This window comes from Scyliorhinus torazame, chromosome 4 (assembly GCF_047496885.1).
Source record: "Scyliorhinus torazame isolate Kashiwa2021f chromosome 4, sScyTor2.1, whole genome shotgun sequence".
In the NCBI taxonomy this organism is placed as follows: Eukaryota; Metazoa; Chordata; class Chondrichthyes; order Carcharhiniformes; family Scyliorhinidae; genus Scyliorhinus; species Scyliorhinus torazame.
In genome coordinates, this window is record NC_092710.1 from 101,274,011 (window position 1) to 102,427,443 (window position 1,153,433).

Below are 1,153,433 nucleotides of genomic sequence, written 5' to 3' on the forward strand. Positions count from 1 at the left end.
ATCTTATACTCTGCAAGGGACGATAATTGTTCTCACCCAGTAGGCTCTGCGTGGGCTCTGACAGATATATTTTCGATGTGGAGGTGCCAGCGTTGGACTTGGGTGGGTGCAGTTAGAAGTCTTACAACACCGGGTTAAAGTCCAACAGGTTTGTTTCGAATCACTAGCTTTCGGAGTGCAGTTCCTTCATCAGGTGGGCGATATATTTTCAGCAGCTCAGTGTGGAGCAGGATGAAACAATTGTTGTGGGGAGGATATATTTTCAGGAACTCAACGTTAAATAAAATGAAATAGTTGCTGGGGGGGTATTTTCAGCAGAGTGAAACAATGATTAAGTACCACCGCTCAGTGTAGTGGAAAGGGGGCATTAGCAGCATAGGCAGTGGCGGGATGTACTAGCAGTGAAATGCATTGAGAGTATTTGCTAAGACACAGCAGCCCAGTTCCTGCATCTTGCTCCTGCCCAGAGATGGAATTCCCGCCCCCTCCCTCCCGGGGACACCCGCCGCGACGCCTGCGCAGTGCGGCCCGGCCCGGGACCATGGCATTTCCCGTGTAGCTGCTGAGAGGCCGGTTGTCTGTCTGTCCTCCTCCCTCCTTCCCTCCCTCATTCACTCACACCTCAGCCCGTCCCTCTCACCCAGTTACACGGGGCTGTGTTTGGTGTCAAGGCCCCAGTCAGTCTGTCGATTGTCGCTTCAGGATCCAGCCTCTCTCTTCCCCTCCTCTCCCTTCACCCTCAGCGCCCGATGTGGAGGCCTGCAGGCGGCGTCTCTTCCCCATCCTCCGGGAGGGGCTGAGCATTGAAGAGCGGAGCCGGCGACGGGCCTTTTCCTCCAGGACCGAGAACAAGGTGCCGCTTCCAACTTGTTTTGAAATGAGCGGCGGTTGTGCGCGAGTCCGCGGGCGGGCCGGGGTCACGCGGAGGCGCAGCTGGTGGGACCTCCCCCCCCCCCCCCCCCGAGAATCTCCCCCCCCCAGGATCTCTCCCCCCCCCCCCGAGGATCTCTTCCCCCCCCCCCCCCGAGGATCTCTTCCCCCCCCCCGAGGATCTCTTCCCCCCCCCGAGGATCTCTTCCCCCCCCCCCGAGGATCTCTTCCCCCCCCCCGAGGATCTCTTCCTCCCCCCCCGAGGATCTCTTCCTCCCCCCCCCCCGAGGATCTCTTCCTCCCCCCCCCCCCCGAGGATCTCTTCCTCCCCCCCCCCCCGAGGATCTCTTCCTCCCCCCCCCCCCGAGGATCTCTTCCTCCCCCCCCGAGGATCTCTTCCTCCCCCCCCCCGAGGATCTCTTCCTCCCCCCCCCCGAGGATCTCTTCCTCCCCCCCCCCCGAGGATCTCTTCCTCCCCCCCCCCCCGAGGATCTCTTCCTCCCCCCCCCCGAGGATCTCTTCCTCCCCCCCCCCCGAGGATCTCTTCCTCCCCGCCCCCCCGAGGATCTCTTCCCCCCCCCCCCGAGGATCGCTTCCCCCCCCCCCCGAGGATCGCTTTCCCCCCCCCCCCCGAGGATCGCTTTCCCCCCCCCCCGAGGATCTCTTCCCCCCCCCCCTGAGGATCTCTTTCCCCCCCCCCGAGGATCTCTTCCCCCGCCCCCGAGGATCTCTTAAGCCCCCCCGAGGATCTCTTAAGCCCCCCCGAGGATCTCTTAAGCCCCCCCGAGGATCTCTTAAGCCCCCCCGAGGATCTCTTCCCCCCCCCGAGGATCTCTTCTCCCCCCCCCGAGGATCTCTTTCCCCCCCCCCGCGAGGATCTCTTCCCCTCCCCCCCCCTGGAGGATCTCTTCCCCCCCCCGAGGATCTCTTCTCCCCCCCCCCGAGGATCTCTTCTCCCCCCCCCCGAGGATCTCTTCCCCCCCCCCCGAGGATCTCTTCCCCCCCCCCGAGGATCTCTTCCCCCCCCCCCCGAGGATCTCTTCCCCCCCCCCGAGGATCTCTTCCCCCCCCCGAGGATCTCTTCCCCCCCCCCGAGGATCTCTTCTCCGCCCCCCCCCGAGGATCTCTTCTCCGCCCCCCCCGAGGATCTCTTCCCCCCCCCGAGGATCTCTTCCCCCCCCCCCGAGGATCTCTTCCCCCCCCCCCGAGGATCTCTTCTCCCCCCCCCAAGATCTCTTCCCCCCCCAAGATCTCTTCCCCCCCCCCGAGGATCTCTTTCCCCCCCCCCCGAGGATCTCTTCCCCCCCCCGAGGATCTCTTCCCCCCACCCCCGAGGATCTCTTCCCCCCCCCCCGAGGATCTCTTCTCCCCCCCCCGAGGATCTCTTCCCCCCCCCCCGAGGATCTCTTCCCCCCCCCCGAGGATCTCTTTCCCCCCCCCCGAGGATCTCTTCCCCCCCGAGGATCTCTTCCCCCCCCCCCCGAGGATCTCTTCCCCCCCCCCCGAGGATCTCTTCCCCCCCCCGAGGATCTCTTCCTCCCCCCCGAGGATCTCTTCCTCCCCCCCCCCGAGGATCTCTTCCTCCCCCCCCCCCGAGGATCTCTTCCTCCCCCCCCCCCGAGGATCTCTTCCTCCCCCCCCCGAGGATCTCTTCCTCCCCCCCCCGAGGATCTCTTTCCCCCCCCCCCCCGAGGATCTCTTTCCCCCCCCCGAGGATCTCTTTCCCCCCCCCGAGGATCTCTTTCCCCCCCCCGAGGATCTCTTTCCCCCCCCCCCGAGGATCTCTTTCCCCCCCCCCGAGGATCTCTTCCCCCGCCCCCGAGGATCTCTTAAGCCCCCCCGAGGATCTCTTAAGCCCCCCCGAGGATCTCTTAAGCCCCCCCGAGGATCTCTTAAGCCCCCCCGAGGATCTCTTAAGCCCCCCCGAGGATCTCTTAAGCCCCCCCGAGGATCTCTTCCCCCCCCCCGAGGATCTCTTCCCCCCCCCCCGAGGATCTCTTTCCCCCCCCCCGCGAGGATCTCTTCCCCCCCCCCCTGGAGGATCTCTTCCCCCCCCCCGAGGATCTCTTCTCCCCCCCCCGAGGATCTCTTCTCCCCCCCCCGAGGATCTCTTCTCCCCCCCCCCGAGGATCTCTTCTCCCCCCCCCGAGGATCTCTTCTCCCCCCCCCCGAGGATCTCTTCCCCCCCCCCCCCCCCGAGGATCTCTTCCCCCCCCCCGAGGATCTCTTCCCCCCCCCCCCGAGGATCTCTTCCCCCCCCCCCCCCCGAGGATCTCTTCTCCCCCCCCCCCCCGAGGATCTCTTCCCCCCCCCCCGAGGATCTCTTCCCCCCCCCCCCGAGGATCTCTTCCCCCCCCCCCCGAGGATCTCTCCCCCCCCCCCCCGAGGATCTCTCCCCCCCCCCCCCCGAGGATCTCTCCCCCCCCCCGAGGATCTCTCCCCCCCCCCCGAGGATCTCTTCCCCCCCCCCCCGAGGATCTCTTCCCCCCCCCCCGAGGATCTCTTCCCCCCCCCCCGAGGATCTCTTCCCCCCGCCCGAGGATCTCTTCCCCCCCCCCCCCCGAGGATCTCTCCCCCCCCCCCCCCGAGGATCTCTTCTTCCCCCCCCCCCCGAGGATCTCTTCTCCCCCCCACCCCCCGAGGATCTCTTTCCCCCTCCCCCCCAAGGATCTCTTCCCCCCCCCCGAGGATCTCTCTTCCCCCCCCCCCGTCTCCCCGTCATCATACCCCCCCCCAGACTCTGCGAGCTCTCCCAAACAGATCCACTTTTTACTTTACTTATACTCGTTCTAATCTTTTAAAAATTCATCCGATGCCAGTGATTATGTAGTTACATTGTATATGTTGTGTTGCCCTATTATGTATTTTCTTTTATTCCCCTTCTCATGTACTTAATGATCTGTTGAGCTGCTCGCTGAAAAATGCTTTTCACTGTACCTCGGTACACGTGACAATAAACAAATCCAATCCAATCAACCACCCCTGAGATCGTCATCCCGCCCCGAGATCATCATCCCGCCCCGAGATCATCATCCCGCCCCCCGAGATCATCATCCCGCCCCCCGAGATCATCACCCCCCCCCCGAGATCATCACCCCCCCCCGAGATCATCACCCCCCCCCCGAGATCATCACCCCCCCCCCGAGATCATCACCCCCCCCCGAGATCATCACCCCCCCCCGAGATCATCACCCCCCCCCCGAGATCATCACCCCCCCCCGAGATCATCACCCCCCCGAGATCATCACCCCCCCGAGATCATCACCCCCCCGAGATCATCACCCCCCCGAGATCATCACCCCCCCCCCGAGATCATCACCCCCCCCCCGAGATCATCACCCCCCCCGAGATCATCACCCCCCCCGAGATCATCACCCCCCCCCCCCCCGAGATCATCACCCCCCCCCCGAGATCATCACCCCCCCCCCCGAGATCAACACCCCCCCCCGAGATCATCACCCCCCCTGAGATCATCACCCCCCCCCGAGATCATCACCCCTCCACCCCCGAGATCATCACCCCCCCCTCGAGATCATCACCCCCCCCCGAGATCATCACCCCCCCCCGAGATCATCATCCACCCACCCCCGAGATCATCATCCTCCCCCCCCCCGCCCGAGATCATCATTCCCCCCCTTGAGATCATCATCCCCACCCCCCCGAGATCATCATCCTCCTCCCCTGCATCATCCCATCCCCCCCCCTGAGAATCCGCTCGTCTCCCCCATAGATTCTCATCCCCTCCCTCCCGTCTCCCACCTCCCTCCCGTTTCCCACCACCCTCACTCCCGTCTCCCCCCTCCCTCCCCGTCTCCCCCTCCCTCCCCGTCTCCCCCTCCCTCCCCGTCTCCCCCTCCCTCCCCGTCTCCCCCTCCCTCCCCGTCTCCCCCTCCCTCCCCGTCTCCCCCTCCCTCCCCGTCTCCCCCTCCCTGCCCGTCTCCCCCTCCCTGCCCGTCTCCCCCTCCCTGCCCGTCTCCCCCTCCCTCCCCGTCTCCCCCTCCCTCCCCGTCTCCCCCTCCCTCCCCGTCTACCCCCTCCCTCCCCGTCTACCCCCTCCCTCCCCGTCTCCCCCCTCCCTCCCCGTCTCCCCCCTCCCTCCCCGTCTCCCCCCTCCCTCCCCGTCTCCCCCCTCCCTCCCCGTCTCCCCCCTCCCTCCCCGTCTCCCCCCTCCCTCCCCGTCTCCCCCCTCCCTCCCCGTCTCCCCCCTCCCTCCCCGTCTCCCCCCTCCCTCCCCGTCTCCCCCCTCCCTCCCCGTCTCCCCCCTCCCTCCCCGTCTCCCCCCTCCCTCCCCGTCTCCCCCCTCCCTCCCCGTCTCCCCCCTCCCTCCCCGTCTCCCCCCTCCCTCCCCGTCTCCCCCCTCCCTCCCCGTCTCCCCCCTCCCTCCCCGTCTCCCCCCTCCCTCCCCGTCTCCCCCCTCCCTCCCCGTCTCCCCCCTCCCTCCCCGTCTCCCCCCTCCCTCCCCGTCTCCCCCCTCCCTCCCCGTCTCCCCCCTCCCTCCCCGTCTCCCCCCTCCCTCCCCGTCTCCACCCTCCCTCCCCGTCTCCACCCTCCCTCCCCGTCTCCACCCTCCCTCCCCGTCTCCCCCCTCCCTCCCCGTCTCCCCCTCCCTCCCCGTCTCCCCCCTCCCTCCCCGTCTCCCCCCTCCCTCCCCGTCTCCCCCCTCCCTCCCCGTCTCCCCCTCCCTCCCCGTCTCCCCCTCCCTTCCCGTCTCCCCCACCTTCCCGTCTCCCCCAGAGATTCTCTCCCCCCCCCGTCTCCCCCTCCCTCCCCGTCTCCCCCAGAGATTCTCTCCCCCCCCGTCTCCCCCAGAGATTCTCTCCCCCCCCGTCTCCCCCAGAGATTCTCCCCCCCCCCCGTCTCCCCCAGGGAATCGTCCCCCGTCTCCCCCAGGGAATCGTCCCCCGTCTCCCCCAGGGAATCGTCCCCCGTCTCCCCCAGGGAATCGTCCCCCGTCTCCCCCAGGGAATCGTCCCCCGTCTCCCCCAGGGAATCGTCCCCCGTCTCCCCCAGGGAATCGTCCCCCGTCTCCCCCAGGGAATCGTCCCCCGTCTCCCCCAGGGAATCGTCCCCCGTCTCCCCCAGGGAATCGTCCCCCGTCTCCCCCAGGGAATCGTCCCCCGTCTCCCCCAGGGAATCGTCCCCCGTCTCCCCCAGGGAATCGTCCCCCGTCTCCCCCAGGGAATCGTCCCCCGTCTCCCCCAGGGAATCGTCCCCCGTCTCCCCCAGGGAATCGTCCCCCGTCTCCCCCAGGGAATCGGCCCCCGTCTCCCCCAGGGAATCGTCCCCCGTCTCCCCCAGGGAATCGTCCCCCGTCTCCCCCAGGGAATCGTCCCCCGTCTCCCCCAGGGAATCGTCCCCCGTCTCCCCCAGGGAATCGTCCCCCGTCTCCCCCAGGGAATCGTCCCCCGTCTCCCCCAGGGAATCGTCCCCCGTCTCCCCCAGGGAATCGTCCCCCGTCTCCCCCAGGGAATCGTCCCCCGTCTCCCCCAGGGAATCGTCCCCCGTCTCCCCCAGGGAATCGTCCCCCGTCTCGCCCAGGGAATCGTCCCCCGTCTCGCCCAGGGAATCGTCCCCCGTCTCGCCCAGGGAATCGTCCCCCGTCTCGCCCAGGGAATCGTCCCCCGTCTCGCCCAGGGAATCGTCCCCCGTCTCGCCCAGGGAATCGTCCCCCGTCTCGCCCAGGGAATCGTCCCCCGTCTCGCCCAGGGAATCTTCCCCCGTCTCCCCCAGGGAATCTTCCCCCGTCTCCCCCAGGGAATCTTCCCCCGTCTCCCCCAGGGAATCTTCCCCCGTCTCCCCCAGGGAATCTTCCCCCGTCTCGCCCAGGGAATCGTCCCCCGTCTCGCCCAGGGAATCTTCCCCCAGGGAATCTTCCCCCGTCTCCCCCAGGGAATCTTCCCCCAGGGAATCTTCCCCCGTCTCCCCCAGGGAATCTTCCCCCAGGGAATCTTCCCCCGTCTCCCCCAGGGAATCTTCCCCCGTCTCCCCCAGGGAATCTTCCCCTCGTCTCCCCCAGAGAATCGTCCCCCGTCTCCCCCAGAGAATCTCCCCCCCCGGTCTTCCCCATAAAATCTCCCCCCCCCCCCCCCCGTCTCCCCTGGAGAATCTCTTCCCCCCCCCCCCCCCCCATCTCTCCCAGAGAATCTCTTCCTCCCTGACCTCCCCCAGATAATCCCGTCCCGCAGAGAATTCCCATTCCCTCGATCTCGACTGCCCCCTCCATTCCCTCACTCACTCCCCCCACTCCTGCCCCGACTTACTCCCCTGCCTCACCCTTTGCCCTGACTTGCTCCCCTGCACCCACCCGTTGCCCCGCTGCCTTTCCGCACTATCTGGTCATCTGTTCCCACAAGTCGGTTTTTGAAAGTCAACAAAAGGAAGAAACTTTACCCAGGACAGATATGCCATTTCTTTCTCAACCATTGCCTTTGTATTTGTTTTGGAGGAACAGTGATGATTGACAGTTGAACATTGCTCTTCTCCAGGTGAAAACATGGCTCACCCGAACTGTCCTGTTTATTGAAAGCTGCTCCGGCTGGGACAGGCTTTCCTATTGTGTCTATATGTGCGGGTCTTTATATCTCTTTCCTCCATATACATTTATCTAGATTTGGATGTACATGTCTATATCTATTTATTTGTCAGCTTACATATTATCCTTAGAGCAGCGAATGTAAATAACAGTTTTAATAACAGAACAAAGGGGAGTGTAGTAGAATAAACAGGGAGAAATTATTTGTCCTGGTTAAAGAGCAAAGATAATTGGCAAAAAGAGGTGACTTGAGGAAAGAATGTTCATGAGTGAGTTTCTGCGATCTGAAATAAATTGCCTGAAAAGGTGAAAGTAGTTTCAATAATTTCCGAATTTTTTTTAGTAAGCATTTGAAGGAGAAAATATTTACAGGGCTATGAGGAGAGAGCTTGAGAGTGAAATGAATTGGGTAGCTACAGAGCTGACGCGGGCAGCATGGCCTCCTTGTGTGCTATATCATTCTGTGGTTATGTATTTTTCTTTTGTCTCTACATCAAGTAATCTATTACGATTTTTATCTAATCTTTCTCTCGCATCTTCCTATCCATGCAGTGGGAGGATGCTATAAAATATAAATTAATTCTCGAATGCTGTTTCAACAATGTCTCTCTTGTCCATTATTTTTCTGCGGGATAAGGCAAGAGGAATTGTTTCTCAATAATTAAATTGACACCATAATTGGTCTTTTTTATTTTAAATGAAACTTATTTTGAGGAGTTGTGGCAGTACCACAAATAATGGGGGAAAGGAGTGTAAGTTGGTGTATCTTGTCAATGTTGACCCATGCATGGTTTCCACTTTAATTCTTGTGATCAAGGCTCTACATTTTCATGGCCCTTGATAACAGCTAGCATCTTGGTGTTTTTTTGCTCTCCTGAAACATTGTCTTCCACTTGCTCTTCAGCTTTACCAGTCATTACCGTTTATGCTCAAAGAATTGTAGTTTTTTTCTTGGTAATCTTCTGCCAAATTTCAATTTGTGCCTGCTTTCTTTAAAACTTCCTTATTCGTTTAGATTGAGATTTATTGTCACGTGTACCGAGGTACAGTGAAAAGTATTGTTCTGCGCACAGTCCAGTCAGATCATACCATACAGGAAAAACATAGGACATACAATAGATGCACAATGTAAATTCAGAGACATCGGGTGAAGCATACGGAGTGGCGTGTAGTGCTGCACAGCAGAGAAGATGTGTGGAGAGATCAGGTCAGTCCATTACAGGGTTTTTCAGGAGTCTGGTAGCAGCGGGGAAGAAGCTATTTTTGAATCTGTTAGTGCGTGTTCTCAGAGTTTTGTATCTTCTGCCCGTTGGAAGACTTTGGAAGAGAGAATATCCCAGATGGGAGGAGTCTCTGATTATGCAGCTCACTTTCCAAGGCAGGTGTAGACACAGTCAGTGGATGGGAGGCGGGTTTCCGTGATGGACTGGGCTGTGTTCGCGACTCTCTGTAGTTTCTTCCGGTCTTGGGGCGAGCAGTTGCCATACCAAGCTTGATGCTGTCTATGGTTCATCTGTAAAAATTGGTAAGAGTCAATGTGGACATGCCGAATTTCCTTGGTTTCTGAAGGAAGTACAGGCGTTGTTGTGCTTGGTCGTAGCATCGACATGGGTGGACCAGGACAGATTGTTGATGTGAGCACCTAGGAAGTTGAAGCTGTCAACCATCTCCACCTCGGCACCATTGATGCAGACAGGGGTGTGTACGACCCTCACTTCCCGAATTCGATGCCCAGCTCCTTAGTTTTGCTGACATTGAGGGAGAGATTGTTGTTGTTACACCACGCCAATAGGTTCTGTATCTCCCTCCTGTACTCTGACTCATCCGTTGTTTGAGATCCGACACACTACGGTCGTGTCATCAGCAAACTTGTAGATGGAGTTTGAGCCGAATGTTGCCCAACAGTCCTGTGTGTGTGTAGGGGGCTAAGTATGTAGCCTTGCGGGGGCCGGTGTTGAGGACTATCTGTTGTTTATCCTTACTGATTGTGATCTATGGAAGTCGAGATAGTTGTGTGTTGTCCAATTAATCTTCTTCATACGTTTCAGAAACAACATCTCTGTTGCTTTTATTTTCCATTGTCCTGCTTATATGAATGCAAAAGTTGGAATTTGGAATGCGGACCAGCACTAGCAATATCGTTATCTCATTTTGTTTTCTGTAGAGATGTTCTTATTTCCAAAGAAACCTGACATTTTCTAAAAGTTAATTAGGGTCTTACTTTCATTGATGTTTTAGTAGTTGATTTACCAATACACTAGAAAGTGCATGATGTGACAGGTTTAGGAAAGACCTTGGTTTTCTCTGTTTTATGCTTCTGTTGTATTCTAGATTCCTCGCTCTCTTGCTCTGTGTAACCAGCATAATGTATAGCCACAGTGAAGCTGTATGCATGTGTGGTGGTAACAGGTGCAGAATTTCAGTCCAAGTCTTGTAACTTGCTATAGGAAATCTGGCAAATTGGGGTTGCTACCAGGTATATGCTTTGGCAACTGAAAACGCAAATGCCTGTCAAGGTCAGTGTATAAATAACTTTTGATTGCTGAGTTAATGATAATATTATTGCAGCATTCCGGTTGAAGTGCATCTGAAATGACTAATGCTGGAAGGATAGGTATACTGTTAGTTCTTTGTGTCTTTAATACATTTTTGTTACTCCAAATTTTAATGATGAATTAGAATAGAATCATAGAATCCCAACAGTGCAGCAGGAGGCCATTCGGCCCATTGAGTCTGCACCGGCCCTTGCAAAGAGCACCCTACTTAAGCCCACGCCTCCACCCTATCCCCGTAACCTTACCTAGCCTTTTGGCCACATGGGGCAATTTAGCATGGCCAATCCATCTAACCTGCACATCTATGGACTATGGGAGGAAACCAGAGCACTTGGAGGAAACACACTTCGCACAGGCAATCACCCGAGGTTGGAACTGAACCTGGAGCTGTGAGGTAGAATGCTAACCAATGTGCTACCATGCTGCCCACAATTAATAACATTGCATAACAAACTGTCAGATGTCTTGTACTAAAATCCTTTATGACTAGGTTTTTGTTTTGTAGGGTTGGCGATCCAAGACTCTGCTGCACATCACTTTTAATCAGCATTGTGTGCAGCATCAATGTTCTGTTTTTTGCTGACTGCCGAGATATGAATGAAGGAAGTTATCAATTAACCTTACTGCCCAAAACACTCTGCTTCTCAAGAATGCATGCCAGTGCATTGTGTTTGCTTGCTGCAGGATCAGCTAGCTTCACTATGCTTATGGTCAGGAAAAGGCATGTGTTGCTGATGTAAATTAACGGCCATGATTTTAAAGCTCTGACCAGCTTAAAATTTAACAAACACAAAAACAACCCATCACCAAGACAACCTGCAAACATCTCAGCCTAGTTACATTATTGAAACTGCAACTTAAATTTAACAGTAAGAGGGAGAGGCTGTGGAATCCCAGCAGTGGATCTGCGGCACGAGGTGCTGACTGGCCAAGGTAAATGCTTAAGATCTGCTACTTTTAGCACTGCCATCTGCTACTTTTAGCACTCCCACAAAAGCTACTTTTACCACTCCAGGAGATTCAGGTGGCAGAGGTGAGTGCAGTGGCCATCACTAAGGAGAAGGTTCTGGTGAAACTGAAAGGTCTGAAGGTGGATAAGTTACCTGGACCGGATGGACTATAATCCAGGGTCCTAAAAGAGATAGCTGAAGAGATTGTGGAGGCATTGGTGGTGATCTTTCAGGAATCACTGGAGGCAGAAAGAGTCCCAGAGGACTGGAAAGTGGCTAATGTAATACACTGTTTAAGAAGGGAGGGGACTTCTGGTTGCGGCTATGCTTAGGTAGGTCGCACGGTCGACAGCTCCCATGGTCGGCAGCTCCCACCGAGAACGAACTTTTGGGCCCTTTTACGGAGCTCTATCGGCTCTTGGACGATGATTCCCGGTGTGGGAAGGAAACCGGCGAGGGTCCCCCAGCGCTGTGTGGAGCGGACCAGGAGTGGGGCGATCAAAAAAGCGACTTTGGGGAAGAGAGGAGAACTGGCGCGAAAAAACAAGATGGCGTCAGGCGGGGATCAGGCAGCGTGGGCCCCGTGGCCATGGGAGCAGCAGGAGTTTCTCAGAAGCTGCTTCGCCGAGTTAAAGGAAGAGATGTTGGCTCCTATGAAGGCTTCTATTGAAAGATTGTTGAAGATCCAGAAGATGCAGGGGACGGCGATCAAGGAGGTGCAGCAGAAGGCCTCTGATAACGAGGATGAGATTTTGGGCCTGGCGGTTAGTGGAGGCGCACGAGGCTCTGCACAAAAGATGGCAAGAGAGGCTGGAAGACCTTGAAAACAGGTCAAGGAGGCAGAACCTGCTGATTCTGGGTCTCCCTTAAGGTGCGGAGGGGTCGGATGCTGGTGCGTATGTGACCACGATGCTGGGAGCGCTGATGGGTGCGGGGGCTTTCCCCCGATCCCTGGAGCTGGATGGGGCGCACAGAGTCCTGGCAAGGAGGCCTAGGGAGAACGGGCCACCGAGAGCTATGGTGATAAGATTCCACAGCGGCGAAGAAGGAGCGAAGTAGCAGGTGGGAGAACTGTGAGATCCATATTTACCAGGACTGTGGTGCAGAGCTGGCCAAGAGGTGTGCGGGATTCAACTGGGTCAAGGTGGTCCTCCACAACAAAGGGGTGAAGTTTGGGCTGTTACAACCAGCGAGGCTGTGGGTTACATATCAGAACCGGCACCACTATTTCGATACTCCGGATGAGGCGTGGACTTTTATAAAGAACGAGAAGCTGGACTTGGAACTACTGGAATGCAGCACTAATGGAATGCAGTATGTTGTGGGGGCATGCTTGTGGGGGGGGGTGTTATGTTGGGTTTTTTCCCCCGTTTTCTCTTTTGTTTTTGTTGCCCCCTTTGCTCTGGGCCCTCGAGGTTCTGGGCTGGGTTGCAGTTTGGGAAGAGCTGCGTCACAGGTGATGGGGTCGGGCCAGACGGTGAGAGCAGTTTATTCGCTCAACGTTGGGAGTAGCACCCTAAGTTTGTTTGTTTGAGAGAGTTGTGTTTTTCTCTGTACACACGGGATGTAGGGGGGGGGGGGACTCTCTTTACCTCACTTAGCTGAGGGGGGGAAGTTTGGAGACCCGTAGAGGGAGCCAACAGGGGGATTGGAGGTAGAGACGGGAGCGGCCGGTGTCAGTATGAGTCAGCTGACCTGTGGGAGTGCAATGGGGGGGGAGGCGGGGGGGGGGGGAGGTTAAACGAATGCTTGACTAGGGTGTGGGGGGAGGGGAGGAGGGCTGGGATGCTGCTTTGCTGACTGGAGGGGAATCCATTTTCAAAGTAAAGGGGAGAGTTGGGACGAGGAGCCTCCGGCTGGGGTCTGGAGTGTGCGGTAGGTGGGGGCATGTGGCTGGCCTAAAAAGGGAGATGGTTAGTTGGCGGGAGGGGTAGGGGTATTTAACCCCCCCCCCCCCCCAAACCAGGCTGATCACATGGAACGTGAGGGGCCTGAATGGGCCGGTCAAGAGGGCCCGTGTGTTTTCGCACTTAAGGGGGTTAAAGGCAGACGTAGTCATGCTACAAGAGACACATCTGAAGGTCGCGGATCAAACCAGGCTGAGTAAGGAATGGGTGGGGCAGGTCTTCCACTCGGGGCTGGATGCGAAGACCAGGGGGGTCGCAATCTCGGTGAGCAAGCAGGTGGCATTTGAGGCGGAAATATTGTGGTGGATATATTATGGTGAGTGGCAAGCTGCAGGGGGGCGGGGTGGTGTTAGTGACTGTGTATGCTCCGAACTGGGACGATGCAGGGTTCATGAAGCGGATGTGGAGTCAAGCAGTATGGTAATGAGGGGGGGGGGGCGGGGGGGGGGGGGGGACTTCAATACAGTCCTGGATCCGGCACTGGACCGGTCTAGGTCTAGATCGTGTAAGAGGTCGGCAGCGGCCAATGTCCTGAGGGGGTTCATGGACCAAATGGGGGAGGGGAGTGGACCCGTGGAGATTCGCTAGGCCAAGGGCGAAGGAGTTTTCTTCTCCCATGTTCACAAGGCGTACTCGCGGATTGACTTTTTCGTTGTGAGCAGGGCGCTAATCCTGAGAATGGAGGGGGGTAGAGTACTCAGCTATTGCGATCTTGGACCATGCCCCGCACTGGGTGGAGTTGGGGCTGGGGGAGGAGAGAGGCCAACTCCCTCTGTGGAGGCTAGATGTAGGACTATTGGCGGATGAGGAGGTCTATAGGCGGATGAGGAGAAGTATCCCAAAGCTATGTGGCGACCAACGATACTGGGGAGGTTTCAGGGAGTGTGGTCTGGGAGGCGCTGAAGGCAGTTATCAGGGGGAGCTAATCTCAGTCAGGGCCCACAGGTACAAGAGGGGTAGGTTGCAGAGGGAGAGGTTGGTGGGGGAGATACTTAGGGTGGACAGGAGGTACGCGGAATCCCCCGAGGAGGGGTTGTTAAAAGAGCGCCGGAGTCTGCAGGCGGAGTTTGACTTGCTTACCACAGGGAAGGCAGAGGCTCAGTTGAGGAAGGTACAAGGAGCGGTGTACAAGTATGGGGCGAAGGCAAGCAGGATGCTGGCGCACCAACTGCGGAAGAGAGAGGCGGCCAGGGAAATTGGGGGAATTAGGGACGGGTGGGTAACACAGTGCTGAGCTCGTCAAGGATCAATGAGGTCTTCAAGAGCTTTTATGGTAAACTGTGTGAGTCAGAACTCCGGGAGGAGGGGAGGGGCGGGTAGAGGGATTGGGGGCCCCGATTGAGATGGAGGAATTAGTTCAGGGTCTGGAGGGTATGCAGTCGGGCAAGGCCCTGGGACCGGACGGATATCCCGTAGAATTTTACAGGAAATTCTCAGAGCTGTTGGGCCCGTTATTGTTGAGAACCTTCAATGAGGTTAAGGAAAAGGGAACCCTTCCCCCGACGATGTCGCAGGCTCTGATCTAGCTCATCCTTAAGCGAGATAAGGACCTGTTACAATGTGGCTCCTACCGGCCAATATCGCTCCTTAATGTAGATGCCAAACTGTTGGCCAAGATCCTGGCCACCAGAATTGAGGACTGTGTCCCGGGAGTGATCAATGAGGATCAGACGGGGTTTGTGAAGGGCAGGCAGCTGAACACGAATGTGCGGAGGCTCCTGAATGTGATCATGATGCCCTCGGAAGGGGGGGGGTGAATGCAGAAGTGGTGGCGGCAATGGACGCGGAAAAAGCCTTTGATCGGGTGGAGTGGGAGTACCTGTGGGAAGTGGATTTGGCGAGGAATTCATAGGGTACGTTAAATTGCTGTATCAGGCCCCTGTAGCGAGTGTGTCGACGAACCGGCTGCGGTCGGAGTAGAGAAACGAGGCAGGGGTGCCCCCTGTCCCCCCTGCTATTTGCCCGAGCCGCTGACCATAGCATTGAAGGAGTCTAGAAACTGGGGTGGGGAGGAGCATCGGGTTTCACTATGCGGATGACCTGCTCCTGTACATTTCGGATCCAGTGGAGGGGATGGGGGAGGTCAGTAAGATCCTTAAAGATTTGGGGGACTTTTCGGGGTCCAAGTTGAATGTCGGGAAAAGCGAGCTTTTTGTGATACATACGAGGGGCCAGGAAAAGAGGCTGGGAGAGCTACCGCTTAAGATGGTGGAGAGGAGCTTTCGCTATTTGGGCATACAGGTGGCTAAGAGTTGGGATGCCCTGGACAAGCTCAATCTAGCGCGGCTGGTGGATCAGATGGAGGAGGACTTTAAGAGGTGGGACACGCTGCCTCTTTCCCTGGCGGGCAGGGTGCAGTCCGTGAAGATGACGGTCCTCCCCAGGTTCTTGTTCGTCTTCCAGTGCCTTCCCATCCTCATCCCCAAGTCCTTCTTCAAGCGGGTGAACAGGATTATCACGGGATTTGTGTGGGCAAACAAGACCCCGCGTGTTAAGAGACTGTTCTTCGAGCGCAGATGGGGTGGGAGTGGGCTGCGCTGCCGAACTTCTGCAGCTATTATTGGCAGCGATTCCATGATTCGGAAATGGGTAGTAGAGGGAGGGGGGGGGATGCGTCAAAACGGTTGAGGCGGTGTCTTGTAGGGATACTAGCCTGGGAGCATTGATAACTGCACCGCTGCCACTCCTGCCGACACGGTACACCAAGAGCCCGGTGGTGATGGCGACATTGAGGATCTGGGGTCAGTGGAGACGGCACAGGGGGGAGGTAGAGGCCTCAGTCTGGACCCCGATACAAAACAATCACAGGTTCGTTCCAGGTAGAATAGACGGTGGGTTCCTAAGCTGGCACAGAACGGGTATTAAAAGATGGGGGACTTGTTTATTGACGGGACCTTTGGTAGCCTGAGGGCGCTGGAAGAGAAATTTGGGTTGCCCCCAGGGAATACCTTTAGGTACCTGCAGGTCTGGGCTTTCGTGAGCAAGCAGGTGGGGGAATTTCCGCTGCTACCAGCCCGGAGGATACAGGACAGGGTGGTCTCAGGCGTGTGGGTAGGGGACAGAAAGGTATCGGACATATACCAGGAGCTGCAGGAGGCGGAGGAGGCCTCAGTGGAAGAGCTGAAGGGCAGGTGGGAGGAGGAGCTGGTGAGGAGCTGGATGAGGACCTGTGGGCAGATGCCCTGGGCAGGGTCAATTCATGCTCATCTTGTGCCAGGCTTAGCCTGATTCAGTTTAAGGTGGTGCACCGGGCGCATATGACAGTGGCGAGAATGAGCAAGTTCTTTGGGGCGGAGGACAGGTGTGTGAGGTGTTCAGGGAGCCCAGCAAACCATGTCCATATGTTTTGGGCATGCCCGGCACTTACAGAAGTTTGGAGAGGCTTTGCAAAGGCTATGTCAAAGGTCTTGGACACTCGGGTAAAGCCAAGCTGGGGGTTAGCGATATTTGGGGTGTCAGAAGATCCGGTTGTGCATGAGTCGAAAGAGGCCGGAGTCTTGGCCTTTACCTCCTTGGTAGCCCGGAGACGGCTCTTGTTCATTTGGAGGGACGCGAAACCCCCAAGTGTGGAGACTTGGGTCAGCGACATGGCTGGGTTTCTATGTTTGGAAAGGATAAAGTTTGCCTGAAGAGGGTCCTTGCAGGGGTTCTCCTGGCGGTGGCAATCGTTCCTTGACTTTCTCGCGGAACGTTAAGGGGAGGTCAGCAGCAGCAGCAAACTGGGGGGGGGGGGGGGGGGGAGGCGGTGTGGGTGGTGGATAGATTTCACTGGTAAAGGGCAGATACCCCACCTTGTTTTGTTAAGTTGTTAATTCGCTTTTTGCTTTTCTTTATTATTATTATGTTTTTGTTGCTTTCTGTAGTGGTTTGTAAAATTTTGTAAAAATTTTGAATAAAAACAAATTAAAAAAAAAAAAAGAAGGGAGGGTGACAGAAGATGGAAAATTATAGGCCGGTTAGCCTGACTTCGGTCATTGGTAAGATTTTAGAGTCCATTATTAAAGATGAGATCGCGGAGTACTTGGAAGTGCATGGTAAAATAGGACTGGGCCGGCACGGCTTCGTCAAGGGGAGGCCATGTCTGACAAATCTGTTAGAGTTCTTTGAGGAGGTAACAAGAAAGATAGACAAAGGAGAATCAGGTGACGTGATGTATTTAGATTTCCAGAAGGCCTTTGACAAGGTGCCGCATAGGAGATTGTTAAATAAGTTAAGAGCTCATGGTGTTAGGGCTAAGATCGTGGCATGGATAGAGGATTGGCTGACTGGCAGAAGGCAGAGAGTGGGGATAAAGGGGCCTTTTTCAGGATGGCAGGCGGTGACTAGTAGTGTACCTCCGGGGTCTGTGCTGGGACCACAACTTTTCGTAAAATACATTAATGATCTGGAAGAAGGAACTGAAGGCACTGTTGCTAAGTTTGCAGATGATACAAAGATCTGTAGAGGGACAGGTAGCATTGAGGAAGCAAGGGGGCTGCAGAAGGATTTGGACAGGCTAGGAGAGTGGGCAATGAAGTGGCAAATGAAATACAATATGGAAAAGTGTGAGGTTATGCACTTTGGAAGGAGGAATATAGGCATAGACTATTTTCTAAATGGGGAAAGCTTAGGAAATCAGAAGCACAAAGGGACTTGGGAGTCCTTGTTCATGATTCTCTTAAGGTTAACGTGCAGGTTCAGTCAGCAGTTAAGAAGGCAAATGTAATGTCAGCATTCATGTCAAGAGGGGTAGAATACGAGACCAGGAAAGTGCTTCTGAGGCTGTATAAGGCTCTGGTCAGACCTCATTTTGAGTATTCTGAGCAGTGTTGGGCCCCATATCTAAGGAAGGATATGCTGGCCTTGGAAAGAGTCAAGAGGAGGTTCACAAGAAAGATCCCTGGAATGAAGTGGGCAGCACGGTAGCATAAGTGGATAGCATTGTGGCTTCATAGCGCCAGGGTCTCGGGTTCGATTTCCTACTGGATCACAGTCTGTGCGGAGTCTGCACGTTCTCCCCATGTTTGCGTGAGTTTCTACTTGCAGTGAATGTGTTTAGACACCCCAGCCCTGATGATTGATGGCCTTGATCACTGACCCAATGTTCCCCGCATCTCTTCACCTGTATCTGGGCAACAATGTCAGTAGGCTTGGAAAACAGCTTGATTGAAAGAAGTAATGCATATGGATATTAATTAGTAATTGCATTTTTCATATATCCAAATCAATGTCAACAGACCAACTTTTAATTGTAAAAATGTACCAGATTTACAATATCTTTGCTTTTACTGATCATACCATATTTGTACTCATCCGTTTTACCCTGACAGGGTGTTGCAACTGTAGCTCTTCTGATGTCCTTCATCATTACTGTTAGGTAGAAAGTTACAGGACTTTTATACAGGAACTGAGGTTATATGTCAAAGTCAGGATGGTGTATGATTTTGTGGTGATATTGTTTCTGCTATCGTCCTTAGAGGCTCGTTGGTCTAGTGGTATGATTCTTGTTTTGGGTGTTTTGGGCTCGGAATTTTTATGGACGACACGGTAGCACAGTGGTTAGCACTATTGCTTTACTGCACCATGAACCCGGGTTTGATTTCAGGCTTGGGCCACTGTCTGTGCAGAGTCTGCACGTTCTCCCCATGTCTGCGCGGGTTTCCTCCAGGTGCTCCGGTTTCCTACTACAAGTCCCGAAAGGTGAATTGGACATTCTGAATTTTCCCTCGGTGGACCCGAACAGGCACTGGAGTGTGGCAACTAGGGATTTTCACAGTAACTTCATTGCAGTGTTAATATAAGCCTACTTGTGACACTAAAAAAGCTTATTATTACTTATTATTAGTGGTAAAGATAATAAGAACTAGGAGCAGGAGTAAGCCATCTGGCCCTTTGAGCCTGTTCCGCCATTCAATGAGATCATGGCTGATCTTTTGTGGACTCTGCTCCACTTTCCCATCCGAACACCATAACCCTTTATTCTTCAAAAAACTATCTTTCTTTATCTTGAAAACATTCAATGAAGGAGCCTTAACTGCTTCACTGGGCAGGGAATTCCATAGATTCACAATCCTTTGGGTGAAGAAGCTCCTCCTAAGCTCAGTCCTAAATCTACTTCCCCTTATTTTGAGGCTATGCCCCCTAGTTCTGCTTTCACCTGCCAGTGGAAACAACCTGCCTGCATCTATCCTATCTATTCCCTTCATAATTTTATATGTTTCTATAAGATCCCCCCCGCATTTTTCTAAATTCCGAGTACAGTCCCAGTCTACTCAACCTCCCCTCGTAATCCAACCCCTTCAGCTCTGGGATAAACCTAGTGAATCTCCTCTGCACACCCTTCAGCGCCAGTACGTCCTTTCTCAGGCAAACTCAGAACTCAATACTCCAGGTAAACTGAGAAAACTGAACACAATACTCCAGGTGTGGCCTCACTAACACCTTATACAGTTGCAGCATAACCTCCCTAGTCTTAAACTCCATCCCTCTAGCAATAAAGGACAAACCTCCATGCGCCTTCTTAATCACCTCTTGCACCTGTAAACCAACTTTTTTCGACTCATGCACTAGGACACCCAGGTCCCTCTGCACAGCAGCATGTTTTAATATTTTATCATTTAAATAATAATTCCATTTGCTGTTATTCTTACCAAAATGGATAACTTCACATTTGTCAACATTGTATTCCATCTGCCAGACCCTAGCCCATTTACTTAAACTATCCAAATCCCTCTGCAGATTTCCAGTATCCTCTGCACTTTTTGCTTTACCACTCATCTTAGTGTCGTCTGCAAACTTGGACACGTTGCACTTGGTCCCCAACTCCAAATCATTTATCTAAATTTTGAACAATTGTGGGCCCAACATTGATCCCTGAGTGACACCACTAGCTACTGATTACCAAACAGAGAAACACCCATTAATCCCCAATCTTTGCTTTCTATTAATTAACCAATCCTCTATCCATGCTACTACTTTACCCTTAATGCCATGCATCATTATCTTATGCAGCAACCTTTTGTGTGGCACCTTGTCAAAGGCTTTCTGGAAATCCAGATATACCACATCCATTGGCTGCCCGTTGCCTACCGCACTGGTAATATCCTCGAAAAAGTCCACTAAATTAATTAGGCACGACCTGCCCTTTATGAACCCATGCTGCTTCTGTCCAATAGGGCAATTTCCATCCAGATGCCTTGCTATTTCTTCCTTGATGATAGAGTCCAGCATCTGCCCTACTATCGAAGTTAAGCTAACTGATCCACTTTCTGCCTACCTCCTTTTTTAAACAGTGGTGTCACGTTTGCTAATTTCCAATCCGTCGGGACCACCCCAGAGTTAAGTGAATTTTGGCAAATTATCACGAGTGCATTTGCAATTTCCCTAGCCATCTCTTTTAGTACCCTGGGGTGCATTCCATCAGGGCCAGGGGACTTATCTACCTGATAATAACTGATCTAAAAGCTTCTGCTTTCAAAGAAACTACTGCTATGTTTGTATGTGCTGAATCTGTTACAGAATGCGAATTATTAGCTATGCTAATTTGAACTTGGATTGTAATTAAGCACACAAGTTTTTAACTGGAAGTGTAGCCTTGTCCTTTGTTTGCCCTCATTACAATGTATTGTAATCCTGCATAACTGTTCGATTCTGGTTCCTCATGGCAGGGTCATTTGAATTCTTAATACACAAAACTGAGATTGGGTTAGATTTCTAGTTCGAAGTAAACCTTGTGTTTCAATCTACATAGAGACCCTTAACCCATAAAAAGAAATTGAAACTTCCAGTTGATAGCTAAAAGGAGTATGCAACAAGATTTTAAGACTTAGTGCAAGAAACAGACTAAAATTGACCAGACACTATTTTTATACACAACTTATACTTTAAACTACAGAACAGAATTATCTCGTTCTACTTTTAACACAACTGAGAAACCCACTTCATAATATAGTGTACACTGTCCCTTGGAAGCATTGTAACCTGTGAGACAAATAATGTTAAATTTCGAAATGACATAAACAGGCTGTGGAATGGGTGGACAAGTATCAGATGAAATTTAATGCAGAGAAAGGTGGTGATTTGTTTTGGTAGGAAAAATGAGGAGAGGCAATATAAAATAAAAGCTCCAATTTAAAGGGGCGTCTAAATTTTAAAGGCTGCTCTTTCACTATCGCGTCAAAATCCTACAACTTCCTTCCTGTGGGTGTACCCTACACCATCCAAAAAGATGGCTGGCCTAGCCAGCAACTCTCACATCCCATGAACAAAAAGCAGAGAGACCTGGGGGGTATTTCTGCACAAATCATTGAAGGTGGCCGGACAAGTTGAGAGAGCAGTCTTTAAAAAATCACACTGATCCTGTACTTTATAAATAGGGACATAGAGTACAAAAGCAAACAAGTTATGATGAACCAATATAAAACACTGGTTCATCCTCAATTGGTATCACATTCTGTTCTGAGCACCACACTTTAGGAGGGATGTGATGGCATCAGTGAGAGTGCAGAAAAGGTTCAAGAGAGTGGTTCCAGAGCATGGTTAAGAGGAACTTAAGTTATGTAGATAGATTGGAAAAGCTGGGGTTGTTCTCCTCCGGAGAAGAAAATGTTGAGAGGTCAAAATCATGAGAGCTCTGGAGCATGTAAATAGGGAGAAACTGTTCCATTGATGAGAGGACATAGATTTAAGGTGATTGGCAAAATAAGTGATTGTGACATGAAGAAAAATATTTTATGCAGCAAACGGTTCAGACCTAAAATGCACTACCCGAGTGTGGTGGAGGCAAATTCAGTCGCAGCTTTCACAATGGAATTGGATCATTATCTGAAAAGGGAAAACAAATGCAGGACTATGGGGGAGGGGTGTGGGGGAAAGCAGGTTCCACTTGCACCAGGTTAGGTCTTGCAGAGAGCCAGCACAGACGCGACAGGCAGAATGGCCTCCTTCAGTGCTGAATCCATTTTGTGATTTTGTCAATAATGAGCACCTGTATTTAATACATTTAATTTACATGATTTTGGTAGGCAGTGTATTTTTCAGTTACAAAAACCTTCGTATAAATCCTTGGCAGAGGAGCAGAGAAAAATGGAAATACTTCTATTTAAAATGCAGTTTTACACTAATTTTAATCTTCTCAAAATTCCAGAAAGGATATTGTGGGATTAGCTGGATGCCCTTGCATCCAGTCATTCATTGGTAGGCTGATTCTTTGAACAACAAGATTAAGAAATATTCTGTTTCAAGTTGTTTAAATGTAAAGAGACTATTGCATTGGTGTCATAGCTCCCTCTCTGTCCTTATTAGTTTATCAAGCAATTGAGTTCTATATGCATATATAGATTGTTCTGGTTTCTATTTTAAATTAACTTATTGTTTAAAAGGGAAAGAAGTCTGGGATAGTACTGTTTATTAAAATTTAATGTATGCTTATTTCTAATACTATCTAGAGATAGGGGAACTCCTGTGATTTCCGCTATCAAAGCTGAATTAAGGAGTGTATCGACTAATTGAATAGATGCGAGTTGGATTTCTTTCTTTGGCCCTTTTGTTACTGAGTGTCTAGTTTCTTGCAATGAAAACGGAACACAACAGAAGTAAAATCAAATAATTTGTGTCAGTGGCAATTTCCTTATTTCAAATGATTTGTTTAGGAAGTGCGAGCAAGAGTGAGAAGCGAAATTTAAACCAGCTCATCTTGCTGACATATTTCCTATAGTTAGACATATAAGTAAATTAAATCATGTGTGTTCAGAACTTGCTATACTGTCAAAATTACAATATAACTGGAATGATTTTCTTATTATCATTTTTATGAGAACATAGGGGGCCAATTTAAAATCTTCTCCTTTCTCAGATCCTGTGTGTTCTCGGGGTTTCAGAGTGTGGTTGTTGTTCTACTGTAGTAAACACAACTATTGGTGCAGTTTATGAACCATTATTCCATACCAGCATAAATAAATTTTAATAACTGCACTATGCTTTTGTTTCTTTGGGACTAATTTGGTGGACCTTTAAACCAAATCTATGGGAATTGCAACATTAGAGCATTGTCTGCAGTGTTCTGCGCAAATGCTTTTAGCTGTTTAATGAAGACTAAAGGAATGCATTTTAGTTAAACTCAGTTATCAGATTATGGTAGCCACTGTTGAAAAGGAGAATTTGTTAGCTCTAATTCTTAAGAGCCAAAATAATCTTCTGTTGCAGTCACAAAAATGGTGAATATAGTTATTGTTTGATGCAGGTTAAGGATATCTCCTAGAATCTTTATTCAGAAGGTATGGATGCAATAGGAAGCAGGCATAGGATCAGAAATTTAGGCAATTTACATTCATTTTTCAAATTATCTGGTAGATTTTGAATAGAACTCTGATTTCTAACATGTTTTTCTCTATTCCTGAGGCAAGGGAGAGGTCTTTCAGGTTCTGTGGGTGTGAGCATGCTGTTAGCAAACATTTTCCATTTTGGGAATGTGTATCCTATAATTTGTAGAACTTTCTGAAAAGTTCCATGTGAATAATGAGAAACTCTGGATCAGTGAAGAATGCAGGAGAGCATGCCAAGAGCATCACCACGCATACTTGAAATGGGATGCTTATTGGGTGTCCCTGCAATACAGGATGTCAGGAACTTGTTAAATCCTTGTGGCTGTTTCATGTTTCTCTTTTTAATCCCTCTCCTGCGCAACATTACAGACTTAGTTTTGAGCTGAAACTCCCCAACTACAAGCTGCTATGTGGACTGATCCGGCAGACCCGTTTGTTTCCGTCTGCTCTGTAGCATAGCCCGTAATGCCATTTTGATGGACTTGGCTAGCAACTAATTAGCTCCATTGCAATCCTGGGGCTAAGCAGTTCCTCAATGCGGATTGACGTTTCTCCCCGAAATGCCCTGCTGGGTGATTCTGTGTTTGGTTTCAGTTTGCTTTGGAGTTACATAGCTAAGCAGAATCCTTTTTGAATCACTTTCCCAGAAGAGGGGAATTCTCTTTCAAATCTTAGCTGGAACATCCTTCAGGTAAACAGAGCAGTTAGTGAGTACACAAAGCCTGAAGACCGAGCTGGGGAAAGGGAACTTTCCGGATTCCTCTCCCATTAAACTTACCAGACCACTCGAAGGCCTTGCGAAAACTACTGCTCTGATATTTTGTTTAACTGAGACAAGAAGTTAGTGAGTCTGCTGAAGCCGCCCACATATCAGAAACTGAGCAGACCTGAAGTGCTTCTTCCGTGGGTGAGGCTCAGCCCTACACAATTTAAAGTGTGATCCCAGAGGGGATCCCACAGCCTGAGAATCAACCCTGAGTAGCCCTGCTTGAAGATCCAAACCAACTGACTGTTTAACACCTCACATTCTGAAGACATCATTGTCTACAAAGACCTCAATCCCAGCAGCGAAGATCCTCAAATCCCTCGTACCCTTTTAATCCCTGTTATTTTAAATCCTTTCCCTATTCCCCTGCCGTATGTTTATCTTGTGTGTGTCTGGGTGGAGGGTGGGATGGGGCTTTGGGAATAGTTAGACTAGTGGACCATTGTTCCATTATTTCCATTATATGTGCATCTTTTACTCTTGCTATAAATAAACAGTTTGTTAATGTTTTATTTATATATTTGGTGCCTGTAACTCATTGGAGCAGTTGACGGTTAAAGACCTAAGGAAAATACACAAATTATTGGTTAATTCACTTATGTTGGGACTCCGGGGAATGTGGGGCTGGAACTGACTGCGCACCCGCCCAGTTTGTCATAGCAAGGACTACATGAATGTTAAATAGTAGAAGCAGCATGCAATCAGACAGAGTTAATCAATCTCAACCAACTTTGTTCTATCTTCACAGAGGAAGACACAAATAACTTCCCAGAGATGCTTGGGAACCAAGGGTCTAGTGAGAAGGAGGAACTGAAGGAAATTACTAGAAAAATAAGCTGGAGAAATTAATGGGACTGAAAGCCGATAAATCCGCTGGGAATCTTCTTCCCAGGATACTAAAGGAGGTGGCCATGGATATAGTGGATGCGTTGGTTGTCATCTTCAAAAATTCTGTAGATTCTGGAACAGTCCTGGCAGATTGGAGGGTGAAAAATGTAAACCCATTATTTAACAAAGGGGGAGGGAGAAAATTGAATTACTGTCCGGTTAGCCTAGCATCAGTAGTAGGGACAATACTAGAGCCTATTATAAAGGATGTGAAAACAGGAGACTTAGAAAATGCCAGTGGGATTCGACAAAGTCAACATGGACTTTTGAAAGGGAAATTATGTTTGAGTTTTCTTTGCGTCTGCAACTAGTAGAATAGATGAGGGTGAACCAGTGGATGTGGTGTCTCTGAATTTTCAGAAAGCTTTTGATAAAATCCCACATAAGAGGTTATTGTGCAAAATGATTAAAGCACATGGGGCTCAGGGTAATATATTGGCATAGATTGAGAGTTGGTTAGCAGCTGGAAAAGAGAGTAGGAATAAATGAGTCTTTTTCAAAGTGGCAGGTGGTGACTTGTGGAGTCCCGCTGGATCAGTGTTTGGGACCCAGCTATTCACAATGTACATAAATGATTTGGATGAGGGAACCAAATATAATATTTCCAAGTTTACATTTGACATGAAACATGATGGGAATATGAATGGTGAGGAGGATATACATAGATTTCAAAGCAATTTAAACAAGTTGTGTAAGGTGGAAAATACATGGCAGATGCAGTATAACATAAATAAATGTGAAGTTATTCCCTTTGGATGGAGAAACGGAATGGCAAAGTCTTATTTAAATGATGACAGATTGGGAAATGTTGACGTACAAAGGGACCTGGGTGTCCTTGTACACCAGTTACTGAATGAAAGCATGCAGATACAGCAAGTATATAGTTAGGAAGGCAAATGGTATATTGGTCTTCATTGCAAGAGGGCTTGAGTACAGGAGCAAGGATGTATTTCTGTAACTGTACAGAGCCTTGGTGAGACCACACCTGGGGTAATGTGTGCAGTTTGGTCTCCTTATCAAAGAAACTATATACTTGCCATAGAGGGTGTACAGTGAATGTAAACCAGACTGATTCCTGAGATGACAGGATTGTCATCCGAGGAGATATTGGGTTGACTGGGCCTGTATTCACTGGAGATTAGAAGAATGAGAAGGGGTCTCATTGAGATGTATAAAGGTATGACAAGGTTGGACAGACTGGATGCAGGGATGTTGTTTCCTTGGGGGGGGGGGGGGGGGGGGAGGAGTCGAGAACTAGGGATTACAGACTCAGGATACAGGGTAGGCCATTTAAAACTGAGGTGAAGACCTACCTCTTCACTTAGAGGGTAGTGAAACTGTGGAATTCTCTACCACAGAAGGTTTTGGAGACCAAGTCCCTAAATATATTTAAGAAGGATCGATTTCTAGACTCTAAGCTGCTGAGGGTTATGGGAAGAGAGCAGAAATATGGTATTGAGGTAGAAGATAAACTGTGATCAAGTTGAATGGTGGAACAGGCTCAAAGAGCCAAATTGCATGCTCCTATTTTCTATGTTTCAACAGATCAGATCACTGGTGGCGGTAAATGGAAAAGGCTCTACGGGTATTCCCATCCTCGGTGATGGAGCCCAGCATGTCAATACAGAGGACAGGCCATTCACAACCATCTTCAGCCAGAAGTGGATGATCCATCTCCACCTCATCCTGAGGTCCCCAACATCACAAATGCCAATTTGATTCACTCCACATGTTATCAAGAAATGGCTCAATGCACTGGATACTGCAAAGACTAAGGGCCCTTACAACATCTTGGCAATAGTACTGAAGACTTGTGTTCCAGGAGTAGGCGTGCCTGCAGCCAAGCTGTTCCAGTAAGGCTACAACATAAGCATCTACCCAGCAAAGTGGAAAATTGTTCCGGTATGTCTTGTGCACAACAAGCAGATCAAATCAAGTCTGGCTAATTACCACCTGATAAGCCTCCTCTCATTCTTCAGCAAAGTGATGGAAGATGTTGTCAACAGTGCTATCAAGTTGCACTATCAAGCACTCGGACAACAATATCCTCCTCATTGATGCTCAGTTCTGCCAGGATTTCTCTGCCCCTGACCTCATTACACTTGGTCCAAACATGCACAAAAGAGTTGAACTTGAGGTGAGAGTGACTGTCCTTGACACCAGGCAGCATTTGAAAGGGTGTGGCCCAAGGAGCCTCGGCAAAACCGAAAGCTGTGGGAATCAGGCCAGGGGGGTGGCGGGGGGAGGACTCTCCACTGGTTGAGAATATCAATCGTCTCAGACCAGGTATTGCTACAGGAGTTCCTCAGGGTAGTGTCCTTTATCTTCAGCTGATTCATGAATGACCTTCCCTGATCAAAAGGTCAGAGGTCTGGATGCTTGCTGATGATTGCACAATGTTCAGTAGCATTCACAACTCCTTACATGTTAAAGTAGTTCATCCCAATATGAGGAAAGACCTGGACAACATTCAGGCGAAGTCTGATAAGTGGCAAGTAACATTGATACCACATGAGCACCAACCAATGACCACCTCCAAAAAGAGAGAATCTAATTATCTCTTCTTGACATTCAGTGGCATTACCATTGTGGGATTCCCCCACTACTAACATAATGGTAACTGTTGACCAAGAACTGAACTGGACCAGCTATATAGATACTGTGACTGCCAGAGCGGGTTAAAGGTGGGTAACCCATCGTCTTACTCTCAAGTTCTATCCACAAGACAGAATATAGTCCACTTGCCTGGATGAGTGTTGTTGCAACAAATGCCATGAAGCTTGACACCATCCAGGACAAAGCAACGTCTTGATCAGCACATCTACCACCACTGCACAGCAGCAGTGTGTACCATCTACAAGTTGCACTGCAGCTACATATCATGTCTCCTACAACAGCACCTTCCAAACCTGTGACCTTCTTAACCTAGAAGGACCATGCCAGCAGGTGTAAGGAAACACCACCACCTGCAGGTTGGCCTCCAAGACACACCATCCTGATTTGGAACGATATTGTCATTCCTTCACTGTTCCTGGGTCAAAATCTGCAAATTCTTTTCGTAACAGCATTGTGGCTGTACCAACACCACATGGACCACTAGTTCAAGAAGGCAGCTCACCACCACCTTGGGCAATTAGGGATGGGCAACAAATGATATCTGGCCAGCAATACCCACACCCCATGAAGTAATTTAAAAGATCATAACCAAGTTAGTCTCCAAAAGTATTCATATAATATTTCTCCAATTTTGATGTCATTTATCAGAGATCATTTGTTGTTTAAGTGTTTGAAATGCTTTACTTTTTATATTGCTTGATAATTTAGTACTTTCTCTTTACCACCTGAATTGGCTTTTCGCTTCGTTCCTAATCTCTGAGGTGGATGCTGAGGATTTTGAGATGGTTGTAGGGGGAAAAGAGAATTGGAAAGGCTGGAAGCACAGAGTGGGACATTAGGAGGCATGAGTGATTGGCTGCAGAGGAAGAACAAATGTGCAGGTAACAACTGAATTAGAGCTGGTGTTATTTATCAGTTTGGAGAAAGTGAAAATGGCCTTCCCCAAACTAGGGAACTTTAAAGTGAGTTGAAGAGAAAAAACCCTTTGTTGGGAAGACAGTAAATACAGCTAAGTAATGAAGTAATTCTGGTGTGGTTTGTCAAAAGTCCCTTGGGTCATGCAGAGGTGAAAAGTGGGACAAATGGATGGGAGTTGCAAGCCATGGGGTAATGTCCACTGGGATGCATCCAGCAGTTAGTGATTAGGTGTGTGCGCCTATTACAGAAGTACTCTTGTTCAAGACAGGTATGAAACATGAGGCTTGTTTGCCTCTTTCTGGGCTGGACTCAGCAACCAGAACAGATCCTGAGAGTGAAGGCTCCTGTTTTCACTTATAGGGATGGTACTGCAGCTGCTGGCTATTGGTAGCTTGGTTTTAGTATGGCAGCTTGATAGCTGTCTCTGGAAATATTCCTTGGTGGCCTCCATGTTGAAAAGCAGTTTCCGTTTCAGGCTGTCTTCCTCATTATGTTAAAGATGGTTTTGCACACACAAATGGCTGTCCGAATCCGAAGTCCCCTGATCAACTACCGTGTTCAAAATGGGGCAAGGCTTTCACACCTTTCAAGGGAAGCCATTGTTTGTTTGAAGTATGTCTGCTTGTAACCCACTTGGAGCCCTCTGGGAACTTGACAACATTACAGTCGAAGAAAACGTTTGGTGATGTCTGGCAGCTATCTTGAAGGATTCTTGTGTCCATTTGAAAAAGGAAGATTTATTTTAAACAAAATTGATAATATCACAACCACACGTTTACAATTCCCATGTAGGAGCCATTAGATGCAGGTTTAGAAGACACAGGAGGTTAGAAAAATGAGATCAGCGAGACCACAGGTGCAAGAGGAAATGTTACCTTAGATGTGGGCTGGTTTAGCTCAGTGGGCTAGACAGCTGGTTTGTAATGCAGAACCAGGCCAGCAGCGTGGGTTCAATTCCCAGACCAACTGAGAATTCTGAATTCTCCCTTGGTGTGCCCGGGCAGGTGCCGGAATGTGGCGACGAGGGGCTTTTCCCAGTAACTTCATTGCAGTGTTAATGCAAGTCTACTTGCTGCAATAAAAAGATTATCATTATTATATTAAAGTACATGCAGAAAATTATAGCAACCAGAGAGTCTGGCAGCACCAGAGAGAGAAGCAGAGTTATGTTCGAGTCCGTATGACTTCTTCAGAGATATTGATAGAAATGTCTTTTCTAGTCAGCTATATCCATGAGAGTAAGGGAAGATGGTAGAGGTAAAAGGGTTAAATGAGAACTCATTAAGAATAATTAACTATAATCATATTAAGCATTACTTGAGTGCAACAATAGCTGAGAATCCACTAAGTGTTAATCCAGATCATCCACTTTAATTTCTTTCTTAAACTTAGGTTTCACATCTGCAAGTTGCTTGAGGCTGCAAGGTCAGTGACGTGAACTAGCTAAAAGGCCCCATTGTATTGTAAGAACTGGTGCTGCTGTCGCAGTATGGGTAGTCCCGTTTCTATGGTAACAGCCAGTCTAGGGTGATAATGTCTTCACGAAAATTGTGTTTTTCTAATTAATGTTAGATGCAGGTGTGGATAATTTGGAAAATTGGCAAGCGATGGAATGGGAAATTTGCACCAATACATTTAAATACATATATCTCTTAAATTGATGGACAGACATTTTGGCCGAATTGAGCAAATTACAAATTAGTTAAAGCCAATCAGAAGTAAAAAGAAGGCTAGACCTTAAGCTAATAATCTCCTTAAGAATCACTTACCGGGATGGAAAAACTCATCCCGGGATTACCACATCTATATTTCTGAAACTTATTTCCTTTGCTGCTTGCTTTTGCTAATCACCGTCTTTCTTTTGTTTAAATTACTTAGTTATTTTATCCTGTGTATTATGATTTGCAGAATTACTACGATCTGTAATTAAATGAAAACTCAACTACTGTATTCGCTAAAGATAATCAATCTGACTAGCTTGCTGCAGGGTTAGTTGGAAACTTTCTAAATTTTGTATTGAAAATAAGTTTACCAGTGGCACAGCTGACAAATAAAGTACAAGTGGACTTTGCCAAAAAGCACAGACTTGACCTCTTTTATTTGCGAACTGAGAAGGGATAACGGATATGCAGGGTTCTAAATAGACACGGAGATCCATCCAATATGCAGCAGGCTTCAGTGTAAAAAGTAGACAAAACCTATGAAAAATACCCACATTACTCTGATCATATAAGATACAGAGGAATATCAGATGCATTGAGTATAGATCGTGTAATTATATCCTCTTGGCCAGCTGTAGACATTCGAACATGAGGCAGTCCTTGGGAGAATTAAACGTACATTTAATGTACAAAGCTTCAATTTTTGGTTTTGAGAGCTGCAAGGTGCAATAAGTTTCACTTTTTTGCTGGAATCCAAGCATTTTTCTCTCTAAATGTTTACAGTGAACCTGGGCTTCGTTGGAGTCACAAGATTCTTTTAGAGAAGTGAGCTCCATAACCACAGAGGTGTTGTACTGGGAACTGGAAAGTGGTTCCTGTAATTTGTTCTGCAGGAGAAAGAATTATGAATTATTTTAGTTTTTTAAATTTGGATAGGTAAGTTAGCACAAATACCAAAAACTGCATACAAATTAGATCTTTTAACTTGCAATTGATAAATAAGATATTTTGTTAACTTGTAATCATTCTTTCATATGCCATTTCCAAAATGAAAATTGTACTACTTGGTACAATTGGAAATGAGTCTCAGATCTGCAGCCAATTTTAAAAATTAATTGCAAGCAATTAGCTCTCTGGCATTATTTGGTTTGTTCTGCTAATTTTAAATTTCTTTCCCCTTAATGCTTCTGTTTTAAAGTGAGTGCTGATTTCCAAAGATCTAACTGTGCAACAAGGGGAACATGCACAAATTAATTCTGCAGTACCAAGCTAATTATCAGATAACAAATGGTTGAATTCACATATTTTGTATTTCAAAGATTCGGTTGAAGGAGCTGCGCTCCAAAAGCTAGTGATTCCAAATAAACCAGTTGGACTTTAACCTGGTTGTAAGACTTCTTACTGTGCCCACCCCAGTCCAACACATCTCCACATCAAGTCAGCAGTGTGATGAAATATTCTCCTCTTGCCCAAATGAGTGCAGCTCCAACAACACTTGAAGCTCAACACTATCCAGGGCATAGGAGCTCACAAGGTTGGCACCCCTTCCACAAACATTCATTCCCTCCATCACCGACGAGTAGTGACAGCCAATGTACCTTCTTCAAGATGAACTGGAGGAATTCAAGACTCTTTAGGCAGCATTTTCCAAACCCATGACTGCTATCATTCAGAAAGATAAGGGCAGCAGACACATTGGGACATCATCACCTGGAACTTCCACTCCAAGTCACTCACCATCCTAACTCGGAACTATATCACCGTTCCTTCATTACACTTGGCCAAAATCCCCCTCCCTAACAGCAGTGTGAATGGAACGGTTCAAGAAGGCGCTTACCACCACCACCACCTCCAAGGTAATTAGGGATGGGCAATAATTGCTGATCCAGCCAGTGACGCCACATCCTGTAAAATGAGGGGGTTAAACTCAGTAATTTAGAAAATTTTACTGCTGGTTTAATTTTTCATTGCAATAGGCCCCTATTGGTTCCCTTTGTCTCACAATGGTTCTTCACTGAAATAATATACTTGAATTCTTTGAGGTTTCGTCAGCCAGCTAATGAGCAGATTTTGGCATTGCAGTTGTTTGATAAGATTCTGAATTAGAAGCCATTGCGGGTGAAGCCATAATTGCAATGATGCCTTTGGAGGCATTAATGCTCGAGCCCATTGCAAAGTTGGGCAGCACAGTGGTTAGTACTGTTGCCTCACAGCTCCAGGGACCCGGATTCAATTCTGGCCTCGGGTGACTGTGTGGAGTTTACACTTTCTCCCCGTGTATGCGTGGGATTCCTCCGGATGCTCCGGTTTCCTCCCACAGTCCAAAGATTTGCCATGCTAAATTGTACCGTAGTGCCTGAAAGATTAGGTGGGGTTTCTGGGTTCTGGGGATGGGTAGAGTGTTCTTAAGTAGGGTGTTCTTTCCAATGGCCTGTGCACTCGATGGGCCGAATGGCCTCCTTCTGCATTGAAAATTCTATGAAGTTCCAAAACTGGCTTTCAGCATCTCTCTGTTGACAGCTGGCCTTTGATGTGGGTGGCACTAAACTCCTGTGATCTTGCTCATATGTTCAATTTTTTTCATATTCTCTCACTCACTCTACACATGCTCTCTTTGCTTGCACAGCCTACAGGCTATAAGCATTTATTCCTGACCATTACTTTAGAGAAATTAAAGGTTGTCTCTTATAAACTGGGCAAATTCGAAACAGGCTGGTTCATCATATCGAGGAACGACTTCTGCTGGAACCTGTTCTGCAAAATGGGGTTTCAAATTGATCTGGATAAATTAAGTAGCTGGGTTAAGAAATGATTGACTGAATAAGTGACTTATTAATGTTTGAAATATGGCTTGTGGAGAACTTAGTACACCATGATTTGTGCTCCTCCAAAGTTGTGCTGCTACATATTGTTAGTGTCTCTCTGTTGGCGACTGGTGTTTGGTGTGGTGGCACTAAACTTCTGTGATGGTGCTCATGTGTTCAGGTTTTTTCAAATTCCCCCACACTCATTCACTCTGCACATACTGTTAGGAAATTGGAATTAAATTAAAAGCAAAGAATTGGCTAAAAACAAAACTAATAAGTATTTTAACTGCACTGAGGATTTGAGATGCAGATTAGACTGGTGGCAGGGTGAAACATATTCTTTCTTAAGCAAAGTGGTAACTAGCAGTCTAGGGACCAAGATCACAGCCACACTCAATTGCAAAGCAGAATCCTCTCAAAGAATCAAGCTGTTGTGCAGAAGAAAGCAACAGAAGTCTGTCTGTCAGGCACCATAAATTCTACTCGAAACTAGAAGAAAGGTTCCCAAAAGAAAGGTACAGGTGCCGTGTGGTAAATTTTGCTTGATTTGGCTCATAGTGTTAAAATCTAGGGGATGTTATTTTGGGGAAGGTACATGTTCGGCAATTAGGAAAGTAGATAGATTTAGACTGAGGTGGGGTAATTTAGGGTAACTTAAGCATACTGTCTGGGTAATCATTATAAGTTAATTTTAAATGTTCTTTATAGTTGCCTTGAGTTTTAAAATTTAATAAACATTTTTGTTATTTGAATAATTTACTCCAAGACTGACCCTTTTCCTCACAAAGTTTTATCTTTTTTTTTCAAATTGCAAAAATAAATAGTTATGAACCGGCGTTCCAAGTTTCCTCTCAGGGGAACCTTGTTGAACCTACCTAAAGGCTTGCTCAGGGATTTTCTTGCTTGTTCCATACACGTAGTCCTCCACATGAGCACTGAAGCCATTTTGTATCATGATCTTGGCTTTTGTTTGGTTGCAAACACTAGTTCTTATTGCACATTCTGACTTTGTTTGACCTGCTTTCACTTGTTCACTGCTTTGCACACACATTTTTCCTTTTGTTTATGCTTCCTGTCTTGCTCAAGGCTGCCCTCATCTTGCCCATTTATACTTGTGCACTTGTATGCAGCACCCTCATTCAAAAAGCCTCTCTCATTTGTGAGTTCTCTTGATGCCTGCTATTGTGGTGCTTTCTGTTGTCGTGCTCAACTTGGATTGCTTTTGGTCTGAGAAACGGTTTCATCTCTGTCCTCGATTTTATGCGGTCAAAACACAATGCATTTAAGTTATGGCATCTTCAAATTAATTGATATTCCTCTTTGAATCGTCTTATGCATGATGAATTGCAGCCTTTTATTTTGTTGCAGAGTACCAAATTTTATGCATTACACAAATCCGACAACTGCCATTTGTTGTGACTTATAGTAGACCGTTTGCTGATGGAATTCTTTATAAATAACGTTTTGTAGTTACTTTTTAATTAGTTTGCTCAGACGCTAAGGCAATTTTACAGTCATTTTTCATTTTGGAATATTTCAGATTGAGAATAGCCACAGTTAAGCACTTGGTGACCATTGTATTTCAGTGGCAGTGTTCCATATTGTGATATCCAGGAATTAAGATGATTTGTCTCACGATTTCCATGTTAGAAAAATTAAAATTGTTCAATTGGCCTTGGTAGACTTTGATTTCCTTCTTTAGAATGTGCAATCATTGGAAGATAGATAATTCCAGTCAACTCCACCGGCCTACTATCAAATATTTATCAGACACATTTTTGTCAATTTAAAAAGTATTAAAATAAGATTCATACCTTTGCATGTATATATTTTATCCATTAACCTCAACTTCTACAGTGTTATGTTTTTTTCTATATATAATATATATTATTTATGCATATTTCCAGAGCTGGGTACAGTAACAAAGCTGACTGAGTATATCACATTTGTTCACCTTTACAGCAAACAATTGAGAATAGAGTAGAAATTCCCTCAATATGGAAGGTTTGAGTTCTTTTTACATATTCAAAAGTCAAAGAATTAATTGAATTTGTTTTTCTGATCTCTATAATGTATTAATTGGGAAGCATAAAATAAATCTTGCCATACGATATTTATCTTTTCTAGTTGTTTACAATGTGTTTATGACATCAACCATGGAGCAACAGAATGGGAAAAATTATTGATAATTAGCGTGATGCAGTGGAAAATGTCGAAACCGAGGTACGTACCATATTGGGACTGTTTGTAATTTTTAGAATTATTTAACTTTTGATCTAACCTAAAATATTTTGGTCTTTGTAGGTAATAATGGCGATGCCCTAAAAGTTTTGCATCTTTCTAAAGTAAGAAGATGACTGAAGTACAAGCAACAGTGGAATTCTCAGTGGAGTTACACAAGTTTTACAATGTGGACCTATTCCAGAGGGGGTAATTGCTCTTTAGACCATTCCTATTACCGGTTTTGTAAGTAATGAGCAGTGCAAACCGCTTGCTCTGTTAAATACTGTAGTGATTTAATTACTGTGGAAAACAAACATGCAATACATAGATGCATAATATAGTTCCGCTTTAGCCTGTTGATAGGGTGCCAAGGGCACGAGGTCTTTGCAGAGTGCTGAAATCAAATCGGAAAATTCGGACTGTAATTTTATTGTGTAAGGTAGATTTTTCCCAATAATCTGAATTTTTGAATTTTAGCAGAGAAATAATTTACTAAACTTTCCTCCGGCCATTATTTTTGTCACTGTTTTACTCCCCTTTTATTTTATTTTTAAAAAAATTTAAGAGTACCCAATTATTTTTTTCCAATTAACGGGCAATTTAGCGAGTCCAATCCACCTACCCTGCACATCTTTGGGTTGTGGGGTTGAAACCCACGCAGACACGGGGAGAATGTGCAAACTCCACACAGACAGTGACCCTGGGCCGGGATTCAAACCCAGGGCCGTAGGCAGCAGTGCTAACCACCGTGCCGCCCTACTCCCCTTTTAAATGCTCCACATAGACTGCACTTTCCAGTTGAAAATGAAATGAAAATCACTTATTGTCACAAGTAGGCTTCAAATGAAGTTATAATGAAAAGCCCCTAGTCGCCTCATTCCGGCGCCTGTTCGGGGAGGCTGGTACGGGAAGGCGTTCTCTTAAAAACCTTACCTCTGGAGCCTCCGCATACCTCGTATCAACTATTTGCTAGTCTGAAATCCTACGCTCTGTTTTGCACCCAACTTCTTTCTATTCTCTTATCTGATGCCACAAATGTTACCTGACACCTTAGTCATGAGTTTATACTGCACCTTACTGAAGGTCCTTTTGAAAATCAAAATATATTAGATCCATGTTACTCTTGTCTCCTCTTGTAGTTGCTACTTCAAGTAACTTAACATTGCTCAAATGTTATGTTACGTTTTGAAATCGGTGGTGACTGCACTTCAGTTTCTAGAGGTTTTTCTGTTGCATTTTTGAGTAAAGATTCCATAATCCTTCCTATCACCGACATTAAGCTAAAAACAGTTTAAAATATTAAAATACAACATTTAAGTATGGATCAACATTAGCTGTCCATCAGTCCTGTGGACTAGAGCTCTTCTCACGTGTGTATGTGAGTGTTGTCTCTTGCATAACTATTAATATTAATAGGCAAACCAGGGACTTTATACTTGTTTTCATGTGTTTATGAATTATCTCCCTCTTTTTATAATCAAAAATGTTTTTTTTTTACCTCTTCCAATGACTTGTTCATGAGCTTTACGAGTAAATATGAAGGCAAAGTAATTATTAAATATTTCTGCCAACTCAATACTTTATTTTATGCACATCTTTATATGTATCTATTCCTAATCTGATCATTTAAAAATTTGTGGGTCTGTAAAATACTTATATTTTGATATTCCTTGATCATTTACAGGAGTAGCTTCTTAGTTTTCATCATGGTTTTTGACATGTTCTAACCCCTTCTGACCTTTTTTGCATCCTTTCCGCTGGGCAGATCTGAGAATGGAGCACTGCTCAAAAGACCATAACTTTTACTTTTTGTCTTATAAAATTTGGAGTAACAGAGTCATAGAATCGCTAATTAGTGTTTTTTAAAAGAACTTTAGAGTACCCAATTCATTCTTTTCCAATTAAGGGGCAATTTTAGCGTGTTCAATCCACCTACCTTGCACATCTTTGGGTTGTGGGGGCGAAACCCACACAAACACGGGGAGAATGTGCAAACTCCACGCGGACAGTGACCCAGAGCCGGGATCGAACCTGGGACCTCGGTGCCGTGACACTGCAGTGCTACCACTGCGCCACCGTGCTGCCTACTAATTAGTTTTAACAACAAGGAAAAACATTTTAAAAATATTTTAGAGTACAGGCAGAGGTCGTTGTACATATTGGTACTAACGACATCGGCAGGAAGGGGCATGAGGTCCTGCAGCAGGAGTTCAGGGAGCTAGGCAGAAAGTTAAAAGACAGGACCTCAAGGGTTGTAATCTCGGGATTACTCCCTGTGCCACGTGCCAGTGAGGCTAGAAATAGGAAGATAGAGCAGCTAAACACGTGGCTAAACAGCTGGTGTAGGAGGGAGGGTTTCCGTTATCTGGACCACTGGGAGCTCTTCCGGGGCAGGTGTGACCTATATAAGAAGGACGGGTTGCATCTAAACCGGAGAGGCATAAATATCCTGGCCGCGAGGTTTGCTAGTGTCACACGGGAGGGTTTAAACTAGTATGGCAGGGGGATGGGCACGGGAGCAATAGGTCAGAAGGTGAGAGCATTGAGGGAGAACTAGGGAATAGGGACAGTGGGGCTCTGAGGCAGAGCAGACAGGGAGAAGTTGCTGAACACAGCGGGTCTGGTGGCCTGAAGTGCATATGTTTTAATGTAAGAAGTATTACGGGTAAGGCAGATGAACTTAGAGCTTGGATTAGTACTTGGAACTATGATGTTGTTGCCATTACAGAGACCTGGTTGAGGGAAGGGCAGGATTGGCAGCTAAACGTTCTAGGATTTAGATGTTTCAGGCGGGATAGAGGGGGATGTAAAAGGGAAGGCGGAGTTGCGCTACTGGTTCGGGAGAATATCACAGCTGTACTGCGGGAGGACACCTCAGAGGGCAGTGAGGCTATATGGGTAGAGATCAGGAATCAGAAGGGTGCAGTCACAATGTTGGGGGTTTACTACAGGCCTCCCAACAGCCAGCGGGAGATAGAGGAGCAGATAGGTAGACAGATTTTGGAAAAGAATATAAACAACAGGGTTGTGGTGATGGGAGACTTCAACTTCCCCAATATTGACTGGGACTCACTTAGTGCCAGGGGCTTAGACGGGGGGCGGAGTTTGTAAGGAGCATCCAGGAGGGCTTCTTAAAACAATATGTAGACAGTCCAACTAGGGAAGGGGCGGTACTGGACCTGGTATTGGGGAATGAGCCCGGCCAGGTGGTAGATGTTTCAGTAGGGGAGCATTTCGGTAACAGTGACCACAATTCAGTAAGTTTTAAAGTACTGGTGGACAAGGATAAGAGTGGTCCTAGGATGAATGTGCTAAATTGGGGGAAGGCTAATTATAACAATATTAGGCGGGAACTGAAGAACATAGATTGGGGGCGGATGTTTGATGGCAAATCAACATCTGACATGTGGGAGGCTTTCAAGTGTCAGTTGAAAGGAATTCAGGACCGGCATGTTCCTGTGAGGAAGAAGGATAAATACGGCAATTTTCGGGAACCTTGAATAACGAGAGATATTGTAGGCCTCGTCAAAAAGAAAAAGGAGGCATTTGTCGGGGCTAAAAGGCTGGGAACAGACGAAGCCTGCGTGGAATATAAGGAAAGTAGGAAGGAACTTAAGCAAGGAGTCAGGAGGGCTAGAAGGGGTCACGAAAAGTCATTGGCAAATAGGGTTAAGGAAAATCCAAAAGGTGAAGTCACACGGGATCAGGGGTGAGCTGGCAAGGTGGATACAGAACTGGCTAGGTCATAGAAGGCAGAGAGTAGCAATGGAAGGATGCTTTTCTAATTGGAGGGCTGTGACCAGTGGTGTTCCACAGGGATCAGTGCTGGGACCTTTGCTCTTTGTAGTATATATAAATGATTTGGAGGAAAATGTCACTGGTCTGATTAGTAAGTTTGCAGACGACACAAAGGTTGGTGGAATTGCGGATAGCGATGAGGACTGTCAGAGGATACAGCAGGATTTAGATTGTTTGGAGACTTGGGCGGAGAGATGGCAGATGGAGTTTAATCCGGACAAATGTGAGGTAATGCATTTTGGAAGGTCTAATGCAGGTAGGGAATATACAGTGAATGGTAGAACCCTCAAGAGTATTGAAAGTCAAAGAGATCTAGGAGTACAGGTCCACAGGTCATTGAAAGGGGCAACACAGGTGGAGAAGGTAGTCAAGAAGGCATATGGCATGCTTGCCTTCATTGGCCGGGGCATTGAGTATAAAATTGGCAAGTCAGGTTGCAGCTGTGTAGAACCTTAGTTAGGCCACACTTGGAGTATAGTGTTCAATTCTGGTCGCCACACTATCAGAAGGATGTGGAGGCTTTAGAGAGGGTGCAGAAGAGATTTACCAGAATGTTGCCTGGTATGGAGGGCATTAGCTATGAGGAGCGTTTGAATAAACTTGGTTTGTTCTCACTTGAACGAAGGAGGTTGAGGGGAGACCTGATAGAGGTCTACAAAATTATGAGGGGCATAGACAGAGTGGATAGTCAGAGGCTTTTCCCCAGGGTAGAGGGGTCAATTACTAGGGGGCATAGGTTTAAGGTGAGAGGGGCAAGGTTTAGAGTAGATGTACGAGGCAAGTTTTTTACGCAGAGGGTAGTGGGTGACTGGAACTCACTACCGGAGGAGGTGGTGGAAGCAGGGACGATAGTGACATTTAAGGGGCATCTTGACAAATACATGAATAGGATGGGAATAGAGGGATACGGACCCAGGAAGTGTAGAAGATTGTAGTTTAGTCGGGCAGCATGGTCGGCATGGGCTTGGAGGGCCGAAGGGCCTGTTCCTGTGCTGTACATTTCTTTGTTCTTTGTACCCAATTCATTTTTTCCAATTAAGAGACAATTTAGCGTGGCCAGTTCACCTACCCTGCGCATCTTTTGGGTTGTGGGGGAGAAACCCATGCAAACACAGGGAGAATGTGCAAACTCCACATGGACAGTGACCCAGAGCCGGGATCGAACCTGGGACCTCGGCGCCATGAGGCAGCAGCACTAACCACTGCACCACCGTGCTGCCCTGAAAAACATTTATTAAACATGAAAAGTTAGATTATTACATAATACTCCTTTAACCCCTCTCTTTAGCTAACAAATACACAGACATTTTAAGATTAACATAGATTACAAAGAACATCTTAAACTACAATAGTCCCATTATCACAAAATCTCCTTTAAGCACGCAGATTGGCTGTGGTCAAATCACACACCTGCTGTGAACCCAACTTCGTGTCTGTGGTTTTTACCTCCGAATATCCTCAGATGATTGTTCCGAGACTCCCCAAAACACGTTTTAAAATCTTCTCTCATAATAATACTTTTCCTTAGCAGTTTGCATTCCAAAATCAGTTCAGATTTTACAAATTACTCTTCCCAAGCTTTGCTCCAATTTTAACAGCGAATCCAGTCAAGGATTTTATACCACCCCCTTTTTGCTTTGTCTTAACTGCTTTTATACAAACTTTGAGATTCAACTCCTAATTTCCATAGTTATTTCAACTCCTGTTCCACAGGCTGTAGTAAAATCTCTCAAACCTGAGAATCACGTCAGATATCTTTCTGGTGTCTCAGCCTTCTTGGCTCGTTCTGACTTTACTAAACAGTGCACTGTTATAATACCTCTAACCTCAGACTTCTTGGAAACGTCACTTAATTTCTCTAGTTTCTTTCACCAACTGTCCTTCACTTGTTTTCTTAACCATTACTCCATGGTGTGGTATTTCTTCTAGAAAAGCTGAGAGATGTTCCTTCTCTAGCCTCCTAAACCAACTGCTTCTAGCAGAGCTGTCTTCTCTCTCACTATCTATCTTCAACTGCAATCAAATTAGCTAAACTAAATCTTGAAAGTTCCTATTTTACAAGGTACCAGTTACTAAGCAACACCCACACGCTTATGTCTTTTATTTATCATTCACACCGTATCCCTCTCCTTTGTCTTTTTCAAATGTTTGTGAAACCTCCTTTCTATTAACTCCTTTTGTCTGCACTGGTTCATGTCCCATCACTCAATTCAACAGTAATTCTAGTCTAGGCAGGTTTCTTGCTGACTGGGTGAGAAAAGAGCCCTGGAAATGCTTTTTAAAGAAAACTCCATTCCGTTTGGCAAATTTGTTTATCTTTCCTTTCCTGATAAAATGGACGGGTATAAAATGAGATCCCTTTACTGAGTAATATCAGGAAGACCTTAAGTTTCCTTTCTTGATTTACATTTTTCAACTTAATAAAATTCCGTGACATTTAAAATAATTGGTACGTTGCAAATCAGCAACACTTGAGTATAGCTCTCCCCATCATTTTAGACCCAGGCCCGGGGAATTTTATTAAGTCGGAAAAGTATGCTGATTGATTAATTTACTGATTTACTAATTTAACCCCTGCAAACCTTCCAGTAATGGTCTAAATGGGTGTGATAATGCATGTGACATTAACTTTATATACAAACATGTCATTATTTTTATTGAGGGGCAGAGCTGTAGAATCACATTTCAGAACATTTGGACCGAGTGTTTCCTGTTACATGTGAAATTGTTTATTTCCTGTATCCAGATAAATGTATTGTTTTATTTGACACCAATTGGAAAACTGGCACAACGTTCAGAACTGACAGTGGGCTTGCATTTTGTTTTGGAAAAGCACACAGTCAACGAGTATTTAGATGCATTGTGCATTTTTGTATCTTTTAAATTCCCAACAAATAGGTGATTGCACAAGATCTGTAGGAATAGCAGCAACTGATGAAGGTGCTGCGCTCTGAAAGCTAGTGATTCCAAATAAACCTGTTGGACTTTAACCTGGTGTTGTAAGACTTCTTACGATGAATACAAACTTTGTGTTCATTCCTTAATATATTTCAAAAAACAATTTATGGTATAACCACGAGCTGTGCTGGTTGTGTTCATGATTGAGAAATAATTAGTAATAGATGTGATCTCAAGCATGTAGCACGTGGTCTCAAGACTACGGTTCACAGACGCATGCATTTGTATTTTAACCTCTTTGGGCATTTATTGGTCAGATGAAAATCAGAGTGTGCAAGTGTTTTACTTGATGCTTATTGGTTATCTGATAAATGATACAAATGGTGAAATACTCCAGACTTTAGTGGCATCGAAATACCAACAAAGTTGCATAGAAAGTGGGCCTCAAGCAATTGGAATGCCTCTCCATGCCACCAGAAGGCAAATTTAACTACAGTCTTCAAAACAGGGAGCGCAGAGATGAACCATCAAGTTATGAACTTTTAGCTTTACTGCTAGAGTATTATATTGTCCCTCATAACAGTTTCTCCAGCAGTACAAGTACATGGGGAGTGATTTTGGGGACATGTGCCGATCAGGAGCTATCAGCAGACTTTAGAAGTTGAAAGTCATGACACTAGGATGCAAAAATGCATGACTGTTTAATTTGTGGATTTTGTGGTGAAAAACATGCAACTGTTTTTCAATTCATAGAATAGAGTCCCTAAAGTGCAGAAGAAGACCATTCAGCCCATTGTGTCTGCACCGACTCTGAAAGAGAACCCCACCGAGGCCCAATCCTCCACCATATCCCCATAACCCCATCAAGTGGCAATTTAGCATGGACAATGCACCTAACCTGCACTTCTTTGGACTGTGGGAGGAACACCCGGAGAAAATGCACGCAGACAAGGCAAGAATGTGCAATCTCCACACTGGCGGACACCCAAAGTTGGAATCGAACCCGGGTCCCTGGCAGCAGTGCTGCCGAGCCGGCCGTAATTCAGTGGATGTGGCATTTTGTAATTGCCAATTTTGGCCCAGTGCAGACTTCTATTTACTAACGTGCTGTGAATTCATGTGTGTAAAATAAGCTCAAATTGTTGTGTCCTGTGGGAGAAAATGTGGAAATCTCAGGATTGGGTTTTGAAAATCTTAATAGAGGTGAAAATATTGGTTGTGAGATGGTGCTTGCTTTGTTAAGTGACCAGAAACAAGAAACGACCTGTTGGGTTGGAGGTGCATGGATTGCAGACCTTTGTATTAGTGTTACTACGACAGATCTTTTAAATTGAACAACATGGATTGTGAGGTTGTACAATGCAGATATTTAAAATGATTGCATGGTATAGTTTGGATAGAAACAACTATTTTTGGAATAGTGCCTTGGAAACAAGATTGCATCTGCAATTTTGAACAGACAACAGAAGAAACTTCTTTATAGAGGAAGTTGTGAAGCTTTCAGAATTAATTTCCAGCATTAGTAGTTGAAGTTGAAACTATATAAACACTGAAGATTAGATTAGATCAGTGGATAAAAGAAAATGTTGATAAAGAGAAACTTTAAAAAAAATGTTTTTATTGGTGTTTTTCAATTTTGCAGTGATACTTTTAACGGATGATATGTCTGGTATTTATATGTTGTACAGTTTCTTATTTACATACATATTTCTTTATATACTCAATGTACTCAAAACCCTTCGCAACGAAAGCCAACTTACCATTAGCCTTCTTTACCGCCTGCTGCACCTGCATGCTTCCCATCAGCGACTGGTGCAGGACACCCAGGTCCCACTGCACACTCCGCTCTCCCAATTTACATCATTCAGGTAGTAATCTTCCTTCCTGTTTTTGCTTCCAAAGTGAATAACCTCACATTAAATTATACTGCATCTGCCATTGATTTTCCCACTCACCCAACCTGTCCAGATCATGCTGAAGGATCTCTGCATTCTCGTCACAGTTCACCCTCTCACCAAACTTGGTATCATCTGCAAACTTTGAGATGTTACATTGTGTTCCCTCGTCCAAATCATTAATGTATATTGTGAATAGTTGTGGTCCCAGCACAGAAGTGGTTAGCATTATGGCTTCACAGCGCAACGGTCCCAGGTTTGTTTCTGGCTTGGGTCACTGTCTGTGCGAATTCTGCACATTCTCCCCCTGTCTGCGTGGGTTCCCTCCGGCTGCTCCGGTTTCCTCCCACAAGTCCAGAAAGACGTGCTATTAGGTAATTTGAACATTCTGAATCCCTCCCTCTGTGTACCTGAACAGGCGCTGGAATGTGGCGACTAGGGGCTTTTCACAATAACTTCATTGCAGTGTTAATTTTTTTTTTATTTCCTGAGGCACCCCACTAGTTACTGCCTGCCAATTTGAAAAGGACCTGTTATTCCTGATCTTTGTTTCCTTTCTGCCAACCAGTTTTCTATCCATCTCAAGACACTTCCCCCATTCCCATGTGCTTTATTCTTGCATGATAATCTCTTATTCAGGACTTTGTGAAACACTGTCTGAAAGTCTAAATATATAAAGAATTTTCCCCACTACCGACATTAGGCTTACTGGTCTATAATTCCCTGCTTCCTCTCTACCTCCCTTTTTGAATAATGGAGTGACATTAGCTACCCTCCAATCTTCAGGGACTGCTCCAGAGTCTATAGAATCAAGCCCTGGGGATTTATCAGACTTCAATCCCATCAATTTCCCCAGCGCCATTTCTCTACTAATATTAATCTCTCTCAATTCTTCCTCCCCTCTAAATCTTGCATTGTCCAACATTTCTGGTATCTGATTTATATCCTCTTGTGAAGACAGAACCAAAGTATCTGTTCAGTTGCTCAGCCATTTCTTTGTCCCCTATTATACATTCCCCCATTTCTATCTGTAGGGGATCTACATTCGTCTTCACCAATCTCTTTCTCTTCACGTACTTATAAAAACTCTTTGTCAGTCTTTATGTTCCCTGCAAGCTTACTTTCGTACTGTATTTCCCCCTTCTTAATCAAGCCCTTGGCCCTTTCTTGCCACTTCTAATCTGCTCCCAATCCTCAGACTTATTGTTTATCTTGGCCAATCGGTATGCTTCTTCCTTGGATCGGATACTATCATTAATGTCCATTGTAATGGGTTGGCCCTCTTACCCATTTTGCTTTTGTGTCCGACAGGAATAAACAGTTGTTGCCGTTCCTCCATGCGTTCCTTCAATGTTTGCCATTGCCTATCCACTGTCATCCCTTTAAGTAACTCTCCCCAATCTATCAAGGCCAATTTACATCTCAATCTTCATAGTTTCCTTTATTAAGATTCAGCACCCTAGTCTCCGAATTAACTACTTCACTCTCCATCTCGATAAATTCTATCATGTTATGGTCGCCAATCCCCAAAGGGTCTCGCACAGCTAGATTGATAACTATTCCCTTCTCATTACACAGTTTCCAGTCTAAGATGGCCTGCTCTCCAATTGACTCTTCCACATATGAGCCAAGAAAACCATCCTATACACAATCCCAGAATTCCTCCTCTATGTTACTGTGGCTAATTTGATTTGCCCAATCTATGTGCAGATTAAAATCACCCATGATCACAGATATTCCCTTATCACATGCATCTCTAATTTCCTATTTAATACCATTCCCAACATCTCCACTGCAGTTTGGGAGTCTATATATGATGCCCATTAGTGATTTTTGCCCCATGGTATTTCTCAACTCTACCCATACAGACTCCACGTTGTCAGAGCTAATATATTTTCTCACTTTGTGTTAATTTCCTCCTTAACCAGCAATGCCACTCCACCATGTTTGCCTGTCCTTCCTAAATACTGAATACCCTGGGACATTCAGTTGCTATCCTGGTCACCCTGCAGCCATGTCTCTGTAATCCCAATTATATTGTACCTGTTTAAATCTATCTGTGTGATTAGTTTATTGCAAATGCTCCCCGTATTAAGGAACAATGCCTTTAAGCTTGTCTTTTAAACATTGTTTGTTTTGCTCCAAATATTTTTCCGCTATAGCCCTGTTTGAATTTTGTCCTTGGTTTCTCTGCATATTACTTTTCTTATTTTTGTTTCTAACCTTTCGTTTTTGTCCTTGTACTTTTTCTCTCCCCGCCAGCATTGCCATGGTTGTGGCTGTGGAGTACAGGCAATCCACTTCCAATATTTAGTCGACCAGCTGTTGCATATCAGCCCTTACCTTCCTGCCTCTAAGAGCCCTGTAAGCAATTATTTCCCCCTGATCACCATTCAATGCCTCCCAGAATGTGGAGGGTGAGACCTCACCATTTTGGGTGCAGTTACATACCATTGACGGCTTGTGATATTTGTTTGCAGAACGCCTTGTCAGAGAGGAGGGATGTTTCCAGCCTCCTTGGGGGGTGCTGGGCCCGGTCCATCTCCAACCTCACATCCATGTAACATGGAGTTTAGACCGAGATTACTATTGCAGAATATTCCGCCCTTCCGAATTCTTTCTGTGTACCCGAACAGGTGCCGTATTGTGGCAATTAGGGGGTTTTCACAGTAACTTAATTGCAGTGTTAATGTAAGCCGACTTGTGACAATAAAAATTATTATTATTACTATCCCTGCAAGCACTGTCTTTCCCACTATAACAAAGTCTATGTAGGAGTAGGATTTGCAGATGTGGGAGAAGAAGGAGAATTCCCAGGTGGTTGAACCTCCATGGCTCTCTTCCCCCCCCCCCCCCCCCCCCCCAAACCACACCCAACCTAATTCTCTTGCCATCCCTTATTTGGCTCCCATTCTGGGGCACGATTTGCCTGTTTTTTGGTTCTGCCATGATGAGTTGGTGGGAGTCTATTTCTGGGATTTCAGCCATAGTTTATTTAACGAATTAGGCGTTGTCCTGGTTTGGGGCGCAAAATTTAAAAACACCACATTCCAGGATCTCGCTAACCATCCCCCTGCTCGCTCGTGTGGCGCTCCACTCCCCCTCCCCCAGGAATACTTTTCCTTCTGTTTCCTACCCGTCTTATTTCTCTCCCCTTCACGTCCACCAATATACTTACCCTTTTCCCCCTTTGTTCGTGTGGGTCCACCATGGTTTCCCTCACTACTTCTTTCCGACTCCGTTCTTTTGAACAAACTCATTTGTTGCCTCTGGCGTTTTGAAACAAAGTTCTTTCTTGTTAAATGTGACTGTTAACTCTGTTAACTGTTAGCAGGTACTCTTAATCAGTGTGGTTTTGACTCCATTAAATTCTGACCAGCGCTTGGCCAGGTCGGCTCCAAGTTCCTGGTATATGTGGATTGTGTGTCCTTCCCACTTAGACCATTAGACAAGCAGATCCTTCCTTAGATATGGGGCCCAAAACTGCTCAGAATACTCAAAATGGGGTCTGACCAGAGCCGTATATAGCCTCTGAAGTAATCTCTGGTCTTGTATTCTAGCCCTGGCGACATGAATGCTAACATTGCATTTGCCTTCCTAACTGCCAACTGAACCTGCACGTTTACCTTAATAGAATCGTGAACAAGAACTCCCAAGTTCCTTTGTGCTTCTGATTTCCTAAGCATTTCCCCATTTAGGAAATAGTCTATGCCTCCATTTCTCCTTCCAAAGTGCATAACCGCACACTTTCCCACATTGTATTCCATCTGCCACTTCTTTGCCCGCTCTCCTAGCCTGTCCAAGACCTTCTACAGCCCGCCTGCTTTCTCAATACTACCTGTCCCTCTACAGATCTTTGTATCATCTGCAAGCTTAGCAACAGTGCCTTCAGTTCTTTCCTCCAGATTCTTAATGTATATTGTGAAAAGTTGTGGTCCCAGCACCGACCCCTGAGGTACACCACTAGTCACCGGCTTCTATCCTGAAAAAGACTCCTTTATCCCACTCTCTGCCTTCTGCCAGTCAGACAATCCTCTATCCATGCCAGGAACCTACCCGTAACACCATGGGCACTTAACTTATTTAACAGTCTCCAATGCGGCACCTTGTCAAAGGCCATCTAGAAATCTAAATAAATCACGTCCACTGGTTCTCCTTTGTCTAACTTCCTTGTTACTTCCTCAAAGAACTCCAACAGATTTGTCAGACATGACCTCCCCTTGACAAAGCCATGCTGACTCAGTCCTATTTTATCATCCATTTCCAAGTACTCCGCGATCTCATCTTTAAAAATGGGCTCTAAAATCTTACCAATGACCGAAGTCAGGCTAACCGGCCTATAATTTCCCGTCTTCTACCTCCCTCCCTTCTTAAACAGTGATGTTACATTAACCACTTTCCAGTCCTCTGGGGCCCTTCCGGCCTCCAGTGATTCCTGAAAGATCATCACCAATGCCTCCACAATATCCTGAGCGATTTCATTTAGTACCCTGGGGTACTAGTCCATCCGGTCCAGGTGATTTATCCACCTTCAGACCTTTCAGTTTCCCCAGAACCTTCTCCTTAGGGTATGGTACAGCAGAAATGGACCAGTATATTTTTAAAAGCAAAATAATGTTTATTCTATGAACTCAAGTTAACCTTTCTAAAACAAACAGTGAACATCTTAGCAACCAGTAAATCAAATACACCCCCAAAGAATACAATACTAAGTAACCTGGATGCTGTCTTTTTACACCCAGAAGACCTAACAAACCTTTAAACCCTGGTGAGTCTGAGAGCGCTGGTGACAGCACTGCGGCCGCTCCCGTCGACAAGGTACACCACGAGTCCGGTGGTGGCGGCGACTTTGAACATTTGGGGGTAGTGGAGACGCCACAGGGGTGAGGTATAGGCTTTGGTTTGGTCCCCGATCCGAGAGAACCATCGGTTCGTCCCGGGGAGAATGAATGGAGGGTTCCTGAGCTGGCACAGGGCAGGAATTAGAAGGATGGGGGACCTGTTTATAGATGGGACGTTCGCAAGCCTTGGGGCGCTGGAGGAAAAATTTGGGCTTCCCCCCGGAAATGCCTTCAGGTGCATGCAGGTAAGGGCGTTTGTAAGACGACAGGTGAGGGAGTTCCTGCTGCTTCCAGCACGTAGGATCCAGGATAGGGTACTCTCGGGGGTGTGGGTTGGAGAAGGCAAGGTCCCGGCGATCTACCAGGAGATGCAGGAGGAGGAGGAGACCTCAGTGGAGGACCTATGGGGTAAATGTGAGGAGGAGCTTGGGGAGGAGATCGACGAGGGTACGTGGGCGGACGCCCAGGGTAGGGTTAATCCTTCCTCCTCTTGCGCCAGGCTTAGCCTGATACAATTTAAGGTTCTTCACAGAGCGCATATGACAGGGGTGAGGCTGAGCAGGTTCTTTGGGGTGGAAGGCAGGTGCGTGAGGTGCTCGGGGAGCCCAGCAAATCATGCCCCTATGTTCTGGGCGTGCCCGCGCTGGCTGGGATCTGGAGGGGTGATGCGAGGACAGTGTCTAAGGTGGTGAACACCCGGGTTAAGCCGAGCTGGGGGTTAGCACTATTTGGGGTATCGGACAAGCTGGGAGTGCAGGAGGCGAAAGAGGCTGGTATTCTGGCCTTTGCGTTCCTGGTAGCCCGGCGGAGGGTCTTTGCACGGGCTCTTCAGGCGGTGGCAACCGTTCCTAGACTTTCAAGCGGAGCGTTAGGAGATGGTCAGCAGTAGCAGCAACCCGGGGGTGGGGTGGGTTGGGGGGGTGGGGAGTGGTGTACTTTATGTTTACTACTGTGTTTATTATTGCTTAATGGGGGGCTTGTATATTGGGGGAATTTGTGGTGTAGTTGTAAGAGGTTTATTTATGTGTTCTTTGTTTTTTTTTCTGTAAGGGGGGTGTTTGTTGAAAATATGTAAAAATTTGAATAAAAATATTCCAAAAAAAAAAGAATTTAAGTAACTCCTCCACAATCTTTTTAGCTGTAATATTACATACTGGAATGGCCTCTGGAAACCTAGTAGACACATCCATTATAGTCAAAAGATATTTTTGTGAGGGCCACGAAGAATCCAGCACGAGTTTTAAGGATACAAAGTAATAACATTTATTTACAATAACATATACATATAACAGCAGCAGCAACTTCCCTTGCTGCACACTCCTTCCTGCTGTTTCCAAACTGGCCAGCTTTATTTATACTTGGAGTTTACTAATGGTTTCTCCGCCCCCCTCATTGGGGAAGCTCATACTCCCACAGGATTGTGGGATTGTCATTAGTCCCCAGCCAATGGTAAGTAGGCAGGTTATAACATCCCGCCCCCCCCCAAAGTCCAAGGAATCCACCGAAGACCCTGGCGAAGGACGGCGTCGGACTCGTTTTGCCGCAGGCTGGACACCATTTGCACGCGGCGCTGGATCAGGCGGCGTGTAACGAGACGGAGACCAGCGCTTCCGTGATGAACGGCGCAACGGTTGTACATCCACGGCCCGTGGACCCGAGGATTCCCCCTCTGATGCATCCATCTCGGAGTCAGAGTCTGCTGCCTCCGTCATGTCAGCGTCTCTATCTCCATTCGGTTCTGTAACGACCTGCGCAGGCTTCGAGTGAGGCACCAGTAGAAGATTGTGAGGATTACCTTCCCTTGTCTCTGCGGCTGTAGAAATGAGCTCCGGGGGCGGGGAATCTTTTGAGGGGATAGTCTTCTGGGCCGAACGTGGTCTACATGTTTGCGCTGGAGATGACCCTGGGCTTTCACCTGGTAAGATATAGGGCCCGCTTGGCAAAAGATTACACCAGGAACCCACTGGGCACCACCAGCAAAATTCCGAACGAACACTGGGTCACCGGGCGCAAACTGCCGAATCGGCCAATGCCGAGAAAATCCCTGTCCCTGCCGTTCTTGTGTTCGGCGTACTTTTGCGCCAATGTCCGGGAAAACCATACTAAGGCGGGTGCGAAGTCTCCGGCCCATTAGGAGTTCTGCGGGAGCTACCCCAGTCACCGCATGGGGGGTGGTCCTATACGTAAACAAAAAGCGAGCCAGTCTCGTGTCCATTGATCCGGAAGACTGCTTCTTTAGGCCTCTTTTGAATGTCTGCACTGCCAACCCATTTGAAGCCGGGTGGTAAGGGGCAGTGCGGATATGGCGTATGCCGTTCATCTTCGTGAACCTCGCAAACTCCTCACTCGTGAATGGAGTGCCGTTATCCGTGACCAACACCTCGGGGAGGCCATGCGTACCAAATGACAAACGCATCTTTTCAATTGTTGCGCAGGACGTTGTCCCCTGCATCTTGTGCACCTCGAGCTATTTAGACTGGGCGTCAATTAATAGAAGGAACATGGATCCTTGAAAAGGGCCTGCGAAATCTGCATGCAAGCGTGCCCAAGGCCGCCCTGGCCATTCCCAGTGATGTAGGGACGCGGCCGGCGGCAGCTTCTGATGCTCCTGGCAAATGGAGCAGTTTTGGGCCACCGTCTCAATGTCGGTGTCGAGGCCTGGCCACCAGACATAACTCCGGGCCAACATTTTCATTTTGGTCACATCTGGATGGCCATTGTGCACGACTGTTAGTATCCGCTCCTGGCCTTTTTCCGAGACAATCACACGCATCCCCCACAAGAGGATGCCGTCTTCCACGCTGAATTCTGACAGCTTGGAGGAAAATTCCCGCAACTCGCCTGGGAGCTGTCTATGCTGCCCACCATACAGGACTATGTGCCAAACCTTTGACAGGTCTGGCTCCGTCTGGGTCCACTCACGGATCTGTGATGCCGTGACAGGCAAGGTGTCCATAAAATTTATGGTTGCAACCACCTCGCCGGTCGATATAGGCAATCGGCTCAGTGCGTCGGCATTTGCTATCTGCGTACCTGGTTTGTGCTCCAGAGAATACTCGTGTGCAGCAATCAACAAAGCCCAGCGCTGGATCCGTGCAGAAGCAATGGGCGGTATTGGCTTATCCTCTCTGAAAAGTCCCAGCAGAGGCTTATGATCAGTGACGATAATGAAATGGCGGCCATACACGTACTGGTGGAAGCGTTTCACCGCAAAAACCACTGCCAGGCCCTCCTTCTCGATCTGCGCGTACTTTTTCTCCGCTGCAGTCAATGTGCGGGAGGCGAAAGCTTTCGGTCGCTAGGCCCCGTTCTCCATCTTGTGGGACAGGACGGCCCCAATACCATACGGGGATGCATCACATGTGACGAGCAAAAGCTTTCCAGGATCATAGTGGGTTAGTAACCCAAACGACGCCAATTGTTGCTTTACCCGCCGGAAAGCGGTTTCTTGCGGCTGACCAAACCCAGGTGTGATTTTTCTTTAGCAGAAGGTGCAAAGGGGCCAGCGTAGTTGCCAGATTGGGGAGTAACTTCCCGTAATAGTTTACGAGACCGAGAAAAGAACGAAGATGCGAAGTGTCAGTCGGGGCGGGGGCCTGTTGAATTGCACGCACCTTCTCTGCGACGGGGTGCAAACCTTCGCAGTCCACCCGATAACCTAGGTAGACTTCTTCCTTTGCCTGAAATACGCACTTCGTGCGACGTAAACGGACTCCAGCCTCCGAAAGGCGTCTAAGGTCAGCCTCCAGATTTTCCAAATGTTCCTGCTCCGACGTCCCTGTAATCGAAACGTCATCTAAGTAGACAGCAACACGTGGTAAATCTCTCAAAATGCCCTCCATAACACGTTGAAAAATTGCGCAGGCAGAGGATACTCCAAAGGGCAACCGTGTATATTCATACAGGCCCCGGTGTGTATTAATCGTTACATATGGTCGGGAGGCAGGGTCCAGCTCCAACTGCAGGTAGGCATGACTCATATCTAATTTTGTGAACGAGTGTCCACCTGCAAGCTTCGCGTAGAGATCCTCTATGCGAGGCATTGGATATCGGTCGAGTCGGGAAGCCGTATTCACTAAGTTTATAGTCGCCACACAAGCGAACTGTGGCACCTGGCTTCATTACAGGTACAATTGGTGCTGCCCAGTCAGCAAAATGGACGGGCCTGATAATACCCAAACTCTCCAAACGAGGGAGCTCCCCTTCTACCTTCTCGAGCAAGGCGTAAGGCACTGGGCGCGCCCGGAAATAGCGCGGCGTGGCTCCTGGTTCGACTTGGATACGGGCTACGGCCCCTTTTATTTTCCCCAAAGCAGGCTGGAATACATCTGGGTATCATCCTCGCACCTCAGTCAACCCTTCAGAAACGGTTTGGAGGATGTGCTGCCATTGCAGCCGCAAATGGCGCAACCAGTCCCGACCCAACAGGCTGGGCCCATGGCTGCGCACCACGATAAGTGGGAAACGCCCCTCCTGGCGTCCATAAACAACAGGGGTCATTGTAGTTCCTGCAATGTCCAATGGTTCCCAAGTGTAGGTGGCCAACCTGGCCTGCGAGTCGGTTAATGTAAGTGTCTGTATCCCCTGCTTGATGCAGTCGAATGTCCTCTGGGCGATCACTGAGACCGCTGCGCCAGTGTCCAACTCCATCTCAAGCGGGTGGCCATTGACCCGTACTGTCACCTTAATGGGGGCCACACGGGGAGCTGCCACACAATGCAGCTGCAGGCAGTCGTCCTCCGTCTCCACGTCCTCAGGTGTGGTCGCTGCAGGTTCATCCACATGGAAGGTACGGCCCCTGGGCTGGTCCCAGTTACGGCCCCTGGGCTGGTCCCAGTTTCGGTCAGAACGACGGCGCCTCTGGCGCCCCCAGGACCGCCGTCCGCGACGGCATCGGCGCCTACATGTTTGACACGGACATGGCTCCTCATCCATTGGTTCAGGAGAAGGCTCCCTTCGGGGAGGAATGTCTGACGGCCACTAGCGTCGGTCCGGACGTTGCCTCTCCCAAGGTACCGCAGGAGTGCGGGGGGACGTTTTCGGACGGAAGGGGTTGCGCCCCAAGGCATGCACTTCCATTCCCTGTAGCTCCTGCACTCCTCGTTCTGCGCTCTCTCGGGACAATACTATTTGAATGGCCTGTTGAAAAGTCAATATTGGCTCAGCTAACAACTTTCTCTGGGTGGTCGCATTGTTAATACCGCAAACCAAACGGTCGCGTAACGTTTCTGACAAGGTCTCACCATAGTCACAGTACTCCACAATCCTGCGTAGCCTGGATAGAAAATCGGCAAGGGATTCTCCAGGGGTCCTTTCAGCGGTATTAAACCGGTAACGCTGGACTGCCTCTCTCTTGCCTTTTATATATCAAATAAAAACTCTTCCTATCGTCCTTTATATTACTAGCTAGCTTGCACTCATACTTCAGCTTCACCCCCTTTATTATTTTTTTTAGTTGTCCTCTGCTCACTTTTAAAAGATCCCAATAATACTCGCCACCTTGTATGATTTTTCTTTAGCTTTTATGCTGTTCTTGACTTCCCTCGTCAGCCATGGATGCCTTGTCCTCCCCCTTAGCATGTTTCCTCCTCCTTGGGATGAATTTCTGTTGTGCCTCCGCAATAACCCCCAAAAACTCCTGCCATTGCTGTTCCACTGTCTTCCCTGCTTGGCTCCTTTTCCAACGAACTCTGGCCAGCTCCTCCCTCATGTCTTTGTAGTTACCCTTATTTAATTGTAATGCCGTTACATCTGAATACATCTTCTCCCTCTTAAACTGCAGGGTAAATTCTATCATATTTGTGGTCACTGCTTCCTAAGGGCTCCTTCATCTTAAGTTCCCTAATCAAGTCTGCCTCATTACACATCCCCAAATCCAGTATTGCCTGTTCCCTAGTAGGCTCTGTCACAAGCTGCTCCAAAAAAAAACTATCTCAGACATTCCACAAATTCCTTTTCTTGGGATCCACTACCAACCTGATTTTCCCAGTCCACCTGCATATTGAAGTCGCCCATGATTATTGTGATATTACCTTTTTTACATGCCATTTCTATCTCCTGATTCTGCCCCACATCCTGACTACTGCTAGGAGGCCTGTACATAACTCCCATCAGGGTCTTTTTACCTTTGCGCTTCCTCAACTTAACTCTGAGATTCTATTCCTTCTGATCCTATATCGCTCCTTGCTATCAATTTATCTTCATTGCTTAATAACAATGCACCCCGCCTGACTTGGGTTTTTGTCAGAGTGACCTGCGGGCCTGGTCAACTTCTGAGGGCTTGGTGAAGCCCTTCTCTCTGACCAGTTTCCCTAGAATCTTCAAGACAAATTCCATCAGGTTCTTACTCTCTGCGTCTTCTGGTAGTCCAGCGATCCACATGTTCTGCCAGGTGCGCCTGTTTTCTTGGTCGTCCATCTTCCCCTATAGTGCCTTCTGAGTCAACCCCAACCTTGCCACATCTGCTTTCAGCGAGGTGATCTGCTCTTCTTGGTTGGTGGCTGCCTTCTCTGCCTCCGTCGCCTCTAGGGCCTCCAGTCTCCGCTCTGCTCTGTCCATTGCTCCCTTTATGGGAGCCAGCGCGGTCTCTACTGCTGACTTCATTGCTGAGTTGAGGTCGTCTTTCTCCGCTTCCCTATGTTTTAGTGGTTCAGTCGAGATGAACTCCATCAGCTTCTATGTGGATGATTGGGCCGGAGTTGGCAATCTTGTTGGGTCCTTCATACTCAGTTTTGGGTCGCCGCGCGGGTCCCCCCCCCCCCCCCCCCCCATTGTGGGGTGTAGGTTTTCCTTTCTCTGCTTTTGCTAGCCTTTCGGCTTGGCTGCTGGCTCGCCGGTTTAGTTGAATGGTAGGGGGGGATTAAGTTGGGGGAGAAGTTTTGGTACTTCCGGTGTCTGACAGGTTAGCAAAGTCTAATAGAAAGTTTCAAGGAGAGAGCCACCTTTCTTGCGACTGCTCAGCTCATGGCCGCTATCGGAGGTCCCTACTCTACATGAATGACATAGATAAGGGTGTAATTTATCCAAGTTTGTTAATGATACAAAGTTAGGTGGAAAAGTAAGTGATGAAAAGGATGCAAAGAGGCTACAGAGGGATGTAAATAGATTGAGCAAGTGAACAAGAGCATGGCAGGTGGAATGCAATGTGGAAAAGTGTGAAGTTATCCATTTTGGTAGGAAAAGTTAAAGCAATATTTTTTTGAATGGTGAGAGGCTGGGAAATGTTTACTTCAGAGGCAAGTGGATTTCTTGTACATGAATCACAAAGTTAGTATGCAAGCAGTTTGGAAGGCTAATGGTATGTTTTATTTTGTTACAAAGCTATTGGAGTATGAGTACCCTAAGAATGTGGGCAATTAAAATTGTTTTCAGCTCAGATGTGGCTTGAATATTTAAGTGGTGACTGGGAAAAGAGTGGGAGTAGGTGCTTTATTGATCATGTAAATCTCAATCCATTTTTTGTATAATTTAGATGGAAGCGGATGGCTTAAAATGGGTCTCAAATTTAAAAACTGGAGCTAATTCTGGCTTTTACCAATCCTAAGTAACCAGGAGGAAGGAAGAACAAGAATATGAGGCCTGATTCTGCATTACCAGGCAGGTAAATGAGAATTAGTTTTAATTAAGTCTACAGCTCAATAGAAGTAGTAATGGGATCAGGAGCTATGTGAGATTTCCTGCATCAGTAAACGTTTCAGTAGTTTTGCGTGAAGCATCAAAGTTATGTTGTTCAAGCTGTAGAATGCTGGTCTTGAGGACTGGTGGCTACACACCAACATACTTGGGGAGGAACATTGTCTGGAAAACCGATTCCAGAACACGGTTGCTCCCATAGAATGAATTAGTGAAGTGACGGGAGGGATGTGGATGGCTATTTATAGGGAGAGGAAGTGGAAGAAGTTTCAGGAAATTTTGTCAGTCTGGATTTGTCCAATGGCATGTGGTTCTACAATGAAGGCAATGGTGCAGCACAAAAAGAAGTTAACCAAGAGTAATACCACAGCAACAGAGAAAATGAAACCCCACCTGTGAGAATTGATGAGTGGTAGTTGTGGGAAGTCTGTAATTAGGGAGATTTTTGCCCAGTATTCCAGGTGTGACTGATATGTTGCTTTCTAGGTGCTGCGGCCAGGAATGTAACAAAATAAAAGAAGAGGATTCATCCAACAATCATTATATCCTTGGGAGCCAATGGTAATAAGGTGCAAGACGGTGTGCATTGTGATCTTAAGACTCCTTGTGCAATATGTAATTTAGAAAGCAGCAGTTTAAGTATCTCACTGCATTGCTAGAAAGATGGTGTAGCAAGATGGGTTTACGATTCCTGGAACATTTGGACATGTTTGTAACCAGGATAACCTGGATAGTACCAGTGCTAATATTCCTGTAAGGGAGGCTAAATGAAGCAAAGAGGAGAGATAGACTTGAAGCAAAGGAAAAAAGGTACAGGAGCTACAGAAGATGCTACAAAAAAGGGGGCTGGTACATGGCTCCAACAATACTTGCAAAACTTGGCACAAACCATGACAAAATCGCCTTCCTGATTGGCACCCTATCCACCACCTTAAACATGTATTTCCTGCAACACCAATGCACAGTGTACCATCTGTAAGGTGCACTGCAGCAACTCATCAAGGCTCCTTTGGTAGCACCTTCCAAACCTGCAACCTTCTACCACTTGAGGAGAAGGGTAGCAGATGCTTGGGAACAACACCACTTGCCTCAAAGTCACAAGACCATCCTGGCTTAGCTCTGTCACTGGGTTGAAATCATGGAACTCCCTCCCTAACATATCTATGCCACATGGACTGCAGTGGTTCAAGAAGGCAACTCACCACCACACTTTTGTTTTGCAAATATTTTTATTGAAATTTTTTATTTATAACCAACATCAAACAGCCCAGAAAACGAATATTATATAGTACAATATAGGAAAAAAGGAAAAGTAAACACACAACCGATCATTTAAATCCCACCAAAGAAAGCCAAAAATAATCTACCCACCACAATAATAACTGCACATCCTTGTTAACAGCTGATGGTGACTAACTCTTAAAGTAGGAAATGAATGGCTGCCACCTCAGGTGGAACTCCTCCACCGGCCCTCCTTCTGGTGTACTTGATCTTTTCCAGATATAAAAATTCCATGAGGTCACCATATCAGGCCGAGGCACTGGGCAGAGCGGAAAATCTCCATCACAGCAGAACCCGCCACCGGGCTATCAAAGAGGCAAAGGAAAGAACATCCGCCTTCACCCCGGTCTGCAGCCGCGGTGAATCCGACCGCCCGAAAATGGGCACCAACTGACGAGGCTCCAGATCAATGTTTTAAAAAATATATATTTATTCCAAACACATTAAAAAAAATAAAAAAAAAAAATCCACGTAACACCAACGAAGCATAGTACGTACAGTTTGTTCAATTTTCCCCCTTTTTAATCCCCAACAGGGACAAAACAACCTCCATCGTATGACAAACCACTCCTCTAACTCCCGAGGGCAAACTTGATTTTCTCCAACCTGAGGAACTCATATAAGTCCCCAAACCATGCACGCCCCCTGGTGGCCTAGCCGACCTCCAATTTATCAAAATCCGTCACCAGGCAATCCGAGTCGAAGGTCAAAACATCGGCCACTTCCCGTCCTACACACCTGGCACCTCCGACACACGAATAATCAGCACCATATAGCCTGGTGCCATCCTAACCCCACAAGCCCCGACAGACTCTCGAACACCACCTCCCAGAAACTGTCTAATTTTGTACACCCCCGGTACATATGGACATGGTTTGCCGGCCCCTTCCCACACCTCTCTCACTCTACTCCCTGGAAGAACCCACTCATCTGGGCCTGGGTCATATGGCCCCTATGCTCTACCTTGAATTGTATCAGGTTCATCCTTGCACAGGAGGAGGTTGAGTTAACCCGATGCATTACCTCACCAAATTCCCCATCTCCATCCTGAACTCCTCCTTCATCTTGCGGCACAAACCTATGGTACCCATAGAGTGGGGGCAGTGCCAACATGTGCCCAAATTTAAAGTGCCTTCTCAGCTGATTCTCCGTATTTTTAAAAATATATATATTTTATTGAAATTTTTTTCCCTGAGCAACATTTTTCCCGCTTACAAAACAAGCGAAACGATAACAGTAACAAAACAGAAATTTTTAAACTTTTTAACAATAATAATAATAGTAGTAATAATATACAAGTAACAAAACCTCGTACTCTATTGACCTATACTCAACTGCCTCCCCCCCCCCCCCCCCTCCCCCCTGGGTTGCTGCTGCTGGTCATCTGTCTTCCCTCTAACGTTCCCCTCGGTAGTCGAGAAATGGCTGCGACCGCCTGGTGAACCCTTGAGCCGATCCTCTCAGGGCAAACTTTATCTGCTCCAGTTTAATAAACCCCGCCATATCGTTTACCCAGGCCTCCAGTCCAGGGGGTTTCGCCTCCTTCCACATGAGTAGGATCCTGCGCCGGGCTACGAGGGACGCAAAGGCCACGACATCGGCCTCTTTCGCTTCCTGCACTCCCGGCTCTTCCGCAACTCCAAATAGAGCTAACCCCCAGCCTGGTTTGACCCGGGCCTTCACCACCTGCGAAATCACTCCCGTCACTCCCTTCCAGTGCCGGGCACGCCCAAAACATATGTGCGTGGTTTGCCGGGCTCCCGCCACACCTGCCACACTTGTCCTCCACTCCAAAGAACCTGCTCAATCTTGCCCCCGTTATGTGTGCTCTATGTAGCACCTTAAATTGAATCAGGCTAAGCCTGGCGCATGAGGAAGAGGAATTTACCCTGCTTAGGGCATCAGCCCACATACCCTCCTCTATCTCCTCCCCTAATTCTTCTTCCCACTTTCTTTTTAGTTCGCCCACCGACTCCTCCCCCTCTTCCCTCATCTCTCTATAAATCTCTGACACCTTGCCCTCTCCGACCCACACCCCTGAAAGCACCCTGTCCTGTATCCCCTGTGTCGGGAGCCGCGGAAATTCCCTCACCTGTTGTCTAGTAAACGCCCTCACCTGCATATATCTCAAGAAATTCCCCTGGGGTAACTTATACTTTTCCTCCAGTGCTCCCAAGCTCGCAAAAGTCCCATCTATGAATAAATCTCCCACCTTCCTAATTCCCAACTGGTACCAGCTCTGAAATCCTCCATCCATTCTTCCTGGGGCGAACCTATGGTTGTTCCTGATAGGGGACCCCACCAGGGCTCCCCGCACCCTATACAGGGCAGCACGGTAGCCTTGTGGATAGCACAATTGCTTCACAGCTCCAGGGTCCCAGGTTCGATTCCGGCTTGGGTCACTGTCTGTGCGGAGTCTGCACATCCTCCCCGTGTGTGCGTGGGTTTCCTCCGGGTGCTCCGGTTTCCTCCCACAGTCCAAAGATGTGCAGGTTAGGTGGATTGGCCATAATAAATTGCCCTTAGTGTCCAAAATTGCCCTTAGTGTTGGGTGGGGTTACTGGGTTATGGGGATAGGGTGGCGGTGTTGACCTTGGGTAGGGTGCTCTTTCCAGGAGCCGGTGCAGACTCGATGGGCCGAATGGCCTCCTTCTGCACTGTAAATTCTATGATCTATGATCTATGACCCCTCTCTGTCGCCTCCACTGTCCCCATATGTTCAGTGTTGCCGCCACCACCGGGTTCGTGGTGTACTTTTTCGGTGAGAACGGTAGCGGCGCCGTCACTCCAAATAGTGACTAAATAGGTACTAAATGAATACTTTGCATCAGTATTCACCAAAGAGAAGGAATTGGTAGATGTTGAGTCTGGAGAAGGGGGTGTAGATAGCCTGGGTCACATTGTGATCCAAAAAGACGAGGTGTTGGGTGTCTTAAAAAATATTAAGGTAGATAAGTCCCCAGGGCCGGATGGGATCTACCCCAGAATACTGAAGGAGGCTGGAGAGGAAGTTGCTGAGGCCTTGACAGAAATCTTTGGATCCTCGCTGTCTTCAGGGGATGTCCCGGAGGACTGGAGAATAGCCAATGTTGTTCCTCTGTTTAAGAAGGGTAGCAAGGATAATCCCGGGAACTACAGGCCGGTGAGCCTTACTTCAGTGGTAGGGAAATTACTGGAGAGAATTCTTCGAGACAGGATCTACTCCCATTTGGAAGCAAATGGACGTATTAGTGAGAGGCAGCACGGTTTTGTGAAGGGGAGGTCGTGTCTCACTAACTTGATAGAGTTTTTCGAGGAGGTCACTAAGATGATTGATGCAGGTAGGGCAGTAGATGTTGTCTATATGGACTTCAGTAAGGCCTTTGACAAGGTCCCTCATGGTAGACTAGTACAAAAGGTGAAGTCACACGGGATCAGGGGTGAACTGGCAAGGTGGATACAGAACTGGCTAGGCCATAGAAGGCAGAGGGTAGCAATGGAGGGATGCTTTTCTCATTGGAGGGCTGTGACCAGTGGTGTTCCACAGGGATCAGTGCTGGGACCTTTGCTCTTTGTAGTATATATAAATGATTTGGAGGAAAATGTAACTGGTCTGATTAGTAAGTTTGCAGACGACACAAAGGTTGGTGGAATTGCGGATAGCGATGAGGACTGTCTGAGGATACAGCAGGATTTAGATTGTCTGGAGACTTGGGCAGAGAGATGGCAGATGGAGTTTAATCCGGACAAATGTGAGGTAATGCATTTTGGAAGGGCTAATGCAGGTAGGGAATATACAGTGAATGGTAGAACCCTCAAGAGTATTGAAAGTCAAAGAGATCTAGGAGTACAGGTCCACAGGTCATTGAAAGGGGCAACACAGGTGGAGAAGGTAGTCAAGAAGGCATACGGCATGCTTGCCTTCATTGGCCGGGGCATTGAGTATAAGAATTGGCAAGTCATGTTGCAGCTGTATAGAACCTTAGTTAGGCCACACTTGGAGTATAGTGTTCAATTCTGGTCGCCACACTACCAGAAGGATGTGGAGGCTTTAGAGAGGGTGCAGAAGAGATTTACCAGAATGTTGCCTGGTATGGAGGGCATAAGCTATGAGGAGCGATTGAATAAACTCGGTTTGTTCTCACTGGAACGAAGGAGGTTGAGGGGCGACCTGATAGAGGTATACAAAATTATGAGGGGCATAGACAGAGTGGATAGTCAGAGGCTTTTCCCCAGGGTAGAGGGGTCAATTACTAGGGGGCATAGGTTTAAGGTGAGAGGGGCAAAGTTTAGAGTAGATGTACGAGGCAAGTTTTTTACGCAGAAGGTAGTGGGTGCCTGGAACTCACTACCGGAGGAGGTAGTGGAAGCAGGGACGATAGGGACATTTAAGGGGCACCTTGACAAATATATGAATAGGATGAGAATAGAAGGATACGGACCCAGGAAGTGTAGAAGATTGTAGTTTAGTCGGGCAGTATGGTCGGCACGGGCTTGGAGGGCCGAAGGGCCTGTTCCTGTGCTGTACATTTCTTTGTTCTTTTGTTCTTTTGTCACCAGCGCCTCTAGACTCGTCCCTTTACAGGACCTTCTCTCCAGCCTTTTCCACGCCGCTCCCTCACCCTCCATCATCCATCTACGTATCATTGCCACATTGGCGGCCCAATAATAATCTCCCAAAGTCGGTAGTGCCAGTCCTCCTCTGTCCCTACTGCGCTGCAGGAACCCCTTCCTTACTCTCGGAACTTTCCCTGCCCACACAACGCTCGTAATGCTCCTATCTATTTTATTAAAAAAGGTCCTGGTGATTAAAATAGGGAGACATTGAAATACAAATAAGAACCTCGGGAGGACCATCATCTTAATTGCCTGCACCCTGCCCGCCAGCGATAAAGGCTGCATGTCCCACCTCTTAAAGTCCTCCTCCATTTTTTCTACCAGCCGTGTCAGATTAAGTCTGTGCAAGGTTCCCCAGCTCCTAGCGATCTGAATCCCCAGGTATCGGAAGTTTCTTTCCACTTTCCTCAGCGGTAAGCCTTCTATCTCTCTACTCTGGTCCCCTGGATGTATCACATATAATTCACTCTTCCCCATGTTTAACCTATACCCCGAAAATTCCCCGAACCTCCTCAAGATTCGCATAACCTCTATCATCCCCCCCCGCTGGGTCCGACATGTATAGCAATAGGTCATCCGCGTATAACGAGACTCGGTGTTCTTCTCCCCCTCTAATCACCCCTCTCCATTTCCTGGAGTCTCTCAGCGCCATGGCCAGAGGTTCAATTGCCAGCGCAAACAACAATGGAGACAGCGGGCATCCCTGTCTTGTTCCCCTATATAATCGGAAATACTCCGATCTATGTCGACCTGTAACTACGCTTGCCGTTGGTGCCCCATAAAGTAGTCTAACCCAGCGAATAAATCCGTTCCCAAACCCAAACCTCCTTAACACTTCCTATAAATACTCCCACTCCACCCTATCAAAAGCCTTCTCTGCGTCCATTGCCGCCACTATCTCTGCCTCCCCCTCCACTGAGGGCATCATTATCACCCCTAATAGCCGTCGCACATTAACATTCAATTGTCTCCCTTTTACGAACCCTGTCTGGTCTTCGTGCACCACCCCTGGGACACAGTCCTCGATCCTCGATGCCAGCACCTTTGCTAGCAGTTTGGCGTCCACGTTCAATAGTGAAATAGGTCTATAGGACCCACACTGCATCGGATCTTTGTCCCTCTTCAAAATTAGCGATATCGTCACCTCCGACATTGTCGGGGGTAGTGTCCCCCCTTCCCTGGCCTCATTGAACGTCCTTGCCAACAACGGGGCCAACAAGTCCACATATTTTCTGTAGAATTCCACCAGGAACCCGTCTGGCCCCGGGGCCTTCCCTGCTTGCATGCTTCCCAGTCCCTTAATAACCTCGTCCACCTCAATCGGCGCCCCCAGGCCTGCCACCGCCTGCTCCTCCACTTTCGGGAACCTCAACTGGTCCAGGAACTGCCGCATCCCCTCTTCTCCCTCTGGGGGCTGAGACCTATGCAGTTCTTCATAAAAGGTCTTAAACACCTCATTTATCTTTCCTGCCCTTCGCACGGTGTCTCCCCTTTCATCCCTAATTCCTCCTATCTCCCTCGCTGCTGCCCTCTTTCGCAGTTGGTGCGCCAACAGGCGACTCGCCTTTTCCCCATATTCATACCTCCTCCCCTGTGCCTTCCTCCACAGTACCTCCGCCTTTCTGGTGGTCAGAAGGTCAAACTCGGTCTGGAGTCGTCTCCTCTCCCTGTACAGCTCCTCCTCCGGGGTCTCTGCAAATTCCCTGTCCACCCTTAAAATCTCCCCCAGTCATCTATCCCTTTCCTTGGCCTCTGTTTTCCTTTCGTGGGCCCCAATAGAAATCAGCTCTCCTCTGACCACCGCTTTTAGTGCTTCCCAGACCACTCCCACAGGGACCTCGCCGTCGTCATTGACCTCCAGGTATCTCTCTCTTGCACACACTCCCTCATCCGCCATCAGTCCCACATCTAATCGCCAGAGTGTTCTCTGCTCCCTGTCCTCTCCTACTTCCAGGTCCACCCAATGTGGGGCATGATCCGAAACCGCTATGGCTGAGTATTCAGCTTCTTCCACCCTAGAGATCAGCGACCTTCCTAGAACAAAAAAATCTATCCGGGAGTACACTTTATGGACGTGGGAGAAGAAGGAATACTCCCTAGCCCTGGGTCTAAGAAATCGCCATGGATCCACTCCCCCCATTTGGTCCATAAACCCCTTAAGTACCTTGGCCGCTGCCGGCCTTCTTCCAGTCCTTGAGTTGGATCTATCTAGCCCCGGGTCCAGCACCGTATTGAAGTCCCCTCCTAAAATCAAATTTCCTGCCTCCAGGTCCGGAATACGCCCCAGCATTGATTCTCCGTTTTAATTGACCAATATCACCACCGGGCTGCTCGTATACTTCCCCGGGGAGAATGGCAACGGAGCCGTTGCATTTGCTGCCAAATAGTAATGCAGCAAATTCCTGTCTCCACCTTTGCAACAGAGCCCTGCTAGCCCTCTGCGTCCTGCCTGCCCAGACAAAGTCCAAGATCATCTTGTCCACCCTCTGGAATCCGCTTCCACTCCGTGGAAGCCCACCAAGCTATCGCCAAATGCTCAATCGCCAGTGCAAACAGCAATGGTGCGAACAGCAATGGTGAAAGCAGCCACCTCTGTCTCGTCCCCAAATGCAGGCCAAAATATCCTGAATTCATATTTGCCCTCACACCTGCCATGGGGGCACATATAATAACTGCACCCACATCACAAATTTCAAACCAAGCACAAAACTCCCTAGAATCTCGAACAGGTATTGCAACTCTACTCGGTCAAGGCCTTCTCTGCGTCCATTGACACAATCACCTCTGCCTCTTGCCCTTTGAGGCAGTCATCAACCTCACGATGTTTCTGGAGAGCTACCTCACCTTCACGAACTCCGTCTGATCTTCAGAGACCACCTGTGGCACACACTCCTCAAACAATCTCGCTGACAGCACAGCCAAGACTTTAACATCCATATTCAGCATTGAGATGAGACGCTCCATTGGATCCTTCCCTTTGGGATCAGCGAAATGGACGCCTGCACCAACGTAACTGATAACTCCCACCTCGCCACCACTTCATTAAACATGCTCAGAAGATGGGAAGCTAACTTTGCTGCAAACTGCTGAGAAAAATCTGCTGTCTTCTTGGCTGGATCATGCCAATGCAGTCCATTATCTCCTGCAACCCCAATGACTCCTTCAATGCAAGCCGCTTTACTTCCTCTCATTCCAGCAACTCCAACTCGTTCAGTACCTGATCCATGCCAGCCTCCTCCCCTCCAGGCTTGGACCTTTACAGCCCTCGATAGAAGGCCTCAAACACCTCATTAATTCTCTCCGGATCCGACACCACCTCTCCCCCTGCTGCACTCACCAGCACAGTTTCCCTTGAGGCTGCCTGTCGCCGTAACTGGTGGGCAAGCAGGCCCCTCACCGTCTCCGCATATTGCACACCTCATGCCTGACTGCCTGCCCCATCATCAACTGATCAAACTTCCCATGCAGCTTCTTTCTTTCTGCCAGTAACTCCTTGGTTGGGGCCCCAGAGAACTTCCTATCCACCTCTACGAACTCTTTCAGCAACCTTTGCCTTTCCTCCTTTTGTGGGCCTCAAACGAAAGGCATCCCTCCCCCGAACCACTGCCTTGAAAGTCTCCAAAAATATGGCTGCCAAGACCACCCCATTTTGATTGAACTCCACAGCGCCAAATCCAACCTCCACCCCAGTCTCTGCGCCCGCCTAACCTAAGCCCAATGTCCAAGAAATGTGCGCGTGGTCCGAGATCACATATTCCTACCCCCGCCCCTGACAAAACCACGGAAAAGACAATATGAGAATGAACATGTGACAAGGAAGAATACTGTCTCTCCCCCAGGTGCTTAAACGTCCGTGGATCCATCATCTCCATCTGCTCCATGAACACTCCCAACTCCCTCCCCGTTCTGAACCTCCCCCTTGACTTGGAACTTGTATGTTCATCTTTGGCTTAATTATGTAATTAACGTCCTCGCCCATAATCAGTTGATGGAGTTCCAGATCTGGATTCGCTCCTGACAGTTTCTTCACAAACTCCATCGTCCTAGATGGGCGAATATACATTCACCAGAACCACTGGCGCACCTGCAAACACCCTACTTACCATCAAACCTACCCGTCCCGTCCCGCCCCTCCCTCGCCATCACAAATACTGTTTTCTTGCTAAACAAGATCACCCCCCCCCATGACTTCGAATCAAACTCGCCCATCCATTCCTCAGCCGCATCAGATCCTTCACCTGCCAGTATGTTTCTTGTAAGAAAATCACACCTTAAACCTTTTAGGAGTGTAAATACCAGAGACCGTTTGACTGGCCTGCTCAACTCACGGATGCTCCATGTCACAAATCTTTTTGCTGCCGAGATCGATTCTCTTGATCCTCCTTGCTAAAGTGGATTGGCCATGCTGAATTGCCTTCGTGTCCATAAAGGTTAGGAGGGGTGATTGGGTTATGGGGATGGGGTGGAAGTGAGGGCTTGGATGGGTTGGTGCAGACTCGACAGGTCGAAGGCCTCCTTCTGCACTATGTTTTATGTTCACCCTGCTGCAGCATCTTGCAGACATCCCCAGGATCACAATATCCATTTCCAACGACACGGTTCGGTCACTCTGGTCAGACACCATCTTCTCCTCCTCTTGGATCGTCTCCCCCTTGCACCTCCAGTGGTTGTCCATCTGATCCAAAGTCCCGCGAAGAGGTGCAACTGCTCCCGGAATCGCCTTAGATCAGTCCCCTCCTGCATCTCCTTCCATTGCTGTCGAAATTCCTCCTTGATAAAACTCATCAACTGTTCCATTGGCAACTTCGCCATCAACGGCGACCCTTCCCCTTCCTCATTTTCTTGGTTTTCGCTGCGCCTCTCCAGTCCTCTCCATCACTTGGGCCAATGCTCTCACCGTCTTTAACCGGGTCTGATATCCCATGGACTTTCTAGTCCGAGAGCGAACTAATCACCCTCCACTCTTCTCAAAACTTTACACCAAAGTTACCCGAAAATGGAGTAAAAAGATAAAAAACCAACGCCTCCCGGCAGGAGCCACCTTGTGTGCGACCGATCATACCATGGCCGCCGCCAGATCAATGTTAAGAATCCCTTCATGGTGCTAAAAAAGGATACCCAAAAGCTTACCATTCTTCGACACGACCAGAACATGTGGGTGTGGTTAACCGGCCAATGCAAGCACCGCTCGTATCTGTCCCTTTAGCACAGGGCTAAATCGCTGGCTTTGAAAGCAGACCAAGGCAGGCCAGCAGCACGGTTCAATTCCCTTACCAGCCTCCCCGAACAAGCGCCGGAATGTGATGACTAGGGGCTTTTCACAGTAACTTCATTTGAAGCCTACTTGTGCCAAGCAATTTTCATTTCATTTAATTCATGAAGAACCCAATCCTAGATGTAGCTGGGCGGCACAGTAGCACAATGGTTAGCACTGTTGCTTCACAGCTCCAGGGTCCCTGGTTCGATTCCTGGTTTGGGTCACTGTCAGTGTAGAATCTGGACGTTTCCCTGTGTCTGCGTGGGCCACTTGTCCTCATCCAAAATAGGTCCCAGCTCCCCCTCCCACTTTGCTCTCACCTGGTTCAGCGAGACAGCACCATTGACATGATCTGGCTGTAAATATTTGATATGCTCTCGCCCCGAGTCCTCGCCAGCAAAAGGATTTTCCCCAGCAGGGAGGTTGTGAGCTAAGGGAAATGTAGGACAAGCCTCCCGGACAAAATCGCGTAACTGGAAGTAGTGGAACAAGTGCGCCCCTGAAATTTCACCGAAAGTTCCTCCAAACTGGCAAACAGTCCCTCCATGAACAAAGCACCAAAGTACTTGAGACCCTATCCTTCCGACGACTTAAACCTTGCATCCAAACCCAAAGGTACAAACAAAATGGTTGCCAGAAATGGGGGCCAACTATGACATGGGGCTCAGCTTGTAATGCTGTCTAAACTGCTTCCATATCTTTAGAGTAGCGATCACCACCGGGTTCGAGGATTACCTCGCTGGAGAGAACGGGAGCGAAGCCATTCCCAAAGCCTGTAAACGCAAGCCCCGACACAAACTCACCTCCACCCGCCCCCATATGGAATCTGGCTGCCCAACCACTCCAGCATCTTCTCCATATTGGCCACCCAATAATAAGTAAGCAAATTGGGGAACGCCAGGCTCCCAACTGTTGTTCCTCTGAAGGAATACCTTCCGAATTCTTGATGACTTGCCCGCTCAAATAAAAGAGGTGATTAACTTGTTAACCTTGGCAAAGAAAGACTTAGCAAGGAAAAACAGGAATACATTGAAACAGAAATAAAAACCTGGGAGAAGTTAATCTTAACAATCTGGACGCTGCCCGCCAATGACAGCGGAACGTTATCCCACTTCTGTAAATTGGACCTCTCCCTACTCACCAGACTTGTATAGTTTAACCTATGAAGCATGGGTCAATCACGGGCCACTCAGATATCCAGATACCGGAAGGTACCTCTGGCAAGCTGAAAAGGCAATATCCCCAGATTGATTCCTCTCCCCGGGGGATTAGCCGAAAAATATTCTCCAGGTTCAATTTATACCCCGAAAATAATCCAAAACTCAGTAGCTTCATTATTTCATCTATAGAGGAGACAGGATCCGTAACGTACACGAGCAGGTCATCAGCATAGAGAGACACCCTACTGTTTTCCCCCCGCCTCATCTTCCTCCATTCACCCAAAGACCTCAGCGCTGTGGCCAAAAGTCCTACTGTTAGCACAAACGGTAGCAGTGAAATAAGACATCTCTGCCTTGTACCCCATCTCAATAGAAAATACCCCAAACTCATTGCAGTAGTGCGTACACTGGCTGAGGGGACTCTTTCTACAATATTCCAACCCATGAAATGAACTTCTGCCCAAATCCAAATCGCCCAAGTGCCTCAAAAAGATACTTCCACTCCACCCTGTCAGCATCCATAGATACAATCACCTCTGGTTCAGGGGCTGGAGCGGAGGAGAGGATAATATTTAGCACATGCCGTATATTAGCTGACAACTGCAGCCTCTTAACAAAGACTGTCTGCTCTTCTGCATTACTTCTGGATCACAAACCTTCAGTCGCAGAGTCAGCACCTTGGCCAGTAGTTTGCTGTCCATGTTCAAAAGAGTGATGGGCTGATATGATCCATCTTCCGTGGGGTCATTATCCTTTTTCAAGATGAGGGCGATAGAGGCCCGCAAAAGCGTATCGGGCAATTAATCCCAAGCCAAATAATCATTGAATGTATCTACTATCAAAGGCACCAATTGGCCCGCACATGTCTTATAAAATTCAACGGGAAACTTATCCGGGCAAGGGGCCTTACATGTTTACATCAACCCAATGCCCTTCAGTGCATCCTCAGGGCTTAACGGGGCCTCCTTCCTCTCTCTCACGCTCTCTCACTCTCTACCACTGGAAAGGACAATCCATCTAGGAACCCAGACATGTCTGGGGGCTCGCATTGACTTTCCTCAGGGAAGAAACCAAGCTGCCGCCCGTGTCTCCAACCTGTATGATCTCCTGGGAAGCCGTCCTGCAACCTCAGCTGGTGAGCCAGAAGACTCTTCTCACCATACTCAAACCATCCCAGTCGAGCGCTGCAGCAGGCCCACCACCTTCCCCTTTGACACCAGATTAAACTGCATTTGCAGCTGCTTCATAGCCAGCAACTCTGGAGTAGGGTCCTCTGAGTAGCGGCGATCTATCTCCAAAATCGCACCCATCAGTCGCTGCCGTTCAGCCCTCAGTCCTATCTAAATGTGCCTCATTGGAGATGACCTCCCCTCTTACAACTGGCTTAAGGGTCTCCTAGAGTGTGGAGGGAGAGACCGAGTCGTTCCTGTTAAACCTAATATATTCCTCGATGGTCGGCGACACATACTCACAAGCCTTGTCTACGCTAGTAAGCCACATCTAACCCCCACGGCAAGCGCTGAATGGGATCCATATCCAGCACCACATCCACAAAGTGGAGCATGATCAGAGATTACTATTGCAAATATTCTGCCATTTTAACCCATGGGAGCAGGGACCTACCCAGGAGAAATAAGTCAATCCTAGATTAGGCCTTATGCACATAGGAAAAGAATTAAAACTCCTTACGGTTTGATTGCAGAAATTTCCACCGGTCTGTCTCCCCACCCCCAATCTGTTCTATATAGGCCTTGAAGCGGCTTTGGCACTCCTGATAGAGCCAACGATTTAGGCCTGGATCAGTCCACTTCAGGATCCAATACGAAATTAAAGTCCCCTCCCAGAACCAGCTGGTGCATATTTAGATCAGGAATGGAAGCCAACAGGGCAGCATGGTGGCGCAGTGGTTAGCATTGCTGCCTCACGGCGCCAAGGTCCCAGGTTCGATCCCGGCTCTGGGTCACTGTCCATGTGGAGTTTGCACATTCTCCCTGTGTTTGCGTGGGTTTTGCCCTCACAACCCAAAGATGTGCAGGGTGGTTGGATTGGCCACACTAAATTGCCCCCTAAATGAAAAAGATGAATTGGGTACTCTAAATTTATAATAAAAAACGAATGGAAGCCAACAGAATCTCAATAAATGCCAAATCGTACCAGTTGGGGGCATAGACATTTATCAGTACCACCAATGTACTTGCCAGAGACCCACTGACCACGTATCTACCATTAGGATCCGCCACCATCTTGGTGACTGACATGGGGACCCGCTTATCAACTACAATTGCCGCACCTCGGGGCCCTTCCATCAAGGTTCGAGTAAAACACATATGCCCCACCCACTCCATCATATAGCCTGGTCTGATCTCTTAGTCTCTTGCAAAAACACCACATTAGCATTTAGATTCCATAGGTGAGCAAAATCTCACAACCTCTTCACTGAGTCACCCAATCCCCTTGAGACCTAGGCGACCAACCAAATTCGGAATCTCCCATCCCTCCCTCATCTTGGAATCCGCTATTTCCACCATCAGAGACAACTAAGTAAAAACTCAAAAAGGTACAGGCCAAAGGTCATACCAAGAAGGCCACCAAACCCACCTCCAGATCAAAACCAAGAAAGACCTACTGTCAGCATCAGCAAACTGAGCTCCCCCAACTCCCACCCAAATACATAAACTGAAATCAAGCCAAAAATCAAAACTCCCTCCCTCCAAGCCCCAACCCAGACGCTAAGCCCGCCAAACTGGTTCACCACCACATTCACGTGGGAAATTGGGGATGAGCAACAAATGCTGACCAAACCTGTGAAGCTCATATCCCATTAAATAATTTTTAGAAAAATATGATACGTGCTCGGTGTCTGCATTTGAACAATCAAGATATGACCACAAGGGATGACCTTACTTTCAGTAAATACTGTAAAATTGTTTCCACTGGTAAATGAATTGAGGAACAAAGGATTGGAGAGTGGGGATTCTCTCTAGGCTGAGTACAAGCTCCATAGGGCAGCATGGTAGCGCAAGTGATTAGCACTGTGGCTGCACAGCGCCAGGGTCCCAAGTTCAATTCCCTGCTGGGTCACTGTCTGTGTGGAGTCTGCACGTTCTCTCCGTGTCTGCGTGGGTTTCCTGCGGGTGCTCCGGTTTCCTCCCACAGTCCAAAGACGTTTAGTTAGGTGGATTGGCCATGATAAATTGCCCTTAGTGACCAAAAAAGGTTAGGAGGGGTTATTGGGTTACGGGGATAGGTGGAAGTGAGGGCTTAAGTGGGTCAGTGCAGACTCGATGGGCTGAATGGCCTTCTTCTGCACTGTATGTTCTATGTTCTAATACATTGTGGAGGTGCTCCTCTACAATCAACAGAAAAGGAAGTAATTAAAAGAACTTTGGGAATTATTTCTTCAGTGGCTTCCAATGTTCCTTCTATACTTTGGGGAACTGTAGGATTGGAGAAATTAGGCTGAGCTTATACAGCACATACTCCACCTAGCATTTTACACAGCTTGCAGAAGATCCCAGAATAATGATGAATCAGGAGTGAAAACAGATCCTGGGTACAAGGGTACATTGTTACATGCAGCAATGTTTCAAGAAACCTGGAGTTGCTTCAACAGGACCCTAGGACCCTTTGACAATAGTGATCATGATATAGTAGGTTTTTCAGGCTCATTGAAAAAGAAAATGCTAAAACCTTTCAACCTCTTTGAGAAGCATTTTTTATAGAGTCATATTTTGATGGGGCAATGAGCTGTGGAAATTGAGCTAAACTAGAACAGCAACAACTTATATATAGTGTCTTTACACCTGTGATGTGTGCTAATCGTAAGGGGAATAATGGACACATGACCAAATAAGGAAATATTAGGAGGTCTGTTTAAAAGATTAGTCATGGTGTTATGCTTTAAGGAAAAAATTAAAATATAGAATTAAAGGCATTTTATCTGTATGTCGATGGCATTCACACCAAGATAGATGAATTAATGGCACAAAATGGAAGTAAATAGGTATGATCTAATTGCCATTATGGAAACATGGCTGCAGAGTGCGCAAGGTTGGGAACTGAAAATTCAAATGTATTTGACATTTAAGGATAGGGAAAAGAGAAAGGAGATGAGGTAGTGATGTTAATAAGTAATGAGGTCAGTGCACTCGTGAGAATGGATCTTAGAAAATCAGTTTGGGTGGACCCAAGAAAAGACAAGAATCAACGACTATTGGTAAGAGTTGTTTATAGGCCATCAAACAGTAGTGGTAAATCAGGAAGTTAGAGATGCATGTTACTAAAGTAATACCGTAATCATGGGGCTGCAGTCCACATATAGACTGGGTAACTGAATTGGCACTAATGCTGTGGAGGAGGAATTCTTGGAATGTATACAATATGGTTTTCTAGAACAGTTGAGAATAGGCTATGTTAAATCTTGTACTGTGCAATGAGAAAGTGCTAATAAATAACCTTGTTGTAAAGCAGTCTCTAAGGGAAAGTGATATATTAGAGAAACTACAAAGGTGTAAAGGGTGAATTGGCTGTGGCCGATTGGGAAATTACATTAAAAAGTATGATGGTAAACAGGAAATGGCTAGCAATTAAAAAAAATACATAGTTTACAACAAATTTACATTCCTTCGAGACAAATACCCAGCAGGAAAGGTGATCCAATTGTTGTTAACAAGAGAAATTAAATATTATATTCGATCAAAGGAAGAGGTTTCTAAAGTTGTCAAAAAAGTACTAATCCTGTGGTTTGACATTTTAAAATTGTCAAATTTGAAAATGCCTGGGTTAAAGGACAGAAAACCGCGTGGGAAACAAATAGGCCATTCACAGGTTGGCAGGTTGTGACTAGTGGGATACCACAAATATTAGTGCTTGGGCCCCAGCCATTCACAATCGATACCAATGATTTGGATCTGAGGACCAAATGTAATATTTACAAGTTTGTCGATGACACAAAATTAATTGGGAATGAGAGTTGTGGGAAGGATGCAATGAGGCTTCATGTGAATGGGCAAGTACATGACAGATGGGATATAACGTCGAAAAATGTGAAATTATCCACTTTGATAGGAACACCGAAATGTAGAATATTTCTTAAATGGTAGAGACAAGGAAGGTTTTGATGTCCAAAGGGACTTGGCACCCTGGTTTTTAAGTTATTGAAAGCTAACATGCATGTGCAACAGTAAGTAGGAATGCAAATTGTATGCTAGCGTTTATTGCAAGAGGATCTGAGTACAAGAGTAAAGATGTCGCTGCAACTGCATAGAGCTGTGTTGTGACCATACCCAGAGTACTGTGTACAATTTTGGTCCCCTTTTCTGAGAAAGGATATACTTACCATAGAGGGCATGCAACAAATGTTCAGCAGACTGATCACTTGCATGGTGGATTGTTCTATGAGGAGAGGCACGGTAGCACAGTGGTTAGCACTGTTGTTTCACAGCACCAGGGACCCGGGTTTGATTCCTGGCTTGGGACACTCTGGGCGGAGTCTGAACGTTCTCCCCGTGTATGTGCTGGTTTGCTCCGGTTTCCTCCCACAATCCGAAGATGTGCGGGTTAAGTGGATTGGTCACGCTAAATTGCCCTATAGTGTCCAAAGGTTAGGTGGGGTTGCTGGGTTACGGGGATGGGGCTTTGGTAGGGTGCTCTTTCAGGGGCTGGTGTCAACTCGATGGGCCGAATGGCCTCCTTCTGCACTGCAAATTCTATGATTCTAGATGAGATCGAGGAGACTAGGCCTTTATTCTCTAGAGTTTAGAAGAATGAGAGTTGATCTTATTGAAGCATATCCTGTTGAGCCCTTAACAATTTTATAAGATACAGGAAGGATGTTTCCCCTGGCTGGGGATCTAGAACTGGGGATACAGTCTCAGAATAAGAGGCAGGCCAATTAGAACTGAGATAGGAAAAATCTCTTCCTTCAGATGGTGGTGAATCTTTGGAATTCTCTGTTCCAGAGAGTTGTGGAGGCTCATTCATTGAGTATATTCAAAAACAGAGCATGATAGATTTCTAGATATTAAAGATATCAGGGTGAATGGGAGAGTGCGGGAAAATGGTTTTGCGGTAGCAAATGAGACTTTATCTGGTTGAATGTTGGAACAGGCTCGAGGGGCAGAATGTTTCCTATATTCGTATATCCCCCACGCTACCATTTACCATCAAGCCAGGGGATCAACCCTAGCTCAATGAAGAGTCTCGAAGGGCATGCCAGAATGTGCACCAGACATACCTAAAAATGAGAGGACAACTTGCATATCAAACAACTGTAGCAGCACGTGAAGGGACAAAACTCAACTATCCCCAACCAATGTTTCAGATCAAAGCTTTTAAAAGGTGCCATACCCAGTTATGAATGATTGTGGGAAATTTGTGGAATAGGCTCCACAAACACAAGTCTGAAGAATTTTCAAATCTTCAGCCAGGTGTGCGAAGTGGATATCATCCAGGGCCACATAGCTCCTGACCTCATTAGAGCTCTGATCCAAACATGGACATGAGCTGAATCCAAGAGGTGAGGTGAGAGTGAAGGATGTTCAGCACCACTCGTGACCCCTCAGTTCCTGGAGCAGTCCATATCCACATGCGGCAAGACTTGGACAACATTCAGGCTTGGGGTGATAAGTGGCAAAGTAACATTCATGCCACAAAATTGCCAGGCAATGATCTCCGACAAGATAGAATTCCCTTGACATTCAGTAACGTGGCCTTCACTGAATACATCCTTGTGGTTGCCATTGAGCAGAAATGCTACAGGACCAGCCATATAAATGCTGTTAGAACAAAGCAGATGAGATTGGAAATTCTAGAGGAAGTAACTGGCCTCCTGACTTCCCAAAAGTGTCCAACATCAAAAAGGCACAAGTTAGCAGTATGATGAAATACTTTACTTGCCTTGGTGCAGCTCAAACACCACTTAAGAAACCTAATACCATCCAGGGTAAAGCATCTCACTTCCTTGATTGGCAGCTTATTCACCACTTTAAACATCCATTCCATCCATCACCGGCGCACAATGGCAGCAGTGTGTACCATCCACAACATGAACTGCCACAATTCAGCATTCCTTTGACAGCACCTTCCAAACCTGCGACCTCTAGAAAGCCAGGACGGGAGATGTATGAGAAAACCGCACCTGCATGTTTCCCTCCAAGCCCCACATCATCCTGACTTGGAACCAATTCATTGTTCCTTCACCGTAACTAGGTGAAAATCCTGGAACTGTGGCTGTTCCGACACCTCAGGAACTGCAGTCATTCACTACTTTTTCATGGGCAATGGGATGGGTAACAAGTGCTCGCCTTTCCAACAATGCTTATATAGAATAAAAGATTTTTTAAATCCTTACTCCTGGCCAGGTCTTTGAGTCTGCCATTTGCAGGTGATTTGTAACTTCCGGTGGCCTACTAGATGAACTCCACTGCCATTCTCGAAATTAAAGCTAACAAATCTAGTTTGTGAATAAATATGGTAAATGGGCTCTTTCTGACAGTACAATTGGTTCAGGTGCTTAGTATATTTATTTGTATATCATTTTGATCTTCTACCTAAATGATCAGAGTTTTGTTATTGGGTTACGTTGTGTCAAAGTTGTTCAATGTGTAAAACCCAGCAGTATTTTGGAAGGTTTTCGCGGCCAGAGAATGTTGTGCATTGAGCTTTGCAATTAGCCATTTTTGATATTCAGCAAGTAGTTTGCGTAATTCCTTTACTAAATAATTTTCAACTAGTTTCACAGGAATAATTAATCCTTAATCAATAGAGCTCAAAGTCCATCTGCTGAAAAGTGACAGACCTGAATTGTTAACTCTGCTCCTGTTCCGCAGATGATTCTTGACCACCTGAATATTTACAGCATTCGCTGTTCTTATTTCCGATTCCCAGCATCTGCAGTGTTTTGCTTCAGTACCGATGGAAATTACCCTCTTTCTCTTTTATTGCTCGTTTGCTCAGCTGATTTTCCTCTCTATTATAGTCAGGCTGAAGAGTCAGAAACTATACAATTCATGGAAGATGCTGGATTAAATGAAAATCATGAGAGAAATTAACCAGTCATTAAATTTAATGTTATTGTGAGGTGATTTTCAAACTTTTGCAGCTTATCCGGTAGAAGATGGGAGAAAATCATTTTGGAGTTGGTTGAAGGTTAGGGTGGGAAGACAGTCATAGCTCTTCCACAGTCTAAAATTATTTTTCATTAAGCAAGTATTCTGCTACATACCATTTACATGCCCATCTCATAGACTATTATAACTCAGGCATTTGATGACTGTTGAGATGGTTATATTAGGTATTTCAAATTCATTCCCCCTATTGCATCTGCAACAATCTAAAGCCAACACTTTTTTCAATTTATAGATAACGTTTTGTTATTTCACTATGTAGTTACATCCTTTGACTTTATCCGAGATGCTTCAATCATCTTTAACATGACTATCTATCACCAAAAGCTCTTCCAACTCAGCATGATTATTCATTTCTACTGTGGTCAGTCCCACTGCTGGTGAAACCATTATCTACACTTGCCTCTTGATTTGACTTCTACAGCTGCACCCATAAACTTGACACTGAATCCAAAATGCTGTTCATTATCTGTGAACCGTCTTGTTATTCTTCACTGATTCCCTGTACTTCAGCATTTAGAATTCATAGATACCTGTAGCTTTATATGACTCTACTTCTGCAATTTTTATTTCAGCTCAAACCACTAGACTTATAACTTTACATAGCCATTCTTCAAACTTTAAGAAGGTCAGAATTATTTTGCACTACACTGGATTTTGTTGGCTGTTATATTTATTGTACATTTTCTATAGTGTTTAAAATTTGAATACTTGTTTACAGTAACGGCTTTCTGATATCAGCAGGTTTTTCTTTAGCAATTGGAAAAATTAATTAACTTCCTGTTGTTTTCTTCAGTATCTTCTCCTGGGAAAATTATGAGTTTTATGGGATGATAGTATAATCCATGGAAAAATTGACGTGACTGCATATACCATTTTGTAGATGTTTTGCATTTTATCAGTTACTGCTTTGTTAATGCTCCTAGTTACTCTGGGGAAATAAATAGCCTCTGCTCGGCAAATGAGCTATTTTATTTGTAATGAGTTCCATCTCATATGAGAAATTGAGAAAACATGAGAAATTAAAATTGATACATCTAATGTATCTCACCATGAAACATACCAATCAGTGAAATGTAACTGCTAATGATGTATATAAATATACCACTTGTTAAGAGTGCAGCTAAAGGAGAGTGTGGGGAAGGCAGTGTGGGAGTAGGCAGGGCAAATGCAGGGGGAAATATGTAAGCATTTATTTTGAAAGTTATTGTTTTGGATTTTTTGCCAGCCTTAAAGAGGATCACACGCAGTCAAGTACACAGTGCCTGCCCTTTGGCTTGTACCATTTTCACACATGAGAGGTGGTAATATGGTTTGTCTTAGATGCATTTTTTTCCTACACTTGCCTCCTATTTTCTCACACACAAATAAGTGTATTTTTCAATACTGGAAAGATTTTAGTATGAATTTTAAAGTTAAAAAATTTGACCTGATATGCTTCATGCTGACTGCCGCACCATTATTCCACACTTAGAACACTTTCAACAGCAAGATAACTGACTCTCACACCTGTAAGGAGTTTGGTTTACCATCAGCATCAGAAAAGCTAATGTCATGGTTCAGGCTGTTGCAATACTGCCATTTATCAACATTGCAATGTGAAGCTGGATGTTGTTTTTAGCTTCACATATCTGGTCTCCACATTACAATAATCTGTTACTTGATGCTGAAAACAACATGCATCATAGAAGCTGCAGCAGTTATGAGCAAGCTGAGTGAGAGAATATGAAGCAACGGCAACTTGACTGAGAACACCAAACTGCAAGTGTACCAAGGCTGCATCCTGTGAGCGACTATAACCTCCCACTATATTTTTATAATCCTTAGATACCCTCATACGTATTTCTGAAATATGAAAAACTGAACAGAGATTCTTAAAATGGCTGAAATTGTATCTGTTTGTGACCACAGAGCAAAATAAGCCACTTTGCAGTTTTGGAAACCTCACACCTTGTTATCTCTGAGGAATTACTAATAGCTGGGGAATGCACAGCCCAACTTCAAAGGCCATTTTTATTTGATAACCCAGGTTGGCCGGCAGAGCGGAATGTCAACCAAGTTGATGGCCTCCCATACATTCCTTTTAACCCATAATGCCATCTCTGCCGGCCAGCCTGGGTTATCAAATAAAAATGGCTGTAGAAGTTGGGTTGTGCAGTCCCAGTTGTTAGCCCAGAACACACAGCCAAGTGTCCAAACATTGGATAAACATGAGCAAGACATCTGGCTTGGTGAACAAGTAATATTGCCTTGTCGAGATGAATAGCTCCGTCTGCTATTTTATCATCTGACGAACAACCCCCACAGACCAGGAACTCTGGCCCAGGTTGGGCACCTGGCCCCATGTACCCTACTTCTGCTGGGAGTCTGTACCATTGCCTATAAGAATGATTCACCTCTGTCATGCCTATCTCGCTGTGTGAAGACAACACTACTGGAAAAGTGAATTATCCAACATCAGTTTTCAACCCACTGATCTCCGCGAAGAAATACTTCATTAGACTTTGATTCTGGACTCTGGAACTTATGTGACAGAATATTTATTTTCTCTGTGGTTTCTGTACTGTAAATCTTTCTTTTCTCTATCCCTCGTTTTACTATTGAAGGTGCAAGGAACATATTTTGCACTTTTGTGTAAATGTAAATAAACTAATCCTTGAGTTAATCTTCACTTCAGTTTTCTGTGGGCTTATTAATAGAAAATTGAATTAGACCAAAACCAAGGGTTGGGAAGTATGTCACCCCTATAAAGAGGGAAACAAATCTAAAACACCTTTCTGTTTATGGGCAGGACATGAAAGGAGAAATTAGTGCTGTTTAAATTAACACCCCCATTCTGCCCGTAACAATGCTCAATGCACTCCTCCACAAAGATGGGACCTGGGCAACATACACTGGTAGAAGAAAAAACTGAACTATCTCCACCTTCACTATCTCGGATGTATCCTCAGCATCCCTCAGAAGGGCAAGGTCACCGACTCTGAGGTTTTAGAGCGTGCTGATTCTATCAGCATATATTCATTGCTAAGCAAACTGCATCAGCACTGACTCGGCAGCATTTAATGGATTTATGGTCATCATCCATCCAAAGACCTGTGTGATGAATGGCCACTGGGTCACCACCACCTAGGCATTTGTACCTCTGCTACAAGCGAGATTGCAGACTTCCACACTAAGAACTGAGAGATGGTCGCTGACGGCCATGATCTTTGGAGGCTGTCCATTAGAAGGGCATTGGAGGAGTTGAACAGATACAGCAAGCTCAGTTGTCCAAGAAGGGGATCCAGCGAAAACCAAGGCCAGTGAATCGTTCATCTTCTCAGCCCAGAGTCTTCCTCTGCAGCAAATGTGACAGAAACTGCCATGCCAGAGTGGGCCCCCTGAACCACACCAGGCGATGCTTAACAGAGGTGACCACCACAGCACAAAACATTAACTTCCAAGAGGGAATGATGCCGCTTGACCTGATATGAATGTTGGAATAAAGAACTTTATAATTAATTTACTGTTTGGTAGAATATATTTGATTGATTTTAAAAGTGTACACATTAAAGCAATATTCTATTTTTAATGATTCCAATTATACTTTATTTTAATCAAAGCTGTATACCAATATGTGACATTAATAAATGAACTTCAGTGCAACTAAGATAATACATTTGAGTACAATTGAAGCAAACATTCTGATAGGAAAATTACAGTGTAGCCAGTAATTCTGGAGGAAAGATAATGGGCGGCTCGGTAGCACAGTGGTTAACACTGCTGCCTTACAGCGCCAGAGACCTGGGTTCAATTCCCAACTTGTATGACTGTGTGGAGTTTGCACTTTCTCCCCGTTCCTACGTGGGTTTCCTCCGGGTGCTCTGGTTTCCGCCCACAGTCCAAAGAAATGCAAGTTAGGTGGATTGACCATGTTATTGACCAGGCAATTTAGCCCCTTCCTGTCAAAAAATGTGTAGGTTAGGTGAGGTCATGGGGTTGCAAGGATAGGGCAGAGGGGAGTTGGCCTAGGTTGGGTGCTCTTTCAGACGCTCTGTGCAGACATGATGGGCCAAATGGCCTGCACTGTAGGAATTCTGTGGTTCTGTATGGTTGTGTCATAAAAGACTGGCAATACACAAGACTAGTAGAACTATGGCTATGTTTGTTGAGGCTGCTGACCAAGATCATTACAACTGAAAGTAGGATTGGCTAGAATTGAGAGTGAATTCTCGACTGTTCCGGTTTATTCCTCTTTTGAAGTACTGTGGCCCTCTTTTTAAAACATTTATCAGTTGTTGAGAATAGAATATGATTAAAGTTCAATTTGTTTCATAGTTTTACATGGTTGCCTGAAGATCATAAACATGCAAACATTTCCACAGTAAATTTTGAAGTTAATTTATGGGAATTTATTTTTAAAAATGGAGTATGTGACGCTATTCTCTCTCAGGCCCTCTCTGACTAACTCCTGCTGTACTCTCTCTCCTGATCCGCAGTTTTCTCTCGGGCTCCCTCTCCCCATTTCGCACTCCGAGATTGTTGAAGAATTAAATCCAGCTGCTGCCTATTTGTTTTAATGAATTTGAGTTTTGATTGTCTTTATCCCATTATTGTATACTGGTATAATGAAAGTACTCACATATAAGCAGAGTGAAACAGAATCATGCAATAGACTAGATGAGATTGATGCCATGTTGCATTTTAAACCTGTAAGGAGGAGTAGTGCGAAGTATATCAATTTCTACTGCAACCATATGGAGTAAATTTTTAAATTCTTATCTTTGATTTCAAATCCCTATCTGGCCTATCTCTATAATGTCTTACTACTTTCTGAGATCTCCAATTCTGGCCTTTTGCACATCTACGATTGACCATCGTGATTTCAGGTGACTAGCTCTTGAATTCTTCCGTTCAATCTCTCTGCCTCTCCACCTCTTTACCTGTCTGCAATTTAAGACAATCCACCAGCCTATGTAAATTCATACCGATCTCTGACTAGGTTTTTGGTCATGTTTCCTAATAAATCCAAGTGACTCTATCACATTTTGTTTGATATCGCTCCTGTGGAACACCATGAAAAATGTTACTATGTCAAGGGCGCTATACAAACATAGGTTGTTGCTGCATTTAGCCTTGGCAGTCAATTGCAAAACAGTAAGATAGCCAACCTAATTGGGTGACACAGTGGTTAGCACTGTTGCTTCACAACACCAGGGTCCCGGGTTTGATTCACTGTCTGTGCGGAGTCTGCAAGTTCTCCCCATGTCTGCGTTAGTTTCTTCCGGATGCTCCGATTTCCTCCCACAAGTCCCAAAAGACGTGCTGATTAGGTGAATTGGACATTCTGCATTCTCCCTCAGTGTACCTGAACAGGTGCCGGAGTATGGCGACTAGGGGATTTTCACAGTAACTTAATTGAAGTGTTAATGTAAGCCTACTTGTGGCAATAATAAAGATTATTATAATTAGAATGTAATCGTGGAACAAATTATGAATGGAACACGAAGGATAAAGCCTTCAAGCAGACGATGGGCCACTGAGATAGAAAGGAGAACTGTTGGAGGAGACTTAATCTATAGACCACCAATTAGTGGGAAAGATGTAGAAGAACAAACTTTTAAGGAAATTGGTTTAGCACAGTGGGCTAAACAGCTGGCTTGTAACGCAGAACAAGGCAGCAGCGCGGATTCAATTCCCATATCGGTCTCCCCGAACAGGTGCCAGAATGTGGCGACTAGGGGCTTCACAGTAACTTCACTGCAACCTACTTGTGACAATAAGCGATCATTATTATTATAGTTACAGAGAAGTTCAAGAATTCTAGTCTTGAGATGCTGTTGGAAAAAGTGACATTTTGCAAAAGCTTTTCATCTTGAACTCATCAGGATACTAATGCCAAATTTCAGATGATCACTACAATTTATATTCCAGGCAAATAGACAGCTGATGATTGGCAAATCACCCCTTATTAGCCAAAGCGTTGCTATTGCGAAAGCAACAGGAAACTATAGGCTTCTCACACCACTTTGAAATTTAAAAAAGGCACAAGGCTTAATATATTGCTTTTGTTTGCAGAGACGGTATCCAACCAGCCTTTTTTGCAAAACCCAAAGCAAAATGTCTATTCTTGGATGTGTTCCGTGATTTGGCAGCAATGACTGTACAACCCTGAATATGTTGATAACTACATGAGCAATCAATTTTGGATAATCAGTTGAGCTCAACTTACCAGAGGTGACATCCATTCCGACACAGGGACACGTTCTCTGCAAACAAAAGGAATTTGTTCAAGCCTTGCACATTTTTTTGAATTACCCGGGAAACTGGGGAGCCTTTGGTTTCTCCATGACACTGCCTCAGCCAATCAAAATTGACTTGCTAACCAGCCAGCACCTTTTTCTCCTGCAGTATAAATTGTTGTGATTGTTTCAAATCTAGTTTTCTTGTGTTTCTTGGTGAGTGCAAGATGCAAAGCTTTGGCATCATCTCCCTTCAGCAATATCAAGTTCTGTACCACCAGCTGATGATTCTGGAGTCATTATAATGGGGGATTTTAATTATCCGAATATAGACTTGGATAATCATAGTGTAAAAAGCAGAGTGTGGCAAGAGTTCCTAGAATGTATTCAGGAGAATTTTCTACAGCAGTGTGTTTCCAGTTCAGTGAGACAAAACATTGCTGGACTTGGTTCTTTGGAACAAGGTGGGTCAAGCAAATCAAGTATCAGTAGCGGACAGTGCTCATTGTATCTTAAGGTTGAGCTTAGATATGACAAAAGACCAGGAGCAATCCAGAATAGTAAGAATTAACTGGGGGAAAGCCCACTTCAGTGGGAGTATGAATCCGACCCAGATATATTCGAATCAAACCTGTAACTGAACAATAGTCTACCTTTAGAAAAGAGTGTTTGGGTACAGTTAAGGTATATTTCCATGAAGGGGAAAGGTAGAACTAACAAATCCCGTGCTCCCTAGTTCACAAAAGAGATGGAGATTAAGATGAAGTAGAAGAGGTCAGATGTCAAGTGGATAGTACAATTTTGAACCAGGCTAAATGTAGAAGAATCAGAGAGAAATTGAAACAGCATCTAAGAGAATCAAAGAGTATGCAAAGAGGTTGGCAACTAAAATGGAATCCAAAGGTCATTTTTGGGCATATAAATAATAAAAGAAAGGGGCAACACGGTGACGCAGCAGTGGTTAGCATTGCTCCCTCACGGCGCTGAGGACCCAGGTTCGATCCCAGCCCCGGGTCACCGTCCTTGTGGAGTTTGCATATCTCCACCCCCCCCCCCCAATCCAAAAATGTGCAGGGTAGGTGGATTGGCCATGCCAAATTGCCCCTTAATTGGAAACATTTAAAAAGTAAAATAAACTTTTGGCTTAGGAGCCAAAAGGGGGATTTGTGCATGGAGGCAGAGCATGGCTGAGGTATTAAATTAATAATTTACGTTTATCTTTACCAAGGAAGAAGATGCCACTCAGCTCATGGTGAAAGAGGCTTTTTTCCAGAAGGGTTTAAAATGGATAATAAGGTATTGGCAAAGGCTGCCTGTACATAAAGTTGATGAGGCACCAGAACCTTCCTTCTGGATCTCGGACTTGCCTAAGGATGCTTTTCTATGCTAAAGATGCAATGTTAACAGAAAGTGTTTCGCCAGGACTACTCCATTCCAGACCTCATTACAGCCTTCATCTCAACATGGAAAAAGAGCTGAATTCCAGAGGCGAGAGTGGAATGGCATCTGGGCAGCATTTAACCAAGTGTTTCATCAAGGAGGCAGATGCTGGAATTCTAAGGGGAACTCTCCACTGGTTGGAACCAATCATCTTGGGCCAGAGCATCACAGCAGGACTTCCTCAGGGTAGTGTCTGAGGCCCAACCATCTTCATCTGCTTTATAAATGACCTTTCCTCCATCATAAAGTCAGAAGTGGCAATGTTCACTGATAAATTACACATTGTTCATTACCATTCCCATCACAGATAATGTGTGCATTTGGCAAGAACTTGATTGAAGCATAAGATCCTGAGAGGATTTGAAAGTGTGGATGTGGAGAGGATGCTTCTTCTTATGGGAGAATCTTGAACTTAAGGTCACTGTTTCAAAATAAGGAGTCGCCTTTTCAGGACAGAGATGAGGAAAAACCTTTCCTCCGAGGGTTGTGAGACTTTGGAATTCTCTTCCTCAAAAGGCAGTTGAAGAAAATCCGTTGAATATCTTTAAGGAAAGGTGGCCAGATTCTTAGTAAGCAAGGGTGTGAAGGTTTATCAGCAGTAGGCAGGAATGTGAAGTGTAGTTTACAATCAGATCACCATGATCTTACTGAATGGCAGAGCAGGCTTGAAGGACCAAATGGCTTACTCCTCCTGATTCTTAAGTTCATATATAGACCTGGACAACATTCAGGCTTGGGTTGATAAGTGGCAACTAACATCCGCACCATACAAGTACCACGTAATGACCAACAAGGGAGAATCGAACCATCTCTAAATCATGCACTATCAACATGCTGGGGGTTACTGTTGACTAGAAACTGAACTGGAACAACCATATAAACATCGAGGCTACAAGAGCAGGTCGGAGGCTGATAATTCTGTTGCTAACTTTTGGTTGGCTCTTAAATGTTGCCCGTTGCATCTTTGTTTAATTTGCTCTGTTTCTATCACCTTTGCACTAGAGTCGCCAGGTATCTTTATGATACCGCCATGAGGTTCAAGTTCAAGTACTGATCAATAACTCAACACAAATGAATAAGATTCAAATCAAAACACATTTATTATACACATTAAATCACTACTCATACATAAACTTTACTTTCTAGACTATTCTCTATCACTAAAAGGCCTATACTGTGCTTCGGAATTGGCCCACCAGGTCAGGGGAACAAATGGCCTTTTGTTCGATCTGAGTCTGCAGGATTCAAAAGCTGGTATGGACTGGTAGCTAGAAGCGCCTGTCTCGTTGACTGGAGACTTACTTGGTTGATGCGGCAGCTTGGGCAGTTCACTCTCAAGGGTTGATTCGAGTTGCTGAGTGACCCTGCCAAGAAGGACGAATTGAACTTGGGGACTCTATTTTATAGTCCCCAGGGGCTTCACGCCCCTTCGGGGCGGACCCCGTACCTGGTTTCAAGTGATTGGACTACGTTCCGATCACTTGGATCGATTTCTCCAATACTGGAGTTGTTCCCTGATCGCTGGGCGGTCCCTGAGTGTCCGTTGGCCTTCCTTTGTCTTGGCTCCTGCTGGCGCCGAGGAGTCTGGCTTGGCCTTATTCACCTTAAATTTTGCTGTCTGGGCTTTTGCAAGTTCTAATACACAGGATGTTTGCACTTGCTAGTTTTTTGCCTGTGTTGGCTGAATTTCCCTGTAGTCTTTGCGGATCTCCATTTTAAGTCGGGAAGTGGCCAACCCAGGTGGCTACATGACTCGAGCCACATCTACAAGACACAAGTCAAGAAAGTGATATAATACTCTTCACTTGTCTGGCTGAGTGCAGCTTCAGCATCTCCATTTCTTCTTCCATCTGCAGTTGAGTGTCTGTTTCTTACTGGAGGAGATCAAAAATTGTGCACAGGTTTTCCAAAAAATTGTTTTTCCCTAAAATCACTTGGTGTAGAAAGCACAAAAGCATAACACAATTCATCAGAAATGCTCATCTTCTAGTGAAGACATTGACCCCCATCTGTGTAAAAAAGAAAAGAAAAACGTTTTAAATTAATTTACGAGATGTGGGCTTCGCTGGTTCGGCCAGCATTTACTGCCCGTCCCTACGTACCCTTCAGAAGGTGGTGGTGTGTTGCCTTCTTGAACCGCTGCAGTCTTTGAGATGTGGGTACACCTTAGGGAGGGAGTTCCAGGATGTTGCCCCGGCGACAGTGAAGGAATGCCGATATATTTCCAGGTCAGGGTGGCGAGTGACTTGGAGGGGAACCTCCAGGTAGTGGGGTTCCCAGGTATCTGCTGCTCTTGTCCTTCTAGATGGTAGTGGTCATGGGTTTGGAAGGTGTTGTCTAAGGGACCTTGGTGAGTTACTGCAGTGCATCTTGTAGATGGTACACACGGCTCCACTGTTTGTTGGGTGGTGGATGGTTTGCATGTTTGTGTAAGGGGGTGCAATCAAGCAGGCTGCTTTGTCACCTATTCTATTATATTATTAGCATCTATTCTATAATAGTGGAAACAGGCTTTTTAGATGTACATATTCAGGATATGGATACAGGTTTTTCTCACTGTATGCATGACCTTTGTTTATATTTTTTAAACTTGCCCTTTCCCATTAGTCAGATCGTGAGGACAGTCACAGCAGTCTTGATCAAATGGTACATTTCCGCTGGAAGTCTGGATCCAGTCTGGATCTTTTAGGCTCCGGGGTTCTTAATCCCAGTAACAAAAGGCACCAGAGAAATTCAGTGAAACAACCAAACCTACTTTTTCCAGATCGTAAATTCTCTTTTACATCACTGGATAGGAGTTTGAGCCATGTGAGCACACTACGTCTGCTGATTGGAATAATCTTTGGCAGGCGTGACATTGCAGCTGCTATGTTTGTCGACAAACATTTGGAGCATCATGAAGAGTAAGGATTTTAAGTTGTTTTTTTTGTTTTTTATTGACTGAAAAATCCACAGGTTGGTTCATTATTACAAATCCAAGCGACATCAGCATCAGTCATCAGCAACATTTTACTAATGTTAGGTGCAGAAACTGGACAATACTATCTATCTAACCTCGAGCCTAAGAACTAAACATGATATTTCAATTCTCAAGCAATGGTTGAAAAGCCATGTCATTTAGTGTTGCCTATATGGTGTAATTTCCTCCTTTTTTTACCCCATATCTCTTCATATCTGACGGCGTATTTCCAATTCCTTAAAATCACCATTTTCTGCCCCATCTCAACCCATGTGCTGGGAAAACCCTTCTCCATTCTTTTGTTATCTCCAACCATAGTTACTCAATGCCGTCCTGATTTACCATCTAAAACCTTCCATAAACTTGAGCCCATTGAATCCTGCTTCCAATATCCTAACTTGCGCTGAGTCCCATTCACCCATCACTCCTTTGCTCATTGACTTGCATTATTTATCGATCCAAGGGCAGAAGTTTAAAAATCATAATCCTTTTCAAATTTTTCTGTTCTCAACCTGCTTTATCTTTGAAACTTCTTCCAGTCATCCCAATACCAATGCACTCCTATGTTCCTGCAGTTCTGGCCTCTTGTGCATCCAAATTGTTTAAGCTATTGCTCTTGAGATGCTTTGCCTAAAGGATCTTATTATAGAGGTCTATAAAATAATGAGAGACATAGATAAGGTAGATAATCAACATCTTTTCCCAAGGTAGAGAAATCTAAAATAGAGGACATAGGCTTAAGGGGAGAGATACAAAAGGGTCCAAAGGGGCAATTTTTCACATAGAGTGTTGTGAGTGTCTGGAACGAGTTGCCAGAGGCAATAGTAGAGGTGGGTACAATTTTGTCTTTTAAAAAGCATTTAAACAGTTAAATGGGTAAGATGGGTACAGAGGGATATGGGCCAAATGTGGGCAATTGGGACTAGCTTAGTGGAAAAAAGGGGCGGCATGGGCAAGTTGGGCTGAAGGGCCTTTTTCTATGCTATAAACTTCTATGACTCTCCACCTCTCTCCCCTTTAGGGCATAGAGCATACAGTGCAGAAGGAGTTCATTTGGCACATCGAGTCTGTACCGACCCACTTAAGCCCTCACTTCCACCCTATCCCCGTAACCCAATAACCTCTCCTAAACTTTTTGGTCACTAAGGGCAATTTATCATGGCCAATCCACCCAACCTGCATGTCTTTGGACTGTGGGAGGAAACCAGAGCACCCGGAGGAAACCCAGGCAGACATGGGGAGAACGTGCAGACTCCGCACAGTCAGTGACCCAGCGGGGAATCGAACCTGGGACCCTGGCGCTGTAAAGCCGTAGTGCTATCCACTTGTGCTATCCACTTATGGCACTCGTGGAAATCTGTGGGATGGCTGGGTCACTTAACATCACCAAGATGGAGGCCTTGGAAGTCAGACCCTAACAGATTATTATTTCAATAATATATATAATCCCTTCCCCAATTTTTTCCACTGGGTTAGGGAATATATGAACAGAAGAAGGCCATTTAACCGCTCAAACCTGTTCCTCAATTCAATTAGATCCCGGCTAATCTGCATTTTGATCCCATAACCCATAATACACTTTCCAACAAAAATCTCTCTATATTCTTTTTTGTAGTATTCGATTGGAGAGAGTTCTAGGTTCTTTTTTAAAATTCATTTTTACGGGATGTGGGCTTTGCTGGCAAGGCCTGCTCGGTTGTTAGTGCTACTGAGCTGTTCTTGATGATAGACATTGAAACCCCCCTACCCAGAGTACATTCTGTAACCGTGCCACCCTCGGTGCCTCCTCCAAGTGGTGTTCAACATGGAGGAATACTGACTCATCAGCTGCGGTAGGGAGGGGAGAATGGTATGTGGTAATCAGTAGGAGGTTTCCTTGACAATGTTTGATCTGACTTCATGGGGTCCAGGGTCAATGTTGAGGACAAGGCATCCAGGGACAGTGATATTAATGTCTGGAATGCTATCTGTAAGGTATGATTCAGTGAGAATAACTATGTCAGGCTGTTGCTTGACTGGTCTGTGAGACAGCGCTCTCAATGTTGGCACAAGCCCCCAGATGTTAGTAAGGAGGACTTTGCAGGGTCGACAGGGCTGGGTTTATCATTGTCATTTCCAGTGCCGTCTGGTGGTTTGATACAACTGAGTGGCTTGCTAGGGCATTTAAGAATCAACCACATTGCTGTGGCTCTGGAGTCACATGTAGGCCAGACCAGGTAAGGGTGGCAGATTAGTGAATCAGTTGTTATTTTTTTACGACAATCGACAGTGGTTTCATGGTCATCATTAGACTTTTAATTCTAGATAGTTATTGAATTCAATTTATATTACCTGCCTTAGCGGGATTTGAACCTGGGTCCCAAGAGTATTACCCTGGGTCTTTGGATCAACAGTCCAATGACAATATCACTACACCACTGCCTCTCCTATCCTTGGTTTGAAGAGGTTTTTCCTGATATCACTTTGAACCATCTAGCTGTGTGCTTCCCAAACCTTTTCCTTATTTAAACCCATTTTAATGCCTCAGACTTCATGCTCCCCTGGGTTTTAATGCCTCAGACTTAATTGGACCCCTGAGAACAGCGTGGGGGACTGGGAGTGAGGGTTAGCTTCGGCTTCTGGGAAAGATGTTCATTGTAGGGTTTTCAAACTAGCACCATTTCACAAGCTTTTTTCATGCAGGAATTGGGCCATGTTCACCAGTAGAAAAAAAACACAAGGATCAATGGGGACCTTGCAGCTGTCAGCATTCAGTCTGAGTTCCATGGCAGCCATTGCCGCCACTGAGCTTGCAATCCCAAAATCTGGGTCACAGACCACAGTTTGGGAAGCTTTAATGAACTAGTTTCCCCCAACAGAAGAATCAGTTTCTCCTATATTCCCCATCAAAATGCTTTGTAATTTGAAAGACTTCAGAATAGGGCGGGTAGCACAGTGGTTAGCACCGTTGCTTCACAGTGTAGGGGTGCTCTGGTTTTGTCCGACAAGTTCCAAAAGATGTGCTTGCTAGGTAAATTGGACATTCTGAATTCTCCCTCAGTGTTCCTGAACAGGTACCATAGTGTGGTGACTAGGGGCTTTTCACAGTAACTTAATTGCAGTGTTAATGTAAGCCTACTTGTGCCACGAAGAAAGATTATTATTATTATTACATCTTGGCCTAATGAGCACGAGAATTCCAGCGCTTGGAAGTCTGTAACGGGGGTAGGACCTTGTTCTATATTTTTATAAAATATATATATTAATGGCTAATTTCTAAAATTTTGAGAATTGACCAGTGATGTTTTGAAATGGCGGAAGCTAAGCCTGGCTGCAACCATCGAACAATGAGATACCTGACAGTATCAGAAAAACTTGTGCCTCGTCACCTCTGTATGCTGCAGAGACTAAATTCAAAGGGAACTCTAAAAGGCCATCAGCAATTCAGAATCAAGGCTGGCAAACCCGAGACTACTAGTCTGCTAGGGCAAAGAGCCCTACAACCTCCCTTTCAAATTCTTAATTGTTGGAACATTAACAACCTCAGGAAACCAGAAAAGGGATACACTCCCTTTGTCCAAACAAAAGTGGAGTGGACGGAGTCAAGAATTATCTGTGGAAAGAGTTAATGTTTCAGGTTGATGGTGACCTTTCTTCAAAGTCATGTGACTTGTTTCTCATAGTTTAACCTTTTGATTCCTGGCAGTTTGAAACAAAAGTATGAGGGAGAAAGGAAAAGGCGCATCTGCTGATAGCTTTTGATTAAATAGGTTGGGAGAAAGTTTGCACAGCGCATAAACACTGGTACAATTCTTTTGGGGTGGATGACCTGTTTCCGTTTTGTAAATCCTCTTCATCAAGCTTCTGGTCACCTGCCTTAATGTTGCCTCCTTTGGCTCAGTTTTGGTCTTTCTTGTCAAATTATGCTCCTGGGGGTGCCTTGGGAGGTTGCTGTAATTTAACCCTTTAATTCCTGGCATTTTGAAACAAAGGCACAGTATTAATTTAAGTTGTTCTGGTTGTAGTAGTACATACTGCAGCATAAAGATATCAGAAGAATGTCAGTTGGAGTAGTTATTTAAGGGAACTGACGACATGTTTCTCCTTTTCTGATTGTTGAGTTGACTGGTGCATAGGTTGAAGCATTTATGGGTAGAGTACATTTTAACATGGTTTAATCATTCTACAATTACAGAATTATTCCTAATTGCAGTGTGTGCTATTATCTTTAACATAATCTATCCTCACATTTGTCTTGCAGATTTTACCAGCTCCGTGCAACCATGAAACTGCCTCCCAGAGTGCCACACAAGATGGAGGCCAGTCTGCTGAATCCAGCAGGTAAGAATGGAAAGAAGCTTGAATGTTTAATAACTAACACTGACTGGAATTGAGCTGTGACTAATGAAGACTTTTCCCGATTATTATATCCCAGAATATCTAAAACTAAATGCTACGTCTATTTCATGAAGTCCATGTATCTTTGCCATATAAACATTTAAGTTAGATACTTTAAGCAGCTTAAGAACAGGTTTCAAATAAATGTTTAGTGCAATCATTTTTATTTCTATACTGATTGTTTGCAATGGTAAAGGGAGAGATTGGGACCTGGCTTTTCTGCCCTTGAGAAATTGGTCATGGAAATGTGCTAAATGTAGTAAATTGTACTGACACCTTGAGCTGTTAATATCTTTGTATTTATACCATGATGATGAGATTGTCTTATTCAGGCTGTTGTGACAAATAACAAACCGAGAAGCTTGAGTGGGGCAGATGAAAAGGTGTATGTTCTAAGCTGGAATTAATATGTAAAACATGGATGCTGAATTGTAGATGCTCGTTACCACTGGAATGCATTAAGGTTAGGGAGTTTGAATGCTGGACCACGTTCCCCACATTACACAATAGCTTATCGCCTTTACCAATGGAAGTAGGAAAGGTGCAACATCTAGAATCTGAGCCAGATATCGCTGGTCCTAGATACAATGATCTAGAAATTACTGATAATTCAGACCATTAGAATAACTATTGAATGTTTGAACACTGTTATTAGTTCATAAAATGTCCTGCAATTTACCATGCTCTCCTGTTAGCCTTGCCAAATCTGATAAAAGTTTGTTCTCTCCATGAGACTCCCTGTTGAATTTGATGACAATCATGAAATTCCTGAATTTGAGATTATGACAAATTAGTCCCATTGCAACCATTTAGGCTTGTTAATGTTGTAGAGAACTTCAGCAATCAAGTGCTGCCCATAAAATAGACCAATGAAGCAGTGTAATCTCACTCCAGTAGGTATTGTTCCTGCAGTTTTGTTCAGAATTGTGTACCATGGCAATCTTTGGGCAGTTTTGCCATCTGCATCCTTCTTGGTGTCGACAGGTAACAATTGTCAGGATGCAAATTTGTTTTGGCATTCAGAAATGTTATTTAGCTTACTTTCAGAAGCTAATGTTTTGGACGACAGTGTATGAGTAATTTGAGACATGATTGGTGAGTGCCATAATTGGCAGGAAAAAGTTGACTAGGACTTATGGTTATTAAAACTCTAAATTAAGTGTTCCACTGTTTCTGATCATGATGGATAGAAGCTGTTGGTTGTATACCTCATGGATGAAGAATATCCATATTTTCCATGCCTACCCAGCCGTCAACTCATTAAACTCTCAAGGACCAATATAGCAATTCACAAATATGACTAGGTTACAATGTTGTCATCCTTGTTAATATTTCGTTTTCGTTTGTCTCTCTAGATCCACCCTTTTTCAGTCCCTCGCTTCCTCATTTTCCCTTTTTCATTCAATTTTAATTCACCCTATATTCTCTGTTTCTTTCTCCATTTTTTCCATTGGTGAAGGTGACAAGCTATTGGGCACAACATTGAAAAGGTGTCAAACAACATTGGCATTGCTGTATTGTTATCAAATTGTTATTCTGGCAATTTTGCTGTAGTTATAGCGCATTGCCCACAGTGAGCGTCAAAGTCCAATTCATATTTGCTGCCAAAATTGCCGCTGCAGCAGTTTTTGGTTGCAGGTTTTTACATTAAGATTGTCGCATCTAAGCATTGGAGCATGGTTCTGAAACGCTGATGAGAAAAAAAATCTGACCAGCTGCTCATGTGCTCTGCAGATTGTTTTTTCTCTCACCAAAAGGACTGGAGCTCCCCACCTACTTGCTTCGGCTCACCCCTCACAACCCTCATGCTCCTTTCCACACTGCATGTGCAGCTCTACTTCTCACGTACCTGGTTACCTACTGCCCCTGTTTCACACAGTCGACATTCTTTTCCTCCCCGAACAGCCCGCTCACCTCCTCTCCTTCATCCTAACCCCACACTTGGCATAATTTAAACTAATTACTGCAGATAAATTTGTGTTTCACTTGTTTACAGAATCTGGTAGCAGGTATTCCCTAATAATCCATTTTTACCATGAACTAATGTTTGTGATGCAAAGTATAAATTAGATATTCATGAACTGTTCCACTCATCCGACCTTTGTTCTCCGCCGATTAGAAATTCACGGAAGAGTTTTTGCAGACGCTCAGACATATCTGTCCCTGAATTTGAGTTTTTTTCTTTTCAAAAGGAAAGAATGATTAAAAACACTGCCAGCTAAAGTACTAGGTTTTTTGTAACTAATTATTGCTTACACATGGCTAATAGGTGCAGACCTAGGCCATTCGGCTCCTTGAGCTTGCTCTGTCATTCATTAAGATCATGGATCTGTTTGTGTTTTTAATTCCACATTCCCATCTACTCCTGATAATTTTTCATCCCTTGCTGAGCAAGAATCTTATCTACCTCCTCCTTAAAAATATTCAATTACCTCGCCTCCATCGCCCTCTAAGACAGAGAGTTCCAAAGTTGCGTAACCCTCAGGGAAAAAACTATGCCCAATCACTGTCCTAAAAGGGTGAACCCTAATTTTAAAACAGTGCGCTCTAGTTTGGGACTCGCCCAAAGAGGGAACAGCATTTCCCATTTGTCGAGACTATTTAAGACTGCTTTTGTTTAATATTATCTTTGCTACAAGAGTGTAATAGTATTTCCCTTCATTTCTTTAATAGAATCCCTACAATGCAGAAGGATGCCATTCAGCCATTCAAGTCTGCACCAACCCTCCAAAAGAGCACCCTGCCTAAGCCCACTCCACCACCCTATCCCTGCAACCCCGTAACTTAACTTACACATCTTTGGATACATAGGGGCAATTTTGTAGCATGACCAATCCACCTAACCTGCATATCTTTGGACTGAGAGGGGAAACCAGAGTACCCGGAGGAAACTCACCCAGACACGGGAAGAAAGTGCAAACTCCACAGTCACCCGAGGTGGGAATTGATCACGGGTACCTGGCATTGTGAGGCAGCAGTGGTAACCACTGTGCCACCATGCTGCCCACCATTCCTGGTGGGCTAGCCAGCATTGATAATCCTGTGTGTACCAACGGATTCTGAAATTGGGTACAGATACACTGCTAAATTGGTAGTTTTCTGGCCATGTTTCCTGAGAAACAAGTGCAATGTGTACTCATTTCTACCCCTGTATTCTCACATGTGTCACAGTGCTGTCTCACACAGAACAAGGCCTGAATTTACTGAATAGCAGCACAAAGATTTTTGTGAAAAACTTTGTGGATGCTGTTTTGTGGAGAGCAGATACACATCAGAAGATGGAGTGATGTCAGATTAAGAACATTCATTGATTCCATGATATTTGCTGAATATTGGAGGTGGCTAGCAGTGGGGTTCTGAGCTGACCGTGGGGTCAGATTTAGGAAGTTTGGAATCAGACAGGGCAGTAGGGATAAAAATAAATTGTTGCATCCATAGACTACAGCAACTAGGAGTATTTGGGAAAAGATTATCTCCATACTAACTGGGCACTTTTGCTTTCTACAAGGTGGGGGCTTTGTACTTATCTTTGCCATAGCTGAGCACTGGGCATTGTGGTGGATGAAATAAAAACAAAGTGTAAATACACTATGCAGCAGGTCTTTCAGAGTCAACCAAATGAGGAACAGGTCAATGCTTCAAAGGCAACATTATTCAAATTGAAATAGAGGGGAACATTTGACGTATAGTGAAACTTGTGGTGGAAGATTTACAGTAAATTCTGATTGTTATGTGGCTGACCAACAGGAACTTGGCATTCTGGTTTTCTTCCTCTTCTCTCAATCTTGGCAAAGCCAACTGCTGATAGACTGAATACTGAACCGCACAGGCAGAAGGGGTGGAGAAATTGTATACTTTAAGAACCATTTTTAGAGGAACTTAGTGTAAATTCTTGAGCAATTGGATGAGAGTAGATTTGGGTATTGGCCAGAAAACTGTTGAGACTCAAGTGTTGACTCGTTTGCGCTGATCTTGCAAGTAGAGCACCCAATGTGATGCTGCCTTCTTTGGAGCCTATGCTTATCTAAATGAAATGAAAATCGCTTATTGTCACAAGTAGGCTTCAAATGAAGTTACTGTGAAAAGCCCCTAGTCGCCACATTCTGGCGCCTGTTCGGGGAGGCTGGTACGGGAATTGAACTGTGCTGCTGGCCTGCCTTGGTCTGCTTTCAAAGCCAGCGATTTAGCCCTGTGCTAAACAGCCCCATAACTCTCAAGAGGGCTGACAGAAATATGAAGTACATTCTTCCTTTAATTATCGGTACCTGTCCTGAAAAAGGCATTTAGGATCCTCTTGAGCAAAGAAGTCAATCACTGTGTGGTGTGGCGAGAAGCTCCAGAGAGCAGAAAGGACCCAGAATCTTTGATTTGTAATAATTTAACTGATCTCTAGTGGGGCTTGGTTAATGTCTCAAAATTGCATTGAAGTTTGCTTTGTCATGGGAAATCACAGGCTGATGTTTTCCTCTAATTCATTTCCCTCTGGAAATGGAAGATTTTGTTTGTTAACCGTGACACTTAACATAGATGAAAACAAATATATCTGTTAATCTAGGCAGTGATTGATGGAATACTACTGCATTAAACATCTTGCAGTTATTATTTGGATGGTAGTATATTTTCCTTATATTCTAGAGGCTTTATTAATTTCTGAGTAAATGATATTTTAGCAGGAAAATGTATTTTAAATGATCCAATATGGTCTTGAAACGGTAGCTGAAGCTAAATGTCTTGTCTGCAAATCTATTTTGAAGTGTGTAATCTGTCAGGAAGCGATAGTTGTCTCCTTGTATTCTTTACTTTTTTCTAAAGTATTGCCAATCTTTTTTAAGACTGACTGGGTTTTTGTACTTTAGAAAATATATACCGAAGATCTGTCCCACGCAATTTGCAATTAGGTGCCCTGTCTACACTGCTACAAAAAAGCAATGGACGCAACAGTTGAAAGTGCACTTGTGGCATCAGGTGTTCTGACATGTAGATGATCAGCGGTCATCCCAGATGTATTAATGAATGGTTTTTTGATTAAATGAGCCACAGGAAGAGCCAAATCACTGGAGAAGCAATTAGAGGCTGAATCATTCAGTATAAATGGATGACTCTAACGCACAATTGACCAATGTTTAAACAATATTGAACATGTTGCAGTTTTTATTGTAGTGAACCAAAACCTCCAGAAACTTGAATTAATTCAAAGCTCTGCTTCTTGTATCCTAACTTACTTTTAAGCCCCGTTCACCCATCAGCCATTAGCTCTCGGTCTAGCGACACCCCACATTTAAATTCTCATCCATTTCCAAATCCCTCCAAGGTTTTGCCCTTCTCAATAAAATTCTCCAACCATGCGACCCTCAATTATTTTCATTCAATTTTGAGCTCTTGTGCATTCCCAATTTCCTTTGTGTCACCATTGGCAGTCAGGGGTTCAGCTGTCTCGGCATTAAACTCTGGAATTCCCTCAAATCCCCCCAACCCATTTAAAATGCCCGTAAAACCCGTTTCTCTAAGTAAGCCATCCTAATATCTCCTTATGTAGCTTCGTGTCAAGTTTCATCGAAGAATTTCTGAATTGGGTCGAAATGCACCATCAGTGCTTGGTGACAGCACTACCACGTCAAATCATACAGGAAATGTAAAATATAACTAAAGTTCTGGGCTGCATTTCAAGGGTAGTAAAATCAAGTATTTTAATCCAGTGTCCATTATTTATGGGGCTATCACTTGTGTGCAGCTCACAGAGCACCTTATCTAATGGGCAGTTTATAGTGTGTCTAAAGATGACAGTGACATGAAGCTCAATGCTAAACAGAGAGACTATCAGAACTATTTTTTTCTCCTGGGAAAATCAGTAAAATAATTTTCAACATTGTTGCTGAATAGATCATGTAACTGAAAAACAAGCTATTCTTTGGACTGTGAACATGTAACAAAAGGAGTTACATATTGCCATAAACTAGGTTGAAGACTGGAATGTTTTCTTTCGTAGTGATGGGTAAAATAGACTTGCAGATAAAGCAGCTAATACTATCTGTACCCATTATTTAGAGGCAACACGCATGAATATTTGGTTAGTTGCTGAATTAAGGCTCGAGAACAGTGTACGGATAGATATCATTAACTGCTGTGTTAAACATAGTGGGCGCGATTCTCCACTCCCATGCCGGTTGGGAGAATCGCCTGGACCGCCAAAAGTTCCGGGGACGCTGGTCCGACACCCTCCCGCGATTCTCCCAAGCGGCGGGAACGGCCCGGTCGAGTTCCGCAGGCCGGAGAATCGCCGGAGACACCGAAAATGGCGATTCTCCGGCACCCCCGCTATTCTGAGGCCCGGATGGGCCGAGCGGCCAGGCCAAAACGGCGGGTTCCCCCCCGGCGCTGTCCACACCTGGTCGCTGCAGTCATGAGCGGTGCGTGAACGCTGGGGGGGGGGCGGCCTGTGGGGGGGCGAGGGGGGATCCTGCACGGGCTTTACCTGAAATGTGGGGTGGCCCGCGATCGGTGCCCACCGATCGTCGGGCCGTCCTCTCTGAAGGAGGACCTCCTTCATTCCGCGGCCCCGCAAGATCCGTCCCCCATCTTCTTGCGGGGCGGACCTAGAGACGACGGTAACCATGCATGCGCGGGTTGGCGCCGGCCAACCCACGGGTGACGCTTGTTATGCGGCGCTGGCCGTGTCATCTATGCCGTGCCGCTTTTACGCGGGCGACAAGGCCTGGCGCGTGTAGATGACACGGCCCCGGTCCTGTCCATTGTCAGGGCCTGAATCGGTCGGGACCGGAGCCGTTCCGCGCCGTCGTGAACCTCGACAGCGTTCACGACGGCGTGGCCACTTCGGCGTGGGAGTGGAGAATCGCGCCCAATGATTCCTGAGTTCTCTGGATATAAAAAGTAACCAAGAAAGGTGACCAGTTAAAGCTGAAACATGCAGGATATAAAACAGGATCGTGATTCAAGGCTATTTCATCTTTAGTAGGGGAAATAATGGAGAGGAGTTTTGTGGAATCTCGAGGAAACCTTTTTTTAAGAGTCAAGGATGGAGTAGGTTGTGGGAGACACAGGCTTAATATTCAAAGTGCTCTTTACTTTTTGTCCTGTATTTGGTTTTCATATCAATTACCCTTACAGCTACCAGGTCAAGGAGAGGAAATTGCTGAGGCCTTGACAGAAATCTTTGGATCCTCGCTGTCTTCAGGGGATGTCCCGGAGGACTGGAGAATAGCCAATGTTGTTCCTCTGTTTAAGAAGGGTAGCAAGGATAATCCCGGGAACTATAGGCCGGTGAGCCTTACTTCAGTGGTAGGGAAATTACTGGAGAGAATTCTTCGAGACAGGATCTACTCCCATTTGGAAGCAAATGGACGTATTAGTGAGAGGCAGCACGGTTTTGTGAAGGGAAGGTCGTGTCTCACTAACTTGATAGAGTTTTTCGAGAAGGTCAATAAGATGATTGATGCAGGTAGGGCAGTGGATGTTGTCTATATGGACTTCAGTAAGGCCTTTGACAAGGTCCCTCATGGTAGATTAGTACAAAAGGTGAAGTCACACGGGATCAGGGGTGAGCTGGCAAGGTGGATACAGAACTGGCTAGGCCATAGAAGGCAGAGAGTAGCAATGGAAGGATGCTTTTCTCATTGGAGGGCTGTGACCAGTGGTGTTCCACAGGGATCAGTGCTGGGACCTTTGCTCTTTGTAGTATATATAAATGATTTGGAGGAAAATGTAACTGGTCTGATTAGTAAGTTTGCAGACGACACAAAGGTTGGTGGAATTGCGGATAGCGATGAGGACTGTCGGAGGATACAGCAGGATTTAGATTGTTTGGAGACTTGGGCGGAGAGATGGCAGATGGAGTTTAATCCGGACAAATGTGAGGTAATGCATTTTGGAAGGTCTAATGCAGGTAGGGAATATACAGTGAATGGTAGAACCCTCAAGAGTATTGAAAGTCAAAGAGATCTAGGAGTACAGGTCCACAGGTCATTGAAAGGGGCAACACAGGTGGAGAAGGTAGTCAAGAAGGCATACGGCATGCTTGCCTTCATTGGCCGGGGCATTGAGTATAAGAATTGGCAAGTCATGTTGCAGCTGTATAGAACCTTAGTTAGGCCACACTTGGAGTATAGTGTTCAATTCTGGTCGCCACACTACCAGAAGGATGTGGAGGCTTTAGAGAGGGTGCAGAAGAGATTTACCAGAATGTTGCCTGGTATGGAGGGCATTAGCTATGAGGAGCGGTTGAATAAACTCGGTTTGTTCTCACTGGAACGAAGGAGGTTGAGGGGAGACCTGATAGAGGTCTACAAAATTATGAGGGGCATAGACAGAGTGGATAGTCAGAGGCTTTTCCCCAGGGTAGAGGGGTCAATTACTAGGGAGCATAGGTTTAAGGTGAGAGGGGCAAGGTTTAGAGTAGATGTACGAGGCAAGTTTTTTACGCAGAGGGTAGTGGGTGCCTGGAACTCGCTACCGGAGGAGGTGATGGAAGCAGGGACGATAGTGACATTTAAGGGGCATCTTGACAAATACATGAATAGGATGGGAATAGAGGGATACGGACCCAGGAAGTGTAGAAGATTGTAGTTTAGTCGGGCAGCATGGTCGGCACGGGCTTGGAGGGCCGAAGGGCCTGTTCCTGTGCTGTACATTTCTTTGTTCTTTGTTCTTTTGTTCAATGCTAAATTAATTTTGCGACAAGCAGATAAATACAATGAGCATTTTGCAACTGGTATTTTAATATAGGACAGTAAAGAAAAGTAAAATTGCAGTAAAACAACACAAATTAATTCAACTTCAACTGGATTTTCCATTAAATTGCAAATTATACTCTACATCATTTCATTCAACTTGTAGTAGTATCTCTTTCAGAATGCAGTCAAACAGAAAATATATCTTACCATGTTTGCAAAGCAAATCTTGTGTAATGTTTTTTGCACCATTTTTATGCTCACCCAAATTATTGGTAGCTTGCAAGTAAAATTGTGAAGTTTAAGTTTGGAAGAAACTATTCAACAATTGTCTTTGTTGAACTAGGTTTTGTAGGGAATCAGTGACTAAACAACCAAAATCGACACTCCGTATGAAAAAAAGCTAAAGCCTTAATCTATAAAGCATATGGATGTTTGTGATTTTTAATGTACAAAACCTCAGTTAATCTGTATTCTGTCATATTTTGTACCCTGCTGTGACCCTGGTATTGCAGCTGAAACTGGAAACATAATGTGGGAAAGCGTGGGTACAAATTTGCATTTTCCCACTCCATTGCAAATCAAGGTTAGTGCTTCAGAGAGCTGTCAGTTAATTAACTGAGCTATTCTTTCTTGCCCACTGATTTGTGGTCCAATTACTGTAAATTTAGATGCAGAACCTGTGACACCAGCATCATTTTTCTGCCTTTCTTGGAGGCGGCTTTTTAATTGAGGGCATCAGTCCCTTCTTATTTGAAATTAATGGCAGCTGATATTTTCATTGCATTTTTATTTACTGAAGGTGTTGTAATCTATATGCAGTGATGAGCTATAATTAATATCCTATTTTTGCACTAAGTGTTGAGTATTATGTGGGAGTGATTGTATCCCATAGCTTCAACTGAGGTATCTGATACTTAATATTTGTATGACAGGGCATCTTTCAAGATTTAAGTGCAATTCAGTTATGCAGACCAGGAAGATCTCTAATTTCTGGCATATCTATGTTAGTTTAGCTTTTTGAAGGAGAGGCAAGTGCACAATTGCTTTCGTCCATGAATAGATAAAAATCAGCTGCAGTTTCTACTTGTACTCAAGCCCATGATCAACTCAACCCCAGTGTTACTTCCCTGTGATGGATTAGTTCGCAAGTGCATTATCGGCTCTTTCTGCCTGCCTAATTGATCTTTTAATTGGCCTATTTCTGTTCCAAGACTCATTTCAGCCCCTAGAGCTTATTCCTGCATTCAATGAGATCATGACTGATATTGTTGCTCTTTCGGCACCGGAGTCGCCAATTAATGTTGCCAATTAATAAAGATGCTCTTTAGAGTCGGCAGGTATCAAATGATACACCACAAGGCTTTACCGGATATCGATCAAAGGACCACACAACCAGTTAGTCAATTCAAGTTCAAAGATGGTTTATTTACACACAAGGATTATTTCGACATGCAACATAGAACACTACAAGTTAAATTACACCTAACAGCTACAGTAATCTATATTTAACTTCAGGGCAACCGGCTCTACCAGATGGGCAAGGCCTTTGTCCGGATCTTGCGTGGCTGGGTGGAAGAAGTCGCTCTGTTTCTGCTGGGCTCATCTGTCTGGTAGCTATCGTTGGTCTTGAACTTGTCTGCCTGGTCGTTATGCTGCACTTGGGTTGGCATAGGCCAGATCCAAGAGAGACCGAGCACATGGCTGCGTCTCGTCTTATCCCTCTGGGATTTTGCGCTCTTTGGAGCGGTCCTGAACTTGGACCCAATAATTCGACAGGCTTCGATCACTGCCTTCGATTTTGGCCAATAAAGGGGTGGGTGCCTTGATGGCTGGGCGTGTCCTTAGCAGTCATTGACCATGGCTGTTTGGGCTCCCTGAGTAAAGGGAGTGGAGCCGCTTAGTCAGTATCTGTATCGGTTACCTGAGTACAGTTCTTTTGTCCTGGGGAAATGGGCCATTAGAATGCAAATGATCAGGGGTTTCGATTGCGTCGAGCTATCTGGGTTGCAAATACACACACAAGCTCTGAGTCTGTCTGAGTCCTGGGTTGGCCATACTTCCCATGGTCCTTTGCAGGTGGCCATCTGAGATGGCTACAATATGTGACTTAGTCAAGATGTCCTTCCTTGCCCCATAATCCCTTTCCTGTGGATGACAATTTATTAATCACAGATTTAAAATTAACAATTGATCTGGCATTAATTGCCATTTGCAGAAGACTTGCAGACTTCTACCACCTTTCGTATAACTTCACTCCTCAAATACCTTTGGACTATGGACTTTGAACTTATCATCTCCAGCCAGTGGAAATAATTTTTCTCTGTCTCACCTACCTGTTCCCCTAAATATCTTGAAATTTTCATCAAATCACACCATAAATAACCATCTAGTCTCCAGGGAATACAACACTAGTTTGAATAGTTTATCCTAATATGTTAACCCTTGGAGTCCAGGTATGTATAACCAGAGTTTTATTATTGTTGTGAAGCATGGTATTTGTATTCCATATCTCGAGATATAGAGACCAGCATTCCATTAGCTTTCAGATTATTTTCTGTACCTCTTCCATGACATTTTAATAATCTATGTACCTGGACCCCAAGACTTTTTGGACCTCCACTGCTGTTTGCAGTTTAATATTTAGGAAGTTTCCTGTTCTGTACTTATTGGTCCAAAATGGATGATGTCACATTTTCCTACATTGAAATCCATTTTTCATGGTCTTGCCTATTAATTTTTGTCTTTCAAAATCTCTTTGTAATGTTACATTTTGATCTATAGAGCTTACAGTGCCACCTATCTTTGTGTCATTGGTAAATTTAGTTGTGTGTCTTCCTAAGCTGTCAGTAGAAGTGATGAATAGTTGAGGCTCCAACAACGATCCCTTGTGGAACACGACAAGTTACATCTTTCCTTTTAGAGGTCCTAGCATTATCCCTACATTGGCTATAAGTTTCTGCTCGGCAATTCTGCGTTGTCACTCGTCCTGAAGGCCGCCTTGGAGAACGCTTACCCGGAGATCAGAGGCTGAATGCCCTTGACTGCTGAAGTGTTCCCCGACTGGAAGGGAACATTCCTGCCTGGTGATTGTTGCGCGATGTCCGTTCATTCGTTGTCGCAGCGTCTGCATGGTCTCGCCAATGTACCACGCTTCGAGACATCCTTTCCTGCAGCGTATGAGGTGGACAACGTTGGCCGAGTCGCACGAGTATGTACCGCGTACCTGGTGGGTGATGTTCTCACGTGTAATAGTGGTATCCATGTCGATGATCTGGCACGTCTTGCAGAGATTGCCATGGCAGTGTTGTGTGGTGTCGTGGTCACTGTTCTGAAGACTGGGTAGTTTGCTGCAAACAATGGTTCGTTTGAGGTTGCGCGGTTGTTTGAAGGCAAGTAGTGGGGGTGTGGGGATGACCTTTGCAAGATGTTCATTGTCATCAATGACGTGTTGAAGGCTGTGAAGAAGATGACGTAGTTTCTCCGCTCCGGGGAAGTACTGGACGACGAAGGGTATTCTGTCAGTTGTGTCCCATGTTTGTCTTCTGAGGAGGTCGGTGCAGTTTTTCGCTGTGGCGCGTTGGAACTGTCGATCGATGAGTCGAGTGCCATATCCCGTTCGTACGAGGGCATCTTTCAACGTCTGTAGATGTCTGTTATGCTCCTCCTCGTCTGAGCAGATCCTGTGTATACGGAGCGCTTGTCCATAGGGGATGGCTTCTTTAATGTGTTTCGGGTGGAAGCTGGAGAAGTGGAGCATCGTGAGGTTATCCGTGGGTTTGTGGTAAAGCGAAGTGCTGAGGTGACCGTCCTTGATGGAGACGAGTGTGTCCAAGAATGCAACTGATTTTGGAGAGTAGTCCATGGTGAGTCTGATGGTTGGATGGAACTTATTAATGTCATCGTGTAGTCGTTTCAGTGATTCTTCGCCGTGGGTCCAAAGGAAAAAAATGTCATAAAACCGCAGCAAACTACCCAGTCTTCAGAACAGTGACCATGACACCACACAACCCTGCCATGGCAATCTGCAAGACGTGCCAGGTCATCGACATGGATACCACTATTTCACGTGAGAACACCACCCACCAGGTACGCGGTACATACTCGTGCGACTCGGCCAACGTTGTCTACCTCGTACGCTGCAGGAAAGGATGTCCCGAAGCGTGGTACATTGGCGAGACCATGCAGACGCTGCGACAACGAATGAACGGACATCGCGCAACAATCACCAGGCAGGAATGTTCCCTTCCAGTCGGGGAACACTTCAGCAGTCAAGGGCATTCAGCCTCTGATTTCCGGGTAAGCGTTCTCCAAGGCAGCCTTTAGGACGCGCGACAACGCAGAATCGCCGAGCAGAAACTTCTAGCCAAGTTCCGCACACATGAGTGCGGCCTCAACCGGGACCTGGGATTCATGTCGCATTACATTCATCCCCCACCATCTGGCCTGTGAAATCCTACCAACTGTCCTGGCTTGATACAATTCACACCTCTTTAACCTGGGGTTACCCCATCTCTGGATCTGTAAAGATTTAATCACCTGCTAATGCTCGCATTCCAAGCATTGTTTGGCATCTTTGAATCTGTCTATATATGTGTTTCTGGAACATACCTCTTCATTCACCTGAGGAAGGAGCAGCGCTCCGAAAGCTAGTGACATCGAAACAAACCTGTTGGACTTTAACCTGGTGTTGTAAGACTTCGTACTGTATTCCTGCACTGTCACTGAATCAAAATCCTGGAGCGCCCTCTCTAACATTGCTGTGGATGTATCTACGCCACAGGGACTGTAGCAGTTCAAGAAAGCAAATCATCACCACCTTCTCAAGGGTAATTAGGGATGGGGGATACATGCCAGCCCAGCCAATGATATCCATGTCCTGTGAGCAAATTTTAAAACAAAGGAAGATAAAATAGCATGAAAGAGCAACAAATCCCCAGGACAGATGGTTTCCATTCCAGTGTTTTAGAGGAAGCAGATGAGAACATTAGGGCATCCATAAAGTCCTCTCAATTTAGGAGCCATTCCTTTAGATCAGAGAGAACCAGTATGAATTTGTTTATGTCATGTCTAATGAATCTGACTTAATTTCTTGAAAAAGGTGACATTGCAATGGGTCGTGGAATGTCCGTTGATGTTAATAATCAAATGCCTTTGAGAAGTTCATAAAGTTCTTCATTTAAAAAAAAACTCAGCTCAAGTTGAATGCCAAGGATTTGAAGGCAAATCATTGACCTAATAATAAAGGGATCGGGATTATGAGGAGAAGACAGGAGAATGGGGATGAGAAAACCTATCAGCCACGATGGAATGGCGCAGCAGCCTCGATGGGCCAAGCGGCCTAATTCAGCTCCTATATGGGTAGCACAGTGGTTAGCACTGTTGCTTCACAGCTACAAGGCCCCAGGTTCAATTCCCGGCTTGGGTCAGCAAAGACGTGCTGTGAGGTGATTTGGATATTTTGAATTCTCCCTCTGTGTACCCGAACAGGCGACTAGGGGCTTTTCACAGTAGCTTCATTGCCTACTTGTGACAATAAAGATTATTATAGAGAGAGCCGGGACAGCGAAAACAGCGCCGGAGGAGAGAGCCGGGACATTTAAAAAGCGCGGGAGGAGAGAGCCGGGACAGCGAAAACAGCGCTGGAGGAGATAGAGCCGGGACAGCAAAAACAGCGCCGGAGGAGAGAGCCGGGAGATTTTAAAAGCGCGGGAGGAGAGATCCGGGACAGCGAAAACAGTGCTGGAGGAGAGAGAGCCGGGACAGCAAAAACAGCGCCGGAGGAGAGAGCCGGGAGATTTAAAAAGCGCGGGAGGAGAGAGCCGGGACAGTGCTGGGAGAGGTGAGTGCACAAAAGGTGTGGCAGGAGTGCCTTTAGACACGGAGTGCTGATTGGAACAGAGTGCATCTGAGTTTAGGTGAGTGACTGAGTTTGGGTGAGTGGCGAAAGAGGGCTGTGTTTTTGTTGGTGTTCGGGTTTATCCTTGAGGTTCTATAAAGAAATTTTTAAAAATATATATATTTAAATTAATTAACTAGTTGAATATGGCTGGACAGGTGATGTGCTGTTGCTGTATGATGATGGAACTGGTGGATCCCATTGAGACCGTCAGTGACCACATCTGCAGCAAGTGTTGGCTGCTCGAGGAATTTCGGCTCAGAATTGATGAGCTGGAGACGGAGCTGCACACACTGCGGCACATCAGGGAGGGGGAACATTACCTGGACGCTTTGTTTCAGGAGGCAGTCACACCCGGTAGAATAAGTTCTGTTAATTCGGACAGTGGTCAGGGACAGAGTGGTGTGACTGCAAGGGAGGCAGGTAGGGGGATCCTGAGTTTAGGAGTTGAGGAGCCTCAGCCCTTGACCTTGTCCAACAGGTATGAGGTACTTGCTCCCTATGTGGATGAGGACGAGGGCTGTAGGGAGGATGCGTTGACTGACCACTGCACCGTGGTACAGGAAGCCATTCAAGAGGGGGGAGCAAAAAGACAAGTGGTAGTTGCAGGGGATTCTATAATTAGGGGGATTGATGGCATCCTTTGTAAGCCAGATGGAGAGTCCCGCATGGTATGTTGCCTGCCCGGTGCCAGGGTGAGGGACATCTCTGATCGGCTTGAAAGGATTTTGGAGAGGGAGGGGGAGGATCCAGTTGTTGTGGTCCACGTTGGGACTAACAACATAGGTAAGACTAGGAAAGAGGACCTGTTTGGGGATTATCAAACACTAGGGACTAAATTAAAGAACAGGTCCTCCAGGGTTATAATCTCTGGATTACTACCCGAGCCACGTGCCAATTGGCATAGGGTTGAGAAAATTAGGGAAGTTAACACGTGGCTAAAGGAGTGGTGCGGGAAAGAGGGATTCCATTTCATGGGGCATTGGCATCAGTACTGGGGCAGGAGGGACCTGTACCGTTGGGACGGTCTTCACCTGAACCATTCTGGGACCAGTGTTCGAGCGAATAGGATAAATAGGTTAGTCACAGGGACTTTAAACTAGCAAGTTGGGAAGTGTAAAGCTATGGACAGTATAATGGTTAATGGAGATCAAGGCAGCAGGTTACGTGACAGGTTATTATGTAGAGATATGGGTTCAAAGACAAGGAAAATTAGGAGAAAGGGTAAGAGGAAAAATAAATTGCGAAAAGTTACTGATCAAGGTGTTAGGATTCATAACAAAGACATAAAAAACAGCATAAGTGTACTTTACCTGAATGCTCGTAGTATACAAAATAAGGTAAATGAGTTGATGGCGCAAATCATCGTGAATGACTATGATTTAGTGGCCATTTCTGAAACATGGTTAAAAGATGGTCACGACTGGGAGTTAAATATCCAAGGGTATCAGACTATACGAAAGGATAGAATGGACGGTAAGGGGGGTGGTGTAGCTTTGTTGTTTAAGGATGGCATCCGGGCAATAGTAAGGGATGATATTGGTGCTATGGAGGACAAGGTTGAATCAATTTGGGTGGAAATCCGGAAGAGTAAGGCGAAAAGGTCACTGATAGGAGTAGTCTATAGGCCACCAAATAGTAACAGGATGGTAGGGCAGGCAATAAGCAAAGAAATAACGGATGCATGTAGAAATGGTACAGCGGTTATCATGGGAGATTTTAATCTGCATATCGATTGGTTTAATCAGGTTGGTAAAGGCAGCCTTGAGGAGGAGTTTATAGAATGTGCCCGGGATAATTTCCTGGAACAGTATGTAATGGAACCTACAAGGGAACAAGCGGTCCTAGATCTGGTCCTGTGTAATGAGGCAGGATTGATTAATGATCTCATAGTTCGGGATCCTCCTGGAAGGAACGACCACAATATGGTGGAATTTAAAATACAGTTGGAGGATGACAAGGTAAAATCACACACTAGTTTGTTGTGCTTAAACAAAGGCGATTACAATGGGATGAGAGAAGAACTAGCTACGGTAGACTGGGAGCAAAGACTTCATAGTGAAGCAGTTGAGGAACAGTGGAGAACCTTCCAAGCGATCTTTCACAGTGTTCAGAAAAGGTTCATACCGACAAAAAAGAAAGACGGTAGAAAGGGGAAAAATCGACCATGGATGTCTAAGGAGGTGAGGGAGAGTATCAAATTGAAGGAAAAAACATACAAAGTGGCAAAAGTTAGTGGGAGACTAGAGGACTGGGAAGTCTTTAAGGGACAACAGAAAGCTACTAAAAAAGCCATAAAGAAGAGTAAGGTAGACTATGAAAGTAAACTGGCTCAGAACATAAAAGCAGATAGTAAAAGCTTCTACAAATATATAAGACAAAAAAGAGTGGCTAAGGTAAATATTGGTCCTTTGGAAGATGAGAAGGGAGATTTAATAATAGGAGACGGGGAAATGGCTGAGGAGCTGAACAGGTTTTTTGGGTCAGTCTTCACAGTGGAGGACACAAATAACATGCCAGTGACTGATGGAAATAAGGATATGATAGGTGAGGACCTTGAGATGATTGTAATCACTAAGGAGGCAGTATTGGGCAAGCTAATGGGGCTAAAGGTAGACAAGTCTCCTGGCCCTGATGGGATGCATCCCAGAGTGTTAAAAGAGATGGCTAGGTAAATTGTAAACGCACTAGTGATAATTTATCAAAATTCACTAGACTCTGGGGTGGTCCCAGAGAATTGGAAAGTAGCAAACGTGACACCACTGTTTAAAAAAGGAGGTCGGCAGAAAGCGGGTAATTATAGGCCGGTAAGCTTAACTTCGGTTGTAGGGAAATTGCTGGAATCTATCATTAAGGAGGAAATAGCGGGGCACCTGGAGGGAAATTGTCCCATTGGGCAGACGCAGCATGGGTTCACAAAGGGTAGGTCGTGTCTGACTAATTTGGTAGAATTTTTTGAGGACGTTACCAGTGCAGTAGATAACGGGGAGCCAATGGATGTGGTATATCTGGATTTCCAGAAAGCTTTTGACAAGGTGCCACACAAAAGGTTGCTGCATAAACTAAAGATGCATGGCATTGAGGGTAAAGTGGTAGCATGGGTAGAGGATTGGTTAACTAACAGAAAGCAGAGAGTGGGGATAAATGGGTGTTTCTCTGGTTGGCAACCTGTAACTAGTGGGGTCCCTCCAGGATCAGTGTTGGGCCCGCAGTTGTTCACAATTTACATAGACGATTTGGAGTTGGGGACCAAGTGCAATGTGTCAAAGTTTGCAGACGACACCAAGATGAGTGGTAAAGCAAAAAGGGCAGAGGATACCGGAAGTCTGCAGAAGGATTTGGATAGGTTAGGTGAATGGGCTAGGGTCTGGCAGATGGAATTCAATGTTGCCAAGTGTGAGGCTATCCATTTTGGGAGGAATAACCGCAGAATGGATTATTATTTAAACAGTAAGATGTTAAAACATGCTGCTGTGCAGAGGGAACTGGGTGTGCTGGTGCACGAGTCGCAAAAAGTTGGTGTGCAGGTGCAACAGGTGGTTAAGAAGGCTAATCGAGTTTTGTCTTTCATTGCTAGAGGGATGGAGTTCAAGACTAGTGAGGTTATGCTGCAATTGTACAGGGTGTTGGTGAGGCCGCATCTGGAGTATTGTGTTCAGTTTTGGTCTCCTTACCTGAGAAAGGACATATTGGCACTGGAGGGAGTGCAGAGGAGATTCACTAGGTTGATCCCAGAGTTGAGGGGATTAGATTATGACGAGAGGTTGAGTAGACTGGGACTGTACTCATTGGAGTTTAGAAGGATGCGGGGGGATCTTATTGAGACATATAAAATTATGAAGGGAATAGATAGGATAGATGCGGGCAGGTTGTTTCCACTGGTCGGGGAAAGCAGAACTAGGGGGCATAGCCTCATAATAAGGGGAGGTAGATTTAGGACGGAGTGTAGGAGGAACTTCTTCACCCAAAGGGTTGTGAATCTCTGGAATTCCTTGCCCCGTGAAGCAGTTGAGGCTCCTTCTTTAAACGTTTTTAAGAAAAAGATAGATGCCTTTCTAAAGAATAAAGGGATTCGGGGATATGGTGTAAGGGCCGGAGAGTGGAGCTGAGTCCACAAAGATCAGCCATGATCTCGTTAAATGGCGCAGCAGGCTCGAGGGGCCAGATGGCCTAATCCTGTTCCTAGTTCTTATGGTCTAATGCTAGTCATTAAGACCGAGATTATTATTCAATCCATCAAATCTGTGTTGGCAAACTAAAGAGCAGTCCAATCCGTCTCATTCGCCTGCTCTATCCCCACAGCTCTACAGCAAGTTTATTTTCCTCAAGTGCTTATCTAATTTCCTTTAAAATCATTTATTGTCTCTGTTTCCATCACCCACATAGGCAGCGAGTTTCACATTCATCAGTTACTAAGCAAAAACGTTCTTCCTCACACACACCACCCCTCCATATATCTTGCCCCAAATTTTAAAACTGTGCCCTCTAGTCCTTGTACCATCATCAAGTAGGAACAGTTCTTATTTACCAAATCTAAACTTGTCAAGCCAGTCAGTCCGGGTCATCACTGATGTCAGACCAAACAGCACATCCTGCTGGAGTTTCCTGTTTTTAAATTAAAGGTCAGCTGCTTGATCTTAAAAGCATTAACCGTCCATGGACAAAAAATGGCAAACAGGTTCAAGGAAATTAAAAGGGGGAAAGGGATTAAACCGGAGAATCCTGATAATGTTTACTTGCATCTGCTGCCCTTGCCTTCCTGGTGGTAGATGTCCTGGGTTTGGAAGGTCCTGCCAAAGAAGCTTTGGTGAGCTACTGCAGGGCATCTTGTATATCATGCACACTGCTGCCATTGTCCGTTGGTGGTGAAGTGAGTAAATGTTGATGATGGATGGAGATGCCATTCAAGCAGACTGCTTTGCCTTGGATAGTGTCAAGCTTCTTGAATGTTTTTGGAGCTGCACTAATCTAGGAAAGTGGAGAGTATTTCATGAAACTCCTGACTTGTGCCTTGCAGATGGTATATGGGCTTTGGGGAGTCAGATGGTGAGTCACTCACAGAATTCCCAGCCTCTGGACTACCCATGTAGCCACATATATTTATATCGCTGGTCTAGTTCAGTTTCTGGTCAATGGTAACTTCCAGGATGATGGTGAGAGATTCAGAGGTGGTAATGCCACTGAATATCAAGGAGAGATGGTTAGATTGTCTCTTGGTGGAGATGGTCATTGCACTTGTGTGGTGTGAATGTCACTTATCAGCCCAAGCCTGAATAATGGCCAAGTCATCATGCGTGTGGATGTGGTCTGCTTCATTATACAAAGACTCGTATACTGATACTGAACATTATACAATCACCTGCAAACATCCCCACTTCTGACCCTGTGATAGAGGGGAGGTCATTGAAACAGCTTTAGATGGTTGGCCTATGACATTCCCCTCTGGGATTCCTACAGTGACACCCCTGGGCTGAATGATTGATTTCCAACAACCACAACTGTTTTCCTCTGTGCTATGACTCCAACCAATGGAGATTTTTCTCCCCGAGACCCATCACCTTTGCTTTTGCTAGGGCTCCTTAATCCCACACCTGGTCAAATGAGGCCTTAATGTCAAGAGCAGTCTCTTTCACCTCACCTCTTGGGTTCAGCTCTTCTATCCATGTTTGGACCACGGCCGTAATGAGGTCGGGTGAGTGACCTCAGCTCTTGTTACTTTTGGTGAATCCCTGCCTATGGTTCAGTTTTAGTTTCCTTGGAATTTCCAGAATGCCAAACTCTTTCTCTTCTGGAAACACTAGAAAAAATAATTATTCAGCATGTCCATTAGTTATTTCCTTATTATTATTCATAATGTGATTGTTGTTAGTTTTCAAGAGGCTCAGATTGTTATAGCCGCTTTGTGTCTCTGGTTAGCACTGTTGTTTCACAGCGCCAAGGTCCCAGGTTCGATTCCTGCTTGGGTCACTGCTTGCACGTTCACCCCGTGGGTTTTCGCCGGGTGCTCCGGTTTCCTCCCACAAGTCCCAAAAGACGTGCTTGTTCGGTGATTTGGACATTCTGAATTCGCCCTCCGTGTACTCGAACAGACGAATGGTGTCATATTTGCCAGATTTCTATTCTCTGGCCCCTGCACTAATGGAAGCCTGTGGCAAACCTTTCTGCTATCTCCGATCCCAGGCTGCTTCCCTTTAGAATCCTGGGAGGCAAGCCATCTGGAACTGGTGACTTAACCACCTAAGTACACCCGCCATTCCCATCCATCCTGCCTATTCATTTTCACCCCATTATTAGCTCTATATCTATATCTATTTCTACCTATATTTTGCTAGTGTCCTCTTTCTAGTAAAAGCAATGCCCAAGGTGTCTCTCCTCTTTGTCCCTTCCCAGCTATTACTAACTGCTCACTATTTATATGCTGGCTCATGATTGTCTGATCATCCACCTCATGACTGCTAAGGGAGATTGTTAAGTCCCAAAATGGCTGCTTTGTTTATCCACATTGAAAGCAATACAGCCTTCCAAAGTAATTCATTGCACCATTGCATGTGAGCACAGATATTTAAGCGAATGTGGCATATTATACTGTTTTAAAATAGCAAAATTAACTTGAGATTTCATTTAAGTAAATAATAAATACCAATGTTTATTTCATGTGATACTAAGAATTGTAATATATATTCTGTGCTACTTTTTATTTTCCTTTTCTAGGTTCTGAACTCGCCTTTCCCCCTGCTGTCCATGATTGTACAGTCTGCAGTAAAACCTTTCAGATTCTTTATAAAAATGAAGAAATCATGGTTAATGACGTGTTACTCCTCAAAGTTAAAATGTTGCTTGATAGCAAGAAGGTAAAAAATAATTTAACTTTAGATTCTACTTTAACATTTTCGTTAAATTTCAATTAACTAACATTGGATAAAGTAAAGTATTTTAAGCTTGATTTATGTTGTTATCCAAAAACAACAACTTTATTTATAAAATGCCTTTAATGTAGAAAATCATCCTAAGGAGTTACATGTAAGAAACTGATACGATGAAGGTGATGGAAACCTTGCTCATAGAGTGGGTTTTAAGTAGGGTATGAAGTTAAAGGAGGACATGTCTAAGAAAAGGCCAAAATGGCTAAGATCTTATCCAAAATAAAGGGGAGAGGAGGGAGTAAATCAGGTGACTAGAGGCTAGTTAATCTAACATTTATTTGTTTGTGGGATGTGAGCACATTGGCAAGGCCAGCTGCAGACAATGGCAATGGATAAATAAATTCTCACCTGGAAAAATCTTGGTTAATAAGGGATCACCAGCATAGATTTGTTCAAATCATGTTTTGGCTTCCTGATTGAATTAATTGATAAACCGAGAAGTTGCAGAAAGTAGTGCAGCGGATGATATATAAGTGGACTTTAAAATACATTAAATAAAGTACCATACCAAATTTATTTCATTTATCAATTTGATCCATTTGTGGCACTATATTGCCTCAATAGATGATCGCATCATAAAGAATACCCACTTGAAACACACTTGGACTATAAACTCACTGAAGCAGAGGTGGTTTGGCAGTGCAATTAATGATGCTGCCAAACGCATAATAAATCTCTCTGAAGGAGAGGAATTTGTTCTCGCATGTGGCTTCAATTTTGATGTACATTTATCCCACATCAAACGGGAAGAGATATTTTCTGAGTTTAAGCTCCTCTATTCTCGGCTATCCTGCCACAAACCAGCGTCCACTGAAAATGCTGAATCCTTGAAAGCCTGTCTAGCTGACCTAGTGCATACATATTGCAGGATACTCATTGACTTGGCCGATTTTTACATGCAGCAAAAATATCTGGTAACATTGCCAGACCTCAAGGCCAATCCAGAAATACACATCTATAAGGTCGACAAAGGGGCTGGAATAATCCTCATGAACAAGCGTGACTACATTGATAAATTGCACATTGTTTATAATGATGGGTCCAAATTTATATCTATTGGACACGCCGCTAAGCATAACTGCTCAGCCCTGGTCAAAAGCAAGTTGCAAAAATGCCTGTTGGACTTGCATAAGCATAACAAGCTGCCGGTTTGTGTATATGCTGAATTTGTCCTGAAGGCTCGTTGTATTCACAGGGGCATGGACTGCTCAAGATGGACAAAAATGATGTCCCTCTATGCCCTGTCTTATCTATGCTGGTTTTGCACATGAATTGGCCAAATGGTTGAGCAAATTTCTACAATCAGTCAATCAGTTCTAAGCAGGTTTTCCACAGAGCAGTGAAGGAATTTCCACATTTTTGAAGCCCATATAGGATGTGCACATCGATAGCAATGCCATGTACATGGGCTCATTTGACTTTGCTAGCCTATTACCTAATGTTCCACTGGGTCACAATATCATGGTGGTCTAGATCCATCCCCCCTTGTCTGAACCTGTATTATGAACTCAGCAACTTGCACCTGGGCATCACACTTTAGGAAGGATGTCAAAACCATGAAGAGGGTGCAAACGGGATTTACTAGAATGGTACCAAAATGGTATCTGGAGAGACGGTTGATTTCATTAGAACTAAGAAAGCTCAAGGAAGATTTAATAGAGGTGTTCAAAATGATAGGGGCTTTGATAGATTAGACATTGGCAGGAGGATCAATAACCAAGGGACGGATGGTAAATGAGGAGAAAAGCTTTACACGGTCATTAATATCTGAAAGGCCAGTGGAAGCAAATTGTTATGTCATAAGATCATAAGAAATAGGAGTAGGCTAGTCCACCGATTGAGCTTGTTCTGCCGTTCAATGAGATCATGGCTGATCTGATGTGCCATTGAATCTGCATTTCAGCCTGCCCCCCCCTCAACCTTTGACCCTCTTCTCGATCAAAAATCTGTCTAACTTAGTCTTTGTAAGAATCTTTCCTGTTTATTTCCTTTGCTCCCGATATATTTTATTTGATTATTTTTGATCCATTGACCCAAATGTGATTTTAAGCAGAGGAGTTAAGCTGAAGTAGCTTGCTTGTCAGGACATCGTGTTTTGGAGAGGAAAAACAGACTTGTTGGCGCTGAGTGAATCTTAGGAACCGGTTTTGGAGGATGTTGATTCGATTGGTGGGTTGGCCAGGGACAATGTTAGAACCATGGAACTCATACAGTGCAGAAGGAAGCACGAGAACTCGGGGGCATAGCCTCAAACTAGGGGGGAGAAGATTTAGGACTGAGTTGAGGAGGAACTTCCTGCTCAGTGAAGCAGTTGAGGCTACCTCGTTGACTGTCTTTAAGGCAAAGATAGATAGATTTTTGAACGGTAAAGGAATTAAGGGTTATGGTGAGCAGGTGGGCAAGTAGAGCTGAGTTCACAAAAAAGATCAGCCATGAAAAGGGGGAGGACCAATTAGGGATCAAAAAGGGAACTTGCACATGGAGGCAGTAGACCTGGCTGAGGTATTAAATAAATACTTTGCACCTGTCTTTACTTTAAAAAAAAAAAAAAATTTTAATTAAAGTTCTGCAAAGTTTTTCATAATAAATAGTAATAATCCTAACACAGCAAAGTAGAGTGAACATTAACATAGTGCAAAAAGAGAATATATAATAGCAATTGACTAGACGTGACCCGACGCGCCTCAGTCTTCCCACACCCTCCCAACGGAGCACTCACTCCCACTCCCCTATGGGTCGCTGCTGCTGCTGACGTTTTAATTTTCCCTGAGAAGCCATTGGACGGTATTATGCCCCCGCTCAACAGCAGCAGCTCTGTACACTTGGCAAAATTATTTACACACATAAGTAGGCATCTGTTCGTGGTGTTGTCGTCCCGTGCTTCTCCCAGACGGAGTTCCCTGCCGTTGTCGTCTCGTTCCACTTCTGCGGCCCTCCCGTTTTCCTGTTCCTGTGGACGTTAAGTTTGTTAACGTTACCCTGCCCCCCCCCCCCCCCCCCCCCCCCTGGCGCTCCTCTATTGTTCCCTGTCTCTTCCCTCTACCCCCCTCTCCCAGCTCCTGCCTCCCCCCTGTGGTTCGCCTTTCCTTCCTCTTAGATTTAGCTGTCCCACCCCACCCCACCCCCTTCCCGGTCTATCTCTCCCTCTCATGCTTTGGCTACTCTCCCCTGTTTCTTGGCTACCTGGCTATTCTTCTGCTTGTTTGTTGGCCACAAACGGGTCTCGGAACAATTGGGTGAATGGCTCCCACGTTCTGTGGAAGCCGTCGCCTGACCCTCGGATGGCGAATTTGATTTTCTCCATTTGAAGAGATTCCGAGAGGTCGGGCAGCCAGCCTGCAACTTTGGGTGGTGCTGCTGACCGCCAGCTGAACAGCATTCTTCGGCGGGCGATCAGGGAGGCAAAGGCAAGGGCATCCGCCCTCCTCCCCAGGAATAGATCTGGCTGGTCTGAAACCCCGAAGACCGCCACTTTCGGGCATGGCCCCACCCTCACCCCCACCACCTTGGACATTGCCTCGAAGAAGGCTGTCCAGCACTGCACCAGTCTGGGGCAGGACCAGAACATGTGGGCGTGGTTGGCTGGGCCTCCTTGGCACCGCTCACATCTGTCCTCTGCCGCCGGGAAGAACCTACTCATATGGGTTCTTGTTAAGTGGGCTCTATGTACCACTTTTAGTTGCGTCAGGCTGAGCCTTGCGCACGTGGAGGTGGCATTGACCCTATGCAGTGCATCGCTCCAGAGTCCCCACCCTATTTCAATCCCCAGGTCCTCCTCCCACTTCATTCTTGTTGCGTCCAGTACGGTGTCGGCCCCTTCTACCAGTCGGTCATACATGTCGCTACAGTTTCCTTTATCTAGTATGCTTGCGTCCAGTAACTCTTCCGGTAGTGTCTGTCGTGGTGGTTGTCGGTATGTCCCTGTCTCCTTTCGTAGCAAGTTTTTTAGTTGCAGGTCACCTTAGCTCGTTCCCCCTGGCTAGCTGGAATTTCTCTGTCAGTTCGCCGAGTGTTGCGATCCTGCCATCCGTGTATAGGTCCCTGACTGTCAGTGTCCTTCTGTCCTGTCCCCACCTTTTGAAGGTGGTGTCAGTCAGCGCTGGTGTGAATCTATGGTTGTTGCAGATGGGAGCTTTACTCGACATTCTGGTCAAGCCAAATTGTTGCCGTAGTTGGTTCCAGGACTGGAGGGTGGCTGTTACCACCAGGCTGCTGGGAGTGTTTTTTGGGTGGGGATGGGAGGGCTGCCGTGACGAGGGCCTGGAGGGAGGTCCCCATGCAGGAGGCCTCTGCCGCGCGCACCCATTCGGCTTCTGGCTCCTTGATCCATCCCCTTATTCGCTCGGCCATCGCCACCCAGTGGTAAAGTTGTAGGTTTGGGAGGGCAAGCCCCCCCCCCCCCCACCCTGGATATAGTTTTTTTAAGACCTTCTTTGGGAGCCGAGCATTCTTCCCTCCCCATACGAACGCCATGATTAGTTTGTCTACTGCTTTGAAAAAGGCCTTGGGGATGTTGATCGGGATGGATCTGAATAGGAATAGGTACCTGGGCAGCACGTTCATTTTGATCGTCTGGACTCTCCCCGCGAGGGAGAGTGGGAGTGTGTTCCATCTTTGCAGGTCCTTTTTTACTTCCTCTGTCAGACTGGTGAGGTTCCATTTGTGGATCCCTTTCCAGTCATGGGCTATTTGGATCCCCAGGTAGCGGAATTTGTTTCAGGCTTGTTTAAGCAGCAGTCCCGTTAGGGCTGCCCCACCTACTTGTGGGTGTACCGGGAAGATCTTGCTTTTGCTCATGTTGAGTTTGCCGCACAAGAAGGCACCAAACTCTTTCAGGAGCGCGATGATTCCGTCCATGCTGCTCTGTGGATCCGAAATGTAGAGGAGCAGGTCATTTGCATTGAGTGAGACTCTGTGCTCTCTGCCTCCCCCTTCTGATCCCCCTCCAGCTTTTTGCTGTTCTGAGCGCGTTTGCTAGTGGTTCGATCGCTAGAGCGAACAGCAGCGGGGACGGTGGGCATCCTTGTCTGGTGCCCCTGTGCAGCTGGAAGTATCGGGAGTTGGTATTGTTGGTCCGTACGCTCGCCATGGGAGCGTTGTATAGGAGCTTTACCCAGGATGTGAACCTTGTTCCAAGCCCAAACTGCTCCAGTAACTCTGAAGTATTTCCACTCGACTCTGTCGAAGGCCTTTTCTGCATCTAGGGAGACGATCACCTCCGGTGTTCTCTCCCCGGAGGGGGTCATTATCACGTTCAGCAGGCGCCTGATATTCGAGATGAGCTGTCTACCTTTGACAAAGCCCGTCTGGTCCTCTGCGACCACCTCAGGGACACAGTCTTCTAACCTTTTGGCTAGGGTTTTGGCCCGTATTTTGGCATCTGCATTCAGCAGTGAGATGGGTCTGTATGACCCACATTCCTTTGCGTCTTTGTCTTTCTTAGGGATCAGCGAAATTGAGGCCTGTACTAACGTGGGCAGCAGTGTGCCCCTCGCTAGCGAGTCTGAACATCTCCCGCAGGTGCGGGGCCAGTGCTGTTGTAAATCTTTTGTAGAAATCCGCCGGGAACCCCTTTGGGTCCCAGCGCTTTCCCCGCCTGCATGGAGCTAATGCTGTCCATGATCTCTTCAAGTGCTGGTGGTGCTTCCAAGCCCTGTTTTTTTGCCCTCCCCCATGACTGGAATGTCCAGTCCATCAAGGAACCGTTTCATCCCAGACTCTCCCATTGAGAGCTCTGAGGTGTACAGCCCTTGGTAGAAGGCCTTGAAGATTTTGTTGATCTTTTCTGGTTCTGTTTCTAGCGTGCCTCTGGTATCCCTGATTTGTGCAATTTCCCTGGTGGCTGCCTGCTTTCTCAGCTGGTGTGCCAACAGGCGGCTGGCTTTGTCTCCGTGTTCATATAGGGTCCCACGTGCCTGGAGGAGTTGGTGTACTGCTTTCCTAGTGGAGAGGATGTCAAAGTTCCTTTGTAGCTCTTTCTTCTCCGCCAGGACCTCTACGGTGGGGGCCTCGGAGTATTTACGGTCTACCTCCAGTATGGAGTCGACCAGCTGCTGCCGAGCCACCCTTTCCTTTGAAAGCGATGATTTCCCCTCTTAGTACAGCCTTTAGTGGTTCCCAGAGCGTGGAGGGTGAGACCTCCCCGTTCTGGTTGTTCTCCGTGTACTCTGCAATGGCCCGTGATAACCTTTCGTTGAAGGCCTTGTCCGCTAGTAGGGCGAGGTCCAACCTTCATGTGGGGTGTTGGGCCCTGCCCGCCTCCAGCCTCACGTCCATGTAGTGTGGAGCGTGGTCTGATATCACAATTGCGGAGTATTCCACCTTGCCTATCCCCGGAAGCACCGTTTTCCCTCCCACAAAGAAGTCAATTCTGGTGTATACGTTGTGTACTGGGGAGAAGGAGAATTCCTTCTCCCCTGGGTGGGCGAACCTCCAGGGGTCCACCACTCCCATCTGCTCCATAAAGTGACTGAGTTCCCTTGCCATGCTTGAGGTTTTCCCCGTTTTGGGGTTTGATCTGTCTGCCTTTGGGTCCTGTGCACAGTTGAAGTCCCCCCCATGATTAGTCGATGCGTCGCTATGTCAGGGATTTCTGCCACGGTCTTCTTGATGAAGTTCGTGTCGTCCCAGTTGGATGCGTACACGTTAACTAGTACTACCGGTGCCCCATCCAGGGCCCTGCTGACCATGACATACCTTCCCCCAGGGTCCGTAACCTTCTTTGTCGCCCTAAACATCGTCCTCTTGCCGATCAATATCACCCCCCCCCCTAGCCCTTGTTCTATAGCAGGAATGGTAGGTTTGTCCCACGCAGCCCTTTCTTACCCGCAGTCGGTCCTGCTCTCTCAGGTGTGTCTCTTGGAGGAAGACTATGTCGACCCTCATATTTCTTAGGTGGCTGAGGACTCTGGATCTCTTTACTGGGCCGTTGAGTCCCCTTACGTTCCAGGTGACTATCCTGGTGGGGGGCCTCTGCCCCCTTGCTCCTGTGGGATTAACCATACTTACCTGGTGGACGTGCCCCTGGCCTCCGGGGTTTCCCTTTGTTAGGGGGCCATCCAGGATGGCCGCTGTCACTGCTCTCTCCATGCGGTCGGGTCTCTGCGCTCCAGGGTTTCCCTTTGTCCCTGGGGCACCCGACATGGCCGCCCACTGTGCGTCCGCCATGCGGGTAGTCCCTGAACTCTGGGGTCTCCCTTCGCCCAGAGACCGTACTGGGTCTGAAGCGGCCCCTCGGGCAGTGGTTTGTTCTTTGTTCAGGTTGCGCTCGCCGTGGCGGGGGCGGGGTGGCCTGGCATTGCCTCCCCCCCCCCACCGTCGTCGGCGTGCTGTTGCCCCCTGCCAGGGGCCCCTCATTTCTACCTTCGCTGGTGGTTTTCTAGCCCGTGTTCCTCGACAAACTTGTTTGTTTCGGCAGGGGCTGTAAAGAAGTATTCTCTTTCTTTGTATGTGACCCAGAGTTTCGCTGGTACAGCATACCAAACCGCACGTCACTCTTGTGAAGAGCTGCTTTCGCTCACGTCAGTCGCTGGTTTCTCCAGCTCCTTGATGGTCGCCTCTTGGGCTTCCAGTTTCTTCCCTCGGGCGTCCAATTTCTCCTCTGCTCTGCCCAGGGCCTGCTGCATATCCGTTCAGGGCCTTGGCCATTGCTGCCTGCACTGCGGCCTCTATGTCTGCCCAAGCCTCTGCCTTGTTTACCTGCTGATGTTCCCTCAGCGCATCGGCAAAGGCTGCCTTCCAGTTCCAGCTCCCCCCTGGCCCCGGGGGAGACTGCACCTGTCTGCCCAGCTCTTTTTGATGCGGCGATACTTCTGTTCTGCCGCTTTGTTCACTGATTGGCTTGTGTGAACTGGCTTGCGCATAGCCCCGTCTGCCTTTGGTGCTCCTTCTCCCTCTGCTTTGGCTCCCTTCTGGCATTTCCCCTCCCCCCATTTATTTATGTATCTATTTATTTTCTTTCTTTCCCCCCCTCCCTTCCCTTTTTCTTCTCCCCTCCCTTCTCTCCTTTACCACTTTATTTTTCCTCTTTTATAAAATTATTCTCAGGTGAGCTTGTTTTGGGTGAGAACAAGAAAAGTGCAAAAATATTTTTTTTTTTAAAGTTTAAAAGTTTTCTTTTCAGAGTTGTTTTTGCAAAAGTTCTTTTTTCCTTCCTTTTCCCTCACTCACCCAGGTCGAGAGAGAGGATTCTGGTCCGGAGTCCCTCTTTGTTCCTGCCCCCTGGTGGTTGCCGCCGGGGTGGGGGTCGGTCGGTCAGTCCCCGCTGCTCGGTCCGGGCCGCCGCTTGTCGCACCCTGCGCTCTCCTGCTGGGGGGGAGGAGTGGGGTGTCGGTCGCTCCTCCGTTCCTTCCTCCCTGCAGGTTCGGCCCCTGCTTCGGTCCTGGCTGCCGCTTCAGTCCTGGCCACCGCTTGTCCTGCTCTGTGCTCTGCTGTCGTGTGGGGTGCGCCGCCGCCGGATCGGTCCTCTCCCGAGGGCCCAGTTCCCCTGCTCCCGATTTCACGGGAAACTTTAAAAAAAAAAAAAAAAACAATTTAAATCCGGAGGCCCCCTGAAAAAGCCCCGACTTCGTGGAACTGCGGGAGCCTTTTTGCTGCGACCGCTCCGCTCACAAACGCCACCAGAAGTCCCGCACCTGTCTTTACTAAGGAGGTAGATGCTACCCAGGCTATGGAGACCGACGAGAAAACTTTGTCTCCAGAAGAGTTCATAATTAATAAGGAGAAAGTGTTGAATAGACTGCTCGTGCTTAAAGTTGTTACAACGAAGATTTATTTGAATTAAGATTTTTGAGTTCACTTGTTTGCGATAACACCCCAATTGTACAGTAAGAAGTCTTACAACACCAGGTTTGTTTCAAATCACGAGCTTTCGGAGCACTGCTCCTTCCTCAGGTGAATCAGGGATTCCTAAGATGAAAAGATAATAAAGCACGTAGTACTCTGGGCTTTGTTAATGGGGGCAACAGCAAGGAGGTTATGCTGAACTTAATACAGACATTAGTTAGACTTCATCTGGAATAATATGCACAGTTCTGGGTGCCACAGTATAGGAAGTATGTGAACGTATTAGAGAGAGTGTGGAAGAGATTTACAAGAATGGTTACAGGAATGAGAAACTTCAGTTATGAGGATAGATTGAAGAGGTTGGGAAAGGCAGGGTAAGAATTGGCAAGTCATGTTGCAGCTGTATAGAATCTTAGTTAGGCCACACTTGGAGTATACTGTTCAATTCTGGTTGCCACACTACCAGAAGGATGTGGAGGCTTTAGAGAGGGTGCAGAAGAGATTTACCAGAATGTTGCCTGGTATGGAGGGCATTAGCTATGAGGAGCGGTTGAATAAACTCAGTTTGTTCTCACTGGAACGAAGGAGGTTGAGGGGAGACCTGATAGAGGTCTACAAAATTATGAGGGGCATAGACAGAGTGGATAGTCAGAGGCTTTTCCCCAGGGTAGAGGGGTCAATTACTAGGGGGCACAGGTTTAAGGTGAGAGGGGCAAGGTTTAGAATAGATGTACGAGGCAAGTTTTTTACGCAGAGGGTAGTGGGTGCCTGGAACTCGCTACCGGAGGAGGTGGTGGAAGCAGGGACGATAGTGACATTTAAGGGGCATCTTGACAAATACATGAATAGGATGGGAATAGAGGGATACGGACCCAGGAAGTGTAGAAGATTGTAGTTTAGTCGGGCAGCATGGTCGGCATGGGCTTGGAGGGCCGAAGGGCCTGTTCCTGTGCTGTACATTTCTTTGTTCTTTGTTTGTTTGTTCTCCTTGGAGAGATGGCGGCTAAGAGAAGATTTGAGAGAGATGTTCAAACTCATGATGCTGGACAGAGTAGATAGAGGGAAACGGTTCCCTCTTGTAAAAGGACCAAGAACGAGAGGACACGGATTTAAAGTGATTTGCAAAAGAAGCAAATCTGATGGAAGAAAAAACTTTTCCACGTTAGTGGTTTGGGACTGGAATGCACTGCCTGATAGTATGGTGAAGGTAAGTTCAATCGAGGCATTTAAGAGGACATTAAATGATAACTCGAATAGAATGTTCAGGGGTATGGGGGAAAGGCAGGGGAATGGCATTAAGCCATGATGCTCATTTGGAGAGTCGGTGCAGACACGATGAGCCAAATGACAGCCTTCTGAGAGTCTGATTCATGTTATTTTTTGAGGTCTTTCTGGGGAGGGCACATATTATAATTCCCACAGCATTTTAAGAATTTGTCTTAACTATCAAATGCTTCGGTCCCGGGTCACTGTCCATGTGGAGTTTGCACATCCTCCCCTTGTCTGCATGGGTCTCAACCCCACAACCAAAACGATATGCAGGGTAGGTGGATTGGCCATGCCAAACTGCTCCTTAGTTGGAAAAAATATTGGGTACTCTAAATTTAATTTTAAAAACACAATCAAATGCTAATTATATAATGTATTTAATTTTATAAAAGTTTTAAACTTTTTGTGTTGCAGATTATGCTACCATACCTGCCTTGTTAAGACACCTATTAATGAATTACTTATTACTTTTTTGTCTCACAATCAAGGCTGTCTGTCTATTTAACTAATCTGGCTAGTTTCCAATAATGCAGGTTTAGTTCTTTTAAATAGCTTTTGTCAATGTAGCACAAAATGCTAAATAACATTAATTTGGACTAAAAATGATAGTCACACTAAAACTATTGATTTTGAAACTATCAACAAAGGCACCGGATCCAGATAAGCTGCCTCCAAGGATATTGAAGGAAGTTAGAATGGAAATTGCAGGGGTGCTGATCATATTCTTCCAATCTTCTCCAGACTCAGGAGAGGTGCCAGAGGACTGGAGAATTGCAAATGTTATACCCCTGTTTAAAAAAGATCGTAAGGATAGTCCCAGCAATTACAGAGCAGTCAGTTTAACAACAATGGTGAGAAAACTTCTAGAAACAATTTTTTGGGATGGAATTAGTAGTCACATGGGAAAATATAGATTGACTAGGAAGAGCCAGCATGGATTTCTTTTTCTTTTAAAATATTTTTATTCACATTTTCAACTAACAGTATAACAGTTTGACATATAAGGCACATGGTATTCACAAAGTAGCAGCGTAAGTCTGTCTGATATTTACAAGCCAGTACGTGTCCTATATACAACAGTTTTTTTTTTACACGCTTTGTGGAAGCCCTTATCCGACCCTTGGATGGTGTACTTGATCTTCTCCAATTCAGAAATTCCGCCAGCCAGCCTGCAGCTCGAGGTGATGCTGCCGATCGCCAGCCGAGCATGATTCTCCGGCGCCCGATTAGGGATGCAAATGCCAGGGCGTCGGCCCTCTTCTCCATATGAAGGACTGGCTGTCTGATACCCTGAAGACAGCTACTATCGGGCACAGCTGCACCCTCACCCCCACAAACTTGGACGTTGTCTCGAAGAAGGCTGTCCAGAACCCGACAAGTCTGAGGCCATACCCTAAACATGTGGGCATGGTTGGCTAGGCCTCCCTGGCACTGTTGACATTTGTCCTCCACTTCCGGGAAGCACCTGCTCATTCGGGTTCTAGTCAGGTGGGCTCTGTGCACTACTTTAAACTGCATAAATCTAAGCCTAGCGCAGGAGGAGGTGGAGTGAGCCCTGCCTAGTGCTTCGCTCCAGAGTCCCCAACCCACTTCTGTCCCCAGTTCGTCCTCCCATTTCTGTCTAGTTTCGCCCTGTGATAGTTTTGCCCTGTTTAGTAACCGTTTGTATATGGTCCCACAGTTCCACCCCTCCTTATTGTCTGTGTTGAATAGCTCCTCCAGGAGAGTGTCTTTCGGGGCCCTGAGGTATCTTGCCATCTCCTTACGGAGAAAGTGTTTAATTTGGAGGTGCCTCAGCTCCTGGCTTGTCCATTGGTCCAGGCCCTCTGTCGGTTCGTTTAAGGTCTCAGGTCTGTCCCCTATGTAGAGGTCCCTAACTGCTAATATCCTCCTGTCCTGTCTCCACTTTTTAAAGATGGCGTTGAGCATGGCCGGTGGGAATTTGTAGTGAGGGACATGAAGGACATCTCGGTTCAGCCAAAATGTTGCCCCATTTGATTCCATGTCTTCAATGTGGCTACCACCACTGGGCAGGATGTGTGCTTTGATGGGGGGGATGGGAGCGCTGCCGTGGCGAGTGCTCGTTCCCTTGCAGGAGGACCCCAGCCTCACCCATTCCATGCTTGGTTCTCGTATCCATCCCCTCACCCTCTCGGCTGTGGCCGCCCAGTGGTAGTACTGTAGGTTCGATAAGGCTAGATTGTCCATATTTTTCTTCCTTTGCAGTATTGACATAGGTATCCTCTGGTTCTTACCCCCCGATCTCTCTCCTCCCCCCCCACCCCCCAAACACCCCCCACACACACACACAAACGCCATAATCATTTTGTCTACTTTGTGGAAATAGGCCTTGGAGATGAAGATCGGTATGGATCTCACCAGAAAGAGAAACCTTGGTAGTATTTTCATTTTGATTGTCTGCACTCTCCCCGCCAGGGATAGCGGGAGTGTATTCCATCTCTGTAGGTCCTTTTTTACTTCCTCCGCCAGAGTGGTCAGGTTCCACTTGTGGATCCATGTCCTGTCATGGGCTACCTGTATCCCCAGGTAGCGGAATTTGTTTTGGGCTAGTTTGAATGGTAGGCCCTCCAGCTCTGTACCTCCACTGTTCGGGTTCACCGGGAATGCCTCGCTCTTGCCCAGGTTGACTTTGTAGCCCAAGAATGCTCCGAACTCTCTCAGAAGCTACATGATTGCTTTCAGGCAGTTCTGTGAGACGTAAAGGAGCAGGTCATCTGCATAGAGCAAAACTCTCATCTCTGCTGCCTCTTTGTATACCCTTCCAACGTTTTGCATCTCGCAGAGCAATCGCCAGTGGTTCAATTGCCAGGGCGAACAAGATCGGGGACAGTGAGTATCCCTGCCTTGTGCCTCTGTGCAGCTGGAAGTATTCAGAGCTGGTGGTGTTGGCCCGAACGCTAGCCGTGGAGGCATTGTACAGGAGTTTCACCCATGAGGTGAATCCTGTCCCTAGCCCAAACCTCTCCAGTGTCTCGATGAGGTACTTCCATTCGACTCGATCGAAAGCCTTTTTCTGCGTCCAGGGAGATGATCACCTCGGGCGTTCTCTCCCCGGAGAGGGCCACTATTACATTCAGCAGCCGCCTGATGTTCGCAATTAGCTGCCTACCCTTGACAAAGCCCGTCTGATCCTCTGTGACCACCTCTGATACGCAGTTCTCCAGTCTCTTGGCCAGAACCTTTGCGAGTATCTTGGCGTCTACATTCAGCAGTGAAATGGGTCTATATGATCCACATTCCGTCGGGTCCTTGTCTTTCTTGGGGATCAGTGATATTGTGGCTTGTGTGAGAGTAGGAGGAGGAATGCCCCTCGCCAGCCAGTCTGCAAACATGTCCCTTGGGTGTGGGGCCAGGGCTAGTGCGGATTTCTTATAGAAGTCCGCTGGGAACCCGTCAGGTCCTGGTGCCTACCCCCCCTGCATGGAGCTGATACTCTCCATGATCTCTCCCAGTCCTACTGGTGCTTCCAGCTCCCCCCGCCTATCGTCTCCCACGATTGTCATGCGCAGTCCATCGAGGAACCGTTTCATCTCCGCATCCTCGTCGGTGGGTTCGGAGGTGTACAGCCCTCGGTAGAATGTCTCAAATGTTTGGTTGATCCCTTTTTGTTCGATTATCATTCTGGCTCCGCAATCTTTTACCTGCGCTATTTCCCTCATGGCTACCTGCTTTCTCAGCTGGTGAGCCAGTAGGCGGCCAGCCATTCCCCGTGTTCATAGAAGGTTCCCCCGTGCCTGGCAGAGTTGATACACTACTTTCCTGGTGGATGGCAGGTTCAGTCCATTTGTAGCTTTTTCCTCTCCGCCAGAAGCTCTACGGTCGGGGCCTTGGAGTATTTTCTGTCGACCTCCAAGATCGAGTCGATCAGTTGTTGCTTGGCCACCCTCTCTTCCCTATCTCTTTGTGCCTTGTAGGCTATAATCTCTCCCTTAATCACCACCTTAGTGTTCCCCGAACGTGGAAGGTGAGACATCCCTGTTCCGGTTGTTTGTGGCCTGTGGTATTTTCTGGCAGAAGGCCTTTTCAACCAGTAGGTCCGTGTCCAACCTCTACTTGGGCACTGGGCACGGCCCATCTCCAACTTCACATCCATGTAATGTGGAGGATGGTCAGAGATAACTATCACAGAGTATTCTGATCTTACTATTCCTGGAAGCACCGCTTTCCCCACTGCAAAGAAGTCTATTTTCAAGAATTCCTTCTCCAGGGGTGTAGGAACTGCCACGGGTCCACTGCCCCCATCTGCTCCATAAATGTTGTCAGCTCACTGGCCATATCCATCCTTTTCCCCGATTTGGGGTTCGATCGGTCTGTCAATGGGTGATCAGTCGGTGCGTGTCAGTGTCGGGGATCCTCGCCATAGTCTTTTTTTATGAAGCCTGTGTCATCCCAGTTTGCCGCGTACACATTAACCAGTACTAATGGTGCCCCGTCTAGGGCACCGCTGACCATGACGTACCGTACCCCCTTGGCCTGTGACCGTCCTTGTTGCCGTGAACCTTGTTCTCTTACTAATCAATATGGCTTTGACAAAGGGTCACCTGGACTTGAAACGTTTGCTCTTTTCTCTCCCTACAAATGCTGCCAGACCTGCTTTGATTTTCCAGCATTTTCTCTTTGGTTTCAGATTCCAGCATCTGCAGTAATTTGCTTTTAATCAATATGGCAACTCCCCTAGCCCTCGTCCCGTAATACCAGTGATATGTCTGTTCCACCTAGTCCTTTCTTACCCGCAGTCGGTCCTTCCCCATTGGGTGTGTTTCCTGTAGAAGACTGTGTCAGCTTTCAGGTTTCTCAGATGGGCGAAGAGTCTGGATCTTTTCATCCGGCCGTTAAGTCCCCTAATGTTCCAGGCGACAATCCTGGTGGAGGGAGTTTACCCCCCCAGCCCCTGCGGGATCAACCATACTTATCTTGTGGATGTGCCCCTGCACTTCGGGGTTTCCCTTTGTTAGGGGCCTGTTCAAAATGGCCGTCGTTGCCGTTGTCACCATGAGGTCGGGCCCCTGCATTCCAGGGACTAGCTTTGACCAGGCGGCACCCAACATGGCTGCCAACAATGTGTATGCCACGTAGGTACGCCTCTGCGCTCCGCGGAGGGTTTCCCTTTGTCTCGGGCCCCTCCAAAGTGGCTCCCTTGTTTCCTCAGCTTGTTCTTTTCCTGCCAAGGCCTGTACGATATTCAGCTCATTTTTCCTTCTCTGTTCCCTTTTGTATCCGTTTCCCTCCTATTCCCTCCCCTGCCCCTTCTGTCCCTGTTTTTGCTCTTTCAGAGTCTTTCTCTGTATAACTCTCATCGTTGCAGTTCCTGTCCCTTGTCCAGGCCATTGGTTCTGACAAACTCATTCGCTTGCTCTGGAGAGTTAAAGTCATGCTCCTTCTTGTGGTATGTGACCCAGAGCTTGGCCGGGAACAGCAAACCGAAACGTACCCCCTTCTTGTCCAAGGCCAATTTCGCCTGATTAAACTCGGCCCTCCGTTCTGCTAGTTCTGCCCCAATGTGCTGGTAAATTCTGATTGTATGTCCTTTCCAGATGCTTGCTTTTGTTTGCCGTGCCCACCGCAAGATCCTTTCACGGTCCTGGTATCGATGGAACTTTGTGATAATTGTCCTCGGCTGCTGCCCGGCCTTGGGTTTCAGTCTCAGAGACCTGTGCGCTCTGTCGATCTCTGGGGGTTTGGGGAAGTTGTCTTTCACAACTAAGTTGCCCAGCAATTGGGCGACATAGTCTGTCGAGTCTTTGCCCTCAGTGCCTTTGGGCAGGTCATGATCCTGATGTTTTGTCTTCGGGACCTGTTCTTCTGGTCCTCGACTTTTCCCCTTAGGTTCCCCTGGGCCACCACTAACCTTTTTACCTCCGCCTCCAGGGCGACGATTCTGTTGCTCTGGTCTGTCAAAACCTTTTCCAGGTTGAGGATCGTCCTCTCCTGGGTTGCCACTTTTTCCCCCAGCCCATCGATTGCTTTCTACATGCTGGCCATTGCCTCCACTACTGACACCTGGATTTTTATCTTGATCGCCTCCTTCATGGCGGTCAGCTCCTTCATCAAGAAACTCTTCCATCAGTCTCCAGGTGGAGGCTGATGCTCAGGTTGTTGCCCTCTCTCCTGGGTTGTCGGAGCCCCTTCGCCTCCTGAGTCTGCTGTCTCGTCTGCCTGCTGTTCATGGCACAGTCCGTCGCTTCTGCCTTCTCCTCGGCCCCTCGAGCTCCTGTTCGGTGGTTCGTTCATCGGCTACCCTCCATAAAATGTTACGGAATTATTCCCCTGAAAAATGCAACCAAAAGTGCGTTTTATTGTTGGGGTTCGGAGGAGAGCTACCTGATGTGCTTCCCCTCAGCACACCACGTCACCGGAAGTGCCAGCATGGATTTCTAAAGAGGAAATCATGTTCAACTAATTTTTTATTTAGGAGATAACCGAAAGGATCAATGAGGGTAATGCTGTTGTTGTGATGAGCATGGGCTTTCAAAAGACATTTGATACAATGCCACACAACTGACTTGTGAAAAAACTATAGGTCATGGAATAAAAGGGACAGGCTATAGGTCATGGAATAAAAGGGACAGTGGAAATATGGATACAAGATTGGCTGAATAATAAGCAGAGAGTAATGATCAATGGATATTTTTCAGGTTGGAGGATGTGCAGTGGTGTGCCCCAACATCGATATTGGAACTTTTGCTTTTCCTGATATGTATTTATGATCTAGACCTTTGTGCGCATGGGGACGTTTTCAAAGTTTGCAGATGATACAAAACTTGGATGGTTGGGATTGTTCTCCTTGGAGCGAAGAAGGTGAAGAGGAGATTTGATCGAGATGTTCAAAATGATGAGCAGGATGGACAGAGAGAAACTGTTCATTTTCCTCGAAGGATCAATAACGAGAAGTCACAAATTTAAAGTGATTTGCAAAAGAAGCAAATGTGATCAGGGGGCGGAGGAATTGTTCACAATGAGTGGTTCGGGTCTGGAATGCACTACCTACAACTGTGGTGGAGGCAGGTTTAGTGGAGGCATTCAAGAGGGCAAAAGATGATTGCTTCAATAGAAGCAATGTACAGGATTACGTGGAAAAGGAGAGGCAAAGGAATGGCACTAAGTCACAATGTTCATTCGAAGAGCCAGTGCAGGCACAGTGGGCTGAATGGCCTCCTGTGACGTAACAGTTCTGTGAGAATAGTATATGTTTAAGAGATCTATCATTTTCCTAAACACCAATGAGTTTGGGCCCAATCTTTTGAACCTTCATAAGACAATCTCTTTTTTCAACAATCAGCCTGGTGAACCATCTCTGAACTGCTTCCTTAAGTAAAGAGACCAAAACTGCACGCACTACTCCATATGCGGTCTCACCAATGCGCTGTACAGTTGTAGCAAGACTTCCCTTCTTTTGTATTCCACCCCTTGCAATGAAGGCCAACATTCCATTTGCCTTCCTAATGACTTGGTGTACATGCATGCTAACTTCTAATGATTCATGTCCAAGGACATCCAGGCCCATCAGTACAGGAGTCTCTTTTCATTTAAATCACATTCTGCTTTTATGTTTTTTCTGCTAAGCTGCATAACCTCACATTTTCTCACATTATACTCCATCTGCCAATTTTATGCCCACTCAACCGATCTGTATTTCTTCACAAACCTTTGTATTCTCCTCATAACTTCCATTTGTACCTGTAGGAGCATTTCCAACGACTGGGTATTGAGCTAGCTTTTACTTGGGGTTCCTACCTCTTAGTTACAGCTCAGCTGAATACACAGACTTGTAGACACATCAACTCCGGTTAAGACAACTTTATTTTTCCAAGCTTGGTCCACGTACGTGGGAGAGTGATCTGAATAAATGCCAAAATCACTCTGCTTGACACTAGTACAGACACCCCAATTATACAGTTATCCAAAAATCAATACTCCACTCCAGTTGGACGAGCCAATCCTTGGAGCTGTCAATTTTATATTGACCAGTGAAATTTACTCTGAGCAACCGGATGACTGTGATCAGCTCATGATTTAACCCCATTCTGCCACCTGTTGTTTACCAGGACACTGTATCCATTTTGAAGTTGTTTTTCTGCCGCTCCCATGTTACTTATCGCAGTCAGTTCCTGCCCACCACATTGTTCGTTTAGGGGCAGGATGCTAAAGTTGGTTCCCCATTACATGGATTGTCTGAGACAAGATATTGGGGGCACTGATAAGAACTGTTTACTGACCGTACTATTTCTGTCTAATCCTCTTTGTCTCAAAAACATGGACAAGTCAGCTATCTTAAATCCCATCATGCATTGTGGCCACTGCTTTTAGCAAGAGTTTATTATTATTGCTTATTATTGCTATGTCCTAGAAATATATGTTTAATGGATAATAATGATTACTGGGCATACTTTCTATGATTAGTCTGAATCCTTAATAAGCTAACTTATGTAGAACATACAGTGCAGAAGGAGGCCATTCGACCCATCGAGTCAGCACCGACCCACTTGAGCCCTCGCTTCCACCCTATCCCATAACCCAATAACCCCTCCTCACCTTTTTGGTCACTTAGGGCAATTTATCATGTCCAATCCACCTAACCTGCACATCTTTGGACTGTGGTAGGAAACCGGAGCACCCGGAGGAAACCCACGCAGACACGGGGAGAACGTGCAGACTCCGCACAGACACTGACCCAGCAGGGAATCGAACCTGGGGCCCAGGCGCTGTGAAGCCACAGTGCTATCCACGTGTGCTACCATGCTAGTTCTAGCACTAGAACTATTCTAGTGTTATCCTAGCTATCTGGTTTTAAGGGGTCTCATCCCAGGACACCCCTCCCCCGCCCCAATCAAAACCTATCTTTGCTTCATGGCAAATTTGGTTACAATGCAGTCTTTAATATAGATTGTAAATAATTGAGACCCTGGCATTGATCAGTGTAGTTATAGTTGGCCAACCTAAAAACGACCCATTCTTCCTGACTCTTTGTTTCCTGTTAGTTAGTCATTTCAACTGACAGATGTTAGGTCATATAGCCTTTAATTTATTGCTTTCTGTCTCACTCCTTGAATAGTGTTGTTACCTTTGTGGTTTTTCAATCTTTCCAGAAACTATGGAATTTTGGAAAATTCCAGCCAATGCATCCTCATCTCTGTAGCCACTTTGTTCAAGTCTCAGGATTTCGGCCATCAGATCGAGGGGACTTGTCATCCTTTAGTCCCGTTAGTGATTGTGATTGTTTTAAGTGCTTCCATCCCTTTGTCCCCTGCTTTTTGACTTCTTGGAATGCTCTTCTACTGTTAAGATGTAAAATATTTGTCTCTGTCTTTATTTCTCATTGTTAATTCCCCTCTAAGGGATCAATGCTCAGTTTTGTTCTTTTTGTTTTTATACACATAGAAGCTTTTACTGACTGTTTTTATCCTGCTTGCTAGTTTTCTTTTGTACCCCAGTTTCTACCTCCTTTTTTTAATTTTTGGTCATCCTTTGCTGGTTTCAAAATTTTTCCAAGTCTTTTGGCCAACCACTAATATTCACAGCATTGTACATCTTTTCTTTTGTTTTGATATCATCCTTAACTTCATGATCCACAGATGGTGCATCCTTCTTAGACCATAAGACATAGGAGCAGAAGTAGACCATTCTTGTAGAGTCTTTCTCTAATCTTGAGGCAATTGGGGCTGGTTTAGCACAGGGCTAAAGAGCTGGCTTTTAAAGCAGACCGAGGCAGGCCAGCAACACGGTTCAATTCCCGTACCAGCCCCCCCGAACAGGTGCCAGAATGTGGCGACTAGGGGCATTTCACAGTAACTTCATTTGAAGCCGACTTGTGACAATAAGCAATTTTCCAAAATATACCACCCAGAAGGACAGATGGGGGCAGCAGATACCGCGGAACACCATCACCTGTAAATTCCTTCCCAAGCCCCCCACACCCTGACTTGGAACTGTATCACCATTCCTTCACTGTTCCTTTGTCAAAATCTTGGAATTCTTTTTTTTTGTTTTGAAAATCTTTTTATTGGCTTTTCTCATATTTATAAACAGTTATTACTTGTATACATTACATTTTTCTTGCCCATGCTAATTTGCTTTATTTTACAGAGATTTGTTTTGTCCTTCATTTGACTAACTATGTACATTTTGCTGCCCTCTGAATCGGTCTATGATATCCCCCCTTCCTCCTCCCTTGTGGTCGCCCCTCCCCCCAGGTTGCACAGTCCTTTGGTTCTTCATCTTTTTTTTCCCCTGGCTTGTCCCTCTGAAGCCTTCCTCTGACCCTCGGATGGCGTCCAGGTGGAGAAATTCCGAGAGGTCAGTGAGCCAGTCTGCAGCTTTGGGTGGTGCTGCTGATCGCCAGCCGAGCAGGATTCTCCGGCGTGCAATTAGGGAAGCGAAAGCAAGGGCGTTGTCCCCCTTCCCCATGTGTAGCTCTGGCTGCTCCGAGGAATTCTCTTCCTAACAGCACTGTGGGAGTACCTACACCACATATTGCAGTGGTTCAAGAAGGTAGTTCACCACCACTTTTCTCGAGGACAATTAGGCGTGCGCAATAAAAATGCTAGCCTAGCCAACAATGCTCACATCAGTGAAATAATTTTTTTAAAATCCATCCCTGGACAACATGAGAGTCATTGGCTGCATTAACTGTGGCATAGGCTGGAGTGAAGACGAGAAGAACAGCACTACAGCATATTACAAAGATGCCATTTATAATTCTGGTGAGAACCATGTCAATGCTGCGGCAAGCTTTGGAGGGATTGATTCATGTTGTGTGAATGAATGATGTGGATTTGGAAAAGAAAGTGAAGTTGAGATGGGTGATAGTTTGCAAGGACAAAGGTTGATGGCTGTGACTGTTTGGAAGTGTGTAATGATGGGGGTTCTTAAAGATGGAAACCAATAACTGAGGAGAGAAAGCTACGTCAGCTAGCAAAAGCATCAGGAGGGAGGTTAGTGGTCAACAGTTTAGTGGAAATGGGGACAAGAGAATGTGCAGGAGATGAATTTATAGAAAGGAAGCACTGGGAGAGGGTGTGACACAAGAGAGACAAAGACAAATGCAGGGCTTGGGCAGAGAAGAATCTTGGGGGATCTTTTGGTAGGTAGGGGAGTGAGCAGAAGCATTTCAATGGACAGTGCCAAATTTAGTGACAAAAATATCCTTGAACTTATTTCATTAGGGGATTTTCCCAGTAACCTCATTGCAGTGTTACTGTCAGCCTACTTGTGACAATAATAAAGATTATTATTATTATTACTTGTGGAAAGTGAGGACTGAGTTAGCAGGGGCAAGGTATTTAAGGAGATTGGTACCAGGTAAAATAATCTGGGGTCTGTCTTTGCTGGGGTTTGACATAAGATCAAGTCCCAATTTTGCTTCATAAAAGGCCCTTTTATGTGCCAGATATATCAAAGTCCTGGTTTTGAGAGTGAAGGTGGAAGCATGCGGAACAATAGAGTGGAAGGGAGCGAGAGATTTTCTGGAGATCAGTAGATAGCTGCTGAAGTATTGTGGCAAAGGACAGGCCAAAGGCTACTTGGCTGAGTGCTTGAAAGTACAATTTTGAACAACGCAAGAATATATTCCAGGGTCAAATGAAGAAAGAAGTCTGGTTGAAAGGGATAACAAGATGTAGTTGGCGATGGTGTTGTCTGGCTGAGTTAATAGGATTGGTGATGCAGTAAAATCGAGCTGGACTGCAGAATATGGGGCAGAATTTAAATGGAGAAAAAACTTCAGTAAGGCAGTGAAATTGGAATGGCAAGATTAGTTCAGATGGAGATTGAAATTGCCAGGAATGAAGTCACAGAGTGCTGAAGTTGTAGATGAAAGGAGGGAGGATATCACAGCAAGAAACTTTGGGTGGGTATTAGGCAGGGAAAGAGAATTTAGAGGGAGAAGTGAGAGTTAAAACAAGATGTGGTGTTTAAAGGTGGAAAGAAGTGCTGGTAAAGATAAGCACAGGCCAAAATGTGATTTGAATTTAACACTTGAGTGGATTGAGGCAGATGGTGACAAATATAGCCTTGTGGGAAGAATTCAGTAAGTGAAGGTGTTATCGCCCGTGAACTAAGTTTCAGTAAAACCCATGATATCAATGCAGTTCCCAATGATAAGGTTAGAGATGGCATTCAATTTGACTTCATTAACTTCAATATATACTCAGAATTTCAGACCCCTAGATAAGTATGAACACATCAGTTTGGAAAAATCTTTCATTGATGCTTTGTTTACCACTTCTTTTATTCTGTTTGTAAGATGTTTAATTTTTCAGTAATTATATATTTTTGCAAGAAATAAAATTAGTAAAAGGATTCAATTTCTGTCTATTAAAACTTTGAGTTACAAAAATTAACAATCTTACTATTTGTCATGTTGGAACTGGTTTGAAGTAAAAATTATAAATTGGTTGAGCAAGTAAAAATAATAGTAACTTCATTTTTCTGTCCAGATTGAAGAATCCCTGAATGAGATGGATTTCCAGTTGTCTTTAGACCTCAATTTCACTGACAAAGATTTTATGTGAGTATTCAGCAAAAGATTAACATTATTTTATTTTATTATTTTTAAATAATGGTACTAAGTCATGTGCCGATTTTAGTTTGCAACCTAACTTTGTGGAGATTATAAGTAGCTTTTCACTTTATTTTTGGAATCTGGGTGACAATGGCAAGGTCCTATTTATTGTCCATCCCAAGTTTCTCAGTAAGGTGAAGGTGTGCTTTCACCTTTAACTATGGTGTTGAGAATACAGGTCTTTTGATTTGATTTATTGTCACATATACCGAAGTACAGTGAAAAGTATTTTTCTGCAGCCATGGGAATGTACACAGTATGTACATAGTAGACAAAAAAAAATAAGTGACAGAGTACTTTGACAAATGGTACATCGACAGTGATTGGTCACAGTGCGGCACAAGGGGCCAAACAAAGCAAATACATGAGCAAGAGCAGCATAGGGCGTCGTGAATAGTGTTTTTACAGGGAACAGATCAGTCCAAGGGAGAGTCGTTGAGGAGTCCAGTGGCTGTAGGGAAGAAGCTGTTCCTATGTCTGGATGTGCGGGTCTTCAGACTTCCGTATCTTTTGCCTGATGGAAGTGTCTGGAAGAGGGCAAAGCCTGGGTGGGAGGGGCCTCTGATAATGCTGTCTGCCTTCCTGACATTCTGCCAATGTCTACTCCGTGTTCCGTGGTGTAGGTTTGCTCCCCAAGCAATCTGATTGCCTTCTTGTGTACCAAGCCAATAATGGCTTACTCACTATAGCACAGACTCGCCATATTCCCTTACATTCCCGTGTTTGCAGAGCTGTGTGTGCAAATGTATGACAAAGCCAGTGGATCTACTTACAGGAAGGCTTTCAGGACACGGGGGTGACTGCCCATCCCCAGGTAATCATTACTACATCACACTGCCACATTCTTCTTTTCAGCCAGTGGCTCGTAATACTCCCCTGCTTTTCTGTTCGCAGTTTTAAATACATGATAAGTATAGTCATTCTTCTTTTCCGCAATCTTCTGGGTGAAGGATTCATTGTAATCAAAAATGGGAAGCTCTACCATCAAGAAATGGGAAGCGTTTGTTGTTAACGATATCAACCAAGCAGTGAGGCAAATTAATTAGCAATCAACTGATCTAACCAAGCAAACTATTGACGAGCATCCAAATTGAGCAATGAAGTAAACTGAATTGGCCAATGAACCATACTATCCAGCCAACTAACTAAACTCTTAAAGCAGCTAACTAAACACACCATCTACAGTAACTACAACAAAATAATCTAAGACAGTTGAGTTAACAAGCAAACAAATGCCTAACCGCATAACCTGGGACCCAACCTAACGAGCCACAAAGTAATGCAATCAAATTAACCACACAATCAAACTAACCTTGCAACCAAAATAAAAGCAAAATACTGGATGTGGGAAATCTGAAATAAACACAAAAAACGCTGGGTAAACCGGTCCAAATCTTCGTTCAACTTAAGAAAACCTGCCTGACTTTACAAACTGACTTAATCTTTACAAACTGAACACGCAATTAGTGGGGTTCCTGAAGCAATGGCAAAGCACATCAGCTGCAAAACCATGTTACAGCCAGACCTGGAGTGGGAGAATAAGAGTGTAATTTCACACATCCTCACGTGGTCATAACAATTGATTGTGACATAACCGATAAAATTCACAAGCTCAACATATACCCTTGGTCATTTGTTCTGGAGGAGGTAGGTAACAGCCAACATGTCATTGCTAACTGATGAAAGACTATCTAGAAGCATCTGAACCAGACCAGACGGCCAGCCAGAAATGGCTGAGCTCTTGACAGACTCTGTGAAAATAACAGTTAAATTGCACAATATAATAGCTGACAACAATGAATCCTTTCATCCCAACTGAACCACCAGCTCTCCACACTCACATCCGCCTGTATTCATTCCAGCATTCTTACACTCTCAGATGGTTTTATCTTCATATTTCCTCAATTATTACTCAGTTGTTAGTACCTTTGAATTAGCAGTTTGCAGTTTCAAGCACACTTCAAAAGACGAGCCCATAATCTACGCCAACACTTCTAAATGCAACTGTCGTCACAGTCACAAAGAACCAGAGGCTGCTCTCTCCTTTGATTGGTGGTGCTTTAACCTGAGGGTCATCACACCTCAGGCGAGGGGCAAGTTTTAGAAGGCCTTCATGAATAACCTCAGCCGGTACAGGAATTGAACCAACTGTCCAGTCAACTGAGCTAACTGATTCTCTTGACAGAAGTCTACAAGATTATGAGGGACAGAGTGGGTTGTCAGAAGCTTTTTCTCAGGGTGGAAGAGTCAATTACTAGGGGGTATAGAACATAGAACAATACAGCGCAGTACAGGCCCTTCGGCCCACGATGTTGCACCGAAACAAAAACCATCTAACCTACACTATGCCATTATCATCCATATGTTTATCCAATAAACTTTTAAATGCCCTCAATGTTGGCGAGTTCACTACTGCAGCAGGTAGGGCATTCCACGGCCTCACTACTCTTTGCGTAAAGAACCTACCTCTGACCTCTGTCCTATATCTATTACCCCTCAGTTTAAAGTTATGTCCCATAGTACCAGCCATATCCATCCGCGGGAGAAGGCTCTCACTGTCCACCCTATCCAACCCCCTGATCATTTTGTATGCCTCTATTAAGTCTCCTCTTAACCTTCTTCTCTCCAACGAAAACAACCTCAAGTCCATCAGCCTTTCCTCATAAGATTTTCCCTCCATACCAGGCAACATCCTGGTAAATCTCCTCTGCACCCGCTCCAAAGCCTCCACGTCCTTCCTATAATGCGGTGACCAGAACTGTACGCAATACTCCAAATGCGGCCGTACCAGAGTTCTGTACAGCTGCAACATGACCTCCCGACTCCGGAACTCAATCCCTCTACCAATAAAGGCCAACACTCCATAGGCCTTCTTCACAACCCTATCAACCTGGGTGGCAACATTCAGGGATCTATGTACATGGACACCTAGATCCCTCTGCTCATCCACACTTTCAAGAACTTTACCATTAGCCAAATATTCTGCATTCCTGTTATTCCTTCCAAAGTGAATCACCTCGCACTTCTCTACATTAAACTCCATTTGCCACCTCTCAGCCCAGCTCTGCAGCTTATCTATATCCCTCTGTAACCTGCTACATCCTTCCACACTATCGGCAACACCACCGACTTTAGTATCGTCTGCAAATTTACTCACCCACCCTTCTGCGCCTTCCTCTAGGTCATTGATAAAAATGACAAACAGCAACGGCCCCAGAACAGATCCTTGTGGTACTCCACTTGTGACTGTACTCCATTCTGAACATTTCCCATCAACCACCACCCTCTGTCTTCTTTCAGCTAGCCAATTTCTGATCCACATCTCTAAATCACCCTCAATCCCCAGCCTCCGTATTTTTTGCAATAGCCTACCGTGGGGAACCTTATCAAACGCTTTGCTGAAATCCATATACACCACATCAACTGCTCTACCCTCGTCTACCTGTTCAGTCACCTTCTCAAAGAACTCAATAAGGTTTGTGAGGCATGACCTACCCTTCACAAAGCCATGCTGACTATCCCTGATCATATTATTCCTATCTAGATGATTATAAATCTTGTCTCTTATAATCCCCTCCAAGACTTTACCCACTACAGACGTGAGGCTCACCGGTCTATAGTTGTCTCTGCTCCCCTTTTTGAACAAAGGGACCACATTTGCTGTCCTCCAGTCCTCTGGCACTATTCCTGTAGCCAATGATGACATAAAAATCAAAGCCAAAGGTCCAGCAATCTCTTCCCTGGCCTCCCAGAGAATCCTAGGATAAATCCCATCAGGTCCCGGGGACTTATCTATTTTCAGCCTGTCCGGAATTGCCAACACCTCTTCCCTACGTACCTCAATGCCATCTATTCTATTAGCCTGGGGCTCAACATTCTCCTCCACAACATTATCTTTTTCCTGAGTGAATACTGACGAAAAATATTCATTTAGTATCTCGCCTATCTCTTCAGACTCCACACACAATTTCCCATCCCTGTCCTTGACTGGTCCTACTCTTTCCCTAGTCATTCACTTATTCCTGACATACCTATAGAAAGCTTTTGGGTTTTCCTTGATCCTTCCTGCCAAATACTTCTCATGTCCCCTCCTTGCTCGTCTTAGCTCTCTCTTTATATCCTTCCTCGCTACCTTGTAACTATCCATTGCCCCAACCGAAACTTCACACCTCATCTTCACATAGGCCTCCTTCTTCCTCTTAACAAGAGATTCCACTTCCTTGGTAAACCACGGTTCCCTCGCTCGACGCCTTCCTCCCTGTCTGACCGGTACATACTTATCAAGAACACGCAGTAGCTGATCCTTGAACAAGCCCCACTTATCCAGTGTGCCCAACACTTGCAGCCTACTTCTCCACCTTATCCCCCCAAGTCACGTCTAATGGCATCATAATTGCCCTTCCCCCAGCTATAACTCTTGCCCTGCGGTGTATACTTATCCCTTTCCATCATTAACGTAAACGTCACCGAATTGTGGTCACTGTCCCCAAAATGCTCTCCTACCTCCAAATCCAACACCTGGCCTGGTTCATTACCCAAAACCAAATCCAACGTGGCCTCGCCTCTTGTTGGCCTGTCAACATATTGTTTCAGGAAATCCTCCTGCACACACTGTACAAAAAACGACCCATCTATTGTACTCGAACTATATAATTTCCAGTCAATATTTGGAAAGTTAAAGTCTCCCATAATAACTACCCTGTTACTTTCGCTAGGTTTAAGGTGCGAGGGCAAGGTTTAAAGGGGATGCACGAGGCAAAGCTTTTACACAGCGGGTAGTGGGAGCCTGGAACTTGCTGCTGGGGAGGTAGTGGAAGCAGACACAATAGTGACATTTAAGCTGCGTACAGACAAATACGTGAAAGGATGGGAATAGAGGGATATGGTCCCCAGAAGGGTAGGGGGTTCTGGTTCAGGCGGGCAGCATGGTCGGTGCAGGCTTGGAGGGTCGAAGAACCTGTTCCTGTGCTGTAGTTTTCTTTGTTCTATATGTACAAAAAAAGGCTCACTTTTAAACGCTTATGTACAAAATAATCCACACTCTAGCACATCTTGACATGGACTTGAATTTATCTTTCTGTTTGCCCTTCCAGCTGTCAGTGGCTATTTCTTCCTGACAACCTCCTTGTTGCCGTTATCCTGTCCCAGCTTTTCTGTTACTTTTCTCTTTGTGCAGTCTTTCTATTCTTTAGTTATTGACTTCTGGTCTCTAGCTTATTTCAGATTTCCCGCATCCAGTATTTTGCTTTTATTTTGGTTGCAAGGTTAGTTTGATTGTGAGGTTAATTTGATTGTATTACTTTGTGGTTAGTTAGGTTGGGTCCCAGGTTATGCGGTTACGCATTTGTTTGCTTGTTAACTCAACTGTCTGATTACTTTGTTGTAGTTACTGTAGATGGTTTGTTTAGTTAGCTGCTTTAAGAGTTTAGTTAGTTGGATCCCCAGGTATCGGAACTTGGTTTGGGCCAGTTTTAACGACAGGGGGGCGGAGCAGATTGCTGGTCACGCGTGCAGATGGGTGGAAAGAGGAACGTGGCGATGGCCATCTATGGCGATTCAGGAGCAAGGTAAACCTGGGCATTCAGCGGCACGTCCACGGGGCAAACATGGCTGACCTCAGAGAGCAGATGGCTCTCATTTTTATAATACCTTAGTACAATCAGTTTGACTAGGATTTTTTGCTCCTGCTGAGGAAAACGCAAGTGGGCTACCACTGTGTAATTAAATAAGTAACTTGGAAGGAGGAGGGAGGGCAGCACGGTGGAGCAGTAGTTAGCACTGTTGCCTCACGGCGCCAAGGACCCGGGTTTGATCCCAGCCCTGGGTCACTATCCATGTGGAGTTTGCACATTCTCCCCGTGTGTCTCACCCCCACAACCCAAAAATGTGCTGGATAGGTGGATTGGCCACACTAAATTGCCCCTTAATTGGGAAAAAAAAATTAAAAATAGAAAGGCGAGGGAGGTGAAATGAACTGTGTCAAAATCTGAATGTAAAATGGTAGAGTAGACTAATAGAGTGAGGAAGGATCTCAGATTGGTTCCTGAAAGAGAAGGAAAGGAGCATAGGCTTCAGTGATGGAGAGCTCAAAGTGGCAGAAGTTAACATGGCAGTAGATGCTCAGAACATACATAGAAAATAGAATCAGGATGAGGCCATTTGGCCCTTCGAGTCTGCTCCGCCATTCATTATGATCATGGCTGATCATCGAGTTCAATTCTCTGATCCTGCCTTCCACCCCATATTCCTTGATCCCTTTTGCCCCAAGAGCTATATCTACTTCCTTCTTGAAATTAAACAATGTTTTCACCTCAACTACTTTTTGTGGTAGTGAATACCACAGATTCACCACTCTCTGGTGAAGAAATTTCTCCTCACCTCAGTCCTAAAAGGTTTGCCCCTTATCTCCAAACTATGACCCCTAGTTCTGGGCTCCCCCACCATCCGGAACATACTTTTTTGAATCTACCTTGTCTAATCCGGTTAGAATTTTATCAGTTTCTATGAGGTCCCCCTCACTCTTCTGAACTCCAATGAATATAATCCTAACCGACTTAGTCTCTCCTCATAAGACAGTCCTGCCATCCCAGGAATCAGCCTGGTAAACCTTTGCTGAACTCGCACCATAGCAAGAACATTCTTAGATAAGAACACCAAAACTTCATGCAATACTCCAGGTGTGGCCTCACCAATGCCTTATACAATTACATTAAAACATTTTTATTCCTATACTCAAATCCTCTCGTTTTGAAGGCCAACATACCATTTGCCTTCTTTACTGCTTGTTGTATCTGCGAGTTTACTTTCAATGACTGATGCGTGAGGACACCAAGGTCTCGCTGAGTATCCAACTCTCAATTTACACCCATTCAAATAATATGCCTTCCGATTTTTGCTACTGAAGCGGATAACCTCACATTTATCCACACTATAATGCATCTGCCATGCATATGCCCACTCAGTCAGCCTTTCCAAATCCCACTAAAGCATCTCTGCATCCTCCTCACAGTTCACCCTCCCACCCAACTTTGTATCCCCTGTAAATTTGGAGATAATACATTTAATTCCCTTGTCCAAATCATTAATATATGATGCAAACAGTCGGGGCCCTAGCACAAATCCCTGCAGTACCCCACTAATCACTGCCTGTCAATCGATTAAAAAAGAAATTCCAACTTTTTGCTTCCTGCTTGGTGTAACCAGCTTTCTATCTATTTTAAGACACTACCCGTAATCCCATGAGCTTTAACTTTACATAGTAATCTGCTATGTGAGACATTATCGAAGGCCTTCTGAAAGTCTAAATAAACCACATCCACCGGTTCTCCCTGGTCAACTCTATTTGCTACATCTTCAAAGAATTCTGGAAGATTTGTCAAGCATGGTTTTCCTTTCGTAAAACGGTGCTGACTTTGTCTGATTACACCACAGCTTTCCGAATTATGTGCTATGAAATCCTTGATAATGGACTCTCGTAACTTCTCTACTATCGACGTTGGGCTCACTGGTCTATAGTTACATTTTCTCTCTACCTCCCTTTTTGAATAGTGGGGTGCTACCCTCCAACCTGTAGGAACCATTCCAGAATCAAAAGAATTTTGGAAAGTGATCTACCATTTCTCGGGTCACTTCCTTACGTATTCTGGGATGAAGATTATCAGGTCCTGGAGATTCGTCTGCCTTCAATTCCATTAATTTCAGCAAAACTATTTCTTTATTAATACTGATTTCCTTCAGCTCTTCACTAAAACTTGTGTTTCTCAGAACTTCCTTCATGAAGACAGAAGCGAAGTATGAATTTAGTTCCTCAGCCATTTCTTTGTTTCCTGTTATGAATTCAACTTGTTTCTGACTAAGGGGCCTACATTAGTTTTTATGAATCTTTTTCTCTTTACATACCTATAGAAACTTTTACAGTTAGCTTTTATGTTCCCAGTAAGCTTACTTTCAAATTGTATTTTCCCCTTATTAATCAATTCCTTGGTCCGCCTGTGCTAAATTTTAAACTATTCCCAATCCTCAGGACTGTTTGTTGCTAATTTGTATGCATCTTCTTTGAATCTAATACTACCTTTAATTTCTCTTGTAAGCCATGGTTTGGCCACAGATCCTTTCTACTCTCATGCCAAATGGGAATAAACAACTTCTGGAGATCACCTTGAATGTCTGCCACTGCCTGCCCACTGTCCTTCCTTTCTGTAATGTTTCCCAGTCAAGGGTAGCACAGTGGTTAGCACTGCTGCCTCATGGCGCCAAGGACTCAAGTTCAATCCAAGCCCCAGGTCCCTGTCCGTGTGGAGTTTGCACATTCTACCTGTGCCTGCATGGGTCTCACCCCGACAACTCAAAGATGGGCATGGTAGGTGGATTGGCCACGCTAAATTGCCCCTTAATTGGAAAAAAGAGAAAAACAAAATAAGGTTTCCCTGTCTGTCCTCACCAGCTCATGCCTCATACCATCATAGTTACCTTTATTGAGGTTCCGGACCCTGTTCTCCGAGTCAACTAACTCACTGTCCACCTTGATAAAGAATTCTATTATATTATGGTCACTCATCCCCAAGGGTTCTCTCACAACTAGATGGCCAACTAATCCTTTCTCATTGCAAAACATCCAGTCCAAGATGCCCTGTTCCCTTGTTGGTTCCTCAACATATTGGTCCAGAAAACCATCCTGTATACATACCACAAATTCCTCCTCTATTGTACTGTGACTAATTTGGCTCACCCAATCTATATGCAGATTAAAGTCAAGCAGGAAAGAAAAATTACTTAGCAAGGGAGACAAGGAGGCACATGAAAAATCCCAGGATGATTGTCCGTGTCTGTAGTGCTTAATTGATATTTTGCCTATTTTTTAGCTGATTAGCGATTACAAAAAGCATTCCAGAAGCAATGAAGTCATGTGTGCATAAAAATAATTCATTGGTCATTTTTTTCCCTCGGTCTCATTTTTCTATTGGGCTTTTCCTACCTGTTTGCATTTGCTATGGCTAACTTAAGCAATGAGCCAATTAGGTACATGGGTGACATTTTGGAAGTCTGATTGTTAAAACTTAAATGGATGACACTTTGAAGTCTGACTGCAATTTTCAAATGGAAAACTTTTGTGTAGCCACTCTGAAAGCCAAATGTTGCTTTTGGACATGTCCCTGTGGAGCTGTTGGGTACAATTGTGGCTGACAGTAGCTGGATTAATGCAGAACGATTTTATCAAAGTTTTCAAATGCACCTCCACATCTGAGTGTCCAGTTCATCTGGTTCTGGAAGGTCGAGGTCCACTAAAGGTACAGCTTTGTGAGTAGATACAATTCACTGTCAATTTCTGGAAGCAACCGGATTTTTAAAAGATGCTCATGCTGTTTTTGGAACAAAACTAAAATGCAGTGCTGTCAATTGCATGGATGGGAAGAAATGCAGAAAACCGATGACCGTGTACTTCTGTAACTATTTTCCAGCATTAAGAGTTAACTGTTGATTTTTGTAACTGAATAAAAAATAACTGATAGTAATCTCCATTTTTAATGGCGCTTGCCAAGAACTTCCTATCCATTTGAATACTGTGAAGTACCATGTGCAGAGGCATCCTCATATGAAGGAATTGGATGTGCATTTGAACAGTTATTTTCTGGCAATTTCTCAGGAATTACTTTGTCAAAAGCTGAACTATATTGTCCTATTCTAGAACGGACACGATAACTTACAAATTGCTCAGACAATTTGCAGCTTTAACATATCCACATAGTAGACCCAGTTTGTATGGCCAAGTAGGTAGCATACAATTAACTTTTTTACTCTTTGCCAGTATCGTGTATGGACCTTTAAGCAGGACTGCAGTTTATTTCATCTCGCAATTCTTTGATCTGTCAGATACTTTCTAGACATAATGGCTGTACCAATATTTCTGGTGGCATGGATAACTTGAGGTCTTTTTATGTACATAGTGAAACATTTAGCCAGGTTATCACTTAAGTGTGCAGTATTTCATAATGTTTCTTCTGCATTTGTAGATTTATTTGATTCAATCCCTTTAGTTAGCTACAATTGCTGTGCACTCAGCATCTGTGAAATAATCTGAAGGACCAGAATCCTGTTTATTCCTGTCTAAAATTGGACGAGGGACCCAGGAATTGGGCTTCTTATGCATTACTAAACAAACTCTTTAATTTGCTATGACCTAAATTACAGGATTTTATCCAGATATAAACAAACCTGAAATGCTGGCTCTCCATGCAAGGAAAGAAAAAAATGAAAATGAAAATTGCTTATTGTCACAAGTAGGCTTCAAATGAAGTTACTGTGAAAAGCCCCTAGTCGCCACATTCCGGCGCCTGTTCGGGGAGGCTGTTATGGGAATTGAACCGTGCTGCTGGCCTGCCTGGTCTGCTTTCAAAGCCAGCGATTTAGCCCAGTGCTAAACAGCCCCTCCAGAAAAGCATAGTGCTAAATTGGAGTAAGCATTCTTCTTTATTACAGGTGGGAGCTGTATTTTTATATGGAAAGTACCCCGTTCCCCAACCCACAAGAAAAGTCAGGCCTTCCTTTTCCTTAATTGGTGTCGACATTAAATCAGTAAATACCGAGTATTTATTTTAAAGTGGATTTTTTTTTAAATTGTCTTTCTAGATTTGATGACCCAAATTCTCTACAATTGATTAGTAGTCGGACATTGAAGCTGCACTTCAGTTTACATCGAGGACTCCATCACCATGTCAATGTTATGTTTGATTACTTCCACCTCTCTGTTGTGTCAATTACTATTCATGCCTCCTTGGTTGCACTTCACCAGCCTCTAATAAGGTGGGTCTTTAGAAATAAACTGTCGTTGAGGAAGCAATGCAACTTCAATCATATTACGCAAAATTGTATTAACTGTTACTATGTTTGTACTAAATGGTCACAGTTTATTTATCAATGTATATTTCTAGATAATTTCTCATAAACCCAAAAGCACCCAGCAGGAAGTTGTAGGTTTTATGTATCCAGTATGCTCTGCAGCACTGGGTTAGCAATACAAGTAAAAGTTTTGGACTCTGCCTCTCAGGCTCATGCACTACCTGCCTCGTGCATTTACAATTATTTAGGGTTCAGATCTAAAGGGTGTAGTGTCGTATTTCTGTAAGACAAAAATTATAATTGGCTCAAAAAACTTTGATCTTTCAATGAACCATGTTGATTGACTCAAACATCTCATTGGCTAAATGTGAATTTCAGAAAGCAATTCCAATTCATTGTACAGCTATGAATATTTTCTTTTAGACTTAAATGGAAATATTGAGGACACTGCAGAGCGGAAATTAATTGAAGAACAAAACATACTCAATTTTGGGCCTCAAAGGCTGTTCCTAACCACCATCACTGCATTGTGGCATTGTTTGCCCTGTCTGGTAGCAATACAACATGTAATGGGTGCCGAAAATGTTTAATTGTGATGTTCCACAGAAAATCTCAGCATTACAATGGACCTTAAACAGATCCCTGATGTTTCCCTCTGTGAGGCAAGAGTGACATCCAGTCCCTGATTGAAGAACGTCTGAAGATCTTTTGCAGCTAGTTGCTCTTATTCTTCCCACCTCTCAAAGATAATTAGCTGCAAGATTCATGGTTGTTTATGACACAGATGGAGGCCATTCTGCCCACTGAGACCATGCCAGCTCTCTGTCGAGCAAACCAGTTGGTTCAATTCCCTCACTTCATCTTTGTAGGACTGCACATTATTACCTTCAAGTTCCTATCCAATTTCCTTTTGAAATCATTGATAAATAACTGTTTTCAACAGCTTGTGGATAGCAAATTCTAGGCCATTACCACTCATTGTGTGAAAAAAAACTTCTTCTCACATATCCTCTACATTTGTTACCCCTAAATCGTGCACAATTAGTTAATATGAACAATTGTTTCCTTGCCCACCTTATCAAACCTGTCATAATCGTGTACATGCCTATCCAATCTCCTTCTGCTCTAAGGAAAATAGCCTACACTTCTCCCAACAGAATCTTAAAGCTAAAATCCCTTATTCCTGGAGCCAGTCTGGTAAATCTCCTCCACACCCTCTTCAGATCTATCACATCTTTCATATAGCTTGGTAGCCAGAACTGAACAATATTCTAGTTATGGCTTAACCAGAGATTTACAAAGGCTCAGTGTAACTTAGTTTTTGTACTCTGTACATCTGCTTTTGAAGCCCAAGATCCCATATCCGTAAGTCTCCGACTTAAATTTCAACTTAAATTCCACCCTACATGTAACCTCCAGGATTACAGGTACCTCCAGGATATACAACATTCTTCCAACTGCTGCTCTCGCCGCATCCTGAAAGCCACACTCAGTGCTATGCGCCACCACATGAAGACACTCAACATCTCTCTCCAGCAGCACCGTCTTACTCTCTCTCAAAGCTGCCCCTGTCCCCAGTTTAATTTCATCCTTCACATCATTCGCTGTTCTTGGCTTGCTGCAATGTTCCAACAAACTGGAGGAACAACATCTCAATTTCCAGTTAGGCACGCTATAGCCTTCCGCCTTGAACATCGAATTTACCAACTTCTACCCCACCTCGACCCATTTGTTTTCATTCCATTTCATTTTAACTGTCTTTTACCATTTCTTTCTTTCTTAATATATATTTAATTCCCCCCACCAATCTTATCCACTTTTCCTTCACCTTTCTCCTCTTTGCTTCCCCCTTCCCCTCCCCCCACATCTACAGTTCATCCTCAGATGTTACCTTTCACATCTTTTGTTCTCTCTGGGGACTGCCATTAGCACTCTTTCCCCTTGGTTTCTGTGGCCATTAGCACCCGGTTTCCCTGGGTTTCTGTGGCTATGACTCATCTTTCATTCTCACTCCGCAGTATAAATGTTTCCCACTTTCTCTGTCTGTTAGCTTTGCCAAAGAGTCATCGGACTCGAAACGTTAGCTCTTTTCTCTCCCCTCCCTACAAATGCTGCCAGACCTGCTGAGATTTTCCAGCATTTTCTCTTTCATCCCATATCCATAACCACCTTCAAAGATCTGTGCACATTCATCCAGGTCTCTCTGTCCGTCCCCAGTCTTAAGTGCTGCTACAGAACCATACAAAAGTTACAGTGCAGAAGGAGGCCATTCAGCTCATTGTATCTAAGCCGGCTAAAAAAGGGAAAAAAAGAAACTAACCATTGATTTAATCCCTCCTTCCAATACCTGGTCCGTCGGCTTGCAAGTTACATCACTTCAGATGCAGATCCAGGCACATTTTAAATGAGTTGAGCATTTCAGCCTCAACCACCAACTTAGGCAGTGAATTCCAGGTGTCTACCACCCACTGGGTGAAAACATTTTTCCTAGTGTACCTTCTAATCATTCTACCTATCACCCTAAATCTATGACCCCTCAGGAAAAGGAAATAAGCCTTTACTGTCTACCCTATCCAGGCCCTTCATAATTTTATACGCTTCAATTAGGTCACCCCCTTAACCTCCTCCGTTCTCAGGAAAACAACCCTCACCTATCCAATAGCTGCAGTCTTCAAACCCTGACAGCATTTTTGTAAATCTCCTCTGCAATCTCTCCAGAGCAATTATGCCCTTCCTATAATGTGGTGACCAGAACTATGTACACAATTCCAGCTGTGGCCTAACCATTTTATACAGTTTTACCATTATATCCCTGTTTTTGTATTCAATAACTCGGCAACACAGGAAAGCATTCCCTATGCTTTCTTAATCACCTTGTCCACCTGTGAGCCACCTTCAACAACCTGTGGTATGTACTCCAAGGTGTCTCAATTCCTCAACCCCTCGTAATAACGTCCGTTTAATGAGTATGCCCGTGCTTTGTTTGCTCTCCCCAAATGCATTACCTCACACTTTTCCAGATTGAATTCCATTTGTCATTTCTCTGCCCTCTCAACCAAACCATTGATATCATTCTGGAGTCGACGGCTATCCTCTTCACTATCAACTACATGACAAATGTTTGTCTCATCTGCAAATTTCTCTATCATGTCTCCCACATACAAGTCTAAATCAACAAACTGTAAGGGCCCCAAGACTTGTGCCCTGTTGAACGCCACTGGAAAAACATCCATCGACCATTATCCTTTGTTCCTGTCACTGAGCCAATTTTAGATCCAACCTGCCACCTTCCCCTGTATCCCATGAGTTCTCACTTTCTGACCAAACTGCCATGACCACTTTCTGACCGTGGCTGAAATCTATGTGGACAATATCCACTGTCCTACCCTCAAAATCCTCCTTGTTATTTCCTCAAAAAATACTATGACGTTCAGAAGATGCGATCTTTCATAACAAAACAATGCTGACTCTCCCTAATCAAGCCGTGCCTTTCTAAGTGAAGGTTTATCCCGTCTCTCAGAATTGTTTCCAATAATTCTCCCACCACCGAATTCAGACTAACTAGCTGATGGTTTTTTTGGAAATGCATTGGATTTCCCACCCATCATTTTTAAATAATGGCACCAGGTCCCTGCTATGAAGTCTGTATTGCCTCTCCCTATCCCTTCTGGCAAAATGCACATCTCACACTTCTCTGTATTAAATTTCATCTGTCACTTGTGTCCAACACAACTCCAATTTTTGGAAAGTCCTGCAAATTTGAGATTTTACTCTGTATTCCAATTACCAATTTATTTCTATATCAATGAAAGCAGTGGTCCCCAGCACTAATCCTTTGAGAACACCAATGTCTATCATCCCCCAGTCTAAAAAAATAACTGCTTATCATCACTCGCTGTTTTTTGTCCTCGAGCCAATTTTTCATCTGAGCCAACACTCACCCCCACCCCCCCATTCTATGCAGCTCATCTTTGTTTACCTGCTTTTGATATGGTGATTTGTCAAATGCTTTCCTTCAAATCCAATGCATTTCCTTCGTCTAACGTCTATATATTATTTCATCAAAAAATAATTAAGTGTGATCTGCATTTCACAAATTTGTGTTGGCTATCCTAATAACTCAAACCTCTCGGGCCTGTTGATTTTTTTTTTCTGATTTTTTTTTTTTCTGAAACTTTACCCACCACTGAAGTTTAACTAACCGCCTTGCAGCTATGACCATCCTTGAATAAGCGTTAATAATAATTGACCACTTGCCAATCCTCTGCCACCTCCCCAGCTTGTGGCTATGTCAATGATTGGCTATAACATTAGCCACAGTACTTAATGTGATAAAATTGCAATGTGGTCAAGACTTGGGCTCATTTTTAAACCAGTTTCCTATAGTTCCACATTTAAAGTTTTGTACAAACTATAGATTTTAAATTGTAATAACAAAATAGGGAGTTATATAAAATTTGATAATTTATCAATCAAGGCTCAGTAATAGCATGCTTCACTCAAGGTTCTGAACTTAAACCCCAATCTTGGGAGAGATATATTTTTTAATTAGTTTATTAACCCCAATCTTGGGACAGATATATTTTTTAATTAGTTTATTGTTTAACCACTTCCGTTGGGTATGCTCACACTCTGTTCTTTGATGCATACAAGATGGATTAGCCCTGTCTATCTGTCCAAAATCAATATAGTGAACCTTTGTTTCTTAAGGCATTCATAACCTTCCTTGCATAAGCAAATTAAAAGTATACACAGTACTCGGGCATCGTTTCAGAAAGACCCCATACTATATATAATTACTATATATAATAACTACTCTTATACTCTAATCTTTTGTATTAATGGCTAAAATACAATTTGCTTTCCAAATTGCTTGCATACTTGCATGTTCACGTTGGGATTCAAGTAGAAGGATATCCAGGCCAGATAGATGAGGAATTCTGGAAGTTTACAACTAATGTATCCACTATCTCTCTAACTTTTAAAATCCTAGGATGTAGATCATCAGGCTTGGAATTTGTCAACTTTTAGCCCCATTAATTTCTTCAGTGTTATTTCTTCACTAATACTCATTTCTTTAAGTCTAATGCTCATTTTTTTCAATCCCTCGTTCTTGCGACATCCTTGGTTTCCCATTATTTCTGAAATGTTCCTTGTGCTTTCAATTATGAAGTCACGCACACAGTATTTGTTTAATGTCTCTAATATTTCCTTTTCTAATCTGATGAATACCATGCCCCACACTACCATTTCTATTGTCTCTGTCTCAAAGGGGTGCAGAGATTAGCAAAATGTTAATCTCTGCTTTTTTTGACACACCTATAGAAGCTTTTGCAATTATTTTTATATTTCTTGCTAATTTAAACCCATGTTCTCTTTTTTTTAAATTTATCAATTGGTCATTCCTTTCTGAATGCCCCAACCCCACTTTATTTGTTTGCTACCCTTTCTACTTGCCTAGTTATACAAACTTAACAATTAGGAGCCCCTTGAACCTGCTCCGCCATTCAATAAGATCTTGGCTGATCTGATTATAATCTCAAGCACGCATTCCTGCCTACCTCTGATAACCTTTCACCCCTTATTAATCAAAAAAGATCTGCCTTAAAAATATTCAAGAATTCTGCTTCCACTGTGGTGATATACATCACTAAGTACACAAAGTACACTAAGTCAACCAGACGAAATCGAAGTCCTCAGCAGAGGGCTCAGTTTCTGCACCACCACCAAAATGGACCCCATCAGTCTCGCGGCAGACACGGAGGAATTCATCAGGCGAGTGAGGCTCCGGGAATTCTTCCACAGACCCCAAGAGGCCAACAGCGAACCCAAACAGACTACCAATGAACCGGAACAGCAGACCGAGAGATCTGCTGTGCGGCAACCGAAGAGGAAAGAGTCGAATTGGACCCCTCCGGAAGGCCGCTGCCTTAGACTCGACATGTATGCTCAAGCCGTCAGGAGTCGCGTCAATGCCAGATTCATCAGTCGCATTCACAAGACAGCCCCGAACGTCACCCAAGCACAACGCAATGCCATCCGCGCTCTCAAGACTAACCGCAGCATCGTCATCAAACCAGCAGACAAAGGGGCGGGATCTACAGAAACTGTCGTACTGAACAGAACGGACTACTGCAAAGAAGTATACCGACAACTGAACAACCAAGAACACTACAGACAGTTACCCGCAGATCCGACCAAGGAACACATCCGCCAACTTAACAGACTGATCAAAACCTTGGACCCAGATCTTCAGAGCACCCTACGTGCTCTCATCCCACGTACTCCCCGCATTGGAGATCTCTACTGCCTCCCGAAAATACATAAGGCCAACACACCAGGCCGCCCTATCGTTTCAGGCAATGGGACCCTGTGTGAGAACCTCTCTGGCTACATCGAGGGCATCTTGAAACCCATCGTACAAGGTACACCCAGCTTCTGTCGCGACACGACGGACTTCCTACAGAAACTCAGCACCCATGGACCAGTTGAACCAGGAACATTCCTCGTCACAATGGACGTCTCGGCACTCTACACCAGCATCCCCCATGACGACGGCATTGCTGCAACAGCCTCAGTACTCAACACCGACAACTGCCAATCTCCAGGCGCAATTCTGCAACTCATCCGCTTCATTCTGGATCACAACGTCTTCACCTTCGACAACAAGTTCTTCATCCAGACGCACGGAACAGCCATGGGGACAAAATTCGCACCCCAATACGCCAACATCTTTATGCACAAGTTTGAACAGGACCTACTCACCGCACAGGACCTTCAACCGACGCTATACACCAGATACATTGATGACATTTTTTTCCTTTGGACCCACGGTGAAGAATCACTGAAACGACTACACGATGACATTAATAAGTTCCATCCAACCATCAGACTCACCATGGACTACTCTCCAAAATCAGTTGCATTCTTGGACACACTCGTCTCCATCAAGGACGGTCACCTCAGCACTTCGCTTTACCGCAAACCCGCGGATAACCTCATGATGCTCCACTTCTCCAGCTTCCACCCTAAACACATTAAAGAAGCCATCCCCTATGGACAAGCGCTCCGTATACACAGGATCTGCTCAGACGAGGAGGAGCGTATCAGACATCTACAGACGTTGAAAGATGCCCTCGTACGAACAGGATATGGCACTCGACTCATCGATCGACAGTTCCAACGCGCCACAGCGAAAAACCGGACCGACCTCCTCAGAAGACAAACATGGGACACAACCGACAGAATACCCTTCGTCGTCCAGTATTTCACCGGAGCGGAGAAACTACGTCATCTTCTTCACAGCCTTCAACACGTCATTGATGACGATGAACATCTTGCCAAGGTCATCCCCACACCCCCACTACTTGCCTTCAAACAACCGCGCAACCTCAAACGAACCATTGTTTGCAGCAAACTACCCAGTCTTCAGAACAGTGACCACGACACCACACAACCCTGCCATGGCAATCTCTGCAAGACGTGCCAGATCATTGACATGGATACCACTATTACACGTGAGAACACCACCCACCAGGTACGCGGTACATACTCGTGCGACTCGGCCAATGTTGTCTACCTCATACGCTGCAGGAAAGGATGTCCCGAAGCGTGGTACATTGGCGAGACCATGCAGACGCTGCAACAACGAATGAACGGACATCGCGCAACAATCACCAGGCAGGAATGTTCCCTTCCAGTCGGGGAACACTTCAGCAGTCAAGGGCATTCAGCCTCTGATCTCCGGGTAAGCGTTCTCCAAGGCGGCCTTCAGGACCTGCGACAACGCAGAATCGCCGAGCAGAAACTTATAGACATGCGTGCGGCCTCAACCGGGACCTGGGATTCATGTCACATTACATTCATCCCCCACCATCTGGCCTGCGAAATCCTACCAACTGTCCTGGCTTGATACAATTCACACCTCTTTAACCTGGGGTTACCCCATCTCTGGATCTGTAAGGATTTAATCACCTGCTAATGGTCGCATTCTTAGCATTGTTTGGCATCTTTGAATTTGTCTATATATGTGTTTCTGGAACAGACCTCTTCATTCACCTGAGGAAGGAGCAGTGCTCCGAAAGCTAGTGACATCGAAACAAACCTGTTGGACTTTAACCTGGTGTTGTAAGACTTCGTACTGCACTGTATGTGAGACAAGTGACGACGGCATCCCACTTCCCATACAAGATGTGCAATGTGACAGACCTCAGCTAGTGTGTACAGAGGCACTCGACAATCACAGTGAGACAACTGGTGACTCCGGTGACACCACGTTACGTCAAACCTCATTCGCTCGAGCCTCTCCACAAGCAAATGCATTCCTGAATGTTTTGACTCTGGACCTGGAGCATCAAGTAACCTCAGCTGACACAGGTGAACCAGAAAGGGCTCCAGATGGGGAGCATCAACAAACCAAAGATGATTCAAGTAAGCCGAACATGACTCTAGACGGGGAGCACCGCAAACTCATTGACGGCACGCTCAAGGAAACAGCAGATGCCACAAAGCACGCTGACACGAGTAACTGTGTGAAGGACTCGTATTATCCACAGAGTGCGGTCCTTGAGCGCAACAAACACGACAACAAAACCAACCAACATAACAACAACATCAAAGACAATAACAAGAAGCGTACCAAAGGCACCAACGTCGACAACAAGCAGGACAAAAACAACACCTATGGAACTACGACTGGTACGACATGGTACAACTCTGCAAATGAGACACACTGTTACTGCTCAGCTCAGTACAATGACATACCATGGCAGGACGATGCATCTTACCAATTCACGTTTGCTGTACTACCAACAGGCAATCTGGCTTTCAGGACAGACGCCATCAAGAATTATTACCATAAGCATCGGGGGGGGAAAAATGACACAGACTCCAAATCAGTCAATGAAGTGATTTGAACACCACCTGATGACCAAACACCAGGACACTGACGTCGTTCACAAGGGAATGACAACGTCACCATTGACACTTCTATACCAGACCATATAAATTCATGAACTTTGGACTCATAACTTTTATTTTGTATTGTCTTATCCTCAAACTCATCGCAACTATGATTTGGTCTTGTATCATATTGGATAGTCATCACAGTTATCATAACTTGTACATAGCATCACTTATCTACCTAGTTTGTTCAATTTTCTTTTAACACTGTACAAAAAATATGTAACACGAAAAAAAGGGGGATGTGGTGATATACATCACTGTGTACACAAAGGGTTAATGTACATACACTACACCTAGCTAGACACTAGAGGGAGCAACAGAGACATGACACACCGACATTCAACCAATAGGTCAGTAAGATAGGACACGACCAATGGGCATTCACGAAACACACACAGGTGACACTACCACGGGGGGGGGGGGGGCATTACACCAACCCATCTCTAAGGACACAGCACAAGCTCAGTCTCTTTCCAGTGGAGACACTCCGTGTGTACACATGGTTGATTTGAAACACATCACACCCACCACGTGGATTGTAGCAGACTGGTTCGTCAATCTGAGTAGCTATAGAAGGATTAACAGTAGAGTCGAATCCAAGTAGGAGAATCGTTAACATAGAACATTACAGCGCAATACAGGCCCTTCGGCCCTCGATGTTGCGCCGACCTGTGAAACAACTCTAAAGCCCATCTACACAATTCCCTTATCGTCCATATGTCTATCCAATGACCATTTGAATGCCCTTAGTGTTGGCGAGTCCACTACTGTTGCAGGCAGGGCATTCCACGCCCTTACTACTCTCTGAGTAAAGAACCTACCTCTGACATCTGTCCTGTATTTATCTCCCCTCAATTTAAAGCTATGTCCCGTCGTGCTAGACATCACCATCTGAGGAAAAAGGCTCTCACTGTCCACCCTATCTAATCCTCGGATCATCTTGTATGCCTCAATTAAGTCACCTCTTAACCTTCTTCTCCCTAACGAAAACAGCTTCAAGTCCCTCAGCTTTCCCTCATAAGATCTTCCCTCTATACTAGGCAACATTCTGGTAAATCTCATCTGCACACTTTCCAATGCTTCTACATCCTTCCTATAATGCAGCGACCAGAATTGCACGCAGTACTCCAAATGCGACCGCACCAGAGTTTTGTACAGCTGCAACATGACCTCATGGCTCCGAAACTCAATCCCTCGTCCAATAAAAGCTAACACACCGTACGCCTTCTTAACAACCCTCTCAACCTGAGTGGCAACTTTCAGGGATCTATGTACATGGACAGCGAGATCTCTCTGCTTATCCACACTACCAAGAATCTTACCATTAGCCCAGTACTCTGTCTTCCTGTATTCCTTCCAAAATGAATCACCTCACACTTTTCAACATTAAACTCCAATTGCCACCTCTCAGCCCAGCGCTGCAGCTTATCTATGTCCCTCTGTAACTTGTAACATCCTTCCGCACTGTCCACAACTCCACCGACTTTAGTGTCATCTGCAAATTTACTCACCCATCCTTCTAAGCCCAGGTCATTTATGAAAATGACAAACAGCAGTGGCCCCAAAACAGATCCTTGTGGTACACCACTAGTAACTGGACTCCAGTCTGAACATTTCCCATCAACCACCACCCTTTGTCTTCTTCCAGCTAGCCAATTTTTGATCCAAACTGCTAAATCACTGTGAATCCAATGCCTCCATATTTTCTGCAGTAGCCTACCGTGGGGAACCTTATCAAACGCTTTACTGAAATCCACATACACCACATCAACTGCTTTACCCTCATCCACCTGTTCGGTCACCTTCTCAAAGAACTCAATAAGGTTGTGAGGCACGACCTACCCTTCACAAAACCGTGTTGACTATCTCTAATCAAATTATTCCTATCCAGATGATTATACATCCTATCTCTTCTAAATCTTTCCAAGACTTTGCCCACAACAGAAGTAAGGCTCACTGATCTATAGTTTCCGGGGTTGTCTCTACTCCCCTTCTTGAACCAGGGGACAACATTTGCTATCCTCCAGTCTTCTGGCACTATTCCTGTAGACAAAGATGACTTAAAGATCAAAGCCAAAGGCTCAGCAATCTCCTCCCTAGCTTCACAGAGAATCCTAGGATAAATCCCATACGGCCCAGGGGACTTATAAATTTTCACACTTTCCAGAATTGCTAACACCTCCTCCTTATGAACCTCAAGCCCTTCTAGTCTAGTAGCCTGAATCTCCGCATTCTCCTCGACAACATTGTCTTTTTCCTGTGTGAATACTGACGAAAAATATTCATTTAGCACCTCTCCTATCTCCTCGGACTCCACGCACAACTTCCCACTACTGTCCTTGACTGGCCCTACTCTTACCCTAGTCATTCTTTTATTCCTGACATATCTATAGAAAGCTTTATGGTTATCCTTGATCCTATCTGCCAAAGACTTCTCATGTCCCCTCCTGGCTCTTCTTAGCTCTCTCTTTAGGTCCTTCCTAGCTAACTTGTAACTCTTGAGCGCCCGAACTGAACCTTCATCTCTCATCTTTACATAAGCCTCCTTCTTCCTCTTGACAAGTGCTTCAGTAAACCACGGTTCCCTCGCTCGACCACTTCCTGCCTGCCTGACAGGTACATACTTATCAAGGACACGCAGTAGCTATTCCTTGAACAAGCTCCACATTTCCATTGTGCCCCATCCACTGCAGTTTCCTCTCCATCCGATGCATCCTAAGTCTTGCCTCTACGCATCATAATTGCCTTTCCCCCAGATATAACATGCCCTGCGGTATATACCTATCCCTTTCCATCACTAAAGTAGACGTAATCGAATTGTGGTCACTATCACCAAAGTGCTCACCTACCTCCAAATCTAACACATGTCCTGGTTCATTACCCAGTACCAAATCCAATATGGCCTCGCCTCTCATTGCCTCTATTCCTCGTCTCGCTAGCACGTGGCACGGGTAACAACCCAGAGATAATAACTCTGTTTGTCCTAGATCTAAGTTTCCACCCTAGCTCCCTGAATTCCTGCCTTACATCCCTATCCCTTTTCCTACCTATGTCGTTGGTACCTATATGGACCACAACTTGAGGCTGCTCCCCCTCCCCTTCACAGTAATAAATGTGTTAAAGCTATCTCCAAGTCTGAACCTTCCTTTGTCAAAGTGCACATCAAGGAAGCAGCTTATGCTACGTCAAGAGCATAACAAAACATCCACTACCTTTTGAGGAGTATTCCAAAGACTCACCACCCTTGGAGAAAAAAATTCTCCTCATCTCTTAAATGAGTGACCCCTTATTTTTAAGCCGTGACCCATAGTTCTAATTAATCCAACAAGAGGAAACATCTTCTCCACATCCACCCTTTTAATACCCCTCAGATCTTAAAGGTTTGATCAAGTTGCCTCTTACTCTTGTAAACGCTATTGGATAAAAACATAACCTTTCCTCAAAAGTCCTTTCCTGGTATTAGTCTATAGTAATAATCTTTATTGTCACAAGTAGGCTAACATTAACACTGCAATGACGTTACTGTGAAAAGCCCCTAGTCGCCACATTCCAACGCCTGTTGGGGTACACAGAGGGAGAATTCAAAATGTCCAAATTACCTAACAGCAGGTCTTTTGGGACTTGTAGGAGGAAACCGGAGCACCCGGAGGAAACCCGTGCAGACTCCGCACAGACAGTGACCCAAGCCGGGAATCGAGCCTGGGACCCGGCGCTGTGAAGCCATAGTGCTAACCACTATGCTACCGTGCTGCCCAGAGTAAACCTTCTCTGGATTGCTTCTAATGTATTTATATCTGTCCTTAAATAAGGAGACCAATACTGTAAACAATACTTCAGATGTGGTCTTGCCAGTACCCTGTACAACAGAAGCTTAACCTCCCTACTTTTGTAATCGATTCCCCTTTTGCATCGGCTTTCCTAATTACTTGCTGTACTAGCCTTTTGTGCTTCATGCACTAGGACACCCAGATCCCTCTGCACCTCAGAACTCTGCAATATTTCACCATTTAGATAATAGGTTTCCTTTTATTCTTCCTGCCAAAATGGGCAATTTTGTATTTTCCTACATTTCCTCCAATTGCCAGATTTTTTTCCCACTCACTTAACCTACCTGTGTTCCTTTGTAGCCACTTTCCATCCTTTCCACAATTTGCTTTCCTGCCTATTTTTGTGTCATCAGCAAATTTAGTAACCATACCGTCAGTCCATTCATCCAACTCATTTATACAAATTGTAAGAAGTTGAAGCCCTACTATAACATCTTTAATAATGATTTCTTAACAGTTTCCCTATGACAGATATTAAGCTAACCGGCCTGTAGTTTCCTACTTTCTGTCTCCCTCCCTTTTTGCATAAAGGGGTTACATCTGCTATCTTCCGATCTAATGGGACCCTCTCTGATTCTAGGGATTTTGGAAAATCAAAACTAATGCATCAACTATCTCATTAGCCACTTCTTTCAAGACTTTAGGACTTCCATCCGGACCCCGGGATTTGTCAGCCCGCAGGCCCAACAATTTGCTCAGTACCACTACCCTGATAATTGTAATTTTCCTGAGTTCCTCATTCCTTTTCATTTCCTGATTTACAGCTATATCTGAGATGTTACTTGTATGCTCTACAGTGAAGAGCGATGCAAAATGCCTGTTAATTCATCCTCCATGGCCCTGCTTTCCATTATCATCCCCAAATGCACTTTCTATCTAATCAATGCTCATTTTGCTGACTCTTATTTAACTATCTGCAGAAACTCTTACATCTTTATATTGGTAGCTAGCTTTCTCACAAACTCTAGTTTTCCCTTTCTTATCAATCTTTTTGATGTTCTTTTTATTCTTTTCAATCTTCTGACCTGCCACTTGTCTTTGCACAAATACGTGCTTTTTCTTTAAGTTTAAACTATCTTTAACTTTTTACATTAGATGGCAGATCCTCCCTTTGGAATTTTTTTTTCTCATTGGAATGTTATTCGATTGGCCAAGGCATTGTTCCCAGCTCGTTTTAAGTGGAGTCCGTCACAGCAGAGTAGCTCTCTCTTTCCTTAATACTATTGCCAGGGCATAGACCCATAAAACAAAGCCCTTGCCTCCCATATTCTTTCAGTCACAGGTTTAACTTCTTGATCTATTAGTTTCTGTGCAAAATTTAGTGTGTTCCATATAACTATTCAGAGATTATTACCTGTGTGGTTCTAATTTTGGCTCCACTTACTCAAACTCTTTCAACAGAATCTAGTTCTAACTGTTTCATTGATCGCCGTGTGGACCATAAGAACTGGGTCCGACTTCCGGGTGCGGCGATAACCAGCTAAGTCGCACGTTTCGGCAGCTCCCGTTGGAACGGACTTTTGGGCTCTTAATAGGAGCCCCAACGGCAATTTAAACGGCCAAAAACACTGTGCGGTAAACCAGAAGGGAATCCCCCCCGGACACGCATGGATAAGGGCGAGGATAGCGGCCGGATTGCGGAGGATCCGCTGGAGCAGCGGCAAGGAAGGGAAGCTCAAAGCAAGATGGCGTCGGAAGGTGACCGCTTGTTATGGGGCCCGGACCAACAAGAGTTCATGCGGCGCTGTGTGGAAGAGATGAAAAAGGAGTTGAAGAAGGAGCTGTTGGCCCCGATATTACAGGCGATTGAAGGGCTAAAGGAGGAGCAGAGGACCCAAGAGCTGGAGCTTCAGGTCGTGAAGGCAAAGGCTGCTGAAAATGAAGACTAAATACAGGGCCTGGTGGTGAAGGCAGAGACGCACGAGGCACAGCACAAAAGGTGTGTGAAAGGTTGGAAGTACTGGAGAATAACTCGAGGAGGAAGAATCTAAGAGTTCTGGGTCTTCCCGAAGGCGCAGAAGGGGCGGACGTCGGGACATATGTGAGCACGATGCTTCACTCGCTAATGGGATCGGAGGCCCCGACGGGCCCTTTGGAGGTGGAGGGAGCTTATCGAGTTCTGGCGCGAAAACCGAAGGCTGGAGAAATACCCCGAGCTATAGTGGTGAGGTTTCTCCGCTATGATGACAGAGAGATGGTCCTCAGATGGGCGAAGAAAACTCGGAGCTGTAGGTGGGAGAACGCGGTGATCCGTGTATACCAGGATTGGAGTGCGGAGGTGGCGAGAAGGAGGGCAAGTTTTAATCGGGCTAAGGCGGTGCTTCACAAAAAGAAGATCCAGTTTGGAATGTTGCAACCGGCGAGATTGTGGGTCACACACCAAGGGAAGCACCACTACTTTGAGACGGCAGAAGAGGCGTGGACATTCATTGTGGACGAGAAGCTGGAATAGTCGGGCAAGAGAAAGAACTTTTGGGACAAAGTGGTGGGGTGATTATGTGGGGCGAGAAAAAGGGGGGGGGAATGGTTTTTTCAATTTGTTAATTTTGCGATCCGGGAACTTTTCTCTCTTCCCCATGTTGGGGAGGGGGGGGTGTATGAGCAACTGTGGGTGCCGGCCATTAGGGGCGGGGCCGAGTGGGCAACGCGGGCTTTGTTCCCGCGCTATGGAAATTATGGCGGGAACAGGGACGCAGGAAGGAGGGGGCCTCGCACAGTGGGGGCCGAGGACAAGGGGGAAGCCGAGGTCAGCCAGAGTTCGCTGACTTCTAGGAGCAACATGGGGGGTGCAACTACGCTAGATGGGGATCTAGCGGAGGGGGGGGGGCTCAACTGGGTTGCTGCTACTAAGGAGAAGGGGGAGCTGTTATGGGATGCGGTGGTCGAGGCGGGAGGGCGCCGTCGGGATATACGGGTACGTGGGAACCGGGTGAGGAGCTGGGTTAAAAAAGGGGCTGGCTAGTCGACAAGGCGGGGGGTGGGTAAAGAGCCCCCCAACCCAGCTGATCACGTGGAATGTGAGAGGGCTGAACGGGCCGATAAAGAGGGCACGGGTACTCGCACACCTAAAGAAATTAAAGGCAGATGTGGTTATGTTGCAGGAGACGCATCTGAAACTGATAGACCAGGTCAGACTACGTAAAGGATGGGTGGGGCAGGTGTTTCATTCGGGTTTAGATGCAAAGAATAGGAGGGTGGCTATCTTAGTGGGGAAACGGGTACTGTTTGAGGCAAAGACCATAGTGGCGGATAGTGGGGGTAGATATGTGATGGTGAGTGGCAGATTGCAAGGGGAGGCGGTGGTTCTGGTGAACGTATATGCCCCGAACTGGGATGATGCAAATTTTATGAGGCGTATGTTGGGACGTATCCCGGACCTGGAGGCGGGAAAGTTGGTAATGGGGGGAGACTTCAATACGATGCTTGATCCAGGGCTGGACCGGTCGAGGTCCAGGACCGGGAGGAGGCCGGCAGCGGCCAGGGTACTCAAGGACTTCATGGAACAGATGGGATGGTAGACCCCTGAAGATTTAGTAGGCCTAGGAGTAAGGGGTTCTCATTTTTCTCCCATGTTCACAAAGTATACTCACGGATAGACTTTTTTGTCTTGGGAAGGGCACTGATTCCGAAGGTGACAGGGACGGAATATACGGCCATAGCCATTTCGGACCACGCTCCACATTGCGTAGACCTGGAGGTAGGAGAGGAAAAAGAACAGCACCCACTCTGGAGAATGGATATGGGCTTATTGGCGGATGAGGGGGTATGTTTAAGGGTGAGGGGGTGCATCGAAAGGTACTTGGAGCTTAATGACAATGGAGAGGTTCAGGTGGGGGTGGTCTGGGAGGCGTTGAAGGCAGTGGTTAGCGGGGAACTGATATCCATAAGGGCACATAAAGGGAAGCACGAGGGTAAAGAAAGGGAGCGATTGCTGAAAGAACTTTTGAGGGTGGACAGGCAATATGCGGAGGCACCGGAGGAGGGACTGTACAGGGAAAGACAAAGGCTACATGTGGAATTTGACCTGCTGACCACGGGGAAGGCAGAGGCACAGTGGAGGAGGGCACAGGGTGTACAGTATGAATATGGAGAGAAGGCGAGTCAGCTACTGGCCCACCAATTGAGGAAGAGGGGAGCAGCGAGGGAGATAGGTGGGGTGAGAGATGAGGAGGGAGAGATGGAACGGGGAGCGGAGAGAGTGAACAGGGTTTTCAAGGCATTTTATGAGAGGTTATATAAGGCTCAGCCCCCGGAAGGGAAGGAGGGAATGATGCATTTCCTGGATCAGCTGGAATTCCCTAAGGTGGAGGAGCAGGAGAGGGCGGGACTGGGAGCACAGATTGAGATGGAGGAGGTGGTAAAAGGGATTGGGAGCATGCAGGCGGGGAAGGCCCCGGGACCGGACGGATTCCCGGTGGAATTTTATAGGAAGTATATGGACCTACTGGCCCCGCTTTTGACGAGAACCTTTAATGAGGCCAGGGAAAGGGGGCAGCTGCCCCCGACTATGTCGGAGGCAACGATATCGCTCCTTTTGAAGAAGGAAAAAGACCCGCTGCAGTGTGGGTCCTACAGGCCCATTTCCCTTTTAAATGTAGATGCTAAGCTCCTGGCTAAGGTGATGGCGACGAGGATAGAGGACTGTGTCCCGGGGGTGGTCCACGAGGATCAAACTGGGTTCGTTAAGGGGAGAACTGAACACGAACATACGGAGGTTGCTAGGGGTAATGATGATGCCCCCACCAGAGGGAGAGGCGGAGATAGTGGTGGCGATGGACGCCGAGAAAGCATTCGACAGAGTGGAGTGGGATTATCTGTGGGAGGTGCTGAGGAGATTTGGTTTTGGAGAAGGGTATATTGGATGGGTACAGCTGCTGTATAGGGCCCCAGTGGCGAGCGTGGTCACGAACAGACAGAGGTCTGACTACTTCCGTCTTCATAGAGGGACGAGGCAGGGGTGTCCCCTGTCTCCGTTACTGTTTGCATTGGCGATTGAGCCCTTGGCCATAGCACTGAGGGGCTCCAGGAAGTGGAGGGGAGTACTCAGGGGAGGAGACGAACACCGGATATCTTTGTATGCAGATGATTTATTGCTGTATGTTGCGGACCCAGTGGAGGGGATGCCTGAGATAATGCAGACAGTTAGGGAGTTTGGGGAATTTTCGGGGTACAAATTGAATATGGGGAAGAGTGAGTTGTTTGTGGTGCATCCGGGGGAGCAGAGCAGGGGAATAGGTGACTTACCGCTGAGGAAGGTGACAAGAGATTTCCGGTACTTGGGGATTCAGATAGCCAGGAGTTGGGGAACCTTACATAGGCTTAATTTAACAAGATTGGTGGAACAGATGGAGGATTTTAAGAGATGAGACATGGTGCCCCTGTCACTGGTGGGTAGGGTGCAGGCGGTCAAAATGGTAGTCCTCCCGAGATTCCTTTTTGTGTTTCAGTGCCTTCCGGTGATGGTCACAAAATCTTTTTTCAAGAGAATTGAGAAAAGTGTCATGAGTTTTGTGTGGGCCGGGAAGACCCCGAGAGTGAGGAGGGGGTTCTTGCAGCGTAGCAGGGATAGGGGGGGCTGGCACTACCGAGCCTAAGTGAATACTACTGGGCCGCCAATATCTCAATGGTGTGTAAGTGGATGGGAGAAGGGGAGGGAGCGGCGTGGAAGAGATTGGAGATGGCGTCCTGCAAAGGAACCAACCTACAAGCAATGGTGACGGCGCCGTTGCCGTTCTCCCCGAAGAAATACACCACAAGTCCAGTGGTGGTGGCAACACTAAAAATTTGGGGGCAGTGGAGACGACATAGGGGAAGGACGGGAGCCTCGGTGCGGTCCCCGATAAGAAATAACCATAGGTTTGTCCCGGGGAGAATGGATGGGGGATTTGGACCATGGCAGAGAGCTGGGGTTGTGCAACTGAGAGATCTGTTCGTAGACGGGACGTTTGCAAGTCTGGGAGCGCTGACGGAAAAATATGGGTTGCCCCAAGGGAATGCATTTCGGTACATGCAACTCAGGGCTTTTGCGAGGCAGCAGGTGAGGGAATTCCCGCAGCTCCCGACGCAGGAGATTCAAGATAGAGTGATCTCGGGGACATGGGTAGGGGATGGTAGGGTGTCGGATATATACAGGGAAATGAGGGACGAGGGGGAGATCATGGTGGATGAGCTGAAGGGGAAATGGGAAGAAGAGCTGGGGGAAGAGATTGAGGAGGGGCTGTGGGCTGATGCCCTACGTAGGGTAAACTCGTCGTCCTCGTGCGCCAGGCTAAGCCTGATACAATTCAAGGTTTTACACAGGGCGCATATGACCGGAGCAAGGCTCAGTAAATTTTTCGGGGTAGAGGATAGGTGTGGGAGATGCTCGAGAAGCCCAGCGAACCACACCCACATGTTTTGGTCGGCACTGCAGTGGTTCTGGGTGGGGGTGGCAAAGGTGCTTTCGAGGGTGGTGGGGGTCCGGGTCGAGCCAGGCTGGGGGTTGGCTATATTCGGGGTTGCAGAAGAGCCGGGAGTGCAGGAGGCGAAAGAGGCTGATGTCTTGGCCTTTGCGTCCCTAGTAGCCCGGCGAAGGATATTGCTTATGTGGAAGGAAGCCAAACCCCTGGGCGTGGAGACCTGGATAAATGACATGGCAGGGTTTATAAAACTAGAACGGATAAAGTTCGCACTAAGGGGTTCGGCTCAAGGGTTCACCAGGCGGTGGCAACCGTTCATTGACTACCTCGCAGAACGATAAAGGAAATGGGAAGGTAACAGCAGCAACCCAGGGGGCGGGGGGGGGGGGGGGGGGGGGGGGAGCCCGGGTGGGTCCTCAGGGGGTGAGGGGGTGGGGGGGCGGGGGGGGGGGGGGGGGGGAGCCCGGGTGGGTCCTCAGGGGTGTTGATGTATAGATATTTGTATTAGGTTATGTATATTGGATTGTTTGATTTTATTTTTGGAGAGTTATTATTTTTGATATGGCAGTTGCCACTTAGTTTATATATATATATTATTTATTTATTTGTTAAAAACGGCCACTGTTATTTATACTGTTTTATTGTGTAAAAAGGAAAATCTTTGTATTTTGTTTGGCCAAAAAAAATTTGAATTAAATATATTATAAGAACTGGGTCCGACATTGATAAATGGGTCCATCCCCTCCCAGAACTAGTTCATCTCCTGAGCTCTGACACCAGGCTGGCAACACAACTTTGCAAAGTCTTGGACAAGGCTGCAGAGAATAGTGTCTATCTCCCCGACTACACTATCCCCTGCCACACCACATTCTTTTCCACCCCCCACTAGAATACCTGTACCAAAATGTTATGGTCAATTTGCTCATTTACCATGTAGACTTTGCCGCCATTTGTACTCAAAAAGTACAAAAATCTTTACTAAGGCCGAGGGCCATGCAGCCTGCACCTGGAATCTCCTTACCTAGAGCCATAAAGTTACAACGTCATTGAAGGAGGCCCTCCAGCCCAAAGAAAGACCATGATGGCTCTCTTGCCAGTCCCATCCTTTGCTGTATCCCCAAAGCCCTACAACTCAAGTGTCATCTGTTTTTTTTTTTAAGTCATTGACTGTCTCTGCTTCTACCACCACTAGGCAATGAATATCAGGACATGAGTTCTTGCTCATATTCGTCTCTTTGTCTTGCCCAAGAACATAAATCTGTGTCCCCACATCCTTCTGCGATTAGCTAATGAGAACAGCTTTTCTTTGTCTGCCTGAAAGGAGTCATGCCCTCTTTTCCCGTGTCACTACCTATCCAAAGATGTGTGACTCCTTCTTGGTTGAACGTGTCCAGGTAATTCCTGTTTCCTGATGTCCTGAAATGGCTGCTGACAAAAGTCATTAACGAAGGAATGTTTTAAATTTGCATGGCTCGATATTAACAGACAATCAAGTACCAAGTCAATGAATTTTTTTTTCCAGTTTCTTCCCTGCGCCATAAAATGGCCTTCTCTCACAAATGCTTCTTTGCACTTAATGGCATCCCTCACAGCCACTTGTCCAGCAGTGACAGTTGTTTGAAGCAATGCCTTTTTTGTCTGCAGTCTGAATTCTGTTTTTATCCTACACCATTATAGTTTGTGTCTCTTCTGTCTTTGTTTTAAAGGTCATTGATAACATTAATTTATCCAGTTTCATTCAGGGTACAGCATAAAACTGGGTATAACTTGGCACCTAACTAATAGTCTGAATCAGGAACGTCAAGGATATGTGGTGTGGGAAACTCAAATGTCATCAGGTATTGGACCACTGTGAGCCTGACAGTAGACCTAAATCTGTCAGAGCTGTTCTGGGAATGTTTGATTTTTGGCATTGATTCCAGTACTAAAAATAAAATCTATTCCTTCATATTGACTTACTTTTTACACCATGGTGGTTGATGTTTGGACCATTTGCTGATATCAAATTTGATTTTGTTTCCTATTTAGCTTTCCTCGTCCAATGAAGAACACTTGGCTAAATAGGAATGCCCCAGCTCAGAGCAAGGATTATGGCATTCCTTCCCTTGAGAGTGTGGTTTTTGGCAGTAGCTATACAAAACAGCTGTCACCTGATGTAAGACAACGTAATCCAATTAATTTGTGACTGCTCAGATAATGGGTGAACAGAATTTTTTGTAATTGGGCTTTGGCAAAATATTTCCCACAATCTTGTTTTGGCTGGTATTTCATCGTCACTTAGTCATGTTTCTAAAAGCAGGATACTGGAGATGCTGCAAATCTGAAATACAGTCAGAAAATGTTGAAAATACTCAGCAGCCGATGGCAGCATCTGTGGAGGGAAACAGAATTGGCGTTTCACGTATGAACTGGGAAATGGTCGAAATATAATTTTTGAGCAAGGGGTGAGTGGGACAAAGATATTAGGATTGTCTTTGATAAGGTGAAAGGCAGGAGAGATTTAATGGCAGGAGAGTGGGCCTTCCAAGGCTAAAGGGAATGGTGATGGGGCAAGAAAATAAATAAAAATATGTGCCGAGAGTGGGTGTGCCACTGTAAACAACAAAAAATGAGAGAAAAACTAAAATAAGCAAAGAAAAGGAAACAAAATGGGCGACAAAGTTTGCGGTCTGATATTGCTGAACTCCGAGAAACCGGTCAAGTGCCCTATTGAAAGATGAGTTGCTTTTTCTTAAGCTTACATTGAGCTGCACTGCAATAGTGCTGTCAGCCAAGGACAAACATTTCAGCATCAGAGTAAAGTAGAGAATTAAAATATTGGGCTACCGGAAGCTCAGGGTCATGCTTATGGACTGAGTGGAAATATTCCACAAAGCAGTCATCAGTCAGTGACCGAGTCACTCCAGTGTAGAGGAGAACCACATTGTGAGCAATGACTAGATTCAAAGAAATGCACACAATACTCTGCTTCACCTGGAAGGAGTTTTGGGGCCTTGGACGGAGAGGAGGTAAAAGGACAAGTGTCACACCTCCTGTATTTGCAAAGAAAGGGGGTGGAATGTTGTCATGTTTCTAGCTGCTTTCCAACATACACGATAGAAAAACCATTATAGTTAAAATTAAACATTTTCTTATTCAAAGGTGACATTCTAATATATACCTCATGCTTGAATTGGATGATAGCTTTTGCAGTAACATGTATTATATTTATGTATAAGACTAGAAATAATACCTCATTTTGAAATTAAAGGTTGGATGAGGGATTTATAAAATAGCTCTTTCCAGTTTTTCATTTTTGGATTGTTCTCAAGTTGATTGGTTTCCTTTATATATTTAGAATCTGCAGCACTCAAACAGCGATTTGGCCCAACTTGTCTATGCCAGTTTTTATATTCTGAACCCAATACCAGTACATTTTTATCCATTGTTGCAGTGAGATATTCCTCCAAACTTGATGTATTTGACAACTTTTTCTCCATGATCCTATTGTTGATTTAAAATTGGAGATAATTTAACATGTGTAAAGAGAGGGGATTTCAAATTAGGAGCTTGTGCTGAAAACAAAACAGAAAATGGTAGAAGAACACTTAGACCAGGTAATTCTTCATCTGTGGAAAGAACATAGAAAGATAAGAGCAAGAAAATGGCCATGAGTTGGTATGATGGGTATAAAGAGCCATCATGAGTTGAAGGGAGGGTGGGAATTGAGGGCATGGAGATGGAGTGTTTGCACAGGGGGTGGGGGGAAGGGAGTGCGAGCTGAGTGATGACTGGTGAGGGCTAGAGGGCCTCGCAGCTTTTAATATAATTGGAGCAAATCCTCAGAGAATTGAGGCAGGCCTTGACACCTGGCCGCTACAATGGCCTATGCTCTGCTTCCAGGGTTGGCAAACCCAATTCCATCCCCCACATTCCCCATTAGAGCAAAGATCATAACATCCGGAGGCATTTCAACCAAGACGTGTCTGGCGAGCCAGGACATTTTAAAGTTAGAATTCGCAGTACGTTACGTGAATAAGGAATAAAGAAAATGTATTTGCAGATGCTGGCTATCACCAAGAAGATGTGCAGGTGGAAGTTTTTCATTGTCGGCCTTCAGATAGATATTTTATAGGGAATGTTTTAAGGGTGGGAGTCAACTTGTACATTCAGCTCACATTGTTAACTATTTTGCAATCTTGCATGTAGACCATGCGTTCTTTATCTCCCACTTGCACAATTAATTCCTTCCAAACTGGATTTTATTTCAGGGAAACAGTTATGTGGTGCCAGAAAGCTGCATGCAACATGCTTATGATTTCCATTACAATCTCTGTTCAAACTTGCTGCTGGCTTACAAAGGCCTCTTTAACTACTTCACCATGGTTACAAAAGAATTGCCTACATCTCGCAGGATGGAGCTAGGTAAGTTGTTGTAGATTTGTTTAAATGCAAATTTTCTTTTGTGACTTATTAAACTATCAGGTTTTCAAATTAATAAAAAATCTTGTGACCAAGCATATTTTCTCATTCGTAAGTATCTATTCACATTTATAATGAAAACTGCCTAAGTAAATGTGCTACTTAATAGTTTCCCCCACCCCACCATTTTCCCCCATCCCTCACCTTGGTGGAAGTGCTGGGGACTGAATTACATCTGTGTGCCCTAGTTCAGGTATGCTTCACTATATCTCTTCACCTGAAGGCTACGCTTGGTCTTGACTTCCTGGCGAATGTTTTGATTTCATCATCGATTTAAAAAACTTTGCCACACCAGGAGAGATGAGAGATTGAGGAGTCACTTTCAAATTTGAGATGCTCTGATGATTATTCAGCTACTGAGTATTTTGTGTCCAACTGATCCAATTTTGAATTTAGGTATTTTATTCAATTCCTGGGGACAAGAGAATTTTTTTTATTACCTTGCAGATTCATGCAATATTAATCAAGTATTTCACAATTATGTTTGATTATTCACAAATCGTTTCATGGAGTGGAGGCCATTGTATCTCTGCCGTCTCACAGCTATTCAGTCCCATCCAAATCTTTTCTCGTAACCCTGCAAATGTTTCCACTTGGAGTTTTAACCAATTCACGTTTCAAAATTATTATCAAGTTTACTTCCAACATTTATATAATTTACATTTGTCAAAGTCCTTCAATCTAGTGAGACACAAAGCCACTTAAGAGGATATTGGGACAAATAATCAACAATTTAGTTCGCAGTAGATTTTTAAGAAAAGCCTTAAAGAAGAAGAAAGAAAAGTGGAGAGGCTTAGCGAGGGAATTCTAAAGTCTAGAATCCAGGTAACATAGAAAATAGGAGCATTCTGCCCTTTCAGCCTGCTCCACCATTCAATGTGATCATGCTGATCCTCTCTCTCAATGCCATACTCCTGCACTCTCCCCATACTTGACATGAAATCTATCTTATTTCCTCCTTAAGTATATAATCATGTTTTAAGGAATGAATCCCCTCTCATTCTTTAAACTCCAGTGAATACAGGCCATTGACCCAAGTTCTCCTCATACGACAACCCTGCCATCCCAAAAATCAATCTGGTGATCCTTTGCTGCAATCCCTCTATGCCAAGTATATTCGTTCATAGATAAGGAGACCACAACTCCATGTGTGGTCTCACCAAGATACTGTGCAGATGCAGTAAGGCATCCTTTCTCCTGTATTCAAGTCCTCTTGCAATATACCATTTGCCTTTTCAACTGCTTGCTGTACTTGCATGCTTGCTTTCAGTGACTGGTGTACTTGCACACCCAGGACCCTTTGTACGTCAACATTTCCCAACTATCGCCATTTAAATAGCACTCTGCCATTCTGTTTCTTCGTTCATTGTGAATAACTTCACATTATACTGCATCTGCCATGTATCTGCCCTGTCACTCAACTTGTTTAAGTCTCCTTGAAGCCTCCTAATAGTCTCCTCAGCACTTACTTCCCACCAGGCTTTGTGTCATCAGCAAACTTGGAAATATTACATTTGGTTCCCTTATTGATATGTATATTGTGAATAGTTGGAGCCCAAGCACTGATTCCTGCGGGACACTACTAGTCACACCTGCCACTTGGAAAAAGACCCATTTATTCCTGTTTCTGTTCCTACTCTGTTTCCTGTCTGCTAACCAATTCTCAATCCATGCCACTATGTTACCCCCAATCCCATGTGCTTTAATTTTTCACAATAACCTCTTAGGTGGGACTTTGTTCAAAGCTTTCTGAAAATTGTGTTGTTGCCATGGTGGAGTGGTAGAAAGCGGGGATGCCCCAGAACCCAGAATTGGAAGAGTGCAGTGGCCTCAGAAGGACAGGAGGATGTCACAGACATGGGGAGAGGTAAAGGCTATGGAGGGATTTGAAACAACACGGCATACTTCCTTTGGGTCTGTTCACTGTTATTCTCTGATTTCTCTTCCTTGTCCAATTTTGTATCGAATCAGCCACTACCCTTTAATTTCATGAACTGTAATTTTGCTAACAATCTTGTATGACGCTTTATCAGGTCCATATGTAGAATGTCAACCTCTATACCTTCAGCGCTTCTTGCTCCATCGAATAACATGGTTAAGTTATCAAAATGGGGAGTTCCTTTTCAGGCGCAAAACATGCACATTGACGCAGCTATTTTGTGCTGTAAGGAATGGAATGTCACCTTGGTGTCTTCTGAGAAATCTTTCCTTTGGTTCATAACAAGCAAATTTTTATGTGATTCTTCAACATTTAGCACAAAACTCCAATCCATTCTAAGACTTTGGAATAGGAGTAGGCCATTTGGTCCTTTGAGCCTGTGCCTCCCTGTCATTCAATCAGATCATGGTTGACCTGGTTGTGGTCTCAATTCCACTTTCCTCTCTCTCTCTCTCTCTCTCTCTCTCTCCCTCCCTCTCCCCCGTAATCCTTGACTCCTTTGTCTATCATAAATATGTCTAACCACCTTGAATGAATTCAATGACCCAGCCTCCACTGGTCTCTGGGGCAGACAAGTTCTGATGGAATTGAATGGAAATATAAGTATCCTGTGCCTTTGCTGTGTTTTTTCACTTGGTGCAAAGTTGAGGAAGTGAATTGGGAAATTTAAATCTTTCCAGATGTCCCTCACACAAACATGTATTTGAAAGTGAAGCTCAACATGGAACTGATGTTGGAACTGGAAAGTGTTTGCCTAACATTAAAATGTATTACCCTTAGACCATTAATTTTCTTGTTCATTAGTGCATATTTCATTGGAATTAGTATAATATTTCAAATATTTTTACTTGTAAACCACTTCTCATTTGGTGACAGTTTGAGTTTGTAGAATAGTGTTGTATGTAACGGGATTTGGCACAACCTATGTGTAAACATTTCTGGGTGTTGGGTGAAATTCATCTTTCGTTGACTGTATTTATGTAAGAGAAGCTGTTTAATTACTTTGCCCACTTCAATTTTATGCCTGGTAAGAAAACACTGCATTACCCCTGGTTTACTTTTCCTCCAGTGAGGGAATTGATTTTGAAATCACTTTCAACATATTTAAATGTGGAAGAATCGTGTTCTCGTTTTGTAATTTATTTTTTAAAGAAACATTTGTTTGAATTTGTTGTCTTTACATTTGTTTAATTCTGTGAAAAGTTGCTTGCTCTTTTTAGCTTTGTTCAATTCATAATATTGAAGAAACAGTTTTCCATATCCTAATTTATATTTTTCTGTTAGCCTAGTCTAACTTATCAATTGATTAACATGCTTGGGCTTCGTCCCTTGAAGGACAGCGATAGCATTGCTGTGTTGATCTTATTCAACTTCCAAGGATATTTTTATACTTCTCAATGCCACATGTGAATTGCTTTATTTGTTTCAGAACTGAGACTGCCTGCTCATTTTACTTGAGACTGTTAATAGATCCCGGAAAGCAATAGGCCTCAGGTCATCTATCAGAACAAAATTCAAATCCAGCCACCAAAGAAAATGCTGGAAAGCCCATTCTGTTCCTAATGACCTGTACGTTTTTTGTTAATGTCTTCGTTATTTCCCTCTGTGGCACAATTTTGAAATTTCTCTATTGGGATTAATCTTTTTTTTAAGTTATCGCAGATCCACGTCACATATTCTAAGTTGCTAGATGCTGCATTACTCTCAGTTTTGTCATGGAGATCAAGATTTTTTTGCCAGAACTCTTGTTTGGAAACCGATTTTAATTTTTAAGATTCTTCCTTAAAAGGTGTGGATTTGAATCCTGTGGAAGCCGTCTTAATGACCAGTCAAAATTTAAATCCACTGAAGTGGGATCATGTCAGCAGTTCTAAGAATGATGAATGCTGCTCACCCATCTATTTTAAATGGAACATTCACGTGTATGTGACGTATAATTAACAACACTAAACACGTTGAGAAACCTAATATGTAAGAATCTCCAAAGAACCTAGGTTCTGATTGTCACTGTAAACTTTGGTATTCTATTCGGGCTGAATTTATTAATTCGTTAAACCTTTCAACATTTCATTTCAAAATTTTTCTTACTTGTAAAGGGCACTTGAGCAAATTTCAGAAAAATAAAAGTGGCATAGCATTAAACATGACTTTTTTAAAAAAAACCTGAGGTGTGAAAAAAACAACTTGCTGGGTTAAAAAAAAAAGGATAATAAATAAAGATTCATATTGGAGTGTAAAAGGGTGAGTGTCTGTGCTTCTGCCTCAGTCACAGGCTCAGGGTGCTTACTGAGTCACACTCGCCCCCCTGTTAGAGTGGGTGATCAGGTGTGTGGGTGAGAGTCCGAGCGAACCCTGATGCTTGGAACAACCCAGACTTGAGAATGCATTCTGCCCTGGCACACCCATTGCCACCACCCCCACCCCCACACTCTCCAGACCTTGGGGCCCTTCTCCCTGCCATCATTCCACCCTGGGCCCCTTGCTCCCCTCTCGCGCACGCCCCCTCGCGCACGTGTGCCCCTCTTTACCCTCACGTGCACCCCTTCTCTCCCTTCACGCGCGTACCTCCCTCCCCTCACATCCCTCCCCCCCTCCCCTCATGCGCGCCCCTCCCTCCCCTCCCATCCCCTCCCCTCACGTGCGCCCCTCCCTCCCCTCACACGCGCGCCCTCTCTCCCCTCACGCGCGCGCCCACCCCTCATGTGCGCCCCTTCTCTCCCCTCACGCGCGCGCCCTCCCCTCACGTGCGCCCCTCCCTCCCCTCACACGCGCGCCCTCTCTCCCCTCACGCGCGCGCCCTCCCCTCATGTGCGCCCCTTTTCTCCCCTCACGCGCGCGCCCTCCCTTCATGTGCGCCCCTTCTCTCCCCTCACGTGCGCCCCTCTCCTCTCTCACGCGTCCCTCCCTCACGCGCGCCCCTCCCTCAATCACGCGCGCCCCTCCCTCCCCTCACGCGCGCCCTCTCCTCCCCTCACGCGCGCCCCTCCCTCCCCTCACGCGCGCCCTCTCCTCCCCTCACGTGCGCCCCTCTCTCCCCTCACACGCGCGCCCCTCTCTCCCCTCACACGCGCGCCCTCTCTCCCCTCACACACGCGCCCTCCCCTCACGCGCGCCCCTCCCTCCCCTCACGCGCGCCCCTCCCTCCCCTCACGCGCGCCCCTCCCTCCCCTCACGCACGCCCTCTCCTCCCCTCACGTGCGCCCCTCCCTCCCCTCACACGCGCGCCCTCTCTCCCCTCACACGCGCCCTCCCCTCATGTGCGCCCCTTCTCTCCCCTCACACGCGCGCCCTCCCTTCATGTGCGCCCCTTCTCTCCCCTCATGTGCGCCCCTCTCCTCTCTCGCGCGCCCCTCTCCTCCTCTCTCGCGCGTCCCTCCCTCACGCGCGCCCCTCCCTCCCCTCACGTGCGCCCCATCTCTCCCCTCACGCGCGCCCCATCTCTCCCCTCACGCGCGCCCCATCTCTCCCCTCACGCGCGCCCCATCTCTCCCCTCACGCGCGCCCCTTCTCTCCCCTCACGCGCGCCCCCACTCTCCCCTCACGCGCGCCCCCACTCTCCCCTCACGCGCGCCCCCACTCTCCCCTCGCGCAGACGCGCCCCTCTCTCCCCTCACGCACGTGCACCCCCTCTCTCCCCTCACACGCGGCCCTCTCTCCCCTCGCGCGCACACACACCCTTTCTCCCCTCACATGCACGCCCCCTCTCTCCCTTCGCGCACGCTCTCACCTCACGCACGCTCTCCCCTCGCGCTCTCCCTTTTACTTAAAAAGTCAGCATAGAATGCCAATGGCACAGTTTCAAAGACTGCTTCTCATCCTGTAGAACTCACGCCAACCGAGTTGTTGCTTGGTGCTTAGCTTCTTGTGTGCAGAATTAACAATTTCTGTTTAAGTCAGAGTTCCAGTACACACATTTGCCCAGAGGAAATGTATTGCCTCTTGGTATAATTGTGTTCTAAGGGACAAACCATGAGACAGCTATCCTCCATCATATCCTCCTCGAATTGATCTTTGTTTTGACACTTTTAAAAACTAAACAAAATAAGCTAATTTAAAACATGAAGTAGGATTGAAGTTACGGTGTCATTCCGAGATTGACTGGGTAAACACCAAATAATTCAGTACAAAATTGGATGGATAAAAAAAATGATAGATTTTGCTTGAGTAACCCAAACAAACACAGATATGACTGATATCCTTTTGTGCTGTTAGCTCCCATGTGTTGTATTTGAGAGTAGGGTCTTTATAAAGTCTTTTATATATTTGATTAAGAGATGAATTATATTTAGAAAATAATTAGTTTTTTGGGCTAAATTACCTTGGGACAAACAGCTGGATAGCAACTTTAAAATAACTGAATTTGTGTTAAATACATTGTTAAAGTTCTGCTACTGGACAATCTACTTTGAGTAAAGATCGTCTAGGAATGGAAGCAGTAAACCTTTGCTCCATTGTTAATTTGTAAATTTGAAATCAAATAGCATTATTTTCTCCCATTGCAACTATGGTCTTGCACTTCAATCTAAATTTCTTGATTTTTTTTTTAAATGATGGAACCATGTATCTTCAATGAAAATAGGACCCTAATCTAAATGGAGCAAGCAATACTTTGGTATTCAGAATTCATTTTAGCTTCATCTGTTTTATTAAGCATTTTATATTTAATGTGTTCCTTTATTTGTTTGCCATTTTTGTTGCATATTCTTTTGTGATAGAACAGCTGCTGAGCCATGTTTTAACTAACTGATTTACAGCTTTTGGTAGTCACTTCTATGCACAGCAAAAGAAACAAATGCTGATACCTCATTTTGCACTAACTCCATGCACCATTCTGGAACTATTTTAAAATATTTATGTCCATGCTTTTGAAAAGTCTGCACACATCATTTTTTAAAAATGCAATATTAATGATGAAATACAGCATAGACCCAACATGAGCTGGTTTGCAAGTAGAATTGCAACATAGAAAAAAGTTGAAGAACATACTAACAATTAAAAGTCATTTAGTCCCTCCCACTCAACCTATTTATGTTTATTTTCATACCCCAGGCCTCGTTCACACCACAAATATTTGTATTATCTTTTATTGCAAAGCCTTGATGGAGGAACATAGTGCAGATTTTTAGAGGAAAGTAATGCTGTATATGATTGCCATTATGGCAGGTACTTTCCCATAGCGTTTCTTTGGATATGAAAAAGTTTTTTGCTCATTAATGAGATGACTAATTGCTTGTAGAGTAATATCTGCTGTTTCCCAACAGTTTTGCCAGGTACCGACAGTTAACTTTGTGCATTCCCAGGTTCTCGGTGCCTTGATGCAGAATTAGCATGAGAAGTAACCACATAGCCTTGGTTGCTTTTCATAATATAAAGTGTTGTCTGTTGCTTGTATGAATGAAAGAATAACTTTGCTGTATAGTACTTTACAACTCTGAGACATCTCAAGCACATCATAAACCATGAGTGGCTTTGAATTAGAGGAAAGAAAAACAATAATTTGCATTTATACTGCACCTTTCATGAGCTCAGGACATCCCCAAGTGCTTTACTGCTAATCAGTTATAATTGGAGCATAGTTACTGTTGTAATGTCGACAAACGTGGCAAGTAATCAAACAGCAATAAGCTGAGTGACGAAAAATGTTTGTGGAGCTGAGTTGACTTGACACCCTGCTCACTTCAAATAAACATGGGGTCTAAGAGTTCAAGTCTTGCATAAATTATAACATCTCTAATATTTCTTTAGTTTGGAATGGGACATGAACCTACAGCCCTCTAACTCAGATAAGAATGTTCCAACCAAGAAAGCACCAACAATGTAGAGACTGTTGATGTAGAAACTGAGTGATTAAAATGTGTTTTGTTGTAAAATTAGTTGAAAACATAATCTTTTTGTATATTAATAGTAGTCACTAATTTAAGCTTCTATGATGTTTTATCAATTTGATAGCATCACCAGCTGATGTGGATACTATGTTTTTCATTCAAAACTTTCAGCACAATATCCTGTAACCATGGTCCAGGGTAAGAAATAACAACATAAATAGAACAATGAATGAGGTTCTGCGGTTGGCATTTGTGGAACTGGATTCTAAATTAGTAAACAAACTCAAAGGTAATAATCTCTGGATTACTACCCGAAATACCCAGTTTGCAAGTTGCTATAATGTCAAGCAGATCAGAGAATTAAATTAGTGGCTCAAAGACTCTTGTGGGAAGAAGTAGTTTTGATTTTCAGACGCTGGCACCAGAACTGAAGAAAGAAGGAACTCTTCCATTGGATGGGCTCCAGTTAAATTTGGTAGGAACATCCTGATGAATTGTATAAATAGATCTGTTGATAGGGTTTTAAACTAGACTGGCAGAATGGATCAAGTGAATGAAAATTTAGAAATCTGAAGGCAAACATTGCGGCAGCATAGTGGTGTAGTGATTTTGGTAAAGCCAAGCAGAGTGGGATGGGAGGAATAGGGAGTCTAATGGAAATAGTGTATCAGTAAATAAGATCCATGCAAAGAATAGTGGTTTTAAAAAGAAAATCAAAGACTCTTTATCTGCATACATATGAATCATTTGTAACATGATAGATAAAATAGTGCCACAAATAAAGATCATTTTTTTATCTAATTGACACTTTGGAGAAGTGGTTACAAGGTAAGCAAAGTTTGGAAATAAATGTTGCAGATTTCAAAAGGACTCTTAGTAAAGGATGACATATAGACAATAGTAAGAAAATTCTAGGTTCAGAAGATCACGCAGTAGATTCAATATGGGTGAAGATTAGGAATAACAAAGGTCGGAAAACGCTGGTGGAAGCAGTGTATCGGCCCCCTAACAGTAGTTATAGATAGGATGGAGTATAAGCGCGAAATAATTGGAGCCTGTAACAAATGTAATGTGATTATCATGGGTGACTTCAATCCTAATATAGACTGGATCAATCAAATTATCAAAAGCTGCCTGGAAGATGATGCTTTAATGGCAGTTTTCTGGAGCAATACTTTGTGGAGCTAACTGGGGATAAAGGTACTTTAAACATGTTATTGGGTGATGAAGCTTGGTTAATTAGTAAGTCAGCCGTAAAAGATTCTCTGGAATAAAGTGGTCAAAAGGTTGAGAATGACATACTTGAGTCCAAAACAAGAATCTTAAAAGACAATTAGGTAGGTATCAGAGAAGAGCTCACTAAGTTTGAATGGGTAAATGGAGTTAAATGGTACAGCAGTAAATAAATAATGAGAAACGTTTAAAGAAACAATTCAAAATGTTCAGCAAAATACATTCCAGTAGAGAACATGAACTCAGTAAGAAAGATCCACATTTGACTTAGATCCACTTAGTGCAGTTAAGGATGATAGATTAAAAGGAGAGACTTGTAATGTTTAGAAATCAGAAAAGGGTAGTACAGCATGGTGGCACAGTGGTTAGCACTGCTGCCTCATGGCGCCAAGGTCCCAGGCATGATCCCGGCTCTGGGTCACTGTCCTTGTGGAGTTTGCACATTCTTCCCGTGTTTAGGTTGTGGGTTTCACCCCCACAGGCTAGGTGGATTGGCCACGCTAAATTGTCCCTTAATTGGAAAAAATGAATTGGATACTCTAAAATTTTTATTTTTTTTTAATCCGCAAAGGGCAGCCAAAAGGTTGATAAGTTAAAAGATATAATGAGAATAAGTAACCAGGAATGTAAAATAAACAATTTCAGGGGCTATTAAAAGTATATAAAAAGAAGCAGCTAAAATAGACATTGGCCCCTTCAAAGCAGAGACAGGAAGAATTATCATGGAGGATGAATAAATGACATGTTGAACAACTATTTTGCGTCTGTCTTCACAGTAGACAAAACAAATTACATACCAGATATAGAAGGTAACCAAAGAGCTAAATAAGGGTGATGGACTTCCAGTAATTAATATCAGGATCTGGTTACCAATATCCGAGGGTACAGAGATGGTGAATACATTTTTCTCAAAATTCTACTAATGCTAGAACAGTCCGAGAAGACTGCTTGTCAAGAAAGGAGGGAGCGAGAAAACATGCCAGTTAGCCTGACATCAATTATTGAGAAAGTGCTTAATCAGGAAGTCTTAACAATGTTAGACATTGGAGCGGTGGTGGCACTGTGGCATTGTCGCTGGATTAGTAATCCAGATAATGGCAAACCAATCCCTGTCGACCCTTCAAAGTCCTCCTTACTAACATCTGGCGGCTCATGCCATAATTGGGAGAGCTATCTCACAGACTAGTCGAGCAACACCCTGTCATAATCATACTCATGGAATCATATCAGATACTGTCCCCGACATCACCATGCCCATTTCTGCGGATGTCCCAGAGGTGGCGGTGCAGTGGAATATAGTTGGATGGGAGTTGACCTGGGAGTCCTCAACATTGTCTCTGGATGCCATGAAGTCTCGGCACCAGGTCAAACATGGGCAAGGAAACCTCCTGATTATCACGCACTGCCCCCACCAGCTGATGAATCCGTACTCCTCCATGTTGAACACCACTTGGAGGAGGGAGGGTGGCAAGAGCGCAGGATATGCTCTGGATTGGGGACTTCAATGTCCATCATAGTACCACCACAGACTGAACTGTCGGGTTCTAAAGAACATAGCTCCTAGACTGGGGCTGCAACAAGTGGTGAGGGAATCAACAAGAGGGAAAAGCATACGTGAGCTTATCCTCGCCAATCTGCCTGCTGCAGGTGCAACTGTCTATCACCGTATCGCTCGGAGTGACCACCACACAGTTCTTGTGGATGCAAAGTCCTGCCTTCACATTGAGGAATACCCTCCATTGTGTTGTGTGGCACCATGTTAAGTGGGATAGACTTCAAACAGATCTAGTAGCTCAAGAGTGGGCATCCCTGAGGCGCTGGAGGGCCGTCAGAAGCAGCAAGATTGTACTCAACCACAATCTGTATCCTAATGGCCTGACATATCCATCCTGTACCTTTACCACCAAGCTAGGGAATCAACCCTGGTTCAATGAAGAGTGCAGTGGGGCAATCCAGGAGCATCACCTGGTATACCAAAAAAGTGAGGTGTCAAACCTGATGAAGCTACAACACAGGACTTCTTGCGGGCCAACCGACATGAGCAACTCACTGGAGGAAAAGACTCCATAATTATCACCTTCCTCAATGATGGATGAGCCCAGCATACCAATGCAAAAGATACGGCTGAAGAATTCCAAACAATCTTCAGTCAGAAGTACCAAATAGATGATCCATCTTGGTCTCCTCCAGAAATCCCCAGTATCACAGATGTTAGTCTTCAGCCAAATCCCAATTTTCCCCACTTGATATCAAGAAACAGCTGAAGGCATTGGATACTGCAAAGGCTATGGGCCCTGCAGATCTTCTGGAAATAGTATTGAAGACTTGTGCTTCAGAACTTGTCGCGAACCTAGCCAAGCTGTTTCAGGGCAGCAGCAAAACGAGCATCTACCCGGCAATGTGGAAAATTGCCTAGCTATGTCCTGTACACACGAAACAGGACAAATCCAACCTGACCAATTACCTGATCAACTACTCTTGATCATCAGTAAAGTGACGGAAGGGGTCATCAACAGCGCTATCAAGCGGCACTTAGCAATAACCAGTTTACTGACTCTCAGTTTGGTTTCCGCCAGGGCCACTCAGCTCCTGACCTCAACACAACCTTGGCTCAAACAGACAGAAGAGCTGAATGCCAGAGGTGAGGTGAGTGTGACTGCTCTTGACATCAAGGCAGCATTTGACCTCCTGTGGTATCAAGGAGACCGAGCAAAACTGAGGTCAGTGGATATCAAGGTGGTTGGAGTCAGACCTGACACAAAGGAGGATGGTTGTGGTGGGTGTAGGTAAATTATCTCAGCTCCAATACACCCCTACAGGAGTTCTTCAGGGTAGTGTCCCAGTTCCAACCATCATCTGCTGCTTCACCAATGACCTCCATCATAAGGTCAGATGTTTCGATGTTCGCTGATGACTGCACAATGTTCAGCATCATTCACGATTCTTGAGATACTGAAGTAGTCCCTGCCCAAATGCAGAAATTCTTGGATAATATCCAAGCTTTGTCTGAGAAGTGGCAAGTAACTTTCATGCCACACAAATGTCAGGCAATGACCAACTCCAACAAGAGAAGAACTAACCATCGTCCTTTGATATTCAATGGCATTACCATCGCTGGATCCCACTATTAATATCCAGGGGGTTATCATTGACCAAAAATTGAACTGGATTAGCCAAGAAATACTGTAGCCATGAGTAGGAACTCAGCAGCATTCCTTACAAAGCATCTTACAAACCCACTACCATCTGGAAGAACAAGGGCAGCAGATACTTGGTAACACCATCACCTGGAGGTTCCCTAACTATCCTGACTTGGAAATATATTGCTGTTCCTTCACTGTCACTGGGTCAAAATCCTCGAATTCCTTTACTGACAGCACTCTGGGTGTACCTACACCGTTGATTGTAGCAATTCAAGAAGGCAAACCGGGATGGGCAATAAATGATAGCCTAGCCAGTGCCGTTCACATGACGTAAAATGTAAAAAAAATAATACGGTTTTATGGAAGAGAAATACTGTATGACATATTTATTAGTTTTTTTGAGGATGTGACTTGTCAAATAGATAAAAGGGAGCCACTAGGTGTATATATCCTGACAGCATTTAATAAGATGCCATGCAAAAGGTCAATACACAAGATTAGGGCTTGTAAGAGTCAATATTAATACAAATAGAGGATTCACCAGCAGGCAGGAAACCGAGAGCATTGATGAACAGGACATTGTCAAGTTGGCAAGTTGTAATTGGTGTAATCCGTGCTGGAGCATCGGTGTTTACAATCTATATTTTTTGAAATATTTTTATTGGCATTTTGCATTTAAACACAGAAATTTGCAGAATAAAATGCAGGCATAACAATAGTAATAATTAACACAATAGTAACAGGAACACATGAGCCCCAAGCTGTCAGCGTGTCTGTGACAGAGGTCCCATGTTCTATCCTACATTATTTACATTAGGATTTCTGTGTATTGTACAATTTGTTGAACGGTACCTACTGGGACTCTTACTACTTAGTGGCAAGAGTTACACCTAGCTTTACCCACATATTTGCATTCATTGCCAGGACCCTTTGACTCACTTGCCGACTGTCTTTACTTTTGTTGTTTGGGGGGGGGGGGGGGGTACTGTTCCCTCCTTGAGTCCTCGGGGAGAGGGGGGGTGGGAGGGAGTACTGTTCCCTCCTTGAGTCCTCGGGGAGAGGAGGGTCAGGCCAGGTCCGTCTTCCCAGTTTGGCCTGTGTGGGAGAGGCTTGTGTCCCCTCCTGCGATTGACCCTCTTCCCCATTCTTTCTCTGCCATCAGCAAGTTCTCTTTCACCCAGGCGGCGTTCCTTCCCTCGCTAAAATAAAAGCAAATTACTGCGGATGCTGGAATCTGAAACCAAAGAGAAAATGCTGGGTCATGTGGACTCGAAACGTTAGTTCTTTTATCTCCCTACGGATGCTGCCGGTCTTGCTGAGATTTTCCAGCATTTTCTCTTTGGTCCCCCTTCCCTAGCTGTTTCTCTCCCCCCCCCTCCCCCCCTTTTTAGTTAGGTGCTGGTTGCGAACAAGTCTGTGAAGCGGTTTTTTCCACGTGTCGGAATCTTTCCATGAACGCCCTTATCGTGAATTTTATTTTCTCGAGTCTCAGGAACTCAACCAGTTCAGCGAGCAATTCCAAGGCCCTGGGCGGCACTTCCAACTTAGCCGAAGCCTCTGCCTGGTGATCAGTGAGGCGAAGGCCAGGACATCCACCCCCTTTCCTATCCAAAGCTCTGGATGCTTTGACACCCTGAAGACTGTCACAGGCTGGCACGGCTCCATCCCGACTCCCACCATCCTGGACATGGCCTCAGAAAAGGCCGTCCAGAACCCTCTGAGTCTGGGGCAGGACCAGGACATGTGGGTGTGGTTGTCTGGGCCCCCGACATCGCTCGCACGTATCCTCCAGCTCCGGGGAGAACCCACTCATGCCACCGTCTTGGTACGGTGCGCTGTGTATGCCACCTTGAGCTGCATCAGGCTTAGCCCGATGCAGGAGGAGGTGCAATTGATCCTATACAGTGTTTCGATACAGAGTCCTCCCCCTATTTCTCCTCCCATTTCCATCCGAACTCGTCCAGTGTGGTCGTGGCCTTTTCTATAAGTCATCCATAGATGTCACCACATTTGTCGCCCCTTAACTAGTCCAGCCCTACCTTTGTGTCCAGAATGTGTGCCAGGTCGGTGGGGGAATGGTTTTGTCTCCTTACGGAGAAAGTCGCGCAGGTACCTGATCTCCTTTCTTTTTGGGAGTTGGAGCCTGTCCCCCAGGGTCGTCCGTCTATCGTCCTTGCATATGTCCCCTACTCTGTATTCCTCTGTTCTTCGTCCACGTCCCAAATGTGGCATCTACTCTCGCCTAGTTCCATGTCCCTGGTGTAGCTACTGCCATGGGGCTCCGAGAGTGAGAGAGAGAGAGAGAGAGTGTGTGTGTAGGGGGAGGGGGGCAATGCAATGGTCAGTGCTCGGAGAGACATCTCCATGCAGGAGGCCTCCTCCATTAGGATCCAATCCGCTCACAGTTCCTTTAGCCACCCCCTCACCCTCTCCGCGTTTGCCACCCAGTGGTAAAATAAGAGGTTCGGTAGGGCCAGGCCTCCCACATGTCGCCCCCGCTGGGTCTTGCGAGTCCTAGGGACAACGGCCATGATTCACTTGTCGACCCTGGTGAAGAAGGATTTGGGGATGAAAATCGGGAATGATCAAAATACAAAGGGGAACTTGGGAGCACGTTCATTTTGACCCTCCGCACCTTTCCTGCCAGCAAAAGGGGGAGTGAGCCCCATCTTTGCAGATCCTTCTTCACTACCACCAGGCTGGAGAGGGTCCATTTGTGGAGCCACTTCCAGGTGTGGGCCACTTGGATCCCCAGGTATCTGAACTTGGTTTTGGTTACTTTAAATGGTAGTTACTTCAGCTCTGCCCCTCCTCGGGGGTTCACTGGGAAGATTTCGCTCTTTCTCAGGTTGAGTTTGAAACCTGAGAAGGCACCAAACTCACTAAGCAATCCTGTTATCTTTCCCAAACTGGCTTGGGGCTTCGACACATAGTGGAGCAGGTCATCTGCATAGAGCGAAACTCTATGCTTTCTGCCCCCTCTCCAAATGCCCCTACACCAGTCCGCCGATCTAAGGGTGATGGCCAGTGGTTCGATTGTCAGTGCGAACAGGAGAGGGGACAGCAGGCATTCCTGCCTCATTCCCCTGTGCAGCTGAAAGCATTCGGAGCTGGTGGTGTTCATCTGCAAACTTGCTGTAGGAACGCTGTTATAGGAGCTTCACCCACACGATGAACCCTGTCCCAAACTCAAACCGTTCAAGCACCTCCATGAGGTACCTCCATTCGACTCAATCGAAGGCTTTCTCAGCATCCAGGGAGACTATCTCCTCTATTGTCTTCCCCCGGGTGAGGTCATTATTACAGTTAGCAGGCGTCTGATATTCGCTGCCTGCCCTTGACAAACCCGGTCTGATCTTCTGGAATCGCTTTTGGCAGATACCTCGCCAGAGCATTCGTAAGGACTTTTGTATCAGTATTTAGGAGAGATATGGGTCTGTATGCTCCACACTCTGTTGAGTCTTTGTCCTTTTTGGGGATCATTGAGATCGAGGCCTGGGCCAGCATGGGCGTCAGGGTTCCGTTTGACAGTGAGTCGTTGAACATCTCCACGGGTGCGGGGTCAGTGCTGCTGAGAACTTTTTGCAAAAGTCTACCGGGAACCCGTTCGGTGTTGGCGCTTTCCCTAATTGCATGGAATCAATGCATTCCACGATTTCGCCCAGCCCTAGCAGTGCTTGGTTCCAGCCCTTGATTCCTGTCCTCTCCACCACTGGGTTCCCGGTAGACTTGTACAAAAAGTTCATGCAGGGAAACATTTGTAATTCCATTTCATAGCAGTATTTTAATTTAGCTCCTTAGCTCCATGTTATGTGATGCACCAATTTCAGTGTTATGATAGGTTAATTATCATTTCATAAATTACTTCTTAGACACCTACCCATCGCATGAATTAGGAGCAGGAGTAGGCCATTCAACCCCTCATGCCTGCTCCACCATTCAATAAGATAATGGCTGATCTGATGTGGTCTTAACTCTACTTTCCCACCATCCCGCATAACCCTTAAGTTCTTGTAGATCAAAAATCTGTCTAACTCAACATTGAGTATGTTCAATGACCTAGCCTCCACTGCTCTTTGAGAAAAATAAATCCAAAGAGAGGGGAATTTCCTCCTTAACTGTAACTTAAGGGAGATCCCTTATTTTCAAACCATGTCCCCTAGTCCTAGAAATTCCCTCGAGAGGCAACATTGTCTTAACACCTGACAAGACACCACAGAATCTTATGTTTCAATAAGCCCACTTCTCATTCCTCCGAGCTCCAATTCGTATAGGAAGAGGATAATTCTGAAGGTGCTCCAATTGAGTTTAACACCATTGTGTATATTTTGTGAACATGGAGTCTACTTCCATGACTATGACACAGCCTGAAGTATCAAAAACACATTTGTACCTGAGGAAGCAATATTTTATCTGTGGAATTACAACTATTATATAAACTTGGTTCAGAAAATTGCAGCTTTTTCTTAATGCTGTATAACAGCACTCTTGACCAGATAGTTAAAATTACTTCAATATGTGAAATGCTCATTAGTGCTGGTAGCAGGACCACAAAATGGTTCTTCAGAGAAATTCAGATTTTATGCAAGTACCAAATTTTCTAGTGTCCAATTTGATATTTCTAAATTTTAATTCTGCTGTTGCAAACATTTAAGACAATTGAAAGTCCCAAGGAAATTGAGGTTAAAATTGATTAACTTTGGTTATGGTTTGAACTGTAGTTCCAATGACAAGCAATGTATTTTAAAGAATAATTTGTTTTGGGATCAAAAGCTAGCTTAAATGTTGTGCTTCCAACCAGTTTTCCACAGTTGAGAAAAAAACAACATTATCAATGGCACTGAAATATACAATATTTTTTGTATATATTGTATATCCTTGTTAATAAGCAGTTAGCCGATTGCTTTTTCAGAATCTTTGTGATATTTCTTCCACAGGAAGATAATAGTTGATCCTAATGAGAAGGTTAATAATATGCTAAATGGATGTTTTAAAGACCAGTTGTTTGTTAACTTATCTGCATAAAAAGAGATGGAAACACAGGCCTGTTTGCTGCTACTGTCAGACTAAACGGTGCTGCAAAAGATATAAGCTGGCTGGTAGTTAGAAATGTTACAGGATCAGCTAAGAGATTCCGTTTCAGTCATGTGTTTACTTTTGATGCAAGCGTGGCATATTCTTTATTTTGTTTCATGCAAATATGATATAACGATTGGAACTGATTATAACTGTACTTGGTGAGAAATGAAACAGATAGAAGATTTAATTCAAGCTCAACTTCGTGTTTTCTTACACCACATTCAGAGAAATTCAAGAATTCAAGGGGGCAGTTTTGTTGCAGCCTCAAGTCACAGAAGCAAATATAGGGAAATTCAGGTCCGTGCTAGCAAAGTAAGACTCCAAATGTTTATGGCAGCAACTTAATTTGCAGTAGTTCCAACATTTTTAAAGTTGAAAAATTCAAATGAAGGCAAGTTTGAATAGAAATTGCTCTTCATACCAAATGAACATTGAACACGCTCACATTAAATTAGCTCTTTGTTCTAACTGGCATATTTACCCCATTTATCTTGAATAGGTTCAACTCCTTTTAAGTCGTAGAGAATTTTTTATGGTGGATCAAGCATTTGTGCCACATCAAAGAATTTTGTATGGTGGATTAAGCATTTGTACCACATCATTTGTGGTACAAGTTATTTTTGCACTTCATTATTTTGTTTACACAGCATATCCCGTTCATTTGGATGGCATAAACAGAAAATGCTGGAAATACTCAGCAGGCCAGGCAGCATCTGTATTTATGATACCAATAGCTGGCACTCGCTCATCTGGCAAATTGAAAAATCAGCAGAATATTTGGTTAAATAATTTACATTTTTGATAATTTGATAATTTTCCTTGAATGTTGAGTTTTTGAGGGTGTAGTGGAAATTATAATAAAGACAAATTCCTCGAGGTTCGATTTAAGGAAATTTATTTACACATAAATGCTTCTTGGCTCCTTGCATGATAGCCTCTTTCCCTCTTTTGCTAACCAGTATTCGAGGGACTCATTTCCTTCATTCAAACGATTATCATTATTGGGAACCCAGCCCCCATTTATTCCGGGTGGGACTGCAATCCCATCCTTCAAAGCTGACCAAGATGCACCATAAGAGTATTTTAGAAGCAGCAAAACATCCACTGGGAGGGGGCTATAAATAGCGCACATTTAAGTCAATTTCCAAGGATTGCTTTTATAGGCATTAGCTATTCTTAGAGATGTATATTTTTCTTTGTCAATTCAGAAAAGGTCAACTGTCTGCTGAAATGGTTAATGTTTCCTGCAAAACCTAAGGGGGCGGAGAACTTGGAATTATGCCATTTGCGTCTTTTCACGTAATCTAAAAACTTATTCATATTCAAATACTTTTATTCGGAATGGCACTTTCTTTCTTTTAAACTGATTTTAATTTCCAATGTTTAAGTGCATTAGAGAAAACTCAACACAAATCACTTAAGTTATAATCTCATACTCACAATGACAGATGATAAAAAATACAACCCAGTTAGCACTTCATGCTTTGACTAAAAGTAATTGGTTAAACAAAACACACAGATTCTCAGAGCTCACAAATATCACAGTTAACCGTTAGCCTTATCTCACGGCTACAGAAAATCTGAATTCCCTTTTCGACAGGAATCTATCTGTTACGCTTTTACCTTAATCTTCTATTTACTTTTACTCCCCTATTTTTTTTTTCCGAGAGGGGGTCAGCTTCATTAGATTCCTATGGGGGACATATGGGTTTTCCTACCTCATTCTGTTGCTTTACGATTGTTTCTTTTCATTTTCTTACTCATTTTGACTCCCTTATCTGTCTTCACCTTCTTTCTCGCTCCGGATGTCTTTACCGAGGCTTCGGGACAACCTGTGAGGGAGCGTCGAGTTTATTGCTCATCGTTCCTTCTGCAAAATACTTTAGAACATATATATAACAATATATTGTTATATCATTTACAAATCCTACAGAGAGCATACACCGGTGTTTATCCTTTATCCTTTCACAAACCTCAAAGTCTTTTTTAAATTTTAGCCTCTCAGGCACCTTTTTTCTTCCCATGTAGCGATCGTTAATTTATTAATTAAGATAACTCAGCCTAGCATGAGTCACCGGCCGGTAATTAAGGCTGCCGAGCGCCCCCCCCCCCCCCCCCCCCCGCCTTTTCAGCTGGGGACGCGCTATGGCTCTCTCCCTTTCAGCTGAGAAAGTCCTATTTATAGAGTTTCGGAGTTCACGTCCCGTTAAATTAGGGAAACTGCAATGACTACGCCAATTTGTCGTGGAAATTATAATAAGGACAAATTCCTCGAGGTTCGATTTAAGGAGATTTATTTCCACAAATATATTTGCGGAGAGAGTGTGTTCCGGCTGCATAGCCAGGGCACTGCACTCTGAGATTGGATTGAAGAAAGCATATTTTTATAGTCTGAAATAACAGCTTGAAGTAAACAGCCATGTTTATATTAAATAGACATTGGAAAGTACGTAAGACGAAATATGTAGTACTTATGTTCTTGCCCTTGGCTAAAAGCAACTCGAATACACATTTTGTTATCTTTCAGAGGACAGTGTGTTTTCATAATAAGGCCGACACCAAAATATTAAGCAGTATTTTGTTTATGTTGCCTGACCTTATTTTCGTTCAAAAGCAGTGTTGAACTATAGTCAAGCATTTCCCAGCATGCTTCTAAATTGGCAACTCATTAATTTCCCTTCCACAGAGGACCCTTAAAGGCAGAAATGTTCTTTTTGTCCCACTTGCTTTTCTTTCCACTCTTATGTGACCATCAGTTTTAGCACAAGAGAGAGAACTCTTTTAGTGTAAGCTGAATGGGATAAGATTTCTCAATTAAAATGTATAATGATCTCCTTTGATACATGAACAATGAGATGTAAAGCTAGTGGAAACATGCAACATTGAAACTTGTTTAAAAATGCAGTTTACTTAGTGACTATATAACCATGAATGGTTATCATGTATCAATTTTTTGTGGCTTGTTTTGCCATTTTTTGATGGTCCTCTTAATTAAAGCTATAAAGATACCTATCAATTCTAGGAACCATTCAAAGGGATATTTTGCTCTTTAATTTCTAATATTTTATGCATGGTTTTACTGCAGGCTTATAAGGCACCCATATAAATTGCTCTCTTTATATAATATGTTCTTCAGGAATATGCGTTATTAAGAAGATTTGCTGGTGTGTGCTACAACCAAGTGTCTAACAAAAGATATGGCCTAATAAGCATCATCTTTGCTTTTATCTTTTGATCTTTGTGCTTTGCTATGATATTAAAAGCATGGTAGCTAATGCTCACAATTTCTAAAAGCTTTGCTGAGGTATTCAGAGAGTTGCTATTTAGCAGCTAACCTTTAGAGAACTTGATAGGGTATAGGTTTGAAAAGAGGATACAATAACAAGCACGTGTGTACAATCCTATGACTAGCCATGACCAACATGCAGGTCCTTTATGAACGGCTCCTCAGAAGAAAATATCCAAGAACACAGAGGGACATCTTGATAGGTATGTCTACATGACTTCTAACAATAAACCTATATAATTCCTGTAGATGATTTTGTTCAGAATAGTTAATATAATTTCAAACAATGGATGTCAATGCTGATAGTGAGCAAATCAAAAGCAATTTGTGTGAATCTTAAAGTAGTCTATAAACTTATTCTGAAAAATTCAAGTGATCACAAACCTTAACATGCTGTTCTTTTACTGCTGCTGATATTTATTTTTCTAATAATTGTTTGTATTTTAATATAAACTTTATTTTTCAGAAGAGATTGATGTTGATGGCAGACTGTCAGAACTCTGTGAACAGATAAAGGTATGCATATTACTACAAATAGTTTTGACTTTGCAGAGATCATAACTGTTTCCAAACTGGAGCTCCTATTGAATACCTTCTTTTGTGCCAATTAACATTTGTATTTACTCCAAGAATGTAGTGGACACATTCTATAGCAGTCTAGTCTGAGAGATATCTCTTGTGCTGGCTTCAGTTGAATCTCTTGTGCTAGTTTTCATTGCCCTCTTGTAAATCCTGCATAAATGTTTAATGTAATTCTTTTAACCAGTAACTGCAGTAAGGTAATTATTTAGTACTGATCGCAAAGTCACAAGACTTCAAGTCCAGCTATTACTAAGGTTGTGAATGTCCGCAAAGATTATGGATCTGTGCTCCTACAGTAAATCTTGTATCTGACTTGCTAATTGCATGGCAGTGGTAAGGGTTATATTCTGGCTGTGAATTGACACATGGCAGATACAAGATTAAATCCTCCTCCAAGTCTAGCAGTGGGAAACTCTTTGCTTTTCAATAAACCGAATACGAGGGCCTACCAGAACCTTCATTTATGGCACTCTGTATCCCCTTCAATATATTTGTATTATTTGTGATATGTAAACATACATGACATCCACACGAATGCAAAATCCGTAGTGTCAATGTAGCAGTGAATCCTAGAAGCCAAAATAAATCATAATATCATGCATAATAAATGTACAATGCAGAAACTTAGGAAAATGTTCATAAGTTTATTTTATTGGTCTGGCATTATATTGGTGTCAATTCATTTCAATTTTAGAGTTTTAAATCAAAGTACTAAATTCATTTTCGTATTTAACGGGTCTTACTGATTTCTCAATCTGTCCTTGTGTCGTTTTCCTTGGAGTGTTTGTGTGTCCCGATATTCATTTACTCAATGCCTTGTGTATTCTAATCTTTACTTTCATAGTTAGTTTGTACTGCCAGATTATGGGTGAGGTGAATTTAGGTTTCCCCATCTTCCTCCTCTGGTTTCATGTCAATGTATTTCTGGTTCTGGTCGCCTCATTTTAGGAAGGATGTGGAAGCTTTGGAAAAGGTGCAAAGAAGATTTACCAGGATGTTGCCTGGAATGGAGAGTAGGTCTTACGAGGAAAGGTTGAGGGTGCTAGGCCTTTTCTCATTAGAACGGAGAAGGATGAGGGTCGACTTGATAGAGGTTTATAAGATGATCAGGGGACTAGATAGAGTAGACAGTCAGAGACTTTTTCCCCGGGTGCAACAAACCATTACAAGGGGACATAAATTTAAGGTGAATGGTGGAAGATATAGGGGGGATGTCAGAGGTAGGTTCTTTACCCAGAGAGTAGTGGGGGCATGGAATGCACTGCCTGTGGAAGTAGTTGAGTCGGAAACATTAGGGACCTTCAAGGAGCTATTGGATAGGTACATGGATTACAGTAAAATGATAGTGTAAATTTATTTGTTCTCAAGGGCAGCACGGTAGCATTGTGGATAGCACAATGCTTCACAGCTCCAGGGTCCCAGGTTCGATTCCGGCTTGGGTCACTGTCTGTGCGGAGTCTGCACGTCCTCCCCGTGTCTGCGTGGGTTTCCTCCGGGTGCTCCGGTTTCCTCCCACAGTCCAAAGATGTGCGGGTTAGGTGAATTGGCCAATGATAAATTGCCCTTAATGTCCAAATTGCCCTTGGTGTTGGGTGGAAGTGTTGAGTTTGGGTAGGGTGCTCTTTCCAAGAGCCGGTGCAGACTTAAAGGGCCGAATGGCCTCCTTCTGCACTGTAAATTCAATGATAATCTATGATTAATCTAGGACAAAGGTTCGGCACAATATCGTGGGCCAAAGGGCCTGTTCTGTGCTGTATTTTTCTATGTTCTATTTTTAGCTATGAATTTCAATACTGTTTGTTTGGGGATGTGGTGGAAAACTGATGTCTCTCAAAAATGGTAAAGGATTCATCACTATAACATTTTCTTCAATGCTCAAAAATGTTAGATAGCATTGCAGATAAGTGAACTCAATGTGTATATTGGGAAGCCCAAATATTGGGGGGGGGGGGGGGGGGGGGGGGTAAAATTAAAGGAGGCTTACAGTTTATGTCATCCATTCTAGCTGAAAGTGGAAAATCCTGATGATCTGCCAGAACTAGTAAACATGGATCTTGCGCAGCTTTGCTCTTTGCTGATGGCTCTTTGGGCACAATTTATAGAGATTGTGTCGCTACAAGGAGAAGTCGCAGCTTTATTGGCAAAAGAACACCATGTACTTCGTGTAAGTACATTATTATTTATTTACATGTGAAAACCTTGATTTGCAAATTAGACAAGTGTCATTGATGTCAAATTATATGAGATGGCAACATGGGAACACAGGCGAGTCAGTGTAGTCCACATTGAATACAAGTCTTAATCTTGCCTGCCCTGTTCCAATGTCACTTATTCCTCTTTCACCAACCACCATCATCAATATATTCTCAGTTGTCGACATGATCTCTACTTCAGACACCAACTCAAATCTTAAAAAAGAATTAGGAACAGGAATAGGCCATTTGGTCGACTGAGCTTGTTCTGCCATTCAGTAAGATGATGCCCGATGTGATTGTGACATTAAATCCACTTCTGCCCGCGCCGTCGCCTCCTCTCCCCCCCCCCCCCCCCCCCATGCCATGTGATCCTCGATTCCCTTATAGATCAAACATCTGTTGAGATTAGCCTTCAATATATTCAATGATCCAGTCTTTACTTTTCTCTCATGTAGAGAATCCCAAAGGTTAATGACCCTCTTGAGATTTTTTTTAAAATCGCCTCTTCTCTATCTTAAATGGGACAGCACATATTTTGAAATACACCCTTTTAATTCCTCTGTGTGAAAATGTTTGTCCAGCTCCCTATCCTAAAACTTTTTTGGATTTTCTATCTACGAGCCTGGTTATTGCTGGAATCTAATGTCTTAAAACATTTTGTAAGCTCTATTCATTGGCAGTGTGTTTCTCTACTCATGTAACTCATTTCCTTGTTACAGGTGAATCCAGAGTGAATTTATTTACAGTTTTACCATCACCCTGGTTTTCCATCCTGATTGTATAACTGTACTTTTTAACCCTTGTTGCTCTGTTTAACTGGTTATAAATATGGCGGTCAATATGGTTGCCTTCCTTAATCCTAATTATCTTTACTTTAGAGTTGCCAGATATCTCTCGATACCACCACAAGGTTCAAACCCGAATACTGATCAAAGAGCCAATACACCAGTTAGTTAGTTCAAAGTCAATACTATTTATTTACACACACAGTAAGATCTACTCATGCACAACAGTACTGCAAACTAAACTATCTCTAACACTAATGCCTACACTTAACTTCGGGTGCCCACTTAGTCAGAGGAACAATGGCCTTGTTCGGATCTGAGGCTGTTGAGTTTGAAGATATACAGGAGAACAGCTAAGGTCGTCCGTCTGGTAGCGAGCGTTGACCTTGAACTTACTTGCTTCTGGTGGACGGGTCTCTCCGCTTTGAGAGCCAAGTCCAAGAGAGCGAATCTCTCGTGGGGGTTCCTTCTTATACTTGGAGGGGCTTTGCGCACTTTTAGGCGGGCTTAAACTTGGTCCCAATTAATTGGGCCGCTTCACGATCACTGTTATCGATCTTGACCAATAAAGTGGTGGTGCACTGATGGCTGGGCGTGACTTAGGTGGCCATTGGCCTTGCTTTGTTTGTGCTTTTCGGTTGGGGAACTGGCGCCAGGATGTCTGCAATAGTATCGGTTACCTGAGTATCATTCCTTTGTTTCCCGGAGATGGGCCATCAATATGCTAATCGACCCATAGTTTCAATTCCGTCTGGGAGCTGTTTCCCAGATACACATTCAGGCTCTGTGCCTGCTTGTTTTCTAGCATTGTCCACAGTTCCCTATATTCTTTGCGAGCGTCCATTTTGTATTCTGGAAGTGGCTATCCCAGATGGCTACAATCCCTCCTTATGATCCTCAACGCGAAGCGTGAAGGATCATATTACTGCATCTTCTTTGTTCTATTCCTAAGTCGAGCACCCGTAAGCAGGGACAGGCTCTACTCTACTCTGTCCTATGGATTGGAACCTTACCTAAATTGTTTTATATACACACATTATTATAAAATTCTAAGGGGCACTATGACATTCATGCATTACAAAATAAAAACACGGGACCCTCTAACTATTCTTATCTAAACTATCCTTAGTCAAGTAAAAGAATTTACAACATTATAAACTATACAGTAGCAGCAATACAGGTCTCTGTAGCTTGGCAGTCAAGCACAGAGTTTTACATCTTTTTTATTAGAACAAATAAAAAAAAAAATCGATGCACTTTAATTCACTTAAAGAGAGTGGGGGGTTTGCTGAAGTCCGAAAATAAGGGGTCTGAAGGTATCTACCGGAGTGCGGGAGGCTTTCCTTCGCCATTTCCTAAGTCTCAGTGTCTGGATTCGCAAGTCAAAATGTCGCAATAACTAGTAGTGCTTCTACAACTTAGGACAGGGAATACCAGGGGATGAACTTGTCACACCAGGTTGGTGTATCAGTTACTGTCTCTGGGTGTAATGTATGGCAGGGATGGGAAACATTCATGGCCTGTGGGGTAGGGGTCAGGGGGGTCGCGTCCACGCGCAACTGGAGTGATCCTGCGAAGATCCAAATGTAGTCCATGATGTTTGTCTTCATGTTCTCTTCTTTCTTCCGTGGTCTTCCTGTGGCTTCTGTAGTTCTGGATTTCTGTGGACACGAGCATAATATCTGCTATTATCTTACTGTAGATCTCATATGTCTGTCTGTCTGTCCTTTTATTATCAATTACCCATTATAATTGGTCACCATATGTGGCTCCCTCATTTTTTTTTTAAACCAAATGTTTTGGGACAAGACATCCGAGAAGAAAATACTGTCACAGCGCGAGCAGTCTCGCAGCCTGTGCATTCGATGCGGTGAGTGTACCATCCCAGTGTTTGAGGATGTAAATAGCATATGGAGAGCAACCTAAGGGTCGCCGTAAAACAAACAAAAGAGTTTGAACCAAAAGTTCCGAATGGGGTGCGTATGGGCCGCGGCGGATAAGAAAGAGTGGAATCCCCGGGTAGGACGGTGGCCAGTGCCAGATGTGCACTATCCGAGCGTAGCTGACCAGATGGGGGTCATCAGGCAGGGTGGGAACCAGTGCCAATACTCCACTGCCTGAGCGACTGGGCAAGAACGGTAAGAATTTGTGTTTGCCGTGGATGTTGCCTCTCGTGATTACCTTCCAATCAGGACAGTAGTTATGATCGGTTGTCTGCCGACAAACTAGTTCCTTTAACTGCCAGTGGGCGTTAAAAGAGTGGTGGAGTGGGGCCATGAAAAACTTTAAGTGGACAAACAACATTCAAGATTTACAGTAACAAACATTTATTGTAACACACAAACATAACAAAAATCGTGCAGGTTCCATCAGAAAGGACACCGTAAATCTCCATCTGTTCCTTTTTACCATCATCTGGACACCTCATTGCTCTATAGCGAACAGAGTCGCAAAGGGGTTCATCTGGTGGGAGTTCACCATCTTCTCCGGGTTGCCATACTCGTGACTGGAGTAGCTGTGCCAAAGCTGCTTGGGGCGAATTGGAGTCCATCTCATCATTCTGGATGAGTCTGAACGAATTATTTCGGTGTCACTGTTTCGTGTCGAGGTTGGAGGTGGTAGGGGGCAATCCATAATCATCGGGCGGTGGGTCTGAATCAGGGGCCTTAATGTATGTGGTTTCAAAGGGGTCGAAGGAATCTTGTTCGGAGTCGCTGGGAGTGGGGCCTGGTGCAGGGGTGTTAATCGTGGCGTCGTGGCATGGGGCTGTCGCTATCGCTGTCGATGCTGTTTGGAGGAAGGGAGAGGCGGAATCGTGCCTCTGGGGGTGGAGTCGAAGTCGTGTCCGAGGATGCACTGGACTGGTTGGGGGAGGGTAGGAATAGGTTGTTCGTGGGCGGGGCGTGTTCATCTGCTGCTGCAAGTGAGATGTGGTGTGAATGGTTGTTCTGTGTGCCATAAGCTTTAAGCTGGTTTATCTGGAACCATGCAGACTTGCCATTGGGATAGGTGATTTTATATACGGAGGGGCTGACTTTATCAGAAATGGAGTACGGTCCTGCAAATTTGGGGGAAAGGAATGAGCTGGGGTTGTATAGGGATAGCATGACCTGCTGCCCTACTGCAAATTCTGTGGCATGTACTGTCTTGTCAAAGCAAACCTTGCTTTGCTTCTTGCGTGTCCCAAGCCTAACAGCTGCAGCGAGCTGGGCCGCTTTTACATTCTCTATAATCTGTTGAACTGCTTCCTCATGGGTGAGGGCGGTTACTGTGGGGCTGGCCAAATCGAGTCCTAAGAAATATTCTGTCCCTTTCGTGGGTCGTTCGGTCATGAGGATGTGGGGGGTGTATCCTATCGACGTGGATACCGTGTTCCTTATGAACATCAGTGCAAAGGGGAGAACTGTGTCCCAGGTGCTATTGCACTGTTGCGCCATTTTCCTGAGGGTTGCTTTTAAAGTTCTATTCATTCTTTCTACTATTCCGCTGGATTGGGGGTGGTATGCAATATGGAATCTTTGTTTGATTCCGAAAATTGTAAGGACGTTTTTCATCACTCGTCCTGTAAAATGTGAGCCTTGGTCGGACTCTATGCTGCGGGGAAGTCCCCATCTTGTAAAGATGTGCTGAGTGAGGATCTTGGCTGTCGCTTTAGCCGTGTTCGTTCTGGATGGAAAAGCTTCCACCCATTTTGTGAAGGTGTCGATGACCACCAACACATACTTAAAACCATTCTTGCAGGGGGTAGGGGTCCTATATAATCAATTTGCAAATTCGTCCATGGGCCATTAACGGGGCGGGTGTGACTAAGCTGACCTTTCCTTGCATATCTGTCCGGATTGTTCCGGGCACAGATTAAACAGTTTTCAATGTAGTGCGTTACATTGGCTTTTAAATCAGACCACCAGCAGAGAGGTCTGAGGTGGGCGAGGGTTGCTTCTATGCCTTGATGTCCATGGTTGTCATGGAATTGACAAATAATTTGGTTTCTGTCCTGACTGGGGACCACATAAATACCTTCTTGTAAAAGTACACCGTCATGTGTTGTCAACGTGTTCTTGCATTTATCGTAGGGGGCTGGGAAGTTGCCTTTTAAAACTTCCCTGAGCTTCTCATCTTCTTTTTGGGCCTGTGCTAAATCCTGAATGTTGGTCTGTGAGACCTGAACTGCGTGTACTGGGGCACTCTCGGGAGGATTCTAAAAGTGACCGTATCTGGAACCTGCCTTTGCTAGGGCGTCTGCCTTAACGTTACCGGGGGGGAAGAACAATGGTGGCTACGAACTTTAATAATGCCATATTTCCGATCTTTTGCTGTCTTTAAGATATGCTGGTGTAATGGGGCTGAGGGTAGGGGTTTTCTGTCTGCGGAAACTAAACCTCTAGATTCCCACAGGGGTAGGAATTCTGTCAAACTATTACAGACATATAAACTATCGGAATATATGTCGGCTGGGGTCGGGAACGAGTCGGGGTGCTCTACAATATATGCTATGGCTGCTAGTTCTGCTGCCTGTGAGCCTAAATGTCTGGGCAATTTCAAAGATATTTCTTCTAACGCCCGTCCCTGCGCGTACTCTGCATATATACCGCAACCAGTAATCCTTTTTCCGTTCAAAACTGTGGAGGAGCCATCCACATAAATCCTAAGGGGTGCGCCAATGTCTGTGGGCTGGGGTCTCTGGGGTGTAGTACCTGGTTTCGGGGGAGCTGACTTTGGTACAAAGGGTCCTGTGTTGTGTTTGGTGGAGATGATTTCACATTCATGTGGGGTGCCGGCATAGTGTAAATTGGCTGCGAGGAAAGTGTGTTTTTTTGTCCTATTTACTGTAATGGCCCTTCCCTGTAAGAGTAGGGTCCAACGGGCTGCGCGAATCTGGCTGACTGTGCCGTCCTTTAATCTACCATCAAGTAGGAGTTGTGCTGGGGTGTACTCAGTTAAAATGGTGATGGGGTTGAGTCCTGTAATGTAGGCGAAGTATTGAACTGCCCAAAAAACTGGGAGCAGGTGCCTTTTGCAGGCAGAAAATCCTTGCTCAACTGGATCAAGTACTCGTGAGGCGTATGCGACGGGGCCTAAACGATCATTTCTTTCCTGGAGGAGCACGGCCGAAAGGGTTCGGTCGGTGGTTGCAACTTCAATTGCGTACGAGGAGAGTGGATTTGGGACCTGTAATGCGGGGGCTGTGCTGAGTGCTCATTTTAATGCATCCACGGCATCCGTGTGCTGTGGAAGCCATTCCCATGGTGCTTGCTTCTTTAGGAGTTCGGAGAGGGGTGCTGCCTTTGTGGCAAAACCGTCGATGTGATTCCTACAGTAGCCAACCAGTCCTAGAAATGACTGAAGGGCTGTGACATTATGGGGCAGGGGTGATTTGATGATGGAGTCGATGCGTTTCTGCTCGATCTCTCGTTTGCCATGGGTGATCACCATGGGTTCCTGAATAAATTACTTTTTCTTGTAGAATCTGGGCCTTTTTGGGGTTCACTTTACACCCAATTTGCTGAAGGAGTCCTAATAGTTAGGCGAGAACCGAAATGTGCTCTCCCTTAGTGTCCGTCTGTAGAAGCAAGTCATCTACGTACTGGACCAGGCAATCGGGTCGGGAAAATTTGGCTAAACCATTCGCCAGCTGTCGGTGGAAAATGGAGGGGGAGGTGTGGAAGGCACATCCACGTATACTGCTGTCCCTGGAAGGTAAAGCAAATTAATATTGGCACGCTGTATCCAATGGAATGGACCAAATGCCGTTGCTAATGTCCAAAACCGAAAAAAAATTTTGATTTGAGTCCCTGTTTTAGCATTGTCTCGGGACTCGTGGCTACGGTGGGGGCTGCTACTGGGGTTACTTTGTTTAGTTCCCGATAATCAATGGTCAGTCGCCATGATCCATCGGGTTTCCTGACGGGCCAAATTGGGGCATTATTCGTTGATGCTACTGAACGGAGTATGCCTTGGTCAAGCAGACTCTGAATATCCTTTGCGATTTCTCCCTCTGCTTCTTGGGGAAAACCGTACTGCTTTTGGGGTCTGGGGTCGGGACTTGTAATGTTCACTAAGCCACAGTCATGCTTGTGCTGGGCAAAAGCTGCTTTATGTTGTTGCAAAACTTCCCAAACTTCTCTATCCTGACTAATGAATCGAGGGTCGAACCAGAAGTCTCCTACTGCGCTAATTCTGTTTTTGTAGTCTCCAACTGTGAGCGTGGTGGGGGCTCGTGCTGCCTTTGCCATTTTCCACACACATTTGTTTACGGGGTCGAATGATAGATTGTGGGAGCTCATAAAATCGATACCTAAAATGTGTTCGGCTGTCTGGGGTAGATTGACTAGAACTACGGGGTGTTTAATTTTAATGTTCCCTATCTGAATCGCTACAGGGGCTGTCATCTGTCCCTGCTGCAAGTGCCCTGTAAAACCGCTGAGAGTAATGGTGTCTGTGGTGGGACATGTGTCTCGCTGAAACATTGTGGAGGAGTTGAGCGTGGTGCGGGACCCTCCTGTGTCCCAAAGAAATTCTACGGGGTGTCCCCGGACTGTGCCTGCCACTATTGGTCTCCCGGACTTGTCCCAAAGGGTGTCGCAGACCCAATTGGGGAGTCCGAACACCGTCAATCGGTGCCGTTCATATCTGCGTTCTCGGAAAGGGCGCTAATACGATGGATTGGCTTGGCCCTATTCTTATTCAGGGTGCCTGTCTGCTGGTTTCGCTGCTGTTTCTGGGGCGCATTGCACACTCGTGCGTAATGTCCTAATTGGCCGTAATTATAACATTCTTGGGATTTAGTTTGCTGTGGGCTGTTTCTTCCCTCATTTACCCATGCGGGGTTCTGGTGCGTCCTAACTGGATGCATGTTCGCATCTGCCTGCTCTTCCTCTGCTTTACCGTAAGCTGATTTTCCCTGTACGGACTGTTCTCAAGTGCGGGATAATCTTTTTAGTACCCATTTCTCATTGTGGGCCTCGTCTGAGGGGTCGTAATTTGCGCAAGCTCTCTGTCCTGCTTCTGTCGCATGAGAGACTAGGATGCAGGTCCATTTGGCCATATTGTCTGGGGTCAAATGGGCGCGGGCTAACTCTCCAAATGGGCTAACTGTGTGAAATGAATCCACAGGCGTCCAGCAGTTGAGAGGAAACAAAACACCAAGTTGAGCAGTTACAGAAACAATGTAACGATTTAAAAGCAGCCCTAACGCTGTGGGGTGCTCTGTCTTTTTCTGCCTACATTTGTTTAGGCCTTCTACGGGGTCTCCTTTGTTGTAGCCGATCGCATCTAGGATCGCTGCATGCATTTCTTGGAGGGTGCCTCCTCCTACATTCTGTGGGTCGGGAAGGGCTGCCACGACTGAGAGGTCGAGGCTCAAAACTGTGAGCTTCACTTGCTCTTTTTCATCCAGGCCGTACATGGTCGCCTGTTGTTTGACTCTTGCGAAATAATGGTGTGGGTCCGATGTGGGTAGGAACGGTGTTATCTTATCGCACACGTCCCTTAATTGAGTGACGGTTAATGGGGTGGTGTACCGAAAATCTGGATCTCCGTTTGTTGTGGCCCTGTGCTGTGGTGACAGGGTTCATGGGGTTGTGCTCTGCCTGTGCAGTCGGGGGTGGAGGTGCTTCCTTTTCTGTGGTTTGCCCTGTGTACATGTTCCATGTACATATCTATGGGCAGTCTCATTTAACTCCTGCCAATCGGGGCCATTGTCTTGGCCTAATTGGTGTCCAAACGTGTTCTGGAATTCATTTTGTACAGAAAGCAGGGATTGCAGGTCTGCAATTTGCTTTCGGCATTTAGAGTGATCTACCGAGCTCTGCCTTTGTTCCATCGTGGAACTGTGGAGTGCTCGTAGGGCTGCTTTTAAATCGTTACATTGTTTCTGTAACTGCTCAACTTGGTGTTTTGTTTCCTCTCTTACCACTGAAAGCTGCATAAATGGGTGAGACAAGATTGGTGTGCCCATTTGACACCCGCCATCTCCTTTTCCTTCGCCGCTAACTGCTCTCTCAGTTCCTTGTTTGCTTTCTCATACTCACGTTTTCTTCACTATTCTTATCTCATTCTTCAATCTCTCTGCGGAGCGTCCTCACAACCTCCTCTGTGCCAAGCAGGACACGATTGCCATCGGCTTACGAGCTTTCCCTAAGCTCTTCTTATGGATCTCTGTCAGGTTCTCCCACCAAGTATGCCCTCTACTTCCGGGACCTGTTTCATCATTCGCACAAAATTCACTCCAAAGGAGCCATCCTTTCCCTTTGAGATATTTTCTAATTTCCTCTTCCCATACGGAACACTGTCCTACTCTACTGGTCGCTGCGACCTCGAAGTCCTGGGGGTTAATAAGGCGTTCCATTGCCTTCATTGCCATTTCTATCGCGATCTCTGGGGTTTCTACCGAATTTGGAACATGGGGGATAAAGTGGTGATGTAAACACGGGCACGGCTTACGCTATTTTCTGTTCTACAAAACTCCCGACAGTTTTACGCAACAAAATCTCTCAGGTTTACCATATATCTCTGTTAGTACGCAATCAAATAACACACTTCCGAATCTTGGTGGTTTGATCAGTATTGGTCTTACGCTTGTGGTTTTTCTTTTTCCAATTGGATTCTAATTCAAATTTGGGTTCTCTCGGAGTGACAACGCCACTTCTCGGTCGAGTCCCAGCGGAGTCGCCAGTAAAGTTGCTCTGTTTATCTGGTTATAAATATGGCAATTGATATGGTCACCTTCCTTAATCCTAATTATGTTTACTTTAGAGTCGCCAGGTATCTCTCGGTACCGCCACGAGGTTCAAACCCGAATACTGATCAAAGAGCCAATACACCAGTTAGTTAGTTCAAAGTCAATACTATTTATTTACACACACAGTAAGATCTACTCATGCACAACAGTACTGCAAACTAAACTATCTCTAACACTAATGCCTACACTTAACTTCGGGTGCCCACTTAGTCAGAGGAACAATGGCCTTGTTCGGATCTGAGGCTGTTGAGTTTGAAGATATACAGGAGAACAGTTAAGGTCGTCCGTCTGGTAGCGAGCGTTGACCTTGGACTTACTTGCTTCTGGTGATGCTGGTGCTCGGGTCTCTCCGCTTTGAGAGCCAAGTCCAAGAGAGCAAATCTCTCGTGGGGGTTCCTTCTTGGAGGGGCTTCGCGCACTTTTAGGCGGGCCTTAAACTTGGTCCCAATTAATTGGGCCGCTTCTCGATCACTGTTATCGATCTTGACCAATAAAGGGGTGGGTGCCCTGATGGCTGGGCGTGTCTTAGGTGGCCGTTGGCCTTGCTTTGTTTGTGCTTTTCGGTTGGGGAACTGGCGCCGGGATGTCTGCAATAGTATCGGTTACCTGAGTGTCATTCCTTTGTTTCCCGGAGATGGGCCATCAATATGCTAATCGACCCATAGTTTCAGTTCTGTCTGGGAGCTTTTTCCCAAATATACATTCAGGCTCTGTGCATGCTTGTTTTCTAGCATTGTCCACAGTTCCCTATATTATTTGCGAGCGTCCATTTTGTATTCTGGAAGTGGCCATCCCAGATGGCTACACCCTGACCACTCCTTTAATTCCTTGCTATTTTGTATTAATTCACATTGAACTGCATCCTGCACTTAGGTCAATTTACCTGAAGATGTGTATCTGACATAATCTTTTTTCTACTGTTTACTGATATTTACTCTTGGCTAACATCTGCATATTTGAGTATTTTGCTCCTATCATTGTCTGTGGTATAGTGCAGTTAAGACCAACCTTGGGTACCCTGTTGGTAATGTTTCTCTTTTCAGAAAATGACTACATTCATGGCTATTGTTCTTTGATACAAGTATCTCTCCAATACTATAATCACCCCCCTAATCCATGAGTCCTTGCCAGTGTATTAATCTGGAATACGCTACTTGGCCTAAAGTATTTTGTTATCTATGTGTCATGTTTCTAAACCATGTAAAATTTAAACTAGGGTTTTTGACATCTACTTTACAAAGTTTGCTGAAATTTTGGCTGTATTTGTTCCCTTCTTCCCCCACAATTGGATAGGTAAGAAGATTTTCAGAAGCCTTTTTCTGCATTGAACACCCTAGACAAGCGGCGTTAGCATATCAGGAATTACAGTAAGTAATGTAGAAACTGAAAAATAAGGCAAACAAATAGGTTCCGTTTTTTTGCTAGGAAATAACGTTTTCACTTTTGAGTGAAGGTTTCTTGCTACATTTTCTGTTTTGTGTCATCATAGTTGTTCAATGTGAATGCTAATTTTCAGTAACTTGTCGCTCTGGTAGATTAGTTTAATTTTTAAAATATAAATATAATGCAAGATTTTGTAAGTGTAGTCACTTGAGAAAAGAATTAATACTTTGGATTTTCACATGTGTATCTTTACATATTCAGGGCATAATTGTAAAGCTGCCCCAATTACTCTGGTAATCCTATTTAGCTGAGAATGAATATTTTGCATGGCTAAGATCTCAGAATTCTACAATATATTTATATGTTTAAAGCAGCTGTTCAATCAACTTCAATAATTTCCAGTCAGATTTACTGTTCTGATTCTAGATTCTCATATCCTGCAGAGGAGCCCCAGCCCTAACCTCCACTTCATTCCAATATATTTATGTGTGCACTTAAAGGAGACTTTACGTCTAAAGAACTTAAAATATTGATTTGCACTGAATTCTAGAGATATAAAGCTTCATAGAGATTGCTCATGTCATTGTTCTGTCTCGGGATTGAATTATGTGGATTGGCAACGGTAAACATATGACGCAGCAGCATTATTGCCAAAGAAAAGCAATCTTAGGGATTCTCAAGCAATGTAACAAATGCCTTCTGTTGTTTTGTACACTGTCCTGCTGCTTCCTTGTATTATACAACCTGTAAATTAAGCCATTGGTTTGTGCACAATTGTTAGGTATTTCATGCCTTTCAACCCAGAGAAAAGAACATAGTGGGCATTCTACATGATCTCCAGTAGTTGGTACAGGTAGGAGATAATCATGCAATCATAGAATTATCCAATTCCCTTTTGAAAGCTTCAGTTGAATCAGTCTTCGCCACATTCTCAGTCAGTGTATTCCAGATCCTAATCACTCCATGTAAAGAAGTTTTTTCATCTATCACCATTGCTTTTTTTGCCAATCATCTTAAACCCATGACTTCTGATCCTGGGACTGACTGCCAGCAGGAACAAAATTTTCACTGACTACTCTTCCCAGACCCCTCATGAATTTGAAAACAATTGTGCATATCTCCTGCAAAGAGTGTAATGGCCTTGGTTTCAACTTAAGCAATTTGATTTACTATAGTGCCTGCCATTATTGTTATGAGCATAAAGACAAAGAATTGGGAGAAAGCGTGAACTATAAGATGGAGCATGCATATCATAATGTAAAACTTTGGATCATGAGGAAAATAGGGGCTGAAGTGTTAATTAGCCTGGAACGCAAATAATTTTGGCTGCAAGGTTTCATCACAAGAATATCTTTGAAAGTTTATTTTTTTTTTACACTTGACAGCAAGACTAGCCATTTGTCCAGCATTCTACCCTCCCTGAAAAATGCTACATTATTTTTTAAAACAATATTTTATTGAAGGTTTCATATTTAACAAACAAAAACTGAACTATAACACAACTGCGAAAATTGTTCAAGTATCTTACAACTGTCGCATTAACAACACGAGAAATCAGAGATATAGAAAACTACACAACAAAAACTACATCCAAATCCCCCCAACAGCTGATGATAATAAACTATTTGAAGTATGAGATAAATGGCTGCCACCTCGGATAGAATCCCTCTACCGATCCCCTGACACGATGTGCTTGACCTTTTCCAGGTGTAAAATGCCCATAAGATCACCCAACCAGAAATGAGGCACTAGATGGAGCGGACTCCTTCCGCTCTCCTTCAGGCTATTGGTGAGTCAAAGGCGAGCGCATCAGCCCTCATCCCGGTCCGCGGCCCCAGCAAGTCCAACACCCCGAAAATGACCACCTACAGACAAGACTCCAGATCAATGTTAAGAACCGCTGGTGTTAAAGAAGGAGATCCAAAAACTCGCCATCTTGGACAAGATCTGAACATGTGGGTATGGTTGGCAGGCACATGAGCGTACTGCTCATACCTGTCCCCCACTCCATCAAAGAACCCACTCATCCTACTTTTGGTTAGATGAGCTCTATGAACCACCTTGAGTTGGATGAGGCTGAGCCACATGCAGGATGAGGTGGAATTTACCCTACTGAAGGCCTCATTCCACACATCCTCATCTAAGATGGGTCCCAATTCCTCCTCCCGTTTTATCTTCACTCGATCAAGCAGCAAAGATTCCAGTGAGATGGTCCGCTCATAGATGTTCAAGATCCTGACCCCCCTCCCCCAAGTCCTTGCCAACTGTAAGATTTCCTCCCAACAGGGACGGCTGTGGTGCTAAGGCAAATGAAGGGTGAACCCCGCAGACTAAGTTGCGCAGTTGAAAATATCGAAATAGATGTGACCCTGATGGTTGAAATTTTTTGTTGAGAACCCCTCCCAGTTGGCGAACCGTCCATCTATAAACGAACCGTCCATCTATAAACATCTCTAAAGCACTCTAGTCCCTTCCCTTCCCACGCCTTGAAAGTCGAATCCAAACCTGACGGCGAAAACGAATGTCTACCATTTATAGGAGCCAGTAATGACATGACACTCGGCTTGTAATGTTATCTGAGCTGCCTCCATATCTTCAAGGTGGAGAACGTCACTGGGTTTGAGGTATATCTCGTTGGAGAGAGTAGGAGTGGTGCTGTTACCAGGGCCCAGAAGCTCGACCCTTTCCACAAACTTGCCTCCATCCTGCCACACATGATGTCCAATTCTCTGAACCACCCCAACACCTTCTCCCCATTGGCCACCCAGTAACACATGAGGAAATTAGGTAGTGCCAAGCCCCCAAACTACCGGCCCCTCTGGAAGTCCACCCTGCAAATTCTCGGCGCCCTACCTGCCCATACAAAGGAATTCTCTAACTTGTTCACTCTAGCAAAGAACGATTTAGCGAGAAAAATAGGAAGGTATTGGAACAAAAATAGAAACCTCTGCAGAATGTTCATTTTGATGATTTAAACTCTGCCCGTCAGGGACAACGGGAGGCTACTCCATTTCTGTAAATAGAGTCTCACCTTATCTAACAAACTTATAAAATTTAACTTATGAAGCCTATGGCAATCATATGTCACCTGAATGCCAGATACCGGAAGCTATCTCTGGCCCAGTGGAAGGATAATAACCCCAGATTGGTTCCCCTCCCTGGGGGATTAACCAGAAAAAACTCACTTTTCCCCAGATTTAATTTATAGCCCGAAAAGGAGCCAAAGCTGCTCAGCAGTCTCATAATCTTGTCTAAAGAGGAGACCAGATCTGTGACATCCAGGAGCAGGTCTTCTGCATAAAGCGACACCCTATGTTCCTCCTCCTCCTCCATCCCCCAGAAGCCCTCAGCACCATCGCCAGAGTGAAAAGGAACGGCGACAATCGGCACCCCTGTCTTGTACCGCTGCTCAGAGGAAAGTATCCCGATCTTGTCGCATTGGTACGAACGCTAGCCATGGATTTGTAGAGAGCAGCTGCACCCATGAAATAAATTTCTGCCTGAGCCGAAACCTCCCAGGTACTTCCACTCCACTCTATTGAATGCTTTCTCTGCATCCATAGCTATAATCACATCTGGCTTAGGGGCCGAAGAAGGAGAGATAACAGCCATTCCTGCCCCCAGAAAAACACAAAGAATGTTCTAAAATAACCATCAGCCAGCTAAACCCCCCCCCCCCCCCCCCCCCATTCCACCCTAAATCCTTGAACTGGAACCAGGCCCACAGTTTGAGTCCCCCCACCCCAACCTAGACACTTAGCACACCAAACCAGTTAGTACTGGTTTTACAGCTGAAGCTCCTCCTCCCACCTCACTCCCATTCACCATCATTATACACTGCTAGCAAGGTAGCTCACATCAGGACAATGAAAGGGACAAGATCATTGCCCAATATGAGAATAAACTATTTCTAGGAAGACAAAAGATAAAGATCCAACAACCATACAACATTTAAGTTCAACTAGGAAGATTTTAAAAAAATTCAAAGACTGATCGCCAAGAACTATATGCAGTAAAACCCACCACACCCTTCAACCCACAACATTTACAAGAATCTGCAAATAAAGAGATCCCCCACAAAGGCAGCACGGTGGCGTAATGCTGCCTCACAGCGCTGAGGACCCGGATTCGATCCTGGCCCCGGGTCACTGTCCAGGTGGAGTTTGCACATTCTCCCTGTGTCTGCGTGGGTCCACTCCACAACCCAAAATTATGTGGAAGTGGGTGGATTGGCCACGCTAAATTGCCCCTTAATTGGAAAAAAATAATTGGGTACTCTAAATTTATATATTTTTAAAATCCTCACTTAACACCTCTCATTTAATTGGACCTCAGTCTATGTTTGTTGATGAAGTCCTCCACCTCTTCAGGTGTCACTGAGTGCACCACTCCAAAACAAATGCCCTTCTTGTAGAGAACTGCCTTTGGGTTGGGGAATGCGAGACCACTTTTGCCCAACATCTTCCCGATCATCCGTGATAAATACTCAGTGGGGTCCAGGCCCTCCATTCCCTCTGGCAATCCCCCAATTCTGAAGTTCTGACTCCCTGACCGATTTTCCAGATTGTCAACCTTGGCTTTCAAACTTTTATTTTCATCAGCCCCATTGCAATCTCGGCCTCGAGTGATGCAAGCTAGTTCCTAGTGTCTCGTAAGCCCACCTTGACACCTTTCAGAGTCTCGCCATGTTTTTTTACCTTTCCAACGGCTTTGTCAAGCTTCGTCTGGACCAATCCCAGCGCTACTATTGACTTATATTTTGCCGGGATTAGCTTCCACTGCTTCTTGAAGTGTAAGTTAAATTGTTTACTGAATTCTTTGGCCAGCCTGTCTAGTGTGATCAGGCTGCTGCTGACTGCAGTGCTGCCGTCGCCATCTTAGGCGCCAAGTCAGTCAAGATTGAGATTAGGTCAATTTCAGGCTTCCTGGATTCTCTTCCTTTGCGCTTAGCCATAGTATCAGCACGGGGGGAAATCTATTCTGCTGGTGTCTGCAATTCCCTGGTGAGTGATTTCCAAAAAAACAGGCAAAAATTCTTTTAAAAATCGGGTCCTAATTGGAGCTCCCAAAAGCGCGACCTCCCACCTACATGTCGCGCCGGAAGTCGCTACATTATTTTAAGGAGCAAATGCCAGATGAAGAATGCAGCTCAATAATGGAGAATTGTGAATTTTCAACTTCAGTAATAAGGCCAGCCTGGACGTATGTAGGCATTCCGTATTTTGCCTGATATTGATGCACTATTGTGTGGAGTTCATGGATCTGAATCTGGTATAGGTTGGGTTCAGATTTCTTGGTGGGAAGGACATTGATCATTTTCCATCCTAAGTCCCTTTCATGTAATCTTGCACTTCATTTTAGATAGGCCTTCAAAATTGAGTGGATGAACGCAGAATATTGAGCCAATCGTCTGAAAGGGACCATTGTTGACATGTTCAATCCTTTTCAGACAGGTAGGCCATTTTGAGATGTTTGGTCATTTTTGATGACATTAGGTGGCAATATCCCGAACCTAGGGTGACCGCACAGGTTATTATCAATTTCTCACACAAAGATTGTGGGCGTGCAGCTAAACGCCGCTATGAGGACTTTGTCAGGAATGCTTAAGTGTAATCCAGTTGATTGGCTTTTGGTGCTGTCTCATTGCCCTACCTGCCATTCACTGCAATGTCATCATGCTCCATGAAATAGGAAAGGTCATGAGCAACACTGACCTTCCCATTCACAAAGACTTGAAAGGTCCACAGAGGAATTGCTTAAAATCTCATCAGCCGCTCTGGGGAACAGCAGCTAAAATTCAGGGCAGCTGGCATCAGCCACTGGCCAGATGGATGGAATTGTGGGATGCATGCAGCACTGAAAACCAACACCTCATCACTGATCCAACAGCAGGTCCCTGGCTTCAACCTACCTCAATTAAAATGCTCAACCAAATCCACTCTACAACTGGACGATGCAGCCACCTGCACCATAAGCAGAAGATGAGGGATGACACAAAGTGTGAATGTGGCCATGAGTTTCTGATCCATGGAATGCTGCAATCAAGCAGCTCACTAAAACCTGGGGCAGGAAGTACCTCTTTCCTCCACTCAGCGTCAGGAGCCATTGAATGCATAGCCAAACCAAACATCACATTGGTCCATATGGACTGGTCCATATTTAAGAACTCAGCGACCAACTTAAATGAGTATACCACCACCGTCACAGACTTCATCAGAAAATGTGTGGACGACTGCGTGCCAAAGAAAACGTTACGTACGTTCCCCAACCGGAACCATGGCTCAATCGCGAAATTGACTCCCTACTGAAGGACAGGTCTGAGGCGTTCAAGTCCGACGACCCTGACCTATACAAGAAATCCAGGTACGACCTCCGCAAAGCCATCCGAGATGCCAAGAGAGAATATCAAACCAAGCTAGAGTCACAGACAGACTCTCGGCGGTTGTGGCAAGGACTAAACAACATAACGGGATACAAAGTGAAGCCGAGCAGTATCTGCGGCTGCAGCGCACCCCTCTCCGATGAACTCAATGCATTCTATGCTCGGTTCGAGCAGGTAACTAACAATCTGCTGTCGAGTGCCCCAGCAGCCCATAACTCACCCATACCCACCATCACAGCTTCCGAAGTGAGATCCGCCTTCCTGAAAGTGAACCCTGGGAAGGTGACAGGCCTGGATGGGATCCCTGGCCGTGCACTCAGAGCCTGCGCAGACCAGCTGGCAGAGGTGTTCGCCGACATCTTTAACCTATCCCTACTCCACTCCGAAGTCCCTACCTGCTTCAAGAAGACCACCATCATACCGGTTAAAGAAGAACCAGGCAACGTGCCTCAATGACTACCGTCCGGTGGCCCTGACTTCAGTTGTAATGAAGTGCTTCGAGAGGTTGGTCATGAAGCGCATCACCTCCATACTCCCAGAACGCCTTGCTCCACTGTAATTCGCATACCGCCGCAACCGGTCCACAGCAGACGCCATTTCCCTGGCCCTGCACTCATCCCTGGAGCATCTTGACAACAAGGACTCCTACATCAGACTCCTATTTATTGACTACAGCTCCGCCTTCAACACATTAATCCCAGCCAAGCTCATATCAAAGCTCCTAGGACTTTTCTCCCCACTCTGCAACTGGATCCTCGTCTTTCTGACCAACATACCACAATCAGTAAGAATGAACAACAACACCTCCTCCACAATAGTCCTCAATACCGGGGCCCCGCAAGGCTGCGTACTTAGCCCCCTACTCTACTCCCTGTACACACACGAATGCATGGCAAAATTTGGTTCCAACTCCATCTACAAGTTTGCTGACGATACGACCATAGTGGGCCGGATCTCAAATAACTACAAGTCAGAATACAGGAGTGAGATATAGAACCTAGTGGAGTGGTGCAGCAACAACAATCTCTCCCTCAATGCTAGCAAAACTAAAGAGCTGGTCATTGACTTCCGGAAGCAAAGTACTGTACACACCCCTGTCAGCATCAACGGGGCCGAGGGGAGATAGTTAGCAGTTTCAAATTCTTAGGAGTGCACATCTCCAAAAATCTGTCCTGGTTCACCCACGTCGACGCTACCACCAAGAAAGCACAACAGCACCTATACTTCCTCAGGAAACTAAGGAAATTCGGCATGTCCACATGAACTCCTGCCAACTTTTACAGATGCACCATAGAAAGCATCCTATCTGGCTGCATCACAGCCTGGTATGGCAACTGCTCGGTCCAAGACCGCAAGAAACTTCAGAGAGTCGTGAACACAGCCCAGTCCATCACACTGACCTGCCTCCCATCCATTGACACCATCTACACCTCACCTGGGGAAAGCGGGCAGCATAATCAAAGACCCCTCCCACCCAGCTTACTCACTCTTCCAACTTCTTCCATCAGGCAGGAGATACAGAAGTCTGAGAACACGTACGAACAGACTCAAAAACAGCTTCTTCCCCGCTGTTACCAGTCTCCTAAATGACCCTCTTATGGACTGACCTCATTAACACTACACCCCTGTATGCTTCATCCGATGCCGGTGATTATGTAGTTACATTGTATACCTTGTATTGCCATATTATGTATTTTCTTTTATTCCCCTTTCTTCCCATGTACTTAATGATCTGTTGAGCTGCTCGCAGAAAAATACTTTTCACTGTACCTCGGTACACGTGACAATAAACAAATCCAATCCACACCACATTGTAGGTGTTTTCTGTAAGATGACATGAATGTGTTGTTACAGAAACACAATCTTAGCACTGTATGAGCCCATTTGGCCCATCTATCTGTGTTTGCTCTTTGAAAGAGCTGTCCAATTAGTTTCACCCTGTTATTCCTCCATAGTCCTTTTCAAATATATCAATTCTTTTTTGAAAGCTACTGTTTGAAGCTGCTTCCACCATCCTTTCAGACAGTGCATTGCAAATCACCATAACTGTGTATTTGCACAAAGAAACCTCCTCATCTCTGCTTTGGTCATTTTGTAAATAAACTTGGATCTGTTTCCTTCTGTTATTTACATTCTTGCCAGTGGAAACAGCTTCTCACTATTTATCAAAGCCCCTCCTAATTTTGGACACTCTGTTAAGTCTCTCCCCTTAAGCTTCTTTGATCTAAAATGAATAATCCCAATTTGTCTAGTCTCTCCACAAATCTGATTTCTCTCATTCCTGGTATCACTTCAGTAATTTTCTCCTGCAAGACTTTGATATCCTTCCTCAAGTGTGCTGCCTGCAATTGAACACATATCTAACTGATGCCTAACCAGCGATTTATAAAGATTTAGCATAACTTTCTTGCTTTTGTATTAAATGCTTAATTTTATAAAGTCAAAGCAAAGCTTCACCAGTTTATCTACCCACCCTCAGAAAGGGTGTATATATGTAACCCAGGCCTCTGTTTCTGCACTCCTTTTACATTAGTGCCATTTAGTTTATATTGCCTCTCTCCATTCTTGTAACGAAAATGAATCACATTGCACTTCTCAGTGGTAAATTTCATCTTTCATGTATCTTCCCATTTCATCTGTCTATTGCTGCCGTCCTGAAGTGTGTATTTATCTTCCTCTCTGACAGACATCAGGAAATGTATTTATTGTAGGTGGAAAATCATGCACATTAGTACCCAATATCTTGCTAGCTTTCATTCTGCTACAGTCCCTTATGCCAGCTGCATTTGAACCATCAAAACAAAGCCAAAGCTGACAGTTGAACTACAAGAGGATTAACTGACTTCAGTACGCAATCTATGCTCATATGTGCAGCACACAATGAAAGCTATATTGTCATGTAAAATGTGTTAGAGCAAACCATTGGGACACAAACAATACTTTCACTGCCTGGACTGCTCTGGAGGAACCATTCAGTACTTGACAGTGTGTCAATAAAGTGCTCATCCAAGTGCAGTACCAGTAACTACTAGCCCAGTCCCCATTAACCAACAATTCACACTTATCGTTCACTGTCACTGATATTACACCATCCATTTGGCCACAGTGCAAAAATGAAAACCAAAACAAACATTCCAAGTTAAATTTTTAAATGAAGCTTCCATATTGTTTATAAAAGTCAACTAATCAACCTTGATCCTTTGTGCCTTCCATATGTCTTTGCCTGTCCTACTGCTCGTACAAAATGTTACTCCACTGGTTGTAACATGGCTGGTGGAAGGATGTTGCCTTTCAGTGGAGGGTAGAATCTGGGAAACAAGGCGTGCGTTCAGTCAAGTTTTGAGGCAATAAATGGGGCAGCACGGTGGCGCAATGGCTAACACTTCTGCCTCACGGCGCCAAGGACCCAGGTTCAATCCCAGCCCTAAGTCACTGTCCATCTGGAGTTTGCACTTTCTCCCCGTGTCTGCGTGGATCTCACCCCCACAACCCAAAAAGATATGCAGGGTAGGTGAATTGGCTATGCTAAATTTCCCCTTAATTGGAAATAAAAAAAGAATTGGGTACTCCAAATTTTTTTTTTTAATTTTGAGGCAATAAAAAGTTCCAGCATCAGGTAAACTCGGGAAGGGGTAAATTCAGCCATACTACCGAGATGGAGATAATGTTGTGCAGCTGTGGAAGAAGCTGCATACTGAAACGGTGCTGCTGTTAGCAGTATCCAGGTAGACTATGAAGTCTTGGGAGCTGAGAAGGTGACGGAAGGTTGCTGGTTCCATGCTGGAGGAGTTGGCAGTCGGAAGAAGCCCCAGATGCTATTTATTTACACTCAGCTTGGTGTAGCTGAGAGATTGGTGTTTGGAGAACCCCCGGAGAGTGCCAGCTTATTGAAGCTAGTGGTCTGTGAAAGAGTTGAAAGTGTGTCAATAATTAGAGACAAGAGTGCAACTTTGTGAATCCCATGGAACACAGTCTCAAAAAAAGTGAACAGTTATTGAAGCATCCCAAGTCAAAGTGGCATTTGAAGAAATTCCGAGGCTAAACCTTCAAGAATTAAAAGTTGAAATCATTCATGAGAGAGACAGTTTTAACAAGATTTTGTGACTGACAGTAATCATTGACGTCTGGTGGATTGCTGAGAAATTCATGGGATTCTCTTGCTCGCATCTTTATTAAAAGTGGGGTGTTCAGCCACAGTTGTTAATTCATATTTACTTCATATTAATTCTGAATGTTAGAGTATTAGATATTGTAGATTGTTTTACTTTTCTGACTTCATGTAGTAAAGTTTGTTTGTTTAAAACTGTGGAGTCTTGTTGCTTTAGTCTCCTCATGGGTAAATGGGATATCTAACTTTGTCTACTTTAAACAAAATGTTCCTGGTGTCTGACTTGATAGTAACATTTAATTGTCCACTACCATTCACACTTGGATGTAGCAAATCTGCAGAGCTTTGATCTGATTTGTTTGTTGTGGGATCAGTTATCTCTGTTTATCACATGCTGCTTCCATTGTTTGGTTTGATATATTGTACCATTGCCAGGTTGACCCTATATTTTTATATATGTCTTGTGCTGCAAGTGGTATGCCCTCCTACACTCTTCATGAACCAGGGTTTATCCTTTGGCTTCATGGTAAAGTGAGGGATATGCTGAGCCATGAGATGCCAACTTGTGGTTGAACACAATTATGCTGTTGGTGACACACAATGCTTCATGGATGTCCAGTTTTGAGCCACTGGATCTGTTCAAAATCTGTCCTGTTTATCATAGTGGTAATGCCACACAACACAATGGAGTTTCAGTGTGAAGATGAGCCTCTGCCTTTACAAAGACTGTGCGATCATTGCTCCCACCCATACTGTCATGGACAGATACATCTGTGGCAGGTAGATTGATGAGGAGGAGGTTGGTTCAGTCTGGCCAACAGTGGTACTATCAAACCACTTTTGATAATGGTCATTGAAGTCCTGCGCCCAGAGTGCTTTTTCCAAGTGATGTTCAACATAGAGGAGTACTGATTCATTGGCTGAGAGAAGGTAATTTACGAGAGGTTTCCTTGCGCATGTTTGACCTGCTGGAGTGAAACTTCATAGGGTCCAGAATCAATATTCAGGACTTTTCAGTTTTATTTATTTTCTGTAGCAGTTCTGTACATTTCAGAGGGCAGTTAAGTGTCAGCCACATTGCTGTGGGTCTTGAGCACATGTAAACGAGGTAAGGATGACAGATTTTCTTCCTTAAAGGACATTAGCCGATTTTGGCAGAAATCAGTGATTGTTCCACCATTAGTTTTCAATTCCAGATTTATTAATTAATTTGATTTAAATTGCACCAAACTTTGTGATGGTGTCTGAATCCGAATCAACAGGGCATTATCCTGGGCCTTTGGATTACCAGTCCAGTGAATTACCACTATTCCACCATCCCATGCTGATGTGGATTAAGTGTACTCTATCTCTCTTGTAACATCTTATTCAAAACGTACTCTTGAGTTATTTATGCAGGTGTTGATGCTACTTATTGGCAGACATGTATTTACCTCCTCCATTCTTTTTCCCAAATACTGGGCATAGATCAGGAAACATTTGTTTGCATAAAAAAGGTTGAGCCAATTTTCAGGCATATGACATTTAAGTTATTTCTCCCTCTGCCATTTACTCATATCCTATTACTATTGGGTCATGATCAGTATGTATGCTCTAAATCTAGGAAGTAGCTCTGCCCTGTAAATTTTGTGCTTGAGCTGTCTAATCCCCTGAACATTGAGTAGCAAGATCTGTAAATTGTATCCTTTTTTAGACAGTACACTCTAGTTTTCTAGGTATCTTTTTCTTTCAAGGTCTTTATAAACCTCTGGTTAAGCAACAGCTAAAATAATGCATCCAATACTGGTCACCAGGAAGGATCTGAGAATTCTTGAGAGCGTGCAGAAGAGATTTACCTGAATAGTTCCAGGGATGAGTGATTATAGCTACAAGGTTAGGTCGGAGAAGCTGGGATTGTTCTCCTTGGAGCAAAGGAGATTGAGGGGAGATTTGGTCAAGGTGTAGACGATTATGACAGGTTTTGATATGGTATATAAAACTTTTCTCATTAGCTAATGGTAGAAGGATCAAGGTGGACACATTTAAGATTTTGGGCAAGAAATAAGGAGGGAATAAGATAAAAAGAGCCTTCTTTTCACAGCAAGTGTAACTCACTGTCCTTGAGGGTAATGGATCAAAATTTTCACAAGTAAATGGGATGGACACTTTCAGGGCTGTAAGAATAGGGCAAGGGAATGAGACTTACTTGAATTCTCTACAGAGAGCCAACATGTACTAGCTGGACCATTAGGCCTCCTGTGTGGTATGACTGATTTCTGTAATGTTGGACAGTTCATGGCACAAAACCACACAACACAGAAGACCATTAGGCCTATTGTGCCTGTAATGGCTCTTTAAAGGAGTTACAGTACCTCGTTGGTAACGTTCCCCTACTCTATCCCCATAGCCCTGTTATACTATTTGAAAATTACTATTTAATCTACTTCTGCCACCCTTTCAGACAGTGCATTTTAGATCGTAACACTGAGAGAGTTTTTTCATCCTCATCTCCTGTCTAGTTCTTCTGTTAATTACATTTAAACTTGTATATTTTCAATAGGGCATCTCTTGAGTAGTTCCACAAGCTTTCTTCCATGGTCTTTTTTTTTCTGGAGGTGCCTATGTGTCTTTACCAACCAAACAAAATGCTCACTAAAAACTATTTGAAGTGATGTATTAGGAATATTATGTGACATTAAAGCTCATAGATATGTGCATCCTTAGAATTTAAGTAAGAGGCATGAAGATGCTAAATAATTTATTTATCTGCATAAATTCCATTTAAATTCTTGGTGACTTAAAGGGTTATTTATAGGTGAAAACTTTAGTTTAACCAGTTCATTTCTAAACTCTGGAGATATGTGACACCATTGTAAGAACACAAAGCTATTCTTCATATAGCCCAGCACCCTATTTAACAAAAGGATTTGCAAATTAAATTTGCTGAATGCCTGGAGTTTGGTAAACCGAAGAAGTTCATTCTTAAGTGATCTGAAAATATATGCTTTTTTGCAACTTAACATATAAATTTATTGGTAATTTTCAGTGCACAAAGTCACGGACAGATGGCTGCAGCTGTAAAGAATTCAACCTATTTCAGTTCCCTTCCATCTCTCCCTGTGGAATGTATAGAACTAGATGGAGACTTCAACACACTGCCCATTATCTTTGAGGATCGATATCTGGATTCTGTCCCAGAAGGTGAAAAATATTTAAATTCCAGTTTCATAGCTATTATTTTCCAGCATTTCTGTGCATTGGTTTTGATCTCATTCTTATCTATAGAATCATAGCCAAAGATTCACCTGCAAAGACCTCGCTTCCCACTCACATACTGTTATCCCTGGTGTATTCCAACGATCTATCCCAGTTCTCATTTGCACGCTGCCACTCGGCTGCACCATCCAAAAACAGTGTTAACGTTCATGTGCACATCAATGACATCTAATTCCTTAATACCATCACCTTTCACTTCCTCCACTGCTACCAAATTATCAAACTTATCATCTAACATCCAATGCTGAATAAACAGAAATGTCTTCCAATTAAATACTGGAAAGACTGGAACTAATGTCATCATTCTTGCTACTAATTCTGGCTACTATCTCCTGACAACTGTTTGAATCAGACTTCACAATCTTGGCATCATATGTGACCCTAAGATGTGCTTCTGAGCACATATCCATGCTGAAACGGAATACAGCCCATTTGTATCTCCGTAACATCATCTAAGTCTGATCCTGTCTCAGCCCAACGGCAGCTGAAACCTTTATTGATTCTAGATTTGACTATTTCTGTGAACTGGCTATCCTCTCATGTTCTACCACCTGAAACATGAGATCATCTGAAACTCTGTCTGAGTCTATACTCCCACCCAGTCCCATTCACTCTTGTGCTTGCTGACCTATATTAGCTCCTGGTCAAGCAGCACTACAATTCAAGATTCTCATCTTTGTTTTTAAACTCTTTCATGACCTCGCCCTCCCAATCTCTATGGTCTCCTCTAACCACAGAACCCTTCAAGAAGCACGCCTCCAGTTTTGATCTCTTGTGCATCCGTGATTATCACTCCACCATTGGTGGTTGTGCCTTCAGCTGCTTGGGTTATTAGTTCTGTCATTCCCTCCCTTATCTGAAAATATAAAGCACAGTAAAATTCCATGAGTCAGATCCCAGGGGGTTCACCCACAAACCTGTGTTATGGTAGCCGAGGAGGCCCCATTCCCCCATGAATGCATTTGTGTAATCGGATATGTCTATAAATGCAGTCTATGTCAAAAACAATAGATTCAAATGCGAAATGAAAACTCAGTAAAGCAGTTAATGTGTGAATAAGTCTTTGTTCAATTTGTTCACACCGTACAATGGCCTGAACTTGTAAAAGGGCAGAGATTGGCATTGAAAAATGGCCAGTGCTCCATGATTTTGCATATTGTGTGGTCTAACCCCGGTCTGCTTGGCAAAGTCATATGACAAGTGTACAAATAGTCGTTTGGGAGTGCAGAACGTTAATATTGCTAGAAAAAGAGACATACTGTCAAAACTTTTTGTCTTGCACTCACGAGGACCGTTCAACTGTTCACAACAGGCAATGTACAGGCCGTATCCAACCAGCTTGTGCTTGCAAAACTCAAAACATAGTGTCCAACATTAGATATGATTCCATGATTGGGCAATCCTTCAAAACAATCCCGATTGTGCCAAAAATAACACTGAAAACCAATTTAAGATTATCAGCCAAGCACGAGTGTTGCTCACTTATGCCAGGAGCTACATATATTCACACACGCAGCCTTTCCTTTGCAGACAGAAGGAGCATGCCTTTTCAACTAAACAAAAGCTCGGGGGAAATGCCACTCCCGGGTTCATGCCCCAGGACAATGACTTGTCCAATCAGAGTCAATCTTCCCACTGTCTCTTTTGAGCACCTTTCCCGTTGTCTCTTTCGCGCTCTCCTTTCCTGCTCTCTTTCACTCTCTCCTTTCCCACCGTCTCTTTCACGCTCTCGGTTCCCGCCAATGTGGAATTTCTGCTTATCGTGCGCATCATTCTATGAGATTGGGTATTCTGCCGTTGGGAATATTGATGACTTCGACAGTGAGTCTTCACTATGAGTAGTAGTTTTATTCCTGAAGATCACCGCTTTTAAATGAAACAACCTTATGTTAATTGTGGGTTCCCAGAGGAATCAATGTTGAAGCTGGAGTTAGGTTCCTTTGCCTAGAAAAAGCAATGTACAAATTGAAATGCTGTACTGTATATGTGTGGTACTGTGCATCCTTAGCTGGAATAACTTGTAAAATGAATCACTGAATATAACAAGTGCTGTATAAATTCAAATTAGACAGCAATAAATCACCCAAAAAAGTCCTGTGTGGAACAGCTTATGTCTCCCCTCTAGTAGTCATGAAACTCAGCTCAGCTTTTTTGCTTGCTTTCTTGTCCCATTCAGTGTCTCTCTCTCTCTCCTGTGTGTGTGTCTGTCTGTCTCCTTTCCCACTGTCTGTTGCACTTTCTCATTTCCAGCTGTCTCTTACGCTTTCTTTTTCCCTGCTGTCTCTTGCGCTTTCTTTTTCCTGCTGTCTCTTGCGCTTTATCTTTCCTGCTGCCTCTTGTGCGTTCTCCTTTCCCGCTGTCTCTTGTGCTTTCTCCCTTCCCACTGTCTCTTTTGTGCATCTTTCCCATTGTCTCTTTCGCGCTCCTTTCCGGCTGTCTCTTTCGCGCTCTTCTTTCCCACCGTCTCTTTCGCTCTCCGTTCCAGCTGTCTCTGCGCTCTCCGTTCCCTTTGTCTCTTTGAGCTTTCCTTCCCTGCTGTTTCTTTTGTGCTCGTGAAATCGAAACTGATGATGTAAATCAAAAAAAGTCTAGAGTGAACGATATTATAGCAAAATGGTTTATTGTGAAGACTTACTGTAACAAGAACTTGGTGTCCTCTGAGTTTGACTCGTCGCGATTTCACTGTAAATGATGCGAGCAGTCGGGTTTCTGGTAAATAAAGCATTTGTTGGGCTTTGGCAACTGCATGGCCGCAACCATGAAAGGTTCAGTATTATGCAGTTTAACATTCAGTAATGTCTTTCAGTTTTCCAGTGTTTGCAGTATATTGCCTATTACTTCAACATTCTTTTATTATTGAAATGGGCAGGACATTCATCAATCTCTTGAAGCATAACTTCTGGATTCTGAAAATGGAGCTTAAAAAGCTGTAACGATGGAAAGCTGAATTTAAGAAAAAAAACTCATTCAAGTTTCGTGACTCAAGTTAGATTCTGAAAGTTAATCTCAGCATTAGAAAATATGCTCCATGGCATGAATATTGGAACTAATTCTTTAATGTTATTCCTTGCCATGACTATAGATTGTAAAATTAACAATATAAAAGTACTTTGTTTCGTTTTGAGAATTTACCCATTTCCACTCAACAAACAAATCATTGCATATGCTGCTAATATCATGGATGGGATGGCCATCCTTTTTAAAAATAAATTTAGAGTACCCAATTCATTTTTTCTAATTAAGGGGCAATTTAGTGTGGCCAATCCACCTACCCTGCACATGGGATGGCCATCCTAAAGGTGATCTTGCTAATGAGATACACAGAATGTGCCTCTACCGTTTTCCTAGTTGAGATCAACTAACTCAGCATTGATTGAGAATCAAAGTGGAACTTTCCAGTCTGTACAACCAAGATGCACCTCAACATAAAGAGTTGTGCTGTCAGATCCCGTCACTTAGGGGTCATGATGAGAGACGGAGCTGAAGAACCCAGGAACCGTGCTTGATTGAATCTCTATTATATGCAATACAAAACAAAAGGAGAAAGGAAAAGGTGTAGAAACTGGCTGAATGAAGAAAGATCAAAATGGCACACAAAACAATTACCAGGTAGCATCTGCATAACAATAAAAAAAGCTTGTACAAAGAGTGTAAATAAATGAGATGAAGAATTACTGATGGTGACTAAATTGCTTCTGACAGCACACCGAATGCGGGCGAGATGTGACTCAGTGTAAACGTTCAATTGCATTTATTCCTACTTTAAATTTAACTCATTTTTCATAATTGCTCTGAAGTATTTTTGTTATCATATCATAAATGCTCTGCCTGTTTACCAAGTATCTAATATTTTGTTTCTTCAAAAGACTTGGATGTTCCCTGGAGTGGGATTCAGAATGTAAGAAGATCATCACTTTCTGCCAAACTGGAAAAATCTGATTCAAAAGAATGTAACACTTCAGGCTTCTCTAGTCCTGATTTTAAAGCAAAACCAGCAAGCATCCACAACATTAGACATAACGAAAATGAGAAGCCACAGACAAAACAGCACAAGACAAAAGCCGAGGAGCACAGCAAATCAAAAGTAAAAGCAACAAAGCCTAAGAAGACCATTAAGTCTGAGAACAACAAAAAGTTGGTGAAGCAGAATTCTAAGGACTCAGTGATACTGGTTGGTTACAAGTGCTTAAAGAGTTCAAACTTGGGAGAGATCAGTAAATCTGAAGGCGGACTTCCAATTTGTCCCAAAAGTGTGCAGGTTCCTTTGAGCACAGAACCTGACAATGGTGCAAAGGCTGATTCTAAGTTACTGTGTCAACATAAAGAGCTGATGCCTCTCCTGTCCAGTATGGAAAAAAATGTAGAGACTCCAAAAAGTAAAAATCTCGATGGATTTGGTTACAGCATTAATCGTCACAATATGGAACCCTGCAAACTTATATCATCGGGCTTATTCCAGGCAGGTCCTGGGATGCTGGCTGAGTGTGTCGACTCTACTGAATGCTCATTTGATAGTTTGAATAGCCAGCAAATTACACCTACAGCAGGAGTTAAACATATTGAAGTCAAACCAAGAAGTAAATGCGCTTATGAAGGGGAAAAAGTAACAGTCATTATGGCCCCCAAGCTCCCTGTCAAAGATGACCAAGGGCTTTGTCGATCTCCTGAACCACAACTTCTGGATTCTAAAAAAAATTATTTACTGTTAGAAAAAGATGCAGTGCACTCTGCTTTTTCTGAGAGCGCACTGTCGAAATTGGGTACAAAGGGGTTTAATTTGGTTGTAAGTGGAGATGCTGTTAAACTGCCAGATGTTTATGTCACCTGCTCATCGTCCAGAGTTTCAGATTCTGGGATTGAAAGTGAGCCCAGCTCTTTTGCTTTCCAGTCTGATCCAGACTTGGCTACTGAGCCAGTATTGGAGAAGACTTCTCTTCTCAGTGAAAAGCCTTGCATGCAGGGGCTACTTAAACCAGAATTAAGTTCGAAGAATGTGGTTGAAGGTCGGTGCACAGAGAGTACAAGTGCCGTAAGTGAAATACAATCATCTTTAACTTCTATAAACTCTCTGCCTTCAGATGATGATGAAGAACAGCAAGCTGATGAAAGCTCGAAAGTTGCTGCCGTTCTTGTACAACAAACTGCCGATGAACAACCCAAGCTAGAATCAACTCTAGTACCAGAACACTTGAAATTTGAAATGAAAAAATCCACTGTTGTCGTACAAGAAGAAAATGTTGTGTTCACTGAAGATTCTGGGACTGCAAGTCAAGCTCCTCATTCTTCTATTTTTTCTGACCAAGAATTTCATAATTGTATAGTTAGTCAAGAAATTAACAGCGATAGTCCACAGCAAAATATTGTTAGTACAAATGATTGTAGAGAGCTTCAGAACTGTAATAAAGAGTTAAGTTCAGTAAAAGCAACCACAAAACATATAATTAAATTGAACTCTGAAGTGATTCATCTCGATGAGCCAAGCTGCCATTCTTCAAATGTGGTAGAAATTGGCCAGTGTGGTGGTCCAGAATTTCATTCAGAAGAGCTTGTAGATATAATTCAAGTGTTTGAAATTCCCACTTTTCAGGAAACAAATGACAGATTGCACACAAACCTTTCGGCTGCCAGCAGCACTGACATTGTGAAGCAAGGATTAGTAGAAAATTACTTTGGATCTAGAAGCAGTACAGACCTTTCTGATATTAGTCCTGGTGGCGGTGGCAGCTGTCCCTCAAGCCCTCAAAAAGAGACTGTTGGCCTTGTTACTCTTGCACAAACAGAAGAGGATGAAGAACAAGAAATGATAGAAAATGGTTATTATGAAGCTGACGATGGTGCTGTGTATGATAGAAATGATGCCGTCAGATCTGAGCTAATTAATGCTGATCGTACCACAGAAGGAGCAAGCATGCCAGGTGCATGCACTCCTACTTGTTTATCATTTTCATCAGTTGTCAGAGACTCCCCATCTATCAGTGGATTGTCTTCAAGAAGCAAACTTGATGCAATTACAAAACAACCTAGAAGTGCTGTCTTCAGCTCCATTGTGTCAGCCTCCTGGTATGACGATGTTGCCATGAAAGGACAAATGCAGATGTAAGTAGATTTGACACATCAATTTTTATTTAAAGAGAATCTTTTAACAATCAGAGAATCTGTATTCTACTCATACAACTGATTTAGAGTATGTAAGAACTTTCAGAAGATGTATTAAACTGAAACCATACTGCTCTCTTGCGGATATAAAAGACCTTGTGCTTCTAAGTGGAGGAACTTCATCAATGTCCTGATCAATATTTATTCCCCAACCACCAAGGTATCACAAAAGTAGATCATTCAATTATTGTTTGTGGAAGCATTCTGTGCACAAATTGGCAGCCAAGTTTCCCAACATGATAACAGCGACGGCACTTCAAATATACTTAAGTGGCTTTGAAGTGCTTTAGAATATTATGGGGTCATGGGAGTGCTTTATAAATGTTCTTCGGCTCATTCACTCTTTTTCTCTCATGCCCTTTGTCTCTTGTTCATTCGTCGCTTTTTTAACATGAGTTGCCAAATTTCCATTGAGTTTCCAAGCCATAATTGGCGTTATAAGATGAATTAGATTTTTGCTTAAAAATTTTAATCAGAAAAATCAAGTATAAGAAAATCACAATTGAATTCTTCCCTCTGGAGTTCAGCTGAAGTGTAAAGGGAGGTGTCGAGGATTATTATGAAATTAGAATTCTAGATTTTCCTCTTTCCTTTGCCAATCTCCAAAGTCATTGCAACAGCCTTGGAAACAGAGGGTTTTGTGCAAGATAAGAAGCCAAGGGAGACGGGCAAAAAAGTGGGGTTACGCCAAAATCCTATTAGCAATTATCTTATTGAATGGCTGAGCAGTGCGAAGGGCCAAATGGCCTACCTTTTCTTATGATCATCTTCGCACCTATCAAGAAAAAGGACTTTCACAGCATAAACAAGAACTTAAATTTAGACATCTTAAACATCGGTAGAGAAATAGGAGATGGGGCGGCATGGTGGCACAGTGGTTAGCACTGCTGCCCCACAGCTCTGGGGTCCCAGGTTCAATTCCGGCCTCGGGTGACTGTCTGTGGAATTGCACTTTCTTCTCATGTCTGAATGGGCAGTTAGGTGGGTTGGCCATGCTAAATTGCCCCTTAGTGTCCAAAAAGTTTGGGTGGGGTTACAGGGATAGGATGGAGGCGTGGTCTTAAGTGGAGTGCTCTTTCCAAGGGCCAGTGCAGACTTGATGGGCTGAATGGCCTCCTGCACTGTAGATTCTATGAGGTTGATCAAAAGAGTGTGCTTTGAGATCTACTCCGCCTTCAACAGGCAGTGCTGAAAGAAACAAACTTTATCATTGTATACCTAAGGAGGTTACAAAGGAGGTCACTACAAGAATAGGAAGTTTGAAATGGTGGTGTTCAGGACAGAAAGCCAGTATATGTCAGCAAGGGAAAGGTGATGGATGAACAGGATTGGTGAAAAATAGAATATGAGTAGTAGAGTTCTGAATGAGCTAAAGTTTATAGTGGTCGAGAAGCCAGCAATGTACTCGAGGTGCCATCGGCAAACTTTATGTTTCAGCAGACGATTGGCTGAGGCAGTGGTGTAGTCGGGTGTTGAAAGATTTTTGAGATGGCAGAATATATGGTAGTACTTCGCAAGTTATTTTCCAACGTGACACCATTTTGACACTTGAAGATTAAAGTGACCCCAGAGCCAAGAAAAATAAAATAGCAATAATAACCTAGTAGAACTCCGTAAATAATTAAAGTTTGCATATATCAATATATAATACATTATATTTTGCAAAATGTTATTTTATGTATTCACCAGTCCATTACTTTAACTGAGCTGCTCCAGCTCTTGGACTTTGGCCAGGAAGCAGCGGGCCCTATTGATGTTCACATGTAGGCAAATGATACCGTGGTTCCCTAAAGACTCGTCAAATAAAATTTAAAAGTGACACAAAATAATATTCATAGTCCCAGTGGCTGCAGATTCATTGTAGATTCTGCTATGTTTGATGCAGCTTTAAAATAAAATGGATTTAATTCTCCAAGTCACTTATTTGAGTATGGAATCTTGTTCTTCCCAACCCAGGGGTTGGTTTATTAAGCGAAGTGGAGTGCTTCTGAACAGGCATTGAACATAACATGTGACAGTTACTGCTGAGGTTTCGGCCACGCTCTCCATATTCCCCAGTGATGGAAGACTCAGTCAGTCATACACGCGCACATGTTCTCATGCACTTAAAACTCACACCTAAACACTCTAGAAGCACATTTCTCTTGGAGAAATACTATAGAAATAATCCCGAAAAATATAATACACGCATGCAGATATACAGATGTGCACACATGTAGACATGGATAAACATGTACACAAGCACATTTATTTGTGAATGCGGGTGTACATGTATACACCTGCACAATACCAGCATGCAATTAATTGCACATGTACACGCATGCAATTGCGCACATATACCCACTCACGGCACATGCACATGTTTATGTGCGCACATACACATAGATGCATACCTGCATATACACATACACACATTTTTCTAAATATAAATTCTTTTTTGTTTCCTATTAAGGGGAAAATTACCATGGCCAATCCACTTATGCTGCACACCTTGGTTGTGGGGTTGAGACCCATGCAGACATGGGGAGAATGTGCAAACTCCACACAGACACGTGGGGCCGAGATCGAACCCGGAACCTCGGCGCCATGAAACAGCAGTGCTAACCACTGTGCCACCGTGCCGCCCCACATGCACATAAACACAGATACTCGCTTGCACATGCACACTGATGTATGCACAAAATGGGAATGCACACATACTCGCACCATGCATGCACATACACTCAGGCATGCACTCCTACACCTTGGGCGGAATTCTCTGACCCCCCGCCGGGTCGGAGAATCCCCGGGGGGTGGCGCGAATCGGGCGCGGGCGGGGTTTACGCCGCGCCGGTCGGGGCTATTGGCAGCGCCCCCCCACACCCCCCCGGCAATTCTCTGGGCCCTGATGTACCGAGCGGCCGTTGTTTCCTGGCCAGTCCCACCGGCGTGAAATGGACATGGTCCATCACGGCGGGACCTGGCTTGTAGGCCGGCTAGGTGAATCCTCGGGGGTGCGGGGGATCCGTGGGGTGTTCCATGGTGACCTGGCCTGCAATCGGGGTCCACCGATGTGCGTGCGGGCCTGTTCCGTGGGGGCCATGCGCAGGAAACGCGCCGGCCAGTCTGCGCATGTGTGGAACCATGCCAGCGGTTCTGCGCATGCGCCAACTTGCACCAACCCCTCCAGCGCCGGCCTAGCCCCCAGAAGTGCGGAAGATTCCGCACCTTCCGGTCGGCCCGATGCCAGGGTGGTTCGCGCCGCTCTTGGCGCTGGCGTCGGGCCATCCGGCCAGTTGCAGTAGAATACTGCCCCATGTGTATGCGCACATACTCGTGCACATGTGCACACTCCCATGTATTCGCACACATGGATTCATAGATGCACATGCATACACATACTCACACATTTGTCATACGCACATGTGTATATAAACCCACCTGTCCATGTACATATGCACATGCAAACAAGCACAAACAGGTACATATGAGCCCACTGATGCAAATGCGCACCTCCACATACAAGCAGTGTATGTACACGTGGTGATCACTGGTGCCTCAATGCCAGGGATCCAGGTTCAATTCCAGCCTCAGGTGACTCACTGTGTGGAGTATGCACATGGAGTGGCCAACATTACCATTACAGTTTAGTGACCTCTAAGCAACTCTCATCTATCTTTGCTGTCCCTTGCCATTTCTTTGCTCCCTACAAGCTGATTCTACATACTTCAATCTAAAATCCTCTCTCACTGATGTACTAATCTTGCCCCTTATTAACAGCACTACCCTGCCTGCTTTCCTTTTTGCCTATCTTTCAAAAATGGTGAATAATCTTGAATATTCAGTTCCCAGTCTTAGTTACTTTGTAACCACGTTTCCATAATGGCAATTAAATCATACCCATTTACCTCTATTTGCGCCTTCATATCATCTCTCATTGCATGCAGTCAGATAGGGTGGACATAACTTTGTCTTTTTAACATTATTTTGCATTCTGATACTATTTCATGTCTGCCTTGGCTTCGTCTGACTTCTAATTTCTTCTTTCTCTGAGCAATTTTGCTTCCGATTATTCTGAGCTCCCTCTCTGGTTCCCATTCCCCTGCCAATAATTCAGTTTAAACCCTCCCCAAAAGCACTAGCAAATCTCTCTGCAAGGCTGTTAGTCCCAGTCCTGCATAGGTGAAATCCACCCATCTTATACCGGTCCAACCCATCCCAGACTCGGTCCTAATGCCTCAGAAATCTGATGCCCTCCCTGCTACATCAATTCTCCAGCTACAAATTTACTCAATCCTCCTATTCCTGTGCTCATTAGGTGTGGCAGTGGGAGTAATCCTGAGATTACAGATAATTCTTTTCCCTGCCTGCCTGCCTTTGAGGCCCTGCTCTTTGAATTAATCCCTAATTCCTTAAAATCTGAGCTACCTGTGGTGCCACGGACTTGGCTCTTATCATAGATTATCATAGAATTTACAGTGCAGAAGGAGGCCATTTGGCCCATCGAGTCTGCACCGGCTCTTAGAAAGAGCACCCTACCCAAGGTCAACACCTCCACCCTATCCCCATAACCCAGTAACCCCACCCTACACTAAGGGCAATTTTTGACACTAAGGAGCAATTTATCATGGCCAATCCACCTAACCTGCACATCTTTGGACTGTGGGAGGAAACCGGAGCACCCGGAGGAAACCCACGCACACACTGGGAGGATGTGCAGACTCCACACAGACAGTGACCCAAGCTGGAATCGAACCTGGGACCCTGGAGCTGTGAAGCAATTGTGCTATCCACAATGCTACCGTGCTGCCCCTCTTGCTGCACTCAACTAAGAAGCCGTCGCTCTCCAGCATCCAAAATGGAAAAAACAGTTAGGAAGCGAGATTAATTCAACCTCTTAGACTGCCTGGGCAGTCCCCATTCTCTCTCTGCCTACATGCTCCTAACCTGCGGTGTGACCAGCTTCTTAAACATGCTAACCACTGTCTACATCGCGTTGACTCCAGCTGCAACTCTTGAGTTCTGAAACCTGAAGCTCAAGTTTCCGCATTCAATGACTTCCTGCAGATATGTTTGTCCAAGACGCATGATGCATCTTTGATTTTCCACGTTCCACAGTTTTCACATTCCACTCAACCAAGCTGCCCTGCCATACCTTAACTTTTACAAACTCTTTATTGTAAGTAGAATAACCCTACCAGTTGCCCTGCAATCAGCTTCTTCACCTGTACTGTTGTTAGACCCAAATACTGGAGGCTTAAAAAGGTAGAACTAAATGCTGATGGTGGCCTGCAGGTCTTTTTGCTGCTTTTCTGGATGTTGCTGACTGCCTCCACCTCCATCTTCTCCATTTGCCTGGTCTTCTAGGTGCTCCAGGCTGCCTCTGGGTCCTCATTTTTGCTACGGATGCCTCCAGGTCCTCCTATCGCCTCGTCTTCTAGATACTGCTGACTGCCTCCAGCTCCTCCTTTCACCCAATCTTCTAGGTACTGTTGGGTGCCTCCGGGTACTCTTTCCACCTGCTTCTCCCGGTGCTGCTGACTGCTTCCATGACATCCTTTCATCTGCTCTTCTAGATCTTATTACCTGCTTCTGGGTCACCTTTTCACCTCTTCTAGGTACTACTGACTGGCTTCAGGTCGCCTGCTCAGATGAGTTTATGGCAGTGGCTTAAATGCCTTCAGTCTTCCATGCATTTAATTAGAGGAAATTTAAGCCCTATTAATGATTGGACAGTGGACAAGTGATCTGACAACATTTGAGGCAGTGAGGCGGTCATAATATATGGTGGAGATGTATGTCTTTTGCACACTCCGAGCAATTTCTGTCTAGACATGTTTTACATAGCAGGCAGTGAAGAAGGCAAATGGTACGTTGGCTTTCATAGTGAGAGGATTCGAGTACAGGAGCAGAGAAATCTTGCTGCAGTCATCCAGGTGAGGCCACACCTGGAATATCATGTGAAGTCTTGGTCTCCTTATCTGAGGAAAGATGCTCTTGCTATGGAGGGAGTGCAGTAAAAGGTTTACCAGATTGATGGAGATTAGAAGAATGAGAGGATGGGCGGATCTCATAGAAACCTATAAAATTCTAACAGGACTAGACAGGGTAGATGCAGGCAGGATGTTTCCGAGTGTGGGAATCCAGAACCAGGGGTCACAGTGTAAGGATTATAAGGTAAACTATTTAGGACCGAGATGAGTGGAAATGTCTTCACCCAGAGAGTGGTGAGCCTGTGCAATTCTCTACCTCAGAAGGCAGTTGAGGCAAAACGTTGTATGAATTCAATGAGTTAGATTTAGCTCTTGGGGCTCAAGGGATCAAATATGGGGAGAAAGCGGGGACATTACTTAGTTGGATGATCAGCCATAATATTAATGAATGACGGAGCAGGCTCGAAGGGCCAAATGGGCTACTCCTCCTATTTTCTATGTTTCTACATAGTTTCCAAAAATGCAGAGACCTTATTCATTTGAACATTTCATTTGGAAGAAAAAGCTCAAATGTCACCCTGCTGCAGATTGTCCACTGTAGCTGCCAACATAAATCATCCATTCTCTCAAATGGTAAGTAAATGGTTCAACATTCGCAAGATGCAGCAACAAATGTGCCTTAATTTTGGTTTGATGTCAGCATGTCTTTGTTGTAGTGACTGTCACTTATTGGCAGCACACTCCTAATAGAGGCATGAGACTGTTAACGAAATGAATGAAATAATTTAATCACTCTGGGCAGTTACTGTTTATGTTAGAAATGCCAGTGCAATCAATGAGCAAAACCTCACTAATGTGGAAATGAAGTTTTACATCTTGTGGCACATACTGGAAGTGTATGATCCTCCAGATTACATTAAAACATATTTCACCATCCATTGTGATATGCAGAATATTTGAAAGGTAGCTAGCTTGCACTTATTGTACCCCACGTTTCTGACTTGATCTGATTACTCTGAAGCATAAACATGAATGCCTGAATTAATAAAACAAATAAATCTGTTCTAACTTCAGTTTCCTCCAGGCAAAAGAAGAGTTGAAGCTGCTGAAGTTTCCAGGTTTTATGTACAGTGATGTTCCTGATTTGGCTTCCAAAATCCCATACTTCAGTTTGGAGGAGGAAGAGAACGTGGACGATGGCATTCATCTGATAGTATGCGTCCATGGATTAGATGGTATGTTAACAAAATAAACTGTTGGGGCATCATTGAACTTGATTAAACATGTGCTACCCAATATTGCAAATTATGTGTTTTTTGCATTGTTATCTATCCTATTTTTCCTTGAGAATCAAAAATCAATTACTTCACTTTTTTGCCAAAATTACACATCGGAAATTTACAGAAGTGCAGACTGTTTTGATTTTTATTTCCTCCTCATAAGCCTGAAAGTTGTAGCACAAATCTAGACTTTTAAATTTGTAGTCCATACTGTTCTATGGATGCCAGTCAATTCAAATGTTTCATGATGTAGTGCAATGTAGTCATGGAGTTGTGAATTGTATAAACAGAAAGTCAGTTCTCCATGCTGGTTGGAGCAGTGAGTTAGAATGCTGGCTTTTAGTCTTTGGACAAATTTAAATATCACTTAAACAAATGGAATGGCCATATAGTTTTCCTTCTGATTTCTTTACACCATCCTTAAGAATGACTTATGCTTGGGTGAAGGCAATGACAAACCACCACTGACCAAAAACTGCCAAGAAAATGGCTTGGATGAGCATTACAGGCAGTGAGCCATGGACCGAACACATACCATACCATACAGTTTTATTGTTGACAGTTACAGCCAAATGATCCCACAACCAACGGATCAGTTCTGAGCTCTGCAGACCTGCCACATTCATTTGTGAATGGTGGTGGACAATTAAACAGCTGACCAGAGGAGGTGACTCTGCAAATATCCTCATCCCCAATGATGGGAGAGCCCAACAATCAGTACAAAAGACAAGGCTGAAGCACTTGCAACCACCTTCAGCCAGTACTGCTGAGTGGGTGATCCATCTCTGCCTCCTTGAGGCCTCCAGCATTACAGATGTCAGTCTTCAGCCAATTCCATTCACTCGGCATGATATCAAGAAACAGCTGAAGGCACTGGATGTTGAATTGGCTATGGACCCTGACAACATTCTGGCAATAGTACTGAAGAATTGTACTCCTGAACTAGATATGCACTAGTCAAACTGTTCCACTGCAGCTACAACCCTGCCATTTACCTGGAAATGTGGAAAATGGTCCAGTTATATCCTGTCCACAAAAAGTAGGATAAATCCAGCTTGCCAATTACCATCCCATCAGTCCACTCTTGATCATCAGCAAAGTGGTGGAATGTGGCCTCGATGGTGCTATCAAGCAGGAGTTACTCAGAATAACCTGCTCACTGATGCTCAGTTTGGGTTCCGCCAGGGCCACTCAGCTCCTGACCTCATTACAGCCTTGATCCAAACATGGATAAACATGCTGAGCTAAAGAGGTGAGAGTGTCTGTCCTTGACATTAGGGCAGCCTTTGTCTTTATGACATCAAGGAGCCCAAGCAGAATTGGAATCAATGGGAATCAGGGGAGAAACTTCACTGGTTGGAGTTATACCTAGCACAAAGGAAGGTGGTTGTGGTTGTTGGAAGTCGATCATTTCCGCCCTGGCACATCATTGCTGGGGTTCTCAAGTCAGTGTCCTAGGCCCAACCATCATTGGCTGCATCATCAATGATCTGCCCTTCCTCATAAAATCTGAAGTGGGGATGATCGCTGATCTTCACCGTTCTCAACTCCTCAGGTATTGAAGCAGTCCATGTCCATATGCAGCCAGACCTGGATAATGTTCTGGCTTGGTGATGGATCTGTATTTTGTTAATATATTTATGTGTCGCCGCACTATATATCAATCTTACAGAACTTGAGACTGAGCTTCTTGGGTGAAGTCAAGTATATCTTTATTTATGTCAGTTTCAAAGTCTATTGATCAAGTCAAATTTTGTACGAATGCAGAATCTAAAAAGTTGTTTGTCCAACGCAAATACAGATGGTTGAGTTGAATTCAAGATACAATTCAGTTCGGCGTAATTTCTTCAGATCAAAATGCACAATACAAAAATGAAACGAAACTAAATAGCTGTTTGCAAAGCAAAGCAGAAATAGGTTTCAACGGTTAGGTTAAAGATGAATTCAGAGAGAGCGAGAGAGAGATGAGAACGGATTTTGGAGAGAGCAAAAAAGGTTCTTTCCCTGCCTCATAAGGAAATCATAATCATTTTTAGGTTCTGTCCCCTTTCTGACTGTGATTGGGTTAAAATATTATAATTCATTTAATTCGATTAAATGCCTGTCTATCAAGTTTCAAGAGATAATATGGCATGGGAAAACTTCTCTGTATCTATAATATGGTGTGATCGGACCACCTGTTTCCCACCATGTTCTCCAGAACTGGGATGTTTGCCCTGTAATGGTAACAATGAGTCTATTCTGCAACGTGGATAATCAGTTTGAATACTGACTTATCAGATCTTTACCCATGCTCTCAGCATTTTCTGCATGGCTTAATATATGATTTTTAATAGTATAATGTCACTAAAGCATTTCTTCCCTTAAACCTTTATTACCTATAATAAAGTAGGTTTCTATCACTTGGGCTGATAACTGGGAAGTTACATTCATGCCACATAAGTGCGAGGCAATGACCATCTCCAACAATGAAGACCTAATCATCGCCCCATGATATTCAATGGCATTACCATTACTGAATCTCCCACTATCAACATTCTGGGGGGGGGGGGTTAACCATTGACCAGAAATTGAACTGGACTAGCCATATAAATACCGTGGCTACAAGAACAGTTCAGAGGCTGGGAATTTTGCAGTGAGTAGCCCACCTCCTAACTCCCCAAAGCCTGTCCACCATCCACAAAGCACAAGTCAGCGATGTGATGGATTATCACCACTTGCCTGGCTGAGTGCAGCTCTAACAACTCAAGAAGCTTGACACCATCCAGCACAAAGCAGCACACTTGATTGGCACCCCATCCACATGCATTTAATCCCTCTACCACTGATACAAAGTGGCAGCAGTATGTACCATCAACAGGATCCACTGCAGCAAACTCATCAAAGTTCCATTGACAGCACCTTCCAAACCTGTGACTTCTGCCACCTAGAAAGACGAGAACAGCAAAAGTATGGGAACAGCACCATCTGTAAATGCCCCTCCAATTCTCTCTCAATCTTGATTTGAAGCTACTATTTCCGTTCCCTCACTGGCGCTGGGTCAAAATCCTAAAACTCCCTCCCTACCAGCACTGTGGATGTACCTACACCACATGGATTGCAGTAGTTCAAGAAAGTGGCACAGGACCACTTTCTCAACATCAGTTAGAGATCGCCTAGCCAGCAACGTCCATACCCTGTGAAGGAATAAAAATATAGTTAGCTTGTTCAAATTACTAAGTAAGCTGACACATTGAGTGTCAGAGCATTTTTTATCCAGGTGTCCACACATGTACATTTTCCCCATCTATTACAGGATCAGGAAACCAACCTGATATATTTTTCTCTTACGAAGGAATTTTGAAGTCAAATTTGGTGCACTGCATCCAAATCCTTTGCTCCTCTGTAACGTCCTAAACTGATTTCTAACCAATTTATAGATTATCTGGCAGAACAGACTGTATGCTGTGGATGTAAAACTTAGGTATTTCAGTACAATCAACATCACTACAGCAGATTATCTGATCAATATCATATTGTTGTTTGTTGGACCTTGCTGTTTGCAAATTGGATGTCACATTCCTACATTTCAACAATAACTAAACTTCAAAAGTACTTCATTGGCTGTTAAAGTGCTTTGGAATGTCCTGAGGTGAAAGGTTTTGTATAAATGTAAATCTTTTTTTCTCAGTATTTCTTTAGGAAAGTGCCAATAGAGGTTTACTGACCTTAATTACTGAGGGAAAAATTATCAATGCAAAGTACTTCAGTACTTAAGGTTTTCACAGGACGCTTATGCATAGCTGCTGCATATTTTCGTATGCATTTTATCTGTCCATATTTGATCTTAACACTGCTCATCAGGGCTCCGATACATGAAGGCTGCCATTAAAACCATGTGGTAATGCTTAATTTATAAGGGTTGAGATTTATTGGCTGTTTGACAAGTGGCTGTTTCCACCAAACCAAAGCTAATGTTCTTAGTTCTGTTGCTCTGATTAAATTCATTTTGGATGAAGGCCCGACAGCCGGTTTGGTTTCATTTTTGCAGAATACTCTGTTCACTTCCTATTACAAATGGATGTTTTTTTAACAAATGTGCAGTGTCCTGACTGTAACTACTCTTCCTGACAATTTGTTACCAGCATCTGACCATCATCTGTAAAGAAACAGTGTGTCCTAAATCTGCTCTTAACTCCTGAATCTGTATCCTCTTTCTCTCCTGCCTTGGTATAACTGAATTAGAGCTTATTGGCTATCTCCATAAGGATTCTGAGATGCATCTTTTTGATGCTGACAGCCTCTACTTTATCAAGTCATTTCTCATGGACACTAGAGATCAACCTCATTATTCTCCCCTTTGCTAACCGATTTGTAGATCTTAAAATTTGTGTACATTTTTTCCCCGGATGCCTCCATTGCCTCACCCCTCTGTAACCTTCCACAACACTCCTTCAATTCTTGCTTATCCACAATTTTTATTGCTGTCTTCAGCTGCCTATGCCCCAAGCTCTGGAAAACTGTTGTTTGTTAGATTATTTTCATAGAGATGTTCTTCCGTTTCATTTTCATTTCTCATTATTGATTCTGTTAATTTTCAAATGACTGAGGTCCGACTAATAGGTCATTAATTAGAGATATGTTTGCCATTCCTTTTCAACTGCATTTGACTATACAGTCTGACACAATTCTCCCACTCATCACCTTCCTTAAAATCTGAGTGTTTTCCAAAATCCCTGGGTATAATTCTTCTGTTCCAGAGAATTTATTTATTTTTAGTGTCTTTACCCCTTCTAGAATCTACATTGCAGTCCACAGTATATGTTTGTTGTTGGATGTATGTCCTCCCTAGTTAAAAGCAGACAGGAAATCGTAATTTATTAACACACAAACAAGGAGCTGGAATAGGTAGTTAAGACCCTCGAGCCTGCTCTGTCATTTAATTAGATTGAAGCTTTTCATCTTGCACTCATCACAGCATAATGTAAGGGACATCAACAAATTAAAACTGTATGAGAAGAGAGTGCTGATTGGTTGGCAAATGGATTCTGGTAGCGGCGTTGCCATAGAGAATACACCAGTTGATAGTGACTGGCAGTTAACTGTCAAATATTGTTTGAAATTTAAACCAGGCAGCTTGATTACCTGAGGAATGAACAAACGAATGGCTGTCACTTATTTTGTTTGGCTGAAACTGACACAATATGCGTACATGTTTATCATGTCTTCCAAAAACAGGGTCCTGGGTATTAATATATGAAGCTTCCAGTGCCCGCAAATGCGCCACACTGCAAGCCCAACTGACCATCTTAAATTGGTTGTTGGTATAATTCTTAGCAGACAGAGGATCATTTAGCAAATGTCCAATCGTGGGATAGCACATCTAATATCGGTCACTGTTTTGAGTTTTGTAAGAACAAGCTGGTTGGGTACAGTCTGTACCTTGTCCATTGCAAACAGCGGAAGTTACATGCTCTTTGATACAATCCGCCAGTCTTTGGGACGTACGGCCTGTCAGTGGGGCTCATAATGTGATGCGTTTGCATATACTGGAAGCTATATACATGTATTATGGGAAATGATCCTCTCAGCATCCTGCCAAACCTTCGAGGAATCTTATGCTTCAGTCAGAGCACTTCACTCTTTAAACTCCAATGGTAACTGTCCAGACTGCTTGATCTTTCATCCCAGGAATCAGCCTAGTGAACCTTCCCTGAACTTTCTCCAATGCAAGTATATCCATCCTTCAAAAATAAGGAGACCAAAACTGTACTTGGTACTCATCATTACCATGAACAGTGATTGCAAGACTTTCATACTCCATCCCCTTCTAATAAAAGCCAGCAATCTATTGGCTTTCCCAATAACTAACTATATGCATGCTAATGTTTTGTAATTCATGTACAAGGGCACCCAGATCCCTCTCTTACAGCATCACTGAAACCTGAAATGACCCATTTATGATTAGGAAATTAGATTCTAGTAGTGGGCAGTTTAAGATGTTAGGTCAGAATCATCATCCGTGATTATGGTGGCACAGTAGCACAGTGGTTAGCACTGTTGCTTCACAGAGCAAGGGTTCCAGGTTCGATTCTCAGCTTGGGTCACTGTCTGTGCGGAGTCTGCACGTTCTCCCTGTGTCTGCTTGGGCTTCTTCCAGGTGTACCGGTTTCCTCCCACATGTCCCGAAAGCCGTGCTGTTAGGTAATTTGGACATTCTGAATTCTCCCTCCATGTACCCAAACATGCGCCGGAATGTGGCGACTCGGGGCTTTTCACAGTAACTTCATTGCAGTGTTAATATAAGCCTACTTGTGACAATAAAGATTATTATTATTAGATCACAGCAGCTTTTTTCGTTCCCAATACCTGATTTCCTATGTAACTACTTTAGCTGAATCCACCAAGCTATTTATTTAACCCCCCACCTCCTTCTGCCAGAAATGATCAACTGAATCTTACTTCTGGAGATCATGCTTTTAACAGAAAAATGATGTACTACTGGGGAGACGGACTAGTCTATCTCTGAATGACTGCAGCTCTTGAAAATATTCTAAATTTATTGCAGATGAATTCTACTTTTTACCAGCATACTTGGAGGATTGTATTTGACTAAGTTCTCCTCTCTTTCTCGTCTCATTTTGTTGATCAATCTCAGGCAATCTTCTTCAACTCCCCCAGGTCACAAATGCTGGATGTTGGCTGCAGCTCTTATCAGCAAGTGGGGCAGGACAAGTGTTTGATAGGCTTGCTATGCCAGCATTTATTGCTCATCTTTAATTGCCTTTAAGAAGGTAGTGGTGAGCTGCTACCTTGAACTGCTGCTATCCTTGTGGTGTGGGTACACCTACATAACCTTGACACCAAGACAGCATTTGACAAAGTATGGCATCAAAAAGCCACAGCAAAACTGGAGTCAATGGGAAAAGAGATTTTTTTTTTCTGAGGGTTGTGTGACTTTGGAACTCTCTGCCATAGAAGGCGGTGGAGGTAGGGGTCATGACTATTTTTAATGTGGTGGTAGATTTCCTTGCCTCAGGTTATCAAGGGTAGATCAGAATGTGGAATTCAAAACATGAGCAGATCAGCCGTGATTTTATCAAAACACAAACAGATAACCATGATTTTATCGAATTGCAGAGCAGACTTGAATGGCAAATGGCCTACTTCTCCTATTTAGTATGTATGTACATTTATGTAATCTCTAACAAGCAAAAATCTAACTATTTCTTCTACCTCTTGAGTTCAACTTTTTTGTCCATGTTTGGATGAGGTCAAGACCTGAATGCCCCTGGCAGACAGCACAAACTGAACGTCAGTGATCAGGTCATTGTTGAGTAAGTGACACATGATAGCACTGTCAATGTCCCCTTCCATCACATTACTGACGATAGCGAATAGATTGATTGAGCGGTAATTGGCCGAGTTGGATGAGGAAAATAAAAGTTCATGGTTTAGCGGAGGTCGCGTATTGGCATGGATAGAATATTGCCTAACTAACTGGAAGCAAAGTTGGCATAAATGGGTCTTTTTCTGTTTGGCAAAATGAAACCAGTGGTATGCCACAGGGATCAGCGCTGGGGATTCAACCTTTTACAATTTAAATAAATTGTAAAGGGCAGCACGGTAAGACAAGTGGATAGCACTGTGGCTTCACAGCGCCAGGGTCCCAGGTTTGATTCCCCGCTGGGTCACTGTGCGGATTCTGCACGTTCTCCCCATGTATGTGTGGGTTTCCTCCCACAGTCCAAAGACGTGCAGGTTAGGTGAATTGGCCAAGATAAATTGCCCTTAGTGACCAAAAAGGTTAGGAAGGTTTCTTGGGTTACGGGGTTGGGTGGAAGTGAGGGTTTAAGTGGGTTGGTGCAGACTCGATGGGCCGAATAGCCTCCTTCTGCACTATGTTCTAAATGACTTGGATGAAGGGATTGAAGGAATGGTTGCTAAATTTAATGAGGATACAAAGATAGGGAGGAAAGTAAATTGTAAAGAGGACATAAGGAGGTTGCAAAGGGATATAGATTGGGAAAGTGAATGGTCAAAAATCTGGCAAATGGAGTACAATATGGGCAAATGTGAAATGGTCCATTATGGCAGGAAGGATAAAAAAGCAACGTATCTATATGGTGAGAAATTGAAGAGCACTGAGATTCAGAGCGACCTGGGTGTCCTGGTGCATGAATCACAAAAGGCCTCTATGCAGGTACAGCAAGTAAGAACGCTAATAGAATGATACTGTTTATCGTGAGGGGAATTAATTACAAAAGGATGGGGATTATGCTTCAGTTGTCTGGAATATTGTTTACAGTATTGGGTACCTTATTTAGGAAAAGGCAGAAATGAGTTGGAAGCAGTTCAGAGAAGGTTTACTAGACTAATAGCAGGAATGGGTAAGTTGTCTTGTGAGGAAGGTTGGACAGGTTTCGCTTGTATGGAATTTAGAAGAGGCAACTTGATTGAAACCTTTAAGATCTTGAGGGATCTTAACAGGGTGAATGTGGGGTATAAGTTTCCTCTTGTGGGAGAATCTAGATTAAAAATAGGTCACTCATTTAAGATAGATGAGGAGAATTTCTTTTTCTGAGGGGCATCAGTATCTCAAACTCTTCTCAAAATCCAGTGGAAGCAGAATCTTTGAATATTTTTTAACATTGCTCCGTTATTAAAAAAGGAAGGTAGGGATAGGAAATTATAGGCCAGTCAATCTAATCTTCATTCTGGGGAGGTTAAATGGAACCTCACCAGTCTGACAGAGGAAGTAAAAAAGGACCTGCAAAGATGGAACACACTCCCACTCTCCCTCCCGGGGAGAGTCCAGATGATCAAAATGAACGGACTGCCCAGGTACCTCTTCCTACTTAGATCCATTCCGATTCACATCCCCAAGGCCTCTTTCAAAGCACTAGACAAACTAATCATGGCGTTCGTATGGGAGGTAGGAAGAATGCCAGGATCCCAAAGAAGGTCCTACAAAAAACAAAATCCGGGGGGGAGGGAGGGGGGGGGGTGCTAGCCCTCCCAAACCTACAATTCTACCACTGGGCAGTGACGACCGAGCAAATAAGGGGATGGATCAAGGAGCCAGAAGCCGAGTGGGTGCGCGTGGAAGAGGCCTCCTGCATGGGGACCTCCCTCCGGGCCCTCGCCACGGCTGCACACCCATCCCCACCGAAAAAACACTCCAGCAGCCCGATGGTGATAGCCACCCTCCAGACCTGGAACCAACTACGGCAGCAATTTGGCCTGCCCAAAATGTTGGACAAAGCTCCCATCTGCAACAATCATAGGTTCACACCAGAGCTGACTGACACCACCTTCAAAAAGTGGGGACAGGACGGAGGGACACTAACAGTCAGGAACCTATACACGGACGGCAGGATCACAACACTGGACGAACTGACAGAGAAATTCCAGCCAGCCAGGGGAACGAGCTAAGCTACCTGCAACTCAAAAAATTCCTACGAAAGGAGACAAGGACATACCCACAATCGCCAGGACAGACATTACTGGAAGAGTTACTGGACGCAAGCATACAAGATAAAGGAAACTGTAGCGACATGTATGACCGACTGGTAGAAAGGGCCGACACCGTACTGGACGCAACAAGAAAGAAATGGGAGGAGGACCTGGGGATTGAAATAGGGTGGGAACTCTGGAGCGAAGCACTGCATAGGGTTAACTCCACCTCCCACGTGCGCAAGGCTCAGCCTGACACAACTAAAAATGGTACATAGAGCCAACTTAACAAGAACCCGTATGAGTAGGTTCTTCCCGGAGGTGGAGGATAGATGTGAACGGTGCCAAGGACGCCCGGCCAACCATGCCCAAATGTTCTGGTCTTTCCCCAGATTTGCGGGGTACTGGACAGCCTTCTTCGAGGCAATGTCCAAAGTGGTGGGGATGAGGGTGGAGCCATGCCCGAAAGTGGCGGTCTTTGGGGTATCAGATCAGCCAGATCTATTCCTGGGGAGGAGGGCAGACACCCTTGCCTTTGCCTCCCTGATCGCCCGCCGTAGAATCCTGTTCGGCTGGCGGTCAGCAGCACCACCCAAAGCTACAGACTGGCTGTCCGACCTCTCAGAATCTCTCCAAATGGAAAAAATCAAATTCACCATCAGAGGGTCAGACGGCGGCTTCCACAGAATGTGGGAGCCATTCGCCCAATTGTTCCGGGACCTGTTTGTGGCCAACGAACAAGCAGAAGAACAGCCAGGTAGCCAAGAATTGGGGGAACGTAGCCAAGGCATGAGAGGGAGAGATGGACCTGGAGAGTGGGGTGGGGGACAGCTAAACCTAAGAGGAAAGAAAGGCGAACCAATCTATGATAATCTATGACAGGGAACAATAGAGGAGAACCAGGGAGGTGGTGGGCAGGCAGGGAAATGATAGCCGCAAGGAGGGCACGGGAACCGATAACAAACTTGGCATCTACAGGAACAGAGAGCACGGAGAATCCAGACGAAAGACTGGGCGAACGGCTGAAGCAGAGGTGAGCACGAGACGACAACGGCAACGAATCCCGCCCGGGAGAAGCAAGTGACAACACCCACATCAGACCCATTCGAGTATTGCCCTCTGTAATTGTTTCTCCGGCCACCCAAATGTATATCTACCTTCCCAGTGTGTCCGTCCGTCCGTCCACCCCCCCCCCCCCCCCCCCCCGTCCCCGCCCCCCCCCCCGTCCCAGACAGATGCCTACTTATGTGTTGTAAATAATTTTGCCAATTGTACAGAGTTGCTGCTGTTGACCTGGTACATAATACCTTAAATATTTTTATTTTTTATTGTTACTTTTCTTTTTTTGGTATGTTTGTGTGTGCCCTCCTCTTCTATATATTATATAAATATCTTATTCGGTGTACATAACGGTAAATATACTTTGTTCAAAAACCCAATAAAAAACATTTATAAAAAAAAATTATGGAGCCGTTACTAGAAAGAATTGGATAGCACTTGGATAGACATGGATTATCAGGGATAGTCAGCATGGATTTGTTAAGAAAAGGTCATGTTTGACAAATTTAATCAAATTATTTGAGGAGGTAACCGGGAGTGTTGACGAGGGTGATGCTTTTGATGTGGTTTATATGAACTTTAGCAAGGCTTTTGATAAGGTCTCTCATGGCAGACTGGTCCAGAACATAAGGGCCCATGGGATCCAAGGCAAAGTGGCACATTGGATCCATAATTAGCTGGGATGCAAGAAGCAGAGGATAATGGTAGCGGGATGTTTCTGTGACTGGAAGTTTGTGCGCGGAACCTGGCTAAGGGGTTCCGTTGTGCAACAACGCAGAATTGCCGAGCAGAAGCTTATAGCCAGGTTCCGCACATGAGTGCAGCCTCAACCGGGACCTGGGATTCATGTCGAATTACATTCATCCCCCACCATCTGGCCTGCGAAATCCTACCAACTGTCCTGTCCTGTCACAATTCTCACCTCTTTAACCTGGGGTTACCCCATCTCTGGATCTGTAAAGATTTAATCACCTGCTAATGCTCGCATTCCAAGCATTGTCTGGCATCTTTGAATCTGTCTATATGTGTTTCTGGAGCATACCTCTTCATTCACCTGAGGAAGGAGCAGCACTCTGAAAGCTAGTGACATCGAAACAAACCTGTTGGACTTTAACCTGGTGTTGTAAGACTTCTTACTGTGCTCACCCCAGTCCAACGCCGGCATCTCCACATCATAGAATATAAGGACAGCGGGATCATGCTGGAACCGTCTAAAACGCTGGCTTGGCCACAATTGGTGTACTAGGTATAGTTCTGGTCACCACATTATAGAAAGGATGTGATTACACTGGGGAGGATGCAGAGGAGATTTACCAGGATGCTGCCTGAACTTGAGGATCTGAGCAATGAGGAGATATTGGGTTGTCTGGGGCTGTTTTCCTTGGAGCAGCGTAGGTTGAGAAGGGACCTGATAGTAGTTTATAAGATGTGGAGAGGCAAAGTTCGGGTGGATAAGAAGGCATTTTTTCCATTAGTAGAGGGGCCAATAACCAGGGGCATAGATTTAAAGTAAGAGGTAGAAGGCTAAGAGGGGAGCTGAGAACCTTTTTCACCTAGAGGTGGTGGAAATCTGGAACTCACTGCCTGAAAAGGTGGTTGAGTCAGAAACTGTTGCAAAATTCAAGCCGTATTTAGATGGTCCCTTTGTTGTCATAGATATGGGCCAAGTGCTGGAAAATGGGATTTGTGTAGTCAGATAGAACATAGAACAGTACAGCACAGTATAGGTCCTTCGGCCACGATGTGCCGACCATTTATCCTAATCTATGTTCAACCTAACCTACACACCTTCAATTTACTGCTGTCCATGTGCCTGCTCAAGGACTTAAATGTCCCTAATGACTCTGACTCCATTGCCTCTGCTGGCAGTGCATTCCACACGCCCACCACTGTCTGTGCAAAGAACCTACCTCTGACATCTCCCGTATACCTTCCTCCAATCACCTTAAAACTATGTCCCCTTGTGACAGCCATTTCTGCCCTGGGGAAAAGTCTCTGGCTATCTACTCTATCCATGCCTCTCATCACCTTGTACACCTCTATCAAGTCACCTCTCTTCCTTCTTCGCTCCAGTGAGAAAAGCCCTGGCTCCCTCAATCTTTCTTCATAGGACATGCCCTCCAGTACAGGCAGCATCCTGGTAAATCTCCTCTGTACCCTCTCCAAAGCATCCACATTCTTCCTATAATGAGGTGACCAGAACTGGACACAATATTCCAAGGGTGGTCTAACTAGGGTTTTATAAAGTTGCAGCAAAACCTCGCGGCTCTTGAACTCAATCCTCCTGTTAATGAAAGCCAACACACCATGCGCCTTCTTAACAACCCTATCAACCTGGGTGACAACTTTGCGGGATCTATGTTCGTGGACCCCAATATCCCTCTGTTCCTCCACACTTCCAAGAATCCTGCCTTTAACCCTGTATTCTGCATTCAAATTCGACCTTCCAAAATGAATCACCTCACATTTATGTAGGTTGAACTCCATCTGCCACTTCTCAGCCCAGCTCTGCATCCTGTCAATGTCCTTTTGTAACCTGCAACAACCCTCAACGCTATCTACAACTCCTTCAACCTTTGTGTCATCAGGAAACTTACTAACCCACCCTTCCACTTCCTCATCCAAGTCATTTATAAAAACCACACAGAGCAGAGGTCCCAGAACAGATCCCTGTGGGACACCACTCATCGTTGATCTCCAGACGGAATACTTTCCGTCCACTATCACTCGCTGTCTTCTTTCGTCCAGCCAATTCTGTATTCAGACAGCAAAATTTCCCTGTATCCCATGCCCCCTAACTTTCTGAATGAGCTTACCATGGGGAACCTTATCAAATGCCTTACTGAAATCCATATACACACATCCACTGCCCGACCTTCATCAATGTGTCTCGTCACATCCTCAAAGAATTCAGTGAGGCTTGTGAGGCATGACCTGCCTCTCACAAAGCCATGCTGACTTTGTTTTTCTAAATAATCATAAATCCTATCTCTCAGAATCCTTTCCAATATTTTGCTCACCACAGACGTAAGACTGATGGGTCTATAATTCCCAGGGATTTCCTATTCCCTTTCTTGAACTGGGAACAGCATTTGCCTCCCTTCAATCATCCGGTACTACTCTAGTGGAGAGTGAGAATGCAAAGATCATTGCCAACGGCGCAACAATCTCCCTCGCTTCCTGTAGTAACCTTGGGTATATCCCGTCAGGCCCAGGGGACTTATCTATCCTGATGCTTTTCAACATTTCTAGCACATCCTCCTCAATATCAACCTTTTCGAGTCTATTAACCTGGTTCACACTGTTCTCATGAGCAACAAGGTCCCTCTCTAGTGAATGAATAGGATTTTTGTTGACCAGCCTGCACATGATCGGCAGAATGGCCTCATGTGCTGTTAATGTCTATGAATCTCTATACATCCTTGGTTAACAAGCGGGTGAAAGGTTATTGAGGGTTGGCAGGAATTTGGGGTTGAATTAAAATCAGATCAACCATGATCTTATTGAATGACGGAGCAGGCCCCAAGAGCCGAGTGGCTACTCCTAATTCTGATGATACAACACTCCATAAATTCTGCATTTATGTGTTGCCCTTTCTTGAATTTTGTTGCTGTTATCTTGTAGCTCTGTCCAATAGGACTGCTGAGGACTCTTGGTCTCCCTCGGTTTGACAGTCAAGTCTGGCACCAAAGCAATACTGTCGATGCTGGAAATCTGAAATAAAAAGAGAAAATGCTGGAAATAGCCAGCAGGTCAGGCAACACCTGTGGAGAGAGAAACAGTTAACATTTCAGGCCCATAATGTTTCATTAGAACTGGGTTAACACTCTGGTTTTCCAATTACGGATATGTACAGTACATCTCAAGGAATTTATTGTTCTAGGTTGTCCTAGGGCATCTCTCTCATTGTTGATGTTGCTGAATCTCCTTGTCATTATCTCAGATAATGCAAACCTTACTTAGGAGTGCCTTCAATGAAGAAATATTTCAAGGGGGTAATCGTTGAGTAAATCAACAATTTTTATGTTCTTATATTGGAACAATTTCTCTGCAATGTTCATGGAATGATTGTTTTTTTTTGGTTTGACTTGGAGTTGTTTTTTTTGGTTTGACTTGGAGTTTTCTTGTTGATCTACTTAAGATCATTGTTTTTAGCAGTTCCTAATTCAAAGTTTGTACTTTTACTCAGTCAGCAGCAGTAGTTTTAATGGTATCTAATTTATCTTCCGTTGAAATGTTATCCAACAATTCTCTGACCATATTCAAGTTGTTTAAGCTATTCTTCTGAAAACTCACTTTAAAAAATAAAAAAAATATTGATCTGGGGATTGGTCCTCAACTGCATTAGATCTTAGATGCAATGGTTGATGACTTCCATTCCCTGCATGCTTGCTGATTCATTTAAGATAACAAACTACATGAGACCATCTGGCTGGTTTTCCTAGCATGCTGGTTCAGGATTTGTCACACATTAATTTACCAGTTTAGACTCCAAATCATGAGCACTCACATTTAAGATTGACTACCTACCTGGTTGGTATTCTTCATTAATACAATCTTCCTATTTCACAAGCCCTTCTCATCATTTAGTGATTAATCCTATTCTGATCAAGCAGTTTGTTGCATTTCCTTTGCTGCTTTTTAATTGAAGTATCCAGCTCGAGGAGTTCATTCATTCGTTAACTCACAGACACAATCTTATTTAACCTCCAGGCACTGTTCATTTCCAGATGTAAGTTCTTTCAAATAGAAAACATGTTCAGGAGGTTCTAACTTATTTTGAACTGAAGACCTTCATATCCGTTTGGGAGACAATTTTCATCAACTCAACAAATAGCACACATTGATCAATTTATTCTTGCCATCTTTGCTCAGTAAACCAACAGAAAAATGCCTTGTGTCTGTTCATGTGCTTACCATTATAATGCTACTAGCTGTAATTCAGGAAACTTATAGTGTATGCACCTCCAATATTCTAGGATAATCCTGGAGATCAAATAACATGCTCCACAAAATGCCCTTTCCCCTACTTCCTCTACTCTCACAACAAAGAGTGCAAGAAGCTTGTGGACCCTTTGATCACCAGGATAGATATCAACTGTTCAGCCATTGCTGCTTTCTCCCACTACCGATACCTCCCCTACCATTGTTTGAGCCATATTATCTTTAGTTTCTCTTTGTTTCCTTCTCATGCATTATTGCAGCTCATCTCATCCACAAAACCCACTTGCTGTTCCTTTGACTCCATTGCTATTAAGCTACTGACCAGCCAACATGCAAACCTAGCCCCATGCTAGCTGAAATTGTAAATTGTTTATTCCTTGCTGCATTGTCTTTCCTCCACTTTCAATCCCTTCAGCCAACATTCTGCCCTGCCCAAAGCACTATAATGGACCAACTAACTTGGAGTGACATTTTCTGCCTGGGTCTTATCTTTTTAGTACTCTGCGACCTTCAACTTGGTGGAGCATGTTATTCTCCGCCTTTCTCTTCCCCATTTCCCCCGATTGTGTATCTGCTCTATTATTCAGTTCAGTGGGACTCCTCTTGCATGGTTCCATTATCTAGTTATAGTCTGAGCATCTTCTGCAATTGCTTCACTTCCCACTCTTCACAGTCACTGCAAGATCTTTACTTGGCCTAATCCTCTTCCTTATCTCCCTTCTTATCACTTTTCAACATCACAAGAAGAAAGGGGATCAGTTCCATACATCTGTTGACAACACCCAGCTATATCGTTCCACAGGCTGTCAATCCTCCACTAGTTTGTGTGTTGAGATATGTCAATGCTAAAGAGGTAAATACAGTTATATGAAAGGTATATAATCCCACAGGAGTGCATTAAATCAATACGGATATGGACACTACGCTTGAGTTTTTAAGTTTGTTTAGACTTTTTATCAGCTCTTGGCATTTGTATTCTATGCCTTTATTGATAAAACTTAGAATTCCATTTTTTTTTCATTTTCTTATCCATATAAATGTGGTGTAGTAGATAAGATGTCACTTTTATGTGCCAACCGTTTCCTGATGCCTCTCAGCAAGTTAATATTTTAGTTATTTTGGACTTCTGTACTCCAATCTTTCTTCACCCTTCAACCTGAATTCTTTATAAAGCAATGTAAATTAGTGTCTGCTACACTGGATGCCCTATTGATGTTCTGTCTTATTTCCGTGTCTTGATTTTTGAATGGAAAATAACCTCCATCAGAGTGTACATGTTTGTGGTTGTTCAGTCACTCATTTATAGGAAAGCCATCAGTAACTCTTGTTTCTGCTAAACTGTCCTCAATAGACTTGCACACCTTCCCTTAAATTTTTCCAAATACTTAATTTATTGGTCCTTTATCAGCACCATCACTGAAGGGGGTATTTATTTGAGATGGGGTACCTGTCTTGTGCAGAGGTATCTTGCATTGATTTTTCAATCTTCTGATCAGTTGTGCAGGCGTAGATCAAAACCCACAGTGCGCCTGTGTGGAAGACCCTCCAGAGAAACAGGAGTTACTATGGTAAGTCATGTTTCCTTCATAGGTGATTGTGTGGCAAAATGGAAATCTATCAATTACCGTTGTTGGATTGTGGATGGGTGATTGAGTAATATGATGAGCTGTGAAGGACAAACTTGAGACATGAGAGATATATCTCAACACTGTCAGCATCAAGTTGCACTGCTCTGCCATCTCAAATGGAAGTCAAGTACCTAAGGGGCAGGACAGTGGATGTGAAGAGCCATTAATGCTGGCCATGGCCTTCATGCTATCACATATCAATGCCCAGATTGCTTGTATTTCAGAACTGGACCAGATGATTTGTAAAAGTCAGCAGAGCAGTCAGGTATCCTCCAGCATTCATACAAGGAAACCTGCTGATCTTAGGGGGATTATTACTTCAGTTTGCAAGTTGATTGTGATGGTGTGTTCACAAATTCTGCTCCATTTTTTGATTTTGTGACCTAGGTTTTACTCCCTCACCCCATTTCAGAGAATCATTAAATTGTTATAGTACAGATGGTGGTCATTTGGCCTATCATGTCTGCACCAGGTCTCCAAATGAGCAATTCACTAATTGCCTTTCTTCTGCCATCTCCCCGTAACCCTGCACATTTTCAGATAACAGTTTTATTCCCTTTTCATTGGTTCGTTTGAACCTGCTTCCACCAAACTGTCTGGCAGTGCATTCCAGATGTTACCCGCTCGCTGCAAGATTTTTTTTTTTCTCATGTCGTTTTTGTGTCTTTTGCCAATTACCTTAAATCTATGTTCTCGATCCTTTCACAAGTGAGAAGATTATCTCCTCCTATACTCTGTCCAGACTCCTCATGATTTTGAATACCTCTCTCAGCCTTCTTTTCACCAAGAAAACAGTTTCAGCTTCTCCGATCTGTCTTCACAACTGGCGTCCCTCAACTCTGGAAGTATTCTCGTGAATCTTTTCTGTACTCCCTCCAATGCCTTCACATCCTTCCTAAAGTGTGGTTTACAGAACTGGACGCAATACTGCAGCTGAGGCTGAACTGGTGACTTATACAAGTTCAACATGACCCCCTTGCTCTTGAAATCTATACCCCCATTAATAAATAAGGGCAGGGTACAGTATGCTTTATTAACCATTCTCTCAACTTGCCCTGCCGTCTCCAATGATTTGTGAGCATATACAGGTCCCTCAGCTCCTGCAACCTTTTCAGAGTTGTATCCTTTATTTTATATTGCCTTTCCATGTTGTTCCTACCAAAATGAATCACTTCACATTTCTCTGCACTGAACGTCACCTGCCACTTATCAGCCAATCCCACCAACACCAATTAACCATTACACCCTGTTTCTTGTCACTCAACCAATTTTCTATCCATGTTTCCACTATCCCTTTTATTCTATAAGCTATAACTTTGCTCATAAGTCTGTTGTGTGGTACTGTATTAAATACCTTTTGGAAGTCGGGTATCTACACCAGATCAGCAGCATTGCCCTCATCAACCCTCTCTGTTACCTCTTCAAAAAAACTCCAAAATTAGATACATTTGATTTCCCCTTAGCAAATCCATGCTGGCTTTCCTTAATTAACCCGCATTTGTGCGTGTCCCTATTAATTTTCTCCCAAATTCTTGTTTGTAAAAGTTTCCCCAGCCACCAAAGTAGATAATAATATAATAATCTTTCTTAGTGTCACAGGTAGGCTTTCATTAACAGTGCAATGAAGCTAAAACTGACTGGCCAGTAGTTCCATCCTTTTTTCAACAAAAGTGTAATATTTACAGTCCTCTGGCAACACCCCTGAGCGTAAGGAAGACTGGCCAGTACCTCCACAATTTCCACTCTTGCTTCCCCCATCCTTGAATTACATCTCATCCAGTTTCCTCTAAGTATGTAATATCTCATCCTTTTCAATTTTAAAGCCTTCAATTTTAAATCCTTATGATCACTTAACTTTTTTTTTTCATCATGATCTGTGTAGCATTATCATTCTTGGCAAAAGCTGGTGCAAAATATTATTTTAACACCTCCACTGTTTCCCCTGCTTAATTTGTAAACACCCTTTTGGTCTGTAATCAGCCCTACTCCACCTCTCACTATCCTTTCACTATTGATATGCCTGTAGAAGATTTTGGGATTCCTTTTTACATCAGCTGCCAGTTTCTTTACCTGCTCCCTCTTTGATTCTCTTATTTGCTTTTTCACTTCCCTCTAAACATTCTCTATTCAGCCTGTTTCTCCATTATATTATCCACCTATCATCTGTCATAAGCACAGTTTTTCTTCATCCTAATGTCTGTCACTTTTATCATTTGGGGGTGTGCCTTTGTTTTATTAACCTTTACCCTTCGAGGGAATACACCTTGACTGCGCCCAAATTATCCCCTCTTTGAAGTTAGCCCATTGTTAAATGACCATTTTTTCTGCGATGTGGAGATGCCGGCATTGGACTGGGGTGCGCACAATAAGAAGTCTTATAACACCAGGTTAATGTCCAACAGATTTGTTTTGAATCACTAGCTTTCGGAGTGCAGCTCCTTCCTCGGGTGATTGAAGAGGTAGGTTCCAGAAACATTTATATAGACAAAGTCAAAGATGCAAGACGATACTTTGAATGCGAGTCTTTACAGGTAATTAAGTCTTTACAGGTCCAAATGGAGAAACTGGAGAGAGGGATGGGCCCCTTTTAAATAAGAAACACAAACAATAGAGAAATAAAGTTGAAGCCAGGTAAAATAAAGTTTCATAAGTAAAATAGACTTAATGTAAGGAAAGTAAATTGAAGCCATGACAGAACAGCCAATCGTGTGGAACACGTGTCTTGTAAAATGTGGGAAGTTGTAGACTCTCTTGGTGTCCTGGATGACCATCTGTGCAGCATGTGTGAACAGCTGCAGAACCTTGAGCACTGGATTTCGGAGCTCGAGCAGCAGCTGGAGTCAGTGTGACACAGCCATGAGGGCTACACAGATAGCACATTTAGACAGATGGTCACAACGCAGCTTAGCCTGGAGATCGAAGGGAATGGATGACCTCCAGGCAGTCCAAGAAAACTAGGCAGGTAGTACAGAAGTCTCCTGTGGTCCCGCTCACCAATCAGTTTTCCACTCCAGATACCGATGAGGATGTTGGTTCCTCAGAGGAGTGCAGTCAGAAGAATTGTTGTGGTTCCACAGGTGGCTCTGATGTACAGGAAGGGAGAAAGAAGAGCTAAAGAGCGGCAGTGATAGGGATACATTAATTAGGGAACAAACAGGAAGTTCTGTGGCCACAGACGTGACTCCGTAGAACATTACAGTGCAGTATAGGCCCTTCGGCCCTCGATGTTGCGCCGACCTGTGAAACCAATCTAAAGCCCATCTGCACTATTCCCTCATCATCCATATGTTTATCCAATGACCATTTAAATGCCCTTAATGTTGGCGAGTCCACTACTGTTGCAGGCAGGGCATTCCATGCCCTTACTACTCTCTGACTAAAGAACCTACTTCTGACATCTGTCCTATATCTATCTCCCCTCAATTTAAAGCTATGTCCCCTCATGCGAGCCATCACCATCCGAGGAAAAAGGCTCTCTGTCCACCCTATCTGATCCTCTGATCATCTTGTATGCCTCAATTAAATCACCTCTTAACCTTCTCTCTTAACGAAAACAGCCTTAAGTCCCTCAGCCTTTCCTCATAAGATCTTCCCTCCATACTCAGGCAACATCCTGGTAAATCTCCTCTGCACCCTTTCCAATGCTTCCTATAACACGGCGACCAGAACTACACGCAATACCCCACATGCAGCCACACCAGAGTCCTGTACAGCTGCAACATGACCTCATGGCTCAGAAACTCAATCCTTGTACCAATAAAAACCAACACACCTTACGCTTTCTTAACAACCCTATCAACCTGGGTGGCAACTTTCAGGGATCTATGTACATGGACACCGAGATCTCTCTGCTCATCCACACTACCAAGAATCTTACCATTAGCCCAGTACTCTGTCTTCCTGTTATTCCTTCCAAAATGAATCACCTCACACTTTTCTGCATTAAACTCCATTTGCCACCTCGCAGCCCAGCGCTGCAGCTTATCTATGTCCCTCTGTAACATCCTTCCGCACTGTCCACAACTCCACCGACTTTAGTGTCATCTGCAAATTTACTCACCCAACCTCCTACGCCCGCCTCCAGGTCATTTATAAAAATGACAAACAGCAGTGGCCCCAAAACAGATCCTTGTGGTACACCATTAGTAACTGAACTCCAGGCTGAACATTTCCCATCAACCACTATCTTACAGCTAGCCAATTTCTGATCCAAACCGCTAAATCACCCTGAATCCCATGCCTCCATATTTTCTGTAATAGCCTACAGTGGGGAACCTTATCAAACGCTTTACTGAAATCCATATACACCACATCAACGGCTTTACCCTCGTCCACCTGTTTGGTCACCTTCTCAAAGAACTCAATAAGGTTTGTGAGGCACGACCTACCTTTCACAAAACTGTGTTGACTATCCCTAATCAAATTATTCCCTTCTAGATGATTATAAATCCTATCTCGTATAAACCTTTCCAAGACTTTGCCCACAACAGAAGTAAGGCTCACTGGTCTATAGTTACCAGGATTGTCTCTACTCCCCTTCTTGAACAAGGGGACAACATTTGCTGTCCTCCAGTCTTTTGGCACTATTCCTGTAGACAATGATGACATAAAGATCAAAGCCAAAGGCTCAGCAATCTCCTCCCTAGCTTCCCAGAGAATCCTAGGATAAATCCCATCCGGCCCAGGGGACTTATCTATTTTCACACTTTCCAGAATTGCTAACACCTCCTCCTTATGAACCTCAAACCCTTCTAGTCTAGTAGCCTGTATCTCAGTGTTCTCCTCGACAATATTGTCTTTTTCCTGTGTGAATACTGACGGAAAATATTCATTTAGCACCTCTCCTATCTCCTCGGACTCCACGCACAACTTCCCACTACTGTCCATGACTGGCCCTACTCTTACTCTCGTCATTCTTTTATTCCTGACATACCTATAGAAAGCTTTAGGTTTATCCTTGATCCTACCTGCCAAAGACTTCTCATGTCCCCTCCTAGCTCTTCTTAGCTCTCTCTTTAGACCCTTCCTAGCTAACTTGTAACTCTCGAGCGCCCTAACTGAACCTTCATGTCTCATCGTTACATAAGCCGCCTCCTTCCTCTTGACAAGTGATTCAACTACTTCAGTAAACCACAGTTCCCTCGCTCGACCACTTCCTCCCTGCCTGACAGGTACATTCTTTTCAAGGACACACAGTAGCTGTTCTTTGAACAAGCTCCACATTTCAATTGTGCCCATCCCCTGCAGTTTCCTTCCCCATCCTATGCATCCTAAGTCTTGCCTCATCGCATCATAATTGCCTTTCCCCCAGCTATAACTCTTGCCCTGTGGTATATACCTATTCCTTTCCATCGTGAAAGTAAGCGTAACTGGATTGTGGTCACTATCACCATTGAGGGGCTAGGCCGACGCCGGAGGGATTTCCACCCCGCCAGCTGGCGGAAATGGCGTTTGTTTCCCCGCCAGCTGGCGCGGAAATGCGGCGCATGCGCGGGAGCGTCAGCGGCCGCTGTCAGTTTCCAGCGCATGCGCGGGAGCGTCAGCGGCCGCTGTCAGTTTCCCGCGCATGCTCAGTGGGGAGAGTCTCTTCTGCCTCCGCCATGGTGGAGGCCGTAGCAGAGGCGGAAGGGAAAGAGTGCCCCCACGGCACAGGCCCGCCTGCGGATCGGTGGGCCCCGATCGCGGGCCAGGCCACCGTGGGGGCACCCCCCGGGGTCAGATCGCCCCGCGCCCCCCCCCCCCCCAGGACCCCGGAGCCCGCCCACGACGCCTGGTCCCACCGGTAAATAACAGGTTTGATTTACGTCGGCGGGACAGGCAATTCCTGGGCGGGACTTCGGCCCATCCGGGCCGGAGAATCCAGCGGGGGGTCCCGCCAACCGGCGCGGCCCGATTCCCGCCCCCGCCCAATCTCCGGTACCGGAGACTTCGGCGGGGGTGGGATTCACGGCGGCCAATGGCCATTCTCCGACCCGGCGGGGGGTCGGAGAATGACGCCCCATGTCTCCGAAATGGCCACAACATCGAAGTCCCAGGTACCAACCCATGCTGCAAGTTCACCCACCTTATTACGGATGCTCCTGCCGTTGAAGTAGACACACTTTCACACTTTAAACCACCTTCCTGCCTGCCGGTACACTCCTGCAACCTTGAAACCTTACTCATGACCTCACTACTCTCAACCTCCTGTATACTGGAGCTACCATTCAGGTTCCCAACCCCTTGCCGAACTAGTTTAAACTCTCCCGAAGAGCATTAGCAAATTTCCCCCCCCCCCCCCCCGGATATTGGTACCCCTCTGGTCCAGGTGCGGACCATCCCGTTTGTAGAGGTCCCACCTACCCCAGAATGAGCCCCAATTATCCGGGTATCTTAAACCCTCCCTCCTGTACCATCCCTGTAGCCACGTGTTCAACTGCTGTCTCTCCCTATCCCTCGTCTCGCTAGCACGTGGCACGGGTAACAACCCAGAGATAATAACTCTGTTTGTTATAGCTCTAAGATTCCACCCTAGCTCCTTGAATTCCTGCCTCACATCCCTATCCCTTTTCCTACCTATGTCGTTGGTGCCTATGTGAACCACTACTTGGGGCTGCTCCCCCTCCCCCTTAAGGATCCCGAAAACACAATCCGAGACATCACGCAGCCTGGCACCTGGGAGGCAACACACCAACCGCGAGTCTCTCTCGTTCGCACAGAATCTCCTATCTATCCCCCTAACTATGGAGTCTCCAATGACTAATGCTCTACTCCTTTCCCCCCTTCCCTTCTGAGCAACAGGGACAGACTGCGTCAGAGTCCTGTACCCCATGGCTTACCCCTGGTAAGTCCCCAGTCCCCCGTCCCCCCCCCAGCAGTATCCAAAGCGGTATACTTGGTACTAAGGGGAACGACCACAGGGGTTCCCTGTACTGACTGCTTCCTCCCAGCCCCTCTCACCGTCACCCATCTATCTCCATTCTTCCGAGTAACTACATCCCTGAATCTTCTATCTATGACCACCTCTGCTTCGAATGATCCGAAGTTCATCCAACTCCAGCTCCTGTTCCCTAACGTGGTTTCTGAGGAGCTGGAAATTGGTGCATTTCCCACAGGTGAAATCAGCAGGGACACTGGCGGCGTCCCACACCTCAAACATTCTGCAGGAGGAACATTGCACTGCCTTCCCTGCCATACCCCCTAGATAACTTGCAGATAAACCAAGAAAAAGAAAGGAAGAGCTTACCTGATATTCACTCAACCCCTTAGGTTAGAGGAGGTGGAAGGGTGGGGGACACTACAAGTGTAGTGTCTCGGGTTTAGCAACCACCCAACTTATATACAGGTACTACGCACCTTCCCAGAAATCCCCACAGCCGACTTCCGGTTTCCTGCTGCTCTGAAAAAAAAAACAACTCTGAAATAAAGTTAGTTAAAAACAAAAATTCAGCTTACCCTCCAGGATGTTATGTCGACTCCCTGGTGCCAGGATCAAAGAGTGGCTGCAGGACATTTTCCTGGGGGAGGCCATGGTCCATGTTGGTTCTCATAACTCAGGTAGAAAAGGAGATGCGGTCCTGAAAGCAGACTTTCGGGAGCTCGGAACAAGATTGAAAAACAGGACCTCTTAAGTAATAATCTCAGGATTATTCACAGTCCCACATGCAAGCAAGTATGGAAATAAGAGAATTGAGCGATTAAACACATAGCTGGCACGCTGGTGTAGGAGGGAGAGCATTAGATTTCAGAAGCATTGGGACCGGTTCTACGGAAGGTGGGAACTGTACAAACTGGATGGTCTACACTTGAACAGGATTGAGATTAATATCCTTTCAGGGAGATTGCTGTTGGGAAGGTTTTAAACTAGATTTGCAAGGGAGTGAGAGCCTAAGGAAAAATTCAGAGCAATGAACAGAAGATGGAGAATTAGTGAGTACCTCTGAAAGACAGAAGCACAGTTTTAAAAAAGTGTACAGCACAGGAATTTGGCAGTGTTTAAAAAAGTATTTATGTAAATGCAAGGAGCACAATAAAGCTGATGAGCTGAGAGCACAGATAAACACATGGCAGCGTGATATCGCTGTAATGGAAACTTCACCTGAGGAGGGTCAAAATTGACAGCTCAACAATCTTGCATATAGAGTTTTCAGACAGAATCGGGAGCGGGATGAAAAAGCGGGGGTATAGCATTATTGATTATTTACAGCTGTGAGGAGGGATGATGTACAAAATGAAGCATCAAATGCAGCCATATGGGTTGAACTGAAGTACAAAAGGGGCAGCTGCGCTGCTAGGACTATACCATAGACCTCCATATAGTGGAAGGGAATTAAAGAGCAAATATGTGGACAGATTTCTGAGTGCGAAATCAATAGGGCAGTAATCGTTGGGGACTTCAACAACACTAATATCAATTGGGATACAAACAGTGTGAAGAGCACAAAGGGTGCAATCTTCTTGGAATGCATTCAAGAAAATTTATTTTGGCAAGCACATAACAGACTCAATGATAGAGGCCACAATTGTAGACTTAGTCTCAGGAAATAAAGCTGAACAAGTGGGTGAAGTAGCAGCAGGGCACCATTTTGGAGATAGTGGCTATAATCGATTCCCGGCTTGGATCACTGTCTGTGCGGGGTTTCTTCTGGGTGCTCCAGTTTCCTCCCATAGTCCAAAGATGTGCAGGTTAGGTTGATGGGTCATGATAAATTGCCCTTAGTGTCCAAAAATGTTACGTGGGGTTACTGGGATACGGGGATAGGGTGGAGGCGTGGACTTGGGTGCTCTTTCCATGAGCTGATGCAAACTCGATGGGCTGAATGGCCTCCTTCAGCACTGTAAATTCTATGATTCTATAACATAGTTAGATGTGACATCATTATGGAAAAGGGCAAAGATAGAACAAGAGTAAAAGTTCTAAATTAGGGGACGACAAATTTTACAAAGCTGAGAGACGAGCTGGCAATAGTGAACTGGATACAGCTATTGGAAGAAAAAACTATCAAATCAGTGGGAGCCATTCAAAGGTGAAATTATACAGGCGCAATATGGACATTTCCCTCCAAAGAAAAGGGGTGGTACTGCCAAATCTAGAGCCCTCTGGTTATCCAGTCGAATAGAAGCCAAGATGAAGCAGAAAAAGAGAGCTTTTAATAGTCACAAAATAGTTAATACTGTAGAAAGCCTAGAGTGTTGAATGTACAGAGGTGAAGTAAAAATGGAAAGCAAAGAGATGATATGAAAAGTATTGGCGGGTAAAATCAAAGAAAATTTACCAACACAAGGGCAAGAGAATAACTCTGGAAAAGGTAACACCTATCAGAGATGTTCATGGCAACTTGTGGGTTGATTAAGGTGGTGTGGGCAGCGTTCTCAATGAGTATTTGTCTGTCTCTCCACGAAGGAAAGCGATGATGCAAATGTTCTCGTTAAAGAGGAGTGTGAAATATTAGATGCAAAAGCATGGTGAGAGAGGAACTACTGGAGTGATTGACATCTTTCTAGATGGATATATTACCAGGGCCGGATGGATTGTATCCCAGGCTGTTGAAGGAAGCTCGGGAGCAAATAGCAGATTCTCTGAGGATCATTTTCCACTCCTCACTAGATAGTACTAGCAAGGCCCCAGAGGATGCACCATTATTTAAAACCGGTGTGAGGAATAAGCCAGAAAACTATAGGCTAGTCAGTCTGACTTCATGGTGGGCAAATTATTCCAAACAGTTCTGATTAGGACTGAGTTTAGGAGGAACTTCTTCACCCAAAGGGTTGTGAATCTATGGAATTCCTTGCCCAGTGAAGCAGTAGAGGCTCCTTCATTAAATGTTTTTAAGATAAATAGATAGTTTTTTGAAGAATAAAGGGATTAAGGGTTATGGTGTTCGGGCCGGAAAGTGGAGCTGAGTCCACAAAAGATCAGCCATGATCTCATTGAATGGTGGAGCAGGCTCGAGGGGCCAGATGGCCTACTCCTGCTCCTAGTTCTTATGTTCTTATGTTTATGAGAGGCAGGATATTCTGTCACTTTGAAAGACACTGCTTGATCAGGGATAGCCAGTATGGTTTTGTGAGGGGGAAATAATGTCTGGGATTTTCTGTCCCTGCCCACTGGCAGGATCGTCTGGTCCTACCAAAGATGCCCCTCACAGTGGTTTCCACAGTGCACAGCATATGAACAATGCAAATGGCCATTGGCTTCAGCGGGACCAGAAGATCTCAGCTGCTGTCTTACTAATTTAATAGAATTTATTGAGGAAGTAACAAGGATGATTGATGAGGATAGTGTACTGGTGCAGTCTATGTGGATTTCAGTAAGGCACACAAGGTCCCTCACGGCTGACTAGTCAGAAAATTGAAATCTTACAGCAAACGGGGAAGGTGGCAGGTTGGATCCAAATTGGCTTAGTGACAGGAAACAAAGGCTAATGGTCAATGGATGTTTATGTGAATATAAAACAGTTTCCACTGGTGTTCCACAGGACTCAGTCTTGGAGCTGTTGCTGTTAGTTGTTTATATTAATAATTTATACTTAATGTGGGAGGCATGATTCGGAAATTTGCAGGTAACCGCCTGATGGTCACCCATTCCCTTTCTCCCTGGGTACTCTTACAGCGGCTGAGTGACCATATCTATATAACCATGAAGCTGTCAACCTCAGGTGCACCACAGTGACATCAGCTGCTGCTCAAATTCGGAAACCGAGAGCTGAAGCTGCTGCTACTGATGGCACTTCCTGACGAATGGTTCCCACATAACACAGGTTGTGCACTCTAGAGGTTGGAGCAGCCCTGCCTTTCCTCTTATCTGTCAGTTGATAAACTTATTACTGTTAATAAACCTTTAATACTAATGTACTGTACCAATATGAATGAAACTTCCTAATAATGATGAACTCTATTGATGGTTAATACACATTACGTGTGGTAATAAACTTACTTTTTCAAAAGGAACATATCACTCACAGTTTTATTCCCTAGTTTCGATAACATAAATAGGAAATAATCACCTGTGATGCTACACCTCGACTTTTTCTGAATGCTGTCAAAGGAAAGACACGCTATCTCTGCTGTGCTCATTTATGCCACACTCTGTTGCTCCTTTCTGCTGCTCTATCACAGAATCTAAAATTGACATCCACTCTTTCTTACGCTCCCTTATGCTTTACTCCACTATCGCCCCATCCCGCCACACTTTTTTGGACTTGATAAGGAGATAGATGGTGTATATGTTTCTGTGCACCTTTATTGTTGAAGGGTTTAGCTTTGGGAATTGTATTATGGTACTGTGGCACAGTGGTAATGTTCCTACTCTGGGTCAGAAGCTCTGTGTTCAAGTCCCACTTCAGGACTTGCTGACTATGGAAGGTGTATTTATAGCGTGACCAAGCAGGTTGATTATCAGCGTGTAAATCCTTCAAATAGCCTGATGGTAGGCAATAAGAATGGGAGAGTTTCCTGTCACCTATATTCCAAAAGGCAACAGCAAATCACTGCAGTACTTTACCAAGCATAATAATGCACCAATCCAATGGAAGTCCATGGTCCCCATGACCCCTTAGGGTATGATACCTGAAGGACTACCTACAGAGTCATGGAAGAACTGCATGATTTTATTTTTGTCCACCCAAAAGTAAACTGCAAACTACTCATTTAGTTTGTAATTTAGTTACTTGAATTGCAAAATCGCGCTCTTGTATTCATCAATCTTAGTAATGCCCTTTCATTTGAATCCTTGAATCTATTTATTGTAAGCAGACATTCTTCAATGTGCCAAATTAGTGAGAAGGTTAAAGAGACCTTGTGGGATCTGCAGAAACTGAACTTTTGAAAGATCTGCCAAGCATCCATTTTAACTGCAATAATAATGTATTTGTCCCATAACATTATTATGGCAACCTCGCATGAATTTGCATGAGAGCCTTCTCCCGCGGATGGATATGGCTGGCACGAGGGGACATAACTTTAAACTGAGGGGTAATAGATATAGGACAGAGGTCAGAGGTAGGTTCTTTACGCAAAGAGTAGTGAGGCCGTGGAATGCCCTACCTGCTACAGTAGTGAACTCGCCAACATTGAGGACATTTAAAAGTTTATTGGATAAACATATGGATGATAATGGCATAGTGTAGGTTAGATGGCTTTTGTTTTGGTGCAACATCGTGGGCCGAAGGGCCTGTACTGCGCTGTATTGTTTAAAAAAAAAATTTTAAAAAATTATGAAGATACATTGTCTGCTGAGTGTTAATGAAATATACAACTGTGTAAACCAGTTAACATTTTTCTTAAAAAGTCAAACCGAGACAATAAAAAATTGTGCAAGAACACAAGGTTAGTTAACATCTGAGGAAAGAACAGATGATTTAATATTTCCGGTTATGGACCTTCACAACTCAAAAAATGAAAGATAGACATTTCATTAGAACAAAGAGAAGGGAATGTTAATAAACAGAGGAATGGTCGATAACCTATTTTGAAAAGAAACAAGATGAATAGGTGTTCTTTACATCAAAATGCGAAAAGACTGTTACGGAAAAGACTTGTAAAGATCACATTTTTATTTCTTATCCTAGCTCTTTAAAAATCTCCAGGGAATTTTTTGTTTTGCCAGTGAAAACAATTTTAATTCTGAAAGTCTTCATGACAGTGGAGTATTAATAATAATAATACTGGCGGCGCAGTGGTTAGCACCGGTATCTATGGCGCTGAGGACCTGGGTTCGATCCCAGCCCTGGGTCACTGTCCATGTGGAGTTTGCACATTCTCCGTGTCTGCCCACAACCCAAAGATGTGCAGGTTAGGTGGATTGGCCACACTAAATTGCCCTTAATTAGAAAAATTATTGGGTACTCTAAATTTGTAATTTAAAAAAATAATCTTCATTAGTGTCACAAGTAGGCTTACATTAATACTGCAATGAAGTACTGTTAAAATCCCCCAGTAGCCACACTCCGGCACCTGTCCGGGTACACAGAGAAGGAAGGAAGGAAACACGCAGACACGGGGAGAACGTGCAGACTATGCACAGACAGTGGCCCAAGCCAGAAATCAAACCTGGTCCCTGGCACTGTGAAGCAACAGTGCTAACCACTGTGCTACCATGCATTCAGAATGCATTGATTTTTGTTTTTGCACATGGATTTTCCAGAACTAAAAACGCTTTCAATTGTAGCAGCAAGAATGATTGAATCATTTGTTTGACTATCATTGAAATGCATCCCATGTCTTGTTAGTAGCTTTGTATTGTCAAGAATCTTTCGGTTTGTGAGTAATTATTTTCTATTTACCTTTGCCAGTAGACTGTCATTCAAGATGTACTGTCTTTATCCTGTTGCAATCTTGTATTCATCCACATTACATCCATTTCATGCATCATATAGTTGATCCAGAAAACATAGCACCTTATTGGTAGAAATTCTATTTAGCTTGGGCATTTTACAGATCAACATCAATGCAAGGCTTGATTTTGGATAAACAGCTCACAGATTGCACATACAGTCCTGCAATAGAAAAGAAAATCCAAAATTGCGTTTGCTAATTGTGATTAATGCAGGATTTTAGATATATCGGATTATAAACATTTGGCACTTTAGGGTTAAAAGCCTGGGCTAGAATGTGTTTGACTGCAGTAGCAATATTTTTAATAAGAATCTTGTTTTGCAAGACCAGAAAGTTTTTAGGAGCCAGAGGTGAAATTGACCAGTGTTAGTCTTCTATTTGCATCAGTAATATGTGCTGGTCATTATTACTATTTTCCCTGTAATGCTTTCAGTTGATGTAACACTATAATTGAACTCTGCTAAACATAAGCTTGGTCATGTAATCAGCAATCCCCTCCTCAAAGATGCATTGTTTGTTCAGACAGGAAAGACAGATAATCTAAATTCTTTCCTCATGGGTATAATCTCTTGGGTGTATGTTGAGGCAAATTTACTTTTGCCATATTTTGGGATTTTTTTGATTAACCAAATACAGACATTTATGGTATACATACCAAACGGGTTTTAATGGCAAAACAAAATATATTTTCTTCATTTATTGTTCATAATTTTTGATTTCGCATTGTCGTAGAAAGAACCTGATGATCGCTAATCATTTAAATGTGTTTGTGCAGCTGCAGATCCACATCAATGCAATAATGCCCCCTGTCACAGTGTATGTAGGATTATGCATGTAAATTCCCAAAGTCGAGACATGATAGATTTCAGTTGTGCCATGTGCCTGGAGTTCCAGCTTTGCATACAATCGGTGATCTGCTGCAAATTACTTCTAAAGTTGTGCTAGATTTGTTAAACCTTTCCTCAATTTGCACTTGTTTATTTGCATATGACCAAAATGTAAAATCTACCATGAACCAGCACAAACAGGCAACCTTTTAGAACATAACTTTATAAATCTTGCTTTCAGAATATTTTGCAGCCTCCTGAACTACTACCGCTGCGGTTGCCTGAATTGCCACTGCTGCTGTGGTCTCCTGAACTGTGGCTTCCTAAACTGCCGTTGGTGCAGCCGCTGCTGCGGCCGAATGAACTGCTGCCGGTGCAATCACCGGAACTGCCGTCCATGCGGCCACCTGAACTGCCACTGCTGATGGGGCCTCCTGTGCGGCCGCCGGTGGGGTATCCTGTGCGGCGGCCAGTGGCCAACTTTTGGTCTCCTGCTCCTGCCAGCTGTTGACCTGGGCTGTTGTGCCCAGCAACAGTGAGATCAAAAAAATAAAATGGACCAATCAAATCAAGGCCTCTCAGAGCACTGAATTCTCAGCCCATCAGCATCTGGTGCTACAAGAGGTCTTGCTCCTATTTGTTTTCCCTGCTTATTTTAAAACCTGGGTTGTTGTAACCGGCGTTTGCCGATGTTGTGGCAGCCGCCAACATCCCAGACCCCTGATGGGCCGCCAACCCCTGTTTGGGAACCTCTTGCCTAATGTCTTGTCTACTCTCTATCTCTTTCAATAATTAATTGAAATTGGTCAGGCAAGAATTTACCTTCAGATGTACATTTTTGGCTTCTAGATATTGGACGCGATTCAGCGACCCAGTTACACCCGGCATGGAGAGAGATCCAGAACCGTATATTTAATTGAGCCTAATGTCTTATTTAAATAAACTGATGCCGGATTCACCTGGCGCCCGGGACTCAACGACCATGCCTGGGAAACCTTACCAGGGCTCTGTTTATTACTGGTCCACACAAATGTGGACCAGGAGTTACGGCACCTTAGGGGGGTAGAGGGTCTCGCAGGCAATTGGAGACCTCCGGGTGGTTGGTTCAGGGCAGTGTGGCATCCTGGAAGTCGAGAGGTTTGCACTGTAAGCGGTACTGCCGGGTTGGCATTGCCAGGTTGTCATGTTTGAACTGCCAGAGGTCGGATCCAGGTTTGGAGGGTGGGGTGGGCCTTGTCAATTTAATGGGGTGCCCCAGGACTGTCAAAAAGGTTGGTGAGGGGGGGGGGGGGGTGGAGAAGATGGGTGTTGTCAATCAAAATAGCACCCCAATTTGTGAACAGTTGTTCCGGATGATGAGATCAGCTTGTCAGCAATAAATCACTCTTTAGTGCAGCCTCAGTAGAGAGAAACTCCCCGAGGCCCAAAAAACGGCGAAGTGCCATTGAATAGCAGTGCAGAGAACCACCCTGTCAAACATGGCCAAAAGCGGGCTTCATTTTAAGTCCGCTGAATCAAGTCCATTATATTTCTATTTTTTCCTTTTAGTGGGTCAAGATGCCCCTTAAATGTCACTATCGTCCCTGCTTCCACCACCTCCTCCGGTAGCGAGTTCCAGGCACCCACTACCCTCCTGCTATTCCATTATTTTTCCTACCATAGTTAAACTAACTGATCTCTTAAATCTCTACTGTGGTTTGTTTCCTCTAATATATGTACAACATTGGCTATCCAGTAGTTCTCTGGAACCATGTCCTTTTATACCAAATTCTGAAATATGTTTAACGGTGCCTCTGATCTCTACCCTGTTTTTTTTTTTAGAATGCATGGATTTAAACTGTCTGAACAAGTGATTTATTTTGATCCACTTTGATTATTTATTTGTGCCTTTCACAGTCACAGGACATCCCAAAGTGCTTTACTGATGAAGGACTTTTGAAGTCACTATTGTAATATAGGAAATACAGCAACCAATTTCTGCACATCAAAGTCCCATAAACAGCAAAATTATGTCAAGTGGTCTTTTTTAATGTTTCGGGTTTAGGGATGAGTACTGACTCGGCACTGAGGGTCAGCTCTGCTCCTTTTCAAAATAGTGTCATGGTATCTTTTATATCCACCTGAGAGAACAGAGATGGCAGTCCTCATTCTAATCTCTCAAATGGGAAGTGATTTGTAACATTTATATTGGGCAGAGAATATTCTTTTGGTGAAACTGTTCCAGATCTCTGCTTAGGATCAGTTAATATATCAAACGATAGTTACCAAGGGTATGCCAGGAAAACACCATTGTACTTATTGGACTTCAGATAAGCATCCTTTTATTTTGCATATCATAGGCTAAAAGTTGAGTAATGATCTGGACACCTCAAAAACGGGCCTTAACTTAGAGACCTGAATGAATCAAAATGGGCTAATGAGAATTTGTGAATTGTGGAAGTAGAGTCTATTTAACAAGGTAAAAAGTAATACAAAAAAAAGGGGAGAAAGATAAAATGAGAATGGAAGAATTGAGATGCAGAAGTGAAGCAGCAATGGAATGTTTGTATTTTACTTTAATTTAAAATTGTTTTTCTTAGTAACTTATAGTATTAAAATTATAAGCATAAATTTGTACTTGATGTTTTAAGTTGGTGTAACTATGGTAATACTTTTAACATCACAACACAGGAGCTAAAAGTAAAACAGGTAAACGGTGCTGAGAATTTCCCTGGATCTGTTGGGAAACTGAGGGTTAAACGTTCATGCACAATACTGCCTGCTGAAGGTCGTCTGATGAATATTTCATATATAAACAGTGACCTTGAAAACCAATGATAATTGATTAAACTGTCAACATAAACATTAGAGTTTTGAAGCTAACATTTTTCTCTCCCAAGTAATGAGTATATATGGTTGCCTTTTTATGAATAAATTAATCTAAATGATCAAGACAAAATGCGGCATCCTGATTTAAAATAGTTACAGAAGCGTTTGCATTGTGGAATTTATTTAAACCCTTTATAAATATGTAGCTCTGCTTTTATTCAAAAGCTCAAAACTGCACATTTTGTTGTTGTGCAATAATATGTTATTTTGTAACCTACTCATTCTTTACCATTCAGCTATTGTGATATTTAATCTATTAGTCAGTAGCATAATAACTTTTACTAAATTGCTTCTGGCAGAGGAGTTGCTCATTTCTTACATACAATTATTGAAATAAAAATAATAGAATTATTTTACAAATAGACTATTTTCTAATAACCATTTCTTCCCCTGTAACTTAATCTTACCATTACCAAACTGGGACTAGCCGATACATTAAAGCCCCGGCCAGTTCCACTGTAGAGCTAGTAATAGTAGCCAAGATCCAGAATTCATAAATAATTTTTTGAGAAGCTGGTGTCTGTGGAGCAACACGTTGTAATACTTGCCTACCTTCAAATGTGCCTGCAAGCAAAAAATGGCACTGAATATTAGGGACCATAATGAGAACCAATTTATAGAACAATGCACACTGAAGAAAATGGAAAGGCTTCAAGTGCTTGATTTGGCTAATCTTCTACCTTCTGACAAGAACTTGTTCTTAATTAGTACAGAAAGCATTAGAACACCATATGGATTCCTTGTCACTGAAGGAAAATGTCCAGTTAATGTAGTTTGACTTAGCGCGGTAAATCTGCAGATTTCCTAAAGCCATTGTGGCAACGACCACTTGTAGCAAGCTTAATATTAAGTCTGATTTTTTTTTTTAATTGTCAGTTTAAAATACAAATGTTCATGTTTTGCTCACCTGTTTTTAGGGAACAGTGCAGATCTACGTTTGGTGAAAACCTATATTGAACTCGGATTTCCAGGAACCCAAATAGAATTCCTTATGTCAGAGAGGAATCAGGTAAACAGACTTTTTTTTTCCCCGAACCAAGCACTAGTTGATATCCCATGGCGATTCATTTTGTTAAAATTTTGAAATTCGTAGATCAAGGCACTTGCAACTTGGCTTGCTCATAAGAAAGTCAAAGTTTAAATGTCTAGCTCATTCAACTCAAGAGCTCAGTTTTCACTTACATCTTTCAAATAACTTGAGCTGTTTCAGTTGACTTAACGTTCGATACTTCAAAACAATTTATTACAAAAAAAAAACAGGATTCTGGTACGTGTGTGTATCTGCAACTCAAATCGAGGTATCTAAAAACCACACATTGCATGCATCAGTTTTAATTGTCGTTAAATTAGTTTAAAAACTTAACAGGACAAGTTGACTAGGTGCCGCATTGGCGCACTAGTGCACCCACCAGACTAGTTATTGGATTCGCATGCCAGTTTTTTCCCGCGCTGAGTGGTCCGATCGACTCTTGGTCTGGTCAAGGCTTGGCCTGATTTTTCCAACTTGATCTGGCTTGAGCCACCCAAAATATTTTCCACTCAATGTCATTACCATCACTGAATCCCCGATTATCAACATCTTGGAGGTTACCATTGACCAGAAACTGAAGTGGACTAGCCATATAAATACTGTGGCAACAAAGCAGCTCAGAGGTGAGGATTATTGCGGCAAATAACCCAACACCTAACTCATCAAAGCTTGTCCACCACCTACAGGGCACAAGTCAGGAGTGTAATGGAATACTCCCCACTTGCCTGGATGAGTGTAGCTCCAACAACACTCAAGAAGCTCAACACCATCCAGGACCAAATCCCATCACCTGGAAGTTCCCCTCCAGGTCGCATACCATCCTGACTTGAAAATATATCCCGGTTCCTCCACTGTCACCTGGAACACCCTCCCTAATAGCAATGTGGGTGTACCTACACTACATGGATTAGGGGTTCAAGAAGGTAGCTCACCACCACCTTCCAGAGGGAAATTTGGGATGGGCAACAAATGCTGAGCTAGCCAGTGACATCCACATCCAACAAAAATGAATGTTTAAAAAATATCTCCTCCTTCTTCTGTGGTCAGAAATGGGCACAATTCAGAGCACTGTACATATTGATCGCAATTTACAATCATTTTTTTTTCAGTGGAACTTTCTGTGGGCTTTATTAATTGCAGCTGTGCATTGATAAAGTAATTTTTGTGTTGAGACCATTAAATTCCTAAGTTTTTCTCAACTGTATCCTTATCCATTAAAAATCCATTAATGGAGCTTGTGTGTTGCCTGTCTTGCCATCTTACTTTTTCAAAAAATCAATTCTTTTTGTATTAAGTTGGGTGGCACGATTGCACAGTGGTTAGCATTGTTGCTTCATTGTGGCAGCGTCCCAGGTTCGATACCCGCTTGGGTCTGTGCGGAGTCTGCACATTCTCCTTGTGTCTGCGTGGGTTTCCTCCCACAAGTCCCGAAGGACGTCCTTGTTAGAAGAATTCGACATTCTGAATTTTCCCTCTGTTCCCAAACAAGCGCAGGAGTGTGGCGATGAGGGGATTTTCACAATAACTTAATTGTAGTGTTAATGTAAGCCTACTTGTGACACCAATAAAGATTATTATTATTCCATCATTCTGCCCACTTACATATTTTATCCAACTCATTCTGCTGTATCCTAGCTGTCTTCTCTGATTCAACAGATTGTCTTACTTTACATATTGTTTATTTAGGAAGGGTGTAAATGGATTTGAGGGGGTTCAGAGGTGGTTTACTGGATTGCTAGCCGGAATGAGCGGGTTGTCTTATGAGGAACATTTGGATAGACTGGGCTTGCTTGTACTGGAGTTTAGAGTGTGAGGGATGACTTGATTAAAGTAAATAAGAATCTGAACAATTTTGACAAGGTGGACATGGAAAGGATGTTTCTTCTTCTGGGAGTCCAGAACTAGATGCCACTGTTTCAAAAATTAGGGGTCGCACTTGTAGGACAGAGATGAGGAGAAATGTTTACTCAGAGGGTTGTGTGACTTTGGAACTGTCTGCGTCAGAAGGCAATGGAGGTGGAGTAATTGAACATTTTTAAAATGGAAGTAGGCAGATCCTTGTTAGGCAAGGGAATCAACGGTTATCAGGGTTCGATGGGAATGTTGAATTTGAAACATACAGATCAGGTTTCAGGTCTCAATGACCCACTTATTTTGTCTGTTCGTTATGGGTTTCTGAGTGTAAGTCATTGAGCATAAATTAGAAACATAAATTCGTAACTGACACTGATTCATGAGGAACCTCATTTAGTAAGTTTCCAACCTGATATGACTACTTATAATAAGTCTTTCTCGGCACTTCGTCACAGGAAGTTTGTGCTCAACGGTTGCAGATCCCCTAGTGTCTCGTCAAGCCTAACCATGACCAGCAGATTCTTTATTGGCAGGTGTAAGTGAAGGTGCATTCGCTATTCTATCTTTCCTTATCCTCTTCTCTTCCATGCTGTTTTTCCGCTCCGTCTCAAAGGTGTCTGTAGCACTCTCGATGCAGTATCTCAATGCATCTCTATCTAGGGCCTCTGTTCCCTCTCTGTTGATGAGGCACACAGAGAGGGACTTCTTCAGGGAGATTTTGTGGGGCCACTCTGCTCTGTCTACCAATGGTCAGCTCTCAATACAATGTGATCATTGGCAAGCGACTCATCCATCCGGGCAACTTGACATAGCAGAAGGATGACCTCAATGCTGGAGCTATTAGCTGTTTCCAGGACTGAGTGTTTGAGATGCAGTCCTGCCAGTAAAATGTGATCGTGCTGCAGAGGAGGCCCTCCAGAAGTCATATATGGCAGCGATATAAGACCCATGACCCGGTATCACAAAGGAAGGTTTTGAGGACTACAGCTTTATACACTTTGAGTTTAGTCTGTGATTTCTCCACAATCATTTGTAGGGTTTCCCAAATGCGCTGTTTTGATTTTGAAAGCCTATTACCCACTTCAGTGATGGGCAGCCTAAGCTAATTGAGTGAGCCGCATGAGTAGCCCTCCATCATATCAGTGGGCCGCAAGATTGAAATCGGGCATATTCACTTACTCCTCCTTCGCCGATAACTCGCTAATAAGTACGATTGGCCACTTAAAAACTGGTCATGGGTTCTATGTGTTCTTGCATGGCTGATGAGCACAATCCCAGAACCGCATCTTTTTCCGCACACTTGGCAGGTATTGCTGGGAAGTGGCATCCTTGGACTAGAGAACGCAGGCATTCCTATCTCTGGCTCCTTTTCTAGGCCTCCTCCTGCTGTCAGGTGTCCTTGAAGAATTATATCCCTTCATCAGGAGGTTCTTCCAAGTAGATCTCTTCTGAGCAAGGGCTTCCCAGGCGTTGTCGTCTATGTTGCAGTTCTTGAGGTTAGCCTTCAGTGTGTCTTTGAAGCATTTCCTTTGTCCTTCTCTTGTTCAGGAATTTTCCTTGAGCTGGGTGAAGAAGATTTGCTTTGGCAGTCAGGACTCTGACATCCTAAGCACATTGCCGGCCCAGCATAGTTGATTTTGGATGATCATGATGCTGGTGCTCTTGGTTCCTTCAAGGACACTAATGTTAGTGCACCTGTCCTTCCAGCTAATACGGAGAATCCGCCTCAGACAGTTGTGATGGTACCCCTTCAGGGCCTTGAGGTCGCGTCTGTACATAGTATCTGAGCTGTATAGAAAAGTTCGGGGACGACTGTTTTGTACACCAGGATGTTGGTATCAGCACGAATGTCGCGGTCGTCAAAAACTCTCATCCTTAAGTGTCCAAAGGAGGCGCTCGCAGATTGGATACGATGTTGGACCTCCGCATCAATGTCAGCCTTAGAGGAGAGGTGGCACCCCAGGTAGGGGATATGTTCCACATTTGGTATGGTTTCCCCATTGACCTGGGTGAAGGGAGAGAGAATAAAAGTGAATACACAGTGAATTTTCATAAGTTATAGAAAATACTTGATCATTCATGTATTAATAGAATTAACATCAACTTCAAATGGTAAAAACAAAATAAATATTACACTTTGGATACAGAAGAGCGCACGGCTCTCGCAGTCAATGTTGTGAGCAATCAGCACATGCCTCGCTTCGTTGTCCTTGCTTTACGTGCATATCACTTCAGTTATACTGGTCGGAAAAAAGTTACACAAATGGAAACCAACGGAATGTGGCAACCCTGCACGTGGGTAGGGGTCAACAAAATGCCTCATGGACCCCGTTCAGAACCTGATGGGCTGCATGTGGCCCCTGGGTCACAGGTTTGCCCACCACTGGTCCACTTCCTTGTCTATGGTGGCATCAAACAGGATGATGCTCCTCAAGTTGGGAAATTGCTTTAAAGTATTCAGCTCAGTTCCCATGATGACAATTCTTGGTGCTCTATAATCTTTTTGGGTTGCAGGTTGATGCAGGACTTCAATTTTCTTTAAAGTGACTTTTGATCTGAAGAGTTGTGCTGCCTCGGCAAAATGTGTAGTTATACGTTAGAGGTCTGACTGACTGAGGGCCAGGAGACCACAGTTATCAGCGACAAGAAGTTCACGAATGAGCTTTCCTTGTGTCTTTGTATGAACCTGAAGATGCCTACAGTTGAAACGGTCTTCATCAGTCCGGAAATGTACGTAAACTCCCTCCTCAAGGCCTTCCATTGCCGTCTGCAGCATCATGTTGAAGGGGCAGGTGAATACAGTTGGATACAGCATACATCCCGACTTCACTCTGTTGGAGATACGGAAGAAGGTTGAGAGGGTCTCTGTTTTGCTTGATTTACATGAAGCTGCTTCAACATGGTCAGAATCTTTGGTGGGAATCCAAGTTTTCCAAGGGTTTTTACGGAGTCCATATCTGCTCAGTGTCGTCAAATGCCTTGGTGAGATCTACAACGCTTTCCTTGTATTTATCTGAGTGAAGATGCCATGTCTGTGGTGCCTCTGTATGCTCGGAAACCGCACTGGCTCTCAGAGATTTCTCCCAAGATGGTGGGGGCCAAGGCTGCTCAGAAACATCCTAGCCAGGATCTTCCCAGTGATAGTGATAGAAAGGACGATGATCCCATTGGCGTTTGGAGTAGTCTGACATTTCTCCCTTGTTTTTGTATAAAGCAGTAGCATCACAAAGCTACTGGGGAATCAACCCTGTTCACAGAAAGCCATGAAAGACTTGTGGAGTTGGATATTTCAGGCAAGGGCACCATGCTTCAAGGCTTCGGGTGGAATTTCATAAACTCCAGGGGCTTTGTTCCTCTTCATCTGGTTGGTGGTGGTCAGAGTTTCCTCCAGATTTGAGCTCTCATCCAGTTCTTTTGAGGACTCTCATTCAGTTCTGGACAAACTGCTGTTGTATATGGTTGATGGCCGAATCATGGCACTTGGTGCTGAAGAATATTTTATAGGGCCCCAAACAGCACTCCAGGCCTTGTTGATGTATAGTATTGATGTGCCATCAGTATTTGGGGTTTGACATGATAGTCTATAGACAGATTTTAGTGCCTCATAGAAACTTCTTATTGTGAGGATCCTCCTGTTTAATTTCTGTTAACCTGCTCACTATTTCCATTTGTTGTCCATGGATAGTTCTTAAGGTGTGCGAGTACCCGTGCCCTCTTTATCGGCCCGTTCAGCCCTCTCACGTTCCACGTGATCAGCCGGGTTGGGGGGCTTCCTTTTGTCCATGGATAGTTAATGCCTTTAAGACCAAGTAGCTTACCTCTAATTTAAAAACAGGAAACTGCAACATGATGTTCTGTTTGGTCTAACATCAGTATTGACACCTGTTGATGGAATTGGCTGGTGGTCAAGGAGCTATTTTAAATTGCCGGGCCTTAGCTAATACTCAGTGCTGATTGATGCAGACCGTTCTGCAGAGCTAGGAAGGTTAATAACCCAGCAGCCGTTCAATGCCTTGGCTGTAGCTCTCTCCAGGAAAGCGGATCCAGCTTTTCCTCTCTGTCCATGCTGAAGACTGAGCTCCAGGGAACTCTTTGGATTTCATTCCCTGACATGTTAACAGACCTCTCTAAAATCTCATGGAAGCTGCTTCCCTGATGCCCAGTTTTTGGTCAGTAAAGCCCTTAATATCTCAAAAGGGTAGGTGGGGTTACTGGGTTGCGGGATAGGGTGGAGATGTGGTTTAAGTAGGGTGCTTTTTCCAAGGACATGCTGGTGAATCTGTAATTAAGTTTAATCACAGGCTGAAGCTGGGGAGAAGGTGATATCAAGAATCTTGAGAATCAAACTAGCCTGAGGCTGTTCTTTTGAGTGAGGGCCCAGAGTAATAAAAGAGGAAACCCTACAGCCTGGGAGTTCTCACTGATGCTCCTACTGTAAGATCCTCGTTAGCAATCCAACCAGTGGTTTCAATCACACTTCCTCCTGGGAGGAAGGCAGGCACGGTAGCACAGTGGTTAGCATTGTTGTTTCACAGCTGCAGGGTCCCAGGTTCAGCTTGGGTCATCGTGCAGAGTCTGCACGTTCGCCCCCTGTCTGCGTGGGTTTCCTCTGGGTGCTCCCGTTTCCTCCCACAGTCCAAAGATGTGCAGGTTAAGTGAATTGGCCATGCTAAATTGTCTTTAGTGTCCCAAAAGGTTAGGTGGAGTTACAGGGATAGGGTGGAGATGTGGGCTTCGATAGGGTGATCTTTCCAAGGGCCGTTGCAGACTCGATGGGCCGAATGGCCTCCTCCACTGGAAATTCTATGAGGACAGCCTGCTGCAACTACGTCAACATCTGAAGCAAGAATATTCTTCTCTGTTCATCTTAATCCCTATTTTACCTCTTTCCGTCCCTGTGTGTGTGTGTGGCTGCCTTGTGTGTGTTTGGGTAGAGGGCGTGTTGGTAAAAGGGAGAGCAATAGGTTAGCTGGCCGTTATTGTGTTATATTCATTACATGTTTCAACTCTATTTCTGTTATAAATAAACAGTTGTGATTTTTAACTTAAAAATCTGGTGCTTGTAAGTCATTGGAGCAGTGGTTAGCACTGCAGCCTCTTGTCGCTGGGACCCGGGTTCGATGCTAATTCCAGATCACTGTCCATGTGGAGTTTGCACATTCTCCCATGTTTGCGTGAGTCTCACCCCCAACAATCAAAAGATGTGAAAGGTAGGTGGATTGGCACTGCTAAATTGTCCCTTAATTGGTTGGATACTCTAAATTTATTTTTTGTTAGTTTTTTTTCACATTATTCAGAAATAACTGTTTGTTTGGCCCCCAGTAACTGAACAAATACACGCAGTAATAGAAAACTAGGGGCAGCACGGTGGCGCAGTGGGTTAGCCCTGTTACCTCACGGCGCCGAGGTCCCAGGTTCGATCCCGGCTCTGGGTCACTCTGTGTGGAGTTTGCACATTCGCCCCGTGTTTGCGTGGGTTTCGCCCCCACAACCCAAAGATGTGCAGGGTAGGTGGATTGGCCACACTAAATTGCCCCTTTATTGGGAAAAATGAATTGGGTACTCTAAATTTTTTTAAAAGGTAATAGAAAACTATTTTGGTGCCTTAAGAACCGTACCGCAGGTCATTGTAGCCAATATATGCACAGCGCCACAACCACCACCATTGGTACAGCAAGGAGGCAGGTCCCAAATCCACCACAGCCAGAACAGGGATTTAATCCCATGCTGTTAGCACCAATCTGATCAACAACAGACAACTGAGACTACCATGGTGTCTCAGTTGCTGTGGCAACATGCACTTTTACCTGCCTGTTGTAGCCTGGAGCTGTGGATAGTGATGGTAGAGGATCCAATTTTCTTTCTATCACATGGCTGACCAGAAATGTCTCCCACTCTTGTCTGCTATTGGCATATGTTGGAAGATTTAAAAGTTGATTGTTAACCTGTTTGGGTGCATTATGAACTTGCCTTTCTTGGCCATCAAATCCTGGAGTGGAACTTGAACCCTGTTTAAGTCAGGGATGACTGCACCACAAGATCTCCTGTGATTGGGTTACAAACTGGCAAATATAATAATCTTTATTATTATTGTCACAAATAGGCTTCCATTAACACTGCAATGAAGTTACTGTGAAAACCCCTAGTCGCCACACTCCGGCCCCTGTTCGGGCACACTGAGGGAGAATTTTGGATGTCCCAATTTATCTAACAAGCACGTCTTTCAGGACTTGTGGGAGGAAACCGGAGCGCCCAGAGGAAACCCACGCAGACACGAGGAGAACGTGCAGATTCCGCACAGACAGTGACCTAAGCTGGGAATTGAACCTGGGCCCCTGGCACAGTGAAGCAGCGGTGCTAACCATTGTGCTACCATGCCGTCCAATAGACATCAACTGTGGAGAACCATGATCTGCTGGGTGGGAGGCAAAATGATACTCTGCAGTCAAATATTTTGTTCCAGGCAGTGGAAAAAAGGGTTTGCTTCCTGTGCCACTAGGAGACTTCCACTTACTGGCCTCTTAAAGCAAAGACATTTTGTCCAATATGTTTAAAATATCCAAGTACAGTTATGAATATCAAGTACATTTAGTAAGTTACGAAGATACAAGTTAGCAACAGAATAATTATTTATTTCTCTCATCGTTTTATTCCCTCCTCTTGGCTGTTCTCTCCTTTGTGTGGAGGGATTTATTTTATCTGAGATGAGCAAGGAATAAATTCATTTTTCCATCTACTGTAGATAAGGAAAATATTTCATGGGGAACTAATCCAAAAGGATTACAAAATAATTTATTTGTCTTTGCTTGAATAGTCTTTAATAATTGTTACCTGATGACTAGGCTATTTATTCTCACTGGGGTTTCACTTGTCTCCTCACACCAAAACAAAACAGCATTCTACACCCCCACAAATCGGAGTTCCAAGTTGGGAAACCCTCATTTTGTAACAACTGTTCGAGCATTTTGACTTTACCATCAGCCAATTTGTATCAAAAGATCATTGTGATTATAGTATCCTTTGGTTTTTCGTAAACACTGTGATGGGAAGTTTTATTAAAGTTCTCTGCCATGTCCGAAAATCAGGTTTATATGTTTCCATGACTGAATATTTATCTTCCTTGGCCTAGAATGACACATTTGCAGACTTCGATTCCATGACTGATCGACTTCTGGATGAGATAATACAATATATTCAAATTTACAATCTTACTATTTCCAAAATCAGGTAAGCTGGCAAGAACTACTTGTGGACCCATTTATCGTTACTTTCAAGAGAAATGCATTTTTTATAAAAACATATCAGATTTTCTTGGCCTGTAAAATTTGGAAGTCTTAAGTTAAACTTGGAAACAAAGCAACAATATTACATGCACATTCAGTAGCTGTATGTATAGTAAGAATCATTGAATCATTATTCTGACTTCCGGTTGCGGCTATGCAGAGCTAAGCCGCACGATTCGGCAGCTCCCGCGATCACGGACTTTCAGGCTCGCTAGAGGAGCCCCAACGGAATTTTTTTCACAGTCAACCCATGGGGAAGAGAAGAGAGAGGTCCCCAACCAACTTTTATGGACCGGACCGAAGTGCAACGGCCAAAAAAGCGGCATTGGAGCAGCGGGAGAAGCGAGGGGAAAAAAAGCAAAATGGCGGTGGTCGGGGACAAAGAGGAGATGCAGGAATTCATCAAGCGCTGCTTCGAGGAGCTGCGCAAGGAGATGTTGGCGCCTATGCTGGCGGTAATTGAAGGACTAGGGATAACCCAGAAGGCCCACGAGGTGAAGATCCAGGAGGTCCAGAAAAGAGTGAGTGAGAATGAGGACGAGCTCTTGGGCCTGGCGGTGAGAGTGGAGCGGCACGAGGAGCTACACAAGAAGTGGGCGGGAAGACTCGAAGACCTGGAGAACAGGTCGAGGAGAAATAATCTGAGGATCCTGGGTCTCCCAGAAGGAGTGGAGGGGGCCGATGCCGCGGCATACGCGGGCACGATGATCGGGGCGATGATGGGCGCGGAGGCCCCTTCGAGGTCGCTGGAGCTGGACGGGGCGCACCGAGTGCTGGCGAGGAAGCCCAAGGCAAGTGAGCCGCCAAGGGTGATGGTGGTGAGATTTCACCGGTTTACGGACAGAGAGAGGGTCATGAAATGGGCCAAGAAGGAGCGGAGCAGCAAGTGGGACAATGCAGAGATCTGAATATACCCGGACTGGAGCACGGAGGTTGCTAAGCGGAGAGCGGGTTTCAACCGGGCCAAAGCGGTGCTGCATCGGAAAGGAGTGAAATTTGGAATGCTGCAGCCAGCGCGACTGTGGGTTACATACAAGGACCAACACTACTACTTCGAAACGCCTGAAGAGGCGTGGACCTTTATACAAACTGAAAAGTTGGACTCTAACTGAGGGTTTGTGAGGGTGTGGGGTGTTTGAGGGTTGATGTGTGATGGTTGTTATATATAGGGGGTCAATCACGCGCAGGAAATGTTATATGGGCTGGGGGAGAGAGACAAGAAGTCCCACGTGCTGGCAGGAGCTGCGCCAGAGGGGGCTGGGCAGGCTTTGGAAAGCGCGGGTTTTTTTTTCCCGCAGGCGGGAAGGGGAACGAAGGAACGTATATTGATTGGGAGACTCCCTCACGGGGGGGCCAAAGGGACGGCGGGGGAAGCAGGTGTCAGCTGACATACGGGAGTGAGATGGGGGGAGCAAAAAAGCTAGACAGGGGTCTAGTGGGGGGGCGGGGGGGGGGAAAGGGTTGCTGCTGCACTGGCCGAAAGGGAATGGGACACAGAAGAGGTGGTCGGGACGGAGGTCCCCCGGCTGGGGGACTGGAGGGCGAGGGAGACGCGGACACGGGACTGGCCCAGAAAAGGAGATGGCTAGTCGGCGGGGAGAGCCCCTCCAATCCGGCTGATAACGTGGAACGTGAGGGGCCTGAATGGGCCGGTGAAGAGGGCTCGAGTGTTCGCGCACTTGAAGGGACTGAAGGCAGACGTGGCTATGCTCCAAGAGACACACCTGAAGGTGGCGGACCAGGTCAGGTTAAGAAGGGGATGGGTAGGACAGGTATTTCACTCGGGACTGGGCGCGAAAAATAGAGGGGTGGCAATTTTGGTGGGAAAGCGTGTGTCATTTGAGGCCAAGACTATCGTAGTGGATAATGGAGGGAGATATGTGATGGTGAGTGGTAGGTTGCAAGGGACGTGGGTGGTGTTGGTAAATGTATACGCCCCGAACTGGGATGATGCTGGATTCATGAAGCGCATGTTGGGGCGCATTCCGGACCTGGAGGTAGGAGCCCTGATAATGGGAGGGGACTTCAATACAGTGCTGGACCCAGCACTGGACCACTTTAGATCAAGGATGGGAAAGAGGCCGGCGGCGGCCAAGGTGCTCAGGGGGTTTATGGATCAGATGGGGGGAGTGGACCCATGGAGGTTTGCAAGACCGCAGGCCAGGGAATTTTCTTTCTTCTCCCACGTGCACAAAGCCTACTCCCGGATAGATTTCTTTGTTCTGGGCAGAGCGCTCATCCCGAGGGTGGAGGGGACGGAGTATTCGGCCACAGCCGTTTCGAACCACGCCCCGCACTGGGTGGAAATGGGGCTCGGAGAGGAGAGGGACCAACGCCCGCTGTGGCGGCTGGATGTGCGACTGCTGGCAGATGAGGTGGTGTATGGGAAGGTGAGGGGGTGTATTGAAAGATACTTGGAGGCCAATGACAACGGGGAGGTGCGAGTGGGGGTGGTATGGGAGGCGTTGAAGGCAGTGATCAGGGGAGAGCTAATCTCCATCAGGGCTCATCGGGAGAAGACAGAGGGCATGGAAAGGGAGAGGTTAGTGGGGGAGATTTTGAGAGTGGACAGGAGATACGCAGAGGCCCCGGAGGAAAGATTATTTGGGGAAAGGCGACGGCTCCAGGCGGAGTTTGACCTGTTGACCACAGGGAAGGCGGAGGCACAGTGGAGGAAGGTGCAGGGGGCGACCTACGAGTACGGGGAAAAGGCTAGTCGGATGCTGGCACACCAGCTCCGTAAGAGGACGGCAGCGAGGGAACTAGGGGTAATCAAAGATGGAAGGGGAGCCACAGTTCGGAGTGTAACGAAAATAAACAAGGTATTCAAGGCCTTCTATGAAGAGCTGTACAGATCCCAGCCCCCAGGGGGGGGAAGAGGGGATGAGACGATTCCTGGACCAACTGAGGTTCCCGAGGGTGGAGGAGCAAGAGGTGGCTGGTTTGGGGCACCAATCGGGTTGGAGGAGCTGAGCAAGGGTTTGGGGAGTATGCAGGCGGGGAAGGCCCCAGGGCCGGACGGGTTCCCGGTGGAGTTCTACAGAAAGTACGTAGACCTGTTGGCCCCGTTACTAGTGAGGACCTTTAATGAGGCAAGAGAGGAGTGGACCCTGCCCCCGACAATGTCGGAGGCGACAATTTCCTTGATTCTAAAGCGAGACAAGGACCCACTGCAATGTGGATCGTACAGGCCGATTTCGCTCCTCAATGTGGACGCTAAGTTATTGGCAAAAGTGCTGGCCACGAGGATTGAGGACTGTGTCCCGGGGGTGGTTCATGAGGACCAGATGGGATTCGTAAAGGGCAGGCAATTAAACACTAATGTGCGGCGGCTCTTAAACGTGATAATGATGCCATCGGAGGAGGGGGAGGTGGAGATAATGGCAGCTATGGACGCAGAAAAGGCCTTTGACCGAGTAGAGTGGGAGTACCTCTGGGAGGTGCTGCGTAGGTTTGGGTTCGGGGGAGGGTTTATCAGCTGGGTTAAGCTCCTTTACAGAGCCCCGGTGGCGAGTGTAGTGACGAACCGGCGTAGGTCGGAGTACTTTCGGCTGTACCGAGGAACGAGGCAGGGGTGCCCCCTGTTGTTTGCATTGGCGATCGAACCCTTGGCCATATCACTGAGGGAGTCTAATAAATGGAGGGGGGTGGTCCGCTGGGGAGAAGAGCATCGGGTGTCGCTATACGCAGATGACCTGTTGCTGTACGTGGCGGACCCAATGGAGGGGATGGTGGAGGTCATGCAGACTCTGAGGGAGTTTGGGGAGTTTTCGGGCTATAAGCTCAATGTAGGGAAGAGTGAGCTTTTTGTATTACAGGCAGGGGACCAAGAAAGAGGGATAGGGGACCTACCGCTGAGGAGGGCGGTGGGGAGTTTTCGGTATCTGGGGATCCAGATAAGCCAGGAGTTGGGGGGCCCTACATAAACTGAATCTGACGAGGTTGGTGGACCAAATGGAGGAGGACTTCAAAAGATGGGACATGTTACCGCTCTCGCTGGCGGGTAGAGTGCAGTCGGTCAAAATGGCTGTCCTTCCGAGGTTTTTGTTTGTGTCTCAGTGCCTTCCCATCGTGATCACCACGTGTTATTTTGTTACGGGGGGGGGGGTTATTGTTTGTAAGGAGAAAAAATTGTGTTGGTAAAAAACTTTAATAAATATATATATTTTTAAAAATTGAATCATTATTCTGCTGTAGCCACCGTAATGTCGTCATCTGAAATTCTAGCTAGATCCTCCTTCCCTGCCACCTGCCTTTCTATTTTTACAATTTCCTTAAAGCCTTGAGATTTGCTTTCAAGCTTCAACTCATTTTCCTTCTGCTACTTAGTGGTGAATATTTGCTCCCAATTCAGAAGTGCAGAGTCGGAAAAATTCTCAACTCCACAAATCCAACTCGTACTCTGAACGATCAAAATACGGTGCCATTTTAGCTACAGCATTGAACCATCGACATCACGAAAATTCAGGCCTTGGTGTCTACCTTTTTCTTGTCTTATATCTGCTCTATATGCATTCTGGCTTGTTCTCTCTGAATCTAGGTAGTGGAGGCTCAGGAAATGTTTGGAAAGCTTGTAATTTGAGTCCACTTGCCAACTAAGCAGCACTCTCTATTCCTGCAGTATAAATTGTTGTCCTGATGAGTACAAGATGAAAAGCTTTGATTGCACAGCTCATATCAACAATACCAAAGCAAGAAAGTTATGACAAACCTTAAGAAAACACTGGTTCAGTTTCAACTATAGAATTGTAACCCATTTTGGGCAGAGCACTTTAGGAAGCATGTGGAGCTTTTAGATGATGCATAAATGTTTACCAGAGTAGTTCCAGGGATGAAGGATGTTCGTTATATGGGTAGGTTAGAGATGCTGGTTCTGTTCTCTCTTTAAGAGGAGAGGTTGAGGAGATTTGGTAGAGGTGTGAGAATCGTGAGGGGTCCAGACCAAGTAGGGAGAGAAATCGTTGTTATTGATGGAAAGGGCAAGAATGAAAAGACAAATTTAAGGTGATTGACAAAATAATCAACGGCAACATGAGGATTTTTTCGGCATTGAGTCATTAGCACCTGGAATCACTGGCATAGAGTGTGGTGGAGGCAGATAATAATCGCCTATTGTCACAAGTAGGCTTCAATGAAGTTACTGTGAAAAGCTCCGAGTCGCCACATTCCGGAGCCTGTTCGGGGAGGCCGGTACGGGAATTGAACCCGCGCTGCTAGCATTCCAAGCCAGCTGTTTAGCTCATTGTGCTAAACCAGCATGATGTGGTTTGCAAAAAAGAATTAGATGAACATCTGAGGAGAAACAATTTCCAGGCCTATGGGGAAAGGTGGAAAATTGACATTAGCTTACTTGTTCTTGCAAAGAGCTGGTGTGAACAGGATGGGCGTCTGTGCTGTACCAATTCTGTGAATTCTAAGAATAAACTTCCAAAAAGGCTTTGACAAAGAGTCATCCAGTCTCGAAACGTTAGCTCCCTTCTCTCACCACAGATGCTGTCAGACCTGCTGAGATTGTCCAGTATTTTCTGTTTTTGTTTCAAAACTAAATACTCTTTCAATTTGAAATGTATGTCATGCCTGCTGCTACAAAGAGACTTTCACTTCCAAAATCCTGCCACACTTTTCAATAAGAACTTTTAAAGTGATGTTTCAATGACCAATATTATAAGTACCTTAAGGGCACTCTTTAATCTCAGGTGCTGCCTTGGGATCAAATGGGAATCAGCAGATCCATATCACGCTTTGCTCAGGCAAAACTGGGCTTCACTTTTATGTTCATTTTGCACCAGTGTGAAGCAACTGGCTTTGCTTCAACACAAGATTTTCAGGTTCCTGTCCACTCCCTCAAATATCCTCTTCCCAACTCTCACTGCAGCTTTTTGTATGATTTTGTGTGATTCTTCTCTGTGTACCTGTGTAACCACTTGAAAACGGGGAATGTCAGTTATCATTTTAACCATTCTAGGTATTACATTTAGCAATGCATTTGGGAGTTTACACAGCTCTGAGGTCCAGGACCATTTAGCACAATGGAAAATGTAAACCAGAAATTCATTTTCACTTCATGAAATGTGTTGATGATCCATTGTTGCTGGTGTCATGAAAGAAAATGCTTAATTCTTTATATTTGTTTGATAGCATTATGTTTTGAAATATTTCGTTCAACTCCCCAGTAGCATTCTTCTAATCACGTCTAACGCTCTTGTTCTCTCTCCCTCTCTCTCTCACTCTTAACAGTTTCATAGGACACTCTTTAGGTAACTTAATCATTCGATCTGTTCTTACAAGACAAAGATTTAAGTTTTACTTGAACAAACTGCACACGTTTCTTTCTTTGTCTGGGCCTCACTTGGGGACATTGTACAACAGCAGTGCACTCGTCAATACAGGTAAGCAAAGAATCTGCAAAGAATAGCGAACAACCCAAAGTCCTTAAACTCAATAATTCCACTTGCCTGGATGACTGCAGCTCAACATCATCCAGGGCAAAACAGCCCACTTGTTTTCTCCCCCTTCCACAAACATTCAAACCCTCCACTACCACCGAACAGTGGCAGCTATGATGCACTCCAGTAACTTGCCAAGGTTCCTTCGACAGCCCACAACTACTACCATCTAGTAGGATAAGAACAGCAGATATCTGGGAACGCAACCACCTGGAGGTTCCCCTCCAAGTGACTCACCATCCTGATTTGAAAATATATCACCGTCCCTTCACTGTCGCTGGGGCAAAATCCTGGCACTCCCTCCTAAACAACACCTCAGGACCGGCAGCGGTTCAAGAAGGCAGCTCATCACCACCTTCTGAAGGGCAACTATTTTTGGGCAATAAATGCTGGCCTAACCAGCGACGCCCACATCCCGTAAATGAATAAAAAAAGTTTTTAAAACTCTGAATTCATCTTCCAGGCTACCTTTACTAATCTGATTCCATCCAATCTGTGGATATTGCAATACCATCCCTTATTATTTCTTCCTCTATAATCGGTACCACCGAATAGCCACTGTTAAGGGCCCTGTAAAGTACTCCCACAACTGACTTCTCTTTACTGTCTCTTACCTCAACCCAAACTGATTCTACATCTTAGTCTTCTGAACTAAGGTCATTTCTTGCTACTGCACTCATGTTAGCCTAAGAGAGCTGTCTCAGCTCCTTTCCCTAGATTCCTGTTCTTACAAAATGTCAAATATCAAAGCTGGGTCCTAAAAACTCAATCACACCTCTGTAATGGCTATCAATTCATACATATTTATTTCTCTTTGAACTACCAATTGACCTTATCTGCTGTTCCGTCTGTTCCTGTCACATTCTGGTCATCATTGTCCCTATCACTGCCCTGCTCTCCCCTCATGTGATTATGGAGCTGGTTTAGCACAGTGGGCTAAACAGCTGGCTTGTAATGCAGAACAAGGCCAGCAGCGCGGGTTCAATTCCCGTACTGGCCTCCCCAAACAGGCGCCGGAATGTGGCGACTAGGGGCTTTTCACAGTAACTTCATTGAAGCCTACTTGTGACAATAAGCGTTTATTATTATTATATTATTATCCCTTCCTCCCATTATTTAGCCTAAAGCCCTCTCTACTGCCCTATTTATACAACTCACCAGAACACTGGCCTTAGTTCAGGATCAGGAGTGGTACAGCCCCCACTTTTCCCAGTACTGGTACCAGTGCTGTAGGAATCAAAACCCATTTCTCCCACATCAATCTTCGAACCATGCATTTAATTCTCTAGTCTTATTTACCCAAACCAGTTAATTCATGGCTCAAGTGCTAATCCTTTGTGGTTCTGCTTTTTTAAGTTTAGCCTTTGGCTGCTCATAGTCACTGAACAGAACCTCCTCAAAGAGGAATAGGAAAGAAAATAAAGAAAGCTGGCTGGGCAGATGGCCCTTTTTCCATGTTGTAATTTCTATGTAGTTCTATTATGTTATTATTACATTACCAGCATCCTGTAAATTTAAAAAAGGCTGTCATCATCTCGCCTTATCTCCCCCCTCATTTGGTGCGACGATGAGTTGCAACTCTGCTCGTTAATGTAACTTTGGAATTTCAAAGAGTATCTGGGATGAAGCTGACTATGTTTTATTTTGTAAAGCAGATCCTATTCGTCACTATCAGGACAGTTCTGATTAAATAAGAGCCTAACCATTTATAGTCAAATGTGCAATATTTCAAAAGCAGCCATCACACAGAATGAATCCAAACCGTATTTTGCTTCGGCTAGAACAGCATTCAAGTGTACATTTCAAATATCCCCAAGAGTAAAATTCAAGGCGGTTATTGGGTCTAGTTCAATATCTCTCTTGCTAATAGGCAACTCCAATCAGAATGACTCAAGTTGGTATTTTAAAGTGGCTGAAATTGGCAGAACTTTTTCCACTTTAAAAAAAAAAATATTTGCATTGGAATTTTGAGTTTAATATAAAAACTTTGCAGAACAACAGAAAAACAATAATTCTAACAAAAATGATAACAACACCAACACAGTTATCACACACTGCCACTGCATCTGTGACAGTAGACCAAGTTCTATAATTTCCCCCCCCCCCACCCTTTGAGTTCCCAGGGGAGGTTAGGATGGTCTGCCTCCCAGTTTTGAAATATATGGGAGGGTTCTGTAACCCCTCCTGCAAGTGGCCTTCCTCCTGGTTTCCTCTCTGCTATACGCTAGTTCCCTTTCATCCATGCAGTGCTCTTTTCCCACCCCCCTTCCTATCCTCCCTCCCCCCCCCCCCCCTTCTTATCTGCTCCCACCCAGCCCCCCACCCCCTCCAGTTAGTTGCTGGTTGTGAATCTCCCATCTGTCTCCTTTATCGAGAATTTGATTTTTTTCCAGTTTCAGGAACTCAACAATGACTGAGACCAACTCCGAGGCCCTGGGTGGCGCTGCCAACTTCCAGCCCAATAGAAGTTTCCGCCTGGTGATCAGTGAGGCGAAGGCCAGGACGTCCGCTCCCTTCCATGTCCAGAACTCTTAATACCTCAAAGATCGCTACAGATGGGCATGGCTCCATCTCGACCCCCATAACTCAGGACATGGCCTCGAAAAAGGCCGATCAGAACTGCCCGAGTCTGGTGCAGGACCAGAACATATGGGTGTGTTGGCCACGCCCCCCCCGCCAACACCGAACCCACTCATGTGTGTCTTAATAAGGTGCGCTCTGTGCACCACCTTGAGCTGCATTAGCCTTAACCTGACGCTGGAAGAGATGGAGTTGATCCGTATAGCGCTTCAATCCAGAGTGCTCTCCCTATCTCCATGCCCAGCTTCTCCTATTTCCATCTGGTCGCATCCAGAGCTCTCCTGACTATTTGTATGAGTCATCTGTAGATGTCACCACATTTGTCGTTCCCTAACCAGTCCAGCCCTACTATTGTCTCCAGAAATGTGTGTCGGGTCTCTGGGGAACGATTTTGTCTCCTGTGGAGAAAGTTGCACAGCTGAATGTACCCAAGGTTGTTCCCTTTCGGGAGTTGGAGCCTCTCTCTGAGAGTTCCTCCAGGGTTGCCAGTCTATCGTCCACGTACATGTCCTTCACTTTGTGTTCCTCTGACCTCCACGACCCAAATGTGGTGTCTATCATCATCGGTGTGAATCTGTGGTTATTGCAAATGAGGGTCTCTGTGGACATCTCGCCAAGCTTCAAATGGCATCTGAACTGTTTTCCATATCCTTAGTGTGGACTAGTGTGTGTGTGTGTATATAAGTGTGTAGAATTTGGGGATGACGATTGGGAGTGATCGAAATTCTAAGAGGAACCTAGGCAGCACATTCTTTTTAACCTTCTGTACCCTTCCCGCTAGCGAAAGAGGGAATGAGTTCCATCTTTGCAAGTCCCTGTTTACCTCCTCCAGGTGTGAACCACCTGGTATCCCAGGTACCTTGGTTTTGGGTCACTTTAAATGGTAGTTATTCCAGCTCCGCTCCTCACTTTCAGGGGTTCACCGGTAAGATTTTGCTCTTTCTCAGGTTGAGTTTCTAACCTGAGAAGGCACTGAATTCCCTAAGGAATCCGGTTATCCTTCCCATGCTGGCTAGGGGATTAGACATGTAAAGGAGCAGGTCATCAGCATAGAGCGAGACTCTATGCTCTCTGCCCCTTCTTTGAATGCCCATACACCAGCCCACTGATCTAAGGGCTATGGCCAGCAGTTTGACTGCCAGTGCGAACAGGAGCGGGGATAATGGGCATCCCTGCCTCATTCCCCTGTGCAGCCAAAAATATTCAAAGCTGATGCCGTCTGTTCATACACTCGCTGTAGGAGCGGCGTACAGGAGCTTCACCCACGTGGTGAACCCTGCTCCAAGGGCTGGAAGCACCCGCTCAAGCTGGTCAAAATTGTGGAATGCATTAATTCCATGCAGTCAGCGAAAGCAACAGGACCAGATGTGTTTTGGGAGACTTTCACAAAACATTTGCAGCAGAGCTGGCCCTACACTTGCAGGTGATGTTCAACTACTCACTGTCAAAGGGACCCTGCGCCGTCCACGCTGGCCCAGGTCAGAAGCTCATTGATCCCCAAAAAGGACAAAGCCCTGAGAGTATGGAGCACACAGACCCACTTCTCTCTTAAACACTGATGCAGAAGTCCGAGCGAAAGCACTGGCGAGGCGCCTGGAGAGCTGCCTGCCAGAAGTGATTGGGGAAGACCAGACCAGGTTTGTCAAGGGCAGACAGCTAACAGTGAACATCAGACGCCTGTACAGAGTTAAAGTCCCCTCCCATGATAACTCGGTGGGTGTGTAGGTCTGGGATTCCGGGCATCGTTTTTTTGACAAATTCAGCATCGTCCTAGTTCGGGGTGTATATATTAACAAGATTACTGGGGCCTCTTCCAGGATCCCGCTGACCATAACGTATTGCCCCCCTCGGTCTGTCACTATGCTCGTCATCATGAATGAAACTGTCCTGTGGATTAGTGTGGACAGCCCCCACCCCCCCTTTTCCTGGTGTCAAAACATGAATGAAATGTTTGTCCCACCCAGCCCTTCCTTAGCCGCAGTTGGGCCCTCGCTCTTAAGTGTGTCTCTTGTAGGAAGGCTACATCCACCCTCGGACTCTTGAGATCGACGAGGACTCTGGATCTCTGACCAGGCCGTTGAGGCTCCTCACGTTCTGTGTTATCTGGAAGGGGGAGGCCCCCCCCTGGGCTTAACCATACTCCTCCTGTGGGCCTGTTCTAAAGGGTCTGCCCTTGCTCACAGACGATTCAAGATGGCCACCGACTAATTCCTCATTTTCTCCATCGCCATGTGTTGTCTGCTGCAACCAGCGCTCTACCCCCTCTGTTTCTCCTCCCCGTGCCCCACTCCTAGTTCCACCCCACCCTTGGCTTAATCCCCTTCTCTACCCCCCCCCCCCCCCTTTTTTTTTCCTGAAGTTCCCCTGATATTTCCCTGCTTTTTATTTGCATCATTCCTGGTAAATGACTGGGGCTCCATTTTGCCCAATGGAGTTTGTAAAGCTGAAACTATTTGGCAAACCATTTTATTTTAAATATTCAGCTTGACCAGTGTGACTAGATTAACGTCTATGCCTTTGAACTTGAGTGAACAAGCTTCAACAGTCCTAGTAGTAGAGTACTTCACCTTGGACCAATAAGGAATAAGTTCCACACAATGGGAATATATCGGTCAGCTAATCATGGAAGGAGGTGGACATATAATATGGAGAAAAAACAAAAAGCTGTCTTAATTTAGAATGAGATGGACAATCGCCCAATATTTTAGTGTGCATTGAGGAATGTAAGAATTGCTAAGGGGTCACGGGCCAGCTGATTCGTCTTCTACCATCCTAGTAATTACATGTTGCAACAATGGAGCTGTTGACTGTTCTTATCAATCAATTTCTATTAAGTAAAGGCAGACCCAAAAATGACACAGCAAAAAAGTAGTGGAGCACTTTGGGAACCGTAGTTATCTATTTCTCTAAAGGGTACTTTAAAAAATAAAATCTTCAAACTGAAGTTGAGTTTGTATATGTCAATAACTTTGACTTCTCTTGTTCTAATTCTCTTATTGACCTTTATATCTTGTTGCACTACTTTCATGAACAGGACTCTGGTTTATGCAGAAATGGAAGAAGTCAGGATCCCTACTGCAGCTAACCTGTCGAGATCACTCTGATCCTCGGCAAACCTTTCTGTACAAACTCAGTAAAAAAACAGGTAAGTGGCACAGAAATGTTAAAAGTAGCAGAAAGTTGTTTGTTGTTGTGCCTTCACTTAGTGTTTTTTCCTGTAATGTGTCAGGAAAACAAAGATAGTTTTAAGGCCAGAGGAGTTAAACAAATATTTTGCTTCGGTCTTTACGGAGGAAGATACTTCGAACATCCCATTATCACGAAAGGATACAGGAGAAGAGTTAAATACCATTACCATCACTGGGGAAGTCATATTAGACAAACTAATGGGGCTAAAGACAGATAGGACCCGGCCCTGATGGCTTGCATCCTAGGATCCTAAAAGAAGTAGCTACAGAGATAGCGGATGCATTGGTTGTCATTTTCCAAAACTCTTTGGATTCTGAAGAAGTACCAAAGATTTAAAAAGCTGCCAATGTGACACCCCTGTTAAAAAAGGGAGGGAGGCAGAAAGTGGGTAACTGTAGGCTGATTAGCCAAACATCTATTGTTGGAAAAATGTTGGAATCTATTATTAGGTAAGTACTAGCAGCACATTTGGAAAATTATAATCTAGTCAAGTAGAGTCAGCATGGTTTCATGAAAGGGAAATCATGTCTGACTAATTTATTAGAGTTTGTAAGAGGAAGTCTCAACCAGATTCTTGATCAGTAAGGAAATCAAAGGTAACGTGAAAGGACAGGAAAGTGAATGTGAGGAATGTCGGATCAGCCATGATCCTATTGAATGGCGGGGCAGATTCAAAGGGTCAAATGGCCTACTCCTATTTCTTATGGTTTATATTTGTATTGGTAAATATTAGGAATGAAGCATAATTTTAAATGGGTTTAATTTAATGTTTCTGCACCTGGAAGGGTAAAACCTATAGTTAGATTATTCTGGTCGAAGGCGTTTCATGGGGGTTGGTTAGGTTCATGCTGGACAAAGGCATGTGGGGATTGGTTAATATCTATTGTGCTTGTAAAGGGTTGCAGCATAAAGAGTAAATAAAAGCCTAGAGAAGAATAAGTTATTGCTTAGTAACTGGGACCTTGTAAATTAGAGAAGCTTTTATGTTTTAGTTCAGCTAATTTGATTGCAATTGAAGATAGATAGTGAGAGTAACGGCAGCTCTCTCAGCTCTGCTAAAACAGTTGGTTTAGTAGGCTGGAGAGGGAATATCTGTCAGCTTTGCTAGAAGAGATGTCATATCATGGAGTAATGGTTGAGAAAACAAAAGAAGAGCAGCTGGTGAAAGAAACAAGAGGAATGAGCAGCTTCCAAGTAGTCTGAGGTTAAAGGTGCACTGCTCAGTAAAATCCGACCAAGCTGAGCAGAAGGCTGAGATGCCAGAAAGATATCTGAAATCATTTTCATGTTTGTGAGATTTTACAACAGCCTGTGGAATGTGAATTGAAATATCTATGGAAATCGGTGGAAGGATCCACAAATTTCTGTAAAAACAGTTAAGACAAAGAAATTGCAGAATACAAGGTTGATAACTCCATTATAGAATAAATAGGTGTCTTAGCTTCTTTATTAGTTTAAAAATATAAATATGTTGGTGTCTAGAATTTTTGAAACTCTGATCTGTTCATGTGCCATTTCTGGATTTTATTTTCTCTCTCTACTTGGGTGGAATTTAATGTTTGGCTGGAAAACTGTTGGGAACCCCACATCACACACTTAACAGCTTCACAAACAGCTTTCCTGCTGTTACCAGACTCCTGAACTACCCTTTTATGGTCTGAACTGATCACTTCACACTTCTTCTCTACTGAGTAGTACTACACTCCGAATGCTTCACCTGATGCCTGTGTCTATGTATTTACATTGTGTATTCATGTATGTCCTATATTTTTTCATGCATGGAACGATCTGTCTGGTCTGTACAAAGAACAATACTTTTCACTGTACTTCGGTACACGTGACAATTCAAATCCAAATCAATCATTTCTGGGAGGCCAGACAGAATTTTAGAATAATGGGCATTCATGAGCAGCCTCACACCTGACTTGAACCCAGTACAGAGAGGACATTCTGGCCAATAAGAGTCCAGCTGCCCTCCAGTACCAGACTGGTGCCTTCACCGGACATTGACAATGTGTGGGCAGGATGTGGGGTATTACAGAGAGGAGAGTGCTGGTGATGGCGAGAAGAGGAGTAAGTAGAAACGTCAGGGGTTGGCTTCCCGTGGGATGTCCCCTACACAATCCCAATGTCAATAGAATACAGCACAGAGTGGGTTGAAAGGGAGGGGGCACGTGGGGACGCGCAGGGTGCCCTTGCTTCCATTAGAAATCAACAGAAATATCAACTGGAGCAGAAAATTGACAGAGATCAGATTTTGTATGTGCTTTTACTTTACCATAATGTGACTTGTATTTCCACATGACTTCTGTCTTAATTGGGCTTGATTTGGACCAACATTTGAGGCCTTTCCTATCTTATACATTTTTGTCAAACCAAAGATTTACTTTGCTGATACCATTTTCAGATAAATAAAACTACGCAAGTAATATGGAAGCAATTATTCTAGTGACATCTTAACTTGTATTCAAGGTCTCCATTACTTCAAAAATGTGGTGTTAGTTGGCTCACTACAAGATCGTTATGTCCCCTATCATTCTGCTCGAATTGAGATATGCAAAACAGCTTTAAAGGATAAACAATCAGGTAAGATTAAATACCTGGTAGCAGTTATTGTTTAAAGGATTTTACCAATGACAGTTTAACTCATGATGAGAATTCCTAGCCGCTGCATTCTTTTATGCTGCTTTTTTAAAAAATCACATCCTTTTCTGTATATGTATGGCATGTACCAGTGTAATTTGGCATGTCACACAATATACAAGAGACTTGCAGTGAATTCCACATTCAGACCTAATAAAGCTTTTTTTTTTAATGGTTCTATTTTTTAATGAATTATTTATGGAGCAAGGAAATTCACTTGTCTGATCTATTTTACAGGACCAGTGTATGCTGAGATGATCCAAAATCTTCTAATGCCAGTGCTCGAAAATAAGGAATGTAATTTGGTTCGATATGATGTTATCCATGCATTGCCCAACACAGCTAATTCATTAATAGGACGAGCAGCTCATATTGCAGTTCTCGATTCTGAAATTTTTTTGGAGAAGTTTTTTTTGGTTGTGGGCCTTAAATACTTTCAGTGAGAATGAGTGCCATAAACCCTTACCTCTATTCAAAGAAACACATTTGATCCTTGAACATTGTCTCTGCCTAAAAAAAATTAAGACTGTTTATACATTTTTGTATTGGAAACAATTCTATATTGAGTCTTCAGAGATAGTTAAAAGGTCTGGTTGTTAATGCCTGTTGGTTTGTGCTGTGCAATACCAATTTTATATTTTTATCTGTCTTATGTATCTATTTCTTTCAGTTCAGTTTTTCTGTAATTTTCAGAAATTTTATTTTGCCTTTTTAAGTATCAGTTAATAGTTGAAATGATCAGGGTGCACTGATATAATTTTACTTTCTAAATTTCTAAAGTTAATATTCAATTAGTAAATTAGAGATGAAACATTAATTTAATTCATGACTTCCAAAGAATACATTTTCACAATCTGATTGGGAGCCTGTTGTATGTAACATTTTTAGTGTGGACTTTGGCAACTGGAAACCCTTTAAGACGCTGCTATATATTTATACATTTTTAACATTGCTCAACCTATAGGAAATATACAGATTTGTTTTTCATTTCATGCAATCTTTCTGAGAAGACCAAATACTGTCTTACATACCTTGTGTCACTGTCAAATTTTAAACTAGTTCACAAATATCTGCAATACATTTTTATACAGAAAACATCCTTTTAACCATGCCTGTGGAACATTGCTACTGCTGAGATGGAAAGATTTTTGCTATGGAACTTTTAGAACTGAAGTAACTATTTTCAAACCTTCTCGTACTCTATATGTAGTTTAAAACTTGATTGACATGCCAGTCTGATGACCTTGATTTGCAATAATTTTTACTGCACCGTGGTATGAACTCCTAAACAATGAGCCCAGCATAAACAAGTCATTTAAGTCAATACTTTTACATTCTGAGTAGTGGTGAAGAGCCAATATTTTCAAAATCCTGCAGTTTAATGAGCTGTCAATTGATCTGACTGCCAAGATTCTTGTATGTCAATGTATTTGAATATGACATTCACTAAAATGTAGTTATCTCTTGTCATAGTTCATTTTGAAAACCATATGAAAAGTGCTACAGTGAGGGGCCATTTTATATGGCTTCTCTGAATGGGGAGCTGGAAGCACTGCATATGATATCACAGGCTGTGGTGCATCAGTGTTGTACTGGGTTTTACAATACTATAATAGACAGGAAAATATTGTATATTTTTTTTAACTAAAAATGTTTGAAATAATTAGGCATTTTACATTCATTTCTAAGCTCTTAAATAGAGGAAACATTTCCAATTTAATTTATTTATTTTAGGTGGCCTGATTTAACAGTGGGCATATAGCAAGGTTTATGGGTTACTAGTGCAATTCTGACTTTTAACAAAAAGACGAGGAAAATACGCACATTGCAGTCACATATGCATTTAACAAATTTCTAATGAGTTTATTTTATGTTGAAACATAATCAAACTACATTCTTCCAAATGGTGCATGTGTCATCTGTTCGTAGCCTTTTCAAACACCTACAGCACATAAGGTCATCATCATTGTACCAGTAACAGTTAAATAATAAAAAATGTTGTATACTATACTGTGCAAGTTAATGTATCTGTTTATTTTTCTTTCACATTTCTTCGACAATCTAACATTGCATTACTCTCAGGACGACAGTTACTATTGCAGAGTCCCAATTTAAATGTACTTTGACCATTTATTGTGTAACTGGTCAGCAGCTAACCATTAGCTGGTTACATTTAAGGACATTTTTTTCTCAGTTGTGAAGTTAATCATGAGGCATCATCTATCTAAAATCTTTTTTTTAAATATGTTAGAGTTTTTTCATAACACAAACCAGAACAAAATAATGCAAAAAAAATCACAGTATGAAAGTGTAAACAAAAACAACGCAAAATTAACTTAAATACTAAAACTAACCTAAACCCCCGAACAGCTGACTCTGACTCGAGCCTTAAAAAAGGATATAAATGGTTGCCACCTTGGGTAGAACCTCTCCACAGATCCCCAGGTGGTGACTTTCTCAAAGTGTAGAATGGCATTAAATCACCAACCAAGCAGAGTGGAAGATCTCCAACCAAGCAATATTTGCATCTGGATTATCAGTGAGGCAAAGGTGACAACATCCGCCTCTACCCCAGACTGAATCACCGGTGAATCCGACACCCGAAGTATGGCCATCAGTGGGCAGCAAGGTGGCGCAGTGGTTAACATTGCTGTCTCACGACGCTGAGGTCCCAGGTCCGATCCCGGCTCTGGGTCACTGACAGTGTGGAGTTTGCACATTCTCCCTGTGTTTACGTGGGTTTCGCCCCCACAACCCAAAAAGATGTGCACGGTAGGTGGATTGGCCATGCTAAATTGCCCCTTAATTGGAAAAAAAATGAATTGGCTACTCTAAATTTAAAAAAAAAAGTATGGCCATCAGTGGATATGGGTCTAAATCCACATGGGAGTATCTCCAAAATGGTATTAAAGAAGGAAACCCAGAAGCCTACAAATTTGGAGCAGGATCGGAACAAATGCATGTGGCTAGCCGGGCCAAGAGAAGAACGATCAAACCTATCTTCAACATTTGGGCAAACCCACTCATCTTTGCCCTAGTCAAGCGCGTCCTTTGTAACACCTTAAACTGAATTAGGCTCAACCAAGCACATGAGGACTTGAAGTTGGCTCTGTGAAGGGCCCCACTCCAAACCTCACTAGTAAGAATAAAGTCCAATTCACTTTTCGATTTCGTCCTCAAAGCACTTAGCAGAGCGGAATCCAACGAAATATGGTCAAATACGTCTGAAATGGACCCTTCACCAGGCTGTGCCAAGGACAAAATCCTCAAGGAAGAAAGTGGCACAGAAGGAAAAGCCTTATGCGAGGTCGCAAACTTGAAAATACTGAAAAGTGCTGGAGTTGCGTAGTTAGAATTTATCAGCTAACTCCCTAAAACTGGCAAACTTTCCTTCCACGACATGTCCCCAACATGACCCTTCAAGTCTCAAGATTGAAATGTTGGGTTCAAACTACGAGTTAGGAAAAGGTGACTATTGCAAAATAGGGGCCAATGAAAATAGGGAAAGGAGCTTAAAATGATGCCTGAACTGTTTCCAAATTCAAAGAGAGGAGACCACTACTGGGTTTGAGGAAAATCTAGCGGGGGAGAGAGTGCAGTGAGTATGGCAAGAAGAGTAGAGGTAGTGCAGGATCAAGCCTCCATTTGTCCCCAAATAGAATTGGGGTCACTGATCCAAGATTTTACAATAGATTTTGCACCAAAACCCATATTCCTCTTAATAGATGACACTCAAAACCCATATTCCTCTTGATAGATGACACTCAAAACCCACATGACAAAAACCCGGGCAATCAACGAGACAAAGGCAAAGACATGTGCCTTCATCCTGCCTGCAGCCCTGGCGAGTCCGACACCCCAAGAATGGCCACCAAAGTACAAGGCTCCAGCTCACTATTCAGAATTGCCAACATGGTGTTGAAGAAGTTGATCCATAAGCTCATCAATTTGGTGCAAAACCAGAACGCGTGTGTGATTGGCCAGCACACCGCTCGCACCTGTCTTGCACCTCCGGGGGAAAAACACACCTCTTAGTTTTGGTCAGGTGCGCCCTGTGTACCACCTTAAGCTGGATCAGACCAAGCCGGGCACATAAAGACATCGACTTCACCCTGCGAAGGGCATCACTTCACACCTAGTCAACTGCTATAAGCCTCCGCTCCCCCTTCACTTCGCCTTCACTCCATCCGCCAAATCAGAGTCCTCAGACACAATTCGCCCACAAGTACCAGATATGCTCCTCCTTCCGACCCCGCCAGCGAACGTACCCTTTCCAACAGACGCTTGTGGTGCCTCAGGAAACATTGGAAAAGCCATCCGCATAAAGTTCCTTATCTGGAGGTACATGAATGAATTCGTCCCCGTCACCCCCCGCAGCTCAAACTTTGCCATCAATTCTTCCAAGCTGGCAATCTTCCCTCGATAAACACATCCCCGAATCTCTCCAGCTCCTTACCTTCCCACACCCCGAACAACTCAAATAAATGATTGGTTTGGAAAGGGACCAGCCTCAACCTGGTTCCAAGCCTAAAATGCCGCATGAATTGTCCCCAGTAAAAGTAACCACGACCGCAGGATTTGAGGAGTACCTAGCCAGTGAAAACTGAAGTGAGACCGTTCACCAACACACCCCGGCTGGGCCTCCTACACAACCTTGCCTCTATCTGCCCCCATACGGAATCTGGGTCACTACACCACCCCAGCACCTTTCTCAGCACTGGCCTCCCAATAATAGTAAAGCAAATTTGGCAATGCAACGCCCCCTGACTGCCTATGGCTTTAAAGAATCACTCTACAAATCCTCGGAGTCTTGCCCACCCATATAAAAGATGAAATCAACCAATTGACCTTCCCTTAGAGACAATGGACTGGTCCATATTTAAGAACTCAGCGACCCAACTTAAATGAGTATGCCACCACCGTCACAGACTTCATCAGTAAATGTGTGGACGACTGCGTGCCAAAGAAAGCAGTACGTATGTTCCCCAACCGGAAACCATGGCTCAATCGCAAGATTGACTCCCTACTGAAGGACAGATCTGAGGCGTTCAAGTCAGATGACCCTGACCTATACAAGAAATCCAGGTACAACCTCCGCAAAGCCATCCGAGATGCCTGAATGAGACAATGTAACTCTCTGACCAGCTGTGGGAGTATCCCTCTGGCTCTATGTTAGCAGTTTATTTCTCAGTCCATTTACTCTTAAATTGCCTGCTGCATCTTCCATCCCATTTCTGGAGCCAAGTTTCTTATATCTCCTTGTAACACCAGAGAAGGAACCGAAGGTGTTAAGCAACTTAATTCTGCCGTGGATTAATGTGATTGCGGGGCGGCGTGGGGGTGGGGGGGGGGGGGGTCTGTACTATAAAGTAGTAGATCATCCGCATAGAGAGAAACCCAATGCTCCACCCCATCTTGGCTAGTACTTCTCCATTGACTAGAGGACCTCAACACGATAGCTAGCGTTTCTATTGCCAGGGTGAACAAGGGTGGAGAAAGTGGGCAGCCCTACCTAGTGCCCTATTCAAGGGAAAATAATGTATGAGCACTGGCTGTAGCGGCATTATGTAATAGGCAAATCTAGGACCAAATCCAAATCAGACTCAAATAAATACTCCCATTCCACTTTGTCAAATGCCTTTTAAGCATCAAGCGATCACCCTAGGTTCGGGTACCGGGGAGGAGGAAAGGATGACATTTAACAGGTGACATATATTGGCCGACAATTGTCAGCCTTTCACGAAGCCTGTTTGATCCTCCAAAATTTTATTTGGGAGGCAAGGCTCCAATTGGAAAGCAAACACCTTAGTAAGCAGCTTGACGTCCGCATTCAAAAGCGAGATAAGAGGTTATGAACCACACTCTGTCAGGTTCTTGTCCCGATGAAGAAGCAAGGAAATTGAGGCTTGAGTAATGATTAGAGGCATTGATCCCTAGGATAGGGAATCATTCAACATGTCCAATAATAAAGCTACAAGCTGCTCTGAGAACATCTTGTAAAATTCAGTCGGAAAGCCATCCAGACCAGTGGTCTTGCCAAACTGCATCAGCCCAATACATTTTAAAATCTCGTCAGGGTGTAACAAGAAGTCCAACTCACTGTTCTTATCCACCTCGACCGTTGGGATGGGTAGTCTGTCCAGCAAGTCAGACATGACCGATTTATCTGCAGGTGGCTCCGATCAACTAAGATCACGGTAAAAGTATTTAAAAGCCGCATTGACCTGGAGAGGGGCAGAAACTAGGTTGCTGCCTGTATTGAGTATCTGAGGGATCTCTCGGGAGGCCGCTTGACATTTGAGTTGGTGAGCCAAAAGACGATTGGCCTTCTCCCCGTACTCATAAAAAGTGCCTCTGGAGCGTTGTAACTGACATACCACCCTGCTGGTAGACAGTAACTCTAACTGGGTCCATAATTCTTTTCCTACTTGCCAATAGATCCAGAGTAGGATCACTGGAGTACTGGCGATCCACCTCGAGAATGGAATCCATCTGCCTCTGCTGCTCCAACTTCATTGTCTTCAACATATATGCTCCATAAGAGATCATTTTGCCCTCCAAGACTGCCTTAAGGGCCTCCCACAGCGTGGAAGGTGGGATTGAATCGGACCGTGAATCTCTGGTTCAAAACACAGTTCAGGTCACCATCTAAACTAAGCTGATGGGAGTTGAGAACTTGGCAAGTAAGTACAGCAGGGTATTAATAAAACTCATATCATCCCAGTTGGGGGCATAAATGTTGACCATGGCTAACTGGGTGTTCAACAGGCAGCCACAACCAAAACATAGTGGCCATTAGGATTGGCTGGAGAGGGGCAGAAACTCGTTTATTAAAATCGGCATACCCCTGGCCCTGCCATCAAAACAAGAATTTAAAAACCTGCCCAACTCACCCCTTGCACAGCCTGGTCTGTGCCATGACATACAAGTGGGTTTCCTGCAAGAAAACAACATCGGAGTTTAAGCTCTTCATACGGGCAAATGCCCTCGACCTTTTCACTGGGCCATTCAAACCTCTAATGTTCCAGCTGACCAAATGGATTGGAGGTCTCCCACCAACCCTTATCCGGAGTAAGCCATTCCCACCAAGAGATATCAACCAAGAGAAACTGAAAAGATAAAGCAGAAAGAGCCACCCAAGATGGCCACTGTCATAGTATCATTCATGTATATAATGAGATGCAGACAGGCAGTGATTGACACACAGGATAACCAATCACCAGATAGGACACCACCACTATAAAGCACACAGGGCATTAAGACTCTCCCTCTCTCTACAGGACACAGCTACTGAGATAGTAAGCCAGTGAGCACTATCATCATGAGGTAGAGAGTTAGTCTGGTCAAGCCAGTAGGACGTTATCAGTTAGATTGATACAGTGTCAACTCACAGCAGACTATGTACAGCAATCAGGAAGTTCAATAAAACAGTGTTGGACCATCTCCTGTGTCAGAAGCCTGTTTCTAGTTTCACTGCATCCAGTTGCAGTCAACGTTGAACCAACTTACTTAACACATCATGGTACCAGAGTGCTATTAATCCGAACGAACCTACCTCGAGTGCATCTGCAACGACCAACAAGCAGCCATCCAGCGGTATGGAAAGGATCCAGCCTCCTTCGCAACTCCGGATCTACGGCAACCTCGGCGCCAACTGGAAAGTCTTCAAACAAAAGTTCCTCCTGCACATCGAGGCCTCGACCTCGAGGCAGCATCGGATGCCAGAAAGATCGCGCTGTTCCTGTTGACTGCAGGGGATCACACCATCCACATCTATAACTCGCTTACGTTTGCCGATGGCGAAGACAAGACAAAGTTCAAGACAGTTCTGCTGAAATTCGACAGCCACTGCGACATTGAGGTGAATCAGAGCTTTGAACGGTACATCTTCCAACAGAGGCTTCCGGGTAAGGATGAACCTTTTCAGTCCTTCTTGACCCAACTCCACATCCTAGCGCAGTCATGTAATTATGACTCGATGACTGATTCCATGATCCGGGATCAGATCGTTTTCGGGGTCTAGTCTGACTCCCTGCGGGAGCAGCTCCTCAAAATCAAACAGTTGACACTCTCCATCGCCATCGAAACGTGCGTTGTCCATGAGCATGCCAGAAATCGCTACTCCCGCATCAGGGCAGCAGAAACTGCAAAACTGGCCTCCCACGAGGCAGAAAGGGTGCAGGCCATAACGAAAATGTAAGTCCTGAGCATCGAGGAGAGTGGCCGCTTTGCGCGCTTTTCTCGGGTCCCCACGCATGCGCGCCACGACCGGGTGGACGATAAAGCCAAAGACCCTGAGGCGCACTGCACATGCGCGATGGGGCACAGAACGTGCAGTCGTCAGCGTCATGACGTGTCCGAATTGTGGCTCCGCCCATTTAAAGCGGCAATGTCCAGCCAAAGGCAGGTGATGTCGACAGTGTGGAACGCCTGGCCACTACACGGCCTTCTGCAGTCCGCTCCACCGAACAACAGCCAGCGATCCCAGCTGTAGCGCAGACGGGTCTGCTGCGTACAACAAGGCATACAGGATTCTGATCCAGACAGCCCAACGGACCCTGATGCTGATTGCCTCGAGTTTCCATATCGGGTGGGCATCATCACCACACGTGAGTTAGACTCTACCGTGCCTGCCAACCGCCTTTCAATCCTCAGTGTGGATCCTGACGACGAGTGGTGTGCCGTCATCACGGTCAACCAGTCTCGCATCCGATTTAAATTGGACACTGGCGCGTCTGCGAACCTCATATCACAGTCGGACCTCGACAGCATCCGACACCAACCTAGCATTCTTCTGCCAGCTCCTTGACTACAATGGTAATGCCATAGCTGCCAGTGGGTCGTGTCAGCTAGGTGTCTCTAAAAAGGAAATCAAGGCGACGTTGAGATTCGAGATCGTCCGGCCTGACAAGGCATCCCTGCTCGGTGCTCTGGCGAACTCCGCATTTGCATTGATCCCAAAGACCTGAATCGCAACATCATGCGAGAGCATTACCCGATCCCGAAGTGTGAAGAATTGACCTGTGAGATGGCTCACGCCAAATTCTTTACCAAGCTGGACGCCTCCCATGGCTTCTGGAAAATTCAGTTGGACGAGTCCAGTCGGAAGCTGTGCACTTTTAACACTCTGTTCGGCAGGTATTGCTATAACCGCATGCCTTTTGGTATCATATCAGCTTCCGAAGTATTTCATCGCATAATGGAGCAAATGATGGAGGGCATCGAGGGGGTGCGAGTCTACGTGGACGACGTGATCATCTGGTCCACGATGCCCGAGGATCACAATGCTCCCCTCAAAAAGATTTTCCAGAGGATTCATGAAAATGGCCTCCAGCTCAACAGGGCCAAATGCTCGTTTGGGCGGTCCGCTATCAAGTTTTTAGGTGACCACATTTCACAGCAAGGTGTGCAACCTGACGCCGACAAGGTGCTGGCAATCAATGCCATGAAGGCACCAGAGGACAAAAAGGCAGTCCTCCGCTTTCTCGGGATGGTAAATTTTCTCTGAAAATTCATTCCCAACATGGCATCCCCACACCACGGCCCTCCTGCATCTTGTTAAAAAGCCGACAGTGTTCCAGTGGCTTCCTGCACATCAAGCGGAGTGGCTTGAGCTGAAGGCGAAGCTCACCACAGCCCCAGTACGGGTGTTCTTTGACCCAACTAATATATCCACAGATGCAAGCCAGGACGGCATTGGGGCGGTGCTCCTCCAACGAGACGATTCCTTGTCCTGGGCTCCAGTGGCATATGCTTCCAGGGCCATGACTCCGACCGAATAACGGTATGCCCAGATAAAAAAGGAGTGTCTGGGTCTCCTGACAGGAATAGTCAAGTTTCATGACTACTGTTTTTGAAAACTCACCACTATTCTTAGAAGTCCCCCGATACCAAAAAGGGACGATATTCTAAATGGTGATCAGGGATTCTCACTCCCCGACTCCGATGCAAGCTTCAGTGGGTGCTATTCGGGTCAAACTATATTTTCAAGTTATCCCCCCCAGTATAACCCATACCTTCACCAAAGATTTCATCTACTTACAACTTAGTAGCACCGATCCTGGGTCCCGCATTGCTAAGTAAGTAAAGTAGACTTTGGAATAACCACTATTTCAGGTTAAATTAAGTTATTTTATTATTATATTTTTTCTTTTAAAAGCTGCAAATACTTTCTTTACAGAAAGGTACAAAGATCTTGCTTCTGGATCCTTCTGGTTGGTTGAAGGGACCTTCAGGCCCAACTTGACAATCAATCTTCTTTTTAAATTCTGGTCTTCTTTAGATGTATTCGCTGGTTAACTCGGTTGCTGTGTCCTATCTTTCCCATGCTCTGCTGGCTATCTCTGAGCTGACTCTGGCTCCTCTTTAAATTCTAGTCTTCCTTAGATGTATTACCTATTTTAGCTCGCCCTGTCCCTTTCCCATATCCGAGCTGACTGTAATCTGACTCTGAACTGCTTCTCCCCTCTCTCTCTCTCTCTCTCTGAGTTCTGGTTCTCGTTCTGGTAGTTCCTGCCCTGGCCTCTGGGTTTATATATTTTTCTAACAGTTATCTAGTTTTTATGACTTTATTGTAAAGTAAGTTATTTCACTTTGATTGTAAAAAGTATCTTTGATCTAAACATTCTAATCCAACTAAGTATTCATTTTGACATGACTTCACTTCATAGATCTGATTACATTGTTTCCTTTGTGATGTTCAAAATGCTTTGGTTTCAATAGTTGTCATTTCTATAGTTTTATTTTCCAATTGTGTCCTCAGCTCATAATTTTGACTTTGATTTTGGCTTTGAATTATGTTTCTCGTAGACTGATAGTCTCCAGTTTTCTTTAATTTACCTGGTATTAGCAAATTTTCACACCTAGAATCGTCACCAAAGTCAACTGAACCTCATCCTTTCTTTCCAGCTGCTAACTAAGATAGTTAATTTCAATGAAGGTGTGAGCCATTGTTTTTGGCTTCATTCAAAATCCTGTTTGTCTTGTTTCATCCCTCCTCTTCTCCCATCCACTTACACACCATTGAGATATTGGCGGCCCAGTAGTACTCACTTAGGCTCGGTAGTGCCAGCCCCCCCTATCCCTACTACGCTGCAGAAATCCCCTCCTCACTCTCGGGGTCTTCCCGGCCCACACAAAACTCATAATACTCTTCTCAATTCTTTTTAAAAAAGCCTTTGTGACCACCACTGTGAGGCACTGAAACACAAAAAGGAATCTCGGGAGGACCACCATTTTAACCGCCTGCACCCTCCCTGCCAGTGACAGGGACACCATGTCCCATCTCTTAAAGTCCTCCTCCATCTGCTCCACCAACCGCGTTAAATTTAGCCTATGCAATGTACCCCAATTCTTGGCTATCTGGATCCCCAAGTACCGAAAGTCCCTTGTTCCCTTCCTCAACGGTAAGTCCTCTATTTCTCTGCTCTGCTCCCCTGGATCCACCACAAACAACTCACTTTTCCCCATGTTCAATTTATACCCTGAAAAAACTCCAAACTCCCCAAGTATCCACATTATCTCTGGCATCCCCTCCGCCGGGTCCGCCACATATAACAACAAATCGTCCGCATACAGAGATAGCCGGTGTTCTTCTCCTCCCCTGAGTACTCCCCTCCACTTCCTGGAACCCCTCAATGCTATTGCCAGGGGCTCAATCGCCAGTGCAAACAATAATGGGGACAGAGGACATCCCTGCCTGATCCCTCTATGGAGCCGAAAATATTCAGACCCCCGTCCATTCGTGACTACACTCGCCATCGGGGCCCTATACAGCAGCTGTACCCATCTAATATACCCATCTCCAAAGCCGAATCTCCTCAGCACCTCCCACAAATAATCCCACTCCACTCTATCAAATACTTTCTCGGCATCCATCGCCACCACTATCTCCGCTTCCCCCTCTGGTGGGGGCATCATCATTACCCCTAGCAGCCTCCGTATATTCGTATTCAGCTGTCTCCCCTTCACAAACCCAGTTTGGTCCTCATGGATACCCCCGGGACACAATCCTCTATCCTCATTGCCATTACTTTGGCCAGAATCTTAGCGTCCACGTTCAGGAGGGAAATTGGCCTATAGGACCTGCATTGCAGCGGGTCTTTTTCCTTCTTTAGGAGGAGCGATATCGTTGCCTCTGACATAGTCGGGGGCAGCTGCCCCTTTCCCTCGCCTCATTAAAGGTTCTCATCAGTAGCGGGGCCAGCAAGTCCACATATTTCCTATAAAATTCAACTGGGAATCCGTCTGGTCCCGGGGCCTTCCCCGCCTGCATGCTCCTAATTCCTTTCACTAATTCCTCCGTTTCAATCTGTGCTCCCAGTCCCACCCTCTCCTGCTCCTCCACCTTAGGAAATTCCAGCTGGTCCAGAAAACACATCATTCTCTCCTTCCCATCCGGGGGCTGAGCTTCATATAATCTTTCATAGAATGCCTTGAGCACTCCATTCACTCTCTCCGCTCCCCGCTCCATCTCTCCCTCCTCATCTCTCACTCCCCCTATCTCTCTCGCTGCTCCCCTTTTCCTCAGTTGGTGGGCCAGCAACCTGCTCGCCTTCTCCCCATATTCGTACTGTACACCCTGTGCCTTCCTCCACTGTGCCTCTGTATTACCCGTAGTCAGCAAATCAAATTCTTTTTTTTTTTTTTTAAATATTTTATTGAAAATTTTTGGTCAACCAACACAGTACATTGTGCATCCTTTACACAATATTATAACAACACAAATAACAATGACCTATTTTATAAACAAAAAATGAATAAATAATAAATAACAAAAATGAAAACTAGCCCTAATTGGCAACTGCCTTGTCACAAGTAACACTCTCCAAAAATATAATTTAACAGTCCAATATATAATTATCTGTAGCAACGACCTATACATACTATACAGTATATATTAACAACCCTGAGAGTCCTTCTGGTTCCTCCTCTTCCCCCCCCCCGCCCCCCCCCCCCCGATCCTGGGCTGCTGCTGCTGCCTTCTTTTTCCCATTCCATCTATCTTTCTGCGAGGTATTCGACGAACGGTTGCCACCGCCTGGTGAACCCTTGAGCCGACCCCCTTAGGACGAACTTAATCCGCTCTAGCTTTATAAACCTCGCCATGTCATTTATCCAGGTCTCCACTCCCGGGGGCTTGGCTTCTTTCCACATTAGCAATATCCTGCGCCGGGCTACTAGGGACGCAAAGGCCAAAACATCGGCCTCTCTCGCCTCCTGCACTCCCGGCTCTTGTGCAACCCCAAATATAGCCAACCCCCAGCTTGGTTCGACCCGGACTCCTACTACTTTTGAAAGCACCTTTGTCACCCCCATCCAAAACCCCTGTAGTGCCGGGCATGACCAAAACATATGGGTATGATTCGCTGGGCTTCTCGAGCACCTCGCACACCTATCCTCCACCCCAAAAAATTTACTGAGCCATGCTCCAGTCATATGTGCCCTGTGTAATACCTTAAACTGAATCAGGCTTAGCCTGGCACACGAGGACGACGAGTTTACCCTGCTGAGGGCATCTGCCCACAGCCCCTCCTCGATCTCCTCCCCCAGCTCTTCTTCCCATTTCCCTTTTAGTTCATCTACCATAGTCTCCCCTTCGTCCCTCATTTCCCTATATATATCTGACACCTTACCATCCCCCACCCATGTCTTTGAGATCACTCTGTCCTGCACCTCTTGTGTCGGGAGCTGCGGGAATTCCCTCACATGTTGCCTCGCAAAAGCCCTCAGTTGCATATACCTGAATGCATTCCCTTGGGGCAACCAATATTTCTCGGTCAGCGCTCCCAGACTCGCGAACTTCCCATCCACAAACAGATCTTTCAGTTGCGTTATTCCTGCTCTTTGCCACATTCCATATCCCCCATCCATTCCCCCCGGGGCAAACCTATGATTGTTTCTTATCGGGGACCCCCCCAAGGCTCGTCTTTCCCCTATGCCGTCTCCACTGTCCCCAAATCTTCAGTGTAGCCACCACCACCGGGCTTGTGGTGTAGTTCCTCCGCTCCCCGCTCCATCTCTCCTTCCTCATCCCTCACTCCCCCTATTTCCCTCGCTGCTCCCCTTTTCCTCAATTGGTGTGCCAGCAACCTGCTCGCCTTCTCCCCATATTCGTACTGTACACCCTGTGCCTTCCTCCATTGTGCCTCTGCAGTGCCTGTAGTCAGCAAGTCAAATTCTACATGTAGCCTTTGCCTTTCCCTGTACAGTCCCTCCTCCGGTGCTTCCGCATATTGTCTGTCCACCCTCAAAAGTTCTTGCAGCAACCGCTCCCGTTCCTTACTCTCCTGCTTCCCTTTATGTGCCCTTATTGATATCAGCTCCCCTCTAACCACCGCCTTCAACGCCTCCCAGACCACTCCCACCTGGACCTCCCCATTATCATTGAGTTCCAAGTACTTTTCAATGCACCCCCTCACCCTTAGACACCCCCCCTCATCTGCCATTAGTCCCATGTCCATTCTCCAGGGTGGGCGCCCTCCTGTTTCCTCCCCTATCTCCAAGTCCACCCAGTGTGGAGCGTGATCCGAAATGGCTATAGCCGTATACTCCGTTCCCCTCACCTTCGGGATCAATGCCCTACCCAGCACAAAAAAGTCTATTCGCGAGTAGACTTTATGCACATAGGAGAAAAACGAGAACTCCTTACTCGTAGGTCTGCTAAATCTCCACGGGTCTACACCTCCCATCTGCTCCATAAAATCTTTAAGTACCTTGGCTGCTGCCGGCCTCCTTCCAGCCCTGGACTTCGACCTATCCAGCCCTGGTTCCAACACCGTATTAAAATCTCCCCCCATCATCAGCTTTCCCATCTCTAGGTCCGGAATGTGTCCTAGCATCCGCCTCATAAAATTGGCATCATCCCAGTTCGGGGCATATACGTTTACCAAAACCACCGTCTCCCCCTGTAGTTTGCCACTCACCATCACGTATCTGCCCCCGTTATCCGCCACTATAGTCTTTGCCTCGAACATTACCCGCTTCCCCACTAATATAGCCACCCCCCTGTTTTTCGCATCTAGCCCCGAATGGAACACCTGCCCCACCCATCCTTTGCGTAGCCTAACCTGGTCTATCAGTTTCAGGTGCGTTTCCTGTAACATAACCACGTCTGCCTTAAGTTTCTTAAGGTGTGCGAGTACCCGTGCCCTCTTTATCGGCCCGTTCAGCCCTCTCACGTTCCACGTGATCAGCCGAGTTGGGGGGCTTCGTACCCCCCCCCCTTGTCGATTAGCCATCACCTTTTTCCAGCTCCTCACCCGGTTCCCACGCAGCTGTATCTCCCCCAGGCGGTGCCCCCCCGCCCATCCTCTCCCATACCAGCTCCCCCCTCTCCCCAGCAGCAGCAACCCAGTAATTCCCCCCTCCCACCCCCCCCCACCCCCGCTAGATCCCCCGCTAGCGTAATTACTCCCCCCATGTTGCTCCCAGAAGTCAGCAAACTCTGGCTGACCTCGGCTTCCCCCCGTGACCTCGGCTCGCACCGTGCGACGCCCCCTCCTTCCTGCTTCTCTATTCCCGCCATGATTATCATAGCGCGGGAACCAAGCCCGCGCTTCTCCCTTGGCCCCATCCCCAATGGCCAACGCCCCATCTCCTCCACCTCCCCTCCTCCCCCCATCACCACCTGTGGGAGAGAGAAAAGTTACCACATCGCAGGATTAGTACATAAAACCCCTCTTTGCCCCCCACATTCGCCCCACCACTTTGTTCGAACGTTCTTTTTAATAACCCGCTCATTCCAGTTTTTCTTCCACAATAAAAGTCCACGCTTCATCCGCCGTCTCAAAGTAGTGGTGCCTCCCTCGATATGTGACCCACAGTCTTGCCCGATTAAAGCTCGCCCTCCTTCTCGCCACCTCCGCACTCCAGTCTTGATAAACGCGGATCACCGCGTTCTCCCATTTACTGCTCCGAGTTTTCTTCGCCCATCTAAGGACCATTTCTCTATCCTTAAAACGGAGGAATCTCACCACTATGGCTCTGGGAATTTCTCCTGCTCTCGGTCCTCGCGCCATCACTCGGTATGCTCCCTCCACCTCCAACGGACCCGCCGGGGCCTCCGCTCCCATTAACGAGTGCAGCATCGTGCTCACATATGCCCCGACGTCCGCTCCCTCCACACCTTCAGGAAGACCAAGAGTCCTCAGATTGTTCCTCCTTGCATTGTTTTCCAGTGCCTCCAACCTTTCCACACATCGTTTCTGATGTGCCTCCTGCGTCTCCGTCTTCACCACCAGGCCCTGTATGTCGTCCTCATTCTCGGCTGCCTTTGCCTTCACGACCCGAAGCTCCCGCTCCTGGGTCTTTTGTTCCTCCTTTAGCCCTTCGATCGCCTGTAGTATCGGGGCCAACAGCTCTTTCTTCATTTCCTTTTTGATCTCTTCCACACAGCATTTCAAGAACTCTTGTTGTTCAGGGCCCCATGTTAAACTGCCACCTTCCTCCCCTATCTCCAAGTCCACCCAATGTGGAGCGTGATCCGAAATAGCTATAGCCGTATACTCCGTCCCCGTCACCTTCGGGATCAGCGCCCTTCCCAAAACAAAAAAGTCTATCCGTGAATAAACCTTGTGGACATAGGAGAAAAACGAAAACTCCTTTCTCCTAGGTCTACTAAATCTCCAGGGGTCTACTCCTCCCATCTGCTCCATAAAGTCCTTAAGCACCCCAGCTGCTGCCGGCCTCCTTCCGGTCCTGGACCTCGATCTGTCCAGCCCTGGTTCCAGCACCATGTTAAAATCTCCACCCATTACCAGCTTCCCCGCCTCTAGGTCCGGGATACGTCCTAGCATGCGCCTCATAAAGTTGGCATCATCCCAGTTCGGGGCATATACGTTCACTAAGACCACCGCCTCCCCCTGTAATTTGCCACTCACCATCACGTATCTGCCCCCACTATCCGCCACTATGGTCTTTGCCTCAAACATTACCCGCTTCCCCACTAGTATAGCCACCCCCCTGTTTTTCGCATCTAGCCCCGAATGAAACACCTGCCCCACCCATCCTTTGCGTAGTCTGACCTGGTCTATCAGTTTCAAATGCGTCTCCTGTAGCATAACCACCTCTGCCTTAAGTTTCTTTCGGTGTGCGAGTACCCGTGCCCTCTTTATCGGCCCGTTCAGCCCTCTCACATTCCACGTGATCAGCCGGGTTGGGGGGCTCTTTACCCTCCCCCCTTGTCGACTAGCCATCCCCTTTTTTTAACCAGCTCCTCACCCGGTTCCCACGTAGCTGTGTCCCCCCCAGGTGGCGCCCCCCTGCCCCGCCCACCCCACCCCATACCAGCTCCCCCTTCTCCCCAGCAGCAGCAACCCAGTTAATCCCCCCCCCCCCCCGGCTAGATCCCCCACTAGCGTAATTGCACCCCCCATGTTGCTCCCAGATGTCAGCAAACTCTGGCCGACCTCGGCTTCCCCCGTGACCTCGGCTCGCACTGTGCGACGGCCCCTCCTTCCTGCTTCCCTGTTCCCGCCATAATTATCATAGCGCGGGAACAAAAGCCCGCGCTTCCCTTTTGGCCCCGCCCCCCAATGGCCGACGCCCCCAGCTCCTCCACCTCCCTCCCTCCCTCCCCCACAACAAGGGGAAGAGAGAAAAGTTACCGGGTCGCAGGATTAACAACTTAAAAATCATCTCTCCTCTCCCCCCTTTTTCCCCCTCTTCGCCCCCCATATTCACCCCACCACTTTGTCTCAAACGTTCTTTTTTTATATAACCCACTTATTCCAATTTCTCTTCGACAATAAATGTCCATGCCTCATCCGCCGTTTCAAAGTAGTGGTGTTTCCCTTGATGTGTGACCCACAGCCTTGCCGGCTGCAGCATTCCAAATTTGACCTTCCTTTTATGAAGCACCGCCTTGGCCCGATTAAAACTTGCCCTCCTTCTCGCCACCTCCGCACTCCAATCCTGATATACGCGGATCACCGCGTTCTCCCACCTACTGCTCCGAGTTTTCTTTGCCCATCTGAGGACCATCTCTCTGTCCTTATATCGGAGAAATCTCACCACTATGGCTCGAGGAATTTCTCCAGCCCTCGGTCTTCGCGCCATAACCCGATAGGCTCCCTCCACCTCCAACGGACCCGTCGGGGCCTCCGATCCCATTAACGAGTACAGCATAGTGCTCACATATGCCCCGACGTCCGCCCCCCTCTGCACCCTCGGGAAGACCAAGAATCCTTAAATTCTTCCTCCTCGCATTACTCTCCAGCACCTCCAGCCTTTCCACACACCTTTTATGGTGTGCCTCGTGCATCTCCATTTTCACCACCAGACCCTGTATATCGTCCTCGTTCTCGGCAGCCTTTGCCTTCACGACCCGAAGCTCCTGCTCCTGGGTCTTTTGCTCCTCCTTTAGCCCTTCAATCGCCTGTAATATCGGGGCCAACAGCTCCTTCTTCATCTCCTTTTTAAGTTCTTCCATGCAGCGCTTCAAGAACTCGTGTTGTTCAGGGCCCCATATTAAACTGCCACCTTCCGACGCCATCTTGGTTTTTGCTTGCCTTCCTTGCCGCTGCTCTAAAGGATCCACCGCAATCCGGCCACTTTCCTCTCCTTTTTCCATCCGTGTCCAGGGGGGATTCCCTTCTGGTTTACCGTACAGTGCTTTTAGCCGTTAAAATTGCCGTTGGGGCTCTCATTAAGAGCCCAAAAGTCCGTTCCACCGGGAGCTGCCGAAACATGCGACTTAGCTGGTCATCGCCGCACCCGGAAGTCATCTTTCCATATTTTCAATAACACTACGTATACGGTCTGCCGAAGTTCACGGTGGAAACAGACCACAGGCCTTTAGTCCACATAATCCAGAAGGATTTAAATGACATGACATCTCGGCTGCAGCGAATTCTTCTTCGTCTCTGCCAATGTGACTTCGAACTCGTCTATACACCGGACAAGGAGCTGATCGTCGTGGATGTCCTATCTCGATCCATCATCATGCCATGTAAACCGGGCGACTTCATTCGCCACATCGAGGCACAGGTGCAGTTGTGTGCCAGCAACCTCCCAGCCACTGATGAACGAGTTGTCCAGATACACGAAGAAACTGCCAAAAATCCTCTACTGCAGCGTGTGATGCAACACCTTGCCCATGGCTGGCAAAAGGGGCAGTGCCCCCAGTTCTTCAACGTTAAGGACGAGTTAATGGTTGTCGAGGGGATCCTTCTTAAACTAGATAGAATCGTCATTCCCCAAAGCATGCTTCCATGGTGCTCAGACAGATCCATGAGGGTCACCTCGGGGTTGAAAAATGTCGACGCAGAGCTCGGCAGGCAGTCCACTGGCCTGGCATCAGCCAGGACATTGCCAACACGGTCCTCAACTGCACAACATGCCAGAAGTTTCAACCAGCTCAGCCCAAGGAGACACTGCAATAGCACGAGATCGTGACTTCTCCGTGGTCCAAGGTGGGGATAGACCTCTTTCACGCAAATGGGCGTGATTACGTGCTCTTGGTCGGCTACTTCTCCAGCTACCCAGAAGTGGTGAAACTGTCGGACCTCATGTCCAAGTCAGTGATTAAAGCCTGCAAAGATCCATTTGCCAGGCACGGCATACCACTCACAGTAATGAGTTACAACCATGTTTCTACAGCCAAGAGTGGTCCGACTTTGCACAATCCTACCACTTCAGTCACATCACATCCAGTCCCCATTACCCGCAATCAAACGAGAAGGCCGAAAAAGGGGTCCATATTGTCAAGCGGTTGCTGTGCAAGGCTGCAGACTCCACCTCGGACTTCAACTGTTGATTCCCAAATTTCTTTCTCCGTCAGTCTGGCCTCAATAAAAGTTGAGATGGATTTGCACGTAAAAAGAAGTTATTTATTTAGCTTGCAAGCTTGATTCATCTTCCAGAAACATAAGAGACATCCAGTCTCCTACACTTCAGAAAGCGAATGAACAAAGAGACAAAGGGATCTCTGCAAATCAATTCAAATGGTATCAAGTTTCACATACTCGACGCCCATAGGTCAGCCTATATCCCTCCTGATCTGTTTGATCTATTCTGATTGGCTCACTTCCAACCCCTTTCTCTGGCCCCTATCAATGCAGCATCACTCTCATAGACACACCTCTTCCTGCTTTTTCCATGCGGTCTCAATCCCTTTGTCTCTATCTGCCAGAATCAAAGTGGCTTATTTCTACATTACATTAACTAGTATCTCTAAAGTAACTATTTTATATCACATTCGTCATTTCCTCCTTTTATCATTCCATGATAACCGAACTACCCAATCCATAGCTACGGTTCCTCATCTAAAAAGATCCGTCGCTGCATTTCCAATTCCTGTCTTAGCCCCCCTTCATCTGCCTCACCCTCATGGATTCTAACAGTTAAATTTTTTTTTCGGTGATTGGGGCGGTGATCTGATCCAGTGCACCCCGCATTCTACCCATCACACATTTAAGGATGGCCAGGCCCACAAAGATGCAGCCGATAGCTACCACTAGATACATGGCCATATTTATCAACCAGTCCTTCCATCCTCCAAATCCCCAGTTACCCCAAGAGCCAGGATCCTCCATCCCGTCCAAGTGATCCTGTATGCGATCCATAAATTTAGTGATGTTAGCGGTCAAGTCCTGAACTCCCATGATACACTTGCCCTGTACTATGGCGCATACCCCACCCTCACGGGCCAGAAGATAGTCAAGAGCATACCGGTTCTGCATTGCAAACAACCGTAGCTGAGACAACTCCTTAGTTATTGCCCCGAGGGCTCCCAAGGTTTCATTTCCCAAGATGGTAAGGCCGCAAATAAAATAATTCCGATCACTGACTACTACCCGGGTTTTCCTCAGTTTGGCCTTTAATTAACTTAAGTGTATCTCCCGGTAACCTACGTTCTAGCTGTACTTCCCTTCTCATACGCCCCATCCTCTCTCTAGTCCCTTTCTCTTTCTCATAGCCTCTTCCTACACTCTTCTGACAGCCTGATTTTACCTTTATTGTACCACTCTTAACACATCCAAAATCAAATTTACATGTATTCCAAAAACAAGGCAATGTTCATATAATGTTCCCTTCCCATCGCCGGGACCGATGCAACTGCTTCATGACTCCTGCATTCTCCTTAACTTTGATGACCTTCCATGAGTCGATACCACGTCCTCGTATATGGGGGCAGCGAAGAACATCACCTTTGCATAGGTGATGTATCCTTGTAGATTGGTTGGGGCTACACAGATACATAATATTCCCCTTTTCCATGTCCATCGCCAATAACACGCCAAGCGAAGTGAGGCCAAATATCAGACAGACGATGCGTAGCCACTCCATCATGCTCCACACCTGTAAAATAGCACTGGAGAAGGGAGGCAGGTTAGTATCCGACCTTTTACAGTAGTGGAGATGGACTCAATTTACAGTGATGTAGGTGGACCCAAGCACTTCGCCCCTCCACTTTAACTGCTGTGGGGGTGGTAAGGAGAACTTGGAAGGGCCCGTCCCATCGCGGCTCCGACCCCTTCCTAGTCCAATTTTTGACCATGACATAACTACTGGGCTGGACTGAAAGTGAGCTAGGTACTGGGGGCAATGGCTGGTGAGCCGCGCGGACTTGGCCATGGAGTTCCTTGAGCACTTGTGTGAGGGCTAGAACATAGGTGGTCATTTCTTCAGTCATCTGATGAAACTGAACCAGTCTGGGAACCTGCAGGCTCCGGGGAGTTCTAAGAGGCCTGCCATAAAGAATCTCGGCGGGAAAGAGCCGGGCCGGTCCCGCAGGTGTAACCCGCAGCTGGAAGAGGGCAACGGGGAGCAACTTAAGCCATGTCAGTCCCGTGTCTGCTCTTAATTTAGCCAATTTAGTTTTGAGGGTCTGATTGTGTCTCTCAACCAACCCGGCCGCCTGCGGTCTGTAAGCACAGTGTAACTGCTGGCGTATGCCCAACTGGGAGCAAAACTCCTTGTTAATTTGTCCAATAAAATGAGGCCCATTATCAGAACTTAACTGAGCTGGTATACCGTACCAGGGAATGATTTCCCTCATCAAGACTTTAACCACAGTAGCAGCTTTATTATCGATAGTCGGATACACCTCAACCCATCTGCTGAACACATCCACAATGACCAAAACATATTTGTAACATTGACACCTTTCCAACTCAATGTAATCCATTTGGAGCGTCTCAAAGGGACCACTGGGCAACGGGGTTTGCCCTTTCCCACAAGGGATACCTTTTCCGGTGTTATATTGCTGACAAATCCAACACCGATTACTGATACTTTGGGCCAACCCCTGCATTTTAGGGTGCCACCAAGTGTCCAGCAACAAATCACTAGTCCCTCGAGCCCCACAATGAGTTGCAAAGTGTACACATTCAATGACCCATAAAGCCAGCACATCAGACATACAAGTCTGATGTGCAGGCGTGGTCCATAAAGGGGAAACAGAATCATATGTACAACCTAACCGTTTCCACATTTGTTTATCACTCTCAGGAGCGTCCTCCTGTAACCTTATGACGTCTTGGATGGTTGGCATTGACTTGTCAAAAGCAGACATATTTATAGTAGATCGTTTAGTCTGACTTAACATCTTAGGCACCATCACTTGCTGAATTTGCGCGGCTGTTCGCGCTGCACAATCTGCTCGTTCATTACCAACGTCAACTGGGGTTGTACCATTCGTGTGGGCAGCGCATTTAATAACGGAAATCTGCGCTGGCAGAAGGAGGGCCTGCAGTAGGTCATTAACTAAACCCCGGTTGGATATTTCTGTGCCTGCCGAGGTAAGGAATCCCCTATTCTTCCAGAGTTGTCCGAAGTCATGAACTACCCCGAAAGCATATCGGGAGTCAGTGTAGATATTTACCCGGCGATCTCCCCCAAGTATACATGCACGGGTGAGGGCAAAAAGTTCGGCTTGTTGTGCTGAGTAAGGGGTCTGGAAAGCTGCTGCTTCTAGAATCAGACCATCCTGTTCTATGATTGCATAACCGGACAGTCTCCGGCCAGTGGGGCTTACTAATGCACTGCCATCAACATACATAATCATGTCAGGTTGTTCTAACGGAATATCACTCAGATCGTCCCTTATTGTTGTAGTTTCCTGAATCAAGGCTAAACAGTCGTGACCAGGCGCGTCTTCATGGACAGGGGGACCGCTAAGAAAACAGGCTGGATTGATAGTGGTACAGTATTTAAATGTCAGACGTGGATTGTTCAAAAGGTATATCTCATACCTATTCTGACGAGCTGCGGTAAGATGCTGAGTCTGCAGTTGCCTCAGTAGTGCGATGACCGAGTGGGAGCTATACACCGTAATATCCTGTTGGAGGGTGAGAGCATGTAATGGCTATGCGATGGCATTGATTGAACGTAAATCCTGTACTAATCGGTACTGGTCTGGTTTGGCTGGTTTAGGCACAGCAAGTATGGGGGTGTTACATTCTGATTGGCAAGGGACCAAAATACCCTGTTTCAACAGCTCTTGAATTAATTTATCTATTGATGGAGCAGCTTGAGATTTCAGGGGGTATTGTCGAATGGAAGGTAGCTTTACATGATCCTTAATCATCACCTTAATAGGTGTAACATTCGTCTTTCCCACTTGTGATGGGTATTCCGCCCAGACCTGTGGATTGACATATTCCAACACATTATGTCCCCTGTGATGCTGCAGTCGAGTGTTAATCGTTTCAGGGACCTCAAAATATTTTATGGTAGTGCCGTCCGGCATGACTTGAAGTGCGTAGTCTGTTGGATCTGAATGATCCACTGCCCTCCTGACCATTCGCCCCATATCCCTGGCATGGTACTGGTCATGGACCTGACGTGTAATATGAGGGCTTACCGAAGCTGACTGTGGCCATAAATGTGGTGATATTGTAACAAAATCGGCTGTACCTTCTTTTCCCGTGACTGTGGCTGTAACCTTGACTGGCCATTCGGTCTCAAGTAATGGCCGGTATTTGTCCTCCAACTCCCTGTTTCGTCCAGTTCTGTCATAGGCCAGGGTAACGTGATGCAGTGACTGTTCAACGTCTAACGTCCACCACTGGGGGGTGATAGAAATATAGCACTGTTGTCTCATCCTCCTCTTCGCTGATCCACCCACCCAAAGTCACTATATTGAGGCTCCTGCTGGTAAACTACCATTTCTGCCGCTTGTTGGGGTCGCAGATCATCCTTTTTCATTACATACTCAGTCTTAACCTTTGTAACTGAGCCTCCTTCTTGGCCTACACCCTCCTTCCAGTAAAATCTGACTGCCCTTGCCATCTGGGAAGGGTCGTTCTCTGTCCAATTCATGTTATTACATTTCACAGCAGTAACCACAGAAGGTGGTAGGCAATGCATTAACATAGCACAGTATTGAGGGGAATTCTGACCATTTTGATACAGCAAATCGCCTGACTGCCCCCGGTAGATTTCATTAAAACGCTCCAGAAATTCCTCTGGCTCTTCAGTCTTCCTAGGTTTTAGGTCTAAGATAACAGAAAGATTTATGGGCCTTTGAAATGTGCTATTCAACGCATTCAAGATCTGTGTCCTTCTTTTCTCTATTTGCTCCTTTTTTTTTAAACTTAAAAATGTTTGAAAATTCAAATTGAATTACTGCAACTTGCAAGCTTAGCTCTGATCTCAACTCAGAACTAAATTTACAATTTGCTTAACACAAACTTGTATAACATTTACAACTTAATTATTTCTTTATCTTAACAATTTTTCTTTTAACAAGTTTTTTTCTTTTACATACACATAAGTATTAGCAAAACCAACTATCATCTCCAGATTGACACTTTTTAAAATGGTGTCCATGATCTTCTTTAAGTTTCTATTAATCTCCAGTTAAAATGAGATAAACCTTATTTCAAGTAAGTAAAACTTAAGATTCTGGCAATTTCAATCAATTGCTTTCGAAAATAATAACTTTTATCAAAGAGGTGGAGAAACCCACTGGTTTCCTTTAATTAATTCAAAACGTAACTTTGCTGGAGTTCACTGACTCAAAGGAAAGGTATCCGATTACACTAGCGACTGGCGCTGTTATCTCAAGGCCTGAGTGAGAAGCACTGTCTGGCATGACTTCGCCTGCTGCTGTTAAACCTTTGAGAGACTTCTGCTTCAACCAATCTGCAGCATTCCCCACAATCTCAACTAGCCCTCGGAACTGCGTTTTTCGCCAATACAGTCCAAGGAGACAATTTTAGCTTAATCAACTATATTTTTAACACACAGACATATAGAGGTGAACTATTTTCAATTTCAAATGTTACATCTACCTCTCATAATGTAACCCAACCGAATTAACTCACAAATAAAGTTGAACCATTTATATTTTAAATGTTACATCAACAATACAGCCTACCCCAGCCGAATTAACTCACAAATACAGTTGAACCATTTATATTTTAAATGTTACATCAACAATACAGCCTACCCCAGCCGAATTAACTCACAAATAAAGTTGAACCATTTATATTTTAAATGTTACATCAACAATACAGCCTACCCCAGCCGAATTAACTCACAAATAAATTCCCATCAATTAAAATGCTAATCCCCAGACTGACCTGTGATTTTGTCGAGGCGGTCTTTCTGTGCCAACCGCGAGTGACCAGACTAATCAGACAATAAGAAGAGGGGAACAATCAATGCGCGGTCGTTTTCCAGTTCTACATTGAGGGCCCTTTGTTCCCCATCCTCCTGTTCATAATCAGTCTAATTCTGATTTCGCAGTTGGATCAGGATCGCCCTGAGAAATCCCGGTTTTCGGCACCAAATGTTGATTCCCAAATTTCTTTCTCCGTCAGTCTGGCCTCAATAAAAGTTGAGATGGATTTGCACGTAAAAAGAAGTTATTTATTTAGCTTGCAAGCTTGATTCATCTTACAGAAACATAAGAGACATCCAGTCTCCTACACTTCAGAAAGCGAATGAACAAAGAGACAAAGGGATCTCTGCAAATCAATTCAAATGGTATCAAGTTTCACATACTCGACGCCCATAGGTCAGCCTATATCCCTCCTGACCTGTTTGATCTATTCTGATTGGCTCACTTCCAATCCCTTTCTCTGGCCCCTATCAATGCAGCATCACTCTCATAGACACACCTCTTCCTGCTTTTTCCATGCGGTCTCAATCCCTTTGTCTCTATCTGCCAGAATCAAAGTAGCTTATTTCTACATTACATTAACTAGTATCTCTAAAGTAACTATTTTATATCACATTCGTCACAACCTGGCGCTGTTGGCATACAGGGCAACCCCTCTGTCGACTGGTTTGTCTCCGGCGCAGCTGCTCATGAACCGCAACCTGAGGATGACTGTTCCAGCCATCCATGTTCCAGACCTTGACCGCCTCACGGTGCTGCAAAAAGTGCAGCGATCCATGGACCAGCAGAAGATCACATATGATGCTCATGCCATGGATCTACCTGCGCTGGCTCCAGATGATGTTGTTTCTCGTCCAGTTGCCTGAGGGAGGTTGGTCAGCCCCAGCTATTGTCATCAGGCAGGCTGCCCCGAGGTCCTTCGTTGTCCAAATGGCCGATGGCTCCATTCTACGGCGCAACAGGAGAGCGCTACGAAAAGTTCCCTGCCCACCGCCTGGCCGCACTTCTCCGCATGTCATCTCGCAATACGAGGCCACCGATCTGGCAGCGATCCCACCTCTCCATGAGGCCACCGACATGGCAGCAATCTCGCCTGTCCAAGTGCCGGCAACCCCCTCCACCTCTGAGGCGATCGACAAGAATTTGTCGCCCGCCATAAAGACTGAATCTATAGACTTAAATCTTGTAAATTTTGTTCAGTTTTCTCTGTATCTGCACGCTAGACACCTTCCCATGTACATATGTTCATTCACTCACCACTTGTATATAATCATGCATGTATATATATCGCCACGTTCCAAAATTTACTTCAAAAAGCAGAGATGTCATATTATTCACTCATGTATATAATGAGATGCAGACAAGCCGTGATTGACACACAGGATAACCAATGAACACACACTACACATAACAACCAATCACCAGACAGGACACCACCACTATAAAGCACACAGGGCGTTATGACTCTCCCTCTCTCTACAGGACACAGCTACTGAGATAGTAAGAGTGCAAAAGCCAGTGAGCACTATCAGCATGAGGTAGAGGGTTAGTCTGGTCAAGCCAGTAGTGTAGTGATCTATACATCTGTACATACATCTGCACATACACTAGGGACTGCAGACAGATGTAACAGCCACAGCATCACTAGAGAGCATCAGAGACGGGTATAAAGGGTCCAGCCCAAGGTAGGATCCACCTTTTTCAGAAGCACAGGGCTAGTGAGCAGCAGCACACAGAGACAGCTCAGCATAGGCAACTTACCTTAGCTTCACTGGTCATACCGCTTGACTGTATTACATCTAGTTAAGCTCTGGAAACAGAACGAACCTGCTGAATAAAGTATTTGTGTTAACTGGAAGTCTACAATCTTTATTCAGACTTAGAGAATAACATAAGTAGGAGGTTATTAGTTAGATTGATAGAGTGTCAGACTATGTACAGCAATCAGGAAGTTCAATAAAACAGTGTTGGACCATCTCCTGTGTCGGAAGCCTGTTTCTAGTTTCACTGCATCCAGTTGCAGTCAACGTTGAACCAACTTACTTAACACATCAGTCACCAAGTCAGGTCAGAAGACTGGACAAAGGAAAGCCAACAGGCACCATTAGCAGACAATCCCCACCCAAAAACACCATCACCATTGAATGTAACCTCACCCAAAAGCAAAAATTAAGCTAAACAAAAACTTATCCTAAAACCTAAATTTAACAACATCAAACAAAACAAAAACTCTAGGCTCATTTTCTAAAAAACTGCTATAATGAGCTGCAGCAAACCCTCCGAAGCCACTCCCATTAACTAATTCCTTAGTTAAATAGTCTTTTTTTCTCAAACGTGACTTTTAACATGGGCTGGATAGACCATTCCCAACCTGACTCCACTCTTATAGAGAGGCATCAGACTCCATCGCCGAGTTTCTGCTCAGAACTTTCTTAACTTTGTTTTTTTGGGGGCATATCAGCAAAGATTTATGCGTTTACCAGAAATAAACGACCCGTGGCGCCAAGAAAAAGGGCAAAAAGAACAGTTCTCCAGTGGGAGCTACCTCGCGTGCATCTTCCCCTTACATTGTGCCACCGGAGGTCTCATCTATTTAAAATTTTAAGTGTGGAGAGATGTTAGGAGAGTTTTTTTGATCCCGAATCCTTACAGTGTGAAATAGCTTGCTGCTGGTGTCATGATATTCAAACACACACATCATGATGGACACACTAACAGGCAAATCAGAGTACACAACACCACAACCAATCACAGACAAGAACACCAACCACATAAAAAGCACGAGCACGACACCTGGTGGTCAGTAGGTCTGGGGAGAAGGGAACAAGAAAGAGCTGTTAAAACATCACAAGCAGGGAACCCCCCACGTGCAGAGTGCAAAGACCAAACTGTAAATAGTAAGTTTAAATAAAGTAGCGTTGTACCATATGCAACCGTGTTGGCTCATCTGTGTGTCAGAACACCCAACACCACATGGTACAGGAGTGGATCGATACCTGCCTACTAACCTGCCATTCTGGACATGGACCACACCGGCAAACCGCAGCCGATGCAAGTCGCGGGGAACCTAGGTACCAACTGGAAGCTCTACAGGCAGCGATTTGACCTGTACATCCGTGCCACCGAAAAACAGAATGTCTCGGATGACACGAAGATTGCAATGCTCCTCTTCTACGCAGGTCCGCACGCCACCGACGTCTTCAACTCACTGGTGTTCGAAGAAGGCGAAAACCAAGCCAAATATGACACTGTCATCCTCAAACTGGACCAGCACTTTCAAGTTGAAGTAAATGAAAGTTTTGAAAGATACCTCTTTCAGCAACGCCTGCAAGGTAAGGAGGAGCTTTTTCAACCCTTTTTGACGCACCTCCGGATTCTAGCGCAGTCCTGCGGTTACGGCACCACCACAGAGTCCATGATCAGGGACCAGATTGTTTTTGGCGTTGCCTCTAGTGGCCTACGCCAGCAGCTTCTTAAAATGAAAAGCCTCACCTTAGCGTCTGCTGTGGAAGCCTGTGTCCTCCACGAAAATGCTACCTGCCGTTTTGCCCGATTTCAGGCGTCCGAGTTGGCACGGAGGGGGTCCCCAGCCGTCGAATCGGCAAGCCAGGCCGCCCACGACGTCGAACGCATCCAGGCCGTCGATTACTTCCCGACCCACGGCCCGGACGACAGCGGCCGCTTCCCGCGCTTTTCGCGGTCTCCCGCGCAGGTGCGCGCCAAAAATAACGGCCACAACGAGGGACGCACTGCGCAGGCGCGCCCACCGCAAGATCGCACTGCGCATGCGCAGTGGCGCAACGAACGCCGTGACGTCATGACGTGCGGCAATTGTGGAGCTCTACATTTAAAAGGGCAATGTCCTGCAAAAAACCGACAGTGCCACAGATGTGGCACGATGGGCCACTACGCAGCCCACTGTCGTTCGGCTCAACCCATGGATCCGGCGCATCCTCGACAACCTCGCAGACAAGTCAGGACCGTCCAGCCCACGCATCAAGACTTCCAGTTAAGTGATGCAGATGACCAGGATGCCTTCCGAGTTTCCGTCATTGATGTCAACAAGGTCAATGCCATCAATCCAGCCGATGAGTGGTGTGCCACCCTGACGGTCAACCCGAACTCGTCGCAAGCCCATTAGACTGGACTTATAATACCGTTCATATGTTTAACAAGTTGCACAATTTTACATGATAACCTGTTGTTGTTTATCGTTCCAGATGTCGTCTGACTGGACAACTGTTCAAGTTTTTTTTTCTTCTTCTCTCGTTCGCATTTATGTTATGTTATGGTACAACTTGGTTCATGTGACGCACCCGACATCGCCCCATGTACATAGTTCCGTCATATGCACATGCTGCACACGACACACACACACTCTTAGATGCACTCACGACACGATCATATTTATTACCACGTAGGCACATATCTTTGTAAAAAGGGGGGATGTCATGATATTCAAACACACACATCATGATGGACACACTAACAGGCAAATCAGAGTACACAACACCACAACCAATCACAGACAAGAACACCAACCACATAAAAAGCACGAGCACGACACCTGGTGGTCAGTAGGTCTGGGGAGAAGGGAACAAGAAAGAGCTGTTAAAACATCACAAGCAGGGAACCCCCCACGTGCAGAGTGCAAAGACCAAACTGTAAATAGTAAGTTTAAATAAAGTAGCGTTGTACCATATGCAACCGTGTTGGCTCATCTGTGTGTCAGAACACCCAACACCACAGCTGGGACAGGGCTAAGCCATTTAACTCCTCGACTCTGTTCTCATAGCAGGACCATTGCAGGCTTTGAATACAAAGTGACCACAGCAGTGGAAGCTGCGGTACAGGCCTGTGGGCGGAGACATGACAATGAGCTCAATTTTGTATTCTAGCATTGGTTTTGTCTGTGCTGCAGATGTCAATGGTTCGCCCTACCTATAGTCCTGTGAATTATTCTGTGGATATTGGAATGGGGGGGGGGGGTGCGCAGCACGGTGGCGCAGTGGTTAGCATTGCTGCCTCACGGCGCTGAGGTCCCAGGTTCGATCCCGGCTCTGGGTCACTGTCCGTGTGGAGTTTGCGCATTCTCCCCGTGTTTGCGTGGGTTTTGCCCCCACAACCCAAAGATGTGCAGGGTAGGTGGATTGGCCACGCTAAATTGCCCCTTAATTGGAAAAAATGAATTGGGTACTCTAAATTTATTTTTTTTAAGATATTTGGGAATGGGGAGGGGAGCAGAGGAGGGACCACATAATATACACTTGTTCTTATTTTGTATGCTGTATGAACACTTCATACCTGAATCTGAGCAGTGATTGTTGACAGGTTAGCTGGATCCTATCATTTCTAATGAGGCACTTCCAATAACTTTGTAGCCGATGGGAACCTGTGCTTTCTTTGTTTTTGTGGCCGCAATTAATGTGGCACAATTTGTTTCAGAAAGGACCTGTGACTACAAGTGCAGTCAGAGGTTGAGTATCCTGCAACCTGATCTCGATGACAAATGTTTCTTGGTGAATGGCCAACAGGAGATCCTGTATTTTAATAATTTAAGTGTTTGCAAAGGGAAGGTCTGGTCTCAAACCCCTTTGAGCATGTCCGATATGAAGTAGACAGTGGGATCTGATCTGATTCTGTATCAAATTTTATTTACCATTTTCCCAATTCCATAATCCTATAAAAACCCTCCTATGAATATTCTGCTGCACCCTTTGTTTCCGCTGCTCTCCCATTTTAGTGATCAATTTTACATTTACTTTCAATACTCAAGTGATTAACAGCAGCACTTGAGAGGAACCCATTCAACACCTGGCTCTATCTTCTGATAATACTTATGAGAGGTGTACACTATCGATCTATTTTTTCAAAAATCCACATTTAAAAATATTTGTTCATGGGACATGGGCACCGCACACTGTCAGCATTTATTTCCCATCCCTAATTGATCTTGAGGGGGCAATGAAGAGTCAACCAGGTTCGAGCAGGAAACCAACGATCCATGGTCGAGTACCCCAGCAGCCCATAACACACCCAGACCCACCATCACAGCTTCCAAAGGCAAATTAGCTTTCCTGAAAGTGAACCCTCGGAAGGTGACGGGTCCGGACGGGATCCCTGGCCGTGCACGCATGCCTGTCGGATTTGATCCAACAGAACAATCGCCAAATACTCGGTATCCACCACCCCTGCCAGTAGAGCCCTGTTTAAAATGAAAAAAATCAACCCGGGAGTACACTTTGTGCACGTGGGGGGAAAAAGAAATTCCTTCGCTCTTGGCCGTCCGAACCGCCACGGGCCTACCCCCCCACCCCCATCTGTTCCATAAACCCACTTAGTTCTTTCGCCACGGCTGGCACCCTCCCTGTCCTTGAACTCAACCGGTCCAACCTCGGATCAATGACCATGTTGAAGTGCTCCCCCATAATCAGTTTATGCGAGGCCAGGTCCGGGATCTTCCCTAACATCCTTCTCATAAACTCCGCGTCGTCCCAGTTTGGTGCGTGGATATTCACTAATGCCACCGGCATCCCCTCCAGCATCCCCTCCCAGCCCTGGGTCCGCCACTATATTCCCTACCTCAAATGACACCCGCTTGATCAGATCGCAACCCCCCTAGTTTTAGAGTCAAGCCCCGCGTGAAATACCTGCCCGATCCACCCCTTCCTCAGTCTCGTCTGATCCACTACCCTTAGGTGTGTCTCTTGTAGCATTGCCAAGTCCGCCTTCAACCTCCTCAAATGCGCGAACACGTGAGCCCTCTTGACCGGCCCATTCAGCACTCTCACGTTCCATGTGATCAAACTGGTTGGGGGACACAATGCGCCCCCCCCCCTCCCCGCCCTTGCCGATCAACCATCACCCTTCTTAGGCCAGCTTCCAGCTCGTGGCCCGCGCCTCTTCAGGTCCGCCCTCGGGCGCCCACCTTCCTTGATCTCCAATTTGTCTCCCAATGCCAGTCCCTCCCCTGTCAGCAGAACAATTCCCCCCCCCCCGCCTCCCAGCCCCTCCCCCACTAACAAATCAACAATCCCAACCCTCCATATCAAACTAGTCACCTGCTCGCCCCCCCACTCCGCTTCAGTGAGCTAGCCTGCCCCGCTAGCCTGGTAGCCCCTGCCCATGGTGCCAAGCATCCTACCTCCTATTGTTCCCCCTCCCCCCGCTCGAACATACATAGGCAAAATATCACAATCCCCAACAAACACAAAGAAGAAAATATCACCCACAATCCCCCCACAAGAGCAAAGTTAACCCGCACACAAACTGAGCAACTTCCCAAAAGATTGGTACAAAAACACGACATACACAGCTCAAAAAGAAAATAAATTTAGCAGCACAGGCATAGAATTACTTGCCCCAAGTTCAATGTCCTCCATCCCCTGCCAGTCTCCTGTCCTTGACAAAGTTCATCGCCTCATCTGGCGATCCAAAATAAAGTTCTTCGCCCTCGTAAGTGACCCGCAAACGAGCTGGGTACAACATGCCGAACTTCACCCCCTTCTTGAAGAGGGCCGATTTAACCTTGTTAAAGCTCGCTCCTCTTTGGCCAGTTCCACACCCAAGTCCTGGTAAATGTGCAGCTCATTGTCTTCCTATTTGCAGCTCCTCGTCTGTCTGGCCCACCTCAAGATCTGTTCCTTATCCAGGAACCGGTGCATTCACACCACCATCGCTCTCGGCGGCTCATTCACCCGTGGCTTCTTCGCAAGCGCTCTATGCGCCCTGTCCACTTCCAGGGGTTGAGCAAATGCACCTTGGCCAAGCAGCTTCTCAAACATATGCGCCACGTATGCCCCTGCATCCGATCCCTCGATGCACTCTGGGAGGCCAACGATCCTCAAATTCTGCCTGCGCGACCTGTTCTCCAAATCCTCCACCTTCTGCAGCCTTTTCTGATGGTCCCTCATCAGATCCATCTCCATTGCCATCGTGGTTAACTGGTCCTCGTGCTCAGCCATCTTCTCTTCCACCTGGGCTTCCAACCTTTGCTCCACCCGATCAATCCCCGTCTTAATCGGGTCCAGGTACTCCTGTCTTTGCTTCACAAAACTCTCCTGGAGGAATTCCACCAGCTGCTCCGTTGACCTCTGCCATGTTTTCCTGTGCTGCAGGCTCCATTCTCTTCTTTGCCCAACACTCTCTCCTTTGCAGACCACTTCTGGTCCATGACTCCATAAACCGGTGGGGGATTCCTCTTCTCTGCCTCACCAGTCTCCAATTTTACTGGTCAAATCCCCCATAAATCAGGGGAACAGGTCCCAAAAATCCACCACGAGCGGGAGCTACCAAATAACTGACCTCTCACTCTATGGCCGCCACCGGACGTCCTGGCATACCATTTTCACCACTAATAATTTGCTCCATATTTTACCAAATTTTTAATGACAATTAAGTTGTAGTGTATATAGCCATGATTCTGAAATGGTTCATTTTGTAGCCACCTTGATGTTGCCAAGTAGATTTTGTGGATAATATAGTGTGTGTGTATTTGAGTGGGATGTGACCCTGGCTTTGATTGCTATTTCCAAACAAGCAGATTGTGACCATCAGAGATCTGATAAATGTAGCTAAGCCATGGTTCCTTTTCCCCATGAAAGATTGAGAGGTAGCGAGGTGAAGATCTTTAAAATTATGAAATCATTTTTTGGGTAGACAAAAAGAAATTTCGATTTGTGGAAGAGGCAAAAACTAAGGGTTATGAATATAAGATACAATAGTATTAATAAATCCCAGCAAGGGATTCAGGAGAAATGAGGGAGATATCAGGATATTGGTTCCAGAAATTGGATTGAAGATTTAGCAGGCAATTTTGGGGTTGAACAAACTGAGGGGAAAAAAAACAGCTAGCACGGAGTCAGAGGGATACGTCTACACCTGGCATGGAGTTACATTGTCCCATTCAGACTTAAACTCGCTAGTGCGAATACACAAGATGGACCAGTTCAGCAAGGATGAGTCCCTTGAGATCTATTGTCCTTCGGGACACCCCGTCTGACCAGCTATTAGCCCATTACAGAGTCTGATGGTCCCTTTGTCCGTCGATGGGAGGTTAGTTGCATATCAATAGTATGGCTCTGTTCTTTTGTATAAATTGGAGTGGGAAATCAAACAACCAAGATAACGCTGAAGTGTTCAAGTCTGAACACCCCAGGAGAGACCTTTATTTGAGGGGCTGGATGGAACTGAGAGAGAGAGGAAGAAATAATCCTGTATTGAACAGGTACAGGGAGAAGGCTTTGTAAAGCGACCAAGAAAGGTTATGAAAGTTGCCACCGAGGCATGCATGAGAAAAGGGTTCTGAAGGAATTTCCCAGACAGAAGAAAAATTGCTTTGCAAATGAAAGGATCGCCCTTGCCTGCCTGTGTAAGTCGAATGAGAGCTGCATGTTCATTTAAAATGCTGTATAATGGGAACTAGTGAGTTAATGTTTAGAAACTGCTTGTAATCTGTTATTGTTAGGGTTGAAGTTGCAAAGTTTAAATATTATTTTTTTATTTGGTTTAATAATGTTTGTTTATAAAATAACTAAGCTCTATTTCTAGTATTATCACTCCTGGAAATTGACCTTTCCACACTGCCTTACAAATTTTTTTAAGTTCTGGTTTTGGTCCAGTCTCTTAGCCACTGTTGAAAGCCGACTAAGCGTCCATAACATGAAAGAAAAAATTCCTCCTCATCTCAGTCTTGAATTGGCATCTCTTTTTTCTGAGATTATGCCCACTGGTCCTAGATTCTCCCATGAAGAGATACACCCCTCAGCATTTACCCTGTCAAGCCCCTTAAGAATCCTATATGTTTCAGTGAGATCACCTCTCAATCTTCTAAATTCCAATGAGTAGAGTCCCAACCTGTTTAACCTTTGCTCATAAGACAGCCTCTCCATACTGGGGATCATCCCAGTGAGCTTTCTCTGAATCGCCTCCAATGAAATAATGTATTTCCTTAAATAAGGGGACCAAAACTGCTTATAGTATTCCAGATGTGGTCTCACCAGTACCTTGTACAGCTGCAGCAAGACTTCCCAACTCGTATTCTCCAACCCCTCTGAAATAAGGGCCAACATTCCATTAGCCTTCCTGATTACCTGCTGTACCTGTGTGCTAGCTTTAAGTCCCTCTGTGTTGCAGCTGTCTGCAGTTTCCCCCATTTAAATAACACTCTGTTATTTTGTTCTCCCTTCCAAAATGAACAACTTCATAATTTCCCACATTATACTCCATTTGCCAACTTGTTGCCCACTTACTTTGCCAACTGTTTGTCTCCCTCTCGCAATTTGCCTTTCCACCAACTTGTGTGTCGTCTGCACATTTTGCCACAACACATTCAAGTCATTATTATATATTGTAAACAGTTGATGTCCAGCACTTATCCCTGTGGAACCCCACTGGTTACAGGTCGCCAACCTGAGAAATAACTCCTTTTCCCCACTCGTTGTTCCCTGCCCATTAGCCAGTTCTCTATTCATGCCAACACTTAACCTTTTGTGAGGTACCTTGTTGAATGCTTTAGGAAGTCCAAATACAACACATCTACTGGTTCTCCTCTATCCACTCTGGTTGAAACTTCCACGAAAAACACGGTAGCGCGGCATGGTAGCACAGTGGGTAGCACTGTTGCTTCACAGCTCCAGGGTCCCAGGTTCAATTCCCGCATGATCACTGTCTGTGCAGAGTCTGCACGTTCTCCCCATGTCTGCGTGGGTTTCCTCCGGGTGCTCCGATTTCCTCTCACAAGTCCCGAAAGATGTGCTGTTAGGTGAATTGAATATTCTGAATTCTCCCTCTGTGTACCCAAACAGGTGCTGGAATGTGGCGACTAGGGGCTTTTCACAGTAACATCATTGCATTGTTAATGTAAGCCTACTTGTGACAATAAAGATTATTATGATAATAAATTATTCAAACAAGATTTCCCTTTCATGAGGCCATGCTGACTCTGCTTGATTAGATTATGATTTTCCAAATGTGCTGCTATTACTTCCTTAATAATTAATTCCGACATTTTGCCAACACCAGGGGCGAAATTCTCCGTTATCGGTCCGCCGATCGGCGCAAAAAACGGCGCAAATCCCACTTGCGTCACGTCATAAAAATGGGCCGATAGTCTGCGGCCCGAAATGGGCTAGCAGCGACGTAACGGGATCCGCGCTTGCGCAGTGGTTCACGCCGTGCAGCGTCATACGCGCTGCACGGCGTGACGGCTCATTTGGCCGCGCAGCTCCCCCCCACCCGACCGGAACACCCGACCGCAACACCCGACTTGATGGCTGGCCGTCGCTCAGCCCCGAGGTTCGAGTCACGCGATGTGGTGGCGCTCCTGGACGCGGTGGAGCAGAGGAGGGACGCCCTGTATCCCGGGCACGGCCGCAGAGTTGCCCCACGCCACAGCCGGCGTCTGTGGAGGGAGGTGGCAGAGGCCGTCACCGCTGTGGCCCTAACACCATGGACAGGCACCCAGTGCCACAAGAATGTGAACGACCTCGTCAGAGCAGGCAGGGTGGGCCTCCCCCATATCCCCCATATCCCCCCCTCCCCATATCCCCCATACCCCCCCTCCCCCATATCCCCCCTCCCCCATATCCCCCCTCCCCCATATCCCCCATATCCCCCCTCCCCCATATCCCCCCTCCCCCATATCCCCATATCCCCCCTCCCCCATATTCCCCCTCCCCCATATCCCCTATATTCCCCCCCCCATATCCCCCCTCCCCCATATCCCCCATATCCCCCCTCCCCCATATCCCCCCTCCCCCATATCCCCCCTCCCCCATATCTCCCATATCCCCCCTCCCCTATATCCCTCTCCCCCGTATCACCTGATCACTGCCTGATGTCTAACCATGCATGCTTCATTGTGTATCGCAGGACCAAACGTCCAGGCACCCATCCCCGCAGATGCAGACCGCCCGCAGGATGCCCCTCGGAGACCACAGGAGACGGAGAGACCCGCACCCTCCAGCATGCGACGCCCGCAGGGTGCCCCTCGGAGACCACAGGAGACGGAGAGACCCGCACCCTCCAGCATGCGACGCCCGCAGGATGCCCCTCGGAGACCACGGGAGACGGAGAGACCCGCACCCTCCAGCATGCGACGCCCGCAGGATGCCCCTCGGAGACCACGGGAGACCCGCACCCTCCAGCATGCGACGCCCGCAGGATGCCCCTCGCACACCACGGGAGACGGAGAGACCTGGAGCAACAGGGAGACGACACCCCCGTCACGTGCGGGAGCGACCACCCAGCGATGAGGGGGGCAGCCACAGGCCCCCGTCACATCCGAGCCAGGACACCACTACCCAGGACACCACTATCCAGGACACCCCTACCCGGGACACCACTACCCAGGACACCCCTACCCGGGACAGCACTACCCGGGACAGCACTACCCGGGACAGCACTACCCAGGACACCCCTACCCGGGAAGACGAAATACCGGACAGTGACTCAGAGTGGATGGGTGGAGACGAACCCCCACCCCAAAGTGCCATGGACTCAGAGTGGGACGAAGAGCACGACACAACGCCACTGCTGTCACCAACACCCTCCACCATCACAGAAACACTCACCACGGTTGGGCACTTTAGTGATGAGGCGTCTGGTACACTCACTGGTGCGCACAACACAGCCGTCCCGGTACAGCAGGTGGAGGTAGGAGCAGCAGAGGGACCGGGCGGTCGGAGGGCAGCCCAGGCCAAGCGAACATCTGCCGCCCAGATGGATCCCGGGTTCCTGCAGTTACCACACCCACACATAGATCCGATGCAACCACCGACACGGAGACGAGCGAATAGGGTGACGGGTGGCTTGCAGCGGCTGCGGTCGCAGGTGGAGGAGTCCAGCCGCGTCCAGGAGCTGGGAGTGGTCCCGGTCATGCATGCCACCCAAGCTGACACCGCACGGGTGGCGTCCGCGGTGGAGGCAATGGGTGCGACGGTGTCAGACATGGGGAACGGTTTGCGAGGCCTGGGGCCTTCCGTGCAGGCGGCGTCTGTGGCCCAGGAAATGGCTGCCCTCTCACAGGAGGCCATGAGCCAGTGCCAGCGCCAGATGGCAGAGGCGCTCAACGCCATAGCCCAGTCTCAGCAGGCCATGGCCCAGTCTCAGCAGGCCATGGCCCAGTCTCAGCAGGCCATAGCCCAGTCTCTGCAGGCCATGGCCCAGTCTCTGCAGGCCATGGCCCAGTCTCAGCAGGCCATCGCTGAGGGCATCGGCGCCAGTGGCCATGTGCGAGCTGGCGTCGCACTGTCGCAGACAGGGTTCGACAACCCCCTGGGCTCCATGGCTGCAAACCTGCAGACCCCTGTCGATACCAGCACGGGCCTCCAGGACTGGCAGCGCCAGATGTCGGGGGCGCGTTGGATGGCCAGTCCGTTCGCATCCCCCACCCATGTAGAGGCCTGGGGGCCATCGGGCACCCCGAGGGAGGAGGAGGTGGTGTGGTCCGTCCCGGCTCCCTCTGTAGGGGAGGTCCCGGTACACCGCGACACCTCGGACTCCCCCCCTTCCGTCCCAGGTGCATCGGGTGGGCAACGGGCAGGACAGGCTGGCAGCTCGCCATCCCAGTCGCCCGGGCCGCAGCCTGGCCCATCTAGGCCAGGACGCCTCAGGAAACGGCCGCCAAAGGGATCCGGTGTCAGAGGGCAGGAATCACAGGAGTCCACCTCCAGTTCTGCTGTACCATCTGGGGAACCACGTAGACGTAGTCAAAGGGCCCGTAAGGCCAAACAATTAGACACTGAGTAAGTTGGCACGGGTGCAGGGCACAGATGAGTTTTAGGGGCTAGGGCACGTGCATGAACTCCTTTGGTTATTAAAGTCAATGTTACACCTACCGAAGCTGCCTTTGTGCTCTGTCCAAAGTGTGCGGGCGTGTCATGTACGTTGAGCGCAAGTGTGTGTGTGACGGGTGGTCTTACCTCAGCCCCAGGTGAGTCTGCCCCCTTCCCCCTGGGCCGCCATCAACATCCCCCGGGCAGAGGACGGGACCGTGCGCTGCAGTGTCACAGCCGCATGCAGGGATGGTCCGGGTGGATGGTGGTACTGTGGCCATGGGTCAGACATAGTCCAACGATGTAGAGCCAGGAGCTCATCGGAGGCGGGTTGTCATCATCCTCCATGGCCTGCGATAGACACGCGTCCACCCGCAACTGGGTGAGCCCGGCCCGTTGTGCCGCCGGTGGATCGGCAATTGGGGGTGGGGGGGTGGTGTGCATGCGGGTGGGGTGTGTGGGGTTGGGGAGGGGGGTGAGGGTGCTGGGTGGGTGGATGGGTGGGGGGTGTGGGTGGTCGGCTGTTGTCATGGTGTGCGGTCTGTGGCCATACTACCCGATTCCCACGCCCATCTAGTCAGTGAAGCGGGCGTCTATCAGTCTGTCCCGTGCCCGCTGGGCCAGCCGGTAACGGTGGACAGCCACCCGCCTGTGTCTAGCCCGTCTGCCCTGACCATTGCCCCCATCCCCCTCATCTGGGGAGGATTGGGCCTCTTCCTGCTGCTCCTCCACTCCGCCCTCCTCTGCCTGCGGCACATCGCCCCTCTGCTGGGCTATGTTGTGCAGGACGCAGCACACCACAATGGTGCGGGCGACCCTATCTGACCGATACTGGAGGGCGCCCCCAGAGAGGTCCAGGCACCTGAAACGCATCTTCAGCACGCCAAAGCACCTCTCGATCACTCCCCTTGTCGCTACATGGGCATCATTGTAGCGGTTCTCCGCCTCATTGCGTGGCCACCGTATAGGCGTCATCAGCCACGATCGCAATGGGTAGCCCCTGTCGCCCAGCAACCAGCCCCTCTGCCGGGGATGGCGTCCCTCGTACATGCCGGGGATGGATGACCGCGACAACACGAATGAGTCGTGTACACTGCCTGGGTGACGGGCGCAGACGTGCAGGATCATCATGCGGTGTTCGCAGACCACCTGTACGTTCATTGAATAGGTCCCCTTCCTATTAGTGAATACGGCCCTGTTCTCTGCAGGTGGCCGCACGGCGACGTGCATCCCATCAATCGCGCCCTGGACCATGGGGAACCCGGCAACGGCAGAGAAGCCCACGGCCCGGGCATCTTGGCTGGCCCGGTCCATGGGGAAGCGGATGTAGCGGTGCGCCATGGCATAAAGGGCATCTGTCACTGCACGGATGCACCGATGCACCGATGTCTGCGATATGCCGGACAGGTCCCCACTCGGTGCCTGGAATGACCCCGTTGCATAAAAGTTCAGGGCCACCGTAACCTTGACGGACACGGGGAGAGGGTGTCCCCCGCCAGTGCCACGCGGTGACAGGTGTGCCAGCAGGTGGCAGATGTGTGCCACAGTTTCCCGGCTCATCCGGAGTCTCCTCCTGCATTCCCGGTCCGTGAGGTCCTGGTATGACTGCCGGGGCCGGTACACACGGGGCGCCCTCGGGTGCCTCCGTTGCCGTGGGGCCACGACGTCCTCCTCCCCCTCCTCGTCCTGTCGGTCAGGTGTCCCTCCAGCCTGGGCGGCTGCCGCCTGCCCCTCTACGGCAGCCTGCGCCGCCTCTCTGGCACGCTCCTCCTCCTCCTCCTCCTCCTCCTCCTCATCCAGGGCAACATAGACATGAGCGGCTGCCACCACGGCGGCCAACATCGCTGGATGGTCAGAAAACATGACGGCCTGGTGGGGGGGAGGGGAACGATGACATGTCATCATTGCCCATATCCCCTCCTCCCCCCAGCCAGGTGGCATGGACCGCATGGGTCCAACTGTTGGAGGCTGGCACCTGGCCAGGTGGACCAACTCATTTGCCCTCCCATCACCCACCCCGGCACGGACCCCCTCCCCAACCCCCAACCTCCACCCCAGCACGGACCCCCCCCCCCAACCTCCACCCCGGCACGGACCCCCTCCCCAACCCCCAACCTCCACCCCAGCACGGACCCCCCCCCCAACCTCCACCCCGGCACGGACCCCCTCCCCAACCTCCACCCCAGCACGGACCCCCCCCCCCAACCTCCACCCCAGCACGGACCCCCCCCCCAACCTCCACCCCGGCACGGACCCCCTCCCCAGCCCCCAACCTCCACCCCAGCACGGACCCCCCCCCCCAACCTCTACCCCGGCACGGACCCCCTCCCGAACCTCCACCCCAGCACGGACCCCCCCCCCAACCTCCACCCCGGCACGGACCCCCTCCCCAACCTCCACCCCAGCACGGACCCCCCCCCAACCTCCACCCCGGCACGGACCCCCTCCCCAACCTCCACCCCGGCACGGACCCCCTCCCCAACCTCCACCCCGGCACGGACCCCCTCCCCAACCTCCACCCCAGCACGGACCCCCCCCCCAACCTCCACCCCGACACGGACCCCCTCCCCAACCTCCACCCCAGCACGGACCCCCCCCCCCCAACCTCCACCCCGGCACGGACCCCCTCCCCAACCCCCAACCTCCACCCCAGCACGGACCCCCCCCCAACCTCCACCCCGGCACGGACCCCCTCCCCAACCTCCACCCCAGCACGGACCCCCCCCCCAACCTCCACCCCGGCACGGACCCCCTCCCCAACCTCCACCCCAGCACGGACCCCCCCCCCAACCTCCACCCCGGCACGGACCCCCTCCCCAACCTCCACCCCGGCACGGACCCCCTCCCCAACCTCCACCCCAGCACGGACCCCCCCCAACCTCCACCCCGGCACGGACCCCCTCCACAACCCCCAACCTCCACCCCGGCACGGACCCCTTCCCGGCACTCCCCCGGAGCCCAGCCTACTCTAACCACCCCCCCCCCCCCGCCGCACACACACACAAGCCGAGACACACCTCTCCTCACGCAATCAGTCTGCGGCCACGCCATTTCCTGCCCAGAGCCAACCCCCCAGGCCGTCACTCACCTCCTCGCTGGTCGGCGTGAGCCTGGAGCACCGGGTCACGCCGATGAAAAGGAGGTTTGATTGACGTCGACGTGAACGGTCATCACGTCGACGGGACTTCGGCCCATCCGGAAGGGAGAATATCGGCAGGCCGAAAATCGGCTGCCTTGCGCAGACCCGTGACATTCTCCGCGGCAGCGGCGCCATTAACGCCCCGCCGACTTTTCTCCCTTCGGAGACTTCGGCGGGGGCGGGGGCGGGATTCACGGCGGCCAACGGCCATTCTCCGACCCGGCGGGGGGTCGGAGAATGACGCCCCAGATGTTGGGCTAATCAGCGTATGGTTACCCGCTTTTTGCCTCCATCCCGGTGGTTCGATCCTGACTTGTAGGACATGGTCATTGCCTAGCACTTGTGTGACATGATTGTAACCTGCCACTTGCCAACCCAAGCCTGCATATTGCCTGTTTTTTTCTACGTTTGGACATGAACTGTTTCAGTGTCTGATGAATCAAGAATGGTGCTGAACATTGTGCAATCATCTGCGAACATCCCACTTCTGACCTTATGATGGAAGGTCATTGATAAAGCAGCTGAAGATACGGCGGCACAGTGGTGCAGTGGTTAGCACTGCTGCCTCAAGGCGCCGAGGTCCCGAGTTCAATCCAGGCCCTGGGCCACTGTCCATGTGGAGTTTGTGCATTCTCCATGTCTGCGTGGGTCTCAACCCCACAACCCAAAGGTGTGCAGAGTAGGTGGATTGGCCACGCTAACTTACCCCGAAATTGGACAAAAAGAATTGGGCACTTTAAATTTATTTTAAAAAAGAAAGGAGCTGAAGATGGTTGGGTCTAGGACACTACCCTGAGGAACACTGCAGTGATGTCCTGGAGCCAAGATGATAGTCGTCTAACCATCACAACCATCTTTCTTTGTGCCAGGTTTGACTCCAACCAGTGGAGTGTTTTCCTCCTGATTCCCATTGACTCTAGTTTAGCTAGGGCTCCCTGATGCCATACTCGGTCAAATGCTGACTTGATGCCAAGGGCAGTCACTCCCACCTCACATCTGGCATTGGCTCTTTTGTCCATGTCCATGTCCATGTTTGAACCAAGGCTGTAATAAGGTCAAGAGCTGAGTGACCCTGGCAGAACTCAACTGAGTGTCTGTGAGCAGGTTATTGCCGAATACTTGATAACACTGTTGATGATTCCTTCCATCAGTTTACTGATGATCAAGAGTAACTGATGGACCGGTAATTGGCCGGGTTGGGTTGTGCCATCTGCAAATTTCCAGATCATGCCTCCCACATTTAAGTCTACTGCGAGGGCAGCACATGGCGCAGTGGGTTAGCCCTGCTGCCTCACGGCGCTGAGGTTCCAGGTTTGATCCCGGCTCTGGGTCACTGTCCATGTGGAGTTTGCACATTCTCCCCGTGTTTGCGTGGGGTTTGCCCCACAACCCAAAGATATGCAGGCTAGGTGGATTAGCCACGCTAAATCACCCCTTAATTGGAAAAAATGAATTGGGTACTCTAAATTTATAAAAGAAAAAAAAAGTCTACTGCAAATCAGTCTACCATCTTTCCATCTACCAAGCAGCAGCACATAAAAGGGGCTGTGTCTAGGTTTGAATGCCTCGCCCCCTCTATATTGTTCCTCCTGGTACTTCTGCTCTTCTATACCATTGCCGACAAAACTAACCCATCTCTGCGTGCCTGTCATGTCTACTGAAAAACTGAATTATTCAGTTTTTAGCTTGCCAACCTCATTGGTCTCTGGGCTCACATGAAACAATATTTTGTTATTCTATGGTCTACGCCCTGAAAATCGTTCTTCCTCTATCCCTCATTTATTGTGTGAATGCACAGGAGGCTACATAGTAACACCCCTTCCCTCGTTTTGAGTGTGCGCGAATAAACTAACCCTCCGAGTTCATCTATGTTGAGTTTGCTATGGGGTTATTATTAGAAATTGGATCACAACAAAACTGAGAGATTGGGTAATACATCCCCATTTATAAAAGGGGGAGCAAAATCTATTAATGGATGGGTGGTGAGAGGAGAAATCAGGGCTGTTTAAACTAAATCCCCTTCTGTCCGTAACAGACTTATTAGATTGAAATAAAAGAATATACATAATGTAGCCATCTGGGATAGCCACTTACAAAGAAACATGGACATTTGCAAAGACTCAAGGGAAATATGGCCAATGCAAGATTCAGGCAGACTCAGAGCCTAATGTATATTTGTAAGCAGAGAACCAGACAGTATCAAAACCCCCAGCCGATTTGCATTCTAATGACCCATTTCCCTAAGACAAAGGACTGGTACTCAGGTATCCGATACAATTCCAGACACATCGGCGCCACTCCCTGTACTCAGGAAGCATAAACAGCAAGGTCAATGACCGCTTCGGCTACGCCCAGTCATCAAGGCACCCGCCCCTTTATTGGGTCAGATCGAAGGCAGTGATCGAAGGCTGCCGAATTATTGGGTCCAAACCTAAGGTCCGCTCAAAAGAGCACGAAACCCCCAAGGATAAAGAGAGACACTGTCCTGTGTTTTATCTCTTTTGAACCTGGCGCTCCGGCAACGTCCACCTCCAATTGTAGCACCACGACCAGAAGCAAGTCCAAGTTCAACGCTCGCTACCAGACGGATGAGCCCAGCTGAACCGCAGTTACTTCTCCAGACCCAGTAGATCCAGATTCAAACAAAGGCCACTGTTCCTCTGACCTAAGCCGGGTGCCTGAAGTTAAGTACAGGTTGTCATCGTATTAGGTGTAATTTAGCTCGTAGTGTTTATATTACATGTATAAGTTAATCTTGTGTGTAAATAAAGTATTATTGAACTTGAACTAACTAACTGGTTGTTGGGTCTTTGATCGTTATCCGGTTGAACCTTGTGGTGGTATCATTTGATACCTGGTGACTCTGAAAGCAATATAATATCAATATCTAGACAAAGAAGGACAACCTTATTGACTGCCATATTTATAGCGAGTAAATATAGCAACAATAATAGGGCAACACAAGGTACACAATGTAACTACATAACACCGTTATCGGGTGAAGCATATAGGGGTGTAGTGTTAATGAAGTCAGTCCATAAGAGAGTCGTTTAGGAGTCTGGTAACATGCGTGTTCTCAGACTTTTGTATCTCCTGCCCAATGGAAGAAGTTGGAAGAGTGAGTAAGCCAGGTGGGCGGGGTCTTTGATTATGCTGCCCGTTTTCCCCAGGCAGCGGGAGGTGTAGGTGGAGTCAATGGATGGGAAGCTGGTTTGTGTGATGGACTGGGCTGCGTTCACGACTCTCTGAAGTTTCTTGCGGTCCTGGGCCGAGCAATTGCCATACCAGGCTGTGATGCAGCCAGTTAGGATGCTTTCTATGGTGCATCTGTAAAGTTATGTAAATATTAAGTTATAAAAGCAAATTACCGCGGATGCTGGAATCTGAAACCAAAAGAGAAAATGCTGGAAAATCTCAGCAGGTCTGGCAGCATCTGTAGGGAGAGAAAAGAGCTAACGTTTTGAGTCCAGATGACCCTTTGTCAAAGCTAAAAGGCATAGAAAGTGGGAAATATTTATACTGTGGGGTGAGGGAATGAAGGACGAGTCTTTGCCACAGAAACCAAGGGAAAAGAGTGCTAATGGCAGTCCCCAGAGGGAATAAAAGGTGTGAAAGGCCAAACCGCAGAGAAACTAAAATCAGAGGGTGAACTGTACAGATGTAGATGTTGGGGAAGGGGGGACATGGGTGGGAGAGAGGTAAAATGAGAAAAAGTGGTCAAAGGGGAGAAAAGGTAAGGAAAGGGGGGATAAGATCGAGGAAAAGGGTGGGGGGTAGATATATATAAAGAAAGATAAGAAAGAAATTAAAGGTAAAAGAAGTTAAAATCAAATGGAATGAAAACAAAGGAGTCGAGCTGGGGTAGAACTAATCATCTGAAGTTGATGTTGAGACCGGAAGGCTGTAGCGTGCCTCACTGGAAGATGAGATGTTGTTCCTCCGGTTCGCATTGAGCTTCACTGGAACGTTGCAGCAGGCCAAGGACAGACATGTGGGCATGGGAGCAGGGTCTTGTGTTAAAATGGCAAGCAACGGTCAGGGTTCTGAATGCGCACAGACTGAAGGTGCTCAGCAAATGTTTTTATTAAGTTATTAAGTTGCGTGGTTATATGAACATTGAGAAAAATAGTTATAGTTATAACTCAGTGTCAATCAAATAGCAGCTCCTCACCAGTGACAGTGAAGACTCCAGGCAGTAATCCAACTCTCTATGATGGTAATAGTTACCATTCATTTTGTCAGCGCAGGTTTGGACCATTCACACCTGATAAGTCCCTCAGGCCTTGGAGTTCATCAACTGCACCTCTGATGGATCAAATGATCCCTGATATTTTTGGCTTCCTGGAAAGGTCTAATTCTGTTACCCTGGGCCTGGCCACCTCCACGTTCAACCAGCCCACCACCTGCAGCAGAAGATTCTGCCTCTGCGGCCCCTGCTTGTATGGAGTGTGAAGCCAACACCTCAAAGGATAGCTGTCCCCGAGAATCCACCCAGAAATTAGTGGGTGGAATGGGATAGCTACAGAAAGCTTGACTGGCTTCCGGGTGCGGCGATGACCAGCTGAGTCGCACGTTTCGGCAGCTCCCGGTGGAATGGACTTTTGGGCTCTTGATAGGAGCCCCAACGGCAATTTTGACGGCTAAAAACACTGTGCGGTAAACCAGAAGGGAATCCCCCCTGGATACGGATGGAAAAAGGAGGAGAGAGTGGCCAGATTGCAGTGGATCCTTTAGAACAGCGGCAAGGAAGGCAAGCAAAAACCAAGATGGCGTCGGAAGGTGGCAGTTTAACATGGGGCCCTGAACAACAAGAGTTCTTGAAATGCTGTGTGGAAGAGATCAAAAAGGAAATGAAGAAAGAGCTGTTGGCCCCGATACTACAGGCGATCGAAGGGCTAAAGGAGGAACAAAAGACCCAGGAGCGGGAGCTTCGGGTCGTGAAGGCAAAGGCAGCCGAGAATGAGGACGATATACAGGGCCTGGTGGTGAAGATGGAGACGCAGGAGGCACATCAGAAACGATGTGTGGAAAGGTTGGAGGCACTGGAAAACAACGCAAGGAGGAACAACCTGAGGATTCTTGGTCTTCCTGAAGGTGTGGAGGGAGCGGACGTCGGGGCATATGTGAGCACGATGCTGCACTCGTTAATGGGAGCGGAGGCCCCGGCGGGTCCGTTGGAGGTGGAGGGAGCATACCGAGTGATGGCGCGAGGACCGAGAGCAGGAGAAATTCCCAGAGCCATAGTGGTGAGATTCCTCCGTTTTAAGGATAGAGAAATGGTCCTTAGATGGGCGAAGAAAACTCGGAGCAGTAAATGGGAGAACGCGGTGATCCGCGTTTATCAAGACTGGAGTGCGGAGGTGGCGAGAAGGAGGGCGAGCATTAATCGGGCCAAGGCGGTGCTTCATAAAAAGAAGATAAAATTTGGAATGCTGCAACCGGCAAGACTGTGGGTCACATATCGAGGGAGGCACCACTACTTTGAGACGGCGGATGAAGCGTGGACTTTTATTGTGGAAGAAAAACTGGAATGAGCGGGTTATTAAAAAGAACGTTTGAACAAAGTGGTGGGGCGAATGTGGGGGGCAAAGAGGGGTTTTATGTACTAATCCTGCGATGTGGTAACTTTTCTCTCTCCCACAGGTGGTGATGGGGGAGGAGGGGAGGTGGAGGAGATGGGGCGTTGGCCATTGGGGGCGGGGCCAAGGGAGAAGCGCGGGCTTGGTTCCCGCGCTATGATAATCATGGCGGGAATAGAGAAGCAGGAAGGAGGGGGCGTCGCACGGTGCGAGCCGAGGTCACGGGGGGAAGCCGAGGTCAGCCAGAGTTTGCTGACTTCTGGGAGCAACATGGGGGGAGTAATTACGCTAGCGGGGGATCTAGCGGGGGGGGTGGGAGGGGGGAATTACTGGGTTGCTGCTGCTGGGGAGAGGGGGGAGCTGGTATGGGAGAGGATGGGCGGGGGGGCACCGCCTGGGGGAGATACAGCTACGTGGGAACCGGGTGAGGAGCTGGAAAAAGGTGATGGCTAATCGACAAGGGGGGGGGGTAGGAAGCCCCCCAACTCGGCTGATCACGTGGAACGTGAGAGGGCTGAACGGGCCGATAAAGAGGGCACGGGTACTCGCACACCTTAAGAAACTTAAGGCAGATGTGGTTATGTTACAGGAAACGCACCTGAAACTGATAGACCAGGTTAGGCTACACAAAGGATGGGTGGGGCAGGTGTTCCATTCGGGGCTAGATGCGAAAAACAGGGGGGTGGCTATATTAGTGGGGAAGCGGGTAATGTTCGAGGTAAAGACTATAGTGGCGGATAACGGGGGCAGATACGTGATGGTGAGTGGCAAACTACAGGGGGAGACGGTGGTTTTGGTAAACGTATATGCCCCGAACTGGGATGATGCCAATTTTATGAGGCGGATGCTAGGACGCATTCCGGACCTAGAGATGGGAAAGCTGATAATGGGGGGAGATTTTAATACGGTGTTGGAACCAGGGCTGGATAGGTCGAAGTCCAGAAGTGGAAGGAGGCCGGCAGCAGCCAAGGTACTTAAAGATTTTATGGAGCAGATGGGAGGTGTAGACCCGTGGAGATTTAGCAGACCTAGGAGTAAGGAGTTCTCGTTTTTCTCCTATGTCCATAAAGTCTACTCGCGAATAGACTTTTTTGTGCTGGGTAGGGCATTGATCCCGAAGGTGAGGGGAACGGAGTATACGGCTATAGCCATTTCGGATCACGCTCCACACTGGGTGGACTTGGAGATAGGGGAGGAAACAGGAGGGCGCCCACCCTGGAGAATGGACATGGGACTAATGGCAGATGAGGGGGTGTGTCTAAGGGTGAGGGGGTGCATTGAAAAGTACTTGGAACTCAATGATAATGGGGAGGTCCAGGTGGGAGTGGTCTGGGAGGCATTGAAGGCGGTGGTTAGAGGGGAGCTGATATCAATAAGGGCACATAAAGGGAAGCAGGAGAGTAAGGAACGGGAGCGGTTGCTGCAAGAACTTTTGAGGGTGGACAGACAATATGCGGAAGCACCGGAGGAGGGACTGTACAGGGAAAGCCAAAGGCTACATGTAGAATTTGACTTGCTGACGACAGGCACTGCAGAGGCACAATGGAGGAAGGCACAGGGTGTACAGTACGAATATGGGGAGAAGGCGAGCAGGTTGCTGGCACACCAATTGAGGAAAAGGGGAGCAGCGAGGGAAATAGGGGGAGTGAGGGATGAGGAAGGAGAGATGGAGCGGGGAGCGGAGAGAGTGAATGGAGTGTTCAAGACATTTTATAAAAAATTATATGAAGCTCAACCCCCGGATGGGAGGGAGAGAATGATGGGCTTCTTGGATCGGCTGGAATTTCCCAAGGTGGAAGAGCAGGAAAGGGTGGGACTGGGAGCACAGATCGAGGTAGAAGAAGTGGTGAAAGGAATTAGGAGCATGCAGGCGGGAAAGGCCCCGGGACCGGATGGATTCCCAGTCGAATTCTATAGAAAATATGTGGACTTGCTCGCCCCGGTACTGACGAGGACCTTTAATGAGGCAAAGGAAAGGGGACAACTGCCCCCGACTATGTCTGAAGCAACGATATCGCTTCTCTTAAAGAAGGAAAAGGACCCGCTACAATGCGGGTCCTATAGACCTATTTCCCTCCTAAATGTAGATGCCAAGGTCCTGGCCAAGGTAATGGCAATGAGAATAGAGGAATGTGTCCCGGGGGTGGTCCACGAGGACCAAACTGGGTTTGTGAAGGGGAGACAGCTGAACACGAATATACGGAGGTTGTTAGGGGTAATGATGATGGCCCCACCAGAGGGAGAAACGGAGATAGTAGTGGCGATGGATGCCGAGAAAGCATTTGATAGAGTGGAGTGGGATTATTTGTAGGAGGTGTTGAGGAGATTTGGTTTTGGAGAGGGGTATGTTAGATGGGTGCAGATGTTGTATAGGGCCCCAGTGGCGAGCGTGGTCACGAATGGACGGGGATCTGCATATTTTCGGCTCCATAGAGGGACAAGGCAGGGATGCCCTCTGTCCCCATTATTGTTTGCACTGGCGATTGAGCCCCTGGCGATAGCGTTGAGGGGTTCCAAGAAGTGGAGGGGAGTACTTAGGGGAGGAGAAGAGCACCGGGTATCTTTGTATGCGGACGATTTGCTACTATACGTGGCGGACCCGGCGGAGGGGATGCCAGAAATAATGCGGATACTTGGGGAGTTTGGGGATTTTTCAGGGTATAAATTGAACATGGGGAAAAGTGAGTTGTTTGTGGTGCATCCAGGGGAGCAGAGTAGAGAAATAGAGGACCTACCGTTGAGGAAGGTAACAAGGGACTTTCGTTACCTGGGGATCCAGATAGCTAAGAATTGGGGCACATTGCATAGGTTAAATTTAATGCGGTTGGTGGAACAGATGGAGGAGGATTTCAAGAGATGGGATATGGTATCCCTGTCAATGGCAGGGAGGGTGCAGGCGGTTAAGATGGTGGTCCTCCCGAGATTCCTCTTTGTGTTTCAGTGCCTCCCGGTGGTGATCACGAAGGCTTTTTTTAAAAGGATTGAAAAGAGCATCATGGGTTTTGTGTGGGCCGGGAAGACCCCGAGAGTGAGGAAAGGATTCTTACAGCGTAGCAGGGATAGGGGGGGGGCTGGCACTACCGAGCCTAAGTGAGTATTATTGGGCCGCTAATATTTCAACGGTGAGTAAGTGGATGGGAGAGGAGGAGGGAGCGGCGTGGAAGAGATTAGAGAGGGCGTCCTGTAGGGGGACTAGCCTACAGGCTATGGTGACAGCCCCATTGCCGTTCTCACCGAGGAACTACACCACAAGCCCGGTGGTGGTGGCTACACTGAAGATTTGGGGACAGTGGAGACGGCATAGGGGAAAGACTGGAGCCTTGGGGGGGTCCCCGATAAGAAACAACCATAGGTTTGCCCCGGGGGGAATGGATGGGGGATATGGAATGTGGCAAAGAGCAGGAATAACGCAACTGAAAGATCTGTTTGTGGATGGGAAGTTCGCGAGTCTGGGAGCGCTGACCGAGAAATATGGGTTGCCCCAAGGGAATGCATTCAGGTATATGCAACTGAGGGCTTTTGCGAGGCAACAGGTGAGGGAATTCCCGCAGCTCCCGACACAAGAGGTGCAGGACAGAGTGATCTCAAAGACATGGGTGGGGGATGGTAAGGTGTCAGATATATATAGGGAAATGAGGGACGAAGGGGAGACAATGGTAGATGAACTAAAAGGGAAATGGGAAGAAGAGCTGGGGGAGGAGATCGAGGAGGGGCTGTGGGCAGATGCCCTAAGCAGGGTAAACTCGTCGTCCTCGTGTGCCAGGCTAAGCCTGATTCAGTTTAAGGTATTACACAGGGCACATATGACTGGAGCACGGCTCAGTAAATTTTTTGGGGTGGAGGATAGGTGTGCGAGGTGCTCGAGAAGCCCAGCGAATCATACCCATATGTTTTGGTCATGCCCGGCACTACAGGGGTTTTGGATGGGGGTGACAAAGGTGCTTTCAAAAGTAGTAGGAGTCCGGGTCGAACCAAGCTGGGGGTTGGCTATATTTGGGGTTGCACAAGAGCCGGGAGTGCAGGAGGCGAGAGAGGCCGATGTTTTGGCCTTTGCGTCCCTAGTAGCCCGGCGCAGGATATTGCTAATGTGGAAAGAAGCCAAGCCCCCGGGGGTGGAGACCTGGATAAATGACATGGCGGGGTTTATAAAGCTAGAGCGGATTAAGTTCGTCCTAAGGGGGTCGGCTCAAGGGTTCACCAGGCGGTGGCAACCGTTCATCGAATACCTCGCAGAAAGATAGACGGAATGGGAAAAAGAAGGCAGCAGCAGCAGCCCAGGATCGGGGGGGGGGGGGGGCGGGGGGAGGGGTGGGGGGGGGGGAGGAGGAACCAGAAGGACTCTCAGGATTGTTAATATATACTGTATAGTATGTATAGGTCGTTGCTACAGATAATTATATATTGGACTGTTAAATTATATTTTTGGAGAGTGTTACTTGTGACAAGGCAGTTGCCAATTAGGGCTAGTTTTCATTTTTGTTATTTATTATTTATTCATTTTTTGTTTATAAAATAGGTCATTGTTATTTGTGTTGTTATAATATTGTGTAAAGGATGCACAATGTACTGTGTTGGTTAACCAAAAATTTTCAATAAAATATTTAATTAAAAAAAAAGAAAGCTTGACTGGAGGAGAGTGAAAGCGGCCTAGCGGTTACCAGGAAAGCCTGTACACACATGGAGGGAGCTTGTCTTGTGGTAGCAGACCAGCTGGGACTGGGTAGTCTTCCCTGTTAATAAACCTCTCCAGTCAGTCATTTAGGATCATAGGTGATAGAGCAGGAGTGGGCCATTCAGCCCCTCGAGCATGTAACATCATTCAATTAGATCATGGTTGATCTACCTCAATGCCTTTTTCCTGCACTCTCCCCATATCCCTTGATGTCTTTGCCATCTGGAAATCTATAAAACGTTATATTGAATGGACTCAATGACTCAACCTCCTCAGCCCTCTGGGGTAGAGAATTCCAAAGATTCACCAGCCTTTGAGTGAAGACATTCCTCCTCATCTCAGTCCTAAATGGCCTGCCCCTTATTCTGAGATTGTGTCCCCTGGTTCTAGTCCGCAACCCCACCCTGACCCTCCACCCACGCCTCCCACAGCCAGAGTGGATTATCCTTTAGCATCTGCACTGTGAGCCGTGCACCAATGTTGAAAATGTCGGAAAATGACAAAATCGGGATAGGGGGTTGGGCAATCGGTTTTGACGTTGAAATCATGGCACGCGCCAGGTTCATGCCAAATCGCAATTCTCCGATGCCTGACAGCAGGGTCAATGCACTCCACTCTGCACGTACAGTAACCACTATTTGCATATCATTAGCGGGCCTGACCCAGTATTCTCCAGGGCCTCTGCGATTCTCCGTCGCCACCAGGGGGAATTCATGGCGGCGAGGTGCACTTGTGCTTTTAAAAATCGTGAAACAGGCGCTGTGGCTGCTGAGGGTGAGAGAGGGGGTATGGAAAGTGTCCAACATCGCCATAGTTTGCTGACAGCTGTGCCGCTGGCTGATGGGGGGCTTCTGCCAGGGCCGGGGGAAGTAGCTTGGTGGGTGGCCAGGAGGTGGGTTGTGGGGTCGGAATACCATTGCCACAGCCTGCAAGGCAGTCATGCAGCTGTGCATGCCGCCGCCGACTGCCCACTGTGGACTTAGTGCCACAGGTCATTTGTGTCCCCCCCCAGTTAATGTGATGTAGTTACACCCACCGTGCTGTTAGGGAGGGAGTTGCAGGATTTTGACCCTGCAGCAAATCGTCTTGCATTAAATATACCATTTGTCTTCCTAATTGCTTGCTGCATCTGAATGTTAGCTTTTAGTGACTAATGAACAAGGACGTCCAGGTCTCTTTGGACATCAACACTTCCCAACCTCGCACCATTTAATAAATACTCTGCCTTTCTGTTTTTCCTACCAAAGTGGATAACTTCACATTTTGCCACATTATATTCCATCTGCCATGTTCTTTCCCATTCACATAGCCTGTCTAAATTTCCTTGAAGCCTCTTTGCACACTCCTCACAGCTCACATTCCCACCTAGTTTTTTGTCATCAGCAGCAAACCAGCCTTGACAGTGATATGGGTGCGGTTAGCACTTGTAGGAATCTGACAAAACCGCAGCCTGTGATGCCCTGTTGGTCAGGAATTTGATGCAGTCTTGGCCTGAGTGAACAAAGAAAAGTACAGCACAGGAACAGGCCCTTCGGCCCTCCAAGCCTGCGCCGACCATCTGAACTAAAATCTTTTACACATCCGGGGTCCGTATCCCTCTATTCACATCCTGTCTGTCAACAGGGCGATGCAGTGGTGTGCGGCTAATTGTGAGATACCGCAGAGGTCCACAGCTGAACTTTGCTGGGATCTAGTGGCGAACAAATACAAGGCTATGTTTACATTGACTGTCGTTCTAGAGGGTCATGGGGTGCAGGGAATTGCCGAGGGGAAGTTCAAACTTCCTGGACAATTCCCACATAGATCAGCGAGTCAGGACTTCCGCAGGGTCCCAACACACATCCTAGTGGGGGGGACAACCTGGAGATTGGAAGATCTCTATTTCAGGAGATTACAGCACAGACAAGGTGTTCTGCAGCTAGGTAAATCTGATGAATTTTCAAAACGACAGGGCTTCTACAAAGTTACAACATTGACGTGGGCCAAGTTTCTAATCTATTTAAGTACTTAGCAGGAACTCCAACGAATGCTGGAGTTACAATGCCAGAGATTGGCTGACAGATCTACTAAACCCATGATGTGACAGGCAGCTTTTTGCTTCCATTTTCTTTTATTAACCTGTATTATTTATCAAATACATTGTGCTAGTCTGTGCCATCAGTTGTGATCAGTTTCACAGGGTCAATGGGCTTTCATTTTTAAGTGCCTTACTCCCCCTCTCCAATGTATCATCTGACACCGGGGGTAAAGCAGCAACTGGCATTGCTATGTCGGGAATGACGGAAAATATTTAGGCAGGCATATTTTTGCATCACCCATCACTTCCAACAGAAAACATCACAAAAATATGTGAGGACATAATAACCTGCCTTCCTGGTCCACTTGGCCAAAACTATTCCACCAAAATATTGGCACTTTGTCCTGCTAGCCTAGGCATCTTCAGAAGCGGTGGAATCAAAGTATCTTCATTTTAATTTCAACATTGTTAACATTGAATATACCACCAACAAAAATTACTCTGTCCAATCCAGAGGACAGCATGCTTTCATCCCAATATCAGATTATATTAATGCCCTATTATCCAGGCAGATTTCTGGCACCATTGGGACAATCAGAAATGAGGAGGGGCAAATGGAGTGGGACCCAATAAACTCAGAACTCCACCCCTAAGGAATGAACAGTTTTGAGGCAAAGGTGGGGAGTGCTCGCATCCATTATCATGGATTTCATAGCAGAGCATTTGGAAAGCAGTGGTGTAATCAGATAAAGTCAGCAGGGATTTACGAAAGGGAAATAATGCTTAACAAAGCAACTAGAATTCTTTGAAGATGTAACTAGTAGAGATGACCAGGGAGAACCGGTGGATGTGGTTTTCTTAGACTTTCAGAAGGCTTTCGAGAAGGTCTCACATAGCAGATTACTATGTAAAGTTAAAGTGCATGGGATTGCATGCGGGTAATGTCTTGGGATGGATAGAAACCTGGTTGGCAGACAGGAAGCAAAATGTTGGAATAAATGAGTCTTTTTCCGATTGGCATGCTCGTGACTAGTGGGATACCGCAGGGATCTCAACTGTTCACATTATATATTAATGATTTGGACGAGGGAATTAAATGTATTATCTCCAAATTTGCAGATGATACAAAGTTGGGTGGGAGAGTGAACAATGAGGAAGATGCAGAGAATCTTCAGCATGATTTGGACAGGCTGAATGAGTGGGCATATGCAGTATAATGTGGATAAATGTGAGGTTATTCACTTCGGTAGCAAAAATAATTAGCAAATTGGGTGTAAATTGAGAGGTGTATACTCAGTGAGACTTTGGTGTCCTTGTGCATCAATCGCTGTGCAACAGGTAGTAAAGAAGGCTATAGCAAGAGGATTTGAGTATAGAAATAGGGATGTTTTACTACAATTGCATAGGGTATTGGTGAGGCCATACCTGGAGTATTGTGTGCAATTTTGGTGTCCTTATCTAAGGATATTCTTGCTGTGGAGGGAGTGCAGTGAAGGCTTACCAGGCTGATTCCTGGGATGGCTGAACTGTGATATGAGGAGAGACTAAATTGGTTAGGATTATATTAATTGGAGTTTAGAAGAGTGAGGAGGGAATCTCATAGAAACTTACAAAGTTCTAACAATAGATTCAGAAAGAATGTTCCTGATGGTGGGGGCTCCAAATCTAGATGCCAGTTTTTTTTAAAAACGCGTTTTATTCAAACTTGTATCAAATCAGGTTACAGCAAATAAACACCCTGGGAAACATTCTTCCCAACTATAGTTTGTAGATTTTCCTCCTATTTCACTCCTCCCTCCCCCCCCCCCCGCGACAAACAGCTCCTCAAACACGATCACAAACATCCCCCACCTTTTCTCAAACACCCCTGCTGAGCCCCTTAACTCATACTTTATCTTCGCTAACCACAGGAAGTCGTACAGGTCACCCAACCATACTGCTACCCCCGGTGGCGATGCCGACCGCCACTCCAGCAAAATTTGTCGCCGTGCAATCAGAGAGGCGAAGGCCATGACATCGGCCTTCCTCCTCTCCATGAGCTCCGGCTTTTCTGAAACCCCAAATATCCCCACCAAAGGGTCCGGATCCACTCCCTCCTCCACTATCCTGGCTAAGGCCGCAAACACTCCCGCCCAGAATCTTCCCAATTTTTCACAACCCCAAAACATGTGCGCATAATTCTAGATGCCATAGTTTGAGGATAAGTGGTAAACCTTTTAGGACTGAGATGAGTAATTTCTTCACCCGGAGAGTGGTGAATCTGTGGAATTTGCTGCAACAAAAAGTAGTTGAAGCCAAAATGTTGTGGAATTTCAAGAAGGAATTAGATATAGCTCTTGGGGTTAAAGGGATTATGAGGGGAAGGCAGGATCAGAGTATTGAACTTGATGATCAGCCATGGTCATAATGAATGGCGGAGCAGACTCGAAGGGCCGGATGGCCTCCTCCTGCTTCTATTTTCTATATGTTTCTATGTATTCATAAAGCAAATAAGTTTGACTCCCTCATTTATACTGAAGCTAATCAAACCTCTGGCCAAGCTGCAACTGGATGGAGTTTTGTTTCTTGTGATATCAGGGGATTATCTAATAAGGTGCAGAAAAACCTATGGTATCAAATACCAATGGGAAGTGTCTTAATAAGTAAAGGCTCTTCAATCTTAAACAAGACATATTGGAAAGGTTCTGAATGATATGTACAATATTTTTATTTAGATTGACAAAGTAAAACAGTACTTCTAGGTCTGCTGGTGTGGAAGGGCAACAGTTTTTTAAAATTGTTGTCACAAGTAGGCTTACATTAACACTGCAATGAAGTTACTGTGAAAATGGCCTAGTCACCACACTCCGGCACCTGGTCACCACACTCCGGCACCTGGTCACCACACTCCGGCACCTGGTCGGGTACAGAATGTCCAATTCAGCTAACAAGCACGTCTTTCGGGACTTGTGGAAGGAAACTGGACCACCCAGAGGAAACCCACGCAGATACAGGGAGAATGTGCAGGCTCCGCACAGACAGTGACCCAAGCGGGAATTGAACCCAGGACCCTGGTGCTGCGATGCAACAGTGCTAACCACTGCACGACCATGCTTGCAAGGGTCTAATTTAGGACAAATTCCTGTAAGTGGGCTGGATTCTCCAGTCCCCCAGCCCCATGTTTCTTGGCAGCGCCATTCCCCGGCAGTGGGATTCTCCACTCCTGCCACGTGTCAAAGGGATTTTCCATTGAAGCCACCCCATGCTTCTGAGAAACCTGCAGTTGGGGGTGCACTGCCAGTGGAACAGTGAATCACAATAACTGGAGAATTCTGGCCAGTATTTCTTAACACAGAAGATTATCAACAGCTTGAGAATAGATGTTATAATGGCAATTATCAGTATGATTAAATTAAATGGGTAGAAGGTTCCATTTTGCTGATAGCACTGACAATCCTAATAGGTGAATCCCGGTAGCAGTCTCTCACAGGAAGCCATGAACAGGAAAGATCTTTATTACAATAATGTTGGCTATTCAGAACATTTATGTGCAAAAGCATGATTAGGTTAATTTCTTAAACATTGGGGCAGCACGGTAGCCTTGTGGATAGCACAATTGCTTCACAGCTCCAGGGTCCCAGGTTCGATTCCGGCTTGGGTCACTGTCTGTGCGGAGTCTGCACATCCTCCCCGTGTGTGCGTGGGTTTCCTCCGGGTGCTCCGGTTTCCTCCCACAGTCCAAAGATGTGCGGGTTAGGTGGATTGGCCATGATAAATTGCCCTTAGTGTCCAAAATTGCCCTTAGTGTTGGGTGGGGTTACTGGGTTATGGGGATAGGGTGGCGGTGTTGACCTTGGGTAGGGTGCTCTTTCCAAGAGCCGGTGCAGACTCGATGGGCCGAATGGCCTCCTTCTGCACTGTAAATTCTATGATTCTATGATTACAGTTAGTTATTCCTGTCAGCAATCTGAGGTTATTAATGCTTAGTCTGTATTAGTATTGCTTTGTGATTTTAACTGGATGGTCATGTCTTCTGCATTTGTGCTTCTTCAATCGCACTTAGGAGGCAACATTTGGTGAGAGGACCACAGGATTATTACAGCGTACGAGGCCATTCAGTCCATTGTCTGCAGCTCTCCAAATGAACAATTTACCGAATGCCATCCCCTGTCCTCTCCCTGGTGACCTTTCATATTCTTCCTTTTCAAATAACAGTTCCTTTTGAATGCCTCACTTGAACTCTCCTCCACCACACTCTCTTGTAGTGCATTCCAGACCGTAATAATATCACTCGCTGTGTGAGAAAGTTTTATTCTCATGTTCACATTTGCTTCTTTTGCCAATCTCATTCTCGATCCTTTCATGAGTGGCAATATTTCCTCCCTGTCTAATCTGTCCAGACCCCTCAGGATTTTGAATACCTATCAAATCCCCTCCCTGGCTTCTCTTCTCCAAGGAAAACAGTCCTAACTTCTCCAATCTGTCTTTATTACTGAAGTTCCTCATCCCCGGAATCATTCTCGTGAATCTTTTCTGCATTCTCTCAAATGGCCTTTGCACTCTTCCTGAAGTGAATCAACCAAGATAGTTAAATAATTAAATAATCAATAACCCACTTTATTTCACACTAAAGTGGACATATAATAGTTATGATCAGACTCACTTCATTCAATCAATATAATTTATTTGAGCATATTACAATGAAGGTGCGACGTTTCACCAGATAAGTGGGTTCATCTCAGTTTTGCAGATTTGTATTTCAGTAGCCTGACCGATTGTGTACAAAAGTCTGCTAAACATCTGCTGTCTGGCACACAGGACAGTTTATCAAATACATATACCCTCGGGCACTGGCTGCACAGACTTGGGAAATGAGCAGCGCATAGCACACCCTGATTGATGTACCACGGACTAAATGGGTGGATAGAACAGCCTAAACAGTAGTTCCTCCAGATATTATGTTCTTCTCCTCACCGATTATGGTGTGTCACATTATTTTTAATGATATTTGCACACACATATTAGTGCCTGCACCCAGGCACATACTGAGCTACCAGGTCATCTGAAACACAAGCACACACATCTCTGATGTGAATTGAAACGTTTACATTGAATTATTTCTACATGGCAAAATAACTGATGAAGAACTTTGAGACGCCTGTTTCAATACTATTTATTAATCCTAGATTTTCTAAATTGAGACAAAATATATCTCTTTCAGGGTGTATCTGCTCGAACCCCTCAGTTGAACATTGTCATGTCACTGCTAGACTGTACAGATCAACCTCAATTTATGTACAAAATGTGCATAAGTGTGCTTATATCGAGCAGAAAATCCTAGAAGTCAATACAGCGACCCCTTCTCTCCCAGTCCCCATAGCGGGTTGGTTCAGGACCTCTTGGTCCATTCCTCTCCTTTGTGACTGGATTGATGTCATCAGGAAACCCTGGAAGACAGAACACCAGTTTATATAATTATCAATCGTGTAACCTGTGTTACATGAGAAACTGGACACGTGAGCTCCCCAGCATCACAGGGGGCAATCTTCAACCAATTTGATTCATTCCATCTGATATAATGGCTTCTCTTCCCACCTTTTCACATATTTTTGGTGTCTTTCCATGATCTATCATTGCCCCCCCCCCCTCTTATTCCTCAAATAAGTGCTGCCCCATGGCACATTAACCGAAAACATTTATCTTGACGACACCCAGCTCTACCTCACCACCATCTCTCTCAACTCCTCCATTGTCTTTAAATTACCAGTCTGCTTATCTGACAGGGTGAACAGAATTTACCTCCAATTAAATATTGGGAAGACTGAAGCCACTGTCTTTGGTCTCTGTAATAAACTCCACTTTCTCGCTACAAACTCCATCACTTTCCCTGGTAACTGTCTGAGGCTAAATCAGGTTGTTCAAACCTGACCCCAAGATGACTTTGCAATCATATATCTGTGTCAACACGAAGACTACCTATTTCTACCTCCTAACATTACCTGACTCTGCTCTTGCCTCAGCTCTTCTGCCGCTGAGTCACTCATCTATACCTCCGTTACCTTTACGCTTGACTAATCTAACTAGTTTATGGCTGGGCACCCGCATTCCACCCTCTCTAAACTTGAACTTACCCAAATCCTGCTGCCCATGTCCCAACCTGTTCAAATCCAGTTCACCCATCACCCGTGCCCACTGACCTACACAGACCCCAGTTAAACATCCTCATTTTGAAATCTCTCCAAAAATCTCTCCATGGTCTCATCCGTCCCCATCTCTCTAATATCTTCCAGTCTTCCAACCCTCCGAGATAACTGCACTCCTCTAACTCTGGCCTCTTGAGTATCCCTGACTTCCGTCATTCCACCACTGGTGGCCATGCCTTCGGCTGCCTGGACCCTAAGCTCTGAAATTCGCTCCTTACACCTCGGTGCTTAAGACATTTCTTAAAACCTACTTCAGATGACCAAACATTTAGTCATCTGATCTAATATCTTATTATGTGGCTTGGAATCATACTTGTTTCATGAAGCGCACTGCGACGTTTCATCAGGTTAAAGATGTTGCCATCTCAGGCTGCAGGCATGTAATACAATACTTCAACAGGAAGATTGACACGATAAACAATAGCTTGGAGATCTTATCCCTTTAACAATCTGTGCCAGTTTGAGTTGATACAGACAGAGAAATGTGCCAAAGTTCCCACAGGACCCCAGGTACGCAGACTATTTGGCACAGTGATAAAGCATGCTAATTACTTGTGAATTTGATTCGCTAAAAATAAAGTCGGATTTTTACAATAAATTCTTTGTCGAAAGCAAATTCTTGCCAATAATCCGAGTAAACAATCAATAAGTCTTTTGTTATGCTCCTACAAAATTAAACTACTAGAGATCAGAGAATTCCCAAAAAGAATAGCCACATCCTAGGTTTAAATGTCTTTTTTTTTAAACCCATTTACTTAAATGTGGTTCCACATGAATAGTCATGAAGAGAATGGTAAATAATTTACAGAGCTTCCAGTCTGATTCACAATCCACTGCAATGAGCAATACAATGAACCATAGCATTAACATGCACTGGCACAGCGGCAGCTTACAGGTTCAGTGTTGTGCTCCAACATAGTTGCCATAGGGTAAGGAACTTCAGGAGGGAGAATCAAAGAACCTGTTGTGCCAACTGCTTTTATGCACTTACCGGCAGGTGGGTCAGCATTCGTGGTCACTCCCCTCCTCAGCATCAGTCAGCAATACCATAGCGGGTTTGCTCTCAAATAAAAGAATTGCCTCTTTGTAAGGATTCAAATATCATTATGAATTTCAATATAAATTTCATTCAAATTTCCTGTATCAAATACAGCAGTCACATTCCAAAACAAAGAGCACTCACTTTCCAGTGGATCTTTTCCCGCTGGTTCCTGTTGTGGATGATCCAAGCGGCCGACAGGGGTTTTAGGCTGCCTCAGTGGTTCCTTTCCGAGCCTCTGTTTGCCTTCCGGTTTAGAACTAGCTGATCTCCAGGTGTTCCATAGTACAAAACCTGTGAATGGTACATGTACAATCAATGTGAAATAAATAACTGAATTTGTCTGTCAGCATATCAGTCCTGGGACCCCGGCTATTCACAATATAGATCAATGATTTGGATGAGGGAACAAAATGTAATAGCTCCAAATTTTCAAATGACACAAAGTTGTGTGGAAGGATGAGCTGTGCAGAGATCCTTCAGTGTGATTTGCACAAGTTTATTTTTAAATTTAGAGTACCCAATTCTTTTTTTCCAATTAAGGGACAATTTAGCGTGGCCAATTTACCTACCCTGCACAGAGAACATACAGTGCAGAAGGAGGCCATTCGGCCCATCGAGTCTGCACCGACCCACTTAAGCCCTCACTTCGACCCTATCCCCGTAACCCAATAACCCCATCTAACCTTTTTGGACACTAAGGGCAATTTATCATGGCCAATCCACCTAACCTGCACGTCTTTGGACTGTGGGAGGAAACCGGAGCACCCGGAGGAAACACATGCAGACACGGGGAGAGCGTGCAGACTCCGCACAGACAGTGACCCAGCGGGGAATCGAACCTGGGACCCTGGCGCTGTGAAACCACAGTGCTATCCATTTGTGCTACCATGCTCCCCTTTTTGGGTTGTGAGGGTGAGACCCAGACAGACACGGGAAGAATGTGTAATCTCCTCAGCGATTTGCACAAGTTGAGTGAGAGGGCAAATGAATGGCAGGTGCAATATAATTTGGATAAATGCAAGGTTATCCACTTTGGTAGCAAAATCGGGAAGTCAGATTATTATTTGAATGACCATAAATTAAGAGAGGGGAATGTGCAAGGTGATCTGGGTGTCTGGTTGTCCTCGGACACCAGTCGCTGAAGGTAAGCATGCAGGTACAGCAGGCGGTAAAGAACAACAAGCTACGTTGGCCTTCGTAACGAAAGGATTTGAGTACGGGAGTGGGGATGTCTTGCTCAACTGTACAGAACTTTGCTGAGGCCACATCTGGAATATTGTGTGCAGTTTTGGTCTCCTTATCTTGCTCTCGAGGGAATGCAGGGAAGGTTTACCAGACTGATTTGTGGGATGGCAGGACAGACTTATGTGGCGTGTTTGAATCAGTTAGGATTGTATTCGCTGGAGTTCAGAAGAATGAGGTAGGATCTCATAGAAAGCAAAAAAGTCTAACAGGACTAGTCAGAATAGATGCAAGAACGATGGAGGGTGTGTACATAACCAGGGGTCACAGTCTGAGGATACGGGGTAGAACATTTAGGACAGAGATGAGAAGAAATTTCTTCGTCCAGAGAGTGGTGAGCTGTGGAATTCGTTATCACATGAGGTAGTTGAGGCCAAATATTGTGTGTTTTCAAGAAGCAGTTAGATGTAGCACTTAGGGCGAAGGGGGTCAAAGGACATGGGGGGAAAGCGGGATTATACAATTGAGTTGGATGATCAGCCGTGACCATATTGAAAGGCGGAGCAGGCTCAAAGGGCCGAGTGGCCTTCTCCTGCTCCTATTTTCTATGTTTCTACATCAATGAGTATTTGAGATAGGGAAGTGAAAGGAAACGAGTCAGACTGTGCTGCAAAGTCATTAATAAACCAGGAAGACTTCTTACAACACCAGGATAAAATCCAACAGGTTTGTTTCAACACACGCATCTCCATCAAAGAAGATCACCTCAGCACTTTGCTTTACTGCAAGCCCACAGATAACCTCACGATGCTCCACTTCTCCAGCCTCCGCCCTAAACACATTAAATAAGCCATCCCCTCTGGACAAGCCCTCCGTATACACAGGATCTGCTCAGACGAGGAGGAATGTAACATACATCTATCGACACTGAAAGACGCAGTCGTAAGAATGGGATATCGTGCACGACTCATCGATCGACAGTTCCAACACGCCGCAGCAAAAAACTGCACCGACCTCCTCAGAAGACAAACACAGGACACATCCGACAGAGTACCCTTCGTCGTCCAGTACTTCCCCGGAGTGGAGAAACTATGACATCTCTTCGCAGCCTTCAACACGTCATCGATGAAGATGAACATCTTGCCAAGGCCATCCCCATACCTCCACTACTTGCCTTCAAACAACAATGCAACCCCAAACAGACCATTGTTTGTAGCAAACTACCCAGCCTTCAGGAGAACAACGACCATGACAGCACACAACCCTGCCATGGCAATCTCTGCAAGACGTGCCAGATCATCGACATGGATACCACCATTACACGTGAGAACACCACTAACCAGGTACGCGGTACATACTTGTGCGACTCGGCCAATATTGTCTGCCTCATACGCTGCAGGAAAGGATGTCCTGAGGCGTGGTACATTTGCGAGACCATGCAGACGCTGCAACAATGGATGAACGGACATCGCGCGACAATCACCAGGCAGGAATGTTCCCCTCCAGTCGGGGAACACTTCAGCAGTCAAGGGCATTCAGCCTCTGATCTTCGGGTAAGCGTTCTCTAAAGCGGTCTTCAGGACGTGCAACAATGCAGAATCGCCGAACAGAAGCTGATATCCAAGTTCCACAAGCATGAGTACGGCCTCAACCGGTACCTTGGATTCATGTCTCGTTACATTCACCTCCCACCATCTGGCCTGAGCTTGCAAAATCCTACCAACTGTCCTGGCTTGAGACAATTCACACCTCTAACCTGTGATTATCCCTCTCAACAGTCACTCCATCTGGACCTGTAAAGACTTAATTATCTGCAAAGACTCACATTCAAAGTATCGTCTTGCATCATGGACTTTGTCTATATATGTGGTTGTGCAACCCACCTCTTCACTCACCTGATGAAGGAGCTGTGCTCCGAAAGCTAGTGATTCGAAACAAACCTGTTGGACTTTAACCTCATGTTGTAAGACTTCTTACTGTGCTCACCCCAGTCCAACACCAGTATCTCCACATCATTAATAAACCAATGTTGAAATACACTCAATGTAGATACTAAAAATCAATTGTCTGACATCTGTACACTGAAATCCAACGAGAATTGCGAGCTAATGTGGAGGTGCCCAGTGAATCAATGTCATTTTTTCTTATATTTAAGGCAGTATTCTAACATCTTATATTTATTTAGCCCCCCTAATGTAATAAATTGTCCTAAGGAGCTTCACTGACAGCTTTATAAAGCAAAATATTTTGCAGCACCACAAAAGGGCAGGTGACTAAAAGCTTGACGAAAGGTTAGGTTTTAATGAGTGTCTTAAAGGAAAAAAGGGAGGTAGAGAAGTGGAGAGATGTAGGGAGGGAATTTCAGAGCTTGGAGCTTTGGCAGCTGAAGGCACGGCCACCAATGGTGGAGCGATTAAAATCAGGAATTCTCCGGAGACTCGAATTAGAGGAGTGCAGAGATCTCGCAGGGTCTTAGGGCTGGAAGAGACCACAGAGATAGGCCTGGACACAGGCAGCAAAGCTTTGGATGACCTCAAGTTTATGGAAGGAAGAATGTGTGAGTGTGTGTGGGGGGGGGGGGGGGGGGGGATCTGGAGGGCATTGGAATAGTAAAGTCTAGGAGGGAAAAAGGTATGGGTAAGGAGAGTATCGGCAGCAAATGACTCCCAACCAGGTGAACTCAAGTGAGGTTAAGCAGGTGGAAATAGGTGGTCTTATTAGGTCCTGAAGCAATTGGTTCATCAAACCTGTCGTACAAATCTACACAATGTTAGCACCCACCAGGAACCTCAGAGAGGCAAAAAAACACAGATTTTAAAAACCTCAGGCTTGTTGAAGGAAAGGAACATTTCTGATAAATTCCTCTCCCCGCCCCCAAAGGCAATCAGAATAAGTTCCAGAACCACAATCCCTAAACCTATAATATTTAATCCCGTGACCAATTTTTTAAAGAAATAAAGGGCATCATGCACATTTCAAGGAGAATGATAGAATTTGTAGGACATAGAAAGAGGCCATACTGTGCCTCTGCCGCCCTTTGAAACAGTTATCCAATTCATCCCATTCCCACGCACCTTCCCCACAGCCCTGTAAATCTTTCTTTATCAAGTAATTCCCCTTTGACAATCACTACTGAATCTGCTTCTACCACCACTTCAGACAGTGCCTTCTTGGTTATAACAACTTGTATTAAAAACAATACTTATCATTGCTCTACTTCTTTGCTATTTTTAAAAAATCTCTGTTCTCTGATTATCAGCCTTCCAGCCATGGAAACAACTTCTCCCTATCTATTCCATCAAAGCCTTCAGGATTTTGAGTACCTTTATTAAATATCTCCAAAACCACCTTCTGTTCGAAGGAGAACAGTTTAATCTCTGTTCATGTGGTCTCTCCACATGGACTCTCATTCTTGGTCCTAACATAGTACATCTCCTCTTCACCCTCTCCAAAACCCTGACATCTTTCCTAAAAGTGTGGTGTCCTGAGTTGTACACAATACTCTAGCAGAACCCCAACTCGTGGTTCATTATAGTTTAGTTGAACTTCTTTGCTTCAGTGCTCGGTGCTTCTAATAATAAAGACAATGATTCCTTTTGTGTTTAATAGGAGAGCAACTGGCCCTGCCACCACCTGAGGTTTGTGTACATGAAACCCACATCTTTGTTCTTGCAGTCCCTTTAAAACTGTACCTGTGAGTTATTCTCACCTCTCCTGATTCTTCCTGCCAAAGTGCATTAAATTTCATCTGTCACATGTGCTTGTTTCACCAGTCTGTCTACATCTGTCTGAACTGCTGCTGTCTCCCTTGCTGTTTACTCCACTCCTGAGTTTTGTGTTATCTACAAACTTTGAAATGATGCCCAATAGACCAAGTTTAGTTCATTAATGCACACCAAAAAGAGTATTGGCCCGAGTACTGAACCCCATTGTGGGAGACACCACTCTATATCTCCCTCCAATAGAACATAGAAAATACAGCACAGAACAGGCCCTTCGGCCCACGATGTTGTGCCGAACCTTTGTCCTAGATTAATCATAGATTATCATTGAATCTACAGTGCAGAAGGAGGCCATTCGGCCCTTTGAGTCTGCACCAGCTCTTGGAAAGAGCACCGTACCCAAACTCAACACCTCCACCCAACACCAAGGGCAATTTGGACATTAAGGGCAATTTATCATTGGCCAATTCACCTAACCCGCACATCTTTGGACTGTGGGAGGAAACCGGAGCACCCGGAGGAAACCCACGCAGACACGGGGAGGACGTGCAGACTCCGCACAGCCAATGACCCAAGCCGGAATCGAACCTGGGACCATGGATCTGTGAAGCAATTGTGCTATCCACAATGCTACCGTGCTGCCCTTAAGAACAAATAAATCTACACTATATCATTTTCCCGTAATCCATGTACCTATCCAACAGCTGCTTGAAGGTCCCTAATGTTTCCGACTCAACTACTTCCACAGGCAGTGCATTCCATGCCCCCACTACTCTCTGGGTAAAGAACCTACCTCTGATATCCCTCCTATATCTTCCACCTTTCACCTTAAATTTATGTCCCCTTGTAATGGTTTGTTCCACCCGGGGAAAAAGTCTCTGACTGTCTACTCTATCTATTCCCCTGATCATCTTATAAACCTCTATCAAGTCGCCCCTCATCCTTCTCCGTTCTAATGAGAAAAGGCCTAGAACCCTCAACCTTTCCTCGTAAGACCTACTCTCCATTCCAGGCAACATCCTGGTAAATCTTCTTTGCACCTTTTCCAAAGCTTCCACATCCTTCCTAAAATGAGGCGACCAGAACTGTACACAGTACTCCAAATGTGGCCTTACCAAAGTTTTGTACAGCTGCATCATCACCTCACGGCTCTTAAATTCACCTACCACCTACCACCGAAGTAAGACTAACTGGCCTGTAATTCCCAGGGTTATCCCTAGTCCCTTTTTTGAACAGGGGCACGACATTCGCCACTCTCCAATCCCCTGGTACCACCCCTGTTGACAGTGAGGACGAAAAGATCATTGCCAACGGCTCTGCAATTTCATCTCTTGCTTCCCATAGAATCCTTGGATATATCCCGTCAGGCCCGGGGGACTTGTCTATCCTCAAGTTTTTCAAAATGCCCAACACATCTTCCTTCCGAACAAGTATTTCCTCGAGTTTACCAATCTGTTTCACACTGTCCTCTCCAACAATATCGCCCCTCTCATTTGTAAATACAGAAGAAACGTACTCGTTCAAGACCTCTCCTATCTCTTCAGGCTCAATACACAATCTCCCGCTACTGTACTTGATCGGACCTACCCTCGCTCTCGTCATTCTCATATTTCTCACATATGTGTAAAAGGCCTTGGGGTTTTCCTTGATCCTACCCGCCAAAGATTGTTCATGCCCTCTCTTAGCTCTCCTAATCCCTTTCTTCAGTTCCCTCCTGGCTATCTTGTATCCCTCCAATGCCCTGTCTGAACCTTGTTTCCTCAGCCTTACATAAGTCTCCTTTTTCCTCTTAACAAGACCTCTCTTGTCAACCATGGTTCCCTCACTCGACCATCTCTTCCCTTGCCTGACAGGGACATACATATCAAGGACACGTAGCACCTGTTCCTTGAACAAGTTCCACATTTCACTTGTGTCCTTCCCTGACAGCCTATGTTCCCAACTTATGCACTTCAATTCTTGTCTGACAACATCGTATTTACCCTTCCCCCAATTGTAAACCTTGCCCTGTTGCACGTACCTATCCCTCTCCATTACTAAAGTGAAAGTCACAGAATTGTGGTCACTATCTCCAAAATGCTCCCCCACTAACAAATCTATCACTTGCACTGGTTCATTACCCAGTACTAAATCCAATATTGCCCCTCCTCTGGTCGGACAATCTACATACTGTGTTAGAAAAGCTTCCTGGACACACTGCACAAACACCACCCCATCCAAACTATTTGTTCTAAAGAGTTTCCACTCAATATTTGGGAAGTTAAAGTCGCCCATGACTTTAACCCTCTGACTTCTGCACCTTTCCAAAATCTGTTTCCCAATCTGTTCCTCCACATCTCTGCTACTATTGGGGGGCCTATAGAAAACTCCTAACAAGGTGACTGCTCCTTTCCTATTTCTGACTTCAACCCATACTACCTCAATAGGGTGATACTCCTCGAACTGCCTTTCTGCAGCTGTTATACTATCTCTAATTAATAATGCCACCCCCCCCCCCCCACCTCTTTTACCACCCTCCCTAATCTTATTGAAACATCTATAACCAGGGACCTCCAACAACCATTTCTGCCCCTCTTCTATCCAAGTTTCCGTGATGGCCACCACATCGTAGTCCCAAGTACCGATCCATGCCTTAAGTTCACCCACCTTATTCCTGATGCTTCTTGCGTTGAAGTATACACACTTCAACCCATCTCCGTGCCTGCAAGTACTCTCCTTTGTCAGTGTTCCCTTCCCCACTGCCTCATTACACGCTTTGGCGTCCTGAATATCGGCTACCTTAGTTGCTGGACTACAAATCCGGTTCCCATTCCCCTGCCAAATTAGTTTAAACCCTCCCGAAGAGTACTAGAAAACCTCCCTCCCAGGATATTGGTGCCCCTCTGGTTCAGATGCAACCCGTCCTGCTTGTACAGGTCCCACCTTCCCCAGAATGCGCTCCAATTATCCAAATACCTGAAGCCCTCCCTCCTACACCATTCCTGCAGCCACGTGTTCAACTGCACTCTCTCCCTATTCCTAGCCTCGCTATCACGTGGCACCGGCAACAAACCAGAGATGATAACTCTGTCTGTCCTGGCTTTTAACTTCCAGCCTAACTCCCTAAACTTGTTTATTACCTCCACACCCCTTTTCCTACCTATGTCGTTGGTACCAATGTGCACCACGACTTCTGGCTGCTCACCCTCCCCCTTAAGGATCCTGAAGACACGATCCGAGACATCCGTGGCCCTGGCACCCTGGAGGCAACATACCTTCCGGGAGTCTCGCTCGCGACCACAGAATCTCCTATCTATTCCCCTAACCATTGAATCTCCTACAACTATTGCTTTTCTATTCTCCCCCCTTCCCTTCTGAGCCCCAGAGCCAGACTCAGTGCCAGTGACCTGGCCGCCAGGGCCTTCTCCCGGTAGGTCATCCCCCCCAACAGCATCCAAAACGGTATACTTGTTTTGAAGGGGAACGGCCACGAGGGATCCCTGCACTGTCTGCCTGTTTGTTTTTTTCCCCCTGACTGTAACCCAGCTATTCTTGTCCTGTACCTTGGGTGTGGTTACCTCCTTGTAACTCTTCTCAATCACCCCCTCTGCCTCCCGGATGATCCGAAGTTCATCCAGCTTCAGCTCCAGTTCCCTAACACGGTCTTTGAGGAGCTGAAGTTGGGTGCACTTCCCGCAGGTATAGTCAGCGGGGACACCGGTGGTATCCCTCACCACCCACATCCTACAGGAGGAGCATGCAACTGGCCTAGCCTCCATCCCTTCTTACCTGACAGAATATAGCTGCCCTGTGGACTAACTAGATCTCCGCCCTCCGACTCTGCTCCCAGTCAGCTACACTTTCTGTAAACTCCTGGCTCTCTTCGCACTCTTTGCGGAAATGTCGGAAACAAAATGAAAGGAGCACCTTACTCCCTCCTCACCTAACTCCCTCGGTCACCAAACTCTTACTATAGCACTCAAAAAGCACCAAATTCAGCACTCCCTCGGTCACCAAACTCTTACTATAGCACTCAAAAAGCACCAAATTCAGCACTCCCTCGGTCACCAAACTCTTACTATAGCACTCAAAAAGCACCAAATTCAGCACTCAGTGCAAACAAAGTCTGCACTGTAGGGGATCACTTTTATACTGTGAATCTAGCCTGTGAAAAACTGGCCTAATCCAATTAACTAATTAACAAGCTCCAGCTGCAAGTGCCTACAAGTAGAAGCCTGTTTAAAGCTTATTGAAAATTCACCTTTAAGTTAATTAACTAGATAAAAGAAAGACTAAACTTTAGATAAAAATGAAGCCTTATACTCACCAAACTCTTACTATAGCACTCAAAAAGCACCAAATTCAGCACTCAGTGCAAATAAAATCTGAAAGATAATTGTGCACTGCACGTCTATGCTGTCACTTTGCCAATTTTATATCCATCCATTGCCCCTCTAACTTTAACTTGATCAAATACCTTTTGAAAGTCCACCTAGACAATGTCAATTGCACTGCCTTCATCAACCATTTCCTCACAGAGTATGTGAGCAGTATTAAAGTAAATCATATTAAATAACCATACAGAGAATGTAACTTGTTACTGGGTGGGAAGGCTGATTCAGTTAGGCTATTTGTTATCAGTATCCCTATTATTTAAAGCATCATCCATACCTGACATAATGAACATTAACTGTATAGGTTTAAATATTTGCAGATGTTTAACTAGTTAGCAATGAGATTGAGGCATTGATCTATTTTGCAAATTGCATCCCCTATATTTTTGTTTGGTGGGGGTGCAGGGTCGGGTAGGAATAGAAGGAAATCAAACTGTTAATAATACTCTTGCATCAATATTTCTACAACAATGTTCGTTGCCGCAATGTCAGTACGTTGTCTCAATGTTGGCCGAATTGTTTGACCGTAACTCAAATTCTTGATATATTAAATAGTTAAAATTGGAAATCTTATTGAACAAAAACATATCTTCAGCACAACTCATAGATGTAAATTAATGCAAGGTAGTCATTTAAATATTGAGATCCCCTCTCTCATTCAGCAAGTGAAAGTTATATTTCTAGAACTACCTTTTAATCCTCGATCCCAAAGAGGACACATACATTTCATACTGTAAACTCTCTCCTCCACCTTCACCCTATTTTTGTTTCTATCAATATATTTTAATTTCTTCCATCGATCAGTTTTCTCCACACTACTGTCTCCCCTCCCCCCACCCCACTGTTCCAAATTGTCCTTTGACACACTGCTTACCTCTCCATTAACACATTCTGATCTCTTAATATGCCATTATCAGCAACCATCGTGGTCATTATCACCACCATTTAATTCCCATTGTCTTTTTGTCCATGGCATCTTTGTCAATCTCCCCCTATCTTTGGCCCTCTATACAGCCCCACTACTCCTCCCCCCCACCCCACCCTGACCACAGTATAAATCTCATCCTATTTCCAGTTCTCCCCAGCCTTGACAATGAGTCATCAAGCCTTTAAAAATAAGCTCTGTTCTGCACAGATTTTTAAAAAAATGTATTTTATTACAAACATGTATCAAAACAGGTTACAGCAAATAAACACCCGGGAGACATACTTCCCAACAATCAACTATACAATCTGTACAGATTTTTCCCCATTTTCACCACCCATTTTCACCCTGCGACGAACAGCTCCTCAAACACCCCCCACCTTTTCTCAACCCCCTTGCTGAGCCCCTTAACTCATACTTTATCTTCTCTAACCGCAGGATGTCGTATAGGTCACCCAACCAAGCCGCTACCCCCGGTGGCGATGCCGACCGCCACTTCGCAAAATTTGCCGCCGTGCAATCAGAGAGGCGAAGCCCACGACATCGGCCTTCCTCCTCTCTATGAGCTCCGGCTTCTCTGAAACCCCAAATATCGCGACCAAAGTCTCCTCTCTCCACAGATGCTATCAGACCTGCTGACATTGTCCACTATTCCCTGTTTTTGGTTCAGATTCCAGCATCCGCAGTAATTTGCTTTTAACATACTGTTTAACATCTGTTGTGTGTCATTTAGATTATTCCAGGCTCTTTGCTTGGTTTTTCCTCTTTGTACCACGCGCTGCGACTGAGGTGTATGCTGTTGCACGTTTTTAATATTTTGGCACTGTGTGCAGAGACTCCAACACTCTTTAAGACACTGGGGAAAATTATTTAAATTGACTATTTTCTGGGCATAATTCTGGGTCTGCCTGCAGTGGAAAATCAACAAAGGTCCTGACATGAGACATGGAGGCTGAGGTTCAGGGAACAGCTGATAATTTATGTATTGAGATCAAACGGAGAACAGCTTTTCAACAGAAGGCAAGTGCCAATGAGAAATGGAAATTATTCTGCCTAGAAACACATAGTTGCATATGAAATACAATGAGCGTGGCAGTATTAAACTTGCAGGCGACATCAAGGAATCAAATAGCAAAGCCCATTCAGCCCATCATACCTTGCCAACTCTTTGAAAGAGCTATCCAATTAGTTCCACTGCCCCTCCCCCACAGCTCTGCAAATATTTCCCCTTCAAGTGTTTAATTTCCTTTTGAAAGTTTCTATTGAATCTACTTCCATCACTATTTGAGGCAGATTTGGATCTCAACAACTCGCTGCAATAAACACCTCACATCGAACTCTGGTTCTTTGGTTAATCACCTTAGATGTGTCCCTTGGTTAACAACCTAATGGCAATGGGAATGGTTCCTCCTTATTTACTCGATCAAAACCCAATTTGATTTTGAACACCTATATCAAATCTCCGTTTATCATTCTCTGCTGTACTTCCAACGAGGTGAGCGGATAACAAATAGAAAACTAAGTGCCAATGGGGCGAGGTATGGAATTTAAATAGTTTGAAGAAATATTGGGTATCGAATATCAACAACCGCAACCATTAAATAATGATTTTTGTTCTGCAAGTTGTTCTTGCTATGTGGGTGGTACTGGTTACTTGAAAAAAATTAGCATGTAGTGTTTGACAAGAATCATAAATTGGCCAGACCGGATTGAGATAGCATCCTTAAGGACGTTAGTGAGCTAGTACAACAGATTTCAATCAGTTTCCAGTGTTAGCCCAGAATTGGCATTGATGTGCCATCAATTAACACAAAACGAGTAGTGAACGAAACTGTGGCTTTAATAAGCTATGATGTGGAGATGCCGGCGTTGGACTGGGGTGAGCACAGTAAGAAGTCTTACAACACCAGGTTAAAGTCCAACAGGTTTGTTTCAAACACTAGCTTTCGGAGCACTGCTCCTTCCTCAGGTGAATGGAAGGAGGAATGAGCAGTGCTCCGAAAGCTAGTGTTTGAAACAAACCTGTTAGACTTTAACCTGGTGTTGTAAGACTTCTTACTTTAATAAGCTAAACAGAAAGCCTCATGGCCACTGATCCCGAATTGGGGCAGGGCCGGAGGTCAGCCACCTTTATACCGAGCCCGAGGGGAGGCGGAGCCATCAGGCAGTGGTCTACCATAATACATGTAGTACAGTAACAGTTTACCACAATACATATAATACACTAACAGTGGTTTACCACATTCACCCCCTGTTAAAAAAAAGTCCAGCGGGGGTGAAGTAGACTTAAAGGCCGAGTCTGTCGGGGGCTTTGACCTTCCGCCGTGATCGCTTCAGTCCCAGTTGTGGTGTGTGCACTGGTGTCGAGACCTATGCGTCCGGGAGCGTGTTGTCTTCTTCTTCGCCCAGTAGTTGAATCGGTGGAGTGGGGGGCGGTGTAGGGACGGGGGTGGTGGTGATGGTCGCCAGTGGGCCTGCGGGTGCCAAATCTTGAAGTAGCCGGGTAGTGGTGGAGGGAGGCGGTGTAGGGTTGTGGATGGTGGTGATGGTCGCTGGGGAACCTGCAGGTGCCAAATCCCGGAGGGAGACTGTGTCCTGCTGCCCATCATGATGTGCCACGTAGACATATTGTGGGTTGGCATGGAGGAGGAGCAGGACCTTCTCGATGTGGGGATCCGATTTATGACTCCTCGCAGGCTTCCGGAGGAGGACGGGCCCTAGGACTGTCAGCCAGGACGGGAGCGAGACCCCTGAGGTGGACTTCCTAGGGGAGGCAAACATACGTTCGTGAGGGGTCTCATTGGTGGCAGTGCACAGGAGCGACCGGATGGAGTGGAGCACATCGGGAAGGACCTCCTGCCAGTGGGAGACATCTAGACCGCAGAGCCAGAAGGACGGCCTTCCAGACTGTCGCGTTCTCCCTCTCCACCTGTCGGTTTCCCCGGGGGTTGTAGCTGGTCGTCCTGCTTGAGGCGATGCCCTTGTTAAGCAGGAACTGACGCAACTCGTCGCTCATGAAGGAGGAACCCCGATCGCTACGGATGTAGGTGGGGAAACCGAACAAGGTGAAGAGACTGTGCAGGGTCTTGATGACGGTGGCAGAGGTCATGTCAGGGCATGGGATGGCAAAGGGGAATAGTGAGTACTCGTTGAGGAAGTACACGTTATGGTCAGTGGAGGGGAGGGGCCCTTTGAAGTCGATGCTGAGGCGCTCAAAGGGGCGAGAGGCCTTTACCAGGTGTGCTCTGTCGGGCCGATAGAAGTGCGGTTTGCACTCCGCACAGACCTGGCAGTCCCTGGTCATGGTCCTGACCTCCTCGATGGAGTAACGTAGGTTGCGAGCCTTGATAAAATGAAAAAAACGGGTGACCCTCGGGTGACAGACGTCATTGCGGAGGGCCCGAAGTCAGTCTCCTTGTGCGCTGGCACATGTAACGCGGGATAGGGCATCTGGGGGCTCATTGAGCTTCCCAGGTCGGTACAAGATATTGTAGTTGTAGGTGGAGAGTTCGATCCTCCACCTCAGGATCGTGTCTTTCTTGATCTTGCCCCGCTGTGTATTATTAAACATGAAGGCAACTGACCGTTGGTCAGTGAGGAGAGTGAATCGCCTGCCGGCCAGGTAATGCCTTCAATGTCGTACAGCTTCTCCAATGGCTTGGGCTTCCTTTTCGATGGAGGAGTGTCGAATTTCAGAGGCATGGTGGGTACGGGTGAAGAAAGCCACGGGCCTGCCCGTCTGCTTGAGGGTAGCGGCCAGGGCAAAGTCCGACGCATCGCTCTCCACATGGAACGGAATGGACTCGTCCACAGCGTGCATCGCGGCTTTGGCAATATCTGCCTTGATGCGGTTGAAGGCCAGGCGGGCTTCAGCCGTCAGGGGGAAAATGGTGGATTTAATGAGTGGACGGGCCTTGTCTGCATAATTGGGAACCCACTGGGCATAATAAGTGAACCCCAGGCATCCCTTCAGGGCCTTGGGGGAGGGGAAGTTCCAGGAGGAAGCGCATGACCTACGGGGGGGAAGGCCCTAGCGGCCAGGTCTCTGGCACGGAGTCTGGCTCTGGGGCTCAGAAGGGAAGGGGGGAGAATGAAAAAGCAATAGTAGTAGGGGATTCAATGGTTAGGGGAATAGTTAGGAGATTCTGTGGTCGCGAGCGAGACTCCCAGAAGGTATATTGCCTCCCGGGTGCCAGGGCCAGGGATGTCTCGGATCGTATCTTCAGAATCCTTACCGGGGGGGGGGGGGGGGGGGGGGGGGGGGGGGCAGCCAGAAGTCGTGGTGCACATTGGTACCAACGACATAGGTAGGAAAAGGGGTATAGAGGTAATAAACCAGTTTAGGGAGTTAGGCTGGAAGTTAAAAGCCAGGACAGACAGAGTTGTCATCTCTGGTTTGTTGCCGGTGCCACGTGATAGCGAGGCTAGGAATAGGGAGAGAGTGCAGCTGAACACGTGGTTGCAGGAATGGTGTAGGAGGGAGGGCTTCAGGTATTTGGATAATTGGAGCGCATTCTGGGGAAGGTGGGACCTGTACAAGTAGGACGGGTTGCATCTGAACCAGAGGGGCACCAATATCCTGGGAGGGAGGTTTTCTAGTACTCTTCGGGAGGGTTTAAACTAATTTGGCAGGGGAATGGGAACCGGATTTGTAGTCCAGCAACTAAGGTAGCCGATATTCAGGACGCCAAAGCATGTAGTGAGACAGTGGGGAAGGGAACACTGACAAAGGAGAGTACTTGTAGGCACGGAGATGGGTTGAAGTGTGTATACTTCAACGCAAGAAGCATCAGGAATAAGGTGGGTGCACTTAAGGCATGGATCGGTACTTGGGACTACGATGTGGTGGCCATCACGGAAACTTGGATAGAAGAGGGGCAGAAATGGTTGTTGGAGGTCCCTGGTTATAGATGTTTCAATAAGATTAGGGAGGGTGGTAAAAGAGGTGGGGGGGTGGCATTGTTAATTAGAGATAGTATAACAGCTGCAGAAAGGCATTTCGAGGATTATCTGCCTACTAAGGTAGTATGGGTTGAAGTCAGAAATAGGAAAGGAGCAGTCACCTTGTTAGGAGTTTTCTATAGGCCCCCCAATAGTAGCAGAGATGTGGAGGAACAGATTGGGAAACAGATTTTGGAAAGGTGCAGAAGTCACAGGGTAGTTAGTATTCATGGGTGACTTTAACTTCCCAAACATTGAGTGGAAACTCTTTAGATCAAATAGTTTGGATGGGGTGGTGTTTGTGCAGTGTGTCCAGGGAACTTTTCTCACACAGTATGTAGATTGTCCGACCAGAGGGGAGGCAATGTTGGATTTGGTACTTGGTAATGAACCAGGGCAAGTGATAGATTTGTTAGTGGGGGAGCATTTTGGAGATAGTGACCACAATTCTGTGACTTTCACTTTAGTAATGGAGAGGGATAGGTGCGTGCAACAGGGCAAGGTTTACAATTGGGGGAAGGGTAAATACGATGTCAGACAAGAATTGAAGTGCATAAGTTGGGAACATAGGCTGTCAGGGAAGGACACAAGTGAAATGTGGAACTTGTTCAAGGAACAGGTACTACGTGTCCTTGATATGTATGTCCCTGTCAGGCAGGGAAGAGATGGTCGAGTGAGGGAACCATGGTTGACAAGAGAGGTTGAATGTCTTGTTAAGAGGAAAAAGGAGACTTATGTAAGGCTGAGGAAACAAGGTTCAGACAGGGTATTGGAGGGATACAAGATAGCCAGGAGGGAACTGAAGAAAGGGATTAGGAGAGCTAAGAGAGGGCATGAACAATCTTTGGCGGGTAGGATCAAGGAAAACCCCAAGGCCTTTTACACATATGTGAGAAATATGAGAATGACGAGAGCGAGGGTAGGTCCGATCAAGGACAGTAGCAGAAGATTGTGTATTGAGTCTGAAGAGATAGGAGAGGTCTTGAACGAGTACTTTTCTTCAATATTTACAAATGAGAGGGGCCATATTGTTGGAGAGGACAGTGTGAAACAGACTGGTAAGCTCGAGGAAATATTTGCTAGGAAGGAAGATGTGTTGGGCATTTTGAAAAACTTGAGGATAGACAAATCCCCCGGGCCTGACGGGATATATCCAAGAATTCTATGGGAAGCAAGAGATGAAATTGCAGAGCCGTTGGCAATGATCTTTTCGTCCTCACTGTCAACAGGGGTGGTACCAGGGGATTGGAGAGTGGCAAATGTCGTGCCCCTGTTCAAAAAAGGGACTAGGGATAACCCTGGGAATTACAGGCCAGTTAGTCTTACTTCGGTGGTAGGCAAAGTAATGGAAAGGGTACTGAAGGATAGGATTTCTGAGCATCTGGAAAGACACTGCTTGATTAGGAATAGTCAACACGGATTTGTGAGGGGTAGGTCTTGCCTTACAAGTCTTATTGAATTCTTTGAGGAGGTGACCAAGCATGTGAATGAAGGTAAAGCAGTGGATGTAGTGTACATGGATTTTAGTAAGGCATTTGATAAGGTTCCCCATGGTAGGCTTATGCAGAAAGGAAGGAGGCATGGGATAGTGGGAAATTTGGCCAGTTGGTTTGGCCAGTTGGATAACAAACTGGCTAACCGATAGAAGTCAGAGAGTGGTGGTGGATGGCAAATATTCAGCCTGGATCCCAGTTACCAGTGGCGTACCGCAGGGATCAGTTCTGGGTCCTCTGCTCTTTGTGATTTTCATTAATGACTTGGATGAGGGAGTTGAAGGGTGGGTTAGTAAATTTGCAGACAATACGAAGATTGGTGGAGTTGTGGAGAGTAAGGAGGGCTGCTGTCGGCTGCAAAGAGACATAGATAGGATGCAGAGCTGGGCTGAGAAGTGGCAGATGGAGTTTAACCCTGAAAAGTGTGAGGTTGTCCATTTTGGAAGGACAAATATGAATGCGGAATACAGGGTTAACGGTAGAGTTCTTGGCAATGTGGAGGAGCAGAGAGATCTTGGGGTCTATGTTCATACATCTTTGAAAGTTGCCACTCTAGTGGATAGAGCTGTGAAGAAGGCCTTGGTGTGCTAGCGTTCATTAACAGAGGGATTGAATTTAAGAGCCGTGAGGTGATGATGCAGCTGTACAAAACTTTGGTAAGGCCACATTTGGAGTACCAGTTCTGGTCGCCTCATTTTAGGAAGGATGTGGAAGCTTTGGAAAAGGTGCAAAGGAGATTTACCAGAATGTTGCCTGGAATGGAGAGTTGGTCTTACGAGGAAAGGTTGAGGGTGCTAGGCCTTTTCTCATTAGAACGGAGAAGGATGAGGGGCGACTTGATAGAGGTTTATAAGATGATCAGGGGAATAGATAGAGTAGACAGTCAGAGACTTTTTCCCCGGGTGCAACAAACCATTACAAGGGGACATAAATTTAAGGTGAATGGTGGAAGATATAGGGGGGATGTCAGAGGTAGGTTCTTTACCCAGAGAGTAGTGGGGACATGGAATGCACTGCCTGTGGAAGTAGTTGAGTCGGAAACATTAGGGACCTTCAAGCAGCTATTGGATAGGTACATGGATTACGGTAGAATGATATAGTGTAGATTAATTTGTTCTTCAGGGCAGCACGGTAGCATTGTGGATAGCACAATTGCTTCACAGCTCCAGGGTCCGAGGTTCGATTCCGTCTTGGGTCACTGTCTGTGCGGAGTCTGCACATCCTCCCCGTGTGTGCATGGGTTTCCTCCGGGTGGTCCGGTTTACTCCCACAGTCCAAAGATTTGCAGGTTGGGTGGATTGGCCATGATAAATTGCCCTTAGTGTCCAAAATTGCCCTTAGTGTTGGGTGGAGGTGTTGACCTTGGGTAGGGTCCTCTTTCCAAGAGCCGGTGCAGACTCAATGGGCCGAATGGCCTCCTTCTGCACTGTAAATTCTATGATAATCTATGATTAATCTAGGACAAAGTTTCGGCACAACATCGTGGGCCGAAGGGCCTGTTCTGTGCTGTATCTTTCTATGTTCTATGCGGTCGGGGTCGGGCCCTAGGACTCCGTTTTCCACAACGTAGCCAAGGATGACGAGGCGGGTTGTGCGGAAAACGCATTTCTCCTTATTGTATGTCAGGTTAAGGAGCTTAGCGGTGTGGAGGGAATGCTGGAGGTTTTTGTCATGGTCCTGCAGGTCATGGCCACAGATGGTGACATTATCTAGGTACGGGAACGTGGCCCGCAGCCTGTACTGGTCAACCATTCGGTCCATTTTTCACTGGAAGACTGAGACCCCATTGGTGACGCGAAGGGAACCCTGAGGAAGTGATAGAGGCGGCCATCTGCCTCGAAGGCAGTGTATTGGCAGTCCTCCGGGCGGATAGGGAGCTGGTGATACGCGGACTTCAACTCAACAGTGGAGAAGACTCGATACTGCGCAATCTGATTGACCATGTCAGATATGTGGGGGAGGGGGTACGCATCGCGCTGCGTGTACCGGTTGATAGTCTGACTGTCGTCGATGACCATCCAGTGCTTCTCCCCAGTCTTGACGACCACCACTTGGGCTCTCCAGGGGCTGTTACTAGCCTCAATGATCCCCTCTCATAGGAGTCGCTGGACCTCCGACCTGATAAAGGCCCTGTCCCGGGCACTGTATCGTCTGCTCCTAGTGGCGACGGGCTTACAGGTCTGGGGTGAGGTTAGCGAAGAGCGAGGGTGGGGCGACCTTAAGGATCGCGAGGCTACAGACAGTGAGGGGGGGGGGCAATGGTCCACCGAACTTTAAAGTAAGGCTTTGGAGGTGGCACTGAAAATCGAGCCCCAGCAATAGGGCAGCGCAGAGATGGGGGAGGACGTTGAGCTTAAAGTTAGTGCACTCTACGCCTTCTACTGAAAGGGTCGCGACACAGTACCACCGGATTTCTACAGAATGTGATCCGGGAGCCAGGGAGATTTTCTGCGTCGCGGGTAAAATTGGGAGGGAGCAGTGCATTACCGTATCTGGGTGGATAAAGCTGTCTGTGCTCCCGGAGTCGAAGAGGCAGGCCGTCTCGTGCCCGTTGATCCTGATGGTCATCATGGATTTTGTGAGATAATGAGGTCGAGACTGGTCGAGTGTGATGGAGGCGAGCTTCGGAAGATGGTGGGTGGGCCGGTTGGAGGTAGTGGTGGCCAGCGTACGACCGGGTGAGCAGGGGTCTCGAGAGGCGGCGGGTGGCGTCAAAGATGGCAACCCCCCCATGGGTCGCAGGTGCAGGTGGAATCAAAGATGGCGTCGAAGATGGCGGCCCCCACGGGTCGCACATGGCGGGTGGCAGCGAAGATGGCGGCGCCCACGGGTCGCACATGGCGGGTGGCACGGCAGATGGGGGTGGTCCCGACAGACAACAGGCAGCGCTGCTGGGCCTAGGAACTTTAGGGACAGGTCGGGCCTGACAGACTTTGACGAAGTGGCCCTTCCTCCCACATCCGTTGCAAATCGCGTTCCGTGCAGGGCAGCGTTGTCTGGGGTGCTTACCCTGGCTGCAAAAGTAGCATTTCAGGCTTCCGGCGTTGACGGGCTGCTGCGCGGCACAAGCTTGCGCTGCACTAGAGTAGGGTGATGGCGACGCCCACGAGGGTGCCGCGTGGTCGGAAGTGTAGGCCTCCATGTTCTGGAAAGCCACTTCCAGCGAGTTTGAGAGCTGCACTGTCTCTGGGAGGCTGAGTGTACCCCTTTCTAGCAAGCGCTGGCAGATGTAATTGGATTTAATGCCCGCGACATAGGCGTCCCTGATCAGCAGCTCCATGTGTTGGACAGCCGTTACCGCCCGGCAAGCACAGTTCCGGCCGAGTACCCGCAAGGCACGCAGGAATTCGGCTTGTGATTTTCCGGGGAGTTGTCGCCTCGTGGCAAGGAGGTGCCTGGCATACACCACGTTTACTGCCTTTACGTACTGTCCCTTCAGCAGCATTATAGCCTTCGTATACGAGGGGGCATCTCTGATAAGAAGGAAAACTTGCGGGCTCACCCGTGCGTTGAGTATTTGAAGCTTTTGGACGTCGGTGACGTCGTCGGTGGAGGATCTGAGGTAAGCTTCGAAGCAGCTTAGCCAGTGCTCGAATGTCGCAGTGGTGCGGCTGCGTGTGGGTCCAGCTCCAGGCGATCAGACTTGAGTGATGAATTAATCTTAAAAGTTTAGCTTATTAAATTGATGTGCCATCAATTAACACAAGACGAGTAGTGAACGAAACTGTGGCTTTAATAAGCTAAACAGAAAGCCTCCTGGCCACTGATCCCGAACTGGGGCAGGGCCGGAGGTCAGCCACCTTTATACGGAGCCCGAGGGGAGGCGGAGCCATCAGGCAGTGGTTTACCACAATACATGTAGTACAGTAACAGTTTACCACAATACATATAATACACTAACAGTGGTTTCCCACAGGCATTATTATGTATTCAATTCCACAGCTGGACATAGTTGATCTGAACTCACAATCTCTTGAATTTTGAATCTAAAACCAGAACCCTGAATCTACCATATCCTGTAATATCCAGTGGCCTATTTTAAAGTTTGTTTCTGCCAAAGACACAGCGTAAACTATGTCCTGCTTTAAAGAGCAACATGGGTTCTTGACTCTGTCTGAACAGTTAGATCTCCAGTTTAACATGCTCCCCGGTTAGAAATACAAAAGGAGAAATAATTTGAAGTGAACATTAATTATACTTGTGCAAAACTGGAATTTGACAAACAAATAATACTGACAGTGTACAGATCACTGGCAAGTAATGTGTATTTTAAGTCTTATCTACCTCAGAAAGGATAGAGGATAATTAGAAAGATGTTCAGAGATGATTCAAGGTCTTATGTGACTAACAGAAGTATTTAGAGTAAGAGTTGGCCATTCAGTCCCTCGAGCCTGCTCCACCAGTCAATAAAATCATGGCTGATCTAATGTGGGCTTGACTCCACTTTCCTGTCCCCCATAACCCTGGACTACCCTAACAAACGAAAATCTACCAAACTCAGCCTTGAATATATTCAACGATTCAGCTTCCATTTTTCTCCGGGGAACAGAATTTCAAACACTTAATGGCCAACTGGGAGGAGAATTGTTTCCTCATCTCCCCCTCGAGCGGGGGAACAGTCCTGATTTTGAAACTGTGCTCCTGGTTCTAGATTTGTTTCATGATGGGGAAACATCATCTCAGCATCAACCCTATCAAGATGCTAGGAATGCAATCCACGTGGACTGAATAAAAGAGAAGAGATCGAGTTCACTAATATAAATATCGTATACAGCCTATTTAATAATAATGGAAAGGTCCTGGAGGGAAAATAAATCGCTAAGCAAATATGCAAAATAAGGAAAGGTCATAGAATAATAATAACATGGGGAGATTTGTAACTACCTCGAAATAAGCTGTCAAGAGGAGGCAGTGACAAGGGTACATGAAAAATATTTTTTTACAGAGAGTGGAGGGGGACCTGATAGAGGTTTCACCAGATGGCGAAAGGGTTTGATAGAGTGGACACAGGGAAAATATTTCTACTTATGGAAACTACCCAAACTAGGGGCCATTAGATGGAAACAGGGATTTATAAAGAGGGGGATGGCAGCAGTAGAGAACACAAGTGTCCAATCTCCCTGTTTAGTCAGTGTGTGTGTGAGAGAGGTGGATCTGAAGGATTGTTCAGCATGTTTAAAGACACCAACAGCTGATTTAGTCGCAAATGAGGGTCAGGGGGCACCCATTTCACGCATTGTCCTGCACATCTGTACCCCATCCCTATGGCAACACCCCATTCTCTGTCTCCCCCATCTCTGACTCCCACCCCCAAACTCCCTCTCTGATCTCCCCGGACCCGGTGTCCTTTTCTCTGTCTCTCTCTAATCTCCCCTGTCCCGGTGTCCCTTTTCTCTCTCTGATCTCCTCGGTCCCGCCGCAGTCCTTCTCCCACTCACGCTGCCATCGCCTCGCCGACCAGCCCCGGCCTGAAAGCGCCGCCGCCATTTTCTTTCCCTGCTAACCACGTGATCCAGGATCCAGAGCTGTCACACGGGGCGTAGACTGAAGGGCAGACGTTTCTCTCGCCTTGTTATCAGGAGCAGAGTGGCGCAGCGGAAGCGTGCTGGGCCCATAACCCAGAGGTCGATGGATCGAAACCATCCTCTGCTAACTGACATTTTTAAGTTCCATAAGGAGCTAATGGAATGAAAGAATAAATAATGTCAGCATTGTCCAGGATTAATATTTTTAAGTCATAAAAATTAATTCAGTTGTGTTTAAATTAATTTAAGTGTTACATTAACTTTTTTTAAGGTAGATTTCAAATGAATGTTAAAATATGATATATAAGTAATGTGAAATAAATCTGTACAATTAATGTCACCGTTGCCCAGGTTTAAAGTAATTCTACTTTAAATTAAGTTAAGGAGATTTTGAACTAATTAAGGTGATTAGGAAGGCTCATGAAATGTTGGTCTTTATTTCAAGGGGTTGGAGTATAAGAGTAGGGAAGTCTAGCTCCAACTATACGAGGTACTGGTGAGACCACATCTGGAGTACTGTGAGCAGTAAATTTTGGTTCTCTTATTGAAGGACACATATTATTTCATTGGAGGCAGTTCAGGGAAGGCTCACTGGGATGATCCCTGTTGTGGAGGGATTGTCTTATGAGCAAAGGATAAACAGGTAGGGACTCTACTCATTGGAATTTAGGAGAGGTGATCTCATTGAAATATATAGGGGGTGGGATTCTCCGTCCCGCCAGCTCAATTTTCCTGCACGGCACACCTCCGCCGGCAGCAGGATTATCCGTCACCGCAGTTGGCCAATGGGGTTTCCCATTGTGGCCACCTCAATGTCGTCGGGAAACCCGCGAGCGTGGGTGCGCTGTCGGTGAAGCGGAAGATCCCGCAGACAGAGAATCCCCCAGAGGATTCTTCAGGGGCTTGACAGGGTAAATGCTGAGAGGATTTCAAGTAATTGTCAAAAGAAGCAATGAGGGTATAAGGTGCTTGGTGGATTGTTTATCTATCTCACACTTCACATTTGAATGCATGTCAAGTACCCTGCTTTGACGTTATCCATAATGTTTATAAACACTCTTGGTATGATTGACAACTCCTCACCACATCAAAAAGAGCTAAGTGCTTTCTGCTGTGAATAAGAAGAAGTGAAACCACTTTGGATATTGGAAGCCACCATGGTTAAGCACTGACCCTCTTGACCGACCTCAAGGTCCACTGAGGCAGGGCCACGCTTGGGCAAACTAGTATCCAGGTCCGCAATGTGGATTTCCCATTGGAGGGATTGGTGCATAGCAAAAGGGGGAGGGGGGGAATGAATCAGGCTTTTAGCCCATTAATTATATTGAAATAGGTGATTTGCATCCTCCCAACAGCACAGGGCGGGTAGCGCGGTGAGGCCTCCGACAGGGGATCGGGGCATCACAACGGGGGAATCACGATCTCGGCGTCAGCCAATGGAGAATCCGCCCCAATATCGACAGCATTGTGCCTATCAATCCACTCTGTTACCTGAAAGTTGAAAGTTCGAGCATATTAGGTAAACACAATTTGCCCTTTACAAATCTGTGTTGGCTTGCCTTAATTAAACTGCATTTGTCAAGTCCTGAATTTCGTCTTGTAGAGATTTTCCCACTACCGTCATTAAATTGACTGGCCTGTAGTTGCTGGACTTATCTTTTTAAAAAATATATTTTTTATCAAAGTTTTTTGATCAAAACGAATTTTCCATTTTTACAACTTTGTAACAAAATGTACATTGACCGTTATTTAAACAATATATTAAACTAACAACAAGTGCAGAAAAAGAACAAGAAAAGAGAAATAATAATACTGAAAAAATAAATATAAACAACTAGGATGGAAAGAAAAAAACCCCAAACACTGAATACACCCCCCCCTCCTCCCCTCCCCCCTGGGTTGCTGCTGCTGTCTTTCCTGTTTTCCCTTATCGCCCTGCGAGATAGTCAAGGAACGGTTGCCACCGCCTGGTGAACCCTTGAGCCGAACCTCTTAGTGCGTATTTTATTCGCTCCAATTTTATAAACCCTGCCATGTCGTTTGTCCAGGCCTCCACGCCCGGGGGTTTGGCTTCTTTCCACATAAGTAGAATCCTTCGCCGGGCTACTAGGGACGCAAAGGCCAAAACATCGGCCTCTCTCGCCTCCTGCACTCCCGGCTCTTCTGCAGCCCCAAATATAGCTAACCCCCAGCTCGGTTCGACCCGGACCCCCACCACCTTTGAGATCACTCTTGCCACACCCACCCAGAACCCATGCATTACCGGACATGACCAAAACATGTGGGTGTGGTTCGCCGGGCTTCCCGCGCACTTCCCGCACCTATCCTCCACTCCAGAAAATCTACTCAGCCTTGCTCCCGTCATATGCGCCCTGTGTAGAACCTTGAATTGGATCAGACTAAGCCTGGCACACGAGGACGAGGAATTTACCCTACTTAGGGCATCTGCCCACAGCCCCTCCTCAATCTCTTCCCCCAGCTCCTCCTCCCATTTACCCTTCAGCTCCTCTACCATCGTCTCCCCCTCGTCTCTCATTTCCCTGTATATATCAGACACTTTAACTTCACCGACCCATGCCCCCGAAATCACTCTGTCCTGGATCCCTTGCGCCCGGAGCTGCGGAAATTCCCTCACCTGTTGCCTCGCAAATGCCCTCACTTGCATATATCGGAAGGCATTCCCAGGTGGCAGCCCGTATTTTTCTACCAATGCTCCCAAACTCGCGAACGTCCCGTCCAAGAACAAGTCCTTCAACTTCCCAATTCCTGCTCGCTGCCAAGATTGGAATCCCCCATCTATCCTCCCCGGGACGAACCTGTGATTGTTCCTTATCGGGGACCACACCGAGGCACCCGTCACTCCCCTATGTCGTCTCCACTGCCCCCAAATCTTCAAAGTCGCCCCCACTACTGGGTTTGTGGTGTATTTTTTCGGGAGGAACGGTAACGGCGCTGTCGCCAGTGCTTTTAAACTTGTTCCCTTACAGGACGCCATCTCCAGCCTTTTCCACGCCGCCCCATCTTCTTCCCTCATCCACTTACATATCATGGACACATTGGCGGCCCAATAATAGTCACTCAGACTCAGCAGTGCCAGTCCCCCTCTGTCCCTACTGCGCTGCAGGAACCCCCTCTTTACCCTCGGGGTCTTTCCAGCCCACACAAAGCTCATAATACTCCTGTCCACTTTCTTGAAAAAGGCCTTTGTAATCAGTATGGGGAGGCACTGAAACACGAAAAGAAACCTCGGGAGGACCACCATTTTAACCGCCTGTACGCTGCCCGCCAATGACAGGGGCACCATGTCCCACCTCTTAAAGTCCTCCTCCATCTGCTCTACTAGTCGTGTCAAGTTAAGTTTATGCAAGGTTCCCCAGTTCCTGGTCACCTGGATCCCTAGATATCGAAAATCCCTTGCTACTCTCCTCAGCGGCAGATCGTCTATCCCCCTACCCTGTTCCCCGGGGTGCATCACAAAAAGTTCACTCTTTCCCATATTCAATTTATATCCCGAGAACTCTCCAAACTCCCTGAGTGTCTGCATTATCTCTGGCATCCCCTCCACTGGGTCCGCCACATATAGCAGCAAATCATCCGCATATAATGATACCCGATGTTCCTCTCCGCCTCTGAGCACCCCCCTCCACTTCTTAGAGCCCTTCAGCGCTATGGCCAATGGCTCGATTGCCAATGCGAACAGTAGCGGGGTCAGGGGGCACCCCTGTCTTGTGCCCCTATGTAATCGGAAATAGTCGGATCGTTGCCTGTTTGTAACCACGCTTGCCACCGGGGCCCCGTACAGGAGCTGAACCGATCTGATGAACCCCTCTCCAAATCCAAATCTCTTCAGAACCTCCCACAGGTAGTCCCACTCCACTCTATCAAATGCCTTCTCTGCATCCATCGCCACCACTATCTCCGCCTCCCCCTCCGGTGGGGGCATCTTCATCACCCCCAGCAACCTTCGTATATTGGCATTCAATTGCCTCCCTTTAACAAACCCTGTCTGGTCGTCATGTACCACCCTGGGACACAGTCCTCTATCCTTGTCGCCATCACTTTGGCTAGTAACTTGGCATCTACATTTAGGAGGGAGATGGGCCTGTATGACCCGCACTGCAGCGGGTCTTTGTCTCGTTTTAGGATCAACGATATCGTCGCCTCCGACATTATCGGGGGTAGTGTCCCCCTTTCCTTAGCCTAATTGAAGGTTCTCGTTAGGAGTGGGGCCAGTAGGTCCACATATTTCCTGTAAAATTCACCGGGAATCCATCTGGTCCTGGGGCCTTTCCTGCCTGCATGTTCCCAATTCCTTTAATCACCTCCTCCACCTCAATCTGCGCTCCCAAACCTGCCACCTCCTGCTCCTCAACCCTCGGGAACTCCAGCTGGTCCAGGAAATGTATCATTCCCTCTTTCCCCTCCGGGGGTTGGGATTTATACAGCCTCTCATAAAATGACTTAAACACCCCGTTCACCCTCCCCGTTCTCTGCTCCATCCTTCCCTCCCCGTCCCTAACTCCTCCGATCTCTCTCGCCGCCCCCCTCGTCCTAAGTTGTTGGGCCAGCAATCGGCTCGCCTTTTCCCCATATTCATATTGTATTCCCTGTGCCTTCCTCCACTGCGTCTCTGCCTTACCCGTGGTCAGCAGGTCAAACTCCGTCTGTAGTCTCCGTCTTTCCCTGTATAGCCCTTCATCCGGGGCCTCCGCATATTGCCTATCCACCCTCAGAATCTCCCCAATCAGTCTCTCCCTTTCTTTACCCTCTTGTTTCCCCCTGTGGGCTCTTATGGAAATCAGCTCCCCCCTAACCACCGCCTTCAGCGCCTCCCATATGACTCCCACCTGGACCGTTCCATCATCATTGACCTCTAGGTATCTTTCAATACATGCCCTCACCCTTCCACATACCCCCTCGTCCGCCAACAGTCCCATGTCTAATCTCCAAAGTGGGCGCTGCTCCTTCTCCTCTCCTAGATCCAGGTCCACCCAATGTGGGGCGTGATCTGAAACGGCTATAGACGAATATTCCGTTCCTACCACTTTCGGGATCAGCGCCCTTCCTAGGACAAAAAAGTTTATCCGGGAGTATACTTTATGGATGTGGGAGAAGAAGGAAAACTCTTTACTCCTCGGTCTAGCAAATCTCCAGGGATCTACTCCTCCCATCTGCTCCATAAACCCCTTAAGCACCTTGGCCGCTGCCGGCCTCCTCCCGGTCCTAGATCTGGACCGGTCCAGCCCTGGGTCCAGCACCGTGTTGAAGTCCCCCCCCCATTACCGAATTTCCCATCTCTAGGTCCGGGATGCGCCCCAACATACGCTTCATAAAACCCGCGTCATCCCAGTTCGGGGCGGATACATTCACCAGCACCACCGCCTCACCTTGCAATCTGCCACTCACCATCACGTACCTGCCCCCACTGTCCACCACTATGGTCTTAGCCTCAAACGATACCCGTTTCCCCACCAGTAATGCCACCCCTCTATTTTTCGTATCTAAGCCTGAGTGGAATACCTGTCCCACCCATCCTTTCCTTAATCTGGCCTGATCCGCCAATTTCAGGTGCGTCTCCTGAAGCATAACCACATCCGCCTTCAGTCTCTTTAGGTGCGCAAATACCCTTGCCCTCTTAATCGGCCCATTCAGCCCTCTCACGTTCCACGTGATCAACCGGGTTGGGGGGCCCTTTACCCCCCCCCCATCGTCGACTAGCCATCCCCTTTTTTAAACCAGCTCCTCACCCGGGTCCCACACACCCGTTTGTCCCCCAGACGGCGCCCTCCCGTCCCGAGAATCCCATCCCAGATCAGCTCCCCCTTACCCTCAGCAGCAGCAACCCAGTTAGCGCCCCCCCTCCCCCCCCCACCCCGCTAGATTCCCTTCTAGCTTGATTGCTCCCCCCATATTGCTTCCGGGAGTCAGCAAACTCTGGCTGACCTCGGCTTCCCCCGTTTACCATTGGCCTCCCTGCTCCCTGCGTGTGAGGCCCCCTTCCTTCCTGCGCCCACTTTTCCCGCCGCAATTTTCATAGCGCGGGAAAAAACCCCGCGCTTCCCTCTCGGCCACGCCCCTAGTGGCGCAGCTCCCTCTCCCCTTCCCTGTCCCCTTCCCCACCAGCGCCTACATTTCTTTGTGCCCCCCCCCTCGGGGGTGGGGGGGGGGGAAATTCTCCCATCTAACATTTTTACAGATAAACCCTCCCCCTCTCCCCCCTTTGCATTTCTTTGCCACCACCTCGCTACTTCTTTCCAAACATCAATTCCTCAAATCTAGTCCAACTTCTCTTCTTGAATAAATGTCCACGCCTCCTCTGCCGTCTCAAAGTAGTGGTGTTTGCCCTGGTGTGTAACCCACAGTCTTGCCGGCTGCAGCATTCCAAATTTTACTTTCGTCCTGTGGAGCACCGCCTTGGCCCAATTGAAACTCGCCCTCCTTCTCGCCACCTCCGCACTCCAATCTTGATACACGCGGATCACTGCGTTCTCCCACCTGCTACTCCGTGTCTTCTTAGCCCATCTCAGGACCATCTCCCTGTCCTTGTAGCGGTGGAACCTCACCACTATTGCTTGCGGTATTTCCCCTGCCTTTGGTCTTCTCACGAGGACCCGGTATGCTCCCTCCACTTCCAGGGGGCCCGACGGGGCCTCAGCTCCCATTAAAGTATGGAGCATCGTACTCACATCCGCCCCAACATCAGCTCCCTCTGTCCCTTCAGGAAGACCCAAAATCCTTACATTCTTCCTCCTCGAGCTATTTTCCAGGGCTTCCACCCTTTCTATGCACCTCTTATGTAGTGCCTCGTGCATCTCCGTCTTCACCACCAAGCCCTGTATCTCGTCTTCATTCTCGGCTGCCTTTGCCTTCGCTCCACGGAGCTCCATTGCCTGGGTCTTTTGCGTCTCCTTCAATCCCTCAATCGCCGGCAACATCGGCGCCAGCACCTCCTTCTTGAGCTCCTCCACACATCGTCGGAGGAACTCCTGCTGTTCCGGGCCCCATACCATCTGGGCTCCCTCAGCCACCATCTTGCTTCTCCCTTCTCTTCTCTGCCGCTGCTCCGCAATCTGGCCACTACTATCGCTTCTTTACATCCACACCCGGGGGGACTCCTTCCTTTGTCATCTCACACTGGGTTTGGCCGTAAAAAATTTCCATTCGGGCTCCCGATAAGAGCCCAAAAGTCCGTTGAAACGTGAGGTGCCGAAACGTGCGGCTTAGCTGGTCATCGCCGCAACCGGAAGTGCTGGGCTTATCTTTGAGTGAACACATTCGCAATTCTCCAGTTCTCTGGCACCACTCTGAACCTAAGGAAGACTGAAACATTATGGCCAGTGCCTTCGCAACCTCCATCTATTCCTTTGTTATCCCCTTGTATGCGTCTTATCTGGTCCTGGTACCTTATCAACCTTTTTTTTCTTTTTAAATTTAGAGTACCCAATTCATTTTTTCCAATTATGGGGCAATTTAGTGTGGCCAATCCACCTATCCTGCACACCTTTGGGTTGTGGGGGCGAAACCCACACAAACACGTGGAGAATGTGCAAACTCCACACAGACAGTGACCCAGAGCCGGGATTGAACCTGGGACCTCGGCGCTGTGAGGCAGCACTGCTAACCACTGCGCCACCGTGCTGCCCTGTGACTTATCAACTTTGAGTGCAGACAGCCAATCCATACCTTCCCATTATCAATTTTACACCCTTCATGTGCCTAAGTGACCTCCTCTTTCAGGATGACCTCGGCAACATCTGCTTTCTTGGTACAAACACACGTTAAGTATTAATTTAACAGCTCAGTTATAGAGTCATAGATGTTTGCAGCACAGGAAGAGGCCCTTCGGCCCATCATGTCTGTGCCGGCCACCAAGCACCAATCTATTCTAATCCCATTTTCCAGCACTTGGTCGGCAGTCTTGATGCTATGGTGTCTCAAGTGCTCATCTAAATGCTTCTTAAATGTTCTGACACTGAGTTATGTCATATGCTTCCTTGTGTAACTTCATTTTTGGTTCCTAATCGGCTGTCCTCTTTATATAATCCCTTTGCTCTTTATATGGGAACAGAAGACTTTAGAATTTCCTTTTATGTTGGCTACCAGTATATTTTCTAGATTCCCTCTTTGCTTTTCTTGTATGCTTTTTCATTTACCCTCAGAACATTCTATATTCATCCTAGTTCTCCATTGTATTGTCATCAGACATCCGTCATATGTACACCTTTTCTTCTTCATCTTACTCTCTGTCTCTTTCCTCATCTAGGGAGCTCTGTATCTGTTTGCTCTGCCTTTTCCTTTTGTAAAAATATACCTTGACTGTGTCCGAACTATCTCTTCTTTAAAGTTAGCTCACTATTCAGTTATCATTTTCCCTGCGAACCTTTGATTCCAATTTATCTGGCCCAGACCCATTCTCACTGCATTGAAGTTGGCTTTCCCCCTGTTAATTATTCTAACTCTGCATTATCCTTTGTTCTTTTCCATAGTCAGCCTTAACCTTATGATACAATGATCACTGTCCTGGAGTATAGAGGTAAGGAGGTGTTGCTGCAACTGTACAAGGTACTAATGAGGCCACATTGAGTACTGTCTGTATGGAGTCTGCACATTTACTCCATGTCTGCATGGGTTTCCACTGGGTGCTCCGGTTTCCTCCCACATGTCCCGAAAGACATGCTTGTTATGTGACTTGGGCATTCTGAATTCTCCCTCAGAGTACCCGAACACTGCAGTGTTAATGTGTGCCGACTTGTGACACTAATAAAGATTATTTTGAATACTGTGTACAATTATGGTCCCCAAATTTAAAAAGGACATATTATCATTGAAGTCAGTACAGAGGAGATTTATTATGATGATCCCGGGTATGGGGGGACTAGCATATGAGGAAAGGTTAAACAAGTTGGGTCTGTACTCCTTGGAGTTCAAAATAATGAGGGGGTTATGATTGGAACATACAGATTCTTAGGGGGTTAGACATGGTAAATGTTCGGAGGATGTTTCCACTCATGGGAGAGTGTAGGACCAGAGGGCATAATCAGAGAATAAGGGGGTGCTCATTTAAGATGGATTTGAGGAAGAATTTCTTCTCTCAAAGAATGGTGAATCTTTGGAATTCTTTACCCCGAAAACATTTTCAAGGCTGAGGTCAATAGGTTTTTGATCAGTCGGGGAATTGAAGGGAGTTCCGTGTGCAGGATGGATGGGTGACCCAAACTTAAGAGTGGTGGAGGGGGAGGTTGCCCCCATGTCTTCAACGCATCAGTTTTGGGACAGGGGGGACCTATACCGTTGGGATGGTCTCCACCTGAACCGAGCTGGGACCAGTGTTCTGGCGAAAAGAGTAAATAGGATGGTCAATAGGACTTTAAACTAAAGATTGGGGGGGAAGGGAAAGTTAGGGAACCAAGAGGTGAAGTAATCAGCGGGGAGCGTAGCTGCTTAGGAATACAAAAAAACACGAACAGACAAAATTCAAGAGTGGTTACGATTGTCCCCATCCCACAAAATATGACACAGTGTATGGAAAGGCTCAGTAAACCAAGGTCCACCACACTAAGAAAACAAAAGGGGACGGTCAATAGAGAATTAAAGGTGCTATATTTAAATGCGCGCAGTGTACGGAACAAGGTAGATGAGCTTGTGGCCCAGATTGTGACTGGCAGATATGATGTGGTAGGCATCACAGAGACATGGTTGCAGGGGGTTCAGGACTGGCATTTAAACATCCAGGGATTCACAACCTATCGAAAAGACAGAGAGTTCGGCAGAGGGGGCGGGGTTGCCTTGTTAATTAGGAATGAAATTAAATCAATAGCACTAAACGACATAGGGTCAGATAATGTGGAGTCTGTGTGGGTAGAGTTGAGGAACCACAAAGGCAAAAAAAACATAATTTGAGTTGTGTACAGGCCTCCTAACAGTGGTCAGGACCGGGGGCACAAAATGCACCACGAAATAGAAAGTGCATGTCAGAAAGGCAAGGTCACAGTGATCATGGGGGACTTCAATATGCAGGTGGACTGGGTAAATAATGCTGCCAGTGGACCCAAAGAAAGGGAATTCATTGAATGTTTACAGGAGGGCTTTTTGGAACAGCTTGTGACGGAGCCCATGAGGGAACAGGCCATTCTGGACTTAGTGTTATGTAATGAGCCAGACTTGATAAAAGATCTTAAAGTAAGGGAACACTTAGGAGGCAGTGATCATAATATGGTAGAATTCAGTCTGCAATTTGAAAGAAAGAAGGTAGAATCAGATGTAAAGGCGTTACAGTTAAATAAAGGTAACTACAGGGGCATGAGGGAGGAACTGACGAAAATCGACTGGGAGCAGAGCCTAGTGGAAAAAACAGTAGAACAGCAATGGCAGGAGTTTCTGGGAGTAATTGAGGACACAGTACAGAGGTTCATCCTAAAGAAAAGAAAGGTTATCAGAGGGGAGATTAGGTAGCCATGGTTGACAAAGGAAGTTAGGGAATGCATCAAAGCAAAAGAGAAAGCCTATAATGTGGCAAAGAGTAGTGGGAAGTCAGAAGATTGGGAAGACTACAAAAACAAACAGAGGATAACAAAGAGAGAAATAAGGAAAGAGAGGATCAAATTTGAAGGTAGGCTAGCCAGTAACATGAAGAATGATAGGAAAAGTTTCTTTAAATACATTAAAAACCAACGGGAGGCAAAAGTTGACATTGGGCCGCTCCAAAATGACGCTGGTAATTTTGTGATGGGAGACAAGGAAATTGCTGAGGAACTGAATAAGTACTTTGCGTCAGTCTTCACAGTAGAAGACATGAGTAATATCCCAACAATTCCGGAGAGTCAGGGGGCAGAGTTGAATATGGTAGCCATCACAAAGGAGAAACTAAGAGGTCTAAAAATTGATAAATCTCCAGGCCCAGGTGGGCTACATCCAAGAGTTCTAAAGGAGATAGCTGAAGAAATAGTGGAGGCGTTAGTTATGATCTTTCAAAAGTCACTGGAGTCAGGAAAAGTCCCAGAGGATTGGAAAATCGCTGTTGTAACCCCCCTGTTCAAGAAGGGAACAAGGAAAAAGATGGAAAATTATAGGCCAATTAGCCTAACCTCGGTTGTTGGCAAGATTCTAGAATCCATTGTTAAGGATGAGATTTCTAAATTCTTGGAAGTGCAGGGTCAGATTTGGACAAGTCAGCATGGATTTAGTAAGGGGAGGTCGTGCCTGACAAACCTGTTAGAGTTCTTTGAAGAGATAACAAATAGGTTAGACCAAGGAGAACCAATGGATGTTATCTATCTTGACTTCCAAAAGGCCTTTGATAAGGTGCCTCACGGGAGACTGCTGAGTAAAATAAGGGCCCATGGTATTCGAGGCAAGGTACTAACATGGATTGACGATTGGCTGTCAGGCAGAAGGCAGAGAGTTGGGATAAAAGGTTCTTTTTCGGAATGGCAACCGGTGACGAGTGGTGTCCCGCTGGGTTCAGTGTTGGGACCACAGCTGTTCTCCTTATATATTAACGATCTAGATGACGGGACTGGGAGCATTCTGGCTAAGTTTGCCGATGATACAAAGATAGGTGGAGGGGCAGGTAGTATGGAGGAGGTGGGGAGGCTGCAGAAAGATTTTAACAGTTTAGGAGAGTGGTCCAAGAAATGGCTGATGAAATTCAATGTGGGCAAGTGCGAGGTCTTGCACTTTGGAAAAAAGAATAGAGGCATGGACTATTTTCTAAACGGTGACAAAATTCATAATGCTGAAGTGCAAAGGGACTTAGGAGTGCTAGTCCAGGATTCTCTAAAGGTAAACTTGCAGGTTGAGTCCATAATTAAGAAAGCAAATGCAATGTTGTCATTCATCTCAAGAGGCTTGGAATATAAAAGCAGGGATGTACTTCTGAAGCTTTATAAAGCATTAGTTAGGCCCCATTTAGAATACTGTGAGCAATTTTGGGCCCCACACCTCAGGAAGGACATACTGGCACTGGAGCGGGTCCAGCGGAGATTCACACGGATGATCCCAGGAATGGTAGGCCTAACATACGATGAACGTCTGAGGATCCTGGGATTATATTCATTGGAGTTTAGGAGGTCGAGGAGAGATCTAACAGAAACTTACAAGATAATGAATGGCTTAGATAGGGTGGATGTAGGGAAGTTGTTTCCATTAACAGGGGAGACTAGGACCCGGGGGCACAGCCTTAGAATAAAAGGGAGTCACTTTAGAACAGAGATGAGGAGAAATTTCTTCAGCCAGAGAGTGGTGGGTCTGTGGAATTCATTGCCACAGAGGGCGGTGGAGGCCGGGACGTTGAGTGTCTTTAAGACAGAAGTTGATAAATTCTTGATTTCTCAAGGAATTAAGGGCTATGGAGAGAGAGCGGGTAAATGGAGTTGAAATCAGCCATGATTGAATGGTGGAGTGGACTCGATGGGCCGAATGGCCTTACTTCCACTCCTATGTCTTATGGTCTTAAAGGTTGGAGGTGCCCCCCTTGTCTGCCAGGGGTCCCAATGTGCATGAGGTGGCGGGGGGAGGGGGGCGGGGGGCAGCGACACGCATGTATGGTGGCCTTTACTTTGAGGTGGGGTGTCCTTTAAAAGGGCATCCCAATCTCTGTGGGGACAGGCTTGGCAAGTGAAGGTGCAAAACACGCCCCCCTGCTTTTTTTAAACAAAACGTCAGAAGATCTGGAGTGAAAACCCAGCTGTAAATCTGGGGTGGAACATGTGGGTTTTGAATGAGAACCTGACACTTTGCTATTTATTAAGAAAATTCCGCCCATTTTTCTGGTTCCCATTAAGTATGAAATAATTACAGTTTAGACTCAAAATGCTGGAGTTTTACCAAGTTTATTTCTTACAGCTCACCACGAGGCTGGTAGACTGCAGTGATAAAATATGGTACCCTGGATAAACATTCTCAAAACAATTAGTTACAATTTCTTTACAAACAATATAGTATCACACTTTCTTTACAAAATATAATGACTGTATATAAATAATTCCAACCATTAATATTTTTTATATTAGTTAAACACAAGATGATTAACAATCGACTTTTGAAAATAAATTAAACACCTTTAGCGGCTGCTAAAGCTTGTTTTCTTTTCTGAAAATCTTACTCACTGTATTGTTTAGGTTGTACGATGTTGTGCCTCCATCTTACACATTTGACATTGCAGTAGTGAGTTGGCATCTGCACCGGCGATGTTCTGTGTTGTAGGAGTCGTGCTTGAGCTTCTTTAAATATATAAAAAGGAAGAGAGAGGTCAAATGAACACAGGCCCCTTAAAAAATGAATCTGGGGAGATAGTTATGGGGAACAAAGAAATGGCAGAGGAGTTAAACATATAAGTTGCATCTGTCTTTACAGTGGAAGATACTTTGAACATCCCATTAATACTAAAGAATACGAGGAAAGTATGAAATACCAGCACCATCATTAGAGAAGCCATATTAGACAAACTAATGGGGCTAAAGGCAGATAAGGTCCCGGCCCTGATGGTTTGCAATGCAACATCCTAAAAGAAGTAGCTACAGAGATAGTGGATGTATTGGTTGTAATTTTCCAAAAATCTTTGGATTCCGGAGAAGTACCAGAGGATTGGAAACTGCCAACGTGACACCCCTATTAAAAAAGGGAGGGAGGCTAAAAGCGGGTAACTATAGGCTGATTAGCTTAACATCTATTGTTGCAGAAATGTTGGAATCAACTAGTGAAGAAGTGACAGCAGCACATTTGGAAAATCATAACGCAATCAAGCAGAGTGAGCATGGCTTCATGAAAGGGAAATCATGTCTGACTAATTTATTGGAATTTTTCGAGGAAGTCTCAACCAGAGTGGATAGAGGTGAACCAGTAGATGTGATGTATTTGGACTTCCAGAAGGCATTCAACAAGGTACTTCACAAAAGGTTAAGTCATGAGATAAGAACCTATGGTGTTGGAGGTAGGATATTGGCAAGGATAGAGAATTAGCTCATGGGCAAGAAACAGCAAGTGGGTAGAAGGGTTTCTTTTTCAGATTGGCGACCTGTAACCAGTGGGGTTCCATAGGGATCAGTGCTGAGACCACAACGGTTTACAATGTATAATAATGACTTGGAGGCAGGAAGTGAATGTGCTGTAGCCACATTTGCAGACAGCACAAAAATAGGCGGAAAGGCAAGTTGTGGGAGAGATACAAACAGTTTTCAAAGTGGGCAAAAGGTTGCCAAATGGAGTATAATGCGGGAAATTGTGAAGTTGTTCAATTTGGAAAGGAGAACAAAATAACAAAGTGTTATTTAAATGCAGAAAAACTGCAGAAACCTGAAACACAAAGGGACTTGGAGGAACTTGTGCATGAAACACAGAAAGCTAGCACACAGGTGGAGCAGGTAATCAGGAAGACTAATGGAATGTTGGCATTCACTGATCAGGCCGTCAATTTTAAATGACACCTGGATCTTTCAAACACCCCCCCTTTCCCCACCCTCTAATCCCCCATCGTGCCTTCTGGAACTTGCCACATTGCCCCAACCTACCTGCTAGGAGGTTCTCAGGAGCACCTCTCATCCCATCTCTTAAGAACAGGGCACTCCAGGGCAGCACAGTGGCGCAGTGGGTTAGCCCTGCCGCCTCACGGCGCCGAGGTCCCAGGTTCGATCCTGGTTCTGGGTCACTGTCCTTGGGGAGTTTGCATATTCTCGCCGTTTTTGCGTGGGTTTCACCCCCACACCCCAAAAGATGTGCAGGCTAGGTGGATTGGCCATGCTAAATTGCCCCTTAAATGGAAAAAATGAATTGGGTACTGTAAATTTATATTTTAAAAAAAGAACAGGGCACTCCCAGGCCTGATCTCTGGCACGGGCAATCTGGCACCTTGGAAGTGGCACTGCCAACCTGGTACCTTGGAAGTGTCTCTGCCAGTCTGGAAATGCCACCCAGACACCCTGGCAGTGTCAGGGTAGCATTGCCATGGTGCCTGGGTGGCAGTGCCAATGTGCTAGGCTGGAAGTGCCAAGGTGCCTGGGTGCCAGCAGGAGTTCTGGGGTACCACCAGAGTCTGACCACCAGGGGCCTCTGAAGGCCTGGGAGACCCCCCCCAGGTGCAACGTTTGTGTGGACCAGTGCTAAATGGCGCAATAGCGTGGTCTCCCAGATGAGGCCGTTAGTTTCCAGGCCTCGCGAGAACACGATGTAGACATATTTAAATGAGCTGAATGGTTCATTTCAATATGTTACTCTCAATCACACCAAGTGAGGGCAAGATCCAGGTCGCGACGTCTCGCGAGATTCAACAAAATCTCGCGAGGAGTTCCGAGCATTGTAAATCTCAGGAGAGGTCTCTCACAGAGATTAAACTGCCCTGTCATGTCCTCTGGTCTATGGTCGAACCTTCTCTGCTGCCTCGGTACCTCGCAAGGGAGAGTCCAGGGTGGTAGAACTTTATAGCCCTCTTCGTGCCTTTCCAGAAAATTCACTGACCCTCGAGCCAATGAGGTCTCGGGACAGGGGTTGCAACACCCAATGGGGTTGTCAATTGGAACTCTGCAGGACACTAGGAACCCACCCCCAGGGGTCCATCAGCATGTAACCTTACCCCATATAAGGTGATCTAGGTACTAGAGGGTTTGGCTTCATCTGGGCAATCCACAACAATTGATCTATTTGAATGGGACTGATTATCTTCCAATGTCTTGTTTACAGGGTAGGTCCAGACTTGCCCAGCTTTCTGCCTCTGTCCCATGTATTCGAACTGGCTGTTCAAATTCCCATCAGGCCTCTCTGTGGTTCTGAGGGTGGTTTAATTTAAAATGTCCAATTCTTAATTTAAAGTGTCCAAATTCAGGCTGCTGTTAATTTTACCACACTGGTGTGATCTTCCAGCTCAGCGATAGCAACATGCAGCCAGACGTGACTTGTATTAAGCTTTTAAATTGCCCTTAGTGTTGGGTGGGGTTACTGGGTTTTGGGGATCGGGTGGAGGTGTTGACCTTGGGTGGGGTGCTCTTTCCAAGAGCCGGTGCAGACTCGATGGGCCAAATGGCCTCCTTCTGCAGTGTAAATTCTATGATTAGATAAGGTTGTTAAATTGCACCCATAATTTTGTTGGAGGTGGTTCAGAGAAAGTTCACTGGGAACCTTCCAGTAGATCTGCTCCAAAGGATGATGCTCACTTGTCACTATGAACTTTCTCCTGCAGAGAAAGGAATGGAACTTCTCGCATCCATACACAATTGCCAAAAACTCCATCTATGCTGGCATAAGTGGTCTCAGGTGAAGTTAGAGCTTTGGATGTGAATGCTATTGGTTTTTCTTCCTGTACCAGGGCTGCTCCCAGTCATTTTGTTGAAGCATCTATTTGCAAAGTGACAGGTTTCTTTTGTAGTGTGACGGACACGTCTCTTTGGATACTACTTCGTTGAGTTTGTTGAAACTCCTCTTGTGTGACTCTGACCACTGGTACTCAACATCTTCTCTCAGCAGCTCTCGTGGTATTGCTGTGTGACATGAGAGGTAGGAAATAGCTGATGTACTGGATCAAGCCAAGGAAACTTCTTGACTATTTCTCATCTTTTGGAGCTTCCATCTCAGAGATAGCTGTGACTTTTTCAGGATGCTTTGACTCTGTCTGGTGTATATGCTATCCGAAAGAACTATGATTATTCATCCTTGCAATGTGGGTGTTGCTGGCTAGGCCAGCATTTGTTGCTCATCCCTAATTGCCCTTCAGACGATGGGAGTGAGCGCAGTCTTGAACTGCTGCGGTCCCTGTGGTGTAGGTACATCCATTACCTTCATGAAATTTGAGGATTCCGGTGAGAAGACCTAAACACTCCTTCTCAATCTGCGCATATCTGGTCTCAGTGGGTGTCATTGCCCGTGACGCATATGCTACTGGTACCCAGGATGACGTGTCGTCTCTTTGAAGCAACACCGCCCCAATGCCATCCTGACTCGCATCTGTGGATATCTTGGTCTCTCAGTCTGGGTCAAAGAATGCAAGGAGGGTGCAGTGGTGAGCTTGGCTTTCAGCTCCAGTCACTCTGTACGGTGCTCCGCCTTCCACTCAAAGGCGGTTGATTTTTTCACCAGGTTGCGTAGAGCCTTGGTGTGTGTGGCCAAATTCGGGATGAACTTGCCAAGGAAATTGACCATTCCCAGGAAGTGCAGTACTGCCTTCTTGTCCTCGGGGACTTTCATGGTCTCGATGGCTTTAATTTTGTCTGTGTCCGGGCGCACACCGTGTTGCGAAATCTGATCGCCCAGAACTTCAGCGTGGATGTCCCAAAACAGCACTTGGAACTGTTTAGCTTGAAGCCATGTTCATGTATGCGTCGGAATACATTCTTGAGTCGTGACACATGTTCCTCTGGGATTGTGGACCAGATTATGATATCGTCAACGTAGATACGAACCTCTTCTATTCCCTCCATCATCTGTTCCATGATGCGATGGAAAATCTCTGATGTCGAGATGATGCTAAATGGCATTCGGTTGTAGCAGAACCTGCCAAAAAGTTGAAGGTGCAGAGCCTTCTGCTGGATTCTTCAAGTTGGATTTGCCAAAATCCTTGGGTTGCGTCCAATTTTGTGAAGATGCACCCGTGTGCCATCTCACTCGTGATTTCTTCCCTCTTCGGGATGGGGTAATCTTCCCGCACAATGTCTTTGTTTAGATCCTTGGGGTCAATGCAGATGTGTAAGTCCCCCGAAGGCTTCTTTACGCACACCATCGAGCTAACCCAGTTGGCTGGTTCAGTGACCTTGGAGATGATGCCTTTTTGTTGTAGACAGGTGAGCTCTGCCTTCAGGCGCTCTCAGTGGAGCAGGGACTCGTTGTGGCGCGTGGACCACTGGCTTGGCATCAGGCCGCAGTAGAATCTTGTACTCGTAAGGCAGCGTGCCCATCCCGCTACATATATCTGGGTACTGGGTTAGGATGTCGTCGATGCTGCCCTGAAGGCCCAAAATGGACGGCGGCGTGGTGTAGACCCTTTGAATGAGGATTCAGTTGTTTGCAGGCGTGAGCACCTAGCAGGGATGCCCTGTCTGGTTTAACAATCTCGAAGTGTAAGTTGCTTGTGTGTGTCAGCTGGACACCTGCAGATGGCAGGACCCCAGTGCCTTGATTGCGTTTCCATTGTAGTCCAGGAGTTTGCAGGCAGCTGGAAGGATTGTGGGGGGCTTCTTGAATCTCTTGAAGTCCACCTGCAAAATCAGGTTGGCGGAGGCACCTGTGTCCAGTTTGAACTGGATGGGGCAGTGGTTGACCTTCATCACTGCATGCCATTCGTCCTTGGAATCCACGACCAGGATTGATTGGACTTGCAATGTGTCCGGTGTGGCGTATTCGCACTTCGTAATAATGCCCACTCGGTAAGTGTTGCCCAGGTATTCATCATCTGGATCCGTCGCACTGCCTGGATCAGAGTCATGCATTTAGTGTTGCACACTTCTGATGCGCCGCTGTCGGAATTGGGAGCGCTGGCTCCTGACTGGTGGTGCAGATCTGCACAGGGCTTCATAGTGATTTGGTTTCCCACAGTTTAAACAGCGTTTGCCTCTTGCAGGGCAGTTTTTAAAAAAAGTGGGCGGTGCCGCAGTTCGCACACGTCATGACGCGACGCTCAGTGCGCATGCGCGGTGCGGTTCTCGGACGTCTGCACCTGCGCAGTGCGGTTTTCGGCCATTTTGTGTTCCCGATCACATTGCGCATGCATCGGGCCCCGGGAAGAGCGCGCAAAATGGCCGCTTTTGTCAATGTGGAGGTGCTGCATCCAGGAGATGGCCTAAACACTCTCCACCTCGTGGGAGGCTTGTTTTTCACTTTCTGCCGTTTTGTACTGTGAATAGCAATTTTTAGTGTGCTCATGCACAGTACACGTTTCAATCGCTACTGGCAGGGTCATGTGCTTGATTTTCAACAATTGCTCTCGCAGAGGATCAGAGTGGACTCCACAAACAATTTGGTCTCTGATCATGGAGTCAGTGATATCACATAAGTTGCAGGAATGCACTAGCAGTCTAAGGTTAGTTAAATAGGAGGTGAAGGATTCGTCTTTCCCTTGCATATTCTGCTTGAAGATGTATCGCTCGAAGATTTTGTTGGTGTCCACCTCGCAGTGGCTGTCGAATTTGTCCAGGATGATTTTGTACTTTGTTTCATCCTGCCCTTTGGAAAAGTGAAAGGAGTTGAAGATCTCTATCGCAGTGGTGAGTAGAAGAACTATCTTCTGCACATTGAGGTTGGATGCTTCCACGTATAGTTGAAATTTCTGTTTGAATGATCGTCAGTTGGCACGAAGATTGCCGGTGGTCCTGAGCTGATGAGGAGCCTGAATCTTGTCCATTGTGCCTGTATGCAGTAGATGGTTGTCACGGATCTTGCTGAGTTGAACCAAATAGATTGAACAGTCACTCCTGATATCATGTTGTGTTATGCTGCTTCGGATAACACAGGCTGCTACTTGATGCAGTCTTCACTAAAGGATGCTCCAGACTCTGAAATGAGTTCAACATGTTTATTGAACTATTAACACAGTTCTTAAATGAGTTTGACTCTCTGTTAATCTAACTGTAGTAACTCAGTCTTACTTTACCAGCTTGCTCTAAGCCACGTGCTGGGGTGTGATGCTGCTGATCAACCCTGTCTAACTCTCTAGTTGTCTGTCTGTGGAAAGAGGCAGAGTGTGAGTGCCTCATCCCTTTTATAGTGTTTATGTCATGCCCCCTTGTGGTGATGCCACCTCTGAGTGTCCTGACTGCCCATTGGTTGTGTCCTATTCTGAGTGTTCATTGGTTGCATGTTTGCATATCATGGCAGTTTACAGAGATAATCTACTGAAGTTCACTATGATTCTATGAACTGCTCAGCATCAGGATAGCAGGACCATTTGTTCCTGTAGATCATACAATTAACCTGTCTTCCTTTGTGTGTTCCTCTGATTTTAATTTGATCCTAGATGTTGTTGTGAAGGAGAGCTCCTCACCCCTCTTCCCCACTCCTATCCTATTTCTGTCCCTGTGTCCCCCCATCTCCCCTCTCAGTTACACGGTTTTCTGATGCACTGTTCCCCCCTCCCCCAGTCACTGGGTTTCCCGATGCCCCCCTCCCCCCCAGTCACAGGGTTTTGCTTATTCGTTCATGGGAAGTGGGTGTCGCTGCCTGGGATAGCATTAATTGCCAATCTCTGAGGACATTTAAAACTCAAGCACATTGCTGTGGATCTGGAGACCAGACGAGGTAAAGACAACAGATTTCCTTCCCGTAAAGACATTTCTTGATGCGCCCCCACACCAGTCACCAGGTTTCCAGATGGCCCCCTCCCCACTGGTCACTTTGATTTTTTAATGCCCCCTGTGGTAACCTGAGACCACAATGCACTGTTTTAAAGGAGGAACTTCTTTATATAAATAAATAACAAAGTTTAACTATGACATTGATATACCCTCAATCATGACACGAGAGAGTGTATTCGTAAAACGGAGGCTTTAATAAACAGAGAACTTCGCCAGCCAGAGAGATGAGTGCTCACTGACCGCCGCCCACAGGGCGTCACCTTATATCCGGCCCCTGGGAGGTGGAGCCGGAGGCGGAGTCCCCCGGGGTTCCAAACTCGGTGTTAAAGGGACATTACATGCATGATCTTAAAGGCACATTACCCATTCATCACATTCACCCCCTGTTTAAGAAAAACACAGAGTCCGTCGGGGGGGTGAAGTGGGATTGCATGTCCATTTTCTTTGGAGGCTTGATCGTCCTTGTCGACCTTCTCAGCTTGGGCGATGGTGTGGCGGACACGGACGTCTTCGATGAGGGTACAGCCGGGAGCATGGTGGTCGGAGCTTTTGTGCGGTGCGGGGTAGGGGATTGGGGAGTAGGGAGGGTAGCTGGGGGTGGCGGTGACATCGCCCGCGTGGAGGAAGGAGGAGGAGGCGCGAGGGAGAGGGCGCGGTTGGTGCGACAGGCGGTGTGGGGGTGCAAGGGGGAACATTGGCGAGGGGGGGAGCGTCAGTAGGGGAACCAGCGGGTGCCAGATCCCGCAGGGAAACCGTATCTTGTCGTCCGTCCGAGTGCGCGAGGTAGGCCTACTGGGGGTTTGCATGTAGCAGCTGGACCCTCTCGACCAGAGGGTCCACCTTATGGCTCCTCACATGCCTCCGGAGAGGGACAGGTCCCGGAGTCGTCAGCCAAGGTGGAAGCGAGACCCCGGAGGTGGACTTCCTGGGGAAGACAAACAAGCGATTGTGAGGGGTCTCGTTTGTGGCTGTGCAGAGGAGCAACCTGATGCAGTGGAGCGCGTCGGGTAGGACCTCCTGCCAGCAGGTGGTTGGGAGACATCTCGACCGTAGGGCCAAAAGGACAGCCTTCCAAACTGTCGCGTTCTCCCTCTCCACCTGCTCGTTTCCCCGCGGGTTGTAGCTGGTCGTTCTGCTCGAGGCGATGCCGTTGCTGAGCAGGTACTGACGCAGCTCATCGCTCATGAACGATGTACCCCGGTCGCTGTGGATAAAAGCGGGGAAACCAAACAGAGTGAAAATGCTGTGCAGTGCCTTTATAACGGTGGCCGAGGTCATGTCGGGGCTGGGGACAGCGAATGGGAAGCAGGAGAACTCGTCGATGACGGTTAAAAAATAGGTATTGCAATTGGTGGACGGGAGGGGCCCTTTGAAGTCCATGCTTAGTCGCTCAAAGGGACCAGAGGCCTTTACCAGACGAGCCTTGCCTGGTCAATAGAAGTGCAGTTTGCACTCCGCGCAGATTTGGCAAGCCATGGTCATGGCCCTGACCTCCTCGGTGGAGTAAGATAGGTTGCGGGACTTAAGAAAATGGGCGAGCCGGGTGACAGAGGTCATTGTGAATAGCCCGCAGGCGATCCTCCCGCGGGACAGGGCATCTGGGGGTTCGTTGAGCTCCCCTGGACGATACTTAATATCGTACGTGTAGGTGGAGAGCTCGATTCTCCACCTCAAGATCTTGCCATTTTTGATCTTGGCCCGCTGCGCGTTATCGAACATGAAGGCGACCGACCGTTTGTCAGTGACGAGGGTGAACCTCCTACCGGCTAGGTAGTGCCTCCAGTGCCGCATGGCCTCCACAATAGCTTGCGCCTCCTTCTCGACTGCAGAGTGCCGGATCTCGGAGGCGTTGAGGTTTGGGAAAAGAATGCTACTGGCCTGCCTGCCTGGTTGAGGGTGGCAGCCAGGGCGACGTCTGACGCATCGCTCTCAACCTGAAAAGGGATGGTTTCGTTCACCGCGTGCATAGCGGCCTTGACGACGTCGGCCTTGTTATGGCTGAAGGCCGACTGGGCCTCAGCCGTGAGGGGAAAAATCGTGGTTTTCATGAGTGGGCGGGCTTTGTCCGCGTATTTGGGGACCCACTGGGCATAATAGGAGAAAAGCCCCAAGCACCGTTTAAGGGCCTTGAGACTATGGGGTAGGGGGAGTTCCTTGAGGGGGCGCATGCGGTCGGGGTCGGGCCTTAGGACCCCGTTTTCCACGAGGTAGCCGAAGATGGCTAGTCAGATTGTGGGCCAGGGCGGTCTGGAGGAACTTTTCGAGGTTTGCATCATGGTCCTGCTGATCATGGCCGCAGATGGTGACATTGTCCAAATACGGGTAAGTAGCCCGCAGCCCGTACCGGTCCACCATTTGGTCCATTGTCCTCTGTAAGACGGAGACCCCATTAGTAATGCTGAAGGGTACCCTAAGGAAGTGGAAAAGCCGGCTGGCTGCTTCAAAAGCAGTATAGAGGCGGTCTTCTGGGCGGATAGGGAGCTGGTGGTAGGCAGATCTCAGGTCGACTGTGGAGAATACCCGGTATTGCGCGATCCGGTTGACCATCTCTGTTATGCGGGGAAGGGGGTACGCATCGAGCTGCGTGAAGAGGTTTATGGTCTGGCTGTTATCCACGACCATCCGTTTCTTTTCCGCGGACCGGACTACCACCATTTGTGCCCTCCAGGGGCTGTTGCTAGCCTCGATGACCCCTTCTTTCAGTAAACGCTGGACCTCTGACTTGAAGAAAGTCATATCTTGGGCACAGTACCGCCGGCTCCTGGTGGCGACGGGCTTACAGTCGGGGGTGAGGTTCGCGAATAGTGAGGGGGGTGCTACTTTCAGTGTTGCGAGGCTGCATACTGTGAGGGGGGGGCAAGGGTCCGCTGAACTTCAGGGTCAGGCCTAGGTGGCTACATTCGAAATCCAGGCCGAGCAGCAGGCGGGGGCGCGGAGGTGAGGGAGGATGTACAGCTTGAAACGGGCGTATTTGGCGCCCTGGATTGCGAGATCCGCAATACAGTACCCCTTGATTTGGACCGAATGGGACCCAGAGGCGAGGGCGATGGTTTGGGATGCGGGATAGGTGCGCAGGTGCGCCTTACTGTTTCTGGGTGCACGAAACTCTCCGTGCTCCCGGAGTCGAAAAGGCAGGAAGTGTCGCGCCCGTTGATCTGGACGAGCATCATGGAGTTCCGCAGGTGCTTTGGCCGTGACTGGTCGAGGGTGATTGCTCCCAGCTGTGGGTAATCTGAGTCTTCTGCCGAGTTGGACTCACAAATGGCTGCCCCCGTCGGTCGCACGTGTCAGGTTTAGAAGATGGCCATTGCCAAGATGGCGGCCCCCATAACTCGCACAAGGCCGATGACGCGTCAGAAAGGGGCGTATCCGGCCAGCGCACAGTTGCATTGCAGGGCCTGTGAGCTCGATTTTCGGGCCTGGTGGGCTTTTTGTTTCTGGGCCTTGGTCAGGCAGACCCTCGCGAGAATGCCCCTTCTTTCCGCAATCGCTACAAGTCGCGGAATGGGCTGGGCAGGGCTGTTGTGGATGCTGGCCCTGCCCACAGAAAAGGTCTGGGCGGGTCTCCGCGCGGTGCAGGCCCGTGGCGTGGCCGAGTCTGGGGAAGGCCGAGAGGGGCTCGCAGGGTCCGCGGGATATGTGCCGAGATTCTGGTAGGCCACCTCCAGAGAGGTGGCGAGCGTTACCGTTTCCTGCAGATCTTTCGCACCGTTTTCCAGGAGTCGCTGCCTAATATAGTTCGATCAGATTCCAGACACATAGGCGTCGCGGATGTGTAGGTTCATGTGGACACGTCTTGATGGTTACAGTTTCTAGCGAGCATGGTGAGCTTTTCCAAGTACTCGTCCAGCGATTCCCCTGAGCGCTGCCGGCGAGTAGAGAGCAGATGCCGTGCCTGTACCTCATTGATGGGTTTTACGAAACGCTTCCTCAGAATCTCGATCGCCGCGTTATAGCCGGCCGCCTTCTCGATCAGGCCGGAGATTCTGTGGCTCACCCAGACGTGGAGTAGGCGCAGCTTGCGAGGCTCGGCGACGGGGACTGACGAGGAGTCCAGGTAGGCCTCAAAACACCGAAGCCAGTGTTCAAAAATGTCTTAGACTTCCGGCGTATGTGCATCCAGGTCGAGCTTTTCTGGCCTGAGACCGCTATCCATCCTATTGTAATCAGTTTACTAAATTGATATACCCTCAATCATGACACGAGAGAGTGTACTCGTAAAATGAAGGCTTTAATAAATAGAGAACTTCACCAGCCAGAGAGATGAGTGCTCACCTCGCACCACCCACAGGACGTCACCTTATATCTGGCCCCTGGGTGGTGGAGCCGGAGGCGGAGTCCCCCAGGGTTCCAAACCCGATCTTAAAGGGACATTCCATGCTCGATCTTAAAGGCACATTATCCATTCATCACAGACAGTAATAACTATGATAACAGGAGCAGTAGTAAGACACATTTTACTTGCAGAATACTCTCTTGCAGACTGAAAAAGCCTACCCAAAGCCCACACATGCTCAGAACCATCAACAAATGCCAGTAAACCATTACACAGTAGAACACTCTGTACTCAAAAGGACACTCTGTGGCACTCCTCCCCCCTTAGGTTTCAATCCCCCATCAGGACAGAAATACAACCAAAGTAATAGCCTAACTCTACGAACGTCGTCAGATGCTTTGCGGTTGTGTTATGATCTACACAATACCACAGGTGAATCTTTTAACGGTTAATTTGGAATTGCAGGTGAGGAGGTGGATTGAGAATCTGTACCTGAACATTCCTCTTCCACTCCCACAGCACAGTCAACTGGCAAACCCGGAAACACAGGGACCAGTTCCTGGTGAACTCCCACAGCAGCATTACCTTCTGCCATGTTATCTGTGATGGTTGCTGACTCCAAAACATTTCCTGACTCTGAGCCATAACGTAAATGAATATCCGGCGGGATTCTCCAACCCCCCCGCCGGGCCGGAGAATCAGAGGGGGGCATCGTGAATCCCGGCGCCGGCTGCTGGATTGTCCGGCGCCGGTTTTTCGGCGGGGCGAGAATCACGCCACGCAAGTCGGGGCTGTGATGGGCCGTGATGGGCCGAGTGGCCGCCTGTTTTCGGCCGGTCCCGCCGGTGGAAATTAGACCAGGTCCTTACCGGCGGGACCTGGCTCTGCGGGCGGCCTGCGGAGTCCTCGGGGGGGAGGGGGCGCGAGGGTATCTGGCCCCGGTGGGGGCCCCCACGGTGGCCTGGCCCGCGATCGGGGCCCACCGATCTGCGGGCGGGCCTGTGCCGTGGGGGGGGGCACTCTTTCCCTCCGCCCCGGCCGCTGTAACGGTCCACCATGGCCGCCGCGGAGAAGAACCCCCCTGCGCATGAGCTGGGATGGCAGCAGCACACGCTCACAATCCCGCGCATGCGCCAACTCGCGCCGGCTGGCGGAGGCCCTTCGGCGCCAGTTGGCGTGGCGCCAAGCCCTTTGGCGCCGGCCAGCGCGGTGCCAATCCCGCCAGCGCCGGCCTAGCCACTGAAGGTGCGGAGGATTCTGCCACTTCCGGGCGGCCTGATGCTGGAGTGGTTCACGCCACTCCTCGGCGTCGGTACGGCCCGCTCCACCGGTTGGTGGAGAATCCCGCTTATGGTCTTTACTGTCTGCAACAACTTCCTTGTTGCATTCTCACGACCCAAGATAAAAGACCACTTGGGCTGAAAATGATTCCCGGTAACCGCCTCTGGTTACTACCAAAGTTCCTAATGTAAAGCTGATCATCCGGTTTGAACTGCCCCTGTTTGGTGTGGTAGCTATGTCTCTCCTTTTGCTTCTCTTGTCTCCTGCTCACTTCTGCTCTGAGATTTATGTGAAGCAAACCCAGAGGAGACACCGTCCCATCAATTTTAAGGACAGGAACAATTGGAGCTGCCCAATGAGAAAACAGAATAGGCTCAATAATCCCAAGCTTTTGCAGCCCTTCCAACCCCTCCTCTACTTTCCTTCTCATGGCATAGGACATTGACCTAGGCTTAAAAAAGCGAGGAGTAGCCTGAGCATCTAACTTCACAGTAGTACCATGTAATGTACTCAATTCCTCTTTGAACATGTCCGCATACGTCTTGACAACATCTTTGGTCACCCTCGTGTACTTGAGCTCGCCCCAGTTTAATGGAATTTCACTGAGCCAGTCCCGCCCTAGCAAACCCTTTTACCTTTCTCTTTAACCACAAGAAAGCATGCCCTTGCTTCTTGACTATTATACACAATATGGACTTCCGACGCCCCAAGTAACGGGATGGACTTCCTGGTGTACGTCCTAAGTCTAATTAATGCCGCAGTAAGGGTTGATGATGGGTAGAATCCCATGTCGACTTGTAGGTCTCTTAACTAATTATGAATGCAGAGCCTCCTGTGTCCACCTCCATCTTGACTTCCTTCCTTTTCACCACCACGCAGTATAAATGGGTTCTGCGCGTGCCTCATTTATATAAGAAATGTTGGAAGTATGCCCCTCTGCCTGCTCCGAGCCTTCCACATCGTGCACAGCTACTTGAGGCTTCCTGGAATTTAAATTGTCTTGCTCAGCCTTTGCCTTGCCTTTCGCATCCCTGCATTTCTTCGCTAACTGCCTCTTCTTGTTGCACCGGTGACAAACAGCATCCAAGAACTTGCACTGATTTGCATCGTGCGGCCCTCCACACCTAAAAGTTTCACTGCTTTAACTTTTTTTCTGGAAGCTATCCTCATATATGCCGCAGACCAGCTTATCTCTAAGTATATCCTCTAAAATTTCATCAAAATCACAGTGTTCTGAAATCTGGCAAAATTTTTCCACAAAGTCAGCAACTGGTTGACATACTTTTTGAATATGGCGATGAAATTTGATTCTTTGAATAATCACTGGGGGCTTCGGGTCATAATGATTCTGGACCAGAGCAACTAAGTTTTCAAATGAAATCTCCCCTGGCTTCCGTAGTATGGCCAGATTCCTCATCAACTGGTTTAGCACACTCGGCTAAATCGCTGGCTTTTAAAGCAGATCAAGGCAGGCCAGCAGCAGGGTTCAATTTCCGTACCAGCCTCCCCGAACAGGCGCCGGAATGTGGCGACTAGGGACTTTTCACAGTAACTTCATTTGAAGCCTACTTGTGACAATAAGCGATTTTCATTTTTTCATTCAACTTATAAGTGCTTGCTCCACACGCACTCAAGAAAACTTCACTCTGCTTTGCCATCTCTTCTATTCCATTTCCTAAAAGAGGTGCCGCAGCCTCGCCACATATCCTGCCCAGTTCTCACTTCACTTATGAAACTCTCCGACTGCCCTGACTGTGGTGCTGCTCCTTTTCAATTCTGTTGAATAAATCCATGACGAAAAGCAGCTACTCAGTGAATGTAACCTCGTGTTGCCGCGCTGAACACCGAAAAACCTGTGCTGGAATCTCCGCCATCGGGATGCTCCGTTTTGGCCGTTTACCCAACGTCGTGGGGCTGCCTCGATTGACCAGCCGCCGAAACGGAGCATCCCGCCGGCGTGCTGAACCAGAAATCTGGCGGGACGGAGAAGCCCTGTTTTGTTTTCTTGCCATTTTCTCCTTGTTGCCAAAAATGTGGTAATGCGTTATTTAAAAGAAGGAACTTCTTTATATAAATAAATAATGAAGTTTAACAATAACAGTAATAGCTGTGAAAACAGGAGCAGTAGTAAAACAGATCTTGCTTGCAGAACACGCTTTTGCAGATTGAAAAAAATCAGGCCCAAGCTCGCACATGCTCAGAACCCTCAACGGATGTCAGTAACACAGTTATATAGTAGAAGATTTAAAAGAACACTCTGCATTCAAAATTATACCCCACCTCCTCCTGGTCACTGCATTTCCTGATGCCCCCACCTACCCCTCCCCCCCTCCTCCAGTCACTGGTTTCCTGATGCCCCCCCGCCCCCTTCCCTCACAGTCACTAAGGTTCCTGATGCTCCCCTCTCCCCAGTCATCGGTTTCCTGATTGTTATGATCCCAGACCAATCCCCAATATTTGTTAGGATACTGAACAAGAATCCCAAATATTTCTTTTTCCATTTTTAATACTGTGTGGAATGGATCCAGGAGTGATTCCACTAACGAATATGTATCTTTTATATTAAAACAAATTTTATTCATAATACAGAATCAAATGGGTTGAGTTAAGAAACACACCAAAAAACATTCATAGGGGTGGTATACAGACCACCAAACTGGAGTGATAATGTTGGGAATAGCATTAGACAGGAAATCAGAGATGCACGTGTTAAAGGAACATCTGTGATTATGGGTGACTTTAATCTGCATATAGATTGGATGAGTCAAAGTAGTCACAGTACAATAGAGGAAGAATTTCTGGCGTGTATATGGGATGGTTTTCTGGATGAATATGTTGAGGAATCAGCAAGGGAACAGACCATCTTGGACTGGGTGTTGTGCAATGAGAAAGGATTAGTTGACAACCTAGTTGTGAGAGAACCCTTGGGGATGAGTGTCCATAATGTGATAGAATTCTTCATCATGGTGGATAATGAGGTAGTTGATTCTAAGAGATTCTGAATCTCAATAAAGGTAACAATGATGGCATGAGGCATGAGTTGGCTATGATGAACTGGGAAACATTACTGAAAGGAAGGACAGTGGACAGGCAATGGCAGGCATTCAAGGAACAAATGGATAAGCTCCAAAAGTTATTTATTCCTATTTGGCACAAAAGTAGAAAAAGAAGAATCATAGAATTTACAGTGCAGAAGGAGGCCATTCGGCCCATCGAGTCTGCACCGGCCCTTGGAAAGAGCACCCCAAAGAGCACCCCACCCAAGCCCACATCTCCACCCTGTAACCCAGTAACCCCACCCAACCTTTTGGACGCTAAGGGCAATTTAGCATGGTCAATCCACATAACCTGCACATCTTTGGACTGTGGGTGGAAACCGGAGCACCCGGAGGAAACCCATGCAGACATGGGGAGAACGTGCAGACTCCGCACAGACAGTGATCAAAGCCGGGAATCGAACCAGGGACCCTGGAGCTGTGAAGCTAACCACTGTGCTACCGTGCTGCCCATGGAAGAAGATTGATAAAAACTAATGTAAGCTCCTTACAGTCAGGAATAGGGGAATTCATAACGGGGACCAAAAAAATGGCTGAGGAACTAAATTCGGACTTTGCGTCTGTGTTCACAAAGGAAGACATGGATAATGTACCAAGCGTTCTGAGAAACACACGTTTTAGTGAGGAGCTGAAGAAAATTGCTAATAGTAGAGAAATGGTTTAAGGGAAATTAATGGGATTGAAAGTGGATAAAACTCCAGGGCCTGATAATCTTTAACACAGAGTACTTAAGGATGTGGCCCTAGAAATAGTAGATCCATCGGCGGTCATTTTTCCAAAATTCTTTGGACTCTGGAATAGTTCCTACAGATTGGAGGGTAGCCCCACTATTCAAAAAGGGAGGTAAAGAGAAAACAGGGAACTATAGACCAGTGAGCCTAACGTCGGTAGTAGGGAAGTTGCTAGAGTTCATTATCAAGGGTTTTCTAGCACAGCATTTGGAAAGCAGTGGCATAATCAGACAAGGTCCGCATAGATTTATGAAAAGGAAATCACGTTTGACAAATCTACTGGAATTCTTTGCAAATGTAACTAATAGAGTTGACCAGGGAGACCTGGTGGATGTGGTTGATTTAGCCTTTCAGAAGGCTTTCAACAAGGTCTCACATAGAACAAAGAACAAAGAACAAAGAAATGTACAGCACAGGAACAGGCCCTTCGGCCCTCCAAGCCCGTGCCGACCATGCTGCCCGACTAAACTACAATCTTCTACACTTCCTGGGTCCGTATCCTTCTATTCCCATCCTATTCATATATTTGTCAAGATGCCCCTTAAATGTCCCTATCATCCCTGCTTCCACCACCTCCTCCGGTAGCGAGTTCCAGGTACCCACTACCCTCTGCGTAAAAAACTTGCCTCGTACATCTACTCTAAACCTTGCCCCTCTCACCTTAAACCTATGCCCCCTAGTAATTGACCCCTCTACCCTGGGGAAAAGCCTCTGACTGTCCACTCTGTCTATGCCCCTCAGAATTTTGTAGACCTCTATCAGGTCACCCCTCAACCTCCTTCGTTCCAGTGAGAACAAACCGAGTTTATTAAACTGCTCCTCATAGCTAATGCCCAACATACCAGGCAACATCCTGGTAAATCTCTTCTGCACCCTCTCTAAAGCCTCCACATCCTTCCGGTAGTGTGGCGACCAGAATTGAACACTATACTCCAAGTTTAGGTCGAGAGTGTTGTCGCCCCTGGTGGGACAGGAGATGTGCTGGTGGAATTTTGGCAGTACACTCCTGACAGTTAACTGCCTCTCATTGGGCGGGGCAGCCCCTTATTAAACTTTACTGCACAACGTCCAGATTTAATTACACTGCTGAAATTTTAGAAAGACCATTCTTACCAATTCAATTTTCCTCAGCTTTTTGTGTGTTTGGCTCATGGTTTTCAGGCAGAGAACGAAATGGGAATTCGCTCCATCAAAGCCAAGCCCACACCCTGGGTTTGCCAATCTCCCCCTCTTTTGCTGAGGGTTGTGAGTGATGTTGAAGCTGGAGGAGCCCCCCTTCCCCCCGGGGCTCCGCTCTGCAGAGTGGAGGAGACATAGCAGATTACTATGTAAAGTTAAAGCGCAGGGATTGGAGATAATGCCTTGAGATGGATAGAAAGCTGGTTAGCAGTCAGGAAGCAAAAAGTTGGACTAAATTGGTCTTTTCCGATTGACAGGTAGTGACTACTGGATAAAAAAAAAAACACTTACCTTTACAGGAGCAGGCCTTGAATTTTGGCGGGAGCGGTGCGCAAGGGCTTTCTGGGAGGTAAGTTTTTACTTTAAAAACACTTACCTGGTCCCGTTTCTGTTCTTCTTTTCTGTTTTATTTTTTATTTTTTTTAATATAAGGCGGGAACCGGAAGTTCGACCCACCCACCCTCCTCCACTAACCTAATAATAAGATCCATTGGTGAGAGGTAAGTGCCACATTATATTATTATTAGCATTATTATATTATATTATTAGCATTGCGCAGGTCAAGGAGACACAGCCGGAGTGAGAGAGATACAGACAGTGAGAACTTGGTAGTTTGGTGCAGTGAGGTAACCAGGAAAGGTAAGTGGTTAATCTAATTGTGCTGTTTTTCAGTTAAAAGTGCAGTGTAGATTAGTGTAGATTAGTGTCTGATTGGCTGAAGCTTCCCCCACCATAAACTTAAATTAAACTAATTAATTAATTAGTGATGGCTGGTCAGGTGATGTGCTTGAGCTGCTTGATGTGGGAGCTGGCAGATCCGATTGCGAGCTGCAGCGACCACATCTGCAGTAATTGTTGGCTGCTCGAAGAGCTCTGGCTCAGAGTTGATGAGCTGGAATCTGAGCTTCAAACACTGAGGCACATCCGGGAGGGGGAGACTTACCTAGACACTGTGTTTCAGGAGGCAGTCACACCTGTCAGAGTAAGTAGTTTAAATCCTGCCAGTGGCCAGGGACAGCAGGGTGTGACTGCAAGTCAGGCAGGTAAAGGGAACCAGCAGTCAGGAACTCAGGAGCCTCAGCCCTTGACTCTGTCCAACAGGTATGAGGCACTTGCTCCCTGTGTGGATGGCGAACAGGGCTGCAGGAAGGATGAGTCAGCTGACCAAGGCACCATGGTTCAGCAGGCCATTCAAGGGGAGGGAGTAAATAGGCAAGTTGTAGTTGTAGGGGATTCTATTATCAGGGGGATAGATCCTTTGTGAGCAGGATAAAGAGTCCCGCATGGTATGTTGCCTGCCCGGTGCTAGGGTGCGGGGCATCTCTGACCGGCTTGAAAGGATACTGGAGAGGGAGGGGGAGGATCCAATTGTTGTGGTCCATGTCGGTACCAACAACATAGGCAAGTGTAGGAAAGAGGCCCTGTTTAGAGATTATAAAGAGCTAGGATTCAAATTAAAAAACAGGTCCTCAAGGGTCATAATCTCCGGATTACTGCCCGAGCCACGTGCAAATTGGCATAGGGAAGCAAGAATACGGGGAGTTAACACGTGGCTGAAAGAGTGGTGTGGGAATGAGGGGTTCCTTTTCATGGGACACTGGCATCAGTTTTGGGACAGGGAAGGCCTATACCGTTGGGATGGTCTCCACCTGAACCGAGCTGGGACCAGTGTTCTGGCGAAAAGAGTAAATAGGGTGGTCAATAGGACTTTAAACTAAAGATTGGGGGGGAAGGAAAAGTCAGGGAACCAAGAGGTGAAGCAATCAGTGGGGAGCGTAGCTGCTTAGGAATACAAAAAAACACGAACAGACAAAACTCAAGAGTGGTTACGATTGTCCCCATCCCACAAAATATGACACAGTGTATGGAAAGGCTCAGTAAACCAAGGTCCACCACACTAAGAAAACAAAAAGGGACAGTCAATAGAGAATTAAAGGTGCTATATTTAAATGCGTGCAGTGTATGGAACAAGGTAGATGAGCTTGTGGCCCAGATTTTGACTGGCAGGTATGATGTGGTAGGCATCACAGAGACATGGATGCAGGGGGTTCAGGACTGGCATTTAAACATCCAGGGATTCACAACCTATTGAAAAGACAGAGAGGTGGGCAGAGGGGGCGGGGTTGCCTTGTTAATTAGGAATGAAATTAAATCAATAGCACTAAACGACATAGGGTCAGATGATGTGGAGTCTGTGTGGGTAGAGTTGAGGAACCACAAAGGCAAAAAAACCATAAAGGGAGTTATGTACAGGCCTCCTAACAGTGGTCAGGACCGGGGGCACAAAATGCACCACGAAATAGAAAGTGCATGTCAGAAAGGCAAGGTCACAATGATCATGGGGGACTTCAATATGCAGGTGGACTGGGTAAATAATGCTGCCAGTGGACCCAAGGAAAGGGAATTCATTGAATGTTTACAGGAGGGCTTTTTGGAACAGCTTGTGATGGAGCCCATGAGGGAACGGGCCATTCTGGACTTATTGTCATGTAATGAGCCAGACTTGATTAAAGATCTTAAAGTAAGGGAGCACTTAGGAGGCAGTGATCATAATATGGTCGAATTCAATCTCTAATTTGAAAGAAAGAAGGTAGAATCAGATGTAAAGGTGTTACAGTTAAATAAAGGTAACTACAGGGGCATGAGGGAGGAACTGACAAAAACCGACTGGGAGCAGAGCCTAGTGGGAAAGACAGTAGAACAGCAATGGCAGGAGTTTCTGGGAGTAATCGAGGACACAATACAGAGGTTCATCCCAAAGAAAAGAAAGGTTATCAGAGGGGGGATTAGGCAGCCATGGCTGACAAAGGAAGTTAGGGAATGCATCAAAGCAAAAGAGAAAGCCTATAATGTGGCAAAGAGTAGTGGGAAGTCAGAAGATTGGGAAGACTACAAAAACAAACAGAGGATAACAAAGAGAGAAATAAGGAAAGAGAGGATCAAATATGAAGGTAGGCTAGCCAGTAACATTAGGAATGATAGTAAAAGTTTCTTTAAATACATTAAAAACAAACGGGAGGCAAAGGTTGACATTGGGCCGCTCCAAAATGACGCTGGTAATTTTGTGATGGGAGACAAGGAAATAGCTGAGGAACTAAATAAGTACTTTGCGTCAGTCTTCACAGTAGAAGACATGAGTAATATCCCAACAATTCCGGAGAGTCAGGGGGCAGAGTTGAATATGGTAGCCATCACAAAGGAGAAAGTGCTAGAGAAACTAAAAGGTCTAAAAATTGATAAATCTCTGGGCCCAGATGGGCTACATCCTAGAGTTCTAAAGGAGATAGCTGAAGAAATAGTGGAGGCGTTAGTTATGATCTTTCAAAAGTCACTGGAGTCAGGGAAAGTCCCAGAGGATTGGAAAATCACTGTTGTAACCCCCCTGTTCAAGAAAGGAAGAAGGAAAAAGATGGAAAATTATAGGCCAATTAGCCTAACCTCGGTTGTTGGCAAGATTCTAGAATCCATTGTTAAGGATGAGGGGCGTCATTCTCCGACCCCCCGCCGGGTCGGAGAATGGCCGTTGGCCGCCGTGAATCCCGCCCCCGCCCAAGTCTCCGGTACCGGAGATTGGGCGGGGGCGGGAATCGGGCCGCGCCGGTTGGCGGGACCCCCCGTTCAATTCTCCGGCCCGGATGGGCCGAAGTCCCGTCCAGAAATTGCCTGTCCCGCCGGCGTAAATCAAACCTGGTATTTACCGGCGGGACCAGGCAGCGTGGGCGGGCTCCGGGGTCCTGGGGGGGAGGGGCGCGGGGCGATCTGACCCCGGGGGGTGCCCCCACGGTGGCCTGGCCCGCGATCGGGGCCTACCGATCGGCGGGCGGGCCTGTGCCGTGGGGGCACTCTTTCCCTTCCGCCTCCGCCACGGTCTCCACCATGGTGGAGGCAGAAGAGACTCCCTCCACTGCGCATGCACAGGAAACTTTCAGCGGCCACTGACGCTCCCGCGCATGCGTTGGGAAACTGTCAGCGGTCGCTGATGCTCCCGCGCATGCGCCGCATTTCCGCGCCAGCTGGCGGGGCAACAAACGCCATTTCCGCCAGCTGGCGGGGCAGAAATCCCTCCCGCGCCGGCCTAGCCCCTCAATGTTGGGGCTCGGCCGCCAAAGCATTCCGCACCTTTGGGCCGGCGCGACGCCCGTCGGCGGACATCGCGCCGTTGGGGGAGAATTTCGCCCCAGATTTCTAAATTCTTGGAAGTGCAGGGTCAGATTAGTTCAAGTCAGCATGGATTTAGTAAGGGGAGGTCGTGCCTGACAAACCTGTTAGAGTTCTTTGAAGAGATAACAAATAGGTTCGACCAAGGAGAGCCAATGGATGTTATCTAACTTGACTTCCAAAAGGCCTTTGATAAGGTGCCTCACGGGAGACTGCTGAGTATTCGAGGCAAGGTACTGACATGGATTGACGATTGGCTGTCAGGCAGAAGGCAGAGAGTTGGGATAAAAGGTTCTTTTTCGGAATGGCAACCGGTGACGAGTGGTGTCCCGCATGGTTCAGTGTTAGGGCCACAGCTGTTCTCCTTATATATTAACGATCTAGATGACGGGACTGGGGGCATTCTGGCTAAGTTTGCCGATGATACAAAGATAGGTGGAGGGGCAGGTAGTATGGAGGAGGTGGGGAGGCTGCAGAAAGATTTAGACAGTTTAGGAGAGTGGTCCAAGAAATGGCTGATGAAATTCAACGTGGGCAAGTGCGAGGTCTTGCACTTTGGAAAAAAGAATAGAGGCATGGACTATTTTCTAAACGGTGACAAAATTCATAATGCTGAAGTGCAAAGGGACTTGGGAGTCCTAGTCCAGGATTCTCTAAAGGTAAACTTGCAGGTTGAGTCCGTAATTAAGAAAGCAAATGCAATGTTGTCATTCATCTCAAGAGGCTTGGAATATAAAAGCAGGGATGTACTTCTGAAGCTTTAAAAAGCATTAGTTAGGCCCCATTTAGAATACTGTGAGCAATTTTGGGCCCCACACCTCAGGAAGGACATACTGGCACTGGAGCGGGTCCAGCGGAGATTCACACGGATGATCCCAGGAATGGTAGGCCTAACATACGATGAACGTCTGAGGATCCTGGGATTATATTCATTGGAGTTTAGGAGGTTGAGGGGAGATCTAATAGAAACTTACAAGATAATGAATGGCTTAGATAGGGTGGATGTAGGGAAGTTGTTTCCATTAGCAGGGGAGACTAGGACCCGGGGGCACAGCCTTAGAATAAAAGGGAGTCACTTTAGAACAGAGATGAGGAGAAATTTCTTCAGCCAGAGAGTGGTGGGTCTGTGGAATTCATTGCCACAGAGGGCGGTGGAGGCCAGGACGTTGAGTGTCTTTAAGACAGAAGTTGATAAATTCTTGATTTCTCGAGGAATTAAGGGCTATGGAGAGAGAGCGGGTAAATGGAGTTGAAATCAGCCATGATTGAATGGTGGAGTGGACTCGATGGGCCGAATGGCCTTACTTCCGCTCCTATGTCTTATGGACTAGTGGGGTACATAGAACATACAGTGCAGAAGGAGGCCATTCGGCCCATCGAGCTTGCACCGACCTACTTAAGCCCTCACTTCCACCCTATTCCCTTAACCCAATAACCACTTCTAACCTTTTTGGTCACTAAAGGCAATTTATCATGGCCAATCCATCAAACCTGCACATCTTTGGACTGTGGGAGGAAACCCAAGCAGACACGGGGAGAATGTGCAGACTCTGCAGGCAGTGACCTAGCGGGTCTATCTATCCTATTAGATCGGGTAGATTTAGAAATAACGTTTCCGATGGTGGGGGATTCCAGAAATAGGGGGTCATAGTTTACAATGAGGTGTTTAAGACCTTTTAGGTCTGATGTGAGGAAAAATTTCTTCACTGAGAGTGGTGAATCTGTGGATTATGTCTTTATCCCCTTCAGATCTCATGACCTGCTTACCGAAATCTAAACACAATGTCTCAAATTATCTACAATGCAGGGAATTTCCTGCAATCATAACACAGTTCCATTAGGCCCCTCTTTGTTAACAAATATGTGGTTGGAATTAATGATCACACTTTTATGACATTTAAAAAAAAAATTATATTTTATTCAAGATTTTTGGCCAAACATAACAATACGTAGTGTTTCTTTTACACAACAATAAAGCAATATAAATAACAGTGGCCAGTTTTAAACAAATAAATAAGTAATATATAAACAAAAACAAAATTAAATGGCAACTGCCTTGTCCAAAATAAATACTCTCCAAAAATACAGTCCAACAATCCAATATACAATTACATATACCAAATACCTATACATATACATATATCAATTAGTCGATTTCGGCGGGAGAATCAGCTGGTGAGTCAGTTTCAGCGGGAGCAGTGCGGAAGTGGTTGCTGGGAGGTAAGTCTGTCCTTTAAAAGCACTTGTCTTTGCAGGGGCAGGCCAGTCGATTTCGGCGGGAGAATCAGCTGGTGAGTCAGTTTCAGCGGGAGCAGTGCGGAAGTGGTTGCTGGGAGGTAAGTCTGTCCTTTAAAAGCACTTGTCTTTGCAGGGGCAGGCCAGTCGATTTCGGCGGGAGAATCAGCTGGTGAGTCAGTTTCAGCGGGAGCAGTGCGGAAGTGGTTGCTGGGAGGTAAGTCTGTCCTTTAAAAGCACTTGTCTTTGCAGGGGCAGACCAGTCGATTTCGGCGGGAGAATCAGCTGGTGAGTCAGTTTCAGCGGGAGCAGTGCGGAAGTGGTTGCTGGGAGGTAAGTCTGTCCTTTAAAAGCACTTGTCTTTGCAGGGGCAGGCCAGTCGATTTCGGCGGGAGAATCAGCTGGTGAGTCAGTTTCAGCGGGAGCAGTGCGGAAGTGGTTGCTGGGAGGTAAGTCTGTCCTTTAAAAGCAATTGTCTTTGCAGGGGCAGGCCAGTCGATTTTGGCGGGAGTGGAGCTGGCTGGTTAGTCAATTTCAGCAGGAGCTGAGAAATTTTTTTTTTTTTTTAAATTAGTGTTTTAGGCGGGAACAGGAAGTCGACCCGCGGACGTCTGGGAAGACCCTCACCAATAAATTCTGGTGGAGAGGAAACCTGAGACACTACACGTGTAGTGTCTCCCACCCACCCTCCTCCTCTAACCTAATAATAAAACCCATTGGTCTGAGGTAAGTACCATATTTTATTATATTATTATTATTTTTTATAAAAAATTTAATTTAGTTGTTAGCCAGATCTTGGTAGAAAGTTAGAGGAATGGCAGGGAAGGGAGTGCAATGTTCCTCCTGCAGGATGTTTGAGGTGAGGGATGCAGTTAGTGTCCCTGCTGATTTTACCTGCAGGAAGTGCTGCCATCTCCAGCTCCTCCAAGACCGAGTTAGGGAACTGGAGCTGGAGTTGGAAGAACTTTGGATCATTCGGGAGGCAGAAGGGGTCATAGATAGCAGCTTCAGGGAATTAGTTACACCAAAGATTGGAGATAGGTGGGTAACTGTAAGAGGGTCTGGGAAAAAGCAGTCAGTGCAGGGATCCCCTGCGGTCGTTCCCCTGAGAAACAAGTATACCGCTTTGGATACTTGTGGGGGGGGGGGACTTACCAGGGGTAAGCCATGGGGTATGGGCCTCTGGCACGGAGTCTGTCCCTGTTGCTCAGAAGGGAAGGGGGGAGAGGAGCAGAGCATTAGTAATTGGGGACTCTATAGTCAGGGGCACAGAGAGGAGATTTTGTGGGAGTGTGAGAGACTCACGTTTGGTATGTTGCCTCCCAGGTGCAAGGGTACGTGATGTCTCGGATCGTGTTTTCCGGGTCCTTAGGGGGGAGGGGGAGCAGCCCCAAGTCGTGGTCCACATTGGCACTAACGACATAGGTAGGAAAGGGGACAAGGATGTCAGGCAGGCTTTCAGGGAGCTAGGATGGAAGCTCAGAACTAGAACAAACAGAGTTGTTATCTCTGTGAGTCTGGGAGCGCTGACGGAGAAATATGGGTTGCCCCAAGGGAATGCATTTCGGTATATGCAATTGAGGGCTTTTACGAGGCAACAGATGAGGGAATTCCCGCAGCTCCCGACGCAGGAGGTGCAGGATAGAGTGATCTCAGAGACATGGGTGGGGGACGGTAAGGTGGCGGACATATACAGGGAGATGAGGGACGAGGGGGAGATCATGGTAGATGAGCTGAAAGGGAAATGGGAAGAAGAACTGGGGGAGGAGATTGAGGAGGGGCTGTGGGCTGATGCCCTACGTAGGGTAAACTCATCGTCCTCGTGTGCCAGGCTAAGCCTGATACAATTTAAGGTGCTGCACAGGGCGCATATGACTGGAGCACGGCTTAGTAAATCTTTTGGGGTAGAGGATAGGTGTGCGAGATGCTCGAGAGGCCCAGCGAATCACACCCACATGTTCTGGTCATGCCATATATTTGGGGTTGCAGAAGAGCCGGGAGTGCAGGAGGCGAGAGAGGCTGACGTCTTGGCCTTTGCGTCCCTTGTAGCCCGGCGCAGTATATTGTTAATGTGGAAGGAAGCCAAACCCCCGGGTGTGGAGACCTGGATAAACGACATGGCAGGGTTTATAAAGTTAGAACGGATTAATGTTTGTGTTAAGGGGTTCGGGTCAGGGGTTCACCAGGCAGTGGCAACCGTTCGTCGATTACCTCGCAGAAAGATAGAGGGAATGGAAAAGAAGTAGACAACAGCAGCAACCCAGGGGGGAGGGGGGGGGGAAGGGCGGGGGGGAGGAATCGTACGGACTCTCAGGGATGTTATTGTATATAGAACATAGAACATAGAACGATACAGCGCAGTACAGGCCCTTCGGCCCACGATGTTGCACCGAAACAAAAGCCATCTAACCTACACTATGCCATTATCATCCATATGTTTATCCAATAAACTTTTAAATGCCCTCAATGTTGGCGAGTTCACTACTGTAGCAGGTAGGGCATTCCACGGCCTCACTACCCTTTGCGTAAAGAACCTACCTCTGACCTCTGTCCTATATCTATTACCCCTCAGTTTAAAGTTATGTCCCCTCGTGCCAGCCATATCCATCCGCGGGAGAAGGCTCCCACTGTCCACCCTATCCAATCCCCTGATCATTTTATATGCCTCTATTAAGTCTCCTCTTAACCTTCTTCTCTCCAACGAAAACAACCTCAAGTCCATCAGCCTTTCCTCATAAGATTTTCCCTCCATACCAGGCAACATCCTGGTAAATCTCCTTTGCACCCGCTCCAAAGCCTCCACGTCCTTCCTATAATGCGGTGACCAGAACTGTACGCAATACTCCAAATGCGGCCGTACTAGAGTTCTGTACAGCTGCAACATGACCTCCTGACTCCGGAACTCAATCCCTCTACCAATAAAGGCCAACACTCCATAGGCCTCTTCACAACCCTATCAACCTGGGTGGCAACTTTCAGGGATCTATGTACATGGACACCTAGATCCCTCTGCTCATCCACACTTCCAAGAACTTTACCATTAGCCAAATATTCCGCAAAGCTTGCCCTCCTTCTCGCCACCTCCGCACTCCAATCTTGATATACGCGGATATACGAGGAATTTCTCCAGCCCTCGGTCTTCGCGCCATAACCCGATAGGCTCCCTCCACCTCCAGCGGACCCGTCGGGGCCTCCGATCCCATTAACGAGTGCAGCATCGTGCTCACATATGCCCCGACTACCGCCCCTTCTGCACCTTCGGGAAGACCAAGAATCCTTAGGTTCTACCTCCTCGCATTATTCTCCAGCACCTCCAGCCTTTCCACACATCTTTTGTGTTGTGCCTCGTGGGTCTCCGTTTTCACCACCAGGCCCTGTATGTCGTCCTCATTCTCAGCAGCCTTTGCCTTCACGACCCGAAGCTCCTGTTCCTGGGTCTTTTGCTCCTCCTTTAGCCCCTTAATCGCTTGTAATATCGGGGCCAACAGCTCCTTCTTCATCTCCTTTTTGAGTTCATCTACGCAACGCCGCAGGAACTCTTGTTGGTCAGGGCCCCATATTAAATTGCCTCCTTCCGACGCCATCTTGCTTTGTGCCTGCCTTCCTGGCCGCTGCTCTAGAGGATCCACCGCAATCCGGCTACTTTCCTCTCTTTTTTCCATCCGTGTCCAGGGGGGATTCCCTTCTGGATTACCGCACAGTGTTATTTGCCGTTAAAATTGCCGTTGGGGCTCCTATTAAGGACCCAAAAGTCCTTTCCACCGGGAGCTGCCGAAATGTGCGACTTAGCTGGTCATTGCCGCACCCGGAAGTCTCCTTTTATGACATTTTAATAGCACCTTTTGCAGGCACTCTGCCTGCTTGTATGTTAAACCAGGATTTAAAAACAAATAGTGCAACAGATACATACATAATGTGTATAGTTATTTCTGACATTCATCACATGATTTCCCCCTCCCCTTCACTGGGCTTCCAGAAGCACCCACCCCCAGTCCTGAGGCCCCGCCCACCCTCGCCCTGGGCTCCGCCCCCTCTTACCGAGGCCCCGCCCCTCGCCCCGAGGCGCCGCTCTCTGTGCCAATCCCTGTGATGTAGGGAAATCGCGTCATCCAGCCTGCTGACGTCAGCCCGTCTGCTGGCCGGCGCACGGATAACCACTTCTGAGCGGTGAACCGTCCCGGAACTCCCAAACCTGAGGGATTCCGCCGCAATTAAAATGCAGATCGAAGTTGCGTTAATGTCATGCAATTCAGCGCACGTTTGAAAAAGTCCGATTTCAAGCCTGATGGGCAAACGATGCGGGTCGACCTCTGTTTGTCCTGCCACCCCTTTGCAAAGGGGGGTCGGGGGAACTCTGTGATGCGGGCGGACGTAGCGTTGTTGTGGTGGCGCTGCTAGGGAGTGAGGCGGCCCCTGCTGCTTCCGGTCGGCGGCCATGTTGTAGGAGAGGGAGCGAAAGGAGCAGGGAGAGTGAGTGTCCCCGGGAGGGGGAGAGAGAGAGAGAGAGAGAGAGACACACACACACACACACACACTGTGCTTAGAGCCCGGGGAGACAGACAGACAGATAGGGCTTGTGTGCCCGGGGCGAAGGTCAGCCCGTGTGCCCGGACAGCGGCACTATGAGCACCCGCTCAGAGCGGGAGAAATCCCAGAAGCAGAACGAGCAGCACCAGCTCATCCTGTCAAAACTGTTGCGGGAGGAGGACAACAAATACTGTGCCGACTGCGAGGCCAAAGGTACCGGGGGTGGGGGCAGCGCGGGTGGGGGTCTGCGGCACAGTCAGCCTGACCAGGAAGCGGCCTGACTCGGTCTCAAGATCCTTTTAAAAAGGAAGGAAGCGGGAAGCCTACACTTTCCAATCATTACGCCAGCTCAGTCACTCCCACCCCCATTCATCCGGCCTGCTCATTGTCACACCCCTTGGCCTGTGCCGGGTTGTATTTGCAAAGCTGTCATCTGGAGACTGCACACGCCCTTCTCTGTCACCTCCCTTCCCTCCTGTGACTGGTGAAAATGTCCCATCCACCTATTAGACCCTGCACGGATTGCGTTAAAATCAAAGCGTTGACACGTCCAGTACTTGAATCAAACCCCTCGCTGTTTAATGTAGGAGAGGGGGTGAATGCTGAGCTGTCACTGAATGTGACATTCACTCTTGATCAGTTCCTCCAGTATTGATGATGGTGCCCCAGGGCCAGCACCTGATGTGCAACAGCAACTATATATTTATCCTGACTAATACTAAATCGGTTGGAAACAGTAACAAGTTGTGTGCATTTACACCTCTTCAGTCAGTCTTGAAGGAATTCCGAGGTGCATTCATTCTGTTTGGATAAACTTGAAATTCTGCACTTACCAAAGTATAGTTGAATTTGTTTTCTGTATTTGCAAAAGTGTGGTTAAAACCTTGATTTACTTGGATCCCAACTTCCTATTCCAAAACATTTCCTTCCTTTTGAAACAATTATATTATTTTGTACCTATCAATTACAAAACACTGGGTTGCGAAATGGTGTGTTAAGGTACCACATTGGATTATGTATACTGTTGTAGTGGTGATTTAAGTGTACTGTGTTTTCTGTCTGTTCCTGCTGGTATCACGCAACCCTGCAATTATTAGTTGCCAACCAAAGTAATCTGGATGGAGTCCGGAGATTCTTTCCCCAAGTCTGCAGAAAAATATGTTTTAGACTATGTCCTACTTTAATTTCTCAGTCAAAATGATAAATCCCTATGGATTAGTATAATATATTTGCACATTGTAAAAATGATTTGGTTGCACCTTTGCACAATCACAATGAATTGCAACTAAGCCATAGATTAAAATATCTAGCTTGCTATTGCATTGAAGGCAATTTTGACTGTACTATGGTATGATGGTCATTGGTTGAAAACATCGTTTTAAAGTTTAAATGTGAGTGAATTTTAATTTATCATGAGTCATGGTTCTTACTTTAAAGGAAGGTCACACATTGATTATTCCTTGTGCTTATCTGTATTCATTACTGGTCTTTGTGTACATGTGAAGGTAGCCATCTTACAGCAGGGCACATTTCATGTCAAAATTGACAGTTAGAAGATTTCTAAGATGGCAGTATCCTTGGAGTGATATTGCTGATGAGTGGACATGATAATTGCTTCATTTGATTTTCGGAGGATCCTTATATCGGAACAGTTGGGATGGACAGCAGATGCTAGCTTTGCCAGCACTGCTCTCACCAAGGACTGGAAAAATATACGAAAATTCAAAACTGTAAAGATAACGATGCATTTATATTGCTTTCATCAATTTAGTAAAATACCAAATATACCTGAGTATTTGAGAAGTGCGATGAGAGGACAGTTAGAGGAACATGAGAAGTGTAGCTATATTAGTAAGAATATACATGGAATATACATGGGCATTACGGTAGCATAGTGGTTAGCACTGTTGCTTCACAACTCCAGGGTCCCAGGTTCGATTCCGGCTTGGGTCATTGTCTGTGTGGAGTCTGCACATTCTCCCTGTGTGTGCGTGGGTTTCCTCTGGGTGCTCCGGTTTCCTCCCACAGTCCAAAGATGTGCAGGTTAGGTGGATTGGCCACGATAAATTGCCCTTAGTGTGTCCAAAAAAGGTTAGGTGGGGTTACTGGGTTCTGGGGATAGGGTGGAGGCGTGGGCTTGGGTGGGGTGCTCTTTCCAAGGGCCGGTGCAGACTCGATGGGCCGAGTGGCCTCCTGCACTGTAAATTCTATGATTCTATATATAATACACAGACAGGCAATTCAACCAAACCAGTCCGTGCTGGTGTCTATGCTTCTCCCATCATTCCTCTTTTAAATTTACCATGTTAACCTCTATTCCCTTCTCCATCATATGCTCGTCTAGTTTCCCCTTAAAGGTATCTATACTATTTGCTTCAACCATTCCCTGTGGTCAGAGTGCAACATTGTCAGCACTCTTTGGATAATCACGTTTCTTCTGAATTCTCAACTGGAATTCTTGGTGACTATCTTATATTGATAGCTGTGCTCTTCCATATGGGCCGACATGGAAGGTTTGGTTCACCTGCTCTTTTCCTTTCTGCCATTTTTGTGTGGTTCTATTTTGCAGTTGAAGATTGCATTTTTGTAAGTTGATACTTTTACTGATTCAGTGGCTATAAACACTGAGGCCAATAAGACCAGATATTTCTCATGTCCTTGGTGCATCAGGTGACTGCCTGGTGAAGAATGAGAAGGCCTCCTTTTGGCCACGATCTAAGATGGTCAGGTTGGAGAAATGTGCTTGCTATAGCTGCTGACTGTGGTTTTCTGCTTAACTTTGCACAGGCATTCCTTTTCAAAGTTTAGGACAGCGTGTGCTGCTGTTGCCTTACCTTTGCTGTTTAAACAGGTACAGGCCTCTCTTCAGCCTCTCTTTGCAGTTGCTTCTTTCCACTGCAAGCCCTTTTTTTCAGCTCCCATTAGGACATTTGCGTCGTAAGTGACCTTGCTAACAGCACTTTATTAAACATTGTTTTATCCCAGGTTGCAGTAGTCCATGACAGAATTTTGATTTTTCTTGCTATGAAGTATGAATCCTGGTGATATGGAAATTGTCAAGTCCCTTCATGTAATCCTGTTTTTATTGGCCCTCCATTATTGTTCCTCATTTCAAGGCATAAAAAAACTGTAAAATGTAGATGAATTTAAGAATCTCAATCTTGCATCACAGAAGAAGGCCCAGCCTGACTTGCCTGATCCTGCATGTGCTAACTCTTTAAAAGGACCATCAAATTTTGGAACCTGGAATGTACAAACCCTCATGATAATGAGCAAAACAGCGACTGGAACGGAGAATTGTTGCCTGTGAACTCGGGCATTTCAGCATTGACGTCACTGCCCTGCAAGAGACCTAAAGAGCAGTTGAAGGGCGGGTGAGGGAGGATGGCAGTGGTTTCACCTTGGTCCGGAGAGGAAACCCCGAGGATCAGCCCAGGAAGCATGGAACTGGTTTCACCCCTAAGAACAAACTCGTCAATCGTTTTACAACCATGGATGAGGACGTGTTGAGGAAAACCTCCAACTCCCCATCAAAGATGATCTTGGATCCCAGCCACCAAGTGTTGACGAAGTTGAAGCCGCCATTAAACACATGAAGAATGGAAAAGCCACAGGAGTGGATGGGATCCCAGTGGAGATTTTCAAACCTCGAGGAGAAGAGATAACCCTTTGTTTCCCATCAGTTGTTGCTGAAAACCTGGGACAGAGATGAAATTCCTGCCTACCTAAGGGATGCCGTCATCGCCATCAAGGAAGGAGACAAAGCGGACTGTGGGAATTACCGAGGAATGTCCCTACGCTCCATCACTGGGAGGGCCATCTCCAGAATCTTTGCTTGCCGCCATCTCCCGTTCTCTGAAGAAGTTCTTGCAGAAAGCCAGCGTGGCTTACAACCAAACTGTAAAATAGCAGACATGATTTTCACTGCTTGTGAACTTCAAGAGAACTGCCAGGAGCAACATCAACCACTCTACATGGCCTTCGTTGATCTGACCAAGCTTTTGACTCAATTGGGAAGTGCTGTGGAAGATGCTGTCAGAGGTTGGCTGTCTAGAGAAATTCACCAGCATCCTCCAACTTCTCCATCACAAGATGTCGAAGGGCTGAAATAATGCAGAAACGTTTTGAGTTCAAGACTAGAGTTAATCAGGATTGAGTTGTCGCCATCACCCTTTTTCTCCATCTTGTGACCACCATCCTTCACCTTGTCAAGAACAAGCTTCCCAGTGGAGTGGATATCGTCTACAGGAAGGACGGCAAACCTTTCAACCTCAACCGGTTGAAATCCAAGAACAAAACAACACTGACATTGCTTGTGGAGCTTCAGTGAGCAGATAACATCGCCATCTCTACTCTCTCAGAAGAAAATCTCTAAGCCAGGCTTGACACCTTCGTGGAAGTAACTTCAAGAAGACTCAAATCCTTTACCAACTTGCCCCAGGGCAAGATCCAGTCTCCCCCTCCATCCTGATCAATGGAGAAACCCTACAAAACGTGGAACATTTCCCCATACCTGGTGAGTCATCTCTCACCAAGGCTGACATCGATGCGGAGGTCCAACATTGTATCTAATCCACGAGCGCCTCCTTCAGACCCCTAAAGACGTGAGTCTTTGATGACCGTGACATCTGTGCTGACACCAAGATCCTTGTGTACAAGGTAGCCATCCTCCCAACTCTTCTATACGGCTCAGAAACTGAAATTTCGACTATGTACAGACGGCACCTCAAGGCCCTGGAGAGGTACCATAAGTGCTGTCTGAGATGGCGCACTAACATCAGTGTCCTTGAAGTAGCCAAGAGCACCAGCATAGAGGCTATGATCATCCAAAACCAGCTTGACTGGGCCAGCCATGTGCTTAGAATGTCAGAGTCCCGACTGGCAAAGCAAATCTTCTTTGTCCAGCTCAAGGAAGTCTTCTGAACTAGAGGATGACAAAGGAAGGGCCTTCGAAGGCACACTGAAGTCTTACCTCAAGAAATGTAACATGGACGTCAACGTCTGGGAGACCTTGCTCAGAAGAGACCTACTTGGTGGAACCTCCTGATTGAGCAATTCTTCGAGGTCACCCAATGGCAAGAGGAGGCCTGGAAAAATATCCTGAGAAAGGAATACCAGCGATCCAGAGTCCAAGGACCGATCCCACCTCCCGGAAACGCCTACCAAATGTGCAGCCAAAGATATGGCTACTGGATCGGGCTCATCAGTCATGCAAGAACTTACCGAACCCGTGACCAGTAAGAGTTTCTTCGATAGACAGTTATACTTGTTAGGGTGAGTGACGAGATGTGGCCTGATCCTGCATGTGCTAACTCTTAAGAACCATAAAATCTTCCCCGTCCATGCCCAACTTTCTCTTGAAAGTTGGCGAATATGCTGCTGCTGCGTTCAGGCTGCTGCCCCATTTGGGCAATGTACCATAATGGCCTAGATTAAGTGTTTTCCAAACTCTTTTTCCTGGGACCCACTTTTACCAACTGGCCAACCTTCTAGACCCATGCCGGCCTACCTTCGTGGCACACCATTATTTCTTTATTTCTTTACATGAATGCAATAGGTGAGTTAGCTTGGTGCTCATGATCTCGCTTGCTTTGTCATTCAATCTTACATTTCTGCTCAGGACTTCAGCTGATGATTTAAGTGCTCGCTCATCTTTTGAAAAAAATCAAGAGATTTGTCCTCAAACATACTACGCTTAGTCTTTAACTGTGTTTGAACTTTTATTTGCCAGTACTTCCCTGCATATAACATGCATGGGCTTTGCATTCTGATTTACATTGACACAATTAACAAAACCACACCGTAAATCATTTGTGTACTGCTTTGTTCCAGATTTCAGTTTTTTTTTTTGGGTGTTCAGAGGTCCTGGCGCTCACACCGGCACTGCTTTGTTCTGCTGTGGACTCTCCTGAGCAGCTCACACCAGATTTAGTAATGAGATCCTGGCCTGTTTGTGTCTCTGGCCCCCTCTTCTTCATTGCAAAACAACCCATTTTAAATTCTTCAGTCCTGATGCTTGCTTGCTCGCAGATACGAAATGGAGGAATCTATCTTCAGTGATTTCAGGTCCAGAGTACATGATGTCCGTATACAGCGTAATCTGCTGCCACTTCTGGAGGGAAGACTCCATCAATTTAGAAAGAAACATCTGCTCCTCCGACAGCCAGAGGAGGCAGTCTGCTCTGCCGGGCTCCAGGCCTGCGCACTGCTGAGGGGACACGCATCCGTGGGATGGTGGGTATTTTTCAAAGTCGGTTGAAGCCATTGGACAATTCTTCCCGCGATTGGGAACGCCGTGACCGAATCGCTCCCCGACCCTCCCGATATTCACCTGCGACCCACCCGGGTCGCAACCTGAGTTTGAAAATGACTGGCCTAGATTTTATAATTAGCAGCAAAGGAAGAATGCTTGTCATTGATCATACATACAGCTTCCAACAGAATATTTACAAGGGAAGTGGTTGCTCAAGTTTGCTCAGGGATCAGGGTGGGAGAGAGCAGGGCAAGCAACAGTGTCGCCCCATAATCAATCCAATTCAGAATGTTTACCGAGGTGTGCAGAGGAATGAAATATAAAGTGGAACATTTAATTCATTGTAAAATCATGCATAGAAAGCAAAAAAGGGGGGCGGGGAAGATGAGAGGAACAAAAAAGATTCGGAAGGAGTGAGGCTCTTTTAATTTGAAAAATGTAATTTCAGTCCAGTGAAGTTGCTCATCATTGATTGACATCGGACTGTTCAAAAATTCACCTACATCTGAGTGCACCAACAATTTTTAAATGGTATGTGTAATGGGCAAGTACCTAAAGTTCATGTCCGTTAAATGGATTACAATGCCTAGTCACTCGACAAGGATTGTATTGCAGTTTATGGTGAAGCAGGAAAACCTGGTCAACAATTGCCAGATCTGTTTAAATACACATGTGCGGACTCTGCATTTTCTTGTCTGATTTATTCAATGAGCACTGTTAACGTTAAATCAAAATCCTTGCTGCATTTTGAAAAAAGGGTTACTCATCACATTTAAAGTTGCCTGTTGTGGTCATTGATCCTCCTGCCATGGAAGCAGAATGGAAAAACGATCCAACCCCCTCAATTTTGGACACCTGTAGTCTAAGGCGAATTTCTCCACATAACTGATGCTATTGGAGTAAATTTCCTCTACTGTCAATGCAACTGGAAGTTGAGGATTGAGGCCTGATGACTTGCATTGAGAATTGGTAGCATTGAATGTAACCAAGTACAGATTTCTTTTGAGACATGAAGGGTTTTGGCCTAACATGCAGAAGCTGCACCTCCATCATGGTATTGTTTGTGGTGTTTTTCTTCTATTTTTTGCGTCCATTTATTGTGGTCAAGAGACTTGGGTGTGCTCATAGAAGAAACCCAAAGTTTTTTTTAATATAAATGTTTTCCAATTATGGGGCAATTTAACATGGCCAATCCACCTACCTTTCACATCTTTGGGTTGTGGGGGCGAAACCCACGCAAACACGGGGAGAATATGTAAACTCCACACGGGCAGTGACCCAGAGCCGGGATCGAACCTGGGACCTCGGCGCCGTGAGGCAGCACCACCGCACCACCACTAACCACTACACCACCGCGCTGCCCGAAGAAACCCAAAGTTAGCATGCAAATACAGTAAATGGCTTCCACATTTAAGAAAGGATATATTCGCACTGGAGGCGATAAAACAAAGGTTCATTAGATTAGTCCCTGGGATGAGGGGTTGTCTTATCGTGAGAGGCTGAGTAAATTGTGCTTAGGTTCTCTGGAGTTTAAACGGATGAGAAATATTGAAACACTCAAGATTTTGAAGGGGCTTGATAGGGTAGAGAGATTATTTCCACTGTTTGGGGAATCTCAAAGATGATGGCACAGTCTCAGGATAAGTGACTGATCATTTAAGACTGAAATGAGGAGAAATTGCTTCACTCGTAGCATTGTGAATCTTTGGAATTCTCTAACCCAGAGGGTCGTGGATGTTATCTTTGAATATGTTTTAAGCTGAAATAGACAGATCTTTGGTCTTTTAAAGAATTGAGGGATATGAGGAACGGGTGGGAAAATTCTGTTCATGTCCAGAATTGACCATCATGGTATTGAATGATGAAGCAGGCTTGACAGGCCATATGGTCCACTTCTGGTGTGTGATCTCTGTCACTGCTGCCTCCATAGTCAAAATCCCCTGTTGTTGGGTTTAAAAAAAAAATGCTGCCAATTACGAATTGTCATTTTTTACTTGAGGCCCAGCCATCCACAGTGCTATATGATGAAATTAAAAGTTCCTCTTTTGGACAAAACATTATTGGTTTCAAGCAAAATGTTTTTCACAATACCAAATTAATGGAAAAAAAATTCACTATTTGCTATCAGTTGCATCAGGGTTTCTGAAACGTTTTGAACTGTGATCTACCAAGAGCATCGGGGGAACCCAAGCAATTTCATAATGTTAGTGATCCTTTGCCGTGAAATAGTTGCGAACACACAAAGCAAATATAAACAAAAGCTGCAAACACAAAGCAAATGTAAACAAGTATTTTCTAATTTTATCCATGCATACATTAATCTGGTAATTAAAAGGTTCTCTGACTTAAAAATATATAAGCCTTCCGTGATCATTTAAAAAAAAAAAACATTTAGAGCACCCAATTCTTTTTTTTTCCAATTAAGGGGAAGTTTAATGTGGCCAACCCTGCACTTCCTTTGGGTTGTGGGGGTGAGACCCACGCAGACACTGGGAGAATGTGCAAACTCCACACAGACAGTGACCCGGGATCGAACCCAGGTCCTCGGCCCCGTGAGTCAGCAGTGCTAAACACTGCGTCACCGTGTTACCTTTCGGTAATTTTTAATGGGAGGAACGATGCTGGAAAGCTGATTGTAATATTGGACAGACACATGTTTCTCGCCCGCCTGCACGCCCCCTCCCTCCGCCACTCGCATGCCTGCCGCTGTCACTTGCACGCCGGCAATGAAGTTGTGACTGGCTTCCGATATTCCTGAAACAGGAAGGTGAAATATTTCTCGGCTATGGCTCAGTTGGTAGCACGCTCGCCTCAGACTCATAAGGTTTGAGTTTGAAATCCAATCCAGGACTCGTGTGATACTCCGTTTCAATACTGAGGAGCACACTAAGTGCCATCTTTTGAATGGAATGTTAAACTGAGGCCCCATATGCCTGCTATGGATGTAACAAACTCTATTTTGAAGAGCGGCAGCATTTGCCCAGATATCCTGGTCATCATTTATCTTTCAATCAACATTGAATAAACTGATTATCTGGTCTTTATCACTTTACTGTTTGTGGGAGCTTGAGTGTAAATTGGCTGCTATGTTTTCTACATTACAACTACACTTGTAAAAAGTATTTAATTAGCTGTAAAGTGCCTCGAGACATCTGGTGGTCTTCAAAAGCGCTATATAAATGCAAGTCTTTCTATTTCTCCCCCCGCCCCCCTCTACTGATGGCAGTCGGGTCCTGCAGGGTGCTATTTGCCTGTGCAGAGGAGGAGTGACTTCTATGATTGTCAGCTTGACAATCATTGTCTCACATTGCATGACCACTCTGTTTATCAGAGGGTGACTGCCCAACTGCCTCTCCCTCCAAAAGAAATCACATCTTCAGCGCAACAATTGAAAAGAACAATGAATAATGTAAAACTCCATACTGATCTACAGACTAGAGGGACTGTTCATGCATTACACTGATACTTTTTTCTCGGATCAGTTGTATTGGGAGCTGTTTGTGGAGGATCAAGCATTTCAATCCACTAATTTCTTTCAAGATTTAATGCCTGTGGGATTACTGCTCAGAAGTAACAATACGCCGAGGTGGCAAAATCCATGTTAATGCACTTAATTCCGAGATAAGTTAGAGCAATATATCTGCCACCTTGCATTTTAAATTGCTGACTAGGTTAATTTACTGCATCTTCTTGACCTCCCAAAGGCAATGCTGGGGAAGAAATGTGTCATTGGCTCATTCAAGCTGATGTGGAGAAGCATGAGATGTAAATAGTTCTTGTTTGCTTTAAACTTTAAAGGAAAAATGATCTTGTGGAAGAACTGAGCTGTTATGTAACTTGAGAAATTTTTAAAGAGAGAAGTTACCTGCAGTATTTTGGGGAGGAAAACATCAAGGGATTGTATGAATGTAGTATCTTTCAGGTGACTTAAATGTTGCCAGGATGTTATGAATATTCTCACATAAATAAAATCTTAATTTGAAGTGTTCATGGTTTAGGATAAGTCCGGAATTAGGACTCGAGTGGACTCAATGTCAAAATGGGTTTGGGGTTTGGAGTCTGTATTAAATCCTAGAATAAGAAAATTCTTTTTGGGGAATAATAATCTTTATTAGTGTCACAAGTAGGCTTTCATTAACACTGCAATGAAGTTACTGTGAAAACCCCCTAGTCGCCACACTTCAGCTTCTGTTCGGCTACTGAGGGAGAATTCGGAATGTCTAATTCCCCTAACAAACACGTCTTTCCGTACTTGTGGTAGGAAACCCCGGAGTACCCGGAGGAAACCCACGCAGACTCCGCACAGACAGTGACCCAAGCCGGGAATCAAACCTGGGTCCCTGGCGCTGTGAAGCTACAGTGCTAACCACTGTGTTACTGCGCCGCCCAATAATGACCTGATTGGCAAAAAGGGAAGTTACTAATTTAGAATGCAAATGACCATGGTTCATTGGATAATAAAGATTAATACTGAATGTTCCACTGGTTGAAGCATTGCAGACGACAAGTTCAGCACGTGTTGGTTTGTCTTTCTGTGAAAATGGGGCCTTCTCTTCTTGGTTCCTTGAACCAGATCTCTTGACTCATGATGTCCTTTAATATTTTAACAGAGTCAACTTAGATACAAATTCCCGTACAGATTTTAAGACTTCAATAGTTTCCCAGCCTAAACTGATAAAGCTTCTAATCCACCTTAACTGCTGGAGCTGCACACTGTACAGCTGCCTGCTGCTGAGTTTCACATTTTGTTGAAAACCGCTTCCTCACAAAGACTGACTTAATTAAAATGTTGAAGACTGCTCTACTGATCCCTACTACTGGATTCATACAGAAACCTTAAACCTGTGACAGTTAGTTTAGTCACTTCTGGGTTTCTATGCCCACCATGTGTCTATGTGACAATTTACCTGTTGATTGGCAACGTACGTGCAAATGTTGACTCTCCAGCATGAACATCCCCTGTCAAATGCAAAAGTGCTCAGCGATGCACTCTTACTTTTAGACCTGTTTTGGAGCTAGTTTTGCAACATTTTAGCCTGCATGCCTGTGTCAAACCAATAACAACTAGCCAAACATTTGCAACTCTTGACCAATAGGAAGAGTGTTCCTAGCTTCCCCACAACAAATTGAGCCAATCAACTTCACAGCCTTGTTGTCCCTTCTGACCTTCTAACTTCTAACCATTGTTTGTACCATTTTGATAGATGGTCCCGAGCACCCAGTGCTCTGTTCACCTTCCTAACCATACCTTTAGTTTCTTCATAAAATTACATGCCAAATTTACAATTTATCCCAAAATTCACCAATAATCCCAATAATATTTACAAGTGCAGACATTTAAAAAAAATATTTTTAGTAGGGTATTTGCAGGTTTTTATAATAATTACAATGATATAAACATTGTATAATAAGCATTTCCACCCCATCCCAATCTTCACACCCCAACCATAAAACAATCCAGCCCTCTTTTCCCCCCGCGCCCCCCCCCCCCTTTGAAATACTGCATCAGCTAACATTTTAATTTTCCCTGAGACAGTCGACGAACGGCTGTCACCTCCGGAGGTGAACCCTACCATTGACCCTCTTAAGGCGAACTTTATTTTCTCGAGACTGAGAAACCCAGTCATGTCACTCACCCGGGTTTCTACACTCGGGGGCTTCGAGTCCCTGCACATTAATAAGATCCATCTCCGAGCTACCAGGGAGGCAAAGGCCAAGGCGGCAGCCTCTTTCGCCCCCGGAACTCCCACATCAAATCAGCACAAAGCAGCATGTTTTAGGGTGGCTCAGCTACTGCAGGTTGACTGATTCTTGAATGTTCACTGGAGGTCCTGGTGGAGGAGGCCCATTGGCGGGGAATGTCCTGTATCTACAGGGGAGGGAAAGTGTTCATTTCTCCCTCTTGCCCCTGCACTCCTGCAGCGGTTGATGCTGCTCTGACAGGTGTCATGTCGCCTTCTCATTCCTCCTTGAACCAAAGTGGGAAGGGTCCTCACAAGGTGCTAAAGACCAAGTGATATGCCATCAATGAACACACTATGGGTGGTGAACGTAACTGAGGCTTTAATACACTAAACAGAAAGCCTCCTGGCCTCTGATCCCGAACTGGATCAGAGGCGGAGACCAGCCACCTTTATACATGAGGCCGAGGGGAGGAGCCACAGGCAGAGCCAGCAGGGACAAGCCCAGGCATGTAACAATACAACAGTACAATACAGTGGTTTACCACATTTACCCCCTATTAAAAAAGAGTCCGGCGGGGGTGAAGTGGACGGGTTGAGTTATAGATCGAGTCTGTCGGGGCTCTGACTTTCCGCTGCGACCGCCTCAGTCCCGGCTGTGGTGTGGACACTGGTGTCGGATGAGGTGTCGAGGCCTGCGTGTCCGGGAGCGTGTCATCTCCTGCGTCTCATCGTAGATGAGTAGTAATGGGGGGGGGAGACGGTGTAGGGTCGGGGGTAGTGGCGATGGTCACTGGGGGACCTGCGGGTGCCAAATCCCGAAGGGAGACTGTGTCCTCCCACCCGTCATGGTGTGCCACGTAGGCATTTTGGGGGTTAGCATGGAGGAGAAGGACCTTTTTGACCAGTGGATCTGACTTATGGCTCCTCGCATGCTTCCGGAGGAGGACGGGCCCTGGGACCATCAGCAAGGACGGGAGCGAGACCCCTGAGATGGACTTCCTGGGGAAAACAAACATCCTCTCATGAGGGGTCACATTGGTGGTGGTACACAGGAGCGACCGGATGGAGGGGAGCGCATCGGGAAGGACCTCCTGCCAGCGGTAGACAGGGAGACATGTAACAATACAATGGCACAATACAATACAGTGGTTTACCACACCAAGCACCCCCTTTCTCCTGGTGATTCCTATAATGTGTGTCCAATAAAGGTAGAGTAGCATACTTCTTTTGTGAAATCCTCAATTTCCAGAATAAGTGTTGATAGCTTGATGGTGTTTTGACAAAATGTCATGGAAAGTCTGTAAATCTATTTCAAACATCCTGTTCAAACCTCCAGTAGCAAGCAAAGTCTCCAATTAAGAGATTGAAAGTCTGCTGATTGTGAGATTGTATTCCTGAAGATGTTTGTCTTCAGTGTGATTGTCTGGATTTCACAGATTGACTGTTTATTGAACAGTTTCATCTTTTGGGAAATAGGTGGGAGGCAGTTATGCTTGCAACCAACACCCAGTTAGTCTTTTGTCAAGAAAACACTTTGTGTTTAAGATTAGATAGGAGCCCAAAGTAACCAAGTCTTGCATTGTGTATTTATTTTTGCTTGTTATCTAGGATTATCCACTCGTGAGGTAATAATTGCACATTCAACAGCTGTTTTTGATATTTGTTTGTTGTTAAACAGTAAACATTTAAAACATTGTCTTAAACATTAAAAGTTCTTAAAGTTTAGTTATAAATCTACTTATCATGCTGTTTGTAACCAAGTTTCCAAAGCTAATATTGTGTTGCAGGGAAACAATTTAGGAAGTGGATGTTACACAGGAAGTATTTTTGTAGACACAATTTCCATTATGTAAAATGTACATCACTGTTAAAATAGAATATATAACCATGTAATGATTTTTCCTTTGGCTAGCTAATTAAAAACATACATTCCACGTCCCTAGACGTGTTTTGAGGGATTAGAAAGGAGGTAAAGACAATTAAACTTGGATGAATGCAACTAGTGAAAGATAGTCAAAAATGAAATATAGGTCGAGTATCCTTTTGTCGCTAAATCTGACAACGTCCAAAATCATATTTTTCTTCATAGATTTTTAGTCTGTGACCCAAACTGATTGACTGTACCCGACCTTTAGCATCATAAGTCTCTGTCCCAAACTGAGACAAACCTTGTTGACTGCAACCGACCTTCGCGCGGGGAAGGCTCTGACCTGAACGACACGAACCTCACCAACCACACCCAACTGTTAGCGGCAGGAGTCTTGTTGCTTGCACTCTTCCTTGTGAACCCTCCTGTACAAGCAGAATTGCAGGTGGTACCATGGGTGGGAACTTAATCCTGTATTCTGTTCTTTTCCAGTTATTTCGTTTATTTTAGATTATAGCTAGCATAGGCATCGGCCATTGTTATGCAAGTAGACCTAGGCCTGTGTGTGGTATTCAGAAAACTGAAATGATATGAAATCTGATATGTACTTGGTCCCAAGGGTTACAGATGAAGCATACTTGACCTGTACATGCTGTTGTCCTAATTGTATCCTGGAAAACATTTTTCATTGTCAAATAGTTTGTTTTTTTGTGTAAACCGACATCGCTTATTCTGCAAGCTCCCACTGTGAATCTCAATTTCAGAAAGGTGCTTTGAACACATTTATTTACATCTAAGTTCAGAAGGAGATACTGTACTTGGTTAAATGCTGCAAATGAATTAAAATTACTGCTTAATAGTACTTTGTATCACATCAGACCATTTGTAATTCTTAATTAGCATCGCTTAACCACACAAGTTTGCTGATTTTTTTCGTTTTCATACAAGTTTAATAATTTTGAGTTGTTTTGGAAGATTTGCAAATAGAACGTGTGTGTTTTTTGGAGACACTATCTCTTGAAAGTTTGACCTACTTAAATCAAGGCTGAGTTTAAATTCCCTTAAAATCTGACTTGGTGATATGCAGTATACATTAGGTTTTTTCCTGTTAACTGAATCCACAGTGCTGTGACTAAGATGATTTTTAACTGTTAAACACTTGGATTGTCAGAAAGATGAAACCTTTTGACAAAGGTTCTGTCAAGAGCATGATGCCACTTAAAGCAAACCGTTTTATTTATTGTGTGACAAATGTGCTACTTATTTAAATGTTCCATAATCTGTCTGTGTATTTCAGCTACTACTGTGTGCTATTTACACCTCTTGATTTCCACCAATGGTTTCTGATTTACACATGTTGATTTGATTTCTGTATAATCCAGACTGTAGAGAATAGCTTCCTAGTTCTGTTTATTTATAGTCTAACCCCAATTCACCAAAATTCATGCATAGGTAGTGTACAAATCAAATAAAAGCAGTACCAGAAATACTCAGCAGGTTAGGCAGCCTCAGTGCTGAGAGAAAGAGTTAACATTACAGACCAAGACATTTTGTCAATTGTTGTTTTACAGTTGTTTCTGTCAGAACAAAATTCTCTTAGAATTAGCTAAAATTTGAATGAGAGTTTAACAATGGACCAGAAATCAGTGGGGGAAATAGTGATGTGTTGCATGTGCTCTCTTTCATTGTCATAAATTCAGCAACTTTCAACATGAGATATCATAAGTTCCGATTCTCCATAAATTGCTTCACTGTTGGCCTCACTAAAACTGGTAAAATGACCTTCTCACCGAGACTTCATTGAAGTAAATTGTGATCATGCAGTTGCTGGATTTTGGATGTTAATGTGAATGATTCTTGCTGCGGCCTTGTGGAGGACCCTGTCAGTCTTGTGATCTATGGTCCATGCGTCACACTCTCTCTTGAAGGTCCAGTGAAGCTGTGGCATCTCCACCCAGCAGGTAGTGAAGGCTTTTGTGACTCCGATACATTTCTGGAATCTCTTTGTGATTACGTTTGACATCCACACTACTTTGACAACCGGAAGAGGATGAAAATGTCGAGGTGGCAGATCAACTTGGTTCATTCTTCCCTGATAACAGAGGACTGAGAACAGGATCATCTAGGTAGGAAGAGGACCATAACGAACTTTTCCACTTAAAAGTCTACAGGGAATAAAGGCCTGAGGCGCATGGTGCAAAGACAGTCTCAACAACTAACTGTCTTTTTAAAAGATCACCTGCAGCCACAACTTAGAAGCTGCTGGCCCTTTATTTCTTGTAGTGATCCTTTCAGGTGGGCATTGGCGACATGTGGAGCATTACCCACGGTGTTCATCGGGTCATGGATGCTACATCCTGCAGGGTACAACTGGAGTTAATCTGGTATTAAAACCTGCTGTGGCAAAGGAAGAGGCCTATGGGACTGCTGGCTTCTTCAGACTGCAGGTTGCCTTTTCTAGAACCAGTCTGCTGCTGCAGATACCATCTGATGAACCCGCGATGGTTAGAAATAGGCAAGGGTACAATTATTGAATGTGATGGTCTGTATCCTGCATGCTATTGCTGATCCTTGGTGGATTTTAGGGCGAGGCATGTTCACTGAAGCCATGGCTCCTGATACTCATTTGCATCAACTACAATACAGAATGGGAAAGTTGCAGCCATGCACCTTTTGCACGCAACAAAGATTGTGAGGCCAGAAAGCATTCTTTAGATTAGCAAGAGACAGAAAACCGAGCAGGCCGGAATTAGATTTTGATAACAGGGCCTTGGGTTCCTTGTCTAAGAAAAATAAAAATTATATGCTGTCAGCAAAAAAAATGTGCAGCTGTACGCTGGTTTACATTGTATGACCTTCTGACTATTTCATACAAAACTCTTGACCGAAATGAGGCTAAATAGCCATTGTGCTTTGCCAAGTGACTATTTTCATGAAACATAGTCAAGCAGCTGGTTAAAATGAATACAGGGTATTAAGGCAACTAATCCGCAAACTAAAGTCCCTTCTACAGATCTGCAGTATTTTTCTTTTACATACAAGTGTGTGACATTCGTTTTGCCACTCCAGTATGGTTGCAACATTGCTCGGGCCGCCATCTCTGTGCCCTAGAAACCTTATAGGTGCAGGGTTCTTCCTTCATGAATGTTGAGCTCTGTTAGGAATAATTCCCCCCTTTACCTCCCCAATCAGTAAAAATAGTTTCACCCTCGACCATCAACAGCACTTTACACTGTAAGATGGGAAATCATGCGGGCACCTCATGGGGCCAGTCCTAGGACTTCCCGACAGAGTCTCCGCCCCACGGCTGCCATCATGGCCTTAGGATTTGCAACTCCAAAACCTTGTTTTTGGTCTGGGTCCCTTGTATGCACCAGAAGGTTTGACATGGAAACAGAAAATGCTGGATAAACTCAGCAGGCCTGACAGAGTTAATGTTTTGGATCTAAGATCTTTGGAACAGTGTTCTCTGTTCTCAATTCATTTCTCCAAAATGCCACGTAACTGAACTCTGATATTCCTGGAACCATTTTTTGTGAATCTTTTCTGCACCTCCTTTAATTCCTTCACATCCTACCAAAATTGCAGTGCCCAGAACTGGATGAAGTGCTGCAGTTGAGGCTGAACCAATATTTTATACACGCATGGTTTCTCCTATCTTAGTCTGTTGCAAATTTGGATGTAGAGTCTTACAGTCCATCATGCCTATACTAACTAGATCTTTGAAAGAGCTGTCCAATTTGGTCACGCCCCAGTTTATCCCCTATAACCCTGCGAGTCAGTCCTCAGTGTGTTGAATCATTTTTTTCAAGGTTCCTATGGAAAGCTCCATTCTGGTTCTTAAGCATCTGTAACAATTTCTCATTTCCTCACTAATTTACCAACTATTATAATACAATGACCATGATTTCCTCTGGCAAATGGCTCAGTAACTAGTTTCTCCCTACTTGTTCTATGAAGGCCACTCAATCTTGAATGCCTCTCTTTGGCCTCCCCTTAACCTCAAAAATAATTTTGGTTACGAGCTTGAAGTACCACTGCATTTGTGGGAATGATGTAGCTAGCCCATACCTGAATTGTATGTGCTTTGGCAATATTGTTAGTTCACTGTTTAGATCATTGCTCTCTGAAGGTGTTAAAATGGACTCCAGCTGGATCAGATTGCTTAGAAAGCGGGAAGAGGATGAATCTGTTATCTTGTGCCCAACCTATTTGTGATTGAAACATTACTGTTATGGGCCAGGGTTTAGAGAACCCCAAAGTGTATCATGGAGTTCACCTGAACAACAACTTTTAATAGATTGTGGTATGGGAGCACATGGCCCACTCTACAGGTGTGGTAGAGCAGAAATGGAAAAGTATTTTTTTAAACAAAACAATGTTTATTCTATGAACTCAAGTTAACCTTTTTAAAACATACAGTGAACATCTTAGCAACCATCAATTCAAATACAACCCCCAAAGAATACAACACTAAGTAATCCTTAATAACTTCCCAAACAACATCCAGAAGACAAAAGATACATCTTTTAACAGAAGCACATTAGGTTTACATTCACTACTGAGAACATTTATAATTCTGAATTCACCAAATGATCAAGAGATAGTCTTTTCATGGCAGAGAGATCAACAGTACACCTGCTCTGTCTGGCTTCAGCTCCCAACACTGAAAACTAAACTAAAACACACCCTGCAGCAAACAGCCGAAAACAAAAGTAAAAAGCTGACCGACAGCTCAGCTCCACCCACACTATCACTGCAGTAATATGAGCAGCCAAACATTTCTTTAAGTGACATTCTCATGACACGACACTGAAGCTCTTATATTGGAAATGCCCTCATTATGTTGGTGTGTGAAATGCTGGGATCACCAAGTTTTAAGATGGGAAGTGGAGGAGGATAAGGCTGCTGCGTGACCTTGCTGGAAGTACTGCAGACAACAATTACTTATTTATGGCAAAAAAGCTATCACCATATTCAATAAGTTCATATTCATAAATCTTGCTCACCCTCATCAAATGCACTTTAAAGAAGCACTCCCATTTACACAAGATCCAATCCATTTGCTGGTATGGACCATGTCAATAATGAACGCTAACACATTCTCATGTGACTGCTTAGCATTCTGTGTTGGGGGTTTATGCAGCAATATATTAGTCTGGATTTCATTCACCTTGACAATCCAAGGTGAAACCACTTCTGGCAGACTTGCCGTTATGAAGCTGTCATTTCCACTGCTGTAAGTGCACGACTGTTCCATTCTCTTGTCCAACGAATGGCATCTGCCGGCAGGAGTTTTTGGCCTGTGGGAATGGAGGAGGGTGAGCACTAAAATTAGCACCACTGGCCAGTTTCCTATCTTCATCGTGCCCAGGATCAAAGGGGTGGTGGCTATCTAGTTAGGTAAACGATAAACCTATTGAGGCCTGTTGTCAGAGGTTGACTGAGATTTTCCATTCAGCCTCCAGGTTCTCAGAGGCACCTGGTTTCTGAACTGCATTTGAGCCTGTTGGCAGGATTCAGAAGCCTGCTGGAAAACCATGCACCATATTTTTACTCCCTTTCAGTCTAATATGTTTTGCAACTCTCCGGTATGGCGCACGCCTGAAAAATACAAGATTTTAATGCAATTTTGTATGGCAATTCTTTTATTTTGTTATTTTAACTTTAATCTAAGCTGCTTTTCTACCACAAACTGAAAATAAATCCTAGTTTTTCCTGTGGTATTTAATGCCTGGGTTTATACCAACCATTATTGTCTGTGTCAGCAATATAAATCTGGGTTGTGTCTTGAATTGGTTCTCAAGTGTAATTGAAGGCAACTTTGGAACCAGCTTCTGATTTGACGTTCTCGTGTACATACACAGTATATAAACCTGGTTTCAATTGGTGCTTCCTGGGTGTCCATTTAAATATTTGAGGGCAAAAGGGAAAATGCTGGAAATTCTCAGCCGGTCTGGCAGCATCTGTAAGGAGAGTAAAGAGCTAACGCTTCGAGTCCAGATGACCCTTTGTCAAAGCTGTTTGAGGGATTCTTCACTCTAGACTCTGCAGCATTTACTTACATATTGGCAGGCACTCAACTGTTAATGTCCAGGCTTGCAGAGAACTCATTCTTGTGTAGTTTATTTAAGAATTCCAGTCGGGCTGGAAGAAAGAGCGTGAAGTTATGATGGTCTTTTCACAACTCCTGGCCATCCCAAAAGTACTTTGGTTGTCTTGCCACACAGGGTGGCATATAAATGTAAGCTTGTTTTGATGGTTTACAGGGTTCAAACTCTTTTCAAATTGATAGTTCTCTGTTAACTCCCCTGTCTTTAAATCGTCAAACCGCTTGTCTGACATCCACTACCAGATGAGCACTGATTTCCTCTGGTTGTGTAGAAGACTGAAGCCATTGCCTTTACTCCCTGTGGCAAACTCTGTTCCCTACCCACCAATTCTGTGTCTTCCCGGCAGGACTCTGCGGTTGAACCAGGCAGTTAATAATCTTGATCCCCGGAGAAGCAAGATGGCGGCTGAGGGAGCCCAGATGGTATGGGGCCCGGAACAGCAGGAGTTCCTCCGACGATGTGTGGAGGAGCTCAAGAAGGAGGTGCTGGCGCCGATGTTGCTGGCGATTGAGGGATTGAAGGAGACGCAAAAGACCCAGGCAATGGAGCTCCGTGGACTGAAGACAAAGGCAGCCGAGAACGAAGACGAGATACAGGGTTTGGTGGTGAAGACGGAGACACACGAGGCACTACATAAGAGGTGCATAGAAAGGCTGGAAGCCCTGGAAAATAGCTCGAGGAGGAAGAATCTAAGGATTTTGGGTCTTCCCGAAGGGACAGAGGGAGCTGATGTTGCGGCGTATGTGAGTACGATGCTCCATACTTTAATGGGAGCTGAGGCCCCGACGGGCCCCCTGGAAGTGGAGGGAACACACTGGGTCCTCGTGAGAAGACCAAAGGCAGGAGAAATACCATGAGCAATAGTGGTGACACAAGAAATGGGGGCGCCGGTGGGGAAGGGGACAGGGAAGGGGAGAGGGAGCTGCGCCACAAGGGGCGGGGCCGAGAGGGAAGCGCGGTTTTTTTCCCCCGCGCTATGGAAATTGCGGTGGGAAAAGTGGGTGCAGGAAGGAAGGGGGGCCTCACACGCAGGGAGGCCAAGGGTAAACGGGGGAAGCCGAGGTCAGCCAGAGTTTGCTGATTCCCGGAAGCAATATGGGGGAGAGGGCAAGGGTATTTGCGCACCTAAAGAGACTGAAGGCGGATGTGGTTATGCTTCAGGAGACGCACCTGAAATTGGCGGATCAGGTCAGATTAAGGAAAGGATGGGTGGGACAGGTATTCCACTCAGGCTTGGATATGAAAAATAGAGGGGTGGCAATACTGGTGGGGAAACGGGTATCGTTTGAGGCTAAGACCATAGTGGTGGACAGTGGGGGCAGGTACGTGATGGTGAGTGGCAGATTGCAAGGTGAGGCGGTGGTGCTGGTGAACGTATATGCCCCGAACTGGGATGACGCGGGTTTTATGAAGCGTATGTTGGGGCGCATCCCGGACCAAGAGATGGGAAATTTGGTAATGGGGGGGGGGGGGACTTCAACACGGTACTGGACCCAGGGCTGGACCGGTCCAGATCTAGGACCGGGAGGAGGCCGGCAGCGGCCAAGGTGCTTAAGGGGTTTATGGAGCAGATGGGAGGAGTAGATCCCTGGAGATTTGCTAGACCGAGGAGTAAAGAGTTTTCCTTCTTCTCCCACGTCCATAAAGTATACTCCCAGATAGACTTTTTTGTCCTAGGAAGGGCGCTGATCCCGAAAGTGGTAGGAACGGAATATTCGGCTATAGCCGTTTCAGATCACGCCCCACATTGGGTGGATCTGGATCTAGGAGAGGAGAAGGAGCAGCGCCCACTTTGGAGATTAGACATGGGACTGTTGGCGGACGAGTGGGTATGTGGAAGGGTGAGGGGATGTATTGAAAGATACCTAGAGGTCAATGATGATGGAGCGGTCCAGGTGGGAGTAGTATGGGAGGCGCTGAAGGCGGTGGTTAGGGGGGAGCTGATTTCCATAAGAGCCCACGGAGAAACAAGAGGGTAAAGAAAGGGAGAGACTGATTGGGGAGATTCAGAGGGTGGATAGGCAATATGGGGAGGCCCCGGGTGAAGGGCTATACAGGGAAAGACGGAGACTACAGACGGAGTTTGACCTGCTGACCACGGGTAAGGCGGAGACGCAGTGGAGGAAGGCACAGGGAATACAATACGAATATGGGGAAAAGGCAAGCCGATTGCTGGCCCAACAACTTGGGAAGAGGGGGGCGGCGAGAGAGATCGGAGGAGTTAGGGACGGGGAGGGAAGGATGGAGCAGAGAGCGGGGAGGGTGAACGGGGTGTTTAAGACATTTTATGAGAGGCTGTATAAGTCCCAACCCCCGGAGGGGAAAGAGGGAATGATACACTTCCTGGACCAGCTGGAGTTCCCGAGGGTTGAGGAGCAGGAGGTGGCAGGTTTGGGAGCGCAGATTGAGGTGGAGGAGGTGATTAAAGGAATTGGGAACATGCAGGCAGGAAAGGCCCCGGGACCAGATGGGTTCCCGGTGGAATTTTACAGGAAATATGTGGACCTACTGGCCCCACTCCTGACGAGAACCTTCAATGAGGCTGAGGAAAGGGGGACACTACCCCCGACAATGTCGGAGGCGACGATATCATTGATCCTGAAACGAGACAAAGACCCGCTGCAGTGCGGGTCATACAGGCCCATCTCCCTCCTAAATGTAGATGCCAAGTTACTGGCCAAAGTGATGGTGACAAGGATAGAGGACTGTGTCCCAGGGGTGGTACATGACGACCAGACAGGGTTTGTTAAAGGGAGGCAATTGAATGCCAATATACGAAGGTTGCTGGGGCTGATGATGATGCCCCCACCGGAGGGGGAGGCGGAGATAGTGGTGGCGATGGATGCAGAGAAGGCATTTGATAGAGTGGAGTGGGACTACCTGTGGGAGGTACTGAAGAGATTTGGATTTGGAGAGGGGTTCATCGGATGGGTTCAGCTCCTGTACGGGGCCCCGGTGGCAAGCGTGGTTACAAACAGGCAACGATCTGACTATTTCCGATTACATAGGGGCACAAGACAGGGGTGCCCCCTGTCCCCGTTACTGTTCGCGTTGGCAATCGAGCCATTGGCCATAGCGCTGAAGGGCTCTAAGAAGTGGAGGGGGGTGCTCAGAGAAGGAGAGGAACATCGGGTGTCATTATATGCGGATGATTTGCTGCTATATGTGGCGGACACAGTGGAGGGGATGCCAGAGATAATGCAGACACTCGGAGTTTGGAGAGTTCTCTGGGTATAAATTGAATATGGGAAAGAGTGAACTTTTTATGATGCACCCCGGGGAACAGGGTAGGGGGATAGACGATCTGCCGCTGAGGAGAGTAGCAAGGGATTTTCGATATCTAGGGATCCAGGTGGTCAGGAACTGGGGAACCTTGCATAAACTTAACTTGACGCGACTGGTAGAGCAGATGGAGGAGGATTTTAAGAGGTGGGACATGGTGCCCCTGTCATTGGCGGGCAGAGTACAGGCGGTTAAAATGGTGGTCCTCCCGAGGTTTCTTTTTGTGTTTCAGTGCTTCCCCATACTGATTACAAAGGCCTTTTTCAAGAAAGTGGACAGGAGTATTATGAGCTTTGTGTGGGCTGGAATGACCCCGAGGGTAAAGAGGGGGTTCCTGCAGCACAGTAGGGACAGAGGGGGACTGGCACTGCTGAGTCTGAGTGACTATTATTGGGCCGCCAACGTGTCCATGATATGTAAGTGGATGAGGGAAGAAGAAGGGGCGGCATGGAAAAGGCTGGAGATGGCATCCTGTAAGGGAACAAGTTTAAAAGCACTGGCGATGGCGCCGTTACCGTTCCCCCCCTGAAAAAATACACCACAAACCGAGTAGTGGTGGCGACTTTGAAGATTTGGGGGCAGTGGAGACGACATAGGGGAGTGACGGGTGCCTCGGTGTGGTCCCCGACAAGGAACAATCACAGGTTCATCCCAGGGAGGATAGATGGGGGATTCCAATCTTGGCAGCAAGCAGGAATTGGGAAGTTGAAGGACTTGTTCTTGGACGGGACGTTCGCGAGTTTGGGAGCATTAGTAGAAAAATACGGGTTGCCACCTGGGAATGCTTTCCGATATATGCAAGTGAGGGCATTTGCAAGGCAACAGGTGAGGGAATTTCCGCAGCTCCGGGCGCAAGGGATCCAGGACAGAGTGATTTTGGGGGCATGCGTCGGTGAAGGTAAAGTGTCCGATATATACAGGGAAATGAGAGACGAGGGGGAGACGATGGTAGAGGAGCTGAAGGGTAAATGGGAGGAGGAGCTGGGGGAAGAGATTGAGGAGGGGCTGTGGGCAGATGCCCTAAGTAGGGTAAATTCCTCGTCCTCGTGTGCCAGGCTTAGCCTGATCCAATTCAAGGTTCTACACAGGGCGCATATGACGGGAGCAAGGCTGAGTAGATTTTCTGGAGTGGAGGATAGGTGCGGGAGGTGCGCGGGAAGCCCGGCGAACCACACCCACATGTTTTGGTCATGTCCGGTATTGCATGGGTGCTGGGTGGGTGTGGCAAGAGTGATCTCAAAGGTGGTGGGGGTCCGGCTCGAACCGAGCTGGGGGTTAGCTATATTTGGGGTTGCAGAAGAGCCGGGAGTGCAGGAGGCGAGAGAGGCCGATGTTTTGGCTTTTGCGTCCCTAGTAGCCCGGCGAAGGATTCTACTTATGTGGAAAGAAGCCAAACCCCCGGGCGTGGAGGCCTGGATAAACGACATGGCAGGGTTTATAAAATTGGAGCGAATAAAATACGCACCAAGGGGTTCGACTCAAGGGTTCACCAGGCGGTGGCAACCGTTCCTTGACTATCTCGCAGAGCAATAAGGGAAAACAGGAAAGACAGCAGCAGCAACCCAGGGAGGGGGGGGGTGTATTCAGTGTTTGGGTTTTTTTTTCTTTCCATGTTAGTTGTTTATATTTATTTTTTCAGTATTATTATTTCCCTTTTCTTGTTCTTTTTCTGCACTTGTTGTTAGTTCAATATATTGTTTAAATAACGGTCAATGTACATTTTGTTACAAAGTTGTAAAAATGGAAAATTATTTTTGATCGGAAAACTTTAATAAAATATATTTCAAAAGAAATAAAAAAAATAATCTTGATCCCAAGATGAGTTTCTGACCACATCGGCCCTCATTCATGTCTTTGTTAGCTCTACACTTCAGGGCACTTCTGCTGGTTTCTCACATTCTGCACTCTGTAAACTTGAGGTTATCCAAAACTGCCAGGGTCTTAACTTGCACTACATTGGCTCCCATGTAAGCACAACCTCCTTTTTAAATTCTCATCCTTGTTTCAAAATCCATCTATGGCCTCACCCCTCCCTATCTCTCTAGTGATCTCCAGCCCCGCACTCCACCAACTCTTTTAAAATCTTAAAATAAAAAAAAACATTTAGAGTACCCAATTATTTTTAGTAATTTTTTTTCCAATTAAGGGGCAATTTAGCGTGGCCAATCCACCTAACCTGCACATCTTTGGGTTGTGGGGGTGAAACCCACGCAGACACTAGGAGAATCTGCAAACTCCACAGACAGTGACCCAGGGCCGGGATTCAATCCCGGGTCCTCAGCGCCATAGGCACTGTGCCACGTGCCGCCCCCCCAACTCTAGCTTCTTGAACATCCCTGCTTTTAATCACTCTGCTACTGGTGTCCATGCCTTCAGCTGTCTGGGCCCTAAACTCTGGATTTCCCTCCCCTCCGACTCTCCCTTACTTACCTCCTTGAAGGCGCTCTAAATCTACCCCTTTCTCCAAGCCTTTGGTCACCTTTCTATGTTTTTTTTTATGGCCTGGTGTCAAATAGTGCTCTGGCATTCCTGTGCTGTACCTTGAGGACATTGTTTTTCTATAGCGTCTTTAATGTAGTAAAAGGTGTTTTTCCAGAGGCTTAAAGCAGCAGTTGATAGTTGTCGACTGGCTCCTGTCAGATTCTGTTGTTGCACAACTTGTTGATTGAAATTGCATGGTGTGTTTATATTTGAATGAATGTGTGACTACCTTAATCCATGTGGAAATGTTCTTTAGTTGGTGCTGTTTTTCTTTCCGACTGCTTGTACGGATCATTGTTTATGTCATGACATTGCGGAATTGGCACTTTCACATTGCAGCACTGGTTTTTGGAAAGCAATGCCGTACTGCCTTCTGGTGCCAGCCAGAGGTAGTGCTTGCATAACCAGATCCTGTTCCCTACACTCTGCTATTGTATTGAAAGGGATATTTATATTACTTGCTGGTGGCACTCTTTCCCTTCAAAGAATAAAAGGTATTAATTGTTGTCTTGAAGATGGGGCAATGCTGTGAGTGAATGGGGGCTTGTGGCTGCAATCCGCTTGGCCTGCCTATCTGTATTTGAAAATTCCAGCTACGGTGCCTCACCTGTCGGAAACCGGCTAGTCTGATCAATTTTCACTAAAACAAAGTGGACTTACCTGAATTTTAGTTCTTCCAACATTGATCTAGAGCTGAATTGGACTTCCATTTTCCTGTTGCCACTCATTAATCTTGCTGTATATCAGCCCATGTATAAAGTAAACTCATTTCACGTGAAACACACTGGTATGTAGGCTTAGATCCTCGCCCCTTGCACACAATGCCCTTGGTATTTTAACTCTTGGTACAGGTGTCTTGCAATTAAACCAGTGGAAAGGTTTGGGATTTAGGGTCTCAGCTCATCACTTGCTATTCAGCGTAACTTAGTGCCCCTCAAATTATGCCCTCGCTCTCATCCCATAATTTCAGTCTGTATCAGAATCCAGTCTTTTTATGTAGTGTAAACACCTCTTTGGTACATTGTATTATGGTATCTCAGTTTAAAGCATGTTATTAAGAAATGCTGGCCAGCAACCAAAGATTTCCGTGTATCAGGTTCCTTTTACCTGAAGACATGAATGCTTCTCCTAAATTGTATCTTAAACCTAGATCATGAAAACTAGATCTGTGTTAATGCAAGTGCCTGTCTTTCCTACTCCCTGTAAGTAAGCTCCCTCCCAGGCAGTATTGTGCAAACATTTCAATGGTTTTGATTTCTGAAAGGGTTGATTTGTGACAACGAATGCAATGATTGGCAATTTCTTGAGAATTGGAACAGGCCAACAACAATCAAGAATGATTATTTTGTGGCACTCCTCACTATGCAGATTTGAAGATTGATAAAAGAAGTCCCTTTGTTTTGGAAACTGACCAGTGTTTCCCAGTATAGTATACGTTTTTTAAAAATTCATTTGCTGGATGTGGGTGTCGCTGCTTAGGCCAGCATTTATTGCCCATCCCTAGTTGCCCTTCAGAAGGTGGTGGTGAGCTGGCCTCTTGAACTGCTGCGGTCCTTGAGGTGTAGGTACACCCACTGTGCTGTTAGGGAGGGAGTTCCAGGATGTTGCCCCAGCGACAGTGAAGGAACGGCGATATATTTTCAAGCCGGGGTGGTAAGTGACTTGGAGGGGAACCTCCAGGTGGTGGGGTTCCCAGGTATTTGCTGCTCTTGTCCTTTTGGATAGTAGTGGTCGGGGGTTTGGGCTGCCTAAGGAACCTTTGTGGGTTATTGCAGTGCATCTTCTAGATTGTACACACAGCTGCCACTGTTCGGCAGTGGTGGAGAGGGTTTGAATGTTTGTGGAAGGGGTAGCAGGGGGCTGCTTTGTCCTGGATGGTGACGAGCTTCTTGGTGCCATTTGGCAGATGAGTGCAGCTCCAACAGCAAGTTTAAAAAAAAAAAAAAAAAGTTTATGGGTATTAAGTTTTCTGTGTAGGCGGCATGGTGGCTCAGTGGTTAGCACTGCTGCCTCACAGTGCCAGAGTCCTGGGTTCAATTCCAGCCTGGATGGTGTCTGGATGGGTTTCCTCCGGGTGCTCCGGTTTCCTCCCACAGTCCAAAATCTGCAGGTTAGGTGGATTGGCCATGCTTTTAAAAAAAAAAAAAAATTGCCCCGGATTGTCCAAAGATGTGCAGGTTAGGTGGGGTTACCGGGATAAGGTGAGGGAGTGGGCCTAGGTAGGGTGCTCTTTCAGAAGGTTGGTGCAGACTCGATGGAATGGCCTCCTTCTGCACTTTCGGAATTCTATGAGGTGATGGAGGTAGCAGTAGGTTGGCGGACTAGCCCATCATCTGAGACTTGGCTTTTGATAGTAGATTCAAAGTGAGCAAAATAACTTTGGCATAAAGAAAATAATTAGACTCACCTTGGGTCATACAGATAGCTGGAACGTGTATAGATGTAATTTACAATATGTCTCAATATCATTGTAGTTTATGCTAAATCTATACACTCCTCATAGCCTACAGTGCAAAACTTGGTGTAAGCTCAGATTTTTCACAATATAAATTTTGTATTTTTATTAAAGCTTTTCCATTTAAATAAATTTGATAAAGCCAACATCGCAAACAGCCGATGTAACACCGAACAACATATCCAAAACACAACCAACTGTGTGCACCTCACCCACAAAAGAAAGGAAAAATAACCCCCCCCCACAAAAAAACCACCTAAACCCCACACACCCGTGGCAATGAATGGCTGCCATCTCAGGTAGAACCACTCAACTGACCCCTGAGGGTGTACTTGATTTTCTCCAGGTACAAGAATTCCATTAGCTCACCCAACCATACTGAGGCAATGGGTGGAGTAGGAGACCTCAACCCCAGCAGAACTCTCTTCCGTATGATGAATGAAAAGAAGGTGAGAATGTCTGCCTTCACCCCCGTTTGCAGCCCTGGTGAGACTTGACGCCCTGAAAATGGCCACCAAAGGGCAAGGCCCCAGATCAATATTCAGAATTGTTGACATGGTGCTAAAAAACGAGACCCAAAAGTTTACCAGTTTGGGACACGACCAGAACATGTGTGTGTGTGTGGGGTTTGTTGGCCCCCGGCACACCGCTCGCACCTGTCCTCTATCCCCGGAAAGAAGCCAATATCAACATGCAATTGCAAGATACGCCAAACTCTGTGGGTCCTTATCCGCTTTCAACAGAAGCGAAATCAAAGCCTGCAAAAGTGTAGCGGTCAAAGATGCCTGGGACAAGGAATCATTAAACATGTCCACCAGCAATTGATCTGTAAAATTTGACAGGAAATCCATCAGGCCAGGGAGCTTTACCTATCAAAATCTCCTCCGGGCTTAACAGGGCCTTCAACTCTTCTCGTCTCTCAACCCCAACCATTGGAAAAGCCAATCCATCTAAAAATGTCGACATATCCAAATTCAGTTGGTGTGAATCCAAATCGGGAACTGTAGCCAACAATTTCCTAATAATTGCCGTATCGCCCCCAATTCCACCAGCATGCCTGCCAAGAACCATTACGTACCTGCTATACGGGTCTGCAGCCTGTTCCCCAACCAGGGTAGAAAAAAGAAAAGAAATGCCACGACCTGACCAGGTTGCAAAACAGTAAATCACAATTCAATACACCAACAAAGACCAAATTCCAGCCCACCGCGAGCCATATATTTTCAACAATACTATCTTAAATAATACCCCACAGAATAGTTAAACCCCAATCCACAACCATACAACATGTGCAAAACATCTCCATCCCAAGAACAAAGAAATAATAAATATATACAAAATATCCCAAAACCCCTTCCCATCAACAAACATTCCCATGGTGCCCCATTAACTTGTTGCAAGTCCACGATCTTTAACAAAAGTATCAGCGTCCTCTCCAGTATCAAAATAATAGTCCTTTGACTCATAGGCAACCCACAGCCTCGCTGAATACAGCACTCCAAACCACACCCCGTTCTTGTACAATGTGGCCGTAGCCTTATTGAAGGCCATTTGCCTCCTTGTAAGCCTCGCCCCAATATCTTGATAAATCCGAATGAGCTCCCTTCCCACCTTGAACCACGGTGCTTCTTAGCCCACTTCAGGACCCGCGCCCTCTGGAAGCTATGAGATCTTAAACTGACTGTCCCTGGTGGCCCGAGGCTTCTGCCGGTGTGTTCGATAACCCCTGTCCAGCTCTGGCGGGGTAGGAGTCCACCTTCCATCATCATCGTCCATGAGAAATGTGCAGTAGGATTCGGGCTCTCCACACCCGCTTGGCAATTGTAGAGATCTACCATGCCGTTCAAGTGCAGCCTCGAGTACACTTTAAAACTCGGTAGAAATTTGAGTTACACTTCTCGGATGCGAAGTAAGAATCGGTTATTGCCTCTACTGATTACGATTGAGAGAAACTTAAATCTATTCTCAATAAAGCCGTGCCAGCAAAAGACTTAAAGAGAAGTAATTTATAAAACAATTTTAACTTTCAAAAATAATACAGAAATGGTTTCTTGCTTGAGGCAAAGACAGCTTGCGCAGACTTCAAGAGTTTTAGAAGGGAAAATACGGATAGCGAATAGTCAAGTAAAAGTATAGATTGATCCGGATGGAAAATGGCTTCCCGAACTTCTATGTTTAAGGAGAATGTTATCAGTCTAACTCCATCTGTCCCTACCTCTATGTCGTCCTGATTGGTTTGGGTGAGTTTCAAATACATTTGATTGAATAGTTAAGTGTCAATCCTCAATGTGCAACATAAGTTTTAAATGTTTCCTGTTTGAATTTTTGTGTGTGCTATGGAATGTGATTTTGTGCTGTAATCGAGTCTGGTTCTTACCGGTTTTCTGCTGACTTTCATTTTATCCATATTCAGAACAATGGTGGCTTCATGTAGTCATGGTGACCTTGGGTATGCTGCAGAGCTTTTGCTATTTAAAACAATGGTCAGTTTATGAGATCAGTAAAAATGTTGCATACGCTCTCGCTAGTTTCTTTGAATGTTTCCGATCCTGTGTTTTGCCACTGAAAATTCTGCAAGCTGTGTATTTGTAATCTAAATTATGCTTGAAGTTATATGATGAAATCCATTTTAAACTGAGCTTTAGTTTTTACATTTAAATGGCTAAATCAATTACCCTTTTACCTATTAGAAATGGACAGTTTCCTTCAGCAATCCCACGACTCTTTTGAGGTTATGCCTCCATAACCGATTCTCAAGGTCGTCCACCCTCAGACTCTTATTTTTCTCTGCCACCAATGAGATCTGGCCTCCAGTGAGGCAATTTGATGGCTGTGTCTCGACAGCCATCTCCACACCCTTCCATACCTCGCCATGCTCCTTCACTGCCTCCGAAGCTTTTTCCACATTTTCTTGGTCGAGACCTAGCGCGTCTCCTCGATTGTTAGAGTTTCAGACATTACTCTCCATTGCCTGTTGAAATGCTTATCGAACCCAGTTGCCAGTGCCCCAGTTAACATGTCTGCTCTGATCGGAGAGGCCACACCCGCTGGAGCGGCCACAACCGCTGGAGCCGCCGCTATTGAGAAGCCACACGAAGCCCCTGAAACCGTCAACAAATTTCTGTCTGCTGGCTTCTTGCCTCCAGCCTTTTTGGACACTTTTCAGCAATAGGCTCCTAATACCTTCAGATAGGAAGAGTTTATCCACCAAAACATCCTGGGGATTGGTGGGAACTGCCTAGTGCACTGCCTCTCTCCACATGCTGCCACCGGAAGCGCCCCCCCCCCCCCCAACTGAATATAAATATTGACTAATTTCACAGTACTCGTTGAACCTCGAGTAGAACTCTCCTCTTGATTTTGACGGCACATGGTGGAGACATGCCCATGTCCTGAAAGTTTGTCACGTGTTTGGGAAATTTCTGTTCCAAGGTTTTTTGATTAACAAATAATCACAAAATGGTTTCAGTACAGAAGGAATCTATTTCGCCCATTGTGTCTGTGCTGGCCCTCTGCAGGAGCAACTCAACAAGTGCCACCTTTCCCTGTAGCCCTGCACATTTAGCTTTTTCAAATAATCCAATTTCCTTTTGAATCCCTTGATTGAACTTACCTCCAGCACTCAATGCTGTGTTAAAAGGTTTTCCCTCCCATCGCCATTGCTTCTTTGTCAATTGCCCAAAAGCTATGCCCTCTGGTTCTTGATCCTTCCACCAGTGCAAGCGTTACTAGTTGGAGATGCTATCGCTGTTCTATTATTTGGAGTAATATATGTTACTCATTTGTGTATGCCGTGATGTACTTAACTTTGATGATGAATACTCGAAGTCGTCCAGTGATAACAAATAATTTATTGAGTAACTAATCAAATAACTTGTGAGTTTGATTCTTCAATACTTTTACTAGTAGTTAAATTAAACAAGATGGAATTAGATTATGAATATTATATTATACTAACACTTCTGTTCTCTAGCCACAACACCCGAAGAGAGCGGGAAAATAGATTGAGTATGTATACTCCCTGTTAGTGTTGCCCTCTAGTGATCTTCTGACAGTACTGACCACATGTCTATACCCTTCATGTATATACATATACAGAGATCACTACAATCGCCTCTTGAGCATGTAAAATCGCCTATACAGAGATCACTACAATTGCCTCTTGAGCATGTAAAACAAACTAAATGTATTTTCCTTGTAAAGGGGGGAAGAAATTGAAGAAGAGCAGTGGCCTGCTGTAGCCATTGAGGTTGGGTGTGTGACAAGGGTATATAGGGCTATGAGGAAGTGGCTGTTGATTCTGCGATCAATGGGGGAGGGGGGGCAGTGCTCTGTTTTTCCCTGCTAGCATTCAAAATGGTGGGTTTTCTCCTTCTAAAAGTACATGGTTTTTACACTGCACAGTTGAATGTTTCCATTGACCTGATTTGTAGATGGTTTTGAATCGCAATCACTCTTCCGTTCTGTCTTGGGTTTCGGTTTGAGTAAATGTGACGTTGTAAGTAAAGGGCAATCTTCTTGTGTGTCAGTTTGCATCATCTATAATGTATTACTATGTAAGTCAATCTGACAGTTTCCAGACGTTTGCTTGTGCAAAAATGGATTTGAATGCAATTAATTAAAAAAATCAATTCCCAGCCAAACTTTTTGATCAAGCTTGTTTGAAGTGAGATGTAATATTGATTGGACTGCAGTCCACCTGAATAGTAGCACTTTTGAGACTTGGGACTTTGAGACTCTTTTTACTAAGTTGGAGACAATACATACCAAAGCAAAATACTAGATGCTGGCAATACTCAGGCCTGACGGCACCTGTGGAGCGAGTAACAGCGAGTGTTTCAGCTCTGTGACCTTCCAGCAGAACTGTTAGGTTTTGATCAAGGGATGGGTGGAACATCTCTATTACAAGGACAGAAAGGCCTGCGATAGGGAGGAAGCTGGGAGAGATTAAATGACCCAAGGGCGAAAGGCAATGGTGATGGGACAAGAACAGAAATGTGTTAGCCTCGGTTGTAATTTTTGTGACGTCAGTTGGTGACTCCATTGGCTGTTGTGCTTGGCCCTATTACAAATTCCCGTGCTCCTTGCTTCCTTTCATTAAAGGATGTACACGTTTCTGCCCTGAGGTAGCAGCTATTGCACCCCCACCCCGACTTGACCTGCGACTCCCCCATCCGTTACAGTTTTCAGTTCAGGTGGGTCATACTGTAACCAGGTGTGTGTCTCAAGTGTTGAGAAGCAAATGTATTCCTGACTATATTTGAAGCCCTGCTTTCCACCTACTCGGTGATTTGCATCAGTGGAGCTGGTGCTGTTCATTCCAGCACCGCCGTGCTGCAATTTTGCCCTGCAAATTTCTAAACATTGTAAATAAATACTGCTTTGCAAATAGCTCCTCAAGTTTTACATTGCATGTTTGCAGTTTCTACAAATTTTGGAAAGCCCTATTTGCTGTGCATCGGGATTCAGGAACCATTATGTTGTTGTATTTGAAACTGTTGGCAACCATGAATATTAAAAACACAACCTGCCTTGTGACACTTTTCCTCTTCCAGTGTTGAGCACTGTTCATGAAGCTGGGAAGATAGTCTAATTGTTTGGAACTAAGAGAGCAAGGTGGGTTTAATTATTCTATCTGTGGAATAGACCGATAAACACCATTTAATATGTTCCAATATGTCAGGGTATAATCTGTGTGAGGGTGAGTTCATAAGACATAGGAGCAGAATTAGGCCATTCGGCCCATCGAGTCTGCTCCGCCATTCTATCATGGCTGAAATGTTCCTCATCTGCTACCTACAATGTTACAGACCAAGAACTGGATTGCAAAATCAGCCAGAGCATCTCCTCCCTAGAACCCATAGATCATCATAGAATTCACAATGCAGAAAGAGGCCATTCGGCCCATTGAGTCTGCACCGGCTCTTGGAAAGAGCACCCTACCTAAGGTCCACACCTCCACCCTATCCCCATAACCCAGTAACCTCACACAACACTAAGGGCAATTTTGGACACTAAGGGCAATTTAGCATGGCCAATTCACCTAACCTGCACATCTTTGGACTGTGGGAGGAATCCGGAGCACCCAGAGGAAACCCATGCACGCATGGGGAGAATGTGCAGACTCCGCACAGACAGTGACCCAAGCCGGGAATCAAACCTTGGACCTTGGAACTGTGAAGCAATTGTGCTAATCACAATGCTACCGTGACCTAGGAGTGGGCGTAGGCAATTTAGCCTCCTGAGCCTAACACTCTCAATGTGATCAAAGCTGATCCCATCCTGGCCTCAACTCCACTGCCCGTTCTCCATAACCTTTCAACCCATTGCTAATTAGAAATCTGTCTAACTCCTCAAATTTACTCTCAAAATACAAATGAGGGGAACCAATCTTTCACTACATGTTTTAGAATTTGTCCACGATATGTTGCTTTGTGAAGCACCTTGCATTTATATTTTACCTTTTTAACTGTCCAAAATCCCTTGTACGGCAGGGTACTCGGGCACTGGGCCAAAGGAGGAGTGACCAAATGTTTGATCAGGATGGGTTTTAAGCAGAGTTTTGAGGGCAGAGAGGTTCAGGAAGGGTAATTGCAAATCTTCGGGCTTAAATGGCTGACGGTGCAATTACCGATGGTGTGGCTAAAGAAGTGTAGCATTGCGCAAGCGTTGGAACCATGCTCCGAGGACTGGAGGAGGGTTAGTGATAGGGAGAGGCGATACCATGGAGTTGTTTTGAACACCAGGTCCTCCATACACAGTGATTCTGAACACTGGAAATATTATCCTCCATGTTAATGTATACATTTTTCCACTTGTTTGTTGCGACCGCTATTTATATGGTGACGTTGAGCATGGTTAGTCCATGTGAAATTTAGGGTGAAAAATAATGGCACAACCTGGTACCATTAATATTTCATTAAAGACCACTAATAATATCAACCTCGTGAGACTGCTTGAGTTAAACTAAAACAGGAAGAGATTTGTGGCTACATTGAACCAGCATAGGTTTGGTTTTCTGAAGTCATTCTAGTTGCTTGTTTTAAATAGTGTAATTTGTATTTCTGCTCTGCCAAAATAATTTCTAACCCTTTGGTCGATTGGTTTTCTCCTTGTGATCATTCAGGTACAAGTGAAAATTTATTTTGCAAGTTTCACGATATAAATGTGTGCACAATATGTTGTCTCAGTCAGATGCGTGATTTTCGAAACTCGCCCAGTTCCGAGTATGATGGAAAACAAGTGTGTGAAATATGTACAAATGTGAAAGTCCAAACTGTTGCTAAAATATCCTGTCCTCATTTTTATCCCCTTTTCTCTGGAAATAATTTTTTTCCAAAAAACAGTCACTCCCAAGTGGTAAAAGTACTTATGCAAGCATTTGTAGACTCAATTGAAACTGTTTGGAATATTGAGTTGTTTGGATTTCCCCCAGCATATCCATGCATATTTCTAAAGCTGAAAAATTGTTGGGAGCTTGAGATGCTGGTCTTTAGCTGCCCTCTGCTGGTATGCATTGGTATTGCATTTAACTCTACTGCTGATTGGTATACTGGAAATGCACAGAAGCCTCACCTGTAATGGGAATAGGGAGGTTAAAATTTCAGACATAACCTGAAGAACTGTAAAAACCCTTTCCAGCAATTTTAGTTTGACTGGCAGGTCTACAGATTGCAGTTTGGACACGTTAAGTATCTATTCAACAGAACTGGCATTGGTTTACAATTTCATTACAACACATATCTGGCACCGCACACCTGTTGTGTATACTTTAGAACTGGTGGCTTATATTAGATTTGACAGATGTCAACTGAGGTGAAAACACTAGCAGCCAAGCTGAGCTGACATTTAATTGATGTTGTTTGCAGTAAGACATTGACCAAAAAATGCAGAGCCATATCTGGATCTAAGCATACTGTTCAGAGACCTAACTAGATTTTAACAGTCAGTCTACCTTATCTGGGGGATTTGCTGTTCAAGCTGGGACATTCAAGCAAGTTATTAAAATCCTGCACCTGATGCATGGTGGTGAGATGTCCAATGCCTTTGTGGCAACTGGCTGCATTACGCAAGGATGTGTTGTGGCTCCCAACTCTCCGTCTCTTCTCTGCTGCAATGTCACCAGAGACAAGCCTCCTGCCATCAATATTAGGATCTGTATAGGGAAGCTCTTCAATCTCTCCAGACTGTCTCCACCAAGGTCAGAGGCAGTAATCCGAGAGCTTCTCTGTGCAAAACAAAGAAGCTTTCATGAAATATGAGTGTAGTTGTAAGGCCAAGTGTGTGATGAATGTTTGAAATTCAGATGTATTGTGTTATGGATATTTGGTACAGTAAGGGTTAAAAGCCTGGGTTAATGTCTTTGTGTGAGACTGCTGCAATTATGTTTTTTAAAAAATTCTAATTTGAAAGATGACCAAGCTTTTGGGAGTCAGGGGTACTATTAAACCATCGTAAAAGGCTTGGGCTAATGGAATATTATGCTGATTTAAAAAAATAAATTTAGAGTACCCAATTTTGTTTCCTGAATAAGGGGCAATTTAGAGTGCCCAATCCACCTACACTGCACATCTTTGGGTTGTGGGGGTGATACCCACGCAGACACAGGGAGAATGTGCAAACTCCACAAGGACGATGACCCGGGGCCGGTATCGAACTTGGGTCCTCAGCGCTGTAAGGCAGCAGTGCTAACAACTGCGTCACTGTGCCACCCCCGGAATGTTGTTTTGATTAAGGGGATTCCCTGTGGCTTTAATTAAATTCCAGCTTGGTAAGATATGTCACTACTATGTGGAGCTAAGGCATCTGGAATTTTGCAGAAAGCAGGCCTGTTCTGAGCTGAATGAAGCTGTGTCCAGAAGTCGAACAGTTTGCCCTCACTGCAGCTCAGTTCAAAGAGATTGACAGTCTTTAAAGCAGTGCAGACTTGTCTGAGAACAAGGGGGAGCTGAAACAAATTGAGAAGTATTTTCTGAAGACATACAGCCAGAGTTTCTGCATGGATCTGACAGGAGTCAGATCTTGTCTTTAAAGCAGTGTCAAAAGATCTCTATTCCAATGTGGCATGGGTAGTTAAAGTGGATTGAGAGCTGAGATGTTTTTTTTTGTTTAAGTGTGAATAAAGGTAGCAATTAAGGATATTGTATTCACTGTATTTAGTTGTATTGTTTAAAGGGTAATTGTAAGCTATTTTCTGGTGTGATGTTAAAGATATTAATACTGATAGTAATGGAGTTTGTTTTAATATACCATATCCCGCTTTCTTCGTGCAATCACTCCTGGAGTGAGGTATCCTTTCCTCACAATCTTGCAAAATTAAAATAAAATATTGGGGTTTCTAGACAGTATCCCAGCCACTGTTGGGTTCTGGTCTGGGATGGCAATAAGGGCCCTAAAGGAAGGACATTAGTGAACCATATGTGTTTTTACAAAATCAATGATGGTTGTCGTGGTCATCTTTACTGAGACTGGCTTTCTATTCCAGATTTATTAATTGAATTTAAATATAATCAGCTGCCATGGTGGGATTTGAACCCACGTCCCCAGCGCTTTACCAGGCACGTGGATTTCTAATCCGGCGGCATTATCATTACTGAAGCATTCTGTGTCCAAATGCAGCAAGACTGAGACAATATCCAGGCAATGGCCATCTTCCACAAGAGAGGATCTAACCATCAGCACTTGACATTCAATGGCATTACTATCACTGAATCTCCCACTAGCAACATCATTGACCAGAAACTGAATTGGACTAGCCATATAAATAGTGTAGCTACAAGAGCAAGTCAGAGGCTAAGAATCCTGAGGTGAGTAACTCGCCATCTGATTACCTCCCCAAAAAATCCTGCCCATAATCTGCAAGTCAGGAGTGTGATGGAATACACTCAACTTGCCAACGGAATACACGCAACTTGCCTGGATGAGTGCAGCTCCAATAAACTAAAGAAGCTCAACACTATCTAGGATCAAGCAGCCCACTTGACTGCTATCCCATCAAAAACATTCCATCCCTTCACCACTGATGCACGGTAACAGTGTGTACCATCTACAATATGCACTGCAGGAACTCACTAATGTTCCTTAGACAGCAACTTTCAAACCTATGACCTCCACCATCTCAAGGGCAGTAGATGCCTGGGAACACAATCACCTGGAGGTTACCCTCCAAGTCATTCACAATCTTGACTTGAAAATATATTGCCATTCCTTCAATGTTGCTAGGTCAAAATCCTGGAATTCCTTCTCTCTCTGCACCAGGTGTACCTACACCACATGACTTGCAGTGGTTCAAGAACGTAGCTCAGCACAGCATTCTCGAGGACAACTAGGGATGGCCAGCGCAGCCCACATCCGGAAAATGATTTTTTAAAAAACACTGCCATCTCCGGATTACTTTACTCTAGCTGCTCACAGCAAAGACGGCACCCACACTGACAAACAAGTTATTTTGAGTGCTGCCAAAATCTGTCTCCAAGTCTGAGGATATGTTTCAGCCAGCATCAGGCACGTGCCTTGAAGCGGCAGACCTAAATGTTGTTGATACCAGTCTCGGAGCAGTAGAAACATTCTCTCTGTCCACAAGCATTAGGAGCAGCAGTAGACTATTTAGCCTCTCAAACCTGCCGCATCATTCAATAAAGTCATGGGTAACTGGTTGTAGCCTCAACTCACTATCCTAACTGCCCAATAACCCTCAACTCCCTTGTCTATATCAAAATTGTGTCACATTCAACAGTGAATATATTTAATGACCCATCCTCCCGCTCTTTGGGGAAAGAATTCTACAGACTAATGACCCTCAGAAAATAATTCTCCTTATCCCAGTCTTAAATGGGATGAGGTGGAAGACTTCTAATTTTTAAACAGTCCCTTTTTTCTAGTCTCTCCCAAAAGGGAAAACATCCCCTCAGCATCCAACATGTTAGAAGACTTTTTTATGTTTCAACAAGGTTCCCAATCTTCTAAACTCCATTGAATATAGGCCCAACACTTCCTCAAGAGATAACCCCTTCATCCCAGGAGTCAGTTGAATGAATCTTCTCTGCACTTTATTAAAAAAATATATAAATTTAGAGTATGCAATTGTTTCTAATTAAGGGGCAATTTACCGTGGCCAATCCACCTACCCTGCACATCTTTGGATTGTGGGGGCGAAACCCACGCAGACACGGGGAGAATGTATGAACTCCACACAGGCAGTGACCCAGAGGAGGGACCAAACCTGGGACCTCGCGCTGTGAGGCAGCAGTGCTAACCACTGTGCCACCGTGCTGCCCTTTTCTGCACTCTTAATGTAATTATATCCTTGGTGATGCTCCCTAGGAATGCCACTATTGATGAAAGTAGCATGCATATATCCAGAAAGCAAGTTCAGCCTATGATTGTACCTGGGAGCAGCATTGCATAAAACAACAAAAATCAAACTCTACCACCTTGTTGTCCTTACCACTCTGTATGACGTCGAATCCTGGGTGTGCTATGAGGGCCACTTCAAATCTCTGGATTGTTTTCACGAAAGATGCCTGGACATAGTCAAACAATGAGGTGTCTACCACTAAACTATCGCTACACTATTACTTGCAGTATTGACCACGTACTTGAGGTTGATTATGTCCGTGCAGTATCGATAGAGTGAACAAGTTGGAGTTGCCATTAAACCAAATCCAAATCTGCCTGTTCGGGTGTATATTAGCAAACCTTTAACAAATTTTGAAGAGCACATTTCTGATCTCACCCAGCCTTTAACTCACATCAAAATAGATTAGTTCATTCATGTCTGCCTTTTGTAGTATCTTGCTACATTTGCCTAATTTGGCTATATTCGCCTACCACAAGTGCCAGGCAATGACCATCACTAACAAGAGAGAATTGAACCATCATCCCATGACATTCAATGGCATTGCCATCACTGAATCTCCCACTAGCAACATCCTGGGGGGGGGGGTGGTTTACCAGAAACTGAACTGGACTAGCCATATTAATACTATGGCTACCAGAGAAAATCAGAGGTTAGGAACCCTGTAGCAAGTAACTCGCTTCCTGGTTCCCAAAAGTCTGTCCACTATCTACAAGGCACAGCTCAGGATTATAAAGAAATACTTTACATTTGCCTGGATGAGTGCAGCTCCCAACAATCAAGCAGCTCGACACCATCCAGGACAAAGCAGTCTGCTTGAATGCTACCCTTTCAACAAACATTCAATCACTCTACCACTGACTAACAGTGGCAACGGTGTGTGCCATTTTCCAAATGCACTGCGGGAACACCAAGATTCCTTAGACAGCATCTTCCAAACCCAGGACCACTGCCATCTAGAAGAACGAGCAGCAGATGTGGCACTGCTGCCTCACAGCGCAAGGGACCCGGGCTCAATTCCAGCCTTGGGTGGCTGGGTGGAGTTTGCACTTTCCCCCCCTGTCTGCGTGTGTTTCCTCTGGGTGCTCTGTTTTCCATCCACAGTCTAAAGATGTGCAGCTTAGGTGAATTGCCCATGCTAAAATTGACTCTTAGTGTCCAGGGATGTGCAGGTTAGGTGGAAATGTGGCAGGAGAGTGGGCCTTGGTAAGGTGTTCTTTCAGAGGAGCAGTCCAGACTCAATGGGCAAAATAGCTGCCCCCTGTACTGTAGGTGATTTGTTATGTTGTAGATGTAATATAAGCGGCTTCCTTGTGGTGCACTTGACAAAGGAAGGTTCAGACGTGGAGATAACTGCAAAACGTTTATATTAAACTATTTACACTTCTATTACTCGGGTTCGACACTACTGCTAATCCGACTATAGCTACCCAGACTGACTAACCAGTTGCTGCAATCCACGTGGTGGGTCTAATATTGAATCAACCCTGTGTCTGTACTCACTGACTGTCTCCACTGGAAAGAGGCAGATCATGTGTGTGGTGTCCTTTATATATGGGTTTGTGTAATGCCCCCCTGTGGTCGTGTCGCCTCCGTGTGTATCGTGAATGTCCATTGGTCGTATCCTATCTAACTGATCTATTGGTTGAGTGTGTGTGTGTGATGTCACTGGTGCTCCCTCTAGTGTATAGCTAGCCTACATGTATTTACATTGATGCACATCACCACAGTAGGATTTCTATTCTAGATGCCTGGGAGTACCTCCAAGTCTCTCCTCTTCCTGCCGTGGAACTATATCGCCTTTCCTTCACTGTCGCTGGGTCAAAATACTGGAACTCCCTCCCTAACAGGTGTACTACAGCTCAGGGACTGCAGCGACTCAAGAAAGCAGTTCACCACCATCTTCGGGACAACTTGGGGTGGGCAATAAATGCTGACCTAGCCAGCAAACCACACCTTGTAAATTAACAAAAATAATCACTGCCCTTCCTAATTTCCCTCGAAGATGGTAGTGCTGTGCTGCCTTCTTTAACCCTGTAGTTCCTGAGGGGTTTGTAGGGAAGGAATTCCACAATTTTGACACAGTGACAGTGAAGGAACGGCGACATATCCCCAAGTCAGGAGAGCGAGTGACTTGGAGGGAAACTTGCAGATGGTGGTGTTTTCATGCATCTGTTGCCCTTGTCCTAGCATGGTCGGGGTTGTGGGTTTGTGAAGTACAGTTGAAAGATAAATTTTGTAGATGGTACACTGCTGCCACTAAATGTCGGTGGTGGAGGAAGTGATTGAGTTGAGACGTAGAATAAACAAAATTCAAAGCTGAGAAAGGTTCTTGACTTTATTTGGTTTACAATTTGTTCAAATTATTAACATGACCGAATTTATAGATTTGATTATATCGGTTTTACTGCATATTGCAGCGAATTGTTAATTGTTTTGCTGTTTTAGAATGTTGGCTATTTTATTTAGAATGTTGTGAATTGTCTCAGTTGCTGAGATAAAATTTATCACAGCTGTCAAAATGTGAGCAGAGTTTTCAGAGCAGGTTGGTGGATGCGTATTGGCTCACAGCACCTCTGCACTTCAGATTTGGGAAGAAATATGGAAGACCCATAAAGTAGATATCCGCTGCTAGAAAGAAGCAGCACATTTATTTTGCTTTCTACCCTAATTCCCAAAGTAGAACACTGCTTTTTATGGACTGCTGGTGGAGCTATGTGAGTTATTTGAGAAAGGGAGGGTATAGTTCAGATTTGGTGGAACTCCTGTGTCATTCTCTGGCCCTCGCTCTAACATTTTGGACTGGATGCCAGCCCTTCATTTATGCTGTTGGACTCTTTGTGATTAATTAGTGCCTTTTTAAAGAATAAAATATGGTCACTGGCAAGCTCCTTTTGTAACTTTGTTATAACTTTAATGGCCTTGCTGTGATTCCACGTTTTGCTTGAATATTATAAAATAGTAATCCAGTTTCTGGTTTCAGCACATGACTATCAGCTCTAGCTTTTCCTACATGGTGTGATGTTACCTGAAACTACTGATTGGGTTAATACCTTGTACCTCACTGGCAGTCATCCAATATCCTCTCCATAATCAAAAACATAATCTCAAGAGTATTTATTTAACAGCTGGAAAATTAAACCAAATGGCAATGCAATGTTCGCTTTTTAATAAACAGCTTGAAGGAAAGTATTTGATACTGTTCCTCCATGAGGTGGAGCCAGAGTCTAAATATACTGCGAAACATTTTCTCCCACAGTGGCGACAATGTGTACCATCTACAAAATATATGACAGCAACGAAGGTTCCTCCGATAGCAACTTCCAAACCCACAATCTCTGCCACCTAAAGAACAAAACACAGCAGGAGCATGGGAACGGCATCATCTGCGAATGCTTCTCCAATTCGCATATCATCCTGACAAATAACTATATCACCATTCTTCCACTGTGTTGGTGGATCAAAATCCGGGAAGTTGCTAACAGCACTGCGGATGTACCTACATCACATGGACTGCAGTGGTTCAAGAAGGCGGCTCACCACCATCATCGAGTCATGTATAGAGGGATGGGCAATAAACACTGGCACAGCTAGCGATGTTCACATCCTACATGCAAATATAAAAAAGCAAAATGAGAAACTGGTGTTTGGATTTTAACCCCAGCATAAAATTCTTGTTGGGGAATAACATTATTGGTAGAAAGGACAACATCAATTATAACCTCGTGACTTTGAGAGGCAAAGATTTATGGAGCCCTAAGGTTCTGTCACTTTACATTTGTCAGGCCAGCTTCAGCGATTGAGTGTACGACCCTACATGCACCACCTCCCCTACTGCGGCAGAGTCTGCTGATTGCGCATTAGACTTAGCAGCCATCTAAGAACCCATCAAACTGTAGTGGAAGCGGGTTATGCATGATTCCAAGAGACTGCCTGAGAAGTGAAAGAAAAGAAAATCTGATTGAAAATTTTCCATTTCAATGGCCTGAGCATCAAACAAGGTCTCCTAAACAGAAAATCAAAATATTATTAAAATGGTTAGAAGAGATAAAACTGCAATGCAAAAGTGATATTGATGTCCTTGTATATGAATCATAATTAGCAGGCAGGTACAGCAAGTGAAGAAGAAGGCACATAGGATTTTGGCCTTTATTGTAAGAATGATTGTGTATAAAAGTAGGGAAGTCTTGCTGAAACTGTAACTGTACAGAGCACTGGTGAGACCATACCTATAGAGTGCCATGTACACTTAAGGTCACCGTGTTTAAGTAGCGACACACTTGCGTGTGCAGCAAGGCAGACTGATTTCTGCAGTGAGGCTTGAAAGGTTGAGCAGGTTGGGATGAATATCATTGGAGTTTAGAAGAATGCAAGGTGATCTTGTTGAAACTTGGGTGATTCTGAGGGTGTTTGACATGGTAGATGTTACGAGGATGTTTCCCATCATAGGGGTTCTAGAATGAGGGGGGCACAGTTTAAAAATGGGGTGTCTCATTTAACATGGAAATTAGGATTCTCTTTTTAAGGATCGTTCGTCTTTGGAATACTCTTGCCCAGCAATGGAGGCTCGGCCATTATCAAAGCTGGGTTAGATCAATTTTTGATCGGCAAGGTAGTCTAGGATTATGGGGGACAGACTACAAAGTGGAGTTGAGACTACAGTCCGATCAGCCATGAGCTTGTTAAATGGATGAGCAGGCTTGATGGGCCTACTCTTGCCTCTTGTATTTACCAATTGCTTCAAAATACCATCAAGGCTGAACTTTTGTTGCTGAAATAAAGGAGAAAAATGAGGACTGTGTGTGAAGGAGCAACTTGGGTTCTATTACCCGAAAAGTATATACTCCAGACTCAGGATTTCTGTGAAGCCTATATTTGCTTCTTTGGTGTAGGACCCTGCTACTCCTGGAAAACATCTTTTTGAAAGAAGAGGTAATTTAGCAGTTTTAAAGAAGCTGGAAACCTCTTGATTGTGGTGGACTGTGTACATGTTGAGATTGACTACCTACAAGTGTTCCTTGAGCCCGCCTGAAAGGCAATGCATGAGTCATTGATTGTTTCGCAGACCAGCGCAGAGACCAACGTATAACCCGGACACCATTTCAAGGACATCTCCATCTGTCCTTTTCCAGGAATAATTGACTTTTTAACCTTTGGCAGAATTCCTTTATGTGTCTAAGACTTCTGGTATTTTAAAACAATTATTATACTTTAAGATACTGTATCTTAATAAGCTTTGCCTTTCTATTCGACCAGACTAGTTTTATAATAAACTAAGTTTGTTAAAAGAAGCCAGGCTAAAATCTCTTATTATGTGTAACCGTAGTAATGGTAAATAATTGGCCATTTTAATGAGTGAATCAAACTTTTAATTTAATGGCGCTACCCGTGGAGCAGTGAAGCTAAATAAACTGTGCGCTCCTCATATTCTGGTCGTAAACATTACACGTACAGTGATAATCTGCTAGTGTTACTGTTCATAACCATTTGGGTCCTGTTCATAGCTATCATCAGATGTGGATATTAGTAAGTTAAACATTACAACTTAGAATCACCAAATTGTTGCGGCGCAGAAGGTGGTTATTTGGCCCATTGTGTCTGCACTAGCTCTCCAAATGAGCATTGTGGCTGAGTGCAGTTCCCCTGCCGTTACCCCATACCCCTTCAAATTCCTTCTATTCAAGTAATCATCTAATGCCATTGGAATGCCTCGATTGAACCTCCAGGCAGTGCATTCCAGACCCAATGTTAGTACCTGAATATCTATTGCAGTTTACAAAACGTTTAATTTGCATGTTATTACCATTTATGCATTTTGGGTTAAACTACAATTTTCTTCGCTGCATCCCTGTTCTTCCAATGCGGTGTTTTTATACTGACTTCCCAATGAAGAAAACCACTTTCTTTTCTGCTCAGCATGAAATTGATTGTCAGAATTTCAATTTTAATAAGAGCCTGCTGTTGTGCACTGATTCCTTCATGACCCCACCAGACATCATTATTCTGGGATTATATTTAGATTTATGTAGGTTGTTCTTGTGCAGCCCCCTCTTGTCCATAACCTCCTCCGATCCGTATAACCTCCCCTAGATTCTGCCTCGAGACTTCCCAATTTTAATTACTGCAACTTTTGATGGCCATACTTTCAGCTGCCTAGGTCCTAAGGGCTGGAATACCTTCCCTGCACCTTTCTGCCCCTCTACCTTGCTTCCCTCCCTCAATACGCTTGTTCAAATCTCCCCTAATATCTGTGTGGCTTGGTGTCAAATTTTGTTCCGTAGCAATCCTGTAAAACGCCTCTGGATGTTTTATCTGAGAACTACTATATAAATGTATGTTTTCTCAATCCGTATCCTACAAGAGAGCATGTTCCTTTGTTAATTGGTTGCTGCTTTGAAAGATGCACTCAAATTATGTAATACTCTACTTTAGTGTCGCAATCACATTTAATAATGTTCCGGTTTTATGTAATGGTGATCCATTGTCAACTTAATCTTTTAAAATGCCAAATTATAATATTGAGTGCCTATTACTTCATGTTCAGGTTTTGAAATATTACTCAGCTGCAATTATTGCATGTGGACAGAACTAATGCTAGTTGGGCAGAATAGAGGCTTGTAGCTATTAAATTGACTTGATGTTACATATATTTGAACCTCCAATCAGTCTGAGGTTAAATAACTTTTGAGTAGTTTTTTTATTGCCATCATAGCAGTGATTTAAAAAAAAAAAACAACTCCGCTACATTTTAAGACTATCTGCACACAGTCAGTGTCATCACAGAACAAGGCCTTTTAGTCCATCGAGGCTATGCTTGCTCTCAAGCAATACAGTCAGACCTAAGGAGCCGTGTAGCCATCCTAAAGAATAAAATAAACCTGCAAAAGCTTTTGTGAGTAATAACACTAATCTCGACGCACACAAGGCAACATGGGTCTGTTACTGTAATGGCAGAGAGGATTAGTGAGCACGTTCTAGTGCAAAATCTCTGCTTGTTTCAAGTCAACTGACATAACTCCGTATATAGTTCTCTGTAGTTATTTCATAATTTTGAAGCAAGTGCAGAGGTAGTTAAAGGAAAAGAATGAACATAAAGGGAGAAGACAGGAGTGATGACAAAAACGATGACAGTGCAAGGCTATATCGTGCCTAATTGAAAGATGCAATCCTGTTTCTCAAATTTGTATTGGGCTTCCTTGCAATAATGTAGAAGGCCAAGGACAGAGGTGGGAGTGGGACAGAGAATTAAAATGGCAATTAACCAGAAGCTCCAGGTCATGCTTGCTGCTTGAATGAAGATGTTCTGCAAAGTAATTACCAATCCTGCATTTAGTATCGCCAATGTAGAGGGGATTCCATTGATTGAAAGAAGTGCAAGTAAATCTGTCTGCTTTGCCTGGAAGAACTGTTTGACTCCCTGCACAGTTGGAAGGGAAAGGGTTGGTGTTGCATATTCTACATTTGCATGGGAAGGGCCATGGGTGTTGGGGTGGACCAGGATCTCGCAGAGGGAATGATCACTTTGGAATATTGAAAGGGCAGGGGAAAGTGTGTTTTGTGGCATCACACTGCCAGTGGAGGAAAATGGCAGACGATAAACCTTTGAGTCTGGAGGCTTGTGGGGTGAAAGGTGAGGACAAGGACAGTCCTTTTTGGTTCTTGGAGGGGAAGGGGTGAGATCACTAGTGCAGGAAATGGGTGACAATGGTAGAGGGGAGTCCTTGGTTGAAGCAAGGGAAAGGTGTGTAGGATGCACTAGTGTGGAAGGTGACATTGTTAAAGCTGATCCGGCACGGCCAGGGAATTTGTAGAACCCAAAGTCCTTACGAGAAGTGGGATGGAAGGAAGGGAGTTAGCATTTAGTGATAAGAATTGTACACAACTTTACATAGGTATTAGTAATTACTGCCAGGACTCTCTACATCATTCATGATTACATTTATTTTGCTGGGAGTGGGGGAAGTCATGCTCCCTGAGTTCTCGAGGGATGCTAGGATGGTCTCCCTTCCTGGTTGGCCCATGTGGGAGGGATCTATGTCCCCTCCTGCGACTGGCCTTCCTCCCCGTTGCTTCTCTGCAATACGCAAGCTCCCTTTCATCCAGCCGGTGCCCCCCCCCCCGCGAAAAAGGCCATCCAGAACTCCGAGTCTGGGCAGAATCAGAACATGTGGTTGTGACTGACCAGCCACCCACCCGTACACCATTCCCACCTATCCTCCACCTCTGAGAAGAACCCTCTTGTGTGTCTTAGTAAGGTGCACTCTGCATCACCTTGAGCGGCATCAGGCTTAGCCCGGCGCAAGAGGAGGTGCAGCACCTCGATCCAGAGTCCTCGCCATACCTTCATGCCCCAGCTGCTCCTCACATTTCCGCCTCGTCTCGGCCAGTCGGGTCCTGACCTTTTCGTAGATGTAGCCACGTTTGTCATCCCCTAACCAGTCCAGCCCTACCATTGTCTTCAGAAATTTGTTTTCGGGTCTCTGGGGGAACATTTTTAAAAAATTTAAAGTACCCAATTCATTTTTTTCCAATTCAGGGCAATTTAGCGTGGCCAATCCACCTACCTTACACCTTTGGGTTGTAGAGGTGAGACCCATGCGGACAAGGGGAGAATGTGCAAACTCCACACAGACCGGGATCGAACCCGGGTTCTCGGTGCCGTAAGGCAGCATTGCAAACCACTGCCACCATGCTGCCTCCCAGTTTCTGTCTCACGGAAAATGTTGCGCAGCTGCAGGTATCTGAGCTTGTTCCGTTTCGGGAGTTTTCCCAGGGTTGTCAGTCTATCTTCCACATACATGTCCTTCACTGTGTCCCTCTATCCTCCCTCCGTGTCCCAAATGTGGCATCAATCCGTGCCGTCCCCCCAAAAAAACCTCCCCTGGACGAAGGGCACGATTAACCTGTCGACCCTGGTGAAAAACAGGAAGATGAAGATCGGGAGTGATCTGAATACAAAGAGGAACCCAGGCAGCACATTCATTTTGACCACCGTATGTTTCTGTCTTTGTAGGTCTCTCTTCACCCCCACCTCTGGTTCCATTTGTGGATCCTCATCCAGGTGTTAGCCACTTGGATCCCCAGGTACCTGAACTTGGTTTGGGTCACTTTAAACGGCAGTTCTTCCAGCTCTGCTCCTCCCTCTTGGGGGTTCACCGGCAAGATTTTGCTCTTTCCCAGGTTGAGTTTGTAACCTGAGAAGGCATCAAACTCCCTGAGGAGTCTTGGTATCTTTCCCATGTTGGCTAGGGGGTTCGACACTTAGCAGAGCAGGTCATTCACGCAGAGCGAGACTCTATGCTCTCTGGCCCCTCTCCGAATACCCGTCTACCGCTCCGCCAATCTGTCTTTAAAACTTTTTAAGTGCCCAAATCTTTTTTTTTCAATTAAGGGGCAATTTAGCGTGACCAATTCACTTAATCTGCACGTCTTTGGGTTGTGGGGGTGAGACCCATGCAGACCAAGAAGGAAAGTGCAAACTCCACACGGACAGTGACTTGGGGCCGGGATCAAACCGGGTCCTTGGTGCCATGAGGCAGCAGTGCTAACCAATGCGCCACCATGCCACCCCATGCTGCTGATCTAAGGGTGATAATGGTGATAGCGGTTCAGTTGCCAGTGCGAACAGGAGCGGGGATAACGGGCACTCGAGCCTCGTTGCCCTGTGCAGCTGAAAGAATTCTGAGCTGGTTGTGTTCGTTTGTATGCTCGCTGTGGGAGCACTGTAAAGGAGGTTCACCCACATGGTGAACCCTGCTCCAAACCCAAACTGTTCATGAGATACCTCCATTCTACTTGGTCAAAGGCTTTCTCAGCACCCAAGGAGATGAGCACCTCTGGTGTCCTCCCCGGATGGGGTCAGTATTACATTCAGCAGGTGTCTGATGTTCGCTGTTGTTTGCCCTTGACAAACCCGGTCTGATCTTCCGTGATCACTTCTGACAGGTAGCTCTCCAGGCGCCTCGCCAGTGCTTTCTCTAGGACTTCTGCATCAGTGTTTAAGAGGGAGAGATGGGTCTTTGTTCGTTTGGGAATCAATGAGACCGAGGCCTGGGCCAGCGTAGGTGGCAGGGCCTCCTTTGACAGTGTCGTTGAACAAATGTTTTGTAAAGGTCTGCCGGGAACCCATCCGGTCCTGGCGCTTTCCCTGACTGCATGGAATTAATGCATTCCACGGTTTTGCCCAGCTGTAGCGGTGCTTCCAGACCTTGTTTCCTGTTCTTCCCCACCAGTGGTATACCCAGTTTGTTGAGGAGCTGTTCCATCACCGAATCCCCGTCTGGGGCTTTGGAAGTGTCTAGCCCTTGGTAAATGTTTGCAAAGACCTCGTTTGGGTCTGCTACTATCCTACCATTTCTGTCCCTAACTTGCGCTATCTCTTTCGCGGCTGCTTGTTTTCCTAGCTAGTGTGGCAGCATGTGGCTGACCTTGTCTCCATGTTCGTAGAAGGTCCCCCTGTGCCTGGCAGAGCTGGTGGACTGCAGTTCCATAGTTGAGGCCGTGGAGTACCACTGATCCACCTCCAGTAAGGAGTCGACCAGCCACTGCTTGGCTGCCCTTTCTTTCCTGTCTCTTCGGGCCCTATAGGCTATGATTTCAACCCTGATCACCGCCTTCAGTGCCTCCCCAGAATATGGAGGGTAAGACCTCCCTGTTCTGGTTGCTTAACCGTTGATGGCTTGGGATATCTTTGTGCAAAATTCTTTATCGGCAAGGAGGGCTGCGTCCAGCTTCCATGACGGGGGGTGGGGGGAAAGAGTATTTTTCCTTTGTTACCCCTGGAAGCACCCTTTTCTCTACGTCAAAAAAATCTATGCGTGAGTAGGCTTTGTGCACATGGGAGAAGAATGAGAATTATTTTTCGCTTGGGTGATTGAACCTCCACGAGCCGTTCCCCCAGGTGCTCCATGGAGGCGTTCAATTCTCGTGCCATACTGGACACTGAGCAGCATCCGGAGGAAACCCATACAGACACGGACACACAGTGACCCAAGCCGGGATCGAAACTGGGATCCTGGAGCTGTGAAGCAACAGTGTTATCCACTGTGCTACCGTGCTGCCCAGTCCTGTTGATTAGTATGGCCACCCCCCTTGTCCTGGTTTCGAAACATGAATGAAACATTTGTCCCACCCAGCCCTTCTTTACCCGCAGTCGGTCCCTTTCTCTTTAGTATGTCTCCTTTAGAAAGACTATGTCCACCCTCAGACTTTCTCGCGATGGGCAAGGATTCTGGATCTCTTCATTGGCCCATTGAGGCCCCTCACCTTCCATGTTACTACCTAGATTGGGGGGGGTGTGGGAGAGGGGGGTGGGGGGTGGTAGGCATGCTGATACTTTATCCAGATGCCATGACCTCTTATTTTGTGCGTAACATTACCAAGTTCAGATGAAAAGGTGCTGACCTGAAATGTTAACTCTTTCACTCTCCACATTATTAAAAATGTCTTCTGCTCAGTTGCTTCATAATCCCCTCCAATTAGTTGAAGGACCGAGTGAGCTTTATATGTGGGAAAGCAAGGAGCAGCAAGAAACCATTCAGCTCCTTGCACTACTATGCCATTCAATTAAATCATGGCTGGCCTGTACCTAGAATCTAAACCCATTATCCTTAACCAACCAATGTTTGATGAGCTCCATCCACAATTTCAATTGACCAAGCAACTGATGTTGTGCAGGAGCAAATCCTAGATTTCTACCACCGTGGCAGACGTGCATTCTAGAATGATCTAGCCGTGTGCCTTGCTATTTTGGGAGGAGAGACACACTGGAGTGGTTACTGCTTTCAGGCTGTGAATTGATAATTAAATTCTGAAAATTGAGGAATGACTGTGGTTCAATACAAGCACAAGTATGAGTATTCCATTTTTGAAACTGACCTAAAATTTGGATCTGTTCATCCATTTGTAACAGACCTCTGCAAATAGACAGCATTGTGCCAATTTACTATGTTCAGTCAAAAATAATTAAGTTATCTCGTGTAGTAACAAACAAAAACCCGACAAGATGAGAAATTGTGAATGTTGCAATTTTAAAAAAATCTGAAGAGTTGTAGTTAAAGTCTTGGTATAGTGTCAGTGGTAGGTTTCCAGTGTCGGTTCTTTAGCCATCAACAACTCTTGAACTCTCTATCCTTGCAAACTACTGCCCCATCTCTTTTTGTTTTAATAAATATCTTTCTTCTCCTTTTTCACATTTCCATCATATTTATAACAACAAATAATTAACAATAACAACAAATACGATGGAAATCCCCTAGCCAACAATCCCCTCATCCCACCCACCGTCAAACAGCGCCCCAAATTTTGAATACAAACACCAATGAAAAAGTATCATTAATTTATGCATTCCAAACCACCCCTCTAATGTTTGGTGTCATCCAATTCGTGAAAATGCATGATGAACAAGGCCCATGAGTTGTAGAATCCTTCCAAGCTCCCCCTCAACTCAAACTTTACTTTCTCGAGCGTTAAGAACTCCAGCAAGCCCCCCCCCGACATGCCGAGGCACAGGGCGGAGAAGCCGACCTCCACCCCAAAAGAATCCACCTGCGGGAAATCAGCGAGGTGAAGGTCTCCGCACCCGCTTCCAACCCTGGCCAATCTGACACCCTGAATATGGCTTCTAGGGGACCTGATTCGAGTCTCACATGCACCACCCTTGAGATTACCCTAAAGACCTCCTTCCAATACCCCATCAGTTTTGGGCAGGACCAAAACATATGAATGTCATTTGTGGCCCCCTCCCCCCAACAGTCCTCTTCCCCCCCCCCCCCCCCTCAAAAATGTGGCTCATCCTTGCCTTTGTGAGGTGCACCTTATACACCACCTTCAACTGTATTAGCCCCAACATTGTGCACAAAGTTGAGGCATTCACCCTCCGAAGCACCTCACACCACAACCCCTCCCCCATCTCTTACTGCCCCATCTCTAATCTCCGTTTCCACTTGAGCCCCTGAACACATCGCCTTCCAAAATTGTGCCAATCTTTCCCAGAACACCATGTTTGAATTTCAAATTTATGGTACCGGTCCTCTGAAATACTCTTTCATTTATTGCACCCTCTCACTGTCATGTTCAGTTTATAAGTTGGAATTCGAATTAACAGATTTTTTTCCCTTGGATACTAAAGGAATTGAATGCCTTTTGGCAATTCAAACACGCTACATTTGCTGGTTCCCCTTTAGACCCCGCCCTACTTGTTACCATCTCCAAGAATTCTGTTAAATTTATCACGTTTTCCTTTCATAAAACCATGTTGACTCTACTTTGGGGCGGCACGGTGGCTCAGTGGTAGCACTGCTGCCTCAAGGTGCCAAGTCCAGGGTTCAATTCTGGCCCTGGGTCACTGTCTGTGTGGAGTTTGTATGTTCTCCCCATGTCTGCGTGAGGGTTTCCTCTGGGTGCTCCGGTTTCCTCCCACAGTCCAAAGATCCTCCCACAGCCCAAAGATTGCTGGTTAGGTGGATTGGCCATGCTAAATTGCCCCTTGGTGTCCAAGGATGTGGGGTTATGGGGATAACCCCATAGCTCATTCGAAGGGTCGGTGCAGACTTGATGGGCCGAATGACCCCCTGTACTGTAAGGATTCTATGATTCTTCCAAATGACCTGCGATAACTACCGTTAATGGATTCCAGTATTTTCCCTATGATTGATGTTGGGCTAGATGTTGGGCTTCTTTGATAGAGAGGTGTTCCGACCTGGAGGGGGGAATTCGAAGACCGTTGATTTAAAATTGGAGCTTAGTTTACCATAGAACATCCAGTGCAGAAGGAGGCTATCCGGCCCATCGAGTCTGCACCGACCCACTTGAGCCCTCACTTCACCCCATCCCAATAACCCCATCTAACCTTTTTCGACACTAAGGGCAATTTATCATGGCCAATCCACCTAACCTGCACGTCTTTGGACTGTGGGCGGAAACCGGAGCGCCCGGAGGAAGCCCACGCAGACACCGGGAGAACGTGCAGACTGCACAGACAGTGACCCAACAGGGATTCGAACCTGGGACCCTGGCGCTGTGAAGCCACAGTGCTATCCACTTGTGCTACTGTGCTGCCCCTAACAGGAGCAGAAAGACTGAGATAAGAGGTGAAGGTTGGGAACCAAGTAGGATCAGAACAAAATATGCTACATATCCCACTGAATGGCAGGCTCAGCAAGGACTGACATAGGTTCCCATAGAGATGCCTTTTGAAGTGGAGACAAGAATTGGCACAATGTTTCGTGGGGGAGGGGGGGGGGGGGGTGGAGAACTAGGACTGGATTTGTCTTTAATCAGCAAAGAAAAAAAAGGCCCACAGGCTGACCTGGTGACTGTTGGAACTCGAGAGGGACTGGGGACCAATAGTTAAAAAGTACACTGAAAGTCACTAAATACCTGAACTGGAGGATGGCCTTTAAAGAGTTGCGAATGTAGGTGGGAAGAATGAGTCAGGGGAGGGGAAATGTCTTGATGTGGGAGGAAATCAGTTGTGTGTGCCAGAACTGCCTGAAGGGTTGGTTTAGCTCAGTGGGCTAGACAGCTGGTTTGTGATGCGGAACAAGGCCAGCAGCACGGGTTCAATTCCTGTACCAGCTTACCCGAATAGGCGCCGGAATGTGGCGACTAGGGGCTATTCACAGTGACTTCATACCTGTGACAATAAAAGGTTATTATTATTAAGTGATAGTTCTACCAGGGCTATCCTGTCTGGATATTTGGGAAGGGGGTAGAAGCAAACTGCGCAGGATTGGGTAACCAGAAGGCTGTGAGCGATGGGTGGTGAAGGAAGAACTCCAGCAAAGCGGAGGATAGTGACAGTCTGGTGAAACAATGATTTGATTGAAGGCAACGGGGGTGCCTGAAATATTATAGGCCATTGCATTTCAACAAGGTGCAAACAGCTGCTTAATTACTCAAATTAGCGGCCTGCTCAATGCAGTTTAAAGTAGCAGTTTGTAATAGACGCCAATGGCAAACAAGGAGACTCCAATGGCAAATGATCAGGACCATTTGTCCTCTATAGGTAGCTGTCTTGTTTAACTGGGAGTAGTATACATGGTTCTATCATTATATTGGAGAATTGTCTTGTGAGAAACTGTCTACATTTCCCAGTCCTGCTTCCCCTGTTTTCCTAACTTTCCAAAGAATAGGAAAGTTTTACCCGGGTTTTAATTCTTCCAATGCTGCATTTCAGAGACTTCAGTAAGACGCCACAACTTTTGACCAAAGGAAAGTAAGCGATTAGGGTCGACCATCCCTTCTCCGTGGGCAGCACGGTAGCATGGTGGTTAGCACAATTGCTTCACAGCTCCAGGGTCCCAGGTTCGATTCCGGCTTGGGTCACTGTCTGTACGGAGTCTGCACATCCTCCCCGTGTGTGCGTGGGTTTCCTCCGGGTGCTCCGGTTTCCTCCCACAGTCCAAAGATGTGCAGGTTAGGTGGATTGGCCATGCTAAATTGCCCTTAGTGTCCAAAATTGCCCTTAGTGTTGAGTGGGGTTATTGGGTTATGGGGATAGGGTGGAGGTGTTGACCTTGGGTAGGGTGCTCTTTCCAAGAGCTGGTGCAGACTCGATGGGCCGAATGGCCTCCTTCTGCACTGTAAATTCTATGATGACATGTTTTAAAAAAGTGGGCAGCACGGTAGCATGGTGGATAGCACAATTGCTTCACAGCTCCAGGGTCCCAGGTTCGATTCCGGCTTGGGTCACTGTCTGTGCGGAGTCTGCACATCCTCCCCGTGTGTGCGTGGGTTTCCTCCGGGTGCTCCGGTTTCCTCCCACAGTCCAAAGATGTGCAGGTTAGGTGGATTGGCCATGCTAAAAATTGCCCTTAGTGTCCAAAATTGCCCTTAGTGTTGAGTGGGGTTATTGGTTTATGGGGATAGGGTGGAGGTGTTGACCTTGGGTAGGGTGCTCTTTCCAAGAGCCGGTGCAGACTCGATGGGCCGAATGGCCTCCTTCTGCACTGTAAATTCTATGATTCTATGATTCTCATCTGTCACTTCAGAAATTGGCTTTGTTGGCTTCTTTTAGTCTGCATGATCAGAGTTGAACAATATTGAAAATGTGATCTTGGCCAAGTTAAATTCAATTTCAAAATGACTAGTTCTGACAGCGTTTAGCTATACACCCTTTGATCTTAATATGCTTTCTTGGCATCTGTAAAACCGAATCTGCAGTTTGTGGTCCTGGGGCTTGAAGACATTGGCATATAAAGTATAATTTACCTTTCCAATCTTTCTAAGTCCATGATTTTATCCTTTGTTTTGAAAACATTTATTATCTGTCTACCCCATGTTTGTCATTTTTTTTCCTTCTCCGAAGATTGAATAATTTTGTTTCCTCACATTGAAAAGTACCTGTTTATGAATTATGATTGGGTTCAGTGTGGTATCAGTTGCTATCATGAAAAATTTGAGCCTTTTAGGAGTCGACTTAAACTGCCATATGTTTACTTAGCATAAATAACAAAGACATTCCCATATTATGCCATTCTACGAGCGCGGGCAATGTGTGTCCCAGACCAGATATTCATGTCTTTGATATTTTCCCCTTCAGGGCTTTACCCATCATTCACTCTGCAACCTCCTCTGGTCCCAAAACATCCACCCCAACTTTGCCTCACCACTGGCAGCCTCACTCTCAGCAGTTTCGGCCTCATGCTCTGGAATTTCCTTCCTGAATGCCTTTCTTTCCTTTTTAAAAAATCTCCCTTAAAATCCTAGCTTTTTGGCCAGGTTTTTGCTCAATTTCAGAAATGTGGCAATCATTCAGGTCTCTGAATACGGTGCGCCATAGGCTTTGACACTGGCTTTTGAGCGGTGTACTTGGTTGGCAGTAAAATAATTTTCCAGCATCTGCAGTATTTTGCGTTTGTATTAAAATATGCATTTGAATCAATATGGACACTTATCATTTGAGCCATAATATCTTTTTGCTAATGATTTTATTACTTGTGTGAGGCCGGATTGAAGAATTGGAATAACATTTCTATGAATTCAACAAGAGTTGGTGGAGATTTTGGGTCTAGAAATAAGGAGTGAATGAAAACTCAGGTTATCTCAAATGCATTTCTTGGCATTTAAATTTCCCATCGCAGTCTGTGATTTTTCACAGCAGCTAGTGTCTGCTGAGGGTTTTACAACCAATTTGAAACCTTTTTAATTCACTGTAAAATAATAATGCATCTTCAGCATTATCTGGAACTGACTTTTGTCTGTCGCATTGGATAGATAAACAAGCATTTGAAAATTGTTTCTTCCATTGCAGCTAAAATGTTTTTTCAGCATCCAAACCTCGAGCGCACCTGAAAAAGCTTTACTGATTCCCTGAGTGTTCCTTTTGTAAAATTTGATATTTTCCACTGACTTGAGTGCCTCTTGATTTTAATGTCTATTCCTTGCTAGGTACGTTTATTTGCCATGGAACAGGAGAAAGCCACCTCAACACATCTGGCTGATTTCTAACCCCTCATTTTTGTCATCCATCATGGCTTTTCTTTTCCTCCAAGTATACTTTTGAATCTGTTTTCATATGCCTGAATTTGAACTTCTACATTAAAAAAAAATTAGATGGGAGTGTCTTAATTAGAAAAACAGTCATGAAAGGAATTCTTCAGTTTGTGCGAAGTATTTTGAGGATTTCACCTTGATTCTTGCTCTGCTTTTCCCTACAGGTCCGAGATGGGCTTCCTGGAATCTTGGTGTTTTTATTTGTATCCGGTGTGCAGGGATGCATCGAAATCTTGGCGTTCATATATCCCGAGTAAAGTCGGTTAACCTGGACCAATGGACACCAGAACAAATACAGGTAATAAGCCACATCATCAACTTCAGTGTGTGTTGCCTTGTACATCCTACTTCATTGATGGAGTTTTAAATGTCACTCTTAGGTGAAACATTTTTTGGAAACATTGTAATCCTTTGGTGTTGGCTTCATAATTCTAACCCACCCTGCAGGAAATTAATATTGGTTCCTGTCAAAGAAGCCGTCCGAATAATACTCACAGGAGGATGACATCTATGTAGAGGCATATATTTCCATCTGGTAATGTTTTTATTATGCATCTTATTTAAATCCATGCTGATGTCATCAGTAAGTGCTGTGACATCATTAGTTGTTACCTGTGTGTATTCGTATGTTTTAAATTCTTTAAAAAAAAATAAAAAAATTTAGAGTACCCAACTAATATTTCCCAATTAAGGGGCAATTTAGCACGGCCAATCCACCTACCCTGCACATCTTTGGGTTGTGGGTCGAAACTGTAGCCATCTGGGATGGCCACTTCTAACTAGGTGCAGAGGAACCCGCAAAGACTGGTGGGTAAAATGGACAAGCCAAGAATCAGGCAGGCTCGGAGCCTGAAATGCATATTTGTCAGCGAAGTTCAGACGGTATCGAAACTCCGTCCCATTAGCATGTTAATCAGGCCGATTAGCATTTGATGGCCCATCTTCACGAAAACAAACGACTGGTACTCAAGCAACTGGGACAGTCCCAGACATTTCGGCGCCACTCCCTGTTGAAGGGAAACGCAAACAACGGGGTCAGTGACCGCATGGGACACGCCCAGCCATCCAGATCCCCGCCCACTTATTGGTTAAGGAGTCGAACGGAGTGATCAGGGATCACCCAATTAGTAAGGCCCAAATCGAAGGACCGCCCAAAAGAGCACGAAAAACCCCTGAGTACAAGTAGAAGAGTTTGCCATATGTTTGCTCTCTTTTGTCCTTGGTACCCCGGTCACGGTCATCGCCAATCGTAGCAACACCAGAAGCGAGTCTAAGTTCAATGCCCGCTACCAGACGGATGAGCCCAGCTGAGCAGCAGTTGCTCCTTCAAACCTGAGATATCCAGAGTTGAACTGCGGCCACTGTTTTCTGACCTAAGCTGGGTGCCCGAAGTTAAGTACAGGTTGTCATAGTCGATAGGTGTAGTTAACTAGTAGTGTTTATGTTGCATGACTAATTGTGTGTAAATAAAGTACCCTTGAACTAACTAACTGGTGTTTGGCTCTTTGATCGATAGCTGGTTGAAACTTGTGGTGGTATCATTCGATACCTGGCGACTCTAAGCATTCGGACATAGATAGCATAGAAAGGAAGGCAAATTAATTGATTGCCCTAATTGGAATAGAGCTACAGAAAAGACCAAGTAGAAAAAGAAACTAGCAAAATAACCCACGCATACACGAGGAAAATATGCAAACTCCACTCGGACAGTGACCCAGAGCCGGGATCGAACCTGGGACTTCAGTGCTCTGAGGCAGCAGTGCTAACCACTGCGCCACCGTGTTGCCCTGTACATTCGTATTTAACTACTGTTAATTCTAATTCTATTCTGTTACTGTTATTTCAATGTTTAACTAGCTGCACCTGTTTTTGAGTCCATATTGTATTTTAAACTTTGATCTTTTTAAATTTAAAAAAAAGATTAACTTTAAGATTTTGACTACCTTTTTGTGATTAATTTACCACACCATCAGTCGTTGGAAAAAACAACAAAGTTACCCAATTCCCTCCAGACAATGCCCATACTGGTTCCCTGTAAAAGCAGCCATCCTACTTCACCCACTGCTCTTCTCAGTAGCCCAACAATTATTTTCTTTTCAGGTGCTACCCAGTTACCTTTTGAAAGCCATGGTTGAATCCCTCCATCGCACTCTCGGACAGTGCATTCCAGATCCTAACCACCTTTCTATTGCCAATCGTTGTAAACCAGTCCCTGGTTCTTAACCACCAAAAGTTTCTACCTATCTACTCTGTCTAGACAGTTGATGACTGTGAGCACCTCTATAAGTATCTACTCTGCTTTTCTTCTGTAAAGAGAACAATCCCAATTTATCCAATCTATCATCGTGACTGAAGTCACTCATCCTGAGAATTCTTGCAAATCCTTTCTACATCATCTCTAAAGCATTTGCATCCTTCCTAAATTGCATTGCCCAGAATTGAATGCACAAATGCAGTGGAGGCAGAACCATGCCTCTATTTGTAAAGCCCAGGATCCGACTTCCCTTTTTAACTACTCGCCCTATCCAGCCACCTGCAGCAATTTGTGCACATACACCTCCAGTAGCTCTGCTCCTGCAGCTGTTTACAATTGTGTTCTTTATTTTGTATTGCCTTTCTCCTCATTCTTCCTACATTAAATTTAATCTGCTTATGCCCACTTTTTTTACCTGCCTAAAGCAATGGTTAGCGTATTGGCCCCTGGGGAGCCCCATTGAAAACCTGCCTCCGGTCTGAAAAAACAAGCGCTTGTCACTGCTGTTTCAGGTGTTCAGCAAATTGTTAAAATATATGCTGCAACACCTCCTTTATGTCATGGGTTTCAACTTTATGTTCATTTCTGTGGCACTTTCTCAAAGTCTTTTGGAAGTCCGTGTAAATGCATCAACTCAAAAAATCTCAAAGTTAGGTGAGCAAGGGTTACCTTTTAACAAATCTATGTTGGCTTTCTTTAATTAATGCCTGTTTTTCCAAGCAATTATTTTAGTCCCAGATTATAGTTTCTGGAAGTGTTCCCCCAACTGAGGTCAAACTGACTGGTCTATAGTTGCTGGACTTATCCTTGTGGCCTTTTTTGTTCAAGAGTATAACATTTTCTCATCTCCAGTCCTCTGGTACCACCCCTGTATCTACAGAGAATTGGAAGATTCTAACCAGTTACTCCACAACTTATGCCGTTGCATCACTGGCATACTCCGATGCATTCCATCTGGTTCTGATAAACTTTCAGTACAGCCAGAATTCAAAATATCTCATCAATTTTTAGCCCATCCCGTATCTCAATTACTTTGTCTTTCTCAATGATTTTGGCAGTATCTATTTACTTGGTGAAGACGGATGCAAAGTACTCATTTACCGTACCTGTGTCCTCTGTCTCTATGAATAGATCCCACTATCTCCAAGCATAGATACCCTTTTTGGTCCCTGATACCAACCTCACAAACCACACCACCTTACAGTTGTGTCCAATCATCTTCAACTGCTTCATCAATGACTTTCCTTCCATTATAAGGTCAGAACTGGGAATATTGGCTGGTGATTCCACAATGTTCATCATTCATGATGTCACAGATACAGAAGCAATTCATGTCCAAATGCAGCAAGACCTGGATAATATCCAGGCTTGGGTTGACAAGTAACACACGGAACACACAGTTGCTAATCAATGACCATCTCCAACAAGTGAGAACCTGACCATTTTTCCTTGACATTCAATGGCACTGGCATTGCTGAATCCCCCACTATCAACCTGGGGTTGGGGGTGGGGGTGGGGGGGTTGTGGGTGGGGGGGTGGGGGGGGGGGGGGGGTTGTTGACTGCACTAGCCATATAAATACTGTAGCTACAAGAGCAGGTCAGTGGTCCGGATTCCTGCAGCGAGTAACTCACCTGACTCGCCAAAGCCTGTCCACTATCAACAAAGCACAAGTTAGGAGCGTGATAAAATATTCTACCCTTGCCTGGGTAAGTGCAGCTCCAACAACACCCGAAGCTCAACATCATACAAGCAGCCCGCTTGATTGGCATCTCTTCCACAAACATTGACTCCCACCACCACCAACGAACAGTGGCAGTAGTGTGTACCAACTACAAGATCTACTAGAGGAACTCAACAAGGCTCCTTGGGCAACACCTTCCAAACCCATAACCTCTGCCATCTGGAAGGGCAGAAGATGTATGGGAACACTAACACCTGGAAATTCCTCCAAGTTGCTCACCATTGTGACTTGAAAACACATCTCTGTTCCTTCACTTTCACTGGGTCAAAATCCTGGAGCTCCCTCACTAAAAGAACTGTGGGTGTACCTACACTACATGGACTGCAGCAGATCAAGAAGGCAGCTCACCGCCACCTTCTCGAGAGCAATTAGAGATGGACAATAATGCTGGACTAGCCAGTGCCGCCCACATCCTGTAAACTAATTTTTTTTAAATTTAAAAATTGTTACCACCTATTTTCCACTTATGCCTTTAGATTACTTTGGAATCACTTTTGTATTAGCCAAGCGTATCTTTTCATACTTTGCCAGACTTTCTGTTTCACGTCCTCTCTGAACCGTTTATATTTAGCCTGGCTCTTGCTTGTATCACCAACCTGATATCTATCATGAACCTGGCATTTGTCATACACTCCCTTTTTCCTGCATAATCTTTTCATCACATTTTGCCAGGGAGCTCTGGCTTTGTTTGTCTTCTCTTTTATCCTTGTGGGAACCATCTCTCTTTTTTAAAGGCAGACCATCGTTCAGCTACCATTTTGCCCGACGATCTTTGATTGCACCTTACCTGGGACAGATAAATTCACAACACGTTGAAATTGTTTTTGATGCAGAACTTTCCCTTTTTCTTTGTTTTTTAAAACTGTAGCAGAGTGAAGGTTACTGTATATGTTTGAAGTTGAAGACTTTCATATCTTCTGCAGATGCTGTTTTGTATGCAAAACAGCAATTCGAGATGCTTGCTTTGGCATTTATCTCCATGGGAGGCATCAGAGCCACAATTGTGGAACATAAAGACATTGGAATTTAATAGTTTGGAGCATACAGTGGGTATTGAAATAGTAATAAGTATAAAACAGATTTTTTTCCAGATATATTTGTTCATTCAGAATTGCAGAATTAATATATAAAGCAACTCCACTTCTTACCGTAAGGAAGCTGCTGAAAAATATTAGTCCCAATAAAGGATTTAAGGAAATGCAAACTCTGAATCAAAGCTGAAATGGACTACAGAAAATTACATTACCTAAGGCCACAGCCAAACAGTGGTTTGAGTGAGAGCTCCACCCAATTGAACCCCAAATTGTTATGTCACAGCATACAATGGGATTGAAATTTTAATCCGTTTCATACATGGTGAGCTCTGCATTTCTTAGAATCATAAAATTTACAGCGTGGAAGGAGGCCATTCGGCCCATCGGGTCGGCACCGGCCCGTGGAAAGAGCACCCTACTTCAGCCCAGGCCTCCACTTTATCCCCGGAACCCAGTAACCCCACCTAACCTTTTTGGGCAATTTAGCATGGGATGGCCAATCCACCTAACCTGCACATCTTTGGACTGTGGGAGGAAACTGGAGCACCCAGAGGAAACCCACACAGACACGGGGAGAACGTGCAGACTCCGCACAGATAGTGACCCAAGCCGGGAATTGAACCTGGGACTCTGGAGCTGTGAAGCAACTGTGCTACCCTGCTCTGGAGCTGTGAAGCAACTGTGCTAACCACTGTACAATCGTGCCTTTGAAGGGACTTGGGAGGTAGATGCTGAGGGGAAACACTCTTCTATAAAGTATCTCCTGCCAATTTCATAGTTCTTTGAAGACTCCACTTGAACTCTATTATATGTGATTCTTTGTATTTAGAACATAAGAACTAGGAACAGGAGTAGGCCATCTGGCCCCTCAAGCCTGCTCCGCCATTTAATGAGATCATGGCTGATCTTTGTGGACTCAGCTCCACTCTCCGGCCCGTACACCATATCCCCGAATCCCTTTATTCTTTAGAAAGGCATCTATCTTTTTCTTAAAAACGTTTAAAGAAGGAGTCTCAACTGCTTCACTGGGCAAGGAATTCCAGAGATTCACAACCCTTTGGGTGAAGAAGTTCCTCCTACACTCTGTCCTAAATCTACCTCCCCTTATTTTGAGGCTATGCCCCCTAGTTCTGCTTTCCCCGACCAGTGGAAACAACCTGCCTGCATCTATCCCATCTATTCCCTTCATAATTTTATATGTCTCAATAAGATCCCCCCGCATCCTTCTAAACTCCAATGAGTACAGTCCCAGTCTACTCAACCTCTCGTCATAATCTAATCCCCTCAACTCTGGGATCAACCTAGTGAATCTCCTCTGCACTCCCTCCAGTACCAATATGTCCTTTCTCAGGTAAGGAGACCAAAACTGAACACAATACTCCAGATGCGGCCTCACCAACACCCTATACAATTGCAGCATAACCTCACTAGTCTTGAACTCCATCCCTCTAGCAACGAAAGTGTGTTTATCCCCAACCGTTTATGTATCTACATTTAAGAGCTGATGGACAATGGTGGTAAATCTTCAAATTGTTGCACTTGAGTCATGCCAGTGCATACTTGGAAGACATTACATTTTTAAAAACTTTTCCTTTTAAAATGGATGAACTATAAGATGGCTGCCAAATTCAACAGTCGAGCTAGCTGTCTAGAAAGTTCCAAATTGGATTATAATGGGCAGGGGTCTCCCTTGAATGGACATGCCTAAATGGCATTGTTCTGCAGAATTTCCTCTATTTTCAAAGTGCACTCCAAGCCACAGGGACAATAAACTTTCAGACTGTCTGACTCTGGGTCTGCTGTGTAAGAAAGAAGGGCTATTTTGGCTGAGTATCCACAATGAAGAATTACCTTCTATGGTATATCAATGGCTTTTTACTGTTACTGAAACGCCTTCATTCCTTCCATTGTGTGTCATGTGATCATGTGTATCATTCTTCATGTAATTATTGTGAACTCTTTTTGTCCAAAAACTGAGACCCTGGACAATCTACAAGAACCAGCAACAACATCACAGCTGCTGAAAATGGCTTTTTAATTTTGCCTTTTCAAGACCATTGTGGCAAAATAGAACTCTAGCTTGTCAAATAGTGTCAATACATTTCAAAACAATTTTATCCCTGTTGTGACTAGGGGGCTGAAACTCCCATGCAGCACATTGTTGATTCTGAATCATTGTCCCAGCACTATCCTTACTATCAATTTTAAAACGGGTGGGATTTCAAGTCCACTGTGATCCTTGACTACCCTCCGCAATAAGAATAAATCCTTGACTGATATTTTCTCCTGTTTTGCAGTGCATGCAAGATATGGGCAACACCAAGGCTCGACATCTCTATGAAGCAAACCTTCCTGAACATTTCCGGAGACCTCAGACTGACCAGTATCCTTGATGTCTTTGTATAAATAAAACTGGGTATCAGCTCATGAGTGAATTGGAGCACTTTCTGCTAGTCTCTGTGTAAAAGATCTGAATCTGTGTTTATATTTCTGTTCTGCAACCTTTGGGAGGGTATTATATTTTCATCTTAGTTCGGATTTCATGTAAAACAGAAAGACTAGTGCTTTATTGCACTTTTAGCATCCACTGGACGTCTCAAAGCACCTCATAGCCAATGGAGTGCTTTCGAAGTGTAGTCCCTGCTTTATTGTAGGAAACATGCCAGCCAATTTGTGTGCAGCGACCTCCCACAAACAGCTACATGAGAATGACTGGATAATAGTTTTTTCCCCCCTCCCATGTGATGTTGATTGAGGGACAAATATTAGCAAGGCACCAGGAAGAACTCCCTAACTCGTCATTGGAATAGTGCCACGGGGTCTTTTACATCACCCAAACAGGCAGATGTGGCGTTGGTTTAATGCCTTAACCGAAAGGTAGCACCTCCAGCAGTGCAGTATTCCCTCAGTGCTGCACTTGGAGTGGCAGCATTGATTTTTTTGGAAAAGCCCCAGGGTGGTACTTAATAATAATCTTTATTGTCATAAGTAGGCTAACATTAACACTGCAATGAAGTTATTGTGAAAATCCCCTAGTCGCCACATTCCGGTGCCTGTTCGGGTACACTGAGGGAGAATTCAGAATGTCCAATTCACCTAACAACACGTCTTTCGGGACTTGTGGGAGGAAACGGGAGCACCCAGAGGAAACCCACGCAACCACTGAGATACCACGCCACCCACAACCTGAAGATTCAGAAACAAGGGTGATGGATCTATAAATCATTCAGAAATAATTAAATTTGTATTTTAATAACATACATCCATAAATCCTCGTACTCGTGCTGTCCAAAGGTATTTGAAAAATTCTATACCTTTTTTTAACATGGAATTTATATACTTTTCTCTAATCTAGGCTTTCTCAATCGTTTTCAGTCTAGATCTATCTATCTGCTTCATGCACACAATTCTTGAGAACAGAGATGATAACTCTATCCCAGATGTCTGCAGAATTGTGCTTACCCATAACTGACCAATGAATCGTAAAATGAAATTTCTCCTCTTACAATCTGGCAATTCTCCTCTTACAATTAAAATTCTATTGTAATTTTCCAAAACTCCAATCTCTTGTGTTTTACAAACAGCTTTTAGTTCAGCTACCTAAAATATGAGTTTATTACTCAAAAGATTTAATGGTTTGATTTATTCCAGTTTGAGTTCATTTCTGCTTTAAACATCCATTTGGGATTTTTAACTGTGGTAGTGCAGTATAATGTTGTTTCTCTGTCAGTTCAAATGCCAAGTATATTCCACATCTCTAATCTGTACAATGGTGAATCTAAAATAAAATAATTTATTGCAGAACAGCATTCTGCAAATGTATTAGAAGGATATTGATTTTTACTTTGTGTTTGACGTTTTTTTGTTTGTACCCTATACTTGTGGAAACGAGAATGGAACCTTAGCATAAAACACTTAGCACTTAGTTGTTGCTGGACATGGATAGCTTTAATGAGCATCTTCCTTGCAACACCATTAAATTGTGACCTGAAGCAGAAATCATTTTAGCACAAGCTGTTGTTTGCTCTCCCAATGTTCCTGGGTTTGTCACAATGGACTTCTCAAATTAAACTTTGAATTATCCACTGCTTTAAAAAAAAAAAAAATTCTGTAGTAAAACGTTGCACTAAATTCATGTGTTTATGAAGCAGCTGGTGCAAATCGCATGTTCTAATTTCTGGATCCATGTTGTCCAAATGAATAATTTGGAAGATGCCTATTAACTATCTTTTAAATGGATGTAATTTGTTTAGCAGGTTGCATTTCTTCAATAATGGATCTGTCCTTTTTTTTTCTCCCCCGACCCCTGTCTCCAATAACATTACGTTTTACTTTTATGAGCAGAGTAAGTATTTCATTATATCCTTTGCAGAATTAAGAATTTATTGCTTTTCTGTTGGCTTGTGTAAATTTTCTAAATCGAATTTTGACCACTAGCTATAAAAGATTTTTTAAAAAGGAGCAATGATTACTTTGTGATTAAATCTGATTGTGCAAATTAAGTAATCCTTGGAAATAGAATTCCAACTGTCTGCACTCCCAGAAGATCCAAAATTAATTTTCTTTATTGCATTTATTCTGTTTTTTACCAATTCTATTACACTCCACAATTGGGTTTTGGAAAAGTTAATCCATTAAGTATAGAACTTTTTTCCTATTTTCAAAACAATGCCTTTATATCAAGAAATGGATTCTTCAATTCCAGTGCTACATATATTTAACTGAATCCAACAATAACAGTACTGGCAACAGTTCAGCATTGCAGCTTCATTTTTTAGGCTTATGATTCAAATTTTGATTAAAGAAACTGGCTCAAGACAACAGATTGAGAACCTGAATTCTACAAAGGATATAGTGGAATTGTTAAATGCACAACAATTAAGTGCAGTGCCATAAGGGAGAAAAAAAGTGAGTGCTGGCTGCAAAGCAAATTGCCTGCACTTAAAAGTCAATTCATATGCAGCAGTCTTTTGCCAGTTGGCAATTTGCCAGTCTCATTTAGGTCATCTGTGGAAGGTGGGAAAAATTGACTGGGAAGTTCCTGTACTCACTGGTAGCAATTTCAACTGTATGGTGTTATTGATTGTGACTTCATATTTTCAAACTGGTAGGTAATGGTTTTGGTGGTGGGTGGGCAGTAGGTGGGTGGGCGGTACGTGGCTGTTTCCTTGGAGGAATATCTGATCCATTGTTTTGGTTGACAAGCTGCCAGTGTGGAATGCAACCACTCCCTGCCCATCTTTACAACACATATTAAGCCACTTGTCGGTCTTTAGAATCGCTGTTCAATTATGTCAGTACCACATATCTCAGTTCATACCTCCCTTAGGAGTCATGAGTGCAAACATCTGGCTCACATAGTGGTCTATTATACATGTTAAAATAAATCTAAAATCCATCATTTCCTTGATGTTTAACTTCTTTATAATCAGTCAGTAGTTTTTCCATTCTCTGTTTACTTTATTTGGGGACTGCTTCCTCCTGTGTTTTCATTTCACTCACTTCTGTCTGATTTTACCTTGTGGACTGAATCCAATCTTTGCATATTTCAAGAGCCTTTGTGCTTATCTCTAATGCAAATGTTCACATCCTATAAAATCACCCTGGTCTCTGTGGCCCTTTTTAATCTCTCCATTTGGCCAGAATGAGATTTGATTGTACAGTTGCCAACATTAATCTCATTCTCCTATATATCTTTGTCACAATTGTGCACCAGTTATTATTTATCTATTACAAAACACCAATTCTTTTGGCAGGTTCTTTTTTTAAAAAAAAGTATTTTTATTCAACAAATTTTCAACATTTTCATAATACAATCCCCAAGCAACCCCCCCATCTCTTTGCCCACCCCCTCAACAATCACCGGTAACCAATTCCTGAAAATGCATAATAAACAAACACCAGCAATTGTAGAACCCCTCCTTCATTCCCCGCATCGTACTTTACCCTCTCTAGGATCAAAAACTCCAGTAAATCCCCCCCGCCATGCTGAGGCGCAGGGTGGAGAGGCTGCCCTCCACCCCAACAACCCGCCTTTGAGCGATCAACACGGCGAACGTCACACCCACCTGCAGCTCGAGCTGGTCCGACACCCTGAAAGTGGCTTCTAGGGGCCCGGTTTCACATCTGCATGCAGGACCCCTGAAACTGTCCTGAATACCGACTTCCAGAAATTTCCTAGTTTCTGACAGGACCAAAACATGTGAACGTGATTTGAAGGGCCCCTCCCACATCTCTCTCAAGTATCCTCTACCCCACAAACAGCCTGCTCATTCTTGATTTAGTGAGCAGTGCCCTATACACTACCTTCAGTTGTATCAACCCCAGCCTCGCCCAAGAAGTTGAGGTATTCACCCTCTGTCGCACCTCACACCACAATCCCTCTTCAAGCACCATCCCCAGTTCCTCTTCCCATTTCATCTTAATCCCCTCCATGGATACCTCGTCATCCTCCAGGATCCTCCCGTTAATCATCAAGACGATTCCCTTCTCTAGTCACCCCGCTGACAACATTTCTTCCAACAACGAAGGAGCTACCAGGAAGGTCGGGAACACTTTCCTAGAGAACACCGGTACCTGCATTTACCTAAACCACTCTCTCTGAGCCAATCCATATTTCTCTCCCAACTCTTCTAGACTCGCAAATCTCAAAGCTCGTATCCATCCTTCCTGGCCCGACCATGTAATTCCACCTAATCGGCATCCCCTCTGCCCCAGCCCTCAATTTAAAGTGTAGCCTAAACTGTCTCCAAATCCTCACTGCAGCCATAATCACCTGACTCCCCGAATACTTTCCTGGCGCCATTGGAAGCGGTGCCGTTGCCAACGCCTGCAACCCCGACCCCCTGCAAGAGCCTGCCTCCATCCTTACCCACATAGCCTTTCCCTGCTTACACCATTCTCTCACCTTCTCAACATTTACCGCCCAATAATAGTAAAGCAAGTTCGGGAGGCCTAGTCCCCCCCTTTCGCTTTCCCCTCTGTAATATCACCTTTATAAACATTTTGGTTTCAACTATTGATCCCAGATTCTCCTTTCTTACCCAATGTATATCATTGGGACATTGATAAATTATAGGTTTAATATTGAGGTACTTTATCCCAATCACTATTTAGATATTTAGTATTGGAGTAAAGGGCAAGGAGAGGGAGGAATTTCTGAAATGTGTTCAGGAGAACCTCCTTGACCAGTATGTTCATAGAATTTACAGTGCAGAAGGAGGCCATTCGGCCCATCGAGTCTGCACTGGCTCTTGGAAAGAGCATCCTACCCAAGGTCAACACCTCCCCCCTATCCCCATAACCCAGTAACCCCACCCAACACTAAGGGCAATTTGGGACACTTAGGGCAATTTATCATGGCCAATCCACCTAACCTGCACACCTTTGGACTGTGGGAGGAAACCGGAGCACCCAGAGGAAACCCGCGCACACACGGGGAGGATGTGCAGACTCCGCACAGACAGTGGCCCAAGCCGGAATCGAACCTGGGACCCTGGAGCTGTGAAGCAATTGTGCTATCCACAATGCTACCATGCTGCCCCTATCCTGTTCTCGACACATTAGCAAGGAGGCAATGCTGGATTTGGTGCTGGGAAATGAGGTGGGCCAAGTGGAGTAAGTGTCTGTGGGGGAACATTGGGTAAGAGTGATTATTGTGTCATAAGGTTCAGACCAATCTGGAAGAGGAAGGAACACTATCAGGTAGAACATCTAAATTGGAAGACAGCTCATCATGATGCAATGAGAAGGAATCCAACCAGTGCAAAATGGAATTGAAGCCTTGCAAGAAAATCTGTAAAGGACCAATGGGTGACACTTCAGGTACAAGCTAGGTCTATTCCAACAAGGTTGGGCAACCAATAACTGGGGACCTTGGAGGCAAAGAAGATAGAACATAGAACATAGAACAATACAGCGCAGTACAGGCCCTTCGGCCCACGATGTTGCACCGAAACAAAAAGCCATCTAACCTACACTATACCATTATCATCCATATGTTTATCCAAGATTAGTTCAAGATTATCCAAGATGCATTAGTCACTTGTAGTATAGAACTAGAGAAATGCTGTTTAAGCTTTTCATCTTGTACTTAGAACATAAGAACATAAGAACTGGGAGCAGGAGTTGGCCATCTGGCCCCTCGAGCCTGCTCCGCCATTCAATGAGATCATGGCTGATCTTTTTTGGACTCAGCTCCACTTTCCGGCCCGAACACCATAACCCTTAATCCCTTTATTCTTCAAAAAACTATCTATCTTTATCTTAAAAACATTTAAAAAAAAAAAAAAAAAATTCAAGATAAAGAATTGTACTTATCAAGATAGCTCGCAAGATTACCAACAATAAAGGGGACAATAGTTTATACTGCATGAGAAGAATGTGCAGATTGGTTGACAAGTGGACTTTGGTAGAGGTGTTGCCATGGAGAATGTTGCCATAGGGAACAGTTCACATCGCAGGAAATCAAAATGGTCCAAACACCTTTTGCACCTATTACCCTTAATGGATAATAAATGAGAATTAAGCAATTAATTTTTTTTAAATGGTGATTTCAGAAAAAATAAGTTGCCATAAACATAACTTTGGAAGGTCACATAATTGGTTCAAAGATATACAATGTGATCCTTTCAGCTTTGAACGTGGCAAACGATTCATCAAAAGATGTAAGAGTACACTTTGAGATAGACAATGCAGGTAAAACTATCACCCTTCGAATGTGAATAGCTGTAGCCGTGAAGTAAGCCAGATTATCCATCAGCAGTTACTAATGTAAGAGCAATGAGGCAGTACTTGGGAAAGGAGAAGGGGAATGATAGGTGCTCCTTGTGAAAGTTTGGAACTCTCTTCTACACATAACAATTCATGCAAAATCAGTTAATTTTAACCCTTGGATTGACATTTTTGTTATCCAGAGTTATTAAGGGTGCATGGTTGGGTTACAGACATGCCATGATCTTAGTTTTTTGAAAATATTGTGGAATTTTTGCACTTAATATCAACTTTGCAGAACAATATAGAAATAATGATAATCAAAACACTAATAACAGCAACACAGTATCACAAGTTGCCACCGCATCTGTGCCAGACCCAGTATTATAATTTCTCTACATTATTTACATTAGTGTGTAAGCGTACAGTTTTTTAGAAGTGTTCTTATTGGGATTTTTAAAGTTTAGGAATAAGAATTATACACAACTTTACACGGGTATTTCCAACTGCTGCCAGCACTCTTCACATCGTTCATAATTCAAATTATTTTGCTGGGGGAGGGTAGGGGGGAAAAAACGTCCTGTTTTCCCTCCCCCCTGAGTTCCCGAGGGGGTTAGAATGGTCCACCTTCCCAGTTTGGCAGGTGTGGGAGGGATCCGTGTCCCATCCTGTGAATGGTCTTCCCTCCCGTTCCTTCTTTGCAATATGCGAGCTCCCTTTCATCCAGGAAGTGCTCCCTGCCCCACCCTTTCTACCCCCCCCCCCAACTCTCCCTTCCTATCTGCTCCCTACCGCCCCCAAAGATAGTTGCTGGTTGCGAACAGGTCTGCAAAGAGGTTTGCAAACTTTTTTCATGTGTCGTGAAATCTCTCCTCGGACCCCCTCAGCGAGAATTTTATTTTTTCCAGTTTCAGGAACTCTTGCTAGGTATGAGAACCACTCTGAGGCCCTGGGTGGTGCTGCCAATTTCCAGCCTGGCAGAAATCTCCACCTGGCGATCAGTGAGACGAAGGCCAGAGCCCCCGCCCCCTTCCCCAGAGCTCTGGATGCTCTGACACCCCAAAGACTGCCACAGATGGGCACAACTCCATCTCGACCCCACACCCTGGACAAGGCTTTGAAAAAGGCAGTCCTGAACTCTGTCTGGGGCAGGATCAGAACATTTGGGTGTGGTTGGCTGGGCCCCTGACACTGTTCGCACCTATCCTCCACCTCGGGGAAGAACCCACTCATGAATGCTTTAGTAAGATGCGCTCTGTGCACTACTTTGAGCAATCCAGAGTCCTCGCTATATCTCCATGCCTAGCCCCTCCTCCCATTTCCATCTGGTCTCATCCAGTGGGGTCCTGACCTTTTCTATGAGTCCGTAGATGTTGCCACATTTGTTGTCCTCTAACGAGTCTAGCCTACCAGTGCCCAGAAATATGTATCCGGGTCTCGGGGGCGGGGACGACAACGTCGATTTTGTCTGCTTATGGAAAAAGCTGTGCAGCTGCAGGTACCTGAGCTTGTTCCCTTTCGGGAGTTGGAGCCTCTCTGAGGTTCCCCCAGAGTCGCCAGTCTGTTGTCCACGTACATTCCTTCCTGTCTTCCCTCCACGTCCCAAATGTGGCATGTATTCTCTCCAGTGTGAACCTATGGTTGTTGCAGATGGGGGCCTCTATGGACATCTCATCAAGCTTGAAATGGCGTCTGAACTGGTTCCATGTCTTGAGTGTGGCCACTACCACCAGGCCCCTAGAGTCTGTGTGGGGACGGCCGAGAGTGGTGCCAGTGCTCAGAGACGCCCGAGTGCAGAAGGCCTCCTCCATTCGGACCCAGTCCTGCCATGATCTTATTGAATGGCATAACAGGCTTGAGGGACTAAATGACCCACTCCTTTTTCCGAGAAGGTTGAAAGGTGGCCTGATATAGGTCTTTTGAGGAGTTTGTGAGGATAGATTTAAAGAAGATATCACTTGTGGAGGTATTCAAAACTAGGGTCAGAAATTTAAGGTATCTCATCAATCCAGTCAGGAAATTGGATGACATTTCTGTCCTCCGTCACAGTTAACTTGATACCAAAATATTTTGTACTCCACTGTACAAATTAAGTTGCATTTTATGCAAGGCTTTTCTGGTGATATTCGAACTAAACTTCTCATTTCAGTTTGAACTTGTGCTTTCTTGTCCTACAACAAAAGTTTAATTTAATGTGACAGTTCAAATTTAGCACCCTGGACATACACCTGGTCCCTTCATTGCCACATTTCAAGATTGAAGAGCTCAATTCTCCACTCTTTTTCTCGTGGCTGTTTGACAGCATTGGCAGAATTTCACTGTCTTCCTTGAGTCTGATCAAAATCTTGGCTGGTTAGAAGACTGGACTATTTGAATATGACATCATGTGACTTGTCTACTGATATTTGATGTATTGGGTAAATTACTGCTTTTCGACCAGAAATATTAAATTATGCCGCCTACTAAAATATCCACCTTTCAACTGTATCTTCAGCTATTACAACCAACTTTCCTTCTAAGGTGCGTAGACGTACCGCCCTTTAACATTCAGGCATGTTCCACACTGGACAAACACGCCTTACATAAGCAACAGTCTTTTGGAGATGTGCATAGACATGTCAATCTTAAAGGGGCTGGGCAGTGCCACAAATGGATCATGTACAATGAAAGGAAATTAAAATGAGCCTTATAGCACTATTTATGATGGTGTTTTTCAAAGTGGGGGTTGTGACCCACAGATGGGTCGCAGGAGGGTGTAAAATGGATCACCAAAAGTCGTCAAAAATGATCCCCAAAGATCGCCTGACCATTTTTTCCGCTTTCTCTCTGGATAAATTCTCACTGCCATAGTCTATGACCACATGAGGTTGACGTAGAAGCTGGTGCTGTGGACTTTCTTGCCTCCCAGGTCACCGCCACCAACACAGCTTCCAGCAGTGACTCCCATTTCTGCAGCAGCTGATCGACCAGATGAGTCAGCACCTGCAACTAAAACTGAAGTGTTTCAAAGAAAAATCAGTTCCTTTTAAATTTCTTCCCTGAAGATGCTCCTGCACCAAGTTCATTTCCAGCAATGCCCCGCACTCCTTTTTGCCAGGCCTGCATCTCCCACCCAAAACCAAATGACTGCCTACTGGAATATGTTTCCACAAGTACCCCAATTAGCACCACTCAGCTGGAGAACTCCCATATACAAGATTTAGCAGAACATTCCTGTGTATCCTGTGGGGATCTTCCTGCCTTTCAGTTAGTCCATTGCTTTGAAGCGGATTCATGTTCGCTCAAGGTTCACGTTTGAAAAACGTGATTTATGATATACCTGTTGTCACCTTTTAAAATTTGTGATATTTATTTATTTTACGTTTTATTGTCCACTGATCTGCCTACTTGCATTATTTGGCTCATTTTGTAAGTTTTTCGTTGTTTCTTCAGTCTGGACTGTTCCTTCTAGTTTGACATTGCAAACGGATCAAATTTAAATGCAATGAGTTTTTGAACGTTGCTTGTTATGGGAGTGTAGGGAAATCGTGGAATGGATCCAGATCTAGAAAGCAAGATTTAGGTGTTGAAAGAAATAATAAAAAATTGCGAGGCACACGCTTTAAGTCAGCAGCAACTGTAGAGAGAAGAATATGTTAATGTTTGGATGTGGATCATTTGCTAACACTTGTTTGACCTGTTAGATATATCTGTTGAAGAGTGGAAACCGAGTACAAAGCTGAGATGGTTGTTTTGACTGACTGGAATTTATAAATGTAGGCCCAACTTTCTCATTTATCTGACTTATTTGGACCAAAGTCCATGGTACTTGAAGATGGTGAGCACATGCTACACTTGTAGAAATACAAAACATAGACCACTTTAATGTGTGGTAATATAAAAGTCACAAATAATTGAATAAATTAAGATGGCCACAATTCTGTTTTTGCTTGTTAAATGGTTCCTGATCAGCATCATGACTACACTGTTCCCTCCAACTAAATATTGGGAACACAACTAAATATTGGGAACATTGCCTTTGCTTTCTGCTACAAACTGTATTCTGTAGCCACCAATTCCATCTCCCATGCAATTGTCTGAGGCTGAACCAGCCTGTTTGTGACCTTTGTGTCGCATTTCACCCCAAGATGAGCTTTTGACCACACCAGTTCCACCACTGAAACTGCCTATTTCCATCTCCTTAACATTGTCTGACTCTGTCCCTACCATGTCATCTTCTGTTAAAAATTCATCTACCTCTTTGCTGCATCTAGACTTGACTATTCCAGTTCATTTCTGACCAACCTCTTGTATCATGTTCTATCCTCTGTAAAGTTGAGGCCATCCAAATTCTGTTGCCTGTGTTTTAACTTGCACAAAATCCCATTCACCAATCACCCCTGTGCTCACTGACTTACCATTGTTGAACATGGAGTCAGTGTATGATTTTTAAAATTCTCAAATACAGAACGTGCTGCAAAAACTCAGCAGGCCAGGCAGTGTTTGTGGAGAGAGAAAAACAGTTAATGTTGCGAGTCTAATATGACACTTAGAATCATAGAATTTACAGTGAAGGAGGTCATTCGGCCCATCAAGTCTGCACCGGCCCCTGGAAAGAGCACCCTACTTAAACCTACACCTTCACCCCATCCCCACAACCCGACCCAACCTTTTGGACACTAAGGGGCAATTTAGCGTGGCCAATCCACCTAAGCTGCCCATTTTTAGACTGTGGGAGGAAACCGGAGCACCCGGAGGAAACACACGCAGACACGGAGAGAAAGTGAAAACTCCACACAATCACCTGAGGCTGGAATTGAACCCGGGTCCCTGGAGCTGCGAGGCAGCAGTGCTAACCACTGTGCCGCCTTCATCAGAACTCGAATACATTTCTCATCCGTATTTCCATATTATTTCATGGTCACACGCTTCCCTACCTCTGTAATCTCCTCCAGTACCACAGTTCTCCAATCTGTTTTCCGCCAATTCTTTCCTCTTGCACAGCCCTGATTTTAGTTGCTTCCCCATTGGTGGTCGTGTCTTCAGCTGTCAGGGCCTTTCCCCTAAGACATTCCTCAAACCTACCTCTTTGACTAAGCTTTTGGTCATCTTCCCTAATGTCTCTTTGTGGCTTGGTGTTAATGTTTTGCTTTACGTTGCTCCTGTGAAGCATCTTATAATAATTACATTGAAGATGTTTAATGAGTACCGGTTATTGTGATCGCCATTTAAGATAAATGAACTAATCAGGACGCTGAGAAAACCATTTGGTTAGCAGTATAACTGCAAACACTAAATAGGTCTGTTGAAGCAAACATAAAATTATTTTTTTCCCCTCAACAGACATTGAGGTGTAATTTCAAAAGAAATTACTTAGCTTATGATTAAAGGTGTGGAAAAGCTAAATTTTTTATTAGGTACCAAAGGTGTTTTTTTAAAAATAAGAGTTCTGTTTTTGAAGTTTGAGCTTGAAACTTATTGAAAATGTTCCTAATGCATAGTTTAATTTGATTCCAGATTTAATCAGAAATATTTTCTACTGTTGCATTGTCATGCAGGAAATGAAATGCCTCCTTTATTTATAAAGGAAAGATATTTTCCTTGATTAAGTACTCTTCAGAACTGTAGAATTTTTCATCCGAGACAAATATGAAAAAAAGAAGTACATGGACAAAAATGCAAACAATGGAATCACAGTAAGTACTGCCTGATACTTTCTTAAAACCTCAAGTTCTTCACTAACTGTTCAAAAGTGTCAAGCCGTGTCAAGATTGGGGTCATTTTACAAAAGGGAAATTCAAATTAAACATGATTCGAAAGTATGTGCGCTGAGATTGGTGCTCCATGGTGTTAAATTGCTAGCCCAATACGTCGTAATTTTGCCTGTAGTTGCAGGGCAACTGCATTCAATTTTCAAGTTTATAGTTGCCTGATTCCAAACTTTAGTTCATAAGACCAGCTTGGGCACAGATTTGGAATTGTCTCCTTAAGCCTTTTCGCTATCTTCCTTCCTTTAAGGCCTTCCTTTTGAATGTTTGATCACTTCTCGTAAACTCTCCTTTAATTGGGAGCCTATTATTTTCCTGTGGGCTCTATGGAAAAAAAAAAGAATGAACTTGCATTTATATAGCACTTTTCACAAACTCCTAGGCATCCAAAAGCACTTCTTAGTCAATTAAGTACTTTAAGCATTATCACTATTGTAATGTGATTAACTGCTTTATTGATAGCAAAGCAAAATACAGCAGATGTTGGAAATCTGAACTAGAAACAGGAAATACTAGAAATATTCAGCACTCTGGCTACATCTGTGACGTGAGAAACAGTTAAATGTTTCAGGTCAATAATCTTTTATCAAACTGGGGGAATTATGAGATGTCTAGGTTTTAAGCAAGTGAGGGGAAGGGGTAGTAAAAGGAACAAAAGCTAAGTTTGGTAGAGTGAAAGAAGGAGATATTAAATGGCAAAATTATTCATTGTGCAAGACTGAAGGGAGTGATAATGGGAGAAGTAAAGAAACAAAAGATGGATCTAGAGGAGATGTGAAAAGCAATTGTGAACAACGATGGTCTGAAAGCAGAAGGGTTTTAAAAAAAAAAAAAAAAAGAAATCCCCGAAAAGCCAAAACCAGCAAAGAAAAAGGAAACAAAATGGGAGCAGAGGTTACGATCTGAGTTTGTTGAAGTAGTCTCAAGTCCTGAAAAGTACACTGTCAAAATCATAAGCTTCTGTTACTTGAGCTCAAGTTGAACTTAAAGGACAGAAATCTGAATTAGGTAGAGAATTAAAATGACAGGTAACCAGAAACTCCGGGTCATGCTTACGGACTGAGTGGAAGTGATGCACAAAGCGATCACCCAATCTACGTTTGACCGCCCCAGTGCAGAGCAGGCCACATTGTGAGCAGTGAATACAAGAAACTAAATTGAAAAGAAGTGCAAGTAAATCATTGTTTCACTTGGATGGAGTGTTTGAGGCCTTGGATTGTGGGGAAGATGGAGGTAAAAGGGCAGATGTTGTACCTTCGGTGTTTGCATCAAAAGGTGCTGCAGGAGGGGGAGGGAATGACCGGAATGGATCAGAGCATTGCAGAGAAGGTGGTCCTTTTTGGAATGCGGAAAGGGGAGGAGTTAGATGTATTTGGTAACAGAAATCGGGCGATGATGCATTAAATATGGAGACCTTTCATCAGAACATCAAACTATGCCCCAACTTAAAATTACCCTCACCAATGCCAGTTGGTGTTGTAGATCATACTATATGTTGTCCTGATATGCTGTGTGTCATCTTTAGATTGTAACTTCCTAGATCGGTTAAATACTCTTTCTCTCCTGGTAAGATTAGGCTACCCTCGATGTATTAATGGTTAATATTTATTTTCAAAACTCTCCAGTTTGGGGTGTTTTTTCCAGGTTTCTCAAATTGTACTGAACTGCATCAGCATATAATTAACATGCAGGACTGTACTTTTTGGGATAGGTGTATGAAAATCCTAGTCAAATATAGTTCATGTTCTTGACCCACTTGCGTCGATCAAGAAAGAAAAGCAGAGATGCTTTTTGTTAATCATATGCTTCTTGAGATAAAAGTAAATAAAGACTTAGGAACATATTGGAGTTGCCTTCAAAAATTGTCCATGCAATTTATTGCCCATCGCAAAATGGAGCATGTCCACAAGTAGGATCACACTAGTGTAGCATCAGAAAGCTTTGAAACTTCAAAATTCAACAGCATGTTAATGATTGCTGATAACATTTTGCTGATGCAATTGTTAAATTGCTTGTTGCTAAGATATGACATTTGACTTTAATTTCAGTTTTGCCCATGTTTTGATCTCCCTATCACTTGCTACAACATGCTGTTGTTATTTGATTATTATCTTTTGCTTTCTCCTCAATGCTTTATTCTTGGTTGCGTCATTGTCAGGAAAAATAGGAGGGAGCTACGGGATGGTGTGGGAAAGAGGTGAGTCAGATGGAAATGTTCACAAAGAATTCCACCATTATGATGCCTTGGGAATTGTATTAAGACATAATCCATATAGATAGTGTGACAGAATCCATGATTTTGTGGCAAACCGTTTTAAAAACCGAAAACAAACATGGAAAGAAAATGTCCGTTTCCTAAGGAAACCAAAAATGGAAACCAAAACTTCTGGGCAGACTTTTGGTTCAGGCTATTCAAGGCATGCAGAGTCATCCAAATTTAGTTTTGGCAGTTGGAGTCCAGTGGTGCAGTACAGGCAAGCTGAAGAAGCCAAAAGTTAGATCCAGAAGCTGAGACTAAATTGTGGTAACTGTTTCAGTTATTTGAAGGTAACTTGAATGTCAAATAACCGGTGGGGGGATTAGTCAAGGGAGCAGAGCTGCAAGCATTCTCAGCATGTGTTCAGGAACATTTTCTACAGTATGTTTCCAGTCAAATGAGAAGAGACACTGCCAGACCTGGGTCTTGGGAATGAGATTGGCCAAGTAAATAAAGTGTCAGGAGGACATTTAGGGGATAGTGATTATTGTATCATAAGGTTTAGGTTGGTTATGGAAAAGAACAATCTGGGGTAAGAATAATTAACTGGGCGAAAGCCAACTTCATTGGGGTAAGAAAGGATCTGTAAGGTTGGCAGGTAATCGATAGCCGAACGATGGGCCACATTCAAAGTAGTGTATGTTCAGGCACAGCCAAGACATTTTCCACAAGGGAAAGGTCGGGCAAACTGACCCAGAGCTCCCTGGATTACAAAAGATGTATAGATTAAGATGGGGAAAAGAAATGTGCTTATCACAGATGTCAACTGGATGATGCAACCAAGGACCAGGCTGAATGCAGAAGCAAAGGGAGAATATGAGAAGAGACTAACCGCTAACCTAAAACGGAATCCCAAAGTTTTTGTAGGCATATACGTAGTAAAAGGCTGTTAAAGGGAGGAGTAGGACTAATTAGACACCAAAAGGGGGATTCATGTATGGAGAAGGAGGGCAAAGCTGAGGTATGAAGTGAATTCTTTGCACCTGTCTTTACCATAGAAGAAGATTCTGACTGAGCCATGGTGACAGAGAAGGTCATTCAGACACTAGAAATGTTAAAATATTTGAGGGGGTGGTGGTATCGAAAATTGTGCAAGCAATATGGCTTCGTGATGGCGAAGAATGTAGGCTTGAATGATGCATACTTTAATTTTTTACGATCTGTGCTTCATGTCCCCAAGCTTGTTAATATCAATTGATTAAGATCAACTAATTGCTGCACACAATTTAATGTCCGTGGAATACATTCAAACTTAAATACTGGAGATGGAACACAGAACATGTAACAGTACAGCACAGTACAGGCCCTTCAGCCCACAATGTTGTACTGACCGTTTGTCCTAATCTAAGATCAACCTAACCTACACCCCTTCAATTTACTGCTGTCCATGTGCCTGTCTAAGAGTCGCTTAAATGTCCCTAATGACTCTGACTCCACCACCTCGGCTGGCAGTGCATTCCACACACCCACACTCTGTGTAAAGAACCGACCTCTGACATCTCCCCCATACCTTCTCCAATCACCTTAACATTATGTCCCCTCGTGACAGCCATTTCCACCCTGGGGAAAAGTCTCTGGCTATCTACTCTATCCATGTCTCTCATCACCTTATACACCTCTATCAAGTCACCTCTCTGCCTCCTTCGCTCCAGTGAGAAAAGCCCTAGCTCCCTCAACCTTTCTTCATAAGAAAGCCCTCCAGTCCAGGCAGCATCCTGGTAAATCTCCTCTGTACCCTCTCCAAAGCATCCACATCCTTCCTATAATGAGGCGACCAGAACTGGACACAATATTCCAAGTGTGGTCTAACTAGAGTTTTATAAAGCTGCAGCAAAACCTCGTGGGTCTTAAACTCAATCCACCTGTTAATGAAAGCCAACACACCATTTAGCCTTCTTAACAACCCTATCAACCTGGGTGGCAACTTTGAGAGATCTATGTATGTGGACCCCAAGATCCCTCTGTTCCTCCACACTTCCAAGAATCCTGCCTTTACCTTGTAGTCAGCATTCAAATTCGACCTTCCAAAATGAATCACTTCACATTTATCAAGGTTGAACTCCATCTGCCACTTCTTAGCCCAGCTCTGCATCCTGTCAATGTCCTGTTGTAACCTGCAACAACCCTCAACACTATTTACAACTCCACGAGCCTTCATGTCATCGGCAAACTTACGAACCCACCCTTCCACTTCCTCATCCAAGTCATTTACAAAAACCACAAAGAGCAGACGTCCCAGAACAGATCCTCGCGGGACACCACTGGTCACCGACCTCCAGGCGGAATACTTTCCATCCACTACCACTCGCTGTCTTCTTTCGACCAGCCAATTCTGTATCCAGACAGACCAATTTCCCTGTATCCCATGCCCCCTAACTTTCTGAATGAGCCTACCATGGGGAACCTTATCAAATGCCTTACTGAAATCCATGTACACCACATCCACTGCCCGACCTTCATCAATGTGTCTCGTCACATCCTCAAAGAATTCAGTGAGGCTTGTGAGACATGACCTGCCCCTCACAAATCCATGCTGACTATCTTTAATCAAACTATGTTTTTCTAAATAATCATAAATCATATCTCTCAGAATCCTTTCCAATATTTTGCTCACCACAGACGTAAGACTGATGGGTCTGTAATTCCCAGGGATTTCCCTATTCCCTTTCTTGAATAGGGGAACAACATTTGCCTCCCTCCAATCATCCGGTACTACTCCAGTTGTTGCCTTTTTTACCTACTGGCAGTCGATAAGATTGCCCTTCTTTCTTTGGATATCAATATTATATTGCTCAGAGTCGCCAGGTATCAAATGATACCGCCACAAGGTTCAACGGGATATCGATCAAAGAGCCAAACACCAGTTAGTTAGTTCAAGAGTACTTTATTTACACACAAGATTAATCGTGCAACATAAACACTACTAGTTAAACTACACCTAGCCACTATGACAACCTGTACTTAACTTCAGGCACCCGGCTCAGGTCAGAGGAACAGTGGCCTTTGTTCGAATCTGGATCTACTGGGTCTGGAGAAGTAACTGCTGCTCAGCTGGGCTCATCCGTCTGGTAGCGAGCGTTGAACTTGAACTTGTTTCGGGTGGTGCTGCAATTGAAGGTGGACGTCGCCGGAGCGCCAGGTCCAAAAAAGATTGAACACATGGCAGTGTCTCTCTTTATCCTTGGGGGTTTCACGCTCTTTTGTGTGGTCCTTAGGTTTGGACGCCACTAATTGGGTAGTTCCCGATCACTGTATTCGATCTGAGCCAATAAAGGGGCGGGTGCCTTGATGGCTGGGCGTGTCCTAAGCGGTCATTGACCCTATTGTTTACGCTTCCTGAGTCAGACTCTAGGCACAAGTTCCCTCCACTATCCCTGATCGGCCCTACTCTCACTCTAATCATCCTCTTATTTCTCACAAGTGTAGAATACCTTGGGGTTTTCCATAATCCTTCCCGCCAGGGCTTTTTCATGCCCCCTTCTAGCTCTCCTCAGCCCATTTTTGAGTTCCTTCCTAGCTACCTTGTAACCCTCTAGAGCCGAGTCAGATCCTTGCTTCCTCAACCTACGTAAGCTTCCTTCTTCCTCTTGACTAGAAGCTCCACTTCTCTTGTCGTCCAAGGCTCCTTCACCTCACCATTCCTTCCTCGTCTCAGTGAGACAAAACTATTCAGCATTCGCAGCAAGTGCTCCTTAAACAAGCCCCACATTACTGTTGTGCATTTCCCCAAGAACAATTGTTCCCACTTTATGCTCCTCAGCTCCGGTCTAATAGCAGTATAATTTCCCTTCCCCCAATTAAATACCTTCCCATACTGTGTGTTCCTATCCCTCTCCATGACTATAGTAAAGGTCAAGGAGTTCTGGTCACTGTCACCGAAATGCTCTCCCACCGAGACATCTGACACCTGGCCTGGTCCATTGCCGAGCACCAAGTCCAATATGGCCTCCCCTAGTCGGCCGATCTACATATTGAGTCAGGAATCCTTCCTGTACACACCTGACAAAATCTGCTCCATTAAACCATTTGCACTAAGGAGGCTCCAGTCAATATTAGGGAAGTTGAAATCACCCATGCTAACAACTCTGTTACTTCTGCACTTTTCCAAGATCTGCCGCCCAATCTGTTCCTCTATCTCTCTGCTGCCATTGGGCGGTCTATAGAAAACTCCCAATAAAGTGACTGCTCCTTTCTTGTTTCTGACTTCCACCCAAACTGACTCAGTAAACAAACCCTCCTCAACTACCTCCTTTTTTGCAGCTGTGGTGCACTCCCTAATTAACAGTGCCACTCCCCATCTTTTACCTCCCTCACATTCTTCTGAAAACATCTAAACCCCGGAACATGTAACAACCATTCCTGCCCCTGTGAAATCCATGTCTCAGTAATGGCCACAACATCATAGTTCTATGCTCTTAAGTTCATCTCCCTTATTCCTGACACTCCCTGCATTGAAACAGACACACTTTAACCCATTCCACTGAGTGCAGCTTTGCCCTATCAACTGTCTATCCTTCTTCACAGACTTGCTGCATACTATTTCTGCCTGTTCAACAGCTACCCTATCCTCTGATCCACAGCTCTGGTTCCCATCCCCCTGCCAAACTAGTTTAAACCCTCCCGAAGAGCTCTAGCAAACCTCCTACCCAGGATATTGGTGCCCCTCCAGTTTAGGTGCAATCCGGCTTTCATGTACAGGTCCCACCTTCCCCAGAAGATATTTTAATGATCCACATATCTGAAGCCTTCCCTCCTGCACCAGCCCTGGAGCCATGTGTTCAGCTGCACTCACTCTCTGTTCTTTGCCTCACTTGCACGTGGCACCGGTAGCAATCCTGAGATCACTACTCTGCTTGTCCTGCTCTTTAGCTTCCAACCTAACTCCCTAAAATCACTTTTTAGATCTTCATCCCTTTTCTTAGCTATGTCGTTGGTGCCTATGTGCACCAGGACTTCCGTTGCTCCCCCTCCCCCTTAAGAATCCTGTAGACTTGATCCAAGACATCCCTGGCACCCAGGAGGCAACATACCTTATGGGAGTCTCGCTCGTGACCACAGAATCTCCTATCTATTCATGGATAGAGCAGGGACAGGAATGGTTGTTGCAGATGCAGGGGTTTAAATATTTCAATAAGCTCAGGGAAGGTGGTAAAAGAGATAGAGGGGTGGCATTGTTAGTCAAGGACAGTATTACGGTGGCAGAAAGGATGTTTGATGAGGACACGTCGACTGAGGTAGTATGGGCTGAGGTTAGAAACAGGAAAGGAGAGGTCACCTGTTAGGGGTTTTCTATAGGTCTCTGAAAGGTTCCAGGGATGTAGAGGAAAGGATTGCAAAGATGATTCTGGATAGGAGCGAAAGCAACAGTGTAGTTGTTATGGGGGACTTTAACTTTCCAAATATTGACTGGAAACGCTATAGTTCGAGTACTTTAGATGGGTCTGTTTTTGTCCAATGTGTGCAGGAGGGTTTCCTGACACAGTATGTAGATAGGCCAACGAGAGGTGAGGCCATATTGGATTTGTTATTGGGGAATGAACCAGGACAGGTGTTAGATTTGGAGTTAGGTGAGCACTTTGGTGATAGTGACCACAATTCGATTACGTTTACTTTAGTGATGGAAAGGGATAGGTATATACCGCAAGGCAAGAGTTATATCTGGGGAAAGGCAATTATGATGCGATGAGGCAAGACTTGGGATGCATCGGATGGAGAGGAAAACTGCAGGGGATGGGCACAATGGAAATGTGGAGCTTGTTCAAAGAACAGCTACTGCGTGTCCTTGATAAGTATGTACCTGTCAGGCAGGGAGGAAGTGGTCGAGCGAGGGAACCGTGGTTTACTAAACCAGTCGAAACACTTGTCAAGAGGAAGAAGGAGGCTTATGTAAACATGAGACATGAAGGTTCAGTTAGGACGCTCGAGAGTTTCAGGTTAGCTTGGAAGGACCTTAAGAGAGAGCTAAGAAGAGCCAGGAGGGGACATGAGAAGTCTTTGGCAGGTAGGATCAAGGATAACCCTAAAGCTTTCTATAGATATGTCAGGAATAAAAGAATGACTAGGGTAAGAGTAGGGCCAGTCAAGGACAGTAGTGGGAAGTTGTGCTTGGAGTCCGAGGAGATAGGAGAGGTGCTAAATGAATATTTTTTGTCAGTATTCACACAGGAAAAAGATAATGTTGTCGAGGAGAATATTGAGATTCAGGCTACTAGACGAGAAGGGCTTGAGGTTCATAAGGAGGAGGTGTTAGCAATACTGGAAAGTGTGAAAATAGGTAAGTCCCCTGGGCCGGATGGGATTTATTCTAGGATTCTCTGGGAAGCTAGGGAGGAGATTGCTGAGCCTTTGGCTTTGATCTTTAAGTCATCTTTGCCTACAGGAATAGTGCCAGAAGACTGGAGGATAGCAAATGTTGTCCCCTTGTTCAAGAAGGGGAGTAGAGACAACCCCGGTAACTATAGACAAGTGTGCCTTACTTCTGTTGTGGGCAAAGTCTTGGAAAGGTTTATAAGAGATAGGATGTATAATCATCTGGAAAGGAATAATTTGATTAGAGATAGTCAACATGGTTTTGTGAAGGGTAGGTTGTGCCTCACAAACCTTATTGAGTTCTTTGAGAAGGTGGCCAAACAGGTGGATGAGGGTAAAGCAGTTGATGTGGTGTATATGGATTTCAGTAAAGCGTTTGATAAGGTTCCCCACGGTAGGCTACTGCAGAAAATACGGAGGCATGGGATTCAGGGTGATTTAGCAGTTTGGATCAGAAATTGGCTAGCTGGAAGAAGACAAAGGGTGATGGTTGATGGGAAATGTTCAGACTGGAGTCCAGTTACTAGTGGTGTACCACAAGGATCTGTTTTGGGGCCACTGCTGTTTGTCATTTTTATAAATGACCTGGAGGAGGGCGTAGAAGGATGGGTGAGTAAATTTACAGATGACACTAAAGTCGTTGGAGTTGTGGACAGTGCGGAAGGATGTTACAAGTTACAGAGGGACATAGATAAGCTGCAGCGCTGGGCTGAGAGGTGGCAAATGGAGTTTAATGCATAAAAGTGTGAGGTGATTCATTTTGGAAGGAATAACAGGAAGACCGAATACTGGGCTAATGGTAAGATTCTTGGCAGTGTGGATGAGCAGAGAGATCTCGGTATCCATGTACGTAGATCCCTGAAAGTTGCCACCCAGGTTGAGAGGGTTGTTAAGAAGGAGTACGGTGTGTTGTTAGCTTTTATTGGTAGAGGGATTGAGTTTCGGAGCCATGAGGTCATGTTGCAGCTGTACAAAAGTGGTGCGGCCGCATTTGGAGTATTGCGTGCAATTCTGGTCGCCGCATTATAGGAAGGATGAGGAAGCATTGCAAAGGGTGCAGAGGAGATTTACCAGAATGTTGCCTGGTATGGAGGGAAGATCTTATGAGGGAAGGCTGAGGGACTTGAGGCTGTTTTCGTTAGAGAAAAGAAGGTTAAGAGGTGACTTAATTGAGGCATACAAGATGATCAGAGGATTAGATAGGGTGGACAGTGAGAGCCTTCTTCCTTGGATGGTGATGTCTAGCACGAGGGGACATAGCTTTAAGTTGAGGGCAGATAGATATATGTCAGATGTCAGAGGTAGGTTCTTTACTCGGAGAGTAGTAAGGGCATGGAATGCCCTGCCTGCAACAGTAGTGGACTCGCCAACACTAAGGGCATTCAAATGGTCATTGGATAAACATATGGACGATAAGGGAATAGTGTAGATGGGCTTTAGAGTGGTTTCACAGGTCGGCGCAACATCGAGGGCCGAAGGGCCTGTACTGCGCTGTAATGTTCTATGTCCCCCTAACCATTGAGACTCCTATCACTATTGCGTTTCTATTTTCCCCCCTTCCCTTCTGAGCCATAGAGCCTGACTCAGTGCCAGAGACCTGACTGCGAGGGCCTTCCCCCAGCAGGTCATCTCTCTCCTCCCCCCCCCCCCCCCCAAAAGCAGGTCATCCCACCCCCCCAACAGCATCCAAAATGGTATGCTTGTTTTGAAGGGGAACGGCCACGAGGGATCCTCGCACTGTCTGCCTGTTCATGTTCCTTCCCCTGACTGTAACCCAGCTACTCTTGTCCTGTACCTTGGGTGTGGCTACCTCCCTGTAACTATTACCCCCTCTGCCTCCCGGATGATCCGAAGTTCATCCAGCTCCAGTTCCCTAACACGGTCTCTGAGGAGCTGGAGTTGAGTGCACTTCCCGCAAGTATAGTCAGCGGGAACACCGGTGATATCCCTCACCACCCACATCCTACAGGAGGAGCATGCAATTGCCCTAGCCTCCATCCCCTCTTGCCTTACAGAATATAGCTGCCCTGTGGACCAACAGGAACTCCGCCCACCGACTCTGTTCCCAGCCAGCTGCACTCTCTGTCAACTCCTGGATCCCTTCACGCTCTTTGAGGAAATATAGGAAATGAAATGAAAGGAGCACCTTACTCCTTCCTCGCCTAAATCCCTCAGTCACCAAACTCTCACTATAGCACTAAAGTGCACCCAAATTCAGCACTCCCTCTGTCACCAAACTCTCACTATTGCACTCAAATTCAGCACTCCCTCAGTCACCAAGCTCTCACTATGGCACTTAAATGCACCCAAATTCTGCACTCCCTCAGTCATCAAACTCTCACTATAGCACTCCAATGCACCCAAATTCAGCACTCCCTCAGTCACCAAACTCTCACTATAGCACTCAAATGCACCCAAATTCAGCACTCAATGCAAACAAAGTCTGCACTGGAGCTGGCTCACCTTTGTACTGTGACTCTAGCCTCTGAAACCAGGCCTAATCCTATTAACTAATTACCAAGCTCCAGCTGCAAGTAGCTACAAGTAGAACCTTTGTTTAAAGCTGATTAAAAATTCACCTTCTTCTAAGCCAAACATGCCTCGTTGCCGTCAGGTGGCGGAGGTCCCCACTGGAGGTCCTTCTATAGAGGTGTCCGCCTCATAAAACTAGGGGACCTGGGGTGGAGGGTGCTGTGCATGGCAGTGCCGTGCAACCATCGTTTGAACCACTTCATGGCTTTGCCAGAGACCTGTCACTTTTGCGGCCTCGTGGAGACCGCGGAGCACGTTTATGTCGTCTGTCCTGGGCTGCCCTCCCTTTTTGGTTTCTTGACAGTGTTGTTGTTGAGGTTTTCTTTGCACTTCAGCCCCACGCTCTTGATCTCCGGACATCTGGAGCGGAGGGGGGCGGGGAGGGCGCAGGACCTCCTCGTGAACCTGCTCCTGGTCCTGGCCAAACTTTACATTTATAGGTCCAGGCAGCGGGCGATCGAGGGGGTGGTCCAGCCTGACTGTCTGCCTATCTTCCGCGGCCTCGTTCGGGGCCGGGTGTCCCTGGAGAGGGAGCATGCGGTGTCCACGGGCACACTCGAGGTCTTCCGTGCTCGGTGGGCACCGCAGGGGTTGGATTGCCTTATCGACCTAGATTCTCACACTTTAATTTGACGGGTTTGTGATAAGTTTTTGTTTCCTGTCTCGTTCTTTTTGGGCTGTGCTCCACTCGTTTTGGGGCACTCCCCTCTTTTGTTTTACCCATCAGTTACTTTCTGTTCTTTTGCTTGGTTGTCACACCCAGCATCACGCCAGTGTCAGTGGCGGATGCTGGCTTAACTCCTGTACGTGTAGATAAACGTGCAGGTCATAAATCCAAGAAAAAAAAAACACACCACAAAAAAAAAGGCAAAACACATTAAAAAAAATATATTTTCTTTGTTAAATTAGAGTAGTAAGACTATATAAAAGGTCTAAACCAAACAGCGACTTTTAAGTTAATTACCTAAATCAAAGAAAGACTAGACTTTAGATCTGACATCTTAAGTTCTTCATGACCTATGATCTCCAATTCTTCTCATTGCTTACTGGTAACAAAAAAACACTCGTGAGCCAAACCCCATATACTACCTCCCCCATTCACTGAATCCCGGTTCTGTTTCTTCATTGCCCATCCCTGTTTTGCTGAACCCCAGGATCTTGCTGCAATGTTGCCAAAGCGGGGGTTTGACCCTAGCCCATGTAACTAAACTTCTCTCCCTTTTCCCTGTTAATTAACTTTGGATGCTATCGTCCAGCTGAAGATATCTGTGAGGAATATTAACTGCACAGATTTTTCCAGATAATTGACAGTCACATAATTTGATCCTTAAAAGCACAGGCAGGGATCTCAATGTTATGCAATAAAAATAGAATTTGATTTATTCAAGTATTGTGAATGAGTGATCCCAATGTTCTACCTAGCTTGAAACACTCTGTTAGAAAACAGCCCTGACTCACTAACCAGTGTCATAGATCTCTTAGTCTTGGATTCCCTATTGTTTGCTTTTATGAAATTGTAAGATTTGACTGCAACTTTCACAATCTCCAATTATTATAATAATTGAGGATCTGTACAGGAACTAGGCCATTAAATAGTTACTTTTGGATCATAGCTTTGTCATTAAAATTGCTACTTTCTGTCAGGCTTATTCAATTTCAGCTTAATTTGTCTTGCATGTAATTGAATTTTGAGAGTTAAAGAGGTGCATTTGAAGCATAAATATATTCTTACAGGAGTTCATTGCTGATGGAGAAAAACAGAATGAATTCAGTAAACCTTTACTCTTTTGTATGATTATTGATTTAATTAGCAAAGATTTACATAGACAGTCTGTCTATCTTGGAGGTATCTGGATTAATGTAACGCAAAGTGCACACATAATTTAGACCAAGTTTGAAATTGGAGTATCTGACATTGGGAGGGAAGGTTGGACTGAAATAGCTGCATATATTTCCACTTCTCTGCCCCTTCAGTCAGGAAATCTTAGTTTGGTGAAGCTTGTATCTTCTGTGCATCATCTTCCATGTTAATGTACAGGTCATGGTCCGAACGCCCTCCTTTGTGACATCCTTGTCCAATCTCACCTAGCTTTCATCTATCGCTGACCTACTTTTCTCCTCCCCCCTCCTAAACACCTTTCTCCCTCTCTTTAGATCTAAAGAAGAGGCAAGTGGACTCGACATTCTCTCCACATATGCTGCTAAACCTGAGTTTTTCCAGCATTTTCTGTTTTTATTTCAGATATCCAGCAGTGACAATATTTTGCTTTAATATTATGGTTCTGATGCCCTTCAGTTGTGGCAGAGCAATATACTTGTTCACATTACATGCTTCAGATTTCTCTGGTGGCATCGCTGCTTATGCATACCCAGTGTGTGCTAAGTGCCATCCAGGATATACAGTGCGGAGGAGTGTGCAGGCAATGTTACTCCAACCGTTGCATAATGCATTGGCCCAAGGAGTTTGCTTCGTTGAAGTGAATGTCCAAATAACGACATGCATAATGAATTTTTGGATGTTGCCTCCGAGAGTTACATTATGGCTCAACAATGCTAGAGTAGGTCAAGGTTACCACCGAATACAACTTCATGGTTGAGAGTTAAACTAGAAGTAAGACATTTAAGGGAGGGTGCAAAAATAACCACGTGACAGTTAGGTTTCTCATTATGACAATATTAAGCGATTATAGGACTGTAACCTGGAGACCACAAAACTGGACTAATGCCATTGGTTTTGATGTTGCCAGTCAAGGCAAAAAGTGGCAGAGACGGTCTGCACTTGACCACTTCCAGCATGATGCTCATTCATCAGTGTTTTGAATGATGATAGTAAGGTCCCTTTTGGGAGGAGAAAAAACTCTGCTGGTATCACGGCAATTCCAGGTTCCTTGCTCTTTGGGTTCTTTATGGCTTGATTCCCCGATCTGGCAGGTTCTCCCAGGTTGACAAAAGTGTCCCTCCCACCTAACTACCTGCTCCTCATCCATCAATAGTGTCCTGCTGCCCTTGATTGGTACAGTGATGTTGCTTCTTGTACCAGTCAGTTCTCAGACAATCCTATGGAGCATCTCAGGATTGTTCTGCTTTGCTGCTGTTTGTGCCTCCCTGCCTTTTGACACTCTCTATCCTCCTTTGTCCTTCCTGCAGCTCATTTTCACGTTCATCCACTCTTTTGTAACTCTTCTTGTCTTTGTTCAATGTTCTTTTCCTGACTCCTCTTGCCAGCTTTTTAAAAAATCAGTCAGCTTCCACAATTGATCCATTGTTCTTTGGTTCCCCTTCTCCACCCAATGGTGACTCCTGCTCTTTCTTTAATCCCTCTTTTGAAGATTTCCACTGATCCTCAGTGTTGCCTGACCTCATTTACAAAAAATCATTTACGGGATGTGGGCATCGCTGGTTAGGCCAGCATTTTTTGCCCATCTGTAGTTGCCCTTCTGAAGGTGGTGATGAGTTGCCCCCTTGAACCGCTGCAGTCCTTGGGGTGTAGGTATACCCACTGTGCTGTTGGGGATGGAGTTCCAGGATTTTGCCCCAGTGATAGTGAAGGAACGGCGATATATTTCCAAGTCAGGATGGTGAGGGGAACCTCCAGATGGGGGGATCCCCAGACATCTGCTGCACTTGTCCATCTAGATGGTCATGGTCATGGTCGTGGGTTTGGAAGATGTTAAGGAACCTTGGCGAGTTACTGCAGTGCATCTTGTAGATGGTACACATGGCTTCCACCGTCGGTGGTGGAGGGTTTGAATGTTTGTGGAAGGGGGAGCAATCAAGCGGGCTGCTTTGTCCTGAATGGTGTCAAGCTTCTTGGATGTTGTTGGAGCTGCACTCATACAGGCAGTGGAGAGTATTCCATTACACTCCTGACTTGTGCCTTGTAGATGGTGGTGGGCAGGTTTTGGGAGTCAGGAGGCGGGCTACTCGCTGTAGGATTCCTGGCCTTTGACCTGCCCTGGTGGCCACAGTATTAATGTGGCTAGTCCAGTTCAGTTTCTGATTGATGGCAACCCCCAGGATATTCATTGTGGGGGGACTTGGCGATGGTAATGCCATTAATTGTCAAGGGGCGATGGTTAGTAGGAGATGGTCATTGCCTGGCACTTGTGTGGTGCGATTATAAGTTGTCACTTATCAGCCCAAGCCTGGATATTGTCCAGGTCTTGCTGCATTTGGATATGGACTGCTTCATTATCTGAGGAGGCGTGAATGGCACTGAACATTGTGCAGTCATCCGCAAACATCCCCACTCCTGACCTGATGATTGAAGACAGGTCATTGATGAAGCAGCTGAAGATGGTTGGGCCGAGGTCACTACCCTGAGGAACTCCTGCAGTGATGTCCAAGAGCTGAAATGATTGACCTCCAACCACCACAACCATCTTCCTTTGTGCCAGGTATGACTCTAACCAGTGGAGAGTTTTCCCCCGATTCCTATTGGCTCCAGTTTAGTTAGGGCTCCATGATGCAATACTCGGTCAAATGCTGCCTTGATGTCGAGGGCAGTCACTCCCACCTCACCTCTGGCATTCAGCGCTTTTGTCAGGTGACCCTGACCGTCTCTGAGGCATTGAGGTGCCTGGATTTTAATGGGATGAAAAAAGCACATTGAGGGAGGGTGGACTCAACACTAGCTCTATCATTGATCTTTGTAGAGCACTGCTATGTATTTAAAGAAAATAAAGTGCTGGAAATATTCAAGTCAGGCAGGTCAATGGGGAGAGAAGCAGAGTTAATATTTCAGAATTGTTGGAAGGTCATTGATCTGAAATTTTAACTACTTCCCTCTTTCTATCCTGAGCATGCAGCTGATAATACATGGCACATTATTAAGTTTCAGTAGGATTCAGTTCATAAATCCTTGTTTTATTTGTGGAAACTGCACTTTTTGCAGTGAGCATGAAACAAAAATGCTGGAAAAGTAAACTTGAATCATCATGCATCTGTTTAACCATACCTTCTGCTTTCTACTTTTTGTGGCCATTCTTTTCTTTGTGCTCTTTTACCTTACTATCATAAACCCTAATTTGACCATCAAATCTGTTAGTGCTACTTCATGAAAATATTTTTTGAATGAAAGAAATGCACTGGATTCCTTTTGTCTATGTACAGTTTCTTGTAAGAATTCAATTAAGTCAATCAAGCGTTGACAATTTTGAGCTTCGTGTAAAACGGCGATTGTTTTGATTACATTTTTTATTCTCAGATTTACTGAATGGTTAAAACTTAATTTGAAAACACCAACTCATGATGATGTAATGTATGAAGCGTTGGATTTGCTTTTCTATTTGTTTTAGATTTAGGCAATAAAGGTGTAAAGCGATACTTCAGATTGCGGGCATTTTTCCTTTGAAATGAAAATCCGGATTTTACTGCCAAAATACTGATTTTTGGTATCTGGAATACTGATTTCTGTTGGCAAAGATTGGCAGCTCTGCTGTATGATGGCTGGAACTTCAGATCTAGACACTTCCACTACCTGCACTCCGCCCCTCCCCCTTTGTACCACCAAACCACCCCCACTCCCCCAAACCATGTAATCCCCCAGAAGAGGCCAAAAATCAGGACCAGTAAGGAAAATTAATCTATTTATCTTTTCGGCAATAAACAGCCCAAGTACTACCTTTAGTGCCACTTATCTTTGATATGAAGCAATACTTTTCCTGTCAGGAACTAATGCAGCTCTCTCCTGAAGGCTTGCAGAGTCTGTGCTGACCCCACATCGGCCAGCAACACACGTCAGAAGCCTTCTACTTCCTGAAAAATTAAAATTGCTTAACATTCAAGTTTCTAGCCCATTGTAGTTTAATGTCGTCTCCAATTTGTTAAGCTGGAGAATGCAATCCAGGCCTTTTGTTGTTTTATAAACTCCAATCAGGGGTCACTTCTATGCTATTCTAAATAGACCCAACTCTTTAAACCGTCTTGAGCATCAATTCTAGGAATCATTGTCCTAGTTTTTTTTTTCTGAGACTGCGATGTCATCTAATCACCATAGGTGACCAAAGGTAGGTACAGACCTCCAGATGTGGTTTAATCAGTGATATGGTTAATGACAATAATTGAAAAGTTCAGTTGATCCAATCCAATAAATACCCTGTTGGCTTTATTCATGGATTCTCCAAAATGATCATGAGCCTTCAGCGATCTGTGCATTATAACATGTGTATCTTTTTTCTCTTGGCTAAATTCCCTGTAAATTGTGTATCCTGATTGTCCTTCCAACATGCACAACATTTATGTAAGTTAAATGGCAGTTGCCACTGTGGCCCACTCCCTCAGTGTATCTAAATCTCTTTTGTAATTTATTGCTTTCCCTCAACCCCTGCACAAATTTCTTATTTCTCCATATACTTACCGGCTATACATTTGATACCACTGTCCAAAACACACTCTGCTTTTTCAAAGTTGCGAAGTGTATTACTCATGGTCTCTTCTCTTTCCCAGTGAACTTTACAATTCCTTGTAGTATCTTCCCAACAATGGAATATCTGGTTAAAAGTGTTATTGGTACAAAGAACTAAGCACTGCAGATAGCTTAGGCGAGTATAGGGAGTGCAGGGCTGAAGTCGATAAGGAAATTGAAGAGCGAGCATGAAAAAGATTAGCGAATAAAGTTAAAGAAAACCCAAAGATGTTTTATCAATAGATTAATGGTAAAAAGTTAGTTGAGGAAAAAGTGGGACTTATCAGTGATGAAGAAGGGAACTTGTGTGTCGATGCAGAGGCTATGCGAAGGGCTTTAAATTAATGTTTTGTCTCCGTGTTTACAAAGAAATGTTTGATGCAGATATAGTAGTCGAGGAGGAACACTGGGAGGTATTGGATGGGATAATCCTAAAGAGTGAGGAAGTAGTCGAAGGGCTGAAATCCTTGAAAGTTGATAAGTCGACAGGGCCAGATGGATTGTTTCCAAGTTGATAAGTCGCCAGGGCCAGATGGATTGTTTCCAAGTTGATAAGTCGCCAGGGCCAGATGGATTGTTTCCAAGGCTCCTGAAGGAGGTCAAGGAGGAGATTGCAAATGCTCTGAGAATGATTTTCCAATCCTCAGTAGATGAAGGGGAGGCACTGGAGGACTGGAGCAATGCAAATGTGGTTCCATTGTTTAAAAAGGATCAAAGGAAATATCAAACAATTATAGGCCAGTTAGTCTGACATCGGTGGTGCAAATTAATAGAATCGATCCTGAGAGATAGGATTAACTGTCACACAGAAAGGCATGGACTAGTCCGCATGGATTTGGTAAAGGAAAGTCTTGCCTCACAAATTTGATTAAATTCTTTGAGGAAGTGGCAGAGTGGTTGATGAAGGTGGTGCAGTGGATGTTGTGTACATGGATTTTAGCAAGGTGTTTGACAAAATACCACATGGCAGATTGGTCAACAAAGTGAAAACCCATGAGCTACACGGCAATGTGACAAACTTGATAAAAAAGTTGGCTTAGTAACAGGAAACAAAGGGTAATGGGCACTGGATGCCCTTGCAATTGGAACATTGTTTCAAGTGGTGTTCCATGGGGCTCGCTGTTGGGACCCTTACTGTTTGTGTTATATATTAACGATTTGGATGTGAATGTGGGGAGCACGATTGGGAAATTTCCAGATAACTCAAAGATTGGCCGAGTGGTGGACCGTGTAGAGCATAGCTACAATCTCCAAAATAATATCGATGGGTTGGTGGAGTGGGTGACCAAGTGGCAGATGGAATTTAACACAACGAAGTGTGAGGTCATGCACTTAAGGAGGTCAAACAGTTATAGGGATTAAACAATAAATGGGAATAGACTAAGAAAGGTAGATGAGAGTGAGAGATCTTGGCTTACAAGTGCACCAGTCCCTGAAGGCAGCAGTTCAAGTAGACCAGATTGTAAAGAAAGCATATAGAATTCAGGATATAATGTTGGAATTGTATAAAACGACGTTCCGGTTGCGGCCATGCTGAGCTAAGTCGCACGTTCGGCAGCTCCCGCCAGAAAAGGACTTTTGGGCTCTATTTAGGGGCCCCAGTGGCATTTGTTCGACGGTTCCCAGTGCGGGAAGGTGACAGTACGATTTCCCCGGCACTGTATGGATTGGACCAGGAGTGGAGCGGTGAAACAAGTAATTCTGGTGCAGCGAAAACTGCGAGGGAGGAAAGCCAAGTTGGCGGCGGGTGGAGACCAGGCAGCGTGGGCGCAGTGGTTGCAAGAGCAGCAGGAGTTTTTCAAGCGCTGCTTCACGGAATTGAAAGCAGAGCTGCTGGAGCCGATGAAGGCTTCGATCGACAAGCTGGTCGAGTCCCAGAAGGCCCAAGGGGTGGCAATCCGGGAGGTGCGGCAGAAGGCCTAGGAGAATGAGGACGAGATATTGGGCCTGGCGGTGAAGGTGGAGGCGCACGAGGCGCTGCATAAGAAATGTCAGGAGAAGTTCGAGGACATGGAGAATCGGTCGAGGAGGAAGAACCTGCGGATTCTGGGTCTCCCGGAGGGAGTGGAGGGGTCGGATGCTGGAGCATATGTGGTCACGATGCTGAACACATTGATGGGCGCGGGTGCCTTCCCGAGGCCCCTGGAGCTGGATGGGGCCTAGCGAGGAGGCCCAAGTCTAACGAGCTGCCGCGGGCGGTATTGGTGCGGTTCCACCGCTTGGTGGACAGGGAGTGTGTCCTAAGATGGGCAAAAAAGGAGAGGAGCAGCAGGTGGGAGAATGCAGAGGTCCGTATATACCAGGACTGGAGAGCGGAGGTGCCCAAGAAGAGGGCCGGGTACAATCGGGCTAAGGCGGTTCTGCATCGGAAGGGGGTGAAATTTGGGATGCTGCAGCCGGCGCGACTGTGGGTCACGTTTAAGGACCGGCACCATTACTTTGAGACGCCGGATGAGGCGTGGACCTTTATTCAGGCTGAAAAGTTGGACACGGACTGAGGGTCGGTTGTGAGGGGCTACTGTGGTTACTGTGCTTTGGGGGATGTTCTGTTCTGTATTGTTTCCTTGGGTGCTGGGTGGGGTAGGGTGAAATGGTTCGAAGTGGGGGTTTTGTCAGAGTGTGGGGGTCGGTGGTTGGAAGGACGGGGCCCCGTTAGGGGGAGGGGAGATGGGAGGCCTGAGGTGGGGAGCAGGGATTAGGCCACAAAAGGGTGCTGCGCCAGAGAGTGAGTGGCCGGTTTGATGGAAAGCGTGGGCTTTTTTCCGTGCTAAGGAAGGAATGGGGTGGGGCTGGGGGGGGCGGGGCAATATTGGAGAGGAGCGCCCGCTGATGGACAGGAGGGGGGGAGGGGGGGGGGGGGGGGGAGGGGGGGGGGGCCGAAGCCCCCTGATCCTGCTGATAACTTGGAATGTGAGAGGCCTGAACGGGCCGGTCAAGAGGGCCTGTGTGTTCGCGCACCTGAAGGGACTGAAGGCAGATGTGGTTATGCTCCAGGAGACACATTTGAGGGTGGCAGATCAGGTTAGGCTGAGAAAGGGGTGGGTAGGGCAGCCTTTCCACTCAGGGTTGGACGCAAAGAATCGAGGGGTGGCGATTTTGGTGGGCAAGCGGGTGTCGTTTGAGGCGCTGAACATCGTGGCAGACAATGGAGGTGGGTATGTGATGGTGAGTGGTAAGCTGCGGGTGGTATTAGTGAATGTATATGCCCCGAATTGGGATGATGCCGGATTTATGCGGCGCATGTTGGGCCGGATTCCGGACCTGGAGGCAGGGAGCTTGATAATGGGGGGGGGACTTCAACACGGTACTGGATCCAGCATTGGACCGCTCCAGGTCCAGGATGGGTAAGAGGCCAGCGGCGGCCAAGGTGCAGAGGGGGTTTATGGACCAGATGGGAGGAGTGAACCCGTGGAGGTTTGTCAGGCCGGGGGCCAGGGAATTTTCTTTTTTTTCCCACGTCCATAAAGCCAACTCCCGGATAGACTTTTTCATTATGAGCAGGCACTAATCCCGAGGGTGGAGGACACGGAGTATTCCTCCAATTCCAGTTTGGTGAATATGAGGGAGGGGAAACACCGGGTATCGTTGTATGCCGATGACCTGTTACTGTATCTGGCGGACCCAGTGGGGGTGATGCGGATCCTCAGGGAGTTTGGGGACTTTTCCGGGTATAAGCTCAACATGGGGAAGAGTGAGCTCTTCGTGATACACCCAGTGGACCAGGGAAAGGGGGATAGACTAGCTTCCACTGAAGAGGACGGAAAGGAGTTTTCGGTACCTAGGGATCCAGGTGGCCAGGAGCTCAACTTGACGAGGCTGGTGGAGCAGATGGAGGAGGAGTTTAAAAGGTGGTATATGCTGCCACTCTCCCTGGCGGGTAGGGTACAGTCGGTGAATATGACGGTGCTCCCGAGGTCCCTTTTTATAATCCCGTGCCTCCCCATCCTGATCCCTAAGGCCTTTTTTAAGCAGGTCAGCAGGAGCATCATGGGATTCGTGTGAGCGAAAAAGACCCCGAGGGTGGGAAGGGTGTTTCTGGAGCGGAGTAGGGACAGAGGAGGGTTAGTGTTACCTAATCTATGTGGGTATTACTGGGCTGCCAATGTGGCGATGATACGCAAGTGGGTAATGGAGGGGGAGGGGACGGCGGTGGAAGAGGCTGGAGATGGCGTCCTGTGTGGGCACGAGTCTGGGAGCGCTGGTGACAGCACCGCTGCCGCTCCCGCCGACTAGGTACACCACGAGTTCAGTGGTGGTGGCGACTTTGAAAATTTGGGGGCAGTGGAGACGCCACAGGGTGAGGTAGAGGCTTTGGTTTGGTCCCCGATCCGAGAGAACCATCGGTTCGTCCCGGGGAGAATGGATGGAGGGTTCCTGAGCTGGCACAGGGCAGGAATTAGAAGGATGGGGGACCTGTTTTTAGATGGGACGTTTGCGAGCCTTGGGCGCTGGATGAAAAATTCGGGCTTCCTCCCCCCCCGGAAATGCCTTCAGGTACATGCAGGTAAGGGCGTTTGTAAGACGGCAGGTGAGGGAGTTCCCGCTGCTTCCAGCACTCAGGATAGGGTGCTCTCGGGGGTGTGGGTTGGAGAGGGCAGGGTCTCGGCGATCTACCAGGAGATGCAGGAGGAGGAGGAGACCTCGGTGGAGGAGCTAAAGGGTAAATGGGAGGAGGAGCTTGGGGAGGAGATAGACAAGGGTGCGTGGGCGAACGCCCTGGGTAGGGTTAATTCTTCCTTCTCTTGTGCCAGGCTTAGCCTGATATAATTTAAGGTTCTTCACAGAGTGCATATGACAGGGGCGAGGCTGAGCAGATGCTTTGGTGTGGAAGACATGTGTGGGAGGTGCTCGGGGAGCCCAGCAAATCACACCCACATGTTCTGGGCGTGCCTGGCGTTGGATGGGTTCTGGAGGGGTATTGCGAGGACGGTGTCCTAAGATGGTGAACACCCGGGTTAAGCCGAGCTTGGGGTTAGCACTATTTGGGGTATCGGATGAGCCCGGGAGTGCAGGAGGCGAAAGAGGCCGGTATTCTGGCCTTTGCATCCCTGGTAGCCCGGCGGAGGATTCTGCTACAGTGGAAAGATGCGAGGCCCCCAAGCGTGGAAGCCTGGAAGCGACATGGCAGGGTTCATTAATTGGAGAAGGTAAAATTTGCCTTAAGAGGATCTGTGCAAGGGTTCTTCAGGCGGTGGCAACCGTTCGTAGACTTTCTAGCGGAGCGTTAGGAGGTGGTCAGCAGCAGCAGCAACCCAGAGGGGGTGGGGTGTACTTTGTGTTTTCTACTGTGTTTATTATTGCTTAATGGGGGGTTTGTATATTGGGGGAATTCGTGATGTAGTTGTAAGATGTTTATTTATGTGTTCTTTGTTTTTCTTTTTCTGTAAGGGGGGGGGTTTGTTGAAAATATGTAAAGATTTGAATAAAAATATTTCTACAAAAAAAAAGGAATTGTATAAAACACTGGTGAGGCCACAACTGGAGTATTGTGTGTAATTCTAGTCACATTACAGGAAGGACGTAATTGCTCTGGAGAGAGTGCAGAAGAGGTTTACAAGAATGTTGCCAGAGCTAGAGGAGGGTTTGGATAGGTTGGTTTTATTTTCGTTGGAACAAAGAAGGCTGAGGGGTGACTTAATTGAGGTGTACAAAATTATGAGGGGAAGAAATAGAATGGACAGAATGAAATTGTTTCCCTTGTTGAGAAGTCTAGAACCAGGGGACATAGATTCAAGAGGACAGCATGGTAGCATAGTGGTTAACACAATTGCTTCACAGCTCCAGGGTCCCAGGTTCGATTCCTAGCTTGGGAGTCTGCAGGTTCTCCTGTGTGTGTGTGGGTTTCCTCCGGGTGCTCCGGTTTCCTCCCACAGTCCAAAGATGTGCAGGTTAGGTGGATTGGCCATGATAAATTGCCCTTAGTGTCCAAAATTTCCCTTAGTGTTGGGTGGGGTTGCTGGGTTATGGGGATAGGGTGGAGGTGTAGGCTTGGGTAGTGTGCTCTTTCCAGGAGCCGGTGCAGAATAGATGGGCTGAATGGCCTCCTGCACTGTAAATTCTATTAAAAAAAAAGATAAGTGGCAGAAGGTGTAGAGGAGACATGAGGAAGAGTTATTTTACACCGATCACTGCCGAGTTGGTGGGTGAGGTAGTGATCCTAAATTAATTTTAAAAACTACTGGGATCTGCACCTTAAGTGCTGTAAAACTACAGGACTATGAAGCGAGTGCAGGAAGGTGGGATTAAAAAAGGGCACCTAGGAGCCCTTGGGCTGGCAAGGGCAGAATGGCCTCTGTGCTGTAATGTTTCTATGTTTCTCTGGCTCTGATTTATTCTCGTATTGAAAATGGGTGCTGCGCAATTTTGCTTCTAGTCTAAGGGAACTATCCCCGACACTATCGAAAATATGGACAAAGGCCGACCTCTTGAATCATCATTGGATGGATACTTGCATCTTGGTGAAGACAACTATCCTAGCTGCATCTCTACTTCACTGTTGTTCAATATGGGATACCTCACAACTGGAACATGAGCGTCATCTACAGAAATGTAAATACGTCGCTTAGCAGCTCTGCTAAAGACAATCTCTTTGAATCTGTTCCTCAAATATTTCAATGACCTTAATGACCGGGCAGAGCTGAAAGGGCATTTGTTTCTACTGCTGCAATTACATACTATCATGTTTTTCAGAGACCTTTTGGCTGCTTTTCGCTGGCTCAGCTGCAACAGACGCTTAATCCAGTTCTCCTAAGAGATCAACTGTTTTGTGTGCAGAATTCAGCTGCAACCTGTTTCTGTAGATTCCTTGTCAACCATAGTGGTTCTGATATACCATTGGGCATAGTGCTTTTGAATTGGGTTTAATTTAATCCCTTTATTTGGTTGCCTGTCTAGCTTTTTAGTCTTAATTTTGACCAGAGGTTGGGCGATTTTTGGAAAATTAGCTCTTATAAAATCTGGGACCATCCCAGCATCCCAGGCTCCACCACTTGATTAACTAGCTGGATTAAACCTTTTTTAAAAATTCATTCAGGAGATGTTGACCTCTCACTAGGATAGCATTTATTGGCTACCCCTAATTGCCCTTGAAAGGTGGCGGTGAGCTGCCTTCTAAACTGCTATAGCCCATGTGATGTAGGTACACCCACAGTGCTGTTAGGGAGGGACTTCCAGGATTTTGACCCAGAGATAGTGAAGGAATGTTTATATATTTCCAAGTCAGGATGGTGTATGGCTTGAAGGGGAACTTGCAGGTACCTGCTGCCCTTGTCCTTCGAGATGGTAGATGGGTTTGAAAGATGAAGTCTAAAGAGCTTTGGTGAGTTCCTACAGTGCATACTGTAGATTGTACACACTGCTGCAACTGTGCATCGGAGATGGAGGATATGAATGTTTGCAGGTGGGGTGCCAATCAAGTGGCTGCATTGCTGTAAATGATGTTGAGCTTCTTATGTTGTCTGAGCTTCACTTATTGGGGCAATTGGAGAATATTCCATCACACTCCTGACCTGTGCCTTATAGATAGTGGGCAGGCTTTGGGGAGCCAGGAGGTGAATTACTTGTAGCGGGATTCCTAATCTCTGACTTGCACTTGCCGTCTCAGTATTTATACAGTTGGTCCATTTCTTATCAATGGTATCCCCAGGATGTTGATAGTGGGAGCTGCAGCGATCATAATGCAATTGAATGTCAAGGGGCAATGGTTAGATTCTCACTTGCTGAAGATGGTCATTGCCTGGCACTTGTGTGGCATGAATGTTACTTGTCAGCCCAAGCCCAGATATTGTCCAGGGACTGCTTCATTATCTGAGTCACCAGCGAACATCCCCACTTCAGACCTTGAAATGGAAGGAAGGTAAAGATGGCTGGGCCTGAGGCTGGGCCTCAGTGATGTGCTGGAACTGAGATAATTGACCTGTGACAACCACAACCATCTTGCTTTGTGCCAGGTATGACTTCAGCCAGCGGAGTGTCTCCCCCCCCCCCCCCCCCCCCCCCGGCCTCACCTCTGGAGTTGAGCTATTTTATCCATGTTCGAACCAAGGCAGTAGTGAGGTCATGAGCTGAGTGGCCCTGGCGGAACCCAAATTGAGCATCAGTGAGCAGTTTATTGCTGAGTAAATGCCGCTTGAACATGCTATTGACGACCTCTCCCATTACATACTGATGATCAAGGGTTGACTGATGGGCCGGTAATTGACCGTGTTAGATATGCCCTGCTTTTTGCATGCCGGGGCAATATTGGTCCAAGGTCTTCAGTACAATTGCTGGAATTTTGTCAGAGCCCATAGCCTTTGCAGTATCTAGTTTCAGCTGTTTCTTCATATCATGTGGAGTGAATCAAGTTGGTATTCTGCCACTGCTGGAAAGAAGTACCAGAGTACCTGGTCATGTTGTAATGGCCTGAGAGAAATCCGTTTCCTTTTACTTCAACAACAAGTCTATGAAACTTGAGCCCTCTTGTGGGTCCAATACACAATTGAGCAATTTAATAGGAAATTGGTTTTGTATTCGTTATAAATACTCGGAGCAGTCCACGAAACATTGCCTATTAAACCGCTATTGCATTGGAAAATGTTAGCAAGACGGTGATGAGAGGAAGTTGCATCAACGCTGTTTTAAACCAATCATTTTACAGTTTGCGTATAGTTACTCTTGTCATGTGGAAACTGCAACATTACAGCAGTGACTACACTTTAAAAGTATTCCATTGACTGTAAAGTGCTTTTGAGATATCCAGTGGTCATGAAAATCGCTATATAAATGCAAGCCCACCTTTTCTTTTAGTCGTGTATTATGCCTTGTGGCAGCATTGCAATTTACCTAATCTTTATTGTCTCTGCTCTGCAGTTAGTGAAAGATCATGTCCCAAAGGCTACTGCATTCATGTTATTAGCAAATTTCTATTACCAACATCTCTGCAATTGGAGTAATGGCTGGGTTCTCTAACATAATACCGAAGAAAACACATTGACAGAGCTCAGTTTAAATTGGAGGGTTATTGCTGAATTTATTGGCTAAATAATAGATTTGTTGACACTGTGCAGTGGGCTGTGCATTAACGGCCATTTGTTTTTCACCATTTTCCTTATCGCAGCCCTGATAACGTGAGGAAAGGGATTCATTGTTTTGTAGCCCAAAGCTCCCTAGCTGATTTTGAGTTGTGGTGTTCGATGTGAGGAGCGCCTTCGACATCAGTGTACAAGATTTTGACTGAATGATTTTAGAAACCTCTGTGCAAGGAAAGAGGTAACTTGTATATGTGGATGTTGCCCACCATTATAGCAGTATTAAAATCCCGGGTATAAAAAGGAGCTTAATCTGAAATTATCCTATATTTTAATTGTGTGTACAGATCTGGTATTGGCAGCTTGAGATATGTTATCACATAGACCTCTGCATTGTGGATAGGTTTACAATATATTCATTTCAAAGGAGTTTAAATTGCTGCAGTCATAAACTTGGATTCCTGACTTGAGGTTTTGCAATTTCTCAATTTATGCCCCCCACCCAAAAAAAAATTGGTGATCATTATCTTTCTTTGGCTACTAATATTGGTTGTTGATATTTCAACATGTAGGTCTTTTATGTTCTATAATTTATGCTGATGCTTGTTTTCGCCTTCTATTATTTCTTCATATGCGTCTGCTTGTTCCTTTCGCCTGTTCTGTGCAGATAACCTCCTCTGATGCTGCTGCACCCTTGCCATCATCTCCCTCTTTATCAAATGCTGCTGAGAAGAGCAAGCTAGAGGTATTATCTTATCAAGTATTGATGGACACTGAATGTGATGTTGTTCACTCTGCAGTGCATGATCGTCTGATCACTTTTATGAATATTTTTTTTCATTAGTAAGCCATGGTGGGAAAGCGGATCTGCTTTTGGCAGAAGACCTAAGCTTTCTGGACAGAACCTGTTCTGTCTGTTTAAAATATATCATGCTGACTTTTTTTTAGCTTAATATGTTGATATTCAGTGGTCTTTATTTTGCCAAGCGATCATTGGCCAGCAATTATTCTGATTGCCTGCCATGCCATTTGGTCAATAGAGGCCATATTGTCAACAGACCACCAGAAATGTTCACAATTGTCACCTTAACTGATGCAAAGTTCGCAAGAAAAGCGGACAGCTTGGTTCACCGACCCACATCCTTTTCATTTTGGTCTCTTCTGAGTTCCCGCAGAATGTAGCCAACGACTGTTAAAACCTACAAGCAGATAAACTTCGAGCTCTCTTTCTGTCAATGCCCTCCCTGCCCCCAATCAGTCCATTCCATCCGGGGATCTTCCTACAATCCCTACAGCCCTTCAAACCTCAGGCCAGGGCAATCAACTGCAGAATCTCTCTTCCTGCCCTGGCTGAATTCACCTAAGGGCAGAAGTGATTCAGTGGGAGACTTTCCTGATCCGCCTGGTCCAGTTGGCTACTGTCATCTTCAGCGATAGCAAAAGCAAAGTTTTGAATTCTGAACATGACTCAAATCTAGTGCTTTTTTAAAATGAAAGAAATGCACCCAAAATCTCTACCCCAATTGGCAATCAGGGTACATATTGCGTTCAGAATAGCACTAGATTGTTTTGCTCCCGCAACCCAAAGATGTGTAGTTTAGGTGGATTGGACACGCTAAATTGCCCCTTAATTGGAAAAAATGAATTGGATACACTAAATTTTTTTTTTTTTAAAAGCACTAGATTTGCAAATTCATTTTACGGTTTGATTTTCCACCCAAAGTCATGTGCATGATCACAAACGGAAATATTGTCCTCTAATTTCTTGCATCAAAACATATTCTTTGATATATGTGGGGAAACCGGGTAAGGTTTTGCCAATGCAGCTGAATATAAGAACTAGGAGCAGGAGTAGGCCATCTGGCCCCTCGAGCCTGCTCCGCCATTCAATGAGATCATGGCTGATCTTTTGTGGACTCAGCTCCACTTTCCGGCCCGAACACCATAACCCTTAATCCCTTTATTCTTCAAAAAACTATCTATCTTTATCTTAACATTTAATGAAGGAGCCTCTACTGCTTCACTGGGCAAGGAATTCCATAGATTCACAACACTTTGGGTGAAGAAGTTTCTCATAAACTCAGTCCTAAATCTACTTCCCCTTATTTTGAGGCTATGCCCCCTAGTTCTCTCTGCACAGCAGCATGTTTTAATATTTTATCATTTAAATAATAATCCCTTTTGCTGTTATTCCTACCAAAATGGATAACCTCACATTTGTCAACATTGTATTCCATCTGCCAGACCCTAGCCCATTCACTTAGCCTATCCAAATCCCTCTGCAGACTTCCAGTATCCTCTGCACTTTTTGCTTTACCACTTATCATAGTGTCGTCTGCAAACTTGGACGCATTGCCCTTGGTCCCCAACTCCAAATCATCTATGTAAATTGTGAACAGTTGTGGGCCCAACACTGATCCCTGAGGAACACCACTAGCTACTGATTGCCAACCAGAGAAACACCCATTAATCCCCACTCTTTGCTTTCTATTAATTAAACAATCCTCTATCCATGCTACTACTTTCCCCTTAACCATGCATCTTTATCTTATATATTTTTAAAAGGGTGTCTATTGGTCGAGAGAGCCTCCTTAAATGGTTGCAAACTTGCGTTTATTCATTTAATCTGGGGATGCAGCCAGTTTTATGTGACTACTTTTAAAAAAAGATTGCAGATCTGTGTAGAACTTAGTTTGGGGCATGAAATTCTTCAAACTTTTGCACCAAATTTGGTCAAATTTTAAAGCCAACGTGAACTTAGTTTAAACCCGCGCTCTCCCGCCCCCCTCGCTCTCCCGCCCCCCTCGCTCTCCCGCCCCCCTCGCTCTCCCGCCCCCCTCGCTCTCCCGCCCCCCTCGCTCTCCCGCCCCCCTCGCTCTCCCGCCCCCCTCGCTCTCCCGCCCCCCTCGCTCTCCCGCCCCCCTCGCTCTCCCGCCCCCCTCGCTCTCCCGCCCCCCCTCGCTCTCCCGCCCCCCTCGCTCTCCCGCCCCCCCTCGCTCTCCCGCCCCGCGCTCGCTCTCCCCGCCCCCCCCCCTCGCTCTCCCCGCCCCCACTCGCTCTCCCCGCCCCCCCTCGCTCTCCCCGCCTACCCCTCGCTCTCCCCCGCCCCCCCCTTGGTCTCCCCGCCCCCCCTTGGTCTCCCCGCCCCCCCTCGGTCTCCCCGCCCCCCCTCGGTCTCCCCGCCCCCCCTCGGTCTCCCCACCCCCCCTCGCTCTCCCCGGCCCCCCCTCGCTCTCCCCGGCCCCCCCTCGCTCTCCCCGGCCCCCCCTCGCTCTCCCCGGCCCCCCCTCGCTCTCCCCGGCCCCCCCTCGCTCTCCCCGGCCCCCCCTCGCTCTCGCCGCCCCCCCTCGCTCTCCCCGCCCCCCCCCTCGCTCTCCCCGCCCCCCCTCGCTCTCCCCGCCCCCCCTCGCTCTCCCCGCCCCCCCTCGCTCTCCCCGCCCCCCTCGCTCTCCCCGCCCCCCTCGCTCTCCCCGCCCCCCTCGCTCTCCCCGCCCCCCCTCGCTCTCCCCGCCCCCCCTCGCTCTCCCCGCCCCCCCTCGCTCTCCCCGCCCCCCCCTCGCTCTCCCCGCCCCCCCTCGCTCTCCCCGCCCCCCCTCGCTCTCCCCGCCCCCCCTCGCTCTCCCCGCCCCCCCTCGCTCTCCCCGCCCCCCCCTCGCTCTCCCCGCCCCCCCTCGCTCTCCCCGCCCCCCCTCGCTCTCCCCGCCCCCCCTCGCTCTCCCCGCCCCCCCTCGCTCTCCCCGCCCCCCCCTCGCTCTCCCCGCCCCCCCTCGCTCTCCCCGCCCCCCCTCGCTCTCCCCGCCCCCCCTCGCTCTCCCCGCCCCCCCTCGCTCTCCCCGCCCCCCCTCGCTCTCCCCGCCCCCCCTCGCTCTCCCCGCCCCCCCTCGCTCTCCCCGCCCCCCCTCGCTCTCCCCGCCCCCCCTCGCTCTCCCCGCCCCCCCCTCGCTCTCCCCGCCCCCCCTCGCTCTCCCCGCCCCCCCTCGCTCTCCCCGCCCCCCCTCGCTCTCCCCGCCCCCCCTCGCTCTCCCCGACCCCCTCGCTCTCCCCGCCCCCCTCGCTCTCCCCGCCCCCCTCGCTCTCCCCGCCCCCCTCGCTCTCCCCGCCCCCCTCGCTCTCCCCGCCCCCCTCGCTCTCCCCGCCCCCCTCGCTCTCCCCGCCCCCCTCGCTCTCCCTACCCCCCTCGCTCTCCCCGCCCCCTCGCTCTCCCCGCCCCCTCGCTCTCCCCGCCCCCCTCGCTCTCCCCGCCCCCCCTCGCTCTCCCCGCCCCCCTCGCTCTCCCCGCCCCCCTCGCTCTCCCCGCCCCCCTCGCTCTCCCCGCCCCCCTCGCTCTCCCCGCCCCCCTCGCTCTCCCCGCCCCCCTCGCTCTCCCCGCCCCCCTCGCTCTCCCCGCCCCCTCGCTCTCCCCGCCCCCTCGCTCTCCCCGCCCCCCTCGCTCTCCCCGCCCCCTCGCTCTCCCCGCCCCCTCGCTCTCCCCGCCCCCTCGCTCTCCCCGCCCCCTCGCTCTCCCCGCCCCCCTCGCTCTCCCCGCCCCCCTCGCTCTCCCCGCCCCCCTCGCTCTCCCCGCCCCCCTCGCTCTCCCCGCCCCCCTCGCTCTCCCCGCCCCCCTCGCTCTCCCCGCCCCCCTCGCTCTCCCCGCCCCCCTCGCTCTCCCCGCCCCCCTCGCTCTCCCCGCCCCCCTCGCTCTCCCCGCCCCCCTCGCTCTCCCCGCCCCCCTCGCTCTCCCCGCCCCCCTCGCTCTCCCCGCCCCCCTCGCTCTCCCCGCCCCCCTCGCTCTCCCCGCCCCCCTCGCTCTCCCCGCCCCCCTCGCTCTCCCCGCCCCCCTCGCTCTCCCCGCCCCCCTCGCTCTCCCCGCCCCCCTCGCTCTCCCCGCCCCCCTCGCTCTCCCCGCCCCCCTCGCTCTCCCCGCCCCCCTCGCTCTCCCCGCCCCCCTCGCTCTCCCCGCCCCCCTCGCTCTCCCCGCCCCCCTCGCTCTCCCCGCCCCCCTCGCTCTCCCCGCCCCCCTCGCTCTCCCCGCCCCCCTCGCTCTCCCCGCCCCCCTCGCTCTCCCCGCCCCCCTCGCTCTCCCCGCCCCCTCGCTCTCCCCGCCCCCCCTCGCTCTCCCCGCCCCCCTCGCTCTCCCCGCCCCCCTCGCTCTCCCCGCCCCCCTCGCTCTCCCCGCCCCCCTCGCTCTCCCCGCCCCCCTCGCTCTCCCCGCCCCCCTCGCTCTCCCCGCCCCCTCGCTCTCCCCGCCCCCCTCGCTCTCCCCGCCCCCCTCGCTCTCCCCGCCCCCCTCGCTCTCCCCGCCCCCCTCGCTCTCCCCGCCCCCCTCGCTCTCCCCCGCCCCCTCGCTCTCCCCGCCCCCCTCGCTCTCCCCGCCACCCTCGCTCTCCCCGCCCCCCTCGCTCTCCCCGCCACCCTCGCTCTCCCCGCCCCCCTCGCTCTCCCCGCCCCCTTCGCTCTCCCCGCCCCCCTCGCTCTCCCCGCCCCCCTCGCTCTCCCCGCCCCCCTCGCTCTCCCCGCCCCCCTCGCTCTCCCCGCCCCCCTCGCTCTCCCCGCCCCCCTCGCTCTCCCCGCCCCCCTCGCTCTCCCCGCCCCCCTCGCTCTCCCCCGCCCCCCTCGCTCTCCCCGCCCCCCTCGCTCTCCCCGCCCCCCTCGCTCTCCCCGCCCCCCTCGCTCTCCCCGCCCCCCTCGCTCTCCCCGCCCCCCTCGCTCTCCCCGCCCCCCTCGCTCTCCCCGCCCCCCTCGCTCTCCCCGCCCCCCCCTCGCTCTCCCCGCCCCCCCCTCGCTCTCCCCGCCCCCCCCACGCTCTCCCCGCCCCCCCCTCGCTCTCCCCGCCCCCCCCTCGCTCTCCCCGCCCCCCCTCGCTCTCCCGCTCTCCCTTCTTGCCCCTCCCCCTTCGGCGTCTCCCCCTATCACTCTCCCATTCATTCTCACTCTCACTCTCACTCGCCCGCCGTCCAATTGAAACTCCTACCAGCTTTATACTATACCTTTAAATACTGTTTTACACAGGTGGTAACAAGTAGGGACCATGTGTTATCTTGTTTTTTTTAACATGGATTATAACAGTATAATGTTACATTTCTAGAGAGAAAAAGACAAACGGAAAGATGAAAAGAAGAGGGGAAAAGAGCAAGAGAAACCCATTGCTTTAGAAAAACTAAAAATGGTAAGTTGAATAATTGATCCATTTTCAAAGATTCTAGCGTGTACATGTTGTGTCAGTTAAAATTGAGAAAGTCGACAGCCGGTGAATCAAGATGATTCTCTGCCACGAAAGGTAATCAGTTCAGGATAATTAGGATTCTCCTCCTTGGAAAGCACATTTAACGAACAAGTTGCTTGGAATCCTTCCATCTGGGGGATGATGGAAATGCAGCCTCTGAACCCTGGTGAGGTCAAATGAGATTATCTGTACTTTTTTGGATGAGCTGTATCTGGAAAGGCAAAGTCAACTACAAGTGTCAAGTTTCTCATTGTCAGTGGTGCAGGACGTCGCTTTTGTAGGGCTGATATGTACTTTGGAGCTTCTGAAGCCATATGGGCAGCACGGCAGCACAAGTGGCTTCACAGCGCCAGGGTCCCAGGTTCGATTCCCCGCTGTGTCACTGTCTGTGCGAAGTCTGCACATTCTCCCCGTGTCTGCGTGGGTTTCCTCCGGGTGCTCCGGTTTCTCCCCACAGTCCAAAGACGTGCAGGTTAGGTGGATTGGCTATGATAAATTATCCTTAGTGACCAAAAAGGTTAGGAAGGGTTATTGGGTTACGGGGATAGGGTGGAAGTGAGGGCTTAAGTGGGTCGGTGCAGACTCGATGGGCCGAATGGCCTCCTACTGCACTGTATGTTCTATGTTATGTTCTATGGTGTGAAGTCATGTCTTCAGCTGGCATTGCCATTTGCATTTACTGTCACCTAGAGTTTCCCATTTGTCGATAAGACCGTAAGATACAGGAGCATAATTAGGCCATTCAGTCCGTCGGGTCTGCTCCGCCATTTGATCATGACTGATACGTTTCTCACCCCATTCTCCTGCCATCTCCCTGTAACCCCTGTTCAGTCAAGAACCTATCTATCTTTGTCTTCAAGGCACTCAGTGATTTGGCCTCCTGCCCCCCCCCAGCCCTCACCAACCATAAGATTTCCTCCAACAGGGAGCGTTGCTGTGCTAAGGCAAGCGTAGGACAAGCTAAGCCGTGCAATTGAAAATATCAGAACAGGTGTTCCCCTGCTAGTTGGAGTTTCATTGAAAACTCCTCCCAGCTAGCAAACCGTCCCTCCATAAACAGGTCTCTAAAGCACTCTAGCCCCTTCCCTTCCAAGACCGTAAAAGTCAAATCCAAACCCAATGGCGCAAACAAATGGCTACCGCATATAGAGTCAATAATGACATGGCACCCAGCTTGTAATGTTGTATGAACTGCCTCCATATCTTCAAAGTAGAAATCACCACTGGATTCGAGATATACTTCACTGGTTAGAGTGGGAGTGACACTGTCATTAGAGCTCAGAGGCTCGACCCCTTACACGAACTTGCTTCTATCCTCCCCCCGTATGGTAGCCAGCTCACTATACTACCCCCACACCACATTGGCTGTCCAACAGGAGGAAATTGGGTAGTGCCAAGCCCCCCGACTGCTGACCCCTCTGTATATTCTTGGTGTCTTACACGCCCATATGAAAGAATTCACTAGCTTGTTCACCCTCGCAAAGAGCGATTTAGTGAGAAAATTAGGGTGGCATTGATACAAAAATAGGAACCGTGGCAGAATATTCTTCTTGATCATCTGGACTCTACCTGCCAGGAACAATGGGAGGCTACCCCACTTTGCAAATCAGACCTCCCCCTTCCCAACAGACTTGTTTGACTTGTGAAGCCTAGGCCAATCGTGTGCCACTTGGATACCCAGATACCAGAAGCTACCTCTGGCCTGGCGAAAAGGTAATACGCCCAGGTTTGCACCCCTCCCTGGGGGATTAACCGGAAAATATTCACAATCTCCAGGTTTAACTTATAGCCCAAAAAGGAACCAAAGATCCTCAGCAGCTTCATAATCTTGTCCTCAGAGGAGACATGATCCATGACATACAATAACAAGTCATCAGCATATAGAGACACACTGTGCTCCCCTCCGTCCCAATTTACCCCCCTCCATCCCCCAAAGACCTCAGTGCTATCACCAGGGGTTTTAACGCCTTGCAAAAAAGGTAGTTTCAAGAAGGGCACCCCTGTTCAGTGGGAAGTATCGCGGGCTCATCGCTTCGTGCTAACACTAACATTATTCTCCCCGACTCAGGCCAGAGAAGGGGAGAGGTCAACATTCGGAACCTCCCGTATATTAGCCGACAGTTGCTGCTCCTTCCCAAATCCTCTCTGGTCCACTGTAACTATACCTGGGACACATGGCTCTAAATGCAGAGCCAGCACCTTAGCCAATACCTTGGCATTCACATTCAGCAATAAAATGGGCCTGTAAGAACCGCACTCCATGGGGTCCACATCTTTTTTTTTAATGAGGGAGATGGAAGCCTGTGGAAGTGCAGCAGGCAGGGAACCTCAAGCTAAAGTGTTGTTGAACATATCTGCCATTAATGGCACAAGCTGGTCTGAATTTGTTTTCTAAAACTTAACAGGACATCCATTGGCCCGCAGCCTTACTCGTTTGCATCAACCCAACCGCACGCAGCACCTCCTCCGAGCCGAGCGAGGCCTCCAACTCCTTCCTACTCTCCCCCTCTAATTTCTGGAAGGGTTATCCATCCAGAAGCTCCACCATGTACGATGCACTGTCCGGAGGCTCTATGGGTTAGAACAATCATCGCATTGGCGGCCCATTTGGGTCGATGGGCCTGTCCGGGGGGGGCCTCCGCCACACCTTCCAGAATCTCACCATGTTTCTTCACTGTCTCAACGGCTTTATCAAGCTCCACCTGGACCGGGCCCAGTTCTTCCTCAATCGACTTAAATAATCTCTCCGAGACCAACTTCCACTGCCTCTCAAAATGTATGGTAAATTTCTTAGCCAGCATGTTTGAGAGCATGTCCATCACTATTGGGGCCGCCAAAAACGGCAACTCTGCCTTCGCCATCTTTTCTGTCGAGGAGTTGCACGAGGCTCCTGAGTCCATCGAAGGAATATGTACTTCGGGTTTCTTGGTTCCTTTCCCCTTTCTTTTGGGCATGAATTTGGTGCGGGGAACCTGTCGTTCCATTCCATAATGTTTTCTAGCGAAAATCTCCCTAATAAATGGGCAAAAAGACTTTAAAAAATCAGATCTTGGCCGGAGTTACCAGATGTTGGACATCCCTCTCACATGTCACCATCGGAAGTCAATCCCAAGATTCTTCCTACTACCCGTGCCACTCATTCGAGTGGCGGGTCCAATTCTGAGTCTCGCTTGTCTCAGGACCTTCATCCATGAAGGTGGATCTCGCACGCTGCTTCCTCCCTTCTCTAGACTGTCGGCAAATCTTTCTGTTACTCTTCGTTGAATCTTTGCTGGGGCGGGTCCTAGGTGATCGATCTCTGTACTCCTCTTAGTGCTTTCCAGAAAATTCTCTGGCCCTTAGCCAATGAGCCTTTGGGGCAGGGATCGCAATACCCAATGGAGTTGCTGACTGCAACTCTGCAGGACACCAGGAACCCACTCCCATGGTGTCCATCTCTAGGTGTATTGTTCGCACGTAACCTTATTCCATATGTCGTAACTGGGTGCCAGAAATTCTAGCTTTATCTGGGCAATCCGCTACATTGGATCCATTTGAATGGGATGGCTAATATCTGATGTGTTATTTACAGGGCAGGTCTTGGCAGTCTGACTACGTTCAGTGTATTCCAACTTGGTCAAGTGAGGCCTAGAACTGGCTGTGGTTTAATTTAAAATGCCCAATTCTTAACTTAGTGTCTAATCTTATATCGGGTCTAAAATTCAGGATGCTCTCCATTTTATCACAAGTGCTGGAAAATGGGATTAGAATAGTTACGTGGTAGTTTCTGACCGGCACAGATACGATGGATCGAAGGAACCTTTCTGTGCTATAGATCTCTATGACATTGTCATTCCATATGATGCCAAGGATACATTGTAGAAGCTGGAGATGGGAAGCTATTGAATGTTTGTTCTTGGTAGGTGTATGTTGTCCAGGCTCTTCTTCATACAGCAATGAAGTTAACAAGTTGGGAAGTAGGAACAGGAATAAACTGTTCAGTCCATCAGACACTTTTTCCCGTTCAGTTAGATCATATCTGAGCTACATTTTGACTCCATTTACCCGCCTTGCTTCTTTAGTCCTTGATAATTTAACCAAATAAAAACCTATTGATCTTGGTTTTGGACATATTAATTGATCCAGTATAATTGACGTAATTGCCATTACAGCACAGAAGGAGGCTATTTGGCCCATCAACTCCTGCTGGCTCTCTGTAGAGCAGTGGTTCCCAACCTTTTTTGCGTCATGGCACATTTTATACTATAAAACATCTTGAGGCACACCTCCTATTTTCTGTAACTGAATTGCCCCCCTCGTAAAAGCCTTTTATGTCCATGAAGCCTCCTAAAAACATATCAAGCCACCATTTAATACAATTTTCATTAGTTTAAGAAGTTTACAATGTTCTTAACTTGCATGTCAAATGCAATATTGGAGCCTGTTTCTTCTTTTACCTTTATTGGTTCCTGTTTCTTACTTCTGTCTTCTTCCCTTACTGGGAACATTTTTTTTTCTTCTCCCTGTTGTCTCTCCTTTTTAAAAATCAATTAATCTTTATTAGTTATTAGGTTTACATTAACACTGCAATGCATTTACTGTGAAAATCTCCTAGACGCCACACTACTGCGCCTGTTCGGGTACACTGAGGAAAAATTCAGAATATCCAATGCATCAAACAAACAAGTCTTTCAGGACTCGTGGGAGGTAACCGGAGAACCCGGAGGAAACCCACGCAGACACGCGGAGAATGTGCAGACTGCGCACAGACAGTGACCCAAACTGGGAACTGAACCCAGGTCCCTGGCGCTGTGAAACAACGGTGCTAGCCATGTGTCGCTAATCTCGCTCTGTCTGCCTCATTTCTCTCAGTCTTTTGTACCCTTTTTGTTTTTTTGTGCATGCACATGGGGTTTTTGTCTTCAACACCGTGGTCGGCACCTCCAGTTCCCAGAGAACCTGAGATCTCCTGTGTATGCATCAGCAAGCAAAGGGCTGCGCCCATGTTGGCCCATGGGCTTAACCAATGTAGAACAATTCAGTACTGCGCACGTGCAGCCAATTCCCAGCCAGCACATGCACGGTTCAAATTACTAATATTAAACAAACTGAACCACACGTGTGCAGCCCATTCCAGGCCGACGCTCACATGGGAGGCCTGAGGTTCATTGCAAGACTCCGACCACGGAGCTGAAGACGAAGATTAGATTTAGTTGATTTACATTAATGTGTAATCATTTTAAACCTTATTTTGTGGCACTCTTGTGGAACCTTCATGGCACATCATAGATTATCGTAGAATTTACAATGCAGAAGGAGGCCATTCGGCCCATCGAGTCTGCACCGGCTCTTGGAAAGAGCACCCTACCTAAGCCCACACCTCCACCCTATCCCCATAACCCAGTAACCCCATCTAACACTAAGGGCAATTTTGGACACTAAGGGCAATTTATCATGGCCAATCTACCTCACCTGCACATCTTTGGACTGTGGGAGGAAACCGGAGCACCCGGAGGAAACCCACGCAGACATGGGGAGGATGTGCAGACTCCGCACAGACAGTGGCCCAAGCCGGAATCGGGTTGGGAACATCGTTCCCACATAGTTCGGGAACGTCTGCTGTAGAGAAACATAATCAGTTCTATTGCCCTGTACTATCCCCATCCCTCACATTTGATACAGCGCAGAAGGAGGCCATTCGTGTCTGCACCGGCTTTAAGACAGCAATTTACTTAATGCCATTCTGCTGCTTTCTGCCTACAGTCCTGCACACTGTTCCTTTTCAAACTCTGCAAGTTTATTTCCCTCCAGAGCCCATACATTTCCTTTTGAAATCATTCATTGTCTCTGCTTCCACCACCCTTGTCGGATGCGAGTTCCAGATCGTTACCGCTCACTGCATAAAAACGTTATTCATCACATCCTCTCTGGCATCCCCTTCATTTGGGTCCAGTAGTGCACCGTCAGCTAATCGGAACTTATTTTCTTTGTGCTCTTATGTTCTGGATCCACCTCCGCCAACAACCTATAACTGGTACACAGGAACACAGTGCTTAGGAGCAGGAGCCTATTCCACCATTCAAGGGGATTGGAGAGTGGCGAATGTCGTGCCCCTGTTCAAAAAAGGAACTAGGGATAACCCTGGGAATTACAGGCCAGTTAGTCTTACTTCGGTGGTAGGCAAAGTAATGGAAAGGGTACTGAAGGATAGGATTTCTGAGCATCTGGAAAGACACTGCTTGATTCGGGATAGTCAGCACGGATTTGTGAGGGGTAGGTCTTGCCTTACAAATCTTATTGAATTCTTTGAGGAGGTGACCAAGCATGTGGATGAAGGTAAAGCAGTGGATGTAGTGTACATGGATTTTAGTAAGGCATTTGATAAAGTTCCCCATGGTAGGCTTCTGCACAAAGTAAGGAGGCATGGGATAGTGGGAAATTTGGCCAGTTGGATAACGAACTGGCTAACCGATAGAAGTCAGAGAGTGGTGGTGGATGGCAAATATTCAGCCTGGATCCCCGTTACCAGTGGTGTACCGCAGGGATCAGTTCTGGGTCCTCTGCTGTTTGTGATTTTCATTAATGACTTGGATGAGGGAGTTGAAGGGTGGGTCAGTAAATTTGCAGACGATACGAAGATTGGTGGAGTTGTGGATAGTAAGGAGGGCTGTTGTCGGCTGCAAAGAGACATAGATAGGATGCAGAGCTGGGCTGAGAAGTGGCAGATGGAGTTTAACCCTGAAAAGTGTGAGGTTGTCCATTTTGGAAGGACAAATATGAATGCGGAATACAGGGTTAACGGTAGAGTTCTTGGCATTGTGGAGGAGCAGAGAGACCTTGGGGTCTATGTTCATACATCTTTGAAAGTTGCCACTCAAGTGGATAGAGCTGTGAAGAAGGCCTATGGTGTGCTCGCGTTCATTAACAGAGGGATTGAATTTAAGAGCCGTGAGGTGATGATGCAGCTGTACAAAACTTTGGTAAGGCCACATTTGGAGTACTGTGTACAGTTCTGGTCGCCTCATTTTAGGAAGGATGTGGAAGCTCTGGAAAAGGTGCAAAGAAGATTTACCAGGATGTTGCCTGGAATGGAGAGTAGGTCTTACGAGGAAAGGTTGAGGGTGCTAGGCCTTTTCTCATTAGAGCGGAGAAGGATGAGGGGCGACTTGATAGAGGTTTATAAGATGATCAGGGGAATAGATAGAGTAGACAGTCAGAGACTTTTTCCCCAGGTGGAACACACCATTACAAGGGGACATAAATTTAAGGTGAAAGGTGGAAGATATAGGGGGGATATCAGAGGTAGGTTCTTTACCCAGAGAGTAGTGGGGGCATGGAATGCACTGCCTGTGGAAGTAGTTGAGTCGGAAACATTAGGGACCTTCAAGCAGCTGTTGGATAGGTACATGGATTACGGGAAAATGATATAGTGTAGATTTATTTGTTCTTAAGGGCAGCACGGTAGCATTGTGGATAGCACAATTGCTTCACAGCTCCAGGGTCCCAGGTTCGATTCCGGCTTGGGTCACTGTCTGTGCGGAGTCTGCACGTCCTCCCCGTGTCTGCGTGGGTTTCCTCCGGGTGCTCCGGTTTCCTCCCACAGTCCAAAGATGTGCAGGTTAGGTGAATTGGCCAATGATAAATTGCCCTTAATGTCCAAATTGCCCTTGGTGTTGGGTGGAGGTGTTGAGTTTGGGTAGGGTGCTCTTTCCAAGAGCTGGTGCAGACTCAAAGGGCCGAATGGCCTCCTTCTGCACTGTAAATTCAATGATAATCTATGATTAATCTAGGACAAAGGTTCGGCACAACATCGTGGGCCGAAGGGCCTGTTCTGTGCTGTATTTTCTATGTTCTATATGTTCAATAAGATTGTGGCTGATTTGGTGTGGTCTCCACTCCATTTTTCTCTCTGTCCTGCATAACTTTGACCTCTTGTCTATCAAATATCTGTTGAACTTGGCCTGGAATAAAATCAATGACCCAGCTTCTACTACTTTCTGTGGAAGGGAGTTTCACAGACTAACGACCCTCAGAAAAAATATTTCTCCTCATCTCTGCTTGGCAGCGAGCTGGTGTGGGGAGTTATGATGGGACCACATTACAAATACTGCGGTCCAAGCCCCATTAGACCCCAATACAAAATTTTGCAAAGCAGTCCCGTCAAAGTGCCACACACACAATAATTGAAGACATCGAGTAGGATGATCCACATTACTGAAACTCACTTTACACTTCTTTGCACTTATTTTCAGAGGCTTACTGAAATACAGAATCATAGATTGGTTACAGCACAGAAGGTCAGTCAGCCTGTCGTGTCTGTGCGAGCTCTCAGACATGGAATCAATTTAATTGGTTAGTCCTATTCCTCACCCTTTCCCCAAGTAAATCCTCTATGAAACGGGTGGACTACGATTATAAGAAAATCCTGCAAACCTTCCGGTGATTATCCAATTCCCTTTTAGAAGCCACAATTCAATTGCCTCCATTGCACACTCGGGCAGTGCATTCCAGATCATAAAAACATAACAGATAGGAACATGAGTAGGCCATTTGACTGCTCAAGCTTTCTGTGGCATTTAGCCATGCCATGGCTGATTGTGAGCTGAACTGCACTTTTCTGTCCCTTTGATTCCCTTGCAGATCAAAAATCTATCTAGCTCAGTCCCAGATGTTTTGGGGAAAAATATTAACTAACTTTATGTTGACCTATTTTGAGTACGATGGAATATAAATTAAATGAACAAATTGGGAGAGATGTAAAGCAGAATTCACTTTCTGTCAGGTTATTGGCATTGCAGAATTTGTTAACCAGAGAAGAACATTGAATTAAAATAATTAGTGGTTCAAAAAGGAAGCAGATGTATTTGCAGTGTAGAACTTGTTAATTGTATTAATTGAGTGTTTAATTGCATTCAGTTGTGGGTATTAACTGGAGATTCACCTGTGCTGACGCAAGAGCAGACTGAAACGGTGGTGGTTTGGAAGTAATGTGTGTTTCTGCTAATTAAAGCTTTGAAGTGTGTGGCGACTGAACTACAGTTCCATCCTTCACTGCCTGGGTCTCTGAGTGAGTTGCAACAAAGAATTGCAGGATGTAATGTACAGGTCGATAGTTGTACTCAAAGTTGTGGAGTTTTCTAATCTGTAAAAATTGTTAATTTCTTTTTAACAACATAGGAAAAGTAGCCAGCCTATCAACACCTCAATCTCGTGCTGCCATTTAATTAGGTTATGTCTGATCTGTACCTCAAGTCTACTTTACTTTTCTCCATGTGCTTTGATACCTTTATCTTGAAATTATCAATTTCACCTCAAATTTAAGTTGACAAGGTAGCCTTTTTACTGGCACAAGGGAGAAATGGGTTCCTGACCAAAGGAGAGGTTTGGAGATCTGATGAAACTCCTAACAAAAGGTAAGTTTTAAGCAGGGTCTTAAAGTGAAGGATGTGAAGAGGCACAGGAATTTGAGGCAATTCCAGAGTGTGTTTCAGTGACTAAAGGCTTAATTACCAATGGCAGGATTGTACATGCCACTTCAGTCTTGTGTTAGGTTAGTTGGAAATTGATTGATTTATTGTCACATGTACCAAAGTATAGTGAAAAGTATTTTTCTGCGGCCAAGGAAACGTACACAGTACGTACACTGACAAAAAGAATAATCGACAAATAATGATTGGTCACAGTGCGGAACAAGGGCCAAACAAAACAAATACATGCGCAAGAGCAGATAGGGCGTCGTGAATAGTGTTCTTGCAGGGAACAGATCAGTCCGCGGTAGAGCCCTTGAGTCTAGTAGCTGTGGGGAACAAGTTCCTATGTCTGGATGTGCGGGTCTTCAGACTTCTGTATCTTCTGCCTGATAAAAGGGTCTTGAAGAGGGCAATGCCTGGGTGTGAGGGGACGCTGACAATGCTGTTTCCTTTCCTGAGGCAGCGGAAGGTGCAGACAGAATCAATTGGAGGGTGGCAAGCTTGGGCTGAGTTCACCACACTCTGCAGTTCCTTGCGATCTTGGGCCGAGCAGTTTCCATACCAAGTTGTGATGCAGCCGGATAGGATGTTCTCTATGGCACATCTGTAGAAGTTTGTGAGAGTCGACGCAGGCATGCCAAATTTCTTTAGCTTCCGTAGAGACATTGTTGGGCTTTCTTGACTTTTGCATCAACGTGAGTGGACCAGGACAGACCAGGTGATGGTGATTGACCATCTCCACTTCGGAGCCAATGTTGTGGAGGGGGGGGGGGCCGTATACGCTTCCAGAAGTCGATGGTCAATTCCTTGGTTTTGCTGACATTTAGAGAGGTTGATTTTGGTACACAATGCAACCAAGTGATCTATCTCTCATCAAGAGATTAATAAAACTCAAGTACATAGTGGAAGTTGAACAGAAGGATAAAAATGATAAAATACGAATTGTTGGTTTAAGAGTCAATGTTGATTAGTAAATCTCTCAGAATTTGTCATAACTCTGGCTTATCTTCTATGTGCTCTGCCATTAGTGATTACAGTAAGAAGTCTCACAACACCAGGTTAAAGTCCAACAGGTTTGTTTGAAATCACAAGCTTTCGGAGCACTCCTTCTAAATTGGAAGATCAAGTGGGTTCAAGTCCTATCTGCCCCCTCCGGTACTTGTTTTAAAAATAAAATACACTGCACAATTGTGATGATGGCACCTTGGACTATCAGTTCCCTAAGGAGCTCCCTACTGCAAAATTGGACATCAGTTCGTCAGTGCTCCCATGTTGACTCCAGCCTACTAACTTTAACCTTATCCTACCACAGGGCCTCTCGCTTCAACTCTGGACTCCCTCCTGTTGTCTTCTCTTCAAAATGCAATTCCATGATTTTGTTTTTGTATCTGAGTAACTGCTATGTAACCAAGGCTATGTAATTCAAGTTTTCCCTGTCCACTCGTGTGCATGTGTTTGACTGTTGCTCTGAATCTAACTCATCACTTCTATGTCCATATTTTGTCTATCCCTTCCTACTTTTCTATCTCTTCTGCATCCTGCTTTTCTGTCATCATGCCTGATTTCCTTTCACCCCCTTCCCCCCCACTGGTTACTGGTTAAATATGAATATTCTCCCAATTAAATAATGGGAAAATAAAAGCCAGTGACTTTGGTTCCAGCTGCTAAACTCTGTTCTTAAATCATCGACTTAAATCATTGACTTAACCTCATTCCCTGGCAGCTGTCTGAGAATATCTTTGTAACCTGGATGACGTATTTGACCCAGAGATGAGCTTCTAACCATATATCATGCCACCAGTAAGACCACTTACACCCACATCCGTATAATTGCTTGAATCCCCTCATCTCACCTCAGCCCACCTGTTGCTCATAGATGCCTGCAAGCTTGGTTATTCTATTGAATTCCTGGCCAGTCTCTCCATGTTCTATCCTCTGTAAACTTGAGTTCATTCACACCTCGGAAGCCTGTGTCCTAATTCACACCAAATTCAGTTCAACCACACTCATGTGCCCGTTGTCCTACGCTGGCTCTTGACTAACTAACCTCTCAAAATTCTCATCCTTGCTTTCAAATCCTCCAATGGCCTGGCCCCTCCCTATGTCTCTGATCTACTTCAGCCCCAGAACTCTGTGCTCCTCTAATTCTGCCCTCTGTCTGGACTGATCTCTAGTTTCCAAATAAGGGTCTCTTTTCTTTCGCGGCGGGGGGGGGGGGGGGGGGGGGGGGGGGGGGGGGGGGCGGGGGGGGAGGAGGGAGGGAGGGAGGGAGGGGAGAGCCTTTAGTCAGGGAGTCCCTTTAGTCAGGGAGTCCCTGTGGGGGAGTCTTTTAGTTAGGGGATCCCTGTGGTGGGGGGGGGGGGGTCCCTTTATTTGGGGGGTTCCCTATTAAGGGGGTCTACAGGGGATCCTGGGGGCAGCCTTCGGAAGGACTTTGGGGGCAACTCCCTTAAGGATCACGGAGGACTGGAAAATAGGGTACTGGGCCTGCTAAGTGGATGCAAATGTGTCATTAAGATCCATTTGTATTCATTTACATCCTCCTGGTGGCATGCGGGCACTAACCTTGATCCCCCAGCCAGTGGTGGGTCAGAGCATTGCGATCGGGCGGCAAAACCGATTTTTCGATTCTCTTGTCACATCAGGGACCTTGTTATCAGCGGCGGGCGGCAGCGAATCCAGGCCACTGTATTTTACCCTTTGCTTGCCGTTGGTCTCCCGTGCAAATGATGGTAAATGGATAGCTTGAATTATGCTTCTGAACAGCCAAGTTAAAGTAAAATAGCAGCCCTGTCCAAAACCCCTTTTGTCATTGGGACCCCACCAGCCAGTTCACTCACCTGTCACTTCCACTGTGTCAGAAGAATATGCCTTGTTGACTTGTCACCATCTCTGAACTGTCAAAGAATTAAGAAGGGGCTTGGGATTTTTATTTAAATGTGCGGGAGACTAAACAATTTGGTTTGTTAGTAACGTCTTGTCAAGGAGGAGGGGGATGAAACTGAATTACAAAAGGTTGATATTCAAAAGTGAGACCTTGTCATTTCAAACATGTAATTTTTTTTTTATTTTTAAACTAACTGCGCAATGCATCAACATTACGTTCCAAGACTTTTAAAATTGATTATTCATGCGTAGTCTAACCTGACCTCCTATATGTTTAACACCTCTGAATTGGCAGCTCAGAGCCATATAAATTAGTTCTGGTCTTTTGTTTGACGGGAGCTATTATTAAAATGAACCATGTTTTTCTTTTAATTACAAAGTTAGATCACAAATTGCGCCAGCAAAAGTGATTTTAAATGAAATTGCTGCAGGCAATCACATTCTTCAAAAGGATAGCCGAATTCAGAGGCATGGTGTATTCAAGTAAATATCATTTTTTTGAGCATTTTGTCTTGATACTTAATAAATCTTTGGTTCCAAATAGCAGGAAACAATAAAGCGAATGAGGCAGAGTACTGCTGATTTATATTTGGCAACTAGTACAAAATATACAGCAGAGAATAAGGTTTTGTAGCTAGAGCTCAGACAATGAGCTATATTTGTTTAGCAGGTATGAATTTTTAATGTTGTGAGACTCACTATCACACTGTAGAATCAATGATTCACATTGGCAGAATGTTCATTCAAGGGGAAAAGTAATATTTTTGCAGTTGAGTCAGTGAATAGTGGATTTAAAGATTTTTTTTCTTGTCATGGGGAAATCTGTTGAATGTAATGTTTCATGAAATTCTAATTCTAAGCTGTTTAGTAAACGGATGGCCCTTTGATATGGTGAGTAAAATATATACACTTTTGGCTTCATCTCGTTATTTTTCCGGTATCCTAATATATTAAATAAGCTAGATTCCGTAGTTTTCCAAAACAGCAACAACTTGCATTGTATAGTGTCCAGAGAAATGTCCCAAAGTGCACCACAGGAGTTTTATCAAATAACATTTGACCCCAAGCCACTTAAGGGGACATTCGGGCAGATGGCCAAAAACCTGGTTTAAAAAGTAGGTTCTCGGGGACGAATGAAGGCCCGCTACTCACTGTCAAGATTGCTAATTTTAAAACCAATCCTTTAAGATAGGGGAAGAGGGTATGAATAAAGTTCGCTTCACTGATCCTTACCCGTCAATACTCTTGAAATTATGCGTTGAGATTCTGTTGTACGCTGCATTTATCGGAAATTCCTATCTGTTACCTTGCCTGAAAGGTTAGCCTGACTTTTTTTCTTAAATGGGTTAACACTAAAATAGCAGGGGAATTTCAGATGAATGAATTGAATATTTTGTGTCAGTAATCCTGAATGCAGTTTTGGTCTTTAATCCCTCATCACAATTTTGTGTAGTTTTGTGTTGATAATTATAAAGTTCAATGTCAACTCTTTCTATTCAGTCTTTTGTCACAGTTGCAAACACTGGCCACTAGGGAGGGTTGTGGGGAGAGATTGCAGCTTGGCATGCAGCCTACTAACATTGTTGACACAATTCTGTACGTATTGACATCAAAGTGCTATGAAATGAAGGGCCATGAAATCAAATTATAGAAAGAGTTGCACACACTATTTGCATGGGGACAGAACCATGGTAACTTTTACTGAATCTAATTTTGCAGTATTGTGCATCGGAAGGAAAAATAGCCCAGGAACAAACTGCAACTGCATACATGGTGTAGAAATAGCTGAGGATGAAGTTGAGAGGGACTTCGAACATGAGAACTAGGAGCAGGAGTAGGCCAAATGGCCCTTCGAGCCTGCTCCGCCATTCAATAGGATCATGGCTGATCTTTTGTGGACTCATCTCCACTTACCCGTCCGCATTCAGCCAATGTGAATCACCATTGATTCTACAGTGTGATAGTGAGTCTCACAACATTAAAAATTCATACCTGCTGAACAAATATTGTTCATTGTCTGTGCTCTAGCGACAAAACCCTATTCTCTGCTGTATATTTTGTGGACTTATCTCCACTTACCGTCCGCTCACCGTAACCTTTTATTCCTTTACTGTTCCAAAATCTATCTGCCTTTGCCTTAAAAACATTTAACAAGATAGCCTCAACTGCTTCACTGGGCAGGGAGAATTCCACAGATTCACGACCCTTTGGGTGAAGAGGTTCATAGAATTGTACAGCACAGTACAGGCCCTTCGGCCCACGATGTTGTGCTAGACTAGTCTGAAACTAAGATCAAATCAACCTACTCCTAATCGTTCTAGTGCACTCCATATGCCTATCCAATAACCACTTGAAAGTTCCTAAAGTGTCTGACTCCACTACCATAGCTGGGAGTGCGTTCCACGCCCCAACCACTCTCTGACTAAAGAACCTACCTCTGACATCCCTCCGAATTTCTTCCACCATGAACCTTATAGTTATGCCCCCTTGTAACAGCTACATCCACCCGAGGAAAAAATAGTTGAACGTCCACTCCATCTATCCCTGTCATAGAACATAGAACATAGAAAAATACAGCACATAACAGGCCCTTCGGCCCACGATGTTGTGCCGAACCTTTGTCCTAGATTAATCATGATTATCATAGAATTTACAGTGCAGAAGGAGGCCATTCGGCCCATTGAGTGCACCGGCTCCTGGAAAGAGCACCCTACCCAAGGTCAACACCTCCACCCAACACCAAGGGCAATTTTGGACACTAAGGGCAATTTATCATGGCCAATCCACCTAACCTGCACATCTTTGGACTGTGGGAGGAAACCGGAGCACCCGGAGGAAACCCATGCACACACGGGGAGGACGTGCAGACTCCGCACAGACAGTGACCCAAGCCGGAATCGAACCTGGGACCCTGGAGCTGTGAAGCAATTGTGCTATCCACAATGCTACCGTGCTGCCCTTAAGAACAACTTAACCTACACTATATCATTCTACCGTAATCCATGTACCTATCCAATAGCTGCTTGAAGGTCCCTAATGTTTCCGACTCAACTGCTTCCACAGGCAGTGCATTCCATGCCCCCACTACTCTCTGGGTAAACCTTGTTTTCTCATCCTTACATAAGTTCCCTTCTCCCTCTTGACAAGACATTCAACCTCTTTTGTAAACCATGATTCCCTCGCTCGACCATTTCCTCCCTGCCTGACAGGGACATACATATCAAGGACATGCAGTATTTGCTCCTTGAACAAGTTCCAAATCTCAATTGTGCCTATTTCTGACAATTCCTGTTTCCATCTTATGCTCCCCAATTCTTGCCTAATCGCATCATAATTACCCTTCTCCCAGTTATAAACCTTGTCCTGCCGTGTGTTCCTATCACTCTCCATTGCTATAGTGAAAGTCACCGAATTGTGGTCACTATCTCCAAAGTGATCTCCCAAAGGTTCCTCCTCAACTCAGTCCTAAATTTGCGCCTTCTTAGTTTGAGGCTATGCCTCCCAATTCTAGTTTCACCCGCCAGTGGAAACAATCTCCCTGCTTCTATCCTATCTATTCCCTTCATAATTTAGTGTTTCTATCAGATCCCCCCTCATTCTTCTAAATTCCAATGCGTATGGTCCCAATCTACTCAGTCTCTCATAAACTAATCCTCTCAACTTGCCAGTACATCCTTTCTTAAGTAAGGAGACCAAAACTGTGCACAGTAACTTGTGAGTTGTACATGCTATGAACAAAGAACAACAAAGAACAAAGAAATGTACAGCACAGGAACAGGCCCTTCGGCCCTCCAAGCCCGTGCCGACCATGCTGCCCGACTAAACTACAATCTTCTACACTTCCTGGGTCCGTATCCCTCTATTCCCATCCTATTCATGTATTTGTCAAGATGCCCCTTAAATGTCACTATCGCCCCTGCTTCCACCATCTCCTCCGGTAGCGGGTTCCAGGCACCCACTACCCTCTGTGTAAAAAAAACTTGCCTCGTACATCTACTCTCAGAGTAACAATCAGTAAAGCTAATAGAATGTTGATTCACATTACCAAAATAGTTGAAGGAAATGGTGATAAAACAGCAAAATCTGGTCAAATGTCACCACAATTCAGAGACCAGCCTCATGTTTTGAGGGGCATAGCTGCAGAGATGAGCAGCATGAATGATTCCAAGTACAAGGGATTTACAAGGAAACAAACGCTTAAATTTATGGAGAGATGAGTAAATGTGGACTTCATTTAACTTTACAAAATGCATTGAAAGATAAGGTATACACAGGATATTACTGCAAGGCAAATTAGACAAGTTGGACTAGAGGCCATGAATTTAAATTAGTGAATAATAAAAGCCAAAGCTGACTAGGTGATCTTGCTGGTAGAACCGAGAGCGGAGTTGTTGATAACATTTCTAAGCAAGTGGGGAAACCGAAATTGACGGTCTCTCAAGATAAAGGACTGTGAATATGGATTAATACATATTTTCAAAAATTATTTGATGTACCACAAAACACCTAATAGCAAAGATGAAGGGCACATGAAGAGGAATGTGGTCACATGGACAGAGAAGTGGTTGAATGGCAGGAAGCAGTAAAAATTAGAATTCATTGCACTGCAATGGGCTACTTTTATATTACAACGTAAGTAATTTGAGAATTGAAGAAACAATGGATATGCTGAAACAGCACACACTAGAATTTCGTACAGGCTGTTGTCGAGGTTACTGGAAAACACAGACTGTCATGTAACAAAGGAGGGATATTATAGAATCATAAAATTTACAGTGCAGAAGGAGGCCATATGGCTCATCGAGTCTGCACCAGCTCTTGGAAAGAGCACCCTACTCAAGCCCACACCGCTACCCTATTCCCGCAACCCAGTAACCCCACCCAACCTACGGGCAATTCAGCATGGCCAATCCAGCTAACCTGCACATCTTTGGACTGTGGGAGGAAAGCCACGCAGACACGGGGAGAACGGGCAGACTCCGCACAGACAGTGACCCAAGCCAGGAATCGAACCTGGGACCCTGGAGCTGTGAAGCCACTGTGCTAACCACTGTGTTGCTGTGCCGCCCCGTCAGTATTGAGACTGAGTATCCACAATGAAGTTCTAAAGATCACTATCTAACTTTTATTGTATATCAGTAATTTTTCACCATTTGATTGGTGTTGGCAAATGGGATTAGGTCGGCAGGTCGGGTGTTTTTCATGTATTGGTGCAGCCTCAATGGGCTGAAGGGCCTCTTCTGCACCGCATTATTCTGTGATTCTGAGACTGAAACTCCTTCGCCTTGAAAGACCATAATTTGTTACAATTCCAATATGTATCAATGGCCATTTATCATGAGATCAAAACTGCCCTCTGATTTTAAAATCCTTTTATCCAAAAACTGACTGGGTAGTCTGCAGGAGCACCAGCAAAATCATTACAGCTGTAGGATGAGGCTGTGTCATCTTACCGTGTCAAAACATGCAAGGCTTAAGTTACTTTAAAAGCCTCCTCCAACCTGTTTCGCACAGTTCTCAGTTGCTAATTCTGTAAGAAGTTGGACCTCCAGTTACAGCAGCCATCAGGACCTGTTTACACCACCTGGTGAACAGCTTTTACTCCTAAGGAACCCTGCAGTTAATCCAGGTTTCATCGCAATTCATCTGAAATTCTATTCCAGAGTCGGAAGTAAACTCTCAATGATATGTGAGCTACGAACAATTCTGTTTGGTGTTAAAATTTGTAGGAGTTTACTATTTTAGAATCGTAAAATCCCGACAGTGCAGAAGGAAGCCATTTGCCCATCAAGTCTGCACCGACCGTTCAAAACACACCCTACCTAGGTCCACGCCCTCGCCATATCCCTGTAACCCCACCTAATTTTTTGGACACTGTGGGCAATTTTAGCATGGCCAATCCACATAGCCTGCACATCTTTGGTTTCCGGAAGAAACCCATCCAGACATGGGGAAAATGTGGAAAATCCACACAGTCACCCAAGGTTGGAATCAAACATAGGTCCCTGGCGCTGTGAGGCAGGATGCTAACCACTGTGCCACCATGGGTGAGTGTGTGAATCAATAATACCCCTTGTTTAAATCCATGAACGTCTGCTGCTGGTGATTTTTATATTGACTGTGTACTAATGGGGGTTTGGGAATGCATATCGACTGTAGCAAAATTAACTACACTGATTACAGGGACGAGGGAAAGGGCTTTGGAGGGTTCAGTCTATATCTCTGTCTGTAACGATATAAAACAATGAAAATGATGCAACACCAATTTGATAGAACATTCCAGGGAAGGAAAGGGTTACAGTCATCGAGTGAGATGAGAAGTCAAGACTCTTCACTGAACCAAGAAGGTTAAGGTGACTTCATAGAACACTTATGATGAGCTGTCAGGTTATTATTTTTGTTTTTTTAGGCTAGCAAGGTGATAGGGCAATTAATTTAAAATACTTAAAGGAGTTGTGTGGCATGGTGGCACAGTGGTTTGCACTGCTGCATCACAGCGTCAGGGACCTGGGTTCAATTCCGGCCTTGTCTGTGTAGACTTTGCACATTCTTCCCGTGTGACGTAGATTTCCTCCGGGTGCTCCGGTTTCCTCCCACAGTCCAAAGATGTGAAGGTTAGGTGGATTGGCCATGCTAAATTGCCCCTTAGTATACAGGGGTGTGCGGGTTAAGTAGGGTTGCAGGGAGAGGGTGGGAGCCTGGTTGGGGTGCTCTTTTGGAGGGTTGACTGGTGTCCTTCTGCACTGTAGTGATTCTAGAAGACAAAAGGTGAAATTCTCCTATTTTGAGATTAAGCCCCGTGACGAATGCAAGAAACTGAGTGTTACTCGCTGCCGCAGCCGGCGAGCAAACGGGCCAAATCTTCCAACCCCAGCCTCATTATGCACCCGGGTGTTTCACGCTGTATTTGGTGGTGGGGTGTGCTTGGATAGCAAGCAGTCTGTGTTGTACAAACGTGTTTCACGTCGGCGTGTTTTTCTGGAGAATCTGGCATGGTAGTTGGGCCTTCATCTGCATCCTATTAACGGAACGCACATGAGGTCCATGCTATCCTCTAGCAGGTTTTCCGACCCGCCATGACAGGCACCAACAGAGGATCCCGCTGTAAATTCAGGCTGGCATGAAACTGATTTCTGGCCCTCATGCACTCTTCTTCCACCTTGCCATTAAATACCCTGGCGAGGGTTTGGGAGATTTCCGCCCAAAGTCTTCACAAACTAAATAATTCTATAATTCTGTGCCACAAAACCATTATCAAATCCGAATCCTCCTCATAAATGGAGATTGAATAGCTTCAAGATTATTTAAGGTGATGGCGAGTAACTTGGAGAATAGTTTAATCTAAGTAGTTTATCGAGGAAAAACAATGGTGAAAATTACACTTTATTTTACTGAATTAAAGGTGATTGGTAAAAGGACCAGAAGCATCATGAGGGAATATTGTTTTTACACTGAATTATGAACTGCCTGAAAGGGTTATGGAAGCAGATTCAATGGCAACGTGTGAAAGAAAATTGGTTAAATGCTTCAATGTAAAGAAATTAACAGGGCAGGCTGTGGGTCTATTTGGATAGTACTCTCAAAGAACGATTAAAGGCACGATTGACTAAATGGCCTTCTTCAAGGACATATGATCCTGTGAAGTTTTGATGCTAAGTAGTCACTCTTTTGTGGCTAGATAGCTGGCTCACAACACAACTGCAGTACTCCGGGTGAGGGTCAACGTGCTTTATGAACCCTGGTGCCAACATAAACCCCCTTAGCAAGATAAAAATATGAATCATCATTAGTTTAGGCAGAAACTGTGTGTTTTCTGGCTGTGTCACAGCACCTGGCCTCAAACTGCAGTTGCCATACGCACATTTCACATACTTTTCCAATAGAAGCTCTTGTCTTATTTTCTGTCTAGCTGTCCTGTATAACCCCAGTGAATTCTCTTCACAAAAGCAGTCAAATCAAGGTCAAATAATTAATTTTGCCTCACATACCCACGCCTCACCAGGGGCTGGTTTAGCACACTGGGCTAAATAGCTGGCTTTTAAAGCAGACCAAGGCAGGCCAGCAGCACGGTTCAATTCCCGTACCAGTCTCCCTGAACAGGCGCCGGAATGTGGCAACTAGGGGCTTTTCACAGTAACTTCATTTGAAGCCTACTTGTGACAATGAGCGATTTTCATTTCATTCTTTATTTGTCAACTCGATAGAATTCCAGGCGCCAGTCCAGATAAATTTTTCAATTCGAACCCCAGGCCTCGGACAGGAGTGCAGACTGCTGCAGTTCTTTTCTTCTTGGAAATGGAATTTATATGCACATTTCTCAGTGACAAATGAAGAAAGTGGATAAAACTGAAGAAATTGTGCAGTTTGGTTTTATTGTGCTGTAGCCTTGGAATAACGATGAGGATTTTCAATATTTAATTTTCTGTTGGTTGCTTAATCCTTTTTTTTAAAGAAAAGATTTGATTCACTGAGATTTCCAATGTTTTGTATTGTTGATGATTACTTATGTCCATGGTTTCTCGGAGAGATTTTGTATTTTGGAGGAAGAAAGATTAGAGTGTAATAACATTTTGATGCACACAAATACTTAATTATTGGCTGTTTTGGATAGATCTTGTATAACCTGAGGGAGGATTAGGTGATTAGCTATCATCCTGTTGATATATTTTCAAGTACTGCTTAATTGTTTCCTTGGCTCTCCTGACTGCTCATCTTGCAACAGAAGCGACAAAAATGGTTCCTCTTTTTAGTTCAAATTTCAGGGAATCTGAGCTGTATTTTCAGCTTCCCAGTTAAAAAATGATACTTAACACCTGATGAGGATACTTGTTTTAAGTGTGCCACATAATGAATTTTCTTTGGAGTGCAGTGGCTGTTATGTAAGCAATGGTAGCCACCTAGAAGACTGCCAGTGTACTGTGGCAGTCCTGCTGTACTTCACTTTGAAAATTACAGATGCTGTCATAGTTCCAGTTGTCAGTCCAAACCAGTGTTTTTTATAAATTGAAGACCCAAACACCTCACTTGTTTATTTTAAGCTCCTGCTCTCTTCACCATAAAATTATAGAATCTCTACAATGCAGAAGGGGGCCATTTGGCCCATCGAGTCTGCACCGACCCTCCGAAAGAGCACCCTACCTAAGCCCAATGCATACCTTATCCCCATAACCCACCTAATCTTTGGACACTAAGGGGCAATTTTAGGATGGCCAATCCCCCTAACCTGCACACCTTTGGACTGCAGGAGGAAACCCACATAGACACGGGATGATGCGCAAACTCCACACGGCCAGTCATCCGAGGTCGGAATTGAACTCCGGTCCCTGGTGCTGTGAGACAGCAGTGCTAACCACTGTGCCACCATGTTACCACCACACTCCAAACTCCCCAGTCTGTAACTCCCATCTTTCCCTCCGGTTTCACAAACCCAATCCTAATCACCTACTTCCCTCCACGTGGCCGGCAGGCTTAATTTCCTTTCTCTTCTTGTGGCTTTGCAGATGTTCTTTGGTACATGATCACATTTTGCCCCCTTCCATCAACCCCCAACCGAGAGCTAATTGACTCCTCACAGCTTGGTGAGAGCATCCATTTTCACTGTTACAAAGCCCCACCTTCCAATCCCCAATCCTCTATTGCTTCTCCCTTCACCTGAAGTTCATCAACATATCTCTTTTCCCTGATCACCCTTTTCCTTTCCTCAAAGCCAGAGCTAGCAAAGCTGACAGATCCCATTCTACATGCTAAGATCAATTCCATCCTTCTCAAGACTTACAAATCTTTACCTCTTCCATGTTTCCCTCTCCTCCACTGACTATCCTAAGAGGATAAATATTCAGTACATCAGACAAAACAACATGTAAGGGACATGCCTAGGTGTTAGAGGCCTACAGATACTGAAGCAGTTCATGTCCAAATGCAACAAGACCTGGACAATATCCAGTATTAGGCTGGCAAGTGGCAAGTAACATTTGTGCCCCACAAATGCCAGGTAATGACCGTCTACAACAAGAGGGAATCTAACCATCGCCCCATGACATTTAATGGCATTGCCGTTGCTGAATCCCCCACTATCAACATCCAAGGCCATTGACCTGAAATTGAATTGGACTAGCCTTATAAATACCGCAGCTACAAGAACAGATCAGAGACTAGGAATCCTACGATGAGTAACTCTCCTCCTGACCCCCCCCCCCCCCCCCCCCCCCAAAAGCCTGTCCACCATCTCCAAAGCACAAGTCAGGAGTGTAATGGAATACTCTCCACTTGCCTGGATGAGTGCAACTCCAACAACACTCAAGAAGCTCAACAGCACTCAGGGCAAAACAGCCAGCTTGATGGCATCCTCTCCACAAATATTCACTCCTTTCACCACTGGCACAATGACAGCAGTGTGTGACACCTACAAGATGCACTGCAGGAACTCGCCAAGGCTCCTTGGATAGCACCTCCAAACCCATGATCTCTATCATCTAAACGGACACGAGCAATGGACCCATGGGAGCACCACCACTTGGACGTTCCCCCCCCCCCCCCCCAAAGCCACGCGCCATCCTGACTTGGGAATATATCACCGTTCTTTCACTGTCGCTGCATCAAAATCCTAGAACTCCATTCCTAACAGTATTGTGGGTGTATCTGCACCATGTCGACTGCAGAGGTTCAAGAAGGCAGCTCACCACCATTTTCGCAAGGGCAATTAGGAATGGGCTATAAATGCTAGTCTAGCCAGCGATGTGCGCGTCCCACAAATTAATTTATAAAAAGGGACCAAGTACTGAAGCAGAGGAAAGCACCGTGGATGCAACAATGAAAAATGTTTTCAGTGCTGTGCAGAGGGATGGGAGAGGGACAGTTAGGGTACAAAAAGAATCAGCAGGAAAAAGTGGTGAAACGACTATTTTCACATGCCACAGAGGATCCAGTATATCACACACTGTTAAATGTGAAGATGCTGCTGTCATAAAATGTTGGCCTTTTCTGAGCATTGACATTATATTTTTCAGACAATATCAAAGAGTGCCCAGTCCATATTGAACATGCTGAAATCAGTCAGAGTTTTGTAACTAATGGCACATCATAAGAATCTCAGTGTATTTACTTGGAGAGTTGTTGCAGATGGATCATATCAGACAAAAGTTGTGTAATAAAACTGCTCATCTTTACTGCCTGAACGCTCAAGGATCCAAATACTTGAAAGATGTTTTTTTTTTAAAGGTTTTGATAGATTTTCAGCTGGATTGGATCAACCCCAATTTGTTATTTGGTGCATTGCAGTTTGCTGTAACCTTTCTGCAAGAATGTACCTTTCTTTGTGTCACAGACACTTTAAAGATGTTTCCCTAAAGTTACCAGTGAACAATATATTTGTACATGAGTGTGTGTATCTTACTCTTGGAGTGAGTAATTTAGTTTAAAATAACCGAGCAGCAAACCCTTTTTTGTTAACTTTCAAGGAAAAGGTTAGTTGATTTCACACTTGCTCTGGAGAAGTTACAGTTGCTAACACATATACAACACACAAAGATTAGTTACAAATGAAGATAAAACTATACTAAACTTGATTCATGTTTCTAAGTCTATATTCACTGCAGGCCTGACATGTTTTGAAGTTGAGATGTGAAAATGCTGCAGGGTATTCTCTGCAGCTGCGAAAGGTTCCACTGTAAAATTGCCAAAGGTTGCTTTAACGGGTGAGCTTAGTAGGTGGAATTGGGTTTACAGGGAGAAAAAAAGGTTCTTTACTTCTTCATGTGTGGCACTTATAAGTTGTAAATCCATTAGTTAACTGAAGGCACGTTAGCCTCTGTAATGATCAAAAGGGTCAAGTTTGTTCACACCTTGCTGTGGCTTATCAGTTATTGTCTTTGTGTTTGGAGGAAAAGCCATCAAGTCAGTGAGTTTCTGTTTACTCTTTTGAAACACTTAGTAAATTTTAAATGTATATGTTTGGGGAAGTTTCCATTTTGTCTGGCTGAATGGTTCAAGCCTGAATCCATGAGGGAAAAAAGTCAGGTGATCCTCTTGAGTTCATTTTGGAAACTGCCTTTAAACTCAGCCCAAGGTGAGCGAGCTCGCAGAGAGTCACCACGCTCCGGCGCCAACTCCCATCTGCAAGTTTGCCGACGGCACCAGAGTGGGTCGGGTCTCGAACAACGACAAGTCAGAATACAGGAGGGAGATAGAGAACCTAATGGAGTGATGTAACGACAATAATCTCTCCCTCAATGCCAGCAAAGCTAAAGAGCTGGTCATTGACTTCAGAAAGCCAAGTACTGTACACAACCCTGTCTGCATCAACGGGGTCGATGTGGAGATGGTTGACAGCTTCAAATTCCTAGGTGTATACATCATCAAAAATCTGTCCTCGACCACCCATGGCGAGGCTATCACCAAGAAAGCATCACAGTGTCTATACTTCCTCAGGAAACTAAGGAAATTCGGCATGTCCACATTGACTCTTACCAACGTTTACAGCATCATAGAAAGCATCCTACCTGGCTGCATCACAGCCTGATATGGCAACTGCTCGGCCCAGACCGCAAGAAACTTCAGAGAGTCGTGAACACCGCCTAGTCCATCACACAAACCTGCCTCCCATCCATTGACTCCATCTACACCTCCCGCTGCCTGGGGAAACGGGCAGCATAATCAAAGACCCCTCCCACCCGGCTTACTCACTCTTCCAACTTCTTCCATCGGGCAGGAGATACAAAAGTCTGAGAACACACAAACAGACTTAAAAACAGCTTCTTCCCCACTGTTACCAGATTCCTCTTATGGACTGAACTGATTAATACTACACTCCTGTATGCTTCACATGATGCCGGTGTCTATGTACTTATATTGTGGACCTTATGTTGCCCGATTATGTATTTTCTTTTCATGTACTAAATGATCTGTTTGAGCTGCACGTAGAAAAATACTTTTCACTGTACCTCGGTACACGTGACAATAAACAAATCCAATCCAATATGTGACCTTGAAAATTGTTTTTCAAAAAACTTGTAATATTATAAATGCACACCATGATAGTCTCTTGAACAACAGATTCTTCTCACCGGTATGTAATCTTTCAATTGCTCTTTGAAGTAAACATACAGATTAGTTGAACAGCTTTTCATTCCTGCAGGGATTCCTGTTGCAGTTAAATATTAATGTGAAATACATTTTGTAATTTATTTTTAACTGTGTGGTTTCTTTGCTAGGCTTACACTGAGCTTCAATCAATGTGCCTTAAACCTGAGTCGTAATTCAAACTTAAGACATTTTCAAACTTTGTAAAGGGGCAGCACAATTACCTGCTCCTGAGATCCTTCACAGTCCTATTTGCTTCAACAAATTTTACTATTCATCTGTCGGTGGCCTTGAGTTCTATTCATGGTATTCCTTCTAACAGGAAGATTACTGCGTGCACTTCATGGTTAATCATAAGTCCTTATTTAAAATTATGAAGCAAACAATACAATTTTATTCAAAATTCTTAAAGCAGTGTTAAGGATATTTTGTAATTTGGAAGGTGGAGCTGTGCCTGTGAATCCTGCCTCAGTGCACATGGTGACATGAAAGAATAGTTTTTCCCCTTGGTAAATTGGAGTCCTCAGGATTGCTCAGTAGATACATGTGCACTGTCTGAAACTTGTAGATTAGCAAATCTGTGGTTCACTTTCACCTCTGGTGAATTAGCTAATCTTGCCAGATTTAATACTGTGGCTACCGAGCAAGTCAAAGGCGAGGAATCCTACGACGGGTAACTTACCTCCTGACCCCCTCAAAGCCTGTCCGCCATCTGCAAGGCACAAGTCAGGAGTGTAATGGATCACCATTTGCCTGGATGAATGCAGCTCCAACAACACACGATACTCAACACCATCCAGGTCACTCACCACCCTGACTTGGAAATGTATTGCCGTTCCTTCACTATCACTGGGATAACATCCTGGAACGCCCTCCTAACAGCACTGTGGGTTTACCTACACCTTTCAAGAAGGCAACTCACCACCACCTTCTGAAGGGCAACTGGGGATGGGCAATAAATGCTGGCCTAACCAGCGCCACCCACGTCCTGTAAATGAATAAAAGAAACATTTAAGGTAACGACCAGGCGATTTAGAGGGGATTTGAGGAAAAACATTTTCACCCAGAGAGTGGTGGGAATCTGGAACTCACTGCCTGAAAGGGTGGTACCGGCAGGAACCCTTAACATTTAGGAAGCATTTAGATAAGCATTTAAAACACCATAGCATACAAGGCTAAAGACCAAGTGTTGGAAAGTGGGATTAGAATAAACGCTTGATGGAAGGCACAGATGCAAAGGGCCGTTTTCTGTGCTGTGAAACTCTGACTCTAAATGGTTGCCCTGGATCACACTGGTGTCCACCAGCCTCCACGTGCTGCAGCACACCATTTGCCCGTCCATCTTTTATTGTGTTTTATTTAACTAATTAGATTTTGGGTTTAACAATGTCACTCAGCTGCTTGTTTAGAGGGATAAAAATCTTAAAACTTACCAATCAGCTAGTCACCTATCTGCTGACCTAATGGAGATGCTGGCATTGGACTGGGATGGGCACAGTAAGAAGTCTTACAACACCAGTTTAAAGTCGAACAAGTTTGTTTTGAATCACTAGCTTTCGGAGCGCAGCTCCTTCCTCGGGTGAATGAAGAGGTGGGTACCAGAAACACACAATAGACAAAGGCAATGATGCAAGACGATACTTTGAATGCGAGTCTTTGCAGGTCCAGACGGAGAGACTGGAAAGAGAGATAATCACAGGTTAAAGAGGTGTGAATTGCCTCAAGCCATGAAAGTTGGTAGGATTTCACTAGACCAGGCCAGATGGTGGGGGGATGAATGTAATGCGACATGAATCCAAGGTCCCGGTTGAGGCCGTACTCATGTGTGCGGAACTTGGCTATCGGTTTCTGCTCGGTGATTCTGCGTTATCGCGCGTCCTGAAGGCTGCCTTGGAGACCTAATTAATGCCTATGTATGCTCACCAGCTACTGGAGGCTTAATAAAGGTATGGAACCCAGCATCGCCTTCCCCTGCTGCACCAAATTTCAAATTAGCATTTGTTCCTCGTCACACTCCGTCCTGTATGCTCTTTGTAGTCACAAAACCTGCCTGCTTTTACTGTGATTAATACTTTATCGGCAACCGTTTTCAATTGACATTTTCTGTCAAAGTAGGCTTTTTCACTAGCTTGCAGTTTTAAAGTCCGAAGTCAGAGTCTGACTATTGATCAAAATTATAGCTGAGAAAAACTTACCAGAGATATTCCACTTGCATTAAATTACCAAGTTAGCACTCGTGCCTCATCATTTCCACTCTGTACTCCTTTACGTGCAGTCGCAAAACTTGTCTGCTCTGTGTGCTCCGTCCAGCGCCTCAACACCTCAGCTTTGCACTGCATATTTTTGATGAAGTCTCTCGATGTCTTCAGTGTGCTCCCAAACGAACTTCCTCCATTTTGGACGTACACAAGTCAGTGTCTCCCGTGAGTATGTTTGACCTCTTCAAGGATCCTTTTGGGTTGTCCCTGAAATTTCCCTGTCATAGGAACATAGGAGAAGGAATATGCCATTCTGCCCATCTAGTCTGCTCTGCCATTCAATATGATCATGGCTGATCATTCAGTTCAATGTCTTTTCCCCACAGTATCTACATATCCCTTTGTCATTGGTATTTGGAAACCTGTCAATCGTTGCTTTAAACATACCTATTTTGAGTCCTCCTGGGAATGTTCTGCCACAACCATGTGGAGCAGTTGCTTCAGGAGTCCGGTGTCAGACATGTGAAGGACGTATCCCATCCAGCTGTTTTTGCGTGACTAGCACTGGACAAGCTGGCTTGGGCAAGGACGCTGCTGTGGTGCTGCATTACTTGTCGCCGGATTTGAAGGATCCCATGTAGGCACTGCTGCCGGTACTTCCTCTGTGCTTCAAGGAGCCTGCTGTAGCTCATCCAAATCTCCTAAGCGCATAAAAGTTTTCATCGTCGGCTGAAGACTGAACTGGCACATTGGAGATGGTGATGAATTTTGTTGTATATGTCTGCCTTTGTAGAGAGGAAGCTCCCAAGTTACTCACTAAAGAGGGGTGTTGACTCTAGTTTTATTTGCCAGAGCTCTCACCCAGAGTATACACAATAAAAGTGATCAAAATCACTGTTAATTTGCTTTTCACTGGATTTCTTGGAGAAGCAGTTTGCTTTTCTTGTGACTCATTTCTACTGCCTTGGTAAACCCATTCCCCTTTATTCAACCATCTCCTTATCCTACCATGCTCCTCCTTTCTCTCCCAAATACTCCCCTCTCCACAAGTTATCAGTTGTTAAAATACATTTTTCATTAGCTTCAGTTTATTTTTTCTCATTATTGTTAACTAGTGTTTTCTTGGTTAGCTGCACACGTCTTTGATGGGGTGCTTACCTGAACATATTAGAATATTAGCCTGTGGCTGTGCTGAGATTGTGGGTTGTTTGATGCAGTGGGAGAATTTTAACTTGTTAACAATGGGACTGGGGTTGTATTGTAGCACAGTGGGTAACACTGTTGCTTCACAGCTCCAGGGTCCCAGGTTCAATTTCCGGCCACTTGGGTCACTGTCTGTGTTGAGTCTGCACGTTCTCCATGAGTCTGCGTGGGTTTCCTCCGGGTGCTCCGGTTTCCTCCCACAAGTCCCGAAAGACGTGCTTGTTCGGTGAATTGGACATTATGAATTCTCCCTCTGTGTACCCGAACAGGTGCCGGAATGTGGCAACTAGGGGCTTTTCACAGCAACTTCATTGCAGTGTTAATGTAAGCCTACTTGTGACAATAAAGATTATTATTGTATTGAGCTAACCAATTGGCTTCACAAAATTTCAAAAGGTAAATCCAGTAAAAGTAAAGTATTTAGCTTGTCACTTTTCTCGCACATTAAAGTTTCATTACCAGTCACGAACAATATTAAAAAGAACTACATGTTAAGTGGGTAAATACTTGGGTAAATGAGGGAGGTGTTTGGCACATTCAGATTGGGGGGGTGGCGAGGGAATTGTTTGTGTTGAGTAACCTAACTTGTTCCTGAATGAAGTTTTATTGCCTGCCTCCGATACCCTACCTGAAGCAATTGCAAATACTGGTCACTCATTTTATTAAATCTCGTCTGACATGAGGACCTCTCTTACTTCCAGTCTCCTCCCCATGCCATGGGTCTACCTCCAAGCATCATCAGCCTAACTGGAGAAGACCTTAGTACAGAGAAGGAATGCATTGTTTCTGCAGCTCTAGTGAGTATTACTTAATATTTTTGAATGTGGAAACATTGGTAGTAATCCATGTTTCTGTTAGAATAGCGGGCAGAGTCTATATCACACTAGCTTGATGTGCTGTTTCACCCTGTAGCAATACCTCACTGCAATTTGATATTGAGAACAACTATGTTTATTTGTGCTACAACACTAGGGGGAGCACTGACAATGAGACTGCAACTACAGAGTACTCCCCCTCGTGTGTGGCACAAATAAATGTAGCCATTCTAGACTCCTGAATTTGCACACCTTGAAAAATTGTAAAACCCTGAATTCATGTTTAATTATAAAATGTTACTATCACTTTTATGGCTGGTGAAATAAAAGACACAACTTGTTTCTAATGAATCATTTTTGTCATTTATCATTCTATCATTTGTTGCAGGTGCTGTTAGACCGACAGCCTTTTTAGTATTTACTGTTTATATTTTGAATCATTTTCAATTTTTGCAAGAGGATGATTTATACTGTTGCTATTGTTCCGGCACTGGGTCAATCTTAAACATATTGAAGCTTAACTGTTCCCCGAGGGATAGAAAATGGATACAGAAACAAAATACTGTAGATAAAAAGCGAAAATGTTGAAAATACTCAACAGTATCTACGGCGAGAAACTGATTTAATGTTTGAGGTCGATGATTTTCTATAAGACCGATCAAAAGATATAACAATGTTGAAGCAAATACAGAGGCAGTGAAAGTGAGGCGAGGAGGAAAGAACACAAGGGAAGAGCTGATGGGGATGTTAGGCAGGAGTGATTAAATGACTAAAATGATGTTGCACGGCAAAAAAGAGATAGTAATGCGGCAAGTCGAGAAACAAAACTAACAGCAACAGTGGAATAGTAACAATTAGCTTCTTTAAAATTCTTTCATGGGATGTGGGTGTCACTTTTTTGCCCATTCCTAATTGCCCTTGATCTGAGTAGTTTGCTAGGCCGTTTCAGATGGCAGTAAGGAGTCAGCCACATTGCTGTGGGTCTGGAATCCTGCGTAGGCCAGACCAGGTAAGGACAGCAGATTTCCTTCCATAACAGACATTAGTGAACCAGATAGGTTTTTACAACAGTTGATACAGGTTCCATGGTCATCACTAGGCTTGTAATTCGAGATTCTATTGAATTTTATTCAAACTTATTCATCTGCTGTGGGTGGATTGGGACCTAGGTCCCCAGAGCAGACAGCAGGATCTTTCGATTACTCGTCCAGTGACAATACTACTTTGCCCGCCCCGCCGGACAACTGCTGTCTGGGGGGGGGGGGGGGGGGGTGTTGAGGGAGGAATGGCTGTGATCTGAAATGGTTAAACTCATTGAATCTGGATGGCTGTAAATTGCCTTATTGATGGATGAGGTGATGTTCTTTGAACTTCCATTGAGCTTTATTGGGATATTGTAGGAGGCCAAGGGCAAAGGCCAGAGTGGGAGTGTGACAGATAATTAAGATAATGTGACCAGAAGCTTGGGGGTCATGCTTGCAAACAGAACTGAGGTTTTCAGTTGGGGGGAAATGGCAATGGATGATCTATTGAATGTGGAGGCTGATGGGGTGGAAGGTGAATCATGGTTGTCCTGGGAGAGAGAGGAAGGGATGAGAGCAGACGTGCGGGAAATAGGATGGACATGGTCGATGAGAAGAATCTTTGGTTGAAGAGAAAGGCAGACAGACCTATTGAACGCACTGGTTTGGTAGATGGCATTGTCAGAATGAGATGGAACTGAGAACCGAGAAAAGCAGGAAATGGGGAGGGAAGTAGCTGTCCAGGGTTGGTGGGCTACTGGTAGATATTGGCCGGCAGTTATCCCCAGAAATGGAGACCAGAAATCGAGGAAAGGAAGAGTCAGATGTGAAGGTGTGGGAAGGGCGGAAATTGGAATCAAAATTGATGAAATTTTCAGTTGCAGAACAGATCACTGAAACATGATTACTTTTCCCCTTGTGTTATATATTTTATAAATAAAACTTTCTATTGTAATATCATTCTGAACTTCTTTGGGCTCCCAATGTTTTGTTTCACTTCATTTTCATCTTGTAGGTTTTGGTTCCTCAGTTTTGATACTGCTGTAATTGCACTTGTAATCCTTCCAGATTGCCATGCAGTCATAAAGAGAGTGCCTAGGATTTTACTGGATCACTCACTGCTTTGCATAATATATATTTCTCTTTACAATTATTTTATCTTCTATTTGTTGCCGTACACCTAATTTGCTGCCTTGCAAACTGAGCTGTGGTCAGGGCCTTGTGCCTACATTGCTAGTCCTATCCAGTGATGGATTTGAAGAGTTTGAATCCAGAGTGATTTTTGAGCTGAGGCTGGAATTGGGGTTGAGGTAAGGGCGTATCGGTGTCTGTGGCTGGTACGGGGAAGATGAAGCTGATTTTTGGCTACATGGTGGTTTGGCTGGGCCCACAGGTCTGAGGTGGATTTGAGGGAGCTTGGAAATGGCACTGGAATGTTGAAGCTGGATGAGATGCTGTCAGGTGGGGTTGTTACAATGTCCCTTCCCAGGCAAATTGACCATTAATTTCTGCTCCTGGTCCTTGTTCTGCATTTCTGGCTGGGGGTAGGTGAATACTAAATAAGTCAGCATCAAAACTCCTGTGAATAATAGGTACTTGTGCAAGATGCCAGAAGATGATGGATGCTTTGGATTATTTCCCCCTCCTGTACAAAAGGAGAGAAAATTGACACCAGTTTATTTTTGAAAATGTCTGTTATAATTGGACTTTATACTTACACTACAGAATTTTTCTTAATTTCAGTTAATTTGGAGATCAATCTTTTTTCTCTTCTCTTAATTATTAAGGAGAAATCACTTCCCTTTGCAACAAAGATTTTTCCTCCTCATACCAGTGGGAAGATTCACAATGAAAGCTATTAACCAAAGCGCTTATTCACTTAGCCTCCGCATGTATGAACGTAGGGCAGAATATTATCACTGAATAATTCTGATAATCTCTTCCACCTGGCCCCACAATCATATGAGTTTAACGTTCTACTTCAACATTAAACAATTAAAGCACGAGACAAGCAAATCATTTGGAGTGTGCAAAATGATATCCTTTTTACTGTCAAATGAAAAATATCAATGGAACTGAGTATCTCATTCCTGGTCAGTGCTGATTTAGCAGGTCTCTTCTGGATGGCAGTAGAAGGACTACAATTGGGTTCCATGCTCCTGAATTGAGGGAGGTGGGGTGAACAATTGGCTGTGATTCCCACTCGTGATGTCCAATTAATCCTTTATCAAGCCCCAGGCATGGTATTGCATTTTAGGAACCTCGTGTTGCACCAAAGGAATTGTAAAATGGATGTTTAGTGTCTGTGATTTTGATAAGTCTGTCTACTTATAGTCACACCTATTTATCCAGATTCTGATTATGTGGAGAACAAGGTTTGCAGCTGTTGATAATTGCAGAGTATAGCCCTGGACTTTTAAGTTTAAAGCTGTAAAACTGTTGAGTATTTGCTTCACAATTAGCAGGTTAAATGGTCAAGGAGTAACTTTATATTGTGAGGAATGTAGGAAATTGTTGTATATTACATTTTATATTTTGTTGAAATGTTCTTAAAATGTTCAAATACATACAGCCAGTATGTCTGCGAAAGCTGTGATTAAGGAGTCATAAAGGTGAGATAATCGTTGATTATTTATTTGTTTACATATAGATAGCTAATGGAATATTGTTTATAGAAATGAGGTTCCCTGAGGTGTAGATAATTACTGAGGGATGGTGTTTAGACCTAGCTAAGCAGATCATGGGACATGTTAGTGGGATCGAGATGATGTAATTAATGGGAGGAGCAAGGTCTGTCTGTGGTTTTGGCAGTTTTACCATAGGATTTGAGTCTGACAAGACCAGGATTTTCAAGTTGTTTCTGAAAGGATCTCTCACCAAAGATCTACTCAGAGAAAAGCAAATAAACTTGATTGCTAACTTTTGAGAGTGGATTTTCAACTGTATTGGGTTGCTTAGTTAGAATATGTGCAATGGCAGGTGTAAATAGTGAGTTCAAGTATTTCCTTTTATTTAAGCACTGTTTAACTGTTAATTGGAAAGAGATTCTTTGATAATGTGGTTAATTCTGTGTTTAAACTAAAGTTTGTTTTTAAAATGAGCGATAATCTTTTGGCCATAATCATCACTCCTGCGGTGATGTATCCTTTCCTCACAGATTTACAAATTGCAATATGGTTGCGGTTTCTCATCCGGTACCCTAACAAAAATTGGGGCCTGGTCCGGTATCCTAACAAAATCTCATGTCCTCCAGGTACCCTGAAGTGTTTTATAGCCAGTGGAGGTTTGAAGAGTAGTTACGGTTTCATAAGTAAATGGAGCAACGATTTATGCAAAACGTATCCCACAAGCATCAAATAAATAATGGCTCCTTGGTTTAGGTTGAGGATAAATTGGCCAATTTTCTGCTTTTCTTTGAATCATGCTCTGTGTTCAACTAAAGAAGCAGATGTTATCTTTGCTAAAGTATAATAACAATAATCTTTATTGTCACAAGTAGGCTTACATTAATTATGCAATGAAGTTACTGTGAAAAGCCCCTAGTCGCCACACTCCGGCGACTAGGTGCCTGTTTGGATACACGGGGTGAATTCAGAATGTCCAAATTACCTAACAGCACGACTTTAGGGACTTGTGGGAGGAAATCGGAGCACTTAGCGGAAATCCACGTAGACACGTAGAGAACGTGCAAACTCCCAGTGACCCAATAAGGGAATTGAACCTAGGACCCTGGTGCTGTGAAGCAACAGTGCTGAGCACTGTGCTGCTGTGCCACCCTCAGCTAAAATGCAATGCAGTAACCTCAGTATTGCAGCAACAGCCTAGACTCCCCAAGATCTGAACTCATAGCATTCTGACTTAAGAGCATTTTGTCTGACAATTCTTAGAGATGTTAGTCAGTGTTTCCAGTTGCTGAATGTTGTCAGTCTTAGCCAAGCTGTTAGATTGTTTTTCAGTAAAGCAAGGCATGTTGTTTCAGGGAGAAATGCATTTTGCCAGCTGATCATGGAGCAACATTGGCTGAAGATTTTAGAAAACTAGTTCTATCTCTTTAGAGATGGATGTGTGACAATGCTTTGGTAAGGGAGAGCATATTGTGTAAAGTAGTATCGAGAGAAAATTTCATTTAATTTTGAATTTGGACTATTTGAGTCTTTTATAATTGTCATAAGCTCATCATTTTGTTTAGCTTCATACAGTATGAATATGGCTAAGCTGAAATCTCCAGTATCCAGACCAAAGGTCAGTTCTGATTGCTGTTTGAGTAGATCTCTAATGCCACCATTGCAGTTTCTTTGTCACTGTTTTAAACAATGCAGTACAATCGTATAGCTCAGAAGGTTGCCATTTAATCCATTGTGTTTCTTCTGTGTGAAAGAGCTATCCAGTTAGTCCTTCTCCCTTACCCTTTCCCCATAACCCTGTAAAATTTCCCTCCAAATATTTATCCAATTCCCTGTTGAATCAACATTCAGAATCATCTTAATGCTATTGTGGGTCATATTTGAATGCATTACTGGAAAACAGCATTCTTATGTGCCAGTTCTGCTGTATCCTGAACATAAACAACTGATTTTTAAAAACTTTTAGTTTTGTGAAAAAATTCTCGTTAACAACACGTCACGTCCTTGTCAACGGTTTGAAGCTGATTTTGAAAACAAAATAGAGCAAAAAGTGTCAACATCATTTGATCTCTTTAACAATTTTTATCTTTGTGAGATTTTATGATTGGTTGAATCCTGTTTACTTTGTAGATGTCTTGCATCTGAGAACGATGCTTTTTTCTCACTCTAAAGAAGATTGCAAGACAGCAATAGGAGCTGTGAAGCCTAACCTTCATTTTATGTTTAAAAAAAAAACTAACCTCCCGGACCCTATTGCAATTGTCACTTCAGAGATTTGGCAGGGAGACCGGTGTCTGCTTCAGGAGCAAGTATTGCTTTGACCTTGTCAATGACACAAACTTCAGAAAAGCATGATAGGAAAGAGCAAAGGAATTTCTGTTGCCCTGTATATTGACCTAAATGTAGTTGTCAGATTGATGACAGACTAACTTTCCCCCCCTATTTTAGACAAAAAAATTAGGAAAAAAAACTATTTTGTGCTTGTGATATGCTTCAACAATTCTTCAAAGTAAATAAATAAACTTGGACAGCCTCATTTGCCTTGTGCTTTCTCAGTATTGGAAGCAGTTGTTCATCCTGTAGGCCAATGTTGGAGTGGAGGACATCAGCTTTGCTGAAATATTGCTTCAGGTTACTTAAATAAAAAGGTCAAAGTCCATTTTTCTTTGTGTGTACACAAAGATATGTATGTTGTGCATACATATCTTTATATGCCAGAGTCATATCTGGCACAAAGGATGATGATTGGATGACATCATTGCAGGAGTCCCTCAGGGTAATCTTCAGCTGCTTCATCAATAACCTTCCTTTCATCATAAGATCAGAAGTGGAAATGTTTACTGATGATTGCACAACGTTCAGCACCATTCGTGACTCCTCAGACATTGAGGTAGTCTGTGTCCACATGCAGCAAAACCTAGACTGTAGTCCGGCTGACAAGTGGCAAGTTACATTCATGCCTACAAGTGTCTGGCAATGACCACTTCCAACAAGAGAATCTAACCACCAACCCTTGACTTTCAATGGCATTGCCATTGCTGAATCCCTCACTATCAACATCATGGGAGGAGGTTACCATTGACCAGAAACTGAACTGAATTAGTTTTATAAATGCTGTAATATTGTGGCTACAAGAAAAGTTCAGAGACTAGGAATCCTGTGGCCAGTATCTAACCTCTTGACTTCCCAAAGCCTTTCCATTATATACAAGGCACAGGTCAGGAGTGTGATGGAATAATTTCACTTGCCTAGGTGAGTGCAGCTCCAACAACATTGAAGAAGCTCGACACCATCTAGGACAAAGCAACCCACTCAATTGGCACCCCATCCACATCCGCCGAACAGTGGCAGCTGAGTGTACCATCTACAACAGTGTTTTTCAAACTTTTACCAACTTGTTAACCTTCGGGACCCATGCCGGCCGACCTCCAAAATCCACGGCCTGTTTGCTTCCCCAGTCTTCCCTGAGTCTAGGCAATGGTTGGGACTCTATTGCTTCCTTGCCCCAGACAAGGGAGAGAAAGAAAATCATCTAGTTTTCCTGTTCTTAATCGCTATCTGGTAGCCCCTGGTGTGTTGAACTTATGTCAACATTGAGTGAGGACAGGATAATCGAGCTAATCCCTGAAAGTGAAGTACCTGAATTGAAAACAGACAATACTTGAAATAGTCAGCAGATCAAATGCACTTGATGGCTGTAATGGAAGGCCATTGATCTGAAAAATTTAGCCATTTCTTTTCTATCACTGAACTTTGAAATGCTACTCAAAGCTAAAATGAAGGGTAAGTAAAGGCATATCCTTATTCAGTCATCCTGTCTCCCCTTTCTCAGCGACATGATGTCTTACATATTCAAAGTGTTGAAACCGCTGAGAGTTAAGTTAGTTGGCTGAGATGTGTGGTTGAATACATCCGCCTTCACATACATATGAAATCAGCACAAGTGGACAGGTATTTAATTAAAATAGAGAGAGAAAGGGAATGCAAGTTTTTTGTGGTCAGTCATGTGGAGGGATTTAAAACAAATATGTGCAGAATCACAAAACAGTCTGAATCCCATTTGCAGATCTTTCTAAACTGTTCCAATGCTCAATTGTATTCAGCAATTATAGTAGAATTTCAGATAGGACCATATAAATTTGCCTTCGAGCCAATGTGCAATTTCACCACCACCACCAATGAGGGTTGGTGACTCACTCCCTTAATCAATAGACAAATAAATTGATTAACTACGATATTTATAATCTTGCCAATCCTGCTCTTCAATACAGAAGTTGCCTCCCCTGCTTTGGTAGGTTAATCAAATGTCACCTTAAACACTCTTTACTCATTAGCGTCCGTTTTTATCACATTTATGGACTCAATGCTGAGCACAAATTAGGGAAGGATTTAAAGCTATGAAGCCCCATTCTGTTCTCACCTACACTGGTTGACACATGGTTAGTTCCCCTGAGTTGCATTCACTCCAGCGTGATCTTCCTGATAAATGTATGTCCATCAGCTCCTATGTCCCCAAAACCAATTACAGTGCACTGAAATTACTTCTTTAAAATATTTAAAGGAGCAAAATTGATCAACATGAATCTGGAGCAATAAGCCAGAATTCCTAACTGTCAAATCAGTCCTCATTGTCAATTGTTTGAGAGGACTGAATTCATATTTCAGGTAGGATTTTTCCAGCAGGCTTCTGAATGCTGCTGTTGGGAAACTCTGCTTTAGTGGTTGATGGGCATAACGAACAGCAATTTGACCCTGCCTCCGCGACCCTTCTGACATTTTCCCGTGACCCACCCATGGGTTGCAACCCACACTTTGAAAACCCCTGATCTACAAGATGCACTGCAAGAACTCACTAAGGCTCCTGAGGCAGCACCTTCCAAACTTATGAATGCTGCCATGTAGAAGGATAAAGGCAGCAGATACCTGGGGAACCACCACCTGGAGGTTCCCCTCCAAGCCACGCACCGCCCTCATTTGGAAATAGATCGCTGTTCCTTCACTGTCGCTGGTTCCAAATCCTGGAACTATTCCCTAAAGCACTGTGGGTGTACCACAAGCATTGCAGCAGTTCAAGAAGGCAGCTCATCGCCACTACTTAGAGACATAGATGTTTACAGCATGGAAACAGGCCCATCGGCCCAGCTGGTCCATGCCGCCCAGTTTCTATCACTAAGCGAGTCCCACTTGCCTGCATTTGGCCCATATCCCTCTATACCCTCCCTGCCCATGTAATTGTCGAACTGCTTTTTAAGGGACAAAATTGTACCTGCCTCTACCTCTGCCTCTGGCAGCTCGTTCCAGATGCTCACCACCCTCTGTGTGAAGAAATTTCCCCTCTGGTCTCTTTTGTATCTCTCCTCTCTCACCTTAAACCTATGCCCTCTAGTCCTAGAATCCTCTACCTTTGGGAAAAGATGTTAAATATCTACCTTATCGATGCTCCTCATTATTTTATAGACCTCTATAAGATCACCCCTAAGCCTCCGAAGCTCCAGGGAAAAAAGTCCCTGCCTCTCCTTATAACTCACACCAAGTCCTGGTAGCATCCTTGTAAATCTCTTCTGCACTCTTTCTAGTTTAAAAATATCCTTCTTATAATAGGGCGACCAGAACTGAACACAGTGTTCCATGTGTGGTCTTACCAATGTCTTGTACAACTTCAGGAAGATGTCCCAACTCCTATATTCAATATTCTGACCAATAAAACCTAGCATGCTGAATGCCTTCTTCACACCCTGTCCGCCTCTGACTCCACCTTCAAGGAGCTATGAACCTGTATTCCTAGATCTCTTTGTTCTGTAACTGTCCACAACTCCCTACCATTAAATGAATAGGTCCTGCCCTGATTTGATCTACCAAAATGCATCACCTCACATTTATCCAAATTAAACTCCCATCTGCCATTCATCGGCCCACTGGCCCAATTGGTCAAGATCCTATTGCAGTCTTATTTAACCTGCTTCACTATCCACTATGCCACCAATCTTGGTGTTATCTGCAAACTTACTAACCATGCTTCCTACATTCTCATCCAAATCATTTATTTATATATATATATATATATATATATATATGTGTGTGTGTGTGTGTATATATATATATATATATATATATATATATATATATAGCACGGTAGCATTGTGGATAGCACAATTGCTTCACAGCTCCAGGGTCCCAGGTTCGATTCCGGCTTGGGTCACTGTCTGTGCGGAGTCTGCACATCTTCCCCGTGTGTGCGTGGGTTTCCTCCGGGTGCTCCAGTTTCCTCCCACAGTCCAAAGATGTGCAGGTTAGGTGGATTGGCCATGATAAATTGCCCTTAGTGTTGGGTGGGGTTACTGGGTTATGGGGATAGGGTGGAGGCGTTGACCTTGAGTAGGGTGCTCTTTCCAAGAGTCGGTGCAGACTCGATGGGCCGAATGGCCTCCTTCTGCACTGTCAATTCTATGATAATCTATGACAAATAACAGTGGACCCAGCACCGATCCCTGAGGCCACCGCTGGTCACAGGCCTCCAGTTTGAAGAACAACTCTCCACAACCACCCTTTGTCTTCGGTCACCAAGCCAATTTTGTATCCAATTGGCTACTTTCCCTGGATTCAGTGAGATTTAACCTTTTGCAACAACTTACCATGCGGTACCTTGTCAAAGGCCTTGCTAAAGTCCATGTTGACAACGTCCACAGCACTGCCCTCATCTACCTCCTTGGTTACCCCTTCAAAAAACTTAATCAAATTCGTGAGACATGACTTCAAGGGCAACTAGGGATGGGCAATGAATGCTGGCCTGGCCAGTGACGCCCACATCCTATAAATTAATTTTGGAAGAGACTGCAAATTTGAAATCTAACCTAAAATGCTGGAAATACATTGGTTACAACACCAGTGCAGTTTAAAGACAGGCTCATTTCAGGTGCACTTTCAGTTTTGGGTATCTCTTGGAAAGAATAAGATTTCAAAATCAGGATGATTGAATGCACAATCCACCCTTGAGGTCATCTTATTTCATTTACCACAAATTAATCATGCATCCCTTGTGATTAGATACTTTAGGCCTGTGATTTGCAGATCTATTACCCCTAAAATACTTTTGTCCCCAGAATATTTTATTTCTCTTCATGATTCTCTCCAGTAAATTATCTCCACACCACATTTGAGCTGAGTTTAGATTCTGAACTGGTGGTCATGATGAATCTATGGAAATTAAGCACATAGGACACCAGCCGCGCAACATGAGCTTTCCTGTACAATGATAGTAAATGACCTAGTCTTTTAAAAGTGCTCTTTGTTCGTGACAGCAATAAATGCAGTGAAATCTAACTTTTGGCTTTATTTCTTCCAGGATCAATAATTTCATGCTTTCAGAGACTCAAATACTCCGTTTAGCTACTGAAATGCACAAACTCCTCAGTGAATGTTTAAAAGAGGTTGCTGCATTCACCTACAAACAAGGTGTTTGCAGTTCCCGAATAAATTTTTCCTGGCTTCATTCAGGTTGTCAGGATGCTGAAGACAAAAGTCTACTTTAGGAAGCCAGGCCCGCCAAATATGGCTAGTTATATTGCAATTTCTGCTTTAAATGTGTTACAATGTTTTGTAATTAGACCAAAAAAAAACTGGTGGTGCCCCTCTCTGATTTTTTTAACGACATGCCAAGTGCTCATCAAAGAACAAAGAAATGTACAGCACAGGAACAGGCCCTTCGGCCCTCCAAGCCCGTGCCGACCATGCTGCCCGACTAAACTAAAATCTTCTACACTTCCTGGGTCCGTATCCCTCTATTCCCATCCTATTCATGTATTTGTCAAGATGCCCCTTAAATGTCACTATCGTCCCTGCTTCCACCACCTCCTCCGGTAGTGAGTTCCAGGCACCACTACCCTCTGTGTAAAAAAAACTTGCCTCGTATATCTACTCTAAACCTTGCCCCTTGCACCTTAAACCTATGCCCCCTAGTAATTGACCCCTCTACCCTGGGGAAAAGCCTCTGATTATCCACTCTGTCTATGCCCCTCATAATTTAGTACATCTCTATCAGGTCACCCCTCAACCTCCATCGTTCCAGTGAGAACAAACAGAGTTTATTCAACCGCTCCTCATAGCTAATGCCCTCCATACCAGGCACCATTCTGGTAAATCTCTTCTGCACCCTCTCTAAAGCCTCCACATCCTTCTGGTAATGTGGCGACCAGAATTGAACACTATACTCCAAGTGTGGCCTAACTAAGGTTCTATACAGCTGCAACATGACTTGCCAATTCATATACTCAATGCCCCGGCCAATGAAGGCAAGCATGCCATATGCCTTCTTGACTACCTTCTCCACCTGTGTTGCCCCTTTCAGTGACCTGTGGACCTGTACACCTAGATCTCTCTGACTTTCAATACTCTTGAGGGTTCTACCATTCACTGTATATTCCCTACCTGCATTAGACATTCCAAAATGCATTACCTCACATTTGTCCGGATTAAACTCCATCTGCCATCTCTCCGCTCAAGTCTCCAAACAATCTAAATCCTGCTGTATCCTCTGACAGTCCTCATCGCTATCCGCAATTCCACCAACCTTTGTGTCGTCTGCAAACTTACTAATCAGACCAGTTATATTTTCCTCCAAATCATTTATATATACTACAAACAGCAAAGGTCCCACCACTGATCCCTGCGGAACACCACTAGTCACAGCCCTCCAATCAGAAAAGCATCCTTCCATTGCTACTCTCTGCCTTCTATGACCTAGCCAGTTCTGTATCCACCTTGCCAGCTCACCCCTGATCCCATGTGACTTCACCTTTTGTATTAGTCTACCATGAGGGACCTTACTGAAGTCCATATAGACAACATCCACTGCCCTACCTGCATCAATCATCTTTGTGACCTCCTCGAAAAACTCTATCAAGTTAGTGAGACACGACCTCCCCTTCACAAAACCATGCTACCTCTCACTAATATGTCCATTTGCTTCCAAATGGGAGTAGATCCTGTCTCGAAGCATTCTCTCCAGTAAGTCTTGGTAAAGTCTTGGAGGGGATTATAAGAGACAAGATTTATAATCATCTAGATAGGAATAATATGATTAGGGATAGTCAGCATGGCTTTGTGAAGGGTAGGTCATGCCTCACAAACCTTATCGAGTTCTTTGAGAAGGTGACTGAACAGGTAGACGAGGGTAGAGCAGTTGATGTAGTGTATATGGATTTCAGTAAAGCGTTTGATAAGGTTCCCCACGGTAGGCTATTGCAGAAAATATGGAGGCTGGGGATTGAGGGTGATTTAGAGATGTGGATCAGAAATTGGCTAGCTGAAAGAAGACAGAGGGTGGTGGTTGATGGGAAATGTTCAGAATGGAGTTCAGTTACAAGTGGCGTACCACAAGGATCTGTTCTGGGGCCGTTGCTGTTTGTCATTTTTATCAATGACCTAGAAGAGGGCGCAGAAGGGTGGGTGAGTAAATTTGCAGACGACACTAAAGTCGGTGGTGTTGTCGACAGTGTGGAAGGATGTAGCAGGTTACAGAGGGACATAGATAAGCTGCAGAGCTGGGCTGAGAGGTGGCAAATGGAGTTTAATGTAGAGAAGTGTGAGGTGATTCACTTTGGAAGGAATAACAGGAATGCGGAATATTTGGCTAATGGTAAAGTTCTTGGAAGTGTGGATGAGCAGAGGGATCTAGGTGTCCATGTACATAGATCCCTGAAAGTTGCCACCCAGGTTGATAGGGTTGTGAAGAAGGCCTATGGAGTGTTGGCCTTTATTGGTAGAGGGATTGAGTTCCGGAGTTAGGAGGTCATGTTGCAGCTGTACAAAACTCTGGTACGGCCGCATTTGGAGTATTGCGTACAGTTCTGGTCACCGCATTATAGGAAGGACGTGGAAGCTTTGGAGCGGGTGCAGATGAGATTTACCAGGCTGTTGCCTGGTATGGAGGGAAAATCTTATGAGGAAAGGCTGAGGGACTTGAGGCTGTTTTCGTTAGAGAGAAGAAGATTAAGAGGAGACTTAATAGAGGCATACAAAATGATCAGGGGGTTAGATAGGGTGGACAGTGAGAGCCTTCTCCCACGGATGGAAATGGCTAGCATGAAGGGACAGAGCCTTAAACTGAGGGGTAAGAGATATAGGACAGAGGTCAGAGGTAGGTTCTTTACGCAAAGAGTGGTGAGGCCGTAGAATGCCCTACCTGCAACAGTAGTGAACTCGCCAACATTGAGGGCATTTAAAAGTTTATTGGATAAGCATATGGATGGTAATGGCATAGTGTAGGTTAGATGGCTTTTGTTTTTTGACTTCCCATGTCGGTGCAACATCGTGGGCCGAAGGGCCTGTACTGCGCTGTATCGTTCTATGTTTTAATTTCCCTACCACTGACGCAAGGCTCACCGGCCTGTAGTTCCCTGGATGATCCTTGCTACCCTTCTTAAACAGAGGAACAACATTGGCTATTCTCCAGTCCTCCGGGACATCACCTGAAGACAGTGAGGATCCAAAGATTTCTGTCAAGGCCTCAGCAATTTCCTCTCTAGCCTCCTTCAGTATTCTGGGGTAGATCTCATCAGGCCCTGGGGACTTATCTACCTTAATATTTTTCAAGATGCCCAACACCTCGTCTTTCTGGATCTCAATGTGACCCAGGCTATCTACACACCCTTCTCCAGACTCGACATCTACCAATTCCTTCTCTTTGGTGAATACTGATGCAAAAGTATTCATTTAGTACCTCGCCCATTTCCTCTGGCTCCACACATAGATTCCCTTGCCTATGCTTCAGTGGGCCAACCCTTTCCCTGGCTACCCTCTTGCTTTTTATGCACATGAGAAAAGCCGTGGGATTTTCCTTAACCCTATTTGCCAATTACTTTTCGTGACCCCTTCTAGCCCTCCTGACTCCTTGCTTAAGTTCCTTCCTACTTTCCTTATATTCCACCCAGACTTCGCCTGTTCCCAGACTTTTAGCCCTGACAAATGCCTTTTTCTTTTTCCCGAGGCCTACAATATCTCTCATTATCCAAGGTTCCCGAAAATTGCCGTATTTATCCTTCTTCCTCACAGGAACATGCCGGTCCTGAATTCTTTTCAACTGACACTTGAAAGCCTCCCACATGTCAGATGTTCATTTACCCTCAAACATCCGCCCCCAATCTAGGTTCTTCAGTTCCTGCCTAATATTGTTAGAATTAGCCTTCCCCCAATTTAGCACATCCAGGTACTTTTTAAAGGATGTGAAGCAACCCGCCTCTACCACCCTCTCAGGCAGTGCGTTTCAGATCGTCGCCACCTTTTGGGTAAAAAAAGGTTTTTCCTCAAACCCCACTAAACCTCCTGCCCCTCACCTTGAACTTGTGTCCTCTCGTAACCAACCCTTCAACTAAGGGGAACAGTTGTTCCCTATCCACTCTGTCCATGCCCCTCAATCTCGATCAGATCACCCCTCAGTCTTCTCTGCTCCAGTAAAAACAACCCAAGCCTATGTAACCCCTCTTCATCCCAGGCAAAATCCTGGTGGAATGCCTCTGCACCCGCTCCAGTGCAATCACATCCTTCCTATAACCAGAACTGCACACAGTATTCCAGCTGTGGCCTCACCAATGTTCTATATACCTCCAACGGGACTTCCTTGCTCTTCTCTGTCCTCATCTGTGTTTTCCTCCATATCATTCTACCTTGTGTTTCTAACCCTCCATTTCTATCATAGCCTTCAATTGAAACTGGAAATCAGACTCTGAGCTGTGCCCCCCCCCTAAACTGTGGAAATTATCTAAACATTCTGTAAATATGAAGAGGGAATGATAAAGGAGTTGGTAGGCCTGTATTGGAGAGGAGCTGGGCATGGAAGTGTGTAAGGAATAGAGTGCATTCGAGCACTAAAAATGGGTGTGGTAAATAACAGGATTAGGCAGTGTTTGGTGCTTCGGCTTCAATGGTTGGCATGCTCTCTTCCATTTTTCTGCTCTAATTTCTTACCCGGAATAGGATCCCACTGCTCTGACTTCCTGTTTGAATTGTTGTAAATAATATTTTAATCATAGCATGGAGATAGCAGTTTGTCAATATATATATATATATATATATATATATTTTAATATATATATATTTTATATAGAAATCTGATGACAGAAGGAACAAATGTGAATTTCTCAAGGATCTTGTGACAAGAGACTCAATTTTGAAACCCATTTTAATGTTAGTAAGTTTCCTTGCTAGCATTATTCACTTCTGCAGCAGGAATTAATGATGGCAGTTGTATTATTCTCTGTACAAAGGTTGCACAGTGGGATGAAAAACTATTTGGAAATGGTAATGAAGGTTCCAGCAAAGAACTAGCCATCGACATGAAGTGAAATTGAAGTTCAATCCGTATAACATTGCTTTTGATTCTTAAATGATTCCTTTCAGGTGAAGGTATGGGAGGTTAATCTCTACAAATAAGAATGAAAGGAATGCTGTTAAGGAGCAATGTTTTAATTGTCCGAAAAATATCAATACTTATTTAGAGGTAGTCCAAGTACTTATGACAATTTAAATGATCTGAAGCAGGGCGATTATTGGAATAGGCAATCGGGTGAGTCTATTACCAAGCCCATTTAGGCCTTGAAATTACTTTCACTAAAATTTAGTGGATAAATTTTTGGCGTGTTCAAATAGTATTTCCCCATTCCACTAAATCAGTGTAAGTACAAACCTTTGTATTTTAAAATGGGGTAACATGTTCATTAAAATTAAGAATAATGTCATGTGAACATATTCTCATCTTTTATTACGACAGTGATTTCTCTGTTTTAGTTTATTAATGTAACTGAATGACAAATTGAAAATGGATGTTGAACATGCTAGGGCAAGCTTTGAATTTGGACAAAATTGAGCGAGTAGGCAAATGAATGGCAGATGCCGTATCATTTGGAGAAATGTGAGGCTATCCACTTGGTTGCAAAAACGAGAAGGCAGAGTATTATCTGAATGGCCATAAATTAGGACAGGGGACAAGGGAATGTGCAAAGAGACCTGGTGTCCTTGTACAACAGTCGCTGAAGGTAAGCATGCAAGTGCAGCAGGCAGAAAAGAAGGCAAACAATATGTTTCCTTCATAGTGAGAGGATTCGAGTACAGGAGCAGGGATGTCTTGCTGCAATTATAGAGGATCTTGGTGAGGCCACACCTGGAATAGTGTGTGCAGTTTTGGTCATTTATTCGAGGAAGGAGGTTCTTGCACGAGACGCAGTGCAGTGAAGGTTTACTAGACTTATTCCTGGGGTGGTGGGGCAGATGTATGAGGAGAGATTGAGTCAGTTAGGATTGTATTCACTGGAGCTCAGAAGAATGAGGGGGGATCTCATAGAAACCCATAACATTCTAACAGGACTAGACAGGGTAAATGCAGGGAAGGTATTCCCAATGGTGGGGGTGTCCAGAACCAGGGGTCACAGTCTGAGGATACGAGAAATTTCTGCACTCAGACAGTGTGGAATTTGTTACCGCAGGAGGCCAAAACATTGTATGTCTTCAAGAAACAGTTAGATACAGCACTTTGGGTGAGGGGGGTATCAAAGGATATGAGGGGGTGAGGGGGGAAGCGGGATTAGGTTATTCAGTTGGATGGTCAGCCATGATCCTAAGGAATGGTGGAGCAGGCTCGAAGGGTCGAATGGCTGTCTCTTGCTCCTATCTTCTATGAAACTACAGCCATTTGGGAAGATGTTGGATAAAGATGTAGAACAAAGGTGGTGCTTCCAGATATATCAAGTCTTCAGCAGTGTAACCACCCCTTGCCTGTTTTAGTTTCTGAACGAATCTTCAAACTGACCATTGGAAGTCGACAGTGGTGACTGACTGCAATGACAACTTGAATTACAATAAGGTCTCCAATATACTGATACATCCTGTGGCACTTCACATGATCATTTTCAGACAACATTTGACTGCATGGTACTATTGAAGTTTAAATGGCTTTAAATGACTAGAGATAAATCCATATGATGCAGTAGAACAAAGATTGTTTTTTTTTGCAGATTTACATGATCAAAAGAAGTGCTGTTCATTAAAATTTCCCATTATCCAGTAAACCTGAAGGCTGGAATCTGTTAACTGGTCTTTGTTGTGAAAAAGAATTACCAATTTAATGTGCAAACTATTTTTATGATGCGGTGAGGCAAGCAATTGTTTTTGTGGACATTAAAAAATTGGGCATTTACATTATTATAATTACTCCTCCAAAACCAATTTTATTGGGTATATCTTGTTAAATTGTCACCTGATTTGCAGCACGAGTTGCTTACTTCGTAACACATTGAAATTCAGGTCTTATGTTTTTTATTGTCTGCACATTGTATGGTGAGGATCCTCGCTCGTGCTCTTATTGCTTGCCATAGGGGCATTGGAAGGAATTCTGGCTTGATCATCAACCTATTTGACCATGTTATGAACAAACACCTTTTGTGGTCATCACATCCGGGTAGGACTAGAACCTGATCTTCTAGCTCAGATAGGGATGCTAGCCACAAGAAGTGGCCAGAGGGTACAGAGCCTTCAATCATTGTTCAACCAAGATGAGCCAAATATTGGTTCTAAAGCGTAGTATTTGTAAAATACTTTACTGCTTTTAAATTGTTTCTGAGATTATCTTCCTGCACTATAACGTGCTTGCGATTGCTTATTTGCTCGTATTCTAACTTCTATCATAGCTTTGTGCTATTGCTGCACTTTGAAATGCAAGTCTTTTTTTAAGAGACAACTCCATTAATCACTGAAGTTCATCTGGAATTCTATGTGCTAATTTCTGTACTATAAATGGTCACATGAACATATGCTTGATGATAAAAATCAACATTGTAGGAATTCCGTTCCCATTTCCCCATTTTTATTGGCTCGTTTTCCAAATCGACGACAGCATATTTTAGAACAGTTTTGTTATTCCTACACATCTACCAGATCTTTCAGCAGATTTTGTTTTTTGGTTTCACTTCCTAAATTAGGGGTTTGTAATGCAGCATCGTTAAATAGCCCCTGATGATTATCTGCATTAATTACTACCTGTTTTGGTATGCATCGGTCCACTGGACAGCATGCAGTTGTTCCTTCATGCTCCTTATTTGCTTCTCCTGTTCTTGCAAAAATCGCTAATAACCTGTAAGTTTCTATTGGGTAGCTAGTTTGTTCAGTTAGTTACTAAATTGATGTCTTCCAGTGATATAATTGTAACATAGCTTACTTCCCACATTCTGAAATGGCATTTAAATTTTTTTTTAAAAAAATTGTTGTAATATCATGAGAATGAGACATTATGATGATGTTTTAACGTAGTTTTCTAGAAGGAAATATGATCAATGAACAGCCAAATATTATTTCTATACTTGGGGCTACATTCTTTCCGTTGACGTTTTTGCCCAGTTTTTTCCTTCATCTCAGCTTATATAAAGTTGATTTAATATTCGCTCTAAACTGCCTTTATTTCTTCTACATATCTTTTTTTGCTAAATTCTTGATTGACACACTCCCCTCACCTATTTCCGTCTTCGCTACTTGTTCTTTCGGATTGCTTTAATTTTCTGTGCCCCTTATTTAAATGGCATGGTTGGTATTTATCTCTGCCAATGCCCCAATCCTCTCTATCTCCACTCCTTCAACCATATGTTGAGCTGCCCTAACTTTTGCTTTCTATTCTAGCACATGGTGGATGTTAGCAGTCCAGTAAATAGTAATCTTGAGTTTCTGCTCATAAATTTGCTACCGTTTGGCGGATATTTTTCCTTTCTGAAATTGGCAATTCTATATAGAGCACGATGTCTTGCTGTTCCCTTTTCTCTTCTATAATGTATTCCACTCTTTTTGAAATATCCTAGTACCTGGGAGACAACAAAGCATCCTGGACTCTTATTTTCGATGCAAAGTATACATTTCATTCCTCAAACTATCCCTTATCCTAATATTACGGCAGTGAAAACTAAATTGCTAATCTTGTGATTCCCCTGAACAATTTGATGTTTTATAATAATCTTTATTAGTGTCACAAGTCGACTTATATTAGTACTGCAATGAAGTTACAGTGAAAATCCCCTACTCGCCACACTCCGGCGCCTGTTCGGGTACACGGAGGGAGAATTCAGAATGTCCAAATCACCTAACAAGTATATATGTCGGGACTTGTGGGAGTACCCGGAGGAAACCCACGCAGACACGGGGAGAACATGCAGACTCTGCACAGACGGTGACCCAAGCGGGAATCTAATCCGGGTCCCTAGCGCTGTGAATCAACAGTGCTAAGCACTGTGCTACCAATCGTGCTTCTTGAATCCTCCAATGGAAAGACAATGGTTCAAATCTGTTGAAAAGAGTAATTTGCTTTGCATGTTCCTGCGTGAATCTATACTGTCTTGCTTTCTCTAACCTCCAGGTAGGCACCACTATCAAATCAATACCTCTCGACAAGATGATTATCCTCTGCAACTGTTGTTCATTTAAAAAAAAAAAACCTGCTGTGCTAGTTTGTCTCCAATTCCAAATAAGGCTGAGATCCTAGGCTCAGGCACTCTCAGTTGGAGGCACTTCCGGTCTATGTTTGTCTGTCTATTTCATAGAATAAAGAAACATGAAGTATTGAAAACGGTGACAATTTTCCAGACATTTGGAGTACAACACTTTGGCTGTTTATTTGCCAGTTTCTTTTCTAGAAAAATGCTTAATTATCCAATTAAAATCTCATCAAATATTGTCTTGTTGTCATATTCCGACTTGGTTATCTCAAACCTATTATTTAAAAAATTGCCATTTCAGGCCAATTACATTTTTGTATGACTGCCTAGAACTTTTAATTAAAATTGAATTCAAATTCTAAATACACTTCAATTTTTTATAAGGTTAAACACATTATGCTACAAACTGATTTTTGTCTGAAATACTACTTTTGGTCGTTTGAACAGCGAATTTAAGTCTTTCAGTGATCGGCTTAATTATTGGCTGCAGAATTGCATGGATTATTTGTGTCAATGTTGATGAACCATTGAGCAGTGTAGATCAATGCCACAAAAATCTATTGAATAATTTCCACTGTAGGCTGGCACAAATCTTTTATTGACTTCAGGCTAAATTACCGTGCTCATTATACGCATATGAAATATTGAGGGTCAGTCATATAGAACATACAGTGCAGAAGGAGACCATTTGGCCTATCGAGTCTGCACCGACCCACTTTAAGCCCTCACTTCCACCCTATCCCCGGAACCCAATAACCCCTCCTAAACCTTTTGGACACGAAGGGCAATTTTAGCATGTCCAATCCACCTAACCTGCACGTCTTTGGACTGTGGGAGGAAACCGGAGCACCCGGAGGAAACCTACGCAGACCCGGGGAGATTGTGCGGACTCCGTACAGACAGTGACCCAGCGGGAAATCGAACCTGGGAGCCTGGCACTGTGAAGCCACAGTGCTAACCACTGCGCTACCGTTTATTGGTGTTGTGTTTCTGAAGAAATCAGTTGAATATCACCAACATTAATCATGTATATATCTCGTGAAACTGAGTGTGACTTGATAATATTATGTCTTTTGTACTTGAGTAATTACATTTATTAGGTTGGAGAATTTATATTCACAGAGGCAAAAGCTGTAAATTTGGATTGCAAAGAATTGACTGGCGCAGGTGCAATGGGCCAAAGGACTTTTTCTGTGCTGTAGACCTCTATGACTCCATGACATTGTGGCTTTATTGCATTTGCCTTTAATGGATAACATGTTCCCATTTTAAATGCCAAATGATTCAGAGTACTCCTTACCAAAGAAAATAAATTACACTTCCAAAACATTGCCTGAAATTGAAGGGTTTAATGGCACAAACTTAACGAATTGAGATAGAAAGGCCTACAATCACATCTCCTCAATGTCCATTTACCCAGCATTTCTAAAATATTCTTCCGCCCTTTCGCCCACCAGCAGAGCAGCTGGCTGCACACTTCCTGTTAAGTACCATATGTACGTTAGTAAGTAAAGTCTCCATAGTCCCAGATGACCATAGGCTGCTTTCCCTTTTGAGGGGCAGAGCTGACTGGTTGGTGATGATTTAACTTGAGGATCACCACACCTCAAGCGAGTGGCAAGGTTGGGAAGGCGGGACCTTCATGAATAACCTCAGCTGGTATCGAAATTAAACCTGCACTTTTGGCCTTGCATCATGAATCAGCTGTCCAGCCAACTGAGCTGAACTGGCCCATATGTTGAATGACAGTTGGATCTCAAACTGGTGAATTTCCATGTCTCCTGTCTCAGCTCCAGGAGCTGCTAGCGTTGTGGCAAACTCTAGTGCAATGGCAATATATAGCCTCTTATTTCAAATGAACTGGCAAGACCTTCAATTTGGGCACCCCATGACAATCCTCTATAATGCCAACCCTCTACCTCTGGCCCACCCCTGTTGCATATGACTACCATTCCATTGTCAGATGAGGCGAGCATTTGCATTACTACTTACAACATGTGCTGGATGACTGTACTCGGAAGATTGGCCAGGGCAGTGGTCCCACCCTGCTTTGTCTGGTTGCTCACTCGCCTCTCGGTGCCGGTTTAGCACAGGGCTAAATAGCTGGCTTTTAAAGCAGACCATGGCAGCCCAGCAGCACGGGTTCAATTCCCGTACCAGCCTCCCCGAACAGCCGCCGAAATGTGGCGACTAGGGGCTTTTCACAGTAACTTCATTTGAAGCCTACTTGTGACAATAAGCGATTTTCATTTTTCCATTTCATTTTCATCTGGCTCGCGTCTGTTTTAGCAGGAATTTTCTTTTTGCTGCATGTTTTCTTGGTTAGCATTATTGATCGCATGAATTCTATTCCTTACTAGGTCATCTCAATGATGTTGGTGACCCCCAAATCAGTCCCGGGTTAGGGAGAGCTTGCAGCATTTTCCAGTGGCCAGTCAAGTTCTCAAATACTGCTGGTGTTCGAATCTGAAACGAAAACAGAAAATGCTGGAAATACCCAGCAGTTCTAGCAGCACCTATGGAGAGAGAAACCGAGTTACCATTTCTAGCAGCACCTATAGAGAGAAACCAGAGTTAACATTTCTCACTGCACCTATCGAGAGAGAAACCTAGTTACCATTTCTAGCAGCACCTATAGAGAGAGAAACCAAGTTACCATTTCTAGCAGCCTCTCTCTCTCTCTCTCTCTCTCTCTCTCTCTCTCTCGAATCCGAGTTACCATTTCTAGCAGCACCTATAGAGAGAGAAACCAAGTCACCATTTCTGGCAGCACCTATAGAGAGAAATCAAGTTACCGTTTGTAGCAGCACCTATAGAGAGAGAAACCAAGTTACCATTTCTAGCAGCACCTCTCTCTCTCTCTCTCTCTCTCTCTCTCTCTCTCTCTCTCTCTCTCTCTCTCTCTCTCCCTCTCTCCCTCTCTCTCTCTCTCTCTCTCTCTCTCTCTCATCCGAGTTACCGTTTCTCACAGCACCTACAGAGAAACCGAGTTACCATTCCTAGCAGCACCTATGGAGAGAGAAACCGAATCACTATTTCTAGCAGCACCTATAGAGAGAGAAACCAAGTTACCATTTCTAGCAGCACCTATAGAGAGAGAAACCAAGTCACCATTTCTGGCAGCACCTATAGAGAGAGAAACCAAGTTACCATTTCTGGCAGCACCTATAGAGAGAGAAACCAAGTTCCCATTTCTAGCAGCACCTATAGAGAGAGAAACCAAGTTACCATTTCTAGCAGCACCTATAGAGAGAAACCAAGTTACCATTTCTCGCAGCACCTATAGAGAGAGAAACCAAGTTACCATTTCTCACAGCACCTATAGAGAGAGAAACCAAGTTACCATTTCTGGCAGCACCTATAGAGAGAGAAACCAAGTTGCCATTTCTAGCAGCACCTATAGGGAGAGAAACCTAGTTATAATTTCTAGCAGCACCCCTCTCTCTCTCTCTCTCTCTCTCTCTCTCTCTCTCTCTCTCTCTCTCTCTCTCTCTCTCGAATCCGAGTTACCGTTTCTCAAAGCACCTACAGAGAAACCGAGTTACCATTCCTAGCAGCACCTATGGAGAGAGAAACCGAATCACTATTTCTAGCAGCACCTATAGAGAGAGAAACCGAATCACCATTTCTAGCAGCACCTATAGAGAGAGAGAAACCAAGTTACCATTTCTGGCAGCACCTATAGAGCGAGAGAAACCAAGTTACCATTTCTAGCAGCACCTATAGGGCGAGAAACCTGAGTTACCATTTCTAGCAGCACCTATAGGGAGAGAAACCTGAGTTCCCATTTCTAGCAGCACCTATAGAGAGAGAAACCAAGTTACCATTTCTAGCAGCACCTATAGAGAGAGAAACCAAGTTACCATTTCTAGCAGCACCTATAGGGAGAGAAAACGAGTTATCATTTCTCACAGCACCTATAGAGAGCGAAACCAAGTTACCATTTCTAGCAGCACCTATAGACAGAGAAACCGAGTTACCATTTCTCGCAGCACCTATAGAGAGAGAAACCAAGTTACCATTTCTCGCAGCACCTGTAGAGAGAGAAACCGAGTTATCATTTCTCACAGCACCTATAGAGAGCGAAACCAAGTTACCATTTCTAGCAGCACCTATAGACAGAGAAACCGAGTTACCATTTCTCGCAGCACCTATAGAGAGAGAAACCAAGTTACCATTTCTCGCAGCACCTGTAGAGAGAGAAACCGAGTTACCATTTCTCGCAGCACCTAAAGAGAGAGAAACCAAGTTACCATTTCTAGCAGCACCTATAGACAGAGAAACCGAGTTACCATTTCTCGCAGCACCTATTTGGAGAGAAACCAAGTTACCATTTCTCGCAGCACCTGTAGAGAGAGAAACCGAGTTACCATTTCTCGCAGCACCTATAGAGAGAGAAACCAAGTTACCATTTCTCGCAGGACCTGTAGAGAGAGAAACCGAGTTAACATTTCTCGCAGCACCTATCGAGAGAGAAACTGAGTTACCATTTTTAGCAGCACCTATAGAGAGAGAAACCGAATCACCATTTCTAGCAGCACCTATAGAGAGAGAAACCGAATCACCATTTCTAGCAGCACCTATAGAGAGAGTAAGAGATAGAAAGTAAAAGATCTTGCATCGGTCGTTACTTTTGTTACCACTGTCCTGTTTTGAAAATCAATTCTCAGGGATTCCTCCTTCAGTTGACATTACCAGATTACACTAACGGGAAATGGGAGCAACCTCGGGGGCTTCCAACTAAATTAAGGTCTTCATGTCGAATATAAATTGATATATTTAAAATGGAAGCCTGGAAATTCCTTGTAAGCATTTTAGTTCAAAGTTGAAGGAAAAGAAGTACCCACCCACCGCCCCCATATGATCTCCCATGATGGTGATAATTTATTTAAAGTGCTCACTTGGAAGTCATTAGTTAGTACCTCTGCTGTTTTTGTCTTTTGTTTAATATTGATTTTTGTCTAATCTATTTTTATAAGCATGCTGAGGAAGAATTTTAGTTTTTCAAATACCATAAGCATTTGCACGATCGGGCAGTATCTGTGGAGGGAAAAACGGTAAGCATTTTAAGTCAATTACCTTTTATCAGAACTGAAAATAAGTTTTAAGAAAGTACAGCGGCAGGGAAAACCAGGTTAAAGCCAGGAATTCCTCTTCCTGCCAAGCTTTCTCTTTGCAATCCATCCCTGAAAGTGCAGTTTTACAGAGCATCTGCTGGATTATAATTAGTTATTTTGGCTCGATAAGCACAGGAATCTCTAAATACTGCACCCTTTGTTTTGATATGGTGTGTAATGCGTTTAGCCTGGATCAGATATATTTCACACATGACTCCTTCAAAAGAAAAATTCACTTGCTACAGTACGCCCCTGGCCTGTTACCAGACATCTATTGCAATTTAGCAGTAAGCTAGAGAGAAAATGTGGATGAGTGACACAAGCTAATATCTGTTCTTTTTATTATGACAGTTGTTTTGTAGAAAGTCTTCGGTTCAACTGAAACCACCTTTCATTTCACTCCGCTTCCAGCTTTAAAGAACCTTTGTTGGATTTCACTTATTTATGCAAGCAGGTTTCACAAGAATTTGGTAGGCTCCATACTTAGTTTTGATTTGGTTTGTAATGCGCAATTTAACATAGATAAGTGTGTCTTTTTATGTGTGCCCGTTTTTGTGACATTATTATTTCAGACGTATATCATACTGTTAGCATGACTGAAGTTGCACGATTATGCTAATCTACAATGATGCTCTGCTGTTTTCCCTCAAATTTCAAAGGAAAAGAGAGAACCCATTCTATGCTTCAATTACCTACTGTTGTGGAAATCATAATAAAGACAAATTCCTCGGTTCGATTTAAGGAAATTTATTTACACAAATATATTTGCGGAGAGAGAGTGTTCTAGCTGCAAAGCCATTGCACTGCACTCTTGAGATTCGATTGAAGACAGCATGTTTTTTATAGTCTGAAATAACAGTTTGAAGTAAACAGCCTTGGAAAGTACGTAAGCTGAAATACGTAGGACATATATTCTTGCCCTTGGTTAAAAACAACTCGAGTACACATTTTGTTATCTTTCGGAGGACAATGTGTTATCATAAATTTATGTTACCTGACCTACTTATTTTCGCAAAAAAGCAGTGTTAACTAGAGTCCAGCATTTCCCAGCATGCTTCGAAGTTGGTTTATGTTAATTTCCCTTCCACAATTCGCTCCTTTCAACACCTTTTAGTAAATTATCGTGTAGGGTGGGTTATAATGTAAGGGGAACGGACGTAGGACAGTTCCTTGCGTGTTATGGGCCAGGTAGCAAGGCGGCTAGGGGTGTTCACCCGTATTAGTATAATTAAAAATATCTGGCGCAACATTAAAACAGTAACCATACGACAATCAAGATTACAATGCCGATTATAATCCAGAACACAATCCTCTGTCCTAACGATCTTACCCACCCAAAGCCAAAATCCCATCCCTCCTTTTCATGTAATCTTGTCACCTCTCTACGCATGTGATCCACCAGATTATCAATTTTTTCTGAGTTATTAGGGATGTACGTGCAACAGTCAAGTACCTCCCTTTTCAGCTAACAAGAAATCAAGAGCCATTCTATTCTGCAGGGCAACCGCTCTTATAGCGACCATCTCAGTTTCTACCTGCTTAGCAGCTTTTGCAGTGTCATTAGCTACCTGCTCAAGGATGTCTCGCAGTTCGCGTAGTTCGTATGCATCAGTGGCTATTCCTAATGGTGTTATCATTATTCCCAGCATTTGTGCCCATGTCATAACACTTTGTGTCGTTCTGTGATGGGGATGGTCCTGCAGTTGCTGAATGTGATGTACATAAGGAACTACATATCCCAAATAGCAGGAGCCTTCCCAATTTTCTGCTAACCACGGGGTACGCCTTACGTCCACAGATATGCCGTTGTATGTGGTCAGGTTTCCTTTACTATCAGTCATCATTAGTCTTATCGATCCCCTTCCTCCACTAGTTCGATTTTCAACCGCTGACCAGTCAAAGATGAATAGTCCTTTAACTGTAAGGCGGGGCATAGGGGTTGCCAATTCAAGGTCTGGTCGTACTGACTCGTGCCTACTGGGTAGGTCCCATATGCTTTATGATTCTTAAAGCATATACTTCCTTTCGGGACTTCAGTATAATTGGGAAGGATCAAACAGGACGGCTGGCGTGTCACATTAAATCTAGGCCACCACCATCCTTTAAACCTATTCATATCGTATCCAGCTAATCTCCAAACTAACACATCCTGTGTATTTTCCCCATGCCCTGTATTATTCCGTCTTAGGGCCCACTCGGCTATCTCGTTACTGGTGAATGGGATGGATCGCACGGGGATGCCCTCCCCCGAGCATCTGGGAATTTGTGTACAAGATCAACAACTGGATTTATTGACCCTCTCTGCGTATGAGTGAGATGTATATCAAGGTGTTAGTGTTCAGTTTACCCGCTACATGATGTTGGATTAATATGATAATATACAAAACATCAACACCGTCATTCTCTTCAGGGCAGCGTTTCGCTAGTACTCTCAAAGTTCCGTATGATGTAGTTTACACCGAGTTGCGTGGATCCCATCTGGCTTTTCTTTTACTTTAACGGCTGTTCGGGTTGTTAGCAGCACTTGGTAGGGTCCATTCCACCGAGGAGAAAAAGAATCTTTGTTTAGTGCTTTCACATATACTTGATCTCCAGTTTTAAAGGGCGTGTAATTCCCTCTTTTGGATGCATCTGAGCCTGTCGCACCTTTTCATGTTTTGTTTTCAGCGGTTTCACACATGGCCTGGGCATATTTTAGTGATGCCTTATCTGTCCATATTAAGGTTACTGCCGCTGGAGTCATTGGGGGTTTAGTTCCAGTTGTCATGGGACGTCCCATTAATTTCTCATACGGGGTTAAACCCGTATTACGATTTCTCTGATTTTGCAGGGCATACATTACTATGAGTATGGCATCTGGCCATAGCAGCCCATTTTGTTGACACACTTTTGTAACTGCAGTTTTAATTATTCTATCCCCGCCCATTCCACCATTCCTGAGGATTGTGGCTGATATGGGATATGCAATTTCCAATCAAATCCCATGGCTTCTGTTAGGGCTTTGGTCAATTTGCTAGTGAAATGAGTTCCCCTGTCACTGTTAATACCCATTGGTATCGCAAACCTCGATATTATTTCCTTTAACAGAATATTTACCACTGTTCTAGCATTGTCCCTTTTGGTTGGAAAAGCCTCTACTCACCGTGAAAACATGTCTACTATCACTGATTATTCCTTTGACAAATCATACATGCACTTCAACTTGGTCTTCACTCTTTGATTTCTCCTCTCGTCCTAACCTGTGACTTTACAACCTTGTTACTACACAATCTGGAAAAATCCCAGGATATTCGTCCTTCAATACTTCAGTTGTCTGATTTTCCACTGGCTTATCAACCATAGTAGGCATCACTCCCACCTGCGATCCAGCTATATCATTACCCAAGATAAACTGCATTCCTGGACAAGATAGTTTCTCTTTTACTCCTGCTACCACTTCACCACTCTTTATTGGACTTTCGAACCTTACCTTATAGAATGGAACACTACTCCTCTCACCCTGAATTCCACATATTACCACCTCCTTATTATCTCCCATCATATCACCTTTACCTTTACCACTTGAGTATTTCTCATGTCCCCAGTTTCTGTCCTCACAGGGTGAACCTGATGTCGAAACCAAACTTTGATTTATGAACTACTTCATAATCATCTGCCATTTCTGCTGCTAATCTCGCAGTTTTAACAATCTGCTCTTCCACATGAGTTCTCACTACATCAGGAATTGATTTTTTAAACTCCTCCAAAAGTATAATTTCTCTGAGAACTTCACATGTTTGGTCTATTTTCAAAGCCCTTATCCACCTATCAAAATTGGCTTGATAACAACCTGCTTTTAGCCAAGAACGATGCTCCTGTAGGAAGACTTGCTCTTGTGCCTGTTTTCACTTTGCTTCTGTATGGTGCATGGAAGTTCAACTGCAGCCGCTAGCAGTTGTGGGTGCTGTTTGAGAGCCAATTCCATTGCTATTTTATCAGCAAATCTATTGTCACATGAGACTTTGTCGTCTGCGGTAGTATGCGCTTCACACTTTAAAACGACTATCTTGCTGGGCAGCTGAACAGATCTAGTAAATTTTAAACCAAATTAGCATGTTTAATAGGTTGGCTGGAGGAAGTTATGAATCCCCTGTTTTTCCATAATTGGCCAAAATCATGTACTACCCCGAAAGCGGATGGTGAATCAGTATAAATATTGACTGTTTTATTTTTAGCTAGAATACATGCTTTAGTAAGGGCAAACTATTCGGCCGCTTGAGCAGACCTTCCCGAAGACCGAGCAAAAGCTTTCACTATCTCGAATGGAGTTACTATTGCATAGCCGGCCAGGAGGGTCATATCATTTGGTCGGTTTGCTGACACATTGGTGAAAAAGATGATGTCTGGATTTTCTCGTGGGTGAGTCAATAAATCATGTCAAGAAGTTGTGGTGCCTTCAACCAATTGTAAACAGTCATGATCATACATATGTTCTGTTTCCGAGGACATGGGTAAGAGTGTAGCAGGGTTGATAGCTGACGTTCGCTTGTAGGTAAAGTTGGTTTTAGAGAGAATTACTTTGTACCCAGTGTGTCGAGCAGCAGTAAAATGCTACGTTGCGGATGAATTAAGCAGCAGCAAAACTGATTTTTTTTCTGCTGTGGCTGCTACTGCTCTTAAGCAATTTGGGCATACCCTTTACCACGGCACATAGGGCCACCGAGTAATAGGCAAGGGGTCTTTTCCCTCCTCAATTCTCTTGCACCAGGACCCCTGTTGCAAATCCCCCTGCTTCATTCACATAAAGAGTAAAGGGCTTGGTGAAATTAGGAAGTCCCAAGGCAGGGGCGCTAATTGTGGCTTGTTTCAAATTACGAAATGCTTGCTCCCTCTCTGGGATCCAGGTAATAACTGAAGGGGCATCCTGTAGGGTGGCCTTGCGCAGTACTGCGTCCATCTGTCTATAGTCTGGTCTCCACTACCTGCAATAGCCCACCATTCCGAGGAAAGGTAAAGGTTTCTTTTTTCGCGCGTGGAGTTGGTATTCTTGCTACAGCCTGTATTCTTTCAGACCCAAACCTCCGCTGTCCTTGCTGCAGCTGAAATCCCAAATACTGAACTGTCTCCTGACAGAATTGCAGCTTGTCCATTGAGACCCTATGCCCTCTTTCTGCCAGATGTGATAACAAAAGGGTATTCTGTTGACAAACTAGTCCACCCTCTGAGGCTATCAATAAATCGTCATCATATTGAGGGAATGTTGAGCCTGCAAACAACTGGCACTCGTCCAAGTCTTTTTTAATACTGTTAATTCCGATATGTAAAGGCAAATAGATATTGACTTTCCGGGTGCGATGGTATGGAGAAAAAGGCTGAGAAAGTATCCGTCGTTGGTGGTAGAGAAGAAAAAACGACATTTGTGTCCGGCACCAATGGAGCAATAGTGATAACAGTTTTATTGATGGTTCTGAGATCTTGTCCAAACCACCACTTGTTGGGTCTTCCTACTTTTGGAATGGGGAGTATAGGGGTGTTACAGGGGCTTTGTTTACTCTTCAGCACCCCTTGCTGTAATAGTGCATTGATCACTCCCTCTATCCCTTTTTCTGCTTCCGGTGCCAATCTGTATAGTTTTAAGCAGGGCAGGGCAACGTTCGTCTGTAACTGCACCCTATGCGCTGGGGCAAAATGTACTCTTCCAACATGATTTTTATGTTGGGCCCGTAGATGTGGCAGTACCTGGGCCAGGATTGGAGGGAGTAAAATGATGGCTCTCTCGGGGAGGATGTTGTCTTTCAAATGTAGCGGGCCATTGCTCCTCTTTCCAGGTCACTTTGCCCTCCTGTTTGCCATAAAATTCTATCAGGCAATTTTGTCCGTCCATTTCAATAGAAATCCCATGTCTTACTTTTTTTCTTGTGGCCTCTTTGATCGCTTCTCCTATTTGCTTTGCCTTAGCGGGATGTCTTACAGCCAAAGTTAAATAGGGCTCTGAAGTTAAACCCATCCTAAAAAGGTCCCTCTGACTATGGGTCAACTGTACTAACATTCCTAATCCCACAACAGCGAAAAATAAAAAGGAGTGACATGCAATGATGTCTGCTGTCCTAAGTGACTTGTAAATTGTATGCGTGCTCATCCTCACGAGCATACCAAGCCGTGCAATGGGTCACTATATTCTCTCGTCTGGACTCTATCAGGTGTTTTAATAGCTGTGCCCAAGGGTCATTAATCTTTTGTGAGACTTCCGGCAGTTTTTAATTTTTTTTTTAAACAGTGGTACTGTAAGGGTTAACGTTCAGCTGGCAGCATACAACACAGACACAGAGTGAACGGGTGCAGGCTCAGAAGTTATAAAATTTAGCGGCTGGTGAGCTTGTATTTGAGACAGTTCTATAAACATTCCATTATCAATGCAATGTATTACCGCTCCTAATTTGCAGAGTGTCTGTCTGCCTAATAGGGTCAGGTGTCGCTAGTTGCGGTCCATCCTTCCTGGGGGTTAAATGCTTTGTGGCCCCTTGCATGATAGCCTCTTTCCCTCTATTTGCTAACCAGCGTTCAAGGGACTCATTTCCTTCATTCAAATGATTATCATTATTGGGAACCCAGCTCCCATTTATGCCGTGTGGGACTGCAATCCCGTCCTTCAAAGCTCACCAAGATGCACCACAAGAGTATTTTGGAAGCAGCAAAACATTCCCTGGGAGGGGGGCTATAAATACCACACATTTAAGTCAATTTCCAATGATTGATTTTATAGGAATTAGCTATTCTTAGAGACATATATTTTTCTTTGTCAATTCAGAAAAGGTCAACTGTCTGCTGAAATGGTTAATGTTTTCTGCAGAATCTAAGGGGCGAAGAACTTGGCATGATGCCATTTACGTCTTTTCACGTAATCTAAAAACTTATTCATATTCAATTACTTTTATTCGTAAGGGCACTTTCTTTTAAACTGATCTTAATTTCCAATGTTTCAGTTCATTAGAGAAATCTCAACAAAAATCACTTAAGTTATAATCTCTGACTCACAATAACACGATAAAAAATACAACCCACTTAGCACTTCATGCTTTGCCTAAAATTAATTGGTTAAACAAAACACACAGATTCTCACAGCTCACAAATATCACAGTTAACCGGTAGCCTTCTCACACACAAATCTGAACTCCCTTTTTTTACAGGAACCCATCTGTTACGCTTTTACCTTAATCTTCTATTTACTTTTACTCCTCTGTTTTTTTTCCCGAGAGGGGGTCAGATTCATTAGATTCTTATGCGGGACATATAGATTTTCCTACCTGCTTTACAATTGTTTCTTTTCATTATCTTGCTCATTTTGACTCCCTTATCTGTCCTCTTTAAGGAGTCCACCTTCTTTCTCGCTCCGGATGTCTTTACCGAGGCTTCGGGATGACCTGTATGGGGGCGTCGAGTTTATTGCTCATCGTTCCTTCTGCAAAATACTTTCGAACCTCTATGTAACAATAACAACGACCGCGGAAATCATTTAAAAATGCTATAGGGAGCGCACACCGGTGTTTATCCTTTCATGAACCTCAAAGTCTTTTTTTTTTAAATTTTAGTCTCTAAGTCACCTTTTCTCTTCCCATGCAGCTGTCATTAATTTATTAATTAAGGTAACTCTCCTAGCATGAGTCACTGGCCAGTAATTAAGGCTGCCGAGCAGCAGACTCCCCTGGCTCTCTCCCTTTCAGCTGAGAGAGTCCTGTTTAGAAAATCGTTTCGGTGTTCATGTCCTGTTAAATTAGGGAAACTGCAACGACCACGCCAATTTGTCGTGGAAATCATAATAAAGACAAATTCCTCGAGGTTCGATTTAAGGAAATTTATTTACACAAATATATTTGCGGAGAGAGAGTGTTCTAGCTGCAAAGCCATGCACTGCACTCTGAGATTCGATTGAAGACAGCATGTTTTTTATAGTCCGAAATAACAGTTTGAAGTAAACAGCCATGTTTATATTAAACAGACCTTGGAAAGTACGTAAGCTGAAATACGTATGACGTATGTTCTTGCCCTTGGCTAAAAACAACTCGAGTACACATTTTGTTACCTTTCTGAGGACAATGTGTTCTAATAAATTTATGTCACCTGACCTACCTACTTTTGCTAAAATGCAGTGTTAACTATAGTCAAGCATTTCCCAGCATGCTTCGAAGTTGGTTTATGTTAATTTCCCTTCCACGCCTACACATATTTCAATCTGCTTACTGCTGCAATTCCAGCAAACAGATTAAAATGTGTGCACTTTCATAATGTCACGCATTGTTTCTGGACACTGCCAACACCAGATGTTGCACAACAGCTGCCACGGTGCTATCTTACCCATTTGTGTGCTGCATTGGAAAAGGTGTTTTTTTTGGTGCTGATTTCAGATTCAATGGTATTTCCCTCCGAGGTCGACAGCCAATTTGCCACCTTGCCTATTGAAGTTTGTGCTTGATTTATGACTGTAGATTATAGCCTTTTAACAATGGATTAATTGAGAAATGCCCCAAAAATGTCCTTTCACTAAATTGTATCATTTTTAAGTCATTTGACTACCATCACATTTGTACATCTTGATCATATTTTATGCCAATTTGAGTAAATGGCTATGTTCCAATCTGCTAATCCATCCCAAGGTTGCAAGCAGTAATTCATTTAGCATCTAAGATATTTTAGTTGTGCTTCACTGCAATCCATTAGAGAGAACATATTTATTTGGGTTAAGGTGGGGTACAAGGAGAATTGAATTAAAATTTGCACGAACCTATTACAAGAACGTAAGAAATTGGAGTAGGAGCAAGCCATTTACTGTTTCAGCCACTCCGTTGAAGCCGTCATGACTGATATTCAAGCTTAATTCCACCTCTTGTGTACTGCCCTATATCTCTTAATTCCCTTGGTATCTAAAAATCTGTTGATCTTTGTCATAGAGCCAACACAGCACACAAGGAGACCATTCAACCCAACAAGCCCATTCCAGCTCCCGATGGAGCAAATCAATCAGTCCCATTCCTTACTTTATACAACTTTATTTCCCTCGAGTGCCCATCAGATTTCCTTATTGACGTTTTGGGTTCTAGATCATTACCACTTAATTTGAACAAAAACAATGTTTGTCTACACATCGGCCCTGCATCTTGTGCCCAAAACCTCATATCTGTGGCCCCTAGTCCTTCTACCATCAGCTAATGGGAGGAACAGTTTTTCTTGTTCTGTCTTATCTAAACCTGTAACAATCTTGTACAATGTTATCAAATCACCCTTCAATCCAAGGAGAACAAAGCTTCTCCATTCTAACCTTGTAGTTGAGGTCCCCCATCCCTGGAACCATTCTGGTAAACCTCCTCTGCACCCTCTCATCCTTCCTAAAGTGTGGCTACCCGAACTACACACCGTACTTTTGTTGTGGCATAACCAAGACTTTATAAAGTTTTAGCATAACTTCTCTGCTTTTGTACTTGGTGCTTCTATTTAAGAAGCCTAAGATGCTATACGGTTTACTAACTGTTGTCCCAATATATATTGCCACTTTCAAAGATCAAAGCAACACGGAACCCCAAGTCCCTAATAATAATCATCTTTATTGTCGCAAGTAGGCTTACATTAACACTTCAATGAAGTTAGTGTGAAAATCCTTTTTTGCCACATTCTGGCGCCTGTTCGGCCTCTGTTCCTGCACACCTTTTTGAACTGCTCCATTACGTCTATATTACCTCTCTATATCTCTTCTGTCAAACTGCATCAACTCGTACTTCTCTATTCAATTCCATCTACCACATGTCTACCCATTTTACTAGCCTGGTATCATACTCACAGTCTGTCACAATTTCAAGTTTGGTACCGTGGTCAAATATTAAACTTTTACTCTATTCTGTATCAAAAAAAAGTGGTGATTCTAGTACTGGTCCTTGGGGAACACCACTGACTACCATCCTCCCATCTGAAAAATATGGCTCACTATTTTCTTGTCCTTAAGCCATTATTTTATTCAAGCTGACACTGATCCTCCTATTCTATGAACCTCAATTTTGTTAACTAGCCTTTTATGTGGCACTTTGTTAAATGCTTTCTTAAAATCCATGGCAGCAACGTTGTCTACATTCCCTTCAGCAGCCTTGGTTATCGCATTAAAAAATTCAGTTAGATTAGTTGAGCATGCCCTTTACAAATATGCGCTGGCTCATCGTAATTAACTCAAACCTGTTGACATTGTTCCCCCTTATTATCCAGGGAGCCCGGACTTTGGTTCCCTTACCTTTTGCTCTTGCTCTTGTTGAACTGTGTCTAGCCTGTACCTGAAAACCCCCCATAAAGGTCATCCATTAGAACAGAGAGCAGTACAGGCCCTTCAGCCCACGATGTTGTGCCGACCATTTATCCTAATATAAGATCAACCTAACCTACACCCCTTCAATTTACTGCTGTCCATGAGCCTGTCTAAGAGTCGCTTAAATGTCCCTAATGACTCTGACTCTACCACCTCTGTTGGCAGTGCATTCCACACACCCACCACTCTGTGTAAATAACCTATGTCTGTCATCTCCCCTATATCCTCCAATCACCTTAAAATTATGTCCCCTCGTGACAGCCATTTCCACCCTGGAGAAAGGTCTCTAGCTATCCACTATATCCATGCCTCTCATCACCTTGTACACCTTATCAGGTCACCACTCTGCCTTCTTCGCTCCAGCTCCACCAACCTTTCTTCATAAGGCATGCCCTCCAGTCCAGGCAGCATCCTGGCAAATCTCCTCTGTACCCTCTCCAAAGCATCCACATCCTTCCTATAATGAGGCGACCAGAACTGGACACCATATTCCAAGTGTGGTCTAACTAGGGTTTTATAAAGCTGCAGCAAAACCTTGAGGCTCTTAAATTCAATCCACCTGTTAATGAAAGCCAACACACCATACGCCTTCTTAACAACCCTATCAACCTTGGTGGCAACTTTGAGGGATCCATGTACGTGGACCCCAAGATCCCTCTGTTCCTCCACACTTCCAAGAATCCTGCCTTTAACCCTGTATTCAGGATTCAAATTCGACCTTCCAAAATGAATCGCTTCACATTTATCAAGGTTGAACTCCATCTGCCACTTCTCAGCCCAGTTCTGCATCGTGTCAATGTCCTGTTGTAACCTGCAACAACCCTCAACACTATTTACAACTCCATGAACGTTCGTGTCATTGGCAAACTTACTAACCCACCCTTCCACTTCCTCATCCAAGTCATTTATAAAAACCACAAAGAGCAGAGGTCCCAGAACAGATCCTTGCGGGACACCACTGGTCACCGACCTCCAGGCAGAATACTTTCCATCCACTACCATTCGCTGTCTTCTTTCGGCCAGCCAATTCTGTATCCAGACAGACAAATTTCTCTGTATCCCATGCCCCCTAACTTTCTGAATGAGCCTACCATGGGGAACCTTATCAAATGCCTTGCTGAAATCCATATACATCACATCCATTGCCCGACCTTCATCAATGTATCTCGTCACATCCTCAAAGAATTCAATGAGTCTTGTGAGGCATGACCTGCCCCTCACAAAGCCATGCTGACTATCTTTAATCAAACTATGTTTTTCTAAATAATCCTATCTCTGAGTCTTTTCCAATATTTTGCTCACCACAGACATAAGACTAATGGGTCTGTAATTCCCAGGGATTTCCCTATTCCATTTCTTGAACAGGGGAACAATATTCGCCTCCCTCCAATCATCCGGTACTACTCCAGTGGAGAGTGAGGACGCAAAGATCATCGCCAACAGCGCAGCAATCTCCTCCCGAGCTACCCGTAGTAACCTTGGGTATCTCCCGTCAGGTCCAGAGGAATTATCTATCCTGATGCTTTTCAAACTTCCCAGCACACCCTCCTTCTTAATATCAACCTGTTCGAGTCTATTAACCTGGTTCACACTGTTTTCAAGGGCAACAAGGTCCCTCTCTCCAGTGAATATTGAAGCAAAGTATTCATTTAGGGCCTCCCCATCTCCTCAGACTCTCGGCACAAGTTCCCTCCACTATCCCTGATCGGCCCTACACTCACTGATCATCCTCTTATTTCTCCCAAGTGTAAAACGCCTTGGGATTTTCCCTAATCCTTCCCGCCAGGGCTTTTTCATGCCCCCTTCTAGCTCTCCTCAGTCCATTTTTGAGTTCCTCCCTGGCTACCTTGTAACCCTCTAGAGCCGAGTCAGATCCTTGCTTCCTCAACCTTGCGTATGCTTCCTCCTTCCTCTTGACTAGGAGCTCCACTTCTCTTGCCATCCAAGGCTCCTTCATCTTGCCATTCCTTCCTCGTCTCAGTGGGACAAAACTATCCAGCACTCACAGCAAGTGCTCCTTAAACAACCCCCACATTACTGTTGTGCATTTCCCCAAGAACAATGTTCCCACTTCATGCTCCTCAGCTCCTGTCTAATAGCAGTATAATTTCCCCTCCCCCAATTAAATACCTTCCCATACTGTGTGTTCCTATCCCTCTCCATGACTATGGTAAAGGTCAAGGAGTTGTGGTCACTGTCACCGAAATGCTCTCCCACTCAGACATCTGACACCTGGCCTGGTTTGTTGCCGAGCACCAAGTCTAATATGGCCTCCCCCCTAGTCGGCCTATCTACATATTGAGTCAGGAATCCTTCCTGTACACACCTGACAAAATCTGCTCCATCCAAAGAACTTGCACTAAGGAGGTTCCAGTCAATATTAGGGAAGTTGAAGTCACCCATAACAACAACTCCGTTACTTCTGCACCTTTCCAGGATCTGCCGCCCAATCTGTTCCTCTATCTCTCTGCTGTTATTGGGGGGTCTATAGAAAACTCCCAATAAAGTGACTGCTTGTTTCTTGTTTCTGACTTCCACCCAAACTGACTCAGTAGACAAACCCTCCTCAATTACATCCTTTTCTGTAGCTGTGGTGCACTCCCTAATTAACAGTGCCACTCCCCCTCCTCTTTTACCTCCCTCCCTATTCTTCTGAAAACATCTAAACCCCGGAACATCTAACAACTATTCCTGCCCCTGTGAAATCCATGTCTCAGTAATGGCCACAACATCATAGTTCTATGCTCTTAAGTTCATCTCCCTTATTCCTGACACTCCCTGCATTGAAACAGACACACTTTAACCCATTCCACTGAGTGCAGCTTTGCCCTATCAACTGTCTATCCTTCCTCACAGACTGGCTGTATACTATTTCTGCCTGTTCAACAGCTACCCTATCCTCTGATCCATAGCTCTGGTTCCCATCCCCCTGCCAAACCAGTTTAAACCCTCCCGAAGAGCTCTAGCAAACCTCCCACCCAGGATATTGGTGCCCCTCCAGTTTAGGTGCAATCCGTCCTTCATGTACAGGTCCCACCTTCCCTAGAAGATCCACATATCTTAAGCCTTCCCTCCTGCACCAGCCCTATAGCCACATGTTCAGCTGCACTCGCTCTCTGTTCCTTGCCTCACTTGCACATGGCACCGGTAGCAATCCTGAGATCACTACTCTGCTTGTCCTGCTCTTTAGCTTCCAACCTAACTCCCTAAAATCACTTTTTAGACCCCCATCCCTTTTCTTAGCTATGTCGCTGGTGCCGATGTGCACCACGACTTCTGGTTGCACCCCCCTCCCCCCTTTAAGTATCCTGTAGACTTGATCCGAGACATCCCTGGCCCTGGCACCCGGGAGGCAACATACCTTCCGAGAGTCTCGTTCGTGACCACAGAATCTCCTATCCATTCCCCTAACCATTGAGTCTCCTATCACTATTGGTTTTCTATTCTCCCCCCTTCCCTTCTGAGCCACAGACCAGACTCCGTGGCAGAGACCTGGCCGCTAGGGCCTTCCCCTGGTAGGTCATCCCCCCCCCCCCAACAGCATTCAAAATGGTATACTTGTTTTGAAGGGGAACGGCCATGAGGGATCCTTGCAGTGTCTGCCTGTTCATGTTCCTTCCCCTGACTGTAACCCAGCTACTATTGTCCTGTACCTTGGGTGTGGCTACCTCACTGTAACTCTTCACTATTACCCCCTCTGCCTCCCGGATGATCCGAAGTTCATCCAGCTCCAGCCCCAGTTCCCTAACACGGTCTCCGAGGAGCTGGAGTTGGGTGCACTTCCCGCAAGTATAGTCAGCGGGAACACCGGTGGTATCCCTCACCACCTACATCCTACAGGAGGAGCATGCAATTGCCCTAGCCTCCATCCCCTCTTACCTTACAGAATCTAGCTGCCCTGTGGACCAACTGGAACTCCGCCCTCCGACTCTGTTCCCAGCCAGCTGCACTCTCTGTAAACTCCTGGATCCCTTCACGCTCTTTGAGGAAATATAGGAAATGAAATGAAAGGAGCACCTTACTCCTTCCTCGCCTAAATCCCTCAGTCACCAGAGTGTAGGCCATCTGGTCCAAGGAATTCACCGACTTTTAAGTCTTATTAATTACTCCAGTACTATTTATTTGCTAATAATTTCCCTAGGTTCCTCATTTATCGCAAGGTATTGGGTTTTCCACAAATTTCAGAATGTGTTGTGAAGACAGTTTACTCTACCATTTCTTTATTTATTTCTCCTTTCTCTGTCTCTGAGGGATGTATGCTTACATTTTGCTAATTTGCTCATCTTTTCCTTTTTAACATATCTCATGCTAGTTCGCTGTCATGTTATTTCTTTCCTTATTTTTTTCCAATTAAGGGGCAATTTAGCGTGGTCAATCCACCTAGCCAGCACATCTTTGGCTTGTGGGGGTGAGGCCCACACAGACATTGGGAGAATGTGCAAACTCCACTCGGGCAGTGACCCAGGGCCAAGATCAAACCCGGATCCTCAGCGCCCTGAGGCAGCAGTGCTCACCACTGTGCTGCCCGTCATATTCTTTCTTCATCAATTTCTTGTCCAACCTTTATTGTATTCTGAAGTCCTTCCAGCCCTCAAGCTTGCTACCTTTTTGGCAGCATTATGAGCCTCTTTCTTTAATACGGTCTTTAACTTCTCGTGAGCCACGTTTGGACCAATTTCCTGTAGGATTTTATTCTACAAGGGAATGTATGTTTGTTGCAATTTCTAAATACATTATTTAAGTATCTGTACTTGGTTATCCACCATTATATCTGTTTAACTAGTTTTCTAACCTTAGCCAACTCGCTCCTCATACTTGGGTATTTCTCTTTGTGCAGATTTCGACTTAACTACATCACTCAATTTCAAAATAAAATTCTCTCTTTTTCACTATTTCCGAGATAATACTTTACCACTGCTTTCTCATTGCATAATATTAGATCCAAAATAGCCTCTTCCCAATTTGGTTCAGAAAATTATCTTTTATGCGATCCATGAGCTCCTCTTCCGCAATATCCTGCAAATTTGTTTTGTCCAGTCTATTAGAAAGTTAAAACCCCATGATCACTGTATTAAGACCATAAGACATAGGAGCGGAAGTAAGGCCATTCGGCCCATCGAGTCCACTCCACCATTCAATCATGGCTGATTTCAACCCCATTTACCCGCTCTCCATAGCCCTTAATTCCTTGAGAAATCAAGAATTTATCAACTTCCGTCTTAAAGACACTCAACGTCCCGGCCTCCACCGCCCTCTGTGGCAATGAATTCCACAGACCACCACTCTCTGGCTGAAGAAATTTCTGCTCATCTCTGTTCTAAAGTGACTCCCTTTTATTCTAAGGCTGTGCCCCCGGGTCCTAGTCTCCCCTGCTAATGGAAACAACTTCCCTACGTCCACCCTATCTAAGCCATTCATTATCTTGTAAGTTTCTATTAGATCTCCCCTCAATCTCCTAAACTCCAATGAATATAATCCCAGAATCCTCAGACGTTCATCGTATGTTAGGTCTACCATTCCTGGGATCATCCGTGTGAATCTACGCTGGACCCGCTCCAGTGCCAGTATGTCCTTCCTGAGGTGTGGGGCCCAAAATTGCTCACAGTATTCTAAATGGGGCCTAACTAATGCATTATAAAGCTTCAGAAGTACATCCCTGCTTTTATATTCCAAGCCTCTTGAGATAAATGACAACATTGCATTTGCTTTCTTAATTACGGACTCAACCTGCAAGTTTACCTTTAGAGAATCCTGGACTGGGACTCCCAAGTCCCTTTGCACTTCAGCATTATGAATTTTGTCATTGTTTAGAAAATAGTCCATGCCTCTGTTCTTTATTCCAAAGTGCAAGACCTCGCACTTGCCAACGTTGAATTTCATCAGCCATTTCTTGGACCACTCTCCTAAACTGTCTAAATCTTTCTGCAGCCTCCCCATCTCCATACTACCTGCCCCTCCACCTATCTTTGTATCATCGGCAAACTTAGCCAGAATGCCCCCAGTCCCGTCACCTAGATCGTTAATATACAAAGAGAACAGCTGTGGCCCCAACACTGAACCCTGCGGGACACCACTCCTCACCGGTTGCCATTCCGAAAAAGAACCTTTTATCCCAACTCTCTGCCTTCTGCCTGACAGCCAATCATCAATCCATGTTAGTACCTTGCCTCGAATACCATGGGCCCTTATTTTACTCAGCAGTCTCCCGTGAGGCACCTTATCAAAGGCCTTTTGGAAGTCAAGATAGATAACATCCATTGGCTCTCCTTGGTCTAACCTATTTGTTACCTCTTCCAAGAACTCTAACAGGTTTGTCAGGCACGACCTCCGCTTACTAAATCCATGCTGACTTGTCCTAATCCGACCCTGCACTTCCAAGAATTTAGAAATCTCATCCTTAACAATGGATTCTAGAATCTTGCCAACAACCGAGGTTAGGCTAATTGGCCTATAACTTTCCATCTTTTTCCTTGTTCCCTTCTTAAACAGGGGGGTTACAACAGCGATTTTCCAATCCTCTGGGATTTTCCCTGACTCCAGTGACTTTTGAAAGATCATAACTAACGCCTCCACTATCTCTTCAGCTATCTCCTTTAGAACTCTAGGATGTAGCCCATCTGGGCCCGGAGATTTATCAATTTTTAGACCTTTTAGTTTCTCTAGCACTTTCTCCTTTGTGATGGCTACCATATTCAACTCTGCCTCCTGACTCTCCGGAATTGTTGGGATATTACTCATGTCTTCTACTGTGAAGACTGACGCAAAGTACTTATTTAGTTCCTCAGCTATTTCCTGGTCTCCCATCACTAGATTACCAGCGTCATTTTGGAGCGGCTACGTCTCCAATGTCTACTTTTGCTTCCCGTTTGTTTTTAATGTATTTAAAGAAACTTTTACTATCATTCCTAATGTTACTGGCTAGCCTACCTTCATAATTGATCCTCTCTTTCCTTATTTCTCTCTTTGTTATCCTCTGTTTGTTTTTGTAGCCTTCCCAATCTTCTGACTTCCCACCACTCCTTGCCACATTATAGGCTTTCTCTTTTGCTTTGATGCATTCCCTAACTTCCTTTGTCAGCCATGGGTGCCTAATCCCCCCTATGATAACCTTTCTTTTCTTTGGGATGAACCTCTGTACTCTGTCCTCAATTACTCCCAGAAACTCCTGCCATTGCTGTTCTACTGTCTTTCCCACTGGGCTCTGCTCCCAGTCGATTTTCGTCAGTCCCTCCCTCATGCCCCTGTAGTTACCTTTATTTAACTGTAACATCCGATTCTACCTTCTTTCTTTCAAATTGGAGATTGAATTCTACCATATTATGATCACTGCCTCCTCAGTGTTCCCTTACTTTAAGATCTTCAATCAAGTCTGGCTCATTACATAACACTAAGTCCAGAATGGCCTGTTCCCTCGTGGGCTCCATCACAAACTGTTCCAAAAAGCCCTCCTGTAAACATTCAACAAATTCCCTTTCCTTGGGTCCACTGGCAGCATTCTTTACCCAGTCCACCTGCATATTGAAGTCCCCCATGATCACTGTGACCTCGCCTTTCTGACATGCACTTTCTATTTCGTGGTGCATTTTGTGCCCCTGGTCCTGACCACTGTTAGGAGGCCTGTAACTCCCATTATGTTTTTTTTGCATTTGTGGTTCCTCAACTCTACCCACACAGACTCCACATCATCTGACCCTATGTCGTTTAGTGCTATTGATTTAATTTCATTCCTAATTAACAAGGCAACCCCGCCCCCTCTGCCCACCTCTCTGTCTTTTCGATAGGTTGTGAATCCCTGGATGTTTAAATGCCAGTCCTGAACCCCCTCTCTGTGATGCCTACCACATCATACCTGCCAGTCACAATCTGGGCCACAAGCTCCTCTACCTCGTCCCGTACACTGGCACATCTAACTTTGATGTATACTCTGCCTTACACTATAATCGCAATTAGGGGGCCCATAAGCAACTTTCTTTTTTGCCTCAGTGTCCTAGCCCCACTCAAACTGACTCCACATTTTGATTTTCTAAGTTAAGATCCTGGGCTGGATTCTCTGTGGGATGCTCCATTTTGCCGGCAGCCCGGCGGTTTCCCGACGGTGTGGGGGTGCCCCACAATGGGAAACCCCATTGACCGGCCAGCGTAACGGAGCATCCTGCTGACTGGACGGAGTATCCTGCCGCCTTTCTCTCTCCTGTCTTTAGCCCATTTTTTATTACTATGAATGTCTCACCCCTTCCCTTTCCATGTTGCCCATTTTTCTTAAGGTCAAGTATCCTGAAATATTTGGTTCCCAACTTGGCCACTCTGCAACACTACTCTGTGAAGGCTATTATTAGAGCAAAGTTAATTTGTATATACATTTTTCTATTCTCTTTTCATGGCTCAAGATCTGTAGTGATGAAGGATGGATGATATACACTGCCCTATGAATGTTGGGTTCTTTATCACAGTGTATGAAGGTTATGTTAATGATGCTCAGGAATTTCCCCAATCACTTCCGTCGAAATGCTGATATGTAGAAATGAGAGAGCAGGCAGATCCAGTCCAAAGGATTCTTCAGCTGAGGCAAGTCACTGGGTAGGGTAGGAAAGGTTATTACATGGATGTGCATTTTCCATTCGTCTTCCATTCCTGTAGTTCAGATTAGGCTTTTCTGAAACTCGCCTTGAAAAGATTTTGGGTTTTGTAAGTGCCTCGTAAATGAGAAATTTGCAGTACTGGACAAAACAAATATACTGGCATAAGAATACCTTCTCTTTAAGTATGGGGCGCATTACAACATGTTGACATTTCATCAATCACTGCGAGGATGCTGCTGTTCCCTATTTAATAAGATTGAAAAGAGAGTTGAGCTGATTTAAATTCACGCTGTTGTGAATTAGAACAGATTCCTCCTAAATAAAACAGATGTGGGATAAAGCAAAACAGTAATTGGTGAACAAAATTTGCAAGAAGAAAATTTTAGAGCTCCTGAATTTTCATCAGTTTATATAAAAGACTCGGTTTCCTGTTTACCAATCCAAATCTCTACTGCTCTATACATTGATTTCAAAATTGCAAAATTTTAAGTTAATTTGCTCTCTTTCTCCCCTGCTGCCCTCCCTGAAAAAGAAATGTCAGTGTTCATCTTTGGATATTGTCTTGAGGTTAAAATAGTTCAGGAATTGTATTGACCCCTACTCTTCATTGATCTTACTGTTAATCAGAGAACCAGGAACAAACCAAGCTGAGATCAGCACCATTTGCACAAATAAAAAAATAAATGCATTGGAGGATCCCTCTAGTCCAATAGCTGACAGGAATGATTTTATAGGGCAGCATGGTGGCCCAGTGCTTAACACTGCTGCCGACAGCGCTGAGGACCTGGGTTCGATCCCGGCTCTGGATCACTGTCCATGTGGAGTTTGCACATTCTCCCCCATGTCTGCGTGGGTTTCACCCCCACAACCCAAGGATGTGCAGCGGAGGTGGATTGGCCACACTAAATTGCCCCTTCATTGGCAAAAATATAATTGGGTATTCTAAATTTATTTAAATAAAAAGGAATGATTTTATTGCACAAGCAGCACGGTGGCATTGTGGATAGCACAATTGCTTCACAGCTCCAGGGTCCCAGGTTCGATTCCGGCTTGGGTCACTGTCTGTGCGGAGTCTGCCCATCCTCCCCGTGTGTGCGTGGGTTTCCTCCGGGTGCTCCGGTTTCCTCCCACAGTCCAAAGATGTGCACGTTAGGTGGATTGGCCATGATAAATTGCCCTTAGTGTCCAAAATTGCCCTTAGTGTTGGGATGGTTACTGGGTTATGGGCATAGGGTGGAGGTGTTTACCTTGGGTCGGGTGCTCTTTCCAAGAGCTGGTGCAGACACAATGGGCCGAATGGCCTCCTGCACTGTAAATTCTATGAAAAGTAAAGCTGGTTGGATATTGTAGCACATGGATTAATTTAAAATGTTAGTTTTGCTGTATTTTTCTGCTTTCCTTTACTGATAATGAATACCCTTTGACTTCTCTCCCATCCCCAGCAGCCATTTGTGTTTTTATATTGACCTTTTCTCTTGCTTTTCCTGAAGTGTAGTTTCTCAGTGCTGTTTTTGTACACTTCCAGACTCCTCATATAGAACCCATATTTCCTTAGTTTCATAGGAATGTAGGTTATGAGCAGGAGTCGGTCATTTGTCCCTTTGACCCAGCTCTGCTGTCTGGCAACATCTCCAACTCCGTTTTGCCATACACTCCTCGTTACCCTTGACTCCCTTGATCCCCTATCCAGCTCAGCTTCAAATGCATTCAGTGACCCAGTGTCCACTTCTTTCTGCACTAGATAGTTCCATAGAATAACAGCCCCCTCAGAGAAAAAACTGCTCATCTCCATATTAAAAGGAAGGTCTCTTATTTTTAAAATGTGTTCTCCAGTTCTAGTCTTCCCCCACAAAGGAAACATCCTCCTTGCATCTACCTCATCCAAGTTCTCTCAGCATCTTGTATGTTTCAAAATGATCACCTCTCATTCTTCTTAACTTCAGTCAGTATAGGCCAAACCTGGCCAACCTTTTTATATAAGATAAAACACTTAATTCCAGCAATATGTCCTGTGAACCTCCTCTGAACTCTTTCTGAAGCATTTATATTAGTTTTCAATTAAGGAGCACTTCAGAGGTCTTAAGGTCCTGTACAGTAGCAGTAAACTTTCCCACTTTTATATGCCATTCCTCTTGCAATAAGTGTCAACATTCCCATTTGCTCTCCTAATCACTTAATGTGCCAGCATACTAACTTTGTGATTTACCTACCAATGCACCCAGATTCTTCTGACCCACCAAATCTCTCTCCATTTAAATGGTAAACTACTTTTCTATTCTTCCTGTTAAAGTGGACAAGTTCACTTTTTCCTACATTATACTTATCTGCCAAATGTTTGTCCACTCATTTAACCTATCTATATTCCTTCATAGCCTTTTTAACCTCTTGACAACTTATTTTCCTACCCACCTTGTTGTAATTGGCAAATTTAGCTACCATGCATTCGGTCCCTTCATCCAAGTCATTGATATTGATTGATCCCTGTTGGACTCTAATAGTTGCAGCTTGCCAACCGAAAATGACTAAATTTATCCCACCTCGGTTTCCTGTTAACTAGCCATACTAATATGTTATCCATGTACTCTTATTTTGTGTCGCACCATTTGATGTGGCATCTTACCGAATGCCTTTTGGATATCCAAGTACAACACATCTACCTGTTCCCTTTTATCAACATTGCTGGTTACTCCCTCAAGGGTGGCACAGTGGCAGGGATCCAGGTTCAATTCCAGCCTTGGATAATTGTCTGTGCGGAGTCTGTATGTTCTCCCCTGTCTGCGTGGGTTTCCTCCGAGTGCTCCGGTTTCTTCCCACAGTTCAAAGATGTGCAGGTTAGGTGGATTGGCCATGCTAAATTGCCTGAAGTGTCCAAAAGGTTACTGGGTTATGGGGATAGGATGGGAGCATGGAGGCCCTTTTAGAGGGGCGGGGCAGACTCAGTGGGCCAAATGGCCTCCTTCTGCACTTTAGTGATTCTATGACTCCAACTCTAATAAATTAGTTAAGCACAATTTATTTTTCACAAAACCAAATGGACTCTAGCAATTTCCTTATGACAGATGTTAAAGTAACTGGCTTGTAGATTTCTGTTTTCTGCCTCCCTCCTTTCTTCAATAAAGGTGTTACATTTACTATTTTCCAATCCACTGGAACCCTTCCAGAATTTAAAGAATTTCTACACGTTGTAACCAACACCTCTACTAGCCTTGCAGCCACTTAAGATCCTAGAACATAGGCCACACGGTCCTGGTGACTTGGCAGTCTTATTGTTTTCCCAGCACCTTTCCCTGTTATGATTGATTTATGCTCCACCCTCCTTTTTGCCTCAAAGCTACTTAACTTTCAAATATATTTGGGTAGTCTTAACTGTTTTCAATATCAGGCCCACTGCGTCACTCTTTTAAAGTGTTTGTTGTTACAAGCTAACAGTGCCTAAAACGGAAAACATTTTGAACACTTGATCATGCCAAGACAAGTTCTTCTATTTCTGTATAGTTAGGGACAGAAGGAGCCCATTTAGCCCCTTGAATCAGTTACATCATTCAATGTGATTGTGGTTGATTTGCACTCTACCTTGCGTTATACTTGCCTTCTGCACTGTAGCGATTCTATGCCTCCAACTCTAATAAATTAGTTAAGCACAATTTATTTTTCACAAAACCAAATAGACTCTAACAATTTCTTGCCTTTGCCCCATATCCTTTAATACCTTGTTATTCCTTTGGATAACAATTCCAGGAAATACAACCCTACTTCGGAATCTCTCCTTTTGATTTAACCTTTGGGATTCAGGTATTGTTGTTGTAAATTTACACTGTCACTCCCTCAAAGGTCCATAGATTTTTTCTTGGGCGAGGTGCCCAGAAACACACACAGTATCAGATATGGTTTATCCAGGAGTACAGCATATGTGAAGCATGACTTTTTACTCCCTTATATTCTAATTATCTAGATGGATATAACCTTTTGGATTAAAATGTCATGGGCGGCTACAGAAAATAATGATTCTTATACCTGGACCCACATGTCTTTTTGTATGTTCATGTGCCTTCCACCATTTAGGAAGCATACAGTTCTATCCTTCTTAGGTCGAATGTCGATGATCTCACATTTATCTACATTAATATCCATTTGCTACGATTCTTCCCATTCCCGTAATCCATCAGTTAGCTTTGTAATTTTATGCTTACAGTGCTGCTTATCTTTGTGTCATCAGTTCCACCATGTGTGTCATTAATAACTAATGAATAGTTGAGGTCTTGCATGTCATCACTAATCAAATCTTACCAATTATAATACCTGACCATTATCCCTGCTATGCTTTCTGTCGCTCAATCAATTTGCTTAGCAGATCAATAATTTGCCTTCAGCTCCACCAGCTTCAAGTTTAGCTAACGTCTCTTATCAACTGCCTTCTGGAAATCCATATAATATCATCCATAAACATTTCCTGCCGACTACTTGATCACGTTTTCAAAAACATCAGTCAAATTCATCAGGCATTACAAATCCATTGAGACACTCTGGTCAGCTGAAACAATTTAAGGTGTTCAGTCAGCCTATCCTAAACTCTGGACTGACAGGCCATTTCAAAATTATATTTAAACATGGAATGTAGAGGATGCAGATCAACTATACTCCAGTAAGGCTTGGACAGGGGCTGGTTTAGCACAGGGCTAAATAGCTGGCTTTTAAAGCAGACCAAGGCAGGCCAGCAGCACGGTTCAATTCCCGTAACAGCCTCCCCGAACAGGCGCCGGAATGTGGCGACTAGGGGCTGTTCACAGTAACTTCATTTGAAGCCTACTTGTAACAATAAGTGATTTTCGTTTCATTTCATTCATTTCATTTTAATAGGGGGATTCAATCGCAGCCAATCAACATGGATTTCTGAAATGAGAATCTGGCTTGAGCAACTTTGTAGAGATTTTTCAAAAAAATTAAAAGGGTAATAAAGAGGGAACATACACTTAAGTAGCACCTTTCGCAACCTCCGGTATCGCGAATCACTTCACAGCCAATTAAATACTTTTTAAGTGAGGTGACTTCACCCTACACCCTAATGTAAGGGAATAGGAGGAATGTGGCTACGATGTTCGAGAAATCGTTGGGCAGCCAACATGTTGGAAGGGGAAGTACATTTTTTTAAACTAGTTCAATGTGCTGAGTGTTTGGGCCATTCTAATAATGCGTGATGTTGCTTGAGAGAACTAGACTGAAATTGACTGCCATATCTCTATCAAATTGTGCTGAGGGTTGTGTAGGAAAACAAAAGTTAACAGAGTGAGCAGACAAATATAGTTTACATAGACTGCGAGAAGTAACTTCATAGTTGGCTAGAATTTACTTCAGCTCAATGTTTGTGACATTGATATTGTCACAAATTGGAAACTTTGCATCACAGGTACTGATAGCATGCCCACCTCCCTTCCCCAATGATCATTCATAGTATGCCTTTTGAGGCCTGCTTGACTATTACATTGAACCTTAAACTGCACATTCAATCCATCCCCTGTGTATTTATTCTTGTCATTGATGTCCCTAGTCACCAAAAATCTCATCTGTTTTTGTCATTTTGAGGATTGATTTTTTTTTTTGAAGTTCTCACTGGCCTTAAGTTCCATCCACAACCCTCCAGAAATCTGGATTCTATATTGAAGTCCCAAACTCCTGTTACATCATCCTTGTTAACCTCCATTAGCTCCCAGTTCCCCAATGTCTGTACTTTAAAATCATGTTCTTTTCAGAGCTCTACTGCAAGCCTTCATTTTGTGTTCCCTACTCTGATTTGTGTATTTTCCTCATTGACTCTGGATTTTCTTTCCCCCCCTAGGATTTTAGCCTTTCCCAGGAGTCGGGGGTGGGAATGAAGGAAAGGAAGTGTATTTCATGATGCTCTGGCCACCAGGGCAACAAGCAGGCTTGATAGACCAGCTCGTGTGTTCCTATAAATTATGTATTTTTCATAGTAATCCTGTATCTGAATGCAAATATTCCCAGTTTGATCACTTAGTTATTAAACTTTTAATAGAGATCAACCATATTTGATTTGATATTCTGACTGGTTGACCCTTGGAATTTACTGTTTAATTTCCTTAAGGAAGTTGTCCTGTTTCATTTGAGTCTGGATAAAGCCCCCTTCTTTTTCTAAGATCTTTGCCATTAAGTTGCTATATGCAGAACTGAAGTTTTTGTTTCAATAAATCAGGTGGTCTCAACAGTTTACTAGGTGCAAAACGGTTGTCTGTCATGTCCCACTTGATGGAAGGTTGCCATTAAGACAATCTCTGCATTAAATCATATCATTGCCTATATTTTACAACAGGCAAAAATGCCTTTGACAGATTAGTTGATGTTCATTAGAATTGCTGTGTAAGTGCCTCCTTCTCCCCATCCTAATATTTAAGCTACTTTGTGCTGTGGCGGTAGGATGTAAAATGAAAAGGATATTCACTCAAATGCATTTTCAACACACCGTCGTTTCACTCATTCATTGTTAAATCAGTCCACTTTACTTGAAGTCAAAACAGCTCTTTATAATGTTGGTCCTACCTTTGCATGACTCCATCTAAAGGGCTGCATGGAACACTGCTTCTTGGGTGCGCAGGATTTAGGGTTCCTGAGAACTTACCAAGCTAAGTGCCATTCATGCAGCAAATCGAGTTCACAGCATTTGCAAAATGAAGGTAATCTGTCTTTTCTGGAGGTACAAAGTGAGCAATCAAAAGCACATCGAATTACATTGTGCAATGGCTACAATCTTGAACTAATGAGTGCAAAAACACAATTTGGGTATTACAGCAAAGATTGTAAAATTGCTTTGTTGAACAGAAAGAAATTGAATCAAATTCAACTTAATGCAACGAAATCCACCAAAAGAATCTCGAACATTCATTAATCCGGGTCTTGGAACACATCAAGTTGGCAGGTAAATGTATTTCCTGAACGACCTTGAAGCAAGGTGGTCTGGCCTCCTACCTGACATCGGAGGTATTACGATCCCGGACCAGACCCAACATTTTCTCGAATACCGGACAGGAGCCCCAATCACTTTTTTAAATTTCAAAAATTGTGAGGAAACAAGACTTCGCTCCAGGAGTGATTCCACTCTCAAATAGGATATAATACATTAAAACAGACTTCAGTATTAACAGTTTTAAACTACCTCAACACCATAGAAATATAGCTTTCAATTTCCAGTAAACAATACTCAACAATAACATGAAACATTGTAATTTATAACTGATACCTTCTTTATCTCCAATCAAACAAAAACTAACACCGGTCAATATCCATTTTTAAATATAAAGTTAGCAAACACCGGTTTCTTGCCAGTCTCTGGATAAAGAGTTTTTTTTTAAAGACTGCTTGAAGAGAGAGAGAGAGAGATCCTTTCGGTAAACAACCTGCAGAACCCAGTCTGTCAGATTAATGCGAGAATATGACAGCAAAGGTGGTTGTTCAGCTCACAGTTTCCATAAACTAACTCAAAATTGACTGCTACAGACCTGGCTACTCCTATTAATTACATCATCTTTATTCCACTTGAATCCCATGACCTAATTACTTAAGTTGAAACATAATGTCCCTAATTATCTAATTCCCTGAAATCATAAAAGTCCATTAGATCTTTCATTGTAAACATAAGCAGGGCTTGAAAGAATGATGATCTCACATTTATGACATCTTAATTGCATCTTTTGCAACCACAACATCTGTCTGTCTTTTAAACCAATATTTTTTTTAAAATTACAGCAGCAGATGCACGCACCCCCTAACCCAGGCTTTTAAAACCATTACTGCACCAGATACATACATATAATACCAATTGCTTATATTAATTTAAGTGCCAGCTTAATATTTGACAGCAAGCCATTAACTGAAATGACATCTAAGGATAAAATTAGTTGACAGTTTAAAATGCTGGGCTCAATTTCTCTTGGGCACAGTGCTCCAGCATCTGGCTACTCTATCCTGGCACCGCAAGACAATTTTAAAAAGTATTTGTGGTACATGTGTGCTTTGTAGAATACTTTTTCTGTATATAAATGATGTGATCAATCTTGCAGTGAAGACGCCGCTCCCGTCTCTGGCAGGTTGTAAAGTGGTCAGCTATTGAGTTTTTCATACACACCTGACTCTCACAGTTTATTCAATTCACAGTGGTTAATTTTGATTGAAATCCTACAGATATGTTTGCTTTACTGCTTTATTAGAATTGCTTTATTAAAATAGCTGCCCAGCCTAATATTTGATCATTCTCCATTGACTGGTGTTGGCTGTCCTCTGCAGTAGTTGCTGTGTTGGTAGCAAAAACATCTACTGTTTCCTAGTGGACCAAAATCAAGAGATTAGTGGTGAATCCCTTTATTTTATGACTTATGGAATCAAGTTTGATTCAGAAACTTGAAGAAAATCTGTCAAGATGCAAATGATGCCAACTAGTAAGAACAATCTAACCTAATTATTCAATCAAGGAACGATGAAGGAACTTGATGAAATTGATATGTGGCCTGCATTACGGCAGATTTAAAACTAGCCCCTCGAGCCTGCTCTGCCATTTAATAATTTCATGGCTGATCTGATAGTAACCTCAAATTTCCACTCGAGTAACCTCATCTGCATTCCACCTACCGCACCTATCACCCCCTTGCTTACCAAGAATCTATCCACCTTTGCCTTAAAAATATTCAAAGACTTTGCTTCCACCACCAATTCCAAAGACTCACGACCCTCTGATTGAACAAATTTCACCTCATCGCCATTTTAAATGTGTGACCCCTTCTTGTAGCACCCCTTAAATCTGAGCAGCAACACTGTCGCTAAAATCTTTGCGTCCACGTTCAACAAAGAGATTGGTTGGTATGACTCACATTCACCGGGTCCCTATCGTTCTTCAGAAGGCATGAAATGGAGGCCTGACTCACCGTTTCATGGAGCACCCTCCGCGCCACTGCATCCTCAAATGCTTCCACCAGCAGGGTGAACCAACCTATCCACGGACTTGTTATAAAACTCCACAGGGAACCCGTATGGTCCCTGTGCCTTCTCCATCTGCATATTCCCAATTGATTTCCTGACTTCCTCTGCTCCCAGCAGCTCCTCCAACCTTCCTGGTCCTCCTCCTCCACCCTTGGACACTCCTACCCCCAAAAAATCAACCTTGTCCTCCGGAATCTCCTCCAGAGATTCTGAGCTGTTTTGTATTTTGTAAAACGCCTCAAACACTCTATTCACTTTTTCTGGGGCCGAACCCCCACTCGCAACAGCTTCGTGTTCACCAAATGCGCTGGGGTAGGGTCCAACAAATACTCCCTATCCACCTCCAATATCTCATCCACCATCTGCTGCCGTGCTTCCCTCTCCACCTGTGCCTTATATGCAATCACCTCCCCTCTCACCGCCGCCTCCAGAGCTTCCCAAAACACCGAAAGGTAAACCTCCCCATTCCTGTTGAACTCTACATAATCATCCAACACCATGGCCGTCTTTACACAAACACCCAGGTCCGCTAACAGCTCCAGATCAAAACTCCACGCCAACCGTCGAGCCGCCGCCACCCCCCCCCCTTCCTTCTCCCCTTCCCTCCCCCCTCCCTCCCCTCCTCCCTCCCTCCCCTCTTTGGACCCTATCCAAATTCACGGGAGAAACATTTTCTTCGTTCCCCACAAGTAACTCCTCAACATCTCTGGCAGCCCCACAATCGGTAAGTTGTACCTCTGAGACAGGTTCTCAAGGTCCTCCACCATTGCTCTCCCAGGCCCCTATTCTGATCTTCCATCTTGGCCATTTCGCCATCAAGCGAGGCGAGCTGGTCATTCTGCCTCGACAGTACCTCGTCCATCCCTTTCAATACGTCACCCTGTTTCCGCATTGTCTCCGACGTTCTTCCGAGCGTCCCTCTTAAAGGGGTCAACAGGTCCTTCACTAAATGCTTGAGGGGCTTCAGCATCTCCCTCCTTTGCCTCTCAAAGTGTTTATTGAACTGCTGATCGAACTCCATCGTCATCACCTCCGCCATTGGGACTGTTTTAGCACAGGGCTAAATTGCTGGCTTTGAAAGCAGACCAAGGCAGGCCAGCAGCACGGTTCAATTCCCGTACCAGCCTCCCCGAACAGTGCCGTAATGTGGGGCTTTTCACAGTAACTTCATTTGAAGCCTACTTGTGACAATAAGCGATTTTCTTTTCATTTTCATTTCATTGTATCCACCGTTATATAGGCGGACCCTCCCGGCTCACTCGCCTCTATCATCTTCCCTGCCCACGCACCCTTCATTGTGCTCAAACCTCCTGGAAGACGAGTGCTCAATTTCTTCCTCCCCAGGTTTTTCCACAGGTTCTTGGCCATCTTCAACCAACCACTCTTGACAGGGTCAACCTTTCATGCATTTTGCCCACAAAAAACAGCTGAGGGCCTAAAACTCAGAGCTCCGGCGGGAGCAACACAACGTGTGATTTCCTCCTACATGCCGCCACTGGAAGCCCCATTCAATCACAACTTTAAAAACCTGAATTGTGAACCAGTAAAAGGCACACATCCAGAATGAGGATTAAGGAATATGGAATTAAGAAAGGATAATAAACCAGATTAAACATTGATTAAAAGACAAAGTAAAAATCCGATTTCGAAGTGATTATAACACACCACAGGATTTAATTCCTGAGTCAATTCGGTAAATTATGTACAGCCTATCAATGTGAAAGTCAAGTTCCCAGTCAGCTGTTTACACTGCCAATTCTGGAAGTGGAGTAACTACACTGGCTGCAGCACAGTTCCTGTTTACTTGGCTGCTGTCATCAAAAACCTGACTGGTAAGGCAAAGTCTCTGCCACCTTCAGCTCACTGTGCAATGCTGAGCTGGTCAAACTACTGTGAGGTGTCACCCATCATCCAGGTCATTCTCCTGCCTATCCAGCTCTAACCTGATGATGCGGACTGCCTGGCCCAAGTCACCGAGATCATGAAAAGAGAAAAGGAAGTCTAAAATCGTCACTGACATACAGACACATCAATTTGGTACTTGATTGTGCTTTATCAAGGTTCGAGGAACTTGACTTTTAGTTGTTTGAACTTCCGAAAATAGTCGCTGCTAATGGGGCTATTTACCTGATAATGACTGTACGATTGCACATAGAATAGTTGAATGGATGACTTCGAGATTGCAAATGAAGACCATTATTTGATACATTGCTTTAGCCCTTCTAAAACAAATTTACAAAGTTTGAGTTGTTAAATGAAAACTTCACATTCACAAACCCAATGTAGTTTCTATTCACAATGTTCATTTTTTCAGACTTTTGACTCTGCACATTGGGGCCGATGAAAAAATGTTTCAGCATAAAAACAGACCATTCAGCCCAGCTTTCTGTGACAATATTGACTCTGCACATCAACACGTTCTTCTATTCACATTTATCTACAGTGCAGAAGAAGGTCATTTGGCCCATCAAGTGTGCAGGCCCTTGGAAAGAGCACCCCACTTAAGCCCACACCTCCACCCTACCCCAGTAACTCCACCTAACCTTTTGGACACTAAAGGGCAGTTTAACATGGTCAATCCACCAAACCTGCACATCTTTGAACTGTGGGAGGAAACCGGAGCACCCAGAGGAAACCCACGCAGACACTGGGAGAAAGTGCAAACTCCACACAGACAGTCACCCGAAGCTGGAATTGAACCTGGGTCCCTGGAGCTGTGAAGCAGCAGTGCTAGCCACTGTGCCACCCAGGTTATCGCTTATAATTCTACCACCTACCTGGTGTAATCTTGAATGTTGACATGGTTTCTGCTGCACACTACCCTGGAAGTCAATTCCACAGCTTTAAATTTCTCCTCTTTATTTTAAATTTCTTTTTTCGAATCTTGTATCTATAGCCCCTTATTCTTTAATCTATCACAAAAACAGCATACTTCTATCTACCTTTTGATAATTTTAAACATTTATATCATAGAACAATGCACATCACTGGTTTCTAAGGAAAACAGACCCATTTTTATTCTAATCTTTATTTGCAGTACCTCATTACCAGGTAGCAGTCTTGTTATTTTGCATTGTACCCTCTCAAAAGGTGTAATATCTTTCCTGTAGCGAGAATCCCAGTAGTGAACACAGTGTTCTAACGGAGGTCTCGTTATTAACTTTTATGGAGGCTTGTCGTTACCTCTTGACTTTCTATATTCCATTCCAAATCTCTAGTGGGGAAAAAAAAAATCAAGAATTCCATTAACTTTTTTTTAATGGCTTCGCAACCTCGGGTGCTAACTTTAATGTCATGTGTTTCTGAAACCTGGTCTATATTTACCAGCTCAATTATTGTTGAGAGATCAACAGAAGTGTTTAAAAGGGTGGAAAGATTAGAGTGAAAGATTACTTCCACCAGTTGATTCATACCTCTTCCTTTTTGGAAGTCCATGTACACCACATCAATGGCATTACTTGAGTGGGGTGCTCTTTCCGAGGGCTGGTGCGGACTTGATGGGCCGAGTGGCTCCTTCTGCACTGTAAATTCTATACCCTCAGCTGCTTGATTGCCCATCATCGCTCTTGCACCCATCCCTGCCCCCTGGCCTTTGCAAACCCGAAAATGTAACAGTTGGAACCAATATCAAGAAATTAGATATTTTTTCACTTGTCTTACATTTTTCCTTTCCAAATGTAATTTAAGTGGTCTTCAGTGATAATTTATTAAAATGTTATCATCAATCACCATGGACGTCGCCACGTCTGTTCTGAGAGATGCGTATCTTTTAGATTTATTCTGAAATGTTTGCCAAATTCCAGTTTGCAGAATGTTGTTGATGTTAATATAAATTGATCGAGTTGAAATTGAATACTTGTTATGCAGAATGCCACATTTCCAAGAATATGAACATGACATCTTGCCATTTTTTTGTGCTTACATATTTACCAGATTTAATCCTGACTAGTGTCTGGGAGCATTGCTGGATATTGCTGTCAAAGTGTCAAAGCCTAGAATTATTCCAAAGGAAAAATGTTCCCAATTAATGTGCCTGATGAAGCTGTTGAATTTATTTTGCAAACCTAGGAACTGAAAAAATGTGTAGGATGAGCCTTGGACAGGAGAAATCACATAACTTGATGTGTTCACTTGATGTGTGAATTGCTTTAGAAACTAAAAATAGGCAGATGTAGTTTGGATTAATAAAGATTATAATAATTTGAGACAACCTCTGTACATGACTTGGAGGAAATTTCATTTCGGGGAAATTACTTGATCTGTGGCATCTCAACCTATGAAAAGTTTAATAAATTAGACACGGCCTAATTTTATTCACTTACTCATGGCTTGTTTCTTTTATTTTCAAAATAGAAAAAAAATTTTGTCTTTGACCACTTCACCACCAGTGGGTAGTCCTAAAAACTTGAAAGGCTGGATGGTGATATGCTGACAATTTAAGTTTTTTTAAGTCTCTGACAAGGTTAATAAAGTACCACATAATAGACATGTTTGCAAAATTGGAGCCAATGGGATGAAAGGGACAGCAGTAGCTTGGATACAAAATTGACTACGGCGCAGAAAGTAGCAGTGATTGGTTGATTTTCAGTGCAAAAGGAAGCTTCTAGGGTTCATTCTGTGCTCCATTTGGTGCATATTAATGACCTATATTTGCATAATTGCAAGCCTTGCAGGTGACATATGTTTTAGGAAAGTAGCAAACAGTGAGGATTGTAACATATGTGAACATGGTCTGAAATGGAGAGGAGAAGGTAGATGAAGAGTGAAGTGATGCATTTTGAGGGAGCCAATATTAACTGCCGGATACAATTCTAAAAGTGGGTCCATGAACAGAGCGTGTTTCCTTGGCTGTATCCTGCAACGTGCTGCTTGAAAGGGCGGTGATGGCAGATTCAGTTGCGGCTTTCAAAAGAGAATTGGCTAAGCACCTGAAGAGGAAAAGTAATGCAACTGAAGAAAGGGCAGCTGGAGTGCAACTTGGTAAATTGCTCTTGCAGAGAGTCAGCACAGGTTCTGCGTCAAATGACCATCTCCTATCACTGGGTCAAAATCCTAGAACTCCCTACTTAACAGCAGTGTGCGTGTATCAATGCAACACACTGCGCGGTACAAAGCTAGCTTATCACCATCTTCTTGAGGGCAATTAACAATGGGCAATAAATGTAGACCTTAACAGCTGTGTCTACATCCCAAGACCTTGGATTCATGTCGCATTACATTCACTCCACTCCATCTGGCCTGAGCTTGCGAAATCCTACCAACTGTCCTGGCTTGAGACAATTCACACCTCTTTAACCTGTAATTATCCCTCTCTCCAGTTGCTCTGCCTGGACCTGTAAAGACTTAATTACCTGCAAAGACTTGCATTCAAAGTATCGTCTTGCATCATTGACTTTGTCTATATATAGGTTTCTGGAACCCACCTCTTCATTCACCTGAGGAAGGAGCTGCGTTCCGAAAGCTAGTGATTCGAAACAAACTTATTGGACTTCAACCTGTTGTTGTGAGACTTCTTACTGTGCCCACCAATTCCAATGTCGGCATCTCCACAACATGACATCCCAAGAATGATTGATTGATTTAAAATATTGTTAATTGGCAAAAAAGCCAAAAATATTTCTCAGCAACTTAGTTACTACTTTTGTCAAATTTACCAAACATCCATGACACCGAAAAGCTGCTGTACCTCTGGGATTGAGCACTGTCTGTGCATTGGGCAACAACAGATCTGCTAACAATCCATCTACACTCCAGGACTTCAAACATGGGTAGCTGCAGTGTGCAGAAGGAGAGGATCCCAGAGAGAGCTCTGTAGGATGTTCGTCCCTCAATTTGGCTGTAACCTGCCAGGCACTCTGGTCCTATAGCAGCCACCTCTCGTCTCCATCTTGCTTGCTGCAATACTTCACCTCACCTCCAACAACCTACTCACATGCATGGAGATAATTTATAGAAAAGATTAGCAGCTGTTCAACGTATACTGCCTTTAGTCCAAACCATGATCGCTCTCACTTTAGTCATTGAGTCCCAGTACACGAATTACACTTGTATCTGCATTCACTCGGAAATCAAGCTCCAGGTCGTTGTTAACTCCTTTGAAGAATATGAGAAAATGGGCATTTCGTTAAATCTATGGAAAGCAAGGTTCCCCTTCCAACCAGATCACACGGAAAAGCTCCCCATCCCCATCAGTTAAGATCAGTGGCGTGATCTTACCATTTTCCATAGCCTGGGAACCGGCTATTCTTGCAGCTGATGTGGGTGCTGCTGGCAAAGCCAGAAATTGTCACCACCCTTATTTGCCCTCGCAGGACTATGAAATTCTTCATTGCCTCCAACGTCCCATCTCCGCTTCCAGCTCAGACATGGCACTTACGTGCCTGATGCCAGATTCCTGAAGCAACTGCTCAAAGCTCCCAGGGCAGCAGATTTCCATGAGGGCAGCAGAAGATCTTTGAGGATGTCCTCGAGGCATCACTGAAGAGATGAAACATCCCTGCCAACGTCGTGTAAATCCCCGACTTGCGAATAACCAAATTGCCAAAGGCTTTTTTATGAGGGGGGAAATCGTCGCACCCATTAAGAGACTTTGGGAGCTCACAGAGGGAGTACACAAACCTCCAATCTACTCATCTGTTTGACCTTGACTCTCCCAAGCATCACCTGCCCTGCATGTGGCAAAGTCTGCAGATCGCACTTATTAGCCGTCTCGGAACCCAATGAACTGGAGCCACACAAGGCATCTTCAAGCCCGAGGGACTGCCCAAGAAAACAACAGCCACCCTGTGCAGGCTGCCAATGTAGCAGATCCCATGATCACTCCCTTAGGGGTGGCAATGAGCTGGGGAGCCTAACAACAGAATGTACTGCAATCACATCCACTGACAGGGGTCCAGAATTGGGCATCCCAGGTGAGGGCAAACAAAAAACGACTTGTGCAGGAGACAGTCAAGCCAATTATATTTGGCATTGCCATTTTGTTGTGCATACGATGTACATTTTAGAATATTAAGTTAAAAAATAAATCCTAATTTGCAGGCTTACTCTCGCATAATGGTGTCTGATTGTCGTTTTTTTTGTTGAAACTTCAGTTTAACAGTTTTAATCTAGTTAATTTGAATTATGCAAGTTTAAATTGAATACAAATGGCTGCTATTTTTAACTATTAATTGCAACCTCCGAAAACATCCAGGAAAAGATGTTTCCCCATCTGTTGATCTTGTATTGGGAATAAAGTGATTGTATATAGGCAAGTAGATTCTGCTGGAAGATACGAGGACGAATTGCATGTTAGCTGCTTTTATTTTTGAATATCTTATTATTTTGCTGTGTCTTAGCATATACAAACAACACGAAGCATCCTCTGCTATTGATTAGATAGTATTAAAATGTATTTGCAATGATATTATACAGAAAGTTGATCAGTTTCTACAGTTCAGAGTATTGTCAGAGGAAAACATTGGTTAGTATTCAACTTTCTTTCCATAAATAATTTAATTCCAATTTCCCCAGACTAGAAGGATGCCTAAACACAATCTGACAAATTGCCAATAATGAGAACTTTATTTTCCAAACCTATGTTTATATATTTTTTAAGATTTAAGTTATCAGAATGAATGATTCATTTTACTTGGTATTTGGATTGTATGATTTGTTATATTAACCAATCCATTGTATTCTTCATATCCGAAGACTCCCTCCAGTCCATTCAGCCTATCGAGTCTTCACTGACCCCTGACAGAGCACCCTACCTAGGCCTACTCTCCTGCCCTATCCCCGTAACTCCACCTAGCCTGCACTTCTTTAGACTGGGGGAGGAAACCGGAGCACCACACACACATGGGGAGAACATACAAACTCCACACAATCATCCAAGGCTGAAATCAACCCCGGGTCCTGGGCGCTGTGTGGCAGCAGTGCTAACCACCGTGCCGCTCACGTCTATTGATGATAATCTTTATTGGTATCACAAGTAGCTGACATTAACACCTCAATTAAATTACTGTGAAAAGCCCCTAGTCGCCACACTCTGTTGAATGTTCAGGTACACTGAGGGAGAATTCAGAGTGTCCAATTCACCTAACAAGCACGTCTTTCAGGACTTGTGGGAGGAAACCCACGCAGACACAGGGAGAACATGCAGACTCGGCACAGAGTGACCCAAGCTGGGAATCGAACCTGGGTCCCTGGCGCTGCGAAGCAACAGTGCTAACCACTGTGCTACTGTTCCACCCACCAGTTATATCTGTTCATTTATCGTTATTGGTATTGCTGAACGAAGGCATTTTGTCTCAACTTTTCATTTTGCACTTATCAGGACAATCACAAGAAAACTAATGTCAAGGGGAACAACTTTATACCGTACGAGAAGAATGGCATCCCCTTCTCGTACAGTATAAAGTTATCCCATGATCTTGATATTCTTGGGATTATCCTGATGAATGCAGGAATAAAAGGTTTGAAATGTCTTTTTTCACCAATACTCCAGTTCTGTGCTGCCAAACAACTATTTATCAAAAGACTGTTTTTGCCTGCAAAAGGTCTAGCCTTTGTTTAATATTTCACCTATTCAGAAAGAGTAGTAATGTATTGGAGATTGTTATTTCAAGGAAGTAGATTAATCAGAAATGAAGAATGAAGACTTGGCTTCATAGTCTTCAGTTTTCATGTCAGCACAAAGCATCTTTGTTGTAATGCCAAACTCCTCCTATCCAACAGAATTCTGGTGCACTTTCACCACGTAGTGGTTCAAGAATGTGACCTATTCCATAATAGTAACTCGAGTAGGACTTGGCCCTGCTAGACACATACATTTCCTAAAAACGAATGATAATAAAATGTGTGGAGCCTGAAGCAATGTGAATAGATTGGGTAATTACCCAATCAGCAGTATGCAAAACTGTTCAGTAGCACAGTGTATAATTGTGAACAGCACCAACGAGTTGGAAGTTACCCATGGGTGGGGAAAACTCATTTTTCTAGTGTGCAACTTTGGAAAATCTTGGATTTTTGCCTTGTTTTGTATCATAAATAGTGAATGGTGTGTTTCCTTGTAAATGACCTTGCAGTAGGCCGTACAGTGGTGAACAATCCAGACCCGGGTTCAATTCCGTCCGTGGGTGGTAAATATCTGTGTGGAGTTTGCTCTCCCCTTGTCTGTGTCAACTTCCTCTGGGTATTCTAGTTTTCTCCCATAGTCGAAAGATGTGCAAGTTAGGTGGAGTACAGGTGGGGGGGGGGGGAGGGGGGGGGCAGGGTTGCTAGATAGAGTTCTCTTTCAGAGGGTTGGTGTTGACTCAATGGGCCGAATGGCCTCCTGCACTGTAGGAATTCCATGGTTCTATTGGGAGCAGTGGAGTAAATGGATTATAAAGTCATAGAATAGTAAAAATAATGGTCAGAAGGCATGGTTTATGTAGAAGCCTTAAACATATTCAAGAGTTGGATGGATATATACCAGGTTACAAAACAAAACTCTTAAGGGTAGTTATCCCTGAATTGTTTCCTTTCTGACATACGGAGTCTGGGAGAAAGAAATTAAGTAGCTTGAGAGATGCTGCAGAGAGGAAGGTTTCAGATTCCAAGGAGATTGGCTCCAATTCAGGATTGTTCAGATTCGGATCTGTTTAGATCGAGTTGGCTTTGCCTGAACTACACTAGTGTTCAAAAGGGTTGAAAATACAGTGGGAGAACATGTAAAATAGCAAACAGGTGGATGAAAAATAGGACAGATTGAAAAAGGAACATTTATACTGTGACTGGAACAGATAGAACCTGGTATTTCAGAACAAAAGAGGGACTCAAAAGCTTGAAGTGATGCAACCACAGGGGAAGTAGTGACAGAACTTTGAAACAAGAACAGATAGGTTGAGGCAGTGAGATAACAGATGGCTCAAAATACTGTACGGAAATGCCCAAGGGCTTTGACAGTATAATCGAGGAATTAGAGACTCTGTATAAAGCAAGGGAAACTTGAAAAAAATACTGTAGATATGCTACATAAGAATGTGCTTGGGAAATTTACAGGGATATAAACTGTTGCTGCTATAATGGGATGGGGTACAGCTGTTTTAAAGAGGGATAGATAAGGGAAGATAAAGAATTTTGCATTGGATGCAGGGAAGGGATGCAGAAAAACCTAATTATTGAATGGAGGATCTCTAGGTTATTGGTGGAATAGTCTCTTACTTTTGACAGCATTTTGTCTTGCGAAGATGGTTCTTTACTCTCGCATTCGGAATGCAGACAGGAGTGTCAGTCAGGTGAACTGCTTTGTCCCGGATGGCATTGAGCTTCTTAATTGTTGATGCTGCACTCATCCAGGCAAGAGTGTGAATGAATGTAATTCTGTTGCAGCTAGTGGCCCACAATGCTCATGGGTGCCCAGTTCTATATCTAGCTCATTTAACATGTGATAGTATTACACAGCATGATGGAATGTGCCCTCCACATGAAGACGAGCCTTCATTTTCTCACTTTTGTTAATAGCATCACGGACAGATGCATCGCGACAGGTAGCTGGATGAAGTCATATAGGTTTTTCCTTGTGTTAGTTCTTTTACCACCTGCCGCAGTCTCAATCTGGCAGATATATCTTTCAGAACCTGGCCAGTTTGTTCACGTCGTGATTTTACCGAGCCACTCTTTGTAATAAGCATTGACATTCCTCTACCCAGCGTACCTGTGGCCTTGTTACCCTTGGTGTTACTTCCAAGTAGCGTTCAACATGCTGATTGAACAACCAAAGGTAGGTGGCAAGCAGCAGGAAATTTCCTTTCCCATGTCTGACTTGATGCCATGAAAAATGAAAATCGCTTATTGTCCCAAGTAGGCTTCAAATGAAGTTACTGTGAAAAGCCCCTAGTCGCCACATTCCGGCGCCTGTTCGGGGAGGCTGGTACGGGAATTGAACCGTGCTGCTGGCCTACCTTGGTCTGCTTTCAAAGCCAGCGGTTTAGCCCTGTGCTAAACCAGCCATGCCATGAGTCTTCACTGGGTCCAGAGTCAAATATCGAGGACTCCCAGGGTAACTATGTACCACTGAGCTGTCACCTCTGCTGGATCTGACCTGCCTGTGGATCTGACGTGACCAGGGATGGTAATGGAGGCATTTGGGACATTAGCTGTCAGTTATGTTTCAGTAGGTATGACTGAGTGAATGAATCAGGCTTGACTAGTATGTGGGATAGCTCCCCCAATTTTGGCACAAGTCTCCAGATAATTAGTGAGAAAAATTTCCACCATCGCTTGGGTGTATCATTATTGTTTCCAGTTGATGTGTCTGATTTTAATATTTTCAACTTTTCTGTAGCAGTTTGATACAAATGAGTGATTTTCTTGGTCATTTTGTAGGGTAGTTAAGGGGCCAACCACATTGCTGAGGCTCTGGAGTAACACACAGCCAGACCAGGTTGGAACCATAGAAAGTTTCAGCACAGAAGGAGGCCATTAGGCCCAGCTTGTCCATGCCAGTTCGAGGATTCCCAGTTGCCCCTTCTAATCCCACCTTCCTGCACCCGCTCCATAGCCCTGTAGTTGACAGCAGTTAAGGTCCAGATACTTTTTAAAATAGTTCAGTGTTGGTGCCTCCACCACCAACTCGGGCAGCGAATTCCAGACTCCCACTACCCTCTGTGTAAAAAAGGTTCTTCCTCGTGTCCCCTCTACACCTTCTGCTAATTATCTTGAATCTATGACCCATGGTTCTAGAATTCTCCACCAAGGGAAACAATTTTGGATCCAATTTCCCAAATCATGGACTCTTACCTCCTTGATTAGTTTCCTGTGCGGGACCTTGTCAAAACCCTTGATGAAGAAGTTGACTACATCAACTGTGCTTCTCTCATCTACACACCTCGTCACCTCCTTGAAAAATTCAATCAATTTTGATAGGCATGACCATCCCCTGACAAAGCCATGCTGACTAGCCTTGATTCATCCTTGCCCCTCTTAAGTGCAGATTAATTCAGTTCTTCATAATGTTTTCCAATAATTTCCCTACCACTGATGTTCGACTCACTGGCCTGTATTTACTTAGTTTTTTCCCACGTCCTTTCTTGCATAATGGTACCACGTCAGCTATCCTCTGGCACCTTTCCTGTGGCCAGAGCGGATCTGAAAATTACTGTCAGAGCCCCTGCAATCTCGTCCCTTGCCTCACAGCAGCCTGGGATATATCTTATCTTTAAGCCTGCCGGAACCACTAACACCACCTCCCTCAGTGCGAATCTGTTCAATTATATCACTGTCCCCCTCCCTGCTTTCTATACGTGCAGCATCCTTCTCCATAGTAAACGCAGATGCAAAATATTCTTTCCTCACCATCATTGGGCAGCACGGTAGCATAGCGGTTAGCGCAATTGCTTCACAGCTCCAGGGTCCCAGGTTCGATTCCCGGCTGGGTCACTGTCTGTGCGGAGTCTGCACGTTCTCCCCGTGTGTGCGTGGGTTTCCTCCGGGTGCTCCGGTTTCCTCCCACAGTCCAAAGATGTGCAGGTTAGGTGGATTGGCCATGTTAAATTGCCCTTAGTGTCCAAAATTGCCCTTAGTGTTGGTTGAGTGGGGTTACTGGTTTACTGGGTTATGGGGATAGGGTGGTGTGGGCTTGGGTAGGGTGCTCTTTCCAAGAGCCGGTGCAGACTCGATGGGCCGAATGGCCTCCTTCTGCACTGTAAATTCTATGAATCTATGAATCTTTCGACTCCACACAGAGGTTGCCACTTTGGTCCCGAATGGGCCCTATTCTTTCCTTGCTGATCTTCTGGCCCTGAATATACTGATAAAACACCTTGGAATTTTCCTTTATTTTGCCCCTCCAGTGTTTTTTCATGTCCCCGCTTCGCTCTCCTAATTTTTTTAAGTACCCCCTACATCCACTGCTTTCAGCCCCCTGGATATACCATAAGTCTCCCTTTTTTGCCTTATCCAATACTCTATTTCCTTGACATCCGGGTTCTCCAGACTTGTTGGTCCCACCCTTTACCTTTTATGTTATAATTTATAAATAAAAAAAAAATAAAATCAGTACCTAACGCACATATCTGTATATATAAGAAATGTATAACTTTTAGTTATCGTCAGTGTTAGCTATGATAAACAGAGTAAATTCTAATATATATCGTTTGTAAACAATAAACATAAATATTTGTTTTGCTTTTCCCGTGATAAGTTGATAGTTCTATTATTTCTGGATTATTTATTATTTTCTATAAATCGTTAGAAATATTTGGTGTGAATTAAATGTATTTAATCTTATTGGTGGGTCATGGTTGGTGCATATGCCTGATTTCGGCCTTGCGGCCCACTGAGGGCCACTGTTGCGACCATTCAGTAGCCTATGTTGCCTGTCACTAGTATAGAACCTTGCCATCCATTTTCTGATGAGCAGAATGCCTATTGAAATGACCATATCCAGTATTTTAATGTCAGTGTGAAGATGTTTATATATAAAAGATAATGTAATTAATGTAGAAACTCTGCGGAGCTTCCAGAATTTGTTTGCAAATCAAGCACCCCTCCCCTTCCCCAAACTGTTGATGTGAAAGCTTAAGAAACATTGATTATTCTATAGTCATATTTATGGAAAATAAATTTATGGAATATAATTTTTTTGCCACCCAATCATGCCTGCAACAGGCCATTAGCCTAACATACTGTAGTAGAGAAAATGCTGGAATGTATTATTAGGGATGAGGTGACAGAGCCCTTGGAAAATCATAACATGATTAGGCTTATGGATTTATGAAATGACCATGTTTCTCAACCTAGTAGATTCTTTTAGGACGCAACTAGCACAATAGTGTCAGGTGCTGTGTTTTTAGATTTTCGAAGGCCAAGTATCAAACATGAGGTTATTATTCAGAATTAGAGCTCATGGGATTGGGGGCAATACATTAACGTGGATTGAATATTAGGTAAAAGGCAGAACCGACTAAGTGGATCATTTTGGGGCCACCAGTGTAAATAGTGTGGTGCTGCAAGAGTCAGTGCTTGTTTTTATTATGATTATTATTGTTTACAATCTGAATCTGATGCGGGAATCAGCTGTACCGTTTCCAAGTTTGGTGATGATGCAAAACTAGATGGAGAGTCAAGAGGTGGGGAAACATAGAGGCAGAAGAGGAATATGGACAGGTTAAATGAGTGTGCAAGAACATGGCAGATGGAATATAATGTGAAGTGTGAAATTATCCAGGAAAAATAGAGGAGCAGATTTTTTATTTAAATGGGAGAGACTGGGAAATGTTGATATTCAGATGGACCTAGGTGTCCTTGAACACATCACTGAATTTAACATGCCGATATTACATGTAATTTGGGAAGCAAATGCATCTTGCCCTTTATTACTAACAGATTGGAGTATAAATATGAATATGATTTCCTGCATTGTTATAGGGCCTTGGTGAGACCCGTTGAGTATTGTGTACACTGTTAGTCTTCTTACTTAAGGTAAAATATACTTCGCTTGGAAGAAATGCGATGAGGGCTCACTAGACTGGAACGAGAGGGTTTAACAAAAAAAAAATCTTTATTGTTACAAGTAGGCTTACATCAACACTGCAATGAAGATACTGTGAAAAGCTCCTAGTCGTCACACTCCGGCACCTGTTCAGGTACACGAGGGAGAATTCAGAATGTCCAAATTACAAGTCTTTCGGGACATGTGGGAGGAAACTGGAGCACCCTGAGGAAACCCACGCAGACATGGGGAGAACGTGCAGACTCTGCAAACAGTGACCCAAGCCGGGAATGGAACCTAGGACCCTGGAGCTGTGAAGCAACAGTGCTAACCACTGTGCTACCACGCCGGATTACTCAATGAGCAGAATTTAAGATGATTAGGCCTGAATTTTGAAGAGTTTAGAGGAATGAGAGATTAACTCATTGGAACACAGAAAACTCTTAGGGGGTTTGATAGTTTTGATACTGGAAGGATCATCCCTCTGATGGGGAGTCTAGAACTAGGGGGTCACAGTTTCAAAATAATGGATCGGTCATTTAGGACGGAGAAGAAGCAAAATATCTTCACTCAAATGGTTATGATCTTTAGAATTCTCTACCCCAGACGGCTAATGATACTCAGCCATTGAGTATAGCTGACAGTGATTGATTTATTTGGATAGAAAGGGAATGAAGGAATATTGGGATAGTGCGAGAAGATGATCTTTTTGAATGGTGGAGCAGGCTTGAAGGGCTGAATGACAAACAATCAGAACATTAGCATCAAGAGTAGGTGTAATAAAACTTGCATAACTTGAATTTAATTCTAGTAGCAGAGTTTGGATACTTGCAGATGGTTGGTGCTATTTTTGACATTTGTGTTGATGAAGTGTACAACCAAGTTAATCACAGAACGGAAATTTTAATGGTTTTGTATATTGTCAAGTTTTTCCCACTTTAGCTAATTAACAGCCAAATTGCTTCAATAACCCTTTTTGGTGTTTTACCCTGGAGCACGTTTACCTAAGGTAGAGACAGTTCTAGAATTGTGAAAAATAATTGTGATGTCTGCTGAACTTTCACTGGAACAAGACCTTTAAAGTAAGTAAAATGACTGACTGCCTTGTTATAAATCAGCCTATATTGTTTACCGTTAATTAATGTGCTGAAATCCAAATGCTGGTTACTGGCTCAAAAGTTATCAGTTTCTCAGCACAATTTTACAGTCCACTTTTATAAAAACTAATAAGGATCTCTCTCTCTTTCCCTCTCTCCCTCTCTTTCCTCTCCCTCTCTTTCCTCTTTCTCTCTCTCGCCTCCCTCCCTCTCTCCCTCTTTCCCACTGTGCTTTAGTATTTTGTTTTGTAGCTCTTCAGTAGCTTTGTAATTTAAATGTCTGGATCCTCAGATCTATCTGCTCCTCCCCCATTTCTAGTTTAATCATGAAATTCTCTGATTTGAGTGCCTTGCATTCATAATGGATTACCTCAACGTTCTCCACATAGTTTTTCCCCACTCATTTACTTTTAACATCAGTTTACAACTTGCTACTCCCTTCATAGTTACTGTGGCACCTGACTTGGAGTCATCATCAAATTGGATATATGCACTTATCCTTCACCTGAGTCATTCATAAGTATTGTGGCTAGCCTCAACCTCAGTGCAGATCCCTGGAGAACAGCACTGATTGCATCCTGTCAATTTGAGTACATAGACATTTGAGCTACTCCCGAACCAAAGCAATAATTTTCCAACTTCTTTCCTAAGCCCACGCCCCCTTCACGCAGATCAATCCATTCAATCTGAAAGTCTTAAGTAAAACAGAAATGTTACTCAAATGTTTTATCTCCATTGTCTGAATCTGACAGGCGCAATCACACTTGTGGGTTACAAAATCCAAGTAGTTATAGAACAAATAAAGGAAGCGAACTATTTGTGCAGAAATGGGTTTTCTCCTTTCCTTCTATAGAACATAGAACATTACAGCACAGTACAGGCCCTTCGGCCCTCGATGTTGCGCGGACCTGTGAAACAACTCTAAAGCCCATCTTCACTATTCCCTTATTGTCCATATGTCTATCCAATGACCATTTGAATGCCCTTAGTGTTGGCAAGTCCACTACTGTTGCAGGCAGGGCATTCCACGCCCTTACTACTCTCTGAGTAAAGAACCTACCTCTGACATCTGTCCTATATCTATCTCCCCTCAATTTAAAGCTATGTCCCCTCGTGCTGGACATCACCATCTGAGGAAAAAGGCTCTCACTGTCCACCCTATCTAATCCTCTGATCATCTTGTATGCCTCAATTAAGTCACCTTTTAACCTTCTTCTCTCTAACGACAACAGCCTCAAGTCCCTCAGCCTTCCCTCATAAGATCTTCCCTCCATACCAGGCAACATTCTGGTAAATCTCCTCTGCACCCTTTCCAATGCTTCCACATTCTTCCTATAATGCGGCGACCAGAATTGCACGCAAAACTCCAAATGCGGCCGCACCAGAGTTTTGTACAGCTGCAACATGACCTCATGGCTCCGAAACTCAAACCCTCTACCAATAAAAGCTAACACACCGTACGCCGCCTTAACAACCCTCTCAACCTGGGTGGCAACGTTCAGGGATCTATGTACATGGAATCCGAGATCTCTCTGCTCATCCACACTACCAAGAATCTTACCATTAGCCCAGTACTCTGTCTTCCTGTTATTCCTTCCAAAATGAATCACCTCACACTTTTCTGCATTAAACTCCATTTGCCACCTCTCAGCCCAGCGATGCAGCTTATCTATGTCCCTCTGTAACTTGTAACATCCTCCCGCACTGTCCACAACTCCACTGACTTTCGTGTCATCTGCAAATTTACTCACCCATCCTTCTATGCCCTCCTCCAGTTCATTTATAAAAATGACAAACAGCAGTGGCCCCAAAACAGATCCTTGTGGTACACCACTAGTAACTGGACTCCAGTCTGAACATTTCCCATCAACCACCTTTTGTCTTCTTCCTGCTAAGTCACCCTGAATCCCATGCCTCCGTATTTTCTGCAGTAGCCTACCGTGGGGAACTTTATCAAACGCTTTACTGAAATCCATATACACCACATCAACTGCTTTACCCTCATCCACCTGTTTGGTCACCTTCTCAAAGAACTCAATAAGGTTTGTGAGGCACAACCTACCATTCACAAAACCATGTTGACTATCTCTAATCAAATTATTCCTTTCCAGATGATTATACATCCTATCTCTTATAAACCTTTCCAAGACTTTGCCCACAACAGAAGTAAGACTCACTGGTCTATAGTTACCGGGGTTGGCTCGACTCCCCTTCTTGAACCAGGGGATAACATTTGCTATCCTCCAGTCTTCTGGCACTATTCCTGTAGACAAAGATGACATAAAGATCAAAGCCAAACGCTCGGCAATCTCCTCCCTAGCTTCCCAGAGAATCCTAGGATAAATCCCATCCGGCCCAGGGGACTTATCTATTTTCACACTTTCCAGAATTGCTAACACCTCCTCCTTATGAACCTCAAGCCCTTCTCGTCTAGTAGCCTGAATCTCAGTATTCTCTTCGACAACATTGTCTTTTTCCTGTGCGATTACAGACGAAAAATATTCATTTAGCACCTCTCCTATCTCCTCGGACTCCACGCACAACTTCCCACTACTGTCCTTGACTGGCCCTACTCTTACCCTAGTCATTCTTTTATTCCTGACATATCTATAGAAAGCTTTAGGGTTATCCTTGATCCTACCTGCCAAAGACTTCTCATGTCCCCTCCTGGCTCTTCTGAGCTCTCTCTTTAGGTCTGTCCAGCTAACTTGTAACTCTCGAGCGTCCTAACAGAACCTTCATGTCTCATCTTTACATAAGCCTCTTCCTTCCTCTTGACAAGTGTTTCGACTGCTTTAGTAAACCACGGTTCCCTCGCTCGACCACTTCCTCCCTGCCTGACATGTACATACTTATCAAGGACACGCAGTAGCTGTTCCTTGAACAAGCTCCACATTTCCATTGTGCCCATCCCCTGCAGTTTTCCTCTCCATCCGATGCATCCTAAGTCTTGCCTCATTGCATCATAATTGCCTTTCCCCCATATATAACTCTTGCCCTGCGGTATATATCTATCCCTTTCCATCACTAAAGTAAACGTAATCGAATTGTGGTCACTATCACCAAAGTGCTCACCTACCTCCAAATCTAACACCTGTTCTGGTTCATTACCCAGTACCAAATCCAATATGGCCTCGCCTCTCGTTGGCCTATCTACATACTGTGTCAGGAAACCCTCCTGCACACATTGGACAAAAACGGACCCATCTACAGTACTTGAACTATAGCATTTCCAGTCAATATTTGGAAAATTAAAGTCCCCCATAACAACTACCCTGTTGCTTTCGCTCCTATCCAGAATCATCTTTGCAATCCTTTCCTCTACATTTCTGTAACTTTTCGGAGGCCTTTAGAAAACCCCTAACAGGGTGATCTCTCCTTTCCTGTTTCTAACCTCAGCCCATACTACCTCAGTGGACGAGTCTCTCATCAAACGTCCTTTGTGCCACCGTAATACTGTCCTTGGCTAACAATGCTACCCCTCCCCCTCTTTTACCACCTTCCCTGAGCTTACTGAAATATCTAAACCACGGCACCTGCAACAACCATTCCTGACCCTGCTCTATCCATGTCTCCGAAATGGCCACAGCATTGAAGTCCCAGGTACCAACCCATGCCGCAAGTTCATCCACTTTATTCCGGATGCTCCTGGCATTGATGAAGACACACTTTAAACCACCTTCCTGCCTGCCGGTATACTCCTGCAACTTTGAAACCTTGCTCATGACCTCACTACTCTCAACCTCCTGTATACTGGAGCTACAATTCAGGTTCCCAATCCCCTGCTGAACTAGTTTAAACCCTCCCGAAGAGCATGAGCAAATTTCCCCCCCAGGGTATTGGTACCCCTCTGGTCCAGGTGTAGACCATCCCATTTGTAGAGGTCCCACCGACCCCAGAATGAGCCCCAATTATCCAGAAATCTGAACCCCTCCCTCCTGCACCATCCCTGTAGCCACGTGTTCAACTCCTCTCTCTCCCTATTCCTCGTCTCGCTAGCACGTGGCACGGGTAACAACCCAGAGATAATAACTATAGTTTCCTAATGTTATTCCTCCCGTAAGGGGTGAGTAAGTGATCTGTCACAGCAGTTTGGAAGGGTAAAGGAGAGAAATATTTGCCTCCCTGCCTCTGGATAAACGGCACCTACCATGTTATACTTCTTAAGACTTTTTACTGAGACTGAAGTGAGTCAGTGTGCACTTGTATTCTATTACTACTCATTAGTTATCCGAAAATAGCTGTCCACTGTTTTTTGAAAGCCTTGCAGCCCTGGAATGGCTGTAGTTATGTCAGGGATGACATTAAACAGGAAATTAGAGATGCATGCAATAAAGGAACATCTGTAATTATCGGTGACTTTAATCTGCATTTAGATCGGGCATATCAAATTAGTAACAATACGTAGATGAAGAATTCCTGTATACGGGGTGGTTTTCTGTACCAGTACCAAAAGATATAGGAGCAGAATTAGACCATTTGGCCTATCAAGAAACCAACTAAAGAACAGGCCATCCTAGACTGGGTATTGTGCAATGAGAAAGGAATAATTGGCAATCTAGTTGTGGAGATGAACAACCATAATAAGATAGAATTCTTCATCAAGATGGAGTGGTTGATTCTGAGATCAGGGCCCCAAATCTTAATAAAGGAAGCTACGATTGTATGAGGTGTGAATTGGCTATGATAGATTGGGAAATGTTACTTGTAGGGATAATGGTGGATAGGCAATGGCAAATATTCAAAGAGCGCATGGTTGAACTGCAACAATTATTTATTTGGGGGGGTGTTGGTGCAGGGTTTATTGTATTTGAGAGTGTAATATGTTTGTTTTGTTGTGTAAAATGTTAAAATGCTAAACGTTTGAAGAGAAACCTTTTTTTTAAAAAAAGAGAGCGGGGGCATAATCTTAGGATGGTCACTTAGGACTGAAAGAAGAAAATTCTTCACTGGCGTTTGTGAATCTTTGTAATTCTCTATGTCCCAGAAAGTTGTGGATGGCCAGTCGTTGAATCTTCATGGCTGAGATTGATAGATTGTTGGGTACTAAAGGAATGGAGGAAAATGGGGATCAGAGGGGAAAGTGCACTTGATGCAGAAGTTCAGCACTGATGTTGAACTCTGTAGGCAGACTTGAGGATGGATGGGATACTTCTACCCCATATGTTCTTGACAACCTCTGTTGCACATCTATGGCAATTACATCCTTCCTAAAGGAGACCAAAACAGCGCACACTACTGCAGATGTGGCCTCATCATGGCTCTAAACAATTGCAGCAAGACATGTTTTTTTCTGTACTCCAATCCCTTTACGAGGCCACATACCCTTTGCCTTCCTGATTGATTGTCATACCTGCAATGGTAGCTTTCGTGACTCATGAACAGGGGCACCTAGGTCTTGGATATCAACATTTTTCAACCTCTTTCCGTTTAAGAAATATTCTGATTTTCTGTTTGTTCTACCAGAGTGGATAACTTCACAGTTAGTTGCATTGCATTCCATCTGCCATGTTCTTGCCCATTTAAGTAGCCTGTGTAAATCCCCTTGAAGCCTCCTTGCATCCTCCTCCCTACATTGCCACCGAGCTTTGTGTCATCAGCAAATATTTTGAAATGTTACATTTGGTTCCCACATCTAAATCATTTATTTATTTATATTTTTTATTATAAATTTAGAGTACCCGATTATTTTGTCCAATTAAGGGGCAATTTAGCATGGCCAATCCACCTAAGTTGCACATCTTTGGGTTGTGGGGGTGAAACCCATGCAGACACGGGGAGAACGTGCAAACTCCACACGGACAGTGACCCAGGGCTGGGATTCGAACCTGGGTCCTCAGCGCCGTAGGCAGCAATGCTAACCACTGTGCCACCGTGCTGCCCTTCAATCATTTATGTAGATCATGAAGAGTTGTGACCCAAGTACTGATCCTTGTGGTACCGTATTATAGTAACAATCTTTCATCCTGGGAATTGCGTTTATTCCTTCTGTTTTCTGTTAACCTATTCTCAATCCATAGTATATTACCCCCAATCCCATGTGCTCGAATTTTGTTTATTAACCTTCTGTATGGAACCTTATCAAAAGCCTTCTCAAAGTCCACTGGTTGTTCTTTATTTATGCTGCAGGTAACATCCTTAAAAAACATCCTTAAATAGGTTTGTCAAACATGATTTCCCTTGCATAAATCCATGTTGGCTCTGTCATAGAGTCATAGAATTTACAGTGCTGAAAGAGGCCATTCGGCCCATTGAGTCTGCACCGGCCCTTGGAAAGAGCACCCTACCAAGTCCACACCTCCACCCTATCCCTGTAAACCCACTTAACATTTTTGGACACTAAGGGCAATTTAGCATAGCCAATCCACCTAACCTGCACATCTTTGGACTGTGGGAGGAAACCGGAGCACCCGGAGGAAACCCACACACACACGGGGAGAATGTGCAGACTCCACACAGACAGTGACCCAAGCCGGGAATGGAACCTGGGACCCTGGAGTTGTGAAGCAACTGTGCTAACACTATGCTACCGTGGTGTCAAATCATATTATTTTCCAAGTGTCCAGCTATCACATTCTTTATAATAGATTCTAGCATTTTCTCTACTGCTGACATCAAACTAACATGCCTGTCGTTCTCAGTATCCTCTCTCCCTCTCTTAAATATTGGGAGGTGAGGAATGTTTTCTGTGGGTCGTGAATATTTGCAGTTCTCTACCCCAAAGAGTTGTGCAGGCTGAGTCATTGAGTATATTTAAGACTGAAACAGATGGATTCTTAGACTACAGGGAAATCGAAGGTTATGGGAAATAATAGGCAAGAAAGTGCTGTTGAGGCCACATGTGATCTTATTGAAAGATGGAGCCGGCTGGAGGGCCCAAGTTGCCTATTCATGATCCTATTTCTTCTGTTCTCATGTTCTTTCCAAAAAGGAACCACTCGTCCCTGTTAAATTTTATCTGCCTTGTGTCCTACGGTTCACCAGTCTGCCAATGCCTACCCGAAGTCTGCCAATATCCTCCTCACTTTATTTATTACATTGCTGAAAGTTATGTACAAAATTTCAAATGATTCCTCCTTATAGTCAAGTCCAGATTATTTTATATATATCGAATAGAGCAGTGGTTGATCCCTGGGTCACACAACTGTATATTTGCCTCCAGTCTGACGAATGACTATTCATCACTGATAAAAGCAAATTACTGCGGCTGCTGGAATCTGAAGCAAAAACAGAAAACGCTGGACAGTCTCAGCAGGTCTGGCAGCATCTGTGGAGAGAGAAGGGCAATAACGTTTCGAGTCTGGATGACTCTGTCAAAACTGTCAAGTGAGTTTTGACAAAGAGTCATCCAGACTGGAAATGTTAGCTCCCTTCTCTCTCCACAGATGCTGCTAGACCTGAGATTGTCCAGTGTTTTCTATTTTTGTAACTATTCATCACTACTCCCTTTCTTTATTTTTTTTTTGTATTTAAGCTGCCGCCAACTCTTTAATCCCATGGGCTTCAACCTAGATAACACATTTATTATGTGCACAGGTTTGCACCCCGGGATGTTGTGGCAAAATTCAGCATTGCACAAGTTCATAAAATTGGTGTATTTTCTTTCTTCACAGGAATACAATTTGTTAATGCAGTTCTTTTGATGAGAAAGAAAACCCATTGTTCAAAATGCGGGGAGAGATAATTGCAAACTATTCAGTCTTACATCAGCGGTTGGCAAACATCTAGAGGTAATAAGCTGGGACAAACTTAACTGTCACTTGGAAGTGGTTATCCTCCAATAACTTTAACAAATGCTGACTGAAAGTTAATATACATAGATATACACAACATCAACTGCGGTACCTTCAATCGTCTTTTGTTATTTTATCAAAGAATTCGAACCGAGTTTGCCAGACACCATTTTCCTTTAATAAATCCATGTTGGGTTGGTCCTTTTGGTTAACGCCTTCCAAGTGTCAAGTTAATTTTGTCGCAGTTTATTGTCTTGATGTTTCCCATCACTAATGTTAGATTGAATAGTTTGTAATTACCTATTTTCTCCCTCTTTCTCCTCCCCCCCCCCCCCCCCCCCCCCCCCCCCACCTCTTTTTTTGAACAGGGGTGTTATTTCACATCTTAAGATTTATATTAGCAAATTCTACTCCTGGGAGGGAAAAAACACCAATTTTGTCTTTGTGCAATGTATAAATTCTGTCAGGGCATCCTGGTGTGCAAATCTGTAAGATCCATTGTTCTGATATTCTGTGTGCTGTTCCCTACCAAAATAGCATGCTGCCATCATATTACTGTTGTTTATTATGAAAACAGGGATGCCTCGTGCACTATTATCTGTATTTTTCCTCCACAGAAGTATATAGATTTGTATTCTAGACAAAGGATTGGGTTTATAAATGAAATACTGACCAATTATTCTTTTAAAATTGAGATAGTGTGCAATGATGAATTTCATTGGGATCTTAAAGGTTCTTCTCAGATATGAAAATCTATTGAGGTTAAAGTGCTTCTGTTTTTCCCATTAATATTTATATATGGGGAATTCCATTGCAATAATGGTTTGAAGTTAATTGTTGATCTCCCAAGAGCATCATTGGTATCAATATGGTTGCAATTTATTTCACTGTAAACTTGTGATTTAAAAGGATAATGCAGCTCTATGATAAGTTGAACCTGACTTTAGCAACTTCACATAATGAAGAGCGTGTGACCAGCCAACAGTTTACAGTACTAGTATATCAGACAAACTCACCTACTTCTGCCACTGTGACAATCTCTGCCCATTTCCACAAATCCATCACAGCCAAAGCCTGATTCATATATTCAAACCTCTGGATTTGATTTCTCCACTTTCCTCCATAAATTCAATTAATCCAAAGTTCCATTACCCCCATCCTGTCCTACGTGAGAAATGTAATCCTTGCCCATTACTCCAATCCTTTTCACGCTATACAAACTGCTTGTTCCCGAGAACATTGATTTTCTAAATCTTTATGCTCAGATACAAATCCTTTTGTAGCTTTGCTCAATTTATCTCTGTAACTTTGTCAACCATTATACCCATTTCACGTTGTTTATTTCTCTAGCTGGTCTCCTTTCCATCTAAACCATTTTTGTTCCAAATGTTAAGAATGCTGGAAAATTAAGATTAAAAAACAAAGAAAGAAAAGGGAGTTGATCAGAGGAGAAATTGAGATGCAAATTCACCTATTGGTGGAAAACAAGTGATTTACATATATGATTAGAGGAACCAATGGGGCTATGGAGGAGGTAACTTTGAAGTGAAGAAATAAGGAAATGGACAGATACCAAAGCCAACTCCACAGGGTGAACAATATCAAAGAGAAAGAAATAGTATAACTAAGGAAAGAGAGAGGGATAGATAACATTAGAACTGCATCAAGTTTCAGATATAATCTCCAGAAATTAGTAGCCATTTTTGCCTTCGTTGAACCGGAAGATTATTTCCCAGATGTGGCCACCTTAATCTGGTTGTAACTTTTTGATGGATTTAGTTCATAAAGTTACTTAAAATTGGATATTGATTTGGAAAAGGGATGTCTCCGAGTTCAGGTAAATGTAGGTAGTTGGGGACCAAGGGATAGTTTCATGTATAATTGTGTGTGCAGTCATCAGTGTACTTAAGTGTTATAGCTTATTTTAGTAAGTCTTGTTATGTATGTTTTGTCTTTTTAAGTTAAGTTTTAAAAATTAATTGTTCCCCAGTTGTGAGAGAGACGCAAACAGTTTGCATAGATATATTGATAGGTTAAGTAAGTGGGGGGTAAAAGTTTGCAAATGGAGTATAATGGGGGAAATGTGAAGTTCAATTTGAAAGGGAGAACATAAAGGAGTATTATTTAAATTGTGAAGATCTTCAGCAAGCTGCAACACAAAGGGACTTGGGGGTACTTTTTATAAATTTATTTTTTACAGGATGTAGACTTTGCTGGCTAGACCAGCATTTGTTGCCCATCCTTAATTGTCCTTGAGAAGGTGTGGTGAGCTGCCTACTTGAACCGCTGCAGTCCATGTGGTGTCGGTACATCCACAGTGCTGTTAGGGAGGGCACCCCAGGGTTTTAATCCAGTGACGGTGACGGGACAGGGATGAGGTGGAACCGCTAGGTGGTGGTGTTCCCATGTATCTGCTGCTCTTGTTTTTCTAGATGGTAGTGGTTGTGGGTTTGCAAGTGCTGCCGGAGGAACTTTGGTGAGTTCCTTTAGTGCATATTGTAGATGGTCCACAGTGCTGCCACGGTGGTAGAGTGAGTGAATGTTTGTGGAAGGGGTGCTAAGTGAGGAGTATTCCATCACACTCCTGACTTGTGCCTTGTAGATGGTGAACAGGCTTTGGTGAGTCAGGAGTTAAGTTACTCGTTGCATGATTCTAGCCTCTGATCTGCTTTTGTAGCTACAGTATTTATATGGCTAGTCTTGTTCAGTGTTCGGTTAATGGTAGCCGCTAGGATGTTGATAGCGTGGGATTCAGTGACGGTAATGAAATTGAATGTCATGGGCGATTGTTTGATTCTCTCTTATAGATTAGGTTATTCCCTGCCACTTGTGTGGCGCATATGTTATTTGCCACTTGTCAACACAAGCCTGAATATTGCCCTGGTCTTGCTGAATTTGCACGTGGACTGCTTTAGTGTCTGAGGAGACACGAATGGTCCTGAGCATTGTGCAATCATCAGCGAACATTTGACCTTATGTTGGAAGGAACGTCATTGATGAAGCAGCTGAAGATGGTTGGGCCGAGGGCACTACCCAGAGGAACTCCTGCAGCGATGTCCTAGGACTGAGATGACTGATCTCCAACCACCACAGCTATCATCCTTTGTGCTAGGTGTGACTCCAACCAGTGGAGAGTTTTTCCCTTGATTCTCATTGACTCCCAGTTTTACTAGAGTTCCTTGATGCCATACACAATCTAATACTACCTTGATGTCAAGGGCAGTTACTCTAACCTCACTTCTGGAGTTCAGCTCTTTTGCCCATGTTTGAACCAAGGCCAGGAGCTGAGTGACCCAGGCCAAACCCAAACTAAGCATCAGTGAGTAGGTTATTGCCAAGTAAGTGCTGCTTGATAGCGCTATTGACTTTATCACTTTACTGATGATTGAGAGTAAACTGAGAGGGCGATAATTGGCCAGGTTGGATTCATCCTGCTTTTTGTGTACTGGATGCACTTGGGCAATTTTCCACAGCGGTAATTGGTTAGGTTAGATTTGTCCTGCTTTTTGTATACAGAGCATACTTGGGCAAATTTCCACATTGCTGGGTAGATGCAGATGTTGTAGCTGCACTGGACCAGCTTGGCTAGGGCCATGGAAAGCTCTGGAGCACAAGTCTTCAATAATATTGCTGGAATTGTCAGGGCCCAGAGTCTTTGCAGTATCCAGTGCCTCTAGCTGTTTCTTGATATCAAATGGGGCGAATCGAATTGGCTGAAGACTGGCATCTGTGATGCTGGGGATCTCCGGAGGAGACCGAGATGGATCATCCATTCGGCACTTCTGGCTGTAGATTGTTGCGAATGCTTCAGCCTTTTTTTTTTTCTGGGCTCCTCCATCATTGAGGATGGGGATATTTGTGGAACCCCCTCCTCCAATGTGTTGTTTAATTGTCCACCACCATTCATGAGTGGATGTGGCAGGATTTGTGCATGAAATACAGAAAACTAGCACATCGGTGCAGCAGGTAATCGGGAAGGTTAATGGAATGTTGGCCCTTATTGCAAGAGGGCTAGAGTGCTAGTGAGACCGCATCCAGATTACTGTGAACAGATTTGGTCCCCTCATTTAAGGAAAGATACTATTTCATTGGACTTCGTTCAGAGAATGTTCACTAGAATGATCGTCGGTATGGAGTGATTGTCTTATGAGCAAAAGATAAATAGGTTGGGAAGCTACTCATTAGAATTTAGAAGAATGAGAGGTGATTTCATTGAAGCATATAGGATTCTTAAGAGACTTGACAGGGTCAATGCTGAGAGGATCATGGGACAGTCTTAGATCAGAGAGCCTAGTCTCAGAATGAAGGGGTACCCATTTAAGATGAGGAATTTTTGACATGAAGAAGTTCTTCACTGAGTCTTTGAGAGTCTGGAATTCCTTGCCACAGCGAACTGTGGGGGCAGATTGTTTGTGTAAATTTAAGGCTGAGAGAGACAAATTCTTGATCGGTGGCGGAATCCAGGGTTACAGGGAAAGGGCAGGAAAGTGGGCGTGAGAAACGTTGGAAAAACCATGATCCTGTCAAACAGCAGAGCAGGCTCGAGGGGCCTAACAACCTCCTCCTGCTTCTAACATAGTTTGAACTTTTTCACACTGGGTTATACACTGTTCCTCTCATTTTCCCTGGTTGTACACTGTTCCTCACATTTTCCCAGAAAAAAACATGCACCATTACGAACCAGTCTAGGTTTTGGGATACCCTCGCATTTAACATCCGCGTGGTTCATAACACAAGCTATTGGTAGAGCTTTCCCCTGTTGTGACCCATCATTTGGATCATCCTCTCCAAATCACTCCAGCCCACTTTATCTCCCGCTTTTGAGGATGACCAAAAAGTACTGTCAGATCGACATAGGCGTTCCACACTTTGCCACAATTTTGCTAATCTCTGTAAACGTCCCTTTTAGTTAGGGTTTATTGTTCCTCCCCTCAAAGCACTTTGGGATTTTTTAATCCTGGTTAGAGGTGCTATACAAATGTAACTTTATTGTATCAATACACCGTACACCTTGATGGTATGTTGTAGATTTGCTCCTCTTACTGTGAGAAAGAAAACTGTGGCATTTGTGGTGTTCTCAGGAAAGTGATGAACCAGTGTTGTAGAGCAAAAAAAAAGGAATTACACGTGGAAGAGACCAGAACGAAAGAATATGATCTTTCAAAGGGTGCAAATGTTAACCTGACTGCAGCAATTCTTTAAGATAATTTCAATAAGTTTACTAATTCATATCTGCTTTTAACGACAGAAGAAAGATCAATTGCACACCAGGATGAGCCCTCAGAAGATAGCGCAATCCAACATCGATCTATTAGGTCTGGGTGAGTAATGAATATTGAGGTGGATTTTATTTTATGATTGTGTAAGATGTAACACAGCCTTTTACTGAAATAAAAATAACAATTGTTCTTTGCCTCAATAGTCATTGTTGGTAAAACTTGTAATGGTTTAGGTAGTCTTCAGAGGGCCTATGAATTGAAGTTCTGGCATAAGACATCTATACATGTATTGCTCCTGCAGCTTAGGAGTGTAAGTAATAAGCTCCTCAGGGAAGGGATTTCTATCTAAAGAATCTTTGTATGTGGCATTTCAACATTTGCAACACAAAAGATTTTAGGAAGGCTTATATAATAGTTGTATTTTAGTATTATATTTTAGTATTGTATATGAGGTGCATATTTTGAATCTTCCCTGCTGAATAGGTTGTTTTCAACAGATGTTGACTAAGCAACCAAGCATTGTTGACAAATTATCTTCCTTTCTATTTGAATTACAATCTCGTCCCATGTGGTGCAAGTTCATTTTGATCTTCAATGCCTATCTTTTTTGCTGTCAGTTGTTTGTCTTAATTTGCAACGAGTTTGCTTTTCGCCCTGAAAACCGTATTTGCCTTTGTTTATAGAACCATCGTTTTAACTTCTCTAGCTATTTCTTGAACTGCACGTACGGTTGTCACAGTGATCTTAAAGCATCTGGCTGCAAAATACCGCTACAGTCAGATCCAAGTTCAGTTTAAATCAAATTAAGGATTATTCTTTTGCAAATTAATGGAACTGGGAAAAGTTGTCGGTTCAGTAGCCTGAAGGAAGAGATTGCTTCTTCTACTTCAGTTTCTATAGAGAATGAAAAAGGTGCTCATGTAAGTTTTAAAATTGATAAAGTTCAATTATGGAAGGAAATATGAATTATTTGTAATTCTATGAATCTAAAATCTTTTAGTAAGTAATCTTGGCTAAGACATAAATATTATCCAGGAACCAGAGAGTTCTTCCATACTTTCAATAGTGCCAAGTAATCTTTTACATCCACTTGAAGGGACAGGCAGGGACATTGTTGAACATCCCACCTGAAAGACAACACCTCCAACCGACAGTGCAGTACTCCCTCAGTACTGTACTGAAGCATCAGCCTGGATTGTGTGCTCCTGTTCCTGGAGTAGGACTTGAACAGGCAACTTTCTGACTCGGGTGAAAGAATGTTACGAGTAAGTTAAGTCTGACTTTGATGAGTTGAAGGTCCAGCAGATGTGAGTGAATACCATATCCAGGTTTCGAGTTGCCAAGAGGTGGAGTTGGTTGTGTATTTGGACAGCCACAAACCTGGATTTCTGGATCATGACAGATTCTGCCAGCATAAATAGTGAACAGTCTCCCTTTAATTGCTCCATATTCCACAATAACTTAAATTCATTCCCTGCCAGCATTTTTTAATGTCAGTTACTTCATTGGTCCTGTAAACCATTAATGCAGATGCTCACAATGAATAGAATCAGGATTTATTGAATGTCGAAAGAGATTCTTCTGATAGATCTGTATTGCAAATACACATATATTTTCGTGGAAAGTTTTTTTTCATTCTTTCATGGGATGTGGGCACCGCTGACTAGGCCAGCATTTATTGCCCATCCCTAAAATCCCTAGAGAGGGTGTTGGTGAGCTGCCACCTTGAAACTCTGCAATCCGTGTGAGTGCTGTTTAGAAGGGAGTACGAGGATTTTGATCCAGCGACAGTGAAAGAGCGGTGATATATTTCTAAGTCAGGATCGTGTGTGGCTTGGAGGTGAACTTCCAGGTGGTGGTGTTCTCATTTGTCTGCTGCCCTCGTCCTTGTAGATAGCAGTGGCCATGGGTTTGGGACGTGCTGTCTGAGGAGCCTAGCTGACCTTCTGCAGTGTAGATGGCGCACACTGCTACTTTCCATTGATGGCGGAGGGAGCGTTTTGTGGATGGGTGCCAATCAAGCAGCTACTTTGCCTGGATGGTGTTGAGCTTGTTGGTGATGCATGCATCCAGGCAAGTGGAGAGTATTCCATTGCACTCCTCATTTGTGCCTTGTAGATTGTGGACAGGCTTTAGTGAATCAGGTGGTGAGTTACTCACCGGAGCATTTCTAGCCTCTGACCTGCTCTTGTAGCCAAAGCATTTATGTGGCTAATCCAGTTCAGTTTCTGGTCAATTATAACCCCCCGGATCTTGATAGTGGGGGATTCAATGATGGTAATTCCATTGAATGTCATGGGGTGATGGTTAGATTCTCTTGTTGAAGATGGTCATTGCTTGCCACTAGTGTGGTGCAAATGTCAGCCCAGGTCTTGTCGTATTTGTCCAGGTCTTGTCATATTTGGATACGGATTGCTTCTGTATTTGCAAAGTTGCGAATGGTGCTGAGCATTTTGCAATCATCAGCTAACATCCATACATCTGACCTGATGGTTACAAGAAAACCACATTTTGTAAAGACCACCGGTGACAGATGGTTGATGTTTTGATTAGTTCCATTAATAGAGATAATAACTTAAAATGAAGCTTATATATGGTGGTACCCAGTCAATTAGTTCCATATCACACATTGTTCTTCACATTCTATAATACATGCAGCATCTACTTAATATTGCTAGCTCCGTTATATTTGGTTTCATGTTATAGTAATTTTATTCTGTAACCTTTTTGAGAAGAATGTCTGGGGCTCACCTTTGATGTTCCATTTTATGTATTCATTATTATTCAGAAATTGTGTCTAGTTAGGGTATCATTATTTTCAATTTAACCTTTACTGTCTGGAAAACTGTAGTGCTAAGGTCATCTTCTCTCAGTAGTCGTGTCTGCAAGCTCTTACTGGACATTGACATATTTTGTTTCATATTCTCATGGGTCATTTCTTGAAACTTGCCCTTGTTATTATCTTTGTTACTCCAGGGTTAATTTCCAGTTTTGCTCAAGAGTCAGTCATTTATAGCAGTGTTTTTCAAACACTTTTCCCGCCGACCCACGTTTACAGAATGGCCGACTCTCGCACTCCACGCGTCATTCATAAAATTTTCTCCATAGTTACTTTTCAGAAGTCACATTCATTGTTGGTACTTCTGTATTATTAAATGTAAACTTGTAAATTGAGCTGCTAGGGGCTGGTTTAGCACAGGGCTAAAGAGCTGGCTTTTAAAGCAGACCAAGGCAGGCCAGCAGCACGGTTTAATTCCCGTACCAGCCTCCCCGAACAGGTGCCGGAATGTGGCGACTAGGGGCTTTTCACAGTAACTTCATTTGAAGCCTTCTTGTGACAATAAGCGATTTTCACTTCATTTCATTTCATATTTCACCTTAAACAACAGTTCCACCCTGACACCTTGCTAAATCTTCACATCAATTGTGAACATTTGGAGAATTGCCTGCAAGCCCTGGAACGATTAACAGGCTCAATATTGCAGTTTTATCAACGTCACGTTCGCTCGTTCAAAACCTGGCACAATCTTGAATAGAAAATTAAACTCAAAAAACTTCCACTTCAGAAACAGGAGCCCAACGGCTGAACTAAAAACACAGTCAGACAGAATGTCACTGGACCCCTGTCGGTACCGTTTCCCAGGTAATTATGCAACAGACTAAAAACATGCGGGAAAAAAACCCATTGCTGAGCCTAACTCAGCTGACCGATATGCTAATGCCATCTTTGGCGAACAATTGAAATCCCAATAAAGATGCAAAAGTCCTTGCGGTAGAGAAACCAATTCAGCTGATGGAGTCCATGTAGCCACATGGCAGGGACGATGCTTGGGGACGAGTACCTGGGAAGAGGGGCTGGAGAGCGGCATGGGAGGTGATCAATATGTGAAGCATTCTTGAAGAACAAGAGCCCGATGTGGGGAGACAATTTGGAAGTGGAAGGAGTGGACATAGGGACTTGTAAGGATGGTGGAAGCCGTTTGTCCGTTTGAGAGAATGATAAAAGATGTACGGGGTTTGTTAGTGACACACTGAACTCAAGAAATAATACAGATCCTGACCCTGAACACAGGAGCAAGAAATGCCACCCAAAAATAATTTTACAGGTCTCTGACTGCAAACTGCCCAACTACACTGTGGCCCAGAGAGGCAAGGAAGTCCACGACACCAGCTTCCACATCAGCCTCGTGCTCTTATGCTGTACCGCAGTGAGAATTTACCTAAAGAGAAAATGGAAAAACTGGTCAGGCGATCTTTGAGGATCATTTTTGGTGATCTTTTGCCGACCCATTCTACACCATCCTGCGACCCATCCACGGGTCACGACTCCCACTTTGAAAATCACTGATTTATTGGAACAGTATGAGGCCATTTGGCCTATTGAGTCTGTGCCAGCTCTCTATGGAGCAGTCCAATGAATCACATTACCTCATTCTATCCCCCTAGCCCTGAAAGTTTATTTCCTTCAAGTGTCAATCAATTTCCTTAAATTAATCGTCTCTACTTCCATTACCATAGAGGGCAGTGAATTCTATCAAATCTCTTTCTGCAAAAAGAACAACCCCAGCATTACATGCCTGCTTTTACCTCTTATTCATGAAGCCCAAGATCCTGTATACTTTGCTAACTGTTCTCTCAATATGCCCTGCCACTTTCAAGGATCGATGCACATGTACCCATCGGCACCTCAGTTCCTGCACACTCTTTAGAACTGTACCGTTGAGTCTATATTACCTCTTTCTACCCCTCCTGTCAAAATGCATCACCTCGCAGGTCTCTCTATTCCTGCTGCCACTTGCCTGCTATTCTGCTGCTGCAGTCAATTCCTATCATCCTCACTGTTTGCTATTCCTCCGAGTTTGGTATTGTGGCAGCATGGCCCCTTTAAGGGGCACTCCTTCACGGGCCGCATGACCCGCAAGGAGCTGGACAGAGCGCGCAAACTCTAGCCTATTGGGTGTCTAGGTGTGGACCTGGCTGTTGGAGTATTGGCAGAGCAAGCTTGGAAGTTGAGGGAACTAGACCTGTCTTGGAGTTGTACAGTTCTGTATAGTTCTTTCTGTTTAAGTAATTCACCGATGTGTCGCTTCCCTTCACACTACAACATTGGCGACAAGAATAAATCAAACCAGGAAAGTCGTCGTAAATTGAAAGTGGCCTCTTGAATCCTGAAAAGTTAAAAGCTAGTCGGCTGTCTAATAGCAATGCCACTGTTTGAGAAAATTGATCCATTTTATCCAGAGGTTGAAAGTTGGGTCCAAAATGTGGAACGGCTTCGATACTTTGTTGCTGCCAATGAAATCACAGCAGAAGACAAACAAAGTAATATTATTTACAGTTTGCGACCCACAAACATATACGGTGTGATCTAACGGAAAGGTTTCTAAAAATATAGGATGCAATCTAAGTGTCATTTGTGGTGTGTTTTGAGAGGAGCTTCACCCCGGCTCTCGGAGAGATCCCCACTACTATCTAACCACACGTAGTATTATTTTGACCCTGAGGAGTTTATCCCCAGTTGTAGTGGGCGAAGTAAGCTAATCAGCTACTAAAACTAAGCTAATCACCTATGTGTGCGTCAACACCTAAATGTAGTCAAACGTGCGTGTGCTGATATAAATAAGCTTGTACATCAGCATCTATGGGTTTGTTTCTCTGAAGATGTAATAGCTGCGTACCACAATAAAGGATTTCTAAAAACTGCCATCGGACTCCAGATGTATTTGAAAAAGATATGTTCTAAAACCAGTCAAGCCCACAGCGATTTATTTTCATCACTGGGGAGCTGAACCTGCTGGCCAGACAGTCTCCTCTGAGATCAGGCTGCCATTTTGAAAGGGTGCCCTGATCTCTAAATGGGCCACACCCTACACCCATGGGCCGTGTCATGTCCTCATACACATGGACATTAACACCCCCCCCCCACCCCACCCCACACACACACACAAGTAATGACACTTTATGGGATCGCTGAGGTCCTCCCTCCCGCTTTTTCAGGCCTTCCCACAACCCCTTTCAGGACCTCCACTCCACCTTTCAGGACCTCCACCCCACCTTCCAGGACCCCCAGCCCTCTCCTCTCCTCCCCACCCTTCCAGAAATCCTTTTCATGCCCACCCTGCACCCCCCCCCCCCCCCCCCCCCCAAACCCTTCAGGCCCTTGAAAGGAGGGTGAAGGGAAAGGAGGGTGGAGGGATGATATGCCCCCCCCTCAGGCCCTGACCCCTAGCAGTGCCATCTGGGCACCCTGGTACTGTCACCCAGACGGTGTCCTGCCGGCTTTACAATGTCACCTGGGCATCTTGGCAGTAACAAGGTGCCCGCGATCAAGGGGGAGTCCAGGGCACGACCCTGGCCTTTTCCTGATCGCCCAAGGGCCTTTGATGGCTGCGAGACATTTGTGTGGACCATAATGCACAGCGCCAGGGTGGGGACTTCCTGAGGAGTCTGTTAGATGCCGTGAGCCCGATAGATCCTAGGTCAGCACGCCCAAGAAGGTTTTAAACCTACTGAGATGTGTGAGGCTTGGTCCCGCCTCATGAGACCTGGTAGATCTCGCAAGGCGTACTAGCTATCAGGAAGCCTGCAGGAGGCATCTATCGGTTGCGTCGTGCTCCTACTGTGATGCAAAGCGGCCGGTAGATCACACCCAAAATCTCATGTGAAGCATAACATCTCTGGCGGCTCCGGACTCCTAAGTCCTTTAATCAATTGGTGCAACTAGTGAGGGACCATTACATTCCCCAACCCTCCATTATTATGCAGCACTATAAATTTCATACTTTTATTAGAGGTCCTGGAGAGCTAGTATCCGCTGATGTAGCCAGGCTTTGACAGGTGTGAGAACATTGTGAATTTGGTACTTCTCTTAACGACATGTTGTGTGACCGGTTGGTCTGTCAGGCCGACAACTGAAATATTCAGAAGAAATTGCTGACAGAAACGAAGATACCCTTGAACAAAACAGTTGAGTTGGCTCAATTGACTGAAAGCACTGAACAATGCAGTTTTGAACTAGAAGGTGTGCAACGCGAGGTGATTCAGTTGTGGCGGGAAGTGGAGGCTACTCGATGTTCCCAGAGTAAGGTGGAGCCGGAGAAGAAGAAAAGTGACTGGCAGTCACAAGGTTTACAGGCTTGTTATCATTGGGGGGAGAGCATTCCCAAGACAGTTGCAAGAGTAAGGAATTCATCTCTTTCAGTTGTAATAAAGAAGGCCATATACAAACCAGATGCAAAGTCAGACAAATTACTCTCAGGTTCCCCCCAAAATGTCGCCAAATCCAGTGAACAAGCTTTAAGAACAGTACGAAGTCTTACAACACCAGGTTAAAGTCCATCAGGTTTGTTTCGATGTCACTAGCTTTCGGAGCGCTGCTCCTTCCTCAGGTGAATGAAGAGGTATGTTCCAGAAACATATATATAGACAAATTCAAAGATGCCAGACAATGCTTGGAATGCGACCATTAGCAGGTGATTAAATCTTTACAGATCCAGAGATGGGGTAACCCCAGGTTAAAGAGGTGTGAATTGTGTCAAGCCAGGACAGTTGGTAGGATTTCGCAGGCCAGATGGTGGGGGATGAATGTAATGCGACATGAATCCCAGGTCCCGGTTGAGGCCGCACTCGTGTGCGGAACTTGGCTATACGTTTCTGCTCGGCGATTCTGCGTTGTCGCGCGTCCTGAAGGCCGCCTTGGAGAACACTTACCCGGAGATCAGAGGCTGAATGCCTTCGTACTGTGCTCACCCCAGTCCAACGCCGGCATCTCCACATCAAAGCTTTAAGAAGGCCTTGAAGAATAGTCTTAAATATATAAGCTCAATATGGTGAGATTAAATTAAACACCAATCCCCCCCCCCCCCCCCCCGAAATATCCTTGTCGTCAACAGCCAATCGTTTAAGATGGAGGTCGATACAGGGGCGCCTGCCACAGTATTGGGTGAGCAAACATTTGGGTTTCTGCAGGGAAGGCTGCAGCCTGTGAATCTCAGCAATACATCAGTCACCTTAGCCATCTATGCTGGGGAGGCACTGAAGATATTGGGGAAAGCAGCCATACCAGTATCAGCCAGTCAGCCCAGCTGCCGTTGATCATAGTGAAAGCTCAAAGGCCAAGCTTCATGGGTCGGGATTGGCTGAAGAAAATAAAGCTAAATTGGCTGGAAATATTCAGTCAGTGACAGGGTTTTACTGAAGCTTCCAGATAAATATCACAAGGTTTTCCAGAGAGAACCGGGGTGCATAAAAGGAGTGAAAGCAAATATCTACGTAGAACCAGAAGCAATACCAGAAGATTTTCATGCCAAACAGGAGTTGAAGGGTCTGGAAAACCTGGAGCTAATTACTCCAGTACAGTTTTCCGAATGAGTAGCACCGATTGTCCCAGTGCTGAAGCTGGACCGCACAGTCCGAATCTGAAGTGATTACAAGATGATTGAACAAGGCTGCTAAAGTAGATAAATATACTAATCCCAGGATAGAGGATTTAGACGCCAAATTGGCAGGGGGCCTCAAGTACACCAAATTAGATTTAAGGCATACGAGCTGGAAGACAAGTCAAGAAAGTTCTTTACCAGAAAAAACCCACAAAGGCTTATTCTGATATACGAGGTTGCCCGTTGGTATTTCCTCTGCCTGCGCTATATTTCAGGGCACAGTGGAGAATCTTTTGCAGGGAATTCCAAATGTTGTCGTGTATCTGGATGATGTCCTAGTGGCGGGAGCAACACCAGAGGAACACAGTCAATTTGGAGGAAGTCCTCAAAAGAGATTTAAGAAAGCAGATAAATATCGAAAACGGGAGTTTCAGGCTGGCGAGGACACGTTTAGGTTTCAGAGTTGATGCAAAGGGATTACATCTACTCGAAGATAAGATAAAGGCAATACAAGGGGTACCTGAACCAAGGAATACATCAGAATTGGAGTCCTTTTTAGGGATGGTCAATTATTATGGCCACTTTTTCCCCAGTCTGTTTACCATTTTGGCACCCCTGCATCAACTGCTGAAGAAGCACCAACTTTGGAAGAAGAAGATTCCCAGAGGGAGTTTTTCGACCAGGTCAAACAGATGTTGCAATCGTTGGCCTTACTGGTCCATTTTAACCCAGACAAACCCATAATAGTCACATGCGAAGCATCCCCTTTTGCATTGGTGCGGTATTCTCGCACAAGGTGGAAAATGGTGTGGGTAGGCCTTCGCGTTCAGAACATTGTCGGATGTTGCAATGAAATATTCCCAGATAGACAAAGTCTGGCGGTCATTTATGCCGTAAAATAAATTTAATCAATACGTTTATGGGCGACACTTCACCATCGTCGCAGACCATAAACCATTACGTGGCATTTTTCGAGAAGATATACCGGTCCCGTCAACAGCATTTGCCATATAGGCATATCATTGGCTGCATAGTCGTCTACCTTTTCAGGATAGACTGGGTACCCAGATATCAAATGCTGATGCTTTGAGCAGGCTTCCACTTCCGCAGACTATATCTGAGCCTCTCTCTCTAGAGGACTTCATCTTGACTGAATTTTCTCAACATTCTACCTACCGATTTTGCCTACCCATATTAGGACTTGAACCAACAGAGACCCTGTGTTGTCAAAGCTAAAAAAGCTACTGTGGTCAGCACGGTAGCACAAGTGGATAGCACTGTGGCTTCACAGCGCCAGGGTCCCAGGTTCGATTCCCCACTGGGTCACTGTCTGTGCGGAGTCTGCACATTCTCCCCGTGTCTGCGTGGGTTTCCTCCGGGTGCTCCGGTTTCCCCCCATAGTCCAAAGACGTGCGGGTTAGGTGGATTGGCCATGATAAATTGCCCTTAGTGACCAAAAAAGTTGGATGGGGTTATTGGGTTACGGGGATAGGGTAGAAGTGAGGGTTTAAGTGGGTCGGTGCAGATTCGATGGGCCAAATGGCCTCCTTCTGCACTGTATGTTCTATGTCATGGTTCTCACTGGCTAGCATTTTGAGAAGTCAGAACAAAGGTTCTGCTGTGTGGTTGCAGAAAAATAGTGCCATAGACGACAGCCTCCCCTCCAAGAATTGCAGAGCAGACATCCTGGTCAGTCCAAGGGAAGATGCTGGCCAGGAGTTACGTTTGGTGGCCTGCAATCTACAAGGAGATCAAACGTATAGTCAACCATTGTGAGCAGCGTCAGACTCCGCACACCCTTGGAAGTGGCCGGGGCGACCGTGGATGAGGCTCCATATCGATTTTGCAATCACTTATTTGGGAATGATGTTTTTAAGGGCAGCACGGTAGCATTGTGGATAGCACAATTGCTTCACAGCTCCAGGGTCCCAGGTTCGATTCCGGCTTGGGTCACTGTCTGTGCTGAGTCTGCACATCCTCCCCGTGTCTGAGTGGGTTTCCTCCGGGTGCTCCGGTTTCCTCCCACAGTCCAAAGATGTGCAGGTTAGGTGGATTGGCCATGATAAATTGCCCTTAGTGTCGGGTGGGGTTACTGGGTTATGGGGATAGGGTGGAGGTGTTGACCTTGGGTAGGGTGCTCTTTCCAAGAGCCGGTGCAGACTCGATGGGCCGAATGGCCTCCTTCTGCACTGTAAATCTATGATAATCGTAGGCACTCATTCAAAAGTGGTTGGATGTCCAGCTCATGCATTCGATATGACCGCGGCAGCCGCCATTGACAAGCTGCGCCAAATGTTTGTTGTACACAGCCTACCAGAGATGCTCGTCTCGGACAACGGTACTGCCTTCATAGCCGAAGAGTTTCAACTCTTCACTAAGTGCACTGGGATCAAACACATAAGGAGCCCCCCCCTCCCTCCCCCCCTCATTTTTCCACATTTGTCGGAGAGGGTATCTCAGCACTGCCAAGGGCTGCAGGTTGTTTCCAGCAGAAGATTTAGTTTATGTTGAGAACATTGGAGGAGGACCAGAGTGGATACCTTGGAGGATTGTAGCCAGGACTGGGCCAGTGTCTTCTGTCATCGACCTAGAGGGCCGAGAAGCGAGAAAACATGCATATCATTTGAGAAGAAATGGTCGTTTCCACAGCCGGGTGTGCGGACCCGGTTCATGTTACCAACATACATTTTGCTGAGTCGGTGGCTTTAGAACCAACATCATCTTAAGGGGAATTACGTGGGACCACAGAAGAAGTTCGAGGTAGTCAGTCCTGCCCCTTCTTCGGAATTTGCCTGCCTCTGCTCTGGACTTGGATGCCTCACGTTTGGCGAAGCCGGTTGCCCAGTTGAGGTGCACAGCGAGAGTTAAGAAGTCCCCTGATAGACTTATCTTTGAACTTTTCTTTGAGCTCCCTTACTGTAATCCTCTTTCACTGTATATAATTGTAAATAATAGTTTTTTTGTTTTTGTATTTCAGGGAACTTAAGGGGAGCAATGTGGTAGTGTGGCCCTTTTTTTTGGGGGCGATCGAGGGCCACGTGAGCACTCGGAAAGGGCAAACACAGTCTATTGGGTGTGTAGGCCCAGATTTGGCTGTTAGATTTTGTCAGAGTAAGCTTGGGAGTTGAGAGACCATGACCTGTGTTGGAGTTGATTTTTATTAAATCTTTCCAATTAAGGGGCAATTTAGCGTGGCCAATCCACCTACGCTGCACATCTTTGGGCTGTGGGGGGTGAGACCCACACAGACAGGGGAAGAATGTGTAAACTCCACACGGGCAGTGACCTGGGGCTGGGATCGAACTCCTTCGGTGGCCCCAGGTGAGGCAGCAGTGCTAACCATTGCACCAGCGTGCCGCCCCTTGGTCTGCATAGTTCTTGTTTGGATAAATCACCGTTGTAATTTAACACTGCCTCATTGCTTCTCGCACTACAACCTATATCATTGACAAATTTTGAAATGTTACCTTATTCTGATATCCTAATAATTTATATACTTCAGAAAAGCAGTAGTTCTTACATTGACCCTTGTGGAACACCACTGTCTACTGTTTTTCAGTCTGAAAAATAACCATCGACCATGACTTGCTGTTTTCTGTCCTTCAGTCAAATTTTTATCCAGTTGGGCTCTGACCCTCCAATTCCATAAGCCTCAATTTTGTTAACCGATATTTTATGTGGTATTTGGTTTATCCACAAATTCCCTATAGACATTGTTCACTGCCTTCTCTTCATCACCATCTGTTATTTTATCACAAAATTTGTGAAAATGATTCCATTCTATCCCCCACCACACAAGTCATCATAATGCTTTGTAGAATTAAATAGATATTGCAATGCTGAAACAACTCCACCAATTTGTTTTCATTTTTATCCTCCATGCGAGCAGTAACTCCAATCCCACTTAGTTCTGATGCTTTTCTATTCCCCTTTCTTCAGTTACCAATCTAACCTATTCTTCAATCTTATCATGGCCTTTTCTTTAATCATTCTCTGCCTTAAATTTTTTTAAATGTATTCTTATGTCAAAGAAATGTTAACCTGTCTTGACAGTCGCTTCCTCGGGTGAAGGATTTAAGACATGTTTAAGACCGTGTTGACATGGCAGATAAATGGCTGACGAATACATCTTGTTTTGCTAACATGAACAGAAAAGGCAGTCAATATGCGGGTGACTCCACCTGTAGCATTCCAGGATCCCTTTGTCACATCCTACATTGCAGCCACATGGAACAACCTTCATAAATCTACCACACAAGGTCTAGACTTAGAGCAGTACACCACCTCCTGTTGTGCACAATTCTGACAGGTGGTTTAGTGGACTTTTACATCCCGCAGCCAACACCGCACACCTGCAACTCTGCGATCTGTACTACCATTGTTACATTTCGAAAGAGAGAGAAATGCAGATTAATTGGGAAAGTCACATTCAATTTTTGAAAACTGTGCGCCATGGGTTCACAATTCCAGTCCTGGGAGGGACAGCTTTGGGGAACTGGAGAAGCTGGGGAAAAGTGTTTGGCTTCAATCTTTCTTTCAAGTCAAAATGAATTGGTGCCAGTTTTGGGGACTTCAAACAGTATAGGCGTAGGAGACTGTGTAGTGCCACTTATAAAGAACAAAGAAAAGTACAGCACAGGAACAGGCTCTTCGGCCCTCCAAACCTGCGCTGACCATGCTGAAACTAAAATCTTCCACACTTCCGGGGTCCGTATCCCTCTATTCCCATCCTATTCATGTATTTAAAAGATGCCCCTTAAACGTCACTATCGTCCCTGCTTCCACCACCTCCTCCGGCAGCGGGTTCCAGGCACCCACTACCCTCTGTGTAAAAAAAACTTGCCTCGTACCTCTTCTCTAAACCTTAAACCTATGCCCACTAGTAATTGACCCCTCTACCATGGGAAAAAGCCTCTGACTATCCACTCTGTCTACGCCCCTCATAATTTTGTATACCTCTATCAGGTCGCCCCTCAACCTCCTTTGTTCCAGTGAGAACAAACCGAGTTTATTCAACCTCTCCTCATAGCTAATGCCCTCCATACCAGGCAACATTCTGGTAAATTGCTTCTGCACCCTCTCTAAAGCCTCCACATCCTTCTGGTAGTGTGGCGACCAGAATTGAACACTATACTCCAAGTGTGGCCTAACTAAGGTTCTATACAGCTGCAACATGACTTGCCAATTCTTATACTCAATGCCCCGGCCAATAAAGGCAAGCATACCGTATGCCTTCTTGACTACCTTCTCCACCTGTGTTGCTCCTTTCAGTGACCTGTTGACCTGTACACCTAGATCTCTCTGACTTTCAATACTCTTGAGGGTTCTACCATTCACTGTATATTCCCTACCTGCATTAGACCTTCCAAAATGCATTATCTGCAATGCCGTGACCATAATTTGTTCAGGTCACAATATCCTCAGAACCTCTCCAATTAGGTTACGTTTCTTGACTGCCAAAAGGAAGAATACTAAGCAGTTTTGAGTGGTATTAATTTTTTCTACAATTTACATATTTAGGACACCTGATCTCCAAGTAAGCTGCCTTTTATTGAAATGGAAGTGTTTCCTTTCGCTTTGAAAAGGGAAGATTCTGAACTCTGACTTGAGTTTTGTGCGGGCTGTGGGCATGTGGGATTATTGGGCGTGTCAAAGGTTTTTGACTTCAAAATAACATCACTACAAAGTAAGTTAGTAGTTAGAAAACTTTTAACTTCCGGAACAAGGTTATTTTGTCTCTGGTAAATCGAGACCTGTGGTTATCAAAGGATGGCTTCCATTTATATCGGGCCTTCAATGTACGTTTACGTCAAAGTGCTGCATAGGAGCATTCTGAATAGAATTCAACACTGTGTCACATGAGATTAGTATCGATGACAAAAAGCTTGTTCAAAGGTTTTTGAAAACATCTTAGAGGAGGGGTGGAGTAGAGATATTTAGAAAGGGAATTCCAGAGCCTGGAGCTCCGGTTGCTGACAGCACGATTATTGGTGGGGGAACAAAGAGAGATCCAAGAGGTCAGAATTGGTGGATGCAGAATTAATGAAGGATTATAGACCTGGGAAGATAATTTTTGAAGTGAGGTGTTGCTGAATTGTGAGCCAGTGTAGACTGAAGGAGTGATGGACGAATAAGATTTATTGCAAGTTTGGACTAAGACAGTGGAATTTTGAATCGGCTCAGATTAATGGAGGCTGCAAGGTAGGCTGGCCAGGAGAATGTTAGAATAGTCAACTCAAACAGAAGCAAGTAAGAGGGTTTCAGCAGTAAATGGGCTGCGGCAGAGGTGACATATTAGAATAAATAATGGTGAATGAAATTTCAGTTTCAAAATGGCTGACGTTGATGGGCTTTGTATGAACATTTCAGTTACCCCCCCCCCCCCCCCCTCAAACCTGAAGTATTTCATGATCAATAATATTTGCAGCATAAAATTTTATCTTTTGAAAATTCTTTTGTGGAAGCTTTGGAGAGAGTGCAAAGAAGGTTCACCAGGATGTTGCCTGATCTCGACGGTGTTGGCTATGAGGAGAGGTTGAATAAACTAGGATTATTTTCACTGGAAAGACTGAGGCTGAGGGAAGACTTAATAGAGGTCTACAAAATTGAGAGACATAAACAGGTGGATAGTCAAAGACTTTTTCCAAGAGTGGAAGTGTCAATTACAAGGGGGCACAGGTTCAAGGTGAGAGGCACAGGTTCAAGGTGAGAGGGGGAAAGTTTACGGGAGATGTTTTTCACAGAGTGTTGGGTGCCTGGAATGTGCTGCCAGAGGATGTGGTGGAAGCAGGCACATGAGCAACATCTGAGGCATCTGAATGGGTACATGAATCGGGAACAAATAGAGGGAAACGGACCGAGTAAGGACAGAAGATTTCGTTTTTAGTTAGGGCACCATGGTCGGCACAGGACGGGAGGGCCGAAGGGCCTGTTGCTGTGCTGTACTTTTCTTTGATGTTCTTTGTTCTTTGAACCTAATGGAGAAGAGACACTAAACTTCCTGGATTGGTGGCTAAATAACCGAGAATTTACTTCAGGATGACTGAGCATCCATTTGTTTCCTTGTTTCAGGAAGATTTGCTGGGTACTTCTGAGTTATGAGAACAGGTGGATAGGGATTGTCACTGACTAATGCTCATTATTACTGTGTCTTGTATTTCATTGTTTCTACTTGTCATTATCCAAATAGTAATGATGTATATTGGACTGTTTCTGAGAGTAGAACTTTGTCCCTTTATACTTATTGGAGGTTGTGGTTATCTTTCTATATCTAAAATAATTGGCTGGTTGAAGACAAAATGGTGGGCTGCCCCTGCTGCCTGAGTAAAGATCATCTTTTTGAGGGGCGCACTTGCCTCTCTGAATTATTGACCTATCCTCTGGACTCTCTCTGAGTCTCTTAACCATTTGTTAATTGGTGTCACCTTCTTCCCAGATGGTTGACTGATTTGGATTCCCATCTCTGACTGTCCTGTGCTTACACATGCCACATAGATCGATTGCACCCAGTCCATTATATCCATCATCCATTTATCATCTGCTTCTCTCTGCTACGTTTCTATTGATCACTCTGTCCGAGTACGTTGTTTGATAGAACTTTATAATTCTAGTAAATGTATACATCCAAGACGTATGTTTCTACCTATTGTACAAAAACAATATTTTTTTTTTCTGGTTTGACTATTCAACACAACAAGTATGTTTCTCAGGGGTTCTGTCAGTACTCCTGGGAGGTCAGAAGAACCGGTTCTGTGGCTGGAAAAGTTTGGAGAATCCTGGTTTATTCCCAATCCCCTCCCCACCCCCACCCCTTCACCATTTTTATGGGATTTGAGAAGTCGTAGTTTATAATGGGTGTCGACACGCTGATGTTGCCAGTTTTCGTTGAACTGAGAGCTAGTTTCTCCAATTCTGCTCCGAGTTTGTCTCTTCTGGAAAAACAGCAGAATCAGCCAGTCACAGCATAATCAAAGCAGAAGGGTGAGATGCAGCGGAGAGGTTTTGCAGCTCTATAATTTGACCATTTTCTTCCTCAATGTCTCAGAAATTAGCTTAAAATTGAAGCTGCAGAAGCATCAATCTTAAATTAACGTCCGTTTCCAGCATTATTTTCAGCCTATTTCATGCATAGACATTGGAAGCAGTTTTCATGACAACACTGGATAAAAGCAAATTACTGTGGATGCTGGAATCTGAAACGAAAGAGAAAATGCTGGAAAATCTCAGCAGGTCTGGCAGCATCTGTAGGGAGTGAAAAGAGCTAATGTTTCGAGTCCAATGACTCTTATGTCAAAGCTAACAGACAGAGAATGTGGGGAATATTTATACTGTAGAGTGAGAATGAAAGATGAGTCATAGCCACAGTAACCCAGGGAAACGGGGTGCTAATAGCCCGCATTCAGGACCCTGACCTTCCCGTTGCTTGCCATTTTAACACAAGACCTGCTCCCATGCCCACATGTCTGTCCTTGGCCTGCTACAATGTCCCAGTGAAGCTCAACGCAAACTGGAGAAACAACATCTCATCTTCCGGTTAGGCACACTGCGGCCTTCCGGTCTCAACATCGAATTCAACAACTTCAGATGATTAGCTCTACCCCACCTCGACCCATTTATTTTCATCCCATTTCATTTCACTTGTCTCTTACCATTTCTTTCTTTATTCTCTTTCTTAATATATGTTAACCCCCCCCCCCCCCCAATCTTATCCACCTTTCCTTACCCTTTCTCCTCTTTGCTTCCCCCTTCCCCTCCCCCCACAATTACACTTATCACAGTTTAGCCTCTAATGTTAGTTTCTCTGCTGTTTGGCCTTTCACATATTTTGTTCTCTCTGGGGACTGCCATTAGCTGTGTCTATTAGCACCCCGTTTCCCTCGGTTTCTGTGGCTATGACTCATCTTTCATTCTCACTCCACAGTATAAATATTCCCCACATTCTCTGACTGTTAGCTTTGACAAAGGCAGCATGGTAGTATAGTGGTTAGCACAATTGTTTCACAGCTCCAGCGTCACTGTCTGTGCGGAGTCTGCACGTACTCCCTGTGTGTGTGTGGGTATCCTCCGGGTGCTCCGGTTTCCTCCCACAGTCCACAGATGTGCAGGTTAGGTGGATTGGCCATACTAAATTGCCCTTAGTGTCCAAAATTGCCCTTAGTGTTGGGTGGGGTTACTGGGTTATGGGGATAAGGTGTGGGCTTGGGTAGGGATGCTCTTTCCAAGAGCCGGTACAGACTTGATGGGCCGAATGGCCTCCTTCTGCACTGTGAATTCTATGAGTCATTGGACTCGAAACGTTAGCTTTTTTCTCTCCCTACAGATGCTGCCAGACCTGCTGAGATTTTCCAGCATTTTCTCTTTCGTTTCAAGATACCACAGTGGCAGAGTAAATTGAATCGCCAACATGCACCATGAAAAATTGTATAGATATCAGCTGTGGCTCAATGGTAATACTTTCACCTCTGTGTCGGAGGTTGTGTGTTTATGCTGAGTCCCATTTCAGAGGGAATAGAGCAGTAAACCTCAGCTGATGTCTGTTCTGTACTGTTAAAGGTGCTGTTTTTCAGATGAGACGTTAAAGAGGGATTATTCCCTCTGAGGAAGATGTGCAGGATTCTGTGGTGCTACTTGAAGTGACCAATATTTATCTCTATCGCTATTGGTGGAGTATTATTATCTGGTTCTTATCTCATTACTGTTTGGGATAGCTGCCCCGTTTCCTACATTACATTCTGACTACACATCAAAAAGTACTTAATTACTGTGAAGCGCTTGAGGTCAGCCTGCACTCTTGACAGGTACATGTTCTTCCTTCTGGAGTCACGTCAAAAGCAGGTTCAGTTTTGCTGTTCATCTGCTTTATTTACGTGGAATGGGAATTTGGAGAGAGGATTGTTGGATTTGCATTCTTAAGAATAGCATTAGATCGCTGCTCATACTAGAGGAGGCGGTGGTGTAGTAGTAATGCCATTGGACTAGTGACCCAGGCTAATACTCTGGGATACACTGGTTGAAATGCCACCATGGCAGCGGGTGGAATTTAAATTTGATTAATTTGTGAATTCAATTTATTCATAAAAATCTGCAATTAAAATCTTAGTAATGGTGCCATTGTCATTAAAACCCATCTGGCGCACTCATGGAAATGTGATGATCTGAACAGCTCTGGCCTACGTGTGACTCTGGACTCCTGATCCACAGCACATAACTGTCCTCTGAAATGGCCTAGCAAGCCACTCAGGTCAGGGGCAAATAGAGTAATTAATTGCCAATGATTAGTGATCCAATGAAAAAGTATATATTTTTTCATAGGATGGGGGGATCCTATGAAAAAATATATACTTTGACTGGGAAGAATTTGTGATTTTATCATTTTCAAACATCAGTGCAGAGTGAGATGCTTCCTATGCACCAGAGATCCATAAACCAGACAGTTGTGCAACATTGATCCACTCTATACAGCTCAAATGTCGGCTGTGCTGGCTACAAGCTAGTGCTAAGTTGACAAAGCTATCTCGTTCATAAATACAGAAAGAAATGGCAGCTTAAAAGTCAGGGGAAATTCTGTTCAAAGGACAATCCAGTGTCTGTAGGGGAAAAAACTGAGTTTGATATTAAAGAAATTCCCATGATAACCTGACTATATCCCTGAGCTATTGTTTACATGGTTTCTACCCGTGCAGTGTTCGGCATTCCTGCATTTTCAATTTGGGCATGTTTGTTTGAATCATTGTTCGTCCTTCAGAAAACCAGGTCAAACAGTACTGTGGGCAAAGTACTATATCACCAACTTACAGCGGCTGTGCCACTGTTGCCCCTGTCTGTTTCAAGAAAGTTCACATGTATTAAAATGTCTTCAAGATCCTCTAAGAAATTGCACAAACCTTTGATATAAAAATATTGTAAGAGTGGGTTACTCGTGTATAAAATCAAAACTGCAAGGCAGGTAGCGAGGAGGAGGAAAATGAGCACCTAATTAAGGTTTTGCTAATTGTGTTTCTCTTAATTTGGCTCTGAAAATGGCGGCCAATATGGTCGCCTTCCTTAATTCTAATTACGTTTGCTCTAGAGTCGCCAGGTATACAAAGAACAAAGAAATGTACAGCACAGGAACAGGCCCTTCGGCCCTCCAAGCCCGTGCCGACCATGCTGCCCGACTAAACTACAATCTTCTACACTTCCTGGGTCCGTATCCCTCTATTCCCATCCTATTCATGTATTTGTCAAGATGCCCCTTAAATGTCACTATCGTCCCTACTTCCACCACCTCCTCCGGTAGCGAGTTCCAGGCACCCACTACCCTCTGTGTAAAAATAATTGTGGCGGTATCTTTCGATATCGCCACAAGGTTCAAAACCGAATACTGATCAAAGACTCGATACATCAGTTAGTAAGTTCAAACTCAATGCTCATTTATTTACACACACAGTCAAATATACTCATGTATAAAACTCTACAAACTAAACTATCGCTCTGCTAAAAGCCTATACTTAGCTTCGGGCGCCCACTCAGTCAGAGGAACAATGGCCGTTGTTCGGTTCCGAGGCTTCTGGGGTCGAATTGGTACGGAATAACAGCTAGGAGCGTCCGTTTCGTAGCGTGCGTTGACCTTGGACTTACTTGTTCTGATGTTGTTGTTGGGCAGGTCTCTCCTTGATGAGAGCCGGAGCCACAAGAGAGCGATTCTCTCTCGGGGGATTCTTCTTGCATCCAAAAGGGTCTTCGCGCGCTTTTGGGCGGGTCTTGAACTTGACCCCAATTAATTGGGCCATTTCCCAATCGTTCCTATCGATTTCCTCCAATAGAGGGGTGGGTGCCCTGATTGCTGGGCGTGTCCTAGGTGGCCGTTGGCCTGCTTTGTTCTGGTCTCCTCTGGCGCTTGGGTGTCTGTCTTGGTTTTGTTTACTGAAATGTTACCTTTTTGTCCCCGGGCTGGCTCATTGGTATGTTAATGGTTTTGCAGTATCGGTCTTGTCTGGGAGTTACGGCTCCAATCAACAGACAAACCTTGCACCTGCTTGCTTTCTCAGTACTGTCCATTTTCCCTGCAATCTTTGCACAGTGTCCAATTTGTAATCGGGAAGTGGCCATCCCAGATGGCTACACTACCTCCTTGTGATCCTCAATGCGAAGCGTGAAGGATCACATTACTGCGTCGTCTTCGTTCTCTGACCAAGCGGGACACCCATTAGCCTTTCATGGGCTCTACACTGCCCTATCCTATGAAACACAATTCTTTACCTCAAATCATTTTACTTACATACATTAGTATAAAACTTTACGGGGCGCTATGACATTCAGGCATGCATTACAAAATTTAAAAACTGGAACCTCTAACTATCCTCAATAAACTATCCTCATTCAAACTATCAACAATAATTCTACAACATTTTAAATGTACAAATAGCAGCAACACAACTTCTCTGGCCTGGCAGTCAGGCACAGAGGTTTACATTTTTTTATTGAATAAAACACACAGAAGCGGATGCACTTTAATTCATGTCAATGGGTTTGGGGGTTTGGTGAAGTCCGAAAATAGGGGACCTAAACGTGTATATCGGGGTGTGAGAGCGGTAGGCTCTCCTTCGCCATTTTCTATACTAAGTGTCTGCACGACACTGCAATGTATCGCCAATACTAAGAGGGCTTCTACTATGTAGGATAGTGAATACCAGGTGATAAACTTATCACAGCAGGTCGGGGTATCGTTAACTGTCTTCGGGCTAACTATCTCGGGGTTCTGTATATGGCAGGGGTGGGAATCATTCACGGCCTGTGTGGTAGGGGTCAGGGGGGTAGCATCCGCACGCAACTGAAGGGATCCCGCTAAGATCCAGGTGAACAGCATGAAGGTTGTCTTCATCTTTCCGTCTTTCTGTCTTCTTTTTCTTCCTCTGGGGTTCCTGAGGTACCGGAGTTCTGTGAACACAAGCATAATATCTGTTATTATCTTGCTTGAGATCTCGTATGTCTGTCTGTCTGTCCTTTGTTGCCAATTACCCTTTATAATTATTCACCATCTGTGACTCCCTCAATTTTTTTTTTAAACCAAATATTTGGGACAAGACATCCGAGAAAAACACTGACATAGTGCGGGCTGTCTCGCAGCCTGTGCGATCTACCATCCTAGTGTTTGAGGATGTAAATAGCATATGGAAGCAACCTAAGGGTTGCCAAAAACAAACAAAAGAATTTCGAACTGAAAGTGCCAAAATGGGGTGCGTATGGGCCGCGGCGGGTACGAAATGGGTGGAATCCCGGGGTAGAATGGTGATCAGTGCTGCTCGTGCTCTACCCGAGCTTAGCTGACCAGAGGGGGGGGACCTCAGGCAGAGCGGGAACCAGTGCCGTTTCTCCACTGCCTGAGCGACCGGCAAGAACGGGTAAGAATGTGGTCGTCGTGGGGGGCTGCCTCTCGTGATCGAATCAGGAGAGTAGCTATGAGTGGTGTCTGACGGCAAACTAGTTCCTCTGAAAGGTTGTCTATCGACAAACCTGTTCCATTAACAATCATTGGACGTCAAAAGGGTGGTGACGTGGGGCCATGAAAAACTTTCAAATTCACAAACAACAAACATACATTAAATGAACAAACATACAACAACATGGTGCAGGTTACATCAGAAAGGACACCCTATCTCTTCATCGTTTCCTCTTTTCCACCATCTGGACACCTCATTGCTCAGTAGCGAACAGGATCGCAAAGGGATTTGGTTGGTGGGAGTCAGACTCTGTCATCATCTTCTCCCGGCTGCCATGCTCTCGACTGGAGTAGTGTGGCTAAAGCTGCTTGGGGTGAATTGGGATCAGTCTCATCATTCCGGGTGAGCCTGAACGAATTGTCGAGGTGCCAGAATCATGTGTCGAGGTTGGAGCTGCTAGGTTGTAATCCGTAATGGTCGGGCGGTGGGTCTGGGTCAGGGGCATTGATGTATGTGATTTTGAAGGGGTCACTGGAATCATGCTCAGATTCGCTGGGAGTGGGGCCTGGTGCAGGGGTACAATTATAACGTGGTGTGCTGTGGCTGTCGTCATTGCTGTCGCTATCACTGTCGCTATCACTGTCGCTGTCGCTGCTGGAAGGGAAAGGCGAAGTCGTGCCTCTGGGCGTGGAGTTGAAGATGTGTCTGACGACGGGCTGGACTGGCTGGGGGAGGGTAGGAATACGTCATCTGTGGGCGGGACGTGCTTGTCTGCTGCTGCGAGCAAGATGTGGTGTGAATGGTGTTCTGCGAGCCATAAGCCTTAAGCTGGTTTATGTGAAACCACGCAGACTCGCCTTTGGGATATGTGATTTTGTATACCGAGGGGCTTACTTTGTCCAAAATCATAGAATTTACAGTGCAGAAGGAGGCCATTCGGCCCATCGAGTCTGCACCGGCTCTTGGAAAGAGCACCCTACCCAAGGTCAACACCTCCACCCTATCCCCATAACCCAGTAACCTCACCCAACCCCACCCAACACCAAGGGCAATTTTGGACACTAAGGGCAATTTATCACGGCCAATCCACCTAACCTGCACATCTTTGGACTGTGGGAGGAAACCGGAGCACCCGGAGGGAACCCACGCACACACTGGGAGGATGTGCAGACTCCGCACAGACAGTGACCCAAGCCGGAATCGAACTGGGGACCCTGGAGCTGTGAAGCAATTGTGCTAACGACTATGCTACCGTGCTGCCCAATGGAGTACGGTCCTGAAAATTTGGGGGAAAGGAATGAACTGGGGTTGTATGGGGAAAGCACCATTTGCTGCCCTACTACAAACTAGGTGGCGTGTACCTTTTTGTCGAAACAAGCCTTGCTTTGTTTCCTCCTGGTCCCAAGTCTCACAGCTGCTGCGAGCTGGGCTGCCTTTATATTCTCAATAAGCTGCTGTACAGAATTTTCATGCGTGAGGGCAGTGATTGCGGGGCTGGCCAAATCCAGTCCTAATAAATACTCTGTCCCTTTCATGGGGCGTCCGGTCATGACGGTGTGGGTGGTGTATCCTGTGGATGTGGATACCGTGTTTCTGAGGAACATTAAAGCAAATGGGAGAACTGAATCCCAGGTGCTGTTGTTCTGTTGCACCATTTTCCTGACGGTGGCTTTTAGAGTTCTGTTCATCCTCTCTACAATGCCGCTTGACTGGGGGTGGTAGGCTATGTGAAATGTTTGCCTGATTCTGAAAATTGTGAGGACGTTTTTCAGTACTTGTCCTGTAAAATGAGAGCCTTGATTGGACCCTGTACTGCGTGGGAGGCCCCATCTTGTAAAGATGTGCTCTGTTAGTATGTTAGCTGTTGTCTTGGCCGTATTTGTTCTCGATGGAAAAGCTTCTACCCATTTTGTGAAGGTGTCGATGACCACCAACACATACTTGTAACCATTTCTGCAGGGGGGTAGGGGTCTTGTGTATTCTATCTGCAAATTCATCCAGGGGCCATTAACTGGGCGGGTGTGACTAAGCTGAGCCTTTCTTGCATATCTGTCCGGGTTGTTCTGGGTGCAGATCAAGCAATTTTCAATGTAGTGAGTAACATCGGCTTTTAAATCAGGCCACCAGCAGAGCAGTCTGAGGTGGGCTAGGGTGGGTTCAATGCCTTGGTGTCCATGATTGTCATGGAGCTGACACATAATCTGGTTCCTGTCCTGCTGGGAACTACATAAATGCCGTCTTTTAAAATCACACCGTCGTGTGTGGCGATTGCGTTTTTAAACTTGTCATACGGGGTAGGGAAGGTTCCTTTTAAAACTTCCCTGAGTTTTTCATCTTCCTTCTGGGCCTTTGCTAGATCCCGAATGTTGGGCTGTGAGACCTGAACTGCGTGTACTGGGGTGCTTTCGGGGGGGGGGGGTCCAAAAGTAACCATGCCTGGAACCTGCCTTCGCTAGAGCGTCTGCTTTAACGTTACCAGGGGGAGAAGAACGGTGATGACTGCGAACCTGTATTATGCCATATTTCCTATTTTTGGCTGTCTCCAGGATATGTCGGAGTAATGGAGCTGAGGGTAGGGGCTTTCTGTCTGAGTAAACGAATCCTCTAGTTTCCCACCGGGGTCGGAATTCGTCAAACTATTACAGACATACAAGCTGTCCAAATAGATGTCTGCTGGGGTCGGGAACGAGTCGGGGTGGTCTCCAATATAAGCGATTGCTGCCAGTTCTGCTGCCTGCGAGCCTAAGTGTCCTAGCAACTTAAGTGAAATCTCTTCTAGGGCGCATCTCTGCATGTCCTCTACATAAATGCCGCAACCGGTGATTCTCTTTCCATTTAAAACTGTGAAGGAGCCATCCACATAAACTTTCAGGGGTGCGCACGTGTCTGTGGGCTGGGGTCTCTGGGGTGTATTACCTGCTTTCCTGGGAGGTGTTTTAGGTATAAATGGGCCTGTGTTGTGTTTCGTGGTGATGATCGCACACTCATGAGGGGTTCCTGCATATTGCAAATTATCAGCTAGGAACATGTGGGTCTTGGTTCTTTTGACTGTAATATCCCATCCCTGTAAAAGAAGGTTCCAACGGGCTGCGCGGATTTGGCTGACTGTGCCATCTTTAAGTAGACCGTCTAATAATAGCTGTGTTGGGGTGTGTTCAGTGAGAATGGTGATGGGGTTGAGTTCTGTAATGTAGGCGAAGTACTGTACTGCCCAAAAAACTGCGAGCACGTGCCTTTCGCAGGCAAAAGATCCTTGCTCTACAAGATCTAACACGCGTGAGGCGTATGCCACGGGGCGTAATTGGTACAGGAATACGTAAAAACACGTACAGACAAAATTCAAGAGTGGTTACGATTGTCCCCATCCCACAAAATATGACACAGTGTATGGAAAGGCTCAGTAAACCAAGGTCCACCACACTAAGAAAACAAAAAGGGACGGTCAATAGAGAATTAAAGGTGCTATATTTAAATGCGCGCAGTGTACGGAACAAGGTAAATGAGCTTGTGGCCCAGATTGTGACTGGCAGGTATGATGTGGTAGGCATCACAGAGACATGGTTGCAGGGGGTTCAGGACTGGCATTTAAACATCCAGGGATTCACAACCTATTGAAAAGACAGAGAGGTGGGCAGAGGGGGCGGGGTTGTCTTGTTAATTAGGAATGAAATTAAATCAATAGCACTAAACGACATAGGGTCAGATGATGTGGAGTCTGTGTGGGTAGAGTTGAGGAACCACAAAGGCAAAAAAAACATAATTTGAGTTGTGTACAGGCCTCCTAACAGTGGTCAGGACCAGGGGCACAAAATGCACCACGAAATAGAAAGTGCATGTCAGAAAGGCAAGGTCACAGTGATCATGGGGGACTTCAATATGCAGGTGGACTGGGTAAATAATACTGCCAGTGGATCCAAGGAAAGGGAATTCATTGAATGTTTACAGGAGGGCTTTTTGGAACAGCTTGTGATGGAGCCCACGAGGGAACTTAATGTTATGTAATGAGCCAGACTTGATTAAAGATCTTAAAGTAAGGGAGCACTTAGGAGGCAGTGATCATAATATGGTCGAATTCAATCTCCAATTTGAAAGAAAGAAGGTAGAATCAGATGTAAAGGTGTTACAGTTAAATAAAGGTAACTACAGGGGCATGAGGGAGGAACTGACGAAAATCGACTGGGAGCAGAGCCTAGTGGGAAAGACAGTAGAACAGCAATGGGCAGGAGTTTCTGGGAGTAATTGAGGACACAGTACAGAGGTTCATCCCAAAGAAAAGAAAGGTTATCAGAGGGGGGATTAGGCAGCCATGGCTGACAAAGGAAGTTAGGGAATGCATCAAAGCAAAAGAGAAAGCCTATAATGTGGCAAAGAGTAGTGGGAAGTCAGAAGATTGGGAAGGCTACAAAAACAAACGGAGGATAACAAAGAGAGAGATAAGGAAAGAGAGGATCAAATTTGAAGGTAGGCTAGCCAGTAACATTAGGAATGATAGTAAAAGTTTCTTTAAATACATTAAAAACAAACGGGAGGCAAAAGTTGACATTGGGCCGCTCCAAAATGACGCTGGTAATTTTGTGATGGGAGACGAGGAAATAGCTGAGGAACTGAATAAGTACTTTGCGTCAGTCTTCACAGTAGAAGACATGAGTAATATCCCAACAATTCCGGAGAGTCAGGGGGCCGAGTTGAATATGGTAGCCATTGCAAAGGAGAAAGTGCTAGAGAAACTATAAGAGGTCTAAAAATTGATAAATCTCCGGGCCCAGGTGGGCTACATCCTAGAGTTCTAAAGGAGATAGCTGAAGAAATAGTGGAGGCGTTAGTTATGATCTTTCAAAAGTCACTGGAGTCAGGGAAAGTCCCAGAGGATTGGAAAATCGCTGTTGTAACCCCCCTGTTCAAGAAGGGAACAAGGAAAAAGATGGAAAATTATAGGCCAATTAGCCTAACCTCGGTTGTTGGCAAGATTCTAGAATCCATTGTTAAGGATGAGATTTCTAAATTCTTGGAAGTGCAGGGTCGGATTAGGACAAGTCAGCATGGATTTAGTAAGGGGAGGTCATGCCTGACAAACCTGTTAGAGTTCTTTGAAGAGATAACAAATAGGTTAGACCAAGGAGAGTCAATGGATGTTATCTTTCTTGACTTCGAAAAGGCCTTTGATAAGGTGCCTCACGGGAGACTGCTGAGTAAAATAAGGGCCCATGGTATTCGAGGCAAGGTACTAACATGGATTGGCGATTGGCTGTCAGGCAGAAGGCAGAGAGTTGGGATAAAAGGTTCTTTTTCGGAATGGCAACCGGCGACGAGTGGTGTCCCGCAGGGTTCAGTGTTGGGGCCACAGCTGTTCTCCTTATATATTAACGATCTAGATGACAGGACTGGGGGCATTCTGGTTAAGTTTGCCGATGATACAAAGATAGGTGGAGGGGCAGGTAGTATGGAGGAGGTGGGGTGTCTGCAGAAAGATTTAGACAGTTTAGGAGAGTGGTCCAAGAAATGGCTGATGAAATTCAACGTGGGCAAGTGCGAGGTCTTGCACTTCGGAAGAAAGAATAGAGGCATGGACTATTTTCTAAACGGTGACAAAATTCATAATGCTAAAGTGCAAAGGGACTTGGGAGGGCTAGTCCAGGATTCTCTAAAGGTAAACTTGCAGGTTGAGTCCGTAATGAAGAAAGCAAATGCAATGTTGTCATTTATCTCAAGAGGCTTGGAATATAAAAGCAGGGATGTACTTCTGAAGCTTTATAAAGCATTAGTTAGGCCCCATTTAGAATACTGTGAGCAATTTTGGGCCCCACACCTCAGGAAGGACATACTGGCACTGGAGCGGGTCCAGCGGAGATTCACACGGATGATCCCAGGAATGGTAGACCTAACATACGATGAACGTCTGAGGATCCTGGGATTATATTCATTGGAGTTTAGGAGGTTGAGGGGAGATCTAATAGAAACTTACAAGATAATGAATGGCTTAGATAGGGTGGATGTAGGGAAGTTGTTTCCACTAGCAGGGGAGACTAGGACCCGGGGGCACAGCCTTAGAATAAAAGGGAGTCACTTTAGAACCGAGATGAGGAAAAATTTCTTCAGCCAGAGAGTGGTGGGTCTGTGGAATTCATTGCCACAAAGGGCGTTGGAGGCCGGGACGTTGAGTGTCTTTAAGACAGAAGTTGATAAATTCTTGATTTCTCGAGAAACTAAGGGCTATGGAGAGAGAGCGGTTAAATGGAGTTGAAATCAGCCATGATTGAATGGCAGAGTGGACTCGATGGGCCGAATGGCCTTACTTCCGCTCCTATGTCTTATGGTCTTGTGGCGTTCCTGGAGGAGTACGGCCGAAAGGGTTCGGTCGGTGCTTGCAACTTCGATTGCGTACGGGGTAAATGGATCTGGGACCTGTAATACCTGTGCTGAGGGCTCTTTTTAAAGCATCCATGGCATCCGTGTGCTGTGGAAGCCATTCCCAAGGTGCCTGTTTCTTGAGAAGGTCAGATAGGGGCGCTGCTTTTGTGGCGAAACCATCGATATGGTTTCGGCTGTAGCCAACCAGTCCTAAAAATGACTGGAGGGCTGAGACATTATGGGGAAGGGGCAATTTAACCATCGAGTCAATTCTCTTTTGCTCGATCTCGTGTTTACCATGTGTGATTACTGTACCCAAGTAAATCACTTTTTCTTGCAAAATCTGGGCCTTCTTGGGGTTGACTTTACATCCAATTTCTGTTCGGAGTGCGAGGAGTTCGGCGAGATGTGAAATGTGCTCTCCCTTTGTGTCTGTCTGTAGTAACCAGTTGTCTACGTACTGGACCAGACAGTCGGGGCAGGAAAATTTTGCTAGTCCATTTGCCAGCTGTCGGTGGAAAATGGAGGGGGCGTTGTGGAAGGCACGTCCATGCATATTGTTATCACTGGAATGTAAAGGCGAATTTGTACTGGCACATTTTATCCAACAGAAAAGCCGTTGCTAATGTCCAAAATTGCAAAATGTTTTGCCTGGGGTCCCTGTTTGAGCATGATCTCGGGACTCGTGGCTACGGTGGGGGATGCTGCTGGGGTTACTTTGTTCAGTTCCCGGTAGTCGCCATGATCCATCCGGTTTCCTGACGAGCCAAATTGGTGCGTTGTTTGTGGAGGCTACTGATCTGAGTACGCCTTGATCCAGCAAAATCTCTATTACCTTTGAGATTTCTCCCTCTGCCTCTTGGGGAAAACCATACTGCTTTTGGGGTCTAGGGTCGGGACCTGTAATGTTTACCAAGCCAGCTATTTTGCCACAGTCGTGCTTGTGCTGTGCAAATGCTGCTTTGTATTGCTGCAGGACTTCCCTAACCTGTTTGTCCTGACTAATGGCTCGAGGGTCGAAATAGAAGTCTCCTACTGAGCTAATCCTGTTTTCATAGTCTCCAACTGTGAGCGTGGCGGGGGCTCGTGCTGCCTTTGCCATTCTCCAAACACATTTATTAACTGGATCAAAGGAGAGGTTGTGGGAGCTCATAAAATCGATTCCTAGGATGTGTTCAGCTGTCTGGGGTAGATCGACCAAAACTACGGGGTGTCTAGTTGTAATGTTCCCTATTTGTATCGCTACAGGGGCTGTGATGTGTCCTTGTTGTAAATGACCTGTAAAGCCGCTAAGTGTGATGGTGTCTGTTGTGGGCCACGTGTCTCGTTGAAACATCGTGGAGGAATTGAGTGTGGTGCAGGACCTTCCTGTGTCCCAAAGAAATTCTACAGGGTGTCCCCGGACTTTGCCTGCTACGACCGGGTCTACTGGACTTGTCCCAAAGGGCGTCGCAGACCCAAGTTGGGGAGCCCGACACCATCAGTCGGTGCCGTTCATGTCTATGTTTTCTGAACGGGCGCTAACGCTATAGATTGGCTTTGCCCTATTCTTATTTAGGGTGCAAAGTGTCCTACTTGTCCACAGTTGTAATGTTCCCGGGGTTTTGGCTGTGGTGGGCTGTTCCTGCCCTCATTTACCCATGCGGGGTTCTGGTGTGCTTTTACTGGATTCATGTCTGCCTGCTCTTCATCTGGTTTTATAAATGCAGTTTTGCCTTGGACTGATTGCTCCCAAGCGCTGGACAATCTCTTCAAAACCCATTTCTCGTTGTGGGCCTCGTCTGAGGGGTCGTAATTTGCGCAAGCTCTCTGTCCTGCGTCTGTCGCATGAGAGACTAGGATTCAAGTCCATTTGGCCATGTTACCTGGGGACAAATGGGTGTGGGCTAACTCTCCGAAAACTGCTGTGAAATGTATCCACAAGCATCCAGCAAACGCTGTGGGGTGCTCTGTCTTCTTTTGCCTACACTTGTTTAGGCCTTCTACGGCGTCTCCTCTGTTATAGCCAATCGCATCTAGGATCACTGTGTACATCTCTTGGAGTGTGCCTCCTCCTACATTCTGTGGGTTGGGAAGGGCTGCCACGACTGAAGGGTCGAGGCTTAAAACTGTGAGCTTCACTTGCTCCTTTTCGTCCATGCCATGATAGCTGTTTAACTCTATCGAAAAACTGGTGGGGGTCTGATGTGGGATGAACGGTGTAATTTTTCCACACGGGTCACGGTTAACGGGGTTGTATACAGGAAATCTGCATCTCCCTCTGCTGCAGCCCTGTGGTGTGTGGTTACAGGGTTCATGGGGGTGTGTTCTGCCTGTTCAGTTGGGGGTTGGGGTGCTTTCCTCTTTTGGGGTTTTTCTTGTCCATGTACGTATCTGTGGGCAGTCTCATTTACCTCCTGCCAATCGTTGCCGATCCTAGTCTAACTGGGGTCCAAACGTACTTTGAAACCCATTCTGGACAGAAAACAGAGATTGCAATTCTGCAATTTGCTTCCGGCACTTTGTGTGATCTACGGACCTCTGCCTTTGTTCCGTCGTGGAAGTGTGGAGTGCTCGTAGGGCTGCTTTTAAATCATTGCACTGTTTCTACAATTTCTCTACCTGTTGCTCGGTTTTTTGTCTTATCAAGACCGCACGTTGCGTGTCCTGGTAGGCCTGTTTCATCATTTGCGCAGAATTCGCTCCAAAGGGGCCATCCTTTCCCTTTGAGGTACTTTCTGATTTCCACTTCCCATACGGGAGACTGTCCTACTCTACTGGTCGCTGCGACCTCGAATTCCTGGGGGTTCATAAGGCGTTCCATTGCCTTCATTGCCATTTTCTCTATCTGGGTTCTCTACTGAATTTGGAACAGGGGTGATAAAGTGGTGATGTAAACACGGGTACGGCTTACGCTAATTTCAGGCCTACAAAACTCCCGAGAGTTTTACGCAACAAAATCTCTCAGGTTTACCTTATCCCTGTTAGTACGCATGCATTAACACACTTCCGAATCTCGGAGGTTTGATCAGCATTGTTCTTACATTTCTGGTTTTTCTGTTTCTAATTGGATTCCAATTCAAATTTGGGTTGTCTCGGAGTGGTTAGGCCGCTTCTAAGTCGAGTCCCGGCGGAGTCGCTAGTAAATGTTGCTAATTGTGTTTCTCTTAATTTGGCTCTGAAGATGGCGGCCAATATTGTCGCCTTCCTTAATTCTAATTACGTTTGCTCTAGAGTCGCCAGGTATCTTTCGATACTGCCACAAGGTTCAAAACCAAATACTGATCAAAGACTCGATACACCAGTTAGTAAGTTCAAACTTAATGCTCATTTATTTACACACACACTCAAATATACTCATGCATAAAACTCTACAAAATAAACTATCACTACTCCTAAAAGCCTATACTTAGCTTCGGGCGCCCACTCAGTCAGAGGAACAATGGCCGTTGTTCGGTTCTGAGGCTGCTGGGGTCGAGTTGGTACGGAATAACAGCTAGGAGCGTCTGTCTCGTAGCGTGCGTTGACCTTGGACTTATTTGTTCTGATGTTGCTGTTGGGCAGGTCTCTCCTTGGTGAGAGCCGGAGCCACAAGAGAGCGATTCTCTCTCGGGGGGGGGGGGTTCTTCTTATACCCAAAAGGGGCTTCGCGCGCTCTTGGGCGGGCCTTGAACTTGGCCCCAATTAATTGGGCCATTTCCCAATCGTTCCTATCGATTTCCTCCAAAAGAGGGGTGGGTGCCCTGATTGCTGGGCGTGTCCTAGGTGACCGTTGGCCTGCTTTGTTCTGGTCTCCTCTGGCGCTTGGGTGTCTGTCTTGGTTTTGTTTACTTAAATGTTACCTTTTTGTCCCCGGGCTGGCTCATTAGTATGTTAATGGTTTTGCAGTATCGGTCTTGTCTGGGAGCTACGGCTCCAATCAACAGACAAACCTTGCTCCTGCTTGCTTTCTCAGTACTGTCTATTTTCCCTGCAATCTTTGCAGTGTGTCCATTTTGTAATCGAGAAATGACCATCCCAGAAGGCTACAAAGGTGAAAAATATGTGGCAGGATCAGATACCAGGATCAGGACACTATAAAAGCACAAGAACATGGTTGGGCTTGCAGGCCAGTGTGCCTGTTCTATTATTCAAATTGGGCAATAGGGGACCCCTGGGTGGTCGGGCTCTGAGCAGGGTGGTACCTAGCATTGCAGATGCTGCTGGGCACCATGGCATTGCCAGGCTGAGTGCCCAGTTGGCGCTGGTAGTGGAAAGGTGCCCAGTAGCATCTTGTCCATGCCGGGGATTGGGCACGAGAGTGTCCTGCCATTATGAGGTGTGGTGCGTGGGGGCTCGATGACCCTGTAATTGGTGAGTTAGGAGGGGAGGGGGATCCAAAGGCTGGGGTGAGGGTGTCTAGAAATCGGGGCGCCATGTTTAAATGGCGCCCCGATCTCTTCCTGCACTGGCGGTGGAGCTAACTGCGGCCTTGGCGTGCATTGATTGTGCATTTTATCCTCCGTGCACTTGCAATGAGTCCACATTACTGTTCCAAGGCCAATGTATCTTTCCTGAGATGCGGTGCCATTGGCAGAACACGGCATTCTGGATTGTGGTTAACCGAGGATTCTGTGCAGTTGAAATATTACTTTCACACATTTGGATCCCAAATTCCATTAGCCTTTTTGATTATTTTGTACCTGTGCATTAACTTTTAATGAATCGTGTCCATGGATCCGTAAGTACTTTACTCGCCATAGTTCCTCATCTGACCCTATTAAGAGAATATTCTGATTTTTCTTCAAAATGGACAACTTCATACTTCCCTGAAACATACTTTCATGTACTTCTAACATGGTTTTTGCCCACTCACTAGGTCCTTTTGTAGCCTCTTGCTGCCATCTACAAAAAAAATACTGCCTTCTGTTTCCGTTGAAACGTCAATGAAATAATCCTACAGGGATCGAGTGGGGGAATGAGACTGACCAAATTGCTCCACAGAGAGTTGGCAAGGGTTTGATGTGCTGAATTGTCTACTTTTGTACTGTAAATATCTCTGACTCCTGGCTTAGAGTCAATTGCAAACCTGGGTATACTCCCATCTATTCCTTCACCCTGGTAATTTATGTCCCAAGATTGCCTTCAATTTTGTGTAGTTTTATTTTTGCTAATAATCTCTTCTGAAAACCTTTATTAAACCACTTCTGGAAATTCCTGTAGTTATCAGAGAGAAATCGCCCCAGTGATCTGCTCAAATAATTAAACTAGGTTTATATAGTGAAGGAACATGCTGACACCCCACCCAAAAGAGGAAATTGAAGCTGGAGCATAGACTAATGGGGTGTAATACTCATGATCAAAATGTAATGGCTTTAGTATTTTGGTATTAACTTAGTCATGCTTTATGGGGCTGGTGTTTAAAGCATTTCTTTTGTCCCTTTCATTCCTAAAATTAAATGAGTTCATCATGCAAGGACAAAAGGACAGGTAAAGAAACAAAGGATGCCATCAAAAGGAGGTGTTGATGGCAGGATGACAGCCAAGTAAATAAGAGAGAAATAAGATTAAATAATCAATCCAACAAAGAACCTTGGCACAAAATAAGGGTAGAACTGTGATCTAAAATTGTTGCACTCTAGTTGAGTCTTCAGGCTGTAAATTTCCCAGTAGAAAGTGGAGGTGCTGTTCCTCTACAGCTTGCTCTGGTTATTGACCCTTCAGCCATTAGAAACTTTTTTTAATTTACCAGACTTAAAATCCTTGATAATTTAAAATACATCCCACCTCTTCTGGCCGCTCTAAACTCTCCGGAAAATTACCCCGGCTTATCTACATTACATCCATCTTAAAGTGCAGTGCCGCGATTTGGGTGCAATACTCCGGCTGGGGCTGAACTAGCTTTATTTAAATACATGTTCAGCACAACGTCCTGTCTTTGTACATTCTGTCTCTGTTTGTGTACCCCAGGATCCTAAAAGAGGAATAAATTATTTCAGGTTAACTGAACTGGAGGTTTTGTCAGTCTGCTTGAATTTGCGTGGGATTCAAACAAATCTGTGTTTTAGAGAAAGCTAATCACATGACTGCAGGCATTGTGCTTTCAGTCGATGCATTATTATATCTAAGACTCTTAAGTGCTTCCTATTAGTTTTATTATTTTCAGTGAATATAATATTTTGTTTAAAACGTAGCTATTCATTATATTGAGTATGTTATCGTATCTTTCTGATTTTTCTTTACATATGTTTTGTACAATGTTTTGAAAATCTACATTTCAAAATCTTTGTTACTTTGATTATTTATCCCTGATATATGTTGTGAATAAACAAGCAACCCTTTTGTGTTCCGAAGTGAACAAAGGGATTGTTGGTTCTGAGAGTGCAGATTCATTATTCATGTTACAGATTTAAAACCTCTTGGGATGGGAGCATTGCTGCAGAAATAGGTTTTTAAGTACACATTGAATCTTGAGCCTGCCTCTGTGAGCATCATTAGATAGAAGGATCATTGAATGATGTGGTTCAAATTGAATGCTGTTTTTCTGATATGCCTTTCTTTTTGCCAGGAGAGAAAAAGGTCCAAGACAGATGATCTGATAATAAATAGAAATGAAAAAGAGTGAAGAATGGCCATAACGGCTTTTGTTCCATTACCTCGCCATCACCATAGCAACGTGTTTGCCTGCTCACAAGTTATCACTAAATCTTTAATGTTGATGCTTTAAAAAGATTATACAGGACCTGTAGATGAAATTCTTTTCTCCAACGTTGATGAGCTATTTTAAAATGGGAGCAGTGAAAGAAAGTAGCCTAAAGAAATATGACATTAGGGTAGAGAAGGTGAAGTACTTCCATTTAAATAAGGTATCACGGCAGCTGCATAACAAAGGAACCTTTCACCTCATATTGCCATCAATAATCTACCCTACTTCCAGCTTTTTTTCAAATTGCAAAAATAATAGTAACTTAATTGGCAAAATGAATAATGTTTGCATACAATTAGCACAAGGACTAATATTACACTGAATTTAGTGCTGGCATCCATCACAGAATGAAGTGCAGCTTATTGTCAGCCTGGGTGATTTTTGACATGGCTATTGATGAACATGGTTCTGTACATCATGTTCAGAAATCCTTTCCTCAAAAAGTTTCTTGCACTTTTTGAATGCATTTTTGATTCCCAATTATTTTGAGAGATATTTTGGATTCCTGTTGCATGCTGAGTGCAGGGGAAATATCTAACCTTTTGTACGTGATATCTCTAACAAGTTTACTTTCATCAAGTATTTCAAACTCTGTTTTGGGAAAGTATCGAAGTTAAACTGTGGCATTGTTTAAAATGGGCAAGAAATAAAGAAACAAAAGTTAACACTGAAGGCGTACTATTTTAGCCAGTTAGATCAAGTTATTCTCCAAGTTGTGCAATGAAGTCACCCAGTTATTCCGACTTTATTACAATTTGGTAGCAATGAACCCTTTAATGAATTTAGCCGAGTGTGCAACATCCTGTTTAAGGCAACAGCAAATAATACTACCCATCTTTTGGGTAATATTACACACTATAAAGTGTGGCCTCTGCTCCACAGGTCTACATTCCCTGGGGTAGACTGTGCGCTGGACATTATTGCGGATTGTAATTGCACCTATTGTGAAAATGTCACCGGCCCAAACAAAAAGGGGGCGATTCTCCGAGCCCCGCGCTGGGTCGGAGAATCGCCACAACCGCGCCACGACTCTGGCGCATGATTCTCCGAGGTGCGGAGAATTGGCGCCATTTGCGCCGGCGTGTTTGACGTGGCGCGGGCCGCATGAATCCGAGGGGCCGCCGATTCTCCAGCCCGGATGTGCCGAGCGGATACGACAGAGTCCCGCTGGCGCCGTTCACTCCTGGTCACTGGTGGCGGGAACTCTGCCGGGGGGGGGGGGGGGGCAGCCTGTGGGGCAGGGAAAAGTGATCCTACACGGAGGGGGGGGGGGGCTTCCAATGGGGTCTGGCCCGCGATCACCCCCCCCCCCCCCCCCCAAACCGGTCTACTTTGTTGCGTGGCTGGCCCCTGAACAACGACGCCATGTTCAGTCGGGGACGGTGCGCTGAAGAAGTTCCCCGTGCATGCTCAGGTTGGTGAGGCCCAACTGCGCATGCGCGGTTTGGCACGACGCCCATTTGGCACTGGGAAGGGAGGCTGGAGCGGTGTGAACCGCTCCAGCGCTGCTGGCCCCCTGTGGGGGATAGAATCGGTCGTACCTGGGCCCGTTTCGCGCCGTTGTGAAACATGGTGGCGCGAACATTTGGTCTCCATTTTGGAGAATCGCCCCCAAAGTCTCCAGTCCCCAAAATCTGCCATTAATCAGCTCAACTAGGTAGAGTTTTAAAATATAATTTTTCTAAGATCTTGCTTTAAAAGTGGTGACTTGAAGTTAACTAAAACAGCTTAAAAATAGGATTGTCACAAAATACAAATCATTTTTAAATATGTGTTAAACCATCACTCTGATTAATTTGGTTTTAAATTACTGAAATTCAGTTACATTGGCATATATGTCAAATGAAAACTAGAAACGAGGGCAATTGGCAATGGGCCTATTATATTTTTAAAAATCAAGGAAGTGTGGACGCTGAAGGCTGAAATAAAAACAGATAATGCTGGAAAGATTCAGCAGGTCTGGCAGCATCTGTGGAGAGAGGAAGGGAGTTAACGTTCCGAGTCCAAATTATTCTTAAGTACAAGGGGAGCAAATCAACGGAGGCATTAGTGGAGTACAGAAAGTGCAGTTTTGAGCTTAATAAAGCAATTAGGAGAGTAAAGAAGGGGCAGCACGGTGGCACAGTGGTTAGCATTGCTCCAATACTCACGGCGCCGAGGTCCCAGGTTCGATCCCGGCTCTGGGTCACTGTCCATGTGGAGTTTGCACATTCTCCCCGTGTTTGGGTAGGTTTCCCACCGCGATCCAAAGATGTGCAGGCTAGGTGAATTGGCCACACTAAATTGCCCCTTAATTGGAAAAAATGAAATGGGTACTCTAACTTTATTTTAAGAAAAGGAGAACAAAGAAGGGATATGAGAAAGCTTTGGCTGGTAAAGTAGGGAAAATCCCAAGATATTCTACAAGCATATCAATGGGAAGAGGATAACCAGGCAAAGAGAAGGGCCCATTAGGGTCCAACGGGGAAATCTGTGGGTGGAACCAGAGGACATTGGTAGGATGTTGAACCAATACTTCATATCTGTCTTTACCCAAGAGAATGAGGAGGTAAATATAGAACTTTGGGAGAGAGACTGTGAGGTTCTTGAGCAAATTGTCATAGGAAGTGTTAAAGTATTGGACGTGTTGGCAGCATTAAAACTGGACAAAATCTCCAGGTCTGGATGAATTGTGTGCCAGGATGCTGTGGGAAGCTGGGGAAGTGATTGCAGGAGCTCTGACCCAAATTTTTAATTCCTCTGGCCTCGGGGAGGTGCAAGAGAACTGGAGAACAGCTAATGTGTTCCCACTATTTAAGAACGGTTGTAGAGATAAGCCAGAACTACAGAACAGTGCGTCTCAAGTCAGTGGTAGGGAAACTATTAGGGAAAATTCTGAAGGAGATAATCTATCGGCACTTGGTGAGGCAAGGTTTGATCAGAAATAGTCAGCATGGCTTTAATATTTTGAGCATGTGACCAGATGTGTCGATGAGGGTAGTGTAGTTGATGTAGTTTACATGGATTTCAGCAAAGCCTTTGACAAGGTCCCACATGGGAGACTTATAAAGAAGGCAAATTTTCATGAGACATAAGGGGATTCAAAATTGGCTTAGCTGGAGAAGACAGAAGGTGATGACAGACGACTGCTTTAATGATTGGAAGCCAATGTCCAATGGCGTGTCACAGGGATCTATGCGGGGTCCCCTATTGTTTGTCATTCATATAAACGACACATGACTATGTGGAGGTAGGATCAGCAAGTTTGCGGATGACACTAAGATTGGCCTTGTCGTTAACAGTGAGGTTGAGTATCTTGGGTTACAGGAAGATATAGACGGATGGTCAAATGGACAGAAAAGTCGCAGATGGGATTTAACCCTGAAAAGTGTGAGGCAGCTTACTTTGGAAGGAGTAATGTGACGAGGAAGTATTCAATGAATGGCCTGACACTGGGAAGTCCTGAGGAACAAAGGGACACTGGCACGTTTGTCAATAAATTTCTGAAGGCCATTTGTGGTGACAAAGGCATTATGGGATACTTGCCTTTTTCAATTGAATCAAAAAGCAGGGAGGTCATGTTTGGTTTGTATGGAACTTTGGTGAGTCCAGAGCTGAAGTATTGTGTGCAATTCTGGTTGCCACATTATAGGAAGGATGGGATTGCAGTGGAGGGAGTGCAGAGGCGATTCACCAGGATGTTGCTTGGGATGGAACATTTAAGCTATGAAGTGAGGTTGGATAGACTTGGGTTGTTTCGCTAGAGCAGAGAAGACTGAGGGGGTGACCTGACCGATGTGTACAAGATAATGAGGGGAGTGGATAGGGAGCAGCTGTTCCTCTTAGTTGAAGGGTCAGTTACGAGGGGACACCAGTTCAAGGTGATGGGCAGGAGGTTTAGGGGTGATTTGAGGAAAAGCATTTTTTACACAGTGGGTGTTAACGATCTAAAATGCACTGTCTGGGAGGGTGACAGAGGCAGGTTGCCTCGCATCCTTTAAAAAGTACCTCGATGAGCACTTGGCGCATCATACATTCAAGGATATGGGCCAAGTCTTGGCAAATTGGATTAGGTAGGCACGGCAGGTGTTTTTCATGCATTGCCAAAGGGCCTCTTCTGTACTGTATTATTCAGTGATTCTGACACTCTTCAGAGCTGAAGAAGGGTAAAAATGTGATGGATTATATGGGGGGGGGGAGCAGAATAGATGGTGGGAGCTTGGGAGAAATTGACAAAGAAGTAATGGACACAAAGCAAAGAGTGTTAATGGTATAGTTTAAAGACTAAAGAAGGTGCTAATAATGGCATAAAGGGAAAGGTAGCAGAATGTGTTAATAGTATAACAAGAGTTAACATTCTGAAAGCAAAACAAGTTAGAGATGGCTCTGTGGGGGAGGAGGGTTGGAGGAAAAAATGTCAATGGAGGAGAGAGGTTTAGCACACTCGGCTAAATCGCTGGCTTTTAAAGCAGACTAAGGCAGGCCAGCAGCACGGTTCGATTCCCGTACCAGTCTCCCCGAACAGGCGCCGGAATGTGGCGACTAGGGGCTTGTCACAGTAACTTCATTGAAGCCTACTTGTGACAATAAGCGATTTTCATTTCATTTCAGTTGTTGAACTTGATGGCAAGTTCGAAAGACTGTAAAGTGCTTGATCAGAAGATGGGGCGCTGTTCTTCCAGTTTGTGTTGGACTTCACTGGAACATTGCAGCAAGGCCAAGGGCTTAGGAGCAAGATGGTGAGTTGAAATAGCATGAAACGGGGAGGTCGGTGTCATACTTGCAGACTGAGCAAAGTTGCTCTGTAAAGTGGTCACCCAGTCTGCCTTCAGTCTCCCCAATGTAGAGGAGACCGTACTGTGAACAGTGAATACAATAGACTGAATTTATGGTGCTGCAAGTGAAATGCTGCTTCACCTGAAAGGCATATTTGGGGCCTTGAACGGTGAGGAGGATTGTGGGGGGGGGGGGGGGGGGGGGCTACTGGTGGGAATAAAGGGGCAGGTGTTACACCTTCTGTGAGAAGGGAACAAGGTGTTGGGAGTGATGGAGTGCCCCATGGTGTCACGGAGGGAATGGTCCCTCAAGAATGTTGATGGGGGAGATGAGGGTAAGGGTGGCATCATGCTGGAGTTGGCAGAAATGGCGGTGGACGACCCTTTGAATGCGGAGGCTGGTGGAGTGAAAAGTGAGGACAAGGGGATCCACTATCATGGCTCTGGGAGAAAGGCTAAGGGTGAGGGCAGTGGTATGTAGAAGATGGATGGACACAAGTGAGCGCCCTGTTGACCATAGTTGATATTTTGGTCCCGGGAGAGGGGCGATGGAATCTCGGTTCAGGAAAAAGGATGACAAGTCAAGTGCTGTTTTGGAAGGTAGCAAAATTGGAACAGAGGCAGAGAAACTGCGAGTGGGGTGTGAGGAGTTGTAGTTAAGAAAACTATGGGAATGGGCAGGTTTGTAATGAATATCGGTAGATAGTTCATCATCAGAAATGGAAACCGAAGTCAAGGAAGGGAAGTGTCAGAGCTGGACCATGTGAGAGGAGTGAAAATTGGAAGCAAAATCGATAAATCTTTCCAGGTTCAGAGAGAGCATGAAGTGGCACTGATAAGAGTAATCGATATAACTAAAACAAAAGATGAGATTGGGCCCGAGTCAGACTGGAACAAGGACTGTTCCACATATCCTATAAAACGACAAGTTTATCAGGGGCTCATTTGCAGGTGGTGATCTTGATATTTATTGTCACGTGTACCGAAGTACAGTGAAAGGTATTTTTCTGCGGCCAAGGGAATGTACACAATACGTACATAGTATACAAAAGAATAATCGAAAGAGTACATTGAAAATGATACATCAACAAATATTGATTGATTACAGTGCAGAACAATGGCAAACAGCACAGGGCTTCGTGAATAGTGTTCTTAGTGAATAGTGTTCTTACAGGGAACCGATCAGTCCGAGGGAGATTCATTGAGGAGTCTAGCAGCTGTGGGGAAGAAGCTGTTCCTATGTCTGGATGTGCAGGTCTTCAAACGTCTGTATCTTCTGCCCGATGGAATGGTCTGGAAGAGGGCAAAGCCTGGGTGGGAGGGGTCTCTGATAATGCTGTCTGCCTTCCTGAGGCAGCGGAAGGTGTAGACAGAATCAATGGAGGGTGCCAAGCATGTATGATGCGTTGGACTGAGTTCATCGCACTCTGTAGTTTCTTGCGATCTTGGGCTGAGCAGTTGCCATACCAAGCTGTGTTACAGCTGGATCTCCACAGCACATCTGTAGAAGTTTGTGAGAGTCGATGCAGACATGCCAAATTTCTTTAGCTTCTGTAGGAAGTAAAGATGTTGGGCTCTCTTGACTGTTGCATCAACATGAGTGGACCAGGACAGACTGTTGGTGATGGTGACCTCACAGGGACTTAAAGCTATTGACCATCTTCACTTTGGAGCCATTGATGTACACGGGCGTGTGTGTCGTGCTACGCTTCCTGAAGCCGATGATCAGTTCCTTGGTCTTTCCAACATGTAGAGAGAGGTTGTATTCGATACACCATGCAACCAAGTGATCTATCTCCCTTCTGTAGTCTGATTCATTGTTGTTTGAGATACGACCCACCACAGTCTATAGTCTATAAGTCACAAACTTATAGATCGAATTGGAGTCAAATCTTGCCACTCAGTCGTGTGTGTGTGTATAGAGAATACAGTAGAGGACTAAGCACACATCCTTTGGGGGGCCCCGGTGTTGAGGACTATTGTGGAGGAGGTGCTGTTACCTATTCTGACAGATTGCGGTCTGTTGGTGAGGAAGTCAAGGATCCAGCTGCACAGGGAGGAGTCAACTCCAAGATTGCAGAGTTTGGTTATTAGTCTTGTTGGGATAATGCTGTTGAAGGCAGAGCTGTAGTCTATGAACAGCAGTCTAACATAGGTGTGCTTGTTGTTAAGATGTTCGAGTGTTGAATGTAGGGCCAGGGAGATAGCATCTGCTGTGGATCGGTTGCGGCGATAGGCAAACTGCAATGCATCAGGTCTGGGAGGCTTGCGCTGATCCGTCTCGTGACTAGCCGCTCAAAGCATTTCATGATAACAGATGTCTTCATTGGTACAGGTCGATAATCGTTGAGGCAGGCTACCTTGTTCTTCTTTGGTACTGGTATTATGGTGGTCTTCTTGAAGCAGTTGGGGACCTCGGAGCGGAAAAGTGAGGTGTTGAAGATATCTGTGAATACACTCGCCAGCTGGTCAGCGCAGGCTCTGAGTGCTCGCCCAGGGACTCCCTCGGGCCCGTCACTTTCCGTGGGTTTACTTTCAAAAGGCAGCTCTTACCTCTTAGGCTGTAATAGTGGGTATGGGTGCGTCCAGGGCTGTTGCGGCGGGTGGCATTGATGTATTTGCAGACTGTTCAAAGCGGGCATAGAGCTTGTTCAGTTCATCGGGGAGGGTTGCTCCAGCCCCAGAGATTCCGCCTGGCCTTGCCTTGTAGCCTGTGATCTTGTATAAGCCCTGCCATAGACGTTGTGGGTTTGGTCGTTGGCCTGGGACTCTAGTTTGATCTGGTATTGTATTTTGGCGTCCCTGATGGCTTTCCGTACTCCGTACCTGAATCTCTTATATAGGCCAGGGTTGTCAGACTTGAATGCCTCCATCCAGGACTTCAGCAGGGAGTGGACACTTTGTTTGAGCCAGGTTGAGACCAGTTAAAGGAGAAATTGTTCAGAACGACAAGTTGAACCACAGGGAGGAGAGTAGTGGTGGATAGGGATTGTTTGGGCCTCTGTTCAAGGAAGAGGTAGAGAGCCCTAAGACTCTCCTGGTGGAGGTGTAGAGGGATTAGATGTCCTTAGGGTCAGGAAAATGGAAACTGTTCAGGGCCGCACGGTAGCACAGTGGCTTCACAGCTCCAGGGTCCCAGGTTCGATTCCCGGCTTGGATCAATGTCTGTGCAGAGTCTGCACATTCTCCCCGTGTGTGCGTGGGTTTTCTCCGGGTGCTTCGGTTTCCTCCCACAGTCCAAAGATGTGCAGGCTAGGTAGATTTGCATGTTAAATTGCCCCGAGTGTCCAAAAAAGGTGGGGTTGGGTTACGTGATAGGATGGAGATGTGTGGGCTTGGGTAGGATGCTCTTTCCAAGGGCCGGTGCAGACTCGATGGTCCGAATGGCCTCTTTCTGCACTGTAAATTCTATGAATCATGAATGTTAGGTAGGATGAGATTGGTCAAGGGATTGGACAATAAGTGGGCCTTGCCAGTGATGCTCAATCCTATGAACAAATTTTTAAAAATGCATTTAAAACATACTTTTTATTTTCTTTGTCAAAATAACCAATTTATTTTTAATGTGCACAATTCCCACTGGTTAATTTGTACTGGGAGTGTGGCCATTTTTGTGGCCGCGTTCTGTTGCCAGCACAACTTTTCTGAAACTAGCATAAAAAGTGAGAAAAATTTGAGGGTCACTTGTAACCTAAGCAAAATGGTGGGGATCATTACTTGTTGAGTAGCGGTCAGCATGCCAAGCATCCTGAGGGGACCAATGTTGAATTAGGACCCACAACAAGACAAATTAAAGTATACCGAATAATAGGAATGAAAAAAAAACTGACGCTGAAGTGTGAGGAGTTACAGAATCACAGGACTGTTGTGGTGCAGAAAGCAGCCGTTTGGCCCACCGTGTCTGCACCGGCTCTCCGAATGAGCAATTTCCTTAGTGCCATTCTTCAGCCTTCTCCCCATAACCCTGCACGTTCTTCCTCTTCAGATATCGTGGAATGCCTCAATTGAACCCATCTTCACCACTCTCTCAGGCAGTGCATTCGCTGTGTGAATTTCTTTTTAAAAATTGCTTCTTCTACTTCTGTACCCTTTCATTTGTGATACTTTCATGAGTGAGAACAGTTTCTCCCCATCTGTTCAGACCCCTTATAAGAAGGGGCCCCAGGACTAGATGGTTTCCATCCAGGAATTTTAAAGGATATTGATGAGAGCATTGCATATGATTCTAAATTACAGCCTTCTAAATCTCCTTGATTCAGGAATCTTTCTTTTAGATTGAAAGATAGTGCACGTCGCATGGAGAGGAGATTAGTTAACTATTTGTCAGGACATTACTAAAGTCTACGTCTCAGGATACAGTAACTGAATACCTGAAAGTTTACAGCTGATGTGGGTTTCCAAAAGCTAGGTCATGCCTGATGGACCTAAATCAAGATTTTAAAGTGGTGAATAAATTAGTGGGTAGAGGAATATCAATGGATGTTACTACTATGAACTTCCAGAAGGCATTTAATAAAGTCCTTCAAGTGACAGTTGGCTTAAGCTGAAGCTTATGGAATTGAAGGCAGTTTATTGCCTGGTTAGAACATTCTCTGGATAGCAGGAAGGCACTTTCATTGACAATGTTACTGTGACATCCCGTAAGGATCTATGTTGGGGCATCACCAATTCATATAAAGTAGTCAATAAATAGGGTGATGGCATAGAAAGCCAGGTATTCAAGTTTGTCGATGCGACAAAAGAACCATTGTTGGCAGTGTGGGTGGAAATACAAAATTACAAAGATGTTATTAGATTGCGTGTCCAAATGGATTTATTCTGAGATTGACTTTTGTTAACTGAAGGTATAAAATGATACAGGACAAAGAAGTTATACAGACCAGCCATGACTTCATTGAATGGTAGAACAAGCTTGAGAGGCTGAAAGGTCCTCTGTGTTTTGACATTAAACTGTCTCTGCTAACCCATTAAGCTTTTTCTTATTCACCGGAAACCTCTTATTGTTAAAAAGACATATGCCCTTCATCGTACTGTGCTAAAAATGTGTGATGTCCTTCTACCTGCAGTATTCTCAACATCTGATTTACAATGTTCATTGAGTGTCAACAGAAGGAAGAAATGTTCTGAAAGAAATTGCATTTGTTGTGGCAAATCTAGCGTATGCAGGCACCAATGTACATGTCCGTATGCTCATGCGTTTAGAAGTTTGAACAGTTTATGTTAAGTGGCTCAATTAATCTTGTAATTCGCTGTGATCTGAAATCCTAATTTTCAATTGCTGCTTAATATTATCCATTGTGTATCTATGAAAGGTGTTCCTATGTTCATGAAGGCTTCTCTCTGCTGAGTCATTAGTCTTCTGCAGCCTCGGTGTGCAGTTGTTTAACTTTGTGAAATAGGTTTGAGTGAAGCTCGGGTAAAATAACTAAGGTGAATCTAGAAATGATACTGATGACATATGTCTTTCAAAACTGACCCTTAAGAGTTTGCTCATTCTCCCGTGTTTGTGTGGGTTTCGCCCCCACAACCCAAAGATGTGCAGGTTAGGTGAATTGGCCACGCTAAATTGCCTCTTAATTGGAAAAAATTAATTGGGTACTAGAAATGTATTTTTAAAAACTGACCCTGGTCTTCCCTGCGCACAGAAAGGCTACGCCAATTTAGGTTGAGGCGCGAATGGACAAGTTGCATGTTTCCCAATAGCCAAATTTTTGTTCCAGCAAATCTAATTTACGAAGTGGGGTGGTCAACTTTACTTTTCAGTTTCAATCCTAGGTGATGGCCCTGTTTCACAAATAGGAAAAGCAATGGCCAATGCTTCCAATCTGGAATTAGGTTTGGTATTTTAGCTAAATGTTGAAGTGCAACTCCAGCAGCCCTCATGTGGCACAAGCATTTGAAGGTGTGACTTGGTGGCCAGAAAATCTTTTTGGCTCTATTCTGGTCAAGACACAAATGTTGGCAGAGTAGGTGCTCACTTTCTGTGCCCTTTAATATTAATCTTGTTTTTAAAAAAGAAGCTTAGCTGCCTGCCAGATGAAGTAGAAATGATGCATTGCCCTGTTACAGACTGCACCCTTGTAATGCTATGGGACAATGTATCAATGTCTAGTCCACCAATCTCACTTGGCTGTCGAGAGCAAACAGAATATTTCCTGCACTTTGCCAAGTACAGCTATGATATTCATGAACGTTATCCATTGCTTCTGACCTTCTCTAGCTGTGCTCAAATTCAACATTTCGGTCTGGGCCTTACTCTTTTTTGCTTCCAAAATGCCGTTTTATATAAAATATGAAAATATCTTAAAATACAGCAGAGGATATGAAGTTGGGCCAGATCTTCCAAGAGACATGTTACTGACAGATCAAAATGAAAACAGGAGGTGCAGACAACTTGTAGTTTAAAATGCAAAGCACTTCAAGTTTAGGTTCCCAGCGCCAATGTGCTCTTGTCATTTCACCTACAGAGCAAAACCAATTTCCAGAAGAATTGGTTTCATGTAACTGGTAGTTTGTAACTGCCTTTGGAGAGAATGTTGATGGGGTTTTGTCATCTGGTATGGATGTCAGAAGGCCACCTGCTGCTAAAGTATATAGGACAAAAGGAATAACTTAGATTCAGTATTTAAAGACTTCTTGGTATTTTGCCATCAATTATAAACCCGTGGAGGCATTTTAATTTAGTTCATATACTTTGCTGTGAGAAAAGAATGATTTAACAAGGTGCAAGCACAATTTTGTATAATTGGATTCATGATAAAACCGGTCAATGTAAGGTTGTTAATGACTTGATGTCTTCGATTAGGCTTTAGAGAGTCCTACATGTTAAATGTCTTTGGAACCGTGAGATTTCCTTCTAACACTTGACAGCCAATCGAACCAAGATTTTATTCCTCCCAAGAAATGCAATTTCACCATTTAAAGGTCAAATGTAAAAAATACATTTGATCTTCGAATTTGACTATGAATTATGACCCCGAGGTAATCCTGCTTCAAGAGCGAAATTGGCTTAAAAGTTGTACACAGCCATCATTTGTGATTCTTCTCTGCAAAATTCTGCTTAAATGTGCTTTACCACTCTGATTCATACAGTGCTCTCTGTGCAACCTGACCACAAAATTGACATGCGAGCAACATTGTGATGGCATTCAATATTGTCAGCCACACCACCCTTCACCACCACCTATCTCTCATTTCCACCTGACTCAACCCCAAATTGTCATACTAAAGCTGACGCCCCCTGTCCTTCAGCAGTCACTTCTCGAGTACTTAAAGGGTTCTTGGGTTTGACCTTTCCTTTTCCTTGTTTACATGCTGCTCCTTGAAGAAATTAGTTGGTTAAAATAATCATCTTTATTGTCACAAGTAGGCTTACATTAACACTGCAGTGAAGTTACTGTGAAAAGCCTGTTCGAGGGAGAATTCGGAATGTCCAAATTACCTAACAGCACGTCTTTCGGGACTTGTAGGAGGAAACCGGAGCACCCGGAAGAAATCCATGCTGACCATGGGAGAACGTGCAGACTCCTCACAGACAGTGACCCAAGCCGGGAATCGAACCTGGCACCCTGACGCTGTGAAGCTAACCACTGTGCTACCGTGTTATTTTGGATGTTGCCTAACCTTGGTGTCCTGTTCTATGCAGAGCAGCAAACACCATGTTTTTTAAAACTGTTTAGACCAGTTATCGTTTTGTGCATTTGGCTAAAGTTCTGTACCATATGACCCATCTCTTCCCTGTGTGAAGTGCTTTTCAGGCATGATATTACAAAGTGCTAAACAAATACAAGTTGTTACTTTTGTATCTCACTTGCTAATATCTGTAGTTCCAGTGAGTTGAGAGCTAGGAGAGAAATCAAGTAAATTCATAAACAGTAACAAGTCAGGGAGATGGCCCGCAGCTTTCCCCCTCCACAGCTGCTGTGCTATCTGCTGAGTGCTTCCAGTGTTTTCTGTTTCTGTTTCTAATTTCCAACATCTGCAGATTTTATACTTGTTTAGGTGGTGTTAATTACAGAGAAAATTGCTATTCTCCTGGGGCCTTTTTTGTTGGAGTAATTAACATTCCCTTCACCTCCACCCATGCACATGTCAGGAATTTAGTTCAAGGCTCCTGTTAATCTTGAATCAACTTTTAGGTGTTTAAAGTCAGCTAGAGATATCATCTGAAATTCTCTTGCTGGCCATGGGGTTTGCTCGGACCCCTGTTAGGATTGCACAAAGTGAGTAATTAAACTAGTATTCCTCTGTCTTTTGTTGGTATACATTTATATTACTTACATTGCTGCATCGTGGCAACCTGTCTGTTTATTTTGATTGGATAAGCACACCAAAATAGTGCAGTACATTTGTAGTGGAGCTGTACCTGAGGACTGTGGTGCACGCTGTCACTCATTGCAGAATTGAGCAGTTTTAGTGAGCAAAATAATCCATCCAGTCCCTGAAATTTCCCTTCTTGGTGCCATGTGAATTTGCTTCATCGCCAGTCCAGATTTCTGATACAAAATTTGCTGCAGTGGGAAAGCGTGGGAGGGAGCAAAGTGTTGCACCCCAGACGAGTGGAAAATCTGGGTAGACTCTTGCGAATCTCAGTTTGAGCAGTGTAGGTCGAATTTGAAGAGCTGATGGTGAACACCCTGGGCGCGATTCTCCGCTCCTGCGACTAAGTGCCCAGGCCATCGTGAACGCCATCAAGTTTCACGACGGCGCAAAACGGCCCTGATCGCGATCGATTCAAGGCCCGAAAATGGGCTAGGAGCGGGGCCGCGAGGAACTCGGGGGGGCGTGGCGTGAAAGCAGCGTTGTAAGCGCGCGACGCCCAAATGACGCGGTGCTGCACCATAAATGGCACGATCCGCGCACGGAAGGACCCCGCAGGAGGAGAAGGAGGAGAGATGGCCCCGACGAGCCACACCGAGGTTCCGGGACACGGACCTGGACACCCTCCTCGATGAGGTAGAAAACCGAAGGTCCACCCTCTGCCCAAGACGTGGGCATCGCCAGCCATCCAGCACGGTGAGGCGTGGTTGGCGTGAGGTTGGCACCGCTGTGGGGCACACACCCCCGGTCCGGGGAGCAGTGTTGGAAGAAGCTGCATGACCTCACTCGGGCTGCCAGGGTAAGTGCCATGAGGGTGCCCCCGGGCACGGGGGGGGGGGGGGGGGGGGGGGGGGGGGAAGTGGGGTGGGTGGGGGGGGTTCAGGGTGCACAACGTTGTACTCGACCCACATGAGCACCGGGACCCCCCTGGAGAGATGCCATGGTGTGGCTCCAACTGTCTCCTCACCCAGCATTAATATAGCTGATATCTGCACGTCCTGATGATACCCGCCTAATTGTGATGCTTTATCCAAACCCCCCCCCCCCAAGGACAAGATAGCGCACAACCATCGTGAGCGTGTGAGAACCGGAGGGGGTTCTCCTGTGCTGCACCCCCTAAATGTTCACGAGCAGAGGGCCCTGGACCTCGCTGGGGGATCCGCCACCTGGGAGGTCGCGACATGCCAGGCTGGAGGCGCAGAAGCAAGTGAGACAACCCTGCATGTCCCCCCCCCTCCCTCAAACACCTCCTCGCCCCCCTCACACTCTGGCCACTGCACCCTCGATCCCCTCCCCCCTCACACTCTGGCCATTGCACCCTCGATCCCCTCCCCCCTCACACTCTGGCCACTGCACCCTCGATCCCCTCCCCCCTCACACTCTGGCCACTGCACCCTCGATCCCCTCCCCCCTCACACTCTGGCCACTGCACACCCGATTTCCCCCCCCCCCCCCCACCCCCACCACACACACTGCCCCCACCACCACCATACACCCGGCCCAGCGTGTCTAACGAACCCCATATCGGGCCAGAAGTCGAACGTCCAGGGTCGTCTCGGCCAAGACACAGCCGACCATCTCCAACCTCAAGCGCACCCAGGGACGCACGCCAGAGGGTGGCAGTCGGTCGGACAGGAGGGCCATCCTCTCAGTCTGGGACGCTGGACGGGGACGCACAGATGACGGACAGAGACAATACTGAGGGGCACAGGATGGACAGTGATGAAAGTGATGGCCGTGCATTGCCCGAAGGTAGGGCCATGAGCCACGACAGTGACGGGGTCAGTGGACGGTGACGCACAGAGGACGGCCGCACAGTCCACGATTCACCTGGAGGGCGACATGACATGGACAGCATGCACCTTGCGCGGGGCCATGAGGGGGACCAGTACACACCAGACTTCCTAACGGATGATGACCTCGAGCTAGTGACACTGCTGTCTCCCACACCATCCACCATCGCAGAGACACTCACCTCGGTTGGGCAGATAAGTGATGAGGCTCCCGGGTCACGGTCTGGTGCGCACCACACAGCCGAGCCGGTACAGCAGGTGGAGTTTGGAGCAGCCGAGGGGCTGGACGGTCGGAGGGCAGCCCAGGCCCAGCAAACAGCTGCCGCCCAGACGGCTCCCGGGTTCCTGGATGTAGTTGACCCACCCGGACAACCGATGCATGTGGACACCGAGGGACTGAATAACGGGACGAGGGCCATCGTCCAGGACCTGCACACACAGTTGGAGAAGTCCATTCGCATCCAGGAGCAGGGAGTGGTGCCGCTCATCGCAGCCACCCAGGCCGACTCAGCACGGGTGGCGTCCGCGGTGGAGGCAATGGGTGAAACGGTATCGGCCATTGGTCAGGTTCTGCAAGGCGTTGGGCGTCACGTGCATGCGTCATCCATGGCCCAGGAGAGGGCTGCCCTCTCACAGGCAGCCAAGTGCCAGAGCCAACACGACATTGCCGCCGCTCTCCGGGCTCTGGCCGAGTCTCACCATGCCATGGCCCAGTCCCAGCAGGCGATGGCACAGTCCCAGCAGTCAGTCGCGGAGAGCATAGACCGCCTGGCACACGCGATGGATGGCCTTTTCAACATGAAACCAGGGTGAACAAAGACTAGAAGAGCGACACTTAGTTGAACAGTGTTCCAACTGTGGTAATCGACGTGGGAATCAGTGGCACCATCAAATAAAGCCACAGCTTGAAAGACTGTGTACCAATGCTACCCCAGGCGCCATTGTCTGGTGTAGCTAGTTTTTGGTATCTCCAGGATTTTGTCTCACTGGATGAGATGTCCGGTACCGTATGTTGTCAAACGTATTAGGATTGCAGTTCTTCCAAGCTAATAGGTTGGAATGCGGTGGAGTTCAATGACACTAAAATACGTGTGTGCCAGATGCTGACTTTTATTTTCATGAGCAAAGTAAAATTTCCAACAGTGATGTTGCACAGTGCATGTTAGTGCAATTCTGAAACATCAGTATGCTAGGACACTGAATCACCCCCTTCTCGATTAGTTTGCAGGTTTGTACTTTGAGGAGACAGAGGACAGAAATGGCGACCAGAGAACCCTAGAACGTACTTTGCATGCCATGTTAAAAATTATTTTGCTCAATTGTGCTTAAAAACAAATGAGAATAGGTTGAGATTTTCTTTAACTTTTTGCAAGCATGCAATGCAAGAGTAAAATATATCTCTCTATTTGTGAATTCTGAATTACTGAAAAACACTTCTCACTTTGACCTGGTGTAAAATACCGCTTGATCAAATAGCAATTTGTGTTTAGCCAGTGGTTATAAAGTAGAAAAATGTCCCTAGGTATTGCACTGAAGCACAAGAAAGAAAGTGAATACCCAGCCAAAACAGATGCCAGGAGGGAGACAGCCAAGGCAATCGCCACTCGTAATAAAATGAGTGTTCCTACTCTCACCCTTGCTGTTTGGTCAGCTCCTTCCACTTGACTTGAACAGGAAGAACAGTGCTAAGAATTTATTTTCAGGGACAGTGCCTTTCGCTGATCAACCACTGCTAGTTTATCAACTCTAATGGCACAATGGTAATGAAATAGGGCTGTAAGATAGCATTACTACATTTTATTTGAAAACTCTTCGCTCGTCAAGGCTAAGATGGCTATATTCACGGGAGGTTCTGCTGCAAAAAAGAGGAGGATACATCAGATTTGGTGTTTTGAACAAGGACTTCCTTTCTTTGGGTTTTCTCCATGTCCCTGATATGTGCCTGCTTTCGATGGAGCCTGCACCCTTTTTTACTTGGTTACACAGGATTCAGTGATCCTGGGCGAGCTTTTCCCAGGATTTGAGTCGATATTAAAACTCCTAAATTGGGGCGGGGGAGATTAAATAATAAAGGGTGTTTTAAAGCTACAGGAAGAATGAGGAATATATGTGTGCAGTCAAACTGCCCAGGATCTCCCAGGTTTCTCCTTCATCTACACTGCAAATCAGAGTGAAAAATCTAAACTTAAATTGATAGAAATATGTGATTCCCGAATGTTGCTGCAGGTAACCAGGTCAAATCGCAAGCATATTACTGAACCAAGAATGTAATGCCAATGGAAGTGGAGTGTTTCATTCAAAATTACTTTAGTTGTTTTGTGTATCGTAGGCAGCCCTGTATCTCCTTGGGAAGTACAAGTGGAACCTGACCTGGAGCATTCTCCACTATCTTGTTAAAAGTACAGTAAGAAGTCTTACATCACCAGGTTAAAGTCCAACAGGTTTTTTTTGGAATCACTAGCTTTCGGAGTGTAGCTCCTTCATCAGGTGAGTGCTGTATCACTCACCTGATGAAGGAGCTACAATCCGAAAGCTAATGATTCGAAACAAACCTGTTGGACTTTAACCTGGTGTTGTAAGACTTATTACTGTGCCCACCCCAGTCCAACACCGGCATCTCCACATCATTGTTAAAAGTAAGAATTGGTTGTGTTTGAAAAGCACCCATCCACTAGGAACTAGACAATCTGCCAGGAGTGCTTTTTTTGATTTACAATCCATAGAGGCCATTGAGGAGAAGTGATCTAAATTATTCACCCCTTGTCTCAGTGCAAATTCAGAAGTGGAAATAAACGCCGCGATAGCTCTTCACGGTAGCACGGTAGCACAAGTGGATAGCACTGTGGCTTCACAGCGCCAGGGTCCCAGGTTCGATTCCCCGCTGGGTCACTGTCTGTGTGGAGTCTGCACGTCCTCCCTGTGTCTGCGTGGGTTTCCTCCGGGTGCTCCGGTTTCCTCCCACAGTCCAAAGACGTGCAGGTTAGGTGGATTGGCCATGATAAATTGCCCTTAGTGACCAAAAAGGTTAGGAGGGGTTACGGGGATAGGGGGAAGTGAGGGCTTAAGTGGGTCGGTGCAGACTCGATGGGCCGAATGGCTTCCTTCTGCACTGTATGTTCTATGTTCTATGTTCAGAAATATGCCCTTTGGCTCAGTGTTTCTAGAGGATGCAACCAGTGTCCTTGAACCAAAAATGCTCTTCACTAACACCCTTTTTGCAGGAAAAGTCAGTCCCCTTTCTGTTATATAGCAAAAATTAATAAACAAAAGGCTCATGCATTGTCTTCAGCCTCCAATGTAGGTGCCAAGTTGATAATTCAGATGATCTCTTCTCCACAGGCCTCGGGCAGTAAAATAATGCTTTAATTCTAAATAAACATAAAAAGTAATGCCTAACTATTGAATAAACTTGCACTGTTGTTTTATGTTGGATCTGTTACAGTTTGTTTTAAGCAATCTTTTAAATTATGAGGTGAGCTTTGCACGTTTTCCTGTGTTGCATTCTTACTGTATGTTTAATGTCTCTTTTACTTTATTGTAAGAAACTAATCTGCTTGTAAAATGCAAGCCAACAAAAGGACCAGTCATTAAAACCATTCCCAAAATATAGACATGGACATACTCTTTCCCTTTCCAAAGAATAGATTTTTGCAACTTGCTTAAATTGTGAAATGTTTGTTATGTATGCAAATCTAAAACTTATGTAGATGTCTTTACATCCCACCTGACTCGCTGGGGTCAGCTCCTGGCCCTGCAAGGATTGTTGCAAATCGATAGGACCAGCATTGGGTCCTTATCAAGAATATTCATCATTTGTTACAGACCGTGCAATAGAACACGTGCTAGAGTGTTTTCCTCTATCACTGCAAATAATACACATACTGAATTTCAACTTCTTGATGCATTTTCTATTTGTCGTTTAAAATTATGGGATTAAAGACAAAAGCAGATTAAATAACAGCAAAAAACCCAAAGTTTTCTCCATGTTAATAGTTTCTTTGTATTCCTTACATTCATACAGGAAGGCAAAATTAGAACTATGGCATATTCAGAATTCACAAATTAACTCAGTAGTTTGACTGATAAGGTTTTTAACTGTGTAGCACATGTTAGCATGATAGAGAAAGCTGCATTTGTTTGTGGCTGGTGTTTAAGGAGTTTCTATTGTTCCATTCTGATGGTCCCTATCTCTTCTCTTTGCCTTGTGAGTTATAGTGTAATTAATTACAATAGCTTTCTGTTTTTTCATCAGTTTGTACAAACTAACAGTGATAAAGTAAAGATATGAAGTTGTTGGTAATGTAAGGGCCCTTCCTGTTGATTCCCTTAGTTCCTATTTCTTTTGTTTTGTCTTTATTGTTTTTGGTCCATGGATCGTTAATGGAGACATAACCTTTAAGTCGAGCAGAGGAAGTAAGAAACTCTGTCAAAATAGTACACTATTATAAAGTTTTGGGCAGAAGAACCCAGACTTTATGGCACACGAGATTGGAGGAGTTAGTTTTGATTGGCTGGCTAATGGCCAATTGATTGGCCAGGGGCAGTATTCTGCCCAGCAACAAACAGTGATTGGTTCTTGTCAGGTGGGCTATTTCGGAGAGAACCTAAAAGAAGCCCTCTCTTTTTTCTCTCTCTCTCTCTCTCTTTCTCTCTCTCTCTCTCTCTCTCTCTCTCACTTTCCCTCTTTTTTTCTCTCTCTCTTTTTCTCTCTCTCTTTAACTCTCTTGCTTTCTCTTTCTCTCTCTTGCTTTCTCTCTCTCTCTCTCTCTCTCTCTCTCTAGCCCTGCCCTGCTAGTAGAAGCTTCTAGACCCTGAAAGTAGAAGCTGATTCTCAAATGCTGGCTGCCTGCTATTTCTATGAGTCTACAGCATTACAAGCTGAAAGAAACGATAACATCCATCTCCTAGACTAAAGCAACTAACTGGAAGACGTCCATCTAAAGCAAAGACTTGTCTCCTTTTATTTTCATCATTATTTTACACCCCTCTTTCCCCTTTGTGTTTGTTTGTCTGTGTGTGTTGAGGGTGGGTGAGTTAAAAAGGGTGTTGGAGATTAGATAGTAGTTAACCAGTTTAATTTATTGCCTATTTAATTATAGTTGGGAATAGAGGGATACGGACCCAGGAAGTGTCGAAGATTTTAATTTAGACAGGCAGCATGGCCAGCACAGGCTTGGAGGGCCGAAGAGCCTGTTCCTACGCTGTACTTTTCTTTGTTCTAGTTACTGTTAATAAAAAGTTAACTGTTTAAATTTACAAACCTGGTGACTGTAGTTATTGGGCAGCCGAAGACCGTGGGTATTTTAAAATAAAAATTAATTTAACCGTGTTACGACTCCGGGTCAAATGGGACTGGAATTGACTGCACACTGGCCCAGGGTGTCGTAACAGTAAGGTGCTGTTCTGGGTAAGAAAGTCATAAAATTCTAGTAAAACACATCAAAATTCAACACTACCTTGTTAGAAACTGATTTGTGTTGAGTATCATTTGTTTTAAAAATTGAGCCAAGATCATGATGCTAAGTCAGTGTAAGGCACTAGAGATCTTTAACTAAGGAAGTACTTTTTGCTTCAGAATTCAGCACTTCTAAAAACTGTTCCATTTATGCAAAAATAATCAGCATTTGGTCATTGCCCACTCAAATGAATGAAGCAATGCTACTCATTAGACATTCTATCCCAGTTTTTATCAGAATCTATTAGACAAGTTCTGTTAATAAAGAAAATGTTAGATTGAGTAAGGATGAATGACCCATCTCTTGAGGATGCAGTTGCAAGAATTTGGGTGGAAGGACATAAAAATAATGTCATTTCATTTGAATCCAGAAGTGTAAAATGTAATTTTCTGCCTGAGCTATGTGGTGAAACCGAAAGCGAAAACTTGTTTCCTTGAGCAGTATAAATTGATTTTTGCAAAAAGTGAAAAGCTGTGTGATAGTTTGGTAATAGTTCATGTGAAGGAGTATAGAAGATAAAATTAAATTGAAAGAAAATAGAATGTCAGGATAGCTCAGTTTTACTGGAATAGAAATATTTTGGGCTTTTAAAAAGAACTTCTGAGTTCATCAAGCTTTTTTCCTCCTTCTTTGGAGCCCCACCCTGGTTAGGTAATGTTTCAGAATTCTCTTTTCACAGAAATTTATAAGCTAAGGAATTCACCAAAGTTTTTGGTATGTCACTTGGTGCAAATTGCAGATAGGTTTCTTGGCAAAGTTTGTGGTCATATAGTTATGATGTGTAGATGCCGGTGTTGGACTGGGGTGGGCACAGTAAGAAGTCTTACAACATCAGGTTAAAGCCCAACAGGTTTATTTGGAAACACTAGCTTTCGGAGCGTAGCTCCTTCATCAGGAGAGTCATATAGTTAGTTGCAGCAGCTTACTTTTTCCTTTGCCAACTGGAGAATTACATTCCCCATGCTTATTTACCATACTTTGGGCGGGGCTTCACATTTAGCATAATAATCTTGGCACAATTTTAAAAAGAAAATGCATTTATACACATCACTTTGTAACAAGGTACGGTTGAATTTTGATTTGTTTTGCTGAAATGTTATGACTCGCAACTAGAACAGCACCTTGCCAACAACTTCATATGTTTACTTCACTGCCAGTTTGTTTGATGAAATCTGCTATAATTAATTACACTACAACTCCAGGAGGCAAAGAGGACATTAAATGTCCACCTCTGGTTTCCTCTTAAGATGGTGGTTATAGGCAGCCTTGAATTGTTGAAGTACATGTATTGGAAGTACACTCTCTGTGTTCTGTAGAATGGTCATGGTTTTTGATTAAACAATAATGAAGACACTGTGCCATATGCCTAAGTTGGGATGATGTGTGATTATGAAAGAAACTGAGAATGATGGTATTCTCATGCACTTGCTGCACTTGATCTTTTAGGTGGTGGAGTTTGGGATGTTTCTCTGAAGAAATCTGATCCACTTGCTGTAGTGTAGCTGTGGTGATAAAGGGAATGTTGATCAAGGGGGCAGCTTTGTATTGGAAGGTGTTGAGTTTCTGGAATATTTTTGCACTGCATTCCGCGAGCCAAATGGAGAATATTTGATCGCACTCCTGATTTGTCCCCTGTGAATGATGAAAAAGCTTTGGAAAGGCAAGTGCTGAGACATTGGCTGCAGTATTCCCAGTCTCTGACCAGCTCCAATAGCCTGACCCAGTTGAGTTTCTGGTAAACAATAATTGCCAGGGTGTTTATAGTGAAGGTGATGCTGGTGGCAATACCACTGAATGTTAAGGAGAGGTTCTCTCTTGTTGGAGATGGTCGTTGCCAGGCACTTACGTGAATGTGTATGTTACTTGCCATTTTGAGCTCAAAACTGGATGTTCTCCCCACTTTCTGCATGTTGGAATGGGAGTTATGTGAGGAACTGCAAATGGAGCTGACCTCTGTGTAATGATCAGCTAGAGCACCACCTCTGCACTTCTAATGATTGCAGTTGAAGATGCAGCTTGTTCTCGAACACTTGGAACTCATGGTGTAATATTCCAGGGCTGAGATCATTGATCTCCAGCAACGACAATCATCTTGCCTTGTGCCAGATATAACTGCAGCTGCTAGTGAATGTTTCCTCTGATCTCCATTGACTTTGGTACCTTGATGTCATGCACAGTCACTCTAAGCTGACCTTTGGAATTCAGCTCATCTGTACAAGCTTGAACCAAGACAGCCTGGGAGGAACCTAAACTGAGCTATCAGTGAGCAGGCAATTAGTGAGTGAGTGCCATTTGACAGGCATGTTGTTGACTCTTGCCATCACATTGCTGGTTGGGAGTAGGTTAGGCCAGGGCTATTTTGCACATTGTTGGATATATCTGCAGAAGTGATCAACAGTATTGTAACCGACTTCCGGTGGCGGCCATGCCTGGGTAGGTCGTACGTTCGGCAGCTCCCACTGTGAACGGACTTTTGGGCCCTTTTAAGGAGCCCCAGTGGCACTCGGACAACGATTCCCGGTGTGGGAAGGCAGCAGTGAGGTTCCCCCAGCACTGCATAGAGTAGACCAGGAGCGGAGCGGTCAAATAAGCGGCACTGGAAAAGAGAAGAGAGCGGGTGTGGGAAAGCAAGATGGCGACGGGTGGAGACCAGGCAGCGTGGGCTCAGTGGTCGCGGGAGCAGCAGGCGTTTCTGAAAAGCTGCTTTGCGGAGTTGAAGGCGGAGATGTTGGCCACTATGAAGGCGTCGATCGAGAGGCTGGTGGAGACCCAGAGGATGCAGGGGACAGCGATTAAGGAGGTGCAGCAGAAAGCCTCTGATAATTAGGATGAGATCCTGGGACTGGCGTTGAAAGTAGAGGCGCATGAGGCGCCGCACAAAAAATGGCAGGAGAAGTTTGAGGACCTGGATAACAGGTCAAGGAGGCAGAATCTGCAGATTCTGGGTCTCCCTGACGACGTGGAGGGGTCGGATGTTGGGGCGTACGTGGCTACGATGCTGGGCATGCTGATGGGTGCGGGAGCCTTCCCGAGGCCCCTGGAGCTGGATGGGGCACACAGAGTCCTGGCAAGGAGGCTGAGGGCGAATGAGCCGCCGAGGGCTGTGGTGGTGAGGTTTCACCGTTTCACCGACAGGGAGTGTGTCCTGAGGTGGGCGAAGAAGGAGTGGAGTAGCAGGTGGGAGAACGCTGAAATCTGCATCTACCAGGACGGGAGTGCAGAGCTGGCCAAGAAGAGGGCAGGATTCAACCGGGCCAAGGCGGTTCTCCATCGAAAGGGGGTGAAGTTTGGGCTGTTGCAGCCAGCGCGGCTGTGGGTCACGCATCAGGACCAACACCACTATTTTGATACACCGGACGAGGCGTGGACCTTCATTCAAAATGAAAAGCTGGATTTGAATTTGTGGTTTGCGGCAGGTTATGGGGATGCTGGGGAGTGAGAAGGGGCGATTTGATTTGATGCGTGTGCTTTCTGGGCATGTGTATTGATTTGGGAGAGGCTTTTCCCCATGTTTGAAGGGGGGGTGTGGGGGGGCCGGAGCTGGTGAATGTATATGCCCTGAATTGGGATGATGCAGGGTTCATGAAGCGTATGCTGAGCCGGATCCCGGATCTGGAGGCAGGGAACCTGATAATGGGGGGGGACTTCAATACGGTACTGGACCCAGCACTGGATCGATCTAGGTCGAGGTCGGGCAGGAGGCCAGCTGCGGCCAAGGTTCTGAGGGGGTTTATTGGTCAGATGGGGGGAGTGGACCCATGGAGGTTTGCCAGGCCAATGGCGAGAGAGTTCTCCTTTTCCCATGTGACAAGGTCTATTCATGAATAGACTTCTTCGTGGTGAGTCGGACATTGATCCCAAGAGTGGGGGGGACGGAGTACTCGGCCATAGCGATTTCGGACCACGTCCCGCATTGGATGGAGCTGGAGTTGGGGGCGGAGAGGGGCCAGTGCCCGCTGTGGCACATGGATGTGGGACTGCTGGCGGATGAGGAGGTCTGTGGGCAGGTCCAAGAGTGCATTCAAAGGTACATAGAGGCCAATGATAATGGGGAGGTACCGGTGAGTGTGGTCTGGGAGGCGCTGAAGGCGGTGGTCAGGGAAGAGCTAATCTCAATCAGGGCTCACGGGGAGAGGAGGGAGAGATTGGTGCGGGAGATACTGAGGGTGGATAGGAGATACCCTATGGAGAGGAGCTGCTGAAGGAGCCCCGGAGCCTCCAAACGGAGTTTGATTTGCTGACTACGGGGAAAGCTGAGGCCCAGTGGAGGAAGATGCAGGGGGCTGCGTACGAGTATGGGGAGAAGGCGAGTCGGATGCTGGCGCATCAGCTATGTAGGAAGGAGGCGGCTAGGGAAATTGGAGGAATCAGGGACAGAGGGGGGAACACGGTGCGGAGTTCAGCCAAACTAAATGAGGTCTTAAGGGATTTCTACGGGAACCTGTACAAGTCAGAACCCCCGAAGGGGGGGGAGGGGATACGGCAGTTCCTGGACCAATTGAGGTTCCCGAGGGTGGAGGAGGGACAGGTCAAAGGTTTGGGGGCCCCGATCGGGATGGAGGAGTTGGTTAAGGGGTTGGGGAGCATGCAGGCGGGCAAGGTCCCGGGGCTGGATGGGTTCCCGGTCGAGTTCTATAGGAAGTTTGTGGAACTGTTGGGTCTGTTGCTGGTGAGAGTCTTCAACGAGGCAAAGGAAGAAGGGATTCCTCCCCCGACGATGTCTCGGGCGCTGCTCTCGCTTATCCTCAAGCGGGACAAGGATCCGCTGCAGTGTGGCTCGTATAGGCCGATTTCGCTCCTCAATGAGGACACTAAGTTGCCGGTGAAGGTTCTGGCCACTAGGATTGAGGATTGTGTCCCGGGAGTGATACACGAGGACCAGACTGTTTTTGTGAAGGGCAGGCAATTGAATGCAAATGTGCGGAGGCTCCTGAATGTGATCATGATGCCCTCGGAGGGAGGGGAGGCAGAAATGGTGGCGGCAATGGACGCGGAGAAGGCCTTTGATCGGTTGGAGTGGGAGTACCTGTGGGAAGTGCTGGGCAGGTTTGGGTTCGGGGAGGGGTTCATAGGGTGGGTCAAATTATTGTACCAGGCCCCGATGGCAAGCATATCGACAAATCGGCTGAGGTCAGAGACGAAATTTGGGTTACCCCCGGAAAATGCCTCCAGGTATATGCGGGTTAGGGCGTTTGTGAGAGGGGGCAGGTAGGGGAATTTCCGTTGCTGCCGGCATGGTTTATGTAAGGGGCGTTTGCCCCATTTTGTTCTTAATTTGTTAAATCGTCTAAGGGTTAGAGGATTAAGTTGCTTTGTTTGTTGGCGTATTGCCCTTTTTACTTTTCTTTTGTATATTTTCTTTCCTTTTTGGAGTGTTTTGGAAAAATTATTGAAAAACTTTGAATAAACAATTAAAAAAAAAAAAAAATCAGTATTGTAACCAGGATTTAATCAGAATTCAATTTTGCAGCAAACCAGGCAGTTAATTTGAAGTGATTCAGTAAAACCTGCTCCTTTAATCCTTTTTGTTCTCAGGCAAAACTTTGATCAGAAGCTCTTGAGCGTAGTTTAATTTCTAATTTACAAGGGCGCTGATGGTATTGTTGCTAATCAAGAGTAGTGTACTTCTGTTTGTAAACAGGATGGTGTGAACATCTGAGAAACTATAAATGTTTGAGAAAAAGCTTGAGATGGTTGAGATAAATGATGAATTAAAAATTAGAAAATTATAATATCAGAGGAAGAGACTACACAGAAAATATATTTTCCTCCTTGCCAAGAAAAATATTAACATGATACATGAAACGAGGATTCAAAATTAATCATTTGTTTCTTGATGAATTCTAGTTCATGTTTATACACTTCACAACTCTCAATAGCTTTATCCTATTGAGTCAATATTTGATACTGTATGCAATTCTACAATTCATAAAAGATGTTATTTTTAAAACGGGTGAAGCATATCAACGCTGCAGTCTTATTTAACTTATGAGCCTATGCAGCCTTTAATCCCCAACCATCATAAATCCAATCCAAGTATTTTAATTAATTTGCTGGATAACTTGGAGCTCATTGCAATAATATATGGCAAAATACTTATTTGACGTTTAGTCTACACAATCTCTCATGTTGATCATATGAAACTAAAATTAACCTAGATTATGATCTTGTAGGTATTATACCCCGGTGTTACAGTTTTCCTCTGATTCTGTGTCTGGGCATTGAGCTGCAAATACCAACCTTTTGCAGTAGTCATTTTTCTGAATTCAATTAGTATTTAGTATGGAGGCACATTTTATAGAGGCTCCAACTAATTATGGGAACTCCCTTAAGACATCATTTGTTGAGCCTGTTATTGATTCAAGATGTGCATTTTGTGTAGCAAATTTTATATACAGTAGCACCTTGTATAACCACAGGAGGTCCCAAATACTTTATAACCAGGAAGTACAATCGCAGTTGTAATAAGACATAGGAGCAGAATTAGGCCACTCGGCCCATCAAGTCTGCTCCGCCATTCAATCTGTAGTAAACATGGCAGTCAATTTGCACACAGCAAGTTCCCACAAACAACATTGTGACAATGACCAGATATCTGCTTTTGTGATGTTGATTAAATAGTTATTATAGGTCAGGACACTGGGGAGAACTTCCCTGCTCTTAAAATTGTGTCATGGGATCTTTATCTCTTGAGGGGGCAGGCGGGATATTGGTTTAAAGTTTTGCCTAAAAGACAGCACCACCGACATCTTCAGTACTGCACTAGATTCTCAGCGTAGATTGAGTTCCAAGTCCTTGAGCAGTACACGAGGCCACAGCCTTCTAACTTGGACATGAGACAGCTACCAACTGAACCACAGCTAACACAGGTAGCTTTTCAGAGCTCTTGAGTGGTTTGTAAGTAGTTTCTGGTATTGGACCACTACTGTGAAAATTAGAGGACAATTTTCTTGAATCTGAGTGTACTTTTTAGACTAAACAGCATTGGTTTTGGGTGCTATTAACCTTGTATAGTAGAAACACCTATTCCAGTTATTATTACGGATTTCTGTTTGAATTTAAACTCCTTAAAAGGGTAGTCTTATGCCTTAAATCTGAGCAAAGGAAACAACAAAGTTATCAGGTGTAAGTTGGTTACGATAAATTGGGAAACCTCAATGAAAGGCATGATTATGGATAGGCAATGGCTGATATTTAAGAATTAATACATGCATTGAAACTGTTTTATATTCCTTTCAGGAAAAGCAGCCCAACCATAGCGAACAAAATAAATTGAGGATAATATTTGATCAAAAGGGGAATCCTATGAAGCTGGTAGAAAAAATAGCAAGTCTGAGGATCGGTAGCAGTTTAGAATTCAGCAAAAGAGGACAAAGAGATTGATTGAGATGAAAAATAGAGTATGAGAGTCAGCTTGCAAGGAACATAAAAGTGGACTGTAAAAGCTTCTAAGAAAATGATTCTGTAAGGCAAATATCTTACAGCTGAAAGCAGGTGAATTCATAATAGGAATGGCAGAGCAATTAAACGACTACTTAAGTTCCGTCTTCCCTTCACAGAGGAATACACAAATAACATCCCAGAAATGCTAGGGAACTAATGGCCGAGTGAGCAGGAGGCATTGAAGGAAGTTAGTATTCCAAAAAAAAAAATAGTGCTGGAGAAATTAATGGGACTGAAAGGCGATAAATTCCCAGACGCTGATAATCTACATCCCGGCGTACGAATGAAGGTGGCCATGGAAATAGTGGCTGTGTTGATTGTCATCATCCAAAATTCTGGAATAGTTCTGGCAGATTTGAGGTTGGCAACTGTAACCCCACTATTTAAAAAAGAAGGGAGGGAGAAAACAGGAAATTCGAGACCAGCTAGTTTAATATCAACAGGGAAAATGCTAGATCTATTATAAGGATGCGATAACAGGAAACTTAAAAACTACCAATGGGGTTAGAGAAAGTCACCTTGGATTTATGAATGGGAAATCATGTTTGGCAAACCCGCTGGAGTTTTCTTTTTGAGGCATGACTAGATAATGAAGAATCAATAGATGTGATGTATTTGGATTTTCAGAAAGCTTTTGATAAAGTCCCACATAAGAGGTTAGTGTGCAAAATTAAAACAAATGGGATTGCGGGTAATATTTTGGCATGGATTGAGAATTGGTTAGCAGATGGGAAACAGAGTAGGAATAAATGGGTCTTTTTCAGAGTGGCAGATGGTGGCGGGGTACCACCGGGATCAATGCTTGAACCCCAGCTTTTCACAATTTAAATGATTTAGATGAGGGAACTAGATATAATTTTTCAAAGTTTACTGACAATGTGAAACTTTGTGGGGATGTGAGTGCTGAGGGGGATGTTGAGAGGTTTCAAGGCGAGTCAAGTTTTTGAGTGAGCTAACACATGGCAGATGCAGTGTAACGTGGATAAGTATGAAGTTATCCACTTTGTATGTACAAAGGGACCTGAGTGTCCTTGTGCATCAATCACTGGAAGCAAACGTGCAGATGCAGCAAGCAGTTAAAGAAAATAGTATGTCGGCCTTCATTGTTATCTTGCTGTAACTATAGAGTGCCTTGGTGAGACCACATCTGGAGTATTATGTGCCGTTTTGGTCTCCTTACCTAAGATAGGATATACGTCACATAGAGGAGTGCAACAAAGGTTCACCAGACTGATTCCTCCGATGGCAGGGTTGTCATATGAGGAGAGATTAGGTCAACCAGGCCTGTATTCACTGGAATTTAGAAGAATGAGAGGATATCTCATTGAAATGTATAAAATTCTGACAGGGCTGGACAGCCTGGTTTCAGGGATGATGTTTCCTCTGGCTGGGCGGGTCAAGAACAAGAGGTTATCGTCTCAGGATGCAGGGAAGGCCATTTAGGATTGAGATGAGAAGAATTTTTTTCACTCGGTGATGAAATGGAATTCTCTACCACAGATGGCTGGAGACCAAGTCACTGAATATAGTTAAGAAGGAAATAGATAGATTTCTGGACTGTACAGGCATATTTCTGTTCTCTATGATTTTGTACAGATCCCGAGTTTAGCATTGAGTGCTCTGCCCATATAGATTCAATCCATTCAATATACTTTGTGTGTAATTTTTGTTTAGCCCTGAACTATTCTCCTCATTTCCAATAGTAGGAGGTCTGTGGGTTGGTAATCGATTCATTCCAGAAGGTACTTCCCATGTTTGACGGTAATGGTAGTTCCTATCTAAAGCCCTCAATCTGATTTTAGGCTGGGAAAATAAGTGATAGTTTTCGGGCCAGCAAATGAGTTATAATTGTTTCAGTCATGAACCACATCGCGCAGGATCATTCACAGTCGAGTAGGTCCTCCACAAAGTCTCTTCAATCTCCCATTAATTTTACATCTATGACATAACTAAATTCAAGCTACCTAAATTGGTTTTCTGACAGGAACCTTAATGTCTTTGCTGCTGAAGGATTAGCTTCCAGGTCAAAGGACAATTTTGTAATAGGCTCCATCTCCTACCAGATTGGATCTAACCATCGCCCCTTTACATTCAATGGCATTACCATTGCTGAATCCCCCACAATCAACATCCTGGGGATTATCATTGATCAGAACTGAACTGGACTAGCCACATTAATACTGTGGCTACCAGGGAGCAACTCGCCTCCTGATCCCCCCAAAGCCTGTCAACCATTTACAAGGCACAAATCAGGAGTGTAATGGAATACTCTCCACTTGCCTGGATGAATGCAGCCCCAACAACACTCAAGAAGCAGAACACCATCCAGGACAAAGCAGTCCGCTTGGTTGCTCCTTCTCCCACAAACATTCAAACCATCCACCATTGACGAACAGTGGCAGCCATATGTACCATCCACAAGATGCACTACAGTAACTCACAAAGGTTCCTTCGACAGCATCTTCTAAACCCACGACCACTACCATCTAGTAGGACAAGAGCAGCAGATACCTGGGACCTGGACCTTCCCGTCCAAGTCACTCACCACCCTGACTTGGAAATATATCGCTGCCGTTCCTTCGATTGTCGCTGAGACAAAATCCTGGAACTCCCTCCCTAACAGCACAGTGGGTGTACCTACACCTGAAGGACTGCATGCAGCGGTTCAAGAAGACAACTCACTACCACCTTCTGAAGGGAAATTAGGGATGGGCAATAAATGCTGACCTAACCAGTGACGCTCATCCCCTAAATGAATTTTAAAACATAAAACCGACCAGCCTGTATGTCACCGAATAAGGAGTGGCCATGTTATCCTGTGTGATACTTCAGTTACCTTAAAAGGTTAAGAAGGGTTGAATAATTTTAAGTTGTCTGTAGTGTTCTTTTGGGGCAATCAGCTTCTTCATCTTTTCTTCATAAGAGCGTGTCAATTTTAGATAGGCCTATTATGAAATATTTATGGTTTCATTTCTCTTTTGAATGTCTTAATGGCTTCTTGATCATGGAAGTCTTTTAATTTCTCTTCGGTCTGTACATTGTATGGCTACTTTATAGTCCTTCGTTTGTGAATCTAGACAGTGAGTGCTGGCAGCCTCTCACCATGGGGGAAGTAACGGAGGCAAAACCAATCCTGCCCACGCTGACCATAAAGGCATCTCCTTTCCAACCTTGTTGCAGAATAATAACTAGGAGAAGGAAGGCTGAAGGTTTTCTCTGTAACCAGGGTCTCTACATTGAATTGTCATGCCTCAACTACTGCCCCAAGTGAAATTAAAACTTAAAAGCTACCCTGGCCCTTTGAATTATTGTAATTCCTCTGCCAATGCATTGATCATTTGGCCTGTTGGAAGAGCTCAGATTCTTTCTGTTGCCTCTTTCATTCGGGGGCACACTGAGCTCACTGCTTGCCTGGTGATGCTTCCTAGCAGACCCGGTCATTTTCAAGAAGCAGTCACGGCACTTGGCCCTTCGAGCCTGTTCTGCCAGTCATTGTGATCGTGGCTGATCTCGAGCCTGATCTCTTCCCCCCCCCCCCCCCCCAAATAAAATCAGTAATCTCAGCGCTGAAAGTTTTGATTTAATGGGAAGGCCGGGTGGGGGAGGTTTCTAGGAGGGAATCTCAGTAATGTATTCAAATTTGTGGTGGTGGGGGACAGGACATACATCATACCTAGATCGGTGGCACGGTAGCACAGTGGTTAGCACTGTTGCTTCACAGGGCCAGGCACCCGGGTTTGATTGCCGGCTTGGGTTACTGTGTGTGCGGAGTCCGCACGTTCTCCCCGTGTCTGAGTGGGTTTCCTCCGGGTGCTCTGGTTTCCTCCCACAAGTAGGAAGATGTTTGTGGAGCCACAGGAGAATTAATTTTCATGCTCTGCGGAAAATTCTTAAAACTCAAATGTTAGTTCAGGAGTGATCTCCAACAGACTCTGTAAGGACTGCTACTTTGTCCATTTTACCGATTCAATGGCGGGGGTTGGCATTGCATTTTTTCAGAATTATATAATAATAATCTTTATTAGTGCCACAAATAGGCTTAACATTAACACTGCAATGAAGTTACTGTGAAAAGCTCCTAGTCGCCACACTCCGGCGTCTGTTCGGGTACACGGAGGGAGAATTCAGGATGTCCAATTCACCTAACAAGCACGTCTTTCGGGACTTGTGGGAGGAAACCGGAGCACCCGGAGGAAACCCACTCAGACACGGGGAGAACGTGCAGACTCCGCACACACAGTAACCCAAGCCGGGAATCAAACCCGGGTGCCTGGCCCTGTGAAGCAACAGTGCTAACCACTGTGCTACCGTGCCACCGATCTAGGTATGATGTATGTCCTGTCCCCCACCACCACAAATTTGAATACATTACTGAGATTCCCTCCTAGAAACCTATGTCCTGAACAGCTTCAAGATGGCGATGGAGCACTGAATTAGATTTTGGTCTCTTCCTTGCCCCATTTCCCCTCAAAACAAAACTCAGTAAAGAAATCAAAATCGGCACTTGGATCTTTCAGGTGACAATCACCCAAATATGTTGTGTTTGGAGATAATTATATAGAGGATGCCAACTCTTTGATTGATAGCTTGCAACTTGCCGCTATTGCACAAATGACAGCTGTGACCGGCATGGAACTTGAGCTGGATATGGCTTCCCACAAGAGGCTAGGCTGGCTGAGTAGATCACTGATAGAGGAACATGGCACGTTCATCTAGCAGGGGAAGACGTTCAGAGGAAATGCCTGAGCAGGGTGTAAGCCTTGCTGTAAGGATCTCGCTACTCTCCTAACTGAACATATTTATTTACTCGGGAATTCCAAACACGAGAGGGTGCAGATCATGAGGCATGGCCCATCTGCCAAGGATATCATGATCTCGGAACGAGACTGCTTGAGCTTTGCTGCTATCATGAGTTTTGTGTAACCAACTCCTTTCAGAACAAATCATGCCGCAGGGTGTCTTGGGGGCATCCAAGATCAGGGCATTAGCACCAGCTGGATCGGATTGTCACCAGATAGCACACAGCTACCATGGCACTGACTGATACAGCTCACTCTTTGGTGTGCAATAGGGTTAGGATGCAACCCGTGACATTTTTAAATTCAAAGCAGCAATGCCGTCTTAAGTGTTAGCCATACTACCAACTCAATTTGACATCCAACAGTTCCTCAACTCAATTGAACAGATGCTCTCTGGCATTCCCACACACAGTGCAGAAGCAAAGTTGAACAAACTTCGAGACACCATCCACAACACCTCTCAAAAAATGGGATGGAAGAGTGGGATAATGCTGACTGATTCAATGCTAACGGCAGTATGGAACTTGTCATTGAAGCCAAGCAATCCATTCTCATTGATTACAAGATAGATCTGTGTGAGATGATTCAGAATGCACTAAGTTGTTTGAAGTAAAGTCCAACGGATAGCTAGGTAGTGTGCCATTAACGACTGCTTAGAATACCCGGTTGTTGTTTGACACAGAATTCTTGACTCGCTTGCCATTGGCAAAACTCCAGCTGATGATTCACTACCACCTGAACACATCAGGCATTGGAGACCGGCAGTCTTTGCAATGCCTGCACAAACCTTTCTGTCTCTGCCGGGGCAGAGGGGGCAGTGCCCCCAAGATATGCACGGTGCAAAGATTGTGATCCTGCACAAGAACCAAGGTGACAGCAGCAATTTCAGCACCTATCCGGCATCCTCCTGCTGGGCATCGTGGGAAAAGATTTTGCCCGTGTTGTCCTTGTCAGCCTGCAGATCCTGGCTAAATGCATCACCCCAAATCCCAGTGTGGTTTTAGGACTGGAAGATCTACAATTGTCATGGACATCTCATTCCAGTAGCTGCAAGACAAATGCCATGAATGAACCAGATCCCTACACATTGCCAGAACCAGTCTCACCGAGGCATTAGACAGTGTGAATGGAGGTGGCCCAGTTATTTTGTTGGAGAAAATTGATTGCTCCCTGAAGTTGCTCTATGTGACAACATGAGGGGTACGGTCAACTATGACGGGGCAACATCAGAAGCGATTCAGATCTGCAGTGGGGCCAAACAGGGTTGTGTTCTGGCAGTGGTGCTCTATGGCATACATTTCTCTTTGCTGCTGTCATTTATCTTTAATTCATCCACAGAGGGCGTCTACGTGCACACCTTTTCTTTATTATGAGAAGAATTTAATATAACAAAAAGGATGTTATGCTTCAGCTATACAGGATGTTGGTGAGACAACATCTCAAATAATGTGTGCTGCTTTTGTCTCATTTAAGGAAGGATATAAATAATTATTGGCTGGACTTCTTCGTCCATTGAAATCCTCTGTTCCCACCAGCAGCGCACCCCCGTCTACGGATTTCCCGGAGGCATGGGGTGGCTTCAAGCGAAATCCCATTGACAAGCAGTGGGAGTAGAGAATCCCGCCACCTGTGAACAGCGCGCCACCGAGAAACACGAGGCTGGGGGGACGGAGAATCCAGCCCAATATCTATTGTGTTTTGTTAAATGCCCGATTGGGTATTCTACTTTTAATCTTAGTGTTTCATTGAATATTTGAATATCATGTAAATTCAAGAATTTGTTAACTTTTCTTATAATGGCAATGGTACTTAAGAATGAAGGCTTGGATTTTGTACTATTGGCTGCAAATATTTTGTCAATAAATAATATTGTATCTATTAACTTTTCCTGGTCTTTGACATTTAGAGACATTAAATCTGTACAGCTTCAGAACTGTTGGTATTTCTTTTTGGAATGCCCGGGGTCTAAGAGTTCCCTTTGCCAAAGGAATGGGTTCTGATTTGCATCCTTCGGTGTCTGATGTTAGGCTACCCTTGAAGTGGATGTTAAAAAAAATAGTGTTGTGCATTTGTGGATCTTACAATTGTCAGTCACCAGCAAAGGCTCTGATCAGTTGTAATCAGCAGAAACACATCCTACCTCAGGCTCCATAGCTGGTTGTGTCATGCTCCACCATCAATCCTGTTTTGTAACCAGGCTCCTGACTAAAGCTCATGCAAGCTCAATAGAATTACAGTACTGAATTTTCAGAGTAAGGAATAGCTCTCTAAACCAAACTAAATAAGTATTGATGTAATCCTATTTTAAAATGTTAGCATTTTGAATTGACTTCTCGTATACCAAGCAAACAATAGGTTACTCCGTTTTACTTTCCAGCAGATGTTATAAGCAGCCTGAAAAGTCTATTCTCTGTTGTACATTGGTCTTCTTACACTGTCTGCTTTTCTCCCATCAAGATACTCCTATTGAAGCTCCTATTGCTAACGGCAGCACCACTTCAGGTACAAGCTTGAATGATGACCTTGATATTTTTGGCCCTATGGTTTCCAATCCTCTTCCACCATTGGACACACAGTTACATCAGGTAAAATTTGCTATGTTTCCCCAATTTGTTTTTTGGAGGGGGCGGGGAAGCAGCAGTGGAGAAGGGAGCATGTTTTCAGGTTTCCTAATACCCCTGTTCCAAAGTTGGTTTTATTCATTTGACTAAGTGACAAACTCAGAATTGTGCTGACTATTTATGTTTCATAATTTTGAAGGATTTTGGATTTTCTTTACTTACCATACTTGTGGCAGAGCAAGTTATAGCAGATTTCTTTTATAGTGTAAAGTGTGTGATTGTCCACTTTTGATGTAAAGGCTGAGCAGCTTAATTTGTACTGGTGGGAAAACTGAGTAAGTTATTAAGCTTTCACTCCTGGAGATGGCCAGTATAGTAAGAAACTTTGGTGCAAGCAGATCTGAAATTTTTTTTTCCGCTTTTATTATTTGAGCAGAATTTTTCTGTTCTCCCAGATCATGCAGCCGAGAGATACATTCTAGCCCCAGGACTTCTCCATGGCAGCCTTTTTTTTTAAATTAAGGGGCAATTTAGCAGATCCAATCCACCTAACCTGCACATCTTTGGGTGGTGGGGGTGAGACCCACACAGACACGTGGAGAAGTGCAAACTCTACACGGACAGTGACCTGGGACTGGGATCGAACCCGGGTCCTCGGTGCCGAGAGGCAGCTGTGCTAACCACTGCGCCATTGTGCCGCCCTCTCCAAAGCCACTTTTAAGCAGCAGACAACTACAACTAGTTTTGCTTCCTTGTACGTAGGGAAGCACCAGGCCTTAGCTGTTTGTTTTTATTTCATATTTATTCATGAGATTTGAACCTCACTGCCTAGGCCAGCACTTATTTTCCATCCCTAAATTGTCCTTAAGAAGCTGGTGATGAACCACCTTCCTGAACTGCTTAAGGAATTCTGGCCTAGGTATGCTCGCAGTGCTTAGTTCCTGGAGTTCCAGCGACAGTGAAGGAACATGGGGAGGCGGTGGCATAGTGGTATTGTCACTGGACGGGAATCCAGAGACCCAGAGAAATACTCTGGGGACTTGGGTTCGAATCCCACTTCGGCAGATGGTGAAATTTGAATTCAATGAAAAAATCTGGAATTAAAAGTCTAATGATGATCATGAACCAATGTTGATTGTCATAGAAACCCATCTGGTTCACTAATGTCCTTTGGGGAAGGAAATCTGACATCCTTACCTGGTCCCCAGGTCCACAGCAGTGACTCCAGATCCACAGCAGTGTTGTTGACTCTTAAACATCTCAGGGATGAGCCAAGTAAAAAATAAATCAATAAAATAGCATTGTACGTGACTAGGAGGGAAACTCTGATATAAGGCATGTTGGCCAAATAGGATGCCAGAGTTCAATGTGGTCTGGTTCACCTGGAGACAATGTAGACCTGGTCAGTGGTCAGAGATCAGAGATTGTCGGGGCCAGAGATGATCTCTTTGGTCTTTCAGTGTTGAATTGAAGTTCACCCAGGACTGGGTGAAGATGATTTTGAAGTAGAGCTGGGTGTCATCTGTGATCGTATAGCTGCTGATATATTTTTGGATAATTGTGCCGAGGCGCAGCACACAAATAAATAGGGGGAGATCAAGAATAGATCCTAAGGAGACTCCAGATGTAACAATGTGGGAGCGAGAATAGAAACCATTGCAGGATATTAATCTGCCTACTACTGGATAAGAAATAGTATAATCAGACCAGTGCAGGCCTCCTCAGCTGCAGCATTGTAGTGGTGAAGCATTTGAGAAGGATAAAAGCAAATTATTGTGGATGCTGGAGTCTGAAACAAAAACAGAAAATACTGGACATTCACATAAGGTCTGGCAGCATCTGTGGAGAGAGAGAAGGGAGCAAACATTTTGAGTCTGGATGACTCTTTGTCAAATGCTGTCGGACTTACTGTGATTGTCCAGTATTTTCTGTTTTTATTGGAGAAAGATGGTGTGGCGAAAACATAGTTGTGGGAAAGGTGGACGTGGATTTAAGAGGCAACATGTTCAAGGCATTTGGAGAGGAAATGGTGATTGGTGATGGGGCAATAGTTGGCAAAATAGGTTCTTTACGAAGTTGGGTGATGACAGATTTGAATGGGAGAAGGATAGAACCTGCACAGAAACTGTTTATAACATAGCCTAGCGTGGTGGTGGTGGGGGGTGTGGGGGGGGGGGGGGGGGGGGTGCAGGAAGGGGAACGGGTCAGTTGGCAGTTTAGTAATTTGAAAGACCCTATTTCCCTATTACTGAACAAGAAGGCCATTGAATGTTTTTCAAAATTTAAGGATCAAAGTTACCTAAGCAATCTTCACGACCCATGGTTTATATGAGAAAAATCACTGGTGACAACACAATTAGCATGTTGCACTCGTGTATACCCATACTTGCAGAATTTTCTCAGCACAATCCCTTGCCTATAACGTGTGCACACCTGTGTAACAAACCGTGAACACTGGACAATCACAGCAGGTCTGACAGCATTTGACAAAGAGTCATCCAGACTCAAAACGTTCGCTCCCTTCTCTCTCCACAGATGCTGTCAGACCGTCAGTGAACACTGTACAGGAGCTGGACTTCAAAGTCTCAAAAAGTTCTAAATCTGCAACTCTGTTTTTGGGTCCTTAGTCAGGGCATCCGTTGATCCTTTTGTCCAATATATTTGCAAATTAGGTTCAGTCAAGCATTTGTTGCTTCTCAATTGGAACCTGAATATCTGGCAGATCAGTCTGAGGACTGTGGCCTTAGAATTATACAATGGTATTCCCCCATTGTATGGAGGGTGCCTGATGCCTCCTTCACACACTGCAATGATATAACCATTCTCTGCAGCAGTGTTGGTCTGGAACTAAGAGTTCGATTAATTTTAACTTTCAATTTAATGCTATCATGTTTATATGCAGCTAAACCAAGCTAGTCCTAAAGTGCTTGGAGAGTATAAATTATTTGACGAATGTGTAGATCGCCTCTGCTGGAAAAGATTATTGGTGTGATCCTGTTTGGCTTGCCTTGTTAGCTTATCCCATGTAGAAATGGAGTTAAGATCCCTAAGATGATATTTACCATTTCCCTTTTAAAAATGTAATATTTTTCCAACTACGGTTTTAAAGGGTTTCATTTTATTTACCAGGCCCCTTGATTTGCAACTTAGCGTCTAGCTTATGAAATTATTTCAGGGGATTCATTTTGAGATGCATGAGAGAACCATTCCTGGCGCTTTTTTTTTTTTTTTTGCTTGCTGCTTTTGCTCTTTGGTGCGTGTAGACTGGACAACATTCCTGCAGACATCTATGAATCTGCAGATCATGACTTCACAATGCCATAATTATTTCACTTTTCAAGAAGGGTGATCAATTCAGTTTGTGGGGAAGATTCTCACATGAATCCTCCTGAACCACCTTCAGTCCATACTTCCAGAGAGCCAACATAGTTTCTAGCCATCCAAGAGAAGCACATACATGATTGTTGACGCTCAACAAGTCCAAGTGTCTGGAACATTGAATAGAGCTCTAAATGGTCTTTATTGATCTGTCAAAAGCCTTTGACTCCATCAGCAGCAAGGCAATTTGGAAAGTCCAGTGACTTAAATGTCCAGCCCATTTGTTACTATCTTGCAATCCTACACAATGGTATGACAGGAACCGTCCTTTGCAACGGATTGAAGATTGAGCCTTTTCGTATCCAGATAGGCATCAAGCAAGGCAGTGTTCATTGCCCTAACTCTCTCCACTATCACCCATAGCCTAGTCATGGAAATCAATGGTGACCTGACGGGAAGCTTTTCAGTCTCGAACTGAGAACCAATATTAAGGTGACCCACCATCATATTCTCAACTTACTATATACTGACAACTGTGCAATTATGGACCACACTGCAAAAAACATTTAGAATGCCGTCAATCTCCTCAATACCACATACCGAAGGGTTGACCTGTCACTCAAATCAAGACCAAAATCATCCTCCAATCCTCTCCTGGGCAAACATCTCATCTCCAACTATTGTTATCGATGGGAAAGACTTTAGAAGTCATTAAACATTTACAAGATCTTGGCAGCCACCTTTCTCAAAGGCCACTACCAAAGAGGAGATCAAACACACAATTGGCAGTGCCAGCCTTCCAAAGGTTGCACAACAGGGTCTTTGACAACAGAGATTCTCCATAAAGGGATAAAGGTTTTAGTCTGCACTCTGTTGTTGTTACTACCCTTCTATATTGCAGTGACACTTGGGTCATCTGCCAAAGGCACTTCAGGGTGTCCTCCCATTGGTGCATGGGAGGAACTTGCCACAAACCATGCCAGTGCCTCATCCAGCAAGCCACAGCGCAAGTCAACACTATCTGCCTAAATTCTGCTGCAGAGAAGCAACAGAAATGGCAGGAGAGGAAGCAGAAACTTGTCTTGAGAAGAGCCCTCTCCTCCTTTCCTCAGGACAACTCTTGAACTCTTTGCCCAAAGATTTGTGGCTTCAGGATGACTCACCAGACGAGACACATGATCAATCCTGGCAAACAGCATCCTCGTTTTGAGGGACTGACGACGACAACTTTGTTTTGAAGGAACTGGGTTCAATGTTCAGCTCCAATCTGTAATATCACTCATTATCACCTAACTCCTAATACACTGCTTCCTTACTAATTTGGCAAGACTGATGGAATGCTTGTTAATTTCCTGTTTTTGTAAGTTGGTGCTCGTTTGATTTTTTTTTGTAAATTGATGTGGGATTACAGAGAATATTTCAGTGCTTCCCACTTAAGATATTGCCTGACTAATAAAAATCCTGCTTCTCATCAGCTTCGCATGAAACAAGATTGTCACTGACCATTGTGTAGGAACTTGCTGGGTTTCCCCCTCAGACTGGGTGTGTGAGGGTGAGCTGGAAATAAGAAACTTTGCTTTAAAATATTGGCATGATCAAAGAAAATGTGAACCTGTGCTGATAGAACTTGCCATCTGTTACCATCGGAGTTGCATAAACAAACACTTGAAATTTACTTTGAATTGCCTTACGGTAATAAAAATTGATGCAAATGTTTCAGTGCAACATCTGCAGTGCATACAGATTGCAGTCTAATTGGAGATGTTTCCAACAAAACAAAAATCCATCAAGGAAAGGTATCAGCATTCTGTAAAATGTCACTTCCAACCCCATAATGTACAGTGTTTGAAATGTATTCTCGGTCCAGTATTCCTGAATGCTCTCTCCAGGTTATTGCTGCCATTGAAGTGCTCCATGACACCTCTTGCCAATTCAAAACTCTTAAACTCTTGTTCAGTCAATTACTTCACATTGTGTAAGTTAATTAATCTTTTCAAATGATTTTACAACTTCAAGAAAAATACTGAAATCTGGGTAGCCTGGGAAAGGAGGAAGGTCATGTTTGTATTGAAAAGGTTCTGCTAATGCTATTTTTAAAAGCACAGCTCAAATGTATTGGTGCACTACTGGGATTGTAGAGGGGGTAGGGTTCATTGGTGGGTAAATTGTCCATGGTCACTGAAAGAAGCAGTCACCATCAAATACAATTTTTAAAAAAGGCAATGCACCAAGTGTGTTTGACTACAGAAGACAATCATCAGTTTGTATTATAACATGGCAAGCGCTCCTATGATTGGGAAGGAGGATTGGAAGATGAGAGCCTATGACAAGCCTCCAAAACTGTTCGGGATCAAACGTGGACCCAATTCCAACGCAGCACCTTCTAAATGCGAGTATTTATAAAATAATCTATTTACCCCGAGTTCAAGATTTCTGTTCAGAAATATGTGCTACTTTCTGATGTCGAAATTACAAAAACAAATTGCAAACAAATCGAGGTAGTTATACAGATCTGAAAAAAGTTAGTGAATCCCTGATACCTTATATGCACCACCCTATGCTCCGTCAATTCTGCTATTTGTTTCTCATAGTTGAATTTCCTTTGGAATTGATAACTTCAAAGGTAGATTTTTTTTTCTACAGTTTAGCTGAGCGTTCCATTTTCCTTTTCACATGTAACCCTGACCCCCTCCCTCCCCTCAGCACTGTCTTATCATCTGCAATATTGGATGTGTAATCAAAATTTTAAACTGCTATGCATGACCTAACTTTTTTTTTAAATTTGTTTTTATTCAAAAATTTTCAATAATTTTTACAAACCACTACTAAAAGAAAACAACAAAAAGCATAGTAATAATTAAGAAAACAATGTAACAAATTAGCAAAACAAGGTGGGGTATCTGCTCTTTACAAATAAAATCTATCCACCCCCCCCCCCCCCCCCCACCCTCCTCTGGTTTGCTGCTACTGCTGACCTCCACTTAACGTTCCGTGAGAAAGTCAAGGAACGGTTGCCACCGCCTGGAGAACCCCTGCAAGGACCCTCTTCAGGCAAACTTTATCCCCTCCAACCTGAGAAACCCAGCCATGTCGCTGACCGAAGTCTCCACACTTGGGGGTCTCGCGTCCCTCCAAATGAACAAGAGCCGTCTCCGGGCTACCAAGGAGGCAAAGGCCAAGACTCCGGCCTCTTTCGTCTCCTGCACTCCCAGATCGTCTGACACCCCAAATATCGCTATCCCCCAGCTCAGCTTTACCCGAGTGTCCAAGATCTTGGACATAGCCTTTGCAAAGCCTTTCCAAACTTCTGTAAGTGCCGGGCATGCCCAAAACATATGGACATGGTTTGCTGGGCTCCCTGAACATCTCACACACCTGTCCTCCGCCCCAAAGAACTTGCTCATTCTCGCCACTGTCATATGCGCCCGGCGCACCACCTTAAACTGAATCAGGCTAAGCCTGGTGCAAGATGAGGAGGAATTGACCCTGCCCAGGGCATCAGCCCCCAGGCCCTCATCTAGCTCCTCACCCAGCTCCTCCTCCCACTTGCCGTTCAGCTCTTCCACTGAGGCCTCCTCTGCCTCCTGCAGCTCCTGGTATATGTCCGATACCTTGCCATCCCCTACCCACACGCCTGATGCCAACCTGTCCTGTATCCTCCAGGCAGGTAACAATGGAAATTCCCCCACCTGCTTTTTCACGAACGCCCGAACCTGCATGTACCTAAAGGTATTCCCCGGGCGTAGCCCAAATTTCTCCTCCAGCGTCTTCAGACTAGCAAAAGTCCCATCAATAAACAAGTCCCCCATCCTTTTGATACCCGCTCTGTGCCAGCTTAGCAACCCACCATCTCTTCTACCTGGAACGAACCTGTGCGTGTTCCGTATCGGGGTCCAGACTGAAGCCCTTGCCTCCCCACTGTGCCGTCTCCACTGACCCCAGATCCTCAATGTCGCCATCACCACCAGGCTCGTGGTGTACCGTGTTGGCGGGAGCGGCAGCGGTGCCGTTATCAATGCTCCCAGGCTAGTATCCCTGCAAGACGCCACCTCCAACTGCTTCCATGCTGCTTCCATAGTACTTCCTGTACTACCCATTTCCGAATCATGGATATATTCGCTGCCCAATAATAGCTGCCAAAGTTCGGCAGCACCAGCCCACCCCCACCCCTACTGTGCTCTAAGAACAGTCTCTTAACACGCGGGGTCTTGTTTGCCCACACAAATCCCGTGATAATCCTGTTCACCCGCTTGAAGAAGGACTTGGGGATGAGGATGGGAAGGCACTGGAAGACGAACAAGAACCTGGGGAGGACCGTCATCTTCACGGACTGCACCCTGCCCGACAGGGAAAGCGGCAGCGTGTCCCATCTCTTAAAGTCCTCCTCCATCTGATCCACCAGCCGCGCTAGATTGAGCTTGTGCAGGGCATCCCAACTCTTAGCCACCTGTATGTCCAAATAGCAAAAGCTCCTCTCCACCATCTTAAGCGGTAGCTCTCCCAGCCTCTTTTCCTGGCCCCTCGCATGTATCACAAAAAGCTCGCTTTTCCTAACATTCAGCTTATACCCCGAAAAGTCCCCGAAATCTCTAAGGATCTGCATGACCTCCCCCATCCCCTCCACCGGATCCGCAATGTACAGGAGCAGGTCATCCGCATACAGTGAAACCTGGTGCCCCCCCCCCCCCCCCCAGTTTCTGGACTCCCTCAACGCCATGGCCAGCGGCTCGATTGCCAGGGCAAACAGCAGGGGGGACAGGGTGTAACCTGTTCCTCGATGTAACCTAAAATACCCCGACCGCAGCCGCTTCGTCGACACACTCGCTACCGGGGCCTGATACAACAATTTAACCCACCCTATAAATTCCTCTCCAAACCCAAATCTGCCTAACACTTCCCACAGGTACTCCCACTCCACCCGATCGAAGGCTTTTTCCGCGTCCATTGCCGCCACCACTTCCGCATCCCCTCCTTCCGAGGGCGTCATGATCACATTCAGGAGCCTCTGCACATTCGTGTTCAACTGCCTGCCCTTCACAAACCCCGTCTGATCCTCATTGATCACTCCCGGGACACAGTCTTCAATCCTAGTGACCAGGATCTTGGCCAACAGTTTGGCATCTACATTAAGGAGCGATATTGGCCGGTAGGAGCCACATTGCAACAGGTCCTTATCTCGCTTGAGGGTGAGTGAGATCAGAGCCTGCGACATCGTCGGGGGAAGGGTTCCCTTTTCCTTTGCCTCGTTAGAAGTTCTCAACAATAGCGGACCCAACAGCTCTGAGAATTTCCTGTAAAATTCTACGGGATATCCATCCGGTCCCGGGGCCTTGCCCGACTGCGTACCCTCCGACCCCTCAACCAATTCCTCCATCTCAATCGGGGCCCCCAATCCCTCTACCCGCCCCTCCTCCACCTTAGGGAACCTCAGTTGGTCCAGGAATTGCTTCATTCCCCCCCCCCTGGGGTTCTGACTCATACAATTTGCCATAAAAGTCCTTGAAGACCTCGTTGATCCTTGCCAAGCTCAGCACCATGTTTACCCCCCCCCCCCCCCCGTCCTTAATTCCCCCAATCTCCCTGGCCGCCTCTCTCTTCCGCAGTTGGTGCGCCAGCATCCTGCTTTCCTTCTCCCCATACTTGTACACCGCTCCTTGTTCCTTCCTCAACTGAGCCTTTGCCTTCCCTGTGGTAAGCAAGTCAAACTCCGCCTGCAGACTCCGGCGCTCCTTTTACAACCCCTCCTCGGGGGATTCCGCATACCTCCTGTCCACCCTAAGTATCTCCCCCACCAACCTCCCCCTCTCCATCCTGTCCCTCTTCTCCCTGTGGGCCCTGACTGAGATTAGCTCCCCCTGATAACTGCCTTCAGCGCCTCCCAGACCACACTCACTGAAACCTCCCCAGTATCGTTGGTCGCCACATAGCTTTGGATACACCGCCGAATCCGCCCTCAGACCTCCACATCCGCCAATAGTCCTACGTCCAGTCTCCACAGAGGGCGTTGGCCTCTCTCCTCTCCAAGCTCGGGATTAGCGCCCTACTTACCACGAAAAAAATCAATCCGCGAGTATGCCTTGTGCATATGGGAGAAGAAAGAAAACTCCTTCGCCCTTGGCCTGGCAAATCTCCATTGGTCCACTCCCCCCACCTGGTCCATGAACCCCCTCGGGACCTTGGCAGCTGCCGGCCCCTTACCCGATCTCAACCTAGACCGGTCCAGTGCCGGGTCCAGGACCGTATTGAAGTGCCCCCCCCCCATTGCTAAACTGCTTGACTCCAAATCCGGAATCCTACTCAACATCCGCTTCATGAACCCTGCATCGTCCCAGTTCGGAGCATACACATTCACTAGCACCACCCGGGCCCCCTGAAACTTGCCACTCACCATAATATATCTACCCCCTTTATCACCACAATACCCACCGCCTCAAATGCAATCCGCTTGCTCACCAAAATTGCGACCCCTCCCCCCGGTCTTCGCATCCAGCCCTGAGTGGAAAACCTGCCCCACCCATCTCTTCCTCAGCCTGGTTTGATCCGCGATCTTTAAATACGTTTCTTGTAGCATGGCTACGTCTGCCTTTAGCCCCCTTTAGTGCGAAAACACACAGGGCCCTCTTGACCGGCCCATTCAGGCCTCTCATGTTCCACGTGATCAGCCAGATCGGGGGGCTACACCCCCCCCCCCTGCTGACTAGCCATCTCCTTTTTTAGGTCAGCCACGTGCCCGCGCCTCCCGCACACTTCAGCCCCCCAGGCAGAGGCTCCCCTTCCCGACTCTCCCCTTTAAAATCGATTCAGCATCCCAGCCCCCCCCCCACCCAAGTCAAGCATCCACTTAAACCCCCCCACCCCCCCCCCCCCCCCCCCCCCCATTACACTCCCGCATGTCAGCTGACTCATGCTGACCCTGGCCGCTCCCGCCTCCACCTCCAATCCCACTGCCGGCTCCCCTTACGAGTCTCCAACCCCCCCCCACACACACCCCGTGCGTACAGAGAAAGAAGAGAAAAAAAACAAGGCACAATACTCAAACCCCCTAGCTTCGGGTACTGCCCCCTACCATTGAGCGGATAAACCCTCCCCCTGTCTGGGCCAACCCCACCACCTGTGACGCAGCCCTTACCAACTGCGACCTCGCCCAAAGCCTCGAGGGCCCAGGTCAAAGGGGGCAACAAAAAAACAAGAGAACACGGTGAAAACCCCAACATACCCCCCCCCCCCCCAAGGCGCCTCACCAGCAACCCCCGCAACATACTACAGTCCATTAGCTCGAGCCCAGCTTCTCATTTTTGATAAAAGTCCACGCCTCATCCGGCGTATCGCAATAGTGGTGCCGGTCCTGATATGTAACCCACAGCCTCACCGGTTGTAACAGCCCGAACTTCACCCCTTTGCTGTGGAGGACCGCCTTGGCCCGGTTGAATCCCGCACGCTTCTTGGCCAGCTCTGCACTCCAGTCCTGATAGATACGGGTCTCTGTGTTCTCCCATTTGCTACTCCGCTCCTTCTTCGCCCATCGCAGGACACACTCCTTATCGGTGAAGCGGTGGAATTTTACCACCATAGCTCTCGGCGGCTCGTCCGCCCTAGGCCTCCTTGCCAGGACTCTGCGCCCCATTCAGCTCCAGGGGCTGCGGGAAAGCCCCCGCGCCCACCATGACCTTACTTTTTCATAAGTCGCCAGTACTAAATTATTTTTCCTCAAATACCAATGTTGAAGTGCAGGAGCAATTCTCGTGAAAGTTTTACCGTTTAAAAATTGGGATTAGAAACTTTAGTTGTTCTTAACGGGATAATTACTCGGCCACGATACTGAACACACTATGATGGCTCCCACCATAATCTCCCATAACCTTAGTTTAAAATTCTTAATATTTTTTAAGCAGGGGATTAAAAAGTATCCAATATTCAAGCCACAATCTGTAAAATGGCTATATTTGTCCAATCCTTAAGCCCTAAGACTTCAGGTGAGAGTCAGCACAAATGAGCGGCAGCAAAAAAAAGCTGGCTAGGTAAACTGATGGGATTTCTGACTCCAGTTCTCATCTTTTTCACTCTCCATCGGATTCAGGCACTTAATTTCATCAATAGTAGACATCTGTTTTAAAATCATTATCCAATGAACAGAGAGAGATGTGGGATTCTTGACTGAAGTTAATTGGAATCCAAAATGACTAAGTGCCTGAAATAAGATTTCAAGAGTGGAGGAATAAGGCAAGAGAATGGGACAAAGAGGGGATCGCTAGATCTTTCACAGTCTGCACTGACATGGTCGATCGGCCGATCTTCCGTGCTGTAATAGTCTCTGATTCATGTTGACGCCTCTTCCTCCACTGAAAAATTAGAAACTCACATTTCTATAGCGCCTTACACAACCGCAGGACCAGCTCGAAGTGCTTTGTAGACGGTGAAATACTTCTTACGAGCAGTCATTCTTGTTTCGTAGAAAGGATGAAACGGCAAATGCTGCAGAGATTTACATCTGCCCTCGGGTCCATTCTTAACTCCACGGTGGGATATGCTTGAGATGTGAAGAGAGACAGGGTTCTTTATTTCTTGCATTCCAATTTGCATTCATGCTTGCCAATTACACTTGCCTGCAGAAGCTCAGATTTGAACTCCAGTTTGATCAGACCAGCAGGTTTTGTGCTTTGATGCCAGCTTTGTTAGAACTTAAATTGTTGGTTTGACCTCAGCTGCAGTATTGTGTACAGTTCTGGGCACCACGCTTCAATGGCTTTAGAATGGATGCAGAACTGGGCCTCAGTTCTGAGGAGAAGTTAAAAATGTTAAAATGGTTTTCTTTGAAACCGGAAAGGTAAAGAGGTGATCTGGTAGCGGTTTTCAACATGTGAGGTCTTTATATGTGCAGCGCAGTGGTTAGCACTGCTGGCTCACAGTGCAAGGGACCCAGGTTCAATGCTGGCTCTGGATGACTGGCTGGAGTTTGCACTTTCTCCCAGTGTCTGCGTGGGTTTCCTCTGAGTGCTCCGGCTTCCTCCCACGGTCCAAAGATGTGCAGGTTAGATTTTTTGGCCATACTAAATTGCCTCTTTGTGTCCGAAAGTGGAATTACTGTGTTATGGGGATAGGATGGGGGCCTGACCCGAGGGAGGCTGCTCTTTTAGAGGGTCGGTGCATACTCGATGGGCCGAATAGCCTCCTTCTGCACTGTCGGGATTCTATAGAGTAGATACAGAAAGGTAGGTCCCTCCAGCAAGTGAGCCAATAAGTAGAAACCATAGATAAGCAACTGTTGGCAAAAGATCTAGACAGAAGATGAGGAATTTGCCACTTAGAATTGTCAGGATCTTAAATATGCTACCTGAAAAATTGGTGGAAGTGATTTCCTAAATAATTTAAAAACCAAGTTGGATAGGTAGTTGATGATAAACAACTTAATGGGTTATGGACAATAAAAAACATAGATGTGGGACTAAACATCAATGGTAAAATGGGCTGAATGGCAGCACCTGTGCTGTAAGTTTTGGTGATAGCTCATACAATGCCAATGACAAGAAGTCAGGTATTTTGTTTGCAGACAATTTGCATATTTAATATATCCAATTTTTTTTTAATAGAAGCCAGCAATGAATGAACTGTCCGCTGTACTGCAGAGTAGTTAACCTAGCACTGTAAGAATGAGCTCATCATTGACATGGTTCATGTCTTTTGAAAAACGACAAAGAATATTGCTTGGTAGCACAGTGGTTAGCACAGTTGCTTCACAGCTCCAGGGTCCCAGGTTCGATTCCCGGCTTGGGTCACTGTCTGTGCGGAGTCTGCATGTTGTCCCTGTGTCTGCGTGGGTTTCCTCCGGGTGCTCCAGTTTCCTCCCACAATCCAAAGATGTGTAGGTTAGGTGGATTGGCCATGATAAATGGCCCTTAGTGTCGAAAAAAGGTTGGGTGGGATTACTGGGTTATGAAGATGGGGTGAGCTGTGGGTTTAAGTGGGGTACTCTTTCCAAGGGCCGGTGCAGACTCAATGGCCGCCTCCTGCACTGTAAATTCTATGATTCTATGATTGCTAACTTGGGCGTATTGCATTTAGATGTCTTACAGTATGTAAACCGTTTGAAATGTTTACTGTCAATGGAAGCCCAAGTAAATGAGGAGGGTGCAGTAACTCTAATTGAAAGAGAAAATAACTGTGTTCTACTTTGTGCATGCTTTGTTCAGAGTTGAAAAGCAGATTGTAGGAAATAAAAGCTTGTATTTTTATGCTGCATTTCTCAACGTCCGGCTGTCTCATAGCACTATAGAGCCAATTAAGTTAGTGTAGTCACTGTAGGAAAGGTGGTAGGCAATTTGTGCAGAACAGAGGCCTACAAACAGAAGATGATGATGTCCAGATGGTACTGATGTTGATTATCAATTATTTCATCAAGATTTTTGGCCACTGTCGACCAATAACAATGACATTTGTAAATGGAAAATATTAGCATACGGTTGGGACCCAAAGGTAATGCACATAAGGAGACGGTGTGAATTGAAACACTAGAACAAATTCAAGTCTATTTGAAATTTTGAAGTGATTTTTACAGGTTCACACAACTCAACCACCCAGGGCTTTTTCTGTAAAACAGAAGCATCCACTCCAATCTACGGGTGTTGGTAGCACCTATTATAAAAGATTTTAAGGCACAAGTCATAACCCAGAAAAGGGTCTAGAAACTGTTCTGTCTACAAACTGCACTCAGTAATCTTTAGCATTTGCAAAGCCTTCAGCAGCAGCAGTCAATTTAGTCTTATTCTTGTATCTTTGTTCAGCTTTTTCTTTGTGAATGATTACTTCAGTAAGTTTTTTTCTTTTTGAAATGATTGTGTAGCTTAGTTTAATGGTGGTATTCCTCTGCTGGATGATTTGTGGCATGCAGCAACCCGTCAGCATTGCCAGGGGAGAACAAATAGGGCTGAATCAATCAGTAATCTGACAAAAACTCCTGGTAGCCTAGGAGATGAGACCATTCTTTTCCATCACTATGGTTGGAGCTATAGGTTCCAGCCTGCCTTTGCAATCAAATCCACTTGCTACACATAATGAGTTTCACCACGTGTTAGGCAGGAGGGTGCATGAGATTGCCCTGGGAAATGAGAAAAAGAAGAAACTTATAGATAGACAAGTTTGAAAAAGAAAACAAATGCAGAAACAGAGGGGGCAGGAAGGAACAGCCAAGTTAAAGATCTATTCATACAAGTATCTATACATGAAGCTGACACCCCTCCACCACCATCCAGATGGGTGGGACTACACTCGGCTAGTTCTAGTTTTATCTTTCTAATCATAGCCAGAGAATCACCTGCAATGGTTTCTATTTCTGCTCCGCACCATTATCTCTGGTCCTTCAAGGATCTACCCTTAACTTCCTCCTATTGCCACTCCACATGTTGGAGGCATTGTCTGAAAAGGCAGCATTAATTTCAGCACGTAAACTGACAACACTCAACTCTACCGCACTGTCGCCTGCCTCGATCCCTCCATTGTTGGACTGCTTGTCTAATTTACAATTGAAGAGTAGAAATTTCCCCTAATTAAAAATGTTAGGCTAACTGTAGGTCAGTCGCCATCTTAAATTCCATTGACTCCACTCTTTCCTTAAAACCTACTTTGTCAACCAAGGTTTTGGTTTATCTGTTCTAATATTGCCTTACGTAGCTTGGTGTCAAATTTAGTTTTATACCGGCTGCAAATCCCTTATCCGAAATGCTTGGGGCCAAGTGTGCCTCGGATTTTGGAACACTATGTGTGGTATGCGCTGGGAACTGCATGTGTGGCGCAAGTTGGGAACTGCGCATGTGTGGTATGCATTGGGAACTGTGCACATGTGGCACACATTGGGAGCTGTGCATGTGTGGCATGCGTTGGGAACTGTGCATGTGTGGTGTCCATTGGGAACTGTGCATGTGTGGAGCACATTGGGACTGCATGTGTGGTATGCGTTGGGAGCTGTGCATATGTAGTATGCATTGGGAATTGTGCATGTGTGGTATGCGTTGGGAACTGTGCATGTTTGGAGCACATTGGGAAGTGCATGTGTGGTATGCATTGGGACTGCATGTGTGGTATGCGTTGGGAGCTGTGCATATGTAGTATGCATTGGGAACTGTGCATATGTGGAGCACATGCGGAACTGTGCATGTGTGGAGCACATTCGGAACTGCATGTGTGGAGCACATTGGGAACTGTACATGTGTGGTATGCATTGGGAACTGCATGTGTGGTATGCGTTGGAAACTGTGCATGTGTGGTTTGCGTTGGGAACTGCATGTGTGGAGCACGTTGGGAACTGTACATGGGTGGTATGCATTGGGAACTGCATGTGTGCTATGCGTTGGGAACTGTGCATGTGTGGTTTGCGTTGGGAACTGTGCATGTGTGGATCACATTGGGAACTGTGCATGTGTGGTTTGTGTTGGGAACTGTGCATGTGTGGAGCACATTGGGAACTGTGCATGTGTGGTTTGCATTGGGAACTGCATGTATGGAGCACATTGGGAACTGCATGTGTGGTTTGCGTTGGGAACTGTGCATGTGTAGTATTCATTGGGAACTGTGCATGTGTGGAGCACATTGGGAACTGCATGTGTGGTATGCGTTGGGAACTGTGCATGTGTGGTATGAGTTGGGAACTGCATGTGTGGTATGCGTTGGGAACTGCATGTGTGGAGCACATTGGGAACTGTGCATATGTGGTATGCATTGGGAACTGCACATGTGCAGCGTGCTCGAAGTGCGGATTTCGGAATTTTTCAGTTTTTGGAATTTCGGATAAGGGATGCTCAACCTGTAATGCTCTTGTGAAGCACCCGGGATGAAGTTCATGTGGTGAGGGTACTATATAAATACAGGTTGCTGTTGACTGAAAAATGTGATCAGGCTGCCTGAGTTTAACAACATAGGAAATTTGTCTCCTGTAATATTCGATCAGACCTCTATTTCTTGTGGATTGTAATCTTACCTTGCATCTAGCTGTCCCTGGACTCTATGTATATTATCTGTTTGAATGGCCTCTGCTGGCAACTTGCTCAAGTCCTTGTGCCATGGCTCAAAGATGCCTCTGAACCAGGAGATCAAGGCTTCATTCCCTAATCCAGAGACTTGACCTCCTATTCTAGACTGAAACTACAGTGCAATATTGAGCCTCGTTATTGGAAGTGTGATTGTTCCGATGAGATGTTTAAACTAGACCTCTCTGCCCCCTCAGATGTTATAAAAGATTTCTTGACACTATTTGAAAAAAGTAGTGTTTTTTTCCAGTGTCCTGGCTAACATATTTCCCTCAACCAAAACAACTAAATCCAAATTATCTGGCTACTTATCTCATTGCTGTGTGCGCAAATTGGCTGCTGTGTTTACAATAGTGACTATAATTCAAAAATACTTCATTGGCAGTGAAGTATTTAACAGTCTCGGGTCGCTATATATATATATATATATATATGTATTTATATAAATGTACAATTCTTTTTCTATCTTTCTGTCTTTGTGTTTAGAAGTTGCACCAAACTTAATATTTAATTCACGCCCCCTAATATTTGAACATGATATGTGTATAATATATAAATGAAAAATGTAGATATCCTAGCAAATGCAGATAATTTGTTGTAATCATGAGTATGTGTAAATTCCTGAACTGATTAGCACTAAACCTTTGTTTTCATCTGTGTAAAGTTATTATCAATCCCTGATCATTGTCTAAGTCAATGGAAAGTGCATTCCAATCTTAGTTTTTTTGTAGAAGCTTGAGATAAATGAATGTTTGCTTATGATATTACAGCAAGTGATGCTGAAACTGCAGAGTATGCTTGCTCATTCTTTTTTCCGACCCCCCCCCCCCTCCCCAAAGTACCTTTGAAATCCTCCTGTGATTGCAGTAACTTACAGCTCTGAGATATTTCTTCTGCTAAGGTAATCCAATTCTCCGGTCTCAGAGCTAAGATCTCACTGCTACTCTGGAGGATAGTTTTGTACAATCATTAGTAAAACAGCAGTAATTTTATCCTCAACTGCATTAAAATTCTTCGTGCATCACCCAACAACATGAGTTGAAAACAAGCTGCTGGAGGTTTGGAATGCAATCTTGTCTCTGGATGTACAAGTGTATTTTCAGGTTATTGTTTTTCTATGCTTTTGTATTCTTTGATTTATAAATTTTATAGTCGCTTTCAGGGTTTGGTGGTTCTAAGATGTTCAACTAAGGTAAATATAGTAACACCTCAATCCAAAGGTTTTGTGAAAGTCAGAGTTCATAATATTGCAGGCCTTTGATAGATAAAAATAGCTGCTAAAGTTGAATTCAATTATTTAATGGTTCTGATCTCGACTGCGATTAGGTTAAAACATGCATGTCTATGTGAATATTGTTGGATTTTTAAAAAAAAATTATTTCATGCGATGTGAGTGTCATTGGCAAGTCCAGCATTTATTGTCCATCCCTAACTGCCCTTGAGAAAGTGGTGGTGAGCTGCCTTTTTCAACTTCTGCCGTCCATCTGGTGTAAGTTCTGTTAAGGGATTGGGAAAGAATTGAGAACAAGGTTAAACAGGTTGTGCTCCCTATGTACTGTCTCTATAATTGCAGTATGAAGGAAGACTAGTTTGACAGTAAAAGATTAATCCCAGGACATTGATACCATAGATACCTTTATTATCATCCAGAGTACCCTTGCTGATGCCCTATCCACAGTAACTATGTTTTTGCAATGTTGGAATCCGTAAGTGGATTACTGAATTCTATAAAACTCGTGACAACTTTCCCAAAATGTCAGCATACCCTGCATCATTAATTGAGAGCAATTGGTGGCAAAACCTGATCTTGAAGCAAGTCCTGAAGCTTCTTTGGAAACTCATTGAAATCCATTCACTGAATTAGAAGCAATTTAAAAATCTGAAAAATTTGATGACTCATCTCCCTTTGGAACTTGTTCTTTTCTGTGCAGTAGGCTGGCTGGAGAAAACATGTTTCTTTTTAATTGCTTATGTCTGTGAAATATTTATGAAGAGCAAGAGTAATTCTGTTTTGCACCTGGTTTATGAAGGCATAAACTTCCCATAAGGTTAAGCTGTTTCAGACTCTCATTTGGTGAGGTGAATAGATGCCCTTTCCACCCACCATGTTAGGATCCTAAAAAATGTTTGTATTGCAAAAGACCAGTAAAACAGTAAGCAGATCTCCTTGTGTACTCAGGATCATTTACTCAATGATATGTGAGCTCTACAGTGCTAAGGCAAATTGCATGAACATTTCATTGATGACTGATGGAGCAGCTTCACCAAATGCCCTGTGAGAAAATGACCATCATCTGTCTTCTGATTTTAATGACAGTGAGGGACTAAGACTTCACCTGTGTATTTTTAAAAATAAAATATTTAGAGATATACTCATCACTATCTCTAGACATTTAAAACTGGATAAAAACTTGAAATGGCTGAATCTACATGTCTGCAACCTTGGAACAAAAGCTACCTGGCAATATCCAGGAAACTCCACATCATTATATATGAAGGACGACTAACAACACATTGTGGGCTGTATACACCAAATCCAAAGCAAACCATACATCATGCAGGTTGGCCAACCGACTCTACCTATCTGCCAAGACCAAGGGCCCTGCAACCTTCCTTTTAATTCTTAATGGCTGAGGCATTCAACAACCTTGGGGACCCAGACAAAAGATCCTCGGCCTTTATCAAAGCCAGAGTGGAGGTGAGAGCCATGTGACATGGACCTCTGGTTGTGGAACCAGTAACGTTGCTTTGCTGAACTGCACAGCTAGTCTACCATTTTACCATCCCAACTAGCAGAAATGTGCGCTAGGAGCTCTGGCCCAGGTCGGACACCTGGCCCCATCTACATGGCGGCTGGAAAGCATGTGTAGCCACCTACAAGACTCAATAATCTCTATGCCTACATAATGGTGTGAAGTCAACACCATTGGAAACAGTAATTATCTAGCTTTGGTTTTCAGCTAACCAACCTCCGAAAAGGAATGCCTCATTGAACAAAGATTCTGGGCTCTGGGTCCCATGTGAAACACTTTCTTTTCTCTGTGGTCTCTGCGTGGTAAATCTTTCTCATCTCTATCCCTCTTTTACTGTGTGAATGTAACAGAGGCAACATTGCAACTCTTCTGTGTTTTGAGTGTCTGCGAATAAACTAACCCTTTGAGTTCATCTTAACTCGATTATTAATAGAAAACTGGACCATCCCAAAATCAAAGGGTTGGGAAATATGCTACCATTTATAAAGGGGGAAGCAAATCAAAAACACCTTTCTGTTTATGAACAGATAGTGAGAGGAGGTATTAGTGCTGTTTAGATTAACCCCCTTCCTGTCCATCACATGATCGATTCCATCTATTTGAACTCCTTTATATTGTCAGTTTAAATGCTTGACAGTAACTTACCCAATACTACCCTTGAGAATGTTTAACTCCCATGAACTAATAATTGAACTCTTGAACAATTTGTTTTGACTAATTTTGTAAATCCTTTTCTAAGCCTTAATCATAATGAGATCATTCCAAAATTTATTCTCACTAAAACAGCATTAATTTCCTTAATCTTTCCCAAATTTTTGTTCCAAAGAGTTTCACAGGCATGGTCACTGACCCAGACAGAGGAGGAAGTATGACGGGAGCACAGTGGTTAGCACTGTTGCTTCACAGCACCAGGGTCCTAGATTTGATTCCCGCTTGGGTCACGGTGCGGAGTCCGCATGTTCTCCCCGTGTCTGCCTAGGTTTCCTCTCTCAAGTCCTGAAAGACGTGCTGTTGGGTGAATTGAACATTCTGAATTCTTCCTCAGGTGCTGGAGTGTGGCGACTAGGGGATTTTCACAGTAACTTCATTGCAGTGTTAATGTAAGCCTACTTGTGACAATAATAAAGAGTATAATGGTTAAGCAATAGTCTGACACAGACAGAAGGGTCGCTCTCTTCACGCAGTCTTTCGCAGACATCTGTATAAAGGTATCTCTTGTTTCGCTAACTTTATTTATAAGTGGCCTTCGACCTGTGATGGGCTTTGCTTAATTGGAGGTTAAGAAGGTATAAGTTAGTAGCAAACCGGGTTCTATTTTATTGTTCAGAATTGTTTTAACTGTTAAGTGTAAGTTATTTCCTCATCATTGAATCCCCCACCATCAACAACCTGAAAGTCACCATTGACCAGAAATATAACTAGACCAGCATTTGAGTACCATAACTACAAGAGGAGGTCAGAAGCTGTGAATTATGTGGCGAATAACTAATCTCCTGCCTCCCAAAAGCCTGTCCACCATCTATGAGGCACAAGTCAGGAGTGTGATGGAATATACTCCACTTGCTTGGATGAGTGCAATGCTCAAGAGACTTGACTCAATCCAGGACGAAGCAACCCGCTTGATTGACACCCTATCCACAAACATTCACTCCCTCCACCACTGACACAGTGCCTGATATGTGTTCCATAAACGGGATTCACTGCAGCAACCCGCCAATCCTGTGGCAGTACCTAAACCTATGACGTCTACTTTCTATGAAAAACAAGGGCAGCATATGTCTGGGAACACCAGCATGCACCATCCTGACTTGGAAATGTATTGTCTTCCTTTATTGCGGCTGGGTCAAAATTCTGGAACTTGCAACCTAAGTGCTGTGTGGGAGTACTGTCACAACACGGTGGTAGTGGTTCAAGAAGATGGCCCACTACCACTTTAAGGGAAATTAGGAATGGACCACAAATGCTGGTCTTGTCATGAATGGAAAGCATGTACTTCCCACCTGGAAGTTATGCGATCTCCTGAAAACGGCATAAAGTTGTGGTGGACCACTGTATTAGAGGATGTAAGGTAGGACCTGCACTACAGGTTCGCTGGTAGCTCCTGCCGGCTGGCTCCGCCCACTAAGAACTGTATAAATATGCATGACCTCCAGTGCCCTGCGATTTCGCCAGCTGCAGCAGGAGGCCACACATCTGACTGTAATAAAGCCACAGTTGTACCCAACTTTAGTCTTTGTGCAATTGATCGTGCATCAATTTATTACAGTCCGATTTTCCACAGAATGGATATCAGAATTAAGCCCCATCGCCTGTAGCTGGATCCGCATTCGCACAACGCCAGAAAAGACTTTACTCACTGGCTAGCATGTTTTGAGGCCTACATCAACGCTGCGCCAACAGAGGCTCAGAAGATAAACGTCCTGTACTCCAGATTGAGCTCCAGCGTGTTCCCATTGATCCAAGACGCCACGAATCACACAAACGCAATGGAACTCTTTAAGGAACACTACGTGCAGAAGGCGAACACGCTCTTCGCCAGGCATGTACTCGCCACCCGCTCGCAACTACCTGGTGAGTCCATCGAAGACTTCTGGCGGGCCCTAATTCCACTCGTCCGGGACTGTGACTGTCAGGCCGTCACGGCCGCCGAACACGCGAACCTCCTCATGCGCGATGCCTTCGTGACTGGGATTGCGTCAGACCGCATCCGAGAATGATTACTGGAAGGGGCCACGCTCGAACAGGTGGAGACGAAAACCTTGGCGCTCTCCATGACGGTCGCATCCCGTAATGTGCAATCGTACCCATCCCGCCGCGTTGCCCACCCTTCTACCCCTTCCTACCCCTCCTGGACCCTGCCGACGACCTCCTCAGCCGGGGCCCTGCCTTCCCAATACGCCTGCGCCGATCCGCGCACCCCGGGGGTCCTCGCTGCTACTTCTGCGGTCATCAGAAGCACCCCCGCCAAAAGTGCCCGGCCCGCACTGCAGTTTGTAAAGCCTGCAGTAAAAAGAGCCACTTCACGGCTGTGTGCCAGGCCCACGCAGTCGCTGCGATCGCGCCCGCTATCGCCCCTTCCCCCACGCCAGACGCACAATGGGAACTGCCATTTTCTCCTCCCAGGGCCATGTGCAACCAATGGGCACCGCCATCTTGTCCCCTTCGGCTACGTGCACCCCATGGGTGCCGCCATATTGTCCCGATGCTGCAATGTGCGTGCCATGGGCGCCGCCATCTTGTCCCGACCCCACAATGTGCTCACCAAGGGCGCTGCCATCTTGTCCCCCACAGGGTCTCCGGACATCCCGAGATCGGAACCGCACACGCTCGCCACCCGAAGCACCCGACGGCTACCCGCAGCTCGCTTCGATGACGCTGGACCAATCTCGCCTGCACAACCTGGTCACCGCGTCGACAACGGTGAAAATTAACGGCCACGCGACCTTGTGCCTGCTGGACTCCGGGAGCACCGAAAGCTTTGTTCACCCAGATACGGTAAGGCGCTGCTCCCTCGCGGTCCACCCTGCTAATCAAACGATCTCCCTAGACTCCGGATCCCACTCTGTCCCGATCCAAGGCTTCTGTACAGTCACCCTCACGGTCCAAGGCATAGAATTTAGTAACTTCTGCCTTTGTCCTTCCTAATCTCTGCGCTGCACTCCTGTTGGGCCTGGACTTCCAGTGCAACCTCCAGAGCCTCACCCTCAAATTCGGCAGGCCCTTGCCCCCCCCCCTTACCATTTGCGGCCTCGCGACCCTCAAGGTCGATCCACCTTCACTTTTTGCCAATCTAACCGGATTGCAAGCCCGTTGCCACTAGGAGCAGACGGTACTGCACCCAGGACAAGACCTTCATCAGGTCCGAAGTCCAGTGGCTGCTTAAGGAGGGTATTATTGAGGCCAGCAACAGCCACTGGAGAGCCCAAGTGGTAGTGGTTAAAACTGGGGAGAAACAGGATGATCGTGGACTACAGCCAGACCAACAATCGGTACACACAGCTCGACGCATACCCACTCCCACGCATATCTGATATGGTCAATCAGGTTGGGCAGTAACGGGTCTTCTCAACAATTGACCTGAAATCCGCCGACCACCAGCTCCCCATCCGGAAGTCGGACCGGTCATACACGGCCTTCGAGGCGGATGGTCGCCTCAACCACTTCCTTAGGGTCCCTTTCGGCGTCACAAATTGGGTCTCGGTCTTCCAAAGGGAGATGGACCGAATGGTCGACCAGTACGGTTTGCGGGCAACCTTTCCGTACTTAGATAATGTCACCATCTGCGGCCATGACCAGCAGGGCCACGATGCCAACCTCGATAAATTCCTCCGCACTGCCACTCTTCTCAACCTGACCTATAACAAAGAGAAGTGTGTGTTCAGCACGACCCGGTTAGCCATTCTCGGCCATGTAGTCCAAAACGGACTTCTCGGGCCCAACCCCGACCGCATGCGCCCCCTCATGGAGCTTCCCCTCCCCCACTGCCCCAAGTCCTCAAACCCTGCCAGGCGTTCTGTAATGACCTCCAATTGGCATTATTGGTTGGCCAATTGGAGTATGAGCTCCCTCAATGATAGCTCATTGAGGGTGCCCATATAAGCACCCGTGTAGACTTTGTGAGGGAGTCTTAAGTTGACTGGAATGCTAGCAGCACTGTTTGGAGCTGCTCTTGTATATAGTTATTGCAAATAAATACTGGTATAGTGACGGTACCCCTGCCTCCTGTGGATTATTACAGTGGCGACGAGGTCAACAAAGAACCTTGCGGAGACCAGCTGCCGCACTCGGAGGGTAAGCCTTGCTCTTTCAAAAATGCCTCTTTTTGGGAAGTTGGATGCATTCGACCCGACTATTGAGGACTGGTCCCAGTATGTGGAGAGAATGTGTTATTTTTTCCAGGCCAGTGAGATAACGAAGGGACAAGAATGGAAATGGTCCGCCCGCCAAAACCGAGCATTGAGGGACATTAAGGAACAGCTGTCATCCGAAAATGTCCTAGGGCTTTATGACCCAAGGAAAGAGTTGGTGGTCACGTGTGACGCATCACCTTACGGGGTAGGAGCCGTCTTAGCCCATAGAGGAAGGAATGGGGAAGAACGGCCAATAGCCTATGCTTCGAGGACCTTGGCGATGGCTGAGAGAAAGTATGCCCAAATCAAGAAGGAAGGACTGGCGGTGATATTTGCAGTAAAAAAATTTCACCAGTATCTGTACGGGCAGAAATTCACCATAGTGACGGACCATAAGCCATTATTAGGGTTATTAAAAGAAGACCAGTCAATACCCCCGATTGCATCAGCTAGAATCCACGCTGGGCGTTGCTACTGGCGGCGTATAGATGCGTTCTGGAGCACAGACCGGGAACACGAGTAGCAAATGCAGAAGCTTTGAGCAGACTTCCCCTCCCAGACACCCCGAAAGCAGAGGAGACAGTAATGACTCTAAATCTTTTGGACACCCTACCAGTGGACGCACAACATATTCGGTTGTGGATGCAAAATGACCCAGTTTTAGCCAAGATGAAGCATTTACTGCTAACAGGGGAACTGGGGAGACCAGTAGGGCCCCAGATGCACCCATACTGGAGCAGAAGGGACCAAATAACCGTAGAAAACGGTATCCTATTTAGGGAGCCCGGGTAATAGTCCCAGCCCAGGGCCGTCGGGCACTCTTAACCGAGTTACATCACGGACACCCAGGGGTGTCTAAAATGAAGATGCTAGCTCAAAGCTACGTTTGGTGGCCAGGATTGGACACAGACATAGCAGCCTTGGTACGCCGGTGCCAGGAGTGCCAACATGGGCAAAGAGTGCCACCAGCTGCGCCATTGCACCCGTGGGAATGGCCAGGCAGACCGTGGACCCGCCTGCATATTGACCATGCCGGCCCTTTCATGGGCTCAATGTTTTTGGTGATAGTGGACGCCCACTCCAAATGGTTGGACGTCCACCGGGTAAACGCGGCAAGCACAGCATCGACAATTGAAAAGCTCAGGGCCTCGTTTGCAACACATGGACTTCCGGAGGTATTGGTGTCGGACAATGGAACGGCATTCACAAGTGGGGAATTTGGAAAATTCCTAAAGGGAAACGGAGTCCGCCACATCAAAACGGCCCCTTACCATCCAGCGTCCAATGGCCTGGCAGAGAGAGCGGTCCAGACACTAAAAGCAGGACTCAAGAAGCAGCCGGCAGCGTCAATGGACACAAAGCTCTCCTGCTGGCTGTTTGATTACAGGACCACACCGCATTCCACAATGGGCATACCGCCAGCTGAACTCTTAATGGGAAGGCGGCTGCGAACGAGGTTGAGGTTCCTTTTCCCAAATTTTACGGGGAAAGTGGAGAAACAACAGGCGGTCCAACGCAGGGGGCATGATAATAGTCGGCAGCAGAGACATTTCCAGGTGGGGGCACCAGTTTGGGTCAAGAATTATGGGAATGGATCAACGTGGGTCAAAGGCACGGTAGAGTCCCAAACAGGGCCCATATCAGATAAAGTTTTGATAGGAGGTAAGGTGCTGAAGAAACACCTAGACCAAATAAGGGCAGCGGAACCACACCTGGAGGCAGTCGAAGCAGGACCGCCTCAAGCTGGGATAGCTCAGACGGGAAAGATACACACATCCCCAGCCCCGAGCAATTTCTCCAGACCCCGTCATCCAGTCGGCAGAGACGGAGATAGACACGTTCGACGAGGCCGCCGCGACACCTCTCCCCGAGGAGGAGGAAGTACCACTTCTAAGGAGGTCGTCAAGGAAAAGACGGGCACCTATAAGGTACACCCCACCCACGTCGGAGAACGACCCGGCGGATGACACAGAGGTGACAGACCCGGACAGGAGGAGCAGGAAGAAGCTCAGAGGAATGCCAGCTGGCAGGAATTCCTCGGACCTTGGGGGGGGGGGGGGGGGGGGGGGGGGGGGTGGAGGGGTGTAATGACCTCTATTTGGCATTATTGGTTGGCCAATTGGAGTATGAGCTCCCTCAATGATAGCTCATTGAGGGGGCCCATATAAGCACCTGTGTAGGCTTTGTGAGGGAGTCTTAAGTTGACTGGAATGCTAGCAGCACGGTTTGGAGTTGCTCTTGTATATAAGTTATTGCAAATAAATACTGGTGTAGTGACGGAACCCCTGCCTCCTGTGGATTATTACAGGTTTTTTCCTACTATGCCCAGTGGGTCCCAAACTATGCGGACAAAGCCCGCCCATTCATTCAGTCCACCCAATTCCCCCTCGCGGCCGAGGCACAACACACTTTCGCCCGCATCAGAGAAGACATCGCCAAGGCCGGGAAGCGCGCAGTGGACGAGTCACTGCCTTTCCAAGTAGAAAACGACGCTTCAGACGTCACCCTTGCCGCCACTCTAAACCAGGCAGGCAGACCCATGGCATTCTTTTCCCGCATCCTTCATGCCTCTGAAATTCGACACTCATCCGTCGAAAAGGAGGCCCAAGTTATCGTTGAAGCTGTGCGGCATTGGAGGCATTACCTGGCCGGTAAGGGATTCACTCTCCTTACAGCCTTCATGTTCAATAACACACAGCAGGGCAAGATCAAAAATGATAAAATCTTGCGGTGGAGAATCGAGCTCTCCACCTATCATTACGAGATCTTGTATCGCCCCGGTAAACTCAACGAGCCCCAGACGCCCTCTCCCGAGGTACATATGCCAGTGCACAAGTGGACCAACTCCAAGTCCTACACGACAGCCTTTGTCACCTGGGGGTCACTCTTGTACCATCTGGTCAAAGCTCGCAATCTGCCCTACTCTGTTGAGGAAGTAAGGACAGTCACCAGGGACTGCCAGGTCTGTGCGGAGTGCAAGCCGCAGTTCTACCGGCTAGACCGTGCGCGCCTGGTGAAGGCTTCCTGCCCCTTTGAACGCCTCAGCGTGGATTTCAAAGGGCCCCTCCCCTCCACCAACCGTAACACGTACATTCTCAGTGTGGTCGATGAGTACTCCAGATTCCCCTTCGCCATCCCATGCCCCGATATGACATCTGCCACCGTCATCAAGGCCCTCAGCACCATCTTCGCTCTGTTCGGTTTCCCCATCTACATCCACAGTGACAGGGGATCCTCATTCATGAGCGATGAGCTGCGTCAGTTCCTGCTCAGCAGGGGTATAGCCTCCAGCAGGACGACCAGCTACAACCCCCGGGGAAACGGGCAAGTAGAACGGGAGAATGGGACGGTTTGGAGGGCCGTCCAGCTGGCCCTACGGTCCAGGAACCTTCCAGCCTCTCGCTGGCAGGAAGACCTCCCTGATGCTCTACACTCCATCCGGTCACTATTGTGCACCGCCACTAATAACATACCCCATGAACGTGCTTTAACCTTCCCCAGGAAGTCCACATCTGGGGTATCGCTCCCGACTTGGCTCGCTGCTCCAGGACCGGTCCTTCTCCATAGACACATCCGACTCCACAAGGCGGACCCCTTGGTGGACAGGGTTCACCTGCTCCATGCCAACCCTCAATATGCCTGCGTGGAGTTCCCCGATGGCCGCCAAGACACTGTCTCACCCATGGACCTGGCACCGTCGGGTTCCACCCTAACACCCCCCCCCCCCCTCCCCCCACCCATGCGCACCCCCCCCCCCCCCCCAATCGCGCCGCCAGCATTGACCCCACCAGACCCTCCCCATTTTCCACACAAGAGGACGAAGAGGATTTCGGCACGCTCCCGGAGTTCCCCGATGACTGGCCAGCATCAGCACCGCCACCATTGCCATCGGTGCCACCTCCACCACCGCCAGCACTGGCCTCGCCGCCACCGTTACGCCGCTCCCAACGAAGCACCAAAGCACCAGACCGGCTGAACTTGTGACGGACTCCGGACCGTCAACATGGACTTTTTTTTCTTTTCTTACCACTGTACATAATTGCACTGCTTGTATATAGTTTCACGTCACCCCCGCCGGACTCATTTTTAACAGTGGGTGAATGTAGTGAACCACTGTATTAGGGGATGTAAGATAGGACCTGCACTACAGGTTCGCCGGTAGCCCCTGCCGACTGGCTCCGCCCACTAGGAACTGTATAAATATGCATGACCTCCAGTGCCCTGCCAATTTCGCCAGCTGCAGCAGGAGGCCACGCATCTGACTGTAATAAAGCCACAGTTGTACCCAACTTTAGTCTTTGTGCAATTGATCGTGCATCAAAAGTGAGGTTAAAAACTGAGGCCAAACTCTGGACAGTTCCTATCCAGCTCCCTCAGGCAATCGCTACTGGCTCAAGGGGCCACTCTGGTTCAAATTAATATAGTATACAATACTCTGTATGAGCTGATCCTCATCGCAGCCAGAAACAGTTGCCCCTCAGGAATTCAGTGAGTCAGTGATCACTAAACAAACTGGCATTCTGGTCTCCAGATGCATTATTTTCCAGGAATAGAGCCACCACCAGACCTCCAAGCTAGTTCTACTTTTACATTGCTTGAGATTATGATCCTGGTTCTCCCTTAGCTATTTAATTGAAACAAATTGTCCACACACACACACACACACACACAAATGCCTTCTGAGTATCAAAAGTGTAGTTACAGCATAGAAGGAAGCCATTTGGCCCATTGTGTCTGTGCTGACCCTCTGAAAGAGCAATTTACTGAGTTCCCCAGATTTTTTCCCCCATGATCTTGCAAACTTTTCATTTTCAGATTATTCAATGCCCATTTGAAAGCTTCAATTGACCTTGCAGACTCTCGGGCAGTGTATTCCACGTCCTAACCACTCGCTGTGTGAAAAACCTTTCCCTCTTGTCACCATTGCTTGTTTTGCCAGTCACCTTAAATCTGTGTCCTTTGGTTCCTGATCATTTTAGCAATGGGAACAGTTTTTACGTTCCACCGTGTCATCACCTTGCAAATCTCAGTCACATCACTGTCCATGATTCTCTAGTTCAGAGATCTCACTCTTCGAGCTTATGCACTTTCCAAAGCCTCTGTCACCCACCATGGTAGGAAGTTGTATTCTGACTGAGACTAACCTCTTGTAAATGGATAAAATACTATGCCTTTTATGGTGAAATATACTGTAAATCTGTAAATACACCCTATAACGCTCTAGCTGTTACTTCACAACAGTAGCCATGAACCTTTTGAGGTATGTATCTTTCGCCATTGGCTTTATTTTGTCCCTGAAGACTTGGGTCTGTTCACCATTTGTCCTGCATAGCACTGTACTCTTTAAATTTAAACACAATTCCCCTGGCATCTAGATCATTAATCAAAATAGTAAATATCCATGGTTATGTGCATCATAACTAGTGACTGGTCCAAATCTATCCACAACCCCTTTCTGTCCAAAGCCGTTCATCCTCTCAATCCAGCGCAGAAAGTGTACCTGAGGCTTCTTTCTTCTGGAGAAACCTTTTCTGTGGTAACATATCAAATGCTTTTGGAAAGTTTAGGTGGCCAGCGCCCATTGGAATTTCCCCATTGACAAACTTGTGAAGTTTTCAGAGATGTCATCAAAGTAATAAGACTGGACTTCTTTTCTCTGAAGTCACACGAGCTGTCCCTGAATTTGGCGTATTCAGTTAGTGCACCTTGAATGATTCAGTCAGGAATGTTCCCTATTGCTGACAAATTAATAGGCGTATATATGCCTTGATCTGTCTTATCTCCTTTTATAAAAGTTGGAACTATATTAGCACTCTTCCAATCTAAGGGAGCAGTTTGTGACTCCAGCAAGCTATTTATAACCCTCGGGTAGCTATCAAGTGCATTGGCTGTTGCACCTATTTCAGGTACCTAATTCTGTCTCAAACAATGTGTTCGTTTATTTTCACATAAACAATTATATTGTTAACATAATATAGTTCTGTCAGTTGAGCGTTGAGTTCCAAGACTAATGTGACATTTCAGTTTGTGTACACCTTTTCTAATTATCATATGCCAACCAGTCTTTCAAACCATTTTGCATTCTACTGATTTTTACATTCTGCTGTTTTTGGAACATTGTCCTTGTTTTATCTTAATAGTTATTAAATAATTAAGGCACATTCATATACAAGCTTGATTACGAGCTGTTGTACTGGGGAGCCATTTCAATAAGCACTTTAACACCAAAGTGGAGAGTGTCAAACTTGTTCTGCCATTTAGATTAATGGGGAACAACAGTCAAGGTTGATAAGTCCTCCTTTATCAAATAGTAATTTTGTCTTGCAATTAGACCGCCCAATTTCCCACAGGTATGTGCACTTGTCACTTCTTGAGAGCTGGGTGGGATGCAGTGAGTCGGGAACATCCTGATGTTCTAAATAAGTTCTTCAGCTAGAATACAGCTTCAGACTTCCAATTTAAAAAGAAAAAGAAGTCCCAAGTGCCAGTGGTTCAACACAAGGTCAGAAAAAAGAAAAGACTAAGAAGTAGGCCTCTATGCTGAAGGTAGCACTCTTAAGGAGTTGCAGAAAACTAAAAGGTGGAGGTTCCAACCTCCTCGGCTGAAATCAGCCGAACCTCGAAAAAAGATTGCAGAACTTTACAGTTCAGTGATATTGAGTTTCCACGATCTTTTGCGCTGGTTTAAAAAATGTGTATAAAGGCTCTCTCACTTGACCGAGAAAACTCTTTTGCAAAGGTGCTCTGGACTTGATTTCAAATGAAAGAAAGAAGTACTTCGATGTACACCGAACTTTTCATAACCGCCAGACGTTTCAAAATGCTGTAGGGCTAATGAGTGTGTAGTCACTGTTGTAATGTGAGCAACAGCAGCCAATTTACACACCGCAAGCTCCCACCAGCTTTGATAATGACCAGATAACTCATAATTCTGACATTGATTGAGGAATGAATATTGGTCAGGACACTGAGAGTGTCCCCACCTTTTCTTCCAGAGAGCATCAACGAATAATTTACTTCCACCCGAGGGGCAGACTTGACCTTGATTGACTGCCCTGAAAGGTGGCAGCTCTGACAGTGTAGCATTCCCTCAGTACTGCACTGGAGTGTGAGCTTGATTTTTATACTCCAGTCCTGGAGTGGGACTAAGATGAAGCCTAAGATCAGGTGTAATGCCTGTTCTTGTCAATTTAGATTTTTGTGTGTTTTTTGTGGGGACCATGAATTGGATTTAATTTGGATTGGTTTTGGAGCAAAGCAATGAGATGGATTAAGGGCTTGCCCTGTCCACTCTGCGCATTGGCTCTGTAACTTTATGAAAGGGATTTAAGCCTATAAAGTTCTGACACAAGCTGATAATTGGATGCTTGTATTAAAGCAATGCTACTTGAACTGCAGACTGCACCAAATCTACTTCTCAGATAGTAATAATACCAAAATGTTCTTGCCAAAATTTCCTGGGATTCTGACCAGTTACCAGGGAGAGGAAACTCTGTCAGATATATTTTCATGAGATTAAATGGGTCAGATCAGTTAGATAATAATGGCTTGTCAAGAGAGCAGAGAGTAATTTTTGCTTTATTTTCGTGAGGTTTCTTATTACATCAGTATAATATATTGCAAAGCAGAGGAATGCAATTTTCAGTCATCTAAAGCCCTTCCCTCATGTTTTTGATGTTATATAATCCTTTAGAAGTGCTACATTGCTCAGTCCATCAGGTATGTTAATCGTGAACATATTATCTATGTTCATTGTATGGACATCCCAGAAACTTACATTTGCAAATAATTCCCAAGCACTTCGTAAATTTGCTAATAATTTATAGTTTTAGCAGCCATTTAAAAAAAAATGTTCAGTAAGCATTTCTGACCCAGCTAAATATATGAATATTAGCATTGATCATATAATACAGATCTTATGCTTCTGACTTCGCTGTTTTCATCCGCAGCAAATACTTCATCTCCTACACAGCACCACCATGACTCTCCCAGTACACCTCCTGATAATACTAGCCGACCCTGAACTGAGCTTTAAAACCACATCCAATTGATCACTAAGACCACCCGCTTCTCCCCTTAACATATCTCCCATCTACCTCAACCTCCTGCTGTTGAACCTCTTATTCCAGCCTTTGCTCTGTCTAGGCTTGGCTGTTCTAATGCTCTCCTTGTTTCACCTTCCGTTTCACCATATAGAACCTGCCACTGCTATCCTTTTCTCAAGTTTTGTTCAAAAATCATATTTGTCCCTCAGTTTGTGCAATTCAAAACGCTCATCTACTAATCCACCTTCAGCCTTCTTGATCTTCTGTGGTTCTAACTCCCTAACCCAGCTTGCACCCTGTACCAATCGCATTAGGTTTCACGAGGCGTTCCGAGCGTCGCAAATCTTGGTTTTATTGCGTCACCGAGTCTGGTGCAACAAGACCATTTATGTAGTATGCAGCAAGCTAGATTGATGCTGTCTTCACTTTGTTAATGCTACCTTTGCTAATTCACTAAAAACAAATTTTTCCTATTAATTTCTGTTCGTCCTACTGGTTGACAGAACACAAGTATTTTAATACAAGATTATTCATTGGATAAAGCAAGTCTAAATTCCTTTTTGCATATACCAGTATTATTTTGTGAAATTCATCTTACAGGACTTCAGTCAAGTGTTTAATGAAAATTTGTTGTGTTGGGGCCTTGAGAATGAACAGACAGAAAAGCATGCAGCGCATATTTGTCTTCAATCATCTGCAGTATGCACAGGAGGTAGCGATGAAGCAGAGACTTAATACCACACAACACTAAAGTCAGGTTGTAGAATCCAGTCTCCAACTGAAAAGGTTGCATATTAATAACATTATTGTAAGCCTTGCAAATTGCAAGACTCTGAAAGGATTGAAATATCATTTCTACATCAAAATCATTGTAACTAAAACATTTCAGTTCATTGAGAATGCCAGCAATGGAGAGATTCAATCTTTTTGATCAACATAAGTTTAAAAAAGTGACAGCATTTTGTTGTTGGCTCGTTTCCGATTTCACCTCTCCCAAATTTCTCAATAAATTGGGAAGTCATTCCTTTACATTCAGAAAAGTTACAAAAAGAAGAGGAGCCTCCCCCTTTGTAATTCCACTTTCTGATTCCGGCGGAGTGAAGGGAGGAAATTTTGACCTTGACAACAAATCTGGCTTTTGTCCATCTGATTTACTTAAACGGTCAAATCAAATCTGAAGACAATGTGCCTGAAATTAGTGTTTTGCCAGCATTATTTGATTTGTCACATGCAGAGTTCCAGGATCAGTGCATACGAGCTTGCTGGGTGAGGTTGGCCCATACTTTGCCAACTGTTTGCATTTGTAGTACACCATCATTAATTGAAATGTGGAGATTTGTGAGTATTGCAGACAAATCATGCACTCTGCCTGAGTTCAGTGCTGCAGTAATGGTTCATTACCCTGTCAGTCTCCTAGAGAGTTGAGAAGAGAGCAGGTGCTTGATGAGTGTTTTAAAACTTATTCTGATTTGCTGTCTCAATTGACAGGAGCGCCAGACAACTGCATATTATTGTAATGCTCTACATGCTGAATTCATCTCTTTAGAAATTGCCCGCAGGGAGATGGGTTTTCTGATGTGAACAGCTTCTATTGAAGTTTGATGTGTGCTATTTTGAAATGAGTGATTCAAGCAGGCATACTGAAAAGCAAACTTAGGATAAACGGAATTAGAAGTTCTGAGTACTTGTACATGGCTGCAGCCGTTTCAGTTTTTCCAAGTTGCTGTTTAACTGTTGTTGGGTGTGTGCTGCCGCGATTCCATGAATGGTGGTTCTCTGAGATGAACATTTAGGAGGTACATCGTCAGTCTGAAGTGGCAAGTGCCATTTATTTGTCTGTGTCTGGCCTTTCTCTGATGGCTTAATTAGACAGTAATTTACCACATGGGGAGTCTGCAATGTTCCCCCACTGAGGTTGGTACTCAAGAACATCGTTGCATCTTATTCTTATGGATGGAATACCCAGTTTTAGTTCTGCAGCTCCACAATGACCTGACAAAACTATAAAAATATTATTTATTGCATCACATCCTTTGTTCCAGTGGTGACAGCCCCAAATGCACAAAGATAGCGGCAGAAGAAAGAACGACCAAGAGTTTTGGATTAAGGTTCATAATTGTTTATCGGGTTAAAGCAGTATGGTTACAAGATATACAGAAAAGAAGGTGCCATGGTGTTCTTGAGTGCCAACGGAGTGGTAATATTGCAAGCTTCCCATATGGTAAATTCAGCACTTGGTCAATGCAGGATTATATCACAGAATTTATAGTGCAGAAGTAGGCCATTCGGCCCATCGAGTCTGCACCAGCCCTTGGAAAGAGCACGCTACTTAAGCCCACACCTCCACCCTATACCCATAACCCAGTAACCCTACCTAACCTTTTTGGACACTAAGGGCAATTTAGAATGGCCAATCCACCTAACTTGCACGTCTTTGGACTGTGGGAGGAAACAGGCGCACCCGGAGGAAACCCACGCAGACACTGGGAGAACATGCAGACTCTGCACAGACAGTGACCCAAGCCAGGAATCGAACCTGGGACCCTGGAGCTGTGAAGCAACTGTGCTAGCCACTGTGCTACCGTGCTGCCCTGGACTGTGGGCTAAAACTGGAGCACCCGGAGGAAACCCACGCAGACACGGGGAGAATATATATTCTAAAAACAACATAATCATTTATTTAACTGATCCCAGCTGGAACAGCCATTGGGGTTCCTCGAATAACACCAATACCTCTGGCCTAAGGAGGGCCAAAATCAGACAGGCTTCTTAACATTCAGGAATTGCTCCCCAATGACCTCTGACAGAAAATACAGGTATTGCCTTTGTTTGAAGAGACTCATTTGTGCTACATCCAGCTTGTCAAGTAGCTTGAGGATAGTTCACATCTGGGCATATGTAAGGAGTCATTATGTGGGAGAACTGACGGCATCTGTATCCACAATAGGGCTTCAGCATCACTGGTAACTGGATTATTTAACATTAAAATGGTTGTGGAAGATGGGGGGAAAAAATGAATAAAAGATGGACAATGTGAACTAAAGAAACTAACTCAGCTTGGAAGTTTGCATGTTTAATAAAAGCGGTAAGAATCATCATCTTGGAGATGTGGCTGTCTGTTACTGAGAGCCGCAGTGCTGTAAATTGTCTGGTCAGCTTACTGCTGTTCTGTTCAATATTATTTAATGTTTTTGCACCTACATAGAAGCAAAGCAAAATAGTCTTACTGTACAAACTATTTTGACTGATGATGGATGAGGGTGCCAGGGACAATGAAAAATTGATGCCTCATACAAGTTACAAGTTTGCAAAGAAATCTTCTGGGACATTTGAATGTATGAGAAACAATTTGTCTTTAATCTGAAATATAGGCTACTGTGCCTTTTAGGTTCCCAGCATTCCTTTGGGATCCATGCAAGGAGTTTTTCTGTGTTTTATTGAATTTTTAAAAGTTGTGTTCTTTAAGAATGTAACCTATGGTTAAAGCTGCAGCGGTGCAACTTGATAATCATCTGTTTCAAGGTTCATGTTGCAGTCCCATCTCATGCCTGAAAAGTGTAATGGAGAATGGGTAGTGTGTTGAGTTCCAGAACTATAGTAACCAATTAACCTTAACATCCAAAAGACAAAGCTGACTCATCTTCACAATTTATTCGTTAAGAGTTTGAACTATAATACAAACCAAAATTGGAGAATTTCTGCATCTTTCAACACATTGACACCAAAATGCAAATAGAATAAAGCTTTTTTCTAATTCACAGAACAGAGGGAATGAAGAGTTTTTCACCATTTCTCTGCTATATCTGGTGATTTTCATATCCTAAATTCACGGTAAAGCTCGAGTAGGTTTTGACCAAACTTCACGATGACTTTTCTGAGTGCCCTAATTATTTAGCAAAACCTGGCTCGGGAATTGTTATAACCTGCCTGCTTGCCATTGGCTGGGGACTAATGGAAATCCCACAATCCTTTGGGAGGATGAGCTTCCCCAATGAGGGGGGCGGAGAAATCATTGGCAGATTCCCTGCATAAATAAAGCTGGCCAATTTGAAACCGGCCAGAGGAGAGTGAGCAGCAAGGGGGGATTAGGCAGCCATGGCTGACAAAGGAAGTCAGGGAATGCATCAAAAGAGAAAACCTATAATGTGGCAAAGAATAGTGGGAAGTCAGAAGATTGGGAAGGCTACAAAAACAAACAGAGGATAACAAAGAGAGAAATAAGGAAAAAGAGGATCAAATATGAAGGTAGGCTAGCCAGTAACTTTAGGAATGATAGTAAAAGTTTCTTTAAATACATTAAAAACAAACGGGAGGCAAAAGTAGACATTGGGCCGCTCCAAAATGACGCTGGTAATCTAGTGATGGGAGACCAGGAAATAGCTGAGGAACTAAATAAGTACTTTGCGTCAGTCTTCGCAGTAGAAGACATGAGTAATATCCCAACAATTCAGGAGAGTCAGGGGGCAGAGTTGAATATGGTAGCCATCACAAAGGAGAAAGTGCTAGAGAAACTAAGAGGTCTAAAAATTGATAAATCTCCGGGCCCAGATGGGCTACATCCTAGAGTTCTAAAGGAGATAGCTGAAGAAATAGTGGAGGCGTTAGTTATAATCTTTCAAAAGTCACTGTAGTCATGGAAAGTCCCAGAGGATTGGAAAATCGCTGTTGTAACCCCCCTGTTCAAGAAGGGAACAAAAAAAAAGATGGAAAATTATAGGCCAATTAGCCTAACTTTGGTTGTTGGCAAGATTCTAGAATCCATCGTTAAGGATGAGATTTCTAAATTCTTGGAAGTGCAGGGTTGGATTAGGACAAGTCAGCATGGATGTAGTAAGGGGAGATTGTGCCTGACAAACCTGTTAGAGTTCTTTGAAGAGATAACAAATAGGTTAGACCAAGGAGAGCCAATGGATGTTATCTATCTTGACTTCCAAAAGGCCTTTGATAAGGTGCCTCACGGGAGACTGCTGAGTAAAATAAGGGCCCATGGTATTCGAGGCAAGGTACTAACATGGATTGACGATTGACTGTCAGGCAGAAGGCAGAGAATTGGGATAAAAGGTTATTTTTCGGAATGGCAACCGGTGACGAGTGGTGTCCCGCAGGGTTCAGTGTTGGGGCCACAGCTGTTCTCTTTATATATTAACGATCTAGATGACGGGACTGGGGGCATTCTGGCTAAGTTTGCCGATGATACAAAGATAGGTGGAGGGGCAGGTAGTATTGAGGAGGTGGGGAGGCTGCAGAAAGATTTAGACAGTAGGACAGTGGTCCAAGAAATGGCTGATGAAATTCAACCTGGGCAAGTGCGAGGTCTTGCACTTTTGGAAAAAAGAATAGAGGCATGGACTATTTTCTAAACGGTGACAAAATTCATAATGCTGAAGTGCAAAGGGACTTGGGAGTCCTAGTCCAGGATTCTCTAAAGGTAAACTTGCAGGTTGAGTCCGTAATTAAGAAAGCAAATGCAATGTTGTCATTTATCTCAAGAGGCTTGGAATATAAAAGCAGGGATGTACTCCTGAAGCTTTATAAAGCACTAGTTAGGCCCCATTTAGAATACTGTGAGCAATTTTGGGCCCCACACCTCAGGAAGGACATACTGGCACTGGAGCGTGTCCAGCGGAGATTCACACGGTTGATCCCAGGAATAGTAGGCCTAACATACGATGAACGTCTGAGGATCCTGGAATTATATTCATTGGAGTTTAGGAGGTTGAGAGGAGATCTAATAGAAACTTACAAGATAATGAATGGCTTAGGGACGTAGGAAAGTTGTTTCCATTAGCAGGGGAGACTACGACCCGGGGGCACAGCCTTAGACTAAAAGGGAGTCACTTTAGGACAAAGATGAGAAATTTCTTCAGCCAGAGAGTGGTGGGTCTGTGGAATTCATTGCCACAGAGGGCGTTGGAGGCCGGGACGTTGAGTGTCTTTAAGACAGAAGTTGATAAATTCTTGGTTTCTCGAGGAATTAAGGGCTATAGAGAGAGCGGGTAAATGGAGTTGAAATCAGCCATGATTGAATGGTGGAGTGGACTCGATGGGCCGAATGACCTTACTTCCGCTCCTATGTCTTATGGTCTTATGGAGTTGCTGCTGCTGTTGTGTATATATATATGTTATTGTAAATAAATGTTATTTCTTTCTATCTTTCAACTTGTGCTGGATTCTTTGTGGCCCTCACAAAACTGGCGACGAGGATTAAAGTGAATAGCTGTCTACACTGCTGAAGCCACCTCCCTGGATTTTTGTTGGATACAGGTTGGAAGTTGTTTTCTATTACACCATGCCTCTGTTTGGACGTTTGGATGTTTTTGACGCTGTGCTGGAAAGCTGGAACCAGTACGCACAACGGAGAAGTTACTATTTCCGGGCAAACAACATCACCGAAAACGAGCGCCAGGTGGTCATGTTGCTCACCCCCTGCGGCCCGCATACGTTTGGGGTGATTAGGAGTCTTAGTTACCCAGCTGCGCCGGACACCAAAACATTTGATGAACTTGTGAACTTAGTGGGGCAACATTTTAACCCAACCCCGTCCACGATAGTCTAGCGTTACCGGTTTAATACCGCTGAGAGGACCCCAGGAGAATCCCTTGCCCACTTTCTATCCAGGCTACGCAGGATTGTGGAGTACTGTGACTATGGTGAGACCGTGTCAGAAATGTTATGCGACCGTTTGGTTTGCGATATTAACAATGTGGCCATCAAGAGAAAGTTGAGCCAACATTGACTTTTCAACAGGCCATTCAAATAGTATTGTCCCGAGAGAGCGTCTCCACGTCCTAATGGGTACCGTCCTGGAGCTACAGGGAATGGAGGTGCATGCCTTGGGGAGCAACCCCTTCCGTCCGAAAGCGTCCCCCCGCACCCCTGCGGTACCTTGGGAGAGGCAACGTCCAGATCGACGCCAGTGGCTGTCGGACATTGCTCCCCGAAGGGAGCCTTCTCCAGAACCAATGGATGAGGAGCCATGTTTGTGTCAGACTTGTGGGCGCCGACCCTGTCACGGCGCCGGTCTGGGGGCGCCAGAGGCGCCGTTGTTCCGACAGAAACTGGGGCCAGCCCAGGGGCTGTACCTTCCATTTGGATGAACCTGCAGCGACTACTCCCGAGGACGTGGAGACGGAGGATGACTGCCTGCAGCTGCATTGTGTGTCAGCTTCCCATGTGGCCCCCATTAAGGTGAAAGTACAGGTCAATCTTCACCCGCTTGAGATGGAGTTGGACAGTGGAGCAGCATTCTCCATGATCGCCCAGAGGACATTCGACCGCATCAAGCAGGGTGTACAGACCCTTACATTAACCGACACACAGGCCAGGTTGGCCACCTATACGGGGGAACCATTTGACATTGCAGGAACTACGATGACCCCTGTTGTTTATGGACGTCAGGAGGGGTGTTTCCCACTTATCGTGGTGCGCGGCCACAGGCCCAGTCTGTTGGATCAGAACTGGTTGCGCCATTTGCGGCTGCAGTGGCAGCACATCCTCCAAACAGTATCTGGAGGGTTGACTGAGGGTGCTAGGACGGTACCCAGATGTATTACAGCCCGGTTTGGGGAAAATAAAAGGGGTCCTGGCCCGTATCCAAGCCGAACCAGGAGCCACGCCGCGCTATTTCCAGGTGCGCCCGGTACCTTACGCCTTGCTCGAGAAGGTAGAAGGGAAGCTCACTCGTTTGGAGACTTTGGGTATTATCAGACCCGTCCGTTTCGCTGACTGGGCAGCACCAATTGTACCTGTAATGAAGCCAGGTGCCACAGTCTGCTTGTGCGGCGACTATAAACTTACAGTGAATACGGCTTCCCGGCTCGACAGATATCCAATGCCTCGCATTGAGGATCTCTACTACGCGAAGCTTGCAGGCGGACTCTTGTTCACAAAATTAGATATGAGTCACGCCTACCTACAGTTGGAGCTGGACCCTGCCTCCCGGCCATATGTAACGATTGATACACACCGGGGCCTGTATGAATATACACGGTTGCCCTTTGGGGTATCCTCTGCCTGCCCTATTTTTCAACGCGTCATGGAGGGCATTTTGAGAGGTTTACCACGTGTTGCTGTCTACTTGGACGACGTTTTGATTGCAGGGACGCCTGAGCAGGAATATTTGGAAAATTTGGAGTCTGTCCTTAGACTTTTTTCGGAGGCTGGAGTCCGTTTACGTCGCACAAAGTGCGTCTTTCAGGCAAAGGAAGTAGTCTACCTGGGTTATCGGGTGGACCGCGAAGGTTTGCACCCCGTCGCAGAGAAGGTGCGTGCGATTCAACAGGCGCCCGCCCCGACTGACAGTTCGCCTCTTCGTTCTTTTCTCGGTCTCGTAAACTATTACGGGAAGTTCCTCACCAATCTGGCAACTACGCTGGCCCCGTTGCACCTTCTGCTAAAGAAGAATCACACCTGGGTTTGGGGTCAGCTGCAAGAAACCACTTTCCGGCGGGTAAAACAACAATTATCGTCGTCTGGGTTACTAACCCACTATGATCCTGGAAAGCCTTTGCTCATCACATGTGATGCATCCCCATATGGTATTGGGTCCGTCCTGTCCCACAAGATGGAGAACGGGGCCGAGCGGCCGATAGCTTTCGCCTCCCGCACATTGACTGCAGCGGAAAAGAAGTACGCGCAGATCGAGAAGTGGGGCCTGGCGGTGGTCTTTGCAGTGAAACGCTTCCACCAGTACGTGTATGGATGCCACTTCACTATCGTGACTGATCATAAGCCTCTGCTGGGACTTTTCCGAGAGGATAAGCCAATACCACCCATTGCTTCCGCACGGATCCAGCGCTGAGCTTTGTTGCTTGCTGCCTACGAATATTCTCTGGAGCACAAACCAGGAACCCAGATAGTGAATGCTGGCGCACTGAGCCGATTGCCTTTATCGACCGGCCCCATGTCGACCCCCACGACCGGTGAGGTGGTTGCAACCCTAAATTTTATGGACACCTTGCTTGTCACGGCATCACAGATCCATGAGTGGACCCAGACGGAGCCAGTCCTGTCAAAGGTTTGGCACATAGTCCTGTATGGTGGGCAGCATAGACAGCTCCCAGGCGAGTTGCGGGCATTTTCCTCCAAGCTGTCAGAATTTAGAGTGGAAGACGGTATCCTCTTGTGGGGGACGCGTGTGATTGTCCCGGTAAAAGGACAACAGCTGATACTAAGAGACTTGCACAATGTCCATCCGGGTGTGAACAAAATGAAAATGTTGGCCTGTAATTATGTCTGGCCTCGACACCGACATTGAGAAGGTGGCCCAAAACTGCTCCATTTGTCAGGAGCATTAGAAGCTTCCGTCTGCCGCACCCCTACATCACGGGGAATGGCCAGGGTGGCCTTGGGCGCACTTGCATGTGGATTTCGCCGGCCCTTTTCAAGGATCCATGTTCCTACTATTAATCGATGCCCAGTCTAAATGGTTAGAAGTGCATAAGATGGTAGGCACAACTTCCTGCGTGACAATCGAGAAGATGCGTTTGTCTTTCAGTACGCATGGCCTCCCCGAGGTGCTGGTCACGGACAACGGCACTCCGTTCACAAGTGAGGAGTTTGCGAGGTTTATGAAGATGAACGGCATACACCATATCCGCACCGCCCCATACCACCCGGCTTCAAATGGGTTGGCGGAGCGCGCAGTGCAGATATTCAAACGAGGCCTAAAGAAGCAGTCTTCCGGGTCGATGGACACGAGACTGGATCGTTTTTTGTTTTCATATAGGACCACCCCACATGCGGTGACTGGGTTGGCTCCCGTGGAACTCCTAATGGGCTGGAGACTTCGCACCCGCCTTAGCATGGTTTTCCCGGATATTGGCGCAAAAGTACGTCGCACACAAGAACGGTAGGGACATGGTTTTTCTCGGCATCGGCCAGTGGGTCCCTGGCGTAATCTTTCGCCAAATGGGCCCTATCTCTTACCAGGTGCAAGCCCAGGGTCGCCTCCAGCGCAAGCATGTAGACCACGTTCGGTCCAGAAGACCATCCCTTCCAAAGGTTCCCTGCCCCCGGAGCTCATTTCCACAGCCACAGAGTCCCGACATAGTGGAGGGTATTCCTCACAATCTTCCACTGGTGCCGCACTCAAAACCTGGGCAGGTCGTTGCAGAACCGCGTGGAGATAGAGACGCCAAGATGACGGAGGCAGCGGACTCCGACTCCGAGATGGAGACACAGAACACCTCAGAGGGAGAATCCTCGGGCTCACGGGCCGTGGATGTACAACCGTTACGCCGTTCATCACGGAAGCGCCATTCTCCGTCTCGTTACACGCCGCTCGATCCAGCGACTCGTGCAAATGGTGTCCGGCCTGCGGCAAAATGAGTCCGACGCCCTCCTTCGCCAGGGTCTTCGGTGGATTCATTGGACTTTGGGGGGGTGGGGAGGGATGTTAGATGGGGCTGTTTAGCACAGGGCTAAATCGCTGGCTTTGAAAGCAGACCATGGCAGGCCAGCAGCACGGTTCAATTCCCGTAACAGCCTCCCCGAACTGGCGCCGGAATGTGGCGACTAGGGGCTTTTCACAGTAACTTCATTGAAGCCTACTTCTGACAATAAGCGATTTTCATTTCATTTTTAAATTTCATTATAACCTGCCTGCTTACCATTGGCTGGGGACTAATGGCAATCCCACAATCTTTTGGTGTATGAGCTTCCCCAATGAGGGCGGCGGAGAAATCATTAGCAGATTCCCTGCATAAATAAAGCTGGCCAGTTTGGAACCGGCTAGAGGAGAGTGAGCAGCAAGGGAGTTGTTGCTGCTGTTGTATACATATGTTAGTGTAAATAATTGTTATTTCTTTCTATTCTTTAACTCGTGCTGGATTCTTCGTGGCCCTCACAAAACGAATACTCGTGTAAAGAGCACTGTCATGTCATTGTCATAGTACTGCATTCTTCTCAAAAAGGTTTCTAACTGGAAGCTTTGTATTTGACTCCATGGTATTTGAAACACTGAACTCTTATCTCAATTAGTGACAAACTCATTGCGTTCACTCTCTCTCTCTCTCTCTCTCTCCCTCTTTCTCAGGCAAATGGAAAAGATCTGGGATTGTTGCTTGGCACTTGGTGCTTTTCCCCTTGCTTTCCACTTCAAAGGACAGTAACTTCTTACTAGGAAATTGAGTTGCACTCCAGTACCATCTCTAAGTAACTCATTTATACATGAGCCTTGACTATGTAGCTAGAATTTTTGATTATTGGTGAGGGGAGATTTGTAAAGTTTTGCAGCTGACAGTCCTTTTCCACTCTTGTGCATATCGGGAAATAACACGTGTAGTTTTTATTCATAAATTTTTAACGGGGTTGGGTAGGCCAGCATTTGTTGCCCATCCCTAATTGCCCTTGAGAAGGTGGTGGTGAACTGTGTAGGTACACCCACAGTGCTGTTCGGGAGGGCGTTCCAGTGTTTGGACCCAGCGACAGTGAAGGAACGGCGATATATTTCCAAGTCAGGAGGGTGAGCGACTTGGAGGGGACCTTCCAAGTGGTGGTGTTCATTGTATCTGCTGCCCTTGTCCTTTTAGATGGTGGCAGTCGTAGGTTTGGAAGGTGCTGCCTAAGGAGCCTTGGTGAGTTGCTGCTGTGCATCTTATAGGTGGTACACATGGCTGCTATGCATCGGTGGTAAAGGGAGTGAATGTTTGTGGAAGGGGTGCTAATCAAGTGTTTGCAGTTTTCTGTCCATGGTGTGGATGGTCAGTACTAGAAGCTCCTCTCCACCTGTGCAGATAGTACTGTTCATGATGAAGTGAGCATGAAATGAGTATGATCATATGTCACCTTTCGTATGTTTATCTGCAGGGGCTGGTTTAGCACAGTGGGCTAAACAGCTGACATGTAATGCAGAACAAGGCAGCAGCGCGGGTTCAATTCCCGTACCGGCCTCCCCGAACAGGTGCCTGAATGTGGCGACTAGGGTTTTTTCACAGTAACTTCATTGAAGCCTACTTGTGACAATAAGCTATTATTATTATTATTATTATTATTAATAAATTATTATTATTATCAGCTGGAGACCCCAGAAGGGAATTGTTTGTGCACAGTTACCCACAGTTTTTCTGCAGTGTTTCTCATTGCAGAATTATTCACTGTGCCTTTCAGTTCAGATCTTGCCTGCAACAACTGCTGAGCTTGATATTTGCATCAGGCAGCCTGACATGGTGTTGAATAATGAACACTGTTTTTCCTAGGTCAATGCATCTGAATGGGCCCTGCACTATCATCAATGTGTTTGTTGTGTGCTGAGGATTAGGATGTTTAAAACATAGTGAAAATCATTAAAAATTTACCATTTTCCTTAAATTAGATATTTATTACACTGAAATTGTTTATGGGGTATTGTACCCTTGGGAATTGATTATTTTGACTGATGTGTCTACTGCACAGCATAGCAAACAGGGAAGCGAGATTTGTACAACCATGATGAAATTCAGCTGATGTTTCAACTTTCAGTTGAGTGACCCTTATCCTTGTTGTACCACAACAGATTAATACGACACATGCCAAATTAAAGGTTTAATTTAAAGGTGTACGTCATGGCAGGAGCCTCAAAGCCATAATTTGCTCCTCTTGCTCCATGTGGCAAGCCAGGAACATTTTCAGTGCCCAGGGCCAGCATGTGTGCAGGAAGTGTCTCCAGCTACAGCTCCTGGAAGCCTGTGTTTCTGAGCTGGAGCGGAGCTGGGGACTCTATGGAGCTTCCACACAGCGGAGAGTGTCGTGGATATTACGTTTAGCTAGGTGGTCACACCGAAGGGAATGGGTGACCACCTGGCAGAGCAAAAGAGCGAGGCAGGCAGTGCAGGGATCTCCTGTGGGTATTCTCAGGAATGAGGAACTAAAAGCAGAATATAGGGAGTTAGGAAGATAGATGAGAAGTCGGACCTCAAAGTTAGTGATCTCAGGATTACTACCAGTGCCATGTACTAGCCAGAGTAGAAATAGCAGGATATATTGGATAAATACGTGGCTGAAGAGATGGTGTGAGGGGGACGTTTTCAGATTCCTGGGGTATTGGGATCGGTTCTGGGGGAGGTGGGACCAGTACAAACTGGACGGTTTACACCTGAGCAGGACCGGGACTGGTGTCCCAGGGGAAGTAGTTGCTAGAGTGTCTGGGGAGAGTTTAAACTAAAGAGGCAGGGGGATGCGAACCTATGCAAGGAGTCAGAGGAGGAGGAGGAAACAAGAACGAAAACAAAAGATAGAAAAGGGAATAAGAGAAGTGACAGACAGAGAAACCAAGGTCCAGATTTAAACAGGGCCACAGTGAAAAATATTTGGAGTGGTACAAGTAATTTTAAAAAGATAAGCCTCAAGGCTATGGGCCTTAACACGCAGAGCATTCGCAATAACGCAGATGAACAAATCATGCAAATAGATAGGTGTGATATAATCAGGATTACAGCGACATTGGTTCAGGGTGACCAAGGATGGGAACTGAATGTCCAGAGGTATTCGGTATTTAGGAAGGACAGACAAAAAGTTGGAGTTGCATTGCTGGTTGAAATTAACACAATAGTGAGGAAGGATATTAGCTCTGACAATGTGAAATCTGTATGGGTCACGCTGAGAAACACCGAGAGATGAAAAACATTACTGTGTGTTGTATATAGACCCCCAAACTGAAGTGGTGATGTTGGGAATGAAACATGAAATTAGAGATGTATGCGATAAAGAGACATCTGTAATTATGAGTGATTTTAATCTGGATATAGATTGGACAAATCAAATTAGTCATAATGCCATAGATGAGGGAATTCTTGTAATGTATACGTGATGATTTTCTGGACCAATACGTTGAGGAACCAACTAGAGAACAGGCCATCTTAGATTGGATACTGTGTAATGAGAACAGAAACTTTGGCAATCTAGTTGTGCGAGACCCCTTCGGGATGAGCGACCATAATATGATAGAACTTTTCATCAGGATGGAAAGTGACGTAGTTGATTCTGAGACTAGGATCCTGGATCTTAATAAAGGAAACTTTGATGATATGGCACGCGAGTTGGCCATGATGACTTTGGATAAGCAATGGCAAACATTCAAGAAGCAAGGGCAGCACGGTGGCACAGTGGTTAGCATTGCTGTCTCTTAGGATTAACTTAGGAGGAACTTCTTCACCCAAAGGGTTGTGAATCTATGGAATTCCTTGCCCAGTGAAGCAGTTGAGGCTCCTTCATTAAATGTTTTTAAGATAAAGATAGATAGTTTTTTGAAGAATAAAGGGATTGAGGGTAATGGTGTTCGGGCCGGAAAGTAGAGCTGAGTCCACAAAAGATCAGCCATGATCGAGGTCCCAGGTTCGATCCTGACTCTGGGTCACTCCGTATGGAGTTTGCACATTCTCCCCGTGTTTGCGTGGGTTTCGGCCCCACAGCCCAAAAGATGTGCGCAGGGTAGATGCATTGGCCATGCTAAATTGCCCCTTAATTGGAAAAAATGAATTGGGCACTCTAAATTAAAAAAAAAAGTTCAAGAAGCACATGGGGAACTGCAACAATCGTTATTCATGTTTGGCACAAAAGTAAAATGTGAAAGGTGGCCAATCCATTATTCAATCCAAGGAAGAAGCATACAAACTGCCATGAAAAAAAACATGTTTGAGGATTGGAGCAGTTTTCTCCCAGCTGCTTTCTGCTGAGGAAAAGAGGAAAGATTGGGCAGCACGGTAGCACAAGTGGATAGCACTGTGGCTTCACAGCGCCAGGGTCCCAGGTTCGATTCCCCGCTGGGTCACTGTCTGTGTGGAGTTTGAACGTTCTCCCTGTGTCTGCATGGGTTTCCTCCGGGTGCTCCAGTTTCCTCCCACAGTTCAAAGTCTGCAGGTTAGGTGGATTGGCCATGATAAATTGCCCATAGTGACCAAAAAGGTTAGGAGGGGTTATTGGGTTACGGGGATAGGATGGAAGTGAGGGCTTAAGTTGGTCGGTGCAGACTCGATGGGCCAAATGGCCTCCTTCCGCACTGTATGTTCTATGTTCTATAACAAAGAAGTACCAAGGAATTGATTAAGAATTCAACAAAGAAGGACCAGGGAATTGATTAAGAAGGGAAAAATAGAGTACGAGAGAAAGCTTGCAGGGAACATAAAAACTGACTGTAAAAGTTTATATGGGTACATGAAGAGAAAAAGATTGGTGAAGACAAATGTAGGTCCCTTACAGTCAGAACAAGGACATTTTTGAAGGGGGACAAAGAAATGGTTGAGCAACTAAATACATACTTTAGTTCTGTCTAAACAAATAAGATACCAGAAATGTTGGGGAATGCAGGGTTGAATGACAGGGATGAACTAAAGGAAATCAATATTAGTAGAGAAATGGTGTTGGGGAAATTGAAGGCTGATAAATCCCCAGGACCTGATCATCTACATCCCAGAGTCCTTCAGGCTCCAGAAATAGTGGATGCATTGGTGGTCATCTTCCAGGATTCTATAGACTCTGGAACAGTTCATACAGATTGAAGGGTAGCCAATGTAACTCCACTATTTAAAAAGGGAGGTGGAGAGAAAACAGGCAATTATACACAGTAAGCCTGATGAGAGTAGTGAGGAAAATTCTAGAGTCCAGTATTAAAATATTTTATAGCAGAGCAATTAGAAAACAGTGGCAGGATTGGACCGAGTCAGCATGGATTTATGAAGGGAAAAATTATGCTTGACAAATCTACTGGAATTCTTTGAGGATATAAATAGAAGAGTTGATGAGGGGGAGCCAATGGTTTATTTGGACATTTGGAAGGCTTTTGACAAATTCCCGTTACATTAGCGTGTAAAATTAAAGTGCATGGGATTAGAGGTTGTGTATTGAGGTGGTTAAAAAAACTGGTTGGCAGACAGGAGATAAAGAGTAGAAATTAACAGGTATTTATCAAATTGGGGGCAGTGACTAGTGGGGTACCGCAGGGATTAGTGGGACCGCAACTATTCACAATATATTTTAATGATTTAGATGAGGGAACAAAATGTAATATGTCCAAATTTGCAGATGAGACAAAGTTGGATAGGAGGGTGAGCTGTGAGGAAGATGCAAAGATCCTTCGGTGTGATTTAGACAAGTTGAGTGAGTGGGCAAATGGCAGATGCAGTATAATTTGGATAAATGCAGATTATCCACTTTGGGAGCGATGCCATCCTTGGCAAAATGCCATCCAGGCACCTTGACACTACCAGCCACGCACTCTGGGTCCAGGAGCGCTGGGAAACATCCGGCTAAACATGCTCGACTCGAGACTCTGTTTCATTTCCGTTAAATCGCGCCTGCAAGCTTTGTAAGCTGATCATGTGTATCTCATAGAGGATTCTCTCTCTGTCTTATAACCTCATTTACTTTTGATCAATTTTTAAAGTGTTTTTTTGAAAAGCAGAGGTCCTGCAATGACATGCAGCAAGACCACTTATCCCCTTTTGTATTCCTTTCCTAAAAAGATGCTATTCACGTGGAGATGTCTCGTACAGATTCATCTGTTGAAAATTATCTCAAATGCTCAATAGCAACCTGGAAAATGTTTTTTTCAATTGCGAGTCCTTTTGCCTTCCAGTAGATAAGGGTATTTGTCTCTGACTCTGTAACTTTTGACATTCTCTTCACAGCCCACTTCCACAAAACTAACAGGAGCAGCGTTATCTGCAGCAGCAGGTGATCTTGACCTTTTCACTGAGACAACCACAAAATCAGAAGACTCTGCTAAGAAACCACTGTCCAAGGACTCCATCTTATCATTATACGGCACAGGAGGGATACAACAACAGCAAGGCACCCCAGGTAACGTACTGGCACTGCTCACGTTGGGGCAGTGAGCATCTCAGTACCTGACTCTGCTGATTTTTAGGTACTCTAGAAATGGGAAGGTTTATGTTATGATCTGGTCACATCAGTAACTTCAATATCAAGTTCTCGTTACAGGAGCACCGCTGTAATATATAATGTCTATTGCTTTGATGAATGGGGCAGCAACATTTTCAGTGTAGAGTATATCCTTATTGGAGAAAAGATGTTCAAATGGATGTCTGTTACTTAGAGGATGATTTATTAATCAAACATTGGCCATTACTTAAGATTGACTGGTATCCATCAGGAATAATTCAGTGCCTAGGTGCGCAGCCTCATGAATAGGTTTCTCACGCCACTGCTGGCCATAGACCTTGCTGTAACTAATTAGTTGATACATTCTTATTGCGAAATGCACTGAAGTACAATAGTCTATTCATTAAATGAAACATTCGTTGAAACAATGTCTAAATTTCTGCAGACAGGACACTAAAGTTCAATAGTTAATTCATTATCTGAAACAATGACTATCTTTTCACAATCATGGCATTTTGAATAATTCCACTCTTTAGCTATGCACTCAATTAGCACTGGCTGGAGAGAGAGAGATGTCTTAAACTGGTGAAGGACTGAATTTAAAGTTCAGAAACAATAAAGGTACCATCACAGTACTGGGTGCATTCTATAGGTCACCAACTCGTGGGAAAGAAAGCAACAATTTGCAAGGAAATTACAGAGAGATGCAGGAAATGACCCGAATAGAGACTGGGATAGAAATAGTGGAAAGGCCCGAGAGAGGGCAGAATTCCTAAAGTCTTCCAGGAGAATTTTCTCGGTCAGTATGTCACAGCCCAAAAAGAAAAAATTATTGCTGAATCTGGTACTAGGGAATGAGTTGAACCAAGTGGATAACGTGTCAGTCAGGGAATGTTTTGGGAACCGGGATCAATGATTGGCAGGCAAAATTGCAATTTAAATAGTAGATGGTTTGGACACTGTCCAGGTACAATTCCACGTGGGAGAAAGGTAGGACAAGCAAAAGCACTGCTCACTGGATGATGAAAGTGATGAAGAGCAAGGTGGAGCAGAAGAAGGGTGTGTACGGCAGAAATCAGGTTGATAATACAAGTGAGAGACAGGCTGAGTTTGGTAAGTTCAGAGTGAAAGTGAAAAACAAAATCCAAGCCAGAAAAAAAATGTGAGAAGAGATTGGCAGCTGACATAAAAGGAAATCCAAAAGTCTTCTCTCTTTTAAGGCTTCACTGAACAGAGGAACCCTGTTTATCACTGCTAAATCACTTAGCAGCTCAATATTCCCTCACTATTTCAGTCAGGTGCAATTTTTCATTCCCACGAACTCGGCGGCTAGTCGGCCCGTTGGGGCCCGGAGGGGGGCGCTTTCAACGGCCCCCGACCGGCGCGGCGGGAATCCCACAGGCACCCGAGAATCGGCGGGGGAGAATCGGGAAGCCGGCGGTGAGGCGCGATTCTCGCGTCCCCCGGGGATTCTCCGACCCGGTGCGGGGTCGGAGAATCCCGGCCCATGTTTTTCTTCAAAAGCAAGACCGTATGAATGCTGGATACGTGAAACACATTCAGAAAATGTTAGAAATACTCGGCGGGTCTGGGCAGCCTCTGTGGAGAGAGAGAAACGGAGTTGACTTTTCAGATTGTGATCTGCTTCTCATTTCCCAGTCATTCAAAGCTCGTTGTGTTGCATATTGTAAATCATCTGTGAATTCCACCTGCATCCAAGTGAGCTATGGGGCCATCCGTACTGGTCTTGTGTGAGTCCAGTAGTGCTTGAAGTAATTAAACTTGTGTTTTCTCCTGAAAAATGGCTTGTCCAGTTGATAATTCCATTCTGGAACGGCCAATCATCTACTCCTGCAGGGATCTGTGTAAGTTTATAGAAACATGCTATTAATATGCGGATGAAGTCTTAAGTTTGTCATTTCATTTACTGCTCAAGCAAAGCTGCAGTGCTCCCTAAATGTCCTTTGTAGCCAAATGATTTTAAAAGATTTTGCTGACATTAATTATAGTAATTACATTTATTTCAGATATTGGGAAATGACAGGAAATTAATTTTGCACATGAAAGAAAAGGGCACTTTGTTCTGGAAATGAAATGTTTCTCAAGTGTAACATAAAAATTGAGACTTAATAATGTACAGTGTCTGCTTGGAGAAGTCAAATCACAGTGCTCTTAGAAGCAAGAAGAATCAAATCACTCCGAGCCAGCCAGTCATATATCTGCTGGATTTATATAGAAAACTGAAGAGTTTGTATGTGTGTCAGTAAAGATCAAAAGTGAGAAATGGAAAACGGCAAGCGAGTGTACGAGGCACAATTATCTCCCAATGTAAACACGAAGTTGATAACTTCCAGATTTGGATAAAATGCTTGTGCAACGCAAAATGATCAGATTGATGTCTTCAATGGACCACTTAACATGCACAAAAATAAATGATTTATAAACCAGAGAGTAGTCAGCATATTGCCCTGCAATCGAGGAAGAGTGAATAATGTCATAAGTACCTTGGGCCCGTTAGAATAGTGCAGGTTATCCCAAGCACTAAGATAACCTGCAACTTTCACATTGCTCTTTGTCGTATTGTCTGTCTTTTTTTTAATTTTTCCAATTAAGGAGCAATTTAGTGTGGCCAATCCACCTACTCTGCACATCTTTTTTGTGTTGTGGGGTGAGACCCAAGCAGACAAGGTGAGAATGTGCAAACTCCACACGGACAGTGACCTAGGGCTGGGATCGAACCCAGGTCCTCGGCGCCGTGAAGCAGCAGTGCTAACCAGATTTTGTTTTAGTAAAATCTAAATCTTGTAAAGATTTTCTTTACATCTGGCTTTCCATTATTATAGTTTAATAAAAGCTTGTGCTCGTATATGATCAATACAGTCAATACATAGCAAGAGTTTTAAACACACAAAATCTTACTTTGACAGGGAGATTGGTTCACCTAATTGGAGGTTAAAAAGAACTTGGACAACATTGAAGGTCTAATGATACACTTATAAATAGTGGTATTGAGTACAAAATCTCGGAAGTTGTGCTGAATTTTAGAAATCTTTGACTTTGCCAAAACTATAGTATTGTGTCCAGTTCTGGTCACCACACTTCATGGAGGATGTGAGTGAGGATCCTGCAGAGGGTGCAGAGGAGATCTATCAGAATGGATACAGGGATTAGGGACCTTGGCTACAAGGTAAATTCTGTGTCCCACTCCCACTTTCTCTCCATACCCCTTAATCCCTTTAGCCGCAAGGGCCATGTCCAGCTCCCTCTTGAATATACCCAATGAACTGGCGCCAAAAGCTTTCTGTGATAGAGAATTCTACAATTTCACAACTCTAAGAGAAGAAGTTCTTTCTCATCTCGGTCCTGAATGGCTTACCTCTTACTCCATGTAAGAGGCTAGTTGTGCTTTGTCATTCAATGTTACATTTCGGATAAGGACTTCAGCTGATGATTTAAGAACTCGCTGCATCCTTTGAAAAGGATGATCTCGAAATTTCCATGCTTAGTCTTCAAATGCTTTTGACATTTTGAGGGTTTTAATCTCTCATTTGCCAGTACTTCCCTGCATACAACACACACGGGCTTTGAGTCCTGATTTGAATTTGCACAATTGACAAAACTATGCCTCAACAAATCTATGCCTCAACATATCATTTTTATATTGCTATGTTACTGAGTTAAGTTTCTTTATAGGCTGTTCACCAGAGACCCTGGAGCTCTGTACAGAGCTAGCACTGCTCTGTCCTGCCATGGACTCTCCTGGCAGCTCTCTCCAGCAGATTCAGATCCTGGCCAGGAGGTACACTGCTTGTTTGTGTCTCTGACCCTCTCTTCCTTACACCAAAATTATCTATCTTCACAGTCCTGTTACTTTGCTTGCTCGCAGCTAGAAAATGGAGGGAGTTCCTCTCCAAGATTCCGTGCCAAAAGCATGGACATTCAGGGCGCATGACCTTCTCACTGCTGCCGCTTCTGGCCGGAAGACTACATCGTTCGCATTTAAAAGCCGGTAGCGGCCATTGGGCACTTCTACGATTGGGCCCACCACAGGAAAGCCTCGACCGATCACTTCGCGGCCCAGCTGCCGGTCGCGACTCATACTTTGAAAATTCCTGCTTTCGACCATGCTGAGCTGTTTGACTTGGTCCAGAAAAGTAGAAGTTGAGGCCGCAACCTGTGCACAGAGGAAATTCATCTCGATAAAGGAGAAGGAAATCTGTGGGTCTGGTTCCCTTGGGCAACAATGAAAGCAAGTAGTGTTGATTCGTTTAAATGCCAATTCAATTTCTGTCAGAAAACAATATTTTGGGATATAATATATAATTAATTTCAGCCATGACTGATTAGTTTTTATTTTTTAAGGGATGCATGTGGGTGTTGCTGGCTGGGCCAGCATTTATTGTCCACTTTTTATAGCCCCCGAAAAACTTCATTGCAGTGTTAATGTAAGCCTACTTGTGACAATAAAGATTATTATTATCATGTGACTCCAGGATGATAGAAGCCAAGTCCTTGGTCTTTTATTGTCCTGAAACTGCCTTCTTCACAACTTTCAGTTCATTTTATGCTGAGGTCCTGTGATTCAAGCTGACTCCTGTTCAGACAATTTCTTAAGGAGCTCCTTGTGTCTATATATCCAGGACCACCTGCAGCCATCGTTCATCATTTTTCTCTCTAAATCCTCACCTTTGCAGAGTTCCCATTGATTCTAACAGTGATTTCATTTTAACCCAAACTTCAAGTTGAGTGTTAGTTTACCTTGTGAACTCTGGGAAATCTAGAAAGGCCTGGCTGAAGTATTTCTTTCAAAGCAAACAGCTCCTTGGCATCCTTTGATGGGCTTCAAATTCCTGGACTTCGTTGGACTTCAGGACCTGGGGCGGGATTCTCCACGAACCGGCAGGGCGGGCCACTCCGGCGCCGAGGAGTGGCGTGCACCCCTCCGGTGTCCGGCTGCCCCGAAGGTGCGGAGGAGGGCTAGGCCGGCGCCGGAGTGTTTGGCGTCATGCCAGCTGGCGCGGAAGGACTTGGCGCCGCTCCAACCGGTGGCAAAGGGCCCCCGCCGGCCGGCGTGAGTTGGCGCATGCGCGGGAGCGCCAGCGTGTGCTGGTGTCATCCCAGCGCATGCGCAGGGGGGTTCTTCTCCGCACCGGCCATGGCGGAGGTTGACAGTAGCTGGTGCGGAGGGAAAGAGTGCCCCCACGTCACAGGCCCGCCCATGGATCGGTGGGCCCCGATCACGGGCCAGGCCACCGTAGGGGCACCCCCCGGGGCCAGATCCCCCTGCCCCCCCCCCCCCCCCCCCGAGGACTATGCAGGCCGCCCTTGAAACCAGGTCCCACCGGGAAGGACCTGTTGTGATTTACGCTGGCGGGACCCGCCGAAAACGGGCGGCCTCTCGGCCCATCGCGGGCCGGAGAATCGCGGGGGGGGGGGGGGCCTCTGCCAGCAGCTGCCGACCGGCGGGCCGCGATTTCCGCCCCTGCCAAAACCCCGGCGCCAGAGAATCCGGCGGGGGCGGGTTCATGCCGCCCCCCCCCCCCCCCCCCCCCCCCCCCCGTGAATTCTCCGACCCGGCGGAGGTTCGGAGAATCCCGCCCCATGTTTCTACGCTGGACATCATTGGAAAACCTGTAACCCTGTAACCCTCTGCTGCTGACCAGATTCTGTCGACCTTTTCCTTTTTGTTTTAATCTGCGATCTGTGGAATTGATCTCCATCTTTTTTTAAGCTTGGTTTTAAATTCCTGGACACCTTTTGACATCAAAGCATCTGCTCTGGGTTACACTGGTTATACAATAAGACTCAACTAGTCTCTGCATTGCTGTTCTTGTATGATAAAGTATTTAGTATCAGTCTAGTACTCTTTCCCCACCCCCCCCTGCTGTGATTGAGAGACTTCAGACTCCTGCTGACCCTACATCTGGCTCCCATTTCAACTGGTATTTCAGCCTCAGTCTGTCTGTTACCAGTTTATCAGAATGGAAATCCTCAACTGCTTTTGCATTTTATGGTGCCCCCCCCCCCCCCCCCCCCCCCCCCCCCGTCTTTCTGTATTGCAACCAAGTCTGTATACTTGGATCGCATTCCTATGGAAGTACCTCTCCAATACTACTTTATGCTGAAACAGCTTCTGGACTTCACACGCTTCACCTCTCCAAACTCCAACCGATTCTTCATGATGATTCCACATACCTAGATTGTCACCATGGGACTTCAGCCTTGAGTTACAGACTACTTCCTATTATCAACCTTTACTTCCTATTGCCCATTTGCTATCATGTTTTTAATATACCCTGATTTTTTTAAGTAGCTTGCACACTGTGCCATCTGATACCATTAGCACACACCTTTTGCTGCCATTCTGGACTCAGTCTATCAATTTATTTTCCCTTTGCTCTTTAACTTTTCTCTTTACCTTTCCTAGATCTCTCGATTCTCTGTCATGCCTCTTTTCACTTCTCCACTTTCAGATACTCTATCCTCCCAATTCCCTACACCAACCTTCCTGCTCTCTTGGTGCCATCCCAGGCTTGACTCCCTGTTAGATAAGCAAACAGCTTCTTGGCGGCCTTTGATGGGCTCACCCAGGCACTCTTCCATTGGTGACTGAGCTTAGTTGTCTCGGCCCTAAGTTCAGGAATACCCCCTTACACCTCTCTACCTCACTTGCCTCCTTTGAGACACTGCTTAAAATCTACCCCTTTGACCAAGCTTTTATTCATCTTACCTAACATCTCCTTATGTGATTGGGTATACTTTGTTTTATAACGCTTCTGAGATGTGCCTTGGTTCATTTTTCTACATTAAAAGTAGGTTATTGGTCCATTCAGGCAGTTGTATGACTTTTAGTGGTGTATTAAGAGCATATGTAGAATGCCATTTGACTATATAATATGGATGAAGCAAGCTCCACAATCGAAAAGGTGTGTCTACCCCTCTTGGACTTTAGATTTGGAACCCCCCCCCCCTCTTTACTGTGTCTGAGCCCAAAAGGTCACTGCAGTTTATTTTGCCCTGTAATGCTATTTCAGCTCGGGGGATTGTTATACCAATATTACGAGTACATTCGGCTATGTTGCAGAACCGCTTCATTTCCGTGCTTTTATTTGGTATCATGGCTATGGAAAAACTTAGTCAAAATCCTTTCCTGATTGTCTTTCCAGTAACACGGCTGGAAGTGCTTGTGTGAACATTCATAAAGATTAGATTTGACTCTATTTTGATATAGTAACCTATTAACAGTGCAAACTGGTCATAATGAAGCATAGAGTCTTGGCCAAGATAATGGATACCTATCAGCACCCATTAAAATCAATACTGCCAAAAGTCAGCAACTTTAGGAAACGAGAAATAAATTGGACATTGAGAGTGAATGAAACCTCAAAGCTAACCTGTGCCCACTACAAATCCAAGAGGGAGCTTGGTGTTCCTGATGTAAACACGCTTTTGTAAATGAGCCTGTTATTCTGACTCTTTTGCTTTTTGTGACTTTTGAGGACGTCAATGCAGACTGGTTACCATTGAATAATGTCGCACAAATGTGGTAATTGGTCCATCGAGCCTATTTCAAAGAGCAATCTGTGTTCTGCGTAGGTTGAACATAATTTCCTGGCTTGTGTCCTTTATGCTTCAGTTTATAAGCCCAGAATACCTTATGCTTTATTAACTGCTTTCCAAACATTCAAAGATTTGGACGCGCGCTCACGTTTCTCTGTTCCTACCCCTTTTTAAAATGTGCTATTTACCTTGCATTGCCTCACATTTTGATAAGAGTAATGAGGTATCATTGTTAATAATGTGCCAGCTGTGATGATTATTCTGATTGTTCCTCAGCGACTTGGCGCCCCGATCTCTTGCACTGTCAAGCTGAGTTTAATAGTGGGGTCAGCACTGAGAAACACTCCGCTAAACGTGTCTCAAATGGGACTGGTTCATTTTCGTTAAATCGTGCCCATAATCTGTCGGTGTTTTACAATAACAGTTGCTCTACACGTCGGTTTTTCAATGGAAGTCACACCTTAACCAGTAATCATTTCGATTAACCTGGGCATTATCCTGTTTATCTGTTCATCTAAAGGAACAACTGAGTGGTTGACAAGTTCAGTAACTCCTGCCCTACCCAACCAGGCTAAGCGGACCCTTGTCCCTTCCTGCCTTCTGACATCTCCTCACCTAATTCCAGTGTTTGAAATTCATGCTACCAATTGTAAGCATCTGAGGGGAATAAAACACAGGAGATTGAAACACCCAAATTCCAATAATCAAATCATTTTCACTATGGTTAGTCTCACACGATTGCAATTACCGGCCCTCTGAGTTTCGGAAACATCAGCATCACAGATTGAACTAAAACTGAAATAGATGGTATTGCTACAAAAAGGCACTGTTTGCATATCCAGTGCATTGAGGACATGGCCTTTGCAAAGTATCAGCTAAAAGTGGGCACCTGCATATACCATATATTAAATTTCTTGCTGGTGCATTTTAGCAGCTTTCACTGCATTCACTCAATGTGTTTTCCAACGATTCTGCTTGCTGAAGTTAATTAGTAGCTCAGTGTGCTGTGCTGCATCCCTGCTTGTTTCCTCAGAAAAGATGCAATAAATTTTTAAAAATACAGCTTAATTTATCAGTGGTTGGGTTGAAGATCCAAGGAATACGATTCGGCATTGTTGAGATAACCAATCAGAAATGACCGAGCCTCATCCAATCAGACATTAAACTCCCAAGTGCTGCAATAAACTAGAATCAGGAGACTGTCACTTCTTTCTGAAACAATCGGGAAGCTTCCGTTTGTGTTACTGGGCACAACAACGTTGGTTTAAAATCGATGTTGCAAATTTACTCCAAATAAACAGGTCAACTGTTCGACACAATTCAAATTGAGCTAGTGTTGCATGGGATTCTGGGATCTTCGATTGGCATTTTACAGGGAACTTTCTGCAATTCTGTCCATTTTTCTATGAAAACTGCAAACCTGGGGCCGTGATGATCTCCGGCCACTTTAAGCTGGTTGAGGTCTATTGTAGGTATATGTTGAAGAAACATTCAGTTTGTAAATCAACAAATATAACATCGTACATTGAATGTACAGCACAGAAACAGGCAATTCAGTTCATCGGGTCCAAGCTACTGTTTCTGCTCCACATGACACTCCTCCCATTCATCATTCAACCCTAATGGAAGAACCGAAAATGCTGGAAAAACTCTGCAGGTCAGGGTGCTGAGAGAGTTAGTGGGCTGAATGTAACAGGATAGCATGCTACCCTGCGGCCAATTTACACACAGCAGGGCATTAATTGACTCCGCTAGAGACTTCTGTCCTATCTGCGGGGGAAATTCAGCCCAGCTTTCAGCCCAACAGTGCCATGTTTGAGCGGTGGGTATCTCTAGGACTATAGTCCCCAAAGTAGAGAGGGTTATGGCGGCTGGCCTGAAGTTTAAATCGATGACTGACAGGACCCAGCCAGCAAGGGGTGGGGGTGGTTTCTGAGATGGGATGGGGGATATGATCATGGCTCCAATGGGAAGATTGAGCCCCCCAGAGGAGGTGGGGATGAGGCACTTAAAATGGCCACATAAAGGTCTCAATAGGTTTGAGGCTTTTTGAAGGCTCCAAAGGTCCACCAGACCCATTAAATTGGAGGACAGGTCAGATATGAGCGGGCAGGTGGTGGGAAGGCCATGCCCTGCATTCTATGAACCTCCTACCTTCGGCCAGGGGAGCGTAACTTCTAGCTGTGTTTCAGGTCAATTACTCTTCCGTCAACCTGAACAGTCTTTTTCTCTCCACAAATGCTACCAGACCTGTTGTGTACTCTCTCATTAATTACTGGATATGACCAGCAATTCCATTACATCTTGAGTCATGTCACTGGACACTGTTGAACTGGGATATTTACAAATGTCGCTATTTACCTAGTTGAGCAATACAATTGAGATATTGAACAGTTTGAAACAAACCCAGAAGTTTGGAAATGGTTTACAAAGAGTTGAACAAGCTTGCCAGATAGCTAAGACACCTTGAATTCCAGAACTTTGGGTCGAGGCAACTGAAAGCAAGGGAGAAGTCAGGCAATGTTATGGGGGGGTGAAAACAGCTGCCGTCAGTGATGGTGTGGATATGTATTTGAAAGCTAATCTTGATCAGATACGAAGACAATGAAGTTGGCCTAATGGTCTTCCCACAGCATTGCCTCCCTTGTTGTGGAGATTTCAGAGAGATAGATGCAACCAAAGTACATCCTTGAGATCATACCGACTGCAGCAAGAGGGTGGAGGGCATATTAGGTGATATATATATATATGCAATTTCGCTTTGCTTGGTTTCCATTTTTATGAAGGGTGCTCTGAATTGTTTGTGCCCCGATGTAACTTTGTATTTTCAATATATTCTTTACTTTCCAGCTGCTGTGTTCATGGCACCTTCTCCGCTGCCCTATGTCTCACACCCTGTGGCCAGTTACTCTAATTTCCCTAACCTCGGAGCACCTATGCCTGCACCCACTGGCATGATGGGAAATATGATGGGACAGTCAGTGGGTATGATGGCCCAGCCAGCGGGAATGGTGGTTGGCATTGGAATGCCAAATGGATTTATGGGTAATGCTCAAACCGGTGCCGTCAGGGTTCCAGAGAACATGATGGCTCCCCAAGGAGGAATGATGGGAAATTCATACAATGTGCAACAAAGCCAGCAACCACAGTGGACCCTTGGTCAGGTCAGTGAAGTCACATATAGTAAGGAGGAATAAAGCAAAAAAGCACTTTGCAGCAGGTTTATTGATTATCAATAATATGTAATGCTGAATTGTTGCTTTGTAGACTAAAAATTACCATTTTGGTTTGACGACGTTTGCTGCATTGTTTCTTCACTGTATTAAATTAAACTATCGATTGATAGTTGCGTTTTCCATGTTTCTGTATCAATTAAAAGATGGCAGTATTACAGTACTGGATGCTGTGAAGAATGCTGCCTGAGGTGTGACATTAATCATTGTCACAGAGACTAGAACTAAAAATGCTCCTTTTTTATTCTTAATCCATTCATGCTACAGAATCTCAATGAATATTATGCTAACTGTGGCCTGATGTGTAGGGGAAAGAAAACCGTGTGAGGAATTCAGATCCAAAGTTGTTATAGTCATTGAAATTTACCTCCATTGTTGGGTGAAGTGCACCCAGTTTCTGGCTGGGATTTGGGATAATGAGTAGGATGTAATGTGGAAACAAATGATCCATCTCCAGTAATTGACCAAGAGAATGAGTGATCTGTAACTCCTTTCCATTCCTCACTAAGGGATGACATGGCAGTCAAGAGGGCATTTGGAAACAATCATTGGAAGGCAATAAGTGCAAGGGAAGTTTTCCAGTTCGATAAATTTGCTTCCGTCAGCTTTAAAAATTTTTTAATGTTCAGACACCTTTTGCAGAATTAAAACCGATTTAATGCACATTGTAGGTTTATGGGTGCTAAACCATCCCTCTATGAAGTAGACCTCTATAGCACTGATCTGCAGGTACTGTTTGTCATGGCTGTGTCAGAGATGAAAATGACTTGAGAATTCATGTGACCAGTACTATAGTTAATACAGCGTTGAGATCAGGGTCGTACAGATAGGCAGTGTACATTTTCTTCTATTAAAATGCCTGTTTATTTGCTGTACCTTAAAATCCTGTCAAGGATAGCAATATTGTAGCATGACTGCCAATTAATCCTTGTGGTACCCACCTCTGGCTTCACTGTCCGCCCCACTCAACCTCATTGGGCTCAGCAAAATGGTCTTCATTCCCAGGCATGACCACTCCCAGGGAACAAGTAGCTGTACTAACAAAACAAAAATGCTGCCCCATATAAAGGTAATATTATATAAATGTCTTTCTTTATGCTTTTTTCAAAATTAGGATCGTCAGGCACAACATTACAATTGATTGTAATGTTCAATCCTGTCAGGAAGGCAGGTTCCAAATGGCGATTTATCATTAATGTAGACAAAGTTAGATTTTGAACTTGATGCCAAGCTCCCAAACTGGCTATGCAGATTGCCAGCCTGGTGTCCAAAAATAGTCTCTGTTTTTTCCATTGAAATAGAAGGAAAATCGGAGTATTCTGTAGTGGAGAACTGGAGGAGTGCAATTTGAAAATCTATGGGAGGGGCAGGGGAACATATGGTGGCTTTGAGTCACTGGACCAGTAATCAAAAGGCCCATACTAATGCCACAGGGACACAGGTTCCAATCTCACCATGGCAAATGATGGAATTTAAATTCAATTCATTTTTTAAAATCTGGAGTTGAAATCTAATATCCGTACTGGTGCCATAAAACTATAATTTTTTGTCACAAAAGATCTGGTTCACTAATGCCCTTTATGGAAGGAAATCTGCTGACTGCCTGGCCTGGCCTACATGTGACTCTGGACCTAAAGTGATTGACTCCTAACTTGCTTGTGAAATGGCCTTGCAAGCCACTCCATTGTACCAACTGGTACATAAGCCACTCACCACCACCTTTTCAAGGGAAATTAGGGTTGGATAACAAATACTGGCCTTGCCAATGACACCACATCCCATGAAAGAATATTGAGAGAAAAAGGCAAGTTGTGTCACCAAGTTACGTGACCATACAGCCAAGCCTCAGTGCCGTTACCTGATTGCATTTATCCATTTCTCTCTTCTGTCCTGGATGGCTAAGACCAATTGTAGCTCACCAGCTGCGGCTCAGGGTGAGATAGCTAGCTCAACATTGAGCAGCGATAGAACCTTCAATCACCCTGTTCTGTCTTGATTTCGACATTGCATTGCTCCAATGGTGCATTAGAGAGTAGTTGGTAAATATTATGCCTGTTCCTCCGAGTGTCACTTTGTGTTTTTGATGCTGTATGCATTTACACTAACTCGTCCCACCACTTTGTCCAAACGTTCATTTTCGTAGTCCAATCATTCCAATTTTTCTTCTACAATAAAAGTCCACGCTTCATCCGCCGTCTCAAAGTAGTGGTGCCTCCCTTGATATGTGACCCACAGTCTTGCCGGTTGCAGCATTCCAAACTTTATCTTTTTTTTGTGAAGTACCGCTTTGGCCCGATTAAAGCTCGCCCTCCTTCTCGCCACCTCCGCACTCCAATCTTGATAGACGCGGATCACCGCGTTCTCCCATTTACTACACCGAGTTTTCTTCGCCCATCTAAGGACCATTTCTCTATCCTTAAAACGGAGAAATCTCACCACTATGGCTCTGGGAGCTTCTCCTGCTCTCGATCCTCGCACCATAACTCGGTATGCTCCCTCCACCTCCAACGGACCCGTCGGGGCCTCCACTCCCATTAACGAGTGCAGCATCGTGCTCACATATGCCCCGACGTCCGCCCCCTCCACACCTTCAGGAAGGCCAAGAATCCTCAAGTTGTTCCTCCTTGCGTTATTTTCCAGTGCCTCCAACCTCTCCACAGATCGTTTCTGGTGTGCCTCCTGTATCTCCGACTTCACCACCAGGCCCTGTATATCGTTTTCATTCTCTGCTGCTTTCGCCTTCACGACCCGAAGCTCCTGCTCCTGGGTCTTTTGTTCCTCTTTCAGCCCTTCAATCGCCTGTAATATCGGGGCCAACAACTCTTTCTTCATTTCCTTTTTTATCTCCTCCACGCAGCGTTTCAAAAACTCTTGTTGTTCAGGGCCCCATATGAAACTGCCACCTTCCGACGCCATCTTGGTTTCTGCTTGCCTTCCTTGCCGTTGTTCCAAAGGATCCGCTGCAATCCGGCCACTTTCCTCTCCTTTTTCCATCCGTGTCCAGGGGGAACACCCTTCTGGTTTACCGCACGGTGTTTTCAGCCGTTAAAATTGCCGTTGGGGCTCCTATCAAGAGCCCAAAAGTCAGTTTCACAGGGAGCTGCCGAAACGTGCGACTCAGCTGGTCATCGCCGCACCCGGAAGTTCCATTTGGAAAGCTTTTATGTTATCAATAGTGTGCTTTCAGTTTGGTAAAATATTTTCTAATTATGGAACTAAGGGCATCAAAAAGCATAACCCCATCCTAACTTCTTTCCTAAGGTAGGTTTACAGAGGCGAGAAAGGATTAACTTTAAAAGAAAGCTATACAAGCTGTTTTACAACTGTTGGGATAGCAACGCCACCAATTTAGACTGCACACATTGTCAGTAATATAACTCTTGTAAGCAAGGTATCAAACTGAAAGACATTTTGAAGACTGTTGGTGATCACAAAGGCTTTTTTCAAAAGGATAGAAAAGAGTATCATGGGTTTTGTTTGGGCCGGGAAGACTCCGAGAGTGAGGAAGGGATTCTTACAGCGTAGTAGGGATAGTGGGGGGCTGGCACTACCGTGCCTAAGTGAGTATTATTGGGCCGCTAATATTTCAATGGTGAGTAAGTGGATGGGAGAGGAGGAAGGAGCGGCGTGGAAGAGATTAGAGAGGGCGTCCTGTAGGGGGACCAGCCTGCAGGCTATGGTGACAGCCCCATTGCCGTTCTCACCAAGGAACTATACCACGAGTCCGGTGGTGGTAGCTACACTGAAGATTTGGGGACAGTGGAGACGACATAGGGGAAAGACCGGAGCACTGGGGGGGTCCCCGATAAGAAACAACCATAGGTTTGCCCCGGGGGGAATGGATGGGGGATATGGAATGTGGCAAAGAGCAGGTATAACGCAATTGAAAGATCTATTTATGGATGGGAAGTTTGCGAGTCTGGGAGCGCTGACCGAGAAATATGGGTTGCCCCAAGGGAATGCATTCAGGTACATGCAATTGAGGGCTTTTGCGAGGCAACAGGTGAGGGAATTCCCGCAGCTCCCGACACAAGAGGTGCAGGACAGAGTCATCTCAAAGAAATGGGTGGGGGACGGTAAGGTGTCGGATATATATAGGGAAATGAGAGACGAAGGGGAGACTATGATGGACGAACTAAAAGGGAAATGGGAAGAAGAGCTAGGGGAGGAGATTGAGGAGGGGATGTGGGCAGATGCCCTAAACAGGGTAAACTCGTCGTCCTCGTGCGCCAGGCTAAGCCTGATTCAGTTTAAGGTATTACACAGGGCACATATGACTGGAACACGGCTCAGTAAATTTTTTGGGGTGGAGGATAGGTGTGCGAGGTGCTCGAGAAGCCCAGCGAATCATACCCATATGTTTTGGTCATGCCCGGCACTACAGGGGTTTTGGATGGGGGTGACAAAGGTGCTTTCGAAAGTAGTAGGAGTCCGGGTCGAACCAAGCTGGGGGTTGGCTATATTTGGGGTTGCACAAGAGCCGGGAGTGCAGGAGGCGAAAGAGGCCGATGTTTTGGCCTTTGCGTCCCTAGTAGCCCGGCGCAGAATATTGCTAATGTGGAAAGAAGCCAAGCCCCCGGGGGTGGAGACCTGGATAAATGATATGGCGGGGTTCATAAAGTTAGAGCGGATTAAGTTCGTCCTAAGGGGGTCGGCTCAAGGGTTTACTAGGCGGTGGCAACCGCTCGTCGAATATCTTGCGGAAAGATAGATAGGGGAGAACAAAGAAGGCAGCAGCAGCGGCCCAGGACTTTGGGGGGGGGGGGGGATGGGGGGGGGGGGGGGGGGTGGGGGTGGTGGTGTGTGGCCTGAGACAAGGCAGTTGCCAATTAGGGCTAGTTTTTATTTTTTGTTATTTAATATTTATTTATTTGTTGTTGTTTTTGTTTAAATTTAAAAAGGTCATTATTATCTGTATTGTTACAATGTTGTGTAAAGGATGCACAATGTACTGTGTTGGTTGACCAAAAATTTTCAATAAAATATTTTTTTAAAAAAAAGCTTTCCAAATGAATTCAACTTAACCATGCGGTTAAATTTGTTTCTGGAAGATATGCTGGCTTATGTCTTGTGAAACCTGCCATTAGTTATAAATATTTACACTGAACCCCTGGATGTCACTTTCCTGTCCTCACCCAGTCACGCACACTCACGCTCACTTGTCTTCTTGCATTCACTCTCATTTTCCCAGGAGATTATATGGCTGCTGCAAGAGATGAAGATTGGAGATGTTCAGTCACAAAGCTGCATTTATTGAGGTGTGGGTCAGACCTGATGGACAAAATGTTTTTTTTTATACCTGCCCATCAGTTTTCTATGAATCGGTCTGCTGGGTGTGCGCACAATAATTGTCTATCTCATGCTCCATTGACCTCTCTTCCCTCAAAATCAGTGTAAAAAGTTAGTAAGTGTTTCACTTACCACATGTATAGGATTTCAGTAGTTGGGCATAAGACTGTAAATATTTTTCTCTCATTGTGTTCGTAGATGAATCAGCAGATGGCGGGGATGAATCTAAGTTGCCCCAGTGGCATGATGGGCTTTAGCCAACCTGCGGGCACAATGGGAGCATGGACGGGCAATCCTACAGGCCAGACGCTCAGTACTCAACTGTGGAAATGATGCAAAATGAGGACACCATCCTGGAATTCTCTATCATCTCTTGTTGCATAACAGACTTATTATTTTATCTATGTAAAAAGAAATGTCCTGGTTTGACTGCAAATATTACCTAGTTGATCTAGACCATTCCTGGCAGTCTTATTATTGATTCAGTCTAATTAAGTCATTCCCTGGTTAAGCTGTGGAATATCGGTTTCAGAGGTTTTCCTCACCACCGTCTTTTTCTAAAATGTGTCCGTCACATGCTGTCTGAGCAGTTTAGGATAAATTGTAACGATATTGTTATGTGACCAGTAGCTAGTTCTCGTACTGCGAGGAGAAAGGGAAGTGAATTGTCGGCTTAGCAACTTCCCGCCCAGTACTCTTAACGATCATCACCCAAACTCCCTGTAGAAGAAATTGTATGAGCCAATGTGTGTTAAATAACTAGGTGTCGGTGTGTTTAAAAGGCTGTACCTGGAATACCATCTTTTTTTATTTTTGTTCCAACCATTTGTTTCTTTTTTCTTTGTGGTGATACAATGATGTGGAGCAAATAAAAGAAAGCAAAGTTTGAAGAAAAATAAATCTGGATGGTAGAGCGAACCATTTGTACTGATGCTTGGGTTTAGACCCCAGCAATTGGAAACGAAATACACACATTGCAACTCTGGGTTTGATCCATGTTGCTGCAATTGGCAAACTACCCATTGTTAACTGGCAATTCCAGAGGTTCTTCAGGCCTCATTGCATCTTAACCTGTCATTAGAAGTGTCACTTTCTCTGCATTAAAGGCTTCTCACAGTTGGATGATATACATCACCTTATACCGCGTCCCTCTCCTTCCAAAAAAACTCAGCAGTACATTGATTTAAATATGAAAAGACAAAGCACTGCTAATATTGATTATGTAATGCAAACTATCAAATGTGGTATTTTAACCTGTTGCAAGGTACACCAATAAATAGGTAACACATTCCCTTAAGTGTCTGCTATAAATTTGTGTTTAACAAAGCTGAAATTCTCATCTATTTGAAACAAAAAGTTTAGTAACACTGAAATATCAATAACCATTAGGAATTTTCAATACCACAATAATTTAGAATTGCTAACTTGGCAAATAGCGAGCTGTAATCAGCCAATCCATGTTTTCAGTGTTATCATTAATGTTCATTTATCTTGACTGTCAATCCTGAAACACTTCTCTCTCTCTCTCTCTCTCTCTCTCGCATACACTCACACACACCCTGCCACTAAATATCACAGCATTAGCTCTGGCAAATGTTCTAAATTTGTTTTTAATTATTTGAACCAATTTTGATTGGGAATATCTGTGGGTCTTTGAAAAGGCAAACGAAAGGAATATTTTTCTGAAGTGTTTTTACTCCTTTTGAATCACTAACCCACCTGAGAAATCTCCTTGAGGTAAGCTATAGTTAAGTGAGATGAGATGCAGGAGCAAAACACCTGGTGTGGAAGTTCCAGCTCTGTGCTCGCCAACCCATGATTTGCTGCCCATTTCCTTTGAAGGTTAAAAACATCTCGTGCTCGCAGACACTGAGTTCGAACTTCTACCCCTGCATGTTTAAAAAATAAATTATTGTACCAGTTTCAAATTACTGCTGCACATCACACCACACTGTCACACCTTAAACAGCTTGTGGTTTTGTACTCTCAGATTTTAAAGTAGTATTACTAGTTAGTGGTTCACTGGTAATATAAATGACAACTTTTTTTTTAAAGCGTTTGAGTTTTATAGCTTTGTTAAACCTTAAAGACTGCTTAATAACAGATACTTAGTGAAGTGTTATCAACTAAGTGCACCAAACATGAACTTGCATTAACCTTGATATTCCCTTGAGCTACATCCAAGTTTATTACTGCGGTTGTGTTTACATTTTATGGTGCCTAGTATAGTATGTTAGTTCCCTGTATTGAATCAATTAAACCACTATCTGTGTGCATGTTTGTCTCTTCGTATCATTTCACTTCTTGTTTCCTGTGAACACTGTCTGGTTTATTTACACCGCAAACCGCAATGTCTATGATGGCTAGTTTGGTATAGTACTTAAATCACGATTATAGTATGAATTCAGTCAAAGTCAGATCACACTAACGTCAGCGCATGTGAAGGCTGCCTGGTGCAGGCAACATCACTCTCTTCACAATCAACTCTGGTCTTAGAAGCTGATTTACATTAGGCACGTTTAGTGTCAGTGTGAGTGGTTTTAGCTTGGCACTAAACTTACCTAATGTGAATGCAGCAGTTAGTGTACTGCTGTTCAACAGAACCATGCTGTGTTCAGTCTCTGTTAAGTAATGAGACTGAAGTATTGTCAAAAAATCAGTTCATACCACCTTGTGCCAAAGGCATATTTAAAAGTGGAAAATTTGATGCATGCAAGTATAAAAATGACTCATTACACAAGCAACACTATGTTTCATTCGCTTATGGCACATCTTTTATTGAAATGAATGCAGTGCTAATAACCATGCAGATGGGGAAATATGAAACTTCTGTAAACTTTTGATTTGAGATTGATGCTTCTGTGAACTGTTTTGCCTTGGGAAAAATGTCCCAAGTGAGTAGCTGCTTCTTCCTGCTGCTTTCATAGATCCATGTAGACTGCTGAGACGCAGATTTTCCAGGGCACATTCTGGGCTCTCCGTGTCCACATAACCCTCGATAATGTTAAACCAGTGATTTCTAGACTTCAATGTGAATTACGTCCTGGTTGTGTTTGGGCTCAAATACAAGGTTTGCCTTCTCGGTCCTTGTGTGCCAAACAAGCACCTAGAACATAAAAAAGGAAAGAATTTATTTTTGATGAAATCTTACCAGGGAAGAGAAGGCCATTTAACTCTATATGACTATGCTGGCCCTTTGAGAGAGCTTTAAAAGTGACCCCACTCTGCTTTCACGCCATTGCCCTGCAGATTTCTCCTTTTCAGCTAGTTATCCTCTTTGGAAAATTATTATTGAGCCCAATTCCACCACCTCTTTAGGCAGTGCATTTTGCATAGTGGGCTGTTCTTAAAGCCTCAATTTCCCCTAAATCTTTTCCCAATTACCTTAAATCTGTGATTTCTGGTTACTGACTACCCTGTCATAAAATGTAAGAGCAGAGGTAGGCCGTTCAGCCCTTCGGCTCTGCTCCACCATTAAATGAGATCATGTCTGATCTATGATAATCCTCAACTCCACTTTCCTGCCTTATCCCAATAACCCTCGATTCCTTTACTGATTAACGATTTATCTCAACCTTGAACCCAGTCTCTACAGCTCTCTGTGGTTTAAAAAAAAAAAAATCTACAGATTCACTACCCTCAGTGAACCTTCTCTGCACTGCCTCCAATGCCAGTATATCTTTCCTTGGATAAGGGGACCAAAACTGTTCACAGTATTCCTGGTGTGGTCTAACTTGTGCCCTGTATAGTTTGAGCAAGACTTCCCAGTTTTTATACTCCATTCCCTTTGATATAAAGGTCAACATTCCATTTGCCTTCCTGCTGAACTTGCATGCTAGCTTTTGTGATTTATGTAGGAGGACCCCAAATCCTTCTGTTTTTCTGCAGTTTTTCTCCACTAAATAACATCCTGCTCCTTTAGTCTTCCTACCATAGTGCATAACTTCACATTTTCCTCTATTATTTTTCACCTGCCAACTTTTTCCCACTCACTTAACCTGACTTTTTGTGTCATCATCACCACTTGCCTTTCCACCTATTTTTGTGTCATCCGCAAGCTTGGCAATAGTACATTCACTTCCCTCGTTCAAGTCATTAAGATATATTGTAAATAATTGTGGCCCCAGCACTGATTTCTGTGGCACCCCACTAGTTGCAGCTTGCCATCCTGAAAATAGCCCTCTTATCCCAACTCTGTCTTCTATCAGTTAGCCAAGCCTTTATCCAAGCCTTTATCCATGCTAATATATGATCCCCAACACCATGTGCTCATTTCTTAAATAGCCTTTTATGTGGCACCTTATTGAATGCTTTTTGGAAATCCATGTATATTGCATCTACTAGTTCCCCTTTACCTATCCTGCTCGTTACCACCTCAAAGAATTCTAAGAAATTTATTGGGCATGATTTCTCCTTCATGAAGCCATACTGACTCTGCTTGATTATATTATGTATTTCTAAATGCTCTGCTATTACATCCTTTATAATGGACTCTAACATTTCTGGTTACTGACGCTCTTGCCACTGAGGGAAGTTTCGCCCTAACTCCTCTTATTAGGCCCCCCTATAATTTTGAATGCCTCCATTAAATCTATGTTCTAAGGTGAACAATCCAAATCAATCTATATAATCTTGACCTAGGATTCTATTTTGTAAGACGACTAGTTACTTCAATTATCTATCTTTGTGTGTCAATTGAGGTCCAGTTGGTAGTGCTATCACCTCTGAGTCAGAAGATTTGTGGGCTCAAATCCCACCCCAGGACTGGAATAAATAAAAGCTGAATGCACTACTGAGGGAGTGCTGCACTGTGGCCTTTCAGAATCTTCATTAAACACAGGCACTATCTAGCCTTCGGCAGATGTCAGGGATTCCAGGACACTGTTTTGCAGAAGAGCAGGGGAGATACTCCTGGTGTTCTGGCCAACATTTATTCCACAATTAACATCACAAAAGACAGATCATCTGGTTATTATCAGATTGCTGTGTACAAATTGCCTGCCACGCATTCCAGAAGTAACTACACTCCAAACATTTCATTGGCTACATAGTACTTTGAGATGGCTGGTGGTGGCGAAAGGTGTTATATAAATGCAAGTTTTTCTTCCTTCAAGATATCAATTTCTATTGCATTAAGTACCTGATAGCCCCTTCTCCTCCAGCCTTTGTTGCAGTGTGATTATGGGGTGGCCTAATCCATTTTACCTTGAGTTGCGCAATTAACGGCACATATTTTTCGTTCACAAACTCATTTTAAAAGGTGGGAGCTTGATTCTAGTTTCTCAGTAAAGCAATTGACCACTCCCAGGAGAAATCTGGCTGTATTCTTTCCAGTTCAATAGACGTTTAGCATACTGTTGAATTAATTCACAATGGTTCCTTCATGTTCAAATCAATTAGAGATGATCAGGCAAATTTTAGGTAAATGTATTAGGACATTTCTTGGAATTTAGCCCATTCGGATCCTGTATCAAATTTCCATGCAATTTTCCATCCCAGACCCATTTCCATCTACTTATCGCTTAGGTACCTATTCTCAAAACCATACCCTTCTTCTTGCTAGCATGGATTAATACTTGTACCTCCTGCTTTAAATCCAGGATTTCCCCTAATGCTATTTCCCCATGTCTTTGTATGTAAGTAGTACCCCTGACCTAAAGGAACTTGCTCCCTAGCTATGGAAACTTTCCCTCTTTAACAATACCGGTCCAGCAACAAATCAAATTTGTTTGTGTGAAACATCTATGCAATGGCAGTTACTTGCAAGTTATCAGCACAACTATAAAGCAACTAGATGTACAAAATTACGAGGGGCCTAGATAGGGTAGACAGGAAAGACCCGTTTCCCTTAGCTGTAAAGGGTCAATTACCAGGGAGCATGGATTGATAGAAGGGTTAGAGGGGATCTGAACAAAAACCCTTTCTGCCAGAGAGTGGTTGGCATCTGGAATTCACTGCCCAACTTTGTGATTGAGGCAGAAACACTCAACTCAAATGCATTTGAACTGCTGTAACCTGCCATGGCTGCAGACCAGGTGCTGGAAAGTGTGATTAATGTCAGTGGCTACTTTCTTGCCCCTCTCTTTTGGACAGCCCAGGCACGATGGGCTGAATAGCCTCTTTCGGAGCCTTAACTGTTCTATTGGTTTATGGTTCTACACCTGCATAAACATATTGCATATTGTGCAGTTCAGTTCAAAATTGCAGTTGGGACTTTTAGATAATGTGGCTGAATGCGTTGAACCTCAATATGAGGCAAATATATGTCGAGGCCAATAATGGTGAAAGCACTTCTGTAAAATATATGCATGGACTGATGAACTAGCTGCAAGCTTTATCTAAGAGGATGGGTTCAATAGCAAATATGGCAGAAAACGGTTACCTGTATCGCAAACATCATTTTTCATCACAGGCATTGAGTGTCTTTCCCTGTTCTCACTACCCCTCAACCAATTCTGCCTTCGTATACAATACTACTTCAGTGCTGTGACCGTGCCATTGTGTGGAGATTGACTGTACCGGACTGATTCCCATTTGGAATATTGTGAGCAGTTTTGGGCCCTGTATCTAAGGAAGAATGGCCTTGGAGAGGGTCCAGAGGATGAGAATGATCCCAGAATGAAGGACTTGTCATATGAGGAGTGGTTGAGGACTTTGGGTCTGTACTCGATGGAGTTTAGAAGGATGAGGTGGGGAGGAGGAATCTTATTGAAACTTACAGAAAACCAAGAGGCCTAGATAGTAGAGTGGACATGGAGAGGATGTTTCCACAAAGAGAACCCGAGGGCACAGCCTCAGACTAAAGGAACAATCCTTTAAAACTGAGGTGAGGAGGAATTTCTTCAGCCAGAGGGTGGTGAATCTGTGGAACTCTTTGCCACAGAAGGTTGTGGAGGCCACGTCACTGCGTGTCTTTAAGAGATAGATAGGTTCTTGACGAATAAGGGGATCAGGGGTTATGAGGCAAAGGCAGGAGAATGGGGATGAGCAACATATCAACCATGATTGAGTGGCGGAGCAGATTTGATGGGCCAATGGCTTAATTCTGCTCCTATGTCTTATGATCTTATGATGTTGACAGCTGGGTCATACCTTAGTGCAGTTAGCTGCTTTTGGCTCAAGTTCTTGGACAGTGGTAATTTGTTTCAGGAAGTCTGATTCTTGCATTCCAGGCTGCGATCCGCTTCGCTTGAAGACAGCTTTGGGATGTGATAGAATAACTTTCAGATTCACCGCAAATCCTATTTGAAAACAAAATAAGTCTTGTTTAGCACACTGGGCTAAATCGCTGGCTTTTTAAAAATATATATATTTTATTCAAATTTTTTTGGTCAAACAAAACAATACAAAGGTCTTTTTACAACAGTAAAACAGTATAAATAACAGTGGCCGTTTTTAACAAATAAATAAATAATATATAAACTAAATGGCAACTGCCCTATCAAAAATAATAACTCTCTAAAAATAAAATCAAGCAATCCAGTATACATAGCCTAATACAAATATTTATACAAAAAAAAATCGCTGGCTTTTAAAGCAGACCAAGGCAGGCCAGCAGCACGGTTCAATTCCGGTAACAGCCTCCCCGAACAGGCGCCGGAATGTGGCGACTAGGGGCTTTTCACAGTAACTTCATTGAAGCCTACTCGTGACAATAAGCGATTTTCATTTCATTTCTTAGTCTATTCTGATGTGTTCACATCCACTAGAAATCCTTCCCTGAAGAGTTGGTTCTGTAGCACCTTTTACCTCCCATGCGCGCACAACACTCATTTGCACAGCAGCTGATCAGCAAACAGCTGTTTTGAGTGATATTCTGTGCATGCAATCTAAAAGACAACGGGGGTCAAGTTTCTGTTTGTTTACAAAAGTAAAGTACTGCAGATACTGGAAGCTTGAAGTATAAACAGAAACTGCTGGAAAAACTCAATAGGTCAGGCAGCATCTGGAGAGAGAAATATGAGTTCATGTTTCAGGTCAATGGCTCTTCCGAATGTGAAAGTTTATCAAACTGTAATGTTAATTACCTTCAAATGACACTCGGCGCACACCCGCACACCAAAAAATAAAATATTTACTTTACTAAGAAACTGATGTGGACAACGATGAAACTATGAAATGGTTCAGTATGGTTTTTCTAAGTAATTTTAGTGATTTTTAAATAAGATTACTCACATGTAAGGGCACCCTTATTCGAAAAGCTTATTTTTGACTGCTTCTGGCTTTTTAAATAAAACTGAACCAGGTTATCACTTAAACACATAAAGGATTTTCTTTTTAAACGGAAAACAAAAATAGACCTTGCTGGTGTGCGGAACATTTTATGTTTGTGATTAGTGTCATGTGAGAGTACCTTTAAGAAATGGGTGTTTATAAATAGGTGTGTATATAAATATCTGTCGTGAGACTACCTTTACGAAATGGGTGTTTACTACTGCAGTGATGTCAGAGGTGGGGTGGAGCTGGGCTGTCAATCAGCTTTTTACTTTCGTTTTTGAGCAGGCTTCAGGGTGTGTTTTAGTTTCGTTTTCAGTGTTGGAGCTGAAGCCAGACCAAGCAGGTGCACTGCTGTTCTCTCTGCCATCAAAAGACTATCTCTTGATCATTTGGTAAATTCAGAATTATAAATAATTCGGTAGTGAATGTAAACCTAATGTGCTTCTGTTGAAAGGTGTTTCTCCTGTCTTCTGGATGTTTGGGAAGCTTAAAGGATTAATTAGTGGTGTAGTCTTTGGGGGTTGTATTTGAATTGATGGTTGCTAAGATATTCACTGTTTGTTTTAAAAAGGCTAACTTGAGTTCACAGAATAAACATTGTTTTGTTTTTAAAAAATCCTTTTTCATTTCTGCTGTACCACACCTGTAGAGTGGGCCATGTGCTCCCCATACCACAATCTATTAAAAGTTGTGGGTCATGTGAACTCCATGATACACTTTGGGGTTCTCTAAACCCTGGCCCATAACATTAGGCAAATTCATTTGAAGGAAAGTTTGATGCAAAATCTAATCAGTGCAATTTCAAGTAAAAGTTCAGATCAGTTTCTATATTGTCCGACTAGCTAACTGACCTTGCCTAGTCGCTGGGCAATGCCGATCATTTGGTGAGCACATGGTCTGCCTGCAACAAGGCAAAGTGGCTTGTGGCTCTATTGTTTATGTCAGGCATTGTCAAACTCGGTGGCGCGACCGGGTGTCGGAGGGTCGCAGAGCAGTCTGTCGCCGCGCTCCCGATCGCGCAAATCTGCGTGCAGCAGCCGGCTGTTAATAACGCCGGCTGCAAGGGGCCTTCAAAATGGCTGTGAACATGTAAAAAAATGTGGCCGATGATCGGGCCGCATGTGCAGTGCGGTCGCTTTTTTTTTTTAAACGGCTGCAGCCTTTTGTTTTACAAGTTCGGGGCGGTTTTATTCATTTATTTTATTAATTTTATTTTTACAATTTCGGGGGGGGGGTTTTGATAAAATTTTACAGGAACAAAATGCAGAACTTTGGGCAGATGGAGACTCCATACTTTCCGACACCGGAAGGCTTCACCTTCATCCAACAGATCCCATTGGAGGAGGGTGTACGAGGGCTAAAGGGACCCAAAAACATTTCCTCTATTTTTGTCAGCAGCAAACAAGGTAAGAGAAAATGGTGGGTCGCGAATGTCGGCCGGCGTGGGTCGCGAAGATCGACTGGCGTGGGTCACGCAGGTCGGCCGGGTTGGGTCCCGAAGGTTGGCCGGTTGGTAACAATGGGTCCCTGGAGAAAAAGTTTGAAGAACACTGGTTTATGTTGCTTGCAGAGGGAGCAATAAAAGGCACCTGTTTGGGCCAGTGTCAGTGGGTACAATTTAACTAAAAGAGAACAAAGTCACATAGAGAGTGCAATTAACCACTTGTTTCCCGGCGTTCGCAACGCCTCGAAACACTTGGCTATAAAATGCCCCCCTGTGTTAGGGGGCCTCAGCGGGATGCATGCGACCAAGGCCGCACATTGCCTTATTCTGTGCACTGAGGAGCTCCACTCGCCGGAATAATGGCATCCTGATCTATGAAGCTCCCGATCCCCCCCAACACACTTTGGGAGGGTCCCTAGCAACATCCTCATAGGGTATGACGATCGCGTCTCTGGCACTCTGCCCTCTGTCTTGACCCTTTACTGCTTATTATGGGCTATCTTCTTCTGTGGGGACAAATAAGGCTTTGTGAACTGTGCACTTGATGGATCAGGGGAGTCTACAGAAGGTGGCATGTGTGGGTACCCCAACTGAACATATGAAGGGTTTGTGCTGGTGGGTGCCAGTGGGTGCTGAGGAACAAGCACAAAGATCAGATGTGGGGAGGGTGCGAGGTAACTTGCCCTCCTTACAGTTTGGTGGAGGTCATCGGTTTTCTGTCATTGGCCGTCCCCCTCATCATGCAGCCTGCGCTGACGGTAACTTCCACTGCCCCCCAGGAGGTGTTGGTGACCCTACTGTTGGCCCTCCGACCCCCTCAGGGGAACAGAATGCCCCGCCTCCCATTCACAGCGTCGAGAAGTCTGTTCAGGTTGGCACCTCCAAAGCGAGGAGCAGGTCCGTGCGCTGCAATGCTTGTGTGTTGACTGGGAGTGAGTAGTGAGGGAGCGTTTAATAGCAGCTCCCTCTTGTTAGCGACGAGTCGCTGAGGCACGAGTCTGGCCAATCAGATGGCGAGACAGCCAGTAATGGCGACACGCTCGTGGGAGCTCACTTTCGGGTCTGAGTGCCATTAAAAACGGGCTGCGATCTCGCCAATGCGGCCATCGTGAAACACCCAGGCCAATCGCGCCCAACATGACACTTAGAAATGTTTCTGTGAAATCGCGCCCAGAATCTATGGTGAGAGCAGCAGCGAGACCAGGAGAGAATTTGGAGGAGAAGCTTAAGTTATTCTGGTCGACCCTGCAGAAGCTGCACTGCTTTCAACTGCAAAGTCCTTGTCGCTTTTTCCAAGTGAGACAGCAGTCGGAGGTCTGCTGGATCCTAGAACTCAGCTGGGTCCCAGCCAGATGCCGAGCCTCTGGACAAGGTTCTCCCAGAGCTTTTTGACATCCTCCAGTAGGCCGGGAGAAATGGAAAATTAAAAAAGAGGGAGTCCATCAGTAATGAGGCCCGAGTTGGCCCAGGGGTGCAGTCACGCTAGTTTTGTTTATGATTCTTGGGGAAGATGTGCTGGTGGAATTGGTGAGAAAATTATTTCGGGACACAGCCTCAGTCACTTTGAATTGTGGGCCATGCCGGATGCACAGCTGCCATCCACACCTACAGCTTGAACCATTCCCAGGGAACTGGATGGGACTAATTTGATCCCCTTTTTACTTCAGTATCTGTAATACATCATGTGGTACGCCTCCTTTGAGTTTTCCTGAGTGGGGTGAGTGCTGTGTCAGTGTGTGGGGCAATCACAATTATTACAGGGTTGGTTGTGCAGATTGTCATGGTCATGGTGGGGGGATGGGGGGGATGGGGACGAGGAGATGCTTGTTCCCAACTCTGCTCCATAAATACTCCCAAAATCCCAATTCTGGCTGTCCTCCCACATCTGACTGGGCATGGTGCTAGCTTGGCCTACTTGGGACCCCAGTGCTATCCCAGCAGCTCTACTTCCATACTCCCTGGCCAGAAGGTGCACATTAACCACTGGTACCGACTATTCCAAAGCTCCCCTGGCTTGACTGCCTTCTTACAAACTCTGTGAAAGGAGTTCATCCAGTTAGCTGCTACTTGTATCTAACTCAGACCTAATCCCATTCACCGATTACTCGTGTACTCTCTAACCTACATTGGCCCCCAGTCCAATTTATAAATTCTCATCCTGCTTGCAAGTGCATCCCTGACCTCTCAACCTGTCTAACTCATTAGGTATTAAGTGGGTAATCACAGGGTGGCGCAGTGGGTAGCATGGCTGCCTCATGGCGCCATGCTAACCCCTGGATCGTTTACCCGTTCCGGGGGCATGCCTTCTCCCTGCCCGTCTGCCCCACCGACCACCCATAAACCCCACAGATTGCCGAGACCTCTGGCTGTGCTATCGCTAATAGGGAATTGACAACCGTAGTTAAGTGAGCACTTCACACATACCAAGTGGATTCCCGTGGGTGGGCAGACCATGTAGCATGTGGGAATCATTGTCTGGCATCACAATCACACCTTGATGCCTGGACACTGCGGGAGGCAACACCACACACGCAGCAGCCAACATCCGAACATCCACGGGATGGGACACAGCTCCAGGGACATGTCCACAGTTGGAGGGTGGGTGAGTGTCATGGGGAGGGGAAGATGCCTGGAGAGATGGGCCAAGGGTTTGAAGGTCAGCCGCATCATATTGGTTGTGCACAAGGGTTTTTATTGTTTGTAACAATTCCCCACTCTCCCCATTGTGCCAGCCCCTCCCCTCCTACCTGTCCCCCCTCCCCCCCGGTGTCCTCATTGATCCTCAATGTGCTTGGCCCTCCTAGCTCTACCGCTCCGTCCAGGAGCCTCCTTAGGATGCACATCAGAGGTGGAGGCAGCCAGCTGCTTACTACGTCCCGTGGCCTTCTATGCCCCGGGCGGATGTCCTCTGAGGCTGGAGGGCCCCGGCTCACTTGTTGACAGCACATGCTGCCCTCTTCCGTGTGCTGGCTGTGAGACGCGGCCTGGTCAGAGGGGTGTGTGGTAAACCACTGTGTTCTGATATTAGGGGTTGTACGGGAAAACCTGCACTACAGGTTCACCTGGCCCCTGCATGCTAGCTCCGCCCAGGAGCTGGGTTATAAATATGCGTGGCCTCCAGCTCGCAGCCATTTCGCCAGCTGCTGTGCGAGGCCACACATCTGATACTAATAAAGCCTCAGTTTGGATTCAACTTCATCTCCAGTCAAATTGATCGTGCCTCAGGGTGGAATTCGGGGGAGCTGGTAGCCACCGCCGCCAGTCCGTGGGATGAGTCAGGGTAGCCACACAGCGCCCGCTCCTCACAACCAGTGTCCATAGGACCCTAGGGTTCACCTTGGGTTGGAGGGGCAGCTGATTCGAGCCCCGGCGGCCCCTGCATCATCTGGCTCTGCCAGCCCTGGCAGTCCCCTATGGTCTGCATCATGGTGTCGACACCCTCGGGAATGCTCCTCAGTGACTGGGCCATGCACAATGTCCCTTACAAATTGTTTCCAATTCCTGTTTGAGCTGCGGTGCCATGAATGAGAAAATCTAAATATGTGCCTTCAGCACCATCCAGCAAGTTCACTAATGTGGATCTCCCTTTTTCTAACTGTTCTGTTACACCTACCTTTCCAAAAGTTCATCCTGAAATTCTTTTAAAGACTTTCCCTGAAACAAATGTTAAAGAAAATGACCTGTAATTTTATGATAGATCTGGAATCTTCTCTTAAATGGGCCTGTCTTATTGCTTAACTTAATTGCCTCAATTAAGTCACCTCTTAATCTTCTTCTCTCTAACGAAAACAGCCTCCAGTCCCTCAGCCTCTCCTCATAAGATCTTCCCTCCATACCAGGCAACATTCTGGTAAATCTCCTCTGCACCCTTTCCAATGCTTCCACATCCTTCCTATAATGCGGCGACCAGAATTGCACACACTACTCCAAATGCGGCCGCACCAGAGTTTTGTACAGCTGCAACATGACCTCATGGCTCCGAAACTCACTCTGCCAATAAAAGCTAACATACCGTACGCCTTCTTAACAACCCTCTCAACCTGGGTGGCAACTTTCAGGGATCTATGTACATGGACACCAAGATCTCTCTGCTCATCCACACTGCCAAGAATCTTACCATTAGCCCAGTACTCTGTCTTCCTGTTATTCCTTCCAAAATGAATCACCTCACACTTTTCTGCATTAAACTCCATTTGCCACCTCTCAGCCCAGCGCTGCAGCTTATCTATGTCCCTCTGTAACTTGTAACATCCTTCCGCACTGTCCACAACTCCACCGACTTTAGTGTCATCTGCAAATTTACTCACCCATCCTTCTACGCCCAGGTCATTTATAAAAATTACAAACAGCAGTGGCCCCAAAACAAATCCTTGTGGTACACCACTAGTAACTGGACTCCAGTCTGAACGTTTCCTATCAACCACCACCCTTTGTCTTCTTCCAGCTAGCCAATTTCTGCTCCCAACTGCTAAATCACCCTGAATCCCATGCCTCCGTATTTTCTGCAGTAGCCTACCGTGGGGAACCTTATCAAACGCTTTACTGAAATCCATATACACCACATCAACTGCTTTACCCTCATCCACCTGTTTGGTCACCTTCTCAAAGAACTCAATAAGGTTTGTGAGGCACGACCTACCCTTCACAAAACCGTGTTGACTATCTCTAATCAAATTATTCCTTTCCTGATGATTAAGAGGTGACTTAATTGTCTAGCACGAGGGGACATAGCTTTAAATTGAGGGGAAATAGATATAGGACAGATGTCAGAGGTAGGTTCTTTACGCAGAGAGTAGTAAGGGCATGGAATGTCCTGCCTGCAACAGTAGTGGACTTGCCAACACTAAGGGCATTCAAATGGTCATTGGATAGACATATGGATGATAAGGGAATAGTGTAGATGGGCTTTAGAGTGGTTTCACAGGTCGACGCAACATCGAGGGCCGAAGGGCCTGTACTGCACTGTTATGTTCTATGTTTAACACTTCAGACCTCCCACAGGCTTCACAAACACACAGATGTTAGCTAAAGCCCCTACTTCCTTTCAGTCCCAAGTTGCCCAGACAGAGAGCTTTATTTGTCTTCAACCTCGAAAATGAATAGGTCTAAGATTGACGCAGCTACATCAACCACATCAATCTTATATTTATATCAGGTTATGTCACACATCTAGGCCTCACATTTAGAATGTTACAGTTCATTGTGCGCATTATTCCAGAGCTGGTCCTTTGAAACAGCTATCCCCAACTAGTGTCCTTCGCCTGCTCTTACTTCAAACCCAATAATGTTCTCCGCCTTATGAATCGTTTCCAATTCCTGTTTGGCAGTGACTATTGAATTCACTTCTAACCTTCTTTCAGGCCCACCTGTGTTCCAAATCATCATAACTTTCTGCGTGAAAAGAAAATCTTTTCAGTAGTTTCAATGGAGGTGTGCAAAATTATGTTACGTGGTCCTTAGAGCCAATATGCCCTTGAACCAGAAAGCAGCATTAGAAAATCCATTGGAATATTTAGAAAATGGTGTGATTTTCATTCATTTTCGACAAACTGATTACTTATACAAATATTGAAGATGGGATAAAAGCCTATTTGACTGGCAGTTGAGCATCATCCAAATTGGTTATTAAATGCCAGTGTGTTTTCTAATTGGAGTGGAACGATGGCACAACGTGATGCTGAATGGGATGAGTGACCAATAGCAGGAGTGTGAGGTTGAACAGTTGGAGGCACATGATGGTGTAACCCGCAAACTCCAGGAGAATTGGCAGCCCCTAAGGCATGAAAATGGGTGGAATGATGGCGCCACCCCTCCTGGGAGTGTAGAGGACCAAACGTAGGAGAGGCCATCGCGAATAGACAGATGGGCAGTAGACACCAAGCGACATCAGAGGATGTTTCAGCACAGAAGGAGGCCATTCAGCCCATCACACCTGAGCTTACTGCTGAATGAATCATTTGATTACTTCCACGGATCGAAAAGTTAAGTTAAACCCCGGGTGTTACAACTGGAGGTGTTGTTACTGTTTTGGGTGGTATGGAATCTTGCACCTATCACCACCCAACGCTGGGTTCAGATCTCCTGAGACAGGCTGTGCTCTGGGTGAATGCCAGTCAACTTGTGCTCTGGAGGGAGATGAAAGTTGGGGTGTTAGAGGCAAGGTAAATCAGCCCCGATAAATTGTAAATGGAGAAAAGTACAAGTAGAATCATAGAGTCATAGAATTTACAGTGCAGAAGGAGGCCATTGGGCCCATCGAGTCTGCACCGGCCCTTGGAAAGAGCATCCTACTCAAGCCCACACCTCCACCCTATCCCTGTGACCCAGTAACCCCACCTAACCTTTTTGGACACTAAGGACAAATTATCATGGCCAATCCACCTGACCTGCACATCTTTGGACTGTGGGAGGAAACCGGAGCACCCGGGGGTAACCCACGCAGACACGGGGAGGATGTGCAGACTCTGCACAAACAGTGACCCAGCGGAGAATCGAACCTGGGACCCTGTAGCTCTGAAGCAACTGTGCTAACCACTGTGCTACTGTGCTGCCCGAGAGACAGAGCAATATAGAATGTGAGAGAGAAAGGCACAGGAGGCAACAGTGACGTGTTTAAAATGTGTCTGCTGAAAACCTGAATTGTGAGGATTGCAGATATTCCAAATGTTGAGTTGACCTAATCACAAGTGTTGTTATCCTTCTTTCCCCTAGCTAGTCACCATCACACAGCCACATACTTGAGAAGAGAATGACACACAATCATACAGCACTGCTTGCAGGGTTCTCTGTCAGGCAGTATGACAGAAAGTTCCCAGGGTCACAGACAACCTCACTCAAACTCGCTCTGTCACAAGCTACAGCCACCCTGGAGAATCTGGATCTGGAGTTTACAGAGCGGCCACTGCAGCTGAAAGATGACTCGCATCCTTCCTTAGCATGGATAGAGGATTGGCTAACTGATGGAAGACAGAGGGTTGGGTTAAAGACGGGCACTTTCAGGATGGCAACCTGTAACTAGTGAAGTGCCACAGGGATCTATGCTGGGGCCACAATTATTTACAATATATATTAATGACAATTCCCGTACTGGCTGAGGTTATCCATCAAGGCCCAGCCTTCTCAACCTTGCCCCTCACCTGAGGTGTGGTGATCCTCAGGTTAAATCACCACCAGCCAGCTCAACCCCTCAAAAAGGAAAGCAGCCTATGGTCATCTGGGACTGTGGAGATTTTACTATTTACTTTAATATTAATGACTTGGATGAGAGGAGTGAATGTACTATTGCCAAGTTTGTGGAGGTGGGAAGGCAAGTGGTGAGGGTGACACAAAGAGTCCGGTTTAATGAGTGGGAAAAATTTGGCAAATGGAATATATTGTAGGAAAATGTGACGTTATGCATTATGGTAGGAAGAATAAAGGAGCTGAATATTATTTAAATGGAGAAAGATTGCAGAAAGCTGCAGCACAGGGATTTGGGGTTCTCGTGCATAAATCACAAAAAGCTAACATATAAGTTTAGCAGGTAATAGGGAAGGGAAATTGGCCTCTATTTCAAAGGGAATGGAGTACAAAAATAAAGTCTTGCTCAAACTATACAAGGCACATGTTAGACCACACCTGGAATACTGTGAACAGTTTAGTTCCTTACCTAAGGAAAGATGTACTGACATTGGAGGTAGTCCAGAGAAGGTTCACTATGTTGATCTTAGGTATGGAGGGATTTTCTTATGAGGAGAGGTTGAATAGATTGGGTTTGTACCCGTTGGAGTTTAGAAGAACGAGAGGCAACTTTATTGAGACATATGGGATTGTCAGGGGATTGACAGGGTAGATGCTGAGAGGATGCTTCCCCTTGTAGGAGAGCCTAGGACCAGAGGGCATAATCTCAGAGTAATGGGTCACCCATTTAAGACAGAGATGAGGAGGGATTTCTTCTCTGAGGGTAAGTGAGTCTGTGGAATTCTTTACTGCAGAGGAGTGTAAAGGCTGGGTTCATGGCTGAGATAGACAGATTTTTAATCAGTAAGGGAATCCAGGGTTATGGGAAAAGGCGGAAAAGTGGAGTTGAGGATTACCACATTAGATCATCCAAGATCTCATTGAATGGTGGAGCAGGCTTGATGGGCTGAATGGCCTACTTCTGCACTTATGTCTTATGGTGTCAACTGTGTCAGACCTCCCGTATCTTGACCAATATTTATCCCTCAACCAACATCACTGAGACAGATTATCTGCTTGATATCTCATTGTTGTTTATGGGAGCTTCCTGTGTGGAAATTGGCTTCTGCGTTTCCTACATTAAGACAGTGACTGCACCCCAGAAGTACATTACTGTCTGTAAAGCGGATATCCTAGAGTTGTAAAAGGTAATATAAAACTGCAAGCTCTTTCTTAGACCCAGCTGAGAGAAGATCACTTGTGTTGTAAAAACTTTGGATATGAGGAATAAAGACTCTTTGCCTGGCAATGAAGAGGCATCCAATCAGGTATGAAACCCATTCACTTTTTGATTGGCTGGATACCCTGAATATGATCATAGGTGGACTGTGGGAATGGGGCAATTGGAGGCAGGAGGCTGATTAAAACCAGAGTCCAGCCAAAGTTGACAACTCTTAGACAGAAGGTCTAAGACCTGATGGATTATCTCTCTGACCTAATATCTCCTCCTATGCCTAAGTGTCACCATTTGTTCAATAACGCTGCTGAGAAGCACCTTGGGATGTTTTATTATGTTCAATGTTCTATTCTTACGGACAGTGGAAAGACAGTCGGAGATTCCTTCTTTTTTCCATCTCTTGATTAACCGCAACAAGATGTGCTTAATAAAAGATTTGTATTAATCCCTCGAGTGCTGTGATTCTCAAGAAAAGACCCTAGACCGGTTTTCTCATAAGTTTAACTAAAAAAAAGGATAAGTGTTTATTTCCCAACTCTTGAAATGCAGTCACAACAGCACGCATTCACACAGGACACACAAGAAAAGGTGATTACAAAAGGGGTAGCATGCACTTAGATACTTAAAGAGTCCAAAAAGCCACTATTATGGTATTTTTCAAAATGGAAGCTGGAAATGTTGCAGACTGAGGAGTTCCTTTTGGTTCACTGAACAAAATGGAGGTTGGAGGTTACTGCCAATTAATTCACAGTAGCTTACTCCTTGCAGAGAAGATTTCTGGCTTTGATCCAGTTGAGGTACTTGTCCAGCCACTGTTGCTTGCTTCCAGAAATCTGAGTAAACTGACAGCCCAGATTCTCTGCCCGTTAGTGGATTTCAAGGCAGGTTTCTTCCTTTGCTGGTAGGAACCTCCTCCCTTTTAGTCTCTTTGTCTCCTGGACTGACTGACCCTTCGGTGCTCTGAAGATATGTGTTAAACAAATGTTTCTTATTCCAAGCTGGTCTCCATCAGGTGACCATAGTGTTGTGTTTCTTATGGTCCCTGATGATGTTGGCATTGATACACACGGGGTTTGAATATTAGCTCTTTACACCTCAATGTGATTGAATTTTCCTTCGCAGCCATTTTGTGAAATTTTAGACTGCAGATACAAAGTCTGTACGGTTATGGTACACCAGTTTCTGTAGCCTTTTTGACAAAAGTAGCTGTTAACTCTACAGGAGAGATTTGTTGCATTTTTAATGTCTCATCAATGAAGTGTCTGAAAAAGGTGGTTTACATTTTAATACTCTGACCAGATAGGCAGGCTGACTTCAGCCTGGGACAGTTTCACGTACATTCGCAGACACGGAGGGTGATCACCCTTGACTCCATCTTGTTTCAAGGTAAATTATCCTTTTTCCATTCTGCTTTTAAATAGTGGTATTCAATTTTTCCCATAGATTTTCAGCATACCTACAAGCAGGTGACACTATGTCAATGTAAGTTGTTGTTGCCACGATTGATGTACATCTCCTTTATTTCCATGAATGATTTGCATTTGAATCAATTTTTCTAACTATTAGGTGTTTGGTTGAATAATTGCAGGGTTTTATTGAGGTCCAGTTCCAGGAGCACCAGCTGTCCTCTGGTAGGTCCCCACTTTCCAGAGGTTTTAAAAAAAAAAAAAATTTTAAAATAATTTTTATTAAAGGTTTTCATAAAATATCAATAACAAAATGAGAAAGAAAAAAGAACCCAACAGGGTTAAGTACAAAACACAATCTAAAAAAGCAACCCCCAAACCCCTCCCCCCGTACCTAAATAATAAATTAACATTAACACCCCGACTTAACACAACAGGTGTATACACCCCCTCAGACCCTTCAGTGTAAATAACATAAACAAAATTAAAGTAAACCCCCCCCCCCCCACCCCAACCCCCGAGCTGCTGCTGCCATTGACCAATGTCTATCGTTCTGCCAGAAAGTCTAAGAACGGTTGCCACCGTCTAAAGAACCCTTGTACCGACCCTCTCAAGGCGAATTTCACCCTCTCCAATTTAATGAACCCTGCCATATCGCTGATCCAGGATTCCACGCTTGGGGGCCTCGTATCTTTCCACTGAAGGACAATCCTTCGCCGGGCTACCAGGGACGCAAAGGCCAGAATTCCGGCCTCTTTCGCCTCCTGCACTCCCGGCTCCTCTGCCACCCCAAATATTGCGAGCCCCCAGCCTGGTTTGACCCTGGATCCTACCACCCATGACACCGTCCTCGCTACGCCCTTCCAAAATTCCTCCAGCGCTGGGCATGCCCAGAACATATGCGTGTGATTTGCTGGGCTCCCTGAGCACCTAACACACCTGTCCTCACCCCCAAAGAACCTGCTCATCCTTGTCCTGGTCATGTGTGCCCTGTGCAGCACCTTAAACTGTATGAGGCTGAGCCTCGCGCATGAAGAAGAGTTCACCCTCGCTAGGACATCTGCCCACGTCCCCTCTTCGATCTCCTCTCCCAACTCCTCCTCCCGCTTACCTTTCAACTCCACCACCGAGGCCTCCTCCTCCTCCTGCATCACCTGGTAAGTTTCCGAGATCTCCCCCCCCCCCCCCCCCCCCCCCCCCCCTGAGAGCACCCTGTCCTGTACTGTGTGTGGCAGTAGCCATGGGAATTCCATCACCTGCCGTCTGGCAAACGCCCTCACCTGCAAGTACCTGAAGGTGTTCCCCGGGGGGAGCCCCTACGTCTCCTCCAGCTCACCCAAGCTCGCGAACTTCCCGTCCACAAACAGGTCCACCAACTTTCGTATGCCTGCCCTGTGCCACCCCGAAAACCCTCCACCTGTTCTTCCTGGGGCGAACAGGTGGTTCCCCCGTAATGGGGTCCACGCCGAGGCCCTAACTTCCCCCCCTATGCCGCCTCCACTGCCCCCAAATTTTGAGGGCCGCCACCACCACCGGGCTCGTGGTATACCTCCACTTTCCAGAGGTGAGCGACAGGCAGCGTGTGGCCAGGGAGCTATTTGCCAGTGGAAGCCATCACACCCAGAGTCTGATTCCGATCCTCAGCACGCGCCTGCCCATTCCAGTGAACGTCACTCAACAGCAACCTGGACCAGGGGCACTCTGAACAGCTCAGCCTGTGGATCCGAGACCAGCTCTCCACACCCCAGTCGCACCGCACCCTGGCCGTGGTCAGTTAAGTCGGAGCAGGTGGGGTCCAGCCATTTGTTTTGCTCAGTGCCGGGGGGATATCGGGAAGCTTCAACATTTATCAGTACACACAATAACCAAGAGGGGGATTTGAACGTGATTACAGGATCAAGGTTGGTATCTGGTGAAATGCACTCAAACAATCTGATGGATAGCAGATGTTATGTATCAAAGCCTTGTTTCACATTGATTGCAGAACAGCCTCAGCCTGCAATCTAATATATACTTCAAATAGTCTTAGATCAGTTGATACACTTGTGTTTTATTCAGTAATCAATCTCCTTCATTCTGTGCTTGCACATTATACCATTCTCTATTTGTTGCCTGACCTTGCGTTGCTACTTTACAAGTGTTAGTTATTACAGACAGCAACATTGCTGAGAAAATACAAAGCTGTTTCTGCGGATCACTTGAAATCCATGGGTCAGTTCTCAGCCAAAAATAAAAAGCTTTTCAATAACATGGATTCCAGGCAAAACAATGGGAATTATTTCTGGTTTTAGACCAGACTGTTGGCTACAAAAGAAGCAACTTGCACTTACATAGCAACTTCCATGGTCTCAGGACATGCCCAAGTCCTTTACAGTCTTCATATAATCATAATGTATAGTCACTTACAATGTTGGGCAGTGTCTATTCATGTGCACAGCAAGCTCCCACAAATAGCAATGAGATAAATGAGCAGATAATCTGTGCTTGTGATGTTGGTGAAGGAATATTTGTTGGACACATCACAGGAGTGAGATCTCCTTTGCTCAAGTGATTTTCTCCCTTTCCTAACCTCACTGTTGATCCCAGTTGAGATCAGGTAATTCAGCACAAGTTGAAGATCTTTCCTGGCCATATAAGACTCTGCCCCCAGCAAAACTACATCTGCCCGTGAGGCACAAGAAATTATTTAAAATTTATTGCAATGGTGATCTTTATCCGAAAGGGTCTGGAAAGGGATGGGGGTTATACTGCAGCTGCATAGAGCTCTGGTTAGACCCCAGCTGGAGTAACTGTTCAGTTCTGGACACCGCGGGCTATTTTCGTGGAGGAGGCGGGAAGGTTGAGGTGGAAAACTTCCCAGCCTGGCAAACCCATCTCCCTTGAATCGGACCCCTGCCCACCATTCTTTTCATTACAAGGAGGAGGGGCAAGATGGAGGTCTGCCCCCACCTCATCTCCATTGTCAGTTTGAAGGCAGCCATAGAGGGGGGGTGCTATATTTTGCCCATAACATTCTTCTGTGAGATTTATTTTCTTTATTCTTTCATGGGATGTGAGCGGGGCACCCATTTGTTGTCCATCCCAAATTGCCCCTTGAACTGAGTGGCGTGCTCGGCCATTTCAAAGGACAGCTAAGAGCCAGACACCTTGCTATAGGTCTGGAGTCACATGTAGGCCAGACCGGGTAGGACGGCAGATTTCCTTCCCTAAAGGACATTAGTGAACCAGATGGGTTTTTACAAAAATCAATCATGGTTTCATGGTCATCATTACTGAGACTAGCTTTATAGTGCAGATTTATTAATTGAATTTAAATTTCATCGGTTGCAATGGTGGGATTTGAACCTGCGTCTCCAATAATTTCTTAAGCATAAATCTTCAATGGTGATTTTTCTGCCTCCCTGGGCAGCCTGTAGGAACTTGTGGAGACCTCACCGTGAATATGGCTGACTTACTCCCAGAAATACCGTCATCTGTATACTGCCCCCTAACCCCCAAAATATTTTTAAATATATCTTTTTATTGGCATATTATATACATTGGCGTTCGTTTTTATTTATTGTACAGTACAAAGATTTTTTTCTTAAGTCTCTCTATTTACACTTCCAAAATAATAACGGGACTTCACTCATGAAGGAAAGCCTACCCGATATTTCTAAGACCATTCTTTTTTTAAAATTTAGAATACCCAATTATTTTTTTCCAATTAAGAGCAATTTAGCGTGGCCAATCCACCTACCCTGCACATCTTTGGGTTGTGGGGGCGAAATCCACGCAGACACTGGGAGAATGTGCAAACTCCACACAGACCGTGACCCAGAGCCGGGATTGAACCTGGGACCTCGGTGCCGTGAGGCAGCAGTGCTAACCACTGCACCACCGTACCGCCATTTCTAAGACCATTCTTAACATGCTGGTTTAAATTAGTTTTCAGTGCTCTTCACGGTAAGGCCTTGTTTAATTAATCCAGTGTCGACATCGAGCACACTCAAGTCAGCACAATTCCACCAAGAACCAGGCAAAATTCCTTCTCATGGAATCAGAGAAATTCGAAATGCAGAAGGAGGCCATTCAGCTCATTGTGTTTGTACTGGCTGACAAAGAGCATGGCCCATAACCCCGTAGATTATGGCACTTCATGTACTTTTAAACGTCTTGAGGATTTATGCCTCGGCCACCCTTTCAGGCAGTGAGTTCCAGATTCCGAAAACGCTCTGGGTGAATAAACATCCTCTTAAATCCCCTCTAAACATTCTACCTCTTTACCCTAGTCCATGATCCCTGATTCAAGGGATTGGGACCTTCCCATCCACTCCGTCTAGATCCCATATCATTTTAGACACTTCAATTAGACCATCCCTGAACCTCCTCTGTTCAAAAGAAAACAATACCAATCTGTCTAATCTTTCTTCATAGTTAAAATTCTATCTTCCTGGCATCTTTGCAAATCTCCTTCACCCCCTCTCTAGCAAATCTTTCCTATAGAGCAGTGACCAGAACTAAACACCGTACTCCCGCTGTGACTGAGCCAGTCTTTTATATACTTCCAGCACAAACTCCCAACTCTATGCCTCAGCTGATAAAGACAAATAACCAATGTGTCTTCTTGACCACCTTCTCTACCTGTTGAGCCATCATCGGGGCTCTGTGGACATGTGGCCCTGGGTCCCTCTACATCTCTCATATCCTACCACTTATTGTATTTTCTTGCCTTATTAGCCTTCTCCAAATACTTTACCTCAGACAGAGTCAGGAGATGGTGGCACTGTGGTATTGTTATTGGACTAGTAACCCAGGATAACTCTTTGGGGACCTGAGTTCAGAACCCACCACAGCAGATAGTGGACATAGAATTCATACGGTACAGAAGGAGGCCATTTGGCCCATCAAGTCTGCACTGACCCTCTGAAACAGCACTCCACCAAGGCCACTCCCCCACCCTATCCCCTTAACCCCACCTAACCTGTACATCTTTGGATTCTAAGCAGCAATTTAGCATGGCCAATCCACCTAACCTGCACATCTTTGGACTGTGAGAAGAAACCGGGGAACCCGGAAGAAACCCACGCAGACACGGGGAGAAAATGCAACCTCCACACAGACAATCACCCGAGGCTGGAATTAAACCCGGGTCCCTGGTGCTTTGAGGCAGCAGGGATAACTAATTGAATGAAAATTTGGAATTAAAAGTCTAATGATGACCATGAAACCATGGTTGATTGTCCTAAAAAGCCATCTGGTTCACTAATATCCTTTAGGAAAGAAAATCAGCCGCCCTTGCCCAGTCAGGCCTACATGTGACTCCAGACCTACAGAAATGTGGTTGACTCTTAAATGTCCTCTGAAATGGCCTAGCAAGGCACTCGGACCAAGGACAGTTAGTGATGGGCAATCAATGCTGGCCCAGCCAGCGATGCCCACATCCCCTGAACGTATAAGAAAAGGAGTAAGGCCATGGAGAGGTTCGAAAACATGGTTGGGAATTTTTAAATCGAGGTGGTGTTGCCAGACTGAGAGTCAATGTAGGTCAGTGAGTTAGGATCCTGGTAACAGAGATTTGGGTGAGCTGAAGGTTATGGCAGGAGGCCAGTCAGGAGAATATTAAACACACCACAACTGGGAGTTGAACAGAAACCAAGAGCTGTAAGATGCAATAAGAAGTCAAAGGCGAAGGAGATTCAAGACTTAAGCAGCAGAGTTTTGATTTGAAGCGGGATCTGTGGGATTGGGGGACAGAGGTTGGAAGCTACGGAGGGAAGATCTCCAGAGGCGATGAGGTCAGTGTCGGTCCTGTAAACAATGGCTTAATGTTTGGCGGTGGGGTGATGGTCCAGGGGGAGGTAGGAGGAGGTGTCTGAGAGTTGCCGTTCACCCTCTGCGTGATAGAGGTCAATACATCAGACAATAACGGCATCACCCTTGTCAGCAGGTTTGATTACAAGGTCATGGTTGGACCCAAGAGAACAGTGTATAGGAAGCTCAGAGGGAGACAGGTTGGAGTGGGTGAGGAGAACAGAGAAATTGAGACGGCCGATGTCGCTCCAACCATCAGAAGATCCAGAGCAGGGAGGAGGCCAGAGGGTGGGGTCCAGGTAGAGGGCGATTACTGGAGGCGAGTGAAAGGATCCATTGAATGGGGGAGAACTCCTGCCCAGTGGAGGAGGCGATAGAAGAAGAGCTCGGCATCATGCTGAGCCTAAAATTCATTGAGTTCAGAACATAAGGGAATGAAACTGAATCCTTTGCTGAGTACAGAATATTCTGCATCAGAGAGTGGCAGATCGGAGGGTATGGTTAATACATGGCAAAGGCTGGCATTGGAGGAAGGAATGGGGTCAGAAGGATGGGAAGGTGTGGAGAGTACCGGATGGACGTTGGTATCCATAAGTTGCTGGAACGTACGTCCCTTAACATCTGAAGAGAAAAAGCTTCTTGTTAAGGCGTCGAGTGAGACAAAGAATAAAATGGAACTGGGGACAAGGACAGGTTTGAGAGAGGGTGAGTCGGTGCTGCTGGAGAGAGAGGTCGAGTGTGTACATGGGTGGCATGGTAGAACAGTGGTTAGCACTGTTACTTCACAGCTCCAGGGTCCCAGGTTCAATTCCCCGCTGGGTCACTGTCTGCACGTTCTCCCCATGTCTGCGTGGGTTTCCTCCGGATGCTCCGGTTTCCGGCCACAAGTCCCAAAAGATGTGCTGTTAGGTGAATTGCACAGTGAATTCACCCTCCGTGTACCCGAACAGGTGCCGGAGTGTGGTGACTAGGGTATTTTCACAGTAACTTCATTGCTATGTTATAATGTAAGCCTACTTGTGATGATAATAAAGATTATTATGACATATGGGGGCACATGGCACTGAGACTGGATCTCCGAATGCGACAATTCGAGGAATCTTGCATATCCCGGAAATGCCTGTAATCCTGGGTGCATTCAAAACACGAGGTATGGAACTTGAGTTGGAACCCACGTAAGGTGAGTCGGAGATTGAGACTGTGGAAGTGAGTTTTGGTAAACACCTTGTCAACATCAAGAGGGAAATGGAAGGCAATGAAGGTGGACACGGTGAAAGAGACAGACGGAAATCCCGTCGGAGAGAAGAGCAATACTTCTTCCAGCAAGGCTCTGAGGAAGAGTCATATGGACATTAACTCTGTTTCTGTCCACAAATGCTGCCAGGCCTGCTGCGTTTATCCAACATTTTCTGTTTTGCTGTCAGAATTCCAGCATCCACAGGAGTTGGCTTTTATAATTACAGCAGATTTTTGATGTTATTTTCTTTATTGCTTTGGCAGCAGAGTCCATAACAGCAGCTGCTCCTTATTCTAACCTCTTCACAATGAAAAGGATTAAACACCTCAACAAATTCAGGGGATGAATTCCTTCAACAAATTCACCCCCCTCAGCATGTTATCCCCAGAGCTGCTTCACACTGTAAGAGAATGCCTCAGGGTTGGGACATGAATTTGCTCAATCATTCGTTTGAATAAAGGACAAAATTAGTTTTCACAGAACCACCCGACAGACACAGCCCTTTGTAATTTATGTTCAATCCACCTTAGATTAAAACCAAGGAGAAAAACTGTTTGTTGTAAGGATTGATGAAATGAATCTCTATCCCTGATCCGAGTCAACAAGTACCTAAAACGTCCCTTAATTCAGCACTAAATTGGCAATCTCATTTAAAAAGGCCACAGGCGCAGGAAACTGTTGTATTAATTAGGCTGCTTTTCATAGACTGGAGCTGGGGCATATTGATGTGTAGGGTAGATGTGACTTCACTCCGTATCAACACTGGTTTGTTTTTCCAAAGCATTCTGGATTTTCTTTCTGCTGTACTTGACCTTGGTGTACTTGACTGGACAATCAAAATTGACAGGAGTTGTAGGAACATAGGACAGGAGTAGGCCCTACAGCCCCTCAAGCCTATCCTGTGAGTCAATGAGATTGTGTCTAACCTGTATCAATTCAATTTACCCTCCTTGATTCTATAATTTTTAATTGTCTTGCCTAACATTCAATCTCAGTTTTGAAATGTTCAGTTGGCTCCCCCAGTCTCAGCAGCACTTTTTATTTGTGGTTGGGGGGGGAAGAGTTCCAGATTCCCACTGTCTGCAGTGGTTTCCCGATGCCACTTCTGAACAGCCCAACTCTAATTTTAAGATTATGCCCCGTTGTTACAGACTCCCACCACCAGAGGAAATGGTTTCTCCCTATTCAATATTCAAATCACTTCAAATACCTCAATTAGATTACCTTTTATCTCCAAGGCAATATAATCATAGGCCGGGATTTTCAGGCCAGCCCCACAGCAGGTTTTCCGTTGGCCCGCAGGCAGCAGGACCTTCCGGTGCACCGCGAAGGCACGCCACTGGCAATGCCATATGGCGGACTGCCTCTGCCACCGGCAAACACATAGTTGGGGGGGAGAGGGGTTGGGGCAGGGTGGGCGTGGGTGAAAATCCCACCCATAGTCTATGCATCTATTTTCATAATTTACCCATTTTATCACAAGGGAGTTGTTTCTCTGCCGAGCTGAATGCAGAATAAACTTGCTGAAGGTAAAGAACAAGCTGCTGTATTATTCCTTCATCATATACAATCTTTTAAGATTGGCATTTGTTTTTTACACAGTGAAGTGCCAATCACGATGCAGCCCTTTAAAAATATGATCTGAATCCAGCAGGTCACAGCTGAAGCTTTGTTGGTGTTTACATACATTCGTATATATATATATATAAATACACATATGTGTGTATATATATATATAAAATAAGAACATTGTTGAAATAGTCCAATTGATAATCTCACTGTTTAATTGATCCTGTAGCAAGCACTCGAGATATGGGCGGCACGGTGGTTAGCACTGCTACCTCACAGCACCAAGGACCTGGGTTCAATTCCGGCCTTGGGTGACTGTGCGGAGTCTGCACGTTCTCCCCTTGTCTGCGTGGGTTTCCTCTGGGTGCTCCAATTTCCTCCCACAGTCCCAAGATGTGCAGGTAGGTAGATTGGCCATGTTAAATAGTCCCGTAGTGTCCAAAGGTTAGGTGGGGTTATAGGGTTACGGGGATAGAGTGGGGGAGTGGGCCTAGGTAGGGTGCTCTTTCAGAGGGTCATGCAGACCTGATGGGCCAAATGGCCTCCTTCTGCACTGTAGGAATTCTATGGTTCTAAATAAATTCAAATTGGTTGAATAACAAGTCTTGCTCATTTAGGTACATAACAGAGGAAAATGAAGTGATGTTTACTTTGAAATAATTATTTGAATGCAATGTTAGCTCTGACTGGTCGTCAATGTACTCCCCCTTCCTCAGGATAATTTGTAGTCAATCCAAATTATTTATGTCAGGCAATGGACTGTATCCTGAATATCTACTTCCCAGCAGAAATGAATTCTTAACCGCTCTGCCCGCACAAGGAAAAGCAAATCTCATCACAGCACCTTTCTTCGCCTATTGATTGGCTCAGTGGAACTGCCAGAATGATTTTACCACATTAGGTTGTTTGTGCTAGAAATTGGGAGAGTTTGCTGCATTTTTATAATCAATTCTTTCACTCACCAGTGGGCAGATAGGCATTCAGAAGCACTGAAACACTACTCATTATTAAAAATGTTTAATCAATAATACAAACCTGGGTTTATTTAATTTGTAATGCATTTGAACAGTGTTCCTCCCTCTTAACTCCTTACTCTGAACTGCATTGTTGGACTGTCTAACTGCAGCAAGTAAGCCTCGCTCTGATCTCTTCTCACCCTCCTTTCCGGCTAAGAGAGGGACATGCTGGGCTGGGATCTGAGTCACAGCTTCCACAAACTGTCCTCATGTACTGCCCTCCAAGATCTCATTAATCCAGACCGATGCACCTCGTCCTCCATTGAAAACAGCTGATACTGGAATACAGTTTGGAGAGTGACACCAGATCTGTGGTGCTTCACGCAAATATTATGTTTTATGTGTGAGGTTGAACTGTGTGTTGATGGTCTGTATAGCGAGAAATGAAGAGGTTGAGATAGATTTAGCACCCCTGCAGTAGGGTAAAATCGCATGCTGGTCAAATGGTATACCCCAAGGACTTGAGCCCAGCAGCAAAACTCATCAGCAAGGTTGTTTACTTGTTTGAAGAAAACAGTATTCCAGCTAGGTGATTACAGACAAGCTTTTAGTTGAAGGTTTAATAACAATTGGAATTTTCCAACAATGTTCTGTGTACTGACTCATGTTCTAAGTGGTCTGCATCTGTGACCTGGGGCAGAGTGCTGTATTAGAATGCTTTCTGTGATTGCTGTGTTAGAGCTGTGTTCGAGCTGCATCAGAGCAGAGTGCTCCATTAGAGGTTCCTCTGAGATAGTTCACTCCAGGCTTGAGCTGTAAATAAACTATTGTAACCCATCCCTGGCTCTCCTGTGGTTTGTTGGAAGACAAACCACCATATCCTGCCAACTACGCACAACAATTTGGCGTAGTTGGCAGGATATTTGTATCAGATCATCGGAATGGCTCTGCAAACTGGGTGAGTATATTTTATTTACCACCCATAGTTAGTGCAGCAAACCTGCCTAAGGATGGTCTGGTCAAGTAACAAAAGAACTGAAAGGAGAACACAGGACAGGAGTTGTAAGTTGAGGAGGCAGAGCCATGCAGGAAGGCCAGACTCCTAGATAGGTTGAGGAGGCAGAGTAGTGTCGGTGCGTTACAGTTGGGAAAAACAGTATCTGAAGCCAAGCAGGGAGGCCAGACCCCTGAAGGAAATCATATGTAAGGAAGTTGGTAAGAACAATGCAGGCTCGAAAATAAACCGTGCAGAGACAAGCAGTGATAATACCATCAGGAAAAGAGGGACAAAGTAACATGAATTCCGTCTGGGGAGCTAAGCGCTCCATCATTAGGTTTACAGCAGAATAATATATCAGACTGTAGAGTAGTAGAAGCAGGAATCACAATGGCTTTGGCATATGCTAGAAAGTGACTAACAGACAGTTTGACAGAGGAGACAGGAGCAATGATGCCCTGGGAGCTGTACAAGAATGTGATGGAGGGGCGGTACGGTGGCGCAATGGTTAGCACTGCACTGCTGCCTCACGGCGCCAGGGACGCGGGATAGATTCCGGCCCCGGGTCACGGTCCATGGGGAGTTTGCACATTCTCCCCGTGCCTGCGTGGGTCTCATCCCCTCAACCCAAAGATTGGCCACGCTAAATTGCCCCTTAATTGGAAAAATAATGAATTGGTTACTTTAAATTTATTTTTTAAAAATAATATGAAGGGGATTAAGGGCGTTTCCTTGATAGGTTTGCTGAAGAAATTCAGAAAGGGAACAGCAAATTGGAGAAAATCCAGAAAACGTTAGCCTGCAACTGAGTAAAAGGTGCAATGAGTTAAGGGAACTGGCAGATAAACTGCAGAATGGAACTGATTGCTGGTGGGAGGGCACGTCTGACCTGAACAATCAGTTACATTGGGAACAGGGGACACATAATAGGGTGTATTGTGCTAAGAAAAGAACTACTGCTATTAGACCAAAGACTGAAACAACATATTAATTCACAGTCAGAAAATACCAGACCAAGTGAGGAGTTAGAAGATGCAGTGGGAGCTTTGAGGAAGCTAATTCAGCCTCCAAGTGTTACCTCCCCTGAAGCAGACTTCTCCTAGTGTAGAGCTAAATTCAAACCACCTGAGACACAAACCAGCCATCAGCAGGTAGTTGTAGTTGCCATCTCCAAAACCAAGACAGTTAAAAGCATTCCCCCCTTTCTACTTAATAATACTTAATAAGGAATATGGATAATGATAAACATTCCAGTGAAAGGAAAGTATAGATGAGGTGAATGAGGTGACAGCTTAATTTGGAGATATTTGTGTCTTTGCCGATGAACTTGTTAAGAGAAGGAGAAGTGAATTTGATAATCTGGCCATCATACTGGAATCGTGCAGGGGGAAATAAGCAAAGATCTTGAGGTGGAGACCCCCTTTGAATTTTGGAGAAGGTTCTGGAAGAATTATTGAATGGTGCATTCTTCTAAACACAGGAATCCAGGATGCTGACATTAATTGGTAAAATACCCAGCACAATTTCTATAGGCCCAATAAACCTTTCACAAATGCAAAACAGCAATTTGTGGGAGAGGGCAGAGAGGTGCCAACAAGCATAACAAAAGAACACTAATTTAAAAAACAACACTTGGGATTACATCCTATAGGATAGGAAAATGTGTGGAGAAGAGTTACGAATGTGAGAATCCAATCGAGGATTAAAGAAGGAAGTGGATCACTGATGTGATCTGTAACTTGTGAGTGAACTAACACACAGGAATACCTAGTGCAGCTGCACTGAAGAATGGGACTTGCTCAGCTACTTGACAAACAGTGTTACCTGAAATGGTTAATATAGCCTGAAGAGTGAGGAAACATTTTTAAAATAATCAAAGCACTGACACCTACCACCAGAGACTTTCACATCAAATTAAAGTCAAATCAATTTTGGTTTGGGAGAAATGAAGGCCAGAAGAAATAATGCTTCATAAGAATTATCTACAAGATAGTTACATGTGAAGGGAGAGCTTGAGAAGCTTTTAAGCCAATGCAATTATACTGCAATTGTATGTTGTTACTGCTTTTATATTCATTTATAGTGCTTCAATTATATCTTTAAAAAGTAGTTGTGAGAAGATAAGGGTAAAGAGAAAGGAAGTTAGCTACCTGGGCCTAGGGCAAGGGCCAAAAGGGGGGACTTTAAGGGGCAAGGGCCAAAAGGAGGGACTTTAAGGGGCAATGAATAGATTTAATAAAAAGGGGGATAGATCTAACACCGCCCTATCCCCATAACCTAACCTAGCATTGGAGTACAATCACATGCTAGTCAAATGCTGTACTTCAAGGACTTGAGATCAGCAGAATTCGACAGCAAGGTTGTTTACTTGTTTGAAGAACAGTCAGCATACTAGCCAGGCGATTACAGACACGCTTTTAGGTGAAGGTTTCTTAACACAAATGAAAATGAAATGAAAATCGCTTATTGTCACAAGTAGGCTTCAAAAATGAAGTTACTGTGAAAAGCCCCTAGTCGCCACATTCCGGCGCCTGTTCAGGGAGGCTGGTACAGGAATTAAACCGTGCTGCTGGCCTGCCTTGGTCTGCTTTCAAAGCCAGCGATTTAGCCCTGTGCTAAACCAGCCCCTAAGATTGGAATTATAAATCAATGTTCTGTGTACTGACTAACTGCATGAGCAGTCTGTATCTGTGACTTGGGGCAGAGAGCTGGATTAGAATACTCTCCCTGTGATAGCTGTATTTGAAGTAAGAGCTGTATCAGAGGAAGGTGCTGCTCCAGAGGTTCCTCTGGGGTATTTCCCTCCGTGCTTGAATCATGAATACACTATTGTAACCTGTTCCTGGGTCTCCTGTAGTTAGTTGGAAGAAGTCTACCTCAACAGTCTTTGTGTGTGAGATTAAACTGTGTTGTTAATCTGTGTGTGAGATTAAACTGTGTTGTTGATCTGCGTGTGAGATTAAACTGTGTTGTTAATCTGTGTGTGAGATTAAACTGTGTTGTTGATCTGCGTGTGAGATTAAACTGTGTTGTTGATCTGTGTGTGAGATTAAACTGTGTTGTTGATCTGTGTGTGAGATTAAACTGTGTTGTTAATTTGTGTGTGAGATTGAACTGTGTTGTTGATCTGTGTGTGAGATTAAACTGTGTTGTTGATCTGTGTGTGATATTAAACTGTGTTGTTAATCTGTGTGTGACATTAAACTGTGTCTTGTTGATCTGTGCAGCATTGGATGGACAGCGTTGTGGAGATAAATCTTATTCTCTTCTATTGTACACATTGGTCACCCCTCATTGCTCATTGTTGTATCAAATTATTTTTCAAATGTTTTGAGGGATTTTGCCTTCTCCGCTCTTCCCAGAAGCACATTCCAAATTACAGTCATTGTAAAAAATTTTGTCAGATCTTTCATAGTCTTTCATGACCTAGAACCTGTGTTCCCTTATCCATTTACCACTGCCTCGTGGAATGTTCTGGATTAACCTTATCTACATCATTTACTATACGATCTAAGGTCACTTCTCGGCTTCCTCTTTCCAAGTTGAGGGCCTCCCCAGTCTTTCTACAAGTCTCTCCAGAACCTCTAAACCTAGTCATATGGGCAGCACGGTGGCACAGTGGTTAGCACTGTGGCTTCACAGCACCAGGGCCCCGAGTTCGATTCCCGGCTGGGTCACTGTCTGTGTGGAGTCTGCACGTTCTCCCCGTGTCTGCATGGGTTTCCTCCGGGTGCTCCGGTTTCCTCCGACAAGTCCCGAAAGACATGCTGTTAGGTAATCTGGACATTCTAACTTCTCTCTCTGTGTACCCGAACAGGCGCCGGAACGTGGCAACTTGGGGCTTTTCACAGTAACTTCATTGTAGTGTTAATGTAAGCCTACTTGTGACAATTAAAATTATTATTATTATAGCTCTTCTGGACTACCTCCATTGCCCCAGTGTTTCCTTTTGTTCCTCAGATGTGTTTAAGTGAATGGGATACAATCTGGAGTAGGTTAATTGCATCGCTGTAAACTGAATGTTTTTTTTCTTTCTCAGTACTAATCCTGCCTGTTCTCATCTTCTTCAGTTTAACCACATGTTTTAACCTGTAACAACAAATATATTGCCCGCCCTTCCTTCACTGTTGCTGCGTCAAAATCCTGGAACTCCCTGCCTAACTGAAGTACGGGGTACCTAAACCACATGGGCTGAAGTGGCTCAAGGAAGTGGTCAATCCACCTAACCTCCACAGCTTTAGACACTAACGGGCAATTTAGTGTGGTCAATCCACCTAACCAATGTTGTCTAATTTGTCCCTGCCTCAACACTTCTGATGCTGAAAGCTTCATCTGTGTCTTGACTATTCTCTTGTACCCTGTCTGCTCTCCTACATTCTACCTCTGTGAACATGAGGCAATCCAAAGGACGCTGCATACCATCTCCCAGCTTGCACCAAGCCCTCTATTAACCCTGCGCTCACTGACCTACAATGGCTCCGAACTAAATAATGCCTCGATTATGAAATTCTCAGCTTTGTTTTCAAATCTCCCCATGGCCTCTATCTCTGTAATCTCTTCCAGCCCCACAACCCTCCTGGATCTCTACAGTGCAGAAGGAGGCCATTTGGCCCATTGAGTCTGCACCGACCCACTGAAAGAGCACTCCACCCATGTCCACTCCCCCATCCACCCCGCCCTATCCCCATAACCTACCCTGGCAATTTAGCATGGTCAATCCATCTAACCTATGGATTGTGGGAGGAAACTGGAGCACCCGGAGGGAACCCACACACACTGGGGAACGTGCAAACTCCACACAGACATTGACCCAAGGACAGAATTGAACCCGGGTCCCTGGTGCTGTGAGGCAGCAGTGCTAACCCCTGTGCCACTGTGCCACCCTGAACAGTAAGTAACTGGTGTATCAAAGCTTATGGATAGCAAATAGTACAGCAATTCCTCATTTCATAGAAGCTGCTGTCTGATTTTCTCCATCATAACCATAAGGAGTGATAGTCTCACTATTATTCTGACCAGAGAATTTGGGCCAACATGATTATATGCAAGTTGCAATGGTAAATCAATTATAATTAACTTGCACAACTATATTAGAAATACAGAGTACATATTATTAATGATATTGCATCCCCCTTTCCACATAAACTAGTCCACTGGATGTTCTGGGTCAAACACACAATACAAAAAGTTTGAGTAAGTTAACCTAAATCATCAGTGGCTCAGCTCATTGAGAACAATGAAATCAGTACAGATTTGGCATTAAATTTGAAGTGATATATTCAGGATTTTAAATTCCTGGATCATCACTTTCTCTATTTTGCTCTAATACCGGCCTCTTGAGAACCTCGAATCGCTCTAACATTGTTATTTGCACTTTGAGCTGCCTGGGCCCTAAGTTCTGCAATTCCATCTTAACCATTTCAAACGTAAATTGGACGGGGGAACCTTAAGGAAATAAGTTTGCAATGTTATGGGATCGAGCAGGAGAACGGGACCGAGCGGTTTGCTCCTCGGAGAGCTGGCATGGACCGGATGGACCAATTGGCCTTCGCTTCTGTAAAGGACTCTAAACCACTCCGTCTCTCTCTACCCCTCTCTCCTACTTTAAGGTAATCCCTTAAAACCAAACTTTTGCTCATCTGCCCTAATATCTCCTTACGTGACTCCCTCGAAGGGTGACATCCTTGCTGAAGTGTGCTGCCCAGAACTCTTCAAGTTATTCGAGATGTGGCCTAACCAAGGATTTGACTGAAGCCTGACTCCGACCTCCTGGAAGGCTCCTCCCCCATATATACAAGTCAGCATTCCATTTGTTTTATTGATTATTTTTGCGGACGGTTCATGGCATTTTAATGATTTTTGTTTTTGGACCCACGTGTCTTTTTGAATGTCCACAAGCTTTCCACCATTTAGATCCAATGTGGCTGATCTCACATTTATCTGCAGCAATTTCAAACTTGACGTTATTGTTTTGTTCCTGAAAAGTGCACATTTAAGCTTAACAATATTAGCGAGTCAGATTTTCCCATTATAACTAATGTAAAATCTGTAGGACCCTTCTTCATGAAAGAAAGACCATTAAAACATTATAAATAAACCTTCTAAATTAAATTATTGTAATTTCTAAATTCCTATATGTGTAAAATAAATTTAAATTTAAAGAAAGACCATGAAAACATTATAAATAAACCTTCTAAATTAAATTACTGTAATTTCTAAATTCCTATATGTGTAAAATAAATTTAAATTTAAAGAAAGACCATTAAAACATTATAAATAAACCTTCTAAATTAAATGACTGTAATTTCTAAATTCCTATATGTGTAAAATAAATTTATAAAAAAGTTAACTTGTTATACCCAGCGCTCTGCCTCACCTTGCCAATAAACCTACTCTGTACCTCTCCCCCACCTCCCTTTTCCCCTTCCCTCTCGCACCCTCCCCACCTCACCCCCTCCCCTCCTCGACCCTCACCTACCTGGCCCCCTATCTACCTTGCCCCCTATCTGCCTCGTCCCCTCTGCCTCGCCCCCTCCCTGCATCCCCACCTTGCCTCCTCCCTGCTCCTCACATTGCCCACTCGCCGCCGTGTATGTCATCAAAATAACATTTCTCTCCATTCAGCCCACTTAGAATTTGATCCATGGATCTTTGAAAAAGAGCCGAAGCAGATGTTATTCTGAAAGGAAGTCTTCTGTCATGAAACAGCCTTGCATCACGGTGGTGAGTTGTGGCTATGATTTGGCAGCTACATTCATCACTGGGAAAAATCAATTTCACTGAATTTCCGCCCTGCAGAAAGTCCAGCAAACAAGTCTTCAATTAGTTAAGCCTAATCATTGCCAACAATGCTCTGCCAAATAAAGCAGGAACATTTCCACAGACAACGTAAAGAGGCAACTTCATCGTCTGCCCATTTGCTTTTACTTTCACAATCATGTATCCTTTTAATGGTACAGCCTCTTCGGTGTATGTCCTTTGGATTACATTGGACAGTTTTAAAGGCAGATGCTTCAACTTTTGATTATAAGTTGTCTCAGGTATTAACAATACTGCTGCACCCATATCAACTTCCATTTTAAGTTCATGACTTTCAAGTTTTGGATATGCCCAAAAATGATGTTGGTCATCCCGTATTGATAAGATGCTTAGTTTCAGCTCCTGCAGTACCTCCGTTTCATTCTCTTTTGAGTGATCTTGAACTTTGCCTTCTCGTTTATAGACACAGCTGTTCTGTGTAGATGTGTTTCGTTTCTTGCACATTCTTGGTGCAGAGGTTTTCTGAGCCCAACGTGCCTTGGCAATGTGGTCCCTCTTGCCACAGTTGTTGCATGTATTTATGTTACTCCAGCATTCCCTGCTGAGTGTCCAACCTGTGTACATTGGTGACATGGTTGCACCGTTGCTGCCTTGTGGTATACATTTTGAGGATCTTCCCACAGCCCCGTCTATGAAGCTTCCGATGTTGCTAGCTTCATAGATAGAAACATGGAAAATAGAAGCAGGAGGAGGCCCATTTAGCCCTTTGAGCCTGCTCCGCCATTCATTATGATCATGGCTGATCATCAAGATCAATACCCTCAACCTGTCTTCCCCCCCCATATCCCTTGATCCCTTTTAGCCCCAAGAGCGACATCTAATTCCTTCTTGAAATTACACAATGTTTTCACCTCGACTATTTTCTGTGGTAGTGAATTCCACAGATTCACCACTCTCTGGGTGAAGAAAGTTCTCCTCATCTCATTCCAAAAAGCTTTACCCCTTGTCCTCAAACTATGACCCCTAGTTCTGGACTCCCCCACCATGGGGAACATGCTTTCTGAATCTACCCTGTCTAACTTCCAACGAGATCTCCTCTCACTCTTCCAAACTCCAATGGATATTATCATCTCTGCTGTAGAAACACTCCGTTTTGTTCAGGGTCGTTCTCTTACACATCTTTGGAGGTTTTCTCCTTTAGCTTCTCCAGTCATTCCAATAAGTGGTCTATTTGTGTCGGCTGGTACATCAGTTAGTACGATTGTGTTCCCGGTTGTGACTGACTGACAGCCCTAGCTCTTTACTGAGCACAGAGGTCATTTTCTCCTAGTCTTCCTGAACCGTGTCATTTCGAAGATGGCAGCCAATGGAAGACAAGTCATTAACATTAGTGACGTTTTCTGACCTCCTTTGGATAATGTTGGCTACACATGTCAGCTTCCCAGGAAATTAAATTAATCTCTCACTTCTGGTACCCTGACCGATATTGATCCCTCAACCAGCAGCACTTAAACAGTTGATCTGGTCGCTATCACATGGCTGGTTATGTGCCACAATTGGCTGCCATATTTCTGACATTACAAAAGCAACTACACTTTGCAAAGTAATCCATTAGCTTTAACGTGCTTTGGGGACATGGCTAAAGTCGTGAAATAAGCTATTTCTTCATCTTCATGGCATAGAGAGAAACTGTGCCATGAAAGCTACTCTCTGACTGTTTAATATCCGTTATTGAACCCACTGTGAACCTTATCCTCTAATCCTGGAAACTTGCTTCCACATTCACTGAATCAGTTCTGTGGTGTTCTTTGTGATTCTGTTATTGGGATGGATGTTGTAGTGTTCAGAAAGACCACAGAAGCTAAGTTAATTAACGCTACTACTTATTAAAGCTCGACCACTTACTCCTATAGAACATAGAACTGTACAGCACAGTACAGGCCCTTTGGCCCACGATGTTGTGCCGAACTAGTCTGAAACTAAGATCAAATCAACCTACTCCTAATCATTCTAGTGCACTCCATTTGCCTATCCAATAACCGCTTGAAAGTTCCTAAAGTGTCCGACTCCACTACCATAGCTGGGAGTGCGTTCCACGCCCCAACCACTCTCTGAGTAAAGAACCTACCTCTGACATCCCTCCGAATTTCTTCCACCATGAACCTTATAGTTATGCCCCCTTGTAACAGCTACATCCACCCGAGGAAAAAGTCACTGAACGTCCACTCTATCTATCCCTCTCATCATCTTATACACCACAATTAAATCACCCCTCATCCTCCTTCGCTCCAATGAGAAAAGCCCCAGCTCCCTCAACCTTTCCTCATAAAACCCACCCACCAATCCAGGCAGCATCCTGGTAAATATACCAGGATGCTGCCTGGTATATACCATAGTATACAATAATCTAGCAATCTACACTCGACTAACACTAGTCGCTACACTCTATCTATAACCATACTCTACAATCTCTCACTTCTCCTCTCCAGCCTTCTCCCAGAAGCCTGTGAGTCAGTGTTTTGTATAGTTCTGCATCTAGCTCAATCTAGTGGTTAATTATGTTATGACATTAACCCTTTGTATTCTGAACATTTCACATAATGCCACAAGCTCCACCTATTCCAAACCCAGAGTTATATGCATCTGATGATTTTGACATATTGTTAAAAACCAGAATTCTCCCTTTAGATAACCAAGAAATAAAACTGTGTTGCAATCCCTGTGAGGATTAGCAAACAAAAATGACCAAATTTACCCAATGACCCCACAAATGAAGAAATTACCCACAAGATTTCATTTAAAAAAAAAAACTTTTACTTTAAAATGAATCAAAATCAATGTAGACTAAACATGAATTAACAGGCAAATCATGGTCGATACAAACTATAAATTACACATGGGTTGGCAGATACAAAGTCTATCTTATAGATTTTCTAGGCAGTCCACTTCCCCTGTCTAGCCCCTGTTTCAGTGACACAGTTCTCCAAAACATAATTCCAGTCCCTTTCCTTCAAGGATCGAACTGATTGTCTGCAGGGAACAGCTTCCACAAAAGCACTCTCCTCTCCCACCAGTTGTAGTGGCTTGAATCTATCAGAATTGTCTTTCGGAGCACTTAATCACTTGGAAGTGAAAGAAATAGCAGATGTCCTGAATGTGCTTTTAACTACTCTGATCTAGCTTGCTGATAATCATCTTCTCTCCAGCTTGTCTACTTCCTCTTCTGATCTCTGTCCTAAAAGGGAACCCCTAATTTTAAAACAGTGTCCCCTAGTTCTGGACTCGCCCACAAGAGGAAGCATTCTTTCCACATCCGCCTTGCCAAGGCCATTCAGAATCTGATACACTTCAATCAATTCACTCTTCTAAAGTCCAGTAGAAACAAACCCAGTCTGTCCAACCTTTCCTCATAAGACAACCTGCTCATTCCAGGTATCAATCCAGTAAACCTCCTCTGAACCCCCTTCAACACCATTACAGAGTCTTGCAAATTTTTGAAAATCAACACCAACGCACGTACTACCTCATTAGAACACCTCTTTTAAGACCCACACACTTGTCAGCCCATAGCTCCAAAGGTTTGCTCTGTATTGCTTCCCTAGTGAGTGCAATTTCACCAAATTGCTCCTTTCCTTTCACTTCCTGATTTACAGCTATTACGGGAATGTTTTTGAATTTTCTATAGTGAAGGTAGAAGCAAAATATTTATTCATTTCATCTACCATTATCAACTATTATCTATCATTGTCACTCTCTAGAGGACCAACACTCACTCTTTTCCTTTTTAAATACTTGTAGAAACACTTCCTATCCATTTTTACATTTCTAGCTAGCTAGCTAGGGGATGCCCTACTCTAATTTCATCCTCTTGATTAACCTTTTGGTCATTCTCTGATGTTCTTTCTATTCTGACCAATCAGCTAACCTACTCTGGCTTCCATATTTTAACTTACTTCCTGTCGGTACTATTTCCAGGTCAAGGGCCACCAGGTCACGTGGGCCACCTTTTCATCATCCAAAAATTATAACTGATCCATTTATAAGTGATACAAAATACTTTTCTAAAAACAAATTTAAAAACAGATTTTCCAAGCATTTTAAACTTATTACAAATTTCCCTTATTGTTATTATGTCCGGGTCAAAAGTTTGAAATAGGTTCCTGGGTGAGTTTCGCTCCCAGTAACAACTGAATTGTGTGGTCATGTCTCCGAGTTGAGGTGTTTATCCAGAATTGTCAGTTTTACTTTGAGTTAAAGATATATTTCAAAATATATTCATCTTGTAAAGTTCAGCATTCATGACAGATGGTTGTTGCAATGCAGTAACAATGAGAGTAGAAACAGGTCGTTTGGAGTTGTCTCCACCATGTAATTAGGTTCATGGTTGAACCTCCAAGTCAACTCTACTTCCTGCCCACTGCCCATCTTCCTTTGTCTCTCTCAGGAAAATCCTGAAGCCGGCTGGTCCATGGGGAGGCAGACACTGAAATTTAGTTCAGTATGATTCAGGGAGCATCTACACCAAATTTGCAACATCCAACAAGCCCAGAAGAAGACCAGAGGTGGCCTGGCTGCAGAAGCCAACCCCCCCCCCCCCCCGCACCCCGAACACCACACACAACATGAACGGCCAGGTCTGTGAGCATCCATGTTGCTTTGACATCAGACTCTTCAGTCGTGAGAGGGCCAACACAAGATGATGAAATCACATACAGATTGGACATACTGGAATAATGCTGATGGCAGCACCTTTTCCCAGGGCTTGTGGCCTGCAATACGTTCTGGCATTATATTCAACCAGAGGACACGTGACTGCCTGCTTCTCATCCAATGACTTTTCACAGAGTTATCAGGGCCTGATCTTTTTGCTCGTCGGGTGCGAGCACATGGCAGGCCTAGAAGGGGGCGCAAAACTTGTTTCCAGCCATGATCGGCGTTGGAGTGTCATTTCGCGCTGGCTTGCCAATTAACGGCCTGCCAATGTGAAATGCGTGCTCTGAAATGCTGAACCCTGGTGGGGAGGGCAGGTAGAGGGCGGGCTCTGAGAGCAGTGATGGTGAAGGTGGGCATTTCCAGCTGCCTCTGGGTGCTGCAGTATTGTTCCAATGACATTTGCATCAAAACAATGCTGAGAACCCTCTCTATCAAAAAGAGGCAAGCAACCTTAACACATTATAACACATAATACCTCAAACACGGGGTGGAATTCCCCAGTCCGCCAGCCACGTGTTCCTCGGTGGCGCGATTCTCCGTTCCCACCACCTGCCAATGGGATTTCCCATTGTGGCCAGGCCATGCCACCGGGAAACCCGCAGAGGTAGGCGCGCTGCCAGCGGAACAGAGATTCCCGTTGGCAGAGAATCCCACCCATGTTCTTTTATTTAATTCCATTCCAGACATTTTATCCCACCCTGGATCAGGAATAGTGATCAAACGTAAATGCCGCCTGGCTCATTGGCCTGTGCACCAAGTGTGAAAGCACATGAGCCATGCAAAATTAGGGTCATTTGCATGCTCAATGGGTTTAATCGCCCTTTCAATTGTCGGCGGGCGCGCTTCCAACTCGATTGTCACCGCCAACTAGAATTTCATTCGAGGCACCATGACATCAGGAGGTGCGCCCAACATCTTCTCGCATGGTTTCATGCGAGTTCGGGTCAGGTGCATGCCAGCTCAAGCTCGGTAAAATTCTGGCCCAGGAATGGGAACCTTGCGTGCAGAATCACAGAATCCTTACAGTGCCCATCAAGTCTGCACGGGGTCTCAGAAACAGACTACCTGGTCCCACTGCAGCCCAGGAGGGACATTGTGCACCCCAGCTATTATTCTGTTGGAGATCTTGGTAACAACAGATCAGTACCACACAGCATTGTATTTTGCCCAATAGCATTTTACTACATGGTCTAAAGTTGTAACAGTTCAATATCTGTAGTTAGAATTTATAGATGTGTGTGTGCTCAATGCACTCAACACCCTTCCAAACATCCTGTGGAATATTTGTCTTCCAGGAAGGAAACATTTTATTCCACATGTTTTTCTTTTACTTTAACACTGCCAATCAAGATGACGGTCAGCAGCCATTCCAAAGACTGTAGAACAGAGGGAGGCCTTTCAGCCCATCGTGTCTGTGCTGGCTCGCTGCAAATACACCCAACTGGTCTCACTCCCACTCCCCTGAGCCCAAAGTGCATACTGTGGTTTTCAGGGTCACAGATTTCCCTCTCCTTTAGCTGATACTCCATAATGATATTGTTCAAAAATTGGACCCTAGATTTCAATTCACTTCCCCTCCCCACAATTAACACCCATTCTGAATAGGAGCTCGAGGCACATTTTCCATTATATGTACTCTACTGAGAAAAAAATGACCTTTAATAAGATTTCTCTTTGCTAAGTTTTCATGAGGTTTTATTTTCTTTATTCTTCATTTATCCATATTAGGCAATGATTAAATGTGAATAACAGTAATAGCAGAAGTAACGTTTATTATTACTTTTGCTCACATGTTACCCACGTAAGGGCCCTTCCTGTTGATTCCCTTATTTGCTATTTCTTTCAATTTATTGCGATCATTTTTGGTCCATGGATCTTTAATGGACATCTACCTTTAAGTTGAGCAGGATAAGTGAGGAACTCAAAAGTTGCAAAATAGTACACTGTACTATGAAGATTTAGATTTTGAACAGATGATCTTAAGACTTTATGGTACCCCAGTGATTGGAGAGATTCGGTTTAATTAGTTGGTCGGTGGCAAATGGATTGGCCAGGGATGGTATTCTGACTGGCAACAGACAGCGATTGGGTCCTGCCAGGTGGGGAGTTTTTTAGCGAACCCAGGAGAAATCTCCTGGTGCTGAGAACAGAGGCTGTGTTTGTGGTTTCTTTCCTCGTAAATAAAGGCACCCTAGGTAAAACCTTTGAATAAGTAAACTGGTCGAAAGTACCTGAGGTTTTACAGGTACAACAATAACTTCCTGGCTCCCCAGCATCAGATTTGGGGGAGATTCCAATGATGAGTTTGGGAACCCCTCTTGGAAGTTCCCATGTAAGGGTTTACCTAACAATTGTGCAGAAGTGCTAACTTCTACTGGACAATTACGCTGGGCTAGAAACCATCTGACAAAGCAATTTAAATCGTTAACTTTGGATGTTTCGGCTAGTTTTACACTCATAGTTACTCTGAAAGAGTTAGAAGGAAAGCGTTTTCAGAGTAACTATTTTAAACACTCAGATCGGACCCCGCATTGGACACCCCATAAAACCCAGACCCCCCCAGGGGGCTTGCCTATATCTCCCCCCCCCCCCCAACTACGTACCCCACGGTATTCCTCACCAGCATGGTTTACCCACCATCCTCTTTCGACCTGATCGGGCCCAACCACATATCAGCACGACAACTGCCCCCCCGACCCGAAACCCCCCCTCAGTCCACCTGACCACCTTCCCGACTGAAACAACCCCACCGACCCGACACCCCCTCTGACCCACCTCCCCGACCTGAACAACACGTCCCCGACTCAAACCGACACCACTCTCCTGACCTGCCCCCGACCCAGCCCCATGCCCTCACCCGCACTCCCTCCACTGTCTGACTCCACCCCAATGTATGAACCCCCACCCCCACCTTATGTACAAACCTACCCCATTTCTGAATCCCCACCATGTCCAGGTCCTCCTCCCCATGTCCGGATACCCTGCACATCTGGACACCCCATCCCTATCCGGATGGATCCGGCCCGCCCATGTCCGGACCCCCTTGCCAAGTCCAGATTCCCCTCACTCATGTCTGGATCTCCCGTCCCCACCACCGATACCCGAACCCCCACATCACATTGGCTTACCGTAGATACTTACCTGCTCCTTTCCTTGAGACCTTTAAACTCACCTGCTTTACGGCAGCTAGTACGGTAAAAAGAGGGCGTGCCCTCCTTTGCTTCGTGCATTTTGCACTTTGCCCCCCCCCCGGGCCGTGGACCCGCTTCACATATTTGGCGTCACCCGGTCTGAGTCAGGAGGGCCAAGCAAGACCGGAGCTTTCCAAGTTAAATCGATGCAGACTGGCAATCCGCCGCTGGTTGCTACTCCGAGGAGGTTACAGGCCAATGAATTCTATCAATGTATGGACTTTATCAGTGTGGAGAAAATCGACATTCCAAAAATATAAAATGATTTTTTCAGGGTCAGAGAGATGTTGCGGAATGATTATAAAGTTACTACACCATTAAAAACCCTCATTCAACACCTCATTCAACAAGTCCCCGACTCAAAGCGACACCCCTCTCCTGACCTGCCCCCGACCCTGCCCCATGTCCTCACCCGCACTCCCTCCACTGTCTTGACTCCACCCCAATGTATGAACCCCCACCCCCACCTTATGTACAAACCTGGTACAAAAATTGGACTTTAACCTGGTGTTGTAAGACTTCTTACTGTGCTCACCCCAGTCCAACGCCGGCATCTCCACATCATGGCTACCATCGACACCGCAAACTGCCGGCTCAAAGTGGAGAGGATCTCCAGGAAAATCGTGCATATAGACACTGACATTAAGTTTCTACAAAGATGCAAGAATGGACTTTAACCTGGTGTTTTAAGATTTCTGTCATTCAACAAGGTGTAACTTGTGGTTTTGGCAGTGTTACAGTGACCGTGTGAGAATGCAAGTTCCCATTTTTTTTTAATTCAGAAAAATATACTTTATTCATAAAATTTATCATAAACATTACAGAACATTTCGAATTGTCTTGACTGTACATTTCCGGCAGAGTTACCCATTGCCTTGACTTTGTTCCATTCAATTTTGATAATATTATGCACATCACTCTTTACGTTACAATTCCTTCTTAAATATTTACATTGTCATGTTTCTTTTATACATTGGAGTGTTGGTGGCCCAGACCGAGGGGGGGTTTACACTGTTACCCGCCCCTCGGTGTACATTTGCTGTTAAAACCTTACACAGTGGTCTTTCCCCATTGCGCCTTGGCGGCAGCTGCCCCAAGCTTGAGTGCGTCCCTCAGCACGTAGTCCTGGACCTTGGAATGTGCCAGTCTGCAACACTCAGTCGAGGACAAATCTTTGCACTGGAAGATCAGCAAGTTTCAGGCAGACCAAAGAGCGTCTTTCACCGAGTTGATGACCTTCCAGCAGCAGTTGATGTTTGTCTCGGTGTGTGTCCCTGGAAACAGTCCGTAGAGCACAGAGTCCTGTGTCACAGAGCTGCTCGGGATAAACCTTGACAAGTACCACTGCATGTCTCTCCAGACCTTCTTTGCAAAGGCACATCCCACAAGGAGGTGGGTGACCGTCTCATTTCCCCCACAGCCACTCCGAGGGCAGCGTGCATTGGCGCAGGAGATTTCCCATTGGCTGCACTCAGGAGCCTATCCTCTGTACAAAGTACAATCACTTAGAGCAGCTTCCGGTTTTGCACGTTTAACTGCGCCTGTGCAAGCTCCTGTGCAATTACTGCCAGCTCCAGGGGCGTAATGATAGAGAATGCTGACAGTTTCACCATCATTATTGCCACAAAAAGTGTCCTATTAATGAGTCTCAGGTTGTACTCTTTAATGGAATTAAAATGATCGGATTTACATATTCCAGTCCAATGACATAACAACACTAATAAAAGTTCAAATGTTAAAAGCGCATTATGTCGAATAACTGACCCATGTCCTAAATGGTACCTGCTTTGCACACATGTCCACTCAAAGTGCTTTACGTACAAAGAAATCTGTAATTGCAGCAATTATGTTTTGAAGTGTGTTAACTCTGATGGGTGAAAGCAGCATTCGTGACTCCCTGAAACGGGCAGAGTGACTGCAAATACAGTCATGGGGCCACTGTGAAAGCTGACTACAACCCTTCCTCCCGAGAAAGTTGGAATTAAATCCGCGTAGGAGTTCAATCATCTTGAGAATTCAATAAGTAGTGGGTATTGGGCTTACCTGCCATGTCGATAGCGAAGGGCCTGTCTGGTCTCCAGCCTGTGTACCAACCGACCACGCGTCCTTGTTCAACCAACGGTCGCTCGTAGCGGCGGCCGCCCACCAACCCGACTGGCCACACGGACACTTTACGGGTCAAGCGCATCTGCAAAAAAAGTGTCAAGACGCACAATGCAGTGACCTGCAGACGTACCAGGCTCAGCAACCACCACGAAGCACAAAACAAGCCAATATAACATCCAGTAAATCTTGCTGGGATGGAGCATTTGCGATGTACCCAATGATCAATAGCCTGCTGGGGAAACATACTGTCCCGGTTCGCAGGTAAAGGGAAATGCAAAGGATGCAGCCATGTGGTCCCCATTCAGGCAGTCACTGTCCTGAAGATGTAATTAGCAGAAATAATTTTACTAGAATGGTGCTTCATTAGGGCTGTTAGGAGCAAAGGAATGGTACAATGTAGTTTATCTAAACATATTTTTATATCCCTATTTTGATGGTAAACACTCCGAAAATCATTTTTAAAATTTGATGATCGAATTTTACATTTACACACTATACAGAAGATGATTGAAATGGTTATTATTTATAGTTTCCATGCTTTTCCTTTTTGCCCCCCACCACCCCCTTGTCTCCCGCCCGCTCTTTTCTGCTATTCGGGCTCTGTCTTGGGCCCTTTCGTCTGCCATAGATGTTATTATCTATCGTTCATCTTGTTTTAGTTCTTATGGCTTTGAGGGGGGACCTCGATTTCTGCCTGGGTACCCTCCCAGCGTTTCCTTAGATTCCTCCCTTGCTGCCCCTACCCTGTTCCTGTCTCCTTTGTGTGGCCCTGGTGGTTCCTATACGTCCCCTCGCAGCCCCCCCCCTCCCTTTCTATCCATTATTAGCTTCAAACAAGTCCTCGAACAGGCCGACAACTTGCCCCCATGCTTTGTGGAAACCATCATCCGAACCTTGGATGGTGTATTTGATCTTCTCCAGATGGAGAAATTCTGCCAGGTCTGCCAGCCATTCCGCAGCTGCTGATCGCCAGCCGAGCAGGATTCTCCGGTGTGGGATTATGGAAGCAAAAGCTAGGGGGTCGGCCCTCTTCTTGTTCGGGCTGGTCTGATACTCCAAACACTGCTTCTCTCGGGCATGGCTCCACCCTGGTCTCCACAACCTTCAACATTGCCTCGAAGAAGGCTGCCCAGAACCCAACAGATCTGGGGCAAGCTCAGAACATGTGGGCATGGTTGGCCAGGCCTCCCTGGCACCGTTCACACTTGTCCTTCACCTTTGGGAAGAACCTGTTCATTTTGGTTCTTGTTAGGTGCGCTCTGTGCACCACTTTAAGCTGCATGAAGCTTAGCCTTGCACGGGAGGAGGTTGTTCACTCCTACTTGGTTATTCACTCCAGAGTCCCCACCCTATTTCCCTCCCTAGTTCATCCTCCCACTTCTGTCTTGTTCCGTCCAATGGTACTCTCGACCTTTCTAAAAGTCGTTCCTATATGTCCCCGCAGTTTCCTTTTTCCGTACTGTCCATGTTCAGTAGCTCCTCCAACATTGTTTCTCTCGGGGCTCTAAGGTACCTCGTCATCTCCTTGCGGAGAAAGTTTTTGACTTGTAAATGGTCGAGTTCATGTCTGTTCAGTAGTTCCAGTCTCTCCATCAGCTTGTTTAAGGTCACAAGTCTGTCCCCTGTGTAAAAGTCCCTGACCGCTAGAATCCCTCCATCCTGTCTCCACCTCTAAAAGGTGGCGTCTAGCATAGCTGGTGGGAACCGGTGGTTACCACAGATGGGGTCCATGGTGGACACCTCAGTTAAATTGAAGTGTTGTTTCATCTGGTTCCAGGTACTTAGTGGTGCTGCTACCACTGGGCTGGATGTGTACTTTGCAGGTGAGGATGGGAGCGCAGCCGTGGCGAGGGCTCGGAGGGTCGTTCCAGTGCGGGAGGACTCCAACCTCACCCAGTCCGTGCTCGGTTCCCTTACCCATCCCCTCACCCTCGCGGCTGTGGTTGCTCAGTGGTAGTATTGCAGGTTCGGGAGGACCAGGCCACCCATATTTCTTCTCCTATGCAATGTTGTCTTGGTGATGCTTGGATTCTTCCCCCACCCCCCGCCCCCCCCCACCCCCACCCCCCCCCCACTCCTCCACCCCCCCCCACTCCTCCACCCCATACAACCACCATAATCATTTTATCTATTCTTTGAAAAAAGGCCTTGGGGATGAAGATCGGTACAGATCTAAACAGGAAGAGCAACCTCGGCAGTACGTTCATCTTGATTGTCTGCACCCTTCCTGCCAGGGAGATTGGGAGTGCATCCCATCTCTGTAGGTTCTTTTTTAACTTCCTCTGCCATCTTATATGAAAGAAATTGCTAGAACTAGAGGGGGACTATTTTATAATCGCGAAACATCCAGTACATTAAAAGACAATATTTCAATAAGTTAGACGATCCCATTAAATACTTGTCATAAAAAAGAAATGGGCCAATAGTGTCGAATCCCTACGGGATAAACCGTACTTACCTGGTAGACGCATCCCTGCACTCTGGGGTTTCCCAGTGTTAGGGGGGGCCATCCAAAATGGCCGTGGTTGCCGTTCTCACCACGAGGCCGGGCCCCTGCTCTCCGGGGTTTCCCTTTGTCCAGGGGGCACCCAACATGTCCACCAACTGTGCGTAGGCCACGTGGGTGCACCCCTGCTCTCCCGGGGTTTCCCTTTGTTTAGGGACCCTGCAAAGTGGCTGCTTGCAGTGCCATCCTGTTCCCTCAACCTGCATCCTACTTGCTGAAGCCAATCTGAAACCCATCCCTTTCTTATCCCTGTATTACCCTTGTGGTCCACCTTCCCTCCCCCCTCTGTCCCCCTTTCTACCCCCTCCCACTCTGTCTCCCCCCTCCCTATTCCCCCACTTACATTAACACTCTGAAGGACAGAGCACATTCAAAATGCACGACACCAGCAGAATAAAAAGTTGTTCGTGCCACAATGACTGATCATTCTGATGCTCTGATCGTTTGGAATGGGTTAGGGTGATTACAATACAAAGGAATCGCCTTTGTAGGACTCACATCCTCTGCATTCAGCATCAGGCCTTCTCCACAGTCCCGTGGGTTTTAGCAGATGAATACAATTTTTCTTAGTTAATGATTCAGTCCTTTAAACCGATTAAACTTCCACTGATGACTGACGTTAGTCAATAGATTTTAAAACACTGAAATGTTTACTGCATTAATTAGGTTCCTTGCCCTCATAATACTACCGCTGAGTCTGGTATTTGGATCAGTTCTGCACTGTTTAAAATTCTGCATTCATCACTTTAATCCTACAGTCAAAGATTGCCAACAGCAGTTATTTGGTTTGTGGGAACAGTACTCAACTGAAATGGCTGAGAACATGTGCACACAGTGACGTTCTCAAACACAATTAAAAAATACGTGAATTTTCAGCATCTTTCATGAGCTCAGGCCATCCCAAATCAGCCATGGAAAAATGAAGACTTGCATTTATATTGTGCTTTTCATCTTAAAACTGCCCCGAGCGACACAAGTCCTGCGGTTCCATTTGGCAGAGAAGGTCCCTTATTTAGAGCCACGGAGATGGGTGGTCTGCTATATCCTGAAACAATCTTCTTACAATTGATGATGATTGTTTTATGTTCAGCACCATCCACAACTCCTCAGATACAAAGCAGTCCATGCCCATACACAGCAAGACCTGGGCAATATCCAGGCTCGGGCTGATAAACAGCAAGTAACATTTGCATCACACAAGTGCCAGGCAATGGCCGTCTCTAACAAGAGAGGATCTAACTGCCGTGCCTTGACCTTCAATGGCATTACCATCGCTGAATGCCCCCACTATCAATGTCCAGGGGATAACCCTTGACCAGAAACTGAACAGGACTAACCATATAAATACTGTGGCTACCAAAGCAGGTCAGAGGCTGTGAATTCAGTAACTCACCTCCTGACCCCCCGCACCCCCCCCCCCCCCCCCTCCCAACCAAAGCTTGTCCACCACCTACAAGGCACAAGCCATGAGTGTGAAGGAATACTCTCCACTTGCCTGGACGAGTGCAGCTCCAACAACACCTAAGCCCACTTGATTGATACCCCATTTACTACCTTAAACATTCACTGTCTTCACCACTAATGCATAGTGGCAGTAATAATAAAACATGTTCTGCAACAATTTGTCAAACCTTCTTCCAACCCTGTGATCTCTACCATCTGGAAGGACAAGGGCAGCAGATGCATGGGAACCCCACCACCTGGCTGTTCCCCTCCAAATCACATACTACCCAAAAAAATAGTATTAAATTGTTCTGTAATTGATTATGACAGCCTAGTAACTGATCTATGCTCACTATGCTTGATTGGTTAAGCCTGGGTGTGGACTCAGAACAAAATAAACAGGCACACAGAAGCTACCAGAGGCTAAGCCGTAAGCATGAGCGTAGACATTTTGTGATTGCAGAGATACTTGGCGGGCTCTCTGTTCCCCCAACCGCATGTTTCTTGGTGCCGCGCATTTGCTGGTTGCGGGATTCTCTGTTCCCGCCGTTTGTCAATGGTAGTTCACATTGAAGACATCCTATGCTGCCGGCAAACCTGCTGGTGGGGGTGCGCTGCCAGCGGGTACAGAGGGCGGGATTCTCCGACCCACCGCCGGGTGGGAGAATCGCCGGGGGTTGGCGTGAATCCCGCCCTCACCACCCTCCTAATTCTCCCGACCCCCAAAAACCGGCCCGGCGTGAGTTGCGCCGCCCGCCTTGGAGAATGGCGGGGTCTGGCGCGACTCAATGGGTGCCGGGGCTGTCCGAAATCTCCGGCCCGCGGTGGGCCGAAGTCCCGCCCGTCTGTTGCTGGTCCCACCGGCATAAATTGGAGTAGGTCCCTTACCGCCGGGATCTGGCAGCGCGGGCGGGCTCTGGGGTTCTTGGGGGGGGGCACTGAGGGGATCTGGCCCTGGGAGGTGCCCCCCCACGGTGGCCTGGCCCGCGGTCGAGGCGCAGGCGTGCCTGTGCCGTGGGGGACACTCTATCCTTCCGCACCAGAGGCTGTGGTCCTCCGCCATTCCTGGTGCAGAAGCGAATCCCTCTGCGCATGCGCGGGGATGACACCAGCACGTGCTGGAGCTCCCGTGCATGCGCCGGCCGGCGGAGGCCCTTCGGTGCCGGTTGGCGTGGCGCCAAGCCCCTTTCCCGCTGCCCGACGGGGCGCCAACAACTCTGGGCCTAGCCCCTGAAAGTGCGGAGGACTCCGCACCTTAGGGGCGGCCCAACGCCGGAGTGGTTCAACGCCACTCCGACCCGCCGGGACCCCCCGCCCCACCGGGTAGGGGTGAATCCCGCCCAGAGAATCACAATGGCTGGAGAATTCCAGCCATTTTAAAATTTCTAAATAAACCTGTTGCACACTTAAAAACGGGCGCCATCTCTTCATTACTCTGAGATATATATAATGTTCAGTGACTTGGAAATGTATTAGTGTTCCTTCACTGTCGCTGGATCAGAATCCAGGAACTCCCTCCCTAACAGCACTGTGGGTTTACCTACACCACATGGACTGCAGCGGTTCAAGAAGGCGGCTCGCCACCACCTTCTCAAAGGATGGGCATCAAGTACTGGCCGAGACAACGATGCTCACAACCCGTGAAAGAATAAAAATGAGAAATGTGGCAGTTAAAGTCTAAATCCTGAAGTAGCTTTGTGCTATTCCGCCACCTTCCAAACACAGCGAGGATCAAAAGAAAGCAACGGTAGGGGACCATAATCTGGATAAGCTTCTTCCTTCAGTGCTACAAATTCTAATTGGATAGTGAGGCAGGCAAGTACACTCTTGGGGAACTGGCACCCAAAATACCAAGTTGAAAAAAAAAAGGGTTCAGGGAGCCCAACAGTGTAACAGTTGATTAAAGTGATCTCCCCTTTTCCTCACTTCCCCAGAGAGCTAAACTCTCCGAATCTCCACCATCTTCCCTTTGTTAGAGGTGTTTCACTACTCGCACAGTCTACACTTCACCTCTTGCAATTTTAAATCCAAACCTGATAACTGCACTTTTGCCGTCACCTCTCCCGTGGTATTTTGGACATTTCAATGCCGAATCCTTGGCAATTGTCTGACTGCCTTGCCTTATTTCACATTATTTTTCTGCTTTCTATTAACATGGTAATGTATGATTGGTTTCTTGCATATAAACACTGCTTTATTACCTCTTATTTAAAATACGTCTTTTTTGTTTTTAACAATCCCAGTGCATAACAAAATAAATTACGCATTTGGGCTGTGGTGTGTTTAGAATGGAATTAAAATTCCAGACTGTGTTCCAAATATGGGCCGGGAAAGCATTTGGATGCAGTAGCAGATGCCCGTTGGCAGATTGGTAGCTTTGACTGCTGTTTTATTTCACTGAAAGGTTCTGCATACTCTCCAAGTGTCATTCACGACGGTTGAATAAGTATTGCTTATTTTGATGTGAGTCATTTGGGAATATAACCCATTGCTTCATGCGTTTCCTGTCTGCATCACTCTTGTTGGCTAAAACTCTCTCTTAATAGTTCCCTTGGGTTGACAGCCTGCCCTATATTTTATTGAAAGGGGTTAATTACACTGTGTAAAATCTGCACAGTACAACTGGATATGAAGTAGATGAATAGGGCTTCCCGCATTTTAATCTCTCCATTATTAGTATTATTCCTGGGCCCTTACCCCTGGGATTCCCTCCCAGAACCTCGTCGCCTCTCTAGCTCTTGTCGAAGGTTCTGTCATTGTTGGCTATCCCTCGCTTCAAGGATGATGTTTACTCAAGTTTCTGCAATTGGTCTTCATGTGACTGACTGAACAGGCTGATTCTCGAGTGGCAGATTTTGGGAACATGAGGCAGGCCATCCCATGAGGCAGTAGGATTTCCTTCCTTTGCTTTCCTTCTCTGCCGTTGCTCTGCTTCATCATTAAGACGTAGTGACTCAAAGCGTGAAGCCGCTTGTTTGACAAGTTGCAGCCATTTTACACGATTGACAGCAACTGCCTCCCAGTCATTAACAATCAATGCTGCTGCGCTTGAGAGTGAGTTTGAAGCATGTTCTTTGTCCTCCCAGGAAGGTTGGTCAATTGAGAATTAAGAAAACAGGTCCTGAAGGCGGAGAGGATTTTCAGCCATCGTAATTGATCTTTGCAGTAGTTTTACCAGAATACTTGTAATACTGGCCTCGAGAAGGTCACTGGCATTTGTTCGACAGTCCTCCCATTGAATCCAGAGGATGCAGCAGAGGCATCACTGGCGGAGTTTCTCTGGCGCTATTTCATGTCGCTCATTCACAGCCCACATCTCACTGCTATATAGTAATGGTAAAGGTAAAGTCCCCATTGTCCCATAGGCTGCTTTTCCCCTTTGTTTGGGGGGGGGGGGGGGGCGCTGTGTGATGGCGATTTATCCTGGATCACCACACCTCAGGCGAGGGGGAAGTTTGAGAAGGCAGGGCATTCATGAAAAACCTAAAATAGTACACTGCAGTGGACTACAGAACTGCTTCATAAAACTCACCTGTTTGACCAAGCTTTTCATTCCCTGCCCCAGCAATTCCTTATCCTAAAATCATAGAAATTTACACCGGGAAAGGAGGCCATCCAGGCTGTTGTATCCATGTCAGCCCTTTGTGGCTCCATGCCATATTTTGTTTAATGACGCTCCTCAGAACCGCCTTAGGAAACTAAAGATGCAATATAAATGCAAGTTGTTGTTCATCCAGATAGGCACAGATGAAACTGGTAAGTTGAAGTTTTGTGTGTGTGCTTTTATGGTCCGCAGCCCATTACTTTCATTAAAATGTCATGAACGTTTTACTAACATTTTATTAAAACTCTCCCCGGCATTGCCACCTTTGATGGCCATGACATGTTGGATGAGTGCAATAAACATTAATGATCAGGAATGGGGATTCGAGCTGCCAGTTTACACTTTGGCTAAAGAGCATTAGCACTGGAACAGTTCATTGTGAATTCGGGGATGACCCAGTGTGTCCAACTCCAGATATCCGCTCATCTTAGTAGCAGAATTCCGGCGATATGATCCTGGCTGACAAAGCTTCTCCAATGGGAGAAAAATGGCCATGCTCTTCTGAGAGGCAGCTGTTCCCAGCTCCCTCAGCCTGTATGTTGAATACTCCAGTTTTTAAATCAGCGCTCAGAAAATGTGCTCCTGTTCGATAAAAGTAAGTTTTCAATTCTGAAGTGGTTCAACCTACAGGAAAATTTGAGGAAGCAGCAAAGTCACTGGAGCTGATATCAGTGATATTTAAACAAATACAGACATGGGAAAGACCCCGTTCCATCCAGTTTGTCCCACGCAACATTGATGCCTTGTGGATCACAATATATAGTCTCCTTGGAGAGGCAAAAAGGAAACAGATTTAAAACCCTGGACAAATTGGGGGTTAAAAAAATCTGGCAAGTTTCCTCTCTGAACCCTTCTCCGTGGCAATCAAATTAGATTTGGAGGTAGACTAATGATTGTAGTGGTAACTCCCACCTTCAAACAGCAGGAACCTGAAAGGTTGGCTAAACAGAAGAAATTAGTTCCGGTCACTAAGCCAACACCTTGGCTATCTAGAGATCATCGGTAAGCCTGGGAAGAGGACATTCTGCGCATGTCTTGAAGACCTGAACAGGGCTTTATGGAGAAGTCACAGACTGATGACATAGCCATACTCACTGAATCATACCTTACAGGTAATGCCCAGACACTGCCCTCACCCTTCCTGGGTATGCCCTGTCCATCCGACAGGATAGACCCAGCAGAGGTGACACGGCACAGTGTTAAGCAGATGGGAGGGAATTGTTCTCGACATAGCCTCCAAACCTCATGACGTCTCTTGGCATCAGGTCAAATCTGGGCAAGGAAACGTCCTGCTGGTTACAAACTTCTGGACTCGGTAGCACAAGTGGATAGCACAGGTTTGATTCCCGGCTTGGGTCACTGTCTGTGCGGAGTATGCACATTCTCCCCGTGTGTGCGTGGGTTCCTCCGGATGCTCCGGTTTCCTCCCACAGTCCAAAGACGTGCAGGTGCAGCCAAACAGGCGCCGGAGTGTGGTGACTAGGGGATTTTCACAGTAACTTCATTGCAGTGTTAATGTAAGCCTACTTGTGACAATAATAAAGATTATTATTATGGATGTGTAATCCTAGCCAACAATGCCAACATCCTGTGACAGCATTTTTAAAAAATCCAGTCTATGCGCACTGACTGTACACAGGATCAGCGAGTATTTATAATGACAATATATAACAAATCATGTCTAAACATTTTATCGTTATCTAACAGTTCCTTGAGATTATATCAGCATAATCTAATTTTAGTTAACTATATAAAGTGGTTTGGTAGATTGTAAAATCAATTATTCAGCAGTGAATGATTCAGCTGGAAAGAAGTATAGGAATCTTTTTCTGGAATAGATGGGAGGAAGTAAAGTTGGATTCTGATTGAACAGAGGAACATTGGATTTAGTAGTGGGCCATTCGGCCCCTCGAGCCTGTTCCACCATTCAGTAAAACCATGGCTGATCTGGTTGTGCCTCAACTCCACTCTCTTCTCTTCCCCCATAACCTGTGACTCCCTTGTCTATGAGAAATCTGTCTACCTCAGCCCGGAATAAATTCAACCACCCAACCTCCACTGCCCTCTGGGGAAGGAAATTCCACAGATTGACAACTCTCAGAGAAAGAAAAACTCATCTCCATCTTAAATGATCAACCTCTTACTCTTAACCTGGGTCTCCTGGTTCTTGTCTCCCCCACAAGGGGAAACACCCCCCTACCCTATCAAATCCCCTCAGGGTCTTATATATTTCAATAGGATCTCCTCTCATTCTTCTAAACTCCACTGAGTTTGGACCCAACCCATTCAACTTTTCTTCATAGGCTAAGTCCCTTAATTCCATGAATGAGTTGTCTGAACCTTCTCTGAACTGCTACTAAAACAATTATATATTTTTTTCAAAGAAGGAGAACAAAGCTGTGCACAGTATTCCAGATGTGGTCTCACCAAGAGCCTGGACAACTGGAGTAAAACTTCTCTACTTTCATATTCCATTCCCCTTGTACAAAACCCAACATTCCATTTGCGTTGCTAATGACTTGCTGTACCTGTTTACCAACATTTTGTGATTCATGTACCCATGTATCTCTCTGCACCTCAGAGTTCTGCAATCCCTTGCCATTTAAGTAATATTCAGCTTTTCTAGTCTTCCTGCCAAAGTGAAGAATCTCACATTTTCTCACGTTACTTTCCATCTGCCAATTTTTTGCCTACTAGTTTAACGTGTCTTATGTCCTGTTGCACACACTCTACAAGACAACTTGTCAAGAGAGACATGTCGCTGAAGCTTTTCATCTTGCACTCCTGAGGACAAACACAAGAATACCAAATTTCAAACAATCGCAACAATTTATACGCAGGAATAAAGAGTGCTGATCGGTTGACACGTCAATGAGTGCACAATGAAAAACTTCAGCAACATGTCTTTCTTTTCAGCAATATTCAACTTCTGTACTACCCAGTGACTATTTGATATTTTAAGTGTTAGTCCCTGACATATACATTTTTAAAAAACCTTCCCTTGTTGACTTGCTTTTGCTCGTTTCTTAACCCTATCTTTCTTTCCTCTCTTTTGTTCTTCTTCTGTTCCTGATTTGAGTTCACCCGCTCAGACTTGCACTTCCTTCCAGTCCTTGTGTTGTCTGTTTTTCAATCCTTTAATCTGGTTTGTTAAGGGGGTATCCTGTTGCATGCCCTACTCACTGCCCTGCTTTCCTCACTCCGCTTCTGACAGCTCACGCTAAAATCTACAAGAAAATGTCTGATGGCAAAAGGCTTAGATATTCTGCTAAAGCAACGGAAGGCTCAAGGTTTTGGGAGAAAAGAAAGACATGAAAAGAAACACAGACATGCATTTCTGTAGCACTCTTTGTAACCTTAGAATGTCACAAAGTATCTCAAAGTATCTCTGTCACAAAGAAACCCTTACGTAACAAACATCTTTGGAACGGTCTTGAAATTTTCACATGATTCCTACCATTCGTAGCTCTCAGAACCATTGAATTCCTACAGTGCAGAACGAGGCCTGTCTGCACATCAAGTTTGCACCGACCCACTGAAAGAACACCCTACCAAGACCCACTCCTCCACCCTGTCCCTGGTGGCACGGTGGCACAGTGGTTAGCACTGCTGCCTCACAGCTCCAGGGACCCAGGTTCAATTCCAGTCTCGGGTGACTGTCTGTGTGGAGTTTGCACATGCTCCCCGTGTGTGCGTGGGTTTCCACCGGGTGCTCCGGTTCCCTCCCACTGTCCAAAGATGTGCAGGTTAGGTGGATTGGCCATGATAAATTGCTCCTTAGTGTCAAAAAGGTTAGGTGGGGTTGCGGGGATAAGGTGGAGGCTTGGGCTTAAGTAGGGTACCCTTTCCAGGTGCCGGTTCAGACTCAACGGGCCGAATGGCCTACTTCCACACTGTAAATGCTATGATTTCTATGAACATCAGCCAACCTGCACATCTTATAATAATAATCTTTATTGTCACAAGTAGGCTTACATTAACACTGCAATGAAGTTACTGTGAAAAGCCCTTGGACTGTGGGAGGACCCCGGAGCACCCGGAGGAAACCCACGCAGACAGGGGTAGGAAACGCAAACTCCACACCGACACCACACAGACAGTCACGCAGGCTGGAATTGAACCCGTAACAATTGTGCCACCGTGGTTTGGGGAAGGGTCTCGGAATTCCACTCCCCTTTTGTGTGTAAAAGGCCTTCCCGATTTCATACTTTTAAAATTGTGCTCCTTCCTTCCCCATCAGATCTACCCAGTCTATTCCTTTCTAAACACTTCAATTAGATCATCCATTATTCTTTCACAATCAGGGGAACACAAATCCCTCTGTACCTTTCACATCGAAAGCCACCGGTGAATGATTGAAGGATAAAATTAGAATCCGTTTGAAATCCCAAATGACAGGAATAAAGGTCTGTCATTATGATTAGTATTCTTGTCCCTAGTCTATTAAATCTCTATTGGCGAGAGTCAACCTCATTAAGCAACATCACTATTCAGGTAATGTTTGGCTACTGGATAGAGGAGGTTGAATTTTGACATACTGAATAGGAGTGAGAAGAAGTTCTAAACTTCTATTGGCTGGAACTTTCCAAGGTGGGGGAGGCGGGCTGGGTAAGGTGGGTGGGGGAAGGTTGGTGGGTGCAAGATTTGCAATTTCGGCAATTAGTAAATTACATTTATGCGGACAAAAAAGAGACCGGGAGCAAAGGAGGATTCAACCAAATAATTTACATGCTGCATGGAATTCTCCCGGTGTGTTTACTATTGTTTATTATATGTTACAGATCGCTCCGGGGTTGTGATTCAGCCTCCTAGTCGCACCCGACTTTGTGTCGGGACGAGGTCATTGAATCTCACGAGAGGCCTTGCGCGAAATAGGCGAAAAAATCTTGCGAGACGTCGCAATCTGGACCTCGCTCCCATTGGACATGATCCGGATCTGCATATTTAAATGAAACATTCTGCTTATTTATATATGTGTTCACGGGATTGTCCTGACATCCAGGACGGATGGCTGCGCCTGGGAGACCTCGTCAAGGCGTCATTTAGTATTGGGTTCCACAAATGTGGGCCTGTTTTAATAGCACTTGGGGGGGGGGGGGGGGATCTTCCAGGCCATTAGAGACCCCTGATGGTCAGGGATAGGGAAGGATAGTACCCTGGCACTCCCTCTGGCACCTGGGCATCTTAGCACTGCCAGGCTGGCAGGGGCACTGCCAGGGTTCAGGCTTGGGGGGGGGGCCTTAGCAGGTGGAGGGGGGGCTGTTAGGGGGTGTGGGTTACTGCCAGGGATCAGGCTTGGGGGGCCTTGCCAGGTGGAGGGGGTGTGTTAGGGGGGGGTGGGTTGGGGTGGGGGTGGGGGGTTTAGAAACAGGGTGGGGGGGCTGAAAGTGGGGGAGGGGGGAAGATCCAGCCAGCCAGGCGGCCCGATCTGCGAGGAATCTTTTCTGTTGGGCCTGCCAACAGGATATGACTCAAGTGCGGCCTTGGCAGAGAGAAACTCCCCAAGGCCAAAAAAACCACAAAAGTGCTGTTGAGTGGCAAGGTGCTTCTCGTCACTTCAGCCGCCAAGTAACACCCAGCTAAATGCACACAAAACGGGACATAGATTTATTTTCCATTGAATTGCATCCAGGGAGTCCAACTGGTTGTGACAAGTATTTGGGCTGAAAACTAACAGACATATTTTTTAAAATTCAAGACCAATAGCATGCATTATGTAGCAACTTTAACTGGAAAAATGTGACAAAGTGTTTCACAGAGATAGAAGAAATTACAATGAAGGCTGGTCAAAGAAGGAGAGGTGACTAAAATTTTCAAAGACCAGAAACATTTTCAAAGGTGATGGAGGTATTTCTATCTGTGTAAAAAAGGGACAGCTTTGACAAAGGGGAGCTCGAAACGTTAGCTCTTTTCTCTCCCTACAGATGCTGAGATTTTCCAGCATTGTCTTTTTTGGTTTTATTTCTATCTGTGTTTCTGTTTTCATTTTTGTTAGGCAATCGTTTAACGGATTATGGAATAAGGTGTTGAGATCAGGGGCAGCACGGTAGCATGGTGGTTAGCACAGTTGCTTCACAGCTCCAGGGTCCCAGGTTCGATTCCAGCTTGGCTCACTGTCTATGCGAAGTCTGCAAGTTCTTCCCGTGTTTGCGTGGGTTTCCTCCGGGTGCTCCGGTTCCTCCCACAGTCCAAAGATGTGCAGGTTAGGTGGATTGGCCATGATAAATTGCCCTTAGTGTCCAAAGAGGTTTCATAGATTTCATAGAATTTACAATGCAGAGGGAGGCCATTCGGCCCAGCGAGTCTGCACCGGCTCTTGGAAAGAGCATCCTGCCCACGGTCAACACCTCCACCCTATCCCCATAACCCAGTAACCCCACCCAACACTAAGGGCAATCTTTGGACACTAAGGGCAATTTATCATGGCCAATCCACCTAACCCACACATCTTTGGACTGTGGGAGGAAACCGGAGCACCCGGAGGAAACCCACGCACACACGGGGAGGATGTGCAGACTCCGAACAGACAGTGACCCAAGCCGGAATCGAACCTGGGACCTTGGAGCTGTTAAGCAATTGTGCTAACCACAATGCTACCGTGCTGCCCTGGTTAAGTGGGGTGTACTGTGTTATGGGGTTGGGGTGGAGGCTTGGGCTTAAGTAGAGTGCTCTTTCCAGGGGCTGGGACAGACTCGCTGGGCCGAATGGCCTCATTCTGCACTGTAAATTCTATGATTCTATGAATGGGGTGGTGGACAGATTTGAGGGGCTGAATTGCATTCCTAAAAAGTGAGATTTCATAAGGAAATTTCAGAAGGTTAGCACCTCAGCCGCCCAGTGACAGGACAACAGGGAAATGTTGTAGGTGAAGGTTACTATGATAGGCAGAGGTACTGGGTGAGAGCGCATGATGACTCAAGGAGCAAGAGAGTGGGTGGCCGGATTCTTGGCGTGGCACTGGAGGTCCTGGTGGAGGAGGCAGAGAACAGGAAGAGGGACAAAGAGGTCATACAGGCAGCTGATGCACCGCATGTGGGAGCAGAACACCTAGCTCATGACAGCCTGAAATGCTGGTCCCAGGCCATGGCTCCATGCCACAAGAAATATAATGACTTGACGTGAGCGGTCAAGGTAAGATTCCATCTCAAAAACAATTTTTTCATTAGATGCATTACAACCAGCATCGCAAACTCAATACTATCTACTATACACCGGCATTCACTCAGCCCAAGTGAGTCCATGCCCAAATTCAGCAAGACCTGACAATATCCAGTCTTGGGCTGACAGGTGGCAAGCAACACATGTGTCAGGCAATGTCCTTCCTACAAGAGAGGATCTAACACTGCCCCTTGAATTTCAATGGCATTACGATTGCTGAATCACCCACACTAAACATCCTGGGGGTTACCATTGATCAGAAATTGAACTGGATTAGCTACATTAATACAGGGCAGGTCAAAGGCTGGGAATCCTACTGCGAGTGACTCGCCTCATGACCCCACAAATCCTGTTCACCATCTAGAAGGTCAGAAGTGTAATGGAATACTCTCCACTTGCTTGGATGATTGCAGTTCCAACAACACTCAAGAAGCTCGACACCATGCAGGACAAAGCAGCCCATGTGATTGCTTCTCCTTCCACAAACATTCACTCCCTCCACCAGCGACGAACAGTGACAGCCATATGTACCATCCACAAGATGCACTGCAGTAACTCACCAAGGTTCCTTGGCAGCACCTTCCAAACCCATGACCACCACCATCTAGAAGTACAAGGGCAGCAGATACCTGGGAACTCCACCACCTAGAGGTTCCCCTCCAAATCACTCACCATCCTGACTTGGAAATGTATTTGGATTTCGGCGGCAGCGGTGCGCAGGGGCCTTCTTGGAGGTGAGTAGTGAATTTAAAAGCACTTACCTTTACAGGAGCAGCCCTTTGGATTTCGGCGGCAGCGGTGCGCAGGGGCCTTCTTGGAGGTGAGTAGTGAATTTAAAAGCACTTACCTTTACAGGAGCAGCCCTTTGGATTTCGGCGGCAGCGGTGCGCAGGGGCCTTCTGGGAGGTGAGTAGTTAGTTTAAAAGCACTTACCTTTACAGGAGCAGCCCTTTGGATTTCGGCGGCAGCGGTGCGCAGGGGCCTTCTTGGAGGTGAGTAGTGAATTTAAAAGCACTTACCTTTACAGGAGCAGCCCTTTGGATTTCGGCGGCAGCGGTGCGCAGGGGCCTTCTGGGAGGTGAGTAGTTAGTTTAAAAGCACTTACCTTTACAGGAGCAGCCCTTTGGATTTCGGCGGCAGCGGTGCGCAGGGGCCTTCTTGGAGGTGAGTAGTGAATTTAAAAGCACTTACCTTTACAGGAGCAGCCCTTTGGATTTCGGCGGGAACCGGAAGTTCGACCTCTGGCAAGCCCCCCCCCCCCCAACCAATAAATTCTGGTGGAGAGGAAACCCGAGACACTACACGTGTAGTGTCTCCCACCCACCCTCCTCCTCTAACCTAATAATAAGACCCATTGGTGTAAGGTAAGTGCCATATTTTATTATTATATTATTAGCATTGTGCAGGTCAAGGATTGGAGGTGGAGGAGCAGTCTCTGTCAGCGAGAGAACCTGAGAACATCTCAGAAGGTAAGCAAGTGATTTTTACTTTTATACCTGTTTTTCAAATTGTGTGTGTCGGGGGGAAACTGAAGTGACATCACAGAAAAGCTGTGACCTGAGTGGCTGGTTGGGATTCTAACCTAAATTTTTTTGAGTATTTGGGAACTAATTAAACATAATAACTTAATTATAATTTAGAGGATATCTAAGCCAGAGATCGGAGAATATTATAGTTAGCTATCGCATTTCTATTAGAAATCTAGTGCTAGGAAACAGATAGTTGACAGTAACTTTGAAATTTAAAAAAAGTATTTATAAAAAAAAAAGACAAATTTTAATTTTAATTAATTGACGCAATGTCAGTTAGAGGGGTGCTGTGCTCTGACTGTGAGATGTGGCAGGTCCGGGAGGCTTCCAGCGTCCCGGATGGCTTCATCTGCAGAAAGTGCACCCAACTGCAGCTCCTCACAGACCGCATGGTTCGGTTGGAGCAGCAATTGGATGCACTTAGGAGCATGCAGGTGGCGGAAAGCGTCATAGATCGCAGTTATGTAAGTGTGGTCACACCCAAGGTGCAGGCAGAGAAATGGGTGACCACCAGAAAGGGCAGGCAGTCAGTGCAGGAATCCCCTGTGGTTGTCCCCCTCTCGAACAGATATACCCCTTTGGATACTGTCGGGGGGGATAGCCTATCAGGGGAAAACAGCAGCAGCCAGAGCAGTGGCACCACGGCTGGCTCTGATGTTCAGAAGGGAGGGTCAAAGCGCAGAAGAGTAATAGTTATAGGGGACTCTATAGTCAGGGGCACAGATAGGCGCTTCTGTGGACGTGAAAGAGACTCCAGGATGGTATGTTGCCTCCCTGGTGCCAGGGTCCAGGATGTCTCCGAACGGGTAGAGGGAATCCTGAAGGGGGAGGGCAAACAGGCAGAGGTCGTTGTACATATTGGTACTAACGACATAGGCAGGAAGGGGCATGAGGTCCTGCAGCAGGAGTTCAGGGAGCTAGGCAGAAAGTTAAAAGACAGGACCTCGAGGGTTGTAATCTCGGGATTACTCCCTGTGCCACGTGCCAGTGAGGCTAGAAATAGGAAGATAGAGCAGACAAACACGTGGCTAAACAGCTGGTGTAGGAGGGAGGGTTTCTGTTATCTGGACCACTGGGAGCTCTTCCGGGGCAGGTGTGACCTGTATAAGATGGACGGGTTGCATCTAAACCGGAGAGGCATAAATATCCTGGCCGCGAGGTTTGCTAGTGTCACACGGGAGGGTTTAAACTAGTATGGCAGGGGGGTGGGCACGGGAGCAATAGGTCAGAAGGTGAGAGCATTGAGGGAGAACTAGGGAATAGGGACAGTGTGGCTCTGAGGCAGCGCAGACGGGGAGAAGTTGCTGAACACAGTGGGTCTGGTGGCCTGAAGTGCATATGTTTTAATGCAAGGAGCATTACGGGTAAGGCAGATGAACTTAGAGCTTGGATTACTACTTGGAACTATGATGTTGTTGCCATTACAGAGACCTGGTTGAGGGAAGGGCAGGATTGGCAGCTAAACGTTCCAGGATTTAGATGTTTCAGGCGGGATAGAGGGGGATGTAAAAGGGGAGGCGGAGTTGCGCTACTTGTTCAGGAGAGTATCACAGCTATACAGCGAGAGGACACCTCAGAGGGCAGTGAGGCTATATGGGTAGAGATCAGGAATAAGAAGGGTGCAGTCACAATGTTGGGGGTATACTACAGGCCTCCCAACAGCCAGCGGGAGATAGAGGAGCAGATAGGTAGACAGATTTTGGAAAAGAGTAAAAACAACAGGGTTGTGGTGATGGGAGACTTCAACTTCCCCAATATTGACTGGGACTCACTTAGTGCCAGGGGCTTAGACGGGGCAGAGTTTGTAAGGAGCATCCAGGAGGGCTTCTTAAAACAATATGTAAACAGTCCAACTAGGGAAGGGGCGGTACTGGACCTGGTATTGGGGAATGAGCCCGGCCAGGTGGTAGATGTTTCAGTAGGGGAGCATTTCGGTAACAGTGACCACAATTCAGTAAGTTTTAAAGTACTGGTGGACAAGGATAAGAGTGGTCCGAGGATGAATGTGCTAAACTGGGGGAAGGCTAATTATAACAATATTAGGCGGGAACTGAAGAACATAGATTGGGGGCGGATGTTTGAGGGCAAATCAACATCTGACATGTGGGAGGCTTTCAAGTGTCAGTTGAAAGGAATACAGGACAGGCATGTTCCTGTGAGGAAGAAAGATAAATACGGCAATTTTCGGGAACCTTGGATGACGAGTGATATTGTAGGCCTCGTCAAAAAGAAAAAGGAGGCATTTGTCAGGGCTAAAAGGCTGGGAACAGACGAAGCCTGTGTGGCATATAAGGAAAGTAGGAAGGAACTTAAGCAAGGAGTCAGGAGGGCTAGAAGGGGTCATGAAAAGTCATTGGCAAATAGGGTTAAGGAAAATCCCAAGGCTTTTTACACTTACATAAAAAGCAAGAGGGTAGCCAGGGAAAGGGTTGGCCCACTGAAGGATAGGCAAGGGAATCTATGTGTGGAGCCAGAGGAAATGGGCGAGGTACTAAATGAATACTTTGCATCAGTATTCACCAAAGAGAAGGAATTGGTAGATGTTGAGTCTGGAGAAGGGGGTGTAGATAGCCTGGGTCACATTGTGATCCAAAAAGACGAGGTGTTGGGTGTCTTAAAAAATATTAAGGTAGATAAGTCCCCAGGGCCGGATGGGATCTACCCCAGAATACTGAAGGAGGCTGGAGAGGAAATTGCTGAGGCCTTGACAGAAATCTTTGGATCCTCGCTGTCTTCAGGGGATGTCCCGGAGGACTGGAGAATAGCCAATGTTGTTCCTCTGTTTAAGAAGGGTGGCAGGGATAATCCCGGGAACTACAGGCCGGTGAGCCTTACTTCAGTGGTAGGGAAATTACTGGAGAGAATTCTTCGAGACAGGATCTACTCCCATTTGGAAGCAAATGGACGTATTAGTGAGAGGCAGCACGGTTTTGTGAAGGGGAGGTCGTGTCTCACTAACTTGATAGAGTTTTTCGAGGAGGTCACTAAGATGATTGATGCAGGTAGGGCAGTAGATGTTGTCTATATGGACTTCAGTAAGGCCTTTGACAAGGTCCCTCATGGTAGACTAGTACAAAAGGTGAAGTCACACGGGATCAGGGGTGAACTGGCAAGGTGGATACAGAACTGGCTAGGCCATAGAAGGCAGAGGGTAGCAATGGAGGGATGCTTTTCTAATTGGAGGGCTGTGACCAGTGGTGTTCCACAGGGATCAGTGCTGGGACCTTTGCTCTTTGTAGTATATATAAATGATTTGGAGGAAAATGTAACTGGTCTGATTAGTAAGTTTGCAGACGACACAAAGGTTGGTGGAATTGCGGATAGCGATGAGGACTGTCTGAGGATACAGCAGGATTTAGATTGTCTGGAGACTTGGGCGGAGAGATGGCAGATGGAGTTTAACCTGGACAAATGTGAGGTAATGCATTTTGGAAGGGCTAATGCAGGTAGGGAATATACAGTGAATGGTAGAACCCTCAAGAGTATTGAAAGTCAAAGAGATCTAGGAGTACAGGTCCACAGATCACTGAAAGGGGCTACACAGGTGGAGAAGGTAGTCAAGAAGGCATACGGCATGATTGCCTTCATTGGCCGGGGCATTGAGTATAAGAATTGGCAAGTCATGTTGCAGCTGTATAGAACCTTAGTTAGGCCACACTTGGAGTATAGTGTTCAATTCTGGTCGCCACACTACCAGAAGGATGTGGAGGCTTTAGAGAGGGTGCAGAAGAGATTTACCAGAATGTTGCCTGGTATGGAGGGCATAAGCTATGAGGAGCGATTGAATAAACTCGGTTTGTTCTCACTGGAACGAAGGAGGTTGAGGGGCGACCTGATAGAGGTATACAAAATTATGAGGGGCATAGACAGAGTGGATAGTCAGAGGCTTTTCCCCAGGGTAGAGGGGTCAATTACTAGGGGGCATAGGTTTAAGGTGAGAGGGGCAAAGTTTAGAGTAGATGTACGAGGCAAGTTTTTTACGCAGAGGGTAGTGGGTGCCTGGAACTCGCTACCGGAGGAGGTAGTGGAGGCAGGGACGATAGGGACATTTAAGGGGCATCTTGACAAATATATGAATAGGATGGGAATAGAAGGATACGGACCCAGGAAGTGTAGAAGATTGTAGTTTAGTCGGGCAGTATGGTCGGCACGGGCTTGGAGGGCCGAAGGGCCTGTTCCTGTGCTGTACATTTCTTTGTTCTTTGTTCTTTTGTATCGCCGTTCCTTCACTGTCGCTGGGGCAACATCCTGGAACTCCCTCCCTAACAGCACAGTGTGTGTACCTACACCTCAGGGACTGTAGCGGTTCAAGAAGGTAACTCACCACCACCTTCGAAAGGGCGACTAGGGATGGGCAATAAATGCTGGCCTAACCAGCGACACCCACATCCCGTAAATGAATTTAAAAATGTACCGTATCCTTCACAGACCCCTCTCATGCCTCAGACACATCTTCAGTGAAATGAGACATCACAGGCACACAGACACATTTGTTACACATTCATTCACAGTCACCAGGTCAAGAGAGCAGGTAACAGTCACAGCAGCACCTGACTGCAGGAGGGGAAGAACACAAGGCCTTGTGATATTACTCCCCTGGCGAAGGCAGTGCTGGCAATGAGTGGGAGGGGGGTGGGAGGGAAGTGGGAGACCCCACGTGGCCACGGAGAGCACAGACATCTTACTGAGGGGTTTGTGGCCAGTCTAGCTTCAGCTGCAACCGAACAACAACTTACATGTACACAGCACCTCTCCACACCAAAAACCTACCCTTTTTTTTTTAAATAATATTTTATTGAAAATTTTTGGTCAACCAACACAGTACATTGTGCATCCTTTACACAACATTGTAACAATACAGATAATAATGACCTTTTTTAAATTTAAACAAAAACAACAACAAATAAATAAATATTAAATAACAAAAAATAAAAACTAGCCCTAATTGGCAACTGCCTTGTCTCAGGCCACACCCCCCCCCCCATCCCCCCCCATCCCTCCCCCCCCCCCACCAAGTCCTGGGCCGCTGCTGCTGCCTTCTTTGTTCTCCCCTATCTATCTTTCCGCAAGATATTCGACGAACGGTTGCCACCGCCTAGTAAACCCTTGAGCCGACCCCCTTAGGACGAACTTAATCCGCTCTAACTTTATGAACCTCGCCATATCATTTATCCAGGTCTCCACCCCCGGGGGCTTGGCTTCTTTCCACATTAGCAATATTCTGCGCCGGGCTACTAGGGACGCAAAGGCCAAAACATCGGCCTCTTTCGCCTCCTGCACTCCCGGCTCTTGTGCAACCCCAAATATAGCCAACCCCCAGCTTGGTTCGACCCGGACTCCTACTACTTTCGAAAGCACCTTTGTCACCCCCATCCAAAACCCCTGTAGTGCCGGGCATGACCAAAACATATGGGTATGATTCGCTGGGCTTCTCGAGCACCTCGCACACCTATCCTCCACCCCAAAAAATGTACTGAGCCGTGTTCCAGTCATATGTGCCCTGTGTAATACCTTAAACTGAATCAGGCTTAGCCTGGCGCACGAGGACGACGAGTTTACCCTGTTTAGGGCTTCTGCCCACATCCCCTCCTCAATCTCCTCCCCTAGCTCTTCTTCCCATTTCCCTTTTAGTTCATCCATCATAGTCTCCCCTTCGTCTCTCATTTCCCTATATATATCCGACACCTTACCGTCCCCCACCCATTTCTTTGAGATGACTCTGTCCTGCACCTCTTGTGTCGGGAGCTGCGGGAATTCCCTCACCTGCTGCCTCGCAAAAGCCCTCAATTGCATGTACCTGAATGCATTCCCTTGGGGCAACCCATATTTCTCGGTCAGCGCTCCCAGACTCGCAAACTTCCCATCCACAAATAGATCTTTCAATTGCGTTATACCTGCTCTTTGCCACATTCCATATCCCCCATCCATTCCCCCCGGGGCAAACCTATGGTTGTTTCTTATCGGGGACCCCCCCAGTGCTCCGGTCTTTCCCCTATGTCGTCTCCACTGTCCCCAAATCTTCAGTGTAGCTACCACCACCGGACTCGTGGTATAGTTCCTTGGTGAGAACGGCAATGGGGCTGTCACCATAGCCTGCAGGCTGGTCCCCCTACAGGACGCCCTCTCTAATCTCTTCCACGCCGCTCCTTCCTCCTCTCCCATCCACTTACTCACCATTGAAATATTAGCGGCCCAATAATACTCACTTAGGCTCGGTAGTGCCAGCCCCCCCCTATCCCTACTACGCTGTAAGAATCCCTTCCTCACTCTCGGAGTCTTCCCGGCCCAAACAAAACCCATGATACTCTTTTCTATCCTTTTGAAAAAAGCCTTCGTGATCACCACCGGGAGACACTGAAACACAAAAAGGAATCTCGGGAGGACCACCATCTTAACCGCCTGCACCCTCCCTGCCATTGACAATGCTACCATATCCCATCTCTTGAAATCTTCCTCCATCTGTTCCACCAACCGCGTCAAATTTAGCCTGTGCAATGTGCCCCAATTCTTAGCTATCTGGATCCCCAGGTAACAAAAGTCTCTTGTTACCTTCCTCAACGCTATGTCTTCTATTTCTCTACTCTGCTCCCCTGGATGCACCACAAACAGCTCACTCTTTCCCATGTTCAATTTATACCCTGAAAAATCCCCAAACTCCCCAAGTATCCGCATTATTTCTGGCATCCCCTCCGCTGGATCCGCCACATATAGTAGCAGATCATCCGCATATAAAGATACCCGGTGTTCTTCTCCTCCCCTAAGTATTCCCCTCCATCCCTTGGAACCTCTCAGCGCTATCACCAGGGGCTCAATCGCCAGTGCAAACAGTAATGGGGACAGAGGACATCCCTGCCTTGTCCCTCTATGGAGCCGAAAATATGCCGATCCCCGTCCATTCGTGACCACACTCGCCACTGGGGCCCTATACAACAGCTGCACCCATCTAACATACCCCTCTCCGAACCCAAATCTCCTCAACACCTCCCACAGATAATCCCACTCCACTCTATCAAATGCTTTCTCGGCATCCATCGCCACTACTATCTCCGTTTCACCCTCTGGTGGGGCCATCATCATTACCCCTAACAACCTCCGTATGTTCGTGTTCAGCTGTCTCCCCTTCACAAACCCAGTTTGGTCCTCATGAACCACCCCCGGGACACATTCCTCTATTCTCATTGCCATTACCTTGGCCAAGACCTTGGCATCTACATTGAGGAGGGAGATTAGTCTGTAGGACCCGCATTGTAGCGGATCCTTTTCCTTCTTTAAAAGAAGCGATATCGTTGCTTCTGACATAGTCGGGGGCAGTTGTCCCCTTTCCTTTGCCTCGTTGAAGGTCCTCGTCAGTAGCGGGGCGAGCAAGTCCAAATATTTTCTGTAAAATTCAACTGGGAATCCGTCCGGTCCCGGGGCCTTTCCCGTCTGCATGTTCCTAATTCCTTTCACCACTTCTTCTACCGTGATCTGTGCTCCCAATCCCATCCTTTCCTGCTCTTCCACCTTGGGAATTTCCAGCCGATCCAAAAACTCCATCATTCTCTCCCTCCCATCCGGGGGTTGAGCTTCATACAATTTTTTATAAAATGTCTTAAACACTTCATTCACTCTCTCCGCTCCCCGCTCCGTCTCTCCATCTTCGTCTCTCACCCCCCCCCTATTTCCCTCGCTGCTCCCCTTTTCCTCAATTGGTGTGCCAGCAATCTGCTCGCCTTCTCTCCATATTCATACTGTACACCCTGCGCCTTCCTCCATTGTGCCTCTGCAGTGCCTGTGGTCAGCAAGTCAAATTCCACATGCAGCCTTTGCCTTTCCCTATACAGTCCCTCCTCCGGTGCTTCCGCATACTGTCTGTCCACCCTCAAAAGTTCTTGCAACAACCGCTCCCGTTCCTTACTCTCCTGCTTCCCTTTATGTGTCCTTATTGATATCAGCTCCCCCCTAACCACCGCCTTCAACGCCTCCCAGACCACTCCCACCTGAACCTCCCCATTGTCATTGAGTTCCAAGTACTTTTCAATGCATCCCCTCACCCTTAAGCACACCCCCTCATCCGCCATTAGTCCCATATCCATTCTCCAGGGTGGACGCCCTCTTGTTTCCTCCCCTATCTCCAAGTCTACCCAGTGTGGGGCATGATCCGAAATGGCTATAGCCGTATATTCCGTTCCCCTCACCCTCGGGATCAATGCCCTACCCAACACAAAAAAGTCTATGCGTGAATAGACTTTATGGACATAGGAGAAAAACGAGAACTCCTTACTCCTAGGTCTACTGAATCTCCACGGGTCCACCCCTCCCATAAAATCCTTAAGCACCTTGGCTGCTGCCGGCCTCCTACCAGTCCTGGACTTCGACCTATCCAGCCTTGGTTCCAACACCGTGTTAAAGTCTCCCCCCATTATCAGCTTTCCGGTCTCTAGGTCTGGGATGCGTCCTAGCATTCGCCTCATAAAATTGGCATCGTCCCAATTCGGGGCATACACGTTTACCAACACCACCATCTCTCCCTGTAATTTGCCACTCACCATCACGTATCTGCCCCCGTTATCCGCCACTATAGTCTTTGCCTCGAACATTACCCGCTTCCCCACTAATATAGCCACCCCCCTGTTTTTCGCATCCAGCCCCGAATGGAACACCTGCCCTACCCATCCTTTGCGCAACCTAACCTGATCTATCAGTTTCAGGTGCGTTTCCTGTAACATGACCACATCTGCTTTAAGTTTCTTAAGGTGTGCGAGTACTCGTGCCCTCTTTATCGGCCCGTTAAGCCCCCTCACGTTCCACGTGATCAGCCGAGTTGGGGGGCTTCCCACCCCCCCCCCCCTTGCCGGTTAGCCATCATCTTTTTCCAGCTTCTCGCCCAGTTCCCACGCGGCTGTATTTCTCCCAGACGGTGCCCCCCCGCCCATCCTTTCCCGCACCCACTCCCCCCTTTCCCCAGCAGCAGCAACCCAGTAATTCCCCCACCCCCGCTAGACCCCCTGCTAGCGTAATTACTCCCCCCATGTTGCTCCCAGAAGTCAGCAAACTCTGGCTGACCTCGGCTTCCCCCCGTGATCACGGCTCGCCCCGTGCGGCGCCCCCTCCTTCCTGCTTCTCTATTCCCGCCATAATTATCATAGCGCGGGAACCAAGCCCGCGCCTCTCCCTCGGCCCCGCCTCCCATGGCCAACGCCCCATCTCCTCTCCCTCCCCACCTCCCCCCATCACCACCTGTGGGAGAAAGAAAAGTTACCATACCGCAGGATTAATCATTCAATCCCTCTTCGCCCCCCCCCCACTCGTCCCACCACTTTGTCCAAACGTTCATTTTCGTAGTCCAATCATTCCAATTTTTCTTCTACAATAAAAGTCCACGCTTCATCCGCCGTCTCAAAGTAGTGGTGCCTCCCTTGATATGTGACCCACAGTCTTGCCGGTTGCAGCATTCCAAACTTTATCTTTTTTTTGTGAAGTACCGCTTTGGCCCGATTAAAGCTCGCCCTCCTTCTCGCCACCTCCGCACTCCAATCTTGATAGACGCGGATCACCGCGTTCTCCCATTTACTACACCGAGTTTTCTTCGCCCATCTAAGGACCATTTCTCTATCCTTAAAACGGAGAAATCTCACCACTATGGCTCTGGGAGCTTCTCCTGCTCTCGATCCTCGCACCATAACTCGGTATGCTCCCTCCACCTCCAACGGACCCGTCGGGGCCTCCACTCCCATTAACGAGTGCAGCATTGTGCTCACATATGCCCCGACGTCCGCCCCCTCCACACCTTCAGGAAGGCCAAGAATCCTCAAGTTGTTCCTCCTTGCGTTATTTTCCAGTGCCTCCAACCTCTCCACAGATCGTTTCTGGTGTGCCTCCTGTATCTCCGACTTCACCACCAGGCCCTGTATGTCGTTTTCATTCTCTGCTGCTTTCGCCTTCACGACCCGAAGCTCCTGCTCCTGGGTCTTTTGTTCCTCTTTCAGCCCTTCAATCGCCTGTAATATCGGGGCCAACAACTCTTTCTTCATTTCCTTTTTTATCTCCTCCACGCAGCGTTTCAAAAACTCTTGTTGTTCAGGGCCCCATATGAAACTGCCACCTTCCGACGCCATCTTGGTTTCTGCTTGCCTTCCTTGGCGTTGTTCCAAAGGATCCGCTGCAATCCGGCCACTTTCCTCTCCTTTTTCCATCCGTGTCCAGGGGGAACACCCTTCTGGTTTACCGCACGGTGTTTTCAGCCGTTAAAATTGCCGTTGGGGCTCCTATCAAGAGCCCAAAAGTCCGTTTCACAGGGAGCTGCCGAAACGTGCGACTCAGCTGGTCATCGCCGCACCCGGAAGTCCCAAAAACCTACCCTTGACCCCTCCCCCCTTGCAAACTATTGTCCAATCTCCAACCTTACTTTCCTCTCCTGTTGTGTTATGTAATTTGGAATAACACAAGCTGCCACTTGATGCAGTTTTGAGTAAAAGATGCTCCAGACTTTGAAGTGAGTTCAATGTGTTTTATTGAACTATTGGCACAGTTCTCAATGAGTTCGACTCTCTGCTAATCTAAATGTAGTAACTCAGTCTAACTGAACCAGCCTTGCTCTGAGCCACGTGCTGGGGTGTGATGCTGAGGATACACCCTGTCTCACTCTGTAGATGTTGGTCTGTGGAAAGAGGCGGGGTGTGAGTGCCTCATCCCTTTTATAGTGAGATACCACCCCTGAATGTCCTGACTGCTCATTGGTCGTGTCCTATTCTATGTGTTCATTAGCTGCATGTTTGCATATCATGACATCTCCAAAGTTCATGAGTGTGCTGTCACCTTCCAAATCCTTTCCCATTTTCCCCAGGAAGGGGATGAATGATCTGCTGTGCTCCGCCAGGGTAATTTGCACCCCCCTACTCATGGCAAACGGACACTCGTAAGGGTATGAGCAATCCCGAGTGTGAGTGCACAGGGATGTCAGACAGGAGTTGGGGTTGCAGCACTCACCAGCAGATGGGGCATGTGCACTGAATGTGTGGCAGCCACTCCATGCTCTCAATGGTCTATCAGTGTCAGAACATCCTGCTTGTTAATTACTTACTGGGGAGTGCTCAGCAGCTGCCAGAGGGGTGCAAGCTCCTGAACTGCTCATGCACCCATTGAGATGACAATCAACCCTTCTACCTGTCTGCAGGACAAGAACACCCACAAGAAGTGGGAGCGGGCCAAGAACGGAGGCAGAATTCCTGACATTAGAGTCCTCATCACGGGCTGGATTTTGTGTCTCACAACGCCGGCAGCAGAATTGCGTTTGACTGACGAATCGCGGGTAATACAATAATCGCAATGTGCTCCCGGCGCGGAACCCAACGTGCTCCTGCCTCCCAAGATGGTATTAGTGAAGTTTGCGGCCCGTGCCGGCGGGCCCTTGCTAAACCCTCATTTGCATGGGTTTGAATGTCATTCATGGGTTGGATACAGTAAGCGTCACCCCTCCTCGATGCTCCCCTCTCAGGCGGGAGAGATGTGGGCGCGAATTGGTGACGTTATTTACAATTGAGGCCAGGGTGCAGTGGCTGTTGAGGGGAGCGAGAGGGTAAGAAAACTCTCAAAACTTGTTGGGTTTTCTGGGGGCCATGGGGACTAGCAGGGAATGATTTGGTGCCAAGTCCGTGCCCCCTCAGGATTGGGATGGCCTGGCTCAGACAGCCATGCTGCCGTTTTGTGATTTAAACATATCCATTTGGTGCTACTTACACTGCTGACTGGTCGCTGTGTCCTCGTAATGCTCAAGAGAGCCTCTGGTCTTGTGGGAGGTCACCCAGCCCCCCCCCCCCCCCCCAACCCCCATATGAGGGGTCATCCAAGTCATTAATGAATAGTGTGAATAATTGAGGCCCCAGCACAGATTCCTGTGGTACAGCACCAGTCACCTCCTGCCAATTAGAATAATTACCCATTATTCCCACTCTCTGACACCTGCCACTCGACCAACTTCCTAACCATGTCAATAATATGCTCTCAACTCCATAGGCTTCCACTTTAGTTTACAGTATCTTGTGTGGGACTTTATCAAATGCCTTCTGGAATTCCATATAAATAACACCCATAGACAATCCGCTGTCCATCACCTCAGTCACCTCCTCAAAAACGTCAATAAGATTAGTCAGGCATGACCTTTGTAGCCATCTTGGGTGGCCACTTCCCGATTACAAAATGGACACTTTGCAAAGATTGCAGGGAAAATGGACAATACTGAGAAAGCAAGCAGGTGCAGGGTTTGTCTGTTGATTGGAGCTGCAGCTCCCAGACAAGACCAAAACTGCAAAGCCATTACCATACTAATGTGCCATCCCCAGGGACAAAAGAGTAACATTTAAGTAAACGATACCAAGGCAGACACCTCGGCACCAGAGGAGACCAGAACAAAGCAGGCCAACGGCCACCTAGGACACGCCCAGCCATCAGGGCTCCCACCCCTTTATTGGAGGAAATCGATAGGAACGATTGAGAAACGACCCAATTAATTGGGGCTAAGTTCAAGGCCCACCCAAAAGCACGCGAAGCCCCCTTTGGGTATAAGAAGGAACCCCCCAAGAGAGAATCGCTCTCTTGGCTCCGGCTCTCACCAAGGAGAGACCTGCCAAAGCTGCATCAGAACAAGTAAGTCCAAGATCAACACACGCTCTTAGCTGTTATTCCATACCAGTTCAACCCCAGCAGCCTCAGAACCGAACAACGGTCATTGTTCCTCTGACTGAGTGGGCGCCTGAAGCTAAGTATAGGCTTTTAGGAGTAGTGATAGTTTAGTTTGTAGAGTTTTGTGCATGAGCATATTTGACTGTGTAAATAAATGAGCATTGAGTTTGAACTTACTAACTGGCGTATCGATTCTTTGATCAGTATTCAGTTTTGAACCTTGTGACGGTATTGAAAGATACCTGTCGACTCTAGAGCAAAACATAATTAGAATTAAGGAAGTCGACCATATTGGCCGCCATCTTCAGAGCCAAATAAAGAGAAGAAACAATTAGCAACACCTTCCCTTCACGAACCCACACTGGCTCTCCCTGATCAACCAAAATGATTCAAGGTGTCCAGTTACCCCATCCTTGATTATAGGCTCCAGCAATTTCCCACCACAGATGGGGAACTGGTCTGCAATTCGCTGGTTACCCCCTTTCACCCTTCTTAAAAAGTGGAGTGACATGTGCAATTTTCCAATCCAGAGGGACTATTCCTGAATCTAGGGAACTCTGAAAGGTTATAGTTGGGGCAACTACAGTGTGCTCCTCTACTTCCTTTAATACCCTCAGATGGAAACCGTCAGGTCCCGCGGGTTTGTCACTCTTTAGTTCCATTAATTTCCTAGTTACTGAAATTGTATTAGGTGCCTGTCCTCTATCGACTATTAATTTTTTCAGGACTTCCGGGAAGTTATCCTCCTTTTCAACTGTAAACACTGAGGCAAATATTCAACATGTCTGCCATTTCCCCATTATCTCTGACAATGGGCGGGATTCTCCCCTACCCAGCGGGGCGGGGGGTCCCGGCGTGATGGAGTGGTGGGAACCACTCCGGCGTTGGACCGCCCCAAAGGTGCGGAAGTCTCCGCACCTTTAGGGGTCAAGCCCTCACCTTGTGGGGCTAGGCCCGCGCCGGAGTGGTTGGCGCTCCACCGGCTGGCGTAAAAGGCCTTTGGCGCCACGCCAGCTGAGGCTGAAAAGACTTCGCCGGCCTGCGTAAGTCCGTGCATGCGCGGGAGCGTCAGCGGCTGCTGACGTCATCCCCGTGCATGAGCAGGGGGGGTGTCTCTTTCACGTCGGTCATGGTGAAGACCATGGCGAAGGCGGAAGAAAAAGGGTGTCCCCACGGCACAGGCCCGCCCGCGGATCGGTGGACCCCGATCGCGGGCCAGGCCACCGCGGGGGCACCCCCCGGGGCCAGATCGCCCCGCGCCCCCCCCCCCCCCACCAGGACCCCGGAGCCCGCCCGCGCCACCTGCTTCCGACGGTAAGGTAGGTGGTTCAATCCACGCTGGCGGGAGAGGGTTGACAGCGGGGGGACTTCAGCCCATCGTGGGCTGGAGAATCGCTGGGGGTGGGCCCGCTGACCGGTGCGGCGCGATTCCCGCCCCCGCCAAATCTCTGGTGGCGGAGAATTCGGGACACGGCGGGGGCGGGTTTAACGCCAGCCCCCGGCGATTCTCTGACCCAGCGGGGGGTCGGAGAATCCCGCCCAAGATCTCCATTTTCAGCCTTTAGTGGGCCTACATTGTCCTTGGCCACCTGCTTTCCCTTTAAATAACTATAACACCTCTTATTGATTTTGATGTTCGTTGCAAGTTTCCTTTCATAATCCCTTTTAGTAGCTCTTATCAGCTGCTTTGTGACTCAGCTGCTGGTCTTTGTATCTATCCCATTCTTCCCGATCTGTGCTATTTCTTGCATTTTTGTAAATCCTTTCTTTTACTTTTATGCTGTCATCAACCTCTTTCGTTGTCCATGGCTGCTTTTGTTGTGAAGCGTAGCCTTTTCCTCTCGGGGGTACTTGCTCTGCGATGAGGAACTTGCAGAGTTATTGACAAAACATGAGAGGCTGTGGACAAAACGTGGCTGCTCTTTCTAAGAACCAGCACATACATGATAGGCCAAATGGCCTCCTTTTGAGCTGCATGTTTCTATGTTCCAGGAAGTGTGAATAACGTTTTGCACCATTGGCATAACAAATGCTCATTGCAAACATGCCTTTAATGTTCATAAAAACGACTCACGCTTAAGTTGGAAGAAACAATGTGGTTTTAGTCAATCCGATCGCATGTGCAAACAGAATGTTGAACTTTATATAATAATCTTTTATTGTCACAAGTATGAAGGTATGGTGAAAAAAGCCCCTAGTCGCCACATTCCGGCGCCTGTTCGGGTAAGCTGGTACGGGAATTGAACCCGAGCTGCTGGCCTTGTTCTGCATTACAAACCAGCTGTCTAACCCACTGAGCTAAACCAGCTCAATTCCAATATAGTATACTATACCCAAAATAGTAGATTACACACGTTGTACACAAATTATATGATGCTTAGATCAGTAACAATTTCCTTTAGTTACCTGTTGGAAAGGCTAAAACCTCCACATTCTGGCCTGCCACAAACTTCATACCTGCATCATTAATTTTTATCCCTCTTCCTGGTCACTCTCTCAAATTGAACCAAACTGTTTGTATCTTTGGCATCTGGTGACCTGCTGCCACCACAGTTTTCTATACTAACAACATCTCCTACTTCCCCCTCTGTAACAGCATCCTGCCTCTGCCTACCTCAGCACATCTGATGCTGAAACTCTTACCTACTTATCTACTTCAGGGACAACTGTTCCTAAGTTCCCCAGGCTGGTTGCTGCCCACATCCCCCCCCCTCCTCCCCCACCCCCCGCTTCCCTCCCCAGACCTGCTTGGATTGGATTTGTTTATTGTCACGTGTACAGAGGTACAGTGAAAAGTATTTTTCTGCGAGCAGCTCAACAGATCATGGGAAGAAAAGAAAACACATAATAGGGTAACACAAGGTACACAATGTAACTACATAAGCACCGGTATCGGATGAAGCATACAGGGTGTAGCGTTAATGAGGTCAGTCCATAAGAGGGTCATTTTGGAGTCTGGTAACAGTGGGGAAGAAGCTGCTTTTGAGTCTGTTTGTGTGTGTTCTCAGACTTCTGTATCTCCTGCCCGATGGAAGAAGTTGTAAGAGTGAGTAAGCGGGGTGGGAGGGGTTTTTGATTATGCTGCCCGCTTTCCCCAGGCAGTGGGAGGTGTGATGGAGTCAATGGATGGGAGGCAGGTTCGTGTGATGGACTGGGCAGTGTTCATGACTCTCTGAAGTTTCTTGCGGTCCTAGGCCGAGCAGTTACCATACCAGGCTGTGATGCAGCCAGACAGGATGCTTTCTATGATGCATTGTAAAAGTTAGTAAGAGTTCATGTGGACATGCCGAATTTCCTGAGGAAGTATAGGCGCTGTTGTGCTTTCTTGGTGATAGCATCGACGTGGGTGGACCAGGACATATTTTTGGAGATGTGCACCCCTAGGAATTTGAAACTGCTAACCATCTCCCCTCGGCCCCGTTGATGCTGACAGGGGTGTGTACAGTACTTTGCTTCCTGAAGTCAATGACCAGCTCTTTAGTTTTGCTGGCATTGAAGGAGAGATTGTTGTCGCTACACCACTCCATTATGTTCTCTATCTCCCTCCTGTATTCGAGATCCGGCCCACGATGGCCGTATCGTCAGCAAACTTGTAGATGGAGTTGGGACCAAATTTTGCCATGCAGTCGTGTGTGTACAGGGAGTAGAGTAGGGGGCGAAGTACGCAGCCTTTTTTAAAAATAAATATATTTTATTCAAGATTTTTTGGCCAAACATAACAATACGTAGTGTTTCTTTTACACAACAATAAAGCAATATAAATAACAGTGGCCAGTTTTAAACAAATAAATAAATAATATATAAACAGAAACAAAAACATAACTAAATGGCAACTGCCTTGTCAAAAATAAATACTCTCCAAAGATACAATCCAACAGTCCAATATACAATTACCTATAACAAATGCCTATACATATACAATAACATCCCTGAGAGTCCGTCCGATTCCTCCCCCCCCCCCCCCTCCCCCCTGGGTTGCTGCTGTTGTCTTCTTCTTTTCCATTCCCTCTATCTTTCTGTGAGGTAGTCGACGAACGGTTGCCACCGCCTGGTGAACCCTTGAGCCGAACCCCTTAATACGGACTTAATCCGTTCTAACTTTATAAACCCTGCCATGTCGTTTATCCAGGTCTCCACACCCGGGGGTTTGGCTTCCTTCCACATTAACAATATCCTGCGCCGGGCTACTCGGGATGCAAAGGCCAAAACATCAGCCTCTCTCGCCTCCTGCACTCCCGGCTCTTCTGCAAACCCAAGTATAGCCAACCCCCAGCTTGGTTCGACCTGGACCCCCACCACCTTCGAAAGCACCTTTGCCACCCCCACCCAGAACCCCTGAAGTGCCGGGCATGACCAGAACATGTGGGTGTGATTCGCTGGGCTTCTCGAGCATCTCGCACACCTATCCTCTACCCCCAAAAATTTACTAAGCCGTGCTCCAGTCATATGCGCCCTGTGTAACACCTTAAATTGGCACACGAGGACGATGAGTTTACCCTACGTAGGGCATCAGCCCACAGCCCCTCCTCAATCGCCTCCCCCAGCTCTTCTTCCCATTTCCCTTTCAGCTCATCTACCATGATCTCCCCCTCGTCCCTCATTTCCCTATATATGTCCGACACCTTACCATCCCCCACCCATGTCTCTGAGATCACTCTATCCTGCACCTCCTGCGTCAGGAGCTGCGGGAATTCCCTCACCTGTTGCCTCGCAAAAGCCCTCAGTTGCATATACCGAAATGCATTCCTTTGGGGCAACCCATATTTTTCCGTCAGCGCTCCCAGACTCGCAAACGTCCCATCTACGAACAGATCTCTCAATTGTACTACCCCAGCTCTTTGCCATGCTCCAAATCCCCCATCCATTCTCCCCGGAACAAACCTATGGTTATTTCTTATCGGGGACCGCACCGAAGCTCCCGTCCTTCCCCTATGCCGTCTCCACTGCCCCCAAATTTTCAATGTAGCCACCACCACCGGGCTTGTGGTGTATTTCTTCGGTGTGAACGGCAACGGTGCCGTCACCATTGCTTGTAGGCTAGTCCCCCTGCAGGACGCCCTCTCCAATCTCTTCCACGCCGCTCCCTCCCCTTCTCCCATCCACTTACACACCATTGAAATATTGGCGGCCCAGTAGTACTCACTTAGGCTCGGTAGTGCCAGCCCCCCCCCCTACTACGCTGCAAAAATCCCCTCCTCACACTCGGGGTCTTCCCAGCCCACACAAAACTCATAATACTCTTCTCGATTCTTTTGAAAAAAGCCCTCGTGACCACCACCGGGAGGCACTGAAACACAAAAAGGAATCTCGGGAGGACCACCATTTTAACCGCCTGCACCCTACCTGCCAGTGACAGGGACAGCATGTACCATCTCTTAAAGTCCTCCTCCATCTGTTCCACCAACCGCGTTAAATTAAGCCTATGTAATGTACCCCAATTCTTGGCTATCTGGATCCCCAAGTACCGGAAGTCCCTTGTTACCTTCCTCAACGGTAAATCCTCTATTTCTCTGCTCTGCTCCCCTGGATACACCACAAACAACTCACTTTTCCCCATGTTCCGTTTATACCCTGAAAAATCCCCAAACTCCCCAAGTATCCGCATTATCTCTGGCATCCCCTTCGCCGGGTCCGCCACATATAGCAACAAATCATCCGCATACAGAGATACCCGGTGTTCTTCTCCGCCCCTGAGTACTCCCCTCCACTTCCGGGAACCCCTCAATGCTATGGCCAGGGGTTCAATCGCCAGTGCAAACAATAACAGGGACAGAGGACATCCCTGCCTCGTCCCTCTATGGAGCCGAAAATAATCAGACCCCCGTCCATTCGTGACCACGTTCGCCATCGGGGCCCTATACAGCAACTGTACCCATCTGATGTACCCATCCCCAAAACCAAATCTCCTCAACACCTCCCACAAATAATCCCACTCCACCCTATCAAATGCTTTCTCGGCATCCATCACCACCACTATCTCCGCTTCCCCCTCTGGTGGGGGCATTATCATTACCCCTAGCAGCCTCCGTATATTTGTATTCAGCTGTCTCCCCTTCACAAACCCAGTTTGGTCCTCATGAACCACCCCGGGACACAATCCTCTATCCTCGTTGCCATTACCTTGGCCAGAATCTTAGCGTCCACGTTCAGGAGGGAAATGGGCCTATAGGACCCGCATTGCAGCAGGTCTTTTTCCTTCTTTAGGAGGAGCGATATTGTTGCCTCTGACATAGTCGGGGGCAGCTGCCCCCTTTCCCTCGCCTCATTGAAGGTTCTCATCAGCAGCGGGGCCAGCAAGTCCATATATTTCCTATAGAATTCAACTGGGAATCCGTCTGGTCCCAGGACCTTCCCCGCCTGCATGCTCCCAATCCCTTTCACTACTTCCTCCGTCTCAATCTGTGCTCCCAGTCCCACCCTCTCCTGCTCCTCCACCTTAGGAAATTCCAGCTGATCCAGAAAGCACATCATTCTCTCCTTCCCATCCGGGGGCTGAGCTTCATATAATCTTTTGTAAAATGCCTCGAACACTCCATTCACTCTCTCCGCTCCCCGCTCCATCTCTCCCTCCTCATCTCTCACCCCCCCCTATCTCCCTCGCTTTTCCTCAGTTGGTGGGCCAGCAACCTGCTCGCCTTCTCCCCGTATTCGTACTGTACACCCTGTGCCTTCCTCCATTGTGCCTCTGCATTACCCGTAGTCAACACGTCAAATTCTACATGTAGCCTTTGCCTTTCCCTGTACAGTCCCTCCTCCGGTGACTCCGCATATTGTCTGTCCACCCTCAGAAGTTCTTTCAACAACCGCTCCCTTTCCCTACCCTCCTGCTTTCCTTTATGTGCCCTAATAGATATCAGCTCCCCTCTAACCACTGCCTTCAGCGCCTCCCAGACCACTCCCACCTGAACCTCCCCATTATCATTGAGTTCCAAGTACCTTTCAATACACCCCCTCACCCTTAAACACACCCCCTCATCTGCCAATAATCCCATGTCCATTCTCCAGGGTGGATGCTGTTGTTTTTCTTCCCCTATCTCCAGGTCCACCCAATGTGGAGCGTGATCCAAAATAGCTATAGCCATGTACTCCGTCCCCGTCACCTTCAGGATCAGTGCCCTTCCCAAAACAAAAAAATCTATTCGTGAATAAACTTTGTGGACATAGGAGAAAAACGAAAACTCCTTACTCCTAGGTCTACTAAATCTCCATGGGTCTACTCCTCCCATCTGCTCCATAAAGTCCTTAAGCACCCTAGCTGCAGCCGGCCTCCTTCCAGTCCTGGACCTCGATCTGTCCAGCCCTGGGTCCAGCACCGTATTAAAATCTCCACCCATTACCAACTTCCCCACCTCTAGGTCCGGGATATGTCCTAACATACGCCTCATAAAGTTGGCATCATCCCAGTTCGGGGCATATACGTTCACTAAGACCACCGCCTCCCCTTGCAATTTGCCATTCACCATCACGTATCTGCCCCCACTATCCGCCACTATGGTCTTTGCCTCAAACATTACCCGCTTCCCCACTAGTATAGCCACCTACCTGTTTTTTGCGTCTAGCCCCGAATGAAACACCTGCCCCACCCATCCTTTGCGTGGTCTGACCTGGTCTATCAGTTTCAGATGCGTCTCCTGAAGCATAACCACATCTGCCTTAAGTTTCTTTAGGTGTGCGAGTACCCGTGCCCTCTTAATCGGCCCGTTCAGCCCTCTCACATTCCACGTGATCAGCCGGGTTGGGGGGCTCTTTACCCCCCCTTGTCGACTAGCCATCTCCTTTTTCAATCCAGCTCCTCACCCGGTTCCCACGTAGCCGGATCTCCCCCAACGGCGCCCTCCCGCCCCGACCACCCCACCCCATACCAGCTCCCCCTTCTCCCCAGCAGCAGCAACCCAGTAAACCCCCCCCTCCCCAGATCCCACACTAGCGTAATTTCACCCCCCATGTTGCTCCCAGAAGTCAGCAAACTCTGGCCGACCTCGGCTTCCCCTGTGACCTCGGCTCACACTGTGCGAGACCCCCTCCTTCCTGCTTCCCTGTTCCCGCCGTGATTACCATAGCGCGGGAACAAAGCCCGCGCTTCCCATTTGGCCCCGCCCCCAATGGCCGGCGCCCCCAGCTCCTCATCCTCCCTCCCCCCCTCCCCCACGACATGGGGAAGAGAGAAAAGTTACAGGGTCGCAGGATTAACAACTTGGGAAGTCATCTCTTCCCCCTTTTCCCCCCCTTCACCCCACATATTCACCCCACCACTTTGTCCCAAACGTTCTTTTTCTAGCCCGCTTATTCCAGTTTCTCCTCTACAATAAATGTCCACGCCTCTTCTGCTGTTTCAAAGTAGTGGTGTTTCCCTTGATGTGTGTACATACTACCACAATGTGTGACCCACAGCCTTGCCGGCTGCAGCATTCCAAATTTAACCTTCCTTTTGTGCAGCACCGCCTTGGCCCGATTAAAGCTTGCCCTCCTTCTCGCCACCTCCGCACTCCAATCTTGATATATGCGGATCACCGCATTCTCCCACCTACTGCTCCGAGTTTTCTTTGCCCATCTGAGGACCATCTCTCTGTCCTTATATCGGAGAAATCTCACCACTATGGCTCGAGGAATTTCTCCAGCCCTCGGTCTTCGCGCCATAACTCGATAGGCTCCCTCCACCTCCAGCGGACCTGTCGGGGCCTCCGATCCCATTAACGAGTGCAGCATCGTGCTCACATATGCCCCGACGTCCGCCCCTTCTACACCTTCGGGAAGACCAAGAATCCTTAAATTCTTCCTCCTCGCATTATTCTCCAGCACCTCCAGCCTTTCCACACACCTTTTGTGTTGTGCCTCGTGCATCTCTGTTTTCACCACCAGCCCCTGTATTTTGTCCTCATTCTCAGCAGCCTTTGCCTTCACGACCCGAAGCTCCTGTTCCTGGGTCTTTTACTCCTCCTTTAGCCCCTCAATCGCCTGTAATATCGGGGCCAACAGCTCCTTCTTCATCTCCTTTTTAAGTTCTTCCACGCAACGCCGCAGGAACTCTTGTTGGTCAGGGCCCCATATTAAACTGCTTCCTTCCGACGCCATCTTGCTTTGTGCCTGCCTTCCTGGCCGCTGCTCTAGAGGATCCACCGCAATCCGGCCACTTTCCTCTCCTTTTTCCATCCGTGTCCAGGGGGGATTCCCTTCTGGTTTACCGCACAGTGTTTTTAGCCGTTAAAATTGCCGTTGGGGCTCCTGTTAAGAGCCCAAATGTCCGTTCCACCGGGAGCTGCCGAAACGTGCGACTTAGCTGGTCATCTCCGCACCCGGAAGTCCTAAGTACGCAGCCTTGTGGGGCCCCGGTGTTGAGGACAATTGTGGAGGAGGTGTTGTTGTTCATTCTTATTGATTGTGGTCTGTTGGTCAGAAAATCGAGGATCCAGTTGCAGAGTGGGGAGCCAAGTCCTAGGTTTTGGAACTTTGATATGAGCTTGGCTGGGATTATGGTGTTGAAGTCGGAGCTGTAGTCAATAAATAGGACTCTGATGTAGGAGTCCTTTTTGTCGAGATGCTCTAAGGATGAGTGTCGGGCCAGGGAAATGGCGTCTGATGTGGACCGGTTGCGGCGGTATGCGAATTGCAGTGGATCAAGGCATTCTGGGAGTATGGAGGTGATGCGCTTCATGACCAACCTCTCGAAGCACTTCATTGCGACTGAAGTCAGGGCCACCGGACAGTAGTCATTGAGGCACGTTGCCTGGTTCTTCTTTGGCACCGGTATGATGGTGGTCTTCTTGAAGCAGGTGGGGACCTCGGAGTGGAGTAGGGACAGGTTAAAGATGTCTGTGAACACCTCTGCTAGCTGGTCCTTGCAGGCTCTGAGTGCACGACCAGGGATCCCGTCCGGGCCCATCGCCTTCCGAGGGGTCACTTTCAGGAAGGCCGATCTGATTTTGGATGCTGTGATGGTGGGTATGAGTGAGTTGTGGGCTGCTGGGGCACTCGACAGCGGATTGTTGGTTTCCTGCTCGAACCGAGCATAGACTGCATCGAGTTCATCGGGGAGGGGTGCGCTGCTGCCGGAAATGCTGCTCGGCTTCGCTTTGTAGCCCGTTATGTTGTTTAGTCCTTGCCACAACTGCCGAGAGTCTGTCTGTGACTCTAGCTTGGTTTGATATTCTCTCTTGGCATTACTCTCTGAGCTTACGTGCTGACATGGGGATTAAAGGCTCTCAGGTTACCCATCATCTTCAATTTAATGTTATCGGTTGTATGTTAAATCACTTCATGACCCTGCCTTCCTCATCTTTGAAACCTTCTCCAACCCTACATTGGTGGGCATGGGATGTGGGTGAGGGGTGGAGACATTGAGGGATGGGGGCTAGAGTTCCCACCGGGATGATGTCCCACTGAACAGAGGCGAGTGCTTTAACCTGCCGGCCTTGGCATCCGTCGACCTCTGTTCCCATCTCAGTGCCGCTGTGGGACGTGGCAGCCCTGGCTCCAGCCCTTCTCCGCCACCCCATCATGCAAATAAGATGGTCAGGCACGGACACTCGGGAGGCAGGATCAGGACGTTTGGAAATGGCCCAACTCGTGGTTCCTCTCTCGAACGGGAAAATCCAGCCCAATATTGTAGAGGTGAAAGAAGGAGCTGCATTCATTTCACACATTTACGAACATAAGATCGGATGAATCAGGTGCAGGAATAGGCAGTTGTCATAATATACACCAGTATATCATGGTGCAGACACACACACTGATGGACACACAGTGGGACCAATCAACACACACAACACCGCAGCCAATCACCAGTTAGAGCACACTCACTATAAAGACAGAGGGCATCAGAGTTCCTGCTCAGTCGGGATGCAGCCTCTCAGAAGGACAGAGCTTACAGCTTACAGCACAGATCTTCACCATGTGCTGAGTTCATTGACTGGTTAGGACAAGGCATAGGTCTTTAGTTCAATCTAACATCGTGTTAACCCACAGTGAAAGTATGTTCAACAGTTTCTGACTTAATAAAATAGTGTTGCACTATTTTAAGTGTTGGTGTCCTGTATGTGTCCCACGGATCCAGAGCACCCAACACATCACCAGTCAGCCCCTCAAGTCCGCTCCGACATTTAATAAGATCATGGCGGATCAGATTATGGTCTCAACTCCACAATCCTGCCTCGCCCCCTAGCTTTAGCAAACTCAGAACATTCCAAAATGCTTTACAGCCAATTAAATACTTTGTTGGCGTGTAGCCACTGCTGAAATGGTGCCCAATTTGTGCACAGCAAGCTCCCAGCAATGTGTCGCTGTAGGATGTTTTACATTCACTTCGGAAGGCAGAAGGGGCCTCAGTTTAACATCTTATCAGAAAGGCGGCACCTCTGACAATGCAGCCCTCCCTCAGTACTCCACTGAAGTGTCAGCCTAGATTTCTGTCCTCACATTCCTGGAGTGGGACTTGAACCCACAACGCTCCGATCAGGGCAAGAGTGTTGCTACCTGTCGAGTTACAACTACGGTTGCAATGTGAAAAGGTGCATAAAAGATAATAGTAAATGGTATGGAAGGGTTTGCTCAGCAGAGTTACTTCAAATTGAACTGTGAGAGAAGGGTACGGAGACAGGAGTTGGAAATAATAAAGGAATACACTTACATTTATATGGCACATTAGCACAGAATGCCCTGAAGCATTTTGCAGCTAGCAAATAACTTGCGAAGTGCAGCCACTATTATTACGATAACAACCACGGAAATCAATTTTCACAAAGCAGAGCTCCAAGAACAGTAAATCAGAAGTATTGAGGTGGTAATAGATAAGGAAGGAACGTTGGCTATAAATGGGAAAACTTCCAATGCCCCAGAATTTTATCACATCTACCTGAAAAGGTATCAATTTAGCATCATCCACAATCCACTGCCCGTGGTAACGCAGCACTCGCTCAGTGGTTGACTGATTTGTTAGTCGAGATTAGCAGCTCAAGTTCTAGTGAGGGACCAAGAGACTTCAACCTTCTGAGTCCGATGTGGCAGGCATGCCAAGCAGATTGTCACCATTAAACCCAATACTGGTAGCAGCAAATTCTTCACTACTGTCATGACACTATGACTCTATGTTCAATGGAGCTATTGAAGCAAAAATAAGTAATACAAAAATCTGTGAAACTAGAATGATACAGCACAAAGGAAGGCCTTTCGGCTTATCTGTGTCGGCGCTAGCACTGCGGAAAAGTGACCCAATCAGTTGCACTCCCCAGTGATTGCTTTTTACTTTACAAGCTCCAATGAAAATTAACATTGAATCTGCTTCCACCGCCCACTCCAGATACTCAGAAAATATCTCATCCTCACTCCCTTGGCATTTTTGACAATTATCTTAAATCTGTGTCCTTTGGTTAGAAGCAGAAGGAGGTCATGTAGCCTATTGTGACTCTGTGCCAGCTACTTGTAAAGCTCCCCAATTAGCCCCACAGCCCAGCTCTTTCCCCATAAACCTGCAAATTAGTCCTCAACATGTACATGTCCAAATGCCTTTTGAATGTTCCGATGGAATCAGATTCTGTCATCTTTTTGGAATGTGCATTTCAGAACTTAATTGACCCTCTGTGTAAAATAATTTCTTCTTATTTCACCTCTTGCCAATTATTTTAAATACATGCAGCGAAATTCTCCGTTTGAGAGACTTAAGCGCCGACTCCGGGACTGATTCGCGAGTGTTCCTCGTTGACAATAGCGGTGCTGGTCCCGGAGCAATTCAGGACCGGTTAATGGTCTAGCGCCGGCTCCAAGTGGAACTAGTACATGACTGCATCTGATTTGCCGGGGTCGGGACAGGCAAGGAGAGGCTGACAAGCTGCAGCCGCAGATAAGCACTCCACCCCCCACACACACTCATTCCAGCCAAGATGTTGGCACCCCAAAGAGCGGCACCCCATTTCACCGATGCGGAGCTTGAGACCCTGCTGGAGGTCATGGTGGAGAGGCAGGATACCCTGTTCCCTGTGGTGGGAAGGCAGCTGCCACCCGTGGGCGTCAACCGGGCCTGGGCACAGGTGGTAGAGGCCGTGAGCGCCCTGAGCCCCACCGCTAGGATGGGCCTGCAGTCACAAGAAGCTGCACGACCTCCTCAGGGCGGCCTGGGTAAGTAACCAGCCCTGGCACCAACCCCCCCCCAACAACCCCAATACCCATATCCCTCCACCCCCCACGTCGCTCCCAACAGGCGGGCCGGTAGGCAGCGCTGGGCACAGGTGGGCAACCCCCCCAGGGTGGGTCACTAGCCCCCGTCCCACAAATCCCCCCCCCCCCGCCTCCCCCGGGTTTGATCGAACCCCACCCGCCCGCAGGCCACCCACCTGCTAAAGGCCATACTGCCCCTCCATGCCAGGTGCCCTGCAGACAGGCCAAGAGCTGTGGAACCCCCTGTGCTGCCCAGTGTCTCGCACTGTGCATTACCTGTTCCCCAGGAGAAGGCGGTCCACAACCGCAGAGAGAGAGCTGACCGGATGGGGCCCGGCAGACTCTCACCACCATTGAGCGGAGGACATTGGACCTGGTCGGTGGGGTCGGAGAGCTGGCTGACGTGGAGGGCGCATCGGGGAAGCAAGTGAGCCCCTATGGATGGCGATATACCTATGTCCCACACCCCACCACCAGACCACCAACACCCCGCCACCAACCCCCCCCCCCTCACCCCTACTCCCCCACGCCAACAACACCCTCCACCAGCACGGAGACACTCACCTCTGTTGGGCTGTTAGTGAAGGGGTTCCTGGGGCACTATCGGGTATGCACCACACACATGTTGCGGTACATCAGGTGGAGGTGGGAACCCCCGAGGGTGCGGACAGTCAGAGGGCGACCCGACCCCAGGGTCTAGCTGTCGTCCAGATGGGTCTCGGGGTTCTGGAAACGGTGGTCCCATCAATGCTGGAGATCCAGTCGCAGTGCCGGGGACTACATGAGGGGGTGGCAGCAACCATCCAGCGCCTGGAGGAGTCCAACCGTGTGCAACGGCAGGAGGTTCTGCCGACAATGCGTGCCACCCAGGCCAACACCACGTGGATGATGTCCGCGGTGGATGCCGAGGTGCGTCGGTATCGACCGTGGGTCAAGATGTGCAACTCCTGGGGCACTCTCTCCGATTCCGGGAGCAGTGAGGGTCTAGCAGCGGCGCCGGGTGAAATTCCCGAATCCCGTGCCAAAAAGGGCCGGAGAATGGCCAGCTCCGTGGCAGAGCATGCGCATGGCGACAACCTGCAGCGGTTGCGCCGTAAAACATGGCACCGGCAATGCGCGGACATGACCTGCCAAATGCGACCCCACAGGCCACCCCCAATCAGTCGCCCCCCCCCCCCCCCCCAAGCCAGTGGCACGGATCCTGGCCGAGTGTGGTGGTGCTGGACACAATCCGGTCTGAGCCACGCCGGGTTCCCGACCGCTTAGGCCACATGTCCTCCGTGCAGTCGGAACACGAGCCATCGGGGGCGGAGCATCGCGGAGGGCCTTTCAATGGCGCGCCAACGCCGTTTCAACGGCGTGCGGTGCGTAATGCGGTGATGCCATTTCGGAAGGGCGGGACTTGAAAACCAGTGTCAAACAGGTTTGGCCGTTCTCTGCCCGGTCGCTGATTACGTTATCGGATCCGGGAAACGGACAATCCCGCCCAGTGTCTCCCTGTCTACTCTGTCAAAAGCTTGCCTCTGTCAAATCTCTCTTAAACCTTCTTTGATCTGTGGAGAACAATCCTTTTTTCTTTTAAGTCCTAACTGGCACTCCTCATTTTTGGTACCATTCCAGTAAACCTTCTTTGTACCATCTCCAGGGGTGAGACACCCTTCTTGAAAAATGGTGCCCAGAATTGGACGGCAGATTGCTGCTGGGGTTTAATTAAACACTTGACTTGTTTTTAACTTTAAGCCTTCACACAGGTATTTTGAGAGATAGAAAGAGGAAAACCCCCCAAAAGATTTTGGGCAGGGGAACGAGATTATCCGTTCCCGCCACCTGCCAATGGGATTTCCCATTTTGGCCACTCCACGCCGCCGGGAAACCCACGGGCATGGGTGCGCTACCGGCAGAACAGCGAATCCGGCCGGCGGAGATTCCCACCCCTCACCTTTCCCATCTCATAGAATCATAGAATTTACAGTGCAGAAGGAGGCCATTCGGCCCATCAAGTCTGCAGCGGCCCTTGGAGAGAGCACCCCACTTAAGCCCACACCTCCACGCTATTCCCGTAAACCAGTAACCCCAGCTAACTTTTTTTTGGGACATTAGGGCAATTTATCATAGCCAATCCACCTAACCTGCACATCTTTGGACTGTGGGAGGAAACCGGAGCACCCAGAGGAAACCCACGCAGACACGGGGAGAACTTGCAGACTCCGCACAGAGAATGACCCAAGCCGGGAATCGAACCTGGGACCCTGGAGCTGTGAAGCAACTGTGCTAACCACTGTGGTACCTTGCTGCCCATTTTGTTTTTAAATAGAATAACAAGTACCGTTTCATTGCAGATAGGGAATGAATGTTTTGCTCGAGATGCAACCAGGTCATGTGCCAAAGTGGTTCACCGTTACTTGATTATTGGCCTTTAAGTGCTTCTCCGTCCAAAACTCCTCTTCCAGCTCTATGTCACAAGAGATAAATTGTGGTGAAAATCCTCCCTGGACATATAGACCAGCTGCATTTCTACACAGATCAGGTCACGACACCTGCCTTTGGGACAAAAACCACTCAGAACCTTCACACAGTTTTGGATATTGCTGAACCCTTTGGCTCCAGGGAAATAAAATGGGTCAGCTGTAATGCCTCGTAACCATACAAAACCCAGCCCAACTCAGTTTCCCATTTGCATGCAAAACACGAGTTTGAAACCCATTACTTAAGCAGGATCGCGTGCCTGGGATTGCTGATATTCAAAAAAACCTACCACGGTGCTAATTTGAATTATGCTAAATTGGATTTGAAAAGAGCGAAATTACTTCCGTGGTTTCTCCGATAAAGGATGTAAATAGTCACAATAATGCGGTACCAGAAAGATTATTATTTATTCAGCATCATTATTCCCACCACCACCCAATTAACCAACTAATTATGTGTTTAAGAATTTCGGCGCACACAATACTTTTTAAAAGCAATTTTCTAGTTTGTCCCCTGTGTCCGTGAGCCACACATCAATTACTGTTGGGACGTGGGCAGAGATAGCAATGATCATCCTCCACACTTTCCCTCGCTTTCAAATGTAATGCAGAATGTTCAGAGCATTCGGGTCGCAGGCCACCTAGAGCCATAGAATCAGAGATTAACATTGTACATTTGATCTATTGTGCCTTTATGGGTTTTTTGGTCCAGCAATCCAATAAGTCCCACTTCTCTGCTCTTCCATAGCCCAGCTGCAATTTTTCTCTTTTCAAGCCTTTATCTCGTTCCCTTTCGAACACTCCTATTGTATTAGCTTCTACCATGCTATCACGAAGGCATCTTTCTTTGTGTCTCTTGCCAATCACCTTAAGTCGGCGTCCTCTGGTTACTGGCCTTTCTGACCATACTCTTTTTTGTTCCCCTTTATTCTTTCAGGGGACGTGAGCATCAACAACAAGGCCAGCATTTATTGCCCTACCTAATTGCCCTGGAACTGAGTGGCTTGTCCGGCCATTTAAAAGGGCAGGTTAAGGGTCAACCACATTGCTGTGGGTCTGGGGCGAGATTCTCCCACCCCCTGCCGGGTCGGAGAATCGCCGAGGGCTGGCGTGAATCCCGCCCGCGCCGGTTGCCGAATTCTCCGGCACCGGATATTCGGCGGGGGCGGGAATCGCGCCGCGCCGGTTGGCCCCCCCCCCCGCGATTCTCCGGACCGGATGGGCCGAAGTCCTGCTGCTAAAATGCCTGTCCCGCCGGCGTAGATTAAACCACCTCTCTTACCGGGATCGGGGCCCACCGATCCGCGGGCGGGCCTGTGCCGTGGGGGCACTCTTTTCCTTCCGCCTTCGCCACGGTCTCCACCATGGCGGAGGCGGAAGAGACTCCCTCCACAGCGCATGCGCGGGAATGCCGTCAGCGGTCGCTAACGCTCCCACGCATGCGCCGCCCGGAGATGTAATTTCCGCGCCAGCTGGCGGGGCACCAAAGGCCTTTTCCGCACCTTTGGGGCGGCGCGATGCCCGACTGATTTGCGCCGTTTTGGGCGCCAGCCAGCGGACATCGCGCCAATACTGGAGAATTTCGCCCCTGGAGTCACAGGTAGACCAGACCAGGCAAGGACAGCAGATTTCCTTCCCTAAAGGGTATTAGTGAACCCACTGGGATTATTAACGACAATCCCATAGTTCATGACCATCATTATTGATGACTAGCTTTTTAAGTCCAGAATGAATGAACTGAGTATACACTCCCCTCAGCTATCGTGGTGGGATTTGAACTCATGTCTCCGGAACAGTCGTCAGGGTCTTTGGGATTATTACTCCAGTTATATAATCATTCTACCACTATTCCTTTGTGCTGTCAGTGAGATTGAAGTATTTTAAAGTACTTAAACCATCTCTGTAAAAATTCCTGGGAGGAATTGCAATTCTGATCTTCATCCCAGTTCATTAAGACAAACACTACTCCATGTTAAGTGAATAACTTTTAAATATTTTCCAAGCGCTCCTTTAAAAAAAACTCTCGTTGGAGCACCTGGTAGATGTGCGAAACCTGTCTGTAGTCAGATTGCCTGGTTGATTCACCATCTCTGAGTGTTCAGTCCTCCCCTCCTACCCTCATGGTGAGGTATGATTCCCCAAGTACAGCTGCTCCCCAGTACTTTGGCAAAGACCTGGGAAAATGAAGATTTTGGTGGGTGGGGGAAAGGGAGGGGTAGTGGCGTGCAGGCGTGGGGGTATTGGGGGGGGTGCAGGTGGGGTGCGGTATGTTGTGGTGTGTTGCGATTGGTGGGCATCGCAAGCATTCCATTCCCATCTGCAGACATAGTGCCTACAAGTCCAGTTGAGGTACGATTGTTAGTGATTGAATACTGGAGTCCTGCCTAATTTACTTCAGTAACCCAGGGATCCTGAGACCCAGCTTTAATATTTAAACACTGTTTAGCTTCTGGAAAATTCCCAGCTAACACAGCTATTAAAAAAAGATGTGGATTCAGAAAAAGCCTTTTACAGCTAGAGTATTGCGAGCAGTTCTGGAATTCACATTACAGGAGGGATGTGATAGCACTGGAAAGATCGCAGAGGAGATTTACCAAGATGTCGCATGGGCTGGAGAATGTTAGTAATGAAGAGAGGTTGGATAGACTTGGGGCTCGATTCAACCAAATAGGAACAATATTTGGTTGTTCCCATAACCGAGCGTGTTTCGCGGCATGTTTCCTGGCGCTCGCAGTGCTATTCAATGCGACTCGTGTTGTATAAGGGGCCTCACTGGGGAACATAGTCCAGTTTTGAATACTAGGAGACTCCACTCGCCGGAACTCCCCAGTGTAGTGAGAGATCAGGACGCCATATTTTAAATGGCGTCCTAATCTCCAAGTGATCGTCGACCTCCCCTCCCCGAGCCAGAACGCACTATGGGAGGGTCCCTGTCACCCCCAACACCCACGCAGGACATCCCTGGCCCAATCACGTGCGAAAAAATGCCAGCTTGACACATTTGCAGTGCCAACCTGGCATCCTGGCAGTGCCAATGCCAGCTGGCCATTGGATCATACCCTTAGATGTTTTCCTCAGGGCAGAGGAGACTGAGGGGGGCAGGATTGAGATGTATAAAATTATGAGAGGCATAGATAAAGTGGACAGGAATAAACTTTTCCCCTTCGTGAAGGGATCAATGACCAGCGGACATAGGTTTAATGTAAGGGGCAGGAGGTTTAGAGGGGATGTGAGGGAAAAACACTTTTACCAGAGGGTGGTGGGAGTTTGGAACTCACTGCCTGAAAGAGTGGTGGAGGCAGGGACCCTCACAACATTTAAGAAGTATTTAGATGTGGAACGGTTGAGGACGGTTGTGATCCCAGGGCATACAAGGCTAGGGGCCAAGTGCTGGGAAATGGGATTAGAATGGTTCGCGGTTGTTTTTGACTGGCGCAGATGCGATGGGCTGATGGGCCTTTTCTGTGCCGTGTGACTCTATGACAACTTCTGAATGTTCCAAAATCCTGTCCAGGTGTAGTCATTATTGTCATGAAGGAGTACACTTTGCCTCACAAAAGGTTAATAGGCATCTTAATGGCCAATGAAGTTGGAGATAATACATTAGCACGGTAGAGCATTGGTTACTGGTCAGGAAACAAAGAGAAGGGATAAAGAAGCCATTTTAAGTTAGCAGGCTGTGTCTAGTGGAGGGACACAAGGACCAGTGCTGGGGTCTCAGCTATTTACAAACTAGATTAATGACTTAGCCAAAGAGACAGAGAGTATGGTATGCAAACTTGCTGCCGATACAAATCTAGGTAGGAATGTAAGCTGCGAGGAGGACACAGAGAGGCTGCAAAGAGATATAGACAGGTTAAGTGAGTGGGCAACAAAATGGCATATGGGGTATAATGCAAAGAAATGTGAGGTTAATCACTTTAGCTGCAAGATTAAAAATCAGAATATTTTTGAGAGGTGTGAAGCTTACAATGGGTGTACACAAAAAGTTAGCATGCAGCTGCAGCAAGCAATTAGGAAAACAAATGGCATGTTGGCCTTTATTGCAAATGGTTGAGAAGACATGAATAAAGAACTCTTGCCACAATTATATGGGTCACGTGAGACCTAACCTGGAATACTCTGTACTGTATTGGTCTCCATATTTAAGGCAGCGTAAATTTGCACTGGAGGTGGGACAGTGAAAGTTCACTAGGTTAATTCCTGGGATGAAAAGGTTTCCCTATGATAAATAAAATAAATAACCTTTATTGTCACAAGTAGGCTTACATTAACACTGCAGTGAAGTTACTGTGAAAAGCCCCTAGTCGCCATATTCCAGCTCCTGTTCGGGTACACAGAGGGAGAATTCAGAATACTCAGCTGGTACGGGAATTGAACCTGCGCTGCTGGCCTTGTTCTGTATCACAAACCAGCTGGCTAGCCCCTGAGCTAAACCAGGCTTGTATAGGCTGGATAAGTTCCCATAGTGACAGGCGGTGGTCACTTCAGCTGCGACTCATTATCGAGCTCTTTAAATACTGTCCCAGACCCGAACTGTTTGACAGACCACTGGCTCGCTCCACATCAAGTTGGCTCGGGTCCTCCCCATTACAGGACGTTGCCACATGGAATGACGGGACTTGCACCAGTGGAATTGCTTATGGGCCAACACCTTCAGATCCAGACTCAGTCTACTGTCTCCCTCGGGAGAGTGGAGTCAAGACAGGAGGCTCAGAAAAAATATTATGACACCCATTGACCCGACAGGTCTTTCAGGCCAGGACATAGTCTAAGCTGTAATTTTGGAGATGTGTCCCCTTGGATCTCGGGACTGGTCGTTGAGGAGACTAGCCCCGTGTCGTACAAGATCAAGACCAGTGAGAGAACCATGAAAAGACACATGGACCATCTTCGGAGCAGGGAACCCTCCACTGCGGAAACTACTCCAGACAGGGTGACAACCTCAGCATCCTTGGAACCTACCTCCAGTCAGGGGGCTCAACCCAAGATTCCCCCCCACCCCCAAGAGGATCAAGTCTCAGGTTCCAACATGGAGACTGAGGTGATGGACCTGCAACCAGAAGTTAACGTTCAGGTGGAACCCCATCAGTGTTCCTTTGCTAGAAAGTGGAGTTCCCCTATCCGCTTTGCGCCCCCAGGTCTGACTCCATTGACGGTGGTCTCAAGGTTGTATCCAAAGCGGCGATGGAGGCCCCATTGTTATGGGAACGAGATGGTGGATCTGGACTTGGGAAAGAAGGTGTGGGGGGGGGGGGGGGGGGGGGGGAGAGGGTTGGTGTGGGGGGGGGGGGTAACCCTCACGCGACCACGAGAAATCACTCATTGATCTCCCCGTGGGGCTCGTGGAATACATATTCCCATGGTAACAGGCAGAGGCCGGTCCATCTAGGATCCATTATGAAGCCTGGACCGGGCGTTCCTGTTAGTCCTGGGCTGGGACACGCGTGTTATGTGCCGTGAATGCGGCTTTACTTTTGAGTTTAAAATAAAATGAGTTAAACCTTCATCTACGTTCTCATTTTCAAAGCTGTTAGCCAATGGTGGGGACTGAAACTGTGAAGCAAACCAGCACCCAAGATTGGAATGCATGCTGACTCCCTTCACCCACCCATCGCATCGACCTTTGTAATCTAGGCTAACGTACCATTTGTCTTCCCAATTGCTCACTGTACTGCTGTTCATATGCAACTTTATCCAAATCTCTCTGAGCACCAACATTTCCCTTCAATAAATATTCTATTTTTCTACTTTTGCTACTGAGGTGGATAACTTCACATTCCTCCACATGAGCACAATCTGTTTCATGCTCACTTTTTTCTGTGCAGCCTCTTTGTGACTACCCCACTACTTAGACCATAAGACACAGGAGCAGAATTAGGCCACTTGGCCCATCGAGTCTGCTCCGCCATTCAATCACTGCTGATATTTTCTCATCCCCATTCTCCTGCCTTCTCCCCATAACCCCTGATCCCCTTATTAATCAAGAACCTATCTATCTCGTCTTAAAGACACTCAGTGATTTTGCCTCCAAAACCTTCTGCGGCAAAGAGTACCACAGATTCACCACCCTCTGGCTGAAGAAATTCCTCCTCATCTCTGTTTTAAAGGATCGCCCCCTTTAGTCTGAGATGATGTCCTCTGGTTCTAGTTTTTCCTACAAGTGGAAACATCCTCGCCACGTCCACTCTATCCAGACCTCGCAGTATCTTGTACATTTCAATAAGATCCCCTCTCATCCATCTAAACTCCAACGAGTACAGACCCAGAGTCCTCAAACGTTCCTCGTACGACAAGTTCTTCATCCAGGGATCATTCTTGTGAACCTCCTCTGGACCCTTTCCAAGGCCAGCACATCCTTCCTTAGATATGGGGCCCAGAACTGCTCACAGTACTCCAAATGGGGTCTGACCAAAGCCTTATACAGCCTCAGAAGTACATCCCTGGTCTTGTATTCTAGCCCTGTTGACTAGAGGTCTATGCCTAGATTCCTCCTTCCAAAGTGCATAACCTCACACTTTTCCACATTGTATTTCATTTGCCACTTCTTTGCCCACTCTCCTAGCTTGTCCAAATCTTTCTGCAGCACCCCTTGCTTCCTCAATACTACCTGTCCCTCTACAGATCTTTGTATCATCTGCAAACTTAGCAAGAGTGCCTTCAGTACCTTCTTCCAGATCATTAATGTATATTGTAAAAAGTTGTGGTCCCAGCACAGACCCCTGAAGTCACCGGCTGTCATCCTGAAAAAGACCCCTTTATCCCCACTCTCCGCCTTCTGTCAGTCAGCCAATCCTCTCTCCATTGCCAGGATCTTACCCTCAACACCTTGGGGTTTTACTTACTGCTCACTTTCTTTTGTCAGCAAACATGGGTACCTGACACTCAGACCGGCCACATTTATGCCATTAATAAAGATTATAAGTAGCTGAGATCCAAGTACTGACCCTTGCAGTAACCCGCTGGTTAGAAACTGGCAATTTAAAAGTTTTGCATTTATTCTACTCTCTGTTTTTGGTCCATTAGCCGAGCCTCAATTCACGTGACAATACCACCAGTACCATGAGCCCTAATGGTGGCTCTTAACCCATGCTTGTGGCACCTTGTTGAATGGATTTTCGAACTTTCAAATATGCCTCCTGATAACTCTTGCTCACTAAATCATTCGGGATCCTATTCGACCAAACTGACTTGATTCCATGAAAGTTGGGAGAGATTTCGGACAGAAGACTACCTAACCCTTTTCACTGGCAAATGCTGAATGGACAAGGAAATTAGATGCATAGCTTTACGAATGGGAACTTTGGCATTAGAATTCCTACAGTGCAGAAGGAAGTCATTCGGCCCATCGAGTCTGCACCGAACCTCTGAAAGAGCAGTCTACCGAGGCCCACTCCCCTGCCCTATCCTCATAACCCCACAACCCCACCTAACCTACATTTGGATACTGAGGGGCAATTTAACAATGGACAATCCACCTAACCTGCACATCTTTCGACTATGAACATAGAACATACAGTGCAGAAGGAGGCCATTCGGCCCATCGAGTTTGCACCGACCCACTTAAGCCCTCACTTCCACCCTATCCCCGTAACCCATAAACCCCTCCTAACCTTTTTGGTCATTAATGGCAATTTGTCATGGCCAATGCACCTAACCTGCACGTCTTTGGACTGTGGGAGGGAACCGGAGCACCCGGAGGAAACCCACGCAGACACGAGGAGAACTTGCAGACTCCGCACAGACAGTGACCCAGTGGGGAATCGAACCTGGGACCCTGGCACCGTGAAGCCACACTGCTATCCACTTGTGCTACCGTGCTGCCCGTGGGAGGAAACCGGAGCACCTGGAGGAAACCCACGCAGACATTGGGAGAAAATGCAAACTCCGCACAGACAATCACCCGAGGCCAGAATTGAACCCCGGACCCTGGCGCTGTGAGGCAGCAGTACTAACCACTGTGCCGCCGCAAAACCATGCTGGAGCTGAGCCAAGAAGGAAAGATAGATTGCGAAAGGACATTCTAACAGGGCCTCATGAGGAGCAGTCATTTGCCTCAGTCTCAATGCAGTTAAGTGAATGCAAATGGATTTTACTTAATTGGGATAATAAGAGAAACCAGACAATTTAATTTCTCCTGTGGTGTGACCAGTCGCACGTCTTAGCTCTCTTTACAACTATGTCACAAGACATCCCTGGGTAGCGGAAACCCAAACGTCTGCCACCCCACAAGGCTCATTCTTCACTTTCTACCGATAACACTCATGAAATCATTCAGAATCTTTTCTCACAAATCAACCATTGTGCTCCCCAACCAGTCTGAGGAAATAATCACAAATTCCATCAGGGAACCACGAGTTGGTACCTGAGCATTAGTAAACCCCTCTGAAATAGTTTTCCATTTTGTTTGTGTGTTCATCTCTCAGAGAACAGGGGCGTCATTCTCCGACCCCCGCCGGGTCGGAGAATCGCCGGGGGCTGCCGTGAATCCTGCCCCTGCTGGTTGCCGAAGTCTCCGGTACCGGATATTCGGCGGGGGCGGGAATCGCGCCGCGCCGTTTGGCGGGCCCTCCCGCTCGATTCTCCGGCCCGGATGGGCCGAAGTCCCGCCGATAAATTGCCTGACCCGCCTGCGTAAATTAAAGCACCTATTTACCGGTGGGACAAGGCGGCGCGGGCGGGCTCCGGGGTCCTGGGGAGGGCGCGGGGCGATCTGACCCCGGGGGTTGCCCCCACGGTGGCCTGGCCCGTGATTGGGGCCCACCGATGCGCGGGCGGGCCTGTGCCATGGGGGCACTCTTTCCCTTCCGCCTCCGCAACGGTCTCCACCATGGCGGAGGTGGAAGAGACTCCCTCCACTGCGCATGCATGGGAAACTGTCAGCGGCCGCTGACGCTCCCGCGCATGCGCCGCCCCGACATGTAATTTCCGCGCCATCTGGCGGGGCAACAAAGGCCGTTTCCGCCAGCTGGCGGGGCGGAAATCCCTCCGCCGTCGGCCTAGCCCCTCAATGTTGGGGCTCGGCCCCCAAAGATGCGGAGTATTCCGCACCTTTGGGGCGGTGCGATGCCCTTCTGATTGGCGCCGTTTTGGGCGCCAGTCGGCGGACATCGCGCCGTTTCGGGAGAATTTCGCCCCAGAGCAGTCTGTGGTTTCTTCCAACAAGAGCAATGGTAACTGGAGCTCACAGGTTTAAGATAAAGTGGCAAAAGAACCTGAATGGAAACGGGGAGCTCTGTTCTTACGCAGTGAGATTTTATGATCGGGAATGAGGAAGTAGATTAAATACTTTTGAAAGGGATTTGGAGTAATCCTGAGAAAGAAAACAGTCGCAGGGTTATGGGGAAAGAGTTCTGGGGACATGGGAGGGACCAGAGGGCTAATTGGATTGTTCTTCCAAATAGTCAGCGCAGGAAGAATGGGCTAAGTGGCCTCCTTCTAACTCACTAAATCCTCATGACATCTTACAGGTCTGCATGTGTACTGTGCTGAATGAGGAAAGGGAGTTCAGGGATCTCAGGCAAGGGAGATCAGGTTACTTGGAGGGAAGGATATCAGAAATCTTAGGTGGGGGCGAAAATCAGGGATCGTAGGGGGCCCGTTGATTTGGGATCGCTGTAGGTTTGGAAATCAGGGATCTCAGGGAGGAGAAGGTTAGGGACCTTGGAGAGAGGGATCTTAGGGGGATGGAGATCAAGCAGTTTGGAGACAGGGAGTTCAGGAATCTTGGGAGAGGGGACAACAGAGATCTTGGGTGAGCGGCAATCAGTAACCTTGGGAGAGGGACCTCAGTGAAAGATCAGGGATCTCAGGCAAGGGAGATCAGGGATTACTGTGAGCCTGTGAGTCAGTGATCTCTGGGGGCATGCCTGGAGATCAGGAATCTGGGGGGAGTGGGATCCACAATTAAGGGATAAGGGGATCTGTAATCTCAGGAGAGGGGATCAGTGATTTTAGGGTGGGACATCAGGGAAGAGGAGGATCGGGGATCTTGGAATAGGGGATCTGGGCTCTCAGCGGAGAGAGATCTGGGATGTCAGGAATGAAGATCAGGAATTTTGGGGTCAGGGTCAATAAGTGAAGGATCGAGGATCTTGGGTTTGGGTGGCTACAATGATCAGGTGGATGTTTTACAGGTAAGTGGTAGGTTGTTGCATAAGGTTAAATCTCACAGGATCCGGGGTGAGGTAGCTAATTAGATACAAAATTGGCTTGAAGACAGAAGACAAAGGGTGGTTGTAGAGGGTTGTTTTTCAAACTGGAGGCCTGTGACCAGCGGTGTACCTCAGGAATCTGTGCTGGGTCCACTTTATTTGTTATATATATTAATGATTTGGATGAGATTGTAGGAGGCATGGTTAGTAAGTTTTCAGATGACACCAAGATTGGTGGCATAGTGGATAGTGAAGACGGTTATCTAGGATTGCAACGGAATCTTGACCAATTGGGCCAGTGGGCCGATGAATGGCAAATGGAGATTAATTTAGATAAATGTGAGGCGATGCATTTTGGTAGATCGAATCAGGGCAGGACCTACTCAGTTAATGGTAGGGAGTTGGGGAGAGTTACAGAACAAAGAGATCTAGGAATACAGGTTCATAGCTCCTTGAAGGTGGAGTCACAGGTGGACAGGGTGGTGAAGAAGGCATTCGGCATGCTTGGTTTCATTGGTCAGAATGTTGAATACAGGAGTCGGGACATCTCTTTGAAGTTGTACAAGACATTAGTAAATCCACACTTGGAATACTGTGTACAGTTCTGGTCATCCTATTATAGAAAGGATATTATTAAACTAGAAAGAATGCAGAAAAGCTTTACTAGGATGTTACCGGGACTTGATGGTCTGAGTTATAAGGAAAGGCTGGGACTTTTTCCCTGGAGTGTAGGGGGCTTAGGGGTGATCTTATAGAGGTCTATAAAATCATGAGAGGCATAGATAAGGTAGATAGTCAACATCTTTTCCCAAAGGTACGGGAGTCTAAAACAAGAGGGCATAGGTTTAAGGTGAGAGGGGAGAGATACAAAAGGGACCAGAGGGGGCAATTGTTTCACACAGAGTGTGGTAAGTATCTGGAACAGGCTGCCAGAGGCAGTGGTAGAGGCGGGTACAATTTTGTCTTTTAAAAAGCTGTTAGACAGTTATATGGGTAAGATGGGTATAGAGGGATTATGGGCCAAATGCAGGCAATTGGGACTAGCGTGGTGGTAAAAACTGGGCGGCATGGACATATGTTGGACCGAAGGGCCTGTTTCCATGCTGTAAACATCTATGACTCTAAGTAACTTGCCATTGTTCCACAGGCATTCTGTCAGGTTGACTAACCTGAGTGCAATGGTGTGGCTGCCTCAGAACAAGTCAATCTTGCGATAGAAACCTGGACCATTCATTAGACCTTCATTCACGTCAGGTGTGGATAAAGGATGACCCCTGTTTGTCCACTTACTGCCCATAGGTGGCTGCGTAACACCTGAAAAATAACCCAATCGACTGTGTTTGTCTCCTACCTTCTAACCCACGTCTCAACCTCCATTTCTGTGCACTCGCATTTGTGCTCTCGGATGTGGATCTTTAACAAATGCTGTCTAGAACTCCATGTAAACACAGCCATAGACCCAGCCTGTGAACCTTGTTAATGACCCCACTCAAGAAACCTCAAGAATTCCCTCTATCCTGCTTTTGTCACTTGTCCACGCCACAATAATAATAATAATCTTCCAGCACGAGGTATACGTTTCTGCAAGACTGCACTTCCCTAATATCCTGAAGCAAAAAGAAGTGGCCACTCTGATCTGGTCTGACCTACTTGTGTCCATAGAGTCCAGTCTATATGATAAGTTCTTAATCTCCTCTTGAGGTTGCCTGAGATTGCCGATGAATGTGAGCGTGCTAGAGCTGCTCAAGCCCTGACAATAGGTTTTGCTGTGAATACAATGGCTGTGGGGCTGTGTCCTCAAGCTGCACTCCACATCTAGCTGGCACGTGGGCCCCAGAACAGAACATGGCCCCAGGCCATGATCCAGTTGATTTGATTTGATTTGTTTATTGTCACGTGTACCGAGGTACAGCGAAGTATTTTTCTGCGAGCAGCTCAACAGATCATTAAGTACATGAAAATAAAAGAAAATACATAATAGGGCAATACAAGGTACACAATGTAACTACAAAAGCACTGGCATCGGATGAAGCATACAGGGTGTAGTGTTAATGAGGTCAGTCCATAAGAGGGTCATTCAGGAGTCTGGTGACAGTGGGGAAGAAGCTGTTTTTGAGTCTGTTTGTGCGTGTTCTCAGACTTCTGTATCTCCTGCCCGATGGAAGAAGTTGGAAGAGTGAGTAAGCCGGGTGGGAGGGATCTTTGATTATACTGCCCGCTTTCCCCAGGCAGCGGGAGGTGTAGATGGAGTCAATGGATGGGAGGCAGGTTCGTGTGGACTGGGCGGTGTTCACGGCTCTCTGAAGTTTCTTGCGGTCCTGGGCCGAGCAGTTACCATACCAGGCTGTGATGCAGCCTGATAGGATGCTTTCTATGGTGCATCTGTAAAAGTTGGTAAGAGTCAGTGTGGACAGTTGTGCAGCAGCACCGCAAACTCCACCCGGGGAAAAGTGCCCCGGATGTTTGGGGAGGGGGGGAGGTATGGAGGCCGACGACCTAAAATGGGAGTCTTGGCGAGCGGCCCAGGAAATAAGTCAGAGGCTGCCAGGTGCAGAGGAAGGCTGGGCGGGAGGCAGGCCCCGCTGTATGGGCACTTTATCGAGGTTATAAAAATAAATACTCAAACTGAAAAAAACCACTCAACGCTCACTCCCCATATGACCTCCCTCCCCCAACCCCCCCCCCCCCCCCCCCCCCCATGCATGATCCATGGCAGCATGGATACAGGAAGAAAATATGGGGTTAGATGATAGGAGGAGGATCACAAGTACTAGTACAGGATGATAGGGCCGAATGGCCTGTTTCCGTGCTATAAATTCAACGTAATTCTCCTCTTGTTGGCTGGCCCACTTTGTGAACGATTAAAGCCCTCAGTTTACCACACAGACTGGAAATACACAAACCATGAATAAACCAACAGACTTTCCTGATCCTAAAAATATTTTGTAATTTATAGTTTCACCTCTGAAGCACAGAAATTTCTAGACATAAATGATTACTTCCGCTCAGTATTAACTGGAGAGCACATTGAGCAGCGCAGGATCAATCATGAGGAGATTCCACATCGGAACTCACTGACGTTCACATTACTTGTGTTTAATCAAAGGCTGGTTTTAAAGCTGAAAAACCCACAGCGAGGGTGCTGAGCAAGGCAATGCAATCTTGGAAATGCTGACAGCAATCGTGTGGGTATCAGTAATTGCTGGGAAGATGACGCTGGTTTGGACACTAGCCAACATGGTACTGCTTCCAAAAGGAAGTAACCAAATCAAATCCAAGTAGCTATAGCCCTATTATTACCTGTGTATCAATACCTGGGGGAACTGTGCAATTAATAACTGGGGACAATGTGAAGGAATAGATGTGTGGTACACATGAAGAAAAATGAGAGAGCAATAGCAAGTTGTATTTATACAGTGACTTTAATGTAATAAAACCTTGCACAGGAGTGATATCAAACGCAATTTGACGTTAAGAACATAAGGAGATATTTCAGCCTCTTGAGCATCTGAGATTTTGTTTTTGCTCAATTATTGGCAGCCTTCAGCTGCCTAGGTTTTAAGCTCAGGACCTTCCTGAACCTCCCAACCTCTCTCTTTCTAAGGGACTACTCAAAACTCAACGGGCCGGATTTTCCGTTCTGCCGACGCCGGAATCGGGAAAGGGGATTGGACGGAGAATTGGTTCCGACGCCGAATTCACGGCGGACGCCGAATTCACGTCAAATCGCAATTCTCTGTTGCCTCGATAGCGCCGTCAATGCGTTCCACACTGCATGTACAGTAAACACCGTTTGCATATCATTAGCGAACCCGGCCCGGTATTCTCCGGGGCCTCCACGATGCTCCGCCTCCGATAGACCGAATTCCCGATGGCGAGGTTCACTTGTGCTTTTGAAAATCGTGAAACCGGCATCGTCGCTGATGAGGTACTGAAGTGTCCAACGTCGCGACAGTGTGCTGACTGGGGGGGGAGGCTTCTACCAGGCCGGGGGCAGTAGCGGGGAGTGGCCAGGAGGTGGGTCATGGGGTTGGTGTGGATGGGCACGGGACACCATTGCCACAGCTTTAAAGGCAGTCATGCAGCTGCACACGCCACTGACTGCCCACTGTCAACTTGGTGCCACGAGTCGTAAGGATGCCCCCCCCAGGCACCCTCCTAGGTGGCCTCTGGCCCCAGCTGACCCATCTGTGACTTCTGCCGTGTTTGGTGGGGTGTTTAGCATCGGCTGCAATGTCAAGATGGAGACTGTTATTCAACAGCACTTGGCGTTTTTTTTGGCCTTGGGGAGTTTCACCCTGATCGAGGCCACACTTTGAAAGTTTTCTGGCACCCCCCCAAAACTTTCTGTGGCCCCTTCAAATCCCCCCCTTTCATGGGTATGGACCACTCAGGGCTCGACCCTGGGCAGTGCCAACTTGGCACCCAGGCACCTTGGCATGGCCAGCCTGGCAGCTGAGCAGTGTCCTGGCATCCTGGCAGTGCCAATTGGGCATACTGTCAGTGCAAGATTGGCACCACCATGTTGCCCGGGTGCCATGGGAGTGCCAGGGTACTACATTGCCCTGTCCCCGACCACCGGGGAGGCTCTAATGCCTTCTGAAATCCCCCCGAGTTGCCATCGTGCCTGGTCCACACTTGTAGAAACCAGTACTAATCAGCGCCTGGTTGAGGCCTCGCAGGGCCAGACGTTGAATCTCGGGCGCCGGGTGGATACAGTGTTGGAATATTTGAATGAGCTTAATGGCTCAGTTAAGTATCATTGTCTGGATCACATCCAGCGAGGACTTCAGCTTTGAAAAGGAGTCACCCAGACTCGAAACATTAGCTCCCTTCTCTCTCCTCAGATGCTGTCAGACATGTTGAGATTGTCCAGTATTTCCTGTAATTTTAAAAAGAGTTTAGGGTCTCGGCCTCCACCACCAACTCGGGCGAATTTCAGACTCCCACTACCCTCTGCGTAAAATGGTTTAGATGGGCAGCATAGTCGGCACAGGCTTGGAGGGCCTCAGGGCCTGCTCCTGTGCTGTACTTTTCTTTGTTCTTTGTACCTTGAATCTATGACCCATGGTTCTAGAATTCTCCACCAAGGGAAACAATTTCATTCTGTCCACTCTATCTCTTCCCCTCATAATTTTGTACACCTCAATTAAGTCACCTCTCAGCCTTCTTTGTTCCAACGAAAATAAAACCAACCTATCCGATCTCTCCTCACAGCCACACTTTTCTAACCCTGGCAACATTCTTGTAAACCTCTTCTACACTCTCGCCAAAACAATTACGTCCTTCCTGTAATGTGGTGACTAGAATTACACACAATACTCCAGTTGTGGCCTCACCAGTGTTTTATCCAATCCAACATTATATCCTCACTTTTATGGTCCGTTCCTCTGCCAGTGAAGGAGAGCATTTCATATTTTTTTCTTAACAACCTTGTCTACTTGAACTGTTGCCTTTAGGGGCATGCGTTCTTGTACATCAAGTACTCTCACTCCATCTATCCCTCTTAGTATATTCCAATTTATTGTGTACTCCCTAGAACTGTTTGACCTCCCTAAATGCATGACCTCACACTTCTCTGTGTTAAATTCCATCTGCCACCTCCAGCCCACTCCAGCAATGCATCCTCCTTCAGATCAGCTCGTAACTCTCCACATAAAGCAATTTGTCTTTGGGCGGAATTTTCCCATATTTCTTCGGAGTGTCAGGATTTGACTGAAAGCTGGCATCTATCTCTCCAGCTGTTCAGATGTTCCGGCACTCTGAAAGATAAAATGAGTGACCATGGTTTTCGCCATCATTCTGATCGAACCGGCGAAGCCCGCTCCACAGAGATTGGGGCACCAAATTTAAAGGGCTCCCCTCTCAGCACAGAAAATAAATGGCCGTCACTCCCCCCACGCACACGGAAGCGCGCCCCTCACAACATTGTCACCCTTTCCACCTCCCTCAGCCCACAACACAGGGATCCAGGCTCACTCCACCACCACAATGCCAAAATCACAAGAAAGAAGGGTCCCTTCACCCACCGACCACCACCACGCCAACATTACCGTCCCCCTTCACAGGCATCAGGACTTTACCCTTCACAGGCATCAGGGTGCCCAACCCCCCCACCCATCAACACAGTTTCGGCGGCACTCATTAATCTCTGCACCTCCCACCACCGCACCATTGGAGGGCGCTCTTCAACCTCTCCCCCAAACCCCCCCAGATGCAGACTCAGGGCCACTCTCCCTTCTCACAGGGATCAGTCCTCTCCAACATGCATCAGGAGAATCCCTCGCATGGGGCTTCCCAGCAGGCCCACCACTGGCACTGCCCTGGAACAGGTTGGCGTGTCGGTTTGTCACTGCCAACCTGGTAGTGCCAACCTGTGAGCACCAACCTCTGTGCCGGGGCAGTACCAGGGCACTACTCCGGCATGCCACTCTCCCACCTCGACTATTTCCTGCCTTCACAACCCTGTTGAAAACCTGGCTGACATGAATATTCAGTGACGGGGGGATTATGTGGTGGGGGCTGGCTAATTGCGTTAAAATATATTCAAATGCATTAGAATGAGATTCTCACCCATAGTGGGCAGGAACCTCGTTACATCATCGGTGAGGGGGTGAAAAATCGGGAAACTTAATCTTGCTGACGAGAATCGCGTTTCCCAACTCGTAATATTTTGCGTCCTGGGTCGCTGTTCTTTCTGAGGGTTAATGTGGGTGTAAAATCACTCCCCTTTGTCTTCTGTCTGGTTCTCTTGATAAAGTTTTTCAATCTGCCCTCCTGCTGATGGAAACAATGGGACGGGATTCTCCGACCCCCCCGCCGGGTCGGAGAATCGCTGGGGGGCGGCGTAGATCCCGCCCCCGCCGCCCGCTCAATTCTCCGAAGGGTGAAAAGTCGGCGGGGCGTCAATCGCGCCGCCCGTCTCGGAGAATGGCAGGGGCAGGGGCGAGACAATGGACTCCGGGGCTGCCCATATTCTCCCGGCTGGATGGGCCGAAGACCCGCCGACGTGACCACGGAAGCCTGTCTGTGACGTGCGACGGATGAGCCAGGATACCGCGGCACACATCTGCCACCTGCTGGCACACCTGGCACCGCGTGGCACTGGGGGGGGGACACCCTCTCCCCGTGTCCGTCAAGGTTACGGTGGCCCTGAACTTTTATGCCACGGGGTCATTCCAGACGCCAGGTGGGGCCCTATCCGGCATCTCGCAGACATCGGTGCACCGGTGCATCCGGGCAGTGACAGACGCCCTATGTGCCATTGCAGACCGCTACATCCGCTTCCCCGTGGACCGGGCCAGCCAGGATGCCCGGGCCGTGGGCTTTTCTGCCGTGGCCGGGTTCCCCATGGTCCAGGGCGCGATCGATGGGATGCACGTCGCCGTGCGGCCACCTGCAGATAACAGGGCCGTGTTCACCAATAGGAAGGGGACCTATTCCATGAACATCCAGGTGGTCTGCGACCACCGCATGATGATCCTGCACGTCTGCGCCCGTTACACGGCAGTGTACACGACTCATACGTGTTGTCGCGGTCTTACATCCCCGGCATGCATGAGGGACACCACCCCCGGCTGAGGAGCTGGTTGCTGGGCGACAGGGGTTACCCATTGTGATCGTGGCTGATGACACTTATACGGAGGCCACAGAATGACGCGGAGAACAGCTACAATGATGCCCATGCAGCGACAAGGGGAGTGATAGAGAGGTGCTTTGGCCTGCTCAAAATGCGTCTCAGGTGGCTGGACCTCTCTGGGGGCGCCCTCCAGTATCGGTCAGATAGGGTCGGCCGCATCATTGTGGTGTGCTGCGTCCTGCACAATGTAGCCCAGCAGAGGGGCGATGTGCCGCAGGCAGAGGAGGGCGGAGTGGAGGAGCAGCAGGAAGAGGTGCAGTCCTCCCCAGATGAGGGGGATGGGGGCAATGGTCAGGGCAGACGGGCTAGACATGGGCGGGTGGCTGTCCACCGTTACCGGCTGGGCCAGCGGGCAAGGGACAGACTGATAGCCGTCCGCTTCACTGACTAGGGGGCATGGGAATCGGCGAGTATGGCCACATACCGCACACCATGGCAACACCCGAACACCCTCACCCCCCCCACCCATCCACCCACCCAGCACCCTCACCCCCCCCCCCCCCCCACCACCCCCCCCCCCCCCCCCCCCACCCACATGCACACCACCCCTCCATTGCAGATCCACCTGCGGCACAATGGGCCGGGCTCACACAGTTGCGGGTGGACGCGTGTCTATTGCAGGCCATGGAGGATGATGACAACCCGCCCTGCGGTGAGCTCCTGGCTCTACATCATTGGACTATGTCTGACCCATGGCCACAGTACCACCATCCACCCGGACCATCCCTGCATGCGGCTGTGACACTGCAGCGCACGGTCCCATCCTCTACCCAGGTGGATGGTGAGGGCGGCCCAGGGGGAAGGGGGCAGACTCACCTGGGGCCGACGTAAGACCACCTCTCACACACACACTGGCGCTCAACGTACATGACACCCCCGCACGCTTTGGACAGAGCACAAAGGCAGCTTCTGTAGGTGTTAAAGTGATTTTAATAACAAATAGTGCATACACGTGCCCTAGCCCCTAAAACTCATCTGTGCCCTGCACCCGTGCCAACTTACTCAGTGTCTAATTGTTTGGCCTTACGGGCCCTTTGACTACGTCTAGGTGGTTCCCCAGACGGTACAGCAGAACTGGAGGTGGACTCCTGCGATTCCTGCCCTCTGACACTGGATCCCTTTTGCGGCCGTTTCCTGGGGCGTCCTGGCCTAGATGGGCCAGGCTGCGGCCCATGCGACTGGGATGGCGAGCTGCCAGCCTGTCCTGCCCGTTGCCCACCCGATGCACCTGGGGCGGATGGGGGGAAGTCCGAGATGCTGCAGTGTTCCTGGACCTCCCCTACAGGGGGATCAGGGACAGGCGCCAGCAACTCCTCCTCCCTCGGGGTGCCCGATGGCCCCCAGGCCTCTACATGGGTCGGGGGTGCGAACGGACCGGCCCTCTGACGCCCCCCCCGACACCTGCCGCTGCCAGTCCTCGAGGCCCGCCTGGTATCAACAAGGGTCTGCAAATTTGCAGCCATGGAGCCCAGGGGGTTGGCAAACCCTGTCTGTGACAGTGCGACGCCGGCTCGCACATGGGCAATGGCGCCGATGCCCTCAGCGATGGCCTGCTGAGACTGGGCCATGGCCTGCAGGGATTGGGCCATTGCCTGCAGAGACTGGGCCATGGCCTGCTGAGACAGGGCCACGGCGTTGAGCGCCTCTGCCATCTGCCGCTGGCGCTGGCTCATGGCCTCCTGTGAGAGGGCAGCCATGTCCTGGGCCACAGACGCCGCCTGCACGGAAAGCCCCAGGCCTCGCAAACCGTTCCCCATGTCTGACACCATCACACCCATTGCCTCCACCGCGGACGCCACCCGTGCGGTGTCGGCCTGGGTGGCACGCATGACCGACACCACTCCCAGCTCCTGGACACAGGTGCACTCCTCCACCTGCGACCGCAGCCGCCGCAAGCCGGCCGTCACCCTCTTCGCTCGTCCCAGGTTCGGTGGTTGCATCGGATCTATGTGTGGGTGTGGTAACTGCAGGAACCCGGGATCCATCTGGGCGGCAGATGTTCCCTTGGGCTGGGCTGCCCTCCGACCGCCCGGCCCCTCTGTTGCTCCTACCTCCACCTGCTGTACCGGGATGGCTGTGTTGTGCGCACCAGTGAGTGTACCTGACGCCTCATCACTAAAGTGCCCAACCGAGGTGAGTGTCTCTGCGATGGTGGAGGGTGTTGGTGACAGCAGTGGCGTTGTGTCATGCGCATCGTCCGACTCTGAGTCCATGGCACTTTGAGGTGGCGGTTCATCTACACCCATCCACTCTGTATCACTGTCCTGTATTTCGGTTTCCTGGGTAGGGGTGTCCTGGGTAGGGGTGTCCTGGGTAGTGGAGTCATGGGTAGGGGTGTCCTGGGTAGGGGTGTCCTGGGTAGGGGTGTCCTGGGTAGTGGAGTCATGGGTAGGGGTGTCCTGGGTAGAGGTCTCCTGGGTAGGGGTGTCCTGGGTAGGGGTGTCCTGGGTAGGGGTGTCCTGGGTAGTGGAGTCATGGGTAGGGGTGTCCTGGGTAGAGGTCTTCTGGGTAGGGGTCTCCTGGGTAGGGGTCTCCTGGGTAGGGGTGTCCTGAGTAGGGGTGTCCTGGGTAGTGGAGTCATGGGTAGGGCTGTCCTGGGTTGTGGTTTTGTGGCTCGGCTGTGATGGGAGCCTGTGGCTGCCCCCCTCGTCGCTGGGTGGTACACGCCTGCGTCGCCGCACCCGCACGAGACGGGGGCATCGTCTCCCGATTGCTCCAGGTCTCTCCATCTCCCGTGGTGTGCGAGGGGCATCCTGCGGGCGTCGCGTGCCGGAGGGTCCGGGTCTCTCCGTATCCCGTGGTCGCCCTGGGGCATCCTGCGGGCGTCGCGTGCCGGAGGGTCCGGGTCTCTCCGTCTCCCGTGGTGTGCGAGGGGCATCCTGCGGGCGTCGCGTGTCAGAGGGTCCGGGTCTCTCCGTATCCCATGGTCGCCCTGGGGCATCCTGCGGGCATCGCGTGCTGGAGGGTCCGGGTCTCTCTGTATCCCGTGGTCGCCCTGGGGTACCCTGTGGGCGGTTGGCATCTGCGACGTTTGCTCCTGCGATACACAATGAAGCATGCATGGTTAGACACGCAGGCAGTGATCAGGTGATATGGGGGAGGGGGGTTATGGGGGAGGGGGGATATGGGGGAGGGGGGATATAGGGGATATGGGGGAGGGGGGATATAGGGGATATGGGGAGGGGGATATGGGAGATATGGGGAGGGGGTACATGGGGAGGGGGAATATGGGGGATACGGGGGAGGGGGATATGGGGAGGGGGGTTATGGGGGATATGGGGAAGGGGATATGAGGAGGGGGGCTATGGGGGAGAGGGAATATGGGGACGGGCTGTCAGTGGCTCACTTGCTGGTGGGCCCCCGACCTCTGCATCGGCAACTTCCCGGTCCTCGGGTCCGCCAGCCAGTTCCAGGGCCCTTTCCTCATGTACGGTGAGTGGCCTCTCATCAGCTGGGCCTCCTCCAGTCCTCTCATGCTCCCTATTGTTGTGTGCGCGCTTCTCCTGTGGGGGGCGGGTGGGTGGCAGGGGTAAAGGGCAACAGTGTTAGCCAGGTATATGAATGCACTCCATCGGTTGCACGTATAGTGCAGAGGTTAGGGTTAGGGTTGGTTTCACCTGGGGGTGTGCCGCAGGGAGTGGGGGGGGGGGGGCTCACCCTGGCTGCTCTGACAAGGTCGTTCACCTTCTTGTGGCACTCTGTGCCTGTCCTTCGTGTCAGAGCCACAGCGCTGACGGCCTCTGCCACCTCCCTCCACAGACGCCAGCTGAGGCGTGGGGCGACCCTGCGGCCGTGTCCGCGGTACAGGGACTGCCTCTTCTCCTCCACTGCGTCCAGGAGCGCCTCGATGTCACGGTCCTGGAACCTCGGGGCTGCGTGGCGGGCGGCCATCTTGTCGGGTCTTCCAGGGTGGGGGGGCGCGTCTTTGGAGCCGTCACGCCACACGGCGTCACCGTCCACGTCGGGTGACGCCATCGCAAATGCAGGTTGTTACATTTTAAGATCAAATTAAGAGGAGCAGTGGAATTGGAAGAGACAGAACTGACATAGAAAATGTTGGATAAAATATGTATATTGGTGGAACAAAGAACAAAGAAAAGTACAGCACAGGAACATGCATTTCGGCCCTTCAAGCCCGTGCCGACCATGCTGCCCGACTAAACTAAAATCTTCTGCACTTCCGAGTCCGTATCCCTCTATTCCCATCCTATTCATGTATTTACAATGGTAGTGAAATTTAATGCGGACCAATGTATTGTAGATAAGAAAGGGAAGAATGGGTGGAATAGCTAAAGGCTGGGCAAGAAAGACCTGGGGGTCTTAACATGCCTGAGGTTAAAGATGTCACATCAATGCACAGCAGCAGTCAGCCATGCCAATAGGGGGTGGGATTCTCCGACCTTCCGCGCCGAAATCGCGCTCGGCGCGGGGGCGGAGAATTACCCAAAATAGACTCCCACACCGGCACGCGATTCTCCGGTGACCGGAGAATCGCCACCAGTCGCGCGTCCGCGATCGACACGGCCCTGGTTGGGGGCCGTTGATTCTCCATGCTCGACGGGCCGAGTGCCCGCCGAGTTCCTCCTAGTCCCGCCGGCATGCTTCATATGTGGCCCACCCGGCGGGACCTCGGCGTTCTGGCTGCAGGGGCCGTCCTGCTGGGGAGGCGGGGCGATCCAACTCCAGGGGAGGGATCCACGGTGGCCTAGCTCGCGATCGGTGGCTACTGATCGGCAGGCGTGCTCATTCCTGGTGGACTATGTTCCTCTGCGCCGGGCCCCTGTAGAACGATGCCATGTTGTGTGGGGACCGGTGCGAAGATGGCTGCCGCGCGCATGCAAGGCCGCACGGTCTTAACTGCAGGGACCTGCCGGCAGCCGGAGCTGCGGGACGCACGCTGGGGCCCTTCTAGCCCCCTTGAAGACAGAGAATCATCCCGGACTTCCTAGGTAAAAGTCCAGAGTGATTTCCACCTGCTTTCCGGCGGGTGTCGGGACTTAGTCTGCAGAAGGGAGAATCCCGCCCAGGCTGTCCACAGAATCATAGAATAGTTACTGATGTATTTTTATGCTTGCCTGATATAAACGTACCAATCTCACACAGGACTGGTAAACAAAGTGTAAATCCAGTTTATTTGAAGATGTAGAATACGATTACTCAACATACGGATTTACTACAAACATTCAACAGCTATTGGTAAGAGGAAAGTGTAGCTGCAAGTCCTTCACACCACATACTGCTAGCTAAACTCAAATCTCCTCTGAACAATGTCAGTTGGTCACATGGTTTACACCCTGGCTACTTCCTCATGGACATATTCTCTCTGAAAGCAATATCACAACAGTTACAGCAGAGAACCAGGCCATTAGGACGGTCATGTCGGTGTTGGCTTTCTGAAGGATTAATTCACCGAGTACCATTCTCCTGCCTTTCCCCATAATCACTTTTCAAATAATGGTTTCTCCTGTTGTCACCATTGCTTCTTTTGCTAATTCCATGTTTTTAAAAACCTGAGGACTTCTTCCGATGCTTTCTTCTGGGTCACTACTGAAAATCAAAGGGTTTTGGCAGAAAAAAGTAATTGGTAGAAGAACCAGAGACGAGATGAGGAGAATTTTTTATACAATGAGATGTTGTGAGCTGGAATGAGTCTTAAAGGGCAGTGAAAGCCAATTCAATTGTCATATTCAAAAGAGACCTGAACTAATATTTGAAAAGGAAAAACTGGAAAGAAAAAGGGAATGGGATTAGTTGGAGAGCCCTTGCAATGAGCACAGACTGGATGGGCCGAATGGTTTCTATCTATGCTGTAGGATGCTAAGGACTTGGATACATGTAGCATGCCTTTCAAAGCGTTAAACACGTCTTCCTTGTGTTTTGTCATGTGTTCAGGGTCTAGATGGGTTTCTTTGGAGCTTGTCTGTCCTCCCAAAGTAAGCTGCTTACGACTACAGTTTGTTAAAACCATTACTCATTATTTACATCTTCTACATTCATTTTCATACAAGTGACTAGTGGATTACGGCTTGTTTCAATTTTGAGCCTCGATCCCATCAAGTAATTTTAGAATTCTTTGCATGCCCATGTTAATGTCAACACTTCCTTTTCAATTCTGATATGTCTCTTTTTCTGTTTCTGTGAGTGACCTTGAGGCATCAGTAAACTGGTCTCCATTTACCGTCGCTCTGCACTTGAAATAACACTTGTCCCCAGACCTGTAAACAGTCCACTCGCTGCCACAATGGTCGGTCGTTCTGGGTTATAATGTACAAAAATTACGGAGGAAATTAAAAGGCGCATGATTTTCTCAGAAGTATTTTGCTGGTCCACATTCCAGCACCACTGTTGACAATGGCTCACTGGCTGATGTTCTTTGATTTCTTAATGAGGATGGCTTTGAAGTGTAGTATCTCACAAAGAACTTCAAGCTATGTTTTGAACAGAGCTAATTTATTTATACTACAAAATGGATAGATTGTCTTGGTTTCGAAGATATAAAAGATTACAGATTGACTAAAACTATGATACTAACTGCAGAGCTCCTGATAACATGACTATTCACTATCTCGCCTATCAACCTACGCCCCGAATCAAGAGTCTCACGTGATCCATGTATATGCACTTGATCGCCATCTAGTGGTTGGACATAGTTACAGTAAATTGTTAACCCTTCAATATCCTTGCAATACACATATTGTCACACTGACCTCTGTCAAATCTGGTAGGGCCTTACCTACCTGGTTCACATTCAAAGGAATCTTTGAAGCTCAGTAACAAATGAACACACTTTTAAAAAAGCCTTGGCTACTTTGCCATCACTGAGGCCATTGGGTGGATTGCACATTAAACTGGTTTGTTTAGTTGAGTTCAATCCACGCAGATTCTTACAGAGCCGTTTGCCTTTGGGACACTGACCATTCCTGAACACCATTTTGTTGGCATGGTGACCAGTGAGATAAGCCTTTGCGTGTAGCAGTTTCTCAATTTCACCCTTGACTTTGTCCACAAGTGGGTTCAAAGAGACAAATCCATTTAGCATCAGTCCCGAGGGTGATATTACCCTCAGCCTGCCATTTCCCCTAGTCGGTAAATATTCGAGGAAATTCATTCTTTTTCTTTTTTTAATAAACATTTTATTGAGATATTTTTGGCACAGTGACAACAACAAAGTAAACAATGTACATAAACATAGTGCAAAAGCCATTTACCTCTCGTACAGGTCCCACCCTTATTGACCCCCTATTCTAATCTAAACTACTCCACCCCCCCCCCCCCCCCCCGGTCTGCTGACGATTAATTTTCCGCAAAGAAGTCGACGAACGGTTGCCACCTCTGGGTGAACCCTATCAGTGACCCTCTCAAGGCGAACTTGATTTTCTCCAAACAGAGAAAGCTAGCCATGTCCGATAGCCAGGTCTCCGACTTCGGGGGCTTTGAGTCCCTCCAAGCTAGGCTACCAGGGAAGCAAAGGCCAGAACGTCTGCCTCTTTCTCCTCCTGGATTCCCGGGTCTCCTGACACCCCAAAAATCGCCACCTCTGGACTCAGCGCCACCCTTGTTTTTAACACCGTGGACATGACGTCCGCAAACTCCTGCCAAAATCCCCTAAGCTTTGGACATGGTTCGCCGGTCCTCCCACACATTTTGTGCACCTGTCCTCCACCCCAAATAATCTGCTCATCCAGGCCACTGTCATGTGAGCCCGGTGAACAACCTTAAATTGTATCAGGCTGAGCCTGGCACATGTTGCAGATGCGTTGGCTCTACTCAACGCGTCCGCCCATAGACCATCCTCTATCTCACCTCCCAGATCCCCCTCCCACTTGCGCTTCAGCTCTTTTTGCAGGTTGTCAATGGTATCAGGCGATAGTTTTAAGATGACCAGCAGGATTCTCCGTCCCCGGGATGCCCAGAGTTTACCCAATGGGACAGAAAATCGGGCGTCGGGGCAAAATGGGGAATGGTACCGGGCGCCGACCTGAACGCCATGCTTCAACCCCTTGCTGGCGGCGTGAATGAATTCCACGCTGCACACCAGAGGGAGCATGAAAATACATGCAAATGGTCATAATAACTCATTTGCATTTATTTAGCCAGCCCAGCACCCTACATTCCACCTGGTCCCTGGTCCCCGCGGCCGGGAATCATGTGGGTGACGTTCACCTGCGGTCTCTACAATCGTGAACCTGATGTGTTGGGTCTCGCAGTCTCTTTGATGGAGGCAATGTTTGCAAACATTGGGGTTTCACCACTTAGGCCACTGAGGCGCTAAGGGATATGAATGGTTTTTACAAGCTGCCAAGTAAAGGCATGAATGGATTGCAGACGGTGAATCTGATGGAAGCAGACGCAGGCACAGCTGCCCAAGTTGGAGGAATGTACACGTGGATGTACAAGGTAAGTATGACAGCTATTGTGCTGCTGTGACTGCTCTCTAGCTTCCAGACAGGGGTCTCTTTTCTGGGGAGGGGGGTTTGTGTGTGTGTGGGGGGTTCTGTGTTTGGGTGGTCTGAGGAGGGGGTTCCTTTAGGGAGGGGGTCCCTGTGGAGGGTCCCGTGATTACAGGGGTCCCTGGGGGGGAGGGATGGTGGAGCTGGTCAGGTCACCCCCGTGCTTGGCGGTAGGGGGGCACCCATGAAATCTGGGGGTGGGGGGCTGCAGTGGCGTGGGGAGGTCAGGGCTGATTTGTGGTGCGTGGGTGGAGAGGGGGGAATCAGGGCTGATTGGGGTGCGGGGGAGGGTCAGGTCGATTTGCAGTTTTACAGAGCATGGCGGAGTGAGGATGGGGGTGCTGCTACCATTGCTACCGTGATTCATGCACGAGGGCACCCAGATCCCTCTGCACTGAAGCATCTTCATTTAGATAATAAATTGCCTTTTTATTCCTCCGACCAACACGGATAACCTCACACTTATCCACGTTAAATTCGAATTGCCATTATCGGGCCACCCGCTCAAGATGGTGGCTGATATCGGGATCCCCTGGAAATACCCTCGTTTTCCACACCATGCATAAATTTGCCTGCCATGGAACAATGAATTGCATCCCGCTTTACGACCATAAGGGTATCATAAAACTGGTGCAATTCAGCTCCGGAAGGAGAACATATGGCTGGATTCTCCATCGGCTGGATCCTCCGTTTCTCCGGCAGCCCACGGATTTCCCGACGACGTGGGGGTGCCGACAACGGGACAACGGGAAACCCCATTGGCCAGCTGGCGGGATAGAGGATCCCGCTGCCGGTGCGGGCGCGCCGCACTGAAAAGGGGTGCGGGGGGAGGGGGGGGGGGAGACGGGGAACCTCGCCCACAGCCTCCCAAATGGAGAAACCTCCCCGACATATTTGTCCACAGTTATGGACTTCGGCAGCCCCTGCTGGTCATTCTTTCCACTTGTGCAGTTCTTTCCCGCCACATCAAGAGCATTTCAAAATGGCGGCTGGCTCACTTTTCTCCATTTTTGCATGATTGGGCTTTGGTGCATTTTCCCTCTGATGATCTACAAACTGAATGGTCCCACTTGATCTTAACCATGGGACCTCGCCTTCTCCACGATCAAATGACCTATTTTGGTTTTTGTGCTCGCTTTGTCTCACAATTTCTACTGCCTTAACTCGGGTTAAATCCTCTCACATCTGTAAGAGTCCTGACAGAACTTCATCGAGCACCCCAGCCATTATTCGGTCACAGATCAACTCCTCCCTTAAGATTCCTTAGGTGCATCTGGGAAGAAGATGAATACCTCGTGTTTCCTCGCCGAGAACAAGCATAAAGCCAAGTGTCAATAGCTAAAGGAGCGTGGAGCGACCTGGGCACTCGACCCACCTGCTCCTCCAACCACCATCTGCCCCAACCTGTGACAAGACTGTCAGTCACCCATTGTACATAAGAACATAAGAACTAGGAGCAGGAGTAGGCAATTTAGCCCCTCGAGCCTACTCCACCATTCAATACGATCATGTCTGATCTCATCTCGGTCTCATTTCCACCTTTGTGCTCACTCCCCACAACCCTTCATCATGTTACTAATTAAAAACCTATTCATCTCCTCGTTAAATTTGTTTATTGTTCCGGCGCCAACGGCATTCTGGGGTAGAGAATTCCACAGATTCACAACCTTTTAAGTGAAGTAATTGCTCCTCATTTCTGTCTTAAATCTGCCACCCCTTAGCCTAAAACAATGACCTCCCATTTTAGAATGTCTAACAAGGGGAAACATCCACTCTACGTCAATCCCCTCACGCATCTTATACACCTCAGTTAGATCTTTTCTCATTCTCCGAAACTCCAGCAAGTATAGGCTTAAACTTCTCAATCTCTTTTCATAAGACAAATCTTTCATCCCTGAAATCAATCTGGTGAACCTTTTCTGCCCCTAATCCATTTATGTCCATCCTCAAGTAAATGGTCCCACTTGATCTTAACCATGGGACCTCGCCTTCTCCACGATCAAATTACCTATTTTGTTTTTTGTGCTCGGTTTGTCGCAGACACAGGGAGAATGTGCAAACTCCACACGGGGAGTGACCTGGGGCTGGGATCGAACCTGTGTTCTCAGCACTGTGAGGCACCAGTGCTAGTCACTGCGCCATCATGCCGCCCTGACCACTTTCCTTACTTTTATACTCAATTATCCATTAGCAATGCATGCCAAAATCCAATTTGTGCTTTATTACCTGCTGCAGCTGTATACTAACTTTCTGTGATTCATGCACGAGGACACCCAGATCCCTCTGCACTGAAGAATTTTGAAGTTTCTCTTCATTTAGATAATAAGTTGCCTTTTTATTCCTCCAACCAACATGGATAACCTCACACTTATCCACATTAAATTTGAATTGCCAAATTTTGGCCAAGTCACCTAACCTATCCATATCCATTTGTAAATATCTTCCTTCCTCATTGCAACATGCTTTCCCACCTATTTTAGGCATCAGTCACCTGAGAACTCATTTTTAGTGTGGAAGCAAGGTCAACCTCGACTCCCAGGCACTGCCTAAGACTAGAGATAAGACAAGACAGCCAAGGAAAGATATGCTTGCCAAAAGGGGAGTGCGACAAAGGTTACCAGACTATTCCCTGGGATGTTGGGATTGTCCTATAAGGAGAGATCGAGGAGACGGCCAATATTCTCTTCAGTTTAGAAGAATGAGAGGTGATCTTATCAAAGCTTACAAAATTCTTACAGGACAGGAGAGGGTGGATGCAGAAAACAATGTTTCCCTCTTTCTGTAGGTTCTAGAGCCAGGGGGTGGTGAATCTTTGGAATTCTCTATCCCATAGGGCAATGGAGGCTCAGTCACTGAGTATGGTCAAGGCAGAGATCTGGATATTAATGACATCACAGGATATGGGATAGTGCACTATAGTAGAGTTGAGGAACTCTAGCAGCCATGCTCTAGTGCAGTCACAAGGAGCTGAGTGGCCTACTCATTCTCCTTTATTTTCTTCTTTTTAAAAATTAAATTTTTTTTTTTAGTGTACCCAATTCATTTTTTCCAATTAAGGGACAATTTAGCCTGGACAATCCACCTACCCTGCACATCTTTGGGTTGTGGGGGCAAAACCCACGCAAACATGGGGAGAATGTGCAAACTCCACATGGACAGTGACCCAGAGCCGGGATCAAACCTGGGACCTCAGCGCCGTGAGGCAAAAGGGCTAACCCACTGCGCCACCGTGCTGTCCCGCTCCTATATTTTCTGCTGCTGGATATAAAATACATTTCATAGTGCAGTGTTTCATTTAACCTGATAGGGCACTGTTTAAATTGACTACCTGTAATTCTTTGCACAAAACGTTAATGCAGCCATTAACCTATTTAAGTGAGTAATTCATTACATGCAAGTGATGAGGTATTCCTGAGGCAAATGATAAGGTGCTCTGTAAATGCAAAGCTTTCTTTTCCCCATCGCATTGACATTTAAAGGTCCTTTCTGAGAACATATTAATGCATATATGTGGCAATCACAGGATGAGATCTTAATACATTCAAAACCCATCCACCGTTAGAGAGTTAAAGTCAGACCCCAACAGAGTTCTGTTTTGCTCCTTGTCGGTACTGCCACATTTTAAAAAACTATTAATTTTTTATTCAAGGACAATTTAGCGTGGCCAATCCACATACCCTGCACATCTTTGGGTTGTGGGGGTGAGACCCACGTAGACATCGGGAGAATGTGCAAACTCCACATGGACAGTGACCCGGGGCTGGGATTGAACCCGGGTCCTCAGCGCCATGAGGCAGCAGTGCTAACCATTGCACCACCGTGCCACCGGCACATTTTCTTATATTGTCCCCATCTCCCTTTGAATTCCTGGAAAAATGAGGGTGGAATCTGCCCAACCTTACAGCTCAATCAATGGGCATCTCTGCTCAGGTCAGTTACGGGGAGACTGTGCAATATCACTGGACTGGTAATCCAGAGGCCCAGATGATTGCTTTGGGGATTTAGGTTCAAATCTTAGCACAGCAGCTGGTGACATTTAATTAAATTAATGAAATCTGGAATTGAAAGCTAGTCTCAGTAAAGATGACCGTGAAACTGTTGCTGATTGTCATAAATACATACCTGGTTCACTAACGTCCTCAAGGGAAGGAAATCTGCCGTCTTTACTGGGTCTGGCCTACATGTGGTTCCGGACCCCCAGCGATATGGCTGACCTTTAGCCGCCCTCTGAAATGGCCTAGCAAACCACTCAGGTCAAGCACAGTCAGGGATGGGCAACATCCCCCTAACAAGGAAAAAAAATCAAACTCAAGACATGTGTGCCGCCAGAAATGAGAGGCGCACTTCTCAGACAATATTGAACAGGCTGGGGCTATTTACTCGAGAAAAGAGAAGACCGCGCGGGGTGACCCGATTTGACAGCATAGGACACAGAGAAGCGGTTTCCACTTGGGTCAAAACTAGGGCCCATCAGTGTCGTGTTAATCACCCTGGGGTAACACGGACTGCAACTGGATGCAGTTGTACTTGAAAGTAGACTCCAAACTTTGGTGTTGGTTCAATACGCTTTATTGAACTTGTTAAGCAGTGCACACAGTTCGCTGTGGGCTTGGCACTCTACTAATCTAAGCGTGCTTACTATAACTAACTAGACCAGACTAGCTCTGAGCCACGTGTAGAAGGTGCTAACTGATATATACACCCTGACTGTCACTACAGTTGTCACCAGTGGAATGAGGCAGAGTGCTGATGCCGCGTGTGTTTTATAGTGGGAGACCACCCTCTAGTGTTCTGCCTGGTGATTGGTTGTGTTCTGTCCTGTGTGTTGATTGGCTGTACTGGGTGTCTGTCACTGTCTGTATCTCATTATGTGCATGAGTGCATATCATGACAATCAGTACAAGATAGTGACTGATAAATCCAATAATGACTTCAGGAGAAACCTTTTTGTTCAGAGTGTGGAATTCACCATCACAAGAAGTAATTGAGGTGAATAGCATGTAAATATTTTAAAGGAAGCTGGATATATAACAGGGAAGAAAGAAATAGAAGGATATAGAACATACAGTGCAGAAGGAGGCCATTCAGCCCATCGAGTCTGCACCGACCCACTTAAGCCCTCACTTCCACCCTGTCCCCCTAACCCAATAACTCCTCCTAACCTTTTTTTGGACATAAAGGGGAATTTAGCATGGCCAATCTACCTAACCTGCACATCTTTGGACTGTGGGAGGAAACCGGAGCACCCGGAGGAAACCCACGCAGACACGGGGAAAACATGCAGATTCCGCACAGTCAGTGACCCAACAGGGAATTGAACCTGGGACCCTCGCGCTGTGAAGCCACAATGCTAACCAATATGCTACCGTGCTGCCCAAATATACTCAGAGAGAGGAGGCTTCTGTACATCATAAAACACCAGCATAGATCAGGTGGGCCGAATTGCCCGATTCTGTGCTGCACATTCTATAAGGGGGGGGGGGACTTTGATCTTTGTTGGGCTATGTTGCATATGGTTTTTCTGAAGCAAATCTCTGGAAAAAGGTGGTTAAAGATGTAACCCTGAAATCGTCAGCAGCCTGGGTTTAAATGACATTAAGCAATCTGCCGGTACGAATTAGGAGCAGGTGTATACCATTCGGCCCCTTGGGCATGCTCTGCCATTCAGTAAGACCACCTCTGATTGGACTGCGGCTTCAAGACCTACCCCGGTAACCTTTGACTCCCTTGTTTGTCAAGAATCTATTTACTTCTGACTTAAAAATATTCAATGACCCCGTCCCCACTGCTCTCTGGGGAAGAGAGTTCCCCAGACTCAGCCTTTGAGAGAAACAATTCTCCTCATCTCTGTCTTAAATGGGAGACTCCCTTGGGCGGGATTTTCCATCCTGGCATATGGCCCCCACGCCGTCGGGAAATCCGTGGACGTGAGTGCGCTGCCGGCGAAAAGGAGGATCCAGCCCCTTACTTTTAAATTGTGCCCCCCCTAGTTCTAGTCTTTCCCACAAGGAGAAACATCATCTCCACAACCACCCTGTCAAGACCCTTCAGGATCTTATATGTTTTTAAAAATTCATTTTCATTCTTCTAAACTCCAATGGATAGAGGCCCAACCTGTCCTCATAAGACAACTGAAAGTAAGCGCGCAGGTACAGCAGGCATTCAAGAAGGCAAATGGTATGTTGGCCTTCATATCGCAAGGATTTCAGTATAGGAATATGGATGTTTTACTACAATTGTACAGGGCGTTGGTGAGGCGACACCTGGAGTATTGTGTGGAGTTTTTGTGTCCTTATCTGAGGACGGATGTTCTTGCTATGGAGGGAGTGCAGCGAAGGTTTACCAGGCTGATTCCTGGGATGGCGGGACAGTTAAATGAAGAAAGCTGGTTAGGATTATATTCATTGGAGTTTCGAAAAATGAAAGAGGATCTCAAAGAAACGTACAAAAATCTGACAGGATTATACATGGTAGATTCAGAACGAACGTTCCTGATTGTTAGGACTGAGGTGAGGAAAAATTTCTTCACCCAGAGAGTGGTGAATCTGTGGAACTTGCTACCACAGAAAGTAGTTGAGGTCTTGGGCTAAAGGATTCAAGGGATGTGGGGAAGGCGGGAACAGGGTATTGAACAATCATGATCATAATGAATGGCAGAGCAGGTTCGAAGGGCCGAGTGTCCTCCTCCTGCTTCTATTTTCCGTGTATGTTTCTATGTAACCCCTTCATCCCAGGTATGAGTTTAGTGAACCTCCACTGAAGTGCTTCTCATGAAACGATGTGCTTTTTCAAATATGGGGACCAAAATTATACAATACTCCAGATGTGGTCTCACCAAGGCCCTGTACAGCTGTAATAAAACATCCCTACTTTTATATTCCATTCTCCTTGCAATAAACGACATTCCATTTGCCTTCCTGATCACGTGCTATGCCTGGATACCAACCTTTTGTGATTCATGCACCAGGACACCCAGATCCCTCTGTACCTCAGCGTTCTGAGACCTCTCTCCATTTAAGTAGACTGCAGCTTTTCTACTCTTCCTGCCAAAGTTCCCATTTTCCCACTTTATACTCCATCTGCCATATATTTGTCCACTCACTTAACCTACTTATGTCCCTTTGCTACTTATGTCTTCCATTACGATCTCAGACCAGACGCCAACAGTGGCTAGGATACTGGACCAAACCCCCCAATATTTTAGTTTATTTTAAGACTGTGTGGAAAGAATGATTCGCTCCAGCAGTGATTGCATGAAAAAAATAGGGCTTTGGTGTTTCTAAAACAAAACTTTATTATTAATACAATGTTAAACTTTTAACTTCACATCCGAAAAGAACAGTTTACAATTGCCCCTTAACACTACTATACAATTTCCCATTAAACAACAAGAAAAGACACATCCAGCTCTTAATTTAGCCTTCAGATTAGCAGGGAATAGAGTGATTGCAGAACAGATTTGGGCCCCGGTTAGAATCTCTTCAGACTCTGGCTGAACATCTTCAAATGGCTTCTTTAACTGGGTTGTTGCAGCCTCTTCCTTGTCTTCAGACAAGACTGCTTTGCTTTAAACTATTATTACTCTTTTTAAAAAACTATCCTACTGAGAAAAATTGTGGACTCGGGGTCAGGCAGATCAGAACTCAACTCCTCTCTCTCTCAAAGCTTCTCCAAACTCAGTGCCTCTCTGCTTTCCTGGGCTCCACCCAGCAATGACCTCTCCTCTCCAAGCTGAAAAACAAATTGGGCTGGATTCTCCATCAGCGGGATCCTCCGTTTCACCGGCAGCGCACTCACGCCTGCGGATTTCCTGACGGCGTGGGGTGTCCATAATGGGAAACCCCATTGGCCGGCTGCCGGGACGGAGGATCCTGCTGCCCGCGGGGCCACACCGCACCAGAAAACAGGTGCAGCTGGAAGGAGAATCCCGTCCATTATCTCTGCAGGCTGCAAAAGAACATTAACTCCCCAGGGACATCTCCAGTCATAACCACATTCTTCTGGTCAATTTCACTTGCTGTTTCCTTGAAGTAAAACAAAATCCTTTTTAAAACCATGATCGTTGCAGCCAAACACACTATACCCCCAAGGCTTTTAACTCTTAACTTGTCCCAATACTTAGAAGCCAATGTTCCTAAAATCCTCCAATCGTCACACCTCTTCATAACTTACTTTTCCACCTATCTTTGTGTCATCAGCCAATTCAACAACTATATATTTGGTCCCATCACCCAAATCATTGATTTGTTTGTAAATGGATGAGGCTCCAGCTCTGATCACTGTGGCACTCCATTTGGAACATCTTGCCAAGCCAAAAATGGCCCTATTTATGTCTACTCTGTTTCATGTTGGCTAATCAATCCTCTATCCATGCTAATATTTTACCCACTATGCCGCGAGCTCTTACTTTCATGTGGTACTTTGCCAAATCCTTTCTGAATTCTAAGTACGCCACACCCACAGGTTTCCCCTTATCCACGAAGCCCATTACATCCTCAAAGATCAAAATTTCTCTTTCACAAACTCCTGTTGACCCTGCCTTATTGCTTTGAGATTTCCTCTACCAGGAACACTTGACTGAACCTTCACGTTGGAGACACTGGGCATTGTCACATGTCCATGAGAGAAACTTATTTTGTGAGGGAAACAGGGACAGAGAGAGAGGGAGGGACAGAGAGTGGGAGGGAGGGACAGAGAGTGGGAGGGAGGGACAGAGAGTGGGAGGGAGGGACAGAGAGTGGGAGGGAGGGACAGAGAGTGGGAGGGAGGGACAGAGAAAGATCGAGGGAGGGACAGAGAAAGATAGAGGGAGGGACAGAGAGAGAGGAGGGACAGAGAGAGAAATGGAGGGACAGAGAGAGAGAGGGGGAGGGACAGAGAGTGAGAGATAGAGACAGTTGAGAGACAGAGATTGGGAGAGAGACAAAGAGATAGACTGTGGAATTTAACGAGGGAGGGAGGCTGGGGGCAGGGGGGGTGCGCTAATGTCCACCATCAAAACTGGTGGCACCCCAGCCAGCTTAATCTCTGGGAGCCATGAAGGAATTGAGTCCCTAGTTGGCAGTGGGGTTTCTGCTTCTGCTGCTCCTCCCGGATTCACAGGGCGCATTTAGTCCACGACTTACCTCAGCAGGGTGGATATCCCACCCCAGGCTGCCAGCCAGAGGCTAGTAACTCTCCATTACCAGCAGTGCTACCAGGAACAGTGGCCGCTGACGGTAATACACTTGGGCTTTCATTGAGGTTCATTGTGGGATCCCTGGAGTAAGGTAAGTGAGGGCAGGATGGTGGTTACGGATGGGGGTCCCAGGCAAGCATTGGGGGGGGGGGGGTGTTCTGAGGAAAGGGTAGGGGGTTAGTCAGTGGACACCCCGCTTCCAAATGCTGGGTCCCTTAATCCAGCAGTGGATGCTCAGAATGTGAGAGTGTTGGATAGGGCTGGATTCTCTGATTTTGAGATTAAGTGCTGCGCCGGCTTGGAAACAGTGGCATTTTATGACAAAATCAGAACTGAACTGATGTGCAATCAATTACTCTCAAGACAAAGTGATTCATAACTGAAGGCTTTAATCTGCTAGAACTCTTCCCCAGCAGCTTCGATACAGAAAGTGAAGGCTGCTGGGATGGCACCGGTTCTTATACTCCGCCTCTCAGGGCGGAGCTATGTACAACAGCCAATGGTAGACTCCTGGGTCTAACCAATGGTCATCCACCTCTTAGGTACCGCAATACCTGGTACTACCACATTCACCCCCTGTTAAAAAAGGGCCCAGTGGGGGTGGTGGCCAGCGTTAATAGTCGCCTTTCGCATGGTATGACCAGGTATGGAGGTGCCGTGATGTTGAGGGTAATAACAAAGTATTCATGGTGCAGCAATCAGTCGATCGGGTGGCCTAGTTGTCCTTCTGGAGCGTCTGGGCTTCGGCGGTGATTCTGATGGGGGTCCCTGCGTTTGGGACTCCGGGAGCGTGATGTCGTCCTCCCAGGCAGCTTCGTCACTCCTAGGCGGCGCTGTTGGGGGCAAAAGGTTTACAGGGGGGGAAAGAGCCTGTAGGGGGGCGTCGATGTGTGGTCAGGCCTAGGCAGGAGCGGCGGGAATACTGACCCTCCAGTTAGGTGCTGTGGGGAGGGTGGGGGTGGGGGCAATGGTTCGGGTGCGCGTGGGGCTCCGGCGGGCACCAGGTCCCGAAGGGAGACTGTGTCCTGCCGGCCGTCAGGGAATGCCACGTAGGCGTACTGGGGGTTGGCATGCAGGAGGTGGACCCTCTCGACCAACGGGTCCGACTTGTGAGCTCTCACATGTTTCCGAAGCAGGATGGGTCCGGGTGTCGCTAGCCAGGTTGGGAGCGAGGTCCCGGAGGAGGACTTCCGTGTCGGGGTGAACAAAGCTTTCCGTGCTCCCAGAGTCAATCAAGCAAGACGTCTCGTGACCGTTGATGGAGATCGTCATTGTAGCTGTTGCAAGCGTCCAGGGCCGACTCTGGTCCAGAGTCACCGAGGCCAGCTGAAGTAATTGAGGGTTCTGGTCGGGCAGCGTGTAGTCGGCTGTGCTGGGGGCCTGGGGCCCCATCCAAGATGGCGTCACGCATGGGTCGCACATGGTGTCCGGGGATGAAGAAGATGGCGGCGGCGAGGGACAAAATGGCGGCGCCCACCCATCCAGCGTGGTGTCCGGGGGGGCAAAATGGCCACGCCCGCGGGTCGCAAGTGGCCTTAGGATAGGGGGGTGGCGGTGAGCGCAGGGCGGTCGGGGCGTGAAGGGGGGATGCCGATAGTCGCTGGAGACCGCGGCCACGGCGCGTGCCTGGCAGACCGCCGCAAAGTGGCCCTTCTTGCCGCACCCTTTGCAGGTGGCAGTGCTGGCCGGGCAGCGCGGGCGGGGATGATTCGCCTGCCTGCAGAAGAAACAGTGGGGCCCGGCGGCGTTAGCGGGCTGTCTCGCCACGCAGGCTTGCGGGGTCAGGGGGAAGGCCTGAGGGGCTGCCGCTGCGGGGTGCCACGCAGCCCAGGGGGCCATCGCGCGTTCGGGCGCAAAGGACCGCGTTTTTATAGGCAACATCCATGGACCCTGCCAGGGCCCGTGCCTCAGTAAGTCCCAGAGTGTCCCTTTCTAGGAGTCTTCGGCGGATATCGGGGGAGCTCATACCTGCCACGAAAGCATCCCTGATCAAAAGGTCCGTGTGCTCTCTCCCCGAAACTGGTGGGCAGCCACAGTTTCGGCCCAGCACCAGCAGCGCCCGGTAGAAATCTTCCAATGTTTTGTCGGGGCTTTGTCTCCTAGTCGCCAGCAGGTGACGAGCGAAGACCTGGTTCACAGGGCGGATATAATGTCCTTCTAGCAGCTCGATCGCGGCAGCATAATTCTCCGCCTCCTCGATAAGAGGGTAGATCCCAGGGCTGATCCGTGAGCGCAGGAGATGCACCTTTTGTCCTTCCGTGGGGGTCGGCGGCCGTGTCGAGGTAGCCCTTAAAGCACGCCAGCCAATGTTTAAAAATAGCAGCAGAGTTGTCCGCGTGGGGGCTGAGCTGAAGGCGCTCCGGTTTGATACGGAGATCCATCCTTCCAACTGAAGTTGTAGCAGATTAAATTGATGCGTAATCAATTACTCTCAAGGCGAAGTGATTCATAACTGAAGGCTTTAATCTGCTAGAACTCTTCCCCAGCAGCTTTGATACAGAAAGTGAAGGCTGCTGGGACGGCACCGGTTCTTATACTCCGCCTCTCAGGGCGGAGCTACGTACATCAGCCAAATGTAGACTCCTGGGTCTAACCAATGGTCATCCACCTCTTAGGTACCGCAATACCTGGTACTACCACATGAACCCTCACCAAATCCGGGAGCGTTGAGGGGTTAGCAGTCGTGCCGGGCAAAACTCCCGGCTCCCAGAGCAGGACCGACTGTGGGTGAGAAAGGGCTGGGTGGGGCAGACCTACCATTTCTGCTATGGGACGAGGGCCAGGGGGATGGCAATACTGATCAGCAAGACGACGATGTTTAGGGGACTTCAACTGTGTACAGGACCCAACGACTGACAGATCAAGCTCCAAAACGGGGAAAACTTCAAGCATGGCAAGGGAACACGGTCACTTTATGGAACAGCTGGGAGCGGTGGACCCCTGGAGATTCACCCACCCGGGGGAGAAGGAGTTCTCCTTCTTCTCCCCAGTGCACAACGTATACACCAGAATTGACTTCGTTGTGGTGGGGAAAACGGTGCTTCCAGGGATAGACAAAGTGGAATACTCCGCAATTGTGATATCCGACCACGCTCCACACTACATGGACGTGAGGCTGGAGACGGGCAGGACTCAACGTCCCACATGGGGGTTGGACATTGCCCTACTAGCAGCCAAGGCCTTCAACGAAAAGATATCACAGGCCATAGCAGAGTACACGGAGAACAACCAGAACGGGGAGGTCTCACCCTCCACGTTCTGGGAAGCGCTAAAGGCCTCAGTAAGAGGGGAAATTATCGCTTTCAAAGTTCGAAGAGATAGGGAGGAAAGGGCGGCTAGGCAGCAGCTGGTCGACTCCATACTGGAGGTAGACCGTAAATACTCCGAGGCCCCGACTATAGAGCTCCTGACCGAGAGGAAAGAGCTACAAAGGAACTTTGATCTGCTCTCCACCAGGCACGTGGGACCCTATACGAACACGGAGACAAAGCCAGCCGCCTGTTGGCACACCAGCTGAGAAAGCAGGCAGCCACCAGAGAAATTGCACAAATCAGGGATACCAGAGGCACATTAGAAACAGAACCGGAAAAGATTAACAAAACCTTCAAGGCCTTCTACCAAGGGCTGTAGCCATGTAAAATGGCTGCGTTCCGATTAATCTGGCCAAAACCCAGTTTAAAACGGCTAACCCGAAAGACTGCTGGGAAAAGCAGCCAAGAAGACACAAGCAGGCAGCTGCAGACAGGTTTGCATATTTGGGTCTGGGGAAGTTGGCCCAGATCGATACTCAGGGCTATCAACAGCCCATCAACCCAGGTATTCGCAGTTGCATTCAGGACAGTTTGCAGCCCATCTATTCAGACATCCACAGTTAAATCTGCTATCCCCGGGAACAATTGCAACATATTAGCAATTGAATACCGGGCCAGACCTGTCGGCGCCTGCAGTGGCCGAAACAAAGACAGGTGAGCGACCACCCCCCCCGATCGAGGAATCGCCTCACCATTGGACACATCGACCCCAGAGATTGGGGACAGAATCCAATCACTTGGGACTCGGGGTCAAGGGCCGCCCCGGGAGGCGGGAAGCCCCTGGGCCCTATAAGTGAGGGTCCAAGTTCAGATCTCTCTCTCTCTCCTCTTCGCCTGCTCGAGACCTTCGCAAGACCAGCCACCGGCAACTGTGAGTTTGAATCCAACGATCGCTATCCGGTAGAGACACCTAACCACCGACCTGTAGCAGCCTTTTGAATCCCGCGGGCCAGATTTGATTGGACAAGCCATTCGTTTCCCTGACCTGGTGGGCTCTTCCTAAGTTAAGTATTGGCCAGTAGTGATAGGTTTATTATATAAACAGTAGTATTAGGGTATTAATATTGCTCGTTGTATATAATAAATGACTGTTGTTTTAATCCTTACTAAGCGGTGTGCTGTATTATTAATCATAACCTGAACTTGAACCACTTGGCGGTATACCTGGCGACTCATGAGCAAAGGTGCCGTAAACAGAGCAAATAGACTAAGGTTAAAAAGAGCAAAACTGTACACCTCAGAGCCCCCAATGGGGGAGTCCGGGATGAAAAGGCTCCTAAATGGACTGGACATACCAGTTGTGGGGGAGGGCAGAAAATGGAGCCTGGAGGCACCACTAGCACTGGGAGAGATCATGGACAGCATTAGCACCATGCAGGCGGGGAAGGCGCTGGGACCAGGTGGGTTCCCGGCGGACTTCTACAAAAAATTTGCGACAGCACCTGCGGGAGATGTTCACAGACTCGCTAGCGAGGGGCACACTGCCACTCACACTAGCACAGGCCTCAATCTCGCTGATACCTAAGAAAGATAAAGACCCAACAGAATGTGGGTCATACAGACCCATCTCACTGCTGAACGCAGATACCAAAATACTGGCCAAAATTCTAGCCAAAAGGCTAGAAGACTGCGTGCCAGAGGTGGTCGCAGAGGACCAGACGGGTTTTGATAAAGGTAGACAGCTAACCGCGAACATCAGGCGCCTGCTAAACGTGATAATGACCCCATCCGGGGTAAGAACACCAGAGGTGATCGTCTCCCTGGACACGGAAAAGGCCTTCGACAGAGTCGAATGGAAATACCTCAGAGGTACTGGAGCAGTTTGGGCTTGGAACAGGATTCACCTCCTGGGTAAAACTCCTATACAACGCTCCCATGGCGAGCGTACGGACCAACAACACCAACTCCCGATACTTCTAGCTGCACAGGGGCACCAGACAAGGATGCCCACCGTCCCTGCTGCTGTTCGCTCCAGCGATCGAACCATTAACAATTGCTCTCAGAGCAACAAAAAGCTGGAGAGGGATCCAAAGTGGCAGCAGAGAGCACAGAGTCTCACTCTATGCAGTTGACCTGCTCCTCTACATTTCGGACCCACAAAGCAGCATGGACGGTGATGTACCGTCAATTACCACGAGACGAGAATGGTGAAACAATCGAGGCTTTATTGCACAAGATGGTGTGCCTTCTGCAGCTGCAGCTGGAACCAGAATGGGAGCAGCGCAGGAGAGCTTACACTTTTATACGCCGCCTGCTGGGAGGAGCCAGCAGGCAGGGATTTGCCGGTACTTGTAATACACCGGCAGTGCCGTAATACATACAATACATCACTAGTGGTGTTACCACATTCACCCCCTGTTTAAAAAAGAGTCTGGCGGAGGTGAAGAACAACATTACAGATTGAGTCTGTTGGGGGCTCTGACCCTCCGCTGCGATCGCCTCAGTCCTGATGGTGGTGTGGGCGCCGATGTGGTCACCTGCGACTCTGGGAGCGCATTGTCCTCGTCTTCGTCACCCAGTAGTGGATCCAGTGGGGGGACGGATCCTGCTGGGGTGGGGGCTGCGGTGAGGTTCGCTGGAGGGAGGGTGAGTGGCGCAGGGGTGAATGAGGCAACCGGGGGGGGGGGGAGGAGGAACGGTGTCAGGTCAGGGGTCGTGGGTTGGGACCCAATGGGTGCCAGGTACCGGAGGGAGACGTGTCCTGGCGCCCGTCGGGGTGTGCCACGTAGGCGTACTGTGGGTTTGCATGGAGGAGGTGGACTTTCTCGACCAAGGGATTCAATTTATTGCTCCGCACATGCTTCCGGAGGAGGACGGGTACAGGAACTGTCAGCCATGTTGGGAGCGAGACCCTGGAGGTGGACTTCCTAGGGAAGGCAAACACACGTTCGTCAGGGGTCTCATTAGTGGCGGTGCGGAGGAGCGACCGGATGGAGTGGAACGCGTCGCGGAGGACCTCCTGCCAGCGGGAGACCAGGAGATTTCTAGACCGAAGGGCCAGTAGGACGGCCTTCCAGACCGTCCCTTTCTCCCTCTCCACCTGCCCGTTTCCCCGGGGGTTGTAGCTGGTCGTCCTGCTCGAGGCGATGCCCTTGCTGATGAAGGAGGATCCCCGATCGCTGTGGATGTAGGTGGGGAAACCGAACAGGGTGAAGATGCTGTGCTGGGCTTTAATGACCGTGGCAGAAGTCATGTCTGGGCATGGAATGGCGAAGAGGAACCAGGAGTACTCGTCAATTACGTTGAGGAAGTACACGTTGCGGTCGGTGGAGGAGCCCTTTGAAGTCCATGCTGAGGTGCTCAAAGGGGCGGGAGGCCTTCACCAGGTGCGCTCTAGCTGGCCGGTAGAAGTGCGGCTTGCACTCTGCGCAGACCTGGCAGTCTCTGGTTACGGTCTTGACCTCCTCAATGGAGTAGGGCAGGTTGCGGGCCTTGACAAAATGGAAGAACCGGTTGACCCCTGGTTGGCAGAGGTCATAGTGGAGAGCCCGGTGTCGGTCTACTTGTGCGCTGGCACACGTACCGCGGGACAGGGCATCAGGGGGCTCATTGAGCTTCCCCGGGTGATACAAGATCTCATAGTTACAGGTGGAGAGCTCGATCCTCCACCTCAAGTCCTTGTCATTTTTTATCTTGCCCCGCTGCGTATTATTAAACATGAAGGCCTGGTTGAGAGTGGCGGCCAGAGCTACGTCCGATGCGTCGCTCTCCACCTGAAAGGGGAGGGTCTTGTCAACTGCGTGCATTGTGGCCTTGGCGATGTCCGCCTTGATGTGGTTGAAGGCCTGGCGGGTCTCAGCCGTCAGGGGAAAAAATGTGGACTTGATAAGTGGGCGGGCCTTGTCTGCATAATTTGGGACCCACTAGGCGTAATACGAGAAAAACCCCAGGCATTGTTTCAGGGTCTTGGGGCAGTGGGGAAGAGGGAGTTCGAGGAGGGAGCGCATACAGTCGGGGTTGGGCCCTAGGACTCCTATTCCACACCGTAGCCAAGGATGGCTAATCGGTTGGTGCGGAACACGCATTTCTCCTTATTGGAGGTGAGGTTAAGGAGTTTGGCGGTATGGAGGAATTTTTGGAGGTTTGCATCGTGGTCCTGCTGATCGTGGCTGCAGATGGTGACATTATCTAAGTATGGGAAGGTGGCCCGCAGCCCGTACTGGTCAACCATTCGGTCCATCTCGCGCTGGAAGACCGAGATCCCATTGGTGCCGCCGAAGGGAACTCTGAGGAAGTGATGGAGGCAGCCATCTGCTTCGAACGCAGTATATTGGCAGTCCACCGGGTGGATGGGGAGCTGGTGGTAGGCGGACTTCAAGTCTACTGTGGAGAAGACTCGATACTGCGCAATCTGATTGACCATGTCCGATATGCGGGGGAGCGGGTATGCGTCGAGCTGCGTGTACCGGTTGATGGTCTGGCTGTAGTCAATGACCATCCTGTGCTTCTCCCCAGTCTTCACCACCACTACTTGGGCTCTCCAGGGGCTGTTGCTGGCCTCAATGATACCCTCCCGCAGGAGCCGTTGGACCTCCGACCTGGCAAAGGTCCTGTCCTGCGCATTGTACCATCTGCTCCTAGTGGCGACAAGCTTGCAGTCCGGGGTGAGGTTTGCAAACAGCGAAGGTGGATCGACCTTAAGGATCGTGAGGCCGCAGACGGTGAGGGGGGGCAGGGGTCCGATGAATTTCAAAGTAAGGCTTTGGAGGTGGCATTGGAAATAAAGGCTTAGTAACAGGCCAGTGCAGAGGTGGGGGAGGACGTAGAGCCTGAAGTTGCTGAACTCTACGCCCTGAATGGTGAGGGTCGCGACACAGTACCCCCAGATTTCAACGGAATGGGATCCGGAGGCCAGGGAGATTTCTTGGGTGATGGGGAGGGAGTAGCGCCTTACCTTAGCAGGGTGGATGAAACTCTCTGTACTCCCGGAGTCAAAGAGGCAGGTCGTCTCGTGCCCGTTGATCTTCACCGTCGTCTTCGTGGTCGCGAGGTTGCGGGGCCGAGACTGATCCAGGGTGATGGAGGCGAGCTGCGGAAGATGTTGGGAGGTCCCGGGCTGATCAGCGGTGGCGGAGGTATCAGTAGGCAGTGAACGGCCAGACGAACAGGGGTCCTGAGGCGCGGTCCAAAATGGCGCCGAAGATGGCGGCGCCCCTGGCGGGCGGCATCAAATATGGCGGCACCCATGGGCCGCACGTGGCTTGCGGTGGAGAAGATGGCGGCGCCCCTGGATCGTTCGTGGGGGGCGGTAGTAATGCCGGGCCTGGAAACAGCGGCGACCGACCGGGCCTGGCAAACGGAAACAAAGTGTTGCTTCTTCCCACGCCCAGTGCATTGTATTGGCGGTCCTCCGCGCTGCGCCGGTGCTCCGCGCCGGGCAGTGCTGCCTAGGGTGTTTACTCTGTCCATAAAAATAACACTTGGGACCCCCGGAGTTGGTTGGCTGCCGCGCGGCGCAGGCTTGTGGTGAGCTGGAGTCGGCAGCTGGTGGGGCCCACAATGCCGACGAGGGTGCCGCGCGGTCGGGGGTGTAGGCCTCCAGATTACGGGAGGTCACTTCTAGTGAATTGGCAAGCTGCCTATTCTCTGCAAGATCGAGCGTACCCCCTTCCAGTAGTCGCTGGCGAACGTACGTCGACTTCATGCCTGTGACGTAAGCGTCTCTGATTAGTAGTTCGGTGTGTTGGACTGCCGAAACTGCCTGGCAGTCACAGTTCCTACCGAAAATCTGTAGGGCCCGCAAGAAATCGTCCAGAGTCTCCCCGGGGAGTTGCCGTCTCGTGGCCAGGAGGTGCTTGGCGTACACTTGATTCACTGACTTAACGTAATATCACTTTAACATAGAACATAGAACATAGAAAATACAGCACAGAACAGGCCCTTCGGCCCACGATGTTGTGCCGAACCTTTGTCCTAGATTAATCATAGATTATCATTGAATTTACAGTGCAGAAGGAGGCCATTCGGCCCATTGAGTCTGCACCGGCTCTTGGAAAGAGCACCCTACCCAAACTCAACACCTCCACCCAACACCAAGGGCAATTTTGGACATTAAGGGCAATTTATCATTGGCCAATTCACCTAACCTGCACATCTTTGGACTGTGGGAGGAAACCGGAGCACCCGGAGGAAACCCACGCAGACACGGGGAGGACGTGCAGACTCCGCACAGACAGTGACCCAAGACGGAATCGAACCTGGGACCCTGGAGCTGTGAAGCAATTGTGCTATCCACAATGCTACCGTGCTGCCCTTAAGAACAAATAAATCTACACTATATCATTTTACCGTAATCCATGTACCTATCCAATAGCTGCTTGAAGGTCCCTAATGTTTCCGACTCAATTACTTCCACAGGCAGTGCATTCCATGCCCCCACTACTCTCTGGGTAAAGAAGCTACCTCTGATATCCCTCCTATATCTTCCACCTTTCACCTTAAATTTATGTCCCCTTGTAATGGTTTGTTCCACCCGGGGAAAAAGTCTCTGACTGTCTACTCTATCTATTCCCCTGATCATCTTATAAGCCTCTATCAAGTCGCCCCTCACCCTTCTCCGTTCTAATGAGAAAAGGCCTAGCACCCTCAACCTTTCCTCGTAAGACCTACTCTCCATTCCAGGCAACATCCTGGTAAATCTTCTTTGCACCTTTTCCAAAGCTTCCACATCCTTCCTAAAATGAGGCGACCAGAACTGTACACAGTACTCCAAATGTGGCCTTACCAAAGTTTTGTACAGCTGCATCATCACCTCACGGCTCTTAAATTCAATCCCTCTGTTAATGAACGCGAGCACACCATAGGCCTTCTTCACAGCTCTATCCACTTGAGTGGCAACTTTCAAAGATGTATGAACATAGACCCCAAGATCTCTCTGCTCCTCCACATTGCCAAGAACTCTACCGTTAACCCTGTATTCTGCATTCATATTTGTCCTTCCAAAATGGGCAACCTCACACTTTTCAGGGTTAAACTCCATCTGCCACTTCTCAGCCCAGCTCTGCATCCTATCTATGTCTCTTTGCAGCCGAAAACAGCCCTCCTTACTATCCACATCTCCACCAATCTTCGTATCGTCTGCAAATTTACCGACCCACCCTTCAACTCCCTCATCCAAGTCATTAATGAAAATCACTAACAGTAGCGTCATCGCTTCTGTGTAGGTGGGCGCATCCCGGATGAGGGGAAACATTTCAGGGCTCACCCGTGAGTAGAGGACTTGGGCTTCTGTGAGTCCGAGAGTTCTTCAGTGGCTGCTCTGAGGTAGCCTTCAAAGCAGGCTAGCCAGTGCTCGAAGGTGGACGTGGCGTTGGCTGCGTGAGGGCTCAGCCCAGGCGATCAGGCTTGATTAGGAAGTCCATCTTTTAAAATCTTGTGCAATAAATTGATGTACCGTCAATTATCACGAGACGAGAATGGTGAAACAATCGAGGCTTTATTGCACAAGAGGTTGTGCTTCCCACAGCTGGAACCAGAATAGGAGCAGCGCAGGAGAGCACACACTTTTATACGCCGCCTGCTGGGAGGAGCCAGCAGGCAGGGATTTACCGTAGTACCTGTAATACGCAGGCAGTGCTGTAATACATACAATACATCACTAGTGGTGTTTACCACAGACGGAATCATCGCGCTCCTGAAAGAGTTTGGCACCTTCTCGGGTTACAAACTCAACATGAGCAAAAGCAAGATCTTCCCGGTACACCCACAAGTAGGTGGGGCAGCCCTAACGGGACTGCCGTTTAAACAAGCCCGACACAAATTCCGCTACCTGGTGATCCAAATAGCCCATGACTGGAAAGGGATCCACAAATGGAACCTCACCAGTCTGACGGAGGAAGTGAAAAAGGACCTGCAAAGATGGAGCACACTCCCACTCTCCCTCGCGGGGAGAGTCCAGACGATCAAAGTGGACGTGCTGCCCAGGTACCTCTTCCTACTTAGATCCATCCCGATCTCCATCCCCAAGGCCTTTTTCAAAGCACTAGACAAACTAATCATGGCGTTCGTATGTGGGGGGGGGGGGGGGGGGGGGAAAGAATGCTCGGATCCCAAAGAAGATCCTACAAAAAACAAAATCCAGGGGGGGGGGTTTAGCCCTCCCAAACCTACAATTCTACCACTGGGCAGCGACGGCCGAGCGAATCAAGGAGCCAGAAGCCGAGTGGAAGAGACCTCCTGCAAGGGGGCCTCCCTCCGGACCCTCACCACGGCGGCACTCCCGCCGAAAAAACAGGACGGAGGGACACTAACAGTCAGGGACCTATGTATGGATGGCAGGGTCGCAACACTGGGTGAACTGACAGAGAAATTCCAGCCAGCCAGGGGGAACGAGCTAAGGTACCTGCAACTCAAAAACTTCCTACGAAAGGAGACAAGGACGTAGCCACAACCGCCACGACAGACATTACTGGAAGAGTTACTGGACGCAAGCATACAAGATAAAGGAAACTGTAGCGGCATGTATGACCGACTGGTAGAAGGGGCCGACACCGTACTGGACGCAACAAGAAATAAATGGAAGGAGGACCTGGGGATTGAAATAGGGTGGGGACTCTGGAGCAAAGCACTGCATCGGGTCAACTCCACCTCCACGTGCGCAAGGCTCAGCCTGACGCAACTAAAAGTGGTACATGGAGCCCACTTAACAAGAACCCGGATGAGTAGGTTCTTCCCGGAGGTGGAGGACAGATGTTAGCGGTGCCAAGGCGGCCCAGCCAACCACGCCCACATGTTCTGGGCCTGCCCCAGACTTGCGGGGTACTGGACAGCCTTCTTCGAGGCAATGTCCAAAGTGGTGGGGATGAGGGTGGAGCCTTGCCCGAAAGTGGTGGTCTTCAGGGTTTCAGACCAGCCAGATCTATTCCTGGGGAGGAGGGCGGACGCCCTTGCCTTTGCCTCCCTGATTGCCTGCCGTCGAATCCTGTTCGGCTGGCGGTCAGCAGCACCACCCAAAGCTGCAGACTGGCTGTCCGACCTCTCAGAATCTCTCCAAATGGAAAAAAATCAAATTCGCCATCCGAGGGTCAGACGGCGGCTTCCACAGAACGTGGGAGCCATTCGCCCAATTGTTCCGGCCTGTTGTTGGCCTGTTTGTGGCCAACGAACGAGCAGAAAAATAGCCAGGTAGCCAAGAATCAGGGGAAGGTAGCCGAGGCGGGGGAGGGAGGGATAGATAGACCGGGGCGGGGGGGGGGGGGGGGGAATAGCAGCTAAACCCAAGAGAAAAGAAAAGCAAACCACAGGGTGGGGGGCGGGGGGGGGGGGGGGGGCAGAAGGGAAGGGGGGGGAAGAGGGAGGAGACAGGGAACGATAGAGGGGAACCAGTGTGGAGGAGGGTAGGCAAGGGAATGGCAGCCGAAAGGAGGGCACGGGAAATGATAACAAACTTGGCATCTACAGGAGCAGAGAACAAGGATAATATGGGCGAAAGACGGGATGAACGGCAGAAGTGGAGGTGATCGCGAGACGACAACGGCAGTGAAAACTGTCCGGGAGAAGCAAGCGGCAACACCAGCCCCAGATCCATTCGCGTATTGCCCTCTGTAATTGTTCTGTAATCGTTTCCCCGGCGCCCAAATGTATATTTACCCCCCAGTTTCCCCCCCCTCCCATAAACAGATGCTGACTTGAGTGCTAAATATTGCCAATTGTACAGAGCTGCTGTTGTTGAGCTAGCACATAATACCCTACCAGTTATTTTATTCGAACCTTTTTTTTTGTTGTTGTTTGTTTTGTTTTTTGTGTGTGTTCCCTTCTCTTCTCTGTGTATTCTATTTTGTGTACATAACAGTAAATATACTTTATTCAAAAACCCAATAAAAAACATTTATAAAAAAAAACCTTCCGGCTCCCACACCAAATCTGGCTGGAGAATTGCCAGGCCCGTGGCAGCGCATCGCACAGCGACGACCTGCAGCCATCGCGCCGTCCAACATGCCAGATAGTGCTCACCTGGAACCCCGCTCGCCACCCCAGGACCACCTCTCACCAGTCCCCCCAGCCGTCGCCGAAGCGCCCCCCCCCGGCCAGCGCCACGGCTCCCGCCCGGCTGTGGCGGCGCTGGACACAGGCTGCAGCCGCCACACGAGGTTGACGAGAACTCAAGAGCACACGTGTCTTGTGCCGTTGTGAACTGGGCCCATCGGGGGCGGAGCATCTAGGGAGGGCCTTCCGATGACAGGACAACGCAGTTCCTGCGGCGCGCGACGCGATGCCGCCATTTTGGAGGGGGTGGAGACTCGGAAACCGGTGTCAAACCGGCGCCCCCCCCCCCCCCCCCCCCCCGATTTTGGCATCAAAAGGGATTCTCTGCCCGATCGCCGATTACAACATCAGCGTCAGGGAACGGAGAAACCCACCCATAGTGTGAGAGAGAGAGAGAGTGAAAGAGACTGAGAGAATGCAAGAGAGTGTGAGTTCTCCGAGTACAGTGACTGAAGGATCAGGATTGTACGGCAGTCGGGAGGAGAGATTGTAATAGTCTGCATACTACTGCTCCCTTCTACAAGACAGAAGCCCCATGTCCCAATTACTTTGGGCAGCAATCACTGCGGATTTGATGTTTCCCTTCACTAGCTGGAAGCGATTGGTTTGATAAGGGATTTAGCGTGGTTTCATTTTTTGCTTTTCCCAAAATCCAGACTGACTTCGACCTTAAGGCAGGATTGAAATATCCAGACTGAAGCTTCAGGTTAATCCCGGTGATTGGATGGCCAGTCGAATTTCTGATTGATTCGACATAGACTGGACTGGCTGGTGGGTGCTGCGTCCTGTCACTACGCCAGGAGATGCTAAAGCAGCAGATTGCCATGGAGTCTTTAGGAATTACAGATTATCCTCTGGAGCATTGCTGCAAGCAACTCAGTAGGAAGATCATAGCAACTGAAAAAACAGTTTTATTAAATATTCCTGAAACAAGACATGGAGAATAAAGGCTGGCTAAATGACACTGAAGAAACATCCCATCAGACACTGAAGAATATTTTCACATTCTGATTGGTGTAGATTGCTGATGCTCGGGGTACCAATGGCAGGAGATTAGCAGCAGGGACATTGAAGGCAGAAAGTCATGTGATGCAGCATCCATTAATACACTGAGTTAGAGTTGGCAACACTTGTGATGTGAGAGTGAGTTAGGTGCTGGGACTGCTATTCAACCTGGTGATGTTGTTCGTCTGGGTGACGCTGTCACTGTGAGTGCTATTCAATCTGGTGATGCTGTCACTGTGAGTGCTAGTCAACCTGGTGGTGCTGTCACTGTGAGTGCTATTCGACTGAGTGATGCTGCTAATGTGAGTGCTATTCGACTGGGTGATGCTGCTAATGTGAGTGCTATTCGACTGGGTGATGCTGTCAGTGTGTGTGCTATTCGACTGGGTGATGCTGTCACTGTGAGTGCTAGTCAACCTGGTGGTGCTGTCACTGTGAGTGCTATCCGACTGGGTGATGCCGTCAGTGTGTGGTGCTAGACCACTGGGTGACGCTGTCAATGTGAGTGCTATTCGATCTGGTGATGCTGTCAGTGTGAGTGCTATTCAACCTGGTGATGCTGTCAGTGTGAGTGCTATTCGACTGGGTGATGCTGTCAGTGTGAGTGCTATTCGACTGGGTGATGCTGCTAATGTGAGTTCTATTCGACTGGGTGATGGTGTCAGTGTGAGTGCTATTCGACCTGGTGATGGTGTCAGTGCGTGTACTTTTTGACTGGTTGATGCTGTTAATGTGAGTGCTATTCGACTGGGTGATGCTGTCAGTGTGAGTGTTATTCGACTGGGTGATGCTGTCACTGTGAGTGCTAGTCAACCTGGTGGTGCTGTCACTGTGAGTGCTATCCGACTGGGTGATGCTGTCAGTGTGTGTGCTAGACCACTGGGTGATGCTGTCAATGTGAGTGCTATTTGACTGGGTAATGCTGTCAATGTGAGTGCTATTCGACTGGGTGATGCTGTCAGTGTGAGTGCTATTCGACTGGGTGATGCTGTCAATGTGAGTGCTATTCGATCTGGTGATGCTGTCAGTGTGAGTGCTATTCAACCTGGTGATGCTGTCAATGTGAGTGCTATTCGATCTGGTGATGCTGTCAGTGTGAGTGCTATTCGACTGGGTGATGCTGTCAGTGTGAGTGCTATTCGACTGAGTGATAGTGTCAGTGTGAGTGCTATTCGACTGTGTGATGCTGTTAATGTGAGTGCTGTTCGACTGGGTGATGCTGTCAGTGTGAGTGCTATTCGACTGGGTGATGCTGTCAATGTGAGTGCTATTCGATCTGGTGATGCTGTCAGTGTGAGTGCTATTCAACCTGGTGATGCTGTCAGTGTGAGTGCTATTCGACTGGGTGATGCTGTCAGTGTGAGTGCTATTCGACTGGGTGATGCTGCTAATGTGAGTTCTATTCGACTGGGTGATGGTGTCAGTGTGAGTGCTATTCGACCTGGTGATGGTGTCAGTGCGTGTACTTTTTGACTGGTTGATGCTGTTAATGTGAGTGTTACTCGATCTCTGGTGATGCTGCCAGTCTTGATATGGTGCTGGGGTAGTTACAATATTTGCAGGTGGCAGACAGATCTGGAACAAATCTGTATTCATCCGAGTTTGGAGGAGCTAATTAAGGGATGAAAGGGTTTGATAAGGTAGATAAAGAGAAAAGGTTACTGGTGGGGGAGATAACAACATGGGCTCAAATCTATCTCATGGACAGTTAGACGACTGGTGCCGATGTGCAGGTTAATGGTGAGTACATTTAGGATATCCTTCCTCTCTCATCATTAACGGGAAGTTTTGACTTAGAAAGCCAATTCCAGTGCTACAAAGCATGCCATAATTGCAGGTCAGGATGTGGGATAACCACTGGGTGTCAAAGTGCAGAGGGGCTCTGAAGGGTCACAGTCTCCGCAGCAGGTAACAGGGCCAGAGGAGAGGAATCTGTTGCTTTAAGATTCCTGATCATCGACCAACAGCAACCATGAATCTGACAATGTAGGAAATCCGAAGCACAAGCTGAAAATGTTGGAGACACTGAAACGATCAATAAAGTTCGGAGCCTTAAACATTCTTCTCACAACTGCTGCCACTTTACCCATGGGGTTCCAAGAAAAGAAAATCTTTAGTCTTGCTTGGTCAGAGACAGATTGCCAAAGCTTTTTTTGTCTTCTCCTCATCAGACATGTGCAAGATTACCGAGGCTGGAATTCTCCCGCCATTGGGATTCTCTGTTACCGCCAGCAATGCACCCCCACCCGCCGGTTTCCCAGCGATGTGGGGTGATTCAATGGTTAATCCTTTTGACAAGCATCAGGAAGACAGAATCCTGACGCCAGTGAACGGCACACTGCCGAGAAACACGTGAAATTCCCCCAAATTTCAAACAATTACAGCAAATGAGCCTATGGGCAGGATTTACCGGCTGTTCACGCCGGCGGGGAATTCCGGTCCCACACCAGCGCAAGGGTTTCCCCAACGGCGAGGGGTGCGGTCAACGGGAAATCTCATTGACAATGGCAGGACCGGTAGATCCCGCTGCCAGGCCACTCACCCGCCGGAAAACACACGGTGGGAGGGTCGGTAAATCCCGCCCTATTGTTTCCCATTGCTTTCTCCATGGCAACACCTCAGCCAATCAGAGTCAACTTGTCACCCAATCAGCATCCTTTATTCCTGCTGTATAAATTGGTGTGATGGTTTGAAATTTGGTATTCTTGTGTTTGTCCTGAGGAGTGCAGGATGCAAAGCTTTAGAGGCATGTCTCTCTTCTCAGTGATACTTAACACATCATTAAGAGGATGCCGAGACTGGGCTGGGTAAAACTTAGGTTTCTACAGTAGGTATAGATTGTATCCACCGTGCGAATGTAGCAGTGGAATGGCAAATCTCAAAGAGAAACGTCTGGATATTTGAGCTTAACCCCACAACCGCCCCTCTCTTGGAGTTTCTGTATCAGTCTCACATATGTGGCGGTTTGCACCATCAACATCACCTTTACTTGGGCAGGGAATTCTGGGTATTGCCACCCAGGTTGATAGGGTTGTGAAGAAGGCCTAAGGAGTGTTTATTGGTTTATTGGCCTTTATTAGTGGAGGGATTGAGTTCCGGAGTCATGAGGTCATGTTGCAGCTGTACAAAACTCTGGTATGGCCGCATTTGGAGTATTGCGTACAGTTCTGGTCACCGCATTATAGGAAGGACGTGGAAGCTTTGGAGCGGGTGCAGAGGAGATTTACCAGGATGTTGCCTGGGATGGAAGGAAAATCTTATGAGGAAAGGTTGATGGACTTGAGGTTGTTTTCGTTAGAGAGAAGGTTAAGAGGAGACTTAATAGAGGTATACAAAATGATCAGGGGGTTAGATAGGGTGGACAGTGAGAGCCTTCTCCCGCGGATGGAAATGGCTAGCACGAGGGGACATAGCCTTAAACTGAGGGGTAATAGATATAGGACAGAGGTCAGAGGTAGGTTCTTTACGCAAAGAGTGGTGAGGCCGTGGAATGCCCCACCTGCAACAGTAGTGAACACGCCAACATTGAGGGCATTTAAAAGTTTATGGGATAAGCATATGGATGATAATGGCATAGTGTAGGTTAGATGGCTTTTGTTTTTTGACTTCCCATGTGGTTGCAACATCGTGGGCCGAAGGGCCTGTACTGCGCTGTATCGTTCTATGTTCTATGACTGAGGGGCGAGCTGGGTGTTTTATGAAAATGATCCATTCCAGATAGCTTTGGCTACATTATATCCCTTTCAGTCAAGAAAAGAATATCTCCAGCTGCCCATAAAAACTAACAGAATATCCCTGTTGGAAATCTGGAATACAAACAGGAAATGCTGGAAACGCGCACAGGTCAGGCAGCATCTTCCAGTTCTGAGGCGAGGTCATCAAGCTTGAAACATTGGGTGCGATCTTCCCAAAAGGGAACAAAGTCCACGAGCAAGCGCATTTAGCCACGTGTTTCCCAGCACTCGCAGTGCCGAGGAACACATGGCTATTCATAAGAACATAAGAACTAGGAGCAGGAGTAGGCCATCTGGCCCCTCGAGCCTGCTCCGCCATTCAATGAGATCATGGCTGATCTTTTGTGGACTCAGCTCCACTTTCCGGCCCGAACACCATAACCCTTAATCCCTTTATTCTTCAAAAAACTATCCATCTTTATCTTAAAAACATTTAATGAAGGAGCCTCTACTGCTTCACTGGGCAAGGAATTCCATAGATTCACAACCCTTTGGGTGAAGAAGTTCCTCCTAAATTCAGTCCTAAATCTACTTCCCCTTATTTTGAGGCTATGCCCCCTAGTTCTGCTTTCACCCGCCAGTGGAAACAACCTGCCCGCATCTATCCTATCTATTCCCTTCATAATTGTATATGTTTCTCTAAGATCCCCCCTCATCCTTCTAAATTGCAACGAGTACAGTCCCAGTCTACTCAACCTCTCATCGTAATCTAATCCCCTCAACTCTGGGATCAACCTAGTGAATCTCCTCTGCACACCATCCAGCTCCAGTACGTCCTTTCTCAGGTAAGGAGACCAAAACTGAACACAATACTCCAGGTGTGTCCTCACTAACGCCTTATACAATTGCAGCATATCCTCCCTAGTCTTAAACTCCATCCCTCTAGCAATGAAGGACAAAATTCCATTTGCCTCCTTAATCACCTGTTGCACTTGTAAACCAACTTTTTGTGACTCATGCACTAGCACACCCAGGTCTCTCTGCGCAGCCGCATGTTTTAATATTTTATCATTTAAATAATAATCCCTTTTGCTGTTATTCCTACCAAAATGGATAACCTCACATTTGTCAATGTTGTATTCCATCTGCCAGATCCTAGCCCATTCACTGAACCTATCCAAATCCCTCTGCAGACTTCCAGATCCTCTGCACTTTTTGCTTTACCACTCATCTTAGTGCCGTCTGCAAATTTGGACACATTGCCCTTGGTCCCCAACTCAAAATCATCTATGTAAATTGTGAACAATTGTGGGCCCAACACTGATCCCTGAGGGACACCAGTAGCTACTGATTGCCAACCAGAGAAACACCCATTAATCCCCACTCTTTGCTTTCTATTAATTAACCAATCCTCTATCCATGCTACTACTTTACCCTTAATGCCATGCATCTTTATCTTATGCAGCAACCTTTTGTGTGGCACCTTGTCAAAGGCGTTCTGGAAATCCAGATATACCACATCCATTGGCTCCCCGTTATCTACCGCACTGTTAATGTCCTCAAAAAAATCCACTAAATTAGTTAGGCACGACCTGCCCTTTATGAACCCATGCTGTGTCTGCCCAATGGGACAATTTCCATCCAGATGCCTCGCTATTTCTTCCTTGATGATAGATTCCAGCATCTTCCCTACTACCAAAATTAAGCTCACTGGCCTATAATTACCCACTTTCTGCCTACTTCCTTTTTTAAACAGTGATGTCACGTTTGCTAATTTCCAATCCGCCGGGACCATCCCAGAGTCTAGTGAATTTTGGTAAATTATCACTAGTGCATTTGCAATTTCCCTAGCCATCTCTTTTAGCACTTTGGGATGCATTCCATCAGGGCCAGGAGACTTGTCTGCCTTTAGCCCCATTAGCTTGCCCATCACTACCTCCTTTTTTAAAAAATATATATATATTTTATTCAAAATTTTTTGGCCAAACATAACAGTACATAGTTTTTCTTTTGAACAACAACAAAGCAATATAAATAACCGTGGCCAGTTTTAAACAACTAAATAAATAATATATAAACAAAAACATAAACAAAACTGAGTGGCAACTGCCTTGTCAAAAATAGTTACTCTCCAAAGATACAATCTAACAGTCCAATATACATTACCTATAACAAGTGTCTATACATATACAATGACATCCCTGATAGTCCACCCGGTTTCTCCCCCCCCCCCCCCCCCCCCCCGGGTTGCTGCTGTTGTCTTCTTCTTTTCCATTCCCTCTATCTTTCTGTGAGGTAGTCGACGAACGGTTGGCACCGCCTGGTAAACCCTTGAGCCGAACCCCTTAATACGAACTTGATCCGTTCTAACTTTATAAACCCTGCCATGTCGTTTATCCAGGTCTCCACACCCGGGGGTTTGGCTTCCTTCCACATTAACAATATCCTGCGCCGGGCTACTAGGGACGCAAAGGCCAAAACATCAGCCTCTCTCGCCTCCTGCACTCCCGGCTCTTCTGCAACCCCGAATATAGCCAACCCCCAGCTTGGTTCGACCCGGACCCCCACCACCTTCGAAAGCACCTTTGCCACCCCCACCCAGAACCCCTGTAGTGCCGGGCACATGTGGGTGTGATTCGCTGGGCTTCTCGAGCATCTCCCACACCTATCCTCTACCCCAAAATATTTACTGAGCCGTGCTCCAGTCATGTGCGCCCTGTGTAAAACCTTGAATTGTATCAGGCTTAGCCTGGCACACGAGGACGATGAGTTTACCCTACATAGGGCGTCAGCCCACAGCCCCTCCTCAATATCCTCCCCCAGCTCTCCTTCCCATTTCCCTTTCAGCTCATCTACCATGATCTCCCCCTCGTCCCTCATTTCCCTATATATGTCCGACACCTTACATCCCCCACCCATGTCTCTGAGATCACTCTATCCTGCACCTCCTGCGTCGGGAGCTGCGGGAATTCCCTCGCCTGTTGCCTCGCGAAAGCCCTCAGTTGCATATACCGAAATGCATTCCCTTGGGGCAACCCATATTTTTCCGTCAGCGCACCCAGACTCGCAAACGTCCCATCTACGAACAGATCTCTCAATTGTGTTACCCCTGCTCTTTGCCATGCTCCAAATCCCCCATACATTCTCCCCGGAACAAACCTATGGTTATTTCTTATCGGGGACCGCTCCGAGGCTCCCGTCCTTCCCCTATGCCGTCTCCACTGCCCCCAAATTTTCAATGCAGCCACCACCACCGGGCTTGTGGTGTATTTCTTTGGTGTGAACGGCAACGGCGCCGTCACCATTGCTTGTAGGCTAGTCCACCTGCAGGACGCCCTCTCCAATCTCTTCCACACCGCTCCCTCCCCTTCTCCCATCCACTTACACACCATTGAAACATTGGCGGCCCAGTAATAGTCGTTTAGGCTCGGTAGTGCCAACCCCCCCTGTCCCTACTACACTGCAAAAATCCCCTCCTCACTCTTGGGGTCTTCCCGGCCCACACAAAACTCATAATACTCTTCTCGATTCTCTTGAAAAAAGCCTTCGTGACCACCACCGGGAGGCACTGAAACACAAAAAGGAATCTCGGGAGGACCACCATTTTAACCGCCTGCACCCTACCTGCCAGTGACAGGGACAGCATGTACCATCTCTTAAAGTCCTCCTCCATCTGTTCCACCAACCGCGTTGAATTAAGCCTGTGTAATGTACCCCAATTCTTGGCTATCTGGATCCCCAAGTACCGGAAGTCCCTTGTTACCTTCCTCAACGGTAAATCCTCTATTTCCCTGCTCTGCTCCCCTGGATGCACCACGAACAACTCACTTTTCCCCATGTTCAGTTTATACCCTGAAAAATCCCCAAACTCCCCAAGTATCCGCATTATCTCTGGCATCCCCTCCGCCGGGTCCGCCACATACAACAGCAAATCATCCGCATACAAAGATACCCGGTGTTCTTCTCCTCCCCTGAGCACTCCCCTCCACCTCCTGGAACCCCTCAATGCTATGGCCAGGGGCTCAATCGCCAATGCAAACAATAACGGGGACAGAGGACATCCCTGCCTCGTCCCTCTATGGAGCCGAAAATAATCAGACCCCGTCCATTCGTGACCACCGGAGCCCTATACAGCAACTGTACCCATCTGATATACCCATCTCCAAAGCCAAATCTCCTCAGCATCTCCCACAAATAGTCCCACTCCACTCGATCAAATGCTTTCTCGGCATCCATCGCCACCACTATCTCCACTTCCCCCTCTGGTGGGGGCATCATCATTACCCCTAGCAGCCTCCGTATATTTGTGTTCAGCTGTCTCCCCTTCACAAACCCAGTTTGGTCCTCATGAACCACCCCCGGGACACAATCCTCTATCCTCGTTGCCATTACCTTGGCCAGAATCTTAGCATCCACATTCAGGAGGGAAATGGGCCTATAGGACCCGCATTGCAGCGGGTATTTTTCCTTCTTTAGGAGGAGCGATATCGTTGCCTCTGACATAATCGGGGGCAGCTGCCCCCTTTCCCTGGCCTCATTAAAGGTTCTCATCAGTAGCGGGGCCAGTAAGTCCATATATTTCCTATAGAATTCCACTGGGAATCCGTCTGGTCCTGGGGCCTTCCCCGCCTGCATGCTTCCAATCCCTTTCACTACTTCCTCCGTCTCAATCTGTGCTCCCAGTCCCACCCTCTCCTGCTCCTCCACCTTAGGAAATTCCAGCTGATCCAGAAAGCACATCATTCTATCCTTCCCTTCCGGGGGCTGAGCTTCATATAATCTTTCATAAAATGCCTTGAACACTCCATTCACTCTCTCCGCTCCATCTCTCCCTCCTCATCTCTCACCCCCCCTATCTCCCTCGCTGCTCCCCTTTTCCTCAGTTGGTGGGCCAGCAACCTGCTCGCCTTCTCCCCATATTCGTACTGTACGCCCTGTGCATTCCTCCATTGTGCCTCTGCCTTACCCGTAGTCATCAAGTCAAATTCTACATGTAGCCTTTACCTTTCCCTGTACAGTCCCTCCTCCGGTGCCTCCGCATATTGTCTGTCCACCCTCAAAAGTTCTTTCAACAACCGCTCCCTTTCCCTACCCTCCTGCTTTCCTTTATGTGCCCTGATAGATATCAGCTCCCCTCTAACCACAGCCTTCAACGCCTCCCAGACCACTCCCACCTGAACCTCCCCATTGTCATTGAGTTCCAAGTACCTTTCGATACACCCCCTCACCCTTAAACACACCCCCTCATCTGCCAATAATCCCATGTCCATTCTCCAGGGTGGGTGCTGTTCTTTTTCCTCCCCTATCTCCAGGTCCACCCAATGTGGAGCGTGGTCCGAAATAACTATAGCCGTGTACTCCGTCCCCGTCACCTTCGGGATCAGTGCCCTTCCCAAAACAAAAAAGTCTATCCGTGAATAGACTTTGTGGACATAGGAGAAAAACGAAAACTCCTTACTCCTAGGTCTACCAAATCTCCAGGGGTCTACTCCTCCCATCTGCTCCATAAAGTCCTTGAGCACCCTAGCTGCAGCCGGCCTCCTTCTGGTCCTGCACCCAACACCACATGGTACAGGAGTGGATCGATACCTGCCGGCATACCTCAGTGTACACAGACAACCAGCAGTGCCCAGGCAAAATGATAGAGCTCCCGGTTCCACAGCCGCTCCAGTGCTACGGCGATCTCCGCGAAAACTGGCGGCGATTCCGGCAAATGTTCGAATTGTTCCTGGTGGCAGCTGAACTCCAAGACCTGGATGATAGCGAAAAAATTGAATTTCTCCTCACCATCGCCGGTGCAAGGGCAAGAGAAATATTCACAAGGTTCAGGTTCTTCAGGAGGCAGCAAAGGTACGATTACCAGGCAGTCCTGGACAAATTCTCCAAGTACTGTGAAGAAAACGCAATCCAATCGGCAAGTAAAGGTAAGAAAAGCTGCAGTACTCACCTCGTGGCTGGGATCCCGGAGCCTGAATTCCCAGAAGCCGAAATCCCGGGCCTGAGAGAGGGCTGGGTCGAGGTCGGCGGCCATCTTGCTAAAGGTATCACGCTAGCACAGTTGCGCGAGCAGTGCGCAGAACCGGAAGTATCGTGTGCGCATGCGCGAGATGCTGCGCATGCGCAGTCAAGAAAACGGCCGTCGGTAAAGGAACAGCGATCTGAGCATGCGCAGTCGCTTCCTACGTGCTACATACCGAGCGTCAGGATGTCAGAGGCCCCAGACTGCACCAATTTAAAAGGGAAATGTCCCAAATCCAATTTAAAAGGGAAACGTCCCAAATCAAAAAAACAAAAATCTGTTAAAGCTGTAAAACAACCTTCCCTCACCTGGAATGACAGCACAGTGCCGCAAATTGACCCAGGAGATGAATTTGACCTCTGAAGAACACTCCGACAAGCAGTTACCTACGCACAAGCCGATGATTCCGACCTTGAATATTTCGATGACGATCTTTACAGTGTTTCCGGACCTCGCGAGCCCAATGATAGCTCCGTGGTCCTATATGACTATGACTCGGACGAACCTTTCGTGTTGCACATTGGCGGCCCCCACATTGAATCCGACGCAGATGCGGATTCATTTTTCGGATTTGAGGATCCTCAATCCAGCAGATATGACGTTCCAACTTATCAGTACCGGATGATGCTGCAGCCTGACATTAACAGACAGGGAGCGGTGCAAGCACACGGAGAGTGCCCTGCTGCCACACAGAGCGTGGTCCACGTCCCGCTCAACGTTCCCGACTCTATGAAAGAAGACATGCAAGACTCCAGAGTGCAGTCCTCGCATGAACCAGAAGTGACTCCAGTGTCACAAGCTTCCACAGCAAGCTCGTGGACAGACTCCACAATTGCAGAAATGCAAGACTCCAGAGCGCAGTCCTTGCACGGACAAGAAGTGACTCCAGTGTCACAAGCCTCCACAGAGAGCTCGTGGACAGCCTCCACGATAGAAGCAACGCAAGACTCCAGAGCGCAGTCCTTGCACGAACAAGAAGTGACTCCAGTGTCACAAGCCTCCACAGAGAGCTCGTGGACAGCCTCCACGATAGAAGCAACGCAAGACTCCAGAGCGCAGTCCTTGCACGAACAAGAAGTGACTCCAGTGTCACAAGCCTCCACAGAGAGCTCGTGGACAGCCTCCACGATAGAAGCAACGCAAGACTCCAGAGCGCAGTCCTTGCACGAACAAGAAGTGACTCCAGTGTCACAAGCCTCCACAGAGAGCTCGTGGACAGCCTCCACGATAGAAGCAACGCAAGACTCCAATGTGCAGTCCTTGCAGGAACAAGACCATGAGGGTCTAGCAACCTCTCCTGACCAACCAGCGGCAGACGATGCAAGTCTGCCATGCTCACGTGAACAGCAAGAAGGCTATAACAGCCTACCATGCTCCACTACACAGCAGCATGACCATGACGGTCTCTCATGCTACAATGAAGGGCACAGCGCTGAAGACTGTTCAAGCCCAACTGAAGACAAGCCAAAGGAATCGCCTCGTCCAAGCCCGAAGAAAAAAGGTTTATGCGCTGACCTTCAGGATCATTATAGCCGAACAGAGATTAATAATGCTGCACGGCCACAGAAGGATGCTGAGGATTTGCTAACAAAATTAATTGAATGTTTAACTTGCAAGGAGCAGACTGAGAATTGCCAGTGTTTTAGTACGGATCGAAAAAATGGACAAGACATTGATCCTCAGGTAATGGAAATAACACAACCTGAATCATATCTACAGCAGGGACAAATGTCTCCCTTCAACACAACACCGCAAAATCCCAACTTCGGAGACCAGCAGTTAGTCAGTAATGACTCTTCAAACCTTGAGGGGAACATTAATTGCATTGAACCTATACACGCTCCACTGATTATTGAGCAGAACATTGGAGCAAGAATCCTGAGGACACCGACATCGAGTAGCCAGATAACAAATTTAAAACCCACAGCAGTTTCAAGTGAACCAAGTGTGCTTTCCACTAATGGTGAAGATGCAGATAAGGTCGACCCGATTATCCATTGTACCACACTAACCCCAGTGATTAAGCAGTTATGTATGGGGAGTATAATGTGGGCAATTGAGAACAGTAAAAGAGAGACTGTGACCATGCCAGTCCCAGCAAAATCAGACCCAGAGACCATGAAGGCATGTACATTAGACAAAGATACATATGAGGCACCTGAGAAGAAAAGTGAAACGGAATGTTCTTTGGAAAATAGTACAATGTCGATAGAAACATTGGATCCTATATTCGAGACCATACCTATGGGAGAATTTGGGGGTAATAAACAAGGTTCTGCAATGTCTGGGGGAAGATTTAAAATTCCAAAGAAGAAAAGCCCAAATGAAGGACAACGGCAAGACAATGACAGTCCACCGACATGGTGTGCACCACCAGATGAAAACTCTGACAATTTACCCAACCCTAGTGAACAGCAAGCTGCTAATGAGGATCTATCCACGGGATGTGAGACGAGTGACGACAGCATCCCACTTCCCATGCAAAAGGTGCAAGGTGACAGACCTCGCCTAGTGCATACCGAGGCACTCGACGATCACGGTGGGACCACTGACGACTGCGGTGGCAGCACACCGCTTCCACCCTCGATAGCTCGACCCTCTCCACTGGTTGGTGCATTCCTGCATGTTCCGACTCCAGAAGTGCAGCTTCAGGGAATCTCGGCTGCCTCCAGTGAACCTGTTGGGACTCCGGACGGGGGGCATCAACGGAAGGCAGGCCGGACTCCAGATGGGGAGCAGCCAAGCGCCGACTCTGATTCGCGCACGCCAGACCTTGCTCCGGACGGGCGGTGTCGCGGCCTCGGTGATGGCACGCTCAGGGTGACGGCGGATGCCACGGCGACAGGGAATGGATCGCGTGGCAATCCCACTGGGTCGGCAGTGGCAACCAGCACCGGCGGTCCAAGATGGACACACCAATTCGCGCCATCGCCAGACGTTGATGCGAGCAACAATTCTCTCTCCAAGGCGACATGCTTCGACGTTTCTCTGCGGAGTCGCCCTTCCGGTCTCGCCTACCAGCGTACACGGTCTCGGCCAACTTCCACATCTGGCACAGTCATCGCCTTGCATGATATTAGTGATGGTGCTACTTCGATGGCAACGACCCATCGGCTACAAGATGCCGTCCACCACAAACATAAAAAGAAAAAGACTCCACCTTGTTCCTGGCATGCAGGGCGGATGGATTGGTGCGTAGGCGCAATCAGCGAGCTTTGCGCCGCCTTCCACGCTCGCAACTGAACCGTACGCACACGCCGGATCCTCCACTGGTTCCCAAGGATGACTTCGTGGAGATGCCACGGATCATGCCCCTTCCATCGCCACCAGAACCAAACCACAGCCAAGGCACCACTAACAAAGATGTTGAATGTTATATTTGCACGAATGAAAAAACCAAGCACTGCACGAAGTACAACAAATGGTAAAGTAGAGACTTCGGCAACAGCATCACCTCCAACAGTCCAAGGTGAACCAGTGTGACCCCAAATCTCCACAGCTGAACCGGCTTGAGGACCAGCCCATTCTTGAGGCGGTCACCCATTAGACTGGACTTATAACGCTGTTCATACGTTCAAAAAGTCAAACACTTCTGTATTATAACCTGTTGTTGTTTATTGTTCCAGATATCGTCTGACCAGACCAATGTTCAAGTTTTTTTTTTTTCTTTCTCTCGCATCCAAGTTTTGTTATGGTACAACCTTGTTAGTGTGACGCACCCGACATCGCCCCATGTAAATAGTTACGTCATATACACACGCTGTACATAACACACACACACACTCTTCGATGCACTCACGACACAATTATATTTATAACCACGTAGGCACATATCTTTGTAAAAAGGGGGGATGTCATGATATTCAAACACACACATCATGATAGACACACCAACAGACAAATCAGAACACACAACACCACAACCAATGACAGAAAGATATAAAAGCACAGACACGACCCCCGGTGGTCAGTATTAGCTGCAGAGGAGGACCAGGACACATCTGTTACCAAACACACTCAGGGAGACAGCACGTGCAGAGTATCCAGAACGAACTGTATTATAAGAGTTAAAATAAAATAGAGTTGTACCACATACAACTGTGTTGGCTCATCTGTGCACCAGAGCACCCAACACCACAGGCCCGTTCAGCCCTTTCACATTCCAGGTGATCAGCCGGGTTGGGGGGCTCTTTACCACCCCCCCCTTGTCGACTAGCCATCTCCTTTTTCAATCCGGCTCCTCTCCCGGTTCCCACGTAGCCGTATCTCCCCCCAACGGCGCCCTCCCGCCCCGACCACCCCACCCCATACCAGCTCCCCCTTCTCCCCAGCAGCAGCAACCCAGTTAACCCCCCCCCCCCCACTAGATCCCTTTCTAGCATAATTGCACCCCCCATGTTGCTCCCAGAAGTCAGCAAACTCTGGCCGACCTCGGCTTCCCCCCGCGACCTCGGCCCCCACTGTGCGAGGCCCCCTCCTTCCTGCTTCCCAGTTCCCGCCATGATTACCATAGCGCGGGAACAAAGCCCGCGCTACCCATTTGGCCCCGCCCCCAATGGCCGGCGCCCCCAGCTCCCCATCCTCCCTCCCCCACTCCCCCACGACATGGGGAAGAGAGAAAAGTTACAGGGTCGCAGGATTAACAACTTGGGAAATCATCTCTTCCCCCATTTCCCCCCCTTCACCCCACGTAATCACCCCACCACTTTATCCCAAACGTTCTTTTTCTAGCCCGCTTGTTCCAGTTTCTCCTCGACAATAAATGTCCACGCCTCTTCTGCCGTTTCAAAGTAGTGGTGTTTCCCTTGATGTGTGACCCACAGTCTTGCCGGCTGCAGCATTCCAAATTTAACCTTCCTTTTGTGCAGCACCGCCTTGGCCCGATTAAAGCTTGCCCTCCTTCTCGCCACCTCCGCACTCCAATCTTGATATATGCTGATCACCGCGTTCTCCCACCTACTGCTCCGGGTTTTCTTTGCCCATCTGAGGACCATCTCTCTGTCCTTATATCGGAGGAATCTCACCACTATGGCTCGAGGAATTTCTCCAGCCCTCGGTCTTCGCGCCATAACTCGATAAGCTCCCTCCACCTCCAACGGGCCCGTCGGGGCCTCCGATCCCATTAACGAGTACAGCATCGTGCTCACATATGCCCCGACGTCCGCCCCTTCTGCACCTTCGGGAAGACCAAGAATCCTTAAATTCTTCCTCCTCGCATTATTCTCCAGCACCTCCAGCCTTTCCACACACCTTTTGTGTTGTGCCTCGTGCATCTCTGTCTTCACCACCAGGCCCTGTATTTCGTCCTCATTTTCAGCAGCCTTTGCCTTCACGACCCGAAGCTCCTGATCCTGGCTCTTTTGCTCCTCCTTTAGCCCTTCACTCGCCTGTAATATCGGGGCCAACAGCTCCTTCTTCACCTCCTTTTTGAGTTCTTCCACGCAGCGCCGCAGGAACTCTTGTTGGTCAGGGCCCCATATTAAACTGCCACCTTCCGACGCCATCTTGCTTTGTGCCTGCCTTCCTGGCCGCTGCTCCAGAGGATCCACCGCAATCCGGCCACTTTCCTCTCCTTTTTCCATCCGTGTCCAGGGAGGATTCCCTTCTGGTTTACCGCACAGTGTTTTTAGCCGTTAAAATTGCCGTTGGGGCTCTTATTAAGAGCCCAAAAGTCCGTTCCACCGGGAGCTGCCGAAACGTGCGACTTAGCTGGTCATCGCCGCACCCGGAAGTCCATCACTACCTCCTTAGTGACAACAATCATGTCAAGGTCCTCACTTGTCATAGCCTCATTTCCGTCAGTCACTGGCATGTTATTTGTGTCTTCCATTGTTAAGACCAACCCCAAAAACCTGTTCAGTTCCTCAGCCATTTCCTCATCTCCCATTATTAAATCTCCCTTCTCATGCTCTAAAGGACCTTCGCCACTCTTTTTTGTTTTATATATTTGTCGAAACTTTTACTATCTGTTTTTATATTCTGAGCAAGTTTACTCCCATAATCTATCTTACTGTTCTCTACAGCTTTTTTAGTAGCTTTCTGTTGCCCCCTAAAGATTTCCCAGTCCTCTAGTCTCCCACTATTCTTTGCCACTTTGTATGCTTTTTCCTTCAATTTGATACTTTCCCTAATTTCCTTAGATATCCACATTCAATTTTCCCTCTTTCAACCGTCCTTCCTTTTTGTTGGTATAAACCTTTGCTGAGCACTGTGAAAAATCGCTTGGAAGGTTCTCCACTGTTCCTCAACTGTTTCACCATAAAGTCTTTGCTCCCAGTCTACCTTAGCTAGTTCTTCTCTCATCCCATTGTAATCTCCTTTGTTTAAGCACAAAACACTAGTGTTTGATTTTACCTTCTCACCCTCCATCAGTATTTTAAATTCCACCATATTGTGATCGCTCCTTCCGAGAGGCTCCCTAACTATGAGATCATTAATCAATCCTGTCTCATTACACAGGACAGATCTCGGACCGCTTGTTCCCACATAGGTGCCATTACATACTGTTCTAGGAAACTATCGCGGTACATTCTATAAACTCCTCCTCAAGGCTGCCTTGACCGACCTGGTTAAACCAATCGACATGTAGATTAAAACCCCCATGATAACTGAAATGAAATGAAATGAAAATCGCTTATTGTCACAAGTAGGCTTCAAATGAAGTTACTGTGAAAAGCCCCTAGTCGCCACATTCCAGCGCCTGTTCGGGGAGGCTGTTACGTGAGAGATTGGGGCAGTATATGTGTGTAAGTGATTGGGGTTGTATATGTGTGTGAGAGATTGGGGTTGTATATGTGTGTGACCGGTTAGGGCAGTATTTGTGTGTGAGAGATTGGGGTTATTTTTTGATATCTGTGTCCATTCTTATGTGACAGAATGATGGCGTTGGTGTGTATCTGTCTGTCGAGCACCTTTTGTTTCATTGAATCCCTCCACTGCAGAGTGAGGCCATTCGGTTACTGTGAAAAGCCCCTACTCGCCACATTCCAGCGCCTGTTCGGGGAGGCTGTTACGGGAATTGAACCGTGCTGCTGGCCTGCCTTGGTCTGCTTTCAAAACCAGCGATTTAGCCCTGTGCTAAACAACCCCTACTGCTGTACCATTTCTACATGCACCAGTTATTTCTTTGTTAATTGCCTGCCCTACCATAATGTTACTATTTGGTGGCCTATAGACTACTCCTATCAGTGACTTTTTCACCTTACTATTCCTGATTTCCACCCAAATGGATTCAACCTTATCCTCCATAGCACCGATGTCATCCCTTACTATTGCCCGGATGTCATCCTTAAATAACAGAGCTACACCACCTCCCTTACCATCCACTCTGTCCTTCCGAATAGTTTGATACCCTTTGATATTTAACTCCCAGTCGTGACCATCCTTTAACCATGTTTCAGTAATGGCTACTAAATCTTCGTCATTCACGATGATTTGCGCCATCAACTCATTTACTTTATTCCGAATACTACGAGCATTCAGGTAAAGTACACTTATGTTGGCAACGCGACTCACGTTGAATAAGGGGTCTAAACAGCCGAGGCTGCACACAGCTCTGTTTTTTACAATGGGGAGCTCCGCTCTCCGGAGGTCCTGAAAAGAATCTTCGACTTCCCCCCACAGCCCGAATGCAACACGGGGAGGTCCCCTGCCTCCCGACCTGCACCCCCCTACACCCACACTGGGCAACCCCGGCCCGATCACATGCATAGAAAATGCCAGCTTGGCCCCTGGCAGTTCTCCTGACAGTGCCACCTGGGCACCTTGGCAGTGCCAGGCTGGCATCCAGGATGGCAGTCTGACACTGCCAGGGCACCATCCTGCCCAAAGGGCATGTAGCTGGGGGCCTCCGATCCCCTTGGAGACCCCCACGAGTGCTGTTCCATCTGGTCCCTGTTTGTGGGGACCACTTTTTTTAAAATTCAAAACAATATACTTTATTCATAAAATTTATCATAAGCATTACAGAGCATTTCGACTTGTCTTGACTGTACATTTCCGGCAGAGTTACCCATTGCCTTGACTTTCTTCCATTCAATTTTGCTAATATTATACACATATCCCTCTTTACATTACAATTCCTTCTTAAATATTTACATTGTCATGTTTGTTTTATACATTGGAGTGTTGGTGGCCCAGACCGAGGGGGGGGTTTACACTGTTACCCGCCCCTCGGTGTACATTTGCTGGAAAGACCTTACACAGTGGTCTTTCCCCTTTGCGCCTTGGCGGCAGCTGCCCCAAGCTTGAGTGCGTCCCTCAGCACGTAGTCCTGGACCTTGGAATGTGCCAGTCTGCAACACTCGGTCGAGGACAATTCTTTGCACTGGAAGATCAGCAAGTTTCGGGCAGACCAAAGAGCGTCTTTCACCAAGTTGATGACCTTCCAGCAGCAGTTGATATTTGTCTCGGTGTGTGTCCCTGGAAACAGTCCGTAGAGCACAGAGTCCTGTGTCACAGATCTGTTCGGGATAAACCTTGACAAATACCACTGCATCACTCTCCAGACCTTCTTTGCAAAGGCACATTCCACAAGGAGGTGTGTGACCGTCTCATTTCCCCCACAACCACTCTGAGGGCAGCGTGCATTGGCGCAGAGCCTTCGGGTGTGCATGAAGAATCTGACAGGGAGGGCCCTTCTCACCACCAGCCAAGCTAGGTCTTGGTGCTTGTTTGTAAGTTCTGGTGATGAGGCGTTCTGCCAGATGGCTCTGGCAGTCTGCTCAGGGAACCATCCAACGTCCTCCAAGGTCTCCTTTTCCCTGAGGGCCTCGAGGACATTACGTGCTGACCACTGCTTCATTGCCTTGTGGTGAAAGGTGTTTTTCTTCAAAAACTTTTCCACGAAGGACAGGTGGTACAGTACGGTCCAACTACTTGGAGCGTTCCGCGGCAATGAGGCCAGGCCCATCCTTCGTAACACCGGGGACAGGTAGACCCCATTGTTTGTGGGGACCACTACCAAACGGCGCTCGCCCGAGGTCCCCGAGGTGAAAGGACTGAATCCCAAAGCCTGAGCTATCTTGGGAATCGACACATTAGTGTTAGGCTTACTGCATCGCTTTAATATGCAGATTTGCTAAAAGGTGATCCCACCCATCGTGGGCGGGATTCCCCATGCAACATCTCACGTGATTGCGTTGAATCTCGCTGCGGCGAGCTGACTTTCCGGTGCAGCGTGGCCGGAGGATCGCGCCCATTAACTCTGTTTCTCGCTCTAAAGATGCAGCCTGACCTGCCTTCCGCGAGAAGTTCCATCATTTTCTGGTGTTTAACCACAAAAAACTTTCGGATTGGTCTATCAGTGCGAATTAAAATCTGAGGTCAAGCCAACAATTTGGTTTGCAAAGCGATACTTGTTTTATAATCCTCCCTCCCCCGCCCCGTTGGCTCCGCTCCCTGGCAGGCATCGGGAGCTGAAGTTCTGGCGAGCTGATGACCCCAGTCTAGTGTGCGGCCTGTGGAGGTTGGCTGATAGCAGCAACCCTCCAGATTCTTGCCAGCGAGCCAGGAACGGCGGCCAGTGGCACAGTCTCTGACCGTGGCCCTGCATTGTCAGCACAACATTCAAGAGAGACACTGACGTACAGGGAGACTGCGGACTGGGTGCAGTGGCTGTCGATATACCTTCTAGGTAGGGTTTCCAACCCTCCAGGATTGATCAACTCGGGAGCGAAAATCATAGCAACATGAAATCCAAATTATGGCATTTCCTTCATTTTCTTTGAACAGTTTAGTTCCTTTCAGGGTATTGGAAATGGAAAGTTGCGCTAAGTTGGGGTGGGGGTGGTGGGTGCTGTTTGACCAGGGCTGAGGTCATCATGGATGAATCCTCCAGGATTATCCACACCTTGAGTTGGCACTAATAATCTGGCTAGCTTGTTGAATACAGATCTTCTTATGTTCCCTGTAGCATTTTAGAATTATTTCACCACAAGAGGAGGCCATTCGACCCATCATTTCCGTTCTGGCTCTCCGAAGGAGCAATTTACCCCCATGCCTCTCCCCTGGCCTTCATACCACAGCCCTGCATCTTCTTTCTTCTCAGTGAATAATTTATTTTCCTCTTGAATGCCTCAGTGGAACCCCCCCTCCAGCACGCCCTCAGGCAGCGCATTCCAGACCCTAACCAATCACTGTGTGAAAAATGTTTCCTCATGTCATCTTTGCTCCTTTTGCCAATCACCCTAAATTTGTGCCCTCCAGTCACACCAATGGGAACAGTTTCTCCCGATGTACTCAGTCCAAGAATCCCATGGTTTAATGGAAATCACTGCATTGCTTAAATTCTGCGCCTGAACTCACCAAGATTCAAAGTGTGGGGAATGGGGTCTCTTATAAATGTGCGCACCAATTCTCTGAGGGAAGCATTCAGGTGCAGTGGGTACAAGTTACTGCCATATTGATTCAGATAAGCAGTCTTCTAATCTCCGCCCGCAACACTCTTGAGTGTGTGTGTGTGTGTGTGTGTGTCTGTGCACCCTCTGCTATAACCCTCAGACCTGCTGTCCCAACTTCCAAATCGCCCCTTTCATTCCCAAATCTATCCCCATGCAATCCCTAAACTTGGGGTGACTTCAGCTGACTTGGTTGGGGGAGGGGGAGGGGGGGGGGGGGGGGGGGGGGGAGGAGAACAAACCTTTTACAGGGCACACTGGAACTTCATTGTGAGGTGAGGAAATACTTTGACCATCAGCAGTTTGGTTATGGAAAGGACACAGTCTGTTGTCTCATGGGCCTCCTCAATCCGTTTATCCACGTCGATCCCCACATCATAGTCACCAATTAGGAGTGAGTGCGTCGTGTGTACACTGGATCTCAGACAATCGACAACAATGTGTTTGATGGGAATGGAGTACTTCCAATTGGATGACGATACACGCTGGAGTCTCACAATGAACCATATTAATCTCTATTATATTGTTAGTCATCATAAACAATGCCTGCATTGATATCACTTCCTTATCACCATGAATATGTGGGTGACCTGACCCTCTTGGGGTGTCCCAATCATCTCACATGCAAGGAGCAATCACTTCACTGAGTGACTGGGTAACAGCGGATCACATGACACTGAACCCCTAAGATTTGATTTTGATTCGATTTGATTTGATTTATTGTCACATGTACCGAAGTACAGTGGAAAGTCTTTTCTGCGGCCGAGGGAACAAAGACAGTACGTATATAGTAGACAAAAAGAATAATTAACAGAGAACATTGACAAATAGTACATTGACAAACAGTGATTGGTTACAGTGTGGAACAAGGGGCCAAACAAAGCAAATACATGAGCAAGAGCAGCATAGGGCGTTGTGAATAGTGTTCTTACAGGGAACAGATCAGTCCGAGAGGGAGTCGTTGAGGAGTTTTGTAGCTGTGGGGAAGAAGCTGTTCCCATGTCTGGATGTGCGGGTCTTCAGACTTCTGTACATTCTGCCTGATGGAAGGATCTGGAAGAAGACAATGCCCGGGTGGGAGGGTTTTCTGATAATGCTGTCCGCCTTCCTGAGGCAGCGGGAGGTGTATACAGAATCAATGGGAGGACGTTAAGCTTGTGTGATACGCTGGGCTGAGTGCAGCTCCACACTCTGTAGTTTCTTGTGATCTTGGACCGAGCAGTTGCCATACCAAGCTGTGATGCTGCTGGATAGGATACTCTCTATCTCACATCTGTAGAAGTTTGAGAGTCGATGCAGACATGCCAAATTTCTTTAGCTTCCGTAGGAATTAGAGACATTGTTGAGCTTTCTTGACTGTTCCATCAACGTGAGTGGACTAGGACAGACTGTTGGTAATGGTGACCCGCAAGAACTTAAAGCTATCGACCATCTCCAGTTCGGAGCCATTGATGTGGACGGGAGTGTGTGTCGTGCTACGCTTCCTGAGGTCGATGATCAGTTCCTTGGTCTTTCCGACATTTAGAGAAAGGTTGTTTTCGGTACACCATGCAACCATGTTATCTATCTCCCTTCTGTAGTCAAGAGTGCAACATGGCACTCTTATCAACTTAAACCATGACGAGATTGCGCAATCTACATTCAAAGTGACCTCAAATGGGATTACCAAGTGCATGAAATGCTTAACCTCAAATGGAAGACATTTTCTCAAGCATCACGACGTATCTCAAACTGATCTATGCACTGTGTTTGATAGTTATGTAAGTTCCATTGCTCAATAAGCAGAGCATGCTTGGAATGCTGGACTTAGCAAAGAGACTGTGAACAAGCTCAAAAGTGTTTAGAAACAAATCCTCCGTCACACTGACCCTCGGTACCAAATCTACTCTGACACAATCAAACACCTGAATGTGTGCTCCCCAACGGGGAGGTGGAAAAAGCTCTGCCTAGATTTCACTGGAAAATTCTTCACTTCCCACCCCCCACTGCCACAATCACACGATGATAAAATGTACGATGGAAATCAGGTGCAAAGACACCATTCCAATAAATAAGATGTTGAATGAATGGACTATGAGACAGCCCAATCCGCTACTTCATAAAAGTCATAAATAATATGTAAACGATTGAAAATTTAATGAACTCAACCTGACCACATTCGTTTGATGGACTTTAACTCAAAGCAAAACGCAGATGTTTCATTTCTATTTTGTCAAGTAAGGAGACTCACATTTTGCAACATGTAACGATTTGAATGCTGAAATGTTTATAATTGTGTGATTATTTTGTTATCTTAGACTTTTCTTATTTTAATGATTGTCTACAACTAAGTTGTGAAATATGATTACTTGTTTCATTTGTATCCTCACCACAATGTTCAGTCTTTTCAATAAAGCAATGATCTATTTGTATATCGGCCTTAGCAGTTATGGGGGGGGTGGTCTGAACACACACTTATCTAAAATGCTGCGCCGTGCTGTAGATATACTATCCAATTTCACACTGACACAAATAGAAGGGGAGTAATAGACTTAGATACCGACAAACAGGAGGCATGTTGGCACTGCTGCCTCACAGAGCCAGGGACCCAGGTTCAATTCCTGCCTTGGGTGAGTGTGTGAAGTTTGTACGTTCGCCCCGTGTCTGCGTGGGTTTCCTCTGGGTTGCTCCCGGTTTCCTCCCACAGTCCAAAGATGTGCAGTTTGGGTGGATTGGCCATGATCAATGCGCGGGGTTATGGGGATAAAGCATGGGGAAGGTGCAGCCTAGATGGGCCGAATGGCCTCACTCTGCACTGCAGGGATTCAATGAAACAAAAGGTGCTCGACAGACAGATACACACCAACGCCATCATTCTGTCACATAAGAATGGACACAGATATCAAAAAACCCCAATCTCTCACACACAAATACTGCCCTAACCGGTCACACACATATACAACCCCAATCTCTCACACACAAATACTGCCCTAACCGGTCACACACATATACAACCCCAATCTCTCACACATATATACAACCCCAATCACTTACACACATATACTGTCCCAATCTCTCACACACATATACAACCCCAGTTACTCACACATATACAGCCCCAATTTCACACACACACATATACAACCCCAATCACTCACACACATATACAACCCCAATCACTTACACACATACACTGCCCCAAAAGGGGCTGTTTAGCACAGGGCTAAATCGCTGGCTTTGAAAGCAGACCAAGGCAGGCCAGCAGCACGGTTCGATTCCCGTAACAGCCTCCCCGAACAGGCACCGGATTGTGGCGACTAGGGGCTTTTCACAGTAACTTCATTTGAAGCCTACTTGTGACAATAAGCGATTTTCATTTCATTTTCATTTCAATCACTCACACACATATACTGCCCCAATCTCTCACACACATATACAACCCCAATCTCTCACACACATATACAACCCCAATTACTCACACACATATACTGCCCCAATCTCTCACACATAGAAACAACCTCAATCTCTCACACACATATACAACCACGATCACTCACACACATATACAACCCCAATTACTCACACACATATACTGCCCCAATCTCTCACACACATATACTGCCCCAATCTCTCACACACATATACAACCCCAATCTCTCACACACATATACAACCCCAATCACTCACACACATGTACTGCCCCAATCTCTCACACATAGAAACAACCTCAATCTCTCACACACATATACAACCACGATCACTCACACGCATATACAACCCCAATCACTCACCCACATATTCAACCCCAATCACTCACACACATGTACTGCCCCAATCTCTCACACGCATATGCAACCCCAATCACTCACATGTATACTGCCCCAATTTCTCACACACATATACAACCCCAATCCCGTGCGCACATATACAATCCCAGTCTGTCACACACATATACAACCCCAATTGTTCACACACATGTACAACCCAATCTTTCATCATTCATAGAACTTACAATGCAGAAGGAGGTCATTGGATCGGAGCATGTGTGTCCTAGTCAGTTAGGAGTTTGGAGCCTTGGTACCTGGTGGGCTGGAATCTCCGATTTGAAGACTAAGTGATGACATTGGCGTGGGAACAATGGCGTTTTCCGCCCGAAAAAATGGCGCAAAAGCTGCACCGATCCTCTATCTGGTGGTGGGCTAGCAACCACGCAGTGTAAAGCCCCTGGATTTACCTGCGGACACGGCTGGAGAATTGCATATGCACGGCGGCAGCCTGCAGCGGCCGCGCCATGCAACATAGCACTGGCCACGTGGTCCCGGCCTGCCAAAAACTGCCCCCTTTGACCAGGCTCGCCTCTCCCAGATCACCCCCCCCCCCCCACCAGTGCCCGCAGCCCCCACCAAAGACCCCCCTGCCCGCGGAACAGCTCCCACCCGACCGTGGCCGTGCTGGACTCAGTCCGCATCCGCCACGCCGGGTTCACAAAAATAAATAGCATGAGTGACCCACACCGTCGGGAACTTGGCCCATTCAGACACATATACAACCCAATGTCTCTAACACACATATATACAACCTAACCTCTATCACATAATGCCCTTACCCACGCATATACGATCACACACACAAACACGCATGATGACACTCATTCAATTACACGCACAGGCATGATCACATATACGCATGATCATACACACAGACACACATAATCACACACACACTTACATGCACACACACACTCCTAAACACATAGAATCTCACACACATGCATGCTCACAGACACACTTGATCACATACACACATGATCACATACAATCACACAAAGCTCATGATCACATACACATTCATGATCTATCACACATGAATGATCACACACACATGAACGATCACACACACATACTTACACATGCACATGATCACACATGTACGATCACACACACGCTCAATCACTCACATGCTCGATCACACATACACACACAATCTCACACATTCATGATCAGACAGGCACGATCATACACATGATCACACACACATACACACACTCCTACACACATGATCACACACACATGAATGATCACACACACGCAAATGATCACATACTCACACACGCACAATCACAAACATTTGGTCCCATACCCAATCACACACACTCCCCATATACCCACACACACACCCATACACATTGTGTGTGAAGGTTTCTCAATCAAATTACTGAGCCATTTCCGGTTGCAGCTATGCAGAGCTAAGTCGCACATTCGGCAGCTCCCGCTAAAAATGGACTTTTGAGCTCTTTTCAGGGCCCCCAATGACATTTTGACATCGGGTAGCCCCCCGTTCCGGCTGATAACCTGGAATGTAAGCGGACTGAATGGGCCGGTTAAGCGGGCCCGCGTGTTCGCGCTCCTGAAGGGGCTCAAGGCGGATGTGGTCATGCTCCAGGAGATACACCTGAAGGTGGCAGACCAGGTAAGACTGAGGAAAAGGTGGATAGGTCAGGTGTTTCACTCGGGGCTGGATGCCACAAATCGGGGGGTGGCGATCTTGGTGGGAAAGAGGGTGTCGTTCGCAGCGTCGAGCATTGTGACAGACAATGGCGGTAGGTACATAATGGTAAGTGGTAAGCTGCAGGGAGAGAGGGTGGTGCTGGTCAATGTGTATGCCCCGAACTGGGACGATGCGGGTTTTATGCGGCGTATGTGGGTCGGATCCCGGACTTGGAAGTGGGGGGGCCTGATAATGGGGGTGGGGGACTTTAACACGGTGTTGGATCCGGCACTGGATCGCTCCAGGTCTAGGACGGGTAGGAAGCCGGCGGCAGCTAAGGTGCTGAGGGGGTTTATGGACCAGATGGGAGGGGTGGACCCTTGGAGATTTGCAAGGCCGGGGGCTAGGGAATTTTCATTCTTCTCACATGTTCATAAGGCTTATTCCCGAATTGACTTCTTTATTATGAGTCGGGCGCTGATAGCGAGAGTAGAGGATACTGAGTACTCGGCGATAGCCATTTCGGATCACTCCCCGCATTGGGTAGACCTAGAGCTGGGGGAGGAGAGGGACCAGCGCCCGTTGTGGCGCTTGGAGGTGGGGCTGTTGGCGGACGAGGAGGTGAGTGAGCGGGTCCGAGGAAGCATAGAGAGATACCCGGAGGCCAACGATAATGGGGAGGTCCGAGTGGGGATGGTATGGGAGGCACTGAAGGCGGTGGTTAGGGAAGACCTGATCTCCATTAGGGCCCACAAGGAGAGGAGGGAGCAGAGGGAGAGGGAGAGGCTGGTGGAGGAGATGGTGAGGGTAGACAGGAGGTATGCGGAGGTGCCGGAGGAGGGACTGTTGAGGGAGAGGCAGAGCCTCCAGGCCGAATTTGACCTGTTGACCACCAGGAAGGTGGAGGTGCAGTGGAGGAAGGCCCAGGGGGCGATTTATAAGTATGGGAAAAGGCACGTTGGATGCTGGCGCATCAGCTCTGGAAGCGGGGCGCGGCTAGGGAGATCGGGGAAGTTAAGGCTAAGGGAGGGAGTGTGGTGCGGAGTGGGGTTGACATCAATGGGGTCTTCAGGGACTTTTCCGAGGAATTGTATCGGTCCGAGCCCCCACGGGAGGAGGGAGGGATGGGCCGCTTTCAGGCCCAAGTGAGGTTTCCGAAGGTGGAGGAGGGACTGGTAGCGGGATTGGGGGTCCCGATTGGGCTGGAGGAGCTGGCCAAAGGGATAGGGAGCATGCAGGCGGGGAAGGCACCGGTATGTGGACCTTTTGGGCCCGTTGCTAGTTAGGACCTTCAATGAGGCAAGGGAGGGGGGGGCTTTGCCCCCGATGATGTCCCGGGCACAGATCTCCTTGATCCTGAAGCGGGCCAAGGATCCCCTGCAGTGTGGGTCTTTTAGGCCGATTTCGTTGTTAAATGTAGATGCCAAGGTGCTGGCGAAGGTCTTAGCCACGAGAATTGAGGATTGTGTGCCGCAGGTCATCCATGAAGACCAGACGGGATTCGTGAAGGGGAGGCAGTTGAACGCGAATGTGCGGAGGCTCCTGAACGTTATTATGATGCCGGTAAGGGAGGGGGAGACGGAGATAGTGGTGGCGATGGACGCTGAGAAAGCCTTCGATAGGATAGAGTAGGGGTACTTGTGGGAGGTGCTGAAGAGGTTTGGGTTTGGGGAGGGGCTTGTCAGGTGGGTTAGGTTGTTGTATGAGGTCCCGATGGCGAGTGTGGCCACGAACAGGAGGAGGTCCGAGTACTTTCGGTTGCACCGAGGGACGAGGCAGTGGTGTCCCCTATCCCCCCTGCTCTTCGCACTGGCAATTGACCCCCTGGCTATGGCACTGAGGGGAGTCGAGGAACTGGAGGGGGCTGGTGTGGGGCGGGGAGGAGCATAGGGTGTCGCTCTATGCGGACGACTTGCTGCTATATGTGGCGGACCCGGTGGGGGGAATGCCGGAGGTAATGAGGATCCTCAGGGAGTTCGGGGATTTCTCAGGGTACAAGCTCAACATGGGGAAGAGCGAGCTGTTCGTGGTTCACCCAGGGGAGGGGGATTGGCGAGCTCCCACTAAAAAGGGCGGAGAGGAGCTTCAGGTACTTGGGGGTCTAGGTGGCCAGGAGCTGGGGGGCCCTGCATAGGCTTAATTTCACGAGGCTGGTGGAGCAAATGGAGGAGGAGTTCAAGAGGTAGGACGCGTTGCCGCTGTCCCTGGTGGGTAGGGTGCAGTCAGTTAAGATGACGGTGCTCCCGAGGTTTTCGTTTCTGTTCCAGTGCCTCCCCATGTTTATCCCAAAGCCCTTCTTTAGGCGGGTCAACAGGAGCATAACGGGGTTTGTGTGGGCGCGAGGAACTCCGAGGGTGGGAAGGGTGTTCCTGGAGCGGAGTACGGATGGGGAGGGGCTGGCACTGCCCAACCTCTGTGGGTACTACTGTGCTGCCAATGCGGCGATGGTGCGCAAGTGGGTGATGGAGGGGGAGGGGGCTGCATGGAAGAGGCTGGAGATGGCGTCTTGTGTGGGTACGAGTCTGGAGGCGCTGGCAACGGCGCCGCTGCCGCCCCCTCCAATGAGGAATACCACGAGCCTCGGCGTGGACCCCAATACGGGGGAACCACCGGTTTGTCCCAGGGAGAATAGATGGAGGGTTTTCGGGGTGGCACAGGCAGGGATAAGAAGGTTAGGGGACCTTTTTGTGGACGGGAAGTTCGCGAGCCTGGGTGAACTGGAGGAGAAGTATTGGCTCCGCCCCCGGGGAACACCTTCAGATATTTAGAGGTAAGGGCGTTTGCCAGGCGGCAAGTGGTGGAATTCCCGTGGCTGCTGCCACGCACAGTACAGGACAGGGTGCTCTCGGGGGGGTGGGTGGGAGTGGGGAAGATCTTGGAAACTTACCAGGTGAAGCAGGAGGAGGCCTCGGTGGTGGAGTTGAAAGGTAAGTGGGAGGAGGAGGTGGGAGAGGAGATCGAAGAGGGGACATGGGCAGATGCCCTAGGGAGGGTGAACTCTTCCTCTTCATGCGCGAGGCTCAGCCTCATACAGTTTAAGGTGCTGCAGAGGGCACACATGACCGGGACAAGGATGAGCCGGTTTTTTGGGGGTGAGGACAGGTGTGTTAGCAAGGACGGTATCGAGGGTGGTAGGATCCAGGGTCAAGCCGGGCTGGGGGCTCGTAATATTTGGGGTTGCAGGGGAGCCGCGAGTGCAGGAGGCGAAAGAGGCCGGTATTCTGGCCTTTGCGTCCCTGGTAGCCCGGCGAAGGATTCTTCTTCAGTGGAAGGATGCGAGGCCCCCAAGCGTGGGATCCTGGATCAGCGATATCTGGGGTTTATTAAATTGGAGAGGGTGAAATTCGCCTTGAGAGGGTCGGTACAAGGGTTCTTTAGACGGTGGCAACCGTTCTTGGACTTCCTGGCAGAACGCTAGACAATGGTCAGCAGCAGCAGCAACCCGAGGGGGGGGGGTTCTATTTTATTTTTGCTTATTTACCCTGGGGGATCTGAGGGGGTGTATATATTTGCTATGTTTGCTTTGTGTTAACTCGGGGTATTAATTTATTGTTTATGTATGGGGGGGGGAAGGGGGCACGGGGGTTGTTTTATTTTGTTTTGTATTTAATTCTATTGGGTTCCTGGGCGGTGTTGTGGAGCGGTGGGGGGCGGGGGGGGGGGGGGGGGGGGGCGGATGCGGGGGGGAAGCAGGCGAGACAAACAGAATGCATGTGTGAGGATAACAAGGAGGCAGGATGCAGAGAGCAGGTCCAGTGTGAATAGAAAATGTTCAGAGTATTGAGAAGGGAGCTGTTCAGTTGGAGTGGGGGAGAGAGTGAGGTACAAACACAGATTGCAAGGATAGAGAGAATACAGATGGAAAAAACAGTCTTAGAGAGAAAATGCAGGGAATTAATCGAGAGAGCACAGAGTGGAGAAAGGGCTGGAATGCAAAGACAAATCCAGGGAGAATTCAATGACAGAATGCAAAAGCAGAGAGCACATGGATAGAGAGAGAGAGTTCAGATCTGGTATAGGCAAGAGACAGCAACACATAGATATGACGCAGAGGCAGGTTCTAGGCACAGATTTAAACAGGCACTGCGGAAATAGAGAGACTGCACAGCCAGATATAACACAGTGAATGCAGACACTGAGATCAGAAAAATCAGAGCAAAACAGATACAGAATTCAGAGACAGAAAGAGAGAGCGTGTGTGAGAGGGAGAGATATGTCGTGTTGGGTGTTCTGATGTACAAATGATCCAACATGGCAGGGGATGGTGTAACTCAATTTTATTCACTATTTAACTGTAACAGCACACTGCTAACTTAGGTATGTGCATTGCCAGCTAATCTGTGGGCCCTGTCCTATTACTATCTGGGTGAGGCACTCAGCACATGGTGAATGTCTGAGTGGCAGGCTCTGAGCTCGGTGCTCTGAGCTGGCTGCTGCTGGAATGAGCGGGAACTGTAGTGTCCCCTGTCTTTATAGTGCGTGTGCTCTCACTGGTGTTTGGCTGCGATGTTGTGTGTGTGTTGGTTGGTCCTACTGCATGTCCATCAGTGTGTGTTTGATTGCACCATGATATGCTGATCTAAATATGACAGCCCCCCTTTTCGCAAAGAATATGTGCCCACACGATAATAAATAAAGAAGTGTGGTGAGTGCATCTAATCATGTGTGTGCAATATTTACAACAATATGTACATGTCGCTATACTATATACAGGAAGGTGCCAGGTGCAGAAACTAACTATGTTACACCAAGAACGAAACCAATGTCTTTAACAAACAATAACAAAATCTTAAACAGTATGGCAAAAAGTCTGAAACAGTATGTCAGAACAAGTCAGTGAGTCCAATATGAAAAGGTTCATAAATTAAGTCTCTCAGGTGGCGACGAATTCGGGTTGACCGCCCCAAGGGTGGGTCAGGATCCACCGGCTGAGGAACGGGCAAGGCCACGGTCGAGTGAGGAGGGTGCAGGGTGTCCAGAAGGGCAACAAAGTCCATTGCAGGGACAACAGGAAGGCGTGGCACCGGTGCAGGATCACGTAGCGAGCGCGGAACCAGGTGATGGGCACGCGGATTGCGGCGGTGAATAGAGCCATCAGGCAGACGAATCAGGAACGAGCGGGGAGCTATCTGTCAGAGAACTTCAGCAGTTGTCGACCAGCCGCCCTCCGGAAGGTGTATGCGGACATTATCTCCAAACGCCAGGGCAGGAAGATCAGTCGCCCGAGCATCATGTGTCGCCTTTTGTTGCTCACGCTGTTGCTGCATCTGCCGAAGTACCGGAGCATGGTCGAGGTCTGGGACATGAATGGATGGCACAGTGGTCCTGAGGGTGCGACCCATAATCTGCTGGGCCGGCGACAGGCCCGTGGACAGTGGGGCCGAGCAAGGCGAGGCAGAAGTCAGGTCCTGCATCAGCAGCCTTGCAATGAAGCCTTTTAACGATATGGACGCCCCTTTCTACTTTGCCATTCAACTGAGGATGCAGAGGACTGGACGTCACGTGTGTGAAGTTCTTTGAGCTGGCGAAGTTAGACCATTCCTGACTCACGAAGCAGGGGCCATTGTCTGACATCACGGTAAGCGGGATGCCATGGTGAGTAAAGGTCTCTTTGCAGGCCCGGATGACAGCCGATGACGTGGTGTCGTGCAGGCGTATGACCTCTGGATAGCTGGAAAAGTAGTCGATGATGATGATGTAGTCCCTGCCGAGCGCATGGAACAGGTCCACACCCACCTTCGACCCGGGGGACGTGACCAACTCATGGGGCTGAAGGGTCTCACGGGGTTGTGCCGGCTGAAACCGCAGACAGGTGGGGCAATTGAGCACAGTGTTAGCAATGTCCTCACTTATTCCCGGCCAGTACTCAGCCTCTCGGGCCCTCCGCCGGCACTTTTCAACGCCGAGATGGCCTTCGTGCAGTTGTTCTAAGACAAGCCGGTGCATGCTGTGTGAGATCACAGTGCGGTCCAGCTTCAGGAGGACACCATCAACGACTGCCAAGTCGTCCCGAACGTTGTAAAACTGAGGGCATTGTCCCTTGAGCCACCCGTCCGTCATGTGGCGCATCACACGTTGCAGAAGGGGGTCGGCCGCAGTCTCACTGTAGTGTCCCCTGTTTTTATAGTGCCACTAACAGTGGGCCAGGCGTGCATCAGTGGCCGGCAGATTGGCAGAAGTGAAGTCTACATGTGCGTCGACTTGGCAAACCAACCCCTCAGGGTCGGACAGCGTGTTGACTGCCCTGGACAGAGCGTCTGCTATGATGAGGTCCTTACCCGGGGTGTAGACAAGTTGAAAGTCGTACCTCCGGAGTTTGAGCAGAATGCGCTGGAGGCGAGGTGGCATATCGTTGAGGTCCTTTTGAATGATGCCAACCAGCGGGCGATGGTCAGTCTCCACGGTGAACTGGGGAAGGCCATACACATTGTCGTGGAACTTGTCAACGCCAGTCAACAGGCCTAGGCACTCCTTTTCAATCTGCGCATAGTGCGGCTCTGTGGGGGTCATGGCCCGTGACGCATAGACGACAGGGGCCCATGATAAGGCGTCATCCCGATGCAGGAGGACCGCCCCAATGCCGGACTGGCTGGCGTCAGTCGAGATTTTCGTCTCCCTTGCAGGATCGAAAAACGCCAGTACCGGGGCGGTGGTGAGCTTGACCTTGAGCTCCTCCCATTCACACTGGTGGGTGGGAAGCCACTGGAATTCAGTTGTCTTCCTGACAAGGTGCCGGAGAGCTGTGGTGTAGGAAGCAAGGTTGGGGATGAATTTCCCTTGGAAGTTGACCTTCTGGTCTGTGGGCTTCTGCATGGCCGTGATGGCTGCCACCTTGTCGGCATCCGGCCGCACCCCCAACTGGGAGATGTGGTCCCCCAGGAACTTCAGCTCGGTTTGTCCAAAAGAGCATTTGGCTCAGTTAAGACGCAGGCCCTGGTCCCGTATCCGCTTCAAGACCCGCTGAAGGCGACTGATGTGCTCCTGCGGTGTGGTGGACCAAATAATGATGTCGTCTACATAGACGCGCACCCCTTTGATGCCCTCCATCATCTGTTCCATGATGCGATGGGAAACTTCAGAGGCCGATATGATTCCAAATGGCATCCTATTGTAGCAGTATCTGCCAAATGGAGTGTTGAAAGTGCACAGCTTCCTGCTGGACTGATCCAATTGAATCTGCCAGAAGCCCTTTGAGGCATCAAACTTGGTGAATATTTTTGCCCGAGCCATCTCGCACGTGATCTCCTCACGATTTGGGTATCTTTAAAGTCAGATACTTGAGTTCAATCTGATCGCAGAGTCCCTTGTAATTCTCCAACACAGGAGCATTGGTTATCACAGTTTGCAGGCCGTCAAATGCCTGTTGAAAGTCCGCTGTCCACTGAAATTTTCGACGTTTCTTCAGCAAGTCCATCAGTGGAGCAATCAACCTGCAAAACCTTTGCACAAATGTTCGATCAAATCCACTCACGCCAAGAAATCGCATTATTTCCCGTTGTGTCGAGGGTATTGAAAACTCCTCAATAACTGTTGGTTTCACATCCCGTGTGACCATTTGACCCTGTCCGATTGTATGGCCAAGGAAAGTGACTTGGGCTTTTCCAAATTCACTTTTGGCTAGGTTTATCGCTTCCTTAAGTCGATCAAATAACTCCATCAGATGTTTTAAATGTTCTTTCCATGTCTGGCTGAAAATTACCAGATCGTCGATGTATACCACACAATTGGGTAATCCTGAAACAACTTTGTTAGTTAACCGTTGAAATGTGGCTGGGGCGTTTATCATGCCAAATGGCATAACTTTGAATTGGTATTTACCATCTGGTATCTCCTTTGCCCTTTCGGATAAAGGTACCTGTCAGTAACCTTTATGTAAAACCAGTTTGGAAATAGAAGCTGACTGTCCCACTTTTTCAATGCAATCCTCCAAACGTGGGAGAGGATAAGAGTCCGTTCTTGTAACTGCATTAACCTTTCTATAGTCCACACACAACCATTGGGTACCGCCTGGTTTAGGTACCATCATTATGGGTGAGCGCCATTGGCTGCAACCCACTTCAATTAAGCATACTCTCAATCTCTTTGTTAATCTGTACCAATTTTAAAGGGTTAAGTCTATATAGATGTTGTTTGATTGGAACAGCATTTCCCACGTCAACATCATGAATAGCCACTTTAGTACTTCCCAATTTATCTCCACAAACTTGCCCACTGATATCAATAACTCTTTCAGGTCAGTCCGTTTTTCCTCTGGAAGGTAACTCAACAATTTATCCCAATTTTTATGAACATCCTCATTTTCCAATTTAATCTGAGGTATGTCAAATTCACAGTCATCTGGATTTGGTTCGTCACTTTGAGTTAGAATCATTAAAACCTCCTCCTTTTTCTCTCCTTCCCTTTCAAAGTACCTTTTAAGCATATTCACATGACACACTAGGTGAGTTTTCCTTCTATCTGGCGTTTTTACCACATAATTCACCTCACTTAATTTCCTTTCAATCTGATAAGGTCCACAAAACCTAGCCTTTAAAGGTTCACCTACCACTGGTGACAACACTAAAACTTTATCTCCAATGGCAAACTACGAACTTTGGATTTCTTGTCCACTACCCGTTTCATTACATTTTGTGCAACTTTTAAATGTCGTCTAGCCAATTCACCTGCTATATTTAATCGTTCCCTAAAAATTACCATTAAAGATTGACTAGCTCCCGTATCTCTTAAAATTGTGACTTCTTTACCTGCTCCTCCTGATACACATGAGTAAACTTTACCCACACAAGTAAATTCTTTAAAGAGATCTAGCACCTTCTTATCAATCACCTCTTGATCAGGCTGTACAATCTTTTGCACCTCCTTCGCTTCACTTGGGCTTTCCTTAACCACATTCACAAACCCCACTGTCTTATCCTGTTTTACCACATCAGCCTTTCCAGTGCTTTTCTTCAACCACCAACAGTGTGACTTTACATGGCCTAGTTTATTAGTGAAAACATTTGAAACTTTTCATGTCTCTTCCACCCTCCTGGATTTCTTTTTTAGTCTGAGGTACACGCCCCTTATTATCTCCCATCAGATCACCTTTACCACTTGGGTATTTCTCATGTCCCCAGTTTCTATCCGTCACAGGCTGAAACTGATGTCGGAAACCAAGCTTTGATTTATGAACTAATTCATAATCATCTGCCATTTCTGCTGCTAATCTCACAGTTTTAACCCACTGCTCTTCCACTACATCAGGGATTGAATTTTTAAACTCCTCCAAAAGTATAATTTCTCTGAGAGCTTCATACGTTTGGTCTATTTTCAAAGCCCTTATCCACTTATCAAAATTACTCTGTTTGAGCCTTTCAAACTCCATGGATGTTTGACCAAATTCTTTCTTTAAATTTCTAAACCTTTGTCTGTAGGCTTCAGGCACTAGTTCATATGCACCTAAGATGGATTTTTTCACCTCCTCATACGTCCCATATACCTCCTCCGGTAGTGATGCAAACACATCACTAGCCCTATCTATCAGCTTTGTTTAAATCAGTAATACCCACATATCCTGTGGCCATTTCATTTGTTTAGCCACCTTCTCAAATGAAATGAAAAAGGCTTCTACCTGCTCATCAAACCTTCGCAATGCTTGGACATATTTAAATAGATCCCCCCCCCCAAGCCTTCGTCTATGACGCTCTTTCTCACTATTCTCATCACTATCATCCAACTGTACGTTTCCCTTTACGTCTGCCAATTTTAACTGACTGTCATGTTTCATGGCCATTTTCTGAAGTTCAAACTCTCTCTCTTTATCGTTTTCCCTCATCTGTACCTCCCTTTCTCTTTCTTTTTGTTCTGCTAGGGCTATTCTTTCTTTTCTCATTTCTTCTCTCTCCTTTTTTTTCCTTCTCTCTTTCGTATTCAAGCTGCTTTAATTCTTTCTCATGTTCCATTTGTTTAAGTTGTAATTGAATTTAAGGTAATGTTAACTGCAATGTTTTTGCCAAATCTAATAATCTGCTTCTAGTCTCTGTTCGTAAGTTACTGCGTGTGACCGTCTCCACCCCCAAAGATTTCAGACCCTCTGAAAGAGCCATTGTCCACAACACACTCCCCATTTAAGCTAAAATACCACACCCGATAAGCAACCACAATATGCTCACCCTTCACTGTCTTTAAGTTCACTAAGCCAATCCAACAGATAGACTTTTATCCCCCTCGAGCCCCCCCCCCCCCTCGAGCCCCCAATTTGTTATGGGCCAGGCTTTAGAGAACCCCAAAGTGTATCATGGAGTTCACCTGACCCACAACTTTTAATAGATTGTGGTATGGGGAGCACACGGCCCACTCTGCAGGTGTGGTAGAGCAGAAATCGAAACATATTTTTTAAAGCAAAACAATGTTTATTCTATGAACACAAGTTAACCTTTTCGAAACATACAGTGAACATCTTAGCAACCATCAATTCAAATACAACCCTCAAAGTATACAACACTAAGTAATTCTTAATAACTTCCCAAACAACATCCAGAGGACAGAAGAAACACCTTTTAGCAGAAGCACATTAGGTTTACATTCACTACTGAAAACATTTATAATTCTGATTTCCCCAAATGATCAAGAGATAGTCTTTTCATGGCAGAGAGATCAACAGTACACCTGCTGTGTCTGGCTTCAGCTCCCAACACTGAAAACGAAACTAAAACACACCCTGCAGCAAACAGCCTAAAACGAAAGTAAAAAACTGACAGACAGCCCAGCTCCACCCACACTCTGACATCACTGATAAACACCCATTTCTTAAAGGTATATTTCTTAAACACCCATTTCTTATAGGTACTCTCACATGACACTATTGATGGGGCCCCCCCTCGCATCGGGGATGATTGTGTTCCACGAGGCTCATGGGGAGGTTGTTCGGCCCATCGCCGTAAGACCCTTCTGAGGAAAGTGGAAAAGGAGGACCGTGCTCTTCCTAGTCCGCAGCTGTATTTCCTGCGATTTTGGCACCCAATCAGAGTGCGTGTATCGTGTTGGGGAACGCAGTTTCCTTGCTGATCGCCTGGGGGTACCGCTACTGCCAACCTTTATCCGTTTGCACTCCGTCAGAAACCTCTGATACCTGGGTCTTCATATCTGAGTCAGTCAATGACTTCACGCACCTCTGTGTCAGTCTCCCAGGGCGTGCCACCCAATAACCCGCCTGTGTCAGAGCGATCTGTTTAGCGACTGGCCCCATCGGAGGAATTTGGAGTAATGCTGGTCTCCTGCCCCTGAGGTGGTCCACGTGTTTCTCTGATGTTCGGTCTCGTGCTCAAACCTGGTATGAGACGGGTTTGGTCTGTCGCATTACCGTCCCAGGGACACACCCAGCGCAGGCGCTGATGTTCTGCATATAAACTAGGTCCCCTGGTTCGAACCGTCTGCTCTGCGTATGTTCTAGGCTCATTGGTACGGGGCTGTGCGGACGTATCACACCCCGTTGGCCTTCTTAAAACCCCCAAATTCCTTGGGGGGGGGGCACCCCCACAAACCAGGTGGTACCACAGCATCACGGGAAGGGATGGGCCATAATCACAAAATTCAACAAGTTTCTGTAAGCGTGTCAACAACTCAGTTATAGACTCCTACTGAGACGGTACCGTTGTACTACGACCGACAGCTTGGGGTCATAGTGGTCCGCCATCAATGCGGCCCGCTCCTCAAATGGCTTGGAGTCCAGGGCTGTGGGGTACGTCAGGTCTTTTACTACGCTAAAGGTGGGAGCCCCTACAGGCTGGTAAAAGTATCAGTCTTTCGCTCATTTCCAACTATAAGATTAGCCTGAAAGATATAACGCTTGCGCTCGAGTATTGCGTCCAATCTTCCACGCTTGCGTTGAATACATCAAGTCTGCCAAAGAGTGGCACATTGGAAATAGTGCAAACCTTAATCCAGTAGAAGGAGAGGAGATGACCATAATTTTAAAAGGTAGCAGCTTCAACTATAGATCCACTTTTAACCCTCGTCGCAAATTTAATGATCACATCTTCATGAATATGAAGATAAACTATTTATTGTTTAAGCAAACTGTATACACACAACATTCAGGTTCCAGCTGGGACAACCTTAACTCAGCTCCTATCTAGACCGCCTTATATATTAGAGTCCGTTACTCTATTGATAGGACGCCGCCTCAGGGGAAAACTCATATTCCACGAGGCTCATGGGGAGGCTAATCGGCCCATCCCCATTAGGTCTCGTTATAACAGGAATATATTCACTGGGGGATATATAAACTGGAGAGTATATCATGATATTCAGTGGGGAGTAGATTCCCAGGGGAGTATATTCACTGGGAGAATATGTCCTCTGGAGTAGATTCACTGGTGTTTCTATTTACTGGGGAGTATATTTACTGGTCTGTTTTTGTACTGGGGAGTGTATTCACTGGGCAGTATATACAGGAGTGAGTATATTTACCTGTGGACTCACTGGGGTGTATATTTACTGGGGAGTATATTCATTCACTGGTCTGTATATTTACTGTGGAGTGTATTCACTGGGCTGCATATACATTGGTGTGAATCATTATTGGGGAATATATTTACTAAGTATTGACTGGGGTGCATATTGACTGGGAGCATATTTATTACGAGCATATTGACCGGTAACATTTTGACTGGGGAGTATAATCAGAGGGGAATTTGGTTGCTGAAGTACATATTCACTGGCTAAGTATATTTAGTGAAGTGTATATTCACTGGGGAGTACATTCATACATACATACATACAATTTACAGTGCAGAAGGAGGCCATTCGGCCCATCGTGTCTGCACCGGCTCTTGGAATGAGCACCCTACTTAAGCCCACACCTGCACCCTATCCCCGTACCCCAGTAACCCCAGCTAACCTTTTTGGACACTAAGGGCAATTTAGCATGGCCAATCCACCTAACCTGCACATCTTTGGACTGTGGGAGGAAACCGGAGCACCCGGAGGAAACCCACGCACACACAGGGAGAACGTGCAGACTCCGCACAGACAGTGACCCGAGCCGGGAATCAAACCTGGGACCCTGGAGCTGCGAAGCAACTATGCTCATCACTGTGCTAGAGTGCTGCCCATTATTGAGGAATATAAACTGAAGGGTATATTCACTGGGGTGTATATTCACTGGGGAGTACATTCACTGCGGAGTATATTTACTCAAGGGTATAATCACCGGGGTGTATATTCACTGGGGAGTACATTCACTGCGGAGTACATTTACTGAAGGGTATAATCACTGGGGAACACATTCACTGGGAGAACATTCACTGGGGAGTATGCTGTATATACACAGCATTCTATAGTAACTTTCTATAATTGTGTCTTTTAAAAAGCATTTCGATAGTTACATGGGTGAGATGGTATAGAGGGTTATGGGCCAAGTGCGGGCAACTGGGACTAGCTTAATGGTAAAAACTGGGCGGCATGGACTGGTTGGGCCGAAGGGCCTGTTTCCATGCTGTAAACTTCTATGATTCTAAGAGGGAGATCAGCCGTGTTGATTTCCAAGGGAATAATATGAGGCTGGATGGCCTCTACTTTAATGCTAGGAGTATTATAGGTAATATAGGGCGTGAATTGATGTGTGGAATTGTGAACTTGTTGCCAGCACAGAGAAGTGGTTGAGGGAGGGGCAGGACTGGCCATTCAGCATTCTTGGGTATCTTCAGGCGAGGCAGGGGAGGGTGTAAAAGAGGAGGTGGCATAGCATAATTAATTAAGGAGCCAATTACTTCAGTAAGGAGAGACGCTATCTTGAAAGGGTCTTCAAATGAGACTTTGTGGGTAGAGTTTAGGAATAACAAGGGAGCTGTCACATTGCTGGGAGTGTATTGTCGGACCCCAAACAGTCAGCAAGTAATAGAGGAGCAGATCTGCAGACAATTCACTGAGCTGTGTTTAAAATAATAACAGGGTAAATCTATTAGGGGATTTCAACTTCCTCAACATTAATTAGGATAGTCAAAGTGTAAAAGATTTAAAGGGGGTAGCTTTGTTGAAATGTATTCAGGAGAGCTTTTTATGTTACTGTGTAGGAGGTACAACAAGGAACGGTGCAGTGCTGGATTTGATTCTGGGGAACGAAGCTGGACATGTGTTTGAGGTAGTGTGGCAGCATTTTAGTGATAGCGACTACAACACAGTATGATTTAAGTTTTTTATGGAAAAGGAAAAGATGGTCTGCAAAAAGGAACAGAGGGATCTTGGGGTACTTGTTCACAGATCCCTGAAGGCGGCAGGACAGGTTGATAGGGATGTTAAGAAGGCATATGGGACAATTGACTTTAATCAGTCGTGACATGGATTATAAGAGCGAGGAGGTTATGTTGGAGCTGTACAGGACGTTGGTTCGACCACAGCTGGAGTACTGTGTGCTGTTCTGGTCTCCTCACTATAGGAAGGTGATTGCACTGGAGGGGGTGCAGAGAAGATTCACCAGGATGGGGCCCGGGATGGAGCATCTGAGCTGTAAGGAGAGACTGGATAGGCTCAGATTGTTTTCTTTAGAGCAGAGAAGGTAGAGGGGGGCCCGATTGAGGTGTATAAGATTCTGAGGAATATGGGCCGGGATTCTCCAAGCCTCCGTGCCGAAATAGCTCTCGGCACGGGGCGGAGAATGGGGTCTCAGACCCACGATTGGCTCCGACGCCGGGACGCGATTCTCCGGCGACCAGAGAATTGGTGGCAGCCACGCGTGCACGGTTGACGCGGTGCCGGTCGAGGGCCATTGAAAGAGGCCCCCGTGGCGATTCTCCGCGGTCGACCGGCCGAGTTCCCGCCGAGTTCCGTCGGCGTGGTTCCCGTATGGTTTCACCCGGCGGGAGTTCAGACTCATGGCCGCAGTGGCTGTCCGGGTAGGTGGGGGTGGGGGGGGGGGGGATCAGACTCCGGGAGGAGGGGCTTCCACAACGGCCAGGTTCGCGATCGGGAGCTACCGATCGGCGGGTGCGCCCGATCCGGGGAGGGGGGCGGGGGGCCTGTCTTCTTTCGCGCTGGCCCGCTGTGTGGCTCCGCCATGTCGCGCGGGGGGCCGCCGCAAAAACGGGCGGCGCACACGTAAGCAGACCCGCGGCCGATCGCCGCGCGCATGTGCGGACCTGGAGCCGGAAGTGCAGGGTCCCGTATCGGCAGCAGGAGCTGCGCGGCGTACGCTGGGGCCCTGCTATCCCTCTTGAAGTCGGAGAATCACTCTGGACTTTTCTAAAAAAGTCTGGAGTGATTTGCCTCCGTTTTGCGGCAGGCGTGGGGACATAGCCTTATCTTCGGAGAATCCCGGCCATGGGCAGGGGAGATAGGCAGCAGCTGTTTACCTTAGTTGAAGGGTCAATAACAAGGGGATGAGGGACAGGAGGTTTCGAGGGGGTTTGAGGAAGGTTTTTTTCACCCAGAGGGTGGTGGGAGTCTGGAACTCGCTGCCCGGGAGGAGGGTCGAGGCAGGAAACCTCACAACCTTTAAAAAGTATGTGGATGTGCACCTGAAATGTCATAGCATTCAAGGCAACAGGCTAAGCGCTGGAATGGGGGTTAGTGTAGATTTTGTGAGGTTTTGTCAGTGCAGACTCGATGAGCCAAAGGGGTTGTACTGTATGAGTCTGTGACTCTGTATTTAAGAAGTGTATCTTAATTGGGGAGTATATTACTGGGGACTAAATCACAGGGAACTACATTCACTGGGGAACATATTCACTGGTGAGTACATTTAATGAAAGATATATTCATTGGCGAGGACATTCACTGGGGTGTGTATTTACTGAGGTGTATATTCACTGGCGAGGACATTCACTAGGGAGAAATTTAGTGAAGGATATATTCACTGTCGAGGACACTGAATTGGGTGTATACTTACTGAAGTGTATATTCACTGGCGAGGACATTCACTGGGGAGTACATTTAGTGAAGGATATATTCACTAGTGAGGACTTTCACTGGGGAGTACATTCAGTGAAGGGTATATTCACTGATGAGAACTTTCATTGGGGAGTATATATTCACTAGCGAGGTCATTCACTGGGGAGTACATTTAATGAAAGATATATTCACTGGGGAGTGCATTTACTTCGGAGCATATTTACTGAAGGGTATATTCATTGGGGTGTGTATTCACTGGGGAGTATATTTACTGAAGGGTATATTCATTAGGGACTTTATTCACTGGGGAGTATATTTACTGAAGTGTATATTCATTGGGAGTGCATTCACTGGGGAGTATATTTACTGAACAGTATACTTACTGAACAGTAAATTGTCTGGGGAGTATAATCAATGAAGGATATATTTATTGTGGAGTGTATTCAGCGGGGGTATATTTACTGAAGGGTATATTCATTGGGCCCTGTATTCACTGGGGAGTATATTTACTGAAGGGTATATTCATTGGGGACTTTATTCACTGGGGAGTATATTTACTGAAGTGTATATTCATTGGGGAGTGTATTCACTGGCGAGTATATTTACTGAACAGTAAATTCACTGGGAGCACATTCTCTGGGGAGTATAATTAATGAAGGATATATTTATTATGGAGTGTATTCAGCGGAGGTATATTTACTGAAGGGGATATTCATTGGGGAGGTATTCACTGGGGAGTATATTTACTGAAGGGCATTTTCACTGAGGAGTATAGTTAATGCAGTGTATAATAAATGGGGAGTACATTCACTGGGCAGTATATTTAATGAAGTGTACATTAACTGGGGAGTACATTCACTGGGGAGTACATAAGAACGTAAGAACATAAGAACTAGGAACAGGAGTAGGCCATCTGGCCCCTCGAGCCTGCTCCGCCATTCAATGAGATCATGGCTGATCTTTGTGGACTCAGCTCCACTCTCCGGCCCGTACACCATATCCCCGAATGCCTTTATTCTTTAGAAAGGCATCTATCTTTTTCTTAAAAACGCTTAAAGAAGGACCCTCAACTGCTTCACTGGGCAAGGAATTTCAGAGATTCACAACCCTTTGGGTGAAGAAGTTCCTCCTACACTCTGACCTAAATCTATCTCCCCTTATTTTGAGGCTATGCCCCCTAGTTCTGCTTTCCCCGACCAGTGGAAACAACCTGCCCGCATCTATCCTATCTATTCCCTTCATAATTTTATATGTCTCAATAAGATCCCCCCGCATCCTTCTAAACTCCAATGAGTACAGTCCCAGTCTACTCAACCTCTCGTCATAATCTAATCCCCTCAACTCTGGGATCAACCTAGTGAATCTCCTCTGCACTCACTCCAGTGCCAATATGTCCTTTCTCAGGTAAGGAGACCAAAACTGAACACAATACTCCAGATGCGGCCTCACCAACACCCTATACAATTGCAGCATAACCTCACTAGTCTTGAACTCCATCCCTCTAGCAATGAAAGACAAAACTCGATTAGCCTTCTTCATCACCTGTTGCACCTGCACACCAACGTTTTGCGACTCGTGCACCAGCACACCCAGGTCCCTCTGCACAGCAGCATGTTTTAACATCTTACCGTTTAAATAATAATCCATTCTGCTGTTATTCCTCCCAAAATGGATAGCCTCACACTTGGCAACATTGAATTCCATCTGCCAGACCCTAGCCCATTCACCTAACCTATCCAAATCCTTCTGCAGACTTCTGGTATCCTCTGCACTTTTTGCTTTACCACTCATCTTAGTGTCGTCTGCAAACTTTGACACATTGCACTTGGTCCCCAACTCCAAATCGTCTATGTAAATTGTGAACAACTGTGGGCCCAACACTGATCCTTGAGGGACCCCACTAGTTACAGGTTGCCAACCAGAGAAACACTCATTTATCCTCACTCTCTGCTTTCTGTTAGTTAACCAATCCTCTACCCATTCTACCACTTTACCCTCAATGCCATGCATCTTTAGTTTATGCAGCAACCTTTTGTGTGGCACCTTGTCAAAAGCTTTCTGGAAATTCAGATATACCACATCCATTGGCTCCCCGTTATCTACTGCACTGGTAACGTCCTCAAAAAATTCTACCAAATTAGTCAGACACGACCTACCCTTTGTGAACCCATGCTGCATCTGCCCAATGGGACAATTTCCCTCCAGGTGCCCCGCTATTTCCTCCTTAATGATAGATTCCAGCATTTTCCCTACAACTGAAGTTAAGCTTACCGGCCTATAATTACCCGCTTTCTGCCGACCTCCTTTTTTAAACAGTGGTGTCACGTTTGCTACTTTCCAATCCTCTGGGACCACCCCAGAGTCTAGTGAATTTTGATGAATTATCACTAGTGAGTATATTTAATGAAGTGTATATTAACTGGGCAGTACATTCACTGGGGAGTATATTTAATGAAGTGTATATTAACTGGGGAGTACATTAACTGGAGTGTATATTTAATTAAGTGTATATTAACTGGGGAGTACATTCACTGGGAAGTACATTTAACAATGGGTACATTCACTGGGGAGTATATTCACAGTGGAGTAAATTAACTGGGAAGTACATTCACTGGCGAGTATATTTAATGAGATGTATATTAACTGGGGAGTACATTCACTGGGGAGTATAATTAATGAAGGATATATTTATTGGGAATGTATTCACTGGGGAGTATATTTACTGAAGGGTATATTCTCATGGGGTATTTTTATTGAAGGGTATATTCATTGGGGAGTGTATTTACTTTATATTCACTGGGAGTACATTCTCTGGGGTATTAATGAAGGATATATTAATTGGGGAGCATGTTTACTGAAGGGTACATTCACTAAGGAGTATAATAATAATAATTGTTATTGTCACAAGTAGGCTTACATTAAGACTTCAATGACGTTGCTGTGAAAAGCCCCTAGTCGCCACATTCTGGCACCTGTTCGGGTGCACAGACGGAGAATCCAGAACGTCCAAATTACCTGGCGGGGATTTTCCGAGCGGAAATCACGATCGGCGGGGAGGGGGCTGAGAATGGGAGTTGACGCCAAAATCCTGCGCGACGCCGCTCCCGCGAATCGTGCACGCACGGTCTACGTGGCGCGGGTAGTGGACCATTGACTGAGGCCCCCACGATGATTCTCCAAATGTAACTGGCCGAGTTCCCGACAGCGTGGGGCTCTCATGGTCTCACCTGTCGGGAACTCAGTGTGGCTGCGGACTTATTGGAGAATCCCGCCCCTGAACAGCACATCTTTCGGGACTTGTGGGAGGAAAGCAGAGCACACAGAGGAACCCATGCAGACACGGGGAGAACATGCAGACTCCTCACAGTGACCCAAGCCGGGTATTGAACCTTGGACCCCGGAGATGTAAAGCAACAGTGCTACCCACTGTGCTTTCGTGCTGAGTATAGTGAATGAAGTGTATATTAACTGGGGAGTACATTCACTGGGGATTCACTTTAGTGATGGATATATTCACTGGGGATCACATTCACTGGGGAGTATATTTAATGAAGTGTATATTAACTGGGGAGTACATTCACTGGGGATTCACTTTAGTGATGGATATATTCACTGGGGATCACATTCACTGGGGAGTATATTTAATGAAGTGTATATTAACTGGGGAGTACATTCACTGGGGATTTACTTTTGTGATGGATATATTCACCGGGGATCACATTCACTGGGGAGTATATTTAATGAATTGTACATTCACTGGGGAGTACATTCACTGTGGAGTATATTTAATGAAGTGTATATTAACTGGGGACTACATTCACTGGGGAGTATATTAAATGATGGGTACATTCACTGGGGAGTATGTTTAATGATGGGTACATTCACTGGGAGTATATTCACAGTGGAGTATATTAACTGGGGATTACATTCACTGGGGAGTATATTTAATAATGGGTACATTCACTGGGGAGTATGTTTAATGCTGGGTACATTCACTGGGGAGTATATTCACAGTGGAGTATATTCACAGTGGAGTATATTCACTGGGGAGTATATTCACAGTGGAGTATATTAATTGGGGATTATATTCACTGGGGAGTATATTCACAGTGGAGTATATTCACTGGGGAGTATATTCACAGTGGAGTATATTAATTGGGGATTATATTCACTGGGGAGTATATTCACAGTGGAGTATATTCACTGGGGAGTATATTCACAGTGGAGTATATTAATTGGGGATTATATTCACTGGGGAGTATATTCACAGTGGAGTATATTCACTGGGGATTATATTCACTGGGGATTATAGTCACTGGGGATTATAGTCACCGGGGAGTACATTAATTGGGGATTATATTCACTGGATAGTACATTAATTGGGGATTATATTCACTGGATAGTACATTAATTGGGGATTATAGTCACAGTGGAGTATGTACACAGTGGAGTATATTATCTGGGGAGTATATTCACAGTGGAGTATGTTCACAGTGGAGTATATTATCTGGGGAGTATATTCACAGTGGAGTATATTATCTGGGGAGTATATTCACAGTGGAGTATATTATCTGGGGTGTATATTCACAGTGGAGTATATTCACTGGGGAGTATATTCACAGTGGAGTATATTATCTGGGGAGTATATTCACAGGGGAGTATATTATCTGGGGATTATATTCACTGGGGAGTATATTCACTGGGGAGTATATTATCTGGGGAGTATATTCACAGTGGAGTATATTATCTGGGGAGTATATTCACAGGGGAGTATATTATCTGGGGATTATATTCACTGGGGAGTATATTCACTGGGGAGTATATTATCTGGGGAGTATATTCACAGTGGAGTATATTATCTGGGGAGTATATTCACAGTGGAGTATATTATCTGGGGAGTATATTCACAGTGGAGTATATTTCTGGGGAGTACATTCACAGGGGAGTATATTATCTGGGGGTTATATTCACTGGGGAGTATATTCACAGTGGAGTATATTACTGGGGATTATATTCACTGGGGAGAACATTAAGATATTGAGGAGAAACTTGCTCCTTACCTCCTGGAATAGATCCAGACTGTAAGTGTTATCATCATCGGCGAAGAAGACCACCCCGGAGTGCTGGAGGGACCTGTTCCTGCGGAGCCAGCGCAGCCCCTCGTTCCTTTGCTCGGTAGCCCGGGGTAGACCTGCCCGCTTGTACCTCCGGGGGGTCTGCACATGGAGCTGGGTGTAGGAAGGGATTCCCGAGTGAGCCAACAGGTCAGTCACCAGGCGGCTCCTGAACGCGGAATCTTCCACTAGGAGCCAGTGGAAATGGTGGAGCTGGCGGAAGGTGTTGGCCAGCCGCGTGAGCTCGGCTTTCTGCACCGGTCTGCTGTAGGTCGGCGTGATGGCATAGATGGTGGGGACAGACTGGTTCGAGACTGGCCCCAGCCGAGCTAGCCCGGGGTTCCTGTGCAGCTGGGATGGGGGCAGTGGGCTCCGGATGGAGGGTCTCCCAGGCTCAATCTCCAGCACAATGAAAACAACGAGAAGCCAGGGCAGGACGAGGAAGAAACGAAGGAAGAGAGATTTCATAATGTGCCCAGTGAGCGTGGAGGAGTCTGCCTGCTCGGATACCTCATCATATTTTCTTTCCAACAAAAGGCACAAGAGTTGTTGCAATCCCTGCCTGGAGTTGCTATTACTTCCAGCAGTGTAACATGCACAGAGAGAGAGAGAGAGAGAGAAAAAGCCTCCAGTTAACCCACCTTGTGCCAGAGAGAGGGATGGAGAGAAAGAGAGACAGGCAGAGATAGTGTTGGCATGACTGGAAGATTGGTCACGTCAGTGTCATTGGGGGGAGGGGGTGGGGGGATGAAGAAATCTCCCTGTCTTTATTCACCATCCAATCAACACCAGGGGCAAATCGTCCAAAGAACAGACCAACTGCAGAGAGTTGGGCAGATTCTCTGTCTAAAACCCCACCAGAGATGTTTCTATCAAACAGCCTGTCTCCCCCGCCTCCCCCCCCCCCCCCCAACCCCTGGGGAGTTCAGCTTTCAGAGTTGATTCAAGCAGATAGGATCTGACAAAGGTTTTATTTTGGGGTCAGCATTGAGGGAGGAGGGGGAGCTGTGAAAGTACCTGGGCAATTCCTGCGTGGAGTTTGGGGACTGGGATGGCGTATCGCTTTAATTCACTGCCTGAAGCAGAGGGTGAGGGAAGTTAAAGCATTTCACCCTAACCCTAACTCTTTATGTATCTCAGTGGAAAGGATATTTAGAAGTTACAGGGAAGTTCGTTTGGGAGAGAGCGGGGGCAGACATGGGGCTACGTTCTCCGATTTGCAGACGCCAACGTGGGAACAGTGGTGTTTTATGTCAGAAAAAATGGCGCAAAAGCTGCACCGATCCTCCAGCTGGTGGGGTGCTAGCAGACCCGCAGCGTTAAGCCCCCGGCTTTACCTGCAGATACAGCCAGAGAATTGCCGGGTCCGTGACTGAGCATGCGCACGGCGACAGCCTGCAGCAGCCGGGCCGGCCAAGATGGCGCCGCGCACAGACCCGGCCTGCCACATAGTGTCCCCCAGTAACCCCCTCACCACCCCCCAGACCACCACCACCAGTGCCCCCAGGCCCCGCCAAAGCCCCCACACCCCCCCCCCCCCCCCCCCCGCCAGCGGAACGGCTCCCTCCCCTGACTCCGGCGGTGCTGGACTCAGTCCTCAGCCGCCACGCCGGGTTCATGAAAAAAAAAGGATAAGTGATCCACACCGTGGGGAACAGCCCATCGGGGGCGGAGCATCGGTGGAGGGCCTCCGGTGACGTCCTGCGGCTGTCCATACGGCGTGCGCCGTACTCTTTCAGTATGACATTTTCAAGGGGCGGAGCATTGCAAAACCAATTTCGCCGCAAATGGGGATTCTCCGGCCGCTCGCCGAATGCGATTTCGGCGTCGACAACCGAAGACTCCCGCCCTTGCTAGGGGGCTAGGTTGCTGCCGGAGTGGTTCCCGCAGCTCCAGCAGGCGCCAAAGGGCCGACACAAGTTTGCACATGCGCAGGCCGGCTGGCGTACTTCCGTGCACGAGCGGGGTTCCCTTCTCTGAGCTGGCCCCTGGGCAAAATGGCGGAGCCCTACAGGGGCCTGTGGCGGAGGAAAGAAGGCCCTCACAGAACCAGCCCGCACGCAGATCAGTAGGCCCCCGATTGCGGGCCAGGCCACCTTGCGGGCTCCCCCCACCCCCCACCCCCTCCAGGACAGCCCCCGCACACTTACCTTCCAGGTCCCGCCGTGTGTGAGGTGAGTAATCCACGCTGGCGGGACTTGGCAAAACTGGACGGCCACTCGGCCCATCGGGGCCCGGAGAATCGCCGGGGGGGCCGCTGACCGGCGTGGCGGGAATCCCGCCGGCGCCCGAAAAATGCGCAGGAGAATAGGGAAGCCGGTGTCAGGGCAGCGGGGTGGGATATGCGCCCCCCCCCCCCCCGAGGATTCTCCGACCCGACGCAGGGTCGGATGAACTCAGCAACCCATGCAGCTGAGTTCAGTATAACACCATGTTTGCCTAAATATATGGTGTTGCCATGGAATCTCTTCTAGGCCCAGCTCTCGCAAACAATTGGTTTGTGGAAACAATTAATTAAGACTATTTATTAAAGTTAAAGAAACACAAAGAAAGACTAATATACACTATGACACTTAAGTATATTAATAACTTATCACACTGTTTTATCTGAATTTACCACTTGTTTCCAAAATATACCCACATTCCTTGGACTCACTGAGAAACACCTTTTCCCAAGCAACATCCAATTTTAGCAACTCTATAGGTCAAATCCAGTTAATAGTTACCACACATTACTGCTTAGGTGACCAAGTTTGGGAAATGTGTCTTCTGGTTCAGAGAAGGCACAAAGCTGTGAGCTCAATTCAGCGGACATAAAACAAAGTCCGCTTTTGGGTCTGTTGGTCAGGGTGTTTCTCGGAGGCTGCAGCACCGAGATTCGCCCTGCTATCCACTGATACCTTTCCATTTTCTGGGGTCTCAGGGGGTTTCTCACCATTGAGGCCACACTTTTGCATATTTCCTGCACTGCTGAGCTCACCAGCAGGACGTGCTCCTCGCAGATTGGGGCGCCATTTTGACTGGCTGCCTCGATCTCGACACCCCCACCTTTCAGGCCCCCCACCCACTTTCCCGAGCCCCCCTTCACGCTCACAACCTTTTCCTGATCCCTGGAACCTTCCTTTATCCCTCTATCAAGCGCAAGGCTCCCCCGGGCTCGACCCCTGGAAATGCCAACCTAGCACCCAGGCACCTGGCGCTTCCAGCCTGGCACTATGGCAGTGTCACCCGGCCAGGCTGGCAGTGCCAAAGTGCCCAGGTGCCATGGAGTGCCAGGTTACTACACTGCCCTGTCCCCAACCACCCGCGAGTCTGTAATGGCACGCGAGACCCCACAAGGTGCCATCACACCTGATCCATGTTTGTGTTAACCACTGCTAAAGGTGCCCAGTTCAGGTCTTGCAGGTGCATCTGTTGACTCCCAGGTGCCGGGCGAAAGCTGAGGTTGTGATTCAGATCGCACTGGGCTGAGTGCGTCGAGTGACTAGCGATCGGCCTGACGCCTAGCCCAATTTGGGGCTATTGTGGGATGCTCCCATTGTGCCTGGCTCTGCGCTGATCGCAACGCAGTGGTTGAATCACACGCAAAGTTTCTGTATGGCCATTTGCCCCTCAACGTCTCTAGATGCCTGCTAGTCTTGTTACTTGTCTGATTTTGTTTTCATGTCAGGTTCACTGATAACCCAGTTAATTTCCTAAATTCCTAGCACTTAACTCTTTTAAAAAATGAAACATTTTAATTTAAAAGACACTTTAATTTCTCAATCATTCTGAGCTCTTTTACCTTATTGACCATTACACATATTTAAGCGCATGCATTAACAATAAAATTATGCCTCAGAGATTATTTTACCCAGTGTTCCCAAAAGTCTATTTTATACTCATGATAAACTTCCACAGTGATATTCCCTCTCCTGGCCCCATGCATGATTTTAAAATTAAAGATTTTAACAACAGACTTCATTGGGATAACCTGGTTCCGATCTTGAAATTTGTCTTGAAATGTTAAGGTGTTTTGGTCCATATATATGATTGTTTCCTGCATGATTACTGGAAACATAAATCTCCAAATGTTGCAATGCCAGTAACAAGCTTAAAGTCTCTTTTTCAATGGTGGGATACTTCTGTTGGTGATGATTTAATTTCCTTGAGTAATAGCTTACAGATTTCTCAATGCCAAGTTCATCTTCCTGTAGTAACATGACTCCCGCACCAATGTCACTGGTATCCACAGTCAGTTTAAACTGCATGTTGTAATTCGGTACAGCTAACACTTATTTTGGTGCTAACACAATTTTTAAATGTCTGAATGCTGTTTTGCATTTCTCTGTCCAATTAAAGTGCTTATTTTTCTTCAAGAGCATTGTGAGTGGTGTGATCGCACTGCCAAAGTTCGGCACGGACTTGTGATAGAATCCGTTCATTCCCAGAAACCTTAAAATCTCTTTTCTTGTGGTGGGTTTCGGAAAATCCGAAATGGCCTGTATTTTTGCATCTCATGGAGCCATTTCACCATGTCCCGTGATATGTCCCAGATATGATATTTGAACTTTAGCAAATAAACATTTTGTTATATTCATAATGAGGTTTTTTTCCTTTCAAGCGGCCAAACAGTTCTATTAAGTGGTGCAGATGTTCTCGCCAACTTTGGCTGAACATTGCTAAATCATCAATGTATACTGCACGGTGACGCAGACTTTGAATAACTTTATTTGTGAGTCTGTGAAAAGCTGCAGGTACACTCTTCATCCAAAATGGCATAACTTTGAATAGATAAAGCCCATTCAGCGTCTCGAGTGTGGAGATCTCCTTTGCCCTCTTGGTCAAAGGTATCTGCAATAGCCCTTTAGCAAGTCTACCTTTGTGATAATTTAGACTGTCCAACTCCTTCGAGGCAATCATCTAAATATAGAATAGAAAACAAATCTCTCTTGGTGATGGTATTCATTCTCCTGGAGTCCACACAAAGTCTTTGTGTTCTATCTGGCTTCAGCACCAGTACAATAGGGGAGCTCCAATCACCAGAATTCGATTCAATAATGTCATTTTGGAGCATATATTCAATTTCCTTCTGTAAGTGTGATAACCTTTCTGGATTTAACCTATATGGATGTTGCTTTATCGGAACTGTGTCCCCTACATCTACATCATGCATTGTGACCTCCGTTCTACCTAATCTATCCCCTCAAAACATTTATAGGACTGTAGTAATTCTTTGAATTTACTCCGGCTCATATCTGGAAGATAACTTAACCAGTTGTTTAAATGTTTCAGGACTTCCTCATTACCCAAATAAATTTTAGGGAAGTCACTGTCAGAACTTAACCTTTCTTCTCCCTGTTTCATTATTATCAAGACCTCATGCTTGTCCTTATTGCCTCTATCCCAATACTTCTTAAGTATATCGAAATGACACACAGTGCGATTTGCATCTATCTGGTATGTGTACCAGATAATTTACCTTGCTCAGCTTTCTTTCAATTTGAAATGGCCCACTAAATCTAGCTGTCAGTGGTTCATCTGACACGGATAATAACACGGTGGCACAATGGTTAGCCCTGCTGCCTCACAGCGCCAGTGACCTGGGTTTAATTTCAGCTTTAGGTGAATGTCTGTGTGGAGTTTGTATGTTCGCCCTGTTTTTGCATGATTTCCTGCTCCGGTTGCCTCCCACGGTCCAAAAATGTGCAGATTAGGTTGATTGGCCATGATACGTTGCTCCTTAGTGACCAAAGATGTGCAGGCTAGGTGGGGGTGCGGGGATAGGGCAGGGGAGTGGACTTAGGTAGGGTGCTCTTTCAGAGGGCCAGTGCAGGCTCGATGGGCCAAGTCGCCTCCTTCTGAACTGTTGAGATTTTATGGATTACCCTGCTATGAAATTATGAGTCTCTGCTCTCCTATCAGCCATTGCTTTCATTCCCTGCTGTGCTGCCTTCAAATATTTCCTTGTCACCTTACAAGCCCAATTCAGACTTTCTCTGAAATTCGAGATGGAGCCTAAAAGTGTAGTCTCTGACTCCTTGCTTAATAATTTTTCTTGGATTAATTTCAGTTGCCCTCCAACTTCATCTCCGTAAACTAAATCTGGTAGAATCATTTGGTGCATACCTAATGGCAAATAGAGGAATCTCTTTGTCCCAATCATGAGTACAATCTTGGCTGTACGCTCTCACCATGGTTTTCTAAGTTTGATGTCACCTCATTCATGTTGCCTGTGACTCTGGATGATAGGCTGATGATTTCTTTTTTTTTAATAAACAAGTTTATTGAGGTATTTTTGGCATAAAAAACAATGACATTGTATAGTACCGTACAAAAGGAAAAGCAAGTAACACATAGTGCAAACCACGACTCCATTCGCGCAAGGACCTGCCTAAACCACCCCCTACTCGACACTACCCCCCCCGCTTACAATTAATTCTCCGCGAAGAAGTCAATGAATGGCTGCCACCCCCAGGCGAACCCCGATAGTGAACCTCTCAAGGCGAACTTAACCTTTTCTAGACCAAGAAAGCTCGCCATGTCCGATAGCCATGCTTCGGTCTTCGGGGGCTTTGAGTCCCTCCATGCCAACAGTATTCGTCGCCGGGCTACCAGGGAAGCAAAGGCCAAGACATCGGCCTCCTTCTCTTCCTGGACTCCCGGGTCCTCCGACACCCCAAAGATTTCCACCTCAGGGCTCATTACCACCCCAGTTTTCAAAACCCGGGACATGATGTCCGCGAATCCCTGCCAGTATCCCCTGAGTCTAGGGCACGACCAGAACATGTGCACGTGATTAGCCGGCCCACCGGCACATCTGGCACACTTGTCCTCTAGCCCAAAGAATTTACTCTTCCGGGCCACGGTCATGTGGGCCCGGTGCATGACCTTAAACTAGATCAGACTGAGCCTGGCGCATGTTGCGGTCGTGTTTACTCTGCTCAGGGCTTCTGCACAAATACCGTCCTCCATCTCCCCCCCGAGCTATCCTCCTACTTAAGCTTCAGGTCATCAGTCTGTGTATCCTCAGCTCCCATTAGTTCTTTGTAAATATCTGAGACTCTACCCTCACCTACCTCTCCCCTAGGAACTACCCTGTCCTGCCTCCCCTTAGGCGGGAGGTGTGGGAAGGATGGCACCAGTCTGCGCATGAAATCCCGCACCTGTAAGTATCTAAAGTCGTTCCCTCTCGCCAGCCCAAACTTCTCCTCCTCCTTCTCATGCTCGGAAAGCTCCCTTCCAGGAACAGATCTCCCACCCTCACAATCCCCGCCCTCCGCCACAGTCGATACCCACCGTCCATGTTCCCCGGGGCAAATCGGTGATTGCCGCAGATTGGGGCCCACACCGATGCTCTCACTTCCCCTATATTGGCCCCAGATCTGCAAAGCCGCCGCCACTACTGGGCTAGTGGAGTACCGCGCCGGCGGGAGCGGCAGATGCACCGTAACCAGGGTCGCAAACTGGTGACCCCGCACGAAGCAGCCTCCACCCGCTCCCAAACCGACCCCGTGCCCACCATCCATTTCCTTATCATGGCTATGTTAGCCGCCCAGTAGTAGTTGCTAAAGTTCAGCAACGCCAGCCCCCCCTCCCCTCTGTTCCTTTCGAGCATCACCTTCCTCACCCGCGGGGACTTCCCCGCCCAGACAAATCCCAGGATAATTTTATTCAGCCTCTTGAAGAAGGACCTCGGGATGAAAATGGGGAGACACTGAAATATGAACAAGAATCTCGGGAGAATCGTCATCTTGACAGTCTGCACCTTCCCCGCTTGTGACAGTGGGAGCGCATCCCAACTCCGGACCTCCTCCCTCACTCGTTCCACCAACCAGGACAGGTTGAGCTTATGCAACCTGCCTCAGTCCCGTGACACCTGTATCCCCAAGTATCTGAAGCTTTCTCCTACCAGCCTGAACGGCAACCCCTTCAGCCTACTTTCCTGCCCCCTCGCCTGAACTATGAACAACTCGCTCTTAGCCATGTTCAATTTATATCCTGAAAACCGGCCAAATTTCCTCAGGAGTTCCATGATGCCGTCCATCCCCGCCATTGGGTCCGCTACGTATAACAACAGGTTATCCGCGTATAACGAGACTTTATGTTCCACTCCCCCCCGGACCAGCCCTTTCCAGTCCTTTGAAGCTCTCAGAGCAATTGCCAGAGTTCTATGGCCAGCGCGAACAGCAGTGGGGAGAGAGGGCAGCCCTGTCTTGTCCCGCGATGTAGTCTGAAGTAACCTGATGTCGTCCTGTTCGTCCTTACACTAGCCTCTGGAGCCTGATATAACAGCCTAACCCAGTCAATGAACCCCTCCCCGAACCCAAACCGTCCCAGCACCTCCCACAGATAGTCCCACTCGACCCGGTCAAAAGCCTTTTCCGCATCCATAGCTACCACTATCTCTGCCACCCTGCTCTCCGGAGGCATCATAATCACATTAAGCAGCCTTCTTAGATTGGCCGCCAGTTGCCTACCCTTTACGAACCCGGTTTGGTCCTGCGCAATTACGTCCGGTACACAGTCCTCAATTCTAGTCGCCAAGATCTTGGCCAGTAACTTAACGTCTACGTTGATCAAAGAGATTGGCCTGCATGACCCACAGGCCTCCGGGTCCTTATCCCATTTCAGAATAAGTGAAATAGTGGCCTGCGACATCGTCGGGGGTGAACTCCCTCTGTCTCTTGCCTCGTTAAAAACCCTGACCAGCACCGGCCCCACTATCTCGGCAAACCTTTTATAAAACTCCACCGGATACCCATCCGGCCCCGGGGCTTTACCCGACTGCATGACCTTCAGGCCCCCCAATACCTCTTCGATCCCAACCAGGGCCCCCAGTCCGTCTACCAAGCCCCTACCCACTCTTGGGAAGGTCAGTCCGTCCAGGAATCGTCTCATCCCCTCCAGTCCCCTGGGGGGTTCCGAAGTGTATAGCTTACTATAAAAGTCCCTAAACACCTTGTTCAGCCCTGCCGGGTCCCCTACCAGATTTCCCTCCCCATCCGCTATCCTTCCTATCTCCCTAGCCGCTTCTCTCTTCTTTAGTTGTTGTGCGAGCATTCTGCTGGCCTTCTCTCCATGCTCATAGAGCATGCCTTTTGCCTTTCTAAGCTGCTCTACGGCCTTGTCTGTAGTTAGCACCCCGAACTCGGCCTGCAGCCTCTGTCGTTTCCTGAGTAACTCTGGCCTCGGGGACCCCGCGTAGCTCCTGTCCGTCCGTAAAATTTCCTGAACCAGTTGGTCCGCTTCTGCCCTATCTGTCCTGACCCTATGAGCCCTGATTGAGATCAGCTCCCCTCTCACCACAGTCTTCAGTGCCTCCCAGAGCACTGCTGCGGAGACTTCTCCGGTATCATTTACCTGCAGGTAATTCTGCATGCATCTCCTGAGTCTCTCACACACCGCCTCGTCCGCAAGCAATCCAACTTCCAGCCTCCATTGTGGGCGTTGGAAGCTATCCTTATAAATCCGTAGGTCTACCCAGTGCGGAGCATGGTCCGATATGGTAATTGCCGAATATTCTGCCCCCACCATCCCGGACAGCAAGTCCCTACTCATGACAAAGAAATCAATTCGGGAATACACCTTATGGACGTGGGAGTAGTACGAAAACTCCCTCGCCGACGGCCGGCTAAATCTCCTTGGGTCAGCTCCCCCCATTTGCTCCATGAACCCTCTCCGTTCCTTTGCCATCGCTGGCAACCTGCCCGTTCTTGAACATGACCGATCCAGGTTTAGGTCCAGGACTGTTAAAGTCCCCGCCCATGATCAAATTTGCGCGAGTCCAAGTCGGGGATCTTCCCCAGCAACCTCTTGATAAAATCCACATCGTCCCAATTCGGGGCATACACACTAACCAAGACTACTCTCACCCCTTCGAGCTTACCCCTAACCATAACGAATCTGCCACCCCCGTCCGCAACTGTACCCTCCGTCTCAAATTGAAGTATTTTATTAATCAGGATCACGACCCCCCTAGTCTTACTGTCAAGCACCGAATGAAAGACCTGGCTAACCCAGCCTTTCCTCAACCTAACCTGGTCTGCCACTTTCAGGTGCGTCTCCTGCAGCATGACTACATCCGCCTTCAGAACCCGCAAATGCGCGAACACACGCGCCCTCTTCACTGGCCCTCTAACATTCCAGGTGATCAGCCTGGTTGGGGGGCACTCCCCGCCCCCCCCCCCCCCCCCCCCCCCCCCTGCCGATCAGCCATCCCTTTTCCTTGGCCAGCCCCCCAGCCATGTGTTGAGCATTGTCTGGCCCGCCTCCTAGCCGGCTCCAGCCATGACCTCCTCACTGTTGCCATGTTCAGTTTCCATCTTCGTCAGCAGATCAACTCCCCCCCCCAGTAACACCATCCTACCCAACCCCTGCTCTAGTCTAACTGTGTGAATCCCCCCCACCTGACTAGGCTGATGATTTCTATATATTTTAGTTACCTCCAGACTAGTCATGACCTCTTTAAATAACCTTGACACGGAATTTGACTCTTAATCTGATTGCATCTCCTTCGGTAAGCCCCATCTAGTGAAGAACTGGGTTAATTCCTCTATCACTCTCCTGGCTATAATGGTTCTTAATGGTATGACTTCAGGAAACCTAGTGAACATATCCATAATAGTTAACAAGTATCGGTTTCCACCTTGCTTTCTCCTACATAGTTTAATACAACTCTTGTAAAAGATTTTTCAAAAGCTCGAATAGGGATCAAAGGCACTGGTTTGATTTCAGCTTGTTGTTTCCTATTATTTGGCATGTGTGACTAGCTTGACAGAAGTTACCTACATTTTTAGGTAATCTGGGCCATTAAGGTGTTTTTGGATCTTTGGGTTTTCTTTATTCTACAATGTTCCCCAAATGTTTTAATTTGGAATCACCCTGCTGTAATTCTATCAGTCGCTTTGAATTAAAAACATCCGTCTCTTTCCCTTTGTTTCACCTTCATTCAGCAGGCTAAAGATCATATCAGATAACCTGATCTCACTTGTCTCGTCCTGTGATCGCAAACCTCTCTCTTATCTTACCAGCCTGTGATTTTGTCATTACACAATCAGGAAGAACCCCGGGATGGTGTATTTGCAATTTCTCTGTAGTTGGGTATTCTATCAGCTGTCCAACTACAGTAGGCATCACTACTATCCTGTGATATCATTCCCTGGAATGAAGTGAACCCCTGAAATGGGCAATGTTTCTACCATTCCTACAATGAATTCTCTCGTCTTCAAACTACTCCTTAAGTTTATTTTTACCAAAGGAAGTTTTCTTGTTTCGCGTGAACGCTGCTGACCAGAACCTCTTCTTTCATTATCCCTTCTGGACGATAAATACCTTTATTCCTCAACATTAGGGATTGGCTTACGTCTGTATATCTTAAAATGTTGATATATGGACTTCCGGTGGCGGCTATGGAGGAATAAGTCACACATTTGGTGGCTCCCGCTCTGGTCGGACCTTTGGACCTTCCCCCGTTTTTCTACCGGACTTGAATTGTAAACGGATGTTAGTGGCCTATGTTTACTGAATTCCCACTTCGGTGCATGGAGGGAAGGACGAGAAGTGTTCGGAAGGGCAGAATCAAAAAGATAGAGACGGCTTGGGCCGTAGCTGCAACAGAAGACAGCATGGCGGAGGTTCGGACCTCTGGCTTGTCGACCCAGCAGTCTATGGAGCAGCTGATGCAAGTCATTCAGGAAGGCTTTGCTACGCAGAAACGGGACTGCTTAGACCCGATAAAAGAGTCGATTAAGCGGTTGGAGCATAGATTGGACGCCCAGGATCGGGCGATCCAGTAGGTGGAGAAGGCGCTGGCTGAGCAGGAGGGAAATCAGACTGCGGTGGAACTGGAGGTGGGGATGCTGAGGGACCAGCAGAAGAAGCTCCTGGAGAAGGTGGAGGACCTAGAGAATATGTCCCGCCGGCGGAACCTAAGAATCGTCGGGCTGCCGGAGGGGTACGAAGGAATGGACACTGGGGCATACATCGCAGACATGTATGTGAAGCTGCTGGAGGATGGGGCATTCGCCCGGCTGTTGGAGGTGGATAGGGCTCACAGAGCCGCGAATGGGAGACCACCCGAGGGCAATGGTGGTGAGATTCCACAGGTTCTCGGATAAGGAGCGCATTCTACAGTGGGCCAAGCAGACACAGAGCTGTAAATGGGACAATAGCACCCTGCGGGTTTACCAGGAACTGAGTGTAGAGGTGGCCAGGAGGAGAGCGGGCTTCAATCAGATCAGGTCGATTCTTTTTGAGAAAAAGGTGAAGTTTGGACTGTTATACCCAGCCCGTCTCTGGGTCACGCATGAGGATCAGCACTTCTACTTCGAGTCACCTGAGCATTTGCACTGTTGGGAGATGGAGGGGTGCTTGTTTGATCTTCGGCAATTGTTTTTCTGTTGGGTAATTGTGTGGGGATTGTTTGATGTTGGAGTTTGTTTGTATGAGTGGGGGGAAGGGTGGGGAGGGAACAATAGGTGGGAGACTATCTGGCGCCGGGGGTAGGTGCCACCAAGCTAGCTGGGCGAGCTGGCTCTCAGAAGCACAGTGGGGGGGGTGTGCATATGTTTGGTTTAGCAAAGGGTTTGGTTACAGGGTGTTGTTACTGGGGGGGAGGGGGAGTGAATGTTCTGCTGATGAGGGAGGGACTTGGGCTGAGGGACAGAGAGGAAATTGGGGGCGGGGGCTGCCTGGGGATGAACCGGTGGAGGCGCGGAGCACGGGCTGGATGCGGGCCTAAAAAAGTGGATGGCTAATCGGCGGGGGTGGGGGGTGGGGGTGGGGGGGGGGGGGTGGGGTGGGGGCAATGAGCCCCCCAACTAAGCTGATCGCCTGGAATGTTCGAGGGTTAAATGGGCCGGTAAAAAGGGCACGTGTGTTCGCGCATCTTAGGGGATTGAAGGCGGACGTGGTAATGTTGCAGGAGACGCACCTTAGAGTAACGGACCAGGTTAGACTGAGGTAAGGCTGGGTCAGTGAGGTCTTTCACTCGGGACTAGACTCAAGGACTAGAGGGGTCGTGATCCTGATCAATAAGCGGGTGGTGTTTGAGGCGGGCAGAATAGTCTCGGATGTGGGAGGTCGGTACATTCTGGTCAGTGGGAAGCTTGAGGGGGTGCAGGTGGTATTAGTAAATGTGTATGCGCCAAATTGGGATGATATGAAGTTTATAAAGAGGGTGCTGGGGAAGATACCGGACCTGGACTCGCACAGGTTGGTCATGGGAGGGGACTTCAACACAGTTATGGAGCCTGGCTTGGACCGGTCAAGCTCGAAAACGGGCAGGGTGCCAGCAATGGGAAAGGAACTAAGAGGGTTCATGTAGCTGACGGGGGGCTGGATCCATGGAGATTTGGGCAGCCGAGGGTGAAGGAGTTCTCCTTCTACTCACACGTGCATTAAGTGTACTCCCGGATTGATTTCTTTATTTTGAGCAGGGCCTTGCTGGCAGGGGTAGTGGACACAGGGTACTCGGCGATCACAATCTCAGACCATGCTCCGCACTGGGATGACCTGCAGGTTAGTAAAGACAGTAACCAGCGCCCACAATGGAGGTTGGATGTGGGACTTTTGGCGGATGAAGGGATGTGCGAGCGGCTGAGGAAATGTATTCAGAGCTACCTGCAGGTCAATGACATGGGGGAAATTTCAGCAGCTGTGGTCTGGGAAACACTGAAGGCGGAGGTCAGGGGGGAGCTGATCTCGATCTGGGCCCAGAGGGAGAAGGTGGACAGGGCAGAGACGGACCGACTGGTAAAGGAGATACTACAGATTGATAGGAGGTATCCGGAGACCCCAGAGGCAGGTCCTTTAAGGGAACGGCGGAGGTTACAGGCGGAGTTTAGCTTGCTGACCACAGGGAGGGCGGTGGAGCAGCTGAGAAAGGAGAGGGGGGCGATCTATGAACATGGAGAGAAGGCCAGCAGAATGCTTGCACAGCAGCTTAGGAAGAGGGAGGCAGCTAGGGAGATAGGGAAAGTAAAGGACAGAGATGAGAACCTCTGGAGATTCAGTAGGGGTGAATAGGACATTTCTACAGCAGGCTGTGCAGGTCGGAACCCCCTACGGGGCCGGAGGGGATGAGGCACTTCTTGGAGGGGCTGAATTTCCCGACGGTGGACGGAGAGCGGGTAGAAGGGCTGGGGGCCCCAATTGGACTGGAAGAGATAGTAGAGGGCTTGAAGACCATGCAGGCGGGTAAGGCCCCGGGTCCGGATGGGTACCCAGTGGAGTTTTATAAAACGTTCTCGGGGATACTGGGGCCAGTGTTGTTGAGGATGTTCAATGAGGCAAAGGAAAGAGGGTGCTGCCCGTGACGATGTCACAGGCAACGATTCCGCTGATTCTTAAGCGGGACAAGAACCCGGAGCTGTGTGGGTCCTACAGGCCGATCTCCCAGTTGAATGTAGATGCCAAGTTGCTGGCCAAAATCTTGTCCTCCAGGATCGAGGATTGTGTTCGGGACGTTATTGGGGAGGACCAGACGGGGTTTGTTAAGGGTGACCAATGTAAGAAGGCTGTCTGTTAAATGTGATCATGATGCCCCCGGAAGGTAGGGAGGTGGAGGTAGTGATCGCAGTGGATGCAGAAAAGGCTTTTGACCGGGTAGAATGGGATAATCTGTGGGAGATACTGGACGGTTCGGATTCAGGCGGGGATTTATTGACTGGGTCAGGTTACTGTATCAGGCTCCTGTGGCAAATGTATGGCCGAATAGGACAACATTGGACTGTTTTAGACTGCACCGGGGGACGAGACAGGGATGCCCCCTCTCCCCACTATTGTTTGCGTTGGCTATCGAGCCGTTGGCAATTGCTCTGAGAGCCTCGAGGGGCTGGAGAGGACTGGTCCGGGGGGGGTGGGGGGTGGGGGGGAGGAGCACAGAGCTTTGCTCTATGTGGATGACCTGCTTCTGTACGTTTCGGACCCAGTAGAGGGAATGGAAGAAATCATGAGGATTCTAGGGGAATTTGGCCGGTTTTCGGGGCACAAGCATAATATGGGAAAGAGTGAGATGTTTGCGATCCAGGCGAGGGGACAGGAGGGGCGATTGGGGGAGCCGCCATTTAGGTTAGCAGAGGGAAGCTTTAGGTACCTAGGCATCCAAGTGGCGCGGGAATGGGACCGGCTGCATAAATTGAATCTGGCCCGGCTGGTGGACCAAATGAATGACGATTTTCGGAGATGGGATGCGCTTCCGTTGTCTCTGGCTGGGAGGGTGCAGACGGTGAAGATGACGGCCCTCCCGAGATTCCTATTTGTATTTCAGTGTCTCCCCATCTTTATTCAGTGGTCCTTTTTTAAGCGGGTCAACAAAGTGATCACGGGCTTCGTCTGGGCGGGCAAGACCCCGCGAATGAGGAAGGTAATGCTCGAGCGAAGTCGGGGAGAGGGCGGGCTGGCGCTGCCAAATTTTAGTAACTATTACTGGGTGGCGAATAAAGCCATGATCAGGAAGTGGGTGGTGGGGGAGGGGTTGGCATGGGTGCATATGGAGGCGGCTTCATGTAAGGGCATCAGTCTGGCAACATTGGTAACTGTGCCTCTGCCGCACCCGCCGGCACGGTACTCACCAGTCCAATGGTGGTGGTGGCCCTGAGAGTTTGGGGCCAGTGGAGGCGGCATGTGGGAGCAGTGGGAGCATAGGTCTGGGCCCCAATCTGTGATAATCACCGGTTTGCCCTGGGGAGTATGGTCGGGGGGTTCCGGTTGTGGCGGAGAGCGGGGACTGAGAGGATGGAGGATATGTTCACAGAGGGGAGCTTTCCGAGTATGGGGGCGCTGGAGGAAAGGTTTGGCCTGGCGAGGGGAAACAAATTCAGGTATCTGCAGGTGCGGGACTTCCTTCATAAACAGGTGTCAACCTTCCCGCTCCTACCGCTAAGGGGGATTCTGGACAGGGTAGTTTCCAGAGGGTGGGTAGGAGAAGGGAGTGTCTCGGACATTTATAAGGAGCTTATGGGGACGGAGGAGACGCAGACCGAGGAGCTGAAGCACAAGTGGGAGGAGGAGCTGGGAGGTGAGATAGAGGATAGTCTATGGGCGGACGCGTTGAGCAGAGTCAACGCGTCCGCAACATGTGCCAGGCTCAGCCTAATACAATTTAAGGTTGTTCACCGGGCTCACATGACAGTGGCTCAGATTAACAGATTTTTTGGGGTGGAAGACAGGTGCACAAAATGTGCGTGAGGACCGGCGAACCATGTCCACATGTTTTGGACATGTCCAAAGCTTAGGGGATTTTGGCAGGAGTTTGCGGACGTCATGTCCACGGTGTTAAAAACAAGGGTGGCGCTGAGTCCAGAGGTAGCGATTTTTGGGGTGTCAGGAGACCCGGGAATCCAGGAGGAGAAAGAGGCAGACGTTCTGGCCTTTGCTTCCCTGGTAGCCCGGAGATGGATACTATTAGCTTGGAGGGATACAAAGCCCCCGAAGTTGGAGACCTGGCTATCGGACATGGCTAGCTTTCTCTGTTTGGAGAAAATCAAGTTCGCCTTGAGAGGGTCACTGTTAGGGTTCACCCAGAGGTGGCAACCGTTCGTCGACTTCTTTGCGGAAAATTAATCATCAGCAGACGAGGGTGGGGGGAGGGGAGTAGTTTAGATTAGAGTCGGGGGTAAATAAGGGTGGGACCTGTACGAAAGGTAAATGGCTTTTGCACTATGTTTATGGTTTCATGTATATTGTTTATTTTCTTTTTGTTACTATGCCAAAAATACCTCAATAAAATATATATTTTTTTAAATGTCAATATATTTCCCCATTCTAGTTTATCCACATGGAAATACTTGACCTTCACACACCAATCTTAAACACATCAGCCACCTGCTGGTCATTGTGCTCTTGTACCATTTGTGCACACATTTTCATTCCTACTGTTTTCTCTTTTTCTCTGCGTATAAATCCTACCTCCTTTTCATGTTCACAGCCTCGGAATTCATATTTCCCATTTTTAGTTTCATAACTCCAACTGACTTTCCATTTATTCACCAGCATATTGACATGGGTGACTCAGTTTATAACATTGAAAACATCAGCTTTCCTAATTTCTCTTACCCCTTCAGCACTATCTTTTTTATTTTTCGGTGAAGTCTTCTTGGTATTTTCAGCCCCTCCCTCTCTTGGTTGATTGCCCTTTCTCGCACCTTCTCATTTTCTATCTTTCTCAGATTTAAGAGTGTCAACAGAACGGCTTTGACCTACGAACTAACTCATAATTGTCTGCAAGCTCCACTATGTGTCTTGCAGTTTTAACTCTTTAACTTTGTTCCTGCACATGAGACATTATCATTGTAAGTAAGGAGGGTGGAATTTTCCAGGCCACCAGCCGCTTGTTCCTTGGCGGCACGTCCTTGCCAGCAACGGGATTTTCCATTTTCGCCACCTGCCAATGGGATTTCCCACTGTGGCCTCCCCACTCTGCCAGGAAACCCGTGGGCGCGGGGACACTGCTAGCGCAACAGAGAGTCCCGTCAGCGGAGATTCTCTCCCGAAGTCTTTAAATTCTTCCACCATCGCTTCTCTAAGGGCCTCATATGTTTCTTCTATTTTTAATGCTCCCACTCACCTATCAAAATTACATTGTTTAACTCTTTCAAATTCAATATAAGTCTATCCAGACTGTTTTCTTATATTTCGAAACTTTTGTCTGTTAGCCTCCGGTATTAACTCATAAGCATTCACTATAGCTCTCAGCATCGTATCATATTCCCCAGACCTTTCCTCTGACAAAGATGCATGGACTTCACTAGCCCTACCTACAAGTTTACTTGTTAAGCACAACTTCCAAATCTCTTGTGACCATTTCTGTTTAGCTATTTTCTCAATGACATTAAAAAATGCCTCAGCGTCCGATTCATCCCCCCACTGGCTTCATGTCTATAATTATTTGCTTCTTCATCCAGTTTTGTTGTCCTGGCTGCAATTTGCTGCATTTTGCTTTGATGTTCTCTCTCTTTTTCCTTCTGCCATTGCTAACTTCTGAATTTCCACTTCCCTTTGGAAAGTTCCCTCTTTCTCTTGCATTTCTAATTTCTTCATTTCTATTTCTCTTTGTAATTGAATTTTATCGAATTCAATTTCCCCACTTCTCAAAGGGCTGTCTGACTCTGCTTGTCTATTGAAATGGATTTCTGTGCTTTCAAATATTTCAGCTTTCTTCGCCCCTAATCCTAATTCAAGTTGATCTGTCCATTCCATAAATCCAGCTTTAGGTACACTTTTTAAATTTGCGAAAGTTATATTGTCTCCTTCCAAATAAGCCTGGGCTAGAGCAAGAGCAATCTTTGAGTTTCCTTATTTGAAATAACATATTCTCACTTGGTTCCATGTTCGCACAGTGGTTAGCTTAAGTCACTGTCTGTGCGGAGGCCTGCATATTCTCCCCGTGTCTCCCTGGGTTTTCTCTGGGTGCTCCGGTTTCCTCCCGAAAGACGAGCTTGTTAGGTGAATTGGACATTCTGAATTCACCCTCAGTGTACATGAACAGTTGCAGCAGTGTGGCGACTAGGGGATTTTCACAGTAACTCCATTGTAGTGTTAATGTTGTGACATTAATAAAGGTTATTATTATTGTTCCTCAATCTCAGTATGAACCCCAAATGTTTTCAGAACCCCACTGATATTACCTGTGAGAGCATCTCAAACTCCGGATGGATAATTTGAAGCACTGGTTTTTAGTGGTGTATAAGTTTTTGGAAGAATGTGAGGAACCATGTACAGCCCAGTGGGAAAACAGCCCAGTTGTTATATAAACAATTAATAAAGACTTTATTAAAGTAAAAGAAAAAACATGACAAAAAGAGCATCCTATCCGGCTGCATCGCAGCCTGGTATGGCAACTGCTCGGTCCAAGATCGCAAGAAGCTGCAGTGTGGTGAACTCAGCCCAACGCATCTCACAAGCTTGCCACCCGCCCATTTATTCTGTATACATCTCCCGCTGCCTGAAGAGGGCAGACAGCATTATCAGAGACCCCTCCCACCCAGGCGTTGCCTTCTTCCAGACCATCAGGCAGAAGGTACAGAAGTCTGAAGACCCGCACATCCAGACATAGACACAGCATTTTTCTCACAGCTACAAGACTCCTCACCCCCTCGGACTGATCTGTTCCCTGTAAGAACACTATTCACGACGCCCTATGCTGCTCTTGCTCATGTAATTGCTTTGTTTGGCCCTTGTTCCGCACTGTAACCAATCACTGTTTGTCGATGTACCATTTGTCAATGTTGTCTGTTGATTATTCTTTTGTCCACTATGTACGTACTGTGTACGTTCCTCGGCCGCAGAAAAATACTTTTCACTGTACTTCGGTACATGTGACAATAAATCAAATCAAAAGACTAATATATACGTGATACTTAACGAAACATACTTTTTAACTGAAGTTAGCTCTTGATCCCAAAATGTTCCCTAAACTCACTGTGATAACCCTTTTCCCAAGCAAAATCCATTGAGGGTGTGTGCATTTATACTGCTCAGTCTCTTTGATTTCCCACCATGTGGTTTTGGCACTCTGCATGTCTCAAATTCCATACGTTAGAAGTGATCATTTGTATAGCGCCATTGATCTCTGGCAAGCAATATTTCTGATATGGCCATTTACACCTCAATTTCTCTAGACGTCTGCTAGTCTTGTTACTTTTCTATTATTTTGTTTTCCTCTCAGGTTCACTGTTAACCTCGTCCGTCAATTTTCCAAATTCCTAACACTTTTACTGTCAAAGTCTACTTTTACTGGTTAATATATGTGTTGGCATTCATATAGTTCCAAACGCTAAAAGATTGGCCTTATCAGCAACTTTGTACATGGGGCCTGAGCCATTTGATCACCGTGCAAGCTTGATGCTGAAATAGGGAACATCAAAAATATAGCTACCCTGATCAGATTATTCTCACTGTATATCGCACAAGCTTGTGAATGGGCCTCAGTCCGTCACTTTTGGTCCTGAAAAGTGCCCAATCTGCCTCTGATTACCCTGAAACCATTTGAGCAACCGATGAAGCTCGCCATTCCACACTGTTACTATGCGGTAACATGTTGAATTGCATTGAATGGATGCTGCCATCAAGCCAAGAAGTTGTTGGGTGCAATTCAACCACCATGTGCAGGATTCTCCAATAATGGGGCTAAGTGTTGACGACGGTGTAAACGCCGGAGCATTTTACAACTGCATCACCTGGCTGCCAGGAGCAGCGATCCCCCAATCCACAGGGGGCCAGCACGGCACTGGAGCGCTTCACGCAGCTCCAACTGCCGACACAGGCCCCAGCACGGGCGGTGCGGGCCCGTGCATGCACGTGAGCTGCTGTCTCCGCGCCGGACCCCACGCAACATGGCGGAGCCCTACAGGTGCCCGGTGCGGAGGAACATAGCCCCCCCCCCGGAATTAGCCTGCCCGCAGATCGGTAGCCCCCCATCATGGGCCTGGCCACCGTGGAGGCCCACCCGGAGTTGGATCCCCCCTCGCCCCCACCAGGATGGCCCCGCAGCCAGAACGCCGAGGTCCCGCTGGGTAGGACCACACGCGAACGACACTGGCGGGACTCGACCTAACTCGGCAGGCACTCGGCCCGTCGAGCGCGGAGAATCGCTGGGGGGCGGGGGCGCGTTCAGCGGCCCCTGACCGGCGCCGCGGCGTCCACGCTGGCGCCAATGCCACTGATTCTCCGGTTGCCGGAGAATCGGTGACCCGGCGTCGGAGCGGCGTCGCAGGATTCGCGCCTCCCCCGGGCGATTCTACGTCCCGGCGCGGGATCGGAGAATCCCGCCCTTCCCATCAATCAATCCGGGCTTTCTGGGCGAATCGCGGGCCAAAATCGAGATTTGTGCCCACGCAAACCATTTTGAAATCACCTGGCCCGCTTCCGATGACGAGTTCCGTATCTCGCCCAATAACTGTGATAAGGTCATTTAGCCTAATTTGCGTTCATTTCAATCTTATTAACAGGATTGAAGTAGAATGCAGCTCCCTCCCAGGAGTTACCAGACTCCCCTCTGAGAAGTCACAAAGGCGTCATTTGGTGCTCTTTCACAAAACCGGGAAGGTGGCGCCATGACTACCGAGGGAACTGAGGAGGTGAATAGCCCGTTCTGTAATCCAGCATGCAGCTCGAGGGCACCGGAGCTGCTGCCCCAGTGCACGTGGGGGGGAGGGGGGTTGACCCTCCCAGGACAGAACCCTGCTGCAGCTTCTCTCATAAAAGTCAATTTAACTCCCTTTGACTGTGAGCAGCCTCTAGCTTCACAGCTGAAGGTTATTTCAACTGAGAAATTTGCTTTGTTAGTTGTGAGAGCACTTCACACTCCTGAGCTCTCAAGTGCCTCCTCGAAGGAACAGTCTGAGAGGATGATGAATAGACAGGATGACCTGTAACCTTTGATGCCTGAATAGTGTGCCTGTGCTCTAGGAGTGTCAACACCATCGAGGCTGCTGCTAACAATCAAACACTAAAGCGCAGGGCTTCACCACTGAGGTAAGTGTCTGGATGAGCGTAGGGCAGCTGAGAACGACCTCCCTCACATTGCTGGCAGAGGTCTGGGGTCTAGGGATTCCTGGTGTGGCAGGGATGAGTGTGCAGAGCGAGGTTTGCCAGCACACGAGGCTCACTGGGACAGTAAGGGGGAAGGAAGGCTGGGGCATTTGAGGGTCACAGAATGGAAGCCCCAATTGTTTGTTGGTCTGTCGCCTTCTCCAATTCCTTCCAGGTGCAAATATGTTTGCTGGTGTAGATCCTACGCAGGCTGCGCTCGCTGGGTTTGTCTCAGCTGAGGCGGGCAGACGCCAGAAATGGCAGCAAAGCCATCGCAGGCTTGAGGCGGCACCACATGTGCTGGGGGCCACTGCACACCCTGAAGACCTGGCCTCCCATCAGGCTGCGGAGGGGGGCAGAAGGGAAGGCCAGCGACGTGCCAAGCTGTAGAGGAGTTGTTGGTCCTTCAATGAGCTGACGGACAACATATGTCGCAGAAGACTGTGTCTCAGCAGAGAGACATTGCAGCACCTGTGCCACATCCTCACAGACAGGGCACTCCGTGGAGGAGGAGGACACCCGCTCTTGGTGGCTGTGAGGGTAACTGCAGCACTAAATGTCCACGTCATAGGGTCATTCCAGGACTGAAGCGGGGACCTGAGTGGCACTCACAATCTTCAGCTCATAGGTGCATCCAGGAGGATGCTCTGTATGCCTGGGCATCCAGGAGGATGCTCTGTATGCCTGGGCATCCAGGAGGATGCTCTGTATGCCTGGGCATCCAGGAGGATGCTCTGTATGCCTGGGCATCCAGGAGGATGCTCTGTATGCCTGGGCATCCAGGAGGTTGCTCTGTATGCCTGGGCATCCAGGAGGATGCTCTGTATGCCTGGGCATCCAGGAGGATGCTCTGTATGCCTGGGCATCCAGGAGGTTGCTCTGTATGCCTGGGCATCCAGGAGGTTGCTCTGTATGCCTGGGCATCCAGGAGGATGCTCTGTACCCCTGGGCATCCAGGAGGATGCTTTGTATGCCTGGGCATCAGACTGTATCACCGTCAACTTGGTCCAGGCCCATCTAAATGCTCAGGTTGCAGGATTCGCTGCCATTGACGGGAGCCCCAGGTCCGATGCCCTTGACGCCTGTAGCCATGGCCCATTGTGACTGGGTCAAGATCTGGAGTGCCGCTGCAATGTCCATGTGGCTCTCCTACATGGCTGCCTGTACAGAGTGCCCCAGACCCTGGACATCCTGACCGATGGCCGATACAGTTGCCACTCAAGGCCTCCACCCCAGTTGCCACCCATGCGGTGTTGGCCTGGGTGGCATGCATGGCTGGCACCACCTTCTGCCCCTGCAGGCGCTGGATGGTTGATAACAGCCCCTCACATAGTCCCTGGCTCGGCGCCTGCATCCCCAACATCGATGGGACCACTGTTTCCAGAAGACTGAGACCCGTCTGGACGTCAGCTAGTCCCTGGGGTCGGGCTGCTCTCCGACCATCCACCTCCTCGGGGGTTTCTACCTCCACCTGATGAACCAAGCACCTGTACGGTGCGCACCAGATAGGAGCCCCTTCACTAAAGTGTCCAACCGATGTGAGCGTCTGTGGGGTGGTGGAGAGGCGGTGCGACATGTGCCGTAGGGTCACCGCAATCCATTTGGGGCTCACTTGCTTCCCCAACGCCGTCCTCCACCTCGGCGACTGGCCGCTCTCTGGGCCCACTGATCATGTCCAACAGCTTCTGTTCTGCAGGGGTGAGGGACTGCAGATCTGGCAGGACCCCTCCAGTCTTCTTTCTCTCCCTGCAGTTGTGGGCCGCCTTCTCCTGGGGGACAGAAAATGCACAGTGTGAGACACTCGGGTGCGGGCAGCACAGACAGTCTGCGGCTAATGGCCTCTGAGTACAGGGCACCCGGCCATGGCGGGCGGCATGGGTGATGACATGTGGTGCAGGGTGGGATGTGTGAGGGCTGCCGCTGGGTGGGACTACAATAGTGTGAGATGGGCTTTGGTGCCAGGGGCACGGTGAGGTAGGTGGCTCACCCTGGCTGGCCTGGGGGTTTGCTCACCCTCACCCAGCGCTGCCTGCCAGCCTGCCTGGTGGGGTCCGGGTGGGGGTGCTGGGTGGGTGTGGGATGGGTGTTGTGCCCGGGGCACAGACGTGGTGACTCACCTGGGCTGCCCTGAGGAGGTTGTGTAGCTTCTTCCTGGACTGCTGGCTAGCTGTGGCGGTGGGGCCCATTGCACTCATGGTCTCTGCCACCTGTGCCCAGGCCTGATTTACATCCACAAGTGGCAGCCTCCTTCCCACCCTGGGGAACAGGGTGTCACAACTCTCCTCCACACCATCTAACAATGTCTTTAGCTTTGCTTTTGTAAATCTCAGGGCCGCTCTTCGGGGCTACATCATCTTGGCTGGAATGAGTGTATGTGGGGTGCTTATATGTGGCTGCAGCCTGTCAGTGTCTGCAGTATCGATCCTGACCCCGGTGAATCAGACGCCAGTATTGGTTGGAATTGCACTAGTGCCACATGGCGCCGGTGCTAGCCCATTAACCGGTCCTGAATTGCTCCGCACCACTTTTGTCAACGTAGAAGTCTTGCAATTCAGTCCCAGCGTCAGAGAATCCTGGCCTGTATGTTTTTGAGAAGGAATTAGATATAACTCTTATGGCTAAAGGGGCTGTGGTGATCTTTATGAGGGATTTCCAGGATGGAAGGCGTAGTGATCACAAAGGCACACAAAGCTCTTTTGAAGAACTAAACTAATTTATTAACTCTACTAAATTTGAGTTTGACACTTATTCTGAATAGCAAACATACATGTAAGAATTAAACTACACTTACTAACGCTACCTCTATCTACTAATTCTAACTATTATATCATAAATAACTCTGCAATACACTATGCGTCTTATCTCCAGTTCCAGTCTAATCTCCTTCCCCTAGTTTAAGAGCCAGTGCAATTTATAGTGCTGTCCCTTAGCTCCCACTAGTGGCTAGGCTTAACAGAACATTAACTCTTCAAGTGCTGTACATTTGTAGAATGTCACATCGCCCTTCCTTTGAGAAAATGTTGGTTATACATTTTCTTGTTTACAGTATTATACAGCATGTCAACAATGACAGAACTAATGTTAGATTTATAGCTGTAATCTATTTGGAGGTTTCCTACGTCTTGTAGACCTTCTTAATGTTACAACAGTGTTATTTGAATTATCTGGTACATTTGACAATATAGCTTTTGGAAAGTCATTTGTAGGAAATATGAGTTGTTGACTCAGGGTAGCTCATTCTGTGAATGTAACAGGTTGTTTGAGTTTCAGGAGGTCTCTTCTGTTTCTACGGAAAATCTTTCCAGATTCTGGTCTGACCATGTATGATCTTGGTGTGAATTCACTGAGTACTTTTGCAATGTGCATCCATTCACCTTCAGGATTACGAATGTGTACAATATCACCTTCTCTGAGTGGAGATAGCAGTTTGGAGTTTTTATCGTAATACTTCTTTTGCTTACTCTTCAGTTGCTGCATTATTTTATGCACGACTTGTTCATCTTTATTTGGAACTATAACATTTCTAATGTTGTACTTCATCTTCGTCCCATCAATACTTGTTCTGGAGAAAGCCCTGATGTCAATGGTATAGCCCTGTATGCTACCAGTGCTAAGTCAAAGTCCTTTCTGTCCTCCATAGCTTTTTTGAGAAGATGCTTCACAATTCCCACTCCTCTCTCAGCTTTCCGTTTGCCTGCGGGTACAGTGGGCCAGAAGTTACATGTGTGAAGTAATAGCCATTGGCAAATTGTAACCACACCAGGCTGCTAAAACACGGTCCGTTGTGTGTGACAACAGTAACTGGTATGTCAGGTCTGGCAAATACATTTTCTGTTGCCCTGACAACTGAATGCATTGGTGAGTTGGATAATTTGATAAACTCCAGAAAATGTGAGTAATAGTCAATGAAAATCAAATAATCACAGCCTTGAAAGTAGATATCATAGAATTTACAGTGCAGGAGGAAGCCATTCATCCCATCGAGTCTGCACCGGCCCTTGGAGAGAGCACCCTACTTTTTTTGAATATAAATTTGGAGTACCCAATTAATGTTTTCCAATTAAGGGGCAATTTAGCGTGGCCAATCCACCTATCCTGCACATCTTAGGGAGTGAAACCCACGCAAACACGGGGAGAATGTACAAACTCCACACGGACAGTGACCCAGGGCCGGGATCGAACTTGGGACCTCGGCACTGTGAGGCAGCAGTGCTAACCTGCCCGTATTGGCACCGGCCCCCACTGCGCATGCACAGACCCCGCGCTGCCCATCACGCCATCACGTTTCTCGACGGCGTCAACACGGCCTCAGGATCATCAATTTTGTCCCCTACAGGGGGCCAGCACGGCACTGGAGCGGTCAACGCCGCTCCGGCTGCTGATCCTGGCGTGAACTGGGCAGCGCGGGGTCTGTGCATGCGCAGTGGGGGCCGGTGCCAATACGGGCAGGCACAGTGGCACCGGCGCCAACTTGCGCCATGCGCAGTGGCTCCCTTCTCCGCGCCGGCCCCGACGCAACATGGCATAGGGCTAAATTGGCCGGTGCGGAAGAATGGAGGCCCCCACCCCGAGAGGCCGGCCCGCCGATCAGTGGGGCCCGATCGCGGGCCAAGCCACAATGGAGGCCTTCCCCGGGTTGCTCTGCGGAGAATCGCCTGCCGGCGTCAGGCCGGTGTGGCGCGATTCGCGCCGGTCGCGGGGATTCTCCGACCCGGCCCCAGGCTGAGAGAATCCTGCCCTGAGTCACTTGCTGAATTGTCGTATCTGATAGAGTTTTTGCGTTGATTATTTGTAGTTTAGCATCTGTGACAGGTAGCATTGCTGTGATGAAGTTGGTCTGTCCTTCAGTATTGAGTACAACGTCAACAACTTTGTTATCCTCGTGCATTGTGGCTCTGGATAATGTATCTGAAAATACTAAATCTTTTGAACCAGGGAAAGAGTTGGCAATGTGAATTATTTGAATCAGATTCAGCTGGATACATGCATCTACTCCAATAAGTGAGGACAAAATCAAGTGGAATTTTAATGTCACCACTCTGAACTGTGAGGTAGCATGAACATTTTGTTGCTATTTAATTTCCGTTGAAGTCTGTTAATCTACAATGTGTCTTTTTATATTTTGGATGGGTTGCTACTTTGCCCAAATCCAATTCTGTTATCAAATTAGCGTGTGCTAATTTAAACTGTACCTCTGATCAATTTATAATTGATCTATCCAATCTTTATTTATATTGGATTGTTGCCTGATTGGTTTATCAGGAGTATCGTTTCCATTTATTTTAGAGATTTCTTCTATTATGAAGTTGCCCAATGAAGTAGGCATAGTGAGATCAATTTTTGATTTTTAATTTTGTTTACTTCTTCCAGTTACTACTTCTGGTACAAATTTCAGGTAAAATCCACTCATATCAAGAAATCACATTATTTCCCGTCGTGAAGAGGGTATCGGAAACTCCCCAATAACTTTTGTTTTCACATCCCGTGGGACCATTCGACCCCATCCGATTGTATGGCCAAGGAAAGTGACTTGGGCCTTTCCAAATTCACTTTTGGCTAGGTTTATCACCAAACCCGCCTCCTGAAGTCGATTGAATAACTACATCAGATGTTTTAAATGTTCTTTCCATGTCTGGCTGAAAATTACCAGATCGGCAATGTATACCGCACAATTGGGTAATCCTGAAACAACTTTGTTAGTTAACCACTGAAATGTGGCTGTTATGTTTTTCATGCCAAATGGCACAACTTTGAATTGGTATATACCATCTGGAGTCACAAAAGCTGAAATCTTCTTCGCCCTTTCGGATAAAGGTATCTGCCAATTTGGAAATAAAAGCTGATTGTCCCACTTTTTCAATGCAATCCTCCAAACTTGGGATAGGATAAGAGTCCGTTCTTGTAACTGCATTAACCTTTCTATACTCCACACACAAGCATTGGGTACCGTCTGGTTTAGGTACCATCTTTGTTCTTTAAGAGTGGGTGTGTCAATTACAAGTGGTCACGATTGGAAGGTGAGAGGGGGGAAGTTTAAGGGAGATGTGCGTGGAAAGTTTTTTACGCAGAGGGTGGTGGGTGCCTGGAACGCTTTGCCAGTGGAGGTGGTAGAGGCGGGCAAAACAGCATCATTTAAGATGCATCTAGACAGATATATGAACGGGAGGGGAACGGAGGGAAGTAAATCCTTGGAAAATAGGTGACAGGTTTAGATAAAGGATCTGGATCGGCGCAGGCTGGGAGGGCCGAAGGGCCTGTTCCTGTGCTGTAATTTTCTTTGTTCTTTGTATCACCATGGGTGAGCTCCATTGGTTGCAACCCACTTCAATTATGCCACTTTTAAGCATACTCTCAATCTCTTTGCTAACCTGTGCCAATTTGAAAGGGTTAAGTCTATATGGATGTTGTTTGATTGGAACAGCATTTCCCACATCTACATCATGTATAGTCATTTTAGTACTTCCCAATTTATCTCCACAAACTTGCCCATGTGATATCAATAAATCTTTCAGGTCAGTTTGTTTTTCCTCTGGAAGATAACTCAACAATTTATCCCAATTTTTAAGAACATCCTCATTTTCCAATTTAATTTGAGGTATGTCAAATTCACACTTATCTGGATTTGGTTCGTCACTTTGAGTTAGAATCATTAAAACCTCCTTTTTCTCTCCTTGCCTTCAAAGTACTTTTTAAGCATATTCACATGACATACTCGGTGAGTCTTCCTTCTATCTGGTGTTTTACCACATAATTCACCTCACTTAATTTCCTTTCAATCTGATAAGGTCCACAAAACTTAGCTTTTAAAGGCTCACCTACCACTGGTAACAACACTAAAACTTTATCTCCACTGGCAAAACTACGAACTTTGGATTTCTTGTCCGCTACCCGTTTCATCACATTTTGTGCAACTTTCAAATGTTGTCTAGCCAATTCACCTGCTCTATTTAATCGTTCCCTAAGCTATCCATAACTTCTTTGAATAACCTTGAGGTAAAAATTGATCCTTGATCCGATTGTATTTCTGTGGGTAGTCCATATCTAGTAAAGAATTTAAGTAACTCCTCCACAATCTAATATTGCGTACTGGAATGGCGTCTGGAGACCTAGTAGACACATCCATTATAGTCAAAAGATATTGATTCCCACTTTTTGTTTTAGGACGCGGTCCTACGAAATCAATTAGGACCCTTGTAAAAGGTTCCTCAAATACAAATGGGTATTAAGTTCATTGGTTTTATCACTGCTTGAGTTTTCCCTGTCACTTGACATGTGTGACATGATTGACAAAATTTAACTACATCTTTATGTAGTCCAAGCCAATAAAAATGTTTTTGTATTTTAGCTTGCGTTTTCCTTATTCCCAAATGACCTCCCACTGGTACCTCATGTGCAACTCGCAACACCTCCTTTCTATACCCTACTGGCAATACTACTTGATGAACTTCTGCCCACTTTTCATCCACCTGCATATGTAAAGGTCTCCATTTTCTCAACAAGACATTATTTTTAAGGTAATAACACGCTGGGATACACTCAGATTCCTCTTCCGTATATGCTTTCTGATACATCCGTTTTATTTCTACATCTTTCTGTTGTAACTCCGCCAATTTTCCTGAACTAAAAATATCCGCCTCATCCTCCACCTGTTCTTGTTCTTTTTCAACCATCTGATCAAAAATCGTTTCTGATAATTGCACTTCAACTTCATCTTCACTCTTTGATTTCTCCTCTTGTCTTAACCTGTGATTTTGCGACCTTGTTACTACACAATCTGGAAAAATCCCAGGATATTCGTCCTTTAACACTTCAGTTGTCTGATTTTCCACTGGTTTATCAACCACAGTAGGCATCACTCCCACCTGCGATCCAGCTATATCATTACCCAAGATAAACTGTATTCCTGGACAAGATAGTTTCTCTATTACTCATACCACTTCGCCACTCTTCACTGGGCTTTCCAACCTTACCTTATATAATGGAACACTTCTCCTCTCACCCTGAATTTCACATATCATCACCTTTTCTGGCAACATTCTTCCCAAACTACATAACTCCTCATCTCTTACCGTCAAAGATTGACTAGCTCCCGTATCTCTTAAAATTGTGACTTCTTTACCTGCTCCTCCTGATACACACGAGTAAACTTTACCCACACAAGTAAATTCTTTAAAGAGATCTGGCACCTTCTTATCAATCACCTCTTGATCAGGCTGTACAATCTTTTGCACCTCCTTCGCTTCACTTGGGCTTTCCTTTACCACTTTAACAAACCCCATTGTCTTATCGTGTTTTACCACATCAGCCTTCCCAGTGCTTTTCTTCAACCACCAACGCTATGACTTTACATGGCCTATGTTATTACAATGAAATCATTTGAAACTTTTCACGTCTCTTCACCCTCCTGGATTTAAAAAAAAATCTGAGGTACACTCTCCTTATTATCTCCCATCAGATCACCTCTATTTTTACCACTTGAGTATTTCACATGTCCCCAGTTTCAATCCCTCACAGGCTGAAACTGATGTCTGAAACCAAACTTTGATTTATGAACTAATTCATAATCATCTGCCATTTCTGCTGCTAATCTCACAGTTTTAACCCTCTGCTCTTCCACATGAGTTCTCACTACATCAGGAATTGAATTTTTATACTCCTCCAAAAGTATAATTTCTCTGAGAGCTTCATACATTTGGTCTATTTTCAAAGCCCTTATCCACCCATCAAAAGTACTCTGTTTGATCCTTTCAAACTCCATGTATGTTTGACCAAAGTCTTTCCTTAAATTTCTAAACATTTGTCTGTAGTCTTCAGGCACTCGATCATATGCACCTAAGATGGACTTTTTCACCTCCTCATACGTCCCAGATACCTCCTCCTGTAGTGATGCAAACACTTCACTTGCCCTACCTATAGGCTTTGTTTGAGTCAATAATACCCACATGTCCTGTGGCCATTTCATTTGTTTAGCTACCTTCTCAAATGAAATGAAAAAGGCTTCTACCTCCTTTTCATCAAACCTTGGCAATGCTTGGACATATTTAAACAGATCCCCACCAAGCCTTCGACTATTACGCTCTTTCTCACTATCCTCATCACTATCATCCAACTGTATCTTTTCCTTTACGCCTGCCAATTTGAACTGACTGTCATGTTTCATGGACATTTTCTGAAGTTCAAATTCTCTCTCTTTATCTTTTTCCCTAATCTGTATCTCCCTTTCTCTTTCTATTTCCTCTTTATCTCTTTCGTATTCAAGCTGCTTTAATTCTTTCTCATGTTCCATTTGTTTAATTTGTAACTGAATATTTTCCATTTCCAATGAGTCAAACTGTGTCTCAGGCAACTTTAAATGCTTATCGACTGCCATAATTACCTCATCTTTTCGCATTTTGTCAGGTAATGTTAACTGCAATGATTTTGCTAAATCTAACAGCCTGCTTTTAGTCTCTGTCCGTAAGGTACTGCGTGTGATCGCCTCCATCCCCAGAAACGTCAGAGTCGCTGAAAGAGCCATTGTCCACAACACACTCCCTATTTAAACTAAAATACCACACCTGAAAAGCAACCACAATATGCTCACCTCTCACTGTCTTTAAGTTCACCAAGCCAATCCAATAGATAGACTTTTATCCCCCTCGAGCCAAATTTGTTATGGGCCAGGGTTTAGAGAACCCCAAAGTGTATCATGGAGTTCACCTGACCCTCAACTTTTATAGATTGTGGTATGGGGAGCACACGGCCCACTCTACAGGTGTGGTACAGCAGAAATGGAAAAGGTATTTTTTAAAGCAAAACAATGTTTATTCTATTAACTCAGGTTAACCTTTTTCAAACAAACAGTGAACATCTTAGCAACCATTAATTCAAATACAACCCCCAAAGAATACAACACTAAGTAATCCGTAAGCTGTCCTTTTAACATCCATAAGACTTTTAAAAAAACCTTTAAACAGAAGCACATCAGGTTAAAGTCACTACTGAGAGCAGCTATTAGTTTTAAATCACCAAAGGATCGATTTACAGTTTTTAGATTGCAGTGAGAAAGACTAATACCCCTTCTGGCTGTGATTGCAGCTATCCAGCTCTGAAAACGAAACTAAATCATACCCTGCAGCAAACAACCTAAAACAAAAGTAAAAAAACTGACAGACAGCCCAGCTCCACCCACACTCTGACATCACTGATAAACACCCAATTCTTAAAGGCACATTTCTTAAACACCCATTTCTTAAAGGTACTCTCACATGACAATTGATTCTGCTGTGTTATTGTGTTAAATCTGCATTGTGTAGCAAAATGATGGCGTTTGTACATGTTGTCCACCTTTTTCCAAATGCAGGACAGTGTTGCCTTAAGTGGGAGTGTCCACAGCATGTAGATGTCATCACATTGGTGACATCATGCGTAAACCACTCGTGCGTATGCGCAAATTGGTCAACTTACAGTTTGCATACCTTTTCAAAGTGCACATGTGCGAATGGATCCTGCACATGTGCAGAACGTCAAATGGCCATTTTGTATGTTTTTGCTTACCCGTGCCTGTGCAAAATGGCTACCTGGTGTAGTGCGATTTGTTTTAAACTGTGCCCCAATGGCGCTGACCACGTTGCTGAAGTTCGTGCCTTTTTCACGGGATCTGAATTCAGCATATTCATTGGTGGCTTGTTCACTTGCTTTACAGAGGTTGATGGATTCTTCTAAAGTTAAGTTTGGTTTTCTTCGTAAACATTCCCGTATTTGCTCTTCAAATATGCCAAACACAATTTGGTCACGCAGGATTGAATCAGTAATTGAGGAAAAATTGCAGGATTGAGCTCAGAGCCTCAAATCAGTTGGAAAAAAGTCAAAAGATCCACCTTTTAGCTGCACCCTTTTTTAAAACATGTTTCTCTCTTACACCTCATTGACCTCTTTTTTGCAATGAGAGTCACATTTTTCCATCACTTTTTCATACTTTTTACTTCATTTTCTGAGAAATCAATGAGTTAAAGAGTTCAAATGCCCCTGGACATGCCAGATTTATTGGAGAGCTATTTTCCTAGTGTCAGGAGCTGATTCACGCGCAGAGGCAGAGAGAAAGACTTTAAACTGCTGCTTGACGTTTTTCCAATTTATACTTAATTTACCGGACATCTTGAAGTTATCTGGCTTTTGCACAGCATCCATGTTGGTCTCGGTTTTTCTTTGTTCTGTGCAGATTTTCAGATGTGTAGCGATGCGCTGATTTATTTTCTTTCTTCCTTCTTACTGCTTGATTTTCTGGAATACACTCTTGGTACCATGTGCTGATCTTTGTGAGGGGTTTCCAGGATGGAAGGCATAGTGATCACAAAGATACACAAAGGTCTTTTGAAAAACGGGGTTATGTTAAATTTATTTGGAACCTTGATTAGATTTGGGGAAGGCAGTGGTGGAGTGGTATTATCACTGGTCTAGTGATCCAGAGACCTATGCTCTCGGGCCCCATGTTCAAATCCCACCATGGTAGATGGTGAAATTTGAATTCAATATAAAAATCTGGAATAAAAAATGTGTTCATTGTTGCCTATCTGGGTCACTAATTTCCTTTAGGGAAGGAAATCTGCTGTCCTTACCTGGTCTGGCCTACATGTGACTCCATAGGGAAGGGCAATAAATGCTGCCCCAGCCAGCTATGCACACATCCTCTGACTGAACAAATTTTTAAAAACCACATTAGTGACGCTCGAAACACCTCACGAGATTTAAGGGAATCTCGCGTGACGCCGCGATCTGGATCACGCCCAGTGAGGGCGAGGTCCTGGTCAGCATGTTTAAATGAGCCATTTGGCTTGCCAGCAGGAAACGAGTGCGGCCTTGACAGAGAAAAACTCCCCGAGGCCAAAATAACAGCAAAGCACCATTGAATAGCGGCAGCAGTGCCGAGAAACGCCCCACCAAATCTGCCCAAAACCAGACATAGATTTATTCAAGTTAAATCGCGTCCTTGGAATATTGTGCACAGTTGTGGTCTCCAGAGTGGGGATGATGCAAAAATTATACCAAAACAGAGAAGGAAAGAAATAAAAAAGACGGAGGAGGTGACCTGATAGAGAAATTTAAGATGATGAATCGGTTTTCCAGGAGATATATAGAGAGATGCCTCAATGGAATCCAAGACTATGTATCATAAATATCAGATAATCACTAATAAATGTGATGGAGAATTCGGAGAAAGCGTTCTTCACTCAGAGAGTGGTGAGAAATAGGAACTCACAAAGCGCAGTTAAGGGAGACAGCGGGGATGCATTTATGAAGAGTCTAATTAAACACAACAGGGAGAAAGGAATTTGAGTTGGGCGAAGGTTCGTTTGGACTCCTGTTGTGCTGAATGGTCTGTTCTGGGCCTTAAATTCTAAATAATTCTCAGTTGCTCATCAGTTAGTTAGCATGTAGTCATCCTCTTGGATGTTTCTATTCTGCTGCTCCAGGATTACTCAAGCTGATCCGATTGACCTGTGGGCCTTGTAGAGCAGTATGTTCAAAGCTGTGCAGTGATCAGCCAGTCAATGGGTGACATTTGTAACATGTCAATGGTAATTGATACAGAGTAGGCAGCATTGACACTGCATGTTAATAGCTATTAGTTACTCCAGACGGGCCTCCACTGCGTCTAGATTTTGGTATCACCATTTGGTCTCATTAAAGAGTTGAAGTTCATCCATAAGGTACCCATTATATTCAGCAATAGGCTTTTAATAAGGTGAGTAAAAATGGTGCATTATTTCAACTATTATCTGCTTGTTCAGCAACTACACTCAACAAATAGTTTGGTACGCATAGCTAACATAGAAACATAGAAAATAGAAGCAGGAGGTGGTCATTTTGCCCTTCGAGCCTGCCCTGCCATTCATTATGATCATGGCTAATCATCAAGTTCAATACGCTGATCCCACCTTCCCACCATACTCCTTGGTCCCTTTAGCCCCAAGAGCTATATCTAATTCCTTCTTGAAATTACGCAAGGTTTTGGCCTCAACTACTTTCTGTGGTAGCGAATTCCACAGATTCACCACTCTCTGGGTGAAGACATTTTTTATCCTCAAACTAGAGGTCCCCATTTAACCTTTTAGTTTGGACACTAAGGGAAATTTAGCACGGCCAATCCACCTAACTTGCACATCTTTTGATTGTGGGAGGAAACTGGAGCATCCGGAGGAAACCCACGCAGAAGGGGGCAGAATGTGCAGACTCCACACAGACAGTGACCCAAGCCGGGAATCGACCTGGGGCCCTGAAGCTGTGAAGCAACAGTGCTAACCACTGTGCTACCGTGCCGCCCATAATGTGGTGTTCTTTGTGTTGCTTATACTCAGGATGGACTTGTAGTGTACACAAAGACCACAAAACGTTAACTCAAATAAACAAAGTCAATATTTATTACACTACTTATTATACAGTTAATTCACTATTTCTAAAGCAAACAATATTATAACTAAACCTACAACCTACACTATCCTAACACTTGCCTCCTGCACACTATCTTAAATTGTTCTCTGTTCTGCTCCTAGCCTCTCTAATGTTCCCTACATCTCTACACTCTCTCCACTCTCCCAGAAGCCTGAGAGGCATTCCTTTTTATAGGTCTGCTCCCCAGTTCCATCTGGTGGTTGATTATGATATTACATGAACTCTTTATGTACTAGACATACTACACAATGTCACAGTAAGGACAGAAAATACTGGAAATATTCAGTGGGTCTGGCAGCACTAGTGGAGGGGGGAACAGAACAAATGTTTCAGGTCTGAACCTTCCATCAGAGCACCAGATGTCTGTGATAGTTTTGATTAATGAGATAGGAACCAACACCAACCCCATAATTTAAGAGAACAACGTTCTCTCGGACCCCCCCCCCCCCCCCCCACCCCCGACCCCCCCCCCCCCCCTCTCTCTCTATCTTTCTCACACACACACTGAGAAAACAGACTGGAAAAGTAAATCATCCTGTGCACAATCCGAAAGATAGTTGCAATTAACTGCGGATAAGCTTGCAAAGTACGCTCTCCAATCTTTCAGCAGAATGTAATCTTATTTCACGGAATGAGGAGTTGTAGGAAATAAATGTGAAAAACATATTCCGTGAAGTCAAGTATTTTATGACAAATAAATCAAGAGTTTGAAATCATCCCTCCTCTCACTAAAGTGCTTTCTTCCCCCCTGACAGGCAGATGGGAGGAAGCACCTGTAACATTGTACTTTAAAAAAAAATTTAGAGTACCCAATTATTTTTTTTTCCAATTAAGAGGCAATTTAGCGTGGCCAATCCAACTAACCTACATCTTAGGGTTGTGGGGGTGAAACCCACGCAGACACGGGGAGAATGTGCAAACTCCACACGGACAGTGACCCAGGACCGGGATTCAAACCCAGGTCCCCAGCGCCGTAGTCCCAGTGCTAACCACTGCGCCATGTACCGCCCGTAACATTGTACTCTTAAGCTCTTTAGGTTGTATGCCGTGACACCACTATTCCCAGTCAGAATGGAGATGACTATAATTCCCCTGTCAATCAGTGGCTGATGATCGCACTGCTGTCAATGATTGGGATTGATTTGACCCACACAGTTTGTATTACGCTACTATCTTCCATCTAATGCATTCTGCTGCAAAAATAATCCAAGTTTTACTGGGAGGAGTTGCTGTAGTTTCGGGTTCTGAGCTCTGTTCACTGTCGTCTGTAGAGAGTCTTGTTAATTAGACTGCTGAGTAAATAGTTTGCTGCAGTGCATTGTTTACTGCCCGTTGAGTATATTTTATTTGATGTAAAATAGACTATCCATTGTGAGTCCTATCGTAAGCCCTGACACGCCTTCACTCCTGGTCCTGTCATTTCAACAGAGGTGTACATGACACTTTGGGACTTCGGTATAATAATTTCCAGGTCCATCAATCAGTTAAATCTATCAGCAGGTAAAGGTGCACTTTTGCACTTGGTGAGATTCTCCGACCCCCCGCCGGGTCGGAGAATCGCCGGGGGCAGGCGTGTATCCCGCCCCCGCCGGTTGCCGAATTTTCTGGCACCGGATATTCGGCGGGGGCGGGAATCACGCCGTGCCGGTTGGCGGGTCCCCCCCCGCGATTCTCCGGCCCGGATGGGCCTGGGGGGTGGCCCCACGGTGGCCTGGCCCGCGATCGGGACCCACCAATCCGCGGGTGGGCCTGTGCCGTGGGGGCACTCTTTTCCTTCCGCCTTTGCCACGGTCTCCACCATGGCGGAAGTGGAAGAGACCCCCTCCACTGCGCATGTGCGGGGATGCCGTGAGCGGCCGCTAGCTGGCGGGACACCAAAGGCCTTTTCCGCCAGCTGGCGGGGCGGAAAGTAGTCCGGCGCGGGCCTAGCCCCTTGAGGTTGGGGCTCGGCCCTCCAAGATGCGGAGGATTCCACACCTTTGGGGCGGCGCGATGCCCAACTGATTTGCGCCGTTTTGGGCGCCGGTCGGCGGACATTGCGCCGATTCCGGAGAATTCGCCCATGATGAACCTGAAGTAACAATGAGAGCAAAATCCCCAAAAGTTGTAACTTTCAGGGGCGATGATGGAGTGGTGGTAATGTCGCTGGGCCAGAAAACTCGAGGCCCAGCCGCTGGGGACATGGGTTCAAATCCCACTGGGACAGTTGGTAGAATTTAAATTCACTCAATAAATCTCAATATAAAGCTAGTCTCAGTAATGATGACCATGATTACTGTCATCGATTGTTGTAAAAGCCCATCTGGTGCACTGATGCCCCTTTAATAATAATAATCTTTATTGTCACCAGTATGCTTACTTTAAAACTGCAATGAAGTTCCTGTGAAAAGCCCCTAGTCACCACATTCTGGCACCTGTTCAGGTACACGGAGGGAGAATTCAGAATGTCCAATCCACCTAGCAGCACGTCTTTCGGGACTTGTGGGAGGAAACCGGAGCACCCGGAGGAAACCCACGCAGGCACAGGGAGAACGTGTAGATTCCGCACAGACTGTGACCCAAGCCGGGAATGGAACCTGGGACCCTGGCGCTGTGAAGCAACAATGCTAACCACTATGCTGCCGTGCTTCCCACGGCTTAGGGAAGGAAATCGGCAGTCCTTACCTGGTCGTGTGACCGGGTGACTACGCATGACTGCAGATCCACAGTAACATGGATGACTCTTAAATTAGCTGGGGGGTGGTAGTGGCATAGTGGTATTGTCGCTGGACTAGTAATCCAGGGAATGCTCTGGGGACCTGGGATTCGAATCCCACCAGGGCAGATGGTGGAATTTGAATTCAATAAAATCTGGAATTAAGAGCCTAAAGAATACCATGAAACCATTATCGCTTGTCATAAAAACTCATCTGGTTCACTAATATCCTTTAAGGGAAGGTAATCTGCCATCCTTACCTGGTCTGGCCTACATGTGACTCCAGACCCACAGCAATGGAACCCATTGTATCCAAGAGTCCTGGGGGGGTGCGGGGCGATCTGGCCCCAGGGGGTGCCCCCACGGTGGCCTGGTCCGCGATCGGGGCCCACCGATCCGCGGGCGGGCCTGTGCCGTGGGGGCACTCTTTTCCTTCCGCCTTTGCCACGGTCTCCACCATGGCGGAGGCGGAAGAGACCCCCTCCACTGCGCATGCGCGGGGATGCCGTGAGCGGCCGCTAACGCTCCCGTGCATGCGCCGCCCGGAGATGTCATTTCCGCGCCAGCTGGCGGGGCACCAAAGGCCTTTTCCGCCAGCTGGTGGGGCGGAAAGTAGTCCTGCGCGGGCCTAGCCCCTTAAGGTTGGGGCTCGGCCCCCCAAGATGCGGAGGATCTTGTGGAGGGATGGGCAATAAATGCTGGCCTAGCTAGCGATGCCCACATCAATGAAGAAGAAAAACAAAATGCCCTCTGAAATGGGCTAGTGATTCAAGATAATTATGGATAGGCACAATAGGCAGTGATGCCCACATCCCGTGAAAGAGTGTTTAAAAAGCCGTTGATAGAAATCAGCCTTTTGAGTTAGCTGTAGATGAGTAGATAAAAGGTTTAATGAAGAAATCATTAAGAATAATTAAATAAATCATATTAACCATGAGAGTGAGAAATTGATCAGATAAGACTTAATTTTCACATTTTGCAAGTTGTGCAAACTGCTGGAGGCTGCAAGGCCAAATAGCAGGTCCCAGTTCCATTTCCATGGTAACGACCGTCAGTCCATGGTGATAAATCCTGGTGGGAAATGTGTTTCGCTCAGACAATGTTATGGAAAATTACCCCAAATAATTTATTTCTTAAAATGACGGACTGACAGTTCGGCCGAATTGGGTGAATTGCAAATTAGCTAAAGCCAATCACGGCTGTAAAGAGGGTGACACTTTAAGATAGTAATCTCCTTATAAAAGATCAGTTGTCGGGATGAGAAAACTCATTCCGGAATCACTCTAACCTTTTTTCTGAAACCTATTCTGCTTGCTTTGCAAAATCGCCATTTTCTTTTGTTTTAAATCACTCAATCGTTTTTGTACTATGCATCTTGATTTGAAGAAATTGCCAAGGAATATAATGTTGTATTTTGAATTCAACTACTGTATTTGCTAAAGACAATCAATCTGACCAGCTTGCTGCAGGGCTAGTTGGAACTTCATAACATTTTGTACTGAAATTGAGTTTACCAGTTGACTCTAAAAGCTGACAAATAAAGTTTCAAATAACTTTGCCAAAAAGTACAGCCTGGAATCTCTGTTATTTGAGAACTAAGAAGGGATAACGCATCCAGGATTCCGAATAGACACAGAGATCCACCAGCCATGCAGTGGTGATAGTGCAGCAACATGACATGGTCGTAACTTGCCTTTCAATTCCATTGTATCTCCTGTTGGATGCCCTTCCTTAGGGTTCACAACACTGCATTGCATTATTCCAGTTGAAATCTAATGCTCATCCATTATGTCTTTTAGTGTTACGCTCCGTGCCGCAGGACAGGTGAATAACTAAACTTCTAGCCGCCAACATTTCCAAGGTTCTATTTTTTTCCGCCAATTAGCTGAATATCTTCATACACTGCACTATAATTTTGCTTGCATTCATTTTCATTTTTACTGGAGCGGCTAAAAGCTATTTTGCACATGATATTAAATAAGCCCATGTGGGTTGATAATAAAATAATTAGCTAATTGCTTGCACCATAAAACTTTAATCTGGAGACATTAACCATAGCTAATAAAGTGCACTCCTCAGCATCACAGCATTTGTCTAATTTAAGAAAAGATGTGATTGTGGCAAATGTCTTCATAAAGAGGTACAACACACCATTTTCTTGTTTGTTTGCAAACACACACTCTAACGTTAATTGTGTCAAGGCCCGTTACATAAATATAACTGTACACAAGATACACTGACATTGGAGGCAGACCATAAAAGGTCCTGGGATTTTCTTATGAGGAGAGGTTGAGTTGGTTGGACCCGTACTCACTGGAGTTTAGGAGAATGAGATACATAGGATTCTCAGGGTCTTGACAGGATAGATACTGAGAGGTGATTTCCCCTAGTGGGAGGGTCTAGGACAAGAGGGAATAATCTCAGAGTAAGGGGTCACCCATTTAAGACAGAGTTAAGGATGAATTTCTTCTCACAGAGGGTAGTGAATTTGTGGAATTCTTTACAGCAGAGGGTTGTAGAGACTGGGTCATTAAGCATGTTCAAGGCTGACGTAGACAGGTTTTTAATCAGAAAGGGAATAATGGGGATAATGCAGGAAAGTGGAATTGAGGATGATCATTTCAGATCAGTCACAATATCACTAAAGGTGGAACAGACTCGATCGGCCAAATGGCCTACTTCTGCTCCGATGTATTTTGGTTTTAGAAGGAAGGATCCTTTAAAAACTGTGGGTGGGATTTACCGACCAACCAACTTGGTTTTTTTTGGCGCCGGAGGTGGCTTGCCAGTGGGACCTACCATTCCCGCTATTGCCAACAGGATTTTCCGTTGACTGCACCCCACATCGCTGGGAAACCCGTGCACCATCATGGGATGGAATATCGCACCAGCGTGGATAGTCAGTAAATCATGTCCTGTGTTTTTGTAAACTGGGGCGGGATTCTCTGACCCCCCGCTGGGTCGGAGAATCCCCGGGGGCTGGCGTGAATCCCACCCCCGCCGGTTGCCGAATTCTCCGGCACCAGAGATTCGGCGGGGGCGGGAATCGCGCCGCGCCGGTTGGCGGGCACCCCCCGGCGATTCTCCGGCCCGGATGGGCCGAAGTCCCGCTGCTGGAATGCCTGTCCCGCCGGCGTGGATCAAACCACCTCTCTTACCGGCGGGACAAGGCGGCGCGGGCGGGCACCGGGGTCCTGGGGGGGGGGGCGCGGGGCGATCTGGCCCAGGGGGGTGCCCCCACGGTGGCCTGACCCGCGATCGGGGCCCACCGATCCGCGGGCAGGCCTGTGCCGTGGGGGCACTCTTTTCCTTCTGCCTTCGCCACGGTCTCCACCATGGCGGAGGCGGAAGAGACCCCTCCACTGCGCATGCACGGGGATGCCGTGAGCGGCCGCTAACGCTCCTGCGCATGCGCCGCCCGGCAATGTAATTTCAGCGCCAGCTGGCGGGGCACCAAAGGCCTTTCCCGCCAGCTGGCGGGGCGGAAATCAGTCTGGTGCGGGCCTGGCCCCTCAAGGTTGGGGCTCGGCCGCTCAAGATGCGGAGGATTCCGCACCTTGGGGGCAGCGCGATGCCCGACTGATTTGCGCCGTTTTTGGCGCCGGTCGGCGGACATCGCGCCGATTACGGAGAATTTTGCCCCTGATATTCATTAAGGTAACACATGGGGCGGGATTCTCATACCCCCCTCCGGGTTGGAGAATCGCCGGGGGGCGGCATGAATCCCAACCCGCCGGCTGCTGAATTCTCCGGCGCCGGGGATTTGGCGGGGGCGGGAATCGCGCCGCGCCGGTTGGCGGCCGCTGGCAGCGGCCCCCCTGGCGATTCTCCGGCCGCGATGGGCCGAGTGGCCACCCGTTTTCAGACAGTCCCGCCGGCGTATATTACAGCTGGTATTTGCTGGCGGGACCTGGCTTCACGGGCGGCCTCCGGGGTCCTCGGAGGAGCGCGGGGAGATCCGGCAACGGGAGGTGCTCCCACGGTGGCCAGGTCCGCGATTGCGGCCCACAAATCCGTGGGCGGGCCTGAGCTGTGGGGCACTCTATACCTCCGCGTCGGCCGCTTTGGTCCTCCGCGATGGCCGACGCGGAGATGAACCCCTCTGCACATGCGCTGGGATGACACGAGCACACGCTGGCACCAAGCCCCTTCCCTGCCAGCCGGCGTGCCGCAAATCACACCGGCGCCGGCCTAGCCCTTGAAGGTGCGGAGGATTCCGCACCTTTGGGGCGACCCAATGCCGGAGTGGTTCACGCCACTCCTTCCCGCCGGAGTTGCCCGCCCCGCTGATTCACGGAGAATCACGCCCGTGGTTTTTCTGTATTTTTCTTACTTTTGAGGTAGAGTGGGCGGGATTCTCCCATCGGGTGGCTAAGTGCTGACGCGGCATAAAAACGGGAGTGTTTTACGCCGGCTTCGGCGCCCATTCCAGGGCCCCATTCTCCGGCCCACAGGAGGCTGGCACGGCGCTGGAGTGGCCCACGCTGTTCCATCTGCCGATCCCGGCGCCGCGGGGTCTGCACATGCACAGTGGCCTTCTTCCCCGTGCCGGCCCGATGCCAAATGGCGCAGGGATCCAGGAACCGGCACGGAGGTAAGGAGGCCTCCAGCCAAGAGGGCGTCCAGCCGATCGGTGGGCCCCGATCGCGGGCCAGGCTACTACGGAGGCCCCCCACCGGGGTCGGACCCCCCTTCCCCCCCACAAGTCGCCCCCGGATCCTTCAATGCCGAGGTCCTGCCGGCTCAGAGGATGTTAGAACGGCGCCAGTGGGACTCGGATTTTTTGTGAGGGCCGCTCGGCCCATCCATGCCGAAGAATCGGCGTGCCGGCCCGGGCCGGAGAGTTGGCGCATACCCCGACTGGCGTAGTGCCGACCTCTGCGGAGAATTGCGTCCCGGCGTCGGGGCGGCGTGGTGCGATTCGCGCGGCGCCGTGCCAATTCTCTGACCCAGCGGGGGGTCGGAGAATTCCGCCCAGTGTGTCCGGTGAGTTTTGAACATGCAGCTCGCCTTCTAATCAGGGGCGGAATTCTCCGGAAACGGCGCGATGTCCGCCGACTGGCGCCCAAAACGGCGCAAATCAGACGGGCATTGCGCCGCCCCAAAGGTGCGGAATGCTCCGCATCTTTGGGGGGCGAGCCCCAACCTTGAGGCGGAAAAGGCCTTTGGTGCCCCGCCAGCTGGCGCGGAAATGACATCTCCGGGTGGCGCATGCGCGGGAGCGTTAGCGGCCACTGACGGCATTCCCGCGCATGCGCAGTGGAGGGGGTCTCTTCCGCCTCCGCCATGGTGGAGACCGTGGCGGAGGCGGAAGGGAATGAGTGCCGCCACGGCACAGGCCCGCCCGCGGATCGGTGGGCCCCGATCGCGGGCCAGGCCACCGTGGGGGCACCCCCCGGGGCAAGATCGCCCCGCGCCCCCCCCAGGACCCCGGAGCCCGCCCGCGCCGCCTTGTCCCGCCGGTAAGGTCGGTGGTTTAATCTACGCCGGCGGGACAGGCATTTTAGCGGCGGGACTTCGGCCCATTCGGGCCGGAGAATCGAGCGGGAGGGGCCCGCCAACCGGCGCGGCGCGATTCCCGCCCCCGCCGAATATCTGGTGCCGGAGACTTCGGCAACCGGCGGGGGCGAGATTCACGCCAGCCCCCGGCGATTCTCCGACCCGGCGGGGGGGCGGAGAATCTCGCCCCAGATTTGAGTTTGATGTCATTTGTTTTGTTAAGCAATGTGTGCTGCAATCTCATCTCATTGAAGCAATGTGGTTCAAGGCACATCTCACGATAGATTTCCTGTAGCTCCTCTTCTATTTAATTATTGGTGTCATTGTTGAATCTATGCAAATACCCGGAGGGTCAGCCAAAGTTGTTTGCAGTGTAATTTTGAAGCAGGATCTCCCAGTGATGTTGTATGTCTGCATCATTGTATGTAACATCACAGTGACATCCAGCCTCAAAGCTATAGCTCAGTCACTGGCTCGGGAAATAGCCACCCACTGTTGTGATGTTGTATAAATGCCAATGCAGATAATGACATGTGTCTTTAAGAAGCTGTATGGTGACCGTGATATCACCGTGTGCAAGGCTGGAAGCTCAAAGGTGAAGTCTCCATGTTAGATGTTCACCTATTGCCTGTGAGCCCTATTGTAGATGTTCACTGCTGTCTATAAACCTGTACCAGTCAGAGTTCATGGGCGGAATCCAACCAAAACATTCCTTTGGACGGGATTCTCCAGCTACATTCGCCTAGTGACCGGAGAATCCCGTCCAATGTCAATGGATTTTTCCATTGTCGGCGTTTTGCCTGTGGCGTTCTTGCGGCGAGCGGGGCAGAAGAATCCAGCCGTAAGCGTCATTTTGGGCGGGTTTGGCGGGGCGTGTCCCGCCTGCTTTATGGGTGACAGCCACATGGGTATTCCCCCACACGTAGTCATTTCTTTTGGCCTTGGGAAGTCTCTCGCTGGTCAAGCCCACACTTAGAAATGTTTTCATCACTGGGGAGCTGAACTCGCTGGTGAGACTGGCTCCTCGGCGATAAGGCCGCCATTTTGAAAGGGTGGCCGAATCTCTAAGTGAGCTTGAGGGTGCCCCACACCCCCATCACATGGAAAATGTCGCCCTCTGCACACATGGGCATTACCCCCCAATCCCCCCAAATGAGGACACCCTGCTGTGGGGTTGCTGAGGGTCCCCACTTTTCAGGCCTTCACACCACGGTGGTGCAGTGGTTAGCACTGCTGCCTCACGTCACTGAGGACCCGGGTTCGACCCCAGTCCCGTGTCACTGTCCATGTGGAGTTTACACATTCTCCCCATGTCTGCGTGGGTCTCACCCCCACAACCCAAAGCAGTACAGGGTAGGTGGATTGGCCATGCTAAATTGCCGCATGATTGGAAAATTAAAAAAACACTTGTTGAGACCAAGTCGGGTGCGATGAGGCATGTTTAGCTCAGTTGGCTGGACAGCTGGTTCGTGATGCAGAGCAAGGCCAACAGCGCAGGTTCAATTCCTGTACCGACTCAGGTTATTATTGAAGGCCTTCGTCTGAGGTGTGCTGATCGTCAGGTTAAATCGCCACCAGTCAGCTCTCTTCCTCAACGGAGAAAGCAGCCTATGATCATCTGAGACTAACGTGACTTATATTTATATAAATATAAAAGCAAATTACTGCGAATGCTGGAATCTGAAACAAAAGCAGAAAATACTGGACAATCTCAGCAGGTCTGACAGCATCTGTGGAGAGAGAAGGGAGCTTACGTTTTGAGTCTGGATGAGTCTATGTCAAATCTAGAGAGAACTGGAAATGGGGTCAGATTTATATTGTAGTGGGGGCGGGTGGAGCGGTGGGGCTGGATAGGGGGCCAGTGATAGGTGGAGATTGACAAAGACGTCATGGACAGAATTAGAGTAGGCTTACTGCAACAGTGATACCACAGAGCCTATTAAAACTCCAAGGGGTGTGAAATGCTTCTCCAAGAGACAAGCTGCAGAATGGCTCTGTCCTGTGAGAAGATATTAGGACAGACAAGCTGCTGCTATGCTGTGTAGTGTTATAGGGTATTAAACTTGAAAGAAAGCTGGTTTCAAGGCTTCACAGACGCACCATGACCCCCATCTTGGGGAGACCCCTAACCTGTCCCCCTCCTGCCCAACCCGAGCTCGGCAACACCCAGCTCTCTTGAAGCACCCCCGCCACATCTTCTGGCCAGTGGTTACTTTGCCCTGGTGCGCTCTGCCACTAAGTGGAAAGGGGTACTCACCTCCTTAATAATTAGAACCATGTGACATCCTGTTGGTAGGCGGGAAGATTCCGTGAGGCCACAACATCTGACTTTAATCTTGCGAATGAGATTAGAGTGAATTCAAATGCATGCATCAGGTTCTGGGTGAGATCCGGATAATGCCAGTGCAAATCCCCTTTTGAGCCTCACGCCAGGGGCGAGATTCTCCGACCCCCCGCCGGGTCGGAGAATCGCCGGGGGCTGGCGTGAATCCCTATCCCCGTTGGTTGCCGAAGTCTCCGGCACCGGATATTCGGCAGGGACAGGAATCGCGGCGCCGGTTGGCGGGCCCCCCCGCTCGATTCTCCGGCCCGAATGGGCCGAAGTCCCGCCGCTAAAATGCCTGTCCCGCCGGCGTAAATTAAACCACCTACCTTACCGACAAGGCGGCGCGGGCGGGCTCCGGGGTCCTGGGGGGGGGTGCGGGGCGATCTGGCCCCGGGGGGTGTCCCCATGGTGGCCTGGCCCGCGATCGGGGCCCACCGATCCGCGGGCGGGCCTGTGCTGTGGGGGCACTCTTTCCCTTCCGCCCCCGCCACGGTCTCCACCATGGCGGAGGCGGAAGAGACTCCCTCCACTGCGCATGCGCGGGGATGCCTTGAGCGGCCGCTGACGCTCCCGCGCATGCGCCGCCCTAGCCCCTCAAGGTTGGGGCTCGGCCCCCAAAGATGCGGAGGAATACGCACCTTTGGGGCGGCGCGATGCCCGTCTGATTTGTGCTGTTTTGGGCGCCAGTCGGCGGACATCGCGCCGTTTCCGGAGAATTTCGCCCATGAATCCAAACCCACAGCAACGTGGCTGACTCTTCTCCGCCCTCTGAAATGGCCTGGAAGGGATAGGCAACAAATACTGGCCTTGCCAGCAATACCCACATCCCATGAAACAAGAAAAGAATCACTGCTCTCTCTGCAATGAACACTGTTACCTCGAGGATGTGTCCAGAGCATTGGGCAATGATCATCCATTGTATATAGTTTTGATGCCGGTGGAATAAAGGATCACTGCTTTGGCATGTTCATTTGTGTGCTTAAATCTCTTGTTACATATTGTTATAAAACTGCTAAAATAAAAACGTAAGCGATGATCAAAACACCATTACAGTGAAAATGCACTGCAACCAATGTACTTGAGAGTCCCCCAGTAGAAGGCGAACACTTTCCCTTTAATTTTGGGGTGTCAATGTGCAGCAGTGTGAAATCTACTGCCACCAGGCTTGTAAATGTAACAATTATTATTGTTAATTTAAAACAAGGAATATCATGAAATATGCTGTAAATACAACTGGTTAATGACAAGCTAATACCGAATACCCACTTTAACTTGCCCCCAGGCTCTACACACACACACACACATAAGATAGACAAACACAGATGGGTGGAAAGGGGTTAAAAAAAACATAAGTAGAGGGAAGAAAGAGTCTTTGTTTCAGATAATGGGCTTCAGCACACTTTCCTTCACAGCAAGCTTGCAGATTAAAGACCTTGGTTTACAGCCTGGAATAATCTTCTTTGTAGATTCATTCATTCAGGTACTCTTAAAAATGCGTTACTCACAGCTTTCCCTGGAGAGGACTCTTGCTTCACATCAAACTTTCAGTTCATGTTTTGTCTTCAGGCCTCAGTAGTTCCAGGAAAACAGCACCCAGAGGCTTTCTGGAGGGAGAGTTAACCCTCACAGTAGCCTTCTGGAGAGAGTCAGCTGGATCTTTCTGGTGAGAGCTAGCTGGATCTTTTTTTGGAGAGAATTAGCTGGATCATTTTTAGAGAGAGTTAGTTGGATCTTTCTGGATCTGAAAACTGAAATCAAACTCAAACCATGGGACTCTGAAAAGCATCCCAGTGGGATCAGATCCAATCACCACCGGTTACCGGGCAGAGCGCAGTCTTTGGGCCAATCCATTGGCCACGAGCCAATTCAATCAAACCAAGTCCCAACCCATCTCTCTGTCACTGATGCCGGCCAGCCTACAGGTCCTGTTTAAACCAGCACAGCCTTCCAGACTCCTCCAGCTTGAATTAAAGGTACAGGTTTCTCGCCTTAAAAAGACACATCCAATAATCATCCATGGATCAAAAGTGTAACAGCAAAAATAAAAGAAAGGGTAAATAAAGGAATAAACAGGAAGGACCCTTGCAATATTCACTTCAACCACTCTCTGTGGTCGGGAGATCCACATTCTCTTTGGATAATGAAGTTTCTTCTGAAAGATGTGGCAGGTCTGGGAGGCTTCCAGCGTCCTGGATGGCTTCATCTGCGGAAAGTGCACCCAACTGGAGCTCCTCACAGACCGCATGGTTCGGTTGGAGCAGCAATTGGATGCACTTAGGAGCATGCAGGTGGCGGAAAGCGTCATAGATAGCAGTTATATAAATGAGGTCACACCCAAGGCGCAGGCAGAGAAATGGGTGACCACCAGAAAGGGCAGGCAGTCAGTGCAGGAATCCCCTATGGTTGTCCCCCTCTCAAACAGGTATACCCCTTTGGATACCGTCGGGGGGGGGGGGGGGGGGGGGGGGGGATGGCCTATCAGGGGAAAACAACAGCAGCCAGAGCAGTGGCACACGGCTGGCTCAGATGTTCAGAAGGGAGGGTCAAAGCGCAGAAGAGCAATAGTCATAGGGGACTCTACAGTCAGGGGCACAGATAGGCACTTCTCTGGACGTGAAAGAGACTCCAGGATGGTATGTTGCCTCCCTGGTGCCAGGGTTCAGGATGTCTCCGAACGGGTAGCGGGCATCCTGAAGGGGGAGGGCAAACAGGCAGAGGTCGTTGTACATATTGGTACTAACGACATAGGCAGGGAGGGGCATGAGGTCCTGCAGCAGGAGTTCAGGGAGCTAGGCAGAAAGTTAAAAGACAGGACCTCTCGGGTTGTAATCTCGGGATTACTCCCTGTGCCACGTGCCAGTGAGGCTAGAAATAGGAAGATAGAGCAGCTAAACACCTGGCTAAACAGCTGGTGTAGGAGGGAGGGTTTCCATTATCTGGACCACTGGGAGCTCTTCCAGGGCAGGTGTGACCTGTGTAAGAAGGACGGGTTGCATCTAAACTGGAGAGGCATAAATATCCTGGCCGCGAGGTTAGCTAGTGTCACACGGGAGGGTTTAAACTAGTATGGCAGGGGGGTGGGTACCGGAGCAATAGGTAAGAAGGTGAAAGTATTGAGGGAGAACTAGGGAATAGGGCCAGTATGGCTCTGAGGCAGAGCAGACAGGGAGAAGTTGCTGAACACAGCAGGTCTGGTGGCCTGAAGTGCATATGTTTTAATGCAAGAAGTATTACGGGTAAGGCAGATGAACTTAGAGCTTGGATTAGTACTTGGAACTATGATGTTGTTGCCATTACAGAGACCTGGTTGAGGGAAGGACAGGATTGGCAGCTAAACGTTCCAGGATTTAGATGTTTCAGGCGTGATAGAGGATGATGTAAAAGGGGTGGAGGAGTTGCGCTATTGGTTCGGGAGAATAGCACAGCTGTACTACGGGAGGACACCTCAGAGGGCAGTGAGGCTATGTGAGTAGAGATCAGGAATAAGAAGGGTGCAGTCACAATGTTGGGGGCTTACTACAGGCGTCCCAACAGGCAGCGGGAGATAGAGGAGCAGGTAGGTAGACAGATTTTGGAAAAGAGCAAAAACAACAGGGTTGTTGTGATGGGAGACTTCAACTTCCCCAATATTGACTGGGACTCACTTAGTGCCAGGGGCTTAGACGGGGCGGAGTTTGTAAGGAGCATCCAGGAGGGCTTCTTAAAACAATATGTAGACAGTACAACTAGGGAAGGGGCTGTACTGGACCTGGTATTGGGGAATGAGCCCGGCCAGGTGGTAGAAGTTTCAGTAGGGGAGCATTTCGGGAACAGTGACCACAATTCAGTAAGTTTTAAAATGCTGGTGGACAAGGATAAGAGTGGTCCTAGGGTGAATGTGCTAAATTGGGGGAAGGCTAATTATGACAAAATTAGGCGGGAACTGGAGAACCTAGATTGGGGGCGGATGTTTGAGGGTAAATCAACATCTGACATGTGGGAGGCTTTCAAGTGTCAGTTGAAAGGAATTCAGGACCGGCATGTTCCTGTGAGGAAGAAGGATAACTACGTCAATTTTCGGGAACCTTGGATAACGAGAGATATTGTAGGCCTCGTAAAAAAGAAAAAGGAGGCATTTGTCAGGGCTAGAAGGCTGGGAACAGATGAAGCCTGTGTGGAATATAAGGAAAGTAGGAAGGAACTTAAGCAAGGAGTCAGGAGGGCTAGAAGCGGTCACGAAAAGTCATTGGCAAATAGGGTTAAGGAAAATCCCAAGGCTTTTTACACGTACATAAAAAGCAAGAGGGTAGCCAGGGAAAGGGTTGGCCCACTGAAGGATAGGCAAGGGAATCTATGTGTGGAGCCAGAGGAAATGGGCGAGGTACTAAATGAATACTTTGCATCAGTATTCACCAAAGAGAAGGAATTGGTGAATGTTGAGTCTGGAGAAGTGTGTAGGTAAGCCTGGGTCACATTGCTGAGGCCTTGACAGAAATCCTTGGATCCTCACTGTCTTCAGGTGATGTCCTGGAGGACTGGAGAATAGCCAATGTTGTTCCTTTGTTTAAGAAGGGTAGCAAGGATAATCCAGGGAACTACAGGCCGGTGAGCCTTACGTCAGTGGTAGGGAAATTACTGGAGTGAATTCTCCCAGACAGGATCTACTCCCATTTGGAAGCAAATGGATGTATTAGTGAGAGGCAGCATGGTTTTGTGAAGGGGAGGCCGTGTCTCACTAACTTGATAGAGTTTTTCGAAGAGGTCACAAAGATGATTGATGCAGGTAGGGCAGTGGATGTTGTCGATTTGGACTTCAGTAACGCCTTTGACAAGGTCCCTCATGGTAGACTGGTACAAAAGGTGAAGTCACACGGGATATGGGGTGAGCTGGCAAGGTGGATACAGAAACTGGCGAGGTCATAGAAGGTAGAGTCTAGCAATGGAAGGGTGCTTTTCTAATTGGAGGGTTGTGGCCAGTGGTGTTCCGCAGGGATCAGTGCTGGGACCTTTGCTGTTTGTAGTCTATATAAATGATTTGGAGGAAAATGTAACTGGTCTGATTAGTAAGTTTGCAGACGACACAAAGGTTGGCAGATGGAGTTTAATCCGGACAAATGTGAGGTAATGCATTTTGGGAGGTCAATGCAGGTAGGGAATATACAGTGAATGGTAGAACCCTCAAGAGTATTGACAGTCAGAGAGATCTAGGAGTACAGGTCCACAGGTCACTGAAAGGGGCAACACAGGTGGAGAAGGTAGTCAAGGAGGCATACGGCATGCTTGCCTTAATTGGCCTGGGCATTGGCAAGTCATGTTGCAGCTGTATAGAACCTTAGTTAGGCCACACTTGGGGTATAGTGTTCAATTCTTGTCGCCACACGACCAGAAGGATGTGGAGGCTTTAGAGAGGGTGCAGAAGAGATTTACCAGAATGTTGCCAGGTATGGAGGGCATTAGCTATGAGGAGCGGTTGAATAAACTCGGTTTGTTCTCACTGGAACGATGGAGGTTGAGGGGTGACCTGATAGAGGTCTACAAAATTATGAGGGGCATAGACAGACTGGATAGTCAGAGACTTTTTCTCATGATAGAGGGGTCAATTACTAGGTGGCATAGGTTTAAGGTGTGAGGGGCAAGGTTTAGAGTAGATGTATGAGGCAAATCTTTTACACAGAGGGTAGTGGGTGCCTTGAACTCGCTGCTAGAGGAGGTGGTGGAAGCAGGGACGATAGTGACATTTAAGGGGCATCTTGACAAATACATGAATAGGATGGGAATAGAGGGATACGGACCCAGGAAGTGTAGAAGATTGTAGTTTCGTTGGGCAGCATGGTCGGCACGGGCTTGGAGGGCCGAAGGGCCTGTTCCTGTGCTGTACTTTTCTTTGTTCTTTTGAGTTTCGAGTTGGATTTCTCGATGACACCTTGTATTAGCCACTTCTCGTTCTGTACCTCCCCACAAGAAGAATCATTCGCCCTGTGAAATCCTTCCATAATTTGTTTTTTTCAAATCCTTATTTTTCCAAATAAAAGGTTAGTTTCCATTATTTGCACGGAGGGCTGGTTGAAGCAAGAAACCCGGTGTTCAGCTTGCAGGCTGCAAACCAGCTTTTCCCTCCAGATTACCCAACACTCTCGGGCGTGGCCCACTCTGTCGCACTGACAGTGGGGCGGCCTAATAGAGCCGGCAATGCCAACTCAATAGAGGTCGAGGCAACATTTTGAAAATGTTTCTAATTAAGGAGCAACTTGGCATGGCCAATCCACCTACCCTGCACATCTTTGGGGTTGTGGGGGTGAGACCCATGCAGACACGGGGAGAATGTGCAAATTCCACATTGTCAGTGACCCGGGTTCGATCACGACCCCAGGTCCTCGTCTCCACGAGGCAGCAGTGCTAACCATTGCACCACTTTGCCGCCCTACCTTTCAGAATTTTATAGATTCAATTAGGTTACCTCTCAAGCCTCTGAAGAGAGAAGAGATCCAGCCTGTCGATCTTTTCCTGATATGTAAACCCTCATATTTCTGATATCATCGTTGTAAATCTTGCCTACACCCTTTCCAGGGACTCTATAACCTTTCTATAAAATGGCGACCTGAACTACACACAGTACTCCAAATGTGGTCGAACTGAGGTTTGATCCAGGTTTGGCATAACTGTCCTATTTTTAAATTTTCATCCTCTAGAATAAAGCCTAATGCTGAGTTTTTTTTTTTTACGACCTTGCTAACCTATGGCAACAGTTTTAATGATTGATGTATTTGTACACCCTTTGTTCCTCCACCCCGCCTGGACTCAAACCTTCAAAGGGCGGCACGGTAACACAGTGGTTAGCACTGTTGGTTAGCGCTGTTGGGCCAGGGATCTGGGTTCGATTCCCGGCTTGGGTGACTGTCTGTGCGGAGTCTGCACGTTCTCCCCGTGTCTGCGTGGGTTTCCTCTGGATGCTCCAGTTTCCTTCCACAGCCCAAAGATGTGCAGGTTAGGTGGATTGGCCATGCTAAATTGCCCTTAGTGTCCAAAATGGTTCGGTGGGGTTTCTGGGTTACGGGGATAAGCTAGAGGTGTGGCTTAAGGGTGCTCTTTCCAAGGGCCAGTGCAGACTCAAAGGGTCGAATGTCCTCCTTCTGCACTGTAAATTCTATGATCTATAATGATTAAGTTATAAGTGACCTACCTATTGTTCTTACCAAAATCTTCCATTCCATTCCAATTCTCTTCCCTCAGCCAGTGCTGCACTAAGGCAGACTTCCATCCGTTTCGATAGCTAGTAATGTTATATTATGTGATCATTGTTACTCTTTGCTTTACTTCCAGAATGGTCTGATGGTTGGATTTCAATGAAACTACCAATCTTCAATTCAAAGCAAGTTATATTTAATGAATAACGAATATAAGTATTAATGAGTTTGTTCACTCTACAGAACTATAACTGATGATACATGTTTAACCCTAACCCTAACCCTACATGTGCCAACTAAGCTATATCTCTCTAACACTGCTGTCTAGTCACTCCTGGTTCAAAGAGAGGGAGGATCTTCCAGGTTCAGTTTATATACCTGAATCTATTGCTGCCATCTAGTGGTTGTCTAACAATATTATACAGTTGTTAACCCTTTACATACTAGCAGATATACAGATTACTACATCCCCCCTTTTTTAAACATATTTTCTGTATATCAAAGAAAAATGTATAACTACATAACAATAAATTATGAGATGTATAACTGCACAACGCAAAAATGCGTAATGACTATACACAACAATTGATATATTACAAGTTCAGTCAATAGATATATTACAAGTTCAGTCTGTTTGGTTTCTTTCATCTTCTTGTCGATCTTCTGAGTTGACGAGGTGGTGTTGATGAAGTTTTAACTGGCTTGTGCATGTCATCATTATTTCTGGTATGTGTCAAAGTGTCATGAAAAATTGATTCAGTCCAATTTAAATCAGGAAAAATGTGGTAGTGTAGTCAGATTTTTAATAGTGCACACCAATTTCTGCGTAGAATAGTGCCTTCCGCTGATTTCACAATGTAGGAGCGTGGAGCTGTTGCCTTATGATTGTTGCTGGAGCAGACCAACCTCTATCCGGTATTTTTATACAAGGTCATCTGGAGTGAGTGGTTCCAGTTGAGATGCATGCTTGTTATAATACGTCTGTTGACGAGTAGGTTGCTGTTCTATCTTCTTTAACTTTGTGAAGTGATCTGGATTCTGCAGTTGAATGGATTATCATAGATTATCATAGAATTTACAGTGCAGAAGGAGGCCATTCGGCCCATCGAGTCTGCACCGGCTCTTAGAAAGAGCACCCTACCTAAGGTCAACACCTCCACCCTATCCCCATAACCCAGTAACCCCACCCAACAGTAAGGGCAATTTTGGACACTACGGGTAATTTATCATAGCCAATCCACCTAACCTGCACATCTTTGGACTGTGGGAGGAAACCGGAGCACCCGGAGGAAACCCACGCACACACGGGGAGGATGTGCAGACTCCGCACAGACAGTGACCCAAGCCGGGAATCGAACCTGGGACCCTGGAGCTGTGAAGCAATTGTGCTATCCACAATGCTACCGTGCTGCCCTCCTGGTCACTCCTGGTCACCCAGGTGGAGTGATGGTAAAGTAGTTCTGAGATCCCGATTCATCAACATTTGAGCCGTTGAAAGTCCAGTAGTGTTGCTCTATAGGATAACAATGCAAGATAGATATCCGGCTCCTAATCTACACCTTTGCTGATTAACTGCTTGACTAGTGAACACCCTTCTCTACCTTACCGTTGGACTGAGGGTAGTGAGGATTGGATGTCACATGCGTGAAGTTGTACTTCTTTGACAACTCAGCCCATTCACTACTGTTAAAACATGGACCATTGTCCGACATGACGGTGTCAGGTATTCCATGCCTTGAAAAGTTTCCTTGTATGTTTTAATAACTGATTTTGAAGTCAAATCCGGAAGATTCATTATCTCTGGGTAATTAGAGTAGTAATCAATAATTAAAACATAGTCAGGACTAGTCGAATGAAATAGGTCAATTCCTACTTTGATCCAAGAAGAAGTAATTAAGGCGTGTTGTTGCAGTCTCCTTGCATTGCGCAGGTTGGTGTTTTTGACAAGTTTCACAGGTGATAACCATGTCAGTTATGTCTCTATTTATTCCCGGCCAGTAGACTGTCGTTTACACTTCTCGATCCCGAGGTGCCCCTCATGAATCTGATCAAGTATCATAGAATGGAGACATTGTGGAATTACAATTCAGTCGAGTCTAAAGAGTAGATGATCATCAGATCTGCCAGAACGTTTCTGGCGATCGGCCACCCAGTTTGAAAATGGTGAATGACCCGTTGTAGTGTCGCGTCCTTCTTAGTTTCAGTTCTGATTAAGTTTAACTTCTGATCTGATGCAGGTAGGTTTGTGCCTGCGATTCGACATCACGTATAAATTCAAATGGTTGACTGACAGACGTGATGGAGCATGATAGAATGTCCGCTATGATTAAATCTTTCTCTGGCATATAGATGAGGTTAAAATCATACTGTCGTGGGAAGCACGGTGGTGCAGTGGGTTAGCCCTGCAGCCTCACGGCGCCGAGGTCCCAGGTTCGATCCCGGCTCTGGGTCACTGTCCGTGTGGAGTTTGCAATGTGCAGGGTAGGTGGATTGGCCACGCTAAATTGCCCCTTAATTGGAAAAGAATGTATTGGGTATTCTAAATTTTAAAAGAAAAAAAAAAATCATACTGTTGTAGTTGCACCATGATCCTTTGGAGCCGTGGCGTCAAGTCATTGAGATCCTTTATGTGTATCAACAGCCTGTGATCCATCTCAACTGTGAAGGTGAGAAGCACACAGACATAATCATGGAATTTGAGTATTCCTGTCAATAGACCTAGACATTCCTTCTCAATTTGGGCGTGTCTGCTTTCCGTCACTGTCATTGCTCTTGAAGCATATGCTACAGGAATCCAATGTGAATTATTGTCTCTTTGTAAGAGTTCTGCACCAATCCCATCCTGACTTACATCAGTGGATGTTTTGGTTTCTCTTTTAGGATCAAAGAAAGCTAGTATTGGTGCTGTCATGAGTTGAACTTTTAAATCTTTCTGATGGTTCTCTGTCCATTCAAAAGATGTAGAATTCTTTATTAAGTGCCTTACAGCTGTTGTTCTTGTGGACAGGTTGCAGATGAACATGCCTAAAAAGTTGATGTGTAGATCACTGGCCTTTTTTTTACACAAACTAGAACTGATCCAGTCAGTCGGTTTAGTGACTCGTGAGATTATCCCTTGGTTCTGAAGTCAGCCTAGTTCTTGCTTCAACCTTTCACCTAAAGGAGCAGGAATTCTCTTAGGTGGATGTGCCACTGGCTTGGCATCCTTCCTTAGTAGGATTTTATATTGGAATGGTAGTGTACCCATGCCTCTGAAAACATCAGGATATTGATTCAAAATGCACTGGATATCATCATCCAATATTGGTGTAGATGCAGTTGCTGTATAAATACGCTGCACTAACTGCAATTATTTACATGCTTGTGCACCTAGAAGTGAAGATTTGTCATTCTGGACAATCTCAAATCTTAAGATCTTTTCAATTTGTTTATTGGAGACTTTTAAATGGCATGACCTTATTGAAGAAATCAAGTTGTCTTTATAGTCCTTCAGTCTGCAGGCTGCTGGAAGTATCTCAGTTGCATCTTGAAGCTTGATGAGATCCAGCCTTGAGAACAGGTTAGCTAAAGCGCCAGAGCCCAATTTAAACAGAATTAGGTAGGTTGTTTACTTGTACGACTGTGTTCCATTCATTATTTAAATTCACTGAATCAATTTGCTGAGGATTATTTGTTGCGTCATTGGATTCTTCATACTTCTCTATTATGCCAATAAAGAACGTGTTTTCAGTGAGTAATTGTCAGTATCAGATGAAAAGTTCTCTTCTTTTTCTTTTGATTCGACACTCTGACCATCAATCTGCCTGTAGTTTTGTTTAGCAGGTTTAAATGCGAGTGACGATCTGCACTGTACAGCAAAATTATTTAATTTGCCACATTTAGAGCATTATTTTCCATGTGCTGAACATTTCTTCTTTAAGTGGGTGGATCCACATTTATAACAGGTCATGTCGTTGACGTTGTGATGCACAAAACATCTCCGCGCATGCGCAGATCGGCTTTCGTCCTTCTCGCATTTTTTCACCAAGCAGGGCTTGAGTGCACACACAGAAGATGGCTGCCTTCCGAAACATACTTCTTCATCGATTGCGACACTATTTTTACACACTCAACCTCGTGGTGGATTTTCATGCCTTTTTCACGGATATAATTCTCTTGGTACTGATTCTTATTTTGCTGATGGGCTATCATGTAAAAGTATCATGTAAAAAGTTACAGGATTGGGCTAGAAGTTTTAAATCTGTCACAAAGCTAATAAACGATTCCCCTGTTTTTTGCAATCTCTTATCGAAAATAAAGTGTTCAAATTCCTCATTTGTTTGGATCTTGCAGTGGTCATCGAATTTACTTAAAATAACATCAAATTTAGCTTTGTCCTGGCCAACAGAACACTGAAAGGAGTTGTATATTTCGATTGCATGCTGTCCTGCTATTGTGAAGAGCATTGCAATTTTTCGAGCATTAGTTGCGTTAGTTAAATGGGTAGCTTCCAGATATATTTGAAATTGTTGTTTAAACAGCTTCAAATTAGCATTCAAATTACCAATTATCTTGAGGTGATGTGGAGCTTGTGCGAGGTCCATCGAGGCGTTTATCTTCAAAAGATTAGTTTGCTGCGATGTTTCTCCAGTCAAATAGCTGCTATGGTTTTCTTCTGTTTCTGATCTAACTAAATCACTCTAGGTAGTTTTCTGAAGCCAAAACCTGGTACCATCTTATATTATGTGATCGTAATACATTTGCTTTACTTCCAGAATGGTCTGATGGTTGGATTTCAATGAAACTACCAATCTTCAATTTAAAGCAAATTATATTTGATGAATAACGAATATAAATATTAATGAGTTTGTTCACTCTACAGAACTATAACTGATGATACAGTAAATCAGAAGAAGTATTAACTATGTTTAACTACACGTGCCAACTAAGCTATATCTCTCTAACACTCTGCTGTCTAGTCACTCCTGGTTCGAAGAGAGGGAGGATCTTCCAAGTTCAGTTTATATACCTGAATCTAGTGCTGCCATCTAGTGGTTGTCGCACAGTTGTTAACCCTTTTCATACTAACAGATATACAATTAATTCCTGGAATCGATCACTAGTCTGTCTCCAGGGGCTTATAACTTGAGGGGCACTACTCCACATCAAGTGTGGCTGACCAGGAATCTCTCCTGCTCCTACCACCAACCATTGGCGTGATTTGCAGGTTGACACACTCAGCCTAGTTGACCCAGTTATAAACTTTCCTTCCTCGGCCTTCAAGTCCTGGGGTGGGATTTGAACCCAGACCTTATGACTTGGAGGCATGGACGCGACCCACTGCAGCTCAAGACCACCTGTCAAAAATGTGCAACCTCACATTTAGCTGCAGTAAACTTAATTTGCCAATTATTTTTCCATCCTGCAGGTTTATTAATGTCCTCTAGTAATTTGTTGCAGTCCTCCTCAGTACAGGGGCATTCAGATCACACACGCCCCCCCCTCCCCCCACATTTGGTTTCATCCACAAATTTAGAAATTTCATTTTTGATTCCAAAGTACAACTCTGTTTCGCTCTCCATGGATGCTGCCAGGTCGGCTAATTGTTTCCAAGAACTCAAGAACAAATAAACAGGATCAAGAGTAGACCATTCGGCCCATCCAGCCTGCTCCACCATTTAATACGTTCATAGCTGATCTTGGGCTTCAACTTCACTTTCCTACCAGCTCCCCGTATCCCTTAATTCCCTGAGGCGTCAAAGGTTTGTCTATCCCACAGCCTTACATATATTCAACAGTGGAGCATCCACAACCCTCTGGGGAGGAGAATTCCAAAGATTCACAGCCCTTTGTGTGAAGTAATTTTTTCCCATCTCAGTCCCAGATGATTGGCCCGTTATCCTGAGACTGCGACCCCGCGTGTTAGATTCTCTGACCAGGGAAAATCAACCTCGGGATGCCCCTTGGGAATCTTGTACATTGCAATGAGAGCACCTCCATTATAAATTCCAGAGAATAATGTCCCAGTTTACTTAGCAATTTTCCTCTCGGTTATCCCAGGCGGCACGGTAGCACAGTGCATTATCGCTTCACAGCTCCAGGGTCCCAGGTTCGATTCCTGGCTTGGGTCACTGTCTGTGTGGAGTCTGCACGTTCTCTCCATGTGTGCGTGGGTTTCCTCCGGGTGCTCTGGTTTCCTCCCACAGTCCAAAGACATGCAGGTTAGGTGGATTGGCCATGATAAGTTGCCCTTCGTGCCCACAGGGGTTGGGTGGGGTTGCTGGGTTACAGGTATGGGGTGGTGTTGTGGGCTTAGGTGGGGTGCTCTTTCCAAGGGCCGGTGCAGGCTCGATGGGCCGAATGGCCTCCTTCTGCACTGTAAATTCTATGTTCTATGATACAAGCCTTGGTAGTGAGACCATTGTTCCAAGCATTTGAATGAGAGGGCTCAATAGATGATCGAAAAAGAGTGAGGCACCTTTGAGCTCGTTTTACTTAACGCCCACGATCTTTTAGGCCATATTTTGGATTGATGTCCGGATACTGTGGGCCTCCAGACACAGATACATCGACGATTTTTCAGGCCTGTTGCTCACTAAATCCAGTAGCTTTTATATTCCAGCTCTTACCTGTCTGAAAATGATTCCTCAAGGTGGTTAATGTGTTTGTAAAGGGTGCCTAGATCAATCTCCAGTTGAAGCATTAATCCGTCAGTTCTCCCGACTAAAATATTTCAGTGAAAGGTGGAGGCGGCCGTCAGACTTAAGTGTCTGCTTCAGTGAGGTGAGGTTCTGATTTATTGACAGGAGAGGATTAAAGTTAGGAAATATTTTGTTGTTGCTGTAATTTAAGTGCTTATTTATCCATCAACCAACATCACTAAAAACAGTTTATCTTGTCAGTATCACACTGTCATTTCCCAGGCCTCCATGTACACATTGGCCGCAGCATTTCTAACAGTCTTAAAGTGACTGGTCCTCATTGGCTTCGAAGGTGCTTTGGGATGACGCGAGATTGTGAAAGGTTGTACCTCTTTCCTTCGTTTTTCAGTTATTCCTGGGATGTGGTTGTCGCTGGCTAGATAATAAGAATAATCTATATTGTCACAAGTAGGCTTACATTAACACTGCAATGAAGTTACTGTGAAAATCCCCAAGTCGCCACACTCCGGCGCCTGTTCGAGTACACGGGGGGGAATTCAGAATGTCCAATTCATCTAACAAGCACGTCTTTCGGGACTTGTGGGAGGACACAGGAGCACCCGGAGGAAACCCAACACAGACACGGGGAGAACGCGCAGACTCCGCACAACCTGTGACCCAAGCCGGTAACCGAACCTGGGTCCCTGCCGCTGTGAAGCAACAGTGCCACCCACTGTGCTACCATTTATTGCCCTTGAGAAGGGGGTGGGGAGCTGCCTTCTTGATCAGCTGCAGTCCTTGTAGTGTAGGTATACCCACGGTGCTGTTAGGGAGGATGTTCCAGAGTTTCACCTAGTGACACTGAAGGAACAACGATATATTTCCATGTCAGGATGGTGTGTGGCTTGGAGGTAGAGTTATAATGTAAGTGTTTCCCTCTTCCTTCTAGATGGGAGAGGTCACCGGTTTGGAAGGAGCTGTTGAAAGAGCCTTGGTGAGTTCCTGCAGTACATCTTGTAGATGGTACACACGGCTGCATCAGTGGTGGAGGGAGTGAACCTCAAAGGTGGTGGGTGGGGGGCTTGCCAAGCGGGCTGCTTTGTCCTGGATGGCATTGAGCTTTTTGAGTGTTGGTGGAGCTGCACTCATCCAGGTTAGTGGAGAGTATTCCGTCACACGCCTGACTTGTGCTTTGTAGATTGTGGACAGGCTTTAGGGAGTCAGGAGGAGCAGAATGCCCAGCCTCCTGACTATCTCTTGTAAAAGCAACATGTCTATGGCTGCTCTAGTCCAGTGTCTGGTCAATGGCAACCCTCAGGGCACTGATAGTGGGGGATTCAGCGATAGTAATTCCATTGAATAACATGAGGGAACCGTCAAATTTGTTCTTGTTGATCATTTCCTGACACTTGTGTGACAGAAAGGAGGTGGGTTTATTTAAACAACCATTATTTCTCCTTTTCCCACCCCTCTATAATCTGTAAGGTGATTTTGATTTGCTTCCCTCTTTATAAGCAATGATGTATTCCCAGCCCTTCGGTTTTGGTGCAGTCAAATTTTCTATCAATATCCCCATAGAAAACTTGAGATAGGATGAACTCAAAGGGTTAGTTTATTTGCACACACTCAAACGTAGGAGGAGGGTTACCACATTGTCCCCTGTGCACTCACACACTAAATGAAGGACAGAGAAATTAAGGATTTACAGTGAAAAGAACACAAAGAAAAGAGTTGTTGTTTCTTGCGGGTTTCAGAGTCCAGAGTCAAAGGCCGATAAGTTATTCCTTCATGGAAGTCAGCAGGTTGTAAACCAATGCTGGATAATTTGCTTTTCTAGTAGAATTGGCTTCACACAATGAGATAGGTATGCAGAGATGAATCAATCTTGTTGGTGATGGTACAGAATTTGAAGCAGAAACAGTACAGATTGGGCCACGTATTCAATCTGGATAGAGTCCTTTTTCTGTGAAACTGCTTGGAGATGGTAAAATGGCATATTGATTTGCAGTACAGCAAGGCAATATCACTGGTTACACAAGCCAGAGATCCACGTCACATGGCTCCCATCCCCACAGTATCTTTGACAAAGGATGTGTCTCCCCCGTCAGGGTCCCAAGATGGTTAACTGTCTCAACCATTAAGATTTGAAAGTAAGGTTGCGGGGCCCTTTGTCCTAGCAGACAATTACACTCTGGTTAGCCAACCTGGGCTATGAAATGCAGATGGCCTTTGTATTGATCTCTTTTAAATCTGGTCTCTGCTGCCCGCAATGTGTCATTAGTGTACCTTCAGAGTTAACGTGCTGTAAGTATCTTCTGTTCAGGGGTCACGGACAGACATAAATTCCGCCATTTTATAAGGTCTTTGACCTGTTTTTAAAATAATTGGCAAATAGCTATGAGGATATCAGCCATGATTGAATGGCGGAGAAGACTCGATGGGCCAAGTGGCCTAATTCTGCTCCTATGTCTTATGGTCTTCTTATGGATACCTATATCTATTTTATAAAACAAATACACAGGATGAGCTCTTAGTCCCCTTCAACTTGTGTTGCACAACTGTTACTTATCACATATCAGCCCAAGCATGAATTCCTGTCTTGCTGTATATGGACAATATCCGAAGGTTCCTAAGAGTGAATATTCTGCATTTGTCAGTGAACATCCCCACTTATGGCCTTATGATGAAGGGAAGGTCATGAGTAAACAGGGCCTAGGACATTATCCAGAGGAACCCCTGCAGTGACATTATTATAGGATGGCATCCGATTGACTGTGAGCAATGAAATGGGAGATAATTTGAATGATGAGAAAGAAACCAACTTCAAGTGTCATGTCTCTCTTATGAAGAGAAAGCTTCTTTTCTCGATGGAAGCAGCAGCTCATTAAGAATAATTGCTGTGCCGGATCAATACAAACTCAATGTACAAATAGCAGAAGACTGGAATAATTTGGCCACCCATGGGCACCTTCTACAATGATACTCATACGACAACATGAGGGAATCGTGTCCACCAGACACGGCACATCAGCTCCTATTTAACACAAAGTTATATAAAATTCTGATAAACCCTCTGCTAGTACCAACCAATGAAAAAAATACAAATAATTTGCCAATATCATGATTAGCACAGTCCATCTGTTCAGAAATCAATACCAAAAGGTTCCTGCAATTCTTTGAATACAACATAGGCATTCATTTATTTTTGTCATTAACCTAAAGAACTGATAATGTCCACTGTTTTATTTTCTTTGCTGAAATCAGCACCTAATATAGATCACCGGCACGAGTGCAACACAGACAATAACAGATGGGCTGAAAATATATATGCCTGTCAAACAGTTGTATGTCCTTTCTATGACTGCAAGGGCAGCACATTCATTTGATAACCTGCCCTGGAATGGAGAAAACCAGACAGCAAGGCCTGACAGACAAAACCAGACAGCAAGGCCTGACAGACAAAACCAGACAGCAAGGCCTGACAGACAAAACAGTCAGCAACGCCTGACAGACAAAACCAGACAGCAAGGCCTGACAGACAAAACCAGACAGCAAGGCCTGACACACAAAACCAGACAGCAAGGCCTGACAGACAAAACCAGACGGCAAGGCCTGACAGACAAAACCAGACAGCAAGGACTGACAGACAAAACCAGACGGCAAGGCCTGACAGACAAAACCAGACGGCAAGGCCTGACAGACAAAACCAGACAGCAAGGTCTGACAGAAAAAACCAGACAGCAAGGGCTGACAGACAAAACCAGACAGCAAGGCCAGACAGACAAAACCAGGCAGCAAGGCCTGACAGACAAATCCAGACAGCAAGGCCTGACAGACAAAACCAGACAGCAAGGCCTGACAGACAAAACCAGACAGACAGACCTGACAGACAAAACCAGACAGTAAGGCCTGACAGGCAAAACCAGACAGCAAGGCCTGACAGACAAAACCAGACAGCAAGGCCAGACAGACAAAACCAGACGGCAAGGCCTGACATACAAAACCAGACGGCAAGGCCTGATAGACAAAACCAGACAGCAAGGTCTGAGAGACAAAACCAGACAAAAGGCCTGACAGGCAAAACCAGACAGCAAGGCCTGACAGACAAAACCAGACAGCAAGGGCTGACAGACAAAACCAGACAGCAAGGGCTGACAGACAAAACCAGACAGCAAGGCCTGACAGACAAAACCAGACATCAAGGGCTGACAGACAAAACTAGACATCAAGGCCTGACTGGCAAAAACAGACAGCAAGGCCTGACAGTCAAAACTAGACAGCATGCCTGACAGACAAAACCAAACAGCAAGGCCTGACAGACAAAACCAGACAGCAAGGCCTGACAGACAAAACCAGACGGCAAGGCCTGACAGACAAAACCAGACAGCAAGGCCTGACAGACAAAACCAGACAGCAAGGCCTGACAGTCAAAACTAGACAGCATGCCTGACAGACAAAACCAGACAGCAAGGCCTGATAGACAAAACCAGACGGCAAGGCCTGACAGACAAAACCAGACAGCAAGGCCTGACAGACAAAACCAGACAGCAAGGCCTGACAGACAAAACCAGACAGCAAGGCCTGACAGACAAAACCAGACAGCAAGGCCTGACAGACAAAACCAGACAGCAAGGGCTGACAGACAAAACCAGACAGCAAGGGCTGACAGACAAAACCAGACAGCAAGGGCTGAAGACAAAACCAGATAGCAAGACCTGACAGACAAAACCAGACAGCAAGGCCTGACAGACAAAACCAGACAGCAAGGGCTGACAGACAAAACCAGACGGCAAGGGCTGACAGACAAAACAGTCAGCAACGCCTGACAGACAAAACCAGACAGCAAGGCCTGACAGACAAAACCAGACAGCAAGGCCTGACACACAAAACCAGACAGCAAGGCCTGACAGACAAAACCAGACGGCAAGGCCTGACAGACAAAACCAGACAGCAAGGACTGACAGACAAAACCAGACGGCAAGGCCTGACAGACAAAACCAGACGGCAAGGCCTGACAGACAAAACCAGACAGCAAGGTCTGACAGACAAAACCAGACAGCAAGGGCTGACAGACAAAACCAGACGGCAAGGCCAGACAGACAAAACCAGGCAGCAAGGCCTGACAGACAAATCCAGACAGCAAGGCCTGACAGACAAAACCAGACAGCAAGGCCTGACAGACAAAACCAGACAGACAGACCTGACAGACAAAACCAGACAGTAAGGCCTGACAGGCAAAACCAGACAGCAAGGCCTGACAGACAAAACCAGACAGCAAGGCCAGACAGACAAAACCAGACGGCAAGGCCTGACATACAAAACCAGACGGCAAGGCCTGATAGACAAAACCAGACAGCAAGGTCTGAGAGACAAAACCAGACAAAAGGCCTGACAGGCAAAACCAGACAGCAAGGCCTGACAGACAAAACCAAACAGCAAGGGCTGACAGACAAAACCAGACAGCAAGGGCTGACAGACAAAACCAGACAGCAAGGCCTGACAGACAAAACCAGACATCAAGGGCTGACAGACAAAACTAGACATCAAGGCCTGACTGGCAAAAACAGACAGCAAGGCCTGACAGTCAAAACTAGACAGCATGCCTGACAGACAAAACCAAACAGCAAGGCCTGACAGACAAAACCAGACAGCAAGGCCTGACAGACAAAACCAGATGGCAAGGCCTGACAGACAAAACCAGACAGCAAGGCCTGACAGACAAAACCAGACAGCAAGGCCTGACAGTCAAAACTAGACAGCATGCCTGACAGACAAAACCAGACAGCAAGGCCTGACAGACAAAACCAGACGGCAAGGCCTGACAGACAAAACCAGACAGCAAGGCCTGACAGACAAAACCAGACAGCAAGGCCTGACAGACAAAACCAGACAGCAAGGCCTGACAGACAAAACCAGACAGCAAGGCCTGACAGACAAAACCAGACAGCAAGGGCTGACAGACAAAACCAGACGGCAAGGGCTGACAGACAAAACCAGACAGCAAGGGCTGACAGACAAAACCAGACAACAAGGCCTGACAGACAAAACCAAACATCAAGGGATGACAGACAAAGCCAGACAGCAAGGCCTGACAGACAAAACCAGACAGCAAGACCTGACAGACAAAACCAGACAGCAAGGGCTGACAGACAAAACCAGACAGCAAGGCCTGACAGTCAAAACCAGACAGCAAGGGCTGACAGACAAAACCAGACAGCAAGGCCTGACAGACAAAACCAGACAGTAAGGCCTGACAGGCAAAACCAGACAGCAAGACCTGACAGACAAAACCAAACAGCAAGACCTGACAGACAAAGCCAGACAGCAAGGCCTGACAGACAAAACCAGACAGCAAGACCTGACAGACAAAACCAGACAGCAAGGGCTGACAGACAAAACCAGACAGCAAGGCCTGACAGACAAAACCAGACAGCAAGGGCTGACAGACAAAACCAGACAGCAAGGCCTGACAGACAAAATCAAACAGTGAGGCTGTGAAACAAAACCAGACAGCAAGGCCTGACAGACAAAACCAGACAGCAAGGGCTGACAGACAAAACCAGACAGCAAGGCCTGACAGACAAAACCAGACAGCAAGGCAGAGAGACAAAACCATACAGCAAGGCAGAGACACAAAGCCAGACAGCAAGGCCTAACAGACAAAACCAGACAGCAAGACCTGACAGACAAAACCAGACAGGAAGGGCTGACAGACAAAACCAGACAGCAAGACCTGACAGTCAAAACCAGACAGCAAGGCCTGACAGACAAAACCAGACAGCAAGACCTGACAGACAAAACCAGACAGCAAGGGCTGACAGACAAAACCAGACAGCAAGGCCTGACAGACAAAACCAGACAGCAAGGGATGACAGACAAAACCAGACAGCAAGGGCTGACAGACAAAACCAGACAGCAAGGCCTGACAGACAAAACCAGACAGCAAGACCTGACAGACAAAACCAGACAGCAAGGCCTGACAGACAAAACCAGACAGCAAGGCCTGACATACAAAACCAGACAGCAAGACCTGACAGACAAAACCAGACAGCAAGGGCTGACAGACAAAACCATACAGCAAGGGCTGACAGACAAAACCAGACAGCAAGACCTGACATACAAAACCATACAGCAAGGCCTGACAGACAAAACCAGACAGCAAGGCCAGACAGACAAAACCAGACAGCAAGGGCTGACAGACAAAACCAGACAGCAAGGCAGAGAGACAAAACCATACAGCAAGGCAGAGACACAAAATCAGACAGCAAGGGCTGACAGACAAAACCAGACAGCAAGGGCTGACAGCCAAAACCATACAGCAAGGGCTGACAGACAAAACCAGACAGCAAGACCTGACATACAAAACCATACAGCAAGGCCTGACAGACAAAACCAGACAGCAAGGCCAGACAGACAAAACCAGACAGCAAGGGCTGACAGACAAAACCAGACAGCAAGGGCTGACAGACAAAACCAGACAGCAAGGCAGAGAGACAAAACCATACAGCAAGGCCTGACATACAAAACCAGACAGCAAGGCCTGACATACAAAACCAGACAGCAAGACCTGACAGACAAAACCAGACAGCAAGGGCTGACAGACAAAGCCAGACAGCAAGGCCTGACAGACAAAACCAGACAGCAAGGCCTGACAGACAAAACCAGACAGCAAGACCTGACAGACAAAACCAGACAGCAAGGGCTGACAGACAAAACCATACAGCGAGGGCTAACAGACAAAACCAGACAGCAAGGGCTGACAGACAAAACCAGACAGCAAGACCTGACAGACAAAACCAGACAGCAAGGCCAGACAGACAAAACCAGACAGCAAGGGCTGACAGACAAAACCAGACAGCAAGGCAGAGAGACAAAACCATACAGCAAGGCAGAGACACAAAACCAGACAGCAAGGGCTGACAGACAAAACCAGACAGCAAGGGCTGACAGCCAAAACCATACAGCAAGGGCTGACAGACAAAACCAGACAGCAAGACCTGACATACAAAACCATACAGCAAGGCCTGACAGACAAAACCAGACAGCAAGGCCAGACAGACAAAACCAGACAGCAAGGGCTGACAGACAAAACCAGACAGCAAGGGCTGACAGACAAAACCAGACAGCAAGGCAGAGAGACAAAACCATACAGCAAGGCCTGACATACAAAACCAGACAGCAAGGCCTGACATACAAAACCAGACAGCAAGACCTGACAGACAAAACCAGACAGCAAGGTCTGAGAGACAAAACCAGACAAAAGGCCTGACAGGCAAAACCAGACAGCAAGGCCTGACAGACAAAACCAGACAGCAAGGGCTGACAGACAAAACCAGACAGCAAGGGCTGACAGACAAAACCAGACAGCAAGGCCTGACAGACAAAACCAGACATCAAGGGCTGACAGACAAAACTAGACAGCAAGGCCTGACTGGCAAAAACAGACAGCAAGGCCTGACAGTCAAAACTAGACAGCATGCCTGACAGACAAAACCAAACAGCAAGGCCTGACAGACAAAACCAGACAGCAAGGCCTGACAGACAAAACCAGACGGCAAGGCCTGACAGACAAAACCAGACAGCAAGGCCTGACAGACAAAACCAGACAGCAAGGCCTGACAGTCAAAACTAGACAGCATGCCTGACAGACAAAACCAGACAGCAAGGCCTGACAGACAAAACCAGACGGCAAGGCCTGACAGACAAAACCAGACAGCAAGGCCTGACAGACAAAACCAGACAGCAAGGCCTGACAGACAAAACCAGACAGCAAGGCCTGACAGACAAAACCAGACAGCAAGGCCTGACAGACAAAACCAGACAGCAAGGGCTGACAGACAAAACCAGACAGCAAGGGCTGACAGACAAAACCAGACAGCAAGGGCTGAAGACAAAACCAGATAGCAAGACCTGACAGACAAAACCAGACAGCAAGGCCTGACAGACAAAACCAGACAGCAAGGGCTGACAGACAAAACCAGATGGCAAGGGCTGACAGACAAAACAGTCAGCAACGCCTGACAGACAAAACCAGACAGCAAGGCCTGACAGACAAAACCAGACAGCAAGGCCTGACACACAAAACCAGACAGCAAGGCCTGACAGACAAAACCAGACGGCAAGGCCTGACAGACAAAACCAGACAGCAAGGACTGACAGACAAAACCAGACGGCAAGGCCTGACAGACAAAACCAGACGGCAAGGCCTGACAGACAAAACCAGACAGCAAGGTCTGACAGACAAAACCAGACAGCAAGGGCTGACAGACAAAACCAGACGGCAAGGCCAGACAGACAAAACCAGGCAGCAAGGCCTGACAGACAAATCCAGACAGCAAGGCCTGACAGACAAAACCAGACAGCAAGGCCTGACAGACAAAACCAGACAGACAGACCTGACAGACAAAACCAGACAGTAAGGCCTGACAGGCAAAACCAGACAGCAAGGCCTGACAGACAAAACCAGACAGCAAGGCCAGACAGACAAAACCAGACGGCAAGGCCTGACATACAAAACCAGACGGCAAGGCCTGATAGACAAAACCAGACAGCAAGGTCTGAGAGACAAAACCAGACAAAAGGCCTGACAGGCAAAACCAGACAGCAAGGCCTGACAGACAAAACCAAACAGCAAGGGCTGACAGACAAAACCAGACAGCAAGGGCTGACAGACAAAACCAGACAGCAAGGCCTGACAGACAAAACCAGACATCAAGGGCTGACAGACAAAACTAGACATCAAGGCCTGACTGGCAAAAACAGACAGCAAGGCCTGACAGTCAAAACTAGACAGCATGCCTGACAGACAAAACCAAACAGCAAGGCCTGACAGACAAAACCAGACAGCAAGGCCTGACAGACAAAACCAGACGGCAAGGCCTGACAGACAAAACCAGACAGCAAGGCCTGACAGACAAAACCAGACAGCAAGGCCTGACAGTCAAAACTAGACAGCATGCCTGACAGACAAAACCAGACAGCAAGGCCTGACAGACAAAACCAGACGGCAAGGCCTGACAGACAAAACCAGACAGCAAGGCCTGACAGACAAAACCAGACAGCAAGGCCTGACAGACAAAACCAGACAGCAAGGCCTGACAGACAAAACCAGACAGCAAGGCCTGACAGACAAAACCAGACAGCAAGGGCTGACAGACAAAACCAGACGGCAAGGGCTGACAGACAAAACCAGACAGCAAGGGCTGACAGACAAAACCAGACAACAAGGCCTGACAGACAAAACCAAACATCAAGGGATGACAGACAAAGCCAGACAGCAAGGCCTGACAGACAAAACCAGACAGCAAGACCTGACAGACAAAACCAGACAGCAAGGGCTGACAGACAAAACCAGACAGCAAGGCCTGACAGTCAAAACCAGACAGCAAGGGCTGACAGACAAAACCAGACAGCAAGGCCTGACAGACAAAACCAGACAGTAAGGCCTGACAGGCAAAACCAGACAGCAAGACCTGACAGACAAAACCAAACAGCAAGACCTGACAGACAAAGCCAGACAGCAAGGCCTGACAGACAAAACCAGACAGCAAGACCTGACAGACAAAACCAGACAGCAAGGGCTGACAGACAAAACCAGACAGCAAGGCCTGACAGACAAAACCAGACAGCAAGGGCTGACAGACAAAACCAGACAGCAAGGCCTGACAGACAAAATCAAACAGTGAGGCTGTGAAACAAAACCAGACAGCAAGGCCTGACAGACAAAACCAGACAGCAAGGGCTGACAGACAAAACGAGACAGCAAGGCCTGACAGACAAAACCAGACAGCAAGGCAGAGAGACAAAACCATACAGCAAGGCAGAGACACAAAGCCAGACAGCAAGGCCTAACAGACAAAACCAGACAGCAAGACCTGACAGACAAAACCAGACAGGAAGGGCTGACAGACAAAACCAGACAGCAAGACCTGACAGTCAAAACCAGACAGCAAGGCCTGACAGACAAAACCAGACAGCAAGACCTGACAGACAAAACCAGACAGCAAGGGCTGACAGACAAAACCAGACAGCAAGGCCTGACAGACAAAACCAGACAGCAAGGGATGACAGACAAAACCAGACAGCAAGGGCTGACAGACAAAACCAGACAGCAAGGCCTGACAGACAAAACCAGACAGCAAGACCTGACAGACAAAACCAGACAGCAAGGCCTGACAGACAAAACCAGACAGCAAGGCCTGACATACAAAACCAGACAGCAAGACCTGACAGACAAAACCAGACAGCAAGGGCTGACAGACAAAACCATACAGCAAGGGCTGACAGACAAAACCAGACAGCAAGACCTGACATACAAAACCATACAGCAAGGCCTGACAGACAAAACCAGACAGCAAGGCCAGACAGACAAAACCAGACAGCAAGGGCTGACAGACAAAACCAGACAGCAAGGCAGAGAGACAAAACCATACAGCAAGGCAGAGACACAAAACCAGACAGCAAGGGCTGACAGACAAAACCAGACAGCAAGGGCTGACAGCCAAAACCATACAGCAAGGGCTGACAGACAAAACCAGACAGCAAGACCTGACATACAAAACCATACAGCAAGGCCTGACAGACAAAACCAGACAGCAAGGCCAGACAGACAAAACCAGACAGCAAGGGCTGACAGACAAAACCAGACAGCAAGGGCTGACAGGCAAAACCAGACAGCAAGGCAGAGAGACAAAACCATACAGCAAGGCCTGACAGACAAAACCAGACAGCAAGGCCAGACATACAAAACCAGACAGCAAGACCTGACAGACAAAACCAGACAGCAAGGGCTGACAGACAAAGCCAGACAGCAAGGCCTGACAGACAAAACCAGACAGCAAGGCCTGACAGACAAAACCAGACAGCAAGACCTGACAGACAAAACCAGACAGCAAGGGCTGACAGACAAAACCATACAGCGAGGGCTGACAGACAAAACCAGACAGCAAGGGCTGACAGACAAAACCAGACAGCAAGACCTGACAGACAAAACCAGACAGCAAGGCCTGACAGACAAAACCAGACATCAAGGGCTGACAGACAAAATCAAACAGTGAGGCTGTGAAACAAAACCAGACAGCAAGGCCTGACAGACAAAACCAGACAGCAAGACCTGACAGACAAAACCAGACGGCAAGGCCTGACAGACAAAACTAGACAGCAAGACCTGACAGACAAAACCAGACAGCAAGACCTGACAGACAAAACCAAACAGCAAGGCCTGACAGACAAAACCAGACGGCAAGGCCTGACAGACAAAACCAGACAGCAAGACCTGACAGACAAAACCAGACAGCAAGGCCTGACGGACAAAACCAGACAGCAAGACCTGACAGACAAAACCAGACAGCAAGGCCTGACAGACAAAACCAGACAGCAAGACCTGACAGACAAAACCAGACGGCAAGGCCTGACAGACAAAACCAGACAGCAAGGCCTGACAGACAAAACCAGACAGCAAGACCTGACAGACAAAACCAGACGGCAAGGCCTGACAGACAAAACCAGACAGCAAGGCCTGGCATACAAAACCAGACAGCAAGGCCTGACAGACAAAATCAAACAGTGAGGCTGTGAAACAAAACCAGACAGCAAGGTCTGACAGACAAAACCAGACAGCAAGGCAGAGACACAAAACCAGACAGCAAGGACTGACAGACAAAACCAGACAGCAAGGCCTGACATACAAAACCATACAGCAAGGGCTGACAGACAAAACCAGACAGCAAGGGCTGACAGACAAAACCAGACAGCAAGGGCTGACAGACAAAACCAGACAGCAAGGGCTGACAGACAAAACCAGACAGCAAGGGCTGACAGACAAAACCAGACAGCAAGGGATGACAGACAAAACCAGACAGCAAGACCTGACAGACAAAACCATACAGCGAGGGCTGACAGACAAAACCAGACAGCAAGGCCTGACATACAAAACCAGACAGCAAGGCAGAGAGACAAAACCAGACTGTAAGATAGAGTAACAAAACCAGACGGCCAGGTCGAGGGGCAAAGCCAGATAGCAAGGCCTGACAGACAAAACGAGACAGAAAGGCCTGACAGGCAAAACCAGACAGTAAGGCTGAGAAGCAAAACCAGACAGCAAGGCAGAGAGCCAAAATGAGACAGCAAGCCTCAATGCACGACCAATTGCACAAAGACTAAAGTTGGGTACAACTGTGGCTTTATTACAGTCAGATGTGTGGCCTCCTGCTGCAGCTGGAAAAATGGCAGGGCACTGGAGGTCATACATATTTATACAGTTCTCCGTGGGCGGAGCCAGCCGGCAGGAGCTACCGGCGAACCTGTAGTTCAGGTCCTACCTTACATCTCCTATTACAGTGGTTCACCACATTCACCCCCTGTTAAAAATGATTCCGGCGGGGGTGACGTGAAACTATATACAATTAGTGCAATTATGTACAGTGTTAGGGAAAGAAAAGTCCATGTTGACGGTCCGGAGTCCGTCAAAGGTTCAGCCGGTCCGATACTTTGGTGCTTTGTTGGAAGCGGCGTAACGGTGGCGGCGAAGTCGGTGCTGGCGGTGGTGGAGGTGGCACCGATGGCGGTGGTGGCAGTGCTGCTGCTGGCCAGTCATCGGAGAACTACGGGAGCGTGCCGAAGTCCTCTTTGTCCTCTCTTATGCGGAAAAGGGGAGCGGGGGCTGGTCTGGTGGGGTCAATATTGGCGGTGCGGTGGGAAGTGGGGGGGGGGGGTGCGCATTGGTGGGGGTGGGGGGGGTGGGTGTTGTGTTGGAACCCGACGATGCCAGGTCCCTGGGTGAGACAGTGTCTTGGTGGCCGTCGGGGAACTCAACGTAGGCATATTGAGGGTTGGCGTGGAGCAGGTAAACCCTGTCCACCAAGGGGTTCGCCTTGTGGAGTCGGACGTGCCTACGGAGAAGGACCGGTCCTGGAGCAGCGAACCAAGTCAGTAGCGACACCCCGGATGGACTTCTTGGGGAAGGTAAAAACACGTTCCCCGGGTGTGTTATTAGTGGCGGTGCACAATATTGACCGGATGGAGCGCAGAGCATCAGGGAGGACCTCCTGCCAGTGAGAGGCTGGGAGGTTCCTGGACCATAGGGCCAGTTGGACGGCCCTCCAAACCGTCCCATTCTCCCGTTCTACTTGCCCGTTTCCCCGGGGGTTATAGCTGGTCGTCCTGCTGGAGGCTATACCCCTGCTGAGCAGGAACTGACGCAGCTCATCGCTCATGAATGAGGATCCCCTGTCACTGTGGATTTAGACGGGGAAACCATACAGAGCAAAGATGGTGCTGAGGGCCTTGATGCCGGTGGCAGACGTCATATCGGGGCATGGGATGGCGAAGGGGAATCTGGAGTACTCATCGACCACACTGAGAATGTACGTGTTACGGTTGGTGGAGGGGAGGGGCCCTTTGAAATCCACGCTGAGGCGTCCAAAGGGGCGGGAAGCCTTTACCAGGCGCGCACGGTCTGGCCGGTAGAAGTGCGGCTTGCACTCCGCACAGACCTGGCAGTCCCTGGTGACTGTCCTTACTTCCTCGACGGAGTAGGGCAGATTGCGAGCTTTGACCAGATGTACAATCGAGTGACCCCCGGGTGACAAAGGCTGTCATGTAGGGCCCGGAGTTGGTCCACTTGTGCGCTGGCACATGTACCTCGGGAGAGGGCGTCTGGGATCTCGTTGAGTTTACCGGGGCGATACAGGATCTCGTAATGATAGGTGGAGAGCTCGATTCTCCACCGCAAGATTTTATCATTTTTGATCTTGCCCCGCTGTGTGTTATTGAACATGAAGGCTACCGACCGTTGGTCCGTAAGGAGAGTGAATCTCTTACCGGCCAGGTAATGCCTCCAATGCCACACAGCTTCGACGATAGCTTGGGCCTCCTTTTCGACGGATGAGTGTCGAATTTCAGAGGCATGAAGGGTACGGGAAAAGAATGCCATGGGTCTGCCTGCCTGGTTTAGAGTGGCGGCAAGGGCGACGTCTGAGCGTCGCTTTCTCCTTGGAAAAGCAGTGACTCGTCTACTGCGCGCATCCTGGCCTTGGCGATGTCTGCTCTGATGCGGGCGAAAGCGTGTTGTGCCTCGGCCGCAAGGGGGAATTGGGTGGACTGAATGAGTGGGTGGGCCTTGTCCGCATAGTTTGGGACCCACTAAGCATAGTAGGAAAAGAACCCCAGGCAGCGTTTGAGGGCCTTGGGGCAGTGGGGGAGGGGAAGTTCCATGAGGGGGCACATGCGCTCGGGGTCGGGCCCGAGAAGTCCGTTTTGGACTTGCATAGCTGAGAATGGCTAACCGGGTCGTGCTGAACACACACTTCTCTTTGTTGTAGGTCAGGTTGAGAAGAGTGGCAGTGCAGAGGAATTTATCGAGGTTGGCATCGTGGTCCTGCTGGTCATGGCCGCAGATGGTGACATTATCTAAGTACGGAAAGGTGGCCCGCAAACCGTACTGGTCGACCATTCGGTCCATCTCTCTTTGGAAGACCGAGACCCCATTTGTGACACCGAAAGGGACCCTAAGGAAGTGGTAGAGGTGACCGTCCGCCTCGAAGGCAGTGTATGGCCGGTCCGACTTCCGGATGGGGAGCTGATGGTAGCCGATTTCAGGTCAATTGTTGAGAAGACCCGGTACCGCGCAATTGGATTGACCATATCAGATATGCGTGGGAGGGGGTACGCGTCGAGCTGCGTGTACCGATTGATGGTCTGGCTGTAGACCACGACCATCCTGTGTTTCTCCCCAGTTTTAACCACTACCACTTGGGCTCTCCAGGGGCTATTGCTGGCCTCGATAATACCCTCCTTAAGCAGCCGTTGGACTTCGGACCTGATGAAGGTCTTGTCTTGGGTGCTGCATCGTCTGCTCCTAGTGGCAACGGGCTCGCAATCCACAGTTAGATTGGCAAAAAGGGAGGGGGGGATCGACCTTGAGGGTCGCGAGGCTGCAAACGGTAAGGGGGGGTAAGAGCCCGCCGAATTTGAGGGTGAGGCTCTGGAGGTTGCACTGGAAGTCTAGGCCCAACAGGAGTGCAGCGCAGAGATTAGGAAGGACATAGAGGCGGAAGTTACTAAATTCTATGCCCTGGACCGTGAGGGCGACTGTACAAAAGCCTCGGATCAGGACGGAGTGGGATCCGGAGGCGAGGGAGATCCTTTGTTTGGCAGAGTGGACCGCAGGGGAGCAGCGCCTTACCGTATCTGGGTGAACAAAGCTTTCGGTGCTCCCGGAGTCCAGCAGGCACGAGGTCGCGTGGCCGTTGATTTTAACCGTCGTCGACGCGGTGGCCAGCTTGTGCGGGCGAGATTGGTACAACGTCATCGAAGCAAGCTGCAGGTAGCCATCGGATGCTTCGGGTGGCGAGCGTGTGCGGTTCCGATGTCGGGATGTCCGGAGACCCTGTGGGGGACAGGATGGCGGCGCCCATGGTGCGCACATTGTGGGGTCGGGACAAGATGACGGCGCCCATTGGTCGCACATGGACCCGGGAGGAGAAGATGGCGGCTCCCATTGTGCGCCTGGCATGGGGGAGGGGCGATAGCGGGCGCGATCGTAGCGACTGCGCGGGCCTGGAACACAGCCGCGAAGTGGCCCTTTTTACTGCAGGCTTTACAAACGGCAGTGCGGGCCGGGCACTTTTGGCGGGGGTGCTTCTGATGACTGCAGAAGTAGCAGCGAGGACCCCCGGGGTGCACGGATCGGCGTGCAGCTCAGGCGTATTGCGAAGGCAGGGCCCCGGCTGAGGAGGTCGTCGGCGGGGTCCAGGAGGGGTAGGAAGGGGTAGAAGGGTGGGCAGCACGGCGGGAGAGATACGATTGTACGTTATAGGATGCGACCGTCATGGAGAGCGCCAAGTTTTTCGTTTCCGACAGTTCAAGCGTGGCCCCTTCCAGCAATCGTTCTCGGATGCGATACGATGCAATCCCCGTCACGAAGGCATCGCGCATGACGAGATTTGAGTGTTCTGGGGCCGTAATGGCCTGACAGTCACAGTCCCGGACGAGTGGAATTAGGGCCCGCCAGAAGTCTTCGATGGACTCATCAGGTAGTTGCGAGCGGGTGGCGAGTAGATGCCTGGCGAAGAGTGTGTTCGCCTTCTGCGCGTAGTGTTCCTTAAGGAGTTCCATTGCTTTTGTGTAATTTGTGGCGTCTTGGATCAACGGGAACACGCTGGAGCTCCGTCTGGAGTACAGGATGTTTATCTTCTGAGCCTCCGTTGGCGCAGGGTCCGCCGTGTTGATGTAAGCCTCGAAACATGCTAGCCAGTGAGTAAAGTCTTTCCTGGCGTCGGGCGAGTGCGGATCCAACTGCAGGCGATCGGGCTTAATTCGGATATCCATTCTGTGGAAAATCTGACTGTAATAAATTGATGCACGATCAATTGCACAAAGACTAAAGTTGGGTACAACTGTGGCTTTATTACAGTCAGATGTGTGGCCTCCTGCTGCAGCTGGCGAAATGGCAGGGCACTGGAGGTCATGCCTATTTATACAGTTCTCCGTGGGCAGAGCCAGTCGCAGGAGCTCCCGGCGAACCTGTAGTGCAGGTCCTACCTTACATCTCCTATTACAGTGGTTCACCACAAGCCTGACAGACAAAACTAGAAAGAAAGGCTTGTCGGACTAAACCAAACAGCAAGGCCTAACAGACAAAACCAGACATCAAGGCAGAGAGACAAAACCAGGCAGCAAGGCAGAGGGACATATCCGCTTCAACTGAAATGACCAAATATAGACTTATTTGTCATTTATCTCATTATTGATTGATGGATCTCAGTGTTTTTGAATTGACTGCAAATTCACCTACTTAGCAACAGTAAGAGCAATTCAACGTTTATCTGTGAAACATTTTGGGATTTTCTGGTAGATGTGACATGGCTACATATAAATTGGAGTTATTCTGCTGATTGTAGAACTTTGGAGCAAATGTTCAGGGGAAAGGCTGGCATTTGTTGTCCTTAAATATTGATGTTTACAGATGGCGGCGTTGGACTGGGGTGAGCACAGTAAGAAGTCTTACAACACCAGGTTAAAGTCCAACAGGTTTGTTTCAAATCACTAGCCTTCAGAGCGCTGCTCCTTCCTCAGGTGAATGAAGAGGTACGTTCCAGAAACATTTATATAGACAAAGTCAAAGATGCAAGATGATACTATGAATGCAAGCATTTTCAGATAATTAAGTCTTTCTCGAGCCAGAGAGAGCCAGAGTCTTCGGGTAAGCATTCCCCAAGGCGGCCTTCAGGACGCGTGACAACGCAGAATCGCCGAGCAGAAACTTATAGCCAAGTTCCGCACACATGAGTACGGACTCAAGACTTCCGGTTGCGGTGATGCCTAGCTAGCCGCACGCTTCGGCGGCTCCAGCTCCGACGGACCTTCGGGCTCTTTTAAGAGCCCCAACGGGGAATTTTTCGACGACGCAACCCGGTGTGGGGCGTGTGAGAAGGGAGTCCCCCCCAAACGAAGGAGGAAAAAACCGGCGGCGGCGGCTGCAGCGCGAGGAATCGTCGACCAAAGGGTCAGAAAGAGAGAAGTACAAGATGGCGGCGGAGAAAGCGCAGGCGACATGGGGGCCTGAGCATGAAATTGTGAGACGGTGCGTGGAGCTGCTGAAGAGGGAGGTGCTGACCCCGTTGCTACAGGCAATTGAGGGGCTCAAGGAGACATTAAAGACCCAGGAGACAGAGCTCCGTGTGGTGGAGCAGAAGGTGACAGATATTGAGGACGAGATCCTGGGCCTGGCGGTTAAGACACAGACGCACGAGGCACTTCATAAAAAGTGTACTGAAAGGATCGAAGCCCTAGAAAATGGAGCGCGAAGGAAGAACCTTCGGATACTGGGTCTCCCTGAGGGTGTGGAAGGAGTGGACTGTGGAGCGTACGCAAGTACGATGCTGAGCTCACTGATGGGTGCTGAGGCCCCTACGGGCCCCTTGGAGGTGGAGTGGGCAAATCGGATTCCGGCGAGAAGACCAAAAGCGGGAGAACCACCCAGGGCGATAATCGTGCGATTTTACCGCCTTAAGGATAGAGAAGAGGTCCTGAGATGGGCTAAAAAGGTGCGGAGTAGCAGATGGGAGAATGCAGTGGTACGGGTATACCAGGATTGGAGTGCGGAGGTGGCGAGAAGGAGGGCGAGCTTCAACCGAGCCAAAGAGGTGTTGCATAAAAGGAAGGTGAAGATCGGGATGCTGCAGCCGGCAAGACTATGGGTCACGTATCAGGAGAGACACCATTATTTCGAGACGGCGGAGGAAGCATGGACCTTCATCAAAGAAGAGAAATTGGATCGGAACTGAGGGACTGATGCTGCAGGAAATGTTATTGTTAATGTTACGGTGGAAGTTAATTGAGAAGTAAACAGGGAAGGGGGGAGACATTGGGGAAATGTGGGCGCCGGTGAGGGGGGAAAGACGGGACATAGTTGGAGAATGGGGAAGGGGAGGGGGAGGGGAAAGGGAGCTGCGCCATAAGAGGCGGGTCAGGTAAAGGGATGTTCCCGCACCAGAAAGAATAAGGCGGGAAGACAGGCGCAAGGCGGATGGGAGTTCCCCACATGGGGGGGGTCGAGGAGTGAGCAGGAGTAGCCGGGGTCAGTTGAAGTTAGCTGACTTACGGAAGTAATATGGGGGGAGCAATCAAGCTAGAAAGAGATCTAGCGGGGAGGGGAGGAGGGAGGGAGAAGGGGGGGGGGGGGGACAACTGGGTTGCTGCTGCGGAAATCCAAAAGGAAATGGCTAAAGAGTGGGTGGGCGGGGATGGTGTGCGACGCTGGGGGAGCGAGCGGGAGCGCGGAGGCGGGATATGGGACTGGCCTAGAGAAGGTAATGGCTAGTCGACACGGGAGGGGGGCAGGTAGCCCCCTAGTGAGGCTGATCACGTGGAACGTGAGAGGCCTGAACGGACCGATAAAAAGGGCCCGAGTGCTCGCGCATTTGAAAGGACTAAGGGCAAACGTGGTTATGCTCCAAGAGACGCACCTAAAGGTGGCGGACCAAGTTAGGCTAAGGAAAGGATGGGTGGGACAGGTGTTCCACTCAGGACTGGACGCAAAGAATAGAGGGGTGGCCATTTTGGTGGGGAAACAGGTCGCATTTGAAGCAAAGAACATCGTAGCAGATAGCGGAGGTAGATATGTAATGGTGAGTGGCAGGCTGGAGGGAATGGAGGTCGTGTTGGTTAACGTGTATGCCCCAAACTGGGACGATGCGGGATTTATGAGACGGATGCTGGGGCGTATACCGGACCTGGAGGTAGGAAACTTGATTTTAGGAGGGGACTTTAATACGGTGCTGGACCCGGGGCTAGATAGATCCAGCTCAAGGACCGGAAGAAGGCCGGCAGCGGCCAAGGTACTTAAGGGGTTTATGGACCAAATGGGGGGAGTGGATCCATGGCGATTTCTTAGACCTAGGGCTAGGGAGTATTCCTTCTTCTCCCATGTCCATAAAGTGTACTCCCGGATAGATTTTTTTGTTTTGGGAAGGTCGTTGATCTCTAGGGTGGAAGAAGCTGAGTACTCAGCCATAGCGGTTTCGGATCATGCCCCACATTGGGTGGACCTGGAATTAGGAGAGGAAAGGGAGCAGAGAACACTCTGGCGATTAGATGTTGGACTGATGGCGGATGAGGGAGTGTGTGCAAGAGTGCGGGGGTGTATTGAGAGATACCTGGAGGTCAATGACGACGGCGAGGTCCCGGTGGGAGTGGTATGGGAAGCACTAAAAGCGGTGGTCAGAGGAGAGCTGATCTCCATTGGGGCCCACAAAAGGAAAACAGAGGCCAAGGAAAGGGAAAGATTACTGGGGGAGATTTTAAGGGTGGATAGGGAATTTGCAGAGACCCCGGAGGAGGAATTGTACAGGGAGAGGAGACGACTCCAGACGGAATTTGACCTTCTGACCACCAGAAAGGCGGAGGTACTGTGGAGGAAGGCACAGGGGAGGAGGTATGAATATGGGGAAAAGGCGAGTCGCCTGTTGGCTCATCAATTGCGAAAGAGGGCAGCAGCGAGGGAAATAGGAGGAATTAGAGACGAAAGGGGAGACACGGTGCGAAGGGCAGGAAAGATAAATGAGGTGTTCAAGACCTTCTATGAGGAACTGTATAGGTCTCAACCCCCAGAGGGAGAGGAGGGGATGCGGCAGTTCCTGGACCAATTGAGGTTCCCGAAAGTGGAGGAGCGGGGGGTGGTAGGCCTGGGGGCACCGATTGGGGTGGACGAGGTTATTAAGGGACTGGGAAGCATGCAAACAGGGAAGGCCCCAGGACCAGACGGGTTCCCGGTGGAGTATTACAGAAAATATGTGGACTTGTTGGCCCCGTTGATGGTGAGGACGTTCAATGAGGCCAGGAAAGGGGGGACTCTACCCCCGACGATGTCGGAGGCGACGATATCGTTAATTTTGAAGAGGGATAAAGATCCGTTGCAGTGCGGGTCCTATAGACCCATTTCATTGTTGAACGTGGACGCCAAATTGTTGGCAAAGGTACTGGCATCGAGGATAGAGGACTGTGTCCCGGGGGTGGTGCACGAAGACCAGACAGGGTTCGTAAAAGGGAGACAACTGAATGTTAACGTGCGACGACTATTAGGGGTGATAATGATGCCCCCAGTGGAGGGGGAGGCAGAGATAGTGGCGGCAATGGACGCAGAGAAGGCATTTGATAGGGTGGAGTGGGAGTATTTATGGGAAGTGTTAAGGAGGTTTGGGTTTGGGAACGGGTTTATTAGCTGGGTTAGACTTCTTTATGGGGCTCCAACGGCAAGCGTAGTTACAGGTCGACATAGATCGGAGTATTTCCGACTATATAGGGGAACAAGACAGGGATGCCCGCTGTCTCCATTGTTGTTCGCGTTGGCAATTGAACCTCTGGCCATGGCGTTGAGAGACTCCAGGAAATGGAGAGGGGTGATTAGAGGGGGAGAAGAACACCGAGTCTCGTTATATGCGGATGACCTATTGTTATACGTGTCGGACCCAGCGGGGGGAATGATAGAGGTTATGCGAATTTTGAGGGGGTTCGGGGATTTCTCGGGGTATAGGCTAAACATGGGGAAGAGTGAATTATTTGTGATACATCCAGGGGACCAGAGTAGAGAGATAGAAGGCTTGCCTCTAAGGAAAGTGGAAAGAAACTTCCGATACCTGGGGATTCAGATCGCTAGGAGCTGGGGAACCTTGCACAGACTTAATCTGACACGGTTGGTAGAACAAATGGAGGAGGACTTCAAGAGGTGGGACATGCAGCCTCTATCGCTGGTGGGCAGGGTGCAAGCAATTAAGATGATGGTCCTCCCGAGGTTCTTATTTGTATTTCAATGTCTCCCTATCCTAATCACTAAGACCTTTTTTAATAAAATAGACAGGAGCATCACGAGCTTCGTGTGGGCAGGGAAAGTTCCGAGAGTAAGGAGGGGGTTCCTTCAGCGTAGTAGGGACAGAGGAGGATTGGCACTACCGAACTTGGGCGATTACTATTGGGCCGCCAATGTGGCAATGATACGTAAATGGATGATGGAGGGTGAGGGAGCGGCGTGGGAAAGACTGGAGAGAAAGTCCTGTAAAGGGACGAGTTTAGAGGCGCTGGTGACGGCGCCGCTACCGATCTCACCTAAAAAGTTTACCACGAACCCGGTGGTGGCGGCAACATTAAATATCTGGGGACAGTGGAGGCGACAGAGAGGGGTGCGGGGAGCCCTGGTGGGGTCCCCAATCAGGAACAACCATAGGTTCGCCCCAGGAAGAATGGATGGAGGATTTCAGAGCTGGTTCCAGTTGGGAATTAGGAGGGTGGGAGATTTATTTATAGATGGGACTTTTGCGAGCTTGGGAGCATTGGAGGAAAAGTATAAGTTGCCCCGGGGAAATTTCTTGAGATATATGCAGGTGAGGGCATTTACTAGACAACAGGTGAGGGAATTTCCATTGCTCCCGACACAGGGGATACAGGACAGGGTGCTTTCAGGGGTGTGGGTCGGAGAGGGCAAGGTGTCAGAGATTTACCGAGAGATGAGGGAAGAGGGGGAGGAGTCGGTGGGCGAACTAAAAGGAAAGTGGGAAGAAGAACTAGGGGAGGAGATAGAGGAGGGTATGTGGGCTGATGCCCTAAGCAGGGTAAATTCCTCTTCCTCATGCGCCAGGCTTAGCCTGATTCAATTTAAGGTGCTACATAGAGCACACATAACGGGAGCAAGATTGAGCAGGTTCTTTGGAGTGGAGGACAAATGTGGGAGGTGTGGCGGGAGCCCGGCAAACCACGCACATATGTTTTGGGCATGCCCGGCACTGGAAGGTTATTGGAAGGGAGTGACGGGAGTGATTTCGCGGGTGGTGAAGGCCCGGGTCAAACCAGGCTGGGGGTTAGCTCTATTTGGAGTTGCGGATGAGCCGGGAGTGCAGGAGGCGAAAGAGGCCGACGTTGTGGCCTTTGCGTCCCTAGTAGCCCGGCGCAGGATCCTACTCATGTGGAAGGAGGCGAAACCCCCCGGACTGGAGGCCTGGGTAAATGATATGGCGGGGTTCATTAAACTGGAGCAGATAAAGTTTGCCCTGAGAGGATCGGCTCAAGGGTTCACCAGGCGGTGGCAGCCATTTCTCGACTACCTAGGGGAACGTTAGAGGGAAGACAGATGACCAGCAGCAGCAACCCAGGGGGAGGGGGGGGGGGGGGGGGTTTAGTTTAGGTCAAAGATAAAGGGGTTTTGTTACTTGTGTATTGTTTAAAATTTCTGTATTGTTATTGTTGCGTTTGCTTTGTAAGAGGGGAAAAATTTTGTTTGGGAAAAAAATTTTCAATAAAACATTTATAAAAAAAAAAATGAGTACGGACTCAAGTGGAACCTTGGATTCATGTTGCATTACATTCATCCCCCACCATCTGGCCTGCGAAATCCTACCAACTGCCCTGGCTTGAGACAATTCACACCTGGGATTACCCCTCTCTGTGGCTCTGTGAAGACTTAATTACCTGCAAATGCTCGCATTCAAAGTATCGTCTTGCATCTTTGACTTTATCTATATAACTATTTCTGGAACCTACCTCTTCATTCACCTGAGGAAGGAGCAGTGCTCCGAAAGCCAATCATTCGAATCAAACCTGTTGAACTTTAACCTGGGGCGAAATTCTCCGGAAACGGCGCGATGCCCGCCGACTGGCGCCCAAAATGGCGCAAATCAGTCGGGCATCGCGCCGCCCCAAAGGTGCGGAATCCTCCGCATCTTTGGGGGCCGAGCCCTAACCTTAAAGGGTTAGGCCCGCGCCGGACGAAGTTCCGACCCGCCAGCTGGCGGAAAAGGCCTTTGGTGCCCCGCCAGCTGGTAAGGTAGGTGGTTTAATCTACGCCGGCGGGACAGGCATTTTAGCGGCGGGACTTCGGCCCATCCGGGCCGGAGAATCGCGGGGGGGGAGGCCCGCCAACCGGCGCGGCGCGATTCCCGCCTCCGCCGAATATCCGGTGGTGGAGAATTCGGCAACCGGCGGGGGCGGTATTCACGCCAGCCCCCGGCGATTCTCCGACCCGGCGGGGGGGTCGGAGAATCTCGCCCCTGGTGTTGAAAGACTTCTTACTTAAATTTTGACCCCAAAAACATTGGTGATTGGCTTGTGCATGGTCCTTTTAGGCTGCTGCTGTTAGCGATATGAGCTTAACTGAGAGCCAGGAGTTATTTTTAGTTAATATATGCACTTAACGTGCCAATTAAAAACAGCTAGCCCCTGACTAATGCAGGCCAGTATCATGCACACCGTCAGGGTTTTGGTCAGGTTGCCTTCTTGCTCACATCTGCAAGAGAAAATCCCAGAAGGATCTCAGCTCATTCTATTTTCAATTTGTTCTCATGTCTTCTGCACAAGTGGGGGTGCAGGAGTGAGGGATGGTGTTCACTATATAAGCCCTTTGCAGTGGTTTCTCTGATGGTCCAAGTGGATTTGATGTTGATCACGAGGAAAGTGGACCAGGTCTCAACGTTGTCAAAGTGGATTCATTTCAGTGGCAGTGCAATTGCAAGCATCATTCCCAACGGCAAAGAAACAAACTTCATATCAGGAGTGAATTAAATTTTCATCTGACCCGCTGCGCTGTTCTATCCAGAATGATGAGTGACCATAGTAAAGCAGTTAACTTCACAGGCTGATTAATGGGAAAGTGGTTAAAGACTGCTTTATTGTAAATCACTTGTGTAATTACAAGTTGCCTCCGTATACAGTGCCGTGCGATTCCTGCCTGTTTGTCAGTGTGGAATACTTGAATTCTCCATCAATCGCTAAACTCTACCTTTGCAAAGAAAAAAATTGAATGGAGGGGCTGGATTCTCCGATTTTGGGCATATGTCTAGAGGATCTGTGGCGTTTTACGTGGGAATAATCGGCGTGACCCCAGCACCAATCCTCGGCTAGGAGCCGAGCCATGTAAAACGCAAGGCCTTCGCGATATAAATGACTGGAAAATTGCCGGGTCCGTGGCCGTGCTGGCGCACAGCACCGAGTTGCAGCGGCCACGCCGTATAACATGACGCCGGCCGTGCCCGGACCAGACCTGCCAGATTGTGCCGCCTGGACACCCCCTTGCCACCCCCGGGCCACCGCCCACCAGTACCCCCAGCCCCCCCCCCCTGGCCAGCAGCACGGCTCCCCCTCAACTATGGCGGCACTGGACACAGTCCGCAGATGCCACACCCGGTTCCCGATCGCTGAGACCATGAGTCAACCGCGCGGTCGAGAACTATGCCCATTGGGGGCGGAGCACCGGGGGAGAGCCTCCAGGTAACGTGCTGAGGCCGTCCCAACGGTGTGTGGGTGCTCCTCGTTGATGCCATTTTGGAGGGAGCGGAGCATCTGAAAACAGGCGCCGCCCCCCAATTCCATCGCAAAAAGGGATTCTCCGCCCGATCACCGATTAGGAAATCGGCGTCGGGGAATGGAGAATCCCGTCCCAGTTCTTTCCCCTTTCTTAAACGCAGGGTCATGATTTGCATTTAGCCCAGGCCTGGTACAAATGAGGGAGACAACACAAATTGTGTGCTGGCTCTCCACTCGACACAGGGATCTAGCAGTGTGTGTGACTGGAACATGTTTCAGCTAGCCTATCCCTCTTAAAACAAAGCTGCATCGGTGGGTTGCATGTTTTCTTTTACTCATACACGGGATGTGGGCATCCCTGGATAGACCATCATTTGTTGCCCCCCCCCTAATTGCCCTTCAGAAGGCACTGGTGAGCTGTCTTTTTGAACCACGAAGTCCATGTGGTGTAATTAATGCTTTTAGGGGGTCAGTCCCAGCGACAGTGAAGGAACGGCGATCTATTTCCAAGTGAGGAGACTGAGCAACTTGGAGGGAACTTCCAGGTGGTGGTGTTCCCACGTGTCTGCTGCCCTTGTCCTTCCAGATGGTAGTGGTCGTGGGTTTGGAAAGCGCTGCCGAGGGAACCGTGGTGAGTTCCTGCAGTGCAGAAGTTTGTGAATGGAGAGCCAATCACATGTCCTGCATTGTTCTGGATGGTGTCAAGCTTCTCGAATATTGTTGGAGCTGCATTCACCCAGGCAAATGGAGAGTATTCCATTACACTCCTGACTTGTTCCTGTGGGTTGTGGGCAGAGCCTGCAGCGTCAGGAGATGAGTTATTTGCTGCAGGATTTCCAGCCTCTGACCTGGTCTTGTAACCACAGTATTTATAAGGCTCGTCCAGTTCAGTTTCTGGTCAATGATGAACCCCAGGATGTTGATAGCGGGAGATTCACTGATGGCATAATGCCGTATGTTAAATGTCCAGGGACGAAGGTTAGATTTTTCCTTATTAGAGATGGTCATTGTCTGGCACTTGTGTGTCGCAAATGTTACCTGCCGCTTGTCAGCCCAAGCCTGGATGTTAGACTGCTTCAGCATCTGAAGACTCGCGACTGGTCCTGAACAGTGTCCAATCATCAGTGAATACCTCGACATCTGATCTTATGATGGAGGGAGGTTCATTGATGAAGCAGCTGAAGGTGGCTGGGCCGAGGACACTACCCTGAGGAGCTCCTGCAGTGATATCTGGGACTGAGATGATTGACCTCCAACCACCAAAACCATCTTTATTGTGCTGGGTATGACTCCAAGATGAGAGTTTCCCCTGATTTCCATTGAATCCAGTTTTGCTAGTGTTACGATCCCAGCTGATGTTTCTACTGGACCAGGATGGATTTTGGCTTGATAGATAACTTATTTGTTTTTAGATATGTAGATGAAGAGTCATTAGGTGAAATGTGTTCCGACACCACACATTCTGAAACCAAGTGACAGGAACCACCCACCACAACTTCTGTGGATTTCTCATCAATTTTCCCTCAGGTGTTTGTCACACTGTGAGCCAACTGGTCTTACTGGAACTCTATCTTCCTCACAAGGGTTTCCAATCTGGGGCGAAATTCTCCGTTATCGGCGGAAAGTCCGCCGATCGGCGCAAAAAACGGCACAAATCCGACTTGCGTCACGTCGGAAAAATGGGTCGAAAGTCTCCGGCCCGAAATGGGCGAGCAGCGACGTAACGGGATCCGCGCTTGCGCAGTGGTTCACGCCGTGCAGCGTCATACGCGCCGCACGGCGTGACGGCTCATAAGGCCGCGCTGCTCCCCCCCACCCGACCGCAACACCCGACCGCAACACCCGACTGGATGGCTGGCCGCCGCTCAGCCCCGAGGTTCGAGTCACGGGATGTGGAGGCGCTCCTGGACGCGGTGGAGCAGAGGAGGGACGCCCTGTATCCCGGGCACGGCCGCAGAGTTGCCCCACGCCACAGCTGGCGTCTGTGGAGGGAAGTGGCAGAGGCCGTCACCGCTGCGGCCCTGACCCAGTGCTACAAGAAGGTGAACGACCTCGTCAGAGCAGGCAGGGTGAGCCTCCCCATATCCCCCCCCTCCCCCATATCCCCCTCCCCCATATCCCCCTCCCCCATATCCTCCCTCCCCATATCCCCCCTCCCCCATATCCCCCTCCCCCATATCCCCCATATCCCCCCTCCCCCATATCCCCCCTCCCCCATATCCCCCCTCCCCCATATCCCCCCTCCCCCATATCCCCCTCCCCCATATCCCCCTCCCCCATATCCCCCATATCCCCCCTCCCCCATATCCCCCATATCCCCCCTCCCCCATATCCCCCCTCCCCCATATTCCCCATATCCCCCCTCCCCCATATCCCCCCTCCCCCATATCCCCCCTCCCCCAGATCCCCCATATCCCCCCTCCCCCATATCCCCCCTCCCCATATCCCCCATATCCCCCCTCCCCCATATCCCCATATCCCCCCTCCCCCATATCCCCCCTCCCCCATATCCCATCCTCCCCATATCCCCCCTCCCCCATATCCCCCCTCCCCCATATCCCCCCTCCCCCATATCCCCCTCCCCATATCACCTGATCACTGCCTGATGTCTAACCATGCATGCTTCATTGTGTATCGCAGGACCAAACGTCCAGGCACCCATCCCCGCAGATGCAGACCGCCCGCAGGATGCCCCTCGGAGGCCACGGGAGACGGAGAGAACCGTACCCTCCAGCATGCGACGCCCGCAGGATGCCCCTCGGAGGCCACGGGAGACGGAGAGACACGCACCCTCCAGCATGCGACGCCCGCAGGATGCCCCTCGCACACCACGGGAGACGGAGAGACCCGCACCCTCCAGCATGCGACACCCGCAGGATGCCCCTCGCACACCACGGGAGACGGAGAGACCCGCACCCTCCAGCATGCGACACCCGCAGGATGCCCCTCGGAGGCCACGGGAGACGGAGAGACCTGGAGCAACAGGGAGACGACACCCCCCGTCACGTGCGGGAGCGACCACCCAGCGACGAGGGGGGCAGCCACAGGCCCCCGTCACATCCGAGCCAGGACACCACTACCCAGGACACCACTACCCAGGACACCACTACCCAGGACACCACTATCCGGGACACCACTACCCGGGACACCACTACCCGGGACACCACTACCCGGGACACCACTGCCCAGGAAGACGAAATACCGGACAGTGACTCAGAGTGGATGGGTGGAGACGAACCCCCACCCCAAAGTGCCATGGACTCAGAGTGGGACGAAGAGCACGACACAACACCACTGCTGTCACCAACACCCTCCACCATCGCAGAAACACTCACCTCGGTTGGGCACTTTAGTGATGAGGCGTCTGGTACACTCACTGGTGCGCACAACACAGCCGTCCCGGTACAGCAGGTGGAGGTAGGAGCAGCAGAGGGACCGAGCGGTCGGAGGGCAGCCCAGCCCAAGCGAACATCTGCCGCCCAGATGGATCCCGGGTTCCTGGAGTTACCACACCCACACATAGATCCGATGCAACCAGCGACCCGGAGACGAGCGAAGAGGGTGACGGGCGGCTTGTGGCGGCTGCAGTCGCAGGTGGAGGAGTCCACCCGCGTCCAGGAGCTGGGAGTGGTGCCGGTCATGCGTGCCACCCAAGCTGACACCGCACGGGTGGCGTCCGCGGTGGAGGCAATGGGTGCGACGGTGTCAGACATGGGGAACGGTTTGCGAGGCCTGGGGCTTTCCGTGCAGGCGGCGTCTGTGGCCCAGGAAATGGCTGCCCTCTCACAGGAGGCCATGAGCCAGTGCCAGCGCCAGATGGCAGAGGCGTTCAACGTCATAGCCCAGTCTCTGCAGGCCATGGCCCAGTCTCAGCAGGCCATGGCCCAGTCTCTGCAGGCCATCGCTGAGGGCATCGGCGCCAGTGGCCATGTGCGAGCCGGCGTCGCACTGTCACAGACAGGGTTTGCCAACCCCCTGGGCTCCATGGCTGCAAACCTGCAGACCCCTGTCGATACCAGCACGGGTCTCCAGGACTGGCAGCGCCAGATGTTGGGGGGGCGTCGGATGGCCAGTCCGTTCGCATCCCCCACCCATGTAGAGGCCTGGGGGCCATCGGGCACCCCGAGGGAGGAGGAGGTGGTGTGGTCCGTCCCGGCTCCCCCTGTAAGGGAGGTCCCGGTACACCGCGACACCTCGGACTCCCCCCCTTCCGTCCCAGGTGCATCGGGTGGGCAACGGGCAGGACAGGCTGGCAGCTCGCCATCCCAGTCGCCCGGGCCGCAGCCTGGCCCATCTAGGCCAGGACGCCCCAGGAAACGGCCGCCAAAGGGATCCAGTGTCAGAGGGCAGGAATCACAGGAGTCCACCTCCAGTTCTGCTGTACCGTCTGGGGAACCACGTAGACATAGTCAAAGGGCCCGTAAGGCCAAACAATTAGACACTGAGTAAGTTGGCACGGGTGCAGGGCACAGATGAGTTTTAGGGGCTAGGGCACGTGCATGAACTCCTACAGAAGCTGCCTTTGTGCTCTGTCCAAAGCGTGCGGGGGTGTCATGTACGTTGAGCGCAAGTGTGTGTGTGAGGGGTGGTCTTACCTCAGCCCCAGGTGAGTCTGCCCCCTTCCCCCTGGGCCGCCATCAACATCCCCCGGGCAGAGGACGGGACCGTGCGCTGCAGTGTCACAGCCGCATGCAGGGATGGTCCGGGTGGATGGTGGTACTGTGGCCCTGGGTCAGACATAGTCCAACGATGTAGAGCCAGGAGCTCACCGCAGGGCGGGTTGTCATCATCCTCCATGGCCTGCAATAGACACGCGTCCACCCGCAACTGTGTGAGCCCGGCCCGTTGTGCCGCAGGTGGATCGGCAAATGGGGGGGGGGGGGTGGTTGTGCATGCGGGTGGGGTGGGTGGGGTTGGGGAGGGGGGGTGAGGGTGCTGGGTGGGTGGATGGGTGGGGGGGTGTGGGTGGTCGGCTGTTGCCATGGCATGCAGTCTGTGGCCATACTACCCGATTCCCACGCCCATCTAGTCAGTGAAGCGGGCGTCTATCAGTCTGTCCCGTGCCCGCTGGGCCAGCCCGGGGGTAACGGTGGACAGCCACCCGCCTGTGTCTACCCCCGTCTGCCCTGACCATTACCCCCATCCCACTCATCTGGGGAGGACTGCGCCTCTTCCCTGCTGCTCCTCCACTCCGCCCTCCCCTGCCTGCGGCACATCGTCCCTCTGCTGGGCTATGTTGTGCAGGACGCAGCACACCACAATGATGCGGCCGACCCTATCTGACCGATACTGGAGGGCGCCCCCAGAGAGGTCCAGGCACCTGAAACGCATCTTCAGCACGCCAAAGCACCTCTCTATCACTCCCCTTGTCGCTACATGGGCATCATTGTAGCGGTTCTCCGCCTCATTGCGTGGCCTCCGTATAGGCGTCATCAGCCACGATCGCAATGGGTAGCCCCCTTGTCGCCCAGCAACCAGCCCCTCAGCCGGGGATGGCGTCTCCTCGTACATGCCGGGGATGGATGACCGCGACAACACGTATGAGTCGTGTACACTGCCTGGGTAACGGGCGCAGACGTGCAGGATCATCATGCGGTGGTCGCAGACCACCTGTGTGTTCATCGAATAAGTCCCCTTCCTATTGGTGAACACGGCCCTGTTATCTGCAGGTGGCCCGCACGGCGACGTTGCATCCCATCGATCGCGCCCTGGACCACGGGGAATCCGGCCACGGCAGAGAAGCCAACGGCCCGGGCATCTTGGCTGGCCCGGTCCATGGGGAAGCGGATGTAGCGGTGCGCCATGGCATATAGGGCATCTGTCACTGCCCGGATGCACCGGATGCACCGAAGTCTGCGATATGCTGGACAGGTCCCCACTTGGTGCCTGGGAATGACCCCGTTGCATAAAGGTTCAGGGCCACCGTAACCTTGACGGACACGGGGAGAGGGTGCCCCCCTGCCAGTGCCACGCGGTTGACAGTGTGTGCCAGCAGGTGGCAGATGTGTGCCACGGTTTCCCGCTTCATCCGGAGTCTCCTCCTGCATTCCGGTCCGTGAGGTCCTGGTATGACTGCGGGGTCCGGTACACACGGGACGCCCTCGGGGTGCCTCCGTTGCCGTGGGGCCGCGACGTCCTCCTCCCCCTCCTCGTCCTGTCGGTCAGGTGTCCCTCCAGCCTGGGCGGCTGCCCGCCTGTCCCTCTGCGGCAGCCTGCGCCGCCTCTCTGGCAACGCTCCTCCTCCTCCTCCTCCTCATCCAGGGCAACATAGAACATGAGCGGCTGCCGCCACGGCGGCCAACATCGCTGGATGATCGGGGAAAACATGACGGCCTGGTGGGGGGGGAGGGGAACGACGACATGTCATCATTGCCCATATCCCCTCCTCCCCCCAGCCAGGTGGCATGGACCGCATGGGTCCAACTGTTGGAGGCTGGCACCTGGCCAGGTGGACCAACTCACTTGCCCTCGCATTCCCCCTCCCCGGCACGGACCCCCCATCCCCCTCCCCGGCACGGACCCCCCGTTCCCCCTCCCCCGGCACGGACCCCCCCCAACCTCCACCCCGGCACGGACCCCCCCCAAACCTCCACCCCGGCACGGACCCCCCATCCCCCCTCCCCGGCACGGACCCCCCATCCCCCTCCCCGGCACGAACCCCCCCCAACCTCCACCCCGGCACGGACCCCCCCCCAACCTACACCCCGGGCACAGACCCCCCATCCCCCTCCCCGGCACGGACCCCCCCATCCCCCTCCCCGGCACGGACCCCCCCAACCTCCACCCCGGCACGGGCCCCCCCCCCAACCTCCACCCCGGCACGGATCCCCCATCCCCCTCCCCGGCACGGACCCCCCCCCCCCAACCTCCACCCCGGCACGGACCCCCCCATCCCCCCTCCCCGGCACGGACCCCCCCCCATCCCCCTCCCCGGCACGGACCCCCTCCCGGCACTCCCCCGGAGCCCAGCCTATTCTAACCCCCCCCCCCCCCCCCCGCCGCACACACACACACACAACCCGAGACACACCTCTCCTCACGCATTCAGACTGCGGCCACGCCATCGCCTGCCCAGAGCCAACCCCCCAGGCCGTCACTCACCTCCACGCTGGTCGGCGTGAGCCTGGAGCACCGGGTCACGCCGATGAAAAGGAGGTTTGATTCACGTCGACGTGAACGGTCATCACGTCGACGGGACTTCGGCCCATCCGGAAGGGAGAATATCGGCAGGCCGAAAATCGGCTGCCTTGCGCAGACCCGTGACATTCTCCGACGGCAGCGGCGACATTAACGCCCCGCCGACTTTTCTCCCTTCGGAGACTTCGGCAACCGGCGGGGGCGGGATTCACGGCGGCCAACGGCCATTCTCCGACCCTCTGAGGGGTCGGAGAATGACGCCCCTGATCTTGAAGAACACACCTTGGAATATTCTCCCAAACAAACTCTTTCACTCGGATGTCTTCATCAAGGATCTACCACCAGAGTTCCACCCTCTCCGTCTGGTATTCCACTGCCCTGAATCACAATGTGCACTCAAGCTTCCACGCAATCCCTCAGGTACCCAGCCACTCCATAAGAACACCACTGCTTTGCAGGTCGTGTTATGGTGTCACCAACCCTTTATCACCTCGGATAGCTGACTTCTCACTAGCCGACATCCCCAGGTCTGCACCTTGCAGCTCTGTCTTTTACTGGGAGCCTCTCTCTCTGCTTTTACTTTAATTCCAGTGAACAGTACCTTGTTCCGATTTCTGAAGACTTCACAGTCTCATTCCCCATTTGGGACTTCCTGGGCGAAATTCTCCCCCAACGGCGGGATGTCCGGCGACTGGCGCCAAAGCCGGCGCCAATCAGACGGGCATCGCGCCGGCCCAAAGGTGCGGAAGGCTCCGCATCTTTGGCGGCCTAGCCCCAACATTGAGGGGCTAGGCCGACGCCGGAGGGATTTCCGCCCCGCCAGCTGGCGGAAATGGCGTTTGTTTCCCCGCCAACCGGCGCGGCCCGATTCCCGCCCCCGCCCAATCTCCGGGAGCGGAGGCTTCGGCGGGGGCGGGATTCGCGGCGGCCAACGGCCATTCTCCGACCCGGCGGGGGGTCGGAGAATGACGCCCCCTGTTCTTTAGCTTCTAGGACTTGCTTTCTGTGCCTCTGTATTGTCCAGCCTGGACTAACAGTGCCTATCGAATGCTGCTTACCCTTAAGGTAACCTTCTTTCAACTGCGCTAACTGCTTCTGTTTGTCTGTGTGGGTCACTGATTGCTAAGCAACAGCTTAGTTTTATTAAAACCATGGCTGGGATTCTCCGACCCGGTGGCGGGCCGGAAAATCCCCGGAGGAGGCGCGAGAATCGCGCCCCGTCGCCCTCGCGCCAGCTTCACCGGTTCTCCAGTGCTGTTTTTCGGGCGCTGGCGGGCTCGCCGCCACACCGGTCGGTGGCCGTCGACAGCGGCCCCCGCGGCAATTCTCCAGGCCCCGATGGGACGAGTGGACGACGAGTTTGGCCGAGTCCCACCGGCGTGGATTACATACCTCCCACATGATGGGCCCTGGAAGGTAAGAGTGGGGGGCCTTCCTGGGGGGGAGGCAGGGGGATCCGACCCCAGGGTGGGGGGGGGGGGGGGATGGGCGGGGGCCACGGTGGCCTGGCCCGCAATCAGGGCCTACCGATCGGCGGGGTGGCTGGTTCCGTGGGGATCTACTTTACTCCGCGCAGGGCCCCTGTCGGGCTCTGCCATATTGTCCCGGGGGCTGGCGTGGAGAAGGGAACCCCCGTACGGCCATGGAAATACGCCGGCCATGGAAATACGCCGGCCGTAGCGTGCATGCGTGGTAATACGCCAGCCATTCCACGCATGCGCGGACTCATGGGGGCTGTTCCCCGCCGGCTGGAGCTGCGGGGACCATTCCGGCGGCCATCTAGACCCCTAGAAAGGCGAGAATTCCTCACTTTCGGGGGCCGTTGACGCCGGAGTCGTTGGCGTCGGTTTTCACGCCAGCGTGGGGGCATAGCCCCCTTATTGGAGAATCCCAGCCCCTGTATTTGCTTTAACATCGTAAAACCTCATTATAATGCAGGTATCCGAACTGACCTACATACTTGCAAGCACCTTTTTATCATGAAGCTAAAACTGAACTTTCGTGGCAAGCAATACAGAAACATGAAATGAAGCTTAAACTTTAACTTTTACCTTCTTCCCATCACTCACAAATACAAATGTACTTCACATTAGCTCTATTTCTGAGCACACGGTCTCTCTGATGCCTCACTCGGTGAAATGTCATCATGAGGTCAAAGGAAGTAACTCTCACCTCACATGAGTTCTGCGTCAATAACTCAGAGGGGGACTTTCTTGGGCAAGCTCCAGGTGGACGCTGATGGACATGCACACCAAAATGTCTGACATATAGGCAAGCCTGCCTCAGAGTCGTTTACTGTCAGGGAACATGGAGGAGTCCAGCTCCAATTTGGCACAGAGCTACTTGCAGAGCTTGGATTCCTTCCTCTCCAGCATGGAACTGGCGGCCAGCTCCTGTTGCACTCACCAATGCAGCAGAATCTGGTGACCGTTGTCTCGGGTTCCAATTGCAGCACGAGCAGACCATGCAACGCCAGCGTGCTGGGTGGGAGCTCAGCCTGTAACCATCATTGCTGTGAGATACGAGTGTTAACAGCAGCTTGAAGGTTCTCACCACAGCCCAGCAGCTAGGATTGTTGAGGACCATCGTTAGGGAGAGGCAGTGGCACTATGAAGCAGGAACCTGCTCTCCTCTCTCAGGGTGGTGGCAGTGGTGCTCCCAGCACTGTCACTCCTCCAGTGCTCCTTGCTGTTTGCTATGGGCCTGATGCTGCCCATTCCAGTTGGTGCAATCTGAAGTCAGGTAACCATTAGCTGCTCGACGGTGACGTAGGTCGTTTGTGGTCTTCCACAGTGAAGGCCGTCCTCCAGAAAATGCTGAAGTCACAGGGGTAACACAGGTGTAGGGGCTCTGGGGTAACACCGTGTTTGCGGTACTGGGGTAACACAGGTGTAGGGGCTCTGGGGTAACACCGTGTTTGCGGTACTGGGGTAACACAGTGTGCAGGGGCTCTGGGGTAACACAGTATTTGGGGCACTGGGGTAACACAGTGTGCAGGGGCTCTGGGGTAACACAGTGTGAAGGGTCACTGGGGTAACACAGTGTTTGGGGCACTGGGGTAACACAGTGTTTGGGACACTGGGATAACACAGTGTTTGGGGCACTGGGGTAACACAGTGTTTGGGGCACTGGGGTAACACAGTGTTTGGGGCACTGGGGTAACACCGTGTTTGGGGTACTGGGGTAACAAAGTGTGCAGGGGCTCTGGGGTAACACAGTGTTTGGGGCACTGGGGTAACACAGTGTTTGGGGCACTGGGGTAACATAGTGTTTGGGGCACTGGGGTAACAGTGTGTAGGGGCTCTGGGGTAACACAGTGTTTGGGGCACTGGGGTAACATAGTGTTTGGGGCACTGAGGTAACACCGTGTTTCGGGCACTGGGGTAACACAGTGTTTGGGGCACTGAGGTAACACCGTGTTTCGGGCACTGGGGTAACACAGTGTTTGGGGCACTGGGTAACACAGTGTTTGGGGCACTGGGGTAACACAGTGTGAAGGGTCACTGGGATAACAATGTGAAGGGTCACTGGGGTAACACAGTGTTTGGGGCACTGGGGTAACACAGTGCTGGGGGCACTGGGATAACACAGTGTTTGGGGCACTGGGATAACACAGTGTTTGGGGCACTGGGGTAACACAGTGTTTGGGGCACTGGAGTAACACAGTGTTTGGGGCACTGGGGTAACACAGTGTGAAGGGGCACTGGGGTAACACAGTGTTTGGGGCACTGGGGTAACACAGTGTGCAGGGGCTCTGGGGTAACATGATGTGAAGGGGCACTGGAGTAACACAGTTTTTGGGGCACTGGAGGAACAGTGTGTAGGGGCACTGGGGTAACACCGTGTTTGGGGAACTGGGGTAACACAGTGTTTGGGGCACTGGGGTAACACAGTGTTTGGGGCACTGGAGTAACACAGTGTTTGGGGCACTGGGGTAACACAGTGTTTGGGGCACTGGGGTAAAAGTGTGTCGGGGCACTGGGGTAACACAGTGTTTGGAGCACTGGGGTAACACAGTGTTTGGGGCACTGGAGTAACACAGTGTTTGGGGCACTGGAGTAACACAGTGTTTGGGGCACTGGGGTAACACAGTGTTTGGGGCACTGGGGTAACACAGTGTTTGGGGCACTGGGGTAACACAGTGTTTGGGTCACTGGGGTAACACAGTGTTTGGGACAATGGGGTAACACAGTGTTTGGGGCACTGGGGTAACAGTGTTTGGGGCACTGGGGTAACAGTGTTTGGGGCACTGGGGTAACAGTGTTTGGGGCACTGCGGTAACACCGTGTTTGGGTCACTGGGGTAACACAGTGTTTGGGGCACTGAGGTAACACCGTGTTTCGGGCACTGGGGTAACACAGTGTTTGGGGCACTGGGTAAGACAGTGTTTGGGGCACTGGGGTAACACAGTGTGAAGGGTCACTGGGATAACAATGGGAAGGGTCACTGGGGTAACACAGTGTTTGGGGCACTGGGGTAACACAGTGCTGGGGGCACTGGGATAACACAGTGTTTGGGGCACTGGGATAACACAGTGTTTGGGGCACTGGGGTAACACAGTGTTTGGGGCACTGGAGTAACACAGTGTTTGGGGCACTGGGGTAACACAGTGTGAAGGGGCACTGGGGTAACACAGTGTTTGGGGCACTGGGGTAACACAGTGTGCAGGGGCTCTGGGGTAACATGATGTGAAGGGGCACTGGAGTAACACAGTTTTTGGGGCACTGGAGGAACAGTGTGTAGGGGCACTGGGGTAACACCGTGTTTGGGGAACTGGGGTAACACAGTGTTTGGGGCACTGGGGTAACACAGTGTTTGGGGCACTGGAGTAACACAGTGTTTGGGGCACTGGGGTAACACAGTGTTTGGGGCACTGGGGTAAAAGTGTGTCGGGGCACTGGGGTAACACAGTGTTTGGAGCACTGGGGTAACACAGTGTTTGGGGCACTGGAGTAACACAGTGTTTGGGGCACTGGAGTAACACAGTGTTTGGGGCACTGGGGTAACACAGTGTTTGGGGCACTGGGGTAACACAGTGTTTGGGGCACTGGGGTAACACAGTGTTTGGGTCACTGGGGTAACACAGTGTTTGGGTCACTGGGGTAACACAGTGTTTGGGGCACTGGGGTAACAGTGTTTGGGGCACTGGGGTAACAGTGTTTCGGGCACTGGGGTAACAGTGTTTGGGGCACTGCGGTAACACCGTGTTTGGGTCACTGGGGTAACACAGTGTTTGGGGCACTGAGGTAACACAGTGTTTGGGGCTCTGGGGTAACAGTGTTTGGGGTACTGGGGTAAGACAGTGTTTGGGGCACTGGGGTAACACAATGTTTGGGGCACTGGGGGTAACAGTGTTTGGGGCACTGCGGTAACACAGTGTTTGGGGCACTGGGGTAACACAGTGTTTGGGGCACTGGAGTAACACAGTGTTTGGGGCACTGGAGTAACACAGTGTTTGGGGCACTGCGGTAACACAGTGTTCGGGGCACTGGGGTAACACAGTGTTTGGGGCACTGGGGTAACACAGTGTTTGGGTCACTGGGGTAACACAGTGTTTGGGGCAATGGGGTAACACAGTGTTTGGGGCACTGGGGTAACAGTGCTTGGGGCACTGGGGTAACACAGTGTTTGGGGCACTGGGGGTAACAGTGTTTGGGGCACCGCGGTAACACCGTGTTTGGGTCACTGGGGTAACACAGTGTTTGGGGCACTGAGGTAACACAGTGTTTGGGGCACTGGGGTAACACAGTGTTTGGGGCACTGGTGTAACACAGTGTTTGGGACACTGGAGTAACACAGTGTTTGGGGCACTGGGGTAACACAGTGTTTGGGGCACTGGGGTAACACAGTGTTTGGGTCACTGGGGTAACACAGTGTTTGGGACACTGGGGTAACACAGTGTTTGGGGCACTGGGGTAACACAGTGTTTGGGGCACTGGGGTAACACAGTGTGAAGGGGCACTGGGGTAACACAGTGTTTGGGGCACTGAGGTAACACCGTGTTTCGGGCACTGGGGTAACACAGTGTTTGGGGCACTGAGGTAACACCGTGTTATGGGGACAGGGGTAACACAGTGTTTGGGGCACTGGGTAAAACAGTGTTTGGGGCACTGGGGTAACACAGTGTTTGGGGCACTGGGGTAACACAGTGTGAAGGGTCACTGGGATAACAATGTGAAGGGTCACTGGGGTAACACAGTGTTTGGGGCACTGGGGTAACACAGTGCTGGGGGCACTGGGATAACACAGTGTTTGGGGCACTGGGATAACACAGTGTTTGGGGCACTGGGGTAACACAGTGTGCAGGGGCTCTGGGGTAACATGATGTGAAGGGGCACTGGAGTAACACAGTTTTTGTGGCACTGGAGGAACAGTGTGTAGGGGCACTGGGGTAACACCGTGTTTGGGGAACTGGGGTAACACAGTGTTTGGGGCACTGGGGTAACACAGTGTTTGGGGCAGTGGAGTAACACAGTGTTTGGGGCACTGGGGTAACACAGTGTTTGGGGCACTGGGGTAAAAGTGTGTCGGGGTACTGGGGTAACACAGTGTTTGGAGCACTGGGGTAACACAGTGTTTGGGACACTGGAGTAACACAGTGTTTGGGGCACTGGAGTAACACAGTGTTTGGGGCACTGGGGTAACACAGTGTTTGGGGCACTGGGGCAACACAGTGTTTGGGTCACTGGGGTAACACAGTGTTTGGGGCACTGGGGTAACACAGTGTTTGGGGCACTGGGGTAACAGTGTTTGGGGCACTGGGGTAACAGTGTTTGGGGCACTGGGGTAACAGTGTTTGGGGCACTGGGTTAACAGTGTTTGGGGCACTGCGGTAACACCGTGTTTGGGTCACTGGGGTAACACCGTGTTTGGGTCACTGGGGTAACACAGTTTTTGGGGCTCTGGGGTAACACAGTGTTTGGGGTACTGGAGTAACACAGTGTTTGGGGCACTGGGTAACACAGTGTTTGGGGCACTGGGGTAACACAGTGTTTGGGGCACTGGGGTAACACAGTGTTTGGGGCACTGGTGTAACACAGTGTTTGGGACACTGGGGTAACACAGTGTTTGGGGCACTGGTGTAACACAGTGTTTGGGTCACTGGGGTAACACAGTGTTTGGGGCACTGGAGTAACACAGTGTTTGGGGCACTGGGGTAACACAGTGTTTGGGGCACTGAGGTAACAGTGTTTGGGGCACTGGGGTAACACAGTGTTTGGGGCACTGGTGTAACACAGTGTTTGGGTCACTGGGGTAACACAGTGTTTGGGACACTGGGGTAACACAGTGTTTGGGGCACTGGGGTAACACAGTGTTTGGGGCACTGGGGTAACACAGTGTTTGGGGCACTGCGGTAACACAGTGTTTGGGGCACTGGGGTAACACAGTGTTTGGGACACTGGAGTAACACAGTGTTTGGGGCACTGGGGTAACACAGTGTTTGGGGCACTGGGGTAACACAGTGTTTGGGTCACTGGGGTAACACAGTGTTTGGGACACTGGGGTAACACAGTGTTTGGGGCACTGGGGTAACACAGTGTTTGGGGCACTGGGGTAACACAGTGTGAAGGGGCACTGGGGTAACACAGTGTTTGGGGCACTGGGGTAACATAGTGTTTGGGGCACTGGGGTAACACAGTGTGAAGGGGCACTGGGGTAACACAGTGTGAGGGGCACTGGGGTAACACAGTGTGAAGGGGCACCTGGGTAACACTGTGTTTGGGGCACTGGGGTAACACAGTGTGAAGGGGCTCTGGGGTAACACAGTGTGAAGGGACACTGGGGTAACACAGTGTGAGGAGCACTGGGGTAACACAGTGTGAAGGGGCACTGGGGTAACACCGTGTGAAGGGGCACTGGGATAACACAGTGTTTGGGGCACTGGGATAACACAGTGTTTGGGGCACTGGGGTAACACAGTGTGAAGGGGCTCTGGGGTAACATGATGTGAAGGGGCACTGGAGTAACACAGTTTTTGTGGCACTGGAGGAACAGTGTGTAGGGGCACTGGGGTAACACCGTGTTTGGGGAACTGGGGTAACACAGTGTTTGGGGCACTGGGGTAACACAGTGTTTGGGGCAGTGGAGTAACACAGTGTTTGGGGCACTGGGGTAACACAGTGTTTGGGGCACTGGGGTAAAAGTGTGTCGGGGTACTGGGGTAACACAGTGTTTGGAGCACTGGGGTAACACAGTGTTTGGGACACTGGAGTAACACAGTGTTTGGGGCACTGGAGTAACACAGTGTTTGGGGCACTGGGGTAACACAGTGTTTGGGGCACTGGGGCAACACAGTGTTTGGGTCACTGGGGTAACACAGTGTTTGGGGCACTGGGGTAACACAGTGTTTGGGGCACTGGGGTAACAGTGTTTGGGGCACTGGGGTAACAGTGTTTGGGGCACCGCGGTAACACCGTGTTTGGGTCACTGGGGTAACACAGTGTTCGGGGCACTGGGGTAACACAGTGTTTGGGGCACTGGGGTAACACAGTGTTTGGGTCACTGGGGTAACACAGTGTTTGGGGCAATGGGGTAACACAGTGTTTGGGGCACTGGGGTAACAGTGCTTGGGGCACTGGGGTAACACAGTGTTTGGGGCACTGGGGTAACAGTGTTTGGGGCACCGCGGTAACACCGTGTTTGGGTCACTGGGGTAACACAGTGTTTGGGGCACTGAGGTAACACAGTGTTTGGGGCACTGGGGTAACACAGTGTTTGGGGCACTGGTGTAACACAGTGTTTGGGACACTGGAGTAACACAGTGTTTGGGGCACTGGGGTAACACAGTGTTTGGGGCACTGGGGTAACACAGTGTTTGGGTCACTGGGGTAACACAGTGTTTGGGACACTGGGGTAACACAGTGTTTGGGGCACTGGGGTAACACAGTGTTTGGGGCACTGGGGTAACACAGTGTGAAGGGGCACTGGGGTAACACAGTGTTTGGGGCACTGAGGTAACACCGTGTTTCGGGCACTGGGGTAACACAGTGTTTGGGGCACTGAGGTAACACCGTGTTATGGGGACAGGGGTAACACAGTGTTTGGGGCACTGGGTAAAACAGTGTTTGGGGCACTGGGGTAACACAGTGTTTGGGGCACTGGGGTAACACAGTGTGAAGGGTCACTGGGATAACAATGTGAAGGGTCACTGGGGTAACACAGTGTTTGGGGCACTGGGGTAACACAGTGCTGGGGGCACTGGGATAACACAGTGTTTGGGGCACTGGGATAACACAGTGTTTGGGGCACTGGGGTAACACAGTGTGCAGGGGCTCTGGGGTAACATGATGTGAAGGGGCACTGGAGTAACACAGTTTTTGTGGCACTGGAGGAACAGTGTGTAGGGGCACTGGGGTAACACCGTGTTTGGGGAACTGGGGTAACACAGTGTTTGGGGCACTGGGGTAACACAGTGTTTGGGGCAGTGGAGTAACACAGTGTTTGGGGCACTGGGGTAACACAGTGTTTGGGGCACTGGGGTAAAAGTGTGTCGGGGTACTGGGGTAACACAGTGTTTGGAGCACTGGGGTAACACAGTGTTTGGGACACTGGAGTAACACAGTGTTTGGGGCACTGGAGTAACACAGTGTTTGGGGCACTGGGGTAACACAGTGTTTGGGGCACTGGGGCAACACAGTGTTTGGGTCACTGGGGTAACACAGTGTTTGGGGCACTGGGGTAACACAGTGTTTGGGGCACTGGGGTAACAGTGTTTGGGGCACTGGGGTAACAGTGTTTGGGGCACCGCGGTAACACCGTGTTTGGGTCACTGGGGTAACACAGTGTTCGGGGCACTGGGGTAACACAGTGTTTGGGGCACTGGGGTAACACAGTGTTTGGGTCACTGGGGTAACACAGTGTTTGGGGCAATGGGGTAACACAGTGTTTGGGGCACTGGGGTAACAGTGCTTGGGGCACTGGGGTAACACAGTGTTTGGGGCACTGGGGTAACAGTGTTTGGGGCACCGCGGTAACACCGTGTTTGGGTCACTGGGGTAACACAGTGTTTGGGGCACTGAGGTAACACAGTGTTTGGGGCACTGGGGTAACACAGTGTTTGGGGCACTGGTGTAACACAGTGTTTGGGACACTGGAGTAACACAGTGTTTGGGGCACTGGGGTAACACAGTGTTTGGGGCACTGGGGTAACACAGTGTTTGGGTCACTGGGGTAACACAGTGTTTGGGACACTGGGGTAACACAGTGTTTGGGGCACTGGGGTAACACAGTGTTTGGGGCACTGGGGTAACACAGTGTGAAGGGGCACTGGGGTAACACAGTGTTTGGGGCACTGAGGTAACACCGTGTTTCGGGCACTGGGGTAACACAGTGTTTGGGGCACTGAGGTAACACCGTGTTATGGGGACAGGGGTAACACAGTGTTTGGGGCACTGGGTAAAACAGTGTTTGGGGCACTGGGGTAACACAGTGTTTGGGGCACTGGGGTAACACAGTGTGAAGGGTCACTGGGATAACAATGTGAAGGGTCACTGGGGTAACACAGTGTTTGGGGCACTGGGGTAACACAGTGCTGGGGGCACTGGGATAACACAGTGTTTGGGGCACTGGGATAACACAGTGTTTGGGGCACTGGGGTAACACAGTGTGCAGGGGCTCTGGGGTAACATGATGTGAAGGGGCACTGGAGTAACACAGTTTTTGTGGCACTGGAGGAACAGTGTGTAGGGGCACTGGGGTAACACCGTGTTTGGGGAACTGGGGTAACACAGTGTTTGGGGCACTGGGGTAACACAGTGTTTGGGGCAGTGGAGTAACACAGTGTTTGGGGCACTGGGGTAACACAGTGTTTGGGGCACTGGGGTAAAAGTGTGTCGGGGTACTGGGGTAACACAGTGTTTGGAGCACTGGGGTAACACAGTGTTTGGGACACTGGAGTAACACAGTGTTTGGGGCACTGGAGTAACACAGTGTTTGGGGCACTGGGGTAACACAGTGTTTGGGGCACTGGGGCAACACAGTGTTTGGGTCACTGGGGTAACACAGTGTTTGGGGCACTGGGGTAACACAGTGTTTGGGGCACTGGGGTAACAGTGTTTGGGGCACTGGGGTAACAGTGTTTGGGGCACTGGGGTAACAGTGTTTGGGGCACTGGGTTAACAGTGTTTGGGGCACTGCGGTAACACCGTGTTTGGGTCACTGGGGTAACACCGTGTTTGGGTCACTGGGGTAACACAGTGTTTGGGGCTCTGGGGTAACACAGTGTTTGGGGTACTGGAGTAACACAGTGTTTGGGGCACTGGGTAACACAGTGTTTGGGGCACTGGGGTAACACAGTGTTTGGGGCACTGGGGTAACACAGTGTTTGGGGCACTGGTGTAACACAGTGTTTGGGACACTGGGGTAACACAGTGTTTGGGGCACTGGTGTAACACAGTGTTTGGGTCACTGGGGTAACACAGTGTTTGGGGCACTGGAGTAACACAGTGTTTGGGGCACTGGGGTAACACAGTGTTTGGGGCACTGAGGTAACAGTGTTTGGGGCACTGGGGTAACACAGTGTTTGGGGCACTGGTGTAACACAGTGTTTGGGTCACTGGGGTAACACAGTGTTTGGGACACTGGGGTAACACAGTGTTTGGGGCACTGGGGTAACACAGTGTTTGGGGCACTGGGGTAACACAGTGTTTGGGGCACTGCGGTAACACAGTGTTTGGGGCACTGGGGTAACACAGTGTTTGGGACACTGGAGTAACACAGTGTTTGGGGCACTGGGGTAACACAGTGTTTGGGGCACTGGGGTAACACAGTGTTTGGGTCACTGGGGTAACACAGTGTTTGGGACACTGGGGTAACACAGTGTTTGGGGCACTGGGGTAACACAGTGTTTGGGGCACTGGGGTAACACAGTGTGAAGGGGCACTGGGGTAACACAGTGTTTGGGGCACTGGGGTAACATAGTGTTTGGGGCACTGGGGTAACACAGTGTGAAGGGGCACTGGGGTAACACAGTGTGAGGGGCACTGGGGTAACACAGTGTGAAGGGGCACCTGGGTAACACTGTGTTTGGGGCACTGGGGTAACACAGTGTGAAGGGGCTCTGGGGTAACACAGTGTGAAGGGACACTGGGGTAACACAGTGTGAGGAGCACTGGGGTAACACAGTGTGAAGGGGCACTGGGGTAACACCGTGTGAAGGGGCACTGGGGTAACACAGTGTGAAGGGGCAGTGGGGTAACACAGTGTGAAGGGTCACTGAGGTAACACAGTGTGAAGGGGCACTGGGGTAACACAGTGTGAAGGGTCACTGAGGTAACACAGTGTGAAGGGGCACTGGGGTAACACAGTGTGAAGGGGCACTGGGGTAACACAGTGTGAAGGGTCACTGAGGTAACACAGTGTGAAGGGTCACTGGGGTAACACAGTGTGAAGGGTCACTGAGGTAACACAGTGTTTCGGGCACTGGGGTAACACAGTGTGAAGGGTCACTGAGGTAACACAGTGTGAAGGGGCACTGGGGTAACACAGTGTGAAGGGTCACTGAGGTAACACAGTGTGAAGGGGCACTGGGGTAACACAGTGTGAAGGGTCACTGAGGTAACACAGTGTGAAGGGTCACTGGGGTAACACAGTGTGAAGGGGCACTGGGGTAACACAGTGTGAAGGGTCACTGAGGTAACACAGTGTGAAGGGGCACTGGGGTAACACAGTGTGAAGGGTCACTGAGGTAACACAGTGTGAAGGGGCACTGGGGTAACACAGTGTGAAGGGGCACTGGGGTAACACAGTGTGAAGGGGCACTGGGGTAACACAGCGTGAAGGGTCACTGAGGTAACACAGTGTGAAGGGGCACTGGGGTAACGCAGTGTGAAGGGGCACTGGGGTAACAGTGTGAAGAGTCACTGAGGTAACACAGTGTGAAGGGGCACTGGGGTAACACAGTGTGAAGGGTCACTGAGGTAACACAGTGTGAAGGGTCACTGAGGTAACACAGTGTGAAGGGTCACTGGGGTAACACAGTGTGAGGGGTCACTGAGGTAACACAGTGCAAAGGGGCTCTGGGGTAACACAGTGTGAAGGGGCACTGGGGTAACACAGTGTTTGGGTCACTGAGGTAACACAGTGTTTGGGTCACTGGGGTAACACAGTGTGAAGGGTCACTGGGGTAACACAGTGTTTCGGGCACTGGGGTAACACAGTGTTTCGGGCACTGCGGTAACACAGTGTTTGGGACACTGGAGTAACACAGTGTTTGGGGCACTGGAGTAACACAGTGTTTGGGGCACTGGGGTAACACAGTGTTTGGGGCACTGGGGTAACACAGTGTTTGGGGCACTGGGGTAACACAGTGTTTGGGTCACTGGGGTAACACAGTGTTTGGGGCACTGGGGTAACACAGTGTTTGGGGCACTGGGGTAACAGTGTTTGGGGCACTGGGGTAACAGTGTTTGGGGAACTGGGGTAACAGTTTTTGGGGAACTGGGGTAACAGTGTTTGGGGCACTGCGGTAACACCGTGTTTGGGTCACTGGGGTAACACAGTGTTTGGGGCTCTGGGGTAACACAGTGTTTGGGGCACTGAGGTAACACAGTGTTTGGGTCACTGGGGTAACACAGTGTTTGGGGCTCTGGGGTAACACAGTGTTTGGGGCTCTGGGGTAACATAGTGTTTGGGTCACTGGGGTAACACAGTGTTTGGGACACTGGGGTAACACAGTGTTTGGGGCACTGAGGTAACACAGTGTTTGGGGCTCTGGGGTAACAGTGTTTGGGGCACTGGGGTAACAGTGTTTGGGGAACTGGGGTAACAGTGTTTGGGGCACTGGGGTAAGACAGTGTTTGGGGCACTGGGGTAACACAGTGTTTGGGGCACTGAGGTAACACAGTGTTTGGGGCACTGGGGTAACAGTGTTTGGGGCACTGGGGTAACAGTGTTTGGGGAACTGGGGTAACAGTGTTTGGGGCACTGGGGTAAGACAGTGTTTGGGGCACTGGGGTAACCAGTGTTTGGGGCACTGGGGTAACACAGTGTTTGGGGTACTGGGGTAACACAGTGTTTTGGGGCACTGGGGTAACACAGTGTTTGGGGCACTGGGGTAACACAGTGTGAAGGGGCACTGGGGTAACACAGTGTGAGGGGCACTGGGGTAACACGGTGTGAAGGGGCACTGGGGTAACACTGTGTTTGGGGCACTGGGGTAACACAGTGTGAAGGGGCTCTGGGGTAACACAGTGTTTGGGGTACTGGGGTAAGACAGTGTTTGGGGCACTGGGGTAACACAGTGTGAAGGGGCTCTGGGGTAGCACAGTGTGAAGGGGCTCTGGGGTAACACAGTGTGAAGGGGCACTGGGGTAACACAGTGTGAGGAGCACTGGGGTAACACAGTGTGAAGGGGCACTGGGGTAACACCGTGGGAAGGGGCACTGGGGTAACACAGTGTGAAGGGGCACTGGGGTAACACAGTGTGAAGGGTCACTGAGGTAACACAGTGTGAAGGGGCACTGGGGTAACACAGTGTGAAGGGTCACTGGGGTAACACAGTGTGAAGGGTCACTGAGGTAACACAGTGTGAAGGGTCACTGAGGTAACACAGTGTGAAGGGTCACTGAGGTAACACAGTGTGAAGGGTCACTGGGGTAACACAGTGTGAAGGGTCACTGAGGTAACACACTGTTTGGGGCACTGGAGTAACACAGTGTGAAGGGTCACTGAGGTAGCACAGTGTTTAGGTCACTGGGGTAACACAGTGTGAAGGGTCACTGGGGTAACACAGTGAGAAGGGGCACTGAGGTAACACAGTGTTTGGGGCACTGGAGTAACACAGTGTGAAGGGTCACTGAGGTAGCACAGTGTTTGGGTCACTGAGGTAACACAGTGTTTGGGTCACTGGGGTAACACAGTGTGAAGGGTCACTGGGGTAACACAGTGTTTCGGGCACTGGGGTAACACAGTGTGAAGGGTAACTGGGGTAACACAGTGTTTGGGTCACTGGGGTAACACAGTGTGAAGGGTCACTGGGGTAACACAGTGTGAAGGGGCACTGGGGTAATACAGTGTGAAGGGGCACTGGGGTAATACAGTGTGAAGGGGCACTGGGGTAACACAGTGTGAAGGGTCACTGGGGTAACACAGTGTGAAGGGGCACTGGGGTAACACAGTGTGAAGGGTCACTGAGGTAACACAGTGTGAAGGGTCACTGAGGTAACACAGTGTGAAGGGTCACTGGGGTAACACAGTGTGAAGGGTCACTGAGGTAACACAGTGTGAAGGGGCTCTGGGGTAACACAGTGTGAAGGGGCTCTGGGGTAACACAGTGTTTGGGGCACTGGGGTAACACAGTGTGAAGGGTCACTGAGGTAACACAGTGTTTGGGGCACTGGGGTAATACAGTGTGAAGGGGCACTGGGGTAACACAGTGTGAAGGGTCACTGGGGTAACACAGTGTGAAGGGTCACTGAGGTAACACAGTGTTTCGGGCACTGGGGTAATACAGTGTGAAGGGGCTCTGGGGTAACACAGTGTGAAGGGGCTCTGGGGTAACACAGTGTGAAGGGGCTCTGAGGTAACACAGTGTGAAGGGGCTCTGGGGTAACACAGTGTGAAGGGGCTCTGAGGTAACACAGTGTGAAGGGTCACTGAGGTAACACAGTGTGAAGGGGCACTGAGGTAACACAGTGTGAAGGGTCACTGAGGTAACACAGTGTGAAGGGTCACTGAGGTAACACCGTGTGAAGGGGCTCTGGGGTAATACAGTGTGAAGGATCACTGAGGTAACACAGTGTGAAGGGTCACTGAGGTAACCCAGTGTGAAGGGTCACTGAGGTAACACAGTGTGAAGGGTCACTGAGGTAACACAGTGTGAAGGGGCACTGGGGTAACACAGTGTGAAGGGGCTCTGGCGTAACACAGTGTGAAGGGTCACTGAGGTAACACAGTGTGAAGGGTCACTGAGGTAACACAGTGTGAAGGGTCACTGAGGTAACACAGTGTGAAGGGGCACTGGGGTAACATCGTGTTTGGGGCTCTGGGGTAACACAGTGTGAAGGGTCACTGGGGTAACACAGTGTGAAGGGGCACTGGGGTAACACAGTGTGAAGGGGCTCTGGCTTAACACAGTGTGAAGGGTCACTGAGGTAACACAGTGTGAAGGGTCACTGAGGTAACACAGTGTGAAGGGTCACTGGGGTAACACAGTGTGAAGGGTCACTGGGGTAACACAGTGTGAAGGGTCACTGGGGTAACACAGTGTGAAGGGGCACTGGGGTAACACAGCGTGAAGGGGCACTGGGGTAACACAGTGTGAAGGGTCACTGGGGTAACACAGTGTGAAGGGTCACTGGGGTAACACAGTGTGAAGGGGCTCTGGCGTAACACAGTGTGAAGGGTCACTGGGGTAACACAGTGTTAAGGGTCACTGGGGTAACACAGTGTGAAGGGGCACTGGGGTAACACAGTGTGAAGGGGCTCTGGCGTAACACAGTGTGAAGGGTCACTGGCGTAACACAGTGTTTGGGGCACTGGGGTAACACAGTGTTTGGGGCACTGCGGTAACACAGTGTTTGGGGCACTGGGGTAACACAGTGTTTGGGACACTGGAGTAACACAGTGTTTGGGGCACTGGGGTAACACAGTGTTTGGGGCACTGGGGTAACACAGTGTTTGGGACACTGGGGTAACACAGTGTTTGGGGCACTGGGGTAACACAGTGTTTGGGGCACTGGGGTAACACAGTGTGAAGGGGCACTGGGGTAACACAGTGTTTGGGGCACTGGGGTAACATAGTGTTTGGGGCACTGGGGTAACACAGTGTGAAGGGGCACTGGGGTAACACAGTGTGAGGGGCACTGGGGTAACACAGTGTGAAGGGGCACCTGGGTAACACTGTGTTTGGGGCACTGGGGTAACACAGTGTGAAGGGGCTCTGGGGTAACACAGTGTGAAGGGACACTGGGGTAACACAGTGTGAGGAGCACTGGGGTAACACAGTGTGAAGGGGCACTGGGGTAACACCGTGTGAAGGGGCACTGGGATAACACAGTGTTTGGGGCACTGGGATAACACAGTGTTTGGGGCACTGGGGTAACACAGTGTGAAGGGGCTCTGGGGTAACATGATGTGAAGGGGCACTGGAGTAACACAGTTTTTGTGGCACTGGAGGAACAGTGTGTAGGGGCACTGGGGTAACACCGTGTTTGGGGAACTGGGGTAACACAGTGTTTGGGGCACTGGGGTAACACAGTGTTTGGGGCAGTGGAGTAACACAGTGTTTGGGGCACTGGGGTAACACAGTGTTTGGGGCACTGGGGTAAAAGTGTGTCGGGGTACTGGGGTAACACAGTGTTTGGAGCACTGGGGTAACACAGTGTTTGGGACACTGGAGTAACACAGTGTTTGGGGCACTGGAGTAACACAGTGTTTGGGGCACTGGGGTAACACAGTGTTTGGGGCACTGGGGCAACACAGTGTTTGGGTCACTGGGGTAACACAGTGTTTGGGGCACTGGGGTAACACAGTGTTTGGGGCACTGGGGTAACAGTGTTTGGGGCACTGGGGTAACAGTGTTTGGGGCACCGCGGTAACACCGTGTTTGGGTCACTGGGGTAACACAGTGTTCGGGGCACTGGGGTAACACAGTGTTTGGGGCACTGGGGTAACACAGTGTTTGGGTCACTGGGGTAACACAGTGTTTGGGGCAATGGGGTAACACAGTGTTTGGGGCACTGGGGTAACAGTGCTTGGGGCACTGGGGTAACACAGTGTTTGGGGCACTGGGGTAACAGTGTTTGGGGCACCGCGGTAACACCGTGTTTGGGTCACTGGGGTAACACAGTGTTTGGGGCACTGAGGTAACACAGTGTTTGGGGCACTGGGGTAACACAGTGTTTGGGGCACTGGTGTAACACAGTGTTTGGGACACTGGAGTAACACAGTGTTTGGGGCACTGGGGTAACACAGTGTTTGGGGCACTGGGGTAACACAGTGTTTGGGTCACTGGGGTAACACAGTGTTTGGGACACTGGGGTAACACAGTGTTTGGGGCACTGGGGTAACACAGTGTTTGGGGCACTGGGGTAACACAGTGTGAAGGGGCACTGGGGTAACACAGTGTTTGGGGCACTGAGGTAACACCGTGTTTCGGGCACTGGGGTAACACAGTGTTTGGGGCACTGAGGTAACACCGTGTTATGGGGACAGGGGTAACACAGTGTTTGGGGCACTGGGTAAAACAGTGTTTGGGGCACTGGGGTAACACAGTGTTTGGGGCACTGGGGTAACACAGTGTGAAGGGTCACTGGGATAACAATGTGAAGGGTCACTGGGGTAACACAGTGTTTGGGGCACTGGGGTAACACAGTGCTGGGGGCACTGGGATAACACAGTGTTTGGGGCACTGGGATAACACAGTGTTTGGGGCACTGGGGTAACACAGTGTGCAGGGGCTCTGGGGTAACATGATGTGAAGGGGCACTGGAGTAACACAGTTTTTGTGGCACTGGAGGAACAGTGTGTAGGGGCACTGGGGTAACACCGTGTTTGGGGAACTGGGGTAACACAGTGTTTGGGGCACTGGGGTAACACAGTGTTTGGGGCAGTGGAGTAACACAGTGTTTGGGGCACTGGGGTAACACAGTGTTTGGGGCACTGGGGTAAAAGTGTGTCGGGGTACTGGGGTAACACAGTGTTTGGAGCACTGGGGTAACACAGTGTTTGGGACACTGGAGTAACACAGTGTTTGGGGCACTGGAGTAACACAGTGTTTGGGGCACTGGGGTAACACAGTGTTTGGGGCACTGGGGCAACACAGTGTTTGGGTCACTGGGGTAACACAGTGTTTGGGGCACTGGGGTAACACAGTGTTTGGGGCACTGGGGTAACAGTGTTTGGGGCACTGGGGTAACAGTGTTTGGGGCACCGCGGTAACACCGTGTTTGGGTCACTGGGGTAACACAGTGTTCGGGGCACTGGGGTAACACAGTGTTTGGGGCACTGGGGTAACACAGTGTTTGGGTCACTGGGGTAACACAGTGTTTGGGGCAATGGGGTAACACAGTGTTTGGGGCACTGGGGTAACAGTGCTTGGGGCACTGGGGTAACACAGTGTTTGGGGCACTGGGGTAACAGTGTTTGGGGCACCGCGATAACACCGTGTTTGGGTCACTGGGGTAACACAGTGTTTGGGGCACTGAGGTAACACAGTGTTTGGGGCACTGGGGTAACACAGTGTTTGGGGCACTGGTGTAACACAGTGTTTGGGACACTGGAGTAACACAGTGTTTGGGGCACTGGGGTAACACAGTGTTTGGGGCACTGGGGTAACACAGTGTTTGGGTCACTGGGGTAACACAGTGTTTGGGACACTGGGGTAACACAGTGTTTGGGGCACTGGGGTAACACAGTGTTTGGGGCACTGGGGTAACACAGTGTGAAGGGGCACTGGGGTAACACAGTGTTTGGGGCACTGAGGTAACACCGTGTTTCGGGCACTGGGGTAACACAGTGTTTGGGGCACTGAGGTAACACCGTGTTATGGGGACAGGGGTAACACAGTGTTTGGGGCACTGGGTAAAACAGTGTTTGGGGCACTGGGGTAACACAGTGTTTGGGGCACTGGGGTAACACAGTGTGAAGGGTCACTGGGATAACAATGTGAAGGGTCACTGGGGTAACACAGTGTTTGGGGCACTGGGGTAACACAGTGCTGGGGGCACTGGGATAACACAGTGTTTGGGGCACTGGGATAACACAGTGTTTGGGGCACTGGGGTAACACAGTGTGCAGGGGCTCTGGGGTAACATGATGTGAAGGGGCACTGGAGTAACACAGTTTTTGTGGCACTGGAGGAACAGTGTGTAGGGGCACTGGGGTAACACCGTGTTTGGGGAACTGGGGTAACACAGTGTTTGGGGCACTGGGGTAACACAGTGTTTGGGGCAGTGGAGTAACACAGTGTTTGGGCCCCTGGGGTAACACAGTGTTTGGGGCACTGGGGTAAAAGTGTGTCGGGGTACTGGGGTAACACAGTGTTTGGAGCACTGGGGTAACACAGTGTTTGGGACACTGGAGTAACACAGTGTTTGGGGCACTGGAGTAACACAGTGTTTGGGGCACTGGGGTAACACAGTGTTTGGGGCACTGGGGCAACACAGTGTTTGGGTCACTGGGGTAACACAGTGTTTGGGGCACTGGGGTAACACAGTGTTTGGGGCACTGGGGTAACAGTGTTTGGGGCACTGGGGTAACAGTGTTTGGGGCACTGGGGTAACAGTGTTTGGGGCACTGGGTTAACAGTGTTTGGGGCACTGCGGTAACACCGTGTTTGGGTCACTGGGGTAACACCGTGTTTGGGTCACTGGGGTAACACAGTGTTTGGGGCTCTGGGGTAACACAGTGTTTGGGGTACTGGAGTAACACAGTGTTTGGGGCACTGGGTAACACAGTGTTTGGGGCACTGGGGTAACACAGTGTTTGGGGCACTGGGGTAACACAGTGTTTGGGGCACTGGTGTAACACAGTGTTTGGGACACTGGGGTAACACAGTGTTTGGGGCACTGGTGTAACACAGTGTTTGGGTCACTGGGGTAACACAGTGTTTGGGGCACTGGAGTAACACAGTGTTTGGGGCACTGGGGTAACACAGTGTTTGGGGCACTGAGGTAACAGTGTTTGGGGCACTGGGGTAACACAGTGTTTGGGGCACTGGTGTAACACAGTGTTTGGGTCACTGGGGTAACACAGTGTTTGGGACACTGGGGTAACACAGTGTTTGGGGCACTGGGGTAACACAGTGTTTGGGGCACTGGGGTAACACAGTGTTTGGGGCACTGCGGTAACACAGTGTTTGGGGCACTGGGGTAACACAGTGTTTGGGACACTGGAGTAACACAGTGTTTGGGGCACTGGGGTAACACAGTGTTTGGGGCACTGGGGTAACACAGTGTTTGGGTCACTGGGGTAACACAGTGTTTGGGACACTGGGGTAACACAGTGTTTGGGGCACTGGGGTAACACAGTGTTTGGGGCACTGGGGTAACACAGTGTGAAGGGGCACTGGGGTAACACAGTGTTTGGGGCACTGGGGTAACATAGTGTTTGGGGCACTGGGGTAACACAGTGTGAAGGGGCACTGGGGTAACACAGTGTGAGGGGCACTGGGGTAACACAGTGTGAAGGGGCACCTGGGTAACACTGTGTTTGGGGCACTGGGGTAACACAGTGTGAAGGGGCTCTGGGGTAACACAGTGTGAAGGGACACTGGGGTAACACAGTGTGAGGAGCACTGGGGTAACACAGTGTGAAGGGGCACTGGGGTAACACCGTGTGAAGGGGCACTGGGGTAACACAGTGTGAAGGGGCAGTGGGGTAACACAGTGTGAAGGGTCACTGAGGTAACACAGTGTGAAGGGGCACTGGGGTAACACAGTGTGAAGGGTCACTGAGGTAACACAGTGTGAAGGGGCACTGGGGTAACACAGTGTGAAGGGGCACTGGGGTAACACAGTGTGAAGGGTCACTGAGGTAACACAGTGTGAAGGGTCACTGGGGTAACACAGTGTGAAGGGTCACTGAGGTAACACAGTGTTTCGGGCACTGGGGTAACACAGTGTGAAGGGTCACTGAGGTAACACAGTGTGAAGGGGCACTGGGGTAACACAGTGTGAAGGGTCACTGAGGTAACACAGTGTGAAGGGGCACTGGGGTAACACAGTGTGAAGGGTCACTGAGGTAACACAGTGTGAAGGGTCACTGGGGTAACACAGTGTGAAGGGGCACTGGGGTAACACAGTGTGAACGGTCACTGAGGTAACACAGTGTGAAGGGGCACTGGGGTAACACAGTGTGAAGGGTCACTGAGGTAACACAGTGTGAAGGGGCACTGGGGTAACACAGTGTGAAGGGGCACTGGGGTAACACAGTGTGAAGGGGCACTGGGGTAACACAGCGTGAAGGGTCACTGAGGTAACACAGTGTGAAGGGGCACTGGGGTAACGCAGTGTGAAGGGGCACTGGGGTAACAGTGTGAAGAGTCACTGAGGTAACACAGTGTGAAGGGGCACTGGGGTAACACAGTGTGAAGGGTCACTGAGGTAACACAGTGTGAAGGGTCACTGAGGTAACACAGTGTGAAGGGTCACTGGGGTAACACAGTGTGAGGGGTCACTGAGGTAACACAGTGCAAAGGGGCTCTGGGGTAACACAGTGTGAAGGGGCACTGGGGTAACACAGTGTTTGGGTCACTGAGGTAACACAGTGTTTGGGTCACTGGGGTAACACAGTGTGAAGGGTCACTGGGGTAACACAGTGTTTCGGGCACTGGGGTAACACAGTGTTTCGGGCACTGCGGTAACACAGTGTTTGGGACACTGGAGTAACACAGTGTTTGGGGCACTGGAGTAACACAGTGTTTGGGGCACTGGGGTAACACAGTGTTTGGGGCACTGGGGTAACACAGTGTTTGGGGCACTGGGGTAACACAGTGTTTGGGTCACTGGGGTAACACAGTGTTTGGGGCACTGGGGTAACACAGTGTTTGGGGCACTGGGGTAACAGTGTTTGGGGCACTGGGGTAACAGTGTTTGGGGAACTGGGGTAACAGTTTTTGGGGAACTGGGGTAACAGTGTTTGGGGCACTGCGGTAACACCGTGTTTGGGTCACTGGGGTAACACAGTGTTTGGGGCTCTGGGGTAACACAGTGTTTGGGGCACTGAGGTAACACAGTGTTTGGGTCACTGGGGTAACACAGTGTTTGGGGCTCTGGGGTAACACAGTGTTTGGGGCTCTGGGGTAACATAGTGTTTGGGTCACTGGGGTAACACAGTGTTTGGGACACTGGGGTAACACAGTGTTTGGGGCACTGAGGTAACACAGTGTTTGGGGCTCTGGGGTAACAGTGTTTGGGGCACTGGGGTAACAGTGTTTGGGGAACTGGGGTAACAGTGTTTGGGGCACTGGGGTAAGACAGTGTTTGGGGCACTGGGGTAACACAGTGTTTGGGGCACTGAGGTAACACAGTGTTTGGGGCACTGGGGTAACAGTGTTTGGGGCACTGGGGTAACAGTGTTTGGGGAACTGGGGTAACAGTGTTTGGGGCACTGGGGTAAGACAGTGTTTGGGGCACTGGGGTAACCAGTGTTTGGGGCACTGGGGTAACACAGTGTTTGGGGTACTGGGGTAACACAGTGTTTTGGGGCACTGGGGTAACACAGTGTTTGGGGCACTGGGGTAACACAGTGTGAAGGGGCACTGGGGTAACACAGTGTGAGGGGCACTGGGGTAACACGGTGTGAAGGGGCACTGGGGTAACACTGTGTTTGGGGCACTGGGGTAACACAGTGTGAAGGGGCTCTGGGGTAACACAGTGTTTGGGGTACTGGGGTAAGACAGTGTTTGGGGCACTGGGGTAACACAGTGTGAAGGGGCTCTGGGGTAGCACAGTGTGAAGGGGCTCTGGGGTAACACAGTGTGAAGGGGCACTGGGGTAACACAGTGTGAGGAGCACTGGGGTAACACAGTGTGAAGGGGCACTGGGGTAACACCGTGGGAAGGGGCACTGGGGTAACACAGTGTGAAGGGGCACTGGGGTAACACAGTGTGAAGGGTCACTGAGGTAACACAGTGTGAAGGGGCACTGGGGTAACACAGTGTGAAGGGTCACTGGGGTAACACAGTGTGAAGGGTCACTGAGGTAACACAGTGTGAAGGGTCACTGAGGTAACACAGTGTGAAGGGTCACTGAGGTAACACAGTGTGAAGGGTCACTGGGGTAACACAGTGTGAAGGGTCACTGAGGTAACACACTGTTTGGGGCACTGGAGTAACACAGTGTGAAGGGTCACTGAGGTAGCACAGTGTTTAGGTCACTGGGGTAACACAGTGTGAAGGGTCACTGGGGTAACACAGTGAGAAGGGGCACTGAGGTAACACAGTGTTTGGGGCACTGGAGTAACACAGTGTGAAGGGTCACTGAGGTAGCACAGTGTTTGGGTCACTGAGGTAACACAGTGTTTGGGTCACTGGGGTAACACAGTGTGAAGGGTCACTGGGGTAACACAGTGTTTCGGGCACTGGGGTAACACAGTGTGAAGGGTAACTGGGGTAACACAGTGTTTGGGTCACTGGGGTAACACAGTGTGAAGGGTCACTGGGGTAACACAGTGTGAAGTGGCACTGGGGTAATACAGTGTGAAGGGGCACTGGGGTAATACAGTGTGAAGGGGCACTGGGGTAACACAGTGTGAAGGGTCACTGGGGTAACACAGTGTGAAGGGGCACTGGGGTAACACAGTGTGAAGGGTCACTGAGGTAACACAGTGTGAAGGGTCACTGAGGTAACACAGTGTGAAGGGTCACTGGGGTAACACAGTGTGAAGGGTCACTGAGGTAACACAGTGTGAAGGGGCTCTGGGGTAACACAGTGTGAAGGGGCTCTGGGGTAACACAGTGTTTGGGGCACTGGGGTAACACAGTGTGAAGGGTCACTGAGGTAACACAGTGTTTGGGGCACTGGGGTAATACAGTGTGAAGGGGCACTGGGGTAACACAGTGTGAAGGGTCACTGGGGTAACACAGTGTGAAGGGTCACTGAGGTAACACAGTGTTTCGGGCACTGGGGTAATACAGTGTGAAGGGGCTCTGGGGTAACACAGTGTGAAGGGGCTCTGGGGTAACACAGTGTGAAGGGGCTCTGAGGTAACACAGTGTGAAGGGGCTCTGGGGTAACACAGTGTGAAGGGGCTCTGAGGTAACACAGTGCGAAGGGTCACTGAGGTAACACAGTGTGAAGGGGCACTGAGGTAACACAGTGTGAAGGGTCACTGAGGTAACACAGTGTGAAGGGTCACTGAGGTAACACCGTGTGAAGGGGCTCTGGGGTAATACAGTGTGAAGGATCACTGAGGTAACACAGTGTGAAGGGTCACTGAGGTAACCCAGTGTGAAGGGTCACTGAGGTAACACAGTGTGAAGGGTCACTGAGGTAACACAGTGTGAAGGGGCACTGGGGTAACACAGTGTGAAGGGGCTCTGGCGTAACACAGTGTGAAGGGTCACTGAGGTAACACAGTGTGAAGGGTCACTGAGGTAACACAGTGTGAAGGGTCACTGAGGTAACACAGTGTGAAGGGGCACTGGGGTAACATCGTGTTTGGGGCTCTGGGGTAACACAGTGTGAAGGGTCACTGGGGTAACACAGTGTGAAGGGGCACTGGGGTAACACAGTGTGAAGGGGCTCTGGCGTAACACAGTGTGAAGGGTCACTGAGGTAACACAGTGTGAAGGGTCACTGAGGTAACACAGTGTGAAGGGTCACTGGGGTAACACAGTGTGAAGGGTCACTGGGGTAACACAGTGTGAAGGGTCACTGGGGTAACACAGTGTGAAGGGGCACTGGGGTAACACAGCGTGAAGGGGCACTGGGGTAACACAGTGTGAAGGGTCACTGGGGTAACACAGTGTGAAGGGTCACTGGGGTAACACAGTGTGAAGGGGCTCTGGCGTAACACAGTGTGAAGGGTCACTGGGGTAACACAGTGTTAAGGGTCACTGGGGTAACACAGTGTGAAGGGGCACTGGGGTAACACAGTGTGAAGGGGCTCTGGCGTAACACAGTGTGAAGGGTCACTGGCGTAACACAGTGTGAAGGGGCACTGGGGTAACACAGTGTGAAGGGTCACTGAGGTAACACAGTGTGAAGGGTCACTGAGGTAACACAGTGTGAAGGGTCACTGGGGTAACACAGTGTGATGGGTCACTGGGGTAACACAGTGTGAAGGGTCACTGGGGTAACACAGTGTGAAGGGTCACTCGGGTAACACAGTGTGAAGGGTCACTGGGGTAACACAGTGTGAAGGGTCACTGAGGTAACACAGTGTGAAGGGTCACTGAGGTAACACAGTGTGAAGGGTCACTGAGGTAACACAGTGTGAAGGGTCACTGGGGTAACACAGTGTGAAGGGTCACTGGGGTAACACAGTGTGAAGGGTCACTGGGGTAACACAGTGTGAAGGGTCACTGAGGTAACACAGTGTGAAGGGTCACTGGGGTAACACAGTGTGAAGGGTCACTGGGGTAACACAGTGTGAAGGGTCACTGGGGTAACACAGTGTGAAGGGGCTCTGGCGTAACACAGTGTGAAGGGTCACTGAGGTAACACAGTGTGAAGGGTCACTGAGGTAACACAGTGTGAAGGGGCTCTGGGGTAACACAGTGTGAAGGGGCACTGGGGTAACACAGTGTGAGGAGCACTGGGGTAACACAGTGTGAAGGGGCACTGGGGTAACACCGTGTGAAGGGGCACTGGGGTAACACAGTGTGAAGGGGCACTGGGGTAACACAGTGTGTCGGGGCCAAAAGAGAAAATGCTGGAAAATCTCAGCAGGTCTGGCAGCATTTGTAGGGCGAGAAAAGAGCGAACGTTTCGAGTCCAGATGACCCTTTGTCAAAGCTAAAAGGCATAGAAAGTGGGGAATATTTATACTGTGGGGTGAGGGAATGAAAGATGTGTCATAGCCACAGAAACCAAGGGGAAAGAGAGCTAATGGCAGTCCCCAGAGAGAACAAAAGATGTGAAAGGCCAAACAGCAGAGAAACAAACATCAGAGGGTGAACTGTGACAGATGTAGAGGCGAAGGGGGAAGCAAAGGGGACAAAAGGTAAGGAGAGGGGGATAAGATGGTGGAGGCGGGGGGAGGGGGGGGGAATATATACATAAAGAAAGACAAGAAAGAAATAAAAGGTAAAAGACAGTTAAAATGAAATCGAATGAAAAAAAGGGATTGAGGTAGGGTGGAGCTAATCATCTTAAGTTGTTGAATTCGATGTTGAGACCGGAAGGCTGTCGCGTGCCTAACCGGAAGATGAGACGTTGTTCCTCCAGTTCGCGTTGAGCTTCACTGCAACATTGCACCAGGCCAAGGACAGACATGTGGGCATGGGAGCAGGTCTTGTGTTAAAATTGCAAGCAACAGGAAGGTCAGGGTCCTGAATGCGCACAGACCGAAGGTGCTCAGCAAAGCGATCACTCAGTCTGCGTTTGGTCTCTCTGATACAGAGGAGACCACATTGGGAGCAGTGGATGCAAATTGCAAGAGGTACGAGGCTGCTTAACCTGGAAAGAGTGTTTTTGGGCCTGGGATGTTAAGCATGGAAGAGGTAAAGGTGCAGGTGTTGCACCTTCTGCAATTGCATGGGAAGGTGCCATGGGTGATGGGAGAGGTACTGGGTATGGTGGAGGTGTGGACTAGATTATCTCGGAGGGAACGGTCTCTGTGGAATGTTGACAGAGGGAGTGAAGGGAAGATGTGTTTGGCAGTGGCATCACGCTGGAGTTGCCAAAAATGGCGGAGGATTATGCTTTGCATACGGAGGTTGGTGGGGTGAAATGTGAGAACGAGGGGGACTCTATCCTTGTTCTGGGAGGGAGGGCTCTTTCCCTGGGTTTCTGTGGCTATGACTCATCTTTCATTCCCTCACCCCACAGTATAAATATTCCCCACTTTCTATGCCTTTTAACTTTGACAAAGGGTCATCCGGACTCAAAATGTTGGCTCTTTTCTCTCCCTACAAATGCTGCCAGACCTGCTGCGATTTTCCAGCATTTTCTCTTTTGGTTTCAGATTCCAGCATCCGCAGTAATTTGCTTTTATCCAGTGTGTAGGGGCACTGGGGTAACACAGTGTTTGGGGCTCTGGGGTAATACAGTGTGTAGGGGCACTGGGGTAACACAGTGTGCAGGGGCATTGGGATAATACAGTGTGCAGGGGCTCTGGGATAATACAGTGTGTAGGGGCACTGGGGTAACACAGTGTGCAGGGGCATTGGGATAATACAGTGTGCAGGGGCACTGGGATAATACAGTGTGTAGGGGCACTGGGATTGACCAAGGCTCTCGAAGACAGTGTCTAAAGGAACGCACAAGGCTGAAGAGTTGAGTTTTGGGTGTATTAATAGAAATGCCTTGGACAATGTTGTCATGGAATGTTTTTTGTTGGCATTTCAGCATTCTGAGCACGAGGGTGCTGTGATATCTATAGCAGATGGATGGAAATGCAGAGAATTCTGGATCAATGGTGAAGCGGTGATATAGTAGGGGAAGCTGAATCTCAGTGCCCAGTCACATACAGCCTATCCAGAGTGAAGGTGTCGCAGAAGCTTCCTCTTTTTTTCTTTGCCTCCTGAGGCACCCTCCATAGGCCTGGTAGCCAGGGCCATGCCCTCACATGTGGAGGAAACAGCAGACCTTCACCAAACAGACTCCAGTAATTATTGTAGGGCTGCCTCCACGCGATCCAGGCAGGGGAGCTTGGTAATCACATTGTGTTGTCCTCATGTCGTTGTGTGCCAGAGCGGAGAGATGAGTCAGGTATCTTGGGGCACATCTTGCCACCCAGTAGTCAGTCTTTGGTTCTACCTGGCGTAATGTCAGAGGGTATGGCTGACTGGCTCAGCAACAAGGCATCACAGCTGCTTAAAGCACTTTGGGAATTCACTGGCATCGGGTCTCTCAAGGAAACCAGACTATGAGCGAGCAGGTCAGCACTCTGTTATACACAATGGGGGACTGTGCAGATGACGCTTTAGTCACTATGGGGATCAATGAAGGTAAAGCTAATTATACAAAAATTATTTATGCATTGGTACATGGTGACAAAGTTTCATTATGACACGATCTAGATTTTCCCTTAGGGAGCTGCTTTCTGAAAATCTGCCATCCATCAATGAATCCGTTACACTATTGTTTAGGTATATCCATTGATAGGATGGGAGTTCCAGGTTTTTGACCCAATAACGGTAGTGTTGATCTTTTTTTAAATTTAGTGTACCCAATTCATTTTTTCCAATTAAGGGGCAATTTAGCGTGGCCAATCCACCTCCCCTGCACACCTTTGGGTTGTGGGGGCGAAACCCACGCAAACACGGGGAGAACGTGCAAACTCCACACGGACAGTGACCCAGAGCCGGGATCGAACCTGGGACCTCGGCGCCGTGAGGCAGCAATGCTAACCACTGCGCCACCATGCTGCCCTAGTGCTGATCTTCTTGAGTGTATTTGGAGCTGCACTCATCCAGGCAAATAGAGGATATTGCATCACACATCTGACATGTGTCTTTTAGATGATGGCTGGGCTTTGGGGAGTCAGGAAGCTAGTTACCCTGTGCAGAATTCCAACCCTCAACATGCTCTTGTTGCCACACCAGACTATATGGCTGATCCAGTTCAGTTTCTGCTCAATTGTAACTTCCAGGATGTTGATGGTGGATAGAATCAATGTGAAAATGGGACTTTGTTTCCCGAAGGAATGTGTGGTGGTGACTCCTTCTATCAAAGTCATGAGCAGAGGGATCTGTGACAGGTAATTGGTGAGGGTAACAGAGGCACCTTTTTCCCCCTCTTGTTGGTTCTATTCTTGCTGTGCACATACTGGCTGCCGCATTTCCTCCATCACAACAGTAATGTGAAACTGCAAATCACTTGGGATATCTCAGGGCTGTGAAGGGTGGTAAAATAAACGCCTGTCTTTCTTCCTTTGGGTAGAGAGACTGTGAATTCTCTGGAGGTTCCATCAGGCGCATTTCTTATGCGTCCAAGACTCAGTCATAAATCAATTGAATCAATAAAAGAATGAACCTCATTCGAGCTTAAGTTAGTTAATGAAGAATGGAGTGTTACTGTGTAAGAGTACAAAGCAGAGCATCTTCCTGGTGCAGCCTTAATAGGGAGACATGGGGTATTGCAAATGTTTTACAAGTTAATGTACTGATTGATGGCTATTGGAGGAAGCAAAGTTAAAAAACAGGTTCTCTGAAAGGGGCTGACAGTTAAGAGCATTCCTGTTTCAGCAGGATGTTCGCTTCACCTCATTATCTTTTCCTCTTTAAAAGTTGCTTTAGGAATAGAAAGAGCCCGCCGCGATAAGGGAGATTGTCAAATAATAATGACCGCAATAGCAAGAAGTAGTTTCCTCGCTGTCCAGTTGTCTTGGACTTTTGGCCACTTTTTACATTTCAGCTCGGTTTTACAAAAATGTCAAAGTGTCCAGAGGACATAAACAAGCTCTTCAGCCCAATGGGTCTGTGCTGGTGTTCAAACTCCGGTTCTGTAATTTGTTGGGAGTGGTCTAAGTGTGCTGGATCTCATGGCCTCGATATTATCACAGATATTTGTGGCTGAGTGGGGAAGCCTTTCAAAGTGGTTATGGCTCTTGATTTTGAGATCCACCCCGCCCTCCAATTCCCATTTTTCCGCAAGTGCGGGAAGGGCAGCACAGTAGCACTATGGCTTCACAGTGCCAGGGTCCCAGGTTCGATTCCCCGCTGGGTCACTGTCTGTGTGGAGTTTGCACGTTCTCCCTGGGTTTCCTCCGGGTGCTCCGGTTTCGTCCCACAGTCCCAAAGACGTGCAGGTTAGGTGGATTGGCCATGCTAAATTGCCCTTAGTGTCCAAAAAAGTTAGGAGGGGTTATTGGGTTGTGGGGATAGGGTGGAAGTGAGGGCTGAAAGAAGGTTGTTGCAGACTCGATGGGCTGAATGGCCTCCTTCGGCACTGTATGTTCTATGTTCTATGAGACTGCCCGTCTGCATGCTGTATTTCCACCTTTGCTGGCTCCATTGTGGCGGTGGGCATTTCAAGTCCCACTGGTAATTTTTATGGAACCAGGGCTGTTCTGTTAGTAGGCGTGGGTCACAGCACTTCAGTGGTGTCGTGAATCATGAGGAAACCTTAGTCCAGAGTCGGGAAACCAATGAAACAAGACAGCCATTAAACATTCTCATTAAATACATTGCTCTTCTTACCGTCTCTTAAAGCTGTCAATCAATCACGGCCATTCTTGGCATCAATGGGAAAAACCTTTTGTCCACTTCACACATTTTAATTTTGCATAAATAAATGCACATGAATTGATAAACCACATCAAAGAAAGTTAATTTTATTACAAGGTAAGTCAATAAAACAAATCTATCACTCCCCTGCAAGCTGTATCAACTTTACCTCCAAGGCTAAATGCATTAGTCATTCTTGGAGTTCAGCCAAGAAGTCATAATGAGGCCATCTGGAAAAACTAATGTCTCACCATCTGTTCTGCCTGTTTTGTTGATACAGTTGATAATTTCCTGACTCATGCTTCACATCTTCTTCATGAAAATCCAACCCGTAGAATTACTATGGATAGAAGAAGGCCACTCAGCCCATTGAATCCATGCCAGCTCTCTGTTCAGCAATCTAGATAGTTCCACCACCCTTTCTGTCCCCATAGCCCTGCAAATTTATTTCCCACAAGTGCCAGTCTTTAACTTTTCTCTCATTAACTTCACAGCTATTTGCCCACTGCCATTTCTATGGTGATGGGTTTTGTGGTGTGCGTCCTATAGTGAGGCGGGACCCTTAATTAACATGTTTAAATTAGTGTTAGGATCCCGATGAAAACCCAACTATTTAGAATTTGTAAGGAGAGGTGACTGCACCACAGGAGTGATCACACTGGCGAACATGTATCGCTTGTGTTAAAACCTAAATCAGGTTAACTTACTTTTTTTCTGTGCCAAGACCTTGGAGAGAACCTTTCAGGAGCCAACTCACGATACCTCTCTTCAACTTAAAACCCCATGGCAAACTGGAACTACAGACAGACAAACCTGGCTCCTCCATACATAATTAAAAAATCTCTATCCTAAGCATAAGGCATTCCACGGCTCCTCTCACAAGATGACCCATGACCTGGTTAGCCAGGACCAAAACACAATCCCTTTAAAATTATCTACACCCCAGGACCCTCCAAAATCCAAAACAATACTTCATTAGCCCACCATCTGTAAATAAGTAAATGGTTAAAATCAAAGTTACTACCCCCTTAATCACAGCTTTAGCAGACATTCTGACTTTATTTTAACATATTTTAAACCAGTTTTTGAATAACATTACTGCAAGACATATAAAATATAACAATTTCTGACATTCATCACATTAGGCACCCAAAATGCAATTAGAAGCCCGCTTAAAATGTTATCCTGGGGCCAGGAACCATTGAGTGAACAGGAGACAGGAACACTCTCCAAGGCAATGCCTTTTATAGCATTTCTTGTGGGTTCGGAGCAGCTAGGCTGAGGTCCAGAACTATGGTCTGCTGCCATTGCTCATCAAGCAGCTGGGCAAGCTGTTAACTTGGCTGGCTGCCAGATGGGAACTGGAAAATAATACCAACAATGACATTAGGTTTAACAGGATTACTGCACCCACAGCCTTGCTCCTCATCCGCTTCTGGCCTGCCCTCCACCATCCCTGTATTCTTATTTATGTCTGCCTCTGTGCAGCTGAAAGAGACCGTAAAAGTCCAGAACACCCTGTCCTATCTTATTACAATGACTATATTGGGCGGGCACCTCCCCCAGCACTCATCTTGGGATGCCCCAGACAATGTTGTTTGGGGCAGAAAATCTGACGTAACTGGTTATTCTCTCGATATAACTGAGAGGGGTTCTACATTTTATGTCAGGATGTGGGATTTGGGAATAACGTGGGAATATTTTACTGCATCTCACTGTCGGAGTGCCAGCTTTTGAGTGAAATGGCTTGAAACACTGCTGCATTTCCCACATGAAGAAGTAAAGACTTGAATTGATATTATGGGCGCATTCTCCGGTCTCCGACGCTGAAATCGTGTTTGGCGAGCGGCCGGACAATCCACGTTGGGGCCGAAATCGGGGGAGGCACGGTACCACAGTGTTTGGCACTGTTGCTTCACAGTGCCAGGGTCCCAGGTTTGATTCCTGGCTTGGGTCACTGTCTGTGCGGAGTCTGCACGTTCTCCCCGTGTCTGCGTGGGTTCCCACAGGTTTTGAAAGACGTGCTTGTTAGGTGAATTGGACATTCTGAATTCTCCCTCTGTGACCCGAACAGGCGCCGGAATGTGGCGACTAGGGTCTTTTCACAGTAACTTCATTGCAGTGTTAATGTAAGCACACTTGTGACGATAAAGATTATTATTATTTTGCGATGATCTGCCCCCTCCAAAACAGCGTACTCTCATGCCGTCGGGACGGCCTCGATGGGTAGAGGTCCCGACAGCGCCGGTCTCATATTGTATTTATTTTCAGGAATTCGGCATGGCGGCTGCGGACTAAGTCCAGCGCCGCCACAATCAGGGGGGAGCCGATCCGCGGGCAGGGGGGCTTTGGCAGGGGCACTGGTGGTGGGGTGGTCCGGTGGTGGCGAGCCACGTTGCACATCGCGGCCACAGGCCTGGCAATTCTCCAGTCGCATCCGCAGCTGGAGCCGGGTACTTTATGCTGCGTGCCTGCTAGCTCCACAACAGACCATTTTGCGCCGTTTATTCGGTCGTTAAAAAGCCACCGTTCCCACATCGACGTCAGTGGTTAGTCTCAGAATCGGAGAATCCAGTCCATTAATGTCGTTCATGACTCTAGGATGACTCAAAGCACTTTACAGTTAATGAAGTTCTTTTGAAGTGTTGCCACTATTGTAACCTGGCAGGAGACCTAGTAGCTATTTTGTGCACAGAAAGATCCCACAAACACAATGATCAGATGATCTGTTTTTTGTGATGTTGATTGAGAGATAAATTTTGTCCAGGACACTGGGGAGAACTCGCCTCCTCTTCCTAAAAATAGTGTCATGGGTTGTTTTATATGCACTTGAGAGGGCAAATGGGAAGTTGGTTTTTAATGTCTCATCAACAGAAGGTATCTCCAACAATGCTGCAGTCCCTCAGCACTGCATTGGAGTGTCAGTCTTGAATTATTGGTGAAGCAGAAGACTATACTTCTGAAATGCTGCATCATCTGGAGAACACTTTGGAAATAATCTGAGGTGAAAGATTCTTCAAATTTGACTTGGATTCAAAGTTGAGTACAAAGAAATGCTGACTGTCTTAATTGTCTCGTTTCAATTAGTCCTCTCTTTGACTCTTCGCCCGTGATATTCGCTCTTTGTCAAGACTATGCGATAAATAGAAGAAATTATATTAGACAGGAAAAAATCTAGCCCAACTCCTATACAACTGACTCCCTTACTCTTTGACCTCCCTGGCCCTCCAACCCCTTAATCCTTCAACCCTCCAACAAACCCCCCCTCCCCCCGGAGCCTCTGACTCACCCATTCCCCGTCTTGATCTGGTTCAACCTCACCACCTTCCCCACACTTCCCACCCTATCCAATCCAATCACCCTGCTACTCTGCCACCTACCACTCTACCTCCCATACCCAGCTGGTATCCTACCCACCCTACCACTCTATCACCTGCCACCTCACCCAGCTAGCACCCTACCCACCCTCCCTGTGATGATGTGTGCAAGATAATGCAAAGATGATCGACAAAGCAAGATTGATGTGGGACTGCAGGGCGGCACTGCCCACGGTGTGATGTAGGCAGTCACATGGTAAGAGACTCTCAGACCAACACTCTGTAGACAGCAAGCCGGCACGATTCAGAAACACCATGCATGGCCATACTTAGAACTGTAAATAGTTAAAGCCTATCGATAAAGTGATGTTTAAACACACAATCCTCAAGGTTTCATCAATAAGCCACTACCAGAGCAGCACAAATAATCCATATTATGTACATATTATGACACTACCCACTCTATCCACATTACCACTCCACCACTCGACTATCCTGCCACCTTAACCAGCTGGTACCCTACCCACCCTATCACCCTACCCACTTGACCAATTCTACAACTCTCGCATCCTGCCACCCTCCCCCTCCAACCAAACTGGCACCCTACCACTCTGTCACCCTGCGATCCTACCCACTTACCTCACGTATACCCATTCACTAAGGCAGGGAAAATCTATTTAAATGCCCCAAAGATATTCACTGTGATGGTGAATGAAGCCTTACTAAAATATATTGTGCTGTTAGAAAAGAGGCGTGGCTTGGCTTTCCCTGATGATCCTGCCCAATGAGAAAGGACTCCCAGAAAAGGTGTGCTCTGCATTTCTGAAGAGGCCCGGTTCGAAGCACATTAAAGTTTTGATGTTTTTCACAGGAAAACAAAACAATAATTGTAGGCACTTATACACATAGAATTATAGATATATTACAGCACAGAAATACAGCAGTATTTGTCATTTAATCTCCCCTTCCCTTGAATTGCCCAGGAACTGAGTGGCTTGCTCGGCCATTTCAGAGGACAGTTAAGAACAACCACATTGCTGTGGGTCTGGAGTCACATGTGGGCCAGAGCGGGTAAGGATGGCAGATTTCCTTTCTTAAAGGACAATAGTGCCCCCCCCCCCCCAAATTGGGCAAGCCACCCAACTCTTGCTCCCAGACAGGGTTTGACCCTCACGAGGCCACATTCCAGCCGGGCATTAAAATTGGTCCCTTAGTATTTGCCAATCGTTGCAAGGCCTAAGCATTGAATTTTGTGTCGATCCGACTTCAGAACATAAGTAAGTATAATAAGAATTTGACATCTTTAACTTATTTAGTAGTCTTCATTGGGTTGGGTGAGTTTGTGTAATGGATTCTGATGGTGAATCTACTACGCATTAGGATTCAGCATTTGAAATCAATAAATTTATCGATTTTGGCTTCAAATTACAGATCACAATACACTTCAAAATGCTGCAAAGAGCAGCTGGGGCTGGATTCTCCGATCCTGCGGTGATGTCCGGTGGGGGGCTAGCAGCCGCGCAGTGTGCTTTACCTGCGGATTCAGCTGGAGAATGGCTAGGCCCGTGGCCGTGCATGCGCATGGCGCCAGCCTGCAGCGGCTGTGCCGTACAACATGGCGCCAGCCGCGCGCGGACCTGACCTGCCAAAAACTGCTCTCCCTGTAACCAGCCCCGATTACCCCCCACCAGTCCCTGACGAAGGCCCCCCTGCCAGCGGAACGGCTTCCCCCCTGACCGTGACGGCTGGACTCAGTCTGCAGCCCCCACGCAAGAACGGTGTGATCACACGCGAGCGACGCCGTCGGGGAGTCGGCCCATTGGGGGCGGAGCATCGGGGGAGATTCGGCAGGGGCGGGAATCGCGCCGCGCCGGTTGGCGGGCCCCCCTCGGCGATTCTCTGGTCCGGATGGGCCGAAGTCCCGCTGCTAGAATGCCTGTCCTGCCGGCGTGGATTAAACCACCTACCTTACCGGCGGGACAAGGCGGCGCGGGCGGGCACCAGGGTCCTGGGGGGGGGGGCGCGGGGCGACCTGGCCCAGGGGGGTGCCCCCACGGTGGCCTGACCCGCAATCGGGGCCCACCGATCCGCGGGCAGGCCTGTGCCGTGGGGGCACTCTTTTCCTTTCCCCTTTGCCACGGTCTCCACTATGGCGGAGGCGGAAGAGACACCCTCCACTGCGCATGCGCGGGGATGCCGTGAGCGGCCGCTGACACTCCCGCGCATGCGCCGCCCGGCAATGTCATTTCCGCGCCAGCTGGCGTGGCACCAAAGGCCTTTTCCGCCAGCTGGTGGGGCGGAAATTAGTCCGGCGCAGGCCTAGCCCCTCAAGGTTAGGTCTCAGCCGTTCAAGATGCGGAGGATTCCGCACCTTTGGGGCGGCGCGATGCCGGACTGATTTGCGCCGTTTTTGGCGCTGGTCGGCGGACATCGCGCCGATTATGGAGAATTTTGCCCCAGGTCTCGGAGAATATATGCTCATAAAGCAGTTGAAGGTGTTAATTATGTGTGCACTGGGCATTAGGTGGGGCTTCATGTCAGCCCCTGTAAATAGTCACAGACTGAAATTATGGTTATTCGGTTAGGATGTGCATGCTTGCAATCAATGACTACATATGAATGCTCAAAGTAGTGAGTAAAGACTGGCTCTCGTTGCTGAAAGGTGAAGTTTTAAAACTTAAGAAAAACAGATTTTAGACAGAGGACTAACATCCGTGAAGCCATTGTGAGAAACGGCAGCAAACACGTGTGAATTGTTGAGGCGTGATTGCCCTCTGACTTTCTAAGAGTTTGAACCATGAGACCTGTGAAAGATTGAAGGGGATATTTAGAGACAAATTTCATCCCAAACAAAGACATATGGCCCTGGCATTGTCAGTTCCCAAAAGAAGAAAATCAGAAGTCTTTTGTGTGCTCAATGTCTGCCAATTGTTTTGTGATGAAGGTTTGACCCTTCAGTAATATTCTTGGATGACATTTACAAGAATGGCACGGTGGTGCAGTGGTTAGCACTGCTGCCTGACGATGCTGAGGACCCGGGTTTGATTCCGGCCCCGGGTCACTGTCCGTGTGGAATATGCACATTCTAACTGGTGTTCCGTTCTTGGAGAGGGAGATCTCGTTGGATCAGATACCCGATGTTTGATAAAAATTCCTGGGGAAACATCATTTGCTTCAGGCCCCACGGAACAAATGAGACATTTTGCAGTGACACAAAGAACAGAGGGCAATATTTACTTGAGTTTGTAACATCCACAGGCATCAGTACAATGGAAGGAATAAAGACTGGCAGAGTCATAGAATAGTTACAGCACAGAAGGAAGCCATTTGACCTGTCATACCCATGTTGGCTCTCTGTAGGAGCAATTTGGAGAGCTGTCGAGCTCCTTCCCTGCCTCCCCCGCCCTGCCTCCCTCACTTCCCCCCTCCCCCATAGCCCTGCAACTGTTTCACTTCAACCTCTGAAAGCCACAATTGAATCTGCCCCACCCACTCTCAGGCCGCGCGTTCCAGATCTCAACCACTGACTGCGCAAAAATAGATTTGCCTCATGTCACACCTGGTTCTTTTGCCAATTACCTTAAGTCTGTGTCCTCTGGTTCTCGACCTTATCACCAATGGGAACAGTTTCTCCCGAACTGCTCCGTCCAGAAACCTCATGAATTTGAACACCCCTATCAAATCTCCTCTCACCTTTCTCTTCTCCAAGGAAAACAACCTCAGTTTCTCCAATCTAGCGACGTAACTGAAGTTCCTCATTCCTGGCACCATTCCTGTACCAGCCTCCCCGAACAGGCGCCGGAATGTGGCAACTAGGGGCTTTTCACAGTAACTTCATTTGAAGCCTACTTGTGACAATAAGCGATTTTCATTTTTCATTTCATTCTCTTCAACCTTTTCCATACCCACTCTAATGCCTTCACATCTTTGCTAAAGTGCGCAGGCCAGAATTGGACACAAAACCCTTGTTGAGGCTGAATCAGTGTTTCATTCAAGTTCAACGTACCTTCCTTGCTTTTGTACACTTTCTCCCATTGCTAAAGGCTCCATCGGAAGCCCCCTTCTGACTGGGGGCGCTCTCCCCTCATGGACCGGATACCTCCACACATCCCTCCCACCCCGGCCTATCCCTCAATAACCCTGTCATGATATCCATATTAACATATCATGGTGCAATCACACACACACTGATGGACAGGTAGACGGACCAATCAACACACACGCAACATCACAGCCAATCACCAGTGAGAGCACATGCACTATAAAACAGGGAACACCACAGTGCCCGCTCATTCCACCAGGAGATAGCTCAGAGCACAGAGCTCACAGCGTGCCACTCAGACATACACCATGTGCTGAGTGCCTCTCTAAGATAGTGCTAGGGCTGGGTCCACAGGTTAGCTGGTGAAGTACGAACCACAGTCAGAAGTTAATAGTTATTATTGTACAGAATAATAAAACAGAGTTGTACCATCTACAACCGTGTTGGTTCGTTTGTATATCGGAACACCCAACACGCCATGATACCAGGATTGGAAACTTGCCAGCAACTGTGAGGCCTATCTGCACCTCTTCAGAGATCCGCCATCCTGCGCCATGGACACCATCAGCTCGCCGCAGCCGCTCCGAATCGCTGGAAATCCCGGCGTCAACTGGAAGCTGTTTAAACAGCGCTTCCAGCTCTTCCTAGAAGCCACAGACAGGGAGAATGCATCGGACACCAGGAAGATCGCCCTCCTCCTCTCCACGGCAGGGCACCACGCCATCCACATCTACAACTACCTGGCATTCGCGGAAGGCGAGGACAAGACGAAGTACAAGACAGTCCTTCTAAAACTTGAGCAACACTTCAACGTCGAAGTGAATGAGAGCTTCGAGAGGTACCTCTTTCAGCAGCGCCTGCAGGGTAAGGATGAGCCTTTTCAATCTTTTTTGACACACCTCCGTATCCTCGCGCAGTCCTGCGGCTATGAGGCCACCTCCGATCACATGATTCGGGACCAGATAGTTTTTGGGGTCACCTCGGACACCCTACGCCAGCAGCTCCTCAAAATTAAGAGCCTCACCCTAGCCACCGCCATCGAAACCTGCGTCCTCCATGAAAACGCGACCAGCCGGTACTCCCAATTCCAGGCGGCCGAATCGGCACGGCAGGGGTCCTACGAGGACGAGCGGTCCAGTTGATCGAGTTCCTCCCAGCACGTGGCCCGGTCGAGGGCGGCCATTCGCGCGCTTTCCAAGGCCTCCTGCGCTTGTACGCGCCAAAAGAGGGGACGTTGACGCAGAGTGACGTGATGCGCAGGCGCACTCTACGCTGGACCGAACTGCGCATGCGCGGTGGTGCAAAGAATGCCATGACATCACGACGTGCGGCAACTGTGGATCCGCACACTTAAAGCGGCAATGTCCAGCCAAAACTCGACAATGCCTCCGCTGTAGCAAGATGGGCCACTACGCTGTCTGCTGTCGAGCAGCTCAACCTGCCAACGCTCCGCAATTCCGCCAGCCTCGCAGGGACGTGCGGGCCATTCAGCCTCCATACACCGAGTCATACCCTAACGACGTACAGACTGGTGATACCGACGACCGGTAACCCTTCCGCGTTGCGGTAATAGACAGAAATCGGATGTCCCCAAGTAGGACCCACCAGCCGATGCCAGTGCACAGCGTTAATCCGGGCGATGAATGGTGTGCCACCCTAACGGTCAACCGATCACCAATCACATTCCGCTTAGACACTGGTGCCTCCGCCAATCTCATAGCATGGTCAGCCTTCTACACCTTCAAGGTCAAAGCACCGATTCGGCCATCCCGCTGTCAGTTGGTCGATTACAACGGTAATGTTATCCCGGCCATGGGGTCTTGCCAGCTCGAGGTTGCACACAATTCATACACAGCCACACTGTCTTTTGAGATAGTTGGATCCTCGAAGGACTCTCTGCTAGGCGCACAGGCATGCAAGATCCTCCACCTCGTTCAGCGGGTACACACTCTGTCTCCAGAAGGCACTTCCGATTTCCTGGATGCAGACTTTAGGGCACAGTTCCACTCGCTCCTCGCCCACAACCAGGAGGTTTTCGAGGGCATGGGCACACTGCCCTACACTCACAGAATATGGCTCATGCTGGACGCCACCCCGGTCATTCACGCACCTCGTAGAGTCCCAGCACCACTCAAGGACCGCCTCAAGCAGCAGCTGCAGGATCTGCAGGACCAAGGAGTGCTTTCCCGGGTCACGGAGCCTACACCATGGGTCAGCTCCATGGTCTGCGTAAAAAAGCCCTCTGGCGAACTCCGGATCTGCATCGACCCGAAAGACAATAACATCATGAGGGAACACTACCCCATACCCAAACGGGAAGAAATCTCGAGCGAGATGGCCCGGGCTAAAATTTTTACCAAGCTTGACGCCTCAAAAGGTTTTTGGCAGATTCAACTGGATCAGTCCAGCTGTGCACCTTCAACACTCCCTTTAGCAGGTACTGCTACAATAGAATGCCGTTTGTCATCATCTCGGCATCCAAGGTGTTTCATCGAATCATGGAACAGATGATGGAGGGCGTCGAAGGGGTGCGCGTCTATGTTGACGACGTCATCATCTGGTCCACCACACCACAGGAGCACATCAGTCGTCTCCAGCACGTCTTTGCTCGGATACGAGAACACGGCCTGCGCCTCAACCGAGCCAAGTGTTCTTTTGGTCAAACTGAGCTAAAGTTTCTGGGGGACCACATATCCCGGTCAGGGGTGCGTCCGGATGCAGACAAAGTGAGCGCCATTACAGCCATGCCGCAGCCGGCAGGCAAGAAGGCAGTGCTATGCTGTCTCGGGATGGTCAACTTCCTGGGGAAGTTTATTCCCAACCTTGCCTCCCACACAACGGCTCTTTCCCACCTGGTGAAGAAAACTACCGAGTTCCAGTGGCTGCCCGCACACCAGAAGGAATGGGAGGAGCTCAAGATAAAGCTCACCACCACCCCGGTATTGGCGTTCTTCGACACTACTCGAGACACAAAGATCTCGACTGATGCCAGCCAGTCCGGCATTGGGGTGGTACTCCTGCAACGGGACGACACTGCATCATGGGCCCCGGTCGCCTATGCCTCGCGGGCCATAGCCCCCACAGAACAGCGCTATGCGCAGATTGAGAAGGAGTGCCTGGGTTTGTTAACCGGCATAGATAAATTCCACGACTGTGTGTATGGTCTTCCGCAGTTCACCGTGGAGACCGACCATCGCCTCCTGGTCGGCATCATACAAAAGGACCTCAATGAGATGACCCTCCAGCGCATTCTGCTCAAGCTCCGGAGGTACGACTTCCAACTTGTCTACACCCCGGGAAAGGACCTCATCATTGCGGATGCCCTGTCCAGAGCAGTGAGCACACCGCCCGAATCGGGGGGGTTCATCTGTCAGGTCGACGCACATGTAGCCTTCACATCGGTCAATCTGCCAGCTACTGATGCAAGTCTGGCTCACATTCGCCGTGAGACTGCGGCTGACCCCCTTTTACAACATGTGATGTGCAACATGATGGAAGGGTGGCTCAAGGGGCAGTGCCCACAATTCTACAATGTACGGGATGACTTGGCCGTCATTGATGGTGTCCTCCTAAAGTTGGACCGGATTGTGATCCCACACAGCATGCACATGCTTGTCCTCGAACAATTGCACGAAGGCCATCTCGAGCTTGAAAGATGCAGGCGAAGGGCCCGAGAAGCTGTGTACTGGCCGGGCATCAGCGACGACATCGCCAACATGGTGCTCAACTGCCCCACCTGCCAAAGGTTTCAGCCGGCGCAACCCCCTGAGACACTTCAGCACCATGAGTTGGTAATGTCCCCCTGGGAGAAGGTGGGTGTGGACCTTTTTCATGCGCTCGGCAGGGACTACGTCATCATAATTGACTATTTTTCCAATTATCCGGAGGTCATACGCCTGCACGACTTGACATCGTCAGCTGTAATCAGAGCATGTAAAGAAACCTTCGCTCGCCATGGCATTCCGCTTACCGTCATGTCGGACAATGGGCCCTGTTTTGCGAGCCAAGAACAAAGAACAAAGAACAAAGAAATGTACAGCACAGGAACAGGCCCTTCGGCCCTCCAAGCCCGTGCCGACCATGCTGCCCGACTAAACTACAATCTTCTACACTTCCTGGGTCCGTATCCTTCTATTCCCATCCTATTCATATATTTGTCAAGATGCCTCTTAAATGTCCCTATCGTCCCTGCTTCCACTACCTCCTCCGGTAGAGAGTTCCAGGCACCCACTACCCTCTGCGTAAAAAACTTGCCTCGTACATCTACTCTAAACCTTGCCCCTCTCACCTTAAACCTATGCCCCCTAGTAATTGACCCCTCTACCCTGGGGAAAAGCCTCTGACTATCCACTCTGTCTATGCCCCTCATAATTTTGTAGACCTCTATCAGGTCTCCCCTCAACCTCCTTCGTTCCAGTGAGAACAAACCGAGTTTATTCAACCGCTCCTCATAGCTAATGCCCTCCATACCAGGCAACATTCTGGTAAATCTCTTCTGCACCCTCTCTAAAGCCTCCACATCCTTCTGGTAGTGTGGCGACCAGAATTGAACACTATACTCCAAGTGTGGCCTAACTAAGGTTCTATACAGCTGCAACATGAAAAGAATGGTCTTCTTTTGCCGCTTCATATGGCTTCACACACGTGACGTCCAGTCCTCTGCATCCCCAGTCGAATGGCAAGGCGGAAAAGGGCGTCCATATCATGAAGCGACTCCTCTGCAAGGCTGCTGATGCCGGATCTGACTTCTGTTTAGCCCTGCTGGCCTAGCGCTCGGCCCCACTGTGCACAGACCTCTCACCAGCCCAGCTGTTGATGGGTCGTGCCCTCAGGACCACTGTGCTGTCCATTCATGTTCCTAAACCCGACCATGCTCCAGTACTGCAAAGGATGCGACAGCAGCGTGCTCAGCAGAAGGTGGCACATGACACTCGGGCAACTGATCTTCCTTCCCTGGCGCCTGGAGACAACGTCCGCATACACCTACCAGAGGGTGGCTGGTCGGCAACTGCCGAGGTTCTCCGCCGCGTGGCTCCCCGCTCGTTCCTTGTTCGTATGCCTGATGGCTCTATTCGCCGGCGTATTCGGCAGGCCCTTCGGCTGCTTCCGTGCTCGCTACGTGATCATGCACCGGTGCCATGCCCTCCTGTTGTCCCTGATGTCGACTTCGTGGAGCTTCCTGCCACTCTGCCTATTCCTCTATCGCCCGTGGGCAGGCCCATTCTTCAGCCGGTGGATCCTGACCCACCCTTGAGGCGGTCAACCCGAATTCGTCGCCCACCTACTAGACTGGACTTATGAGCCTGTTTGCACATTTGACTCACTGAATTGTTGTGCAACAATGTTAATGTGTTTCTCTTTTTGTCGTTCCAGGAGTTCTCTTTCGATATTTGATGATTGCACTTGTTTTGTTTGTGGTACAACCTTGTTGCTATGTTGCACGTGACACCTTCCTCTGTATATAGTTTAGCCTCATGTACATGTTGTAAATATTGCAGACACATACTCAGCCGCACTCAGTACACAACAATATTTATTACCATGTAGGCACATATCCTTGTGAAAAGGGGGGATGTCATGATATCCATATTTACATATCATGGCGCAATCACACACACACACTGATGGACAGGTAGACGGACCAATCAACACACACGCAACATCACAGCCATTCACCAGTGAGAGCACACGCACTATAAAACAGGGAACACCACAGTTCCCGCTCATTCCACCAGAAGATAGCTCAGAGCACAGAGCTCACAGCGTGCCACTCAGACATACACCATGTGCTGAGTGCCTCTCTAAGATAGTGCTCGGGCTGGGTCCACAGGTTAGCTGGTGAAGTACGAACCACAGCCAGAAGTTAACAGTTGTTATTGTACAGAATAATAAAACAGAGTTGTACCATCTACAACCGTGTTGGTTCGTTTGTATATCGGAACACCCAACACGACAAACCACTCACGACCCCAACCCACCCCAGGGCATTCTCTCCCCTCCCCTTCCTGGGGCCACTGCCACTAACCTTCGTGGTGACACAGTGGTTAGCATTGATGCCCCACACGGCCAGGTTCAATTCTGGCCTTGTGTCACTGTCTGTGTGGAGTTTGTACGTTCTCCCCGTCTCCCCGAGTACTCCAATTTCCTCCCACAGTCCAAAAACGTGTGGGCTAGGTGGATTGGCCATGCCAAATTGCCCCTTAGTGTCCAGGGATGTGCTGGTTAGGTTATGGGGATAGAGTGGGGTGGACATCAGTAGAGTGCTCATTCAAAGGGTCGGTGCAGACTTGATGGGCTGAATGGCCTCCTTCTGCACTGTAGGGATTCTATGACACTGGTTCCCTGTACTTACTCTCAGGCAGAGCACTGCACTGCCTCTCCCAGCCACTGCAGCACTGTCCCTGGATGGGCTGGAGAACTCCCAGGCACAGCGCTGCAATGCCTCTCCCAGCCACTGCAGCACTGTCCCTGGATGGGCTGGAGAACTCCCAGGCACAGCGCTGCAGTGCCTCTCCCAGCCACTGCAGCACTGTCCCTGGATGGATGAAGAGCTGTCGGACAATCAGACTGGTGAAATGGTAATCGACCAAACTACAAGATGGCGACCGTCCTGGCATGGGCGGGGTTCATGTAAAAAAATTCATTCCAGATGGCGAGAGGATATAGCCCCAATCAAATAGTCTATGGGCAAAAGAAATCCAAATTTCCTTCTGCTCTGTGAGATAGTTCTGCTCGAGCAGCATGACAATTAGTTCCATGTTTCCGCACACATGAAACACGTGAATGTTTCATATGCGGGAAGATGGGCTTTCATCAAGGCTGAAGTCTCAAACAAAACTTGGAGAACACACAGGCAGCCTGTAAGACCATCTGAGACAGAATTTAATTTGGGAGATTTGATACATTATAAAAGAAAGGATGATGGGAGATGTGAGGGCCCTGGTAAGGTAATTAGTCATCACAGTAAGACAGACCTCATCAAACGTGACAGTAAAACTGTGAAGGTTCATTCCTCATGATTAATTAAAATGAATTAGAACATCTCAGACTGAGCAGCTGATAGAAGTAAACGGGACACTCTGTACCTCAAATGCTCGTGTTTCATGATGGAGATCCTGAGGAGCAGAATACAGTGCATCAAGAGCTGGATAGTGGTAATGTGAGTGACACACAGAAGTGTTATCACGCCCCAAAGACCAGACCAGAGTGGGTAATCGTCTGACATATATATTCCCAAGAGGTCCAGTGAAGAGGGAGGATACACCGCCTGAGGGGCATGCAGGAAATGCTACCGACCAGTGTAAATAATGGGTAAGTACTCAGGATGGTGACCAAAGAACAGAATCCATGGACTGACAGAATGAGCTGGAACTATGGAGAATAAGAAAGAACAGAAGTGGTTTCAGAATAAGATTAGGTACTGGAGGGTGAGCCTTGGATGGTGCAAGAGGGAGATCTTCTAGAAGTAGGTTTGACAGACATAAAAGCGCACACCAAGGCTGCTCATCGGAACAGAACTAGAAGCAGACATTCTCATGATCGAGACATTTTGGTTGTTGGTAATAAACCTGAGCAATAACTAAGAGGAGAGGCAAAACAAACTTAGTCAGAGGGAATTTGGAGTTCTAATTCTGAGGTAACAGGTAAAGGGCAGCCAACGTTGTCACATTGGGGTGGATTTGTGCGCGAAAACCCTTGCAAATGGGACTGAAGCGGTTCACGCAGGCTGTTTGCTGGAGGTTTCGAAGATAGGTGACAGGAGAAACCGTGGCTGTTTGCGATGACTCTGCTTCTGTCCGTGACACAAATTCAGGCAATGACAATCTCCAAAAACAGAAAATCTAATCATCTCCCCGTGACATTCAACAGCATTACTAAAATTCCCTTTTATAAGGTCACAAAGGAGTCCACACCAAGCAGTTCAAAGAAACTTTGTTTATTTACAATAACTATGATATACATCACAGGGTAGATCCCAACTGGGTCTGCCTTTGCTGGAGCTGAATTGGCCGGCTTCATATATCTCTACAACTACACATTGTTTAGAGGTCCATCAGGAGCTGAGAATAACCTTTGACGAGTTCTTGGAGAAAGGAAGTGGCTACTGGAGGAACAGAGGGCGCTATGTAATCGATTTGTCGCGTCCAACTTGGGACCAGACAAGGCCGATAAATCTCGTGAGAGGCCTCTCGCCTGAATTACGAAGTTCGTCACGCCTCTAGAAATCTAATCAGATCTCGGGAGGTGTCGTGATCTGGATCCCACTCTCAATGGGCGGGATCCAGATTTGCATATTTAAGTGTGCAGTTAAGCTCACTTAAATATGTTCGCGCTGGAGTGACCCAAGGCGCCAGACCTAACGACCTCGCCTTGGAGACCCTAAGCGGGCGCAGTTTAGCACTGGTTCTCACAAATGTGGACCAGGCATAACGGCACTTGGGGGGGTCTCTAAGGTGATTGGGGACCCCTGAGTGGTCGGGCTCTGGGCAGGGTGGTCCCCTGGCACCCCCAATGCCACTTGCTCACTGTGGCACACCTCCCTGGCACCCTGGGCAGTTCCCCTTCCAGCCTGGCAGTGCCACCTGGAATTGCCAGGGTGCACGGCTGGCTGTGCCAAGCTGACAGTGCCAGGGTGGCATCTTGCCTGTGTCTGAGATCGGGCCCAGGGGTGCTCTGCCCTTCTGAGGTGTGGTGCGGGTGGCATGATGACCCCCTAATTGGTGAGTTGGGACGTTGGGAGAATCCGGAGGCTGAGGGGGCAAGGGGGGGGGGGTGGTCTTGAGATCGCTTCCTGCCCTGGCGAGCTGAGCTTGTTAGTGCAGGAAAGGAGACTAAGCGCGGCCTCGGTGGGGCGTTCCTCGCCGAGGCCCAGAAATGAAGCAGAGTTCCATTTATTAGCGCAGTCATTCTTGACACTGCAAACACGGGGAAACACCCAGCTAAATGCACCCAGAACGAGACCCTGTGTAAATTGCGCCCGCAGTAAATCATAAAAATGGTGAGGCATTTTCAGTCATGTTAAAAGTGAATTGGGAGACATTGTCTATAATTTGTTTAGTGAATGTTGTTTTTCATTTGTTTATTAAACTAAAAGTCTTAAAACTTGAAATCCTGTGTGATCATTTCAGTTGGTCACTGGAATTCAAATATCCTTTCACAAGTTTTCTCGATCGCTACGTGGATCATAACAAATTGGGGCGTGCAGCAGGATTATGAATGCACTAGCAAGAGACAACAATACTGGGATTTCTCAGAGTTTAAATGAATATAATTTCAGATTGATTTTTGTTATTTCGTTAAAGTATCGGCTCAGCATTGAATCCTGAGGAAGCTAGAGGTTTTTTTTTCTTTATTTCCATGGGGATATGAGTGTTGCTGGCAAACACCAGCATTTGTTGACATTCCTCACTGCCTTTGGACTGAGTGCTTTTCTCGGCCATTTCAGAGGACAGGTAAGAGTCAGCCACATTGCTGTGTGTCTGGAGTCACATGCAAGTGGGGCGAGGTAAAGCCGGCAGATTTCCTTCTGTCAAGGACATTAACGAAGCAGATGGGTTATTGTGACAATGGTTTCATGGGGTCATCATTAAACTTCCAATTCTGATTTTTTAAATTGAATTCAAATTTCACCATCTGGCGGTGGTGGTGGGGTTCGAAATCTGGTCCCCAGAGCATTACCAGCTGGTACTACCTGCCCAGTGCCAGCACCACTACACCACAGCCTCCCCTAATTCAGATAAAAGGCAGCTAGTATTCAGTTGCAAGATAAACAATTGGAATTGAAGTAAGAAATTAAAGATTTGAGTTTGAGAAAGAAAGAGAAAAGAAAAGAACTATGTGACAATATGTGAAATGTTCAGAATACAAAGGGTGAATGTCATATCATAATTAACCACTAGATGGAGCGAGATGCAGAACTATATAAAGCACTGACTCACAAGCTTCTGGGAGAAGGCTGGAGAAGAGTAGTGAGAGAGCATAGAATACAGTTATAGACAGAGTGTAGAGACTAGTGTTAGTTGAGTGTAGATTGTAGATTACTAGATTATTGTTTACTATAGGAGTATGTGGTCGAGCTCTAATAAGAAATATAAAAACGTGTTAGCTTTGTTAATGAACTTATCTTCTGTGGTCTTTGTGAACATTGCGACATCAATCCTGAGAACAGAATCACAAAGAACACCACAAACTAGGACTCGGTCAGAGAGAAAAAAGAAAATGTGATGGCTTGAATTAGAATTCCTTGGAGAGAGGGAAGTCAGGAAATTTTAATTGGACAGAGAAAGCTTTGATCACGTGAACAGGGAATATGTCATGGGGACTGCATGGAGAGTCAGCTTTAGCTCCTGGATTTGAATGGGAAACAGAAAGTCACTTTGTGCCCCAATTCAGTGGAAAGGAGCTGGAAAGTTACGTGGGGGTGGTGTTGCGGGGTTAGGGGGAGGGTTTTGGGGGGGGGGGGTGAAGACACTCAGTAATTGATTGAGGTACTTGACATCAGGAAGGGAGGGTTGTGCTCAGAGTGACTGTGGTGATATGCATCACTGTAAATACACAAGGGGTTAACGTAAATACACTAAGACTAAGTAAACACTAGAGGGAGCACCAGAGATATCATGACAAGCAGACACTACCACAAGGTGACACTACCACAAGGGGGCAACCCATATAAAAGGACAGGACACACATGCTCTGTCTCTTTCTACAGGCGACACTCAGAGAGAAGGACAGGGGCAGATCAGAAGCATCACACCCACCTCATGGCTTAGAGCAGACTGGTTACTTAGACTAAGTTACTATAGCAAGATTAGCAGGAGAATCGAACTCAAGTAGGAGAATTGTTAACTGTTCAATAAATGTGTTAAACCTATCTCCAAGTCTGAACCTTCCTTTGTCAGAGCATATATCAAGGAAGCAGCTTATGCTACACGAAGAAGCATAGCACAACAGTGACCTCCTCCGCTTGCTGCCGACCTCCCTAAACCCTTTTCCCAGAAGACCCACAGAGAAGCTGGAGAGATAAGAACAGTGAACAGAACACGAATTATCATGAGGGGGTGGCACAGTAGTAAGAGAAGGCAGTGTGGGAGGTAAGTATGTTTCGATGGACCAACGTGTTCTCTTTTTCCATAAGGCGGGGCAGATGAAAGCGGATTGATGGAAATTAAAAGCGAACCTGTCGGCTTTGTAGTGGTGTCTACAGCTCTTCCAGAAAACGCTGTATCAGTGAGTGAAGCTTGGGACAAGCCAATACCTTTTAATGTGTTTTCAGTGGGTGTAAATTGGGACATAAAACATTGCGAGAGTTTTATATTTGATGGTGAACAAGCTCCATTTTTGTTTTATGAAGGCGAAAAAAAGGTAGGTTTTAAAAATTCTGTTACGGAATGTGGGCATCGCAGCATTTATTGCCCATCCCTAATTGCCCTTCCGAAGGTGCTGGTGAGCTGCCTTCTTGAACCGCTGCAGTCCTTGAGTAGGTACATCCACTGTGCTGTTAGGGAGGGAGTTCCAGGATCTTGCCCCAGCAACAGTGAAGGAGCGGCGATATATTTCCAAATCAGGATAGTGAGTGATTTGGAGGGAAACCTCCAGGTGGTGGAGTTAGAACATAGAACATAGAACATTACAGCGCAGTACAGGTCCTTCGGCCCTCGATGTTGCGCCGACCTGTGAAACCACTCTAAAGCCCATCTACACTATTCCCTTATTGTCCATATGTCTATCCAATGACCATTTGAATGCCCTTAGTGTTGGCGAGTCCACTACTGTTGCAGGCAGGGCATTCCACGCCCTTACTACTCTCTGAGTAAAGAACCTACCTCTGACATCTGTCCTATATCTATCTCACCTCAATTTAAAGCTATGTCCCCTCGTGCTAGACATCACCATCCGAGGAAAAAGGCTCTCACTGTCCACCCTATCTAATCCTCTGATCATCTTGTATGCCTCAATTAAGTCACCTCTTAACCTTCTTCTCTCTAACGAAAATAGCCTCAACCCTCAGCCTTTCCTCATAAGATCTTCCCTCCATACCAGGCAACATTCTGGTAAATCTCCTCTGCACCCTTTCCAATGCTTCCACATTCTTCCTATAATGCGGCGATCAGAATTGCACGCAATACTCCAAATGCGGCCGCACCAGAGTTTTGTATAGCTGCAACATGACCTCATGGCTCCGAAATTCAATCCCTCTACCAATAAAAGCTAACACACCGTATGCCTTCTTAACAACCCTCTCAACCTGGGTGGCAACGTTCAGGAATCTATGTACATGGACACCGAGATCTCTCTGCTCATCCACACTGCCAAGAATCTTACCATTAGCCCAGTACTCTGTCTTCCTGTTATTCCTTCCAAAATGAATCACCTCACACGTTTCTGCATTAAACTCCATTTGCCACCTCTCAGCCCAGCGCTGCAGCTTATCTATGTCCCTCTGTAAATTGTAACGTCCTTCCGCACTGTCCACAACTCCCCCAACTTTAGTGTAATCTGCAAATTTACTCACCCATCCTTCTACGCCCTCCTCCAGGTCATTTATAAAAATGATAAACAGCAGTGGCCCCAAAACAGATCCTTGTGGTACTAGTAGTTACTAGTGGTGGACCCCATGAAGTCTCACTAGTAACTGGACTCCAGTCTGAACATTTCCCATCAACCACCACCCTTTGTCTTCTTCCAGCTAGCCAATTTCTGATCCAAACTGCTAAATCACCCTAAATCCCATGCCTCCGTATTTTCTGCAGTAGCCTACCATGGGGAACCTTATCAAACGCTTTACTGAAATCCATATACACCACATCAACTGCTTTACCCTCATCCACCTGTTTGGTCACCTTCTCAAAGAACTCAATAAGGTTTGTGAGGCACGACCTACCCTTCACAAAACCGTGTTGACTATCTCTAATCAAATTATTCCTTTCCAGATGATTACACATCCTATCTCTTATAAACCTTTCCAAGATTTTTCCCACAACAGAAGTAAGGCTCACTGGTCTATAGTTACCGGGGTTATCTCTACTCTCCTTCTTGAACAAGGGGACAACATTTGCTATCCTCCAGTCTTCTGGCACTATTCCTGGACAAAGATGACTTAAAGATCAAGGCCAAAGGCTCAGCAATCTCCTCCCTAGCTTCCCAGAGAATCCTAAGATAAACCCCATCCGACCCAGGTGACTTATCTATTTTCACACTTTCCAGAATTGCTAACACCTCCTCCCTATGAACCTCAAGCCCTTCTAGTCTAGTAGCCTGAATCTCAGTATTCTCCTCGACAACATTGTCTTTTTCCTGTGTGAATACTGACGAAAAATATTCATTTAGCACCTCTCCTATCTCGTCGGACTCCAAGCACAACTTCCCACTACTGTCCTTGACTGGCCCTACTCTTACCCTAGTCATTCTTTTATTCCTGACATATCTATAGAAAGCTTTAGGGTTATCCTTGATCCTACCTGCCAAAGACTTCTCATGTCCCCTCCTGGCTCTTCTTAGCTCTCTCTTTAGGTCCTTCCTAGCTAACTTGTAACTCTCGAGCGCCCTAACTGAACCTTCATGTCTCATCTTTACATAAGTCTCCTTCTTCCTCTTGACAAGTGTTTCGACTGCTTTAGTAAACCACGGTTCCCTCACTCGACCACTTCTTCCCTGCCTGACAGGTACATACTTATCAAGGACACGCAGTAGCTGTTCCTTGAACAAGCTCCACATTTCCATTGTGCCCATCCCCTGCAGTTTTCCTCTCCATCCGATGTATCCTAAGTCTTGCCTCATCGCATCATAATTGCCTTTCCCCCAGATATAACTCTTGCAGTTCCCAGGCATCTGCAGCTCTTGTCCTTGTAGTGGGTTTGGAAGGTGCTGCCTCAGGAACCTTGGTGAGTTACTGCAGTGCATCTTGTAGATGGTGCACACGGCTGCCACTGTTTGTCGGTGGTGGAGGGTTTGAATGTTTGTGGAAGGAGGAGCAATCAAGTGCGCTGCTTTGTCCTGGATGATGTCGAGCTTCTTGAGTGATGTTGGAGCTGCATTCATCCAGGCCAGTGTAGATTATTCCATTACGCTCCTGACTTGTGCCTTGTAGATGGTGGAGAGGCTTTGGGGAGTCAGGAGGTGAGTTACTCGCCATAGGATACCTAGCCTTTGACCTGTCCTGGTAGCCACAGTATTAATATGGCTAGTCCAGTTCAGTTTCTGATCAATGGTAACCCCCAGGATGTTGATTGTGGGGGATTCAGCGATGGTAATGCCATTGAATGACAAGGGGCAATGGTTAGATCCTCTCTTGTAGGAGATGGTCATTGCCTGCCACTTGTGTGGTGTGAATGTAACTTGCTACTTGTCAGCCCAAGCCTGGATATTGTCCAGGTCTTTCTGCATTTGGACATGGACTGCTTCAATATCTCAGGAGTAGTGAATGGTGCTGAACATTGTGCAGTCATCTGTGAACATCCCCACTCCTGCCTTTACGATGGACAGGAGGTCATTGATGAAGCAACTGAAGATGGTTGGGCCTAGGTCACTACCCTGAGGAACTCCTGCAGTGATGTCCTGGAGCCGAGATGATTGACCTCCAACCACCACAACCATCTTCCTTTGTGCCAGGTATGACTCCAATCAGTGGAGAATTTCCCCCTGATTCACATTGACTCCAGTTTAGCTAGGGCTCCTTGATGTCCTTCTCGGTGACATGCTGCCTTGATGCCAAGAGCAGTCACTCTTACCTCACCTCTAGCATTCAGCTCTTTTATCCATGTTTGAACCAAGGCTGTAATGAGGCCAGGAGCTGAGCGACGCTGGCGGATCCCAAACTGAGCGTCCGTGAGCAGGTCATTGCTGAGTAAGGGCCACTTGACAACACTATTGATGATTCATTCCGTCATTTTGTTGATGATGGAGAGTAGACTGATAGGGGGTAATTGGCTGGGCTTGATTTGTCTTGTTTCTTGTGTACAAGACACACCCGGGCAATTTTACACATTGCCGGGTAGATGCCAGTATTGTAGCTGTACTGGAACAGCTTGACTAGGGGTGCAGCAAGTTCTGGAACACAAGTCTTCAGTACTATTGCTGGAATATTGTCAGGGCCCATAGCCTTTGCAGTATCCAGTGCCTTAAGCCGTTTCTTGATAGTGGAGTGAATCGTATTGGCGGAAGACTGACATCTGTGATGCTGGGGACCTCCGGAGGAGACCGAGATGGATCATCCACTCGGCACTTCTGGCTGTAGATTGTTGCGAATGCTTCAGCCTTGTCTTTTGCATATATATACTGGGCTCCTCCATCATTGAGGATGGGATTATTTGTGAAGCCTCCTCCTCCAGTGAGTTGTTTAATTGTCCACCACCATTCACATTGGATATGGCAGGAATGCAGAGCTTAGATCTGATGTGATGGTTGTGGACTCGCTTAGCTCTGTCTGCTACTCACTGCTTATGCTGTTTGACACACAAGTAATGCTGGGTTGTAGCTTCACCAGGTTGGCACCTCATTTTTCCAGTATGCCTGATGTTGCTCCTGGCCATGCTCTCCTGCACCCTTCATTGAACCAGGATTGATCCCCTGGCTTGGTGGTAATGGTTGAGTGGGGGATATGCCGGGACATGGGGTTGCAGATTAATGTTGATAGGGGTACGGCAAGTTCTGGACCACAAATCCTCAGTACAATTGCCAGAATATTATCAGGACCCATAGCCTTTGCAGTATCCAGTGCCTTCAGCTGTTTCTTGATATCACGTGGATTGAATCGTGTTGGATGAAAACTGACATCTGTGATGCTGGGGACCCTCTAGAGGAGACTGAGATGGATCATCCACTCAGCAATCAGATTGGTGAGGATGAGTTCATTCTTGTTGGCTCCCTCACCGCCTGCTGTAGTCCCAGTCTAGCAGTTATGTCCTTTAGGACCCAGCCAGCTCGGTCTGTGGTGGTACTACCGAGCCGCTCTTGGTGATGGACAGTGAAGTCCCCCCCCCATGCAGAGCATATTTCGCATCCTTGCTTCCTCCAAGTGTTTAACATGGAGGAGTACTGATTCATCAGCTGATGGTGGCCGGCGCATGGTAATCAGCAGGTAATCCTTGTCCATGTTTAACCTGAAGCCTTGAGACTTCATGGGGTCTAGAGTCGATGCTCTGGACTGCCAGGGCAACTTCCTACCGTCTGTACATCACTTTCCTGCTGGTGAGACGGGACATATCCACGAATGGTGATAGCGGTGACTGGGACATTGTCTGTAAGGTATTATTCTGTGAGTATGACTATGTCAGGTTGTTGAATACAACTGGGCGGCTTGCTAGGCCATTTCAGAGTCAACCACATTGCTGTGCGTCTGGAGTCACGTGTAGGCCAGACCAGGATGGCAGATTTACGACAATCGAAATGGTCTTTTATCCATGGCAGATATTTTTTATGGAGTTTAAATTCCATCAGCTGCCGTGGTGGGATTCGAACCCGCGTCCCGAGATCATTATCCTGGATTACTAGTCCAATGACCTACCATCAATGACCTACCATCATGCCACCGCCTTATTTTAGAGATACAGGAACAGCTCAATGGTGGTAGGTGATGTAAAACTATTTAGGAATGTATTAATTAAGTGTATTAACTGAGCTTGCTTAACTGCTCCAGTGCATAAAGTTAATTCCGTCCTTCTCTCCAACTTGGTTTCCGTTTGTCTCGAAATAAGAATGTTTATATCGCTAAAATATTTCAAGTCCTTATATAAGAGAAAGTTTGCGCAAAAGCAGTAATTACTGGTACTCTGCATTCTTCGGAAAGGCCAATGAATTATACCTCCAAGGATTAAGAGGATTAATCATTATTGGACCATCTGCGAATGCCCTCTTCTGCTCTTCAAGTCTTAAAGCTGGCTGATGTGTTTTGAACTGTGCCACGAGTTTTCTGTCCTTGACTTGTAGCCTGTAGTTGTATCACAGTTTGAAGGTTGTGGATGCTGTTGGCTGATTTAAGGATGAACTCGTCCACCTTTCTCTCCTTTAAGATTCCCATTACCCTTAAAAATGCGGATCTGGATAGAAGAATTAAGGAGAAATTGTTTTCACCGGCAGGAGGATCAATCACCAAAGGACACAGATGATTGGAATTATGGAAGGTGATTGACCATAAGACCATAAGACATCGGAGCAGAGGTAGGCCAGTCAGCCAATTGAGTCTGCTCCGCTGTTCAAAGAGTCATTCGATTCCGACGCCCTGCTCCGGTCCCTCGCAGGCAGCGATATCGAGGTTTACGTCCTGAGTGGACAGATCATTGCAAACCTGTCATTTGCACGGATTTTGATATCGTTAACAGCTTGGGCACTTCATGTTCCACTCCTTCGCGATTCTCCACAAGTGCGCATCAGTACAAGTATTTACATACGGGGCCCAGGTGGCCTTTGTATAGCTCTCTTTGGATCTGGTCTGTGCAGCCTACAAGTTGGGGGGAGGAGTCATTCGAGTCTCTTCAGGGTTAACGAGGTGCAGGTCTCTCCGATGCTGCATGATAGCTCCTTTTGTTCGAGGGTTACAAATTCAGAGGGTTACATTCAGATCGCAATGAGCATACCTCTGTATTTAATAAAAAATACATTTGTTAATTTACCACACAGCAAATTACAGGTGGGAAAAAGAATACTTCCTTAATAAGTATGAGAATCAGAATCTGTCATTGGCGTTGCCCAAGTTTCACTCTCTGAGCAGTGTGCCTCAAACCCAAATTTCAGGTTGATTCCCACAAAATCTCTGCCTCTCAATTGAGGGTCTGTGGAACGGTTCACCTAAAACGTGGCTTCCTGCGTCTCTTGGTAAATTGGCAGTTGCTTGCCCACATCACTGATACATTGACATTGCTTTCAACAAATATTCTTTGCCTTTAGGCCAATCTGCTTTTTCTTGCAGAGATGGGAAACAAAAAAAAAACACGAGCGCTCGAAACCCAAAATAATGCCAGAGAAAGCAGCCAATCAACAGCTGGAAGCTCATGGTTCAGCTGTGACCTTTTTTTAAATCCGCATTTTCTGTTTAGATTCCATCCTGTCATCTCGGGATGGTTCAGCAGTTTCTGGTAATCCTCATTCAACAGCTATCTGCAAATTGTTCTGAATGAATCAGGGAGCAAGCAGAGCTGCTTCGATTGTTCTCTTGTTGTCGGTCGGCATGTTGTTGATGGTGGTCTAGTTGCCCCTATGGATTCAGGTCAACAACCTCCCTGGGTAAGACTTAAAATCATAGAATTTACAGTGCAGAAGGAGGCCATTTGGCCCATCGAGTCTGCACCGTCCCTTGGAAAGAACATCCTACCTAAGCCCACACCTCCACCCTAACCCAGTAACCCCACCTAACTTCTTTGCACACTAAGGGCAATTTAACATGACCAATCCACCTAACCTGCACACCTTTTGGGACTTGTGGGAGGAAACCAGGGGCGGGATTCTCCGACCCCCCGCCGGGTCGGAGAATCGCCGGGGGCTGGCGTGAATCCCGCCCCCGCCGGTTGCCGAATTCTCCGGCACCGGAGATTCGGCGGGGGCGGGAATCGCGCCGCGCCAGTTGGCAGCCCCCCCCCCCCTGGCGATTCTCCAGCCCGGATGGGCCGATGTCCCGCTGCTGGAATGCCTGTCCCGCCGGCGTGGATTAAACCACCTCTCTTACCAGCGGGACAAGGCGGCGCGGGCGGGCTCCGGGGTCCTGGGGGGGGGGGGGCGCGGGGCGATCTGGCCCCGGGGGGTGCCCCCACGGAGGCCTGGCCCGCAATCGGGGCCCACCGACCCGCGGGTGGGCCTGTGCCGTGGGGGCACTCTTTTCCTTCCGCCTTCGCCACGGTCTCCACCATGGCAGAGGCGGAAGAGACCCCCTCCACTGCGCATGCGCGGGGATGCCGTGAGCGGCCGCTGACGCTCCTGTGCATGCGCCGCCCGGCAAAGTAATTTCCGCGCCAGCTGGCGGGGCACCAAAGGCCTTTCCCGCCAGCTGGCGGGGCGGAAATCAGTCCGTTGCGGGCCTCGCCCCTCAAGGTTAGGGCTCGGCCGCTCAAGTTGCGGAGGATTCCGCACCTTTGGGGCGGCGCGATGCCGGACTGATTTGCGCCGGTCGGCGGACATCGCGCCGATTACGGAGAATTTCACCCCGGAGCACACCCACGCAGATGCGGGGAGAACTGCAGACTCCGCACAGACCCAAGCCGGTGTTTGAACCTGGGACCCTGGGGCTGTAAAGCAACAGTGCTAACCGCTGTGCTACCGACCGTGCTGTTTTCAGAGTTCTTTAGACTTCTGCTCCTTTAACAAAATTTCAACATCTACCATCTGCTGATGGTTGCTGGTTGCCACTGACAGGATTCAATTGTCGGCTGTAAGATTACTGCTTTCAGTTTTTCTTTAACACAAAGCTTGGTAAGGAAACAAGTACAATCCTCTGTATTTATTTTTCATCTCCCCAGCGGTGCAAGCCTGAGAGGAGCCTTTGAGCTCAGTGATTACATAAAAGGTACAGCACAGAAACAGATTGGCCGGCTCAAATGGGCTGCCAATGTTTATGCTTCACATGAGCCAGGCCCACCTTGCTTCATCTCACTCTATCTCACCTTTCCTCCTTCATTTGCTAATTCAGTTTCCCCTTAAATGAATGGGTGCTTTTTGACTCACTGTTTCCCGTGGTAATGTTTTCTACATTCCAATCACTCTCCCAGAAACGGAGTACTGCCCAATCGGCATCTCTCTTTCCTCCATCCTGATTTTGGTGGGAGCACAGATCCTGTTGGGGTACAGTCCCACAGGTGTCTGGTCAATATCCCTAAACCTAGATTGCCAGTGGCAGCAAAACCTAAGGATTAATGGAAAATGTAGAATATTGCAAGATCTGGACATTTGGTTCTCCAATGCTGCCCTCTTCCGTCGGGGAGGTGTAAATAAAGTTAGTTCTATAATAGCTGCCGACATCTGAGTATGAGTTTGCCCTTATCAGTGCAATACACAACAAAAGGATGATGACAAGGCTGGTATGGAATTTTCTTTTACACTTAGTTTGAGAAATTAAGGACTGGAGAACATTGTGTGATGACAAGATGGCACAGAGCGCGGCACAGTGGCACAATAGGTGATACTGCTGCCTTACAGCACCAAGGACCTGGGTTCAATTCTGGTGATGGGTGACTGTCTGTGTGGAGTTTGCTCGTTCTCCACGTGTCTGTATAAATTTCCTTTGGATGCTCCAGTTTCCTCCCACAAATATGTGCAGGTTAGGTGGATTGACCATGCTAAATTGACCTTTAGTGTCCAAAGGTGTGTAGGTTAGGTGGGGTTACGGGTTTACAGGGTTGGGCAGGGGAGTGGGTTCAGGTAGGATGCTGTTTCAGAGGGTCGGTGCAGACCCTATGGGCCAAATGGTCTTCTTCTACACTGTGTGGACTCTATGGACCTATGTGCTGAGCAATCTTTGTGCAATGTCCCTTTAAGAACAAAGTAGACTGGAGCTTATTTTGAAAAGGGTTAATTGGTTTCCTGATTACGAGATTATTAGGTTACCAGAAATGCCCATGTGATTTTGATGGCGACAAAAAGCTAAGGAAAAAAAAGGAAATAAAAAGCTAATTGCTGTGCGGTTTGAGTTTCAGCCTTTTTTCCTTTTTCGCAGTTGAGAAACTGAGAATCTGTGCAAAGAGAAAACGAGCAAGGCTCTCTCTGAAATAATAGCTTCCTGTTTGGAAGTCTCTGAACAGATCCCTGTATTGAAGCAGGCCTCCGAGAATAAAGCAGAGAGTGTGACACTGTGTGTTCAGTAGGAAAGATCAGACCAATGAAGACAGGAAATGAGAGGGACTGAGGACTGAACAATACCCATTAACCAGCAGGGCTGGTTTAGCACAGGGCTAAATCACTGGCTTTGAAAGCAGACCAAGCAGGTCAGCAGCATGGTTCAATTCCCGTACCAGCCTCCCCGAACAGGCGCCGGAATGTGGTGACTAGGGGCTTTTCACAGTAACTTCATTTGAAGCCTACTTGTCACAATAAGTGATTTTCATTTTCATTTCATTAGTGCTGCTAAAGTGGTGCCAGAGCCCACCATACCATTTAAAGGTGCCAGAGAAGGGAGTGTCTCTGACAGCCGCAGGGCTGCCATGACCCAAGTAAGAGAGAGCTCGCAGACCTGCCCCTTGCCAGTGATAACCATGTCTGGGAACGTTGGAGGAAATTTTCCTTCTGGTGAATGTGACTCAAGAGTTGCAACAATTGGCTTGTAACTACATGAGGGGTATCTTTGTTTTATCAACTATTTCAGGTGAAATTTGCCTTTTTATTTGAAATATCCTGTGATTTAGTATTTAAGCCATGTTGATTTTTGATGGTTTGTTACAGTAAAAGTTTCAAAAAATTGAAATTTAGTCGAGCAGCTTTCTTTGCGTCATTGTCAAGGGGATTCACATGGGGGTTGGGGGGGGGGGGGTGGTCATAACAATTGTGACACATTTTTGGAACTCCTAATGTTGATTTTGAGGAAGTTTGAGCAATTTGGAAGATTGCTCCATGTGTGCATCATATTCAGGTACACAGTAAGTCAGCATGGGACGTAATTGAAAAAATGGTACTGGATGTACATTTGGGGACAAGGGAGGAATTCCAGCCTAACACAGAGGGCTGGTGTCATTATGAAGAAAGGTTACACATTTGGCTGAAAGCGAATAAAATAGGAGATGAGGATAAAATAAATGGGGTCAGATTATTTTTGGATGCTGTCTAACCAATACGAGACCCCACTACTATAGAATTAACCTGGACTGATTTTATGGTACGACTAAGAATGAAATTATACTGAGTTTCAATCCATGAAAGAAAGCATTGTTAAGATGGCAACATTCTCAAATTAAAGATACTCTCTCATCATTGTGGTATGGCATGAATTTAGAAATAGCGGAGACGTGTTCGTAGGAGGCTTAAAGAACAATAAAACCCAGGGCGAGCTTTTGAGCAAAAGCAATAAGCTAACATGGAAGGAAGCCTGGGATTGAGGCCTCATCCTTGGAAATGGCAGAAAAAGATTGTTGCAAATGGAAGGAGTTATTTTCCTGAGCTGGCAGGGGAGGCCGGCCAGATTTCACGACAGCCAGCTTCACAGACTTGAATCAGAAAGTTAGATGTTACCATTGCCTTGGTAGCCACCAACTGTTCAAATGCCACCATTCCCAGTCAAAGTCATTTCTAGATGGCAAACAGGAGTAAAGGATGGTGGTGAAGCTCCAGGTCACAGCCACAAATCAGTTTGAGATGGTAGTAGATCGATAACAATTCAGGAGTCTGGGGCTCCTATCTGCATAGGATAGATGTGGAAACAGAAGTTGACGTTATTGAGCAGGAATATCAAGACTAGTCTTCACTCAGAGAGCAAGGAAAACAGCACATGGAAAATAAGAGAATAGGGATGAACATAAGATTCCAGTGCTTACAGTACAAATAGCAGGCAGGGATTCACAACATGCTTTCATCATTGATACAGCTGCAGCCATGTCTCTCGTTTTGGAAGGAGAATACAAGGGACCAGATTTTCCTGTCCCGTCACCAAGGGCATCGTAGCAGGAGGGATGGATAATCTGACGGACCAGCCAAAGGTCCGTTGACCGCGGGTGGGGATTTCCAGTCCTGGGGTGGGCAGGACTGGAAGATCCCACCCAGGAAGTCTCTTAAATCACGTTCTCTTCAGTAAAGCTGGCGTGTATCTAACTAGCTGTTCCAAAAGCAGTTTCCAAGTGGGAGGCAAAGTTAATGTTGGAATGGAATAGGATAATGTATCCTATTACTTACCATTGGTAGTAGGAGGAGGGAACATTGGGCGCGATTCTCCCAAAGGGAGACAAAGTCCCGACGCCGGAGTGAAAACCGGAGTGTTTCACTCCGGCTTTGGAGCCCGCTCCCAGCCCCCTATTCTCCCACCCCCGGGGGGCTAGGAGCGATGTCGGGTATTTTACGCGCGCTGGGCCTTGGCGCCGGGTAAATGACGCGGCCGGCATCGCGTAAATGAAGTCACCCGCGCATGCGCGGTTGCCATCCTCCCCGAGGCCGCCTCACAAGAAGATGGCGGATGGATCTTATGGGGCGGCGAAGGAAATGAGGTCCTCCTTTAGAGAGGTCAGCCCGCCGATCGGTGGGCCTCGATCATGGGCCTGACCCCATCGGAGCCCCCCCCCGGTGAAGGAACCCCCCTCCCCCCCACAGGCCGCCCCCCTAGCGTTCCCGCACAGTTCCCGCCGGCAGCGACCAGGTGTGGGCCGGCGCCGGCGGGAGCCTGTCGTGTTGGAGCGGCCACTCGGCCCATCCGGGCCGAAGAATAGCAGGGGTACTGGAGAATCGCCATTGTGAGTGTCTCGGGCGATTCTCAGGCTGCCATGGCGCAGAACTCGACGGGGCCGTTCTCGCCAGTTGGGTGAATGGCGGGACGGTGTCGGACCGGCGTCACGCGGCATAATGGCGCGGCCGGCGATTCTCCCAACCGGCACGGCCTCAGAGAATCGCGCCCATTGTCTCCTTGATGAAATGGAATTGCCTGAAGAAAATACGGTTAAACCGGGCTGAGTTATTTACAGTAGGGAATCAGTAAGACAGTGTCTGGCACTGAGGAATTTCTAATCGAGCACAAAGTGGTCTTTGAGCAAGGAGGACCATATGATAAAACTAGCCACCAGTATGGTATTAAATATTGTAAGTCAGCAGATATGCTGTTAGGATACCGGACCAGACCCGACCCCAAAATTTGTTTGGATACCAGACGAGAATGGCAAATGTTTCTTTTTAATTTGTAAAATTGTGAGGAAAGGATACTTCACCCCAGAAGTGATGACTCTGACCAATACATCTTTCATGTTAAAAGAAACTTTTATTTAAACACAGAATTAACCACATTAATATAAAAAAACTATTTTCAACACCTCTTAAACACAAGGAAAAACGTAAACTTACTCTCTACACCTGCTACTAACTCCAATTAAGCAAATGCCACTTTTAAATAAAGTTAACAAAATAGGCATACTTGCTTTGCTGTGTAGAAACCTTTGGAGAGAGTTCTTTCATGAGCAGATCTATCTTGTCAGACTCAAATCCACTCAAATCCTCTGGCAAAACGACAGATAGGCATGTGCCCCCATTAAATACACCATCTGTATCCCACTAATTTCCATGATCTGCTTAGCTGGGATTAAACAGCACTCCCCCCATAAATTATCTACACTCCAGGGACTCTCCAGCAATCAAACGTGATTCCATTACCCCTTTATCTGTAACCAAGTAAGTGGTTAAAATCAATAATGATCTCGCTCTTTTACGACACCTTAATTACAGCTTTAGCAGGCACTCAGTCTGAATACCTTAACCTAGGTTCTTTAAAAACATTACTGCAACATATATAAAATATATAACAGTATCTACATCCATCATAATGCAAATGTGGATGATCCTTTGAGATTTCCCATGAAGACTGTTCCATTTCTAGCCACTGATTTACCTGTGAATTCCTTAACATTCATAATTAACATGTGAGTGTCTGCCAGAAACATGAGTGAAGAAATGCATGAGGATGTGGTGCTCAGTAAAGTGCTCAATTGTGTTATGAATGGTTGCATAAAGATTGTGATGATGAGAAACTGCACAATTTCGCATGTAGAAATGAATTGAGTCTCGATCAAAGTTGGCCCTGATGGGGTTTGAGAGTCGTTAGTCCATCATTGAGAGATGGTTGAGCAACTTCATCAAGAGCAAACAGGGGATAGTCTATGAAAACAGCAGCAAGAAACTATTTTTAATACTCTAAGGTAGGTTGAGATGTTGAAAAGTTGTGAAGTGTGTCTCAGAATGAGAAATTATCCTTTTGTTTCATGGTCAAATTCAAGAAAACAATGGGAATGAACACATGTCGATCCTCTTTGAAGTGGAAGGGAAAGAGCACCTTGTTTTGATCAACAGCTATAGCAAGTGGATAAATGTTAAATCTATGTCCAATACCACAAGTGCCAAAACTACTGAGAGGGTGGTTTGCAATTTATGGGTTACCCGAGGTGTTGGTGTCAGACAATGGTCCTCAGTTTATACCAGAAGAGTTTGAAATATATCTGAGTCAGAATGAAGTCGAGCACTCTCTAATACCACCATATCACCCAGCACTGAACGGTGCTGCAGAAAGAAGGGTACAGACTGTGAAGAGAGTTTTTTCGGAAGTGTTCGCTTGGTGACAAGCCAGGCAGTCATTTTCACGTTTCTCTTCTGCACGGACTAGACAGTTTTCTGTTCTCTTACAGAATAACCCCATAGTCTACAATAGATTGCGCACCTCACAGGTTAGTGTTCAACCATGCTCTCAGGACAAGATTTAATTTGCTTAAGCCTGGTGCTAATAGTAGAGTGAAAAGCAAGACAACGACGCAGATTTTCACTTCAGGGTCAAGGGTGTAGAGCTGGGTGAATTCTGTGACCCTCTCAAAATGACGACCCGAACTTTGGATTTTTGGCCAGGGAGTTGGGGTAATATAGGAGTCAGGGTGGGTGACCCTAGAAGTAGTAAGTAAGTAGAGTGGCCTAATTCTGCTCCTATGTCTTATGGTCTTATGGGTGGGGCGACTCGAGCACAGATAAAATGTCAGCGCTCAGAAAGGCCCACTTGAGAAGTCGATCATCAATGATGAAGTACCTGCAGCTTGGGGAAGATGTCATTGTCTTATCTGGTGATTGCCATCGCTGCAAATGTTGTTTAACTGTTAGCTGCTCCTGGAATGGATGGTCCATCATGGGCTTTCCCAATGAGAGAATTTGTCATTGTTGCCGAATCAAAGTGTATTCTTCTGAACCACTAGAAAGCATGGCATGGATTCAGAAGACACAGCCATAGTGATCATAGAATCATACAATCCCTACGGTGCAGAGGAGGCCATTCCGCCCATCGAGTCTGCACCGACCCTTTGAAAGAGCACCCTACATAAGTCCAATCCCCGCTCTAGCCCTGTATCCTCACCTTTCCTTTTGGTCACTAAGGAGCAATTTATCACGGCCAATCCACCTAACCTGCACATCGTTGGACTGTTGGAGGAAACCGAAGCCACCGGAGGAAACCCACGGTGACATGGGGAGAAAGTGCAAACTCCACACAGTCACCCGAGGTCGGAATTGAACCCGGGTCCCTGGAGCTGTGAGGCAGCAGTGGTAACCACTGTGGTTAGCATCATCCTGCCACCACTACCATGTAGTTAGCTGCCAAGATTCAGAAGGTGCATGAATGATGCACAGTGCCATGCGCATTGTCCCATCCACTTGTCCACTTGTCACCCATCTATCAGGATGCACTCACATTGTTGATCAGGTCCCTCACAGTTGCACTCTGTTGCAGCATAATGGTGTGACTAAGACGGGGTAAACTAGTAGGCTGTCAGTAGTTGAGGAATACAGTATGCGACCTTGGAATCACAGCCGCAGAGTACATGTCACCGAGCATTTGCCTGTTTCTTCACCAAACTTTACCAGCAATCATTGGTGCTCGAGTGAAAATGGTTACGCATAAAAAAGTGAATCAGAGCATTGTATTCTGAATGGCTCACAACTCTTTTCACCTTACAGTTTTATTCACATACCGTCACGCAGAGGAGAGGCGGGAGAAGGGATGAGTCCAGCTATGTCTATGCTTTACTGACCAGGGCCTTCATGTTTTGGTGAAAGAGGACCTATAGGCCATCGTACTGCCCCTGCAGCAACCAAGAAGGACTGGATTCAAACAGCGGGTGCTGTGTGCAGAGCAGGAGACCATCAGCACTCATGGATACAGAAAATGGTTTACTTCTGTGGAACCTGAGGAGCTCGGCTCATCCACACGGAGCTCCAAGGGAAGGGTCCTCGCTACATGCTGCAGCTAATGTGTGAGACCTGGCACATACCCCTGCCTAAGCATTGGGGCTGGTATTTATACAGAGCTCAAATAGGTGCACACAGAACACATGTGAATGAACACCGTGATACACAGATACCGTGAAGACCACTATCTCCCCATGTGCTGTATATCAGGTCAATATAAATTCATGTTATCACTGCAGTCGGAAAGGTGAAGATCGTCATTGGAGATGGCCCAGACTGGGGGTCGGGGGGTGTCATACTGACTGAGGCACATCCATCTTGCGGAATGCATAACCATGGAAATTGCCAGGGTGTCTAAGCAGCTGACTGGCGTTGATAGTGGGTCATTGTTAGCAAGTGAGGCACGTGGTGATAATGGTGGAGATCATACTGTCAGTTCATTGAACACAATGGGACGTTAACATGAGAGGGGGCATAAAAATGAGGCTGTGTCATAAAGGCAGCACAAATATGGCTACTGCAATGGCGTGCATCAGAGCGTGCTTTCACAATGAGGAGGGCTATATCTAAATAACCCCTTTTGTGTCCCACAGAGCTCTCAGCTCTGCTCCGTCACTCCCAACCACCCCACCCCCCCTCCCACCCCACCCACATACCCCCCCGGGACAGATCATCCCTTGAGAGATGAGAGGAAGAGACATTCAAGGAGGTAGTGTCACATCAGACACACTCTGCAAACTCAGATACAAGCACTTTGGAGGGGTACAGTGTATGTGTAGAGTTGGTGGCACAGTGTGAGGGTCACCACAACAGAGTCAGAGCAATCTCTGCACAGTTCCCCTCGGAGGAGGGACGAAAGCCACAGTGACACTCCAGTGGGCAGGAATGTGGAGCCTCAGGAGTCACTTTTTGGGGGCACAGTATTTGCCCAATCAGCACCAGATGTGTGGACATCTGGCGGAGTTCCTCGAGCCGGTGGGAGCTCTTGGACTGCGAATGGAGGGGTTCATCAATGCCCCCCTGCGAGATCTTGCAAGGGTTACTACCACAGCCTTCAACTTTACACTACTGGCTCACTCCAAGCCACTCCAGAATAAAAATAAATTAGTCCCTTACATTGATGCAGACACCTCGACAACTTTGGAAAATTCTTTCCTCAAAATGTATGGATGCCATCCATTTACTGATTGGTACAGCTAGTGATGAAGTCTTCCTCTGCCTGTGCTAACTCAGAAAATCTTCCTTTCTTTGTCCTTCAACCAAATACTTCATTACTTCAACTGTAAATGTTGGATAAATAAGCCTTTTGTCGGCCAACATACTTCCAGATTTTGTAGGAGAAACTATTCACTCTTTGTCGCCCCCGTCCTCATGCATTATGGCCATTTGACAGGGAGGTGTGAGCACCTCAGTCCCAAAGAGGGCATCTTTCCATTGCTGCACTAAGTCCAGGAACATTTTAAGGGCAAATATCTCCAATGTTAATAATCCTCAACAAAGGACATGCTGCTTTCCTTTAAACAGCAGCAGCAGCTCTTTAACTGCTGCTGCTGTGCTCGATATCTCTGCTGCAAACGAACAAGATCCAAACTCCAAGCCCAATATACATCAGGGACGAGATTCTCCGACCCCCCGCCGGGTCGGAGAATCTCCGGGGACTGGCGTGAATCCCGCCCCCGCCGGTTGCCGAATTCTCCTTCACCGGATATTCGGCGGGGACGGGAATCGCGCTGCGCCAGTTGGCCCCCCCCCCCCCCCGCGATTCTCCGGTTCGGATGGGCCAAAGTCCCGCTGCTAAAATGTCTGTCCCGCCGGCGTAGATTAAACCACCTACCTTACCGGCGGGACAAGGCGGCGCGGGCGGGCTCCGAGGTCCTGGGGGGGCGAGGGGCGATCTGGCCCCGGGGGGGTGCCCCCACGGTGGCCTGGCCCGCGATCGGGGCCCACCGATCCGCGGGCGGGCCTGTGCCGTGGGGGCACTCTTTTCCTTCCGCCTTCGCCACGGTCTCCACCATGGCGGAGGCGGAAGAGACTCCCTCCACTGCCCATGCACGGGAATGCCGTCAGCAGCCGCTAACGCTCCCGCGCATGCGCCGCCCGGAGATGTCATTTCCGCGCCAGCTGGCCGGGCACAAAGGCCTTCTCCGCCAGCTGGCGGGGCGGAAATTAGTCCGGCGTGGGCCTAGCCCCTTAAGGCTGGGGCTCGGCCCCCCAAGATGCAGAGCATTCCGCACCTTTGGGGCGGCGCGATGCCCGACTGATTTGCACCGTTTAGGGCGCCAGCCGGCAGACATCGCGCCGATACCGGAGAATTTCGCCCAGGATGTTAATCGAGGCTCGCCACCACTTTCTCAAGGGCAATCAGCAATGAAACCTGGCCTGGCCAGTGATCCCCACCTACCTCCCAAGAACGAACAAAATAAAAACGAGCTGATTTCAAACACTGGAAAAATCACAAGGAGAATAAGGTAATCTATCAAGTGCACTCATCTGAATCACAACCTCTCATCTCACCCCTTTCCTCAGCAATTACATACCTATTGAGCTGGAAGGAACAATAGCCGCAATGGCAGGAACACATAGGTAATTGGAACAGACAGTTCTGTCTCGTCCCTCAGTAATATCTGAGTACTCGTGTCCCATTACGGAAAGTGTTTGCAGAATGCTCATGGTCTGTATTAATTAACATTCACTTAATCGGCACTTGATCGAGGTGTGAGGCAGCAGTTATCTGGGAAGTAGCAGCAAGGCAGTTCAGAGGCTCTCTGGTGCATCAGGCATTGTCTCACGACCTTTCCAGGAGGTCAACATCCGAACGACTAAATGACTGCAACAACCTTTATTTTCAGTGGGCCCGCTTCTGCTAATGTATAGAAAGAATCTTGAGTATGAAGAGGTTCACACTGCACACATTAAATAAATGCAAGGATTCAGTGAAGCGAGAAGTGATTATTAACTGTGAGTAAAGGCAAATTCAGGTTCCATGTGATAGGATGTAAAATACAGGTGGGTCTTTTTCTATAACGTGTTTACATCTTGATATTAGCTTGTACATTTCGTAAAGTTAACTTGAAGTTACAATGCGGACAGATGCTATTTGACCTATCCTACACAAGAAGTGTCCCTAATCCATCTGCCTGTCCGTTTTCTCAATTTTATTTTATTTCCTGAACCTTCAGACACCTATCTAACCTATTCTTTTTCTTTAATTTAGAGTACTCCATTTTTTTTTTCCAATTAAGGGGCAATTTAGTGTGGCCAATCCACCTATCCTGCACATCTCTGAGTTGCGGAGGGGAGGGTGGGGGGGGTGGGGGGGGGGGGGCGCGGGCGGGGGGAGACCCATGCAGACTTGGGGAGAATGTGCAAACTCCACATGGTGACCCAGGGCCGGGATCTAACCCGGGTCCTCGGCACCATGAGGCATATCTAACCTATTCTTGTTACGGTGGACTACGATTTTCCTCAGACTTAACTTGGCAATGTAACAGGAATACCTCAATCTTTGGTTCCTCTAATTCTGTTATTTCGTTCCGTCACCGTTCAATGGTTTTTCTCGTCCAATCTGCCTCTCTGTGACGTCTGTATCAGATGGTAAGCTGCTTCTTTTTGCCTTGTTGATCTATCTCCTACTTGACCGAGTTGTCTGGTCACTCCGGCTTCTCCGCCTCCACAGGGGGGACCTCCCGACGGCGGGGTTCACTTGTGCTTTTAAAAATCATGAAGCAGGCGCTGTGGCTGCTGAGGAAGAGAGAGGGGCTACGGAAGGTGTCCAGCATCGCCATAGTTTTCTGACAGTGGTGCCGTTGGCCAGGGGGCTTCTGCCAGGACTGGGAAGAGTCACAGGGGGTGGCCAGGAGGTGGGCTGTGGGGTCGGGGTGGACGGGCACGGAACACCATTGACGTAGCCTGCAAGGCAACCATGCAGCTATGCAGGATCTGACTGCCTACTGTGAACTTAGGACCATGGGTCATATGGGTGTCACCCCAGACCACCCCCCCTAGGTGCTCTCTGGCACCAGCCGACCCATCAGCGGAATGAACGCGCTCCAGCGCAACCAGTGCTATCTTGTTGGCTGGGATGAGTGTGTGTGGGGATTGTAATGTGTATATGTGGCTGCAGCTTGTCAGCCTCCTGAGTGCCAATCACCAGACTCGGCGAATCTGGCACAGTTTTTCATTGGAATCCATTGTGTTCCACATGGCGCCGGTGCTAACCCCTTAACGGTCGCTGAATCGGTCCAGCTAAGGCACCAGTTTTGCTGTCGTAGAAGTCCACAAATCCTGCCCCAGTCTCAGGAATGGAGAATTTCACCGATGGTGCAAAACAAGCCCCCCCCCCCCCCCCCCCCCCCCCCCCCGCCCCCGCCGCTTTTCAGAATTTTTTTTTTAGAGTACCCAATTCATTTTTTCCAATTAAGGAGCAATTTAGCGTGGCCAATCCACCTACCCTGCACATCTTTGGGTTGTGGGGGCGAAACCCACGCAAACACGGGGAGAATGTGCAAACTCCACACGGACAGTGACCCAGAGCCGGGATCGAACCTGGGACCTCGGCGCCATGAGGCAGTAGTACTAACCACTGCGACACTATGTAGGGCAGCATGGTAGCACAGCGGTTAGCACAGTTGCTTCGCAGCTCCAGGGTCCCACGTTCGATTCCCGGCTTGGGTCACTGTCTGTACAGAGTCTGCACGTTCTTCCCGTGCCTGCGTGGGTTTCCTCTGGGTGCTCCGATTTCCTCCCACAGTCCAAAGATGTGTAGGTTAGGTGGATTGCCCATGATAAATTGCCCTTAGTGTCCAAAGAGAAAGATTAGGTTGGGTTACTGGGTTACAGAGATAGGGTGGAGGCATGGGCTTAAGTAGGGTGCTCTTCGAAGAGCCAGTGCAGACTCGATGGGCCGAATGGCCTCCTTCTGCAATGTAAATTCTATGAATCTATGAAATCTATGCTGCCCCCGCTTTTCTTTTTTGACAAAAGTGTCAGAAGATCCGGAGAAAAACTGGGGAGAAACACACTGGTGTCCAGTCAGAATCTGACTCTTTGCCATTTTCTGGGAAAATTCCACCCAATGTCTTTTATCTTTGTTGCCATTCAGTAAACACTTGGACAGACATCATTGGATAGAGAGACAGACTGGGCGAGAGAGGGCTGAGGGAATGAGAGAGATTGAAAGAATAATATTAGAGAAGTTAAAAGATTGGGGTGTTCCTGTTACCTTGTCAAGTTATGGTTGAGGAAAATCTGGGCCCATATCAATGTAAGGAGCACAATCAGCTAGGTCAAAGTAAAAAGATGCTGAGGGGCCAGACCGATGGAACTCGGAAGAATGGTAAGTCTCTAGGTACTGAGTCAATGACCCGCTGTGGAAGATGAGGTACGCAGGAGGTGAAGATGAATGGCTGAAGAGACAATGCAATCTATGCAGATGGACTCCATCTTCTATCGCTTTGTCTCCTATCGCTTTGTCTCCAGGGGCATGACAGATCCAAATGTCATATCTTTGGATGAATAAATTTAAGAGGTAATTTAATTCAGTTTGGGGTCTATTTAATTAATGACCTGCCTGCACTGGTGCTCTGTGGGTTACTAATATATTCACACAGAAGGATTAAAGGTTATGGCATCTTTACTGCAAGGTTATTAAGAAATAATTTGAGATTAATTGCTGACATTCTATGGCCAGTTCATGGTACAATGAGTTCACATCCAGTTTAACATAATTTGCATCAGTCAGGAATGCTAATAGTTGAAAAGAATGTTCTTTCTTTTCAATGCCAGCCTGAATATATTCAATTCCGATTCAGGCTTTTGCTTGGACATGAGGATTTTTCCTGTAGGAATATTATCATTGTATTCAGGATCAAAGAGAAAATACAGAATCAGACGCAGGGAGTGAGGTCCCGTGGAATACAGACGCACATTTTACTGAGACGCTGAAATTAATTACGATAAAAACAAAGAGGAAAAATAGGCATATAAAAGGTCAGAGTAAACACTCGCAGTGATGAAGCATTAGATGGAAGGATCTTGTGGGAGGTATGCTGTATCAGTCTATTTAAATACTTTTGGCAGTCTGTGCAAACTGTGAATATGGAGATGCACTGTTGAACCATAGCAACAGCGTTGTCCCATGTTCCCACATAGCAATTTACCATCTGTGGTAATTCAAAGCGTCCAATAGAGATAAAATTCTGCAAACAACCACCATAATTTGTATTTTGACCTTTGTTAATGAACCTGGCTGCTGCCCAGTGTTGTCTGAAAATGTTGTCCCAAACAAAATTCATTGGCTGGCGAATGTTTGAGAGAAAAGAACATGTCAGCACCTAGTGTCAGCCTTTACTCAATAGCACCAATCTCACCTCCACTTCATAAAATCATTGCTTTTTAAGCATCAGTTCAAAGAACCCAGCACTCGATCCAGGACAGCACCTCAGTGAAGGAACAGCATCCGAGGAGCCAATTTTGGGTTGCAACACCCAATTGAAGACCTGTCCGCTTGGGTGGACATTAGAGATCCCAAGGCCCAATTTGAAGTTCAGGTGTGTCCTCAAAGTGTCCTCCGATGTGTACTGCACTGAATATTTGTTTTGAGATGGTCAGGAACTCCTTTTCATTCACTGTGCATCTACCTTGCAATATTCTATTTTTTTAAATTTAGAGTACCCAATTTTCTTTTCCATTTAAGGGACAATTGAGCTTGGCCGATCCACGTACCCTGCACATCTTTGGGTTGTGGGGGTGAGACCCACGCAGTCACGGGAAGAACATCCAAACTCAACACAGACAGTGACCCTGGGCCGGGATTCAAACCTGGGTTCTCGGCGCCGTGAGGCAGCAGTGCTAACCACTGAGCTACCTGGGGTCACCCAGCCTTGCAATATTCCATTGGAGAATGTGAAGTATGGGCCTCAGAGCATTGAAGAGGACTTCAAAGATCGTGTTGTTAGCTTGGCCTAGTTATTTTATTATATGTGGTCCACCACTGTCGTGGACGGTTTCATCCATCTGTGCAACAGCACAGGCAGGACTAGTGGACTAATAAGCCTCCGGTCGGCCCGGAGCAGCTCACTGTTTGCATTCGGAGGGTGAAAGGATGGGAGACAGCTGCCTCCTTATTGCCTGTGGCCATGCAGTCCCCACCATACCTCCGCTTGCCTCTCCGGACTGGCAGTACTGACTGGGAATTTTTTTATGAACCTGGTTTTCCAACGATTTTTCCATGTGACCGCCATGCACCAGGAATTGCACCTCTGTGCATTTTTAATAGTATTTTGTTGGCACGTGGGCTTGCTGGATGGTCCAGCATTTTCTTTTCCCATCCCTAATTGCCCTTGAGAAGCTGTTGATGATCCCGATGCTGGATCACTGCAGTTCATTTTGTGTGGGTACACCCACAATGCTGTTAGGGAGCGAGTTCCAGGATTTTGGCCCAGCAACAGTGAAGGAACGGCGGTAAATTTCCAAGTCAGGGTGGTGAGTGACTTGGTGGTGGAGTTCCCATTATCCGCTGCTCTTGTCCTTCTAGATGGTAGTGGTCGTGGAAGGTGCTGCTTAAGGAACTTTGGTGAGTTACTGCAGTGCATCTTGTAGATGGTACACATGGCTGTCACTGTTCGTCGTGGTGGACGTTTTGAATTTTTTGTGGAATGAGGAGAAATCAAGCGAGCTGCTTTGTTCTGGATGGTGTTGAGCTTCTTGAGTGTTGTTGGAGCTGCACTCATCCAGGCAAGTGGAGAGTATTCCATTACACTCCTGACTTGTGCCTTCTAGATGGTGGACAGGTTTTTGGGGGGGTCAGGAGGTGAGTTACTCGCTGCAGGATTCCTAACCTTTGGCCTGCCACAGTATTAAGATAGCTTGTCCAGTTCAGTTTCTGATCAATGGTAACCCCCAGGATGTTGATTGTGGGGGATTCAGCGATGGTAATGCCATTGAATGTGAAGGGTTATGGTTAGATCCTCTCTTGTCGGAGATTGTCATTGCCTGGCACTTGTGTGGCGCGATTGTAACTTGCCACTTGTCAGCCCAAGCCTGGATATTGTCCAGATCTTGCTGCATTTGGACATGGACTGCTTCATTATCTGAGGAGTCGCGAATGGTGCTGAACATTGTGCAGTCATCTGCAAACATCTCCACTTCTGACCTAATGATGGAAGGGAGGTCATTGATGAAGCAGCTGAAGATGGCTGGGCCCAAGACACTATCCTGAGGAATTCCTGCAGTGATGTCCTGGAACTGAGATGATTGACCTCCAACCATCACAACTATCTTCCATTGTGTCAGGTATGACTCCAGCCAGCGGAACGTTTCCCCTCTGATTCCCTTTGACTCCAGTTTTGCTAAGGGCTCCTTGATGTCATACTGGGTTGTATTTGCTATGTTTCTTGTGTACAGGACACACCTGGGTAATTTTTAACATTGCCGGGTAGATGCCAGTATTGTAATTGTAGTGGAACAGCTTAGCTAGGGGTGCGGCAAGTTCTGGAGCGCAATCTTCAGTACTATTGCCAGATTACTGTCAGGGCCCATAGCCTTTGCAGTATCCAGTGCCTTCAGCCGTTTCTTGATATCACATGGAGTGAATCGTATTGGCTGAAGACTGACATCTGTGATGCTGGGGACCTCCGGAGGAGACCGAGATGGATCATCCACTCGGCTCTATTGGCTGAAGATATTTGCAAGTGCTTCAGCCTTATCTTTTGCAGATGTGCTAGGCTCCTCCATCATTGAGGATGGGATATTTGGATATTAGATTTAGATTTATTGTCACGTATACCAAGGTACAGTGATAAGTATTGTCCTGTGCATGGACCAGGCAGATCGTTCCATACATGAAAAAATATAGGACATACGATAAATACACAATGTAAATACATAGACACAGACATCGCGTGAAGCATACGGAGTGTAGTGCTACTCAGTAGAGAAGATGCATAGAGCCATCAGTTCAGTCCATAAGAGGGTCATTCAGGAGTCTGGTAACAGCAGAGAAGAAGCCGTTTTGGAATCTGTTAGTGCATGTTCTCAGACTTTTGCCTGATGTTTGATATTTGGGGAGCCTCCTCCTCCAGTGAGATGTTTAATTCTCCACCATCATTTACGGCTGGATGTGGCAGAACTGCAGAGCTTAGATCTGATGCATTTGTTGTGGAATCGCTTAGCTCTGTCTATGGCTGGGTTTGCCATTGTCGTTTCCGGTGCCTGGTTCGATGTCAGGTGGTACGCTTGGTTTCATTCCTTTATCGTTTTTTTGTTGTTGTGGTTGAATATAACTGAGTGACATTCTAGGCCATTTCAGAGGGCATTGAAGAGTCTTCCGCATAAATGTGGGAGTGGGAGTCAGGAGTCACATGTAGGCCAGACCAGCTAACGACGGCAGATTTTCTTCCCTGAAGGACATTAGTGAATCAAATGGGTTTCTACGACCATCGACAATGGTTTCATGGTCATCATTAGATTTTTAATTCTAGATATTTTATTGAGTTTAAATTCCACCACCTGGCGTGGTGGGATCTGAACCCCGGGATCCCAGAGGACAAAGTGTCATCCAGCCTCAAAAGATTGGCTCCTTTCTCTCTCCACAGATGCTGTCAGACTTGCTGAGAGTGTCCAGTATTTTGTGTTTTTGCTCCCTCGATCATTACCCTGGGTCTCTGGATTACTTGTCTAGTGATAATGGGTGGCACGGTAGCACAGTGGGTAGCACTGTTGCTTCACAGCGCCTGGGTCCCAGGTTCGATTCCCGGCTTGGGTCACTGTCTGTGTGGAGTCTGCACATTCTCCCCGTGTCTGCGTGGGTTTCCTCCGGGTGCTCCGGTTTCCTCCCACAAGTCCCGAAAGATGTGCTGTCAGGTAATTTGGATATCCTGAATTCTCCCTCTGTGTACCCGAACAGGCGCCGGATGTGGTGACTGGAGGATTTTCACAGTAACTTCATTGCAGTGTTAATGTTCGCCTACTTGTGACAATAAAGATTATTATTATTATTAAATAACTCTATGCCACCGCCTCCCCTAGACTGTCCTTCGAGATGATCATGGGTTTGGAAGATGATATCAAAGGAATATTGGGGTGATACAGCAATGCATCTTGTAATTCAATGGAAATGCATTGTGCACGGATGTTTAGCTATATTCTCTCTCCAGGTATAAAGTTAGACACAAAAATGCAATGAGAACACGGCTTTTGCTCACTGTGTTCAGCTCGAAATTTTCTCATTTTTCTGCTTCTCAGATATGAAAAGCTCATCAAATGCTCAGCTGCCATCTGGAGCAGGCATCGACAGACCATTATCACCGGGTGTACATTGCAGGCTTGACTCCAGCAGCGAAGATAGAAACCCCTTGGGTCATGAACACAGCAATGCCAGATACGGCCCAGCTGGTGCAGGGAATTGCAGTCAGACCAGATGTATCCAGCAGCTGAATCCAATGGATGTGGCGAGTGCTGACACAGGAACTGCTTGGAAATTGCCAACTCAACAGGGGCATAAAAATAACTTATTTCGTCCTATGCCTGATCTGTAGCTACATTATGGGCACTATTCTCGTGGTTATGGTGATTTTCCTAGCATCGCTGTCAATGACCTGAATCAGCCACTATGTCCTGTGAAAGAGGACTCGACAGCTGCTTCTGGGCATTGCCCAGAAATACACTCGGCGAACACTTGTGTTGGTCAGTTTTTAGTTTCTAATGTAGTCTAACGAGCCTCTGTCCTGCCTTATCCTCTGGAGATCACTGACAGGGAAGTATGTTTGTTTTAACATTCCCTTTATGTGGTATCAGAATGAGGGTCACCGACGTTTAGCCAGTTGGTACAAATTGGTCCAGTGGGACTAACAAACTACATTTAGAGATGTGGGGCGTCATTCTCCGACCCCCCGCCGGGTCGGAGAATGGCCGTTGGCCGCCGTGAATCCCGCCCCTGCCCCCGCCGAAGTCTCCGCTCCCGGAGATTGGGCGGGGGCGGGAATCCGGCCGCGCCGGTTGGCGGGACCCCCCGCTGGATTCTCCAGCCCGGATGGGCCGAAGTCCCGCCCAGGAATTGCCTGTCCCGCCGACGTAAATCAAACCTGGTATTTACCGGCGGGACCAGGCGGCGTGGGCGGGCTCCGGGGTCCTGGGGGGGGGGCGCGGGGCTATCTGACCACGGGGGGTGCCCCCACGGTGGCCTGGCCCGCGATCGGGGCCCACCGATCCGCGGGCGGGCCTGTGCCGTGGGGGCACTCTTTCCCTTCCGCCTCCGCCACGGCCTCCACCATGGCGGAGGCGGAAGTGACTCTCCCCACTGCGCATGCGCGGGAAACTGACAGCGGCCGCTGACGCTCCCGCGCATGCGCTGGGAAACTGACAGCGGCCGCTGACGCTCCCGCGCATGCGCCGCATTTCCGCGCCAGCTGGCGGGGTAACAAACGCCATTTCCGCCAGCTGGCGGGGCGGAAATCCCTCCGGCGTCGGCCTAGCCCCTCAATGTTGGAGCTAGGCCGCCAAAGATGCGGAGACTTCCGCACCTTTTTGCCGGCGCGATGCCCGTCTGATTTGCGCCGGCTTTGGCGCCAGTCGGCGGGATCCCGCCGTTGGGGGAGAATTTCGCCCGTGATAACTGCCTGCAGCTTTTTCCAAGTAACACGAGGCTTTGACGGCCCAATTGGAACAGGCCCGAGGGCCTCTGGCTGCACTAAGTGCCTGCAGCCTTTGTCAGTCACAAAAATCTCACCCTTAAATGGTCCATTCTTTTGCATTCTTTCTTCGAGTTAAACATTGATGTTCATCACACTGTAAAATAGAAAGGCAAACAATTTATTTGGGGTTCAGTGTACGGACCCTTTCGACTAAGTTAAATAGGGTGACATTTTCAAAGCACGGGCAAATCACAGAATCAAATGCCATGCGATTAGGCGTCACCTGAGTGGTGTCACATGATCACATCATCGCGTCGTGATGAATCCATCAAAGCAGAGTTGGCAATCTTCCAGTGGGCAGTGATTCAGACTGCACAACCATGCACAGTGGCAACAGTGTGCACCGCCTACAAGAGGCACTGCAGCTCTTTCAAGCCCACAACCTCTCCAAGATGCACAAGGGTAGCTGAGGTATGGGAACACCACCACCTGCAAATTCCCCACCAAGCGACTCACCATCCCGACTTGGAAATGTATCGCCGTTCCTTCACTCTCGCTGGGTCAAAATCCTGGAACTGCCTCGCTAACAGCACTGTAGTTGTCCCTACACCACATGGACTGCAGCGATTGAAGAAGGCAGCTCGCCACCACCTTCTCAAAGAGATTAGGAATGGGTAACAAATGCCATTGATGCTCACATAAAAACCTCAAAGAATACAGCATAAAGTCAGGCATAGGTACCACGTAAAGCACAATGTAGACTTCATTTGCTGCCTTTAACTGTCTGAAAGCTTGAAGTAGCAAATCATATAAACTCATGTCGCAGACTTGACATTCTCAAGGAGGAATTTGAGGTGCAGTGGGCAGTGTTCCTATCTCGGAGTCTGGAGCTTCCAGTTCAAGTCCCACGTCAGGACTTGATGGCGAACAAAGATTCTTCATGCATTCATAACACGGCCAAGCAGGTGGAATATCAGCTTCTAAATCCGATCAACATTTGCCAATGGCAGGTGGTTAGTGTGGGAGAGCTCCCTGGTCAGCCATGACAACCTGCAGTAGGCAGCAGCAAGCCACCACAGTACCTTGCCGAGCATGACCATGGAGAAAGATGGCCACGGTCACCTATGCCCTCTGAGGCTGTGATATCTGAAAAAGAGGTTAAATGTGTGTTCGGGCAAACTCTTCACTGTGGCAAAGTCAATTTATAAATCAACAAGTTAGGAGGGAGAAGAGAAATCAGTTGGAATCCATTTACCTAAAAGTTAATTAACTGAGAGATAAATGACCAGAGTTGACCATTGGAATGAACCGTATGGGCAAGTAAACATTTTACTGGAGAGGGAAATGATGATGCTGTGAGTATGTTGGTTGGTGAATCAATAAAGTAGGGGATGACTGATTGGGCTTAAATGGCCCGTCCCTATGCCTAATTCTATTTTTGTGATTGATATTGGCTTAACTATCCTCTCAGATTTTGCCCAGCTCCTGCTGGAGATTTCCACTTCTGAGCAGAGAAATGCTTATTTTACCTGTAGAAGCCCCCCCCCCCCCCCCCCCCCCCCCCACCGTCCCCCATCCCCCTCCCCTCCTGCCCCCATCCCACTGTCACCCGCTATGATCTGATTGATCCATTTATTCTCCATGCATTGAGTGGTGTTACTAATGCTCCTCCTGAGGTTGCTGGGAATGAGCCTGGAATGTGACTATTCAGGGCTTTGGGGACCTTGACAGCCTGGTGACAGATGAGGATCCTGCACCACCTCGGATCGAGGGTGCCACTCACTTCAACCTGAAGCTTGTTTTCAACCATGTCATCTCGTGACCATGAATGTCCACCAGAGGCTGCCCAAGTACCTCGTGTGCCCTAATGTTTGGCTGGCGATCTACAGAGCTCCCTCAGCAGATATACTATGGGCCATTTCCAACGGTTTGTGTGGTTTCTCTGGATGTCCTGCCGTCAGGGATTCAGGAGAATCTTGAAACGCATGGGTAATATTTTTACTGCCCTGGCAGCTAGCTCGATGCCTGCATTTTGAGGGAAGCCAGTATCTATCATCCAGGGGGGCAAGTCTTGGGCTGGCTCCTTGGAGATGAAGGCTGTGCTACAGTGCCTTAAGGCACTGTAGCACAGTAATATCCCGAGATATGAGCTTGAGTAATAATTGAATGCACCATTGAAAGAATTTGGGCATGATAAAAAAATGTTGACAGCAAGACTGTCAAATTGTAACAAACTGTAAAGATTTATTAAACTTAAAATATAACTTAGTGACCGAGGCAAAAATTAACACAGCTTAGCAATTTAAATGTCCCTGTTTCGGCTGTGGACAATATGATATGTAAAAACCCAACTAGGTTTGCCCTGTCGTACGCGGGGGCAGGTGGCGGGGGGGGGGGGCACATTCACACAGTGGCTAGCACTGCTGCCTCACTGCACCAGGGTCACGGGTTTGATTCTGACCATGGGTGACAGTGTGGAGTTTGCACATTCTTCTTGTGTCTACGCGGGTTTCCTCCGGGTGGTCCGGTTTTCCCCCACTGTCCAAAGATGTGCAGCTTAGATGGACTGGCCATGCTAACTCGCCCTTTAGTTGTGGGCATAGAGTGGGATTACCGGGGATAGGGTGGGGCAAGTGGATATAGGTCTAGGTAGGATGCTGTTTCGGAGTTTCAGTGCAGACTCGATGGGCCGAATGTCCTCATTCTATACTGTCGGGATTCTACGAATTCTTTATTTCTAGCTTCACACTCTTGTAATCCCTTTCGACTTCTGTACCCAGTTTGTGCTTTTTGGACTTTTCGAACCCTGGGGAGAGGTAGTCCTGCCTTTTGGAGCTATTTTCTCTTAGCTCCAAAGAGCATGGTCTGACCTCCTTTGGTCTGACCTCCTTTCTTATCCTTTAAACAGTTCATTAGTCTTCTCCTTTACAAACCATTTGAACCAACTGAGCAGTTATTAGAGCACACAATTGATTTTTAATTTGCCGGATAGCTCCGAATATATTACATTCCAAAGTAAGACGATTTTCACACATCCAGAACACCATATCAATTTATATTAGTTCTAACCACACTGTACAACTTTATGCAGTTAGAGCAAGCCAAGGGTATAAAGGTTCAAATAAAAGCAAAATACTACAAAATCTCATTTGGATTCTGAATTATATTGTTTAAAACTCATTTAAAAAAAATGTATTTTATTCCAAACAGTTACAAAACATAAATAATCCGGGGAACATGCTCCCCAACTCACAGTTTTACAGTCTGTACAAGTTTCTTCCCCATTTTCACCCTCTGCCCCACCCCCGCACGACAAACAGCTGCTCAAACATGGCCACGAGCTGCCACCACCGCATCTCAAAGCTCTGTGCTGAATCCCTCAGTTCATACTTGATTTTCTCCAACCAGAGGAAGTCGTACAGATCCGCTAGCCAGGCCGCCAACCTTGGAGGCATTGCCGGCAGCCATTCCAGCAAAATTCTCTGCTGGGCAATCAGAGAGACAAAGGCCATGATATCGGTCTTCCGCCCCTCCATCAGCTCTGATATCCCGAAGATCACCACCAGAGGGTCCGGCCCGACCTCCTCCCCCACTATCCTTGCTGGCGACCCACCAAACACCCCCTCCCAGTGTCTCTCCAACTCGCAGCCCCAGAACATATGTGCGTGGTTTGCTGGTCCTCGCCCATACTTCTCGCACTGGTCTGCCACCCCCTGGAAGAACCCACTCATCCTCACCTGAGTCATATGCACCCTGTGTACCACCTTAAACTGTATCAATCTCATCCTCGCACACGAGGATGTCAAATTCACCCTACGCAGTGCCTCGCTCCACACTCCCCAATTTATCTCCCCCCCAACTCCTCCTCCCATTTCTTCTTGATCCTCATCACCTGCACACACCCCCTACTCTCCCAGACACCCATATATGACCCCGATCCTACCCCCCCCCCCTTCCACGTCCGAACAAACAGCAGTTCCAAAAGGGCATACTTCGACAGCCTGCAAAAACCTTTCCACACTTGCCGTGCAAAGTCCCTTACTTGTAGATACCTAAATTTGCTTCCCCTCGGTGCTTTGTTATGCTCTTGACGTAGCATAAGCTGCTACCTTGATGTGCACTCTGACAAAGGAAGGTTCAGACTTGGAGATAGCTTTAACACATTTATTACTGTTAACGATTCTCCTACTTGGATTCGACTCTCCTGTTAATCCTTCTATAGCTACTCAGACTAACTAACCAGTCTGCTACAATCCACATGGTGGGTGTGATGTTCAATCAACCCTGTGCCTGTACTCACTGAGTGTCTCCACTCAAAAGAGACTGAGCATGTGTGCTGTGTCCTTTTATATGGGTTGGTGGCTCCGGTGCTCCCTCTGGTGTCTATCTAGTCTACGTGTATTTACATTAACCCCTTGTGTATTTACAGTGATGTATATCACCGCACTCGGGAGCTCTACCCTCTCCCTCAGCTCCTCGATGCTTGCGAACCTCTCTTCCAGATACAAATCCCTCACCCTCACCAGCCCCACCTCTTTCCATTTCCTGCACATACTGTCCGTCCCCCACAGCTTAAACCCGTGGTTCTCACATAACAGCTTTAACACCGACATCCCTTCTATCCTAAAATGCCTCCTCAGCTGCTTCCACACCTCAATCATGGACTATACAACTGGGCTGTCCATATATCTCCTTGGTGCAAGTGGTAGCACTTCTGTCGCCATGGGCCTCAGGCTGGATCCCCTACAGGACCCTTCCTCCACCTTAACCTATTCTATCCCCTCTCCTTCCCACCACCGTCTCACCTTCTCCACATTCGCCGCCCAACAGTAATACAACAAGTTCGGTAATGCCAACCCCCCCCCCCCCCTTTTTCTGCCTCTGCAGCTGGGCCCTCTTCACCCTTGGCACCTCCTCTGCCCATACAAACTCCGAAATGACTGGATCCAACTTCTGAAAAAAGGCCTTTGGAATAAAAATCACTAGCATCTGGAATATGAGTAAGAACCTTTGGCAGGACATTCATTTTTACCACTTGGACCCTCTCTGCCAGCGTCAGATGTAGCGTATCCCACCTCTTAAAGTCCTCCCTTATCTTCTCCACCAACTTTGTTAGGTTCCATTTGTGTAGCGTCGCCCATTCTCCAGTCACCGGGGTCCCCAAATACCTAAACCTATTCCTGGCTACCCTGAATGGTAGCCCCCCCCCTAAGCTGGCTTTTTGTCCCAACTTGTTCACCGGGTGCACTTCACTTTTCCCCACATTCAACTTATAGCCTGAGAATGCCCCAAACCTCTCTAATAGGCCCATAGTCCTTTCCATGCTCTCTAGCGGTCTGACACATATAATAGCAGGTTGTTTGCATATAGTGACACCCGGTGCTCCCTGCTCCCCCTCCTAATCATCTGCCACTCTACTGACCCCCTAAGGGCCATCTCCAAGGGCTGTAACGCCAGCGCGAACAATAGCAGCGGCAGCGGGCAGCCCTGCCTCGTTCCCCTGTGTATCCTGAAACTCCGTGAATTCATCTTATTGGTCCGCATTCCTGCCACCGGGGCCATGTACAACATGCCACAAACTTCAGCCCAAACCCAAACCTTCCCAGGACTTCAACCAGGGAACGCCATTCCACCCAATCGAATCCCTTCTCCGCGTCCATAGACACCACCACCTTCAGCACCGTCCTCTCGATGGAGTCATAATCACATTCAATAAGCGCCTTATGTTACTCAAGAGTTGCCTGTCCTTTATTGAGCCTGTTTGATGCTCCGCAGCCAACCCTGGGGTACATCCTTCCATTCTCCCGCCACTAGCTTAACCGACACTTTCACGACTGTATTCAACAGTGATATGGGCCTATATGACCCACAATCTAATGGATCCTTTCCTTTCTTTGGTATCGTTGCCTGTGTCATTGTCTCCAGCAGCTCCCCCTTCTCCAGCGCCTCGCTAAATGCCCCCAGTAAATGTGGTGCCAACTCCGCTGCAAACTCCTTATACCGCCGGGTAACCGTCCGGCCTTCCCTGACTTCACCCCTCTTATGCTTTCCATTACCTTCCTCATCCCTAAAGGTTCCTCAACGCCTGCCTCCTCTCTTCACCGAGCCCTTCTAATAACCACCCCATATCCCCCTCTTTACCTCCCAGGTCCGCCCTATACAGTTCTTCAAAATATTCCCTATACGCCTCATTTATCTTCCCTGGCTCTGACATCCCCTCCCCCTCCCTGTCAGTACCCTCAAAGTTTCCCTGGACGCAGCCTGCCTCCATAACTGATGTGACAACATATGGCTTGCCTTCTCTGCATACTCATACTGCAACCCCTTTGCCCTCTGCAGCTCCCCACGTCGTCAATCTATCGAACTGTCCCTGTAGCTTTTTCCTTTTCGCCAGTCCATCCATGGTGTGGACCCTCGAACTCCCCTCTGTCCACCTCGACTATCTCGCCTGATAACAGTTCGTACTCCTCTCTCCTTTTCCGATCTTCATACGCCTTGAATGAGTTAATCCCCCCCGCCCCCCCAGCCCCCAAACCACTGCCTTCAATGCCTCCCAGAATGTGGCCACTGATATCTCCCCATTTTAGTTCAACACCACATAATCATCGACCGCACCTTATCACAAAACCCTCTGTCTGCTAACAGCCCCGAATCCAGCCTCTATCCCGGCCGCTGCTCCCGTCCTGACCTAGGTTGAACCCCCAGCCAGTGCGGATTACCATCCCCGTGTACTCTGCCCCCATCACCCCCACAAACTCTCATAGCTCACCACAAAAAAGTCAACTCTGGAGTATACCTTATACATGTGCGAGAAAAAGGAATACCCCCCCCCCCCCCCCCGGTTTTTAAATCACCAGGGGTCCACCATACTCATCCTTTCCATAAACTCTACCAGCTCCTTCGCCGTCCGCAGCCTTCCAATTGACCTGGGGCTCGACCTGTCCACCCTCGGCTCCAGCACATAATTAAAGTCCCCTCCCATGATCAACTGATGTGTGGCCAAGTCCAGAATCATTCCCAGCAACACCCTCACAAATCCCACATCATCCCAGTTCGGTGCATATACATTCATTAACACCATGGGCGTCCCCTCCAACACCCCGCTCACCATCACATATTGCCCACCCGGGTCCCTCACTTCCTTTGCACTCACAAACCCCATCATTTTACTCAACAAAATGGCCACCCCCCGCGACTTCGAGCAAACCCTGAGTGGCATACCTGACCCACCCATCCTTTTTTCAGCCTGACCCTCACAAGGAACAAAGAACAAAGAACAAAGAAAAGTACAGCACAGGAACAGGCCCTTCGGCCCTCCAAGCCTGTGCCGAACATGCTGCCCGTCTAAACTAAAATCTTGTACACTTCCTGGGACCGTATCCCTCTATTCCCATCCTATTCATGTATTTGTCAAGATGTCCCTTAAACATCACTATCATCCCTGCTTCCACCACCTCCTCCGGCAGCGAGTTCCAGGCACCCATTACCGTCTGTGTAAAAAAACTTGCCACGTACATCTCCTCCAAACCTTGCCCCTCGCACCTTAAATCTATGCCCTCTAGTAATTGACCCCTCTATCCTGGGAAAAAGACTGACTATCCACTCTGTCTATGCCCCTCATAATTTTGTAGATAACTATCAGATCGCCCCTCAACCTCCGTCGTTCCAGTGAGAACAAACCGAGTTTATTCAACCGCTCCTCATATCTAATGCCCTCTATACCAGGCAACATCCTGATAAATCTCTTCCGCACCCTCTCTAAAGCCTCCACAAACTTCTGGTAGTGTGGCGACCAGAATTGAACACTATACTCCAAGTGTAGCCTAACTAAGGTTCCATACAGCTGCAACATAACTTGCCAATTCTTATACTCAATGCCCCGGCCAATGAAGGCAAGCATGCCGTATGCCTCCTTGACTACCTTCTCCACCTGTGTTGCCCCTTTCAGTGACCTGTGGACCTGTACACCTAGATCTCTCTGACTGTCAATACGCTTGAGGGTTCTACCATTCACTGTATATTCCCTACCTGCATTAGACCTTCCAAAATGCATTACCCCACATTTGTCCGGATTAAACTCCATCTGCCATCTCTCCGCCCAAGTCTCCAAACGATGTAAATCCTGCTGTATCCTCTGACAGTCCTCATCGCTATCCGCAATTCCACCAACCTTTGTGCTGTCTGCAAACTTACTAATCAGACCAGTTACATTTTCCTCCAAATCATTTATATATACTACGAACAGCAAAGGTCCCAGCACTGTTCCCTGCGGAACACCACTAGTCACAGCCCTCCAATCAGAAAAGCACCCTTCCATTGCTACTCTCTGCCTTCTATGACCTAGCCAGTTCTGTATCCATCTTGCCAGCGCACCCCTGATCCCGTGTGTCTTCACCTTTTGTACTAGTCTGCCATGAGGGACCTTGTTGAAGGCCTTACTGAAGTCCATATAGACAACATCTACTGCCCGACCTGCATCAATCATCTTTGTGACGTCCTCGAAAAACTCTATCAAGTTAGTGAGACACGACCTCCCCTTCACAAAACCATGCTGCCTCTCACTAATCTGTCCATTTGCTTCCAAATGGGAGTAGATCCTATCTCGAAGAATTCTCTCCAGTAATTTCCCTACCACTGAAGTAAGGCTCACTGGCCTGTTGTTCCCTGGATTTTCCTTACTACCCTTCATAAACAAAGGAACAACATTCGCTATTCTCCAGTCCTCCGGGACATCACCTGAAGACAGTGAGGATCCAAAGATTTCTGTCAAGGCCTCAGCAATTTCATCTCTAGCCTCCTTCAGTACACTGGGGTAGATCCCACCAGGCCCTGGGGACTTATCTACCTTAATATTTTTCAAGACACCCAACACCTCGTCTTTTTGGATCTCAATGTGACCCAGGCTATCGACACACCCTTCTCCAGACTCAACATCCACCAATTCCTTCTCTTTGGTGAATACTGATGCAAAGTATTCATTTAGTACCTCGCCCATTTCCTCTGGCTCCACACATAGATTCCCTTGCCTATCCTTCTGTGGGCCACCCCTTTCCCTGGCTACCCTCTTGCTTTTTATGTACGTGTAAAAAGCCTTGGGATTTTTCTTAACCCTATTTGCCAATGACTTTTCGTGACCCCTTTTAGCCCTCCTGACTCCTTGCTTAAGTTCCTTCCTATAAGTTTCCTTATATTTCACACAGGCTTTGTCTGTTCCCAGCCTTCTAGCCCTGACAAATGCTTCTTTTTTGCCGGAGATTTAAAAGGAGCAGGAGCTACGAGTCGGAGCAGAGATTTGAAAAGAGCAGGAGCTGCGAGTTGGAGCAGAGATTTAAAAAGAGCGGGAGCTGAGAGTCGGAGCGGAGATTTGAGAAGAGCGGGAGCTGAGAGTCGCGGAGATTTGAAAAGAGCCGGAGCTGAGAGTCGCGGAGATTTAAAAAGAGCGGGAGCTGAGAGGGACACCTCTGGACAGGCAGGCTGAAATTAAAAAACAATTCAGGAGTGACATCACAGCAAAAACAATAAGTTCATTGGCTGGTGTTATCGTGCGGGGCGCAGAGGTTGCTGAGTGAGTGCTTGCTGAGAAGGGGAGTGAATAACAGGTAATCTCTTTCTTTCTTTTTCTTTTTTTATCGAGAGGGGATGGCAGGGAAGGTAGTGCAATGTTCCTCCTGCAGAATGTTTGAGGTGAGGGACGCCGTCAGTGTCTCTGCTGATTTCATCTGTGGGAAGTGCACCCATCTCCAGCTCCTCAGAAACCGCGTGAGGGAACTGGAGCTGGATGAACTTCGGGTCATTCGGGAGGCAGACGTGGTCATAGATAGAAGCTGCAGGGATGTAGTTAATCCGAAGAATAAATATAGATGGGTGACGGTGAGAGGGGCTGGGAGGAAGCAGTCAGTACAGGGATCCCCTGTGGTGGTTCCCCTTAGTAACTATTATACCGCTTTGGATACTGTTGGGGGGGGGGGGACTTACCAGGGGTAAGCCATGGGGTACAGGTCTCTGGCGCGGAGTCTGTCCCTGTTGCTCAGAAGGGAAGGGGGGAGAGGAGTAGAACATTAGTCATTCGAGACTCCATAGTTAGGGGGATAGATAGGAGATTCTGTGGGAACGAGAGAGACAGTTGGTGGGTTGCCTCCCAGGTGCCAGGGTGCGTGATGTCTCGGATCATGTTTTCGGGATCCTTAAGGGGGAGGGGGAGCAGCCCCAAGTCGTGGTCCACATAGGTACCAACGACATAGATAGGATAAGGGATAGGGATGTAAGGCAAGAATTCAGGGAGTTAGGGTGGAAACTTAGATTTAGGACAAACAGAATTATTATCTCTGGGTTGTTACCCGTGCCACGTGATAGCGAGACGAGGAATAGGGAGAGAGAGGAGTTGAACACGTGGCTACAGGGATGGTGCAGGAGGGAGAGTTTCAGATTTCTGGATATTTGGGGCTCATTCTGGGGTCGGTGGGACCTCTACAAACGGGCTGGTCTACACCTGGACCAGAGGGGTACCAATATCCTGGGAGGGAAATTTGCTAATGCTCTTCGGGAGGGTTTAAACTAGTTCAGCAGGGGCTTGGGAGCCTGAAGTGTAGCTCCAGTATACAGGAGGTTGAGAGTAGTGAGGTCATGAGTAAGGTTTCAAAGTTGCAGGAGTGTACCGACAGGCAGGAAGGTGGTTTAAAGTGTGTCTTCTTCAATGCCAGGAGCATCCGGAATAAGGTGGGTGAACTTGCGGCATGGGTTGGTACCTGGGACTTCGATGTTGTGGCCATTTGGGAGACATGGATAGAGCAGGGACAGGAATGGTTGTTGCAGGTGCTGGGATTTAGATATTTCAGTAAGCTCAGGGAAGGTGGTAAAAGAGGGGGAGGGGTAGCATTATTAGTCAAGGACAGTATTACGGTGGCAGAAAGGACATTTGATGAGGACTCGTCTACTGAGGTAGTATGGGCTGAGACTAGAAGCAGGAAAGGAGAGGTCACCCTGTTAGGGGTTTTCTATAGGCCTCCGAAAAGTTCCAGAGATGTAGAGGACAGGATTGCAAAGATGATTCTGGTTAGGAGCGAAAGCAACAGGGTAGTTGTTATGGGGGACTTTAACTTTCCAAATATTGACTGGAAACGCTATAGTTCGAGTACTTTAGATGGGTCTGTTTTTGTCCAATGTGTGCAGGAGGGTTTCCTGACACACTATGTAGATAGGCCAACGAGAGGCGAGGCCATATTGGATTTGGTACTGGCTAATGAACCAGGACAGGTGTTAGATTTGGAGGTAGGTGAGCACTTTGGTGATAGTGACCACAATTCGATTACGTTTACTTTAGTGATGGAAAGGGATAGGTATATGCCGCAGGGCAAGAGTTATATCTGGGGGAAAGGCAATTATGATGCGATGAGGCATGACTTAGGATGCATCGGATTGAGTGGAAAACTGCAGGGGATGGGCACAATGGAAATGTGGAGCTTGTTCAAGGAACAGCTACTGCGTGTCCTTGATAAGTATGTACCTGTCTGGCAGGGAGGAAGTGGTCGAGCAAGGGAACCGTGGTTTACGAAAGCAGTCAAAACACTCGTCAAGAGGAAGAAGGAGGCTTATGTAAAGATGAGACATGAAGGTTCAGTTAGGGTGCTTGAGAATTACAAGTTAGCTAGGAAGGACCTAAAGAGAGAGCTAACAAGAGCCAGGAGGGAACATGAGAAGTCTTTGGCAGGTAGGGTCAAGGATAACCCTAAAGCGTTCTATAGATATGTCAGGAATAAATGAATGACTAGGGTAAGAGGAAGGCCAGTCAAGTACAGTAGCGAAAAGTTGTGCTTGGTGTCTGAGGAGATCGGAGAGGTGCTAAATGAAGATTTTTCGTCAGTTTTCACACAGGAAAAAGACAATGTTGCCGAGGAGAATAGTAAGATTCAGGCTACTAGACTAGAAGGGCTTGAGGTTCAGAAGGAGGAGGTGTTAGCAATTCTGGAAAGTGTGAAAATAGATAAGTCCCCTGGGCCGGATGGGATTTATCCTAGGATTCTCTGGGAAGCTAGGGAGGAAATTGCTTTGATCTTTAAGTCATCTTTGTTTACGGGAATAGTGGCAGAATACTGGAGGATAGCAAATGTTGTCCCCTTGTTCAAGAAGGGGAGTAGAGACAACCCCGGTAACTATAGACCAGTGAGCCTTACTTCTGTTGTGGGCAAAATCTTGGAAAGGTTTATAAGAGATAAGATGTATAATCATCTTGAAAGGAATAATTTGATTAGAGATAGTCAACACGGTTTTATGAAGGGTAGGTCGTGCCTCACAAACGTTATTGAGTTCTTTGAGAAGGTGACCAAACAGGTGGATGAGGGTAAAGCAGTTGATGTGGTGTATATGGATTTCAGTAAAGCGTTTGATAAGGTTCCCCACGGTAGGCTACTGCAGAAAATACGGAGGCATGGGATTCAGGGTGATTTAGCAGTTTGGATCAGAAATTGGCTAGCTGGAAGAAGACAAAGGGTGGTGGTTGATGGGAAATGTTCAGACTGGAGTCCAATTACTCGTGGTGTACCACAAGGATCTGTTTTGGGGCCACTGCTGTTTGTATTTTTTATAAATGACCTGGAGGAGGGCATTGAAGGATGGGTGCGTAAATTTGCAGATGACACTAAAGTCGGTGGAGTTGTGGACAGTGCAGAAGGATGTTACAAGTTACAGAGGGACATAGATAAGCTGCAGAGAGGTGGCAAATGGGGTTTAATGCAGAAAAGTGTTAGGTGATTCATTTTGGAAGGAATAACAGGAAGACAGAGTATTGGGCTAATGGTAAGATTCTTGGCAGTGTGGATGAGCAGAGAGATCTCGGTGTCCATGTACATAGATCCCTGAAAGTTGCCACCCAGGTTGAGAGGGTTGTTAATAAGGGGTACGGTGTGTTAGCTTTTATTGGTAGAGGGATTGAGTTTCGGAGCCATGAGGCCATGTTGCAGCTGTACAAAACTCTGGTGCGGGTGCATTTGGAGTATTGCGTGCAATTCTGGTCGCCGCATTATAGGAAGGATGTGAAAGCATTGGAAAGGATGCAGAGGAGATTTACCAGAATGTTGCCTGGTATGGAGGGAAGACCTTATAAGGAAAGGCTGAGGGACTTGAGGCTGTTTTCGTTAGAGAGAAGAAGGTTAAGAGGTGACTTAATTGAGGCATACAAGATGATCAGAGGATTGGATAGGGTGGACAGTGAGAGCCTTCTTCCTCGGATGGTGATGTCTAGCACGCGGGGACATAGCTTTAAATTGAGGGGAGATAGATATAAGACAGATGTCAGAGGTAGGTTCTTTACTCAGAGAGTAGTAAGGGCGTGGAATGCCCTACCTGCAACAGTAGTGGACCCGCCTACACTAAGGGCATTCAAATGATCATTGGATAGACATATGGACGATAAGGGAATAGTGTAGATGGGCTTTAGAGTGGTTTCACGGGTTGGCACAACATCGAGGGCTGAAGGGCCTGTACTGCGCTATAATGTTCTATGTTCTATGTTCTAAATCCTGGAATGTTTAGCTGCCTTTCCTCAACCAGGTCTCTGTAATGGCAACAACATCATAGTTCCAAGTACTAATCCAAGCTCTAAGTTCATCTGCCTTACCCGTAATACTTCTTGCATTAAAACATATGCACTTCAGGCCACCAGACCCGCTGTTTTCAGCAACATCTCCCTGTCTGCTCCCCCTCAGAGCCATACTGGTCCTATTCCCTAGTTCTCCCTCAATGTTTCCACCTTCTAACCTATTGCTCCGGTGCCCACCCCCTTGCCATACTAGTTTAAACCCTCCCATGTGACACTAGCAAACCTTGCGGCCAGGATATTTATTCCTCTCCAGTTTAGATGCAACCCGTCTTTCTTATACAGGTCACACCTGCCCCGGAAGAGCTCCCAGTGGTCCAGATAACGGAAACCCTCCCTCCTACACCAGTTGTTTAGCCACGTGTTTAGCTGCTCTATCTTCCTATTTCTAGCCTCACTGGCACGTGGCACAGGGAGTAATCCCGAGATTACAACCGTAGAGGTCCTGTCTTTTAACTTTCTGCCTAGCTCCCTGAACTCCTGCTACAGCACCTCATGCCCCTTCCTGCCTATGTCGTTAGTACCAATATGTACAATGACCTCTGCCTGTTTGCCCTCCCCCTTCAGGATGCCCACTACCCGTTCTGAGGCATCCTGGACCCTGGCACCAGGGAGGCAACATACCATCCTGGAGTCTTTCATTTCCACAGAAGCGCCTATCTGTGCCCCTGACTATAGAGTCCCCTATGACTATTGCTCTTCTGCGCTTTGACCCTCCCTGCTGAACATCAGAGCCAGCCATGGTGCCACTGCTCTGGCTGCTGCTCTTTTCCCCTGATAGGCTATTCCCCCCAACAGTATCCAAAGCGGCATACCTGTTCGAGAGGGGGACAACCACAGGAGATTCCTGCACTGACTGCCTGCGCCTTCTGGTGGTCACCCATCTCTCTGCCTGCACCTTGGGTGTGACCACGTCTCTGTAACTCCTATCAATGATGCTTTCCGCCACCTGCATGCTCCTAAGTGCATCCAATTGCTGCTCCAACCGAACCACAAGGTCTGTGAGGAGCTGCCATGGGTTACACTTGCTGCAGATGTAGTCGACCGGAACGCTGGAAACGTCACAGATCTGCCACATCTCACAGTTGGAGCTGCACCCCGCTGAGTGACATTTAAGCACTAATTAATTAATTTAACATAAACACTTGAATTATTGTTAGATTGAGTTACAATTAACTATATGGCCCTGACGCTAGATGATTTTTACTGTAAAATTAAATGCTAAATACAGTTGTAGTTGCGTCTCCTGCAGAAAGACCACCCCTGCCATCAAACTCCTAAGGTGCGCAAAGACCCGGGATCTCTTTGCCGGCTCATTGAGCCCAAGCACATCCCATGTTCCACGTTATAAACCTTACCGGTGGCTTACGTCTTCATTCTCCTCTACCGTCCGCTATCCTCCTCTATCGGCTCTATCCCCCTTAATTTCGCCCTGTACCGGGGCTATCCAAGATGGCCTCCTTTGCCCTTGACCATGCCTCTTCTCCAAACCTGCCACGTCGCATCTTCCTCCCTTCTTCCTGTCCCCCCTTGGCCATCCCTCGTGACCATCTCCCCCATCTGACTTCCGTTCACCAGCATTACCTCCCAGCATGACAACCCCTGCCCTAAGGCTCCACCTGTTAACTGCTCCCACCCTTTCCTCATTGGTTTGCATAAGAGGCTCCCCATTGACCTCCCCTCCCCCACCCAAATAAAGACACATCCAAAACCACAGGTCACCTCTTCCAAAGAATAAACACTGCCACAGGCAACAGGAAGTGGGGGTGGGGGTGGGCGGGTGGAGTGGAGACAGTTGTCCCCTTACAAACTTATTACTCCTGCAACAAATAGTCGACCCAACAAAAAACCTCCATCTAGGAAGAAAAGAACCCCCCCACCCTCCAACCCCCACACTATCCATAGCCACTAAACTCCATTGTGCCAACTCGCTATCTCCCATCAAAGTTCAGTTCTCCCCCATTTTGAGCTCTTTATTGAAGTCATTGGCTGCCTCTGGTGTTTCAAAGTAATATTCCCGGCCTTCGAAAGTCACCCAGTTTTGCCAGGTACAGCACCCGACCCTGATCTGCCATCGGTAAAGCACTGCCATGACCCTGTTAAATCCAGCACGCCTTTTTCCCAGTTCCGCTCCAATGTCCTGGTATATTCGGACCTTGTTCCACTCCTATTCGCAGTTCCGTTTCTCCTCGCCCACTGCAGGAACTTTTCCTTTTCCATTAACTTGTTGAGTCTCACAATCACCACCTGTGGCGGCTCCCCAGCTCTTGGCTTCTGTCTTGGAGACCTGTGCGCTCTATCCACCTCTGGGCCTTGTGCAGCACCCTCTCCACCACCAGCCTCCACCGTGGAACCCTGATGAGAGACGTCAACTGCTGCATCTGGGGTTTTCCAACCCGCGCCAACCCTTCCCCCTCCGCCATCCTTCCACTGGCTGCTGCGCCACAGGTCTCTTCCAGCACCGTGGCCAGATCTTTCACCTTCTGCCGGGTCTCGTAACCAGCGGACAGGACATGCCACTCCTGGGGGGAACCTCTCCAATCTTCAACTGCACTTTCCCATCAAAATCTCTCCTGTTTCTGGGTAAAACGAGCTCCGTTCTACCTTTTCAAGTAGGAGCTGCCGTGAGCGCGACCACTCATTCCATGGCCACCACCAGAGGTCCACGTTTAAACACATAGTAACTTCCTCAGAGTGGCAATCTCTGGCGGATTGCCACTCTCAACAGACGTAGCCACATTATGATTCGAAAGTCCCTGTCTCACCCAACCCTCCTCACTCAGGCTAGGTGAGACTGGGGCAGCAAAGCGTGCCCCCGGCTCCATCGGCGTGGAGTAACTGGGGGGGGCGGAAGAAAGGAATATCCCCTTTTTACCGCACCAGCTGCCATAAAGGAGGTGTTTATAGGGATAATTGAAAGGTAAGTGATTTAAATTGCTTGTGTTGGATGGTTGCTAGCCCGGCGCATTTGTTCAGAGGATGGCGGCATGGTAGCAGGAGGGCAGCATGGTAGCACAGTGGTTAGCACGGTTGCTTCACAGCTCCAGGGTCCCAGGTTCGATTCCCGGCTTGGGTCACTGTCTGTGCGGAGTCTGCACGTTCTCCCCCTGTCTGCGTGGGTTTCCTCTGGGTGCTCCGGTTTCCTCCCACAGTCCAAAGATGTGCAGGTTAGGTGGAGTGGCCGCGATAAATTGTCCTCGGAAGATCAGAACAAATCACTGCATCAAAAATATTTCTCCACCGTATTTCTTTTGCCAATTTGTGTACTTTGATTAACGACCTTCATTACATCAGGAATGCACGGCCTGGAACAGTGGTGGATGCAAGTTCAGTAACAACCATCAATCAGAAAATGGATAGATAGTTAAACAAGAGGAATTTGCAGGGCTACGGGGAAAGAGCATTGTCAGAAATGCAAAGACTCATGAAAAGACAGAGAGGCTGCCGGCAGAATATACAAACATAGAAATATAATAATAATCTATAATCTTTATTATTGTCACAAGTAGACTTACATTAACACTGCAATGAAGTTATTATGAAAATCCCCCAGTTGCCACATTCCGGCGCCTGTTCGGGGACACTGAGGGAGAATTTAGAATTTCCAATTCACCTAACAAGTACGTCTTTCGAGACTTGTGGGAGGAAACCGGAGCACCCGGAGGAAACACACGCAGACGTGGGAAGAATGTTCAGACTCCGCGCAGATAGTGACTCAAGCTGGGAATCGAACCTGGGACCCTGGCGCTGTGAAGTAACAGTGCTAACCACTGTGTTACCCTGCCGCCCATAGAAACTAAGAGCAGGAGGAAGCCATTCGGCCCTTTGTGCATGCTCCGCCATTCAATATGATCATGGCTGATATTCGCTCTCAATGCCATATTCCCACTTTGAGATAGAAATTTTGGGGGGGATTCTGTGATCCTGAGGCTAAGTGTTGATGCCGTCGTAAATGCCGTTGCGTTTCACGACGGCGTCAACAGGCACCCAGGAGCAGTGATTCCGAGCCCGACAGGGGGCCAGCATGGCACTGGAGAGACCCACGCCTCTCCAGCTGCCGATACCGGCGTGAAATGGGCCCCGCAGGTCTGCGCTTGCGCGCTGCGACCGGCGCGGCTGCACACATGCGCGGTGGCTTCCTTGACTGTTCCGGCCCCGACGCAATATGGCGTAGGGCGACAGGGACCGGCGCGGAGCAAAGGAGGCCCCCAGTCCGAGAGGCCGGCCCGCCGATCAGTCGGCCCCGATCGCAGGTCAGGCCACATTGGAGGCCCCTACCGGGGTCGGAACCCCCCCTTCCCCCCCACCAGGCCACCCCCGGAAAGATGCACGCTGAGGTCCCGCCGGGTAAGGCCACCGCGGACTGCGCCGGTGGGACTCGGATTTTTTTTGCGACCACTCAGCCCATCCCAGGCGGAGATCGCCGGGGGGCTGTGTAGAGCGACCCCCGACCGGCGCCGTGCCAACCGCGCCAATAGCGCCGATTCTCCGCACTCTGGAGAACGGGCGGACCGCCGTCGGGGCAGGGTCGCACAATTCGATCCCGGGCCGCCGATTCTCCAGCCCGGCGTGGGCTGAGAGAATCCCGCCTGTGAAGTCTAATATGTGACGTCTAAGAGATCAGTGGTGGACAACCCAACTAGATGGTGAGTCATTTCTTTGCACTTTCTTAGTTGACTCCTCTTTGGCAGCACCTGGTGTCTGAGAATCCCAAGTATTTGGGAAAGGAATGATTGGCATATCTGGACACACTGTTGATGTTTTGACCAACCATAAGACAGTAGCCATCAATTCCTGTGACCTTGCTTGTCCTGGTAAGGTCATTGACCTTCTTTCTTTGTCTGGAATATTAGACTTGACATGGACTGCACTGACCATCTATTTCCAATCCATCTAGGGTGTCTCGCTTTTTAGGTTCTGCAGCAAATTGTGACAAAGGTATTCCTCTCATCTGCCTTATTCCTGTCGGACAAAGGGTTACTAGTTAGTACGCCAATAGCTAATATGCATTATCAGTAATGTCAGATCATTTGACTCGAGAACATAAAGAGAGGTGGTTTTGGAAGGAGCCTCATGCCTGTTGTATGGTTAATAAACGTTTGGAAGTTCCTGGATGCCTTTATTTTCATACCCTGGACTGTTTCTGATGTGACTTCAATTCTTACAATAGGGAGCCCACTGCTCCATCTATAAACCCAAGGGCCCTCAACCCTCCTGTAGACCTACCGTTTATTATCACCAAATTTAATTGCAGTAAAGGTGGTGATTGCAAAATAATTAAGGGTGAAGAATGGTATTTGTCCTGCTTTAGTTTGTCTTGAGACAAGCTAAGATCCCCCGCCCCCACCCCATTGGAACACATCATTATGTCTTAACAATATCAAGGGTTTTGCCTCCACTATTTTATCTGGGAAGTTTCACCTATCTTGCTGTGAAGAATAATTTACTGATTACAAACTGAAAAAGATCTTCTATTGGTCTGATCTATGTTGCCCAATCCTCACAATCTAACTGAAAGTAATACAATTTCCTATATCCTTCTCAATCCATAAGATCAGCAATTAACAGTTTTATTTAAGGCAGAAAGTCTATACTGCAGGATGTACCATGTTTGATTTACGCACCTTCAATTGTGTGTTCAATTATTATTCAAGCTCATATCTTGGGATATCGCACACCTTTAGGCACGGCAACAGAGAATAGTAAATAACCTAATTTCATCGTAGTCCCAGATGACTATAGGCTGACTGGTGGTGACTTCACCTGAGGATCACCATAACTCAGGCGAGGGGCAAGGTTTAGAAGGCCGGACGTTCATGAATAACCTCAGATGGTATGGGAATTGAACCTGGGCTGTTGGCCTCGCACCGCATCACGAACCAGCCATCAAGCAAACTGAGCTAAACCGGCCCCCCTACAGCAAATAACATTCATCCCCCAGCAGCCAACCCAAGACTTGCCTTTCTGGGTCAAACATTAATCTTCAGAGTTTGTAAAATAAGCTCTCAGCACAAACACTGTGAACGAACCCCTTCACACGGGTCGATGGGAATGCAGCTGGATGTAGTTTTTACCTACTCCCATACTGCCCTTTCGTGACTTCAGCTGCCCTGAACTATCTTCTCACCTCACTTTCATTGGCAAGTTCCAGGAAGTCCAGAAACCTGTGGAGACAAGGTTAAAATTCCATATCTCTGTGGCTGAGCAACTCAGGCATGGGAATACGACCTCGAGGTTGTTGCTCACACACAGCCCAACGCATCGCAGTTAAACGTGAGAGTCAGTCATTTGGAGCAGAGAGCCCGACACATGCTTGTATTTTTCCAATATTTCCCCCGCTCCACCTGCACCCAAACCAGGTATCCTGTAAAATACCCCCCATTGGTTTAATCAAAACTCTTCACATGTGTTGAGTGTTTGACAGGATCTGCCGTTTTCATTTCAGTTTTCCAGCAGTGAGAATTTATTTTCACTAAAGGTGCAACCCTGTCAAATGGGGTGGTAGTTGTTTTGGCTCATCAGCTTCATACTGTCTGGGATCAGATATAACATGGGCTAAATTCAATGTAAACCCATGCCACAATAGAGAGAGGTTGCTGTTTCCTTTCTTTCCTATAATGGGAAAGAAGGAAAATGTTTTCGAAGATACCTGGAATGCCGAGCTCAGGGGAGCGTATGAGTCCAGAAGGCAATCCGGTTTGAAGCAAGAAGACGCTGTGGGACCTGGTGCGCGGCATTATTCCAAATGGACCATCTGATAATGCTGTTGAAGAAATGCTTTCGCAGATTGCTGATGCTTTTGTTGCTGGTGTGGTGAGTGCTGCATGTAAATTGGCATGTCACCAAATCGAGGCTGTTCAACTGCACCTTGAGTGAGAGTGGAATATGTGGATGCCAGGATTTGGTTCCGGTGAGATTGGGCTGCGTGGGAGGGCCTGCACAGCTGTGACTCCTGGACGGAGAATCACACGGATACGTGGAACAAGCAACACATTGATGGACAGATCATTTCTACAACAAAGTTACGGACCTGTCAACACATTCTAAGCAGATCCTCCGCTTCTGTTGAGGAACCTACAAGGGGTGATACCGTGTGCTGGATTGTTTTGGGGGAAAATGAGCTGATATAGATTTTTATTTTTATTTTTAAAAAAAATATATTTTATTGAAATTTTTTTTCCCAAACAACAATTTTTCCCTCTTACAAAACAAACGCAACAGTAACAATACAGAAATTTTAAACAATACACAAGTAACAAAACCCCATTATCTATTGACCTAAACTAAACTAACCCCCCCCCCCTCCCCCCTCCCCCTGGGTTGCTGCTGCTGGTCATCTGTCTTCCCTCTAACGTTCCCCTAGGTAGTCGAGAAATGGCTGCCACCGCCTGGTGAACCCTTGAGCCGACCCTCTCAGGGCAAACTTTATCTGCTCCAGTTTAATGAACCCCGCCATATCATTTACCCAGGCCTCCAGTCCGGGGGGTTTCGCCTCCTTCCACACGAGTAGGATCCTGCGCCGGGTTACTAGGGACGCAAAGGCCACAACGTCGGCCTCTTTCGCCTCCTGCACTCCCGGCTCTTCCGCAACTCCAAATAGAGCTAACCCCCAGCCTGGTTTGACCCGGGCCTTCACCACCCGCGAAATCACTCCCGTCACTCCCTTCCAATACCCCTCCAGTGCCGGGCACGCCCAAAACATATGTGCGTGGTTTGCCGGGCTCCCGCCACACATCCCACATTTGTCCTCCACTCCAAAGAACCTGCTCAATCTTGCTCCCGTTATGTGTGCTCTATGTAGCACCTTAAATTGAATCAGGCCAAGCCAAGCCTGGCGCATGAGGAAGAGGAATTTACCCTGCTTAGGGCATCAGCCCACATACCCTCCTCTATCTCCTCCCCTAATTCTTCTTCCCACTTTCCTTTTAGTTCGCCCACCGACTCCTCCCCCTCTTCCCTCATCTCTCGATAAATCTCTGACACCTTGCCCTCTCCGACCCACACCCCTGAAAGCACCCTGTCCTGTATCCCCTGTGTCGGGAGCAACGGAAATTCCCTCACCTGTTGTCTAGTAAACGCCCTCACCTGCATATATCTCAAGAAATTTCCCCGGGGCAACTTATACATTTCCTCCAATGCTCCCAAGCTCGCAAACGTCCCATCTATAAATAAATCTCCCACCCTCCTAATTCCCAACTGGTACCAGCTCTGAAATCCTCCATCCATTCTTCCTGGGGCAAACCTATGGTTGTTCCTGATAGGGGACCCCACCAGGGCTCCCCGCACCCCTCTCTGTCGCCTCCACTGTCCCCAGATATTCAGTGTTGCCGCCACCACCGGGTTCGTGGTAAACTTTTTAGGTGAGAGCGGTAGCGGTGCCGTCACCAGCGCCTCTAAACTCGTCCCTTTACAGGACTTTCTCTTCAGTCTTTTTCACGCCGCTCCCTCACCCTCCATCATCCATCTACGTATCATTGCCACATTGGCGGCCCAATAATAATCGCCCAAGTTCGGTAGTGCCAATCCTCCTCTGTCCCTACTACGCTGAAGGAACCCCCTCCTTACTCTCGGAACTTTCCCTGCCCACACGAAGCTCGTGATGCTCCTGTCTATTTTATTAGAAAAGGTCTTGGTGATTAATATAGGGAGACATTGAAATACAAATAAGAACCTCGGGAGGACCATCATCTTAATTGCTTGCACCCTGCCCGCCAGCGATAGAGGCTGCATGTCCCACCTCTTGAAGTCCTCCTCCATTTGTTCTACCAGCCGTGTCAGATTAAGTCTGTGCAAGGTTCCCCAGCTCCTAGCGATCTGAATCCCCAGGTATCGGAAGTTTCTTTCCACTTTCCTTAGCGGCAAGCCTTCTATCTCTCTACTCTGGTCCCCTGGATGTATCACAAATAATTCACTCTTCCCCATGTTTAGCCTATACCCCGAGAATTCCCCGAGCCCCCTCAAAATTCGCATAACCTCTATCATCCCCCCCGCTGGGTCCGACACGTAGAACAATAGGTCATCCGCGTATAACGAGACTCGGTGTTCTTCTCCCCCTCTAATCACCCCTCTCCATTTCCTGGAGTCTCTCAACGCCATGGCCAGAGGTTCAATTGCCAACGCGAACAACAATGGAGACAGCGGGCATCCCTGTCTTGTTCCCCTATATAATCGGAAATACTCCGGTCTATGTCGACCTGTAACTACGCTTGCCGTTGGAGCCCCATAAAAAAGTCTAACCCAGCTAATAAACCCGTTCCCAAACCCAAACCTCCTTAACACTTCCCATAAATACTCCCACTCCACCCTATCAAATGCCTTCTCTGCGTCCATTGCCGCCACTATCTCTGCCTCCCCCTCCACTGGGGGCATCATTATCACCCCGAATAGTCGTCGCACGTTAACATTCAGTTGTCTCCCTTTTACGAACCCTGTCTGGTCTTCGTGCACCACCCCGGGACACAGTCCTCTATCCTCGATGCCAGTACCTTTGCCAGCAATTTGGCGTCCACGTTCAATAGTGAATTAGGTCTATAGGGCCCGCACTGCAACGGATCTTTGTCCCTCTTCAAAATTAGCGATATCGTCACCTCCCACATCGTCGGGGGTAGAGTCCCCCCTTCCCTGGCCTCATTGAACGTCCTCGCCATCAACGGGGCCAACAAGTCCACATATTTTCTGTAATATTCCACCGGGAACCCGTCTGGCCCCGGGGCCTTCCCTGCTTGCATGCTTCCCAGTCCCTTAATAACCTCGTCCACCTCAATCGGTGCCCCCAGGCCTACCACCTCCTGCTCCTCCACTTTTGGGAACCTCAATTGGTCCAGGAACTGCCGCATCCCCTCCTCTCCCTCTGGGGGGTTGAGACCTATACAGTTCCTCATAGAAGGTCTTGAACACCTCATTTATCTTTCCTGCCCTTCGCACCGTGTCTCCCCTTTCGTCTCTAATTCCTCCTATCTCCCTCGCTGCTGCCCTCTTTCGCAATTGATGAGCCAACAGGCGACTAGCCTTTTCCCCATATTCATACCTCCTCCCCTGTGCCTTCCTCCACAGTACCTCCGCCTTTCTGGTGGTCAGAAGGTCAAACTAGGTCTGGAGTCATCTCCTCTCCCTGTACAATTCCTCCTCCGGGGTCTCTGCAAATTCCCTGTCCACCCTTAAAATCTCCCCCAGTAATCTTTCCCTTTCCTTGGCCTCTGTTGTCCTTTTGTGGGCCCCAATAGAGATCAGCTCTCCTCTGACCACCGCTTTTAGTGCTTCCCAAACCACTCCCACAGGGACCTCGCCGTCGTCATTGACCTCCAGGTATCTCTCGATACACCCCCGCACTCTTGCACACACTCCCTCGTCCGCCATCAGTCCCACATCCAATCGCCAGAGTGTTCTCTGCTCCCTATCCTCTCCTAATTCCAGGTCCACCCAATGTGGGGCATGATCCGAAACCGCTATGGCTGAGTACTCAGCTTCTTCCACCCTAGAGATCAACGACCTTCCCAAAACAAAAAAATCTATCCGGGAGTACACTTTATGGACATGGGAGAAGAAGGAAAACTCCCTAGCCCTAGGTCTAAGAAATCGCCATGGATCCACTCCCCCCATTTGGTCCATAAACCCCTTAAGTACCTTGGCCGCTGCCGGCCTTCTTCCGGTCCTTCAGCTGGATCTATCTAGCCCCGGGTCCAGCACCGTATTAAAGTCCCCTCCTAAAATCAAATTTCCTACGTCCAGGTCCGGTATACGCCCCAGCATCCGTCTCATAAATCCCGCATCGTCCCAATTTGGGGCATACACATTAACCAACACGACCTCCATTCCCTCCAGCCTACCACTCACCATTACATACCTACCTCCGCTATCTGCTACGATGTTCTTTGCTTCAAATGCTACCCGTTTCCCCACCAAAATGGCCACCCCTCTGTTCTTTGCGTCCAGTCCTGAGTGCAACACCTGTCCCACCCATCCTTTCCTTAGCCTAATTTGGTCCGCCACCTTTAGATGCGTCTCTTGGAGCATAGCCACGTCTGCCCTTAGTCCTTTCAAATGCGCGAGCACTCGGGCCCTTTTAAACGGTCCGTTCAGGCCTCTCACGTTCCACGTGATCAGCCTCACTAGGGGGCTACCTGCCCCCCTCCCGTGTCGACTAGCCATTACCTTCTCTAGGCCAGTCCCATATCCCGCCTCCGCGCTCCCACTCGCTCCCCCAGCGTCGCACACCATCCCCGCCCACCCACTCTTTAGCCATTTCCTTTTGGATTTCCGCAGCAGCAACCCAGTTGTCCCCCCCCCTCCCCCTCCCCCCCCCCCCCCCCGCTAGATCCCTATCTAGCATGATTGCTCCCCCCATATCACTTCCGTAAGTCAGCTGACTTCAACTGACCCCGGCTACTCCTGCTCACTCCTCGACCCCCCCCCGTGTGGGGGAACTCCCATCCGCCTTGCGCCTGTCTTCCCGCCTTATTCTTTCTGGCGCGGGAACATCCCTTTACCTGACCCGCCTCTTATGGCGCAGCTCCCTTTCCCCTCCCCCTCCCCTTCCCCATTCTCCGACTATGTCCCGTCTTTCCCCCCTCACCGGCGCCCACATTTCCCCAATGTCTCCCCCCTTCCCAGTTTACTTCTCAATTAACTTCAACCATAACATTAACAAAATCAATAACAATAACATTTCCTGCAGCATCAGTCCCTCAGTTCCGATCCAATTTCTCTTCTTTGATGAAGGACCATGCTTCCTCCGCCGTCTCGAAATAATGGTGTCTCTCCTGATACGTGACCCATAGTCTTGCTGGCTGCAGCATCCCAAACTTCACCTTCCTTTTATGCAACACCTCTTTGGCTCGGTTGAAGCTCGCCCTCCTTCTCGCCACCTCCGCACTCCAATCCTGGTATATCCGTACCACTGCATTCTCCCATCTGCTACTCCGCACCTTTTTAGCCCATCTCAGGACCTCTTCTCTG

General features: G+C 46.8%; 4 protein-coding genes, 1 long non-coding RNA gene and 1 other non-coding gene across 18 annotated transcripts; 3 read left to right on the plus strand and 3 right to left on the minus strand.

Annotated features, from left to right (window-relative positions):
• Nucleotides 1-529: 529 nt before the first annotated feature.
• On the plus strand, nt 530-292,491 carry fam135a (family with sequence similarity 135 member A). Of its 9 annotated transcripts, XM_072498374.1 has the most exons (22): nt 530-853; nt 34,899-34,994; nt 35,076-35,201; nt 91,339-91,418; nt 112,770-112,909; nt 135,490-135,560; nt 146,241-146,414; nt 167,668-167,794; nt 169,890-170,043; nt 190,731-190,808; nt 191,072-191,121; nt 193,193-193,351; nt 204,201-204,274; nt 217,806-217,960; nt 221,902-224,131; nt 231,178-231,338; nt 266,376-266,467; nt 275,472-275,569; nt 281,863-282,014; nt 287,686-287,796; nt 290,313-290,426; nt 290,721-292,491. In XM_072498374.1, the coding sequence occupies exons 3-22, from the start codon at nt 35,125-35,127 to the stop codon at nt 290,924-290,926; spliced, it is 4,503 nt and encodes a 1,500-aa protein (XP_072354475.1). In that variant the 5' UTR covers nt 530-853; nt 34,899-34,994; nt 35,076-35,124; the 3' UTR covers nt 290,927-292,491. The 9 variants fall into 9 exon arrangements, 7 of the variants coding, with proteins under 7 accessions (XP_072354475.1, XP_072354477.1, XP_072354476.1 ...); XM_072498376.1 differs by lacking the exon at nt 190,731-190,808; XM_072498375.1 differs by lacking the exon at nt 34,899-34,994.
• On the minus strand, nt 30,810-33,699 carry LOC140411619 (uncharacterized). The gene is made up of 3 exons (XR_011940901.1): nt 33,647-33,699; nt 31,805-31,869; nt 30,810-30,851 (listed from the first exon to the last, which is right to left on the minus strand). It is a non-coding gene; the product is annotated as an uncharacterized lncRNA (long non-coding RNA).
• A 57,390-nt stretch (nt 292,492-349,881) lies between the features above and the next one.
• Nucleotides 349,882-374,657, minus strand: sdhaf4 (succinate dehydrogenase complex assembly factor 4). Its single transcript, XM_072498382.1, has 3 exons — nt 374,534-374,657; nt 352,601-352,750; nt 349,882-350,661 (listed from the first exon to the last, which is right to left on the minus strand). The coding sequence occupies exons 1-3, from the start codon at nt 374,580-374,582 to the stop codon at nt 350,552-350,554; spliced, it is 309 nt and encodes a 102-aa protein (XP_072354483.1). The 5' UTR covers nt 374,583-374,657; the 3' UTR covers nt 349,882-350,551.
• An 18-nt stretch (nt 374,658-374,675) lies between these two features.
• On the plus strand, nt 374,676-374,747 carry trnam-cau (transfer RNA methionine (anticodon CAU)). The gene has a single exon. It is a non-coding gene; the product is annotated as a tRNA-Met (tRNA).
• A 41,443-nt stretch (nt 374,748-416,190) lies between these two features.
• On the plus strand, nt 416,191-773,853 carry smap1 (small ArfGAP 1). Of its 5 annotated transcripts, none has more exons than XM_072498384.1 (12): nt 416,191-416,543; nt 473,482-473,615; nt 480,646-480,731; nt 492,660-492,735; nt 519,987-520,064; nt 525,384-525,464; nt 555,036-555,131; nt 636,797-636,866; nt 706,597-706,724; nt 755,284-755,455; nt 765,908-766,221; nt 771,778-773,853. In XM_072498384.1, exons 1-12 carry the CDS (start codon nt 416,426-416,428, stop codon nt 771,910-771,912), a joined length of 1,488 nt encoding a protein of 495 aa, XP_072354485.1. In that variant the 5' UTR covers nt 416,191-416,425; the 3' UTR covers nt 771,913-773,853. The 5 variants fall into 5 exon arrangements, with proteins under 5 accessions (XP_072354485.1, XP_072354487.1, XP_072354488.1 ...); XM_072498383.1 differs by having other exon boundaries at nt 416,196-416,543; nt 636,794-636,866; XM_072498386.1 differs by lacking the exon at nt 555,036-555,131 and having other exon boundaries at nt 416,195-416,543; nt 636,794-636,866.
• A 473-nt stretch (nt 773,854-774,326) lies between these two features.
• b3gat2 (beta-1,3-glucuronyltransferase 2 (glucuronosyltransferase S)) lies at nt 774,327-959,842 on the minus strand. Its single transcript, XM_072498388.1, has 4 exons — nt 959,078-959,842; nt 818,300-818,444; nt 778,672-778,820; nt 774,327-774,685 (listed from the first exon to the last, which is right to left on the minus strand). The coding sequence occupies exons 1-4, from the start codon at nt 959,597-959,599 to the stop codon at nt 774,599-774,601; spliced, it is 903 nt and encodes a 300-aa protein (XP_072354489.1). The 5' UTR covers nt 959,600-959,842; the 3' UTR covers nt 774,327-774,598.
• Between the last annotated feature and the right edge of the window lie 193,591 nt (nt 959,843-1,153,433).

Excerpts from the sequence above, each read along its gene's own strand:
- fam135a (XM_072498374.1), top strand. The coding sequence starts at position 35,125 with ATGACTGAAGTACAAGCAACAGTGGAATTCTCAGTGGAGTTACACAAG. Across the intron at positions 217,961-221,901 it reads TCTGGATTCTGTCCCAGAAG|ACTTGGATGTTCCCTGGAGT; the intron begins GTGAAAAATATT and ends TTTCTTCAAAAG. Across the intron at positions 266,468-275,471 it reads TTATGTCAGAGAGGAATCAG|AATGACACATTTGCAGACTT; the intron begins GTAAACAGACTT and ends TCCTTGGCCTAG.
- sdhaf4 (XM_072498382.1), bottom strand. The coding sequence starts at position 374,582 with ATGGCGGCGGCGCTTTCAGGCCGGGGCTGGTCGGCGAGGCGATGGCAG. Across the intron at positions 352,751-374,533 it reads GTCGGCGAGGCGATGGCAGC|GTTTTGTACTATGGAACACC; the intron begins GTGAGTGGGAGA and ends TACCATTCACAG. Across the intron at positions 350,662-352,600 it reads GGGAAAAGATCCACTGGAAA|GGTTTCCTGATGACATCAAT; the intron begins GTGAGTGCTCTT and ends TCTGTCTTCCAG.
- smap1 (XM_072498383.1), top strand. The coding sequence starts at position 416,426 with ATGAGCACCCGCTCAGAGCGGGAGAAATCCCAGAAGCAGAACGAGCAG. Across the intron at positions 520,065-525,383 it reads CTGAGAAGAGCAAGCTAGAG|AGAGAAAAAGACAAACGGAA; the intron begins GTATTATCTTAT and ends TTACATTTCTAG. Across the intron at positions 555,132-636,793 it reads GCATTGTTTCTGCAGCTCTA|AAGAAAGATCAATTGCACAC; the intron begins GTGAGTATTACT and ends TTTTAACGACAG.
- b3gat2 (XM_072498388.1), bottom strand. The coding sequence starts at position 959,599 with ATGAAATCTCTCTTCCTTCGTTTCTTCCTCGTCCTGCCCTGGCTTCTC. Across the intron at positions 818,445-959,077 it reads GTCTGGATCTATTCCAGGAG|ATGCGCTTGACCCGTAAAGT; the intron begins GTAAGGAGCAAG and ends CTTTTTTTGCAG. Across the intron at positions 778,821-818,299 it reads CTTCGCTATCGACATGGCAG|GATTTGCGGTGAATCTGAAA; the intron begins GTAAGCCCAATA and ends GTTTTCAAATAG.